The sequence below is a fragment of the Ammospiza nelsoni genome, chromosome 2, assembly GCF_027579445.1.
Source record: "Ammospiza nelsoni isolate bAmmNel1 chromosome 2, bAmmNel1.pri, whole genome shotgun sequence".
In the NCBI taxonomy this organism is placed as follows: domain Eukaryota; kingdom Metazoa; phylum Chordata; class Aves; order Passeriformes; family Passerellidae; genus Ammospiza; species Ammospiza nelsoni.
The window spans coordinates 25275920-26337507 of record NC_080634.1 but is presented as its reverse complement, the minus strand read 5'-3'; the positions used below and the strand labels follow the sequence as shown (position 1 = coordinate 26337507).

Here is a 1061588-nt window from a genome sequence, read left to right as displayed (position 1 = left end):
AGAAGCAGGGGAATGGAGAGGGCATGGGGCTTGGAATGAGAGCTGCCAGGACAAGGGGAAGAGGGGAAGGAGTCTCGTGCCATGGTCACAAGCGGACATGAAAGGAATAGGTAAGAAAGGAGCTGGAGGAAGAGGGCAGCAGAGTAGCCTGGGCAAGTTTACAAGCAAACACAACCAAAGGGGTGAAGAAACCAAGAAGCAGAAAAAACCTGGTCAAAGAAGAAAGCAGCACCTGGGCAATTTAAATGTGAGGGTTGGACAACCCAGAACATCTACTGCCAAATTACTGTAATGGGGATGTGTCATGTAAATGCCACCCGACTGTCACAGCCTGGCATCACTGTCCTTTTCCCAGTGGGAGAATCTCTATTTCCTGGTAGCCCCCAAGGACACACCTAACTGTGCCACTGCACAGGGCAGCATGTGCCTGCACCCAACATCAGGGCAGCAGCACAGGGCTGCCCATGGCCAGGTCAGCCTGGGCTGCAGGAGAGCCTGGCTGCAGCTCTGAAGGAGAGGTGGTCTCATCCTCACTCACTGCTGGATTGGAAAAACCAGGGCTTCCTATTTCTGGGTCTGCTCTGCCCACACCTATGTGCTGCCTTCACTGCCTCTGTGTCACCTTCCACTGTCTCTCCTGCTGCCTATTTACAGTCACTGGGGCAGAGACTTGAGACCTGCATACAAAGCAGGGGTATATTCTGTGAAAAGTTATAGCTAATTTTGTTTCTGGAAAATAACACTTAGAACAGTGTAAGCCTTGTTTCCAGTAGAGTACAGAATTTTCTTAAATGGTGTGAAATTAAATAAAACCAGAGCTGTCAGAAGCTCAGCACAAGTGGGCTAAGCAGAGATACATCCCTGAGCACGAGGTGCAAGCAGGATGGTGAACGTGAATGTGAGTAGCATTTACCACACCTTTGCTATTTGAGACTGAAGAGAAGCAATGGGTTATGAACCCTCCACCATCACCGTGGTTCCCTTCCACGGTGCTGGGACAGCCAGGAAGTGCTGCGGGAGGATCCCAGCAGAGCTGGTGGGGAGAGTGCCAGGGCAGGGGGTACCTCTGTGCTCTGTGGATATTAAGGTCAGTACTGAGCTTTATTGGCTGGTCACTGAGGTGGAAACAGGCCAGGTTTGTGGTGCTGTACACCAATATCAACAGCACTACCAGATCTTCACCTCCGTGTGTGTGCCCTGAACACACCTGGAAAAGCTGTCTTTGCCTTTTCACCTTCAGCACCTTAAAGCCGAGGCTAAAAGAACAAGATAAACCCTGGCAAGAACAACTCCTCTTTTCATTAACATTTTAAATGGTTATTTTTAATGGTACATTTAACTAACACTAAGTTATCCATGGGAAGAGAATTTGGCCGTTAACACTTGCATCTGCTTAACAAACAAGCTTTGCATTTGGTGAGGCGTGAGCATAACACCAATAGTACTCCTTGCTAACAGCAGACTCATTAACATTAATTCCTGCTTTTACCACCATGAAGAGCTTTTTGTATCTGTAAGAGCAATTATTAGATGTACCCTGTTCTCCCTGCAAAATGTACACAGGAAATTATCAGCAGTGATGCAGACCTACCAGTAAACGAGGATCTGAATTCTTAGCACTTACCATAACTCAAAATTTCCAGAAGAGTAGAAAAGTGATGAGATGTTCTGGGGACTGTGCTCTTCATCTTTCCTCATGGAGGAACTTGAACTATGTTCAAGCACTGCTAAATTGCACTTGGAAATTAGTTAAGGGTTTTGGTACTCAAAGGCTATGGGAAAATGTGTGTCCATAAAAATATCTTGCAATTCAGCCAAGACTGGCATTGTCAGAATGGGCAAAGAGCCGGATTTATAAAGATAAACTGCTATGGATAAAACACCAGAACTTAAGGTGCAGCCTCAGCAGTGCTGAGTACAGGGGGACAGTCACTGCCCTGCTCCTGCTGGCCACACTATTGCTGACACAGGCCAGGATGCCATTGGCCTTACAGGGGAGCAAGCTGGCTCATGTTCAGCCACTGTCATCCAGCACGCCCAGGTCCTTCCCTGCTGGACAGCTCTCCAGCCACTCTTCCCCCAGGCCAGTTTCACTGCATGGGGCTGTTGTGACTCAAGGGCAGGACTCAGAACTTTGCCTCACTGAATCTCATGCTGTTGGTGTCAGCCCATCAATCCAGCCTGACCAGAATCCCTCTGCAGAGCTTCCTCCTCTCCAGCAGACCAGCACAGCCCCACTTAGTGTCATCTGCAAACTGACTGACAGCAAGCTGAGCTTTCATCTGAGAGCTGGAAATTGCATTGATTTCCAGAAAAATATCTGTACCTAACACCTTTTTATTGGTCTGTTGTCTGTGTTATGAACTCTGTCCACACATGGCAGGTGTGGTATCTGTAGAAACTTGAGAACACATTGGAGACTATGAGCTTTACACAATGCCTCTGGAAGTATTAAACATACTTTCAGAGTATATGCTTTGTAGAACATTTACTCCTTCCTCTTCAAAAGTGTCACCTTCCCAGTTCAGCTTAAAAATGGTGCATTGACCAGGAAACTAGAGGAATGAATGTTTGAACCATTATCATGAAGAGGAAGGCTAATTGAAATGCTTAATAGAGTTGTCACACATTCTAATAACCTTGATGATAAATCTGATTTTAGGCCCTTTAAAATATTACAAATTATTACAAAATGCTGACCAGGAATAATGTTACTCTGCCAGTAGAAAGCTACTCCAAAATTTTATACAGGGCTGGAGGGCAGCAAGGCTTGGTTTGAAAATCACACCTCAGAATTGATCTGCTGCTGCCCCATTTTGGATCCGAATGTTTTTAGGTCTGTGCCCAGGATTCTAGAGTTGCAGTCACCTGATGTCTGAGTTGACAGGATGCAGTACTAGCAGTGGGAGAGTTTGTGGGAGTCAGTGGCAGAAATGGATGATCCCATCTTCTTCTGCCAGCTCAGCATATGCATCTGAGTTTCCCCTCTCTTGGATCCCAGCCTCCCAGGCTGTTTCCTTAGCTTGCAACCCATTTTGCAACCCAGTCCTCCCAGATGCAGAAATCACTCGTGGATTTGAGCCTCTCGAGGATGCCACACAGACAGGGGGTCAGTGAGTATGCACAAGGCACTTGATAAAGTGTAGGAATCCAGCAGAGCTTCAGTCCCTCACAGTGCACTTGGCTCCCAGTCCTGGCCCTGTATTCCTGTAGGGAATATATTGTTCTCTGGATGTGGCTTCAGATAGCACAACTTGTGGGAAACAGGCACTGAGCAGTCACCCAGAGCACATGTGAGCCTCTGGCAAGCTTGACTAAGACTGTGCATCCTCCTTGCAATGTGGTTTGGGAAGCCTGCTCAAATGAAGGCTGCCCTGGCTTCGTGTGGGTCCGTCCCCCATTGCAGAGCGGCCTGAGAGCTTCCAGCTCTGTAAAACTCTCTGAGATTTCTCACTGGCTGCTGACTTGACCAGTTTGCATAACAGAGCCAAGACAAGCCCTTTCCCATACCCTGTGCTTGTGTGTTGGTCATCTGTCTAGTGAAGGGAGGGATGGGCTCTCCACATCTTTCCATGGATGATACTTTCCTCAGCTTGAAATTGCTCCCACCGCAGAGCCTCGCACACCTTCCGCACAGCCTCCTGCCTCTGATCAAAGCCCTTCCCCGTGGCACAGCATGAAGATGTGCAGAGGTTCATTGCTGGAGGCAGGTGCTGGTGCCAGCCCCTGCTGTCCCTCTCACTGTGTGGCAGAGCAGGAGCGCTGCTGCCGTTCCTACCCACAGCACGGAGCGCGAATGAGCACAGAGCTCTGGAACAGTCTGCTCTTACTGCTGGTGGTGCTGGGCTCTTCTGCAAGGCTTTCCTGGGGCAGCTGTTGGCACAGCAGAGCTGCTGACAGGCATCAGGGCAAGCCTCCCACGCTGCAGGATGGGGCTGCAGCTGCCAGAGCCCCGGTGCCCAGCACAAGGCACAGTGTGAGCCCTCTGAGGGGCAGATTGGGCACCAGAGCCCAGCCAAGTGATCTGGCACTGAATGGGCTCTGCAAGCGTGGTCTGGGGCTGCTGTCTGCCTGAGGATGATAGAGTGGGGCATCTCCCCAGGGAGATGCACATCTTGGAGTGCTCGAGGACCAGGAGCTGTGCAAAAGATGCGAGGATTTGTGCTGCTGGCTGCAGAGACGGATTCCCAGAGCGGGCTGAGGTGAGCCAGCTCCTGACTCCAAGCAAACCTCAATCAGCGTGAGGGCAGAGACCTCAGGAAGCTCAGAGGACATTTTCCATGCTGTCCAAACCCTTCCTCTTGTGCTTGTTACCCCCATTACTAATTGAAATGGAAATACAGGATGATATCAAACATCTCTTGCAAGGGGCTGTAACGTTTGCAGATAAAAGGTTGCAAGTGCTCTAAAGCACCTCCCTAGCCCCTGCCCCAGGCAACTACCCCGTGTCCTTGGGAACAGGAGGGATGGGGCATCCAGAGGCAGCTAGACCAGACTAACAGCATCTGATTGCCACTGAGTGATAGCTGAGTTAACAAACCAAGAGCTATTAAGGAGAATGACTGAAGAAAAGGGGGGGAAAAGGCACTGGAGGCACTTTGTGCCTCTAATGATGGCTTTGATGTGGCAAATGAGGGAAAATTAGCACAGACAGACAAATGGAAACTCATTTCAAGAGGCGTCAAATGAGACAAAATTGCAAAGAGAAGCTCAGAAGATTGATTCCATAGCAATGAAACTTTATCTCCCAAGGAGTCCCGTGTTCTCACCCACTCCCTTGCTCACTGTCTGCTCTCTGGGAGCTCTCTCTTCATGCCCTTTTAGTGGTCCCCCTTGCTCTTATATAAATACTAGAGTTGCAAAAACAGTTATTCAGAACAGGAGTGTGAATTTGCTTTGATGCTATCCTCCCTCCCCCTTTTTTAAATTTGTGTCTGCAGCAGTTTTTTACTGTATTGAAGGTGAACAGGAGCAGGAGCTCATCACTACCCTGGTAGCCAAAATCTGTTGTGTTCAGCTTTGCACAGCAGCCTGAGAAACTGGAATGGTCTGATCACAGCTAAGGTCAGGGAGGTTTGGTTGGGGACACAAGGATAATCACTGTGTGAGGTGGATTTGGCTTGTATACCAGAGGAAACAGGCCCCTTCCTCAGTCGGTTGAGCAATTTAAATAAACGAATTGCTGAACTCTGTTCATCTCCAAAGCACTGGCAATGCCATTGCATTCGTTTGCTTTTTGTCTGTGACATGTGGCTGTTTGGTGGTCTTGTATCCTTGTCAAGGATGGGAAGAGGAGCATGTCATGAGCAGGGAGCCCATGCACTGCCCTGTGCCTCCTTCTGCATCCGACTCCAGGGTCACCTGTGAACAAGAAGCAAGGCTTGCCAGCCAGGCCGGGTCTTGTCTTCAGTCCAAGCAATGCAGTAATTTGGGGAGTGGGAAGTCTACAGCCTGGGACTCTCACTGTGGCTGGCAGCAGTTTCTGTCCAGGGCTTACAAACAGTAGGGATTCATTCCAGAGGAAGACTCTGCCTGAAGTCCTTATTGACACCTTCTGAGCTGACTGTGCCAGACTTGACCCATTGCCCTGGATTAAGCCTCACTTTGAAAGTTTGGCACCAGCTTGGAGTGAAAGGTTACTCAGTGGGGCATCAGGCACAGATGTTTGGGGTTTTATTGCTTTATATGCACATTACCAATGTCTGTGGATCACCCTAAGAGGAAGAGCACAGGAAGAGCACTATTTGTGCTCACCATCATGTCTGTCGTGTGAAAAGGTCTCTGTCATTACTGTGCAATTTTGATTCTCAGCACAGACACCTTCTTTAGGACCATGCATCCATGTGGTGAAAATCAGCACTGATGCACCAACACCAGTGAGCCTGCTGGGCTGGCAGGTGAGCTCCTCTCCCATGGCAGAGATCTCAGACACAGAACCCACCAAACAGAAGGGATTCACCCATGTCACATAATGATAGGCCTCTGTGTTTGATACGTGACACAGAGGCAAAGGACAGGAGTGACATCTATGCAGGAAACTTGAAGTGCCTCTGTTCTAAAATGGCAATCTCACCTCAGAAATTCAATTTTCAGGGCAGCCCTAAATAGCTGAGCTGCCCTTTGTACGGCAGCCCTTGAGAAAGGCTGTCTGGGCTGTCACTGACCTGTTCACACCCTGTGTTTGCAGTGGGACCCTGGTGCTGGGCTCACTGGTCCCTCTGATGCTGGTTGCACATCCACATCCCTCCAATGCCAGCAAACACCATGGGCAAACCCATCAGAGGCGTGGGCAGTGGCTGAGTCTCACCCACTGACTGGCAGGTACCAGGCTGCTCTAGTAACTTCCTCTTAATGAGTAAATTACCCAAATCAAAACCAGCCTCCGGATACTTCGCAAATAAAGACTAAAGAAGTGTTTGACAGACAGGTGCTCAGATCCCTTCTTCTCTGCTCTTGTCCTCTTGCTTCTCTGTTTTCCAAATCTCCTTTCCACCTTTATTGGCATGAGGTGTGGTTATTTTCCTTGCTGGGTTAGTGTTTGTCTCTTCCCTTTCTGTTTCCCATGCATGAGTTTGTCGAGCAAGCACAAGCCATTTGGCCCACATTGATTATTTATGAAGGTGGGAACCTTTTATCTCGGCTGCTTAGTAACTTAATGCTGGTGTAGAGAGAGGCTGCCTGGCAGCAGCTGCACGCCTTGCAGGAGCTGGGAGACAGGCAAGGAGGCTGAGGCGTTTCAGCATCTGAGAGGAAGGGCGTGGATAAGGGAGACAAATAGGGCTGAACCCACTCTGGAGGGTGATTTGTCTATAATGCCACCAGAAAGTAGGGGTAAAATGACACCTTTGGGATTTGGTAGCGCTTTGCGTTCACCTTGCAGAGTTCCTAAGAAAATATCAGTAAAAAATGAGGCCCATTATTATATAAATTCCAAAAGGAAGGGATGAAACTTTCAGGAATGAGTGTGAAGAGAACATGGCACTCTGCTTTTGTACCTGCAGATGCCTCACTGTTGCCTGGATGCCAGCTGTACAGCCAGATTTCTGTGAGTGAGGGCAGAGCCAAGAGGAACAAAAGATTTCCAGTTCAAGCCAGGCTTAGTGGGAGAGGTGTTGCAACCCTCTGGTGAGAGTGCGTACCGTGATTTCTGCAAAACCAGGCAAGTCACGCACTTGTAATGGGTCACTGGGATGTGGTCAGGTGGAAACAGAAAATGTGCTTGCCTCCTCAGCTCCCCCCCCTTTCCTAGCCCAGATTTTTGTGTTTTTTCTCTTCTCGTTGCCTATCTGCTCACAGTGCACTCCCCATCTTCTTAGTCTGGAAGGTGGGGAAGAAATACCTCTGGCCAAATGTTCACAAAGACATTTGCAGAGGGTCACCCATATGAAATGCACTGTTGGAAAGATCCATTCTCAGGATCCAATATACAAATACAAGGCTGGCAGCCTGGAAAGGTGTTGTCCCTTTCCTGTATGCATAAGTATGCAGGAAGGCAAATTCATTGTGTGTTGGAAACTGCTCTAGAGCAAAACAAATAGATCAACACCAAAGGACAGGAGCTGAACTGTTTTATGAATGGAGCTGCTATTAGAGTGCACTGCAAACAGGATAATGGAATATCAGCTGAAATTTCTTTTTACTGTTACTACTAAATCAAAATCCTGCACAGAGTTTAATATAGTTCTCCTAAAAATTTCCTGTCACTTCTGCTCTTCCCTTCATCCAGCAACAGCTGAGCATGTCAGATTCCAATCTGTCCCATGGCCTATGAAAAAAATGTTGTATGGAAAAATATTTTATGGGAACATAAATTTAAATGCTGCTCCAGCATCAGTGCCTTTCAGAGAGAGCATGTTACAGGAGCTGCCTTCGAGGTGACCAGCCAGGGCACAGTATGGGTAATGTGAGGAAAGGAGGAGGACACCCTGCCCCCTTCTTTAGCTGCCTGTGGTCAGGATGTGCCAGGATATTCTCTGGTGGGATGAAAATGGGACAAGGGCAGGGCAAATCTGGGAGGCGTCCGCAGCCAGCCAAGTGAGTGCACACAGGCGCCATGGGTCCCGAGCCTCATTCAGCAAAGCGCAGGTCCCAGGGATCCCTGCCATCCTTCGTGGCTCTCCCCACCACAAGCATGGCAGCGTAGCTGTTGAGGGAGGCTGATGTCTCTGTGGCAGGGGCACAGTGAGCTCCCAGAGCCAGCTGTGAGAGGGCAGGCTCAGCTCTTGGGTCCCTCCCAGCCGAGCCCATACCCGAGTGCGGGCACCACGAGCGGGTTCTGCTTCTCCCCCCGCCGCCGAGCGAGGCTTTCCGTGAGGCTGCCTCAACAAAAGGCAAATCGAATTTTCCCCTCCAGCAGTCTTAGTGGCAGCAGAAAGCAGGGCTGAGCTGATCTGAGCAGCGCAGGGATGCTTTGCTGTGGCTGCCAGGCAGTCTGCAGGACTCTCTGGCTGTCCCATGCCCAAAACCTGCTGCTCCCCCTGACTCCCCTGCTCCCAGCAGGGAGCAAGGCGTGCACCCCCAGCGCTGATCCAGCAGTGCTTTGCTTTCCCTCTGTCAAGGCCACCCCAAATCCTCATTTTCCTTTCCTATTAGACCAGCTAGTGTGTCACCAGGTGGCAAAGGCTGCCCAGGGCAGGTGGCTGTGTCACTGTAGTGCCGGTGGAATGGCAGTGGCATTTAAACCTGGATATTAACAGAAGCCTAAGGAGTGACTGGCTGTGCCCGTGGGCATTGCCAAGGCTCTGGGCACAGCTCAGCTGCCCAGAGCAGCTACTGACGAGCAGCTGAGCGAGCTCAAAAGGTGTTTTCAAAGTTTAAAATTTGATCTTACGAGCTGTCTGGGGATGAACGTGAAGAAAGTCCTACCGTACATGTGCAGAGTTTTCTGTGACAAGTGTATTCCGAGCCGCAGGGACAGGATGCGCTATTTAGGGAAAGGCAGAGGCAAGCAGCACACCATGCGGGAACGTGCTATCCCCAGGCATTCCGCTCAGCGGAGCGCTCACCTACAGACACGCCTCCCGAGAATCCTCTGCCCTGGTGGGTGTTTGCTTACACAGGCATTCCCCAGAGATTGTCCCTGGAGACAGTTTTAGCCTGACAGGAGAGCTGCCTTCATGGCATGTATTTTTAACAAGGCTTAAAGGCATGAGCTATTCCCATCCCCTTCCCTGCAGAATAAATACTTCGGGGCAGAGCACTTACTGATCTGATCTGCCCGAAATCCTGAGAGATTTGCTCAGTTGTGTGTTCTGGCACAGCCTCTTCACAGAGCCCTGCTGCCCAACCAGGAGGAAGGTGCCACGAAATGTCTGGAAGGTCTAAGCCTTCACAGCCCTCTGTTGTCATAATTACCCTTCCTACGGTGCTCCAGGGGTCGTGCAGATAACACTGATAAGGCACTGACAGGTCCTGGGTGATAGGAATGCTGTGATGCCCAGGCTGGCAGACTTCTGAGCTCTGGGGACATCACCAGCGACCTGAGACAGTCCTTAGGTCCTGGCACTACTAGCACCAAACCTGAACAGCTAGAGCTGGCCAGTGGGCACCCAAATGATGCTGGAGCATCTTATTTACTTGTGATGGCCACCAACAGCCAAGTGCCTGTGTGCGCAAAGGCCTAACATACACAGGGTGTTGAATAGCTAATGAATTGGGATGTGGAAGATTGGCCAAAACTGTTAAAATTTCCCTTTATGAACAGAGAAGAAAACCCACATCTCCTTGTGTAAACATGCCTGGGTGGAGAATTGAACCTGTGTTTGTGAACTCCCCCTTGCTGCAGATCAAAAAGCTGATTTGATGATGCCTCTGTGACACCAGGATTTGTATTTTAAATGGAAATTTCTTGCCATGTGATGACAATCACAGCAGAGACAGAAAAGGGTTCCCTGGTTCTGGGCTCTGTGGTTCCCAAGCTCCACCAATAGGCAGTAAATTATTACAGTCACATTGAAGTGTGACCTTAATAGCCCTAAATGCTTCCAGTGTGTATAACGACGTGATAGGATCATCGTGTGGGTTTTGCTAGTGCAGTGCCACAGGGAAGGAAATTAAGTCAGCTACAGGTGTCTGAAGAGTCCAAACTTTGTCAGACTCACAGATGGTAACTACAGAGTGATGAGGGGAAGCCTGAATCTTTCTTCTGTCTGTGCTTAGCACCTCTGTGAAATCACCTGAGAGGTATACATGAGGTATTCCTTGCTGTGGGGCTCATAGAAAGTGCACTGACTAAAAGCAAAGACGTGGCCATGATCTTTGTAGATGCCCACAGCCTCAGTCCAGGAGATTATTCAGAAAAGTTTAGAAGAGCCATGAATTGTGCTCTTTCTTACAGGAAGTGCACTTTGCCTCAGAAAGTTCTTTCTTTTCTTACCTCAGCAGTGTGTTTTCTGACTGCCTCAGCTGAGCCAAGCAGTCCTTCATTTCTTTAGGAAGTGCCTATCTACCGAGCATCCAGATATGCCAGGCTGCAACTCAGGATGGCAAAACCTCATAGTTCCACAGTTTTTGTACTTGATCCTTGATTTTTGTCTTTTCTACAGAAAAAGTTAATAGACTATGGACCTGGCTTGTTTAAATCTCTGATCTGGCCTGGTTACAACTGGGATCGTTCACATCTCTATCCTGCGTGGAGGGACAGCTGCAAAAAATCAGAGGTAGCCAAGTCTCACCCTGAGACACTCTCAGCATCTGCTTATGCCCTGCTGCTGCTTTACAAATATCTCTCTTCTCTCTTGCAAACAAATAAGTAACGAGACAACCCAGCAGCTCAGATGTGAGGGCCTGAGCTCTTGGTCAGGAGCCGTGTGTGGCAGTGGAGGAAAAACGTGCAGCTCATTCATGGGGATGCTGTGTGGAGCTGCCCTGGAAGAGCCTGTGGGCGTTGCTGAATGCTTCGTAATTAAGCTGATTCTGGGCATGCTGATTATAATTTCAGGGAGATGTGGAACATCCTGCAAATACTTGCATAAACATCTGATTCCCAGGACACACGCGAGCAGGGTCTGTATGGGTGTATGGGAGGGAAGGGGAAGCAGCCTGACTAGTGAGTGTATTTGAGAGCAAGAATAAATAGGTGCTGTTGCATATGTGACATTGTTTTGGTTTTTAATCCAGCGGGGAGGAACCACAGGAAATGGCACATTTATAATCTTGCCTTCTGTCTCTGTCAGCCAGAGTGAACAACTCATTAGGATGAAGATTTTGCTCTTTTTGTTCATCAAAGCAATAATGCAGAGAGAAGCCAAGTGAACTTGGAAGACCATCGTTGAGCATCTCGTGTACTTTTTGCAGGGATAGCACTGGTGGAGGACCACTCTGTTTTCCTAGAGCACTATCCAGGTTCTACTGTCATCCATGGGGAGTCCTTGATAAAAATTTTCTTAGGACTTTAAACTGCATGGTTTAGGACTGTGACTGCTGCAAAAAAAGTTTGACTCTGGAGAAAAGTTGTGAGAGTTACACCTGTCCCCACCCCCAAAATCATAGAATCATAGAATCATAGAATGTTTTGGGATGGAAGGCACCTTAAAGATCAGCTAGTTCCAATCTCCCTGCCATGAGCAGGGACAGCTTTCTCTAGAATCCTAGAGATACTTGGCTGTAGACTTTGGTGGGGGTACATCAGCCTGTTAGAGCCCTGGTTTAGTACCTAACAGGTCTGGAAAAGGCTTTGAGATCCCACCTGCCCCGACCATTTGGGACATTTCATATCCCATAAAGAGTGCAATTGCACTGTTTATCACAACCTTTCTCCAAACTTCCCAGCAGGATCCTTGCTGTGCCAAGTACTGCAGACTGCATGGGGCATCCATAATCCAGCCTCTGTGCTTCTCTGCTGTCTCATGGAAGCTCTGGACTTTCCCTGTATCCTAGCACAGCATTAGTGCTGAGGTGAGGAGGGAACTAATTGCCTCCAGGCATTTTTGTCAGCCTGTGCCATTCCTACAGAGCTCTTGGCCTTGCACATTATGAAGACAGGCAGGGAGGCAGACGTGGGTGTATCTGTGTGACAGGGTGGGGGCAGCAGCTGCAGACAGTGCTCTGCTTAATTGGTTTCCTTCCTTTCCCGCTGTATTAATCACCTCCCTGTGCATGCTGCCCAGCGCTCATTTCCAGTCATTTTGCAGGCCTATTGAGAGGCTGTGGAGCAGCCCAGGAGTGGATTGCTTCTCAGCAGTCCCTGGGCAGAGGCACAGGTCCCTTTTTCTGTCTCCCTGGCTCCAGAGCATCCTACTTTCCACCCAGTCCCTCTTCGATGCTTGTTAATGGAGAAGGAGGTGAGCATAAAATGGACTGCTAAAACCTATGAATATTTCAGAGGAAAAAGTCAAGGGACTGCATTAAATCCTGTTCAGTTTCTGCAAATGGAGTTGGGGGGTGAGTGTGCTGCTTAATGAGAAACTCCAGCGCTGTGTGACTGCATGATGCTTCCCAAAGCTTCCCTTTTGCAGCGCCCCCATAGAGTCACCAACACTGCTGCCATCCTCTCCTTGGCCAGACAAGTCAAACATCTCTGCTGTCAGCTGTGTCTCTTGCTGCCTCAGCCTGCCCCTACATACCCCACCCCAATATTTACCACCCAATTATCCTCAGATGTACCTCTTCCCCCATCACACTCATAGCATGAGGCACCCCTTGAGCTGCCCAGCATCCCAATGTCCTATAGCAGTCCACCAGCTATCAGCACACTGTTTACCTTCCCAGCATTTCCAGCATCCTTCCCACCTCACCTGCTGTCTTCCTGCAGCCCCTTCCCAAGTCCCCATCCTCATCACAGCCTCCTCCAGACAGCTGCTGCCCCCCCAGCAGCAAACAGCGAGAGCGGCAGCGGCTTTCAGAGCAACAGACAGAGCCTGACAGCCCCATATGTTTCAACAGAGACAGTTCCTCCCTCTAATGGGCCCAGAGGAGCGCGGCTTTCAAAGGATTCAGCGTGGAAGTGACAGGCTGGAAAGTCTTATTAATGGCCTGTGCGGCAGCCAGGGCCGCAGGCAGCGCATGCCAGCAGCCCAGAGGGCACGGCCAGGCACAGCCAGCCCTCCCCTGCCACAGCCCGTGCCCTGGGGCAAGCAGAACCCTTCCCTGGGCTGGGGATTGCCCTTTGGCTCTTTTCTAGAGACCAGTCAGCATGTGAGGCCTTCCCAGACCATGCAGCCTGCATTGCACCCTGTTCTCCCAGCCCTGACTGCCAAGCGTGCCCTGTGGAGGGTCTGGCACCAGGCTTGGCTGTCATGCAGGGAGAAGAGCCTGGGGAACACAACCCACAGCTGTAGGTCTTCTCTCTCTTTGCTGCTGTGAAGCAGTGGAGTCAAGGAAGCCAAAGTGACAGCATGCAGGAACTGCTCATCCTTTTGCTGGGTGCTGCCAGTCAAACAGGAATTGTCTTCTGGACTTTAAGTGCCTGCTAAAGAAAGTGACCTGTCATCACTCTGAGAGCTTCCCCCTCAGAGATATCTTCTCCAGGAACATTGGTCTTCCCCATCCAAAAGCTCAAGGTGTCTGTGCTGTTAGACACCAGCATCCCCTTAGGCCACCAGGACTCGTGGCAGTTTCTTAGCTTTCACTCTGTTTTTCCTAAATCACTCAGGTCTGCCTCAGAAGGAAAGAGACCCAAGAAGGAGAGATTCAGGACCTGGGCAAACAGAAGGAAGGAGTCTCTGCACCACAACATCCACAGTGAAATTCATCTCTTCACTTAAACAATGAGCTGCTGCACAGACAGGTGTTGAGTGAGGATTCATTGAAATTTAAGCCACAGACTGTACATGGATAAATAGCCAAGGATGGGGACATCCAGTGTAGAGGGGGAAATGGAACCCACTCCATTAGACCTCACCTCCAGTGACAGAAATTATTTTCCCTCTCTGGCCCAGGGTCCTAAGGATGGCCACAAAACCCTTCAGAAGATGACTCTCTCAAGGTAAGAAAACCATAATTATGGGCTCAGCAGAGAGAGGCCTCACCAGCAGTTTTCAGTTCACCCTGATTAACTCTTCCTCATTATGCAGCCACTGATGACCTGTACCACCCCTCCTCTCTCTCACCACAGATAATGAAGCTTCTCTCTCTCTTGGTTTAGCATCCACCCATTGCTCCTGAAATGCTAATTACATTTTACTCATAACTTGCTTAATCAACTACCATAATTAAATTAAGCAGTGCCTTTCTAGCTACATACAGTTTGTATTTTGGGCTGTGGGCTGATGCATTTGCAGAGACCCAAGTGCCCCAGTCTGTCTGGTACAAGCTACCACCTCTCTGCAAACCCTGCCTCTCAGCCACAGTGTTGTTCCTCTGAGACAAATGGGCTTTCACTTCCTTGCTTCTCTTATTATTAATGCTTGCAGTTTCATGCCAAAGTAGAGGAAAAATATTTCCTCTTTAATATATAAAAGTGGCCTTTCATGGATAAAAGTAATTTCATTTTTAATAAACAAAAGTGATCTTAGGTACAGAAATGCATAATTTCCTTTCGCTTTTTCTGCTCATCTTCAACAAGGGAGTAGCCCTGTTCAGACTTGATGCCAGCTCTGTGTACTGGTTAAAAGGGACAAAGTGTTGCAGATTGGGAGACTGTAAATGTCCATTACAGAGGGCTTCATATACCCTGCTGAGTAAAGGAAAGCAGACTTAGAAATCTGAGTGATTCTATGAGAAGCAATGGTCTTTTCACTGTGACCTCACTAGAGCAATAAAGGTGGCAAGTGTGCTGTGAAGCTGTTGGCATTGTCAAAAAGCAGGAAAACCTGAAGTTCCTGTTGCAATATCCCCAAGGAAAGGAAGTCTTCCCCAGCCCAGAGTGGGACAAGCCAGGGGAACACCAAAGAAATGGGAAACACTTTGCTCACTCAGAAACTGGGGGAGGTTTGCTGTTGTAGTCCATGGATGTGGCAAGATATCCAAAGGGAGTTCACCTGGGCAACTGGAGGAGGTTGAACACCCAAGGCGAGTCATGGATCCATTTTCTACAATTCAGGCAGAAAGTTTATTTCTTCTCGCAGTGGCATGAATATGACTCTGGAAATCTTGCAGGGCAAACTTTGTGTGCCTTGTTAGAAAATCTCAGGTGGAGATTTGCATTAGGCTGAATTTTACATTCAGCTGACACACATGCCCTGGGCCAACTATTCAGCTCCTTCCCTCCCCCTCTGCTGTGCAGCAGATAAAAGAGTGCAAGGCAGCCTTGCTACCTCAAGACAACCATTTACTTGGAGAGAGGTCCTTGAGTGTCCTTTCAGAGGTGTTCTGCCCCACAGAAGCAAAGCCAATCTGCCAGGGCTGATCCCTGCAATCTAGTGATGTGACTAATTGAAACCACTTGATTTTGAATGCTTAATATTTGTTTGCACACAAGACGTAGTCCACGCCTTTTTTGGAGAAGCCATGAGGCAACTGATGATTATATACAAGAATACAGACATCTAATTGTGTCATTTGTAAATTGGCACTTTGTCCAGAACCCATGTGAGGTGCTGAGGTCTGCTCTGTTTCCCAGGCAGCTCCTTGGAGCCTCATCAGGAATTTCTGGGCCCTTGCTAAGCCAGCTGCTGTATTCAGATGAGTTGCAAGTGATTTCTAAACAGTGGTTGTAAAGCTTCCTGGGATGAATAGATGTGACAAAAATGCTTGATTTCAGCTCTTCTCTTGAGCTGCTGTCAGATACAGCTCAGGATTAAGTCAGAAGCCTAGCACAGCCCAGGCAGCAATTCCTACTCTGTTCTTCTATCATTGCATTTGGCACAAACTTGATACTGAGAGAAATAATTGGTGGGGCTTCTTGGCTGCTGAAATACATATTTCTGTCTCAAAAAACTTCTGGTGTTTCCCAGTGAGCTACTGAAGATTTAAATGCAATGAGGAATCTGATATCTTTAGATAAGCTTGCACAAAGTTGCCTAACTTCTTTCCACTGAGGGTGGCAGGGCACTGGAGCAGCTGCCCAGGGAGGTCGTGGCTCTCCCTCTCTGAGGATATTCTGGCTTCTGTGCCACCTGCTCTAGGTGACCCTGGCTTGGTAGAGGGGTTGGACTGGATGATCCCCAGAGGTCCAACCATTACTGGTTGGTAACCCCCATTCCCATTTCTACATCCAAGCAGATTCCCCGACTCAGAACACCCCAGGCCCAGATATTGCCGTGGACATTTTACAGCTCTGTGGTGCCCAAGCACAGCGTTTCTCAGTTCAGCCTTTTCCAGGCAGTCTCCAGGCAATGCCCTGACAGCCACAGGCCTTTCTTGGGTCAGAGCATGCGTGGGGATGTCTGTGTCACGTTATATAAAAACCCAGGACTTTGGTGACCACATCATCCATTAGGCCAGTTAGATATTCTGCCTCAAAAGCATACTGGCCTGTATGGCCTTTTACTTCACCATTTCAATGTAACATAGCTTTTTACCCAGACAGAATAAGTAGAAAGCATTTTTCCACAGTAGTCAGACTTGACTGAGAAGGTCAAGGGAGAATGAAATGAGATTTTTTTGTAAAAAAAACAAAGTCGTACACAAGGGAGAAATTTCTGTTCCAGGAGCAAATAATTGCACACAACTACACGAATTTATAAGTGAGAGACTTTATTTGAACCAATTTTTCAAATACAGACATCTGTATTATTCTCACTTCTCGGGAATGTTTTCTGCTCATTTTTGAAGCTTGCAACCTTAGGACAATATTCAGGACATATGTGTACATTAGATCTCTGCAGATGGACACATTCATAATGCACAAGTACAATGAGTGAGAGACTCTTTCCAGATCCTCACACAAGAGCATCGGAAATGGGCCGCTCTAATTGTCAAGTTCTGCTCTTTTTAGCTTCCAGACACGTCACAGTTCTTGATACTCTCTAGGCTGTAGCCACCTTCTTCAGGCCCCAATTTATTACTGTGTTACTTCAGCTGTATGCCAGTGGAACTCCTCAAAATAGGGCTTAGGTGATGCACAGGGATTTGTTTTATTTATTGGGAACAGGCATGAGCAGAAAAACCAAGCTATCGGGTGAACAGTTCACCTGGGATTTTCTTTTGTGAGAGTAGTCTAGGTCTCAGGCTGGGATTTCTGATTTTTTAGAAGTGACCAGTGGTTCTGGGTGTGTAATACATGAATCTTGATGTTCAGAGCATACAGGGGACCTGTGGCTTGGACCCCAGTGAGGTGTCTCTCAAGTTGGGCACTCCAGATGTGAGCCACTGGGGTTACTAGCCTGTTCTGCAAATCTCGACCTTCACCTCTTCTTCCAAGTATTGCTCAACAGAAGAATGTAGTAATAAAGCATTGTAGGTAAGAATGCAGGCTCGCACATGACCTGAGATCAACACCCTGAAAAATGGATAGAGGGTAGTGCTTTCAGGACCACCTAAATGACTCATGATCTTCAGTTCCATTTTGGGAAATTACTGGAGAATTTCAGGCCTGAGACCCCCAAATGCGCCGCAGAGAGGAGTTTGGACATCCTTCAGCATCTGGGCCTTAGGAACTTGCATCTCTTTGAAAGCCAGTGAAATGTGTGCTCTCAAGTGCCCATGTCACTTAGGTTATTCTGAAAACTGTACCCTATATACATATAGGTAGATAAGGGGCAGACTTTCACAGGCACAAGTGGCAGTTAAACATGTAACTCCCATTGATTTTTTTTTCCCCCTCGGGGACCTGGAAAATCCCCCCCCGAGGAGTTGAATCCTCCTCTCGCATTATTTTCACACTAGATTAACACCACTGCTTCCAGTGGAGCGACTCCTGAGTTACCCCAGTGTAATCGAGAGGAGAACCAGTCCTGAGGTGCTCTAAATATCCAGTGAAAGTGCTAATGTGGCAATGCAGAAAAGCAGGGAATCTGAGCACAGGCCTGGAAGAGGACTCCCAACGTCACCTGTGGTGCCGCTGAGCTGCAGGTGACCACCAAGCAGACTTCTTAGCCAAGAAGAACCACAAAAACATTCATTCAAACCCTTCCTTCCACCTCTGCCAACCACAGTCTCCTAAGACACCTATGACAAACAGCAGACCTTCAGTATGAAAACTCACAAGTGCTAGTTTCCTGTTTGGAGACCACAGAAAAAAAAGAAATAACTCCTGTGGGGAGTTTGGTATGAATTCCCTCTTCCTTTTTTTCTTCTTTCCTTTTTTTCTAAATTCCTCTCCATCAGTCATGGCTATTTCTTTCATCTAGAGTAACATGTTTCCCAAGCAATGCTGTTTATGTGGTCACCACAAGTGAGTTCCTTCTGGCTAAAGCCTCTCATGGGGCTGCATGAGGGTTTAGGATTGGAAAACACTGGGTCTGAAGGGATCTCAGCAGGATGCCCTTCCCCTCCCTTTGGAATGTGATTCACAGAAAAGCTCCCTGGCTGATGCAACTATTGCAAGGGTTGTGGGGTTTCATCTGCTATTAATACAGACAGTCAGAATGGCACAAGCATTGCAAAGCAGACCAAATTCATGCTTACAATCTACTGCATTGGTGGGGAGTTTATGTTGGAATTTTTTTTCACTTCTTCAAAGCTTAGTCTAGTGAAATGTAGTAGTGAAATGTCAAGAGCTACAGCTGGTAGGAGCATTCAGGATAGCTGTGGGTCACTAGTGTATCTTACGATGGTGACATGGAAAAAGCCCCTCTAGGACTCTGAACTTCCACAGCACTGCATGGTGAGGTCAGGCACCATATTCCCAGTGTGAGTCACTCTGACATGCCCTGCCCTTTTCTTACACAAAATAACAACCACAGGCACCTCCAGGCAAACGTATATCCTCTTCAGGGAGAGAGAATTAGACATATACTCCCTGGGGAATTCCTGTAGGTTGTTATGGCAGGAGTAGTAGAAAAGCTTCAACTACTCTGCTGATGACTCTGCCCCATTCTTTACTTCTGGGACCTCCTGCTTCTTCTGCTTTCAGCTTACTTGATGTCTTGCTAGAAAAATCATTCCTCAAATACCCTTGTTCTCTTTCCAGTTTCCGTCCCATGCTGCATCCTTTATAGTGTTTCCTTTTAGCCTTTGAAAATCTAGCTGAAGAGGCAACTCAAGGAAATCCAAATGCTTTTCTCTGCTCTCTTCCTGTACCCTGAAGACAGCCCAGCTTCCTATACAAATCTTGTGTATTACACATTAAACCACTGCCTGCTCAAGGCAGGGTTTGTCTCTGTGCTCTCTCTCACGCTGTCTTTGCCCTGACTCTCTGGCAGGATCAGGACACGGTACAATAATAAAGATAGGGAGTGCTTGGTTACAGCCAATAATTTTAAACTGGAACCAAGGGAGAGGAATTTGTATTTAAATTATTTAGGTTTGCAGTTGGTAACCACATATCCTGTTCTCTTTGCAGGGGGAAAAACCAAAACACAAAACCCAACCCTTTGTTCTCTAAGCAACATGGCAAAGTGTGTTCTTACAAACGGTGACAAAACACGCTCGATGCCTCAACCATCAGCCAAAGGGGAGGCAACATGCGACATAGAAAGGTAAAACATTCCTGGGGAGAGAAAGCTGTTTCATTTTTTGAGGAGGGAGGAAGGCCTGTGTCCAGGAAGACATGAGAAGTGGTTTTCTTTTCCTTATAAAGTTAAAAGTAGTAATAGCAAAGTGGAGGCAAGATGAAAACTTTGGGGTCTGAAATCAGAAGAGTGGGGAAGCCACATGGTCTTTGCAGAAACAGGCAAGACAGAAAAATTTTTAAAATGGTCATGACAGGAGATAAGGCCAAACAAAAAACATGGCCCCTCCTTCCTGCCTCCTCCCAAACACCTCTCCCACAAATCCTGAGAGCTGAACCTCAGTTCTCTCAACTTGGTGCTAGAGACACGGGGTGTCTGCAGTGTCTGCGCTGGGCTGGGCCCCTTGTGTGCTACGAACAGCAAACATAGTGTACACCTCTCCTCCCTAGGCCTCGGCCCCGTGTCCCTCAGAGCTCTCCCTCCCAACACCATCCACACCCTGCTGCTGCCGTGGCAGGCACGCGCCGGCTGGTGAGACCTGACATACGGTCCAAGCAATGCCTGATGTCTGCGCTACATTTGCTGAATTGAGGTCAGGCTGGAAGGTGTCTCAGGGTGTACCACCCATCATGACATGGGAATATTAGCATATATATCATTTATGAAGTATGACACAATACCTATCTGTCAGTCAGCCCATCTTTCTACCTATTTAGTCTGTCTAATCTACTTTAGCTATCTACGTTTCACTATCTCTATCAATCATCTATTGCTCCATATTATCTAATTTCTTCCTGTCTCTCTCTCATCTTTTGCACTCTAATCTTTCTTTCTCTAGCTATACTCCCCTCTCTCTCCCTATCATCCATCTATCCACTCAAAAATCTTTTCTCCCCTCATCTCTCTAATCCCTGTTTTTAAAAATCTTTGTCCAATCTATCTCCCACTCTCTCTTTCCCTCTCTTTAGAAAAAAACCCTCCCTATCTCTCTCTCTTATTTCTACAGAATGCCAGGAAGCACATGAAAATGAATCCTGACATGTTTTGATGGCACTTCCAGCGAGCAGTCTACGTTCAAAGTGATCATTTCTGAGGAGACACTGTTCATCTTTTCTCCCTATTTCCAACAAAGAGATGGAGGAGAACAAAGGAGTAGGACAAGGAGTGCCAGCCAGCCCTCTGAAGGCCATGGGGCTGCCACTCCAAGAAACATCAGCCACCAAAGGACGTTGGAGCTGTCAGCATTCTCATCTTTTGGTCTTCCTGCTGTGAGGACAATTTAATCCTGGTCCTGCAGCATCACACAGCTATGCTGCAGGGTACTCTGGCTGTCATTGCCAATGAGGCCAGGAAACCATACAGGAGCTGCTGGGAAAGCACATTAAAAAAATCAGGGCAGTGAAAGAGCAGTAATTAGCTTTTATGAAAGCCCGGATATTACTAAATGTATTTTAACTGTTTTCTCTCACAGCTCATAAAGACAGCAGCAGACCCAGAAGGCTGCACAAGCTCAGGATTTGGTGTCTGTCAGTGTTCCACTGGGACAGGCCGGGTGGCACCAGGGGACAGCCCCACAACCTGTGGGAAGCAGTGGCGGAGATTTAGGAGGTGGGGCTCTGCCCACAGCCATAAATGACAGCTGAAAGCCTTGGCCCTCCTTAGAGCTGGGTGAAAACACCCTGGGTTCAGCAGGAGCAGGAATGAGGTATTTCTCAAAGTCCCACCAACGGGCTCCTAGGCCACCAGGCCTTGTCCTGCCCATGTGCCTATTTATTCAATAAATATTGAATAATAATTGGCCCAATTCATTTTGCCAAACAGAACACTTTTGGGGGGTCACACTATGCTACTCAAGGACTTCAACTCCAGCCCAATGGGATGAGCATCATCCTACTGTGGTGAGAAGATGAGGTCCTAGGACCCTGTCTCCTCACAGCCCTTGGCACACCCCTTGGCAGGGGTTAAACCTTGGGCATACATCAAAGCTGGTCCCTCTACAGGCTCATACCTCCAAGGACAGCATAGTTCCCCAAATCAGGGCCTGGAGGTCTCCCAGAGGGATGCTTTCAATGATCTTTCCTAAAACTGATCTTGCTGCTTTCATTATTTATGTTAGTAAGTGCTAACATCTCGCTCAAAATCCAAGCCTGCTCCCCTTAAAATCCCCTCAGCAGTGCCAAGGAGAGCAGTCAGTCACTGAGACTTGTGGCCAAGGAGCAGAGCTGGGCCAGCAAGAAGTGGCCACCAAAGACCACAGTTTAGCAGGATGTACGGCAGCATAGAAATGCGACACGGTGGTATTAATGATAATTATTCTCATTTATTATAATTATTGTTCAGTTTGAAAAAGGAGCCTGGAGCCAAGCATTACGCTAATTGGCACATTTTCTAGTTGTTATTTTAGTTCTCAAAACAAACTGGGGTTTAGTATTCTTTTTTGTTCATTTGTTTGTTGTGTTTGGTCTTTTGTTTGTTTTTTCTTTCGTTCATTCCATCACATAGAAAAAGGAAGAAAATAACCTTTTTTTCCCCCTTCTTTTGTTTTAACTCACTGGGTAAGTCTGGACTCCTCAGATGAACGTAACATTGCACACACACACACTTGGAGAAGAGAGAGAGGAGAGAGAGAGAGAGAGAGAGAGCGAGCGCTCGCAGTGGGCAGACAGACACACGCACGCGCCAGGTCAAAGAACTCTGATACAGTGCAAGAATTTTCCCAAAATGATTGGATCATCATTACCAAAAACTTGCCATAACAACACCAAGAAACAAAGAAATGTTTAAGCCACACTGTTTGACTGGGATTTTTCCTGCTTTTTTTTTTTCTTTAAATGTTTGCCACACAGAGAGAAAAAGGGTTTAAGTGGTAATGGGAGAGGGACAGACACAGGCTCACAGATGTGAGCAGGAAGGGGGAAAATCGAGATTGGGGTGGGAAGGAAGGATAGAGGATAGGGGGAGGGAGGGAGGGGCAGTGGGGAGTAATTTCTTAATGTTCAGGCATTTTCTTGGTCCGCCTTGCTCTCTTCTTCTTTCACCTCTTCCTGCTGGGCACTTTCAGTAGGTTTGGTTTCTTCTACAGCATCTAGTGGGGAAAGAGATGGTCCAGCGTTAGTCAGCCATGATCTAGAGCATCCTGCATGTGCACACAGCCTGATGGACTGCATGGCTTCAGGCTTCCCTCTCTCCAAAGTCACCCAGGTCTCAGAGTCCCTGGAATTTCTGCCGCATGAAAAGAACATGCCAAGGTTCAGCCCAGCAGGCAAACATGTAGCTCTCACAAAACCCCTTCAGCCAGAAAGCATGTGCCACTGGAAGGAGCTGCCTTGCTCACTGCTGATGCCCCGGACAACTCCTGTTCATTTCATTAGAGGCACTGATTAGACTCCTGGCTTGTCAGCTAGATCACACACCCTTTTACAGAACCCACTGACTGTACCAAACACTGTCCCCCAGTTACAACATGGATACTCCCAGAGACTTAAAGAGAGTCACAAAGAACAAACTATACACACCTGAAGCCTGCAAGACCCAGAGGGAAAAATTTTATACCCTGTAACTCAGACTTCTCTCACACTGAACAGAGATCTAGGGAAATGTCTGTAGCCTTCAAGAATGGGAGCCTTCATCCAGAGGCTGCCACATCTCTCAAGTTTTCTAGTCTCTCCTTTCAAAAACAAAGTTGCCCTGGGGGGAAGCACTGAGTATAACTGGGAGCTAGCTCTGCCTGTCAGTGAGACACCTTGTTCTGGCAAACCATTCACATGAGAAGTTAAAACTACTGCTAGGAGCTGTCCCCCAATGAACTAGACAGAGGATCAGAACCCAGGAGAAGGCAGAGGCAGCCAGTAGGAACAGGGCAATTGAAATTAATGCCCCTCAAGCTGGAGTGATCTCACTCCTGGGTTCATCTAGCCCATGCCTCCTTCATTGCAGCAGGACAGATTTAATTGTCTTGGAGTTTCTCCTGCCCAGCTCTGACCAGGGTACACTAACATGTCCCCAGCCTCTTTCAGAAACAGTGCATGTACTGTGTGGATTGCTTTTTACAGGACAAGGTGGTGGACCCAGGTCTGCAGAGCTGTAAGATAGAATAATGCACAAAGGCCTTAGTGCACTGTAGCGACTGGTCTCCTCCATTGCCATCTCCCCCTTTACCTCACTGGGTCCCAGTCCCACACATACAGAGCCCATGGAGAGATCAAGCAAGCAGCAATCCAGACTTGGGATGAAGAACAGGGGAAAGAAACACTTGGGATACAGGGAACAGGGAAAAGAAACAAGCACTGAAGGAGGAGGGAGTGATGTGGGACAGACCATACATACTGTACCCATCTCATTCAGAGCCTGTGGGTTCCCTGCACAGTTCCTGGCATCTCTGATGGGCTATCAAACTACATTGTACCAGCAAATAAAATGAGCCAGGGGCTGCTGCCTGGCCCCAAGGCTGACTGGCACCACCAGCTTATGTCCATATGGCTAAACTCTCTTCTTCTCCCGAACAGGGTAGGTGTGTCTGGGGCCTGTCTGATGCAAAGCTGCTTGGTGTACACAAAAATCACACCAGGGCCTGTGCTGTCAGCCTAACAATGAGGATGTTCAGTAGCCAGTGTTTAGTTTGTAAGGAGTAGCATCCTCATACCCATGTTTCAGGAGAATGCTAATTGGGATGTGAAAATTTCCTTACTGACACCATTCATGCATTTTGGCATGGTTCATTTGATGCCATCAGATGGCAGACTTGTATTTGCTTCTGGCAGCAGGTGCTACATTCCTATTTCCCTCCTCCCCTCAGCTCTTTTAGCCTAGGTTTTAAACATGTTCCTAAGCACCACTTCCTTATGAATCACCTTTAAGTTGTGTGCAACTTTCCATTCTGAATCATCTTCATTAAAGGCTTTGCTTCTGGACCTTCAAATACTTTTAATCTTAGTAAATTCTGACTGCTGATTTTCTGGAAGGAAAAATTTCTGTGGGAACACCCCCACGGCCTCAGCCTCTGCATCTGCAAACCCCCTGTCAGCAAAAACATCTGTGGACTTTCCTTCCCTTGATACAGAACAGCTAAGCACGATGCTATTCAAGGACTCCATCTATATCTGGTACAGCTACCACCACAGACCAGATACAAAATAGGCTACTGATTAAAATACGATCATAACAAGTATCATTGGGAGGCAAAGCTTGGCCTACTTTTTTAATTTTCCTGAATGACTTGATCCCTGGGAGGGAGGAGAGTCCCTTTAATGCTGCTCGTCAAGGCATTCATAGCAGGAGACACACTGAATTACGAAGCTGAGAGTAGAATCCCAGTGTGCAACCATCTACCCCTAAATTTGAGTGAAAAGATTATTGTTAGCCAGCAGCAAAGTCTGATTTCTTACATGGCTCTGACAGATTCTAGTAAGACAGAATTTCTGGGGTTTTCTCACATAAATGGAAATGAGTGAAAGAGCAACAAAGAGACATAACGTGGCTTCAGGAGCCCAAGTCTGACACTGTTTTTCATTGTGTTTAAAACTTTTTGGGTCTTCCTACCAAAAAATACGCACAGATTTTAGCCAGCAGTCTCACAGCCCCCTCAGGACAGCACAACAGACAGGCACATAACACAGCAAGCACAGGGATGGACAGACAGACACTGGGAGTCCTGCTCATCTGCTGCACTACCAAGTCACACAGACGCCCTGGTTAATCAGCAGCTGAAAGTGGCGTCCAGCTCCTACAGTGATGAGCCCTTGACAGCACTCCAGGAAGGATGGACAGCAAATCTGCTCACACTCAATGTGGAGGAGCTGGCAGTGATGTTGGTTCGCTCCCAGTGTTCCCATGCTGCCCTTGCTCTTAGGATAAGCAGGCAAGTTGAAACACAATTTTCTGCCATGTTCTATTCCCTGTTAACTCACCACAGTGGCAAATCTAATTTCCAAGGAGTACCCATGGCGCCTGGAGATCCCTGACTGGCAGAGGAACTGCACAGAGGTGCCTCACTGTCCCCATTAATGTTCTCTGGGGAGCAGATAGTGGCAGGCTGATGACTCTCTGCTGAAGAAGGCCAGAGACTGCACTGATTTCTGCCATGGATGAAACAGACTGGACTAACAAGGATTATGGAGCAGCAGGAACAATTTAAGGTCACTTCATCACATATTCAAGTCAACAGAGAGGGATCATACAACTCAAATGCTGGACTGTGCATATTCCAAGTATAAACAAGAACTCTAGCTTTTTGAATAAGAATTCTCACACAAAATTCAGTGAATCACTCTCCTTCTTTTCTCTTGAAAAGCTTTAAGGGGAAAGACTCTATGGTACTGCTACACCCTGCTAAGCTATGTCTTATTTCCTAGCAGCTTTACCAGCACTTCATTGATCTTTGGGATGAGGGAAAAGAAGCAACCTGGTGTTATTATGTAGTAATGAACTGTACCAAGAAGCAATATCATGAAGGAAAAAAGAATTCAGCTCAGAAAAAAAAAGAAGAAAAAAAAAGAAAGGAAAATCAAGTCAAGCAGTGGCACTGCTAAACCAGAGCAGTAAAAAGAAGAGGATCCACTCTGCGCAGTGGGGGCAATGCACCACAACCCCAGTGACATCAGGGCCAGTAAAGAGCAGCTTCTGATTCATGAGAAAAGGTGAGGCATTTTATCTGACTCACCAGTTTGTCTGATGCAGGCTATTTCTGCAGCATGTTTTCTGGGCTTTCTCCAGCCTTGTTTTCAGTGTCCCAGCAAAGGAGGGCAGAGTATCCCCAGGGAGATTAGCAGAAAACTGTCCTGGGAATTCCATACATCAGAGAGACTATCTCTTACACTGCTTTTTACCCAGTACTAGTCTTGATTTTCCATTTTTTTTAACTCTGGGATATCATACCTTTGGGTTTGCAGAGGACAAATACCATTATACAGCCAGAACTGCAGAGTTTGGGCATTTTTCATTCACTTTGTACTTTGTTGCAAAGGTGACAAAAAAGTGGTTGAGAATTCAGGCCATTCCCTGCTTGAGGAACAAAAGCATTTCATCCTGGGTAGCCAAACTTCTACCTGTCTAAAGCTGCCTCCCTTCTGAACATGCCAGCACTGTGGGATCTCCTCCTGCCTGCACAATCAGAGCCCCCTGTGTCCACTTGCAAGGGAGAGAATAAGCAGGAAGCAATGAGCTCTTTCGTCAGGTGGGCCTGGACTGGGGCAGCATCAGTGTGCACGTGGTGACATCATGAAATGAGAAAGCTGAAGTCAGAGTGGATGGACATCTCACCTAACTTCAGATACCTACAGAGAGATATATGCAGCTGATCTTCTCATCCTCTCCTTCCTTCCTAATTAGTGGAAATAAATAGGACATGTCTAAGAGTCTCTTAACCTGTCTTATTTGGAGGCCTACTTTAGGACAAATTGCAGCCCGGGAATATCTACACCTGCAGCAAGCCAAGGTGGAGACATTCACATTTGTTCTAGAGCACTCCAGCTACAAAGCAAAAAGAAAGATCCAAACTCGGAAAATGATAGAGTAAATGAGGAGGGGAGAGGGAGACGTAATATAAAGCAAAAAAACCCCCAACTTGGGGGGGGGGGGGGGGGGGGGGGCAAAACCAATTCAGTCCTGAAGGGAAAAGCAAGAATGGCTGGGTCAGAAAGCTAAAAAAAAATCACCTCAAACTAACAAAAAGACCAACCTAGTTTGTGCTTGCAATGACCACCCTTATGGTTCTTTTAATGCACACCAGTCATCACTTGCACTGTTTGTGGTTACTCCAGTCCTGTGGTCCCACTCTTCTAGCTCTAAGATTTTAGTTTGCCTTTTTATTTCAATCTTTTCTGCAGTCCAGATCATCTTATAGCATAAGATAATTTTGCCAAAGAGACAGGCATCTGTGAGCTGAGCTGCCACTGTTCTCACTTCCATTTAGCTCTCTGGATAGTGCAGTCAAGTTGAGAAACCCTTTGGGCAGCCTTGGACAAACCTTAAGCCATCACTCCAGAATTGTTTAAGGGTAGAGCTGCACGGTGGGATAGGCTGATGTGTGTTTCCCAGCTGAAGGGCCTGTGTCAAAGGGAGGCTTTATACCTACACCTCCAGCTGGCACCTGCTGGGAAACACCATGGAAGTGAGATATGGAGCCTCACTGCAATAGGGTCTTAAAGAGCTCCTGCTCCTCAGCACTCCACTTATTTCCTGGAAAGGGTGAGAGTCGTGTCTGTGAGCCCTGCTGGGGGAGCAAACGCCTGGAACATGTGCAGCCCTGGCTGCTGTGGAGCTGAGGCAGGCACGCAGGCAGCAGCCCTGCTGGATGGTGGTGCCTCCAGCTGCCTCTGCCGACGCTGTGCTCTAATGGCTGAGCGTGCAGGCTCCCCTCCAAGTCTCTCCACTGCCCTACATTAGTGAAATTAGGTTGAGTGGATTTCCGGGTAAAACACTGTCTCTTGGGACCTGCCCAGCTCCCGTCTGACTTGCCAAGATTAATTAAATCAGAGCAGACATCAGCTTATGACCACAGCAGCAGCAACCTCTCTGATGATCTTTTCTTTTGTGACTGGTGGCTTGGGTTTTGTTTTTCTTTTTGTCTCTATTCCACTGCAGATCTTTCAATTACCACAGCCAATGCCAAGAGATGAGAAATTGCACAACACTCTGGGATTCTAACATAGATGCAGAGATTTTGCTTTTGCTGCTTTCTCAGTGTTTGCATAATTATTGCTGATATTGATTGTGCAGCTAGAGCTCTCCTGTGCATTCATGCTGAAGAACTGCCCAAATCTACTCAGATGCTGCTCTGTCTAGCATTTGTCGTGCTTCCTCCTTTCTCTGTCCTTTGCCAGCTACAGCTTGGGCAGCAATGGAACTGAAAACCTGTTCCTCATCCGGTCGTCACTCTGCTTCCGAATATTAGTCTGGGCTTTCCTGTCCTGTTATATACAGATCTCACATGACCTAGAGATGACTCTACTTTTTTTTTTTTTTTTTTTTTTTTTTTTTCTTTTGAGGATAAGGAGCACTGGAAAGCCTCATTTTAAATCCCTGCCCCTGAGCATCTCCTAGTTTTAATGACATTTGGATCCAGATTTGGATCCAGGCTTCACAGCTTGATTCATCTGTCCCAATCCATCTGTCCTTCTAGCCAGCCAGAAGTCTATTCCAGGCAGACGATGGTAGGTCTGAGACTGCTGAAACAAGACACACTTCAGGTTCAGAGCTGTTGGTTACACAGTTCTCTTTCTGATCCATGTTAGCCCATTGCAGTCAGCCCTATTATGCATCATGCAGAGCTAAAATCCTTCACCCTCCAGACTTACTGCTTCTGAAAACTGGTAGATTTATGCTGTCCCAGCTGAACACCAAGAAATGAAGGAATCGGGTATTTCACAGAAGTAGCTGTGTCTGGTCCAGGGTAGTGACTTGTATGATTTCTCCCAAATCCCTGGTGAATCCCTCACTCAGTAGAGACAGACCCACGGTACTGACTCCTGCAGCCCTGGGGGTCCTGGTGAGCACATGGCACCTGGGAGATCTGCAAACCCTGCAACAAGCTGGTGGGGAGGAATGACCCCAGTGCAAGTAGCAGGCAGGAGGTCCAGGGAAGTCACCTAATAATTACTGGAAAGGAGCAAGCAAATCAGCCTGTTAAGGTTGAAACAATAATGCTGATATGGCCCCAATACATGGTAGCTTGGGCCTCCTATTCCTGCACCACCCCATCTTTTTCCAGAACCATATAAGAATTGTTCAGTTGCCCTAGCAGTGAGGAAAAAAACCCAAAAAACTACAACTTCTGCAAGTCCCATAAGCTGGTAACTTTGATCCAAGCTTGGATATCTGCCTCTTTTTCTGATCCTGCTAAATCCTCAGAGGACAGCCAGACACAGTTCTGTCACCCCAGCTGCCCTTGCACTTTGTCAGGGTGAAGAGCCAGTGGCTTAGGGATTTCCTTCTCATCCCACGCCATGCCTTTCCCCCTCCAGCACCACCATGGAAATCCAAGCCTGCACTGGCATCCATGTGTGCAGTAGAGGGAAAGGGAGGGAATGGTGGGAGAGCTGCTCAGGGTGTGCAGCAGTGGGGAGGGGGTGTTGAGGGGAGTCAGGCTCACAGCTCCATTGCAAAGCATCTTTCACAGTGTCTAGACACCAGCTGCTGGGTTGCCGAGGAAACTCCCCAACTTCGGCTGAGGGAAGGGAGCATTGAGGTCTCCAGAGAAATGGGAGTGATGGAGAGAGAAAAAGGAGGATGTGAGGTGTTAACCCTGTTAGAACTACATTTGCAAATATTCTTCCATCTTGGAGAACGGGAAAGAAGCTTCTCTCTTTTTTCCACTGCTGTTTCTTTCCCACATCCATGGATGCAGCCAGGCATGGAAGCTGAGAAAAACTACATGCCTACTGCTGACTGTTCATTTATCACTGCCTATCACCAGCACTTTTGTCCCGAACTCCCTTCCTACTGTACCCAAAACTGGGCAATTTTGATCAGCTACAACTGGAAGAAGCCCTACCAGAGTGGTTAGGTTTTCAGACAGCAAGATCTCCTTTAGCAAGGCCAGTGCCTTGGCCACTGTCACACTTCAAGCAAAGGCAGCTGCAGAGAAGACAGAGTGCTCCACCTGGCAGCAGTGTCATCTGTCACAGTGCTTCTGTGGGGATGCTCTGTCACACCAGAAAGTGGTGGGCAGGTGGGAGACTGTGTAGAACAGTGGCCAAAGGCAAGGTAAAAGAGCTCTTTCAGGATGAGATGCCTTAGAGGCAGATATTTTATATTGACATTGAGTGGCCTCCTACCAAACTGCATCAAAGGTGCTGTGACCTCAACAGACCTCCACCAGGGTTCCATGGTCTTCACAGCCAGGGAACTTGAAGGGGAGAAATGGGAAGTGACTTGTGCAGGGTGTCCCCAGCCATCAGCTGGGATCAGAGTTCATCTGATGAATAATCAGGTGCTCAGCTGTCCTGATGAACCAGAAGGGCTCCCTCCAGGAGTGGTTCTGAGCTACCAGCCCCTCTATCTCCTGCATTCATTACTTCACCTGAGGAAAACCTTAGAAAAAATTACCCATAAATTGTTCTTTACTCCTCTTCTCCCCTGCCGCTGTTGATCTCACATAGATCCTGTAGACCAGAAAGGGCACTCTTTAAATACCTTATGATTCAAAGAGCTTGAATATAGAGGTTTTAACTTCCTTCCAGCTGTGGAATGTAACAGTTCACAGCTGCTCTTGGCATATGTATTGGAAAAACAGGATGTACCTATCTCATGCAACAGCATTTTTTTGTGTCACCCATCTTTTCTCCTTTGCTGGTTTAAGTTCTGAAGGATGGTTTAGAAAGAGAGTGCATATGAGGGGACAGAGGAATAAGGTCTTTCTGAGACACATCCATTTATTCTTTAGCTTCTTTAGAACAACTGCCCTATGAGATTATAGGGGAGAAATCAGAAGAAAGGTAAGAAGAAATTGAAATACCCTGAATAGATATAGGCCAATTGAACTTTATTGAAGTGACAGATAGATTTTTCTACAGCCAGGATATTCCTAGCAAAGTAATTAATTCATGGAATGAAGCTTACAGCCCTTTGTGGATGGAGGTTTGAATTTGGAGAGGCCAAGCAGATGTACAGAGAATAGCACAGCAAGTGACAGAAGTTTGACAGACAGATCAGGTCCTCAGAGGTCCCATCTCAGCCCATCTCACAGCTCTGCTGAGAAGCCTGGCAATGGTGGCAGGATGAGTAAGGGGATAAAAATGAACCTGAAACTGTGGCAGACTGCTGATCCTGAAATAAAGAGGGTTAAGAAGAGGAAGGAAACGTGCGGAGCATTAGAGCCTTTGGGTTCTCCATCTACAGCTCCCACCTCCTCACACAGGACTGACTGTGAAGCTCTTCTCCTCCCCTTCCCCAGCAAAACTGGCTAGGGAAAAGAAACTGAAGGAGGAAATCTTCTGTAATTGCGGCAAAATGGTCTAGAAATTCCTTCAGTGCATCCAGAATTAATGTGCTGCTCCTCCCCTCATACTCCTCCCCCTTCAGCTGTCGGTGGCAGGAAAACAAATTGCTGCAGCCCTTACTACAAACCATGCTCCCGCCTCCCTTCCCCCAGCCCAAAAGACATGTGCCATTCATAAGCTGCCTGACTGCTGGTCTCCATTATTAAAGCCTAGAAGACTGATAAATTGGGGATTCATGGAGCCTGCAAGCCTCCAACAACCACATTGCCATGGAAACCAGAGGCAGCCTCCATCTCCAGCAGAAATGATATTGATCTAGCTGAAGGCAGGGAATTACAATCAAGGGGAGGATATAAAATGTCTCTTTTTCTTCCCTTTGCCATCCTCCCATTTCGAGTTTAAATGAAGGAGAAATTTCATTTAGAGATCATTAGTTTGTTTCTGTCCATCATCATACACCAAGGCTCTGCAAATTGGATGCTAAAATTATTAAATGCCTGTTGTCAGGCTTTCCACAGCCATCTTCTTGATAACTGTCCCCAGCAGCTGCAACATCAACACCACCAGTTCTTTGCATCAAAGAAATTACTAGTATTTCTCAAACGCACGGCTGGTGCACACCCATAGAATCCCAATGTGTTTTGTGCAGGATAATACACAGGCACTGCTCTCCAGAAGGCAGTTTAGGCTTCATGCTGTACCCAGAGAAACTCCTGGGAGCCTTTGCTTTTCATTTCATCACGAGGAGGCTTGAGAGCCCAGACATAGGAAGAGGCATTTTGAACTGCAAACACTTGTAGGAAAAACCCCATTTTGAGACATCAGAGCGGCATTTGTGGTGCAGAGCAATTCTCCCCTCTTCTTGAAATCCCTTGTCTGGGACTGCTTAACAGCTGCTTTCCTGATGATGGAAAGATCAGAAGTCGCAGTGCCTGTCCTGCAAAACTGGGTAGGCAGCTGGTACTTTCCCCAGATTATATAAAGGCCAGCTCCTCCTGGTTTGACTTAAGGCAAGGGGTTGGGCTGTGTAGTCGTTCCTTCTGCCCGAAGAAATCTGTGAACACAGGTGTGTAATGCTTGCCCAGTAAGTGGTCAGCTCCACAGAAAAGGAGGTGTAGGGCAGCCCTGAGCCTGGCACTGGCCATTTTCAAAGAGCCTAGCTGTATAGCTGGAAGGAAGGGAGGAATTGTCTGGAAAAAATCTCATGAGTGCTCTTATTGCCAGCACCAGTCTTCTCTGTGAAGGTGGCAGCAGTTTGCATCAGTAATTCTGATTTTAATTCAAATTTGGCAAGCTCTGGTTTATTTTTGACCAGTTTGAGAGCTGTTTCTCCCAGTTGGAGAGGGACTGTTGAGTCTCTGAACTCTCTGAGTGCTGAGCCAAGCGAACCGGTGCAGCTGTCCCACAGTAGCCATCTCGGTTTAATTGGCTTTTCACAATCACAATTCCATCAGGCAGATAATGAATTCAGCCATGACATGAGGGCACTTGGTGGGACAGCTGCAAGTGCTGGGGAAACCACCTAGGGGCACAGCCAGGCATCCCCATGCCCTGTGCACAGCCAGCTGCGCCATAGCCAGGATGCACCACCTCTCTGGAGCAGCAGGAATGTCTGGGTTGTACAGCTCCCCAGTACTGTCCACTATGGTGGAAAAACATACCCTTACAGGGGGCTAAGACAGTCCTTTGCTGAGCTAGTCTGCAGTGACAAGGCTTCTTTTCCTCATCAAAGGACATTTTCCTTGGCCCTGACTCAGCTGTGGGACCAAGCAGTAGCTGCTCCTCCACCATCCCGTGTGCAGCCAAAGTCTGCCATGAAGCCTGGATCTGCACAGGTCCATGGAAGCTGCCACTTACCACAGCTTCCACGTGCAGAGTTTGCACGTTTTTGGCCAGGGTGGAGCAGCACATAATCTTGGCTAAGGACCATAATTTGGACAACAGTGGTCACAAGGAGAGGGCCTGATATGAGGCATGAACTCATCAGGCCTGAGCTGCTCTGACATTGCTCTGAAATTGCACTGAGGCATAGGAAGTGGCACCCCACCATTTTGTGCTCTTATTGTCTACTCCTGCTGATTTTATTTGCTATAAAGGTCCTTGGCTCGGGTCTTGCCTGCTGGTCACAGAGCAATGTTGTGAGGTATCCATGTGAATGAACACGTCTCTCTTACTCTTCCTCTCCTGCTGGAGCTGTTCCACTTCCATAAACCATTAAATATTTATTGGGCCAGAGGAAAACATTGACTCTGTAGACCTGTGGTGAGGGCACTCATCTGGAATAGGGGAGACCAAATGCCACATCCTGGCTCCAGCAACCAATAAATAATTTATACAAAGTGGAAAAGCTCCAGCAGGAGGGATCAGGGGAAAATGTGTCCAGCAGCCCAATGGCTCGCTTGCAAAGCTCAGTGGATTTCAGCTTTCTAGCATAAGGCTCCTGCCCCATTCAGGGAGGACCTGACCCTCACTTGCTAGCTACTCTAAGAGCAGGCAAAGATTTTCTTACCACTTCATTCTAAAAATCCCATAATTCTTAGTAATGGTATATAATATGTTTGGGTTTGAATAATTAAAAGGTGTTTTAATGAAAAAAAGATTATCACAGAAAAATTCCAATCTATCAGGACTCAGAAGCCCTGCACAGTTGTGGTTTGAACTGTGATCAGGCTTATCTCTTCTGTTTGGCAGAACCATGTCAATGTGTTTTGCTAGAAATGAGGCCAAGAAGTAGTTGCATGCTACATCAGTTAGGAGCATCTGGAATTTTCTTCTTCTTCCCTGATGTAAAAATCAGTGACTCCATCCATCTTTCTTGTAGTCATTTGGCTTCAGCAATGTAAAAGGTTTCTATCTTGAGGCACAAAAAACCATTTTCTTTCTCATTTTCTGTCTCTTTATTGAGTGCAGTGAACAGTGCTGGGTTAGTGTCTCTGGAGACCAAAGTCTGCTGCTCAGCAGCAGTGCTGAGCATTTCCTCCCTGTGCCTTCTTGGTGGGCCTCAGCTGTGTTTGGGAGAGGATGTCCCATGGACAAGAGGTCAAGCTTAGTCCAAACAGGCACCAGGCCTGGCCACACTGCTACGTCTCCCAACAAAGGCTTGGCAACAGTGCTGGGATGGCTTTGTGGAAACACATCTGCAACCCCAGAGATAGGCTTAAAGGCAGGTGCCAAACCTGTTTGCAGTGTTTGAACAGAGTTGCAAGATCAAGATGACACTCATGCCTCCTCGCTGTTTTGCAATAAAGAAGTTACCTCCTTTCACCACCTGGATCCCTGGTGTACCTGTTGAGTAATGGACTGTGAATGCAGACAAAGGGCCAGACAGAACTGCTGCTCCTATGAACTGCAGCAGCACAATGATCAGATCCCATGTGGGGGGGAATGTGGGGAATTTCTACCTCTTCTGGCAGCAAGGGAAAGCAGAGGACCAATGTTGCAAGATTGCCCTGAGTGCCTTCCAGGGGGACAAACACAGAGATCATTTGTGAGCAGATTTAAGATTAAGACACATTCCTTCAACTCACAAATATTTTTGAAGGGGGTAAAACCCAATCCCAGGGTTTGGTCTCCTCTGACATATTCCTTGTTTCAGCACTAGTGATCAGAGGTTATTCTGAACTGTCTGTGACATTGAGGCTGAAATCACAGGCGAAATTCCAGCCTTGCATAAGCAGAATAGGTAACACAGGATGTCTAAACTGAAATACAAACTCTTTTTTTTTTCTAAACCCACACTCAGTGGGGGAATGGAGTCCCATATGAATGTGAAAACTAGACCATTATGGACTTAGTCCACACAAGCTTGCATTCACACCTCCCTGTTAGAGGCTTGTGTCATTTACAAATCAATGTGTGCCCCAAGCTTTTAAGAACATCAAAGAGGTTTTTACAAGTACTTGCCACCACCCCAACTTTAAATTAATTTTACTTTATTTTATCTTCTGTCTCTTCAAGTGGTTATCAAGCAGTCTTTGAAACATTTTTCACAGCAGCAAAGACAGTTTTGTCAAAGTCAGTAGCACTGAGGAATGCTCCTGTATAATGGTGACCGCTCTTGTTCCTGCTCTCCTATCCCCTTCCCTGTACCTGCAATGCATTATCAGATATGGTTCTGTACAACTGCACCCACTTCAGCATTGGGATTTGGATGCTCTTCCAAATGTCAGAGAGATTTTCTTCTTCATTAAGCCCTGGAGGTTACAGGTAATGTCCAGTTATCATTACTAGCATTACCAATTACTGTGTTTTGCTGAAGGAAGATGGAGAGGCTGAATAGAGTCTTCCACCTTCTGCTTTCTTTCATAATGAAAGGAGGACTCATTTGCTATTGCCTCAAGGTACAGCTGGGAAGTCTGTCATTCTTTGAACACTGGCTAATTGGGACCTTATGACCTTTATCTAAGACTTATTTGCATGAAGCACTGAGTCTCACTTTTCTGGTCATTAGGGGAACAGCATTTTCCTTTACATCCCTGGACCCTGTCCAGCTTTCCATAGCTCTTTTCCTGACTACACTACAGCCTGGCGAAGGGCAGGTGTCCAAGGTGGATTCCTGACTGCCAGGACTTCAGCTGAGATTTTCCACTCTGTTCCAATGTCCCATGCTGACACTGATGTAGTTAAGGACACAGCAAGAAAAAATAAACATTTCACCAATTTACATTTGGTGATTATATAACCTAGGCTCTTAAATGGTACAGGCCATTAGAGCTAAAGGAAATGTAAAGGGAGCCTTTGGCAGGGAATACAGAAGTAGGAAAGAAGTCACAGTTCTAGTAACCTGCAAAATCAAACTGGACTCTTCTTCAAAGAACAGCAAAGCACACAATAGCAGTACTCTCCAGCATTTGGGTTTCCAACATACATTATTTTTAATATCTCGTCTATTTTCTGCCTGAAAGATATCCAGAGAGGAAAGGTAGGAAATGAGGAAGCCCTTCTTTAAATCAAGCTTGCAGCATGAATGTAGTCTTGAGAAATACTGTGTCTAGAAACCTGTTCAAATTGAGCTTGTGTAATATGGTCTTTCACAGGTCTATTGGAGGTCCAGCACTGGAGGTGGAAACTATCCCACAAAGCTGATGCCAGTGGCTTGACTTGTAAGCCTTCTGTCACTGCTTACATTTTCCTTGGTTCTCTTGGCCACTGCCCAGTCTCACAGAACATCATATGGCTAAATAAAATATTTCAGTAGTGTCTTTACAAAAAGAGTCATTGCAGTCATCTGTGCTCATACAGTAGCTGTCTGCAAAAAAGGAAAGAGTCTGGTGTATGCAAGGACTGGGATGAGGAACAAAACAGAAGAAATAATGCCCTTTGGAAATGTGTAAAAAGTTAAAGCTTTTTTGGACTAATGTGAAGACTATCTGTCATTCCATCTCATAAAATAGATTTGCAGATTTGAAAGGAGTGCAGAGAATAGCAACAGAGCTCCTAAAAAGCATGGGAATAATGTAATGTCAAAAGCACTGCTTGTGTTTTCTTCAGGAAGGAGATGAACAGCAAAGGCTATGAGACTATGCCCTCTGTGCATAAATGCATACTGTATGATGCTATTTACCATAATCAAAGGCATGAATAGGACTATCACAAGCTTTTGCTGTTTCTGTGACATAGCACGAGTACAGAAAGATATTTAAGGCAATGGTGGCCAATTTGTCACTGAACTTTATGGCCATTGTACAGCTGGTTGGAGTTGATACTTAATCAGATATTTTGTGTGCATACACAGACACACATATATGCCATACAACACCACAGTTATATTTAGTATCAAAAGAGAGAATACGTCATGCTTTACCTGTTAAACCAGGTCTTAGACAGTAGAAGACAGGGATGAGTCCCAACAGCAGAGAAGCAGTTTACCCTGGATCTGCCCATAGCAGTGCTTTGTGCTGGCCACAGAGAACAGTGCAATAAATGGATGTTAGCTCTGACCTAGATTGGCAATTTCTGTGTTCCTCTACCAGTTATTTGCATGGATCCTTGTGAGTGCAACTTCACCTTGCCAGAGTCCCTGAAATTTCCACAGAGATTGGAAGTGATCACTGCACTTACATTGATAATCCAGTATTAATGCACCTATTAAATAGCTCTTGAGGAATGTCTAACTAATCTGACTGTGCTGACCCGGTGAACTTTACAAATCCTTTTCCTCTGCATATGGCAGTCATCTGTACCACAGAGTCAGTATTTCTACTTTTGAGTTTCAGCTCCCTGGAGCTGTAAATCCCAGCTGATATTCTGCAAGTTCATATGTATCTGAAAAGTCCAGCCTACTTGATCCTAGTGTAAAGAGATGACACTGGCAGTGGTGCAGAGCACTTCTGGCATCTACAGCAAACAGTCATCAGTTAAATTTCACTGTCTATCTGTCCAGACTGTCCACAGGTCTGCTATTTGAGCCTTTCTCAGTAGAAATTTAGTTTTTCATTTATGACAGAAAGCCTTCTTCCCATGGAGCATATTCTGAAGATGATCTGAAGGCAGATGCAGTGGGACACTGTGGAAAACATCATAATGAGAGTGATTTAGAGCAAAATCTAGGTGGAGTTTGACCACTGCTCTTGGCTGTAGAGAGCCATGTGTTAGCATGAGTGACTACTGTACAACACGGCACACACTGTGACACTAGCAGGCACTGCCCTAAACATTGTCACCTGTACGTGTGGTTTGGAAGAGCAACAGCTATAGCTGCCAACCAGAAGGGGTGAAAGATTGCTGTCACCTTTCCTGTAATTTGCAGCCTTCACAAAATAAGCAGTGACTCCAGTAACCAGCCTTGAGTGTCCATGCAGTCCTTACCGAGGTTCCAGAAAAACTGGTACCTCTTAGGTATGAAGGAGTGGTTACCTTGCTCTCCTTAAGGGGCCTTTTCCTGAGCTGGCTCACACCAACAGGGAGGCACAGTAAATATGCTTAATGTCACCTATGATTTCATTAAAAAAGGTCAAGCACTGCTTTTCCACTGGCCCACTAGTGCAGTTCCCACCTCTACAGGGCACCTCATTAGGAACAGCAGACCTGAGGCTTACAAGGGACAAGAGACAATATTGCACTGCAATAGAGGAGGAAATTCTGCACCTTTATCAGGTTATGTGTAAGAAAATTGTGACATTCCAACCTGCCCCTCACATGGATGTTTGCACCACTGCAAACCCAGCTATGAAAGAGGCGATGTTTATACCCATGTAGACACAATGCAAAGAATAAAATTTCAGAGCAACTGGGCACTAGACACAGACTTCATACTTCAGCATGTGTCAGGTAATCTAAACTGCATTTATATAGTCTTTGTTGCTGAAGTAGCACTACACAAAAAAAACCCAAAAACATTGCCATGGTTGCTTAGAGTCGCTCCCTTTGGGGCAGTCATGGAAAGACTGTTGTATTTGCATTGCTTTCCTTGGCTATCAGGTGTAGCAGCAGAGATAAGCTCCCTTGAACAGGAATGGCTGGGAGGTTGTTCTGCCTCATGCCAGCTACTCGTGAGCCAAAGCTGAGATTCCAAGCCACACAGCTGCAGTCCTCTCGCATAGTGCAGGTTGCACATTCTGGCTGCTACAAGACAACAGACTCCCTTTCCAAATCTTTATACAGCCAGTGCTCCCTAAGTGCAGCAAGTATTGTCCTTCCATCAATATGGGGACTGAACAGAAAACAAAGAACTGATTCAACTGTGAACCATGAAAAAGGATCCACAGGGACTTGCTCTCTCTGAGGAAGTGAAGGGAAGATGGTGCCTCCCAGTGCTCCTTCCTTGCAGGATACAGGGCCCTGAGGGAACTGCTAGCCCACTTACATGCAAAGCGCTTGTCACCTGGCTGATTTTTCATTTCAGCTGTGAAGCTGCTCCATTGTAAAGCTATTTCATGAAGCAGGAAAAGCATTCTTCACTTCCCAACAAAAGAAAATCCGTTTGTTTCCTTAGGCACAATTTACTCTTTCACGTTTCTGGGCTTTGTAGTCTTACCTGACAATCTGGGAGTGCTTTGATGTGAGAGCCAACCCAATTTGGAGGTGAGACTCGAAAACTTGTGAAAAGTACAAATCAAATCTAACACTGTGTGACATTCACCTCCTCTCCTCCCTGGGAGGACATCATAGCTCCTCTTCTTCCATGGTCTGCTGTGCTGGATGCTGATCTCATTTCACAGCTGCACTACCAGACTCTTTCCAGTAACCTTCATGGAGACGCTCTGGATTTAAGCCAATGCAACCACGATTAGAACGAGTCTCACTTCCTCATCCATATGCAATGTATAAGTTCCCCCCATCACTTTTGGATTCGGTCCTGTTGAGTAGGCTGGCATCTGAGGGAGCCTATTTAAGCATCATACCAATATGAAAGAGCTAAAAGCTGGATTATAAGAAGAAAACCTATAAATCTAACTCTTGACAAGGATGCTCAGATGTCAAGACAACTTGTTGGCATTCCTGCCATCCACCAAAAGACATGAAGAGGTTTGAGAGATCATCCTTCTTACATCAACCCTTCAATGCCACTGAAAAAAGCCCACTGACTAATTTCATGCCTTACCCACGTTGGAATCCACCTCATTCTTACTTTTACATACACTGAGGATGTAGGCAGTAGGAACTGCCCTACTGTATGACTGGGAATGCCTGGGGTCCCAGAACAACCACCATTGGATACAGGACAGTTGTTTGAAGTCGTTTTCTAGGCCATTACCAAAAGACAGATAGAGCATGTAGAACTGAATAACAAGGAGAGAGGTGAGGACTGTAAGGGGAATTACTGACTGGTACAAAAACTCCCCACTCCAGAAATATTAAGCATTAAAAATTGTGCAGTGCTCTTTATCAGGTTAGGTATTGCTTTCCCCACACCCTATCTTTTTCTGCCCTGCCCTTAGATAAAGGCAAAAATCCCTCCTGGGTATGAATTAAATGCCCTTGCCTTTTGCTTTGCTTGCACCAGGGAAGGTATCAACAGATAGCATGATACAGCCATTGTAGTAAAATTCAAGGCAGATGAGCATCACCACCCCAAGGCAGCACGGTCAGCATGCCTCAGGGTAGTAGCAGCCAAGCATGCCATGGCAACCAGCCAACTGGTGACACTGGCCAGGAGCCAATTCAATTTATGTTTGGCAGCCTGACACTGCACACTTCTGTGCCAGTCTTCAATCGCAGAAACGAAAAGAGGTGACCTTTGAAGGCCAAGGGGACAGATGAAGCTGAAAGAGGATCGATCTGTCCCTGGGCTGGAGGATCACCAAAGTGGCAGATGTCCCCTCTTTCATGAATGACCATCACAGTCACACCAGCAACCACCAGTGCTGTGTTGGCCAGGGAAAGGCTGGGAGAAAGGTTGAGACCTGGCAAATGTGTTTAAGTCTATGGAAAGAGTAAGTAACAAGAGAGACAGAGAGCTTTAAAGATATGAGAGACTAATAGGAGGAAGATGGTAAAAAGAAAACACAGGCTTTCTGTCAGGAAAAATTTCCTCTCTGTGAAGAATTTTGTCCTGTGATGATGCTCTTAAGAGGAATATTCTGTGTTGCAGAGCACAGCCTGGAATCCTCAGAGAGATGTACAAGGAGACCTATTTAATCTTTTTTGCATTTCTTTCTTGGATGACTCTGGGGTCACTTAGCCAGCTGTTCAGGTTTGTGACTGGAAGGCTGATATAATACTGGAATAGGAATTCAAGAAAAATCTATATTCATTAACATTTTAAAGAGGCTATCAGCTTGACTCTGGCCACACACCTTCCATGTTTGCTTTCTGCAAACATTGCTAAGCTTGAGTGTTACTGCATGCATACTGAATAAGTATAAATGGATGCACATAATGATCTTGAACACTCGATCACTGAAAACTCATTTTTAAATATATATTTGATTGTAGATTTTCTGGTTTCCTCTGTTGGCTAGATGTTTACATAAGTGATAGTATCACGTGCAAATGCATATTAAATTGTGCATTTTAAATGGCCACTTCAAATGATGTGTCCAAGAATGGTTGGCCAGTTTAAATAATGTTAGGACCAAGAGCATGGGGAGGATATCTGAAAATGATTCAGAATATTGTGTGGAAATAAACTATTTTTCCATGAGTTCCACTATTTTTTAAAAAAGTCAAAATAAATGAAAATTAAAATCAAATAGCTTGCTACTATAAATGTCCTACCTCCTTCCATTAGAGCAGATTAATCTAAATAAAAATGGAATGTCAATTCAAAGCAGAATCATTATAGCTTACGAAAAAGGCATCCCAGGTATTAAATAACAGGGAATTAGCATTCATTATCCTGTGTACAGAGGACCCCAAAACACTGATTCACACTGCCCTATTCTTGCCATTGATGTTTATACCTTTGCCCAAGTATAAAACCAACACAAGTACGGCATGCAACATAGCGACTTACTTTTCACTAATCACTAAATACATTTCTGTTGCCACCTAACTCATCATATAAAGTAAGAACAAAGGACTGGAGACTTGGACAAGAAAAAGCAAACCTAGACAATTCAATTTCAAGGCTTATTTCTAGAAACTTCTAAATAAGGAGAAGTAAAACCAGCAACCCTTTGTAGTTATGTACAATCAATTCAGACTAATGGTCTTGAAGGCTGCTCCCCTTGCCTATCTCTCAAATCACAAATTAATTCCTTTCCCAGTATTTGTCTTTTTGTATATCTGTTCTTCCCTATCTGTCCACTTTTGCTGAGTAGGAATAGACTTGCCTGAAGCCCCAGGTTAGCTACAAAGCTTGGAAGCCTAATTGGATAGTGGGAGGTGCAATTTGTGGAAGAGTAGCGGTCCAAATGAAATTATGGAGAAACACCTGTAAGTACAAGACTGGGTGCTGAGGCTCTCTAGAATTTACATCAGGCTGTTTATGACCATCAAGGTGGTATGCAACATTTTTCCCCAACAAGCTAATGAATGCAGGCTGCCCTCTACAACAGAATAGTTCATGAATGTGGAGGCCAGTTTTGCTTGGTACTGCCTCTTAACTGAGTTTCATGCAGAGCCTACCTCCAATGTTATCTTTTCTTTTTTTTGTTTATGTTCTATTTCTTTGATAAAATAAGAAAGATCAAGAACAAGAGAGGAGAATATCCTCAGATCTTTGATTCATTTTCTACTCAGCTCAGGATCACAATTTATAATAAATTCTTCTTTATGGCTTGTAGGTGTTATAGGTTTGTCAAAAAATGTCCACTTTTGCCTCTCAAAATTCTTCAACCCTTCCCAGGGGAACTGGTTAAGCAGACTTGCACTTGGTCAACAGTCAGGAATTGCAAACATCTCCTAGAGTGACTTCTCCTCTCTAGAGGACTTCATCTCCTAGGGGACTTCTTCCTCTCTTCTCCCCTCACTTACTGAGCTGTCAGGCCCTTAATCTTTCCTTTCCCTATCTGATTCTCTTGCTACCCCTGTCTGAATTAGCTGACACGTCTAAAAGCTTGATGCAAGCTTGCATGGCATGGGGCACTCCAAGTGGAATGCAGTAGAAACCCTACAAGTGTGAATGAAACTATGAGCACTGCTGATAATAAGATGTTCCTGACTAGGATGCGGTTGCACTAAGAATCTCATCCATACAGATGGAAGCAGATGGAAGAAAGACCCTTTTGACTCCATGACCATCCCACCAGCAAGGGCTCCTGCAGTATGAGAGAGCTTTTGTGAGATTTTCAGCTAAAGTTGGAAGATTCCAATGACCTGGCCAAGTTGCCCCACTGGAGCTGTCTGTGCTAGTGTGACTGAAAAGGTTCATCACTATTCTTAGCACATGCAGAGCTAGGGGAGTTCTCCCTCCATGCCTCCCAGCTGGCAGACACTCTCCTGCTGCCATGGGAAAAAGGGCTGATGGCACTTCCATCTAGAGGAACAGGAACCTCAGCAGGAGCTGCAGTATTTCCAAAAGCTGACTGGAAGCAAGAAAGAGGGTGTTAAGCAAGAAATTCATCTCCCCCACCCCAAAACACTAGCAAGGGGATTCCCTCGTTAACTCTTTATCTAGTCCCCACACCAGCTCTTGCTCCCGGGAGACTGAGGGAGGTATCCACTTCTGGAAAGACCCGTTCCCTAGCGAGGCACCACTCACCTGTCTTCTCTTCGGTTTGGCTGCTCTCCACTGTCTCCATTTGGGGTTGCGCTGTTGCCTTGGCAGTAGCATCCTCTGCGGCAGGGGTGGTGGTGGCAGTGGTGTCAGCAGCAGGCACGTCGGCTTGTTTAGGCTCCTCTTTGTCTTGGGCTTCGTCAGCCTTCAAGGATGGCGAGTTATCAGTGGAAGCTTTAGTGGCACTTTCCCTTTCGGGGGCAGCAGCAGCAGCGGTCTTTTCCTCCGAGGAGGCAGCAGGAGTGGCAGCCTGTGGGGCTGGCTGCTCTGAGCCCGTGTCGGCGGCTCCGTCTCCTTTTTTCTCCTCCGCTGGTGCGCTGCTGTCTTTGCTGCCCTCCTCCTTCTGGGCACTGTCAGCGGCGCCTGCCTCTGTGGCAGCAGGAGCCTCGCTTTCTTTGTTCTCGGCCGCTCCGCCGGCAGGGCCTTCCTCCTTCTTGTCGGCGGCATCAGTCTCAGATGCTGGGGCATCTCCCTTCTTCTCTCCCTTGAGCTTTTTCCTCGTTATGTGTCCGCGGAAGCTGGCCTGGATTTTGGTGGCTGCCTTATGAGCTTTATCTTCTGGTTTGATGCCATCTTGCTCGATCTTTTGGTCTCCGTCCTCATTTTTTTCAACCTTTGAAGAAGAACAAAGGAGAAGGGCAGAGGAGAAAAGAGGGAGATAAGTTAAGATTTCTACAGGTGCAGCAGATGCTCTAATTTTATTGAGAATGTCACACTTTCCTCTCCTACTAACCAGTGAAAAGTTTCAAAATAGCCTTTCCATTTGGTATGGGTTTGGAGCCAGGTGGCCCTAATTTCATCCTCAGGCTGGACCAACATAGGTCTCCAGCCAAACTTCCACCCAGAGGTTTGTAATAGAAATTTAAAGCACCTCATCATCTCTGTCAGCAGTGCTGAGACCATCTTGGCTGTGTGGAAAGGCTTTCACCAGCTGGCTTGTCTCTATTCCCATGATTTATTTTCCCATTCATTTTGAAATATGCCAATTTTTTTCCCCTACTCATTTTCAAAAAACTCTCCTGAGGCAGATTTTCACAGTCCTTCCAAATCCACCTCTGCTTTCAAGTTGATGTTTCTTTTTAATGACACCTTGTTTTGCAGGTGTGTGACTCTAATGACACCAAGCGCTTTGTCTGTTATAGCTTTTTGGCTGGGATTGCCAGCAGAGAATGGGATTGCTGCTCGCCCCGCCGCAGCTCCATGCTGTCAGACACACAGGGATATTCACAGGACGTACTCCTCACAAACGCCCTGCCTGCAAGCGCTCCAAGTGCTCTGCCTTTGCTCTCCACTCGAGGTTTCACTGAAGGATTAATGGGCAGATTATTATCACTCTTTCCAATTTCAGCTGACTATTATTATTTCTGCAACTATTGGGGGGAATTCAGCCTTACAACAAAGAACAGGCACTCCCTGTGTTTTTGAGACTTAAATCATGCATTAAAGTCTTAAATGGGACCAAAACAGAGCCTGTGCCTCACGCTGGTCTGCTGCAGAGAGATAATGCTCAGCTTATAAACCTTCACTGAATCTACAGGACAGACCATGCTTCCCCCCAGTAATTTAGAAGGCCTTGGGCAAGTAACAGCTCAGCAGCATATTGATGAAAGGACACTATTCTATTAATAGTCACATTGGGAAGCATTCAAAAGACCTACTTGGAAGCAGAGCCGCTGGCCTCTTTGCTGTCTGCACCTGGTTTCCATCACTGGCTCAGGTCACAAAACAAAGAAAATAAGCTAACTGGGAAAGACAGAAGCATTTACTCCTGTGTGGGAAGTGGGAATTACTCCTTTGGCCATTGCAACTGGGATGTGCCATCTGGGGAAAGGCTCCAGACCAGAAGAGAGAGGGAACAACCTATAAACACATTCAGGAAAAGAGTGGCAGGAAGAAGGGAGAAGAAGCCACTGCAATGTGCAAGTGTGCCACTGAAAACATCATGACTGTAGAGATGGGGAAAGAAGAGTGGCCACAGCAGCAACAATTCCTGGGAAACAGACTGGAAGTGATCATTTCCACAGCACAAGACAGGGCCAAGCACACATGGGAGTGATGCTCAGCCAGGGAACAAATCTGGTGTCCACTGCCATGCCAGAGGTGGTACTCCTTATGTCCCCCTGGGTCCCCAGTGAGCACAAATCCCTCACCCTAGCATTGGTGCCCAACACTCCTTAAGTGGGTATGGTGGCCAAGGAGTGAGCATCCCCAAATCATCAAGGAAAAGAGCCTCCCTACACAGCTGTGCAGGGATGTGGATGGGCCTGTACACAGCAGGAAGTGAGATGGGAGGGGCACAGGATGCTTATGTAGGCTGGGAATGAATATGTAAATGGATTAATACACAGAATTCTGCTCAAGGAGTTTTTCCACTCCTGACCATTGTCCAGGGACAAAATGGCTGTTGCACCAATCACAAGGGTGAGCATTATGTCTACACTTCCCCAAGTGTATTAAATGACACAGAATGGAAAGTGGGCTTTTTGTGTTTGTCTCAGCTTGTCAGAGAGCAGGTGATGGTTACATGCAAAGACAATACAGGCACCAGCATACTGCAACCATTTGTGTGTTGTGCAAAGCTAGCTCAACACTGTCATTCAGCATCTGGGTAAGCTTTTCAGCCTACTTCAGCACAAGGAGGTGGAACCAAATTGGAAGCATGCTTAAACCAGCCAGATAGTGCAGAGCTCCACACAGGCTCATCCATCCCGTTCTTTAGACAAGTTTTGCATCTTGCAGTAAATCCTGTGTTGCTGTGGTAACCTAACTCCTAATACCTGAACTAGCTGGTTTAAGGAGATCTTGGATATGCCAGCATTACACCGTAGCCACAGCAACATGAAAATAGACTGATACTCCTTCAGAGAACTGTAGGACACTTAAATGCTGTAGCTTTGACTCCTTCTCCCCAAGGACTGAGGCTAGTCTCAAACAGCAGCAAGACTGGGAGACTGGAAAGACAGTTTAGACACAGCTATGAGGCCTTAAGGGTCCAGTCCCCACACCTGATTCCTGTGAAACCGTTAGTGAATGTGGCAGAATTGTTAACCCCTGCACTGAAGGGAGATCTCTCTTGCCCCTGGCCTTGTTGCTCTCACATCCCACATACTTCCTACACCAACCCAGATAGCTATTACAGGTCGTGGACTGCTGCATGCCTGACTTTCTGACTCCAGAGGAGATGCTCTGTTACCCAGGCTATGCAGCCCTGTAAAAGTTTATCTCCTTCCCCTGCTAGCCAGAGCCCAGGGCACAGTGAGGCCCAGGGGTGGCCCTGTATCCCTGTCAGCCCCTGACCTGGCAGGGGATGGGAGAGCACTTCTCTCCAGGGACATCAGACCAAACCTCCCACCTGCACCTTTTAGCAGAGCTAAAAGGCTCCTTTGCTATTCCAGTGACATCATTGTCCTCTTCTCCCAGTTGGGATGACATCCAACTGAGTCCTTGCCAGATCCCAAGTTGTGCAACTGCAAAATGTATTTCCAGTAGGGTGCTTTCAGCATAATTTCAGATACAAAAGATAAGAAACATGAGACTGGGGAAGAGGTGGAGTTCAAGATCCTGGATGAAAGAAATGTACTAATGGTTTGTCTTTGCCAATTGTGGCCCTCAGGAATCCTGTTTCAATTCAGTCCTTCCCCAGTAAAGCATCCCAGGCATTTGAAATTACTTTTTTTCAGGCTACTGCCCTGCAGCTACTACTAGGGTAGGACACGGTATCCATAAAGTATGTGTGTCATGTTGTGTAACAATGGGTTGGGTGAGAAACAGGTTGTTCAGGGAGAAACTTCTGTTCACACAAAAAAAAAGCCCCAAGGGTGTTTCATCTGTGGATTATGTGCACAGCAGATAAACCTTAATTAAGGAAGCGCTCAAAAATAACCTGTATACAGCAGAAGCTCCTGGAAAGCAATTTGTCTTCCTTGGAAAGCTAAAAGGGTGAGTCAGCCCTGCCAGGATGCATTCAAAACCATCTCAGTGGAAAACAAGAAATCTGTCTGTCTTATCTATCTCCCAAGCATTCATGACATCTTGTCTGTAGTATTGTGGTTAGAATAAAGTGACTCTTATTACTAGTGTTTGCATGGAATCTAGAGTTCTCAGCCAGGAACCAGGTCTGGTAGGGATAGCTTTCAGATATTAGTATTCCATCACCTCCCTCCCCTTCATTTACACATCTATTTGTAGAGTAAATTCATACTAATGCTTAATACTGATATATTCATGATACTGTTAGGGTACATGCAATGTATTACCATTTTACACAGAGCAACTGTCCTCGGTTTCATTTAGTTTTAAAAAAATCATAGATCCTGTAAAGGCAAAATGGTATCACTGAGGCAGGTCGATGAAGAGCTAAATGGATCTATAAAGGGACAAGTCCATTTTTTTCATTTAGACCATCCTCACATGCCCAATGAAGCCACTGTGCAAAGCTCTGCCTTTATGAAGCACACATTTATGTCTCCATCTACACAGCCCACAGCATCTTTCCAGTCCTAGAGGGATGATCCTCTCACCATCCCCATCTGCTTGTCTGCCACACCTCCAGGTTTCTAGGACATCCCTTGCCATGCAGACTGTTCCTGTAAGTGAGAATTTCCTTGCTATCACGTACGTGAGAGAGTAGGAGATAAGAAAATGTTAAATCACAGATAGGGCAGAGGTTAGTTCTCAGGTACCAAGAATGTAGAAATTTCCTGGAGCATGACAAGAAGATTTCTAATCTCTGATCGCTTTTACACCTTCCATCTCTAACCTCACAGCTTATTGGGGGGGAAGTGGGGGCGGTGTCAAATTATGGCAAAAAATTAAGGAAGTATTACCATAACCTCCAGACCCTTTTAAATGTCTCCTGTGCTGATGTTTCAGGAAAGGAGACATGGAGAACCTAGGTGTTTTCTAGATGTTCCACATGTTTGCAGCCACATATAGGCAAAGAAATGAGAGGACTGAATGCTTTGGTCCTTGCTTGCTGTTAGTCCACTTGTCTCTCATGGTGTACCTCATTGCCTTTCCTTGGAAAAAATAATCACATTGTTTTGTGTTCTGAATGCTGGGATGAAGAGACCAAGAAAGAACTTACTGTTTCACTGAAAGGTGTTTGAATGCTACACAGCTTCCTCTGCTTCTCTCTCTAGCTCTCCTTTTCCTGGTGTTTTCCCTGCCCTCCAATATATAGCATGTATCAATCTCCTTAACCTGCATCCTAGCATCAGGTTGCTTTATGCTGTAGCTATGCTACATGTTCAGCCTGGTATGCTGCTTCTTTCTTTCCTTAGTTAGGAGATCCTCTTCAACATGACACCAAATCCCAGAGCCCTTTGATACATGTGGCCATCTCCCAGTATTTTGAAAACGGTGTGCTGGGAGCCCAGATTTAGGACTTTCACACCTTTCACCAGTCAAGGCATCAATACTGGCCAGAGCCTGGACATCCCTAGGACCATTGAAACTTATCAATAGCACACTTTACCCATTTTACCCACGGGAAATACAGTATCTGATTATTATTTGGAAAAAAAAAACCAAACCAAAACAAAACAAACAATTGTGTTCTTAATGCAAAGGAGTAAGGGCCCAAAGTCATTCTTTTCTCATGACACCTGTGCTAAAGTACATGTGGAAACCTTTCTTTCAGTTATTTAGGTGAACTAGTGCTGAATCACCCAAGCACCTGAGCTATTTGTGGGGTTAAGATGCATCTCAGCCCATGCTCTGTTCTTGACTAGAACACAATGTATGTTCTTACTGATGTTACTCAAGGCCACTTGGGCCTAGACTCACAAAGAAATTTAGGCATCCAACTCCCAGTGATTTCCCAGGATGAGTCACGTCAGTGTTTTTCATGGGCCTGGCTCCCCATGACCTGATTTGTCTCAGAGACAGCATTTAAGGAGCAGAATGTATTAAAAAACCGACCAGCTGTCTCCCCAGAAGGAGCACAGCGTGGACACGTGAAAGGAAGAAAAGGCTTTCACGCTTTGGGAAGTGAGGAAGCAATTTAGCACACAGAACAGCTTTTTTAAACCCAGTTAAAGGGTGTGAAGACACCTGGCTAGAAGATGGGACCTGTCAGCACAACCTGTCTTCAAGGCGAGGAAACAAACAGAGTTCCTTTATTCTCCCAGGATGACTATGGTGATGGTGGGTAAAACACCCTCTAGAAAGAAAAGGTTAATTCATCCCTCGGAAGGCCTATGCAGGATTGTTCCCCAGGGTATAAATGGCAAGGTTTCAGCTCTCCAGTTTCAAATCCTCTAACAATGGAGTTTCCACCCTTTCCTCTACAAGATCATCCCATATGTAGGAAAATTCCCCTCTATTTTATGGTGCCTATATTAAAATAAGATGACAAGTAGGCCAGATGGATGGATGTTATTCACTCATGTACAGTGACTGCAAAGAGAGGTAGAAGACAACCAAAGCTAGACCTATTCAGATATTTCTAGTGAGCCTTCTCAATAAGTCCATACTCTCCTCACCTGTTTCATGACTCTCCCTTCTGTTTGTCACCCTATTTCTCTTAAGCTGGTGGTCAACCACAGTGTCCTCTACCACCCTGAAGCTCCAAAAGCTCCAGCAGATAAATGGAAAAAGGCACTCACACTGCTTATGTTGCCTTTGCAGGCTGGGTGAAAGAAAGCAGAGCCTTGCCCCTGAAGGGGAAACAAAGTGGATGATGTTCAGGATGATGTTCATGGCTCTGAAGCAGAGAAGCTCACAGGGGAAAACATTTGCCTTGGATCTGGTCTAGGCTCTATGGAGCACTTTGGTGGTTGTGGGGCACAGGCTGCACTCACTCATCTTTCAATTTAAAGGACCCAGAATGTCAGAGACAGGACTGGGCTGGAACTTGAAAAGGTGACGCTTTTATAGTTCATGCCAAGGGTGTGTGTATACCCTGGGGTGTGCCACTCCAGGGCACAAGGTCTGTGGGGACTGTGTCAAAGGTCTTGAGTGTTCGGCACAATCAACATCTGTGCTCTTGTTTGAGGTTAGATCCTGGTGCATACTGTACTGTCAGTTGTGTCTAGTCTCCTTTTTGGAGGGAAATACTTGTGTCACTCCAGAAGGAACCAGTCAGTGGGCATTCAAATCAAGGGATCAAAGCCTAGAAAGGAAGCAGGAAGGTATCCAAGCTGACAGTGTAACTCTACTACCAAAATAGTAGATTGAAGAAATTCAGCAGAAGGACCAGGTAGTAAATTTCCCTTGAACTATGATTTGATTAGAAAAGTCCATTCAAAGAACAGATTATTTTTGATGCAGATGTGCTCAGATAGAAATGCAAGCTTGCATGTCATTGGACTAAAGAGATATTTTACCTTTTTAAGCTCAGACTATGTGGTTTGTTTGGTTGGGTTTGGGGCAGTTTGGGCAAGGATGGTTGCTGCTATGTGGACTATTTTGAAGTAGCACCTTCAGACTCTGAATCCGTATCTGCTGACCATGAGCGGGTAATGAAACCCAGATTTATCAATGTCTCTCCCTCCCTACCTTTTGTCTCCCAGTGTCTTTTTTCCCCTTTTTTTAGATTTGGACGCCACAAAATTTTTTAGGGAATTGTTATATAGCCTCCGGTGGCTCAGAGTGCCAGCCCCTATGAGAGCTGGACACATTTACTTCTGATCTAGCTGCACACAGGGCACAGAGACTAATTTCCTGCTCAGACTTGCTCCCCTGAGATCTTGGGCAGACAGCTGCTGAGATTCCCCAGAGTCCAGGCTTACACAAGGTCTCCAGAATGACCTCCAGAGGAAGCAGAAGCTTATGTCCTGCTGCTACCTCATTCCCTCCATGGCAACACAGGGCATCCCATCCTTCAGGCGTGTCGACAGCACTCAGCTTTGTGTTGTCTGCAAATATGCTGATGGTGCACTTGATCCCACTGTCTCTGTCACTGAGGAAGACATTAAATAGCACTGGTCCCCATATAGACCCCTAAAGGTCACCACTTGTCATCAGTGTCTACAGGGGCTTCAAGCTGTTGACCGCTACCCTCTGGAGGTAACTGTCCAACCAATTCCTCACCCACCATCAAATCAATCTCTCCAGTTTAGAGAGAAGGATGTCATTGGGGACCATGTTAAAGGCCTTGCAGAAGTCCAAATGGTGACATCTGTAGCCCTTCCCCTGCTCACTGGAGTAGTCACTCCATCACAGAAAACCACTAGGTTAGTCAGGTGGGACTTGCCCTTTGTGGCACCACCACTGCTTTAAACTGAGCACCTGCATGAAGAAGAAAAGATGTTTCTTCTCCTGAACTGCAGCTATAGCTGGAGTGAAACCCTGTGGCTGCCACCTGTGCCTTCAGTCACACACAGCAATTAAACTTCAGGAGGGACAAAGGTATGAAAGCTGAAATTACAGAGTGAGATGAAGAAAGCAAAAACAGAATTTTTGATTGGGATCTAGCAAGGCCAGTAAAGTAAGTACTGCTTTTCTAACTGTTCCATTAACCTGTTGGTCAGAACTTTGCCTTTTGTTTTTCCAGTCTTGAAAGAGAGCCTAGCCCCAAGCATCACCTTTAGCCAACAGCTTCCCCATTCCCTGAGGAGCACCATACAACCTTTCGAATAATCAGAGTTGCTCTTAGCAAAACCCAAAAAACCAGAGTTGCAGATCTACACAATTTGATAAACTGGCTTTAAAATATCTCTGCCTAAGACATCCTCTCCCACAGCCTCTTCAGCTTTAGTTCCAATAGAGCAATCCCACAACCCTGCTGCAGAGCTGAGCTCCACATGTATCCTGACATTGTATCCCCAAGGTGCAGCAATCCATTGTGAAGGTTTCTACCTATCAGTATAGACTCTACCTCCTCACTGGGGCAGCTGGCTTTTTGTCAGCTACTGGTTGTGATGGATTCAACAGATCTCACTGGCATGGCCTCTCCTTAACCAGCCAGGAGTAGCCCTACTGGCTCTACTTCTTCCTCCATGGGATTTCCTGACCCTGTTAACACCAGCCTCAGTTTCACTAGGACAGGATATCAGCCTAACTGTTGGAAGGCAGAGAATGAGGGTGTTGAGTCTGGAGCTGATCTTCACGGAAGCTCAGTTTATTGACTGGTGTTGTGGATCTTCATGCCCATTGGAACTTGACTCAGAGATTGCCCTTATGCATCCCCTGCCTTGCCCTGGCCTTTGTCTCCACCGACTTTTACTTCAGTGGCACTGGTGTTGATATTTGCCCCACAGATCTTCCACAAGGTTTCTGGTAAGACTGTTGTGACAGCCTGTGTATGAATTCACCACAAGCAGTGAGTAAGACATGGACCTGTCTCATGTATCTGAATTCTTCACAGCCACTCTAGGTCTTGGATGCCAGGGACCTTACAGAAAACCTGATGTGAAATTATCTTTGGCGTACATTTACTGTTCATTTCTCATACATGTTTAAAGTAGAAGCAGAGAAGGAGAGATATCCATATCTCCTCCCTGCTTAGGCACTACTGCAGGTGAGAAAAGGAAGAGTTAGATCTACTTTTAAGATGCCAAATAGAGGAGACAGGTCACTGGTCCCACTATGAGCTCTTATATACTGCCGACTTGCAGAAAAGTGTGAGAAGACCCAGATCTACTTTTTCTATTCTTCTATTCCAACTTATTAACTGATTAACTGTTGTACAGTAATCTTATTGTCCAGTCCAGTACCAAAAGCAAAGTCAGATGATGAAAGTGGAGTTTCATTTCATTGATTCCAGAGACATTTTGCTAGGGATATTTTTTACAAGATCTCTGTGGTCCACTGCTCCAAACAACTTACAAATGAAGACATTGTTAAGTTCCAGAAGGACTCTGAACATAATTAAATTAGTATTTTTAGTGCTGCGAGAACCTTAAATGGATGATGTGTAGCTCAGTAAAGCATTGTACAATATTTAAGCCATGCTCTTATCTACTTCCTCCTGTCAGTGCAGGATGAGAACATTCTTAAGGGGGGCTTTTCAGATCTGCCAGAACCTGAAAAGGTCTCCAGAGGGGATGTGTATGACACAGCTTCTTTCACACAAGCATCTGGGCTTGACTGCCTGAGACCATGCCCAGTTTGTGTAACTCCAGTGCTTCCCAAGGTCTGTAAAACTGACCAAGCAGGTCTCTGATTGCAGCTGTCACTCCTGAGTGACACAGTCCCAAGGGCATAATGTCGTGCCACACCCCTCTCCTCTCTCCCCTCTTCAGGTGGGTTGTCACCAGAGTACAGGCATGGTTTTGACTGGGAAGATCCTGAACACAAGACTCAGCAACCCCAGGGCTTAGTCACTTCTTCTAGACCCTGGCACTGAGCTATGGGAAATGCTCATGTGGCTTTGAGCCATTTTGTTTCCTCCTTTGCTCCTTTACTGTATTCAACCCTATTGAAAAGGAGGGAGGGGGAGGCAAGCCTGCAGTGCCTGCTCCAAAAACCCCTTTGTGGACCCTGCTATTTTAGTGCTATAAAGACCCCCGGCCAAAGGGAACATGTTGAATAGATGTGCTAGGGAAAAAGCACTTGGAAAAAGTCTTTGGATCCACCACTTATAAGGGCTAGTATATCACAGGCACATTTAAATAGTCATCCAGATCTTCTAGTCTTCCTGCTGCAAGACAACTGTTATTTATTTCAATTTTTTTCACTGCCTGGGCTTCCCATTTAAAAGTTGTTTTTAAAAAAGGGCTTCAATGAGTATTTAGTATCTGGTGGTAAGGTCTCCTAGTTTGTTTTTTTTTTATCCTTCAGTCAGAAAGCATGTCAGTAGCCTCAAAGAACTGAATATCATGATGTCTCTTCCCCAGGCACACAGTTCAGATGACTCTGCAACTGGTGCATCTGTAGCAGAACTGTACTCTACATCCAGAAACCCCTGGAGCTCAGCCTGTGGGGGGCTTTACTCAGAGGCCCCCGGGCACAGAAGCTGAGGGAAAGGGGATCCTGGTAAGGACTCCTAGGATGGCTGGGCAGGCAGAGTGCACAGAGCTACTTCCATGTCTTTCTGCTCTGATGCAGGTGGGATATGGAATGAGGGCTTTTATCCTAGGAAGGACTTATGATAGGAACCTTCTTCCCTCAGGAACCCATGCAAAGCCAGACAGAAAGCACTGGGAAGCTTGAACAATTGATCTAACACCAGAAAATGGAGTGTTTTCTCTCAGTAAGAGCCAGTTCACACTGAGTGGCTTTGTCACACACTAAAGAGGAAACAACTGAAAATCTCCAGGGTCCTGTAGACCCTCCCTGTACAGGGCAGCATGACTGATTTTGTTCATCCACCCTGCAGGAGGGTGTGGTTTTTACCAGTCTTTGGACATTTGCCCCAGAAAATGACACTCTGGGTTCCTGTGGCAGTTTATTCCTTCAGTGAACTAAAGAATTCCTCCCAGCATTTCAGCCAGCCCCTGCATCTTGTCCATGCCAACATTAGTTTGTTTCTGCTTTCTTAGTAACACTCCTTCATGTGTCAATAGCTCTCAGTTGTCATACCAGCTCCTTTGTCAGATCACTCCTCCTAGCCCTCTTAAACCCTAACCAGAGATCTTACTTGATTACTGAATTTACATTTGTTCTACTTAGAAATTACTAAAATGTCTCTCCAGCTTTAATGAATAATGAAACACTATACTTACAAAAATAGTAATTAGCAATATAGCTCAAAATAAATCAATGTGTGGATCAGACTCCCAAAGGCAGAAGGAAAAGCTGCAGCCATTAAAATAGGTGGAGCTGAAAATAGCTAAGCACTTGGGGAAAAAGAAATGGAAAAAAAGCTTAAAGGAACTTATGAATGGCCGTGTCCTATAGATAATTAGCAATCCACACAGGTTGGGATTGCTAACACTGTCCTGAATCTGACAGCTCCATTTCCTGTCAGTTCCCTTCAAATACCATTCCGCACATTTAGGAGATTTCTAAGGATGTGAAGAAGCTGGAGCAGCCAAGAAAAGTAAGAGGAAATAGAAGAATGTTAAACCCTCATCAGTGGTTGTCCAAGAGTTTCCAGCAGAGCTCCTATCATTCTTCCTTGCGGATAAAGGAAGAGGTGCTCACACTAAGAAAAACCAAATGTATAAGGATTTATAACACTCGCAACCATTATTATTTCCACATCCTTGGGATGGATATCCCTTGTGGTGCTGGAAAGGAAGCAATGAAACAAGCAATGGGAGACAAGACAACGGGAGTGTGTTGAAAGGGCAATGGGAGCACACTGATTTACAGAGGAAAACCAATTCAGATACTACAACAGCCAGCTTATATTCCCCTAACACCACCTAAATATAGTGCTATTTTTTGGTAGAAAGTCATTATTCTGCTTCTTCAGGAAGCCACAGAATAAGGCTGGTTCTTGCCAGATCAATTTATTGACCCTTTCACAATAAAAATACCAAATTGTTCATAAGACAGATCTTTGGAGTCAAACAACTCATAGATCTGCTTAAACAGCCAGATTATGGCATGCAAATGTCTATATTACATGGCCAGGTCATGTCACTTCTTGTACTACACTTTTCATACTAACCAGTCCCTCTGTCAGGAAAATAGAAACAATGCAAAAATCATGCAAATTCCATCACAGTGAATGATTATCTATCTAAAATTGTAGCCCAGGAGTGTAGTGGTTTCTTTTCTTTTTTTTCTTTTTTTTTTTCTTTTTTTTTTTTTTTCTTACTTTTCTTTTTTGCTAACTCTTTCTTTTCCTTCTTTCCCAGTCAAGGGGAGGAAATTATATGGTACAACTATCACCAACTGCATGTCTAAACATACACATATGTATAAACATAGTGGAGTAAGTGAGCAAATTGCAATGAATATACTGCCTGAAGTCAGTCTGCATAATGAATTCATTAAATCCTACTGAAATTAAATCAGAAATTAATCCTAAATAGAGAATACTTTCAAACAGATTAAATTTTAAAAGACTCATTTGATCCTTTCCAGAAAGAATGAGTTATGAATGTACAAACACTTGCTGTACTCTCTTAAACCAGCCATTAAGTTTTCAGAATCTGCCTGATCCTTAGAATATCTGAGGAAACTCATGTAGGATTGCACCTGCTGGGGCTTTCAGGTGACTAACACTTTGATTTCAGTGCAAAGCAGAGAAAAAAGTTTCTATATGTATTTCCTTTGGTAGAAGAAGCAATTATTTTGAAGCCTGAAGAAAATATAACACATTCCCCCAAGATGCCTGCTTTACAGATTATACTCTCACAGAACTTTACCACAAATAATTAACATTTTAGTATACACTCCTATGCTTTAGCTCTAGTGGTTCCCTATAAATTTGATTCAAAGAAGAATTAAAGGGCCAGGTTTTTAGGAAGGAATGGTGAGATCTTAACAAATGCCTCATTGCCTTAATCCTTTTGAAACCAGTGCAAATTAGGCACCAAGGCTCTCTGAAAATCCTGCTAGGCTCCTGCCTATATAAATCTTATTTGTTAGGGCAGTTCTGTAAATTACCTAATACCACCCTGCCACTGTTTGGAAAAAGGCTTGTAAATATCTGCTGTGAGATTGAAAAGTAAAACAAAGTAGCTTAAAGAAGACTTAAAGCCTTAGTAGGAAATCTGGATCTTTGGAGCTTAGGAAACTCGGGGGTATAAAGGGATTACACTGAAATCCTGGTCCTAGTTTTTGCAGTTGGAAGTTGAAAGTTAAAACGCAGGAGGGAAAAGTTTGGCAAAGCAAAACAGAGCATCCCAGGGTTAGGGCAGCTAACAGATGGCTGTCCTACACTCTGCCCTACCTTTGCTCTTGATTCCTCTGTTATCCTGGCCCGTGCTTTTCGTGGGGTCATTCCAAGTGACAAGTTTTGCATCTCTGAGTAGCTGACTTCAGACACCTTGAGTCTGATTTGGAGCAGTGCCGAGCACTCAGAGCTGCAGCTGACAGTAATGGGAGATGTTTTCTGATATGTGCAACTGAAAACAAAAACTATGAATAAAGGTCAGGCCCTCTGTTTCTGAAATTCTGGACATAAAACTAGGGCATCCTGCTGACCAAACTCTTCATGCCTCAGCTATCCACCTGCAAAAATGTAGTAAAAATACTCAGCTATCTCACATGGGTGTGGCAAAGATTTACTAAGTGATATCAGGGATGTGCTCAGAATTACAAGACAGCTCAGGAGAAAATTAGTATTTCTGATTTCAGAGCAAGGTTTGAATACTATTAAGCAAAGTTGTGGGGTCACACACTGACTTTTTTGAGAATTCAAAATATTGAATAACTGCTCATTAAGTGAGCACTGTCCATTCTGTCACCTGAATGTGGTGAGAATCCCTGTAAAGAAAAATGTGTTCCTGTCATTAGAAGTGTACTGAAATGCATTCACAAGAGAAGACCATAAACAGAAGGCAGAAACAAGCAGTGGCCCCCCAGGGTGCCAGCATCCAATGTGGGATGGGATGAGGCAGGGTGCCCAGCTGAGTCCCAGAGCTGGTAGGAAGCTGGTGGCCTCAGGAGCCACCGAGGGTTTCCTCCCACATGGAGATATGGATGAAAAAGCACTTGTAACATCTGTAGTGTGCTGGCAGGAATACAACATATCTTCATAAGCTCAAGCTGCACCAGGGGAGGTTCAGGTTTGACAGGAGGAGGAATTTCTTCACAGAAAGGGATGCCATGCATTGGAATGAGCTGTCCAGAGACGTGGTGGAGTCACCAACCCTGGAGGTGATCAAGAAGTGACTGAATGTGGCACTCAGTGACATGGTTTAGTTGACAAGGTGCTGATCAGACAAAGGTTGGACTCCACAATCTTAAAGGTCCTTTCCAACTTAAATGATTCTGTAATTCCATTGTGGGAGTTATATGTCAATCACTCAGTATCTGCCTCTGGGTCCAAAGCCACAAGTTGTCCATCCTTGAATTAGGTGAAATCAGTGAATCAGTGAAAAATGAAGGTTTTTTCTTAGCAAAAAATTAATTAATAGAAAGTACATCTTATCTGGCAATTTAATGAATGCACAATTACTGCATCAGGGAAAAGCCCCCTAAAGATTTAATCATTTAATATGTACAAAAAAGCTACTGAACAGAGAATTACTTTGTTCAAAGGATCAGCTATATCCTTGCCTAGTTTTTGTCAGCTCTGTAGCTACCCTGGAACATCAGAGCTGGAACAGCAGGGCTGCTGCAGGGCAGAAGCACAGGGCGTTGATAGAAGTGGAGCAAAGGAAAGGCAGAAATCCTGTTTAGCACTTTCCATGCTCTGTATAACTGAGCACTATTTCACTGCCACTGGCAGTAAAATGACCTTCTGTTTACACCACAGTACTTGAAGCTTGTGGTTTTTAAAAAAACTGTGCCTATCTCCAATTCTGATTAACTTCCCCAGGCATTTCTGTGCTGCTCAGCTTTCACAAATGGATTTCCAAGCAGAACTGCTTGTTATGGTACCCCTCAGAGGTACTCAGCATCCTCTGATGTCTGCTGCACCTGACAGCAAGAGTTTGGAGGCAAGTATCCAAGAGAAGTTGAAAAATTACAGGTTGGGGATATCAGCATCGATGATATCATACTGCATGAAGCTAAGAGAAAATGAATCATATGTGAAAGATGGAACTGGGTGAATATAATAAGGCAGAGTAACAAGAAGCACATTTTGCCCTCTGCAGGGACAGTTCAGAACCATGGAAGAGAAGCAAGCAAGCCTTGCCAGTAGGGCCACTTACTGCACTTTGGTGAGATGGGAAGGCTGACCTTACTTGGTAAGGCCCCTTCAGTTCCAGGGCAGGTGCTTACAAGTTACATGTTATCTGCTGTGCTCAGTGCTTCTCCTTCTAGAGGGATAAGAAGCCAGCGAAGTTCCACGATCACACACACTTCCAACAAATCTATCTCCTGATGTAGTCCAATGCCTTTTCTGCCACCCCCTCCATTTGTGTGCTGTAGCAGTGCACATTTCCACAAGTGTTACAGCAAGGTTAGCCTAAAATCCCATCTGCTTTGAGAATAGTAGGGACTATAAAATCCCCACCATCTCACAAAAGCTAACACAAGGCGTACATTTTCACTGCCTTCCCAGCAAATATGGGTAAGGTTTGGCCCAGAGAGACAACCACATTTACACTTGGCAACATGGTCTACTTCTTCCCTACACCAACAGCCTCTCCCGTTCTTAAGTGGTAGGGAACAGCAGCCTTCAGACCTGCAAGCAAGACCTTCTCTTTTGGCCACCTACACTGCCTCCATGAAATATCTCTTCTGATCACTCTGTCTTGACTGACAGCTCTGCACCAGTGCTCTGTGCACCCCTTGGAGAAGTAACTTTCTTCTGGAGATAATTCATGGACACAGAGGCTTAGGAGGCAACACAACAGCTCAGCAGCAGCTAGCATATATGGGCATGGTAGGAAAAAATCTCCACCTATGCCTGACCAGAAAATTGTGTCTCATCTTACAAACCAGGTACCTGAGAAAGGCAATACAAGTATTCATGGTCTCCACAACAGCAACACCATATTCAGATTTGGAGAAGGCTCTCATCAATAAAAGTGTATGATAGTGTACCACCAAGGTTGTTGCCTCTTCTCAGGCTCCCTGTTAAGTGCAGGTTGAAGGCTCTGATCTCTTTCTTGGGTGCATCCTGGTGTGGAGCTTATGATCCAGACCCTGTTGTGAGCACAACCTCCCCACCTGGATATCCTCCAGGGCAACAACCCACAACTTCATAAGCACAGCGCAAGCTCAAAATACAGGACCTATGGCAGCATGGACCTGCTTGCTTCCACTACTGCAGGGTCAGCTCTTCCTTATGACACCCTCCCAGAGTGTCTCATAGGCAGATACATGTTCCACCCACAGACACAACAAAAAAAACCAAACAAACAAACAAACAAAACAGACTGGCAAATAAAGCAAACAAATTATTTTTATCACTCAGTTTATTCCAGGTGAGAAGAAGGGAGCGGAAGAAGAGAGGAACAAACCTATCCTTTTTCTGTGCTTTCTAGATGAATTCATTCAGAAGGGGTGTGAATGCTAGTTTAAAAGCTATTGGTTATATAAAGAGAAAACAGGCAGAATCACTGCCGTAGATTATTCCACTTTCTTCTGTGCCTCGGCTTCCTCACATGCAAATGGAGTAATAACAAGAGTGTTCCAGGACTGACTTTTTAAGGATCTTGCCTCAAATATCAATGAAAAGTGTAGTAGTAGTTTCAGTGATAACAGCTTTGGCCCATTTTTTCCCAATTATTTTGCAACCTACCATTCACAGGCATAAGTCAAAAGCAATGGGACTTACCTATTACATAAAAATAGGTAAGCATCTGACAAGCATCTTTCTGGGCACATGTTAAAGGCAGAAGCAAAAATAAAATGGAGACTACCTCTGAAACCTCACTTTGACCTCCTCCTTCAGATGCCTTTTAATAGTCCTTATTGTATCTTTTTTTCCTTGAAATTGTCCCTCACCTCAGCTACTACAAAGGAAAGAGCTCACAGAATGAGCAATTCGGTATTTTCCTGTTATCCTAATTTCAAGCACAGCAAAGTGCCTTATTTGCCACACACCATTCAAACCCATCACTGAATTCAGAATACTGATTTCTTCATGGTCTTTTTCTGTGTTGCTATTTTGCCATAATATCTCATTGCTTCACAGGCCTTAATGCATATTCTGCCAGGAAGATAGGTGGGGTTGTTATCTCTATTTTACAGACACTAAAATCAAACAAAAAGAGGCTAAGGTCAAAATGGCCAGAACAATGACAAATTTTAGGTCCCCAATTGGTGATGCCTCAGATTAGTATTCCCCAGCTCTGTGTGTGTTGACAGCAAACCTCCATAGAATACCAGCTCTGTGCTTCTGCAAGTCAGACCCCAGGTGTCTCAAACTGAGAATCCAGAAAACAAGAACACACCAATTAATGGCCATCCATGGAAAACCTAATTTTCGTGGCCTTTTCATATCATAGGAAATTGTGACAAGAGGCAGGAAAAAGCCTGATTCTTCAGGGCAGTATTCAAGTGCCAAAATACAAGACCATTCTTCTGTTTTTGAACAGCCTCCTGCCCAATTCAATATATAACCTTCATCACTGGCAGTAAATGAAACAGGAGACCTATAGAAATCAGCTTTGTTTATGGCAAAACTCATTCAGTACCTAAGTGTATTCCATTCTGTGCACTGAAAGAGACAGGGGTCCTATTGAAAAAAAAGGTACCAGTGTTTGATCTTATAATTAAGAACCACATTTTTATGTCTATTCATGAGAGAAGACAAATTAAAGATGGATAGGCAACCCTTTTAATTAATTTTCTGTATACTAAGTGTTTGACTTTGAAAACTAAATATATGCTTAATAAAGGTGTTTAATCTTTTCTTTTAAATGTAAACTAAAAAGGGAGAAAATAGGAAATTTCATAATTTGAAATCATAACATTCTCCTCCTTTGTATTACAAAGGTGCAACTGTTACCTATTAAATGGTTGCAAAATTCTTTGCACTTTCAAAGCTTTATTCCTCTAATCTCATCAGACAAATAAATTAAAAAGCCACAGTGTCTATTTGAAGAAGACCCCTACCAAGAAAATTCTTGTCCAAACAGGAAAAGCCCAGCAAAGTTTGATGTAGATGAAAAGATTGTCTTTGACTATTGCAATTTTTCTCATCTCCCCAAAGCTGGGTAATCCTGACTATACGCAGGGTGTCTTGTTCCCCCTCTTGTGTTGTGAAAAGACTTGGGAATAAAGAAAGGATATCTTCCTAAGGGTTATACAGATTTAGCATGAGATACTGGAAGATACCACAGATCAGCTTTAGCTCCTCTATATTTCCATGCAACAATAGCTCTAATGGCAGCAGAGGGGATTAAGCACTGAAGGTGACTTCTAGCAGGAGTACAGCACTCTGGTTGGGAATTTCTGAGTGACTGCCATACAAATGCTTTGAGACAATTCATGTCAGGCAGGCAGAAGAAGCCACCAGTTGATAAATCCCTTGTAATAATTCTCCCATGAAGATGATGAACAGGGCACCTCGGTGTGGAGTTCCAGCAGATGTTTGTGTTCAGGAGACGGATGTTGGAGCTAAGCCTAGGAAGAAGTTGAGATGTCTTGCTGAAACCACAGCCTTAAGTCCACTAGAAAATATGGGTACAACTGGGCACCTCAGTGAATGCCTTTAGAACCTGGCTATAACAAATACTGAAGACAGAGTGACATCTAAACAGTCTGGGTTTGGGCATCTTGCTCTGGTTATAGGGGAGGTATCTTCTGCTTTGGATCCAAGCCCTGAACTCTTGTATTTAAAAGAACAACTCTAGTTCCTCTCTGAAAGCATGTAGTAAATAAATATTAATTCAGTATCTCAGTGGACATACAGCTTCCCTAAATTATGGAAGATGTTGATCCTATCTCTACTGTATCTGAAAAGACCTCAAGTCTCCCTCCTACAAAAGACTGCTTAGAGCAAGCTGCTCCTGGCTTTTCCTGCATAAGCTCCTTGGCTTTTTCCATGGAAGAATTAAATAATCATCAGGCCAGAGACAGAGAGCATACAAAAGTAAATAGCACTTTATATCCTACTGGTTAAACACAGTCCTGCAAGAGGATAGACTGGGTCCAGGTTCTGCTTCAGTGAATATTTGCTAATAATCATATGAAATAGTGTTTAAGGAGCAGAAGAGGTCATTAAGTCCATCCTCTGGTCCAGAGGTACTTCCTGCAGCCCTTCAGTGATTGAAGCCGCCATAGTTTACGCAATATATCACAGTGCATCACAATCATTTTGGACTAACCATTAAAGACCATTACTCCTATTTTTATACATCATGGGCAGTGGGAACAGATTACTTCCGTTTTTTTTTTTCACTTGCCAGGCTAGCATCTGGACCACTCTTGGCCTTATTCCTTTTAGGTTAAACAACCCTAATTATTTCAGTCATTTCTCCTTTTACCTCAAGCAATTCTCACTATCCCAGTCTACATCCTCTCATTGGACCACACTTCCTCAGAGTGCAGAACAAAACTAAGGCAGGACATTTCAGCTGAGTCCTACATGTGTACATCAGAGCCGAAGGCTCATGAGATGTGTCTGACAGCCTGTGCTCCCACTTGCACAGCCTGGTAAAACGGTGTTCCCCTTCCTGGCAACAGGACGATGTTCTAGCCTAACACTGAACTTGTGGTACTCTAGAGACCCTCTCTGCCTTCCTGTAGGACACCCTGTGGTCTCTCATGTAGAACTGGCTGCAGTTTATTAATCATTCCCATGGAGAGCACTTCATATTCACTCTGATGTTCAAACCAGGTCCCTGGTCTGACAAGCTTTTGTTGAATTACAGCGGTTTACCCCAGCTCACCACAGCTGGTTTATGCCATCTTCAGATTTTATAAAACACTTCCTCTAGACAGTTACCCAGGTTAAAATTACACTATAAAGTACAATGTTGGTTAATGAAAATATGAAGCACTAGCAGGCCACAGCACAAGCTTGTGGCAACCTGCTCAATAGTCTTCCGTTTCAACAGGAAATCAGTGAGAATTGCTCATTGAGTAAAATTATCTACACCAGTCCTGCATCCCTGCTGTAATGTCTTCCTTTGGAACATGTTTCTTTGCTTCATTTATGATAAAAGACTTGAGATAATGTCAAAATCCTTACAAATGACAAGGTATGACAACTATTTCCTCTGTATCCACAAGGCTTGTTACAGAAGAAAGCTAAATTAGTTTGACATGATCTGTTCTTGACAGATCTGTGCTGGTTCCTAATAATCTCCTTTATTTGATTATTTCCACCAATTTTTTTTTTTCCAGGAATGAAGTTAAACTGGGTAGTCTGCAATTTCTTATCTTCTCCTTGTTTTCAGCCTTCTGACACCTAATCCAGGCCTCATGAGTCTTCAAAGCATTCAAAGCTTATGGTTCAGAGATTGCTTCCCTCACCTTTGTAAATAAGCTAGGATGACTTGAAAGAGCCATCTTACATCAGTACATCCTGATTTGTTCTGCCCTTTTCCTAGATCTGATCTTCCTCCTTTGTGGTTCCTGTTACCTCTTCTAGCCATCAACTTGCAGCTGATCACATTACTGAAGATCTGCAAAATTAGCATAAAATGCTTTGGCCTTATTGACAATGCTGGCTGGAAAGCTTCAATCACAGCTCTCCTCTCCTCTCCATGAGCACAATAAACAGAGGATATCAGGATGATATTATTTTACTCTCTTGCTATGGTTCAATTATTATTTTGTCTGTGTATTGAGTTGATTATGGGTTATAAAAGGATCATCTAGGCATGCCAGTAAAGAGCTTATGAATGTTATGGGGACATTACAGTTTTAAGTATAATTGTGTGAGAGCTTTAGACACCTCCACACTTAGAAAGGAAGGAAGGTCTAAAGTTCTACAGCCTGTGACAGACATCTATAGGAATGTACTTCAGTTTAGAACAATCCCTTATTTCTCAGTTCAGAACAATGGTAAAATACTGTGAGGCATTTCAGACTCCTCTTGGCAGTCACACCCTGATTAAAAAGTAATTAAATTCTACAAGATAAGGCATTGTCTCATGGTATCTCTTTCTGATTTGTGGAATCATACTACTCAAAGCAAGAAGACAATGAATGTAAGTAAGAATTAACTGTAAGAGTTCCTGTGAGCCATTTGGGTCATTTTCCACTAATTTGTCTTTTTTTTTTTTCTTCATCTTCTACCAAATCTTGTACACTGGCATCATAATAGAGGGTTCTTTTTGCTGCATATCCAGTTTTACCATATAATAGTCAGCTTCAAGTATTGTCTCACATCTTAACTTTGCTAACTTTTCTCTGGAACTTATCCAACTTCTGTTTACTTCATGGAGATTTCAGCTGGCTTCAGTTCTTCTGTTATTTTGGAAGGAGATATTTTCTTTCCTTGCTCCATTTGTCCTTTCCTTAGGGTTTCATCTCTTCTAGCTGGTATTATGAGTGGAATTTAGGATACAAGGGAAAGGCCATTTGCCAGTGCTGTGCTTTAGGCAGGACTGGTTGCATATCTATCAATTTTAACAGTCAACATTAAGCATCAATTTTCTGCTGCAGTTGTCAGTCCTCAGAATTCTATGTAGGACTTGAAATTCTTTTGGGTTTTCCACAGGAAATGTAAATAGGAAGGGCTAAAACCACAGCATTTCATCTTTTATCAGGTAAAATCTCCATTCTGACAGAATCATCTCAGCCTGTGCAATCCAGGTTTTTGCAAACTGCCAGTCTGACTTCTCCAACATAACAAGCTAAGAATTAAAATATTAAGACTAGGTGAAGTGAAAATTCACAGTTCTAAGGAACACAATGAAGTGTCCCTGCAGGGGGTAAACTTTTGGTCCAGCTTCTAAAAGCTGCTCTGCCTCAGTTCCCTATCATTCCAGTACTGCCTCCCAGCTTCACCACTCCTCTCAGGCACAGCTGAGCAGGTGATGCCCTCCTTGTATTTGCTCAGCGGGTGATTTCCAGCACTGGATTTCACTCTTACATGAAACCAAAGGGCTGCAATTTTACTGTCAGCAAATCAGCAACTGACACCTGTTTCTTTATGCCTACCCTTCCAAACCTAGATGACTTTTTGCTAAATTATTTATAAATCCACCACTGAATGCTTTACTCCTAAAGCTGTGGGCAGGCAGAAGGTGAAATGACAGAAGGCGAACAATGGTCAGCCCAAAACCATTGTGGTTTACATCCTGCTGGTTTCAATCTGAATTAATATAAATGACTGGCCTCTTCTGCAAAAGAGCATAGCATAGTACCATGGTGCCCAACCTGCACACCCTGGAGTACTTAACATTGCAGATTTATAAGGTCATTGGATGCTGTTAATAAAATAAATGGATTAGACTCCACTCAATATTCTGATGACCTGAATGCTAATTGAGAAGTCTTAACAGTTATAAGAATAATCGGAACTGTAAATTATTCTGTACATTACCAGTTATTAGCAATCATCCCAATTCATAAATAACCTAAAGTTCCTGAAAACACAGTAGCACTTCTAGGCAATTATGGGAAGGGTGGAATAAAACTAGCTTCAGAGTGGGGTTCAGATCAAAACACACTCCCCTGCACTCCTGAATTTTAGGGGCATTCAAACCAAGTAAATGAGATTCTTTTGGAGTCCTTTAGCTTTACTAATTACCAGCTCATACAGAAAGGTGTATCCTCCAGAGAGAATGCCTAAATATTGTGAGATGTCCCAGCTTCTATAAATAGGGATATACTGTGATTATGGCTGGAATTAATTCAAGAAACTTCAGCTGCAAGATGAGTAATGAACGGGACTGACATTTATTTGCCATGATTTAAGAGACTGTAAGTACATCCTGGCTCCCCTTTTGAGACATAAATGCCAACCATCCCTGGTTGCCAGGTTCAGGACATCCTGTCTCGGGCCAACAAGACAGCTGTAGCACAGCCTGCCACCCAACAGCAGCATTAGAGGCCAAGGGACAAGCCTGGAAGGAGCATGAACCATCAGGAAAGCAGGAATGCTGACACCAGTTTGTACTGCATGCATTGCTCCTGTTGCAGCCACACCCTTCCCAGCTGCTGCTGTGTCTGGGGAACCTTTTACCTAAGCCAACAGGAAGGTGAGAAGTGAAGATGCACCACTTGCTGTCTCTAAGAATGCTCATTTGTGTCAGCTGCAACTCTGCCCAAGTGGAGAACTGGAGCAGATACAAAAGCAACTGGAGCACAAAGAAGGAACCCTTCAAATACCAGTGCCAGGAAAGGTGAAGGGAGCCAGACCCTGGTGGTAATGGCTGATGCTGTCAGCAGGAATACTGCATGGTCAAGGGAGCAGGGGGAAGGCAAGGAGCAGAACAGATGGGGAAAGGAGACAGAATGAGTAACAGGCGGAGACAGCAGGAGCAGTGTAACTCCAAAAGCACAAATTCCTTTTGCTGTATTAAAAACAAATCACTATTTTCATTACACTATTCCTTCACCCCATACACATATTGTGGGCTGGATCACTGTGGTGGTCGGGGAGGAGCTACTGCTCTGGTGAATAGCAAGGAGAAAAGGAAGTTTTTAGCCCTGCTCTCAGGCTCCGGTCAATTGTAATAAAGCCTTGGTCTGAGAAGAAAATCAGTGGTTTGTGTTGAAGGAGCTCAAGGGGCTAATAAACATCCTAGCACTGCAGGAGTGACTGAGGATGGATAAAGCAGAGATTTGCCGATCTAAAGCATCTCTCAGTTCAGGGCTTCCTTTTTTTTTTTTTTTTTTTTTTTTTTTTCCACTCTAATTGTTTAGTTTCCCAATTAAAGAAGCACCTTGCAGAGCTGGCCATAACAGTCAGAGAATGTATGCTTAGACCAGTCAGAAAGCAGGTTAATAGCACTGCCAGAAAGGGAAACCAGCTCTCCCTAAACCAATTCCTCTCTACTGCCCTGTGGTGCTCACAACCATGAAAAGCCATCGAGTTTTACACATGCACTCAGCAGGTGACAGAAAGAGCCCAAAGGAAATATAAACACCTTCTCCACTTGAGGCCATCAGAGCTCTGAGGTTACATGTCACCTCCTGGTGTGCTCAGGAGGATCTTGGAATTATAGATTAAATGAGTGTGCATGGATTCCTGACTTTGATTTTGGACTTCAGATGTTGAAAGGTGTTTTATCAGGGTACCTGCTCTGGTACTCTCACAGCAAGATATTCTACCAGCAAACATTTGCACCCTCCACTATGCCTTTCTGGATGACCAAACTCCTCTTACCAGTCCAATATTCCTCTGTGTAGAGCTACTGGGCTACAGTTGTTTCTTTACAACATTGAACACTGGGATTTCAAAACTTAGATGCAGACAGGTAAGGACTGCTGCAAAATCTATCCCGAGACCTGTCAGACTCACAGCAAACAGGGGCATCACACAGTGACTTCCAAAGGGCATCAAAACAGAGAGCTGCCATCAAAAGGTTTCTCATCCTCAGGTGTCTTTAGAGCACTGTCATCAGAGCTTTTGTTCATTCTCAAATCCAAAAAGAGCCTTCCCAGTGTAAGGAGGAAGCCCAAAGCAACAAAGGAATCACAAGTTGTTTATGTTCAGGAAGAGGACAACAGGAGGGTTGTACAGAAGGAAGGATACATGGGCCAGCAGTGCATGCACTGAGCAAATGGCAGTCACAAATGGCACCACCAGCCTTCCACAACCATGCAGAGGTCTCAGCTTATAGAGCATGGTGCTAATAACACCACAGCTGTGGGTTTCATCCCATATGCACCCTTCATTTAAAAGCTGGACTCAGTGATCTTTGTGAGTCTCTTCCAACTAAGAATATTCTGTGATTCTGGTGCTTTTGCTTCAGATTATCTCAGCCAAAAGCAGAAGCAACCTTCAGGCTATAGCTGCTGTTTTACCTGGTAATAGACCAATCCTTCAGCAGATACCTGTCTGCTGGGTAAAGATTAGGCAGAACCCAATTCTGCCCCATGTCCTCTGCCATGGACAGCACATGAAGCACACGAGTCACTATGAGGAGCACATGTCTTATAGCACAGGCACAGCAAATCCAAGCAGGAACACACATCCTTCATTTGCATCATGCAAGACTATCAGCCTGCTTTCATCTTTCAAGGGCCAATGGGCCTCATTCTCCTTCCCACCAGCACAGAAGGCATTGCAACTTGGCAGCTCCTAGCAGTGAGAAATTCCTACTCTCTGGGAAATGAGGAGAGGGAAATATAATGTCTGTGCGAGAGGATCCTGGGATGGCATCACAAAATCCAAATCAGATAATGTTCTGAGTTCAAAGGGATCCACAAGGATCATCAAGCACTTAAGTCAATGTCCCACTCAGGTATTGATCCCAACCTTGGTATCAATAGCAACATGCTCTAACCAGCTGAGGTAATCTCAGGGTCCAATACAGCTGGCCTGCAAGGAGAGTCGATTTGAGGTGAAAACTCTTTGCACTTTCTCCTTCTAGTCAGTCAAAGCCACAAGACCAAAGGAGAAGTCCCTCTCATCTCCATCCCCAAGCAATGCCCACCCTTTCAGCATAGCATGGACAGAGCCTGGAGCTACAGCTCATTTCCTTATCCAATGGCAGGAGCAGCTCTGAGATCATTCAGGCAGCCTCAGCATTAGGCCAGGACAAGTCCTCAGACAGTACTTGTTGGTTCCTTGGGCTGCACACATGTTCCCAGACTGGCATGGTCACACTGGAGATTCAGTGCAGCTCTCTAGGCAAGGATGCCTCTGCATACCAGCAGGTACTGCCTGACTGGTTTTTGCTGGGCGTTCGATTCAGGAGCAAGTGGCCAAAGACACTTTGGATCCACAGACTGATTTCTTTCCCACTAAGCACTATCGCTGTCCTTCTCCCTCTGGAATCTCTGCCTGCAATTAGTTCCCTAGGAGGGGGCTTGTCTGTGCCATTAAGAACAGTACATTATATGATCTAGGAGAAATCAATGTCTCTAATAGTCAGCAAAGGCAGTGGAGGAGAGGGTGATGGGAGGGCTGTTTCTCTGGAGACACCCTTCTCAGTAGAAATCCTAGGGGTATTGCCCCAGGAAAAGAAATAGTGAGGACAGTAATTAAACTTCCATGGAGCAATTGCTTACTGGAAGAAGCACAGAAGCTGCTCAGTGTCTCTCAGAAAGGCAGAGGCAGTGGCTAGACTCTCCCTAGGTGCAGATGAAGTGCCTCTGCCCTGTAGTCAGCAATCTGTGGTGATTTACACCACAAGTGGTGGAAGGCAAGTGGTGGGAGAAGGGGTGTGGATAGACACCTTTCCTTTAAAATACCCCTTTTCCACTGTCCACAGTGGTGTTTAAAGGTAGGACCACGCCTTGCAAGTATTGAAGCATCTGGATTGTGCAGTATAATTACCCTAAATGAAGCCTGAGACATTTTAATACCCTGAAGCAAGAAAACCTTCACTCTGCAGGTACCTTCCTCTCTCTCTTTTTCTCCATTTCCTCCTTCTTGTACATCTCTGCAGTTCCTGGAATGACAAGCCACCTCACCGGCTGGCTGTAATTGCTGGAACTGTTCCCTAATGCTTTTCCCTTCTCCAATTGCATTAAACTGCATCTTTAGAGGTACAGCCCTGTTTATTCATGCTGCTCGTGTGGAAGGGGGAAGAAATGCAGACTGCCTCTTCTCCCCTCTCCCTCCTTTGATTTGATGGGTGTGGCAGGTTTAAACCTTTGCAGCCGCTGGCTCTCCAGCGCTGGGGTGAGGAGGAGAGGATGGAACACGAGGGAAGTGTCGTCTGTGGCTGGTGATGAATGGGACTCATCTCACCCACAAGTGAGAAACCTGCTTGCAGGTTATTGTTTAATCACTCATGCAATCCAATAGTGAGCACCTACCCCCATAATGTCCATCTGTTCTAGTATGCAGTGCATGCAACACTTGCATTTCTAGCCACTTATCTCACTGCCCAGCCCTGCGTGTTACTGACTGCATCTCTCGCTGGCAGGAAAGGCTCAGTTCAGGTTTTCAGACACAGGCTCAACCCAGCTTTTCAGTTATGCTACCTCTCAGCTGATAATTTTGTGGGCTCAGATTCAGAGGTGCAGTCAGCTGTAGGCAGAAATGACAACACTTAGATATCTACATCTCTCATGGGCGGGCACAGTCAGTCAGTCAGTCAAATACTTCACTCTTCACACTGGCATCACACCCACAAGAAAGAATAATCTGCAAGGTATGAGCGTGTGAATAAATTTGCCTCTGAGGGGTGGGAGGACAGACACACACAGGCACACCTAGACACAAATGTGAAGAGATTTCTTCCACGCCCAAGCCTGTAATTTCAACATTTTGCTCCTTAGCTGCCAAAAAGGCGGGACACCAGGGACTTCCCCTGAAATATAATTTGAGGAGAGCTGCTTTTATTTTGGGAAGGAAACTCCTGCCAGTGCTGAAAAACCCATTCCATCTTTTTCTCTCAGTGAAAGGTCTGGGTGGGGACAGAGCACATGCTGAACACCGAGATCTTTTTCTCCTCGCAGTCAGAGCTTTCTCTCGTGTATCTTCAGCTTTCCCGAGCGAGCAGCGGTATTGCCAATTGGCAATAGCGGTGTGCGTTCAGGTAGAGGAGCAGCAGCCGCGCTGGGATCCCACCCTGCTCACGGCGCGGCGGCGCGGCTGCGGAGGGAGGCTCGGGCACGGGGCGTGCGGAGCGAGCGCACGGCGAGCCCGCGCGTGTGCCCGGAGCGAGGGGAGCGCCCGCCGAGCGGGGCCGAGCGCCGCGGGCACGCGCACAGACAGGGGTGTGTGCCCGCCGTGCGTCCGGGCGGGAGCGGGCACGGGCACGGGCACGGGGGGTGTGTGCCAGCGGGGCACCTGCATGCCGCGCGTTCCTGAGCGCCACGGAACACAAAAAGACATGAGTAAGCCCGGAAGGGTGTAAAGAACAGATACATCGGAACATCATTCGGGAGCTTCAATGCCCAACCTGCGATGGTACGGGCAGAATGATCCCTATTCCCCCGTAGCTCTCTTCTGACTCCAAAGAACCCCAGAGCTCCTACTTTATTTTAAAATTTGCCGTGCACCTCCGCCCACTGCTCTGTCACTTTGCCTCCCTGTCTGCCTTCCTTCTCCTCCTCTGCTCTTTTCATCCCGTATTTGCCATCAGAACGTGCTCTGCTGGCTGACTGCAACGTGTCCCCCCCTCCCCAGCCTTCACCCCCTCCTCCCAGATTTTGGTGAGCATATAATTAATTTCGGAGCATTGAAAAACCTGCATAAAAAACCCAGGATGACGCAGGGTCTCTTTCTATCCCAATCACTTGCCCCTCCCCATTATTCTACAAATTTCTCCTTCATTTGCTAACACACATCTCCATTCAGAAACACACTTTAACCTGAATCTTCTTGCAACACTGTGCTGTTCACAGGAACCGTAGTTACTCACATCAGCGTGTGAACAGAATACTGCAGTGCTGTGCTGTAAAAGACACTGCAATTTATGCATATATAAAGAAAGTAACCAGTATGGTGCTGTGCCTGAGTTGAGTTTTGTGCTCAGAACAAGGACCAAAGCTCCTTGTCGCTGCCTACAAATCCGTAATTCTTGGAAGTTTCTAAAATGCCTTGCAAAGGTATCTAGGGTCAGTTCCTGCCTCAAAGTTCCAACTGCATAAATCCAGCATCCTCCCGAGGAAGTCCAAGAGGTTCAGCCAAAAAGGCTTTCTTAATCAGGAGCAGGTTTGGGCTTTCACACAAAATAAAAGGGGGAAGGGTGAGGGGGAAATGATCTAAGTAGCTTTTTTTTCCTAATTTCAATATCATTTTGGACACAACAATTTTGACACTGAAACGAGCCCCCACCCAAACCTTCCATCATCTCAATTCTCTTACAGCAAAAGCCAGGCGGTACCAGCATAGAAAATGAGTGGGTTTCCAACAGGTTCACACCGTGAGCTTCTCTTATCCCACCCGAGTTCGGAGCTAACAGAGGCGTGGTCCTCTGTGTCTTTCCCAGCTGGTGCACAGTTGTCTAACTGGTTGTACTATGAAGGGTATTGCAAAGAGGGTGACTCTCCCCATCCTAAGGCTAATGCTTTTGTTATTATTTAATTGGATTTTTCACTGTAGCGTAGGTTAAAAAAAAATTCCTTTAGGTTAATTCTTGCTGAGATTGTTGCAACACAAAAATAAAATGAATACACCTGTCCTCCGCGCCACCTCACAGCAGGGGCACATAAAGCATCTCCCATTCATCAGAAGCAGGAGCAATTGAGAGCATTCTGACCAGGGATCAAGGCTCACTGGGCATCCGTTCCTTTTTGGCATAAGATGAAGAATTGCTTCCTTTATCTCCAAGGTAGAGCCAGAGCTCATCACGTTTCCTGCCAGCCGCAACACACCCCTCCACTTCCCCCCCCCCGCCCCATCCACACCCTCAGAACCACAGACAGAAAACCCTAGGCAATATAACTGCCCCTATTAAAAAAAAAAAAAAAAAAAAAAGAATAGAGGGGGGATTCTGGTAGCTCCCCCAAATGTGGATGTAGGCCACCCCCCTTCCCCACATCACCAGCCCCGGAAAGGCAAAACAGTCACGTTGCAGGGTGTGAAAAGAACCTTCAGTCGCAAGATGCTAAAGAATTGCAAAATAGACATCTGCTGAAAGCAGCTGAAATAGCTGAAATTTCCTCCCCCCTCACCCCAACCTCTACCCCAGCCCCTCACGCACTCAGGCAGACACGCACCCCACGGACATACGGACATCCAGCAGCCTGGGAGGCTTCTTAACAGAAAGAAATATAAAAATCTTAAGCTCTACCTGTTTTGTTCTTCTCATACAGCACAGCATGATCGTATTGTCCCCTTCCTTCCTTCTTCTTCCTTCCTTCTCCTCTCTCCTTTTCCTCTTCTCTCTCTTATCTCTCCCCCCACCCTCTCCACTCCCTCCCTCCCTCCCTCCCTCTCTCTCTCCCTCTCTCTCTCGCTCACACACACATACACACACGAGCACACGCGCGCACACACACACCAGGGCAGTTAGCAGCAACTGGAAGGTCCACAGCTACTGCTCATCACACATGCACACGCTGCCTCTCCCTGCCTCCCTCCCTACCCTTCCCAGAATTGTTCGCCAGCTCTCCCTGACTCGTCACCTCCCCACCCCACCCCCACCCCGGCAGCCACCCCCACCCCCCAAGTCCCTCGCCAGCCTCATGAATAATTAAAATCTTCAATCTGGACCCAATTACCCAACGACTTTCCCACTGTACAGAGGCGACAGGGGAGAGGGGACACTGCGGGCTGCGCAGGGGTGGGGTGGGCTGGGGTGTGTCTGGGAGGCACCGGGCGAGCAGGGCACCGGGCGGCTGGGGAGCCCCCAGCCCTACTCCCGCCGCAGCAGCCAAAGCCCCGTGGCCACGGCCAGGAGGGGGATTTATGAGTGAAGAAAGCATAAATCTTTGCTTGGGTGGGGTGGCGTGGGATGGGCACGGAGGGAAAAGAGGGAATAGAGGTACTGCCACGGCAGGCAGTATATGCCGTGCACAGGTGATGTACCGTACCGTAGGTGGGAGCTGCGAGCTGAACGGCAACTGGTAAATATGTGAAAATGGCTGTTAAAAATCCCTCTCCCCAGCACACCCGCAAACATATATGCTAGTGCTGCCTTCTCCCTGTGTGCAGGCATAAACCCTGAACAGTGATGTCCTGCACCACTGAACGGGACAACTTTCTCCCTTGTTCCCTTGCTCCATCCCACAGACCTTCCACAGGCACAGAAAATGATACTCCTCCAATACATTTTTTTTTCCCCCCAAACAGAATAGCTTCCAAACACACAGAAATCATCCCTTTTCCTTCCGTATAGATCTCAATTAATTTCCATGCCGAAGTAATTTCTACACCTATTGATCTCTGCCTGCAAATTGCTGTGAACTATTGCGAGGCAGCTGTGCGTGTTCACACACGGAGGCAGCCCCGTGCACATGTGCCAGCAGGAGTGCATGGGTCTGCATGCACAGGAGATCATGGCGATGCAGGAGCCCCAGCAAACATTAATGCGCACATGCACTCGCTCCCAAGCACGTCTGGAAAGTTATAGCACCATGTTTTCTCAGAATATGCATGAGCAGGATAGCTCTATCTGTCATTGGGAAAAAATATCCCAGACAACAGTTAAACCAAAGTGTGACAATATTGGGCGTGTCAAATAATATTTTTTTAACTGCTGGATTTTTAGGATTTCATCAACCAAAATTCAAATTTTGCTTATTTCACTTACTTAGTCTGGGAGGCACAGTCAGATGCTGTTCTCTATTTAGCACTAATGTCACTACATCAGCTCCTCTGCCACAGCATGGAGTTACTTCTAATTTATTTTTAATATAAAACTGCCTGCAAAAGAGAAGAAAATTGTCTCAGGTTATTACTAAGGTCTTTGCTCTTTAATTACATCTAAATACATTATTAATACAAATATTCATGCATGCGTGCACGCTTATACAAATAAATGCATACGTATATAGATATAGTTTCTGGAATACCCCTCAGTACAGACTCCTACATAATCATATCCTGTTGCTATGATATCATTGCAGTTCCCAGTACACCATTTATTTTAAGAAAAGCAAACAGCATTTCAAAAAATTCTAGCTAGTGATCTACATCTGTACGCAATTTAAGAAAGTGTATTTTGGGGTCAAGAAGGTATCAGCATTAGTCCTGGGTTACAGACTAGAAAAAGAAAATAATGATATGGTAATGGCATTCAGAGAAGATACTATACTGGGAAGAGTTGCAAGTACCAGCTGACACAGAAGTAGACCAAAGGATTAAGTAACGAAAATCAGATTCAGCTTCAGAAAATGCGTGCAGAGAAAAAGAAGGCAAACTGTGCAATCATAAAAGAGGAGAGGTAACAAGTGGAGTAGTAGAAAGCAGTGGACATCACATTTGAGGGAGAGATCTGTGACGTACGTTGCTGCTGACGACACCATGCCAAGGCACTGAGGAGCAGTGCAATGGCGTTTTGAATTACACCTGGGGGACTTAGGAGCCTCTGCCTTGGCTCCTGGAGTTGTTGGGGGCTCATCTCCAAGACGAAGAGAGGGTGTCATGAGCTTGTGGGCTCTTGCCAACCCACATGGCTGTTCCCCATGCCCTTTGGAGATGGGAATCCCCTGGTCAAACGTGTCTGAGAGCTTCAGCCAGATCTCCCTTCAGTGACAATGAAGAGAAACAAGAACTTTGAGGGTGTGACTCAGACCATCCTAAAGCAGGAGCCTAAACTAGGTCAGACAAATCACGCTTCAGAAGTATTTTAGAAGCTTAATTTTCTTCCCACTGACAAGGCCTTTTTAGGGAACCTCCCTATGCGAGGGAGCCCTGATGAGGAAAGCCTTCCCAGCCCCCACGTTTCTCAGACACCCACCTCGAGGGGGAGCAGGCTGGCAGCAGAACTGTGCTGGTGCAGTCAGGGAGGGTCAGGACATTTTCCTGTGCTCAGCCCCATCAGTCACAGCCAAAGGCAGAGCCAGCTCTCTTCATGCCCAGCCCCATGAGCACTGTATGCTCCAGTTTATCACAAGTAACTTTCGGGACACAGACAAAACCTCTTCAATGTGTTCCCCAAACATACAGACTTAGTGGTGAGTAGCCAGTCCTCTATAGGCTCACATCCATGTTTCCTCTGAATTAATCTTATTACAGAGAAGAACAATACATTGAAACCTGAATTTTCAGGGTATGTCAGTTCCTAATACCACTGCCTTTCAAATCAGGACCCTTTAAGTAGATTTAAAAGTTGGACCTGAAATTCTTCAGCAAATCATATGGTTCTGACAATCATATCCCGGCCATGGATATCAATTGCCCTGCCATTTTGGCTGTTTTCACTTCAAACTGTAAAGTAAATTATCTCATAACACAGCAGGAAGAGAGGACAAGTCCACAGCAACGAAAAGGCCAAAGAGAATAAGAGGGAAATAAAGGCACAAACTTCAGCCAGGGAGTTAATGAAAATGAGAAGCAAAAAATAAGGGAAGAAGAACAGGTGAATCTCCCTCTCTTAAAGTGCCCAATTGAAGATGGGATGCTTTCATCCAAATGACACCTTTGTCTCTACACGGCACTGCCAGCTCTGGCTCATTCAGCACTCTTTCGGAGTCGCAGGATAACACTGCGTCACACAGTGTGGATGTGCCCTGAAAGGCCCCTTTGACCTTGGCTTTTGAATCTACACAACTAAAAGGAAGAGCAATTCCAAAGAATAACGTGAATGGGGGACCAGGGAAGTCAGCTAGAAGAAGGGGGTGAGCAACGACCATAGATTTTAAAAGCTTCATCTGTGAGACTTCACTGAATGACAGCTAAGGAGGTGGAGAATTGTGATATTTTCAAAAGCTACAAGCCTCTAGAAAGGAATCATCTGGAGTGATATATAGTCCACTGTTTGGTGTATGCTGCATGTTGCTTCATCATGAAGGGGCGTGTTGTTCATATAAAGTAATTATTATGATGAATTCTTTAATTCAAAGTCATATCTTTAATTTTAAAGGGTAAAGATCATTTCAAAGTAGCAAGACAAATTAGTGGTTATTACAAAATAAGGTGGGTCAAGTAAGAGACATAAAACTGTGCTTTTAAAGCCTGTTCAGCGCCTGTTCAGTTCTGCTGCAAGGTTACCCCAGGAGCTTGAGGTCCATATAGATTGAAAGAAAAGGATCTTCAGTCCAGCCGCTAATTTTGGTTCAATAGCAAGACATCAGATTCAGTTTCATTTTGAAGAAGTGCATAGTTGCAACCTGCTCCTGGAACTGTAATCAGGTTAATTCCCTGGCCAAACAAAACTAAATATGAAACCAAGAAGAAAACAGTTTGCCTATAAGAGCTGTCCCAGTGGTAACCATACTAAACTGAAGAGGCGTCTCTTTGAGAGAAGTACTGTGAAAGTCCCGTTACTAGGGATATTTAAAGCTTCAGTAAAAACAGCTCTGAAGTGAGCGACTTGCTTTCATTGAGAGATAGACTGGGTTTTCTCTCTATTCATATCTTCCACATATAGTGGTAGCCTTGCCTTTTGTTAGCCAACTTTCATGCTGGCGGGAAAAAAGCCAATTTCATAAAGATCTTTTGGTATCCTCATTTGAATAGGCATTCCTGAAAATCCCACTGTGGGACCACTTGTAATTTCAGTCTCCTCAGTAGCTTTGCAGGTCTGGTGTCATTTGTCCTCACTTTCAGTCATCTATGTCTTAGTGACAAAAACCAGTGCAGTGCAACACTACAACCAAACTCCTTCTCTAAATGATTTAGACATAGTCATGAATCTCCTCAGAGGAGTACCCATTTTTCAGTATAAGGATCACTTACATCAATTTACCTTGGATTTCACTTAATCCTGAATTACTAATATTAGAAAACGAGAGCCTAGTTTATTTTGACCTAAGACCGAAATAAGAGTTTTAAAGCCATGATTTTCAAAGCCACAATGCCACTTACTCTTGCAGAGAAAGCTTCAGAAAATGCCAGGAATGCTCTAATTCATGCAGTGTCTTTAATGACTGCTGGGTTACTTATCCTGGACGATACTGAGCTCACATGACATTAGCACCTGTTGCCATCAAGCTAGTCACAGGGATGTGCACAGGTGCTCTGCCTTTGTTCCCTGTGATTTCCATTTTTCTTCCTATGCCTGCATAGCTGGGCTCACAGCACTGAAGACACCTGACTTTACAATATCCCACATAATAAGAAATGGGCTCAATAATTTCCCTGTTTTCAGCATTTTAGAAAAAAAAAATGTTTTCTATAAATTGTGTTGTATATACAAACTCAAATACCTAGGTAAAACCAAGGGGAGAATAATTTTAACATGCAAAAAGAATGATCTGAACAACCCCTAGGTCAATGTTAATTATTATTGAGCTTCAGAATCATCAAAAATTCAAACATAACAGTTAAATCCCAGCACAGCTTAGTGCTGAAACTGTAACTCTTCAATAAAATGAAGTCTAATATGCTTGTCTGTCAAAAAGAAAAATGTCATCACAGAAAGCAGTCAACCTATCAGCTATTATTCTCAATGTAGTTGTAGTTTGCCATGGGGGAATGTGATACTTTACAAGCCAAACCAAATGTGAGACAGGATGACCCAGGAAGTCCCTTTCTTATTCTCCAGGGACCCTTCAATATGTGCTGTTGTACACAGTCCCTCCTGCTGCAGCACGGGCTCAGAAAAGCAAGCTTTGAACAAGAATCAGTGTCAACCAGGAGCTCAGCATGGGCCAATTTCCCCTGCTTCTCAGGCTGGCCCCACCCTTCACTCTGTCCTGCAGTGCCATGACGAGTGGCTGTCAGTATCCAGGCTCACACCTCACAGGGCCAGTGGGGATGGCTGTGCTGTTCCGTGCTGCGGGGAGTGCTGGGGCTGAGGTGTGAGACCCACACACTGACTGCACACTTGGAGAAGGAAAGTCCACCCTCAGGTCTGTTTTACTCCCCTCTTGGCTTCATCTTCCCTCCTCTTCCTCTAGTGCCATTCCCCTGGCACTGCAGTGCTGAATAGGGGAGCTGCCCAGTGATACATGACAGTATGATGACATGACAGTAGTGTGGTGTGAGGCACAATTTCCTGAGCCTGCTTTGCACCACCTGGTCCTGCTCTGCTCGTGCTCACAATGCCTCTCATTGATGCCAGGGTAGGGATGACCTGCATGCTTCAGCACTGGGAGGAAGAATGAGCAGAGACAGGTTCATCCTCCTTCTGTGCTGTCTCCTCAGGTGACCAGACTTCTTCTTCTCTCCAGACTAAGAGCTGACTTGAGCTGAAGCAGCCTGCATGAGGGAAGGTACATGGGGTACCCTGGACAGAGACAGGAAATGAATGAGAAGGAAAACAACTGAAGACCTTCCTATGGCCTTAACTGGCACTTCAGTGTCAGCTGTGGAGTGAAGTTTCCAGAGATGAAGGACACCCAACAGGCCAAATCTGCCTTTCAAGCAAGGGATTAAAAATTTCTAACCATGGTCATGCTTCACTCACAGGTACATGGTGACCGGGCCACGCATTGATCGGGATCAATGATAGAAGACAGAAGCAAACCCAGACTGTTAATGGATGTAGGAAATATTTGTATTAGAGAAGTAATGGAGTGAGCTGACAGGATCCTTTCGCTTACCCACAGCTGTACATGGGGGAGTTAGAACAGCAAAGATCTTCTAAGAATTAAAAAAACAGGAAAACTGTAAATATCCACTTGCCTTTAAGGACCTAAAAAGGCTGTCTCCTTGCCTTGAATTCATTTAATTTGGCCACAAGATACCCACTGAGAGGAAAAAGGAAAGTCCAGATCCCTCAGTCTGCCAGGCAGACATGGTATATGCAGAGGATTGTTCCCTTGCAGTAGGATCCTCAGCACAAAACTCACTGCATCTGATTGAAGTGGAAGTGCTCCCCAGTCCAAAACACAGAGCGCAGGGCTTGGACAGAGAATGGGTCATATTTCAGTCTCACCACAGCTAAAATTTTGTTACAATTAAAAGAGTTCCACATTATCAGATCCGCACCATATCCAACCTTCTTAAGAGTGCCCTGCTACAGTAATTATAATTTCTTTTCCAAGACCTCACTGTTAGCCAAAGGAACTCACCCCAGAGGGCAGGAAACACAGATGGAATTTTATTAAGAGTCCAGGTCTGTGCAGGCGGGAATCCAAATCTGCTGCCCCGTGCATGGAAACTGCATTACAGCAAAGGGCCCTATTTCAGCTCAGCTCTACAGGATACTGAGCTATGTTTCTGGACTGGGATTTTCTGGAGGTTTAGGAGTTGCTCCAAGCACAGTGGTGAATTTTCTGTGTAAGTCTGAGGGATTGGCTCCCTCCCCAAGCAATTCTGGTGGAAAGGAGAAAACTAAACTTTCTGGAGAGGGGCAGCCTAATTTCTCAAAGCAGTCCCACTCACTACCAGACATAACTGTTCTATACAACAAAGTGCCATATCCTCTGCATGCCTGGCACTGTGACATGCTAGAGAAGCATGTGACATGCTGCCAGTCTTGGTTCCCACCTGCTGCACCCCTTTCTTTGCCCTACAACCTGCATGCACAATTCACTCAGGTTGTCTCTGGTGTAGTTGCCACCTAGAGCTGTCTGTCCCCTCTGTCTAGTAGCTGAGGCACAACCTGACCCAAGTAGAGGCCAGAGAGGGTTTCTGAGCCTGCAGAAGGCAGCAGGAAGCAGCAAGGGAGGTGATGAGGACCCACAGTCAAGCACAGAGAGACCTTTATGCCTGCTCTGGTAATGACACAGCAGATGCAGGGCTCAGTGGAGGGGGAAAGGTCTCCTTCAGCTCGAGGGAAAAAGGAGGAAAAAGGCATTAGTTTACCACTTACATCAGAGAGGACAAGCATGCTGACCTAGATGGTCTTCTCATGCATGTTCATCTCAGTGGGGTCAAGTTTAAACTTACTTTAATAACATATGCTATAAAATTTGAAGGGTAATACTTCTGTGTTGCCCTAATTTATTCAGCTAGAGAGGAGGAAAAAGAAGTTCATTCTCTGTTTGTTATGAAAGCTAAGCTCAAATATGAACAATGTTCACTAGTAAATGATGGAGAGTTTGACAATCTTATCTGTATCATATCATCATATATTGAAAGGTTCTATTGTTAAGAATACCTACAAGAGAATACAATTTTATCTGCTTCGGGAAGTGTAATTCTGAGCTTTCTCATTTTAGAGTTCTTTTCAAGTCAACGATCTGTGTTAGGTCTTTATAAAGTTAGAAAAGCAAATTATATATGTCCAACTTTCTTAAAATTAGTCACAGTTCAAAAATAACACTGCCATTGCCTGGGCTACATCCAAAGCAGCATGGCCAGGAGGGCAAGGAAGGGGATTCTACCCCTCTACTCTGCTCTGTGAGATCCCACCTGCAGTACTGCACCCAGTTCTGAGGTTCTCAGCACAGGAGGGACATTGACCTGTTGGAATGATCCCAGTGAGGGTCACCAAGATGGCTGGAGGGATGGAGCACCTCTCCTAAAAGGCAGGCTGAGAGAATTGTAATTGTTCAGCCAGGAGAAGAGAAGGCTTCATGGTGACATAATTGTGGGCTTCCAGTACCAGAAGGGAGCCTGGCAGAAAGATGGAGAGGGACTTCTAACAAGGGCATGTAATGACAGGACAAGTGGGAATGGCTTCAAACTGTGAGTAGGTTTACATTGGGTACTAGGAAGAAATTCATAATGTGTGGTTGATGAGGCACTGGAAGACATTGGCCAAAGAACTGGTGGATGCCCCATCCCTGGAAGTGTCAAGTTGGATGGGGCTTGGAGAAACCTGGTCCAGTAGAAGGTGTCTCTGCCCATGTCAGGGATTTGGAAGTAGATGACCTTTAAGATCCCTTCCAATCAAAACCATTCTATGATTCTTTTCAAGAACAGCACTGAGTTCTGCCTAAAACTTTATATGTCTTTAATTTCCTTCTTAAGGCTAAAGGCTTAAAAGCAAAATAAATCAGAGAAAACAAAACAGTCCTCAGGCAACATGAAACACAAAAATGTAACAACGTGACAGTGTCAGATAATCTCTATGTTGCACATGACACAGGCCAGGCCCTTCCCTGCTTAGCTGTCAGCCACTTACAAGGAATGTTAAAATGTTAAAATGGCAGCACGGCCATTTTCATTCTTGCATTAAACTCAGTAGTTACCAAGCCATGGCTTGAGGCATGGTGATGTCCTCAAGGTCTTCCAGCATTTCCTGTAACCCTTGGGAACTAATAGGCTAAAACAGCCCAACAGGGAGAGGAAAGCTGCTGAAACACAAAGCTCATTTAGTATTGTTGCTTGAAAGCCAGTGAAGGTTATTAATTCTTAGATCTTTGGCAAAACCTGCCTCCTTTGTATGTTTAGTCATCCAAGAAGTCAAAATGGCCTCCCAAAGGATGCTGAGCTACTCTGTCTGACTTAATTTTGATCATACTGTGCCCACTGAAAATGGGACTTTGCTGGATCTCCCTTTTTATCATTTTATCAAACTCCTGTAGGCTCTTATTAGATCTTCTCACGCAGTGCAACCTCGCTGGCCCAAAATTTGTCTCATTCTTTCCCAGGACATCAACAGATCCTGTCTGTGTAAGTACACAGGTATCACACCCCAGGAAAACTAAAGGATGATTTTGTACTTCAAAAAATTATGTCATGCTCAGCATTAAAGCCCTATTCCTCTACACACAACAAATTCAGGAAGCATTTGTTTTATCTTCATTGACTTAAAACTGATCTTAAATCCTATCTTACTGTCACTTCCTCCAATATTTTATTGTAAAATACTTTCTGTCTTTCTTGTAGCAGTGAGATAATCTACACATATTAAAGTTGTTTGTGCTGGACATGTAATTTCACCTAACACTGAGAATTTCACCACAGTTTCTACAAAGACATTATTAAAAGGCATAAGAGATGATAAATCTGTTTACCATCTCCTGAAATGCTACTAAGTGGACAGAAATTCTGCTTGGTAGTCACACTCTGCTTTTCAACCCTCAAAAGCAAAATTCATTAATGATACTGAAGATTTAAAATTCTTTATTATACCCAATGCAATCATGCATTTCTGTAAAATCTATCCAAGCATTCCAGTCATAAACCCATGAGGGTTTTGTTTGCTTTATTGTGTGTTTTTGTGCTTGCCATGGTTTGGTTCTTTTGTTTGCTTGTTTTGATTCATTGGAAATTTTTGGATCTGCTGTGAATTCTGTCGTTCTAAGATCCTATTTCCTAAGAGGTAAATCCATAGAAGTATCAAAGTTAGAAGTCCTCAGACTGTCCAAAATATGCCTTGATAAATATTAGTTTATAAGTGGATTTAAAATTTGGATGCAGAACCACTTGCTTTCAGTTTTTCAAATTTCTTTTCAACATCCGAATGAACCCAACTCAGTTACACTATCACTGACTTCAGTCACACTTTGTTCTCTCCTCAGTCACCCCAGTCAAGGACCTAACAGACTCTGCTGCTTTCCCCTGGTCCTGGTGTTCAATTGCTCTTAAGTAAAGCTTAAAGTAAATCAACATTATCTCCTGAAACAAATAGATATTTTCATAGACTTCAGGAAAGAATTCTTTAATAGGAACATGCATAAAGCTGAGGAACAACATCTTTTTCTCAATGTATGCATATTTATGCCCTGGCAACAGCATTATCTATTTTTCTAAGGCTTAGCCCTGAGTTCATATTATTTAAAAGCTATGTACTTTCGTTGCAGTGTTTACAAAGCACTCACTCCTTTCTTTTACAATTTCAAATCGTTCCATATCTGTTTTTCACAGCAGCAATGTATTTACTGCTCCTAACATGCTTTGGACCTTGATAAATTTACTTCAGTTTCTCAATTACCACATTCCTAAAGGAAGAAACAAAATCTCCACTGATCTTTAGGTTCCTTTGAAATACATCATAGTTCATCTTTGTTATTAATCTGCCAAACATATCCACGGTTAAGGTAATTAATATTACTGCATGTGATGAAGACACTTTTTGAAATATCTGAAATCAGATTCTTTTGAAGTCATATGTGGAAAAACTCTTATTCTGTGACCCTATGTGACCACAGTATCCCCCAATCTACCCCATGTTCTTAATATTTCCCCTCTACTCTACTTTCATAAACTCTCCCTGACACAGCCATCATCTCTATAGTTCCCTCATTTGACTCCTATGACCCTGAGTAACTTCTTTTGGCCTATCCATAAGGGAAGAAACAGAACTTGCTATGGCTCTTTCAGACATTCTCTACCTCAGAAAGTATCAGAGCTGAAAACTCTTACAGGCTGGAAGAGTGTCTGGTAGAAGCATCTTTGCTGTTTCTTTTATTGCTTCTCTCGGTCCCTAATTTTGGCTCCTGAATAAAATGAACTAGACAGACCTTTGGTCTACTCAGAGATGGTCATTCTCAAGCTGCTAAAGAGAGTGAGTAATACTTGATTTTCCCTGCCTCTTCTTTACTAATTTGAATCTTTCCCTGCCATCTACCCAGAGATGATATTTATGAAACTCTTGGAGGGTGAGTTATCTTTGTGACTGCTGTCTTGTTGTCAGACATAGGTGGGATGATATAGTGAGTTGAAGTTTCCTCATGACAGGGACAGACTGACATTCTGAGTCAGCAGAATCACCAGTATGTTGGTAGGTTTCTTTGCTAATTTTATGCACTTTTAATATAAGTTACTCCACGGATGGGTTTCCAGATCAATGAATAGCATTTTAGACCCACCAGAAGCTACTCCCACAGCAGCTGTCTGCAACATATTCCTTCTGCAATTTCTGGATTTCCCAGATGTTACTGGGCAGCAATATTTAACCCAAACCTGTGGTGTAGGGCTCATTCAGACAAGGATATGTGTGATGCTTGTGGTAGCAAAGAACTGCTCTGAGCTGCAGCACTGTTAGGGCTCAAAACACCCATCTAGGCTTTCCTACTCAGCAGGAAGCAGTCACACAGCCATGCAAGTAAATTATAGGCTTATCATTCCTCATTCAAGCATCAGCACAGTCATTCAGCAGCATCCCTATGTCCCTACAGCAAGACCATAGAAATACAGTGGTTAAAACTACACTGTGCATTTGTGCTTCACCTTTTTTATTGCCCCTGCTCTGTCACTTTGCTTCATGGTTATTCAACAGGTGCCCTTTGAATAAGGAGCATGTGGCACAGAGATGACTGGCAGACAAGGCAGTAGAAAAGAGCAGTCTGGGAAGCAGTTGTGCTTATTATAAAGGGCAGCTAACTGATTCATCAGTGCCCTCTCCAGCAGCAAACCACACCATATAAATGTTATTTTGAAATTAGCCTTGTGCTATAAGGGGGATTAGCTGGCAAGCTTGAAGTGTGAATACCTAATGTCCTCTCTCCCTAAAGGAAGATAGGTTGCGGGTATTTTTGCCCTCCAACTTCATGGTGCATGGCTTCAACTCAATTTACGATGTTTGCCCCAAGGCCATTTTTTCAGTCAATTCTAGTTTAAAAGAATTAGCAGGATTTTCATTCTCCAGCATTAGACTGGTAGTCTGACTCTCACTCAATGCTGGAAGAAGGAGGTGAAAAAATAGGGTTGCAATCCAGCATAAGATACTGCAATAGAAAGAGATAGGAACCAGGGTTGCTTCCTTTTGTGGGTCTTGCAAGGAAAAACAGCAGATCTGCCAGGCTACAGATTGCTGTGTGAGCATGCAGTGAGGTTAGAAGAGCATATGGCAGGAGTGGCTGCCTGGCTGAAGTGCACCTATTGCCAGCCCTGTCATTCAGGGCTGTGGAGACAAGATAAAGCTTTATTTTAGTGCCCTGACAGCTGACAGGAACTTGTCACATTGCAGAAGCTGCAGAATCTCAAGTCAGGGGAAGAAGGGGAAGAGAAGAGAAATCAAAAGCAATCTCCTACTTGGTGCATACTTGTTTAATCTCTGGGGGACAAGAGATAGGATGAGGTCTCTCATGTATTCTGTGCACACGGACTCTAGCACTAATGGGTGGTAACAAGTGCAAGAAGGACACAGCAGAAAAAGGTGTCTGGACTGTACTTTATTTCATGTTATACCCTCTTTTCAAAAGACATGGGGAATCTCTTGCTGTTTGGTATGGGCAAAACTGCTCTAAGACTTCCCTGTAACTACTCAAAATGGAGAAGAATCTGAGCTGGCAGGATTTTCCTTGCAGTGTTCCTGGTAAGTGTAGAGTTCATTTCCACAGATCCAGAGCAGGGAGATGAGGAGGAAGAACAGGGTTTTTACTTTGGGGAAAAACCTGATTCTTTCTGCAAAATCAGTAACAGTTATTGGGCTGGAAACATAAACACTGTAGTGTTTTATTTAAATTTTTCTGCAGACATTTTCTGATAATGCATTTAGGAAAAAAAGAGACTAAATAAAAAAGAAACTCCCATAGGACAGTTCTGTTGAGGTTTTTTGAGCTCATTTTTCTTTCTATTCAGTTTTAGTCACATGATTTAGACACAGTCCCTCTACTGAGTATTCCAACAACAGCTTCCACTGCCTTTACTGCTTATTCCAGGTAATTCATCACATAATAGGTTTTTGGCTGTGGGCACTGCTGTATCATTTCCATTCCTAGCAAACATGCAGCCAAACATGCAGCCTTTTTCCCCACCAAACTTAGTGGAAATGTCTCTGTTATGGTGTTCTGCATCTTATCAGATCACACCTAAGGGCTGCTGGTTCCTTGAGGCAGGAGACCTTCTTTAGACCACACTAGATACAATGCTGGTGTGAGACAGATGCATCAGCTCCTCTCATCTGTTAACACAATTGCAAATAAAAAGACAAATCTGACCTGGATTTCAGTGGCAGGACTAAATGCTAGATTCAGATCCAATGAGCGAGGCATTTTAGTCAGATTTATGCACCTCTCTTGGAACATAACATCCTTAAAAACAGAATCTGGATTCGTTTCCCATTGACATGCTGTGTCAATGACACATCTGCTTAATGTGCTGTTGGTGCCTGGTTGTTCCTCATGTTTCCTCTGGCTCTACACAATAAAACACCTTTTGAACAAGAACACGTCTTGGAAGCTGAATAAACTAAGTCTGTGCTCAAAACATTTAAAAATTGTAGGAAAGAAGGCAAAGGAAATCTGCCAGCATGGCTGGAAGAGAAGCTTATCTTGCCTTGGCTGGATTCACTTTGGTTTTCCTCTCCAGCTTCTTTCCATCATTTGCTGCACCAATGTATCCCTGAGGATGCTGACCCCAGAACAATGCAAAGATGATTACAGTCTAAAAAGGAAAAGAAAACCCAGTCACTATGGTTGTTATGGGTTTTAGCTTTTCACACTTAATCCTTTAATTGGTCTTTCTGGCAAGAAGAATTCGATACTTGGCTTTATTGCTGCATGGATGAGCCCTATTGCAAATCCCATTGGGATAAAGTTACAGTCATTTGACAGCAAGAAGATCCATAGCAACCTCTCAAAAGCCTACCCAGAAGGTTCCTTGTTGACATCACAGTCTCTGTATGATGTCATAAAGCCTCCTAGAAAATGAAACACGAAAAAAGAAGTAGGACCTCTGGATATTTGATGAGATTGAGGCTAGCCCTTACTCCACTATTGTACGTATCAAGAGTTACGTCAAAGGAGAGTTTGGGTCTTGGCTTTCAGCCAGATCATTGATGAAGACAAAACACAGAATAAGAAGGTTGAACAGGCTATAAGCACAGTAAAAAACATATGTAAAGGTGTTGAGTGTGCTGGACCAGAGGGGGAAAGAACATTATAGTGAGCCATTTGGGCAGACCCAGACAAGGCCTAAGCCATCTGAACAACAGACTCTTTGGATGAGACAGTTTTGTCTTATGGAAGTATACAAGTTACCTTGGAACCTTCCTACTAAACATCTCAGTGAAATTTAATCTCCTGTGTCCCAGGCCAAGAGTGACAGCAGTTTCCTTACATTCCAAATGAGCAGCCCTTGAGGTATGAAAGAGTGAAAAAACATCATTTAGAATCAAATAAAACGTGGGAGCTCTGATTCACAGTCCTATTCATTAATGACTGGTAACTTTCTTCCCCAAGAGAATGAGAAGGATTCAAATCATTGCAATGGGTACAATCCATGACAGGAGTGTAATTTCTTCTGAGTTAAGTTCCTGAATAGAAACCTAAAGGCTTGGCCCTAACAGCCCTTTTCAAGTCAGTCAATTTGTGCTGATGTAACTAATGAGACGTCTGGACCCATCGTCATGAAAAGAGAGCAGATTAACACCTATGAAGCTAAAAATAAAAGCGTCACCTCTGAGGCTGGGCCCATGGTGCTTATTACAAGGGGTGGGGTAGGATTGGCAGAGCTGTGCGTCCATCGTGGATGTCACCATGGCACACCCACGCCAACATCTCCACGGAGACATAGCACATTTCTAGCTCCTGCATCACCAACTTGTTGCCAAGGAAACAAGAAGATGCAAAATAAAAAAATAAAAAAAAAAGAAAAAAAATCTCAATGACATTCAATTTTGAGACAGTCAAGAAACCCCTGAAAGGGATTCTAAAGTGCCTGAGAAGGAAATGGAAATTGGGCTTCTAATTACAGATTCTCAACCAACTCCTTTTTATTCCCTGGTTATTCTGTCTGCTCACGTCACTGTCTTCTTGCCATTCTCTGTCTACAGAGGTATGAATGCCAGACACCATTGAAAAGAGAATCAGAAAGAGCTTTCCTGGAGTGAAGGAGAGGAGGGAGGGAGAGCAGGGGAGAAGGCTACTCAGTACAAGCAATAGTGGAGATTCCGTAACTCAGAGGAAGGTGGTGGAGAGAAGCTGCAGAAAAGGAAATGTGTGGAAGAAAGGCAGAACAGGAAAGAAGGTTTCTGTGAGAAGGGAATATGTGCAGTTGGCAGGTGTGGGTGTACACATGTATATCTACTCCAAATGCATGTGTATTTTTATACATACAGCTGAGAAGGTACATGTGCATACAAAGGTGTACCAAAATCTACATTGCATAAATTAAAACCTGAGCTGTGCATCCCCCAAAAATCAAACTGACATAGAAATCAAGCAACTAAACAAGAAAGAGTGTGTCTTTTCATTTTGTTTCTTTTAATCCATTGTAGCACTACATTTTCAAGTTTTTTCCACAACCAAAAAAGCTACAAATCTCCACCTCTTTTTAAATGACAGCCAAAACTTTTGTGCAACCACCTGACTCTAGGAGCTGTGGCTTTGCAAGAAAGGAGAAAATGTAAGAAGAATCGCAAGAAGGTGCTGACAGGTGGCAAACCTTGCAGGGCACATAAACACAAGAGCACACAAGAGAACCAGCAAAGTGTATGACAGTATGAAGGGGAGGATGTGTTGGGTGTTACTGTGCAGAGACACACAGCCACCAAGATAAGACCTGCAGGTGTTGTCTAAGCATAGCAGAGCCCCACTCCTTGACCACTGAAACCTACACAGTCTTGAATTAGACAGCCTAGTTCTCTCAGGGAACTAGCACAGAGAGGGTTAACTATTTGAGTAGATGTCGTCTGCATATCATCTTACTTGAGCATGAGAGATAGGGAAAGTTTCATCGTGGGATAGCACAAAGTGGTGCAGATGTTTAATGGCTACCCTGCATGGCTGCAGGAAGGCTTCAATTTGGGTTAGTGCTGAAATGATGAAAGAGTACTGTCTTCACGTACTTCTCTTCAATATTCAGTTTCACCCTTCTTCATTCCTTGAGCCTGTCATCAAACTTGCAGCCAGAAGTAAGATTGCTATAGACCAAGAAAGAACACTTGTAGACAGAAGTTAACCATTGCTGAATTCCAACAGAATTATATGGAAGGATCTCATTTAATAACAAGGAGTTGATGGATTTATGGCTGTTGATATTAAAAGGCTGCTAGCAGTAAGGTTTGGACTCCATCCCAGGGAGACCAGAACCATTGCTGACTGAACAAAAATATCCCTTTGTTCCCCCTACCACCTTCTTCCTGCCTCTTGTACAGGTCTTTGCTGGACTGAAAGGTGTCTACACGTTCAAGGCAGATTTTCTTCCCCTTGTTAGAAGAAGATGCAGAGGATGCCAAGTGCTTCTCTAAAAACCTGTGTGGTGACAGTCCTGGCAGTCCAACAGCTTCCTCTAAGGTTGCCATGACATGGAAGTGATGGGCACATGAATCACAACTGTGGAGAACACCAGCCTACATGCAGATGCTGCATTCAGATTAGCAGAAGCAAGTCCTGACCACTCAGCTCTCCCCTACTTACTGTGTGAGGCACTCTGGAGTATCTAGTCCCCTGGGGGATTGTAAGCGGGAGAGGAGGTGGAGACCTCCTCTTACATGTATGTACTCAGTATAAAATCACACCCACTCAAGAGCCTGAATCACCTAAATTATGAAGCCAAGGTCAGATTAAAACAATTAAAAAATTTTAAGCATTTATCAGTGTTCCATTTACACTTTATTCTTGAGTAAGATGAAAATAGCTAAAGTGCCTAAACTGCAGGACACAGAAAGTGGGCTCAGCTTTGTGTATTCCAATGCCACAGTGCCTCACAGACTCAGCCCATGGAAGCAGAACACAGTGTGGCCATATCCAAAGGGGCCTGTGCCCCCAGCAGAGCTGTACAGACAGCAGGTGTCTGGTGCTGAGAGCTGGCCATAACTCAGATGTAGGGAACCAGAGGCATCGCTGTCAAGATGCAGGGTAAGTCCAAGTGAAGGGGAAGACAGTAGAAGTCCATTTCCTCTTTTCAGCACATCTTAATTTCTCCATCATATGTCTCAGCCATACTTTTTTTTTAGCATATCCAAAATGCTACATCTTCTCAACTAAAATAAATACATCATTCACATGGCTACTTTTTGTTAAAAAAAAAAAAAAGAAAAAAAAAAGAATGCTTTTATCAGGGAGTTTAGAATCACAAATTACTTGTGAAAAAGGATATAATGCATTCTGTTTAAAAATGCAGGTATATATCACAACTCCCAGATTCTGAATCACCACTACATGTTCATGTTTCGTGGAAGAAAAGATTTTTTTTTTGATAACTTACTGTTTTGAAGCAACATTAAAATTTGCTTTGGGCAAAATGCAAGTTCTGATAATTTTGGCTTTTTCTGTTTACTCCAAGTGCTGTTCATCAATGAAATGAACATTCATTCCAACTGACTTTTTTCAGGCATAGTTTTATAATTCATATTTCCCTAGATATAGTTTTGCCTCTTCAACAAATATTTTAATAGGAACTACTAAATTTGCTTTGAGTGAAAAATATAAGATGCCCTAGGAAATTCAGAATTTCGGAAAAATGTTTCTAAAACTCTGGCAGTGGTTTCCTTTGCAAACAAAATTGCAACAGAGTTACACAGTATGACTCCTAGCTGTTGAATGCACAGTACAGGCTCTCTTACTCACATGCATATTTACACATGCATACATTCTCTAACACACCATATACCTGCAATGCAAATACAGCATCATCTCTCCCTCTAAACACACAGAGACCTTCTCTTTAGCATAAGGACAGCTACACACACATCTGCACAAAGAAATCTTTCTGACACAGAGGCCCTGAAACACAATTTTATCTCTCTCTTATACACACTGTCATTCCTTTTTTCTAACACAATGCAATCTCCCTCTTGCTCTTTCTTTCATACACATAGACACAAGAACAGACACATACAGTGTAATCTTATCTCTCTGAAATTCAACCACAGTATCTACACTATTTTCAAAATTGCATAAACACTTTCTGCCTGACATTTCCATTTGTAGGCCCCATCATTCACAACTACACAATTGATTGCAGAGATGGGAGGATGTGGAAGGAAGTCCTTGATCACGTAAACGCCTGTCTCTTAGGTAAAGAGGCCTTTTCTGGCAAGATTTTATTTTACAAGCCAGGAGACATTATAAGCAATGTTTTCAGTTTGGATGCAGCACTAGTTACACAGTGCTTCTTGTTATATTACACCACCAACAAATAGTAAGAGACTTAAACAGCTTGATAAAAAAATCTGCTAGATCACAAAAAAGATTTTTCCTGTATTGCTATCATTGTCAAACACTTCATTGATACGTTCCACAATACGTGCTGCAAGCAAATTACAATATGCAGTTACACCGATATTTCCTGTGACATATAATATGCTGTAGGCCCTGAGATTTCAAAAGAAAAAAAGAAAGATGTATAGAGGAGGTTCCACCTCCACTTAAGCTATTATTTCTACAACAAAAGTCTGTTCTTAAATCACTTGTATTAGCAGGATTGTTCTAATGGGAATATTAAAATGAATGTCTGCCTCTGCAAGCTTCTCTACACAATGGAGATTGCCAACAGTGACAATTAGAGGATGTAACACAGAGCACTTCTCTTGCATGCCATTGATTCAGACCCAGAGTAACTGGCTGGCAATTTTGGGGGACCTCTGCAAAATTAAATTTCATACCCTCATTTGATTTCTCCAGATTACCTCATAACAGAATGAAATATTAAAATGAAAATGTAATGAAGGATCTGGGGTTGATCAGTGATATTATACAGCAGGTAAACAGGAATTTTTTCACACGATCTAGTTGGACTGAAAGGGTTTTTATTACCTCCATTGAGGAGGCTTTAAAGAAAAACTGCAGAGGAAAGGGTTATTAAAAAGAATACCAGAAAACCAGCCTCAGAATATTGTCTTAGCTCTAAATAAGCACCTTAACTAAACACAACTAGAGTCCCTAACAGAGAGTAACTTGCTATAATTCCTGGAAAAATGTTATTCCTTCATCATGAAGGGAATTTTGCCTAAGAATTTGGACCAGAACACCAATATGGCTTTAAGAAAATTTCCTCGGAGATAGGAGAAAGGAAATACTTCTGTGGAGCCCAAACTCACAAAATAACCTGATCCACTGAAGGACTGGAAAAGCAAAGGCAGCTTTCCTACTACCAGAGGAAACTAAAAGAAAGGTTTTCCTTTAATGGCCTGCAATACTTGTTTGATTAACCATACATTGGTTTGAGAACGTTGTCTGACTGCCTCTGTCAGCACAAGGTCACAGAGCTCCAAACAAAAAGACTGCTGAGCCAAGACCAACTGGGGTCACAGGCAACTGGAGTGGAGGGATGTAGGCAAAGAATAGGATAGACACAGGATCCCATTTTAGGAGTGTCTCAGAGGGCTTGAGGATGAAGTGTGGTACCCCTGGCTATGACAACTATAGATAGATGTATTGTAAGCAGCACTGAAGAAGTCATGGGAAACTCCCAGGCCCTGCAGTGTTTTGTCCCTTTTTTAAGTTATAATCCCATCGGAGGTGTGAAGCAGTGGTTTTCTGCCAAACAGCCTTCAGCTACCACAAAAATACCTAAACCAAAGCACATGACCACTTCCAACAATACAGAAATTCACCCTAATCTACTGTAGGAAGCTCATATCACCAGAGACCTTGCAAAATCCATGCAGTGAGAGTCAATGTCCCATTCTTTCTCTCCACAGAATTGATAGGGGAGGATCAGGTCCACTACAAACTTCTCCCACACACCACATACCCCCATGTGTCTTTTCCCCTCTTGCCCCTGGAACAGATGCCAAGTATCCACAACTCCATGTGTAACCCCATTCACACCACTGGCACACTGTGTTGCACTAGAGGATGGAAGAGCATGTCACAAGCAGGACCCAATGTCACTCTACCCCTGAGGAAGAACAGCATCACTCAGCCCCCTTCTACAGTGAGAAACCCAGCATGTAGCAACTGCAGACTGAATATAGCTCATGAGTTTCCTGACTCCTTTCTTGATATCTGTGATAGCCACCTGGCAATCTTCTGCATGGAACATATTCCCTGGAAAACAGACTGGGTTAGTAGTACAGCTGCCCTCAGGAACTCCAGACTTTTTCCTCCTTCCTGACAATTTCTTTTTGATATCAAATATTGTGACATTAAGGATCCTGATGATTTTGAATGCTATTTAGATGTCTAACCTTGAGAAAATTTTGTAGGCCTCACACTACCTCATGAGGGCTGCTGACCTTAAAAAATTACTTGCTGGTTGTGAAACAGATTCACTTCTTAGAATCACCTTTGATGCACTCTCTGAGAACCTGTAGGAAAATGTCGCCTGTAGCATAGTCAGCTCATTTGGAAAACTGTCTGCTCAGCATCTACTTGTCATGGTGTCTTGCCACTGATTTGTGATTTGTTGTTAGAAACAGACCTGGGGTTTTGTGCCTTCCTGAACAAATAGGTTTCCACAGGTCATTTGGACAGTGGTGGTTGCTCTGTCACAGGCATCTCCACCTCAGTCACCTCCGCACCTTGCTGCTGTTCCTCCAAGCCTAAGCTTGACAGCAGTGGCCTTGCTGTCAAATTTTCTAGGTAAAGCTCAGTGTGGACTCCTGCAGCTCTTCCATTTCTACCTCTAATGAGATTGACCCATGGAGGCTGCTCCTTTGAGGATTCAGGAGAAAGCCACTTATCAAGCTGACTGAAACACAACACAAAGCTTCTTTCTCTCTATCTCTGTCTTCCACAGTTTCCTCTTTCTTTCTTACTGTGTAATCAACCTAGTTATCTACCTTTCTGTCACAATAGTAGCTAAGTAGCTCTTCAATATTTCAGAAATAGAAAAAAAACCAGCATAGTCTTTTCTTCTTTTCCTTCCCAGGCTGTAGGAGGAATTGTTCAATTCGTTTTTTAGGTGGCATGATTTGTTTGCTTGTTTATAGGCATGCATGCCAGGGGGTGTTTTGTAGATGTATGTGCAGAGCTCACTGGGGGAGGGCGAGGCTGAAGAGCCAAGCTGTGTATTTATTACTGAGAGTGGCGAGATGCACGACCTTCCACAGCTGATGTGTTATGGACCGCCACAGCATAGCCCCTGCCAGCACTCTGCCTCCTGCTTTGAGCTCAGACACACCAGCAAATCTGGAAAATGGCCTGGAAGGGAGATATTTAGTGGGGGAAGAAAGAGGAAAGAACAGCATTATTATTATTTCAATCTCAGCTACTTCAAGATTGCCTCTCTCTTAGATAAACAAGATATCTCCTGCTATTGACTGAACATCTAAACACTGGGCAAAAGCTGTGGGGAGGGTGTTTTCTTAGGCCAGCTATTATGGACAGGTAGGAAATGATACACAAGTATCTCTTTGGGATTGACATGACAGTGGAGTGAAACACTGTGCAGAAGAAACTTTGACATTTCCAGTGCTACAAGACATGACAGCAGAAATTTCCTGGACAGTGTACTTCTCAAAAAATTATTTTTATCAGAATTCTCTAAAAAATATTTGTGCCATAAAGTACAAATACCCAAAAATATTTTGCTTTCATCAATGACAGATATTGCACTGGCTCCTAACAACCACATTTACTGGAACAGCTTTCATCCTTTTAACAGCTCTTTCTTTCTCCATGTACCATATGTTTTGTGCAGATCCTACAAACAGAGAGAGTCGGAGGCAATACCAAGGGTCTCCTGCCATTTTTAAAGCTAAGTATTACTCAAGGGATAAAATAGCATTGAACATCATGTCAAGAGTTTCACAGGGAAAAGACATGGCAGAAGAATGTTTTTAAGTGGGACAATATACTTCCAGCATTGGATTCATCAGAACAGTGTTACCTCTTTCCAGATTGCATGGCCATTTGGGGACTTCACATAATGCTGGGATGACTGACTGCAGATTTTAAAGTAAACAGTATGAAAAAAAAAAAAATGTATCTTTGTTGACTCCAGGGCAGTCTTTGTCTAAGTTTGTCCAACTGAATACCAGTCTTTCAGAGATTTGCAACAAATTTATCTGTTGCGTTGGTAGCGGTAGAGTAGGAGAGTCCTTGTGTGTGAGTAAAGCCCTTCCTCACACACATGGAGCTGGGACAGAGGGGAAATGTGTGAGTGAGATGCTGGGTACTAGAAAAATGTTTTGTTCCTGCAGTGCTTATTTTGCAAAAGTCTAGAAAAAAGAAGACAGACACTAGAATTGCTGACCCAGCTGGATATGCATTGTAGGTGACTGTGATACAAAAACACTTTCTTTGAAAAACAACAGCTGATGAGAAACTGGTTGGATAGTCCCATCCAGAGGGTAGTAGTCAACTACTAAAACAAGCACAATGTCCAGATGGAGACCAGTGACAAGTGGTGTCTCTCAGGGGGTCTGTACTGGGACCAGTACTGGATAATGTCTTCATCAATACAATCAGGGCATCAAGAACACCCTAGGCAAGTTTGCAGATGACAGCAAGCTCAGTGGTGTGGTTGACATGCCTGAAAGATGGGATGCCATCCAGAGGACCTGGACTAGCTTGAGAAGTGGGCCCATTTGAACCTCAGGAGGTTCAACAAAGGCACATACATCATCCAGCACCTGGATCAGGGCAACCCATTATCAATACAGATTGGGGAATGAAGAGATTGAGAGCATCTCTGCTGAGAAGTAAGTACTGATGAATCAGAGGCACAACACTGTGTGCTTTCAGCCCAGAGAGCCAAGAACATCCTGGGCTGCTCCAAAAGCAGCATGACCAGCAAATCAAGGGAGGGGATTCTACGCCCCTGGTCTACTCTCATGAGACCCCACCTGGAGCACTGTATCCAGCTATGGGATCCACAGCATAGAAAAAAAATGGACCTGATGGAGCAGATCCAGAGGATGGTAACAAAAACAATCCAAGGACTGAAACACTTCTCCTATGAGGAAAGACTGAGAGAGTTGAGGCTACTCAGTCTAGAGAAGAGATAGCTGAAGGAGGACCTTAATGAGGTTTCTCAATACCAGAAAAGGACTTAGAAGAAAATGGGGACAGACTTTTTAGCAGGGCTTGTTGTGACAGGACAAGGGGTAGTGGGTTTAAAATACAAGATGGTAGACTAGATACAAGGAAGAAATTTTTAACTGTGAGGGTGGTGAAATAGTGGAACAGGTTGCCCAGAAAGGTGGTAGATACCTTATCCCTGGAAATATCCAAGGTTCAGGGTGAGTTCAAGGTGAACTCATATTCAAGTTCAGGGTGAACTGGGTTCTGAATAGACTGGTCTAGTTGAAGATGTCCGTACTCATTGCACAAGATGACCTTTAAAGGTCTCTTCCAATATAAACTATTCTATTATTCTATGATTTTATAAATGAGGGAATCCTGAATTCAGAAAGCAGAAGGGAAGATAACAGGCACTTCATCTGCAGTACAGTTACAATGAACCATCCTGAACAGTCATTATAGCAGCTCAGCATTGAGATGTCAATAGAAAGTCATTGCACCTCCATGTCAGATTGGTTTAAAGCACATTCAAAACAAACAAAAAACAAACAAAAAAAACCCTAATAAAACCAATCAACCGAAAACCCCCACATATGGAAGAATCCATAGAGATTTTTTTTTATTTTCTCCCTGCGTTTTGAATCCTCATATTTCTTCTGGTCCAATTTTTTAGTATTTTCTGCAACTGTGAAGACAAAAAGCACACTTTTACAAAAATAAGATCTTTTATTATCATGTATTTACATGAATCCACTGTCTGGGGAGTTTAAGAAACACCTGAATACAGAGTGGTGACCCTGCTGTTCCCAGCACAGGTCTGTTACGGGCTTTGTGTTAACATGTCAGTATCCTTCCCTTTCCATATGCCATGACCTTTCCATAAAGTTACGGATTTGTGGAGCTGCTGAGCTACTGCCTTGCAATATGTATGCAACACTTGATGTGAAACCATGAAAAGTTTTCTTCTACAAGGTAGACCAGAAGTGACAGACAGTATGTATTTCAAATACAGACATTTATGCCAGCACTGAAGGGAATATATCCCAAATTTTGTATGCCAGAGGGTCTCTACTAGGCTTTTCCAAGGAAAGTAACACTCCCGTGGGGAGAAGCCTCCCTCCCTCACTTTTTCTTTCTCCCTTTGTTCTGCTTTACCAAGACAAAAGTCTGCATCTTTACCAAGACTCAAGCCTGCAAATTCCTTAGCAGACAGCAGACAAATTTCTGTTAGCTGATTCTTATGTGACCAATTCACTTAGTACAAACAAATGATGATGCAAATGCTAAAGATGGTAAGACATTACAGTGTAAACAAAGGCTCTTACAGGATCCTGGCAGCTCCACCACTTAGATTACTGCACACTGAAAGGAGGAGTGAGATCAGAGTGACTGTCCCATCACACTTGGACTCACAGTTAAGGTGGTTCATGCATACCTGAGAGCATCTCCTCTGAGTACCCAGTACTTGCACAGAGACCAAAATGCTGGGAAAACTTAAGGCTCTGCAGTCCTGACAGCATTACCAATAGTCACATTGACACTTGAGCATCCTGCAGCAGAAGCAAACATTACACCATGAGGCAGTGGGTGTCTTGAAGAGCATGTCTGTCCAGCTCCCTGCACATTCTCCAGGGCAGGCAGAAAATCAGAAGCTAGACTATCACTAGCTCAGTGGAGTAGTGCACACACCCCCCACTCCCCTTCTCCTCCCCAGGCAGCAAGCAAAGAAGGGTGAGTGCTAGGAAGAAGGCAGGCTGGCTCCCCGATGTGAGAATCCTGCTCATAAAACTCAATTAAGTGGATTACAGATGAGCTCATTCCCAGCGGTGGGTCACATTCCATTAGAGGCAGGCTCGATGCCAGGCGGACTCAGCGCTGCTCGGATGGCAGCAAGATCCACCCCACCACTTACCGTCTCTGCCTCTGACCTCACCATACCTTGCAGGATTTCTTGCCCTGTGCCCCATGCTGCATGGCAGGCTCATTGCTCATCCCTGCTCATCCTCTCAGTGAGGTAATCAGGGCCAGTGTTAGGTCATGGAGAGATATGGGGATGGGCAAGCTCTCTGAAACACCGTGGTCTAGGGCAGCAACGTGGAAAAGGAAAAGCATAGGGAGAAAGAGGCAAAGTGGAGCAAGAGGAAGATGAGCAGAAAGAGAGACCCCCTGGAAAACAATGGCAGAGTTCAGGAAAGGATGGAAACAGTCAGCCCCATAAACTGGATTAGAGGTATTTTACGTGAAAGTGAGAACAATCAGAGCTCTCAGCTCGCTAATCCCAAAGGCTTTTTCACAGCATAGGTATAAGATTACAGCATCGTCTGCTACACACCACCTACAGTCACTGCACTCAGCACTCAAAAATGTGTGTGTGCTTGTATGTGGGGAACAAAGAGTGTGTCTAGGGTATATTTGTGTGGGGGAATGACTGTGTTTGGAAGAGAAAATGGGGGGGGAGAAGAGAAGGTGAATGAATTTGCGAAGGGTGAGTGTGTGTGGGCGTGAGGGCAGGAAAAAGCTGGATGAATGACTGTGTGGGTGGGTAATACATGGGCTAGAGTAAGTCAAATGTTATAAGCACCTGCAGGCATTTTGCCAGATTTGAGACCTATTTTGACTTGCTTCATACATCCCACTTTGCTTTTCACTGTTTGCAAACGTTCCTGGCAGCTCAGCTTAATTTGTACAAATAGCAACCGACCAAGAGCATGCCAAATCTGTTGTGAAATAGGTTGAAGAAGACACAGGTTTTTGTGCAGATCCAAGCAGCAGGGGCTTTGTACCATCTGGAACCTGTGTACCATGTCCCAGGAAAAGGCCTACAAGGGAGATCAATCTAGTTACCTCCCCACCATTTGCCATTCCACGTAAGGAAGGAATACTTCAGAGCAGTTGCAAAGTGAGACATGCTGTCTGGACAATGATCCTCACAGGGCGTGGGACCCACACAGCGCAGGCATCTGCCATCCTGGCATTGGACACCTCAGTATCCACAGCCTCAGAGAGAGCTTTCTCCTTTAGCTTAGAAGGACTGAGAGGAAGACAGCAGCCTTATTCTCCATTCCCCTGTGTATGACAAGTCAACTCAGTTTGGCAGTGTGAGGCAGCAGGTTTCCTATTTGTTTTACCATCAGTTTACCAGGCAATTTTGGACAATTTCACTTGCCTTCTCCAGGTATCTGTTTCCTAAGAAAAAAAACTATCAGTAGTGATACAGATATGAGATCTCTTGTTGGAAAGCAACATGTAAGACTCACGTGATATTATTCTCCTGCACTAGCTGAGGGTGATTGTCAAATTTCCTTTGCATTCACTGACAGCAGTACTCAAACAATTAGCCCTGAAGAAGTCCAAGCCTGCACTGCAGGAGCTCCAACTCTAGTATTTCCAGTTCTGCTGCTCCTTTCAGCAAATCATGACCTAGGTTCTGGCTGTCTGTCTCAGGACCTCCAGCATAAAATACATAGAGCCCATTCTGAGCAGCAAGGGATCTCAGAGTCCCTTTGGCACAACCCAGATCGTTCTTGCTGTTCTGTCCTTGGCAATTCCACTACCTGGCTTGTGTATTTAGTGTGTTAAGAGTCCAGAATAGCTAGGACACAAAAGTACTGTGGCCACATAATTTCCTTCCCCATAATGGCGCTAAAAGAATTTAGGTTCATGTATCACAACCAAGCAATCTGATCCTCTGTCTTTTATTATGCTTTGCCCTTCTCTTCTGACTGGCTTTTCTTTATCAGCATTTCTCCTTCTGCTACCCTGCCCCAGAGGTTTGCTCTGGCAAGCACTGTGTGCACTGTGCCAAGCTGCTTCACCCTGCCTTACTGCTGGTCCCTGGAATGGCTGATAGTACACTGCTATATCCTTCTGTCTGTGCATGAATTAGCAAGCCCTTTGCTTTTCACCTTCAGCAGAAACAGAGTGACCTGTCTATTCAATTAGCCCCCACTCTCTTTAACTAGAGAGAAGACAATATATTGCCTCTCCAGGGAACCCAAGAGAGAATGAGAGAAAAAAACAGAGATGCTATCAGGGTACCAAAGCATTAGGTATAAAAAACCTTTTCCACCCTAACAGTATATCAGGTGCTGCCTCAAGAACTGTTATTGAACTACAGCCAGAAATAGTGTGGTCCCTACCCTGTGCATTTTTTCCCCCTTCTGATACTCTTCACTTCTTGAGCGTATTTCATTCAATGAAATGATTTAAGGCCTTGCCTACAAGGAGGTTTTTTGTGAAATACCACAGCTCTGCCTTCTAAACCTTCCAGCTGAATGGGAATAACTGCTGCGGTTGCCACGGCACAGGCTACACAAAAATGATGCTTGAGTTTAATTACACTGAGTGGTTGAGGCCACTGCCTCACTGCTATGGGTTACATTCCTCTGAAAAGCAGCCAGGTAATTTTGCTGTGGCTGCCTTTCCCTCAGTGTCCTGGGAAGGGGTAGGGGAAGGGAGGAAGGGTGACAGGGAACAGGGCTTTCTGCCAGGTTTAGCTACAGCAAACATACCTGAGCTGAGTGATCTCAAAGGATGTGGTTACACCAAGGAGAGATCCCCCAAGGCAGTGTCAGAGGTGGCTGGTGGATTCTGAGGAGTGAAGGCAAACTTCAGTTTTGATGAGGAGATTTCCACTGCACTGTTCCTGTGATGGATGAGGAAAAAGAAAGAAAGTAGAAGTAAGAAAATAAAGAAGTAAGGAGATAAAAGCTAAAAGGATGTTTCTGAGAGACCATTAGCCTCAGCCATAAATGTTGTTGTACCCAACTCAGTGCTTTTGTAAGGGGTGTTGCCAAGCCACCTTTGGCAGAGCTGACAGCAGGGTTGGTGGTGCTTCAGCACCTCATGCAGCTACTGCCTACTTTTCCTGGAGCTGGTCATGGGCAGTTGTGTCCCAAATAACTACGGAGCTGGAAGCAATATAACCACATGTGCTTGGAGACCCAGCAAATTCTGCTCAGAAATGGGGGAGATTAACCTCAATGTCACCCTATGCTAATATGACTAATTTTCTTCTGAGGATCATGCCTCCGCCTGGATACGCACACACACCCCAGCTCATTTGGGGCGTGCTCATGTGCCCACGGCACAGCACTGCCTCACCCAGCTGGACACACTGGGAGGAGCTCACACAGGAGTGGTGTTTTTCACCTCCTAATGGGCATTTTCTTCTGAAGTGCAAGCAGTTGCAGACTCAAAAGTCCCTCTCATCTGCAAATTCTCCATCAGCCAAACTTCATTCTCCATGATCCTAAGGAAACTCCAATAAGGATGAATCTATTCCTTCCTCCCGACACTTCCTTCCTTCCTTCCTTCCTTCCTTCCTTCCTTCCTTCCTTCCTTCCTTCCTTCCTTCCTTCCGACACTTCCTTCCAACACTTCCTTCCAACACTTCCTTCCGACACTTCCTTCCGACACTTCCTTCCTTCCTTCCGACACTTCCTTCCTTCCTTCCGACACTTCCTTCCTTCCTTCCTTCCTTCCTTCCTTCCTTCCTTCCTTCCTTCCTTCCTTCCTTCCTTCCTTCCTTCCTTCCGACACTTCTTTCCTTCCTTCCGACACTTCCTTCCTTCCTTCCGACACTTCCTTCCTTCCTTCCTTCCTTCCTTCCTTCCTTCCTTCCGACACTTCCGACACTTCCGACACTTCCGACACTTCCGACACTTCCTTCCGACACTTCCTTCCGACACTTGCTTCCTTCCTTCCTTCCGACACTTCCTTCCTTCCTTCCTTCCTTCCTTCCTTCCTTCCTTCCTTCCTTCCTTCCGACACTTCCTTCCTTCCTTCCTTCCGACACTTCCTTCCTTCCTTCCTTCCTTCCTTCCTTCCTTCCTTCCTTCCTTCCTTCCTTCCTTCCTTCCTTCCTTCCTTCCGACACTTCCTTCCTTCCTTCCTTCCTTCCTTCCTTCCTTCCTTCCGACACTTCCTTCCGACACTTCCTTCCTTCCGACACTTCCTTCCTTCCTTCCGACACTTCCTTCCTTCCTTCCTTCCTTCCTTCCTTCCTTCCTTCCTTCCGACACTTCCTTCCTTCCGACACTTCCTTCCGACACTTCCTTCCGACACTTCCTTCCGACACTTCCTTCCTTCCTTCCTTCCTTCCTTCCTTCCTTCCTTCCTTCCGACACTTCCGACACTTCCGACACTTCCTTCCGACACTTCCTTCCGACACTTGCTTCCTTCCTTCCTTCCGACACTTCCTTCCTTCCTTCCTTCCTTCCTTCCTTCCTTCCTTCCTTCCTTCCGACACTTCCTTCCTTCCTTCCTTCCGACACTTCCTTCCTTCCTTCCTTCCTTCCTTCCTTCCTTCCTTCCTTCCTTCCTTCCTTCCTTCCGACACTTCCTTCCGACACTTCCTTCCGACACTTCCTTCCGACACTTCCTTACTTCCGACACTTCCTTCCTTCCTTCCGACACTTCCTTCCTTCCTTCCGACACTTCCTTCCTTCCTTCCTTCCTTCCTTCCTTCCTTCCTTCCTTCCGACACTTCCTTCCTTCCGACACTTCCTTCCTTCCTTCCGACACTTCCTTCCAACACTTCCTTCCTTCCTTCCGACACTTCCTTCCTTCCTTCCGACACTTCCTTCCTTCCTTCCTTCCTTCCTTCCTTCCTTCCTTCCTTCCGACACTTCCTTCCTTCCGACACTTCCTTCCGACACTTCCTTCCGACACTTCCTTCCTTCCTTCCGACACTTCCTTCCTTCCGACACTTCCTTCCTTCCTTCCTTCCTTCCTTCCTTCCTTCCTTCCTTCCTTCCTTCCTTCCGACACTTCCTTCCGACACTTCCTTCCGACACTTCCTTCCTTCCGACACTTCCTTCCGACACTTCCTTCCTTCCTTCCGACACTTCCTTCCTTCCTTCCTTCCTTCCTTCCTTCCTTCCTTCCTTCCTTCCTTCCGACACTTCCTTCCGACACTTCCTTCCGACACTTCCTTCCTTCCGACACTTCCTTCCGACACTTCCTTCCTTCCTTCCTTCCTTCCTTCCTTCCTTCCTTCCTTCCTTCCTTCCTTCCTTCATTCCTTCCGACACTTCCTTCCGACACTTCCTTCCGACACTTCCTTCCGACACTTCCTTCCTTCCGACACTTCCTTCCTTCCTTCCGACACTTCCTTCCGACACTTCCTTCCGACACTTCCTTCCTTCCTTCCTTCCGACACTTCCTTCCTTCCGACACTTCCTTCCGACACTTCCTTCCTTCCTTCCGACACTTCCTTCCTTCCTTCCGACACTTCCTTCCTTCCTTCCTTCCTTCCTTCCTTCCTTCCGACACTTCCTTCCTTCCTTCCTTCCGACACTTCCTTCCGACACTTCCTTCCGACACTTCCTTCATTCCGACACTTCCTTCCTTCCGACACTTCCTTCCTTCCGACACTTCCTTCCTTCCGACACTTCCTTCCGACACTTCCTTCCGACACTTCCTTCCTTCCTTCCTTCCTTCCTTCCTTCCTTCCTTCCTTCCTTCCGACACTTCCTTCCGACACTTCCTTCCTTCCGACACTTCCTTCCTTCCAACACTTCCTTCCTTCCTTCCGACACTTCCTTCCTTCCTTCCGACACTTCCTTCCTTCCGACACTTCCTTCCTTCCTTCCGACACTTCCTTCCTTCCTTCCGACACTTCCTTCCTTCCTTCCTTCCTTCCTTCCTTCCTTCCGACACTTCCTTCCTTCCGACACTTCCTTCCTTCCTTCCTTCCTTCCTTCCTTCCTTCCTTCCTTCCTTCCTTCCTTCCGACACTTCCTTCCTTCCTTCCTTCCTTCCTTCCTTCCTTCCTTCCTTCCTTCCTTCCTTCCTTCCTTCCTTCCTTCCTTCCGACACTTCCTTCCTTCCTTCCTTCCTTCCTTCCTTCCTTCCTTCCGACACTTCCGACACTTCCGACACTTCCGACACTTCCTTCCTTCCTTCCTTCCTTCCTTCCTTCCTTCCTTCCGACACTTCCTTCCGACACTTCCTTCCGACACTTCCTTCCTTCCGACACTTCCTTCCGACACTTCCTTCCGACACTTCCTTCCGACACTTCCTTCCTTCCTTCCTTCAGACACTTCCTTCCTTCCTTCCTTCCTTCCTTCCTTCCTTCCTTCCTTCCGACACTTCCTTCCTTCCTTCCTTCCGACACTTCCTTCCTTCCGACACTTCCTTCCTTCCTTCCTTCCTTCCTTCCTTCCTTCCTTCCTTCCGACACTTCCTTCCGACACTTCCTTCCGACACTTCCTTCCTTCCTTCCGACACTTCCTTCCGACACTTCCTTCCGACACTTCCTTCCAACACTTCCTTTTTTCCTTCCTTCCTTCCTTCCTTCCTTCCTTCCTTCCTTCCGACACTTCCTTCCTTCCGACACTTCCTTCCTTCCGACACTTCCTTCCTTCCTTCCTTCCTTCCTTCCTTCCTTCCTTCCTTCCTTCCGACACTTCCTTCCGACACTTCCTTCCGACACTTCCTTCCGCCACTTCCTTCCTTCCTTCCGACACTTACTTCCTTCCTTCCTTCCTTCCTTCCTTCCTTCCTTCCTTCCTTCCTTCCGACACTTCCTTCCGACATTTCCTTCCGACACTTCCTTCCTTCCGACACTTCCTTCCTTCCTTCCGACACTTCCTTCCTTCCTTCCGACACTTCCTTCCTTCCTTCCGACACTTCCTTCCTTCCTTCCTTCCTTCCTTCCTTCCTTCCTTCCGACACTTCCTTCCTTCCGACACTTCCTTCCTTCCGACACTTCCTTCCTTCCGACACTTCCTTCCTTCCTTCCGACACTTCCTTCCGACACTTCCTTCCTTCCTTCCTTCCGACACTTCCTTCCTTCCTTCCGACACTTCCTTCCTTCCTTCCTTCCTTCCTTCCTTCCTTCCGACACTTCCTTCCTTCCGACACTTCCTTCCGACACTTCCTTCCGACACTTCCTTCCGACACTTCCTTCCTTCCTTCCGACACTTCCTTCCTTCCTTCCTTCCTTCCTTCCTTCCTTCCTTCCGACACTTCCTTCCTTCCGACACTTCCTTCCGACACTTCCTTCCTTCCTTCCTTCCTTCCTTCCTTCCTTCCTTCCTTCCTTCCTTCCTTCCTTCCTTCCTTCCTTCCTTCCTTCCTTCATTCCTTCCGACACTTCCTTCCGACACTTCCTTCCGACACTTCCTTCCGACACTTCCTTCCTTCCGACACTTCCTTCCTTCCTTCCGACACTTCCTTCCGACACTTCCTTCCGACACTTCCTTCCTTCCTTCCTTCCTTCCGACACTTCCTTCCTTCCGACACTTCCTTCCGACACTTCCTTCCTTCCTTCCGACACTTCCTTCCTTCCTTCCGACACTTCCTTCCTTCCTTCCTTCCTTCCTTCCTTCCGACACTTCCTTCCTTCCTTCCGACACTTCCTTCCTTCCTTCCTTCCTTCCTTCCTTCCGACACTTCCTTCCTTCCTTCCGACACTTCCTTCCGACACTTCCTTCCGACACTTCCTTCCGACACTTCCTTCCGACACTTCCTTCCGACACTTCCTTCCGACACTTCCTTCCTTCCTTCCGACACTTCCTTCCTTCCTTCCTTCCTTCCTTCCTTCCTTCCTTCCTTCCTTCCTTCCTTCCGCTACTTCCTTCCTTCCTTCCGCCACTTCCTTCCTTCCTTCCGCCACTTCCTTCCGCCACTTCCTTCCGACACTTCCTTCTGCCACTTCCTTCCTTCCTTCCTTCCTTCCTTCCTTCCTTCCTTCCTTCCGACACTTCCTTCCGACACTTCCTTCCGACACTTCCTTCCGACACTTCCTTCCGACACTTCCTTCCTTCCTTCCGACACTTCCTTCCTTCCTTCCTTCCGACACTTCCTTCCTTCCAACACTTCCTTCCTTCCTTCCGACACTTCCTTCCGACACTTCCTCCCTTCCTCCCTTCCTCCCTTCCTCCCTTCCTCCCTTCCTCCCTTCCTCCCTCCCTCCCTCCCTCCCTCCCTCCCTCCCTCCCCTCCCTCTCTCCCTCCCTCCCTCCCTACTTTCTTTTCTTTTTCCTCCTTCTGGTTGAAAGTCTTTTCATTCCCATGTACTAGAACTAGTAAATAACAAGAAAATTCTCTTACATCATGTTTAGGAGCTACCCTCTTCTTAGAGAGAGAGATGCAGTAATGGATAATTTTTTCCAGAGGGTCAGGGGAGTTTGCTGTTAACCTTCTTGAGAGCCACAAATGATGAGGCGAGACTTTTAGAGACTTTTCTTTTTGGAATGAATATTTAGGACTTCCGGAAAAGGACCCAAGTTTGGATGGAGCAGTAAAATCTTTTTATCAAATTATGGTATGCTGGTGGCAAAACTTTAAAAAAAAAAAAAAAAAAAACCCTACAAAGAAATCAAAAACCCCACCCCAAACCCCCAACCAATCAACCAGTAAAAAGCCCATAAAAAAAAAAAAACCCAAACCCTAAGAAACAAAAACCCAACACCAAAACAATCAAACAAAACCTCAACAACCAAAACAAACAAACAAAAACTACCCAAAACCCAAAAAAACAAAAAAACCCAACCCCCAAGATCCAAAACACCGGGAAAGCTCTTGGTATGCCTGAAGATGGACAGCTAGAAGTGCTGTTTGAATGCACCGTAAACAAATGAAAAAACCACTAACCTCCAACAAATAAAGTTTCTTTTGGCTTAAATTCAGATACTTTTGGCTTAAAATTCAACAAATTTATGTTAAACTGGTATGAAAATATACACTGGATGCATTTATAGCTACCTAAAACATAAATGTCAATATTTTGTGGTCCCGAAGGCCCTTAGCTAAAACTTGGTGAGTCCCAGTCCTGATGACATCAACACAGCTTAATCTTCAGATTAAACTGAGTTTACTATTCAACGTACCAGGCAGAAAATAGCTTTGCCACCTCTACCCTCGTGCCCTGGTGCACTCTGGGCTGCTGTGAACACTTTTGTACACTTCTTTCAGGAAGACACAGCCTGCAGTGGACACCAGCACACATTCCTGGTGTCCTTCTTGTATACATATAGTCACTGGGTTGGTGTCAGGCTGATTCCAACCAATTTGCATCATAGCCATATATACAGATTGAACACAGATTGTGATCCCTGGCTTCAAAAGGTGAAGCCAGCTGCATTGAAGCCACTGGTCTCACACAGCAAAGTTCTGGGACTGTTGCTTTCCACTCCCAGGAAGATGCGGCATTGCTTGGTCACCATGGTGACAAGCACTTTTCAGTAGGTAACCACCACCCTGAACTACACAACTCTCTCCCGTGTGCAGCCCAGGCCCGCGTACTCACACACGGGCACCTTCCTTTGCCTGTGCGGCCCTGCTGGGGCTTTGCCCGGCACTCCAAGCTCCGCCACCTTCCTGCACCATCTACGCCAACACTGGAGCCTGACCACGGCCACCATCGGTGCCCCCACCAGAGGATGCGGCTGGGTTAAACTGCTAAATATTGAACGGGGAGAATGGCTGGCGCCTTCCCTAAGCCTGCTGCGGGGGATATCCGCGGAGGATGGCTGTGTTGAGCAGTCGCCCGGCCAGGCGTCCACGGAAGGGACAGCCGGGCACAGCAGTCCCCCCACGCGCTCTTCATCCTCCCCTGCCCGCTCTGTCGCTGCCCTGCATTACGGGCTGCGTCCGTCGAGCTGTGCCAGCCGGAGCCGGAGCCGCCCCAGCGCCCCGGGCTCCCTGCACCGCCCGTGGGGCCCGCGGGGAAGCCTCTGGCGAAGGGTTAAGGCCGCAGCCCCTCGCCGCCAGGGCTCCCCCCGCACGTCCCCGCAGCCCCTCGCCGCCGCCAGGGCTCCTCCCGCACGTCCCCGCAGCCATGTCCCCTCCGCCAGGGCTCCCCCCGCACTTCCCCGCAGCCATGTCCGCTCTGCCAGGACTCCCCCCGGCATGTCCCCGCAGCCATGTCCCCTCTGCCAGGGCTCCCTCCGCATGTCCCCGCAGCCATGTCCCCTCCGCCAGGGCTCCTCCGCCGTCTCCATGGAAACCGGCCCCGAGCCGCTGCCGTCTGCGCCCCGGCCGCCGCGGCCTCGCCGGTAAAGGCGAAGGCAGAGGCAGCCATGGCCCGGCCCCGGGAGCCCTTTCTCTTCCTCTGTCCCGCCGCTGCAGGAGGGAGCAGTGGCTGGGACATGCCCTGAAAATGCCCCGGTGGCCACGAAGGCCGGCGGCATCCTGACCTGGATCAGCAATAGCGTAGCTGCCAGCGGGACCCGGGCAGTGGTTGTCCCTCTGTGCTGGTGATGCCGCACCCCGAGTCCTGTGTCCACTTCTGGGCCCCTCAGCACAGGAAGGACAGTGAGGTGCTGGAGCCTGTCCAGAGAAGGGCAACAGAGCTGGTGAAGGAGCTCCTTGACCCTCAAGTCCTGTGAGGAGTGGCTGAGGGCGCTGGGGTTGTTTAGCCTGGAGAAAAGGAGGCTCAGGGGTGACCTTATCACTCTCCACAACTCCCTGAAAGAAGCTGTAGCCAGGTGGGATTTGGCCTGTTCTCCCAGGCAACCAGTGATAGAAGAAATGGCCTCAAGTCACACTAGGGGAGGCCTAGATTGGATCTAAGAAAAAATTTAAAAGTATGGACAAACATTGGAAGAGTGAACTGTGAACAGTGGAACTGCTGAGGGAAGTGGTTGGGCAACCACTCCTGGAAGTGTTCAAAAATGTTTGGGAACATGGTTTAGTGTGGAATATGGTGATGCTGGGTTAATGGTTAAACTATGATCATGAAGGTCTTTTCAAACACCAAGAATTCTATGATTTTAAAATAGAGGCATAGGAGAGATGTCTGCTGTCCCTGAAGTGGGATATGGAGCTGACCTCAGGCCTTTGTTCTTCTCTCTGTTTGCCTCCAAGATTTTCAGATTAATATCTCCCCAGGAATGTTACACATTGCTACCTTAGCCTCTGCAACAAACACTTGGCAATGATTGCCAACCCTTGTGGCTCCCTGGCTCCCCTACTGAGGTTTATGTTCTGGTGAGGGCTTCCCTTCTCTGGAGAGATGAACCAGGCTTGTCCTCAGGTGACAAAATTATCCCTCATTCACTGAAAAAAAGGAAAATGTCTTACACATTTGTGTTGTTTGGGTTTTCTTTTATTTTATATGAGGTGGCATTTACCTAACCTGAGATACAGACCTAAATATGGAAGTTGTTTTCGCTTGAGGTTGTAACACATCCTCTCTGTGGCAAAAGTTGTCACTAGCCCACCCAAGCATCTTTGCACTGAAGATCCTTTTGCAGTGTTCCTGTGTGTGCCCACACAGGCAAATTTGTTCACAGCTCCCTGGGGAAGAGTTGCACTGTGCAGCATGAGTAGGGAAAGGCTCCAGAAGCCCTCATAAAATGCACAGGTGACAGCAGATCCTGTGGGAACAGGTCAGGCTTTGCTTTCATCTGTGTGCCAGCCTGGAGAGTTGGCCTTGTGCTGGAAACATATGCCAAAGGATGTCCTAAAAGTAGGTTGAAAACAGGAAATTCATCTGTGTTCACTATCTGTCCATAGTGAAACCTCTTCTTTTTTTCACCTTATCTCAAATGCACTGTCCTGAAAAGCAGAACATTATTCCCAGGTTCAGCTCTGAGAGATTACACCTATTCTGCCTATAAGGTCAAAGTAGGGTCCCAATTTCAAATTTGACTCTCTTTTCTAATGCTCTTTTCTTCTAGCTCCAAAACTATCTTCTGCCTTCATCTTCAGCTTTCCCATATCTCATCCTGATCTCATGTTCCTCATTATATGGCTGCTGAAATCTTGCTGCCCAATTTCTCTGTAATAGTTCAGTGTGTCCTTAACCAGCAATTATACATCAGAGATCAAAAGGAGCCTTTCTCCACACCAATAAGATGCTTCTGAGACTAAAATTTTGCCTGGCTACTTTATTGTCTCTGCACTTCTAAATCAAACTGATTCCCATTGCCCCCCAGCTTTCCTTCCTCATGTTTTTCCTCTAATGATCTCTGTCTCTTACCCCATCTCCTCCATAGTCTGAACAGCTTGCAGTGTAGGATCTCCTTCTTTGAAATTGTCCTCCCAAACCCTCACACTGATGGGTTACTCCCTGATATGAAACAGCACTGACACTGTAGCTGCTGTTTGGCTTCACCCAAGAATGTCTCTCCCTGACTGCTGTTGGCTAATTAGAAGATCTGATGTGGTCTAATAACTTGGCTCTTAAATGCAAACCCCCTCAGCTGCAAAATGCTGGGTAGATTTGCTGGCAGCTCTCAATTTCTGCTCCTCTTCTATTTTCTTATTACACTAAGTAAATATGACCCTTTCTTCTTCTTTCCTAGAACAACCTATTTAGCAGACATTCAATATGTAAGTAGTGAAGGTGATAGAAATGCACACTAATGGAGAACTGAGGCTATAATTTGAGTACACACAGAGCCTCGGCTATTCAATCCTTGTTATGGAAGGGTAGGTGAGTTCTCCAGCTCCACAGTCCAGAGAAAAGGTATGGATCAGGGGGAGATGAGTGCTAAGGTTTAAATCTGCCAGGCATAAAGATTGCAACTGAGGTATAGGTTGCTATTATTTGGTTTTGTGTTATCACATGACTGCACCTTTTTCTTTAGAATGAGCTCTTAGACAAGACATCTATGCTTTTATGACTCTTGCAGCTGACCACAGTCATGAAATCGCTGTGGCCAGAAGAAGCTCCGGATGACTGATAGTGCAGCAGGCACCAAGAAGCCACCAAGCTGTGCAGCAGGGAGGAATGGAACTAGCTATGCCAATGTCTGCCTCGAGACATGAGAACTCAGGTCTCAAAATTGCCAGAACCTATGATGGAACTTCATTACTCAACTGATCAACAGGTAGAAAAGAGAAAAATAGCATGAAAGGAAGGGTGAGGAATTAGATTTCTAGAAAGTATATGTGTGATAAAGCCAGATTCTGTCTGGAGTATAATAAAACAATGGGATGAAGATGATACTGGCAGAGAAAAAATCAGCCAATTTGAGGTCTGGAATAAGAAAATGTGAATGAAAGTAGGTCTTTTCTCCAGTTCAACATATGCAAGAGTGTATGCTAGACCATCTTAGTTCCTGACACACCTAAATTCCTACAATTGTACTTCTCAGGGCCTCTATGTGACACTGTTAATTCTAAATTCAGGGAAAACAGGGCTCAAATGGACACTAGTTCATAGAAACAGCTGTCATCTACCTTCCCTGTCACAAGACTGGATCAGATACCAAGAAATGACCACTATTATTTTCTTCATTGCAAATTTAGTGAAGTAGTGAAATACTAATCAAGCCATCCTACAGTCTGGATGAGGGGACCAACACCCAAGAGATGTTTTGAAATGCAATGATAAAACATCCTCAGGGACTTGTAGCATTGCCTGTTTTCAGTCTTAGTGTACCTTCAGCATAATTTGGGAAAAAGAAGCAAAAGGGAAAGTTTTAGCTCTCTGTTTCCTCTTCAAAGAGCTTAGCTGTGTTAGGCTGTCACTTGTGACTTAAGATACTTTCTTCTTTGTACATAAAGACTGGATTTGTCGTAAAACAGAACCCATTTTTTGCACCTGAAGAAATAAGGTCAGGAAAAGCAACACCAAAATTAAGCCACTGACAAAAATGTTTGCCTGCGTATGTCTATCCTAAATGGTAGGAAGGTATGAAAGTACCCTTCTATTGCTACTCTTGGTGGGATAAGCAGGGAGGACAGGCATGGGACCTTCAGAGGCATGAAGATGACTTCTTGGCATGGTTCAGAAGCAGCTGGAACAAAAGTCAGCTTAAGCCATCTTTAATAAAAGCTATGCACAGCAAGCACAGTCTCAGCCATAAGCAGCTTTACACTGCAATCATAACACAGAGACCAGAAACCGCACATACTACAGAGACCAAGTCTCACTTTCAGTAGTGATTCACAGGGGCAGATGAGGACAAAATTAATGTAAGTAGGGGAGAAAAACTGACATTGCTGTGGAAACCATTTCACTTCATGGCATTTTAAGTCTAAACTAAATTCCCAGCAATGAATCAATGCAGTTTTCTGTTATTCTACTATTGCAGCCAGCCCAGAGTGGGCCATGGTGACAAATACATTCCAGGCTATCTCCATGAAGCAGAAGCCCCTACTCTTTCAGCCAAATGCCTGTAGTGACAGTATATGCTTTATGTGGTTCAGCTAGGACTGGGAAACCCGATCTCATAAACTTTGTCAGCATGAATTATGTCTTTATTATATTAAATGGCATCTTGGCGTTTGCCCATATACCACATCGCAGCTCAGCAAACACATACACAGGCCCCTCTGCCAGAGCGTGCAGGCATGGGGGCAAAGCTGTGGTTGTTGTGAGGCCTCCCATCTCTGTGCCTGTCCAATTTGGTCATGATTGACATCTCAGCTGAGATGTTTCATCAGTGTAAGTTCCCCCTCCCCACCTCATTCTTAAGCTTTCAGAAGGGAGGCGCTTGGTCCTGCGTCTGCTCAGAGGAAGCACCATGACCTACACGTCTGCCCCTGACCTTTAGCCTGATCAATAAAACTACAAATTGGTCTTTTCTTATCCTCGACACTTTAGTCATAAAATCCCTATTGAGATGGAATGAAACACTGAACTTTATGTCTAGCATCATGAACATGTTCCGTAGCATGGGAGAGACAGGCAGTATTTCAGCCATCAAATATACAACCCTTTTTCACTGACTCTCTGTGCAGCAATCCTGTGTGTGATATTTGAAACCTGTAGAATGTCATTTTTGGTTCTATATTCACACATTTTCCCAAATACTCCAGAACAGCTAGAACCTCTAATGTGCTTTAACAAAGCTTTTTTACTACCATGCAGGCTTTCCACCTTTTTGTGATGTTCAGGAGGAAGAAGGGAAGTGGTCTCATTTCTCTCAGAGAGGAACAGAGATCATTTTGGGAGAGAAAACAAAGACCAATAAGAGTGTAATGCTAGATGGGTGCACAGTTTTTGCTGGTATTTCTGTTGCCTGATGTTTTGTCCCTGTAGGGGACTGCCTGTAGTAGGGCAAGGAGCATGAGAGGACATGGGAGTGCACAACCCAAGACTCTTATCTTCTTAAGATTGGCACAGTGTTGGCAGACCTAAGCTTGCATTTGCCCTTGTGCAATAAGCAGTACTTGGGTCTGAAAAAGCATGTAATGGGTGGGGGGTTTTATACCAAACGCCCTTTATCATAAAATCAGAAGGGCTTTAACATGGCTCTAAATGTGCTTGTGTTACTTTACCCATTGCAGAGCAATTCAGAGGGAGGAAGGAGGTTGTACTGCACAGTTTTGTGCACAGCTTGGAAAATCTATTCCATCGTTACAGTGAAATAGCTGTTGGAGCCACATGCTTTCTTCATGCTGGCAAGAGTGTTGTGTATTTAGCATGCTCAGCTGCTAGTGGGGTTGTAAACCATACTTTTTACTCAGCTGCACTGCCATGGGATGGCCTTGAATAACCTCCTGTCACATCAGGGCTTTTTACTGGTGAAATGAAACATGACTGTGAATCAGATGAAAGAAGAAAATCCTAACAGACTCTTCTAATTCCTTTTGGATAGCCAGGCCATTCATTTTGCCAGGAAGGCTTGCTGTCATGTATATCCATCCACAAAACCCAGAAAGCCAGGTCCAATCAATAAGGTGGACCAGACGACCCGGAGTGTTTGGGTTCTTGTAAGCCCAAGAGGAGTGGTATGAAAATTACAGCATCTCCTCTGTGGCTCTCTGATGCTGCTGTGCGCTACCTAACACTGCTGAGTCTGCAAACACAATTTCCTCTGCCTCAGCTTGCAGGAGAGCTCAGAAACACTGTGTTGGAATCACACAGCACATGTTCAAGGCAGGCAGGTGGCAGGTTCAAAGCAGAGCGAAGAAACAGCTCCTTTATGTAATGCACAGTTAAGCTCTGGAGCACCTTTTCTCAGGATTCAATGGGTGCTGGAACTTCATGTGAGTTTCAGAACTAATCCAGTACAATCCTGGAAGAATGAAACATCAGAAGCTACCTGATGCAGCTCTGCTGCTGTATTGTACAGGAAGTTCTTAAGCCAAAACTTGCTGGAGACTGGAAGAATATACAGGGCAGAAGTTGGCCTTGTTCTCTGCTCTTAGCAAGGTACCACTGTTGGCAACTGTTAGAGAGAGGACTCTGGCTACACAGAATGGATGCCTCTGCTGTCACTGATTTTACATAATCATACATAATGCAGGATGTGACTAGAGTCTTCAAGGTTTATGTGCTTTCACACAGAGAAACCACACCTTCAGAAAATAGAGGCTTTTCCTAAAGAGACTTTTAGTGACATCAGCTTTTTATGACGCTGGATTCTTATATCTCATTCCAGAGATGGGACTTCCATCTTCACCCGTTTGTCCTTTATATAATTTGCTGGATGATCCTTGTGTCAAGCCAGAGATCAGGTCTTTATTATAATGTATACTGCAGTACCTTATTAAAAAAAATAGAGGAGTTATTCTTCAGAAGAACTAGTTGTCAAAAAAGAAGATAAACAGAAGAAGAGGCACAGCAGAACAGAGAGGGAGCATAAGTTGAGGAAAAGTTGGTCCCATTTGAATTGCTAAAAAACCAGTTCACATCTCTCAACTCCCAAATGATGCCACACAAACCTCATATCATGCCAGCTGGTCCAGTCCCAGGCTCATTTTAAGCCCTCCCTCAGAACACTGGTTTTTTTCTATTTTATTTAAAAGTGCTTCCTGATTTTATAGCTAAGTGCCCTTTCCTCTGGTGAAGAGCAGTGCTGTCTGACACAGGACAACAGCTCAGCTTTTGGTGGCGGTTATTGCTCTGCATTACTGTGACCATTTTCTTCCTTTTTGCAATGCCATTAAGGACTGAATGAGGTGAATAGTCAGAGGATAATACACCATTAGGGACCAGCCCTAGCTGCACAATACATTTCAAATACACCAATATTCACCTTCCAGTTTCATCTGTAATGCATTCTCTGTAAAAGGATACCAGCACTGATACAGCTGAGGCTTGCCCAGACACAAATCCTGTTGGAAGCAGTGACATGAGTAGACCACCATGATTTTAGCAGAACCATGATTTCATATTCCAACTTCCCAATGTGTTTTCTTCCATAAGCATGGAACTTGAGTAACGCCATATGATATAAAATACACTGCATACCAACAGATTTGTGTTTGACTTGATCTAGTCATTCTGACTTCTTTGTTCATACAGTTGAGCTGTGCAAGGAATAAATATCTCTGGTACCAGATTTAGAAAGAGTGTATTTTATTGCAGACAAGAAGATATTATCTGCTCTGGTGGCAGTACGGGGGATTGATGGCAGTTTACAAAATGCAGAAACTCTGTGTGTATGTGTTAATCTCTGATAGGCTTATCGCTGTACTAAACTGCTTCCATAAATCGTAGGCTTAATGCTGCTTTCAGGTACACCCAGTAACTCCTGGACAATTTTAAGTTATATAAATTACAGCAAAATTTGATCCCTTGTAGTGTCAGTGGTTTTTTAACGCTCATCTTTTCAATAGGTGGAACACATAAACACTCGAGATTGTCACTTCACCAAATTCAGCCTTGCTGGAAGGCAGCTGAAGGTATCCACTGAGTATATCTAGGAGGAGCAGATTCCTTAATCCCATTATATGTATTGATTTATGTGGCATTATGTGGCATTGTGACTGGGCTTGAGGTATATATTTGCCTTGTTTTTACAGTATATGGCTGGTCAACTCATAATGCATGTTGTACTCAAATCTATGGATAAAATATGAAGTTCACAGAGGAAAAATAAGATCAGAATTTACATTTCATTCATTTTTTCATGTCTGCTGTTTCTGCATTCTCAAAAATCAAAATGCATTTGTTGTATCCTAATCTACATCAAGCTGTCCTGAAGGAACATTCGTTATTCTTTTATTGTCAGCAAAACACATTGAAACAAGGATATTAAACATATGGCCAACATACATTTATGTGGCCCAAATGGCATATTCAAGTTCTAAGAACGTAAGAAATTCTTTTGAAACAAAAGTAGTTTTCCCTCTGACTTGGGAGAGAAGCTATAAAATATGAGCTTGTATAAATAAAGCAGTGTTCTCTACCTGAGACAATGTGTAGCATAAAACGTTACCTGGGAAGTGCAAACTCCTGTCCTCTACCACTAATCTCATTTCAAGTCTAATGAGGGCATTTAGTCTTAACTAGTCTGCTGCTAAGCCAGGGTGATTGACAGAGAGACAAGCTTAGGACTAGAGATAAGACAAAAACGGAATATTGCAAAAAAAAAAAAAGCTTAAAGAACAAAAAAAGTAGAGATTTACAGAAGAACAGGGACCAGAAGAAAAAAAGATGGCAAAAAATAAAAAAAATGTGTGGCCATAGGACATGGGCTTGCTTTCACCCCAACAGACAGGTCTCAGCTATGGCTGGTGATAGGACCACAGAGGGAGATGCCGTTTGCAGAGGTGTCAGAGCAGGCACAACTCAACTCCTGTGAGGCTGGTGTAAAAAAAAAAAACAAAAAAGAAAAGCTGGGAGGTAAGCTCCCAAACATCAGGTCACAACCCCAGCACTTCAAGGTTTTTCAGCCTCAGAGAATTTTCCTGCTGCCAGCACATTTTGGGTAAGAAAAGTGATTTTCTGCAGCAATGGAAAAAGGCAAGAAAGGCTGAAAAGTGGGGGAAGGTGAGAAGGATCAGTGGCACTTTGGGTGTCATCAGCCTGATGGAAAGGATAGTAGATTTCAGGAGGTGTGTGAACAAGAGAGGTTGGCAGTGAGATTTTCAGATTTATAGGAGATGACAGATAGGTAATAGGGTCTGTCACCTTTCCTCCACTTCTCTTACCATTTCTCCCCTGATCCCCTTTATTCCTTTCTTACTCCCTGCAGTACGTGGGCTCCATTTCCAGTTTACTACCTTCCCTAAACCCCCCAATCCCTTCTCTCTACCTGAGCAGCCTTCTGCCTACACATATGTCCTCCATCCCATCTATTACATATCTGTATCTTATCCCACTCTTCAAAACAGCTCCTCCAGGCAGCAGAGACTGCTGTCATAGAAATGGAGGCACAGGGGCAGAGCTAGGAAGGTGGAAATGTTAGAGAAAGGAGAAGGGAGTACAAGTGCAAATGATGATTGCTGTTGATGTAGAGGACAACAAAGGCAGTGTGCAGATTGAGCCTCTCCAGCTAGGAGAGAAAAGGCACCTGGTTATCCTTGATGAAGCTTTGTCTTAATACTGCAGCATACCTTAGAGCAGTCTAAGTCACTGTAGTATGCCAAGTCAATTGGGGATGGGCAGGGGCAGGTGTGCTCCTATCCAAAACACACGTTGGCATTGGAAGTCACATACCTTCCCCACATTGCAGCTGTGGGGGCTGCAGCCTCCCTCCTGCCATGGGACCTCGAGCCCTGGACAGAGCTGGCTGGCAGACACATGGGGTGCCAGAGAGGGACACTGCAAGGAGCACTGAACAGGGAAAATAAGAGATGTGGATGCTGTGCCAGGTGGTGGCAGGAGGGGTAACTGGTGTGTCTCATGCATAAAGTGCACCTGCTGGCAGGGCTGCCAAGCCCCTGCCCATCCGGGGATGAACAAGGCACAGACAAAACACCACTCTGGAAGAAGACAAGGCTGAGAATGAGGTTAGATTCATAACAGCCAGACATATAATTTCCATCATGCAAGACAGTTCTGCACCTTTATTCAACATGATAGTTAAGAAGCTTGGAAATAATCAGGAGGAAAAAAACCTGTGATCGATGCACTATCACAGAATTCAAACATCCGCAGCTGCCTGCTAAAAAACATTGCCACTTGTTGGGTAAATGGAGGAAACCTTATCTCTTTTCTTCTTCTGTTTTAAACTGAAATAACTACTTCGCGTGATCTTTCAGATGCCTTGATCATTGGACATTATAACTTGATATATGTGCCTACCTTACAAATTCAGCTGGTGTACTTGTCCATATCAGAGTAACTAAATTATTGCAGTGTAATGACTTGGAGTCCAGTTTTCAAAAGCCCTTATCAAGTGCTTTAAAAACTTGCATCATACTTTCCAGAGTACCTCCAGCATTTCTTACAGGAGATGTTTGTGAGTGGTGAGAGAATGGCTGCTATATTAAGTAACACTAGTTTGATTTCTGTGGGGCAAATTAAAAGAGGATTACAACAACAATAGCTATAATAATAGTAACAACATCATCAATAATAATGATAGGGTAGCACTCTTTTAGCTGAGCTCCAGTAAGTACTGCAGTGATGCTGCTGCCCTCAGCTGCCCATCCTCCCCTGTGACAGAGCCTCGCTGTCACAGAAGCCGAGCCAGTGGAAGGGGATACGTATCTGGGTGCTTGGCTGTCCCCACACGCAGCCCATGGTGGCTCTGGCTAACACCTGCAGAGCTGAGCTTTAGCACACATTTCCCAGGGCTGCTCCAGAGCTAACAGCCTCCAGCAGCAAGGTGGGCTGGACAGCAGGGCTGTCGGGGCACCGCCCAGATTATGGAAATCAGAGCTGTTGTTTTTAGTGAGAGGAATGAGGATGCCTGTACCATGTTTGAATACATACATCCCTACCATGGGATGGCCACACTGATGATGTCTGACAGGCTTTTCCATTGTGTGAAGCCCAGTGTTTGGCAAGGGGAAATAAGTGTTTCCAGTGAAGCAGAATGAGTAACCTTTTGTTAACCAGTAAGAAGAACAATTGAAGCTTAAGAATTAAGTGATGTCCCCCTGTTTCAGGTTGTAACCAGAGACTGGAACAGAAATTGTTGCCCTGTGGCTGCTGCATGTCCCCTGCTCCTGGGGTCAGCCATCACCCATGAGCTGAGGCCAAGCCCTGCCCATGCCTCTGCCTGCAAAATGTCCACAGCTCTTCCTGTCAGCTGCAAACAGCTGTTGCTAGGGAACTGCGAAAAGTCAAAAAGACAGCAAAGGATGAGGGGAGAGCAGCAGCAGAGGGATGGCAGGCCGCAGCTGGTGAAGGGGGAGGTGAGAGGGAAGGGAGGCGAGAGGGTCAAGAAAAAGGAAGGACTGAAGAGCCTGGGCTGGGAATTGGTCCCCATTTTGCCACAGAGAAACAATTCCCTGTCCCTCAAGCACTGTGTTTTCTTATAATCACTAAATGGCTTCCCTTGATTTTGTTTGTGTGTTTGTGTTTGGGTGTTTGTTTGTTTGCTTGTTTGTTTTAAACCTCTGTAGGACAGAGGTAGAATATCTTGTTATTTGGTGTGCTTTCACACATGATACTGTTTAGTACTTAATTATCATCTCACCTTTCATCCTTTTCCTCTTTTAATTCAAAATTTGCCATTCTTAGTTTTGCTTTCCTTCACTTTTAGAGACTGTTGTTCTTTTCCACTGAAGCATTGAAATTGTAGATATACCTCATCTGATAAATGCAGCTGGAACTAAAACAACAGTTTTCATCTTTTGTCTTGAAATTTTCCTTCTTCCTGGAGTTGATGGGGTGCTGACAGATGTTTTCTCTCTGGGAAACATCAGGGTTATAAAGTTATTCACCACACTGAGCTACCTATGCTCCGGTCAAGATCTGCCTTATTTGTCTAAGGACCTATTTCAAAGCCAGCTGAACCCAGCAGCAGGTTGTCCCCATGCAAAACTAACTTTGGATTAGGCCATATCACTAAAAATCCCTGCTGATTCATAGGTCATATATAAGAAATCTGCATCTGGTGGCATTTGACTGCCCACTGAAGTGACTGGATGCCCTTAGAGCTGGTGCAGGTCTTTTTATGGCACCAAACCACAGCTCAGACTCTGGCATTAGGTCCTCTCAACAGATGCCTGGATGTCTCTGCCACTGCACTGTATTGAGTGGGTTGGAATGTGATAAGTGATAGTGTTTGAATTAGGGTGGATTCTAATTGTGGGCAGTATGAAAGCTGTCTGAGCAAATGCATCTAAATAAGGAACAAGATTATATAGTTCATTGCCAACTGGAACAAGGAAACAAAATATTCTTTGCAATTTAAAAAAAAAAATTAGCAACATTTTGGATAAAAAGGTCAGTAACAAGATATATATGGATAGAATCATTAAAGAAAATAAAATAAATTATGTGCGGAGTTACCAAACTCAACTGTGGTTACAATACCTTCCAAAGAAAGCCATGACTTGTAGTAAAAAGCTCTGTTTTATTGGTTTCAAATACTGCAATGTATAACTGACTTATGGCAGGGGTGGGTGGTGGGATAGGCAGTATTTCACTTCCAAGCATTTGGTCCAAAATCAGCCTTGGTTAGCAGTGATTGAATGTTATTAGTGTTTGATGGGTCTCTGGTGGAACCTGTGAAATGCGTCGGAGGTTTCAGCACACTTCCTAGTGGACAGGTGCCCATACCACTAAAACCACAGCTCCTTGGAGCTCACTACACTCACTCTCATTGGCAGTCTCAGTGGAGAGGCTCACAGCTGAATGGAGCAGTCTCCATGCTGATATTTCTTCTCTGCCAGTCCTGTGCTGAGGCACAGTAAGGAAAATACAGGGCTCACTGGCCTGCTGTTCCTATCTATTTGTCAGAGCAAGGGAATCTTTCAGCTTTTGGAGCACGTGTGATAAAGGAAGACTACTGAGCTTGCAAAAACCCATTCTTCCAGGAGAGGAACCAGAGAGGATTTAAGCCATACATTGGTGCTTGGTATCTTGTTCAAAATTTTTCAGGCTTCAGGAAGAAAAGTTCTGTTTGTTTTGATCCTTATCGATCTTCTCTGCAGGACCAAAGGACCTTGACTGGGCTCTTCTGTAGTGCTTGTGGTTCTTTGTGACCCATGGTACTCTCATCAAGAGGCAGGATTTACCTTAAGGATACACAAAATTAAATGGTTTGAGAGGAACCTTGTCATTTTCTGCACTTGGAAAGCTCAGTCCATCCTCCCTAGTCAGTGACAGGTGAGAGAACTGATTTCTGCAAATAAAGGCTTTGGCACATCAGGCTTGGTCTTTAGAAGCTATTCACAGAGCTCCATAGCTCATGTTGCTCACTGACATTTACATTTTACATATTGCTTTCAGCGAGCTGCTTCTTGGCAGGCCAATAAATCCACCTGGTTTTTGATGGCTGTTGGTCAGGTTGCTTCCCCTCACCATCTCCAGGCCTTGTTCATTTCCCCCAGTGACCAGGCACTTCTGCTTTGCTCCTGTATTCTCTGGCACTTGGCCTTGCAGTATCTGCCTGGCAGTTCAGCACCTGAATCCATTGTTATTCTAAGCAGGCTGTGGTGGGTGGCTTGCTCATTAACCTCTTTGCTGCCATAGGAAATATGCACAGCAGACAGGCCTTGCTAAGACAGGGGTGACATATGTTGAAAAGGTTGACAAGGAAGAATTGAAGAGCAGCTGCTGTTTTAGAAGCTCAGGAATTGCCTTATTACTATGAAAATCCTCAATAACTTACTCACTAGGGCTGGATGACAACCAAAATAGACCACCCTTCTGACTTTCAGTGGTACTTTTTAGAAAGAGAAGCATTTGCATGGAGAGGAAGCTGCATGCCAGACATGTGACTACAGACTGGCCTTCTCTGTGCATTCTTCAACCTTTTCCTGCATCACAAAGCAGCAAAATCTGTCTTTCAATCACCCCTCTGAAGGAACCTTCTAATTTTATTGACAATGCAGGCCACATGGATAAATAAGTTTCCTAACCTAGGAAGCATTCATCTCATCCTAAGAGGTGTCTCTAGTAGATAGAAGCAACATCATGTGTAGCCACTTGTGTCTCCCCACTGGTTATAGAGGGACTCTGACTTCACACTTACATGCCTGGGTTTTAGGTGGCTGAGCTCAGCTGAAACAAACCTTGTGCTTGACGGTCTCAAGAAGAAAATAGGAGGGTTAAATGGTGGAATTATAAGTCATTTGAAGTTACAGTTCTCTTCTTACAGTTTCAGTATTTTCTGAAGATAATGAATAGATCCCAGTATTATCCAGCAGGTCAATTTTTCAGATATGATAAATAATGAACTAAGCCAGAATACTACTTTTTGTGTCCAGAAGTGGTTTTCCTCGACCACAGAGATTGGGCAAGCTTTAAACTGGAAAGGAGTAGAGTTGATTCTAATTGACTAGGTGTCTTTGTCCTGAGCAGGTGGAAAAGTGCAGCTGTGGTTGCTGTCAATATAGACAACAGCATGGTCAGTGGGGTATAAAGCAGTAAATAGTGAAAGATCTATTTGTGCTACCTAACAGACTGAATAACAAAAGGACAATGGTTTGATCAGATGTTGTAGAGGTGAGAGTTCCTGCAGCAACAACAGCAAAGCCTTAGCCAGAGAAATGGCAACTGGAGAGGAATTGGACAGTCCTCCAGAATGCCAGTGCTGACAAGGCAATATTTTGTAACAAGGAGGATCAGCGAGGCAGAGCCTCAGCCAAACAATTGAGCATAATTCACTGAAAGTAACATTTTCTCAGTGGCCTTTCATGTGCAGACATCAAAGAATATATGAAGAAATTGTAAGAAGGCCTTTGCAGATTTCGAACAGAAATGCCACTTCTTGACACCCTGGAGGAAGAATTCTGTATGTCTATACAGTACTCTTCACCCCCCATCAGTTTGCTTGGATTTTTTTTAGTAAGAGAAGCATTTGCTTTTAAAGAATTCTCCTTTCACTGCATGCAGATATTTTCAGCTGTCATTTCTTTTTTCTCCTATGTTGAACTTTTCTTCCATTATCTGTACCCCTCACCTATCCATTCATCATGAGTTCTTGCAGCAAGCAAGTTCACATCATCTAAACTTCAGTTTCCCTTCTGTGATAAGGAGATGGAAAGCTCAACATAAGCAGAATCAGAAGCAGCAGTTTTAATTCCTTTATTTCCTTGGAGCAAATTAGACTTTAGTTTTGAGGACTTCTGGTTTTTGTGGTCTCTTTTTTACTGTTCTTCATATTCCAGTATCAATTGAAGGTTTTGGGAAGGAAAACCTTGGAAGTGAAGTCTGTGGGGAATTTCAAACATAAATGCATTTATTTCAATCACAGTTGTGAAAGACGTTCTTGTTTGGGTGGTTTTCAATGTAGAACCAGAGCAGGAAAATGCAGTTAGGATGCAGTGGTGTCAAATGCTGTGGTAGTGATGTGGCTTGACACATTAGCTAGTGCTGCAGTGTAATAGGAATGGAACTCTAAAGCAAAACAGCTGGCACTGACAAGCTGATGTCCACATTTACATGTTTTTGGGAGTTTAAGTTGGTTTAGCTGTAGTCTGGCCCCATGGGTTGAATGCCTGTTAGCAGATATGTTTCTGGAACAAGTTTCCATTTAAATGGGAAAATAAACTAAATGGAGACAACGAGGATGTTTACTTCAGAAGTGCACCTTTGCACCAAAATAAAATGCTAATTCAGACTCACAGTACATGGCCAGAAGTGTGCCTCTACTTTTATAAAACAGAAGGAGTGATGTTCATTTCCTCCAAGAAAAAGGGTGTTATTAGCCACAGTCCATTTATCTGCTCAAGTGCAATGTGCTGGCAATTGAGGATGAATGCTGCATACTTAGAACCATTAACACTTGGAAAGCATATAGAAATGCCCTAAAAAGAAACATACCCTATGTTAACTATACTCTCTGTGCTTTAATGATCCACCCACGTCCAAATGTTGCCTCCCTCTTTTTTAATCCTTCTTTGGCCGCGTGCCACTTTCACTTGAAAAAAAGTAGCTTTTTCCTTTGAATTACGTGTGGTTGAGAGCCCCTCACTAAATGCTGAGAACTCTCGACGCCTGCTGACTCTGGTGAAAACTGATGGCACTCAATACTCTCTAAAAGAGCACAGTCTCCTGCCTGTTAGCAAAGGATGTGGAGGGCAAATGGCTGTGTGGGTGTGAGCACGTCTACAGGGAAAAGAGGAAGCAGCTGTGTGTGAGAAAAAAAGAATGACCAAGGAAAAGAGTTGTGTGTATGTGATAGGGGGAGACTAATACAGTTAAAATTGAAGTGATAAATCATACCTGAGATCTCTCTTGAGACGTATAAATAGGAAACTGAAAAGCATTTCCTTCTATTTATTTTATAAGTGCTATAAACTTTATCAGCTTTTAGTATTGGAGACTCGTGCAATATTTATGGGTGGTTTACTTTAGAAGTTATTCAGCGGTTAGCATCAGGAGGCTAATGAAAAAGAAAATTGGGATGGGTAAAGGAAAGAGGGCTTTTCCTACAGCCCCATAATAACAAATGCATCACGTCTGAGTTGCTTTAGCCCTCTTCCCAATATCCTTTGCTCCTGTATTTCTCTAGCAAATACCTACCCTGGGCTTCACAGCTCCACGGGGGATCACAAAGAGCATCACTTATTGGTAAAACTGAAGAAAAAACTTATTCAGGAATTCCTATGAGGTGAATCACAGAAGAAGGAGATTGCAGAGTAGGACTTGCAAAGAGGAGAGGGTTTCAAAGATCTCAGTAGATTAAAGCACGTGAAAGTCCTCCAAATGGAACAGAATGCACGATCAGCCTAAAGTAGTCTTCAGTTGCAATACAGAGGAAGGCTACTGTGGGAACATCCTCTTACACTGGATAAGCTGATAGCACTATTTTTGAACTGATTTTGGTCTAAAAAAAATAAACAAGCTTTTTATTCCTCAAAGAACTTCACACCAGTCCTAGCCCAAATGTCTGTTTCCAAAAGTCTGGAAACATTATTCAATTTCCCACACTTATGCAGTTTCATAAATGGCTTATTTATGCTGTTCTTTCAAATGGAGACAACAGCTGTTTTCAAAGTTTGAGGTTTCAAAAAAAGAAAAGAAGTCTCTTCAAATTTATAGCTGAATGAAAGAGCTTTCCAGAACTTGCTGCTGTGTAGAATCCTCCTCTAAGAAAAAGTTGCGGTTTGTTCGCATAATGAAATAGGAACATATAGAGATTGCTGGGCTCAGTTATATGACAGAATTCCCCAAAAAAGCTGTGAACACAAGCCAAAATTAAACAGCTCCAGAGAGCACATCTTACGGGTAAGAGAGGAGACTCTGTCCCAGCTGGGGAAAGCACTGGCACCAAAAATGGCATCAGCAAAGCACAGGGGCTCTGTGTTGCTCGATTGTTTCTGTACACAGCCATGGGGTGAAAACTGGACTCAGAAGAGAACATGACGGAGGGCAGCTCACACAGCTCGAAGATGAGACTAATGTATAGATAGCTCAGTCTCCTCACCTTATCAAGGAGGGGACCAAGAGGTGATTATGTAAACACTTCAAGAGAATTGTCCATTGCTTATGGGGTCTTTAGTATGGCAGAGAAAAGGAAAACAACAAATCCTAACATTAAGCTAGACACAGACAAATTGAGACAAGAAATGGGACCTGTTTGGGTTTTTTTAACAAATCTAAGAATGGAGTACAAAAGTAGGCTGACTTTGGCACATTTTAAAATTTTCAAATCAAGATCAGATGCCTTACTGGATGATGCATTATTTTAAGCACACACAAGTTATTGGATTCATTACTGAAACAGCTGGATAAATGTCTCTGGCATGCGTCAGATTAGATGATAGTATGTTATTCCCTTCTGTCCCTTAAACTCTAAGTTTGTGAGTGAAGAAATTACTTAATCCTGTAAATGTAAAATAAAGCCTTTATTGTTTGACTGTAAAGATATATTAAAAAACGAAAACAAACAAAAGAAAAACCCCCAACCAAACACAAAACCAAATGACCCTTATATAAAGTGATATTGTAGGGAATATGGTATTTAACCCGTGGCCTGGCTGTACAGTATGGGTAACATTTTGTGCAATGGGAGTTATGTCTTGAACTTCGAAAGGATAAGTTTTAAAATGCCGCTGCTAGCAATTGTCCATTGGCATCCCAGTTCTGAGAAATTTCCAACTATTCTTCAAGTAAATTCAGCCGTTCACTGCCTGCTTGTCTCCTAGCATCAGATGGACAAACAGCAAGTTTTGTGGAAGTCCTTCAGAGAGCCCAGGAGCAAACATTCAAGGATGGTCTTTCAGTAATCTTTTTTAATTGTACTATCTCACAAGTTTCTGCTGCTATTCACCCTAGAGAAGACTTTGACTGAACTATTTTTAAACAACCTTTTTACAGATTAATTTTTATTTACTTGGATAGGATTCATAAAAAGAGCTGAGAATAAAAAATTCTGTAAATAAACAATACATGTCTCCTAGGATTTTATGTCTAGATCAGACAGTAAGTTATGAAATAATAAAAAAGAGAAAGAGGAGGAAAAGAAGGTGTTGTCAAAGGGGATAGAGGCAGTGTTATACCTAGAAAGGGCTATAAGAAAAATAATGATGACCTATGGTTCAGCTGTTATAAGACAAAGGTTCAGAGAGGGGAAAATGCCTGAGTTACTGGAAAAAAATGATTACTTTATTCTCCTTTTAACTGGCCTAAGGAAGATATGAGTGAATATGCCGCTCTTCAAGCCAGATTCAGGATAGTGAGGAGGAACAGTCTTTTCCAGCAAATAGTCTTAGCCACAACATAAAAAATTATCTGCTGGAAGATAAAATCAATAAAGGGCAGTTTTCATAAGTGTAGTATATTCATGTTATTTACTGAAACAATATGAAGCAACTCTCTTGCATATTATGCCTTTTAATTCACAGGAAAGTTCTCACCTTTGATGCAGGGAGTGATATTATTTAACTCAAGAGCTGTGTTTTACTTTTCATCCATGGCTTGGGTGAAGGAGCAGATGCCTCCTCAGCACGTGCACTGATGACACAGAGCTGGGAGCAATGGCTGATACCTCAGAGGGCTCTGCAGCCCCTCAGAAGGGCCTTGACATGGTGGAGAGATGAGCAGAGAGGAACCTCCTGAAATTCAGCAAATGCGCGGTCCTGCACGTGTGGAAGAGTAACCCCCTGCACCAGCAGAGGCTGGGGGCCGACCTGCTGGAAAGAGCTCTGTGGAGAAGGACCTGGGGGTCCTGGTGGACAGCTAGCTGTCTGTGAGCCAGCAGTGCCCCAAGGGACAAGAAGGCCAATGGGATCTGAGGATGCATTAGGAAGAGAGCTGCCAGCAGGTCAAGGGAGGTGATCCTGCCCCTCTGTCAGCCATGGTGAGGCACATCTGTGGTGCTGTGTCCGGTTCTGGGCTCCTCAGGACAGGAGGGATATGGAGCTCCTGGAGCCAGGGCAGCAGAATGACAAAGATGATTAAGGGACTGGAGCATCCCTCTTAGGAAAGGCTGAGGGAGCTGGGCCCGTTCAGCCTCCAGGAGAGATGACTGAGAGGGGATCTCACCAATGTCTGTCAGTGTCTGAAGGGAGGTGCCAGGGGGATGGAGCCAGGCTCTGTCCAGTGGTGCTGAGCCATGGGACAAGAGATAACAGGCAGAAACTGATGCACAGGAAGCTCCACCTGAACATGAGGAACAACTTCTTTACTGTGCAGGTGACCAAGCTCTGGAACCAGAGATGCTGTGGAGTCTCCCTCACTGGAGATCCTCCAGAGCATCTGGACACACTCCTGTGTCATGTTCTCTGGAATGACCCTGCTTGAGCAGGGAGGTTGGAGCAGATGACCCACTGTGGTTCCTTGCAACCCACCCAGTCTGTGATTCTGTGATATGAAGGAGTAAAGATTTTTTTTATTTCAGTTGCCATGTGATGTAGTAAGACCTGTGCACCTCCAGACTTAGGAGTTGTTCTTACTGTTTTTTCCATTTCCAATTTCCACTCAGAAATTACCCATTAGAAGAGAACACACAGGAGTTGTACTTTGTCCAGATGCCAACACCATACCAGAGAGGTCCAGCTGGCAGTCTGAAGACCAGAATTAGTCTTCCTTCAAGCCCACTGTGTGTCCTCTGAGGAGGTAGGAAACAGCTGCCTGGGAAGCACACTTGGACTTAAAAATCAAAAATCTCCCCCCATAACTGTGAAAATTTGATGGTTAGAGGTGCGCATGCAGGAGGGGATGGTACTGGCATCAAGCCTTCTTCTTTCCTCATAGACTCCTACCAGCAACCTAGGAATACCTCTGAGAGACTGTGGAAGGTTTCTGTGATCTCACCCTACCAGCTGTGGAAGTAGGTGGCCAGTTCTGCTCAGAAGTTTTATAATGCTGAAGAAAACCTTGAAGAAAAAACCAAGATCCTCCCTCTGCAGCAACAAAAAAACCCAGCAAACAAACAAACAAACAAAAACTTCAACAAAACAAACAAAACAAAGAAACAAGCAAAAAAGAATATGAAAGACACCAAAGACAACTGAGCAAAGACTAATTATTTACCTTTATACTGACAGGTAGTATGGTAGATTTTATCTTAAAAACCCTTGCCTGACCAAGACACGTTACAAAGGAATGTGTAGCTGTTTGTCAATGAAGCCATGTACCTTCAGAGTAAAATAACTATTGCTTTGCAGTAAAGCAAATAGCACCATAAACTCTACTACTATTGAAGCACATGTTCCTAGCCATCTTAATCCTGTATCTCATGGAAAATAAGAACTTTTTTTCACATCTTTGATACCATTAAGGGCTCTCTCTAGTGTCTCTGATGGCTAATGAGGGTTGAGCTCCCATTGTTGTCCTTTCCTCATTGAGACACTGAGATGGTCTTTGCGTGAGCAAAGTGAGCAAAGCTTGTCTTTGAGACCTGCCATCCCCACAAAAGAGCCAGTGGGACCAAGAGCTACCTGAAATATACAACAAGGCAAAGACCTTGTGTGTGTGAATGAGAAAAATGAAGAGTGAGTCCTGGAGAGCAGGGTGTGTCTGGATGCTTTACAACAGGCTGCAGGGTGTAAACTGCAGACTGCCCATGACACAAGCTCCTCCAGTGTCCCTAGAAGGGTGCAGGTGCAGTTCACAGACAGCAAAGCCATAGAGGTCCACTCTGCTGCTGTCTTGAGGTAATCTTTGCCAGTTCAATGGGCAGGTAAATCCATCCAGGAAAGGTTTTTCCATGAAAAAGAAGATGAAAATTACTTTGAAGAGCACGAATGGGTCCCGCTGTGATGGAAGAAGTGTCAGTGGAGGTGACAATGGCTTTCTCACCAGGTGACAAGACCATAAATGTCAATGGGCATTTCATTAGAGGGAAGGAAGAAAAGTACAGACTAATAAAAGGCACAATGCTGACAGCAGCTTCTCCTCAGCAAACATTTCCGGCCCACTCCTCTGTCATACACACAAAATTTATTGCCACTATGCAGTGCATTAACCCTTACTGTATTAGCTAGGGCCCAGGGAATAGCCATTTCCATGCAAGCTATGTCCAGCCATAGGAAGATGATATTTGGCTGCAGAGAGAAGCCTAGTCATATCCTGCCCATTCTGCCTGAAATCCCTCTTTGTCTGCTTACCCAGCATGATCCAATTCCTCCTCCCCACACCTGCTGTTATATTCTGAAAGCCTAGAACCCACTCTGTACACAGAAAGTGTGTTCCTGGTCCTCACAGCCAGTCTCTCATTGCATATGTCCATAACATGCTGGCTTCCCCAACCTCCAGCTGTACTTTTCACCTCAACCTGACACAGGATCAGGGTGGGCCTTGAGCAATTTCTCAGGCACTGCACTGCAAATGAGGGTACCAAGTGAGGGAATTTGCTCATAGCCCACAGCAGACCTCACAGCCTAAAGGCAACCATGCTGTAAGCACATGAAGATTCACAGACTTGGGAACTCTTGATATTTGGAACAAGAAAATCTTACCCCATCAGCTTTTCTTTGGGTTAATTGCAACCACTTCAGTTTTTTTCTTGATGCCCTCCTGGAAGATCTCCAGGTGTGCAGAATCTTCTTTAGAAAATCTGTTCCAGTTTGTGTTCATTGCTCCTTTTTTCCAGCTTCCCCCTCCTCTCCAGGGACTTCTCATGTCCCCCTCTCCTGCTGCTCTAAAGCTAGCTGCTAATGAAAGTGGTTGCAATTCCCCATGGAACAGTGGCACCAGGGTCTGAAACCATCCTGTGTCTGTGTCCCCTAGAGACTGCCTGGCCGTGCTCGGACACCTTGCTGCTCACTCCTCCTGTCAGACTTTCCCATACTGGCTCCAGCTCTTCTGTGTTTTCTCATTTGTGCTAATCTTTTTCCAGTGCTGCAGGCAGGGAATGGGAAGGTCACTCCACAGATAAAGTGAAGATCTCCCTGCCTTTAAAACAATGAAAGGGAAAAAAGCCATGGGAGACAACATGAAGAACTAAAGCAAATATACAGCTCTGCCTTGTGCTGTGTCCACAACAGCAACATTTCTGTTTGATTTTCTCTTGTCCTTTGTGGAGGTCCAGCACTCAGGGGAGTGGGAGGAAGATGGGCAGCAGTCACTGCTCCCAGGGAGACAGCACACACCCAGCACAGCCACTGGCTCACACACCTCAGCCCGTGTGCATGGCAGCAGCCCTGTCTCAGTGGCTCTGACACAGAAAAGAAGGCAGAGGATCAGTGACTGTTCTGCTGCTCTGGGTAGCTGCCTGTGTTAGCTCTGCTTAAAGCTGGCACTAATGGTGGCCTTGATAAGGCTTAGGCTGAGGGGACTTGGCTGCTTTGGACATTGTTAGCCTGTATTTTTTTTCAGCTGTGACAGACATTGGGGCAAGGAAACAAATAAAAACATTATCACTGAAGTTGCCCAGAAGTTTCCATTCAATATGCAAGAAATTTATATGGGAATGTAGAAACACCTGCTTGGAGATTCAATTTAGCAACATCAGAAATTTACTGTCAGCTGTTTGAATAGAAAATCTCAATGAAAAGAAAAAAAAATGGAAGAATAATATAATCAAAAGTTTCAATGAAAAAGTTTGAGTTTTCCTTACTGATCATTGCAAACCAAACAATTTTATGCCAAAATGGTCTAATTGATAATAAATAATTTTGAGTTTGAAGAGCCACAACTTTTGATCTTGAAGTGGTTTATGGGAAATGTCTTATGCTCCTACTTCATGCTACCTCATGGGGTCTTCAGGAGGACCTCCTATCCCATGAGACGCAGTGGTGTCAATCCAAGAGATTCCATCACAGCTGTGTGCCACAGTCACCATGAGTAATGGTGGCTGACGGGGTGCTTGGCTCTTCAGGGAAATGAGACAGCCTCCTGCTTCTCATGGAAAAGCAAATGGAACAGAGGTGCAGAGACACACTGATAGCAAGAGGCCTGGAAAGACCCTCGAAAGGATCTCGGGCTCGAGACCTTCACACAGTTCCACTGAGGAGTGAGTTTGCAGACAAACACTGGCTCTGCTAAACTGGGGCCATCAACAAGTCTATGAAAAGAGCACAGTGGTAACCAAAAGCCTGAATAATAGCTTATGAACAAAGTAATTTAAAAACTAAACAACATGACTGTCAACAAACTTTGCAAGCCAGGGATACTTAAGGAACAATTAGTTGTTATTTCACCAATAAAGAATCATCAGAACTGACAGGGTTAGGTAGAAGTAGCTGTTTTGTGTAGTGTTTAAATACATTTATATCTTCTTAGAATTAGTTGTTTGGGTAAAAGGAAGAAATACATTCAGAAGGGATTCTGATAGTTTCATTGCTGGGAACTATGCAACTTTATTGTTTATCTGTGACTTTTAAATTTCCTTATCTGCTAATGGTTGGGACTTTGGAAGCTGGCTGTAGAAAAGATTGCTCACTGCTTGCTTACTGCTTTTAACTGGCCATGCTAAAGACATAAAAATGGACAAGGCAATCTTACCAGTACCAAGGTGTCAGCTTTTAGTTTATGTCCTACCACACAGCAGGACACCAGCACTCAACCACATGGGCTGTCTAACACTGAGTGAAAATGTCATCCAGCATCAGCTCAGCCAAATACATCCAACTGCTGGTGAGACATGCAGGGATGTTCCCAATAATGTCTGTCTCAACTGTCATCAAGCAGTAACTATCATTTCTCCCCAAATCAAAACATAGTCTGCTCAACAGGGAGCTAATAAAAAAAATTTTAAAAAACCCAAAACCAATTCTGAGGGGAGGAATGACAGGGAAATTCTTAGGCACATAAATTATTAATATAAAAAAGATGTTGTTGTTGTTAAAAAATAGCCGAAGCTGCTAATACATAGTTTGGAGTTACTTTCTGGGCAACAACTGAAGCAGCCTGTCTAGAAAGGGATTCTAAACCCATACTTTCATTAAAGTCATGAGTAAGAAAGACTTGCACCAGAGATTGCAGCAGATTTGTTACCTTTTTCTGGCTGAAGCTGTGCAAATAAGAAAAGAAATATCCACTTAGATACTGAATAAGCAGTCAAGCTAGAACCAGATTTCTTCTCAAAAAAAAGTTCTCCTCCTATGCAGAGAATCGTTCCTCTCAACAGCCTACAGTCAGAAAAGAAGATAGATTACATCAAGCATGCTAAAATATCTCCAAATAAGCAAGTCCTGCTGTTAGGCTCCTCAAAAAACCACACAGATATTTTGCTGGAGGCTGCCCATTATTGGAGCCATTTCAATTTGCAGATGGCCAAAGCAGAGAAGTCTAAAGCAAACAGAATGACATTCCCAACCTGATGCCTCTGTCTCAAGTTTCTGTTAAGTCTCATGCAGAAAACTACATGCAGTAAGAGGATTAAATTTTCAATCCCTGTATCAAAGCATATGGGACTAAATAATCCCAAAACTCCTTTTCCCACATTCCCATGCTGAGGGTCATGACCAGACTATAAAGAAAGGACAGAAAGGAGCTGTCATGATTCAAGGACTAATTCTACCCTACTTTCCTTGTGAAAGCACAACCCTGAGCAGTAAATTCACCACTGGTTTGCTTTGTTTCCAGCAATATTGACCAGATCAGACAGTGCTGCAGCACCTTTTGAATGTCAATCCCTCGGAAGCTGCAGAGTTCATTTCTATTTCACAGCTCTTCAAAAGGACCCAGACACCATGGTGCTGTGCCTGCAGACTGTAATGGGCACCAACACCCCAGATTTTCTCAGAGTTTGCTGAGATCTGCTTTGGCCTTAGACAGCCCATCTTAATCTATTGCCATGGAAACCATCTCATTCCTGGGCACAAGGCCACCTTTTCCTGGGACACTCTGGGTTTTTTCCAGCTCAAGAAGAAGCGATTATTCTAACAAATAAAGCAGGTATTAGTGGTGAAGCACTGGAGCAGGTTGCCCAGAGGTATGGCAGATGCCCTGTCTCTGGAAACATTTAAGGTCTGGTTTGACACAACTCTGAGCAACCTGATCTGGTTTAAGAGGTCCCTGCCCATTGCAAGAGGGTTGGACTAGAAAACCTTTAAAGGTCCCTTTCAACCTGAACTATTCTAGGACTCTATGAATAGTCTAAGTAACAACATAGGGACCACAAACAGATTCCTCTCTACTGTGTTTCAAGGAAGCCTTCTGAGATTTATTGGCTGTTGCCAAGACAAAAAAAAAAAAAAGAAAAAAAAAAAAGAAAAAAAATAAAAAGAAAAAGAGTGGGCTTGCTGAGACATTGATGGCTTGTGGGATATTGACCTTACTGTTTCTCACCAGATGTGAGACAAGAGGGATATTGAAGATGATAAGTTCTAATAGTAGCTACAGGGAAGCATACAACAGGATAAAGAATTCACTGTACAGTAAAATACACCATAGCCATTCTGCCAGCAAGGCTGATTTTGTCAACATAACAACTGCCTTGCTCACACAGAGATGTGCCATATGTTTTTTACAACCAATTATCCTCTCCACAGCTAGAACACGTTCCCCTACTAAGCCAAACCCTGCAACTTCTGCTCCCTATCAAAATCCCTGAATGTGCAGCCCTGTTACAATTTTATTCCCAGGGCTAGAGATCTTTGCCCAAGCAACTTGAAAACCCCAAACAGCACCTATGAAAACCCCAAATCAAACACAGAAAGGAGGGAAGGGGAGAAAGACATACCATCTCCTCAGAAAGAACCACTGACATGAAAGGAAAGCAAGGAAGCGCTTTGCCTTCCTGTAGCTCCCAAACAGAGCATGTCATGGTTCCCAGGGCAAGGAGCAGCCACCCACACGGAGCAGTGGGCTCGGGGTCACACACTGCATTCCCTGATATTCCCATGCCATCAGGACATGCTAGTCTCACTGAGCTAGTGGTCACCTGGAGACAAAAACACTCTGTCAAGAAATAGCCAGAAGGCTCCTTTTGCTTCTCAGTTTTGGAATCAAACCTAATTTTAAATACTGCAGATCTGCTGAAAATTTGAACTATTGCTTTCAAGGCAGCCACAATGAGGGCTGCAGGCATGGCACAAAAGTAACCATGTAACTGTTAATTTTGGCATGGAATTGTGAATTCATTTGTTGTCTTCACTGAAAGAAAGAGAAACACATATGAACACCAAAGCTGAGGCAGAGTGAGAAGTCCTTTTCTCTGTATTCTCCACACCTAGTCCTTGAGAGTCAGTAACAAGCACCCTTGGGATGCAGCAATGGTGAAAGGGAATGTTTTCAAGTGACACTGTAACCCAAGTGTGCAGAAGGGGGCATTGGTGGCTCACCAAGGTGAACACAGGGTACCCAGCAGACCACACCAGGGCTGATGTGCCACCCAGCACACCACAGAGCACAGCTCTGCCCAAAATACTCACATAATAACGTGTTGCAATTTATTGCATGTCTTGCATGGCTTAAAAAGGCTAAAACTTTTGTCACTGAAGTCACCAGGAACAAGAGCAGCTCTGGGGGACAGCAGTGAAATCCTGTTGTCACAGGGTCACCACAGAGGGATGTCAGGCGTAAACCTTGTGAGAGTTTCTGCCATCTTCTGACCTGCTCTTCTCTGGGTGCTCAAGGGAAAGTAGTTTACTACAAAGGGTAAGCAGGGCTGGAGCTAAAAATGATAGATACAACTGCTAATACAAACTAACCTGAAAGGCCAAGGGTTTCTTTTTGATTTGTATTGTCTCTACTGATCTGTGACCCACTGTGACCTCTCCCTCTGACCCCTCACCTCTGGCAGTCAGTGGAAAATTAGTCACTCCAAGTAAGGACACAGACCCTGGGTCTGTGGTCCGTGCTGGTTTCCTTGGGATCAGGGCACTGTAGGGGAGAAAGCTGCATGTGCTGCAGCTCGTGGTGCTCCTCCCATTGGCCATCCATCTTCCATGGTTCCTCAGCAGAAAGGCAATTTGCTGAAGGGTGCTCCTGTCAGAAGAGTTCATGTCATACAGTGGGTGGGTGGGTGGATAGGTAGGTAAGTTGTCCAAAATTGTCTGTCTGCTTTTGCCTCATTTTTCCTAATGGGCAACACAGCTTTGCAAGTTTGCTTCTCTAGTGCTGCCAGAAGGGTGAGTCACTGCCCATGAGTCTCATGCAGAGCTCCAGAAATGTTGTTCTGCCTTGTGACTGAGCCTTGGCTGGCCCAAGCACAGCTGGGCCCGTATGACTGGTTTCTTGCTAAATCAGAAGTTACCCTCATCAGAAGGCTCAATCAACACATGCTGACTGCATTTCCTCAGGATCTGCCCTGGTCCCATGGGAGGGACACAGGGACACAGAATTGAAATGGATGGCTTGCTCCCACTGCAGTCTCCAGATTTGCAATTCAATGCAACAGAAGTTGGGGCAGGCTGCTGAGATGCCTTTGAAAGGGTCAGGGGGTTCAGAAACAGCAGGAAAGGAATGGAGGCAGGATACAAGCAGCAGAAGGGCCAACATTATTTTTCTTCATTCCACAGTAAATGCTCTGCTCCTGGGGCAGAAGACAGAGAATACCTCTGATTGAATTACCAGCAGGACTATAAAATTAAGAAAATGCTAGATTGCTGACACCCATACCATCTAGCAGACATACATGTGGCTTAAACTGGTGGTAACACCAGATTACAGTCAGAAAACCCTTGCCCCAGGTGTACTGAAAACAACTTCTCTTTCACTTATACCTCTGTTCACACCTCTGTTCTACAATCCTCAAAGCACCCAAAGCTTTCCATGTCACAGCCCAAGACAAAACAAGTTTGTTATATCAAAATAGGAGAGACTGTTGGTTTTTGTATGAATTGTAGGGGGCTGGAGAAACCTGCAGAGATACAGAAATATACACTGAAGTATGCTAGGAGACCATGGTGACTTCCTCTTTGCCTCTAATCCCTCGGGAGGATGAGGTATTGCTGTAGGCAGCACTGCCTAATTGCTTGCATGAATTACATTATGATGAGAGCAATCCAGTCAGACAGAAGAGGGCCTGAAAAACTTGTGGATTAAACACTCTGATTTAACCACCTCAATGTACAAAACTTTTAGTAAGCAAGATCTCCTTCTGCAGTTTTGATTTGTCCTTGTCACTGAAGTTCAGATGTCACTGGTCCCAGGAAGTCATGGCAATCTAATGCAGTCTGTCACATGAGCTCGTACAGTCCTGTTCCATGTCCATGGGGACAAAGCCATGGCTGCAGGTACTCAGCTCCAAGCCTGTGCTAAACTGCATGATGAGGACTTCCAAAATCTGCCCGTTTGCTCAGATATGTGTCTCTGGATGATGCAGGGCACTTGGTGGAGGTGGCTCCATGCCTGATGTTGGGATGGACTTCAGGTAGGATCATACAGATGGATCTTTCTGTCCTTCAGAGCTGTATCTTTCCCCAAACGGGAAATTTTAACCAATTATAATCAAATCATACCCAAACACTGTTTTACTCACTTCCTCTAGCAAAACTGGTGCACTTTTTCTGCTTTTATCTTCAGAGCTTAGCAAGGCTAAGGCTTGATTTCTTCACCACTCCTTAGTGTGAGCCTCCTTCATACAGCAGACTGTAAACTGTTGCTTAGATTTCTACTGAAATAACAATTCCTGAGTAAACTAATTCCACACTTCTACTTAAAGGCTAAAAAGGCAAGATGTTACTTCTGTTCTTGTATGCACTGATTTACCTGCTTCTAGTGTACTGCATGGCAGGCTCTACCCAAATATTTAGTGGGTAAGTTTCATCTGTACTGGAAAACCATTTAGGCAAGACAGATGCCTTCACCAAAGATCAAGGCTAAAACCATGGCCTCCTTCATTCTTTTCTATTCATCAGGATTTAACTCTCATCTTTTCAGAGCATTCTGGCTCAGGCAGCTTCAGCAAAGTGCAAATTCCAGCTGCTCTGATCTCATGGATTTAAAACTCAACTATTTCCATTTTCACGGCTACATGTTTCCTGTACTTTGAACTTGCTTTGAACTTTGGATTTGAACAAACTTAGGAGCTTCCAGTCATAATCGGTGAGATTTCATGTAGGCGAAAAAAGGAAAAAAAGAAATAAAAAAGATGTTCTCTATGGATCAAACATAAAATCAGCCTTGGGTTCAGTCAGAAAGGTCAGGCGAACTTCCTAATGAGCCCTACCTGAGTTTTAGGCTTGTACCAACAGCTGAACTAGTCAAATTTCACTCCATTTCAGTTTCATTTCAGATGTTTTATACACTTCTAGACCTCACCATTTTCAACATATATAATTTGGTTATTACTCCTGATTTGTAGAGTAGATGTAAATTATATCCAAAGAGAAGAAGGTGACCAGACCAATAAATCTCTCCTCTTTTACCGAATTTTGACAAGGCCATTTTTTTCCACAGTGTGCTGAGGTTGTTTCACTTGGATGTAAAGTCACAGATGTCCACATGGTAAATCTGTTTCAGCCACCCTGAATGGAGAGCCCATGGTTTCATGGAGGTTGTTTTAAGTGTCCACAAGAGCTGAGACCACCTGCAGGGTGAGACCTTGTCCTCGCTGTCTTCTGACAGCGAAATGCAGAAAATGCACTGCTTTTTGTGCAGCAGCAGAACCCCCCTGAGAGCCTGTGGAGCTACAGAGCTGTGCCTTAATGGGTGATATGAGAGTCTGACCTCACTTTTCTGTGACCACCTGAACGGGAGACAGCACTGGAATTGCACTCACACTGTGAGAGGCCCATGGTTGTCTGATGCCAGCAGCATTCCAAGCATCCACCTTTCCTGGGTGCTGTCCTTCTGCTTGGCCTACAGAAAGCAACAAAAGCCCCAAAGCTGCTTTCCCTCACTGTTTCTACCTTACCTTACACCACCCTGATGGAATCAGTGAGAGTATTTCTTTATCTCCTTTCTTTCTGAGGAGTATTGCATGGGATCATGTGAGCTGCATCTGTTTAGTTTAAACCTGAATGACACAAAATATTTTGAGAGAGGTTGAAATTGGTATAGTTTCTGATATGCTTCAAGCTGAGGGATGGAGAAGGCATGAGTCTGTCACAACAAAAAGAAGGCCAAGGCTTAGCCCAGTGTAGCTTCATGACCAGTGCCCAATCCCTGGAGGTGTTCATGGCAAGGCAGGATAGGGTTTTGAGCACCGTGGTCTAGTGGAAAGTGTCCCTGCCCATGGCAGTGGGGTCAGAACTAGATGATCTTTAAGGATCCTTCCCACCCAAGCCATTCCATGATTTAGTCCTCCTGTCCAGACCCCATGTGCAAACCAAGCTGGGTTCCACTGTGTCCCTTCAGGCTGATGCAGGTGCCCAAAAAGATGTGGTGTGATCTCTGTCCATGGACATGCTGACAGCTTGCCTGGATCAGGTGCTGAGCATCCTGCTCTGCCTGGCCCTGCCCTGCTAAGGAGGGAGATCTAGAGACCTCCAGAGATCAGTTACCACATCCTTTATTCTTCCTTTCAGTGATCTTTCAAGTTGTTTCACTAATACATTTTTGGGCAGAAAAATAGCAGTGGAATGCAAATTACTCATTCTAAACACATAAATATATATAAATATATTAAAAATAGATTATTTGTCACATATAACAACCTCTAGTCCTTATCAGAGAAGAGAATGTGAACTCCATTTTAGCTAGTAGTGTTACATCCCCTTTCCACCTATACAAATCAGGTAAAAATATTCAGCAATATCTCATGTCTACCTTTTTTCTTTCTAATACTTTTTAGCTACTTCAAAACAACTCAGATATACTGTGGGTCTAAAGTTCAGCTCCAACTCAGATATTATTAGGATCATCTACTACCTAAGAGGTCTGCTACAGAAAAGGTGAAGGAATTGGAAAGAAGAAAATTCCAATTAAAAATAGGAAGTGTGAAGTACAAAGAGAGATTGTGAAATGGTGGCAAGTGAGTATAAGAAAGACAAGCAGAGACTGTCAAATAAGCAGCAGGAATGCAAAGAGATGGAGATTTTAATAAAAAAAACATGATAACTAAAGCTAGTCAGAAGCAATTGTATTTTTTCTCTGGAAGCATTTTTACAACAATATGAATTGCTAGGGTTTGAATTTGGTTTTTTTCCCTAGAGGCTCGCTATAAAAAAAAAGAGCTTTCATCAAACACAAAAGTGTTTTCAGTACAAATAGGAAAAATACCTTTTGAGTTTTTTTTTTTCTTTTAAGAAAGTACAATGTAAAATAATAATTATATAATTGTAACTACATCTTCCATTAAATTTTCCATGGAAAAAAGTTTCAGACACCTCATGGAGTAATATGCAAGGTGATGGCAGCCTGGGACAGCTTGGCTGCTGTCAAACCAGTATTTTTCACTGGTATTTCACATTTTACACATGCTTCATATTCTTTGGGAGAAAAACTACACCACAAGCAAATTATTGGGGAGAAATAATTTCATATCTCAAAAGTTAATTGCAGAGATCTCCAAAACTGCAAATGAGAGATTACCCTCCTTCCTCCTGTTCTTTTCCTCCAGTCCAGATAATTTCCAGCTTTCACTTCTGTCTTCTGCAGTCATTCATGAAATCTTTCTCTCTACTAAACCCCCAAATGAGCTCTTCTATACACAGCAGACAGGACAAATAATCCATCAGCTTGCCCATCTGCAACTCTTGATATCATGAGCACCAGGCATTTTTAAAATATCAAATGCTGACTTTTAAAATTTCCTAAAGTAAGGCTATAGATACAGGCAATGATATAAATATTGAATCAGTTCCTGTGCACTGTTTGCAAAGGAGCTATTCTGTGAAATGGAAAATCTTGGGAAACCCCAGGTCGCAGAACACCAGCTTATCAAAAGCCCCAACTTGCAATGGCTATTGGTCAAGCAAAAGTGTTATCTGGAGTAGGAGGGAATACATGAAATTAGGATCTAGCTTCAGCCAGAGTTTCCTGCCTTCACTCCCTATTCCCTGCTCTACTTCGAACATTAGCTTGATTTAAGATTCTGCTATTAAAACACAGGAGCCTAAGGGAATGCCCAGAGCAAATATACAGATTCTTCTCACAGTTTTGCAGTATCATACACCAAAGATGTGCTTCCATCTTTGCCTATACAAACCTTTATGGAAACAGCTGCCAGGATTATTCCTGGTGGTTTGGTTTTTTTTCCTGTGAGTTTGTCCTTTCCACATGGACGTGGTCAGCTGGAGAAGCCGGCATCAGGCAGCCAGAAGGGCGTGTGGGGACCACAGGCAATGTCTCTGGGGACAAGGAGGGAGAGAATGGCTTTGCTCCTGCCCTTTGTTTCCACCCACCTCAGCTTCACTCTCTCCAGCTGAAGGGCCACCACTGTGCCACAGCCCCCAGCTGCACGGTCAGAGCAGCCCTGTCACGCAGTCACACCCTCCCTTACCCAGTCATTGGTACTCTGTGCCTCTGCATCTCACTGCCAGCAGGCCTGTGCAGGGAGCTATTGTTGCTCTTTGGCAGATAAGCATGAAAAAGAAAAAAGACAAAATGTTGTAGTAGTCCTGATCTCAGCCAAAATTCAAATGCTTGGGGGACTTTCCTTGCCAAATCAATGAACAAACAAATAAACAAACTCTTTTTTTCCCCCCTATTTTGGCTCCAAGAAAACATGTCATTCAATTCAAAAGGAATGCTCCCTTTCCATTTTCAGTAAGTTTAACAGAAACAAACAATGGGAATAAAAGACTGAAGGCAGACACTGCTTTATTCAGCAGCACAGTGTTAAAAAACACAAAGCACAGAGGGGCAGCTTTCTCCATCTGATGTGACTGTGAAATATTCATGTTTCCCCATTTTAAGTCTACCTCCTCTGCCATAGGAGGTTCACGTGTAATTTAAGGTACATCTTCACATTTCTCTTCCCAAACCTAATCACTCAGTTCCTAATGGTCACTCTATACCTACATTCTTCCCAATCTGTTTATCCCAAGTTTTTTCATTACGAATGGAAGAGTTATTAGTTGAAATGATACTGACATTTGATAAATGTGGGTTAACTGATATTCTAAATCTCAAATGAAAATCTCAGCCTTAGGGAAAGGGAACAGCAAAAAATAATCACCTTGGGAGCCTTCAACAATATTAAGACTGGCATCCTGAGGCACTGAAAATGGCTGGGGAGCCAAGCACTGGCAAGAGCAGCATCTCAACCGCAGCTCACCAGCACTAAGAGGCAAAAATTCAGAAGGAAACCAAGCACTGCTCAGTGTAGCAAGACTGCAAGGGTACGTGAGAACCCCTGTGTGAAACTGCCACTCACCACAGACCCTGGTGAATCCAAATGTTCTCCAGTTACCCTTCCTGTACCAGGAAAAAAAGCTGGGTGGGATCTGTCCAGGCAGTGCCAGCTATCTCAGAAGGCAATTTAGCAGCATCAACAGTGTGCTCCCCCATTCCTGGCACAGATCATCCTCTGCCCTGCACATCTAGAGAGGTACACGCTGTGTGACCATTCTTTGCACTGGACTTCAAAAAGCAGTGAAATCCATTGCAGTTTTGCTTGTAACTGTTTCATTTCCACATTGTCCCTGTTTCCTGGGATTCTGGCTTTTCTCACTGCACTTTGTTCTTTAATGACTTCTTTCTGGATCTTAAAAATAGCAGTAATTACAGGAAAGGTTCTGTTAGGTTCTGGTATTCTAAATAAATGAAGGCCCATTAAAAAGAGCTGCTATGAAAATGAAATAAAAGTATCATCTGCCTTGCTGTCCACACTCCATGCTTTAAATGTGTTTTAGCCAACCTGCAGTATTAACTTTCTGTATAAAAGAGACTTTACATGACTGAATCTGGCCATGTCAAATTATGCAATCCACAAGATTTGGTTTCTTGACTCTGCATCCTTAGATCCTAAGTGTGGAGCGTGGCAGGAAGGATGTGTGTAATGAACTTTAGTGTAAAGTCAAATGCTCATTTTTGCTTTCCCCGTGTGAGTTAAAGTAAAAGTCGTTAAGCAGCGTTTCAGCATGCACAGAAATAGAGCAGGATGCTGAGCTGTATTGCCAGGGCTGTATGCAATGGCTGTGTGGGGAGTAATTGAATCAATGAAACCTGTTTGCAGTGCCTGGCCAGCACGTGAAGGATGCTGCCCGAGTTTTGAGAATGAGAGCTGAATGACTGGGAATGCCTGTCCTGCCACCCGCGTGGGTGGAGCAGTGCGAGCTTTGAGCTGTGCAAAGATCAATGCTTCCAAAATCTAATTTCAAGCAGAGAATTCCTTCAAAAGGAAAAGAGAATTTCATTTTGCAGGACTCAAGTAGTCCCTGAGCTCTTCCCTGATACTGGCAAGCAGGCTGAAATACTGCCAGTAGAATTTTAGCTTGGTTTCTAAGGAAACAAGGCCTTTGTAAGCACACAGGAGTGTGTGCCTCTGTGTGTGTGTATGTATGTGAGCTTCTCGGATGCCCTTCACCTCCAAAAGCTTTTGAGCTCATTGGCTGATTTCAAACCAACTTTGCTGAAGCTATTGAAGGTACAGTATTCTTACAAGAGTCCTGAAAATAGGTGATCACATAAAGGCTGTGCTGTTCATTCTGCCACTGACAGAAAGGCTAACAGAACCACTCTTTCCAGACTTCAGGAAATCCAGGATACCGGATACTGTACTTCATTATTTCCACAGATCATGAATCTTATTGTTGTCCTTTGGAGCATTACCCAACAAACAGTGGATTAAGCCCCATCAAAAGCCCCTTCTAAGAGCCACTGAACACTGGCCCACACTGGACGCAAACTGATGCTAGCTAAGCAACTACAGGCATAAACTTGATAAAGCCCTGAATTGTTAGTGCATTATCTCTCGCAAGGAGCAGAGGGGCCGAGCACACACTTGAGTCTCAGCTGAGCAGGTTTCAGGCTGTTGTACACGTGGAGCATTTCACCAAAGCACCTAAAGTCCCCCAACTTGGTTGCCTTTACTGTTGCTTCTTGTCTTTGTGCTGACTCTGCTCTCTAAATGCAGCCAGAGAGTGTCTCCAGGAGAGAGGGAATGGAGGGCGCCAATGAAGCAGAGATGTACTTAATGCAGACACCATTAATAAATCACTGATAGTTAAGATATAGATTGGGTGATGGGTGGCAGATGGGAAGGAGGAATGTCAAATTGCTTTTCTCATATAGATTATTGGATTAACAAGGAAGCAGCGGGCATGTGGCAAACCAGTGTAACAAATTACTATCATAAAAAAAAAAGATAGAGCTCATCGCAGGCTGGTAATAATGCCATGTCGGCCATTAGCTCTCTGGAGAGGTACTTAGAGCACAACATCCGTCTTCTGCAAAAGAGACGGCCACTGCAACACCAGAGTGAAGGAGGCCCCCATTTGCTTCCCCCTCCCCCTGCCTCTGACACTGGAGCCCGTGCTGTTGGAGCAGGGTGGCCTACAGCAGCTGTAATGAATAATCACCATAGCTTTTAATAAGCGCTGCTAATTATTCCCCCCGCCCATGACCAGGCATTTGCATTCCCCTGCACCAACACAGACAATATTGGCATGACATCAGTAGGTGAGCAACAAACTGGTAAATTGACTCTGTTCTTTGGTCCCAATCCTGCTCTGTCTGAAGTCAATGACTAAAATCCCATTTGCTTGCAATAAAAACAGATCAAGTCTTAGTTTTCCTGCTGCTCCAGCCACCAAGCATGTGTGCCTACCTACACTGAAAGAATTATGTACCATTGTGCTGCAAATAATGGTCCCTGATACTCACTGGAATAAACTTCAGGTTGGCTTTAGTGCTTTCTGCCGGAGTCCTCATTGCCTTCTACCAGCAACTAGGTACTCCTGCATGCAGAGAGCAAACACAGCAGGGCTGTGGGCTACAGATGTTGTTAGTATATCTCCTAAAATTAATAAATTAGCAGCGGGGCAGCTGTGAAAGTCCTATGCCGAGAAAAGAAGGAAGGAGTAGCATAGTATGGCATAGCATAGCCCAGACAATCTATTTTGGTCACTAGTCAGTTATTTATGGGTTCAGTCACTTGGTCTCACAGAACTCCATTTCAGCTTAGGCTGGGTAAAATCATGTTTTTCTTCCCTCCCCAGGCATGTTTCCATGTTCTGGTTTTGGACATCCTGCCTTGATATGTAGGAGGCTGCAACCCTCTCCCTTTAACACCCCCTCCAGCTGCCCCAGCCCAGCACAGCTCCTGATCCTCCAGCTGCTCACACAGGCTCCCTCCCTCCACGGAGTGCAGCCAGTGTGACTGAAGAAGACAGAAATTGATTTCCAGACTTGGAGTGTTTTTCTTAGCCTTGAAACGTGCTAGAGCAATAGGGCTGGCACAATAAAGCCTTCCCCTCACTCGAGTGCCTTTCAGGGAACACTGCTGCTGCAGCAGAATCCCGCAGCTGGCAGCCCTGGGTGCTCACCCCGTGCACGCCTCTCAGAGCACAGGCAGCAAGGTGTGCATGGCAGGCTGCAGGGCAGAGCCCACCTTGTGCATAAAATCATAGGTAAACACATAACCACACGTGATATTTCAGCAGGTGTGGGGTGCAAAGCCTAGCAAAGGCTGCCCAGCTGATAATTGACTTGCAGGTGATTTTCTCTGAGCCTTGTGCTCCTCCTGACTCGTGTGTGTGATGAACCAGGGTTAGAGCAGAGGAAGCAGCAGATCCCCTCCTGTGGCACCTTTCCAGTGCCTCAGACCCAGTGCTGAGCTCCAGCATGAACCCCTCCTGTGCCATCCCTGTTTCCATCCTCACTCCTTCCTGCTGGCCTGACCTCAGCCTCCCCTTTCCCTCCTCTCCTTCTCCTCTGCCAGCTCCCAGTTCCATGTGAGGTCACCATCCCTTGATCTCTGCCCTGTTTGTTCCTCTCCTCCTTCGAGCTGGCCTTTGCCCAGGCAGCTGGGCTCTCTAAAAGCCTCCTCATTTCATTCAGCTCCTGACACTTCGGCTCCAGGCTGATTTTGGCCCGAAGCCTTGGAGACTGGGACACAGAAAGGCGAGAAACACCAGGAAGTTTGAAGAGGTTGGTTTTCTAGTTTCAGTGGTCAACCTCCACATCAGAAAAACCACGGGTGCTGTTGGTCATTTTCTCAAGACTGAGACGTCACAAGTGCCTCGTTGGTGCCACCTAAATCCCATACCAGATCTGTGATCAACAAGCTTTTGCTTCCAGAGTGGTGATCTGGCACTTCCCACAGGCACAAAATTAAATCCCCATTAGAGATGAAGTGCGTGTGTTTCTCTGTATGCACACTTTCTGCCTCAGGCCTGGTGGCACTGGGCTGGCACTGTCATTACAGCCACGCCACAAGCCACCACAGGCGCCAAAGGGCTACAGCTCTCCATGGAAACTCTAATCCCTGGGAAATGAGATCTTAGGTTTTTTTGTTTTAAGAAGCCCATAAAAAAGAGCTGAGAGATTGCAGAGCTAGATAGAAAGCTTTAAGAACGCCAACACCTTATCACACAGACTGCCCCTAGCCCTATCCCCCAAACAGTCAAGCTGGCTTTTAGGGCTTGTTTCTGAAGACACAAGTTATTTATGATTTCCACCCACCTCTCAACATGCACTTCATCTGTTGTCTCTCTTTTGTCAGTTAAAAATAAAACAATAAAAAAACAGATAAAAATGGAGGGCAATTTCATCACCTACACATTTTTTCCTATATAATTTGTCCTGGACAGATGAATAGAAATGTTGGAAGTGGTTTAAATGTACAGTGGAGTAGCTGTTTGTCCATCATATGCTTAAGGGAAAAAAATAGCAACACCACCCACTGATTATACAGTCAGTATTACGGCTTTACATATGCTTCTGTGTGGAATGAATTCTGGAATGACAGTATCATTGTATACCAGTTGAGGATTCATTTTCTGGCTAATCTATAGCTCAGATCATTACTCACAAAGCACAGCTCTGGCCTGGCTTTCTCACTGAGCTGTAATAACAAAGTTAGAGAGTGCTAAATTTCCACGCCCCGTTTCACTGCCTCCATTGTGGCACTGGAGCCACAATTTCAGGGAGGGATGGAATAACAAACACTCCATTTCCAGTTTCCTGTCCAGTCCATCAGGGTGGAGCTTCACGTCCAGCCTGTCCAAGCAGCTGCACATCTGCAGAGCACTGGGCATTTTCAGGTCCCTGTCCTGGGAGCCAGACTTGCCCCACAGGTGTTGTCACCTCTTGTTAGCCAGCACAGTGAGGACATCACAGGACTAGGTGCTCTCAGCAACCAGCATCAGGCTGTGACATGGGCTGGTAAAGTGCTGAAGGGCTAAACTAGGCCTGATTTAAGGAATATAAAGCCCAAACCATAAAAAACACAGAAAATGCCCCAGTTCAGTTCTCCATAGGAAACATGGGTAATTTTCAATAAGGAAATGCTCCTGCTTTGTGTGTCTTTATGATATATGGCCTCCTGAGTTACAGGCCAGTGCAACATGGCCCATGTATAACACAGAGCAGCAGACTTTCCATGGGAAGCAGCAAGGGCCACTACAAACCTTTGATTTATGAGATTAAATAAAATGTGTTTATCAAGCCAGTGAGGTGCATGTAAAGATAAGAAATTCTGTCAAGTGTGAAAGAAGTCCATCTTCTAACACTCTGGCACATTTCAAATAAAGATTTCATCAGCAACATTTGGCAAAAGACAAAGAACTCCAGCTTCTCCAGGCATCCTTTGAAGGCTGTTTGTTGATCTGTGGACCATGGGTTGTCCTTGCCCTCTCAGGCTGCTGGGACAGGTGGTTCCAGGTCTTCTCTGTATCTGTTAAAGTGCCAGGTGCACCTGCAGGATTTAAAGCATATAGGTCTTTGTGCAGGAAGCTAATCTCTTGAATTTTATCCATTAATTAACGAGATGCCAACTGGAGAGTACAGGTGTTTGGCAGTTTCATGAGACACGCACCACAGAGGCAGCAGCTGCTGTTGTATTACCTGAAAGTGCCAAATGTTCCTCACTTGTAGCCCAGCACAGAGGACTGTACTAGGGTGACCCAAATGCTGTGACTCTCTCTGCTGCAATGAGATTTTGGTCAGCTTTAGCTCAGAGGAGGCTCAAGTCTCAGACTGGTGAGTCCCAGCAGATCTAGCCATTGGATTTAGGATATTGTTGTCCCAGCTGTGTTTCTGCCTGAGGGCTGACATGACAGCAGGGATGCTCCATGGGATTTGTGCCAACGTTTCTGCTCCCATGGTGCTGGCAAACCCAGGGAGAAGCAGACAAGAAAGCAGCATGGCTGGCAGTGTGTGGCAGCAGCAAAGGCCACAGCCCCCAGCTGCACCAGACCCAAAATCAGGGGAGCATCACATGGGTCATATGGTGGTGAGGGAAAGGAGCTGGATGATCACTCATACTCCACAAACTAACACAAAGGTCTGAAAGATGACAAAGCATCCCCATATCTCATCCCTGCCAGGCCTGTATGTTTGACGCATGTCTTGGCAGCCCACGGAAGTGGAATGGCTGGGAATGGATCTAAATGCCACAGTCCTTGTAGCTTCATGTCCAGAAAGTGAGAAGCCAGGACTTGCTTCAGGTGAAAAAAAAATCCAAATTTTAACACAAACAGCCTCCCTTCTCTGTGAGCTTTTTCCTTACAGGATTGTCTTCAGGTGAAAAAAAATCCAAGTTCCAACACAAACAGCCTCCCTTCTCTGAGGGCCCCTCCCCCTTTCCCTTCTCTGTGTTGCCTTGGTTTTATGGTGGGGGTTCTGGTCTGTAGGTGGGAGGTAGCTGGAAGCAGTTCAGGATCTGTTCCCAGTTCTATGTCCCAGGCCACCATCTATGTCCTAGTCAGAGTTTCAAGAGGAAAGAGTTTGGATGGAGGAGGTGTAACAGGGATAACTGGAGATGCCCACTGCCCTGCCATGAGCACAGGACAGCAATGGCTACAGCTGAGGAGAGGCAGTGGTGAGACCTGAGAGGATATTCAGTGAGCATCCAGGCTTGTTTTTTCAGGGGATGCTTAAGATTACAATGCATCCAGCTCCCATAAACTTCCTCTGAAAGCCCACACCTCCTGCAGGGATGAGATCTAGCATGCACCCACTGAGTCTGTCTGCAGGAGCTGCAGCGTGCCTGACGCAGGCACAGGGATGACGGAACAGCAGGGTTCCCTGGTGAGGCCACCAGAGCTGTGAACAGGCAGAAAGGTCTGCCCCCCACACCGCCCCCCAGCTGATTATCATGCTCCAGGAAGGTTTTGCACGTGCAAGATATCTGTAAGGCCTGCTGCCAACTTTTTGTCAAAGCACTGATTTCTCGTGATGTGAGTTACTGCTTTCTTCTAGTAATTATTGATAATGCTCTTGGATGAATTACAGACATTTAAAAATGAATTAGACTGTATGTCTGTCTGTCTCTCCCGTCCCCTTTCTGTTTCCCCACCACAGAATCTATGGCTTTGAAATGTTGATACATATTCATTACAGCTTCTAAGACTTGAAAGGCATAGCTAAAGGGAGAGCTCAGATCAACAAGAATGTGAAAGCAGCACTGAAAGCAGGATCCTGGCTGTAAGCACAGTGAGTAAGCAGCATTTGAGCAGTCAGCACAGGGGGCAAGGCACCAGGTCAGAATGCTGCTCCTGGTTCTGCTGCTGCCTCTGATGGCTGCAGACAGGACCCTGTGTCCTGGCTCCCCCAGCCACAGCCCTGACATGGGGATGCTCACCCGGCCTCTGAAGCATTATGTGCTGTAAATGCAATCTCAAGTGACAAATGAATCCAGCCATCACCTTTCCTGCCACTTCCACTTCACAAAGCAATGAATCCAATGAGAGATTGTTTCAGGGGAAAAAAAAAGAGGGAAAAAAATGCAGTACCAAAACCACAGGTGAGAGCATCCTGTGCTTGTGGCGTGAGAGCAGAATCCCAGTGGCAGATGGTGCACGCACACTTTTGTACAGGCAGGCACACACTGGCTCATGTGCTCCATGCTTCCACAGAGACACTCTTTGTTCTGTCATGTTTTGAAGAGTTCCCAACACAGAAGTTCAAACAACTTTGGATGTCTCTTCCATACCTGTTCCTGTAGTCTGGGGTGTGGTGAGAAAAGGCACATGAAAGATGGTTGTGCTAGGGCTGTTGCAGTGGTGCAGGTGTGAAGAGAAGCAAACCCTCTTTGTACCAGTGGGGTGGCATGCTGTCAACATTTGCATCTGGCTTTTTTTTCTCCTTTTCCACTGCAGCTCCCTGGGTGAATTTCTTTGATGTGAATGTACGTCTAGCACCAGAAGGCATTTGGCTAGTGGTCTCCACTCAGGGCAAGACAGAAAATCATATTTGGTAGGAATTAAATCATTAATCTGAAAGAAAACCTTCCCAGCTGAATTTTAACTACAGAGAAGTTTTGGATTTTAGCAACCTGGTGGGTTTTTTTCCAATAAAATCAATGCAGCTGAAGAATTCCTAAGCAGAAGTGTCTGTGACCTCTGAGCAGTTCTGCCTCTCCCTGGCACAGCTTCAGAATGCAAAACTTACATTTGGGAAATCTTCAAGCTCTTGTGTGAAGGCACATTCACCTGTTAAAACTCTGTCTAGATTACTCATTTAGTGCCTTTATAGTCAAGGCACCACCTGTGTTTTTTTTTTATTATTTCTTCAGGAGAATCGCTCTATGCTTGTGTTAAATGCCAGTCTGCTGAAAAGTTTCACATTAACAGCAAAAGGCCTCAACACAGAGCACGCTGAGTACCAGCACTGCTTGAATAAGCTTTTTCCTTACAGGTTCTGATGCTAATGTGTCTCCAATATTATCCCCAGAGATGAGAGACTCTCTTTCACTTCCTACCTCTCTGCCAGGCTTGCCAGTGAAAGAGGGAGACAGTTTCCAGCAGTGATGGTATTTCTGACGTGCACTGTACAAGTAGGAGCTGGACTGGGACTAAGTTCATTTCCTATCGGCTGACAGCCAGCCAGCACGTGATGGAAATTTGCAGCCCCTGCTGCTGTGGGGGCTGGATTCATATTGGCAAACTCCACATGAAAAGGCTGTCTAACCCATTACTAAACTGTTGATGCCAAGACATTTCTCTGTCTCCTGTGAGGATTCATTTTATAGTCTTTCTGATGAATAGCCCTTGATATAAAATAGTCGGGGATAAAAAGGTACAAAATAGAAAAAAGCATATACAGGAAGAAAGCACAGCTCTCTGTTTCTTGATGCACAAAGATCTATCTCTGAACTCTGGAAATATGCAGGCTGGATAAGGGATGCCATTAGATTTACAAAGGAGACTTTCTTTTGTCCCTTACACGAAGGTCACATCTGGAGCATAGGCTCAAACCACCACATGAGAAGAGGGATGCAAAGCAGGTTTCCAGGAGCTCTGACCAGCTGCAGTCCCCAGGGATGCTCTGTGAGGATGAGTTGGATTTAGTGTAGTCGAAGTGAGAGCCCCTCCTTTCCCTGGTGCACCCAGAAGGGAGGTGGCATTAGGAAATAATCCTCAGACAAACACATGCAAGTCTTACACAAGAGTGCCTGGGCTGAGCACTTTGCCATCCATGGCAAAGCACAGGGTATGAATTAATACTCTGACTCACCTTAGCATAAATGCGTTGTAGGAAACTCAGTAAACCCAACGCCCAGCAGAAATCATGTGTCAGCCCCAAACTCTGCTTTCCCTTGGGTTTCTTTTGGGGAATTTCCTCTGCCACTGCCGTACAGCTCCCCCTTCCCAGGGTAGAGATTGCAAGATCCACTTGCTAACATGGATCAGGCAGAAGGCACAGGCCAGGCACTTGTCAGCATAAGCCAACTTAGTACCATGGGTCCAATGTCTCTGTCCCAGTTTTACACTGGGAGAGTATAGTAGGAGTCCTAGTAAAATATATGTATTGTATAAGTGGCCTTGCCCCAATCCTAGTTGTTCTAAATGGGCTGCAGCTGTGATATCCTTAACTGGGTGGCAGCTGTGGCTAATGAAGATAACTGGTATAAAAGGTTGGCTGGTCAGGGAGAGCCTTGAAGGAACCCTGATGAAGAAGCAGGAACAGCACTGCTGTGAAGAGCTGCTTGTGAGTAAAACCACTCTGAAGGTATGGGACTCTAGAAATATGATAACAACAATATGAATGCAACAGGAGAGAGCATGGCCAAGTGTGGTGCTAGGTAAGCTATGAAGTGTGCTGCTTAATTGACACACACTTGGCACTGTGGAGGGCATTGAAGGGCTGTTCCTTAAGCTGTTCAAGAAGTAGCAGCTGGAGTGAAGGACCAGTAATTCGGGGTGTCAGTTAGCCCTACTACCCAATTGATGGCATGCCTTAGGGCAACACCACCCCAGGTGAGGCACAGAACATGTATTTCCCCTTTACTGGAAGGGATGAACCATGGCCCAAGTGCTACTAGAAACTCTCCTTTCTGTGGTCATGCAATGAAGCTGATGTACCTTCATAAACCACCACAAATAAAATCAGCTTTTGACTCTGGCTTTCAGTGATGGTTCTGTTTGATTGCCAAGACTGTTTTGTTTGGTCACTGACTGCTTTCACGTGGTCTTCATCAGCATCTTTCTCCCAAGATGAGGAGAATGTCAGAAAGATAGCAGTGGTTTAGGGGTAGCTGGATGCTGCTGTTCTGAATTTAATAGCAGGACAGCCTCCATTCACATGACCTGGTGTGAGGCAGCCCAAGGACTGCAGTTCTCATGACACCAGGGTATGGTCTCCTTATCATGTCCATCAGGTTCTTTCTAAGGGTAGATGAGGCTCCAAGTGGACTGCATTTTGTCCTCTGGTAACATGCTAGCTGGTCTCATGCTGTCCCTGTCTGTCACCCTGTCCTGGTTTAGGGCAAATTTGGTAGAGAATCTCCAAAGGGGCCCCTCCAGAAAGCAAACCCACACGGCCCCTCCCCGCAAGCAGTTTGGGAAGGATTCCTCAGAGAGAAGTGGAAAGGACCTGTTTATTTGACTGGCACAGCATCCCCCAGCACACAAAATTAACAATACTGGATGACACCACTCTTTCTTTCATCTAAAAAAGATGACAAAATCAGAAAGTCTCTCTGGGTGTGGTCGCTCTGTTCTCAGTCCCGCTGGGGCAGCTGCTGCAGCCACAGGGTGCAAACTCTCCGTGGTCCCAGGTTCAAGTTGGTTCAAAAAAGGAAAGGAGAAACAGTCCAGGAAGATACTTGGACTGTTTAGCTAAACTAGCTAATAAGCAGCAGCAAGAGTGAGAGAGCAAAGCAAAAAAAGCAAAAGCAGCACTAGGTACTGCCTATCTGTGTCCCACCAGGCTGATAAGAAAACCCAAACAAAACTTTCACTCTTTGGAGCCAGTCTTATAGGCACAGAACATAATATCCAGCATACACAGAACACATGAATGGGGGTACAAGGATCATAATGTCACCCTAGGACACACCCTCCTCAGCCAGGCCACTCAGGAGAACAAACCACAACTGAAAGCCTGGACGGTAGAAGGACACATAATGCTGGGACTTGTTTCATCCAGCAAGCCAAGACCTCTCGTAAGGTCTGCAGTTTGAGAAGATCTGTGTCTCTAAAAAGAAAACAAGAGGTTTCTGTGGACTCAGCCAGGGGTTTCCAGCTCAGTGGCATGCCAAGCTCTGGAGCTGCAGTGGACTGTCACTGACCTAACAGACCAAGGCTGGTATGGACCAAGGCAGATACAGGCCCACACAGGGCAGAATGCAGGATACCAAAAGACTTGACTCAGTCTTAAAACCACAGCTTTTTGCTGATATTGGAAGAAGTAATGGTCATGTTAAGGATGGGGGAGCAAACTCTAGGTCTTCAATACAGGCCTAGTAATTGCAGGCTATGTATTAAAGGAGCTAGATGTTATGGGTACTGTGGTATTATATCAGCGTGGGCAAAGAGACATGTCTTGGGGTGGAGCAAAATAAATCCATATTGAAGGAGTTCATTGCCCATGCCAGAGTGTATGCATATGTCACAGCCTGGATCTGTGCTGCTGGCTGCCTTCCCAAACCAATGCACAACACAGCAAGAAGGAAATGACAAAATCTATTTCCCTGAGATTCTGGAAAATGGAAACAAATTCTTCCTCAGAAGGGAAAGTCCAGCATGTTTCTTTTACCTCTTCAGTAAGCCACAGAACCAGCAAAGACAGCAGTCTTCTCCCTTGGACAGAGTCTCTTCCTCCTTTCACTGCCACTGAGGTTTAGAGCCTCATCTGAGCTGAGGGACCCAATGCTCTACTGCTTCTTGATAGCACCTCATTTCATCTGTGCAAGAGAAGAACAGGAGCTATCTGAGCTGGAGCTGCCTTCAGCCACAGAAGTTGAGAGGTGTCTCACACTCTGTGCCTGCACAGGTAGACATACCAGCACGCTGTCACCACCCCAGCCTCAGGAGGCCACAAGCTCGTCCCTCCTGGCGAGGCTGTGCTCTCAGTGTGTGCCAGAGGATGCCAGTCTTCTGCATGTCCCTCTTGCCATTCCATCCCCAGAACATGGAAAATTGCTTTACTGGCCAGGAGGTACTCTGTAAGAATAGCTATGGTTGCAAGCCTTCTTCATCACCCAAAGCCCCAAGTTCCTGTGATTGCAGCTGCTTGAGGCACGTGAGTGGTCTTGGCTGCTTCAGATTTCAGTGAGATGTATGAAGCAGACTTTAAGCTATGCCCACAGCTCTCCTTCTTCATAATCCAAGACAGGTCTCCTTTCTTCTTTGGGGTGGATTAGAAAGCTGATCTGTTAATTTATCCTTCTATGTTCTTTAATTCATCTATATGTGTAACAACTGTATCTTGGAATTGCTAACACAAGATCAGTTCTCATTATACCAAAGAAAAAGTGTAGTGGTTCATTCCTATTCACTCTTTTAAAATCAGACAAAGAATTCTTGTAATGACTGGCTCTGGGCAAGAAAGTCATCAGCAAAGAAGCAAAGGACTGTGACTATCTATCTATCTATCTATCATATGTGTGTGTGTGTGTGTGTGTGTGTAGAGTGTCTCTGAAAAACAAACCCTTCTGTATGCTAATTTTTCCCTTTGAGTTTCCAAGACAACAGTGGTTTCACTCAGTGCTGTCCCCATATAAACTCCCTGGTCCTCCCTCTTTAGAGATGACTGCATGGTTTGTAAGGACATTATTTGTTTCTCCATTTCTGTACTTTTCCCATTTATTGCTAATCATCCATACTGAACTATGCTACCCCTGGTATCTGTGGCTATGGTTTCATCATGAGGAGAGCATCACCCACTCTGGTGCAATGGCCCCATGTGTATATTCTTTATTTACCCATGTTGCATGTGGAGTCACTTATCCCACTTTCAAATAAACTATCTCACTTGACTGTGGGGCAGAAGTAGGTCCATGGGAAGATTTGCACTCTGGGAAGCATCTCAGTAACAGGTAGCAGTGGTTGTGGCCACTGCATGTAGTAGGATCTAGCTACATTTTTCCTAGGCTGGCAGGAATAGTTGTCATTTTGCACTCAGTAGATGTCATTTTTGCATAGGCAGGTAGCAGAAGTCATGCAAATTCATTTTGCCACTGCCACTGCTTATGCTCTGCAGTTTGGACTTTCCTGATAATGCAACTATGCAAGGGAGGCCTGCAAAAATAATGCAGCAGAGCCTGTTTCTTTTCCCATTTTCCCCTGGGTACAGGTCCTTCTAGAGTCTGAAGTGCTCACCCGCTGTGAAACAAACCTGAAGCCTTGTCTTGGTATTCCCTTCATGAGAAGGTTGTTCTTCAGCCCTGGGATCTCACCTGTGGGAACACTTTCCTAATTTTCAAATGGTACTCTTCCCTAGTGTTCATTTCCACTGAGAGCAGTCCAGAAGTCCAGCTCCTCTCTTCCTTGGCTGAAAACTCAAGTCATTCACCAGCTGCATCACTGCTTTCTCCCATGTATCTCTATTTCTGTCCCACAGCAAACATTGCCATGGAAAACCTTGATAAGTAGAGTTTAGGAACTGCAGCAGGATAGTACAGATTTCTAAATACTGCTAAGAAGTAATGGCTCAGACTGTGATTTGAAGGAGGCTTCTTCTCCACCATTGCTAGAAATTCTCATTCCTTTTCAGTCCAGAAACCAAACTTGCTCTCTACCTAATAGGACATGAGTGCTGGTGGGGTATAAGCAAGTGCTTATGAAAGCAGTGTGGTTCCTGGGGTGGTACAGGGAAGCACAATAAGAGAACTGAATGCTGCATAATCTGTGAAGAAGCTGTGAATCAGGTCTTCCTGTTTATCTTTTTTACAGACTTCATTTTTCTGCTCTTTAAAATAAAAAGCAGCAGTGAGACAGATCACAGGCCCAGGCCTGGTTTTAGAGCCCTTTGTATTTGGTGCATTCAGAAACTTACCCAAGTTTGACAGGGGCATGTGCAGCTCTGAGAAATACCCTGGAAAATGGATTCTCCCCTCCAGAAAGTTGGAGAAAATGCTCATATCTATTGTTGAGGTAAAGTCAACACAAATATAAACATTCCTTGACATTGTGTAAAGTTTGTGTATCACTGTAGAGGTGGAAGAGTGCTATGAAGCACTGCTGGCCTGCACTGGTCTGAGCATTGGCTCATTGTAGGATATAGGGCAAAGTGTGTTCAGAGCTCCATCCCTGAGATGCACATGACAAGACACATGAAACCTGCAAGATATCACTTGTATTTTTAAAATCTGTTGAGATCTTCTGCAGAAATTTTTTAAAGTGGACAAAACTTATTTTTAATCTAAGTCTTAATGCTTCAGGCGAATAGAAATACTGAGAGGATGAAGAGAACAGATCTATTGGGACATTCAGATTTCATTCTGATCTTGAACTTGGTACACATATATTTGATTTTTAAAGTTGTTAACTTGTGAATGTGAGAACTATTTTTGGAACCTCTGCTGCCTTTAACAAGATTCAAGGAGAGCAAGATTTTGGACAACAACACATACAGGTAAATGCAGATGCCACTTTCAGTCAGATGTTTCAATTATGACTGAGAATTTTATGTGTCCTTCTCAAAAAAAAAAAAAATAGAAAAAGAAAAAAAAATCCCAAAGGTAGCTAGTGTCACATCACAAACAAAGGAGCTAGGTAATCAGGTGTCCTTAGCTATATTGTGGCCTTGGCCACTACAGAAAATCACTCTGGCAGCCTCCATCACCCTAAGAGATCCTTGATCTTCTAGCACAATAAGCAGGTTATTACAGCTCTCCACTGTTCGTGCAGAATAGCAAACAATCAGATCAGCTAAGAAGCAGCCTGTACTCTTTCAGTTCCCAGAAGTGCTCTGTGCAAGATTAACACCAAAATGCGTTTGTCCACAGGAGCATGCCTTAGATCACACGTCACAAACAGGTGCTCCAGCTTAACTTTGATTATGGGCATTTATAAAGTACAGGCAATCAGGTACAAAGGAAAGAGGCAAATAATAGCAAATAGAAATTAAATAAATAATAAAAAATTGAGCAGTAGAGAAAAAAAACCCACCTCAATCAATCTGCAGCATTATTGCACAGCATGGATCTAACTGTTGAAAAACTGTTAATGGAAGCAGTCATCCTTGACTTGTCCAGGAATAGCTGAGGAGATCACAAAGGTGACAGCTTGATTCTCAGCTTGTGACAAACAACACAGCACTAGCTATTTACCTAAGATAAAAAACCTGTGTGTGAAAAGCCCTTTCCCAAAGAGGGAAAAATCCCAATCCACAGACATTTTTCCTATGAAGACAAGTCATACCTGGTTCCTACAGCACACAACTTTGTGTGGAGCATGAGGGTTTACAGAGCATTTCCCTTAAGTGGTATCAAAGTCAGTTTTCATATGTCAGGCTCAAATTTTAAGAGAGCTAGAGATTTTTGCATAGCTCTTTAAGGTACTTTTTAGAGTTCAAAAGCAGATTAAGCTGCCCTATAAATATGAAAAATGATTTGTTTTGGCTGCATTTTGTCTAATCACACTTCAGAGGAGGGTCAGGCACAACCCAAGTCCTCTGTCAGTTCTGTTCACACCTGACTGTCACTAGCAATGCAAAGGTCTTTAACAACACCATCAGGCAAGGGAGGAAGCAATGCAGAGTGCAAAATGGCTCACAGTGAGTCACTTGCAGCTCCATGTACAACTGGCAGCCCCAAGAAGGAAGCATGTGCTTGTTGAGTGATCCTGGATTTACTACTGTGGATTAATGTATTTTTTCCCCTACTCCTGCAATAGCTCACTGTGGGATTTACAATGTCATGTGAAGGCCCCTTTTATAAACTGCTGCCTGCAATAGCTGAAACAGTGAAAATCACCAAAGACAAGCCGAGTTCTGGCTCAGAATTTTAATGCATTTTACAGGTGGGAATTTATATTTGGAGCAGATTTTTGTAGTTCATATTCAGAAATTGCAGTTGGAGCTTTCACCCAGATAAACCCAACAGTGTCATTTTTTACACTAACTTCAGCTCATGCCAAAAATTCTGATGTGATAATTGCAGATTAAGTTGACATAAGAAATTATGGTTGGCTATCCTTGGTTACATCAGAGGTCCATCTAGCCAGGACCCTTTAGTCCATCACTGAAGGGAAAAAATTACTTGGAAGGTGCTTGTTCTTAAGAGAACAGATATAAAATGTATTTCTGGAATATCCAGAAAACCTCGAAAATTCCCTCCAACACACTGCAACCGGATTTTCACGAGCCATTGTTGATGTCTCTATAACCCTCTGTGGGTTTCCCTTCTCTCGAACTCAGAGTCCAGAGCCCTCTGGAGCCTAGATGAGCAAGTATATAGCACCTACAACAACTGCAGCAAAGATTTTCACACATGAACCACATCCCTTTCATGGCTCTGTTTCAGCTGTAAGTTTCATTCAGTGTCCCTGCTTCTCCCACCAGTGAGCAACAATTCTCTGTGCCATGAGTAAGAGCACAGACAGGGCCCTGGCTCACCTCTGGGCACAGCTCTCCAGTAGGTACAGAAAGCCACCAAACCATCCACATGCATCCCAAAACCAGGAGCTCACTTAAATTCTGAGTCACATCCAAGTCTGAGAGGTGTGAACATGGTGAAAGGGCAGAGTCAGGGTATCTGGGTCCTGACTGCTGGTCTGGCTCATGGCAACTCTTGACCATCCTTGTGCACTGGCACTGCTTCTTTAACCCCCTCTGACACCCTGCCCAGCCCTGGCCATTGGGATCCTGGTGCCAGCCACTGTCAGTGATGTACCATGAGGTTACAAATGTACTTTAAACTCCATCCTGTGCTTCAAAATCAAAGGCCCCAAAGATATTTGCCTTGTCCCCTGCCTCCTTTCAGCTCCAGCTGCTCTTTGTGCTGAAGGTTGTTCACCTAGTGGGAGCATGTCCCAGGCAGGCAAGTCACTGGAAAACAAGGAGGAAGCAGGACACATCTCCTGTTGGGGAATAACGAGAAGGTGCTGCAAAGGCTGCAGCTGGCTCCAAGGCTGAGTAAGCTCAGCTGAGCTGAGCAGTGAACACCTCTCTCTTCCCATCTCTATTCATGGATCAGCACAACAGGATCCAGTACCTACAGTTCTGGAATAATTCTAAGCCTAATTTCAGGTGTGTGTAGGAAGGAGTTATGGTCAGATGTGCTGAAGAAGTGAAATAAACCTTAGCCTATGAAACTCATTCTCCCTGATACCACGTCTGCCCCATTAACCTAAGGGTAAATTAAAGTCAGGGTAAGGCAATTGTTTGCTAGAAAAGGGGATAAGGCAGCATTCTCTCACACAAACATCAACTGCACCCACACATACTCACAAACACACAGAGCATCTGCCTAAAAGGAGGGAGCACTGTGAAAAGGTCAGACATCTGTACCCATTTTCTGCCCTCAGGATCATAGGGAAGAAAATTCAGTGCTCCCCCTGCCCCAGAGCAGGGTCAGTGCTTGTATAAACTTTCCCTAATGACTGTCTGACTATTCTGAAAACTCCCTGGTGCTGGCAGTTCCCAGGCCATATATTCCTGACCTCACATACATTTTTGTCAGCCTAAAAACTTGTCATAGTGTTTAGCCTAAGTCTCCTTTACTGCAATTTAAACTCAATATTCCTTTTTATACCCTCAGTGGAAAAGAAGACTATTTAATTTCCTTTGTCTTAGTAGCAATTTCCCATATATTTAAAGACTTGTTTTCCTACTGCTTCCCTCTAGAGCCAGTCTTCTTTAGCCCAAACAACCACAAATCTTTGTGTCTTCCCTCACAGGTTGTGTTTTCTAGACCTCAGATCATTTTTATTCCTCTCCTCTGCTGTTCCCACCAAATAGCCTGTGTCTTTCCAGTCTGGCTTCCCAGTGCTTCAGCAAGGCTGTATCCCCACAGAGCAGACCATGGCCTCTTACATGTCTCTTTTTTATAGCCTGAAATGAGGTCTGATGTCTGCCCTTTTTTTTGGCAGTATGGCATTTACAGAATACACATAAGGATATTCAGATCTTACTGGATAAGATAAATAGCTCACATTTTAAGAGGAAGAGGTGACAAAATGTAGAGACCAAGTAGAAAAAAAGGCAGAGCTTGGAGATTTATTTCTTGATCTCAGGAAATAATTATCTCCTTGTACAATTTTGTGGCATAAATAGAAAACATTGTGTGGTGTTTTGAGCGCTGCATTGTATTTTGGATGTTGAAAACCAGGCAGAGATTGACAGCATTAGAGAGAAGCTCATTGATGAACAATAAAAATGGTTAAGAAGGGAGAGAAAAATTAAAAAGAAAGTCATTCCCTACAATTTAATCAAGTGATAATTTCAGGAGAGGATTAAAGGCTTACACAAGCCTTAAAGATGGAAACACGAGCAATGCAATGATTTAGAGTATTAAAGGACAGCAAGCAGATGGTCATAAGAGAATGCATTGACATGAAATTAATGAAAATACTACTTGAGAGTAACCTGTGAGAGCAGGATTTTCTAGGCAGTGGAATAATGTCCAGAAAAGGTGACAGAAATTCACCATTCACAGCATTTGAAGCCAGACTGGACAAAAGAGAGTCAGTGGACAGGAAAGGAAAGGTCACTGGGGCAATTAGGGCTGGATCATTTTCTCATGGGTTTACCATTCTTGTTTCTAAAAACACAAAAAAACCCTACAAATTATTTGTATTTGAACAGAAAGATCTCCCTACTACATCTTCAGCCCAGCTGATGGGGAGTTCATGCAATAGATTTTGGGAGTGTCATGGTAAGGAAGGACACCAATCTGTAGCCCCAACACATGAGCAAGAATCCCCCTTCTGACTTTGGTGGAATTAGGGAAAACCCAAAGAAAAATGCCTCATGAGACAGAAAACTTCCTGAGGCAGATGGCAGATTTTGTGTTATGTCTAACCTTGTCACAGACAAGAAGAATTTGCTACTGATACATCAGCAGCTGAGTAGAGCAAATGTGACAGGAAGAAGGCAGGTGAAATTTTTTCTCTGCTTTTGCTGAATCATTTATTTCCTGTGAGCTGCATTTTCTGAGACGCCAAAACAATCAGCAAATTCAAGCTGAACTTGCTGAATAATTTCATGTGAAATAAGACTGAGGGGAAAGAGGCCATGTCAGTAGGGGGAAGAGCAATACATTTCCAGTTTTTACTGGTAAGCTCATCTCCTAAACAGGACAGCAAGGGAAGCCTGGAGGCACTGAAGTGCTACGGCAGGAGCAGCCAGCCACCCTCCTTCCCCAACAGCGTCCCCTTGGCCCTGACACAGCATCAGCTCGGGTTTGAACCCACATTGCTTCCACTCCCAAAGAGCAGGGCTGAGCTACCCTCAACTAGGCTACTGCTGGTCTTCCTGGCTGAGGCTGTCCCACTTTGCACTGGCATGCAGAGGAGGAGAGAAATAAACTTTTTGTCACTTGGCCCTCATGTGACAAAGTTCTCAGCAGCAATGAGAACATTAAGTATTCTTGCTTTCTCACATCTGGCTCTTGCACTTGCACCATCGCACTGTGAACCAGGGCAGGGAAGCAGAGACCTGGCTTAAAAATAACCTGGCAGAAGATAAGCTATGCTTTAAAAGCCCCATGGATTTTGGACGTGCTTCCTAACCCAGCTGCCCAGAGACCTGTGCCATCACAAGCAGGAACAGGGGAAAAAAGATGACAGAAGATAAAGACTCTACCAAATATAAGGGAGAAGAGGTACTGCTGTTTCACCACTCAGAAGAAGAAGTTTAACCATGGAAATTATAAGGCAAAGTTATAGGAACCCAGGAAACGTGATGACAGAAAAGTTTATGGTCCAGCAGGCAGGTGTAAAAAGGGAAGACATTGTTCCCTCACACCAAGAGCCCTGATGATGTGGGCTGGTGCTGGAAAAGGGTGATGGACATCACAAGAAATTAGGTATTACACATTTATGTTCCTCTTATGGCTGAACAAATGGTTTCGTCTCCTTTCAGCTTCTGCAGCCTTCTACCAAAATTCAGCGTGACCCCCCCGCAGTCCAAGTAAAGTGCTTTTTTGGTAAGAGTGACAAGGAAAATTACATTTCCCGAGGAAAACCCCAATCCCCGCTGCTTTGTGTTATATTTTTATATATGCAGGCTCACGTGCATAGATCTCATCTCCTGACCTGCAGTAAAGACTGAATTAAAAGCCAGGGCTGGCAGTCAGGGGTGGCAGCCCTTCAGAGACAGGCCAAGCCAAGCTGCATTAAACCAGAGCACAGAGCACCCTGAGCCTGACCTGTCAAGTGTTATCACACCCATCTTCCTGGAGAAAGGCTGGGCTTCATAACTCACATCAGGTGGTGGCTCTCAGGTCCTGTATATCTGCGCCCCGAGCAAGTGAGCTGCTTCCGTTTTTGTCACAGGTCTTTTATTTTTTTGGCAAGAACCGCTGGAGTAAAATGCTGTTAGCACATCAGCAGGCTTGTCACTCCCTCCCTGTCACATCAATCAGAGTCTCTGAGGACCCAGGCTGCCTTGCCATGCATCTCAGCACAAGAACAGTAAGTTCCTTCCCCTTTCATGGCTCATCCCCGTTGTGAATGAGTTGTTCTCCTGCCACTGCAGGAAGGCAGGGGACAGCAGCCACTGAGCCCCACCATGCAGAGGAGAAGCTCGAGGTGCTGCAGAACAAGGGGGTCACTGAAGCCACATCTGTCATTATGTCTGGGTTTGCAATCAAGGCTGATTCCACACAGTATAGTTAATCTATGCTCCCTGAATCTCAGCTGGAAGAAAATGGATTAGCTTTACTCACTTGACTGAAGCCATGGCAATTTACCCTTGCTGAGCATCTGACTCTTATCCTGGCCATCAGTTACATCATGTGTTTCAGCATATAGCACAAAGGCATCATTTTTCAAGCTGACCAGGCATCAAATATGGCTCTTTGGATGGAGGGAAGCAGCAGAGACGAATCCAGGAAGTAGCATTTCAATGTGCTGTGAGAAACAGAGGGAAAAGAAAACCCTGTGTAACCTCATGTGTAAAACATCCCCCATCTCCCACCCCAGCCCCAGCAGCTGAGGCACCTTTCCAACAGGCACAGCAGGCAGCTCCCTCAGTGAGGGCAAGCCAGCACAGATCCTGGCTGTAGCAGAGAGATGATAAACAGTACTGCAGGGCACACTGCAGGGAACATGGGAGGCTGTAAATTAAGGTCTTCCTAATTAGAAAGCAGTCAGAAGCACACAAGCACACACAGATTGCTGGGCTGGGGTAAGCTGCTCTTCTACAGGTTACATTAATGCTAAAAGGCAAAGCATCACAAAGGAGATGGCAAAGGACAGAGCAGAGGATGAAGCAGCAGGTGCCAGCACAGCACTGCCAGCTCCAGAAAGCCACAAGTAAGGGCCAAGGAAGAGGCCAGAGTCAGAAAAAGACAGAAATATAATGGCAAATGCTCTTGAAACTACAGGAGCAATTCTGAACTGTGACAAAGATTATTAGGAAATGAGGGAAGATGTCAGGACATGAGTAAAATGTAAGCATATTGTGCCTAGAAAGTCCACATGTCCGGGACTCTGTGAAATATAAATGTGCAATTGTCAGGTAAGAAAGAAGAAAGTTTTCAGTGTGGAAAATCCCTGCAGCAAAGGACAAAGGACTGGAGTTATGGAGATCCTATGGTTCCTAGCTGGAGGTGCAGTGCTAAACCAAACTCAACACCCTAGTGGGGCCAGGGAGGAGGGATGCACACATCGTTGTGCTATTTAAAAAAAAAAAAAAAAGGCAACTTTAGTTGCAAAGGTGAAGATGTTTTCTATGATGTGCAGGTACTAAATGTTCTTGTGGAGAAAGAAGAGTGTCCTCCCCACACTCCCTTCTTGGGAAGGCTGTGAATGGCTGTGATGCTGCACCCTCTCCACGTCACACTTCACATTCAGCCCTCGTGAGGACTCAGATGCAAAAAGAAGAGAGGAAAGCAAAATCTCTCAGGGGAAATGGCAGGGATCCTCTGACATAAAACTGGCTTGGATAAAGTATTCAAAAGTGCTCGATGGAAAAAACCAAATAGGACCTAATATTCTCCTAACGAGGCAATTTAACTGCCTGTTATTCTATGTCCTCTGCATTGTGCTCTCCCAGCACAGAAGTTCAAAGGGTTGTCACAACAGGCCCTCAAAGGATGGGTTTTTTAATGAGCGGGATTTCTTAGGGACTCAGTATGGGGCAGATTTGCTGAGGAGAAGAGGAAAAAGGAAAAAGGTAGGATACACTGAAAAATTGGTCATCAAGCTGGGTAATTCACTGAGCTATATTGCTGCCTACTGTAAAGCAGCACTAAAATCAGTGACGTTCTCCCACAGGCCGTGGTCAGTTCTGGTTTAAGAGCAGATGCATCCAAATTTAGTTTGACATCTTCAGCAAAGGGACTTTGGAGGGTTTCATCTGTTCTGCTCCCCCATGAGCAAATGTTTCCTCCTCACCATGAAAGAGCAATAAGGTTTTTCCAGCGTTTCTTGAAGGGGAGACCTGAATTCAATTAACTGGCAGAGAAAATGTTCTCTCTCCCCCGCTCTCTCCCTCTCTCTCCTATTTCCTTAAGACAGTGTCTGTCCTTAGTGCTGAAGGTCACCTGCAGAATGTGAGTCAGGGGGAAGGTACAGAGCAGGGGAGGCTCACGCTGTGGTGCTGCCACCTTGGCAACCTCCACAAACATCAATTGTGCAGAGAACAGTAACTGCTTTAAATAGGTTAAAAAACAAAGCCTGGTTATTTAATTTAACGGACATGATAGGTGGGTCAATATCTATCACTCTGTCCCCATCTTTCTTCCCCACCCCTCAGGTCTCTAAGGGCAGAGGTTTAAGTCCCAGCTGAGAAAACAGGGCATGCTTCATTTAGTAGCACTGCAGCAGGGCTGCCGGGGAAGTCATGCTTCTGATGAGACATTAAATCAAGGTAAGCACTAATCTCAGAGACATCACTGCTTAAGAAGCACAGGAAGAAAAAAATCACAAAATTTTCATGGCTCTTGTGCTTTGACCCTCACTACAGTGTGTTTCAAAATGTGTGTGGGATGGGAGGCATCAAGTTTTCCTACTGCCTGCTTATGCTTCTTTTTTTATCATTTGCTCTAGGGGAGATTTATTGTGTAGATATGAGTTCTGTTAAACAAAATCTCTATCAACAAGAATAAGTAGACATTATCCCAAAACCCTATTAAGCATCCAAGCCACCAGACCTCCCTCTTTTGTTCTTTGCAGCCCTCACTCCATCCCTCCTTGCTTTACAAACCCCTCTTTCCTTCTGCTGCCCCAGCACGTGTGTCTCCCCAGTACCATGCCTCAGCCATCATCAACCATTTGTCCTGGGTGGTGATTTCAAATCCTACTAGAAGGTCTGCAGCTCAGGTCAGGCTGAACCTGCACATCTGAGCAACAACTTACTGCTTTTAGGAGCAAGAAACAACAAAGAAGACAGCTGCAGTATTTCAGCCTATTCTCCTTTCTTTCCCTACCACCCCCAAACCCTCTCCCTGCACTGGCATGATTTTCTCTTTGAAACAATCTTGATGCACCTGGTAATTGCTGGATCCTGAGACTAATGACTCAACAACAATTACCTTGTTTTTCCATGCTTTACACTAATTCTTGTTTATTAAAATTGCTGCTCTATGAGAGAGACTGAGCTGTCCCAAAGACATACAAGGAAGGCAAGTATTTACTGACACCAGTGTCCTTACAAAGGCTTCATCATTTTCTTTTAGGTATTAGCAAAGAGAGCAAAGGCTAGCAGGGTAGTTCCTGTCTGGGTAAATAAACAACTAATTACTTGGATTGTTTTCTCCATTTTCCCTTGTTTTCTGTTAAAAAAAAGAAAAAAACAACCAACCAACCAAATAAACAAACAAAACTCCAAACAGAAATTCAGTCCTATTTTTCTGTTTTATTACAGGTTCCAGGCAAGAAATCATATCCAGGAAATTCTGTAATTGATCATGCCAAAAATGGAGATGAAAACATTACAATATTTAGTCCTATGCTTCATTTAGTCTTAGATCCAAGGGACTCTTCCAACAGCCTTTGCTGCCCCTGGTGTGGTCCTCCTCTCACTTTGATGCCAGCAGGTGTCATAGTCAAAATGTGCTACCCAGACATGGTCACTGGAATGAGCACTGGGAAGGAGGGACCTGTGATTTCCCAGGGGGATGAAGAACCCAAATCCAGATCCAGTTTGCTCCTTGGGGATGGCTGCAAGATGGAGGCAAGCTCCACACAGTGTCCCAGCTCTGAGCCAGGTACATGTGCAGTGACAGGGCACAGGTACTGCCCTGGCCATCACATGTGACAAAGGTCCTCGTGTGACAGGGCAGGCACAGCTGTGGCCTCTGACAAGCACCACCCCAGTGATGGGCAGGCAAAAGGGCCACTTCCCCTCATTCTGCCTCCACCATGGGGAATTAGCAGACACAGCTAAAGCCAGAGCTGCTGAGTTCATTAGACTTAATCCAGGGATGAGTTTCTCTCTGCATGCCAAGTAAGTCATTGTACATATTTAAAAGTTCCCTTTGACTAAGTCTCTTCACAACTCCTCATCTCCCTAAACTCCTTGAATAGGCTATATTAACCTCTTAAGAGCCTTAAACTTGTTCCTGGAGCTCTTCCATCTGGCTTTTAGCATTTCCAGCCTCACAAACTGCTCATGCAGATGCCCTGCACTTGCTATTTACCGAGTCCCAAGACTTTTCTTCCTGAAATCCTGCAGATACTACAGGTACATCCACTTCCTGAGAGACTCTCTCTGCTGGAGTCCTCACAGCTCTCACCTTAATTCAGCTCTTTTATTCCCTTTTTAACTTAACCTGCAGGGGACTTTCATTCAGGGACTTTGAGATAGCTTCCTCCATTCTGGACCTCTCCAAAATTTTCATTCTCATGTCTGTGTGCCCCTGCCCAATCTCTTTAAGGTTGGTTTATATTCACCAGGCTCCATGCCAAAATTTTCTCCAAAATTTTCTCTCCACGACTTGTGTTACTAATTTACCCTTGTTGATAAGGCTTCTGTCCTCACCTCATCTAAGCCAGGCACACAAGAGTCACCCTGGACATTCTCCCATTACAGAATGTGGCTGATTTCTTTAGCAACATCCTTTATCCTTTGCACCTGCCACTTTTAAGTCCTTCCCAGATCCACAGTTACTTGCAGTAAAATTATCTCCCATCTTCACAGTGAATTTTTAGTTTTTCCTTCCTTCAGTCATGCCAGTTTCTCTCTGAAGGTCTGCTCCAGGACATACAGCTGGGTCCTACCAGTGCAAAATGGTGTCCAGAATGTCAGGCAGGAGAGAGCCTGGTGGGATTCTCTGACAAGTTGGAAAAAACACGGGGAAAGTTTATGAAACCCCTGAGAAGCCTTGGGAGCTTTAAGCATCTCCCCAGTGACTCCTCCTGCCTGACATTTGACTCAGGAAAAGCACGGACCGATTCCCTTGGGATCCATGCCCAGGTACCTCAGTACAGGGGTTTGGCTCTGAAGGTCCACACATGCAGAATTCACATCCACTTCATTCCCACCTGCCCCTGCCAGGAAAGGACACCATGAAATGACTTTGGTTGGATTATTCAGTGCTGCAGAAGTCTTTTCTCCAAGGTTTGCAACAGCAAACTTAATATACACTCCCCCTTCCCTCCATTTATCCGCCCCTTTGGGACGGCGGTGCCTCTGAGGCATTACGTGTGTCTGACTTTGCACAGATGACAGGACCGAATGTGAGCAAGTGTCTCCGCATGACGCGAGCCCCTCCTGCCCGTGCCCGTGCGGGGAGCAAAAGCCCGGGCAGCTGAGCGTCCCCTCTCGCACCCTGGAGCGGGCACACCCGCGCTCCGCTCCGCGGCCCCCCTGCCGTTCCCATTCGCAGCCATGCCCACGGACACGCTCCCTGCGCGCAGACCCGCTCCTTCCCCGCGGGCACACCCACTGCCTCACATGCGCTCTGCCTTTGTCTTGCCTTCCACAGCCACAGACGCTCCTCGTCTCAGAACTACCACACCCCACTCCACCGCCCCCCCCCAATAGATCTTCAGCTCCCGAGATGAAAGGAGCATTTCCTACCTAAGGAGAAAGGTTACTGCTCGTTTTTAAAAATAAATATATTTTTAAAAATCTTTTCTGGTGAGCCACGGAGGGGCAGAGGCTCGGGTCGCTTTGTGGCGCTGACGCTGCCCGTGCTCAGGCGGTCCAGAGCACTTTTCCGCAGCAGATCCTTTGGTGAAGGATCAGGATCGCCGTTCATTAGGGGAATAATAAAACAGCCCCAAAGCTTCGTCACTGCACTGCAGCAAGGAGTGAGCACAAAATGGGGATTCGGAGCCCTTTTCCTCTACGAGAGAAAAAATGTGCCGGCATTGCCTCCCAAGGGCTGCGGATGCGGTTGCCGTAGCAACGCTACATCTGAGTCAGAACTATTAAGGATCACCATGGCAACAAGTGTCTCAGTTGCCATTTCCAGAGCTCTGACCGGGTTTGGGCTGGAACCATCGCACCGCAGGAAAGGGGCAGGGTGGGCACCATCGCCCGGGGGGTCCTGGGCGGGGGCAGCTGCTCGGAGCCCTCCGAGCCACCCTCGCTCCCGGGAGCCTCCTCCCGCATCCCGAGTGCCCTGCCCCGCCATCGCAGGCTCGGGGGAGCCGCAGCGCTGGTGCTGCGGCCTCTGCACCCCGACTGGAACCTGCTGGTGTCGGGCCCGAGGTGGCGCAGAGACTGGGCTCAGGGCGGGTGCGGTGGGCTGACATCCCCTGCAAAGCAGACATCCCCGAATAAGCAGATCTTTTAAACCCGTAAACTCCAGACAAAGGAGGAAACAAAGCTCCCCGCTGTCTGCCGGCTCTCACCCTCCCCTCCGCGCAGGAGCCTTCATGCTCCTGCGAATATTGAGCGGAGACAGAAGCCCGGAGGGATTTGCATTTCACACTTGCCAGCAAATGAGCAACAGGAAGATCACACCGAGACCCCGGCACGGTGCTATTACCAATATGTGCACTAGTCATCCACTCACTGCAGCGCCTGAATTTGCTCCTTTCTCTCCTGCTCTGCGGAGAGGGAGCAGGCGCTGCCTCGGTGGCCACGATGCCAGAGTCCTGGGAAAGCGGGTGCGCTCGGAGGGGCTGCGGGGAGCGGCAGGGCAGCCCCGCCGGGTGTGTGCCGTGCCGAGCCGTGCCGTGCCGAGCCGTGCCGTGCCGAGCCGTGCCGGCCGAGCCGTGCCGAGCCGAGCCGTGCCGTGCCGTGCCGTGCCGTGCCGAGCCGTGCCGGCCGAGCCGTGCCGAGCCGTGCCGAGCCGTGCCGGCCGAGCCGTGCCGAGCCGTGCCGGGCCGTGCCGTGCCGGGCCGTGCCGTGCCGAGCCGTGCCGGGCCGTGCCGTGCCGGCCGAGCCGTGCCGTGCCGTGCCGGGCCGTGCCGGCCGAGCCGTGCCGTGCCGTGCCGTGCCGAGCCGTGCCGAGCCGTGCCGTGCCGAGCTGGGCCGGGCCGTGCCGGGCGCTCACACAGCGACGTGCGGAGAATGGTCCTCTCCATGGCATCTCCAGGGCGGGGGCAGCGCTGCACAGGCTGCGCTGCAGGCTCGGGCAGCCGGCTGAGAGGGGTGCTCTGGAAACGCACGCAGAGCTTTAGCACCACCCGTATCCCTGTGGGAAGTTAGGTGAGAGGGGCACAGACTCCGGCCTGCAGATAAGGAAAGGAAGCAGCCCCGAGACGTTCATGGGCAGTTTTCTTCCTTACTATGCCCAAAGTGGTGCTCGCCACCCTGGGACCATCGGAGATGCTGGCAACACAGCTCTCACAGAAAATACATGAAAATCTCGTTTCTTAGTCCATGCAAGGCATTGAGCACTTTTAAGTACCTGGAGTTTGCCTGCCCTGCCTTTCTTTCTCAGCGCTGTCTCTGCTCTACCCTCCCCACAGACACAACCCCAAACCCCCCACACACAATGCCTTTACACCAGGGAGCGCTTTTTGTAAAATGTGCTCTTTTTGGAATGGATCAACAATAAGGCAGAGAAGGCACGGTTTTATGTGACAAGAGCTGCCCAGGTGTGTGGGGTCTCCTACTGGCCCATTAGGCTGGTGGGAATGGTTGCACATTCCCACATCCCTCTGGCCTATGTCGAGGGCAGATGTCTGTTGATAAGGTCTGCTGAAGACCAACCTGCATCCTTCAGAAACCACATGTGTCAGAGCCAGATGTGAGAGTGGGTCCCTAGCAACTGTGACAGTGCCCGGTCATCTCTCACTCTGTTCTGAGCCAGGGGGACAAGCACAGCACAGGACGTAGAATGCTGCTTCTTACAGGACCAGGTTTTGTGATCCTGGCACCCCTGTGTCAGGTGTCAGATTTTCCCATGTCTTACACAGTTCTGGCTGATTCAATGATCTCTATTCTGCTGCCAGAAAAGAGCAGCAATACTGTTCCACTTCCTCCTCTCTGCACCATCCCACCTCTCTGAGTTTTGGTGTACCACCCTGCCAGTTGCTCTGGCACACCACTGACCCCTAAAAGGCCCAGACACACCTACTCCACTAAAAAGGGACCTTTTTTTTTTTTTAATTTGTGAAAACATCATGTTTCAGGAAACAGGAGTGAGGTGCTTGTTGCTCCCTGTTTGTCACTACTGAACCTGCCTTTACCTTTGAGCTCTTTCAAGCCCAGATGTAAGGCAGCTCCCTGCTGGCAGCCCTCTTGCCTGCAGCTATTGCAGTTTGAATGAGCTATCTTTTGAGATATTTTCCTACTGTGGTAACTAAATTAACAGGACACTGGCAAAGCCATAGCTGCTGTAGATCAGAGCACTGGTTGGAAGAATGAGTAGCAAACACTCTCCTGCAACGAAGACTCCTCTTCCACTTGGGACTTTGCAAATGGGTGAGCAGGGAGCAGTTGATCTCACAGTTGGCACTGTGAAATGAAGCAGATTTTTAAGGTCCTTGAAGAACTGCCACCTGCTTTCCTCAAAACGAGATCCAGGAGGAAGCAAGGTGGGGGCGAGGGTAGCCAGGGCATCAGGGGATTCCCATCTTCAACACCGCTTGTCTGCTTGTTTCTTCAGTGCTGAGAGCCAGACCAAGCTGCCAGCTGCTTCTCCCTGAAATAATGGGAATTTCCTTCTGGGAAAGAAATGCCAGTGTAAAGCTTGCCATGCTTTACTGTCTCCAAAGAGATGCTTAGCTCCTGCTTCTTCATGTTTTCTGATTTTTCATAAACGTTTTTTTGTGACTGGTGTTTCTTTTTCTCTTATGAGAAGGGAAGAAGTAGAGAAGAGTTCCAATGAAAAGGTAATGCCCTGGTTTTGCCCCCAGCAGCAGTGCCAGGGAGTAAGCAGGGAACTGTGCCATCCCTTCTATTTCTGTAATCATCCTGGCAGCGCTCTAGGCTTGGATTAGGAGTTTGCAATCCTTCCTCATCCAGCTTTTTCACATTAATTCATTCATTTTGTCATTAATAGATGGTGTGCACATGACTGGCAGTAGACCTGAAGAGTTCCAGATATATGCAGATAGTTGGCTTTAGCTCTGTTTTAAAAAAAAAGCCACACCAAAATCTCTGCCGCAAAAAAACAAGAAAAAATACAGCCTTATGATGAGATTTTTCTAAGTAAATAGGTCAGGAGATTTAACAAATGGATCTGAGGCTCCTAAGTCACTTAAGGAAATTTTATTTCATCACAAATCAGTTTCCTTCAGTAGGCCAGAGGTGAAAGATGTTTTCAGGGTAAGAAAGATTTTTCTTCTTTATTTAACAGTGTGGTGAGTTGGCCTTGGCTAGACACCCAACACCCACCAAAGCTGCTGTGTCACACCCCTCCTCAGCTGGACGTGGGTAGAAAAATACACCAAAAGGCTCAGGGGTTAAGGATGAGGAGAGGTCACTCACTAATTACTGTCACAGGCAAAACAGGCTCAACTTGGGGAAAATGAATTTTATTTATTACCAAAGAAATCAGAGTAGGTGAGTGGGTAATAAAACAGAACCTTAAAACACCTTAAGTTCACTCCCAAGTTTTTCTCCCTCCTCCTCACAGAGGGCCAGGGGCACAGGAATGGGGTTTGCAGCCGGTTCATCACACATTGTCTCTGCTGCTCCTTCCTCCTCATGGGAAGGACTCCTCACACTCTCATCCTCTGAGTGGGGAGTCCCGCCCACAGGCTGAAGTTCTTCATCAACTGCTCCAGTGTGGTCTCCACCTACGGGGTGCAGTTCTTCAGGAACAGGCTGCTCCAGTGTGAGTTCCCATGGCATCACAATTCCTGCCAGCAAACCTCCTCCAGCTTGGGCTCCTCTCTGCCTGAGGCCTCAGGTCCTGGCAGGAGCCTGCTCCAGCTTGGGCTCCCCACAAGGTCACAGCCTCCTTTGGGCACCCACCTGCTCCCCTGTGGGGTCCTCCAGGGGCTGCAGGTGAATATCTGCTCCACCAGGGATGTCCATGGGCTGCAGGGGAGTCTCTGTTCCAGCTCCTACAGCACCTCCTCCCCCATCTCCTTTACTCATCCTGGTGTCTCTTTCACAGAGTTGTTTCTCTCACATCTTCTCACTCCTCCTTCCTGGCTGCTGCTGAATAGCAGTTTTCCCCGTCTTAAAGATGTTATCCCAGAGGTTTTACCACCATCATTGATGAGCTCAGCTTTGACTGCTGGTGGGTCCATCTTGGTGCTGGCTGGCACTGGCTCCACTGGGCACAGTTTCTACCATCTTCTCACAGAAGCCACTCCTGCAGCTACCCCCACCAAAGCCTTGTTACACAAACCCAATACAGTTACTGGGTTATTATTAATCCTGAGGGCCATTCACTTGGTGTCTGAGATTTCATTTAAGGTAATCTTTTTCCTGACAGTTCTGTGTCCAGCAGTAATACAAAAAGCTATTCACATCATTCTCTACAGATCAGTGCATACACGCTGACGTAACAAACCTATAAAACATCAATTTCCTCCATTTTAATGCAAGAAAGAAAAGGCCAAGCTCTACTCAAAGTGTCAAATCACTTCCTGGGAGATTCAAGGCCAAGCAGCAGGTCTCTTCCACTCTTCAGACAAAAAAGAAGAAATCGGGGTCAAACAGCAACTGAATGTGGCCCCTCTCCTTCTCTCCTGCTCCCCTGCTGCAGGTGGCTGTGGCCACACACGCAGCCCAAAGTGTGTGACAGGGCAGTGTAGCTTTGTGCAGACATTTGCAAAATTGATACAAATATGTGGCAAATTATCCTCCTCCAATGACATAATGAGGCTACTCTCACTCATGAGTCACCTGTTTTTTCTCATACATATCCCCACGTGTTTGTTTTCTTGTATTATAGGAATAACAGCATACCCACTGGCCATAAAGCCAAGTGCCTCAAAATAGCACTGAGATGGGTCTGGCTTGCTCAGAGCCTGCTGCTCCTTCACTTGTTCCCAGATGCCTTTGATGAGCTGGAAAGCACTGTGGAGCATCTAGAGGTATAAACAGCAGTGCCATTGTCTCTCACTAGGTTTGATATATGGATCCAGCCTGCAACAGCACAGGGGGCTGGGGGCAGTAGGCATGGCACTTTGTCTTTCCTGCTTTCAGCTGCTTCATCCCAAAAACTGTTCACTTCGCTCAGCTCCTGAGAAGAAATTAAATACCACAGGGAGCAGCTGGCATTCTCCCCCTCCTCCAGGGACACAGCCTCTAGAGAAGCAATTTATTCCATGTGCCCACGCCAGGACTGAAGGAGGCTGCAGAGAGGCTCTGTGCCATGGCTTGGCCCTCTCTGCATCCTTGAATCTCACCCTAGCTTCAACTCCTGTTCATCCCAGAACAACTTCATAGGGACATGGATTAACTGTAACATGAGCCCAACCCATCTGTGTAGATCTGAGCCTCTTCTCTCTTCAGCCCTTGCTTAGCCCTATGGAAAACTCTGACACAGGGATGCTCTTGTCCTCTGTTCAGACTCCTGGGAAGCTGTTGTTGGCTCCCATGTACAAGGATCCCTGCTCCATTGTTTCTCAGAATGGACCCTGGGACTACAATGAATCATGACTCTTGGGTGTCAGATTTTTTGCTATGAGGGAAGAAAAAGAGATGGTCAAAAAAAAATGTACTGATCAGTGGATATTTTTGCTGTTGTGGCTGAGTCCTTGTTAAGTATTGACTAAGGCAAGCAAGCTGGAGGATTTTCAAAGGATTTTCCATTCAAATCAGTACACAAAACCTTTATTACCCGTCCCAAGGCTGCAAAATCATGTCAGACCCTATCAAAATCATGACAGTGGCTTAAATCATGAGTTTAAGAATAGATGTGTTAGCTTATTATTATTTGAAGTATGGTTTCTGTATCATTAGGTTAAACTGGCATCAAGTTCTTTGTGTTCCTCCATGTTGGAAGCTCTAAAAACACTGAAAAAATATTAATAAACCCTCTGAGATCCTCAAATAGTCACAGTTTTCTAGCATATGATATCTGTGGAAAAAAAAAAAGCAATATACACTGTCATAAGAACTGAGCTAAAGCCATGAGAACTGCCAACTCTGTTCTTCTCCTCAAGGGTTTAAAATATATGTTTTATCTGCTCATGTCTGACAGCAAAAAATACAATGCTGTAACAAAGCAGCACAAAGGCCAGGTTTACTTCCAGAGGAAAGTAACACTTCCAATTATTTAGGTGTTGGCAGAGAGCCCAAAGATGCTGCTGGTAGCCCTGCTATCAACAAACCCCCAGGCTACCATATTGTTTGCACACTGCTTAGGATCCCTCTTTTTAATAGGCCCAAAGGATCAGAGCCTGAAGTGCCTCTGCTGGTACAGGGTGAGCTGTGTCCAGACCCAGAAGCAGCACAGCCTCTCATGGGAGAATCACAGAGCGCCTTGGGTTGGACAGGACATTAAAGACTGCGTAGTCCCAACCTCCCTGCCATGAGCAGGGGTGTTGCTGTGGGCAACGCTGCCTCTCTGCCGTGGGAAGGGGCACCCTGCACTAGGCCAGGCTGCTCAAAGGCCCTCACTGACAAAGCAATGCCATGGGGTGCTGCCTTGCCAGCAGCAGCCAAGCATTTTCCTTTGTGGCACTCCTCATCTGAGCCAACACAGCAACGCGGCTTCAAGGCATCAGATCAGGATTTAGTCAGACCAAGTGGCACTTGCTTCTGCTCTCCATTACTCCTCATGGCCTTGAGCCACTCATACATGACTTTGTTACAGTCAGCCCTGGAAACCATCCTTTCCTGTAAGACTGGACAGAAGTCCCACGCAGATGCATCATAGCGGCAGGGAGGGAAGGGAAGGAGGCTGTGGCTGAGGACAGAAAGGAGCAACAGAGACGCACAGATGGTGGACACCAAGTAGGGATTTTTTGAGTCTACCTGCAGCATTTTTAGCTGTAAAGCCCAGAGGGCTGGATAAGACTCAGGTAAGCCACCAGCTGTGTCAGCAAAGCAAAAACATAGTGACAGTGGTGAATGCCTCAAAAGGAAAGGCAAAGCAGATTTCAGCCTGCTGTCAGACATGGAACTCTGTCTCTCACGAGGCCATGGACACCCATGCAGCCATTTTTAAACCTGGATACACATGCTGGCTGGCTTCTCTCCTGCATCTGTAAGAGAGGGGGACTGGAGCCCTTCCGCATAAATTGGGATTTCAGCTCTTGCCTCCCTTTGGGTTGTAGTTAGCTTACCCTGTTCTTTGGCTACGTTGCCTCCTCCAGGCTGCACGGATCCCATTCAGAGTCCTCAGGCAGCAGCCTCCCTGCCACCACCCCTCCTCACAAAGCAGCCCTGAGGAAGGATGGCCGGGTGTTCTCTGTCCCCAGCAGGTGTCAGGCTCACACCTCAGTCCTGAGGGGACATTTCAGGGCTGGGGCTGAACAGCCAGGCTCTGGTTAACTCATTGCCACCCAACCTTCCTGCAAAATGGGGAAACATGAATGCATCCAGATGCAGCAGGCACTTGCTGCTCCTTCACACCAGCCAACACTGGTGCTCAGGTGTTTGTTTATTTTTAACATAGCCCTTTTAGTGATTGAAAGTAGAAGACAGTCAGGAAGCAGGTTACCTTTCAAACATAGGTCTCCTGATCTGAGGCAAATCACACACCCATTGCTGGCTACCTGGGGTTTGTGTGGGCAGAGATCAGAGACCACTGCCAGGTTTGGTAAATGTCGGTGGAGCAGGCTGGCGAGGAGGCTCCAACGGGTGCCGACAGCTGGTGCACTAAAGGAAGGACCCCGGGGAGCTCAGAGACACAAGAAGGGCTAAGATGAGCTGCTAGGGGATGCAAGCACTGGAAAATAAGAAATGCTGAGGGAGCCAGCTGGGGGAGGTTAATAAAGCCTGCCTGTCAGGGGAACTATCTGACAGGCAGACAGCCAGAGGAGGGGAGAAAACAGCTCACTCGAGTCCACGGACCCATAACTGGGTTATGCAGCTATGTAATCCACTTAAGCTCTAAAACTGTCCTGCCTCCCTCCCCCAACCTCCACTCTCCTCTTCTGTACCTCTAATATTCAGAAACGTTTCCTCGAAGCTTTGCAGGAAGTCTTGACAGTGCTGCAATTTGATTAGCGCTGGCTGGGGAGTTTTCCCAGAGGATCTCGGGAAGTGCAGAGATGCACACCCCGGGGAAACCTGCAGGGTATGGGGAGCTGAGCTCCTACACCAGCTGCAGCACTGGAGAGACCTGCTCTGCAACAGGGGCACGCACACCAGCAGAGACACTGGGGTGGGGTTTTTTTCACCTGCATTAGGAAATACATGCGGACACTAAATGCAGTTTATTCAAAACAAGCTGTCTTCTCCATTATATGTCATTCACCCTGAGAGAGATTAGAGAAGCACAAGATGCAAAAGGCCTCTTAGATCATCTAGCTCATCACCCCACAAATGAAGGTTTAATCCCATTAAGGGCCACTGTTGGCTTCAGTGACTTCAAGATTTGGTCCTAATTGCACAAACACAAAGCCATTACAAGACTGCAGTCTGACAGAGAAGCTTTCTTTTTTACAGGTTATATAATTTCTTTAATTAAAGTGGCTTATCTGCATGCTAATAATTAGAAAAACATTGTCCGCTTCTATTCTCGTTTCATTCTGCTATCCTGGTGCGCTGGATGTAAGCGGGAGGTGAGACGTGTGTGCACTGTGAGATCAACAATGCACAGGCACATTGAAAAGACAGGGCCTTGCCCATGAGGGGATTATAATCTAATTTATTATATGGATTGCAGCAGCGCATTACAAGAGAAAAAAAAAAGTTCATTTTATAGGAAGGATCAGGAATGTAGCATCAAACCCTGATCAAAAAGGGAGGGGTCCACATTGATTTTCACATGCTTTGCATCCGCAGCCTACAATAGCTAGACTCATTGCAGGCTATATACACATTTTGTTTGCTCTCTAATTATTAATTTAGAAAGGACATTCAGTCAGGGAGGGGACTGGATGAGAAATGTCCCTGAGAGCTGTCTGGAAAAAATGAGTGAGAATGATTTATGGAATGAGAGGGATAGAGTCCAGAAGGTTGTGTCTTGTAGCCAGGGTGGTGTGGGAGAGGGCAAGAGGGCTGTAAGGAAGAAGAGGACGAGGCTGAATGCATTCACAGTGCCAAGAATGCAACCAGCGATGGACCACAGGGGGGGAAATGTGCAAAGAAGCCCCTTAAGAGGAGATCAATATGGAAGCAAAATGCAAGCCTCCATGAAGGAATACATAACTGGGGAATCAAGCTACCACCCCTGTTTCTTCCTCCTCCTGCATATTGCAGGTAGTAACTAAAAGCTCCAAATCTTTGTGTGTTGATTAAACTTATTATAAAACAACCGCAAGAATAGAAAAAAATTATCAAACTCAACTTGCATTTGTAAGATTTTAGTGGACAAACACTTTGATCATCTTTCTTAGTAAAAAAAAATATGCCACCATTGATCAATGCTAATGGCTTTCAATAAAGGCTAATTAAATTATGCTCTAAGATTGGACAGAGCATAAGCCAAGTCCCAGGGATGCCCCAAAGCCAGTCTGAAGGGAAAAGAGAAAGGCAACTTACCCATATGAAGCTACCGGGGATTATTTCACCTACTGCAATCTTTAATATGGCTATCAATCAGCCAGGAGGGATGTTTATCCCTGTCTCCCAACATATCATACAGAGGCATTCATTCCCCAGACATGAGCAAATTATGAATTGTTCTTTGAACCAAGATGAGGCCCATCTAGTCACCACCTCAATCAAAATGGAAAGTACCAAGCAAAAAAATATAACCCAAGGCAAGACAGGAGAGCAAAACAGATTAAATGTATGTATAAATATTCATACATAATAAGAGATGGGATTGGAACAAAAAGATAAATCTTAACAGACCTAAAAGACAACCTAAGAGATGTCCTGGAGTTGCTAATGAGAGACACAGGTAAATTGTTACTGGCATCTTAGCTTCTGCTGAACACCAGTGTAATGAGTAAAGCAAGGAGTGGGAGCCAAGACCTCAGCAATCAGAACTGTCTCTGCTGCCTCACACTGCTTAAACTACTGAGACATTAAAGGAGACCCTCAGCTTTCTTTAAAAAAAATAATAATTGAAAAAACATCTGTTCTTCAAGTTTGCAGATAAAAACTTGGAAACACAAAGCAATTGTACCCTAAAGGCAAGTGAAATGAACTCAAACCTTGTTATTTCAAAATACATTATTAGCTTAAACTCTGAGGACTGATCTCTGTGGGGACAGTCATAGTGTCTTGTTTTGTGAGTGCATAGGACTGAGAAAGAGGTGGTCAGAAGTGGAAGCAGGAACACTTCCTCTGCACAGCACTTGGACCAGGTAAGGAACAAAGAAGAAAATATGGAGGTGAGAGACAGGACAAAGAGACCTTTGTCGTGTTAAATACAGGTGGCTGTGACATTTACAACATCCTTAATATTTGTTTTGGCTCTTTTCAGTCTCTTCCACACAGCAATCTACAATTCCCAAAGGGGGTCATACTACCCAGAAGATCTGTAGTAGCTTGTACCTATCTGTGTGTGTGACTTCAGATCATTCTTCAGATGCCTGTATATGCGTTATATTCACAACCACATTAGCAAAGATAATACCCTGACTTTGCTGATTGTGAAATCATTGAAGCTTCATTTAAACAGTGGTATATGAAGAAGCAAAGAATAATAATTTTTAAGCAGAAACAGATTAGAAGTGATGCAGCTATTGAGCTTCCTAGTGCAAGCGCTCCTACTTGAAACTGCAAAGCACAGTGGCCATTAGTGGTGCATTGCATATTACACTAGGAAAACGTGCTTGAGACTCAGACTGAGTTATTTTACTGTTCAGTTCATTTTTGTTACTGATCTTTACTTTTTAATAATTCTAGCGCTTACATCTTCATGTGTAAATGGTCAGATCAATGGTTCAAACCCTGAAGTGACAAGCAAGTATTTAAATTGCCTTTACTCAAATGTTAATTAATTTTGTTTGTTCCCTTATCCTTATGAAATGTGGTATGCAAGAGAGGTTATTAAAATGGGTTTCAGTGGAGGTGTGCACTTAGAATGAATGCAGCCCTTGGTCCATACAAATTTTAATATAGGGTCATTGAAGTAACAGAAAAGATGGTCACAACAATCTAAAGAAATCAACAAGACAAGCTGTTGGGGAAAGTAATATATTTTCTTAGAATAGTTGATACAATTAAGAAAATTATAAAGCTTTCAGGCATGCAAACACTTTTTATTGTCTTCCCTTCTCCTGCCCGCAGTATCAGCCCGTCTAATAAAAGATATTGCAACTCCTTACAAGCCTTGCTTCATTTACAGAGAGATGAACTTTTGATCAGGTGAAAAAATGCGACAAGCAGGAGCGGCCATGCGAGCAAACCACATCCTGAATTATTGAAAGGCAACCATGTGGCTGCCACCCGAGCAAACACAGACAAGCAGTGAGAGAGGAAGTCAGAGGAGCAGCATCTATGGTTTTCTCTCTTTCAGTCCAGGTGCTGTCTTTCATTTGTATCCATGTTTATTAGTGGCTTAATAAAAGAGATTGTTGTTGTACACAGTCTCACATGCATTGCCTCTGTGCATAGGCTCACTCCCCCTCATCTTCTGCTGTCTGTCATCTACAACTAGAGACAATGAAATTGAGAATTTGTTTGAGAAATATGGAAGCAATATTTAGAGAAATTGAGAAAAACAGAATTTGTCTGTGTTTCTACCCACATCCAGGTTAGACCTCAAGATGATGTAAACTGATGGAGACCCACTAAACTCATGTGGATCTGCTGAGTTATGCCAGTGAAGGATCCAACTTGTTTACTTATCAGCTGTTTATATCTTGCATGATGAATTGGTCCTGTACTGACAGCTAATAAAATATGTATTTATGTAAATGAGAGAGAGCACGCATGCTCTCCAATGTTAGAAAGGATTGTTTTCTCCACAAAATATAACAGTTGAAAGACAGACAGAGAGGTGTCACATTTGTTTTGAAATATTGGGGCTTCCTGACATGAAAAACAACACAAGATTTTGTTGGGTTGTTTTTTGGGTATTGTTTTTGTACAAAAATTGCAAACTCGTTATTAAAACAGAATGTTAATTTGGTGACACATCTGTCTTTTCAGGTTCTGCTGGAAAGCATTCAGCTTGGAGAAAGTCTTGGATTCCCAATGGCTTTTCTGCTGTGGGTTTTTTCCCTTCAAACATGTCCCTTCAGCTCACCTGATGAAGGAGACTTTCCCACCTAAAAACCTCACCTCATTTACACCTTGAAACATCCATACCACCTCTACAACAGCTTATATCAGCCATTTACCTATGATGGTTTATTAGCAGCAAGCGGAGTCTAATATTCACCATCTTCAGATACGTGAGAATTGCATGTGTGTGCTGCAAATACCTGAGAACATTCAAGCTTGTGTTCCTCCCCCAAAGGGAAATTATGAATCAGTCACAATACCCAGCTGCAACATAACAATAACTGTTGTCCTTCCATTTTCTGTGACAACTGGAACACTGACAGTGAACAGCAGGACAATGGAGTTGTGTCAACATGCAGGAGGATTTCAGAGTGCTTACAGATATGAGTCATCCTGGTCAGTTATGGAACACTAAACCTTTGGCATTACAAGACTTTCTCAGTGGTTTGATTCTCTTTATTTTTGTCATAATTTCTTCACCCCATCATTTCAGATGGTGTGAAAAGAATGCATTCAATGCTCACAGAAAAAAAAAAAGGGGGCTCTCTCAGGATCATGGAGAATAGTCAGATTTCCTCAGGCTTCTCATCTGATTTATTAATTCTTACTCCCTGTCATATATACACACAAATGTGCATTTAAACATAAAATCTTCCACTTGTGTTACAGATGAGAAAAATGTTGTCAAGACACATCACGAGAAAAGCCTTTGGGATTAGTTAGGGGTATGTACATTAACACATGCATCTTTTCTGATTAAGGCTTTCTAGTGTATTTCAGATATGACCTCTTCTATGTATTCATTCATACACTACTTACTCTGTAGTGCCTCTTTCTTTACTACTAGGCACTTTTCCATTATTGTCTTTAGCAAAACATTTTGTGTTTCTCCTCATAATTAAAAGAAATACTCATCTCCCCTCCCTGGCCTTTTGGGACTTGAATGAGAAAGTGTCGCCCTGCTTCTTTTCCCCATTGTTACTCTGGGTGCACATTTGTCATCTCTGAATGCCGTTTAAGATCACTGATTCTGTATTTGGTAACAATCTGGCAGAATTTGGCACGCTGCACAGGGGTGAGGTCATTTGGTAAAGCAGGGAATCCATGGGGATCTGTGACTGTCTTGTTTGTTATTAATCTGTTCCTCCCAGGAACTCTTTTGCTGTTTTAGCTTTTAATCTAACAAATATTTTGAGTACCATTCCTTTTCTGGACAGATTATTTTCTCCACTGCCCGAATTATTTGTGCTACAGCCTCAGAAGGAATTGTAGTGCTGGTGAGTGGGACTGTGCTTTCATTTGCTGGCTGTGTTTCCTGCCTGTTTAGAGAGAGCACATCCAGCTCTTTGTGGGCTTAATGGTGGTGAGAAACATTTGCAACATCAGTCGTTTTGCACTGGGGTGTCCTTTCCCCTGTCTTGATAACACACAGACTCTCCCTCCTACCCATTCACCTCCTGCGCTGCTCATCTGTCATACCCAGCTAATAAACTCCAGGCACCTCCTGCCCCCATCATGGCCTTGCATATTTAAGTCCTCAGAGCTCTTGGTGCACACTGGGGCTGTGGTGAAAGCTGATCATACAAGAAATGTAGCAAGCACTCTGCAGCCAATGCTGCCCAGATCCCCATCCTGCTTTTATTTGAGTCCCTGCCATGGGAATTATTGAACTGGACTAATGCACTGCAGAAAGTAAATGCTTATTGAAGAACTGCTCAAGTTTTATTTAGCCACATATTAAATGATCTTGAATTTGGGGCAGAGATGGGCAAGGCAAGACAACAAAGCAGCAAATGATCTATCTGACAGGGCTTTGGAGTCGAGCCGCAACAAAGTCTCTGTGCTTATGTAGGCGTGCTGTGGGGGAGAGAGGGGGGTGCACAAAGGGTGGGGCAGGGGAAGGGGAATATGTCTGTATGAGCTAATCTGTTTCTCTTGCTTTCCTCCTCCCTTCCCCATCTCCCTTTTCCTACATCTCTCTCCTGGGAGATGACTCACACCTGCTCTGCCCTGATACCACCATTTCCCATCAGAAGCACACAGCCACTCTGAAGTCACCCAAGCTGTTCTGTGTTAGATCCCTGCATTGCTTACATCTGCTCTTTGGGGTGCAAGATGCAAACACTGTGATGGGCAGCATGCCTGTAATTCAGCACAGACTCATGAAATCCAGCCACCTGCCTGTGACACACTGATGTCTTGATGACACCCTGGGCTTCTGAGTGCTCCATCCTTGTGGGAGCCCCATTTTAGGGCCAGCTGATGAATCTTCTCTTTATCAGAGAGATGGTCTTTTTAAGGACCCAGGCAAGGCATTTATCAGTTGACATCAGGTCCTCAGGTAGACAAATGACTTTTCAATTCTAAAGGTCTGAGTCATTCGCTGATGATACCAAATTGGGTATGAGTGTAGATCAACTAGAGGGGTGTAGGGCTCTCCAGAGAGACTTGGAACGGCTGGACAAATGGACAGAATCAAATGGGATGAACTTCAATAAGTCCAAGTGCCGAGTATTGCACTTCGGCCATAATAATCCCCTGTACCGATACAAGCTGGGGATGGAGTGGCTGGATAGTGCCCAGGTGGAAAGGGACCTGGGGGTGCTGGTTGACAGTCGATTGAATATGAGCCAGCAATGTGCCCAGGTAGCCAAGAGGGCCAATGCCATCCTGGCCAGTATCAGAAATAGAGTGGCCAGCAGGAGCAGAGAGGTCATTCTTCCCCTGTACTCGGCACTGGTGAGGCCTCACCTGGAGTATTGTATCCAGTTCTGGGCCCCTCACTTTAAGAGGGACGTTGAGTTACTTGAGCGTGTCCAGAGGAGAGCAACGAAACTAATAAGGGGCTTGGAACACAAGCCATATGAAGAGCGACTGAGGGAGCTGGGGTTGTTCAGCCTGGAGAAAAGGAGACTAAGGGGTGACCTCATCACTCTCTACAACTTCCTGAAGGGTGGCTGTAGTGAGCTGGGGGTCGGCCTCTTTCTCCGGGCGACAACGGATAGAACAAGAGGACACAGTCTCAAGTTGCGTCAAGCTAGATGTAAGTTAGAAGTAAGAAGGAAATACTTCACAGAAAGAGTGGTCAGAAACTGGAATCATTTACCCAGTGAGGTGGTAGAGGCATCATCCCTTGAAGAATTTAAAAAAAGACTGGATGTGGCACTTGCTGCCATGATCTAGCTGAACAGTTAGAACATCGGCTGGACTAGATGATCTTATAGGTCTCTTCCAGTCTTGAAAATTCTGTGATTCTGTGATTCTGTGATTTCATCTGCATCTGGCCTTATTCCACCTACACCTTCCACCTTGCTAACCCAGGCTCTTTCACCTGCATATAAACAACCACAGTGGTGTCCTCTAATGCTTTCTATGCAGGATCCCAAAGTACTTTAAAAACATTAATGGATGAAGAGTCAGGACCTCACCACAATGTGGCTAACCATTATTTTAATTTATGTTTTAGGACACTAAAGGCATAGAGATAATCAGAATCTTCCCCAAGGCTACATAACAAGTAGACACAGAATATTAGAAAGAAATGGGGCAACATGGTCCAGCACTGTATTTGAGAGTCAAAACCATTCTCCAGTTCAGTGAAAAGGATGAGCAGGCATTGTTGTACCTGTTAGTTCTGCAAACTAAGTCGCTCTGTGAGTTTCAGTTTCAAGTGAGCCTGTACACTTAAGGGACATTCAGTGATAATACTTGAATTTGGCCACCTTTGTGGCTCAAAACAAGGCTAAAGACTGAACAAAAGCTCAGGAAATCTCAGAGGCTTCTGGGTCCTGATACCCATTGAAATATCCTATGGGACAAACTGCACATTATTTTGAAAGTAATCAAGAAGTCGTGGTTTCACTGACAGGAAGCAGGGGTTTTTTGGGATATGCTGTGGTTACCAATAGGTGCTCAGATTTTAATACTGGCACCTGATGTAGCCACTGAAATTTGGACACACCTCTGAGAATGCAGGGGTTAAAACCAGAGCTGCGGCCCTGGCAAGCTCTCTTGGGACTTAGAGGCGAAGAGGTCGGATCTCCCTCCCCCGTCCAGCTGCTGCTGCTGGGCAGGGGAGGGGCAGCCTGCGGTAGGCCTGGGCCTGGACAGAGGTGGGGGGTGAGGAGGCCCTTGAGGATGGAAGGGTGGAGGAGCACCAGGAGACATCGGCAGCCACCCCCCACCCCCAGGAGAGAGAGGGAGAGCCGGCGTCAGAATTTGATAGCGGCCGGCCCAGGAGGAGAAAGGGGGAGTGCGGCGAGAAGGTGCCCGGCAGAGCAGCGTGGGAGTGCCGGAGCTCCGGACAGGCAGAGACTGAAATTTTTAACCCTTTTCTTCCATGATTGAAATCTTGCAAAAGCTGATCCTCCTGGAGCTGAATGAGAAGAGAGATAAGAGATGAGATAGGAGGGGATGGGCCACGAGTGAAGTGCAGAAGACTCTTGAGTGGGGGAGAGATGACAGAGTGGCCTTTTGGCTGGACTTTTCTTGTGTGGCCATAGACTGAACCATTTTTTTCCTATGACACAGAGACTGCATTTAGGGGCAGGCAGTGCCTCAGAACCAGGAGGGTTCAGTGTGGGTACCCCTCAGCCCCAGGGGGTGAAAATTTGGGGGGGACAGATGTCCCGAAGGAGAGACTGTGCCTTTTTTTGGAATGAGACAAGGCATCCTTGAAAGACAACCCTAGAAGCAGCTCTGGTCCATGCACAGTGGTGAGAGCACTGGGCATGGAAGGAAGATGCCACAATGGCAAAGGACTTTCTGGGCGGTGCTGAGTGACATGGAAGCACACGAGGTTTCAGCGTGTTTCCAGGGGAAGCCTATGGTGCAAGAAGGACTCCTCTCCTCTTCATGAACTGAAGATGAGTATTCTAAAGGGTGGTGCCGGACTGAGAGTTGGTGATTTGGGGGAATGTATTGCATTGGGAAAATTGGTTGGGGGGAGGAGGAAAAAGCTTTTGTAAGGTTTTCATTTTCCTTGTGGTTTTTTTTTTTTTTTTCCCTTTTCTTGTAGTTTAGTTAATAAAGTTTTCTTTTTTTCTAAGCAGGAGCCTGCTTTGCTTATTCCTGGTCACATCTCACAGCAGACACCAGGGAGAGGGTATTCTCATGGGGGCACTGGCATTGTGCCAGGGTCAAACCATGACAGTGTTGTTCACCCTTATTATCCTGCAATTTGTTTTCCTTCTTTGTTGGATACACATAAAATACCAATCATTATAGTATCCAGAGCTGCTTACGGGTATTATCAAAGACAGGAAAGATGGTTTGACTTGAGCTGTCAGCAGCAAGTTCTCTATATGCATAGATACTGCACACATCCAGCACACACTTCTACAGCAGACAGCTAGAATTATCTTAAGAATATGACAAATGAATGTGTGGTGGTTTTCCCTAACTAGAAAGATGTTTTCCTTCTGATTTGATCCCTGTACTGTGCCCTGATAGTTGCCAGCTTAAGGTTGATCTCCAGGAGAAGCCAGATCTAAGGTGTAGCTTTTTGTAGTGGCAGCTAAATTTCCTGGAAGAGGCTCCCTGGAAGCATGAGTGTCCCCTTCAGTCAGAGCTGTCCCTCCAGCTTTTAGGGAAACTGGTGGCCAAGCCAGCTGCCCAACACAGCACGTGTAATCTAAGTTCTGGAAGTACTAAGAACCTTTACTGATATAGACCCAGACTTGCAAACAATCAGGAGAAAGAGGAATTTCCTTTCCCCTCAACACAAGAAAGGCAGCCATCCTTTTACAATTAAAATAATCATGAGCATATGTCTGACTTCTTGCATAAGGCAGTAAAATTGCATCCACAGTTATATTTCACTCTCGTTTTCTGTGGGAAATATAATCCTGAAATAGAGCCTTGCCCTTTCCCAGTGATAATCTTTCTGTTCTGGTACAGGAGAACAACAGTTCAACACAAGTTTCCAAGAGGGCTTTTACATCTCTATAAAGGGAAGGATGCATACTTTTCTTTCTAGAGATTTTTATCTCTGGTTCAGACATTCATTGATCCAGATGTATCACTCTCTACAACCTTCTGAAAGAGTCTGTAGCCAGGGGGTAGGCCTCTTCTTCCAGGCAACCAGTGACAGAATGAGAGAACAGGTTGTGCCAGGAAAGGTTTAGGCTGGACATTTGGAAAAATTTCTTCACAGAAAGGGTGGTTAGACATTGGAATGGGGTGCCTAGGGTGGTGGAGTCACCATCCCTGGAGGTATTTAAGGAAAGACTGGATGGGGCTCTCAGTGCCTGGGTCTAGTTGCCATGGTGGTGTTTGGTCATAGGTTGGACCCAATGATTTCAGATGTCTTTTCCAACCTAACTGATTCTGTGATTCTGGAATCTGGCAGGGAGCATTGCTGAGACAAATGATCCAAATTGGTCAAAGGGATATTCCTCACCACACAACACCATGCTCAGAATATAAACTGGGGGGAGTTGGGCAAGGAGGGACTGATGGCTGGTCAGGGATAGCCTGGGCATTGGTCAGCAGGTGGTGAGCAACTGCATTGGGCTTCACTTGTTTCTTCTGGGTTTTATACCCCCCTCTCTCCCTTTCACTACTACTACTATTATTATTATCATTAGTAGAAGTTTTATGTTTTATTTTGTTTCAATTATTAAAATGCTCTTATCTCAACCCACGAGGTTTGCTTTTTTCTGATTCTTGTCCCCATCCCATTGCAGGGAAATGGGTAGTGAGGGAGTGGCTGCGTGGCACACAGCCCCATTTACTCAGCAGCTTCAAAGCACAGTGGAGAATAGTCAGGCATTACCTCTCAGGGAGTAGTAGGTAATATGGCAGCCAGGAAATAACCTTTTGTAGTCCTGATTTCCAATCTCTTATAGATATTTTACATCTGGATTGGCTTTTATCAAATTCCAGGCTGTACAGGTTGTATCTCAGGTAAGAGAAATAAAGCCTTAAAGAGCTGCTCCAGGTACTACATGCCCAGTACTGGGATAGAAAGCACTGGCCACATCTATACTTAGCTAACTCTCTGACTCCCTGAGGTGTTCTCAAAAGCCCTCCCACACAGCCTGGGACCCCTTGTTCACATTTTGCTGACAAGCAGCATGGACCTGAGCTGGCCATGCACTATGTCCCCTTGCAGTCCATGATACTGGAGGCCTGCAGGGAAGCATCTCTTTCTTTCTTTTTTTACTGAAAAGGTCAGTCACTTGATGTCAGCCAAGGCCCCTGCGATAGGTGGAGGCTAGCAGTGCAAGTGGGGGTGGCTGCAGCAGAGTCACTGTGTGCTGGCATGTGCTTCAAGGCATATCCCCCTGTCCTAACTTTGACCCTCCTGCTACCAGCCAAGGAGGTAGTCAGTGCATAGCCACAGAGCTCATACACACAGCTAGGCATTGTTTCTCAGCTGTCCCACAGGGCGCTGCTCTCTCTGTTCTGTGTAAGTCTAGAAAGCACCGCTTTGCTTTGCTGTGGTGTTGCAGTATGTTGCAATTTCCTGTTTTAAACTTCCCAGCCCCTTCCCAGGTGTGGCAATACCTCTCTTTCCCTTCCCCTCACCTCCTGCTGGGCTGTCAATCAGTTTTAACATTCCAGCAAGGCCATCGTGTGGTTGGTCAAGTTCAAAGGATGCAATTCAGGCCTGGGGTCATTGGCCTGTCAAGGTGTCCCTTGAACCCTGAGACCCTGCCCCTCTCACCTGGTTGGTGCTCACCTGTCCCTTCCCCTCCCCCTGTCCCTGGGCTTAAATTGAGCCTAGACCATGTGCTCTCTATTCTGTTGGAGCTGTTACCTAAAGATTCAGACATCTGTGACCATGGAATAAAACTCTGGATATAAACCCTCCGACCAAATCAGTTTCCTTTTTCTCTTCACCCTAGCCTGAAGCCCTTCCACCTGAGGTAAACTGAGTTTCTACAAGCCTGGGTTTGTTTCAGTGCCCAGCTGCAACATCCAGCCAGCCAAAGGTGTCTCTGAGGTGAAATACCACAGTTGCCGCCTTTGGCCCAGCAGCAGGGGTCAGACGGGCCCAGGCACAATCTACCTGGAAATATTGGGATCATATTCCAATAGTGTGGCACTGAGATCCTACTGTGCAGCAGCAAGAGAGCCCGCCTTGCTGCCTGATCTGACATGGCCAGATTTCACTGTCCACCTGCTCCACACAAACACACTGACATACACACATCATCAGTCCCTCTAAACTCCTAATCAAAATGTGGCTGATTAACATTTAAATGCCAGCACCAAAGCCTCTTTTGACCTGCACTTACACTGATCAATCTTTCCAAGAAAACCAAAACTCCAGCTTGCGGGTGATGGAGCCTGGCCTCTGAAGGTTCATTTCTGATGCTCTACCACATCTTTTTTGGATTAACACCTTTGGACAGTGTCCCTGTGGCTCAGGTGGACAGCAGGACTGCACCTGCTCCCTCTTTGAGAGATCAGGAATAAAAGAGCTTCTTCAGAAAGCACAGAGAGATAAAAGTCCTAGAATGGGATGGCTGAAAAATAAAGGTTCCAATGGTAATACGAAAAAAGTATTAAAGCAGCAGGCCTGTGCTTTCTACTGAGTGATTATCTTGCTTTGGTCTTAGGGGGCTAAAATAGGAAGGGGAGCTCTAATGCCAAGATCATGGAATGTGTTGGCATTGTCTAGAGACCCTGTCCTTTCTGGCTACAGTACCTGAGATTTCCTCTGGGAAATCCACAAATTTTTTATCTGGTTTTGTACCTGTTAACCTTTCGAGATCACCACATTGCCTTCATTTGCAAGCTGCTTATCACATCAGCTAGCAGCTGTGGCCAAGTGATCCTTACAGCAGGACTCAGGACAAAAGTCAGTGAAAAAACACATTGCATTAATTGTTTACATGTGGCTCTTACCTTCCAAAGTTGATCCATTAGTGCATGCTTCTTCTCAAAGTTGTCCTTCAGAGAATGGCAGCCTGCAGTGTTTTAAAATGTTAGGACTTCCTAGGAGATTAACCAAGCAGAAAGTGCAGACTATCTGCAGTCTATTGTAGAAATTTGTTCACATTTTGTTCCCATGTTGGAGATTGTCTGCTGCTCTGGCCTTCCCACCTCAGGAGGGGACATAGCAGAGCTGGAAAGGGTTCAGAGAGAGACAGCAAGGTTGTATGGAAAAGCTTACATATAAGGGATGACTAAGTCATCTTTAGCCTAGAAATGAGACATCTGATAGGACTGTAGAGCAGTAAGTGGTGTGAAGATGATAAAAACACACTGACTGTGACCTGTCTTATCTGAAACAAGAACCTTGAATACCAAATTAAGCTGGGAGGTAGATGGTTAAAAAAAACCCCAAAGGAGGTACTTCTCTTCAAACACACAATTGAACAGGAGAACTCCTTACCACAAGGACTGCAGTGACCATAGTTAACATTTGGAGAGCAGTTGGAAAAACTGGTGGAGAATAAAATTCACATGGACAGAAATGGGACCTGGTTCAGGAAGTCCCTGAGTTGCAAACAGAGCTGAAGGTATAGTCAGAGGTAGTTCTGTACATACTTTCTCTAGTCTGACACGTTTGTTCAGCTATCTGCTTTTGGCCAACATTGCTCTAAGCCAGCACTCTGGCTCTTACATTCCTCTGTCATATGTGGGCCTCTCAAAGGGAGATCATCAGCTGCCACTCTACTACCAGCCCCTTTCCCTGTGTCAGGCAATATGTAAGAGCCTGATGGACTTAAAGGCACCATTTCCAGAAGCAGAAAGAAGATGAAGGGAATGGTGACCTGGTACAATGCAGGGCAGTATGGAGAACTGAAATATTGCTTGAGATTTGGCTTACATACAGGAAGAGACATAACAGAGCAGCACCAAGCAAGCCCTTGCAGCCATCACTATCCACCTCCAGCAAGATTTTACAAACAAAAAAAGAAAAAAATAGAAGCTTGTTTTTGCTGAAAGGGAAGAGGATAAGCATCCATATACCAGAAAAGCAAAGCTTTTAGTTGGAACAATTTTAGTTGCAGCTCCATGGGAGAAACTGAGACTTGGAAGCCTATGGAAAGAAATCTACAGCTTCATAGGAGAATCCCTGCAGCTGGGAAAGCCGGCCTGTGATAAAACTCTTGGGTGTTCCATGTTTTAGTACTTTGGAGGGGCTGAGAGGAGCCTGGATCAATAGTGTTTGCATCACATTTGCATTGTATTAATTTCATACGTCTGTCTTCCTCTGGTGGCCTGTCTGGGCAAAATGTAGGAATTCTCTCCCCACGTTTCATACTTTACGTGTCTGTAGAATGACAGAATTAACACTGCCTGTAACCAGTGGCTCAATGTAGGCAGGGCGTGTTGTCATGCCTACATGCACTGAATTTTCTGTTACCTGGCTGGTTTGTTTTCCACACACGCACTCAAGGTTAAACTGATCTCTGGATTCAGGAGCAGGGGATTCCTTCCACTGGTCAGATTGCTTAGAACCACCTGGTGTGAGGTGTTTGGTTTTCACCCCATAAGTTTTCTTTCTTTGGGTAAGAGGTTATTTGGCTTTTAATAAATGCCCTACTGTATCAGCAATCTAGCATATTAATGGTGATGACCTGTCTTCCCATTGCCTTCCATGGAATATTTTAATACATTTTTATCTTATAATAGATCAGGAGTTTATTGTAAGGGCATAGGGATTTGTATGATTATGGTGAGCAGAGCAGATCATAGAATTACAGAATCACAGAACCATAGAATGGGCTGAGTTGGAAGGAACATTTAAGATAATCTCATCCCAACCCCCCTTCATGAGCAGGGACATCTTCCACTACACCAGGTTGCTCAGACCCCCATCCAAACTGGCCTTAAAATGTTCTATAAAATGTTCTGTAAAATCTCCTGAACTAGACCACTAAGGCATGGTGGTCCTTCCCCAGGTGTGTTGCTGGGAGTACGGACACCCTTCTCATGCTCATCCACATCCTGCCATTTGTGGCACAAGTCTCAAAACCTTCTTCTGCGGTAACTAAGATGGCTATAACCAGAAATGGAGAAGAAATAGAGAATTTTAAAACTACAAAGTCCAAGTCTTCTTCCCCATTTGCTGAGAAGAGAGGCAGTGTACCCTAACTTTGCAATTTCTTCTGAAAAACGACAACTGCCAGTCCTGGAGCTGTATTTGGCATCCCCCTCATTCCTCTTTTCCACCACTAGAATTCCCTCCTTTCCCTTCAATTTTCCCATTATCTCCCAAGGATTCTGGCTGCTCTGACCACTCCTTCAGCTGAAGGCTGTGACTTTGCTTCCCAAGATTCAAACAGGCTGCCACCTTTCATCAATAACAATTTCCCTTTTTTCCTCCTCAGGAAGAATTGCCTCTCTGGCAGACAAAGGAAAGCACCTCTCACATAAAAGTGGAGCAGAACTAATGTATTTACTGTATTTGCCTATTTTATTATTCCTTAGAGATGTATTAGTTTAACAGGTTTATTTATGGTATGTGAAAAGTTAAATATTCTTTTGTCCTTGGGATTTACATAAACTGAAGCAGTGTGAGATTCTGGGGGTTTTAATGAGGTATTTGTCAAAATACTCTCCCTGGCAGATTTTTTTTTAATACCTTTGAGACCATAAAGGATCATTTTACTACAATACTCTGCTTCTATCAGAGCCTGTGTGAGTGGCTTGTAATATCCTGTGGTTGTATTCCCTCAGGATGTCTGACTTCCCTTTCAGAGCAGTAAGAGACAAGAGGAGCAGAGCCTGGAGGATGCCTGCCAGAACCTGCCCTGAGCCAGGACTGAGTGGGGCAGCACAGGCTCCATGCATCCTGCCCAGGTCCTTGGGTCAGATCAGGGGTCCTGCAGAGCCCACACCTGGAGTTAAGCCACACACCAGGCTTCATCCAAGCCTAAAATCCTACCAACCAAGGTGTCTTCCTTAGTGGACCTTAACAACAAAAAACGTCTGGAAGAAAAGGGTTCCTTTTGCTCCAAGGAAAGAGCAGCCAACATGTGATCTCTCAGGCTTTCAGCACAGGGCAGCCCTTATCTTTACCATAAGGATATTGTCCACAGGAGCTGGGCTTTACCATAAGGTTGGTACCATAGGAGCTGGGGCAGACCCACCACATCCATGGATTTCAGTGTTGGCCCCAGGAGGCACAGCACCCTCCTGAGCTAGCATGGCAGTGGTGCCCAAGCTGGACAAGCCATGGGCTCCAGATGGAGTCAGACCCATCCCTGACCAGGTCCAGGAAGATGCACCACACTTGCCAAAGCAGGAACAGCCCCAGTCTCTCCGGCCACCCAAAAACACATGCCAGAGCCTGCACCCAGCAGACCATAGCTGGTAGCCAGCCCCAAGGGAAAGGTCACCTCTGCTGGGACACGGCCAGGGCTGGGGAAACAGGAAGGGTTGAAGGAACCTCTCTGTTAAGAACTGAAGCCAGAAGAGAGAGGGAAATGAGAGTGGGTTATGTAAGGAGGCAATTATGTAACAGCAGTATTTACAGGTCTGGCAAAATCCTTCACAACTTCTGAACATCCTTTATTGTGCAAAGCAAGCCAGACAGGGAGTGAAAATTACAGCTAGCTAAGGCTAACTTTAAGAATTCATTTTTACTTCAGTAATTATTCTGCAAATTAGAGAACCCAGAAAGTTCCTTAAAATAAAAAAAGGAAAGAAAGAGAAACCAAAGTAAACAAAAAAACCTTCAAACAACAAGGAAAAAAAAGATGCAGAAGCAAATGCCTAATATTCAAATTATTAGAGTGAATCAATATTTACCTCAAAACATGCTATCAATAACATAGTATGTATAAACACATCCTTATTTTTTCTCAGTCTGTGTCATTGTTGATCTCAGGCTTTGGCTCAGTAGAATAACGTGAGTACCTCTGAACCCTGGCTGATCCCAGGATTTATTCTAAATCACATAAAATTCCCAGGAACTGGAGACTGGTACAGAAGCCTTAGGTACAGAGTATTTCCAGTTTGAAGTGCAATCCCTAAAGACATGCAGAAAAAGGCTGCAGAGGCAAGAGACGTGGTTGGGATAGGGAGCTTCTTTTTGGGTCTTTTTTCACATTGGCATGTAGAGAAATCACTGCACAGGACTTTGACAATGTCAAAGCTGTGTTAAGGTCCTTTCTTTGGCATGGTTTCGTTATCTTGTATCTCTGGGTTCCTTTCAAGCAAAGTGATCAAGAGCCCAGTGAAGATGGTCAGACTCCAACGGGCTTTAATGGGCTTTCTATCAAGACCCACAAGGTCAATTCTATGAAGATTTAACTTTTAATTCTGAGTACCTCCAGGTCTCATTGAAATTATAGTAGTCAGCATCTCCAGAGGTATCTTATAGATTTCGGCTCTAGATCCACTATGACATGCAGTGAGTAATTTATTTGTTTTTCAGGTGACTTTTCCAAGGCCATCTGAATCACACGTGACTGAATGGACAAGACAGGCTGTCTCCATGGGCACAAATGCCTCCTTATCCTCCTGTTGGCAAGAGAGCCAGGATCAATCATCAATGTCATAGTGACAGACAACCAAAAAAACCCCCTTCAGGTGCAGTAGTACAACTAGGTTTCCAATGTTATTGTAGGGCTATTGCAGCTCCTAAAATATTAATTCATTCTTTAATAGGTTATCTGTTAAACTTAAAAAAAAAAGGGGTGCAATTCTCTGAAACTAAACAAACACATTTGTTGAATGGAAGCTTTAAATTTCAGAGTGCATAGAGAGCTTTAAAAGCTGAAGAGTATCATTCATTATTTATCACCACTTATGAATTTTAAGTAATCTGCTAAGAGTTATTACCTGACACTTACTTTTCAGTGTCCAAAACATACTTGCTGTGTGTACACACTTACTGAGACTTTCAGTGAGGCAAAGAAATAAATCTGACTGTAGCCATGGCCTTCCAAACATCCGGCTCTCACTGGCCATCACTGTAGTGAAGGTGCAGTGCTTCTCACAGCAATTACACCCTTCCCATCTGGAGGGGATGCAACCTGAAAGCAAAATAGGTCTGAGCTACCCCCTAGATGCCTGCTACAGGCAAAAGAGGTGGTGAACAAAGCATCTTTTGAGAGTAGCTCACTCCATCTGAGGAGGAATAGGTGAAATTATTTGGGGATGACACGGGCATGCAACGCTCTCCCGTCTCTTTCTGTAGTTTGTAGGGGAAGCCTGGACAATTCATTTATTTCTCCCTTTGTTTTTTAAGGAAAGATTGGGTAATTTGTAGCCCAGTCTAAGTGATATTCTTAGCAAAGACAAATGCAGAAGAACTATAAGTACACAAGGCCTCCAAATATCTCCATGCTAGGGATGAGTTACTGGGATGGCATTTATCCAGAAATGCTGAAGCTCCCATGCCTCCCTGTCTCACCTCAGACCATGTGCAAGTTGGGCTGATTGAGACAAAGGACTGCAGCCCTGGACTTGGGCTTTTGCACCATCCTCCAGTTCCCTTCACATTTTTGAATGTTTTTTGCCAGTGCTCATCTAATCCCATGGGCTTTGTCTCTGAAGGAGTGCAGATGTGAAGCTGCTCAGACTCACGGGGAGCTGCGCTGCCTTCCTCGGCTGAAGGCCAGCACTGACATTCCCAGATTTCCTTTCTGTGCTCAAGGGGAAGGCTGGAGCCCTGTGTCATGGAGCCATGTGCTAGGCGCAGTAAGTAGATACCTTAGGGGATTAAGAGCAGACACAGTGGGAAAAAGAAGTTAAGATCATGCATATCCTCACATCTTCCCAGCTGTGTTTCAGCACGTGGCCTGAAAGACTGAGAGACTTGACTACAATAAAGCAGAGCTGTGACTGTGTGAATAACTGTACCAACAACCACACCAGATTAGACAAAAGATTCAGTGGTGAGGGGTTTAGAACAAAAAAAGGCAAGAGCAGTGCTTAGGAGTTAGCTACTTCCATCCACTATCCTCTTTGGTTGCCCATTCAATCCTCCAAAATATAAAGAACATTATCTCCACAACTAAGTTGAAGAAATGAAGATGATCTCTTCCTCTCTCATGTGTTCACTCCCCGCTATTTCTTTCTGCTTCAGTCAAAGATGTGAAAACAAGCTTGAACTGCTGAGGAGAGAAGCAGCTGCACTGATGTCAGAGCTTCTCCAAGGACATTTCCCAACGGGCCTGGAAAAGGATTACACTGTAGCTGGTAACAGTAGGGGATGTTGATTTTCAAATCCCTTTTATTCAGCATTTGTGTCAGCGTTTTCATGCGTGTTACCTCCGGGCTGAGCCAAACATAAATCTGTTCTTACCAGTCTTCTCATTAGCATGCATGAAACAAACATTAGCAGAGAGGGCATCGGCACCGAGCGATAGCAATCCATTTCTATCGCTTTGGGAGGCAAGCAGGAGGTGGGGAGCAGTGGAGTCTGACACATGGGCATGGCAAGGCTGCTGCTGAAGCCTGTCCATGGTGCAGTGTCAGGTGGGGCATGACACATCCAGGGAGTCAGAGGCACGTACAGCACCAGAGTTTTAGTCTCGGAGAACAGGGGAGGTCCACTGTTCATTGGTGAAAGAAAAATTCTTTCATAACAGGTTTGTCATCTGCTTTTACTTCCACAGCCAGAGAAGAAATGATGTGGTTTTTTTCTCAGTCTGCCTCAAACCAGGCTCACTAGAAGAAGGTCCCAGATTTCTTTCATCATTTTGATGGTGGATGATTTATGTATTTAAACTACATGGATGTCCTACATCCTCAAAAGCAGGAGGGATCACCAGCAAAACACAGAACATTGAAGATTGTGAAGGTTTTCTATGGTGCAAAACCCACTATGCTGAGTAAATGTTGCTTCATATTAAAGATATATCTTTACCTGTGAACACATGCTCTGTGTTGAGTCATGCTAAAGAGCAAGCATTTCATACATCCCTGTAACTGTGGTGACTGGACTCTCTCTTTTCATGCAGCAAAGCTACTGCAAACAAGGCATTGTACCAGACTCTGCAGCAGATTCCATATTGCTAATAACATGGGAAGGCTGAGAAACTGGTGTCTATCAACAACATCCCTTGTGTTAAATTAATGACATGTACCAGAAACAAAGTAGGAAGATTTTTATTTTGGTCCCATCTGGGTCCTGTGCTGGAGAAGGAAAAAATGACGGCATTTTTGGGGGGAGAAACATTTGGCTATCCAGTCAACCTTCTAGGTTTTTTTGTTTAATAAGTCACAGCATCAAGCTCTGGTTTCTTTCCAATTCTTCTCCAGTCCTTTTGGAAATGCTCTAGTGAAGAAGCAAAGAATATTGCAAAGAGCATTGCCTTGGCATGGAAAAGGCAGTGTTTTCCTACACAGCTGACCTGAGCATATGGAAGTGGAAAGACTGTATCTCCATTCTTTAGTGAAGTAAGGGTTTGCACATGGGTGGAAAATGTTTGAGATGCAGCACCTCAACTCAAAGGTCTCTCTCAGCTTGTCTGGAGGATCAGTGCAAAGCCTTCTGCCTGAATTGCAATGACTTCATAACTCCAGGAACCTTGGAAAGAGATGATAGAACAGGCTGATAAGACATCCCTATTTATCACTTCAGTGTTGTGGACAGCAGTGGAGTACTCCATTAGGATCTATCAAATACTTGTACCTGTGATGAGCACTGAGTCCCTTAGAGGTGTGATGGCTGTCATTTGAGTTTCTTGCTCCCACAGGCAATGTTTGAGTCTTTCTCCAGGGTAGTGCCATACCCATACACCCAGTAGTAAAATGGGGTCAAAATTCACCTCAAAATTCAGAATGCATTTTTAAAACCAGCCAGGTCTAACATTAGGGACAAATATGTCCCTTGGTGCTACTGTCTGCATAAACTTGTCCATCTCAGCACACTGAGCCAACAGCTTTTTATTGCTTATTTAATCAAGCTTCTGTAATGGGGATGCACCACAATCCTCCCACAACTTTTGCCAGCCAAATAATCAGCATTTAAGTCCCCTCTGTCCACAAGTTGAGCACAGAGCCTTACCCTTTCATACCTGGGCAGATTCTCAGTTACCTTACACTCACAATGTTGAGTCCTTCTAGCACATCTATCCCATATTTAGTGGAAACAAGCCTGCCTTATTACACCCTAAAACATCTCTGGACAAATGCAGACCCTCAGGCTGTCTGTTTAGGTTGACCAGCACTCCATCAGCATCTGATTTTGCTTTTTCTAAGTAAGTGCAATAGTCCCATTCTCCTCAGAGATTCAGGGAACTTTGGGGTTCTGGTATGCATGCCAGTGTCATAGTTCTGCTCCCTTTCCCTCAGTCTGGGGATGGCACTGGAGGAAACCTTCAGGCACTGAATGTTTCTCTCCCTTCTTGTTCCCTGGCTGAAAAAGTGCAAAATCAACCTGCTGTGACTTCACCTACATTAGTTTAAGGGATTCTTGCCTGAAAGATGTTTAAAGTGCTTTACAGTGTGCATTTTGTGTTATCTAGTACTATTCTAGTATTGCCTGACATGCCAAGGAAAGCTGCTTTATGGCAGATGTGGACACATCTGGATTTCAGCAGTGAAAGGTATCTACTGCTGGGCTAGGAATAGGAAACTTCAATCTCTCTTTCTTTCCTTTATTACAAATAAGTGATCTAGATTTACATCATGTACCACTACTCTTACTGTACTTTTCTGTCTTAAAAACACTGAGACATCATCAGACTGCTGAAACCACCACTTTCCAATAACTTAATTGTCAACAAGGTCTGCTTGCATTTCTCTTATGAATTATTCTCTTTCTTGTACAATGAATACATTCACTGCTTGGGACACATTGGCACTGAGACTCCAACAACATTTTGTTTTAAAGAACTGAGCTAGATGCTGAGATAGCTCAGACTCTCTGTGGCAAGGTGCATTCAGAACACAGCCTTTCAGAAAAAGCAACACATGAGTGCTGTCTTGGTTTCAGTTGTCCCTCAAAAGCAAGCTGCTGACAAAAGGGGCAGCCTTAGCCTCATTTATTGGTTTTTTTTCCCAACTCCATCCCTTGTTCTGTACAAATGTGCATGGAGCATAAGGAAGATGGATCACAAGGCTGACTAGCTGAAAACCAACCTGACCAAACACAAAAGCTGGCAGTGTAAGAGCTTGCACTGGCACAGGGCAGGGATTGAAACGTGCTGCCAGGCTGTTAGTGAAGGGAGGAAAGGTTTCCAGACTCTACTTTGGTCAGCTTCACCAATTAGGAAACCACAGCCTGACAGGAAACCACTCAAAGGAACTAATAGGAAATGCTGCAGCAAACCTCCCAAAGGACTAATAGAAAATTTTGCGATTAAAGGCTTTTTACTAGGCTTTAGCATGAAAGCAGAAAGAGGAAAAGAGGGTTTTTATCAAATGATTAAATGCCAATCTCAAGAGTAGCCTCTGCTTCGTTCCTTACCTGAAAAGGGAGTCTGGGCGTCTCACATCATACTGAATATCTTAAGTATTGGGTACAAATCTGCCTACGAGAGCAAAGCATGGCCTCATGCAGCTGTGCTGTGTTACCCCTGTGTGACTTCAGCACCCCTGCCAGGCCAGGCCCCACCAAGAAGACAACTCTTCTTCATCACTTGCAGCGCCAGTACAGGGCCGGGGTTTGGAAGGCACTGAGCAGCTCCCTGGCTTTGGGCTGCTGTAGTGAACAGCAGAGGTCTGAAGTTTTACTGATGCCTCCACAATTATGGGGAGTGTAAGGTTAGTGAGGAACATCTGTAAGCTGTGAGTAGCGTGTTTCAGCATTGGTAGTCTCCTTGTTCAGCTGAGATTTTTGTGATTATTTAATTTTTCTTTTGGTTTTTAAATCTGGAAATGTTTCACTAATATGTGTAGATCTAGCTACTGAAGATTAATATGGTGCATGCCAAGAAAAATCTAAATTCCTCACCTATTACAATTTTATAATTCTAGTCTTGGCATGCTTGTATACATAGATCTCTTTCATTGGGGAGAGAAAAATAAATTCTTAATTGAACAAGAATCATTCCTGGTTTGGTTGGCATTGGATTTCTGGGTTTCCTTTTCTAGTTGACTCTTTTTTCTGTTTCCTATGTCTTAGTGAAATATCAATATGCTTGCCATGAAATGCATTTTCAGAGAAAAATTAATAACCTTCTGTTAATCAAAACAGAAACAAAAATATCTCTCTAATATTAATTTTTGTAATCTACCTTTAAAAATACATCAATCTCCTCCCACATACACTTCCTCCTGATTCTAAATAAATTGCTGGTGCTAACAGTGCCATCTCTTGCATGAAACCTAAAATGGAGTTCCTGACCATGTACAGTCATTGATTCCTGTAGGTCTCTTATAAAGCACTGGCACTACAAATCTACACCTTTTCTTTCACTTCAATCTTTATGAAGTTATTTGTCAGCTTTTATCTGAAATTTTAGAGTGTTAAAACTGTTGAGAAATTGTTCTGCTTTGGAAGTAGCCACGCTGCAAGGTGAGCAACATGGCTTCCTATAGAACCTCATGGAGAATTTTGGACTGGGAAAGATGGCATTCCACAGACAAGAATTAGGTGCTACAAATATCTTCTGAGGAATGAAAGGGGTATTGCTGCTTGCAACTGATGAACCACCATTACACCAGAGATCTTATTTTAAAATAAAGTTCAGTAATTATAATGAAAGGTGAGTGGAACTGAAAACATGTAAAGAAATGTTACTAAACTGGGAACTGCCTGGTCTGATGTGTAGGAGTCTGGGAGTACTCATTAGAGAATAGCCTTCCCCTAAGTGCTAGGCACGCTTGAGCAACAAGCCATGGATGTCCTTTTTGTCTGGAAGTATTAACCAACAACACAAGATGTCAATATTGGAATGAGCAGGCAAAACTGATGCCTGAGTCTGTGCTTTAGTCGCCAGACCATGTGGCTTACCACTGAGCAGATCTGGATCCTGTGGAGGACAGTGCTCTGCCTAGGTGTGGGTAAAACAGCTCAGAGCTTATCCTGTTTGCCAGAGTTATCAGTTGTGCAGAGACAATGGGCTTCATGCCGCTTTTAGTGTTGAAGAATGCTGAGACCAGCCTGACTCATCAATCCCAAAGTTAAACTCTCTGAGGAAGAACATTGTTTCCTGACAGGAACTGGCACTGGCTCTGGTGAGTATTGATAGTATTGATGTGATCAAGTATTGATAGTATTGATAACTTATGGAAAGCTGTTGAGCTGCCATAGCACCATAGCTGGCCTGAAGACATAACTGATATTCACTTTCACTATAAAAGCCCAGTCCCACTTTTTAACAGTAGGGTCTTCTAAAATATCCCTTCTCAGAGTGTGTGTAGAGGTTCCTGCATGTCATAGAGTTGTCCCTCAATGTAACTCCTCAATGAGATTTGCCCATGTCATTGGTATGGGCAAGTGACATCAATCTCTAATAATTATTTTGCTTCACAAATAAGGACCTATACTAGCAGTTTTAGCTATTGTATACTTTGAAGCAAATAATTCTGATTAATGTCTTTTGATCTAATCATTATAATGAGTTGAAATCAATAATTTATTTTATTTATGTAAATATATTTGGGTTGCTATCTTTATTCCTGCAGGACAAAGTCATAGACAGGATCAATTACACCTCCCTAATGCTTTAGACAGAAAATATTGACCAAGCCTTGGACTAAGATTGTATTCAGGTGCACCATAAACTCGTCCCTGAGAAGGAGTTTAGAAACTAAGGGGATCTTTTTTGCAGCTCATTATTCAGTGGGATGGTCCCCCTAATGAACTTCCTCTGAAGCTTCCATTCTGCCCATGACGTCCCATAAGATGTGGGTGCTGCAGTGCTTAGCTGTTGTGGCCCTTGGAGCCCAGGCTCCTGGCTTACGCTCCCTGTGCAGTGTCTGAGGGAAGATAAATGGCACAGAGAGCTGCTCATTAAGCAAGGGCAGAGCTCAGGGTCAGCTGGCAACTGGCAAACCCCAGGCAACTGGGAAGTTCTGGGCTGAGCAAGTCCTCATCCCTGCCCACACAGTCATTACACACAGTGAGGCCCATCTGCTTGTCTAGGACTTGCTGCTCTGAGAGTGGGATTTGACTGTGTGGGAGTAACAGCAGGAATGCTGTGTTGTGGAGCTTGCTGCTCCCTCAATACTGAGTGTGGAGCTTCTGCAGGTGTGTTGGTTTAAGGGCTGGATTGGTTTGTCTCATGTCAGGAAACAAAAAGACAAGGGTAGGAGAGATTTTAAGAGAAATGCAAACAGTTCTTCCATGGCCCCAAAGAAGACAGTCCCTCTGTTTTTACTGAGGGACAAATAAAGTTGTGGCAGAGGGCAGGGCCTGTCTAACATATGCATAGCTCTCAGATCCTCTGCTGTTTGCAGGTGTGTATTGCTGTGCCTGTCAAAGGAATAAGCAAGCAATTCTTGTCCCTTAATGTATCCCGAAGGGAGCCTCTCTAGAACAGCCCCATGGCCAGCACTTGTGCATGATGTGGGGGAATCCAGGTTTGAGTGGTTTGTACCCACTACTTCAGCTCCAGTCAGGGAGAGGTGGGAGCTCAGCACAGAAGTGCTCCCATCAGGCACACAGAGAAGCAAAGTTTGGAAATCCATGATGTGCAGGTGTCACCTACACAGCAATGCAGATGTGTTCCCACTGACCATTCCCTCAATTAAAAAAACAGTAGGATGGGCTTGTCTGTGGAGGGGTTTATCAAGCCCATAGCTTTGCACTGTCAACATCCTCTGGGCTAAAGGGATCTGTGGACTTGAGGCCTCCAGGCTTGGTGAACGGGGGAGGGTGGGGGTATGATGGGAAGGGAGATTAGGGGTATTGAATTGCATTTTTAGTTCTTTGCATTTCTGTCTAATTGCCACTGTAGGTGCTCCAGCCTATTACTGGATCTGCCTAGTCCCAAGTCTGCATTTCAATCCTTCTGGCAAGTGTTTTACTGCTGCTTGCCTTCTGCCAAAAGCTTATTGGATATTAATGGGCCTCCCTGTGGCTTGAATGAGCTGGGTCCCTTTAGCCCATTTAAGAAATACAGGAAAACGACTGATCCCATTTGCGTTCAGCAGACCAGACGTCTTTGCTTCCCACTGAAACAGGTGTGAGAGCTGCAAATCCTCACATGTCTCAATGCTTCACAGGAGACAAGCATATCAGATGACCTCTGTTCTGACCATTGGCACAACTGGGACAAAAGTTAATTAATTGGGTGTGGTGAGCCTCTTCCCGTCTTCTTCCATCTTTCCATCTATCAGTCAGGGTCAGAGCTTCAGGTAAGGACAGACAGCTGAGTATGGGCTCTTTTCTTCCCCCAGAACAGAGAGTACATCCAGCATCCTCTGTGACCCCAGCATGCACAGGCTGCAGAAAGCACTATTCTGCTCATTGTCAGCTTTCCCTGAGACCAAGCTCTGAATGCTCCCGGTTGCTTTTCAGCTACCAGTTGTCCTTCAATAGGCCTGGTCAATAGATCAGATCAAGCTTTTGCTAAACTCACATTTCATGGCTTCCACGGGGTTTTCATGCTGGGTTTGTTATACAGTGACTGTAGTTGTCCCAGAGAGATTTCCTCTTCATGCTTGAATCCAGCCTCCAATGTCACAGCAACAGTGAAGCTGAGAGCCATGTCTGTTCCCTTAAATAAAAAGTGGAAGTGTAGCATGTGCTCAAATCCTAGTACTTGCTTACTATTGGGAGTGTAAATGTCTGGTTGTGGTGGAGATGTGACAGTAAGAGCTAGCACACAGAACAAACTGGTGCCTGGCCTTCGGGCACAGTCTAGTGGCTAGGTCATTTTTATCCATAATCATATTTTTTCACTGCTCTTTGGATCCCTCCTGCCATCTATGGCATGGTGCTTTGAGTTCTGCTAACCTTAAACTTATGGACTAAACTGGGGACTGTACTGGAAACAGTATGAACCCAGTAGAGTCTGACAAATGCCAATGTTGTTGGCTCTCACGTGTATATTCAGGGCTTAAGTTCTTCCATGTGGCTCTATAGAAGGATTGGACTGAGTCAGAGATGATTCTGTGAACTGTGCAGTATTTGAGTGCATTGGTGCAGAGTGGCTCATCCTGCCTTTCCCTTGAAATTATTCTAATCAAAATGGTGAAAACACTTGCCAACTTAAATATAGCAGTACTCAGAAACTGAAGGATTTGAACTTCTAACAACCCTCCATTTTCTTCTTTCTGTTAGGATAATTAATAATATGTAGCTTAAAATTATCTCAAAGCATAATATAAAGGAGGTATTCCCATTTTTAAAATAGGCTGGCAGCAGGGTGGGGTGAAGTGCTGTGTGGCAGGTCAATAGCAGGGACTGCAGTAAGACTTTCTTCTCTAGAGCAATGACTCAATGTTGTAAGCACTACATCCAAGGCACCCACATCCACTGCTGTAGTTAAACTCATCTTCAGTGAGAAGCTCACATTCATAAAGGTTTGCAACAGTATAAATAATACGCCATATTAGGGCTGTAAATCAAATGCCATTTCCTTGAAACTATTTCAAGGAAAAGCTTTTGCTTTTTTTTTCCAGCATAATTTAAAAGAGCTTTATTGATGTCCTGTCTACCATCTGTTTTACATGTGAACCTTGTGACTCCTAGTCTTTCAAGCTTGTTAATTAGGCCAATAAGAAGCATACACAGGAGCTCTGAAATGCAGCTCTGAAATTAAACGCTGGTGGAACATTTCTTTTCCCAAGCATGCTAGTGATGGAAAACCTTTCTGTGATCAGTCTCCTTTACTTCAGGGAGTGGTGCAGCAGTGTAGCTACTTACATTTTCTCTTTCCTTCTCACGTGTTGCAGAAGGAACCTGGGAAGCGAAAGGCTTTTGTGTATTTTTTTCCCTCACTGCAGCACAGGCTGGATTTTTCTTAGCTGCACCACAACTCCACTGAGATCATCAGGAGCTCAGAGCTTGAAGGCTGCCAGATGTACAGAGAGTATGAGCATCAGTGTATCCACCTGGGTGGATTATCCAGGTAATTGGAGGAGATGCAGCTCTAAGAAACAGAGGGCCCCATTTGGTATACAAGCCACTGAAAAGTCTGGAGTCTCCTCTTATGTTTACTGGCTACTCTCTCTGAGGTCCAGTTTTGGTATAACCTATGCAAGAATATAAAACAGTAACAAAAGTGTAGGAATCTGCCCACTTGTTCTTCTCTTCCCCCTCCTTCCTCCATCCTGCAGTATAAAGCTATATGTTGTGAAATAGAGATGCAGTTGCTTTTCCCACTCTGCCACCACCTGTAGAAGGATGCTGGTTACCAGGAGACTGCCACGCCTTCTTGCTGGAATAATGGCAGGAATGGCAGCTGAGGATGGCACACCAAGAACTGGCTTGGATTTTACTTACAGGCGTGTGATAAATTGTCCCTAGCAAATCTGAGGTGTAAAATCAGTTGTTATCTCCCTAAAAAGATGCATGAAGCCTTAAATTGAAAGTCTGTTCTGAAATGCCACCTGACAAAGCCTCTATTTTCCTAGAAAGAGGCTCGTCGTCAGGCAGCTCCCTCCTCCCCGCCTTCCCAGCGGAGGGAGAATGCTGCCCTCTCTTGGACACAAAGCCGTGTTTGCCACCAAACTGCCCCACAGGAGCTGCTGTTCCTGCCACCAGAAGGACACCAGCTTGCTGCCAAGGTGTGGCATCGGCATGTAGATTACAAGCTCCCACTAATGCAGTCCGGGCAGGTCATCTGACGTGCTGTACAGGGTTGGTGGCAGGGTGGCAGGCAGCAAAAAGCTTTGGTGGGTTTCCATCCAAGTGGTCAGTGGAGTGGCATTTAAACAGAAAACACTATTTCTAAATTTTTTTTTAAACAAAAGAAATAAGTCTTCATATCCTCCATTTACACATAATTGCCTGGACTGAACTCTGAGGCCAGAGCCAGGGTGAAGGCTACACCAGATCAGTTTTCCTCCTATAGGTGAAAGAGTCTGGGACTCAGCTCAGGTCTACTGGAAAGGAAATGCTTGTGTTGTTTCCATAGTGCAGTTGTGCAGGGATGAGGACTGGGTTCATTTCCTTTGTCTTCCTCCAGTGTGTGGAGAAATGGGCCAAGTGCAGGCACAGAAGGGGAGATGTAGCTCTGCCACACATCTCAGTGCAATTCACTTCCAGGGAAGCCATTCTTACCTCCCTTTACAGCAGAGTCCATGGTGACAGGATTTCTGTCCTTCAGCCATTTGGGATCTGTTTAACCCTACCATCAGACTTTCCTTCTAAATTATTGCTTTCTTGCATTCCTTCATTATGAGCAGTTAGAAGTCAACCAATACAGTTTGAGCACTGTTTTGCTCTTCACCTCTTTTCTCTCTCTAAGCTGCTCTCAACACTCACCATCCTTTCAACCTTAGCTGAAGAGTGCAATTTACAGTTGCTTTCTCTCCTAAAAAAGTTGGTAAATCAGTTGGAGCCTTACTTTGAGGACAAAAGGGGGCAGACAGCACAGTTGAGAGAGCTGGCTGAAGTTAAATTTATCACTAGATGTGAGCAATCCTAATGTATCTCTTGTCCACTGTGAGTGGACAGAGCAAGCTCAAATACAAAGCTGTCAAAATTACTTACTTCTCTCCCAATCTGCAGTTAGATGTAGTTTTTCCCTGGTAAGGTGTGCTGATTCAAAGCATTCCCAGCATCTCCCAGAGCTAATATTTCCTTGGCTTCACACTGGAAAGCCATGTGTTACTCAGAAGTTTCAAATTTGTATCAACACATCAACAAAGCACCTTCTCTTACAAAGAATATGGAGCACAATACAGACAATGGATCAAAGATTGTACTGGGAAATTGCTGCAAAACTTACTGTTTAAACTCAGTCTGAATGAGAGTAAGGAACATACGAGCTATAGCCCCTGTGTGCAGAAAACACAACTACAATTTGGGTCCACTCTGAGGGCTGAACAGCAAGAAGCAACAGTGCACAATTGAAGACGAAACTTTTGTAAGAGGCAATGGCAGAAGGGACTCAAAGATGCAGCTTTTCACCTTGGAAAGACACCAAGTTTGGTGGTTTAGGGTGGAAGACACCCCAAAATATGGAAGAATACCCTGGGTGTGGAAATATCAACAATTGTTAGGGCCTTGCTCTCTGAAGGAGGTGATCATGGTGGAGCAGTGGCTCTGCAGTGATTCAAAAGGAACACTGCCATCTAGTGCACTTCGAGCAGACAATTTTCATACAAAAAAAGCATGATTTGCATCTGTTTGTGCAAAGGCTGGAGGCACTGCCAGGTAAGAGAAGATATTGTATTTTTGTTGTGTAGAGAAACAGCATTTTAACTTGCAGGTGATCACTAAGTATGAAGATAAAGAGGAACAACTCTCTTCTAACACTCTCATTAAGCATAAGAAATTATTTTAGCTGAAATCTGTGCTTGATCTATGAAACAGGCTTTCACCAGCTGCCAGTGGGTAATGTGTCAGGAGGGTGGCAAGCTCACCTATCTCGTGTGCTCACTTGCACCCAGATTGTTCCATGTCCACAGGCTTTCTCTGTGTAACAGCAAAACTCCTGGTTGTAAGAAGCTCCTGTTTGTAAAACTGGATCACTTTCCTTTTTTTTTAAGAAGAGGTGGCACGATATGCTCTATTAAAGCTGGAAGTGGCAGCCCTCTCCCTGCTTGGGAATAACTCTTTTGCCCTGGCAAAGATTCCCAGATGCTGAGATGCAGGGTGGGAAATGGCTGCATGTGGCAGAGGCAGCAGATGTCTGCCTGGTGGCAGACAGCTGAGCTCTGCACTGTGCAGCTGCAGGGGGCCAGTGGGGAATGAGGCTCAGGGGCTGGCAGAATGAACTCTTCTCAAGAAGGACCCACTCAAGCTCATTTTCAAACCTGTCAGAAACTACCCCCCAAATACTTCAGTGCAAGTCAAAATAATCTGTACAGATCTGTTGTTTACTGTCACAAGGGTGGTTTGTGACATGCCCTGCCCACCTGACCTGTTGGTGAACAGTGACTTCTTTCAGGTTAGGACAACTGAACAGGTTTTGGCTCTGCAGCCTCTTCCATGGAGGAAGAAAGGATATCTCACTCTCCATTCTGCCTGTGAAGCAGATGAAAGTTCTTTCAAGCTGGATCATGATCCTTATGGGGCTGTAGGGCGGATTCAGAGGGAATTGCAAAGTGTTTGTTAGCCTCAAAATGGCTAATTAGTTTTAATCATTGGCAGCAACTCAGAACTTACAGCTGGTTCCCATGCTGATGCTCTGGAGCAGCAAAGCTGTTGCCCACAGTTAAAGGCATCCAGTTGTTCCTTCCTAGTGCAAATGCCTGACATAAGGGTAAACTTTCAGGCTTAACTTTATGTCAAGAAATTCACCCAATCCGTTCTGCATGGGGTGAATCACCACTGTGAGCGTGCTGTGTGAACTGCCTGCATCCTGACGAGGCTGATAGCTCTGCTCCTACACTCACAGCAGAAGTATGTGCTTACTTAGCAACAAGCAGCTGATGAATTCATCTGATCCCTCCACTAGATGGGATGCAAGCACCATAATTTCTAAGCGTTTCTGGTTGAAATGTGAAGTTCCAGCACAGCCTGCTGAATATAGCTGGCTGCCATGCCAGATACTACTAGCCAGGGGCTATAAAAGGCAAAAGTGCTTAGTTCCAGTTCCTCTTCATCAGAAAGAGCACAAAAAGGGAAATTATTCAGTGCCCCAGAAACACGATACATAAGTGATTGGGGATGACATCATTCAGCAATCAGGCAACACGGTGTCCTGCAACCCTCTAAGTCCTAACCTAATGTGAACAGAAATGAGCGAGCAAGCCAGGGATGAGACTTGTCACTTCAGCATTGTCACTAGATATAGCAAGCGCTGTCAGCTGTCCAGAGAGACATGAGCTTATTTTTGGAAGCAGTAAGAAAGTTAACATTTTTATAGATCTCTAACTTTAATACAGTACAATCTCGCTCCATTACTGCTAGTAATGTTCACTATACCACCAATTGTACTTACTATCCTAGATTCATTATAGTAGATAGTATGAGTAATAACTCCATCCCTCTTCCTTTATCGGTTTAATTTTTTGTGCAGAAGTTAGGAATATTGCTATAATACTTCCTCTTGGCAGGGGCGGGGGGTTGGTGGTGAAAGGCACAAAAAATTAATAATTTGTTCAAAAACCCTGACCAAATGCATAGCACAAACAAGCAGTACCTGCATGTCCTGGTTCTCAGCCTCATGAACCATGTTGTGCACTATCAGGGCCCTTCATTACCATGAAATTCACAGGCAGCTAGACACAGTCCCTTTAGAAAGCCTCTTGAATTTTTATCTTGTCAGTGCAGCAGACTAGACATTGATTGTGTTGACTCTAATCTTAAAGATACATGTTTACCAAAATTAAATGCGAAAATAAATACAATCTTGAGGTCACTATGTCACGTGGTATATTTTTATAGTCAGGTTTGTTTCATCACTTTACTTTCAGTTTTCAGAATGCCAAACATTTTCATCTTGTTGCCACTCAGACAGGACTCGTGTATTGTCAGTCCAAATTGGACAGTTGAGTAGAAAGCAACATGAGCTTGTGGGATCTGGGAAGGTGTAAGGAATAAGTAAGAATTCTGGTATGAGCATGAGTTGATTAGCAGTGCAATGATTATATGCTTTGTAATTTAATGCCTAGCATTATGTTCCAGAGTTAATGTCCCCTGGAGAGGAACTGAACGCTTGTAATTCCTCCCAAGCTAAAGCCTCGGAGGCCACTGAAGCAGTTAGGCAATACTGCATCAGGTACATTCAGCTCCTGCTTTCAGTGCCTCCCCAGGAAAGACTTGCACTCTGAAGCAGTCTCATGGCAAAATGATGGGTGCTGTTCCAGGGGAATCAGGGAATACCCATGGCCCTTTAGGTCATGTTTACTTTGAGTTAATGGCTTCTCAACTTCATTTTGGTACAGCTTTGTTTCATTTATCCCTAATGGGGCAATTGCAACCACTCTAAGTGTTGCTCCTTTGATATCCGGAGCATTGTCACATATCAGATACCATAGGCAAGGGAGAATCTCCTTTGTTCTGCACGACAAAGGAATATTAGAGGGTCAGAAATGCAGGTACAAGTCTCCTGGAAGTTCTCTTGATGTGCTGACATCACTCACTTTTCAGCAACAAATGCAACTGAAAGGGCAACACCAGTGCCTAGTATGTGCCTCTGGTATGCCAGAGGTGGGAAGCAGCATTTTCTCACACTATTACTTTTGACTATAATTGCTGTTGTTTCCCCACTGTCCTTCTCAAGAGGTTTGCAGGTCACCTTTGTTGCTGCTGTCTAGCTATTGCTTCTTGAGATGTGTATCATTCATGTGTATTATAGCTTTCATATTTCACTGGTGTTGGCACAATTGTAAGGGAGCAGCATTTTATTCCCATTGCAGGATTCCCATGGTTCAGGTGATACCCACCTTGCCTGTGGTGATGGACCAGTTAAGACAGATGCTGGCCACACTGCCTGTTGGTAATATTTGTCTGTGTTCAGAAGCTGTATTCCACAGTGAGGTCCTCATTTAGCAGACAATAACAAGCAGACAGTTCCCACCCACCGAGAGCTCGCTGCCTAGGGTTATGGAAAAATATATCAAGTGGAGGTCAAAGAATAGTAGAGGGCAATAATAAAACACTGGCCACCCTGCTTTCCATGGGCCTCTTGCCTCAGGGGTAACAGTCAACCTTGCCTGTGTAGGACCAGCTGTCTCTTGCTTAATACATACATACACACATGCACACACACACACACAGCCTGAGCATAAATTAAACAGCCTGTGGAGGGCTAACAAAGAGCAAATGCTAAATTCAAGCCAGATGTGCCCACTCCTTAGACACCAACAAGCAGCTTTGGGCTGGAGTTCCATGCTCTTGGAGGTGACTGGGATTGCAGGTCTCATGGAAAGCTCCAGCATGTAAAATCCAGTGGGGTTCTTGAAGGTCTCACCCTTCCTCCAGGATTCCTGCACCCAGGCTATCTTCCAACAGGCAGGCTGGCTGTCCTGGTGTCCCTGCACTTTGCCTAAACACCATCCTTCTTGGAAGAAAGCAGATGAGGCGGGGTTTATGCCAATAATGTTGGTCTAATTATGTTCTAATTAGATACTTGTAAAACATATGCTTGTAAACCTTTAGAACCTGACAAGCTAGAGGATTCTGTTCCTATGTATCCCATTCAGTGTAGGCATATTTTGGGGCCTATGTAATCCACTTTCCTGCTAATGTTGGATCTGAGTCTCTCATATCCAGTGTAGCAGACAGGTGAGTCAACGCAGGGCTGAGCAGGCAAGATGGAACAGAAACCCTGCTGCAGAGTATCCTGCTCCATAGCTTCAAATGCACAGCAAACCTGGCGAAAATTTCAGTGGCCTTGGTGCTTAGAGAGAATGCCCGTGGGAAAACAGCCATCAGAATGGATTTGTGGATTAGGAAATCTCTTGTGAACAAGTCCAAAGCCATCCTGGAAATTACATTTTTAATTTCAAAAGACAGCTTCTGAATTTTTTCCTGTTTGATTAAGTAGGAATTGCATCAGCATCCCCATTATTTTTGCTAAATAAAACTCTGTTTGAGTTTCAGTCCATAAAGCTTGATCAAATGCATTTTACTATTGCTGTCTAAACATTTCATCTGGTTAATGTCTAACTTCAAGTATTTTTAATATTTGTACTTACTAAATTATTCGGAGAGAGGCTACTGATCCCAGGCCAAATGCTTATGTCATTTACACCAACAATTAGCCCAACATTGCCCAACTCCCCTCAGGTGCTGGCAGGGCTGGAGGCTCTGCTGTCCTGCCTCGTTCCTCCCACAGATGGCAGCCTCTTGATTTGGCTTTTTCCTGCTCAGCTGCTGGGCAAAAGGCGGCAGGGAAAACGGCCTGACTGTATTTTTGCCTTGAACATGAAAGATTTTTGTCCTTCTTGATTTAACCTTCGCTTGTCAGACTAATGGTGGTGGGGGAAAGAAGCCAATCTCCAAAAGTCCAGAGAAAAAGGACGGGATTTCACATTAATGCATGAAATATCAGGGGCAATCGCACAGTCAATATGTCATGAAATAGCTGTCAGAAAAGTCTGAGTCAAATGCCAAGTGAAATTTTCACAGGAAAAGGAATGGACCAGCTGAACATCCCTGCTATGGTGTGTTTTGGGGTACAGCTACCTCTTGTAAACACTTTTCAGAGACTTAAAAAAGCTCTGTGACTGGCTAAAAATAAGCCTTGGCACATTTCGCGCAGACTTTGCAAAGCCCAGTTGCAGATAGGAACCAAAGCTCACCAACCCTGCAAGGTAAGGTCTAAAAGTCTTTTCTAGTTGGAGGAAAGTGAGGCAGCAAAGGTGGGCTGTGCACAGTTCAGTATTAGGTAGAAGTATTTTGGCAAAGGGTGAGATTTTTATCTTTTTGTTATAACTGTGCTCCCTGCTGTGCCAGCAGTTGTAATGGTACAAAGGTGTGTTACAGTGGTAAGATTTGCCCGATAGGAGCACATTATTCTGATAAAAGTACTTAAATGCCAATGTTAATACTAGAGTTTGTATAGCTTTACTGAACTAAAGTTGAAGCAGTACAACCTTGGTATATAGATAAGGACTAAGTATCTTATCCAAATATATGGAGCAAGTAAATGACTGATCTGGGAATAGCTCACAGCAGTCCTTCTTCCCAAGCTGCTTTTCAGACTGCCCAAAACTATTCTGTTCATATTTCTTCTCACCCAAGGATAACACAAAGCATCGTTTGTCAAAATTTCATGGTTTAAAAAGAGATGCCACACTCTTATTTATAAAACCAAGTGAAACAAAACATGGGAAAGTGTTTGTTTCCTGTCTGTCCTCCTTTCAGTGACACCTGTAATTCTTGTGTGTGCTTCTAGAGGAGTGAGTTCAGTCAAGCCTGGCAAAATACAGATGTTTCTGTGGAATCACTTGTGGTAGTTTGCATTGTTTGGGTTTTTTTAATGTATATTTACCAATGTAAATTTATGCAGAGACCAGCATACCCATCTGTCAAGTGAAAGTATGACAGTGGCTTAACAGTATACATCTAACTACTTGTAATATGTTCATTATTGGAAATGGCTCTGTCCCTGAGGAATTTCACGAAGCCTGGGATCTCAGCTTTCCTTTCCATGTAGGTGTGGGACTCAGCTCACAGAGGCCTGCAATGGAGACAGCCTTATAAGAGACCAAAAAAGGAGGAATGAAGTCTCCAAAGGGACGAGGAAGTGAGGGGACAGGTGACAAAGAAAGGCTTGTCAGAGCTACCAAATACGATCATCCAAAAGCATAATGGGATGTGCAGTAATGTCAAATGAAAAGGAAATGACCCTTTATTGGGGGAAGCAGTGAGGCAGATTCACCACTGCATCCCATGTGAAGGTTATGCCTTAGTTGTGCGCTTCTCCATTTGAGCTGCCTTATTTCCATGGCTCTGCATTCCTGTCTGAGCCACCACTTTTGTAGCAGTTCAGATAATGGACCTTCCTGTTATCCTCTTCAGATCAGCCTTTGCAAGTTGTCTTCCCTGCATATTACACCAAAACTTGTCTTGCTTGCTCCCCACAGAAAAGCTGTAAGGGCAAGAAGGAATGTCCATGGAGCTGTTCTCTCCAAGGAGCACCATGAAGCAAGACCACAGAGCACTGGTCATGTGAGAGTCACGAGGGGCAGCTGGAACACGCACAGATGCCTCTTCAGCTAAGCCAGACTGAAAAATTTCAAGACAGTCATCAAAACGAAATTAAATATTTCTGAAGTTCAGAATATATTTTTTTTCTTTTCAAACTTCTTTTTTCTGTGGAAAAACTCTGTTAATTCAGTATTTTGGGACAAAAATTAATTTTGAATTATCTGGATTTCCCTCGGGAAGGAAATTCTGCTTTTCTATGAGCTGGAAGTGATGTATCTTAAAATTCCCAGGCAACAATCTTATATTGGTATTTTTAATTCTGAGGACCATTCCCATGAGTTTCTAGTGTTTTTAAAGTAGGTCAAATTTTGAACACAAAAAAACCTTAAGAGTTATGCCCCTTTCATCTTTTCTTAGGAGCAATAAGCCTTTTTGGTATTATTGCTGGCTTAAATATTAAACAGGAAGCAAATTACATTTCCAGTCATTAAAGTACAATAGAACAGCTCTATTGTCTGAATCAGTGCAATATTAGGTCAGATTGTCACAAAACGCTCGAAAATGAAGTCATATTGAAAATATGCAATAAATTAGACTTTTTATGCTTTCACTATGAGCTCTGCCTGATGAGAGACTATTTCTTCATTCCTGCCAATTAAGGTAGGGCATTCATCCCCCAAAACTTGAATTCTGTAAACACCCATATGGAATTTGATATTCACATGCATAAAGCTACCACAAAAACGCAACACATTTCAATGTTGCTATTTACAAGAGTCCAATTTTACTTCACCAATAAAGGCATTTGCTTGCAATTTCACAATTTCATTGGTGTGAAGGGAATTGTTCCCTATGCAATTTGAACTCAAATAGCACAAAAATGTGGATCTATAGAGTGGCCTTTTGTTATGGTGCTCTTCTACCCAAACTCCTGCTCACAGGAATGTAATGTTAGGACAGACCTGAAAGGTCTTGTAGGGACAAGCATAGACAACAGTCAACAGGATCTGACACCTAGTGCCTGGTAGCCTCCCAGAGTGTTGTCCTGACTGTATCTGTAATCTTGGATTTGCCATGAAATCCAACAACAAAGCTGAGCAGAAGCTGGCACATGTGCTTAGAGAGGTGACATGCTACCATGGAGCTGACTGGTGCTATCATGTCTTCAGGAGGAGCAGGAAGCCCTGGGGAGGTTTGGGTTGTTCCTTGCAGATGCTCTGTTTCCAGTGTTGCAATTTTCAGCCTGTCCCAGTAAAGCAGCATGCCACTCAGGATCTTCCTATTTTCCTGCCTTGGGCAACTGCCCAGAGGGCAGTTGACCCCAGTCTGTTGTAATTTTAAAAGCATCCACCATCAGGGATCATATAGCCTCCAAAGACTATTACAGTGCTGAACCCACAGAAGTTTACTGCCAGAACTTTGCATTGTTCCCCTCATTCATTCTTCCCTTTTCTAGACTAAACAAATGTAGTTCCTTTGTTCTTCTTTTATAGGCCATGTTTTCTAAGACCCTTACTATTGCCACTTCAAAGATTTTAGTGCCTGATCTTTATAACCTCTTTTAAATGCAATATATGAAACCAAACACAGTATTTCAGCTGAGGCTTCCCTGGCACTGGGTATAGAAGAACTATTTCTCCCTGGGCTTAGTTTTGGTATAACACTTGTGTTTGGATACACTAGCATGAGATTTGCCCCCTTCTCCTTTGCTTTTTATTTCTCTTGTGATTTAGCCTGACCTCTTTAGTCCTCTTATGCAATCTTTTTGCGTCCTCAAGGAGGAAATTCTTAACTATAATACTTCTACAGTTGATTTACATTTCATGCTAAGCAATTCTATTAAATACCAGGTTGTTGGCTGGATCACTTCCTGAAAGCAACACAATTGGTTCTCATCACAGCTTCTGAGAGGTTTGTAACATATTTGAGCATGATTTTTAACCATAAATTTTAAAAGTATGCTCACTATCCTACAACTGTTAATGATGACATCAAAAGAAGCAGACCCACATCACTACTGGAAATACTGTTCCCTCTTGTGTGAGGAAATCACCACTAACTTGCTGGGCATCACTGATACAACTGCAATTCCCACCAGAAATGTGGCCTTACGAGCCATGGTGGACAACAAACAGTGTTCAAGAGGAACCTCTTCTTCTGCATCTCTTCGAAATCAGTGCCCTGTCCCTCCACAGCACACCTCAGAAATGCACATTTCATTAATTGCCACCTGCACACAGTGCTACCTGGAGTTCCTAGCTGGGAGGTCTCTGCTCCCTAATGGTCACATCATTTCTCACCCAGTGGAACATCTCAGCTAGAGGAGCCCTTAGCTCATTCTTGATACTTAGCTACAGACTGTGAAAGATTTATGTATATGAAGAGTGCTCAGTTTTACTGTCATGCGACATTGTTTTGACAGCCCAGATGAAGATCCAGGTATGACATTATCAAACAGAATATGCCCTAGAGAAATTATTTTTCTGAGTATTTTACTTCACACTCTGTCTCATCTTAAAAATACAGAACAGGCCACAAGAAATGAGAAGGAAATTAAAGCTTTGATTCGGCACAGAACCTCAGCATATGCTTATGTTGAAGCAGCTATGCAGTCAGAATATGCCTGTGGTTAAAATCTCAGTGCTCTACTACAATACAGATCTGAGTCTGATGGGGGTCTTCAGCTTCTTCTAGTACCAGATGAGATGTAACCCACGTAAGTGGAATAAAAATACAAAGGAACAAAAATAAAAATAAAAATACCTTGTTCAGGTAGGGAATGGGGGAGGAAGAGAGATGGCCTTGTTTTTTATACACCAGTTCTGAAATCGAATGTGTGAAGGCAGTGAGGGCTGCTTCAAGAGAAGCCCCTGAGAATGATGTGAGGAAAGAAGCCAGGCCTGTCCTGGCAAGGACCTCTCACAAAGCCCAACTCACGGGACAGAGGAGTTTTCTCCAAACAGGTAGTGGAACCAACCAAGCTCATGGCAATGGGACACGTGCAGGAAGGACCACAACAAGGGACGCTTCCTGGAACACCAGTGACAAACTTTGGCATGGAAGATGGAGAAACCATCTGGAATGGGAGCGCTTCCTGTGTCGCTCCAAGAGACACAAATCAACACTCGTGATGGGAACATGGGAAGAACGTTGGGTAAGGGTGGTAACTTTACATTGGGTGGTCCGTGCTAACAGAACAACACAGAAAAGCAAACATAACCAATCACTAGGATAAGAGAATGGGAGAAGTGTTGTGCTCGATCACGCAGGAATAGTATGGCAGGCAAAAAAGGCAAGTAGGAAGCTCAGTGTTCTTCAGAGGAATGATAACCACCAAATCCCAACTAACCTAGTGCACAGGAAGGAAGGATAGTAAGCCAATAGTTTTGATAAAGTGTGAGTTTAATTTGATCGGACGCAAGAAGGAAGCACACAGAAAGGGGAAGGTAGGTCATATGTGCAGAGCTCTGAAAGAACAGCGCAAGCATCAAGGGCTACAATCACAAACACCGGCAAAACCCAAAAAACCTCCAAGAGGTGTTGAGAACAGTTGCAAACTCTATAAATACAGCAATGGTGTAACCACAAAGGAAGGCCTGGGCCTTCCCTTTAAGGGGAAAGGAGGGAGACTGGCACAGCCCGCTGCCCTCCGGGCCCTGCTGGAGGCACCAGCGCTGCTGGGGCTCCAGAACGCTCCTGGTGCTCCTCGCTCCGGACCTGCCTGCACACCCAGCACCTACAGAGGCCGCCTTTGCTGCCAGCACATCTGCCGGCCCTGCCTGAGGGGCTCTCTGCCCCAGCCCAGCCGACAGAGGGAGGCGAGGGATGCCTGCGCCCGAGCAGGGACGAGAGAAGCGCTCCTGGGAAATCGCCTTCCCCTCGCTTCCCGGCCTCACACAGGCTGCGGGGGGGCGTGCGCTGCCGCGGCCCCTGCGTGCGAGGAAGGAAACGCTCCCGTGTCCCTTCCTCCGGCCCCGGGACACCCCGGCCGCCCCCGCTCCCCGTTCCTTGGAAACGCTCCCGGGTCCCTTCCTCCGGCCCCGGGACACCCCGGCCGCCCCCGCTCCCCGTTCCTTGGAAACGCTCCCGTGTCCCTTCCTCCCGCCCCGGGACACCCCGGCCGCCCCCCCGTTCTCTGGAAACGTTCCCGTGTCCCTTCCTCCCGCCCCGGGACACCCCGGCCGCCCCCCCGTTCTCTGGAAACGCTCCCGTGTCCCTTCCTCCCGCCCCGGGACACCCCGGCCGCCCCCCCGTTCTCTGGAAACGCTCCCGTGTCCCTTCCTCCCGCCCCGGGACACCCCGGCCGCCCCCCCGTTCTCTGGAAACGTTCCCGTGTCCCTTCCTCCCGCCCCGGGACACCCCGGCCCCCCCCGCTCCCCGTTCCTTGGAAACGCTCCCGTGTCCCTTCCTCCCGCCCCGGGACACCCCGGCCGCCCCCCCGCTCCCCGCTCCCGGCCCGGCCCCCCCGGGGCCGCCACGGGCTCCGGGCGGGGGCAGGGGCGCCGCCCCATTGGCCGAGCGCGGCCCGTCTGCCGCGCTCCCGTTGGCCTGCGCCGCCGCCGGCCCCGCCCCGCTGACGCTGTGCCATTGGCCGCTCGGCCCGGGAGGGCCCCGCCCCGGCCCCGCCCCCTCCGGGGTCATTTAAGTTTATGGAGGAAAAGAAATAAATAAAGCGGGAAATAGAAATGCGTAGAAGGCGGGGGGGGCATGGTGCGGGGGAGCGCAACCTAACCTGCTGCCTGGCCCGCGGCGGCCAATCGGCACCCGAGTGCCGGCACGAATGACACCTCCGCCCAGCCAGTCAGCGCTCCCGAGCGGCGAAGACGGCCCCCTAGCGTTCTAAAATCTGGCCAATGAGAGGCGCCGCCCGTTTGACCGACGTTTGCGCCTTCCAATAGGAGGGGCGCATAGCGGACCGGCTTCGCCTATCGAGAACTATCCGTGAGTCTCGAGGAGGGGGGCGGGCCCAGGCGGCGGTGAGAGGCGGGGCCCTCTTTGAGTGGCGGCGCTAGGAGCCAATGGGTGCGGGCCGGCGGGGCGGGGGGGCCGGGGGCCAATGAGGGGGCCCTGCGAGGCGGCGGCGGCCGCCTCTGAAAGTGCCGCGAGCCGGCGGCGCCCAGCGCGGGGCAGGGGAAGATGAGAGAGGTACCGGCGCTTCCGGGGTCAGCGCGCGGCCGGGGGCGGGGCCCGGGCGTGCTCCGCCCACCGGGGGCGGGGCGGGCGGGTGAGGGGCGGCGGGGGGCGAGGGGCTCCCGCGTCCCGGCGGGCAGGGAGAGCGCGTATTCCGGGAGGGAGCGGAGCCGGCAGTCCTGGAGGGGGAACAGCTCGCACCTGCCGCCTCCCGGAGTTTTTTCGCCGTCCCGAAAAACTTTGGGAGCCGGCGGGGCCACTCCCCTGAGGGTGCGCGCGGCCGGAGAGGGAGACTTGGCACCGACATTCCCCCCGCTTGTCCCCCCCCCGCGCTGCTCCTCCTGCTCCTCCTCCTTCTCCAGCCGCGCCGCTGGGAAAAGTTGGCGGCGCTCGTTTGTGAGCGAGGGTCGGGGAGGGAAGAGATGCCCAAGAACCATCTGGACACAATCCCGTACAGTGTGCTCCGGGATGACCCCGCTCGAGCAGAGAGCTTGGGCCGGATGACCCAGTGTGGCCCCTTCCAACCTTGCCCAGCCTGTAATCCAGGGGTTCTGACAGGGCAGGTCGGGTTATCCCCCGGGAGAAAGGCAGTGCCAGCCCGGGATGCCCCGCGGGATGCGGGCGGAGAGCCGGCCTGGGGGGGAGTTGCTCGTCCTCCCGCACCCAGAGCTCGGCTGCTTGGGGTTTTTAGGGCTTTGGTTCGGTTTTGATGCCGTCCCCGAGAGCAAATCAGCTGTTGCCCATTCCTCCCTGCGGAGGCTCCGGCAGCGCCGTCCCGCCCGAGCGCACCGCGCGTCCCTCAGCGCTGCCGGAGCCGTCGATGCCCGTCCTTCCCCCGGCGGCTGCCGGTGCCCAGGGAACGGCGTCGTGAGGGGCTCGGCTTGCCGTGAGGGGCTCGGCTTGCCGTGAAGGGCTCGGCGCTCGGCAGTCGGAGCGCAGGAAACAAAAATGGATTTGCAGGTTGAGGAGGAAACGGGCTGCCGCACCGCCCGTCGTGTTCCCAGACTTCGCCTCCTTTTGTAGCCGAGCAAGCCGGTGCTTCAGGTTAAAACCCCTCCTGTCAGCCTTGGAGCCCTCTGTGCTGAGTGGCAAATGGGAAATTGTGAGAAAGTAAGACTCGCTGTCCAGTAAAGCAAATTAACGTGTAAAGCCTGAAGCTCGGCTCTTCGAGCGGAGTAATTATTTTAGGAGCAAAAAGTATCTCCATAAAAGCTGTTATTGTCTACAGCTACTGGATCGCAGTCCTGAAACCCGAGCGCCTTCCTGGGTCTTTCTGAATGCCTGGGATGTGCTCTCATACAGAAATGAAGTTTTTGGAATTTAAGGGGCTGAGGTTGTGGAAATGCAGAACCATTAGGCATCCCTGAGTCTCGGAGTGCTTTACGAGAACGAGTAACTCAAGACAAAAATAAATCTGTGATAGGAAAGTACTGTATCCTTCTCTTACACACACAAAAACCCCTCAGAGGCAAGAGCTCTTTCAGCTGTTCAGAGGATGCAATGAGGACACAGTATTAGAGCCGACTGGGAGGATCCTTCCCTCCCCAGTGGAAAATGTGGTATTTGTGAAGTTGCAGTTTTCTGCAAGAAAGTTCCAGTTTTACCGGGAAAAAAAAGTTACATTATTCTGACCGGAAAATTAAAGTGATGGTTCATGGCTACCTGCCTTGCAGACTTCTGTCAATTCTACTTTCTGCTTACAGAGAAAAAACACAGTTAATAAAATCTTCCCCTTAGAGACTTCCACCATTTTTTTTTCTTTTTTTCCCCCTGTTTTCCTATTTTACCCCCTTTAAAAGAATTGCTTGGAATTTTTATTCCACAAAGGACGTGAGAGCTTTACTTCTTACTCTGAAATAGAACTAAATTTTTTTTCGCAGCACAAAAATTCCAGTATTTGGCCAGCCTGATTCAAAACTTCTGGAAACTTGGGGCCAGATCTTTGGCTTGTACAAACTGGCTAGTTCCATTGTGTTTAGTCCACAGAGGATTTGGCCCTAGTTAATTAATGGTTCACTCGAGGTCATGCAGCGAGTTGATTTTTAAAGATGGAAACTGAATCCAGAGCTGTTATTATTCATTCCTGTCATATATCTTGAAGTTTACTGTACAACATTATATTTTTCTTAGACAAGCTGGATTAATAAGAGGCAGAATCCATGAGGCTCTGATTGCAACTTTTCTTTAAAATCATGTTCTTAAAAAAAATCTATTCAATCGTGATCTTACTAGAAAAGCGAGTAAATATGTTGTAATTAGTGCATAGGTGACAATGACTACCGAGGGAGAGAGAGGCCTGAAAAACTGCTTTTGTTATTTAAACCTTTCTTTCAAAGTACAAAAGCATTTGATTGGCACTTCACTGATTTAATAGTCCATTTGTAATGCAGGAAGAACATTACAGAAAATTTTAGCATTATTTTAAATCTCATCATTTAATCTGTAGGTGTTTTTTAAAAATCCTCATTTCTAGGAGAAGAAAACTTTCTGATAGCATGTAGAATCTGTGACTAGTCAGTTGTTAAAGATATGAATGCCTTGTGTCTTCCAAAATGAAATGGTTTATGAGTCTTAAATTGTATCCTGTTTGTTGTGGTAGCACAGAAGTAAAATACAAGAAAAATCCTTCTGGCTGAGGATTTAATGTTTGGTCTTACTATGATGTAACATTAGGAATGGAACCTAAGCCCTCTGGTTTAAAATCAGGGTTGCCAGCATTCATATTAAAGTGAAAACCTTTTCAGATCCTGTGCAGCAGCAGTACCAGATGTATGAGATACCAGCTAGCCCACTTGATCGTCTGGATTTACAGAGGTGGTCTTTTGCCTGTACTTGCATAAGATGCATTGTGAAGGTCCATTTTTTTTCTGTTTTACACGGGGGGATGATACAAAGGCCAGAAATCCAAACAGACTGGCTGCACACACCCCTTTCCCGCAGTGTTACTGATTTTTCAGGGGATAATAAGATTTCATAAAGTTCAAAAAGGCTTGTTTCTGCATTCCAAATGTTTGAGGAGTGACTTAATTGCTAAAATGTTGTATGCTAGAAAGATTTTGAATTAAACAGCACTGAAATGACTTCCCAATGTCAAAAAGCAGTCAGTGACAGTCTGAGCAGACCTTCTGCCTCCCAGGCCTCAGCTGCACCTATTGGCTTCATTGTCCCATCCCTCCTACGCACATGCATGCCTGGCATTGTTTTGGAAATACAGCAGAAACTTGATAATTCAAACTGATGGCTCAGAGAGTCACTTGTGGAATTAATTTATTGGGTAAATTAATGACTAGATATGCAGGCAGATTTAAAAATAAATTTTAAAAAGTTGGTGTGTCATAGTGTATGGTTTGTTACTTCAGTGTGATTTATTTGTCACCGCATGAATTGAGTATCCTGGAAAATATTTTGTTAGAAATTTTGTAAGTCTTAAATCTCAGCATGGTTCTGTTCTTGTTATGTAAATCTGTGAGGGGAATTGGGTTTCCAGCTCTTCAATGACGAGTTATAATTTGGGATTAGAAATTAATCCATAGCACCTATTTTGTGGCACAGGATTTATAGCATGCCTCAGAGGTTAAACCATAGCCTTAGTATACTGATCTGTGCTGTAGGCTTATTTGATTTCGGCAGGGCTGCCTGCCTAAAACAAATAGGATTTGATCCTTGCTGGGTAACCTTGGTCAAATTCCAGGCAGCCCTCAAGACTTACTATTTCCATCTTGGTATTAGAAAATAAGTGTGTTCTTTCTGTTTATTTTTCACAGGGCCTCAGTATTGTTCAGTATAGTTTGTCATGTGAGGCTGTAAATCCCCTCCAGCGAGGTGGAATTTTAGATTTGCGAACTGTTCCCAAATGATTGCATGTGTATCATGAAGGAGAAGGCAGTCCTCTAGCCAAGAATGGACAGAATTTACCGAGTTTAGCTCATTAAGATTCCAGAGTGACTGCAGATATTAATGTAGAAGATGCTATGGGGAAAAATAATTATTTTTAATTTGCTCAAAATACCAAATTAATGTTAAGTAAGCAGAATTCATCTGTAATTGCCCAAGAAATATTACCAGCAGTTTAGACTCTCTGAAGAGGTATTGCAGAGAGTGTGCACAAATCATTACTTTATTGATAAACAAACAAAAAAAATTACAGTGTCTCAAATTGTCAGCTTTTAGTAAACTTTTCTTGTTTTCCCTTACATAAGCATGCTGACCCTTGATCTTGGCAACCCAAGCAAGTCAAAATTCAGTTCTTTAATTTTCATGAGCAGTATATTTACTGAGAGGAATCATTGAGCATCTCTGAAACAGAAGGAAATAGTTGCCATTGACTATTTTTCACAACCAGAGGTGATTTTGGAAGGTCTGTGTTGCTTTAGGAAGTCCCATGCTTGTGGCCTGAGTAGGATGATCAGGAAATAAAAATATTTTGGTGTGTAGATAATTTTGTGCTTACTAATATAAATGGATCTCAGATTATACTCTGATTTTCCCAGATATTAATGAAAGATGCTTCAAGGAATACAGAATAAGACATTTTGTTATCAAGTTTCTTTGTAAGAAAAAGTTCTGATTTTGACTTTTTAACAGCTTATTCAAAGAAATAATTATTCCTCCATCATTCCATATTTTAAAAGTCCAATATGGGGTCTAAGTGAGTTATTGTTTCTAATTTTCTTGAAAGCATATTGAAGACTGAGCACTTGTTTACTGGTCTGGGTTCCTGGCTTAAGACTTGGGCCTCATGAAGTTCTCTGCCACGAATAGCATATTTGACTTTAAGGAAAAATTGCTCACTCTTTGTTTCCTATCTGTGCAACAAGAATAACACCATGTGCTGTCATCATGAATATTTGCAAAGGTATGTATGTGGAGAATTCCAAAATGCAGCCATCAGGATTATAAATAATATCTAAAGTAATAATTTCAGATGGTAAGTGCCAGTTTTTCCATTGGCTGTTTGGTTTGACAATAAATGCCAGTGTCAGTAGTTTTATAAACTTTGGTGTAGTTATTCTGGGTTTACATCAGAAAACAGAAGGTGGCTTAGACATGAATTTCCTCTTTGAAATAACTGAAGTGACATCAGTGGAATTATACAGGAATGATTTTGGCATTGATACTGCTGAAAGACATAGTGCTCTCTGAGTGCTTTGGCCTCGTACAAAGTGAGCTGTATTAGTAGTACCAGAGTTCAAAGCTCCTTTGGAATTGTAGTCTCCTCTTTACCATTTTAAGTTTTCAAGTACTGCAGCTAGCAGGTACTGTTTCTGGAAGAACTTCCAGGTTTCAAAGCTGTGTGTCTCCTACCCCATAGAAATTGTGCACACAAATTGCCTAATTTCCCATATGACTTTCAGCATATCCGTTTGACTAGAGCTTAAGAAAGTGGAAGTTTTAAAGCATTTTTGTAGCGAACTCCAGTCAGACATCTAGGCTGCTTTTCTTATGCATAACACTTTCTATTTCCAGACAATGTAAATATTGGCCTTCAGAATAGCTTTGTGCAGTGTTTACCCACATCGCTTTATGGAAGACGAAGAAAGCAGAAAATACCCACTGTTTCCAAAACTGGTGATAATTTTCAACTACTTGTATTTTTGTATGCATCTTTTGAGACCCTGAGGCTTTATTTCCACCAACACTGGTTCTGTACACTTCCCTCTCCTACTGGTGCTGGATGTAAGTTGCAGTCATTAAGCATAAGTACCTCAAGGTAGATATTTTAAACACTGTCAAAACTCGTGTAGAAGTTACAGCTTTTAGGTGCAGCAAAAACAAGGCAAAGTTCCGGGAAACAGGTTGGAAGTGCCTGAAGTTTGGGCCTCTAGAAAAACTGTCATTCTTCTCTATTTTTAAATGTACCAGAATGGAATTAGGGATTGAAATGGCAGGTGCTGCTATTCTCTTGTTAAAAGCAGCAATATCTGTTTTGTTAAGCAGTTTTCTGTTTCATAATTGTAAAGTAAATAAATAAAATATTTGTGCTGATTAAGTGGAGTTTAAATGTGGGTTCCAGATTGTCTCCAAAACAATTTGTAGGACTTCTCCCCATTGTAGTGTGTGAATAACACCCACTGAACTCAATGTGAGGGTTTTTATATCGTGTGGCTGAAAAGAAGAGTCCCTATTTATAGCATTCAAACGTTGGCAGGTGCAAGACTGGTGAGAAATGTTAGTCTCACACATACAAACTAGTTGTTTAGGAGAGACTTCTCCATGGTGGGAGCTGCTCCTCGCTGGGCCGCTAGAATCAACAGCGTTGCTCAGTGGCTGAGCAACAGATCTTCTTGTTGAGATCAATCAGCTTGCATTTCCAGGAGGGTGTGTAACGAAGAAGGGCCTGATGGTGCTGATTGCAGTAATATACTTAGCTATGGCAGCCTTAGCTATTATTTATAGAAGTGCTAATTATATCAATAGAAATAGCAATATTAATACTGTTAAGTGTCAGAATCCACGCTTGACAGCATGAACTAAACACAGCTACTGTGAAACAAAGCAGCCAGCTTGTCTCCCTTGTCAAACCACCAATATGCATTTCAGGAAGAGTACACACCCACCTTAATTGCTTGGGGTCTCACCATTTTTGCTCATCTTGTTATATCACTATCATTTCAAGCTGAAAACTCACAAGACCGGCTGTTCCCATGAAGTGTAGACTGTATTCAAAGTCAGTCTGGAAAATTCAAACTGTGACTAAAAGTGTTACAGTGGATTCCAGTTTAAAGCTGTCAGCCTACAGTGCTGGAGACTGCAAGTGTCTTGAAGTTCAGAATAGGACCCAAACTTTTTTTTTTTTAGTCTGTATCCTACCACTTCTTGTTTACGACATAGTTGGTGAGGACTAACGTAGATTTCAGTACCCACAGTTACCTTCAGACTACGTTACAGCCTGCCTTAATTGGCATCTTTTAAAGGGCAGAAATCATATTACCAAAAAATAAACAAAACTAAAAGAAAACAAGAGCATATTGAGACATTGTCTGGCTGCTTTTTTAACACTTAAAATATGCTTGATTTCCTGTCACAGCTCTTGTTACATCTGCCTACCTCTTGTGACAGTGTTTTAGACTGACTTCCCACAGGAGCTTACAAATCAAGCAGGTTAATGTCTTCATTAAAACTGAATAACAGTTTACTTTGGGAAAAAACATATTAAATATTTCAGGATATTGAACACCAAACTACTATTAAGCTTTAACTAATGCATTTACTTTGCTGACACTTGCTCTCCGATGGGACGTGTAGCTCAAGTTAATGTCACTCGAAGTGATGTTTAAGACTTCATGAGAAAGTGTTTCCAACCCCTTGTAGATGATTTTACTCTAATTCTATCACTCTGTACTTGAGAAAAAGTTTTAAATAAGTTATTTCAGCAACTTGCCATCCTTATTTTGGAAGTGTACTGGGTATAAATGTCTCCTTTAGAGTTTTAAATAATCCTTTCTATGTCCTAGATACATATGGTGCATTGTGTAACGAGAGTGACAGGCTGTTGACCTCTGGACATATAAAGAATGTCCTTAATATGCTTTGCCTTTGGGAGGAAGATACAAGGATTGTTGCAAATAGGAAAGATTTGGGTTTTGTCACCCATGATTGCAATCTACTTGAAGGCATGACTGATTTAGTGGATCAGGGGATAGAAATACAGGCACATGGCCAGCAGGTCAAGGTTTCTCAGCTGGCAAGTGGAGATATTCTGCGTGGGCTGCTGTTACTGCAGAACTGTGGACTTGTGTCGTTCTCGCTCTCTGTAGAATCCATTTGCAGGGTTGCCATGTGGGACACAGGGGCATCCCATCAGTAATAGGAATGGGGTTTGTTTGGGTTTCTTTTGTTCATGTTGCACTGCAAATTCTGTTGGTGTAATTTGCTTTATCAGCTCTTTTGTTTTTGTTGGGATTTTTTTTGACCTCTTCATTTGGCAATCCTACAGTTTACTTATCTATTATCAGAGCTATGTCAGACAGTGATGCGTCATTCTTTCTGGATCCGACTGCAGCAGCATCCCAGTACATGATGCAATCAAACTGCATTCCTCCCCTGGCGGATTCAGACCAATCCTTTTGAAGTTTGTTAATGTATCCAAAATCAAAGCCGCTTTCAGTTCTACGCTCCAAAAATACTGATACTTTGTTGTAACCCTTCCCATCGTAGGTCTGTAATAATCCTGGAGTTCTTCTGACATCCATTTAAACTCTGTGAACAGGTGATCTGTGAGTAAATCTCCCTGAGGAGTTGCAAACTTTCTTGAATTATTTACATATACTGTAGGAATTCTGTCTTGCATTGCATACTGGGCTGATTGCATAGATGATACAATATGATGCAGATGGAAATGGAGGATGTGCCTAGAACATAAAGATATGCCTTAGAGTCATGAATATATTGCATAAAAATAATTCCTACTGTAATGCTTCTGGCTTTTGCTGTGTTAACTTCAGGGGGAAAAATTTGTCCACAAAACTTAGGATCTTGGTTACACCCAGAAAAAAATTGTTGAGAAACATGAATGGCTTAGAGAATTATTTATGCAATAGGTTGAAAATAAAAAGCCTGGTTTAACTACTAGTGGGTATCTGAAAGACATCATTGCTCAGTGGTGATGTTCTGGAATATAATGAGCACTAGCTCATCTCGTTTGACAAACATGGTACTTCCTGGTAGGACAGGAGATCATTAACAAGTGCACATGGAATATGAATTGGTTTTTTTTTTTTTTTATTTTTTTTTTTTTATTTTATTTTATTTTATTTTAACTCATGGTCACAATGCATTTAAGTTCAGTAGAGTAGAAAAAAAATATTAGTTTTTGTAGAATAATTCTGTAGGGCACTCCACTTTTTGAATAAACAAATACAGATCAATATTTTCTTGAATTTACTGGTCATGCATATTTATTCACTATATTGCCATTCACTCCCTTTAAGTAGTTGACATCACATTTTTGGGAATTTTACATTTGTGGTTTGAAAACATAAATTGTTGTGCCTAATCCTGTCTTGCAAAATAGATACGACAGACCTGTTTTTGTTACCATGGTGGCTGAGTACTTGTACTCTTGTGGTGCAAATACGTACTCAGGTTCATGATTTAGTTTCTGAAAGGTCCTGTAGACATTTGTTAAAGCTTTGCATTGTTAAAGCTTTTGTTCCAGTAAATTGTAACATTTTGGTCAAAGGGTGTTGACTTAAATGGAACAGAAGTTACAAAAAAAACAAGGACTGAGATGAAGAGGGTTAATAATTCCCCTTTTTCAGTGATGGCTCATCTTGGTGCCGCTGGGAGACATTCACCCAGCCTTGCTGTCCAGCCCCAGTTGTGTGGATGCCATTCACTTGGGCTGACAATGTGGTGCTTTTTACCTGGGCAGCCCTGCTCCTGGACAGCATGGTAACCTGGACCTGACCTGAGAAGCACATTAACTCCAGATTCCCAATTAGTATTGATGTTATTTGCATGTGTAATTCTAACAGGAACTGGGGAGCCCCAGATGAGATCAGTGCCCCATCCACTGCTGCTGAGTATTTTACATGCTGTAAAAGCAGTGCTGCCTCAGGAAGCTTTTAGTTGAAAAGGCAAGTCAGGAGAGAGGTGAGAGGAACAAAATGTTAGAATTTCCACTGTTGTGGTTGCAGACCAAGACACAGGGTAAAATTGCATGATTTTATTGGGATAATCCAGGGAAAGGAAATAGAGATTTTCAGAGGCAACTAACTCCCACTAAAGCAAGTATGGGAGTGATGTGCCAACCTGCCATTTGTGCCTTTGAAAATGTCCCCAGGGAGTCTATTGTAGAGCCAAGCATTGAACTCTGATCTTCAGTCCCCCACCAGACAATCATTCCTTTCTGCTTAAAGTGTTTTTAATTGAAAAATACCATCTGAACAGTGTCTGTAAAGAATTACTTTTCCTCAGAACCTCCAAAAGAAAAGCAAAATGATGTGCTGCAGCAATAAATTAACCAGGGATCAAAATAAAAACCACAGTCTTGTTATGAAAACCAGAACTGGTGGGTAAATACTGTGAATTTATGACACCACTGGAAAAATAAATCCACTCTGGTAAATGTTAATACTTTTAGAATGAAAGATTTTTGGTTTAATTATTAAACTATTCAAAACTCTTCTAAGCAGACTTTACATGCAAAAGCTACAGAACATTTAAAAAAACATACACAAGTTCACCCCTTGCTTTTCTGCAGGCACTATTTATATCTATGTCGGTGTTTGTTTCAGAGAAGAGAATAAAAGTCCACATGACACTATCTTACTCTCCCCAAATAGCAGTAACACTCTTCCTTTTCAATAGGGTTGTATGTAAATTCACTCACACGTTCTCATCACTTTGTTAAGAGGCAGACTCTTTTCCCATTTTGCAGGTTGGGAAACCCTGGCAGAACTCAAGGTTACACAAATCCAGAGAAATCGTGAGAGTCAGATTACACTGCTGGAGTGACCCATGTTCAGGCCACTCCAACACGTCCCCTAATAATATTTTACAAGCCTGAGCCATCTGTGTGTGATGAGATCAGAAGTAAGGAAGTCTGTAGTTGCCAAGAGAATTTTAGCAAGCAGAATTGTACAACTACAAAGAAATCCTACAGCATCAACAAAGCAAGCTCAGAGAAATATTCACACTTAGCTGGTTTTGACTCTTTTAATTGGAGAGTGTTCTTGTTAAATTTTAAGGGTTTGTTCTTCCTGTTGCACACCTAATTATTGATCACATTGTGAGCTTTGCATATATTATTAGGAGTCTCCAAAATGGCTAATTCCATATTTTGCAAAAGCAAGAAGACACTACTGCTGCATCTCTCAGTGCACATGGAGGGGTAGTCAACCTCTACATCTTGGCTGCATCCCAGTGATTTGGCTTCCTTCCCTTCACAAACACACACACACAAACGCATAAGCTCAGAAGTACCCCAAATAAGAGACCCCCTGAGAATTCCCTGCCTACTTCTGATCCATGGACTTCTTGCCATGTATGGACTTCACATCAGTGAGATCGGGTACTACTTATGTCTTCCTTCTTTTACTTTGTGTAAGATGAACTTCACAAAAACAAATAAATACAAAGTATAGGCCTTTCAAATGCTCTCAGCATCAGTTTCACTCTTCTCCCTTTGAACACAACTGGGACTTGACTTGACTGGAGGTGGAATTAAGCCCACACTGAGCATTTTCAACGCATGCAGTCATAGAAAAATTTATAATCCTACAAAAGGGATTCTGAAGCTCATCAAAGGATATGAATCTTTTGCTCCCAATAATGGTTCTAATTCTGGAACAGAAAGCTGCTTTCTTGGTTACTATGGGTTAAGTTCAACTAGGCTTTCTCCCAGTTTGTTTTATTAGAAAATGGTATTTATTTGACTGTGGTATGCTACCTAAAATTTTTATAATTTGTTTCTGTATTTCCATAAACATTTCTCTGTTTGTTTTGGAAGAGTGGTTACTTAAGAAAAAAAAAAAAAAAAAAAGTAAGCTTAAAAATATATTGCTTGACTCCCATATCAAATTTTCTCTTGTAATCAGTGTATATAGTTTTCCTATAGCACCAATCTAAACAAAATAAGGCAAAGAAAAGAAAAGAGAGGGAAGAGAGGCATTAGAATCTATTTTCAGGATGGCATATCAGACCACACACACTTATGGGGTAGAAGAGTTTTATTATTTTGGGCAGTACAGTGGAACTTATGAGAAGCTTTCTTTTTTTATACAAAGTTAGTTCAGAGTAGATTAAAGTTTATTTCAAACTCAGCATATTTGACCTCAAGCATCATAAGAGTCATGTAGAACTGGCTCATGCTATTAAATTCCTACAGCGAACTCCATAATAATGATTAATTTCTTTCATAAACTCTCTTCATAATTAATACAGGTTTCATTGTGGGCACTGCTATTCTCATATTGATTATCTCTACAATTTAGATTGGACTCGTAAAATGATGTCTTTGTTTACTCCGATGGCCAGACATTTATTTTACTTGGATAACTCTCATCATTTGCAAACTGGACTGGGGATATTGCTGTCATAGAAATTACAAATATTTCAGACCTAATCCATGCAAGAGCAGGGATAATTCTTTGGCACCTGAGATTAATAATACTTTGGTGTTTTCTGATGCTTCTCATCTGAGAATCTGAGTTCTTTATGAACAATTAATTAAGCTTTAAGATACCCTTCTGAAATAGGAAAGCATTAGTAGCCTCCTGCACTGGATAAACTCATATTTAGAGATGTTGACTGACTTAGTTCAAGTGACCTGTCAAGTATGGGTTATATCAAGTTGGATATAACCCATATTTGCTGATTACCTATCTTACCCTTCAGTTCTGAGTTTTTCTCACAATTTTTGATGTGGCATAGTTCCCTTTGGCAAAATATGCATTTTAAAAAATTGTAATAGCTGGATATGCTTTAGCTGCTGGAACAAATGTAGACCTTTCTTGTTGCTTGTTTCTTTTCAAAAATAATTTAATTTTTTTTTCTAAGAGTCTTTTCTAAACTACAGTAAAATCTGTAGACTTCTAAGACTCTAATAATCCCGTGTAAAAAAACCTCAAAACATGACTTTCACGTTTCAGACTTCAGGAGAAGCAGCTTTAATTGGAAAAGCCAAAAATAGCAAATGATGGTATGGAGAAGGTAAAGAGACATAAACCAGATTTTGTAACATTACCCTGTGCACTCCATCTAATGTTGTGCAACAGGTGAGCCTTTCTCTTGGTCAGTCTTGTGTATATTAATAATGTAAATCCACTTTATTGCAATATTAGAGGAAACCCTTCTCACATAACTGAGGGATCCCAAGGATGGAGGCAGTACATTTTAGTTCTGTTGCTCAGACCCTGGAGGGTCCTGAGCCCCATGGGAGCTGCTGAGCTCTCCTTGTTTTGTTAACTTCAGAGGGTGCTGGGGGGAAGTTGCAGTGGCTGGCAGAAGTTAATCTTTGGAAAGCCTTGGAGACAAACAGGAATTCCATTTTTTGAGTTGAATTCAGCCGTCCTGCTGTTGCCAAACCTACAAGCAGAAGGAAATGTGGATGTAAAAAGCAGCACGTATATACATATTAATGCTTCCAGTACAACATCCCCCATGCCTGAGGACAGTAAGTGCAACTGAGGACATGGTGAGGTTTACAAGAGTACCTCACATGTTGAGATGCTTTATAGTCCCCCCTGTGAATAGCCTAGCGAAAACCATATGTGAAATATAAATATACTGGGACTTAAAAATGGAGCTGCATTCCAGCCTTTTAAGTTAATTTTGTAACATGCAGCATCTGAGGGCTTAATGTGTGTTGTATCCAATGCTAGCTGAATACTGCAGGGCTTAATAAATGCAGTGTGTAGTGGAGACACCAGAGGGTCTGATGGAAGACGTGAGAGGAGGAGAAGAAGATGGTGGAAATAGCACATTTTAGTGAAAGAGCAAATCCGGTTCAAACCAACTGCGTGCTTGCTTCCTTCAGTCCGAAGGCAACAATGAACTCCCGTTGTCATGCTGAGTCAGTTGGCACTGACTCACTTTATCAGTCTCAAAATTGTCCAGCATTTCATCAGACCTGGATTACACAATGGGTTTTTCCTTTTCCCCCCCCTTTTTTTTTTTCCCAACACACTTTTAGTATTAATAGGCCCGTAAATCATCTGATGTTAACATGTTTCCTCATTAACTTCTACTTTTTTAATTATAAGATTAATAATCATACAACTTCCCAAAGAGGGAAGTGCAGTAATCCCGATTTGACTTGAAATTCTCAAGGAAAAACTTTTGTAGTTATGTGATTCTCTCAGTTAAAAATAAGTTAAAGCCTTTTGTTACTTTCCACAGGATATTGGCATAGCTAACATATGCTCACAATTGTTCAGCTGAGGTATGTGTTCTCTGTTGGGTGTGGAGAGAAAACTTGTATGTGGAAACAGCAGCCAGAGTATCAAAGTTGAATTTTTTGCCCCAGCATCACTTTTTTAGGGTTTTTTCTGCAAAAGCCTATTGGAGAAAACACTCAAATGCAGTATATTATCCACTAAAACAGCACACATAAATTATGTGATGTATTTTATAGGTGTATTTATCCCTTGAACACAAAAAGACAGGCTACCTAAAATGCAAAGTGTGTGATTCTGTACTTAAGAACATCTTCACAGTCTCTGTAGTTTGTGAAAAAATTAAGGTCTATGAGGCTTTCTGTCTAACTCTGCATATTGGTGCACTTCACTAGATTCTTTGATTTTAGCATCTATGCTGTTACACAGTTTCAATGAAAGCGATATGAATAAACTAAAAATGTGTAAAAAGTGATGCTGAGTTGGCTGGACAGCAATGCATCTGTTCTAAAATCCAGCATTTCTAAGTTCAGCCATCTTGTCTGCCCTAATTTAACATCTGTATTTTCCACCTGCAGGATAAAATTATTTGTGTTGAATCAAATCAATTTTTTAATCACATATTGAGGGCAAAATATGTATCTTCAGTTTTTAATCTTAGAATGTTGGCGATACCTGGAATGTGTTCAATGATGTCTTATCCTGGGTTTAATCCCATCCGTCTGTGTTTTGAATCCATCCTGGTGGCTATGAAATGGAAAGCTTCCAAGAGTCTTTGAATAATTTTTTAATTTTGTTCTTCAGTGGTTCTAGTTCTTTGTTGTTAATTAGATCAAACCACATTTCCACTGAGGCTGTAATGGTAGTGTCATCAGCCTGTAATCTGTCAAGTCCCTCTGAAACCTCCTTCAACTGCTTTTGTAAATTTAGTACCTCTCTGTAAAGTTCCTTGCAGAGAAAAATGTGTGCTATTTTTTGATCAAAGTCCTTCTTGTTCTCAGTGCAAATTTCAAGACACTTGTTGATGCAAATGCAGAATCACGTGCTCCTGAGAGGAACACTGAGTGTCCCTGGGAACCAGGGGCACTTTTTCACTCAGGTTACCCTTTTTCACTGGAGTTATCCAGCCTGCTGGTAATAGCAGATGTGTCTTTAGGCTCTATAGTACAGGTTGGGAAGAATCTGGCCATTACTTTTTCACTCAGTGAGGCTGAAATACAGCACTGAGAACCCATACATCAGAAGGAGAAGAAATAGTTTTTAACATTCTTGTTTCAAATTTGTTTTTTTCTGTCGAACCAAATAGTAAGGACAGCTTTCTCATGCATTTCTCATTGCTGGATGATATCTTTGGTAACACTGTACCAATATCTGTGATTTTCATTTTTTTAAATAGCAGCATGCAAAGACATACCTTTCATTGTCCATAAACTTGTGGTCATTAGATCATTTGTCACGTTCAGATAGCCAACCTGCACTAATGTCACTGTTTAATGCTGTTACTTTTTCTTTTATTATCCTCCTGTTTTTTCTCTTGGAGATTCTTGTAGTGGACAGCTGAATTTACAAGGCTCTAAAAGAAATGTTTCAATCATTGCTATCAGTTGCTCCTTTTGTGTTCCACTGAAGGCAACATCATTAAGACAAAATAAGGTTGCATCTGTCTTGTTAAGCAGAGATTTTCTTTGCAGCATAATCAACTGGTAAGCTTATTTCTGGGTCTTCAAGACACAAAGGTGTCTAATGTTTAAGAGCATCTAGGAGATTTGGAACACAGATTTAAATAATCATTGCAGCTATGTTTAATAATGATAATGACAGCATTAAAACATCTCACTTTCAGGATCATGAAACTCATCAGAGTCCTGCTTCAGTAGTTTCACTTAAAAGAACCTCTCATCTTGAAGAGTCTACAAAAATGAATTGTCTGCATTTTTTGAGATGGATATGAAGTCATCCTAACTTCTTGAACAATTTTGGCAATGCCTATACTATACTGTTAAAGAATTATCTTGGGTTTTGTTACTTTGGTAGGTGCATTTGGTACTTGTTGCTTTCTCCAACTTCTCCTGAAGTCAGAGAAATTAATATATTTATGTGTCTTAACCATTAAGCTCCAGTTTGTAATATTGTTTGTTATCTTTAATATTAACAGTAGAGCAAGAAGCCTGCAGTCCGGATTTAACAGTTAGGATGGAAAACCTGTGTGAGAGTGCTGGCTTTTGTTAGACTTGTTATAATCTACTCAGAACTGCTTTACTTGTGTGACTTTCCTGTTGAGTCTTAGAATGTTTAAATTTCTCATTTGCAGATAGAAAATAGAGCCTGATTTTTCAAGCATCACTTCTTCCTATTCTTTGTTATTTTCATGTAAACATTTTAAAGTGTCAGATCCTGAATAGTCAGCACTGGATTGTTTCTGTATCTGACATTGTAAATATAGGTAACATGACTCATGGACTCTTTGCCAGACTATATATAAGCAACCCCTGCAGCAAAATGTTATAACATCTTCCCTGGGTCTATTGTGAGGGGCTGAGCAGGCCATCTTTGGTCAAATGTATTTCTGTTTTTGAAACACCTCTAGCTTTGTCTGTCAGGACTTTGTCTCACCAATCACATCTGTGTGAGTTTTGGTTTGGTGTTTACATGGGAGACCGTGGGGTGCACCTCTCTAAAAGCCAGTGCAACTCAGATGCTTTCAGTTGCTGAAAAAAGAAAAATATGCGAATTTACCAGTACCATACAATTTGTGCTGCTTTTGTTCTTATTTATCATATTTAGTGGTCCTCGATAGTTCATTGGGTTTTTTTGCCTCTGAGGATTTTTTGTTTGTTTGTTTTAGTCTCTCTCACAACTGCAAAGTACTGTGCATCCATGTGCCAGTAGTGTGCAAGGCCAGGTTGGGTGAGGCTTTGAACAACCTGGTCTAGTGAAAGATGTCCCTGCCCAAGGCAGGCGGTTGGAACTGGATGATCTTTAAGGTCCCTTCCAACACAAACCATTCTATGATGCTATGATCAGCCTCTCTGTGCAGTCTTAGCTGTAGTTCTCTTAAATGAAAATCCAGCTATCAGTTTTACAAATGACTATTTAAACTGTTTATTGACGTTTTCTCCAAGATGGAAGTGCATATACTGCTTTAAGAGTGAGAAGGACGTATCGGGTACCGCAGGAAATTCCAAGGAGCTCTCTGTGGGTTGAGAGCATGGCCACAGTGGGGGAAATGTGTAGAGTGGTAACTGTGTGGGATGGTTGGCTCTTTATCCATCAAGTCCTTCCCTGTCCCCAAAGGGATCATCTTAGGCTCAGAGCTCTGCTTAGAAATTCCCAGGACTTGAACTAATCTTGAGTGCATGTGAGACGAGCGAGGGCTGAAAGGCTGAGTTAGCAGGGAGGAGTTGGAGAATGAAGGTGCTAAGAGGAGCGGGGTAAAAGCTGCAACTCAGCCAGGGTGTTTTACTGTACTTTTCAAATTACCTGCCACAATCCACTGCCTGTCGCAGACGTGTGCAGATTTCCATGATAAGCCTTAAGATTGCTGTTGGAAATACTTTTTTAGCCCAAGTACTATTGCCTAGAAATGTTTTTTGAGCAGAAGGATTTCAATTCAAAGTAAAACCTGTGATGTTAGGTGTGCTTATGGCTACTCCTGAAACACTTGAGCAATTTCTGGCCATTTAATTGTGACAATTGAGTAATTCATGGTACAATGTTTTACTTCCACCTTTATGGTCTGCCTTTGCCACAATTTTCAATCCTCTTCCTAGTCTTTAATCTACACTTCTTTTTAACAGTTGGAAAACAAACTTGAACATCTTCTTTTACTCTAGTAGGAAGTTTTGTTTTTTACTCCTTGAGGAGACTGAGATAACTTTATGCACTTTTCCCTTATTTTATTCCCCATTTTGCCTGTCTTGTTCCTTGATGGCTTTCACTCTTCGATCAATTCCACCAATTTTAATTGGAATTTTTTTCCTGTCTTCTCTTGTGATAAAAAGATATTTTCAGGTAATATCCTTCTTTAGGCCCAGTGGTAAAAGAGCTGTCTTTGGGAATTTGGACATCTATTTTCCATTAAAATGAGTGGAATGAAGTGTTAGTGTCTGGCAGGGATTTGAACACCTTTGAGCTATTGTGAAGCAAGTATTCTTATTCCTCTGAAAGTGAACTCCTATTGTAGATAGGGATGGATAATGTTAAGCTTTGAGACCTGTGGATGGTGTAGAAACATGAACGTGGATAGAACCTGTAAGTCAGATTTTTGGGCTTTATTTGTCTTGCACATAACTTTTCTCAGAGGAGTAGCCTGTAGTTATCCCAAAGAACTTCCAGCATCATTAAGTACCTAACACTAAAAATCCATAGCAATTGTTAGATCTTTTCTGCTCCAGAAAATGATGTAATTTATCACTTATCTTCATATTTTGAAACAGGGGTCAGATTGAGTTGACTTTTAGCAGTATGGTGAACTGGTGCTTTTGTTCCCTGGTGGTTGACTTCTTGTGCTCCAAAATTACAGCTTTAATTTAGGATGTAAAAAGCTTGTAGCCTGCCTGACTGTGAGGTTCTAATTAAAGATTGCATTAGATGTGAGCTGACACTTGTTTGTTTCCAGTCAGTCTCCTAATACAAGAATTCTTGGATGTGTCAAGCAGTGTTGACTCTGAAGACTATTGTCAGTCATTTCAATGTAGAAACTATTTACTGCTTTACTGGGTTTTTTTTTCTCAAGAAATAAGGCAGGAAAAAGGAGAGATAATAATGTTACATAGAGCTTCAGCATTGTCACATTTTGATACTTGGAGCCCAGAGTACTGTTTATGTTGAAACAGCAATTTGGAAGAGTAATGCCCCAAAAATTCTCTTCATTATAACCCTGTGGCTACTTTTCTCATACCTGTTTTAAAGATGCTTACATGAGCTGCACATGGTGCCTAAACAGGCAGTCTCAGCTCTCATGACTGAGAATAGCTGCGCTGCACCAGGTAACCATTAACAGCTTGCTCACAGTTTGCCCCCATAATCCCATATCTGAGAATCCTCAGTGAATTTTTATGGTACATTGCAGCTTTCCTCTGGGAATCCCTAGGAATTTCAGGCTGAAACTCATTTGCTTACTCAGTTGGATGGATGTATGGTGTACAGCTCGATATTTATGTGGGGGTTCTATCAGACGTGATTTTCTTCCCTTGCTCGGTGCCTGGCCCTCAAATGATTTCCTGAAGCTGGTGAGAATTCCATGTAGCTGTAGTGGTAGTACCTTTGTTTCTGAAACAGAAAGCATAAAGGTATACTGGCATTTATGGTTCTAACATCTGTGATATTATCATAGTGTGTTAAAAACAAATGTCGATGCATTCTGAGACTACAACAGAGACTACTTAAAGTCATATTTGTATCCTGATTCTTACCAATATTTTTTTGGCTTCAGGACAACTCAACAAATGGAACAGTAGGACAGCAAAGTACCAGTTAATATAAAGTTATCTTTATTCCAACTTCTGTTTATCTTGCTGAGTTTTTTGTTGCATATTATCAAATGGTTTCACAATATGACCTCTGACTTTGAAACAAAACAAATTAAGTGTTAGTTAGTACTGATTAGTGCAATGTTAACATTGATTCTTTATTTACTCAAAAATCAGGAAATTAACGTTCCTCTGACAAACTTAATTATGCCTAATTGCACAGATATTACAAAAGGGATCTCTCATTATATAATCATAGATAATCCTGGTAGCAATAAAAAATCTTACAGTCCTAGCTAATATTTGCAAAGAAAGTTATAGAAGAAGAGCCCTTTGACCATAAAAATAGTACCTGACTTGGGCCTGTTACAAAATCTGACTGAAGAGTGGCATTGAAGTTGGTACACTTTGTTTCTATTATATCATTTTGAAAATATTATGTCACCTTGTTCTGTATGTTCTAGTTCTGTAATGAAAGGCCCTTTTGTTCAAACACAGGCAAAATAAAAGAGTTGTTTGTCTATAGGATACCAAAGCTCATTTCTGCCAGACTTAAACCACCACTAACCTTGCTAGATCTTCCAATTTTTGACATGTTGATTGAGAGAAAGGTTCTTATCTCTGTTCTTGTGTAAAGTAAGACCTGAGGCTTAATTTTCAGTTATTACAACTTTTTGCTTTTAATTTCTTTGGCTTTAAATAATAAACTCTCTCATCTGTTCCTTTCAAAATGAACTTCAATTAATACTTCAGGAAAAGAAATGCACCTCTAAATGTGTCCTTTAAAACAGCTGAGCAAATTGTGTTCACTTTATCAAAAAATATTCTCCTTTAGGCTAAAACTAAAGGACTAATTGGACCCAGTCTAGTTTTTCTAATAGAGCTTAGCTTACATAAAGGGAAAAAAAGAAAAAAAAGAAGAGACCAGGACATTCCTTTTCTTTATTACATCTAGTGCATCTTGGTTCTTTATTCCTCAGAAACATCTTTGATTAAATGTTTCAAAGCCAAAAATCCTGCCCACATACACACAAATATCATCCTGAGGTGGTCTGCACATAATCAAGGTTTGTGAATGTGAGACTTTCTTACCTATAGTTGGTGGCACTGCTTTTAGTAAAAAGGTTACATCCTTACTAGTCTTTCCTGTGTGTTTGATACAGGCTCAGCAGTTGTTTGCTGTTGGAGTGGGCTTCTGAGGCTATCAAAGACAAACTTTCCATTACTCTACTGAATGGCCTCACAATATTTAGTTAGCCCTGCAACAGAATCAGGCACATTTTGTGCTCACAGGTCAGAGCCACGTGGCCTAAATGCCCCTAAGTCCCTGGGCTTTATGTTTTCTGTTAGCTGGCAGTGGGATTCTAGGGGTGCACATCCAGAAACACTAAGCACAGGGACTCAGCAGGAATTTGGGCCAGCTGACACTGGGTGCCACGGTGAAATTTTGGGATGAACTGCTTCTAAGTGAGAAACAAGCTGAAGAAGTTTGAGTGAAAGTCCAGCCTTTTCAGTAATTTGCAACTTCAGTTTGCCTGGTAAAAGCATTGGTTTAACCTTGCCTAGAATAGATGAAGAAAAATCTTACAGAGGAACTTTCCTACAGTATGATTGTATTTGAGGAAAATAATCCTACATCCATTGAAGGGATATCAGGGTAAAGTACTATTCATATCAGATGAATAATGCCACTTAGTGTTTCTTCTTTCAAATATTACAGCATTATTGTACATACTATACTTTTGTTTTGGTCATACATCCTTAGCTTTAAGAAAATACATAAAGAAATTTCTAGTTTTAATAATTTCAGTAAAAAAGCTTTAAAAATGGCACTGATCATAACAGGGATTAAAAAAAATCCCTGTCTTTTAAGAGAATCACATGACTTTTAGAGCCTACTGAAAAGTTTTTGAATGTTTGAAATTTCAACACTCTTCATTGTTTTTTTCTGTAGAGAAGTTTTTGTCCACTTCATACATAGTCAGTAAATGCTCAAATACGAAATTTCCATCTTCATACCTCTGGTATACTTACATTGCATTTTTGTTTTTATTTTTCGAGAAATGGCTATTCATTTGGGGGACAGTATTCTCAGATGTGATATTCTAAACTAGGAGATAATTACCTCTTGAATGAGTAGCATCTTTGAAAATGCTGACATAAATATTTTCCAGGTAGAATGGATTCATGCTGATAGGCTTATGAAAATATTCAATTGTACCCAGAGGGTAAAATAACAGCTTCCAAAATATTGCTAGTGATGTGTCTCACTTATTTCCCCCATCTAGATCTTCATTCACAATAAACTTAGTGCATCTCAACTGCTACAACAATCACGAGTTGCAGGAGTTTGTGTGAGTTTGTTTGCAGTTTTTCCCCCTACTATTTAAATAAGGTAAAAGTAGAAATGCTGGCCACCTTGGGCTTCAGAATTTTCACTTCTGAAATCATTATGACAGCAATTAATAGTCTGCATGCTCCTTAACTTTCTGTGGCAAAAATAGAAATCTTTCTTGGTTTTCCTAGTTATCTGGCAGAAGAGAACGATGAATGTGCATCCTGATTTGTTTGTTACCAAAGCTCTTTTCATGTGATAAAACTACTTTTTAGTATTGGTTGTTCAGTTTGGGATGGATTCAGTGTGAATTTTCATAAGAAATTAATCAAATTTCTACTCCTTAAATGTTGGCTGAACTGCAGCATGTCTCTATAGTGGAATCAGAGGTAGTCTTTGCGAACCATATAGTTATATAATAGAGGGTGCACCCCCTACAATGCAGTGGGCTATGTAACAAGATCTGACTTCATTGTAACTCCCCAGCTTTCATGAGGGCCTGGCATGTTAGCTCAACAGCTAAATTGGTCACTAATGGCCTGCCCATGCAAATAAAGGCAATATCCAAGCAGCCTGTAAGTGGAGAGGATGAACATATATGTATAGTCAAGGCTACAGATAACTGCACCTTGTTAGGAGTTAAATAATTGCAACACAATCTACACAGAAAGCTGAATTAGCTTCCCAGGGGCAGAAAGCTAATAACACATGGACATCCCAAGCTTGTGTGCATGTATGTCTAAAGGCTTTTTGTGTGGTTGTGGTTTTTGAATTGGAAAGTGATATGTTGGTATGATACTGTCTTCTGGAGTTGATGAGGACTCTCAGTCCCTGTAGGTGGTGATTGATATACACCAGTGTTGATGAATATAAAAGCAAGGGATTGGCCTTGCTGGGACAAAAACTGTTATGTTGTGAGATCTCACTCTCACAATTCACTGATGTAGCAGTAACATTTGCCCAACGCAGCCTTAGAGAAATGTATGACATGGGATGATTATGCAACAGAAACACCATGTTGCAGCCTTAGTGCAGGGTGGCCTGGGGGCACAGTCATTATGCAAAGTGTTCCTCCACTGAAGTACAGGTAGTGTCATCACAAAGGAAAGTGGGTATTTGGTACACACTACTTGCACACAGATTTATACAAATCTATTTAAACTGTTGGAGACATGTCAGCTTTGCTTCTGGTTTATTATTCAGGACATTCTGAGATTAAAAAAAAAAAACCCAAACATTAGAAAAGCCAGTTCTGGTTCAGTAAGTGCATCCCAGTCTTGTCAATCAGCTGGGCTGTCTGGGAGTCAGATCCATGATCCATAGAGGCAGCTTAGACTGAACTTCTGATCAGCAAAGGCTAAAATCCTAATTCCACTTTCTGTTCTCAAAACTTTTTTCCTTTTTTTTTTTTTTTTTTTTTTTTTTGCTATCTGAAAAATGAGACTGACAGTAGTTTTGTTGCCAAAAGAAGTTGTCAGATTTGATTTGTTTATGATTACGTGCACCTGAAATATGGTATGATGGACCGAAGTTGCTATATTAAAGGAAAGTATTACTTATTTGGAGGTCTGGCACTAAGTAGTGACTGCTGAGATGGGAGAACAATTGAGATTCTTTGCATATTGAAAGGCACCAGAATTGCACTGTATTTCCCCTTTCCTGTCCTCAGCATCATCACCAGTAAATCCGCAGGAATAAAGAGCTTTGTGTGGTCCTTCTACATTTCTGTTGGCCCCTGCTGATGTAAATCAAACATACTGTCCTCCTGTTATCTTCAGGTTTAAAAAACCTATTTTTAATCACTTCATACAGGTATCTAATTTGAATCAGCCTGCCACACTGCAGGACTTTTGAGCTTTTTTAATTGGCATCTCTCTCATTACATTTGCACAAAGTTGCAGAGACACTGCAGGACACCAGTAGAGACATGTGAATCACCAATCCTGTTGGGCTGGCAACAAGATGGTGTGATACACCAGGGGAGTCTCAGAGACCCGTGGATGTGGTTAAGGGGACAGAGTGGAAGCAATCAAGTTCAGACATGTTGCTGTGACTGTTTCTAGATCCTGCCTATGCCATCTGAAACAGAACTGTCATGGAAGCTTGCCTGGGATTTTTAACAGCAGTATGCTGTTAAACCAGCCTGGTTTCTAGGAACAGTTCCTGGGATTCTGGTAATGCAGAGCTCCCTGAAGGTTTTAATGGAAATGTCGTAGGGCAAATATATGAAGTACATCAAAACCAGTGTTTTAGCCCATCACAGGGGTAGGCAAGGCACCCAACCAGTTCATGGAGTCTGTCTTACTTAAATTTCTTCAGCATTTGAAAATCAATCCTTAGGTATCTGCTAAGAGGCTAATTTTTTTTTTTTTTTTTCCTGAAGGAAGTAGCTCTTATCCTCAGACATGTTTACATGATGCCGTGACTCCTTTTCCAGTTTTGGCTGCCAACAAGATATGTCTAAACTTAGCATGTTGGTGCGCCTGGAGACATGAAGTGGAGAGGAGAGACTAAAGCAGTCTAGAATATGTTATTTGGCACTGAAGTACCTTCCTTCCCTCTCAGTCCGTCATCAAGAATCTTTTTGCAACAAAGTCATTTGCAACAAAGTCATTCACAGTTCTGGTGGGCACTTTGGTTTTCCCTATCTTCCCCTTGCTCCTGAAAATCAGGGCTCTGGAGATGGGTGCTCCAGCTGCACCAAACATGCCAATCTTTCACCTGCCTTTACAGTGCTAGTAATTTTTTTTCATTCTTTTGGAGTCTTTGCTAGAGGGGTTAGGGCTCTCTTGCCTCCCTAATGACACTTGCTGGAAACTAACTCTGAACTGAGAAGACAAGTTTGCAGAAAAAGAAAAGCAGGAGTATCGTCTACTGGGTAGACCAGCATTGCTTGTTCTTGCTTTCAGGATGGATAATGCAGCATTTTACTGAGCCAGCCAGGAGCCCTCTGTTTCAGCCTCTTTCTTGGGGGGTGACACCATGTGTGGCTTAACCAAAATTTGATGTCTGTGCCATGGGAGATGTACGATCCTGGCACATGACAAGGCTTGCTTGCCTGTTGTGCTGCATGGCCAGGCCGTGTGACTGCCATGCAGGCCCTCACTGTCACACAGCAGCTCTGTGCCCAGTCCTGTGACAGGGCTGAAAGCTGCCAGCAGCCACACGTTCTCCTTCTGCTTCTTGCAAATGATCCAAGGGCATAGCCATTGACCTCCTCATATAATGGAGAGGGGGAATTGCAGGCCCACAGGAGTGTGGTGTGGTGGTGAGCAAGCTTTCATTGAGTATTTTGAATCAAGCAAATGGGCAGTTTTATGTTGGCAAAACATTAAATCAGAATTCTCCATTCAAACCACACCTCTAAGGATTTTTTAAAAATGGTTTAGATGGACTAAATGATTAATAAAACAACCCAGAACTGAGCCATTGATGGTTAGGACCTAAGTCTAAAAAAGACTTTCAGGCAAGGAACCAGTTGTGCAAATCACATCCTGTGGGTTTTTTCATTCAGGTCAAACATATATTTGGATTTTATTAAGATTATGGTTAATTTGATTAATTTCTGATTGAAGGCCAAAACTAGCTTAAGTTGGAATCTACTCCATATTTGCTTTCCAACGGTCTTGAGGTTTGGAAGTGTTTGGTTTAGTTCTATAGTTCTATGAGTACACAAACCCCATGTGACTTTGGAAGGGGTGGCTTTGGGCTCCAGTTTGGGTCTGGCCCTAAGCATTGTTCTGAGTGGAACTGGGCTCAGTTCTAGTGTTCTTACTGAGATTCAGACTTGCTCAAAACATGAGGAAATTTGGCCTGTTACCCTGGCTCAGATGCATATATGGCATCTCTAGAAAGTTAGAGAAAAGTTAAGGATCTAGGTGCCTTCCAACTTACAGGTTTTGGATCTGGATCAATTGCAAGTCTGAACATTTTTCAAACCGTAGTGTTCCTGACTCAGTACGCCAATTTCAATCTGAATGTCTTACGTTTGAAGGGTTCAAGTGTGTTTTTTTATGCAAAGTTGGTACATTTTAAATATCTCTTCAGATTTGTATGTGGATTGGTAGGACAAAGAAATTAATGTTAGTTGGGGTCATATATTCCAGGCTGCTAAGAACTTCTCACTTCTGATATCCTCATTTTGGTGTAGACCTGTTTTTTAAATTTTAAATTTCAGAGACTATTCCTATTATTTGAACAGAATATGAGGATATGAAAACTTGTGATTTTCATCAGCTGGCTTTGATACAAGTCCTCTTGACAAAGAATTTATTTTTTTCCCATAATATTTGCCATCGTAAAACTCTGAGAGATGCCAGGCCAAGATGGGAACGCTCTTCACATATTTACAGTACCATCTACTCATGGAACTACAGTTGAGTCTGTTTTACAGATGGAAAAACTGAGGCAATGACTGCTCAATTGGTACTTACACAGCCAGATCAAGTTACCACAGTTAGAAGCAAAGTCTACAAATGCCCCTTCTGCTTTCCTGACCTTACATACCCTTCAATAAGGTGATTATGGTCATAAAGTCCAGAGAAGAAAATATGTAATATAACTACATTTTTGTAATATATATTTAGAGTAACCTGGAGAGCTGCCTCTACGTATGCCAGGTGTGTACATAGCTAAATATTACAGAAGGAGTTGAACTAAGTCATCTATTAGAGCTTTTTACTCTTCATATTTTACCCTAAGGTAAGAGAGGCTGTGTTTTGATAAAAAACTAATGAAAATTAACCTTTTGAAATAAATTACTTAATCCTTCTGTATTTACTGTACATCTGGATAAAACCAGAATGTTTATAAGCGAAATACAAAAATGTGTACCAGTGAACAAAACTAATCAAATTCACCAGTCACCAGGCTGGTTAATATTATAAAGACTCTGTGAATCATGAATATCCAGCCAGCCTGAGGGTACAAATCCATGAATCTAGGGAGTTTACCTGTCTCTTTTAGTCAGCAGACTATCCCTTTTCCATCACTACAATTTAGGCATATATTGCCTAATAATAAATGTGATAATAAAAATGTAGTTTGGGAAGCAGGATGTTGTAATAGAGCTTTAGATCAAAAGTGAGATTCATTTTACTTAATTTAGCCAACTACAAGCTAGCTGCTTAGCCTAATCTAGTTGTGTAGGCTCCCTCTTTAGTGGGGAGACAGAGAAAACGGGGATGAATTGCATTTGGGAGGTGCCTGTCTCTCCACTGACAATAGAGGGAGCCTACTCAACTGGCTTAGACAGGACACTTAACTTTTAGGTGGGTATGGGTTACTCCAGGAAAAGTCTGTTTTGCTTCAGGAGATTTGAGTTCTCATCTGTTTTTCTACTGATTTACAGCATAACCTTGGTAATATCACTTTTTTTTTTGGACCTATTATCTCCGTCTAAAATATACCCTATGGATAAAGTTCTTGGAGAGCATTTGCCAAGGATGAAATACAGGTGCAAAATGTTTTTTTTTCCCTGGTCTTCCTTTTTTGACATGTCTGTAGTTGTCATTAAAATAAATAGAATTTTTGTGACAGCATAAGTTTATGCGTGATGAGAAGCAGAGCTGGGTGAAAATTATTTTAGAAGCAGCATACATCTTCTTCAGATGTGACAGAATATTGTAAAAATAAAAATATAGTAACTGGTTCCATGTATTGTTTCTCCTGTCTTTGCTTCTCCTTTGCACCTTCCACCACCCGTCCGTCCCCTCTCCTCCCCCCAGCAAAAATATATAGGGAGTGGGGAGAACATTCTTCAGATTAGACCTGTATTTTAAATAACCTTGGCCTGTTTGCAACTGGGAAAATGTTTTTTTACTTGAGAGATTTATTTCTGTCCTTGTAACACCATGTACTATATGCATTGCACCTGTTCAGACATAAGCACAGCACATTATTATAGCTGTAGGGGCAGAAGCTTCCCAATATATATTTTTTGAAAGGAGGGAATGCTGGGGAGAATAGCCCTCTCTTTTCAATTGTTTACCGAGCAGTCTCTTAGGAAGACTTCTTCCTCATCAAGATCAATTTTCCCTGCTCCCCTATTGTCTGGGGAAACCTATCTCCAGGAGCGTCTTTCTTGAAAGATCTCATGACTTTAAAATCATCAGTGGGCTTTGTGTAGTCTGCCTGTCAAAAGAGATATGTTTACACCTTCCCTGCATGTGTTAGAGCTATAAGGTTACGGAGCAGAATGGCTGATACGTTTCGGCGCTTCATGCTAATATGCACAAAAAATGTATTTATGATAATCATATGGACTGTCTGAAACAATGCATTCCAACATCCTGTAACATAAATAAGAAAGGTGGAGCCAGCCGGCACCGAAGTGTTTATTTGCCAGCAATCCTGCTCAGCCCCGTATACCTTTGCTACGCTGCCTCAGCCTGGCGGTATTGAACCTGTTGCTGCATTAGCCGAGTTGTATTTTGCTAGATAGGGGAAGGAGGGCTGTCTGCTGTCTGGTAGGAGGGCTTTGTCTGTGTGCGCCTTTCTCTCTCTCCCTCTCTCGCTCTCCCTGTCTCTCGCACTCTCGCTCGCTCTCGCTCGCTCTCTCTCGCTCGCTCTCCCTTTCCCGTCTCTGTGGTTTGTAAGGTAGGTTGCAGTGTGTGTATATACACAACATCAAGAGCAGGAAAATGGACTCATTAGGGAGGCAGGCAGTCATTACCACTCACACTGTACTTCCAGGGAGACAGCGACTATGAGGAGACAAACTGAGGACTGGGGAACAAGGTAGGCCAGTCAACTTTTATAAAACATAAAAGAATAAAGCCTCTACTCTCCTTAAACCACCACCAGTTCTTTATTTCCCCCCCCCCCCCGCCCCCCCTCGATTTTTAATTTAGAGATGTAAGTTTGCCAGACCTATTTGCTAGCTTAAAATTCGGAACATCTATAGAAGGCCTTACCCTCTACAAATGTTCCCCCCCCCGACTTATTTAAGGGTGTGCCCCCTTATGATTCACTTTAATTACTTTTTTTTAATCATGAAGGAAACAAATACGTTTGTTTTCCAACACTACTTCCAAGTAAATCAATATCTTTCACTCTTAAAACAGCTCTCTCCGTATGTTTGTGGGTCTCTGCTTTTTCTTTTCTGTTTATGCAGTTCCATCTGTCTGTCCATATATCATGTTTTCCTTATTTACTGCTAAATGGGGATTTATTAGTATTTGCCAATGACTTTTAACTGTAATGCCGGTGGCCAGGGTTAACGGGGACTCTCGTTCTTTGTTTTCTATATATATGCACACTGTAAGTTTAAAGTCCATGCCTGGCATACAGTAAATAAAAGCAAAAAAAGAGAAAGCAGGTTCCACTCTTTCTGACAGGATTTTTATTCAGAGATTTTGCTGTTTATCTGTTTTGGTGTGGGGGCAGAGTGGGTTAATTTTGGTTATTGTACATGTACTTTTTCCTCCTGGATATTTTTAACATCTATTTTTCATTATTAGTGTTTTTGCAGTTTCCTTTGCTAGGAAGAAAGGAGACATATATTCTAACTTTTATGTTGCTGATCTGATGTAACATTATGGAGGCATCACTGGGTTAATAAGAATTCAAACTTTCTAAGAGGGAGTTTGTATCCTTGGCTGCCCCCCACCCTCCCACTTTATGCATGGTTATGCTTGTGTTTCCGTGTGTACTGACGGGGAAGGGAGGGGGGAAGGGAATAGATATTTTTTACAGTGGTGGCAAATTATGAAATCTATCGAGCCATTTTGTCCAGAAATAGTAACTATTTATTTACCATTTTTCATTCCAAAAACATTGCTGCTTATTTGTATTTTCAAACATCGAAGCTTTTCTCTGAATTGATTTTTTTTTTTTACTTCTTTTTTTTTTTTTTTTTTTTTCCTGGGGAGGGATTTGTGAATACATTTCATAGCCCATTTAGCATTGTCGAGTTTTTGGAGCCCAGATTTATCATGGGTTCTAAAGACTGCTTAAACTGATCCATTTGAAATGGTCTTTTTATCTGAGCTCTTGCCATTTCTGTTGGAGAGTAAAACTGCTACTCTGTTGGTAACAAAAAAAAAAGAAAAAAAGAAAAGAAAAAAGAGAAGGGATAGTGGAAATGAGTTACATAAAGTGTTCTGGAGAATCCTAAGTAATTATATAAAATGGACGCTGATCGCTGGAGATCTCTGAACACTAACAATCACCTTTTTTAATAGAAAATTATTTATTTAATAGCAAGAGGCGGACTTCTTCAAAACATGCATTAGGCCTTCCTTTTAGCACAAAGAAGTCCATAATGCAATATTCCTAACCCACCTGAGACTGCCTAGGAGATTCTCCAAAACCTTCAAATCCTTTGAAATGTTTCTTAAAAATCCATTATTTTGCAGCCAGAAAGAACTTTTGCTGCCAACAGGTTTTTTTGCTGTTGTTTGGTGTTTTTTTTTTAGCTGTCCTTTAAGTTACGAGTCCCCATTTCTACAGAAGTGCCTCCTCGCTGAACAAACTAAGTTAATTGAAATCCAAAGCAGGAGATCTATTCACTGGCACTGTAACTACAGAAACTACTTGCTCCATTTTATTAGCAGCTTTTCCAGAACATGAGTGAAACTTTTCAAGGCTTTGTATATCAGCGTGCCAAAATTTGGTGGCTTGTCTCTTAGCTGGGGAGGGACATTTATTGTTTACTTTTTTTTTTCCCCTCCTTATTTTCATTCAAACTTTTAAATTAATATTTTGTTGATAGACTTTTAATATGTATGTTGCTCTAAATGACCTGTTAACTGTAGCAAGGTATTTCCTCCTCTCCTAAAGTTTGAATCTCAGGCTTTGAAAACTCAGATTAGTCATAGAGGGGATGCTGAAGTTATGCCAAAAACAATGTAGAGGTCTTAAAGGTGGATTTGCTGGTGCCTCTAGATGGTGGTCAGCCTGGAGTGGGGCAGCAGGAGAGTCTGCAGCCGTCCTGCTCATGGTGGGATGGGTGAGGGGTTGGCAGGCACCTGTCATTTTCTCCTGCACCAGTGCAGGTGGATGTAAGCCCAGGCTCATCTGAACATTTTGAAAAACTTTAAAAATGACTACGAGATACCGCTTGATTTTATAAAAACTCCAGGCCAGAAGAATTCAAGCAGAGAGAGAGTCGCTATAGCAGAAACATTTTTTTCATTATCCAGTACGATTTCTTTCTAATAGTAAAATCTTTTTCACTAGGAGGATGTAGTTTTTCTTGAGCCCCAACTATATTCTATCAAAAAATAAAAGAGAAAAACCAAACCACACAAAAACCCAAACAAACAAACAAAAAACCCAAACAAAACAAATCTTAGCTCTTTCAATAGCACAAAGTCCGTTTGCAATCTGGATACAGCAGCAAAGGGTAAAGTATGCCTGAGTAAACTTAAATCCAGCATATGGTGCTGCGGCTGGAACTCGGGGAATGCCAGGCCCGTTGGCCAGGGAGGTAGGGCCAGGTTTGCGGGCGCGGGGTGCGCGGGGTCCCTGCCCGCAGCCCGGGCAGCTGTGCGGGGCAGGGCTGGCGCTGCTCCTCGGGGCTCACCGTGCTTTATTCCAGTGTTGGAGCAGACAGTTATCTAACACACCCACATGAGGAAGTGCTCTGGAGCAGTTATTTCATGCCTTGCCATGCCCTGTAGCTAGAGCAATTTTGGGCTGAATGGCGTGTGTATGTGCCGCTCTCACTCCTGGGAGACGAGAAGCAGTGCTGTTGGGGTTTTTGTGTGTATGTTTTTGTGCTGGGGTTTTGTTGTTTTGTTGGTTTTGTTTTTTGTATTTTTTTAGCAGGACCAAAGATGGGATATAAGACAGTTAAATCCAAATACCAAACAAATACCGAGTCAAATTACTTTTAATAGTGGAGGATGTTGTTTTTCTCTTAAAGGAGGAAAAAATATCCATCTTGTTTATTTTGATAAAGACAGTTGTAGCAATTTCCTGAGTTGAATATATCATTATTATAAATATTACTCACAGTTTCCCCATTTTCACATTTTCTTCATAGGCCCAGCTTATTCATAAGGGAAAACAGCTGCAGAATATTAAAAAAATTGTAATATTATTTATATAAAACTTTGATGTAAATAGGGAATAGTGTCCCCTGCTAGAGAATTCTGTGGGATGGCTTACAAATCCCATACAAGAGAGATTACAGTCTTAGATAAATTGTTACTTAAATCGTTTCAAAAAAACCTTGCTCATTTTTGCAGACCATATGAGGTTTTAAGCAGAATAATTTGAATAGAAGTTCTGTTTAGAAATTGATGGCATGCTGTGGCCTTATAGATTTCAGTTGGTTTCACTCCAGTCTGTTTTTAAACTGCGATCTGTATGGTAAAGAGCTTCTGCTGAAAGAGATTCATAAATGTTAATGGGAATTTAAAGACTGAAATTTAACTTCATGTTACTTATATTTTTTAACAAAACTTTTAGAGAATCCAAATCCTTTATAAAGGTTTTTTTTTTTTTTAAACTGAAACAATGCACTGGAAATAGTTACTGTTAAAGAATAACTTGTTCCCTCTGAAGGGTCTGACATTCACACTGTGGTGCAGAGGGAAAATGATGGCAAATCACAGTGAAACGGACTTCTCTATTCTGGTTAGTTTGGTCCAAGGAAATTTTAGAAAGTAAACAAACAGTATCAACTGTGAAAAATAACTTGGCTTTTTAACAATTTATCAATGCCAGTTTTCTCTTGGTGAAAAGTAATGTTTGACCATACACCAAATTTTGAGATACTTTTGTAAGATCGGTACTGTTTTAACTTGAAGAGATTTTTGCAGATGCATTAAACTTTCAGTGAGGAGTAAATAAAGGCAAAGGCTTTTGTCCAGGTGGTTTTTCCTTTGATAGTGTTGACTATATTCTTTGTTAGTATTTATTATAAAAGTTAATGTTTAGTTCTAACGGCACGGATCCAATTCTCCTCTAATAGGAGCATTTCAGAATGACTACTGCTTATGTCTTTCATGTTTTCTTACACTTCTGTACTTAATCCTCCAGCTCTGTCGAGTGCTATGACGGCATTTTGACCGCCCAGTGCTAGCGAGAGTTCTGTTTGCAGATGGGTCTTGTAAAATGGTCACCAGAGGCACAGGGCCATGTGCCACCTCCTCTTCCAAAGCTGCTGGGACAGCCAGGGCTGCCGCTGCCACAGGGCAGGTTGCTACACATCCTGAGGCTGGCAAGAGCAAAGAAGTTCAGCTTTTACCCCGTGCAGGGAAGACTGTATCTAGAAGTAGATAGAATACAGGAATGGGAAATTGGGCTAATGGGATAAAGCTGTCTTTAACGAAAAGGAAACATGGTTCTTCTCACAGCTGGCTGTTGGCTTTGGAGAAATGAGTGTGGAGGGTCCCAGGTTGTTTGAGGGGCAGATGATCACCTCGCAGAGAAGCAAGCCGCTGGCTGAGTTGGCACTCGGTGGTGTTACGGGAGGAAAGGCCATGGACTATTCCAGAACAAAGGCTAAAATCCTTTCATGTTAAGAATGGCCTCATCCCATCGGTGACAACCTGCCCTGCCAGCCTCATGGAGGGTGGATTTGCAGCTTGTGCTGTCCTTACTGTTCTCAGGCACTGCTGCTCAAGATCTTTGATGGCAGATAGGGACTCTAACACAAACTAGTCCTACCTGATCAAACCCTAGCAGTGTCTGTAGGACTTCCTTCTTCAGTACCTCGTGTCACAGGTCTTTCCTTGTGCTTTTCTGCAGCGGGTGGACACAGGTCACTAGGCAACATTTTATGTCCAGTTTGCACAGGTGTAAATGACAGTACCAGAGGTGAACCAGAATCTGTAGGGTTTTCCAGAATCTTTGAGCTACTATCAAACAGTGGTTATGAAAGTCAGAATTAAAACCAGTTGGTAACTACAGCAAAGAAGAAAGGAAACCTGAACAGGCAGTGCTTCCAAACCTCTGCAGAGCACTTACTGGAAATCCTTCTCAGGACAGACATGGTGCCATTCTGTAAGTTACACCTGCAGATGACCTCTTAATGTTACACTTTCAGAGTGAATTTATCTCGGGGTTATGGCAGAGCTAAAAATGCAAGCAGGTATAATGTGTCATTTGATTTGGAGGTAAATATAGCATGGGAATTACTGATTATCCTTTTTTTTCTCCTTCTCAACTAAAAGACATGCTTTCTAATATCTTATTTCTAAGATCATCAATAGCTGTATGATGAATCCCTTGAGGATACAAAAGTAGGACTAGGAAAGTTGTGTTATGGACTTCAGAGTGTCCTTTCAGCTTACTGAAAGTTAATTATTGATTTTTATTTCCTCCCTAGAGATCCATATGCCTCTCTTTCTGACTAGAAAGTTAGTGGTCACAGTGCAGGAATGTGAAAGTAATTGTCATGTGGCAGTGCAAGATTTCATGGGCAAGATGTCAGGAATGTGTAAGATGGAGGTTGACATGGGGAGAAAAGTGAAGAAAGACAACTAGGTGAAAGCTTGTGTTCACTGTCATTTTATGTGGGTTGGATGTGGAGCCTGCTATTCTCCATGGCTCTGGCTCCTGAACTCCCAGCAATCTGAGAGCTAAGTGAGTCACAGGCATTAGTGACAGAGGAATGCTGAGAATAAAAACAAAACAACAACAAAAAGCCAACCAAAAAATCTCATTGTTTAGGCACAAACACAAGAAAACCATGTTTAATTGCTGATGTGCTCCCTCTGCTGGTTCTCTAAAACTAACAAATGCTATTCCCAGGAGGCCGGGCCACACCCTCTGGGACACTGCCTGACAAAAATTGTGCCAAATGAATGGCTTTGAGCTCTCTTGCAACGAGCAGTACTAACAGCAAAAGAAGTCTTCTGATGAAGAGTGTTAAAGCCTTGGATACCAGGCATGACTACTGAGAAGTCATGAAATGTTCAGTCTGTAATTCAGCCTTTTTTTCCCCAGCCTTACATTTGATAGGTGTTCCTTTTCCTATGATTTCCCAAAGTTTGTATTTTCTGTTGTGCTGTCGCTGCTTCTGGGATTTTTCCCATCTGAAGGTGTTTCATCAAATGTTCTCATTGATGATTTTAGTTTCAATTTTAATATGTATAGTAGCTGAAGAATCCCTAATGTAGCTTAGGCTTTGGCAGCTTCCAATTCTTTCTGTCACTGTCAGTTGAATCTGCTTGTCAGCTTTATACTGTTGTGCCCACTTCATCCTGTCCTTTGGCTTGAATACTGGCTGTTTTTTCAGGATACTCTTGAACATCCTTCCTCGTTGTGATGAATCTGTATTTCTTTTCCAAACATAGACTGAATTGTTTAATATATTCCCTACACAGCATATTTCCCCAGTAGATAAGTTTTTTAAACCCAGCATTTTGTGCTTTTATGCTATGAAAAAATGTCTGAGTCCTGGGTGAGATTGAGTACTGAAGAGAAAAAAAAACAACCTGAAAAAAGCTGTATTAATTTCCATAGAATATTTTGATGTGTGGAAGATTTCTGATATGGTAATTATTCAATAAAAGATGGTCCTGTGTTTCCCATATTTCCCACCTATGTGGGCTGTCATGAAAAAGAGCTTCATCTTGCAGCCGTTGACACACCAGTGGGAATCAGCTGTGCAGAGCTGTTGCAGGACTGGGCTCAAGTTTTCCGTGGAGGGTAATGAAAAGTTTCCTTTCTGCAAGTCTCGTGTTTCCCATCTAGGTGACTGCTTATTAAATCTTTATCCAGTAGGGACAATAAACCAAACAGCCTGGTGGGTAGCTAATTGTCTGGAGTGACTCAAGCCACGTATAAATCTCATTTGTACTCACTTCGTTGACTCTCTCTGGCCTCGTTGCTCTCTCAAGTATTCATTCATTTTGAGACATCTAGAATGCAATGCAAAGGAAAGGATTCCTGGTCCTTGTATCTCAGTGTCTTGGAGGATACTCCTTTATTTCCCTTTCACAGGCCCTGCAGTTTGGGATCCCATCCTTCTGAAGCCTAGTGCAGGGTACTGGGGCAGTCACAGCGCTGAGGCCTCATCACCCTCCTCTCACCAGGTCCCTGGATGGGAGGAATTGAAGCAGGGTTTGGCATCTCTGTGATAGCCTGCCATCCTGCTGTACCTGCTCTGGGGATAAATAGAGAGTACAGTGCCTGGGGCTACCAATCTGGCACCTTTTGCTGGTGCTAAACTAATACAAGTGATTAGAAGTGACATGAAGGCCCAGCCTGTCCTGGTGAACCATTTGAAATCCAAGCCTTGTTCTGTAATTTCTGGCATTTCATGAAAAAGCTGCTTTTATTTTCCTCTCCAAGCCATGGCCAAGTTTGGAAAGCTTCAAAGCTTGCTCCAATTGGATAGAAAAAGTGTTTTTAAGATGGTGATATATCCTAAAAGAGCTGGTTCCTTCTTGACTATACCAGCCTCAAATCATTTATCCACCAAGTCAGTCAGACTCATCCTGAAACATTTCACTGCTGTGAAAGCAGCTGCTCCTGAATGAGATTAAAAGCCAGTTGTGCTTTTGCACTACAGTCATCTATGCACAACTTTGTGTCGGACAAGAGAAAGCTCAGTTATTTCTCCCTAGTGCTGGGCATTTCTGGATTCTCAAATTAACTTGCTCTTTCTTCTAGTCTCCGAGTCCTTCTTTACAGGGGACTGGATCCCAATCCAAGATTTTCTTAAAACTTTGGTAGACAAACTTTTTTTCCCCAATGTTTTTACAGGGATCCTAAATATTTTTGTAAGCACAAAGTCATAGTGCAGTATCAGTTTCTGAAAGCAGATAGAAGGGTGATAGCTATAGCTGTACTAGCAAGTTTTATCCTTCCTTCTTGAGTTTGTGCCTTGTTATCACCCTGAAGTGCACTGCAGCTTCTTTCTTTACTCTAATGGGTTTCCTTTAGCCTCCCCACGAAGCTTTTGAATACTTGTGGTCTTTCTCTGGCATGTCAGACTAAAACTGACACCTGAAGTCTTGGGGTTTGGGTTTTGGTTGGGTTTTTTGTTTTCTTTTTGGAAAGGTTTTTACCACATGGAGGTTAAGAGCTAGTGTTTACTTAGGTAGTTTAGATGACAGTAAAACTGGTCTGCCCTTCTCATGCAGGCTGTGTTATGTTGTATCTCAGGTGAATTTAGCATGTACTTTTTGAGCTATGTAATTTCACAGCATTCAGCCCTAGGTTGTCTTGACCAAACTTCTATTAGTAATTGAGCTATCTCAGTTAAAGCTGTCTCTATGCTGGAGTGAGAACCGTCTTGTCTAGATCACATCCATATCCAGCCCTGTGATAATTTATTCTGCTACCAGAATTTATTTAACTTTCATTCCATATCTTTTGCAGGTAAAAAAAGGTTGAAAGCTAAAAGGAAGTGAGCTAAAATGAACTTTTCTGTAGTTTCTTGGGGAAGTCTGCTTGTGCAGGAACACAGTTTAATAGACTGTAGGCAGTTTCAAAGAGTTATTAGAGTCTAGAATAATGTTACTATGGAACGTTGGTTTCAGTGTTGTAGAAGGATACAAATGGAGCATTTAGGAAGGAGGTTTGTGAAGAATGTGAGCAGCTAGAAGAAATAAAAGCTGAGACGCAGGCAGGGGGCAGAGCTGTTCAAAGAAAATGAGGACAAAAAGTCTGAACTTCATGCAAAAAGAGGGGCTAACTTAGGTCCCACTGGCAAGAGAGGGAGAAAATTTTAGCAACAGGGTTCTGTATGAGTAGAACCAGAGAGGAGTGGGACGAGGCCACAGCCCTTTCCTTTTTCCGTAGGAGCAGTGGGCTGGAATAATCATCATACAGTAATCCTCTTCAGAGGACTGTACTCTCAGGATAAGAGGTTCCACGTGAAATTTCTGAATGTCTGCGTATCTGTTAAAATGTTTATGGGTCATATTTTGCCCTATGTTACATTTTTATAAAAGTGGACCAATTCCATGAAATTTAGAAGAACAGCTTTGAACCAAGAGCTGAATTTAGCTTTGTATTTCTCCCTACTGGCTGCAGCTGGCATGTGTCTGAAGCATTAAAGATGATGCATGGTACTCCACAAGTGATTTGTGACCAGGAGACACTTTTCTTTAGGACAGTTCATTTGACCTCATTTCTGCTGTGTTAGATACTGTCTCCCTTGTGGCAGCATACATAGGTGTATTAATAAGATTCTTCCAGATCTCTCCTTGAAATCTCAGCTTATGCTCTTGATGAAATGGCTTGCTTTTACGAGGTGTTGGTGATTATTCTCATAATGCTCAGGCAAAGGCAGCAAAGAATTTAGCATTCAAAATGATGCTTTTTTTTTTTCATCTGCAAAGGTTGAATCCTGAGACCCTGTGTGATTTCTTTTTGATGTTGTTGTTGCTGTTGTGGTTTGCTTTGTTCTCATTAACCAAAAAAGTGAGGTGCCAGTTCTGTCCAAGTCTTTCCCAGGCTTCTTTAGATAAAGGAGTTACTCATGTCCTTCAAAACAAAGAACAATTATCAGCTGAGTTCAGCGGGAGGAGAGAATGCTCACAAAAGGTTCTAGGACAGTTTAGCCATAGATAGCTGCTGATACAGATAAATAGCACTTTGCATTTCTGAAGAAACTTATTCAAATATTTTACAGTGTTTAATGAAAGTAGCTAATTTAGTTTTGCCTAATTTCAGTAGCTGAATCAACATTATTATTTCCAATTTTTAATCAGAAACAATCGAGGCATAGAGAGAAGAAGGAAGTGAGGCCTTTCTTTCTTCCTTCCTCAGTGTATTGTACATGCAGATGGGAGTTGGAAAAGTAAAGACCATGTTCCATGGACAAAGGAAGCTCAGATGATTCTTGGCTATGTTAAAGACTATTAGGCTTCTTCTTTTTCTTTTTTTTTTTTTTACACCATTGTGGTATTGTGACACATATGTGACTTCTTTGCCATTAAAGTCTTATTTCTACTTCCAAAATGAGATACAAAGACTCTACAGTAACTGGATATTGAGGCCAAATACATTTAATATACCAACATGTCAACACAGTCTTTAACAGCAGAATTTTTAAAGATAAAAACATTTTTCGTGTTTTGTTTGCTTACTTTTTGTAAGTACTCTCTTAACTGAGTTAAAGTTACTTCAATTTTTTTGTTTTCCCACGGTTGGATTTCTCTTAGCTGGATATATCCTGATGAGCTCCAGTGTTAGCTTTGTCCAAGAAGTAAGCGTTCAAAAACTGGACCAGTCTGCCACCTCTTTTTATACGGTAATAATCAAAAGGCAAAGTTATATCTGGCTGAATTACGCAGTGGTGTTGCTTGATCCATTAAATAGTCATCAGGAGAAGACAGGAGCTCCCTATCACCTTAAAGACACTATAAAGGCAAACGTGCCTTCAAATAGTTACATTGTCCTGAACTTCTTGAGTGTATCTCTGCAATGGCTGTTAGTGTCTGAGAAGTGCCACGAGGAGAGAACAACACAGTCCCTAAGGGTCCTTTGGGCACAGGCATTTAAGGAGGATTGTTACTTGTCTGTTTAAACTTGTCCCTGGGGACAAAGCCTATGGGAGCCTGCAGGTGCTGGATCTGGGCAGAGCACAGGTGTGCTGCTGCTGAGGCATCTCTCAGAGAATGAACAGTGGGAGGAGCTGGGTTGCTTGTATATTCCGCCTGAAAACTGTACAAGGAATAGCTGCCTTTAACTTTTTGTTCCTTGAGAATGAGATTCTCAAGATCTTGAGATCTCAGTTCTTGAAAACTTGCAAACAAGTTTTGGGTTTGTACCACTCTCTGATATTTTTTCGCTTCCCAAGAGCCAGTTTTAATGTCTGTTGATGCTTAGAAGACCAGATTGGAAGGACAGCAACAGAAAGTTTTATTAGCCAGCACAATTAATACTTTCTTTCTTGAGAGCCAAATTCATCTAGTTTAGTATGTTTACAAAAGAAAAAACTGGAATGCACAATAAGGTTTTGCCTTTATCAGAGACATCCATGGATTCACCATCACTGGATGTATTAGTGAGACTATAACAAAGAACACTCCTCAGGCATGTCTCACATTTCAGGGGTCAAAGGGCAAATTGGATGAATGTCTCTCCTAAAAACTGGATGAACCAGCTTTTTCATATGCAATTTCCAGTTTCAGTAATCTCCAAGAAGCTTATAAGAGCCAGGATGGAGTCAGTAAAACCTTGTCTTATTAAACTCCGAAGGGACACAAAGAGGTTTGGATCTTGAGGCTGCTCGGGATGCCAAGTGCACCTCTTAAGTACTCTCATGCTGTCTTGGCCTGCTGGAACTTTTGGCTGACACAACACAGTAAGGTTCACAAAGTAGATGAATAGAGTAGATGGAGACCAGGTTTACTGGGATAGTTCCCACCTGAGAAAGGCAAGTCAAGCTTTTTTGTACGGGAAAGGCATTAAATATCTTTCCCCCCCTCTACATCCCCTAAGCAGACGTTTTTCCCCTGTTCCCCTTTCTCACACATATGACCTTTTTTTTTTTTAGATGGAACGGTCTCTCAGATTTGTTCTGCTGATAAGCACGGGTCCTTTTAGAGATCCTCAAGTCTATTGTATTTGAGTCCTCTTAGTCTTTAAGATATTGTGTCCACTTTACATGCTAAATTCAGACATGGGGATATTCTACAAATGTTCCCTACTGCACAGTTACCTCTACATGCTGTTGTGGTAATAGAGTTAGCTTTTTTCTGTAATTAAACACCTTCAGTGTTATGCATTCACTTTAATAAATCAGTTTCTGGATTTGGTTTTTAACTTACTGAGGCATAACATTTACCATATTTAATTAGGATGTACATAGACTTCAAAAATGCCAAAGCGGTGCTTTATAGGATGCACCATTTTTCCTTCTGGGTCCCATGAACCTTTATGTATCTATATGGGTTTGGGGGAAAGATGGGTTTAAGAGCCAACAACTATGTAGTCATTAAGTCAGCAAATCTAGAAGATACTTACTTCTTAACCATTTTATTGAACTCACATCTTTGTGTGGCCCTTCCTTGGTTTTTGAAGGGGATCACTGATGTGTGTAGGGGGAAGTTCTGCTTGGCTGTCCTGTTTTCCTAAGTTTCAATGTGCCTAAAGATCAGTGAAGTGGGAACACAGCGGAGAGTTTGGAATCTGGAAGAATGACAGGCCACGGAAGAATGACAGGCCACGGATTTCTCCAGACTTTTTGGGAAGCCTGAGCAAATGAGCTGAACTTCTAAGTGAACCTCTCTTAACCAGAACTGTTGAGGCTCCTTGCCTTGTCAGAGGGAATCTTGCCTCCTCTCAGAGGAAGTAATTCTGCATCATTTGAGAGAGATTTTAATGGTCCATTTTTTAGGAAATATGCAGGAAAAAGCCTACTTTATCATATGTATAAAACTGTAAAGCTTCAAATCTTTATTGCTCTTTGTTTATTTTATAAAGCTTTTACTTTTCTATATCCTTATTCTGGACACCTGTATATTTAACCATAACAAAAGAAGCACAGTCAGCCAAGCAAATGGATTGGTGTTCAATTTGCTTCCTTGTTTTTTGCCTCAGGAACCCACTCCCTGTGGCAGAAAGGGCCATGTGCCATGGTCCCTGCTCTGCAGTGTAATCACATCTGCTGTGTGTGCACAGTAAAATTGAGCTGGGCAGAATTTGGGCAAGGTGCACCAAACTTACCACTTGTGTGCCAGACAACAACTGTAGTAATGCCCGTGTTCAGGGGCTCCAAAGCTCCCTGGAATCGCTGGGTTTACTGAGAATGCACCATAGTTGGTTTGGATGTTTGGAATATACCCAATATGTCCCAAACTTGCTTGACTGAATTCATGGTAGTTTTCTCAGCAGCTGTGCTGGGTTTTTATGGGAGCAGGTTCTTCTGAATAATCAGCATAGGAGAAAGTCATGAGTGAGATAAGTACAAATCAAGGATCCTGAGTACAGTCTTCAGATACTGAATTTATTCTTTTTTTTTTAATTCAGGTCCTGTTTTTAATGACCTTAGATATGGCATGTGCAAGAAGAGAAGATATGAAAAATATAAATAAAAGGATGTTTTGTGTATGCTGTAGACTTTCATACAGATCTGAGTTCACCTCTGCTCTTCTGTTCCCTAGCAGTGAACTAAAGTGATGGGAGAACCTTCTGCATGCCTTGAAGTTTCACGAACAGCTTGTGAAATGCTCCGAAACCTTTAGGTAAAAAAGGCTGGGGATAACACAGTAATTATTGCCATATTTAACTTCTCTTGATCTGAGAGGAGTGAGTGGAAAATGCAAACACATATGTTACCATGAGAAATTAAGATATGTTCATTTCAAAAAAATTCCCAATAAGGAAACCATCTTCCTTGGCTTTAATAATTTCCCTCCTTATAGTGTTTTGCCTGATGATGTCATCAGTGGAAGAAAACACAAGTGGAAGAAAGGGTAGTAGGGCTGAAAGGCAAATTTTGGCACTTCTAAGCCTTGTATCCTACTGATGTCAATGAAAGTTTTAATTCCAGTTCAGGGTTGCAGTTCTTTTCAGAGTTGCAGAAGATGAGCAGAGATGGATATTTGGTTAGAGAGGAAAATGACCAGTAAGTGTCCACCTGGGTTCTGCAAAGGGCCCTGTGGAGAGGCTGATTCCCCAGTGATGGATAAACATGGGTTTGGCACAATGAGCGATGCTGATGTTGTTTGTGTCTTAACCCCTGGCAGAGAGAAGGGTTCAGGAGGAGGAGATTTAGAAGCAGGACAGAGGTGGATCGAAGTTAGATGGAAACAAAGGGTGAGGAAGAAGAGGAAGGCGTGGTTCCAGAGTGGTGCGTAGATGTAGATTCCTGTGTTTGTTCTGGAGTTTGTGGTGGAGCTGAGTCTCACCAGCAGCACCGCTGCATTTAGTGGCTGGGCGTAAATAGAATCCCCAAACAGTTTTGTAAAGTGTCAGGGTTTTGCATGTGAAGTCATGCTTATGGTGACTCTTGCCTCTGCCATTTCTTTCCTCACCTTGTTGGTGGGCTGAAGTTACTATTGCTTAGCCCAATTTCATATGTATGAATATGCTTTCATCTCTTTCTCTGTTGCTTTGTTTATCTGTCTCTGTCTGTCTCTCTGTGCGCCTGCTGCTTGTCTGCCTGCCAGTTTTTTCTTTGTCTCTATCACTTCATCATTGAACCCATCTGTGTAGAAAATGGGATATTTGGCTGTCTCCTGTTTTTTTATTATTATTTTTTGATTATTTTTGTCATTTTGTTCCCTCAGACTTACGAGGATGAAACTCACACTCCTGGGGGTGCCAGGCATTTTAGATCTTGCATTTAGGAGGAGCCGTGATGCTTTTTGCGTCTGTTTGTCTGTCCATCTGTCTGCTGGTCTATAATAAGCTGTGCAGCGAGACAGCAGCTTACTATCTGTGTGTGTGAAATTAGCTAATTGGTGTTAGCAGCAATATTTTCACATGTTTTATAAGCAAAGTGCAGCAAGGTATATAAATGTAGATATGATCCAGAGACACACACACATACACGCGCGCACGCACGCAAGCCTGTCGCTGCTCATGCATAGACGCTCAGAAGTAATTAATGTTAATAAGATTTTAATGTGCTTGTGAGATCATAATGAGGAGAAATGAATGCTCTGATTAGAAAAAGGTAACTGTGTGTGTGTTTTGGCTTAGAACAAGATTTCCCCTCTTTTTTATAAATCACAATTTCAGAACTTGTTTGTGATTGCATCAATCGGTTTTTATTTTCAAATTAGAGGTCTGTTTAGCCATTTGAATGATTATCCAAATCAATGGGTAAACCCCTGATCATAAGGAATCGTGCAGATTTTTTTTCCCCTTAGAGAGCAAAGCAACTACATGACAGGGCTGGGCAGCCTCATCCTTCTAGCATTACATTTTTTGATGCTTCTTTTAAATTCTCATCAGCAACTGCTCTCAGAGACGGTGCTCATTTTTTACAAATAGAGATGTTTATCTATAGGTGTCTGCAGTGCATAATCAACCACTGAAACTATTGTGCCAAGGCATATTCCTGTTCATCAGTAATGATGAATCCTCAGAGTCCAGGTGATCACATGATACCTTGATTATATTTTGAAATAATTAGTTTAGGAAAGCAGAAATATATTTATATATTTTTTCCTTTAATCAGTCAATTTCCAAATAAGAAGGATGGGAAAGTGTTTGCAGGAAATATTTTACAAGCTAGGATGTTTTTTCATCCTGGATCCTGTGTAGTCACCAGACTCCAGGCTGGCTAAAATCCAGCTGGACACTAGGGGTCCTTCTCTCCAGCAAATCAATGAAAATATTGTCCAGAGGGCTTCATTTCCATTTGCATACTTATTTTTGTTATTAATCCCTTTGAGATTGGGATTTTTTTTAATTGACACTGACAGGTTAGGTACTTTGTTTTAAAAACATCTAGAATTGAAAATGCAAATTTGAACAATCCATATTCCAGTGCATCCCATGTTGCCTGCTACCCCCTGGATTTTGGTGGTGCCTGGCTTGAGTGGTGTTTTAAAGTGTTAGATCTGTGATTGAATCCATGGAATATGGTTCATTTCCAGAAAGTGCTGGGGTACTGCAACAGCAGTCGTGATGAGAAATGTTAGAGCATGGTGATAAGATTGCAGTTTCCAAATCGTGCTGAACAAAAACCAGTGGCAGTAAATACAGCTTTGATAGGATTTGAAGTCTCTAAAGATGATGATGTTCGTTTATAATGAATGAATTTATTTTGGGCAGAGGAAACAGCAGGCATTATGTATATTTGTTTATTCCTCTAAACGCTCCTTTCAGCTAGCTGCTGTACAGTTGGGCCACTAACACTGTTCATATTCTGATAGCTCAGGCCATGAATTTACTGTTAGGAGGTGCCTTGGGACATTGTCTGCACAAGTGTGTGCACAAGTGTGTCTGTGTGGGTACATTCAAAGCATCACTGAAACATGTACATCCATGCAGTAAGGCCAAAACAAAGTATTCCCCAACTACTGCCACCATCCAGGTAAGTTTTAATGACCCTGGATGGAAGAAGGACATCTTTACTTCTCCTAAGTGCTTATAGTCTGAGAAGTGCTTTACATTTTGGTCTAAATAAAATGGCAATCTGAGCTCTCACAGTAAGGAAGCAACTAATTTGTTTTAAAAAGAATAAATCATTTCTATAACTAATTTTATTAGAATATTTTGAGAAATTTCAACCCCAGTTTAGGATTAGTATTGAACTGAAAAGCGTTGAATTAATGGGATATGATTCATTCCCAGAGAGTGCCGAGGTACCACAGCAGTGGTTGGGATGAGAAACAATAGAACTTGGTGATATGATTGCCATTTCCAAATCATGGAACAAAACCAGTATCAGTAGATCAGCTTGAAGCCTCTGAATAACATGATGTGACAGTTCAAATCTAACTTTGGAATCAGTGTCCACCTGCATTATTTTCATTGCCTGTTTCTGGGGTTTTTTTGTGTATGTGTGAATATGCCAGTTTTCAAGAATTGGCTTCCACGAAGTTGAAGACTGAGAGTAGAGGAACAAGGTAATTATAGACTCCAAATCCAATGGGTTGTCACCTTGGAGCAGGAAGCAGCTAAGCATTGCAAGGAATTTCTCCTTAAAATTGTGTGGTTTTTTTCTGTGTTCTGGAAGTAACATGTTGAGGAAAACACTCTGGTGTTCCCAGCATCGGAAATGAAGTAGCCAAGCTCCCTTTAGCTGTGGGCTGAAAACTCCATAAGGCTTGGGGAGCTCAGGAAGAGCTGAGGCAGATTGGTTAAGTGCATGAAGTTAGTATGCAAAAATGAGTTGTGCTGAGTCCTTGGGGGACTGCTTTAATTCAGGAGTAAATTAGTCTTAGACCAATCTAGTTTAACTGAATAAGGAGCTACAGGGAGCTTTGCTGTTGAATTAGAGCATCTACTCACAGCTTCAAGACAATTAAATGTGTGCACATTGGTGTCAAACCTTTAGTTGATTTGCCTTAACACTCTCAATGTCCCCATGCAGGCTTGGCTTAAGAGATAGATAAACTGTCCCAAGCAATTAATTCTGTACTGGGGATCTGAAACAAAACAAATTTCAATAGCTTGTTTGCTTTGAGGGAAATATCATAATGGCAACTATTACCCTGTTGTTGACAGAGCAGTACTGATTGCCCTCCCTCTCCTTGGATACTGTTATTTTCCTGTGCAGTTCTTGAAGAGTCCACAGATACTGAGGATGGCTTTCTGTTACAGTCAGTTCGTGCATCAAAAAATTCCCATGTAAAACATACCGAAGTTTGTGTATTTGGTACCAAAACACCAAATACTGTGTATTTGCAATGAATTCTAGAATTATTACAAGAAAAGCAAGTGTATTCACAAGTTCTGTTTGTGCTTTACTTGTATTTGACTACGCCAATGTAGTTCAAAAATGAGAAAGAGGGTTTTGGGATAGGTTGGTTTGGTTGTGATGGCAGAACAGAATATGGTGGAGGCACAGTAATGACAAGCTGCCTGGGAGAAACTCATTCTCTCTTAAAGAGTCCTATGCACAGCATGCAAACAGGAGCTCATAATTGCATGTTGAGATTGTGCTCTGAAGAATCTTTTAGAGTAGGTTTGCCAACCTTACTTGTATTACAGCTATTTAATTTGACTTTGTTCATCAGGACACATATAAGGTTAAAGCACTGTTAATTCATAAATTTCATAATTAATGAATAATTGTAAGTTAGTTGATAAAATCTCCATGCTAAACAACATTGGATTTGCACAGGGAAAACTTTGCATAAGGATGGATTTTGAAAATACCTGTAGGGTCTAGTTGGATCAGGCTAGTACGGAAAGTAAGTAATCGACTTGAAAGCTTCATTGGAGGTAGTCCACTGCTAGCATCAAAGAGGGGTGTTTGTTCAGGTATGCTAACTGCTCTGAGATTTTTTATATGAAAACATACGTCCTAAAACTGTCAAGACTTAAGCTCTGGAAGAACTAATTATCTCATCCTGCTTGCCCAATTCCGTATTTATGTTTCTAGATAAGTAGCCACTTTTCTACCAAAGTTCTTAATGCCCAGAAGCACCTGCTGAAGCTGCTGGACGCAAAGAACTTCTACTGGTGTATGCACTTAAAGGCAATTTTAGATAATAGTTGTCCAGAAGGCTCTTTGGTCTAGGGAGCTTAGAAATTCCAGATAAATAGTGTGACATTTCTGCCAAAAATGTTGTTTTAAGAAGTTGTGTAATTGCAGAGTGTGACATTTACATGAAAGTAACAGGTATGGCTATCTGTAGGAAGGCAGGAACTGTTCAAGAAATCAAGTTGTGTGCATGCTTTGGTTGCCTCAGCTTCTGAAAGTAACAAACACTTTTGAAGTAGGTAAGGAAAAGCCTTCTCATGAACAAGACTGGAAAAATCTAGCCATGGAGGAAGTTCCTACCTTACTCTGTCATGGCAAATTTGGCCAAGTCTTTGAACAGTGTACGTTTTCAATCAGTTTGAGTTCTGTTTGACTTAGTAATGGATAGTCATACTTAGGCATATGAAAGAGATTTTTTTGTTTGTTTATTTTTAATAAGCTCTTCATCTCACTGTTAATTTGCACTAGATATTATGCAATCTACAGGTTGATTCACACATGAAAGGAAATGGCTTCATTTTTCTGAAATTTTATATGTGGATATTGGGAAAGCTATTTGGGTATTTGAGGCTTCAAGTAATGTAGAAGCAGACAGCACTGAGCAACTAGTCAGAGTCAGAAACATGAGTCACTATGGCATGGATTTGCTTCCTGGTATTTCAGTTTTGTTATAATGTGGACCTGTGTCTTGTCATTAGCAGAATTTCAGTGGCTTCAGGGTTAGCTGCAGTCATCACAGAAAAACTCAGAGTAGTTTATATGTGTGCTTACTCCTACACTTATGCCTGTGTTTACTAGCAGTGCATTTGGAAAAAGGCTGAATGTATAAGAAGTATTTGAATAATGAGTTTGAGTAATGGTTGAATTTCTTTAAGAAATGTTAAAACTTTATCTTGTTCTCATTCTCCAAACTGTTCTGCCACCACATTAGTAGGAGCAGGTCTTTATACCTATTCCTGTATTTGTTATTCAGAAAGAATTGCAAACTTCCTGTGTTTCCTGAGGCAGTAGATACTACGTATTTACATCTCTTTGAGACATTGTCATTGTTATTTTATAGCTCTCTGTCAAGCAGGTGGACTTTCAGCAGTGGGAAGTCTTTGTGTTCTTTTATGTGAAGGCCTTTCAGATGTGCAGGGCACTGGGAGGTTTGGGATTTGCCCATAGGGTCACTGTCAGCATTACAGCTCTCAGCCATGCTGTGTGCAACCCACGTGTTGGCAGAAGCAGCACAGCCGCATCTCTCCTGCTCAGGGTCTCTGGGTTTGAGATGCATCAGACCACCCTGCCGGCCAGCTGTGTCTTCTGTGTGCGATCCTGGCAATCAGACACCGTGGTGCTTAGCAGCATCTGCAGGGTTTTGTGCCTCCAAGTGAAGTCCTGAGCTCAGGGAGATCTGTGTGCCAGCAGGCATTTTGTCTGGAGTGACAGCCCAGGTAACACGAACTGCTGTGTGAAGTCTTACACATTGGGACAGCTGAGGTGCCTGTCTTGTAGGCAGGCAAAAAGCTATGATGTCTGACTTGGGAAATCATGTCTCTGCAGTGTTTTTTAATTGTATTTGCCACAGACTGGAGCAATCCATTGAGACATTTGAGCTACTCAAACAGCTAGAAGCTCCCAGCCCTCCTGCCAAGATTGTTATCTGACCACATGATAAACATTCTTCCTCAGGTATTTGCCCAGAACATCTGAGAAGTGCTTCAGGCAAGTAACCTGGCAGGTGGTGACTTGGTTCTCTTGGTGGTGGTAACTCAGCCTGCTCCACCCCAGAGCTGCTGCCAAAACACTGACCCTGGCAGGGTCTGCACCTTCTCCTCATGGCAGGGGAGGAGAACCCAGGCAATGGGGCAGGGGCCGTGGGGAACAGAGCAGGGAGCGGGATTAGGGTGAGAGGAGGGCGTTTTGAGGGGGTGAGGAAGGCAGGGAGGCAGTGAAGCAGGCACCAGTGCCATGGGATTAGCCATGGCAGAAGGGCGTGGACAGTGATTTGTGTAAATAGCTGCTGTAAGTAGAATCTGCATTAGAAGGATGGGAAGGTGACAGGGTGTAGAGGAGGTCTGTTTTGAAGGGAAAGAAGGAACAGTACAGACGTGTCTCTACCTGTGCACACTTGGGGTTCAGCAAAGAACTGGGAGATGCCATTGCCCATGTGTTGGTACCAAGAAACTTCATTGCTTTTGGAAGAGTTTAAAAGCATTGAAAGTAAATGGAGTTGAGGCCCACCTATTAGATTTTCTGCTCTCTTAATACAGTAGTATAATCTTGATGAATGTGCCAACAAATTTGTCAAGTTTTTATTAAAAAACCAAAATACTGTACCCTGGTGCAATTGATTTCCAGCACTCTACCTTTGCTGCTGCTTTCAAGGAGTTTCATAACTTTTATTCATTTTTCTTTCCCTGATAGTGAGCAGATGACCAATATTTTTGAATTTGCTGCTGCTCCTTTGGTGAGACTTGTTGCTGGCACCAGGCTAGTGGAAGGGTCTAGCAGGTATTGGATTCTGTTGTAAAGACTCTGTTACTCTCTAATATAGGGGTTTTTTTGGTGGATGTTTCACATCTAATTCAAAAGCACAACCCATAATTTGTCTTTTTACAGCCTGAAACTTGCCCAAATTGCATAGAGCTGAAAGATTACTTCTTCTGTCCTTGGAGTTACAAACCTTAAAAAGATGATTGACTCCTTGTTTGTCAAATATTGCTAGCCTATATAAAGCTTATAATTTGCAGGAACTCAAAATACTTTTCTGAAAAACTGCTGCCTGCTCAGTTATCACCATCTTGTATTAGTGTCATTAATAATTTCTGCCCAGGTACATTACCTGTAGTCCTGTTGAATCTCATCCAGTGCCTCTTGAGGTTTCTTTTATTTGCCAAGGTAATTTTGAATTTTATTCAGCCACTCATTGCCCTCCTAGGTTCCTTTTTCTACAGGTTTAATAAAAATGTTTTCTATTCCATCATCTAGGTTATTAATAAAAATGTCAAATAGAACAAAACTTAGGGCAGAAACCCAGCTGATGCATTCTTGTATTTTGATAATTACTGCTTGGATTCCCTTACCCAAAATAGATTTACATTTGTGTGATACCATGGATATGCTTGTTTTGCTCCTCGCTTACATAGAAAAATATATAAGATGTCAAAGGCCAAAATAAAGTCAAGGTATATGACATTTGCTATCTATGTTTTTTTTTTTTCCTGTAGAGAAGGAAATTAGACTGTTTTGGCATGATTTGCTCTTAAATCAGTGTTGAGTGTTACTCATCTTTTATACTTAGGTGCTTTAAAGCTGGTTTGATTCATTGTTCACTAGTTTTTCTGGGAATTAAGCTTAAATTCTGTGGTCTGGAATTTCCCTATTCTCCTTTTTTTTTTTCTCTTCCCTCTTTGCATGGTAGGTACTAGATTTATTCTTTGGTCTCTTGGTGTGTTCTACAAAGCCACAAAGTCTGCTTCAGACAATTCCTTAATTGGAGACCAGGATGAATTAATATACAAATGACTTGAAAAATATTTAACTTAGCTTAGTACTCTCTATTTTTTTTTTGCCATTTCTTCTGGAGTAAGACCATACCCCCCTTTGTGGTTAGAGAAGAATTATCCATGTCTCTCCACTTGAAATTTTGAATGAATGGTAGTGAAAAAGGTGTTAAGCATTTCAGCCCACTCACATCATCTGCCAGTTGAACTTCCTCTACATTGATTAACAGAGCCACATTTTTCCTCATCTACCTAAATGTGCTAATAGAATGGTTTCTTGCTATTCTTGATGTTCCTTGTTAATTTTGTGCTTTGAACCATTATGATTTTGTCTCTACATGTTTGTGTAATTTTTTTACTTACATATTCTGATACCCTGTTTGCTTCAGGATTTTTTTCCTGTCTTGGTAGCAGTAAAGAGCTTGTGCTTTAGTGATGTCAAAACCCTGCTATTCTCTTTATTTCCTCTTTATTAGGATAGCCTGTGCTTTTATTATTCCTATATTACATTATTATTGTTGGGTTTTTTGTTGCTGTTGTTATATTTCATTACAAATCGTTGTTTATACTTAGCTGTTGGATTTTTTTTCCCACCTGCCCCTTTTAGTCCTTGTAAAAAGACCTTCCAGTAGGTTGGCAAGTTACTGCCCAGGCATTCTCCTCCTTTTATTAGAGGTGAATGTCCTCTTGTCCTTAACCACATTTCCCATGGTCTGATAAGTAAAATCTCTCCTCAGAGGTGCTGGTTGTATCCGTGTGGGATGCAGTTATCTCTAGTCTTTGTGTCCTTGCCTGATCCCTATCTCTGCTGTGAGGACCATGAGGAACACTGATTCCTTCAGCCTTGTTTCTAGAAAATGGTAGTCACTTTTGAGCCCTGATATCTCTCAGGTGTTTTTTTGTAGATCTTTTTTATTACTATTCCTTAGGGTCTCTTTGTTGTACCTTCTTCCTGTGTTGCCTCTCTGAATTTCTGAATTGGAATGTTCAGAAGAGTACCCTGACCTCACTTAAAAGCCACTTAATTCCTTTGTAATCTGAATTTACTGACCTAAAAGTGGTTTCTATTATCAATGTATTATATTTCTTTTCTTAGGTTTCTGGTTTCAATTTTCTTTTTAAACTCCTCCTTCTTTTCTTCTTTAAAATGATTTCCTTTCTCTTAGATTACACATTCCTTGTGGCAAGTGTTTATGTTTTCTTGTGTCAGCTAAGTCTTACTACACTCACTCTTCTTCTCTCACTTTTCCTCAGACATAATTTTTTGGAAGTTTTTGGAAGTTTTGCAGATCAGTGCCATTGCAACCATATGGTTTCCTATAATTGTCCTGTAAAACTTTACTTTTTTGCCCTATTTCTGTCCCACTTTTGTGTGAGTCTTCTCTATTGAGTAACTTTGTTCATGTTAATTTTCTGTTTCAGCCTTTTGTGAACCAGATGAAAGTTGAATGCTCTTTCCCAAACTTTAGTCACTTAATAGCCACTTCAGAGCATTTGAGCCCTTCCTCTAAAGGCAGTGATAGCTTTCTGTCATCCTGAACCTGTCATGTAGCTACAAATGTTCACAGGCTTTTATGGGAGGAAATCTTCCATGCAAGCAGATATTCAGTAGTCTTTGATTTAGCACTTGGAAAGTTGGGAGGACATCTGAATATGAATCTTTAAGTTTTTCCCCCTTTTTTTTGTTGGTTGTTGGTTAGTTGATTGCTTGCTTTATAATACCAAATAATTGGAAAATTCTGGAGAAAATAATATTTAAAATGCCTGCACAACCCGATTGCTTACATTAATTCCTTTAGATACCAGCTGCTATAAATGATGTTTGGGTACAAGTTACTTAACTTTAGTCATCTTCAAGGAAAATACAGTCAAGACAGCTATTTAGTCTCCCTCTGTTATCAGTGGAGAGGAGGAGAAATACCTCTAGAGAGCTATTCATCCTAAATATATTACAGTTTTAGGATGGGATTAATGGCTCTCTGGAGATGATTATGGTTACTTCAGTTAGATATCTAACTTTTAGGAAGATAATAGTTAGATTATATGTGTCTTGGTCCCATGTCTGATGAGATTTGCCTGAAGATTATTTCTACAGTCCCAATATACAACAAAGAACCTACCATGCTTTCTCTTATTTTGCAGAGATTTTGTATGCTTTAATTTTCCAGAGTTTGGAAGAGATGTATCTATTTTAAAATATTTCCTTTCTTAAATGTTGCTTTGTCTCCTGAATCTTTGATTGTAATTTGCTCCTTAGTTTGGTTTCTGGTGAAGAAACTTTGGATTCTTTGTTTCTGTGTGGTCCCTTTTCTGTGGGCCCTGTCTTTTGAGACCTCCCTTCAGCTATTTGCTCTTGAGTATTGCAGGTAAATGCAGTTCCATGTCACCTTCCTCACGGATGACATGAAGACTAATTAAACACAGGTTTGAGAATACTAAACTCTGTCTCTGAGTTAGTATTTTTAGGTGGATATTTGTACTTGTATTTCAGAGTATTTCATGATGCAGCCACTAAAAATAAGTGATCCTGAACAACAGATTAGACATATTTGTTGATTTTTGGGGAAGAGCTAATGTCAGTTTGGTGTTGCACAAGTTTCCCTCTTCATCTCTGTACAACCGTAAGGTGTCCATGACACTATTATTCTGGTCACTCTGTTGCCAAAAACTTGTCAAGAATTTAGTGGAGAATTCAGAGAAGAGCAACAGAAGTTAAGAGGCTGAAGAGATTGAAATATGAGCAAAGATTACAAGATTTTAATATGTACAGTTTGGAGTAAATGATGACTAAGACATATGATAACAATCTACAAGTATTTGAAGGGTGTAAAATATTAAGACAAAAAAGGAATTATTTTAAAATGTTCAGAGGGGTAAAACTCAGCAAGGAAAAATTTCAGCATGAATCATGGAAAACTTCCTGAGACTTGCATGAGCTGAAGTTCTGGTGTGTATTCTACACAAAGGTGGTAAAAAGCCTACAATCTCACATAGCCCAGAGATCACACACAAGAGCACACAAAAGCTCTCCAGTCTGGTGCCACCCATTTCTGAGAGCTGCTGAGACCAAGGGATGCTTCAGTGGTGGCTGTTGGACTCTGGACAGGCGGGTTCACCTGTGTGAACCATGCAAGTGGGGCTTTCCCAGGGGCTCCTGCAGGATGAACTGCAGCATGGAGGGTTCACTCTGGTGGCAGCAAGCTGCCCTCAGCTGCTGTTCTCATGAAGAAGCCCTTTTTCCATCCCTTTTTCCATCGTATGGCTGTACATGCACCCAGCCATTTGATAAGCGCAGGAACAATAAAGCTGTCACTGGCAGAATATATGCAGGAGACTCAAGGAAATGTAATGAGAAATAGCATTTTGGAATATCCTGGCACAGGATTAACATGACATGTTAGGTGTTTTCTTTTTCCTTTTATCCTCTTCTTTCATCTCTGTAAGTTGGTGCAATCACATTAAAAACTGTTTTTTCATAGACTTTTCCCTGCAACTCAAGAGTCATCAACATGTACGTATTCATTCTGATAAAAGCTGGAAATTTAGACTGTAGGTTAGTTTAGTTAGGAGGTTCTAGTGAATTGTAGTGGACTAATTTAAGTCTAAAAATATTAAACTGTCATGACCACTGTATAATTGGGATGGCATTTTTGCTAAATAGGGACTTCTTTACTGTTTACAGCTGGTTTTGCACTCGTAACAGATACAGACAGAAGGAGTGAGGACTACAGTTCTTGCTCCCCCCTCTGCCCTCTGTTCCTCATTTTTATTTTCCTGTGTGCAAAACCATCCTGCATGCCAGCTTGGGAAGCTGGCATGCCTCCTGTTAAGACCAAACTTGCTCTCTGTTGCAGTATAAATAGTGCTTGCTTCCAACTTCAGAGCAGCACCCAGCATTGCATGCATACTGTAACTCACTGGGAAGCAGCAGCTCTGTTAAAGGGTTTTCTGTGCATGGAATGAGTTTGTGTTTGTGGCTTTGAATTCAGTGGACAACTCTGAACAAACATCTGGGCTAGGCCCTTAAGCTTGTGTGATATTAGGTTACTGTAATATTTTGGTTCTGGAGTGGCTGAATATGAGGAGGTCCTACTTCACAGGTATGTACAGGAGAAAGCAAACCAAATGCCATTCTTTATAGTACTCCAGATAGAAATCTGGGAGCACACCCAACTTCAGTAATTTTTAAACTTTAAATTGCTGGAGGAGGATGGGGGAATTAAACCAGGTGAGCCAGATATGTTTTGAAATGTCTTCAGTATGCTAGACTGGGGATTTTGATTTCATAAAAGCACATTGTTCTGCTTGTAAAAGTACCTGGTTGGGCAAAACAGGAGACTGTTTTGTAAGACAGAGGTCACAAAGGAAGGCTGTCGAGGGAAGGCTGAAGGGATGGGCCATTTTCAATTACAGAAGAGATTTGTTCCAGGAAACCACTACAGTCTTTGCTGACAGCAGGTGAGGTGTTGCTGTGACCTATTTAGTTCCTCTGCTATTGAGAAATGTCTTTGAAAAAGTTACATGCTAGAAAGCAGTTGCTGTTTTCCTTAGGTTCACTAGAGCTAATACCTTCCCAGCTGAAAATGCTGGGCTGTCTGCTGCAGTCATACTCTAGGGAAGAGCCTTTCCATCCTTAGCTATCTGGCACATGTGGCCACCTACAGGCTAAAACCTCAAGAATAAGAATTATTTTGTCCTTCTGTCAGTTGTTTCATTTTCTGAGTGTGGATGATCCGCTTGTGCACCATCAGCCGTTGTGTGGCTTCAGCCCGGGTGCACCAGAGCAAGTGCTGCCGAGAGGGATGCTGGGTTTTGGGGTTATGCTGTGTTGCTACAGATCATGTCACCTCAGTGGGTAAACAGTCCAAAAATAAAACCAGCAAATGATACAAAAAGGAATCCAGTTATATTTTTATATCTCATTAAGTTTCGCTCCTCCTTCTCGTTTTATTGGCAGAGATATCAGGGGAGGGTACATCTCCATTGGAGAAGAGGTGAAAAGATTTGCAGTAACTGTGTGGGTGAACACCTTTTCATTTTTTTCCTATGGGGATTAAGTAGGAAGGGGTCTCATTTGAGGAAATCCATATTTTATTATGTTTAGAAAATGGCTGCTGATGAAGGTTTGTTACTAGTAACCTGCCTGGGGGTTCTTTATTTAGTTACTCAGCTCAAAGAGCTGCTTTCCCAAACTGTCATTTAATAGACACGATTGCTTAATGTTGCTGGGAGCCAAAGGTATAGGTGGGTGGACTGTCTTTTGAACCCTGAACTTGCCCTGTGTGGTAGTGACAGATGAGCAGGGGTTGAAATGAGGTGAGATTCCACCAACACAGGCTTTGGGGTTAGCACGTGGTCTGTCCCCAGAGCTCTGCATGACCTTAATTTGTGTCTGCAGAATACTGGCTGCAAGGGCTCTTCTCTTCACTGTCCATGTGTCAATGTTCGCTTAATAACTAATCAATAATATTATCTTCTGTCATTTTTGGGGTGTCCCCGACTGCCTTGTCCATTCCAGGGGGATAGCTGAGATGTGGCTGGATAATTTTGTAGGAACTCAACCTTCATTCTCCATCCAAATGCTTAGTGCAGCCTAAGTCAAGAAAGGCAGTAGGAAAGAATATTGCATGCCTTTGGGTTTAGTACACCTGGGCCCACTGAGCATTTCCTGACTTACCACGGGGAGTTTGTTGTTGTTTTTCCCTAGTTTGTGCTCCAGAATGCTCAGCACCTGCATGGTTTTCCTGGAAGTAAATTATGTCTGTCAGGATAGCTAAGGCCCTATCCTGGATATGTTTCCACATCATGTTTGGAGTTCTTCCTCAGATTATGGTCCAGCCAGCTTTTGTTGCTTGGAAGTTATAATGGAGATCCTTTGTCTTAGGTTCATCTGTAAATGTTTTACCTCTGTCAGATTTTCATCTTGAAAACACTTGTTTTTCAGACAGTAGCTATGGGTTTCATAGAATGGGAGTTACCATAATGACTACGACTATAACCCTGTCCTGTAAGAATTCTGTTTGTCTCATGTCCCCTACTTAGGATTTTTATGTAGTTATTTATACCATGTCTCCTGGATCTGGGATGCATGCGGAAGGAGCATGACTCAGCAGTGTTTGGATCTGCAAGCATGGTGGTGCGGGGAAAATTATATTTAATGAACTTCTTCATATACTCAGTATGAAGACATTGCATTGCTGAGAATACAGGCCTTGACAAGTAGAAGTATCAGCTTTTTTGCTTCTTTTTCTTTAATACTCAAAGCACTGAACTTAAGCCCACTTGAACTCAGTAGCTAGAGGAAAACATGCGATTTCCCTAAAGTAATTTCTTGTAAGTTGACGTTGTAAGATGGCCTTACAAAGGCCAAAAAATTAGGTATTCCCAATGAAAGAGTTAGAAACTCCCCGTAATTACAGAAATCCTTTGGTATGTAGAAGTGGCGACTATTTTTTCTCTGAAAACAGCACTGTTTCTGTCACTTCACTACAGGTTTCTTTGTACAGTAGACAAAGAAACATAAGGAAAATAAAGCACATTGCATCTGGGATTTTTAAAAAAACAGCAGTATTTTCTTTGTTCCAGCTCATCTATACTGCTAATTCTAAAAGTTAAATAGAATATTTTTCAAAACTTAGTATGCAGTTCATGCATTTTCATGGAATGTCCTTAACTGTTCACTGACTCACTCCCTATTCATTTATAGCTAATATATGGCACTTTTATTGTGGTTTCTAAAGTATGGAGGTTATGTGAGTCAGATGCAATTTAGAATAGAGATTATCTTTAAATAATCAAAAACATACTTTGCCAAAAATACTAAAAAAAGGAAAGAAAGCATCCAGTGTTCTCAAAATATGAAATGCTTTCTAAAAAGCCTTTAAAAAATAAGGGAGAAGAAATGTTGTGTAAACCTAAGTGTTTGGCAGACATCTGTTTACTTCATCCAAGGAGACAAGGGGTTTTAAGATTTTCTGAGCTCATGAGAAAGGCACATCCTTGAGTTCTTGCACCAAGGACGTGATGGAAGCATTTTTCCTTGAAAATTTTAAGTAAGAAGACATAAGGTTAGAGGTGACATGAATGATAACTTTCTTGAAGAATTTAATCAAGGACATTATGGAGAATGTAGGCGTTTGGCTCTCTCTTTCAAAAAGAGGGGGGGAAATAAGCAACCAAATACCCCTCTGCCTACCCTTTTTTTTAGATTTTATTTTATTATTATTCTTTTTTCTTCTTAAGCTGTTTCTTGTTCTTACAAAGTTTTTCATTAATGATACAGTGTTAGTAAGGGCAATTGTTAGTTTTTTTGCTGTGACTTTGAAGTTCCTTTGTTGTGACAGCTGCTAGGCTGGCATTTCCTGGACATCAGTGGGATATGATGATAGCTTGCCTGCTTCTCTTCTTTCTGATGGATTTTCTCAGAAAGGATAGCAAACTGGCAGACTAGGATTCCTGTATGTAAAAAAGCAGACTTTGGATTGTAGTGGGCTAGAGTTGAGAGAAATAGGGTGATCCAAAGAATTATCTTCTGTTTTGTAACATAATCAGCAGTTTGATCTACAGGCAGAATCAAAAAGATCTCAGACTTAGGAAAACATTCGTCCTCCTGCTTACATCCCCCCTCCTCCCCTCCCATCCCAACCCCCCTTGCTTTCTCTTTTAAGAGTTTAGTGCAGCAACAAGTGGTGCTGGTCTGTCAGCCTGATGCCAGCCTAAGTAGGAGCCACATTATAATAAATGCATATTTTCACTATCAAAAGATACCATACTGTTGGCTTAAAAAAAATTCCCAACAGCCTTGCACAGAAGGCTTTTTAACAATATATTAAGCCTCATATTTTTCAATTACAACAGGGCTTTTTTTCCTCTGCTGATCTTTTTTAATAACCCAAGGAGCAAATATGTCTTGGTTTTGAGCTTTAATCTGGTGCTCTGTGTACTCTGATGACCTCCTAATCACACTCTCCATGACATGTCAATCTGCTGCAATGGAAAGTGGGTGATTTGGGCTGTCATTAAAGTGTTGATATGCTCATATATCCTGTGCACTTAGGACAGAGGAGTTCAAAGAAATGCATTAACCAAAGGAATGAAATGTTATGGGAACCCATAATTCAAATATCAAGTGTCCCTTTCCCAGTTCATGAGTGGTTCTATATCTGTGTTGTGACTTTAAATGTGAACACCAGGTGTGAAGATTCCTGTTTATTTTCATTTAAGCAAAAACAAACACAAAATATTTCAGAGCTGATGCAGATGATGAAATGTAAAGATGTGTCATGTGTTTAGTAAATAGTCAGGGTGCATATGTCTAAACAAGGAAGGAGTTTATAGAATGTGGTTTTAGTTTACAATGCTCCCCCTTCATAACTATATAACCATCTGCCTCTGGCATGTTCCTTAAAATCTGGTGAGCCTGCACTTCAGTCTGTAACCTTCACTGCTACACTGGTGTTTCCTTTGTTATCATCAAGATCCCACAATTGTCAACATCTGCAGTGTTATTCTTCATAAAGACTGAAAGGTAGGAGCGACCTTTGTTAGCAAAGGGAGACTGTGTAGTTTGAGAGGCACGATGTGAATGTGAGTCTGAGGGCTCGGGTCTGCTCCCCTGGCTCCTGACAGGACTTCCCCTGTGCTCTGAGGTGTGTCACCCACCTGTTCTGCCTGGGATTTCCCATCTGTGGTGTGCAGGTAACGACATCTGCCTTCCTGTGAAGTTTGTGTGTCACCATTAAACTGAAGACTGCCTAAGTGACCACTCCCATCTTCATAATCCAGCACCTTTTATGCTATTGTTTAGTGGGTAAAGCATAGATTTATGACTCTGTGGTATTACTTTTGTTTGAGGAAGGCATGGTCCAACATCTGAAATACACTTTTCTGGTTTTCCCTGAGAAACAGCATCATCATTTAAAACATTTTTGAATCTTTCCCCTGAAATGTTTTACTAAGGTTTTTCATAAACTGTTACGTTTCAGCAAGAGATTAAGAGATGTAGATTTCTGGGTCTGCATGTCAATCCATCCTTGGCTTGGTAGAAATCCTGAGCAAGTTAATTTGGCTGCCATGCACTAAATCTTGACAGATCTCCTTGGACCTGCCTATTGAATACTGTGGTGAAGAAAGCTGAAAACTTGCCCATGGATACAAACTTGAGGCCTTAAAATTACTGTGCCACTTTTCCTCTCCATGAATTGCTTACAAGGGTGAAAAGAGAATAATGATCTCTATAGTGTTTTAATCATTTACCCACCTCAGTGAATATATCATGTGGCTTAAGGAGTTGTGAATGTTTCTTTTTGATGCATGGTCCTGGAAAAGGGGTTAAAGGATCAGGAAGGCTGAAATCAGGTTAGTGGTTCTTGTGGTTTTGTGGTCTTTTTGTTGCTGAGACTTTTTTAATTTGTTGTGAGGTTGGGGGTTTTGTGTTTGGTTTTGGTGGTGTTTTTTGTGAATTTTTTCTTTTTTTATTATTTTTTAAAAAAATTTATTTTAGATGCTTTTTGAAGAAAAGAAACTTGAAGCTCCTTGTCTAGGCTGTTCTTGCGTTGTGGTGTAGATGCTTTGAGGGTATAAACCACAGAGGAAGTTGGGATAAAATAGCTACTTAAAAAGAGATTAAGGGATTTACTTCAGTGCCTCTATGGGTTGTGATTTAAAGGGAGAAGGACCTAATTTTTCATATTACAGCTGGTTTTATTAGCTACAGGTTTTAACTTTTTGGAAAGATTCTCACATCTTTCTATCAGCCAATTTTGGGAGTTAATCCAGACCAGTCAACGGAACTGTATGTTGCACTTGATTTTTTTGGTAATTTTAAAAGCTTTTCAATGTTTAATCTGTCCAGTATAACTCCCTAGTCTTTTGCTACAGATGGTATTGATCAGCAAGAATAACAGATAACTATACTTAAACTCCAATTTCCAGAGTAAAAAATAAATAAATTTGAAGTTGGGGTGGGGAGGGAAGAAGGCATTACATAAACCAGAATTAAATACAGAATTATGATTCCAGATCAAAAGACTTCAGACTTCTACTTGTGGTTAGTTAATATTTTCTTTTTCCTGCAGAGTTATATCTGGGACAGGAGCTGAACTTTGTCTTCCAGCTTGCTTTGCCAGTGTTGATCCCAGCTCTGTCAATCTTTGAGTTTGCTGGCACCCTCAGAATTTTATGACCACAGTTCTCAACACAGTATTTTGTAGAGGTTCTTTACTGGAAACTGGTTTCTGTGTGAGAGATAAATTGAGGATGGCATGACATTGGTCAGTTGAGATGGAAAGCTCAGTGCTATTATCACTTTAGTAAGTGGAGGATTTTTCAGTAATCGCAAAAGAACAAAATTATATGCTAGGTAGTTGATGTTTGCATTTGAAAGGGTTTTTTCATCGGTTCTTATTCACTTATATCTGCCTATCTGTATGAAAACCACCTTGAACCTCCTTAAATTTTTTTTCACAAAAGCTTTACTCTAGAATTGGTCTCATTTGTACACATTTATTGTGTCTTTTTCAAATGTCAGCTCAGTATTTCAATAGTAGATTCAATCACGCCTGGAGTTCTTACAATCCATTTTCAGTAGTGGATCATCTGTTAGGAAATAATGCCCTCTGCATTTTTTTTCCCAGGCTTGATTTGTCTTGGGATCAGAAATACCCAAAGTCTCTTCTAAAAATGAGTTGTAATTGAAATGTGATGTTTCTGTGCTAGCCTATATGCATCCCTCCTGTTCATCTGTGTTGGGGCTACTTGTCTTGCCTGGGAAAGAGAAAAGAGAATTTGATTGATCCTGTGAGCACAGTTGCTTTCTTTCCTCTTTGACATATTGCTGTTTCTTAGACTAGTTGGAATGTTCTTTAGTGGGTTCCTGTGGAAGTCATTCAGTGGTAAAAATGTTTTGTTTCTTGGGAAATGTTTAATAAACATGAACAGAAATCCAACACAATCCAACCCCCAGTGGTTTCTCTCATGTAACTTCTCCTTATTTCTTACATTTCATTGTACTTGCTTTTAACCAAAATCAGCTAGCTTTAAGTCTACATTAAGTCCACATTAAGGTCTAACTTCAAATTTTGGTCTAGAGTTTGGAAATAGGAATGTCTGATGTTCAGAGAAATATATAATTTTTTTCTGTATAAATTAAACCCCACTTGATGGATTAAGTGGGGGTTTTTTAAAGGTAAATAGGATAGTAATGAGTTGGAAACAAGTGGAAAGGACAAAAGCTTTGAATTCAGGCTGTAGTCCAGAAGTCTTAAAGGTTCTTTGTCATTTTAAACTTCTGGAACGCTTTGGTTGAATATGAAAGCTCAAAGGGCAAATAAGAAAATAAATTAAGAAATTTTTCAGGTTAAATCTTTTCAATCTGTTTTTCTCCATACTGCCTTCCAGCATCCTGTGTTTTCTCTTTGCATTCCATTCCCTAAAAGCCTCTTCTAGTTTCAGGAACTGTTTAAATGCCTATTTTATGACTAGCATAATATTTGAAGGTCTCACAGCTTTTGTGGGATTGAAACTACAATATTCCCTTCACTGCATTTGTCTAAAAGAGAGGGAGAAGCACAGATGAGAAAAGTAGCTTCTGTGCATGTGTCCTGTAGGTTCTGTCCAATACACCATAAATTTAATCCCAACTCACCCTTGGCTTTCAGCAAGGAAAGCCCTACCAGCTAGGCTGAAAACAAATAACTCAGTCTTCAGCAGCAGGGAGTGATACCTCTCTTACCCTCATATTTGCTAACACAACTCCAACATGTTGGGTTGTGCAGTGCTGATGGAGAGGCAGAGCTGTTGTTTTCATTGCTTAGATGATGAATTGAAGCGTGGTGAGGTTGCCACTTGCCACAGCATTTGTGCAGAGCCTCTGGGTGAACCTGATGCTCCACAGCCTATGGCTGGTGCTCCAGAGCATTGATCATCCTTTTATGACAAGCTATTAGTACAGACAGCATGTGCCAAGCCATTGTGGAGAGATCTATCACAGCCACTTATGAAATCTTTTGTACCGTTCTCTCACTCCTTTTCTTCCTAGGGAAGGAAAAAAAAACATCTTAAATCTCGTCTGCTTTGAAGTGAGGTTTCTGTGTTTATATGTTAAAACCCAACTTGTTTGTGTTGTGGAACTTCAGAAAAGTTCTAATCTCTGCAAAGATTTGAACTTCAGAGGTCTGTTTGGCACCTTTACAGAATCCCTTTCAAGCATACACCTTCTTGAGTGAAAATACACCATGAACTTACTGTAAAAAGGAACAGACTGAGATTGAGAGCAGTAATTTCCTGCACAGGTGACACCTAGAGGGCAAGTTCAGGATATGGACAGGCATTGTTCTTGGAAACACCTCATGCCTGTGAAAGAAGAGGGAAAACCAAAACTTATCCTCTTACTATCTTTTATGAAATAAAAATACTGGAAATCATAAAGATTTTGCCAGCTGTGGGTGCAGCAGTCACAGCAGGATGCATTTTACTGGAGGCGCCTGGTCCCTGCATTCTCATTATCCTCCAAGGTGCGAGACAAACCAGGAATGTAAATCGTGCATGCTTCATTTTCTCCACCTCCCCTTTGCATCCCAAGGCTTTTATTTTCAAGAAGCCAAAAAGAAATTGAGATTTCAATTGTGTTGTTTAAAGACTAAATCAGAAAACTTGATGTCTGATTTGTTCCACTATATCCCTCTGAAATGAATGTATGGTGAAAAAATTAGATCTGGTAGAAGTCCACTTATGGAATCATTGTAAACTGGTGAAAGGTTGTCTCTGCAACTTCTGAATTTGTAACCAAGGCCTCATTCCAGCTCTCACTGCAGAAGTGAAAGATTCTGATTTAGCTTTAGTAGCAATGGGCCCAGTATAAACCTTTGTGGTACTTCTGAGATGCCTAAAAGTTCTGGTGATGGTTTGCTATGGCAGCTGGTCCCCCAGCCGCTCCTTTCAGTTCCCTCTCCTTCAATCTCCCCGTGTTTACGAGGGTGCTAAAGAAAGCTGGGCCAAGCCTGAGGTCTCCTGGGCCACCTGAAGGTCTCTTTGGACCTCTCTCTTCCACTGGAGTCCGTTTCTTGTTTTAAGGAAAATTATACTTCCCTTAAAGTTTCATCAACTTGCCAGTGAAGCTTGGTATCCAGAAAAAGGACTTGCAAACAACTACATGCAAATATACTTAGATGAAGGGATCTCCTCAGAGAAACTGACATTTAATGATAATATATAGTAGTACTGCCATTAGTGAAGATTGAATTTGGTTTCAGTGGGATTTTTACTGGTTCAGTTTTATTCCCAGCGTTTTTCCAGATCTTATTAATGATTCCCTGGGTTTTATAGCATTCATTAAAAAAAAACAAAAACCAAAACCTGCAAAACTAAAACCAAAAAAACGAAACAAAACAAACACAAAACAAACAAAAACCCACCAAAAAATCCCAAAAAGCAACCAAAAACCTTAGAATGGTCAGCTGCTGTATGGTCAAGTCACTTTACATGAGATGGGTAACAACATGAACAAGTTCTCCTTTTAAATGAGACAGCAGCAAAGTCTCCTGAAATAGGGGGAGAATTCTGCTCTGGTCTAGAAAATGCTGAAGCAATGCTTTCAGCATTAAAGGAAAAAGTTTCATAAATTACTGTATTTTAAAATAAAATAGAGAATTCCAGCTTCTACTATGCTGCCCATGAGGAGCAGTCAACATTCTTTAAAAAGCAAAACTGTAGTGAATAAGGACTTTTGTTTCCTCCAACACTAAGTTAGAAGTAAAAGAGAGAGAAAATAACTACGTCCTTGAGCTTACACGTATTTCTTGAAGGGAATCTATAGAGAACTGCAGTGAATTCAGTTGAGTGCAGTGTGTGAGGAGACAGACCTACTCACAGGATTGGGACCTCCTGACTTCATGGAAAAGCTGTGAATCTTTTTATTACACAAGTTCTGAAATGCTCGTGCACTTTGAATAATTGAATAATGGTTTCTCCCACTAGCATCTTTCAATTCTGTAACTTTTAACCATATTAAGTACAAAAACTTGCAGAGAAATTTTTATTTTTCTGAGTAAAAAATAAAACCTATTTTTCCAATTTTTCAATTATTTTAATAATCTACTTCTTAAGTACCATTTTGCTTGTTAGCATCCTTGGGCTGAGCAGATGGCAGTGCAGTTTTCTGATAGGGAATTTTACCCAGAGTTCAGTATCTGTAGTGCAGATCCACTGTCCTTCTGTCCTTCCTGAAGTCCACAGTAGGACAGTGGTACTTTTTGTAGGATTGTTTTTGTTTGCAGTGGTGGCCTTAGAGAAAGGTCTGTCAAGTTAGGTTGTGAATAAGGCTGAAAGGACGGGAAGTATTACCAAGTGATGATAGACATTTGCATCTTCTGAACAATCTGACTCTTACCCCATTTTCTTTTCATAATGACTGCAAGCAAAGGCACAGTTAGGCTCCTTCAGTGACATTCATTTGATCCTAGTAAGTAGGGATTTTAAGAATTGTTCTTGAAGTTACTGTCTGTGCCAGAAGAGCATGAATTTAGACAGAACAACGAAATAATATGAAAATATCTCTTGGTCTTAGCAAAGTAGAATATAACCTGTCTAGGCACTGTTTGCTGATAATTTGCTTTTTAAGATGTGCTCATAATCCATTCAAAAATACAGCTGAGAAGTTACTAGGATTGGACAGAGATGTATTTAGAGTTTAGGCAGTGGTGAAGTAAAGACTGGATGTTTCATTGCCATAGGGAGACTGGCTGTCTAAAATCACTTTTCCCTCCTTGCTGTTTTTAATTGTGTGTAGTGCTTTTACAGCTGAGTGCTGAAGAAAATAATGTGTTATGTATGTTTGGTAGACCTTCAGGAGAGGTAGTTTGCCCCCTTGTTTTATGTATTTTACACCATACATTGATGTCTCACTCAGCTGTAGAAGAAGGAAAAAGCAATAGGAAAAGTGGTAAAATATTGATCATGGAAGGAAAAAGTAAAGACATGCTCATAAAACTCTGAACATTCATAGAGCATCTCAGGAGGTACATTAAAACCAGACCTCTGTCTAGCTAATTTCATAAAAAAGGAATAGATTTCACATGGGTGGTACATCAAATGGCTTTATGCTATGACTTATGTGGATGTTGCAGTGGGATGCCTGATATCTTGCAATAGTGGAGGAGCATATATTAGACTTTGTATTTTCTGCACCTGCTAGAATTTTTTTTTCATAGGTATTTGGCTTACCTTGGCTGACCCACACTTTTTAGAAAAGATACACCCTTGCATTTTGTCTCTTGGAAACAAAGTGGCATTTTTAATGAAAAGACATTTATCTGCTACTAGCATTTTTTAGATTGAGAAAAGGAAATCTTGAATTAAATATAAAATACATGTAAGTGGTCTACTGGTAAACTTTCCAAGCTATATTTTATCCTGCACTGTGATTCCAAGTCTTTTAGCAGCTTTTTGAGGATTTGTTCCTCAGTTGTATCTGGTTATTCACATACTTTTTGGCTACACTTCAGTATTTCATCAGTCCACAGGGCATCCATAGCAAGGGCAGAAAGGTAGAAAGCCCTACAACATCCACCTGTGTGGGCATGGGGCATCTTGTGAGGGAACCAGGATGTGGGTGGGAAAGAGTAGAAAGGCTGCTGCATGTTCACTTTGTTTTGGGATTGAGATGTTCTTCTGAGTGTTTTCTCAGGAGCTGTAATGAAGACCTGGGATCTGTGCCCCTCATTCTAGCTCATATCTCTGTGGCCTGGGAAAATCTGGCCTCCCCATTCAACTTTTGGGAACAAGCCAGCAGGAAGAAGAGCATTCAGCAAAGAGATGCGGGTTCAGCCTCCAAGAGTGAGGTGGTTGCCCTGTGTGTGAGGCATCCTCTTGCACATCACCTAACACAAAGAAAGGCACCCATTGGTCCTGGTTTGTGGAATCCCACAGCCCAGGAGCTCTGTGTTCATCGTGAGCCAGGGCCCAGCCCTGCATGCAGTGTTGGAAGATCCTCCCTGGTGCTCAGCTGCCTTTCTCTGAGTGCTGCTGGAGACAGATTTGTGTGTGCCTTGCCTCCACAGGGCAATCCTGATCATTTCGCCACTACCCCAAAGGCAAAACCTTACTTTAGTTACTGTTACTGAGTAGGTAGTTTATTATTACATAGATTTTCTTTGTCTGAAGGTCTGCTATTCATTCTGGGTGGAGGTGTTTGGCTCCAGTCACATTTATCTATCCGTGTCCACATTTCAAGGATTTCCATGGTATTGACATTTCCAGTACAGGAATTTGAAGAATGTTCAATTATATACAGGCCATGAAACATATTTACTTTTTTTTCTAATGTCTGCCAACTGTTCTCTGCCAAACTTTAAACTAGGCTGCCATGGCTCTTAAGATTTATTTTTTTTTTTACATATTTACTATATTGTTATATACACGTAGCGCACGCACAAATAAAAGCTGATACCGTAGTATTAGAAGACAGGACCAGATTTTATCTGGAGGATTAGTGTAGGCCTGTTTCTAATTTATATAATGTTTTTGTTAATAGCAATACCTCTTTTAAATGCCCAATAAAATACTGTAGCATTAATTTAAATAGAAATTTCAGTAATTTTAGATATCCCCCCATTATAACAGGTCAGGCTTTTAACAGATGTCTCAATAACTTTGCTATTAGCAGGAATATTTCATGAATTAAAATCAGGCCTCTTTGTCTCTGTCACTCATTGAAATGACCTACATATTTGGCAGATGGAGAGGACTTGCTTGTGCATTAGTACTGCTGTGGTAGGGTTTTTTCAGCTGTGTATTTTTGGAGAAGAGAGGAGGATTTAACATAAGTTAACATAGTTTATTTTTTATTAATACCATACTTCAGTTGCTCTTTACAGAAAAATCATATTAGGCACATCTTGCCTTTTAAGCATAGAAAACATTTAGGACATTTCTCCTGGGCACCAGACTCCTGTCTTAAATGTAAACCTTTCAGTGGAGCACTGGACAACTTTTTGCAATCGTGTGGACTAATGGGGCTGGAGCAGAAGGTGCAGTAACTCAGCTGTGGCAGAGGTCCTAGAAGAAATCTCCTCTGGAGACCTGAGCATTTTCCAAGCTTTTCTGGGGTGTTGATTTTTGTGATTAAATATTTTCATTCCCCTTCCTGGCACAGAGTGAGTTTTTAAGCAGTATGTGAAGGGTTTCGCCTAAAATGGCTCCCTGACACGTTGTCATGCTGGCACATGACTCTGTTTTCTTTGAAGAATCAAAAAGGACCTCTTGACCCGAATGAAGGCATCAGAGTCCAAGTCAGGCTGCAAAGAGGCAAACTCTAGAGAGAGAATTAGTTGTAAATGTGGCCTGTTTATCTCCTGCAAAATCACTCTCTGGCATCCTGTGCACTAGCACAGGTAGAAATGATTTCTTATTATTTTTGTTGTAACTTTGATTGAAATGTAACTAATTCCACAAGCAAGTAGAAAAGCTCCACACATGAATGTGCTGCCTGAGCAAGCAATATATCCCAGAGTCTTCAATCGAGAGGTAAAAAAACACATGGGATCAAGTGAAGTTACTTAAGGGATACATTTGGCCCCTCAATTCAGTTTATTCTAAAGGCCCAAGTCAAGGAATGATACTAAGTTTCTACAATTTCTTTTGACAGAGAGAGCTGCAAGCTTTTACTATTTTTCAAATTAGACTATTTGCTGTCAAGGATATCAGAACTGTCGGATCCAATTTAAGGGCATTTAGCCAACAAATTCAGAAAACAGCAAAATTAGTATTTAGAGCCATTACAATGATATTCTCTTGCCAAGGATTCTCCCTGTTTGCAAAGAAATTTAACTTTTCCTGCCCAGTGAGAACAGCCTACAGTCCAGCTGGCAGCCAGGAGTGCTTTACCAGTCATCTCTCAAACTTTAAGGATGTTCCAGGAACTGAAGAGGCAAATCAGGAAAGGTGTTATGTTACCATAAACCTGTCATGACATAGCACTGTTCCCCTGGCCTGGACTCCCTAGGACTTCGAGGGGAAATATCAGTTGAATTGGTTATCGGGTTATTGTGGTGGTGGTGATGATGATAGCAATGAATACCACAGTTTTCAGCTCTTAACTTAACTAGTTGCTTAGGAAAATGTTAATAAATTCATACAAGAGACCTGGTTCCCCCTCTTGGAATTTTAGGTCATTTTCTTACTTTATTCAAGTAGAATATCTTAAGTCTTATCTGGAGTGAGCTGGCCTAGTACATTTAAACTCAAGTTGTACTGTTTTAAGGAGTTTCCAGGGATATAGGACCTGCCTTAATTCCACCTGGGCTGCTCTGTTACATGGTTTGCACCTGGGTGGTATCAGAGGAAAGTGGCTGAAAAGAAAGCAAACACCTTTTCAAAGGGAACATCAGTTCTTGAGGTAAAAACAGTAAATCATTGGGTTAATAATTGTCTTGCTGGGTATTGTGCTGTCTCTGAAATGGGAAAGGAGGTTTCTGATTTATTACAGATTTTCCTGTAACAGGGATGGAAACACAGCCCCACAGAATACCACTGTATGTTTATTATTTGTGTGTCTAAGTAAAAGCGTTGTCTTTTAACTCTTTTTCATCTTGTACAAAGAATGGCTGTAAGGACTGTGAAAGACACTTAGAGACAACAGGGGAAAGGATGTGGTACATCCTGCGCCCATTAACACTGTCAATTAGCACCATTTATCTTGAAATTTGTCCAGCTTGGAACACAAAGTATGTAGATCAGGGTTTGGGCCAGACAGAAACATAGAAAATGATGGTATTTGTGGAGACACCAGCCAATGTGGGGGAGAGAGCAAAGGCACACAGTAATTCTAGAAAGAGCTGCATTTTTTGTGTGTGTGAAAATTTGATTATAAGATTATTCTTTCAACATAAACACAATTCTCTAAAGACTTATTAATGCTTCAGTAGCATAGTGGAAAGACTCTAGTGCAGTCCGCTTTAATAGCTTTCTGGCTTGAACCCCAATACATAATGTTCTAGTAATAGTTTATGGGTGACTGCAGTAAATTGGTAGCAAGTGTTTTCCATTTTTTGGCTCTCCTTATCAGTTCTGCTGGTGGAACATTTTGTTTTGAGAATATTGCAAAGGCAATTGATCTGCTTTGGATACGCACTCTAGAGTTTTGTGTCTTTTAAAATATACGTATAGATGAGCTTTTCCTCCATGTCCTGAGATGTACCGTGTAAAGCTGGGGGCCACTAAAATGTTACAGGGAATCTGAGCAGTTGGCTAGACCCAGCAGGACTCCACCTACCCTAACTAATGTTCTGCAAGTACTGCCAAAAAGGCAGAGCTTTGCTCCCCCCTCCCACTTCCCAATACTTTCATTGTTCTAGTCTTTTCATGCAGCAGTGGAAAATTTGTTCCTGTCCGCGCAGGAATAAAGATCTTTCACACAGGTTCACTTTAGATCCAGATGGCTTTTTGGAATAGAAAGAAACATGGAATATTTTACAGTTAGTGGTTCAGGAAAAGAGCCACTTTTGATTAAAGACGGGCCTTATATGGTCACCTTTGATTTCTATTGGATTTGGAGCTGAACTTAACTGTAATTACAGAGTGAAATTCCACAGCCTCTATTATGCAGGAGCTGTCCCTCTTGGTCTTCAAATCAATTAATTCACAGCTCCAGATCATCTCTATAGCCAAGCTAATTGAAACAGCCTGCTTTCATCTCCATTCCCTAGACTAGAAGAAGAGTTGGGTAGCTGAACCCAGACTAGAAATGTCTAGCTGCATTCCATGTGTAAGAGGGCAGACAAAACCCTCCAGCCTGATGGTCTCTGGATTCCAATCCTCTGGATATGACAAATAAAGTCAAAAGTACCGAGAGAGTAAGCAAACGTTATCCAGTGGATTTTGCCACTGAACACCCTGTCCTTGTTCCTGGCTCCATTTTATTTCTTTAAGCATGCTAACTCTTTGCACAATAATCCAACATAGTTTGTAGATCAGATTCAAAATGAAAATAGGTTCATTTCTCCAAGATAACATTAAACACATGTAAAATTAAAGGACAGCTGAGTGTTTCCTTCATTCCTTTAATCTTCTGCATGTACTGGAACATTTGTTTTATGTAAAGGTTATATTGTAAAAATACTGGACTTGGGGCAAAAATCAAATTTTAAAGAATGTAAACTAAAGTCTGGACATCACTAAAGCACGGAGTGAATAGATACTCAAGAAATATTTAAAGTAACTGAGTGTGGACTTTGCCCAGTTAAAGTATCCCAAATAACAGCAGGGGAGTCAGTTTGTCGTACAAAGCTGCAGACAGAGAGCTGGAGATGAACAGAAAGTACTGAAATCTGGCCTTGAGACAATAAATGGAAGTGTTGAGTGGATGAGAGAGAGCATTGACGAAGGAAGTTAGAAATAGAGAAGTGCAAAATGAGAATTGTCATACCAGAACCACTTCTAATGGTGTTTACATTGTCATAAGCTTAATAAATGTGGATATTTCTTCTCTGATGCATGCTAGCGATATTTTAAAAATGTGTTATGGGCTCCCAGGAAGAGAAGAGCATCTGAGTACAAGGGTATGCAAATTGGGCTCTGACCACAGAGCCTTAGTGCCACTTCTGAGCCGTTCCCATCCTGCAGCTCTGCACTGCTTTCTCTGCCTCCTGTGAACGTGCATCTCTTTTTCTTGTTGCTTACTTATTTACCTGAGTTATTAAGATAATCCTGTCAATTACTTGGGAATGCTGCCTTAAACAATTTGATTTCCTTATTTTCCAAGGGAAAAAAACCTCCAAAGCCATGTTCAGATACAGTTGTGGGAATCTGTTGCATATTTCATTCATGTAGGATCTGCAGTTTTCCATCTTTCATTCTTTGTAACAGAGGACAGCTTACGAGCACAGCTGCTAATGATGTCCTTGGCTGGCTCTTTATCTCCACAAATTGAAATTTGTCCTATTTCAATCTAAGGATTCCGGGTAGGGTTGTCCAATAGGTATTTTCCCATGGTAAAATTATAGTAACTGGAGTTATCATTCCAAAGCACTGAACTTCCAGTTTCTTTTATTAGTGCATCACAGAAATCATGCAAGAAGCAACAGCAGTCAGATGCAGCCATTGTTATTAATTTACATTGTGCAAAAGCAAATATGCAACGTGAAAAATTCAGAAACTAGATGGTCCCGTGTTTATAATCATTTATATCATTAATATGCCCTAAAATAGATATGCAAAAACAATCATTCAACTTAAAGAATAAAGAAGGTAATCCAAGAAGAATAGTTAAAACCCCATTTCCACAAAAAATCCTGCTTTTTTATGCTTCTCTTATTTATTAAGTAGTTTGTTTATTTTTATCGAGGATCAGGTTTGCAAGTATATGTTTAGAAAGCTACTCACATTACAGACAATCAGTAAGATCTAGTCTAATAGCTATTAAAATGAGAATAATATTTAAATTAGTAAAATTCAGAAATGTGATGATGTTGAGAATGGGCGGTGAGTAGCCCTCCAAGAAGAATCAGTGAGGTTTGGTTCAAATTATCTGCTCTGGCTTATAGAGGGTAATAATTTTCTTGATTTTGGGGTTTTTTTTGATAGGTCAGAAGCAGACAATTTGTGGGAGAATGCTCTTTTCTTGATGTGTGTTCCTTTTACATTAAACTGTATTTCTCCACTGCATAAAGTGGACTACTTACAATGCCATGATGTGTTTGGAATAAACAGTAGAGTGCTATATTTCACTGTAAGTTCTGTCTATAGAAAGTGCTGGCTCTCAGATCAGCTGTTTACATTTTTCTGAAAAAGCTTCCATCTGTTACGTCAAACTTGTTAATATAGGTCCTCAGGATACAATAACACTAATGCTTTAAGTATCCAAATGAAATGTCAGAGTCCAGTTGGAGATACCAATTTCAAATGTGTCAGTGTCCTGAATCCACCTCTTTTTACTAACAGGCCATTTAATAATCCGTGTAAGTATCTGTGGATGTCTAAGTCTTTGAAGGGCTGTGGGGGTCCAGATGTACAAATGCAGTTACAGCAGCAAATCCTCACAAAAGCTTTTCCACCACGCTAGCATGACCACATAAAATTTGGCCTCGTTTTTTTTTCTGGCTTTGCAGCTACAACCATCAAGACCTATTTAGAGTGAAAGTAGGCTTGGTGAGGGAAGTTTCTGAGCTTCGTGTTGTTCCCAGTGAAGTCAACAGCAAAGTCATTGCATAAATATAGATACACCTTACTTGAATGTATATTTTGCCCCTCGTTTAAAGAAAAAAATGAAATCCCTTAGACTTTACGCTTTGTTTTGTTTCTTTTTTCTTGTTATGGTTTTCATTCCTTCAATTTAAAACATAAACGAGTCCTTCATATTTTATTTCTTGTATGAGCTGCTGTAATTTATTATTATAGTGGCCATTCGACTAGAATGAAGATGTATGCCCCTCTTTTGATCCTTGTAAAGATGAAGGGTGAAATGTAAGTTTGTTATATTACCTTTCTTGTTTCTACTCTTTTGTATCCATGGTTTTTTAATTTACATTGCATTGTGAATGAAAACCCTTATCTTCTGCAATGTTTTTTTCCTGCCACTCAAATTTTGCATCAACACAAAGGGTTTGTTCTTCACTTTGTGTTCAGTATTTGGTCACGTTCATTATGAGGTGTATCTAGAATACACAGATCACATTCAGAAAATATAATTTCTCACTGTGTTTTTCTTGATCTTATTATTAAGGGCTGTTTTTTAGTGGATAGAAATCCATTCTATGCATAAAACTGCATTCAAATGAGGTTTACACATCTAATCATACCTATTTTTATTCTGAAATGCTCAGTGATCAACAGTAATTTCAAGTACAATGAATGGTTATAGATCATTTGAGTAGTAAACACAATGGCATTGGTTAAATAGGACCATGCAGAGGGTTAATGGTAAAATATTAATTAAAATAATCCTCTTCAATTCCGTAATAACTTTGGCCACATGCCTTCATCCAACCCCCAACACCACCCCCATGTACTCTTTAAAAAAATACTCACATTACAGACAATCTTGTGTAACAGATTAACATAACATATCTGTAACATTACTCAGATTTTTGGGCAATGGCAATCTGAACATGTTCATAAGTTTAGCTTTTTCTCCACAGCATCTTGCTGTTAACTCTTGACTTTTTCCAATTGGGCATGACTCTACGTGACTGGAAAGTGCTGCCTGTGGTGTCACAGGGAGGGTTGTTTAAGTGTGGGCATTGGAGGGACTCTGCTGAACAGAAATACTCCGTGTTTTAAGGGCCTCACACAGGTAAACAATATTGTAAGGACTGAAATTTTACATTCACATTCAGATTTGAATGGCTGTGATACCGATCTGATGGATTATTTTAGTCGTGATACTGGATTACATAGATATGGATGCAAAGGTGGATATACAAGAGAGATGTTAAAAAGGCAGGATTTTTTTTTCTTTAAAAAATAAGATGATGTAATGTCTCTGGGTTAGAAACAGAAATTTAATCATTTCTTGCAAAAGACTGGAAGTTAGGAAGCCTTTTATTTTCTTCTGTTTTTTATCTCAACCTGACTTGTTTTTCTGATAGCTTTTGCTCTCTTGTAAAGTAGGAATCCTGCCAGTGAGATTTGTGGTGGAAAGTGTTTGGGGCACTAGTTATTATTGCTGAAGTATGATACAGCCTTCAATTTAATGTCCCATTTTTTTTTAGGTGACCAGACCTAAAAACAAAATAACTCTCTGCTGTGCATGGGATTTAAAGTATAAGTCCCATTTATTTTTCGTAACAGATTTCATCTTGCCCATTGGCAAAATAATTGGCCTCTGTAAAGAATCAGTAAGTAAACAGCCAAGCAATTTTTGCTGGTACATATTGTAATTCCCATTTTAAAAATTACTTAATAAAGATTGCCTTTTATAAAAGCTATTTTGGTATATCAGAGGCATGTTGTACTAAACAAAAAGAGGAAAAAAATACCTCTGTCATTTGGAAGAGACCATTTAGCCTCTGAACATATTTGCTCCACACTAAATAATAGATGTTATTCTCAGAAAAATAGAAGATGTTCTATATAGTTCTATGGAAACTGTTTGTTTTTTCTGGATCCTTCACCCACTTCATCTGCCTGCCCCCAAAATAACAAATAGATTTGGCTAGTATGTGTGGTAGGTAAATTTTAGGTGTGTCATAAAAATTATTAATTTAATAAAGTTAATATTTAATTAAATTTTTAATCATTAACAAAAGGGGAAAGTTCAGAGTTGAGGTATTCTTCCTTCCCATAAAAATAAACATTAACAATCAGTCTAATTCCTAATGCATAATGTTGATTCCCAAAGTTAACCATACTAGATGGATGTGAAGATATTACTCTGCAAAGGCTTAAAATGACTTTCATGCCCGTAAAACAATTGTCCAGAGGTGTTATTGACAGGGCTGTACCTGCAGGAGGAATTGTTAGTGTCATGGATATAGGCATCATATAATCACTGAGAGCCTTTCCATTTGTTTTCTCATCCTTTTACTTGGAGAAAAACTCAAAGGCACTGTGGTTTTTCCATAGGTATTTTTTGTTGAGCACAGCTCTGTTTGCAATGGGCAGGTCAAACAAATAAATTTTGTGTGTAAGCAAGAGGGTGGTAAGGTCTGCAATGCACGTTTATTCCTAGGGAAGGCCATTTCACTGCTCTTGCCCTGGAAGATCTTTGACAAATGAGCTGATGGGGTGCTGCTGTGCTTCCAGTGGCAGGAGCTGGAGCTGGAGCCCAGCTCCTTCCCATCCCTCTGCCTTCTCTCCACTCAGCAGTGAAACAGTGAGAGTTCATCTTCAGCTGCTGCTTTAAGCGCTGATTGTTCTCTGCTGATAAGAGATACCCATGGCTGTGAGCACCTTGCTTTCACTCTAAGCAGAGGGAGCTGCAGAGGCAGGGAGGCAGGAGCGTGGTGTTCCCAGCACTGGCTCCCTGGGAACTGCTCTGCTTGGGATGAGCCTGTAGGATTCAGGCCCATTTGCCACGCAGCAGTACTTGTTTAAAGCAAGACTTTAGTGCTTTTCCATGTACCTGACTGGGTGCTTTTTGCCAGGGACTGAAGAAAGAGAAGCTTGGATTTGCGAAGTCTGAGTCTCATTCCCTTTAGAACTTTGAAAGTGATTGAGTGAAAGTGCTGGTATTTTTTCATGCGATTCCATTGGTATCCTGTGATTTCTTTAGAGAACTCCTTCCCAGGCTTTACTTGGCAAAAACACTGAAATACATTACTTAACTTTCTACACATAGAATGGAAGCTGTTAGTCAAAGTCATTCTTTTGTGGGAGAGGCAAGACAACGAATTTTTCATTCCCAGTGTCTGTTTTAATGTTGGAGGAGGCATCATTCTAATTTTGTGTTAACCAGTTTTCATTTTGAGAGCTATTTGAAATGCCACTTCACAGTTACTTCAGAGCTTCAAGGTCCTATCATGCAGTGTAGTGCCAGATTTTTCTGATACGTGCAGATCTGCAGTAGCAAAGTCAAACATTTTTGGAACGCTAAATCTCTTCTTTGAGTTGACAGAGAAAACTATACAATCATTTCTGGCTTTTAAAAGTTGTTTCAGCCACAGACAGATTCATTTTCACTGAGATTCAGATGTATTTCCTTTTCTGAATAGTAGGACTTGTGATCAGAATCTGATAGCAGACTTTTATCACCTTTCTTGTATTAAAAAAATCTCATTTTGATGTGAGTTTTATTTATTAGCATTATTTGTATTGTCACAGCATCGTGGATATTCTTTGTGGGCTTGCTTTTTGGGCAGCACAAATCTCAGCTAGACCTAGAGACTTAGTTTGTCTGGTTGCCAGTACCTCTGGAAATGTCTGGATACCTGGACACCAAGAAGCAGTGGGTTCTGTTTGTGTAGTTTGTCAGTAGACTCACAGGTCTGGCAATGTGCACCTCACTTTCCACACGGGTGTGCTCACTAGTCAGCACATAGAGACCTTGGCCCATCACTGGTTTTGTCTCATAGGAAAAAGGGAACAGGAAACAGGAGTACTTTGTGATGGAATAGAGATCTGTACCTCGCTCAGCTAAGCTGAGGCATTAAGTCTCAGATCTAGGCTAGGTGGAAGGAATAGGCAGAAGGGAGGGTGACAATTCTTTGGTGACAGACATAGCTGGGTATCTGTGAAGAGAAGGAATTGCCCTCTCAAGATGCTTGCCTTGTTCCAGTGGTGAAAGGAGCAGCCTAGGCCACAGTGTCTTTTAGATGGCCAAAGTTAGATGAGATGACTTTATCCTAATGCCTCTGTGTTTTTATTTCCTTGCTTGCAGAGTGAGGATAACCTAGTTCTATTTGGTTTTTCTTTAAAGTGCTTTCAGATGCTTGCTGCTGGAGTTTTTTTAAATCTGAAGTAGCATGATGTTTGGGATTGCTCAGTTAATGGGGTAGATATAAGTCTGGGATTTTTTGCTTCATATAATTAATAGAGAGGAAGGAAGGCTTTGTTAAAGCAGTGGAGTTTAACCTGAGATAAAAGTTCAACACTGAATTTTGTCACAGATTTCCTGAATAACTCCAATCTGTGTGTCTCAACTCATCTGAAAAAATAGTTCCTGTTCTTTCACCCTTTGGTTGGCTTGTCTGAAAAGTTTTTTTCTAGCGACAACTTGTCTTCCAGTCTGTGCACTGCAGTGCCTAATACATCAATCTCACTGTGATCTCAAAACTCTACTGCAATATAAAGTGTTTCTTATCAGAAAACGTAGTATTATATGACATGTTCCAGAAACTTTGTTTAGTCATTTCTAACATAACAGGACAAAACCCTACATAATCCATTGACCTATATTAAATGAAAGAACAGTGCAAGTTTTAGAAAAATATAGATAGAAGTTATATATGTAGGTTCTATTAAAATAGTATCAAGTGGATTGCATGTTTTGAGGGGTATCACTTCAAGAAACAGATTTTACTATGGAAAGTATTTGTACTAAAGCTTTCTTAATTTAAAATCTCTGCTGTGTAAAAGCAGTGAGTTAAATGATTCTTATTGATTTTAGTAAGATTAAAGCATAGTTAAGTTTGATCAACAACCATCCCTGCAGTTTTGCTGGTGCATTTTCAGCTAAAAGAGGAGAGCCTTTTGGGTTGTTTTTTCAAATCTTAATCTGTAGAAACTTTGTTCTATAAGAAATGATGCATTCCTGTAATGGAGATATCTGCTAGCTTGCAGTATAGCTCCCAACATGGTTTTAATCCAGATGCTGTGTATTGACATTATCTCGGCTACAGCTTTTACTTAATCAACTGTCCTCATGTCCTTAAAGCAGAATGAATGTTAGAACTAAAAATGTGCCACTGATTGAACATCTCAGTCTTCATATTGATTAATATAATAGTTATTTTTGTAATATTATAAATTTTTAATTAGAGCCATTCTTGTTACTTGATTTCTATGTACTGGTTTTTATACATTAATCTTTATAAAAAATAAATATCTGTAACAAATGGTAGGAATGACCGGAAAAAATAAGGGGAAGAATGATATCAGGATCGAAGATGTTTTGTGGGTGTCATTTTTAGTACTGTTTCAAATGTGTATTTTTGTTCTAATTCCCTTTATGTTTAGACTAGACAAACCTATTGCAGCATGAAGGAACTGTTTTGTGTCCAGAAGTCATTGCAAAGTGGAAAATATTGAATTTTTAATGTTCCCTACTGAATATAACTGGGGAAAGACACATTTTCTAAGAGGTTTTGTAGATTGTTTTGTTTTGTGGGTTTTTTTCCTAGAGGAAATGTGAACTAAATTTTTCTATTGTGAGGCATTTTAGGTATGCCGTATAAGTCTTATACATGTACTGGAGTAATATTGAAAAATTCAGTAAAGTACAAGAATAAAAAGAATGGAAAATAGGCTCACTTTTGTTTTGTTTTTGTTTTTAAAAATAAAAATGTTTTGAATGTCACTTGACAAACAGCAACTGATGACAGTGGAAAAAGCTTTAGAACTGATATTTTGTCAGGGATTTTAATAAACAGTAAGAGTCCTTTGTAATAATACTGAAAATACTTCACCAGCAGAAAAAAACCCATGCTTTTGCTGTGATCATCTATTTTTGCAGAAAATAAGTTTGATATTTACTGAAGTCTTAGCATCTGTCTTAGCAACCTCATTGTGGAAGGATTGATAGATATATTGACAAATTACACAGCAGAATACAAAAAGCTAAAACTGATTACAAATAAGTTTTCTTGCCTTTTGATGATCTTTTATTTCTTAACTGGGGTATTGTGAGCTTCAGAGTCAACTGGAGAACACTTGTCTTGGGAGATTATCATCCTTTCCTCACTCTGTTACATTCACCTGCCCATTGATACCAGAAAAACATGTTTCTGATAAATGTGAATGCTTCACTAGCTAGAGATCAAAAGCAAATGTAAGAATTGTACCAGGATGGCTTATGGGCGTTTTGACATAGGGCTGATTCATGTCAGGCAAAAGGATTCTGTGATTTTCCCTTTTCTGGCCTGTACAGATGCCTGAGCTTTGATTCACTTTGTAAATAGAAGGAGCATGAAAACGAGTATACTTTTCATCCTCACTAAGGACTGAAGTCGAAATCTCCTTTTCAGTGGTAATTTCTAAACACCAATATAACCAAAACAGCTATAGCAATAGCAAGATAACTGGGGTCCCTGCTCAGAGCTGCTCCCCAGCTCTTCAAAGCTTGGATCTGCTCTGGCTGAGTGATTCTCCTTTGGTACCACCTGCTGCTCATATGCACTGGGCATCCTTCCCAGGGGCTTCCAGCTAGCATTGTGTAAGTACACACTGGAAAGGCTGCATAATTCATGAGGACATAGCTAACGTATCTGCCTCTTGAAAAATGTCCTGAAAGCACTTCTAAACTCAAAGAAAGATCCTACTTTGTCTTCTGGGTCTAGTAAAATACAAAAGGTTTGGGGAGAATTTGCTGTTTGTTTTGTTGCAATTGTTTCCATTGTGAAACTTCAGCAATTTTGAATCAAAGTCCTTTTCCTTCAGCTGAGGCTTCCAGAGGAAGATTTGAAATGAAAAGTTAAAGAAGGGATAGGCATTGTGTTTATATGGCTAATGCTGCATCTTTTGTCTACTGAAGTATTTGTAAGCTAGCCTCTAAGTCCATCAAAGATACATTTCAGTGTTTTCTCTACATGTCTTCTGCTTATCCTTATTTTCTCTAGCATTAGGTATACTCAGAAATACATGTATTACTTATACACTCTTCTCTATGTGTCAAACAGAATTTGTAAGTCATTTATGTGAGCACTACACAGTAAACCATTCTCATACAGTGTACTAAATATTAAATATACAGCATAACGTACTAATAAAACGTTGCTAACATAAGTAGGCCACCTAAATTAGAGACTAAGCCAACTCTGTGATTAACTGTCTCATCTCCTGAATTCCTGTATTGCACCTTTGGAAGGCTTTGGTAGGGAAAAAAAGGAGTATAACATATAAATATTGACAAAATTGTTAAGATCTAAAACCGGGGGGAGAAAAAACAAACTATATTTGACCATTATAGCAATAAAGAGTAGATTAATAAATATGTTATCAGTTATCACATTGTACACGTTTGTATCAAGGCTGAGGGAACAATAACATGTGATTTGGCATTGGAACAGGCTTCCCAGGAAACTGGTCACAGCAGCAAGCCTGACAGGGCTCAAGAAGGATTTGGACAATGCTCTCAGGCACATGGTGTGGCTCTTGGGGTGTCCTGTGCAGGGCCAGGAGTTGGACTTTGATAATGCCTGTGTGTCCCTTCCAATTCAGCTTATTCTGTGATTTTATGATACATCTTCATTAATCCAGGGCTTCAGAACAATATTACAGAGTCATTTCTATGAAATGCTAGTTGAGAAAAGTTGTCTGAGATTCACAACCATGTTTCTGCCATGGTGGTCATGATGATATTACCATTCAGACAAAAAGTTGTCACTGTGTGATGGCCTGAGGTTACTGAGGAGGAGATGGGAGTTGTTTTACACTGCTGAATGCTGGGGACTTCAAAGGATCTGTGCTAACTTCAGCAGGTAAAGAAATGTCACTTGTTTTATCCAGAAGGGAACCTTGAACTTCCCTCCTTTTCAGCATATCACCTGGGAAGGCTGTGTCACATCAGCACTGTGTTGGGCAGAACAATGTGTCAGAAGGGAGAACATAAAGATGGGCTCCGCTGGAAGTCTGGCCTAGAACAGCATCTTGTCAGAACCTCAGGGACCAGTGCTGATGACCTTTTTTTGTTTGTGGCACAGATGAGGTTCACTTCAGCAGGGTAGCTTTATTCAGTAAAGAAAATGTCATTGTACTGGGGCTGTTTTATCCTTTGTTGTAGAATTTCTGTCTGGAACTTTGACCAGATTTTCCCTCTGAATTTAGCATCTTCCTAGCAGATGTACAGAAGCTGAGGAAGATGCATATGCCTCACAGGAACTTTATTTTTGCTCAGCTGCAGTTCAGAAACAGCCCTCCTATTCACTAGCAAACACGTGAATACAGGATCTTTATACTAAAGCTCCTATTTCTATATTTAAAATTCCAGCATGGTTTGGTGAGGGGAAGGTATTTGGGGGTTAATAAGAAATGTGTATTCTTCAAAGCACCCCCACCTGAAAAAAAAAATGTCCACAGCCTTATAAAATACCTGGTTTGTGTCCTAAAATAAAGCATGTATTTCATGCTCTAAAAGTCTGAGGTTTGTAGCTGAAAAAGATTAAGTAAATAATTCAGAATTTGTTATGTTTACTTGTTAATAATTAAGCAGGTTAGTCTGTGTACTTTTTATAGGCATTGAACTTTATTTATTTATTTTTATTTACTTGGCTCATGTTCTGATTTTTAAATTTGAAGAAGTTTCTGCCAAGGAAGAGATCATGAGAGAAAAGGCATCAAGGAGTTAAGTGCTGCACAGGAAACAAAATCTGTAGGGACACAATCTCTGGAGAGAATGGAGAATTGTCATCTCTCACTTCCCTTCTGCATTCCTCCAGACTAATCTCTAGTGCTTGAAGGGAATTAAATTTTAAAGGTGGTAATGATTTTTCAGACAAAATCAGCACCTTTGATTCCTACTTTGTGTTTCTGGAGACAGAGAGGTCTCTCTTTGTTAGGAGGTGACATCTGGTTCATCTCAGTCAAAGTTCCAGTCGTGTTCCATTTCAGAAATAGCTCAGAAATTTGAATGAAAAGATGGGTAACAACACATCACGTGGCTGTTTTCCTGTTATTTGAGTGAGATACAGTCTGTGGAGATGCTGTAAATTGACAGATTGTAAAGTCTGACATCCTTGTCTTCTGAGGAGGTACAGAGAGGCCACAGCAGCATGAGTTGCTCTCCCAGCCACATTTGGAATCTTCCATTGAGAGACTGCATCCTGTGGCAAGTGGTAGTTCAGTCCAAGTGGATCAGTCTGGGCAGATTTCAGAGGTAGTGAACAAGAAAATTGCTTCCCAGGCTCCTCTTGAATCTCAGTATCTGTCACTTGAGAAGAGAATGTGATGAGAAGCAAAATGATTCTTTGTTTTCTGTCCAGTAATTTTTGCTTGTTGTTTTACATAGCCTAGCCCTGAGCATAGATTGAAATAGAGAAAGAGAGGAGATTTGGTTCTCCCCTCCTCCCTTGCCCGCTGCTAATCACATTCCCTTCCTATCTTAAGTAAGGCCACTGCCTAATATTTCTGAATGTTTGAACTGTTTCTTTTGGTCTTGGCAGAATAAGATATCATTTGATATTTTCACTCACCTTTTCCAAAGGGGAGACAAAGCACAGGGTGGTGTGAAAAGTCAGCTGAAGTGATCGGCATTAAAAGACAAAAGCTGCTGAAATGTGAGACTGATCTTTGGACTGTATATTAAAAATCAAAGATTTTAAAAGACTGTTTATGTGAAAATTAATAGCCTGATTTTGTTGACAGTTGAAGTCTTCAGCTGTTGCCATGGCATGTTTTAATTCCCTGTCTGCACTGGTATTTCCTTCTGAAGAAATACACAGGCTCATTGCTCTGATATTAAAAATGCCATTTGCTTCTCATGTTCCACGTGGTGATTTCTTTAAGTAAACTTATGGTACCTGAAGTGAAGGCATATGAACCTCTCAGACAGCATTACAGATGCTGCTTTTTCTCCATCATGTGACTGCTGCCTTCAAAGATCATTTTGTCCTGAGCCTAGACAGTTAATCCAAATCTTTCCCAGAGATAAATATGGGCAGGCAGTACTTTTCAAATAAAATTGAGTAGTGCACAGGGAACTTAAATTGTTTCCTGAATGACTTCTTCATGTGTGAAGGATGTAACTGTACCACAGTTGTTTCTTTAAATTTTTTCTGTACATGTACAAAGCTTCCTTCCCCACAAAAAAGCCAAAGCATATCCAGTTCATTATCTTATACTTTAGACCAGGTCAGTGGTCTGCTTTGGACAGTTGTCTTCAGAAATTCTTCAGACAATGTCTTTATCATGGAATTTAATGCTATTCCCTTGTTTTTTTTTCCCCCAGACATACAAGCTTGACTCTTGAGAAAAGTTACAGATATCTCAAATCTAGTTCTCAGTGGACCAAAGTCAATATCACAAAAAACCATTACTACAATAACTTGGTTGTAAGTCCAGTGAAGGGTTGAAGCAGCCCCAAAACTTGCTAATTCAACATGGTCCCTTAGTTCAAAGCTGAGGGTAGTGGTGAGCCTGTGTGAGACAATCTGTTCTTCTGCTAGTAATACTGTCCTGAAAATGAGGGGATTTCAAGCTTTTTCCGCAGACACTAAATTCTCACACAATTTTTTTTTTTTTAGAGCATTTTGGTCATGCAGTGTCCATTTTGCTGAGAATATGCTTTGCCCAAGTTTCATGCCAGGTTGAATCTCAAAAGAGACCAAGAGATTTATGAGTAGTCTCACAGTGAATCATGTCTGAGATTCTTTTTGACTCCTATATTCTTAGCATTCATAAACAGTGATTTCTTTCATTCACTTGCTGCTGGACTTTAGTCACACACTTTGTATGTGTGATGACTGTGTTTGGAAAGAATTGAACTGGAGTGATGCTAATATAATTTATCTTACTCTTTGAATTTTGTTCTTAAATGTAGGATCTCAAAAAGAGAAGATTTACCATCCTACAATATTCCCTCTCCCACCATAACCTCAAGAGAAAATGTAAATAAAATTGACACCTTCTTTACATTTTCTTGAATGGAATGTGGTTATTTCAGTTTCACCTAATCTGATGATAGGTCACTGAACAGTGCTTTTTTCATTAGTAGCAAGTATCAGAGGGTCATGCAGCCTATAAGGTATCAACATAAGGAAATGAAAAAGTGTGCATAGTTCCTCTTGTTTGCATTTTCAGCAGTACAGCACGCTCTTGTTACTGTACAAGCAATTAGCATAGTGGAGGAGGCATTTTTAATTTAGGATTGTTTAAGTTATCCATTTCTTATTTCTTACTTTTGTGGTCTTACTTTAAATACCTAACTCATTCTGGTTAGATATTTAAAAAGCAGAGTTAATAAATGTACCTCATTTACTTCATCCTGAAAAGCACATTTTGCTAGGAAATCCCCATGGCCTACCTCAAGCCTCTCTGAGGACTGATAGACTTACAGCTTTGAGCCCAGTAAGCCTCTAGTGAGCCTATACTGTGAAGTATTCACCTCTGCTTTGTACAGGGAGTTAACTTTCATGTAAAAGTGAAAAAAACAAAGTGGTTTCCTGAATTGCAAGCAGAATTTTTCACTCCATTGGTGTCATACAAATGCATCAGATTTTGAGGGTATTACTTGATGTGATATATTTTGAATCACCAATACGCTGTTGATCTAAGTTAAACCACAAGGTTTAAACATGGAGGTTGGAATTGAAGACAAAGTGTATGGCCTGGAAACAGCTGTTTTGGTCCAACAAATTACCATCTCAAGTATAAGGCTTGATTAATTTAAATCATGTATAAAAACAGTTATAAAAACTGTGGCAGAAATGTTGCTTCTAATTAAATTCAGGCATTCAAATGTTTAGAAAGGATCAATTAATGATTGTGAAAATAAAGTAACTGTAACAGTTATACAGACTCTTGTACAGCAGTTCGTGGCAAAAATTACAGCTGACAAGAGGGTAGCTTGTCATCATGAGTAGTTGCACAAATGCTCAAATGCCGGTAGGCCAAAGAAGAAAAACTGACACTTTTGACTTGGATTTAATCCTTTGCAGAACTTGTGGAGTCTAAACACTGCTGGAGGTCTGACTGATCAATGTGTTTTAAAATAAAAAGTTTTCTCTCGCACAGGCTCTTTCCATGCTTTTCAGGCTCCCCAGTAGCACCCTCTCTTCCTGGGCTCACTCAGCAGAGCATCTCTCCCTGCAGCACGTCGTGTGCCAGCGAGCACAGAGTGGTGCAGCTGGGAGCTGAGGTAGACGTTAGGCAAACAGTACCATTTTAAACCTAGTAGTATTGCTTGAATCAAACACATCCTCGTGCAATCCATCCGGCAGCATTTAAAGGTCAAAACCCCATCCTCATTACTCAATATCTGGGCCTTCTGCTTTGCTTTATTCATTGTGTGTGCAGATCTGACAGGCTGTTCCAGACCATCCTTGTGTAATGCTGGAAAGTGCTAACAGCCACTGTTCAGCAAGTCTTTCTCCATTCAGGCAACTGCACACCATAGGAAAGCTGAAGCATTTGTTGCACAGCCTTGGATCAAGCAAAATAAACCTTGTTCCCTGCAAACAGTGGAAGCTGCCATGCAGCAGCCTGTGCAGAGTACACTCAGGACTGAGCCACACAGGCTGGGGGGGTTGTCACAGGGAAATTTCTGCAAATGCTGCTGGAGACATCGTTTGATTGTAATGACCACAGATAGAAAGCACCCAGAAAACAAAAGGAAAATGGCAAGATCTGAGCTTGTCTGAGAAAAAGAAACAGAAGCATCCCTGCAGTGGCCAGGAACTGGTGGGAAGTCAGTGGAACTTGGAAACAATGAGCCTGAAAGCCTACTGTTGTAATATCTTCTTTATTTGAGAAAGCAACACTTTGTAAAGGCTCTCCAAAGATGAGTTCGCTCTCATGAGTAATCTCTTCTCACCTATAATCCCAGTAGTTAAAATATCTTTGTGGCTAGCTATGAAAAACTACCACGAGCAAAATAGATATATTATTTTTATAATATATAAGCTATTTATTAATTTTTAAATTACCTAAGTAATTTTTCTAAAATTATATTTTTAGAAATTTTATATATATATATATTATTAAAGAATACCAGTCATTTTAGTCAGTCCTGCCACACTCAAGCTGGCATTAGCTTTGGACACGGGTTCTTATGTGGAAAGTCAGCAGTTGAGAGGAACAAAGGGAACTCACTGCTCCTGCAAGGAAGTTTGACTGGAATTGATTTGGCACTGTAATCTAAGTGAACCTCTTAAAACAGGGATTGGAAACTGTGCCAATCTGGTCCCTAAACCGTATTCTGAATTGGTGGAGGAGGGTTCCCAACTTCTTCTTTCAGTCTTCAAAATGCTTACTTTTTCCTCGGCTGTGTGATAGCCACTTCTGAGCATTTTGATAGTTAACAGTGTATGGTACTAGGTCTGCTTTTGGTTCTTTGTTTCTTCAATGCAGCCTGTGGAGAGATTTTTGAACATTTTAGTCCTTAAAGCCATTTCTAGCTGAAAATATGAAAATGTTATACATGTTTTTCATTAAAAAAAATAAACTCTTTAGACTCAACCTATTAGAGAACTTACCTCTAACTTTCTCCAAAATGCATTTGAATGACAAACATAACAGGCAAAACTTTAGTTGTGACACACATTTGGTTTTATCCCTAAGATGAATTAAACTACACTTAATGGAAAAAAATTACTTTTTTGAAGCATGGAGCCTTAGAAATCACTCCCTACTTATTTTGTGTCCAGCTGTATAACTTCCCTCCCTGAAGCATATGCATAGCATAACATTTGAAATACCAGTGCAGTTTACTTTTTTGTCACCTGTGCCCTGCATGCAAATGTGTAGGACTTTGTTTTGTCTTCCCTCAGATAGGTGTATGTTTATATATATACAGCATTCCACCCACTGAACACCAGCTATTTGACTGTTACGGAAACTCAAGGTTTTTTGTGTGCGAATCCCTAAATATACTAATTTCTTTTCTTTACAGCAGCATAAGAAAGAAGTGTTGAGAGCTGCTCTTAACCCTTTTGGAGGCCAAAGTCAAAAGGTAAAACCAAATGCTAATGTTTGTGTTTCCGAAGGTGTTGACATCATAATTGTTTGGAAATGCTGTTTCCTTATCACATCTAAACTGAGATTTCCCACAGGAGAAAAGCAGAGATATAGTAAGAGGAATCAAAACATTATTAGGCCTCTTTAAGAGCCACCAGCATATCTGGGCATAAATTATACAGGTAAGTTACAACTGGTAAACTGCAATTATCTGTTTTACTTAATATGAAAACATTGGCGTTGAGAGTCAATGGGAATTTCAGTAGGATTTAATATTGCTAAGGATTTAATGATTTTTGTCTCACTATTACTTGATAGTTTTTATGATATATAAAGTTTTTTCAAATTACAGTAAAACAAATCCTGTAGCTCTTTTCTCAGGCAAGAGTCCCTCAATGGGAGTTTTGCCTGAGTGAGAACTGAATGAGGTCTAAATAATTAGCAATTAAAATATTCAGTTATTGTGCTACTGTATATAACAAAGCACTGGAGGTATTAAAAATTGCTAATCTCCTTCTTATTAAAATGTTAACTGCTAAACATAATACAGTTTTGCATTTCTATCATTCATTTTTGCAGTTCATTAGTAGAGGTGAAATGTTTGTGACAAATAGTCATTTGAACTTTTAAGGGATTGACTTTGTTTTCCTGGCATTTTAGTTAATTTTTCCGAGTTAATTTACAAGCAGAAGTTTTTGCGTAAGCCATGGATTTTAGTGAAAACCCTGATCACGAGCAACTTCTCACATGCCATTCATGAGTATTTGCAGGAGAAAGCCATTGGTAGGGTACTCCTCAGGAGGCAGGGCTGGGCAGTTTGAGTATGTAATTTATGTATGTTTATGGCAGTTTGAGTATGTAATTTATATACATTTTGATCAAGCAGCTTGTTGCTGCTTGATCACTCCAGTGATAGGTTCAGGGTTGTCTAAAGGGTTTGCTGGACAATTTTCAGTGAGACACTGGCATGTGAACAGTTCAGCAACTGGCTAAGGAGCAAAGCTGTGCACCCTAGGCCTCTTAATTAGCACATGAGCTCTTTATTACCCTGCTAGTTACTGTGAGGGCCAGGCTGTGCTCTCATCCTGCTTCACAGTGCAAAAGAATGAGTGAGATACATCTCCTGCCTCCGTCCTCACGTAGCAGCAGAGGAGGTGTGGGAAGGGAGAGTCATATTTGGTGTTAGAGAACAGAGTGGTGAGTGAAGGTGGTAACTGGTAGAGGAGGAAGATGAGTTTATGAAAAGATTTGGTGACAGGTGAATTTCCCAGGGGAAGGCGACACCCTCAATGCTATTTCCCCCATAGTTACTCCCTGGAGTCGATTTTGTTACTTACTATGCCTAAAGGGTTTTTTTTTTCTAATCTTTCTTTAGAGACATTTAGACCTAGGCATTTAATTGGGCCATATAACTTTTGGAAATTCAGGCCATGATTCTGCAAGGATTTACACGTGTATTTCACTTACAGCATTATGAGTAATCCTGTTGAAATACATGAGATTAATTGCAGGACATAAAGTTAGGCATGTATATTTGTCTTTGCAGTAAAAGAGGTGTAGTTTAATTTATTTATTTACTTTCAGGGTGGGGAATTATTTTTTAAAATACATAAATACATGGGATTTTCCACTAATTTTGTAACAGTAAAAGAGGAGATGGATGGTAGCAAAATAAGCTTTCTGCTTGCTCCCCAAAATTACATTTTTGTCATGTTCTCAGCTGTAAAGTATGGGTAAGAATAGGGTGTTAACATTTTCCTTTTTGCATGAACAGTTAAACCTCCAGCTAGAATGAGATGATCATATGATTTATTATAGAGGAGTGAACAGGACAGAAATCAAACAGGAAGGTATGTGTACTTGTGTGGACTCTTGTTTATAATTTCATCAGATTGGTGCACACCTCAGACATTTTATTTAGTGATAAGATATGCAAATTATTCTGGAGCCAGCAGCAATACCTTCACCTGAATGTCAAAACTGGCAGAGATTTTTAAACCAAACCTCAATAACTACTTGTATTTTAAAGCAACTATTCCTAAGACATAGCTACCAACTACAGACAAGTAAGTGCAGAATTGTTTGCTACTTTCCTTCATACAATTTTCCTTCCTCTCTTGTTTACCTCCATGGAGGAACAAGGCTGCAGGCTTACCTGTAAATACTGGGTGTAACTATGGGCAACAGTGCAGATGAGCTGCAAAGGAATGTAGAAGTTTGTGCAAAGCACAGGAATGCAGTTTGAAAATGGGGACACCTAAGGAATGAGACGCACCAGAGGAGATATCTTCTGTTTCTCCAGATGCCTACATCACATCTTTGTATCTCTGAAGGGATGGGTAGCACAGACTCTTCATTTCAACTGCTTGCTCTGTCTTTGGTTTTAGTTTTCTTGCATTTGTGTCCTTAAATCAGAATGTGGTAGTAGAAGCTTGTGGATACAGTGAAACATTTGGATGGCAGCTTTGCCATGGGATTGAGAGCTGAAATTCCTCAAAGCTGTAGATGTTTAGCTGCTGGGGTTTTGGTTTTAAGTGTACATACACTCATGAGAAAAAGGGTGAATATGCAGCCTGGGATTTAAATGTTAGATGTGTTTATTTTTTGAATCCTTGTTCAAGTCAGTGTGCACTGACTGTAAAGTGACAATCCTGTGCATTTTCCCTAGATTCCTCCTCTTCTCTCTGTGGATGTGTGCACATAACTATGTCCAAACACTTCCATCTGAAGTTTTCCCAGGACTTTCTTGGATTGTTTTCTTCTTGTTGTTAGTTTTAGTGAGTGTACCTAATTAACCAGAAAGCTATCTGGACTGAAAACATCCAACAAAGGGTAACAACTGAAGTTCCTGACTGGAAAGATATGACCTGTCTATAAAATGTAAGTCCTATAATATATTCTCACGGATCTGGGTGCTCTTTGTGAAAAAGCCAAAATACTCAAGTCCTACTGCTTTTGTGGATTTGGGCCACTGCAACAGAACATTTTGTTTACAACAACTAATTCTAGGACCTACTTTGGTGTTGTGGATACTTGATTCCTACCCACTCAAATGGAAGCACTTCAAAATAATTAAGGTAAATGAATTATCCACACACAGAGCAAACCCTTTCAGAGGGGAAGTGAGTTTAAGGAAAGCAAGAACCTGCTTTTTTGGGGGGTGTGTTTCTTCTGAATCATGTATTTCAAGGTCTTCTTAAATAAGAAGCCAATGCTTTTGTTGAAACATAAAAAATAAACCTGAATTTTTGATTGTCATTTCTGCTGTGGCTGATGAAATTAAATCATTGAAAACTAAAAAAAAAAAACAGATGAAATTTGTCTTTTCAAGCTGAAGTCCAGGCAGTAGTGCATGGACTCTGCAAAATGCTTACTGAGGTAGCACTGGAAGAGATACAGTGTGTGTTGTGATATGTTCACTTTTAATGCACTGCTGTAAAAGAATTGGAAAGATTTGGAAATATTTGAGGGAATTTTCCTGATAGGCTGTAGGAATTCTCCTGGTTTAGTCTTTCACCTGAATGGATGCACTTTAACCCTCCGTTGCAGTCCTGGTGCCATGGTTGCAGCTTCCAAAATTGACACTTGGCCAGTTGCCACAAGAATTGATCACTTGTTTCTGTATAGGGAATAGTTGCCTATATTGGATACCAATAACTTTGTTAATCCTACCAAAACCTATGCATTCATGTTTGATAAATGTTGATACTGGAATCTGTCATGTTCTTTCAACATCAAGTTTCACAGGAAACCTCTGCTTCCATGCAGAAGTCCTCCTTTACTTGCAGCTTCAGGAGGTGAAATTGAGCGTCTTTCTTATGTTGACACTTCATTTGCTGGTTTTCTTCACTGCTGAATCCAGGCATCCAGTAGCATTCCAGAGGGAGAGGGGACCGGCATTGCAGCCTGCACTGCTGTTTCTCTGCTTGGGATGAGTAATGGCCCACTGGGCTAGTTAACCATTACACTGACTTTTTCCTGTTCCTTCATAGCTGATTTGTGCCAAGGGGACATGGGTTACCAGAGCCTGAACCCAAAGTTCAGTATTGTGTGTTTATGTGTGTCCATGTGTGTTTATGTTTATCTGCATGCATGTCTGCTGTGTTAACCAGCAGATATTCTAGTAAAAGTAACAGTGCCAGGCCAGTGTGCCTGCTTTGAGATATAAATCACAGGTAATATTTTACTCTTCCTCCTTTAGTGTTTTTGATAATGAATGTGAAAGGATTGGCCTCTTAAATCAACACACTGGTTTCCTCATTCAGTTCTTTAGCATGGAGTTTCATTATGCTAAAATTCTCTTTCTTAGAGCACATTTGAATCGTGTGGCCTGTGATTCATGTTGTTTTGCCAGGGGCCATGACCTGATAGATCCTCTATGAAAAAGATAACTTCCCTCTTCACTGAGAGTGAAAACGTGGTGGCAAGAAGTATATGCCATGAAAGTTTTTTGAGATTCAGAACAAGGTATTTAGCTACCATGGTTTTTGATCAAATATGTGCCAGGGTCAAAGCCAAGAAGAAAATTTAGTCATTCTCATTTTCTTCTTCATCTGAACTGCAGATCATCTGATAGTATCTGAATGATGGCACAGGTGACACTTGCCACTTTTGCCACATGGAACATAATTTGACTTTGAATCTTTGTTCTGTGCCAGTGACTCAGTTTACGTTCGTCAGAAAGGATAAATAGCAATTTTGCTGTCCAGATGTCACATTCAGGTGTCCAGACAGATTAAAGTACTGATCTTTAATATCTCTGGTGTTTGTTTTGGGAAAGTTAATTTTCTTCAGTGGATAGCTCAAGACAGTGACTTTTTTTGCTTCTTCTCCTGGAAGATTTCTCTTCCATTGTCTTTAAAACAGGGAAGACTTGGCTTCTCTATTTTTCTGTAAAAGTAGAACGTGGCTTGACAAGTACTTATTTGTAAAAGAGACGGCTAAATCCTCCACCCGGTGGTTCAAGATTTTAACTTCAAATGTTATTGTGTCCTGCAAAGTTCAGGAGATAGATATTTCACTGAGTAGTATGGTGAAATAATTTCCTCCCTCCCTCTCTTTCCTTTCCCTCCTTTCTCTTTCCTTCTCTTTATTTCTTTCTCTCTCCCTTTCTGTGGTAGTATCTCCCTCTTTCTCTCCCTGTCTGCTCTTTGAGTAGATGGACATCTGTTTTCCTGTTAGACCTGAATCAGACATTTGTGTGGGGACACTATGATGCTGCTGCTGAACACCTTACAGGTGCTTTTGTTGTTCTTTCAGTAAGCCTTCCAGTGAAAGCCAGCGTTTCGTTGTACAGTAGTTTGATGAGCAGAGCAGCATTCCTGCATAACTTCCTGCATAGCTCAGAGTTCTCAGAAGTGTGGGTTATTAAAAGACTGACCCCTATTTATCCTGCACCACGAGTGAAATGGCAGACAAAAACATGAGAGACAGCAAGAAGTCAGCAGCCATGGGAGCTGGACCACTTCTGTGGCAGCAACACATTTTAGTGCCAAGAAGATGAGCTAGACCATTTTGACTTTGAAAAACAGCTTTGAGGCCATTTCAGTCATTCACTTTGGGTCTTTGGAATCAAACTTGTATCATTCTTACTGATATTAATAGGACTTGAGGGATTATACAAGTCTCTATGCCTTCCAAAGGCATATCTTTAGGATGGCAGAGAGAATTCATGAAAGTAGGCAGAGGCTCTTCTGAGAGAAAAGCAGCTGAAAACTTGTATTTTTTTCTGGCAAGAAATCAATATTGAAAAAAGAAAAAAAAGAAGCAAGAAATGTTGCTTCTTAGTCACTTATAGAGCATTTTAATTACATAAGTTTTTATAAATCTGAATTGTGGTCATTAGCTGCAGAACTTTGATCTGAAACTTTTTCCTTCCTCTGAATTAAAATATCTTTACAATTATGTTTATAGGCACATTTAAATGTTTGGGGTTTCTTTATGAGAAGGGACTGCCCCAAGATGTCAGTATCTCTGTCTAAGCATTCTCTCGTAAGTTATGTTTTTACGGTTTGATTGGTGTGTGGCTGAAACACAATGTTCCAATCCCACCTGCCTGGCTGGACTATAAATGTGAGATGAGCTCTTTCCATATAAACTTTAAGCTTCCTTGAAATTCTGGACGCCACCAGACTGAATCACTCTCAGGTTAACTCCTTTACCAAGACTGGAGACTCTTATCATGACTTCAAACATCATCAAGAAAAAGCATCTTTCTCTTTGCCTAGACATTATTCTACATTATACTAAATTCATTCATTTATGGGTAACTAAACCTTTCTAGATCTTGGGAATTTTTTTTTTACCTAATGAAAGTCTTTATGTTTGAGAAACAGCTTTTCTTTGGTTATTTTGCAATTAGTTTTAAAAATCTTCATCCTCCCACTATTCTTCCTTATAATTGGTGACTCTGAGCAGAGAGACGTGTGGAGGCAACACTGCAATGTGAAAAACCTAGTTATTATCCAGACTGATCCAAATATGCAAGCCCACCATCCTCTCAGGCTCTTCAGAAAAGTGTGGAACTTTTTTCCCAACAAGTTTCCTCCTCCTCTGGGGCTGCACAGATTTTTGTAAAATGCCCTCATCCATCTACCTCTCAGGCAGATCTCCTTCCTATAGTTTGGAGAGCTGCCTGTGGATTTTTGAGGAGACAGTTGCTCGTGTATGTACACTGAACATCCATGGCCTGCAGGTAATCCTGTTATCTTTGGGACTGTGCTTTAGTAAAATAGATTAATGTTCAGTTACCCAAGCTTTGTTTATGCCACTACTGAAAGGCAGCAGCAGGTGAGAAGTAACTTGAATATGCTCTCTCCTGGTGTTGTATTAAGTGCTGTTTTCATTCTCCATTTAGGATTTCTATAATCTAGCTTTAAAATGATGAATTCTTTAAGTGCTTCAGATCCCCAGAGTCATTCTGTAGTGTTTTAAGATGCTGGACTTTGTATTCAAGAAGTGACATGACCTCTTCTTCTCTCTTCTTGGGTACAAAACCTCATCAATTTTCTGAAGAATATATGTGCCTGTAAATAATTTCCATCTCATAATGAAATCGATGTTTATCTGAATATTAATGCCTTAAAGAGCAAAAGGAAAAATATATTGAAAATAGTTATTTTTTCACTTTGAAAACAGGTATCTTTTCTTTTTTTCTTATGTAGCTATTAACAGAGTAGTTAAACTTGTACTTACATTTTCAGATCACATTTTTTTAAATATTGTGTTGAGAGGGAAAAACATCAGTTTAAAAATTGCACTTCTCCTTTAGAAACCTTTTCCTTAATATCTGGTAATATGGGTGTTAGGGTTAGTTTGGCATATTGTAGGAAAAGTACATATAAGCTTTGAGCTTAAATTTTGAAACCTGTACAGTCAAAATTATGTACAGTTGATCTGGATATAGCTTGCAGTTTAGCCTTTAATTAAAATGTTACTTTACTTCTATTTTGTAAATCAAGTAATAATAAAATGTGTGGTTTTTTTAAAAACAAAAACCATGATTTAGCAGAAGTTTTTCCTGCTTTTTTGACCAATTTTCTAACCAGAGATTTTTTCTTGAAGTCTTGCCAATGGCAAAAATGAGGGAATGTGTGGACTCATGCAGAGTGCTCGCTAGAGCAAAAAAAAGGGAAAAAATAAAACCCCTAAGCTATGTCTGAGGAAATGTCACATTTCTCTGATATGAATGAAATGCAGAACTCACTTCTTACTGCTTTGAAAAAATCAAATGAAGTAACCTCTCCATTTACAGAACAATTTCTCTCTGTGTTCCATTTCCATTTCTTATTGGAAATCAAACAGCTTTGTTTTTCAGCACTTCTCCTGCAAACCTGGTCCCTTGTGCACACACACAAAACCCCCTAAATCTATGCATCCTAGGGAATAAAAGATTTTGGAAGGTACATTTTTCATAGGTAGTTATAAATATGTATTAAAAATTCCCATTGCATGAGTTTCTTAAGGGGATAATACATGAAATCACAAAGGAAAATGTTATGGCAAAAAGTACTGAAGCAAACTGAAATTTAGATCTTCACATTAGGAAGACTGACTGAAGTAACAACATTGCTCAGATGCTGAAAACAGAGCAGTTGAAGTAGAGCTGGGTTTCAGTCTGGGGCTTTGCTTTTGACCTCTTGCTGGTAGGGAGTTCTGAGACAACATTGATATGGTCTTCAGTTGCCTCTAGAATCCCTTCAGTTATGGAAGATATCTGCCCAAGAAATACAACTAGAATTCTTCATTCGTTTGTACAACTTCAGGGTATTAATTCGTAACACAGCTTTCAATGAGGTAAAAGTTCAGAGTAATTCTTACAGGAAATATCCAAGTGGATTATCCCTGGAAACCAGGAAAAAAGATTTTTAGTTTAGTTTAGTTTAGTTTAGTTTAGTTTAGTTTAGTTTAGTTTAGTTTAGTTTAGTTTTTAAGAGGAGAACCTTGAGGAATATCTGTGGGCTTTTTGGGGGTTTCAGCTTCTTTTCTCCAGTGCACTGCATCCACTAAATGTGAGGTGGTAAAACTTTTTTCTTCCACAAAGCTGTCATTGTTTTAAGGCCATTCTGCTCCCTCTGAACATGTATTGTAACAGGTGCCTCACTTGCTTGGCTCTCCTGGAGAAGTTTTATGGATTAAAGCACCACAGGTACCCTGCACAGTGGCACTATTAACAGTGTGGAATGAGGTTGGGAGAAAAACTCATATAGAAGCTACACACCTAGGTGCAGTTAGTAAACAGAGATAGTTCCCCTCATTAAGCATAATTAAACCTAATATTGACTGCAAACTGTTACTTACCTTAAACTTCTCTGCAGACATTGTGGGAAAGGGATTAACTTAGCAGATAGGTACACTAATTACTACTTTCTTCACATTAAAGTTACCATCAGCAAGGCCTATATTCATAAATAAAACATAGTAGGGGATGAGAGACTGAGAAATATGTAAATTCATTTGCAGAAAAAAAGAGACCAAATTAAAAAAAGAAAGTTGAGTGATGCTACTGGAAGCAAAATGGCACTCTAGCTAATTACCATGAAAAGTGTGATAAATCATGGACGTGTATCCTTGACTTCTGACTGATAGAGCCTGCAGAGTGGAATCTCTCATGCGTAGCTGCCTCTGACTGATTTAAACCCCTACCACTATCGGGTTTGATGGGAAAGCACAAAAGTGTGTTATTTTATTTCCTTGGCTATTGTTGCTACCTCTTTCTTCCTAGAAATGACTTGCAATTATTGTAAAAATACAGTCTGATTTCTTGTCTGCAGAAGAATTGTTGTTTGATGCAATTGACAAACAAAGGCTCCAAAGATGATCTGCTTATGGTTTAATAGCTGCATTTTCAAATGCAATTGATCTGGTATAGTGAGATGACTATAGGGATATAATAAAATGTCAAGGGAGGGGCTACTTTTGCTTTTTTATACTTATTCTCATGGGATAGACCTTGAGTCCCACAGACAAGATTAAAAGTCAGAATCAGTTTAATTTATGAATTTCTATTTGTTTTCTGTAGATTTTTGAGTCATGTTGTTGCTCTGTGCTTCAGCTTTTTTATCTGTTTCCTCCCAAATTTCGTAGTTTTCTGCACCTAACAATTGCTGCAAGGGACTGCACACACTTAGGATTATTCAGATGAGAGGCTTGCAGGATGAGGCCATACTATGTGTTGTCATGTCAGTGCTGTTACTGCTTAATCCGGTAAATACTTTAAATTTGAATACACAATGGTGGTGTGATTGTTGTTTGTGGGGTATTTTCTGTTTTCCTTGTATATCTGTCTGGAGTACTTTTTTGGTTGAGCCATATCAGAATAAAAGTCCCTTTTGTTGGGCTAGCTCACACCAGAATAATCTGAGGAGAGATTTATCCTGAGTGTCCTGACAAGGGCATTGCCCAAGCCACAGGCATAGGAGAAACTTGAGTACACTAGTATTTAATGTGCAAGGTGGAAATTTACCATCACAGTGGTGTACTTATTATGTAGATATTTTAACACAAAATTATTATTGGCTTCTACTGAGTATTAGCCTTTAACTTTTTATGAAAAGAAATTCAATCTTTGTAATGCTCGCAGTTCCACGTTTTGCTGAAAGAAGGGGAGGGAAAAGTGAAGTGGTTATGTTCTACTAACAGATGGGTTCTAAACAGTGAGTACCTTGTTTGTTAAGTTGTTTAATTTATCTTTTTGGTTTCTTTTTTTTTTTTTTTTCCATAGAGATATTTACCCCTGTGATATTGATATGACGTATATGTAGGAATGTGTAGTTTCCAGGTAGGGGTATTATGCTTCAAGAAACAATGCTTATGTATTAACAGTGTTTTCCTGCTCTGATAACCCTTACTCTTTGCAGCTTTTTGTGTAGCCAGCAGCAGTGTTTATAGCTGTTATGTGCTTTTTGCAGTTTCATTGAGTTTTGACAGCATAGAATCTGAAGAAATATTTCAAAATTGTTTCAGAGCTGCAAATTGCTTTCAAAATTTACATGGGTAAATTCTGCAGTGACTTACACATTATAACAGGTAGTTAGCAGAGCAAAGAGATGTCCTTTGAGCAACAGTCCAAAATTATTGCTAGCTAGCGAAATCACAGATTAAAGTAAGAACAATTTACTGGAGTTAATACAAATTTAAAGGCTAGTTTGTTGCAGCATTAAAAAAAAAAATGCATGGCTTCTCTTGTTTAGGACTACACAACTGGAGCAAGGAGCTTTCACCTGGGATTCAATCTGAGGAGTTATTTGTTGTGTCTGCTTCTTCAGAGAGATTTAGAACAACTCTGTTATGGGCAGGTTTCTTTTTTTTTCCTGGTTCCCTTCCTTTTCAAAGGGAAGACAAAAAAGGTCAATGTATAGAAAACAGAGAAATAGACTGGAGACATGGATGTTATGAGGCTTCACAGCCTGTGAATTTCTGTTTATGATCAAGGTTTCTGGCCAGACTTCTCCAGAATTTTCAGCTAAATCTCATAGGGAGTCTTACTCACATTGTGTCTGTAACAGTGAACAGCCTAAATCCTGGGCAGGCATTCCAGCATTTGGCCTGTTAGTAACGTCTGCATGGTTTTTCTGATTAGAATTTGAAATTGGGTATATCAGCTTTTTAAGGAAACTTTGCAAACAAGTATTTTTGATAAACAATAAACATTAGGAAAACTCCATTACATAAGAAATGAGAATATAAACTCCAACCATATTTTTTGGGAGGAAATAATTATTCTACTTTGTATGTTAGTATTCTAAAACTAAACTGTATTAATTCTCATTTTCTACCCAGCCAGCTGATGTCCACTGGATACTTAAAGTACAGTGGACACAATGGTAATTTATCTTTTTGGTCTCTTGTCAAACTCATTCCCTCCAGTTCTTCTAAGAGCTCTTAAGCTTCTAGCAAAACTATTGTCTAAGTAATAACAAACTTGAAACCCAGTCAACTCTGCAAAGAATTGGCCAAATCTGTGAATTCATACTGAGGCAAAATTTACACTGAAGTCAAAATTAGGAGCTTTGTCACTTACAGGATTTCTGTCAGGCATAAAATCCTACTTACTTTCTTCCCCTGTGGTAAGGATGACTGAACACACTTTTAGATTGTTAGAAAGTTTGGACACAGAAAATCAATTTTTTTAAATTAAGGCATATATTTTTATGAGCATTCTTTTGGGAAGGGAGTATCTCATTTAAGTAATAATATTTCTTAAATAATAGTAGAATGAAGTATTTGAAGATTATAATTTTCATTCTCATCAATATCTGGACAGCAGGATCCCATGACTGACTCAAGATAAAATGACTGAATATGGACATATTTTTGCCAAGTACAATGTAGAAATAGGAGACCAAGCTTTAAAAGATGGATGATACTTTTTGTATGAATTTAAGTCATATTCTTAATCAACTGGTTTAAATTTATTTGAGTTAGGCAGAATGTGTCTGTTTTAAACACTCTTCCATTTTGTACTGGGTATGTAATAGGTTTCAAATCTTTATTCAGATACACTTAGGTCTGAGAGAAAGTCCATTATTTCTCCATCTGAAGTTGTTCCCAGTGGAATGCTCTCAAGAATGACAATAGTAGAGCTCATGTCATTGTCCTCCTATCAGAGCCTAACAGCAAAAGTGTGTGGCTGTGGGGACACTTTACCAGCATCTTGGCATTTTCCTAGTAGGTAACAGTAGATTCAATTACTTCTTTTGCCATGTTAAATGCTAGTGTGCTTTGAAACCTGCACTTCCTTGCTTCTCCTGCTTCCTCTTCATTTTCCTGTTTATTCTTATCCTTCCCCCATAAATTGTGTTCTCTGATGTCTCTTTCTCTGTTTCTGTTTTTCAACAGCTCTGCTCTTTTGTGACTAAAGCCCTGAATTTCATTGTCCTTACTCAAGTAAAACACCTCTTGAAGTCAGTCATGGGTTTATCTTCCTGTGTTTTGGCCTTTGATTTATTGGGTAATTACATTATATCCATAGCAAACCCTCTGTATTTTGGGACATGGGCTTCAGTCAGCCTAAGGCCAGTTAATTATACATTTACCTGTAGAATGAATCTGCTTACTTCCACTACCTCATTTGGAAGCTTGTTAGAAATGTGCATGCTGCTTTAAGATGCAAATTCTAATGAGTAGGTGGAGAATAAGTTTTTTTGTCTGATAGGTTAGTACCCATTTAAAGACATAGATGGCAATCTGCTTGTGTGATATTCAGTAAGATCTCAATGTTGAGTGTCCAGAGGGTGTGAAGTGCTTAAAACAAAATAACTTGGGAGCTGAGGAGATAATTATATATGAGAGGAAATACTGGGAAGGGCAAAGAATGCAAATGAAGGCAGGCCAAGATAGATTCAGTGCCACAGACAAACTCCCCATTTACCCCTCCCTCCAATACACAGACAATACCTTCAATATCCTATGTGAGTTGGTGAACATTCTGCTGCATCTAAAATGTGCATGCATTGCTTCTACTGGATATTCAAGTCTCTGAGCCCACCCTGGTTCTTTGGAGTCCCAGGTTACACTTCTTTTGTGTTGGGGAGAAAGTAGGGAAGGTTATTTCATTGTAGAAGAAGGATTTTATTTGGGTGTTGCAATTTTCTGTTAAGATTATTTCTTACTGCCATGAAATGGAACATATGGGCCTTTTACACAAAAGGTATAAACTATCAATGTCAGATGATTGTAAGAGATTGTCCAAACTAAGTGCAGTTGTCCATAATTAGTCCTGTACTTCATTTCACCCTTTGCTGGTAGAAAATAAAACCCTGACCACTTTCTCTCTTACCAAAATGGGAGACTTTCTGTGTCTGCATCTCTGATGTATTGTTAGGCTGTAGCAAAGTGCTTATGAATGAAAGTGTTCTTACCCCTCTTCCCTTAGCATCTACTATTGGCAGTGGGACTTGGGTTTCTCACTTAAATGAATTTTTTTTTGCTCCAGTTGCCTGTTCTTCTGCATGTCAGATCCATTACATTTTAGATGCAGTGGATTATGGTGCTTTAAGGACATAGAGTAGCTGCTACATGCCTGTGAGTTAACAAAATTTAAGTATTTAAATCACATAGAAAAATGAAAAGTGTTTTTTCCTGTGTTTGGAATGACTAGTAGCTTTACAGCCATCAAACTGAGCATGGAATGACCAATTGACCCTTCCACTTTGTATGTTGACTGGTGACTAAAAATTAGAAGTCTTTCCACCCCTGCCATGAGGTTATGAGAAATGACTATGTAGTAATTAATGCTTCTGTATCATTTTTAACTGCTTCAGAAATATAATATCAGATGCTCAGATGGCATCAATTGGCTTAGCTCCACTGAAGGCAACAAAATGCGATGCCAACTTATACCAGCTGAGGATCTGGCCCACAGTTAAAAGGAAAAAAGGGACAGGCTGCCAATATGGCAGGGAACATATTGAGATTTATGGTAGTGACTTAATCAGTAAAAAGTTCTGCTTGAAGTGGTTGTCTCTTTGCACATTCCCATTAGTCACTTGAGCTGGAGATATTTGAAGCTCTAGCACAGCCTCTGTGGGCACATTTGTGCTCTTGCACCCTGTTCCACACTCTGTGCTCTTAAATATCTGAAAGCATCCCACATCACTCCTGTTCTTCTAGCTAGCAATCTCTCTTCAGAGGTCTACACAGATTCTGGGCCATACATATTTTTCGACATAATTTTAATTTGGATGACTGTGTTTTTTCCTTCTTGCCTATATTTCTGGTGTTGCTTTCTTAATCACACCTAAAAATAGGAGGAATTTCATGTCTTTTGTAATTCTTATCTAGCTGTTCTGTTTGCATTTAAGTATTATGTTAATCTTGATAAGAATAAAAAATTCCAGTTTGCTGCCTTTGTATTCAACTATGTATGTAATTTTTTTACTCAGAGATAAGGTGACTGTACCTAATGTTATACCTGTAAATTTTTATCTGCTATAAATATGATTGAATCATTTGAAGGATAGAAATTCTCCTGCCTGTATTACAAAGCTAGTGAATGAAATACTTATGAAAGATGAAATGGCTGTAGAATCTCCCCAACTTTTTTCTCCCTCAGTAATACAACCATTTTAGCATTTGGTTATAATGAGTGCTAAACTTGTGAGCCCCCCCCCAGTTCTGATACTTTGTTTTTGATTGTTAACAATGTTTAGAGAATGTAGTCTTAACAATGCCCAGAGAACATAACCTTTTGGTCCTGGAAGTCTCCATGCTTGGTCCCATCTGTAATGTAGGTTATTCAAGAAGCTCTGTGATCCAGTCTTGTAATGCAAAGTTGAGAAAACTTCTCTTCTGCACTGAAATACCTGCCTTGAAAATGTAACAAACTGATTGATGACTTGGAATTGGACCTACAATGTTACGTCCAGCCACTTTTGGATCACACCCTACAAATACATTTTTAAGCAAGATAAACTTTCAGAAGTAGGGGTATTTGAATATCAAAGCCTGCAAAGTTTGTTGAGTTTTATATATGTAATGAATTTTCTATGTTGTGGTCTAAAAGTATAGAAAAATAAACTAATCATTAAAACCTCTCCAGATACAAAGCTCTGTTTTTTAAGAAGTTTCAAAGGATGCTTTGAATGACACGCAGTCTTTTACCATGATATATTTTCCTGCACTTCAAAGTAAGAGTGAGTCTTCTGTAGCATCTGTATCATGTAAGTGCTGAAAAGAGTGCTGGGGAGGCAGGACACAGTGTTAACCTCTTTTTCTTTTAGTTTGCTGATTATTGTGGGTGTCAAAGAATCCAGTGCTACCTCAGCTGGAGGACTGTTGCCTGTTTTAGGAAAAAAATACTGGAAAATATTTGTGTTTTAACCAACAGTTGGAAGTTTAAACTTAAAGCATGTAGTATCTTCAAATCCCATGTGCTGATAATAGTAATAATATAGTTCATATAAACTCTTGAAAATATTGTAAAGTACTTATGGGAAAGGTATAAATTGTATTAAAATATTGCAACAAATGTTTAAAGCCATATTTTTTCTTATATTCTCAGTGGGCTTTTTTAGAAATTGCATGTATTTTATAAGTTTCCAATTTATATCCATTTTAGAAGAATCTTAGAGTGGTTTTACAAAGTAGCATTGTCCCCATTTGATAGGTGGGGAAACAGAAACACAGATAGGGTAAGTAATTTTCTCAAGGTTGTAGGATAATTCATGGCTAAAATAGGGAAGATTCTTTCTTGGCATTGAGTGTTTCATGCACTGTTCTGCTGCTTCTCCTCTGTGTTAAAGAATGCTACAGTACCTTTGTGATACGTTTTAAAAAGAAACGCAACTTGTGGTTTCATGTTTACAGGTCTCTTTGAAAGCCCTTTTCTTTAGCTGTATATCTTCATCTTCTATCCTGACCTCTCATCAAAATTAAATTTTTATACACCCAAACCCCACAACAGAGTGAAAGACTGAACATCATCTTTGGCTTGCCTGGTATTAGAGTCAAAACCAGAGGGCAGAATCTAGCTAAGAAATACTGAGTTTAAATTCTTATAATTGTACTTTAATGCTTCAAGAATTGTTTCCTGTATATTGGACCAGAACAGAAGGTTAGTAGGAGATAGATGTCCCCAGTTATAAATAATTGTGACAACAACTAACAGTACAGTGCACTTGAAAGAACAGTTATGTCTTGCTGCAAAATGCATCCTAACTACAAAAATGACAGCCTGCACGGTGCTGTGGATGGAGGGCAGCTTGTACTGCTATTCAGAATAATAATATTAGCTTGTATCTGCTTAGAATATCTCAGAGTTTTGTAAATATCTCCTAGAAAGTAATTCAATGTTTCTTATTTTGGTATTATGTAGGAGTGCAAGAAGACATAGTTTGTAAGAAATTAGCAGTCAGATTATAGTACTTCTGTGGCACAATGTATAATTGATATTCTTTAAAATTACAGTGGCTTTTACCTTGCAAGCACAGTGTTGATGCTACACGTTGTGGTTGGGCTGGCACCAGTGAAGACTGGTGGTTAATCCAGTCTCTTATTTTACAGAAGTCACTGCAGGAAAGGACACATTGTTTTTTCAGGCTCCTCAAAGCTTTGCTGAGGTGCACACATATGATGTAATTTGAAGGAAAGTTTAACTTTACAAAAAGCATAGCTTCATCCTACAGTTGTTGCCAAAATAGTGAATCCTGGCCTGTTCCATAACATCAATGATCCCTACTTAGAGTTTGAAGAGAGTTTATTGAATCACTGTTGTCATTAAACCTTATTGCACACTTCTGTAAGGTGCTTTCTGTTCTTGGACAACCTAAGAAGTGTCTTCCCCTGCTACTAAGCCATTAGAAACAAATCTGACCTGCACTTACATTTGAGTCCTTCCAACATGCTCTCATCATTCTCATGCCAATGTCAGCCTTAGGAAAGACATTCCCCAGTGAATGGAAGGACACAGTTTCCCCTGCCACTGGAGGCTGTGTTATAACATCTGGTGACAAGTAGCATTATGTGCATATATTCCTAGGGTTATTTGTCCCCTTTGGCCCTCCCAGCTGAATAGATCTGCATGTGGAGCAATGGAATCAATAGGTGGTATCTTCAGATTTTTCTCTTTTAGATGGGATAAGTTCCTGTTGTTACCACCTCTGTATCAGAGGGTTGTGTTTATTTGCCAAGTATTGGGATGCACTGAGTATTGTTAGCATGATTCCTGTTCTGTGTTCCCACAGGAACTTCTTACTTCCACATCTGTGAAACTGGAGGTGCATAAAGGGGAATCCAAAGCTTGTCAGTATCTGTCAGCTGCAGATCTGGAGAGCCTAAGAAATACATCATCTCAGGCAAAGAGAGGGAAGGATATACCCTGCACTTAACATGGAGAAACACGAAGTAGCTTGTATTGCTGTCTAAATATTTTGGAACTAATCAGACGAAGAAAGCTGAAGTGGTAGCCAGTAAAATGTCCTCTTGGACCTTCATTACTGTATAAGCTGTCTGAAGTCTATGCAGAAAAAATAGGTAAAAAGCTTTACTAACACTGACTATTTTTTCCTGAAATAATTGGTCTATCAACTCAAGAGGAAAGTAGCTTTAGAGAAGCTGAGAAATGAGCCTGTGTTGAAATTTTCTATAGCATTTATGGCCTTTTACTCTCCAGCTTCTTGCCCTTACTAGAATTATTTATTGTTTATCTCACTGAAAGTGAACTTAAATCTTAGTTCATGGGCTAGTTTTCTTGTAGAGCTAGAAAAACCTCCTACTCTTACTGTTGAGCACAGCTCTGACAGTAGATAACTAAACCACAACCACATTGGCCTTTTTGTGCTGGGGGATGTTAAGCAGCAAATTGAGATTATTGGGTTATCTAATGCCCCAAAAACATGTGGTATACTGTAATGTGCTTCACTGGAGAAACTCTGATGGTTAGAATACTTTGTCCTTCACCACTAGGAGTTTCTAGGTCAGAAGAGCTAACATAAAACAGTGTAAGCTAAGATAGCACAAGAAAACTTGTTAGACAGAGCCAATGCTTCTGTCTCCTGGTTCTACAGATGTCATTGGATCACCAAATAACAAAAGCATCATGATGAGTAATTACAAGTCAGGTTTAGAAGAATACATCAAACCATGTAGTGCTGGATAAGACACCTCTAGAATTTACAATATTCATCTAGTACCTAGCCCATGGCAATACTATCCACAATAATTATATGCTACGCCAGCTATCTCGAGGATCAGTTTAGCAAGAGAGCAGTTGCTTTGCCCAGGGAAATTTAGATTAGATGTAAAATTGGATTTTTCATAAGGCCTTGTTTTTACCTAGCTACGAATGTTTCCTTAGCACAAGTGAAAACTTTACACATTTTAGCTCAAACTGTACTCCACTAAGCCTCCCACATTTATACCCATCTTCTTGGCAGTCATCCCAAAATATGTTTGGGTTGAAGCATTACACATTACATTTGGTGAAGCTTTAGCATTCCCTGTTGCTCACATCAATCCTTATTTCTGTTTGCTTTTGTAATTTACAGTTAATGAAAATTCTAAGTTTACCTTTGTTTTTGTTGGCGTATGTACAAGAGAACTCTTTAGCCTTTTCAGCCTCACATCCAAGTGAAAAGCTGGATCCAAAAGGGAAGGTAAAACCTATCTGAGTGCTTCCATTTTAGCTGGAAGCCCTTAGCATGCATGTCAGCATTGTAACATTACATTTCTGAAGGAAAAGCAGAAGAGCCTTGCTCAGGGCTTGACCTGTGCCTGGGCTTGTGAGGGGGCTTGTAAGTAGCAGGTAGAGCAGCTGATCCCAGCGTGAGAATGCCAGATCTCAGTGGCCATCTGGTTAATGGCCTTAACCAGTTCCCACTCCCTTCCAATTCAGGCAAGATTCTGCCTGAAATTAACAGGAATTCGCCTGATTACCAGAGTGGGAACGTGGCTAGTAGCAAACTCGTACTGATGACCTTAACACAGCGTAGGCAATATTGACAAAACAAACCATTCTGGAGTTAGTGCCGTCTTTTCTAACGAGCCTGTTAAAAGTTGACTCACAGATTTTCAGTTCAGGAGATACAATTTGTGTTTACCTATGGTACCACCTATGCACTGAGCTGTGTATGTACAAGGTTATAATGTTAAGCAATGAGCTGTAAACAGATGGTACATGTAGAATTTCTGTACATACACACAATTAGATAATGTACGTGATTTGTATTATGCTTTTTAAGCCACTTATTTGAAAGACAGTTTTGTGCATTAAGAATTCCTATGCAGCTATCAAATTATTATAAAAGTAAGCTGTGAAAGGCACCCTTTTCATTTATTTTTGGTGCTCATTACACATTCTGAATCATTGCTTCTTCAGAAATGTTACCTCCTAAATTAACAAAATATTTTGCAGGTGAGAAACACTGACAAATTTTTAAAAATGTGTAACCAAAATTATAATATGGTTGCGTATTTCTGGGAAAAGCTGGTTTCACTAAGCCTGACCAAGCCTTCCTGCTTCTGCTTATAGTGCTATGTATAACCTGTTTTTCACAGGTCATCAAAGTGTTCCATTATCACTGGGAACTCTGATCGCATTTTGGAAGTTCATTTCCTGCTTTCTCGTTCTTCCTGTGTGGCTGTAGCAGAGGCTGTGCGGTGTGACATGGGAGAAAAGCACTGTTTGCACCTGTTTAAAATCTCCAGTGCTTTGTGTGGTTCCTGGGCAACAGGCAGGAATCCTGAAAAGCTAGGCTGCACTCGCTCAATTGTTGCTGGCAGCTGTGACTTTGAGAGAGCGCAGAGCAGCTCGTTAGCAGGTTGCCCGTGTTGTGTGACATGCACCAAGCATGTCAAACCCTGAGCTCAGCTCGCCGCCTCTGCTGCCTGCAGTCGAGGCCAGCTTGCCTGGGGTTGCAGCCTTGGCCAAGGAAAGCATTGCAGGGATGTGAGGTGAGTTCCTCCTTGGTACAGGGGCAAGGAGGTGAGGCAACGAGTTGTGAATCGGTGCTTGCTGATTAGAAAAGGGGAACGGTGGCACACAGGTTCTCTGCTCCAAAGGGTGCTGTTTTCCTCCAGCAATTTTGTTCTTTTCAGACTGTGTTTGCAGTGGTGGAACATAGAAATGCAGGGGATAAGATGAATTTGAGTGTGAAAGTGTGCACACAGACGCATGGATACATTATATATGCATTACAGTAGGGAAATACAAGATGACTTCATTGGATAATTTTAAATTTTATTATGAGCTTTGATTTCTGGTCTCGTTTACTTTGAGGGATCAGGATCAAATCAATCCTTACAACCTTGATCTTGGCCTATTTAGGCAGCATCCAAGCAGCAGATGCAGTCACACTGTTTGACTGGCAACTTCAGACCATTTCATCTTCATATCTACTCAGTTTGTGCCTCTTGGCTCAATAAAGCATCTCTTTGCTCTTGTAAAAGGAGTTAGTATGTGATAAATCTAGTTAAACAAACCACAAAACTACAGCATCCTTACAATCTGTTGAAAACTACATTATGAGATGAGAACAGATCTGCCATTGTCTTGAGATCTGTTTGCACCCTTTGCAGTTTTAACTAAGGAGTGATCTATAGACTGATCTCTTTTCTCCAGCTCCAGAAAATCTCCTTTAGACACATAGTGCTAATATTGACAATGGAAGTCATTATCCCAAGATGAAGAAAAAGCAGAAGGAAGTCTGGCTACTAAGGAAATTAGATACACTCATGAAAAAAAAAAGCTTATCAAGGACCACTTAATGAAATTATAATCTAACAAATACATATATGTATATATGTATATATATATGACATATATAACCCCTTGATCAGAAAATCCCTGGCCAGAGGCTTACCAGCAACTAGAAAGATTTAGTGCCAGGCAGCAAGACTTCTCATTTGTCCTGCCCACAGGTACAGTGAGTAACTGCCCTGGCTAGGGTCAGGGACATGCTCTTGAGCCTGTCTGCTGGTCTGAAGAGGGATGTGATGTGGGCATGGTAGGTTTTTATTTGAACTGTGCTCCAAATGCATGCTTCAGTGCTTATCTGTTGTTGTTGTTGTCTTCTTTATCCGAATGAAGAATGCACTAGTTGTCAGGTACTGAGGGTAAACGTGATAAAATTAATAGAAACCAAAGTATGACATAATCATGTACATTCAGCACAAGTCCCTTGATTTATTTTGTGATCAGAGCTTTTTGTTTCCTCATCTAGAAAATTGTGATAATTGGTGTTTATCTCATATTGCTGTACAAAAGCAGTTATGTTGTAAACTCTCTTTTCATGGTCGTCCCTGTGTTTTTCTGTTGTAATTTCCTTTTCTGTTTTAAACTTGGGTTATAATCTGTCTTGCCATAAAGGACCTTCTGAACTCATCTTCTGACATTAGTTTGGCCATCAAATCATTGAAGGGAATAAACTGAGATATGTGTGTAATCTATGTGCTGTTTTTGCTGTCTTCTGTCATGCAGGCAGGACTAAAAAAAACTTGAAAGTTGACATCCCTTTAGTAGGAACTCTCAGTTTTTATTCAAGAACAAGATACAGGAGTATTATTCTTTAGGAAAGTATTTGTGGTCTCTTTGGTTGGCCTTGTTTAGCACTGTTCTTGATACCATCTCATCACTGCAGTGAGAAAATTGCAGGTTTCCTCCTCTGCAGGTAAGTTGGCAAATTCCTTTTAATATGGCTCCACTGTTTCTAAAATTAAAAAAAAAAATATCTGTAGGACTTATGTCAGTTTAGAGCATGTTGTTAGCTGGCAATAGCAACTGTGCTACACAGCACACGCAAGTCAGGAGCTGGATGTTTATGAAACACATGAGAATAGGTGTTGCATTTTCTTATGTACTGCTTCATTTTACATAAACTGTATAGTGCCAAAAACACCCACTCAAAAATAAAGTGCAATAGAAAAATGGCATTCAAATGTTAAGGATATGACTTAAAGCTCTTAAAGCAGCCAAGTACAATGAGGTTGAGAGACTTACTCAGTTTATAAATCATACTGTTGTCGCAGGTATTCCAGCTGATGCAGTGGGGAGGACAGACCCCAAAAAGAGGATTATGTGAGATGCCACATGTAGGTACAGTAAGATGAACACAGTAGCCTGAAATTCCAGTGGAAGTACATCTGAGAAGATTCTCTTTAGTTTCTAACTTGTTATCACCATATTTTAATTCATTCTATAAGTGACTCCTGTGCTTTTAACATCCCTGGATTCTAACAGTCTGCAAAATAAAATGTCCCCTGTCTCAGAATGGTGTCCTTGCCTTGTTGCCATAGATGATATCTGCCTTCATATACCATGACATGTCTTTCACTGCTTCCTCATGAGCAGAATTGTAGCAAGATGATGTGCTTCACTGGGAGCCTTGCTACACACGAACAATTTTGATTGTTCAGGAAATACCAAACAATCTCCTCTTCCATAGGCTCCCTGGTGAGATTTTGGGGCTAGCAAATACATCTTGAGCCAGTCAGGGTGACAGTAAACAAGTGGGAAGTGGCTGCATTGGAAGCTGAAGACAGAAGAGTTACATATACTTTAACTTGGGTCGCATCCAGACATGATTTTAGAAGGAGGAAGGGAAAGAAGGAAGTCTGCCTCTAGGGTTGTGAGCATGGGCAGGCCCTTTCCTTTCATGCTGTAGTCTCTCATCTTGTTGTGTTTTGTTGTTGTTAGTGGCGGGGTTTTTGTTTTGCGAGGGGAGCGAGGGAGAGCTTGTTTCCAATGCTGCATCTTCCACATGTCTAGACACTGATATATATGTAAAGACACTTGAAGGGGTAGTGTTCCTTCTACTCTGTGCTTCCACCATTGCTGCAGGTAGTGAGTGATACCTATTGTCATATTTCTGGTCCTTAAGTTTACTCAGAGCCTAGAAAAAGTCCACCTTAGCGCTTGGATACAATGCTAGCCATCTTTGACTTTTACCTTCTGGCTTGGTTTATTCTAATGCGTGTCAAATGGAGGAAAAGGAAAAGGAAGAGAAGCCATAGAAAGAGGAATGTAAAATCATCTAATAAAGCAACATCAGTACATGATATAAAACTAAAAAATTAATTAGAAGATGAACTTTCCTTCCAAATTACACAGTCCTCTCATTCTGGGCTTCCCAAGTTGCCATCACTGAGTTTCCTTGTCAGTGTTTCAGGGGACGTGCAGCACTAGGTTGCATTGTTCCTCCTCTCTTCTTTGTGTACGGTTCACAGCTTGGCAGTTCTGCCTAGTCACTGGACAGTCGCGTCTTCAAATAGTCCATCAGACATGCCTCGCTTCATAACAGTGCTTTAAAAGATAAAATAATCCACCTCTCAGCACTGAAAGTTCACTTCTGCTACAGAATGTGATCATTCTGTTACAGTAATACTGTCTGGGCTAAATTTACTAAATTTACAGTGTTTCCTCTGTTATCATTCTCCCGCTCCCCTTTGCGCTGCTGTTGATCTGCATTGAAATTTCGTAGCAAAAAGTTCTCTTAAGAAGCCAGACCCTCAGAAAAGAAATTTCCATGGGGTAATTTTCTTCTTCAGTATTTGAGGGTCACCTTGCCTGGTCTGTGGCTTCAGCTTGCTTTTTTTTTCTCCAAGCTTAACTAAATTGAAAATTATTTGGAGACAGTGAAGCTAATTGTCCTAATTAGTACAAGTGGGCCCAGGTGGGGATAGAACTTGAGACCAGTCTGGTGGTATTGGTAAAAAAACCTCCTCCTTCTGAGAACTAGGTAGTGAAATGGAGAAGTTGGGGATCCCTAAGACTGTGATATTCCTCTGATAAGGTTTTTAGTTTTTTAGTTTATCTTTAATTTCTGCTTGAATTGTTGTGAATGTGTTGATTGTATGGATTTTTGGATATGAGAGGCCACATCTGAGAGAGGGAGGTTACAATAAAGAAAAAGCTTCCTTTCAAATAAAGACCACTGAGTGGTTACTCCAGCCTTGTAGCTTTTGTTGATTCTGAAATAGCTAGTAGTGCATTTCATGCTGTGTCAGAATGTGCTAGATTCATCCAGCAGCTGGAGAGGCATGGATTAGCCACCAAGTGAAGAAATACAAGGGAGAATGCAGAATTTTGTTGTGTTTGTGCTATGTTGTAAATCTGAAATGAAAACTATGACAATGCTAACAAGGTGCATGAAGGGGCGTCTTTTTTTAATGGGAGTTTTTCATGGAAATGGTTAAAAAAAAACGTTGGAAATCTTTGAAGGTGTAGTTTTTGTGTAAGGAGATGGCAGGATATTATGCTCATCTAACAAGCATCTATCATTTCATTGCTATTTTCTCTGCTCCTTGATCATCCCTCTCCATTTCTGATCCACCTTTATGTCGGTAGCTGTCACTGAAGGCTTCTGCTTGCTCCCTTGCATCTGACAAAGATTCTAAACAGGGCAGATTCTGGTTGTTGACTTTGAGAGTAGATTTTAGCCCAATTTGCATAGATAAGATTTGGCGTGCTATCCTGTCCCGAGTGTCTGTTCACTGAAAAACATGCAGCTTTCTGTGCCTCTATCATTTTTTTTGCCAGCAACCTGGCAAGAAAAACTCTTTTCAAGTTCTGACCTGGCTGATGGCTATTTGATGGCATAGAAAAAGAGGAAATAAATAGCAGTCAAAGTAGTCCAAAACACATTAATTAGGTGAGGATTTAGACTAACATCCTGCATTTCCCTGTCACCTTCAGGAATGCCATTGAACTATACTTCTAACCACCACACTTTTTTGTACCTGTGGACTTAAAGGCTTTGCCCTTGAGGAAAATAACTTCCCCAACCCTGGCAATAACACAGTTAAAGATATGGAATAGGTCAGCCAGTGCCTGTTATGGTCCTGTAGCCACAAGGTAATCCATCTTCCCCTTCATAAAAATCTGGCTGCAGTATTATTGTGTGTAACCCATGCTGATTCTAAAAGCAGTATGAATTGTATACATCTTGCACATCAGTTTCAGTGTCTTAAAAAATGAAGAATTTTTTTTCCTTCTTCCCCTTCCTTTGAAGTTTTAAAGCAGAACTTGCTGGTGACCCACTTTTGCTAACAGTTCTCTTAACTAACCCCTGTACTCACTTATACATTTTTTTTCTCTTCCACCCACTGTCTGTCTAGCCTGGTTTAAAATTTTTATATATGTACTTTTAAAAAATTGATTAGTTGGAGAGCTGCCCGTTCTTCTGCGCTGTATAATAAGGATTTTAAAACTGCACACTGAATTCTGTATAGTGTAATTAAAACTGACCCAGATTTGGACCTGAGAACACCAGGACTTAGCCAAACTTGCCATGAGCTGAGTTCTGATGGCAGATGGAAGCTAATGAGGACACACTACACTCCAGAATTTCCCAGCTGCTTGGCCCCTTTTTGTACAAACAAGGTTTGGAGTGAAGTCCCAATCCCAAGAGCATGTTTAAGCAAATGTACTGCACCCAGTGTTTTGAGAGACAAGGCAGTGCTTTCGGACTGCTTCAGGAAAATTTTCAGGCATTATTTCTAATGGGCTTTTACTGTGTATCCCAGTGTCATGAATATGCTCTCGTCCATCTTGTCCTAGTCTGAGTGTTATTATAGGGTTCAGACCCTATCTGAATACCCTCCTCCCATTTCAGTTGGGAGTGTTTCCACTTTAAATTAATGGAGTCTTAAGATCCCAAAGTACTGGGTCTCCTTTCGACCTGTGGTTCCCTTAAGTGGATTCAATGTCCTGGGACTATTCAAGCAGATGTAATTGAAACAGTTTGAAGCAGCTGTAGCTGGCATGTGGTCTCTCAGATTGCTAGCACCTGCTTGGTTAGGTTTTTTTGTTGTTTGTAACTCACTAGAGTGAAAATAGTGCCAAAACCAGCATTGGTCTTGGAGCTGATAAAGCACTCCAGCTCCTATATCCCTTTCCCCTCCTAGCCCAGACACCTCATTACTGGTGCCTGCAATAATGTTGTTGGTAGCAAGCAGAAACAGGTTTATGCTTCCCCTCCAACTGCCTCCCTCCCCTTCAAGCCACTGCATTGCCAACACTGACTCTCTTCTTCATCAGCAGTAAGACTTAATCGTGCTCAGGTGTGCAGAGCGTCTGTGCCCTCCTTAGGAAATTGGGCAGCCCATGGTTTGCTGTGTCTGATGCAGGCAGCACCAAATTTATCTGCTGCTCTAACAGTCTCACTGCTGGCACGGCAAAGTTACTGTTCTTCATGTGTAACAAATGACCCAGGAGTCCTGGGAGGTTCTGTTCAATACTTCTGCTCCCTTCCTCTGGTGTAGTGTACACAGATTTTGGTTACTGTGTTCCTGCTCCAGTCTAACTTTTAATATGGTAAGATTTCAGAAGGGACTGTGAGTCACTTGGTTGCCTCTCTGTATCCTGTGAATTATTGTAATCAAAGTTCAAATTAAACACAGTAGTGCACTTGGCCAAATACAGTAACAACACACAGTGGTGTGGTTTTCAATGTAATATTACAAGATGGCATATTGCAACGTTAATTTTTTTAATATATCCCTCTATTGACTTCCCCTTAGTTTGTGCATATAGTTTATGTGCCTCCCTTTTATTTTGTTCCTCTGTGCCCTAGAGATAAAGGATGTATATGGATTTTTAATTCCAGATGTTTTCATATTTGGTATTAGCCCCACATCTCACTTGCTCTTTTGCTCTCTCTCCCTCCCACACCTTTTTTGGGGTATCACCATTTATTTCTAAGGTGAGAGGGTTTTGTCCTCAGCTGATGTATGGGACTTGATTGCCTCCTGCAATAGCTTTAAAAAATGCTATTTTGGGGAATTAAAAGTCAATTTCACAAGTTTCCAGGTTCTGAAGCTGTTTCTTTATTTCTTTCTTTTCTTTTCTTTTAATCCACATCTTGTATTCATATCACATTGTGAAAGGTTTTGGTTTGTCTGTAGATCTTTGGGCTGTAGACAAAGTCTCTTCCCATGGAATATTCCCTCTCTGCTCCAGCACATGTGTTAATCAACAGCTCTCTGTGATTTGTTGAGCTCAGGCATTTGAAAGGTATTACTGAAGGCAACTTCTCTGGGGCTCAAAATATAATTTCAATTCAGTGGAAGTTAAATGCCAGTTTAAACATATAGAATTAATTGGGTTTGGGATTTTTGCAGTGTACAGGAGATGCTTCCCTTTAATTATTTGTTTTTACAGTACGAAATACTCCAGGTTTTACCTTTTAATTTGCATTGTGTGCTTAGATGCCCTGATAAACTACCTTCTATAATGTGTAATGGTGAAAGTGGTGCAGCTAAACATTTTAATAGTTGTCTGATGGATCTGCAAAGGAAAAAAGAAAAATGGAATTCCAATCAAGACGGAATTGTTTTTACTAATCCAGTGAGATAATGTCACTGCTTGATTTTTCTCTTGTCCTGTTGTGATTTGTAGTGTTTTGTTTGTTTGTGGACTTTTGTTTTTTTCCAGTCTACACTCTGTCTTTCCTATTCCCTTTTGGTTAGTCTCAAAATGTCTACCAATAAAAACATCCATCTGTAATGATAGCTTTTGCCACTCTTTGTAGTCTGGAAGTGTTGCAGCTGCAGATATCATCTACTGAATAAAATGTCAGCTACCAGTTCTAAGAGGGAAAGCTACTAAGGCTTAAGTTAAGAAACAGACAAGGACTGTGGGTCTCAGTTTTTAGAGATACTATTTTAAAATATTTTTTCTATAAGCAACACTTTTTGTGAATTAAATATTGAAGAGTAAACATGGAATATCTTATCTTTTTCAGATGTTTTGAGTACCTAGCATCCTTTGGTGAGATCAGTAGGATTATAGAAGGGAAGCTGTTCTTGACACCACAATGAACATAGCACCCATGAATATCTAAATAAATAGCAATAGAAAATTAGAAAATGTCGTTTGTATGCAAAAATATTCGGGGGTGTGGAGGGGAAACAAGCAAAGAGTAAGTATGCAGGTGTCTATCTTCAGATTTCTTAGTGCCATTTGTAGCCAACCAGAACAAGAAAGCATCTGCCACTCTTATGGTTGTCTTGAAAATAAATACAGTTTTAGGTCAGCAGCAAGTGACAGCTGATATATTTTACTTCTAGAATGCTTTTTTTTCATGTACTGAAGTTTACTTTAAAAATGTAGGCACTAAATAATTGTGAATTCTACACTAAGTATAAGAGGTAGTAGAGAACCAGCAGGATTTATGTTCTGAAGAAGTCTATCTGACATAAGCAAAGAGAAAAATATATAGATGTTCTTTTCAGTCTGCTAACATCCTGACTATGAGTTGCAAATGAAGTGGTGTTTATTGTGCTGAACCGTTCTTTTTGTACATTTAATTTGAAGGTATCCATTCAGAGACTGTACATCTCTTACTTGGATACAGATAACTGATCAATTTTATGTGAAGCATGCTAGCTTTTTGTGCCTATGGAGTACAGCTCTTTTCAAACTAAGATGTACTAGTAACTAGCACAGGAGGGAGACAGAAAGGACAACAAAGGAAGTTAATAAATTGATAATGAAGCAGGATTATAGAGGATTGAGCATGGATATTAGAACCATTTCAAACATACTTTTTAATCACTACCACTCTACTCTGATTCTGTCTAGTGGCACCACCCTGAAATGGATTATTGAGTATTTGGTAAAAGACCACTTGACTAGTCATTTACTGGCAAGCATGTCCACATCCTTGAGAGAGGTCAAGAGGTTAAATGAGTGGCAGGCAAGATTCTTCTGTTTACCATGCAGTCGACCTCTCTAGAAGAGCCTTTACTTATTTAAGTTGACAAAAATATTTGGAAAACTTGCAGTACGGTGTCGGATCTGCAAACAAATATTTTATTGTCCAGGCTTCGCCTTCCATCCCTGCCTCATAAACATACAAAGTTAAGAAATTGGTGACCAATTTAACACTGAAGTGAATACAAAAAGATACTGTATTGTGCTTCTCACTAACAAATAAAACTGTGTAAGTGAATCAAACTGATGCAAAGTGCAGAGGAGGAGATGCTAACAACAATGAAATGGGCTCTAAATCAGAGAGCATTTTCAAGAAGAAATCCCAACCCAATTCTTTCTGTTACATTGACCGGGCAGTTTCTTAAAAGAAGTATAAGCTGTCTCATACATACTTAGAACATAGAACTCTTGTCTACTTCCCAAAGCTTCAGTTTTTGCTTTTCCCAAAATTTCGTGCTTGACAACTGGACAGAAGGCTATGCTGAATTAAATTTTATTGTTCTGGTGTTCTCCATCCATTTGCAGTGCACATAATCAGGAATTCAGCTATGTCCCAAGAAACCCGTTTAACCTAATGAGAGCAAATGGCAATGGGTGTTCCTTACCCAAGACAGCAGTGCCAACGTTTCTGCTTAATTGGGACATATTTGGCTGGTTCCAGTGCTTCAAGTGGTTTTTAAACAGGTGTTTAATGGGTGTGGGATTCTGAACTCTGCCCTTTTGATACAGCAATTGCCAAATAAAGATTAACAGAAATAAAAAGATCTAATACAGAATAATAATTTTTGTCTTTGTATATTTATTCAGCATAATTTTTACTTTAAGTCGCAGGCGGGTGGGGAGGTGTTTCTTCTCATAATTGAGAAAGTCCATTAAATAGAACAACAGGATGTCTAGCAGGGTGTCCTAATTAAAATTACCCTGTAATTTGAACAAAACATTCATTTGTATGTAGCTAAGGTTGACCTAAACCCCATCTAAATCAGGAAAAATTATAATACAATTTTTTTTTTACTGCTGAAAATGAAACTTAGCATTCTGCCAGCAAACAGCATGGTTCTGTTATTATACAGTATTCAAGAGTAAGGATTTTCTCTTCAGTGTTCAAAAAATAATGTTTTGAGTAAATTTAACAAGAGGTTTCTCTCCTGCCTCTACCCTTTGATAGTATTCATTCATGGTTGTGTTTCTGTGGTATTTGAAAGCAGAGACAATTTTGTTCTGTGCATACTGTAAGCCCATCTGAAGCTTTGGTCGTGGCCAGTGTACTGGTGAACTAATAAGCAACTGAGACAGCAGCTGCTTAGCAGGACTGATTGGCTCGGGCTTGACTCTGCTCTCTGCGACTCCGCAGTTTCTGCCTGGCTTGGAGTGCGAGCCGGGTAATTCTGTTATCTCGGGGAGTGTGGGCCTGCATACATAATCCAGGCTGTCTGCACAACTGAGGAGATTGTGCACGCCGTGTAAAAATGACCTGCTCGTGCTCTGGCTGTCATGCTTTGAAATGCTGCTGAGGCAAATTGTATTTAATGTAATTTATCAAATCTAAGTGAATGTTTGAAAGAACTAACTTCAGAAATATTGGTTGTATTTAAGAAGAAACTCACAGCATCCTTAACTTGACAGAGCTGCACAAACTGCAGCTTGTGGATGTTGCTTCCAGGACACAAGGTGGTGGATGTTTATTTATTTATTTATGCCCACTTTCTGGGCAGGTTAGAACAGTGAGGATTTTCAAAAATGCTCAAAACTGGTCTGAATATGCTGCTGATGGATTAAACTTAGACTTCTTTGCCCTAATTTAAGTGGAAAGAGAATCACACCCTTGTTCCTTTTGATAATCCCACCTATATGTACAAAGAGTGGAACTTAATAATAGCCAATGCTTTATTTGCCAATGCTTTATGTGCAATAGGACTTCCACTGAATTGTTCTTCTGCTTAAACCAGCTTTTACATTTTAATCTCTCAGCTTCAGTAGAGTATATAACAACAAAAGAAAGGGAAGGGAAAAATCTGATGAACGATTTGCTTAACCAACTTAAGGCTCCAAGAGAATTGTTAAGAAGAAGATAAAATTTGAGGCTGGTGTTGTGGTAATACACTTTTCAACTGATCAAGAGCACTTGAATAGAAGGTATTCAAATGTTGGCATAATTTAAAATTTTAGTTTCCTGTCATTGTTTTAAAAACAGTCAAAACTGATGTGGGTACCTGTTGTTATGTGGAAAGAGTAAAATTAATTCAATCAAACAGGTATTGGCCAAGTTTATTTTATATGTGTGTCTGCACATATATGTTATCGTGTGTATATTTAAGTATGCAAGCTTTCCAATGGACAGTTATTTTGCAAAGAAACACATTCAGTGACACCACAGGAAGAATATATGCCCAAATGGGTTGTACTTGTAACTGTACCTTAAGGGCAGTTGAAGGAAAATGGGAATCTCCTGTTGGGGAAACCAGCCAAGCCTTTTGTCTAGGGGTTGCATAACTTGAACATGTATAGGTTTGTGTAACAACCCGTACAGCTGCCTGTGGTTGATAAAATAACTGTAACCATCTTGAGAGAGTGTGGAAGGCTGGAATGAAAAATAGTAGTTGTGTGGATGCCATTGCTTCAGACTCGTGTATGCTGGAAAGCATTGTTTTGTTATTGTTGAACAAAAGTCCCCAGTTCTTATGCCTGCTCTGGTGTCCTACCCCTGAGGCCTAGTTGTAACTTGGCAATGCAAATTCTAACTGCAGTGCTCAAAAGGTGTGTGTTGGTTGTTGAGCTGATGAAAACAGGTGAAGATCAGGTGTCCACGGATTCTTTTTCTCAGTTCCTTTAATTTCCAAAGATGCTGAATCCCCTGTGGGTGCTAACTGGCTAGTGAAGCTCTTCCTTAGTGACTCCTTCTCCTGAAGATATTGTGGGTGGTGGTGATCCCCTACCAACAAAGGATTTCTCTTGTAGAATGTAAAATATCCCAATGTCCTGGAGCGGGGAAGCAAAAGAAAGGGAACTTCAGAGTCTTCTGTATTCAGCTGAAATCCAGATAGCCATCCTGCACAGCCATTTGCACAGAGTGGCTTCAGAACTACTGAGGGTTACAAAGTTAGTTTCCAGTCAGGACGGAATCGATGTTTCTTCCCTGGAAAGCAGCAAAAAGATGTGTAGCATGGTTACTGTAGAGATGGAAAGGAAAATTCCTGCTCTGTATCTCCAGGTGTATTTTCTGAAGTCCTTGAAAGATTTTTCAGGAGCTTCGTCATCCTCATCGTCTGGTAACAGTGGTTCTTAATCACATGCTTTATCATTTGCCTTTGGCAAGAATGCTCAATTCTTTCCATTTGAATGTGGGACCTTGCCTTATTGCCTCAGGGAAGTGTTACTCTGTAATGCATGTCACTTGAGGCTAATTCAACCTGCCACTTGGAAAATGCCCTTGGTGCAGATTGTAGCAGTGCACCATTATCTCAAGCTATTTTTCATCTGAGGCAGACTGCATCTGTTCTGTATGATCTGTGTGGCCCAACAGTTTATTTTAGGTTAGCATGTGAGGTAGGATTTTTTTTACCTTTAAAGCTGTGATGGGTTTGGCTTCCAGCTGTGCAAAAAGAGTATTTTTCCCTTGTCATACCAAAGCAGCCCTAGACATCACACGGTGTAGGTCTACAGCAGCTTGAACTAATCATGTTGATGCTGCTCTGTTGCTGTTCCTCCACTTGAACAGTTCTGCTGCCTCCCTAGCTCTGACCCCCAAGTTTTCTGCCTGGGTCTTGAGCTGCAATGAGGGTTTGATGTGGCTAAAAACACATGGAAAAGAAGCCTTCATTCAGCTGAAAGCTCCCTGAACCAGGCACTTGCCCAGTCCTGCTCTAGGGTGGACTTGGAGACATGCGACAAGGAAAGGAAGGAGATGAGGGAAGGATGGGATTGTGACAGCTCCAGTTAAAATCAGCTTACATCATAACACAGCCATGCTTGTAAGGTTCTGGAAATGATAACCCAGTGGTCTCAGCAAGATACAGCTGTGAGCTTAGGATATTATAATCAGGGGAACTGTGGCTTTGGAATTTCCTTCCTCCCCTGTTTTCTAATGCATCATTTTGGTATACATCAGAAATGCTGAAGATCACACACCTCAACCTTTCCACCCTTGAAAAGGGAAAATGATATGAAGGCTTGATTAATTTCTTTTATGAGGTTTGGTTGCTGTATGTCACTAGAAGCAGATCAGGCAGAGGGGGAAAAAAAGAAAACATTTTTGTAAGCAATAGGGAATTTTCCCCTTTGAAAAAGAGCTAAAACTTCATTAACATTTCAGCCAGCTTTAAATTAAAATTTGCATCTGAAAATAATCCATAATGTGTTTTGAGTGCCAGTGAGTCATATCAGAGCAGTATCAGCACAAGTTTCTTGTGCTTACAGCTTGTGATGTGGCTCCTGTATGGTCAGTAACAGTGCGTCCCTCATGCAGGAGTGAGAATTCCCATTGAATTAACACTTGGCCTTGTGCTGATCATACAAAGCCAATGTGCCCCAGGCCACATGGCTGGGTGGGGCAAACTGAGTGGAGCAGATGAGTGCTGGATCCTGAATTCTACACCTGCTTTGTGTGCAGGCTCGCTTGGCCTAGTGCTTTTTACCAAGAATAGTCCTATTCCATTCCATTGCAATAGGTCTGTTTACACCAGAAGAGGTTTCTCTTGTAACTCTGCAAATCTCTAATGTTCTCTTGTAATTTCCATGGGACAGACCCTTTGAGCATGCCACCAGAGTGATTGGGTCATCTTTCACACATCCCTACACCACTGATCAGTGATACTTTAATTTTTCTGCCCCACTGTGCACAAGTCATTGAGTTTGATGTCAGGAGGAGAGGTCACAAGTGAAGCTAGCAGCTCTGCTATGCAGACAGGACAAATGGGAAAACTGCTCTGTATCCCTAGGTTTTGCACACATGACAGCATGTAGGCATCTGCAGCATGCAACCTGAAATGTTTTTGTTTTTCTGCAAAGTTTTTATGTGAAGTCTACATCGATTAGACCTGTAGCTGTCCAGAGCAATTGGTACCCCAACTGCAGAACTTTTGGAGAAAAAAACTTTGCTGATCGTATCATGCTTTTGGTAGGGCATGTGCTGGAGTTCCTGACAACTGTTTCTGAAGGGTTTTCCTTCATGCAAGGTCTTAAAAGATAATTTTCTCCTCTTTTTTTCCCTGCTCTCTCCTCAGGGAACTAGAGGGCTTGACGCATCCTTTACATCCTGCATTTACTCTGACCACAGTCCCTCCCTGTTCTCACGAGCGGAGCTCAGCCCTGCTTCCCTTCCTGTTGATTCCCAGTCAGCTACATGGTAAGTTTTCATTATCTCTAGACTTGTTGCCATGAGGTAAAGCTCTGGCAGACTCTCTCTAAAATCCATTAGCACTGGGCATTGAGGGCAGAGCACTTCATGCCCATCAGAGACCGTTCAGTTGTATTCCAGGCTGACTGCAAGGAAAGGAGGATAGTATTGAATTAGCATTGGAGCTGAACTTCGGCATAGATTGTTATAGGAATAAAATATGAAGTAAAATATGTGACAGAATTAAATCCATCAGTTCTAATAAAAGAAACAGAAGAAAGCAAAGAAATATTGGACCCTTAAATCCCATTAACCAGGCCAGAGAGAGAATGCGTTAAAAGGAAGCTGCACTGTATCTTTTTTCATTGTTTGATGAAATAATCTTTTTCACCCTTTAAGTAGTGTGTTTAAAACTCCTAGTATTTCTGAAACAAAGGGAATATACAGCCACCGAGCTAGCTGGTTTTTATACCTTCCTTTCTGAGTATTGTCCTTCAGTGCAATACAGAGCCATTTCTTTGTTCTCACAAGCTAGCAGTTAAATTGTATGTAAATGTATGCAAATTAGATGCTGTCTAATAAAGAGAGTCATTAGATGGAAGAAATATTTAGTTTAGAGGGAAAAAAGAGAAGAAAGCAGGTGTATTTTGCAATAGGAAAATGTGAGATTGCAAAAGCCCCTCAAACTTTGGGTGAAGGCTTTTTATAAAGCCATTAAAATATTTTCTAAAAGGCTTGCCCCACTCTTGGTCCTATTTTCTGTGTGTATTTTTATGTACATGCATTTCTGTGTTCCTAAAACTCACTGGCTGTGCTGTGCATACAGACATGTAAGTATTGTACTCATAAGTATTTTATTTCTTTAAATCATATGAATTTACACACATGTAATGTATGAATTTACACACATGTACCTTGTACTAGGGTGTGTTTTCGGCTTACTGAGTATAGAGAGGTGGAATTCATGTGTTAAATTTTATTTTCATAGACTGATTTATTTGTCTATGCCCTGACTGGGTACCTTTTCCCGCTAAATAATCTTCCTCCATTTTGTCAACCCTTTCCTCAACAATTTTAAAGCTTTATTTTTCCCCCATTTTATTTATTCACCAGTGCTCAGTGCCAGATGCATTTCCATTCTTTCACTTACATTTTGTGCCAACTTATCCCTTTTGAGGTATGGATCTGATTTAAGCTTGAAGCAGCAGTGACCTTTCTAAACTGAAGTTGCAGCTTTACTGTCAGGTGTCATAACACTAAAATGCTCAGAATGTGAAGCTTTGTGTCATCCAAAACTGGAGATTCCACACCTATGGGTGGAGCACTTATATCCATCTAGGTTCTGAAAGATTTAAAATACATGAACCTTATTTTCTTGCCTCTTTTAAGGAGATGAAATTTGAGACTTGTCTCTCTCTACCTTTTGAATTTCTACTCCTGATCTTTCAGCACTTCAGTTTGAATGGGCCAGTATACAAAGGTGGTATGGCTCAATTATCTTCAAGTCATTGTTGTATTTTGTTTCTGATGGGCAGTTAGCATGGTTTCAGGCAGAGACAATAGCTGTATGTCAACTTGCCTATTTTTTCTGTTGCAATTTTGCAAGTCTGGAAGTCTAAAGACATATATGTATATGTGTATAAAATATATGTATATAAAAATAATGTTGTTTAAATATTTACATACAAAGCCAAAGGATTGGCTTCCTTCCCAGAATTACTGGAACTACCTTCCCCAGGAACATTTGGACTTGAGAAATCTCTACAGCAACACATTTTTACTGAAACCAAACAACTTGTGAAGTGAGTAACTCGCTCTGTACCCTTCGTTGTTCATATGGGTTCTTTAGCTTAGACTGATGGAGAGACCTCTCTGCATGGGTAGTTCATTTCCAGCTAATTATGATAAAATTATCCTTTATTGCCATTTCCATCCCTCAGTTCCTCATTGGCCTATTTTATGAGAGATATCTTACAAGGGAAGCTTGGACATAGTGGGAATATGTTTGCCACAGTTCTAGGCAGGTCCGTGCTGTGTGCTGCATCTGAGCAGTGCAGTCTGGGCACTGCATTCCTTTCTAGACAGCTAAAGATCAGTCAGAGTGATCACTCAGAACAAGCTGACCCCCAGCTGCCCCGTGTCCCAACCACCCTGGCCTTGGCAGTCAGCAGAGAAGGCATAAAGTGTCTGCTACCCAGTGGGAAATGTAGGCAGGGTGATTGATAGGGCATGGTGGAGGTTTGGCAGTGAATATTTCAGGTAATCTTGAAGGCATGATAGAATATGTACAGTGAAGATTGTGAGGAATGCAAAGGAAATCTGAGCTGTAATATAAGGAAGCTAGAGAGAGATGAAGTTAAATTGAAGAGTAACAAGGGATATATTGGTGACTCGGAGGGATGAACCCACGTTAGCAAGCAGAAAATGTTGGTGTTTTACTGACTCACTTGGGGCACCACTCTTCTAAGCTGTCTGGTGTTGAATGTCCAGAAGATCTGAGTCATAAGTGATGCAGGCATTTAATATAGACTTTTACACAGAGTTTGCAGTCTAAGTAAGTATAGATATGCACATTATTTAGATTTTTAGAGGTGATGGTTAATCTTGAAACCCTAATTGAGAGATTTACACTGGACATGGGACAGGCTGCAAACAAAGTACCTTCTGTCTCTCACATTATTGGTCTGGTTGCAAAAAATAGATGTAGATGAGTGATACTCACATGGGAGAAGAACAACGTAGGCTTAGGGGCAGGGATCTGACAAATTCCACATTCCTTCCCATGCTTCCTGTGGTCTGGAATAATTGTTTGGGGCAGGAGAGACTTCAGTGCCTACCTACTTTTGAGGATATGCATCTTGCTGCCTTATCCATCTCAACAATAATACAGCTTTCCTACTCTTGAAGTACATTACAAGCATATATATGCATTAAAAGATCTGAGGTTTCTGTATATTGTGATGATGAATCCAATAACAGTACTGTAGACAGATATGGGAACCAAACCCCTGGTGCATCAGATCAGGCATCCATCCTGTTAATGTCTTCAGCTTCAGCAATGGGAGGCACAAGAAATCCTAAGTTGTAATAGTGGAACAACTAATTTTTTTCATTAGTGATCTTGATAGTAAATGAGAATTTTTAAAGCTGTACCTCTCAGGAGCTTGTGCAACTTTAAAGAAATAGTTTTAAGAAATAAAATATGCCACACTAAACTAATCCTAGAGCTAAAGAACAGGCATCGGGACTAGCAGCTTTTGCTATTACCTACTGCTTATTATTGTTATTATTATTATTTCTTTTTAATTATGCAAAGTGCTAATCAGTTTGATTATGCACAGTGCTAATCAGGTTAATTATGCAAAGTGCTAATCAGTTATTCTCTAAGCACACGAGGAGAGCAGAGGTGCTGGCAGTGAATGGTGGTTCTAGATGGGGGTAGTCACGGCAGTCATTCCTTATTAAAAGAGGAGTAGGTGAGATGATAGGGGTTTTTGCTTCCATTAAAAAGTAAATAATTAAAAAAAAGAAAGCCATGAGGGGGATAGTTCTGATGGGGTAATTCTTCTTTCACAGCAAGGCAGACTTTTTTTCCAAGTCAGCTCATGCTGTTGGATAATTTCTGTAGGAGTCTGAGTGCACTGATTTGGGCAAATGTATTGCAGGGGAGTCTTTTAATGGCAAGGGTGCAAGGTGCGCCCACTTAATAGGTCATGGTGCATAACTGGAAAAATCACAAATTAAGAGAGTTTGGTCAATCTAAGAGAGTCACCTTTTAAGCACTGGTAGGTGGGATAGTGATAATGTGAGGTGGATGGCAGTTGTTCCTGTGTTATTATGGCTGAGGATCCTGTATGCGCATATGAAATGTGTTTCTTTCAGTGTAATGCCTTTAAAAGCTGCAGGAAGGTAGGGTTCCTTATCAGTAGAACGTAAGTTAGGCTGTATTTCTTCTTCCCCTTTAGCACTAAATTAAAAACTAGAATTTTGGATTCCTGTGAAACAAGATCTATTTTCACTAAGCTATGTTCTCCCATCAATTGCAGAAGATTCAGTGTGTCTCTCTTACTATGCTCAGTGTCTAATATCTAACCAGCATTCCTTATTTGATTATGTTTCAGTATTGGTGTGGGATACATAAGCAGTACTTTTTTCAGTTAGTAATGGGGATGACATTCCCAGAGCAGAAAGCTACTTGCTCATAAAAGTCCTGGGTAAAGGATCTTACGAGATTTTTGAAGTCATTAAAACAAAAGACTGTTTCATATAAGGCCATCAGTACTAGAAGGTTACTACACCAGAAATGCAAGAGAAATTTTTTTAAAAATTAAACATTGAAGGCACTAACTTATGGAGAGGCATGACAAATTTTAATGTGCATTTAGTGTAGGAAGTAAAGCAAAGAATCGCTAATATATGGCTTAAACCAGAGCCTGAAAATTCATAATATTTCCTCTTGGCTTTGTGACTGCTCTGCAAGACACTAATCCTTAAAACAAGTTTACTACCAAATATGTGGTTACAGATGTTCATCTATTCTTATAAATTCTTTCTGGTGTTGGAAATCTAGACAAATCAATCATCCAGCATCAAGTCTAGTGCCTTAGATCTGGAGGAGGGGAGTATGTGATGCAAATAACTTAAGCGAGGGGGGACACACCAGACACAGTGTCCTGAGACTCTGCATGCTTTGCTGCCTGAGCATCCACATCTTTTCAAGTGGGAGTCAAATCCTGAGAAAAGAAAACTCAGAAGGTTTCATTTTCCTGTGGATATTTCCCTATAGTGTCTTAAAGCTTCTGTAGAGTCAGAAGACCCTTGGAAGGCCAGCAGCATAAACTCCACCACATAGTATTTGCGTCTTAGAAATTTAAATCTACCTGAGACATAATCATAACTTCTGTTGAATTTCACCATCTCAGATGGCTGTCCTTCTGATGAATTGGGGAACTAGAAAGGCAAAACTCACATTCTGCTGCTAATCCTACTGCTGTCTTTGTAACCCTGATAAATTGCATTACCTTGATGGCAAATATGGTTAATGACACAAACCTAAGGCAGAAGAGATGGTTTGTGAGGCAAGCATATTGTTTGTTCTTAGAACTAAAGGGGTTATAGAAATCCTGAGTACTGTGGGGAATTGTATTATTAAGAATCATCACCAAATCCTATGATGTTGTGTAAATTAGTGCAAGATGGCGCCAAAATAGTTTGTGTATTACTAAAGAGTGAAATCAGTGGATGGAGAAAACTCAGTTGCCTTGACATGAAGCTAATGAGTTAGCAACAAATGAGGAAACCCCGATAAGCAAATCTGTGCCTCCTGTGCTTGAAGAAGTGTGCCCTGAGTGAACAGGGAAGTCAATTGTTTTTATGGCAGAAAGTCATTGCTTCAAGAACTCCTTTTGCATTTTCTTGAGGGCCTGGTGTTGAGAGGTGCAGGCTAACAGCTACTCAGCCCAGTAGGAGCTGAGTCTGCTCATTGGCATTGACACAACTGGGAGCTGGTGGAGAATTAATAACAACAAGATTTTAAACGTTCAGCCTGACCTTTTAAAGTTACTGACCTGCATTCAGGTTACAAATACTCAGCAATTTTCTCTTGAGCTGCAAAGATTCTAAATCAGTTAAATCAGTAACTCAATCAGACTAGCAGCCCTTCTCCTCTCTGTTCTCTCGTGCCTAGCTGCCATGACTGGAGTAAAGGAACAAGAAAACTATCTAAACATATCCATATCTTACTGTGACACCAGTACTTGGAAGAAGCCCCACGGACATAAACTAACACAAAGTGACACATTGTTTAAAAAGTTGTTTCGAATGTCTTCTCCCATTGATCTTCTTTAAGGAAGATAAATAAACACTGTGTGTGGTGCAGCCAGACTGAGTATTTTTGCTCCTACAAATGTTTATACATTCTCTGGTGGTTGTTTGTAACGCTGTTTGTTGACTGTAAATTCCAGACCTGCATGTTTGCAATGTATACATTTACAGGAGCAGTGCAGTTTGGGGAGTGCAGTCAGGGTAGTGCCTCTTATGACCACTACCAGGTGAATAGTGGGTGGTTTGTTTTTCTCCTCCCTCCAAAGTAGTGAATTCGTCTTTGTGCTCTCAGTGAAAGGGATGGCTGTGGTGGCAGGAACTTCAGTAAAGCAGGACTTTCAGGTCCATGAGGAAAGCCATATAGGATTTGTCTGGTAGCATCAAGTTGTTGGGTTTATTTTACGTTTTCATCTAATTAACAAATAACTCTATTGCACTGTCATTCATTCAGTGATGATGAGGATGATGTGTGTTTTCTCTCAGGAGGAAGTGACTGAGGTTGGTACAGATGACAAAATTCCTGTTGGCTGAGAGCCCTCCTGCCCCTCTGTTCCTGTCTCACAGTTCTCTCGCCAGTCTTTGTAAAAATCTTCCCTTTTTCACTTATCGTTATTATCAGCATCTTAATTCCCAGGGCAGTGGGATTGTGTAGAAGATTTGGGGAATGATGCAAGCACTTTCTTCCACTGAACTGAATGAGCATAGCTCCCTGAATATAGTGAATGTGTAGGAAGAGTTCAGCTTAATCAGTCACCTATTCTCCTATTAGGTGGAATTTCCCTTGAACCCATGCTTCTGTTGTGTTTGTGGAAGTTAAAATTACATGTTTTGGAGGTTCCAGCTTGCCTTGCACTTTCCTTTCTGCTCTCTCATGTACTTTATCTACATTTATTAGATGCTGGTTTTGCTGCCTTGTAGTTACCATCACAGAAACCACTCTCATTTGAGTATGAGATTTCTTAACATGTAAAAATTTTAATTAGTTTTAGTAGCTTTAAACATAAGTTTTAGGAGAGCTGCTTCTGCCTCAGGTGGGCTGTTTATAAATCTGCTACTAGAAAAAACATTTGGTTTTGCCCATGCTTAAATCTTCTGATAGCATCTAAGAGTTCTTGTGTCTTCATGGCTTGGAATGAAACCAACTGAAGGACCTTTGTGGCAGGGAAGTTTGTTTTTGTTTTGTTTTTTTATTTTACTCTATGCTTGTGCATCTCACCACCCTGACAATAGCTGTTCCATGAAAATAAGAAGGACCTACTGCAGTTATGAGCTTCTTAATGAAGCCTCTCAAAAGGCAGAGGTCTGTCTGGTGGTCCGGCAGCTCACCATACCGGCCACAAAGCCCTGATATATTGGTATGTGGAAGATGCTGTTTTTCACTTGGCTGTTTGGAAATTCAGGGAATTAAATGTATGGGGAGGAAATACAAAGTGAAATAGTATTCCATTTACATAAAGTCACACCGATGAACACTGGAACTGAAATTGACAGAGCAACCTTAATTCAACTTTCCTGTGGTTTTCCAGTTTTTATGTGATCACGTGATGGTTTTGGTGGGAACCAGTCTTCTCATAAAACACCTGAAGGACCTGGTAGGTGGTAGAATAATTCAAGAGGTTTTTAGTAAGAGGTTGTTTTCTTTAGGGCCAGTTGCCTCACTTACTGCAAACACTGGAAATTGTTTAGTAAATGAGGCAGAACATAGCAGAAAAGAAAAAGGTGCTTTTATTCTCAAGATTACGGTGAGAGCATGCCTGTGCTTAAAGCAAAAAATATGCTTGAATTGAGTTACTTGTAAAATCAGACATCTTTTGGTGGGCTGCAAAGCAAGCTAGTATTTCTGCTTTCTCTTACCAGTTCACTTACTTGTTTTAACTCTTCACTACTTCTACCTTTTAAAACATTCTGTTTGATTTCCTTTAAAGAAATAAATGAAGTCAATACCAGTAGTTGCAGCCTACCCTGGTCTTGCATCACTTTTCTGGTATGTGAAAGACTGTTTTTTTCCTTTTTTGGTTTTTTTTTTCTTTACTCTCCCTATGAAATTGCAGTTTCCAGGATTTTGACTTTCAGTTGGTAGGAAATGCACTATGTTCCACATTTATTCACTGACAAAAGTGCACACAACTCTTCCTGACACTTTTACAGTTTAGTGGGAGATACAGTACTAAGTAGAATGTCTGTAGCCAGGTCCATTTTCTAAGCACTGGGAATTCAGCTGTTTTTTGCAAATTCTTTTTTTCATATTTTATTACTTCACAGTGAATACAAAGAGTGCTTGTTTCTTTCTTTCTTCCTTTCTTTCTTTTTCTTTTTTTTTCCCCTCCAGTTGACACAATCAGTATTATTTGAAGGAAAAAAAATTACACCCAGAATGGGAAATAGGGTGGGAAAATGTAATAGGAACTGCAAATCTTTTCTGTCTTGTCTGAGTAAATGAGAGCTGATGAGAGATGCTGCACAATGAGGTCTAGGGAATGCTTGCTGAACTGGTATATAAAGATTGTTTCATTTTGCTTCATTTCATTTTACTGTATTGAATTTGAAAGGGAAAATTGCAGCGGACATGAAAGTTTGCTGTAGAAGCACCTTTGGTTGCAGTACCCTTGACGTGAACCTGGGCAAACATGAAAGGGAACGTTAAATAAAGTAGTGTATGAATTGTGTAGGTGTGCTTCAGAGGCTACTTTTTGAAGAGTGCCCTTTCACAAAGAGTGGCCCTGCCTCTCAGGTTATTCTGCTACTTCTGTTTTTAATCTCTTAAGGTGTCATTCTGGGTTGTCTTTTGGTTTTTTTGTAATTTGGTAGTGGGGGGAGAGAAGTCAAAACCATACAGTTTTGCAAGACTATGTAGTAGTATTTTTCAATGCCAGTCTTCAAGAAGACTGAAAGAAGATTATTTCTTCCCCCATTTATGTGCACCCTAAAGGTTCTTCTTCCCTTTTCAAATGAGTATAACTCAGGGGAACTTGGTTCTAGGTGGGATGCTACTACAGCAATGCACTTCTGTACAGACAATTTTACTTTTACCTTGCATGTTACAGGCTGCAGTGCTTCTGTTCAACTGGAGTAACTGCACATTGTTTGCTGGAAGGAGCAGGTGTGAGTCAAGTTAATCTGATTTTTTTTTTTCTTGTGCTACCTTAGGCATTGTTAATTCTCAAAAAGGTAGGATTGTTTATGCCTAAGTCCAAGTCAGTTGAGTATGTCTGAAGTAAAGCACCAGAAACAGCAAACATTGCTGCATAATAGCTCTGACAATGCACAATATAAGATTTGACATTCCTGCCAGAGCCATTACCCTTGGGAGAGATCTTTGATGATAAAACAACTAAAAATTAAACTTTTTTTCTTATCTAAATATGTAAATTGTAATGTTCAGAAGCAAGATTCAGCGTCCTTGTCTTCAGAGTCTAGCTGGTGTGTTCTCCTGGCAGGTTCATGTCATGAGCAGATTTAAGACTCCTGGAGAATTTTTTTGCCATCTGGAAGCTTCTGGATTTCTGTGGGGAAGGCATGCTTGGCAAGCATTTGCCTGGAAAGCATTGTGCTCTGTACACACCTTCCCAATCAAAGCCCTAGAGAGGGAAGAGGTGGGAGTAACATTGGTGGGCACTGGAAGAGAAACAAAGGGGGGTGGTTTTACTTTTCTCCAAGCAAAGGGGTGGTTTAATGGCATTGTGTAACACAGCTCTTCTGCCACTCTGAGGGTTAGGGAACGATTGGGTAGACTATTTAATTCCTCCCCCCTCCACCCCTGCCATTAGCACTGCCTCTAAATGGAGACCTGCAAGTGCAGGGTACCCACAGGGATATCAGGTCTCTGGATGCGATTCATCCCAAGGAGCGTCGTTCAGTTCAGTAGCTAAAATCTGGCTGTTGCTAAGTACCATGGATTCATCATCCTAGTTCCAGCACAGTCCACTTCTTTTCATGGCTATGGTTCTGGAAGTGGAAGGGTTCCTCATTGTTTGTTTTTATTTTCCCAGATAAACTTCATAGGCTCAGACAGGGAAATCTTGGATAACAGAAGAGAAGTGACAAAACCAAAATTCTTCTTGACACAGAAGTGGATGGAAAAGGGACAAAGTTTTCCCAATGTCATGAGTAGATGTAATGGCTATGGAGCATTAAGAAAGATCTAAGAATTTAAAAGCTGATTGAAATGCAGAACATGTTGGGATATTTGGGGGATGGGGTAAGGCAATCACTCTTTTCTGTAAATTTTTCTAGTCTGAGTCTTTATGCTGTGCAGTCTGACTAGCTATGCTGTTTCGTATACAATAGTAATTCAGGGAATATTCTTTTTAGCCGAATAAACAAATTTTTGCTGCTTGACATGTGAAATGTTTGTGCTAGTAAATTCCACAGACAGCCTCTTGCCCCCCCCCCCAGTATTGTTTTGTCTGATTATACAATCTTGAAAGTTTAGAATTGACTGGTTTACTGTAAGAAGCATTAAGTAAATGCAATCTCCCTATTTTTAACAACAGAAGCTCAAATTTCATGTGAGATCACACCAGTACTCCAGTGTAATTAAGTTTATGGTTTTCTTATGCACTTCAAATGCCTGTGATGTGCAGTTAATAGTATTTTTCAGACAAGTATTAGGATACCTCGGCACTGATGCCAGTGTAGGATGGTGTCTAACAGCAGTGCAGACACCACAGAACAAAGGATATTGCAAGACCCTCTTATAATTTCTCTAAAAATATGCATGACAGCAGAGGTCTTTTTTTTACCTGAGTTTAGAGAGTGATAAGGCTTTAAATTAGAGTGAAGCTTCATAAATGAATCAGGCATGAAACAAGATTTCCAAGCTTGTCTTTAAGTCCCGTGTCTATTGAGAGTGAAATATGGCTGGATATCAGATCTTCTGCAACTTGGATTTTGTGTAATGGATGTACCCCAAGTCCATTTTCTGCTATGAGCTGTTATAAGGCTGCATAGGAATTTCTGCAGAAAAGCTTTGGATGAACTTTTCATCTGATTACATATATACAGATACATTTTTTGTTTGCTTGTTTGCTTGCTTAAAGGAATCATGATTTTTCAATACAAGAGCATTCTTTTTCGATTTCTAAGGAAAGAAAATAATACTAAAGATGACTAAGAATTCCAGTGAAGTGGGCTGGAATAAGTTAAAAAAAAATATATTTTAAAAATATTTAATTTAAACTGGTGGAGATTTTTTGTTTACTTCAGAGAAGTTTTGATTTTCAAATGTTTTGAAGATGAGGGTCAAAATTTTAATTTCATAAAGAGGAACAATGTTTCTGACTTGGCTCCATCTGACATGCTTGTTGAACTTTGAAACTTAAAATTGTACTTCCTCAGCTAGGATGTAGACCTGAATCTGCACATACAGTGTGTGTGACAACTCTGTAAATTAGAATGAGACCTGATTATTCCAATATCTTGGACTGTGGGGGCCTGAGTCTGCAGCATCAAGATTTTGTGATTCTTAAGATTGGGCTTGGTTGTGTATAGAAGCGTTGGAACTGCGCCCCTGATTCCTTTCTGCAGTGATTCTCTCAGATACAATGGGGCTGTCAGGCTTGCTGACAGTAATGGCAAAGATCTCACGTGTCAGTAAAGCCTCTCCTCCCTTGGAAAGCTGAAGAACAGCTTGCTTTGTGTAAGTATTTAGGGACACAGCAAAGACCAAAAGGTGATACGTGGGCCATGTTTTCAGTCACATTTTCAGCTCCTGAGCTAACTCCTGTGCTGTGTTTTGGGGACAGCAGATCTGGTAAGTCCCTGGCAGGTATCCATAGAATAGCCCTTCCCTTACTTTATTAAAACAGCACATGCAAATGCTAACCAACTGTTTTGTTCATGCAGATCTTTGCCCATGCAAATTTAGACTGCTGGTTTCCTTCATTACACATAAAGAAGTTGGAATGTCCTTTTGAGTGGGAAATAATAGCCAGGATAGTTCAGTAGCACCACTTTTTATTTGCTTTGCTACTTAATCAAACGAGAATCACGCAGACTTCAGTGTGACTGATACAGCAGTGAGGACTATGGGGTTTGGCCCCTCAGGTATTACCTTGTGTCAATCCTATGGAAATCTTTCTTTGTGTGCTATCTGCCTTTTACGGGGACTGTTGGGGACTGTTGGAAGCAGCACGGTTGGGACAGGCAATGGGAGTACTTGCTGTGGCTTCAACTGCCCATTGCTGGCTGGGAAATGCTAATTGACATTTGAGAGAAGGTACTCTATATGAGAAAGTGACGAGTGAATGGAAATTAAAACAAAAGGGTTGAAAATAGAGCTGTAATCAATCTAGCCCTGTATCTCAATAAGCCAGGGGCAGTATTTCATAGTGAATTTGGGGCAGATATTGCAGCAAGTGGCACAATAGCAGGGGGTCTTCCCCCCACTCCCTCCTCCCCTGCCATTAAATCTACATTTGGAAGGTGGATGGTGCTGACTCATAAATTAAATTGGGGTAATACATACAGTGTATATATATTTCTGTCACTTTGTCTCAAATTAAACACGAACCTTCTCCCCTGACAAGATGATAGAAAAGTTAATTGCTCGCCCTGGCTTTAAATTGGAATTTGAATTTGCAAAATGCTAAAGGTTTATGAGATCTAAATCATGAGGAGCTTAAATTACATTCCTGTGATAAAATATTAATAAATCAATTAAAACATAAGCCGAGTATAATATTACTTTTTTTGTAGGAACCTTGAACACAATAATTCATTAGAGTGTGCAGTAACAATTATTGTATCTTTTTTAATTTTCTTTTTTTATTAGTTTCTCTTTTTTTAAACTGGGGAAAAGGCAACATCAGATGGGAAAACACCACACAATGGTGGAATATTATCCTGGTACCAAATCTAGTCATCTCCTAGTAACGATGCATGTACATACAAAAGCATCAGAACACCCTGATCTCCACACATTGCACCATGGCTCCACTATAACAAGACTCACTCACTGAAAGCTGGGGGCTGGTTTTTCCCTTTTCACCATGGGAAAGAAGGGCAGTAGCATGGGAAGAAGGAAAAAACCTTGGTCCTCCTGTTTTGTTTTTTTTCTTTTCCCGCTTTTTTCCATGCCATTTTATCCTTTTCTTATTTTTCCTTCTCCGTTCTCTTTATTGGTATAAGATTGGTATGATTTCAGTGTCAAAACTGTCAAAAAATTCACAGATCTCTCTGTAAAACTGGCCTGAGTTTTGTGTTGGGGAAACTCAGGTTAGAATTGGATTTTGTTGCTAGATTTTTAGTTATGTTTTGAACAACTCTCACAGCTCTTAATCTTTACATAACCCATTTCTGTGTACTATATAAAGAGCACTTCAGGCACAGTATGGAACTTAGTTATTATTTGAGGAAGGAGGTGTTATGCTAGCTCAGCATGCATTTCTTATATGCAAACATTAATACACAAGGAATGCAATTATTACATATACCTGCACACCTCTAGTGCTTGTGAAGGTGCAGATTCCTTTGTCAAGTGCTTTTTACCCTCTGTGAAATGACTGGACTGCATGTCTCATACAGCTATGCTTAGTAAAGGGTCTAATTGCTATTATTACATTATTTATGTTTGAATTCTTGAAAGGTTATTTAGTACAAATTATGTGTTAGCGCCAAATTGGCAGCTCTGGGGACTGAAGTCTGCCATACACATCCATAGGGTGGATCCCGTGGCTGAGCGCGCTGTGCCCACCCTTCGCTGCGCCTCGGAGTCGTGCCCAGCCATCGCTCCTGGTCACCTTGGAGGGTCTGCTTCAGACTCTCCCATGGCTAAGCTGATCCTGTGTGCTGCAGCCAAGGGTTTTTGATGGAGGTAGAGCATGTGAATAGAAGCCCCAGCCGGGTGCCCCTCTCTGGGCACTGAGGGCCGTGCAGGAGGTGGCAGGGAAGGGCTGCACAGCTGCTGCTCCCGCCTCTCCTGCGAGCAGCCCGCAGCCATCTCCCTCCAGCAGCATGGGCAGCTGCCTTGGCCAGCTGAAAGCAGCCAGGGCCAGAGTCAGCTGGAGAAAACAGCGACCAGAGATCCAGGAGCAGGTGGTGGCTTGTGCTTCTAACCACCTGTCTGAGTAACGCTTTCCTGTGCTGCCCAGAAGCTGTGGCAAGCTCCAGTTTTCCCTGGATGTGGGATCCCTCGTGATGCTCAGGGCTCTCCTCATGGTGAGACCATAATGAGTTCATTGAAGGATCCTGCTTTACTCTGCTCCTGGGTGTCCTAACTTGGGAGTGACCTCAACTTAGAATTAAATCTTAGTTTTCACAGGCTTTTGCATTTGCTGTCCCTCTGCTGATGAGACCAGGCAGGGTCTGTTGTAGTGATGCAGAATAAAATCAAACTTTGTGTTTCTAAGCACACGTACCATGTCAGTACTGCTAAGCTCCTCATCAATATTAAAGAGTCAGTTGTTAGTTTTTACATGCATCGCTTTTCATTTTTGCCATTTCATGAAGGGGGGATGTGAGAAAAGTCACTTTCCACCAGGTCTCAGTGTCATATAGCAAACCAGTGGTGGCGATTCAATTGACTATGTGACTACAGCTGCCCACCCTTTCACTGGACCTCACCAAAACTGGAGAAATACCTGTTCATCAGGAAGTAAATGATCATTGAGCTTGTTTTATGCAGACTGAAAAGCAGCCATCAGATGCAATTAGCCTCTTGTGGCTACCAAAATGAGGTACATTTAAACAAACAAGCTAAAACTGAAGGTTTCTTATTACCTACATGGTCTGATCTTCCTTTGTTATGATTGCAATAGATTGTTGAGGGTTGACCCAGTATTATTTATTCATAGCTCTTGATAATTACATTTACTCAATAGATTCCATACTTCACAATTTCTGTTATAGAGAGTGACTGAATTTTTGTGCATTCTTGTAAATAATTTTTTTTAAATTAGATCAGTCAAAATTCATGTGTGTGTTTGTAGGGAGGTGTTCCAGATTTTTCTTGTGTAGTGGGATAACTTCCAGTATGGGTGAAGAAAACTTTTAATACCAAGTTCTTTGTCAGTGTTGCCTTTCATTGAATCATAGGAGTTAGACTGGTGAAGTCATGGAATCATACAATGGTAAAGGGTTCGAATGGACCTTAAAGATCCTCTAGACCCAGTCCCTCACCTGCCATGGGCAGGGACACCTCCCATTAGACCAGGCTGCTCAAGGCCTTATCCAACCTGACTTTGAACCCTGACAGAGTTGGGCAAATCCACGACTTCCATGAGAAGGTGTTCCAATGCTTTCTCTGTGGCACACTGTCATTGCTGGGAGGTGAAATAGATTATATGCACAAGAGCATTGTTGACTCCTGCCCTGTGCAGAGGTGGAAGATTCTTTTTTAGCCATGGGTGACATCAGGTGCTTGAGGTGGTGAGTTCAGGTGAGTTGAAGCTACATGCGGGCCCATAAAAGTGGAGAGGGGGACATGGACTGGCGGTGCCAGTACAGGGAGTACCCCACAGTTTTGAGGACCATCCTGTCAAAAACTTTACCTCCCTGTCCCTCTTGAGGACCGCCATCTCTTCCTTACTGTGCCCCAGGGAGGCGGCCCAAGGATGGACAGACAGACACTGCAGTAAGTGCCTGTTGGGGGCACTGAGTTTCTCGCCGATGATGGTAAACATGATTTGGCTCCTGCGCTCTTGTAATCAGGCTTACTCTTGCTGAAACAGAGATTGCTCTGTTGCAGTGCCAGGCCTGTAGCAATACCAACTGTTTAATAATTAACAGGCCCTGGTTGTTGGCAGCAGCTCACGGCCCCCGCCCCTGCCGGCGCGAGTGCCCGTTCCGTGGGCTCACCTGCCCGCCCGTGCTCCGGAGCGCGGAGCGGCGCCCTGCTCGGCTGAGGTGGGAGCAGTGCAGAGACATCCGTCTCTGTCTGATCTGCTTGGTTTATTATTCTCCAGGGACCTGGGGTGATACAGCGAACATGCAGTGCTTTGGCAGCACTAACAATGGCTGGGCTGTCGTTCTAGATAATATTACAGACTTTTGCCTGATGCATGGGGTGTTTTAGTCCTCTGCTCAGCTGCCCATTCTCTAAGGTCTTGTTTTCTTTACCTTTATTTTTTTTTATTGGAGGGGTGAGGTAGCTAGTGGAAGAGGCGAGTTTCCTGTGAATTAAAAAATAAAGCAATGGGCTTAACTAGCTTGTTTTCTGGGTGCCAAAATGGTGTTTATTGTTTTGTTGCAATAATACGTATTATCAAGCACTTTTTAGAATGGATGCTGAAATGAAGAGCAATTTTTTCAGTGAATGAAGGGACTTCATTATGGAAGTTGCTCCACCAATGGGGAAAAAATACAATAGCAAATAAGCCCTCACTCTTACCTCCATTTTGGCCACTTCCATAGTTTTCGTTTGATTTCCTTATTACTGTGTACAGTGTATGCATGTGGAAAACAGTATGTCGTGGTTTATGTGGAAGTGAAGCTCAAGCTTGGAGATCAATTAGGAAAAATATTGTGATATTGTAAAGAAAAAGAGATTATGCTGCAGAGTTAAAATTTAACTGGATGAATAGACACAAACATACATATTAATTTCCAAACCTTGAGTGGAACACAAGCCAGGATTTTCACTTGGTAGGATAATGATTTTATTTTTTAAAATCCATATATGAAATGAATTGTAAGCAAAGATTTTTTTTCCATTCCATTCTGCTGCAGAGTTCTATATTTGGAGTCAGCTAAACTTTGCACACTATAGACCATTTTGGTCATCTGTGAGGGAAATCACTATGGGTTAGCCATGATGTGGATGACACAAAAGATCTTTGTGTTTTTAACAAATATTGCACTGTAAAACGTATGGTGTCCTCCAGTGTTCTGGAGGGAATTCTGTTATAAAATCCTCTATCAACTCTACTTCAAGTTCCACCCTTTATCATAATTATGGCAGGTGCAAGTATAAGGAAGCAAATGTAATTAGTAATCAGACCTGTGAGTACTGCCCTGTCGCCAGCTTTTTATTTCCTCTACGTAGCTTTGCCATTACAGATCTGAGAACCCTGTAAAGCCCTTGCATAATTAATGTTTAGTTTCTAAACCAAGAAACCCCAGATGGTGAGGTCTGGGGCTCACTGATGCTGTTTCCTCTAAAAATAGAGGGCATTAATGTGAGCATATCCATCCATTTTCAATAGGTGAGTCAAGTTAAATACTCCAGAACAAGGTGGGAAAACTTGAGTTTGTCTAAATCCTTGGGCCAAATCTCATCACGTGGGGTTTTCAGGTCATCTAGATGATGTTAGGAGACATGAGCAGTCTTTGCTTCCCACACCATTTGGTTTCCAAGCATACTTGAGCACTTCTGAAAATTCTTGTGTGCTTTTTAATCATCCCTGGAGGCTTTGGCCTGAACAAGCATCTGGCATTTGACGCAGTCTGTGTTGAGATTGCAGTAATGACTTCTTCCCCAGTTTGTCATTTACTTGAGTAGATCTCTACAGACGGTCTTTTGATTTATTCTCAATTGGGAGCAAGTTGGAGTTCAGTGCTGCTGGATGTCTTCAAAAAATGGGAGAATACAGACAATGAACTTGATGGTGTTCTTTCTGAAAGTTGTAGAATTGACGTAGTTCTGTACTTTTTTTTTAACTTTTTTTTTATTTCATAAGAATGTTGAAGCGATGCCAACAGATAATTTTCAGGAGTCTCGAGCAGGGCAGCTACAGGTATGCAGGGAGAGGCAGTGCACTCAGGAGATTAATGAAGTGCCTTTGCAGCTGCTATTGTAGAAGCTGGAAACCTTGTTTCATTAAGCAGAAAAATAAACTACAGAAACAGAAGACTCCCTCTCCTTCTTTCTAAAAGTGTTTCCTTTCTTAAAATGCACATTTTTAATCCAGTGGGAAGAGTCTTTTCTTACTGCTGACATACTCCTTAAATCATATTGTTTTCAGGCAGTAGGTAGAGTGTGTAGATGAGTGACATTTGCTTGTAACTGTAACTAAAACATAGTTTTAGTGACATCAAAAAAATGATTGCATTTATAAGCTGAACCATTTACAGCAGGTAGAAGGGAAATGGAAAGCTAGAGTTAGGAATGGAAAACATCTCATCACTCTGAGTGCCTGCAGCTGTGCCATCTTGGGGTGTGACTTATTTAGAGTTGCTGGTCAGTTCTTGGTCAAGAGAATCACCAGGAATACCTGGAGGGACCCTTGGGAGAAATTCAGTAGGTGGTGCTGTTCCCTTGAAACCAGCTCTGATGCTGTGCCCAGCAGGGTGTTTAGGGGGTTGTTTGTTTCTTCAGCTCTAGCTTTCAGGTGGGACTTCAAAATTAGCTATCTGCTGCCTTTTTTTTTTTTTTTTTTTTTTTTTCTTTTTAGCTGTAGCAGTATTCTTAGACCATATGTAAACTTTGAGTGGCATGGGTGGTGGGAAATATAGTAGAAGATAAAACATAATGGTTTCAGAGTCATCTCATGTATGCTTGAACGTAAAGCTTGAAGCATATTCCAGGACCTGTGAATTCCAGGAGTCATAACTGGAAAAACAACCCTATAGGGACATAGGATAATGGCTTTAAACTGAAAGAGGGCAGTTTTAGATTAGATATAAGGAAAAAAACCCCTTCTATGAGAGTGGTGAGACATTGGAACAGACTGCAGAGAAACCATTATGTTTTATCCTCTACTATATTTCCCACCACTCGTGCTACTGAAAGTTGACATATGGTCTAAGAATACTGCTACAGCTAAAAAAAATCATAAAATCACAGATGCCCCATCCCTGGAAGTGTTCATGGCCTGGCTGGCTGGGGCTTGGAGCAACCTTCTCTAGTGGAAGGTGTCCCTGCCCATGGCAGAGCGTTGGAATGACATGGTCTTTAAGGTCCCTTCCAATTAGGTTCTGTGGTTCTATGATTTTTTCAAACATGCTGTGTGGGTAGCAGACCTGACTTGGCTTCCAGTACAAGGTGAAGCTGAATCCAGAAGCAGACCTAGAGAGGACTCCAAACATTCCAGCTCCGGGAGTTGCTTGAATGTGAGCTCTCAGTGATGGCCCTCTGCTGAGCTCTCTTCTGGTAAAAAGCAGTCACTCAACTAACAAACAAAGCCACACATATTTTTCAGAGGATATGTCTTTCCAGGCTGTCTCCAGAATTCAGAATTCTTCTCAGAAATCTTCAGAAACATTGAAACCTTTCCTCTGTGCTGGACTCCTCTTTTGTGGGAGGACTGCTTGTTATGGTCTCTCAAAAGGAAGAATATTCTTTTTGACTCTGAAGGTCACATGAAACATAATGTCAGAAATTTCTTTTTGTATGGTTTGGGGTCAGAAAGGTCATTCGTGTTTTGAACCCAGTTTTGCACAAACAGATTCTCTCCATCTTGAACCCATCAGGAGGGTAAAGCTCCTCCCTTCCATTGATGGTTTTGTTCCACTGGTCAATTCCCTTGCTGTTTAAAAATGGGAGATTTTTTTCTGCTTCGATTTGACTTTTCTTTCTTTCATTCTTGGCTTCACGTTCCAGACTTTGGTTCTTGTTACGCCTTTCTTCACCCAACTGAAGATCTCTTTAGAAAACAATGCAATAGAGAAAAGTAAAAATGTCTTTTAAAGCCTACCCACTACCTCGTGTTTATGCCTCCAGGGATTGCTTTGGCCATCTTTGCTACATTGCACTTCTTGTTCATGCTCAGTTGTTTATTTGTTGTAATCCTTCTCAGAATCTCTGTTTTTCAGGGTGCAGCACGCCCCACCTGCACCCATGTCCCATCCTGTAATGCGTTCCTTTTTCTTGAAGGCTTGCCCTACTAAAAAGTTTTTGAAAGAAGGCAAGTTTTGAAAAATCTGATTCTCCTCATCTCTTGATATCCTGTTCTCCTGATATTATATCAGTCTTTGCATCACCTGGAAATTTTTATCAGCAGTGATTTTATAACTTATGAGTCATTGATCAAAATGCTGAATGGTGGTGTTGTTATTACTAATTTTACCTATACCTTCAACCCACCTGTGTTGGAAGACCCCTTAGGGTAATATCTTTCTGAGGCTCTTCCATTAGTTGGCAGTTCAACACACACTTTCATTGATGGAACTAGAATGTTCTGCAGTAGTCCTAAGTCAAATGCCTATAAAACTGTAAGTGTATAAGCTCTTAGGCTTATAAAATACATACTCTTACCAAAGAATGAAATCAAGTTTGTTTGACAAGACCTATTTTCCATAAAACTGTTAAAGCTAGCATTAATCCCTTTCCTACCTTTCAGATCTTTATCGATAATTTCAATCAGCATACGTCAGTGCAATTTTACTGGTGTCAGTAGATTTGTACATTTTGCTCTCTTACAGTGTTCCTAATGAGTGTGTATTACTCAAGAAAGCAAAAACCAAAACAAAAGTCAGTGCTAAGGATACTGCAATGTACTTGGGCACTTCTTTATTTGGAGAAGCAGTCTGTAACTTCTCGGTGTGGTTGTGGATGGAATGCACTGGTGAGTCCCAGCAGTCCCCATAGGCAGAGTGGACACTGGGGAAGGTTCCTAACTCGAATTTTAATCCATCAAAATGTTTATGGGATATCTTACAAAATTTTGAATTGGACCTGAAGTCTTTTACCTTGCATCCAGCATATGTATCTGCTTTGTGGGCATCGAGACACTACTCGCACAGTTTTTTCTTGTTTCTGCTGAAGCTCAGAGTAAAGGTTGGTTTTCCTGAGCTGGTCCCTTCTACAATTTCCTGAAGTTCACAAAGGGAATCTAGTGGGGAAATTCTGCAAACATCACAGTGTTGTAGGTACTGCTGAGATGGCTGTGGAGCAGCTGTGTTGGTGTGGAGGCAGGAGGCTGATGACTCCTGGAAACAGATGGGTCTTCCTTTCAGATAGCTTGAGACATGATTTTCTTTCCTATTAGGTCTTGAGATGCTTTGTGCTTTAAACACCCTATTGTGTCTAGTAAGCCTGAAATATTTACTATTTACATTAACCTCCAAATGAAAAATGTTGAGAGACTATGGAAGCAAAATTCCTGGACTACTGCATTTTACTGTCTAGTGTATACAAAATTGCAAGATGTGGGTGAGAGTTGTGTATAACAATATTTGAATTATGTATGAAATAAATATGTGGATTTTATTTTTTCTCGAGGGTCTGAGGACTTGGCCAAAATTGGGCTGGCATGGATGGCAGAAAAAAAAAAGAAAAGGAATTTGAGTATACCAGAATGACCTACTTAAAAAATTAAATTGGAAAAAAGAGTAATGGCTCGTAGCTATGGGATAATGGAATTTGGGACACTTCATCGTAATCATACTTCTAATTGACAACAGGCGTGTTTGTGCTTTATTGTGGAAGGACTTTGTGATCATCATACCATTGCTGCATGAAACACTCCACTTTTTATTATACTGGTCAGAGAAAGCAGTCCAAGATTCCAATCTCCAGGTCCAGGATTTTCATTTAAATCCATTTGCATTGTTTTCTGAGGGAGATTCACTCTGATTATTGAAAAACAAACTCCACCCAGTCTCCTTCTCCCTCAGAAAATCTTCACTTTCTTTCTGAACTTTGAAACTTCTTCCTGCTCAAAGGATGGTGAAAAATGGCTGGTGTTTCTGGAGAACACTGTGTTTAAAATATGTGGTAGGGAATCCCTATTTCTGTATGGCAAAAGGGATTGTTGTTTCTGATCTTACTCTGGGCATTATTGTAATAGAAATATTTTAATTGCCATAATGTATAGATTGTAGAAGTTGAAATGGAATGTAATTGATTTCTGTGTTCTAATGATAGATAAAATTCCAGTCTTAAACCTACTCTTTTAGAGTAAACTTGTTTTACTAAGTAGCCATATTATGAAGCTTCATAAAAACATTCTGCTTTCAAGATATTACAAGAAAGATCTTAGTGATAAACCAATTGAAATAGCATTTTAAACTCATTTTAAACTGTGTTTTCTTACCCACAAATTTATTATCATTTTCTCATCCTTCTTGATGAATTTTTTGTCTTAGTTTATCTATACATTCAGTTCATAAGCCCTTCCCTTAAAAGTTCTCAGTAGATTTGTTAAGATGCTATATACCTTGGGGAGCCTGAATGATTTATTAAAATCCCACCCTTCACCCCCTTCCAAATATGACAGTCAGAATTCAAAATGAGAATAATTACAGCTGTGCAGTTACAGCAGTTCTGAAAGACAGGGTAATATGAAGACTCCAGAGGAAATGTTAACAATTCTAATAGTTTTTTGTAAAAGACAGAGAGACACTGTCAAACCAGAGGTTTAAACAAAGAATAGGTTAAAATAAAAAACCCAGAAACTTAAAGGCCGTCAAGGACTTGTCGAGCCATGGAACAGATGATAAGCAAGCAAAAACTTGTTGTCCAAAATATTGATATCTTGCTGGCAAAAAGAGACATTTCTGTTATTTGACCAACTAGATAAGTCACAGGGGGACACAGGAGTGAAATGAATCTCTTTCAGTATCTCTCTCTGAAATACTAAATTAAGGTTAGTGGCTACATTTGACAAAGAAAAAGTGTTTCATCTGTGCTGCACATAGTGAACTATTAGTATGACTGCAGCATTTAGACAAATTGAATGGCATGCTATTGTCCATCATCTTTTTATTCTCCTTTTTTACCCTAATTTTGAATAATTCATGGGGAAAATGATCACTTCGTAATGCCACAAACTCACAGCAGGCAAAACTAATTTTACATGATATGAAAACAGATTTTATTTATTTAAGAGTAATATTTAAAGAAAACAACAACTTTTTTGACACCAGCTGCTGGGGAATAAATAGAATATTTTATGACAGAAAAAAAAAATCCAAATGCGTTAAAAGCTGTTCCTGAGAGATGGATTAAAAAGTAAAATCTAGACATTGGGCAGATAAATTTAAACTTGGTGGTCACTGATGTAATTCTGTTCCTTAGGGGGAGTGAAGGGTAGTTTTCTGGAGAAAAGGAAACTTCAAAGGAGTGCAGAGTTGTGTTTAAGAACTTGTCTGAATAGCTGATCTCTGTTCTGGTGACTGGGGGCAACTTGGGTGACATCTCTTTAAGATCTTTTACGTTCTCTAGACCAGATGGGGTTTTTTTCCCTCATGTCTGTTGCGTGAGAAGCAAGCCTCCTTTTATTTTATTTTTTTTTCCCCTAGTTTTTCCATATCTGACCTCAGCTCTTTAGCAGGAGGAAAGTTTGAACCTACAGCTTTTTTGCAGCTAGCTTTTTGGTTTTTTTTTTTTTTTCCCTCCTTCTTGGAGTGGCTTGATGAGTGCAGCAAGAAGGCAATCTGGAGGGATATTTATTTTTTTTAATGAAGCCCTGCCCAAGAGTAGAAGGAGTGAGTGGGTCGATACCCAGTTCTCTTGTCTCAGGATAGGGAGGAGGAGGTGGAGAGCAGGAGGAAAGTCGCACAGCATTTTAGCACAAGAGCACTTGGAACAAATGCCATCAGTAATATAAATGTTGTGTGCTGCATTTTCATGTAAAATTGTTTAACTTAAAAACTCTTAGTGACAGAGGGAATGTAAATCTGAGGCTGAGAGCCTGAGTCCCTAGCAGTAGTTTATTATTATGCCTGATAGCAGCTGAATTCCAGCCTTTTTGCATGCTATAAAATGGGGCAGTTTTGTCTATTATTGGCGCCATGTGCACCACGCAGTGAAGGGTTTGTCGGCAGTTCAGCTGTAAGCCCCCATTTTCACGGGTTTATAACTCTACTGTTAAAAATTCACTCCAGGCTGGAACTTGGCACACGAGATGGAGTCTCTGCAAGTTATGCTGAAACTTAGGCTGTCCTCAGGCAGCTTCCTGATACTGTTAAAAGACACAAGGGGTGTGTATGGCTCCTTTCAAAAGACAAGAGAGAGCAAGGACAAGTCCCACCATTTTGTGCCTCTGATTAAAAATTGTGTTGTTGGATTCTGCCTTGTTTAGAAGGAGCACCCTGATGCCTCTCGGTGTTCTTGCACGTCTTAAATTTGGAAAGAATTTTATTTGAATTTTTATTTGACTTATCAGTTCTCTTCCTCGTGATTTTTACATGGAGAAAAACTGATCAAAGGCTTTGTGTACATTTCCTTTAATGGGATTTAAATGCAGCGTTGTTTTGCTGTGCTTTAAGGTTTAAACATTGAATATTTCATTTTAGCTAGCTGTCATTAGTTGGTATTTATATAGAGCATGGGTGATAATAAGAAGCCCTAGGTATATGAAATGTATTTTTTCAATGCTTCCAGGGATATTTTCCAAGAGATGGATTCCAGACTATAATACAGCTCAAACTGCTGAGTAGTTATCGTGATGCAGCCTTTGCTTTGACTCAGTCACCTGGTACAAGGCATGCTGTGATCTTGTGAAGAGAGGATGGGTTGGTGTACTTGTGTAGTCTCATTTATCAAGGCATGAGGGTCAGCTCTTTTTTTGAAGGGGCTTTCATTTTTCAAAGTGGTTGGGTGCTTTTATGGTGTTGTCATCTTGAAAGCAATGCCATCGGGATACTTTTGATTTTGTAGCTGGTCATGGTGATCAGGGAGCACCTTCAGTGCTGCAGACCAGCAAGAATCCTTTAAAGAGAGGAAGTGAATGGTGGGAACGCTTAATGAGATTGTACAGATTTGTAAGTCGATAGGTCCAGCAATAAAATCTGAGGTGGACCAAGGAAAATGAACCTTTTTGTACATCACAATCAAAAGCATGGGCTGAAAATTCCAAGAGCAAAGATCTATTTGAGTTGTACCAAGAGGTAAAGGGTAAAAAAAAAAATCAGTGGGTTAGAATTCAGTCTCTGACACATGTAAGATGGTGCTTGTCTTGTTGTCACTAATAAGTATAAAATAATGTATCTGAAAAACCTGTGTCCTTTCTTTGTTTGGATTCTTTTCAGCATTTGACCCATTAAGTATCTAATTCTTGGCTTACATCCATTGATTAAAGAAGACTAGGAACTAAACTGGTTTGGTGAAACAAATTCTCTTATCTTACACAATCATAAATGAGAAATTATCCTGGATTTTTGTACAAGTGTCAATATTCTGAATTTACTGTAGATTATTTTGGCCTGTTATTGAAAATTTGGGAGTTTCAGTTTGTGTTGTGAAATAGGAGTTGGTTGGCATTGACCTCCTCTTGCTGAGGTTATCTGGTCTGTCTGCCTAAATCCACACTGCAAGAAAATTTCCTTGATATTATCCATAATATGCACGACTCCCAAAGGATGACTCTTGCACCTAACCTTGATAATCTCTGGAGAAAATAGTTAAATACTGTCTTCTGGGATTTGCTACCAAATATTTAAACTTCTTATTGCATTGGAAATAGAACATCCATGTAATGAATTGTAACTAGCAATGAATCTGAGAGGTATCTTCTGGAAGTAACTTTTGCTAAACTTTATCTGTATTCAGATGCTGTTGGCAGAGCAGGTGAAAGGGCTTGAGGTCAAGGGGGTGCATAAGTGATAGAGTTCTGTGGGATCAGTCTTATAGGTCTCAGTCTAAAAAGCATCATTAACTCAGTGTTACCTTTCAGTGCCTTTCTAAAATCTTCATTTTAGACGAGAGGCCTGCGTGCAGAATTTAAGAGGCTTATTTTCTTATACAGAAATAATGCTGCTAAGCTGCTAGAAATCTCAGCAGCTTAATATAAATGTTCAAATAAAAAAGTTAGTGTTTTAACTGTATAACCTTCAAATATAATTAATAATGAAATCCTAAGCAGGAGCCTAGGGGAAAGCATTAGGATTTTTTCTATTTGTGGAATAGGTGCAGGTCTCTAGTGTGCAGTCGAAAATAGGGACTAAATATGAGCTGATGATTTGGAAATCACTCATGTGTGCTGCTGAATGCAGTCACAGTTGGGATGTAAAGTAGAGCACAGGAGAAAACAAAAAGAGGGACCTAAGCCACCAACTTCATGCTCAGATAAAACACCAAACTTGTGTACCAGATGGGGATATTCAGATACTTTTTTTTTTTATTTAATTTGGCCTGAGGATTAAATTATTTTATCCTGCTAGTGCAGGAGGTAGTATATTATTTTTTTTCTTCACTCTTTTACCAGTGGTACCCAAATTATTATTATGCAGCTTAATTATGGGGAACAAAAATCACAGTAAGAGGGAGTGTCATGACTACCTGTGTGATGAGCCTGTTAAGATTTTTAGCACAGCAAGATGCTTTTCAGAAACACTGCTTCCCAGAAAAAGATGTTGTTGAGTGTTAATCCACAGGTGGTGATTCAAGAAAGACGAAAAGAAACTGTTCAGATAATGAAGGGTGTTCTCCAACATGGTTGGAATGCGTTGTTCTGTCTGTGCTTATCAGAACCTGAGCACCACTTCTGTGCATGAAGGTTGCATGGAAGGCCAGCAGTTCCTTCTGTAATGAAGTGCTTAAACTCTGCAGTACTGGCTGTAACCAGGAGCTATGGGCCAGAATTTTGATCTCAGTAATGGAATAAGCAGAGAGGAAAAATGTCTGCAGATACTTCAAGCACAGTACTCTTCCAGAGTGCAAGTGGAAAACGCAGAGGCCCTGGAAGGATTGGTTCTTTCTTTTTAATTTCCAGTTCTTTAGGCATCTTGAAGCACATGGTGTGGGTTTGATTAAGGTATAAATGTGTTGTCAGGCTGGGGGTTACTACATTACCATCCTTTGAGTCACATGATTAGGAAGGAAAAGAGAAGAAATATGGAAGTGGAAAGTGAAGTTTGGTGTACATAGTAGTCAGCATTCACACATCGCTGTCACACTGTGTGACCTGAGGTATTGCAGTTATTTCCTATGTAGGTATCAGTTGCCTTTTTACTGACAGCTTCTGGAAGAGTGATGGTATTGGCTAATGGAGCAATCATACTGCTTGTCAGAGAGGAAAAATTATTTTTAGACTTGTCTTTTATAACAACACCCTGAAATGGTTGATGATGCCTAAAAGAGGCAAAACAGAAGTCAAACTGTTATTTCACATACCCTGTTTTTCCAACAGAAATAAGTAAAAAAAAACCTCATAAAATGTGGAAAGGACACTACAGATTCACTCCCAATCTACTCTTTTAGATTCCTACTCAAAACTTGGTAGTTTCCAGGGCTGCATTTAAATCCTAGGGCACCTCCTCTCTTGCAGACCATGGTATGTTCTACCCTGTCCATTCTCCTACAGTGGCTGCATCATTCCTCCTCCACTGTTCAGCAGAAATTACTCTTTGATGCAGGAGCTGTAGCCTAGGTTTTTGTGACCACCTGTGATGTTTATAAGAGAATCTCTCCTCTATGCTGCCTTTTCCATGGGAAAAATTATTTGCTGACCGAGCCAATATCCAGCCCATTGCTAACCAATTCATTAATGCTTTCAGATTATGGTGAGTCCTTCTCCCACCTCAAGCAATTGCAGTATGTACTAATGAATGCCTGTTTAGCACCTTCATATTGTTTATGTAGTCTTAAAGTCACTTATTTAACCTTTCTCTTTTGATGGTCACGCCTGAATGTGCCTTGCACTATTGACACAGTTATGTGATTTTTGAGGCCAGAAGCAGATTGATTTGAAGTTGCAGGAAGAGAAATAATGTAGAAATTAGCTTTTCCCCTTACTTTCGAATCAGAAGGATACTCTGGATATGTTAAGACATTAGTAGGTAAAGTTACTGGGTAGCCAAAATATTAGGAAAATCCTCCAATAACTTCTGTTTTATGTGTATTGATGTTTCTTGGTGATACAAAATCTTTGTTCCACCTCAAGAAGGTAATGAGAAGACTACTTCTCATGAGGTTCATTTTTATCAGGACTGCTGAAGGTTGCAGTCGAGGAGAAGAATACACTTTCAGTAATTTTCTAGAAACAGTTAGCAAGCATTGGAATTTAAGTTTTCTATGGATTTGTGTTGTGGTTGGTTGACTTCTTGACTAAGAAGGTGTGACCTCTCACTGAAGTATTTCCTGGGTTCTGAGGTGTATTTATAAATCCAGTTCTGTGGTGCTTAAGGTATGAACTTGTACTGTTGGTTCTGGGGGGGGGGGGGGGGGGGGATTAATATCTCTCTCTACCCCTGCTTGTTTCCTTTTTTTTTTTTTTAATTTTATGAAGTTTATAGGAATCAGTCTTTTTATTCAGGGTGATAAGCCTTTAGCAAATCTGGTTGAAATTGGTAAATTAAGAGTACTAGTGAGAGGTTGTATTCAGGCAGCACAATTGTAGCCTGAGAAAAAGCTGGTGTCCAGAGACAGGATATCTTTAGTTATTCCAGGCTCAACCAATGATTTGCTCTATGACCTTTGGCAAACCACTTGTCTCTTTATGCAGTAAGAAAATACTGATTGATTGAATCGATCTCTGTGTGGGATGAGGGTAATTTTCAGATTCCTGACTGAGGATCTCAAGGTTCTTTATTGCCAAATACTGAGAAGGTAGAAGGTAGTGGTAAACAGGCTGTCAATATTTTCTGAAGATATGCTGTCATTCGCCTTGATAATGATTCATACTGAAAGATTTAGGCAGGTTCTGCTGTTTGAATAATTCAGGTGAAAATGTTTTTCTGATTCCAGGACAGTTTGGACTGTGCTGCTTGAAGAAGGGAGACCTAAGATCATTTGTGGGATTGAAAGGTTTACCTGAACACTACCTTCCCATTAATAAAATATCCAGAAAATTAGGAGAGATTTGTTTAACTCTTCCTGTGCTATCTGTGACTTAGTGAAATTTGCCACAAGAGAAACAGATTACTTAAATTGACTTGCTTGGGGTGTTTTTTTGGTCATACACTGGCAAATTTGTGAAAAGTAAAGCATGAAGGCTTTTTTCATTCATGCCACCTGTCTGTAATATATGCTGGAGCCTTCTTTTCTTATTTGATCATGGGAGTGATCATGAGCCATGCAGTGAGAAGCTGGGTGTTGGCATCAATTACAGCACACAAGTATTTAAAAGTCTGGTAAGTCAAGCCAGCTTAAAGCTTAAAAGCAAACCTTTACTAGACTGGAATTGGTTAGCAATACATATAGCAAATAGTTCTTAATCATTATTAGCTATTACCACTGCATATTCAAATAGTTGGTTGTTAAGATCCCGTATTTTTCCAAGCATTGCTTAAAAACTTGCATCTAGAAAATTAACAAATGGTATTTTGACCAGCTGGAAGAATAAAAATCGCTGTGTTTCTTAACACCTTTAAGTTTAATATTAGATATGAACATCCAGTGTTCTGCACCCACCAAACCAGAAGTTGTCCACCATACCTTCCAATCAAATAGTATTGTAGCATTCAAACTGCAAAGGGACTGGATAAGAGAAAAGAAAAATAAGAATTCCTTAAAATAAAAAAATAGTAAAGGAAACTATGACAGCATTATACTTGTAACCTGAATTGTGTGAATTTTAAGTTTTCTTTTATAAGCCATATCTGATAAAATGAAAGCACGAAATTTGCATTAAACATGACAAAATTTGGGATTGCTACAAATTTTGTCCCTCAAAGAGGCCTACAATGTTATGAAAAGAAAAGAACACCTGCATTTTTTTATATATGTGTGTATATATATATATATATCTATGTGTGTATAAACAAAAAATTCCAAAGCAAAAGTGCAGAAGTTTCTTTTCAGTCTTCTTCACCCGTCCCTACTTAGTCCTTTCAGACTCCTTTTTAGACAAAACAAAAAAAAAGGCATGGATTTCAATTTTTTGGGCTGCAAACTCTCTTTGAAGATCACTTCCACTTTAATGTTTCTGGTTTCTGGCTTTCAAACAATTGCCATTTTACCTAAAAGGGCAACATGTTTACAGATTGTATGTGAAATAATTTTCAAGAGTAATGCGTTTCCTGACCATTTCTATTTTTAGCACAGTGATAGCTCAAAGCTAAGAACCCTTCCTGATTGAAACTGTACTTTTAGCAACTTAAGGATGGGGTTCTTTCTTTTTTCCTGATATGGACACATCTATGTCTAATGTGGGAGACATCCTAGGAAATGAGAGACAATTCTCCTCTTATTCATAGACGTGAGGCTTCTCTCCCCTCCAGATTAGTTTGTGTAGTTTTCTATTCAGGACCTAACTTGGGTTGCTTTCAGTGCAAAATTAAATCTTGAATGTGCTTTTAGCTGGTTTTGTGGGGGATTTGTTGTTTTGTATTTTGGGGTATGGGGTGGTGCTGGTGGAGTTGTTTTCAGGTGAAGTTTAGGAACTGGAAATAAGGTGAGCCAGAGCAGTGTGACTAATGGTTTTTCTGCAGGCCATCAGCAAGTATCTCACCAATGGAATGTGGACTGTCATCCTACTTTCAGACAAATGGTAGTAATGTATGACTCTTCAGAAGTCCTACAAATATCAGTCTGGAACATTTCATTAGGATTTTAAGAACAACAAGGGAATGCAGATTTAATAGGCTAATATGTTTAAGTGGCCTTGGTACTATCTTATGTAAGATGGTGGCTTGCGGAGCTAGGAAATAATTCTGTACGCATTTACTGTGTAGTAGTTCCTTCTTTTGGAACTTTAGTGTTGCTTAGAACTAAGAAAAAGACAATTTTTTTCCTGTAATTCTCATTAGAGATACATTTATTTATTTCTGTGAACATCAGGCCCTTCTGTAATGGTTATTTATTGTAGTATATTTAATGCAGACTTCCAGTCAATGAGAACAGAAAAGAGATCACTGACTACATAAAACCTTAGGCTGGTTTCAGTTATAGCTTAGGAAATGGAAAGTTTCTTTCTTGCCCAAATATGAAGCTCAGTCAGTCAGAAAATATGGACATTAATGTCATAGGGCATTGTTAAAGTGTAAAAACTTCAGCTACAAGAGAGAAATGCATGAGGGAGAGTTTTGTGTCAGATGGCTACAGCAGAAGATCTGGCAGCTGGACTTCAGAATTCTGCTACAGCATCTCCAGATCTGCTGGGAGAGTAATGTATCTATTGTTGGCATCACTGAACCTCTTAATGGAAAAGAAAGCGTATTTCTAAAGAATTTTGAGATTCAAGGAGGAAAGGCTGAATTTGCTTGGAAATTTTAGCCCTGATATTGTACCAATTGATTACAGGGACAGTTGACTACATGTAATTGAAACCAAACCTCCATTCACTTGATGTTAAATAATATGGTATTTTATATAATAGTCTCTCTTAGTACACACAGATGCATAATGACAATTTATAGGTACATGCGACTCCTAGAGTGTTCTTTTTATTGTAAACTATTTCCCTAAATTTTGGCTTCTTATAGCATTTGATTCTTTTGCTTGCTTACATTAGAATAAATATCCAGCAATCTTTAAAAAGGTAGCACAGAGTGGAATAGCAGTTGGTGTTTTGTATCCTGGCAGGCTTCATGTATTTCACAAGTACTTTTACTGTGGAAGGTACAGGTTCAAATTTTGTTCCTTATGCATTGTTTAATGGGGCGAGGGGGCAGCAGAGTATGAGGTGGTGCTGGCCTGAATTAATTCAGAAAGAGTTCCTCAGCACATGCAAAGAAATGAAGCAGTTCCTCCCTGATAGACCCACTTCCTTTTTATAGTTATTGGTAGAGAAAATGCTTGAAGAGTGTTGAGTTCTTTCTGTGGGAGGTGCAGAGGAGGGAAAAAGAAGAGTTTCAGCTCTTCCATACAAATTACAGGTGGGTTCCAATTTGGTAAATGTGGTAAATGTAGATGCATCTCAGTTATGACAACAAAGGTCCTGAAGGATTTATCCTTTTAATTCTTTCAAGGCATATTGAAGAAATAAAAAATTTAGTTGTATAATATGTAAATGATCCTTTTCTATTTATGAATATTATTTTCACTGTCTCAGCAATTGGGCCTGAAATATTTTTCTGGGCTTTGTTGCAACATAAAGGCATTAGATAAAGAATGTTCCAAAATTCAGATTGGCTAGTATTTGATTATATCACATGACTGAATGTTACCAGTTTTAAAATGCTTTTTTTTGTTGTTCAGGAAATTTTAAAACAGCTTTGATTTCAAACATGAAACTTGGCAAGTGACTGGTCCACAATGTGTTCTAATCACTTCTGGTATTTTGGAAAAGACTTGAAAAAGATTGAAGTTGTTGTTTTGTTAGAAATTTAGTTACCAATTTCATATTGAACTTCTCATCTTCTTTACCTGGAATGCAGTTAACATATGGTCTTGCAGACTTTGCCCAGAGTTAGTGTTAACATGATGGAATTTAATTTTGTGTTTTTCTGTACATGGGTTTTTGTTAGAATTTTTTTTTTACTGCTAAGAAATGATGTACCAGTTTTAATTCTGTAGTTTGGTTGACCACCAGGAGGATACATTTGGTCTCATCTGTTTAAACATAGATTATGGAACAAGTTGAATACCCAAACTTTTTTTTGCTAATAATAGCATTCTGTTATATGTTAGGTGTGTTTTGGTTTTTTGTGTTGGGCAAATGGAGCCAGAGTGAATTTTAGTCTTGGAACTTCGAGCAATTCAATTGCTGCAGAAGCCCCACGAACCTGGGCTCATACCATGTACTCCTCATCTTAAGTATCTGAAGCAAAGATAAATATTACATAGATTTAAGTGTATGCACTCTATATCTCAAGGTCCCTGGAATAACTACAAATATAATTTGTAATGGACCAGGCCAACCTCAGGGATGGACCTCAAGGATGCTGAGGTCTCTGAATCTAGTCCTGCAGTGTATTTAGATATATCTTTGTCTTCAGAAGATCGTAGCCATTCTTTTTAAAAATCCATTTTAAACTTATCTAGTCATTATGCTGTTGCTTTATTACCTAGATTTTGCAGGATGTGGCTGACAGTATAAAAATCTTTTTCTTGTTTTTACTAATATTGAAAGTTAATGGAAGATTGTTTTCTCCTTTTTCTTCCAGATATTATTTCCGGTCCTGACACAGTGATCAGTTGAAATCATTGCTGATATAGTCTCTTTTTTTTTCTTCTGCATTGTTTCTGGGGAAAAAAAATTACAATAGAGCTTTGCCAAATCACAGTGCAGGAACTGAACTTCCCTGAACTTTTATATAGTTCCAGCTGGGTTTGAATTTCTCTTCTTGTAGGATGATGTCTAATTAAACAAGAATTACAAGTATGGACTTTATTGGGAGATATTTGAGAGCTTGCATCAATGTTACATTAAAAGTTTAAGCAGCAGATTTGCAGTACAGTCTAAAGGTCTCCAAGTCCTCTGGTATTAAATTTGCAAAGATTTCTGAGATGAATGAAATTGGAGGGGGTTGGTAGCATTGTCCTTGTAATATTGAATCTCAATAGCCTGTACAATAAGATATTGTTCAGTATCCTCCTTGGGCCTTGAGCTTAATATGGCAGTTACATAAACTGAAATAATGTGAAACTTCTGGGCATGGTTTGTGCATGACGTTGTGCAAGATGGAGCTGGTTTTGGGATTCAGGTTAATGGCCTTCTGGCAAAAAAACATAAATAATGTGCTGAAGTAAAAGACTGCATTGATTTGTGCTTCTGCATATGGTGGAATAAAATCTGTCCATGTGTAATCTGGAAGAGGCCTGATACCACTTGTGATGCACCTGCTTGTATGAACTCAAAACTTAGTCTGTAGTCCTGACTTTGCTTTTTATTAATTTTATTTACTCTTAAAAGATAGCATGGGCCTTCTTACACATCAGAATCGCAAGTTCCTCCCAAGATAGACCTGTGGGGATAAGGCTTCTGCTAAGGGCAGCATGACAGTGCTGGACCTACTGTCCATCTAAAGTCTGTTGGAGCCACAGAAGCCACACTTGCACTTGCTGCTCCAGAGACCTGAAGTGGACAATGCCACCTCTGACTCTTTCCACTTCTCTGACATGAGACCCACAAATTCATGCCTCTCTGTAAATACACTTCCCTCCCTGTCTCTTTCTCCTGTGAAGGAAGTGTCACACCTTCATCCTATTCCCTTCTCTACCTGCAGCAAGAAAGGAAAATGGAATTTTTGGAGTGCAAGCAAGGCAGATTCTCACAGTGAAGATGGAGGGAAGCAGGTGCTGGTCAGGGAGAAGAAATGGGCTTAGGCTGCTGTGTGAGGGTAGAAGAAATACTGGAGATCTTGGGAGAAGATCAAAGGTCCCAAAACCACAGATGGTGGATTTCATAGGTGATTGAGATTACCAGGTACAGTCTCCTGATGTCGCATGTCAAGACAATGACCATGAGCAGTAAGTCAAGAGGAGGAGTTGTGACAACTTTCCTAAATTTCTTACAGTTTAAAATGTGTAGCACTCACTCACTCACTCACTCACTTGTTTTGCTGTCTCAAGAAAGAGAGCATTAGAAGTTATTTGGCTTATTCTTGAAGGGGCACAGGCAGGCAGAGTCTTTGGTGCTGGGGGTGCATTCTCCACTCAAGGAAAGAGCAAGAGGCAGGATACAGTGAACTTCACATCCTGCTGATACGGATGAGTTTATCCTGGAAATGGTCAACTGCTATGTTTAATTGTTCAACACTTTGGAATAGCTAGACTTCCAGATAAAGTTTTATCACTTGGACCTTCCCTGCCATATGTCCCATGAGATTTATGTGCATTGCCCTGGGGTTTTTCATTTCGTCTAAGTATGTTACTTTTCATCCAGGATCTTGCCCTTTCACAAGTAAGGGTCAGGCTGAATTTTTTGGGGGCAGATCTGTGAAGGAAGTGGAGAGGTAGTACCCATTTGAATGCACACAGTGTCTCTGTGGGAATAGCTCAATGTCATCTTCTGTACCAGAAATCAGCAACAAAATGGCTTTAGCTGTGCAGGGAAGTGGAAATTCAGGAAGTACAACTAAAAAAGTCCCCTGTTTCCAAAGAAGACTTTAAGGATGTCATATGTGATTACTCTAAACTTTAAAATTTTAATCATTAGTACGGATAGTCTAAGAAAATAGGCCAGATGATTGTCCCTTACCACAGTGACTGATATATATTATTTTATTTTGCTTTCCAAGGGAGCAAATTTCAGAACTTAGCCATACCAGTGCATAGTAACATGATGAATTCAAGCCAACACAGTGAAAACCTTCTATTTCTGAATTTGAAACAAAATTCTGTATTGGTTTTGGATAACTTTTTTTACATTTTAAGATACATTAAATACCACATTGTTCTGGCTTTTGCACATCACTTTAATCTTACAATTTTGATACCTTTTGCATTTGATGAATTTCTTTTTTCTGAATCATCTGTTTTGGATGCTGTCAATATTTACATTCTTTTTCTCATCTTTAATGAATCTCTGTAGTGATAATAATCCTAGCACCTATTGCTCAGCATCAGAGTAGATTCTTCTTTCTATTCTTTTGTAATACCATTGATTAATAACTCATTGCTTCCTATCTGTCAGACAGTTTTTATCCATCTTATTGTAATAGTATTCAGACCATAATTCTCTAGTGCCTCTATGAGCTTCCTGTGTGGTACTGTGTCAAAGGCCTTGCTAAAATCCAAACAAATTATATCCACCACATTTCCTTTATCCGCCCAGTTTGTCACCGCACTGAAATACCCATCACAATGAAACATTTATTGATGTAAGTTTCTCTGTTAAACCAGAATAAATGTGAAGGTTCTGCTGTGATTATGTGATAGAGCCTGCTTCTTAACAGGTATTATCATTTTATGCACTAAAGATAATATGAGCCATGGGAGATGATACCATTCAGCAGGAGCAGTGAGGCTGTGAAGATCAAAGCATTATGAACTTTGAAAAGAAGTGGGAGAAGCTTATATGCTACAATAGCTTGCAAAGGGCATAAGTAAAGTCTTCAAGCTGTATTCCAAGAGATGCTCAGCAAATATCAGCTTCAGAGCTGCTTCACAAAAAGCTGTATCTTTAGAGAAAGAATTGTTTGGGCAAGGCCTCGTGAAAGCTGCATGCTGTCACTGTTCCTGTTCCTTGGGAACATAAACAGGATCTAGGGACAGCTTGTGCAAGAAAACAGTTGGAATAAGGAATATCATGGTTTTCAGCAGCCAACTTGATTACCATCATCGCCCCTGCGTAGGAGGAAAGCTTCAAGAGGTATTTAGAAGGATGCTGGGTCCCACCTAACTATAACAGAACTATCCATTAAACTCCTAAACATTGGGAGCCCAGGTCAGATCCTAAGTGCAGCTATAGAGACCAACTCTTCTGTGGGTTGAGAAGTTCAGCTCTCGTGCTTTCACAGCTGGGCTTCTCAAGTGCTTGTTGCTAACTCTGTTAGCAGGAGGAATAAATGAGGGAGATGGACTGTGCTGTTAAGGGATCCAACATGTTTAACAGGTTTGAGAGCCCTTGTGGTGAAATTGCATCCAGTACCTGTTTCCAAGTGACCATTAGAGTGGATTATGCATTGCAGCTTTTATACAGTTGATTCTCTCTAACTTTTTGAAACTGAGATTTCAAGGAGTCTCAGTCTTCACCCAAAGGCAGGTTTTATCATACCTGAACAAAAATAGTTCAAATACTTTTGGGGGATGTGGGGTGTGTGTGAATTGCAGCCAAAAATACATCTTTTTTCCTGATTAAAATGCTTTTCTAGCTGAAACAGCCATGGTTTGGAAATTAAAATTTGTAATGGGTGTCATCTTCACTGAGAAAGTAAACTCGAAGGATGAATGCCATGAGGACGACAAAATCTCTGTGGGCATTCATCTTTGCAGTGAACCAATAACAGATAGAGATTTACCATTTTGACAAAGAAACCTTCAGTCTCCTGTTGTCCATTCCTGCAGTGGCAGGAACCCTTGATCCCAGCACAATGCTGTAGGTTGCCCTCTGTTTCTATTCTGCCAGATTACAAAGCCCCCCCACAAACCCTGTGACTCTGGTTTGAGCCACAAATGGTGATGAGTTTGAAGGCAGAGCTGGAAATAACCTAAATTCCAGCATATTTTTGAAAGTGTAGTAAGAGCTCCAATTCAAACTTCTTGAGAGGATTTTTCAATCACTGCTATTACTTTTTTTTTTCTTTTTTATTCTCTCCACTCAGGACAAGGAACAGGTGGCAAAATAAAGCTGTTTATAGAGAGTTAATACCAACTAAAGTGCATTCACCTAAAAAAAGCAGTAAAGTAGTGCTATATCTGTGTTAATAAGATTTGCTCTTTTTTTTACCAGTGAGCCTGAACAGAGCTTTGTGCTGATGTGTCTATACTGGTTCCAATTCCTGAATTTGTATATTTGTTGCTAGATGAGGTACCTGTACAATTGACTTTCCTTTTTCATTTCTGTGACACAATTATTCTAGGCCATATCTTAAATAATTATTTTGATTCTGAAGTTGGATTGAGGTCTCTTAACTGGCCCATGAGTGTTTTTGAATATTCTCCTGAAGGTAAAGGGCTTGTTTTTCATTTTTGTGCATCCATTTGTTTCCCAGTGTGCTCCCTTTCCCTCATTCCCTGGTTGTTGAAGACAACTTCCTTAATATTATCAATGAGGTTTTTTTCCTTGAGGAAGGACATCAGTATTTTGCCTTCTTTAAATAGTTACTTGTGGCAGTGGCTTCATTGTTGATTTCCAGCTCAAGAAGTGAGCTTGAAAAAGATCAATTGACTGAGGTTGTAATTTCTATATCTAGAAATGTCTAAAGATATCAAAAAGTGTTATAATGTATTTTCCTCTAGTCTTCCTTCTCCTCATAACTAATCAGCTGTGTACGACTCTGACCTGCTCCAGCTGAGTTAAGGTACTCAAGGAAAATTAGAGCTATACAGATATGGAACTTCTTTATTGCTAAGAGTTTGCAGAAGGCTGACATCTTCTGAAATGTTTCCCGATTAAAAATTACACATTTTTCCCTTCTCTTTAATTTTTTAGATCGAAGGAATCTGATCCTTATCAAAGTGGTGAATTAGACCATAACCATGAGTCAGGCAAAGTACAGTCATGCAGGTCATGAAATATTGCTAATGAACTTCAGTCATTGTAGAGTTGGTAACTGTGAGGGGAAATCTCACAGTTTTCACACTCTGCATAAGCTTTGTGGCAAGAAGGAATTGTGAGAGAGCAAAGTGAAACCTGTTTACCTTCTGATATTTGTTTTTCAAGCCTTTACTAAGAGGCAACACTTGCCTTGTTTTTAACACTTTACTCATGGGCCTCATTCCTGACCTGCCATACTCCTCATTCTTGCAATTCCAGCTCTTGGGCTTCTCTCAAGGAAAAGTTCATTGACTGTTCTTGAGCCACGTCTCTTTTCTTTCCACAAGGGGATTCGGGCACCCCTTTCATGTAACAATCATGATCTCCTGCCCCACAAGTGTTAAGCATCCTCACCTGTGCACAGGAAGGCAAGCTCTTACAGAGAGCTTTTTCCAAGGCTCTATTTCTTGTATTAGAAGAATCACGGTGTGTGCTAATTATGCCTGCCTTGAGGAGAGGGCCCACTTTATGTGCAGGCACTATGTCCTCAGGCTAACTTGCAGAGTAATGCCAAATGTTGCATTCCCCCCTTTCCCTGCCCAATCAGAAAAATGTGGGCAAAGCACAAGAGACTTCATCTTAAAACCACTAGGAAGATACACTGAAGAGCAGTTGTCAGGATTGTGCCCAGCATGGGAAGGAGGTGCTGTGCCTTTGACAGGAGACGCCCATGTTCGTTCTCTACAAAAAAAAAAAAAGGAATTTTGGACAAAATTCACTGTGGTGAAGTCCATGCACCAATTTATTCCTATTCAGGTCATTGGAATAGGGCTTCTCTATACTGGCTCTCTACACAGGGATACATTTTACCCTCAGTGAATGCTCTTTGTTTTCCCAGTTGAGGTCAGTTTTTCACTGCATTCATTAGAAGAAATAGCATTGGATTTTAAATACTGCTGCCCCTCTCCTGCCCTGCCAGCAAGCCAGCCTTACAGTCCTGAAGATGTTGAAAAGGAGTAAATTTGGAAGGGGAAGAGAGTGAAAGAAATGGAAGTTCAGAGGCTGAAACTGTTATCCCATATGTGGCAGTTGTGCTATTGCCTGCTGCTGATGGACTTAGCAGTTTTTTGCCTGGATTTCTTCACTACCTTATTAGGTTTCTCTACCTTATTAGGTGTCAATCAGGAGAAAGAAGGAAAGTTGCGTGATATAAGGTTGTCTAAAGGAAGAGGAACAGAGGAACATGTGTGTCAGGTGGTTCCTTCAGGAAAAATTTCATCCAAGCCTATAAGGATTATCTCGTGGCAGCATCATCCTAGTGCCTCTATGAGAGGGCTCTTGTTCATTCAAATGCTCAAGAAGTGTTTCTGGTTCTTCCTGTTCTGTCCACTTCTGTGCTCTCTGTTTTGCCTCCTGCTCTTCAATACCTCTGATCTTGACAGAGTGGAAAACCTAAACCTACAAATAAGTTTGTGAGCTTATTTTTGTTTGTGGTATAGGTGTGTGTATGAACATGTTTGTGTGACAGTATATTGTCTGGTATGCTGCATTTTATTTTAAAGATCCATGAGGATGGATTGAGAAGCCTCATATAAGACTGACATCTGAGGAATTGTATTTTTACTTATGGGAGAACAATGTAAAATTACACCTAGGAATTGCTCCCAGCCAGTGGTACATTTAAAAACAGTATTAGATTTGCACTGGGATTTATTTGACCGTCTCTGCGAGTGTGCTGCTGGTGAGGAGAATAGCTTTGACTTTGAATGGGGTAAATTAGGCAAGTTCTGCTGTCACCTTTTAAAAATAAAATTTAATGAAGTTTTGATTTGTTCCTTTAATGAGTCATTGGTACATTGTATGTGTCTGTGTATATTGCTGTATGGTTTGTTATTACGAGGCCAAATCCTGACAACTTACTGCAAAATTGTTTTAATTTATTATTAATATTTTTTTGTTTTTCTCGTTTCTCCTGGTTTTGGAGCCTTTATAATTAGATATAATTAAAACCACAGGTTTTAAACTCCAGTCTAACATTTAAACTCATATTTATGGTACAACCCCTGGAGTTTTATTGTCATTCCAACTATTTCAACTGCATTTTGAAAAAAAAAAATATTTTGCATCTGTTCGAATGCTGTGTCGGCAGCTACCACTTCTTAATCATCTGTTTTGCACAGAAATGTGACATTTATTTTACATGATAAGAAACCATACAGTTTTATAGATGAGCTATTTCATATCCCTTAACAAAGGGTTGCAAGGGACCTTTTGCCTTGTACACTTTAAAAACAGCTTTACTCCTTTTGAACTTGTCTTCCTCTGCTTCTCCATGCAACAGTCTGAAAGTGCTGCATGCTGTAGAACAAATTTGTAAAAAATGTTGTTGGCTGGCATTATGTAAAACCATATTTTCCCTTTTGGTGCGTATGTTCTGGTCCTAGCAGTGTCCTTGTTTTGCTGAAATTAACATTTTTATCCTCACAGTCTTTGGTATGTGGTGGTGTTTTTCTGTCTTTTTTAATTGTGGGGTTTTTTTTAATTAGTATAAGGTTGATTGTTAAAATTAAGTGGCAGAAGGCTTCTTTCCAAATTATTCAGAGATCTTTTGCTGAAGAAATATATTTTGCTACTCTCAATTGCTTTTTTCCCTTTTTCTTTCATTGCAAACTACTCTGGGAAGAGCTTCTTTTAACAAAAAAAAAGGCTACGCTTGACTGATAATGCATTGCTTTGGATGGTGAAACATTATGAAAGTTTAATTTTTAATTAAATCTGAAATACCAATTATAACTGAAAGAGATTTTAACCTGTTTCTTTTCAGACTGCCTGAAGTTACATTGTAGATGCTGAAATCACTGCACCTTAAAAACAAAAAGATTAAGCCACACTGCATTCCTGTAAGTAAAAGCTTTTCCGGTACCCTTTGTCCGTATTTTTCCTCTATATGCATCCAAAGTGTTAGCACAGTAGCTGGTCTTGGATAAAGGTCAGAGTCCCCTTGAATGGGATTTAGAAGTTCAAAGGATGTTTTATTTAAAAATTAAAAAGGAACTTACATCTTGCAGATCTTTAATTTCAGAGCACTGAATAGATCATTCTTTTCTGCTTTGTTTTGGAGAGTATTAGGAATACTGTGCATCTCTGTTGACTTACAGTTGCTGTCGCTTTGTCAGAGAGGATTTCTGCACGTTGGTGCAGAGATAACAGAAAGTAGCAGAAAATTCCTTATAGCACAAAATACAGTTTATTCTCTTCTCGTGATGTCGTAACAAATTCTTCTCCTTTGTATGAGGAAAAAACAAACAACTTTCTCATGACATCACAGGGGACTTCAGCTGCTTTAGGGTGCAGATGAAGGCAGAAATGCCTAATTCATCTCTGCTGTGACACAACAAAACAGTCAAAATAGCATCTACATCTCAGCAAGAAAGGAATCTTTTTCTAAGAGCATAGTTATTCCATAAATGCAAGTCAGATTGCACATCGCTCTGATCTACCCTTATTTAGAATCTGTTTATTGAATGTATTTGGGTTAATAATTAAGATTTGGAACTTCAGTGACTGAACGACAGGCATGCAAAAGAGGATTGGAAAATACAGTAGATTCAGATACTCTTAATCAAATGAAATAATATATGAAAAAAATCCAGAAGCTTGTAGAAAAAAGGAAAATTATCGATTTCAGTTGAACAGTACAAAGCTGTGGAATATTACAAAGCAAAGTGAGTTTGTTTTCTTGTTTAAGATCAAAATGCAGTCTGTAATGAAATCCAGAGCCTTCTTCCAAAGTGGTACTTTTATACTTCAGTTTTAAAATATTTTAACTATTAGAGAGGATTTATCATGCCTTTACCACCACCTCCCATCCCCCCATTTTAAATATATTTTAATGTTTTATTGTAAACTAGCTGGAGGGTACAGTTACACTGTGGGCAGCTAAAGCCTTCCCCTCCAGCACACAGCGCCAAGCATGACTCAGACAGGCAGATTGTGCCATTCTGGCTCTACTCCACTGTGTTTTTACATTACTGGCAAGGGCCATGCCATTGTGTTGTTTAAATATTGTGTATTAACTGCAGGCTGTGGCCAGTGAATGGTATTTAACATTTTCTGCTCTTCATTGCTGAATGTGAGCAGCTTCCCTGGCCACCAGAGGTTAACCTTGCAATTACACTGGTGAGCCGAGTTGAAAACAGTCGTGGATTTGCTGGGATCAGCAGCAATTTAAAGGGAGGTGTTCAGGGAAAAATGGGGGAACTCTTCTGAATCTGTGAGTACCAAATTTCATGCTTCTCTTGCAATTCAGTGTGAACAACCGGGAAAATTTTTGTTGGAAAGCAGGAGTATTTCTCTTTCCAAAATGCAGCAGCAGTGTAAGAGGAATTAAGGCAAGTTCTTTGAATCCTCAGGATCCAGATGGTCACTAAGTCCTGCATGGAGAGCCCAAGACAAAATAAGAGTAGCAATTGGTGCTGGCTGGGATGAGCTTTTTAAAGTTATATGGGACTATAGATTTTGAAGGGAAAATAAATACACAAGTGTAAAACTCATGTTCAGGAAATATTTTTGGTTTCATTTTTTTATCAGGAGTGTCAAGTGCATTCATACAGAGATATTGAGCAGCTTTCTCAAGGTCCAAGTAAATCAGTGGTCAAACTGGGAATGGAGCGTGGGATCATGATTCCTAAGACTGTTCTGCCTAGGTCTTCTTTCCATTCCATGAAGTAAAAGCTCATATTTTTAATCCTTGAGTTTCTTGTATAATAGTTTAAAAAAAAAACCACAAACAAACAAACAAAAGAAACTACAACAGCAACAAAGAAACTCACAAACACCCTACCTTTAAACTTGTAGCTGCTTTTGAGTTCTGTAGCCTTGGCATAGCCTGTCCCTGGAATACAGAAGAAAAAGGTGAGGAAAGTTTTACATAGGCATGTAAATCCTGTAAAATGAGGATGTGTTCTTGCTATACCTCTTGTCCATGAAAACAGTTGCTTGATACAATAACAGTAGTGGCACTTTTGATAGAGGAAGGTATACTTTGAGGACTTCTTTTGTTTCCTCTATGTTTGCTCTAATCAGGTGTTTCTAATTGTAAGATCCTTAAAAAGGTGAACTTGCTGTTTGGGCTTTCCTGTATTAACCCAAAAACAGCAAAGAGAAAAGGCAAGCCATATCCTGGTAGTTTTGTAATTTATTTCTTTAATTAAAGGGTGGAAATCTTGCTTTAATGTAGGGATGTCCCTAAAGTGAATGATTATTATAAGATGAGCCAAATTTGGTCTAATAAAAAATACTTGGTACATGGCATTAGAAGAAGCATTAACATACACATCACCTGAACATCTGTCAGACAGCTGCATGAAAAACTCCTCTTGCTAAATGTGGGACAGATATTCTGCCAATGCAAAAGGTCTGTGGGCTGGGTTCTTGCTATGTTGGGTTCTCTGAACTAAAGTCATCTGGGTTGATAGGCAAGCAGATCTTTTGAGGTCAATGGGACTACTCAAATACTTAACTTCAAGGATGTGGTTTAGTACTTTGCTGTTTGCAACTAACCCCAAATAGGATTAAGTCAAGCACGAGGAGGTACCTTTGCTCACACTCGGTGTCTGCATGATTTTGGAATGAGACAATGACAGCACACATATTGTGTATGGAAGAAAAATGTGTGCTTTCAAAGCAATAGTTTTAGTTACCTTGCCCTGGGCTGAGGGCAGTAAGGAGTATATGCCATGTTATTTTTGTTAAAAAAGAGGTTGGTTTGTCAAGGGTTCAGCTTTACACAGCCTGATCTGATCAGTGACCTAAAGATCTGGTGTTCTAATCTTTATGGGTACTGAGTGGATACTGATACTCATTGTGGAAAATGAGTGGCATTGGACATGTCATTTAACCTCACTGTGCCTTGTTCAGCAGATCACTCTTTCAATCTGGTTCAAACTGATACAGCTCTGTGAACATTACTGAATTTGTGAATTTGCGTTTGCAGAGCTCTTAGGGGATAAATAGTAACCATTGTTATTATAAATAAGTATGTTGTGTGTCCAAATCATGAGGAATGGTGATACAGCCACTCTTGGGGGTGATCTTTCACAACTCGCTTGAGCCTTTGTTTAATCCCATCACTCAAAAGTAGCAAGGCCAACTCCAATTTACAGAAGTATTTCTCATGTCACTCTCCTCACTTTTGAGTATTTTATTGTTCATGTTCTCCCTCTGTTTCTTTGCTACTTTCCTCCATGCTGAGTTAACCTTGCATACCAAACTTTTTTCCTTTTTTTTTTCTTTGCATTATACAGCTGAGGCATTTGTGTAACCTCCAAATTACAGAGAGCAAATTCATTTTGTCTAGTGATTGTTTGCTGATGATGTATGAAACAGACAGAAGACAGTTTGAATTTTCATAAGTTCAATTGAGCTTGCAGGCATAAGGAAAGGAAGAGGCAGAACCCAAGCCAATGTGACACAGTGAGCTGGCATCCCAGAGTGCAGGCTGCATGTGTAGCGTCAGGATGTCAGGGCTGGGAAGGCCTTCGTCCATCACAGCTCTGCTTTTAGATGAAGGAAGAGTTTTGAAGCAACAAACAAGCACTACATGCACTACCATGTTCTTTTCAGGGCAAGAATCCTCATGATTCTTGATGGATCTGGGACCTGACCTTTCCTCCTATAACTTGATGTTTTTGCTAGAACTTCAGGTGGGCGAAGATGGGCTTTGAGTCCATTCCCAGTTCCTGTTCCTCTGACAGAATGCAGACTCTCATGAGTTTAAGCCTTTTTTTTGATGCAGATATTGGCTTGTAGAAGCTGAGCTGCAAGTGTGAAATGAGTATGGAAGTGTGCTTGCTTTGAACAAAGATGAATGTCTTGGGGACAACTATCCCTGAGGAATAGCATTAGCACTAACAAAGAGAATTAATTTTGCCTTTTCCCCTTCCTTTACCAAGGCATTAATCCAGAAACCCGTGGAGATAAATTCTGCCCTGATTTCTACCTGTGAAACCCCAGTGGAAATGTGGAGAGGTCAAAAATGTTTGTCAAGGCAGAAATTGTCCTAGAGTTAAAATTGTGAAGAAAGCAGAAACTGGTTGATTGTTATCTGGCCCAGGGGCTAGAGAATATGTCGGAGCCTTACCTGGCATTACATGCTTCTGAAAGCGTTGCTTTTGTTGTACCTTAAGGAGAATAAACTAAAAAAAAAATAAAATTAAAAAATCTATTGAGTGAAAATTTATAATCAAGAGCACAGTGATTAATTGTTCTTCATGTCCACTGGGAGAAAGACCTAAAGAAATCAGTTCAATGAGCAGTGAAAATTACCAAGTTAGATATTAGGAGACATGTTCTGACTGTAGGGGTTGTAAAGTGCTGGAACACACAACCTATAGGTATTATGGAAGCAGGGGAGGTTTCTTTTTAAAGGAATGGCTTGGAAGACCAGCTCCCAGAGCATAGTGGAACTTCCCATAAGACAGAAGACCAAACTAGATGGGTTCTGTTACTCCCTGGCATTTATCTGATTCAATGTACTGTTTGGGAATGTTGGTATATGGCAAATACATTCCTGATTAATAAAGCCTAATATTCCTAAAAGATCTCCAGGGTTCTCATTTTTCCATCGTCTCATAACTGGAAAGCACACTGTCTTCAAAGATTTAATTGGGCTGCCAGCATTTTGCTTTGACCCTTCTCTTTTTAGAGAAGGATAGAGGAGGGAGTCACATAGCCACAGAAAGATATTTTCAGTCATGGTGAGTCTGCAGGGGTTTCTTTCCAGTCAGTGCACAAATACTGATTTGTTTCAGTTACTGGTTTTCAAAATTTGGATTAATGGAGACAGTCCAGGTATTGCCTGATACAAGCTCCTCTGATAAAGACCATGGAGGCAGTTGAAAGTTGCAAATAGGATTGATGATCAGAGCAAATATGTAATGAGACTGGAGTAAAGCCTGCTACAAAAAGGTAAATGTCTCAGGAGATTAGGAGCTTTGTAATTGTCTCTCTTTTCTTATGATTGCCTCTGTTTTCTGAATTTTCATGCAAACATCCTAGAAAGATGTTTTCACTTAATGAAACTGCAAATCTCAAAAAGCAGTTGGCCAAGAACTAAGAAAATTTTCATAGTTCTCAGGTTGGTTTTAATCAGTTTCATTCACAACTTAGCACAAAAAAGGAGTTGGGAATTATTTTTTATTAAATCTCTCATGGGTTATTTTTTTGTTTTCGTACAAATGTTTAAGGGGTTTTTGGGAGGTGGAGGGGTTGTGTGGGGCTTTGTTAGTGTGTTGTAGGTCTGGAGGTTAAGAGCATCAGCTGTAGTGTACAAATGGGTAGAATCATGGCATTTTTCATAGATGGAAGCTCTTGTTTTTGCAGAATAGTGGCCACAATAGATGAGGATAGGAAAATGGCTCTCTGGTGTGTGGTTGTTTTTAGTATATAAAGGAGTATGGGCTGTGATTCACTCATGTTAAAAAGGCATGGGAATATAAGCATTGATTCCCTGAGTAGCACTGCTGTAGCAAGTTGCAGTAAAACACTTCAGCATTTCAGCACCTGAAGATGTTATGGTGAAAGTGGAAAATCTTTCTCTCCATTTATCAAAGCATTTGCTACTCTACTTCAAAGTAAAATAAAGATTAAATATTATTGAGCAAGGAAGGTTATATCAGACCAGAGATGTCATTTGATAAACCGTGAAAGGAAAAAAGCAACACAGACCTGGCCTTTACTGAAGGACTCCTATTTTGTTCTATCTGAAATGAAATTGTTTAGCTAAACCAGTGTATAATGGGAGGGCCTCCAGAGAAAGGCATTGTGGTTACTCCACATTTACATCAGTGTCCCTGAGGACACTCTCGCTGAATCATTTCAAATTTCAGAGTCTGATGTAGGGCAGTCTGATGAATGTAAGTTACCCAAATTTTCTGGTCTGTTTTCTTCACTAGGCTAAAGAGGATCTCATTTGTACTGCACTCTTTCCTGCCATTGCCCCTGAAGTATCTAGATAATAGATTAGAAAGAGATTTTAATCTGTTGTGCCAAATTTGGTCTGTTGTTTTTAACAGTTTCCACTGGCATGAAAGAGATCAGAATATTTGTTTTATTTGTTTATTTTTAAACAATAACCAAAAAGAAGTATTTGACTGTGCAAAATGTTTTGGTGTCAGCAATAACTGAAGGCATCTCTGAGTCAAAACCTGCATTAACAATTTTTTGAACCTGTTGCTTTCTCTGGCAGATATTTTTTCATCATATTTCCTTAGAAATTTCATTCTAGTTCATGCAGTGTTCTTATTGAAATTTTGAACAAAACAATCTTTTGTAGAATGGAAGAGTGTTATCTCATTTCTTCCAAAATTTGCAGCAAGTAATCAAGAATCACGTGACTCTTACCAGCAGAACCTTTTCAAGAAATAAGGTGTTATATTTTTCAACAGCAGTGATAGCAGTTTTGCACCAGATCACTGCATGTCCTCTCTGAATACAAACCAGATTGGATTATGATCAGCAGCCCCAGTTCATTTAGGTTGGGTATAATGGCACAGTTCCTATGTATAGAGTTTGTAAGATCAGACCATCAGTGGAAAAATTGGACTCAGAGACAGATGAATTCTCATTTCTTCCCAGTTCCTTTTTCCGTTCATTAGGGTTTCGAGTGAAGAGGATAATGTTTTTGTCATGCCTGTTGCCCTGTTTTAATACACAACTAACCTTCTTACTTCTGAGTGGCTGTCACTTCCCCAGAACACTGGGGGATTCCTGAAGCCAACAGCTCTAAAATTATCATCCTTTGGGGTGAATTTAGTGCCTTGCTGACAGCTTTAGCCTGCATGTTGTTAGCAACCCAAGGGAAATTCCAGCGGTCAGGACATCACAAAAGCCTGAGGAATGCAAAGAGAGGATGCTGAGGGACCCAGGAACCAGGTGACCAGGAAGGTACAGAATTAAATTAGTCTATCAACTCGACTGGAAGTGTAGCATGACTAGAAGTGAAAAATCCCTGAGTCAATAGGCAAGTTTGCTATAGGTAGTGATGCTCATGGATAGCAGCTGAATTCCTCATAACTGTTTCAATCCTGCAGGAAGGAAAGGATTATTCTTTTTACTTTTGCCAGGGCTTCAGTGCTGTTTAATTTGTCTTGGTGCCTCTTGGCCATGTGACATCACTCCAGAAATGATCCCATTTGCACTTTCTTCCTGTGTCAGAAATTGGTGTATTACTACTTCTCAGCTTCTTTGTGTGTGTGGCTTAGAAAATACTGCTCTTTTAGACCTGTATCTGCCCTTCCTCTGATCATGCTTGCCATTCAGGAACACTTTTATCATGGCAAATTTTTGCTCACTTTAGCAGTCTTTGTTATGCTGTGGTGTTTTTGTGCCTATGTGCTTATAGTCATGGCTCCAGAATGAGCATTCAGACATTAATACAGCTCTAGATGTATAGCAAAGGCTTATTTTCTTCAGAATACCAGTCCTGGTCACCTCAAGTGTTTTCCTGCCCTGCCCAGGGAACTGTCCTTTGGCAAGAGTTCAGGAAAATTCTTTGTGCAGGAAGGTAATGACAACTAATAGTTATTATTATAATCTATAACAAAAAGAAATAGATATGTTTTTGGACTAGTACTGAACCAAAGCTTTGCATTCAGATAGTCCCTGGACTTCTGTGATGCTCAAAACATCATTCTCTTCTCATATGTAAGTCTCAGACTATTGCAAAGATTTGGAAATAGGTGGTGAGAGGACACTGTGCTACCAGGTCCAAAGCTGGATGCAGTAACATTTAGGTGCAGGACTCCAAGTGGAATTCAAACCCCAGAGTCAGGGGCTTTGTCCAGTAATTGGGATGTATTAAGGGCAAAGGGAAGCATCTTGTTGGATGGTGTTCAGCCTAGAGGCAGCCAGAGGGAAGCTCTGGAGACTAAAGACTTGGTGATTCTTCCATTGACAGGATTTCTTCCCGGCAAGATATTTTTCCTTACTGCAATCCATTCATGTCCTAGAGAATTCCAAATTGCTAGGTACATTCTACTTTTTTCTGAATGCGTGTTCTGTCCCGTTATAGAATTTGCCTCTCATCAACATGAGATAGCCAGAATTTTCCTGTGCCTTAGAAAGGTGGAAAACAATTCCGATGTCCCTGCATTGTCAAACTGTCAGTGGCAGAGTTTTCTATGTGATTGTCTTCATTATGACTTAATTACATTTAAAAGCATTTAATTTCTAAAAATCCCTCACACTATCTCTGTCATAATGTTTAGAATGCATCCATACCATATAGTAGATATTCTTTAAGTTCCTTATGCTTCTATTTCTTGTAAAATAAATATACTGTAGAAAAAAATAGAATTTCTTTATTTAATGCTGAACTAATTCTCAAAGCTGTGTTGTGATTAACCATGAGTGCACTGATGGAAGTTTGGAAGGAGTAGTAGGCTTTTCTCCCTTTTTCTTTGCTGACATAGTAGGAAGCCTGAATATCCATATTGTGAAAAATTTTAGTCTCCCTTCTACTGCTGCCAGTACTTGGTCCCACTGTCTGAATGGGATAGGACTTTGTAATTCCCCTCTGCTGCTTCCTAGAGCTGGCAGCTCAGGGCTGTGGAACTGGGAGGAATTCAGGGTTGCAGGTAAACAATGTGACAAATCCAGTGTTATTTGTAGTACCCAGAGTGGATCTGCAGACATAATCATCACCTGTGATCCCTCCAGATCTCTGCACACCCTTTCTGAATGAAGTGCTGCCATTTTCTGATAATTTCTTTTACAGATAAAGAGGGAAATCCTGGCGCAAAAGAAGTCCCTAGGACTTCTTCCACACTCCTTTCAGTGGAGACGGGAATCATTGCCAACATATATGCTTGAGCTGGGCCTTTACATGAGTTGGGTTTTGGTGCATTTATGTATTCATCTTTTCTGCCCTCTCCAAAAGTCCTGCCCCAGGTAAGGGGCAGACACCAACTACTCTGGCTGATGTCCTGCTGGAAATGTAGGACTTTCCTTAACTGATGGAGAGGAGAAGGTTTTATCTTTTGGTAAAAAAGGTGGGAAAATAAATACATCCTGCTTTCTTTAGAGAGCCTTTTTTTTTTTTTTTTTCTTGAAACAACTAGATTTATTTATTTCAATACCAAAGTGACATAAAATTTGTCACATGCATGTTTGTGCCCAGTCGTGGTTAAATGAAGTTTATTTTGGATTTATTCCTGTTTTCAGGTGGTTTGGAGTTCCTTTGTGAAAGGTTACAAGACTATATTGGTTAAAAATTATTCCCTTTCCCCCCTTTTATCTAGCCCAACTTTAATAGTAACTTAGGAAACAGTTCTTCAGTTTGTGGAGTTGATGAGGAACCGCCAAATTTCACATACGCTTCAGACAAACTGGTCCTTCGTTGAACTGGGGCTTGGCTCTTGCTTGCCCTGAGTCCAGATGTAAAAGTCTCAGTCTCTGTCCCAGTTTGGCCTTTTTATTCCTCTGCATCACTGATATGCAAGTGCTCTGCACTTTTGAAATCTCAGTCTTCTCACTTAAAGCTAGGTCAAATATTCTGTGTATTTTCAAATGTAGTACAAATTCATGTGCTAAATGGACAGCAGTGGGGGTGGTGCTGGTGCCCTGTAAATAGGGACTCCATTTAGTGGAGATTTAGTGGGATTTTCACCAGTTTCAGTGCTTAGAAGGTCAGGTTTTGTTTTCTTTTACCATTTTGCCAATATAGTATTACTGTTTTGATGCCTCCCCAGTTCATTTTTAATGGCCATGTCATTAGGACTTTTAAGTTCGAGTAAGACATTATTGGTGTGGAGGGCAAGAAATAGTAAGAAGCTTAAGAAGAAATCCTAGTGCAAATCTTACCAAACACAAATTATAGAAACAGGTATCACATATAATGGCATATAGTGGCTGTTCAGTGTATCAGTCCAGATTAAAATGTGCTCTCCTCTGCCCAGTAGATCTAGACCAGGAGATATGAAAAGAAATTGTATCCCCTCTTCTCCCAGCTCTCCAGTTGATAACTACAATCCCAATTATCTTGTCAAAGTGAAGTTTTTATGGGGAAAAAGGTAACATATCACCACAATAACTTCTGAACATAGCCCATGCCTCAGGACTTAGTGTAGCACAGAAGCTCTTATTTCACCTCTAGGTCCTGTACAAATAAAAATGCCTTGTACAATGAGCCAACAAAATGTGAAATTAAACAGGGGCAAATGTACATTTATTTTATGTCTAGTCACATTTATCAGACATATCATTTTTCTTTGGAAATGACTGTTTCAACAAAAGCAAAATTATAGCAATTAAAAATGTAAGGAGGAAATAATAGTATTGATTTTTTTGTGTGTGGTTTTGTTATTTTTTGCTTAATTTTGTGACAAGTAAGTAGTAATGCATATCTTATTGCACGTCAATCTGTTTGTTAGACTGCAAGAGGCACCTAGATTTCAGAAAGGTGAAGGTTCAGTAAGAACTAAGCTAATGCTTAGTGACTTTTTTCATTGCACGAAACACTGCTAATTTTTCTACAGCTATGTGCAATAATGCAAATACAGAAGTAGCAAAAAATGAAAGGGCTTACTTGGAAATTCTAATACACAGAACTTTCAAAACAAATTTATTTTTGGCTTTTTAATTATGTGGAAAGGTTCAGTATCACGTCTTTTGAATCCTGACTTCAAAAGGAAATGAAAAGTCAAATTTTCTCCCTTTACTTATAGCTTTAAAATGCCTCAAAAGGCCTAGCAGCTCACTAGCAAAAGTAATCATAGAATTATAGACTGTCCTGAGTTGGAAGGGACCCACAAGGATGATTAGGTTCAATTCCTCATCCTGCCCAGGACACCCCAAGAGTCACACCCTGTGCCTGAGAGTGTTATCCAAGCACTTCCCGAACTCTGCCAGGCTTGGTGCTGTGACCACTTCCTTGGGGAGCCTGTTCCAGGGCCGGGCCACCCTCTGGGGGAAGAACCTGTTCCTGATACCCAACCTAAACCTCCCCAGACACAGCTTCAGGCCATCGCCATGGGTTGTGTCACTGGTCAGCACAGAGAAGAGATCAGTGCCTGCCCCTCCTCTCATCCTCACAAGGAAGCTGTAACTGCAGTGAGCTCTGTCTTCAGTCTGCTCTTCTCCAGGCTGAGCAGCTCAAATGACCTCAGCTGCCCCTCATACAGCTTCCCCCTTCTCCATCCTCATTACCCTACTTTGGACACTCTAACAGCTTCATACCCTCCTTATGTTGTGACCAGAGCTACACACAATATTCCAGGTGAGGCCGCCCCAGCTCAGAGCAGAGTGGGACAATCCCCTCCCCTGCCTGGCTGTGATGCCGGACCTGATGCCCCCAGGACAGGGCTGGCCCTCCTGGCTGCAGGGCACTGCTGGCCCAGGTTTATCTTTCCATCAACCAGGACCCTCCTCAGAGACACAAGAGAAAAGATCTGCTGCTTTTTGAAATTCTTTGGGGATGCTGTTCAGAGAAGTTGTGGGTGTCCCATCCTTGGAAATGTTTAAGGCCAGGCTGGACAGGGCTTTGAGCAGCCTGCTTTAGTGGAAGGCATCGCTGCCTGGGGCAGGGGGAACAAGATAGAACAATATAATCCTGAAGATCACTTCCAACCCAAAACATTTCATTGGTTTGAAATTTCATTTCTGTGATTTTATTAGTTTCTAATGTTCTTTATGATGCTACAAACTGCATCTCTCTCTCCAATTTTCTACCATCATTCTTGTGTCTAGGTGCATCTAATTCTTTCTAATAGAAGAATTAGGGTGCCAACCTCTGTTTTTGCTGACAAAGGCTACTGTAATATATAGCTGAGTATTTATTGTGGATGCCAGGAGGAATGACTATTTTGTGGACAGATATTGTAGTAGACAGAAGTATTGATTGGGTTTCGTTGTAATAAACACTGCCAGATGTTATCTCAGTGTGTACTGTTTGCATTAGTAAATAAATAAATTCTCCAGAGCACAATTATTTCCTATAATGTTTTTTCAAAAGCTCACTGTTGTCGTACTGTTGAGCTTCCTCTGCTTTCTGTGCAGCTTGAGAAACTAATTGGAGCATGTGAAGCTAATTGTAAAATTCACATCTTGCTGTAGGTTCACATACATAGTCAAGGCCAAATCTAGCATGTATAAGTGATGGCATCTTCACTTGAGGTAATCTTTCTTCACCTGAGACTTTTTCCTGCAGAAAATAACAGGTTTTATTTACTGTTGTGTTATTCTCCATACTGGTGAATACATTGTCATGGGGATGTCACAGTACACACCTGTGTCTCCTGACTCTTGGTAAAGGCTCTCAGCTTGCAGGTCACTTGGTAGCAAGTGATGGTCTGGTTCCAGCCTACGTGCTGTCACTGAAGGCATTGGTTAAATGCCACTGCTTGAAGCCCAGCATGTCACCTATCAAGATAAACCAGCTCTGAGTAAGCATCTGACCTTCCACAGAGACCAAGAATTCCAAGAGTCCAGATTCACGATTGAAATGATCAATCACATAAAATCAGTTTGAAAAGCACACTGGTGCTCAGCACGTCATCACAGTGCTTTTTCCTCACAATAGGCAAGGCACGTTGAAGTAGACTTAGATCTGAGTTCTCTCTGATTCCTGGAGCTTTCAGCTCTCCTGAAAACACTGAGCAAGTCCACAAGTGCTTTCCTAAAGTGTAGTCAGTGTCCATAAAAACTCATAAAGCTCATGTTAAATGAGAGCTGAAGTTGTGTACCGCATATTCTGAAAATTATTTCTTTTTATTTTCAGTGAAGCCATACCTGTTCCCTGAAATAGTGGTTCCTTGCTCTGCTGGACTAATGCATCTAATGCTTGGAATTTGTGATTTTGAGTCATGTACTGCACACTGGCTTTCACTCAGATACAGGTTCCCTTGACAAGTTGGCTCCTTCCAGAGCCTCCCCAAAAAATACTCAAAACAGTTTAAAAGCTTTAGGAAGATGCAATATGTATTTGAATTCTCTGCCAGTGAATCAGCATTATTAACCTTATGACTCCTAAATTAAATCAACATTCTCTGTGTCACATCCTAAGTAAAATCATATAAAAGATGTGATTTTTTCCCAAATTACTAATAGTTTTACTATTGTTTTTCTGCTTCTTCCAGTTCAGCAGCTGAATTTTTAACTGTACTTAATCTGTCTGCTTAGGTATAATTAGAATTTTTATACATTTTACTGGAAATTTATGTCATAGAAGCATTTACATGTGCTTGTATTTACAGCTATACTTTACAAGCTGTAAGGATACTTCTCAAAAATTTTATTTCAGGCAAGGATCATCAAATCAATACTTTTTTCTTTTCTTTCCCCCCATTTGTCAGTGTCCTCCTTTTCCTTCTTGCCAAAAAAGAAATGGAAAAAAATTAATAAAGAACAAGGGAAGGAGAAAATGGGGGACCTTCCCACCAACTTTTCCTTTGTCTGTACATGAATACTTTCAGTAATGTCTCTGAAAATTTGAGAATAACTACTTGCTCCCAAAATTCCCCATGTAAAATTAGCAATATTTGGCCATTTAAAAGGCAGCTCTTTTTCTCATCTCACTTCCTTTTGGATAGTCCATGCATGTGCATGTCCAAGCTACAGCCCCTGAAGAAAAATTCCAAGTTGCATGCAAACATGGTGTGTCAGCTGTGCATTTTTGCCGTTTCTAAGGAATAAAGATCACAAATGTGAAATGAAACATAACAGAGAGGCACCTGAGTGCAGATCTGAAGGTGGAATCTGCATTGGCTCCATTTCAGCACAGACAGTGGGAAAACTTGAATCTACTCATGAGTCCTGAGATCTTTACCTCTCTCAGGTTAGCAAATGTATCTGAGGGAGGAAGCTGGAATAGCTAATTCCCAAGTGATTTTAATGATTCATGCTCCCTAAAAGAAGGAGCCATGGGAAATGTGCCTGAGCATCACTATTTTGTTGTGTGCTATAGGATGTTTGTTTAGTGAAATGGCTTTGCTAATTCGTTAATCAGTCGTGTCCCAAATAAAATAAAAAGTGCAACACAACCCTCCTTAGGTTTGGTCTTTTGCAAAATTAAATGCCTCATTTGTGTCTTTTATCTAGGCAGGGAAAATTTAGCAAATAGTGACCAAAGCCTTCAGTAGCTCTGAGGGTCTTTTGATTTTAAGGTTTAAGGACTGCATGAGCTTGCTGCTTCTTCCTCAGGGCTCATGATGGAACACCTCTGCTGTATTCTCTCCTCCTGGCCTCCCTGTCTCTCAGCTCTCAAGTGATACAGGGCCACAACATAAGACACCTCAAGCAAATGTTGCAACAACCAGCTGATGTGACTATAAGGGGGTATTTTCTGGTGGGTACATAGATGCGTTTCCTTTGCTCCATATTTGTGTGGAACAAAGAACCCTGCTTTTTAATGATTGTTTCCTAGGATAAGGTTGGAAGTTTTTCCCCAGAACCAGTTTGGTTTTTGGCATCTCCCTTGTTACTGTGTGCAGTGGTGCCGCTTAATGCTCATTCAGGCAGTGGATTTGTGATTCTGGTTCTTGGCCTAAAGTGGATTGAGATTCATGAAAAATAATCTCAAATCACAAAGCCACCATGGGAGGCTTCTAGCTTCTGTGACTATCTCACTTGGGCTAGATTTGAATCAGCAATCAGGAGGTGAATGGTTTTGTTCTTATCCCACTGCCAATTTCCTGAACTAACATAATCGGAGTGTGTGTCACAAAATTTTATTTTCCAATTGAATGCATCCATCCTTTAAAAACAGGTTAAAAAGAGACAAAATGTAAAGGAAATTTAGCATCCAAAAAATACAAAACAGTGCTCAGGACTTTAAAATATATGTAAACATCAGTTCCTGCCAAGTTAGTCATTACTAAGAGTTGTTAACACGGGGGATTGATTGAGAGAATGATTGTTGCTGTAGAATGATGATTTAATAAGGGAAAAATCTGATAGATTTGACATGCTACATAAAATGTGCAGAATGGTTATTCTTTGGTAAATTGCAACTTTCAGTTGTACCCTGTACAGATGTGTTTGTTCTCTGCCTTGCCACATTCCCCTTTTTTTCCTGTTATTCTCTTTAATTGCTGCAAAGCATTGGTATTCACCATTGTTACACGTCACCCAGAAAAACATACACACACCCCATTTTCCTTCCTCTTGTTGTCTTCTCTCACCCCTTTGCCTGGCCTGTGCTCACCAACCTTCTCTGGTGTTCAGTAGAGCACACAAAATGTCCTGCTCTCCATCTTTAGAAGGCGTCTACCTTCTGGTTTTATTTGCTTTTTGCTAGCACTGCCTTCACATGCACTGTTCAGGCTGATGATTATTTATCTGCTGCTTAGTCCTTTATAAGCCAGAAAATGAAGGCTGTCTCAGCTCAAGGAAGTTGTACAGGACAAGAAGATGAAACAGTCCTTTAATTATTCCCATCTTCACTGACAGACTCTCCTTCCATTTTTCAGGAAGAATTTATGAGAGGTTGGTTTAGTTTTTTTTAAATCTGAAATGACCAGTGCCTCTGTAAAGATCCTATTACAAGTGTTGTTGGTGTCTTTGTAAAGCCCAGTGGTTCATGCAGGCCATGCCCAAATAAAAGTGATCAGCTTGATCTGAGCTGCTGCTGGGCCCTTTTTCTGCAAACAGGGGAGGCTGGTGTCAGAGGCTAGCCAGAAATGGCCTTTGGCTTGCCTTGAGAAAATGTAGGGCTAGCCCTGCTGCTTGTACTCTATGAATATGAATAATAATAAAAATGAATTCTAGAGTCTGATTACAACAAATAAATTCCGTAAAACCCTCTGCTCTATATTGGTTGTGCCAAAGAGCATAACATAAAATGCCTGAGAACAACAGCAATTCAAAACAGCAGCACACAATGGTGTAATTGGACCCTAAGCACATAAAAATAATGGTTTTACAGAAAGGAGAAAAAGGCAAACATGGGACCATGGAGTGGTATCAGGGACAGTGTCATGAATCTTTGGTAAGATGCATGAGCCTAGTAGAAAGAAAAAAGAGGGGGTGGGGGGTGAGTTACTTATGAATCAGTACAACTGTGCTTTGTTCTGCATGAGTGTTTTAATAGAGCAAGTGTAATATAAGGATCAGGTGGGCTCGTGGGAATGGAACAAAAGGTTTTGTAAAATTAAAGCAAAATAATTATAGCTCTAGGTGTAGAGTGAGCACACTCCAGCAGTTGATAGCGGGAACCTGCTCAGAATGGAGAAGGAAGGAGGGAGGAAGATGCTGTTGGAAAGGTTTTTTGGTTTGGTTTTTTTTAATCCATGCATACACGTGCACATGTACATACATGCATGTGCACATATAGTGCAAAGAGGTTCATACATGTATGGTAACAAAAACTTTAAATTAGTGACAGTTTTATGCAGATTTAGAAGTCACTAATAGACCCCCACAAAAAAAATGAATTACAAAGAAAATTTAAGGAATAGTCTCAAATGAATTAATTATTAACAAAAAAAAAAAGGAGAAATAGCAGCAGAACATTGCTTTCTGAAGGAATAATGGACTAAAGTCTAAAACAGAGACTGTCATATGACATGGGCGATGTTCTTGCTGTAAAAGCCCAGTGATGAATATGTGCAGAGTGCCCAGTATACTAATAAAGCCAACTCAAAGTCCCAGCAGTGAATGTGATCCTAGGGGGTTCACAAGAAAGCTGTCAGCAATGCTTTGTGTTACAGAAACTCCCATATTTGGGCAGAGCATTCTGCTGTGCTCTTGTGAAGAAGAAGCTGTTTCCTACCTGAATTTCAGAGTAGTTTTACAAGCAAGGTGAGAACTTGGTTGATCACCACGTGGCCTCCTCACACACGTGTCTAGTGTGCTTTTTTTTAACTGCCTGCCTGTATAGGTACCAAGTGCACATGGATTCTGTATAAAAGCAGAAAACAAACCAAAAACCTGAAAAAGAGTCTTGACCCACCATGCACTTTCTAAGTTGCTGATTGTCCTCAATATGTAATTAAAGAGGAGATGTCCAGGATCCAGGAATAGAGAAAGCCTGTACCCAGGTGTGCATTCTTCTCCTTCTGTCATGTTGGTCTCACAGTTTTCAGAACATGCGCCTATTTTAGCCAATGACTTCCAAATAAATATATTATTTTTATTTGTAGTTATGCTGACAGAGAAAGAAGTAGTGAATTTTAACACCAGCCTCACTGACTGCCCATAGAACCTGTGGGTTAGGATGAGTTTCCTTCCACTTGTGCATTGCTGCATGGAATATTAGAAGGAATAAGAGCAACTACCAGTGATAAAATGAACATACAGCACGAACTGGTTTTGATACAGCATTCAAATCACTTCCCTTTTGTGGTGGATGGTGTCTGGTGGGCAAGATGATTGCACCTCATTGTGGTGCAGTTTGTGGAAAGGAGGTTCAGTGTAACCCACAGAACTGTAGTTGCAGGCGCAGCTACTACAGATGGCTGGCGTGCAAGATAAGGTCTTGGCAAGGGAGGGGGACAATTAGCCTGCCTCCCACCACATTTCCCCTTATTCTGTAGTCAGATTTCCCTTATTCAGAGTTTGTTCAGGGTAATTGTTCACAGACAATATATTTTTGTGCTCACGGTGCAATCAGAGGCTGTTCTCACTTGAAGCAGAGCACATCTCTTAGGTAGTGCTCTCTGCCAGAATGTGGAGGCTGAGATCAGAGTGAAGCTTTATGAGCTCCATTTGGTGCTTTTTACTTCCGTCTTGTTTCTCTCTCTGCAGGGGATGTGAAACTAGATTTGTCCTGTTTCCACAGCAGGGTTTTGGTTTATTTTGTTTTTCCAAAGCATTTCATTCGGTGGCGCAAATCCAGAGGAGAGTGTGTTGCAGAGATGGATTTGAATGTCAGACAGAAAGAGTTGTGTTTAATAAACTCTTTGTTGTAAACTATAGAAACTTGAGAGCAGGAGGCCCCTCTTTAATACAAACATTCTGTGGCTAAATTATCACTCTAAGTATTTGCCCTGAGATTTAAAGAGCAGTGAGACAAGGTAACTTTGCTAAAATGGATGTTTATGAGGTCTGAAGCTCAAATTTGATATTCTTTCATTCTGGTTCTCCTCTCAAACTCTTTCCACCTTCCATCTGCCTTTGTCTTTTGACTTAGAGGCGGCTGCCTAATAGAACTCAGTGGACTATAGGACTAGTTAAAATGAAATTCGAAAAACAAAACTAACAAAAAGCACCAGCAAAAAGAAAAACAAAAGAAAAAAAACCCAGAGTTTTATAGGCTTTTGGAGAAAAAAAAAAAGGAAAAAGATGCTTTAATAGTATAATGCAGTTATTGGAGATGATAGCCCCACATGCAAACAGCTGAACATGTAGCTCCCATTATGTGTGCCACTATTGCCTATCTCCTCTGCTCCCCTGCTTTTGAAAACTCTTCTGTGTCACAGCACAAGCTACCTATCCGTGTTGATCTCATTTTGAAGTGTTTTGTCAACATGAGCCTGTTATGAAATTAAAGGTCAGTAAAAGGCCAGGCATTCATTGGGGTGAGCACTGCACGCTGGAAAGGGAGGGGTCAAGAATGCCTCATCACATCCCGAGCTTTCAGATGTGCCTCATGAGCTGTGCGTGTTCCTGTCGGGGAACAGAGACGCTCTAAAGCTTCAGTCGACCCCTCATTCACAGCAAGACACAATATGCCAGTATCTGTCACACTGCAAGTCCTTGAAATGCTATTGAAGTCAGGGAATTCAAAGTCCCAGATTCTTGCCTTCTTTTGAGATCGCCTCATTTTCTTCCTTGCCATTCTAGTAAATCCGACATACATACATGCACATGCATACTTGTGTAGATGTACTGACATCTTTCCAGAGCATGAAATTCAAAAAAGGGAACAAAAGCATGGATTTTTTTCCCTTGTCCTGTCACTTTCTGACACACACACACACACAAAAAAAAAAAAAAACAAAAAAAAAAACCAACAACAAAAAAAACTAACCAAAAAAAAACCCACAAAAAACTTCTTAAGTTGTCTATATTCCAGCTTTATTTTCTTCTATTCACTCTTTGCCAGAAGCAAAGCATAAAGGTATACAACAAGAGCAGCCATTTGTATTTGTATATTATATTTACTTATAATATACATTATTTAGATAATAAAACCTCTTCTAAATTGTACTGAAAAAAGTAATATTTCCAGTTTTGCTCAGAAAGAACTCATGCAGCACTGCTCGCATTTCCCTACTTTTTCTCCATCTATTTTGGAATGTGACGAGCAATAGCATATAGGCATCAGCGAAGTCTGCAGTCTCTCCCTTTTCTCTTTTGTCTGATTATCCTTTTCCTAGTCTGTAGAAGAATGAGTCTAATCTGGCTGGAGAATTTGCATCCTGATTTTCTCATACAGCACATGAAGTTTTTTTGATAACAGCAGTAGGGACAATTTCTGGTCTCATTGAAGTCATTGGCAGTTCTCCAGATGATTTGTTATAAGATTTGGCCTTGAGAAAAAGGATCAGTCACACTCATCTCCTTTTAATTCTGAACTAGAATGACCCATATCACTGCCCACTGATGGCTGCCTAGGATACTAGCAGTGAAATTTTGGAAAACGATCAAAAGTTCAAATATATGCAAGAATGCATGAAACCCACTGTCTAAGAGACCAGAGAGAACACAGTTTGCCACAGCAAAATACGTGTTTAAATAGAACCAAATAAAACTGAAAGCTTGATATGAAAGAGATGTATGTCCATTTTATTATTTTTCTGTATAATGTCAATTTAGGATGAGGTCTGGAACAGTTCTCTCAACTTACGTTTGTGTTTTCCTGTTTTTTCCAAAATCTTTTGCTTGCAGAGCACTATAAATGGTGCAAAACAAAGTCTCTTTTCCAGGTTCCCCACAGTGAGCAACTTAAGAGCATTTAGTTTTAGCGGGTACTAGGACTTCATGTCCCCAGAGAACAGATCCTGCCCCTTTTATCTCTAGATATAAAAATCACTGTTTCCCAGTGGTTACAGAATATCTCTGGGGCCCCAGGAAGGTGCCATGAAGATGCAGAATGAGGACCTCGCAGCTCCAGTCCATTTCCAGCATTGCTGTTGCTTCTTGTATGTTTTGAAAAAAAATATTCGTGATCTCCAGTAATCCCTGCTTCTGAAATTAATTTATAACTACTTATATAACTTAGAAACATGCATTAGGGAAGGGAAAAAATAATTTTAAAGAAATAGTCATACTCTCTAACTTTATCATAATTTCTTTGATGCGTCTATGTGTGCAGGTAGTCTGCAAAATAAATTCACAGTCGTATAATTCTGTATGTCCATATCATATGTAGTGGTCCTTCCCACGAGAAGGTCTAAACCAGTATTCAAATCCAACTGTTTTCCCTGTCTTTTGGAGGAAAGGAGAGATAGGAAGTCAAAATACAAGATTTCATTACAATACAATTCTGTCTGCAGCTGAAGATGTTTCTCTAGCATATTGCTATCTGGAGTTTTCAAAATTTCTTGTAGGAGGTGAATTTTCCAGTTGGTTTGATTCTGCTGTTAAAAAAAAGCCATACTGATTTTTTTTTTCTTTGATAAAATGAATAAAATGTTAAGGATAATTAAGCCAAGGAGAGTTTTAAACCTTGTTGATTTTTTTCCCCTCAATTCCTAACCTGGTAAACAAACTGCTTGTATCCATCTTTGCAGAGATAATTTAAAACCGCTGTGCTGAAAGTATAGTGTAAAAGCACCAGTTTTCACTTCAGAGACAAAACCATTCTGATGACCTTCAAACCTCGTGTGTTAAACTTGCAAGTAAAAATCATGGTTTTCATTATTTCTGTTACCTCAAGGTTACTTCAGGGCTAAGGTTTCCATTGAAGATCAAACAAGAGGTTTTTTCCTGTCTTGCACATCCTTGCGTGTGCCCAGATTATGCCCTCTGTGAAAATACTAAACCGCAGATGCTGTGGCCTTGAAGCTGGAGGGAGGATTGCTTGGTGTTATTAAGGCTCTGATCAGCAGACCAGACCAACATCCGGCTGCTCCTGTCTGGCTCAGTAACCTTGGAAAAGTCAATAATATACTTGTGCCTACATTCCCCAGCTGTAAAAGGAAGGGGATGCTCTTTCCCTGCTGCAGAGGTGCTTTGGAGATAGAGCTACTCTCTGGTGGTGAGTACGGAAAAATGCGCGCGTGGATCGGGTTCACAGCCCTGCCACAGTGCCGGATTTTCCTGACAGCACATAGTCCTGAAGGTCCCCCAGAACATTATCCACGCTTCCAGGCCTCTCCTCTCCTTCCCAAGCACACTTTGTCAGCAGCTGCTTTGGGAAATGTCCACATCTCCCCCCCTGTTGCACAGGCCCTTGGCACAGAGGAGACTTCTGCGTGCTCCTCTCACCCCGTGTGCTCCTCTCACCCTTGCAGGACAGCGAGTGAGCCTGCCCAGCCTGCTCAGCTGGAATTTTTGATAACCTTTGCAGAGTGAAAGTGGTTGTTTTAGAGCAGCAGTGTAGAGCTGCTTCTGTGGTATATTATGTATGTCCCTGATACATTTCTTTTTACATGTTTTGCTGTAACCTTATTCACTGATTGTATGTGCCCCAGATACAAATAGGAAGACAAAGTTTCCAATTCCATCTGCTGCAGTCTAGAACGATTTTATCCACCATTCACTGGGGGAAAGCAATTCTGACTTAAATGGCACATAAGCTGTGTATTATTAGTCTGATAGGATAAAGTATTACAGGTTTTTTTCCTAGTGAGTTTTTATGTTTGAACTGGAAATAACTGTGCTGCATGAACTCTAAGTGGAGAGGTATAAAACAAAACAAAAAAACCCAAACTTGTGAAATAGCAGAGGCTGAAACTTTACATCAGTGATGTCTGCTTGTAAAATCTTCCCAGAATAATTCTTTCACCAAAATACCCGACCAGCTCTTCTTCAGCAACTTTCAGCAGAGGTAGGCAGGAAATCCCACTAAAAAAATAAAAAGCCAAAAAAAACAAAAAAGCAACTCCCTTGGAGCCACCACTGTTTGGAAATGAACAGTTAACAAATGCAACCTTTTCACTGATGCCCTAAATTCCTTTGTCACTTAGTAACAGCCTCTACAAACTACGCCTCCACGCCTGACCTAAGTTACATCATATTGCCATGTTGTGGAATAATCTATTGTTGAATGTGTAGAGAAAATTGGTTATAAGATCCATGATATTATAATGAATAATTATAATTTCTTTACTAAATAAATGACAAAGTTTATTTAGTGAAAATATCATGTCAGTGCGGAGAGCAAAATAAAAAATAAGTTCATGTGCTGTGCTTGGATTGAGAGACATGTCACCACGTACCTTCTTAGCTTCTTAACACTGCTAATGGGAATAGTGACAACCTTTATCTCCCCACTGGGCTGCAGAAGACCTTGGTATCTGCCAGGAGACAGCTTTCCAGTGGAAAGCTTTCTACAGCAAGCTGGTTCTTACTAATCATCTTGTCAGTCCTCCCTAAGGCATCGCCACCTTGGGGCAGGTTTGGGGCATGAGCACACCTTTCTAAATCTGTGGGATTTTTGTAGAAGTAGCTCAGATTTGTATCAGTGTTACTGTCCAGAAGGTTGTCTGTTGATTTCAGTAGGAATTTACCTGGGAAAAAATGTATCATTAAGCAGCTGAATTTTAACTGTTCAGGCCCTGCTGAATCCTTTATGTTATCAGGTTAGCATACCTAAGTGTGGGCTTAATTTGCTTTTCTCTTTTCCTCAAAATTAATGATTTCTTGAAGTTTATTGTTCGGAGTTCTGCTTTCTTCATTTCTAAGTAGGTAAAGATGCTCATCTGTGTCTAATGTCGTGGTACACATTACATAGTGAATGCTGAGAGTTAATTTTATGTGGAGATGGGATGGAGATGGTAGTGCTGGGAGCCTTTGTGACACAGAAACAAAAGCACTAAGTTGTTTCGAGAGAGATTTTCCCTTGCTAGAGAAAACCGCTGCAGAACGTCTGTCCAGCTTTGGGTAACAAAAGTACCTTGGAAAGTGAAAGCAAATAGGTCCTGCGAGCGGGGGGGAACAAACGCGAGGTTCAGCCGGCGGAGCGGCCACGCACTCGGGTTTGTGCCGCTGGCTTTGGGAGGGATTCCTGCCCCAAGAGGCGCCTCAGGACGGGGCCGCGCTCCGCCGGGCCGGGGCTCCGGCAGCCCCGGCAGCGCCCGGTCCCGGGCGGGCGGGCGGGGAGCGCCGCGCTGGGCCAGGCCGGGCCCTGCTGGGCCGCGCTGCGCTGGGCCGGGCCGGGCCGGGCCGGGCTGAGCTGGGCCGGGCCGGGCCGGGCCGGGCTGGGCCGGGCCGGGCCGGGCCGGGCTGAGCTGGGCTGGGCTGCGCTGGGCTGGCGGCCCCCGGGGAGCAGCGGGAAGGAAGGAAGGAAGGAAGGAAGCGGATCACAGCCTATGAAGTCTGAGATGTGACAGTGTTTTGCACTGGAGGCAGCTGTGTGGGGTTACCTGAGGACAACGTCTGGCTGTACTGGCTGATTGCTTAGAGCATTAAAAAAAAAAAAAATCCAATTAATGGGGGCACCTCCTAAACAAACCAGATATCCCTTTCACCGTGCAGTCCCTGTTGAGAAGAGTATGATTTTACATTAACTACACTGGATAAGTAAGAATTTGTTATGTTCTGACTTTATCCAGGAAATTCCCTTTTAACCCAATTGTCCCTATTAAGTGTGTCAGCTCTTCTTTTAAAAGCTCTGCTCTGCAAAGGCAAATTAGTATATTAATGTGGAAGCACGTAATTTTAAGACAACGAAAAATTGGGAAGCCCTTATCCAATTTTTCAGAAAGAGTTATTCATTACAAAATATTGCAACAAACTCTGCTTGCTTACAGTTATTTACAAAAATTAAATTTCTTTTTGTTCATATTTACTTTTCTCTTTGAAACCTTAACAGCAGAATTATACTTGCCACTTTCATTTTCTTTAATGTACTTTAATTTTGTTTGGAGTTGATTTAAAGTTTCATTTTCAGATTCTCATCTAAATATTGAAAATCTAACCTGAAAGTACCTCCTAAGACTGATCTACTCTTCTTTGCCCTCTCCTTAAATTATGCATAACATAAACTTGACAATAGTCATGTTTAATTCTGAAACGCTTTATTTATGGCAGTGTAATTCAAAGCCTAAGGGAAAACAGTTCATCTTATGTACAATTAGCATATATAGCTCTTTAGCTGAAGTTCAGTGTATTTCCCTCACAAATGAGCATCGGGGAGCCAGGTCCACTGCTGCCTTCTTGAAACCTCAGCCTTGAACTCCTGGCTACTTCAAAGCATCCAGGATGGGCCCTACCTGGGCTCTTGGAAGTTCTCTTGTTTCCAAGGCACTTGTGTAGGTAGGTATATTAGCCATGGGATCTATTATTTATGCACTGGTTTTAGAGCTGTCAGAGGAAAATCAGTTTTAGGGAAGAAGGGAGCAGTTCTCTTGAAGTGGGGTTTTCACCTTTCACATGCTGTTTGTTTCCCCATTCTATTTTGGATTTTGAGAGGGCTGTCTTTTGTGGAGGACATAGTCAGTGCCCCAGAAAAATGGACCCTAGATGTTGGGGGAGAAAAGTTAAATAATTTTTAACATGAACTCGCAATCAATTTGGGCATATGGCACTGTAGGAGAGTGTGTATAATGTGTGTGTGTATGATATTCCTAAAGATGATTGAGTGGTTTCAGTATGTTTCTAACTTGCCTGCTTCTTAGCAGTAGATATAGGATATGCATAACATAAATGCATTTTATTAGGGGTTGTTTGATGCCTCTGATGTAGTTTGTGCTCTGAACATGTTGTTTTGAAATGCTTATTTGTATGTAAGGAATTGTTAACACATTTTATCATACGATGGTGTGGATTTGTGGGAATTCCATGGTTTCCTATAATATCACCGCATCATATGAAATGCACACAGTTCTTCTAAACGCAATGAAACATTTATGATGTGATGTAAACTTCAATTTGGGGCCCAAAAGTTGTTTTCACTTATGTAAGAAGTAGCCAGACCCAGGGTGATTTTAACAGATGATGCACTTCTATCCTAAAATGGATTCAAAGGGATTCTTTATCATACTGTTCAATCCCAGGTGTGTAATTTTTTTTCCTTTGCTCCCAATATGGGTGTTCCTGTTTTGTATTTCAGAACCTAGATTTTCATTTAGCAATTAATGCGCGTGATTCAAGTCACTCCTTCTGTATTTTATGAATTTTTTCCAAATATAGTATTTCTCTGCCTACTTTTGATTGAGCAGAATGGGACTTGCCTACACAAAATTTCTTAGGAAATACAATTTGCACATCCAGATTTCTGACTACACCCACTCTCCCCATTATTGTAAGGTGTTAATCTACTTGTATGATGGTGCTTGCACAGATGCATACATACATACCCTCTTTAAAAATAGGCTGTGTGCCTAAATCCTTATGGGAGAGCTAGGTCTGTATGCTCACTGAATATTTAGCCCTTGTGGTTACTGCAACAGAGTTTTTGTGAAGACTCTTCCATATTTTTAGAAGGTGCTTTTAGTAAGCAGTTTAATCCTAAGTAACAACTGAGGGTTTTTTTCAGCAAATTTTAATTTAAAACTAATTTTAAAATTACACAAATCCTTTTTACCAGTACTTTGGATTTGAGCAGTTCCTTTCCAGAAACCTGCCCTGGAGAAAATATTTTTATTAGGTTAAAATGGAGGCAAGATAGAAAAAAAAAATGTTTGCTGTGGCGTGACTGGAGCAGTGCTAATGAGCTCTGCTCTAATACATGAAGGAACATATGGCCCCCATCTGAATACAAACTGGACACAAAGCAGTAATTCAGCTGAGATGTCCTGAATATTGTAAACTGGGTGAATGTGGTTGAAGGTGTTTATAAATGGTGGCTGAATCCCACACACTGACTCACTGCCTCCTAATGTCCGGGGCTCAAGGTGCTGTTTGTAAGAGTATAGAAAATGACCAGTAGAGGGAATTCTTAATTAATGCTAACAAAATAGCAAACTGAAGTGTTATGCTATGAAGAAAAGACTTCTTGTGCTCATGACGCAGCAAGAGACGGATTATGGAGAGGGCGAGTTAGGAGAAGAAAAATCACAGGACAAGCAAATTGAGTATTTACTGGCAAATAATTGCTCTCTTAAGCTGTGGCTCTCTTCCTAAATTCTTGGCATTCCTGAGCACTAGAACCATTTTCAAAAAATGCATCGTTACAGAGTAGATGTAAAAAAACCTCTCAAAGGCTGATGGTGCAGACTTGTGCAGGTAAGAATGTGTGCATTACTGCCTATATTTCTTCTAAAGCTTTAGATTGCCATCCTTTACAGGACTGCTACTTTGCTCTGCCTCCGATAGAACTGATGTTTTGGTTTCACAGCTCTGTTTCGTCTGAAAGTTGGGGAAGTGAGGACAGTCTTTTAGGCAGGCTGCAGTGTGTGCTTTTCTGTCAGCACAGAGGTATCGACAGACAAGGAAACAAAACAAGCTGGGAAAAAGTATATGGCCCACTTTTATTTTGTTTAAATGGGTGCTGGCTTTTATGGAGGTGCCTCTACTTAAAGGACTGCACATCAGCTTAGTGTGGGGCAGGAACTTACTGCCTGTATGTGCTTGTATTGCCACGCTGATTTCACTGGAGGAAGGCTTGTGAGATGCTGCAGGGAAGGAACTTTCTGTAAGGGACTCCTAGGGACTGCCTGCATCCCCAGGGAAATGAGACTTTTGGGAACCCACTCTCTTTCCTCCTGTCTACCTGTTTTGTACTCTTTTCCCTCCCAAATTTCACCACTTTTAGCCAAGTTTAATGGGTGAAAGTTTCCAATATACATGAGCTTCCACATTTTTTTTAAGTGGACAGCTGTTTAAAGGGGAAAAGTTGTTTTAACAGCTTCTCTGTGGGACAAGCAGCCTCATAATTAAACTCAAAATTATACATCAGATACAAAACTCTTGACAGAAATCCATAACACAGGAGGCTTGTTTGACTCTTCAGGAGCTGGCTCAGATTTATGGAGGACTATTTTTTTGTTTATTCCACATGCAAAATTAATTTTCTAATACTAAAAAAGGGCATGGAGATGCATAGGTGGCTAAGAATACTTTGTCTTAAAATATGACTCTTACTCACATCTTAATCATCAATTAAAACTGTAACATTGCCATTTTTTATCAAACCAACAGAATGCTGTCCCTCATTTCTTCTCCCTACTTTATCATGTGCATAAAAAGTAATGGCTAAAACAATCTCACTTCTCACAAGTTAATGAAAACAGCACATATTCCTGAAGAACAGACATGTTCCCTTGATTTTACAGGGGTTTATTTTGATTGTACTGAATATGTTCAGGAGTGGTGAACAAGCTGAACATTTGATTGATGGGGGCATATGTGTGTTGGAGACACAGCTCTGGAAAGCCACACAGAAAGCGTCACAGTATCAGACCCTTCAGAAAAAATTGCCAAGTTCCCCATAAAGATTAATGGTGGTTTAACTTTTAACACAGGGGTAATTTCTCATTAATAGGTATCAAATTAAAATTGACTTATGTCTTTAAACATAGGCAGTTTTTAGTCTTTATAGCTTATTGTACCATAATTGTGGATATTCTGTTTATTCAGTATTATGCTATTTCTGCAATTATATTATATTTATTATTAGAAAGACCTTTCTTATTATTATTGCAATAATTAGTCTTTTTTAAACTGGTAAAATCTTGGCCCATCTGGGGTTTTGGGTACAGAGTACTGCAAGTTTATTATATAGCATGTGAATGAAAAGTAAAAATCCTTTTATTGGTTTTAGTGTTCTGCCTTTTAATGACTGTCCCCTCTTTTCTTGGGAAGACAGATTTATTTTATCTGTGCAGTTATATTTATATCACTTCCACTACATTCAGTCTTCTTTGTTTTCTTTGTCATTTTGACGCTTTCTAAACTTTCCCCATATGAAAAGCTCTTGAGGGTTTTAATGAGGCTTTTACTCTCTGAACCCTTTTTGTTTCTCCTCTGTCCTATCCTATTTGAGGTGGGGTGATCAGCACTGACTGCAAAACCCAAAGCGATGGCGTGACAGCAACTTACATAACCACATTATGGAAGTCTCACAAGTATTTCCTTTGGACCCCCTGTTGTTCAGTGTGAGGCCCAGAACAGACCCACTAAATCCCTCCATTTCCTTTGCTCTCTTGGCTTCTGTGAGCTTGTCAAGCTACAGGACATGGAAGCAGTGCAAATTGTTTCTTTATTTCTCCTAATAGAAAGGCTAGCTACAGAATCCTATAGAAAGTGAGGGTTTTTGAAGTGAAGAGAGGTATCTATGGAGAAGTATCCTTGTACCTTGTGTGCAGCAAACTGGAAGGATTCCATAAGATAGAGATGGCTGACATGGAAAGGAAGTACAGCTTGTTCTGTGGCTTGTAGACCATCTGCAAGTGACTTGCAAGAGATGAGAGGGTGCCAAATAAAAGCACAATTGTGATATAATGGAGGTATGAATCAGTCATTGGTCTACTCTTACTGGAAAAAGTATGCAAAGCCCGGGACTGTTCCTTGGGTGGTACTAGAATACTTCATTCCTTTGAAACGTGTTTCAAGCCCTAGCTCCAGACCAGCAGTCACTTAAACCTGTCTGAAAAAAAACCTTTTCCTGTTTAGATTGTCAAATCTTATCTTTTATTTCTGCAGATATAAAGAGGCATTTTATAGAAATATGTAATAGAAAGTCCCTGGGTCACAGTAGAGCATATCAAGTTGACTTTTGCTGGAAGCAAGTGAGTTTTATTCCTGCTTGTCTCCTCTCAGTTAATCCCCCTTCTCTCATCTTTTACCTCCTCTTTTTGCCTCTCCCTGCCATCTACCAGAAATTTTCTTTTTTTTTTTTCTTAGTCAAAATTCTACCTGGCATTGCATATTTTTCTAGTGTAAATGATCACTTTCAGCATTGAGGTGATAAAACATATTTTATGCCTTCTTGGTTGCCCAAGAGAGAACAAATAGATTTTGAAAAGCAGATGGTTGACTAGAGAGCCCTAAGGTATCACAGAGCTAACAGGTGCAGCTCCCTATTCAGACTCTGCAAAGCAAAAAAAGTCGTGTATCCCAGACAAACCAGAAAAAAAGCAGGAAAACCAGCAATAAGATGGGCTTTAGAGTCCAAATACATATATATTTTTAATCATGTTTATGGTAGGTTAAACAGGCACAGTGTATGTATGCTGTAAATAGCCATCCCTTATGAAGAACAAGGCAAGCATCACAGCTAAAGCAGAGTGCTGGAAGGTAGAGACTGCACTGAATTCCATCATGGCCATTGATGAGCTAAGCCATTTGCAAAACTCTTTTCACGTCTGTTTCCCACACAAAAGCCAGACAGTAGCAGAGGAATAACTAATATATCCTTCTACAGATCGTTGTGAAACCTGTATGGGAAAGGTTAAGGAAAAAAAAGTGTATCCTCGTGTTGAAATGCTAGATACTGAGTCAACTCAGTGCATGTTTCTGAAATACAGAGAGCAAATTGTTGAATACCTCAAGCAAAACAATATATGTAGGTCATTAACAAAGAAAGAAAAATCATATCATCATCATTACCTGTTTCTAGTCACATCTGTGCTGTCTCACACATTTAATATGGAGTAGACAAAGTATCTAGTCAGCCTTCCAGTGGTGCAGGAGCTATGTCTGCACTTTTTCACTTCTTCTGCAGCTATCGATAACTTCAGATGTAATTTATACTGGGTTTTGCTCACACTGCCATAAATCCTAATTCAGAATGAAAATGAGAATATCAGTGCTTCATTATTAATAACATCATTAGGCCCTGATTTTGTGATCTTAAGCTTGAGCCATCCAGCTGAAAATCCCTGGGGTGTGCTTACTGAATCCGTGCCGGGAGCACTTCATTGCTGTGGGTGCTCTTAAGCACATTTGGTCTTGGTATAGCAGAGCACTATGAAGTGGTACCTAGAGGTCTGAAGAGTTATCCTTGCAGAAGGAAGTAACTTATACCAGTCAACAAAATAAGGTTTTTTGCATTGCTAGAGGTGGAAAAAATGGAGACACCAACTTCTTACCTTCTAATTTGAGTCCTGGAGTACTGGTCTTCTACTTCAGAGCAAAATAAAGGAAAAGAAAATCAGGAAGATACTTAATCAGAATTTTAGCTACTAGCAAGAAACAAGGAAAGGGCATATAATGAGCATCTTGGGCTCTTTTTGCCCAAGCATTATATATTAACATCTTTAAAATCTAGATTGCAAGGAAAGTGTTTCAGTATGTTTAGTCCAATTAGAAAACAGATTCATAACCATAATCACATTTTAAAATTAATGAATACAGGAATAAGAAAGTAATATAAATCAATAATCTTATGTAAAAGTTTTTCTGGGAGTTATGGAATCTGGCGCATCACGCTCTCAATTTTTCCGTAAAAACATTTTTCCATTAGTCATCAGGTTGGAGCAAAGTTTATAAAAACTGGAAAAACAAGTCATAAGAACTAAAACACATTTTGAAAAGTTAAAATGAAAAGATGATTAGGATGGAAAACTTTTTGAGGAGTTGGGAGAAAAGAAGGTAATAGGGAGATTTTTTTCTGCATCTGTTTAAAAAAATGGGGTCTTGCTGTAAGAATACTGTAGCCAACTGTGAATATCTGTGATACTGTTAGAGGAAAGATTTCCTGCTTTCCTGCTCCTGTTTTCAGGCAAATTGCCTTGGCTGTCCTGGTCTTTCTGTTCCACATAATTATCAGCTGAGTTGAGCGAGATCTCCTTACAGCTGTGAGTAGTAATGAGGCCTAAGCATTTCTTTGCACATCACTGCTGGGACGTGACCTCTCGCCCTAGAAGATTCACCTTTTCATTTTAAAGGTGTTACTTCTTTTCTGTGTGTTTAAGGCATCACTCAGGTGATACAATCCTCTCCCTCTGCAGATGTAGAAAATGCAAACAAACAGAAGTTCCAGAGAGCTTCTTTAACCTTGGATGTGAAAGGTGGTCAGGGATGGAGGTTTTGGATTACTGGGGCAGGAGTTTTGAAGGAGAGAAAAAGAATGTATACATTTAGGATTGTTCTTAGCGTATTGCATAAATGATGCAGGAAATGCCACAAACATCTCCACATAGAGAGGTGTCAGAGATAGAATGACAGCAGCTATTCAAAACTCTGATGACATCTGAAATGTAAATAAATGTAAGACAGTGATGGTGTCCTTTTGTGAAGGCATTTGTTCCTTCCATGATGATCTTCCCCCTGACACCAGTTCACCTACTCTCCTGTGATGCAGAATTCATGTGACATCATGAAATTCCAAGAAGAATAGAAATTAGACAAAAATGGATGGTTCTACACAGGGCAGATTATCCTGCCTTTTTAGAAATAAAGGAAGTTGTGGTGTGAGTCAGTCCTCAGAAAATGATGTTAGTAGTGAGATGTATAAAAGGTGCAGAAAGAAGTACAGAAGCTCAAGTCTTGTGGAGAGGTGATATTTCATGGCAGATCTGCCTGGGATTTATGTGCTGGCAGGAGTACAGCTGTTGAGGGTAGGAAGGCTTTTTATGATCAAGCAGAGTAGCTCAAAGCAGCACAGCTTTTGTGTGTGAATGACAGACAGTAGTGAAACAGAGTACAGCAGAATCCTAAGGCAAGGGATGGTGAGTGGGCAAATCATAGGGGGAATTTATGCTCAGATGATTTGGTTGTGCTTTTTCTTTTTCTCACACTTTTCCCAATGTATTTTGTATTATGTATCATGCCTGTGATTGTTTTCTCTTGTTTCTCTCCTGACATGTTTAATCCCACAACACAGTCTAGTCTTGATGTTTTCCTTCTCCTTCAAAGAGTCCCAAGAGAGAGAAGCAAGGAAGGTAGATGTATTTGACTTTGGAAAATTATTCGATGCCACTTGCAAAGGAAATAAAATATATCACAGGGGTCTGCTGTGGGGTGTGGAGTGAAAATATTGCTTGTTTGTGACAAAGGATTGCCTTGAAGACTGCTTCAGCTTGATCAGTCTGAAACCCATGTCTCAGTGTTTCCATTACAAAGACTTTAATGTTCCTGTTTCTTTTGGAAAAGGACTTCATCTATTTTGAAATAAATCCAAGGCTCCCCAAATGTTCTGTTTGCTTTCAGGCCCAGCACATGAGAGATATGCATCAGGGTCACATTACAGAGGGGGCAGGAGAATATTCACTCTTTGGGTCGTGAGCCAGGTTAGCCAAGGAGTCTGCATGGGACCAGCCCCATGGCAGCAGAGGCCGGCAGGGACTGGGAATGTGCGGACATCAGGGCAGCACAGCTGTTCTGCAGTGGGGGCCATGGCTCCTCCCCAGCCCAGGGGCACCAGGGAACCTGCACAGGTGGTGCTGTACTGCACTGGGCATCTGCAGGACTGTGGTAGGATGAGGGGATATCAGTGTGACTGCGTGAATCCCAATTATTTTTTTTTTTTATACCCCATGGGGCTCATCTGGTTTCCATGTAGAAGGCAGGACTTTAGGACCTGTGTTATGCATGAAGGCAGATTAATATCTGTATGATGCTCTCTTGCTTTCAGATTTGTAACTCAGTGCTAATCATTCCTTCAGTGGATCTCAGGCTGTATATGTTCACTGAAGTTGATCATTACAGAGGCTTAGTGCATTAATTCAAGTTCTCAGCAAACAGTGGCTCAATATCCTCCCCCAGCTCCCAGTGGCTTCCTATCCTGAAGGCATAGCTTTCTGACATGTTTTTTTTCTTTCCCTAATCCTGAGATATCCCTAATCTCTTCCATCTTCAATCCCCATTTTTCTAGTTGGCAGCAGAGAACTATTTCAGTGCCTACCTGTGGAGCTTATTCCCAACTTATAATTTTTATATTACTAGTTTCACCTAGTGTTAAAATACTTCTACCGTTCTAATGTGTAGAAAGAAAGAAAATAAATTTACCTTCTGAAAGGCAAAACGCAGCCTTTGTGGTAGGCATCTCTGGTGGTGTATCCCTGGTGATATGTTTTAAGTTCATGTGTTTTTATTTTTGTTTTTCTTTCTTTAGTGTGTTTCTGTATTTGCATCAACTGCTGATGCTTTTACATTAGATTTTTTTGTTTAGATATCTTACAAAGTTTTCATTTTTAGTTTCTATTTTTCTAATTCAACTTTTAAAAGAAATTCTAAAAAAAACTCATGTAAGATGAGCTCACGTGAGCTGCTGCCAGCTGGTAATTTCTTTGTACTTTAGGTGGGCTTTGTATTACTCATGGGCTTGCCATTGTGGCCTGAAAAAACTCGTTATACCAATACCTGAATCCAGAAAAATAAAAGTAAAGGTGACAGGGGTGTCTGCACTCCTAGGTTCCTGATATGAGAAGATGCCTCATTTCTAGCAGACCACTCTCCTCCTCCTTTGTCAGCTTCAAACTGTCTCAGTTTAAGCAAGTTTGGCAGAAATGCCCAATTCCTACGGGGTTTTTTAAAACCAAAAATGAGGCAGAGGCAGAAACTACTCCTGCCTTCAAGAGAGGCTGCAGTGTGCACTCCAGAGCCCAGTGTGAGGGCTGTCCTTCCAGCTGGGCCAGTCGTCTTTCCCAGATGGGTCTGGTGCTTCCTCCTCCCAAGCACCGGCCGGTGCCAGCCCTTCAGTGTGGGACAGGGAGCTGGGGGAGCTGTGAGTGTTGGCCAGGGTGAAGAGCAAAAGAGGAAGAAGTGGGAAAGGGCAGTCATAACTGGGAACACTATGGATATCATGACCAGAATGTAACAGAGGAAGAGAACCCAAATCTAAAGGAAGCCAAACCTCACTGATGCTCTTACTTGTGGGATGACTGGCTTAATTCGCATAACCTCTTGCCTGTCACCATCTGCAGAGCCACTTCAACAAGGAAACTCTTTTTTAACATTAAAGAGGAGTTGGAGGGAAAAAGACACAAGCTTTGGTCTTCAGATAACACACATGAACTTGATAAACTGATTGTAATATCTGTGTCTTGAATTCTTTATCTCCAAGTGAAGAATTAAAATACGTGTGCTTCAGAGGGGAGCTGCGATGCTTCATCCATTTGGAAATTATTTTTCTCCTTTAGGAGACAGATGCTTTACCTTTTCCATGAAAAGTTGTAAATGTTTCAGAAACAATTAATGAAGCTTCCTGACATCCTCTTGGGTGAGGAAATATGATTGCTGTGGGAAAACTGAGGCAAAAATCTGTCATGTGAATATTTTATTTTAATAGTTAATGAACAGGGAAAAAAAGAAAGTATTACTGTAAAACACATGAGCAAGATTGTGGAAAACTTTGGCAGAGAAGGGTTCTGAGACAAATTCTGTCTTGATTGGCATCTCTTGAAGGTCAAAGCATCTACTCAGTGTTTATGGCACAATTAAATTTGGCTCATGGTGTAAATACAATCAGGATCCTTACCTCTTAGTATACTTAATTTCAAAATGTACTTACTGAATAAGGCAGGCTTGTAGAGCAGAAGTAAATACATTGAAAAGTGACTACAGGAAAAGATAAGCTTCCTTTGGTTTCACGACAGCAGTAGTGCCATTACTTTTTGCATAAGAGCCACCAGTCTCTTCAGTCAATGGCAAAATAACTTCAGCAAAATGCACCACACCATCTCAAGGTGTTACTTTTTGTGTAGAAATTAACAATTTCTGTTTAAGGATTTGGAGATTGAGACACAGAAATGTAGCAGGCCACACAGCAAATAAAGTGGCAATTGAGGAAGAAACAAACCTCAGATGCCCCAACCTTTTCCTCTCAGAATCAGAAGATCCACAGTCCTTGGAAGCATGCACATGTTCATAGACTTAAGGCTGTTTTTTTCCTCTCAGCCTCTGTGTAACCTCAGATGATCCAGTTGTTTTGACTGTCATCCCAAGATCCAAGTCATTCAATCAGTATTCCTAGGCAGTCTCTTTTCTTTACCATGAAAAGCTCCCCCCACTTTTTTTTTTTTAATCTCTAGTATATTTTAGACTGAAAACACATGAAGCAACAGTTTGAGCTGCATTCACTCCATGTTACTGACATTGTAATCATATGGCTGTGTGTGTACCAGTATGTATTGAATAGGTAACGATAATATCTGTGGCAATCCCTTTCTCCTGGTAGACATTTTGACTTTTATATCAGATCAGTTTGTAACTACATCTGTTAGTCAAGCATAATATAAATCAAGGAAAAAGTAAAAGATTCAGCTGGTTGAAAATGAAAAATTTATGGTTAGAAAAGAGAACACCCATAAGCATTGGATACATACTGATGCTCAAGGATTATTTTAGATTTCTATTTGTTTGGCTGGTTTTGCTTTTTTTTTTTTTTTTAGGGTAAGCTTCTCAAGAGTCAGCAATTACTTTATATTCATGGAAGTCAGTGAGTGGTTTACTGTGCACTTTAGCTGAAACAGACCAGTTCTCCACATTGTGAAAATCTCACCTCTAAATAAAGCCAAGTTCATATGAAAGTAAAAACTGAACTAGCAAGAAAAACCAAGCCTGACAACAACTGAATAACTGATACACACCTTTGCTTGTGTGTTCCTGAATAAGATATGAAAAGACAATGAACAGAAATGGGCATTATTTCATACCCAGTGAGAGTTTATGCTTTAAAGCACACTAGCCTTATTTAAAAGCTGCTTGATTTTTAATTGTTTTGCAGCCCACCTCATCTGTGCACCCAGAGGATTTTCCTCTGGCCTTTTAAAGTCCACAAAGTTGTTTGGAATACTAGATAGAACACTCTTCTCTTTCTACTTGCTTATGCAATTCCTAGCTGGTAACAAAAAGAAATAAAAGCTAATTCTGTGAGATTCTTCTGGGAGAGGAGGGTTGATGAGGGGAGCACTTGACTTCTGAGATCAGAAATCGCAGTTACCCAGCAGTGTAACAAGTTTTGGGCTGCTCAGTTGCTCTCCCTGGGTAAGGGCAACTCTCCAGGACAGCATTCTCCAGTTCTTGAGTTCTCTAGTTGCCCTATGTGCCTGACCCTGATTATGCAGTGGGGTTAGTTATGATAACTGAGATTTATCCTGATTTTACTTTATTTATGTTGTTCAAAGTGTGTTAAATGGCCAGCGTTTCCCCAGGCACTCAAACTCCGAATGGTCTCTTAGGTGGTAGAGAGGGGAAATTCACTGGTGGTGTTCATGACAAATATGTGAACTGACCACTCCATTACGGCCACACTGGAGTCTGGATTCTCTGATAACTGTATCGGAAGAAGGCATAAGACAAGCAGATCTGGTTACCAACTGGTCTTTAAGAATAAGAAACAGACATTTGCATTCTGAGCTGTAAATCAGGAGGGACAATCCTCACTTTAAATGCCGTGCTTATTCTCAGCATGATGTGTATGGTGAAGGAGGCATTGAAAGAAAGTATTAAGGCTAGGATAACATCAAAGAAAATGCTTCAGATTTTATTCTCACTTCTGTAGTGGATAAATTAAAACAGAATGAAACACCAGCAAACTTAAAAATAAAAGCAAATGTGTATGTGTGGACCGTGACAATTTATTGTGAAAATCAAAGTAAATTCTTCCTCCTTCCAAGCCATTATTCTAATGACGCAATTCTCTAACAACGTAATCCTCTACCTTGCTTTCTTTGATGGGCTTCCTCAAATTCACTGGCCAGCCTATATGGTGGCTTTGAGATTTTTGGTGTCCTCTTGCTTGGTTGGCTTTCAGAGCTACACCAGGTATCTCTGCTGATCTTACATTGTGCTTTGGAATAGGATGTAAAGGGATGTCTCTTTATTGCACCAACAGTCTCAGCAGGCATTAAAAGAAAAAGTTCAAACGCACCCTCACTCACAAGATGTGGTGGTGACTAGAAAAATGGGAAGTAGGAGCTTTTCAGGAAGAAGGAGTCTTAAGCAGACAACCTCAGTCTACACCCGCCTTTGAATTAGAAGTCACATGGCAGAGTAGCCTTTTTATATTAAAATTTTTAAAAAGTGTCTAATCCCCTTTTTTTTTCCGCACTATGGCTTTGTGCTTTATTTTATTTTACAATAATTACACCCTGTATGGCAGTATTCTTCTAGCAGGCAAACGTTGCTGCGGAATACAATCCCAAGTCCCACCAAACCGTTCCACAGTCCAGACAGGGCTGCCTCCTGCCTCGGGACACACCAAGGCAGTCACCACAGTGAATTCCATTCAGCTGGAGCTGAGAGACACTTTTACCATTTGACGAAAATAAATTCAGAGAGAAACTAAATGAGCTCTCAAGTAGCAGTTGAGGTAAAATATGTGTGCATGAAAGGGGGTGTAAGAGTCCAATTCTAATTGTGTAACATAGAAGCCAATTGTAATCAACAGCTTACTTCTCACATGTTCTGTGAGGAAGCATTTAATTGTTTTCCCAGCTTTATGAGGGAAGGTGCCTGGTGATGCATTTCCCCCATGCATTCTGCCACGAGGGGTTTCCCATGTGTTATGTGGCAAGGGGGGCTGAAGCAGGCATTGTGCCACTGAATTCCTCTCTGTCTTGGGTGAGTTAGTGATTCTATTTGGGTTTTGTGAGCTGAAAAGAGTAGGAAGGTTTCTGCTATAAACAACTTGTGAGAATTGTTGATACATTAGGGGACAAAGAACATTGATCTTAGTAATACATTTGTCTGAATAAGCACATCAGTACTTGGCACATTGTTATTAACACCTTTGTGCACTCCTTTTCTTCCTCAAAGACAATGTGCATGCATACAAATAAACCTACATTTTCAACTTTTATGTCAGTGCATGACTATGGGGACAGAGGAGAGACATCCAGCTGTACAAATATAGTAAATATGTCCCCCATTATTTGTGGCAAAATTATTTTTTTGGACCCTACTGATTAGAACAAGACACATAGTTATTACTGAGGATATCAGCCGTAGGAAAGAAACACTGTCTCATCTTTATACCACATATCCCATTCTTTTGTCAGCTTACATTATAAATAAATAACAAAGCAATTTGACACATGCCCATTGATTAAAAATAAAAGTTGTCAGAGTGAGAGGAGAAAGACAAAAATATGAATTATTAATAACAATATTAAGCAATGCAAAAAAGATGCTTAACATGCAGGAAAGTCCCTGAAAAGTCACTTAGTGAAGGGGAAAGAAAGGACAGCAGTGAAGACCTTCCCTCCACTATTACTTTGTATTTTCTTTGCTACTTTGGCCCTTGGAGGTCAAGGTGACATGTAAAAGAGAGGGATGATTCTGTTAATTTGTGTAATCTTGTTTACCTCTGGTATTTCCAGCATGTACTGCATGCAAACACAGAAGTATCACATAAGGAATGGAGTTAAAGTGATTGTGTGGTGTCATGATTTGGTTTGGCCATTTTGTATTACTGGGCAATCTTTCTGGCAGTGGGTTTGAATGACCAATTCACAGCCCTGGCACATCATTTGGAGAAGCTAAGGTAATTTATAATTTTTCTAAATTTTGTGTATCCCACATACCTGTGATTTAATATGCAGATATTAAGGTATACAAAAATTCTAGCAATAGTTTGTGTTCTGTACTTTGTAATGCTCCAAAGGAAAAAACATAAACAGTACCCTAGTAGCTGGCTTAATTATGCATTTCTTTTCCCACCTTCTGTCGCTTATTTTGGTTGCAACTATTTAAATGCTTTCATTTATCAGACCAGTTTGAATGGCTGTTGGGTATATTGACCATCCTGGCAATACTTAAGTTTCCATCTGTGAAGATCAGATTTCTTTTTTCACTGAACAGGGAAGAAAGAACAAGTACACTGGTGAAGGAGAAAAGAGACAATTGCAACATTTTCACAAAAGCTGAAGAAAACCCCTTGGTGACAATCCTGTTTGCTGAAGAATGCTCTTGCCCTAAAGCAGGTACAGAGTGTGCAATCACAGCAGAATAGCTAATCAGAAAGTTTTCCTGGTAGCATCAGAAGTCCATCATGGCTGAAGTCATGCTGTCTCTAGAGGGATATTTTATATTAGACTTCCTCATAGCTAGTCTGAGCATTGTTATTTGTAGCTGGGGAGATGACATCATCTTTTAAAAAAAACCCAAATCTGCAGGAGCAGTAAGGCTCCTACCCTGTGCTTATGATGTTAATGTTTTGAATTAACAAACTGTTAATGAATTCTCAACATGGTCTCCCAATTATTAATTGTGTGTTAATTCTGGAAAGCTTCTCTTTATGCATCTTTGGTTCACATAAGAGGTAAGCACTTGCAGGTTCTATGGATCTCATGAAATTCAGAAGTGCTCAGAGCTTCTGAATGCCAGGGTCAAAGGCTGGCAGTTAGTTAACCTGTGGTACAGGTACCTCCATCCTCATTTGGGCTTCCTTTGCAGTCAGCTGAAGAATATTAGGCACTTAGAGGTGTCACTTGGCCTGTCACAAAGAAAGGCATCTGAAATACTTCCTCATATAAGGGGTCACTTCTGTACATAGGTCAGAAAGTCTGGATGAAGACTGTAAGCAGTTCAAAAGTTATCGGAAATTCTTCTATGCATGTTGTCACAAGACTAGTAAGCAAAATGAGGGAGTTCCCCTAAAGCTGTTAGTCTTCAGTTTTCTGTTTCTGTGTGTGCAATGGGAGCACTGTGCATGTTTGGTTATACAGGTTATGAGAAGATGGACTTCTCTGGGTACATAATTGTAACAATGCAACTACGTGTTAGGTTCTAAATGGTTTACATTTACATTTTATGAGCTCTTTTCAGTTCCCATGTACATAATGTACGTAAAGATTAGCATTGAGTGGGTATGTCTCAGCCTGGGTACCTTACACTATTCCTGACTTTGGCTGAATATGAAATTATTGGTCTTAAATATTAATTGATGTAGCCTGACTCCCGTTAGTACTTCTAATCTGCTGTATCTGATCCCCAAGGTTTTGATGAACATTAATTTGTGCATTAAAAGACTGAATTTAAGTTAATTTCCTTGGTTTGGAAAAGCCACACATACCAATACTTCCTTGAGAGGGCTCAAGTACAAACCAAACCAAGTGGAAGGGAACAGCTCCTGGGACAGGACTGAGATGACAGAGAGGGAGACAGCTGCCCTTTGTCACATACCCAGAACTATAAGCTAAAGTCAGGAAAAAGACATGTAAAGAGATGCTAGCATATTATGCTACTCTGTGTTGGAAATTAGGGGCACTAATTTCTTAAATTGTTTTTGTTTACTTGCACCATACGTAGCCTTATTCTGAAGTCTTGTGCTAATGTCTGTAACGAAATCTTTAGACAGTCGAATTTTTTTTTTCTTTGAAAAGGAGATTCTTAAGAAAGTGAGTAGGCTTTAAAATTCAGCAAGGCTGTTTAACACAGCCTTTGGTAAAGAATTTTAAAAATCTGGGAGAAAGCACTTTCATAATACCATAATGGTACTTTTCATCAGCCTTACTACACCCATGTGCAGTATTTCAGCTCTGTAAACTGAAGCTTATTTATGCTAAATGATTTGCCCAATATCTTATCATGGGTAAGTGGCAGGCCAGAAATGGAACCCAGGAGTCCTAATTTGATTTCTTGTTGAATTCAGAGACAGTATAATGCCCCTGAAAGAAAAACACTGAAGAATTCAACAGGAGCCCTCTGCTTGAGGAGTGTCCCATTTCAATAAGCGCGTGGTTATAGCCTGTCTGTGCTCCGACCGAGGTCCCCGAGGCTGCTTCCAATCCAAACCCATGTCTCCTCTGTGGGTGCCCAGTGCCCTGCTGAGTGCTTCAGTGCTCTGAACCAAAAGTCTTGCTCTTAATGGCCATACTGGGGAAAATACAGCCATGGAAAAGTGCCACCACTGCCAGCGAAAAAAGCGAGTACGGGTGAAATAAAAAGAAGCTGTAGAGTCATAAGAATATAGACTGCACTTTGAATGCTTCCACCACTGTTGGGCTTCTTATTTTAGAGTGAAGATGAGACAGCAGATGATATTATTTATCTTCAAATCCCTGTCTAATCATATTTACCAACTCTGTGAGATCTTAAATAAATATGGATAAGTCTCTGTGTTTTTAAATTCATATTTTGAAATTTGACAATGCATTGTGTGAGCTTTACAGGGAGGTATTTCTGGTTTGCGAGAGAAGCCTCTTCATGTCAGCTTGTCTTCTTGGTAGCTTTCACAGTGTGTGAAGAAGGAAGGTAAGAACTAGGGCAAATAATACCTTCTTCCTGCAGCATTTGGGCAAACATTTGAAATCAGTGGGTTAAATCTGTTGGCTGGTGAAAGACACTAGTGTAGAGTCAGGATCTAGTCTGGAAAATTCAATCACGTAATCTTGAAAGGAAAATTCAAGAGTCAGGGGAAATGCAGTCCAACACATTTTGTTCAGTCAGGACTTTGTTTGTGAATTCCTGTCAGGATTGACCTCAGTGTATTTATAAAACTTAAAAGGGATGTTCTTTCTTATGATTCCAAATTTTCCCTTGTTCAGAGGAAATTTTGCATACATTACAGCCAGTTTAATTTGTAGAGACAAAGTATAAATTTTCTCAACTATGACTTGGAGGACATAACATGAAGTTTTGTGAGCAGAGTTTTTCATTAATGTCTTTTTTTATGTTTAGCTGGAGACAGAAGCAATCTGACTTTATAACATTTCTGCTGAGGATAAGAAGTTCTGAAAGTAGATGGAAAGGTAGCCATGCACTGGGTGCACCATAAAGGCTCAAGTGTGGGTGTTTGTTAACACGTGAGATGCTGTAGGATACACCACCTGGCCTTCAGCTGCTTTTCCCAAAAGACATTTATTTCAGAAGTGCTAAGTCCTATCTGCTAGCCGTGTCTAGACGTGATTAAATCAAAGTGCTCTTCTGATGGCACTTGAAAGCTCTGTTTAAGCAAATGCTTTGAGCCATATCCCCCAAACTTTACATACTTGAAACCACATCTAGGGTATGATTTATTGATGATAATCCTACCATAGAGTGTTTTAGGACAAATCCTTCTAAAGCAGTTATTAGATGAAATGTTGGACTCTGTTAAAATGCTGTATAATATAAAGAATACTTGATTTCATTAATGCTGATTTGATAACATCAGTTGCCCTCTGGCAATTTAGGTGAGCCCACAGGCCAAAATTTTTGCCTTTAAATGCTCTTTCTACCTGTACCATGTACTGAGGGTGTGATGGGCACTTAAGAATAATTAGCATGTGGTTTATACCTGACAGTATAAAAGCTCCCTCAGCACATTTGCTGAGTGTCATGAATATGACTTGGGTTTCCAGATTGGCATGAGTTCATGCTTACTGGTAATAGAAAAGTTTCTTGGAAGTGGAACTGTTTTGTTTAACCTCTGTATTAATTGCAAGGCATATCAAACAAAATGAACAACAATTTACATCCCTATTACTGAAATCTGTGCAGGATATGAGAGGGAAGTATTAAATATCTGCAGTTTGGTAAAATCTGAAGCACAAAGGAAAAATATGTATCATCTGAAGTTACTCAGGGTGGATAGCATATGTTTTAAACAGTTGGATTAAAAATCTAGATAGTGTATAGCGTGAGTTGATCTTGTCCTAGTCTGTGGGCATTATTTTTTCTAAGCTGGGAACATAAGGTTATATATCAGCTAAGCAGATATGATCAGTCTGATCTGCTGGGTCTTCTTTTTGAAGACATAATCCTTATTAAAAGCAACATTGTGAAGTTTGAACCTTTTTCTTCCACTTCAGGCACAGACGTTTTCTGCAACTATTTTTTTACTGTAAAAAAAATCTTTTGCAAACTCTTTTATCAGACTTTATTCTAGCAAAGCTCCCATTGACTTCAGTCTCTTTACCTAAGTAGAAACCAAATCAAAAATTAGCAAAGTATTTCAGCTCAGGACTATGAGCTCTATTTAGAGGGACTTGAAGTCATAAATTTATTTGGTGATGAAATCTGAGGAGCTTTTGAATATGGCCAGTCCTGTTTAAACCTTTTACAGAAACCTATATGTTGTTGGCAATCATCACTGACAGGTTTCGTTTCATGAAACTCCATCCTAGAACCAAACTTAGAAATTATCGAGGTCATTTTGTTTCTTTTATTCTCCAGTCTTTTTAGTCTTCCACAATGGGCATTGTCTTATGTGTTGCCTATCAGCATAGCAGAGGAGAGAGGGAATGTAAACCTGCCTAATGATCATGAGTGGAATAAGAAACTGTTATCCTGGCAAACTTGATTTTAATTTAGGAAGCTGCAATCTGTGCATTTTTTTTCCTTGATAGTTCTGTTTTTCATATGCTCTACCTTAGTGAAAGCAAAGTATATGATCTCTGCTTACTCTGACAGATTTATTTTGATTGTACTAAGTGCTTGGTGAATTTAGGGAAGCCATCATTACTTGATGTTTTTACTTGGTGTTTTGTCTTCTGGTTAAAGTTTGGTTTGGGAGGTAGAAAAATGAGGATCACATCTCCAGCTATCATCCAGGGTCATTAAGTGGATGCCAGCCAACTATTTCCAGTGCACAGGTGGTGGTAGCATTGATTAATTCACGATCACAAAGTGCTTTGGTCTACTGGCATAGAAAGCAGAATAGAAGTGCAAAGTGTTATTAATGGAATAGCTGCTTGACATACTTAATATATGTTGTTAAATATCTTTTGAGGCTAGATACATTATGAGTCTGAGTGACTCAACTGAAAGTAGGTATGACTACTTCTTTGATTAAGAAAAACAGATTCTTACTGAGTGCATCACAGTTTCAGGCCTCATGGTAGCCTCCTGGTTAGTATTATGGGTCAATTTGGTTCATTTTACTAACATACAGCCTAGGAGCTGGGTGCTGGCAGCATCTTTAGAGTTTGGGGAAAAAAAATGCAGTCACTTGTTGTGTTGATGGCTGGGAATTTCTCTTCCTCTCCTGACTAGTTTTATCCAAGCTTTCAGCTGTGATTTCATTTCAAAAAACATCATGCTGCAAGACATGTACTTCTCCCTTTCCCAGGTGGAAGAAATTTGTAGTTGTTTAGGAACTCTGTAAAGCATAACATTAATTCTGGTTGTGTTTACACTGGGACAAATCTTTCCCTGGTTTACGTTAATATGAAATTTACCACTCTGTTACCAAAGCCAGGATTTGGCATGTAAGAGTACTTTCCTGTTTAGTGGGAAGCACTTACTGATTGACCACTTTGTGAAGTCATGGACGTGTTACGCTATCCAACTTTTCTCCAGAGCAACACACAACTACAAGGCTCTTTTTGTGGAATTTCAGTGTTTACGCATGATGTGAAAACCAGAAGGATGTGCACACCTAGATTAATGTTTCACTTTGCTGGCAGTGGTTGCTGTTTTACTGAAAGTGTCATAATAGCTGATGTTTTTCTTAAAGATTGTACTCTTGAAGTAAACAGATAATGTCAAGTTCTTTGTTTTTTGTTTATAAAATAAGTTTCTAGTCCTCATGATTGGAGGGAAGATACTGAATTTATGATCAAAGCATAACACAAAGACTCTGAAATGAAAAAATATAAATATAAAGGCTGGTGCTTATTTGATTCTTTAATAATATTTTTAAAACTTTAGAATTTTCAGAGGAAAAATGGGGAAAATTCTGAAAGGCAGGAGGGAAACAGCATGAGCTCAGGATCCGCAGTAGTTCATTTGCATTTTGTTTTCAGCTTGGTCTGAGGAATAGTTTAGTGGTCTGAATACTAGCTTTGAAATCCCTATGCAAGTTGAATCTGTATCTACAGTATCAGCAGCAGGACTAGGAATAAAATTCACACCTTCACACCTCTACAAAGAACAAGTATAGCAGTGAGAATTTATTGAATATTTAGCTAGCCATTTAAACAAAGATTACTGAGACTGTTCTGTCTGGTATTACTTATCTGTGTCTTTATTAGCTGACCAAGAAATGCACTGTTTGTCATTCATCTGTGTGATGTTTCTCTGCATCTGCCTCCTTGCTTGGCTAGATTTCCTCTTCTCTCCCCACTTGTAAGTGTTTGGGCAGAGAAAGTACTTACTTAAAACAAATTTCCAAGGTATTTTTTGATGTTCTGCTGGTTTAATTCCTTAAATTAAGATCATCACTGTTTGTAAATGTTGTGTAGCCATACACGCTAGTCATTAGAATTGCAATGGGAATTGCTGGGTAGAATTATAAGTTCTTTACTGTGTGGGAATCAGAGTTCATGATACTGAGGGTCTTCTATGACTCCAAGAGCTGTGAAATAGCTTTTAAGACTTAAAATGAATGGTTATGAATAATTTGGCTTTTTTCTCTGTAAATTCCATCACAAAAATAACAATAACAATAAAACTCCAAATAAAATACTTTGCCTAGCGAATTGTTTAGTTTGTTATTTGGATTGTAATACTACCCAGTCCCCAAATAGAATTAGGGTCTGTCTCTAATAAATGCTTTGGTAGAAATTAAGAGAGTGCCCCTGCTTTAGATCTTCATAATCTACATCAGAGATTCGTACAAATAAGAAACATTGCTATAGGCAAAATAGCAAAGGACATTGTGGCAATTATCCTTTTGTACAGGTGGGCCAAGTAATTCTGAATTATAGAATTATAGTATAGAATGTGGTGAGCAGAGGACTATTCTGTGGATGAAACAAAACAGTGTAAATTATGGCTTTTTTTTTTTTTCAAGACTGAAAATTTTAAAGAAACTATGCTGAGAATTGACTTCAGATAGAATATTTTTGATTTTCAACTTCTTTCCACAAAAAAATTCTTTCACTTTCCAGTAAAAGTATTTGTCTTTCAAAAACCTCATTCAGCTGCAAGTAAAATTTTTATTGATGCTTTCACAAATACATTTCTTTTTTTATCAGCCTTTGTTGGGGAAAATTTGGAACCTAGTAATAGTGGCCTTTGGGGCATAATGTTTTGTGATTGCCATGCCTTGAAAACTTGTTGAAAGGAACCTAAAAATGTATATGATTTCCTAAAGGCAAGTGCCAAACCACTCCCATACACTTTTGGAATCTCTTGGGATTCTTACCAGGTTATTCTCCATCGAGTGTAATTCAAAACAGCACTGACTGCAAGAGATTTTAGGTAGAGAGTATGTCCTTTGTTGATGGGAGGGAGAAGTAGTGTTTTTCTTTGTCTTACCTTGATTTTTCTGTTTCTTAAAGATAATGACTTCTTGCAGTAGAAAAAAAAATATGTCCATTGCTTTTCCCTGCCTTACTTCTACTTGTAGAAATTCTCCTTCCTCTAGTAAGTAAATCAGGGCAGGTGCCAGCCAGGAGTGCTGCTTCCCCAGCCAGCAGCATAAGAAAACTGTCTGGCTGTACTGAGAAAGTTTTCCCAGCTCTGTGTTTATTAGCCTTGTGAGGAGAAGCAGGAGCATTGAAAGCTCTTTGGAAACTTATGGGGGGGAAAAAAAAGCATTAGCTGGCATTTTATGTTAGGGATTTTATACAATACTGACAAAAAACCAAATTCTTAAGACTCTATTTTCATCCAGTGAATCTTTGGAGTGCCTTGAAAGCTTGGAACTTCTTTTGCTAGACCACTTTAGAGCAGCTAAAAAGCTATTGTATGTAAAATTTGTACTTTTTCGTTTCTGACAATCAGGTGGGTTTTCCTGGACCCTGAAGAATAAATTTAAAGGTACAGAGAAAATTGTAAGTCTGTAGACTACAGACTACAGATAGTAGATACAATGCAGTTTAGGGTGGGGGCAGGGTTATGGGTTAGCTGGTCTTAAATGGAAATCTTTGTACTGCCACAGAAAGCCAAAGGACACTGTAATATTTAAATCAATCTGAGTTTCCTCCAAATAAAAATAAAATAAAGAAAATTATGAGACTTGGCAAATAGATCTTGACCTCATGCTATTTTTACAAGTCAGACAGATGTGCAGTCTCTGATAAGCTGGTACCCAGGATGAGCTATCAAATCAGAAATCTGTGGAGTTACTCTTCAAATCCCAGCACTAATTGCAATGATAAAGAGCTACCTTTCGATTAATCCTGTCCTGGACTTTAGACGAGAGATACTGCAGTTTAATTACTGAGGGAAATCCACTTTGTCTGATCTGCCAGTCTGCACTGTAATGTCATAATATAATCAGCCTCACCCCTGTCTGAAGCTCTAGGGCTGTGAAGTCCAAGGACTTGTTTGATTGGAAGAAATAAAACGATGTTCAAACAACCACCAGCCACAGGGCTGTAATTACCAAAATCTTGTTTGCATCTGTCTGTCATTTTCACCACTGGTTTTTTTATGACACGAAGAAGCAAGGAGAGATCATGGTGGATAAGAACAGCAACCTGACAGGTGACAAATCAAGATGTGGGATGGTTTTCTTGTAGAAAATAATCATTGTAAAATATTCAGGCTAATTAAACTGGGTCTCTTTTTTACATATTTCCCATCAGCTTTGGTGACACATGCTGGTTCAAGCAAAGCCAGCCTTCGGTATTGTCATTTCGTAATTAAAACCTGTAACTGAGCTGGGAGCGCCTCCACCAGAGGTTCCAGTGCAGAGATGGAGTTATGTGAGTGTGAGAAATCAAATTTCTACTCATGTCAGAAAGGCAGCAGGTCTACCACAGTAGGAGGTGTTTCTTCCCACCCCTCTTAGCAGATTGAGCCATGATTTGGAGGGAGTTTTCCTTCGCACAAAGAGAGAGGCCATGGCTTGCTCTAACATATTACATAGCATGCCCTGCACCAGTGCATGGCTCACCCCCACCAGCTGTGTCAGCTCATTGCACCAACTCACACTGAAAGCAGTGGGAGAAATTAGGATGCTCCTGATCTTTTGATGTCAAGCCTTCTTCCCTCCACATCTTTTATTAAGGGTGCAACCAGGGAGCATTGGTAGAATTTCTTTTTAATGTACATGTAATGTAATGTAGAGACTATTGTTCTGGAAAAGTTCATTACCTTTTCCAGGCTCATTTGACAGAGCTGTCTGAACAGCGGTGCCTTCCTCTTACTTCTGACCTCAGCAGAGCTGGATTGTTAGCAAGAGGTGAAGAGATCCAAAGTTTTGAATAAATGTTTTGTTTAGTTATCTTTCTGGCCATGCGAGGGAGGTTGCAGTTGTGGTGTGGAAAGAATAGCTGACAAAGCTCTCAAAAATGGTTTGTTCTCAAGTTATTGCTAAACATAGATGCTCATGGCCAGAAAAGGGAACACACCTTTTATCTAGCTCCATCCTTTAGAGAGGGCACTCCTAACCTGTGGTTGGGTTAAGCATGATTGGATTTGCTGACATATTTTCATTGCTTAGGTTTTCTTCCCCCAACCACTTCAAAATCCTCATTTATCTCACAGTATTTTCTTATAATTTCATTTTCTCTGCTTTTCCCTTTGCACCTTCTTTGCCTTGTGGCCATTTCCACACAGATCTTCCTTTTTCTTCTTACATGATCTAGTGATTCAACTCCTTACCATCTCAGTTGCTCTTCGAACTCTTTATTCCACCCATCTAGAATGGAGTTCTAACATTGTCACTTTCTCCCAGCTCTTCTGCCCTAAAAGCACTCCAAGTTTCCCTTTGTTTTTCTGTAGAATGAGCTGGTGGATTATTGTGAATCACAACTAGAGTTTGACAATAATCACTGTACTACTTCCTCCTCACATAATGGGCTCGTTCAGCTCTTCTACCTGCAGGCTCCAAGCACAGGGTGAGTGAATGCTCCCTGCGTGTCCTGGAGCTCTAGCCTGCAGGTAGATTTCTGTGTATAGACCAGTTATCTATACTGCAAAATCAGAGCAATATCTTGGGGCAGAGACTGGGGGTGAGGAAGGATAGCAGACAGCAGTTGTTAGCAGTATGTGTCTGTGCCTTAAACTTGCAGTACATTTACTTTCTTCCTCTTCCTTTTGTAGCTTGTGGCTGACAGCAATGCCTGGCATTGCCTGTCAGCAGGGATGGCATGCAGGGTGTTTTGCAATGGAAATCTGGCTTTAAACATAACTGGGTTTGTCACTACTGTTTTAACTTCTGAATGGTGTTTAAACATTACAGTCTGCAGATTCCATTCCAGCAGGATCTATCCGGAGGAGGCTGTCTAGAGAATCTTCTCTGAAGCAGCTCTGACCAGCAGCAATGGCCCTAGCGCTCTGTGTACTTCCACCCTCCGTCTAATCCTTTCTGTTAGAAACAGAAATGTCAGAAGGAAGATGTGCACAGCTTCTTTTAAATCTCAAGAGTATTTTTCAGCATGAAGAAGTCCATAGTTACATCGTCTTGCAACAACCACTGGTGTCTTTCTTCCCAAGGGAAAAGTATCAGGGAAATGTGAACAATAGTTGTATGGCCAGTTGCTACAGGAATTATTTCCTTTCCAAATGCAAGGATAAAGGGGGACATAGGGTAGCATATAACAGTGCCTAAGAAGAAAAGAAGAAATTAGTCTATATTGATCAGAATAACTTGTGTTAGTTTCTAAGAGAAAAAAGGTACATGCAGATGGAGTATGAGTTTAGTGTGAAAACACCTTGTTACAATAAACAGTGATGTGAAATTTACATCTTTCTAAGGACCTCAGTTCATACTCAGGTGTTCGGTGTGCTTACAGACACAAAGATGGGGCATCCTTAATGTAATGGCTCTCACAAGCTTTGGTATGGGGAGTTTTGTGTGCATGATGCTGTACTGCAGCCCAGCTATACCTTTGGGGATCTCTGCATAGATGTGGCACAGGTTCTGGGGTAGCTTTAGTCTACCATCCCATTCTTTGGACTGACATAGGAGCTTGTCAGAAGACCCATCTCAAAATGTTGATGGTGGTATAGATTATTTTAGTCCCTTACCTGCTCTGGAGAAGTGAATTCATCTTCTTTTTATCATTCAGTGATATGTGTAGGTTTGTTTTCTTAGATACCATGGCACCTTCTGCAAAACTATGGTGCTGTTAGCCATAGTACTGTGTGAATTAATGATTTTTGCTGTGCAAAATCAAAGCAGCAATGATCCATAGTTAGAGGACATGGCACAGATAGAAGGAGACTAGAGGAGAAAGAGGAGCAGCAGGCAGAGGAGTGATCTGAAGATTGGAGAGGAAAGCAGAAGACTTATATCCCATCCTTCATCACCCATGATGCTGTCTGTTCATGTTTACTCCTTAGCCCTCATACTGCTTGCTCACGCATAGTTTTGTGCCAATGCTCATATTAGCCCCACAGCTTAGGCTGAGCTCCACATGCACATGGCTCACTATGACATTTTCACAAGTACTTTGAAGTGTTATCAACACATTCCTAGATCCCACATGGCACAACCAAAACCTGTTGGAAGTAGAGTAAGACTTGTATATACTGGGAGCAGTTCGATTCAGGTGCGTGAAACAAATCCAACTCATGGACAATCAGGAACAAGAGTGAATCTCAAGTCTGTTCCTCAGATGTGTGCAAAGTAACTACTTTTCTAATTGAAAATGATAGACTCAGAATCACGGAGGTTGGAAGACTCCTCCAAGATCAAGTCCAACCTTTGACCAAACATCACCATGTCAACTAGACCATGGCACTAAGTACCACATTCAGTCATTTCTTGAACATTTCCAGGGATGGTGACTCCACCACTTACTTGGGCAGCCTGTTCCGAGGCTTGGCCACCCTTTAAGTGAAGAAATTCTTCCTGATGTCCAATCTGAACCTTCCCTGGCACAAGCTTGAGGCCATTTCCTCATGTGTTGCTACTTGCATGTGAGAAGAGGCTGCCCCCCATCTTGCTACAACCTCCTTTCAGGTAGCTGTAGAGGGCATTAAGGTGTTTCCTGAGCCTCCTTTGCTCCAGGAAAATTGCACCATGCTGCTGATGGGAGCACTGGTCACTTCTGGTGACATCGAGATTGAAAATTTTGGGGGTCTAGATCTGAAGGTACTTCATCAAGTTGTTGCTTCTCTTTTAACATTTGAGAGTTTGAGACCTGGTATTTCTGTCTCAATGAAGAAAATTCTTATCAGCTGGCCAGCCTTAATTAAACTTGCCCTCTCCCCAGAAGCAAGCCTGATGGCAGCTCACTCTTCTCTTTGTCTAAGCTGGTCACTTTGTGCACCAGAGAGAGGGGTGCTAAGAATCCCAAGGAAGGAGGAGAGCCAGATCTCTGCTCAGCATAGAGAAGGTAAAGCATACCCCAGAGCTGCACAGAGTGGCTCCTCACCTATTTACTAATGAGCACCTTGCTGACATCAGCCAGCCTTGTGTGTCCATTAGCCAGGTCACCCTGGCATTCATCAGAAGGTGGGGCTCTGTCTATGTTGCAGGTTGTGCTTGCCCCATTTTTTAAATGGAAGTGAATTGAAGCCTTCACAATTGTGCAAGAGTCAGAGGAGAGTTAATATTTTTGGTCTCCAGTCCTGCCAGTGCTGTTAACAATGTTTTAAGGGCAGAAGGCAACTGCTAATTGTGATGTAACTTGAATGATTTCATCGCTTCACTCCTCTCACCCTACTGGGACATTCATCAACTCTTCCTGGTCACTGTTGACCTCGGATGCCAGAAATCTGGCAATCTCAAATCGCAACTTAGCCAACCTGGACCTAATTTATCTAGTCTAGTCCGTTTCTGTAAATGTTTGGGGTTTTTTATACAGCTATATGCAGAGTAATCTCAAGCTTAGAACTGTGTGGAGACTCCTGATTTTGTTGTGTTTTAGAATTTTTTCTTTTCCACACAGTAAAACGATATCATGTCAAGGGTGAGGAGAAACCTTACTTTAGCATCTTGTTGCCATTCCTCCAAGTTACACATTTTTCCCTGAGCCCACTTGTCTCGTAAATCATAAAATACCCTTTTAGGAATAGTTATCAGTTATAGACTCTTTCTCCCCTTCAGCATAAAGAGTAGTTGAGAAACCAGGGGCAGCTTACTTGACTATCAGAGCCTCTATTGAATTCATCCACAGGTCTAAAGAGATCAAAATTGTTTGAATTGACCCTATCTGTTGCCAGTCTGAAGAGAAATCCCTTAAGCTTTCTCCTTTCTTGTCATGTACCGTCTCCCTTTGTCAGTTCACATCCAGGATGTTTTTCTTAGGGATAACAGGAGCTCTAGCAATATCTGTCTTTATAAAGCCTTCAATGAGAGAGCAAGAGACTGAGCAGGAGGGTGTGGGGAGAAGGGTGAAGTATACTGGGTGAGTATCTGACCCTGGAGTACCTTCTGCTGTCTCTGAGAACCACAGCCTTATCGAGAAGCACACTTGTGGCTTCTGTGGCAAAGGATGACAACAAAAGCAATGTTGTCCACCACAATGACTATTCAGAATTGAAGCCTGGATTTTAAAACAAATGCATTTGGAGCATAGATGTGGAAAGGAGGAGAAGCACAAGTGTTGCTTATTGGGGGCCCTGCAGACAGAAAATTATTGTGTTTCTAACGCTATTGATTTTTTGCAGCAGCTGATATTTCAATCTGAGTGCAGCATGTCTGAGCGTCTACGCACACTGTCAAGAAGAAATATGATACTGTCTTAAAAGATTAATAATATCACTGGTCCTCAGGAGGCCTGTCTTAATTCACTGGCCTGTTCCTTGGCATGTACTGTAATTTATCTAGTCTGATTTGAATAGCAAATGGCAATCGGCTGCCATTAGGGAAATAGGCATCAGTCTTATTGATCCAGGATGGGCTGGATTTTATTTAAGGAGAGCTGCAAAATGTTATTAACTTCCGGATGAGAGGCTGGAGGTGGAGAATTTTTTGCAGTGTTCCAAGGCAGGGTGAATTACACTGAATCCTAAAAGTCCTGAAATAGATAATGGGAGGGGGTGAACAACTGCTATCACTTTGTTTTCAAAGACACCAGTTATTTCCAGCACTACTGTTCTCTTTCCTTCTCTCTCTGTCTGTCTCTGTGACTCACTTAGTTGTCTTTGTTGGAGGCAAGGGTACTAACATTTGGGGAGAAGAAAAAGGGATGGATGATCTTCCTCTTGGTTCAGCTGGAAATTGACTCTTCACTGTGACACAGGAATTGTGGGTTTTCCAGGCCCCTCACTATGCTTCACAAGAGCTCTGCAGTTTAACCTCCTCATGGGGAATATGTAATCCTTGCTGATGCTCTGCTTTATGTGTGTTTGGAATGGCCACCAGTGCTTCCTGAGGGGAGCAGCTGATGTGGCTAGAAGGGAGGTGACACTGCATTGGCTGTAAACGTCCTGTCCTGGATCCCTTTTCCTACCAGTTCTCGCCAGCAGTCACCATGAAGAATAAAAAGAGGATTTGGATAATATTTAGGTGCTCCAAATCCAGCTTTATTTTTCAGTGGATAATGTCGTTAAGTGTCATGCTGAGCTATGGATGTGAGGAAGTCTGATGCAGTTTCAGTCTCTACACTTACACAGAAACAAAATCTAATCACAGTATTGGGAGTCTGAAAACTAAAGCCTTTTTTATAAAACTAATCATAAAGAAGTAAAATTACAGGAAATACCTTGGGAAATTTCCAGTCTCATGGTGTGCCACTGTGGGATAACCTCCCCAGGGAAGAGGTGGGAGCCCATTTATTTGGCACTCTCTAAAGTTAGACTAGATAGAGCATCGGGAAAATAGCATAAGGAATACCCCAGCTCAGGGTGGGAGGAGGGACTAAATGATTAAATACCACAGGTCTCTCCAGCTTTAATCGCTGTAACTCTTTGATACATCAGACTCTCCCAGCAGGAATCACTGAAAAGAAAGATCCAGGAGTGCTGTCTATTAAAAGCTCAGAGCCACTTCCGCTTCATCAGGAGACACTATCAGGAGCAGTGGAGGAGTGTGGAGTGCAGGGGGAGTTCAAAGCTCCCCTCCAGTCCCACTGTCCCTGGGAAGCCAGCTCCTGGGGAGCAGTGTGGGAATGGAGGCTCCGGGGAGCTCACAGGCTGGCCTGCACCGGGCTCCCTGCAGGAGCCACGGGCAGGGCTGGGCTGGGGCTGCACTTTCGGGAGGTGGGAAGCATGCAGTGGAGAAAGGGGTGGGGAAGGGACGGTGCTCTGGTCACTGTTGGCTTTTTACCTTTGGGAGATACAAGCAATGTTACCTTTGAGAAGATTCTTGACGCTCACAAGAAGATCTTGATGACCGACATCTTTTTCCAACAGTATTCACAATAAAGTGCAGCAACATTTCAGAGAAGTAGCTTCTTGTTACTTGCATTCATTTTGTACCTTAAACATGGAGTTAGAGAAGAAAGCTCTACAGGAAATGACCACGAACAAAAGCAATAAAAGAAATTGAAACTGACTTTGGGGCTTTTTTGAGCAGTGGTAATTGCTATACATTGTGATGTTTGCATAAGAAATTAGTTAATGTGTAAGAGAATGACATGTGATATATTTTATTTGCCTGATGACTGTAGTCTCTGAGTGAATGACTTATTAAGGTTAATAAAAAAAAATTTGCTTGGGACTTGTAATAATTCGATTGCTAGAATTTAACGTTCCCTTATGCACAGTTGCCTAAAGGGGGGAAACTAAATTATACATACGTTCTAATGACCGGCTGGCTGTGCTTTTATTTATTCCTTAATAGCAGTTTGAGAACAAACAATGTGTTCTAAATTGTTGGTCTGTCTGTCTTTCTGCCTGCCTGGGCAGGAACGTTATGGCTTTCTTAATTCTCCTGTGTGATTTATCATCCCCAATTCATTGTTTTGCATTACTCTGCTCAAAATGAAGAAATGTCATTATTTTGCAGTGAAAAAGTTGTCATTTGCATAATGCCTGCCATTAATTATTGTGAGACTAATGCAGTTGTTGATATTTTTAGGGCACAGTGGTACATCCTGCACCTTGTATAATGTCATTCTGAAAACATGGGTAGTTAATAGGTGCCACAACACTGCACAAACGCAAGAAAGGAGGAGAAGAAGAAGAGGAAGGGCACATAATGGAGCAGTCTATGATCTTTATTTAGATTTTTCTTTTCCTGAAATACATATTGAGAGATGACTATAAACAGAAGCAAAGACTAGGAAGCTGTGACACTTGAGACAATGAGGAAATGAAGAATCATAAATGTTCCTTTCTACATATGTTAGTCAAGGTAGACCTAAATAAAACTCTCTCATGCTGATGTTCCTTGGAATTGAGAAAACTCCTGGCAGTAGTTAGTGACTATTATCCCATAACTGGCAGTTCTTCTTCTCAGAAGAGTCATATGTTATTTGTTTTAGTCCCTTGTTTATTTTTACAATGGAGTTATTTTATGATTCTTTTTCAAACATATAAAGAGAAAAGGGCAGCTTTCATGCAACAAACTTCTGCCCCATGATGGTGGACAGTTTCTGAGCCTGTGGTTGTGATTGTATGCTAATGGGAAGAAATTTCTTCAGAAGACCATTAAGCATCAACAGATCCTAGGCCTTTTGATATCTTTACTAAAAAAATAAGAAGCTCTACATCCCTTTGCCGTTCTACAGGTCTACTCTGTCCTTTCTCTGTTTGCTGATGTATCTTAAAATGCCAGAAGGAGAAAACATGGCCATATAGTCCTCAGATCCTGAGATTCACTGCTTCCAGAGGGATGTAGTTTTCTGCCATTAGAATTAAAAGAACAACAAAGAAAATTAAACCACAAAAGTTCAAATAATGCTAAGAGTCTAAATGAAACCCACAAAGGGCAGGAAATTCATCTCCAAATATTGCCAGTCTGTCCTCAACTCACCCTATTGTCACAGAGAACTGAAAGTTGTTCCTACAGTGTGTGATCTTACAGACCACAAATGCTGCAATATGTAGGCACAATAGGGAACACAATAGAGGAACAGACACCGAGCTTTATTCTCAGTTTCTTGGATGTGGTAGGTGTGAGACAGACCCTTAAGGTAGCAGAACATAAGGCTATTTTTAATGTGTTTTCATGCACTTTGAACACAAAGTGCAGTATATAAAGAGTGCTTCATAAAGTTGTCATTCCTATGCCACAACTATAAATTGCAATCTTTAACATTACAGAAACACTCCGTGTGTCAGTGGTTGATTTCTTACATCCATACCACTGCCCCTCCTTGAGACTTTTTAGAAAAATATAATTTTAAATACCTAATGCTGGCAAGAATCCTAGAGAGTGCAAATCAGAAGGAGAAATTTGTGCATAAGATTGTAACAACAGAACGTCATAACTTCACTCTTCATTGTGCCAATGATCTGAATGCCTCCAAGGGCTTTGCAAATCTTGCAGCAATGTATCCTTTGAGGCACTGTTCCTAATTCACACCGTTAGAGAGATGGTGTGGTAGGAAGGAGGTCCCTGTCCATGGTATCCCATCCCACTGGAGAGGTCTATGCTACAGATGAGCTGCAGATCTGATGGAAGAGCAAGAATTCTTGTAGTGCTCCTTCTGTAAGATGCGTTCAGGAGATGCTCAGCACCCCTCAGAATGAACAGATCTTGGATACAGGCTCCCTGTGTGGCCACAAAAAAATTCACATAATTTCTCTCATAATTTTCATCAATGAGGAATTAAAATAATTCCAGACATCTGAGGGTACATTGTGAGGATTAATTCAGCAAGATTGTTGAGATATTCAGAGGCTATATTGATGAGTACCACAGAAAATCCAGAAACAAAACCCCATCTTATTTCATGCAAGACTTGGATGCCACTCAGTAAACAAGGCTTGGGGCCACACACTGAACAGAGAGGATAAAAAAAAGAGTATTTGAATTAGTCTCATTCCCTGGATGCTATCCATTATACAGAACACAAAATATACAATCATAACATGGAAGATTGTATTGTAACACTACAGCTGTTGTGACAGACTTCATTTTGATATTTTCATACTTTTGCGTGCTTTGCTCTGTGACCTGAATGTTTTTGCTTGGTTTTAAGAGGCATTTTTGAGCATAACAGGCACAATAGAATAAGTGCAGCTCCCACACAAATCACTCCATAGTGTGAATGCTGAACAGCCATTAGAACCAAAGGGGGTATCATCACTGGTAATTTCATAAGTTTGGTGGCTTTCATCTCAGAAATGAATATCGCCTATTGGAATCTCATCCAGTTAGGAAAATATGTTATATCTCTATATCACAAGTCTCCCAAAAGAATATCTTGTTCTCCAAACATTTCTCTGTTTCACTCTTAACATTTTGTCCTTAATGTACACTTTAACTATGGTCGTACCTGGGGAAGGATATTAATCAACATCCAGTATGTTGACAGTGCAATAGTAAATCATCAGTGGCAGCCATAATCCACGTGCTCCATAAATTCATTTTGAAGCCAGAATATCTGTGATCTATGTGTTAGCCATGTAGAAGCTTAGCTGCTGTCTGATGCACACCAGATTGGTTCATTCTGCTCTACAGAAATGCACATTTCTTAGTGTGGAGTAGCATTTTCTGCTTTTGCATCATTGTGTTTAATAGCCCTAATGGAATGAGCTGTTAAAGCCTAAGCTCAATTTTCTGATTTTGTCCGGTTGCTTTTTGAAACCATTTTTCCTTCTGGCATCGAAAGCATCCTGTGCTGATGAATTCCACAATTTAATTACAGACTGTGTGAAAACATACTTCCTTTTGTTTGCTTTCAACCTGGTGCTTGATAACTTCTTTGGATGCTTTCTAGAAATGTGTAATGAGAAATAGGGAGCAATTATTAACAGTTCACCTTGTACTTGTTTGTTATGATTTTATCAGGCTCCTTTATATTTCTCTCAATCATTCATTTTCCAGGGCAAAGAACCCAACTATTTTTAATCTGTCCTTGCACAGAAGTTGTTTTGTGCTTTGAACATCTTTGTGCCCTTTTCTGCATCTTTCTGGCTGCTTATTTCCTCTTTTGTCTTGAGAGTTGAAACCCACTTAGAGTGTTCAGTATGTGAGTCTACAATGGATTTTAATACAAGGATGTCATGATGATTTTAGTTTTATTTTCTAGTTCTTTCTTAATAATTCCCAAGGGGTTTTTTAAGGGTTTTTCTCCTCCTTTATTATCAGTTCTCAATATTGAACTGGTTCTATTTCATAGGTATATCCACAAGGATTCCATGATGTCTTTCCAGTGTAGCAATACCTAAATTAAATCCTATTCTGTTGTATGAATATTTAGTATTTTTTTCTTCTATGTCATGATAACTTTCTTTTAGAAAATTACTTTGGTGATGATTGTCGTATTTAATTTTTGGCAGCATAGGTTCATTGCCTCCTTCTGAGAACTCTATGGATTTGTGAATCAAAATTTCCATCTGCAAAAATTCATGTTGTATCTTCCCTGTTTTATCTACTCAAGTGTCTGTTATTATTTATTATCATTTCTACCAGTTCTGTGGCACAGACTATAGACCAAGTGATCTATGTGGATCTTCCTAAAGCCCTTTTTTACTATTGCCATTAAATCACTTTCTGTTCTTTTGTTGTGCAAGAGTTATTAGTTAAGCTCTTTCGTGACTGAGTTTCTTTATAACAGTTTCTTTTATAACTGTTAGATGGGAACCATTTATTCTTTCCACTGCACATTTTCTGAGATTTAACCTTCCAGGGGAGGGATTTAACTGGTAAACCTTTTAAAACTACTCTGTAGTGAACAGTACTGCAAGGAATTTATTTGGGATTTTTGTGCTTTGAACACTCCTTTTGCACCTCATCTGTTGGCAGAAACAGATTTTATGTAAGGTGTCCAGAAAGGTTATTTATGGCTTTAAACAGTTGTTCCTCAAGATTTTCATGTGCCTGCCTTATTCAACATTTTCTTTATAAAAAATCAACAAAATATGCACTTTTTATCTGCTTTCTGTGTTTCAAAATAACTTCCTCTTTTTGAATGGTGTCTTTTTCCTTCAAGTAAATCCTTTCACTTGGCTTGCTTTAAAAATCCTATTATTTTCTTGTTTTCACACGTGGCTATACATTTGTTTTGTGATTTATAAGTAGAAATGAATTACTGCAGTACAACTTGCAAGGTTCTTGCATTTAAAGGAACCATATTTTGCATTTCTCCTGGAGATTTTTGCCCTCTTGCAAAGGATTTTCCATCTAAAGTGGCAACTGAATTAGGGCAGTTTACAACCCAGCATATTCAGGTAAGTCAGAACTGTTTAGGGATCTCTTTAGTACCTCAGGCTGTGTCTACCAGACAAACTGCTGAGATGTTCCTCAAAATTATTGAGGCAGATGACTGGGGGTCAGGATTATTACAGCTATTCTAAAGAAAGGCTTTCCTGTTACTTGTAAGAGAAGTCAATCTCTGATAACATATCTTCTAACAGTAGCATCTTAAAACATTTACCTTTAGCTGTTTCTTTTTAATTTTCTTTCTTCTCTGTTCCTTATTCTAAATAGAATTTTGTTCCTGAAATTATATATTGCTGTAGTGGATTATTTGTTGTATTTTTTTCAGTCTTATAGAGAACTGAATTTTCTTGTGTTATGTTCATTATTACAAAGTGGTTCTTTAATATGCACATATTAAAGTAGGTTCAGTTATCTTAGCACTAATTCAAAGTTGCTCATTCTTCCTTAGGTTTTCTGCCTCTGAAGTCTTCCATTTGCTTTTCATAGTCACTATCAGCATTTTAGTAGGATGGTCCATGGTATGATTCTAACACCATGCTCTTTCTTTGTAGGCATGGAGTTCAAACCCATGGAGATTTTCAATACTTTTTTATTTTTACCTATTCCATTTAATTATATATATTTTAATTTACAGCAGCAATCCCTCATCTGTATATCCTGCTCTGATTATTATGAAGTACATCCTAGTATTGGAATGTATCTTTTATGTCCTTTTTTTTTTTTAATTAATTTTGCACTCCTCTTAGTCCTTAGTTTTTGTATTGAGTTGTTGGTTGTTTAAGTGACTCTACTGAGAGTGACAAGCAGACTTGTTTTGACTGTTGAGACAGTTCTTTGCTGTATTTGGTATCTGATTTTTATCAATTTATGTTCTTTTGATACAGAGTTCTCATGGTTTCACCCAAAGTTGTTGCATTTTTCTGGTCTGTGTACAGCTCTTTACCTCTCCCTTTAATATCTCTCAGCATTTTTAATCTGCCTCATCTTCCCTAGTTAGCAGCATTTCTCCTTTGTATGATCCTTCACATCTAAAGGATTCTTAAACTAAACTTCTCCTAAATAAAGGCCAGCCTCCAAAAAGAACAAGTTTTATGTACTAGCTGAGTTGCTAGCATCCTATTCAACCAGTCACTCATTCAAACTAATACATTTTTGGGATTAGCAATTTGTCAGATTGAGCTCACAAAGTAGTTTTGCTTTTATGTTATGTATTGGCTGACACATTTCCCTGTCTTGTGGCTTATCAAGTTTTCTGCCTCCCACAATCTTGGGGATGCCTCTACCCCAGAGGACCTACAAGACCTGGAAGCCCTCCCAGAAATACACTGTAAAAATATTCTAAATGGGTTTCAGAGTACACCAGAATCTCAATTATCTAAAGAACATGGGAAGAACACTGAATAGGGCTTGATAATCGCGTTTACCAGTAACCAGAATGCCCTGCATGCCCATGGATCTGTGGAAATAATTAGTAATAGAAGCAATTTACCATTTAATTAATAAATGACAAGGGGCAAAACCTTGTCTGGGTTCACTGAATTTGGATAATTGAGGCTCCACTGTATTTTAAAATCTGAAATATTAACTATTATTCTGTGTACTTGAGATAATAATCGTTTAAAAATTGTGCACGTAATAGGACCTAAGCCTGGTTGTATTATTTCTATAAAGGAAGAATTTCATAATGTCCTACATGCAGAGCTTTGCTCTGTAAGAAAAGATCACTTTTTCCCTAAAGTATCTGGGGTCTCTGTCCTTAAATATATAGATGTGTGTCATCTTTGAATCTGTAACTACATTCAGAGCCAGTGAGGAATTTCAGAGGGCAATGAATAACGTCTCACCATGATGAGTAAGAACTAGTGCAGCAGAACATCTTCACAGTGGTTCTTATCTCAGCTGCCCACAAAGGAATTTAAGATTGATGGAGATAACTCAAATTTTATAATGAAATAAGAAAGACACTAGAATTGGTGCCTACCATAAATAGCCATTCAGAATAGGAAGTGGATTGTGGAAAGCTGGGATTGAAGACAGACATTCTTGGTTTATAGTATATTCCACTGGGTTTAACTGTCATAAAACACTGGTTTGCTGCCTCTTTGTGTCCTTTAAGAAAGAGTTCCAGGCTTCTGCCTTCCTGAGTTTTGCGTGTCTGTCATGCTATCTCACACATTTATAGTTCCCACCTCTGCCATTGAAGCAATATGACTGAGGAAAGAATGAGCCTGTAAAAGATGGCATCCTTAGCATCCCTCCTAAGATGTCAAAAACTGTGATTCCCTTCTATTTCTCTCAGTCATGTTGTTCTTTGCATTCTATGTTTTTGTCCCCCAAATCTCCTCCATTCTGCCATGGTTCTTAGGGATACTGCAGAAGAATATTGGTGTGGTCATAAATGAGACTCTGCATTTAAATCTGAAACTAGGGAGAATGGGAAAAGTCTAATCTTATTTAGAAGGGATGTCCACTGCTAGAAACCAGCTACTGGAAGCAATCTATTCCTGTGCCCAGGAGGCTGACTGTAAATCAGTTTGGTTTGTACTGTCCTTTTCAAATACACAATAAATATCAGAGAATAGGCAGTCCTTGCAGAAGTGTAATTCCAGCCCTACACAGATGTTTCATTCATTAGAAATTGGATAAATTAACAATGAAACCATGCTGTGAAGTTGTAGGTGTCAGGGAGTTCTATCTGTGGCTTCTGAAGAAGAAAGTGAAATAGTTCATTTCAGTCCAGTTGGTGCTGTGCTCACATAAAAAAGGGTCACAGAATTTGGTGTGTACAGTTGTTTCTGCTCAAGAGATCCATTACCAGAAAAGGGGGGACATTGCATCAGCAATGATGAGTTGGCACCATTCATGGCGGTCAGGGAAGCTTGGTTAAGCAATGAGCCACATCCTGCTCTCATGACTCTGTGAGTAGCTCTGTTGAAGTCAATAGTAATTACATCCACTAAAATCAGTGGAACTACTTGCATCAATAAGATAAGTAAGATTTGGCCCAAAGGTTGGTTGATATCAATGTTTTTAATCTCTCATTTTCATAAGTGCTAGGTTCATTCAAGCAATTTAAAGTGAGGTGAATAAAGAACATTCTGTGCTTTGAATAGTTTGGCATCATACACGGACAGAGCGTGTGATTAATACCATATTGTTGGCTTTGTTCTTTGCTTTTCAGTTATGGCTGGCAATGTCCTTTTCAGAATTGCTGGTATCCCCCCAAGCCTATATAAACAGTCTCTACTGATTTTCTACAATGCCCCAAGATTTTTCCTGTACTCAATGCAATATGTTGCTGCATTCATTACCCTCCCATCAGAGCTATAATGTGTTCCTGATGTGCTACTCTGACACCACCAGAGCTGACGTGGGCAATGTGTTCACCTGACAATGTTTCCCAAACCCAGACGTTATTGGTATTTTTTCTTGAGCGTAACCATGGCACTCTTTTGTGTCATGCTCCTGGGAAAACCTGTGGAAGCACACTGGCTCAGTCGGTGGTGGTAGATAGCAAGTTGGGCTTGAATTTCAGACACTATAGTTCATGTCACTGCCTAAAATGATAGAAGTAGGGGAAAAGCAATGAAAAATGGACAAGCTTGTTCACTTTGTAGGACTGCAAACGTAGAATACTTGGAGCATGATACTCTTGATACTTTCTACTGAAAACAGTCAATATATGAGATTACTGTTAAAGCACAGCTATGATTTCTGCAGAAATATGAATGAGGAATGGCATTGCTGAAGATTGAGCTCTAGTGCCAATGTTGGTAAAATCCCATTTTTAGCAATTCTACCCTCATCTTTACATTTTTTCAAGAACTAATGCACAATATCTTTATTTCCCTCCTGCAAACTTCCTGACAGTGTATAACTTCCTGGATAGGCCTTTTTTTTTGTCACCAGGAAACTACTTTTAAAAAAAGACAGCAAGGACTGATAGCTGTCTATGCTATTTAGCATGTGTCAATAAGTGAAAGCCTTACCACAGTCAGCAAAGATTCATTAATATGCCATGAAATTCTGCATTGACTTCTCAGAAGTTAATTTCATGTTGTTGTGTTCTCACTGATGTGACATTCAGGACAGGTTTTGCTTCCAATGAAATATGAGGTCATTTGACTGATATGAAAGGATTTTTACTGATTTAACAGCAGAATGCATAATTTATGGTTACACAGTGGTAAAGGGGGAAAAAAAAGTTGCATAGATAGCACCTGCCTGTGTTCATAGTATTAATACATTCACTGGTTAAGTTCCTTAAGGAGTTTCACATATTCCCCCTACGTATGTACTCCCTGGTGTTCCTTAGGTTGGAATTTCCTCCAAGGTTTTGAAAATCTGAAGCCATACTCCCTACTGATGCTGGGGGAGTTCTGGCCCATGTCTCTGTGGGTACAATTTGCTGTTTTCCTGGCTGTTTGAGGTATCTGAAGGCACTATGCAGGAGAGGGAGGTAAGATTTGGATCACCAGCTGAGGGATGAGAAGATTAATCCCTGTGAAAGCAGAAGACTGTTTCTCAAGTATTTGCACAATGAAGTATTCCATGTGTTTACAGCTACAGTGAATAGCCCCCTCGCAAGTTTTATCTTGCATTGTTTATCCAGCTACACTTATATTGATGACACACTTTATAAACAATTCATAGAAGTTTATAGTTGATTTATCAGCATTTTGAAAACATTTTTGAGATGGATAGTAAGTATTACATGTTTTGTAAGCACATCACAGATCTATCTGTGGGTTATTATAAACATCAGTTGGCTTCTCCACTCAATCCTTTATAACAGCTAATAAGCATTTCTTGAAGCCTTTATTAATAATTTTCTAAACCTTCAGAAGTAGCATTCTTGAAAGTATGACTACTGACTATGTAAGAAATCTGTATGTTCTGAGTGGAGAGTAAAAATGGACAGTCCAAATGCAAATTCTTCCTAAAATAGAATTGGACAATAATGATAAAAACTCTTTTTAAGTTACACTGCTGTCCAAGCATTTCTTCTAATCGGTTGTTGTAGAGCGTTATCACATCTTTTAGCAATCACATCTGAAAAAATTCTCACTTGTAGATACTTACAGTAATCATAAGAAGGTAAATTAATTTTAATCCTGAGAAGCTGAAAATTCAGTAGGGTTGTGCTCTAGTAAAAGCTTTTAAAGATTGATATGACTCAGAACACTGTCTTTTATAATTAAATCTTTTAGACTGGTAGAATGGCCAAAGGATTCTGACTGTGTTATTATATTTACCATTTATTACTTTTCCCTGTATTTCTGAGGAGATGAGAGCGCTGGAGGTCAAGAGTATGAGAGGAAACTGGCTTTTGCTAAATTTCTTCTCATTGCTTTGGCATTTTTGACTGGTTTTTATTCTTAATATGCGTAGCTCTATATACATCAAATTGTGGCTCTCCAGATTCAGGTTTTCTGATCATGGTGGCTGGTATTTGTCTGTCTTTCTGGCTTTGAAACTTCAATTGAATGATTACTGCTTGATCTCTTTTTGTGCTGCAATTGCTTGTTTCTAATTCTTAATCATACCAAATAAAAATAAATAATGGAAATACTTTTAAGACTTTCAGGAATTGTATCACTGGTTAACTTTGGTTTGTAAATCATTATTTATATATCTGTTTATATGTAGTTATAGATAAATATATAATTATATATCTATTTATATATACAATTTAGTATTTATAGTATCATTATACTTTTTGGAAACTGAATTTAGGGTAACTGAGAACTTTAAGTTTTACTGAAACTGTAAGTTTTAATGAAGTGCATTAGTTGAGTCAGGTCTGTTCATTCACAGGTTGGATTTGCAAAAGTATCTATTAGTCTAGGAAAATGCATCCAGTTGAGCACAGAGAACTGTTACTTTCTTCTTGGATGTATTTACATCAGATGGATCAAAGAGTCTTTAGGCTTTTTGGAGATGCAGAATGAAGATCTGATCTCTAAAGCAAGGTGTCATTCAGAGATAGGGAGATCTGATAGTGTACAGATGATGGTGATCTGAGTCTCTATCAGTCTCCAGCAGCTATCACAAACAAAATACATGGTGAAGGATGTGCCTTTGCTGCTACTGAAGGTCTTATAAAAGCATACTGATACTTCTACCATCTGTTCTGTTAACCTGTGCAGCTTGGAGCCAAGCTTTATATTTCTCAGCAGGACCAAGTCAAATAAAGCCATACCTTAATTTGTTCTGATGTAGCTTCTAAATTCCTATCTGCAAAGATTTCACAGAACCACTAAGGTATAGTCTAATCCTTCAGCTCAAAGCAGCTTCACCTAGAGCACATTGCTGAGTGCCATGCTGAGTTAATTTTTGATTATCGCCAAGGTTGGAGATTCCACAGCCTCTCTGAGTAGCAATTCCAGTGTTTGAGTACCCTCAATACCATTTTTTTTTCATGTTTAAACAGAATTTCATGTATTTCCACTTGCACCCATCCTCTCATCCTTCCATGGGAAAACATGGTCTTCTTTACTGGCCCACACCAGGTATTTGCTTTGGTTCCCCCTGAGCCTTCAAGAAAACTTTCTGAGATCATTATCTACAAAAGTCCTGCTCAATAGCTTTTAGTGCTTACAGCAGTGACTAGGATACTTTTCTTCCATGCTGTTAGGACACAAATAATTTGCAATGATTCCGAAGGAAATTTGGGATGACCAATTTAACTTATCAGTGCCAGGATTAAAATAGTCAGTTCCTTAAGATTTTGTCAGCATTTGTTGAGGTAATCCATTATTTTGGTCAAGATAATCTACAGAGTTAAACAATTTTTTCTTTTCTTTTTATTTTCCTCTGTTTCTCAAGAACTTTTTTCTGCTGGTTTCTAAGGAAAAACAGGCCTGTTTTCTGTGTTCAGGGAACCACAGAGTATTTAAGAGCTATAAAGAACCAGGAGCTCCCACCCTGTTTCCATCTTTAAGTGTTGCTGACCATGTGGAAGCCTCTATCTCTTCATCTGCATGAAGAGATGATGAGGGTGCCAAATTGCACCTGTGTATCTGAGGCTTAAGACTTTGTTTGTTAGAAAGCAGCATTGATCAGTCCTTCCTGATGAGGTTTCAGCCCCTTCCGTGCAGAGCTGCTAAACAGACTTGGTTGGTTTACAGTGTCCATGTCATTCTTTGAATTTCACCAAGCTCATTGAAAGAATTCTCTTTTATAATTTTCATTACTGTTTTTGTACTATTTCTCATTACTGTTTGTGTGTTGATAAATTGAGCAAATATTTTCCTCTAATATATAAATGCTTATCATTGGTCCTTGAAATTCTGATTCAACACATTAGTGCATGGCCCATGTAATTTATTTACTTTTAAACTGACATATTTTGGGCAGTTTCAGCTTTTTAAAGATTATTCAGGAATGTGAACATTGGAATGGACAGCTGGTCTTTACCATTTTGTCTTAGAAGGTCTCAGACATCTAGTGAGGCCCAATATGTGCCTAGATTTTAGCTAATATAATTGCTCTATTTGAAAGAATTGATGTTTTTACTAAAGTAATTAAACCAGTTCAACTTCATGCATGTATATGGTTATATTAATGTAATATTGAGTTATAAACCCATAGAATTGCACCAGTATAAAATTACATAAGTCCTTTTTTTAGGGAAAAAAGGATAGGGTTTAAATTTGTTTATTTCAATTTATTTGGAAATAAAGTGTTACTTTAGTTTCAATTTTAACATACCATTAAAGCTGCTCCACTTAATAATATAGTGTAAGATCCTAGCTATCAGTTAGTAGCTATCTAAAAGAAGGATTCCTAAGGAGGGATAGATGTATATCAGATGCTGAGTTCATTTAAGCAATATAAGATGTATTAGACATTTGTCCCAGCCTATATTTTTCAGTGCAAGGTATATATACAGAGAGGAGGGTACATTTCTTGATCTTCAGTAATATTCACTCTCTTTGTCATAAGAAAGGAGAGAGTTTGCATTAAACAGGTTCCTTTTATGTTCTACCTACAAAATTTCAAAGACTGCTGAACAAATGAGGCAGGAGTTTGTACATTTGTGCATCAAAGAAGTGCTTGAACACTTTCTTATACATATAAAGGTACATTGTAGGGCACCCTCAAAGAAAAACTATATTCTGTAATCAATCTGCCTCCATGTGAATAATTAAATAATGTTTTCCAATTTAGAAATGCTCTTAAACACTCTACAACTGTAAAATATCCTGCTGAGAAAAAAATTAATGGACTAGTTGCTAGATGGTGACTGCTAATAATATCATAAATGCAGAGTCATTACAGTTATCACATACTGTCATTTTTAGCAGTATTTAGTATTTTCATAACAGATCCTATCAGACTGATGGTGCTTGGGTAATGCAGGGGCTAACAAAAATCCTTTCTCTTTTCTTTCAAATTGATATTTTATTTGTAGATGGCAAAACAGCAAAAGTTTTCAAGTAGAGTGGATCCCCTCTTACTAAGTACGTTGAGCTGGGCAGTTAAAAACCTAGTAAGTTAAGATGATGGAATTACATTTTTTAAAATGTTGTGACGGCTGTGTCAGCCATCAGAGTAAGGATAACTTAACAGTGAGGAAAGCATGAACAGAGTTTTGTTCAGTAGTTTTGTTCAGTTCAGTGTAATGACTGAGAAATGGGAATATTAAGACTAAAAGAAATTAAATGAAGATACATAGAAAATCTGTGTGGAAAGTATATATATTATATTTAAATACCATCTTGTCAGTAGATTTTCTAAAAACCCTTTCAAATGGACCATTTAATACCAGATAAGCATAAAATTACTACAGGAGCTGTTCTTCAGTGTGATCAAGTGAATGAAAGAATTATCCAAAAGTCTTTGATTTTGTAGTAGTACTTCTGGTTTAGTTATCAAACATGATCTTGACATAAGAAGTCTTCTTAAGGGGTTGGGGGTTTTTTCTGATTTTGAGTTACAGAACTTGCTTGGGGTTTTTAAACACATCCTAATTATAATTTGTTTATTCATTAAGTTAATGTACTTATTCTAAGTTAATTCTTAAGTTAATGTACTCATTACCTGGTTTTCAGAGGAGACTGGGTTTTTAGAATTAAGTATAGTTTCTTACTTCTGTAAAATGGCAGGATGTGTTGTTTGACCCTATTTGAAGTTTTGCAGGATTTAGAAAGGATTATGGGTAAGACTGTCTTCTTCAGCTGCCCTTGATACCCCGAGGGGCCTTTGTATTTTATTTCTTTAGCCTATGTACGCAGTAGTTTTTGGCTTAGGGATCCCTGCCCCTTTCAGAAGAGTCATGAGGTCATGTATTAAATCAGTTCATTTTCACTGCCTTATGAACAACTGGGAAGCCAAAGTGTCCCCTCTTCTGCAATGACGGGGACAGATAGAAATCCCCAGTGACTTCTTGCCTGGCTTTGCTCTTATGTTGTGGAAACTCCTCCTCCTTCTTAGAGGCATGTTGCAACTTAGGATTAGTAGGATGTGAATTAATCAAGTATTGAATTAAGGCTGTCCAGCAGAAACATGCTATGATCTGTTTATACAACTGATGGAAGCTTTATCACATTGTGGTAACACAGAGAGCATTACTGTCACATACTCCACTTCCATCATCTCTCCTGGCAGCTCTCATTGTCTTAAAAGAAGCCTTCCCAGCAACCAAAAAGGTTGAGATGAGGTATAGCTCCAATCAATGTAACAGAACAGAATACCTGCAACTTGGTCTGGTGATACGGGGAACTGTGGCATGATGGTTTCTCCTTATGTGATGATGAATACTTCCATTTATTCTCTGTTAATTTGGGGAAATGATGTTTATTTTTAAGGCTTAAGGAATGTTTGGTCTTAGAGTTTGCCAGATTGACCTGGGTCTGAGGTTGTACCTTCTTCCTTCCCTCTAGGGAATGCTCTCCTGAACTGGCACAGGGTGGCCTAACTCTTGCCTTTTAATGACTAGCCTGAGGGAAACTGTTAGTGGTACCAACAGGGAATCCATCCCCTGACAGGATGGCAATGATTTCACAACTGTGCCAACTATGCTTACATGGAAAAAAAACTCCCAGCAAAATAACAGCATAAATTGCTACTGCTTGCAAAGCTACAACAGCAGAGTAATGTAAAGGAAACTAATTGTATACAATCCTCTTGACTAGGCAGCCTGCTGAATAATAAACCTTCCCAAAGCTAGCAAGGCATATTCATGCAATAGCTGATGATTTTCTTTGTGCGTGCCTCGGTTTATATTGTGTGCACTGCATATGTTTATATTTATACAAATGTTGCTGCGGAACAGAAGCCTGCTGTAAGCACCCATATTCTGGGTATGCCCGTATGTGTGTTTGTGTGTGTCTGTGTGTTTGTGTACATGCACACATGTGTATGTATATATGTCTGTGTGTACGAGAAGCAGATGCACTGTAGGCAGAAAAAGCAGATAAATATAGATTCAGATAGAAGCAAAAGCCTATAAATATAGACACTATATAGAGTGAAAGCAGGCAGATCAGCACAGTTTCGCTATTACTTGCCTTCTGTGTAATAAAAGAGTAGCTGACACTGACTAAGGGGATGACACTGTTGGCTCTCAGCAAACAAAGTAAAAAGGTAAGAAAACTTCCTTCCAATATGAGCAGCAATTGTGACAGAAGATTTACTATATCTAAGAATTTGTTTAATATAAGTCAGTGTGTAGTTTCTTCTGAAGTCAAAGCATAGCATTTGTAATTTTACCTTAAAATAAATATGTAAAATAAAAATCCTGACCCACAGTCTGAAAAAGTGCTACCTCTAGTTTCTGTTTTAATTTTAATTTGTAATAAGCCTCACACACTGTGCTTGTCAACCTTCTGCTTCGGCTGTACAACCAATCTTCTTTGGTTCAGGTCCTACAGTCTCTCCAGATGAACTTGGGTGGTAGAGTACTGAGGAAAGCATTTAAGTGCAAAATTTATTTTCAGAAATAATGTTGAGTGTGTCCACATATATGTGTGTGTAAACGTTCTGTTTGTAAGTCTCTGATGCCTGTTTTAACATCTTTCTCTCTCTTTGGCTAATCCATATCTGTAATATAGGTAGTTAAAATCAGAAAAGTCTTTACTAGAGATAAAAAAAAACTTTACAGCTATTCAGAGGATGAAAAGTCAGTTTTTTCTTATTCTATAGCTCTTTGATGAGCTTGTTCAGATAAATCAGGGTTGCTGGAAAATGCCTGAAACTTGTCAATGTTGTGTTTTATTTTTCTCTGTATAATACAGGTAGTAACAAGCAGTTTGCAGCAAGAGGTTGGTGGCTGAGAGTTTGGCATTCTATTTCCAGCTTGACCACTTGCTTAGAGTGAGAACTTGCACAAATTCTTTAGAATCTATGAACTTATTTTCCCATTTGTGAGTAGAATTAATAGTAAATGTGTCACAGAGTTGGGTAATTGAATAATATCTTGTTTGGTTAATCGGTGTCATGATTCCACTGGAAGTACTCACAGGGCAGGATATTCATAATAGTCTGTCTTTTTGTACAAAGTGCTCTGACCGTCCTGAGTGAAAATGAAGGGATAACAGTAGGAAATACTGCTGACGATGTTTCGTGTTGTGTTACGAACAATTCATTGTTCTTAATTTATTTGTGTTCAAAATACATTTACTTTCTGAGTTTATTTACTATTTATTTTATTAATTTATTTGTGTTCAAAATAAACTGATTGGCTGGTGAGTATTGTCAAGTTTCAGTATTCTGAGGGACTTGCAGCAAAGCAGAGGAAAGGCAAACACCAGCGTGTGCATATTCATATTTGGACGAGCCATACTTAGTATGACAAAACAGAACCAAAGACAGAAAATTAAAATGTCAAGTGGTGAATGGCTTACTGTGATATTTAGCTCATGTAATGCAGGTTTTCCTGAAGTATCCAGTTTAAAATCATTTTTCTCTGCAGATAAAAAAAGAAGAGGCAGCTCAGAATATCTGGGTTTTGCTCCTGAAATTATTACTTGGTTTGGTGCAAACCATTTTCTGCTCAGCTTTCTTATGTTGATATCTGAAAATAAACTCTTCCAGGTATACTTTAACAAACTTAGCTTACACCAGTTTCCTCTCATCTAGGTGCTTCTTGAAAACTGGATTTTTGAGCCACATGAAGTGTCCTTTGAAGGTGCCTGTTTTTACTGTATCTGTGGAGATACTTGTATCAAACTCAAAGAGGAGTTTGAAGTCATGTGCATATGATCAATGAGAAGCTCTGGGAAATGCCTAACTGATACAGGCACTTCCTCTTGTCCCTGAGCTAGTGATAAAGCTTCTTGAAGCAAGGAGCTGAGCCTTGGTTCGGGTGCTGCAGCTCGTGTGGCTTTGGCAGCAGCAGCTCCAGCCCCTGGGCTGGGGGATGCTCTCAGCTCTGACACCTCCAGTGCCCTCTGCACTTCAGGGATGCCTCAGGTGTGTCATCTACCCATTGTCTGAATATCCTTGAGTTATTCAGGCTGCCTCAGGATGAAACCTGTGTGTTTTAGGAGTGGTGAAGGTGAATTAATGTGATAAATTACAGTACTTCAAAAATTAACTGGCCTATCCTGTAAATTCCTCTGAATCCCTCCTAGTATTTTCCAGTGTCTGCTGCACAGTATAAAAGTCACACTTGCCTCAAAACAAGATGTTGCTTTTAGGGAGCAAAACAGATATTAAGGGTTGTTGGACGAGGATTGTACTGACCCAACAATTACTTTAGAAATACACTCTTTTCAAAATCTCACAGGGAATATCTGGAAGGAAAGTTATGCAATCCCAGAAAGCATTTACTGTGTATTCTGAATTTTGTTTTCTGCTTCCTCTCCCTAATTCTGATAAATTAGTAATTACTTACCAGATTAAATTATAACATTAGATTGCTTTTGCAGCAGGGGAAATATAAGTTTAAATAAAAAAATTACTCTTGATCTAAAACCCCACATGTGTTGATTTCAGTCTGGATCAGATCTTTGCAGCTGAGTTATAATCTTGAAAACTTATTATGGAAACACTGACATAACCTCTATTCTTTTGGTTCTGGCAGACATGGCAAAGCTATCCAGAGACCATTTTTTCTAAGTTATTTTCTAGTCTCCTTGGACTTTGCTTTCTGAGCCTTTGCCAATTTTACTGCCATTCATGTTGACTAAAACCCTCTTGGAAATATATCAGTCTGTAGGAACCATTAGGAAATAACACCATTACACATGTTTAATAGGTTAGCGGAGGGGTGGGGAAAATTTAGCAACTTCTGCTGTGTCATGGTCATTCCAAAACAGTAGAGTCCAAAAGATTCGTGTGAAAGAGAAGCTGGTAGGAGAAAAGTAAAGGTAAATTGCCAAGAAAAGCATTCTTGTTGTGAATTACTTTTGTTGCAAGTAAAGTCATGTTGCACAAGGTCTGCAAAGGTTTATTGATTCTTTAACTAGCAGGAACAGTTGGCAAGCATCCCTAGTATATTTCGGTTTTGTCTCTATCATTTTAATATTTTTTTATTATTCAATTTGCCATTAAAAGCCCATGGCAACCCAGCACTGGGCTTATGTCCTCCTACAGTCATTAAAAAGACAGAATCTGTTTTGAGAAACATTAAGTTTACATACAAAGTCGTGAAATCCTAGAGTAATAACTTGTTTATAACCTTAGTTTCTCCCTTATGATAGTCTTTAATAAGAAGTCACATTGTTTTTCTGCAAATACAGAGCTATAGTATCTTTGATACATGCAAAAGGCATCTGCTATTAATGTGTTTCACGAATCAAAACCCAAAAAATCTATCCAAACCAGCTGTCTAACATAGTGAAAAATAATATTACTTCGTAGCTATGTTCTCTGGTAGGGAGAGAATCTACCAGAGACATTAAAGAATGTAATATACAATTAGATACAAATACAAGGGGTTTTAGCACCCACATGGGGGTTCTTTTAGGATTTTTTGACCTAAATGTGTATCCAAGATGGTATTCATAAAAGGTCTGGTAGGATTTTGTAGGTGTGTGTAATTTTAAAAGTTGAAGTATTTTCATGAGAGTAGAAACCTTTGTCTTGCAAGAAATCTAGCCAGTACTGACTTTACAAGTCCATTCATATTTTCTGTTGTTTTCTGTGCTTTTTCTATAGATAGTTTCAGCTCTCTCTTTTTCCCTTTCCCTTAAATCTCTGGATGTTGATTTTTTTTTCTCATTCTGTATGTGCAAAACAGATGAACTTTTGTTTATTCAAGTTTTCGTGAAATTTAAGATTAGGTAAACATTAGGAGCAGAAAATGTGTGTAGTGAAGTTTCCAACATTTTTGAGTGACTGAAGGCAAGTGGGTTATGATGGAAACTTTATTCAGCTTCACTTGATAGCCCTCAAGAACAGAATATACCAGCTCTGAACTCCCTTGCTTCTATCCTCATATTTTCAGGTGAATCAGATCTCTGTTTGAACCTGATCTGTAGAGTCCGCAGCTAGTTGCTCAGAATCTGACATGCTAAGAAGGGGTTAAAAATAGGTGTACTCTGGACAATGATAAAGCAAGCACAGCAGTGTTGGAGCTGTCCTTACCAATATCTGAGCTTGGCTTCTCTTAGCTGTTATTTCTTTCTTGAGTCTCTTTCTGTATCTGTTTTGTATAACATCCTGTAAAGCATTTTGTGCTTGTAAGTTGCGTCCCATAAGATGAGGGTATACTAAGCATCAAGACTAAGTGTACAAATGGTGCTGAAAAATATGTTCTTTTTCACATGCAGTCCTGGAAGAAGAGTGCAGGCTTTCATTGTTTGATGTGCTGGTCCTCTGATTCAGCCTTCATGAAATACTCACTTTGCATAGCATCACTCCAAGTTTGCTTGTGGAGCATCATTTCTAATGGCTGCATGACAGGGAAGTAGAGTTTGCCTTCTGGGTCTCATTTCTTTCCACCAGCACTCCTCTGGTGAGCAGAGGGAATATGCCTGAGCATGTTTTGAGTTGGCCCCATCTGAATTAGTAAGTGCTTAATTCAGGTTGCATGACTGGGTGCCATTTAATGAAGACCTTATTCTTTTCCTTTAAGGGTCAGTTTCATTTTAAGACAGATCAGACTAGTTAGGCTGCACGTGACTTTTTGTGTATAACATTTCTGGGTAATTTCAATGCAATTCCAGTTATGTGCAAACAAAATGAATAAGCATGTGCAAGACAGTGAATGAATGTTTTCTTTTCCTAACAGCCTGATAGAGATCCTGACTGCATGCTGGCTGATAGTACCATGTTAGTAGATGTGGACCTCGGTAAAAGAAAAAAAAATAAACAGAATAGTCAGAAACATTGCATATCTGTGTAATTTCCCTAAAATAGGGTTTGCCTGTCTTATAACATGGAGTTTTTGTTTGCTCACTGTACTATTTTAGGACCTGTAAAAATGTCCGATGTCAGATCTGTGAAGAAAAAACCTGTTGCCTATTAAACGCAATCTGAAGAAAATAATATGGGGAATGTGTGTTTTCCAGTAAAGATAATGCAAAAGCAGTTTTAAGGGCATTGATACCTGATTTTTTGATTTATTTTTTTTTCTTAATCAGCACACTCAGTTTCATTTCTGGTATGAGGCTCAGTGTCTGCTGTGGCTTGTAATAAACTTCCTTTTAGTCTTCAATCTTTCAGCATCCTTTAAAGTATGTTAACATGCTTTGAAATCCCACTGACTTCATTCGAGAAATCCCCCACCCAATTAATAAATGGATGCCCAGGAGTCCAGTGTTATGCCAGCCTGGTGGTGTTCCCTTGGTTTGTAGGACCTAGTGTCGAGGGGGAGCAGGCAGAATCTGCCCAACCATGTCTCACCTTGGAGGCAAAGGATTCAGCAATGTGATGGGCATTCACCTGTGTGAATGAGACAATTCCTCCTACTGACTCAAAATTATTCTCATTAATGAGCTAGAGGCCTGTCTGTCTAGACTGATGACTCTGGGTGTGTGGAAAAGAGAGATCAACATGGATATTTTGGCAGGCTTAATAAGATAACAAAATAGGTTGAACTTCCCTCATTTCCGGTCTCTAATTCTCATATTTCTGTGTCACCTAATCATCTCAAAAAACCCAAGGCTTTGTATTGCATACTATGCATGGTGTCTATGATTTCTGTGCTCCTGAAAGCCTAAAGTAGGTCCTAAAGAAATTAGTAAAAGGTTCATATATAGTATGACTTTAAAAAATAATTCTCTTTGTAACCTTAATGGACCTTCATGGTCAGTAAGAGCTTGCTAGGCATCTTTATACCTGGCACAAGTGTCACAATGACATTAATTGGTAGATTTTGTGTAGTTTCTAAAAGGATTTGGTCATGGATGTATGGGAGGGAAACCTTACTTTTGGACAGAGGGGTTTGTGGGATTTGTTGAGCATCCGCTCTTTTACCAAAGGGCATGAAAACAAAAAGGTTGGGGAAATTGCATTTAGGTCAGAAAAGCACAGTTCTGTTTTCCCCCTCTCCATGGCACATGCCTTAGTGCACGTCCATGTCAGCTCTCTGCACTGCTTTGCGTGTGTCTCGCTGCTCAGTGTGAGGAAGGAGTAGTGTAAATCGATAGTAAATGCTGGCCGCCCACTCCGTGCTGGGTTACGCAATAGCTCGTACCGCGTACACAGAGACAAAAAGGGAAAAAGCACACACAGGCTTTACATTCAAAAGCTCTTGCATAATTTTGCTTTTCTACAGCCCAAGAGAGGGGAAAAAAAAAAAAGGGAAATAACAGATGGAGAGACTTGCAGGGTTTTTTCCCTTTTCTCAGACTGAACAGAGGCGAGCTTGTTTAACTTCCATGGTCATTTCTAATTGCCCCGTGCTGCAGATAAGCAAGGCAGTCTTGCTTATGCTTGAAAATAAGAATTTTTTCCAGCTTCCATGATGTGGTGCACTTCTCAGGTAATGCAAGACAATCTGTTATGAAGTGTTTAAGGCTGAATTGGTTATTTGTTTAGTCATAATGAAAAAAGAAAAAGAAACACCTCACTTCAGCTATTCGATACATGTTGCAAAGTGAAAGAGGGACGAGGAGTAAGTGAACTTGGATTGCATTCTCTGACATTAGTTTGAGCTCTTTTTTTTTTCAATCTTTTTTCCTTTCTGAAAAGCAAAATATCTCTCACTGTAATATTTATGTAAAAAGCCAGTTATGTAACTCTCGGCTGCCTTTCGCTTTTGTTACCTCTCTGGACTGTACAGCTCCACTGCTTTTCCTGACGACAGATTGTATTAAAACCTGCAAATCCTGATGAAAGGAAAGAACGACTGGGTGCCCACTGCACAGACTTTAATTTTGAGCCTTTTTAAGGGCTTCAGGCTAGAAGACAATGGATTTGTTTAAGATCTGGTTTTGGCTGGAGGAATTCTTATTGAGTATTTTCTTGTCACAGTGTGCTCTGGAACATCCCTGGCTTCTGCACAGTGTTTCTGCCTCTCTCCTCCTCTCTCTTCTCCCCCTCCGTCCAACTTTTGGATGTATACAATGAAAGCTTTTTCCCTTTCCTCTCCTGACTTAATGCAAGTGTCAGGTCAGTCTCTGTGTAACAGCAGCAAGTGCAGAAGAACAGTGAAATTGTAGGCTGTGTTGAACTTTATTAATTTCTGTTTTAAGTGATTGATGTCCATAAAGATCCAGAGATTCTTCTAATTAGAATTGGTGGGAATATTTTAAGTTACTTCCGTCAAATGCAAGAAAAAGTACATATAGCCCTGTTAAATAATAATTTAAAAAAAAAATAGGCATTCTTCAGCTTCAAGAAAGGGAAGAAATGGGTCAGTAATAAAGAAAAGTTCATTCTTTCTTTTCTGTTCATCTTGCAGGAAGAATTTATTCCTGTAGCTATTGCAACCAATTTATTCCTAGTTGTATCCTCTGAGGATCTGACCTGTTTGTGGTTGTGAGCATTGTGTCAAGGTTTGTTTTCTTCTGCCCTTTATGAATTGTTCTTGTCTGCGTGCACATTCTTGGACAGATTCTTCCCCAGTGTAATGCTACTAATTCTGTTGATATGATGTCAGGAGTCTATTAGGTCAATTCTAAAGTTATAGGGCTCAATCTTCAGTTATTTTAAAGTGTTTTTCTGGCATTAGAAAAGAGCCATAAAATGAGTCTGCCTGTGAATTATGCCCACTTCAGGCATAATAGAAAAAAAATTTTGAAGCTGACATCTTTCAACAGTGATCCCTGAGACAAGCTTTAAATGAAACAGGGTTTTGTGAAAACAGGAAGTGGAATATTTTAAGCTCTGTAAGTATGTTTTTATCTGTGTAAATATATTTCACCAAACTCCTGGGGAGTACACATATATTCAGAAATGTATTGGAACACCTGATTCTGAAACCAGCCCTTGCTTTGGCTCTGGGCAAGGAAAACTTCCGCCTCCGTTTGTGTCTCAGTATAGAATCACTTAGGGAATCACAGTTGAATAGATATTGTTCTATTGTGCCTTTCAGAAGTATTCTAAACCTATTTTATTAGTTCTTGTGAAATCAGTTCAGATACATAGGGAGAAGGCATTGAAATATTTTGTAGAGCTTAAAAAATTATTTAAATTTCAGGCCTGTGTTGCCACACAGACCAAACTGTGGGCACTAACCATATATAAGATTTAATAACCCTATATAATGTAATGACAATATATAAATGAAAATAACCTTGGTCATCAGATGATTAAATTCTGGAACACTATGCCGTAGTAATTATAGGGCCTGAAAACCTATATATTTGTAAGGTGTGGCTGAATCAGCATATCCATAGCAGTTTATAACGTGCATGCAGTGGAGGAGAGAACCTCCTTAAAATCCTTTATCCTGATCCCTCATAGCTGTCAGTCCTTTATAAAATGCTTGGAAGATTTAAATGGTGTAACTTTACAGAGAACATGCTCAGTAATGAGTCCAGTGTTTGACTTAATCAAAAGAGTGATCATTTGTCTTTGAGTGAAAATTACTTTCTGCTTGTCTTTTCAGAGTCTCCGTCTGTAAGTTTTTCATCGGTGCTGATTGCAATGGGAGACTTATTTGGAATTGGTGTACAAAACCTGATAACTTTTAATGGCAGACAAGCAATTTTCCCTCTTAAAGGCATCTGCTTGCTTTTCAGTTACTGAGACATTTCTCTGCGTGTCACTGGGTTACCCCTAACTTCCCAGGTCTTCAGTCCCCAGCTTTGCTTTGTATGCTTGGGTGGGCTGCTATCAAGACACTAACCTTCCTTAATGGTCAAACAAACATTTAATTATTTCCTGAGTATTTTCTCGTTTAAAAAGGGAAAAGCCCTTGTAAATGCCTGCTGCTAAAACTCTGGTTATATATGCACGGTTGAACAGCAACCAGAACGAGAGAATTTTGTGTGTTCTGCAGAATGGAAATCTAATTTTAATTTATGGAGGAGAGGGTGATTTGACTTGACCAGATGCTAGACATGCAACCTGTGAAACTTCTGTCTGCCTAAATTCATAGGCAAAATAGGCAAAAGGGATGGTTTGAACAGTTTCTCAAATGAGATGTTAATATTCAGTTTTAATGAAAAAGTCTTCACTTCACAACTTAAAAAGACTCTGCTATTTTATTTTTAAACATAAGCTGTTTGAGTCCTGTCTCTGTGAAGATCTGTGCCTTAGTTGTCTTAAATTCAAGTTTGTTACTTTAGAGAAAAGGTTAAATATGAACCCTAAAGATTTAAAAACAGCAACAAAAATGAAAAGAGCTCTACATTAATTTTTATTTCAAAATTTCATTATTTCTCTTCCCTGACACATACTTAGGGTTAGGTATTTTTGAAAAATAGCTAGCTAAATTATTTTGCTGTATCCAGCAATGTGCTGAATTAGCTATGGTAGGCTTTTTATCTAGCAATTATTCTGCAAGGTTTCCTTCCTCCCTCCCTCCCTCCCTTCCTCAGAACAGAGTTTTTGCAACTCTCACACTTTGGTTGAAGTTTATGACAATTTTGTGTCCTTCACTATCAGTAATTCATTGCTAGCACCTTCAGTAGTTCCACTGGTCTTTTTGCCTTGCAGAAGTCCCTAGAAAATGCTGCAAGAAGCAATGTTTTTGGAGTAATTGTAACAGAACTATCAGGCCTAGCTGCGCTGAATGTTCCTGCAGCCCTCCTTTTCAAGTCTGTTATCTTCCACATTCACAGCAAACAGCACAGCTGGCTCATTTCTCCTGGGGAGAACCTGGAGCTCTTGCCCCTGCTGTTGAACCCCTGCGTGCAGGTGGGCTGTGACACCTGCGGGGAAGGGTCACCCGAGTCCAGCAGGGTGGTGGAGCTGTGGCATGTGTGCAGTGCTGCGAGCAGGGCCAGCACCTAGCTGCTCCTGCTTTTGCCTCTGTGCCGTGGGTAATGTCTTCGTGCTGGCACCAAAGGAAGCAAGGGCTCTGCTTGGGCTGAGCGCCTCCATCAGGGAGCCCCAGGAGGGGATGCTCCGTGCTGTGCTGTCTGTCAGAACCCCTGTGGCGAAGGAGAGCATCCTTGTTTGCTCATGGATTTGTTCCCTGGATGTCTGGTCTCACCGCTGCGAGCTACTGAATGCTCATGGCTTGCGTGGGGAGGATGTTTAAGCTCTCTTCACCTTGTTGATGCGGAGGCTTAAAAACAACTCTTTAAGAAGTGACCTTGAATATCTGGAGTAGAAGAGAGCAGGGAGCTGGACTGGATGATCTGGAAAGTGTGCTTCAGGCTAAAATCTTGTAAAAAAACCTAAATATTTCAGTTAGTTCAGTTTCTGTGGGGACTCGGTTTGAGGTATTACTTCATCATTTCAACCGAAGAAACCTCTGACTTGTGTGACTTTTTGGACACGTGATGAAAGTCACCCCTTTAGGGAAGTTCTGGCAGAGATGAGATACAAAGAGAGTTTGTGTGTGCAAGCAGCTGAGAGGATTGCTCGTTCCTGAGTTTGTGCTGATTTATATGTGACTGGTTGCAGCAGAATAGATGGACTGGCTGCTCTGACTGCACTGTGAATTAGAGAAAAATACACTCAGTTGATAATGTTTTAAATCAAAATAAATAATGACGCTCTCCTTCATGGAAGGACTGTGAAAAGATATTAACAGAAGACAGTGCAGAAAGCATCTTTGTCTGTAGTTCCCACTACATATATTTCTTAAACTGTTTTTCTCTTCACATTTTTTTATTAAATATCTTGGTTGCCCTCACCCCCTTACACCACTGGAACAAAAAAAATGACAAAGTTTCAATCCCATCTTCTAGGTTCCATCCAAATATACATTCCTGATCAGAAAGCGTCAGTTGCCGCTGAGGCTGGAAATGGCCTGTTCTGCTTTGAGGAAGGGGGAGGCAGATAACTAATGGTTGCTCAGGCTGTCATGTTTCTGAGAATCAGCTGTTTTTTCTTTATACTGCAAAGATTAAACAAAGAATGTTAAACATTTCCCAATTTAGCATTTATAATGGAAAGCGGCTGTAGGGCCACAGCTTGCTGCTGCAAGGGCAGGCGTTGATACGAGGAGTTCTTAAAAAGGCTTTTATTTCCTTTGAAGGCCTGTCCAGCCTCCCAGCCCAGCTGCTGTGCTTTGCAATCAGGTGGAGGCAGCTTTAAATTTTTACTTACATTAAGTAGGAGCTAATTTACGTTTGGAAATGAAAGTTGAAACATCTCAACCATCTGCAAAGTGGAGGAGGAAGCAGTGGGTTTCTTAAACTTTCCAAATTTCTACAATCCTTTTTCACACCAATAGACAAGCAAAAATTATCTTTCAGAGCTCCTATTAGTAATAATACATAGTATTAATGATCCAATTTCTTAGCTTCAGTTCTTTGTCTTAGTTTCTAAGATATACCTGTTGGGTAAGTTCAGTCACCTTTATACTTGTATCCAGCTCAGGAGTTTAGAAACAAAAAGTTGTAGTCTGAAGTGCAGCAAAATCAAATTTTTTGACCTCCAGACAGCCTAAGTTTTTCTGTACCATTTCATTAGAGGTTAAGTGGAGCACTCTGACTTTCTGTTTGTCACAGTAAAGACAAAGAACACTTAAGGCTGACTGGTGAATAAAAAGAAAAAAAAAAAAAGGGGGGAATGACATTTTTTTCTATACTGTCATTGCATATCATGTATATTTATCACCCTTTCTTATTTTTCAGTTTTACTTGAACAGTTCATAGTAGAGAAAAATAAATTGTTCAGTCTTTCTTAGTTAAGAATTTCACTATTATGCTAATATGTATCTTATTTCCTGTCAGAATGAAATAAGTGTCATTGCAGTTAGTTGGGTTTTATTAAAAGAGCACCTAAAAATGTCCTTTGCCTGCCTCTCCATTGGCTAGTTTTCAAAAATACAGTAGTCCTCTGTCATCTCATAGGGACAAGATCTAAACTTCTTACATAATTAAACCATTTTCAGAAAAAAATATTTCTGGTTTCTTGCATAAACTGTAAGCACCGTAAAGAAATCAGATATCCATTTTCTGCCTTCTTCAGCCTGCCTGCAAGTAGATTTTGTCTAAACAAAATAGCTTTGTACTCATCTGTCACAAACATTTGTGTATTACTTGGATGTCTACATGTGTCATTTCATTTGCCTCCTTCAGTAGCTTAATATGTTTGTAGATGCTTGCCCACCTTTTAATTTCTTAAGGCAAGCTTTTTGCTATCATTTTTTTTAATAACTCAAAGTTTGGGTATAAAAAATATTTCAATCTTCTTGTGATTACATTTCTTACAGAATGTTGGAATTTTTGGACTGTGCATCTGTTTAGGCACGTGGAGAAAGACAAGACTGAGATCATGTAAGTCATGAAACTGAGGGTGAATAATCCATACTTTGTTCTTTCATAATTTTTTCAATTTATACCCAGATGCAAGTAATAAACCAAAATGAAGAAAAAAAATCAACTAGTTAGCTTTTATTTTAAAGTGATTAATGAAAAGCAAAGTTCAAATGAGGCCACAAATCCTGGTGGTGCACAATGGGTTGATTTATTTTGTAAATAGACCATGGATAATTAACCATAAAACAAAACTTTTCTTTTTTTTTCTTTTTCTTTTCTTTTTTTTTTCTTTTTAAATTGCATAATGACACTGGTTTCTTTTAGTTGCTGTGAGTTGCACAGAGGGATAACGACTTATTCACAACTGGTTACAACTAGTTACAGCCAAGAAAAGAAAAATCCCAGAGCAAAGAGAAGAAAAAGGCTGTTAAACCCTACTGCACTTGCAGTTTCACAGTGAGGCATTTGCTAGTGGCTACAGACTGGGAAAAGCCAGAGTAGATATTTACATACGCTAATGGCGCTTGCCGTGTTGTCCCATGCTTTGGCTCAAAACTCACAAGAAGAAGACAGCTCCTGCAGCTGGCCTTGTAGTCCACAATTTTGCATTGACTTCTAAATAGAATTATTTGTGCTTTGTTGCAAGTTTCCATTATGTGTCTTCTTACTCTGACACTGAGGGAAGAGTCTTCTGGATAGTCATAGTCTGACTTGCTGCCAAGTCCTCTTGTGAGCCAGAGAGTGATGCTAGCTTTTCAGATATGTGATATGAGAAAACTGTCTGCCCAACATCCCCAAAATTTGTCTCTTCATAATCCACAGTCATCTGTGGAAGGGATCTCTGATGCCCAAGAAGGAGAAGGTCCAATTTGTTGTGAAAGTACATTCACTTCTAATTAAAACTACCAGCTGGGATTACAGCCCTGGAGATTGTAAATAAAGTAGAGCATGAGACGTTCAGATTATAATATGGCCACTTTTGTGGTGGTTTGTATTAGTTGCCAGTGCTTAGATTTGCTCATCTCATGCTAATTTATTAGAGTGAAGAGAAGGATCATGTAGGTAACAGTCAATATGCAAAAGGTTGGAGTTGCCACACAGCAACTGACTATGGACGCCTTAACTTGCTCTCACATGCCACGTGTACCTTAAAATGCTTTTGACTATTTGTAAGACCTGCAATTCACACAAAGCTAAAATCTGTGTTCATGTTTCCTGTTGGTGCAGCTGTGCTGTGTTTCACAGATGGTGACTCTAAGGGACTTGCAAAAAGCCGTCCTCACTCCAAACAATGGCCTGGGCAGGCAGAGGTAGTGGGTAAAAGTGATTATCACTGGTATTGTTTTAGCTATGCTGACTCAGGTTGTTACAGCAAGGTTACAGACTGGTGTTGGTAAGAGTTCTATCCGACCCTGATTTGTGGGCATGTGATTTCTTCTGCAAATATTGAGAATTTCTTTGTCAGAATGTACTGCGAGACTGAGGAGAGGAGAAGCAGATTATGAATGTCTGACCATCACCTCCACCTGCTTGAGCTTAGTGCAGATAACTGGGAAGAAGGATTCTGTGTTTTTAATCTAGACCCCAGTTACAAGGCAGGATCTTAGATCAGTGCTTTGAACTCACAACTAGAGAACTGATGAGTTGCCACTGTGTTGCTGACACTGGTAACTACAACACATGGGCTGCCACTTGTAATCTGCTTTTGGGCCAAAGAGTCAATTTAAAATAGTATTTAGTTTGAGCAGGAGGCTTCTGTTGTGGGAGGGAGTCATGCTGGGGGCAACATTAGCATTGTACTTAAAAGCAACATTGCAGTGAAGACAAGACCCCAAAAATAAGTTAATTCTCCAAGGCTCAATACAGTCTTTGGCTTCTCTACAGGTCCTCTTGGAAGGGAAGCCAGCCAAGGTCCACTGTGGTAGTGCTAAAAGGATGAGCCTGGCCCATGGCATTCCCCTTGAAACTGCTTTTTGTTAGGCTTGTGCTTCTGGGAAGTGTGGCAATGTATGGAATCTGCTACTTACTGTTTATGGGTTAGAACTTGATTTTATTGACTAACAGAGTCCTTGTATCTTGTGACCATCTTTTTCTGTGCTTTGCATCATGCCAAAGAGACAGGGGAGTGGTGTTGGCATGTCTTTGTATGAATAGGTCTGTCATTAAATATTTGAAATAGAAACATCTGAAATAGATCTTGCCTGAGAAGAACAATGGGATAACTAGAGAAAGCCAGTTTTCTCCAAATTTGCTTTTGGGGCTGGGAGTTTTAAGCAAACAGAATTAAAAAAAAAAAAAAAAAAAAAAAAAAAAAGAAAGAAAGAAGAACAAAGAGAGCAGGTTAGTGCATGGGCTTAAAAACAACAAACCCAGGGAGGCGTGAAGGGAGACACAAGGAAAGTTAAAAGAGAAGAGTGGAGGGATGCTTAGCAGAGGGAGGGGTTTTCTTGTTTGTTTGTTTGTTTGTTTGTTTTAATAACTAAGACCAGCTAAGGGAGAGGGAAGCTGCTGATAAAAGGATTGAAAGTCTTTGTTCAGAAGAGGTACTGTTTTGTAAAGGGAACCTTTTTCACTTGATGTGGGTCTAGCCCAAGGACCATTGACTGCTAGTGGTGAGGATGCTGAGGCACGGGCATTTGGGTATTTCTTGTCTTCTGTGGCCTCTAAATCTGTATTTTTATTTTGTGCAGGTTGAGGATTCAGTCATCTTCCTTAGGCAGTTCCTCTGAAATCCTACTGTTAGGAAAGGGTTACAGGCAGCCTTTGCTGCAGGCACACACAAGATGAAGGGCAGGGTTTTCAATTCCTTTCAGACTGTGGAAAGTGTCAGCACATGGGTCCAGTATGCAGAATACAAATTCAACAGTCTGCTTGGTGTGCAACAGGAAAAGCTCTGTTAGAATTAATTGTAGTTCAAGCTTTTGAACAAGCCTTTGTGTTTTTCTTCTGTGCTAATAACCTATTGGTGAGGATATGCAAGCCAAACTCCTTTTATTTTAGCCACTCTTATCTCTTCCCAAGTACCTCTCCCCAAATCTAATACCTAAAAAATTCCACAAGAAAGTTAATCCCAACAGTTTTCCCCAAGATTTTGCCCATCTCAACCTTGCCAAGTATGTGGCATCTGATGTTGTAGTAGGCAGGTTAAGTTCTGATGCTTTCATGGGGAACTAAGCAGTACAGTTGTTTGAATACTTCTCCAAGCACTACATTCAGAAATTCACTTTATAAGAAACAAAAATTTTTTGGTTCTCACTGATATTCTGACCACGTTACAGAAACCCCTCACCAAATGACATGGGAGACAACCACTTCCCGTAAGCACCTCAGTGCTGAAACAGCCAGGGATGACTGGGAATGATGGGCTGGGCTTCAGCTCTCCTTCTGGTCTTCCTAAAGGAACAGTTTCATGTGTTGGCACTCCTGCTGCTACCTGATCTGGGTGAAAGCCCTCAGTTCTTCCCTGTTTAGGCTAAGACTTGTCTTATAGTTTCAGTCCAGCTTCACATGACTTCATGGTATTTTGCATTTTAGTAATTTGCAAATGTATGAACAGTGATCAAGAGCCTTCTTGGCAGGTAAAGCAAACAGTTAAAGGAATTTTAGATGTTAAATATCTTATTAATCCCAACTGCTCTTACATTCTTCTACTGGTTAAGTTTGAGGTTAAAGGGCAGAGCAGAAACAACTGATATTCCCCTCCTTTCTCCTCACTTCAGATTCTTCTGTAACAGTAGGACAGTCTGTGACTCTCAGTCTGCTGCTTTAACCTGCTCAGAACTGCTTCTGATACTTCCCCAAATGGCAGCAGTAATGAATGGTACTTGACCCAACAAGATGTGTGTTAGTTGTTACATAACTGGCTGTCTGAAAAAGCCTCTTACCTTTCCTACATCAGTAAGCTCCACCAGCTCTTGGACAAGAGCAGCATATCAGCTGGATTCTTAATAATAATTAGATTGTCACTGATATATTGGTAGTATTGCAGAGGTATCACAAGCTTCTGAGGCTCACTGAAGTGTACTGAAGGTCTGGACTAAAAGCATTAAAAAATAGATACTAGTATTCTCTTTGTGTGCAAATACTAGTTTATTTTTAAAAAATACTTCCAGGATTCTTATTTGTTTTTTCTAGTCATATTTCCAGATAAAGCTTTTTGGCATTTGTGGAGCAGAAATGCATTTGTTTCAAACTTTTATTTCAAAAATGTATTTAATGTTCTAATATAAAATTTAAATCAAAACTGAGAGTAGCTATCAAAACAAAATTATTTTGTCAAAACAACATTCAATTGATTGAAATGATTTTTTATTTTTGTTTCGTTGGTAACTTTGCAATGCAGTGTTTAATTCAACTGTGAAACAAAAGCAAATTTCAAAGTCTAGTTATCCTGTGAAGCAAAAATATTGGGTTGTGTCTGGGCTATTCTAGGTGGTGCTTAATGGAGTGCTTCTTTAGAATTCTACTGAATCTTTTTAATAAAGAAAAATAATAAAAAATGTGAGGACACAACAGGACGAGAGTAAGGAGGCCTCAAGCTGTGCCAGGGTTCAAGGTGGACCCTGGGACAATTTTTTCACTGAAAAGATTGTAAAGCATTGCAGTGGGCTGCCCAGGGAAGTGGTGGGGCCACCATCCCTGTAAGCACTCAAAGAGCAACTGGATGTGGCACTTAATGCTGTGGTTTAGTTGGCACAGTGGTGTTGAGTCAAAGGTTGGACTCAATGATCTTGGAGGTCTTTTCCCACCTAAATATTTCTCAGACCCTTAGACTATGCTGAAATCTTCTTGTATTGATGTTATTCTATCTTTGTTCAGCAACAGTTGATCAGAATCCATCTCTCTAACTGTATGTAGATCTCCCCTGGAAATGTATTCTGTGTTTCTGCTCAGCAAATTGGGAAGTCTCTGATACTGTGTCAGCTCTCCTGACTGCCATCTCTGTGGGCTGGTTACAAATCCGATTCTGGGTGCCCATCTGAGTCCAGCTGCTTGCAAAGGGAGCAAACAGTTGAAGGTAATGACAGTGTGAGTGTAAAGCTAATATTAGTTAATATTAGTGTATTCTCTTTATTTGTTACTTCTTAGATTTGATTTAAAAGGGACCTTCCCTTAGAAGAACACATTCTGGTTATTGCTTTGCATCTTTTCTTATCCTGTATAACACCCATAACACTATCTATTTTTCTTCCTCATGTAGAGGCTGTATACTTAAATAGTGAAATTCTTCTGGCAGCAGTCTTGTCAAGGGCCACAATGTGGTAGATGCCTTGGGGACATTTTACTTTATAGATTACTGTTTCGTCTAAGTTTAAATTCTTCAGGATTGGCCTAAATCAGTTTCAGTGAGAGCACTCCACAAAAGAAAAACGTGAATATAAGGGGGGTGTGTTAGACACATAAGGGCAAGGGTGAAGATTAAAAGCACAGAAAATGGTTAAGAATTGTTCTCTTGCTGGAAAATGTAAAGCATCTTCCCTCGTCTGAACAGTGCGATGATCCGTATTTTTCGAAGGACTGAGCTGCTTAACCCACTTGTGATACCTTGGTTATTCAGCTCTGTCTGCCTTGACCATGGATAGATACAATGAGTTTGTATTCCTTGAAAACATCAGCAGTGCAACTTCTGTAAGTTTGGGATAGATCAGTGAACAATTGATCACCCATTCAACAGAAGTTGCGGTTCTGCTAACTTTGGAGTTCTCACTCCCATTAGAGGTAAACAGAAGGTGACAAAGTAATACCAATTGAACATATTTTTTCCCATTAATTTGACCACCTAACCTATTGTTTATGTTTTTCAAACCAGAAAAGGGGTATTTCGTGATACAGAAAAGCTGCTTTAAGTAAATATATATTGGGGCAATAGTGCAATAGTGTTGTTGGTTCAGTATTTCTCTGTAAACAGGCCTGTGGCAAGACAGACAGAAAGGTATGCTTTGAACAACACCTGTCTCCTGTATTCACTGGAATTTTTTTACATGCTTAATCACATAACCTACTGTATCAACATAAATTAAATTTAGTCTTAAGAAGACTGATTTTACCTGAGGAATACATTTTGCACCAGTCTTGGACATAAAGGGTTGGGATATTAATGTATTTAGGCCTTTAAAAGTACAAAAATAAAAGCTCCCCCACCTCAGCGTTCAGTAAATAAAGAAATAAAACAGTTTATGTTGTGGACACGCTCTCAGTATTTCCTGCACGCTGGTGGAGCAGCACACATCACAAAGATAATAATATAAGCAGTAAAATACCCCAAGCAAACAGAAAGCATCTGTAGGTCTTGCCTTGCTGGCTGATGTTATTAGGATGGTTGTTTTTAGCTTACCATGCCATTAATGCTTTGCAAATGTATATGTGCATGCTGAGGGTTGGTCAGGAATTGAACTGTGTTTATAATGGTTCTATTCAATTGCTGCATTGTGCCTGGATGCCTGCAGATATGTAAGAGCACAGGAAAGGTACTCAAGAAACTATTAGACCATGGCTGGTCCACCAGCCTTAGTCACAGGAGAATGTAATGGGCCATAAACAGGATGTAAAGAACCATTTGGAAAGATGTTTGGAGAAGTTCTGGCATGTAACTCATGAGATGTTTATTAGTGGACGTCCCCACAATTCTTGTTGAAAACAGATGAAGTTCCTTTGGAATGTGTATCGAGCCTCATCTAAGCTCTGTCCTTGGCTTTAGCAGGCTGGGGATCAAGTTCATGTTGGAAATTCTCAATTCACACTGCTGTCAGAACCCATGACTCTTGTTCCAGCTGTTGCAGCCTGTGCTGCCTTCAACCCCAAATCAGCACTGGCAGTACAGCTCTCCTGGTTGCAGATACAGAAGCTAGAAAATGTCCAATGTTAACTTGGTTTTAAGTGTTACTTGATGGAATCACCTCTGGTAATATGAGTTTGGGGAACACTGAGATCTCCTGATCTTTTTGTTCAGTCTTTCCTTGTAGAGGTAAATGGGCCATATTGCTGGGAAATGGCAATTGTAAGCATAATTCCAAAAGGGTTCCTCATAGGAGGATTTTAGCAACACAGGTAATGAAGCCCTGCTAAGAAGGCAGGCTCCCTTTCAAGAATCAATGGTCCTCAGGTCAAGAAGTCAGAGACTTTCCCAAAAGTTAACTTGGGCAATAGAAATGAATTTATCCTACTGGCTCCGAAAGAGCTATTAGCAGTACACATCCATAGAACTGTCTTCCTGGTTGTGTGCATTTAGGTTAGTTCTGGATTCCCTTTTCAGACTCAACTGTTTACCAGAAATATGGCAGCAGCTTCAAAAATTGCTGATTCCTGTCTCAGGCATAACGAATTTCACAGTATATTCTATAATTCCTGTTTCTATAGCAGTTTGTAAAGTATCTTCACTTACAGGTTTTTAGTATTCAGTGAGAAATAAATTTGGGAATAGGGTCTTTCAGGTAAGGGGCCTGTTGCAGAAGTTTCTAAGTCCTTTAGTCATTGCATTGTACAAGAACTTCAGATTTTTGCAACTGAAACTTCTGAAAGATTCATATAAAAATGAGATTGCTGTATTTATGGGAAAATCTTGATATCATCTTGCTGTTATGTGAGGCATTTAAGAAATCCTGAAATATCTTTAAAGATAAAACAATGAGAAGCCGCTTACCTCATGACATAATAAGGCAAAATAAGGTCAGGAAAACAGTCATGGTTGCAGTTCCAGCAACAGAACTGAATGAGTTATTTGTAAGAAATAATTTATTTGCCAAATACAGCTTTTCTTGTCCCATCAAATATACACAAGTTGATCAGTCTCTTTGATTCAGGAATCGTTGGAATTTATTCGATGACTGCTTTCAAAACTTATATTCTATGGACTCTCTGTAAAGGGAGGTGAAAGAAGGATGGCTGTGGTTTTAATACTATTTGCAAAAGCCTATTCTGTAATTTTCCTCTCTGGCATCCATCTTATAAATTTGCATTACATGATGCCAGGCATTTAGGAGTCTATAGTTTTGATGAAAGGTAGTAACAAGTTCAGCTTTCATACAAGAGTTAATGTTTGTGCAGCAAGAGTTAATGTTTAGCAGATAGGAGGCTTCACACAGGTATCTGCATTCTCAAACGTCCTTTATATTATATTTATTTTATTAACCCTATGACTGAAGTGGTAAACAATAAATAGAAAAAGGAGGTCATGATGTTGCATGGATGAAGTGAGCAACGGGGTGTGATTATTTCATGAGTGCCCTGATTCAGAAGCTCAGGGTGAAGCTAGATGCTTTTTTTCACTGCACATAAGGGCAGAAACATGTCATAAGTAGTTGCTGGTGTGCTGCATTCATGAAAAAAGCACAGCATTCACTTTCCACCCACCAGAGAGTAAAGGAAAGACAGAGAGCTGCAGACATCTGTTACTGTGTTTGCTTACCTACCCCTGTTCCTGGAGGTTTTGAAGCAGGATTTGAAAAGTGCATGTGACAGTCATTGTTTCTGGCCATACTTTACAACAAACTACTGACTTTAAAGGGCCAAAATTTGGACCTGCATTGTTTAGCCAGTGGTACACACAGGGCACTGTCAGCAAAAAGGCTGGGAATAAAATTTAGTTCCTAGTTTCCTGGCTATTATTTAGAACATATCTGATTTAAAATCTATTTTCTGCATACCCTTGCGTGCATATTTGTTGGCACATGTGCTTCTTGCCGTTATGGGGCAGATCCCATAGATTTTCTGCGTCATTAGTACAGAGAGCCAGTCATTAAAAAAACAAAACAAAAAGCTTATTTGCCTGAGCCGTTAAGATTTTTTCTCACAGTTCTGCCTGTGGCGCCTGTCACTAGCAGTCAAATAAGGACAATTTTACCATTCTCTCCTGCTGCTCTAATTTTTTTTTTCAGTGCCAGTACATGTATTTGTTATTCTTTATAACTCCCTTTGAAGTTGGGAATCCAAGGGGAATCTAAAACCGACCAGATGTTTCTGCTGCTGGAGACACAGAAGACAGCAAGGATTAAGTTTAACTGAAACTCAGTTCTCTGCAAAACCCCATTACAGTGAGAATTCTTCCTGAGTTAATTTTATTTATTATTTATATTTGCACTTGCCATCCTTGGTAGGTGATACCTCAAGTCATCTGGCCTGGGAGAAAAATGGATGATTTATCCAAGTAAATAGTGTATCAGCAGCTGCCTGCGTTGATTTCCCTTATGGGGTTTCAGTTCCATTACACTGCATATTTCCCACCCACACTCTTTATACAGTATTTCATGTTGAGGAAAATCATTCCCATCTCTGTAACTTCAGAGAACAGATATGTGGAACCATCCAGGGAGAGGGCAGTGCAACTCCTGTGTGCGTGGGGAGGGGTGACATACTTAAGAAGGTACTGGCCAGAAAACAGCACGAGATTTTTAACTCCTTCTTCTGTCACGGCTGAAAGATGAGAGAAAGGAATAAAAGCGCACATGGGAGACTGGGTATGAGAAAGAAGGGCTGTGCTAACCTCCTCATAGTGAGAGCAGCAGTTATCTCTCAGGTGGGAAAGGACAGGAAGAAATAGTTTTGTTTACTTCTGAGTTCGAGTAAGATGCTCTTGAAGCTGCAAGACAAGAAAAAACAAGAAAAATGTTTTAAAATAGTCTGTGATATTAAATATGTGTAGTCCTGTGCAGTATCCATCTCCAAATTAGGCAGTGGGCAATCCTGCTGGCCTGCTTCTGCAGTCATGAGAAGCAACCCATGAGAGAAAGGAGTGCATGTTCAGGCCTCACAAAGGTCCAAATGGGAAGGCAGAAGCAGAACAAGACCTTGGTCTCTCTTTACCTTGGGCATGGCTTAAGATAAAGTTTGGATCCACTTTCATATTTTAAACACTTCTGATTTCTGGAGCACTGGTTCCCAAGTTATCTCACCTGAGTTTGTGGGACGGCCTGTCCCTGTTCCCATCTGTCACACCCATACGTAGCTGGTGAGCATGCTGATACCATTCAGTTGAGTTGGAAAGAACTGAAAAGCTGATTTGTTTTCTACAGAATGGGTATCTAAGGAGTGGAGAAGAACTCAGAGTAGTGCTCCTGCTGAGGGAAAAACAAGCAGAACTTATCAGCTAAGCATGTTTGGCAGAGGACAGTTGTCTGGTCAGCACAGAAGAGCCACAGCACAGGCTGTCTTCTGCTCACCGAGAACATTATCTTTGTTCTGGGAGAGAGAACCAAAGTCAATCGTACTCCTCTTCTCTGCTGCTTATTGCAGCTCTGATTGCAAATCTGTAGGAAGACAGACTTTATCAGTATCTGTTTTATGTCTGAGCTGGTTTGGTTTTCTGAAATCCAGTCCTCTTTCATGTTGATAAGTCAAGGTACATGTCTGGCAGATAGTGTTTTCCCTTTCCTCTCTGCTGTGGGATTCCAGCAGCTCTTCCCTGATTTTTCTCTGTATGGATTCACTTGATTGTTTCACACCAAATCTCACTGCTTCTCAAGTCTTGATGTCACAGCCACCATAACTGAGAAATAGTGTTGGACTCTGCCTAAGTTTCTCTTCTAATTGGCCAGATGGATTGCTAGCACCTTCACTGAGGCACTGTCTTCCATCATTCGCTGTTGGAGTTGCTGCCTAATATTGCAAGGCCCTACACACCACGTTAATTTGTTTTTAAACAGGAAAATCAAAAGCCTGGTAATTGTATAGAGCCTCCTAATGAACACCAGGTAAAATGTATGCACTGTAACAAGCTCTCTTCAGAACAGCAGAACGGAGTGGAGCAAATGATTTGCTAGCATCTATACTTACTTAAAGCTGCTTTTCTGATTTCAAAATATAAAAAGAAATTAAGTCCTGGAAGCACTGGGTGATTTGTATTTGGGATATTCTGTAAGGTTTTGAGGAAAGATAAAAAGAAAAAAGTAATCAAATGTTTTTTATATTTTAAGGACCTGAATTTCCCAGCTTTGTATTAAAGGGAAACAGGTTAAAATCAGAGAATTTTGGACTTATGTATTTTCTCTTCTTTATTTTTTTGTCAAGGCATCAACGCAGATGGTATGAAAAGCATTTATATTGGTCTCTTTGCTGACGGAGCTTTACCTAATAATCCAGGACTTGGAACTGGGTGCTTCAATAAAAACACTTTCTGAGAGATTTTTCCACTCAAAGCACCAGGAGAAGTTTTTTAATTGACAACATCAAAAATTAGTATCCTGCCAGGACTACATTTCTTTGCACCTTATTACCCAGAACAAAAGATTAATATGTTCTCATTCTGAGCAGGAGAGTTTTCAATAATTTTTTCCATAATTAAACCAAAAATGAAGTGAAATGGTTTACCACAGGATTGTGAGAGTGAAGTGACGAAAAGCCCAATTCCATCTGTGATGTGCTGACCCTGTCTGGTCTGTAGGGTCCCACCAAAGCTACTCTCTAACTCCCTTCCTCACCTGGACAGGGGAGTGAAAATACTACTCTTGGGTCACGATAAGGACAGGGAGAGATCACTCAACAATTACCATCATGAGCAAAACAAACTCAACTTGGGGAAAATTAATATAATTTTTTACAAGTCAAATCGAAGTAGGATAATGAGAGATAAAACCAAATCCTAAAAAAAAAACTTCTCTGCACTCCTCCTTTCTCCTTGAGTTTGTCTTCACTCCTGATTTTCTTTAACCCCTCCCTGCAGTGACACAGGGGGACAGGAAATGGGGACTGAGGTCAGATCATCCGAGTTGTCTCTGCCCATCCTTCCTCCTAAGAGGACTTCTCACACCCTTTCCCTACTCCAGCATTGGGTCCTCCCCGTGGGAGACAGCCCTCCATGAACTTCTCCAACCTGAGTCCTTCCCACAAGCTACAGTTCTTTGCAAGCGTGGGTCCCTTCCACAGGGTGCAGTCCCTTCAGGAGCTGGCTGCTCCAGTGTGGATCTCCCACAGTGTCACAAGCCATGACAGCAAACCTGCTTCAGAGTGGACTTCTCTGTCTCTGAGGTCACAGGCCATGCCAGGACTCTGTTCCAGCGTGGGCCTCCCAAGGGGATGTAGTCTTCTTTACAAATCCTCTGGCACTATTTTAGTGTCTTCCATGGGCTGCAGGTGGATCTTGTTCCAGTATGAACCTCTTACCATCTGTAGGGGTACATTCTACCTCACCATGGTCTGCACCAGAGGCTGCAGGGGAGTTGCTGCTCCAATGCCTGGAGCACCTCCTGACCCTCCTTCTTCACTGGTCTTGATGCCTGCAAAGTTGTTTCTCTCATGTATTCTAACTCCTTTGTGCTGCTGCTGTTCTTCAGTTTTTATCCCCCTTTTCATTGTCCCGGAGGAGCTGTGACAGTCACTGATGGGCTCAGCCTTGGCCAGTGGTGAGTTCATCTTGGAGCCATCTGGCCCCGGATCTCTTGGATGTAGGGGAAGATTCAGGCATCTGGCAGATTCTCAAAGAAGCCACCCCTATAGCCCCCTTGCTACCAAAGCCTTGCCATGCAAATCCAATATCCATATCAGTTATTTCTTTATCCTAGTTTAAGCACTTGATTCTCTTCTGGTGATTGCTCTGTTCTCTTGTTTTTGATGATTTGCTAGATATTTTGAAATTTACAGACTTACCTCAGTCTTTGAAATTAAGAAATCTCAACTTTGAAAATCCCAAATTAAACTGTGATTCTGAGTTCCCTGTAATTGTGAGCACCTTGACATACAGAAAAGGCAGCATTCCTCTTTGTTCACTTACAGTCTGAACTTCATCCTGTAACCCAGCTGTAGTGGAGAAAACTGAAAGACTGAAGCCAGTGGATAAGAAGATAACATGGTTCAAATCTAAAATTTGAAGTTCAGCACTGTGCAGCCCCCACCTGCATTTTTAGATTTTTGTATGTGTGTGTTCTTGAGACATTGCATTTGAAATATATACAGGAAACTAAGCTTAGCTGGAAGGCTGTAACTTGTAAACAGTTTCCCATGTATGTTTTGATAGAATGGTATGGGGGCACGGGGCAGGGCTGTGGATTTAGAAGATGTTTTTATGCTTTCGTAACACAATCCACAGTCCATTTTAGACTAAGTTCTGATTAAACAAAGATATTCAGATGTGTTATGAAAGCTAGCAAATAGTGAAACTGCTTCCTCAGTATTGTGACACTTACACTCCAAAGCAGCCTGACCCGGTGGGAGGTTACACCCTACTTTGTTAGGTCAGTTTGTGATGTTTTTCCAGCTGCCCTAAAGTGTCATGAAAGGTAATTTAATGTCATTTACAGTTGTCTTCTTCCATATAGGAGCACTGCAGGCAAGAGTGTGCAGTTCTGCCAACAGTAGGTGCCAACGACATGGCTTACCTATTGTCACTAGCATACTGTCTTATACAGTCAAACAGGAATCTCTCTTTTATCTCTTGCAGTCTTGAGTATTAGACTATATAGGCAATGAGTCCAAACCAACAGGGAGCCAGAGGGTAGATTGCACATCTGACTGTGAGAGTCATCATCAGGCCAAGTACTCCATCAGGCCAGTTGGAAAAGCATCTTGTTACTGAGAGGTAGGGCTGGATTTATGTTGTGCCCAGCCCGCTCAATTAGAGAGGGAGGATTAGATAGCCCATAATGTAGCTGTGATACTCTTGAGCACCGATGGGTTACAAGTCCTTCTGCTGTGCTCAGAGTAGCACATGTGTGAATAGGGTAAGGACTTGGAAGCAGCCCCAGTACCCCCAAACTGTCTGAGTTATTCCAACAAAGTAGCGTAGACCTCTGCAGAGCACATTCTCCGCCAATTTGCAGGCATTCATGTTCTGTTGGTCTTGGAAAACATTATGCCTCCTGTTCTCAAACAGAGTTCCTGTTTCCCTCATGGTTTAGCAGCTGCCTTGCAGTTGTGATCCTTAGATCTACCTTTCTCAGATCTCCAGTTTGCCCCATGGCCTCTTTCATCTTCCTTTTCCCGGGCCCTGGACAGATTCTGAGCTCCCTGCTAGCTTGCTGTTGCTTTGTGTCTGCCCTCTGATTGCAGGTGCTGCTGTTCTGACAGTCTACCCCAATCCTTCGTTGCTCAGAGGAAATAATAACTCTCATTCAGCTGCTTTCTTAGCATTTATTGTGACATCCGAAGACAAATGCAAACTCATCTCTAGAATCATTATTCTCTTTGAAGAACAACGGATTGTCAGGGGAGACATTTTTTTGTGTGGATTCACTTAGAAGTTCTGTCCCCTAGTGTGGTTCTCCAGCTGCCCCTGTCATATCCTCCGTTGTTGTTTATCCAACTTTTAATAATTTCCTTTTCATGCTAGAAAGGGCCACATAATTTTCTCTCTGTGTGTGCATGTATTTGTATCTACTTCATGTTTTTTCATTTCTCTCAATTCATAACATACAAAATGTATAGGAAAAGGCATTCATTGAATTAAATACATTTATTATTTATGCATGGTTTATATTTTTTGGCCTAAATTTTGTTGAGTGTCTAAGGATTTTGTGCACCTCCATTTAGTCATTAAGGTATTTTTAATCACCTCACATCATGACTAATTTTTAGAAGAGACAAACTGATTTGTGAATAGGGTACACCTGCTTCTGTGTAGAAACAAATAGAGGGGACCCTTCTTGGGGTTACTAGGAGAGGTGGAGACTATGAGCATTGTTCTGTGTAATCAAAAGAAAGAATATCAGTATTAATATATTGCCAACCACATTGCTCCCCACTGAGCATCAGCTATTTATTGATGTTTTCTGAATCATCAAAGCTACTTTGAGATACCAGTGTAATACCTGAGTGGCTTTGGTTAAATTAATTTGGTTTCAAGTCATCTCTGTTTCTGATGCGAGATCAGGCCTGGTCTGGAGCCAGCTAGAGGTGGTAGCCTAATTTGCTCTATTAACATAAGCTTTCACCCTAAAGTGTTGAGGTCAGCATAAGGCTTGCCTTTACAAGAGCACGCACAGGTATGAGGATGGAAAATTTCTCAGAGAAACTGTCACTTGAGTTCTATGGGTAGAATAGGAATGTTGTTTATTCTGCTTCCAATAGCAATGGCATTTTACCTTGTAGCAAAAGAAACAGAAGGAAGCAGCAGAGGGAATGTCCCTCCAGTCATGACTCTGGTTTTGACAGTTTAAGCTTTGGGATAGCATGAGGGGGGGGAAAAAAACAAGAAACAAACAAACAAACAAAAAAATTAAAAAAAAAAAATAGAAAAAAACTAAGAAAAGATGACTTGCAAGTAATCAGGTACAACATCGCTGATTGTGGCAGGGGACAGGGAAAAACAGAGGAAAATCAGTGGGGGAAGATTAGAAAGTGCAGCCCTTAACCTGCTGGAGTGAGCAAGACTTCTTTGGCATCCTTTTTTTCAGTTCTGTGTCCCTAAAACATCCCAAACCCATGTAAAGTGTACTTAAGAAGAAAACTGAACACCATATCAGACTGAAACACCTCAGCCCTGGGCAATCCCACACTTTGGCACCACTGTCCCAGAGGACCTGGGGAAGCAGCATGTTCTGCCTCCCAGGGACAGTGGGATGGGATGGAGGCACTGGGCATCGAGGGCAGCTCAGGCACAGTAACCTTCTACTGAGGTTAGACAGGTACCAAGGTTAGATTGATCTGAAGGTGGAAATTGCGAATCTGAGGTGAAAATGATTTCTTGTACTGGGGTCTGTTATCTGAGCATCAGATCTCTGCCTGGCTGTGAGTTACTGCACAGCTTTTCTTGCTATGTTTTGTTTAAAATTTACCCCAAAGTGTTTGTAGTGTAATAGTGATTTTTCTTTCTTGCATTAACACAACTGTAAGCTATGTACTGGACTTAGAAAATAAGGATTTTACAGGCATGAAGAACATCCATCTGTATTACATAAACATAGATACATTTTGGTTTCTTTTTCTTTTCCTTCCCATGTTTATGCTGCACAAAGCCAGATACAGTTATGGCATTGTTGGCTTTACTCCGCACAAGATTTTTAAATCTTTTCTCACATTATAACATATTTAACTGCTGCTTTCATGGCAAAAAGGAATTCTGTGGCTGTGAGCAGAGGAATATGAAAGGTATAGTGGCTTTCCTGTGTGAGGAATATGAGAATATTCACTGACAGAGGAACTCTGAGGAACAATTATCCCAAGCTGTGTCTTTGACAATGCTGTCAGATTTTCCACTTCCATGAGCACAGCTGGGCATGTGGTGCCAGGGTGAGAAATTCCACAGTGGCTAGAGGCAGAGTGCATTGGGTGCTGGCCTGGCTGGCAGTGGTGGAAGTCAGGAGTTGGAGCTGGAAAGAAAAGAAAGATGACTTTCTGCAGCTTTGAGACAGTAAGGGAAAAAAAAGCCCCAAACCACCAGTTTGGAATGTAAGGAAAGAGTCCTTGGAAGATGCCCCTTTCCAGACTCCTGTGCCTCAGAGGCTGAGTTTGATCTTGAGATTCAGGTTCTTAAAATACCTGTACTCTCTTCGAAGACATTTGCTCCTCTACCTCCAACTACAGATTTGTTCCTGTGCATTTTACTTATATATCTGTTGAAAGCTTTGGAGGTTGGTTTATTTATTTATTTTTGAATTTTCTGTATCACTAGTACTTCTGTATCACTGGTACCTAGGGTTTTTGTGGTTTGGGTTTGTTGTTGTGGTGTTTGGAGATTTTTAGGGGGAAGGGTGGTTTGATGGGTTTGTTGGCTTTTTTTTGGTCTTTTTTGTAATCCAAAAAGTTTGTTGCCTTTTTTTTTTTTTTTTTTTTTGTGTAATCTTGGATTACAAAAAAAAAAGCTCTGAAGGATAAAGAAATAAAGAAGTGATGGAGGTCTTACCCTGGTGGGCAGTGAAGTCTGAGGTCTGTTTGGATGCGGTTTCAGCCACACCTGGTTTTGCTGTGTTTTGTCAAGGGTATGGTTTCTCTGATTTGCACCAGTGTATGAGCTAGACTTCAAGATGATCAAGTTGGTTGCATCTAGAGAGGCAAGGAATTGAAGAGGTTCTGAACAAGAGAGGAGACAGCAAATTCCTCATTTTCTAGTGCTCCAAGTATTAGGGATTGTTTCTCTTGTATACATCCCATTTTATATGTTGCATGAAATTTAAAAATTTGATTACCATATGTTACACTTTCTGTTTTGAGCATTACATGCTGTTCTTCATAACTTTAGGATTGCTGGTTAGGAATGGTTTACTGAATACTTGAGTTTGATAATCTTTGGGACTCTATCTAAAATATTACGTTCTTAAATTACCATATGGATTGCTTGCTACATCAGATTGCCTTGACTTTTAGCTACTGTTTTGTCTTAGTGTTTGGAAGGAAAGGTCTCTTTTCTCATTCTTTGTATGAGTTGTTTCATAGAGCTGTTCCCTGGCCTACCTTTTTAATGCTTTCTAATTTCTCTGTTGAAAACTTGGGAATGCTGGATAATTCCCTAATCAGGCAGACAGCTAAAATAATGGACCCCAAAATGTAGGCTGTTAATTATTTTTCAGTGCAGCAGCAATGTAATGTGTGACAATGGAGCTTTTTGGTAACAAGTGAAATAATTTTGGACATACTGGAGACTAGAGTGATTAGCACTTAAATAACACCACACTTCTGAGGATAGCAAAGCACTTCATAGCTTTTAATGAAGGAGGCCTTCCTTTCATACCCAAAGGATGTACTCTGCTGTCTCTAACTCTGCTCACAGGGAAGAGAGAAAACTGCTCAGGGAGAGGTGAGGGACAAGGCAAAGTTATAATTAGTGGTTGTAATGTCTGATTATAGTAAAACATAGACCAAAAGACTGGAGTTTTAGTCCTTTGCATGAACCCTAGAGGGAACCATTCCCAACAGGGCATTTTTGCAGCAGCTATTGCCTTACCAGGCATGACACAACCTGACAGAGTGGTGGCTGGAGGGAAAAAGCCTTTCTGCAGGTTCATGCCATGGCTAAAGAAAGAACGGAGAATATAAACACTTTGTAAAACCATTAGTGGGAGCTGCTTATGGACACAGAGGTTGGAGGAATGCAAGAGGAAGCAAGAACGTAAATGAGCTGGTGTTTATCTGAGCCCAAGAATGGGCAAAGGAGAGAGAGGTGTGGAATGCAATCATATTTGATTTCAGCTATTCAAACACAAAAACTCATTTTGTTTCCTGTGTAATCAGCACTGAAAACCCAAGTATTTTGTTGCTAGTGCTGAGCTCTGAAAAATGAAGTTTTCTACCTGTGTTTTGCAACACCTTTGAACTGGACACATGCAATGAATATCACCATGTTATGGCAATAATTTCAGGGTAATGGCCACCTTGGATTTGTTAATCTTTATGTGGAAAGGGTTGACGCCATTGGCTTGTGGTTACTCTGGCTAATTGTTTTAGCAGTTTGAGAGTATGCCATACAGTGAACATCTTCCCTGTGTGCTCAGCTGTCCACGAGAGAAAGGTATCAGACCCCAGAGTCAGTCTTAAATTCCTTTTTAAATAGCTACAGCTGGTTTGCTGTGATGTTTTTCCCCGGTAATTACAGTAAATGTGAACTTAAAGTTGGATCAACTCTTAAGGTATTGGGTTTTTCTTTTTACTTTGACTTCAGCAGTATTTATAAATCCACGAACTAAGGATTTGTTTCTAAATTTTAAGAGAAACGTCCCTAAGCATAGAAACACAGAACTAAATTTGCTTTCTGGACATTAATATAGCCTTAAAGCAAGCAAAGTGGGCATGAAGGGTTATAGCTGTACTTGTCTCCAAGGCTTGACTTTGGTGTATTGGACAAGCTCCCTTTAAATTCGATATTCTGGTTTTACAAAAAGCCAGGGAGGAAGGCAAATATCTTCAGACACAGATATGTGTGTGTGACATTTAAAAATTGTCTTACTTGAAAAAATACCATCACTGTTACAATTTATTCACTGGTGAAGCATACATAGAGCTGAAAAAGGTCTGTGCTGATTAATGAGACAATTATACACATTAATACCAGATTAATCAGACCTCATACTTCTAAGACAACAACACAAAGACACAAATACAGTTTTGAAAAGCATCATCCTTTGTGTTGTCCCTGGCTGGCTTGGCTGAGTGTACATAATGATGGTTGGACTTCACAGTGCTAAAACCCTGTTACTCAAAACAAGTCCCACACATAACTAATTGCAAAACTGAAACACCAGTAATCTGAAAGACTTAACCAAGCCTGTGAAGGACCTTTCTGGTTAGTGGATGATACAGGAATGCCACCATTCAGACCCATGCCATGGGTTCTAAGCTATTATGTCCTGGATCCTGAATAGATGCAACATGAAAAGTCTGTCCTTGGGATCTGTATTTTGTGGCAGCCTGGATACACTCTCCTGCCCTTTTTGAAAACTGTGGCTCTCATGCAGTTGCATTTGACCCTGACATGAAATGCTGCTAATGTGAAATAATGAAGGTTTTAGAAGAGGTTATCAGAGGTTTTGCTGTGAGCAAGCAAACATACACCGAAGTCCCACTGCTGCAACCAGCTAGCAAAAGGGTACCTCTGAAAGCTCACACATTTACTGCATAAAACACATTTTCAGGCAGAATAATGTTTCTTTAATTATTCCTGTCATAGAAGGTGGTCCTTGGCCTAGTTTCATATTGTCTCTGCAATGTGAAGTGCTAGCCGTGAGCATGTAGCATTTGCAGCTGAGTTTGGAGGCAGTCTCATTTAAGCTCAAGAACCTTAGTGTTTGTCATTTCAGGGAGTCTTGTGCACAACAGTGTTGTGTTTAGTTGTGACTGTCAGGTTGCACCACCATTCTTCAGTGCTAGCTTTAGCACTCCCATGGTCCCATGGCTCCTCACTTGCTCTTGAGAGGCCCTTTGGCTGTATATTTTTATTATTTCTGGTTTTTTTTCCAGTCATATTGCAGATTTCTTTTTAAATGGTAGACAGAGCAGACTCATGCTACTGACTCCGTGACCTGCTTCTCATTTCTACCCCCACCTGCTTAAAAAGTTTAGTAGTTGGCAGAATGTCTTCTGGGACTGATGTCTGAGCAATGGACCATTGAAAAGCAAAATGAAATATAAAACTCCTTTTGTGTCAGGAGCTCTGGATCTGCAAGTGAACACCTGCTCTGCTGATCGCTGAACCTAGGGAAGGGAAGAAAGAGGAGGAATCTCTTGAGACTCAAAATGGCCTACTGAAAGTGAAATCCCCATCCTTCTTGCTGTATTAGCTAATAGGAGTAAAAGTGAAAAATTGTGCTTTTTTTCTTGTTCTTCATATGAAATACATTGAAACGTCAGGAAGAAACTAAGTAGTTCAGTGAGGAATGAATGGTGCAGGCTATGGGTTTTTGTTTTGGTTTTATCATCAACTCAGTGTGTGACTTTGATCATGTGTCTTAGCTTTACCCTGTGTAAAGTGAAGTCTGGAAAAATACACAGTGTGGTTTTCGATGTTCCACTTTATGTATATAGATTCCCAGAGACCCCGCTGTGCTTTAGCGACTGTCCCCTATTTTGGCAGTGCCACGTAGGCTTCAACAGCTTGTAGCTGAGCTGAACTCTGACAGGTAGAAACTTCATTATGCTAACTTTCCCCACCGCTAGCTTCTCCCCTCAAAAAGCAAGCCTTGCTTTAAGCCTCAGTGAAGTAACAGCTCATTTCTGGTTATCTGAAGAGGCTCAAATATAGCGGAATGAATTTATTAATGATGTATTCCCTCACAGCAAACAGATTTGTGCTCTCCCATAATTAAGCACTACAGAAATAGTACTTGTCACCTTCCCTTTAGAGAAAGTGAAAATAACCACCATACAATGTTAGGCAGTTTTCTCCAAAAATAAAGTTTTATTGTTGAATCCTTGCAAGTCTTATATTAACAAAAACATATGTTTTATTTTCTTGGATGTTAATACAGTTTTTTGTTTGCATATAAATGTTCTTGTGAAGTGTTTATACCACTCTGAAGGAAGAACACTGTTCACACATGAAAATCTGTAAATGAATCCAACTTAAAGCAAAAGTAAAGCTAGCACATCTGTTTTAATATCTCAGAGAGTAAACCAGATGTGTGTATATATAATATATACATGCTAGTAGTAGATGTTAAATTAGATTTTAAGAAATTGTTCCAGCTTAATAGCCTAAAATGTTATTAGTAACATAGATAAGGAAATTACTTAATAAAAAATATATGATTTTTAACCTGACAGTGTCCCTCTTAATTAAGTTATGAGATCCTTAGATGAGTGATGTTATAACAGTGCAGTGTGTAGCTTCTATTATTTATAAGACAATGCCAAAGAGCTAGCTCAAACCGATTAAAGCAAGGAAAATCTCATTGAAACTTGAATTCTGAGCAAGTGAATGCCGAATCTTTCTAGAGAATTCATGCAGCTTTGGCATCTCAAACATAGTACCTAGCTAGATCTGTCCATGCAGGAATTGCACATTAGGGGAAAATAATGATAATAATAATACATTTTTAAAAAGCAAGACTACTTGGCAGGTTTTGAAATGTGAAAAAAAAATCCAAGTATTTCAGTTGTGGTGATGGGTACAATTTAAGTTAGAAATCCGAGTATCCTTACCTACTGTACAAAATCAGCCCTACCAGTGTAGGGAAGGTTTTAGCACTGAGCTGTGCTGAGGCCCATGGGCGCTCCAAGCTTCAGGCAGCCACAGGGCTGAGCGGGGAGGATGGAGGGTGATGGGGGAATGGATGGGGGGTGATGGGGGAATGATGGGGGGGTGATGGGAGAATGGATGAAGGGTGATGGGAGGATGGATGGGGGGGTGATGGGGGAATGGATGGGGGGTGATGGGGGAATGGATGGGGGGCTGATGGGAGAATGGATGGAGGGTGATGGGAGGATGGATGGAGGGTGATGAGAGAACGGATGGAAGGTAATGGGAGGATGGTGTGTGATGGGAGGATGGTGTGTGATGGGAGGATGGATGGAGGGTGATGGGGGAATGGATGGAGGGTGATGGGGGAATGGATGGAGGGTGATGGGAGGATGGATGGAGGGTGATGGGAGGATGGGTGGAAGGTGATGGGAGGATGGATGGAGTGTGATAGGAGAATGGAGTTTGATGGGAGGATGGAGTCTGATGGCAGGATGTGTGGAGTCTGATGGGAGGATGGATGGTGTGTGATGGGAGGATGGATGCTGTGTGATGGGAGGATGGATGTAATGGGATGGGAGGATGGATGCTGTGTGATGGGAGGATGATGGAATGGGATGAGAGAATGGAGTGTGATGCGCAGGGGGGCTGTGCTGGCACCGGGTGCCGCTGGATCATTTCTGTCCCTCTTGCTGCGATGACCAGGGAGGCCAAGATTAGCAGCTCACCCAGGTCCCAGCTGCAAGCCCAGCTCAGCCCAGCTGAGCAGTAAAACAGCAGAATCCTTGAGCAAGTTGGTGATCTCCAGCCTGCAGATTGCTTTTTGCAAGGAGGTCCCGTACCTCGTACCTTTCTTTGCCTGTGAAATGTGTTTTATGGTTTTCTCTGTATAGAAATTAGGAATAGTGCATGGCTCTGAAGGCATGAAAGCTAGTTGCTCTTGATGTGTTTTTAAAAAGATAAATATTGCTTTTGGTGGTTGGTGGTGGTCAACGTATCATTAGTGATTTTTTTTTTTACCTCTGCCCAGTTATTTTATCAATTAGGTACTTAAGTAATTAAATTATCTACAATTTAAGCAAATAAATAATAAGAAATCTTAAATCCCAGAGACTTTGAAATCAATCATAAATATTTTCTTTCTGGGTCTCTGATTTTATCCTAAATATCAAAATCATTGAAGTATGATTAATTAATATCTCTTAGTTTCTCTTTCCTGTTCCCACCACTCTTGAAGGCTGTAAAAATCATAAATTATGTGGAATTTCAATTAAACTGAATGCAGCACCAGCAGGTTATAGAGAAGAACTTGTAACATACTTGCAACTTTTTTCCTAGTCTGGCTTCAGAAAAATCTTTAGCAGATATTGATGTAGTTAATTTTAAAGGCTTGGTTCTGGGAACATTGTTGAAGCAGTCAAAATACAAAATTGCTAAGCAGATATTTAGGAAAATACGTCTAATATCTTAACATGATTATAAATTTAAGCTAGCTTTCCATAGTAGTTCAAGCTCTAACCCCTAGAACTGGTAGACTATAATCATGTCTTATACTGATCATGCTTGGCATGGAAAATGAACGTATGCAAAGCTTAGATTAACCATGCACCACAGATGTATTCAATGAGCCTGTTTCCTGTTTTGCTTTATAAACCCCCCCAATCCAATCCTTTAGAGACATTTTTATCTGCTAATAAGCATAATTGCAGTCATTCCTGCTGTCATTTATAAAATTATAAGACATTTATTTAGTCAGTTGTGGTGTTTAAGGCTGTTAAGTTTCCCTGACCAGAATTGAAGCTCTGCTGGCAAATGTTTCTCTAAGACTTCAGTGGTACACCTGGTCTCCTGATTCTCTCTCCAACAGATCATTAGTCTCTGATGAGGCATTTACCATGTAGAGGTTTGTACCAGAGACACAAAAAGTTCTGGTTCTCACCTCTATCTGCTTTTATACTATTTGTGGTTACATAGAGATGACCCAGTTTTCCCCTGAGTCCTGCAGACTGTGGGTATAGACTCTAAAGCCTGGAAGCTTTCAGCACTGTACATCTCTGTGAGCAGAAATGCAGATCCAAGGGGGTTCAAGCAGAGAAATAAGTTGTGTGATGTCTTGCAAATTGAGTCAGACAATTTCAGAGGAGTGGAAATCTGCTGATGAGACTGCCATAAATGTCACATCTCATCATAGAAACATAGAATTGTTTGTTTTGAAAGGGTCCTTAAATTAAGATCATCTCATTCCAGACCACCTGCCATGGACAAGGACTCCTTTCACTACACCAGGGTGCTCAAAGCCCCATTCTCAAGAGAAAGGAGACCTTCTTGCAGCCCTTCTGCTGTTCATGATAGCTTCTTGGGCTGCATCTAACTTCAGCCTTCATTTCTACTGTAAACCATTTCAAAACTTTTTTTTTCCCCTTCTGCCATATTTTTAAACTGCAGATATTGAAAACAGTTTGATGGATACACATGGAGACTGGAATTTCTGTATTTATTCTGATGTTACACACAAAGTGATTGACAGGCTCAGTTCCTTACTTCAAGAGTTGAGCATATCTTTTTAAATCAATAGGAATTTTGCCATTGACTTGAATTTGAATTGTTGAAAGGACTCTTGTTTTCAGGGAAGATATCTGAAAGTGTCAGAACAAGCACATCTGTTAGCCAGACATCACTTCAAAATCCTGAATTTCGTAGGAAGTTTTAAAGGCTTTGTGGGAAATAATGAACTGCTTTGGGGAACTGCAGAGTATTCAGATTAATCATCTAGACAGAAGTTTGTGAGTTTAGGGACTTTTCAGCATAGAAATGCTGGAATCATGAGCTCAATGTTACGGTACATCACTTGGTTCTACTAAAAAGGTATATCATCCTTTTAACTTGTGAAATCCTACTGTCTGAAGGTATGTCAAAGTAAAATAGTTCAGGCAGGGGCAACATCAGCAAAAACTGTGACTGTTACTAATTTCACCCTCACTGGTATTTGTTCCATGCAATTGCTGTTTATTCTTCCTCCTTCCTCGTTCACAGTACAGATGAATTTTATTTTATTTTTTGTTGTTGTTGTTATTTATCCACATGAACAGACAAGCTCATGAAATGGTCTCAAGCAGCAAATGGCTTTGGAAGTCAGACAAAGTGAACTAATCTCCAGTTTATAAACGTATGGGGATGCTGAAAGAACAAATGCTTCAGCAAGCAACTTTAAAGAGGAATTGGGATGTGGAGTTTCTGAAGGAAAGGAATTGGAGGTGACAGAGCACAATACAGCCTGAGCACAATGACACACTGAGTAGAGAAATTTAATTACATAAAGAGGGATAATAGATGAATCAACTAGAAAAACAGACACCAGAGTGAGCAGGGAGAAAAAGAAAAAGAAAAGAACCATCTGACCGTAGGAAAACAAAATAGAGAACTTTGCAGTATCTTACTAGCAAGCCTGTGAAGCCAAAGAGAGTATATGAAATTTTTAAAAACTCATTTGTTTCTGAGACAGCCAGGGAAAGGACACTGAGATGCAAGAAGGGACTCTGCCCTCATTCGGCTCAGACAGCTTCAAAGGTCTGCCCTGTGTGATAAATAGAGCAAACCCTTTGTGATCTCTGGATGAAAGTCACGATAGTAAGTCAAAAAAATCCATCAGAGGCCAAGTCCAGCAATCCTCAGCCCTGATTCAGGCAAAACTGCCATTGTTTCACACATGAGTGTCTGGAAAAGAGAGGATGCAGGGGCACTGAGCCAACTGGTTTTTTAGGTTTTGGGCTTGGGTTTTTTTTTTTTCCTTTTCTCCTATTTTTTTTTTTTTTTTTTTTTTTTTTAGTTTATTGTAGGGGGGGAAAAAAAGCAATCTGAATGGCTTTTCAGCGTGGAGAAAACTGTGAGAAGGGGCAGGGGCCACCCCCTTGTGCCCTGTCAAGGCTGAGCAGATCCTCCACTGCTTTCTTTCCACCTGCCCCCAATCTGCTTTATGCTTTGCAAGAACTGGTCTTCTTTCAGACCAAAAGGAGAACTTTGCAGAAAGTTATGAGCAAACAGTCTGAATGGAAACTGCTCTGCAAACATAATTATAGCATTTGCAGTTAAATGCAAACTAGCAAAGCAGTGGGAACAACTGGGTGTTCAGCAGAGAGAGGCCAGGTATAAATGCTTTGACATTTGGATGGATCGAATGAAACACCCTTTTAGTGCCTTAAAAGAAGCAGTCTCACCTCTGGTTCAGGATATATCCATTATTTCTCTCTCTCTTCCCCCCCCCCCAACCTTGTTTGGGTGTACAATAAATTCATAGTCAAAGCAAAGCAAGCAGCTCTGGTTCTCCTAAGGGCTGCGTTGCAATCAATGAAGCATCTTGGTGATCTATTGTTCGTAAAAGTGTTCACACTGAGTCACTTCCTCAGCCTCCTCTTCGTGCAGCTCCGGGTAGAATTTCACCTCAGGTTTCCGTGGTCGTTTGGGAGGCTGGGGATGCACTGTGGCTGCTTTCCTTTCCTAGTTCAGGTAACTTTTGCAATTACTGAGTAATAAACAAGGCAGTTATTTGGGTGCCATGCCTTTCAAGTGTTGAAGGCAGTGCAAGTTTGGCAGAGCCCAACAGAGCGCCTAACCCATTGCAGAGACAGGCTTCACTCTGTGCTTCACAGGCAGTCTTAACTCAGGCAAACTCATACCAAAGTCAAGTGAGGTTTTCCCTGAGTAAGAAATGAGTTAAAAACTGAGGCAAGATCCTGATCTTTTACCCAGGCACAATTCCAGCAACTTTAGAAGAGTTGCTTTTGACTTACAGCATTGTAACAAAGATCAGAATCTGGGCTTCAATAAGGGTTTCAGCATTTGGCCACAGTCCCATGAAGGCCTTTATTAATTTATTTATTTATTATAAAGAACAATTGCATCGACTTTAATAACCCTTACCTCAAAGTTCACTTGAAAGAAAACTAGTAAGACTTTTTACTGAGAGAAGGAAAAAAAAGTTTAGCTATGGTCAGCCAGGGTGGGAAATTCCATTGTGGCTGCAAGCCCATGGCAGGTAGAGTGGAATTTAATGAAGGAAACTGCTGTGTTTTTGTGTCTTTCTGTATGTTTTTCCTTTAAAACCAAGAGCTGGGCAGGTTTCCCATTTGACCTGATGTGACCCAAGCAAATTGCTTCTTATATAAAAACAACTGCAGACTTGGAGAATGTGAAAATGCACTGTATCCTTTTTCCAACTCAGGGAAAATGAAAGCCTGAGAAACAGGACGGCCCTGTCAATACTCGTTGAGCAAAACTATCACTCAAGCCCTATAAAGAGAGATTAGAACAGGCTTCCTTATGCCAGAGGGATTCATTATAAGTTAGATCTCTTTAGGTGTTTTTTTTTTAAAGCAGACACATTTACCGTCAGTAAGAGAAAAATCTATTTTTCAGAATTTATTTTTTTTTGTGAAGGGAGGAGAAAAAGAAACTCTCATAAAGGAGGAGAAAGGGGGAGTGAGGGGGAAGAAAAAGACTTTAACTAACGCACCCAAATGAAAAGAAATAAATTGATAATTGTTAAAATTTGGGCAAAAAGCCCAACTTTTAGCCTTTGCTGTAACTTGGGAGAGCACAGGCGCAGGGATTCAGGGTGTGTCTACTGATATTGTATTCAGATGTGTTGCCTTGGCATGTGTACTGACGGATTTATTTAAAAAACAAAGCAAAAAAAAAGGCATTGTGTGCTCGTGAAATGACTTCATAAAATCCTTCCCTTTATGAATTATTTTGATCACAGGGCTTGTTGTTTAAATTTCTAAAGTACTGTGCTTTTTTTTTTTTAATTGCCTTCTTTTCAGAACTGTCTATTCTCAAGTTGGCACCTTCCGCATAGCAGCACGCAGAGATTAAAGGAGAGGGGAGGGAGGGGAGGTGTGGAGCCTTTCATCAGACCAAGGGGGTGACGTGGTGCATAAGCAAACTCACATCTTCTGTTGGTCACCCCTGAAAGGAATCCTGAGCTCTGAGCCACTCTTCTCCCTTGCAGCCGTGTCTAATCTGCATCACCCACTCCCAGGAGACACAAGCAAACACTTGGGCAGTCACATGGTGCCATGTTAGAGGAGACAGAATGGGCTTTTGTTTGCTCTGTCTTGCTTAAAATGGAGGTGAACAACTTCCTACACAGGAGAGCAAGATATGGTAATACTTTCCAGGTTCAGTGAGGCCTATTTTTCCAAAACACAGGTTTTTGCTTGTGTTCCATGGGTTTCTGACTGTTGCTGGAGGCTTTTTCCTGCCATGGCTCAGGAGTGCAGCTGAGAAGACACCATGAGCGCTCCCAGCATTGCACACTAAAGGGGCACCATGTAGAAGGAAACTCCTGATTGTTTTGTTCCAGATATGGTGTTAAGGATCTGCAAAGTCAGTGTTACTTCCACAAGAGCAGCATTCACAATCATCATCATCCAGGTCCTGTATTTATCTAGAAGTTATAATGGAATTTTCAGATGAGGCATGAAACCTACAGGAGAGCAAGAGATCACTTGCAATGTCTTCTTTTTATTTTCTGGGGAATATTCACAAGATCCTTATTATATTTTGTGTTACTTGATAGAGTCTGATGTAACATAATAGTTGTGACAGCCCGCCCAAGACTATTACTGCTTGTGTAAGGGAGGAGGTCAGAACAGTACTGACCTGAACAGGGCTGTGAGCTTTTTCATGTAAGGTTGTATTTATAGCACTAGCATTTCCAAAGAAAGGTGGTATTTCTGCCCAGAATGCTGGAGTTTTCAGAAGGAGATACCCTGATTCATGGGCCTGGCGCTGATCTGAGGTTAGAGTTAGGAGATTTATGTTACATGCATTGATTTTTTGGGTCTCTTCTCATTGCCCTGTCTGCTGAGCAAACAGATAACAGCTGCACGTTTAAATGGGTAAAGAGACAGCAAACAGGGATTCAGGGTTCTAGATTGTGTCAAAAAAGATGCTGATTCCCATTCCATGCTGATTCATGGAAGCAAAGCATGCTTGTTTGGTTGACTGAATGCCGTTTAAGAGGTTTGTCTCTGTCTTTAATGGTAAGACCAGTTGTTCCACTGGATATCCAGCCCCCTGAGGCAGAAGACAGGGATGGTGAGTAGAATGAAGCCCCAAAATCCAAGAAGAAATGTAGTTAGCAATGTAGTGCACCACTCAGACACGCAAAAGTCTGTGGGGCCAGATGAACTCCACCCAAGCCTACTGAGTGGAGGTACTGGCTGAAGTGCTCACCAAGCCACTTTCCATCCTGGGTCAGCAGTCCTGTCTGAGAGTGGTTTGGCATTGGAATGGGCTGCCCAGGGAAGTGATGGAGTCACCATCCCTGGATGTACTGAAGACACATGTGGGTTTGACACTGGGGAACATGGTTTAGTGGTGGGCTTGGGTGTTCTGAGTTAACAGCTGCACTCAATGAACTTAAGAGTCTTTCCAACCTAAATGATTCTCTGATCTTTTTGCTGCATGGAATTTTTCTGCAGGTGGCATAGTAGACTGGTAGACTTGTTTTTAACTGTGTACAGGAAAGTTCCAAGGAGAAAAATAGTGGAAACCTTATTATCTTATTCTAGAGAATTATCTTCATAGTTTAAAGGCACTTTGTTCCCACTTCTGCATAGTCCAACAGATCATTCTCTACAGAGAGAAGTACATAGAAATCTTCTGTTTACTCCAGGTCTTTTCCCTTAGCAGATAAGACACCATTCTCTTCTCCAGACCTACACTTTGTGTGACAGGAGATGAGTGTCATTCAGCAAACTTTCCTTAATAGCAGCTCTTCTTGTCCCTTAGCCAGGAGGATGTATTGTCCTTGACATTATGAAGTTTATATAAGACTATACAAAGAGCAAAATGTGCTTTTTTACTTCCTGTATGTAAACACTAGAATTCCTTCATGCATACTCCATGACAGGCTAGAGACCGTGCCATCTAAATTTTCAGTGTATATATTTAAATCAATGTATATCATTAATATATTTATTCAGCGTATATATATTATATATTCATCTGGTAGCAGCTGAATTTTTTTTAAATATGATTTTCTGTTGTTTCTGTAATTGTTTTTTGTGATCCACTGTCCCCACAAGTGTTTTTAGCCTGGGCTTTTTCTGTGGCATCTAATGTGAAGTGCAGAGGTACCACTCAACAAAATGTTACATTCTTACTGTACAGCTTTGGAGAGGATGGCTACTTTAAGAACTTGTTGGGACATAAAATAATTTCTGTGAATTATACCTTTTCTTAAAGAAAATTAAATAAGTAATGAGCACTGGTTTTAGGTTAGTGTTAATGTTACTTATGGATGTTTAGCAATACATAATTTCAGCTGCAGAATGCAGTTCCTATCCTGTCAAATCAGTCCTTTTGTATTATTTTACTGGACAAAGCATTTGGCAGGCTGAGGAGAATGGTTTAGGTGCAGAGGTGTCTTCCTGAGATTTAAAACTGGAGCACTGTAAGGTGTCTGCTTTTTTGACAATGGACTTGAGAACTCCTTTGAATTCCAGCAGAAGCCCTAAGGAAATTGCTAAAAAGAGGTCAAAGTGCATTTGGCAGGTCATGGAAGAAATCCTTTTGCGTGCCACTTCTCCCAGTTTGGGTGGACTGTCACAGGACTGTGTTGTAATGTGTCATCCGTTTTTTTGAGTTAGATAAATTCTCAGCAGCTTTTTTTAGCCCATACTCTTTTAAAGATCTCAGCAGGGATTTTGACCAAGAAACAAGCAAGTAGTACTTCAGGATTTAGTGCTAGATTTTTATGTTTCTGGTCTTGACCATACATATGACCAGATTTCTGAGTGAAAGGCAGGATAAAATGAAGATGTTGCTAAGTGAAAAGCAGATGAAGGAATTTCTGGTTTAAAAATCCAAATTAAAGTATCAGCAGGAGATTTGCAGTCTGTTTAGACTATTTCTAATTTGTACAAGCCTGTGTGGACCTATTTCTTTCTCATTTAATGGCACACCCAGAACTTTCATTTGCTTCAATGCAATTATTGTTGCAGCTCCAGGAACTTGCCCAAGAAGTCTGCAACAAAAACCATTTCTCTAAGTGGGAATTCTTCCAGTAGCACCTGTGTGCCATGGGCTGGGCTGTACATGTAGCTACCTCTAGTCTGAGTGCTATGGAAAATAGTCTATGTTCTTGTTTAAAAAGGATGTAAAACAAAATAGATGTTCTGATCAATAATACTTCTTTTTTTTTTTTTTATGGAAAAAGTAGTAACAACATGAAAAGCTACCAGTAAGAATTATAAAAATTCTATGATGGGCACCGCAATTTGCAATATGTAATGACTCAGAAAGATTTGGTTTTTTCTGGAATTTGAGACTGTCACTGATTTTGAGATGTCTCAGTTCTACTGGGAACTGCATTTGTAAACATGGAAATATTTACCTTACATATGCATTTTATCTTATACATATTTGTTATATTTTCTGAGCAGTGACAGAAATACAAATCCTGGCATTAGTATTTTGAATTCTGGTAGGTTTGTCTACCTGAAAAAATTCTAATGGAACTTATAAACTCTTGTGAATGCTTCTAACTGCTTGTTATTTAAGCATGTGACTAGTCCTGTAGGACTAAAAATCCAGGGAAATAGCTAACCAGCTGTAAGCTAAGCATATGACTGCATGTTTTCATAATCACAGGTTTAAATTTTTAAAGAAACTGCACAGGAATCTTATCATCTGCTTCAAAAAACCAGGACCCTTTTTGGAATAAGAAAGGAGAGCATTACAAACTTAAAGTACAGAGGCAGAAAACTTAGACTGTTGAAACTGCAAAATGGGCTGAAATGAGGAAACTGTATTTACCCAGGTTGGAATCTGGCAAGTGCACTTGAAATACTTTTATTTTTCTTTCTTTCTTATTCACAGAGTTGCAGGATTTGAGTTAGGTCTAAAGTCAAAATAAATATGATGTCTCACTTGAGAAGAACTCTACCTCCTTTATTTAAGAATTTGTATAAAGCATTCGACGAGGCTGAGTAGTATTTTATTTGGTTAAATTAGGGTTTGAGGTTTGTAAAATTTAAACTTGGTCCCCTTTTGAGAATGATTTAAGACAGGAATGCTATAATCATCTAGTTATATGAGGCTAGAGCAGGTGCTGGCAATGGAAAATTTTTTTTTTCTCCTTCCATCTGTTCTCTGAAGAACTGCTTAATTCTTCTTGCAGGAATCTGTTAAAAGCTTTTCATAAGGTTTCCCTGTAGGCAGACAATTCACTGCAGAACCCCATAGGCAGTGCCTTTGGATGCACTGGGAGTAACTCATGCACAGGCTCAGCCTTCTTTTCCAGGTGGAATGAGAAAAACAGGAAAGTATGCTTAGGGATCCCCCCTGTATCTCTCCTTTGAGTGCAGCAGAGATTGAACAAACTGAAGAGTAGCTTCACGATCCATTTCTGCTAGTGGGAATAACATTACTTTCTGTTGTATTTAAAACAATGAATGGATTTGGGTTGCTTTCCCTCCTGTGTATGTGTCAGTTATTCCAGTTTTGTTTTCTTGAATATTCAAACCAATAATAAACAAAAGTGAAACTACCTTTAAAATGTTTAACTTGTTACAGTTTCTGCTTCTGAATTAAGGCAGCTTGAGTTTATCAGACTAGATGTCCTGCAGTTGGGCAAATAAGTTGTCCTGCATTCCTTATTTCTTTGTTTGTCTTTGTGACAGGGATTCCTAGATGTCAGAACTTTGTGGGGTTTTTTTAAACTCAGGTAATTTTCTCTTCTTAGTGCAGATTTCTTCACAATACTTCTGCTAATATTAATGGGATTCATGCATAAATCCTTTCTGGAGCTACAGAGGAAGGGATCCCAAATGTTTGAGTCTTCCCATCTGTATACTGAGAATGCAATCAGGTGAGAAGGTAAAAAAGAGTACCAGTTTGCAGCAGAAAAGTATTAGAGGAATTCCCCCAACACACACCTCCCCTGCAGGAAAACAGGAATGTGTGTGTACAGATAAAGTCTGACAAGTTTGCTGTGAGTTGGGATTTAAACTTCCTCCAAGCTCTGAAGTTCAGGAATTCAGCCTTTGGGTCTAACCTGTAGCAATTTTCTTAGCTGACAGGTCAAAGTTACAGCTAACGGTAAAAGCCTTTCCTGCTTAATTTTGAAAATCTGAAAGTCAGAATTTTAGATTTTTCTCTAAAATAAATGAAGATAAATTGGCCCAGGGTGAATTATTCTCCTCCTTTGATAGTCCTGTTATGATATAATAGATTTCTCTTTACAGATTTTTGTCTACATGCAGATTTTATTTTACAGATAGCTTAAATAAGGGGGTTGAACACTACCCAACATTGCCACACTTGTCTGTAGGCAGAAAAAGAACAGATCTTTATTTCTGATTTGAGCTTTCCTCTTGGGTTTCCTCTGAGCTGACATTGCTTGACATGGACACAGGTTTTAATGTAGGGTAATCTTCCATATTTCTGGACTGTTTAAATTTTTGTTTGTTTCTCTGCATTTCCAAATGCCCTGTTATCTCAGCTGTATCACTGAAGGGAAGGAGAATATTCTGGGAGGGATGATAAGAGGCTTGCTCTTGTTTTATGCATTTTCTTCTAGATGATTACTCTTGACCTCCATTGGAGAGGGAGGACTGGGCTAAATGGAGCATCTGCCCCCATATATTCCCATTTTATTCAGAAGACTTTATGCATGTATTTTGCAGCTTCAAGCCAAATTACCTGCTAGTGAAGGCTTGAAGGTAATTTGGATACCCAGAGCAGTCCTCCTTTCTTTTCTGTAAAAGGACTATGAATGTTACATGTATCAAAAGGACCATAAATGTTATATTTATCTATCTTGCAAATTAGTTCTTTCTAAATACTTTTGAATAATAGGATCAGGACTGTATTTTTCTTACAGAAGTGTGGGTGATCCAAGCAGTTATTTCTATAATAATGAAAGCATGTTTCAGATACAAAAAAAAACTTCTGGGGGTTTTTTGTGGCCTTGAGTAGATCACAATGGTCCTTTACCACTGTTTTTCCATTTCAGCCATTGTGAGTCTTGAATAACTAACATTTGGAAGCATTTTTGCAAATGAAAGCTGGTTATGAAAATGCACGGATAGAAAAGCAAACAGTATTATCCTAGGCGAGTGTTTTCCAAAGGCATTCTGATGAACTTCCCCTGAAACTTAGCTGTGTATATGTGAGCTTCAAAAAATAGAGACAATATCTCTAGTATTACATTTCGTTTTATTCATTAAAGAAACGTTTGAAATGCATTATTCTCTTTAGTCCAGCAAGGAGCCCCAAGTTAACTGATGTGTTATGGGCTGCTCCATGGCACAAAAGCATAACAACAGAAAATACTCTCTTTTTGTTTCCCAGTTTTTGCATTGTGACCTGACATTTATGCATATTGCATAAAGCAAATTCTGAGTACTACAGCTTCACTGACTTGAGGTTGACAAACATTTTTTTCCCTTTTACTTGCTTTTTGTCATTTTGTGATAAGTTCAACACACTGTATACTATACATGTCTTTCCAGATGGCACAGAAAGGATAGGTTGTAGACTTTACATGGCTGCACCATAACTTTTGTTCATGTCCAGCTTTTCAGTACAAAAGTAATGTGTACCTGTGTTCAACAAAAACGGTTGTGTCTGTCTGATCGTATTGTCTACATAACCAAATAATCTAAAGTATGCATGGTTTGATAGACTAAGCATCCAACAAAAGCTTCCTTAAAATGAGTCATATCTTTGATTCAACAGTCACATTAGTTGAAATTAATCAGTCTTCCTGTTGCTGGCACTGGGAAATTTAAGAAGAAAATAAAAAGAATTGCTGCAACAAAACAATGCCATCCATTGTAAGGCAGTGCCAGCCAGGGATACCAGGCAGCAACCAGCCAGGCCAAATCAGCAGTTATTTATTAATTCCAGGAACGTCTCAAATATTTGAGGGCAGTTTCCGGACAGAGCAGTGATGGCAGAGGGTTCTGGCATTTCGATTGTCAAGGCGTCATGGATCTCCTGTTGAGAAGTGTTCACATTAGGGCACTCATTTCATTACACTTGAAGAAATTGCCCTTCACACTGTTCTAACAGGAGTAGCAAAAATGGTGCATGGACAAATAAAGCAAGCAGCGCTTCTTTTAGCATCCCATTGGGAAGCCAAGTTCATTTTTTTCTTTTTCCATTTTTGAAACTTAATTTTACATCAAACAAGAGGTCAGAATTCAAGCACGATAGTTTAGATGTGCTCACTTAAAAAGTATGTATGATAGTTACTACGTCCTTGGTCATTTTTAGGCATAAAAGAAATCTTATCTTTATATATCCTTACTCCCTTGTTATCCTTGTGCTGCCTTCTCTATATTTGCATTACAGATTTATTAGATCTTTTGAAAGTACCTCCAGTCAATGTACAGGCACATATTCTTTCAAGTGTTTCTCTCCCTCCATTACTTCTTCTTAACTGACAATTATTCTCCCATGCCAGGTCTAGTTCTCATTTCCTTGGTCTCTCTCTTACCAGTTTTTTCCTTTCTGCTTTCACAATTCAAAGACTCTTCTTGCCTTATGGAATGAATGCATACATAACCAAGTGAAAGTCTGTGGCTTGGAGGTAAAATAGTGCTACTTGGGCAAACTTTGAGCCATAAATCTATTAATTTATTAATGCTGATTCCATGGACAAGTGTTTTCTCTCTGGCCTCTGAAGTTGCATCCACACTTTTGCATAAGCAATATTCTAGATTTCTTTGTACAAACATGATGGGTACACATCAGTCAGTCCTAGCCTTGGCAGCATAAATTCACACAGAAAAACTAAATTTGATCTTAAGAGCAGTAAAATGTGAGGGGAAAAAAACACCTTGAAGAAAGTTTTTAGATCTATTTTATAGATTACTATTCTGCACTCGTAATAGAACAGAAGTTCCTTAAGCAATGCAGTCAATATCTGAAATGAATTTATGGACTTGTTTGGATTTTGCTTTTCCTCATCCAGCAATAGAATCTAGTACCAAACTTATATCCTGCATTTCTGTCACCATACCTTTTCCAGTTGTTTTTGCTCCATCCTGTTTACTCACTTCTCTCAGCTATTTTCCCTAGTTTGTCACTATAGGTCTAGCTTGTTTCCAAGAGGCACAGATCTCCATGTCTTTAAAGAAGGCTTTTTACTCTTAGGTAAGTGACATTGTTCTTGTCCACCTCTCATGTTTTCAGGCCTGGTGTTAGGCCTCTGTTCTTCAGAACTGGATGAGTGGTGCTCACTGCAGCCCACTTGGCTGCTGAGAAACAGCCTCCTACTTAGTTTTTATCCACCAAAGGCTGATGGAATTCATGGAGTTCCTGGGTTTGCAGCCTGCTCCAAGCATTGGTTAAGGATGACTGTTTCCCACTTCACACTAGCCTGGTCTTGTTTGCTATACTTCTCCCTTCCAACTGTGAAGTGCAACATAAGGTTAATATTACCAGCTTACCCACAGCAGTCTGCAGTGCCAGGCTGGATGCCCAAGAGAAGCACGGCTTCCTTCAAGCTCACAAACCAACAGAGCAGGGAAGGTTTGCTGGGGTCAGGCCAGAGGGAGAAGGCAAATACATGGTGGCTATGGAGTGAACCAAACATGGTGATTACAGCCTGACATGGAAAATTGTCCCAGGAAGAACACTTAAAACAGGGAGCAACTACAGCGTAATATTTTAGGAGTGGTGGAGGAAACAATGAACATTCTGCATTAGTAGGCTGTAGCCTCAGTAAAATGTAGGAATTCTTTCTGAATGGATGTGTAGATCTTGGCCTGTGCAGAGTGTCTGCTTCCCTTTTTTTTTTTTTTAATGTATTCATCAAATGTATGAGAAATTAAAACTGCACAATGAGCAGCATTTCCTCCCTGCAAACTTGCAGTGCACCGGCTATGAGAGAAAATGGGTTCCTGGGGAAATGCATCTTTTATAGTCTTTTCTAACTAGCACTATATCATTACATCTTCAGTCAATAAAAGTATGTGTCTTTAATATATATATTTACTCATGCACATATATATCACTCCAGTAACTAGCTGTGTAAAGGAGGGAAAATAGTTATAAAAACAAGAATTCTGAACAACAAACAAGCTTAGTGTACAACTAAAGGAAACTTTGAAGAAACAGGCCATCATGAAGGAATAATACTGTTGGAACCATATGTTTTCCATGTACCAGGAGACTTTTTTAATAGTTTACAAATGTGTTTAGCCACAGAAAGTCTAAAATTAGTCAATGTTTTAAAGGGCTAAAGATTGACACAAGTCATTCCAGTTAGTGAAGGACTTCTTTTCATCCACATCAAGTGAATAAATTTATATGACTGAGAAGATGTTTATGGAAGACTGGTGTTCTGTGGCTGCTGATTAGAGTTGTACAAAACTTTGCTGCTAATTTGTAGTACTCATTTGTTTCAGGCATTGTGTCTTGTGGGAAATATGGTGGCCTAGACCACAAGTAACTCATGTTCTGTCCCTGCTCTGCTGCCACTATGTTCCATGAGAACAAGGTGTTCATCCGCACTGTAGTGGTTTTGCCCTCATAAAAAAAGGATATCCCTTTGTAAACTATTTTGAGAACTGCTGATGAAAGATGCTGGCTGTGAGCTTTGCCAGTCTTTTCTCCCACAGTTTCTTTGAGTTTAGTAGCCTAAAGTGAAACTCAGGTGAGTCTTCAGGGCCTCCAGGGTTTGCACTGAAATTGTACAAAAACTTGTGTACAGCATGTTTTCACTTTAACAGCTCCAGGGTTACTCCGAGCCAAGCTCCCCATCCTTAACAGGACTTGTGAACCTCAGGAAATCCTTCATCTGATCTGAATTATGAATTGGCAAGGAAGTCAACATCTTCTGCTGAGCAGCAGAGGTTTTATGAGGCTGTGCAGCGCTGTCTCCACAAAAGCTTAGTTCTATTTCAGCTGTGCTCAAACACCAGCTCTGCTCTGTTGCACACCCTGTACCTTCTGCTCTTCATCCTTAGATGAACTTCATCCCAGATGGCTTCATCCTTGATTGACTGCACTGTGTGTGACCACAACTGAGGCATGTGTACTGATGCCATGGTGTTCTGTGATACCACACACCTCTGCTGAGCTGGAGGCTGCTCTGGCCTCCTGCCTCCATGATACCATGCTCTCAAATGAAACAGAGGTTTGCCCTTTCAGTCCAACTGGGCATCTTCCTCATCACAACAGCTCTTTTCATTGTGGTTTGAGCCACTCAGGGAGAAAACTAAGTCACAGAGCTACCTGGCAGTGTCAGTCGTTGAATAGTGTTCAAGCTTGCTTTCCTGTTAGTTCTGTAGTGGCTCTCTATGCTCACTTGATGGGTTTTCATGCCAATGGCTCTTCTACAGGGTTTCAAGTCTGTAAAGAACTCATCTCTCTTCTATACACGTTGGTGGGAGCAAGCTTAAAAAAAGATGTACCTAGAAGAAAGGAGGAAAAGGGACTTGATCCTCAATAGGTCCAGTACTTTACCAGAAATCTGGACAAGATTTCCATCTTTTCCCCCCCAGGGTGATAATGCAATAATGCAAAGAAACCTGAAAACAGAAAAATCTGACTGGAATTTCTGTGTTACTGGAAATCCTCTTCAGACCTTTTATTTTAAAAATGGTCAAAATGTACATAAGAAAAGGAGCTATATTAGCTGCTTTAATAAAGTATTTCTCTCATTCTCTGTCAAAAATGGTCACATGCTAAACATCGAACAAAAAAATTTGAAATGTTAAAGGAATAAAACTCTTCAGGGAATAAATTATTTTTACAACTGGCCAATATAAAATAATACAGTACAAGTCTCTTAAAGTAGTAATTGATAAAGGAATAAAACTGCTAAAAGAGTATATTTTTCATTCGCTGGAGCTAACTGTATAATAGCACTCAGCTGTATTTAATCTCTGGGGGCCTACGGAACAGGCACAAAAATGAACATAACTTAAAATCGACGAGATCTTTCATGAGATCTGTGCTACCTGCTGCCTGCTGGCAACAGCCATGTTCCTGCAGCAAGCCTACTCACTCAGCCCCACTGTAGTTTGCCTTTCAGAGCCTTTTTTTATCTGTATGTTAAGTAGGTAATTCCCAAGACATCCCTATTAAGTGAAAAAGAATGACTCTTCCAGCCTGGCACTCAGGGAAACTGAGATACAGGGAGGATGAAGCCTTTGCCTGGAGTCAGGCTGGTTTGTTCTACCATGTAATACGGCTGTAATGGGCCTAGTCCATCCACAGAATGCTGATTGAAAACATGCTAGGATAAAAATTTAAAATTATGGTTTCACTAGATACTGCAGAACAGGAGCACGACTGTTCTGGGCCCAGGTCCTTCAGTTCCCTACAGTGCACACTTGAATCCCAGTATAAAAATCAAGTATCAGTTTTATATTAGTGTCTGGTTGATTAAAGAATCCTTACATTATATTATAGAGCTGTGTGAGTGGGCTTCAAAGGCTGACCTCACAGGGGCAAAAAGAGAGCATCCCAAGAGGGAGAACATTCCCCCACTGTGTGGCCATCGTGTGATTCTTGTTTGCCTTTGAAACGGGTGTGTGCCATGAATTTCTTAGATTTTCATTAAGGAAAAGAAGATAAGTTTTTCTTTAGGTAGATACATGCAGAGATTATCGGTTGAAGAAAATTGAGAGAGAGGGAACTTGTAAGAATGCATACAAATGGCATTCCATTTATCCTTCTGCTATCTTGGTGGGTCTTGGAGAGGCCAAGTGATTTCTGGCTTGTACAGGCTTCACCCAAGTGATGTTTTCTCCCCAGAGTCTCTTCCTGTTTTTCCATCCACTACTCAGACTGTCTGTCCCAGCAGAACTGCTTCATTCTTCTTGAGATCAGTCACACTGAAACAACTGAATCGAATTAGAGTTTTCAACTGTATTTGTCAGCTAGTTTGAGTTTGCTTCTCTCCCATCACCATGAGCTCATTTTCCATTAATTTAATCAGAAGTAAGACCAAGGGCTTTTATCTAAATAGTCTTAAATTTAGCATGTATTTTAAAACTGAATCCTTCTTTATGTTAAAATTATGGAGCTACCTTCTTTTCATTGCACTTCCTTATAAAGCAATTAACCTAATCATATGAAATTTTAATGACATTTGAAATTTAGAAATGTATCTACATTTTATGGGATTTCTGGGTTTTGGTTCCCTAAGAAAGGAAATAACTGACTTCCTTATTTATTTACATTGTTTACTTTGTTTAGTTCTTGGGGAGAATATGCCAAAAACTTTGATGAGTGGGTAGAAATAGTAGAAGATAAATGTGCCTGTGTAAATTTCTACCCCATGTATACCCTGTGCCCTTGCATCATATTGCCTAGTCTGTTTTTGTAAACAGACTAACAATTCAGGAATAGTAGCATACTTTTATCAAAACACAGATAGTTTCCCTTTATAATCCACAGAATCACTTAGAAATTTCTCTCGCTAATTTTTTTAGGATAGAAATTGTTATTCTTTGAGACCTGGTGGGTGAAATTAAAAAAAAAAAAAGGACAGCTATTAAAAAGAAAAAGCTTTAGTCTCTTTCTTAATGGTGGTTTTTCTTAATGGTGGTTTTAAGCATGTAGAAAGAAGTGAGGAGAGTAGGAGCAAGAATAAATTGCAGTATTCCTAACTTACCAAATAATACATTTTGTTTCTGCCTCACTTCAAAAAGACCCAAAAGAATGTTGTTTAAACTTGGCTTATTTTGTAGATACCCTTGAGAGTCTGCTAATAAATGAAGTGCCAAACAAGTTAGTTCTGTAGTTTCAAAGTGGTACATACATAACATATGTAGACAGAATATCACTTGTGCCTGAACCTCACTATTTTTCTGTTGAGCTCTGTCTCCATTCTCATGGAAACCAACCACTGATTGACAGTAATGCTGTGAACTTCCACTTATTAGCTAATGCTGACTTTTCTTGAAAATAGGAGCTGAGTGCAGCATTATGGAATATTCATGGAACAAAATTCCAGAGAGAAAGGTCTCAGGGTCAGGAGGAGGGAGGGAATGAGAGACAGATGCCAGATTGCCTGTAGAGAGTCCAAGCATGTGTTTTTGTTTGTAGCAATGATGCACATGCCTTTTGCGGGTGCAATTATTGCTTTTGCCTTTGAAAGTTTTACCATAAATCTGTTTCTCAATCTCCCTTCATTTTTGACCCAAATTAACCTCTTCTCTATACAGTTCTGTTACTTAACCGCAGTTCCACTTGGGAATATCCATGCGCCTCCATGCTCCAGGTGTTCTGCCCTGAATTTTAGAGATCGCTCTGAATTCAAATCTGTTTCTGATCAGGTTTCATCCATTAGTCTTTCTGTCTTTTCATGATCTTCATGCACTGGATTTTATCCCTCACTGAGTCATTGCAATGAACAACAACACATGAGTGAAAAAAATAATTTGCCCTTTATTTTTGGTCTCTGCCTACCATGCAGCTTTAAGCAAAGGCATATGATCAGTAAGCAGATGAAAACTGAGACCTAAAGTATTTGAATATCCATTTAACGTATCGTGACACTTTCCTTTTAATCTATCAAATGCTTAAAAAGCTGAATTCTCTTGTTCTAGCAATAAGCTTGTCTTATTTGAGTGACACTTCAGGTCTAATGAAGCTGACTGCAGGTGACTCACAGCTAACTGTGCAACAGATGTGGGGTGAAAGCTTTTAGCAGCCATGCACTTCCAAGTGGGAATTCCCTGCCTGTAGTATTTGTGACATTGATACTGTGCTATTTTCCCGTGTCAGGCTCAGGCTTTATTGTGGACCTGACAGGTTCAAAGTCACAGAAGCTACTTCTTGTCATAGAGTGTTTCAGAGAGAAGGCATTTAATAGTGTATTAGCATTTGTTGGTTTTATTTAGGAAATGGAGAAAAAATTGCATCTCAGTATTCTTGTACTCCTGGGGAGCTTTCAGCCCTCGGAGAATTTCCTAACCTTGCCCTCGTCCTAGGCTGGGGTGCTGACAAACGTGCTGTGGCTTACCAGGGGAAGAGATTGATGTTCAATTCAACTGCCATAATCTGGATGAACAGAATATGTACTGGTTTGAAATGTTGTTCAAGTTACCATAAAAAAGGCAAGCATCAGAATATAGATTCATATCACATTGTGTGCACAATCAGGAATTTTCCATCACCTCGTCTTCTGGAAAGAGAAGATTTCAATAGCTCAGGAGGGTTTTTTTGGGAGACACAGCATGCTGCCTGCGAGTCTCCCCAGATGCTTTGGGGAAGCTTCTCCTTTGGTGTGTCCTGCAATTTGCAGGACTGATGCTGGGAGAGAAAGAGCCGTGCAACAGCTCACAGACATGAGCCTTGAGGTGCTGGGGAAGTCAAGGAGGGGCAGAGGGGTTGGCACAGTTTCCTGGTCTCTGGTGGGCTGCACACCATGGTTTGAAGTAAGTATAGCCTGCATCAGTTCTGTCACAGCTGAGTGGTAGACTTCATCCCACGTGGGATGCAACCAACTAAATGGGGTTGGTCACTTGGGGTAGCTGTTGAGTGTGGATGCCCACTGTCCTGAAGGGACTATGAGCTTAGTGGGTTCCAGTCAAGAGCTCTCTGCAATACTATTTATCAAGAAAGCCATACTTTTAAGCCACAGGTGTGTATCTGGGCCCTCAGAAGTAATTTAAATGCATATATATGAACTTTTATTTTATTTTATATAGGGCAAAGTTGCCTCAAGCCTGTTTATTAGTTAATAACCCCCTCCAGGTTACCGTCTCTAATCTTGTAATGAAATTGAGTTAATAAATCCAAGATATTATTAAATAAAGTAAGTATTTAATATTGCTTGTCCTCTTTGAATCCAAGTTGCAATACAACAGAATTTCATTTTATAAATAACACCTTTCGTGCTAGCACCACAGGGCATGATTCAAAAGAATCTAAATAGAACATGAATGCTGTAATCAAATGCAGACCCCAGGAAGGCAGATTAAAAAGGCATGTTGCTGGTTAGCACAGCAGACAGGGTAAGTATAGCAGGTCACAGCAGAAAAGCTAGTTACAAAAACAAGGGCACAATCAAATGAAAATTGTTTGCTTGCCCACTCCAAAGCATGACTGACTGCTTCTGTGTCCATGACCTATTTTTTTTAAATAAAGGAAGATTTTGAGGGGTTGTTACATTTTAATTGCTTTGTACTAAACAAGAAAACAACAAAATAAAAATTCCCAACTCTGTGTTTGCATGTGGAGGACAGCAGGAGAATATCTATTTATAGGTAGAGACACTACAGCTGGAGAAGACTTTTCCACTAGGTTTATTTCATCTCTGTTTATCTCATCTGTTAGCACCCACTGCCAAAGGCCGTGTGTCTCCTGCTATATAGAGGAACATAGAGCAGAGGGAAAAGCTGCAGGGTGCTGCCATGAAGCTTTCCTTGCAGAGAAGGGCAATACTTGCATCCTGCAAGTGTTCAGTGCTGGGGCAGAAGTGGCAGGAGCAAAGCAGACAGGTCTCCATGAAGCCCAGGATCCAGAGGCAGCCCTGTCCTGGGACCATCCCCCTGCAGCACTGCCTGGCCACTGGCACGTGCCTGGCTGTCCTGGCCACGCTGTCTTCCTGTCTTTCTTCCTTGAGGGTGTCACAAAGGTGGAGCAGAGGTTAATGGAGCAAAAAGAAGAATTAACCTCCGTGTGCTTATGTGCAGCTGCTCCCAAGGCTTGGTTGTAGCATGGCCTTTCTCTAAGCACAGAGCTTTGGCTCGTGGAGGGATGCATGGAGGAGAGGAAAGAAAAGTCGGGGTCTCCAAGCACTCTCTTTCCTCTGCTGGGGTTCTTCTCTCTTTATTGCTGAGATGGGAAAAGCATCACCCTTTTTGAGGCTTGTCCTCTCTGTACTGACACAAAGCAGGCAGAGAAACCCTTAGGGGTTATTGAGTTTAGCCCTGTATTCTCTGTGTGTGCATATGTAAAATTGCTGCAAAATGCATTTGGTCTTCTGGTTCAAGGACTAACAGCCAAGACAGGGGCAAGGAATGAAACTCTGGTGATTTTATTTATATGTATGTGTGCATGTACAGACGTACATCCACAAATGTATACATTTATATTTGTGGTTGTAACATGGTTGCAAATATTAAAAAATTTTATATACAAGATGGTTGCAAATATTAAAAAATATTATATAGAAGAAGCTTCTGTTATAACTAGGTACCACCTCCAAGACTCCCAGTTTTTTCCATATAGGAAATATGGAAATTCCCAAGAAAAAGCAAAGTCAGTACAGTTAGTTCACTGAGCTACTTAAAGAATTAAAGTGTTCTGATAGGCAGTCTATTAATTTACTTTAACAGGTAGAATCAAACTAGCCTAATGCAAATAATGAGTCAAAAAAACTAGTCTGTAAACAGTATAGTGAAAAGAAAAAAAAAATAAAAATTAACCTTCCAGAGTGGTCTGCTGTACCCAAGGTAAATGAAATATTTAGTGGTGGCAGCAGCAAAAAATGAAATATGAGATCTTGCATCCCAAGTTATTAGTGACCTGTTAAAAGACAGGCTGAAAAGTGCCTTTACCAAATTAAAACTTTGAAAAAGGGCACAAATGGGAAATGTCAAAATAAAAAATCTGAGGAAAATGATTGTCCTCCCGGCTCTTATTATTTTGCAGTTCTGAGGCTGTGGCCACTGTTAATGGTAGTGAAGCAAGAATGGCACAATTCAGTCTGCTGAAGTCTGTAATGGAAATAGTCTACGCTGATAGGCAGAAGTTGGAATTTGCTGAGATTTTGATTACAATTGCGTGATCTGTTCACTGCATGTGTTTTTTTGTTTAGTCTAATTTTCAGAAACTTCATGGGCTTTTTTTTTTAATAGAAGATTTCATTTGGTTTTCTGTTCCCTGTGTTTACTGTACAGCCATCCTTAATGCTTAATGATACTAAATAATAAGAATGCCAAAGCGCTTAATTTAATGTCTGCTATTGATCTCTGGACTGTTTAGCAAATGCCTTACTAAACACAGAGGGCTATATACTGCCCCCACTTCCATCTATATAAACCTCCTAAAGTATTGGGAACCTAAGGTCAGTTGATCAGCCTCCTAATTGTGTTTCCTGCTTAGAAATGCTAAAGGTTTTCCTCATCACAGACAAGAATTATTATTTCAAATTCTGTTCAATTATTCTTTGTGTGCCTCTCTGGTCACTGAGCACTCGGCTCTCTGGACACCTCTCACTAATAAGGTTTCACTTGCAAGAGCTCACATTTGTCTCAGTTTTCTTCAGTATTTCTGGCAGTGCTGGTAAACATAAAGGTAGTGAGAGAAGCGAATGCTGAGCTGATTTGTAAATGAGCAAAGCATTTCTTAGTGAGGTCAGATCAGCTGACAGCTTCTCTCTGTCACCCAGCGCCCTTCCAGGGTAAGGACTTCTTTGGTACCAGCTCATATGAGCTGGATGGTCAGATTGACAATTTGCCAATTAATGTGGCAAGATCAGACACTCCCGTTCTTCCCACAGCTCTCCCAGTGCTGTGTCAGTGATGTCACTTCTACTGCTCTGTCTCAAGAAATCTCTTGGAAATGCCTCCTTCTTTTATTTTATTGAGATCATCGTGGTATTGTACAGCTACAAATGCTTTAACAGTCTCTTCTCCTAAAGATCTGAGCCTGAAGAAGCTGTGATTTACTGTAAATTTTGCATTAAAGCTCTTGGCTTTTATTTTCAGCCACACTTCAATTTTAAGCTTTCTCTGCCTTTCCCACCTGCATTGTAGACTGACTGTTGCTAGCAAAATCTATCACAGCGTTACTTTGCCAGCAAGAACGCACAGATGTAAAACTAATTAGTTTAAAAAACATGTTTTCATTTGTGTCTTGTGAATACAGTAGTCCTCAAGAATTCAACAGATTAGGAATTTTTTTGAGACTTGAATTCTGGGGTGGAACTACGTTCTTTCAGCAGTGCATCTCTGTCTCAAATGGTGAAGTACCCTAGAACAGAAGTGCAGGTTGAGATTGCCAAGCCATTTTCAGTTATCTCATGGTCTTTCAGTCTTGTGTCCCACTTCTCCTCTCAAGTAGGTTCTCACCTACTGCACTCTGCTTTTCTAGTCATGACCCAAAATCCAGCACTACCAAGCACCTCAGTTCCCATCAGCAATCTCTGATCTTTTACTGAGGCAGGTTTAATAAGCTTGCTAATAATGACTTGTAGCATACTGGTTTCTCGTAGACTCGGGCCATCCCCCATTCTAGGTCTCCAAATGTGCTTGATAAATTATTTGAATTACTCTTTCAATTGCCATCTGTAGTTCCTCATAAAGAGACTGCTATTTGCCGTGCGTTGTGCCAAATCACGCAATAGTTTTTTGCAAAGCCAGGGACTGTACTGAAATCACCAAACTCGTGTCACTTGTGAGCTGCAGTACAATAACAAGTCAGCTTTAAGTAGGTTACAGTTGCAGTCCTGTGAGCTGAGAATGAAGGCCTTGGAACTCTCACCTGTAAATCTCAAAAATTATGGGGAGGTACAAGAGAAGAGAATTTCATGTATCTCAAGTTTTTAATACATGTATAAAATTTTTCATATAAATATGAATCATAAAATGAATAAAATGTCAGTGTTATGCATAAACAAATATAGAAGCATATGCATACAGATCTACACTCACACATACATATGTTGTGACCTTCTCCTCCTTCCCCTTGCCTTGAACTTCCTCCTTGAATGTGTCCTAATGGTGGAGTGACGATCGTCAGATCTAAAGAAATTTAGTGCTGCGTGAAACCTTGGAATAGTGACGTCTGTTGAATGTGGACAGTTTTGTTTGTCTACTGGGAAATCGAATGAACTTCCCAATTTATTTTTTTTTTCAAGTTTGCATTGCCCTCCTCCTCCCCACCCAAGGGAGGGTAGCTTCAGGAGAAATGGCTGCTTTCTTGCTTTCTGGTGTGGTGTAAAGTTTTCCGTCGAGAGACAATAATGTACATTCCTCTGGCAGGACGGGATGGATTTTTTTGTTTCTCTTGCTGTTGTTTATTTATAAGACATTTCCTCTTGCTTAGTGGAAGTTTGATCGTAAGAGGCTCCAGTGATTTTCCTTCCCACCTCTCCCCTCCCTAATTTCTCTGCCTCGGCACTCGCTCTGGAACAGAGCGAACTCAAAAAGCCCATCGGCGCAGGGCGCGCTTCGCAGCCAAGCCCTGCCACTCTCCAGAGACTGTGAGGTGATTCTCCTTCGTCACTGCTTGGACCAGGAACCACAGCCCTGGTGAGTGGTGAGCTCCCAGAATTTGATGTGTCAAGCCTTCTATTCTCGGGGCCGCTGCGGCGAAGCAGGAAATAAAGGTTTTTTTGGCGGTTTTTTTTTTTTTTCTGTTGTGTTTTCCCTTTTTTTTTTTTTTTTTTTTTTTTTAAGACGAAAACAGAATCAGCTTGGAGCGCAGAAGGAATACGGAGCTCGGAGCGCGGCGGCCGCCGAGCCGAGTGCGGGGAGCTGGGCGGAGCGGAGCGGGGGGGCCGCGCCGCCCCGGTGTGCCCCGGTGTGCCCCGGTGTGCCCCGGTGCCCCCCCGGTGCCCCCCCGGTGCCCCCCCGGTGTCCCCCCGGTGCCCCCCCGGCCACCAGCGGGCTCAGGGCGGGCGGCGCGGCCGGGCTGCGGCGGGCGGGGGCGGTCCGGCCGGGGACACGGGGCGGGGGGGAATGTTAATCCTTCGCTCGGAGTTTCTGTCTGGCAAGTTTTCATGCCTCTGTGTTCTGAGCATTTACATTATGCTCTGAATACCTGATTGCCCAGCCAAGCAGAAAAGAAACTCTACAGCGGATGCATAGTAAAAGAAAATGCTTCTGTGGAAGCCACCTCTGGGAATAGCAAGAGCTAGTTGGTTTATAGGCTGCTGGTCCATTTGAGGGAGCGGGAAAGGTTGGATTCTTTTTTTTTTTTTTCCTCTTTTTTAACTCTCTCGCTTCCCTTCTGTTCTCTTTGTGTCTGTACGGGGAACTGGGAATCAGGAAAACAAATGTACTTTTGTAGAACTTCATATACAAAATCTTGGATGCCAAAGAGCTGAGTGTCTCAGCCAACATCAAGGTACTTGGAATTATTTTCAGCTGTTGGATAGGGAAGATAAGGCTTAGAAAGCTGCAGGGATTTGCTCAGGGCTGCATGGGAAAGGCAGAAAAAAAAAAAAAAAAAAGAAAAAAAAAGAGTAGGATGAGCACCTCTAGCTCCAGGCCCAGATTGTCTCCTTTTGTCCTCTCCTGCCCTGCTGAACATATCACTTCTGTTAATATTTTTTTGCTGTAATGCATAAGAAGGCCCGGGCAATGCGTGGGCTGTTCCATTCATCCCTCATCATCTTCCATATTATCTGACTTGAAGAAATGAATCATTTCTTGACTAACATTTTCTACTTCTAACAAAGTAGGCATATAAGAAACAGAGGGTAGCAGTCAAAATATTTGTATTTTGAGTTATTATCCTGTTCTTTGAAACATGTCCCTGGCAAAAGACCAAGATCTTTAATGGAATCAACATATCTCACACAGGGTATTAACTAGGCAGCATTCTTCTCACCCTTGTCTTCCTTTTGAGTAGCATTTATTCAGCAGTTGTTTCAACAAGCTTGTCTCTGTGATACCCAGGGAGTCAGCCCCTCTTTGACTACTGCTGGTCACCTGTGACATACAGAGAATTCCAGTCACCTTTTCCCTGGTTTTGTGCCCATTTTAAGTCCTAAGAACTCTACATAGAGGCTGATGGTGAGCAGTCCTCCACTGGGGCTGTCAGAAGCTTTGACACTGACTTCAGAACTGAGCTCAGTGTCAAGTCATGTCCAGCCCGTATTAAGGTCCTTGCTAATTCTTATAACCAGCAAGTAATATAGGATTTGGTGGCTTTACTCCCCGGCAATTTTTTGCAAGTGTTTTTGTTGGTTTTGACCCATGTGGGGTTGTCAGTCCCTCCCCATGCTTCAGTTTGAGCCTCAAGTTTTACTAAGCCTGAAAACTTCAAGTGGAAGACAGAACCTCGGAGTTCCATCTGGTTTTGCATTCGAACTGTAAAGAACTGAGAACTCCTCCTTTTTCATGTACCAACCCCCAGGTTGACTGCAGACGATTTTCAGCGCTGAGCAGCAAGGGTTAGCTGTTTCTCTTCATTCCCTGGTGCTGCAGACCTCTCTCTGAACTTTAACTAAATCACCAGCTCTCAACAAAACCCGCAATTAAGTTGGCTGATCCCTTCAGTAAAGAGTATTACATACACATAGAAATAACCTTTACATACATCAAAGCCTCAATCCAAATGGTCCCAGCTTTTCACTAAATTGATGTTAAGATCCAAACTTGGCTGTTGCATCACCTTTCTGCAGTGTACTCAAAGCAGCTGACAGATCAGAACATCCCAAACTTTCAGGCAGTTCACATCACAGATAGAAACATAATGGATTTTTTTCCTCTTCTCTGAATGGGCTATACTGAACGCCCACACACACTTTTGGGTCTGATCTTTGAAGCTTATCTCTGATTTACTTTCTCCCTCCAGGCAGTGTAAGTCTGAAAGACATAAGTACTTCTGAAATGGAAAGTTCTCAAAGCACAGTGCTAAATGTCTGAAACTTCAAACTTCTGCCTGTATAACACTTGTTCTCTGGATATACTGAAGTCAAGGGCTGTCACTCTGGCATCTTTCACCAAGAAGGAAAAACAATGTTTAATCTCTTTTTTTAAGAGTCTCTCTGTTGTTCCAAACGTCTCCATGTTTAAATTATTTCATTAATTTATTTATTCTCCAAATCTCTCTGGTAGCAAAGGAACTTGTCTTTGCTGGTATTTATTTATAGCGATGTGGAAAAATTCATCAGTCTTTCTTATTATGGTATAAGCTGCTTATTGACAGTAGGCCAAGGTTATAATGGTTTGTCTATGGTCTAAAATCATTAGGGTGAAAATCTGCAATTTCAAATCATATTCTAACTGTCTGTTTAAACAATTTAGGATGGCAAGATGATAAATTGTCTCATTAGTAGTAGCTCCTTTATCTACTGCATAATAGTTTATCATAGTTGCTTTAAAAAAAATTGAAAATTAATACTTAAGGTCATTCTTTTATACATTCACTGTTCGCTTCTAGCAGTAGCCATTTTAGTTACAGCATCCGTTCTAGCTAGTAATCTCAAAGTGCTCTGCACCCACTGCCAAGTTAAACCTCTCTCTTTTACCCATAGGTAAAGTGGGAAAGTTATCTTCCTTTGCCTGATGCAAGCAAGGAGAAAATGCTATTCTTTCCCTCATGTTCAAACCACCAGTTTGTGGTTTTGGGGAAGAGAATATATATTTATGTAGTAGAACGAAAACTGTTTTCTGCAGAACAGTTGTTTGACGTGATATGCTTGTTGTTCTGTGAGTGTTAACTGCATCAGACAAGAACAAAGCACAGAAAAAGATGTAATGATAAAGGTAGGCAGATTCATAGGTATTGGGATGCTTCAGATGTACAAGAATTTAAGCAGTATCCAGAGACAATTTTTGCAATAAAGTACATAAAAGCAACTGCCTTGTTTTGAGTACATTTCGGGTTTTAAGGTATTCTCAACTTTTTTTCTTGTTTTTATTGTAAGCCTCTCTTTTCCAAAAGTTGAACAACAGCTTGTTTTCCTGGGTAACAACATTGAAACAGCCCTAATTTGCCTTCTTGTAATTCAGAAAAGAAAGTGAAACTTGATTTTGAATTAGGTCATATGATGAGGAAAGTTAGGAAACTAAAAGGGATTGCAAGTTACTGAGGTAAAGCAGCCACTAAGCAGAGATAACTAATTATCAGCTGCAGTCAGTGCTTACCTCAAGGATAAAGAAATAGCAAGGTTTATGAATGGTAAGTTGAAGTGGTTTTCTTCCTGTCCTGGGCGGTGAAGGGGAATGTAGGGGTAACATAATGAGAATGGAGAGAAATGGAAAAGGCTTTAGGAGACTTGAATCTGTATCCCAGCTGCATCATTATGATCTTTACCTCTGTCTATTTCTCATCCATCTGAAAAGTGGAATTTTTTTCCCCACCCTCACAGGACTACTGATCAGGTTTAGCCAGGCTCAGGCATGCTTAAAAATGTGTCTGGAAATACAGCATGTACATCCCCCCCATTGCTGCTATGCTTGTTTTTTCATCTTTGCAAGCTTCGAGTTCCTGGAACCAAGGCAAGTTCCAGAGCTAGCATGGGTCTGTGCTGCTGGCAAAACAAAGCAGGTGCAAATTACAGTGGAAATGAAATAGCTGGTGCTTGGAGGCGGTGGAGTGCCCAGTTCACCTCAGGGTCCATGTCTGCGTTCACAAAACATGGCTATCACGCATACCCTGATTCATTAGAAGTGTTATCCGGCAAACAAGAAGCCTAATCATATTTTAGTGGGAACATTCTTATGATAAACTCAGCTTTAGTGAAACTCTGTGTATAGTGCAATTTCTTCTGGCCGTGTATATTACACAGTGAAGAAAAGCTACCCCGCTGCGTATCAGAAGGCTGTAATTTCATTTAGGGGTTCTATTGACATCATAAACTGCAAGAGCAGAGCTCAAGTGGCTATTTAAGTCATAGGAACTTCAGAGGGAAATTACTGCCTGGCAGCAACTGGCCCTCCCCACACGGGCCCCCATGAACGCACTTCATGTTTTCATCCCTCTGCCTATAAATAATAAATCTCTTCAGTGGCTTCGCAAGAGAGCGTTTCCAAAGCACTGGCGTTATCTGCCGCCCTCCCTGTCGCGTTCCCGGCAGCCGGGGAAGGAGAGGGAGCCCCAGGCCAAGGCGGGAGATGCCCGGGGGTCGCCGCTGACCGCGCCGGCCCGAGCGGCGGGAGCTGAGCGCGCCCGTGCCCGCTGCCCGGCGCTTTGCTGCCATCGCAGCTGGCACAGCTGGCCTTTCCCACTCCTGAGCTGCGGACATGTGAGGATAAATGCTCTGTGCCACCTGCGATCCGCAAGGCCACAGCACATCCCCTGTTTGTCCCCGCCTCGCTGGAATTGCTCCTGCAGTCCAGGGGCAGCGCCGCTGCTGGGGATGGGTGAGAGGAGAGGGCTTGGCACTGCCCCACGTCTGTGCCCGGCACAGCAGAGCTGACCTTCTCCGTGGCGGGACCGGCTGCACCTGAGTATGAAAAAAAAATCCCTCATTTTATTTTAGCATTTAAATAATGCACAGGCAGCAGTCGCCTTGACAGAAGTTCGTATATTTCATCCATATGGACTTATTTCAAGAAAAGAATAAAGTCGGGGAGCATTTGCTTTTTTATCAGGAAAGCAAGGTTAACCATTCATTAGACCTTGTCAAGAAACCTCAAATTTAAGCCAGGCACTGGAAAAAACTTTTAGAAGAATAATGGATAAGTTTTGTGTGCCATAGATACCCAGCATAGGCGTTTTAGTTTGTCTGTCTCAAAACCAATGCATCTCAAGTTCCTGTAAATGTTTAATTTCCCTTATCCTCATCTTTTTTCCCAGACAGTAGAAAAGAACTATTTTTGTACCCAATGTTTTCAAGACCTTGGGGTACTAGATAGGTGTTAAATGACCAGTGGGAACAAAATTACTATTTATGTATTTTCTCTGAACTGGTTTGTCCCTTCTTACATTTCATTTAACGGAATGATGGTTTATAATGTAAACTTTTAAAAAGTGTTCAGTTATAATATTAATATCTCCATTCTTTATAAAAGAAACTTCATTTTGATTTTCAATCTAGCTTTTTTCCTTGGAAAAGCAATTAAATCATTACCTCTACTTCTCAAATGTCACCATCTTCTGATTCCTGAGACCATGGTACAGCTTAAGGGAAACGGGAGCTTTGAAATTAAATAAACAAGGTTTATATAGTTATCAGACGTGGCAGTCTGCAGTAGCTGTGGAGGTACACTGTTCACACTTGCATTTCATCTGACTTTGAGCACTAGTAGGTTTGGATAGGCAGTTATCCTGGAAAATGTTTTCAGTGTTCTCCATGAGTCTGCAAAAGCAGCTTACACATATGCACACATTGCAAACAAAAGTGGATTTTGAACTCCATGTTGCTGGCTCTGGGGGTAGGGTTGCAGGTGTCAGTAGCATCTGTGCTCTTTCTGCTGCTGTCCTTAGAAGCTCTAGCCAGGTCTTTTTGTGCCATTCCTCACCCCCTTCCCTGTGCTTTAGGGACTTCTGAAACTTGTTATGACTGGAGTTACTATGCTGGCTGTGTGAATGCTCCAAGAAAAAAAAAATGAAGTCCACAAACTGTGGATAACAGCAGATCCCACAGTACAGTGAAATCAAAATGGGATGTTGTATGCCAAGACACAAAGTTCTCATGGTCCTTATCTCTGTATAAAATAACTGGAAGTGGTTACAGTTTCCTTCATTTAGTATAACTGAATGTATTGAGGGCTGCGTATCTTCAGTGAGATATTAACTGCCTCATGGCATGCATCCTAATTTCAGGACATGATGTCCTGGCATGAAGATAGAGTAGCCTATTGTCCCACTGAGTCTTGAGTGCCTTAAATCTAAAGCTATGTTACTGTGTTGGTGTCTGTCCAACAAAGATGTGTGTTCTACTTGTACCATGTGGAAAAATGAATAAAATATCTAAAGTTAAAAAACAATTCATAAACACCATATGCACATACATACTGCATGCACAACTTCTCTTTGAAAATATTACAATGGGACACCCTTCCAGATTCTGGTTGTAAAAGACTGTAACAATTTCTTCTACAGGTTTTTAGTCAAAAAATACTGCAACAGTCTGTTTTCTTTCAAATCAGCAAAAGTATAGTAGAACAAAAACTGTTCTTTAAAATGAAATATCGATCTGTCTCTCTAACATACAGTTCTTCTAAAGCTGCCGCCCTCTTAACTTGTAAGTGCCAAAAACTAATTCACACTTGGGGATACTGAGGCAGAAATTGGTGAGGTGACTAATCTAACACCATGTCCTCATGGAGCCCATCTGGCTCTGAGTTGCCTGCCATAGCTGCTGTGATTAGCTCTCCAGAAGGGCGGCTGCAGCCTGTGTGTGATGTGTGAGCGCAGGGCTCTGCGGGCCCCCGGGAATGCTGTGGGTTGCAGCTCGCTGTTGGGACCCAGAGCCTTCAGAGCAACAGCACCTGGCCCTAGGGCAGAGCAGGGACTGGTCCCAGCTCTGAAGCACCAAACTTACTGTTACGTGTACCTTCTGGGGAAGGCATAATCCTTTCTGCTGAATGTCTGCCTCAACCAAAAAAAAAAAAAAAACCCACCAAAAAAAAGAAAACCAAACAAAAAAAACACAGAGAGAGGCTTGAGTGCTCGTCTAGTCCCATCTCCTGTTTGCTAAAGAGCAAGACCATAATTTGTTTTGCTGGCATACTACTGCAGTGTCTTTGCAAAACTGGAGAGAAGCTGTGGCACTGGGTTAGAAATGAGATAGATGACATTGCCGCAGCAGGGAAAGAGCAGAAAATATCTGACATGCTTTTTCTTCCCAAGCATAAGATCTGCATCTGGGTTTAATATTAGATAGGATCACTGAGGAAGATTGTAGTTGGCAAATTCTACCTTTTAATGACTTTAAATGACCTGTGATGTATTAGGCTCAGCAGTGTCACTCTGTAGCGGACTTCATTGTGACATTTCCTGCTTCCACTAGAATGAGGGGTCCTGATGGTGCCACTTCATCCCTATTGCTGCTTTCAGTGTGTGGTACCCTGCCATGCAGCTACAGCTGGTTTTGCTTTAAAAATATTAGTAGTCTGTCTGATATTGTGTCAATGGGACTTGATGCTCTGTAAAATGACCGCTCTGTAGAGCAAAGACACAAGTACAAGGGCAAGCTGAGTCATTGGCTGTATTTGGATGTTTTCACATACTTTTGTGGGGAAAAGATGTGTACCTGACAGGAGGAAGGCTAATTCTTCTCTGTCAGTCAATGCAAGGCAGAAGGTTTAGTGAGAAGAGATCAGATGGGCTTGAATGAATTTTGTAATTCTGAACGTATCTAGGAAATAGAACTGAATGATGTATAGAGAACTTCTCTGTCAGTGTGGAAAATTAGAGATTTGAACAAGATGAGTTTAATACTGAAATGAAATGAGAAGAAGTTTATGATTAATAGGGTCTAGCAGAGACAGCATACTTATATATAATTTTGGAGACTTAGGAAATGATCCTTGGGTAGATGTGGGTCTGGGGGCTTAAGGGGAAAGGGGAGGAGTGGGCCCACAGGGAAGCAGAGGTGTTTCATCTCTTTGCAGTGGAAGACCCAAAAGTTTACCATAGCAGGCATAAAATGGAGGAGGTAAATCTTCCATTTCAGAAATTCAGACCATCTTTTAAAATATTTTACAAGGTGGAAAAGATAAATTAGGAGTGAATTATGTGTCGAGCTGAAACAGGATTTTGGTTCATCTCATCTTTATTCCTGCTTCTGAAGCAACTGCCATCAGTTGTTTCAGGGCAAGACATTTTCCTTCTGTATACTTTCCTTCCAACTGAGCAGTACTGAATGCTGGACTAGGAGGCTAGATTTGCTTACCCCTGTGACAATAAACCTGTGTCCTGAAAAATCACTTTGTTACAGTCATTCATAAATGGCAAGATATGCAGATAGACAAAATTTGTCTTGTCTTACATGGCTACAGATGCAGCTTATAATCATTAAAATTACTCATTGGCCTGTTAGGAGAACATAAAGAATATTATTTTGTGGAAAGCTAACAGAAAAGGGTAAGATTCACAGCTTACTCATTATCTTCATTCAAGGCAAACAATTATCTGTTTTATTATATTCTAAGGGACTTCAGAAACTTGGGTTGTATTCTCCCACCAGGACATGGTGAGGTTCTATATATTTTACCTTCTACACTCTTACCTTGAAATTTTCCTTCAGAGTGAAAATTATTTCTCCTGTGAGCACCTTTATATTTTTTCCCTGTGTAAGAGAAAAGCCATGTTCCCATACTGATGTTTTCTGACTTACAATTGTCCATGTAAAGTCAGTAAACATGGAATAATTATTTCTAATGCAGACTTTGCAATAAGCAAGTTTTATTAGAAATGGGGAAAGTGCAACTCTGGTCTTTGCCTGTCTTTCTCCAGAGTCTCATCCTGGTGCACTTTCCTTTAGGTGGCACTCCCACATTAACTTGTCTATGACCCGAACAGCTGCTTGTGATCTATCTTCTGTCTTCTGAAATATGATGGAGAGACTTAGAAATTATACTAATTGTGATGTCCACATCCTCTCTTCATTAAAAGTTGAAAATTGCTGTTCAAATATTTCATAATCAAAAATTAATCCCAGTCTACCTGTTCCAAATCATATATTACACCCTCTGGGAATGAATCCCAAATCCCCATTACAATTTGGATGCTCTCTCCTCTGGGTATTGATTACAAATTCTGGTTATTGTTCACATACTTTGTCATAGGGGGAATTAATCTCAAGTTCCTGTCTACTGTTCTGGGACTGAAAGCTATCTATAATTAAGATTTTTCTATTAAATGGATATTGACAATGAGCTTTTTCGTCTGCATTTTTGGGGTTGTCTTCTGGCAAGCAAACTCCGTCTGAGCTCACGGAGAAATTCTTCATGCTGAGTATTCTGACCACCAATTTTCATGCCGCTGGGGGTGCAGATGCTTTGCAAGAGCTGGTGGCATAACTGGACTGTTCTCTAATGTTGATGTTGGTTGAGGAGATGCAAACATTTTCACAAAGGCTGAGCAAAGTGGAGCAAATAAACAGATGAATAAAACCAGAAGAGTTGCTTCAGAAATGTAGAGGAGGATGCGAGCGTGCAATTGTGAAGTGCTCTACAATTGCAAACCTTACGAAATCATAACAATCTTAGCTATGTAGAAGGGAGGAATAATTTGCTCTCCTTTTCAGCAGTGGATAGAATAAGAATGAAAATGCTGTGGTGAAAAGTAGCAGTATAAAAATACTAGAGAGACAATGTATTTTTGATAGGTGAATCTGTGTTCCATCTGATTAGTTTCAGGAACTTTGACTACAAAACTAACTGCTGTTATTTCCATATACATTCAGTTATTTTCCATAGAATGATGAAAAGCACATAGGAAAAAAAAGAACTCTTCAATTCCATAGCTGTGTCTATCTCTGTTTCTTCACGGGCAGAAAATGGGATCAGAACAGCTCTGTTTTTCAGGGAATCTGGACTCTGGACATTGGTTTTGGTGTTTCAGACCCTCCACTGCTGCTAATAGACATGGTGTTTCCAGTGGCAACAGTTGTCTCATGCATTCTTTCACACATCAGAAAAGATCTCCGTTTCCTTTTTTCCCTCTCTTCTTTAGCAGTGGGCAGCCCTGCAACCTTTTGATCATACCGACTTTGTACATTACACGACTGAACTCAGCTATGCCAAACATCCTTTTAGAAAGTTTGACATTTGTGCCATTTGAAAAATGGGAGGGAGAGAAGAGGAGAGAGGGGGAAGAATGAATCCTGGCGGCTTCCTCCTGCCCTTTTGATTAAGAGTGCAGTAAGTCAGCAGAAGAGGTGGGACTTCTAACAAGGAGGCGGGGGTGTGAGCTGGTTGTGATCTGTGATGTATGCACAGGCATGCACTTGGAGGAAAGGAAAGAAAAAGACAGAAGACAGACAATCAGAAATTACTACCAGAAATTAAATAACTGATGCAAAGTTTATGGTGACAAGCAAAGGGACAAGATGAGACAAAGGAAAACGGCCTTTGGTACTATCCTAAAACTGATGAGGGAAGTTCATCTTAGGAACTTCCAAGGGCTCCCCTTAAGACCTAATAATTTTAATTTTGTAACACATATGTGTCTGTTCACTACTTTGCACCTGCTGTTTTCTGTGCATATTCTATTCTGCTTTTTTCTGTTCTACGATAAATTTTGTGCAATCATTAATACTTCCAGTTTTTCTAGATTTTTGCCCACCTCTGCTGTCCCAGTGTTCGAGATGGTGCAGAGTTTATGGAACTGGAACATCTGTTCATATGTTGGCATGCAAAGGGAACAGGGACAAGGCTTATTATGTATTCTATTGTTTGCGAACTGAGGAAGGGCTTTGCATAAGTTCATAGCAACTTCACAGCTTGGGCACTTGGGCTTCTCTGTGTGCTTCGGACATTATCCCAACCAACACTGAACTTCAGTCTTCAGACTGAAGCTCATCTCTGCTGAGGTACATGAAGGCCTTTGTAAAAAGGAAATGCAGAGGTTTTTTGCATCTTCCTTCAGTTTAATCAGTGCTGGCCTTTGCTGAAGATTACTGGACTGAAGAGTGAAATGCTGGGTTAGTGTTTTGTGATAGCTCCTCAGATATTATTTTTTTAAAAGAGGGAAAGAAAGGAGAAAGGAAAAGGGCTATGTGAGGAGAAATAACAGGCAGTAACATTGGACAGGCTCTTTAAAAGTCCTGAAGAAAGAGTACCAGCTGTTTTAAAGTAAGTTTGCAATGATGTGTAAAATATTTCTCTGTGTGAAAATCCATATTGATTTTCTTTTGCTTTGTTTGTATAGAAATTGTTCTCAGAATAGAAAGGCTTTGACATTTTGCCTTCTCCTGTCCTTAATAAGTCATTTGTGTCGTCCCCTCCTACACACACACATGTGCTCTGTCTTCTCCCTGGCTGTTGGAAAAGGATGGCAACTTGCTGCCTCATCTGGATTAATGGATAATGGTGTTGGAGACACTGCTACAACTCTGGTGGTCATGGCATCTGTGATGGGAGGGAGGACACGCTTTGGGTGTTGACAAGAGTGGTTAACACAAATGGCTGATACAGTTAATTCCTAAATGAGCTGGAGGTTAACATCGGAGTCCTTGCAGTTGTTTCCACTTGGCTTCACATACAGAAAGGCAACTTTGTTTTTTGGTTGGGTTTTTTTTTTCCCTTTGGCAAAGTTTGACACAAGAAATCTGACTGGTAAAATTATGTGAAAACAAGCACCTCTTGAACACTGTACATGCTAGTCCCTGTTCTTATGGTAAGATTTTATAGATGCTGTGGTGAGCAAAGACTCATATGGCCAGAGAGGGAACTAAGGAGAACAGTTTTCAGTCAGAAGAACATTGACTCTTCTGCAGCAATAATCACAGAATCATAGAATAGTTTGGGTTTGAAGAGGTCTCTAGATCACCTAATTGCAACACTTCTGCCACGGACAGGGACACCTTCTACTGGACCCTGTTGCTCAAAGCCCCATCGAGCCTGGTTTTCAATGCTTTCAGGGATGGACTAATGTATCTGGGCAACCTGTGCCACTGCCTGACTAGCCTCATCATAGAGAATTCTTCCTCATATCAATTTAAATCTACACTCTCTCAGTTTAAAGCCATTACCCTCTGACCTATTACTTTATGCCCTTGTAAAAAGTCCCTCACCATCTTTTTTGTCAGCCCCATTTAGGGGAGAAGGCTGCTTTGAGGTCTGCACAGATCTTCCTCTTCTCTGGGCTGAACAACCCCAGCTCTTTCAGTCTGCCATCACAGAAGTGCTCGAGCCCTCTGAGCATCTTCATGGCTCTCCTTTTGACTTGTTCCAATGGAGTGGAAAACCACAGAGTTGTGCTGCTTGGTTTTCTTAGAGCACTCCCATTGCTTGCCAGGGTGCTGTCAGCTTCCCCAGATTTTCTTGCAGCAGGCCTGGCTGTTATGGTGTCCCCATCTTCCATTTCCCTGCTCCTGGTGTCAGACTGCTGAGCTTCTGAGGTGGGAGGAGGCAGCCAGCGAGGAGCTGGCAGTGTTGGTGCTCACCCCACTTGCTGTCATTGCATTGAAGACAAATCCTACGGGACAGCCCAGGCCAGTGGGGGCAGTAAAGCCTTGCAGGAATCCTTAAGTGTGGGAAAGAGGGAGAAAATGGCTCTGGGAGCCCCACCTACAAGTGGCTCTGTGCAGAAGGAGTCACAGAAGCTGTATTTTTAACACGGTTGGGTATAAATGACCCATTTTTACCTCTGCATACATCATCTGCATCATCCCTTCACTTCCTTCCTCTTTAAGTGATGTGTTATGCATAGATTTGTCATTTACACTCCAACTGCATTTTGCATTATTACATTTTAATGATATTTGAAGTTCTTGCATACATATTTGAGTTCCTGATATAAATGAAAAAAGAGAAATAATCAGCATACTTGGTTTATCTGATGGCATAAAAATGTTCTATCGTAACTTTGGTAATTTCTTGACTAAGATCAAGCACAAGATCAAATACTAAGAGAGGATCCAAGTACATGTCTCTATCTCAATGTCTCTAAAGTTAGGGTTGTTCAAAGTCAACAGCTCAATTTCGCAGTTTTGCACCATGTGTACCTCAGATCAAAAATATTTAACCAACTCTCTCCCTTCAGCTTTGTAACTTGTGGTTTGGGTTAAAATGAAACAGAGGTCTGAGTGGTCCTTGACTCTCACTATTTTTTGTAAGTGAACATCTCACTTACAAACAAAGCATATTGGCTTTGTTTGAGGATGCTCTGCATGATCCAGAGGGTCTAACCTCCTCCATCCCATATCTCATGCAGACTTACAATCTGTTATAATCTATTAGGAATCTTGAGGCTTGAGGGCAGAATTTTGTGTAGGGATAAAAGATGCTTTCATGTTGGTGCTATGGGATATTTTTTTTTTTTAATTCTTTCTCTCATTTTCCCTTTCATGAAAATTCATTAATCTGTGACATTTAAAGACTCTGTCTGAGAGGTGTCTGGAGCAGCGGCCGGCTGCATACATCAATAGTTTCTCAGAGTCTGGCACTCTGTCAATATTTGGGGGCCTCAGTAACAGCACTTAAATGCACTGCCTGCCTGCCGTCACGCTCCTAGCGCACCCGGGAGAGTCTGAGTGAGGGGATATTAGCACGACGAGTCCTTTCACTACTGGCAACACTTTAGAGACAAACTGCTTGGTAGGTATCTCTCCTCTTCGCTCCCCTCCTGTTTTCTGGCATGTCTGCTTTGTTTATCTGATGTGATTTATGTATTTACACACAAATATGCATCCTGTGAGGGGGCATCATAAATCCTGAGGCTAGAGGTGGTATTATGGCATTATCTATGTAACAATGGAAATGGGCTGAAGCTGGATTTGGACCCAGAACCAGATTAAGCTTGGGTTGACTTCTGGGCCAGTTGAGTCAGGAACAGAGTTTTGTTTGGATTTCATGGTGCCAAAATCTTTAGAGTTCAGTTCCAAATAATGAGGATCTTGGACTAAAATATTACAGGAAGTGCTACTGTGGCAGTATTTCAACCAGCTCCAAACCAGAAGTGGAAAACAAGCCATTTCAAGACTTGGGTTCTATTCAAATCAAAACTGTTACAGCAGGTTCAGAATCCAGACCTTCTGTTCCTTTTTTAATCCTATCCCACTGCATAAATTGGATTCACAGCTGAATATTACTCTGGATTATCCATGAAACCTCCCTTCTCAGAGTTAAGAAAACCAGGGAAGCAAAATGCAACATTTTATTTGTTTCTCTGGTGGAATGGGAAGTAGAGTAAAATAAATTTGAATTCACAGATGTTTATTGATATCCTCCTTCCCCCTTTTGTTTCATTGGAGCATTATGGCTAGAGAGCAATCACTGTATTTTATGATACAGGCATGTTTATTTTCTCTTTACCCGTTGTGCTTATTATGTCTTGCTTATTATGTTACTGGATATGGCTCTTGAAACCAGGTTGTCTAGAGAAATGAAAGGCCACGGTGTCTGGAAGTTTGCATTGGCTTTTTAGAGTTGACTTCTGGACAGAAATCAGGCCATGAAACTCTGTCTGAATCTTTCCATTTCTAGGTCTCCTCAGAATACTATTTTTTTCAAGCTATTTTATGCCATATATACTAAAAGGAGATTAAGGGATAGAGGCAAAGTAAGCCCCTCATTATGAACATTTTCCTGACTGAATTTTGGGACCAAATTCTTAGACAAATATATCTGAATCAGAAGGTCTCTGAAACCACTTCCTTATCTTTCCTACTTTGCAAGTCCTGTAACACCAGCCAGTGCTCCTTAGCTGTGACCTCCAGCACATCCTCCAATGCTATCTTGAGTTGACAACTTCTTCATCCTTTTCCAATAATGTTCAAAAACCTTTTTTTCAACAAACTTTCCCTGGTAGCACCTGCAAAAATTTGGCACGATAACAAAATAGACAAAATTATCGTGTCGTAGCTACCTTACAAGAGTAAGTTGGCAGCAAAAATAGCTAACTACCATTTCTCAATAATTTCTTTGCTTGTTTTAGCACTGTCTCATCTGCTGCCTTTATCTTGATTTTTCCCTTACTCTGACTACAGCTGCGTCTGATCTCCATTTTCCTGTTTGTGTCCCAGAGCACCTGCAGTTATAGAGTATTTTGTCACCTGTTGAAAAAAAAGGAAAACCCTGTGAAAGTTTACAAATGTTTCTGCAGAGGCAGTGAGTAACAAGGGATGCATTTATCCCTGCTTCAGGCCAAGCAGCAGTGAGAAAATAAACAGGCTGAAGGTTTCTGAGCATGCTGGAGATGCATCTGGCTAGATGGCAGCAATGGCCAATAAGTGCAGTCAATCGACACGGAGGAGGATTTATTTTTAATGACAATAATTTCTCCTGTAGTATGGTGGGGGGGACACATGTATGCTGAGGGGAGTGGTGGCCTGCAGGTGCTGCCCTTGGGCAGAGCAGGCCTGCCTTGGCACCGTTCAGCTCAGGCTGTTCTCTCCCAGCCCCTCGCAGGAGCCGTGGCTGAGCTGCAGCCTTGGGGCTGGGATATGGCACTGGGGTCTCCTGGAGCTGAGCAGCAGCCCCAGGCATGGAGAAAACTGGCATGAGGTTAAAGCTGCCATGGGAGTCCAGGACTCTGGGGGCACCCGTGATCAGGCCCCAAGGGCAGGAATTCTCGTCCCATGTGCTCCACAGTTCCTTCCTTCTCAGAGCGCGCTTTGCGCTGCCTTTCACACCCTCAGCAGAGGAGCACGCGAGCTCAGCGTAACCCACACACCTTGTGTACCCAGGGAGTACATCTCAAGGCATAATGGGGCACATTTGAATTCTGTCCCCAGTGTTTCAAAAACGTGACTGACTTTATTGTCAGTGACAGCCATGTATGCTCTGAGAATCCTCCCCACCCCCAGCCCCGAGTGCTCTGTGTTGAAGAGTTCATAGTATCGCAGTCCTTTCTGTTTCTATGGTATTTATTTTCCAACAAGCTCCAGTTGTCTTTCAACTAGGCAGTCTGGCCTTGTGAGATGCATGGGGTCCTCAAAAGAGAGGCAGGCACACCTCTTCCCTGCAGTCCCACGGCTGTTTCCACCTCTCTGCAGATACTGAACTTTCATTTCCCATTCCTGCTGGTGACAATTGTGTGCCTAAAGCCCTGCACAGGGAATTTGAAGGTTGCCTGTGAGGCTTTCCACTTTTTCAAGTTCTTTCAATCCAACTAGTCTTCCTTCCCTGGAGGGAAGAGAGGATTTGTCCCCAAACAATGGGGGTACAAAAGTGCTGAGGGGATCTTGGGTTTCAGGCTTCATTCATTACATGTCCCTGTTGGTTCCTGGTAGCTGTAAACGAGATGCTTTCTTTGAGTCCTGAAATTGATGAAGCAGGAAAAATCCAGGCTTGCTGTCCGTTCATATTTTACATCTATTAATAAGTAATTAATTAAAAAAGAAACTGATGTTCCCATGATGGGTTGCTAAATATATGCGAGTGCAACTATTGGCATTAAAAAGAGATTTGACTGCAGTTGAGGAGTTATTTATATTTTAGTAAATCATGTAGGCCCCAGCTGAGATGAGCAGTCTCATCATTGTTTCAGGCGCTGCACAGACCTGCTGTAGGAGGTGCATGTAACCCCAACAAACTCAGAGACTGCAGAGACAAACTGTGGGCAGAGACCACCATAAAGAAATCAAATAATAACTCACCTTGGATGCAAAGATGGGGGCTGAATCAAGAAGAGAATGCACATCCCCTGTTTCCCTATTCTTTCATTAAGTCAAGAGCTGGTTGACTCACAATTCAGCCCTTAGATTTAAATCTGGGTAAAATTGTTGAATTAAATTTTTAATTTGCTGAAAGATGCTCACGTCAGATATGGATTAAGCAAAATTATGCAAGGAAAAAAAATAAACTAAGAAGAAAATAAAAGTTTTGGAAAACCAGAAGATTTTGTTTTGATATTTCTAAACAAGGTTTCTGGTTTTGTTTTGATATTTCTGAACAAGGTTTCTGGTTTTGTTTTGAGACTTAGTCAATTTTAATTGAAATATATTGAACACAAACAAAAAAACTAACCCATTTCTTTAAACACATAGGTGATTTTTGTTTGGGTTGGTTTTTTTTTTCTCCTTTCCATGTTCTCAGTTTGGTCAGCTAGCCAAATAAATCAGCTATTTGCACAACTGTAGTTCTAATTAGAATGTTGGGCCCTGGGGACTTGGGCTATATATTTCAATACAGTACATATTTATAATAGCAAGTACCCTGCCTGGTACTCCATATATAATAATAGCAAGCAGTCAAGTGCACTGGGGAGATGGGGGCGCTAGGGAAGACCCAGTGCCTTTTAGCTCTTCAGATTTTTACTTGCAGTGGTAGTTATATTTTGGAGGGTATTGCTTACAAGATAAAATTTGCATTTATTTGAGCAACTCACAAATGAGATTCACTGCAAAGCTATCATTAAAGGGAAATAATGCAGAAGAAGGAACAAAGGATACATTCTCAGCCAAGGCTGACATGTAGACACTTTCAGAGATCCTTGACGCCATAGGAAAAATGCTGTTTTCACACTCTACCGTGACCTCCCAAAATCCTGAAAACCACGCAGTTAGGTACAGGGGCTGCTCATAATTGCTGTGACTGTTCAGTTGTATCTTTGTCTATTTGGAGTGTTTCTACCTTGCAAGCAGTGTAGTAATTTCTGTGATCATTCCTGTCTAGAAGCAGTTTCCTCTGTTCCAGTTCAAAGCTACAGAGCCCATGTTCTGTGAATGGCTTCCAAGGAAGAAGACTCTGGCATCAGGTATTCCTGATGTGGTTTTTGCTTGTGCAAGTTTGGCCACTCTACTGTAGCTAGCTGGTAGGAGCTGAAGGAGTCATTTGAAGTTTGGCTGTATGTTACTCTTCCTCATCTTTTAACTGAGCTGGTTTGGTGTTTTCTCCTTTTGCATGTGTCCATGAGCAATAAACCCATACATTTATTCAGCCTTATAACCAAGTTAGAGAAGCTCTAATAGTAGAGGGGGAGATGTTTTGTTCCCAGCACAGCCAGTGTGGTATTCATGCTGCTTTTTCTTGCAGTACAGCCTGAGCTCTGGCACCCAGGGCACCCTGCCACCCTGTCTGCAGTGCCTCATGCTGTGATTTGGCAGTGGTGATGCTCCCTCCAGGTGATTTCTCTGCAGTGTGCAGGGCCAGTGCTGGTTTTGGTGCTGCTCCAGTCCCAGCTGAAGGGCTCAGGTGTACTTCTCATATGATCTTCATGTAATGAGACAGACTTCTTCCTATGAACCTGTAGTGGGTGTGTGGGGAAGGAATATGCCTTTGGATTGCTAGGCCTTGACTGCCAAGTCAAAATTTACAGAAGTTACAGAATTTTCTGAGTTAGGAGGGGCCCAAAAGGATCATTGAGTCCAACTCTTAAGTGAATGGCCCACACAGGGATTAAACCCACAATCTAGGTATTACTAGCACTATACTCTAACCAGCTGGCCTAATCTCAAGGTCAAGTCCTTCAAGATTAGGATCAGGCTTTCTAGTGGAGAATTCTTCAAGTTTCACTTTCCCTTGACTGAAGAGTTGTCACTGCACCAGTCTTGGTCTGATGGTTCAGCTGCAGAATGACACCCAACTAGGGAGCCATGGATAAAATCTAAGAAACGAGACTTGACCAAGCCCTCTCTGACTCCCCACAAGTATGCTTTGATGAGGTTGGCTTTATGCAGACTTCTGGAAACTTATTTTGATGTCTGTGAGGGCCTCATATTACTTAGTCCTTACCTTCAGAAGTCTGGGACATTACTGGACAAAACAAGGGTTTGCTCCAAGCTGTCAGATTTCTTTCTCTGTTACCTCCCAGCTGCCCCATTTAATATATGGCTGATGGTGAATATCTGATGGTGAATAAAGCACTGAAACAGGTTGTTGAGAGAGGTGATGGGTGCCCCATCCCTGGAAGTATTCAAGGTCAGATTGGACAGAGTTCTGAGCAAGCTGATCTGGTTGAAGAGAGGGGTCCCTGCTCATTTTAGGAGAGTTGGACTAGATGACCTTTAAGGGTCCCTTCCAACTCAGACAATTCTATGATTATAATTCTGTGGTAGGTACCATGGATTCAAGATAAGTGAGAATGTGGTAGGAAAAAAGGTAGATAAGATGGGTGGAGACTTGACATGGGGAGCTGAAAGTAGGCTGCAATATACAGGAGGGTGGGCAGGCATTTTTCCTTAGAACATAACTTGGAATCATGCATATAGGGGTCTGCCTCTACTAGTCTTTCTTTGTTCAGGAACTCCACTGTTAGATTCCAGTGGTCCTAACACTCAACCCAAACATTCCCATGAAAAAGAAACACAGGTCCTCCTGATGTTGCTGCCAGTGGCCTGGGGTACAAAATTGTGGAGAAGTGAAATTTTTATTTCTGGTTGTTACTGTTCTCATTGTGCGCTTACTGCTACAGTACCAAGCAAAGGTTTGTCTAGACCAGAGCTCAGGGCTACTTATTTTCCTCATAATCCATTTCCTTTTGCCAACAGCAGTGGCTTATGTGGCTAAGTCAGAAGGGAATGCTCCCATCACAGGCAGCCTCTTTTCTATGATCTTCATTAAGCTTTGGGCCATTAACTCAAGATGCGTGATTATTTTGTTTGTTCGAACAGCAAGACAAGCAGAGTCTCCTCTGAGTGTTTCTTTCAAGCAAACCAGCATGACTGAAAACTGGGAGCTTGCCAGAAAGCGTTACGTGAAATAGTAGTGGCAGGTTCATCTTAGTGTGGGCGGAGAGGGAGCGATGTACCCTCTCTTTTACTACTTCAAACATGCAGTGTCCATATGCCATAGTTGAGTTGGTTTATGGATGGAGAATGAAGGATACTACTCCATCTCCTTCGTGCAAACACTGTGTGAGTGCTGTGGAATATAGAATCCTAGGGATATAAGTATCAGCTGTTGCTGCAGTCCAAACACACAGCATCAGCAGAATGCTATAGACAGTACCGTTTTCCTCCTTTATATTTAGTGTTAGTACACAGAGCCAAATACTAAAAGGGGGGTGGGTGGGTCACATGATGAAATTAATACCATTAATTATTTAGAAACAATCAAAGGAAATACAAGACATCTGGCTTTAAGCCCAAACAACTCATGGCACTGCTGTTGCCTTGTAACCTCATCAGCTCTCAGTCCAGTCATCTCTCTTCTTTCATTATAAGCACAGGAGATGCTTCCCCCCTACTCCCCCTTCCCCACCCCTCTTTCCTGCCTTATTTCTGGCAGCTTGGAACACAGATCACAAGAAAGAACTATATAGTTTACTGATTTTGTGTGTATAAACCCTGATTAGTTCTGTGGTGAAAAGGCATCCCCCCACATCCCCACGCTATACAGTAGTGTTTGATTAGCAGTGTGTTGCAGACATAGGTCACATTTTTTCTCCTCATCCTGATATTGGGGAGTAGCTGCTGTAGGAGGAAAAGGCACTGTTGGTGCTGTAGTGCTAAAAGTCATCAAGCACACGTGTTGCAGTAGGCTGTGCACAACACGCCGTGAGAGACGGTTCCTGCCCTGAAAAGGAGAAGCTCCACGTAGGCAAAAAACGGGAGCAGAGCAAACATCACCGCAAATGGAGGCGTTGTGCCCATGATTCTGCAAGAGGACTGTGGCAGACGCAGTCCACTGGCCTTGGCATTCACCTCCCCCTGGCTGAAGCCAGTGGTCTTATCCTTCATAGCCGTGGCCCAGGGTTTTTCCATCAGACTGGTCTTTGAGTGGAAATGCTTTTTCTTGAAATGAAAATTTTTTGGGGAATAACTGTTTTACCCAAGAAAAGTCAAATAAATATTTGCTAACTGCTGGTTCTGAAAGACTCATTACTCTTTTTTTGTCCCTCCTTTTTCCAGGTAGTTGAAGACAAAATTCTGTTTTGGTTATCTGAGGGGTGTATTTTTGTGGAAAGCCCTTCTCATGAGGAAAAAAGACACACTTCACTGATTCTTCCAGCTCAAGAATAGAACATTTTGAGGTCCTTTTCCCTCAAGTGATTAAATCATCCTGATAAGATAGTTCCATATTCTCTTCAGCTCAGTCTTTCTTAGTATAGATGTTTTACTACAGTTTCATTATGAGGGTCTCATGTTCCATAGACAAATGGAACTTACAACTTCCTGAAATGGTTTTATCAGGGCAAAGCAAGGTTTTTGCTGGTCATTCTGCTTTTCTCTGCGTCGGTCAATGTGGGCCCATTTGATGGCTCAAATGCTGATGTATTGAAATCATTCTCATTACATCTTTGTCTGTGGAGAAGCACTTTCATTTTCTTTCTTTTCTTGCTTTAATCCGAAAAGCATAGATTCACTGACTGTTCTCTTAATGGTTGTTGGGACTTGCTTTGAAGAGCTCTTCTTTTATGAAAAGGCTGAGACTTCTGTCACAGTAAGCATCTCCTGACAGTCTTTACCTGCTCTTGACTATTATTTTGAAGATGCATTTCCTGACAGTCTTTACCTGCTCTTGACTATTATTTTGAAGATGCACATTCCCAATTATCTGTGAAAAAGTATTGAAATATGCTTTCTTGGTTCTGGGAAGCTTGCTTTAGACTCCTGCTCTCTATTATTTGTAGTATTCCATAGCCTACTCTTGTCCTCAGGAAACGATGGCATCAGTTGAACATATTGGGTGTGATTTTTTGAAATATGCAGTTACCCACATTTGGTTCTTTCTGCATTCAATGTGTGTTAACACTACCTTCAACAAAGGCAGAGTTAGGCCTATGCAGAAGGCTTTAAAAACTGAAAATGAAACCCACCTCTTGCACTCTGGGCTATTTGCAGGCAAGAACATATGTTATGAGTGCTTCTGCTGCTTTTCAGGGTGTTTGTTAAAGGTGCTTAGACTCTTCTCTCAGTAATGGAGTAATTCGTTTTGATGCTATGATAGATTTGTTTCTTTTTCTAAGTGTATCACGTAAAGGTATTTTATCTCCTGGAACTAAATGTAAACAAAAATTCTAATAAACTAAAAAAACCCCAAACAAACAAACCTGGTTAAAAATGCTGGTTAAAAAACCCCACAACCTCTTAGATGAAGCTGTTCCAAGGTTTTGTTTATTTGTTTCCTTATACTAAAGCCAGTACTTTTTATTTTGTTTTCCTTAGATGTAGTCATTAAGTACAGTTTCTTGTTTACATAAAACTTACAGTTTTATTTTCCTTTTTTCTTCTCTCCTTTCTCTTTTCCCTTTCCTGACATCTGCATCGCATGTTGATGTTAAGAGCAGCAGTGGTTGGCAGTTTTCCTCAACTTTGCGAGAGAGAGAGAGATTGTGTTGGAATGAAACCTTGCTCTGCGTACAACCTGCTTGAGATGCAGCATTGAAAGGTATAATCTCATTTTCTGTCTTGAAACCAGAGATGAAAACCACAAACAGGTAGAAATCTCGGTGCCAAACCACCTGTTGAGTTGCAGCCGAAAAGCCTTTGGCAATACTTTCCTCACTGTATCCAGTTGGAACAGTTACATGGCTGATTCCCACAGTATCTGTCTGTACCTGCGAGTTTGGTAAAGAGGCTAATTCATTGGAGAAGATTGGGATTGAAATTCAGTTAGAGCTAGCATGGCAACGAATCTTCTGCTATTAGTCTTGCTTTTTGCCTGGAGTAGCATGCATCGCTCGTACAACTCAGTTCAAAATTGAAAATACCAATCCTGAAGTCACATGCTGTGTATTAGAGAGAAAAATGAGATTTGTTGAAACAGCTTTGTGTGGAGTCCAGATCTGCAATAGCATGATATCCTGGAGGTCACAATTGAGGTGACTGGATGAAACTGTGAAGACAAAAGTTGTGAAATACCCTGCCGGCAGCATCAGTGCTTCATCTTTTGAGGGTATTACAATTCAGAAAACCACTTGAAATCGAGTTAAAATGCTGTCCTTGAACTGCTACACATATGCTCCCTGTGACATACGCATTACAGAAACAGCCACTGTGTTTTATTATGGCATTACAATTTTGGACTCCACCCACAAAAATTAATAACATTCTTCAAACAAGAGTGATGTAGGATGCTGACACATTTAAGCCCATATGTTCTTGGACTTGTGTCCTCCAGTGCATGAGAGAACAAGAAATCCCATAATTTTTCTTATTTCCTGTAAAGCCATGCTGGTAAACTAGTAGAATATAAGTGCTGGCAGGCTGGCAGGATTTGGACCATGAATAGCTGAACAGTAGAGCCATATTTTATACTTTTACATGCTCTTATATGTCCTATTCTGTTAGTGGTACTAGTTGACTTTCATGGGTTTGCACAACCATAATTTAGAACAGATTTGCGCCACGCTATTTATATTTGTGCAGATTGCCTCATGTTTGTGAAACAATTATTTCCTGTGGATCTGTAGCATTGTCCAGTGTTGTGGAATGCTTTCATATGTATATATGACTGGTTAAAACATGAAATGTGTTTTGAAGCAACATGACAAAGAGCAGTAAAATCTGCACAGTAACTGAGCTTTACTTGGCTATCCATATAATGTCCAATTAATGCGGTTACTGTGCTCTGAAGTCTCTCCAAGGCTGAATAAGACATGCAGTGGCCCTGTAAAAGATACAGTTTTTCCCTGAATTTTCTAAAGATTTCCGTTACAGATGCTACAATGACATGAGAACAGTGTAATCTGTATCTTTAGTAGCAGTAACAATGCAGGGTGTGAAGTATATCCCCAAAATCTGAAGGTGTGAATTCTAACCCATCAGCGAGCTGCGTGAGAATTCTATAGAGTAAAACCTAATTCTGTGCTGAAGAGGAACACTGTGAACACCCAGCATAAAATAGAAGATGTTCTGTTCTGTACTGCACTGTCTTGAGCCAAACTTGGGATCTAAAAGCCAAGCGAGGTTCTTTCATCACCAGTCATAAAGATGCTGTAAGTCAGATTGTCCCCTCAGGCTATATTTTGACAATGTAGTAAATTGAGCTTTGGGAACTTTCTACCAGATCGAGAACTCTGTCACCTCAAAATGCAAAGCACGGATCCATTATAAATTCTCTGATGCAGTTTTAAAAATATATTTTGATGTGTTGACTTCTAGCAGCAAGCTCTGTGCCTTATCTGATAGCTTTTGTTCCTTGCTGCTAGCGTTAACACATAGAAGGGCTGGCAGAAATGGCATCTTGTGCCCTCACATGATCCAGGTGAAGTCTGTACTGTGGAGTTATACATTAGTGCAGTCTGTTAAAGTTTCAATGATAAACTATCAACTCAGTTACTTCCCTGCATTTTGTTGTCTTTTGATTCTTCCCTTAGTCCTGGAAGGTGGCACAGGCATCAGGAAGTACAAAACTTGATTTATGTTACAAATGGAATCAGAAAATGTTGAGGATTTTGTATATGTGTACCAGCACTTCCAGTCCCATGAACTGTGTTGAGAAGAGTGAAAAAATCTAGGTGCTGTTTCTTGCACAAAATGAAGACAGGGTGCTACAGAAAAAGTACATGGCCAAATTCCTTTTTGCCTAAGTTGTAGAGAAACTAATGAACAGAGAAACCTTCCAAGCTTTGATTTGAGGATGGGTTTGGCCAATATTAAAATTTGTCTAAAATTCTTATTGTTTTCTTCTGCCTTCATCCCCTTTGCTTTTCTCTCTTGTGTGATGAATGTACCATGTCCACATCTTCTGACTGTAGCTTTGTGTTTAAAGCCACACTAGCACAATGAATGTCTTTAGTAAATTATATTTCAGAATTCTTTCAGGGAATCTGCATTTTGGAAAGGCAGAGCTGATTGCAAAATCTTCAATTTCAGAAATGTTCTGTATTTGAATGTATATGGTTTCCTTGACCTTGGTGTGCCGGAATGGTTCTCAATCTGAGGATCTTGGTCTCCTGGAAAGAATAGGGGAAGTGCAGAGAAGAACTTTATAATGAAATTTTTGACACGACTGTGTTTAAAACTTATTGTTTCTTGGAGTTTTAAGGAGTTTTCAGTTTGTTTTCCTTCCCTCTCTAGCCTAATTAATTTTTAGGGATATGCCCTGGAATGTAATTTATAAGACAAATTAATTACATTAGAAGTTGCTGTCATGGTATAAGCCCCCTTGTTTAGGGTAAATTTAAAATGTTTCTGTGTTCTTTCCATCTAGAAATACTGATCTACCAGTGACACTCTGTTTTCTTTATTTTTCGGAAAATTTTGTTGTCAGTGTTGAAAATAGAAAAAACATGGAATTTAAAAAGGGGAAACATTGCTGTAATTCAGCTGTGGCTAGCAAAAACCTTCTGAAGTGGCACTAGCAGAGAGGTAGGGCTCTTTGCTTTGGCTGTTTTGTCCTTAAAATAGCTTTTTGTATAAAAGAGTAAAATAAAAACTAGTGTGCAAGTCAACAGTTTTCCATTTACTGTAAAATGAAAACATTCACCCTCAAGAAAGAATTTTTAGGAAGGAAAAGCACATACCAGTTGCATTGCTCTGTTCAGGACTGTCCCAACTGCAGTGTTTCTATTGGTGAAGCTGCTTAACCTTTTGAAGCCCGTGGATCCTTGTACTTTACAGCCTCTTTTTCATATCCATGCAACCTACTGACTTCAGCAAGGTAGTACACATATTAAAACATTCACTTTGGCCTTCCAGGGCTGTGCATTCTTTTCTGAAAGATTAAGGAAACACAAGGGATAATTGCTGCTTCTGGTAAAAGCAGTAGGCATTTTGAGAGCAGGAGCAAATTTGCTGTAAATTCAGGCCAAAATAGAAGTTTGGAATTTATTTGGATTCCAGAGTTTCCCAGTAGCATTGCAGCTAAGTCCTTATTTCTGAGGTTGGATAGTGACACTGACTTTCCTTTTCACAGAGAACGAAATGCAGAAAATAGCTTAAATGGGGGCAAAACAAAGGATGGTGCATCTTTAGCTACTTTTGTTTCGATTAGATGGAATAATCCAAGGAAGAGAACTTTGTTCATAAAACCATAGTAAACATAGCAAAGCATCCCAACATAAATAGAGCAGAGTATTTAAGCCAGTGTGTGAATCTCAGCTTGTGCTCTAGTGCCTCTGCCTGGCATGGGCTTTCTGACCCCACCATGGCCAGGTTCCAGCTGCTCACCCCCTCCCTCAGCAGGATTTGGGGAACATCTTTCGGAAAGTGTGAGGAACTGCCTGGGAAATTTGCCTCAGGAGATGATAGCAGGGAAAGGGTGTTGTGCAGAGAGTGTATTTTGAAACACTGGATGCACTTTTTTTAGTTTTCTATTTCCATCCAGCTTTTCTAAAGGAATCCTAAGTTATTTCAAAACAGTATTACTTCACTAGCAGTTGTGTGGCCCTCATGAATATGGTGAAGCCTGACACTCCCTGTCTTGTTTTTTCTAGAGGTGTTCAACAGTCTTACGGCATTTTAAAAATCTTCTTTTTATGTCCAGAGAGCATTGCCTTTCCTTAAAGATAAGGTTCAGAGGCAAATATAAAACATTTATTAGGTCTGCTCTAACTCTGACTTTTTCCTTTTTTTTTTAGATGCTAAATTATTTTCTTTTCCTTACACAAATTATAGCAAACACGGTGCTATCCCACAGTCCCCAGCTTCAGTTTTAAAATGGATCAAGTTTGGGTTCTGACATAATTGGCAGAGTACCATCGTTTTTCTACCCCTCCCTCAATCTGGGCCATAATTGTGGATATCCTGTGGACTGCAGCCCAGAGACTGCCAGTGCTAGGAGCATACGGAAGGGAAGAGATGATGGCAATAGCTCTGTAGCTTGACCTGACATTTGCATTGTTTCTCAGTCGCTCAGTGTGAGGGGAGCAGAGGGTTTGGCATGAACTGTAAGAAACTGGCCATGATTTGGAGCAGCAGTCTCTCCTGCCTGGCTCTGATGTTATGAGTAGGTGCCGTTTGCACTTCAAAGAATATAATACAAAGAAGGGGTATTTTAAATAAAGGGAAAGAAAGCAAATAGATAGAGAAAGTCATGCTCTAGGTAATTCCACTGCTTGCAATGAGGTTTCACTGGGGATGGATATTGACCCCATAAAATCCCAGGGTCACAGACAGCCTTATGACAGGCCCTGATAGCTTTGTGAAGACAGATTATGTCAAGCTCTCAAATTTGGAAACATAGCAATTCCTCTGTAGTAAGATTGCAAATGAACACCCATTTGGAGATTGCCAACATTATCACAGTTTGTCAGGGTGATCTCACAGCCCACAAAGCGCCGTAAGAGATTGCTTTACAAGTTCTGAAAGATTAGAGCGTTGAAGTATGTGACACTGGAATGATGCTTTGATGCCTGGCTTTGTCAGTCTGCCAGACAAATAAATAATATCCAGTGTTTTTATTAGTGCAAAGCATAACAGGTAATAAAAATGTACCGAAACACACTTTCTTGTTGCAGCTACAGGGAGCACAGAAATGCATGATAAGAGAAAATGGGATGTGTGAATGTCAAACCCCTCAAACAGGCAGTTGAGTGTCTGTGTGGGTCAGTAACATTGCTATTTCAGCAGGTACTAGTTCAAAGTATTAAAATTATTGCATGACTAAATGAAACAGCAGAAATATGTGGCATTTTAGGATTTTGGTTATCTAGAAAAGCATGAAAACCTATATTCTTGTAAAATAAGGAGTGTTAAGGGCCTGGGCTGCAGAAACTGTGGGTTCTTCTCGTGAGTTGTGAGAGAGAGCAATGTAGGAGTGCACGTAGGAAGTGGCATGGTATTAAACAGAAGAAGAGTGTAAAATCCAGCCTTTCTTTACAGCCTGGAATTGTTGAAAAGCTTTTGGGTAATATGGCACGTTCAGATCTTTGTTAAGATCTCTTAAAACTTAAGAGATCAATGTGAGAATAGTCTACAAGCATGAAATTGATGTTTGGGACTCTGTATAACAATTGAACGTTTTAGGCTACCCTTTTCCAGATTTTTTCCACATTCAACCCAGATTTCCACAAAGGATGCCTAATTTGAAAACCATTTGTGTAGCCTCAGATGAAAACTATTTGCACTGGTAAACAGTTCCAAACAAGGCAAATTTGTTAATCTTTGTGCTTTGATACAAAACATCGGTAGGTTTTCTGTATGTACCAGTGTTCCACCAAGGATGGAACATGCATCTGATTTATGTCCATTTTCAACCTTTAGACTTTGTGGAACAGAAGGTATAAGACGTATGTTTGTTACACTCCTTCATTCTTAGAGAACCACAAAGTTGTAGTAATGTCAGATCAGCTACAAATTCTTGCACCTCTGATCACTTGTAGTTAGAAGTCGATCATCTGCATCTGTCTCCCACTTGTGGAGCAGCTCACGGTTTGTCCTTGACCCTGGAGAGCTTTTGCCCCCATTTCTCCATCCACAAGGGCAGCAGAGTCCTTATGGGTACCCAGGCATTAGTTAATGATTGCTTACACAAACCTGGAGAAGCTTGGCTGAAAGACCTGGTGTAAGGGCATGGAATTATTATGACTATTATTAGCTGAATTCCTAAACCTAGACAATGTATTTGCACATGTAAGTAATTATGATGCACTTCAAGGCATTCTGTTTGTAATGCTTTGTAATGCTTTGCTCTCCATTTCCTACAAATCAAATTACTCAGGGATAGATTTGATTTCCACATCATTTTGAAAATATTTTCTTTTTCTTTTTTTAATTTCCTTTGTATTAATTTTTTTCAAAGTTCAAAACACAACCAACTGTGACTAAATGCATAAACCCAAACAAAAAACCCCTAAAGTATAACAAAATTAAAGACAGCCTAAGATGATATGCAGCAAACAATGTAAATCATACCTAACAAACGTGGCTGTAATAATATACCTTATCCATGTCTGATCCACTAATAACAAATACTTACTCAGAGAACAAATAACTCATTTTTCTTCTCAGAGAGAGAGAGAGGCAAGACCCAAATTCAAATTGTATCTTACAGTCTAAACTAATATGAAAAACCTGCCAAATCTTCTTATAGAAATCCCAACAATCTTCTATTTTCTTGGTATCTTTTGGGAATAAGGAGATTGGGAGGAGGGGAAAGAAAGGCCAGCTTTTACTGGAAATTTGTGTCCTTATCCTGTAGCTATTCCATGAGAATTCCTTGGTGCCTTCTGTTGAAAGGTTTCTCTTGCGGGTACTGGATTCAAACGAAAACCTGAAAGCACAGCCTGGGGTTATTTTTAATAATTTGGGATTATCTCCTCCCTTATAAAAAGTTTCTTCAGAGTGTTGGGTTGACAAACAGATTACAAGTGAACTCTGGTCAGTTTATAAAGTTTGTTACAAGAGTAAAGACTGTTATTAGAAATTAATGAATGCTTTCCTTTCTCCCTCATGTCAGAATAGGCTTTTGACATTTTCACATTTTTCCTTTTCGGTTACATAAGCAATTCCTCTTTACTTAACAGAATAGCACCATCCTCCCTGTCCTACACTGTGGGTGTGGCACCATCTTTCCTCTGTCCCTTCCCTGTCGTGGAATCCGTCGGGTTTGGTTTAGTTCTGGTCCACGAGTTGCCACCGGTGGTAATTGGCACAACTACTTCCCAAAGTGGGAAAAGGCAGATGTTCAGGTACCTTGCAAGCCATGGGTCACCTTCCCTGCCACACAGTACATATGTGTTGTTTGTGACCAGGTCCTGGCTCAGCTAGCTGCAGTGCCAGCTTTGCCACTTGCCCCATCTGTGTGTGAGAAGCTCTGGCCTCACTGCCTGCTGGAGAGAGCTCATGTCTAATTATGTTTAAGGAAGCTGAGTATTTTCCCTCTCATGTTAGACTTTGGGGTAGAAAACAGTTGCCTGTTTCATGTCTCTTCTGTTGCCCTTGTTATTATGCACCTCGTGCTCCTCACTCCTCCTCTGTGGGCTGTGGTCCTTGTGAGGAGAAGAAATTCAGTCCTTTGCCTGTGTGTGGAGATGAAATCACTGCCTTGCAGGGGCTCTGTGCTGGGAGGTGTAGAAAGGTGTCTCTCTTTGTCTTTTGATTTTGCCTTGAGGCCTCTGGTAATTCAGCAGCACCCCCCAGGTCCTTGCTCCTCTCCCACTGTCCCCACATGTCCCTTTAGCTGCTGGTCTACCCAAAACGCCCCCATGCCACCCCCTGCCTGGGGTGGTTGTGCAGGGCTATTCTCTTTGCCAGAGAGGTTATGGTCATGAATTTTGCAGCTTCCAGGTGATGCCTCTAGTCCCTATTATTTCTTGTAGTTTAAAAGGTGCTGTTGGCTGAGTCCAGGCTGCCTCTTGCAAAGACCCATGTCTAATACACCCAGGTAACACGTGCATATAAGAAACAAATGGCAGGTGAGCAGGATCACTAGAGTGACGTAAGGTAAGAGGCTCATTTTTAGAGCCTCTCATAGAGTGTTTGGCATCATGAACTTCAGTTTAAATTCTATCAACAGCATTTTGCACTTAAAACCTAAGCTATAACAATTTCTTAACATCATAGCTGAGGAACATGCCTTAAAAATATGAACTGAGGATAGCTGGTACAGTGTCATGTCCCAGTGTGTAGGATCCCAGATTACTGCCACTTAAGCTGTTTTGTTTGGATTTTTTTTAAATTAAGGAATACCCAATTCTGCAATCATGACTTCCAGCAAAGATGTTTTCTTCCCAAACCAAAAATATGAACCTTATTATCTGGAATGTAAAATGTAACAGAGAAGTGGCTGTACTGGCTACAGAAACAGAGATCCCAGTTTCAGATACAGACCAATCTCCTAGCAGTGGGCTAACATCATCCATCTCCTTTTGAGTACCAGAGAGAAAATCTTAATGCACTTTGTGTGTATTCTCTTTGAGATTCTTATTAAATGTCAGATGCTAGGCCTTTTTTCCCTATTCATCTGTATAAAGTCCTGTCAGGGGAAAGAGGGGTTTGGGAAAAGGGAAGGTGTTTATAGAACATGTTCTGAGGGGCTATGCAGGGAAAATTGACTTCTGTGGTACATGGGCTTAGGAGGGAAATAGGGTAATGAGAGAAAAAATGAGAAATTAATGTACAGGCAGAACCTCAAAGGTCAGAATTAGATTATATTCTTTCTTTTAATAGTAAAGTTACCTGCTTTATGAAGCAATGTCCTAGGTATTTAGCTTATAATATTTTCATAAGAATGCATTCCTATTTTCAAAGACACAAAGAGCCCAGAACATGGTTTAGGGATTGGAGAGAATGTGTAGCAGTTACATATGAGCAACAGTTGCTTGTACTGAAATGAAAATTAAATTTTTGATACTGCTGTCATTCTTTGATTAAGAGACATGAAGCTATAGAATTAAGCTTACAGTGCCTGTCATTTACTTGGGCTCTGTTTTAGTCAAGTTGGCCAAACTATCAGAGAAAATTATGCTTATGAGTTTAACCTTTTAACCTCTTGTTTCTAGCACTACCGCACATAACTGCACTGCCCTGTAGCACAAGAACTGCTCAAAGTATTGTTCTGAACTTGAACTGGTGATATGCTGGTCCAGAGCTGCACTTTGGCATCTTCAACTAATCCTTCCAGATCAGGATAGTAGTTTAAATGTCTCTTGAGATCTTGTGTCTTGTCATGTGTTTGCATATCTCTCAACCTGCCCATGATTAGGGTTATTTAAATGGTTTTGGAATTTAAATTTGTTGGATCTTCCTTTAAAAGTCCCATTCATTTAGTCAGTGTGGAGATGGTGCCTCTGCCAGAGCCCCACATGGGTTTCCATTTGTGTCTGCTTTCTGGATTCTCACAGGGAAGAGGTGGCATGAGATTTGTTCAAGGAGGCTGCATTCATTTGCAGTAGACAGATCTCCTGTTGCACAGTGATAATGTGGAACAGTTAAGGTTGCATTTATTCTGCAAGAGCTGAACTGTAATCCCCACTAGCAGAAGATCAGGGTCCACGTAAGTAGGAAGGGTTTACTTAGTCTTTGGAAGACTGTGGTGAGGTCTTAAGATACAAAACCTCCTCTACATCACAGCCCAGAATAGTGCATTGTCCCCAGAGGGTGGCAATGTCTGTGAATGGCAAGACCAAGCCTCCAACATGATCAGCAAAATCATTTTCAGTGGAAATTTCACTTCATTGTGATGAAGGGAAGTGAGGCACCATTTATTGACACAACTGAGGAGTTTTACACTCTGTTGTGTTGTGGATAGAGAAGAAGAGTAAAACAGCTTCTACCTGGCATGTTATCAGTGCAACCACCAGTTATAGGGAATTCAGTCATGCACAATGCCTGCACACCAGGGAAAGTAAATTTCTGTAATACGTAGCATAATCATCAAACTCTCTGCATGCACATCTAATCTGTGCAACTGTTTCCTGGGCTCAGGTCTAGTGTGAATACAGGTAAACATTATTGCTTCCCATAATCGTGCCAGTGGACAGCAAGAATAGACTTACAAAATCTTGGGAAAGCATCAGAACAAACAGGCACGTGTTCTTCATCCTTCCATGCAGTCACCATGTATCAAAAGCACAGGCAGACAATATATCATATGTGAGGACAAAAACCCAGACTATACCCCATGCAGCCACCACACCTTGAAAATAGACATAAAATGTTAAGTCAATATGAATACACAGCTCCTAACAGTCTAATAGAATAGATCACACCACAGTCAGGTACATCTGTTCTCAGCACTAACCATTATCATTAGCTTAAAACACTTAAAATCACTGAGCTTCTTCAGGTCTGGGGACAGATTATAGCAGGAAGAATCTGCTAAATAGATTTAGCAATGTTGCAGGCAGGGACCTTGACTACATTAAAACGATACATTTTACGTCTCAAAGGCTGTAGGCTGTTTTCAGAGGAACAGTCTGAATGAAAAATGACACTAACACTGGATGGCAATTTCTTTATCACTGTGTAAATACGGAGCTTGAAACTGTTGGACAAACAACTGTGCCAAACTGGAAAACAATTTGCCTGTGAAAAATCAGGCTTGCAATGTATGGCAAGTCATCAGCCATCCTGTGTTCTTGTCAGACTTCTGCACAGGCTGGAAAGACTGAACTGTGACTGGACTTCAGACTGTGTGGCTGACAGAAAGAATCAAATCTCTCTTCTGTACAAAAAGAAACAAAAGAAATAGCATACCTCTCCCTGTCTCTCTGTGTTCACATGCTGGTATCTGACTGCTGTGAAATGTGAGATATGGGTTCTTGCAGAGACTGTCAAGTCATGCAAGCTTAGAGGGGCTTTCAGAAGCAAACAAACAGAAAACCAGTTTGATATACATGCAGCAGTGACTACGAAGGTGGTAGGCTGCTTCTTGTTTAGGACTTGCTCTGGAGGAGCTGATGAGGAAGATATGTGACTGGTTCACTTCCTGGCTCTTCAAAAGAAGTGAAAGTGGAGATAGAGCACAATGACCATGATAGAAATAAATGCTTTTTTTTTTTTAATGATGAAAATTTCTGGAAGATGCAAAACAGAAAAAAAAAAGACATGTACGTTTTGCACACTAGCTAAGAACAAGTTCAAATAAATAGGTAAAGGTTCACCCTCTATTCTCATACTTATTGTTAGCAAATTGTTTAAGCTTTATGAATGGCCATGAAGGTCTAGCACCTCTGCTAGAACTTCAGTGTGTGGCTCCATATATCTTCACACAGACTAGGAATTCTTCAAGAGCACTCTGGGTATTAAGAGAAAAAGCAAGGGCAAGTACACATAGAAGACCATCCTGGTTTTTAATCAAGCTCACTCTTTTTTGTACCTTATTAGAGAACTAAGATCCCTTCTTCCCACTGTCATGTTTTCCATATCTCACTCTATTCTGTCTCACAGCACAAACTTCTGAGGCATTAAGGCTGAGAGGAATTCTGTGTTTCCCCACAACAGACCAGGCTGGGTGTGTGGAACCCCCTTCCCCGTTCTGATAAGGTGGACTGTCATTGTTTTCACCACCTTGACCCAGTTTTTCCTATGTCTGAAAGGCCAGACAACCTTCCCTTGCAAGGTCCTGAGAATGCTTTCTGGGGAGGGAATCCTTGCCTTAGGGGTACCAACATAACCTGCACACAGTGTGTGGAGGTCCCCAGAAAACTGCAGTCAACAGCCAAGCTTCTCTGGCACAATCATTCTCTCCATGCTAAAGGACAATCTGTCACTTGCTTGGGAGGCAGTCTGAACCCCTGCAGTTACATCTCTGAGGAACTGGTGGTTAATGTGTACCTTACCACCCCCTACTTCCCATGGGAGGCGTACTTCTTTTATCATGTCTTCTTAGATATAAATAAAGAGCATCAAGCACATTAAAAAAGCCCCTACCAGAACAGGAAACAGTATTGTACCCAGTTCTGTCTCTGGAGAAAAGGAGGAGTAATTCATGGTAGTCATGTTGCATGGCACACTCAAAGCAATATCCAGGTGATGCTCTGGTGGCAGGGCCGTGGTCAGGGAATCAGGCCCAGAGCAGGATGGGTGATTGCCCTGGCAGTTGGGAAGGACAGCTCATGACAAGAAATATCCATGGTATATATGCTCATTTGTTCAGCCCCAGAATGGGGATAGGTGGGATATAATCTTTTTAAGAAAAAACAACTAATAAAGTTGCCAAGAACAGATATTTTATAATCTGTGCTAAATCTCTGCTGGAAAACATGAACAGCAATGAAACTGAGAAGACACTAAAAGAAATTCGGGGCAAAGTGCCAGACGCCCAGACGGAAGCAGAATGTGGACCAAAAAGCTTGCGACAATTGGGTAATTATGGTTTATGAATTTCAGCTTTAATCTGTAGTTCAGTGAGTCCTGATTAAATATCTGTTAAACACAATTAAAGTTTGTTTTTGTATTTCACCGTCTTGATCAGAATAATTAGAGACTGCGTGTTTCATGTCAAAAGTAGCAAGAGGAATTTTAGTGAATGAACATCGTTTTTAAAAGCCATTTGTAGCACCAGCTGTTGGCATTATTTTATATTTTAGTGTTATCAGCATAAAGATGGGTCCTCTCAATGCTGAATGCTTTCCAGCGGGGCTAAGATTCTGGGAAAGGCGTGATACAGTCGGAGCTGTGCCGGGCCACGGGGCTATGCGGAGAGCCTGGGCTGGGACTCTCTCGCTACAACGTGAGACTGCGCACTTGAGCGTGGAGGGTGAGAAGTGCTGTGAGCGGGTCATGTAGCGCCCAGCCTGTGCTTCTGTGCCAAAGATGTTTGAGATAGCAAGTGCGAGGAGTGATAGGAGGGATCGCTGGAGAGGGCACGGATCTGATGAGCTGCATTTGGATTCTCTCCTCTCAGCGCCTTATCGGAAGCTCCGCGTGTCCCATGGGTGAGGTGTTAGAGTGTTAGCCCAGCACGATAATCGTGGCGGCGTTACGAGTGCTCTTGGGAAGGAACCCTTCAACTGTGTGGCGGTGCCTTAGCAAAGGCAACAGGCTGCAGTGATGGCCCTATGCAGTTACTGCAGAGGGTGGGTTTGCCCATGCCAGCTGCTGCGAGCACTCAGTGCGTTTGTCTTCATCAGAAGCAATTGTATTTAACTGAGGAGAGAGGATAAATTCTACTAAGTTGTTCCCCAGAAAAATAGGGAATAAATAATGTCGTGGAGGAAAAGCAGGATAGTTTTAAATGAAGGGAAGGCACAGTGAAATACAAAACTCTGTCTACAGAAGATGGTTTTTTTTCAAGAACCTGAAATGCATCTGAATGTCACCTGAACATAGTCAGGGTGTATAAATAAACCAGGGGGTGGGGGGAGTGTGCATGGGTATATGGCTGACCTGGTTTTACCCTTCATCTGTCTCTTTATACCAGCAAAAATGAATCTTCAGTCACATTTAGTGGTGCCTGAGGAGGGGGAATAAATTTCAACTATCATAAACTAAAAATTGAAAATACCTACTAAAGAGACTCGAAAGACAGTGCCAGTTTCTCCTCTTGAGAATGTGTTTTGCTGCTCTATTGTTTAGTTTACTTCAAATTATATGGTTCCTTTGGCCTCTACAGTTTCAGTATCTTTGCTGAGTGTCAAAAGAAGGAGAAATGCAAGTGTCCTGTGTGGAGGAGGCAGTCTTCAAGCACAGGACTGAGACCCCAGTCCTACTGAGTAGTCATCCATTAGTAACAGCTCTCAGTCACCAGTGGCCGTGTGGAGGGTCTGTGTGGCTCATTATCATCCTGCAGAACCACTTCATTTGCTGGCAGCTTAATGATTCAGTAAGAGACTTGCTCGAAAAGAACAACTCAAAACTCAAGGAAAGTATTAGCTTATCTATAGTTTCTTTTGGTTTTTTTAAAGCACTGGTCAGTTTCTTTGTACTGTTTCCCCTACCTTTCTAGCTAAGAAGGGAAAAACAGTGCCAGAGAAAACAGAATTTCTAAATTAGCCTTCCAATAAAACTATAGATCTATTAATTCCTAAGTGAAATCAAGGTTAATGGTGAAAGAGTTGAACAGAACTAAAAAATCAAAGATACTTTGGAAGACAACATCAAAGGCATATCAAAATATGGTGGTCTCTTTATAAGCTGCAAGCCCTGAAGAGATGGTGCCCCTAATAGAGCTGAGGGAGAAGGGATCAAAGCGATGATCACATGAGTCTTTAAAGTAGAAAGAATATGTGGAGTGAATCTATGAAGAGACAGGTTTTGGATGAAACTTGCATAGCACTTGGATCGTTTATCACGTCTTGAAGCCTGGGTACAGTACAAATGATCAGATTTCACCAGGGAAGGAGGTAAAAGATGTTCAGTTCTGAAGAGGAAAATTCAGCCCAAGTTTCTATCAGTAGAATAACAATATCCATGTTTAAATGTGTGTATATTTACATGTATGTGTGTGAACAAATGCATTTTTATAATGTATATTTTATTAATATTAGCTATACCCACTTTGTTCAGGAGGAATATATTCTGGTGAAACAAAAAAATATCAGTGGTATTTGGTTGAGAGTATGACTTTTTTTATTTTTACTTCATAAAGTTAAAGGGAGAGGAGAAACGGAGTTAGAGCTTTTCTGTTATCTTCTGTTGCATTTCTGAATTACTCTGATTTTCCCTTGGAACCAGCTGCTTAAGTATATCTCATCAAATGGCTGAGCTTGTCCAAATCCACTACCCTTATGTCTGAGATTAAAAATAAAACAGGGCAGTGTGTAGGTCTTAATACGAGTTGCTTTATATGGGGGTGGGGAAATGGAAATACTGATTTGTAATTCAGTGTGTGTAGGCCTTTCACAAAGTGTATACAAGCCCAGTGGAAAAAAAAAAGGAGCTATTTGTTCTTTTGGCAAAGGTGTGTGTAGTTCTTCCACAGAGTTTTATACTGTGCCTGAGGGTCATTTCTCTTTTAAAGAAGCACTGACAGCTGTGATGAATGGCATTACCTGGGAAGAGGGAATATCTAGATGTTTAAACAGATCAAATTTCTTCTTATGGAAGAGTAAACATTAGGTCACAAATCTGACTGTTCTACTTTTTTGGACAATCAGAATCAATTCTATGCTACTTAAATGTGAACTGGAAAGGCTTAAGTGTGGCTGCATGCTGACATTAACAGAGGAGGGTAGTTCACAACCTGAGTGCATTGTCACAGCTATCCTTTTCCATGAAGTCATGGATGAATGCCATGTGCCCATGTTGAGTTGCCTCCTTGTCAGCAGGCGAGATTGCCCGTCCATCACTATTATCTACAACGAGGCTCATTACCTGCCAGCCAGTAAACATCTCACTCTTGCCATCTGCAGTGAATTACAAAGTGACTGGAAGAATCAGGATCAGTTTGCCTTGCAGAATGATTGTCAAGTTCATTTTCATCTTTGGAAGCCCTTTGGAAATGGGAAAGATGGTGACTGGGATGGGAAAAAGATGATGTCCATTACCCTCAGCTGTGCAAGCTGACTGATGCTATTTTTTACATGCCTTGAAATTTTCGCAGCTTGCAGGTGAAATAATTTATTTTATTCTTGACTGGCTATATCATTTGTGATAAATAGTGATGCCATTTTCACATGAGAGGACAATGTGTTCCCTCATTCAGGAAATACTTTTTTAATAAAAACATTAATTGTACTCAGTACAAAGACATCTCCCATTGACAAAGTTCATGTCCAGCCCATCAGTGATGCATTCAGAGAGGAGGATAGTGTATTACAGTAATTTTTGCTGCTAGTCTTTTGTCAGTCCGTGGGGTTTTTTTAAAACTTCCAGGTAGCTTTACAATGATTGTAAACCTTGATGTCACTGCATGGGCTTACAGTGAATTTCAAGCATCTGCCTTAGGGGAGACAGACTCTATTTCATATGGCTGTTAAAGGAAAACATTAAATAAGTGGGGTAGATCAAGAATCTGTCAATTATCCTTGGAATAGGGTCTGTTGGTAATGTACAGATAGATTAGATGTCCTGCTGTTGGTAGTGGGAAGGTAGACAGAGGAACAGGAGTGCTTGGAACAAAAGCCATTCTAATGGGTCTTCCCTTTGGCTTTCAGGACACATCAGGTTTGTGCAGAACCTGGGCCTGGGCTTGGGCGTCTGTCCTTTTTCTTTGGCCTCTTTCTCTCAGCAAAATGCAGAGTTAAAAAAAAAATAGAGTGATATGTGTTTGGTATGTCAGCCAATGGCCACATGTGCAGTGAGGAAATTTTCTCTGAGAGCTCCCAAAGCTCATAATCATTGTGCAAGACATAATTATACTCTTTAGAAATCCAGATCGGTCCACAGTAAGAGGAGGATGGGAGGGAATGTTACAGACGGATTTTTACAAGTGTATGTGTCTCCTTTCTGCAACAATTTTGGTCTTAAGTGCACTTGGCTAAATTCTCATTCTCCCCCGGGAGGGTTACTGGAGGGATTTCCAGGCTTTTCTGTCTGCCTGCAGCAGGCTCATGGGGAGCAAACACGCTGACTACCATTCTTTGCACCTGCTTCAGAGAGGGGCAGCGTACATCCCAGATGCTTGCCTCAGGGTGCCAGCAGGAATGGGGGAATAGGAGGAGGCTGGCACTGCTCCTCAACAGACAGTCATCCCCCTTGGGAGTCTGGAGATGCCAGTGGGCACAATGCACCCAGGACTTCAGAGCTGAGCAAGTGCTGATGACAGTGTTATACCTGATCCCAGTCAGATAAATAAAGAGGTTCAGAGAAGGAAGCTCTCCTGAATCCTTTCTTCACTCTCATAATGCTTCAGGAAGAGCTGGTAGTTAGCTCTCTGTAAGAGAAGAGGCCAGTGCTCTTTTTTAGAGAACAGAATCAAATTAAACTGGAGAACAACACCGATTTCTGACTGGGTTTAACCATTTGCTTATCTGAACTAATCATTGGTTTTTAGGCTTTGTTCCTTTTTTTGTTTTATTTTTCGCTTGATCCTTTGAATTGCAAACATTATTTGCTAAAGGAAACAATTTCCTGGCCAGTGATTTTTTTTCTGTAAAACAGGGATTCAGAATGGTCTGCCATCCCAATTTGTGGTGATACCCAGACATCTGACTGACTAGGCATATTTCCTAATTCTTAGATTTGCTGTATTTTGAAACTGGAACAAATGCTTACAATAAAGCAAATGAACAATACTAAAGTAAACGAACAATGCTTTCTGAACCCGTGAAGTAAATGGAAATTTTGCCTTGGGCAAATAATGTCTGGAGCTCCACAAACACCCTCATTTCATACAGAAAAGAAATAGATTGCAGTTATTTCTGTAGCATGTAGGGATGATCTGGTACCTAGAACCAGACAGTGTATGGCTGCATGATGGACAGTGTAGCCTCTCTTGATCATACCTTGATATTCAGGAGGAGAGATAAATGTCAGCCCTTACAGCAGGGTTTTGTATGTTGCATTTGGCAACACATGCATACTGTTTTCACTTTTCCCATCTCCAGAACTCTGCAGTGGAGGGATCTAATTGTTGGTTGCCAGATTATCAAAAGCATTTAGATGTTTAAAGATGTCACTGATTGCCTGAAGGTACTTTCAAGAGTACATTAGCAGGTTAGGGCCGTTCCTTTGTCTCTGGGTGCCTTTTAAAATTCTGGTGGCTGCCTGCTGTTATGTTTGATTATAAGAATTTCTCTAAAGATCTTCGTTGCCACCTCCAAGGCTTGCCAGCTCACCCACCTGAGTTGTGAGTGCCCTCCAGGCTTCTTCTGTATGAAGCATGTGAGGATGGGATATGGCCTGCTTCTTTCAAAGTACCAAGAAGCACAAAAGTATTGAGAAGAGGGCATAACTAAGAGGGAGCTAGAAAAATATGAAGTCTGAACCAACTTTGCAAAGGGTAGAGAAAGCCTGTACAATGAGCATTGCACTGGGAGCCACAGTGTTGTCATCGTGCTGTGCTTGCTGAGCAGGGATGAGCTGCAGCTGAAGGACAGCAGGCTGGCTGTGGGCTCCACGTTCACACCAAAATACTGAGCAGACAAATCAGCTGCAACGGGAACGTGAGCCATCCAACAGTCAGCATAGCTTGGCTTGATAAACAGCCCCTCAGAAGAGGATACCTACGTCACCAGTCCAGGCAGAGAGAAAAGCTCTCCTTTATGCTGTGTTTTGACTATTGCGTGCTTCCAAATGGTACATGTAGTGACACTGATAGGGAAAAGATGGCTCTAAGTATCAAGCAAGAAGGAAATGATAGAACACCAAGCTGTTGAAATAGCATATCGACTAGCCAAAAGAATGTCTGGCCACATTTTTAGATGTTGTAAAATCAGTATGATTATTTAGATCTTAGTTGAAACATGCTAAGTTATAGTTTGAAAATATCCAGCCCTTTGTTTGTGATAATTCATGAAAGTAAGAGCTTTATCCCCGTGTGTTAACTATTTCTGTAGGGGTGTTGATGTTCTAAAGTTTCAAACACAGGTTTTTAAACCAAATCAAATGGAAATGCTACTCCTTGTAACAGGTCTCATTCTTTGGGGTTTTTGAATTGCAGAATATGTAAATAACTATCAAAATATCTTAAAAAACCCCCTGAAATCTGAATCTAAAAATTGCAAAGCCATAGATACCCTTATTCTAGTGACTGAAGCAAAAATCCAGAGATTTTCCAGCAAAGTAGCTCTCTCAAATAGCAATAGAATACTTGCAGTTACAGAAGGAGGAATTCAACACACTTGACATTTTGCAAGAATTTGGGAGTCTTCATAGTTTGGAAAATGTTTTGGAAATGCTTTACGTGGCATGCTATAGGAAATAGTTAAAAGATGAAATACCATGATTTCATATATATCTTTTTTATTTGCTGATATTTTCCAGAAGGGCCACATAAGAAATGTTGGGTTAATGAAGAAATTCCCACCAAGTTCACTGAGCCTTAAATCACATTAATGGCAATTCAGAACTCCTATAAATAGCAAGAAATAGGTTTTGGGCACTGTTTAATTGAAAAAGTATGTTTGCAACTATGAGCATTGAGTTACATTTCTTCCTAGACTCTGTTTGACAGAGTCAGTTTAGTTCTCTGACAACTGCCAATGCACATTTTTCAGAGATGCAGGTGGTGTTCTACACAAAGTGTATGGCAGAGTAAATTGGAGAATGAGACATCTGTGGGATTTTAGCTGGTAAAATACCTGCAAAAGGCTGCTTACATGTAGGATTTGAGGAATACCTTGACTGAATTAAAGCTTTCATATTTCAATAACTGTGGCACTGTTTGCTAGTACAACACTCATTAAGGCAATTATATTGTTATGTACTTTTCTTTTTCTGCAATACAGGAAGTTTAGCAGAATTGTCTAAAGAAATGTTAGCATCCTTAACAACATCTTTCTTGTAAAGGTTGAGATAATACATGGACTCCAACATCTTTTCCTCATTCAAATTCTCCCTTGACTTCCCTACCTGGAAGGTATAAATATCAGCTGTGAAACGGAGTTCTAGTTCCTTTTCACTCACAATTTCACAAGTTGAGCAACTTGTTATAGTTTATCACAGTTGGGAATTTGTTTGATTTTGTTAGTTTATTTTGGTGGAGAAGTTTATAACATCCAGGCAGCTGAGGAGTAAACAACACCTCTCTCAGTTGCCAAATCCTCCTCAAATGACGCCTTAGGACGGGGAGAACGATGTTTTAATTGAAATACCACATTCCACAGCTGAACTAAAACAGGTCACTCTGAAGTATGGATGTGGCTGGATTTCAGGGCAGAATCAATGGTCATATTGAAGCTTTTCTTGTAATTTTCTGTCTGCGTATCTGCAAATCCAAGTGATGTAGGATTAGCTTTTCTCCCAAGATTTCTACACTCTATTTCTCAAGAAATATTGATGGAGGAAAATTTTGGTGGTATCTAGATGGCACTAGGGAATGCACACCTTCTGGTTGTTTACAGTGGCAGTTGAAATCCAATTTTGTATGGGATTTTTGAGAATGGATATGCATTTATGTAGACAGGCACTTGTGACTGCGTCATAAGATGGTAAAGTTGTTGGGAAGCAGTGCCTGAGTCTGTCTGTGTGTACAGGTCTAGAGCACAAGGATGTGATCCTACTGCAGGTACCCCGGATGTCTAAGGCAGGAGTTAGGTTTGAGGGTTGCCACAGAAGGAGCTGCATCTGGAAGGACTGTCTGGGTATTTGTGCAGATTGGCACTGTTGGAGCACAGGAAGCTGCAGAAGAGAAAGAAGGTAGGGTCTTGTCAGTGTTTCAGCTAGACATAACCAGTGCAGGGAGTTCCAATATGTGATCTTTGATGCCTCATTATTGCTTGCAGGCTCTGGAGACAACTGCTGTTAATAAATGAGGAGAGGTTTTCCTTCACTTCAAAATGTAGCTATCTTGCTTTTGGGTCCTGAGGTCTTTCACTGAATCTTGCCCTGAGATGAATTCTTCAGAAGACAGGATCATCCTTCATTTGGCATTTACTCACTCAATTACCTTCCTGCATTTTGTGCAGGCCACATTAGACTTTTCATATTTTATTTGTCCTTGCCAGACCACATTTATTCATTAGCTGTATTTATTGTAGTTATGGGTGAGACAGCACTTTTATTGCAAGTCCCCTATCTTTGGTGGTTTATAACTTTCTGAAACAATTACCTTTTTGGCTGAAATTTCTCAAGCTTGTTCTAAGCTCAGAGGTGAATAATATTTCAGTAAGGTTGAAAAAAATCCATTAAGCCGTTTATGAGGACTAGACGTTCCAATAAACATAGGCGCATTTATTTTTTGATGACCTACTTATTCCAATAAAGTGCATTATTATTCTGTTTTCTCCTGTTTTAAATTATGTTGTCTTTTAAAAGAGAATGAGGATGTTTTATAGCAGATTTTTAGACGGGCTGCAAGGAAGGTTTGTTCACATGCAGTTTTGTGCAGGCAAGCACACTTGTTTGCTGCACTGAGCTCACAAACAGGACTATTTATGGGTGCAAAAGCTTTTGGAGTTCAGCACATTGTTCTCTGCAGGAAAACAACAACTCAGTCCCTTGTGGTTCTGGTGGATAGCTGGCACTGCATATGCAAGTCTGACTACACAGTGCAAGGGTAGATAGAAAAAATGAGGCCATCTTTTGAATATAGGCCTTTAGTTGTGCAATGATCCTAACTCAGTGTGAAGATTCAGATATTGCTTGTGCAACAGGACACTGAATATACTTCTGCTGTCTTGCAGGCATTGGAGACAATTTTTCATCATGCTGTCCTGGACAATGTGCAGTAATTTGACAAGTGATAAAGTCATGTGCAATTGAAAAGGCAGTGCTTTTTTTCTTCTTTTTCTTTCATTGAACTTCTGCATAGACAATGTAATTAAATTCAACTATGCTTTGTCTCATGTCTACAGTGTGCCTTTTAGTACACATGTAAATGCTTTGTGTGTTGCATACATTGTGAAAAGGTCCTGATGTTTATGCACACTGATGTAGCATGAAAATATAGAACTTTTACTTACTAAAGTAAAGATATTGTAAGTTTATGCCAGTGTAACTGAGAGCAGAATTTGGCCCAGTATGATTAGATGTACTGATGAATTTTTATGCTAAACTCCATGACCTTTGCACAATTAAAATCTCAACTTTAACATTGCATTCGCCTAGGTTTTCATTTAATTACACATATTTGGTTGAAAGCTTCAAAAATGTTAATATTTTAAGTCTCGTCTCATGTTTGTAATTGAACTTTTTTGTGTGATTGTTTTCTGCAGTAATCAAAAGGACATTAGCATGGACAGGAAATGAATCTGGAACTCTAGAGATTAATATTAATCTGCTAATGTCCTGTCCTGATGTTCTCAGGAATCCTTTCTTCTCTAGCACATTATGGTACTTTAGTAATCAGCAATTAGGGTAAGGTTTTCTCAGGCCTGAACTATGTCCTCTCTCATATTCTGATTGCTGTGGGAATGGTGGTTCTGTCCCCCATGGAGTCAGAGCAGAACACAATGTTTCTTCTCCAAGAGCCATAGTGCTTAGATGAATGCAGGGCTGGAGGCTTAGCACATTTAAAGGACGGAGATTTGAGAGTTAGATAGCAGAGTTTAATCTCAAGTTATATTTCTCTATGGGATTTGCCATGCTTCCATGGTTGGGAGTACTTCCCTTGAACCTTGTGCTAACTCTGCATAGAGCCATGGGCTCGTGGCTTGGGAAGCACCGACCCAGCTGGCCCTGACCCAGAGCAGCACATCACAGCCTGGGCCGTGCTGGAATCTGCATCAGGAGGCACTCTCATCCTCTGACTGTGTGCTTCAGACAAGACTGTTTCACAGACCCAGTCTTGTAGTGTCGGGCAGAAGGTCAGAGGGACTGTGTAACCTCTGCCCATTTACCAGCTCCTGCAAGGGGCTTTGTTGTTCCAGCCCACAGACACACTGATGCCACTGCAGAAACCATTGTGGCCGTGGACTTCAGTGGACTGCACTGATAGTGCTTAAGTTTGTATATGTAGCATTCAGGCAGCAGATCCTGTAAGCCACAGTATTTCCTCCCTGTTATTTCCTCCACTTGCCACTCCCAAGATGGTCTGAAACATTGCAGCCCCATGGCATTTAGGAAATACAGACCTGTCTCCAAGTATCCCACTATCATTTGCGTAACAAAGCTGAATGGATTTTTATTTCTTTTAGCATGTGCACAGAACGAGAGGTGAACAGAGAGAATTCATTTTCAGGTTTTCAGAGCACTGTAGGATTCTGTGAGTTGGTTCAGGGGGAGGGAGGGTTGGTGTGTGTTTTCTTCCTTTTCTGGCATAAGTGCCCCTGGTTTTGCTCCAAAAAATTAATTGATAGTCCATTACAAACTTCCTACATTTGTTCTGACTTCTACTTTTATTTTTAATTTCTATTGTGCAATTCCATCTGAATAAAAAACCCTCTAGAAGGTGCAATATTGAGATGTAATATTGACTTGATTGTAGCAGATCATTCAATTTTCTTTCCCTAAACAAAATTTCATTGAAATTGTTGTATTTTCAGTGCTTCACTTTTGATAAATCGGCATCTTCCAATGGCCATATGTTCTATTGGAAAATTCTCAAGTCGTCCTAGTTGTATGCACCCAGATGATACTCAGTTTCATGATATGTTCCATCGTCTGCTATGTGGTGCAGAGAGAGGAAAACAAGAAAGTGATAGTGGAAATGACACTGAGGCCTGTGCTTGCACTTCAGAATAAGCAGATTGGAGTCCAAGCACTGCTTAAAGCTTCAAGTACAGTAATTTTTGTTTTGGTTTAGGATACAGAATAAATTCCATTTATCTCAAGTTGGGTTGCTTCCTTTATAGCCTGTTTATTCCAATGAAAAATGCCTACATAATCTGAGCCTCTTACTGGCCAGATACTTATTAGTGTTTTTGCATGATATTCAGGTAATTGATCTTCCATTCTTTTTTGCAGATGAAGTGGATGATAGAGTTGGTTTGAATTCCTAGGAAACAGAAATGAAAATAGCATTGCAAACCTCAGGCTTAGTTTTTCTGTGCCACCATTTCCCATGTGTACATACATCTCTCTAATTTATAAAGGGTACTTTAAAAATATTTGTTGCCAAAATTGAGAAGTGTGGGCTATGCAAGTACCTAAAAGGGTGAAGAGAATGAGCCCAGAGTCTGGGGCCCTTCGCAAGGGCGGAAGGGAGGGTAGAGGGGTAAGAAAGCCCAGATTTCTCTGGCTGTACAGTTTCTGCTGTGGCACTAGGGTTAAAGGGGAGAGATTCACTTCAGGTGGACAGAAAAGCCGAGTATATTTTGACTCATTGGTGCAGACAGCTTGCACTGGTGTGGTAAGCAAACCTACCTGCCCAAGCTGCCCAACCTCTATCCCAACTCTACAGATATCTGACATTCTTTTGAAGCAACAACCCCTCAACTGTACCAGTTTATTACCAAACATTTTCAAGAAAGCCATAACCAGTTACAATTTGTTTTACTACCTTGAATTTTGAGCCATAGCCCTTTAAAATCTGCTTTGTGAGCATTTCAGGCAGCATTTAAGCAGTGGCAGATAGAGAGCTGGGTGGCAGCAACATTTGACATCCCAGTGCCTAGGACTGATTCTAAGTCATACCAATTCTTTTTGCTCTAGCATTGAGGTCAGGTGCATCCTCCATCTGTGCTCCATCTGCTCAGCAAGAATGCTGATCTGGTGTTCTGTACCTATTGCAGTGTATCTGTCATGGTATTAGATATAAAAAGGACAAAAGGCCCTGAGGACATCCACAATGTATAAGTATTTTTAAAGGTTTGTCTGAAAACATTTAAACTTCAATGATCAGCAGGAGAGCTGCAGCAAACAAGATTTCTTTAAGCTCCCTTTAGAGCCCTCCTTTAATCTGGTTTTCCTTTTCCAAAGGATTCCTGGTTCTCAGAAATAAGAATAGAAGTTGCAAGAAAGCTCATTCGAAGAACAACCTTTATGCTAAGGCTCTCAGTATCTCAGGTATTGCCTGTCTTAAGGCTGATGACACTTGGATCTTCTACCCTCTTTGAACTGAGTTGCAGGGAGCCAGGTCTTTTCCTTGTGACAGACACATATTGTCATTTTAAAACAACAGTTTATTTTACAACTGAATTTATTCCCTAGTGCCAAGGAAAAACTGAGACAGAAAACAACTAAATCATACAATGGAGTGGGTATCAAAGCAGAGAATGAAATCCCACATTTAATGATGGCTTCTCAAAATCCAAGGCAAAACTGACTGATGGAACCAGCTTTTCTGAGGATAGCTCCAGACTCTTCATCTGTTTTCTGTCTGCTTCACCTTTGAGTACTTATGGCTTAAATTCAGGAAGTTCAGTTTAGCTAAGTATCCAAAATGGTAGGAATTACTTTGAATATTTATATTTTCAAAAATGGACTATAAGTCATTTAAGAACTGTGTTGAACAGGATATTTTTCTGTCCCTTAGCATCATAGGTCTAGCAAAATGCATTGTATGTCTAAATAAAGTATTTTCAAAAGTTCATTATATGTTTTTAGTAATAGTTAGCTCAGAAATTCCATCAGCATTTTTAAAAGTTTGAAGAAGATTCAGAGTGCAAATATGCAAGATTTCCCGGAAGAAAATGCCTGTTGCCTTTGTTGTTCCCTCCCAAACTGGCATGGTTAAAGGATTAGTTACTCAGCAATGTTCTGGGTAAAAGATCAGGCTGGTTTGCATTTTTTTTGTAAGGCAGTTCACCCTTCCCCATGACAGAAAAGGACAGTTGTATTTATATGAACAAGAGCTGTAAATCAGAATTGGAATAGTTGCTGGCACTGGCTTTTAATCATTCCTTGGAGTTGGGATCAGGTATGGCTTGCATTTGTACCGTAACTCTGAAAGGCCCCAGAGCATTTTCCAAAAACTGAACAATGCCCATGTCCATTTTCTGTGGGTTCAGCTACAGCAGGCTGCAGCCCACTGCTCAAACATCTGTTGAAGGAATAGGCCCATTAAAAGAACACGGTGTTGCTGTAGTGTGGTGGTGCGTTTTAATTAAAAAAAGTGCTCCTACTGCACTTTTTCATGCTTTTTCAGCCCTGTGGAAAACCAAGTTCTCCTCCAACTGGTCAGAAGTGTTCACACAAACTTACTTGCCATGGGACTCACTATGGGTCACCCCGATTTCAGAGAAAACTGCCCAAGTGTTCTTGTTTCTTAGCAGTTTGTTTTAAACAGGTCTTGCATAATCTCGGTTTTCTCTAGGGTGCAGGAATGTGGGGAGTTTGGAGTTTGGCAGGTTCTTGGAGGGTGGAGGGCTTAAAAGACTCAGCACTGACCTATCAGGCTAGTGGTGTCAGGTAGCTGGGGCAAGCTAACAGCTCTGGAGTAGCCATTGATAACAGGACTGGTGAAATTTTGTGGTAATTCTGCAAGGCTTCACCAGTCCCTGGACCATCCTTCCTTCTCTACTTCCTTTTAAGGAGATGGTTGTAAGTAAAGGCTTGCACATTCTATTGCAAGCCATCATGTTTTCAGAAGCATTTACAGATTTGAGTCACAGCTTTCCCATATCTGGCAGTAAATACCGATATGAGAAAGGCAAAGATATCACTCCCTTGATCAGATCTTATTTTTTTTTCTATTTTTACATTACCCCAGCTGGAAATTACTCATTTTCCTAACACAGCCTTGGTTTTCTACCTAGAAAGACACTTCTACACATGCAGAAAAGGTGAGGGAGCTGTAGTTTTGGTTTATTGTTATTATTTCATTTATTTAAAAATTGACAATTTATTTTTCTTCCTAAATTTGGAAGATCTGAATATGCATTATGCTTTCCATATCATTATGATAAGATGCTGAGCACTCACAACTTTCTTGGAAGCTGGTAAATACCAAAAGCATTAGGACCTTCTAAAATCAGTCATCTAAGACCTTTTAAACAAAAGTCATTCTCTACTCACACAACATAGAAAATTTCATACAACTATACAACTGGAAGTGTAAACGAAGATGTATTTCAGTCTCTTGTCTTGCTGATATTTTGTTGCATAATGTAGGTCAAATGTCCATCTTCTTTTGCTATTGAACAAATCCCAGAGGCGCTTAATCTGAAGCACAGTGTTTATAGGTTAGGGAAGTAAATAAGGAAGTTTAGGTAAGGGAAGTTTCCTGCTGTGGAAGACCATGAGAATATGTTGATTTAGCATGGATATTTTCTTTCACTGCCACTTGCCTTAGGGGTTCCCAGTCGGTTTTAAAGGTTTGGTCATCATCCCTTTGTGGATGATGATGAAGGCATATCACAGGGTCATTAAGGTTGGGAAAGACCTCCAAGATCATCAATTCCAACCATAATATCATTTGGTAATTCCTAGGTTAAAGCTATGGGCACAAAGCAATACTGAAACTCCGATTAGACTTTCCTCAGTCTGAGCTGGCGGCCACTTACTGTTGGGACCTTCCAAGAAACTCTTGATCCAGCCTTTTCTTTTGGGAAAATGAGACTGAAACCACTATGTCCTTTGCATGCACTTGGCAGCAAGTGGCAGTGGTTCTGTGCCATTGGGAAAGAAAGGCTCCCTGGAACCCAGATCTTCAGTGCCTCACATGAAGGGACCTCAATCCAAACCAGGAATCTAAAGAAGAGTACTGCATGTGCCTGTATAAACAGTCTGCAAATCCCATTGTAGTGAGACATTCCTGAGGTGATTTCTGAGCTCCTTTGTCCCAGTCAGGTGAATTCTCCCTAGGTCTCACCCATGCTCTTCACAGAAGGCAGTGGAGTAGAGAATGCGCCACTGATAGTGTGTTTCTTAGGCCTTGTGGTTGCAGAAGCGTGACGAGAAGAAACATCTGTGGATGTCTGGGTTGTAGAGGAGTTAATAGAGAGAGTGATTTAGACCACCAAATGTGGATATTTTATTGTGGCCCTATTGTAACATCATATATTTTATATCTTCTAGTGACTGCACAATCCTGGGACTTGCCTTCTGGCTATGATTTATTTTTCCTGTTAAGTCATTGTTCATCATTATGAGCTGAGATTATTTTTCTGTGTAAATTTAACATAGAAGCATTCTTGAACTTGAACACATTTTTAATTTTTAAAAAGCAGCAGAACTCCCTTTGCTCTCCTATGATTATGATACTAAGCAATTATAACTCTTTACCCTTTGGTCTTCGCAGCATTCTTGTCAGATTAGTACAGAGAGAGGCTAAAATCAGGACACTGCCCCTGAACCCCTCATGAGCTGTGAGCTTTGAAGGGGTTTTTAAGCCCGGATCCAGACACAATCTTGTCTGAACACCGGAAAGCAAGCGCAGAAACGTGCCAGGGAAGCAAGGCTGTGCCGTCATCGATGCAGATGTAATTTTGTTGTTATTGCTAACGCTGAAATCTGAAAGGAACAAAACTTAGTTGGGGAATCTGTTGAAGGGGAAAGAAAGATGCCTGCTAGTAGTTGACCTTGGCAGATGTCAGGTGAAGGAATGCAGACGACCCCCAGGAAGACTTGGAAGGTCACTTGGGCAGTCCGAGAGAGGGTAAGCAGGCCTTCCTGGCCACCCAGAATTTGGCATGAACAGAGAGGCAGGTGCACCTCTGAGTAGATCAGAGGGTATTCACTTGGCCTTTGGAGAATTTCAAATGGACAGGTCCAAGGCAGGTCTCACATCTCGATTCTTCACAAAGTGAAGGTCACAGAAGTTGTGTAAGTGTTGTTGCATGAGGTTGGAGTATCAGGATAGTTTTGCCTTTTCAGTTGCTACACGAGAGGCTGAGTAATGCTTTCTCTTACTATTTATATTTTCTTATACTTGCCTAGAAGAATACAATGATAGCCTCTTCATTAAAGCAAAACCTGGTATTTCTTAGGTAAAAAGAACTATCCAAAAGATGGATTAGATATACAAGTATTTAATTGTCATTTACATTTTTCTGTTCATGTTACTTAACAGTGTTTTGCTTACCACTCAGTTCATTTCTGTCCTGGTTTACAGTCTACATTTTTCTGCCAACCCCAAAAGCTCCCTAACCTTTGTTACTTCTTGTTTGACCTCTTTGTGGATTTGTATTTTACTTTTCATTCACTTATCTCTTTCCCTTTTCTCTCCCTTTGCTATCTACATGTAAGTTCATAATTTTTATTATGGGTGAGGAAGCTTGTTTGTATTTGTCCAAAATGTTGCGATCTACTGAAAGGGGGCAGGGAGGGAAACTAAATTAGAGTGAGTCAGCATTCTTGGCTCCTTGGAAGCTGGAACCAGCTTCAAAGGGAGCCTCAACCTGGGGGCAGTTGCACAGATGAATCTCAAACCTTTTTACGTCCTTCTCTTTCTTTCCTCCTCCTCTCTCCTCATGTAGTCCGAACAGATTTGGCAATTTCAGTTGAGCACGTCTGTGCAGATTTTAAAAATCCATTACATAAGTTTGTTAGTTTAAGACTCTCTTCTTCGACATATGAGCCTAAAATGGCTTTGATTTAAAAATGGAACTTGGCAGGGAATTTGTTCATATGGTAAGATATGTTTTTTCTTAGTTTGGTTTCATTTATAATATGTTTTAATCATTTTTGGTGTTTTCAAAACAAATGGTGAAATATGGGGCTTTTTTCTATTTCTGGCTACCCTCCTCTGAAAGGCCTTACTTCTCTCTGTGTGTTTAATTTGGTGCTTGAAAAAGCCTTTTTAGACAGAGGCTGCAAAATGTAGACTTAGCATGCCTGTGAGGAGGGAAAATTCAGACATGGATCATACTGACCAGAACTGTGAATCTCACAGATCTTCTCTAATAGCAAGCAGAAGGGTCACTAAGTGGGTCTCAGAGTATGTACACATACAGACATATTTGTAAGAAAATAAGTGGAATACAAGGAAATCAAAGTAGGGAAACCAGGTGGGACAACACCGTTTCTACATTTATGATCAGTGCATCATGATTATCTGAGCAATTATAATTTTAAGGAATTTTTTTTTCACAGTCTGAGGTGCAGCAAAGCAGATTGCCACCATGCAAAATTCTTTCTTCTAGTTCCTAGAACAGGGGGGATTTGCATTTCCTGGATGGCCCAAATATCCTGGATTTTCTGTATTTTCTTACAGAAGTTTTTCTTTGTGATCTTCTTAGTACATACAGTAACCCATAGAAGAGACTTATGCCCTTTAAGCAAGGTGGTTCAGACCATGCATCCTGTTAAAATCTGCACAATAGAATTGGGTCCTAATTTTTCAAGTGATCTTGTCTTTGTGTGCACAGATCTCAACTTTACTAGGGTTGGGAAAGCAGGTTACAAGGTAAAGTTGTGTTCAGTCTTGGAACTTCAGCGCTAGTGGTTTTGAAAGAAATGCAAGGCTGACCACCTGGTCTGCCTGTTGCACCTAGCTATGTAGGAAACCCCAGCTTGTCTTTATGCCCAGACTGGCTGAAACAAAATACATGTTGCTTTTGCAAAGGACAGCAGCAGAGAACAGCATCATCAACCCAAAGAGCAGCCCCTTTCTTGAAAACAGACGGGCCCTAGGAAAAAAAAAATCTCCTCTACTCATCCTCTGTGGGAAACCCAGCTGCCATTGCTGACAATTTAGGATGAGAAAGAGGTAAACTCTGCATGACCAAAGCAAAGGGTGGGAGGATCCACTACAGAAAACTGTGGTAACGGGCAAAACTTTGCAACTACACTTCATCCTAGTTAAGACTGATGTATGAGGTAGAGGGAAGAATCTTCCAGGCTCGGAGAGATGGGCTTTAGAAGACCAGCCAGAAAAAAGCACACACAAAAATAAGAAAGCAGAAGGCGTGGGTGGTTATGGGGATTAGTACTGACATATGGAGCCTATCAGCTTGAAGTTACATGTTTAAATCTGACCTAGGTCAATCATGCCCCAAAGTCATTACTGTCGAGCAGCTGTTGGGTGGCCTCTGTGAAATGACTTAGGGGTTTGAGCCCAGTTTCTAGTGGCAGGTGTCCACATTACACAAACCCATCTGTATTAATTGCCTCCCTATATCTGGGAATCTCACCAGAAAGACTAAGTACTGAGGGTTCATCATAGAGACTGAGCTGTCCTGTTTTGTCTTGGGTGGCCCTTCAAGGAAGGGGTTGAAGAACTTTGGAAAAGTATCACAGGAGATTCCTTTCTCTGTTGTTTGAGTCAGACCACCAATTTTCAAACGCCCAGGACCTGCAGATTTCACTGGTGCTGCATTTACTCTTGAAGTCAGCAGAAAGTATTTCATAACTGGCTGCTTGCACGATGTTGAATATACATCATTTGGTTTCTACTTTCAGATCATAATAATATAAACAGGAAAACTACATTTTGAATTCATTAAGTTCTTCCTCCGCTGTTTATAAAAGATAAAAACTTCTCGCTCCTTTTTTTTTCCTAAGGATTGATTGGTGTCATGTACGTATTCGTTCACTTCTGTTTATGCAAGATAATAAGAGTATTAACATGGAGGTGGAATAATGGTGTTTATAGTTCCATCACCACTGTTTATATAAGATAAAAACAGTTTAAAAACCAAAAAAAGGAAAAGTAGTGAGAGAACATTTTCTGTTACATACATATATTTTTTTTTCCCACTTCTATTTCTAAAGAATTTAAAAGAAAAAAAAAAGTGCTGCAAGTTGAAGAGGAGTTGCTTCTGTTTATAATATTTCTGTGCTGTTTATCTAAGATAAATTAATTTAGAGTTGATGTAATGAGTAGCTTGGAAGAAGAGAATTGGGGTGAAAGAGGACCTGGTGGGGTTAAGTCTGATACACTTAGTACCTTGTAATCCTTTCCTTTATTAAGAAACATGAAGGATGCATACTGAGTCTCTCTGGTGGGAATATGATACCACCGGTGAGGCTGGGGACACACGGCGCTGTCACGGCAGCCTGTGCAGCGCTGCCAGAGGGCTCGGAGGCTTCCTCTGGCAGGAGAGCTCTCAGAACAGAAAGGACACTACAATAGCCTGAAAAGATCTCATGGACGTTAAACCCCTTGGTATCATTGTCCATGGACTTAGTCCAGTAATTGTGTGCCTGTATGACTCTGTTTTGTTCTGCAGCTTTGAAGTCTAATCCTAATTCCTTCAGGGAGAAAGGCTTGTAAAATGTCTGCATTTCAGAGAGACAGGGAAATTCTACCTTTGATGCAAGCCCTATTGTCAGTCCTGCTCAGTCCTTCTGAGTCACCCCTGCTCCTACCCTGTGCACGGGCATATTGACAGACGAGGGAAGCTGGCGCATGTGCCAAATATTTCCTTGGGATGAGACTGATGCTCTGGTTCACAGTGTCAACCAGAAAGGCCTCTTATACCTAATAAAAGAACAACTGTGTGGACATTAATGCATATACAGGCAAAAAGTCCAGGAGTATTCGCTTACTTTTCCAAATTAGTTTGCTCCAGATCCAGTCACACTCTTTGTGTGTTTGCTTTGGCCAAACATTCAAGTGGGCAGGCTTGAAAAATCAGGTTTTCCTACACTTTCAGGTAGGGAACTATTAGCAGCTCAGTTTCACCCTCTAAGTGGTAAGTGCTGTGAGAGATGGCTTTTTGCACATGCTTCTCACCCCCCTTGTGCAGGTAAAGGAATCAGCCCAGGAGTTGGCTTGACCTTCTCCAAGTGGTGATGCATTAGCTTAAAGAAAAATAGCGAGAGAAAATCTAACTGCATCCTTAACCAGGAAGCTATAGAGTATCAGTAAATCTAGACTTGCAACAAAAAAGCTTTTTGTCTTTTAAAAGGAGTCACCACCTTCTATAATTTCATAGTAGCATTTTTTTCCCTCTACTCCTGCTACTCCTGTGTGTACCTAACTTACAATGATGTCTTCATCTCTTCTTCCCAATTCTTACTTCAGCCCAATAAATGTCTTTACAAGGCAGACCATTTAAACACATGCATAAGTCCAATTCTGTTAAAAGGATTCTGAAGTAAAGGTTGAATTTTAATTATATCCCTGAATCCCATTTCATTCACACATTTGAATTTAAGCATAAGCTTGGGTACATGGTTTGAAGGTTTAACATTAATGCTGTCAGGATACAAAACAGTGCTGTACATCAGTTGTGTCATGTGGTCCATTGCACTGCTTGATGCCACCTATGCACCCCTGCTCCAAATGTCAAGTACTTGAAGCAGATTGGGTGTGCTTAGTGAGCAGCATTGCCCCAGGTAGATAAAAAATAGGTTTTATTGGAAAAAAATTGAAATCTACAGGTGTATCTTCCAAAGGCATATAGGGGTATGAACTTGCCAGGTAAATGAATCCTTGAAAATTTCTCTCTTCTTATTGCCAGCCCTTACTTCCCTTAGTGCTGACATAGATGCAAAGAGAAAGGATAGATCTGTCAGCAAGCTGAGAAGGAATTTAAAGGAACTCCAATCAGAAAGTTTTGTTTTTCAGATGAATATATATTGTCATGGGTACAAAATGACATTTCCTGAAGTGAAGGCCATTCTCATCCCTATCCAGAGCATTCCAACATACAGTAATGTGTGTCTTAATTATGGTGTTCCTGTGTCTAAAAGCGGCTCAGAAATTTCACTTTTCAGAGTTGTATAATCAAGTTGCTCCACCTTGCTTTTAGGCATGAATGGCAGTCAGTGCTCCAGGGAAGCCTGAAATTGAAAGAGCAGCAGGTGGGGAGCAGTGGGTCAGGATGGGTATGCATTTAGGAGAGCTGTGTGGGGAGTCCAGAAGTAGAATAGCGGGAAGTGCTGTAAATTGGATTGAACACGTTGCTAGTGGACAGGGTGAAAGATTATACAGCATTTGTCTGTGTGACCGTAATGAGCTTTTTTCCCATAAAAGATTTGGGGAGAAAGTACTGTGTATGAATAGGGTCCCTTAAAGAAGCACTTTTAAACGAGCTCATTTTCGATTCCAATCATGTATATGCCCCAGCAAGACTGTAGCCAGATGCTTGTAGATCTGAGGAAAACAGCCCAACCCTTTTCTTATCATCTACCAGAGATGACAGACTTTAAAAACTCAATGGCACTTTCGATAACTTCTAACAAGAACTGGGACTTGCCTGGCTCCATTTGTCTGGTCAAGGCTCTATTTCTGCAATTTATCCCATGGAGATTTTCAGCAGAACCTTACAGTTAGTGTCTAAATTAATGATATTCCTTCCTTTTTGCCATGACAAAAACCACTCTGCACTATATACATTATGCTAAAGTTTTTGTCATGGACACAATCTGTAAAAGCTTTTTCAGCTTCATCATTTTGACAAGCTGATTCCATTAAGCCCTTCCCAGTGATCACGTTTGTGTGGTGCACATGGGAGAGATTGCTTGCTCACATGGTTTTCCCTTCTTTGAAGCTAGGAAACAGTGATCATCTCTCAGGTTACATATAATGTCCTTTTCCTGTCCCCAGGAAAACATATTTTGAGGGAACACAGTGTAGCTCTCTTAGTAAATGAATCTGCTCTGTGGTGTAGTCCTTGACTTTTCTTTAGGGCTCTTTTAGGACAGAGACATTGTCTTAGCTCTTTAAGTGTGTAGGTTGGTCTGTTGATAGGTTTGCACTAAAAAGCTCTGAACACGAGACATTTCTCAGTATTTTTTGCCATTCTACTTGCACTGAAATGGAAATAGTTGAGTGCTTTGAATAACAAAACTCTCTAGTTTTTCTCAAATACATGGTTTACTCAGAATCCTCCAGCGAAGGTCACCACAGTCTGGTGATACCTCTGCTGGATACCTTGCACTACTGGAGGTTTTAAAGGAGTCTGGAGAAACACAGGTAGTTCTGATCCTGCCATAATGGCAAGTTCTAGATGCTGGTGATCAAAACTGGAGCTGATAAATGATAGAGCTGAAAATGAAAGAAAAGGATGCTTTATTTTAAAATGCATTCTCTCACAGCTTACTTTCTAAGTGGGTTATTTTAATATCAGTTTTTGGCAATAAGGAAACTTAACATTTTGTGGCTAAAGCAGATAGGAGACTAGAGGGGAATAATATCCCACAAAACCTGTGTTTGTCTTCAAGGAATGTTTTTTTATCTACCTTGGATAAAAATGAACATGGTCTAGAGCTACTTCTTTATTTCACACTCAGTAAAGCCAGTAGGATGTTTTATGCCAGCCTCAGTGATGGGCACAACCACCAGACTTTCTGGGATAATTGTCAGTGCAGAATAGCATTGCCTACAGCCTGCTTTAGCATAAACCCAAAATCTATCTCAGTAAGTTTCCAAGGGCATTGAAGCTTCTTAAATGCATTAATTCATAATTTTAAGTGCTGTTTGTTTGTTTCTTCTTTTGTTTGTTTGTTTGTTTGTTTTCCAACTGCTAATAATTTCACCTTCCTACCTTGTCTGGTGCATTTCCACAGATACTCATATTTCTCAGGCTGACAGATTTCTGATCCCCCAGACTGAATAGCTGTGTATCTCAGCTTCCCATCTTACATGAACTTTATCTCCCTCATTTAAAATAGCAAAAGCACTGTCTACATGAACAGACCATTATCCTGGTTAGGTTGTTAAAGTTACTGTAATGCTGACTTTATTTTCTTGTAACAGTTCTGAACAAAATGTTTCCTTTGAAAGGTCTCAGACCTCTATCCTCCCAACTCCTAATCACAGTAATATCCAACCTCAAGGAGTCATTAGTGAAGACTCAAACAATATCCTGTAACAAGTCAGCTACGAAGAAATTGGCATCGTTTATCTCTCTGATTCATGTTCATATGAAAATAATGGGTTGCAAAACAAAGGTAGCATTGCTCTCATGCTCTACAGTGTCCATTGGATCCCAGACTTTCCTCCCCCACCGACACATCTCCCAAACTAACTCTGAGTACAACTCTGCAGTCACTTATGAGACAGGGTCCATCTATAGAAGTGACATGTTCTTAAACTGCAAAGCCATTTCATTGTGCTCCTTCTCAAACTGGCTCACCTATAAACCTCTGTGTGGTCATGGTAAGCTGTTGCATTTTTGGATAACTGGGAAAATGGTATAATGATTCTATTTAAATACAACTCTCAAAGAGGGCTTTACTTTCTGGACCAAATGGATGCAGTGAACTGTGTAAACTGAGTGTAGATGAGTTCTTGGAGTTGTTTGGTTTTGGTTTCATCCTTGTGAAATGGACACTTAGCTTTGCAGAAAAGCTGATAAGTAGTGCAAACTATGTCTCACCCCTAAGAGACTTGGTAAAATCTTGGTGTCTGCTGTTTGATTTGGGCTTCAGCAATCAAAGGGATTTTCTTCACAGAAAGGAGCATGCATGTGGATTTTCAGGTTTCTGTGAGGATTTTTCTTCTCATTTGATGTGGTGCGGGTTCTAAACTGGGCACCAAAAGATGTGAGTTCATTTCATACTTCTGCCTTAGTATCGATCAGCTTCAAGATCAGTTTAGCTTTTCTTCTTCCCTTTTTTCATTCCATAAATTGGAATAAGGAGAATTACCCCCATAAAGCAAAAGGTGATGTTCAGCTCGTAGGGAGGATTTTTAGGTTTTTTTACAAATAAAGCTCCTGAAATTATCTATATTGAACTCCACAACTTTAGGTCACATTGGTTGCTCTCTGGATGAGCTGTATATATATGGATAAACTGTGCTGTGTTAGGGAAAACTAGGAAGCTTGGAAAATCTGAGAAAAAATTCAGTCTTTCATGAAACATATCCCACAATTCGTTATAAATATTGTTTCTATTTGTTGACTGGGTCAGCAAAGGAAATTACCAGGCTGAGATAGCCCAAGATGTTCAGGAGAGGAAGTTCAGGAATGGAAAAAGAGTGTCACTCCTAAGCTAATTCCTACTAGAGAAGGTGCTAGGTACTTGCAGTGTGGTTTCTTTTATATTACGTCTGACTTTTCCCTTCAATTATATCTTGCAATAATTTGATTAAATCGACAGCCCTGTCTCGTCATCTATCTATATTATCAAATGAATACTCCCGTTAAGATAGAAGAATTGGTGAAAAATTCCATCTAAGCTTCTCTGCTGTTGCACTACTTAAACTCCCTGCAGCATCACCTTGGTGGTGAGGGTCAGGGAGGGAGGCAAATCAAGGTTAAACTGATATAACTGGGATTCAGGAGGGGAGGTGGTTTGAATATATTGGCAGTAAAACTTAGAATTAGGAACTGGTTCCTATAAAACAACATCATGTTTGATGATAAGAGGGATCAGATTCTGTGGTAAGAGACTGCATTCTTGACACTTCAGCCACTCATCCCCATATAAAACAGCAATGAAAAGTTTGGTTGCTCTGAAACTCAGTTTTCAGGGCATGCATCACAGAAGTAAGTGCATGCTACAGAATACACTCTTCTCATACCAAATATGAAATGGGGAGTATTTTTCCCAGAAGCCATTTTAGTAGAGCTTTATAAGGGAGTTTTGATTTATTTTAACAGGTATAAAGTGAGAAGAAACAGGTGAAAGATAAATTCCAAAGTATCGATAATGGCCTTGTAGGAGAAAACAGTTGGTTCTCCTGGAAAACTCAGAAGAAACACATACTTAACCTGTCTTTGTAGATGCTGAGGGCTTAACACTGCTCACAGAGGTACAGCTGCATGACCCTGGTGACTTCAGTGTGTCTGCAGGTGTTTAAAGGCAAGTGAAATCTTTCTGTAATGCTTTTAGTCTTGTTCCAAGTGTTGTGTACTCTCCCAAGAACACAGGTCATGTTCTAAGCACTAAAAATTTTTAAACATTGAGTACAAGTCACATGCTCTCTTATCTTTCAAGGATTTGCTGCTCTTGTCTATGGTTAGATATTCCATATATCTTGTCAGGTTAAGATATTGCTATAGGTCTTCATAGAGTCAGGTTGGGATTTCTTTAGGGATAGGCAGTCAAGAAAACATCCTGAGAATTTCTTTAAATTATCATGGCAATGGATCTGACCTGCTCACACTTTTCCACAGTGATATTGCTGCCACTTTGCTTCTGGTTTAACAAACACCCTCACAGTCAAGTCCTAAACCATGCAGCTCTCAGCAAAGAGAGCAAGCCGGATTTTTGAAGTCCAATGTAACTCCAGCCTAGGGCTTGCCAGAACTCTGCTGATACCCTTTGTGGCCCACCAGCCATGGGTGATGCAGAGCCCCAAATCCCTGCAGAGCCCTCCAGTCAGGCTTTGCAGCGTTCCCAATCCAACTTAGCACTCCAGCCCAGCCTGTTCTCCAGATTCTGCAGTACTCACACACTCAGCCAGTGCCCTTTAGTTCTGCTCTGCAGTGCCATCAGGGGAAAATTATATATCAGAGTACTTATGTCCCAAATTGAATGTTAGTCAGATGTTAAAATGAAAGAAATATTATGGAGAGTCAGCACGTCTCACTGTGGAAATAAATTACATACAGTGGAGTGTCATGCCTCTTGGGACCACATATGATCCAAAGACACCATTTAGACTAGTGATCACAACACCACTGGATTTATCAATTCATGATAAAGGAACATTAATATCCAGAAAGCAAATAATAATTAGCAGTAGAAAGCTCCCAACCAGTAACTTAAACTCATTTTTCAGGGTCACTTCCTCACATTAGTAGCCTATTTGTATGTATCACTAGATTTTATAGCAATTATCTCCTTATTAATAGCAACTTCACTAATTGCTATTATTAATAAAGATGCATTTAGTTCCTAGAACCTTGCTTTCTCAGTTTAACATTTTGGTTACTCAAGTGTCATATGTCTAAATAATTTAGTATTATTTGATTGTATTTTCTCATACTGTGCAGTCCAGTTTTGGAACTGCAGAATTCAGGACAGGTACTTGAGAGGGTGTAGGGAACAGGGACCATGCGCTAGGACTGCAAACCTCCAAGCAGGGAAGCAAAGATGCTTCATTGCTTATCCACCTTGCAGTAAGGAGAGCATGAATTGATGTGGCTGTGGTGTAACACAACAGATCCAACTTGTGAGCTGCCACTTCAACCACACTCCATCAGAATAGAAAATTCACCTACAGCTGTGATCGGAGCCAAGATATAATTTTGAAGGTCTGATCCTGAAAGGCAGACAGAACTTTTAGGTTTGTATCCTTGTATAGTTTGGTAGATTTTTCTATTTTCTTGTGTTTAGGGTTTCAAAGCTGAATTCTAAGTGCCAAGAGAAACCAACACAAACTATTTTATAAAATGAAAATGCCCAAATTGCTTCTGGACCACAAAGAGAACTCATCTGGTCAACAGCAGACTTATGACTTATCTTTTCTCTCTTTTGCAAGAGTGAACAGGGAGCTGGCTGTATGCTGGGTGGGAACAACCCAGTCTCAATGCAACCATTATTTTTCCAGTGCCGTCTTTGCTCCTTCATGGTCTCTTGATGGGAGCACACACGGGCACACGGTGATGGAGAAGGGGCTCAGGAGCCTGGGAAGGATTACAGACAGGAGCAGGCAGCAGCTGCCACCAGAGCTGTGAAGCTGGCTGACAGCACAGCCCCCTCAGGCAGTCAGAAAGGGGCACTGGGAGTGATGTTGGCAGTGGCCATCCCTTCCCAGGTATTCTGTTCCCAGAATTAGTCCCCAGCAGTGCCCTCCTTGTCCAGGGTGGTGGTGGGCAGCAGGAGCAGGGCATGCTGTGGCTCTGGGAGGTGGTGCGGGGCAGCCTCCTCCTGCCAGCCCTGGCCAAGCACCTGCCAACAAAATGCCCTGGTTTCACTCATTGCAACACATCCCTCAAAGAGGTAGTCAGTCCTTAGAGTTACAGAAAGATAAAAGAAGTACTATTCCAGGCCATCTTTTAAGTCAAGATGCATGCTCAAAATGCTACATTTACATTATAAAACAAGAATATATTTAACCTTCCTTCTTCCTCACCTTTTTGCTGGCTTTGCCCTCACCCTGAGCCCCTTAAAGCAACTGCTGCTGAAGCTGTAATGTGCTGTTGCTTCCAGAGAACTCTCCTGCTCTTCTTTTAAAGATGTTTTCCTCTGAGGTGCTTTGTATAGAGGGTTTTCTTGACTGAAGTTCTTCTTAGGGAGCAAGAGACCTCCAATGGATGTTAATTAGAGTTCAGTTTGCAGATGCAAGAGATTACTGTTCTTATTTCATCTGTCTCATTGTTTTCACTGAGAACAGCTGTTAGGACTTATTTTGGGCTGAGTTACCTGTGGAATGAGTCAGCTTGATGTCTTTTGTAATTAGCTTACATATACATGAAAGTCCAAATTTGGGTTGGATTAATTTCTTTTGTCTTATCAAAACATATTATCCAGCCTTCCTGGCAGGCAGAGTGTGCTGAAAAATCTATTCTATAAAGATTTTTCGTTTGTGTTATCTAGTTGTGCGTCTGTGGAGTTTTCTGGTTTATAAAAGCATTTTTGTGTGTGTGCATTTGTAATGCTCATTTGAAGTCTGTTTTTCCAAGTACATATTGGTAATGTGAAAAAGACAAGGCTAAAATTATAGGCATTCTTAATTATAAAGGAAAATTTTAAAGTCTCCTTTTACTACCCTTAACAGCCCAAATTTAACAATTATTTAAAATACACTACTGACATTAAATACACTAGTGAAAGAAAATGTAAGCTTGAGCTGTGTCATAGTTGCTTTACAACATTCTGTCTTCAAATTTGGGAGAGGAAACAGGAGAAGAAACCTTTTCTATTATCTTTGGTGGACTATAGCTTCTAACAAACTATGTCTTTGGAAAATGAGTGATGGAAATATGAATAAATTTTGATTCAAAATTGTTGTCAAGTCATCACTGCATTCTTCACAGAACCACAGTTTGGCTGTTTATTTAATTTAAAAAAGCATATGCAGCGGTAGTTGAGTAGATTTTTTTTTTTCAAATTCTTTCATGATGCGTAACAAAAATACATGTGTGTGTGGCAATGCATACAGACATGTTCATTCTAATGTGTATAGAAAAACTTCTTGTCCTTTCCTAAAGATCATTTTATTTTGATTCTCCAGTATTGCAGACTAAGGGTTTATACATGGCCATGTAACTGGCTCTCAAGCTGTGTTTGCAGCATCCTCTCCCATATGAGCTTTCTGCTTCCCTGCAATAAGCTGTCAGATGTAAAACCATCTCCTCAGTTCAAACCTTTCCAAGCACTAGCTCCACTGAGTGATGTTCATTTCTTGTCTTCTTAAACAGCGTGGCCAGCCCTTCCCCTCAGCAGTGTGTGAATGAAGGAGTGCGTGAGGACAAGGGCTGGACTGTGGAGCTTCCTCTTTTGGTGGGCACGCAGAGATGAAGATGCCGAGCAACAAAGGAATGTGCCCTGTTAGCCCTCTGCAAAGACTTGCTGGATTTCAAAAGGAGCAGGATGGGGCCCGTGCATGGGTCAGGTCCGGCTGAACTGCTTTTTCTCAGTGTGCCTTTTGGACCACATCTGTGCTGTGACACACTGCTAGTGTCACTGTCAGTCCCCAGGCAGACACCAATGTGCAGTGAAGCCTGTTAATACAGGTCACTGAAATTCCAGATATTTTAACTGCTACAGAAGGTGGTCACTTCAAGTAGCATGAGCGCAGGGAGAAAAAAACAAGGGGGAACTTGAAGGTCATTTTCCTCTCTACGGTGCCGCATTGCTTCTCCTGATGTGGCCCCTTACCTGGCGTGTGACATTTGTGGCTAAGGTGTTGTCATATTTCTGGTATGCTAACATAACATTTGACTGCCTTCCTCTGCATTCTTGTAATTAACTCCTAATATTAAAGCAGTTTCCATCTCTGGATTCCTCAGCAAGCTGATTGAAAGGCGATTTAATTGCACAGCATTGCCAAGAAACATGTTAGGTGATTGCTGGCTGTAGTAACAAGTAATGTGAAGGTAATAGAAGGTATCACAGCCACTAAGATTTTGCTGGCCATTAGCAGAGGTGACTTCAAAAAGCAGATGATAATTAGTATAGATTTCACTGAGCCAAGTTTCCATCTGTTGCTAGTCCCTGGATTTTGAGCTGCTCTCCTATTAAATATTTGCATGTGTGTTCCTGGATTCTCGATGGAAAGGACACTTAGGGGGAAAGGGTATAAATCAACAAATAACTGTGTAACCTGCAGAAATATAAATCTATGTAGATTAATCCATGGTTCCTAAATTGCGTACTAGATTGTAATTCAATCAAAGGGTAGGGGTCGTGTGACGTTTATGAACATTTATGGATGGTATAAGCTCTCAGATTAAATGTCAAACCTGGTATTCAGTTTAGAATCATGTATTATTGTTATTCATTAATATATAAAAACAACAATTATATCCACTAAAATCCTCAATTTAATTTTGCAGTAATCTGTCTCTGCTGTGTCAGAGATGCAGTGCAGTCTCTTTGCCCCCTCAGATAATTTAAAGGGCTCCACTGAATTTCAGCCCAGTCTGCTCATTCCTCCCAGAATGGCAGTGGCTCCCTTTGAACTGAGGAATTCTCTAGTAAATTATTTTCTTTATCTTCCACTGGGATTAAATTTTAGTTTTCATACTGAGCAGGTGTAGTGCACCCAGAAGGGGAGGAGAGGCAAAACTCTGGATCTTAGATCCAGTTTACTGAGTATATTACACATGATAAAGCTGTACCCCTCACTGGCTCTGTATCAGTAAAGGGTGAAAATGTTTTGAGGCTAAACAGTCATTTTAGGATTATCTAAATTTGTTGTCAGTTCTTCAAGCCTACTTCTTCCCAGTCTGGGGCTAAAGGACTAGCATTGCTCACCTTGGTGTGCTGCATTGCATCAGAGAGATCCTAAATCACTTTGCAAAAATGGAGCAGAATCGCTGTCCCAATTTACTGCTAAGAAGGCACTTGAAGCAGGTTAACTCAAGCCACTTAATGAATAAAGTGTAAGAAGCAACTGAATGCCAATTGCAGAAATTACTTTGGCACCTAAGATGTTAGTGTTGTTGACAGGAAGCAATGCTTAAGCTAACAAAGGTAATATATTTCATCTCAGTTTACAGCCAAAATTTTGCTGACTTTCAGTGGACTTCAACATGAATGCCTCAGTCACTTTTTAAAATTGTAGTTAGCATCATAAATCTATTATCTGCTTATATAATGTAACTCATGCCTCTGGTTTTCACCATCTTAACTTCCCATAAATAGAAATTCTTCCGTGTTTAGGAACGTTGTTCTCATTAAGCATGGGGGTACTAGATTCCTAAATAGCCGTAACATGTAGACCTTGCTTGTCTCTTAGTCTTTGTGATTTAATGGAATTTATTTATATAGCAAAGAAAGAGAAAAGGAGAAAAATCTGACCACAGTGAAGCAAGGAGAGGTTTAAGATTAGCCCTTGGCTGTTCTGTTCAATGGCCAAAACATCTTCCAAGTAATAATGATTAATTAACACTAGGAATTCAATATAAAAAAAAAAGTTCAGTGGATTCCATTTGTTCCTTCCACCAAACAGGGCCATAGTGGGTTGAAAGCAAGAGACATAAATAGAGACAGGTAACTATTCTGTTTATAACATAGAGATGTGGGGGGAAATGGTCTGCTTTCTTCAACTTCATTTTCTTATGTTGTTATATAATATATGTCTTGAAGAAATCTACTGTGTTAATCTAATGTAATTAGGTTAAATGTCTCTAGTGACCAACAGTGCCATATGATAAGAATTTTCACCCCAGCATTTTAATGGTTCAGGTTCTGCTCATGGTTTCAATTAAGTCAGCATAATTGCACAAGGCAGTGAGAACAGGATTTGGCCCATTTCTCTCCCACATACATGTTCTGCAGTTATCTAACCTGGAATGAATCATAGACACATCTTGTTTTTCCAGTATTTTACAGGGAAAGTTTTGGTTTCATATATTTTCTTTTGAACAAAACTGATAATCAAGTGTCCAGACCAGTTGCAATAATTTTTAAAAGTACAGTGTTTCAGTTCTGGTGATTTTGCCGGATTCTAATGTGCAGCTTCTAGTATTATGCCTGTCTATAATTACCCTACAGTTTTAATTAGGCAGGACAATCTTGTTCATTCCTTTGAGCAAATTTTTTGGTAATGTTTGTGTAAGTCATTACTCAGCACCTCCATAATCTCAGGCCATAATTTGTAGAATTCTTTGGCATCCATGTTGTCAAAATTGCATGATGCTTTCCCTTAAGAGACCTTGTTTTATGTTGCTTATAACAGAGCCAAACTCTAACCTCAGCCTAAAATTTTCCATTCTGGTTTGGTTTTTTTCTCCATGTTGGATGCCTCCCACTTTTTTTTCCTTTTTTTTTCAACTCTGGGACTCTAAGGCACATTCTTTGGCTCAGGCCTCTTGTCTCAGGTTCTTCCCTAGTTTGTGACTCACTGTCCTATCTGCCCAAAACTCTGAAAGAAATACTACCCAACTACCAGCCTCTAACAGTACTTCACTATCATCTACTACAGATGAGTCCATGGACTTCCATGGTTAAGTCTTCAGGAGAAATGCAAGAGGGAAACAAGGGATATGTGCTTAGGAAAGGAAATTTTTCTCCACCAGGAGAATTTCCCTGTTACAGTTCATTAGAATAATGGATTCTTGGAAGCAAGATAGTGACCTTCTCTTCACCAGCTTGATCTTGCCCTTCCTTTCATTTTATGTCATTTCAGCTTTTCAGTCTGTGCAGAATCCATCCTGTCTTCTGTCTCATGCAAATCTTCCTTACATGTGGGAGCAGTGTGCTCCTTTACAGAGAAATTTGCTGTTAAAAGAGCCTCTCTGGGTGGCCTGTCCAAAAGATGCTATAGGCATCTTGTTTCCTGCCCTGCAGTTTTTAGGATTGTCTCTGCTCTTTGCTGTATTTTCTCCACCTCCCTTGCAAACCAAGCGCTGGATTTGTACACATGCTTTCTTTCCCACCCTCCTCTACCAGGACCGTAATTCCCACAAATAGTAGCTACAACTCTGAAAAGATTTTCTGCCTGCCTTCCCTCTCTCTCTCTCCTGTGACAGCTCCTCTCTTTCCCTTCACTCTCTTAATTCAGGTTTATATCTCTCTGAGTTTTTTTAATTCCTCTGAGGAATGACAGAGCTAATCTCCCCCTGTAACTAGACAGGAAGCAGAAGTTGAGGGCCATGTCTTAAGTACTAGAGTACACCACATGGATCCCATGGTCATTTTCCACTGTGCTCCTGGTCCCCTGATAACAGTCTTCTGGAGAGCACTGTCTGGCCTGACTACCCACATTTTTTTCAGCTTGGCAAAGGGAAGGGGAGACAGGACTGATTTGTAGCTTTGAGCATTTGGGGAGCATCTGCCTTTGTTTTCTGTGTCCAACAGGAGTGTGTCTTCTTGTTACAATTCAGAGCATCAGGCTTTGATTAATTTTGTTTATTGCTTCATCCCAGGTTATTATGTTTTGGAAATAAATATGGAAATAAATATGTTGGCAGTAAAGCTTAGATACTCCATAGTAGACCTGTAGTCTACCAGAAGTTTGCAAACCTTTAGCCATTCCACTTTCATGCACTCATTTTTTTCTTAGGGGTCTCAGGGTAACAAATCAATCAAGTCCAAGATACTGTGTTGACAGAAGGAACTAAGACAACACAATTTTTCTGTGCAGCTATCAGCTGTAATGTAAGCATTCTCAGCCCTAATAATAAGTCTAACCCCTCTTCTGTGGAGGTCAGGATCAAGAAGGCGAGTTCTGTTTCAGAGTCCTGTATCATCTGGCATGACTGCTAAGAAGGATGCCTTTCAAATCTGGCAGTGTTTTTGTGATAAGAGCATTTGTCCATAGGAGCCACAAGCCTATTTCACGGAGACTGTTGAACAGCCACCAGAGGATATTTAGTCTCTGCTGTCCTGGAATTATCCCAGGACTGAAAAGCTCCTCAGCCATTACCAGTTTTCTCAGTTACATGGTTCTGGGGTCAGGTAGTTTCAAAACTTCCAAGATCTATGTTTGTGAATTTAAAACTCTTTTTTTCCTCTCCTGTGGGAATTGCCACCATCTGTAAATCTCCTTGATCCCTCTTTTCTATTGTTACATTGGTATCATTTCGCGTGTTTATAACAATTTGATTTCCTTTTTTCTTTCTCTCTTCTCAGATCACTCACAATCAGTTTGTGGCCTTTCTCTTGAGGAACCTTTCCTTGTCTCTTGTGTAAGTATTTATAACATTTTATACTTTTCATTGATATAAGTTGTGCCTTTTCTTCAAGTTCCATCAAAGTCACCCCAGGGCTTCTGTTGCTTCCCATAGTCACAGGACTCAATACTGAATTTTTATTTCAATGCAGTCCAAGATTTTAATGCAGTGTCACCTTATGGGACTCAGATTTTAGTTCAGTGACATTGTGTGATTGATTTATCTGGAATTTATATGTGCATTTCTGGATGACAGTATGGAAGATTGCTGTTTGTGTGTGGGGATATACATGTTCTGATGGACATTGTGCTGTTGTGTTCTAGTTCAGAATGAAATATAAAGTATTCCATGCTGTGCAAGTGCAAAACAAGTACAGAAAACAGTCAACTAGCATTGCAACCTATCCATGCTGAAGTTTGACCCTGTGGTGAGGGACCCTTCCTTATCCAGTCCTGGCTGCTCTCTGAGCTGCTCTTCTTATCTGAGCAGATTAAATGTGCTGTATTCTTATTGACATCCAGCAGTATCAGGATTAAAGATCTGTCAGCGATTTCTTGGGAAGGTGTTATGCAGGGTTCTTTACTCACCTAGTCACATTCACTTGAGTTTGGCTGCTGCTCTGTAGGTTGGTGATTTGCTGACCTTTTTAACTGAAGAAAATACTATGTTTATCCAGATAATTGTGTTTTCAAGACCCAGAACAGGAAGAATTAATTTTTTCAGGATTTGAGTTTTGTTTTTTTCCTTTTTGGGGGAAATAAGGGATAGAGCCTTTGGGAGTGTTTGTTTGTTATCATTTGAGTTTTAATTTTGTCAGGTTCTGACACACGATGGTTTTGCGCATTTGGAACAAAAACTCACATTTTTCTGGGATTCCTTCATACATATTGGCAGTGAAATCTAGTGCTTTTGAAACAATGACTCTTCTTGTTGAAATATAAGGGGAAATATAGCACTACCACTTCATAATATTTACTATAGTTAAGTAAAGACAGACCAAGGTTTTCCAAATGTTCACCAGCATTTTAAGCCACTGTTTTGGGATGTCCAAGCTGCTGAAGCTATGTAGTGAATGCCAAAAATAATAAGGGCTTTTAAATTTAGGTTTAGAACTCCACGTCCAAATATACCTGGACTTTGTGTTACTTCAGATCTCTACTTTGCAATTTAAATTCATGTCTCCTACCTGTTCAGAGAGAAAAGTAGATGACTTTTAAAATGGTGCCTGGAATTAAAAAAAAAAACAACAGCACAGTAAGAGAAATGGCTCTTTCATATTTTGGGGGGGGGGGCATTAACCTGCAAATCTGTAAATTTATGGTCAAATTGTGTTTTGATTGTTGGGATTTCTTTAAAGGGATGTGAATGTGCAAATGGACATTTATAATTTTTTCAAGGTGCTTGCTGAAACCACAAAAAAGCTTTCTTTTCCCAATACTAGACCTAAAATATGTGGCTTTAACATTTAAAGTTGACCCACTACTTTTGCAGTGCAGAAGGAAATGGCATGCTGCCTTCTCCCCCGCCCCGATGGCAAAAGGAGGAGATTTGCTGCAGTGGCTGCAAAAGGTGGTATGACAATGCCAGCTCCCAAGGAGACGTATTTGAGTTGACCTATCATGCCTATGGTGTCCCCATATTTCTTTCCCTTCTCCTTTGCCTTTCATTATAAGGTGTCCCAAATCTGTAATTTACAGCATGCTGCTCCAGGTTTGCTCTGATATATTTGCTACAAATAAGTAGGAGCCTATGCGTGTCCATAGCTGCCCGTGGCGGTGTCAGGCCTGCGAGATGAGGGGAGCAGAGGCCCCCACAGAATGCAACACAGCTTATGTCTAATGTGACATTTATTTGACTCAGAAAGGCAATTGATTAAAGGCCCATCGGACCTTTGCCATCATGTATTATGTATTTATCCAGCAGGGGCAGTTTATAACGGCCCCTGACAAATCCTATTACTTTTGTTGCAGTACTTCATAATATCAATAAAAAGCATTAATGATACTCAGGAACGGGAAGCGTTAACACAGCTTGTGTTAACACTTCCCACAGCAGTGGCAAAACCAGTTATGTCTGTGGCAGACACCATGTGCCTTCAACATTTGCACAATGGCACCAGTTTAACATGGTTCTACCTCTGCAGGGCAAGGCAGTTAGGTGGAAGCAGCAAGCTGGCTTCATGATAGGAAGGCATGTGGAAACCTGGAGCTGAAATCCCTCTTCAACAGTGCTTTGCTGTGTGACCATGCATTTGCTGTTTCCTGCCTGGCTGCCTTTGTTTCTTGACATGTAGGATTAGAATCACATGCTCTCTTGCTTCTTTGGGTCTGGCTTATTGCACAGCCAAGAAGGTCTTCTTGGTGCTCTTCTATTCCTAAATTAGCAAGCTCCATAGGAGCCCTACCATGTCTCAGGCATGTCTTTTCCTGTACTGGCCTTCCCCATTCTTTCTGGAGGGCAGGTCTTTCAGGCCATTGATAGTCTGGGTTCTTTTTGGTAGCAGAACTTCCCACAACTTGCTGCTGATTCAGTATTCATCCTTCTCCCAGATGTTACATATACATCTGCCTAATTATATGGCATCAGGGTTTTGGAGGTGGAAGGATTTCATAGATCTCCCCCTCAAACTGTATTCCCACTTTAGAGGAATACAGTTGATCTCTGCTCCTCTTGAATGTCCTCAGGACTTCGAGAGACTCAGGTATATTCTTTGTCAAAATCATTCTTTTAATGGAAGAAGTCTTCCAAGCAGCCTGTAGCAGTATGGACATTACTGAGGTGCTTTACAGTAGGAGAGATAGCTACAGAGGATAAATAGCAACAGCAGGACAATTCTTCAACTTGCAGAGCACTCCCTGTTCAGATGGAACCCATACAAAATTGAAAAGTTACCTGCTGTTAGCATTGGTAAATGCAAATCAAAAGTGTGCCAAAGTCATCCAGATACAAGGAAGTTGCAGGACATGTTAACACAATTCCATGGATATCTATCTGTCCATTTTGTTTAAATAGATTTCTGATGTAACTAGGTTGTACTGAGCTCCAGCATCATTCCTATCAGAGTGAGCACTGATTCTAATTCTTGTTACTTGACATCCTGGTTTAAAAAAGAAAAAAAAAAAGAAAAAGAAAAAGAAAAGAAGGGAAAAAGTGCAAAAAAGTGCAATTTATTCCCCAGCTTCATGAAGACGTATTTGGTCAAGTAATGATGACCTAAGGGAAGCTGAGAGGCATCTTACTGATCTCATCATAGTTATGAGAACCATCCATCATATGGTCAGTGATATTTGTATGTCAAAAGACACCCAGCAGTATTCCAGCCTGCCAGTAGCCAGTTTCTGAGAATCCTTATTGACTTTATCAGACGTGATGATGCTCAAATAGTCTTTGATATCTATGTATATGTCCCTGCTTTGGTACTTGTTCACCACCAAACTGTCATCTGTTACCACTCTGAGCCATTATCATCAAATAGCAGCTAATTAGGCCCCTCTGAATCCCATTTTCTGGTTCTGTGCTTAGTATTGCTTTGCAGATAAGGAACAACAACAGTGATTGCTACATCAGGAACAGGGAGGAGGCATCTTTTTCTCTTCTCAGGTTTCTTAAGAAGCTCTCCCTTACTTGAGAAGAGGATAATAACCTCCACGTCAAGCTTATTCATGAATCAGAAATGAACATTTGCAAAATGCCAAAAAAGTCTACATGTAATAAGCCTTATGTTTACAACAGCTTTCAAGAGTTAGCATTTTTCAAGAATTATCATAATTAATGTAATAAATAGGCATGTAAATTATCCAGAAGAATCAGTTGATCTGCTTATGAAAATTAGGAGGTTTAGGAAGGGAATGGTCACCTAAACAGCAATCTGAGACAGGAAAGGAATATTTTTTCCCCAGCTATTACGTGTCTCCTGAAGGGAAGGGAATGTTCCAAAAAAGAAAACAACATGGGCAGAGGCAAATGAGAGAAATGGTGAAACAGTCTCAAAATGGCAGCAGAGCTGAAATTATACTCTGGTGTATTTATAGACATGAAACCGTACAACCAAGTCTACACCTTGGGATAAATGTCTTTGAGCAGTGCCACAATTTTAAGCTTTACTCTTTATCTGAAGATGTAGCCATCAAATAAACTTAAGCAATAGATGTGCATGGGAAAAAACCCTCATTATTTAAAACAAATCTGTCAAAGTTCACAGGTTTGTTTTAAAACATCTGTCATGAAAATAGACCAAATATCCAGAAAACTCAAGACATAGCCAGATTTACAAAAAGGGGCAAAATTTGGTCCCGGTTTTTCATTCAGGCATTAGTTTAAGTGTTGGTGTTCAAATTGTTTAGCAAGTAATCAAGACTGCACATAGCTGTGAAGTTGATGTGTGGATTACAGTAGAGGCATGTGTGCAAACTGCCTTCTAATTGCAATACCTACAATATATCCACTGGTGCTGGGTGAGATTGAACTCAAGATTGGACAGCATGACAGCTGAAAATGTCACACCTTTCTGCCATTATGCATACTAGCAATCTCTTTGTTCTGAGTTATTTTTCATTTACTTAGTGTGATATAACGCGTTGTCTGTTAACTATTTTTGAAATACTACACAGTACAGCGGTAAAAACAATGGACTTTACCTAGACAGTTGTAGACATAATATTTTTTGTTTAACTAAAAAAAAGAAGGGGGCAGAGAGGAAATTGAGTTGTTCAATGCACTTTTACCCCACACTGGCATAATTTAATATATTTGGACGGAAAAGACCACCTTTCTGAAGCAGCAGCAGCATTTCCTACAGCAGTTTGAATGTCGGCCATCAAAATATTAAGACAGAACAGTTTGTTAGGTCAAAATCACTGTGCAAAATGGAAACAACTAGAGTGCAGCAGAGTTTCTCAGAATATTCCCTTTGTAGTTATGGTAAATTATCTTCCAACTTTGGCAAGCCCATTGCTCTTTTACAGCTGTATCACCAAATGTCTTTTTCTTGTCTGAGCTTTCTTCTAAGTCCTTCTCCTAGTGCAGAAATCCTCTCTGCACCCTGCTTTATCATCATGTTGTGCATCTGCCTCCATCCAGTGCACACCCCACATATTGGGTAAAAATGGCACCAAGAACAAGTTGGGCAGGAGGAGTAGTTGTTACAAAACAACATCCAGAAATAGGATGTTTCCCAAAATTCACCTTCTGATCAAGACATTGTAGATTTGTCTGTTGAAGCTGGCAGTGAGATATGAATACTCAGGGAGGTCCAAATGTCTGCCTGTGTGCCCATGTTCATGCTGAATGTCCTATGTGTGAGACGCCACAATGGAAAATGAGCTCGTAAGAGGATTTCCTCCATCTTCTTTTCCTCTCTACCACTCCCACTTAAAAAAAGAAGCAAATCATCTGCTTCAGGTAGCTCATTTGTGTGCCATTACACAGGTGCACATGTCAAAACACATGTGAGTAATCTTCAGGCTGTCCTTTGTGAAGGCTGTTTTGCTTCTTGGTGTGAACGTGAACTCTTAGACATTAAAGATCACAGTGTATTGAAAAATAATGATTCCTTCCTCAGAAGTTCTTGTTCAGCTTGAAGCTTTCCATCATTTTGGATAATATCGTGCTACATATGGTTCACAAATTCAGGCCCCCAGCTAATACTTTCATTTCATGTGTTTGCATGCCCAAAATATTAGATTTTTGTGCACCACCGAAAGCAAAAGCTTTTGGATCTGAATAGATCTTGCTCTCTCCCATTCCATCGTACTGAGTTTTAATTTTAATAGAATAGCTTTATCAGTTTTCTGAATTATGTTTTCTAATGTTTTAGCTTCTTAAGCATACTCTAAACAGCTTGAATTTTCAAGGACGAAATTGAAATCCCAACTTCAAATAGCATGCAATTTAGAAGCATTCGTGCTTCACCCAATCACCAAAGTAAGGATCAGTTGCAACATTTGGATCTGGGTGTGTATTTAAATTTCATATTTGTCCGTGTTCACTTATCCTGGATGTCTGTAAAGAGATTAATTGCTTTTCAATTTTTGCAGTAAATCCACTTCTACATAAAAGACCAAAAATAATTTGCAGCATTCTGGATGCTCTGCAATATGCACTGGAGGTTGTAAAGGAGAACTACTTTGTGTGATCAGCATATAACCAGCTCTGAAGAATGAAGCTTTTCCAACAGTTTTTCAATTTTTGCATGTAAAAAATCTTTTACATTTTGGGGTTTAGGGCAAATTTCTTAAGTGAATGTCTGGCATCCTTAACGTGGTCCAGTCATGACATTAAATACTTAAATTCTGCCACAGAAGGCTAAAACAAAAATGCAGCTTCTCTTCCAGTGAACTTTAATGGAAAGGTAGCAATTTTAGTCACTCAAATACCTGCAGACTGAAAAATGCCTCAGGGAAGAGTGTCAAAAATGCTGTTTTTTCTTAACTTGTTGAAAATAGTTGGGCAAATCTTTTATTGTGGAGCCTGCAATTTAATCTCATGTTGATATTGTGACTTCTGTGGCAATGTCTTCACCTTCTATCCTGCCTTGTGCCAGTGCAGCATTGCCACTCTGCTAGTGGACAGCCCAGCTTTTCCTACTGCAGCTATTTCCAAAGTGTCATAGCCTAACTGGATTTAGAAAAGTGCATAGTGTGTTCAGGGAGAAGCAATGCTTTTGTAAGCACTTCTGATCACCAAATATTTCTCCTCCATATCTTACTCCAGCAGCGTTTTCTTGGGAGGCAGGGTCCAGAATTCAAAGGCATTCAGCAAGATTTTATAGATGAATGGGCATCCTGTTCTGGGAATAAGAATATTTTAAAAGCACTAAACTGAACTAGATATTTAATTAAAATGTACAAGTAAACTGCTGAGAGAGGTGCAGCATCTTGGAACATCCCAAAGAATTGAGACAGAAAAATAACACTTGAACATTACAGGTGAATGAGAGCTAAATATTGTTAATGAGCAATTTATTGGTATTGATTGATCCTTTTATAGCTGTTAAGCATGCCCCCACTTTTTCCTAATCTGTGCTCCCTACCTCTGAGGGGCCATGTAAAGAAATGCTACCTGCTCCACCAAAATATTATTAAATAGAAAAAGCTATTTTATTTACCTAAACAATTGTGGAAGTACAGCCTTCACCTTGCCCAATAATTCTTTCTTCACCACTGCTCAATCTCCCCTTCAGGTAAGCAGTGGCTCACCTTCCAGTTCTTTTGCAGATCTTGATCTAAACTCATAATTTCCCTTGTGATACTGTATCAAATGCTCTACTGATAAATTAAATTTACTGCATTTCCTTTGTCTGGATAATCAGTTACCTTATCAAAGAAAGTTATCAGGTTAGTCTACTACGAACTACCTTTGGCAAACTCATGTTTCGTTTCATCCTATTTTCCATTTACCTACATGTCTTTTCCATTATTTTTTCCTTCAACATTTTTTGCACTCATGCTGTTGAAGCTCCTGATGTTACATCAACATCAAACAGTTGTAAGTGAGATCAGAATCAGTTTCAATACACTGTAGTACAGCCTTGCAAAAGCCTATTCATTCTCATGACTGCAAAAAGCTATGTTCTCATCTGGCAGACCAGTAAAACATCAATTTTATTTTTCATTGTCATTATAGCAAAGGGCAGGTGGGCTGATTTTGAGCCTTGGCTGGGGAATGTTTGCAATGATGTGCAAAAGGGTTTCTAGAGATAGGATCAGAGACATCTACCTGCACATTAGAGTGCTTGGACACTTGCATTAGAAAAATCCTAATGTATGTATCAGTAATGAAAATCTTAATTAAGAACACTGCATCATTGTCCATGAACACTCTTTCTTTCTCTGTGTGTGAAGCTCTTTGTGTATTGCAGCATCTACCTGGTCCAGACAGACAGAGCGCTCAAAGAGTGTGTCTGGCAGATCTCTTGATTATTAACAGCTAGCGAATGGCAAACTCTTACTCTTCTTTTGTCTCAACACTGAAACTCAGAATAGGAGAGCATACAGCGTAACTTGGGACTTTGTTTGGACTTTTTCTATGGCTTTTCCCACTTTTGTTATACTGGCGAGTTTCGAAATCCAGTAGCATTGATTAGAACTGCATGATGTAACTTAGAGCTACCAGAATGTGCACAGACTATTTACCCAATAGTACATTTTTTCCTTTAGGGCCATGTTCTGTGTGCACAAAAAAGCACACTAATGGATGTGACGACTGCAATGTTAATCTCCCTAAACTCAGAAAATTTAGAGTGAAAGCTCCCAGAGCAACCTTGCCTCTGCCCCTTGCTTATGATAAGGTCTCTTACTGATCCCTTGGCTTTCCAAGGCAGACAGTACAGAGAGAAGACAGGGAGAACAGGGAGAACTGCATGAGGTTTTTTCTCTGTAGCTGTATTCCAGTGGCATTTGTTTGTTGAGCACCGCTTGTATGTTTGATGTGGTTTGAAACCAATCCAGAAAACCTCTTTAAGTAGTGGACATACAACTGATTTATAGGTGTACTGATAGCAGCACAAATAGTGTAAGGTAAGGAAGAGTGTATGCACATACACACACTTTTGCCAGAGTTGCCTCTTTTGCTTCCAGATGAGAATGAGTCAGGCTGTCCTCTCGGATTCACTGCCATGTCACTGACATTGGTGGCTTCTGTGGACTCACACCTGCATGGTAGGAGGATGTGTCCCAGGAAAGGCAGGAACAGGAGATGCTGCTATTTACTTTGAATAAGAAACAACTGTGGAGTCTCTTGTTGTCTATACAAATCATCACTGTAGAGACCCATATAAAAACCTACACATGCAGTGATTTTATTTTTTCATCCTTAGAAAGAATTCCTCCAGTCTGACAGAAGAGTTCATGCTGAGGCCAGTAGTTCATGCAAGGCACAAAAGCTGCATATGCCTTTATATTCTCATATATAAAAAACAGTTCTGAGAGTGAAACCCATGTAATCCAATAATCCCTCAGACTACAGCTGCTGTTTCAGCCATCATTAATATTCTCAAAATCAACACTTACTTCCCTAAGACATTAGAACCTGAAATATTCCAGATTAAATAAAGTGGGATAGAAAGATGATTAGGGGACTGGAGGATCCCTCTTATGTGGAAAGGTTGTGGGAGCTGGGTCTGTTCAGCCTTGGGAAGAGATGACTGAGAGGGAATCTTATAAAGGTATATAAGAACAGCAGAGTGTCCTTGTGGCCAAGAAGGCCAATGGGATCTGAGGATGCATTAGGAAGAGAGCTGCCAGCAGGTCAAGGGAGGTGATCCTGCCCCTCTGTCAGCCATGGTGAGGCACATCTGTGGTGCTGTGTCCGGTTCTGGGCTCCTCAGGACAGGAGGGATATGGAGCTCCTGGAGCCAGGGCAGCAGAATGACAAAGATGATTAAGGGACTGGAGCATCCCTCTTAGGAAAGGCTGAGGGAGCTGGGCCCGTTCAGCCTCCAGGAGAGATGACTGAGAGGGGATCTCACCAATGTCTGTCAGTGTCTGAAGGGAGGTGCCAGGGGGATGGAGCCAGGCTCTGTCCAGTGGTGCTGAGCCATGGGACAAGAGACAACGGGCAGAAACTGATGCACAGGAAGCTCCACCTGAACATGAGGAACAACTTCTTTACTGTGCAGGTGACCAAGCTCTGGAACAGGTTGCCCAGAGATGCTGCGGAGTCTCCCTCACTGGAGATATTCCAAACCCATCTGGAAACAATCCTATGCCATGTTCTCTGGAATGACCCTGCTTGAGCAGGGAGGTTGGAGCAGATGACCCACTGTGGTTCCTTGCAACCAAACCAGTCTGTGATTCTGTGAAATTGCTGATTCTTCACTGCTTGGTATCAGGTCAGTGCATTTCTATCTAGGCAGAATACAAGGGAGGAATTGACTCCAGTCTGATTTGATGCCATTCTATACCAAAATGCAAATATGCAGTAATTAAAACTGTCCCCTGGTCTTCCTGCTACAGTTCAGTCACAGATTGCAAGAATAGTATCTTTTTTTTATCCTTTTTCTTTTTTTTTTCTTTTTTTACTGGTCATTTACACAATTGTCTACAGTTAGAAATGTGTAGTCCAGTGTCTGGAAGAATTTTTAAGAAAATAAAGATATTTTAATATGGTAAAAACCTTGTTATTCCAAAACCAAATGGTTTCAAACATGTCGGTGCTGCCACTTCTCTTTCAGGACTATGTACGTGTCAAGTTTGATGTTTTAAAACAAAGCTCTGTTATAATTATACAAGCATGTTTGAGAAAAAAAGGCTTATGGAAAACTTAACAGCTGGAAACTGTTTTTTACATACTTGGATGACTCAAAAGCAGCTGAATGGGTTTTTGCAAAACTTTACTAAAAATGACATTTTTGGATTGAGACAAGGCATGAGAAATAGCAGCTGAAAAGGTAACAGTTTCACAAAGGTATGAGCAAATATAGACAGAGATTATTTAATTCATCAACTTCCACTGTACAGTTGTTAATGTAATGCTACAAAAATAAAAAGATTCATATTTATATAGTTTTTCAAGGATTTCAAAGATCTATACTAGACTTTAAGGAATTAAGCTTAAGTAGCTGAGCACTAATCAAATATTAATATTTATATTTCATTGGAATATCTCATATTCAAACAGGAAAACAAAGACATAGAGAAAGGTGGAGGGTTTGCCAGAGTCTGCACAGAAAGAGAAGACCACATTTAGCACCCGTGCCTTTGGATTGCTCAGCTTGGCAGTGTGGGACCGTGCTTGGCACCAGGGAGCTCCTGGCTTCTCTCTCCCTCTGACTCCCGCTTCAGGCACGCCCAGCTTGTGGGTGAACAGCCTCTCTCACACACATGGGCTGGGCTCAGGTACCCTGCTCCCTTCTCTCTGTCCCCACACTTCATTCCCAAAGGCAAAGTCTGCCAAATTCTGGCTGCTGTGATCGTGAAACTGGACTGCATTCAAGTATCACCCCCATTTCAAGTGTGCATACACTCCTCCTTCTCCCCCTGTTCTTGAGGACTGTCAAGGTGAGAGACCTGTCACCAGAAACCTCTTCTGGGGTCTTTTTCAGTGCATGGTTCAGTCTATAACTCTCTAACAAAAACTTTACTGTTTGAAACCTCAGTCACTGAATAAATATGATTTTACTGCTGCTTAGTTTGGATGTTGCACTGTATTGGAGGAAACTGCTCTACTTTCATACTGAATTTTTTTTCAGGGTGGTGTGTGTGAAAAATAACACAAATAGGAGTGGTTTTGGATGGTCACACTGAGCAGTCAGCAAGAAGAAAAGTACAGTATGGTGAAGGGAAATCTGTATAAAAGCAATATAAGCTTGTGGTTTGCTAACAGGAGCAAGAACATTAATTTTTCCCTTTAACCCCAGCTGTAAAGCTCCCTCCCCATGGTGGGGAAATGACTTGATGTCCTGCTGTTGCACCTCATTTCATCTTCATGGTGTGAACCATGACCCAGCTCACCAGAATACCACTCCTCTTGAAGTTTGGATATTAGCAGAGGTTTTGTAGAGATACTTTTCTAACTTTTTCAACAAACCCACTCCTTGTCATTGTCTTACTTTCCCAATTAAAAAGGCTTTTTATGGCTTTCACTTTTTTCACTTGGCAAAGTCACCAGTTCTGGGAGCGAAGATTCAGTGCTGCCTTGTGCATTATGCAGATTTCCAGTAGCAACCTCAGATTAAGAGTTTGGTTTTGATATTTTCAGTAGGACATAATTTCATTTTCTTACCACAGTTGATCTGAGCTTCTTGAGAAATGGTATTCATGAGGCATTGCCATCTCTGCAGGTACATTTGCAGTAGCCTTGGATTTGGTTAGATTTAATCTCTGTACCTAAACTATTAATTTACATGAGGAAAAACTTGAATTTAGCCAGGTAGGAGCACCTAATTCCACAGATTTCCCTTGGCAAAACCAGTTGTCATCAGTCTTTTCTCAGCTTTTCAAAAGTTTTGGCAGTGTGCCCTATATATTGACCATTTTGCTCACGAAGGGCCTCAGTTTTGTTTTCCCTTTATCATTTCCACTTTGAGCTGTCTAGTATTGCAGTGGTTCTCACAAGAAGCTGTCCCTGTATTACTGCCAAAACCAGAATCACAGCCTAAGCCAGCCTTTAACTGGTCATTAAAAGGAAATTACACTCTTCTCATTTTGCTAGCAGTATCACTTCCTCAGCTTCACAAATATATTATCTGATCCAAAACTTCTCCACTACTGTGTTTAAGTGTTTTGCGAGTCTTATACCTAAAACAATTCAAAGGCTGAGCAGTGTTGTTATGTGTATCTCTTCTTCTTGTATGTGAATATCCTAAGCACCAGGAAGTGCCAGGTTCATGGATCTTTTTGTTAGAACTCATCAGTTCTTGCTTTCTGAGTCATCTTTTAGATTATATGAATTTTAAATATTTGTTGTCTAGAGGATGATCTGTTAAGATGATTGCATCGAGAAAAGAGGAGAAGAACTACCAAAAGGCAGAAGCCAGTGAGTTGGGTAGTCTGTTGAAGATACCCTTTCCTAGAGAAAAGGTTGCATCCTGTAATGCCCAGGTCAGTTGGATATAACAGCATTGCAGGCTGACAAATTCTCTGCTTTCCTGCTAACTATTATGAACAGAACTTCCAAAAAAAAAAAAAAACAACAAAAAAAAAAAAAAAACAAAAAAACCCAAAAAAAAAAAAAAAACCAAAAAAAAACAAACAAACAAACAAAAAAAAAAAAAACAACAAACCCTAACAAACGGAAGATTTATTACAATTACATTTCAACTATGATTGAAGTAGGAGAAACAAATCTAGTAAACAGTGTTAGAATTTCCCATTATAGTCCATACAAGAACTGGCATAATTTAAATAGCATGGGTGCATATGGGATGCATTTAGGAAGCAGCAGACACTTCACAGAATCCTCTTTGCTCCCACTCCACTCCAACAGGTTTATGTTCTTCAGCTCAGCTGCCTTTGCAGGACTGCATCTTAAGGTGTTACCAGTTTGGGCTGAAAGTTTTCAGACTGAAAACTTTGCTGAAAAAAAAGGAGACAGAAAAGGCAAGTAAAAGTTTCATTTCTCTTGCCTAATTGAAACAGCAAAATTAGTTTGGCTGTTTTGGTATAAGAGCAAAGCAGAAAGCGCAGTGCTTCCATTTAAAATAAAATTACTATTTTACAGCCCACTTTGCACAAGTGAGCCAGGAAGGCAGGCAGGATGGGTTGTGACAGAAAGAGTCTGCAAGGAGAAGCAATGCAATCTCTTGCACATCTTAAGCAACAGGATGACCTTTTGATACTACATATATGCACAAAGCTTTGTTGAGCTGGCACAGCAAGGTTGTGCTACTTTGTTTGCACAGTCCACCTGTATGTATGTGCTGTTTGTGAATTTGTGAACCTTCCCCTCAGCCCACTTACAATTTGCCCAGGAATTTAGCAGAGTTTTGAAATCTCACAGAGGTCTGGCTCGTCAGATGTAACATTAAATGAAATTGGTTTGTATTGCAACAGGATTGGTGGGAGGATCAAAGGCTTGGTGTAAAATAAAAGAAGGTTTTTGGTTTCTGTGTGCTGAAATGCTTCTATTTCCCTTATTTTTTTATTAGTGTATATTAAGCAATTGAATTCTCCAATAGTAAGCAAAAAAACTCTACTAAAGCAGTTATTAAAGAAAGCTTCTTCAGTTACTGTGACAAGGGCTGAGTGTTACTGCTATAAAGGGTCTCAGAAACTGTGTTCTTTTAAGGCTGATCAAAATTTAGTTTTAAAATTAGAGGCACGTAACTGGACAACACAATATACCTGATAATGTTGGTTTAGTCTGTAGAGCCTAGGGTCAGCTAGAAATTTGGCAGATTGTCTCTCAGGTCAGGAAGTAGTTTTCGTTTACAAATTTAAAAGCCAAATTCTGTTTTAGTATTTCTTAAATGTCAAAACCACCCTCTGACCTTGAAAATTACTTTCTCTGTATACTTTTGGGGCTCTCAAGTAAAAACCAGGCCTTTTTCATAGTGAAATGTGGTAGCCTGTTAGTCATCAAATCTGAGAACTTAGAGAAGGGAAGGTGACATTAACTCATCTTTTCTTTCCCTTTGCCAGTGCAAGAATGGGCTTCATTCATATCAATGGCAACTGGAGGTAAAAAGATGTGCTAACCTTTAACTGGGTTTCCAGTTTATTTCCATAATGTACACCGTGACTTCTCCAAGGATGAGTGCTCTGTCTGTAACCTTTCACACCTCATAACAATAATAATAATAAGAGGGAGGACAAGTTTCTCTGCTTTCAGAACTTAATCTCCAATGCCTTGATTTCAGTTTGTGCCCACCTAAGCACTGCTGGAGGGTAAAGGCCATATTTAGAGCAGCTGGCCAATTGCACACTTCTGATCATTCCTGGCCCTTAATAATATGATTGGTTGAACTTAAATATGGCATTTGAGCACCCCATTTAGTTTATGTATCTCCAGTATTCTCCTTTTCTGGAAAGTAATTTTGCCACTTATTGAAGAGAAGGGAGACGACCCGTCTTTGTTGATCAGCATCGAACTCCGTTTTATTGATCCAAAATGCAGGTTTTTATAACCGTGTTAATTAGGCTCATGCATATTGCAAACCCGAGCTCACCATAGGTCACAGATTAACATTAACCCCTCCTTTTGTTTTCAATACCTGTGGTTTGTTATTGAATCCAAGATTTATTTTCTCACCCTGTTATGAAAGTTCTCAAGGCCTCCATGTTTGTCAACTTTTGCTTTCCCAAAACTTATCCAAGGACAAGATATTTACTTGTTATTAAAAACAACCTGAGAACTTCTGCTGTTTACATAAACATGCCTGAGAACTTTTGTTGTTTACAGAAACAGGCTGTGAGAATTTGCTCCTCACAGCTGCCTTTTACTTTTCCATTAGCTGTATATGATTATGGCATGTCTGAACAAAACTCTATAAGCCATTTCTGAGCAAAATTCTCCAACAGCCACTTTTGAAATTATGATGAAAACTGAAAATCTGCCTTTCCTTCATCCCTTCTCCATCTATTTCTTCTTCTCACTCTTGCATTTCCTTTTGGAAAGGAGGTATCTGTGTGGTGCCCCTGCTTACAGCAGAGAGAAGCAGCCTGCCCTTCTCACTGTGAGTGAGAAATTGAATGGGAGGGAGCAGCCTGAAGCCCTTCTCCCTCCCCTGAAAGTGGAGCATAATTCATCCTCATGGCTCCCAGATGCTCTGTACAAAACTGACTTCAGATCTTTTTGGTTCTGACGTGATGAACCCCAAAACTTCCTATGATGAGAGCTCTGAGCCTCTTCTGCCTCAATTATCCATAGTATCTAATATTAAGGCATTCTCCAAGACTTTCTGCCCAAGGATTTGCAGTTACTAATGACGTAGCTTTCCCTGGATTTCTGTGAAGTAGGAAGGTCATGTATTCAGCACTTACCTGTAGGGGAAACTGAGACATAGAATGAATCTGGATTTAACAGAATACCTGAGCACATAGTTCTTTGAATTTAAGGGTCATTTCATGAGATTTTCTGAGAAGTCATTTGAAATATCTGCTTCAAGTTGTTTGCTGAAAAGCATCTTATAAATAACTGCATGGTGTTTATAGCAATCAATTAATTAGGTACCACTGTTACATAGAGATGGAGAAACTGAGGCACTGCAATTTTTTTAAGGCAAGCAACCTGAGAGATTTTTCTCACAGAGTTAAGCAGCTTTCTTTTCTTAGTCTTTATGGTTACATTCCTTCCTTTCTCCATGTAGCTGACCATGCAAAAGATTGAACAAGGCTTTTTGGAGAAGAGATTAAATTTGGAGGTGTTGGCTGTTGTGTTCCAAGGTGATGGTTATTCAGCCAGCTTACAATGTAGTATTATAAATTATTAAGTGTATTGAAACCTTAAAAAGTAATACCTGCTCAATGATTTGCCAACTTAATGTAGAATAAACACCTACTACTGATCTGTAGTTAAATTATTTAATCTAGAACTAATCTACTGTTCAAACCAGTTTTGAAAATTGAATAGTTCTATCGCTGAAAATAATTAATTGTTCAAACCCATAGGGCTAAATCCAGCAGTGACCTAAATGACAGGAGAGAATTACACATTGGACATCAGTGTGTGGGAAAGCAAGTAACAAAATAATAGATGTTGCCCTGGTTCTCTGTTATCCTGGCCAGTATCGCACACTTTTGTTGGTAGGGTTTTTTGGTGGTGCTGGCTTTGTCCAATTCCTCCCTCCAGCATTTGAGTTCCAGCACTTTTATGATTATTTCACAGGGAAAGTTGGTAGAGGTTTATGTTTTCTTTGCCCTGCATGCATTTACACCCATTCAGTGACCTGGCACGGGGCGAGTGCCCTGGCTGGTCCTGTGGAAGGGTTTTGGCTCGGCATCCGGCAAGGGGAGCTGCCTGCCAGAGCACTCCTGGTGACCTCACTGGAATTGCTACTGATTCATCCTGATGTGAAGAGGAGCAGATCTCAAGCCAGTAGCCCTCAGTGATTAAGTGTTTTCAGCATCCCATTTCAGGAAAAATACCAAGCTCCTTTGTTGAGGAAGAAAAAAAAAAAATGTTGGGCTTTTTTTTCTCTATCTCCAAACCCCTCCACAGAAAAACTTGGGGGAAAGAAGAATAGCAAATATTCAATGGGAAATTTTGTCTTTATTTTTTTCTTCTCAAGAAAAAAATTCCACACACAAATCAAAACAAGATGGAGCCCTGGAGCCCCACCTGCTGACTTGAGGGAACAGAGAGAGGGAAGGGAAGATGCCTGGTCGTGTGCCAAGCATTCAGCACTGGGCTTGTAGCACTGTGATGTGGCACTTGAAGCTCTAGGGGCCTGGAGCCAGCGATACAAATGCAACAAGAACTCTTATGAAAACGAGCCTCTTAACAGCGTGTGGAGCTGGTCTGTGATGGCCTCAGGAAATCCCCCTGGCTAGACAGGGCCTTTTTATCCACTACATTGCTCTGACTCAAAGAGAAATCTCACGTAGCTTCCTCCACCAGAAACTGAGCATACACATAGTCTGCAGCGTGGGGCTTTGGAATTTCCTTATTTTCAGGTAGTCATTCCCCTCCTCCTGCTCTGAAGAAATCTGCCCTACCTTTCTTTGTTGTCTCATTGCACATAGAGTCCGGTGCTGCAAGCCCATGGCACATCCTCAGCCACAGGGCTTTGTGCTGCCCTTCTTTGTGGTCCTTAGCTGATGGACACTGGCCTAGGGCTGCTGGTCGGAGTTGGGATTTTCACTCCTTCTACATTTGGCCCTTTAAAGCCCTGAAAACTACTTTTAATAGCATCACAACTGGCAACACTTGTTTTCAGGCTCAGGACCATCTACGAGCAAATGCTTGCGTATTAATTACAACAAAGAGCAAATCTACTTGACATTTGATTTTGTTTTTCTTGTTTCCTTGCAAGCTTGAAAATGAGCTGCTTTTGCCAAAGGAAAAAAAAATCAAAATGCATTTCACGCCTTTTTTTTTTTTAACTTGAAATAGGCCCCTTGAAAAAACTGACATGTTAAACACCAGCAAGAAAATTATTATTTGGACATATGGCTCCTCTTCCTGAACTTTGCAGAGAGGTTAGATAACGCTCTTTCGCATCTTAAAAGACTAGACTGCTGCTACATTACTAACATATTCTTATGTAATAATCTGGCACTGATGATACTTCATCCAGTCCCAGTAATGTAAGACTCATTTATGGTTCGGTCAGTTATGAGGGATTTTGTTTTTTCAAATATTGTCTTCTAATTTATTTGTTTTTTCATTACACTGTCCAGAAGCAGAATATAACATAGCATAGCATAGCATAGCAAGAATAGAATAGAATAGAATAGAATAGAATAGAATAGAATAGAATGGAATAGATTAGAATAGAATCATGAACAGAAACATATTGTGGCTCTGTCTTTCAGGAGGGCTTTGCATTGTATAGATTGCTTCTATTAAACACTGAATGATTAATACAAAAGTAAAACTAAATTTTAAAATCTAGCTCTTAGATTAGGACAAACTCATCTGAACCCATCCATTTACTTTTAAGATAAGGCTGTTTCATAAAGTGAAAAATCAGTAAGAATTAAAATAAAGTTGTCAAACCATCTAAGACAGTGAAATATCACAGAAAGATTGTCATTGCCCTTGACCCAACAGATGTTGGCAGTGAGGTAAGGTCTGGAGATACTTGCAGAATGCAGAGTTACATAGGTGAGCTGGCCAGAAGACAGTGAAAATATTTGCAGTTTTGGAGTATGAGAATGAAACCTTATGAAACTTTTCCATAAAGAAACTAGCTTTTAAAAGACTAAGACTAGGACCCCGCCAGTGGGTGAGGGAGCATGGCAGCCTCTTAACTTTGAATTAGTTTCTGTCCTCAACCCAAGAAACTTCCCTGATAATATTTGCCTTGAAAATTATGTTTATCACAATTTGTTTCATGTTCAATGACAGAGCTCTGCCATGGAAAATTGTGGGTTCACAGAATCCTGGAATAATAAAAATCAGAAAGAACCTTCTTAAGTCATCTGGGTCCAACCTTGGCCCTGCACAAAGCAGAGCCTGTGAGGATGAGGTTACTTTTTTAACCAGCTTGTTCATCTATGCATGTATGTATACATCTTATACCAATTTTAGAAGTACTTATATACTACTGTCCAATTTTTCAATAACTCTTTCTGAAACTTGAGATATTTAGAATAATTTAGAATAATTTTAGGTTCTCTCACTGATAAGCAGGAACTCTTGTTCAGAAACTGGCCTGCACAGAAATGCATGTGCAGATGTGCAGCCACTGTACCTGACTCTTGATGAGCCTGGTTCCTTCCTTTTCATTGCAAGACAACTATTTTTTAGTGACAATCAGTTGTAGGGGCTTAAAAATCTCACCTAAGTGATAAAATAATGCTGTTACCAAGGACTACCATTGACTATTCTTAGACTGAGCCCTTTTCCTGCACAGAGGGGGGACCTCAGATCTGCTACCCTGCATTAATTGCTGCTGTTTGTTGCACATGGGATGTTCTACTAGAAGGAGCACTGGTCTAATCTGATGTGGCAGCTCCTACATTTTTATCTTGTAAGTGCTTTACTTACATGAATTAATTCTGAAAACACTCTTGTGACGTTAGTCATTGTTATGATTCCCATTTTAGAGACCCTGAGTCTAATTCTTAATTATACTAATTCTTCCTTATGCTAGTGAGGTTCTGGATCTGTGAAAGGGTCTCCCAACTGAGGGAGATGGATTGCAGAAATGTCAATGGCAAAATGAGAGTTCATTGCCCTCTAGCAATTCTCTGGTTCTCTGAGGTTGGAGAGAAATATTGGAAGACAAGTATAAAAGTCGTTCTGTTGATTTGTACTAAGGGGTACACAGGAGCTGCATAGCTCAAGCCTGTAAGAGGTGTTGTATTAGACAAAATTAAATTATGGAGATTGTTGACATTTCTTTCAGTGTGGCCACAGTCATCAAAAGAAAGGGAAAGCTGCCTCTGCTGGCCCTTCTTTTCCTTTAATCAGGATACATTACCAGAGAATTGACATCCTACCTCTCCCCAAAAAAACTCAAAACCAAAACAATAACCCCAGAAGAAGAGGCAGTGAGCTTGAGGCAGGGAGAAAGAGACTCAGGTTTTCCCAGGAATGAATAGAAAGCCATTTTAAAAGTATTCATTATGTGCTGTAACCAGAAGAAAGACCTTCTGTCTTTCTGTATGATAAAACTACCAGTGAGATGTATTGCAAGATAATTAGGAGCAAACAGGCAGGAAAAATGCATGATGTGCTACTCTTCATTTCCTGAGCCGGTCGTGTTCCAGTCACTGTGCAAGCTGCAGCTCTGTCTGTGGAGAGACTGGAGATGGAAATCAACCCTATGTGTGTCCTCTTCCCCTATGGCTTCACCTATGTGAAGAATGTGATGGACGGTTATTTCTGCTGCAGAGAAGAGTCAGAACTCTACACCCTCCTCTGGGTTTTTGTCTTCCCACTCTATTTATATCCAAGTCTGAGAGATGGAGTGGTATGTGCAGATAGAGACCCTTCTGCAGCTGTCCCTGAGACAAAACTAATGGTTGGACAGAGAAGAGAAAAGGCCTCAGTGGGGTTATTTTGGTGGCAATCTCATGTTTTTGGCATGCTGTGGCTGTACAGCTCCCCACATTGCAAGCGATGTTGTTGTTCTTACAAAGGTTTTGTCTAGAATGAGGAATATGAAAATAATTACAATTTTTCCTCACTGTTGAGCCCATGGAAAAGCCTCCTGAAACAAGGCATCTTTAGACAAGAAAGGCTGGAAGCAGAGGCACAATACCTGTCACCTCCAAATGCAGGAAATAAGATTTGTGACTATGTGACAGCACCAAAGTTAGCAAGAGGGATATGCAGCATGTTTCCCGTCAGCGTTTAGAACAGAAGTGGGGCAGGCGTCCGCTTTATAGTTCTTCAAATCAGAATTATAATTGTCTACCCATGAAGGTATGAGAGAAAATTAAACCTCCTGACATCCTGAGATACTTATGCTTCTTTCAAAAATCATAGAATAAAATATAATAGAACAGAGCAGAATAGGCTGAATATAACACAAGATGCTGCTTTGATAATTTTAATTTTGGAGCAGAGATGCAATTGGTAACAATAGTATGGATCATGATAGAGGGTAGAGAGTTAATGTTTTCAAGCATTTAAAAATCTTTGTGAGCCTTCAATAAACTTCCTTATAAATGTACAGAAGACGTTACCTGCAAAAATCATGTCCTCATTGATCTGCTTTTTAACCAGTGATCAGATTTCCTTAACTTTTTGTAAAATCACATTTTCAAGATATTACTTTTTGACCCAATGCAAAAAGTATGCATTTCTCCCTCTGAGGAGGGAGAAGAGTCCTGCTCTTCTCATGTCTTCTCAACCAGATGTTTTATGGAGCTTTCCTAGGTTGCACTGTTGCTTTTCCAGTGAAGACAAGGGGATTGCACTGGTGCCCAGGAGGGTATGGCTCACTTTTCAGCACATCTTACTGCAGTGGTAGTGCACTAAAACAAAAGAAGAAGCATGTCTCTCATAGACCAGTTTGCAGTATTTTCTCCTTTTTTAAAAAGAGAAGCTCTTCCACAAATTAGGCCATTATATTTGGATTGTCTGAGAGAGTAAAAATACGGAGACCCTCTGATGTTTCCCTTTACATTTCCCTGTTGTGAACAAATCTCTGAATGGAATTGCCTTGGGAACTGAGAGCTGTACATTGTAGGTAAAAGGTGCTTTAGGAAACAATCCTGGACATTCCATATAGTTGGGGCAGGAGGAGGGTGGGGAGAAGTGAGGGCTGGGGAGGGCTGATTCTAGTAATCAGTGCAGGAAGGAACAAGCTTGTTTGTTTTGCCCCAGAAAATCAAATGCCATATATGACAGAAATGACCCAGATGCAAGGCATGGTACCTTTCTCCCTTTAGCATGCAGAGGTATCTACTGAGCACAGTGGTGCAAGTTAGGAAGGATGTTTTCCCAAAAGATAAGTAAGGAGTTGATTTCTGTAACAAGTGGACTTCCCAGTCTCTTTCTCTAATTTCTTACATACTGAATAATAACTGTGTATTCACCCTCTCCAACATGCTGTGCTGGTTTACATCTCTGAACAAAAAGCACAGACTCACAGCTGTTTATGAAGACAAGCCAATAAATCTAGAGGAATATATTTATACAACTCATCCTGAGATTACATAGTTAAATTCCATTTTTCCAAATAGACAGAGCCCCTTAATAGACAAGAGCTCCTTCTCTGCAAAGGAACCAAGCTCCTCTCCGTGCCACCCAGATCTGTTGATTGCCATTAATGTCAGCTCTTGTCAGCTGTTCTGAGTGCTACAAGTTGCATTGTAGAACACTTTATATACATTAAAGCAGTAAGTACTCTGCCATTTCCCTGTCCTGCTTTTGGCTGCCCTTAAGTAATACATGTATGTCAGAAAGCAAGGAGCAGTTCTGGAAGCTTTTCCTTTCATAAATCCTGCCATTTGCCAATGGCAAATCCAGGTACAGTTCTCATAAAGATCTCTCCCAATTCTGTAGCAACATACAGAAAGGTTGCCATACATATGAGTCTGAAAACTTGTTGCAGCACTGATTGCCTTTTCCATAGCAAACAGCAAACTTTTTTCAACTGATCAGACAGACTAAGCTTTCAGTTGTTGATCCTTTGGCTAAATCTCCCTGATACATGGAATAATTTATATGAAAGAAGAGCAAGCAAGAGGGTACCATGCAAAGCTAGAAATCATCATCATGTATCTGAGTTAAATCTGTGATAATAATCTCAGGAGAGGAAGGTGATGTACATTTTCTGGAGCTCCTCCTGGCCTTTTGCATTTATTTAGACTACAAATCAGCTCTTGGATGATATTCATGTAGATAGCAGGAGGTCCTTTACTTCTGTAGCTTCCAGTAGAAGGGGACCAGCTAAGAGCAGGACTTAACAGTAGTGTTTTCTACATTAGGTGCTATAGGAGATTTGAGGATCTCCGCATCAGGAACACATGCTAATAAAATATGTGCCACATAGTAAAAACTCACCTGGGTGAAATGCTGCTCCTTCTGATATCAATGGAAATTTCCTTTTGACCAGGGGTTGCTATGGCAGCAAGCAGTGGAAATGAGAACAAGGACATTTTGATATGTCTACACTGTGGATTGCAAATTATGATACCCGAGTTAGTTTTAAACAGTCTTGCAAGGAGTGGTCTAGTTAAGGCAGCCTGAAACACCACGTGGCCTAATTTACCATGCTAAGCAGTTTGCTTTCCTCTGTGCTCAGGGTATATTCATGCCTGGGGTAGAGCAGAGGGGAAGAGTTATTTGAGAAAATGCCTCTTTTAGGGCAATGGGATAATGAACAGACTGTGACAAGAAGTAGTCTGGGGAGGGAGAACTAACATGAGAGAAAGTAAGCTACAAAGCAAAAGGAGCAGCAGTCCGTGGAGTCAACTGAACGGAAGCAAATCCGACAGCAGCAGAAGGTGTGCGGGTTTGGGGAGCCAGGGTCCAAAGAGTCTCTTCCCGTGGCAGTGTACTTTGCTCTCCTCCTTGAGGGTCAGCTTGGGGCTCCTGTTTCTCAGAACTTTCCTCATCAGGAAGACACTGTCAAGTCACTGAATGAAGTGTCCCCACAGTCCTCAGTGGTTGATGCCCTCGTCAGCGGCGTTTCAGTGGAGCTGCTGCTGGCGCTGCCGGCCAGAGTGGTGGAGTCCTGTATTACAGCTCCACAGGTGCCAGCCCGCCCCAGCCTCCGCAGCAGCCTGCAACAGCTTCTAGGTTGACTTTTAAAGAAAACGCTGAGAAATTATACTGAAAATGCATTACTGTAATGCTAATGTTACTAAGTCAAACACTTAAAAGTTAGGAAATGCCACAGCTAATGTTGTCTGTGCAACCTTAGGGAGGGCCCCGTGTACCATTACCATAGCTTGTAATTACATGACAGCACTGTTTCTTCAGTGAATCCCTGCATAAGGTGGTCAGGTCCTCTGCATATTTTATTAGAAACGTAGCCCAGAGCTGTTTTTCACTCTGTTGGATTATTACTTTGGTACTGACCCAGGGAAGAGACTTGTCTGTGTCACTGTGCTCTGCAAAATCTCATCTGAAAAGGAGTCGAGGCTTTTGATGGTGCTGTATTTCTCTGAAATCTCCTTTTCTGTTCCTTGGGACATCTACCTTCCTTAATATTCGTGAAAAATGCATATTTTGGGGAGGCTGAGGGGAGAACTCCTGCATAACCTCATTAAGCCTAATGTCCCAATTGTTTCTGCAATGCATCCCTCTCCTATTGACTGTTTGGGTCTTCTGTAAACTGTGCTGAGTCAATGGGCCCCAGTGGGGCTGGTGGGCAGATGGGACGCAGCCAACCAGCATGTAACATTTAAAAAGGTGAAAAAGGGCAGGAGCCCACCTTTTCCTATAGCAGAAGTTGATAGAAGGAATGAATAATAGTGACATCTCCCATCAGCTCTCCATTAAAAGCAAAACACATAAAAGCTGGTGCCAGATTTGCCTGGAGACCTATGTCAAAAAAATGATGAAATTAATATAGAGACATTGATAGAACTTCTGTCTTTTGTTTCTTCCTTCCTTAAGCATTTATACCTAAAATACAGAGTGAGGCGAGAATCCCAGCACTCCCTCTGAAAGGCCAGCAGTCAGCTGCATTGATAGTCCTTTCTCTACTTTCTTCCCATGCATTTGAGTGGCACTGGCAGGTTAGTCATGCCCATTTAAAAGTTTATATACAGCAGATGTTCACGGAGCTGACCAGGAATTATGGATTTGCTGTTGTAGCTGCAGCCCTGTATGAAATACAGAAAATGTATTTGGAACACAGAGAATATACCTGCCTTGCACAATAAATTCAAACACCTCTCTTGGTGCTATTTGCTCAGGAGGGGACATCTGAGCCCCTGATGAGGGGACATTCAGTGTCCTGAGACCCAAAGCAGTTCCCTTCCATCTGACAAGGGAAAGTTCTGGCAGGGCAGGGGTGTGATGTCCAGGGGCTGAACATGCTGACAGCTCCCTCCCAGAGCAGGGTGTTATCTGCTACCTTCCTTCTCAGAGGGAGAGGCCGACTGGCCCACACCTTTTAAGAAGCAGACTTCGCACAAGTGTCATAAATCTCTGCCTTGCCTGCTGCACAGAGCTGCCACTGCGCTGGGTATCCCCAGGAACCATCCATTTGAACTGTACTTCATTTTGCAGCCCAGGGTATAAGAAATAGATTACTTTGCCACCTATTTGGGGGGATAATTTCTCCACCCCCTTGGTGCCTGAGACTTGTCTTACCCCAATACCTAGCACTGCCTTTTCACAACATCCCCGTCTGTACCCTGTCGGTGCTCGATTTGTCTGTGTTTGTGCAGACATGCATGGCAAGGATGTGCTCCCGGAGCTTGTGCAGTTCCAGAATCATAACATTCCGGTGATCCATCAGGAAAATTTGACTGAAGGGCAGCATGGTCTTGCCTCAAGCGAGCCAAGGTAGCAGGCAAACCTGCACTCCCTTCCCCACCCCGCAGGACAGGTAGTCTTTGAAGACTGTGAGAAGGTGCAGGTGTTTATTTCAGCAAAAGCTGCAGTGATGTGTAAAAAAAGAGAGGGACGGGATCTCCCAGCTTTTTGGAGATGGCCTCTGTATAATGCCATTTGAATCTTACTTTTTGTTTGGTGCTAAGTTTTAATAGTTATCCTTTGAGGATTTTCCCTGCGAGCTTATCTGAATACACCAACAGTCTTTTTTGTAATATTCACATTTCCCCTTTGGTTCAGCCGAGCCCACTGACAGATCATTCAAATTCAATTGTTTTATGTCTAAGCCGAACAGCTAATTAAAGTAGGGATGATTAACCTGACTGGCAGTGTCGCTCTCTCTCCCTCGCTCTCTCGCTCTCTCGCTCCCTCCCTCCCTCCCTCCCTCCTGTTCCAATCAGTCTTTTTCTCACACTCTCCCTCTCTCTCCCTCTCTCTCTCTCTCTCTCTCTCTCTCTGTCTTTTGCTCTACTGTGTGTGTGTGTGTGTGTGTGTGTGTGTTTTTTTTTTTCCTCTCTCCTAAACGTGGTCTGCTTGCTGATGGCAGAATGGCACTCGGAGATTTGTGCATTGTGTCTGGTTTCCTACGGGCAGGCTGACCCAGTGCCTCTAGGGACTTATCAATAGACCACTCAGAAGAGACAGAGACAGGAGAAAGGAGGAGGGGTGGGGGGGGAGAGAAAGAGAGAGGGAGAAAGAGAGAGAGAGAGAGAGAGAGGGAGAGAGAGAGAGAGAGAATCAATATCAAGAATAGAAGGAGCTCCGAAGCCATTTTTTTTTTTTTTTAAAGAAGTATCAGGACTTGGGAAGAGGGTGACAAAGAAGGTTTTTCAAAGAGGCAGTGGAGGAGGTTCTAATAAATTTGGAAGGAAACAGTTCCCTGTCTTGGGAAAAAAGGAGAACTCCTGGCTGATTAGCATTCACACCAGGTATGAGATGTTCCCTACCCCTTATCACTGTCGCAACCGAGATGGAAAAAGCGCTTTACCCCCCCTCCTTTTTTTTTTTTTGGTTGTTTGTTTTTTTTTTTCTTCCCTTCTTTCCCCCCACCCCCTCAGCCGTCTCTGCTCTTTAAGTAGATGATGGAGCGAGCGTTTATTTTGGTTCGGTGGTTGGTGGTGGCAGGGGGAGTGCGAGCTGTGGGCATTTGTGTGCTGGGAGCAGGAGAATGGAAGCAGGGCAGCGGGGAGGGGGCGGCTGGGAGAAGAGCCGGGAGTGTGTTACTGTGTCTCCTCTTTGTGCACCCCTGGGGGGGTTACCCAAGTTCATTTCCAGCAGGTGGATTTAGACAGGGAGTTACTTAACGCTTGACCGCCAGTTTTGAAAAAAAGGAAAAAAAGGGGGAAAAAAAAAAAAGGACCTGCTTCCTATGTCTATTAAAGGAAGCTCCAATTTTTTCCCTCTCTCTCCTCTCTCTCTCTTTCCTCTCTTCCTAACCAGACAGCGGGAGGGTTTCTGGCTCCTCGCCAGCCCAAAAGCCTCTAAGTGTTTTGCACTTGTTTCAGGGAGCCCGGGGATTTTTTTCAGCATTTTCACTAGAGAACAAAGAGTTCTTTACAAAGGAAGGGGGAGAGCGAGCTTAACGCCTGAGATATGTTTTTCTATTTTTATTAGGGATTTTTTTCCCCCCTCCTAAAAAGAATGAGAGAGAAGCAAAGCACAGAATGTGTGGCAGCAACAAAATAGATTGAAAGGAAATGCAGTTCCCTTACCTCCAAATTATAATTTGGAAATAATAAGAACAGGAATGGAAGGGGGACAAGAAGAAGTGAGTTTGGTATGTCATTTTTTTCTTCCTTTTTTAAACTCTCTCTTTAAATTCCAATTGCTGTTTTGCCAACTTACCTAGCATCTTTTTTTTTCTTTTTTTTTTGGCATAGAAGTTATACTGCAAACAGTTTCTGATTACTTAAAAAAATCAACCAACAAATTTTTACTGGGATAAAAAAAAAAGATGGAAGTAGGGTGGTTTCGGTAAAAAAGAAGCAAATTAGCGGGAACAGAAATCTTTCACTTTCTGTCACTTAGAAAAAAAGTTGGTAATGGCTTGTTGAAGCTAGGATCCTAAAATACAGATGGGGCACTAACGTCTGTGTCCACGGACCCAGCTTTCCCCTGACCATCTGTCTAAAAGTCACCTCTCATTGGCACCTCAAATGATTAGTGGGAGCTCAGGGATTTTTTGTTGTTGTTGTTTATTTGTTTGTTTCCTCGTTCCTCTTGTTAGGTGGGACCTTCTTTAAATGGCTCCATTTCACCTTCTGAGTTTACTTCTTCAGCCAAGCCCCAGATTGAGGGTTTCAGGATAGACTTTCTTGCACTGTAGATTTTTTGTTCTTCTGCATGTGTTTCTTATAGATACACTCTTTGTCTATTTGTACATGAAAAAGTCACATGTCATTTACAAGGAAATAGCGCATCACATGTAAGGAGATGTTTGATTTGAATTTTGTTGCATATAATGTATAGCACACAGAATCTTCTCTACAGCATCTCCTGTGCAGTGCTTAGAATGTTTGAGAATATATACTGTTGCAAATCCAGTAGCATAAGGAAGTGCCTTCTTCAGCCAAATTCTGCCTTCCTTCCTATATTGATTTGTATTTTCCTGGCTTTGACAAATTGACAATCTAAGAACAGCATCATATAGCAGAGGTACAGAAAACAAGAGAGGAAACTGCATGTTATATCCCCCCTAAAAATCCTCAGCACACAAAACACAAAACTAGATAAAATAATTAGAGAGTTACGATGCTCTTTCTGGCTGCAGTACTACTACAATACCTTGATTTTTATTTTCATGCTGCAGGCTTTCCTCAGAAGAGGTTGTCTGTTACAGCTTCGTAGGCATCGCATATCTGTTGTAACACTGCTTTTAAGCAACACCTATGCATTGTGTAAGTGTACATAGGGAATTAGTCCATTTACATTTCCTCATATGATGAGGGGGAGAAAAATATCCATCCTTGGGTTCTGCTTGCACCGCTTTAGAAATCCCAGCACCCTACAGTGCCTAAACATCCTGCAGGATACAGCATGTCCCGTGCAGAAACTGGGGAACAGGGAAACTGTCCATGACAAGTGAAACTGCCAGTTAAACACAGTTTTGTTTTCATACCAGTATCTAGACTGAGGGCTTGCACCCCCACAGCTTCATTCGCTGGGACTCTTCCCTCTCCAAAGCTGCGGTGGGCACAGCTCTCCCAGCAGAAGTTGGGGACTCATCACAGGCTGAAGTCCCCCACTCCGAGTACAGGTTCCTGTGCTGCAGGTAACCCAGCTGTTCTGCCTTTCCATGGGCAGCAGCAATAGTGATGCCAAGCTAAAAGTACTTAGCGGGCTCCCCAGTTTCATGTGGAATGTTTGGCCGAGAGGGATGGACTACCATAACAAATAGAAAAACTTCTGGCAAATTCCAAATGCCTTTCTTTTACTTAAAATCCTTGCTTTCTTCATTCATCCAGAGAGTTTTCCCAACTCCTGATGTTTTTCATGGTCTGAATATTTTCTGTGACTTTTCTCTCTTGCTCTCTCCAAAAAAGAAAAAAAAAGAAATCACAGGAAAAGTAAGCAAAAGAGAGCAGAAATGGGACTTGCCCTTTGAAGTTTTCCATAGGATAAGCAGTCTCGAGTTTTTTCTGCCTGAATATTTTTTTCTTCTCCCCCCATCCGACCTCTCCATCCCCTCTTTATTTTTTTTTTTTTAATCTAACAATTTTTTGGTGAGAATTTTGTATCTGCAACCCTGGAAATGGTAATATACGTGAGAGGTCAGAACAGAGCTGAAACCTAGATTTAGCCCCCCCAGTCTCAACTAGAAGGCATCTTCCAGTGACTATCACTGCATCCAGAAGTAGGGAGGATGATAGCTGTCTTTTGGGGACTCCGTGGACCTGACCTGAGACTAACACATTCACAGCACAGGAGAAAAGAGAGAGAGGGGGAAAAAAATTTAGAAAATGGGGAAAGAAAAGCTCTTTGAGCAGTAACACACTGGCTCTTTCTTCCTGCAGGCAATCCGCTCCAGCTCCTGGCGACGTGTCCTGCACTATCAGATATCATATGACTCTTTATTTGGACTCCCGTTAGCAGTATGGGCCTGTTAGGAGGCTGTTTGTTTTCTTTCCCTTTCATTTCCTTCTCCTTAGTTCCCCCCTATTTTATGTGTGCCCGTGTGAGCGTATCCCCTTTATAATCTCTCTTTTTGTGCTGAAGCTTTATAGAAAAGAAAAAAAAAAAAACCTTAATCATTTCCCAGGGCTGTTTTTAATCCTCTGCCAAAATTGAAGTTCATTGTCGAGTTGTAAAAATAAATAACACCTTTCGGTTTTATTTCTCTCTTTTGCTTCTTCCTGTGCCCTTTCTGGCACTTCTCGGTGTGTCCATATGTACCCGTACGTGTCTCCTATGTCTCCTGCCTGCGTGGGTGAAGTTGGGATACACCTGTGTCAGTCTAAGGAGGAGTACAGAGCTGCCTGCTGCTGCTCCGTGCCGTTCCTTTCACTTTCATAAACTTCCCTCTGTTTGTTTATTTATTTCATCTGGGCACCTTCTCCACACCGAGTTTGAAAAGCCGTCAGGCAGCGATCCCTGTACTGGGGTTTTCTGCATTTAGGTGAGCAAATGGGGAAGTTAGGGCTGTGAGAAAATGAAACGTTGTGCTGGAGGAAGAGAGGATGAAGCGCGAGTTAGAAATTAGACACGCTTTGTGTTCGCCGCCCGTAAAAGTTTCCTGCATCAGAACTCTGGTGCCTAATAATAAGATGGGGGGAGCCAGACAGCAGCCAACAATTGAAGGTGTGTAGCAAAGTAGCCTTGTGGCAGCAGCATTTCTGATACCGAGTCACATTTAGTTAAGATGATATTTTTCCCTGTTTGTGCTGTCTTTAGAACAGCATTATTTAGAAAAACACCGCTGCAAAACTTTTTTGTCTGAAAATGATAAGTCACGTCAACAGAAGCACTGAATTGAAATCAAATTTACTAAATCGTTGCAAGGAGAAAGGTCTGTCTTTCCAAAAGAGAGGTAATGTTTTGTTTTGATACTTTCCTATGCTATGTTTTAATTTCTCTTTGTGAACTAATTGTTGAGAATTGTTAAGAATTGGTTTTTAAAGCTGTGGGGGAAGGAAAATCCTTAAAATATTCCAGAGTGAGAGGTTTTGAAGGAAGGAGATTTAAGTTTTATCGGAGGAATTTATAGCGTTCGGGTTTTTGTTCATTTCCTTCAGTTTTTTGCAACCTGAATCATAATATACTTTGTCAAGCAAACCAGTAAATGAGCTTTTTTCACAACTTTGCTCCCTCTGTAATTATTGCTGTATTTTTATGGAACTTGGTGCTTTATTTGTCTGAATTTGGTAAGATCAGCAAAGCCGAAATCCTGTTTGCTCTGTAGAGACACAAAGGAGTTACTGATACTTTCTGCCAGAGGTAGGTGCTTTGGCCAGCCAGTCTTTCTACCAAGTTGCGCTGTTCAGCAGTGGCTGTGTGCGGGCCGATCGCCACGCTCCGGGGAAAAGTATGGACAGATTTTGGGGTGTGATTTATATGCATTTTGGGCTGATATTCCTATTAACACAGCTGAAGAACTTTAAGTTTTAGCCCTTCCTCTCCAGTGTATACTTAGGCCAGTGTACAAAAGCAATCTTGTAAGTGAGGCAAATACAGACCAGAGGGTTTTTTGTTAAGAATCCAGAAACAACTGCATTTCAGCTGTACTGTAGGTGTGTAAATTGAAGTTGCCTGGCTAGTTGGTGATGTTTCTTACTTCTCAGCTAAGACACCTTCCCACTGAAGTCAGTGCAGGTTTTCCTGAGAAAAGTAATGAAAAACAGAGCTAGAAGGTCAGGATTTAGGGTGGTCCCCTTGAATCAGTGCTGGAAACCAGAAACCTCAGTGTGTGCTTGCACAGCACAGCATCCCTCTGGAGCCTGCAGGGTGCACTCACTTCAGTGGAGGTGCTAGAGCTGAGTTGAGATGACTGCTGCAGGCTGAAACTTTATTTGTATATGCCTCCAGTTCCTCCAGATAAATACCAGTGTCTGCTTTGCTGTCAACAGCACACCGTTTCTTTTTATTTAGTTTTCGCCAGTTGTCCCAGTGAGGAATAAGAGACTCTTTGACAAGAGGCAACATTTTCAGGCTTCTTTCCTTTTCTCTCTTCCTTGACCAACTTAAAACCAGCTTCACTGTAACGTTTCATGCTTAGGCACGTTCATGCTCCTGAGGAAGCAATTACAGACTTTGTTGGAAGAAATCTGGTTTTGAAGTAAGTGTTACGAATGTTTAAGAATTGTGTGCCCTGCGTGCACGGTACGTGATGTTCCCTGGTACTCTGCGCGTGCTCCAGCCCTCTGAGCAGTCCTTGCTGTGGGTATTGTATTTATTTGTCAGCTCATTCTGGTAGCCGCCCATGAATTTAGTTGACTTGACAATCAGTAAACAGCTCCATGATAAGGCTGAAGTTTGAGAGCAATGTAAGTGGGAATTAAAAGGCTTCTTTCAAGTTTTTGGCCATTTCAATGGATTGTTGCTCAGCATCTTTATTTATAGGAAAAAAAAAACCCACGCTCTTCAGACTTCTTCAACATCATCTCTGCAGAGTAGATTCTTTCATTTCAAAAATGTTACAAGCTTAAATAATTACAAAAGACGTATTTAGCTACCTCAGAAAATAAATATAGCAAAGAGGTGCAGAGAGCTGAAAGCCAAGTGCTGCAGCTAATGCCTGAAAGTGCTCTGGGCTGGGCAGAGGAGGACAGGCTCTCCGCTGCTGAAGTTTTGTTAGCATAACTTGGACTTGGTGGAATTGCACCAGAGTTGTGTTTTGACTTGGCTTAACTTCACTGCTTTCATCTGACTTTTTTTCTAAGCCAGTCCAATCCAGATCTGTTCAGCGCTCGGGAGGGTGATAGCCAAGGGACAAAACAGCTTGTCTAACACATGTCTCTTTAGTGCACCAGTGTGTGGCTTGTGAGGCCTCAGACTGGACCACCACTGTCAAGAGAAATGTGTTTTCCTACAGCGTAATAAGTTGTCCTGCTGCTTTCAGATGTCAGAGATCCCCAGTTCAGCACTTGGTGAAAAGGTCTGCTCTTAGAAGAGGTTTCCTTTCCATTTAACATTTCATTAGTGCATGCAAGTAATGTAAATGTGATGTGGCCAGTAGGAGCAACAAATTCTGGCTTATTTTTTGCCAGGACATATGTATTTGCTCTATGTCTGTATTAATGTTATGGTGAGATGGTATTTCAACCTAAACACCAATTTTAGTGGCTTACCGCTAGAAAATGAGCTGAGTTGAAATGTCAAGTAGTTGTTCCAAGCTCAGAGGTGAAGCTTATACTGTTTTGGAAAGTATGAGGAAAGTCATGGTTACTTTTTTTTCTCTTTTTTTTCTTTTTTAATGTGTTGGGCAGCCACACTAAGACAGGAGCATTTTCTGATTAACTAATTACTGAAACCCATTAATTTTTCCATTCTCTTTCTATTTTTAATTTTTCTTACTTCTTCAATACAAAATGAAAATTATAAAGAGCTAATTTCCTTAAACTAATTAGACTCACAATTTTAATCTCACAAAACCCAGGAAATTCCAAGCGATGTTTTTTTGTAACTCTGCCATGTTGCACATGCCTCTCTCCTCTTTGAAACCCTTGTCTTGGCCTTCAAAAAATCCTGGGAAAACACTCAACACTTGCCTGAGCCAGCCTTCTTGGTCCAAACTCTCCTGAACTTCTGGCACTGCTAGGCATCCAGATCCAGATTTTGTGATTTGAGCTCATCATTTTTGAAAATAACAACATGGAATTTCCAGACATTTCTTTGTAAGAAATTAAGGGTATAAAATAAACAAAAAAAAAATTAATATTTAGAGTGAGTCCGTTTTCATTGAAGCCAGCCCAAGCACAATCCACATCCTCTGGCTGAAATTTCTCATGGCACTTTCCAAAACTTGATTTTTGCTCAGATGGCCTTTTCAGTTTTGACCATCTGGAGAGCATTTAAGTTAGTTACATGGAATATTCTTTAGGCAGTCCTCTGAATAGGACTCCTATAACTCTTTGACCTGTTAATCTCAACTACATATCCCATCAAGCCAGTGTGATAAATAATTTTTGTTCCGTGCTCCCAGAGAAAAGGATTTAGTAATAATTTCTTTGGATGGAGAATCAGGAAATACCAGTGAAAGCTCTTTGAAATGAAGATGCCAGAGTCTTCTTCAGTGAGATCAACTGTGATGGATAGATAGATAGATAGATAGATAGATAGATAGATAGATAGATATGGATAGATAATATTTTTTTTCTTGTTGAAATATATCCCCACAATTTTCAGAAGGCACAGAAAATCATCAGTGCCACAATAGCCTTGTACAGCTTGAGAGTGCTAAGCAGGGTGGATCTGAGGCAGACATCCTTGCTAATGAGAGAAGCCACCAAGCTGGTTCCAGGCTTTACTTTGTGCCATTGCCTGCACACTGCTGAAGCACCTGGGTGTACCCTACAAGGAACCTTCCTCTCTGTAATCATTTTTAACATCCTGATCCAATTCTTTAACTTCTATTTTCATTAAATTCTCAGCAAAAATGGACCCTCTCTAAGTAAGCTCTATTTCTCATGCAGTTAAAACTTCCTCGTAAACAACAAAAATAACACCAACAACTACTACATCAAAGGAACAAATATAGTAAAAAGTTAAGGGGAGCATTGATTTTCAGCGTATTCATTTTGTATTATGCTCATGTCAGACACCATAAGACTTTTCTGGTCCTTGCTTTGGAGAACCTTTGAGAAACTCTGTAGAACTGCACCAAGCAAAGTCAGTGAGAAGCAATCTTGTTTCTGATCAAAAGGAAGTAATCTGCCAACTAGTAATGACAGAAACCTGGAGAGATTAAGGTGCTCCTTTTTATGAGAGATATAAAAATAGAGTTTCAGATTGCTGCTAAAGATTACATAATGTCCTGGCTAAATTTCAGTGAAGGCAATTGTATTTGGCCTCCTTGGATTCCCTCTGAAGTGTCGGTTGTGCAGAGCAATGTTCAGTTCCAGACCTCAACCACACCACAGGGGTATGGAGCACAGTTAGGCAGCTGCCACCTCCCACTCTTGTGACGGCTGTATTAGCTCAGCTCAAAGTAATCACTTTGCAATTTGATCAATGACAATGACAACAGTCAACACCTCTCTTCCATACTTTCATTTGTCTAAAATGCTTGTTATAAAATCTGACAGCTTGGATCTCTTCCCCTCAATGGTCCGGTGATGTCTGTAAGAACTATCTCTATTTTGCAGATGAGGAAACTGAGGCACAGAAATGTTTAAGTGACTTTTCTAAATGCACACAGCAAATCAATGGCAGAGCCAGAAGAATAATTTGGGAATCCTGGTTCTCAGTTTCATGCTCTGAGCACTAGGAAACACTACCCCTCTGAATGTAAGTTATTGTTATTAAGATGTGGTTTATCTTTCATGTGAGTCGCCATCTGTTATATTGCCTACTTGCTATTAGTTACGAAAGCTATTCAAATTTTAAACTGTTTTGCATTCTTACAGCTACTTAAGCCCACAGTAGACTTTTTGACAACAGTAACAGCGCTTCTCATGTGAAAGAACTGGACAAATATTAACTCATGTTTTTTCAGTAAATTTTTGCAATGCCGTAAACCCACAGCTTACACTGAATTTAAACAGACCTTGAAAAATCCATGTATTCGATGCTGATTGGTTCCATGTCTGTCAGTTGTACTTCAGTTAAGATATGACTGTATATTCTCATTGATATGATTAAGAACATAAATATCCAAATGGTAATTTAAAGTAAATTGATTGCTTGATAACTTTATGTATCTTGGGCCTAATAGCTCTGTGGCTGCTATGGTCTTTTGAACATGTAGTTGGAAAAATGTACTAATCATGGACTTTTAGTGATGCTTCTGGGGACCTCAGTGAGCCAAGGAGAACTAGGCAGGTGTACTGGAGGCAGTCTGAAAAAGCCCTGAGCAGGAGCTGGGGTGGGGACTGGAGTTTGAAAATGAGAAAAGGCTTTTGAAAAGTAGAAGTAGCTTTTTCTCTCAGTGTACAGGTGGCTGCTAGGGGAATACATCCATTCAGATCCTCTCAGTCACCCTTTTTAAAAGAGCTGTGATGCCCAGGCTCAAGAAGGGGTAACCCCTGCAAACAGGGGGAAATAGCCTTGTAGCTGAGGAGGGAAAGAATTGTCCCAAACTATCCAATGGCTGCTAGCAGGTGGAAAAGCAGGGACACTGCCATGGAGAGTCTGAGACAGACTGGACACTGATGCCTTTTCATCTCTGAAGATGGTCAGGTGGGAAGGGCACTTCCAATAGTCATAACCAGTTACTTTTACGAGATGAAGCCTACTGAATTTCTGGAAGCATTTTTGTTCTGCTGAGCTAGAACATATCTTTCAGAGACTGAAAGAAATAATCCTAAAGTTTTTAACTAATCAGGACATGTGGTTATCAGGAATGACCACATATTTAAGACAATTATTCTGAAGATTTTAAAGTCTGTTCTACTTGTTTTGAGTCTGAATTTGACTTAGCTTCAGCTATGCCTTTGTCTGATGTATTAAGGAGCCCTCTACTGTCAGAAATCTTCTCCCCATGCTTGGATTAATAAACTTTGCTGGTCTGGCTAACAGGTGGTAAATTTTTGACATCCCGAATAGAGTTAGAGGGAATGGGGACGTGAGTAATGGAATGTGAAGTGAGAGGTGAGGAGGTACTGGTGGCAGAAGTGGGTGAATAGAGAAGAGAAACAGTATGCAGAGTGGGTTTCTGCTTGTACTTGAATATATAGGTAGAAATGAAAGAAATATGTGGCTAAAGTCAAAGATTCAGTCATAAAGAGGGAAAGAGATGGGAACAAAAGAGAAAAGGTCTTGAGAATACACACAGAAAGTAATGTGAAAAGAGGAGTATCATAAAGCTATTAAAGACAGGAAAAAGAAACAAATTTAGTCTGCAGTGGTCAATAAGGTCAAAACAAATGGTAAAATATCAGAGTATGTTAAGAATGTAACAAAAAGTAGCAATAATTCACCTTGGATTAGGGCTTCTCAAGCAGCGGGTACTTTCCTCTCACAGGAGGCCAGCAGGCTTAGCTCATTATGGCATTGAAAATGTACTACTTAATCTGAAGGTTAGAGAGGGGTTGGTACAGTTTTGAAAGGTCTGAACACATTCAAACTTTGTGAAAAAGACTGGCCAAATTTTCTGCCCAAGGCCGCTCTGTGCTCAGGATTAAAACTCCAATGTTCAGGGCATAACGAAAGGGAGGCCTAATTAGGCAAGAGAAAGCTCTTCTCTCACACATAGCTTTTGCTTCTTTTTTTTTTCCCTACCAACAAAGGAACAAAGAATAGGGTAACACTTTATTACGGTAAGTGTACTGTTCGTTTTCTCCAGTTGTTTCTCTTCCAGCCCTCTCCAGAGCAGCACCTCCCTTTGCTCTGGTGGCTGGAACACCACGGAATGGAATCATTCCTCACCCGCTGCCCACTCATGGTGCAGCCTGGAACAGGTCACTTAGCCCCTGGCTTCAGATTACTCCAGCCAACTCTAAAACCAGCTGGTGGTTTCCTTTCTCAGGGGCAGCTGAGAAGATGGCACCAGCATGGCCTGTGAAATGCTTACAAAATAATTAGGTGCAATTAGCAAGGCTGTCTCTGGATTTCACACAGTTCAGTATGAAGAATTCTTGCATCTTCAAATATTGTAGCATTTCTCTCCTGTCCTCCTTCACCTGTGAAATATCTCTGGTAATGCTTATTATTGAGTGTGAGTGTAATGAGGGGTTCATGCTTGGAAGATATTAATGTTTTCCTCTTAAAACTTGATAAAATCCTCTGGCCAAGGTAAAAGTCTGGTTAGTTTTTATTAAAAAAGAAAAAATATTTTTCTCAAGGACATTGGTTTGCTTGTGAAAATGCATGACTGGTCCTAACCAATCTGGCAAAATAGAGTAAGAGAAATGATGATTTCAAAACTGGCCATTGTAGGCCAAGCACTGAAATGGGGCCAGTCTGGATCATTCAGACTCACTTGTAGAACAATAACATCCTTTTTAAAATATCTAAAAAAAACCCCATCCTTTCAAACTGGTTTTGTGAGTTTGACTTGTCTCTGATGTGAACAAAGTGCATGGAAGGAAATGCCATGACACTCACTGCTTGAAAGAAACATATATCTGTATATTCTTGTTGATGGATGGATTACTGAGTGTCGTATCCCAAATTCTTTTTTTAAAAGTCTATCCTGTTGCATTTGTGCAAGCAAAGAAAAAATATTCAAAAGGACAAAAACCCAAAAACTGTTAGAAACATGAAAGTCCTTTCTAAAACTATTTCTCCCTGTCACTGGTATGAGAAGAATTTTCATTCTCTTTAAGGCTATTTAAAATATACTTTGGGGCTAAAATAACAGAGAAGGCAATCCAATGCATTCTCAGCCCTGAAACCACAATCAGTTACAGATCCTTGTTGCCACATCGCATCCAGTGAGATAGCTTACTGGAAGAACTGGTCAAAAAACCTCAATATTGATTGAGGGGAAGAAAAATAAAAGCAACAAAATTTTGAATGTTCTGTTTCTCCTTCCTCTCATTCTTTTTTGAAAGGAGAAAAAAAAATGCAAAACACTGGTTTTTATTGTTCAATTAAATTAAATCCCCATTTTCAGTGATTTTGCTTTCTGTGAATTTCAATTCTTGTTTTTCACATGAGATGAAATACCAGGAAACTGGGCAGGCCGTTAAAATTTTCATTGATTGTTTTGTTTTGTTTTGTTTTGTTTTTAATTTGGTATGAAAGATTATTCTCTCAGTTTCTGCTGCCCTCCTGTCTCTCTTTTCCATAGTCATACACACTCCTGGCTGACTCTGAATGGCACTTAACTGTTCACTTATTAGAGAGAACAAGTGGTGGTTCCATAACTTCGTTGATTTAAGTTGAGATCATGGTAGAGATGACTCTAGATTCTGGAAATTATACCAATCCTTGAAGATATTCTTTGTAAAGCCAGTAAGGAATATTATAGCATCTCTTCTAACCAGGATGAATATCACTGCAGTCAGCAGTAGGTGTCACAAGCTGTATGGGTACATCAGGGATCTGACACGAGAACACTTGTGTTCATAATGTTTCTGTCACTTACCCAATGAGCAATTTCTGACTTATCTATTTTGGCTTGTTTTCCATGTCAGGATAACTTGGCACAGGTGATAAACCTAAATTTCTAACATTTTTCTGACAGACTACTTGAGGAATTATCTATATGTATGGCACCAGTATTTGAGGTCATTCCTGTTGGAAGGCCAACACACCACTGATTTTTTTCAGTGCTAATATTTATCTCCATGTTGAAAGCATGATTTTTTTTTTTCAAAGCATTGAATAATGCTGAAATTAGTATCCTCTGTAATGATGGAATTAAACCCCATAATTTTAGAATAGATGTTGATACAGCATTCTTGTCCACCTGTAGCATCTTCCCTATGAAGCCAAGTGAAATGGCAGTAGCTTTAAGGAGGAAAACTTAAGCGGGTGTTATTGACCAGATGGATGCAGCTGTTCTGTTGCATTCCCACCATTTTGCATTTGAGCTGTTTATTTTCACTCTCTGGCTGTCAGTCATCACATGAATTACCACTGAGAGACTCTGTCTCTACTGCAAGATCCATAGCCATGGGTCCACAAGTCTGCAGGAGTGTCTGTGCTCTTTAGTTCTGTCTTCTGTGGTGTTTCGCCTCTCCAGGTAGGGCTCTGCAGATTGGCATCACAGTTTACTCTACTTCCAAGAAGTGCCAGACAAAAGTGAAGCAGAAATTTGTCCCAGTAGAATTAGAGGAAGCATTGAGTGATTTGACCCAGTCAACAACTGTCAGGAAGCATTGCCGCTTGAGGAAAAGTAAATGCCTCATTATTGCTGCTAGACAGATGCACCTCCATAAAACACCTGGAAGTGGTCCACAGACCACAGACAGAACGTCACTGAGGTTGATTTTTTTTTTTCCTTTTAAATGGGGAGAGATAGCAGACCTTGTATTTTTAGACATAAATTGTTCATCAGCAGGGGTGAGGAAGTAATCTATTGCAGTTGAGTCTCATGCAGAAACCAAGTGTGTTATAAGGTTGTGTCCCTTTCATCAGATGTGGACCGCGGTGGGGGGAAGGACATCAGACTGCCTGGGCCATCACTTTGAGCTCGCAGGGCGCATGTCACTTGTGGCAAGGCTGAAAGTGAGTGAGGTAACCACAGAGTAAGCTGCAAATGATGTGGATTGTGGGAAGCACTGCTGATAGGAAGCAGACAGTTGGATTGATTAGGGCAGCCCTAGGGACTAGTTGTTTTTCTTTCACCATCCTGGGGTGAAGTTAAACCTGCCACTGGTAGTAATGAAGAACAGCTAATACAGATCAGACTCTGCCAAAATAACAACAGTGGCATCAGGAGCAGAAACTTTTGCAGATTTGTCTGTGTGTGCACTTGCTACTGGTGTTCCTGGTGGGTGGCTGAATCATCCTGATGGCATTCAACAGGAACCAGCTGCTGAGAATATTAAAATGCAAGCACTTATTCCTCTAGAGAGACAGTAGCATCTGCAAAGTTTTCCTGTCTTGATAGTACAGATAATCCCATGGAGTATTCTCTAGTAGTTTTTAACTCTCAATTCATTTATACATGTATTTTAAAGCTGTAAGTGCTTTATGTCTGCACAGAAAGGAGACCCTGGTCTTAGATCTGAGACCACAACTGTCCTAGGCAGGTATTTTGCAGCCCTATGCTCAGGCTGAGGTACCTTACATGGGAAAAAAGAAGCTGGGCTTTGCCTCCTCCCCCTCCCACCTTTTTTCTTCACTCTCATCTTGTCAGGAAGAACTGCCTTGGGGGCTGGTAATTCACAGAGAAAGAATCCTTGGCTATGATTCCATAACTTCCATATCAGGGTAAGCTCTGTCTTGAAATTTGTATTAGGAACAATTGTAAGAAATGATGAAAAATGTGAAAAAGCAATTAAAAAATGCCCTGATAGAGTAGGATGTTCAACGCACCCATTATTGTTTGTCTTCATTGTTCCCAGAGAGGAACATGTCACTTGTCAAGCCTGTAAGCAACACTCCCCAGGCCGAAACTGCTTAGGGATACCTGTGGAAAGGAAACTGGGCCCTAGAAGCTTTGAGTAACCCATCAAAACCAGGGAGCACTCAGCACCCATCAGAGACTGGCCCTTAGTCTGACATGGTCCTAACAACAAAGGTCATAACCATCACAGGGGAGGGAAGAGAAAAAGCAGATAGTAGCAACAGTGGGGGGGAAATGGCAATTTCTTCTTTTTAGTCTTTGCTTAGATCTGCATATCTCTTCTGCTTTCCTTAGAATATGTTCTCATGCAAATAGTGTGTGATTTCACATACTAACAGTGTTTACAGGACGGGAGAGGCAGAGATTCTGCACATGGCATATGATGTGAGTAAAGGGGCAGGATTTTTTTATGGAGAAAGATAAACCGAGTTCTTTTGCAGTGTGACTGTAATGTTGGCACAGAGAGAAGAAACAAGCTGTAGGCAGCCAGAGCTGTGTAGCAAAATAAAGGGTCAGGTTGATGATGTAATTTTAAAAGGAGCATAACTTGGTGCACTGATCACGGTAGCATTTTATTAAGGTATTTTATCCATATCTAAATAGCCTTGTTTAAAATGTCTGCCTAATACCTCATGGCTGTGAATAGTTTGCCTGTTTTTTCTAAGCCTGAATATTAGTACATGGTGTTAAAAGAACAAACTCGCCCAAGGCAGCAAACCTCCATTCCTGCTTCCACCTTTTGTCATTTCTAGTCATCCTCAGAGCCTGTCAGGGTGCGTCAGCAAGTCAGGGTTTTGACAGGAACTTACAGACACAAGAGGGACCACAAACACCACTCTACAAAGTTTATTGATAGCCTCTCTCATGATGTGACAGGCCAAGGAAAGCTGTTACAGGAGAGGTGACAGCAACGGCAGCACTTTATAGCCCTTCCTGATTTCAGCTTCTCCTTGGAAAGAGCTGTTGAAACCTCTTAGCGGTGTTAGACGTATAGTTTAATCTCAGTAAGACATCACAGTGATGATGCATACATCAAAGACTCTGTTGTGTTTTCCCCTTTTTATGTGAGTTATGTTTGCTCATTTGTTAAAAAAAAAATAGCATAATGATTTCAATTTTAAGAGGCTTAAGCCCAAAGCTTTGGAAAGTCTTAACAAAGAATGATTTAATGAACTGGCTATTGTGTTTATTGTTGTGCTCAGCTACTTAAGTATGTCATAGGCTCTGCAATACAAACAATTAATGGTCAAGCTTCTGAGCTCAAGTGCTATGGTCTTCTGCCTTCAGAAAAGGAGTAGCAGCATTTGAGGTCTGTTCCCACTTAAGCAGTAGTGCAGTAAAAATCCAGTGGATTAAGACTAAATGCCTTGGGGTTGGATTTGTTGTTTGTTTGTTGGTACAACACAATAAAGTAGAACTTAATCCTGAATAAGAGCAGCACTGGAAAATTTCAGGAATGTACTGAATAATACTTAAACATTTTCATCCCAACATTTCCTCTAAGGACATATCTCTGTTTAAAAAGTCATAGGGAAGAAAAGACTCTTAAGCTTTGTCTTGGATAATGCTGTGGGTGTGAGTGAGCTTTGCCCTGAGAAGATAATGCCCACCAAATTTAGGAATGGTTGATCTGCATTGCATACCCTGCTGTTAGACCACAGGGCATCATATGGCTCCTAATGCAGCTCAGCTGACAGTGTGATGTTGGTACCCATCCTGAAAGCCACACAGGATGTATCCTAACAAATCCTGGGGACTTTGGTTCTCCAGTGAAGTACAGCTATGAATAATCTTTAAAAATTATCAAATCGCCCTTTTTTGCTGAAAAGACTTTTGCTTTTCAGTTTTATGATTTCTGTCATGTCAGCTAACTGCTGTTCCAAGTAAAGGCAGAGGAAGTGTCATTTTAATGCTCCTGTATTTTGTCATGGGTATTTCACATCTTCTATTTTCACTGCTTATCTGCAGTTTGTATTTATCACTGCAAAATGATAATGAGAAGGTGGGGGTTAAAGAAAGTAATGAATTTTTAGAGCTGTTTATTGTCAGCATGATCCTCTAGGGCAATACCTCCCCCACCTAGTCTAAGCAGTCAGAAAAGACGCATTTGGACACAAATTCAGACACTAAGAATGAAGTCAAGCTCAGAGCTATCATAAAAAAATTCCATCCTGAGAAGAAAGGAAAGGCTGAGGCCGCCAGTGGAGCAACTGAGTATCTACAGAGCTATGACTTGGTTTTCCCTTTGCCATCCCATGGCTGAAATCAAGCTATGTCTCTGAGTTATTTACCTCTCTGGCCACAGGAAAATGGCAAACTTAAAAATCCCATCACTGCTGTCCATGTAGCAAGAACTGCCCCTTTTTCACCTCTTAATATTGTCACATCTGAGTAGCAAACTACACTAACTCTGTAATAACTATTATAAGAATGGTTTCTGCTGCATTATATTTTACTAGCAATGCTTTTCCTAATAAATTTGGATCAGGCCCTCTATCATTCTCCAGCCCAGTCCCATGAGTGAAAGCTTCCCCTGACAGCTGCCTGTTCAGTCAGCCCTGTACTGTGGAAAATACACATTTTATCAGCATAAGGTGTCCCACTAACTCCCCTCTTCATCTGTAGTCTGTTTACATTCAGAGTAATTCTTTGACTCAAACCATCTCACTCACAAAACTCCATCTCTTGGCCTTTTGTTATTCAGTTCTCACTCTGTGGGTGAAAGGAATAAACAGCAGTTGCTGGAACCCAGTGGCTGAAACAGTTGAGAGTTCATATTTCTTTAGAGGCAGAATCTCTGAGGATTTTTGCTCCAAACTTTTTTTTTTCTCCTCTTGAAGATTTGGAAAGAGCTTCACACATGTGTGCCTGGGCATGGTAACTCTTTGCCACCTGGAACAGTAGTTGTTCATACTGAGAACTAAGAGAAAACATGAATTCAGCAAATATACCAGGGCCACCAAAGAAGGGCTGCTGTAGCTCACAGACTTTCTTGCAGCCAGTTGATATTACCTGGATTTTCTTAAAATTCCTGGATAGTTTAAGCCCTGAGACAACTATTCACATAGCACTGGTTTTACAGCATTTTTCCAAAGAACATCAATAAGGTATCCTCTGCTTCCATTGTATTTACTGGGAGAAAAAGACAAAGATGTGGCTGGAAGAAGAGTATAGCTCTTTAGTTTATGGAGGTACATTGTCTTTATGACTTAGAAAAATATAACATTTTCTTGCATTTTAAGAGGGGTGAAAATAAAGTGTGAAGATAAACACTTTATACCCCTAAGCTTATATTTCAGAAGTGACTTCTAAAATTGTGGGTAGTATGTTTAGAAATGTGGAATTCTGGAGGAAGTGAAATTTTATTCTAGGCTCATGTGGAGTTTTATTTCAAATCAATTTCTTTGTCCAAAACCTGGTTGTGAGAAAGTATGTGAAATTTAGCATATCAGATTGTGAAAGTCTGGCAAGACTACACAAGGCAAATAGGGCTGGATAAGATACCAGGACACAATACTGTGTTCTTCATTAGAGATGTTGGTAAAATCTGAGTGAGCCTCCCCCAAGGTTTAGTAGAGAGTTAAAGAATCCAAGGGACACAGAATATCTTTTGGCTTCTTGAGGTCTGTGATGTTGAAATACACACAACACTGTGAAGAATGAAGAACAAGTCAAAAGGAACATTTCTGCTCCCATAATTTCTCTAAAAAGGCCACTTTTGTACAGTAATTTCTCCATTAGCTCTCGGTTCCAGCTATAAGCTACAGGGATAGACATTCATTCAAAGATGATGAAGCCTTCATTATTTTTAGAAAGTTCATCATAGCACATTTACTTGTACACTGCAAAGTATTTTCACAATTTAAACCTAAGGAGTTGTCAAAATAAATGAACAAAGTATGCTCTGTGACACTTTATTAATTTATTTATATTTTGAATTGTCTGTTGAACTGCTTGTTAATTTGAAAAATTCAGTTATTTGTGATAGGTCAGCATCCTCGCTGTTCCCCTTGAATTAGCAAGATCATGTTCTTTTCCCACTAGCTGTGCTCCTAACAGCAAACACATTCACTGAGACAGTTCTGTTTGGGCTGGGAGATCCATGGCCACCTCAGTTAATCCAAAGGATTTTTCCATGACAGATTATCCTTAAGGAAGGTTTCCCAAAGCGCCTGCTTTCTGAAAGGTCACATCACTTGTGTGCAGCTCAGAGCCAAGCCGCGTTTCAGCGCTCGCAGGAGGAGGAGTTCCAGAGAGAAGGGACGGAGGTGGCAGAACTGGGTGCCATGTGGTAGGCATGTCAGCGCGGGGAACGGCATGCCACACACCTGCTTGGGGCTCTGCCGTGCCACAAGTTAACATTTTGATGAGCAATTTCCATTCTGTTGTTTTCTCTCAACACATGGGGTTCAAAAAACAGTTAAAAGAAAACTGTATGCATTTGCTCATCTCAGAAGCCTGTGATTTCAGAAGAGTCTGCCAGATTAATTTTCACATATACAGTATTTCAGAGTTGAAACACACAGAGGAATACAGTTTATCTTTTGAAATTGTAGTGTGATGGCCAGAGAAGAATAGGTGTGTATTGGTCAAACTTTATGGAACGACACTGACTGATGGCTTATAATTGTTAAAAAAAAATTCTATTGTGTAATCACAACCTTCAGAGATTTTTCAAGTCTATGTTAATAATCATGAATACTTGCCTCTCTAGGAAGGGGGTTTTAGTGGCTATATAAAAAAAACTAAAGACATGCAACAATCATTTTTCTGGCTGCACATCTGTGAAGAACCTGCTTTCTATAATAACTGTACTTGAACTAGTTTTCCTTTAAACTTGCACTTGGATGATAGAATAAAATCTGTTAGTCTGCTACATTAAAACCCTTCATTTTTGTCCATATTATCTCCATAAAACGCTATTGGGTGTGGGCAGGCAGGAGAGCAGGGAGGGAAAATATCTGCAGAATTCCATTGGCATTGCTGCAGAAAGGATGCAGGTCTCACAGAGCACTGTTACTCAGACTTTATATTTTAGTCAGAAATAGGCTAGTCCTTTGCTGATTTACCCTGAGCAGTAGCTGTCATGCAGTTGAGGAAAGAATTAGACATGGTTAAACCTCTAATCTGATATTCATATAGCAAATTTGGCTGTAAATTTTGGCTACTGAAAATTTTCTGACTTGCAGTAGGCCTGTGTCTGTGTAATTGGAAGACAAAAGAGATTCTCTCACTTCAATCTGATGCTTATCTCCATCTTCCTTAAGGCAGGAGAACAGCCAAGGGATTTAGCATCTTCCTTGTTTTCTTGCGACCTACTGAGATTAACTATGGTTAGAAGCTCTTCTTGATGCATTTTGTAGCAGGATGTCCATGCTGCTAGATACCTTTTGTTGCTGAAGTCTGAAGCATTAAATTATTCAATAACGCCTTGTTGTCTTCCAGGAGAGTATAAGCTTGTAAAAAGCAACATGATCAACACAAAAGTCATCCTCTGACAGGCCCTTGCACCCACAGATCATGTTCATGCACTTGCTTGTAGAGCAGTTTTATAGGTTTCTCAATAACCTTTTACAGAGTTAATTTCACTGGTCCCTTTCAAGGGGTCCACTTGATTATATACCAGTAAAAAGAGATGGCATTTGAGAATGGTTGATACGCCCACAATTTTTGTAAGCAGAGACCTTGATGAGTTCCTCCACAGTCAGTCTCCTTGGGCTAAAATTTCAACCTATTACATGGGGATTTAGCCACTCATTTCCCATAAACATCAATGGGAGTCATGTGGCTAAATCCCTGTGCAACACATTGAGAATGTATTCCCTTATGTTTAAACTCATTTTGATGCAGATGCTTTCTTCTGCAGGAAACAAGCGTAACATAGAAGCCATTTATTTCTTTCATTTGTCTGCCCCAGTTCTCCAAACTCCCAAATTACCTTCTCTTCTGGCTAGGTACCACAATATCTCACAGGATTTGCTGAATCTGTGTGTGACACCAAGTTGGAGGCCAAGCTTCAAGACATTAGGACAATGGATGCTAATTGGTATTTATTACCTACTCATGTGTGGGGAAAATTGGACAGATGACAGGCTGTCCCTTCACCCATAAGAATGAGATTTTTCATTTCTCTCAGCCCTCCATCACCTGCTGTATCACATATTAAAGGAGGGCCCACATGCTGTTTTTAACTAGTGGTCTCTGACGATGAGCTGCAGTGTAGGATCATTGCTTGGCTCTCGTGGGCTTTGTGATACTCTCCCACAAGGTTCAGGGATCTGCTGTGAACACTATATGGAGACTCTACTAACTTCCTTAGTCAGGAAGAGGGTCTTTTAGACTAATTATTGGAGGGAGGGGAAATGAAAGGCTATCAGGATGTAGGCACAAATGTGAATATAGTATTTCAAAATCACTGGGCATGATTTTCAGTAATGGCATATGTGTGTTAAGATGCAATTTTGTGCCTGGAAAGAATTGTGTTCATTATAAATGGCAGGTGCTTTTAAAGCATTTAAATATTGCATTTTCTATTTCCACCTGCACACCAGGTAACTGGGTATTAATATGCTACTAGTTGAGCCCATGATTCATTGCAGGTGCAGTGCTTGGGAAATCAAGGATTGCATTGAGGTCCTGATGAAAATCATGCCCTCAGGCACATCTGAGCTCCATTTTGATCAACAAGCCAAAAATAAGACTTTTATTTCAATTACAGTTCGTCTGATTTTGAACTTAATGATGCAACTTGAAGTCTATTGGCTTAGCTCCTGAGACCCAGGAAGGAGGATGTCTGGGACCTTGCCTATTCAGTGGAATAGAGGTTCCCATTAAATTCACTCTGATCTCATTACATGTCTTTTATTTGGTCAGAAGCTCTATTTTTGCTCTTCCTGGCCTTATTGAATCTGTTGTTGATTCATTGTGCAGACTTGGTATTAATGAAAAAGACTGCCTCACTCAGGTCTCTCTGGAGGGTGAGATTTTCCATAGCCCTGTGTCTGTAGCACGCGTTGGAAGCACAGACTCTGATGGGTTGCCTTGTGAAACTAGATTCGAGCAGAGCTTTATTAATAGGCTGATGAGATGTATCAGCCTGGCGAGGCTGCCTGCCTCCATAATGAGCGAGGGCTGTATTTTACTTCACTTAACGAAGAGAAAAATCCTCAGCAATGCCTTTTCTGTACCCCTGCTATCCCCGCTCCACATTCCACTTTCAAAGATCTCTTTAAAGGTCTCTATTATTCCAGCTGCCTTTAGGTGTCACTCGAAGCTTTGGGTTCCTCCTGTTCATCCGTGCCTTTGTGCGCTGAGCCCTGCCCTGCCGTTCAGCTGCCCCAGCAGCTTGGGGGTCCCCTGGTCACCCCCCAGCGACTGCTTCCCTCGCTTTGTGGTTTCATTGCTTGTCCACACGAGTTGCACAACATTAGGTTGAATGAAAATGAAAGTAATTCATTTTGGTAGCTTTTCTCATTTCCAGCAAAACTGGATGTCAGAGGCTGCCCCTGCATTATTGAATTGGAAACTCTGCCACAGGAGAGGATGGTCGTCCTACAGTACGTTGTAGGCTGAAGAGCTGCATTTTCAGCTTGCATAAGAGTGGAAGGGCTGACTTCTGTCCTGCTTTTGTCAGCCATTGTCAAGATGTCCTAGCTTCTTCTGCTACTAAATTTCAGGAACTGTTAATCTGGTCTTTTCTGTTTCAAGATGGATATGAAAATTTTTGAGTGGGCCAAATACTTTCTTGGCCTTCTGACGAAGCTTAGGTCGCTCATATGGTAAATCATTAATTTGGAGACTATATTCCGCCTTTGCTGGGAGTTAAGAGTGGTGTTCTAATAGCTTCCTTCCATCTGGAACAGTCATAAACCAGATGGATAAGGGATTGGCACCACTTATTTTGAGTCTTTACCCAATTCACCCTGTGTAAAGGGACCTTGCAATATTTCCCAGACAATTGTTGCATGTATCCAGAATCACAAGTGAAAATATCAGGATCGGATGTGTGGGTTGCATCTTGGGAAAAGGTTTGAAGCGAGAGCAATAAAAGTTATAGCTTTCTTTGGTGTGTTATATTGGAGTCCATGATTAGGAACCATACGTAAGATTTTTTTGTATCTTAAGTATTATTTGAAAAAGTAGTAATCTAGTTTCAATTCCAAAGCTTATAGCACCTTGGGTTAAGCCATTTCAATGCAGAATTTGTATATGATACAGAATGAGAAGAGATAGGTTTTCAAGGACGTTGTGTATAAAGAGGCTGGCATCTTCTCCTACCAGATTCAATGTCCTCATCCGTGTTTTCATGAAAATGAATTCATCACACTGCATTTCAATACATTCCTTGAAGATGATTTAGTAAGAATGGAAATATCACCAGAAACTAGAAGGTGCACCTATATTTATTTATTTATTTTGTTAAATTAGAAATATTATTGTTTTCATTAGTGAATGGCTGGAAGGAAGAAGTCAAGTGGTTGTGCAAATAGCATTTATTATGGAGAGGGTTTTCATTTATGATATGCCTTTTAAGAACTGCTCTTTGGCCCTGGCCACTCTGCAGTGTTTAAGAATTGCTTCAAGAATACTTCTGATGTTTCTGAATACCAGCACAGATTCGTAGTGGCTTAAAGAAAAGCCACTTTTTATTTTGGCTTAAAGAAAAGAAAAGAAAAGAAAAGAAGGAAAGAAAGATAATACAAGAAAGATCATAAAATTCAGGTGACAAAATTGAAAGATTCACAAAGACTTCTTACACATACCAGAGACATGGTATTGCAAAGTGCAAGAAGGAAAGCAGAGAGGTGAGTGTGCTTAAATGGGCAAAAGTGGAAGAGGTTGTTTAAGTCAAAAAAGCACTTTTCACTGAGCTCAAGTCTAGGACAAGGAGATCCTTAAGAAAGGTTTATAAATCTCTGATAAAAGTTATAGAGAAAAGGGTACAGTGTTTGGAAAAGCAAAAAGCAATCCCATAAAAAGAAAAGATTCTGTTCTTTAACTTGAGTTTTCAGGGGAATAGATGGGGACATTATCAAAGAAAAGAAGGATATAAGAACAGGAATACTAAAGCATTGTAAAGAATTTATTTTCGTTTGTCGTCATTGTTTATATTGAAGACCTTTATGATTTTCAGCCAATTAAGAGTCTTTGTAGACACCTTCCACAGAGGGTGTAGTGGCATATTGTCTAGGATCATGTTGTGTATGAATCCTAGAGCACGCAGGAAGCTGGGATGAGTGGTGTTGGTGCTGCTAACAAAAAAAAAAAAAAAAAAAAAACACTCCAAACAAACAAACCAAATAACACAATCTGTTCTGAAAGTTAGACAGAGAAACAAGGAGATTCAAAAATTGCTCAATTACTTTGAAAAACCAAGCAGTTGTCTTATGAATTAATTCGGCAGATCCTGTTTCAGTGGTTTATAAATTGTTTACCATTACAGTTAAAGCCATAAACAATTTTTTGTAGGCTGGTTAGTCTTTAATGACTCTTTCCACTTGGCTGGAAGGACCTGTCCATGCCTGAGTGCCTCAATGCCTATGCCTCCTGTGCTGAGCAGCCCCTCCCTCTGGTCCCAGGTGCCATCTCTGTGCCTGGGCACCTTTTGAAGCAGTAAAATGCCAGGAGGTTCTGCCGCTTCCTGCTACCAGCTCGATGATGGTCTGTGAAGCAGTAATTGGCAGCCAATGTTGTGTGTTGCATCCAGGATCCATTTCCCAGGATATCCATGAGGATAGAAGAGATGGGGCAAATGTTATCACTACAGAAGTTAAAAATTTATTCCAGACTGTCTTTGTGGTTTCACGATAAGGAGTGTATTAGAAGAGCCAGTTCCTTTTAGCAGTTTCTCCCTGCAATGTGCTGGAATGAGAAGTGTTCAGATGAAATCCTTTGTGCTAGCACCTCTCTCTCTTCATCTTCTGCCATTCCCAAATTGCAAATTTGTCTCAAGAAAGATGCTAAATTGAGGTAGTGGGTCAAGAAATGTGTTTCTTGGAGCAACTTGTTAGAAAACACTATACAGGTGTGCCTCTTGTTATAAAATCAAATCAAACTGAACTATAACAAAAACTCTAAGAGAACAAAAGCACCAAAGTAATAAGCAGAAATATATTGGCATTCAACATTAGCTCACGTGACCCTCATAATATGGAAATACTCAAATTAACCAGGTATTTGAAAACTGAAGACAAGAGCACAACCTGTTAACAGCAGTAGTCCAGTTGCCCTATTGCCATGTTTGTAACATGTACCAGTACAAACCAGGGAGTAAAATTTAGACTTGCATCTAGGTTTTGCTGCTAACTCCTTAAATTTGTGCTGGATGAATGCCAAAAACTCTGTTCAAACATGGGACCAATGGGAAATTAAAAGATTTTCTCTCTTAAAATGCCAGAGATCTAGAAGTTACACATCCAGTACTGTGGTTCTCAACTTCCTGAAGGTATATAGGCTGGTTTTCCATTATTTATTCCAATCAGTATCAAAGTTACAGTCGTCTGGTGACAGTCTTGCATTTTGCCATTTTGTTTCAATTTATCTCTAAGTCATCTCTTGTTAGAAACTAGAAAAATTGTTAACAAAAGGCCAGTTTCACTGATGTCAGTGAGAGTACCAAAATAATAGAATCTTGTGAGGATTAGGCTTCAGTGTTCACACCAGCTGGAAATAGGATGGGATCCCATTCAAATGTCAGATGGTGGTGGCAGCTATTGCTGCTTGATTTTGAAACCCGACATCTTCTGCCCTGCCTGTGTTAGAGGCAATTCTGTGGCCCCAGAGCACAGCTTTCAGGGCTAGTGTCTCATTCCAGAACCAGTTCCAGATGATGATGCACGAAAAACGGGCAGTTTTCTGTCTGCAGTGCAAAGAAACAGCACAGAAACACAGTCTTGCAGAATGACATCTTTAGTTAAGAGGAACAAAAGGCTGAGCTGGGAAGGTCATTGTTTTGTCTTTTCTTGCTTATGCTTGCCTGATTTCTAACTTTAGAATTAATATGAAACGTATCTCCTTTGGCTCATCTGTTTTCTTTGACTATTTGTATTATCTGTAAAGAATTGTTAATGCCTTACAAAATGCTTTCATAGCTCACCATGATGATGGAGTATCATGGAGTTGGAAGTAGGGATCTTAAAATATGAATTACTGATGTGATCATTTGCCCCAGATGCAACCTTTCTAGATAATCTCTAATTTAACAGGCTTTTAAAAATAGACAATGTGATAACAGGAGCTGCTTATTTGCTCCCTAGCAGAGCTATGAAGAGCTCTGTATTTTCACTTTGCAAACCTTGGCAAAGATATAATACTATATATGCCAATTTTTGTTAAATTGTGGAATTTTGCTTTCATGCCTGGGATTAAAACTGCCTAAGGTACCACCAATAGAAAACTTGACAGTGGGGGAATACCACAGGATCCTTGTATGCTATTTTTTGATAGACAGATAGACTTTAGACATTAACAGATATTATTACATTAGGAAAAGAGTTTTCTGGACTTTTTGCTCTGAGAACTACAAAAAGAAGTATCTGACATTAAATAGAACAATAAAATACCTTCCCGAAGTGTATTGTGATTTGACAAATCTCACCTGAAAGTAAATGAGATAGATCATGCCAACACCCTGACAAAAAATGGAGATGTTAGAATTAAAAAATGTATAACCTAGGTTAGTAATTGCTCTTTCTGCTTTTAAAAAAAATTGAAAAGACAATTTAGCAAACCCTGCATCATTCAGTGATAGCTTACTTAATAGATTGACACAGAAGTTTTCCAAAATTCTCTCAATTTTACAAAACTCCAGTTCATTGCTGCAACCTGGAATGAAACTGTTTACAGCTCTGTGCTAAGTAGAAAGTTCAAATCAATTCTTGTCCATTAGAGTTAGGCATAACTGATGAAATATCCCCAGAGGAGTATTGTAAATGTATCAAGATGTCCTCCCCCATTACAGAAATGGGGAGGCATGGTGAATTACTTACCTTCTCTCTTACACTTAATGTCTCTGAAATGCTGCCAGGCAGAAAAGGCTTATCTTGTCTCACTGGGTTTAAGAGAGGTCTATGCTGTAGTCTGGGATACAGGGGAGGAAAAAAAGGTAGTAGTGCTGAGGGCAGACCCATATTAGGCTTTATTCCCAGACAGGACTGAAAGAAAAAAATATAGAGAGAAAAGCTGCTCAATAACCAAGAGTGGATTCAAAATACATGCAGGAAATATCTGATCCAAAAATCAGTACTAGGGAGTTTTTAATAATGTAACTGGAATTTTTGTGCAGTGAGCTATATAATAAATTCACTCATTAAAATATACACTGAAATAGCATTGGGGCAGAACATACAAACAATAGAAACCAAGAAAAACCATGCTTAAAGATGTCTCCAAATGCCAAGGCACAGTGTGCATGGTATTGAAAGTAGCTAACATTCACAATTTCTTTCCATGAGGAAAAGATCCTTCAATCTACTTTTCACTTGCTTTGAATTTGGCTCTAGGATTGTACTTGAAGTTGTAAAGAAATTTGGGAAGTCTAGGTTCTTGCATCAGGAGGCCTTTTGTATAAGGCCTTTGCTAGGGGTGCAACGAAGTTTGGGGCTGCCAGACACACTTTACAATACCTGACTGAGATGTTCCCAGTCTACTCTTGCTGCTGACAAACAAGAGTGCTCAGTTATGGGGTCAGAGTGATCTCAGCTGCATGAGACAGTCTGCCACCAAGCAGAAGACAGTAGAGCAGAGGGGAAAACACAACATAGTGAGACCTCTTGAAGACTGAATGGCAGAGAAGGGGGGAAAGGAGACGCAGAACTAGGAACAGTCATGTTCCAAACTGGTCTGTGAAACTGATCTTGATGTAGCCAAAAGAGTTCAGGTTTATGAAAGACTCAGTAAATATCCTGTTCCCTCTAAGCATTCAGAAGCAAATCAGAAATACACAATTCAATAGCAAGAAGTCTGCATCTCCCCTTGAGAGCCCCAGAAAATGCTGCCATAACAAACTATAGTCTATGCTGCCTACAGAGAAACTAGACTTGCTTTTCATGTTGCATAAAATTTTAAGCAACTTTGCAAAGAAGCAAAGGGAGAAGATAGGGCCGGAAGTTTAAAAATCTCGTGTGTAGATGTGTAGTTTTTCTGGCTCCTGGGACTTGTAACACAGCACCTTCTACCAATCTCAGTTGCAACAAGTGGATGCAAAAGGAAAAGCAAAGGCAGAACAGGAATAATGGAAGTGGCTGGAAGGAAAAAAAAAAAGTAGTATTCAAAGCAAAATATTTGTTAAGTAAAAGCACAGGACAAAATCTAATGAGAAATGGAAAAGCTTCAAGGTCCAATTTAATTATGTGGGAGGGCAGGAGGAAAAGGGTCTTCAGGGCCTTCAATCACAAAGTGGACAGTGAAACTATTCCAAGAGTTAAATCATTGGCTTGGAATTGTAAAGCCTGATTTTCAGATTTTTGCTTATTGCTTTCTTCTGTGAGCCTGGCAAGTAACATCATCTCCAAGCCTTAGTTTCTAGCCTGGAAGTTAGGAATATCTCTACTTCAGTAACCTACAAGGACTTTATGAGACAAAATATTTGAAGGTCATGCCTCAAAAAAGGTCTTTGTGAAGGTGAAGATGAGGCTTCAGCTGTATGGCTCACATAAGTATGTGAACCTTTCTTCTTCTAGAGAAGAAAGAAATATTGAAAATTCACATCACAAGTGAGACCTAACTTGAGAGCAATGGAATGTAGATTTAGTTGTACAAAATGCTCTTCCATCATAAGAGAATGTTGATAAGGTGTAAGGTGATGTCCAGCTCTCCTCCCAATCTCAGGCATTGTTTTCAAAGGATTTGACTCATATCAGAATGCATTAAACACACAATTGAATGTTGGAATCTAATGGATATTGAGGCATAAGTAAAATTCCCCTGATGTCTAGCATATAATCTTAGCACTGCTCATAAACAGAGGAAATCATTGTTGACAGGCTGGACTTTATGTTCTGTATTTTTCTCCCTAATTTTCCTTCCAAGCCAGTGTCTAAGCCTCTGTTGAGAATACCCACTGATGCATTAGCAGCACAAGGAAATGGTCTGATCACTCTACATAACTATAAAGAAACAGGTTTCATTTATGATGGATGTAGTGGTGTTGCTTCTCCCCAGCAGAAACCCTCCTGACTCCTCTGTCCAAAGCACCAGAGCCAGCTGCCTCTGCCCACCCCTCCCATACCCACTCTGGGCAGTGTTTTCCCCACAAACTGCTCTTTTTCATCCTGCTGAGGTCTTTGAGGGAAAACAGCTCTTTGAAATGCTCAGGGAGCATAGCACAAATGGGCCCCAAGGCTGCTTCTTACAAGGCCAAGGAATAATCATTTAAACTCCCTGCACTCCAAGATGTATTTCCCTGCTGACACTACTGTCACATACTGCTGTACACATCTTTGCTCTGGGAAGAGAGAGCTGTATATTGCTTTCAACCGATCTCCAGTTCTCTCCCACTCCTTCTGGATTGAGAAGGCTCAAGGACCTGAAGTGGGATGGCCAGAAAACAACAAAGTGCAGCCACAGGTTACACTGAGTGATTCGTTGGAAGGCTTCTGTTCTCACTGCTGTGATGTAGCTAGAGAATGTTTGACTCCGGGCATAACACATTTAATTTTAGGGAAATTGTCCTGGAAAGTAAGGTCTCTGATCAGTTAGCATTAGAAGTCTGCCCATGTTAGTGTCAGAAAGCCTTAATCCCACCCTATTCACTCCCTAACTCATGACATGCAATTCTTTGTGAAGTAAAACCATTTGCAAAAATATTAAGAGTTCCTTATTTCACCTTTTTATATTTTGAGTCTTTAATCTTAGGCCTGGAAAGACACCACAAAATGGCATCCATGCATACTTGTCCAGATTCTATTTTATTCTGCCATATTTCTCTCCTAATGAACATTTCCAAAATGTTCAGGTAAAGATTTTTGTGATTCTGAGTACTTGTGCATCATTTGGAATCTGTCCTTCTGCTTGAAAAGTTTGTCATTCATTTAAAAACAGGAAGCATATGACTTAGATGACCAGACTCATCATAAAAATAACAAATGGTAAAAAAAGAATCTTTCGTATATTGCCAAAGGGATATATACCATTTATCCAGGCTGCTGAGCTCATGCAACTGAACAAAAACATCACTAGAAAAATAAAGACTCGGCTACCAAAAATAAAAAGGGGGTAAATTTTTCCATTCTGAATCAGTTGTACAGTCAACTCTACTAATCCTTCTTGACCAGCCTTGGAGATAGGGAACAGCTGTAAACACATGTCAGAATAATGGAATAATTGCATATATGGCTTTTCTGTACATAGCATTGCTATAAATAGCATTGCTGACCTCTCAGGACCTTACAAGCCACCTTTAACCCTATTCTGCATATCCTCATTGAAAATCAAAGGAATTGTATTGCTTCGGTACAGAATTCTTTTCTTTCTTTTCATCATGAATTGCAAAATTCACACCTTGTATTTGTCATTGCTCCAGGAATCAAAATTGCCACTAAGGCACTCTGGACCATTTTAGTTTATGGCCTGTGATATTGGTAAGATATAAATAAGGAAAGAAAGAAGAAAAATTAATTAGGGAGCAGGAGAAGAGGTTGTTTTCTTTGTAAGCATTAAAAACTTGAGATATTAGAAATTGTACTGTGGAAGAGAAGCTTGTGAGCAAAAGCAGAAGAATCACTACCTCCTGTAGCTCTGTTTTGGGAGAGTGCTGTGGTAGGAATGGCAGACATACTCAAGATAGAGATGGTTTTGCTGATATGAGCTTGGGATACACATAATCTCCATTTCCAAGTGGTGTTGCTCAGCCCACATAAAAGAGGATGCAGGGAGAAGTTTTGGAGTCCTGTAATGGAGTATACATACATACATACATACATACATACATATATAACAGAAAAGTGCTTTAGGTAAGCTTTGAGCATAATGGGTCTCTCTTCTGTACTTACAAGAGTAATTGACCTTATCCCTTCATCTTCAACCACATTCTTCAGATATCACAAAAGAGACATCACAAAGCTCAGGGAGTGCTCAATGACTGTCAGATGCTTCCAAGTTGCATATGTCAGTGTAAATGTCATGTGTAAATATGTATACAAACATGCCTGTAAATATATATATGTAAAAATTAAATAGTTGCTTGCATATATGCATGCATGAATATGTATAACTGTTGAGGTTTGGTGGGTGTATGTGCAGACATATATATGTTATATATGTTAAATATGTGAGATATATTCATATAGTCACTAATTTCAGTCTAGTAACAGGGTCAAAAATAAGCTTGGCATGTCTGATTAAGAAACCTACTCTCTTTTCCAAAGCAGTGACGTTGACCTTCTTCTAATGCAAAATAGAAATTGCACATGAGACAGAATTTTGGATAAAGACTGGTCCTTAGGTTTCTGTGGTTCTAATGAAGAATATTATATCTGTAGCAGAGGAAAAACCTGTTTCCTTGTCTGGGAAGAAGCAGTTGTTTGAAGGTGCATGGGTTGGAGAATTCTTTATCTAATTCTTAGGGGGAAGCCTTAGCCAGCAGGAGATGCTAATGTAGGACACTCAGATTACTCCTGGGAAAAATTAATTTAGAATACATGTATATGATTCATTACAGAGCTATTTCTTTTACATACATGACATATGGTGCTTTCTGAAACTTGGTCTGGTGAAGAGCTGAAAGTATCTGATTGAGAAAGGTGGTGGCTTTATAGACTCCATTCTAGGAGTTTTGAGCATTGGAAGCCATTAAAAAAATCCTGAAATCTGAAGATCATCTTGGAGTGGCTGTGCATAACTTCTTTTGGGGAAAACAGTAATAATGGATGCCATAGTCCACAGGTATTCAGGGACACCTGTCCTCCATCCTTTGGTCCTTGTATCATCTTGAAGCAGATGGATTCTTACTGAGATCATGATGCAACAGACATTCTTGCTCATGTATTTCATCTAAACGTGCTCTAATCCACTGTGCTCCCTGTAGCCCTTGGAGATCATCTTCACTGGAAGGAGGACTTGAGTATTTGGGGCTTTGTGGTGAGTGTGAAAAGTCCCTTTCTGGGTGTTTGGGGGATAGACTTGGTGTATCCGTGGGTCATCTCTGTGCTGTTATAAATAGGCTGCTGTAAACAAGAGGACAAATTACTCTGACTTGTTCCAGACAGACATCCAGTACGTGCAGCTCAGCAGGCAGCTTTCTGAGTCACTGTATGCAAATGAAGCTTCCCGTGAGACTTTGCAATAAAATAGAAGAAAGCTTCTTGTTATTTCAGTAATCATGAGCCACTGAGCCAAATAAACTAAGGCTGCCCATAGAGCCATCCTTAACCTGGGGGAAAGACTGTCTGTGGCTCCTGCTTTCTCTTCCATCACCAAAGGCACTGGAATTCTTAGGAGTCACTGGGTCATCTTGACTTAGCCAACTTTTGTGTTTGTTTGACAAGAAAATGACCTTTTTAAAATGAGCCCTATCCTGTGCAGTCAAAGAAAAACTTGACCACTTTTGAGTCAGAGTCATGGTCCAGACTGGCTGCTGCTGTGCTTTTCTTTCTGGATTCCTTAGCTACCAGAGCCCACCTGATGCTTAAACAGCCATTGAAAACAGTGCATGATGTCTTGACTCTGAGCAAAGAACAGTCAGAAGAATCTGAATAGACTGATCAGTACAAATAAAGAGTTCCAATCTGACTGAGTAGATATAGGAATAAGCTTTTTCTATAAATCCAAGATACAGCCACCCAGGATAGATGTGCTCATGGAGGGAGCTTGATATGTGAAATTGCAGGAATCATTTGAGAAAATGTTTGCACAGATAAATGTAATGAATTTCCTTTTCTCTCCTTTTGCTTTGTCATATTCCCATCCATACAAAGCCACAGTTTATCTTTCTGTCCTCAGGAACAAGGAAGCTGCCAGGCACAAATTGAAGAGCCCACACTAGCACAGAATGGAGCGAAACATTCTCCATCATCTGTACAGATCTGACCAGCCTGTATTTAAGCTTTCTCTCTGTGCAGGCACAAATGCAATTAGGAAACCTGTGATTTCTCCTGTGCCTTGCCAGTCTGACAGCTTGGGAGAAAGAAGTGAGGAGAATGCAGGGAGTTACTGGACTAACAGTGATCAGCAGCCGCACTCAAAATGTCTGTTCAATCAAGGAGGGTGTTCCGGGCACCGAGGTCTCATTTCACCCCACAAACTGCAACATCTCAGCACTTGGAGGCACCGTGCTCATTGTCAATCAGTCTGTGACAGCCAGCACTGCCTCCGCAAGAACTTCATTCCCCTTCCCGCCTTTTCTGGAGTGGCAGGAACTGAAGATGATAGGAAACCAGAGTTAATGAAAGGTGAGGGTGTCAGACAAGAGAGTTATCCTCCTAAATGTACATCCTACTATCCTACAAAAGTAAGCACACAAATTAAAGCCCAGGTACTGTGATGGCATGGAACATTGATGGTGCCAGGAGAAGTAAGTAGGAGAAATAGAAAAAATATGTGTACTACAGAGTATTACAAACTAAATATGTGGAAGTGAAGAACAAGTGGCAGGCTATGGGGCTGACTAGAAATGAGTAAAGAGAGAACCAAAAAGGCAGATAAAGGGACAGGCAGAAAGGAAAGTGTGGAAAAGGAAGAAACACTATAGAATGAATGGGTATCATTTATACTGCATCCTCTCATGAGATTCTGTAAGCAAAAAAATAGAGGTGATAGGATCTTTGAAACCTTCAAAAGAGATTAAACACACAATTTGCATTAAAATAAAATGAGGGTTGTGAGTGTAACACAACAAGATGGTCTTAAAAATTCTTCTCTGTATTCATAGCAGCATTCAGTAACATCAGCATGAGCTGGATGACTTAGAGCCCTACAAATCAAAGCTAGCATGGGCCCCAAACACTTCATTAAACTCCTATGCATCTACTATGCAATGTCAGTGTATTGCAATAGGTTGGGTATTTTTTCTCAAAAGCATATATGTGTTTGTTCCCTACAAGCTATAGATAACTTCACATAGATGAAATTGCCACAAATTACTCATTCTAAGATTTTGGATGAGTTGCCACTTACTTTACAGTCTTCATACCACGGAAAGACTGTTCTGAACACATACATGCTGCATTCCTGTCCTGAATTTCACCACAGTTTTGCTTGCAAAGTTGCATCTATGCCATTCCTTGAGACTTAAACCAGAAAGACGTTCTGACGCATTTCTTAAAGAAATTGTGATATAGATGTCTTTTTTGGAGGAAGCAAAGGGCTGCATGTAAGAAAACAGGCCCATAATTTCTGTAAGTGAAATTCTTACAAGAGAAGTGGCAAATGGAGTCAGCTCAGCTCCCACTTAGCAAGGAGTTTCATTAGAACTGAAAAGCAGCATCTGATAAGACACTTCTCTTGAGCCCCCTAACCTGTAAACAAGAATAGGAAAATCTTTAAAGCAACTCTAAAGAGTTTTACTCAATATACAGCGCATAGCAAGTACCACAGCCATGTAAAAATACTGAACTTGTATGGCTTTGCCTCTTGTAGATGAATCCCAAGCCAAGTGATCATTTGAGGCTTTCCATAGTAGGATATATTCCTTTCATTTACACAGGTATCTACAATTGCACATTATAGTAAGTGGCAAAGAATATGGGGGTTTTAATGTCCTAAAGACTGCAGTGGCCCCTCAGGCTGAAGCCTCCTGCTCGAAGTTTCAAAGGACAAGAGAATACAATGACAATTATACTCTTCTGAAATAGAAGGTTTATTGTGTACAGCCAGGGCAGATGCTCACTTAGCTGTAACTGAGCTGCTAAAACAAAAGCTGTGTTTACCTGCTGCTGCTCAGTAGATTTGAAGTCTGACAGATCTGTTTGCTGCAATGCGAGAGGAGCCATGAGCATGCTTTAGGTTTAATGGCACACCTCTTGATGAGCCCTGAAATACTGCTCTGGGAGGTGAAGAGGAGGTGAAAATACTCTTGCCTCAGTCAGAAACCATCCCCAGACCATGAAATACACTTTGGCTGGGAAAAGGTGCATCACAAGGCTGTCAAAAAAGTACAAGGGTCAATAAAGAACCATGGACAAAATCTGTCAGATTTAACAGAACATTAATTCAATCTGCTAGGCTTTAAAACCAAGCTTTTCTTTAATTGATTTTGTGGGAATGTAAACTGAAGCCCAGCTGATGAATCCTGGCAACTGTCATATGATTTGTTTGTGTAAATGTAAATAATAAAAGTGTGTTCACTAAAAGACAACCTTTAAGTTAACCCTATTTAGAACCAGTTGTTTTTCTAATATATAGCACATGGATTTCCATTAGCATTGTTGAGATGACTTCATACATACCCTGGGGCAAGTTTTGGCCCCAAATGTTCTATAATTAAGTGCTAGTGGCTCACACGGTAAACTCGAGATTTCTGCATACTTACTTAAAGCTGCTAGCATTTAAATGGCCACGACTGCTGGGGCCTTGATGTTAATGCCCCATTAATCCCTCTACTCTGGGAGTCAGGTTTGCCTGCTTTAACATCTGTTACACCAGCAGTAGGTGCACCTACCCTGGCAATATGCAGACAGTCAGGTACACAGGGGAGGGTCTGCAGATCTCTGCTGAAGGGACTGTTGTAGCCGAACCACAGCTTGTGTTGGGTGGAGCCACGCTCATTGCTTCTGCCTCAAAAATCATCTTTATGTATCATGTCCAGCCAAGCCCAGTAAGGGCTAACATTTTTTTAAAATGTCCTAGACTCCCATTTGAGTCCACCAGCATTTCTTATTTTAGCAGGAGCTGAGTCAGACATAAAATAGAGATTAGGTTTCTAGTACCTAATACATTCTGAGCCAGAAAAAAAAAATTCTTTGCACCTTTTGGATGTCAAGATACCTGTATTTTGAAATTAAGATCTACTTGCATTTGACTGTCTCTTATTGCTCTGGTCTGAGAAATCTTAAACTTGTCAGAGATGTAGATGCTTTCTGAATATAGAAGCATGGTGTTGTTTGCATTAGTATTTGGGAGGTATCATAATGAGATCGTTCTTATTGTGGATCCTACTATGATTATCCCTGTGGGGGATGGTTTGAAAACTTCAGCTCATATATAAAGCAAGTGCTTGCTTGCATAGAATTTAATATTTTTGTGCTCTTTGGATAATACTGACTTCTAGGTCATTCTCAGGCATAATCTCAGAGATGCTTTTTGACCTTTGAGGGACTTTATGGGGTTTGGTTGCCTTCTTAACATCTGAATTAGTCTGATTAGCTCTGCCATTGATTCTCTTCCATGCCTTGTCTCACTGGTTATAGTGGTGCACCCTTCCTTGGGGAAAGTCCAATATTGTTTTCCTGGGCGGCAGAGCCCTATCTATTTTCCCAGGCTTGGGTGGAAGGCTATGTAAACTGAAGAGAGGAGAGCCAAGATTGTTTCTGTGAGCTGAGAGGCTTTTTTTTAATGTTGGTATGAGGCAAAGTCAGACTGTTCCTAGTATATGATTTTAGGCAACATTTGCATACACACATGAAACCTCTAGGTAGGCTTATTTTATAAATCTTAGTAAACTTTAACAATCCCTATACACTTAAAGAAAGTTGTCATAAGTATTGTCAAAGTGATAAAAATCACACCACTCTGGGCAGTTTGAGTCGCTAGTGACTGCAGTGTTATGCTTGGTGTTTAGAAAAGCTCTCAACTGTCAGTCATACCAGCATACACATAGGGGTAGGAATGCTGGTTTGGACAGGCTGAAGGTAATTAAAACATCCCCTCGATAAGGACTCACACGATGAACTCTAAAATTAGCTTGCACTTAGGGGAGTGAGCAACACTGTATTTCATCCTCATATTTAAGTGTTTTCCTAGCCAGAATGATGTTGGAAGTGTCTGTCAGCTGCTTGGAAGGTCCTCTGTGACATACATGGGGCTTCAGGATGGTGGCCCTTTGGAAGCTGGGGTAGGTCATGAATTACTACAGGAATCTTGTAAGTGTAGAGGTCAGGTTATCCGTGCACATCAGCCGGAAAATAAACACCCAGCCCGCAGCCACCTTTGTCACAAGACTCCTCAGCGCTAGGCAGATGCATGGTGGGTTTGTCTTCTTTCAGGCTCAGCAGGAATTCCTTCTGTTCTTTAAAAGAACCTATATTTGGCTCTGCAGATGGACAGGTTACTATTATCCTCTTATCAGGGACCTGCAGAAAGCTAATAAGAGCATAGGCTGTGGTTGGTCAATACATGGGCTTCAGAGTTGAATAAATTTCCCTCTTTGGCTGCTCAGATTTGCCAACATATTGTACAACTCTCCCATTCAGCACAGATGTTTGTAGAGTCAAGCTAGAAACCGTGATCACCGATCTTTCTTTAAATCGTGAATTTTTGGAGGGATCGGGGAGTAATTTTTTAGTCATTTTTTACCCAAGCAATGGCCTGGATAGTAATGAGAATACCTTATCTGATATTGCTTCTGAATCACTGTTTCATTGGACCTTCAGCCTTGGGGTATGATTTGCAATGCAATCAGTACTGCATTTATGTTTACCATTTTGTGCAGGAAGCACCATTGCTGGTACAACCAGCTTAACTTCATCATAAATGTATCCTAGTGTTGAATTTGGATTTGGGCCCCTGAAAGTAGAGCAAAGGGAAAGTTTTCTGGATGTCTTGACCAGTGAGGAGAGTTAGCAGAAGTTTAACTCAGATGCCAATGTGATCTTTGTATAGTGTCACCTGAAACTTTGTGAGATGCTCTCCCTTCACACCATGGGAGGAACCAACAGTCAGCAGCGCTGTACTCGTGAGACCTTGGGCTGAGTGAAGTGTCAGGAAGATGCTGCAGTGTCAGGAAGGTGCTGCCTTGTCAGGACTACATGGCAGCATAAAATCTGAAGTAGGCCCTCCTATGTAAGGCCAGAGAGGAGTTAAATCACTTAGTGTCTCTGGCTCAAAGAAGGTTGTCTTTTTTCCCCTTGCTTCCAGAAAATATAAAACCAGACGCCACTCAAATGAAGATATCACTAACCTAATTTTCTTTTTGATAACAGGACTGCCGCAAAGACAGACTGTTCTTCTTGCTGAAAACTGTCAATAAAAAGTTTATTTCTTTGTCTCTACTTTCCCCTTGCTTCTCACCCATAAGGTCTTTACTTTCCAGTTTAAAAAAACCTAAGGATTATTTCCAACGCAGGGAAAAATCAGTCAGGATCTGATTTATTTGATGTAGTAACTTTGATGTCTTGGGTTTAGCTGGTGGTTTTCCTGTCTGCACTCCTTGCTGCTGGGGAGGTTACGGATAGTAAGCAACAGCAATGTTACATCTCTCTGTGTCCAGACACTTGCACTCCCTTCACTGCCATTCCCTGCATGTCTCTGTCATACTTTCTGTTTGTGTGTGCAGCTTTTTGCAGTGTTTCAATACTCAGGTAAGTGGAGTGTTATTTTTTTCTTTTATAGGCTTATATCCATGGGTCAATAGTATGAAGGAGTGCAAAGTTCACTCTGTCTGTTGTTTACTTTCTTAGGATACTTTCTTGAGACACAAGCTCCTTTTTTGCACACTCAGGTTTCTGGATTTTTGACACAAGCATTTAGCCTTTCCGCAGACTAGCCAACTCATACTTCAGGAGGTCACATATGCTTTAAAGTAATTTCCCCAGCTCCATTATCACATCTTGTTGCCTGATCCATATATAATGCTCTGTTTTTATGCATTGGATAATCCACCATGTGTGGCTATTCCTCTTTGGGAACCTGATGCTAAAAGCCATTTCCTCAGTGTGGTAGGTTTTACTCCTCGCTGTTTTACTTCTTTCTTCATATACAACTCTGCCTAATTCACAGGCTTATCCAATGAACATGAATTAAGTCTCCTTCTGGTTAATCATCTTCTAACCTACCAAAATGTGTTTCATGAGTTTCCATATTTTTATGGATGGTTTTTAGACCAGAAAAACAGTGTACCTTGGAGTCATCATCATCAAACTGGAAAAACAATCAAAACCTGCTCAGCCCATCTCCCCAGGGCCAATGAAGGATTTGTGCATTGCATGTCTAGTGTGTTTTGTCTAGGTCGGTTTTAAATACACAAACTTCAGTTCCTTCCCTAAGGAGACTATTTTTCAGATTTATAATATTTTTCTCCTTGGAATTTCAGCTTCATGTTACTAGTCTTAATTTTTTCCATATACCTTCTTTTTTTTTTTTTTTTTTTTTTTTAGTTTGTCATTCACACCTTTCAATTATATGCAGCTTGTTTTCATCCCTTTGCCCTCATCTGATAGTCACTGGCATGTAACCAGGCTATTGGAGATGTAGCTCTTAATTTCTTTCCCTAATAGCTCAGTTTTTCCACACACTGGTTGCTTATGAGGCTCTTCTCTGAACTGTCTCCAATCACACTGATGAGGAGGTGCCCAGAAACAAATGTCACATTCCAGGTGCTTTCACCTCAGAGCAGAGACAGAGAGACTATTGCTGTATCTTGCTGTTATGTAATGTGATTACTTAGCTTTTAATGGTGATGATTTGTCTTGACTTTTCTCTGTGTTCAGTCTAGACTGTGGCCATTGTCTGTGGTTCTTTAAAAGATTCTCTTTAGAAGCCTCCAGGCCTGTTCCACTGATCTGAATTGTTCATTTTCCTTTCAGGCTCCTTCAGCCCCTTTCCTCCCTCTTTTTCCTCAAGTGTAGCTGTCAAAAAGCTCAGTATAATCCTCTCAGGGCTGGTGTGTTTCAAATACTTCAGTTAACAGTTCGGTTCCACCTGATTTTGGAGCCAGTCCTGTGGGGCCAGGATTTCTGAGGCTGCTTGCTCCAATGTGTAGGAAATGCTGGCAGTTACCTTTAGCTAGCTAAGTCTATCCAAGCCTTCTCTGAAAATTTTCATGCCAGTAAAAAATCTTCATGAGACTGGGTTTTAAAGTAACATGCACACTCAGTGTGAGCACTTCCCAGTCTTTGGGTGACTTGAGCCTAAATATTTCACTTCTGATGTTTATATATACAACTATATAGAAAGAACCAAAAAGAAATGCCATGTTGAGATACTCTGGAATTTTGAAGGTGTTTGTATTCCAGTACAAATTTTGCTTTGGCACTTCCTGTTAAAAGAGTGGATGTCAGGTTAAAGTAAACAAATAATCTGATCAGCTTCTTAAAATGTGTAAAATGTAAAAGGCAAGGCTTCATTTCTCTCCAGTGCTCTCCACCAGGTAAACCTACTTTGTCCACCTGTCAGTTGCATATTTTGATCTTTGTTATGCTTACAGATGTAGGGGTGTTTCTTTGTTATCATGTTGCTCATTCCTTAAATATTTACCCCTGACATGCATATATGCACATATAAAAAAAACTTTAGCACTTTCATATACCCAGAGTGCTTTGGGTTCATGTTTAGCTCTGGGCAGCAGCACTACTTGTGACCTTTGTGCTCACTGCAGTGTCCTGACCTCTGTGCTAATTGTAGCTTGGTATTGAAAAGACAGAATTTATGTCCTTGCTAGTGAATCCTGTTCAGGATAAGATAAGAAAAAGATGCATACCTCTCCACTGTCTGGTAACTTTGATAGTGCAAGATAAGAAAAATATGCAGAATACAGTGGAAGGCACCATGAGCTGTAAACAAGCTGCTATAAATACATTTGTGTTGAAATGCATATTGAGTTCTCTCTGTCCTGTAGCTGAGCATGGCTGTGCTAGTCTTTTTGGGTTGGTAACACATCACTGCTTAGGGGTTTTCGTAGATATATTCCTAGTCAGTCAATTGGTTTTAGCTGTTCTGTTTTCTGAGTTCTCTTAACTTTTACTAGAGACAGAAGTTGCAGCAAACGCTGATGGTTATATCTGATTCTGCAGGTCTGATTTGTGGCATCTTAGTATTTTCTATTTGTCATTTATGTCTAAATAAAAGTTTGGAAAAGTTGTATCAAAGTTGTATCAAAGTTATATCAAATCAGAATAATTGTTTTGCTTTTATAATTGTCTTCATTTTAGTGTTCTTATTTTGTATCTCTCTTTCTTTCTAATGCCTAGTTCACTCCATCAAGGCCTATTCTACCATATCTGCTATCACAAAACTCAAAATTTTTAGAAAGCCAGGCCTATTTTAAACACAAGCAAAACAGGTTGGTGCCTGAGGCTGTGGATTGGTGGAACAGAGAGACCAAATGGTTGGTGCCCAAAGTCTTAGAGCAATGTGGTTTCTTGCCTGAACTGTGTGTCAAGAGTCTGTGTGAATAAACAACTCTACAAGTAGTCGTAACTCCTCATCTCCCTTCCCATCAGGCCAGCAGTGTGGTGTTATCTCGCAGGGAATGTACACAGCATTGTAAGGCTGCAGCCAGCCAGGGCTCCCTCTCACCATTTAGATTATTATGTTTGCAAGGGCAAGTTCTGTGCCCATTTGGCTGGGAAGCTTAACTCTTCCTTTGGAAATAAAATGCTAAAAAGGACCTTATTTGTTCTCTTCCTGTGATTTGAGGAGGTGACTGAGTTGCGGAATTTCTTTTTCGAATGTTCCCCAAATCTTCACATTCCTTTTTGTCTTTCCTGCCATTTAATGGTTTCTACATAAAAAACTTAAAGTGTTTGCTCAACACCCATAAATTAAGATGCATGAGAAGTTGATCTATTATTATCTTGATTGGTCTTAGAAACTGAAGCACAGAGCACAGAAATATCTTTCTCAAGGCCAAGCATAGATTCCCCAGAAGAGGTGTGAGTAGGACCCAGATTTTTTGATTCCTAATGCTGTTCTTTAAAATAAATAGAATTCCCTTTTAACTTGTGAGGATGTTCTTTGATGGTGATGGCATCTGTGTTCATATATATAAAATTTTTCTTTTACTTTTTGATCTCACATTCTATTATTATTATTATCATTATTATTGTTGTTGTTGTTATTACTACTACTACTACTACTATTATTATTATTAGTGGTAGTGGTGATGATGGTGGTGGTTGTTGTTGTTGACAGCTCTAAACAATTTCTATTTTCATTTTGGCAGTCACGAGTTTTCCATCAAATTGGTGGAACTGTCACTTGCTAAACTTCTTCATAGCATTACAATTAATGAGATTGAGTTGAGGCTGCTTTGACTCTTCTTTTTTAACTTTATTATTTCTCTTTTAATAAATGAAAATCAAACTGATACGTTCCACATTTACACCTATACCTTCTTTTACTTGATATGATTGATGGCTCTGTTCCTTGCTACTCCTTTTCTATTATCACGTGTATCCATTTGCAGTGAAATACCCATCTATCTTCACTGTTGTATTTTCACACTGCAGTCAAAAATCTCATTGCCTCTCAGGCACCAATTGCAAACCCTTTTCTTTTCCGTCCTTTCCTGGAGATTTGTGTGGCAGCTCAGTGCTGCTGCAGATTAAAACCTTTGCCTCTTTTTTTCTTACTCATGCCATGAAGTCATAGCTGTCTGTGATATCACAGTGGGCTACCCTGGGAAGTCTTGTGATATCTGAAAGAGAGGATTATAGCTAGGTTAACAAAGCAGTGGCAGGACTGGAATGATAAAGGTGTTTATCATACCATAAAGCATCTTGGTAATTAGAAATTTAAGCACAGACGTTTCCTGTTTTTTGAGGGAGAGCTGGAATTTTATCTGCTTTTCTCTCATGCTTCATCAAGGAAGTTCACATTTATAAAGCAAGAGGAATTGAAGCTGCACTTTGTTTTTCTCACTGTAAGAGGGAAGAGAAAAATGTGCAGGCAGGCTAGGTCTATAACATTGATTTGTAACCAACAAAGGAAATGTCTACTTATAGGACACAAATCAATGTGACCAGACTGTGAAAGTGCAAACAGAGATGTGAGAAAATTATTTGATCGTTAGTCTTCCTTTTGAAAAGACAGAGGGCCAAATTCTGCTCTCATTTATGAGGATGTAACTTCCATGAAAACCAGAGGAGACTTGCCGATGTAATTATGAACAAAATTTTATATGCTGTCCTTCTGATGGATGGAGGTGTAAGGCATTAGAGTCAGGAAGGGGGCTAGGCAGGAAGGAAAGAATGCTGTAGTAAAGAGGATATGCAGGTTTTGCTGTTAATGAACAGCAGACACAGAAAACATATTGATGTTCCCTCCCATGCAGAGGTGACTAGTATGAACTGTGCATCTCCTTAATTCAGTTGAAATCATGGAAGTTTTCATAAACCTGAGAATTTGTTGCCACAGGCTGAGATATTTTCTTGGAGACAGACTAGTCTCCTGAGAATTATCTAATCTTGCAGATTCTAGACTACAGTGTTCATTATCTAGGGAAACCATATATTAACAATAAAACCACTGCATTTTGAAGGCAGGAAGAAAATTTGGTGGCTCAAGTCCTCTTGGCCCAGGAAAAGCAATAGATACTGATTTGGAAGTGAAGTCCTTTATTCTTCCATGGCTAGTCTTTACACAGACAATGTGCTTCCTAGTTGGGGGATTTTGTCTCCCCTGAAGCTGTTTGCATCCCCAGATTTGCCCTGTAGATTGATAGATTTGGTTGTTTCTATGCAAAATCAGTTTCTGAAGCTGTAGGTTGACTGCATAGTGGAACTCGGTCATAAAACCATATCAAAACCACTATAGTTGTGTAACAGAAAATGTTGGTCTAGGATAAATTCACACACTGATTTGAATGTTTTCAGAACAAATGGATTATCTTTATGTGGCAGGCTGGATGTCAGATCAAGTGTCACCTGTCTGCGCCACTGTGACTTCAGGCTGGATTAGGTATCGTCTGCTCTCCTGCAGCAACACAAACTCAGGCTAATTCAACAGTAACGTGATCATGTGTCCATGCCCAAACCAGGTCAGATCTACACTGACGACTGAGCTGAGTCTGTTCATTGGTGAGGAAACTCATCTTGACTTCAGTTTCAGAAACACCCCCAAGTGGAGGCAAACTACCTCCTTTAGCTGCACACCCTGCTTCAGTCAAGGCTAGAGCCCCTCTTCAGCAGTTCACTGCATTAGCGCAGATACTGGGATTTCCCCATATGTCTCCATCCAATTCCATTAGTGCAGTCACTGGAAAGAGAAAGGCCAACACATACATACATGCACAGTTTTAAAAGCTTGGGACTCATTTGGAGAGGTAGATATTTTTATTCTGATTAAACTGCTCTTAATTCCTGGGGATATTGTTTTATTTATGCCACAATACAAGATTAAATCAGGCCGTGGCTTCCCAACAGACAAACAAAGTGAGTCTAAACAAATTATGTTTTTGAAAGCTTTTGGAATAAGAATAATTTTGAATCTAAAATGCATTAAAGTGACATTAAATAACAAAAAAATCCATTCATTACAAGTTAAACTCCCCTTTACAGAAAGAGGCCCAACAAGTTCTGTCATTTTACTTTGTAAACTGAAAAATGTCTGCTTTTTGATTTTTCTGAACTACTCTTGGCCTTTTGAGATGGAGGCAAAACTCTCCCTGGCTCTTGCCCCCAATTCTCACATGTAGTGAATATCTCCCCTTGGGTGCTCTTTGTGTTGCAATATCTTGAAATAAGTGTCTTTCTGTCAGGCATTGCTCTTATATAATACATCTTGTCATCTGGAGTGAGGAACAGTTGTGCATATTTAGCTGGTTTGCTTTGTACTGCGTCATTACAAGTGACCGAAAACATGGTACAGGAAGTTGTTTGTGTGCTTTTTTTTCATTGCTTATGCAACTCCCAAGCAGAAAATGTTCTTGAGAGCAGATGGTAAGAAAAGTCAATTGCAAGTTCCATTTTCCAGATGCATAGATGTTTCATGTCTTCTTGAAGCCAGTTCAGATGGAACTTTGGAAACCTGAGTCTAACTTTTGCTTAACCCTTTACTGGGTAAGCAGTTAAATTGTTTCCTACTGGAGTTTCAGTCCTAATAAAAATAGCCTGACTGCACAAGATCCATTGTGTTCTCAGATGCTTAGCTGGAATCTGGGACATGGTGTTATAATCACCAATTAAAATATTAATACTGCTCTTCTAGCAAGAATGCTGCAAGTTCAGCATCTGATGCATGTTCTACGGTTTCCATTCATTTCTCTCTTTCAACTTTCCAAAGAATGCACTGTAACACAGAGGGGCCAATATCTGAATTTCTTACTGCTTGACAAAGGGATTACTAGATAGTGAAGGCAAATTAATTTGACTTCCTACAGAGAAGGTAAGAACTTCTTACCCTAGGGCAGTAACACAGTCAGCTCATGACTGCATGATACTGATAAACTACAGTTTACAACTCAGTAGGTTTCTTGTTTGATTTAGTTTTTTTTCACTTGCTCAGGTCTTTGGACTTTTCACTACAGTCTTATTGCTACTGAACTGTAGGCTTTTATTTGATAATAAATACAAGTATCAGTCCAATTTTTTTCCCCATTGCACCCACAGAAATCTGTGGGAGATCAGATGAGTATTGTAGACTAACTTAGTGGGAGGGCAGCCATGAAAGTCGATCTGCAGTTGTTGGCCAGAGCAGTCACTTTGTGAGTTCAAACACAGTCGAGGTTTAGTTTAGATCTGACTTTACTACAAGGTGATTTGTAGACACAGGGATTCATAAGAAATAAGACACTTGATCCTATAATAACAATACCAAATTGTCAGTTGTTGTCCATAGATCCCGAGAAAACAGAAAGTAGGATTTCTCCAAAGATACTGCCGGGCATGCAGTATGACATGCCTTGGTCAGAGGTAGGCATAGAACCAGAGTCTGAACATCTGATCACTGAGTTTTGATGTTTTCAAGTACTCTCAACAAACTTTCAAGAAAGATTATCTGAACTAAGAAAGATAATAGATTTATCAATAAAAGCCAAAGAACATTTTTTATTATGTCACCTACGTTTTTTGCTGTTTCTTCACACATGTGCTCTATTCACACAGTGTAAAAAGATGAACCTAAACTGAACTCTCAAAGCTGAACAAATTCAGAAGTGAACTGACTTTCTAAATCCCTGGCTCCAAGACATCTCTTAAAATGAGCGAATACAGGAGTTTGGGATGACTGAAATCTCGCTCTTACGTTGGTAATAGCATATAATTCAGGTTTAGATGCCCAGAAATGGTGACTGATGATAAGAGAGGTCAGAAGGAACTGGTTTCTTTGGCAAACCTTGTGAAATAGTCCAGAACCACTCAATTTGCAAAGGGGCTCCCGAGGGAAGTGGTCCGACACCAATCCCGTCAGAGTTCAGGAAATGTCTGGACAGTGCTCAGTTATATGATTTAGTTGTAGATAGTCATGCAAGGATGACCTCCTACTGAATGACAGTTCAGAACCTTGTGACACCAGAGTAATATTCAGAAACTCCTTCTGTCTCTAGACCACTCACGGATTATGAAAAGAATAGTATTTTCAATTCATAGAGAAGTTTTATCTGAAGACCTCATTATTGATTTGCAGCATTATCTATTAGCCTTCAAGTAATGAGGGAGTTGCATATTGTCATTTACTTTTCCAAGGGGGAAACCGAGAGGTGTAAAAACAAGGGTTTCTGAGAACTATGAGAAGTACTTTATTAAAATTTGGGCCTTCCCTAAGAGACAGAAGGAGAGTTAACACCTAGAAAGGCTCAAGCTTTCAGGACAGGATCCAATCATAGCCTTCACCATTCAATGTTCTCTCAAAACCAAACAGAACTGTTGGGCTTTTTTTTTCACTCCTTCTTGCTGCTTGGCCTGAGAAGCAAATTGCACATACCAGACTGGCTTCTCAAGGCAGTAAGTGAAAATGGCATTTTAAAATAATAGCTGCCATGTCCTGCAGCTCAGAACTGTCATACTGCATGTGAAAAACTCACTCCTTACCAGAAACAAGGCACAGAAAGTAATAGGAGTATGTGTGTGTGCGCATGTGGATGTGTCTGGGTCTGGGACACAGAATCCCTACCTGGGAATGGCTTGCTATTATTAGACATGCAGTTACCAGAGGTTATGTAAGACAATTGGAGCTCTGTTTTTTAACAGAGATGTGATTCGTGCTACTTGTAGTAACAGTAGCCACCTCCAAAGGAGACAGAAAGCAGACACAGACAAAAGGCCAAAGAAATCAATGCTGGCTGAACACAGCCATCCTCCTGATACCTTCTGCTTGCAAACAGACTTTAGGTTATCAGCTGTGGAGGCTGATGCTAATTCCAAAGAGTTCTGGAGTTACTGAGCCAGTACATCTGTATTGATGGTGTTTGCAGGGCGTGGTTGAGGCGGCAGGAGCTGTGAGGGGTGACAGCATTGGGCACACTTTGCCGTGTTCCCCGCAATGTCTCTGGTGTTCTGCAGGAGGCTGAGGGAGCTGTGAGCAGAACTAGCACTCCTACTCTATTTTCTCAGTTACTCCTGCTGGGAAAGACTGGAACCAAAACAACTTTTGGCTCCTCTGCAGTTAACACTTCTACAGACATTTTTATAGTAATGTGGAGGGAGAGTCGAGACCTGGAGTAGCTTTGAACTTCTGCCAGCACTCTTCATTAGAGCAAATTGTGAAATCTGATTGAACTAGAATAGCTCTAAGCTCCCCTACAGCTAAGATTCCTGATCCATCTCCTGTGGTACTTCTTGCCGATCATGGCAGAAATCAGAATATCTGCAAGAGCCCTGATAATTTTGTTCATCTGGGCCATTTTCTTATAAGATTTTCTGTCACAAAATAGCAGGAGTAAGGTAGCTGCCAGATTGTCTACAGTCAAAAACTCAAATCACCTCCTCACAGAATTTCTTTCCTGATAAGAAAAAGTATTGAGTTCAGACACTGGTGCGGTGCTTATTACAGAGTCACTTTCCAGAAATAAAAGGTGGGAAAGTTGCTATCAGGTCCCCTCAAGTCACTGCCATTCCCTACAATGCCTCCTCTTGGAATATTGTGGATCTCCTATAAAATTTCATTTCAGCATCATCTAAACCATTCTGCATAGTAACTTCTGCTGTCAAGGAAGAGATGCTGAAGATTTGCAAATGGTCTTTTTAGCACTCAGGAGACAGCCCTCCTACGTTAGCAGAACTTATCCAACAACAGAGCCAACTGCCTTCAGTTTCATTCAAAGAAGTTTTGAAATGACCAGAGAAGAGGCCTCTAAAAGCCACAGAAGAGAGCTGAATACTGAATTAAGATAAATCCCAAAAGTATCATTTGCTAATACTGAAGTAAGAATAACAATTATTGCTAAATTATTTTCCTTAATGCATCATGCTGCATATACTGCATGGAAGTCACTTCAGCTACTATTAATGTTAGTAATCATTCTCCATCAGCCACACCACATACAGTTTTAAGGGAATAGTGAAAAATAACTCAGAATAGCTTAAAAATGGCATTGTAGTCATATCATGACTCTGTGTTTTCCTGGCACAGGGTGTTTAAAACCCAGATCTGAATAACACAACTGGCACTGACATCTCTACATTTCAGGCACACTTAAGAAAAATCCTGGTTTGATGCAGATGATGCATAACTTTAAAAAGCAAATAATTATCACAAATATATATCACACCTCAGGACACTGCTGTCAGTGACTTGACATTTCCAATGATGAGTTTCTCAAATGCACATAACCATCAGATTTGATTGAGCAATGTTTTAGAATAATTCACATGCTCATCTAGAACTTTTTTCATTGTGTTTTGGCAGTGAAGCATGAAACAGGAAATCTACAGTGGTTTTCTCTTTGCTTGTGAGGAAGCAAGTGCTTTGATCAGTTCTATGTACTCCAAGGCTGTAGTCAGTTATTCCTCAATGGATATTGAAACTAAAGCCCAGAGTGACTCGGTTTCTCTGTGGATCCCGTGTGATATTTTATATATAGTTTTTGACATAAATCAAACAAGCTTTCATTTGTACAGTTTGAGGCCAGAGGCAGCAAACACACAGGAAGAATGGTATGGGAAAAGACGTTCGTGATGCTTTTTACCTTGTCTTTTCACTGTGTTGGTTACAGACTCTTTAATGAATGACTGGCAAGGGAAATCTTCAGAGATGGAGACAGTAATCCAAAACAAAACAAAAAAAAATTTAAAATAATTTAAATTTTTTCGTAAGTGACAGTAACACAGTTGTTTAGCTCAGCATCCAGGCAGTGGTGGTAAAAATGATAAAACTTAAGGAAAAGATTGTTTGCTTAAGACTTCACCCCTCAGAATCCATGCAATTGTGATTTTTAATATAAATTTTCCTCTAGTAAAGGCATATAAAAATCATGCAAGTATTTTCATCTCCTTATAAAACAAGTCACATAATGAAAGCTCAAGGAGAGGAAGTTTTTTTGCTAAAGTTTTTTTGGGAGGAAGGAGGGTGCTCAGTTTTTCTGTTTATCTGTTTGATAACCTGGTTCTTGGTGCTTGAGAAAACCAGATGTATCAGAGAAACTTTTATTTCTTACTTTGAAGGGGATAGTCCCGTGACAAAGGGGGCAAATCTATTGAAATTTATAGCTGAAATTTCCACTGTCCTACATGGAATTCTACCTTTAATTAATGTAAACAGTATGTCATAGTTTCTGCAAGCAACAAGCCATGAAAAAAATTTAATTACTTTTATCACTTACCATTTTGTATCATGTTCCATATTCATCAAAGGGTACTTCCAACTTATGATTGAGATAATTTTTCAGCATAAGAACCACAAGCTCAGTGGCCAGACACTGATGCATCAAGTGCTGTACAACTGTGACCAAGAAGGATGGGGGTATGGCAGAACCAGTGTCAATGGTGTAAATCTTGATTAAATTGTTATGTGCTGAGATTACACAGTCCCTGCACCTCAGTGAAAATACATTGTCTGTTTGAAAATCTGGTTACTGAAACAGGGAGATCTATTCTTTGAGGACATTCAATACTTTCTACAATTCACCAGTATCTATGGGACTAAAGGGTTTCAGGGTTTGTGCCCAACTATTTGCAAGGACAGCATTTCCTGAAACCAAAGCAACATGTAGGGGAAGAAACTCAGCTCATTTTCTTCGTATGCTTTCATTGTTTTTGTTCTTCCTGAAAAATAATGTCCTTTCAGATTTCGTTTGACATCTCCATGATGTTGAACAGATTCAGAGAAATCACCAATATTTTGACAGGGTTCCTTGGCAATGAAATGTTCATGAAGCTCATCTGTCATGAGCTAATCTGGCTCATCTAGCCAAAGCAGTAGCTTAGGCGGATATATTACTGTTACAATTTAATTTCTACACATTTTCTTCGTCTCTGGTGATTGCAGTGATGGCAATTCATATTTCAGCTTCAGAAACATTGGTATTAATTGCAGCACAACTATACCTTTAGTTTTGTGAGAATCTTGCTTAAGACAGCAAGGCGATGTTATGTTGTTTGAGTGCTGCCTTCTTGTTAACAAGACAATATTCTGATTGCACTGGCCATCCTGAGTGTCCATGGCTTCAAAACCTGAACCTCTTACTTGTTCCCCTCCCATGAACCTTTTGAGTTTCATGCCATAATGCTGGTGCCTTATGAACCTACAGCATCAGCATATAAATGCCTGAGGCTGTTTATACCCTCAAACTGCTTCTATTAATACTAAGTATGTGTAGAAAAGTAGCACTCAAAATTCAACAACACTCGCAGTATACAAGCACTACCCACAAATCAGTCTGTTCCTGAGAAAGGTTATGTAGGTGCAGTTCCACTGAGCACAGATGATTTACTCCATATTGCACACCAACATCAAAAAAATTAGGACTTATCTGTTTGCCTCAGTCACACCCCACTTTAATGAATTGCTTTGAAAATTACGTGGTTTCACTCAGCATTCAGATACAACTGTGAAGGCTGCAAAGTAGGAACACACAGAATTCCATGTTTTATACCCAGCAATGTTCTGCCAGAATAAGATAATTTTAAAATAATGATAATGCATATAACTCTACATACATATATAAATATATGGTTACTTATATGTATATATCTATGTATGTGTACAATACTGCTTCTTCATGTTCCCACATGTGAAAAGTGCTCTGACACACTGCTATGGTTCAGTCTGGCATCACAGATTTTTATATTCATTTAAACCATTAGCTGAATCTTACCGCAGGGTGACCTGCTCCTGCTCTGATTAGGCCTACCAACTACTTACATTTAGTTTCCTCTTCCAAGTAGAAGTTATCTTCATTTCAAATCAGGTGTGCAAAGTCCAAACAGTTGCTTAACATTGCCAAGTATGGTTTTATCCTGCTCTGCCCCCTGCAAGGAGCAGCCAAGAGGGCAGCACACGTTCTGCGTGGGCACCTGCCACACCCGCAGGTGTGGAATTTACACACTCAACACACTGAGTGTGTAGAGGTCTTCATTAGTGGAAAATAGGTTGCACTCAGAGTTAGATCTTAAATGAGAGAGAATGTTCTGGACTGAGGCCTTGTACCACTGCCCCAGGTAGGAGGGGATTTGGCATGGGAAGTGGAAAGGAAAGTCAGAAGGAGAAGAGTCATCCTTTTCAACCTGAACTCTTAGGCATGGTTAGCTGTTACACTGAGAGTACTGCTTGCAAATAGAAAGAAATATCAGAAGAATCAACAGAACAAAAGTGAGACCTCAAAAATGCCTACTCCAAGTGCCAAAATCAAACTTAAGAATTGCAGCTTAGGATCAGTGAAATTCTATAGTATCAGATAAAAGGCCCTGAAAGAAGGGAAAAATAAACAGATGCAGACAGGTATTAGAGGGCCTCTGAGTGAAATATTAGGAACGTAATGGAGACTTTCCTACAATGTAGACTTTCCTGCTATTCTGGATTTCAGTAAGTACCTCTGGGACTTCAGGGAGAGATTTTTTTCTCAAGTGCTATTGCAAACATGTCCCTGTGGGAAATTGGCCTTTACCAGGCTAGAGCAGTCCAGCCTCTTTAAACAGTCTTTCTGTAAATGTCTAATCCATTAACAAATTAATTTCTGCCTTTTAGGCTGTACTGATAGTGGACATACAGCATTCCCAGTGGAATACAGAAATTAGCCATTTCCTCTTGGAAATAAAGCCCTGACTACTGTGAAAAATCCATGCTTATGGCCTTCTCATAACATGTCTTGTGTTGCTAAATTTTGTCATTTTTTTTAGCAGAAGTTCTGGCTTCTGCTGAACAGTGGCTTTTATAAGTTGTTGATCTTGGTCTCTAAGACATTGGGGTTGGGTATCTATCTATAGATAGCCAATGGCCTAACCTTGTTCATACAATGTAAATGCCATAGTCAGTCCTAGTCTGACAATGTACTTTCTCCTTATAAACAGTAAAATATATCTGGAATAACCCACTTTATGTAGAAAGTTCATTCTTGAATTGTGCTTGCTGATGTTTTCATCTCCTCCTTCTTGCTATGGCCTTAAGAATTTAATCCAAAATCCTACTCCCAGAGAGAAAAAGTGACCAAAAAGAATTGAATTTAGCCTAGACAGCCCAGTCTGAAAATGTATCATGACTGTGAAAACATCAATTAAAACTCAACCAACATGACTCAAGAGAGCTGTACAATATGTGCATTAAGATCAGACATGCTAACTTCCGAGTCACTAGCGAGTTACTTTCTATTGCCTCATGACAGACAGCACTGTTCCAGCACAGTAAATAAGAGTAATCAGAATTAAGCTCACAAGAAGCTCATCTTTTAATTTTTTCATTACTAGGGATCAGTGGAAAGGCAGAAGGAAGCATTCTGATGATATTAGGGAAAAGACTCTTGCAAGAATAAAATAAATAGCAATTAAATAAAAACTTGAGTCTACTTGATTGGGAATCACTAAAGAACAGTAAGAGAAGATTGTGGTACCAGGTATCAAGCAAAGAGAAGGACCTATTTTGTTGATTGTCCCTTGCTGGTCAGACATAGTAGTGTTCCTAACAAGCAGGGAATACTGAATGTGTTTGATGGTGTCTCTGAGCAGACAGAAGTACATCCAGGGGAAGAGAGAGAAATATCCTGCAGGGAACTAATCTAGAAAAAGCCAGTTTCAGGACCAAGCAACAGCAGTAAGTTGATGCTTATAATATTTAAGTCATCTGTAAAGGAAATATGATGGTGTGTTGTGAAGAGCAGAGTCAGGCCAGTGCTTGCTTCTGTGTGTTTTAGGTAATACAATATGACAGACCACATCAGATCAATGGTGCTGATTAATGAACAGCCCTGGAAAGGTAGCTAACAAGAGATGAAAGGGTCAAGACACAAATTTCAGGAGGGATAAGGAGGATCAGTGCCTCAGAATACAGAGTTATGGTCCAGGAGCCCATTAATCATCAGCATTATTATGTAAAGCATCACATTTTCTCCTGACTTAATGCCCATTGCAACTGCACTGAAGTCAGTATAAAAGTGACCTAAAGTGTACATCTTAAATCACAATCTGTAGTACATCACTACTCTCATAAAATGGACCTTCCTTAATAAAAACACTGATACAATTAATGTTCCTCACACCCTCTAAATTACCAGATAAAACTTGGAAAGAGCAAGGTGGAATAGAAGTGAGCTTATATAAAATGCCCAAGTTACTATCATTAGTGGGAATATTTAAGTAATAAAGTCTCCATTTCTGGAATGCATTCATGCAGAACATTTATCCTCCAAAATCTTAATTAAGCACACAGTACCCCATGGAACAGAAATATAATGCTTTCCTTCTCTGGATAGAAGAGCCCAGGTATGCAGAGGAGAAGTTACTCAATCCAGTGTCACACATCCCATTCCTTTGTTGTCCTGCTTGTCTCTCTTTTTGCCCAATCTTCTTATGGTCAAAGATCCTTTTCCTCTCATTTTTCCAAAGTTAAATTAAGTCTTTTACAAAATTTGGAGTATTTCATTCTCTGTTGCAATACTAGGGTCTTAAGAAGTACCATCAGCTTTGCTGATTTTATGTATTTAAAAAGTGCCTAAAAACTGCTGAGGATCTCAGTGCTTTGTGCTCATCACACTGGAACAAAGATATCTTCCCAGGCCACAGCAAAAAACATGGAGAAAAATGAAGATATTTTAAGTATTGCCTTTCACAGAGATTTCTGAGCCCAGATTTTGTAGAAGACTTCCAACAGCCCATCTCTAATAACTTGTCTGCCTGACCCTTGTTGGGAAGCCAGATTGAGTGCTAGGCAGTGCTACAAGAGAGAGCCACTTGGATTGGGATCCCAGAGATTGGAAGAGCAATAATGACACAAAAAGAGAGGTGACAAAATATGCAGGATTAGTACATGCAGTTCTTAGTCTTCTCTCGTGTGAAATTAGGAGTGAAGTGAGCAGGAGTTCTGCCGAAGTAAAGACTAAAGATCCGATCCTGTGATTTTTCTGCTTCTAGTACAAGTTTAAAATGTTATCTGAAGTACTAGGCAGTCTCTAAGGCATGTGGGATTCATGCCTTAAAAAGGTGAGTAATAGCCAGATAAAAGACAGACTGATGTGTGCAAAGTGGATGTAAGAAGCCAAGGTCAGCGTTAACAGAACAGATGGAGCATACATGGAGGTGGGAAGGAGAGTCTGAAAGTAAGTCATGCTGAGTGTTAGCAAGGACTTAAATCTACAGAATCCTTGGGCGTTACTGCACCTTTGAAATTCAATCCTTAGTTCTGGTCAAAAGTGTCACTATTTTATGTAATTCTTTCGAACTAACCTGATGCATGTGGTTCCTCTTCCAAGCCCTGGTGAAAGTCAGAGGTTCAGACTAAGTTGTAAATTTTGTGCATGTTTGCATTTACTTAATTTGCAATTCAAAGCAGACTCCAAGAGGGGAGAACCTAAAAAAACTGGAATCAAAGAAAATGTTTGCTTGAACCCCTATAAAATGTAGCTGCCAGGTTTCATGTAGCCTGTTGAAATGAGAATTTAGTATATATCCCAGTCACTAAGAAACATCAGCATTACAAAATGTGTGAATTGAACATAAAACTGAATGTATATTTTGTGAAGTACATTATTACAGTGTCATCTAAAATTGCTCATTGTGTCTGTTGGTGCTTATTGAAGTGTTCCTGCTGCACAAACAGTGGGGTTTTTTGTGTTGCTTTTTCAGACATAAATTCCACCTTGCACAGTGACATTAGCTACCTGTGAAATAACAATTACATCTCTTACCATTTTTCATTCACCTTCTTGATTTCTTTGATAAAACAACTATTTGCTTTTCTGGTCTGCTCAGAGTAGGCAAGATCATTTTTCATGGAAGGTGCACCAGTGGCTTTTCTGTGGACAGGACTGAATATGCTGATGTCTCAAGAGTTCTTTGCATAAGTGAAGTGAGCAGGATTTAATTCTGTCCCTGGATGTCAACTTCAGACATACTCCCAACATACCCTCAGTGACCCACCAAAGGATAATAAGAAGCTAGCAAAGGAGGAGTTCTCTTAGTCTGGAGAGGGATTCAAGTCCCCCAAAAATGTAAATACTCCCAAAAACTTAGATCTGGATGGGGAAATCACCATCTAATAAATATTGGAGTGGAGGTTTTTCTGTGGATCCCTTCCCATCTCAGTCCATTGGTTCCAACTATCTGTTTATCTCAGAAGATTTCAGCGATAAAACTGCTGCTGAGCTGAATCTTTCCTGCAAGGCTGGCAATAAGTTACTTCCCTGGTGTCACTGCAGTAGACCAGGTGGCTGAGAGAAAAGTGGGGTTTCTGCTTTGATACAAGCCATGCTTTTTCTGATGTAAAGACAGCAAAAGACACAAAGTAGGACTCTTCCCTTCCTTTTCCTGCCTTTCAGTCCTGAAGAAGTGTTTGTTGCTGCTCAGAACAGGACTGGCCTTGTTGTTCTGATGAGATGCACTTGAATGCCAAGTTTGTGCTAGCTCTCTGTCAGTGCTCCGTGCTCATGTCATTGGAGTGAGAGACTTCTGAGGAGGAATCCTGCTGGTAGCCCTTTGGAGGAGTCCTACTGGTAGCCCAATCCTCCCTCTCCTCCTTGCTTCACTGGATTAGGTTGCCTGGGCAGACTGGGGTAACTGGGGACTGTTTGTGGTCGTTTGCAGCCAGGGCTGGAGGGATTGAAGTGAGAATTCAGCACTACCAGGCTGCAGCCAGCTGTACTCACAGCACAGAATGCCAGTTAGAGTTGTAGCAAGTTTTCTTGCTCTCAGTAAATAATTATTATTTCCCCCTGACCTTTCCTTCTGATTCTTCCTGGTACAGACACAGCCTCTCTCTGTTCCCTGCCCCAATGAACGTCTGCACTAGGTCCAAGGCTTGGAGTAATTTACCTGAAGAGTGATACCATTTGGAAACCACTGTAAGTATATTTTATCTCTTATAAAAGACTTCTTGTTCAGCAAAATAAGACATCCTACAAAAACAAAAACAAACTGCAGCACCTGTGAGCCTTACTGATGAGGGTAAACTAAGTTTTGCTTTTGAAATTTGCAAGGAAATATGTGGGCAAAAAGTATGTCAGTAAAAAACTGTTAAATATTTAAGTCATACCCTCACAGCATAGTTCAGCAATGGCTGGTTTGATCTGCTTGTATTTTTTACTTTGGCAGGTTCTCCATACTTACTGCTCTAGTTCGTGCTGTTCTAGTTGGTTCATCCATGTTTATCTTTGCAGTGTTAATCTTCTTTTTTATTCTTGTTACTTTTTAATGAGACACCTTATCTCTCATTGGTGTTTCAGGCAATACAGATGGAATCTACTGCAACTTCTTAAAGGTTAACAATGTTCTTTCTGGGCCCTGAGACATTTATGACTTAAGGCCATTACAATTTGGTAGATTTGGCTGGATTACATAGGTAAAGTTGCCTGAGAGAATTCTGACTTTGCATTGTGGTTTCATTATGCTCTGAAATGACCATTTGCCTGATATTTGTACTTTCTCCCCCATAAATATAATAGTTTTTAATTCTTTTGATCAATTCTCAGTAATTGTCAGTACTGTCCCAGTGTTTAGCATAGCTGACATGCCCTGATGTTACAAATCAGGCAAGCTCTGTAGTCAGGACCCAGCTCTCATGAGACTTGTGGTTTAGATGGAATAAATTGACAAATTTGGGGCCATATAAACCCTACCTCAGGCCTGAAAAGGACCCAGAAAATTTCAATCTTACTTTAACTTAATCTCTGAGTTTAATTTAATTATGTTAATCAGTCTCCTGTAAGGGATTTTGGAGTTTATTTTACTTTTCTGTGTTGATTAAATTTTCCAGGCTTTTATTGCACTAGAACATTGGGTCTCTCTTGTCAGTTTTCTGTGCCTCCCATTCTTGCTTTGCAGTGTTCTGCTGGGATTTCTCTTTCATATTACATTTTATGGTGATTTTTTCAGGAGTTTGTGTTTTCCATTGTATGACAAAAACTTGCAATCAGAGATTTTAAACAAACTGCCAGTCATGTAGCTGCAACAGCATGAAGATCAATGTGGCTGCAAAATCATCAGAGGAAGCTGTGTGAATATTCAGGCAGTCAGCCTGTGCAGGACTTTTAACTACTGAAGCAACACTTCTGGCAGGAAAACAGGGATGGCTCAGGTGATTTAAAGGGAGCTTGTTTTGGGAAGCTTCACCCTCAGCTCTGGCACTCAGTGTGCCCTGAATTTTGGGTGAGGTCTCTGGGCAGATTTTAGTGGGTTTTTGTTGTTCTTTCAGTCCTATTTTTTTATATTCACTGATTGTACTCATCTCTCTCTCTTTACTTTGTCAGTTTCTAAATATGTATTGTCAATGTCATGTCTGGAAGAGACACAACACTGGCAGTGATAAGCACTGATATCAGGAGCTGTGTTAGTCGCACACAGGCAGATAAAGAATGTGCAGCAGAACACTCAGGGAAAATATTGCTTAAAATCAGACGTGAACCATTTTCACACTCTTATTTTTAGGATTTGAAAAGCTGGAGGTTTTGGTTTTTGTTGGGTTTTTTTCAGGGTTTTTTTTTTCAATTCTACTCAGCCCCTGTGAATTACTAAGGTTACAAACTAACTGTGCACCAGTAAGTTAAGTGCAGTGCTTGGACACTACAGGCATCTCTGACCTGAGGGCACTTAGTATAAGGTGATGCCATAGCTGTGAAGAGGCGAAATAATGCCTGGAACATGGGTGGGCAGACTCAGCCAGCAGCAGCACTTACAACAACATCAGCAGCCCTGTGGCATGTTCCCTCTGTGCTGCTTAATATGCAACGAACAAAGGTCTGGTTGGTAACCCAGCCCTCCCTGTATTCAGAGGCTGAAAACTGCCTCATTATTGTTCATTATGTAGTATTATTCTCATGCAGTCACATTATCATAGCTTCCCCTGAGAGCCAGGATGCTGCTGTGGGCTCTGCACAGCTACACTGGTTCCTATACCTGAGCTAATTTGTTCAGTGCTAACCTGATGTCTCTGCAGGACAGAGAGCTATTCCCCTTGTAAGGGAAGGTTCAAGCATTAGTTATAGCTGCTGTGTGAGAAGTACAACATATACTATTTTTGTCTATTTTTGACAGGAACCAGGTTTGCTGGCCCCACTGTGAGAACGTGTTAACTCATCTAGGGGAAATTCATTCCAAACTCAAGTAATGGTTGCAAAGGAGTACATGCAAAGAAATCAACTGTGGAGAGCGAGTGGAGGGTTGAGGGACAGAAAGTTGTATGCAAGAGTGGCAGCAAGAAAGGGGAAGTGTGGCAGGGGTTTTAAAGGCATTCCAAAGCTCAGAGGTAGTAATTAGTTTCTAGATAGCTTTGAGGTTAGGACATCCAAAATATTACCCATTCTGCCTTCAGATGAAACAGAAATGAGCCAATTCTAGTTTACAGCCAGTGCCCAGATCATTGCAGCCGCTGCATCATTGTGAGTTGGCCACCATTTGCGATCTCGCTCTGTGACAGTGCGGTGTTAAGGTACACAGAAAGGAGCAAATTCCTCAGTGCAGTGAGGATGCTGACAGAAAACAGAAATAATATGATGGCAGTGATTGTATACATTTTGCTTTACACATGAGCTGACAACTACTGATACACACAGTTCAGTTCAGGAAAGACAGGGGAGGCAGTTAGCCTACTGTTAGGTACTGGAGAGCATACAGTGAAGAAAAAAGATAATATATATTAAGTGGTGTAAATTAACATCACAAAAAAACCCACAATAAATATAAGGGAAGGCTAAAAGAGAATACCAACAAATGGAAAGTACATGGACATAGGACAGAAAATTTAAAGTGATAGAGTAGGTAGGATGTTTAGAAATAAAGTGGATAAATCTCCTGTAAATCAATAGCAAATATAAATTCTGCATGGGCCCTCTAAATTTTCAAAGTCAGTATCTTTTCTGCTCCCAGCTTGTGGGATTCAATGCATCAAGTCCATGTACCAAAGTGCCATCTCTTTGCTGTATTGCCCTTCTGCCATTCTTCACAAGGAGCAAGGATGGTGATGGCCCTTTGATAATGCTAAGAATGAGTTCAGTATTGGAAAGGACTTGTATTGCACCCCAGGTATGTATAGAGAAGGAGATAACCAGAGATCAGAACAGAGCCCCTTACTCCAACAGCACATTCCTAAGTCTCTTGCATTCCAAACATGGCCATTGCTGCCCTTACTAACAAGCAAATAGCAAACGGCTCTTTTCCAAGATTAGTATATAGAGAAGAACGTAGTCACAGGAACTAAAGCAGCAAGGTAGATTAGCCCTTACTACTGAAATAAGCACATAGTATTGCAAATCAATGAAGTCCAGAGATGGGACATACATAGGAGTAATTTGGGAAGGTTCCACCAACACTTTTTATTACTTGTTTCATTCTTGCTCCTACCCTTGTTCTTTCAGGGTTTTTGATGTTGCTGTAACAATTCACAGTTTTCTAAAGTTTGTGTGTCATTTTTACCTTCTGGACCATGGAGATATATTAGAGAGCTTGCTGATGGAAGTGTTCATAGAAGTAGTGTGCAATCAGAAAAAAAATTAGGTTGGAAGGGTCCTCTGGAGGTCTGTAGTCCAATTCCCTGCTCAGAGCGGAGCTGACTTCCAAGCTGGATTAGGTTATTCAGGGCCTTGTTCAATTAAGTTTGGAAAATCTCCAAGGATGGAGATGCCATAACCTGATTGAGTACTTAACAATTCTCCCTGTGAAGACTTATAGGAAAAAGATAGCAATAGAAGTAGACCATATAAGAGAATGTAAGAGTATTTAATTAGAATATATAGGTGAAAATCATGGCAATAGGAGCTTTCTGTTGGGGTGATAAGGTAGAACAAAAGAACAGCAATATACTTACAGTAACAGCAGGATTTCTGTGACTTTGCCTTTGCTGGCAACAGTAGCTGGACATTGCAGACTGGAGAACTTTGTTTGGGTTTCTTCATAGGTAGTTTTGATCACAGTATCCCCAGGATTTTTCTTTTCTGGAAAGCTTTCTTTAGATGCTTAGCTGACTTTGCTGATTCCTTAGCTTCCCTCCTGTGGAAGCCTGCATCCCTTTCAGGTGGTAGTGACATACAGCCCATGTCTGAACAGTGAGAGAAATGAGATCCTGAGGAGAGGTGTCATCTCCAGCGCCAGTCAGCACCACTACTATATTCTTACCATCCTAGTGAGCAAAAGTCATCGAGCTGCAGGACTGCAATGTGGAAAAATGATGACACAAGAGCTTCTTGATAACACAGTGTCAGCCTTAGGAGCAAAGTAGAAAAAATATGGGTTTGAATAGAAAGAAGCAGGGGATGCTTTGCACAACCTTCTTGGTGTCACTACCTGTTGCTATAGTGTTTTTAACCTGTCCCTCTAATGAGTTTTGAAGGCCTGGGAGGCACAGGATCAGCCACAGGATGAAACATCAATCAGTATTTGATTTAACAACAGAACTATAGCTGTGCTAGTTGACTGACAAGTCTTATTTACTCAGACTTAGCCCCCACTCTGCAAAAAACAGCAGTCTCCTGCCCAGGCCAGGCAGCATTGTGTGTGAATAGACCTGGAGTCAGAGGCTGTATTCCAAGCATATAACTTGGCTTAACTCTGAGCTGAAAACAGACTTTAAATACAGCAGTTCAGCTCCTGGGTACAAGGAACTTCATTGCCTTGTGCATCTAGAGTCCAAGCCTACATACAGCCTTTGTTCCCAGGCCAGAAAGGTGTGCTATCTGAAAGCTGCTTGGGTAGCAATGCTGTAAAAACCCACTGGTTTATGCACAGATTTCCTGCAGTCCCCACTGCATGCGGGCTGCACATGGGAATATCCTGGGCTCTGGAAATGAGGTGTGTGAAGGTGTGCCAGAGTTTGGATCATGCCAAAGATCCATACAAACTGTTACAAACACAACAGTCCATGTACTTTAAAATATACGTGCCCACGTACAAGCTATAGTTTACAGCAGCAATAGCATCAGCCCATCCCGTGGTGTGGAGACTGCAGTCCCGGTAACCCAGAACGCACCAGGGCTGCCAGAAGCTGCGGGGTGATCAGTGTGGCCCTCTCGCTGGCCGTGGTTCACCCGCACAGCCCAGCTCAGCTCCCGGCCGCACCCCGAGGCCCAGCCAGCTGCCACCGGGCCCCTCTTGCTGCCCCTCGGCCGACCCAAGGCATCCCTTCCGCGCCCACCGCCTCCTGGAGGGGCTTTGCGGGACGAAGGCTGGGGAAAGGATTTGTTTTATTTCTTTACTTCTGGCCCGTTTAACTTATTTTTTTACTCTTTCTTCCTCGCTCTGCTCCTCGGGCCGGGCCGTGCGGGTGCTGCCTCCCGGCGGCGGCCGCAGGCTCTGGCGGCGGGCCGGGCCCTGCCCCCGGCCGGGCGTGCCGCCCTTATATAAGGCCTTTATGTAAGCGGCCGGCCCGCTCTGCCCTTCCTCGCCCGCTGCGGGATCGGCGCTCTCCGCGCTGGACACTCGCTTTAAGAATGGAGAGGCCAGTGCAGCCCTCAAACCCTGTCCCGGGTGGGACGCAGGAGGGCAAAGGCACGCGGGGAAAAGGGGCTCCCGCCCTGGCCCTCCGTGAGGAGAGTCCCGGCCTGTGGAAAGGACTCTGCCGGCAGGCAGGACGTGCGCCCGGGGTGCCCCGGCACTGTTCGAGGGTCGGCAGGAGATAACGGGTTCCAGCGGCAGGGCTCCAGCCTGCCCGGCTCCTGCTGTGTGCCCAGGGTTCTGCCCCCGGCATGCGGCGGCAGTAGCCGATGCTTGCCCCGTGCCCAGCCGCCTCCCGGGCCCGGGGCAGCAGTGTCCCCTCCAGAGGCTGGCGGCGCAGCTCCCTGGCGCGGGGAGCACCGAGGGAGCGCCTGCACTTGTGTAGCGGAGGGAGGAAGTGAGGCAGGTGTTCGCTGTGTGATTCAAAGCCTGCCGCTTCGCCCGGTGCCTCGGCTTCTCCAGCCGTGAAGCTAAGGTGGTGACTCACTACCTGCTTGATGTTCCACTGAGGCTTAATTCCTTGGAGGTTCTGGATGGAGGGAGGTGTTGAGAGCTCCGTGTGCTCAGTGCTCATAGACAGCTGTTTCAGGTTCCAAGTCTTAATGCTTTACTTAGATGAACTCTGCATCTCAGAATTGCCTCAGTGCTCTTCCCCACAATCAAGTCTCTGCACTGATTAGTTTTGAACTTGCATATTTGTTTGCTTTTCAGACAATTCTATTATATTTCTGTATAACTCTCTCTATTCAGAATGCTACAGCCTTGGTTAATATTTGTCAAATGGTGCTTTGACTGTCTAAACTACTGGGACGAGTTTCATTTTATATGTCATCAGTAGGGGCAGAATAAGGAGCTTCATGCTTGGCCTATTTGCTGTAATACAGTCTCAGGGCCATTGCATCAGAGTCAAAACAAGGAGCAGCTTGTTTCCAAACAAGAAGTATGGAGGAAAGTCTTCTCTGCCTCCTTCCCTGTAAGGGAAAAGAGAGGCGAGAGGGAGGTGGTGGTGGGGGAAGAAAGTTATCTTTAACAGATTCTAAAAATGCCTTTTCCCAAATATGCAGTCAGTCCCTTCAAAGGTCTCTTTGTTTATTTTCAGGAAGAAACCCAAGACAGCTGAAAACCAGAAGGCGTCTGAGGAGAATGAGATTACTCAGACGGGTGCATGCAGCGCCAAGCCGGGCCTTCCCTGCCTGAACCTTGAAGCTGTTCCTTCTCTGAGCCCAGCCCTCATCCACTCTCCACATTCACCAACAAACCTGCACGCACACACAGGGTCATCTGATTGTGAGTACACCAACATGCTGCTGGGGTTCCTGAAAACACCTCCCTTACTGTGCACCAGGTTTTCCAGTTGGATGCTCTTCCCATAACGTCATAAAGAGGATCTTCTCAGGGCTTACCTTCTCCCTTCTTTGGGAATTACATCTAAAGCAGAACATTTTTGTGGTAAGATTGTGATAATGCAATCAGCCAGGAAAAACTGAGAGCGTGTTGTTAGGTCAGGTTGCTGCTTATTGCAAATTAAAAAGGAGAGACCCCTCAAGCATGTCCCTGTCCAACTAGAACTGTTGCTCTGCTCCAGGTAGTCACAAGCTTCTCATTACCCAACCATATCTCCTGACTGGAGGGGTTTCAGTCTGTGCTGAAAACATGGGCCTGGCTCCGCAGCCCAGGACTGTAAAGTTTCCATGAAGAAAGGGGAGCGTTTTGTAGAGAGGATCAGTCTGTGAGAGGCTGGAAAATCTTTGTAGACCTGTGTGGTTGTACCAGCCTTAAGGCCCTTGTTTTGAGGGCATTTACTTCCAGATTACTCAGCATGGGTTAATTGCCCTTTAGAAAATGTTCTTCTCCATTTTGCCAAAAAATACAAAAAATAAGGGAGGAGATTATTAAAACTGGATTTTGGAAAGTCACCTGACCTTGCCAGCTCTTCAAAACATTGTCATTTCACAGAGGTCCTTGCCTGGAAGTCTCTTGAGCAAGAATGTGCAGGGTAATGCGAATTTCATCACTCACTAGTTTTAGAATATATAGTTTACCTCTTCTGCAGTGGTTTATAATGTAAATTTACAAGGTGGGGGGGAAGAGAAGAAGATGATGACACCAGGTTTCAACAGCTCAGAAGCCAACCAGACTTTGCAATAGCCTGTAAAAAAGAAAAATCAGGGCATGACAATAAAAAATCAGATTAAAAAGTATGTGTATCCTTTTCTTTCTTTAATTTAAAAATCCTGCCTCAGGGCCAAGCTTGGAAGCAGTCAGGTTATAGGGATCATCACTATCAAAATCACTTTAGCTGCAATTCATTCCTGTTGGCTTCTGACTTTATTCATTATGAGCTTCTGCTAGAAATTTTGATTTTAATAGAGCTGGTAAACATTGGGGAGACTTTCCTAAATCTCACCTGGTGATTTGGGGAGAAGAAAGAGCTGTGAAACAATTGAACAGCAGGCAGTATGCAATTTAGTATATACAAGAATTCTTTTCAAATTGGAGATGTCAGACTCTTTGTTAAAACTGGGGTGCAGTTTTGTCTTGTAATGTTTTCTGAAAACAAAAAGCTTGTGAAAAGATGCAAAAAATGAGCAGAACAACAAGAAAAAAATAATCCTTATTTTCAAACAAAGAATCCCTTTATCCCATTCACAAAGATGAAAGAGTTCATTAGTAAATGGGATTTGAAACCTCACACTGATTTTTTTGACAGTACAAATGGAAACCCATGAAAGCAACCTTAGGACAGAGGCCAGCAGGGATTGTTGGGAAGTTGGAGAATGAGCTCCTGCTTTTGCTTTCTGAGGTGGCCAAGTTCAGGGTGAGGAATATTGGCAGAGGGCAGCAGGGGAAGGTGGAGCCTGCAGCTCTTCATGCTCTACCTGTTCTGTGCACAGTGTCTTTTAGACTCCTAAGTTTTTAGGAGACACTGTCCCCAAGTCACCTTCCAGATGATGTCAAAGGCCTTTTCCAACCTGAACAATTGTATTATTCTGTAAATAGGAGTAAACTGCCAGCCCAGGTTAGATGTTCCTTTCACACTGCAAGTGTGGGGGATTTTTTCAGAAAATGGGTTTAATAGCAATTCCAGCATTAACATTGTCCTGTCTTGTGAATTGTTGAAATTTAGTTCCCAAAATATAGCTAAATTCCTGCAAAGATTCAGGAAATAGTAAGACCTCTGGTGGTATTATCTCTGTTAGCTGAAAGCAATAGAAAATCTGACAATTATTTATTATGGGTTATGACCTTTATCAGGCTGTATTTGTTAGGGGTGGTATGCATATAATTAGTGTTTGGCATGCCCTTGCAAAACAGCAAGAACCCACATGAACTGAAATGAGGCGTGATGAATATTTACTGCATATTTACTGTAGCTCTCTACCATGTTTTATGGTATTTTGCTATGGCCTCAATCCTTCGATTGCTGGAATATGTTTGTGGACACAAAAGATTGATTTTTGTGGCACCCAACTTTAGAAACGGTCTCCCTGCAGTTACAAATGCTTTCTCCGTACCTCTGATGTGCCCTGTCTTTTAGGTCAGTTCTTTCCCCTCACTCTACAATCTCTTTCGTTGTCCGTCTCTTCCTCTCCCCTCAGAGCTACATTGCCGCATCTTTCTTCCTCTCAACTTTTGGACCCAGGTGATGCTGTTCTTCTTTGGGCCAGCAAGACTTTCTGTCCTTCCCTCTACCTTCAGACAGCACAACATTGTTTTTCTTCCCTTGCCCAGACCATCCTACTGCCTGGGCAGTACCCCCACAGCTGGGCAGATACCTCATTTTGAAAGGACATTCTTCATTCTGCTGGGGGGTTTTCTAGTGCATGGCAAATAGTACAGAAATACTATAGAACTAAAGTTAGACTGAAAGTTTGGGAGGAATTTTCTCTGAAAATACCAGAAGCACCCAGAAAGAGTCAGTATGGTAGGGTGTATCAATTCTTGGAAAAATGCACAGATGTACAGATGGTTTCATAAGGCCTCTTTTATGTATCTGGGGGGAAAAAAAGGCTCGGATTTTATGGGCCACCTATTGAAATCAGTTTAAAATCTTCACTGACCATTTTGCATGCACAGTCACTAGTGCTTGGCAGAAAACAACACCACATATTTATTATTATGAGAAATGTTCAGAAGCCAATCTACTTTAAAATATCAGGGTGCTTTTGGAATGATTCAGATAATTTTTTTTTCCAAGCAAAGGAAATAAAAACTCTGGGATAGCCATCTGCTCCTCAGCTGTAAAAGGCAGAGGTGAAGAAAGCCTAAAGCAATAGTCTGAAAGCCAGTCTTACTGATATGAATACTTAGGAAAAAAAAAACCCTTGGGTAAAGTCATATGTGATGCACAACATAATTTAAGGTTTCATTCTGTAGCATATATTCTACATGCTGCTTCTGGTGCCACTTATTCAAAATGAAATTGCATTATTCCTCAGATTTGTAGGACTAGGTCCTAGATTTCTGGGTTTGAACACTACTTCCAGCACTGATGAATCCCTGAAGCTAAATCCAGAGCACAGAATGCAGTGTCCAGTCCCATCTCTTTTAGTCTTGGGAAATGCAATACAGTTGGAGAAACAAGTTAGAGGAAGAGGTGCTTCCTGAGGTAACTGTTTTCATGGAGGGCTTGGCAGCCCTCATGGTTCAAAACGACCACTAATAATTGAATTAATTTGGAGTTAAATGATAAGAGTGAGCTGATAGAACTCCAGCTGAGTTATGCATCGAGCTTTTCAGCTGTCACAAACAGATCTGTCTGCTTACCCAGAAGAAAGGTGCTCGTGCAAGGACGAGTACAAGTTGTGGAAAGGTTATAAAAAAGCAAAGGAAAGCAATGATATTTGTTCTATTCACATTTTTTTCACATATTTCCTTGCTTATGGATAGAGAATGCATAAAGTGCATAATAAGGCTGTAGTTCAAAGGCTGAACAGCCTCAGGTAAAGTTTCTAAGGATTTCAGTGAGAAGAAGAAGGTCATCAGGAGCTGGCTGTATTTAAACTGGTTTGGTCTGCATAGGCCACTTATTTCAGGAGCTTTTCAGAAAGCATCTATAACTGTATATATTTTGTAAGCATGCCAAGAGATAAGATCATTTTGGCAGAAACTTTCACGAGTTCTCAAAGATACAATCAGACAAAAACTTCATTCAGGCTCTGATGTATGCATCTTAACAGATGTGTCCAAACTCAAAGGAATCCCACGGGAACAGTGCAACTGAATCTCTTTGTCTCTATTGATAGTTAAAAGAGTTATTCTTAGACATTGGATGGTCCATCTGTGAAGGAATTTGTTCCAGACAAGACAAAAGCAACATCTTTGCAGAGAGTTTCCATGGGACAGAGAGGCAGGTTGGACAATGACTGAAAAACTTCTGAAGCAGTATTTATGATTTTAGAGAACACAGAATTCTTGCAGAGACCTGAGACTCTGGTAAGGAATGAGCTGAGAAGAAAAGTAAGCCATGAATATTTTTTTTTAATCTGTTAAACAATCATTGGCAGGTTGTCGAAATAAGGGAGGACTTTCTAAAGTTATGTTTTAGCCAGGGATGGGGGTGGTTTTTTGCATTAAATAGAATGCACATTATAAACAGTGTCAGTGATAGACCACATCTGAGCTCTTTGCCCCTACATGCTCAAGTACCATGGCTGACTTGGTCCAATTCCAGCATTTTTCAGCTTTCACAGGACAGGAACTTTGAAGCAGAGTATATGCTTTTTTCTCTTCTAAGTACTGATTTTTGTAGCTTCTTAGCCTTCCAGCATGACAGGGAAAGACAGGGTGGGAACCTCACAAGATTCCTGAACTCCGCAGAGCATTGAGAGTGGATATGGAAACTCTGGGGTTTTGTTTTCTTGAGCAGCTAGAGGGACTCACCATTCCCTTCCCATGAATCTGCCAGTTCAGTTTGCCTGGGGCTAGTGTAGAGGCTGGGTAGCTCTGAAGATGGTTTGGCCTCATCTTTACCTTTTAGGTTTCCTGTGTTTCTCTTAGAGGTTCTGTGGCAGGAAGGGAATGGTTACATGCACTGATGGTCTTTTTCTTCTCCCTGGAAATTTGTGGCTGTGATTCCCTAGGAGCTGCTCTGGAGCTTTCAAATAGTCTTCACCCTCAGTGAAGACAGGAGGCCCCCTGATTCTACCAGCTTCCTTGTTTAGACAGTCAGGCAGTATGAAATAGTAATTTCAGCTGTATTTTTGCGAATCTATGTATGGCATGTCTTAGCTAGTGCTGAATATTTTTAGGTTGTTTTTGGTGACCTAAGAAATTTTGTATGTTTAGATATCTATTTTAGATTATATAATAATATTGATACAGGCCTTTTCTGTAGAAAGCTAAACTGAAAGCAAGGATATCCATAGTTCTCAAATACTGATGTTACAACACTAATTATACTTTCATCTTTCACAACATTTGAAATTTTGTTTGGTAACTGCTTCTCTTTTTAGTAGTTATAAGTGATTTCTATGTCCCGTGCACTTTTATTTTTGTTTGTAAAATTATCAAAGGAGTATGAGTCAGGAATTACTTGTGTTTTCATAGAAGCAGATATGTGTTGCTTGAATTGTGTAAAGACAAAAGTAGGTACAAGTACAGGTATGCAAAACTATAAGCTGAGTTCACCCTGCCTTTTGAAAAAGCCATCATAATACATTGAAGAACTGGCAGTGAAAAATGTGCTAATGGTAGGAACTGGTCTCTGTATTCTAATCAGTGCACTAAGTGAGTTTTGTCAGGTTGGTCTCTTGGGCTTTTTGTCTCTTGAGAAATGACTAATAGCGTATGGTACTTCAGTTACAAAGTCAGTGAGTATGTTTTCAGAAGCAACTGTGGAGCCCAACTTTAACTGATGCATAAACCACTTATATTTGTAACACATAGATGCCTTTGAAAATTTGTCTAATTAGGTTCTGTTATTTGATGCCCCTGTAATACTGTGTTGGTGTTAGGTTGTGGTGTTCAGTGCTTTTCTTACTGCTCTCTGTTTAAAGAAATGTCAGTGATAACATGCATAGTCTTGGCTTTGGTTTAAAACTGCCATGCATGCTCCTAACTCCCATGATTTCAGGGTACATCTTGAAGACATTTCTACAGTGTATCTATCCTTTCTAAGTACCAGGGAAAAGGATGAGACGTACTGCTCTTTACAGGTCCATAGCTTCCATTCTTGAGGTGACTGAGTTGGTAATGCTGTAGTGTTTCTCTTTATAAGTCATGCTGCAGCCAGTGAGGGACACTCTCACTGTTCATTAAGATGTCTGCAGTCAGCTTCTGAGTTTACTTTGTTGTGTCTTCAGAGTCAGCCCCCTCCGAGATTTTAATTCATGTTCTTTATGTTCATAAATCTTCAGTAAATCCTTCTTCTGTATGTATTTCAGCTGCTTCACTTGTGAAGTGAGAAACTGATGGATACGTACAAATATCCATCACTGTTCAATGTATCAAGATGTTCTAGTACTTTTTTTTAACATTTGGGATTTTGTTTGTGTGGTTTTATGTGTGGGGTTTGTGTTTGGTTCAGTTTAGGGTTGTTTTTCTAAGTCTCCAGAGCAGTGCTTTCCTCTTCTCCCCTAGAGCTGGCTTACCTTCTTCCATCGTGCTCCATCCTGAAAATGAACCAATAATGTAAATTCTGCAGTAGAGTTCCTGTGATGTCCTAGCTTACCTTTACTGCTTTCTTAGACAGTAGTCTTGTTAATACACTGACACGACTACTTGCCTACCTGATCTCTCAATCCACATAGTCTGCAACACTTCATAGATACCAGTCATTGTTCTAACTTCCTCTGTCTGATATGTTTAAATAATGTTTTATTATAGTATTTCTCTTTATGCTTTTAGTGAGTTTTTCTTTAAATTTCCTCTTCACCCTACCTAATCTTTGTTTTACATCTAGTCTGCTATAGTTTATGCTCAGTTCTATTAATGTCACTTGGGCATGATTTCCATGTTTGGAAGAAAAAAATTTCAGCTTTAATGAACTCTTATACCTTGTTATTTAACCATTATAGCATTTTCTACTTCCTCATTTTTCTTTTGTTGTCCTTGGATATGCATATGAACTCTATTAAAGTGTTGTTAAGGCCACCTCCCTGCTGTTCTTAGGGATTTTATATCCTTATCTTTTCCTTTCAGACCCTTTCTGACTAACTTCCTCTTCTTTTTTTCCTTTCAATAGTTGTTCTTCTTGAAGTTGCACATACCAAAACTGTCACTCTGAGATCTGCTTGAAGCATGTCAAACGTAATCATGCCAGTCATTGTTATTTCATGTCTTAACCATACATGCTACTGCTGTCATCTCCTCTATCTTAGTTGGTTGAAAAGACTAAACCAAATGTGCCATTTCCCTAATATGGTCTTTAGAGGAATACTTCAGTGTTTGACAGGTGATTCTTGCTTGAAGGAAACTAAAGCAGCTGCATCTCCATCTCCTTTTGTCCTAGTGTGGGTTGTTACAATCCTGTGCAGCTCAGTGCTTGCATCTCTCACAGTTAGTTCCTTGTGTGCTGTAGGGAGACACCTTCCATGCACTGAGAAACATTGACTGGTGTTGTAGTGGCCTGGTTTGTTGCAGCTACACAACTCCAAAATTACAGGTGTAAAAACATACTTGGTCACCTCCTGCTCTTTTTCACCACTATGAGCTGTTTAGCATTGGAGCTTTTTGATCTTTTCCTCTTAAGTTTCCATAGTCACTTTCTCCTCCTTTGTTTACCTGTGGTAGAGTAGCCATGTAATCTTTGTGCTATGATCCCCCTCAGTAACTTTAGAACAAGGTATGGCCAAACGAGTATTCAAATTAGAGAAATCCCAAACAATTCTTGCGTTGTTCTCCACTGAATGACTGAACAAAGGGAGCTCTCTAATTTGAACCTTTTTTTGAACTGAAGCCTTAACATGGTAGTGGGAGAGAACCTGAAACATAAAACCAAGGATTTTTAAACCTACTTATGTTCATAAAGAGTGCTAGGAGGTGTTGCGGAGTAAAATCATGTTCACAACAAGTGTGGTGTTTGATCTACTCCATGGGTGAGAGTCAGTTGAAAGCCATCAGAATGTCACTGAGCTTCATTTGCATCAGGCTGCTTGCCTGGCATCCAGCACATGGAGACCACAGCAGCAGGTTCTGGCTGGCACTGTGCATTTGAATTCCCAAGGACACCAAGTGCTGTTGTTCCTAGAGGGGATGCCATTGGGCCACCCATTCATATTTTCTGTGGCTGTTTTCATTGTCCATGGAGTCATTCTCGAGGCTAAAATAACATGAGTCTTATGTATCTCCCACTCAGGAAATAGTGTACAATGAGAATTGAAGAATCTGTCAGCACAAATACCTCCTTGAGGAATTAATTGCACCTATGAAAAAGAGATAAACAAATCCTAGCACCCCTACTCATCCCAGCTTTGTTGTGTTGAGCACTGAAAGGATCTCTGCCCAGCTGGGATGTGCAGTATATACTCTGTATCCATCTGTGACATGTGGTGAAATGCTTCTTCTTGAAAGCCCACGAGAGGGAAGTAGTATAAATTAAGAGTAATCTCACAGCAGCTATTTTTACGTCCTTAACCAGGGAAAATGTAAGTGTAGCAATATTGTGCATCTATTAAAAATCTTGAAAGGCTCTTTATAACTAGATGATAGGAGTGGTAACATGTAATTTATTGATGTTACACAGATAGAGGAAGAAACTCACAAAGTAGCAATTTTTGTGTGAAAAGGGGTATGATACAGGAAATAAAAACAGAGAAAGGGACTTCTCGTAGTTTCATGCCTGTTTGGGCAACTATGTCAATTTCAACAAAAATACCTTGTGCTTTGATCCTATGCTACATTTCAAAGCAGGGCATGTTCCCTGTATTCAAAAGTAAAACTCCCAGATGCCATCTCTAGTGGTTTTGGATGAGTAGAGGGCAGAATGTGCCTAAGGCAGACCTGAGAAATAACTCCCATGCACTGTATTAGTATCACCTGTTGGTGTCTGGTGCTTGCATATACATGTAATTCCAGGGCCTTTTCCCCAGGGAATGGGGGGATGCATTGGAACTGACAATGTGCATTTAATACTAGAGTTCCCTCTGATGGTATGAAGCCATCCAGGAATGTTGCTTATTGCCTTGATTTATTTGTTTAAAGTGTTCTGCCATACATTTCTGTTTCTGTCAAAGCTAAGTTGGGGGTTTTGGAAATAAGTCTGGTCCCAGAGATTACAGAGGTCTGACTGAGGACAGAAACATTTCCTGTGGCCTTCAGTATTGTAGACGTGAGTGTGTTCAGTTTCCCACTGATATTTAAATCTGAATTATAGAGAGGCCTGACCACTTGTCCCATAAACTCAAAATAAAGAAACCACAGTCCAAAACATTATGAATATGTGTCTCACGATATTTCCAAGTTGAAATATTCACCCAGTTGTACTAGTTAAAAAGCACCCAATTGTACTAGTTAACAATTTCCCTTTCACTAGTACATAAAAAAGACAAATGGAAAAAATAACCAAATAGGATCTAGCATTTTCATGTGATAGCTTTCCTCTACTCAGGGCTGAGACAGAGGCACTGGACAAGATAAGAATCTTTTTCAGCCCTGAGGACTGGCATTTACAGTTTTTCATCCATCCCTTGTTTCTCCCATCAGCCATAGTTCTGGGACCAGAACAAAATCTCTTTCCAGAGAAATGCCTTTCAGTGTATCGTGGAGGAAATAAGCAGTGCTCTTCCACAGGCTCTCCCACAAAATTCAACCATAACTGCACCCTCTCCCTAACAGACTGCTACAAACACTCCCTGTACAGGATTCTAGCTTGAATGGAAACCTTCTGAAGAGGTAATTATCTTAAGAGATTTTAATCTATATTTTGCTTTTAACCAAAGCCCACAAGCTCTCAGGCTTACTGTATTTAACCACACTCAGGTTGATAAGCTTCTTCTCCTGGTCTTTCTGCCTGGGGGAACACCTAACACTGCTGGGAGAACATGAAGGAGTTCATGGAATAGCAGGTGTCTCTTTTGGAGACAAATTTTAATATATTTGCACCTGTTAGCCTTTTAATTCATTTTATCTCCAGACACAGCTCCCACCTCCAACCCCAGCCTCTTCTCTTCCCTAAACAAGGTTTCTGAGAGAGGATAAAAGTTTTACAGTCTCCCACAGCAAGACAATCAAAAGCAATCCTTATCCACTTTCCTTATGGGGATTCAGTCTGAAATACACTATTAAGATTTAAACAGAAGTCTGTAAAGCAGGTGAAGGTATTCTTAAGGACTAATCTTTTAATCAGGACCATAGAATAGCAAAACAAATCACCTTATTTATCTGTGTTTTCCAAAGAGTTATTTTTTTCCAAGAAGCATCCCCCTAATCTTTTTTTGAGTAGGGAGTGCTCACACCAGCATTTCTGGCCCATCTCCCCCTGTCCCTGCTCAGTGACTCTCTTGCTGTGGGTCCACCAGTGAAACATGCACTCCAAGTTACAGCACCTGGCACTGGGAAGGGAAACGAGCAATAGATGCACCTAGATTTTTAAAGAGCCAAGAGCAATAGATGCACCTAGATTTTTAAAGAGCCAAGCTGCCTCACACTTATAGCCAGTTAAAACAGTTGGACCACGCTGGGGCTTGGCAGGATCATGCATGAGCTCTCTGGGAACAAGAGAGTGTAGATGAAACAGATTTCGTGTAGAACATGAAAATGTTCCCTACTGAAGAAGGGATGAGCACAGCGTTGTTTTTCTTCCTAGGAAATGGTGCCATCATGTGGAGACATTGTTTACTCTGTTTCTTGTTTTAAGAGGGCAGTTGTGAGGTTTTCTCCCTCTACATTTTAAAGAAGTGCATTAAAATGCCATTTGGCAAACTTATATTTCACTAGCACAAATAAATTACAACTGATTGGGGCACAGGAATTAACACACTTGAAGTGATATGGCCACATCCTATTGAAATCCCTGTTAATGCAGCTGTGATGACACCTCCAGGGCTTCTTCTGTAATGATATATATGTTGCTTGGAGGTGGTGTAGATACCCATAGAAGCATCCCCCATCGATGTAGTTCATTTCTGTGCTATGGAGATAACAATGGCATGGCTGTAGATAGTCTGCAGACAAGGTCTGAGAGAGGAACTGAGATAATGGGAGTGTGTGTATATGTGTGACACTGTTTTGCGTGGAGGTATATTTGACTGGACCCCTAATATGTGCCTGGGAATAGAAAATGGCTTTTGTCTATGCACTCTTCAAAGTGTCTTTGGAATTTGTAAAATAGCTAATATACAAATTGGATTAAAAGTTGGAAAGTAAATATCCTGGCTCAAAATGTAATACTTCCCTAACTTAAAAAATAGCTGAACATGCTGTAACACTGGCTTTGGTCACTGCACTGCTGTCAACTGGAGCCAGTTTTTACCTGGTGTTTTACAATTTTAAGTACGGTGCTGACCATAAAGAGGGAATGGAAGAATTAAGGCACTAGAGTGCTTGGAGAAGAAGACTAGGTTTTTTGTAAGCCTGGAGAATAAAATTTGAAGAAACTTCAATTATTTCTTGATATTTCTTTAATATTCTTTATCCAAGGATGCAAAACAATTCCTTGAGGCAGGCAGTCCTGCAGGGATGGATGCACAATGCTGTCCCTGTTCTAGGTGTGGAGCAAGCTGAGGCACAGACATTGCCACCTGTGGTTTCAGAGCAAACAGGATTAATGCCAATGGACACCTCCTGAGGTGTGTCAGGCAAAGCACAGGAAGGGAACTCTCTGCCTGTCCCCCCCAGGCCTGAAGGCTGAAATAGAGGCTTTTGTGCTTGACACTAGGAATTTATATCCACTGGGTATAGAAGCCAATTTATGTACAGAACAGCCATGGTTTAGTCTTCAGTTTTATGTTAAATGGATATCTCATCTTTCAGTAAATGCTAAAAAGGACAGAGCAATTAACTAAATAAATCATCTTTAGGAGTGTGCTGAGCATTTTCTAGTCTGCAGAAAAAGTCTTCTGAAAAAAAGTTTAGGCAAACTCTTATTTGCCATCTCCTTGGTGTGTTTTCTCCTTGGAGAATAAGGTTGTGTTTGTGTGTGCACACATTTCTGTCTTTCAAACAAATGTAGTTATTAGCTACAAAATTTAGAGAAGTTTGACAGCTTTCAGAACACAGTGATTTTTTTTCTTCCATAGAGTGTATTACTGACACATTAATAGATGTTGTGCTGGTAAAAATACAGTACTTCCTGTTAAATGTAGACTGCTACATATTTTGATTCTAACAACAATCTGGTAGGGTTAGGGCAATTTGTGTAGTGTCATCTGGTGTTTGTTTTGGATAGATATTATAGAAGGAGATACTGATTTTCAAGATGTTCAAGCAGATGATTGGATGAAAACTCCAGCAAACCTTTAAAGCAACAGAAAGCAAGGGCTACTCCTGGTCAGATCTCCTGCTGAGGATACAAATGTTCTTCTGTGTTCCTGAAACTCCATAGAAGTTTTTCCTCTTGCAGGCCCCTGTTTAGAATGAGGCCAGATATTCAGAAGAATCAGCCTGAGCAGGCGTGGCTGAATTGCTCTCTGCCCATCTTCGAGATGCACTGAGAAGTCACACATTGCCACATTTTCAGCATTTGAATTCTGGTCACTTCCTTGAGTGGAAGAAATGCTACTCCAATAAAATGGTCTCAGATAATTGGAAGCTGATGCAGGACTAATGTGGTGTATGGAAACACTAGATAGGAAATTTTGCTCTGTTAATCCAGTTTTATAGTAACTAACTTGATAACAACAGAAAATAAAGCTTTATCAATTGGGATAAATCGGTAATTGAAGTTGACAACAACCCATAGTCATTGCGGTGCAAAGTTTGGAGTACGAGGCACTAATGTATGGAAATGAGAACTTCCTATAGAAATTGTGGGGCTATAGCAGCTTTCACATTGTGATGGACATGCTGCATTCTGAGTGAACTGTTGTGTTTATGAAAGAGTTGAGATCTTTATTCCAACATAAGGATTCTTTACTCACATACATGTTTCTTAAGGAAGATCTGTTTTTATAACAGGGCTTTGTTTGCTTGGGATTATTTATTCTGTAAGGTCTTTAAAGAGTATCATAGACAATTATATATATAGACAACTCCTTCATTGACCTCCTTCAGCTAGAATACTTTATCTGTGTTTGGGCTGCATTTTAACTGAAAGAAGATAAGGAGGAGAATACCTATAAACAATGAGGATGATTTGGAGACCTGAGTTTGTATTTTCTAGAAAAGACAGGTGTAAAGAAGAAAAGTGAGGCACCTTCTGGTATATAAGGGAGTGCTCTAAAGAGGAAAATGGTCAATAGCTCTCCCTATGTGTTAGGGGAAGGGGTTGAGTGATCAGTTTCAAATTTAAATACTAAGAAATCTCTCTTGCTAGAAATATAATAGACTGTCTGTTTGGGGAGGGAGTGGAAATCCACAGTGTTGTTTTTGCAAACATGGTAGACAAATTTCTGAAGAACTAGTGTAGGTAAATTATTCCCACAATAGGAGAAATAGTAGACTAGATGACTGAAGAACCTAATGTGTCCATTTGATACAAACAGGAGGCTGTCCAACAGTTGGTGTGGAAACCAAGGATTAAAGATTTCCAAAACCACACATGGTAGAGGAAGAGAGTAAGGACTAGATGATACTGCTTGTCTCCAGCAGCAGGAGGTTATTAGGTTTGTTGTGCTCCCAGGAACTAGTGGCTGGATTACTGATGCACAGAAAAGCAGTTCCAGAAGTAGGAAGGCCACCTACCAAGCCTAACTTCTGCATCTTTGTCCTAGCCCAGGGTGTTCTCCCAACTAGGGAAACACTTGTCATTTTGATAATAAAAACATAAAGAAACCATATTCTGTATGAGATACAATGTCTCCAACTTTTCCACCGTCTCTCAAGTGTGCATGCTTCTCAATGCAAGGCTTAGGAAGGTTGTCAGAAAGAGAAACTAGGCAAAAATACCAAGCTAGTTGATCTTGTGTAAGTGAGACATCAGTGAGATGTTTGCCGGACAATCCTCTAAATTCTCCTATGGAAGATTGAGGCAAAAGCTAAATCTATATCTGTCTCAGCAAGCCCACCAGTTCTCAAGGATATAGAACAATTATTCTGTATTCCCCATAAGTATGAAAGCAAGATATAGTATTGGAATAATTACCAATATAGCCGGACGAGATGTGCCTGAGCTTGTCTGACCCTTGCTGCTTGACAAAAGGCAGCAGCTGTGGCGTTTTCACCTCAGAGACACCTTTGGCTAGCTGGATGTTGCAGCTGGGCACATGGAGACAAGTCCAGACATGCAGGAGCTCAGGTTTACCTTGGTGGAGAAGCTTTAAGGTGATGGTGAAGGAGAAGGAGTCAGTTTTGATGGAGGGTTTTCGATCCAGAGCTTTATTCATGGCCCACAGGCCTCTGAACCCAGCAGCAGCTCCGACAGAACTCCCCAAACTGCGTGGTTGCTCGCCCTTTTACCCGGGGGGAGGGAAGGAACACGATGGGGGGGGAGACAGCAGGGGGAATCTCAAGTGACAAATGACACCTGGATGACCCAATGTCCTCTAGGGGTGGAGGGCATCTTTTGAATTCTGCCAATCACTCGACGCCCTTCTGGAATGCCAGGATTGACAGGCAGTGCTCAGCAGGAGGCAAGGGAAGGGGGAGGGAGAGGTGGCTGATACACCTGGGGAAGAAATCTTCAGGGAGAAACCCGGGGTATCTGAGGCAAACCATGACATCACACCACAACAATACAGCCTTTGGGTTCCACTCTGCTAGTCATTCCTGTGAATGAGCACATGGTAAGTTTCCAAAAAAGTTTGGATTCCAGCATCCTAGGCAGTTTTGCTTCAGGTGAATGCTGTGCTGAGGTGCTGAGCTACTGCTGAGTTGCTGTAACTGTGATGGGTTCATTGCTACTGTGTTTCCAGAAATGGTAGTCATTACTGTGCAATGGGCTTTGAGATACCATGGTTTTAAAAGACATTAGAGAAGATCAAATTCTCTGATATCCTTCAGTTATGGGCATTAAGACTTTCAGCAATTGGCTTTGCAGAAAGGGACATCTAGTGGCTATACAGAAAAAAAACCTTGCAAAACACGTTTTCAAATGCACAACGTAGCCATTTGTGTATGGCCTGTAGTGTTCAATATTCTGTTCATTTTTTTTGGTTCTACAAATCGTGTGTTTTCTGGGGGCAATTTTTTATGGTTTTGACAAACAAACAAAAAAATCACCATTTTGAGCCATTACTTTCTAGCTTCATGTAGGTCTGTATATGGTAACTCTGGCAAAAAGAGAACTGCCTCAAGCCGTGCTTGATGTACCTCACTGCTGCACTTCCAGTTTTCTATGGCATCTTCCAGGAGTCCACTGCCTGCTGTTTCCTTCTGCCTTTGGTACTGTACTTGGAGAGCTTGTCATTGTTATTGTCATGGTAAAACCTACTTTATTTTGAATGCCCATAGCATAAAAGTCAGCGGGAGGGGTGGATGAGATTCAGGGAAACACTAATCTAAGCATTCAGTCATGTATTACACAACAAAAGTTTTTTTCCTTTCCCATCCACGTTATGCTCCTTCTTACTAGTTGAGGATGAATTCCACGCATGTTTCTGTGAATAGCCTGACAGTTTAATCGGTACATTTGCATACGGGCAAATGAAGCTTTTTTCAAAGTTGCACAGTAATATGTTTCACCTTTATACCATGCCAGCTTCAAATTGTATCCCAGGAGGATTTCAAATGTGCATAATCTGTGCAGTTGTCTGGGCTTTTTTTCCTTTCTTTTTCTTCTGCCTTTTTTTTTTTTTAACTGGCAAATGCCTATTCATTGCCCATCTGGGTAAGAATGGCCTTTGCATTTTCACACCCATTCTTTCCTATATGGTTTGTGAATACTCCTCCAATCAGAACTTGCTTCACAGAAAGGGGACAAAACCATTTTACAGGAGTTTCTCAGAATAAGTCCATTGGGATCTCTACATCATGTTTACTGGACAAAAAAAAAGAGCGAGAACTTAACAAAGACCACTTGAATTTCACAGAAAGTTTCCCACTGTCTTGAGTTTAAAAGAGTGGCAGGCCTGAGGAGAGCCCTAGACAGGAGTCTTTTTCCTGAGCTGGGCATTCTGTGCAGTGACGAGTAGGTGAGTGTGTGTGTGTGCAGCTGGGCCTTGTGAGGAGCTGACACACTTTCTGGCTTGTCCAAGGCTCTAGGAGTCTTTGTCAGAATGTGGCATTTACTTAGAATCAAACCTGCATTGGCAAGTTCGTGTTTTGTGGGCAACATCACCTTTGGACTTTCAGCTTAGAACAACATGAAATAGGGGTTGACCACAAAACTTGGATCTGGACCCAGCTTCATGCAAAGAGGGAAAGGATCTGCCTTGACCAGCAGGTTTTGCTACAGACCAATCCCTGGAATTTGTTAAAACTGCTCTTTATACTGATGTGGCTTGTGTAGTAGTGGTTCTGACACTTATGCAAATTATTTCTTTGCCTGGACTTGGGATAAATATAGTTTACAGTGTTGAATGTCAAGGAAGGTGGCCTAGAAAAATCATCCTCAAAATCTGTATTAGCTTTTTTTTACTATTTATTGTGTATCTCTTCCAACCACACCTCTTCTTTCTACTCAAGGAGTACATTTCAGTTGCTTCTCAGTTGAAGAAGTGGTAGATGTTCCAACAATGAGAGGATCTTTTTAGGGCAAACTCTAATATCAGTAAAAAATAATGCCATTTATGAAGTGGCTCAGTTGGCTTTCAGACCAGCTCCTACACCACAAGGAGCATCCTAGTTCAGTTCCTGTAGGAGAGCTATTCACATCACTCTTGGAAATGCATGTAAATCTTTTTTTTTTGTAGCCAGGATCAATTTCAACTGCCTGTTTTCATTAAGTTTGCTAAGGATTTCCCTAAATTCATCCCATGTTAAACTATGACAGGACCAAATACTCTGTGGCTATACTACTCTTGATTCCCACAGCCAGGACCTGAGAAGGGCTGTTGAAACTTATAGATGAACCTTGCCCTTCCTCCTTTCTGTACATGATTTGTGGGTAAATGGCAGAATTCACATTCCCAGGAAGTCATTCAGTCTCATGATGCATGTCACACCTTTCTGGAAAGGAGTTGTCCTAAGCGTGAGAAACAACTGCTCACTTTGAAAATTTAAAAAGGTTTATTAAACGTTAACAAAAATACAACAAAGGACTACAGAAGGAAAAAGCTGCAGCACTGGGAACTGCCATCATAGACACCACATGGCCAGCGCATCTTCAAGATGGCTGCTCAGTGTTTTATACCCCTGGGGGTTGCATCAGCCAGCCCTGGCCCCTCCCAAAGTCTGTCAGTCAGTTCTTCTTTGCCATTTATCGGTGGAGACTGCTGTCTTGTGACTCGATTGGAGGTGAGGTGTTGCCATGCTGCCCCCTAAGCGCCAAGCTTTTCCATTCCCAGCTGCCCATGCAAGGGGCACATGGCACAGCTTCTGTCCTAGACAGCCCTGGCTGTCTGATGGTCACAACACGGGGGGGGCGGGGGAAAGGGAACCGTGCGGAGAACAGAGGACATCTAAACTATAAAAACATAACTGTACATCACTAAAGCTTTTCTTAATATTCACACAATAGTTATCCCTTAATTGTGGCAGGCAGTCATCTCATTACCATCTGTAACACTAAGGATGCATTTTTCAGAGTTCTGCTCACAAAATTAATTTTATCTGCCAAGGAGCATAGTAACAAAGTAGATTTCTTTTCTCAAATCAAGTGACCTGTCTGTAGCATCTCTGGTGTGTGTAGAACAGTCCACATTGTGCGTATTCAAGATAGGATTTTGGGTTATTGGGTTAGACTGCTGCGTATTTCTTCTTATTATCAAATACCTCCTTTGACAGACCTGAACACAGAGATGTCTTTCTGTGAAAGTGAGTCCCAGGAGCAAACCAGGTAGTCACTGGTACTACTCAAAGATAGTGGGTAGCTGTACAGTCACTTGCTATGGCCTGTAGTAAGTCTTGAAAAGAGGTGTCACCTATTTATCAATAATTTTCCACCCTTCTGTTGCCCCACCTCTATGAAGTTTTTGCCAAGGATTCTGACTTTGTGTCTAAATACATGCTGGATTTTGGATTCTTGTATGGTCTGACATGTTTGACAAGGAAGCATCTGGAACTGCCCTGGAGGCCTCTGGAGAATTACTGTATCAGGAAGGAGGAGGAAATACGTCTCTTCTCTACATTATTTTGTGTGATAATAGTTACAATGCCCTTGAAGGAAGGTCTCCCAGTTCCTACGACATTTTTCTAGTCCTATGGTCAGTCCCATTAGAGAAAGAAGTTCAGGTTTCCTGGCTAAGCTTATGAACAAGACAGATGTATTTCACAACCTCCATCGGGTGTTAGTGATTTCCTCCTTGTTTCTTCTATGTGAGCATACCCTCAGCATGCTAATCACATGTGGAAATTAGTAACCTTCTGGTACATGTTGGTTTACATCTGTTAACATGGGACTTCTTCAGATAACTTGGCCCCTTTGTGGTTTCCAGTTCCTGACCTTTGTGCTTCCCTTTAATCATCAGCTACTTCAGAGAATTAAAATAACCGCTTGTGTCCCTGGTGGTTTCTCTTGGAACCACCAGAAGAGAGGGTGCTTGAGATGTTGAGATGTTGGTAGTGAATAAATGGGGAAAAAAAGGCAGAGCAGGGAACATGCCATATTTGCCTGCAAATTGCAGTGAGAAGTGTTCAACTGCCTGTGGGTGAGATGTAAAGCATTCCTTCAGGTGGGGCAGAGAGACATTGCTGGGCTAAAAGGCCTGTGTATGCCTGTCAACTGCTTCCAGTGCTATTTATTTGCTCTTACATTTGTTAGACAGTGACAATAAGCTAGTTTAATTTACTCACACTTACCAACTTCTATTTTTGGATGCTCACACATTACCAAGTTATTGTGGCAATAGTGGTTAGATCTTTGGTGGGAATATGCATGACAAAATGCCTGTAATACCAGTGGTGATTTAGCATTACTTTCCCTAATTTTCTAGAAACCAAGGTGCCACATGTACTAGAAATGCTTAAAAGAATTATTAATAGTGTTTTATTTATTTACCATTCAAGGGACAATTGATACTTTATCATTAAAATGCGAAACCATAGTTTCTGCCTGTCAAAATCCAAATAGATAAAAATTTGGTAAAGAACAGGAAAGGAAATGGGAAAGCATTGAAACCAAAGCAAGCAAGATGAAGATGGATTGGGAAATTAGGAAATTTCTTTTTAGTCACTTGTAAATTTTGATTATGTTAGCTCTGTATCCAAATTGGTTAGATGCTTTTCTAAACTGTTCTCTATTTAGATTATTCAGTCAAACTAAGACAAAATCTTCCTTGGAGTAAATGTCTGTAATTTTCTAGTTTCTGTCAAGTAAATAACAGCAGGAGAACATTTGTTTTTATATGATGGCGGTCTGGTGCAAGTCAGAACTTGGGATATGCTAAAAATGAAGGGGACAGCTCATGTTAAATTCTTGCCTTGGGTTCTTTCAGAGAACTGTTTGTCACTATTGGGTAGCAAATGTTCTAAACCACAACCCCAGACAAAACTCTGCGTGGGATTTTAGGAACATTTACAGCTTAAATCTTGAACCAGACTTGGATTTTACAAAGTGACTGCCAGTTTTTTTGATACAAGTAACTATACTCTGAAACACATGATCTAAATTCCTTAAAATACCAATCTAGACTGAAATCATTGCATTGAATCTTTGCATTAACAACTTAGGGTCGTTACAGATTCTGATCTCTTCTGGCATAAATCCAATCCACAGCCTAAAATCCAGCTTTAATCCGTGTGCTCAGTGTTTACAATTGGCTGGCTCTAAGCTTTTTAAAGCCAGAGAAACTGATAGAAGTCCAAAACTCAGGAGTATGGTTGGAATTCAGGTCCAGCTACACCTGTCTTCATTTGGTTTTGTCCAAAGATTCAGGACTTGAGCTTCTGGAAATGAGTAGGGAAGTTTATTTGTAGCCTTACAAAATGATGTGTTCTTGCCGATGCCTCTGTGTGTGGTTTTTCCAGTGCGATCAGTTTTGTTTACACAGTGGGAAGTTACCTTTGCCAGCGCTCTCACTCTGGCCCTGCAGAGGACAAGACTCATTCTGTTCTTTTTTTTTGTTTGCTTTTGTCACCTGCTTTGCTCCAGGTAACATCAGTTGCAAGGGGATGACAGAGCGCATTCATAGCATCAACCTTCACAACTTCAGCAATTCTGTGCTCGAGACCCTCAACGAGCAGCGCAACCGTGGCCACTTCTGTGACGTGACGGTCCGCATCCACGGGAGCATGCTGCGCGCCCACCGCTGCGTGCTGGCGGCTGGCAGCCCCTTCTTCCAGGACAAGCTGCTGCTGGGCTACAGCGACATCGAGATCCCCTCAGTGGTGTCGGTCCAGTCTGTGCAAAAGCTCATTGACTTCATGTACAGCGGGGTGCTGCGGGTCTCCCAGTCAGAGGCCCTCCAAATCCTCACAGCCGCCAGCATCCTGCAGATCAAGACTGTGATTGATGAGTGCACAAGGATTGTCTCACAAAATGTGGGTGATGTCTACCCAGTGATTCAGGATTCTGGCCAAGAGACACCCAGGGGGACACCTGAATCAGGCACCTCGGGGCAGAGCACTGACACAGAGTCTGGCTACCTGCAGAGCCATTCACAGCACAGTGTGGACAGGATCTATTCAGCCCTCTATGCCTGTTCCATGCAAAATGGCAGCGGGGAGCGCTCATTTTACAGTGGAGCTGTGGTCAGCCACCATGAGACAGCCCTGGGACTCCCCAGGGACCATCACATAGAAGACCCCAGCTGGATTACCCGGATCCATGAACGGTCGCAGCAGATGGAGCGGTACCTCTCCACCACTCCAGAGACCACACACTGCCGGAAGCAACCCCGCCCTGTCCGAATCCAAACCCTGATGGGCAACATCCATATTAAACAGGAGATGGAGGATGACTATGACTACTACGGCCAACAGAGGGTGCAGATCCTTGAGCGCAATGAGTCTGAGGAATGCACTGAGGACACTGACCAAGCAGAAGGCACTGAGAGCGAGCCCAAAGGGGAGAGTTTTGACTCGGGTGTCAGTTCCTCCATTGGCACTGAGCCTGATTCCATGGAGCAGCAGTTTATAGCTGGTCTGGGCCGGGATGGGCAGCAAGAACCTACTCAAGCAGATCAAAATGATGTTCCTGCTGATGGCACTCAGCCGCAGCAGCAGCAGCAACATGTAGATGCCAACTCTTCCTCACCAGAGAGAAGCAATGACGTTGAAATGGACAGCAAAGTGCTCACAGTCAATAACAGCACCGAAAAGGGGGCTTTGCAGCCTTCTGTCAACACATCTGTTGCCCAACCATTGCCAACCACACAGATCTACTTACGCCAGACAGAAACCCTCACCAGCAATCTGAGGATGCCACTGACTCTGACCAGCAACACTCAGGTCATTGGCACAGCTGGCAACACCTACCTGCCTGCCCTTTTCACCACACAGTCTGCTGGCAGTGGCCCTAAGCCTTTTCTCTTCAGCCTGCCCCAGCCTTTAGCTGGCCAACAGACACAGTTTGTGACAGTGTCCCAGCCCGGCCTGTCAACCTTTACTGCCCAGCTGCCAGCCCCGCAGCCCTTGGCCCCATCTGCGGGCCACAGCACTGCGGGTGGGCAAGGCGAAAAAAAGCCTTATGAGTGCACTCTCTGTAACAAGACTTTCACCGCCAAACAGAACTACGTCAAGCACATGTTTGTACACACAGGTAAGAGTGCTTCCCTTTGGCTTGCGTGTGGAGACACAGAAAGCCCTTCACAACCATGTTTTGTTTACCAGCCTGCCAGGCCCCAGGATAAACAGGAAGGAAGGCTTATCCAGGGAGCTGGTGTCACTGAACACTTCCTAGCCTTACTGCACTGAAGTTGAGTCCCTGCAGAAAAATATAGATCCCAAATAGGGGCCTAACTGTGCAGGGTGCAGAAACAAGTTCATTTCTCTTGGAGTAAAAGGCATCTTGCATCCATCCAAGGAAATGGTGAGCATTCATTGTACCCTGCAAGCTGATCAGGCAACATTAAGTGTAAGAGAGGAAACTAATTGGTCATAAGAAAAACTATATCTACTAAGAAAGGGCATCCCCCTGTAGGTTTTACAGATATGGGGTTTACAGATTAAGCTAAAGTAATGGTGAGGTTAGGGCAAATTCACTACTGGTGGAGCGGCACCAGTAGGTCCAGGCCCGGACATTACACACACTGCCACAGATTTTCTAGATCTCACATACTACTATAAGAAATTAAATCTGGGGTTTTGTCAGAAAGTCTTTCTGTACTTCACTGAGGCTAATTGCTGTAATCCCTTGTCTCTTGGTAAATCAGAGGCATCACTAGCTGTGCATACAGAAACATAGGGTTCAGTGAGAAAATGTTTAAAGAATATATGTGGAGCACAATGGAACACAATATCAACATCTTTCTGTTTAAAACTACAGCTGCTTTAATACACGGTTTATGGTCTGTTGAGATAACATAGGTAACCATATTTGCCACTGAGCCAAAACTGCCTTTTCTAGCTTTGCCAAGTTATGAGACTTCAAAGCAAGGATATGTATGTTACATGGAGTTGTCATGGGTTCAGGAGTGCTTTGCTTGCTTTAGCCCTTGGCTTTTCCTGCTGTTGGAGAAACATTCTAGTTTAGAGAAAGAGTAAATATTTCTTTTACCAAGCAGTGCCTTTGTTAACATCAGATCTTAAAATAAATGATGGGTTTGTGATACATTGAGGAGAACCTGGAAACATTGCCCAACATTCCTCTGTTGGATGCAATAGATTTCAATTCCATGTGTATATGTAAACTTTTAACTTCAATTTACCTGTATTTATCACTTAAATGAAAAACTCCTCTAGACATCTACAGCAGACATGTACATATACAAAAAGATCAACTTCTCAGGACTGGTACAAAATGTATAATTGCAAGGATCAAGAGTCCTGAATCCCAGTATTACCTTTGTGTCTGTTTATGTTCTCCATCTCTCTGTTGTGGATGAGGAACTAAAATGCAACATAGATAGTGTTGGTATTCAGAAAAAATTTCCCTTCATAACACAGTCAAATATGTCTGCTTGCATTCTTGTTCTAAAAGCTAAAAAGACTGTTTTACAAATAACTTCACAGAGATTAGGTACTTTATTTCCCCTACCACTGCACTTTGGTTTTGGAGTCAGATAAAGAATAATACTAGAAGTATTTTTCTGATCTAAAACATTCTTAGCTACTACAAGTAATACCAACTGAGGAAATAGATAGGCATCTTGAATCATGAATTAATATTTTATTTGTATGGGTCTGAGAATGCCCTAAAAAATGAACTGTAGTGGCAAGGAAAGATTTGGATAGATAAATCATTTCAAAATTAATTTAGGAGCTAACTGGCTACTGAGAGAATAATTTCACCTTAACCTACAGAGAGCAAGGCTTCAAAAAACCCTCATGAAAATAATTATGGGTGCTGCTCCAGAGAAAGTCTGTCTGCTACCTTGTCTAGTGCTGGACAGGATCATTACAAAAATAGAGGGGAGACACCTGTTCCCACTGTCAGGGTGACTTTTACTTAGGCCTGTTGAAAGAAGCCCGGCAAAGTGGCCCTGGAAAAGATCCACAGAAAAAATGAGAGGTTTGGGAGATGCAAATGTTTGAATTAATCTTTCTGTTTGGAGGGCTCACGAGAGAAGTCATGGAAGAGCCTAATCATAAACCTGAATTCAGTAACTTAAAGGCCTTTATATCTCTATATGTTTTTATGCTTCCAAAAACTAGTCTGATTAACTTTCCATGCAACAGAAACCTACATCTTTTCTTCTTTCACATGGCTGCAAGCATATTAGAGATCGCTATTTTTCCATGTTCCATGTAGACTCACTTTAATATATCCCACAATATTGTGGAAATACAGTGCTAGAGTGTATGCAGTGTCTGCACTTTATAAGGCACCATTGCCTTTCCCACCTATCACACTGTGATTAGTACTGGATTAAAGGCTGCAAAAGAGGATCACATGCCAAGGGGATCACAGCAGAGCACCAACATTGCTGCCTCCACACCTTTCTAATTTGGTGATAGGATGGTGATGGGATGGGGGCAAGTCATTTGAGGAGTGGCTGAGGTCACTTGGCTTCAGCCTGGAGGAGATTGAGGGGAAACCTCATTGTCACCTACAGCGTCCTCGTGAGGGGAAGTGCAGGGGCAGGAACTGACCTCTTCTCTCTTGTCCAGTGATAGGACAGAAGGGAATGGCATGAACCTGTCTCAGGGTAGGTTTACATTAGATATTAGGAAAAGGTTCTTCACTCTTTGGTTGGGGTTGGTGGGCGCCAGAACAGGTTCCCCAGGGAAGTGGCCACAGCACCAAACCTGGCAGAGTTTGAGAAGCTCTTGGACAATGGTCTCGGGCTCATGGTGTGATTCTTGAGGTGGTGCTGTGCAAGACCAGGAGGTGGAATTTGATGATCCTTGGGAGTCCCTTCCAGCTCAGGATTCTATGATTCCATGACCTCAGTGTCAGCACTAAGTATCCATTACGATTGCGGTTCAGAGAGCCGCAGAGCCTACATCACCAGGAGCACAGGGGCTAGAAAAGGGAACCATAGCCAGGTGCTGATGTTGCTTCTTCCTCATTCCAACTCAGGATATGCTCTGATCCTATTCTTCTAATCATCCCATATTGCAGTTTAATACCAGCCAAATACAAAATAAAGAAGCAAAAGGAAGAACATGCACATTTTAATTCACTGAGCAAAGTTTTCTCTGACTTGAAAATGAAGAATCACGGGAATAAAGAATCTACAGTGCTCACTTAGGAAGCACAAAAATTTGCATACAAAAAAGAAAAACTGAAGTTTTGCAATTCTTTGGAGAGGAGAAATCCCAGGAAGACTTTGAAGCTGAGATTAAAAAGCCACAACCCAGTGTATCTTAGAAACATAAGCAGGCCAAAATTAACATGTTTTTATAGCACAATCTTCAACAGGGTCTAGAGTGGAGGAGACCAACTTAGTACAAACTTTGGGACATACATTGCCCAAGGGAAAAATGAGCTCTGTAAATACAATCAGCCTCTTGTAAGTTAATCAGACGTTATTCTAACTGACACGCTATCATTTTCCACATCACGTGTCATGCATGTTGACCTGTCTACTCACAACACAGTACTGTGTGTGGCAAAGCCATCAGGAAAGCAAGGACTTAGTGTTTTGAGCAAATATCTTTCACCAAGTAGGGACAAACTCCTCACGAGTGCAAGGAAGAGCAGCAAGTGGATTTCATTCATGGATGTCACCGTCATACATGCAAACCATGAAATAAAAAGAAACAGAGACTTGAGGGAGATAAAAAAGTAGGTCTTTCACATCTAATCCATTTTAATTATCTCCTCTTAAAATTGAGTTTAAGTAGCATATGGTAATCTCACTATACAATGAGTGAATTATATATTACCACAGGCATGTCTTGGTCCCTAAAGATTGACTCTTCAGGATTTAAAACAGTTCAAAACAGACTATAAAAAGAAAGAAGCAGGATGTCTAGTAGAGAAAAAAAATATGAGAAATGGCAGAATAACCACAGGAAAATCATTTTCTCGATCAGTGAAAGGGAGGATCATTTTGATTCTTAGAGAGCTGTAGTACCATTTCTATCCCTGACAGCTTTGGGGATGATGGATTCCACACATGAAATATACCACAAGTGATTCAGAAAGCAAATTAAAAGTAGCTTTTGATGGGGCATTCAGGGTGTTAGTTGTTGGCTACATTATCAGTGCAGCAGCATATCATGAAAACATTGCTTGATATCACGAAAACATTGCTTGATACCATGAAACATGAGACCATGCCTTATCTTTCAGAACTCTGAGCATGAGGAGGATTTAAGTGTAGTCTGAAAAAAACAGTGTATGTGCTCAGCTAAGTATTATTCCCAGTTTATCCTTGTAGTCATTGTCTTGTCTGAATATGATCAGAGTTCAATTATACGAGTTTCTGTAATAAATTTTACAACAGTCCCGGGAACACAAGGCAATGTGGAAGATTACATACATGTTATACATACATACTGTCTCCCTAGTTTACCTCATAAGGTGTTTGATTTAACTGGCAGTCAAATCATTCAGGTTTCCTGTGTCTTACACTGGAAGTTTGTCTGTTAGGTTACCCTTTGCATGGTGCTGACTGGCCTAGGCAATTCTGTATCCTGAGGTTCCCTTTTCCAGTACTCCTTGTACACGCTTCAGCTGTGACATTTGACCAGAAAAGGGAGCAACAAATGTAAACCTCTTATAAAGTGTTGGATTCCTCTGACACTCTCTGTCTCTGCTCTCCTGAGAAATTGAAAGCAATTTGACTGAAATGAGTCTGGCCCAGGTCAGCTGTCTGGTAATCACTGATTTGTCCCTTTTTTATTGCATGCCGGTAAGGAAACAGAAGCACTGGAAGGTGAAGTAACATGACTGAGACCTTCCTGTCTAAAAATGAGCATGAGGGGCAAGACAGGAGCACAGACAGGAGAGGCTGTGCCATTGAACCTGGGTGCAGATGCCAGGACCTTTTAACTCTAGTCCTGTCTTTGTCAGTGTCTGCCTACTGTGTGAACTTGAAGAAATCACCTGAGCTCCTTTTTGCTGTATGTGGATAGGGAATTCCTGATGCCCCCTTTGTAAAGCATTTTGAAACGTCTGGTTGCAAAAAATGCTGTGTGTCAAAACACACTGATTAACAGACTTACTCTTTGTTAGCCAGAGCACCTCTCCAAAGACCCCCATGAGGCTTACCATTAGTTTATTGCAAAGAGTTCTACTGAACTGGTTTAATTTTATGATTTTTTTTTTTTTTGTCTATCTCTCTGTCTCTCTCTCATTGGTACTGGGCAGGTGAGAAACCACACCAATGCAGCATCTGTTGGCGCTCCTTCTCTTTAAAGGATTACCTAATCAAACACATGGTGACACACACTGGCGTGAGGGCCTACCAGTGCAGTATCTGCAACAAGCGCTTCACGCAGAAGAGCTCCCTTAATGTGCACATGCGTCTCCACCGCGGGGAGAAGTCCTACGAGTGCTACATCTGCAAGAAGAAGTTCTCCCACAAGACCCTGCTGGAGAGGCATGTGGCTCTGCACAGTGCCACCAACGGCACGCCTGGAGCCACTGGCACCGGCGCGAGGGCTGTCCCCGCCGGTGTGGTGGCCTGCACGGAGGGGACCACGTACGTCTGCTCTGTCTGTCCAGCTAAGTTTGACCAAATCGAGCATTTCAACGACCACATGAGGATGCACGTGTCAGACGGATAAGTAGAATCTCTCTCTCTCTCTTTGTTATGAACAACAAAAATAGAAACAACAAAAAAAGCTATGGCACTAGAAATTAAGAAATTATTTTTGTTTCATTTTTACCTTTATTTTCCTCCTTTTTTTGGGTTCATTTCGTTTTGTTGTTTTTTGTACTACATGAAGAACTGTTTTTTGCCTGCTGGTACATTACATTTCCGGAGGCTGGGTGAATAATAATTTTCCCAGTCTCCCTTGGATGGTGGCCTTAAGGCCAGGTAGTGCTTCATGAGCTCCACTGGTTGGATCTCTAGCTACTGGCCTCTAAATACAACACTTCTTTACTACAAAAAGCAAACAACAAAAAAAAAAAAAAAAAAAACCACAAAAAAATTTTAAAAAACAGACAAAAATAATTTAAAAAAATCTTTTTTTCTCACTTGTGAAGAGCACTACAAATAAAGAAACAAAACAAAATATATTACAAATCTACAAGGCCTACTGTCGTTACAAGTACACCGCTTGCAGTGTTTCAATGGACATGATTCACATTGCTGACCGCTTTTGGACTTCACAGTATCCAGTTAGAACTGTGGAATATTTTGCTTCTGGTTGAGCAGCAACCAGAGGAAACAAGGCCCTGCTGGTTTCCACCACGTGTCTGCTTTCGCACACACACACGCATCCACAAACACACAGAAAGGGCTGAGGGGAATGCGAGGCAGTGTGGCTTGGATAGTGTGGAGTCCCTGCAGGGTGAGGAAAAAGAATCAGAGGTTCCTCACCAGGATTCTGCTCCATCCCTCGCTGTCCGGCGCACCCTCCCCGCTGCTTTTCTTGTACCACCACCACCTTATAGCAGAAACCAAGAAGATTCAGACAACGAGCAACGGTGGCTTTTTTGTAATTTATTCAGTGTCTTTGCTGAGCACAGGGCCTCAGCACAATCAAGAGGGACTTTCACAGAAGGCAAAGAGAAACACAGAGGAAAATCAAAGATATCAGAGGTTGCAACCTATGGATCTAGGTACAAGAGAAGGGTTAGTTCCCACAATCTTTGCAAAAAAAAAAAAAGTTGCATCAGGATTTATTCTTGTGGAAGAAAGAGGAATAGAGGGTGGGAGGGGAGGGGAATAATAATTAAAAAAAAAAAAGAGTTGTTGGGACTTTTTTAATTCAAAATTTTATAGAGGGGCAAAAGTGACGTTTACCAGATAGAATGCTGATTTTTTTAATATATTTACAACAGTATTTGTGTAAAAAAACAAAAAAAGTGAGATTGTTAAAAGTAATTTTTCTTTGTTTTCTTTTTTGTTTTGCATACACTGCCACTAATATCTTCTCTTTTATTATATATATGAATATATATAAAAATATATATTTTATTTTAAATTGAGACTGTTAAGGTTAGCTAACCTGCTTCCAGATAGAGGGGGGGAGGGGAGATGATCTTGATTTTTATTTTAAAAAAGAGGAAGAATGTTTTCTTTATTTTCTTTTCTAGTATTATTCTCTCTGTTTTCTAATGGAATCAAGAATTACCTGGGTCGATGAGGGGCTCTGTGAAGTCATCTGTGAGATTATCTACTAGTTTTGTGCATCCTGCAGTATCTTTTGAACTGCTACTTTGTTTTTTTGAATTACATGGTTCTCTTTTTGGCTCTTACCAAGCTTCTGTTGTTTCTTTTTTGGTTCCATCTCAGAATTTATTTCTGCTGAAGGACGTTTCCTTTTGAGAAAGAGATTTTTCTAGCAATGTTCCCTTGTTTTTGGGGATGATATAAACTGTAGTCTTTCTTCTTTGAAAAAGTAATGAAAGTTTTGAAGTGTGTAATAACTAGCATTTCCCTTCTTTTTGGTCACTGGACAAGAATTAATCTGCTGTATTGTTCTCTCATCCCTGCCTTGCTCACTAGAGAGCTTCCGTATTTGTGTGGGAATCGGATCCTGCCCCCAGTAATTTGTGCTGATGCCAAAACAACTTAAAACGTTACCATTGCAAATAATCTTCCCTTCATTTGCAAAAAGTCTGACTGAAGGGCCACATCCCACATTCTCTGCATAGACAAAGCTATGAAAGGAATGTAGGATCAGTGTGAAAGATTGATTCCTGATCTGCATATATATGTTGGTGTTTTGTATTTTGTTTTATTGTGTTTGGACTGATGTTCTCCCTAGTTGTCTTCTGTGTATCTGTGTACGAATTTTTCCCCCAAAGCCAACTCCCAAAGTACATGGGTCCTTAGTTCAGTTGGATCAGTGTTTGACACTATCTTTGTCTTGCTTGAAATCCATATGAGGACTTACACCAACTGCACTCTGGACTTCATATTTTAGGTAGAGAAGAAGCACCTAACAAAAATATGCAAAAAAGGAAAAAAAGAAAAATTGCTAGTTTAGCTTTTATTTGTGTCTATATTTAAATTAAGCTTTCTTAAGTTTACAAAACTTTTTGCTTGTGAACACTGAGCATTTCACATGAGACATTCTTTTATGCTGGACAGCTTTCTGAGTATTGACTTGGTAGATCTCCATATACAATTTTGCATGTTCTTTACACCTGCGGCTTCTCTATCAGATGCCTGTGATTCAGTACAGGTAACTTCATCCATATGTTCTGTGCCTGTTCCATTACCATTTATTTGGGGGAAAAAGCCTGACAGGTGGTTCAGTCTCAGAATCTTTCTGTACCCTGCAAGGTACTGTTCAGCAGATCCTAAATGCTGAAGCTCAGATTCTTGGCTGCAATATGCAGCATAGAGAGACCTTGAGGTGAGTGCCAGAGCAATTCAGTCTTTTATAAGGTAACGTCTTTCTTTGTTGCCAGCTTATTTGGGTATTTCAAGGAGCTGGAGAAGGAGCACAAGTTCATTAACAAATATTGTTTTGATAACCACACTGGTAAAAGCAACGCTGGCATGTAAATCAAGACATGAAAAAACAAAGCCCAAGATACAGAGGGAGAACTGATATCTGCCATTTAGACACACTAAATCTACACAGAAAATAAGGTTCTGGAGACTAGAATGCAGAAGAAAATGAGGAAGATGAACCTAGACAAAAGGATTGAAGGTTTTTCTTTGGGGAAAGGAAGGTTTTTTTCCTGAGATTGTTTGTATCAAAGAATATTCTCCCATATGAGGAACTAGTGAACAATTTTACCCAACTTACAAATATGTGGCTGCTTATTTGTCATCTGAGGTCTGGGGAAAAGCTGTTTAATTTGCCATTGTAAACCTGGTGAACTGTAGTCAAGATGTAGCATATTCTGGAATATACTTCTGATACCAGAAGAGATATGCCAGTAAACATGAAATAAGAATCAGATCTAAATCCACCAAAATGCAAATACTATCCAAATTTTAATCCTTCAGTTTTCATCCTTCCCTAAATCAAAGCATTATCTTTGAAATGCCAATTTTTATAAGTTCTAATAAATTTGAAGTGAATTAAAGATAAGTTGTGAATGAATGAATGAATGAATGACTGAATGAATGAATGAATGATGCCAATTAAAAAAAAACAATAAACATAGTTCTTAAAGTAAAGCAAAGGCATACTAACTAGATTGAATTCTGAAATGCTTGTCAAAGAATTTAGGCTTAGGTCTTTAGAAATGAGTGCCTGTAATACAAACTGATTTTGTTGGACTTCCAGATTTGATCTTGTAAAACATGGAGCAACTTGCAGCATGACTGCAAATGTGGCTTAAAGTGCTTGTCAGGTCATTCTGAATTTAGAAGCTCAAACATAGCCCCCTTTATCTTTTAAAGTGTTAGATTCTCTTTGGCAGTTCTTCCTCCCATCTTTGAAATACTTATTTGCTACTTGGAAACAACTATAATATCAGAATGTTACAGCTATATTCAAGCTTCATATATTGCTACAATATGCCTTTGCAAAAGGAATAGCAGTCACCGTGATCTGGAAACTGCTGCTGACAATGTTTGAGCGAATCTCTCTCAGTATGCTTGAAAGGCTTCCTTCAAAACACCCGGTGAAATGATACAGATGAGAAAATGCAGACTGTAGCACACATCCTTTTGTTGAAGCATGCAATATCCTGCATTCCTTGAGCTTGATTTTCACTTTTGCTAAAGCTCTTTATATTGCTTTGGTGATGGAAAAGGCCATTAAATAGAACATAAATTCAAGCTTACAAGTCAAGGCCTCTCTGCAAGGCAAAAGTGCAATAAAGGAAGCCTTAGAGTGAATGAGAAGTGCCTTCTTGTACTGCTGCTGAGGCTGGTGAAGTGAATTGGAAATGTAGGACTGGCTAGAAGCAGATCTCCCCTGTGGTCCATCTCACCCAATACTGCATCTCTACCATGTGGCAAGTTAGAGATGATTTGAATGAAGATGAAAGACCAGTGTTGGATTATTACAAAGCAATAAGCCTAAGGGAGAAGATTTATTATATAATCCTCATTAGCTATTTCTACATATAAAATACATATAAATACAAATAAAACATGTATTTGCCTACAACCTAAAGGCATAAAAATTCATGGCTTTACCTTTTTATCCCATATAAAAATTATGTATTGTGGCAGATAATTCTCATTGTCCTTCAAAGATCTAGCTTATTCATTTTTAGATGGCCTCCGTGATGTCCTGTGAAAGTGACTTCCTCCTGTTAATTACCACACTGTTTAAATTATTGCCTTTCAATTTTTTTTTTGTTGTTCATTAAAACACCCTTATTCTTGTATTATATGAAATCACAAATCAGAGAACCAAAATTTAACTTCTCTTGCCTATTTCATTGAGATCTGCCTCTCTCTGGGAAGCTGAATCCACAAGCTCGGTGTCTGCTGAATAGCAAGGAGAGGACAGCTCCTGAGCATGTCCGTGTGTCTTTGGGGCATGTGCATTAGCAGGGTTCTCCTACAGTGATCTCTTGCAGGGTACTGGCAGGAACAACTCATAAATAATGGGAACCTAGCAGCACAGTAACTGGTCTGTAAATTGTAATATCATATTTCAGTCTGGTCCCTCCTCTTATAAAACCACATTAATGGTCTCTTTTAAGGGAAATAGATGAAGGTGTTTTTCAGGAACTGCTCTGAGGACACTTTCTCAATATCCATCATGCTTCTACTAGGCCCACTTCTGGCCCATGCTGTTACCTTCAAAAACAGCTCAAGTTCCCAGTAAGGTAGCAGGGAAGAGTGGCATTTAATTGACTTTCTAAGTGAATGAGACTTCCCTTTGCTCGAAGACCAAAGAACCCAAGTGGAGCCTGTTTTTCTTCTTTTGATTTCTTTTTCATCCATAGGAGAGCTGAGTGTTAACCCACATACCTTCAGCACCCCACTTCTTGTCAACCCCACTGACTGGTTTCAGTTGACCTTGAGGTACTTGATTAATGCTGCATGACTGACATGGTGGAGGAACTAGTCTCTTGCCTTTAGTGAGTATTATCCCAACATCTCCTGTCTCCCTTAGTAATGAAACAAGTCCCATAGGGAGAAGGTACAAGACATAGTCTTTGTAGGGATGTTGAGTCCAATCCAAAATCAGAAGCACCCAAATAATTTCAAACATAATCAGTATGTCATAGATCTATGACTCTCCTGACAGTCCTATGCTAAGGAAATCCTCTAGCTCTCACTCCTGAAAATTGTTTGCTGCTCAAAAGGAAAAAAATAGCACGAGCCTGGAAAAGAGAAGGGTCCAGGTAGACCGTCAAAAGCCTGACAAGACAGCTGGAGAGGGACCTTTCACAAGGGCATGTAGTGGTAGAACTGGGAGGAATGGCCCTAAGCTGGCAGAGTGTAGGTTTAGATTAGATATTGGGAAGAAATTCTTTATGATAAGGCTGGTGAGATACTGAAACAGGTTGCCTAGAGAAGATGTGGGCTGTAGGTGTTCAAGATCAGGCTGGATGGGGCTTTGAGTAACATGGTCTAGTGGAAGGTCCCCTGCACATGGCAGGGAGCTTGGAACTGGATGATCTTTAAAGAGCCTTACAACCCAAACCACTCTATAATTCTATGATAATATCAAATTAGCACCTAGTGGTTGTTCTGCCAAGAAGGACTACGACTTGAGAATCAACCCTTTTAATTCAGCATCCAGGTCCTCTGAGCCATTGGAATAAACACAATAGTAAAGAGTCAGCAGGCAGCCTAGCTGAAGCAGTGTCTGATGGCCTGAAGCAAAATAGCTGCTTTTCACATTCCCTGATTTGTTCTTTTACTGGCTGTGAAAATTCATGAAGGAGATATAAAGTCATGAGAACCTGGCCCTGAGAGGTTTTGAGCCTCCTCTTCTCCCAGAAGGTTTGTCTTCAACTGACCACTAAATAATCAGAATTCTGCTGAAAAAAGACTTATGAGGGAAACTGCAGATAACACATTAAGTCTGGAATCTTGAGTTTGTAAATGCAATGAACACCTTTTCCAGCACTTGGCAGTCCTGCTGACAGAAACCAAATGCAGGTAGAAAGGCCTTGCAGAGGCAGGTGCTGAAAATGCCAAGGGTCTGCAGCATGGCAAGTAAGACAGGCAAGTGTATGGAGGTGGCCTGATGCTGGATACACATGCACAGGGGCTGGTTCTAGCCATGCCAAGTCAGTGTTCTTGCTGCTGTTCACCTTATTTTCATGCAAGAATTAATAAGCTCTCAGCTGGTTTCCTTTAAAGCTACTCAGTGATCCAGTTCATTTCAGCCAGAGCAAAAAAGCCCCCATATTTTCACAGATCACTAAGCTGGAAAATATAGAGACAGTTTTAGGTATATGCATATTCTTCAAACTGACAAAATAAAAATGTGGGTTATGCCTTCTCTTGCAAAGAACAGAGAAATTTGGTCCACGAGGGACACAGCCTGTTTGAAAGAGAGGAACACGTAACTCTCTTAGACCTATTGTTATAAGGCAACACAAGGGGGAATCTTTGTTTTGTTTTTCTAAGAACATATGTAAATGAGAAACAAGATGTGTTAGGTATTAGTGTGTATCTATCTAATTATTCCCAGTGCTGATAACTAATCAATTATACTAGTGCCTCTAAGAGTAGAGAAAATATGATGCTTTCATTGTTGTTATTTCTGCTCCCCCTCAGCTATAGATCAGGAGTACCTAAGGTGGAAAGAGCTACACAAATGAGAAATTTTGGTGAACAAAAGAATTATTTCCCTGTGTAGGTGTGCCAGTATCTGGACAAATATCCTCTCTGAGTTAGAAAGGATATCTAACTGTATATCTAACAGGATACTGTTAGATAATTTTAATTTTAAAATTATGCTTCTAGTGAAAAAAAATGCAAAGTTAAATATTAATCAATATTTTTTCATTATATATTTAGCAGTGTTGCTGATCTTTTTGTATTTTAGCCTCTGCAGTAGCATTTGACTCACAAGCATTAAGAGAGAGTTCAAGACAGGAGAAGCAGAGATTACTGATGTACTGTGAAGAAGATTGAAAAGTAAATTGAACCCGTGTGCTTTAATTCGCTATTCATGCTGCAACTAAACTCAACTAAAGAGTTTCCAGGTTTATTTTAAAATAAAAGGAGACAAATATAGTCTACACATCCTTCTAGCAAAGTCATATCAGGAGAAAAGTAAATCATGGTTTTTAAATGCCAATTTCCCCTAGAATTGTTCATTAATAGCTTTTAAAATAAAAGAGGCCAGTTCAAGATAAGCAGAACTCTGATGCTCTAACACAATTCTTCACGTTACACATGATCATAGTTTCCACTACCACTACCTACATGAACTTCACTGACTTTCCCCAAAGTCAGTGAACTGAGATTTTTGTGTGCAGCCACACATGCCCAAAGACACTCTTCATGTTTCCCATAGGAAAAGGAGAGTAGCACTGAGGTAAGCAAACCAATCACAGAATCATAGAATCATTCATGTTGGAAAAGGTCTCTGAGATCATCGAGTCTAATCATTAACCCAGCTCTGCTAAGCCCACACTCAACCATGTCCCCAAGTGCCAAATCCACCCTTGTTTTGAACGCTTCCAGGGCAGTGTTTCCACCACTTCCCTGGGCAGCCTGTCCCAATTTTGCCTCCCTTTTAGTCAAAAATTTTTTCCTAATATCTAATCTAATCTTCCCCTGGTACAACTTCTGGCCATATCCTCTCATCCTGTCACTTGTTAGATGGGAGAAGAGCCTGATTCCCACCAGGCTACAATCTCGTTTCAGGTAGTTTTAGAGAGTTCCCCTTTAACCCCCTTTTTCCCAGATCCCTCTGTAGAACTTCCTAAATACTTTCTTAACTGTATTTTAACACCCCAATTTACACATTTTTCCTCAACTATTTTTCAAAAAGCAACATTAAGATACTTCCTTGGAAAGTAAATACACTACAGCCTTGAATACACTGCAGCCCCATAGACAATTGCTTTAAAACAGAAATACATCTAAGCAGTATGAAGTGTGTTTATGTTTGGTATCTGTAGCAAAGTTTCATCTAAAATGTTCCCTTCTTACAAAAAATATCATGTTTTCTTCTTTGAAAGGGTAGGGAAGAAGGAATGTTAGTGGGGCATAGTGATCTCTTCATATTGGATGGTGTTTTTCTGCTGTTTCTTACTTTGTTACACTTCCAATTTTGGTCCTCTTCCAAAGTGATTTCCTTTTGATTGGTTGGTTGGCATCAGCTCCCTGTAAAACACTGGAGGGTAAATGTTCTTTCTAAATCAAATTAATAATATGGGGGCATGGCTATGTGATTTGACTCTAGCTTCTCCAGTGCCAGTGAAATTCATGAAAGAAAATCCAGTGAAAAGGGATACTTTCAAGGGAAAAATTCTGTTCTAAATTTCCATCAGCGCAACCCGTATTGGCACTTTTGGGATTCCGTGCATGTCACTGCAGATAAATACAGCCCCTTTGGATAGTTTAGCTGTGATTCCTTTTAAGAAAAGCATATTCTAAAAATATCCTTTGCTACAGCAGTACCATTACACAAACAAACAAACTACCAATACCCCATCATATGTGAGAACTTCTACCCAGTTCAGCCCAAAGGGGCATTTATTTTTGTTTTCACTCCTCATGCAAACTTTCTTAGCACTTGAGCCCTCTCTGAGCTGCAACCACCACTGGCATCCCTCATAAATGCTCTCTGTCACACTGGGCTCAGTTATTACAGTACCCCATATGCTTTCATGAGTTCCCCACTGGAGCCTTTCCTGCTGGAAAATCTGGTACCAGTGTAACAAAACATTGCTTACTTTAGGTATTTTCCAGACAGAACTGCAGACTTCTACAGTGTTCAGTCCTTCTACTGTTGACTTATTGGTGATTTTTTTGCCAAGTTCACAGTGGCACTCAAGGAATGTGCAGAGCTCAGTTAGGTACTTGTTGTGTTCACCTGTCTGATTCTGCAGTGTCCTGTTCCTACAAAACAGGCAGGTATCTTTCTGAGATTTTTTCCTACAAACTGGACAGATACCTTTCTGAGATCTAGATATTAAATAGGCACCTTTTCTATTTCATTTTGCTTCTTCTCTTTTTGCCACCTGGATATTGCCATATTCTTCATTAAACCATATAAAGCCCCCTAGAAGTTCAGCCCTCATGTTGAATGTATACTTGATCAGAGAGTATCATCACATTCAAGAAACAGGATTACATTTACCCAACTGCCCAGCTTTCTTTTAATTTTTCCCATTTAGTCATTTACTTTCATTTGTCATGTAGGCTGTTGGTACCTATGGGATCTTTGAGTAAAATCACATTATATTGCCTGCGTGTGCGTGTGTGTGTGTGCGTGCATGTGTGCAGTTGTATGAGCGTGCATGTGGATGTGTGCATGTGCAGGGACAGCCAGTTACCTGTTCCTGCCTTTACATACTGGCTGCTAATTGAGTGTGTGGACATGCATGGTTTTGATGCAGGGAAGGCTTTAGATGAAACAAGGATTACAGCATTAACTCTGGAGCATTGGCAGGTGACTAATGAAAAGCAGGTGTACTACTCATACACTATATATGCACACGTATATTCATAAAAAGCAGTCTGTTAACCAGATGCTCTTTGTTGGATGTTTGCCCAAATTAGATGTTTGCCCTCATTAAAAATGTGACACCCAAATTTGGTCCAGGATATTTTTGTGAGTATCCATTCTGAAGGGAAGGCTGAAGTGTGCCTCCCAGGGCCCTATGTGGTCTTTCAGCCACAAAATAAATAAAACAGTCCATCTCAGCAGGCTTCACTAGCAGAGAGAGGCATCCATGGGGGATGACAGCCCTGGAACAATACTGTTGAGTTCAGTCACTTGTTTCCATTGAATTTCAACATGTCTACCTTGCAAAGGAATAAAATCCAAGCAAAATAACCTGCCTGTTTGCTCCCTTAAAATAACAGTAAAAAATTATCAAGCCTTTAATTAGTTAGCAGCACAATATATTGATAGACTCTAAAATATTCCAGGTCTGGAGTCTCTAGTTTCCAAAACACCGTGTCAAACAGCTCTTTCCCCACCTCAGGTACTGTGAAACATATTGATTGAGTAATCCATTCCAAATGTGCAATCACTAACAAATAGCAAGTAATGTTCTCTGCCTTGGTCTTTGCCAAAATCTTTTCAGAATCATGGTTAATGTGTCTAGAAGATTAGCAGATATTCAGGAGGAGAAGAAATTTGTCTGTAAGACTATTCCGTATGTAATCCATGAGAGCTGCAGGATTTCTAGAACCCATTTTGCACCCATTTAGTTAGTGGGATGAATATGTTTAACTGCTGCCTATTTTGGTATCATGCTAGCCCTGAAAGCAGCATTTTATTCTTTTAAGTCTTTTGCCTGACTAGGGGATTTTCCTTGTTCTATAAAGGGTAATTAAAGATTTAGTGGGATACCTTTTTTCTTTCATTTTCAGTCATAAAAATGTGAGTAAATATTCTTCTCAGATTGGTGGCATATCCCTTCCCCTTTTGAATAAGACTTTAATGCAACAGTTTTGGCTGGTTGATTTTTGGGTGAGATTTTTATTTTGGTTTGGGGTTTTCCTTTGGTTAAATGTACATTGTCTCTCTATAGTCAAAATGTCTGTGATTGTAACAGTATGTATTTCTTTTACTGGAGAAAATAGATTTTTGGTTTTTGTTAACAGTACTAGTGACTTTGTGGAAAATGACAAGTTGCTATTTAGATCTGCTTAGTTAAGTACAGTACACTACAATACAGTATTTCTGAAAGCTAGAACATACAGTACACAATATATATAGCAATTCTATATCAATATATATACATAGTATAATCATTTAACTTTTGCATCTGCCTACGGTCATAGAAAAATAATTTTTCACATGTATCATTCACAACCCAATCAACTGCTGCAGCTATTTGAAGCATTTACCAATAATTATTACAGCTCTATTGTGCTTTTTCATATTATTAACTTCTTTATTGTCTTCACAAGCATTTTTTCAGGCTTTTTTTAAATCTCTATGTAGTAAGATGTAGAAAACTTTTTTTTTTAAGAAAAGGTAAAACAGTATTAGGCTCTACAAAAAATTAGAGATTGTTCCCTGCTACCCTTTCATATCAAAAGAACAATTAATCAAGACAAATATCTATTAGCTCTCTTCCTACGATGTCCTGTTATTTCATTTCTAAAAGTATATGTCAGACTTTTCCTCTTCCATTCCTAGCCTTGGAGAAAGATGCCGAAAGTGGTCTCTCACTCCTTCCAAATCCTGTTTCTTTAAAGTTTTAAGATTTCCTAAAATTCTCCTCTGCACTAGGGTGGGGTAGAAGAAACATTGTTCTCTGTATAGTTACAAAGAATGTGGCCAGGGATTGAACAAGAAATACCTCCATCCATGACTATTAATATATTCCAATTGGATCCTTATTTATCCACTTGATCACCCCTTTTTCAAATGAAAACAACCTCTGAAAGTTTTAGTTTCAAATCATAAGTTCCTCTAGATGAATGTTCCCTTTACCATCTTCATAGTACATTCCTGTTGGTGTTGAATTTTGTGTCAGTCCCACTGGACTTCCATTGTCACCACAGAACTGCTGAAAAAGATGTCACTAGGGATATGTCAACATCTAGATCCAAAAGCCCCGAAACAGCTGACTGACACCCAAGCCTCATGAGTTTGGGTGTCCTTTCTGTATTCTCACCTTGCAACAGATGGCTCAGGCAGCAAGCCTTGGTTCAAAATTAGTAAGAGTGCAAACTTATGAGAGTATGGAAATTTTATGTTGGCTTTTCTATATATCAGGAACATCTAATTCGGTTGATGTTCATTCTTTGGTGGATAACATATCACTCCTAAATGAAAACATTTAAAATCAAGTGGATGAGGGTTGTGGAGGAGGTATTAATTTTGTCTCATTTCTCCTAACTGTGAAGACTGGAAGAAATGAGAGATGATCACATCAGTTACAAACCATTTTCATTGAGAATGAGCAAATCTGTGTCACTGCAAATCAATAAAGGTTTTTTGAAGTAAGAAGAGAGGGAAAGAGTTACCTATGCCACATCTTGGGATATTAAAATGAGAACTTCAAGAATGGGAATTATCAAGTGCCGGCGTTCGTAACAGTCTCCTGTCATCTGCCATTTGCCCATACGTGGAGGCCACTACCACATTCTTTTTCTTTCTGCTTACAGTTTAAAAGTTATGGTCTTCCAGCAGTGATTTCTGAGTCTGGCTTTCCTTTACTCTGTGTATACCCATTTGTAAGGGAAGGAGGAGACTATCCTCTCAATATTAGTTACACAAGCAACAGAACTAGATTATTTCATGAAGGATGGACTTTGTCCCATTAAGCCAAACAGATGCCATTTCCCAAATTAATTCCAGTTAGCTGCTGCAACAGAGTGCTGATTCAGTGGTCCACATTTTCTGACCATGCTCTTTGCTTTTCCTTTGACTGAATCATACATATTTTTGTAGAGAGTGTTCCCACTTGAGTGAGAATACCAGATCATTTAAATGGCTGCATACCTATTCCACACTTGCCCTGCTAATCCTTTGTAAGGTTCAGTAATTCATTTAGCATAAATACTAGTTTAATGTGTTTCTTGATTTAATTTCTTTGTTGCCTTTTATTTTTCCTGATGCTTTTTTAAACACCTCAATTCATTTTGCATGTTATACAGTTTACAGTTTATATTTTTAGGCTAAGAAGTGGTTTTACAAACAGGATGGTACCAAACAGGTAGATTATCCACACTAGAGATTGTACTTTTAGAACACAGTGTGTACAGATACAATTGCCTAAGGGAAAGTGAAACTAACAAATAATCAGCTGGTGAACACTATTTTAACATATCTTCTACATAAAAGACAGTCAGTCATTTGTGATTCCAGAAATCTTGCTTTTTTTGAACATGTATCCTTTCTTTTTTGTTCTCTGAAGAAATACTCATCTTGAGAATTGTGATGTTTTAAGAAACTCATTTCATATGTGCATATTTTCTGCTTTTCTAAGGAGAGAGAAAACAGGAGGTGATATCAATTTTACAGTTCTAAAGATTCTTGCATTGGCGACTTTCCTTGAATGATATTAACATCAAGGGAAAACTGTCCAAATATTAGCTTTATTCTAGGATGTGGTTTTCATTATTACTTTCATTTTCCATCTCCTTGTTGACCAAGTGAACTTCCAGGACTAATGCAAGCAATGGTCTCACGTTTCAGTGGTCAGCAGCATTTATATTCAGCTTCTTTTTGCACTTCTTTTGTGTTTTGTACAGCTTCCGAGGAACACAACAGTTGAAGTAGGTAACACTATCACCACGAGAGGGAGAGCCTTGTACAAGAGAATGTTACTCTGTGCTACTGTGCTGGTACAGAAAGGGATTTTAAAGCTCTTTGCTGCAAAGTTAACTAAGAGGAGAGTCCCCCACTTTGGGGATGTTTGCACCAAAGACAGGGGGCCTCCCAGGAGAGGGAGATGCTTGAACTCCATACAAGGGACTTGCTCTTCACCTGTTCCACTTAGAGGAAAAGACTGAATCTCCAGTATCTGCTGCTGCTCTTTTTTTTTTTTTTTTTTCTTCTTAATATGAATAACTTGTAAACAATTTATAATTCCTATTTATTGGTGAAAGAAGTGTCACCACATTTATTGGAGTCAGAACTATTTCTTCACAAGTGTCTTCACAAGTATCTTCATTGTCTTTCGGGGTGTCCTGTTTCTTTTGTCCTAATGCCAGGATGTAGCTTGGACTGCTGTGAAACTCACAGGAGTCCTTTAAATCTGGAATTTATTCCCAATTTTGTATGTTCTGAACAATCCGTTCCCTAGATCCTTGCTCCAAAGTTCAGGTTCAAAGAAATTCTCCCAATGAGTTAAATTGGAAAATTGCTGGTTTCCCATTGCCTCCACCAATAATGAGCTTCAGTTTGTCAAACATAATAAAAAAAGGTGCTAGTTCAGGCAGGACGTACTGCATGACTTTGCTTGCCAGCAGTGAGGTCCATGCTTAATCCTGAAAACTGATTGGACCAATAATCTGTGGGCCAAATTCTGCAGGCAGGACTCGCATGCCCTTTTGTTGACTTGAGTCCATTTTGTGTGACAGAGAAAGCATATGTACTCCTACAGAAAGCTGTAGTCCTGAAAAATAGTTTCATGTACATTATTTAAGATGCCACAGAACTGTTCCCCATAATTTAGCCTGTTTCTGCCCAAAGTTTTTACTACTCATAAAACTGACTCAAGATTTGATTTCACTCTACCAGGCAGATTTTGCCTGTGTTGAGGGCTGTGTGATTACATAGTCTCATATTCTCTCCTTCTCACTGAGAGACTTAATTAAAAAATGTCCTACAGAGTGTGACAGTTGCTTGCCTTTATACAAGGCTTGGAACTTGCTTTTTTCATAGAGTCCTAAGTAGCTTTGAATCTTTCTTTGGGTTTGATTGATGATTATATGTTTATTTTAAGTAATCAAATAGGGAGCCACAACAGGTAGTGTAGATACATGATTCATAGCAATCCCTTTTCCCTAATTTACACCCTTGATGTGTCACTTTTGAATTGCCAAAACAGTGTAAAAGCATTTGGGTATTGGATATTTGGAGTTGATTCCAGGTTTCTGTCTGCTTTACCCAGAATTGCTCTGGCCACACATTTGCTATTATGGTAGCCACATATTTATGTGGGTAAAGTAAATTTGTTTCTTTATAATATCTGATTATGTAACTGCAAATTCAGGCTATACAACAACTTTTTTGGTACACTTTTTAAAAGTGCTACTGCATTTGGTGTGCAGGAGGATAGATAGCATGAACAGCATTTCAGCAAAAAGGTAGGACCCCCTTGAAGTACATGCAGCTGCACAGCAAAAAAACTCATTGCTGCTGATTATTGTGGCTAAATTGAAGTTTGTAGGCTTTACAGAACAGCTGGCAAGTGTTACTCATTTTTTGTCCCAAGTATGCTCGGCCATGGGTTGCATCACTGTAGCTCTGCACCCAGAGACAGTGGGTTTAGGTGCTGTCCCTTTGCAATGCCTAGTGATTCCATTATGTGCTCTTTATTTTTCATTATAGGCTCACTGGTAAAGATAAACAGCAAAAGTCCTTGCAGTCTGGCATTTTTATGGTTTAGAGGTAGATATTCAGGATCCCTCCACCCCTATTTAGATTCTTTCTCTTTACGTTATTTCCTTGTTTCTATGCATGGGGATGAAACAGTGCACCTGCCTGGAGGGAAGGATGCAGTATCTTTGCAAGAAAAAGAAAATAGAGAAAATTGCTTCTTGGTTGTAATTTGGTATATCTGTTGGTATCTGCTTTTGTTTACACTCTGGGGTGGGTTGCCATCTTCAACAAGGGACTGGGAGCGAGGGAAGAGGCAGAAGGTAAGAGGAAGCATGTGCTTGAGCCCAAGTGAAGCAGCATGCAGTATTCCTCTATATACTGAGCAATTACAATGAGATTAGTACAGCAGCAGCAGCATTGCCCTGTTGTGTTCCATTTTCCATACATTTCCCTTTCTTGCTCCTCCTTCTCTTTTATGGCCTCTTACACTGTTTTAATGGCTCCCCACATTCCTCTCCTGTAATTACAAGGGTTTGATGGAGGCTCTTGTGGGTGTCCAAACTGAAGTTATAACCTCCAAACTGGTGAATACCCCAAAGTCTTTGCTGTGTTTTCCCAAGTGATATCTTAACAAGTGGCAAGCCCTGGCATATGGTTTGTTGATTTTTTTTTTTGTTAAAAGAGATAGATAGGCTAAGGGAGGTATGATCTGACTGGGATTCAGTAACCTGCTTTCCTTTGTAATTAATGAGTTTTATTTTGTTTTCCTTTTAAGTTTTCATTTTGAAGTACCTAAGAGCTTATATGCCTGTCATTAAAATTCCTGGTTTTCCCACCATAGCCCTAGATGGGCTGTGAAAAAATGCTTTTTATATATATCCTCAAATATTTGCAGGATGGTGTAGGGAGTTGTTCATTTACGTTTGTGCCTACATGAGCAGAAGAAAACTGAAGTTAGTGTTGATCTGTCCAATTGTTTTAGGGTAGCCAAAAAGAGCTGCCACTTTGAAAAGTTGATTGCACTACAGAACCCTAGCTTGGGCACTGTTAAAATAGGGACTGTATATTTGGAACAGGGAAGTTTTTTCATTTTTCTTATCCACACACATGCCCTTTGCAAGATGTACCGTTGCAAAGTTTGCATCGGACAACTCTGTGTAAAACCACTACTGACCTTTTTTTGCTGTATCCATTTGGTTCTCTCTCCTTTCTGCAGCCCCCAAACAATGGCTTGTCTCCTTTCTGATTTCTGTCATTTGACTTTGGTTTTGATAAATGTCCTATCTGTTAATGAGATCTCCACATTGACTGGGAGGAGAGAAAACAAGGCATGTGAAAGTGTGGCTGGGAGACTGCAAATCCCCCTTTGTTTAGGGGCATTCATATACTAGCTGTTTTCTTGGGGGCTGGGTGGGGTGGGGAGGGAGTTTGCGCTTTTTTGGTCTGGATAAGGCTTTTTATTTTTGCACTAAGTATGACTGCACTGCACTGCATTGCACTACTGAAATGTATTTACATGTGGTGGGATTGGAAGGGGCCAATCAAGCAGGAAGGGAGGAAAGAAAGGGATAGGCACAGAAAACAGGATGTACCATAAACCTGACCGGGTTGAAAGACAAGTGAGGTTACCTTAATTTTAAGCAACTAGTCAGACACTGAGACAGCTGTATTGGATACCTTCTGTTAAAATAAATAAAAAAAGCACTATAATAGAAACTGAAGAGGCATCACAAGTTTCTTGGTGCAACCGATCTTTTTTCCCCTTTTTATAGAGAGTGTTGTTTGGAGCTGTGAGAAAGTTAAGAGAACTGCTCATTGTGTAATTTGCATAAGGCTTCACCATAAAGACACAAATTCCCAGTTCCAATGTCAAAACTTGCATGGTTGGATAGAATCTCTTGCAGAGGTTTGACTATGATTAGTATCCCTTCAGGAAAAGCAGGATCTCTCAGCTCAAGAAGTGAAGTCTCAAAGCAGACTTTACCAAAGGGGAAGGTCACTGAAATAAAGCATGTCTTTCTGAGGCTGTTATGGGAACAGTGCAATAAACAGTCATTCTGAACACTCAATTTCAGGTGTTCCACTCAAGCCTTTGGGGTAGAGGAAGCAGGAGGGACATTTGGGCAAAAAAAAGGTGGTGTGGAATTCAGTACATACAGAAATACTCCTGCTTAGACAAAGGTGCTGTCTAGCATTTTAAGTTCTTCTCTCTGATTTCTCTCCTTAAACAGATAGTCTAGTGTTGTGAAGGCTTTCAGCTGGAACCAAATAGAATCCTAAATTGGAAAGTATTTTTACAGTCAAGATGCATGTTGGCTTATGCCTTGGTCATTAATTTTGTAACAAGCATACTATGAGAAAAATAAAAACAGTAGCAATGTGCAGCAAGATCCATCTCTGCTATAGCTCTTTGTGATCTATGAACTCTCAAAAATTTGTGTTGAATCTCTTCAGTAAGACTATGATTGCAACTTTAGCCAGATGGTAAAACAGGATCCTGAAAAACATTCTCTAGAGAAACTGGGAGAAGAATGTAAAACATGAGTTCATCTGCTTTGGTCCTGTAGTGGAGGGATCACCTGCCTAATGTACCACGGGGTTTCAAGGACAAAAAAGGGAATTACTAAGAAAAGAATTGCTAAGAAAAGGCTAGAGTAATTGGGGGACTAGAAATCTATTAATGCCCCGAATTTCAAGTTAGACTTGAAACTAAGGTATTTTGGCTTCATTGGTACCAAGACATGGGTAGTACAGACCTCTCACAGAGTGCACAATGCAAAGCAGATTGCTGCTGCTCAGTCTCTTTGGCTGCCTCCTTTGACAAAAGTGTCAAGAACTAGAGAAGGAGTGGTATGCAAGGGGCAGGTGTTGGGTGGGAAGGAACAAGTCTGGAACAAGGAGAGACTTTGGAGTTAAGGATGTCTTGTTCTGGTGAGCTTTGAGATTTCCACTCTTAGATTCCAGCCATCCTGGCTTGAAAGGACTGGAAGAGAAGGACTGGAGATATGCCTTGATGTACTGTTAGATTAACTACTGAATGACTCTTCCCTTGAAAGCAAGTGGGACAGTAGAACATGCAGCCTGTTTCTTTGCCATCTGCAGGAACCCTCTAAGATGAAAACCACCGGAAGGTCAACTTCCAGTAATGAATCAGTGGATGCCCAACAAAAGCACAGTTCATTTGAGAGCTAGCATAATACAGAGGCAGGAGAGCACCTTTATTTTGTAAAGTGGCATTTGCTTCCGTCAGAGTAGTGACAGCTACAGGGCTGTTATATGGGAGGAAATTAAGTCTGTTTGCTGACGTTAATTCATGTAATGAGCCAATACTCCTGTTTTTTGCTTAGGTAAGTTTTTCTTTGCTTCCTTGTTTAAGGTAGCTGCATTTATTGCTACTGTCAGAGTAGATTTGCATTGTCAAAGAGGAATAGTGGACTGCTCCAAAAAAAAAAAGTGAAGCTGAGGGTTTACTGAGCCTGCTGTGTCCAGAGTGCCTTTCCTGCTGTGGTAAAATAAAGAACTTCTGTAGGCTGAGCTGTTCCGGCTGACTGATTGCTGCATATTCCTCCCTTGTGGTCTGACCTGATGGCAACCATATCTGGACAAGGAGAGGAACACTGCATGTTTGCAATGCTGTGATAAGATGCCATTTGCACTAGTTTTTTAAAAGTACTGCAACCTGAAGAAGTGGGCTTTGAGCCATGCTCCAAATCTGGATTTGAATTCAGCCTGTTTAAACCAGATTCCAGCTGACTCCGTTTCAACAGAACTGTCTAGTCCATGTAAACAGGAACCAAACCATTTTTAAAAAGCCAAATTCTAGCTTATGTTCCTACTTGGTTACAGTGCTCAACCACACCAGTTCCTGGGCAAAGTGTGATTCTATAGTTTCAATGGCTTTTAAGTTGTTCCTTTTTACATGGTCAGTTTGAAACTAGTTTAACTGGAACTACATTTAAATATAGCACAAACTCTTTTTTTTTCAGCATGGTACTATAGCCCCATGTAGACAGTGCTTGACTGAGAAACCAAGGATAACTTGAGGTTTATTTTAAGAAGCCAAAACATATGTTGCTGACTAGAGATGCCGCATAACTTAATGCCCTATTTTTCTCCAGATGGAGAAACACTAACTTCCGTAATTCTTCTCCATTTGTCATCCTACTTCATTGTTGCACCTTTTATCCCAAATGAAAATCCCTTTGGCCAGTGGGCTAGATCCAAAACAGAACTTTCCTGTACTGTTTGATCATCTTGTTTCTGTATGTTCCTTTCCTCAACATTGACAAGTGCTACTGAGGATCAGCTTGAGTTTTTGCTGGGATGTGGCATAGTTACGGTTCAAGAAAATGCTAGTGATATTTTCAGCATTACAGTAATTTCAGAGCTTACCCATGAGGAAAATGTTACATTTCAGAAGTTCTGCAGAAAAAAGAAAATGCCAGGATTCACAATGGAGCTTCAGCCACAGTGCTGTAGCCAAATTGGTAGGGAATGCATTTTTGGTGACTGGAGATGCTGACATTTACAAAAGTAATTCAAAAGCAGCAGAGAATGTATGCTTTCTCATCCCTGCTGAACTAAGAAAATTTATACTAATGGAATGATCCCAGGGTAACCTGTCGGTGTTCATCACTTTTCTGCTAATGGAGGAGGCTAAGCAACTGTCACATCACCTTATACAGTCTGAGTTTGCTTCAGAACTGCTCCCCAATGCCCTGCCATCCATGTGCCCTCTCTCACTGATCCTGATATCCCACTGGCTGAGGATTTGTCACATCAGCCAAGGTGACGAAGAGATACACTTGGCCTCACCTAGGAGCTTTCTACCTTTTCTTTTCCTTTTGGTTTTCTATCAAACTAGGTGTGCATTTAGTGGTGAAGTAGATGTCAGGTTAGCTGTTGTTCCAAATGACAGAAATGGCAAAGCCACATGACAACTGAGCTATTGTTGTCCTCAAGGATATTGGTAAAGGTGAAAGACCAGGCTCTAGTTGGTGGTGTAGTTGTAAACCTACATCTTCTGCTGCTTGCCCCTCCAAACTTGTTTTGGTCAGTTATGCTGTTGCCCTCAAATACGCTTTGTGTGTGAAAAACTGAATGCAGTTGTTCTGTTGTCTGTCTTCTTCCTTCTGCATCATGGATGTGGCACCAACTTACTCTCACAACAAGCTTGAGTTTTGTTTTGCTGTTGTAATTAACATGTAATTCTACTGTAGACCAAAAAATATGAAAAGAAAAAAAATTAGTTTCAAGACATAAAATACCAGTGAGTGAAAGGTGAAAAATTTAGGAAGTGAAGGTGTGAGAGAAGCAGTGGTTAACTGTGTTAAGTTAGAAATCTCAGAATAGCCTTACGTATTTCTTAACCAATGCTTACCAATCATCCAGTAGTGGGGTTAGATAGCTTTCTTGGCTCATTCGTACCTGTATCCTAATATATATATATATATATAAATAATTTTTTAAATTTTTGTTTCTTTGGTATTGCTGTTGCACATCATGTTGTCTTTTATAATGCCTGATTTTTATTGTATTGTACTTTATCGGTCTGTTTTGGTTTTGTTTCCTTTTGAAGGATGGGAAAAGTAATGTTTCCTTTTTGTTTTGAATTTATGAGAAAAAAATGCACTGGAAGTAAACACAAACACATTTTGCCATTTAAAAACAGGAAAACACACAGCCACGCAGTGGAAAAGGCTAAGAAAAAGCTCCCCTCTTCCTTCTTGTGATGGAAGCATCCTTTAAAAAATATGATAGAAAGAAAACAATCTCAAACAGAAGAAGAGAGAAGCCTTTTTGTTCCTAGCTCTGCCATCTGGAGTATTCTATCACAGTGTTCTGCAGGGTTGGTCTCCTACATGGCCAACAGGCATAAAATCCAGAACCACATGGGTCAAATTCATCCCTGGTGCAAGCAGATGTTATTGCAATGAAGTCAAAAGAGGTACACAGAGGATGGATTTAGCCACATGTGTGCAGATACAGCTGCCTTCCCCATAGTACCCAACTCCCCACTGCTAGAGTTTATTGCTTTCAAAATAGTTGGTCTTTTGGCTGTGTTAATTGCATAATATCCCTTGGATATTTTTCAAGGTAGGCAAAACACTTTCCCAGTGAATAAATCAGTTCTGGATGCACCTTGGTGTGACACTTTTTGCCTACGAGCTTTCAGCTGTTACCCACTCCCAGCCGTGAACTGATGTGATCTATCTCTGGCTTGCCTTTGCCAGAAAAATGGACTTGACTATTAAGCGTAGTAAAACTTTCTCATATTTAACTACTATGATCCAGAAATGGCCCTTGCACTTTTAGGCATATGGAAACATCCTCTCTGTCTTTCAAAATGGAAAGAGTTCTTTGCAAGTGAAATGCCACGTGCGCGCACACACCCACGTGTGGTCCCTGGGCTCCTGACCCCAAATTCTTCCCAGATCTTTCTGTGCCCGGCAGTGTCCTGTCTCCGTAGTGCCTGGTCTTTGAATACAGCGGGGCAGAGACTCATGTTGAGATGTATTCAAAAAGCATACATTTTAAAAGACAGATGATTTTCCTGTTATGTCAGTATCTTCAAATCCCCATATCAGCTGATGGGTTTCCCTAACCTGACGACTTTCAATCAGTTGTTGAAACATTGGCTTTCTGTGTTTTGTTTTCTAAGGAGGGAATGTGGGGTGGGGAGAATAATGAGGTGTTGTTTGTAACTTCACAGTCCTGATAGTTGGTTTTTATCTTCCATATTTTATGCAAAAACAGACATTATAAGTCAATAAATAATTGTGCCCTAGGTTGAAAGTTAAGTGTTCAGGAAAGGAAAAAAATGGTTGGCATTTTTCTACATTTTTGTGAAGACTCTTTTGGAAAGGAAGGGTACATATTTTTGTTGTGTAGTATTTTCTATTTTTGAACGCATTTTCTTGGTACAAGACTGTTTTGTGGAATTTTTTTTTCTTTTTGGTGAACACATTATTTAAAAAAAAAAAAGAAAAGAATGAAAAAACTAATTGAAAAGTTTGCCCTTAAGGATATGCTGCAGTTTTGAGGTTTAACATGAAAAAAACATTCAAGGCGCGTGTTAAAAGTTGGGGAATTGTATTGTTGGGAGTTTTTTTGTAATTGTTACAAGAAGAAGTTTGTAGCCACTGCTGTTTATTTTGTTTCAGATGAGTAAGTAAAGGGATTGTTCTTGTGTTATTCTTTTTTAAAAAAAATTATTTATGAAATGTCACAAACACTGGACTGTGAGTTTGTAGGGAAGCATTTTACCACCCTGTGTCTTCATAGAGCTGTTGGTGATCCTACTTCTCATTACTCTGCCTTATGATCTCCTGAGCAACTTTGGAGGGGATGGCAGGAGGGGGAGAGAGAAACTGAATGCATTTTTTACTTAGAGAGTTGGGGGAAAATTAGGAAACAGTGTTTTGCAATTCTAAAGCTGGACCATCAACTCTACTCCTTCTCCCATCTACCACAGGAATGAGAAAGGCCTTATGGTACCTGGATGTGGCAGTGTGCAAGGGGAAAGTGATTAAGAGACATGATGCTCATAATGACCTCTGTAAATGACATCTGTTTCTCAGTCAACAACTCCCTTGGTTTGCCCTCATCCCGCTAGTGGCTTTTGTGAACAACTCACCAACCCCACTGAAACCATGGGCTTGGTTTGCATTTTTCATCAAGCCTTCTTGGGCACCCATGCAGGGGGAGTGACCAGCAGGGAGCACTACTCTGTTTGATCACTGGTCCAGATTTGAGGAGGAGTAGAGGCTGAGAGTGACCAAAGAGGTGTGCCATGTTCTCAATATTTCAAGAACAGGTTTCAAAGACTAAAGCAGTGCTCCAGGTGTTCATGGGACTGGAGAAAAGGGAAAGAGGAAGACACCAACAGCCATAACAGAAACTGGAGATATGTAACTGGGCTATATTTGAGACCAACCAGATACTTTTCCTTCCTGGACAATAATGCAGCCAAATCTTGAGACTGTCAAGCAGACAGAAAGCTGAATGTGGCCTTCATTTTTCCTGCCTTTCCTTTTTATTCTCCCCTTCCTTTGCCCTGAGATTTCTTCTCAGTGAGCCCCTGCTCCACTGAGCACTTTTTTGCCCTCCACCTAAACTGCCCTTGCTTTCAAAATGTGAGTTCAGTCAGGACTGAGTAAAATCATGTGCCTTCTTTTCCCCCTTTTGTAATTATACCAGCCTCCTCCCCTTCCCCAACTTACACGTGTGAGAGACAACAGGAGGAGGCTCTTTAGAAGTGCTACTTGTCTATAGGTGTCCCATAAAACAGGAAGGTGGTGGTGAGAGGAAGGGGAGCTGGGAGCTATGAGCTCCTTTCCCTTTCCACACGTAGCAGGTCTTCCCAAGGAGACACCCACCACCACCTCCTCAGACACTCCTCTCTCCTACAGTGCAGCCGTAGTGAGCATGTGGTGGCTCTTCTCTCCCATTTCAATCCTAGCTTTGTGAAGCACTCACTTGATTTCAAATCATGCCGTTTTCAAGCAGTCACATTGACAAGACAAATGCAGTTTGTGGCCTTATCAAGATGACTTAAACCACTAAAAGAAAAAAAGGCAACTCATTTCGCTCCCAAGGTTTCTGTCACTTCTAAAAACCCAGTCCACAGCAGTTTAGACTCCTTTAATCTCAGTCCATTTTGATGATGGTGGCTAAAATGACTAGCCTAGAACTTAAATGCTGGACCATCTAATCTCACTTTTTCTTTGCTATTACCCCTACTGTCTGCTTGCTTTTCTCATTTTCAACTATACTCTGCTTAATGAGGCAGCCTAGCCTTTGGTGAAAGGTGAGAAGAGCCAGTGGGATCCTGGCACAGGGAAGGTAGTTCATGGACATTTTAGCAAGAGTAGGATATATTAGCTGCCACAGCAAATGCACATTATGATGGGCTAACTGCAGCGTTTTAGGGCAAACAAACCACCCGGTTATGGAACATCACTTGTTCCCAGGTCAGAACCATGGAGAGAAAAGAGCACATTGGCACAGTGGAAAAGCAGCTCACAATCCACAGCTGCTCATGGGCAAAGACAGGGACCCAAATGCCACCCAGCTTCTCTGCACACTTGCCCACTGCGCAGTCAGTGTCCCTGACTCCACAGAGGAGCCAAATTTGCTGGAGAAGCTTTTCTGATTGTAAGAGTCAGTGCAAAGCAGTCCCTGTGAGGTGTCTGTCTGTCTGGCAGACAAGGCCAAGGGTGGGTACTCACCTGTGCTGTTTCCCTGCAGAGCAGGAAGCTCCATACAGGCTTTGCTGGAGCTTGCCCTTCTAGAAATCCACTTCTAAAACCTGTAGCACCTGGGTGGTGGAATCAAAAACCCCTCAATTGCTTCCATAAATGATCCAGTAAATGTAAATATTCTGGGTGGACTATTGGAAGTTTATTTTTTAGGCTCAGCTCTAAAGCCTGGGAGGAGCAGCATGGGAATGGTGTTTTTATTCCCCCTCTCCCAATTAACAAGTCTGCATGTGTGCACATACATCCAAGAGAAAGGGTGCATTCCTACCCATCTTTGGTGCTGAGGGACTTAAAACATTTGTCCAAAGCCTACATTTGACACATTTAGAGAACATAAGAATAGACTCTTAGCACATGCAATATTTCCCCCCACAAAAGGAAAGGGGGGAGGAGAACAGTGTGGGCAGTTGGGATTGTTAGGGTTGGATTATTTTGCATCTTTTGTAAAACTGTAATTTTAACAGTGCCTTATTCCTAATAGATGCTGGCACTTGGGACACACACACACAATAAAAGACAAAACTAGGGAGTGTCAGATGGGTACATCCATAAGACAGAGGTCATTAATCATCATAAAGGAAGCTGTATTGGGAATGAAACGACTGTGTCAGAATTGGAAACAGTTCAAATATTCAACCACTAAAGCAATTTCCCTTCCACCACCTCCTGCCTTCCCTCCTTGCCAATGGTGCTGCCCAAGAATAGCTGCCTACACCGAGGCCTGTCACTGCCCCATTTGCTTTTGGCATTGTCACATCCAAGGAGTTTAGCATGGTCATGCTTTTCACTGCAATCATGTTTTCCATGGGGTATGTGAATGCCAGTTATTTTGCTTTAAATGCACTTTAAAAAAAAAAATAAATAAATCAAATCAAAGCTCCAGACTGTTTCAAATACATAGGGGAAGACAGTGCATATGTGGTTGAACCCAGTTGACTTTATCTCCAGTTCCAATGTACTCCATGCAGTGTGTATGTATAGAACAATGTGTATGCATACAAACACATGTCAACCTTAAAAATCAGCAGACTAACCTTTCTCCTTAAGCTCATGAAACCACATGCTACACAAACACAGCAGCAGCAGAGGAATTATGGTTGGGCTCTTGAAACAGATCACAAAAAATAAAAACAAATACTTGGTCCTTTCTGTACGTTCAATAATTACAGAAGGAATTGGGTTGTAACCAGAATAAAAAGGAACGGTGCTAAATGAATGAATGGGCAAAAAAAAAAAGAAAGAAAAACAAAAACTCAGCCCAATAACACAGTTAGACTTTTATGCTAATTTACACATTGGGTTGGTTAGGTTTTTTTTTTGTTTGTTTATATGAAAATAAAATTGCATCTAAACTAAACTACCACAAAGATAACAACAAAACAACAAAGCAAGCAAACAAAAATGCATCCTGCCCTGAAGAAGCGCTTATTTATGGAGGATGTTAGAAATCTCAAAACTCTCGGCCTTGCTCTCACATACCACATGCTCAATCAGTCCTTTTTTTAAAATGTCTGAAACTGAAAAAAAAAAAGAAAAAAAAGGAAAAAAAAAAACTTTTTGAAGCACCTTATGTGGCTTCCCATTCCAGGAGTGGGAGCTGCCTTTTTTTCTTTGAGCACCTTACTGATGTGTTAATGCTATCTGCTGTCTTTTTGTTCCCCGTGGGCCGAGTGGCTGCTGTGAGCACGGGCAGGGCCGGGGCCGGGGGTGCTGCCATCCGCATTCCCATTGCTCGCGGTGCTGGCTGGGACCCAGGCGGAAATTTCTCAGATGGTCTTTGCTCTGTGGCGTGGATGGGAGCTAAATGGTGGAGGGGAGAGCACGCGCTTTTGTGTGCGGATGTAAAAGGTAAAAATTGGACATTTTCTTCTTGGAGCTAAAGGAATTCCCAGCAGACAATAGATGCCGAGTGAATGGGAAACTGCAGCCAGGCCTAACTCCTAAAGTCTTTATGCAGGCAACCAGTGATGGTGATCCCGGGCACTGTCCTGCCAAGGTGGAGACTTCAGGATTTGGCTGCAGCTGGCCGAGGTCCCCACGCAGGACATGGCTCTCTGCCCGTGTGATGAGACAGCCACCCACCTGCACAGCCCTGCACGCACCGCTGTGCACACACACACACACACACCCCCCACAGCTGTACAGGCATCTCTCCAGAAACATGGTTTGTGACAATGTGAAGAGCAGGTCGAAAGTTTTGAGGGGTTAAGTTCCTTTTTTTTCTCTCATTATACTCTGTAAATGGTATGTCAGTTATCAAAAACAAGCAAATAGAAAATTGTTTAAAAAAATTACCTTGCATACGCCTTTTCTATCAAGTGCTTTAAAATATAGAATAAATACACACATCCTGCCAGTTTTTTCTTACAGTGAGAGTATCCTTACCTGCCATTTAATATTAGCCTCGTATTTTTCTCACGTATATTTACCTGTGACTTGTATTTGTTATTTAAAACAGGAAAAAAAAAATAAAAAAAGAAAATTAACTGTAGCGCTTCATTATACTATATTATTATTATTATTATTGTGACATTTTGGAATACTGTGAAGTTTTATCTCTTGCATATACTTTATACGGAAGTATTACGCCTTAAAAAAATACGGAAATAAATTTTACAAGGTTTCTGTTTTGTGTGGAAGAGTAATTGATGTTGCTAAGAATGATGTTTGTTTTTTTGTTTTTGTTTTTTTTAATGTTACCAGCACTTTTTTTGTAAGTTTCACTTTCTGAGGTATTGTACAAGTTCACACTGTTTGTGAAGTTTGAATATGAAGGAATAATTAAAAAAAAAGACAAAAGAATGTGGCAGGTGTCTTTGTGTGTTTCTTTGTCTGTGGAGAACATGGAAGGTGGATGGCAAGTGTCCTTTGGATTTGTCTTAGCTCTGATGGGGCATGGCAGGAGTCCTGCTGCCCCCTGTCTGCAGGGTCAGCCACAAACATTGCCACGTTGGGATCATTGTCAGGGCTGAACATCAACAGTAGCTGATGTTGGGGCTACATGCCTGACAGTCTCTGGGGTTCTGGTGTCCAAGATACTGCTCAGAGATAAAATCAGAGACTTTGCATTCTTCTGATTTTTAGCAGTTCTGCACCAAGTCTGTGAATGCAGGATATTCCACTGCCAGCCCACTCAGTACCAGAAATGTATTCTGCTGGTCAGTTCAGGCCCTGAAAGAGCAAAGTGCTCCTTGGGAGCAGTGGGATCCACAATCACTTTAAGGGGTCTCATGTGCCCTGGATTTCCACTTCTTGACAATGACTAATCCTCAGTCTTCCAGTTTCAATATTTTCCTCTCCTTTCTATCACTGCAGCAAGTGCATTTTTAAGAAGTTACAGCAAAAGTGATGGGTGAAACCAGGACACAGACACTGCCAAGCTTGGGCTGCCGAGGCTGAAAATGATTACTGTTACACAAACCAGAACTGAAAATGCAGCTAAATGCCTTCTCACTTCCCAAACACTGTTCCCACTTAATCCAAACCATGCTGGATCCAGAAAAGCCCCTAATTTTGTTTCCAGGTCATATAATACAAACAGTTAGGTTTACCTTAGGATAACCAGCTTTGTGCTTGGAGCAGAGACCCCTGAGAGGAGACCACAGTACCCTCTATTAGCTCTTTCTCCCTGTGAAAATTAGGACCAAATTTGGCCTTTTATTTCCTACAATGATCTTCTTCTTTTTCCATAATAGATGAAGAAAAACTATCCCAATAGTCCTCTGACCCATGAGTGTTAGAAGGGAAAGGATCCTCTCCCTTAGGAGAAACCATGTTGGATAAACTGTTGCATGAACAGCTACAAGGGAAGTTTTAGCATGGAACTAAAATGCTGTTTGTCAGCCCCCATTAGCAGAAATACCAAGTTAGCAGATGTCTAAGTCCTCACACCTCCCTCTGAGTCACGAGGGCAAATGCACAAAAATCAACTCTGGATACCAAGGTTTGCTGGGCCACAGGGGTCACAAGCCACAGCCTTCCCAGGCATGTCCCCCATGTGTCCCTGGCAGTGGTCACCCTGGGAGGGCTGAGACATCAAGAACTTAGGCTCAGTCCTACCTGAGCTCCTACCTGAGAGACCTTGCTGTCACCTTCATTTGTGACAGACCTGGGAGGAGCCAGAGAGGCCCACGTACAACTTGTGCTAGAACAACAGGGCTGATCTCACGTTCACACGCTGTCCCCTGTCAGCCTCACCTTCCTCCCTCTTCACCAAACCAGCCCATTTTTGTGGCAGTGTCTCCACTACTGACCAGAGTTTCAGTGAGTTTGGGAGACGGGCTGGTATGACCACACCAAGGGTCTTACTGTATCAGGAGGAGGTTTGGGATGGGAACTCAGCGTAACAGTAAGAAGGAAATGGGGCAGAAGTAATGTGGGTTGTGTCTCTATCCCAACACCACAGGCTGGAGTGCTCCTTAGTGGGGTCACACAGTCCGTGAGGGAGAAGCTCCTACAGGAAACCTATCACCACTCAAGGAAGAAATAGTCTCCCAGACTGTACCTTCCCATTTTGGTGAGGGAGAGATTGCTCCCCTGTGGCTTCTCTGTGGGACAGGGTCAATGCAGCTGGATATTCCAGCACACTTAGACACACGAGATAAGCCTAAAATGAGAATCCCAACATGACCCTCTCCTCAGAATCACACCTGCAGTAGGTGAGAGTGGGAAAACTGGGAAAATGCCTAGAAATAGGCTTCTGGAGAGCCACTGCATGTCCTCAGTAAACACTTAGAAGGATGTAAAACATCTCACATGGACACTTACGGGCATGCACATGTGGACATTCATTTCTGCCGTCATAGACAGGTTTCCCAGGGGACCCTGAGTCATGGCCTCAGCTCAGCCCTCTTGGGGACTTGGATCTCACACCCCAGATTGTATCTGACGATGCAGAAGCACAGCATTAGCGTGGGTTCAATACCATCCTTCAGAGTTGCTAAGGACAGCAACTTCTGGCCAGGAGACATTTAGTTTGAAATGCAAAACCAAGAGCCTGCTGGCAGGGCTTAACTCCAGCTGTCTGTGAAGAGCTGGGATGGCAAGGTGCCACTCCAGGGAGAGCAGCCATGACTTGGGTGTGTTCAGCCAGGGTCTGGGCTGGTTCCTTGTCCCAGCCTGGGATGCTGGGTCTGCACCAGTTGTCCTCAGCATGTAAGAGCCACGTGGCTGCATGGACTCCTCACCTCACCGTGCACTTCACTCAGTCAGAGGCAGGTGGCAGATATTAGTGAGCCCTATATCCTTGTGTATTTCTTGATTTTAATAATCAGAGATGGGCTGGGCTGTGGCCAGAGCTCTCCCTTACCTGCTGAATGAAACAGTATCCTGAATCTACCAGCAGTGCATATACTCCCTCTCCAGACTGCAAGAATGTCAAAGGAAGTGCAGGACCACTTTCCTAAGCTAAACACGGTCCCAAGTGTGCTCCTTGCAGGCCTTTCCCTCAACCTTTGAGCTCCTTGAAGCCATGGAACTGGGCAGTGGATGTTATTTGTAGTGGCAGCATCCATTCTTGAAACCTCAGTTCCCCCTGTGTGCCTGACACCAGGCATGGCTTAACAGCATCAGCCATGTGCAGGCCACTCCATACAGTCCCCTCCATGCAGGCCACTCCATGCAGTCCCCTCCATGCAGGCCGCTCTATGCAGGCCGCTCTATGCAGGCCGCTCCATGCAGTCCCCTCCATGTAGGTCTCTCCATGCAGTCCCCTCCATGTAGGCCTCTCCATGCAGTCCCCTCCATGCAGGCCTCTCCATGCAGGCTGCTCCATGCAGTCCCCTCCATGCAGGCCGCTCCATGCAGGCTGCTCTATGCAGGCTGCTCCATGCAGGCCACTCCATGCAGTCCCCTCCATGCAGGCCGCTCTATGCAGGCTGCTCTATGCAGGCCGCTCCATGCAGTCCCCTCCATGTAGGCCTCTCCATGCAGTCCCCTCCATGCAGGCCTCTCCATGCAGGCTGCTCCATGCAGTCCCCTCCATGCAGGCCGCTCCATGCAGGCTGCTCTATGCAGGCTGCTCCATGCAGGCCACTCCATGCAGTCCCCTCCATGCAGGCCACTCCATGCAGGCCGCTCCATGCAGGCCTGTGTGCCCAGGCACATGCAGAAGGGATGGATGGCTCATGAATTGCAAGGGCTGTACACCCAGCCATGTGATAAGGCAGGGGCCATGACAAAGAACCCCCTCCAGAGTCGCCATATGCAGCCAAAAGCCTTTCCCAGCCCACCAGCGGGGAGATAAAGCTGCACTGCAGCTGGCAGAGAGAGCTGAGCTCTGTCAAGATCAGTCTTAAGTTGCTGTTGTTGTTTATTTCCTAAAGACCCCTCATTGCAAGAGTCAATAGCTAAATTGCCCACATAGGAAAAAAATTAATCCTATTAATGTACAATTGTTTACAATATTAAGAAAGAAATGCAAGATCCATACCTGGAGATTTGTGGCTCAATGCTCGGTCTACAGCACCACTCCCAAATCAGGATTTTCAGAAATGCATATTTAAAGCTTCACACTTGCATGTCTCAGAGTACAGAAAACTGAACATAATTTTTTTTTTTTTTAAAGAAGAGGAAACTCATATTTTTTTTGGACCAACATTCTCACAAAACTAGAAATGCCTCCTTCTGCCAAAACAAGGGTGAATAATCCCCATAGGAAAATGTGGAAAGTGCAAGTAATTTTTATTAAACCTGCCACTTTTTCTAAGTGCTGATAAAAAAAATTAAATTACAGTCAAATTTCATTAAAAATAGCTTGGTTTTTTCAGGAGGGCTGCAGTCCTAATGTTCCTAGTGGATACCCATGGGATGCAGAACAGTTGCAAACAGTAGCTCTGATTTCTGGAGCCCACACTGATTTATGAAGTGCTGCAAGGCCAGGCCCATGGGGACGATTCTGTGATTCTACCATAGCTCTGTTTCAAAGGAGACAAAACATCTACACAGCTCCTCAGAGCTGAACTCAAACCCCTTTTGAAAGTGGAATGTAGCTGGTTTTGCCTTGCTTGTCATTGCTTTCCTGCAAGTTTCCTTGGCTGACCTATTCACTGGTGAGTCTGTGCACTGAAACCCAGGGCTGAAGCACAGTAGGAGAATGAGGTATCATTTCACAAAGGAACAAAAAATGTGATTTCCTTCAGGAGACACAGGAGGATGCCCTTACAGAACTGTATGGAGAGAGACCAAACAAATATTGCCATCAGTGCCCCACTGCACATCCTTTTGAGGATCAGACATATTCCCTGTGGCCCTGGTGAAGTGTGGTTGACTATGCTTCAAGGCTTTGGCATAGGTGCTTCCTTTAGTAATGATCATTATCCTCATCATCATCAGTGACAACTCTGCGACTCTCATACAAACACTCTGCAATGTATCCTGCAGACCAAGTCATTACATAAGAAGGAAGACATAAATATCATTAATCCAAGGAATTCAGAGCTGTAAACTCAGCTGTACCAAAAAAGCTCTCTATGCCTTACAAACCAGCAGACAAGGGGCTCCTTACCCACATCCACCCCACTATGGGCTTCAAACTCAAATGTGGGTGGAGAAAAGTATTCAGCTCACATGGCCCCTTGTGCCATTAGAAAATTGTAGGCAACAACATTTTAGCACCTCTTTCACCCAGGGACTGTCCTTGTAGCACAGCACTGATGAACCTCTCTCCAAAGCATGGCTGAGCCTTTCCCCAGTTTTAAATTCCCTGGCTGTTTCACAGGGACTTCACGCCAGGCTTTTCTGCCCAAGCCAGAAGAAATGCATGATAACAGCACTGGCAGTATTGCTGACCACAGTCCCATCTCTCTCATCTTGTCTCATTAAAATAAGCAAGCAAAGAAGAATCCTGTTATTCAGAAAGATTCTATTTTCCATATAGCCACACTGTCCATCATCAATTAGCCTGATGAATAAGGCACAGCCAGCTGTCTGGAAAAGACTAAAAACAAAGCAACCAAAGGAAAGAAAACAAACAATAAAACAACAGGAGCCAAACTTCCCCAGACAACAGCACAGCCCTCCTTTTTTTTATTGCATGATTTTGAGGGCCTGTAGCATTAAGGGATGGACTGAGTGATAAAATCAACTTGCCCCCACTGCAGATGAACTGCAGCATTTCAGACAAACCCCAGGGTTTCTCTTTCCCTGTCTGAACCCCAGGAAAGCTATCATAACCCAGAACCATCCTAGAACCATACCTGGACAAGCAAGCATGGAGGTCCTGGTCACACACCAGCACAGCCCCCTTGGCAGGAGCAGCCAGGCCACTCTGCCACCAAGCCATGAAAGCAACAAGCAATAGTTCTCACAATTCCCACTCCAGCAGACATGGCTATCACAGGAAAATATTTTAAAAACTGTTCTCTGAAATAAACATAAACAAGCATGCCACCGACCTGCAGTCAGCTGCATCTGTCTGCAAATGCTTTTCTAGGCTCCAGTTTAGCAGCTACAGGGAGGTAGACCACCCCTCCTGCATTCCCTGTGGTGGCAATAAGCTGTAAGGAAATCACTCTGATGTTTTCCTGGGGAAGGAATAGTGGAGAAGCATCTGCAAACTCATGGCTTTAATGATGATGGGAGGAAGAAAGTCTCTCAGCCCAACAGATCCTCATGCTCTGAAATTTAGGACCTGCCACCCCATGTCACAAAGCTCTGGATTTTGTGGCACCTCAATGCCCACCGCAGCTCCCAGCAAGGGCAGCTCTGCAACCCACAGGAGTTCAGCCTTCCCCAGGGATTTGGGCAGCAGTTGCTTTGCCTTTGCCGAAGTCCTGGCCCTATCAAGCTGGCAAGGCACCTCTAAAGTTTTCAGCTTCTTGTGTTTTCTTGGGTCTTGAAATTCCCTCAGAGCTTTACAGAAGAAAAGCTGTTAGCACGTCTCTGCTAAGTCAGTCACAATCTGAGCCCTGAACACCTGTGGCAGCCCTTCCCAAGGCCTGTGCTTTGAGTCCTGCCTGGAAAGGCTTGCTCCAGGTTGCCCAAGGGCAGCTTTTCCAAACTTTCAGGGAGTGACCACTGCTTTGCAGGATGGGCTTGCCAGCTGGGAGCTGTCCAACATCAGTCAAATTATATTTTTTCTTCACTCCAATTCTCAGTCTACATATCCTTTGATGCATTCACCCCGTCATGCTGCCAAATAAGCTCCAGGACAGGAGTTTGGGCAAAGCCATGACAGGGGCTCCTTTGGTCCTGACAGCAAATGCAGCTTGTGCTGCTCACACCTCTCACCACCTCCTTCTCCAGGCTTACCAGAGTCAAAACTTCACAGGCTAATAATTTTCCAGCACTTAATTTTTTATCTCTAGCCTGCACAAGCTCCTTATAAAGCCAGACAGTCTTGCCTCCAAGGGGATTTACAATCCAGCACACTGAGGTCAACAGCTTGACTTCAGAGCTGCTTTTGGCTTCCAGGATGCTCCGTGGCCTTCACAAGCTGTGGTGTGATGGCTCAGGCTCTGGGCTGAGGTCTCCTAAGTGCCCCTTGGCTCAGAACTGCATTAGGAGCCTGAGCTGACCATAAATACAGGCTGCTGAGTTCACAATCTCATGCATAAAAGGAACTTCAATTCCTTTAAGTCCTGTTTCCTCTCCCTATGTTTTAGATGACAACTAGCTGAATCCATATATTTTCCCACCCACTCTTTTTCATCAGACATTTCTTTGGTCAATTTTCAATCTGTTTACATGGCTTTTGGGAAGATATTTTGATGACTGTGTTTTATCACAGTGCCCAGGCTTATTTGGGTTTATATCTTTGGACAGTCTCCAAAGGACTTCATTCAAGCGACTTAATTGGTAACCATTAATAAAATGTATAAACAGCTGCTTAGGAGAAAATCAGATCACAAGCCCAAGTATTTTAATAAGGCCATTAGTCTGCAATTATATGTGAGACAGAAAAGTGTTATGAAACCACCCTGCACCAGCCTGGAATGATGTCTGAATAAACATCAGAGAAATTTAGGTGCTGGCATCCTCCTAAGTTCCTGGCACTGATGGTGGTACTGCAAAGCTGCTGCTCTTCTTGGTGCCCTCTGCACCTTCTCTCTCTTGAGTGTCTGGAGTGAGGACGTGTGCAGGGACTCTAGTATTGCAAGCACACATTTGCAAGCTACATGAACGGTTCATAAGCCATTGGCCCTGTGAGGCCTGATCTCCAAAGCATTCCTCTAAAAAATATGACTGAGTATGCTTTGGAGAAGACTCTTTGGGAAAGGCCACCAAGAAATACCTCTCTTTTTGCACCTACTCTCAAACTATCCTCCAGCCAAAACAGCTATAGACCTATCTGGCCAGCCTATGAGAGTGGTCTTCATTTGATGTGCACGTTGAACTCAGAGCTTTAATTCCCCAGTTGCCCACTTGATGTATGTGCTGGTTGAAAGTCTGGTGAAAGCCAGAAGCTTTCTCTTCCAGCAAAAAACCCAACAGGGCAGCAGCAAAGTGCCATGAGTTCATGGGGCAAGCTTGAGCCCTGGTGTGGCAAAGTCCAGCCTCACATGCAGCCCCATCCCAGACAGGACCAAACCACCAGCACCTCTTCCTGATGGCAACAGAAATGGGCCAGCAGCTTCTGCATGGCAGCATCCCATTTTCCCCCTTTGGAGGAGCCTCTCCTGAACCTAACATATATTTGTTATCTTTATCAACTACATCTCCTGTGGTTTCTAAAAGCTTGAGGTGAATTCTCTAAAGTAATATCTCCCCTTTTCTGTCATTACAAATCCATGTCAGCAAATGACAGGAGACCACTCCTCACTCCTATGCACCAAAGCATGTATTTCCTTTACTGCAAATGTCCTTAGTGCTTGAAATAATTTAAACTTTCCCTCTAATAAGCTGACATACTTTCAGAATCTGTAGGGAAGCATACAGACAGCAAGAACTTTTATGGAAATATTTAGGATCCCAAGGAAGGCCCAGGCAAGAAATTAATTACCGTGCTTGGCCTACAGTGACAAGCACTGACCCATCGAGACACAAGTAGCTGGCAAGCAGGACAAGTAAGGGCAGTTTAGTTCTTTCCAGCCCCTTCCAGAATGAAGAACAGTGGTGCACCAGTGCTGCAATAAACTCTGGACATTTAGAAGTTTCATAGCCTTTTATTTTACTGAAAGAACAGCACATGTGAAAAAAATGAAAGAAAAACCACCCAAGAAATAAAGCACTGAGGTTACAGCCAGGCTTCTACTCTGGCATAGAGTAGGGACCTTGCTGAGCCCTGGTGTGACAGTCCCAGGCTGGGCTGCAGGACACCCCATGGCCTCCCAGCCCAGCTGTGCCCCAGGTCTCCTCACAGCTGCAGATGGTGGGACAGCTGTGACACTGGTGTGAAGGAGCTCTGACCCCTCCCAGAAGGCACACTGGAACAAACTCAGACACAGACACCTCTAATGAGGGACTGAGAAGATTAATGTTCTGCATTGAAAGAGAAAAGGTTAGAGAAACAACTAGTTCTCCCACTGCATTTGGTGTCTTGCCTGACTTTTTGGGATATATTTATAGTAAATCTATGTTGGAGCTTTTTTCCTGCGTATCTGAAAGTTTCCTTCCTTTGACTAATACATTCATCCCATCAGTGCAAAGCTGCTCCATGCAAACACACTATAGCTAGTCCACATCTCACTTGAACAGTAACATAAGCACAAGGCAACAGGGCAGGCATTGAGAAGCATTAATATAATTTTGTGTCTCTCCTATGCCAAAGGCAAAACCACATGGAACTAGCATTTTTATTTCCTTTTTTCTGCCTTTTGGAGTGAAACTGTAATCACCCTACTCCAGAGCAGGAATTTAAATTGGGGCTTCAGCTTGGGGAAATAGATGATCTTTAAGGTCCCTTCCAACCATTCTATGATTTTATGGCTGCCTGGGAGGCTGGCTGATCTGTAGGCTGCTGGACAAAGTCAAGTGGACAAGCCTGTGGGATGAGCAGCACCTGAAATGCTTTTCAGGCCCTGCATATTACAGAGGGGGCTGGTTCTGAAAGCACCAAAAAAGCTTGAGGCTATGTCCACCAGAGACCAACCACAGGGAAAGTTTGTGAGTAGCCAGACCAGCTCAGGATCCTGAATTATGGGATGTGCTGGTTTTGACTAGGGTACCATTAATTTTCTCCACAGTAGCTGGTATGGAACTGTATTTTGGATTTGTGCTGGAAACAGTGTTGCTAACACTGGATGCTTAAATTATTGCTGAGCAGCTCTTACACAGAGTTGAGGCCTTTCCTGCCTCTCTCACTGCCCCACCATTGAGTGGGCTCGGAGGAGACACAGCTGGGACAGCTCACCCCAGGTGACCACAGGGATGTTCCAGACCACATTTCATCGTGCTCAGCATACAGTGCCAGAGGAAGGAGGAGGCAGGGGAGCTATTAAGAATCATGGTATTCATCTTCCCAAAACATGCGAGGGATCCCTGTTTTCCTGGGGATTACTGATTACTTGCCTGGCCATGAGGAGTGGTGAATTAATCCCTTGTTTTGCTTTGCTTGCATATGCAGCATTTGCATTACCTATCAAACTGTCTTTATCTCAACCCATGAGATTTCTTGCTGTTTTTTCTTCTGATTCTTTCCCTATTCCACTGGAGGGAAGAGAGTGAATGGCTGTATGGGATTTACTTTAGGCTGGGGATGAGCCACAACACAGCAGTGAATAAAAGACCTCTAACCATAGTCCAGTCATGACCTCTTAAGAGCTGTGCATACAGAGCCCCTTCCTGAGAATGCCTCTCTTTAGGGATATTCAATGGCATTAATCTTCCCTCATAAGAAGACAGTGAAATTAAAAGGGAAAACACACAGCACTGACAAAGATTGTTTTTTAAACACCATCATTATCCTGTGTGAGTCACTGCCACACCGTTATCGTTGCTACCAAGAAGGTAGATATTGATTTTTTTAAAAAAATACATGGTGTTTATATGAGTCAGAAGACTGTACACAGCGCTGTTAGACAGAGAAACCAGGATACCTCTTTCTTTCCTTGGGGCATTGGTCATGAGCAGGATTAGGAACCTCTTCTGTAATTCTTCATTTTCTGAGTTGCCCCTCTTGCTAAGCCACAGGGGTGCTCACTGTGCTCCCACCCAAAGGACTGGGGTTTGCTCTAGGGCAGCTGCCAGGACACAGCAGAGGCTGTTCCTGGGAGCACAGCCCTTGTGTGGGGCCAGGCTGCTCAGAGCCTCCTGCTGTCCCAGGCTGTCCCTGGGCTGTGGGGCCAGGCTGCTCAGAGCCTCCCGGTGTCCCAGGCTGTCCCTGGGCTGTGGGGCCAGGCTGCTCAGAGCCACCCGGTGTCCCAGGCTGTCCCTGGGCTGTGGGGCCAGGCTGCTCAGAGCCTCCCGGTGTCCCAGGCTGTCCCTGGGCTGTGGGGCCAGGCTGCTCAGAGCCTCCCGGTGTCCCAGGCTGTCCCTGGGCTGTGGGGCCAGGCTGCTCAGAGCCTCCCGGTGTCCCAGGCTGTCCCTGGGCTGTGGGGCCAGGCTGCTCAGAGCCTCCCAGTGTCCTGGTTTGCAGCCACGTGCTGCAGATTTTTTCACCACCACCAGGACGAGGCAGAGGCACTGCTCTAGGAGGGAATGGGGAGATGCTGCTCTAGGGCCACCCTCTGCTGTGGGATACAATCCAGCCTTGCCACTGGCAGGAGGGATAAAGACAGGAGATTGTATCAAACACCAGGGAGTACCTGCTACATGGAAAATCTCTTTTCAAATACATTTCCAGAGCCATTGTGCATCCGTTCTCACTCTGAGCAGCAACACTTTGACCCCTCATATCCCACAGACAGGCCTGTGGGCTGTCATCACTGCTCTGTGCCACCACCCCATGTGCCCTGTGACAGCCTTCTGGGCTCCCCATCTCCCTTGCTACCAGCAGGAACAAAGTCTCTGCCACTCTAGCTGCAGTCATCCTTTACTGTAGGTCTTGCCTGTGTACTGGGAAATAGGTTCCTCTTACTCCAGGTATGCTCAGTGCCCAGCTCAGGATGGTGCTCATCTTAGCTGGCTCTCCTGGATGCTGAAATAATCCAAGTGATCTGTCCTGCTACTGCACAGGAGCTCAGCAGGGCCCACAGACCCTCAGGGCTGGTCAGAGCCCTCAGTCCCCAAACCTGCTCATGAGCTGTTACCTGTATGTACAACTCTGGGTTGGGACACAAATGACTAAGCCCTCCCCAAGAAGAAGAAGGCTCCTCCTGCAGGAATTCCTTGACAAATTTTGAGTATGAGCTCTAAATCATGGGAGATTTCAATTTTAAGGAGCAGAGTTTCAACAAAGGAATTTTGTTCCCCTGTGTTCTAGTTCCAGTTTAACACTTCTGAAAATGTTCAGCGGGAATCAGGCCACTGGCATGGAAAGTTGCTATGTGCAGCATAATTAAAAGGAGTGAAGAAGAAGGTCATACCTTCTGCAGTGGTGTTGGGCAAATCAGCAGTAAGTGCTGCTGCAGGAGGAGGACAGTGAAAGTATTACAGGCTTTCAGATGTTTGAAAGAATATCTGTCCTTCATCAGATCTAGCAAGCCAGATGTTCTGGGCTCTTGGCTTTCGGACATTTTCCATGGTGAGATATTCCTTCACAAAACCTCTTTATTCCTCTTCACCAGACACACCGGCCACAAGGAACCACTCCATGGCCCCAAGGAGCTGTGATGGCCCAGCTACCATGGCACCACAGCCCTGGGCCCACAGTACTTGCTCCACAACTAAGTTCTGGCCCCAAAGTTGAAAATAACTGTACACAGGAATTTCTGATTTCTGGCTTTCAGAGGCTTGGCTTAAGAGAAATAAATAAATTAGCCTGGAGCAACATAACACTTGTGCGACTGCAAGTGCACTGCAGATGACTCTGATGAAGCTGTTGTTTGCTTCTTCAGGAAAAAGCACTTAGTGTGAGGTTTTAAAACCTGACCAGCATGTAAATGGCAGTGAGACAGGAAGATGCTATTCTGAGCGACACCTTACACTGCTACGCGTATTCTAGTGAGCTCCAGGGATGCAGGGGAGAAAACCAGGGAGGCAGCAGCAGTTGTCAACATTTTCTGTCCCAGCAGACAGCCCAGAATAGAGGTTGGCATTGAAAAGTTCACAAGAAACTATAGGTAAAGCAAAGTTCACTGAGGCAAGTGAACTTTGATAAGTAACACTCATGGCAGGTACCTGAGGGGGTGAAGGAAAGAAAGGGGAGGTCTGGAGGAGATAAGACTTCAAGGCAGACAGAAAGCAGAGAGACTTCAGTTCACAGCCAAGGAAATGCATAAATGCTGCATCCATCCCAACAATTTTCACTTGATATCACTTCATGGTTTGTCTGTATATAGCAGTTGAAAGCTATAATGAAGAGTACCAGAATGCAGCCTAATTTCTTGGCTCACTGTTGGGGCTATAATTTTGTCAGCCTTGCCTCAGCTCAGCATTACAGCGCTTTGAAGTAAAAATGGTTAAGACCTTTTTAGCTTCATTGCTCTTTGAAGGAAACATGACTTTGAACCATCTCAATCATACTGTAGAGAAAACTTTGAGCCTAGTGACGAAAGTCCGACAGGGGGAGCAGCAGCAAACCTAAAGACGATGACATTACTCCAAGCCCCACACAAACCAGCAGCATGAGGAATAAAAAGGCAGCCGCTCAGGCTTCTGGAACAACAATTTCTGAAAAAAAAGTGGAAATGGAATCTTCTGCTGTCTTTCTTAAAATAGAAACTAAATCTTCTGGAGTGTTCTTGCACTACTCATGGGTCATGCCTCCAGGCTAGAAAGTCAAAATTTGGCAGAGGCAACATTCTTGAGTGAGACTTAAGTGCTTGGTGTGTGTTGTGGGAAACACAAGCATCTCAGTCAGAGGCAATTAACACAGTCCAAGTCCATTTAGGAAGAGGTCTGCTGCTCAGTCACACCACAGGAGAGGTGGCCAGTGCCACTGCCTGGTGAGAGCAGTCTGTGGGGCGACACACACACAAAGTCACAACACTGCCACACAAAGTGAGAGGTAAGTCTGGGTGGACACTGGGCTAGAGGCCAGTGAGTGACAGGAGGGAGCCACAGCACCCCTTTCAACTCACCTGCATGCACATGTGTGCACACTGCCTCTTGCCTCAGACAGAAAAAGAAGTTTAAAGATGTGAGGTGAGATGAGCATATTCCTGTCACCAGCTGAGAACACCCCTGAGCCAGACAGCCAGGTTGGAGCAGGAGTCTCAGATGTTCAATAAAAAGCATCAGTATTGATGATGCCAAGACCACAGAAGCCCTTCATGATAGAGGTGGTGGGAGGGAAGAAGAGGGGCACAGACACCACAGTAGGAGCTGATGCTGCAGCAGACTGTTGCTAAGGGGGGATCCTGTTTGCTGAGGATCCTCAGGCTAAGGCGATGGGAAGAAATGGGGGAAGGAAGGGCACTGGCCTCAGAAGATAATAGAGCATTAGCATTTGGGTTTGGCTTGTAGAACCCCTCCTCCTGTTCAAACTGAGCAGCTGTTCCCACAACCAGCCTTGCCTCCAGGGCACTTTGCTCCCTTCCAGCAGAGCTGTCCCGTGCCAAAGGAAAAGAACTCCCCCCTCCCTGCTCCCAGAGGTGTCTGTGGCAGGCGCTGAACCATAACCAGCCTCTCTGAGATGTAGGGCCACCTTTACAACCCCAGATACTGAAGGGAGCGAGAGCCCCAGCAGCACAGTTCCTCACAGAGCAGACAGGATCATCTTCTGGGGAAGGAGGGAGGGACAGAGATAATGACAGCCCTGCTGCTCCACATGGCTTCTTGGCATGAAAATATGAATGGGTTACTCCAAAAATTATAAAGGCACTTTTGAAAATTGATGCCCTTTTCCTCACATGGATATTTTTTCTCTCTTATCTCCTGAAACTGCTTCACCTGGATGAGCCCCTTGGACTCCCTGGGCATGGTGCAGTGTGAAGATTGTGGGGAGACACCACAAGCTGAGGCATGATATTATGATCCTCTGGCCCCCTCCACAGCCCTTCCTCTGTCAGATATCCCTGCAGAAGTTGCCCTCATCACTTAAAAACCCCCATCTCCTCTCCTCATGAGCAGCAGCAATTGCCCAATACTGATGCAGAAGAAAACGGTGGCAGGATCCATCCTTCCAGTGACACACTGCAAAACTTGTGTTCTAACGTGACCAAAATTTAATTAAAGCAAAACAGAACCAAAACAGTAATTTTAGAGAGGAATTTGGCAGGATGCTGGCTTTATTCAGTCAGCCTGCTTTATGGGATACAGTGCCTGAAGTCACAATTCTGCCAGATAGAGAGAGCTCCTCTAAACCAGATCATGCCTGAGGTAAAGCAGAAGGAGTACTTGGACCTGAAAGTCCCAGTCTAATACCTAACCAGCAGATGAGAGAGTTATTATGCTACCACCCACCCTTGGAGTCAGAATGTTTTGCTGTATAAAATCCATTGCAGATGTGATTTGCATGGCAAAAAACTCCCTGTGGACCAAACCCACATCTCTGTGGGCTGTGCAGGTTTGGGATGTGCGACCTTTTTCCATATTGCTGGCAGAGGGGAACAGGGAAGGTAAATGCTGGACAGAAGGGAATCAATATCAGCAGGATCTGAATCTCACATGAACCTTAACTGATGTGAGCTGCGGTAGCTTCTCCGAGGAGTCTGTACTGATGCTGCAAGCTGCTGTGCACAGATAATCCTGAAGCTGACTGAGCTCCATTTTGGCCACCACTGTGAAAATAGGTGAGTCTTGTAAAAAATGTAAAGCTACTGAGGCCAAGCAGGCATATCCTGCTTAGATGGAGTGGGTATGAATTAAAGTTTTGTTGGAAGTTTGCAGGTTGTGCCAGCCAAAAAGGTTCTGTTTATTTCACATTCAGCAGGTAAGGTTATTTTCATGTCAGTGTAGGATAACTCAGCTTGGCAAGAGTACCCAGGAGGTGTCTAGTCCAGCATCCTGCTCCAAACAGGGTCAGCCATGATGTGAAATTAGGGCTTTATGCAGTCAGGTATTGAAAAACCCCATGGATGCAGAGTATTTTAATAATAATGTCATGAGGGCACCTTGGCTTGCAGGAAGTAGGATGGAGGATTGATTCCACCTGAGTGGCACATTTTAGACACTGCACCTCAAATACTGGCTGTAGTGACAGCAACTGTGAAATCACAATAAATACAATTTGCAAACAATCCTTTAAGCTGTGGGAGTGGAGGGCATAGCAACCCAGCCAGAGATGGCAAAGTGAAGAGTGAGAAGCTTGGGAATCAGCATTAGTAGGGAAAGACAGACAGGTTTGGGGACTGGACAGGATGCTGAGACTGTGGCTGGAAACCAAAGGAAGAAACACGAACACAGACTGGAGAGATGAACAAGGGAATAGGGGTGCACAAACCCTCACTGGACAAACAGCACAGAGGAACATCAGGACTGACAGCCAAGGGGGTGGGGAAATATTGAGAGGGAACACTGGCATTTATCCAAGTTATTTGAAATTTTTACCAAAGAGCTGGAGGGCACATAGGACTGAAAAGGAGAATTAAGGAGTTGTTCTTAGAGGTGAGTGCAAATCAGCAGGCTGGGAATTAATCAGGTTTGGGAACTACGGCACCTCTCCCCTTTCTGCACATGAGACAGAAAGCCTGTGAAGGGGTGGGAGAACCAGGAGTTTCAGCAATGCCTGTTGGCATATTCTTTCATTTGGAGGTTCTAACAACTTACTACTGACCTGTTTCTCTGCCTTGCTCCAGTGACACCATGATGTGACAACCAAGGCCTACAACATGTCCAGTGTTTAACAAGGCCAAATATACACCACACACTTGATTTTGAGGTAGGGAGGAGAGAATTTTATGAGAGAGACATTGCACTAACTACTGTATTAAAGAAGTTGTACTGTTAATAAAACCCACTGAAAATATCACAATCTAGATTGCTTATGCAATTTTAATTCAGCCTTGCCTCTGTGTGTGGTGCAATCTAGTCTAAATTAAATGATCACAAAGATTATTATCTTGCTCCGGAAGACCTCTACTGCAAAGCAGACACAAGAAAGTCATTAAGTCCCTTCCCCAAAGAGCTTCCAGTCTTGGGAAAACCTGACAAGGGGGTGTGAAGAGAGCCATTCCAGGAAGGAGGTGGGTAGGGAGTACTTAGGATAATGAACTTCAGTAGAACAGAAGCATTTACAACTAGATTATTTTTGGAGAATTACATTTGGACAAGAGAAGCTTCCATGAACACCTTGTAGAAGCTTTCCAGTGTCTAAAGGGGTCTAAAAGGGAAATGGGGACAGACTTTTTACAAGGGCACCTAGTGGCAGGACAAGGAGGAATGGCTTTACCCTGAAAGAGGGTAGGTTTAGATGAGATATTAGGAAGACATTGTAAGGAACTGGAACAGGTTGCCCAGGAAAGCTGTGAATAACCCATCCCTGGAAGTGTTCAAGATTGTTGATCTTGAAGATTGAGTGTTAAGGTCTCTCCAACCCAAACCAGTCTATGATTTTGTGAGTGTATAATTTTTTTCTTCCTGGAGTCAGAGTAATATTAAGAAAGTAGATAAAAATAATTAAAAGCAAGAAACAAGTTTCACAAGGGAGACACAACTAGGGGATCCACTGACACACAAGGCGAGGCAAAGGGAAAGTTTCAGCACTGAAGATAAAAAAATGTGAGGCAAAACAATGGTGATCTTTTGGTTATAGCAGTTCATTCCCCCTGCTGCATCTCCCTTTCCTTCTAGGAGGGCCAGGCAGTGTCTCTTTATCGATCTGTGGTTAGCTGCTACATCAAACAGCTGGCAGCAGCAAGGCCCCATCACCCTAGAGCCAGTGTGAGCACTTTGCCAGCCACACTCCTTGGGGAATTGCCCACAAACAAACTGCATTTAAAAACTGCTAAAATGAAGTTAAAATGCCAGCCCCCCTGTGAGGAGTCACGCTCACTGGGCATCTGCACCCGGCCTGTGACTTGCACAGCCCTCGCCAGTCAGGACGAGCATCACGGTGTGTGCTTTTTCCTCTCCAGCTTTAACCACACAAGTGTGGCTGTGTTGGACTCTTTCCAAGCTCACAGCCAAAAAGCCTCTGCTGGACATGGGTAGGAGGACTTCCCCCCTTCCTGGACTGCCCCAGACACCGCCAGCGAGTGCATTTCCCCAAAAGAGAGCAGTATGGCTCAGCTGGCAGCAGAAGTTTGACTGTACAAATGTAAGCACGGTAAATGTAGTCCATGTCACACCGTTTGGGGGCTCCCAAGGGAATGAAGGGGCTGGAGAGCCCTTCACGGTTCACTTGGTCTCACAGCCTTGCAGCTATATCCTCCAGCAGGACACATGTGCATGTGTGGCCCTAGGGAATGGGCAGTGACTCATCACACTCCTCCAGTGCCATCCACAGCCATGGGGCAGTCACAGCCTTGGGTAAAGGCAGTGGTGCTGATTAGTCCCATCAAAGCCTGCAGGGGCACTTTCACCATCCCCAGCCAGGCTAAAGAAGGTATTCTCACCCCTCACACCTGATGGGTATGAGGTCCTTCTACAGCGCCTCTCCCTTGTACCACTCTCGTACCACACCCACAAAGAGCTTAGCCTGCAAAGCTGCAGGCAGGAGAGATGGTCCAGGAAGCCCAAGCCTCAACACATCATTTTGAAGTAAATTCTTAGAAATAGGTAGATAAGCTCTGCTCTCCACAGGATCTCCTCTTTTCCTTGCCCACATACAAGCCAGCCTGTGGCCACTCTGACTTGTGGGTGCATAAGGAGGAAGGGCACTTGGTCTCCTCCTGCTATGGCCACAGGTCCTACATACAGTGAAGGGAAACCTCAGCCCTGCTGCTGAGCGTCCTGTACCCTCCTGACAACTCCCTGCAAGCCCCATTTGCTGTGCCAGAGTGGGTGGTGGGCACAACCCAACCTCAAGACAGAAGATCCACTGGCATCACTCGTACCCCAGTGACCACAGTCTGAGGAGAACTGTGCCTCAGAGGACTCGATCTCAGACCTCAAAGGAAGCCACATCGCAGAGATGTGGCAGGGTTTGTAGCTGTGCCCCGGCCATTCATGCTGTGCCTGCTGGCAGTGGTCCCTGGAGAAGGATGCTTCCCAATATTAGTCTCCTTTCCAACTTCCTCCTCGCTAACCCACACTCCTTCATCTCAGATTTAGGGCAGTTTATTTAAAGAGATATCTTTTTTAAACCTCCCCCTTCTTAAAATCATCTCTGCTTTGATATTTTTTTTCAACTGTTTGGTTTTTTGTTTTTGCTGTTTTTTTAAGCGACAACTTTCTGTGCGCTGGGCAAGCAGCCCCGGCCGAGGTATCTCCCCGCGCTCGGCCCAGCACCGGTGCCCCGGGCCCCCAGCTCCCCGCTTCGCCTCCCGGCAGGAGCAGCTCCATCCCTCAGCCAAGCACGCCCTTGCTGCGGACCCCGGCGCCAAAACTCGCCCAGACGCCTTCCGCCGCCCCTTGGGCAGAAGGGCAACCTGCCGGCCACCTGAGGCGGGCACGGCCCCGGCCCCGGCCCCGCTGCCCCCGACCGGGCCTCGCGGGGTCCCGGGGCAGGGGGCGGGCGGGAGGAGGTGGCCAGCCCGGTCCCGCCCCGCGGCTCCGCGCCGGGAAGGCGGCGGGAGGCAGCGGGTCGGGCCGAGAGTCGGCGGGACCGGGGACCTGGAGCGGGACCGAGCTCTGCTCGGCGGCGGCACGGCCCGACGGGCCGGGGGTAAGTCCTGGCTGCTGCCTCCCGCTCCCCTCCCGCCCGGCGCCGGCAGCCCCTTTTCCCGCTGCTCCCGCCGCCCTCCCTGCCCGCTTTTCCCCAGCCCCCTGGGCACACGGCAGCCGGGCCCGGGGCACCACGGGGAGCGGCGCAGCTCCCGCTGCCCCTCGGGTGCGGGAGCCTCGGAACAGCGGGAGCGGAGCAGCACCCGCGGCTGGAGACGAACCCAAAGCCACCGCCACAGCGGGACCCCCCTCTCGGACCCCGAACCCTTTCCCGCACCCGGATCTGCCATGCGGGCCGGGACAGGCACCCGGACCCCTCCGAAGCGGAGACCCGCGGGAGGAGCGTCCCTTTTCCCTCCCTTTCCCCTCCCTCGGCTCTTCCCCACGGCTGCCACCCTTGTCCCCATGGCAGGTCGTCACCCCGTTAGCCGGGGTGGTGGGTGTCCTGCCGCCCCTCTCTCTGTGAGGGTATCCAGGTACGCTGGTACGTGCTTGGACTGGCAGCACCCTGGCCAGGTGTGGAGTGAGCAGGACTGGGGGTGGGGGGGGAATTGAAGACAGTCCAGGGATGAGGGACCTGACGGGGCTGGGAGGGGTCTCAGTAGGGAAGACTGACTTTGGGGTGAGAGTCAAAAATAGGGCTTGTGAATATAAGAAACAGAAGACAAGACAGGAAACCCACAGCCAAACTGTGTGTTGGGATGCCTTACGCCTTCTGGTTATGTATATTATTGGTGATGTTTTGTTTATTCCCTGTTCTGGCCTTGCTTATCACCTAGGCAGCTGCTTTTTCCTGCACTACAGTACCAGCCTTTCCTGGCTCCAGACAATACAGAATTCCCAGAGTGGGAACTGTGTCTGTGCAAGGGACACAGTAAAATGAATCCTGTCTTTGAGGGGCTGCAGCTCAACTGTTTTATGAATAGTCCTGGACCCAGCAGCAGTGCTCATGCTACAAGAGAGCTTCGTGATCCAGTGGAAAGCTTAACTGCTTTGTCAGGGTCAGGCAGAAGAAAGATAGAGGAGACAAGCACAAGCCGTAAGAGATTGTTTCACCCCTGTTCTGAGGGATCTGTGTTTACAAGACATGGGGAAGTTCAGTTTCCATCTCATTCAACCCTTGCCCTCTCCCAGCTACAAATCATCAGGGGAAAGTAGCAACAGTTTTAAGGATGAGTTTATGCCAAGGGGTTGGAGCAATTTATACCCATTGTGCATCACAGATGCTGCTATTCAAGGGGTGAGGTGAAACAGAGTAATATTTATACCACTGGTATTGCAATGTTTTGTCCTTGCTTTTCGTACCTGTCATACTGATGATGAGTTCAGCAAGAGGAGCAGTAGCAAAGGAAAAAGAAGATACAAGCCATTAAATGTCATGGAACAACCTCGGTACAGCAGCTTTCATATTTCTGGAAAAAGATCCTCCTCTTAAATCAAGGAAGGGTAGGTTACTGAGAACAGACTTGAATCTGTTGTAAGAAAAAGAAATGCAGAGCACCCTGCAAGCATCTTCCCATTATTTCATCCCAGACATCAAGCTGGTTTGCTTTTCAGCACAGGAAGCATATCTTCTGGCCAGGCATGGAAAACAGAGCACCGTATGGATGGAATGGGAACAGCACCAGCAGTCAACCCTTTGCAAGGCAGGCAGGGGTTGGGACATGCTACAGGAGAAGAGGAATTCTGGAGGTGGTGCTTGCTGCCAGTCTGCCAAGCACTTGAGTGTGTGAACTTATTGAAGACATTTTTTGATGAGAGAAAGAAGAGGATACTTCCCAGAAGAAAATATATAAGTTCCAAATTTTGGCCAAGCCCTAGTATGTTTGGGTAGCTGTGTTGGGTCTTGCTCATCATTTCAAATTACTGTCTTTCAGGCTGCACTCTTGCCCAGCTGACTTATACTGTGCTGTGACTTTGTTATTTCTCAAAACCACTGCCCACTTTCCATACAGCTGCATTGGTTGGTAAGATCCATCTTTCACATGCACACAGGAGGTGAAATCTTGCATTCTTCTCTGGGCTTAGATTCAGTGAAGCACAGAACAGGCCAAGGAAGTCTTTAAGCAAAGCTCTGCCTGTATATGAGTGGAAAAAATACCTTTCTGATTGGCTTGGAGAAGAATTCATACAGAAAGTATAAAAATCATCCCGGTACCCACAGGGGTTTCTGTTTTCCGCAGTCATTGCAGAGCTGTGATTTTCAGTCCTTTCTTTCTCTTTGCAGTGGCAGCCCCATGGCCCTCTTCACCAGAGCCAGCAGCCATCCTAACGCAACAGACCCCATTCCCTGTGGGGCAAACAGCACCACAGAGCCTGGGCTGCCCCATTCACACACCTACTACGCCCTCTGCTACTGCATCTTGATTCTGGCCATCATCTTTGGGAACGTGCTGGTGTGCCTGGCTGTGCTGAGGGAACGCACCTTGCAAACCACGACCAACTACCTCGTGGTGAGCCTGGCAGTGGCAGATTTGCTGGTGGCTACTTTGGTGATGCCATGGATGGTGTACTTGGAGGTGAGTACCTCTCAGGAATGATCAGCAGAATTTAACCACACCACTGCATGCGTGCTCATGTTCCTAATGAAGGCTGTAGCAGCATTTAGACTGATCTGTGGGGAACAGCCCTGGAGCTGTCCTGCAGGCTGTGTACTGCTTGGGTGTGCTGCATAGAGTTATTAAAAAAAAGGTATAAGAGTGTGTGTGTGTGTGTGTGTGGGAAGCCATCCCAGAAAGATAGAGTTCGACTCTTCAGTTTGATTGCAACTAAAAAATATTATTAAAAGTCAAATTTTATTTGAGACTGGAATAGTCTATCAGCTCAAGTGCATTCCAATCCTTAATGAAATCATATTATGCTTTGCTTTAGAAAACACTTGGCACTCACTCTTGCTGTGGACAGGGTGGGACTGAGGTACATCTGTGGAGCAGCCTCTGCCCCATACAAAGCCTTGGTCATGATTTGTGAGCACAACAGTAGGTCCATTTCCTAGTTGTGTTTGTAGACCCATTCAAGACTAATTTCCGTCTGAGGAGCTTGGATAATCAAAGCAGCTGATGCAAGAGTCATCCAGACAACAAAGAAAAGAACTCATACACATCCCAAACCAAACTACCAATCCTAGCATTGCACAGGACTTCCTATAAAACTGGGCTGTAGGACTCCAGGAAAACTAAGATTTAAAAAACAGTCCAAAAAGCCCCAAAGTTTTTCAATATTTGCGGCTATTTATGGATCAGCAATGCCGTCAATGAAGCAGAAATGGCATCATGCTTCAATACACCATGAGCCTGGAAATTGCCAAAAAATCATTCAGTCCCTAAAACTGTAGAATACCTGTTCATCTACTGAGGGTTTGCCAAACCAGACTTCAGAACTGGCCCTTATTTATGGAAAAGCTTAAGGTGGATAAATGCCTCAGATTTAAATGCTGCTTGTGAAGTTTGTGCTTTACACTCCATTTTTAGAGTCATCAGTGGCCATGAAATGTGTTATTTTATCAATCATGCAAACCAGAACTGTCTCTTTCTGAGAAATCTTTTGGGAAGGCTGTGACAGAGCAGCAACAGGAACATTTTATAGCCTCAAACTCCTCATCTCAAGGAGGTTTCTGGCTCAGAAGTGCTATTTAACAGTGTCTAGCAATCTTCTGGGGGCCAACATGTAGGTCTGGCACACCAATATTGCTGCCCTCTTCTTTACTGATCCCTGGTGCTGTGGCTGCTGAAGCTCACCAAGGTTTCCAGCACAGTGGCATCAGAGTACTCTCCCCACTGGAGTTTGAGGGCATTAAACACCATCATGCTATGTAGTCATTGCATAGATGGAGGAGGACATGCGGCAGCATGGCTGCGAACACCCTCCTCAGGCTTCTCACAACATCCAGTTCTACCTCCAAAAGGGAAGAAAGCTTCAGGAGAAGGTTGTCACTGAGGTCTGGTCTGCTGAGACTGTTTGGGAGTCACACTGTCCCTCATCTTGTCTCTCACACAGGAGCAGTGAGACCTAAGCTGCTCTGTGAGCTCCAGGAGCTCTGCTGGACTGGTGTCAGAGGGAGGACAGAGCTGTGAGCAGTGCTGCCCACACGAGTGCTCTCTGTACTGTGCAGACCCATGAGCAGCCATCTCACAGCTGCAGGAGCGAGCAGCAGCCCCGGGCAGTTCTCAAGCACAAAACCCTGCAGGGAGCCTGCTTAGGTGCACCACTGCTTTCATGCCTGCCATTTCCTGATGCAGCTTGGTTTCCTACTTTCCCATCCGTGTGCTCCTCAATGCAGCATTACCATTCGTATCTGAATTGTGGAGATTCTGTTGTTTATTTTAAGAATTCAGGAGAGTGGTGGATAAGCATAAGTTTAAAAAAATAACCATTGGGCATTCATTAACTGGAAAGCTTCTTATAGAGTTTGGAAGTTAAAAATAATAACACCACAATTTTGTAGATAAAGCAGACTGGTTGTCAAGGAAGATTAGGTGAAAACCTGACCTGAATAGTCTATAGGGTTCTTGAGCACTGTGTTTGATAGAGCCAGATTTCACCCTGGACACTTCTGCTGCATAATCACTGAGTGGTAATGAGAGATTGTATCAGCTCATCTCTCTGTAGTTTGCTCTCATCAGCTGTAAGAGATTAATATTTGACCATCCACCTCACCCAGGCAGATATGAGGATTCATTCAATTAATACCTGGGATACCCTTTGAGATTCCTGGACAAAAAGCACCAGAGGGATAAAGGAGAAGTATCCTGCCAGCAGATGAAAACCAGGAATGCAGACTAGCAGGTTCTAGCTGTTGTAGCAAAGATGATTAGAACAGAGCAATAAAAGGAAGATCAGAAATAGAATTTTTTAAATGTTGAACAAGGCATATAATAAAAAGGCTTTTCTTCACTGTTAAATTCTGGAATAAATTATGGGTTCATATACCCCACAGGTAAATATTAACTACTTCACCAACTCCAGCAGAGCTACTCCCCATTTCAGAAGCGGCAGGTGGAAGTGAGAATGAGTTTTAAGCCCAGACATTTTGATCTGTCAAGCATCCTCTTACACAAGCTGCAGTCTATGCAGGTGGTGTGATGTGATAGCATCGTCCTGAGAGGGGTCAATTCTGAGCCATCCCCACCAGCACCTTCTTCAGTTTTAATGGTTCCCATTCTTGACCTCAGCATTTTAACATGCTCAGGACCTTGGAAACTCCCTCAGTTAAGTGCTTGTTCATCTGCTGGGTTAGCAGCAGCTGCCTTTCATGTGAACACCTGCCACTGGCTTGGTGAAATATTCTTCAGACTCCACAGCTCGTAAAGATTGCATTGCTTTTTACCTCAAACTGCAGAAACATCCCTTACTGGGTCCCACTGCAAAGGCTTCCAGCATTTTTTTAATATATTTTGAGGTGGTCAAGCAGATCTCAAAATCTGAAACTAAAGTCAAACCAGTGTAGTGTTTCTTAGGAAGCTGAACCTACCTGTTCAGGTCCCTAATCTCAGATGGACAGCCTTCAGACTGCATGTCTTGTAGCTCATCTGTGTAGAAAAGCTCAGTAGTTTTGGTTTGACTTTTTCCCATTACTTTTATAAGAAAACAAAGGAGCATCTCCATTATCAAGAGAACTGGAGAAGAAAGCACAGTTCCATTCTGCAAGCCAATTCCCATTTCCCTCCCCTGCCTTCATTCAGGCTCAGAGGGTCTAATAGAAGACTGACTCATTCAATACCTGATTTCTGAAATGTAGCAGCTGGGTCCAGCAGAGAACACCCAAAAGACACAGCTCACCTCAGCAAGTTTCTGTACCCATGTGTGGGAATGCTGCCACTATCAAATCATTTACATTTCTCGGGATTATTTCTTAAACAATTCTCACAGAGTGAATTTTGTGTTTGTACAAGTGCTTTTCTCTGTAGAGGGGCTGCATCCTTCCTAGGCACCAACACTTGCAGGGCTGACCCACTGGCTGAGAAGCCAAGCTTACTTGTGGCACCCTCTCCAGTATGGTTGGGATACTTCTTTTTGAATGGGTTTTGAAGAGCTCCTAGGATGGATCCTACACAGACTTACCAAGCAACTGGCTCCACTGTCCCTGTAGTCAGAAAAGTAACCTTCATAACCAGTTTGCACCTCTCTTCCAGCTCATTCCTGTTGCCTCTTGTCCTCCCACCACATTACTGCTGTCACTGCTGTGAAAAACCCAGCTCCATCTTCTTCAACCTTTTCAATATCCTCCCACTGCACCAGAGGGCTGTTAGTCTCCCACCCCTCAAAGCCATCACTTTTCCAGACTGAAAAAGTCCTGCTCCCTTAGCTGATCCTCACAGCTGCCCCGGCCCCTGTGGATTGTTTTCGTGGCTCTCCACTGGACTCACTCCTGTTTATCAATGTTTTTCCTCTACTGCTGCCTCAAAACCAGGTGCAGTATTCCAGATGTTGTCTAAATGTGAGCAGAGAGACCAGAAACTAGTGGCAGTTTCTGATTGCTTCCCAGGACCCAGATGAAACAGCGGGATCTTCAGGGCTGAAGGCTAAAATCCAGGCTTTCTCCCAAGCATGGACTTTCCCCCTTTTTTCTCTCCTGCTCCCCCATTCGGCACAGGACTGGGTTTGTTTGCAGCTGAACAAGGAGGCAGCCTGCCCTCCATCTCCTACAAGCAGTGGGCACTGAGGCAGACCACCTCCGTCAGAATCAGGCTGTCATCCCAATCCCAAGGACAGCAGGGCCACACAGTGCTTGGAACATGCTTGTCAATCAAAAAGTTCATTGTCAAGAACTTGGTGCCTGCTCCAAAACCCACTTCTCTCCATTGCTAAGTCTGAGCTTAGGCTGCGGCTGAGCTTTCACAACCACACACTTCAGATTAAAAATTCAGAACAACCAGAACGGCTTGGTAGCAACTCAGATCTCTTTATCTGAGTAGCTTGTGAGTTTGCACTCAGATCTAATAATCAAAATCTTTAACTGAGATAAGAATTCAAATAAGGTTTTTGAGAAGCCTCAGTCTCAGATCTCGGTTTCATACATAAATGCAAAAAATTTGCAGCACTTTTCCAGCTCGCTGCCTGCAAGAGCACTCTGGCAGCTAAGCTGAGAAAGACTTTCAGCCCTTAGATTTTCTCAGATAATCATTAATCAAAGGATAAATACAGTGATAGCAAATTTAAATCAGTTTTTCATGCTAGGCCTTGAGAGAAGGGATAGCTGCTGTTTCTTCTCCCTGCCTCCCTCTGTAAGAGCACATAAAGGATTGAAATTAAAGTGAGGCTCCTTCTCCACGACCTACTGCTGTGTTATCTTGCGCACAACACTGGTGCCTCAGTTTCCCTCTGCCCATCACTGTGGAGCTGCTCCAAGCTGCTGAGATACCTGGAGGAGAGCAGCTTCTCATACATAACTTGTCAGGACCTGGTGCTGAGCAAGGCTGACAGTTTTGTGTCACTGGTGCAGGTGACCGGAGGGGTCTGGACATTCAGCCGCATCTGCTGCGATATCTTCGTCACCATGGATGTAATGATGTGCACAGCCAGCATTCTGAACCTCTGTGCCATCAGCATTGACAGGTGAGACACAGCAGCACCCAGGGGACAGCCTGGATAAGGGGGTCAGCCCTGTGCCCCAGTGGGGCAGGGACCAAGAAGTGGGGTGAGCACAGACAGCATCGGTGTTCTCAGGACAGCAAACCCCTGAAGGTCTGTCCCTGCCACCGCTGCTGTTAATGTGGCTCTGCAAGAGGAGGCCTGCACTGGAGGGCAAGGAGACACAAGCAATAAAACATCCCCAGTGGATAGTCAACCACATCCTCAGGCTTCTTAAAGGCAGGAACCACAATTGATCATCCAGCTCCCACTGAGTGTCAAATAGGATTTCTCCTTCTGGAGATCTCACTCATGAAGCTTTAATAAACAAAATCCTGCCATATTCACAGACAGAGATGAAGATTATTGCTGTGTAATCTTGAGCTTTGCTCTGGTTTTCTGCATTTTAAAACTGCGCCTATTTTAAGCAATGCTGAGGGCTGGGAGCCAAAACCTTGTCACATGTGATCCTACTGGGACCAAGGAATGAGAGAAGGGAAAAATACTGCATGCTGTACCTTTGTAATGTGTAGTTCAAGGATAATAATGCAAAGCAGCTTTCAGTGCTGCTTTGGTCCAGTGTTACTCCATGGGAATCTGTATCCCCATTTCAGTTTGGCTGTCTGCAAGACACAGCCCCCAGGCTCTCCTAAAGATGAGACTCCTGTACCTCCCAAATCCTTGCCCTGATGAGCTGCATCTCCTGGAGCACCCCAGCAACTGAAGGTCCTTGACAGCCTGCCCCCAGGGTAACGCCTGTCAGGGTAACACCAGACCAGGCAGCTGAGACAGAGTTTAGTAGTTTGTGGTTACTCCAGAGTGCTCTTTCACAGCAGTGCCCATATAACTCCAGGGCCTTGAGGGTCAGGGATTTCCTGGGGTTTCTTCATCCATCTGGTAGCCCAAACCTTGTAGCTTTGCATGCTGTGAGTTCTGCTGAGCGTTTCTCTGCACTGCTGCCAACTAACTCTGATTTCCTCTGTTCCTCCCCGCAATGCCCCACTTACCATTTCTACAAATTGCTGATCCCATCATCTGATTTTCTCTACTTTCCTCTTCTATTTCTTCACCACATTCACCATCATGTTCCCTGTGCTGCTTTCACTTCTCCTTTTAAAAACCTGTTCCTTTCCCTCCCTCCTTCCTCCATCTCCTCTTCCCGGAGCTGGTTTGGTCTGCAGATACACGGCAGTGGTGAAACCAGTTCAGTACCAGTACAGCACTGGGCAGAGCTCCTGCAGGAGAGTCTCTCTCATGATTGTGATAGTTTGGATGCTGGCATTTGCAGTGTCATGCCCTCTCCTCTTTGGCTTCAATACTACAGGTAGGTGATATCCTGAACAATAGCATGCAGGAGGGGTTGGCAGTGGAGCTGCCCTGTGTATGGCCAGATCATTTAACATGGGTCTGCAGATTTGCCAAGTTACAGGAAATTTTAAGGAACTGAAAACCACACTATGAAGGGAGAGAAAAATCCGCATGTACTCAAGTCTATAAACTTGCCATTTGCTCAGGTAGACAGTGACTGTCACTCTAAAGGGCAAACCTGCCTCCTCTACTGCCAAATCAATGCCCATCAAGGTGTCCAGGTCTTCAGATTCCCATCAAACAATCACTTGAGCACACAGAGCAAAACGTGCAGCACATACAGCGCACACACACACTTCATGGCATCTTGCTGATATCCACAGGTTCAGAATCACAGTTTCGACTCTGATACAGAACACATTTCTAAACAGCAAGGATTGCATATTAGCACTGCTTGTCAGAGACCTCCTTCCTATCCAGCTGGCTGCCGGCTTCCTTAACTAATCCTTTGAGGAGGGCAAACAACTTAGCCTCCACCTTGAAAGCAGGTTGGTCTATTTCCTTCCCCTTAGCTAGGGCAGCACAATCTCCCTGGAGGCAGAGGAGCAGGGGAGCCTTCCTTCCCACTGAGTCACAGGCAGAAGCTTCTGCCCCCCTCCGTCCTCTCTGCAGTGCTTGAGGCAGGAAAGGGATGGGAGTGGGAAATTCTGCTGCCCCCCTCTGCCTGGTTCAGACAGATAGGAGTGAATGCACACTCTGCATCTAGACAGCTCAGAGCCTGTCAAAGGAATAGAAGAAAGGGTGGGAATAGACATGAGAGAACAGCTGTTGGCCAGAAAAGCAGGCAGATGCATGTTTGCTAATGCTTGTTGGCCCTGTGTTGGGTTCATTTTAAGCATCACTTAGGTAATTGGGTAAGCCAGAGCATACTCTGCACTCCTTAGACTGCCTTTGCCCCCAGCCACCTTTTGTCTTGCTTTGCCAGCACACCAGAGCCTCCTTGTACTAAACTGAAATCAGCTCAGCCACTCCTCTCTCTCTCTTCTCCTCCCCAGGGGATCCCAGTGTCTGTTCCATATCCAACCCTAGTTTCGTCATCTACTCCTCTTTGGTGTCCTTCTACCTCCCGTTCATGGTGACCCTGCTGCTCTATGTGCGGATTTACCTCGTGCTCAGACAGAGGCAGAAGAAGCGAACCCTCACGTGGCAGGGCAGCCAGAGCGCCAGCACCAAACCGTGCTATGCACACCACGTAAGAGCCACATGAACCCACTAGGAGTGGTCAAAAAGGAGAGGAATGCATCATCTCTTCTCCTCAAAGGGTTAAAACATAGAACAGAAAGCATAAGGAGGGACTTGACATGTTTTCATCCCATCCCTTGCTCATACACCATGATATTTGAGGCACAGAAGCTCCAGTTAAATCCTTTTCAGACCCCTGTGTATCTCTGCCCTCTAGAAGTGGCAAGTAGAAAAGAGCACAGCCTACTTCAGTATTTCTTCAGAGCAGGATTTTCTCAGCCATGCATAAGTCTTCATTTTTTGCATAATTTCTTCATTTATTGATTTTAATGTCTTCATTTATTGATTTTTGCTCTATGAAGCTTCACTCTCAGGGCTTCACAGGCTTTAACATCTGTTATTAAAATAAAAACCCTCTTCATCTGACAGACTTAAGAGGTCAAAATACTCATGGTGCATGCAACATTTGTTCCACTGACCTTTCTAGATGAAATATCTGCAACCATGGGAACCAACACAACAGTTTGAAAGGAATTACCTGGTCATGCATATCCACTCCTTTTACCCATTTTTGCACAGTGAAGCTACATTAAAAGGGTGGGGATGCTAAGGGGAGCAGGGCCAACACAAAAATACAGATGGAAGGTTAGCAGAGCAGGTATTCCTGCTCTTGCTGTTCTCATGCTTCTCCTTGGTGGGATGGAGGCAAAGTGTTGCCAGCTGCTGGTTAATCCCCAGGTCAGTGCAGAGGACATGGTGCCATATAAGAGGCAAATAAGGATAAGGATAACTCCTACAACTTCCCTCATCATCCTCTGGCCCAATGAGCAGTTTGGATGGTTTCCAGATCCTCTGTGGCATCATCTTTTGCAGGAACACATGGAGAGGAAAGCTTTGCCAAACAGATGCCAAGGCACTTTCCCCCCCCGTCTCTCGCTCAAATGCACAGGCCAGGAGATGTCCACAAAAAGGAGGCTGCTCGCTGTGTTCGGCCTGCAGCGGTACCGGAGCTTCTGCCACGAGGCATCCCTCACCAAGGCACCAGGGGCTGCCCAACCCAGCCGGTGGGAGGAGAGGAGGAGGAGCACGAAGGCAGCAGTGCAGGTGCGGAGGCTCAGCAATGGTGGAACCATCAGCAGCTTGAGGCTGGCCCAGCAGCAGCCCCGGCTGATCCAGCTGCGGGAGAGGAAAGCTACGCAGATGCTGGCAATTGTCCTGGGTGAGTGAGAGCCATTCTGCCTGTGGGGTGCAGGGGGTGATGGTTTGGGACTTCCAGGAGCCTCCTAATACAAAACCTCCTAATACAATATTGAGATTTTTTAAAAAATGCAAGCTGGGCCTTGGCTTCAGCTGTTACTGCTTCACAAACTCAGGAGAGACAGTAGTGGAACATTTAGGGATCTAGAATAATGGTCCCAGATGTTGAGAACCATGTATGTTAGTGTTTTATTTACTATGTTTTGTTACCCTTGTTTAAAATCAGTGGCCAACAAGCCCTGCTTGAACAACAGCCAATACCTTTGCTTTTCCTTTTCCTTTGTTTTACTATTGCAAGGCTGGAACAATCCTAAGTTTCTATACATGCAGAAGCTCTTAAATCTGATTACAGAGAAGCAGGGAAACTGAGGCAAGGAGCCACAGAGGAACTTGTTCATACATCTGGGTAGAGAAGCCAGGACACTGCTGTCCCTGTCACCTGCTGTGGTCGCCAGATGCACTGTTCCCCCCCATTAACTCAGTAGTAGCAGGAAAATAAAGCAGCCCTCATCCTAACTGATTAAAGCAGCTGAGGCTTTCCGTCAAAGTTGTGGCCACTTGCTTTTGTCTGTCATCAGACCACTTCTGAAGCCCCATACATTCACAAACCTGGTCCCAAGGAGCCCAACTTTTGCCAAATCTCTCTATGTCAGGAATAAATGTGGCCTTCAGTGTTTGTGAAACACAGAAATAGTGAGGGGCTGGAGGGAGAGGTCACCCGTGCAGGCCCCTTTCCAAATAGTTGCTGCTTTAAACTCACGGATTGTTTTCTGCCTCTCTCTAAACCCAGGGGCATTCATAGTCTGCTGGCTGCCCTTCTTCTTGATTCACATCCTCAATGCCCACTGCCCATCCTGCCACGTGCCTCCAGGGCTCTACAGTGCCAGCACCTGGCTCGGGTACGTCAACAGTGCCCTCAACCCCATCATCTACACAACCTTCAACACTGACTTCCGCAGAGCCTTCCTCAAGATCCTCTGCTGCTGACTGTGGGGCTGCACGGCTCTGCAGCAGCGCCCTGGGAGGAGAAGCAGCCAGGGACAAGGCAGTGAGTCCCTCAGTGCTGGACACAGCTCCGGGTGTGCAGCACATCAGCCAGCACAGGGCATCGCTGCCGGGCGCTGACAGGCTTGCAGGGCACACGCGACCCAAACGCAGATGGCATCCTCATCTCTGCTGCCTACATGCTGGAAATGCATTTGCCCTCCCAGAGCTGCAACCTCAGCCTGCAGAAGGCACCCAGCTCATGCACAGCAGTCCTAATAAGAGGACAGAATTTGAGTACTTTGATAAGGATCCTGATGTCTTCAGTCAGGAGCCAAGAGTGAAAATTGGACAATGAAACTTAGAAAAGGAGCACTGATGGAAGAATAACAACTTTCCTGTTGTTTCCATCAAAAGGTTTGCCTGTAAAACTGGGTCAGTCTAAGTGCTTGAGAAAATCGCCCTAGTTGCAAATGAAATCTTCCTTTGTGTTGCCAGCTTGTATTTTACTGTTCCTTGCAAGGTAGAGAGGTGGCTGCTCTCCCTCTGGTAGGTCAGCTCACATGACAAGTGCAGCACTACCCCAGGGTCCCTTCTCCTCCTGACCCAAGGACCAGTGATAGATTGGCCATTACTTAACTACCACACACCCCAGTGATGTACAGGGGCCACCAAGAGAGACAGGCTCTTGATAGCTGCCATAGATTCAAACCTGTTTTTTCAGCTGGTTGCATGCACCCTGTCTCCAAACTTGTTCACAGTCTTCACCTGTGCTCCTCTCCTGACAGGAGCACTGCTAGATTTGGGGTTTGTACCACCTGGCTGCTGCAATAACTCCAGTTACAGCCCATACCTGGGGGACAGCTGTTTCATAACATTCCTCCCAGTAAGAAGGGACATTTGCCTTGGGATCAGCTCCAGGACTCTCCCTGATGCCCCTTGCCAATACTCTTGTCATCACACATGGCTTCTGTATATCCCAGCATCCAGGAGCTGGACAAATACAGCCTGGCCATGGTCTCCTTTCCTAGCAGTATTCTACAAAGCCATCTCCAGTAGTTCCTGGGTGAAAAAACCAGAAAGTCCTGATGTACCGTAAGCTGGTCTCGTGTCAGGGCATTCTAATGCTCTTCCCCTCATATAGACAAACCTGGCATGGGCCAGAGAGCCTCAGCTTGGCTCTCCCGTTTTGCTCCCCTGCTGTACTGGATCAGAGTCTTCAGCTCTCACTGCCAGGACTTGGCTTAGTTGTGCTGTCAGCCATGCTCGTTTGGTAGCTTTGGGCATAACTCTGTGTGCTGCTCCTGCCTGTGTCCATGCCACAGCTTCTCCATCTGGGAAGGCCTTCCTTTCCTTCCTAATGGGAGGCCTAGGCCATTGTTCTCTGCCTCCAGAGCACATGCCAGAGCTCTAGCTGCTGCTTTGGTTTGTCTGGGTTTTGGGAGGAGGATCTTGTGGAGAGCATGTGTCATTTGCCTGGGCAGGTGCCCTCCATACTGCATTGTAACTGCCTTGACCCAATAAAACACAAGTAATTGGAAGTTTTGGTATCTTTGTGATTAATGTACCTCCTTCCTTTTGTTATCTGTAGCCCTCTTAACACTTTACCTGTAAAAAAATTATCATCCACCCGGACACCTGCAAGAAGTCTTTATTATTACTTGCATTTTCCTTGCAACTGGGAAAGAAATCAAAGGCTTCTGTAACCACTTCCAGCAGATTAATTCTGGAAATACAGTCAGTTAGTTTCCCAGCTACACCAGGCAGACCTGCAGTAGTGTCACTCCATCTGCTCAAAGATGCTGGATAGCACAGGAGGCACTCAGCACACAGGATGGAGGAGGTATGAATCAAGTGAACCAACCTGTGGACAGATTGCCAGTCAAGTAATTCTCATTAAGATGCTTCATAACAGAGATCACCAGTCCAATTGCTTTATATAACAATTGTCAGTAAGGAGAAAATTAAAAGATCTTTAAAAGGGTGACTAGCTCCATTTTAAAATCTGGCCTGGCATCTCTCAGGGGTCAGCTTGATCCTACTTGAATTTGAACCAGTTCTTCAAAGAGTGATCCCCAGGATGATTCAGGATAGAGGTAAGAACAGGAGGTGTGGCAGAAAACTAAGCAGCATTTTCGTGTCCACACAGCAATAAGGGATGGGGAAAATCCTGTATCTAAACAAACAGTCCTTTCTTTACTAAGATCTGAACTACCAGATCACAGAACTGACTAGGGACAAAAATAAATAAATAAATAAATAAATAAATAAATAAATAAATAAATAAATAAATAAATAAATAAATAAATAAATAAGTAGATAAATAAATAAATACAGCACAAAACCCTCACACAATTTCAAAAACTCAACTCAGAACCAAAACAATCTCTGTCTCCTCCCTCAAGTGCAGCTTGAGCACCATGCCCAGTTTTCCTCTGTCAATACAATCATAGGTGATCCTATAGAAAATGCCAAGGAACAGAAGCAATTACAGGCACAAGCAGTTGATGCCTCTCCACCGTCTCCAGCAAGCCAGAGAGATTGCTGAGGGACCCCCAAGACACACCCCCACTCATTATTTACAGCAGAGTAATCTGCATTCTCCTCCAACTGCTCAATGTCTCCTACTAACCTTAATTTTCTACATTTTCCTCCTTGGTGTTTTGTTTTCCCTGACTCCACAACTGGCTGTGAGAGGTGAGCTGTGACGCTGTGCTCTGCATTCTGTGGGGACACATTTACATGCTGATATTCCCATTAGAAGAGCCTTGGGATAACGCAGAAGCCTCCTCTCCTGCAGAGAGGAGAGGGGAGCTCGGAGGCAGCCCCAGGTGCTGTGGCAGCAGGGCTGGGCAGGGTGCAGATGCAGGGCTGGGCAGGGTGCAGATGCAGGGCTGGGCAGGGTGCAGATGCAGCACTGCAGGGTGCAGATGCAGGGCTGGGCAGGTGCAGATGCAGGGCTGGGCAGGTGCAGATGCAGGGCTGGGCAGGGAGCAGATGCAGCACTGCAGGGTGCAGATGCAGGGCTGGGCAGGGTGCAGATGCAGGGCTGGGCAGGTGCAGATGCAGGGCTGGGCAGGTGCAGATGCAGGGCTGGGCAGGGAGCAGATGCAGCACTGCAGGGTGCAGATGCAGGGCTGGGCAGGTGCAGATGCAGGGCTGGGCAGGGTGCAGATGCAGGGCTGGGCAGGTGCAGATGCAGGGCTGGGCAGGTGCAGATGCAGCACTGCAGCGTGCAGATGCAGGGCTGGGCAGGTGCAGATGCAGCACTGCAGGGTGGGCTCACCTCCACCCCGCCCCAGCAGCAGCTGCAATGGGGCACCCCAGGGCCCCTGTGCTGCAAGACATTTGTGAATGAGAGCAGCGAGGAAGCAGCTCCACTGTGGCTGAGGAGAGTTAAGACCCTTTGGAGATGAAGGAGAGCCAGCAACACTCACTGGGAAGAGCAGCCCCACCTCCCACAAGGTACAAGGCAGCCATCCAAGTGCTGCCAGTCTAGACACATTTACAGCACGCCTGAGAAATGGACTGAAAAACACCATTTATCCCCTGCATCCACCATCTCCCAGCTCACAGAGCCATGGGCTGTGGCTCAGCTGCAGGAACCCAGATCAATGAGCCACTGAGCCCACATATCCCTCAGTTTGCTATTCCACTGGGGCTCCCCATTTGTGACAGATGTTCCACATGTTGCATGTGTTAAACTTCAGGTCTAGGACCAAAAATGCAGGTTACCCAAGTTACTAAAATCCTAAATGGTACCAGACACTGAACTGGAGCCATCCAGAGTTAAAACTAAAAGCTCTAATGTTGAGTTTTACACTGTAAAATACAAACAGAGAAGAAATCATGAAACATTCTACCTTGTCAGAGGCACAACAGGCACCAGACCATACAAGAATCTTTAAGCAGAAGAGCACAGAGGTCCATGGGGCAGAAGATAAAACAATGTTCCATGAGAAAAAAGCTGGTTCCTGGAAAGGCAACGAATTTATGGAGGAGGTAGGTTTCACCTACGGTCAAAGACCAGTGTTCTGCAGGTGATACTGCTCAGTGAGTTTTCTGCAGGTACCTTGCAGCAGCTGTTGGACATGTTGTTTTAACAGTCCCAGCTGCAGATATTAAAATCCACATTTGCCAGACTACAAGGACAAAGCAAAGCCTTGCAGAAAAATCTCACTTCTCCAGATAACCCTCCTTAGGTCTCTTAGGGGCTGGGCTGGCCTGGCCAGATACTCAGCCGAGCTCAGCTGGACCCCGCTGTGGGGCTAAGCACAGGGAGCTTCCCCCTTGGGAAGGGAAGGGAATGCACCTGGAGCCTGCCTCTCTGAGGGGAATTGGAGTGGCAGGGGGTTCTCTGTTCCCAGCTGGGGCCAGCACAACCTGCTCAGGATGGCAGCTTCCTTGGAAGACAGAACTTGGCTGCAGCTTATTGCTGTTGTGATGTTTTCTGAAGAATGTCTAATCAATGCCAGCATTTCAAGGCAGGATCAACAGCCTGCAGGCTGCTGATATGGTGACACTCAGAACTACAAATAGGAATTGTGGACAACCCAGAGGACAGCAGTCACAATCTCATTAGTTTCAGCTAAGTGTGTGATGATTTGGTCACAAAGTGACAGACCCTGGCTGTCAAATACCCCTGGTTCATCCAACAAGAGGAATGGGCTCATCAGTTCTTTCTTTGACCAATGCAAGTATCCCAAATCTGCATGAGCCTTTGAATGAGACACTGAAGTGTGTTTTTCCTTATCTAATGACAATAATGAATTCTTATTGACATAACAATGTCATCTCCTGGCAGTATTTTTCCACCTGTCCTTCTGCCTTATGAGCAAAGGAAGACTCACAAGACTATAGAAATTTCAAGGTGTGAGGGATTCAAAACTCTATTTCTTCAAAGTCAGCATCAGCTAAGTACTTCTTGATGAATGGCATTGAACAGGATATAGAAGATGCATCCCAGAGCAATGCTGCCTTTCAATCTCAAAAGCCACTGATCCAGTTATTCTCTGTTACTCCCCACATAGTCAATCTTAACACATAGCAGTGACCTTTCTTGTTATGCCTTCATGGCATCACTCATGCCACCTTTCCTTGGTTCCTTACTGCCTCAAGTGTCAGATCAGGAGCCCACCATCTCTGATGCCAACCACACCTTTCTTCAACAGGGATAGATTTTCTCTGAGGCCCAGGCCAGGAATTCTCCTGAGCTTCCTTTGTGATTCTGGGAGTAAATCTCTTCCTGCCAGACACTGGTCTCATCCCTGAATGCCTCTGGAAATGTGAGGCAAAGAAAACCCCTGGGGCCAAAGAAGAAAATGAACATAATTAAAAATTAATTTCAGTATGATAATTTAAGCATCTCCGTGAGACAAGCATTAGGCTTGTTGTATCTTTGGTGATGTGGGGAAGACCTTTCTGGCTTCCTGCCCTGGGGACTCCTGTCAGTTTTAATAAGTTTTACTGCACGGCTGTGAGCATGGCAAGTTGAACAGCCCAAATAAAGACCACTTTTCACCGGACAGAAGCAAAAATACATTTCTTTCTGCCATCCCACGTCAGGGCAGAAGGGCTGTGGTGCAGGTGGACTGCTCACCTGGCTCTGCCTTAGGTGAGAGGCAGCAGCACTTCTCTCTGTGGGGGTGAGGTCAAGGGATGTGAGCAGATGGTTGTTGCTACAGGACTCCCTGGAATATTTGAGATTGCAGTGGCTGTGATCAACAGGGGAGCCAGGTACCAGATTTGAGTCCAGCACTGAGTACCTCTGTCAGCCTCAGCTCTGAAGGCTACCAGCATTGCTCCGTGGCCTTTTGCCTTTTTGCAGCCATTGCTGACTTCCCTGAACCACAGAGTGCTTCTTCCTCCTCAAGATGTGCACAAAACAAGGGACGGGAAAAGGCACATGCTAGTGGCTTCTGCAACTTGATGTTGGCAGTGCTACCCACAGACATACTGCACAGCTCCCACTCCTTTTTTTTGCTGGCCTTGCCAAATCCTAATCATCCTGTTTGCCTATGTTCCTTCCTCCCAGACGCTCTATCTCCTGTTCCCTTTCTTGAAGAGGCTGCATCCCTTTAAAGGCTTCAGCTCCCTGCCAGTCTGTTCTCTCATCCCAGTTCAGCTTTGTCTGAGGAAAGCATCTGGCTTTCCTAAGGGCTGGTTTCTTCAGCTGTTTTTCAGCCCACAGTACCACTGAAGTTGACATTACTCTGTAGATGGTTCCATTCTGGCCCAGGAAGGGCAGTACAAAAAAGCTCAAGACAGATTTGTAGACTCTGCTTACTTCCTGCAGGATGCTGGCTGCTTCAATACCTCCCCTGATTGCCTCATCAAAAGGCAAACCAGATGTTCTCCTGTGGAAGAAGGGAGCTGTGAAGACAAAGCCTTGCTACAAAGCCACCTTCGTGTCATGCATTGCAACACATCCAGGAGCTCAAGAGCACAAGGTGTCACACATAGAGCACAGCGATGGGTCCAGGAACTCTGGCCAAAGGGCCTTGGAACCCTCCTTTCTTTGTGAAAGTTTGTGCTGGGCCATTGCATAGAAGTGCCATAGTTTTTAGGTCTTTTCTTGATCAGCACCCTGCAAATCAATCAACTCTGCAGGTATGGGCAGTAAGATACACCTTGTCCTGCAGAGCCTCTGCATGAACCACTGCCATTGCCTCTCCCAGTGCATTGGCCACTCCCTTGAGCCAGAACATGCTTTACACAGCAGCAGAAGCATAGGGAAGACAGAAGGCTGGTTAATCCTGAGCTGTCTGGCAGATGCAAATGCCTTTATTTATAATTCCTTTACCTTTGGTCCTCACTTAACAGATGCCTAGATTTTCATGCTTTAGAGGCTTGAAATAATCCTGGTTAACCACATAACCCCTTCTCATCCAAAACTGCTTCCCAAAGAGCTCTGCAAGATGTTCAGACACACAGATAGCTGGGAACAGAGCAGGCTTTCTCCAAAGACTTTGCAATGATGGGCAGTAAGCAAGGCCAGGAGCTGGAGGAGCTGTGTCAGCACGACAGAGCATCCCACTGTGTTGCTCCTTCACGTGACCAATGTAATTGAAACATACAGACAACAGATGTAGACTTAGCCAGGCAGTTCATCATCACCTCATTGTGCGCCAGGAAAGGTGCTGCTTTTCCAAGTCAATATGTTCCCAGGGAGGAGACTGTGTACTGTGACAGACACCGTTCACATTGGCAACAGCAACAGCGAAGCAAGAACATTTTAGTGCACCATTTTTGTCCCAGCACCAACTTTACCAGTCTAGATCCAACTTCTTGAAGGGATTTAAATTCATTCTCTTTTTGTTTGAAAAGTCCTGTCATGCCTACAGAAGGTGCAAAAGAAAGGATGGTAACGTGCTTGAATATCTTCAGTAGTAAAAAGGAGTGCTGCATTACCAGAAAGAGATGAGGTCCCTAGCAAATTATGTAGATCACTCCAGAGAATTAAAAATAAAACCATTTAACTGGCCTGCACCATCATCTGTTCAATGCATGCCTTCCACATCACAGAGGAAACAGCTCTGAAATTACTGAAAGAACGGTTTAAACATTTTATTGGAGCCCTTTGTCTGCCACCTCCCATTGTGAATCAAAACCCAACAGGGTTTGGGATGAAGAAAAAATAAAGCTACTCAATGCTTAAAGGCACCTCTGAAACACCTGGAACTAAATTTTCTATGCACATAAATCCCATGGTCTGAAAACCTGCTGGACCTTATAGATATAAGAACTCAAGAAGGTATCTCCTTGAGTTTTATATAGAAATAAATTGAACACCCTGCTGGAACATTTCCAGTCTTGGGCATCTCCTGTGATCCTGTAGAGCCACAGAGGAGCAGACTTGGAAACTGTCAGAGAAGGCTGGATATACACTGTGTGTGTCTTGGACACTGTCCTGGTGATTTATAGGATGGGGTGGATAAAGAGTGGGGGGGGGGGGGGGAATTAGAACCCTGAAGGAAAGAAGACTGTTTTGTAATAAGACAATTTGATTTTTTTTCCTTAATACACTTGAAAGCATACCTTTGAAACTGCTAAAGAGTCTGCAACATTAAAATGGCTCTGGAAGAAGGAAGTTACTGAGCAGAATACTGATGAAGTGGTCAGAAAGACACAGGCCTTAACATGAGGCCCTGACAGTTATTCTCATCAGCGTGAAAGGTTTTTCTTTGTTAAGGGGAAGATTACACTAAAGGTTGCTAAGGAAAAGATATTCAAGGGTCTAATGTTTTTATAACACACCATCTCTTTTGTATTCTGCTCTGCTCTTTTATATTCTGCCCTTTGGGGATGGATGGCAGTCAAGGATGTTTTTGCAGTCTTCTGTGCTTAGTGAAGTTAATTTAGCACAGACATTTTTCCACTCCTTATTAATTTCAATTTTCACTTTTCCACGGGAAGTTTAGCTTTCTTCATGCAGTTTTCATCCCCATATTAGGGCAAGAATTCTGTTTTTGAAAGAAATTAAGATCTCTGCCTGGAAATAGATTTTAAAAATTTCTAAGTTAGCATGAAAAATGTTGCTGATTTTTTAGTGTGAACTAAGAGGACTGATATGTTGAGAAGTTGTATAAATACAACACATTGAGATGGTTTCAGGGTTAGTGACGTTTGTGTTTGTTAGGCACTGAATGATGTAGCTGGTCAAATTCTGCCCAGTATGAAATGGTTTACTTTGTGCAGCCATGGTACCCAGGTGCACACATATAAAAGCTAAGCAGAGAACTGTAACAGGAAAGCCTAATGGGTAGGACTGGGAGAAAACCATAACACAGCAGTTTGGAAGGACTGGAAAGCCAGAAGAAGAGAAGGGTTGTTGAGAATAGCACGTTACTGGCACTTAGCTTAGTAGGCTACAAAGATCCCAGTGCAGCTATGTTTATCTCCTGAGGACATCCAGGCTGGGAGATAAAGAAAAAATATTAAACCCAAATGATTCACAAAGGTGGGGCAGGACGGGGAGACTGAGTGATCACAAGTAGTCCCAAAAGGTATAAACAGCAATTCCAAAACTAGCAGTAAGGTTACCAACCTAAGAAGTATGCAGGAAATGTGAGGAGGACACAACCACCTGCACCCCTTGTCCTGTCTGTCATCACAGAGCATCCATGACTGACCTGTTGGATAAACCATCCTGGTGCCCGAGGGCTGGGCTGACTCAGGCGTTTCAGTGATTCAATATGTGGATACAGGAGTGTCAGTCAATGAGAAGTTTCAAAACCTGTCCCCTCCCAAAAGATTCTCCACAGGCACTTGCAAATGTTGTAGAAACAGGTGCTGTAGAAACAAGCATTGCAAGGTCCCATGCACTACCACTGCATTCCTCTTGAAAGAAACATAAGCCATTTTTATTTCATTAGAATTCTTGTCCTTTAAGTTAGGCAGACCTTCTACCTCACACTGTATACCCAGGACACCACCTCCAAGTTTCCCAGTGCTGTATCAGTTTTAACAACTACAAAGCACTACTTGGAGTGAGGATTGCAATTCTGTATTTTATGTCGTTTCTGTGGCTGAATCATTCTCTGTAATCTGTCTGAAGACAACAGCAGAGCAGCATTTGCACCATTTCTTTAGGATCCTGTGGAACAGAAGTGTAGTTACTACAACAGTGTGTAAAGCTGGAATGGCATAAAGGACTATGACAACCTTGTGTAGTTGCCCAAAGGGACAGGGAAACTAAAAACCCCTTATACTCTATGGTAAGGTCATTATGATGGGAGGTACTATAATCTTAAAGTATTGCAGAAATTGTTAAGAGCAAACTACAGATTAATCCTTAATGGCTTTAAGGCTGTAAAGCATAATATTTTTTCAAGCTTAATTAAGGCAGTAGAGTCCTTATGGGGAGAAGGACAGGCAGCTCTCTTCAACACTTCCAAGTCTATTATGACATTCTTTTGAAGCAAATTATTTGGAAACCTGCTCCATGGATACTCCCAGATAATATCCTCCATCAGGCTGCTAGGTCAAGTTTTCAGGAGATACCTTCTTGAGTTCAAACTCTCTGGTACACCACCTCTGTCACACATTGAGGAGCCAGTGAAACAAATAATAAATGTATTTTATTGTTGCTTTGAAATATAAAACTATTAAATCCATGATTCCACAGTGAGGGACAGTAAAAAACCGCAACTGAGTAAGAGGAATGTAACATAACTAAGTCATACTCTGAAACAAGGACCCACCAGAATGTTTTCTGAAAGTCCCTTCCTATGACACTTCCTTTCCACAGTGACATTTGTGCAGCCTGCTCTGTGACCAGTGCTAGGGTGGCTGGAAAGGATGATACAGACATTGTCACTCATGTGCTAACACAGGAGTGAAATCTGAAAAAAGTGCAGAGTTAAAAAAAAAAAAAGCCCTACAGCAGGACATGGATTAAACACTTTCTTTTCTCTCTGGCTCTAATGTTACTGAACAGGACCCCTGAGGCAGGGGTGTTCAAGGCCAGGACGAGGTTGCAGACTTCTTCCAGGCCCAGGGAACATTCTGCACTGCGGGTGGCCTGAGAGAGGAGCACACACAAAGTCCCTTGTGCCACTGGACACAGCAGCACTTCCAGTCAGTTCTTTACAAGGACACAGATGCTGGCAATGGTTACAAAGACAGTATTTAAAGACTGAGGTGGGATTTCTTACTAAGGGGATACATGATGAGAGACTAGGACACCACTAGCTTTTTCTAGAAAAATAATTACTGTGGCGTATGGAACAAGAGTCCCAAAGCAGCTGCTGAGTCTCCATGCAGCTGGATTAATTTTAAGTATATGCCCTGCTTTATCCTCAATCACAAGTTCAATTACTCTGTCTTTGCACATGGGAAACCAACAGTGAGTATCTGAAGCAAACCCATCCACACTGGTCTTACTGTGAATTGTCCAGGCCCTTCCAGCCACCAAGAATGCACCAAGCCAATTAACCAAAAGAGGCATCTGAACAAGATCATCCTTGCCCACCAGGAAGTGAGATCTCCTTCACACATCTCCTTCAGGTCCCTCCAGGAAGGAAAAAAGGCATTTTAAAGGCATTTTACTACTGCCAGGTCCAGCTGATGCAGTCCCACTGGATGAGGATGCAGCCTGCAGGCTCCTCTGTCCTCTCTGAGCTCAGTGTCTCTGCAGTGCCTGCCTGAAGACAAGCTCCTTGAGCTGCTCCAGCTTACTGTCCCTCAAGGCGTCCCGAACGGCACCGAAGAAGCCGAAGTAGTGCTGCAAGTTGTGCATCATGAGCAGGACACCGGCCAGCAGCTCGTTGGTCACCAGCAGGTGATGCACGTAGGCACGGGTGTGCCTCTGACAGCAGTAACAGCTGCATCCTTCCAGCACAGGGCCAAAATCATCGTGGTACCTACAGAACAAGCAATGGTGGGTAACATCACAGCTAAGAAGAGCCATCCAAGCAATAAAGAGTTCCCCTGTAACCACCTGGCCTTTTGCAGGGACCTAAGCCTTAAAGTCCTGAGGTCCTTAATCCAGATTTGCTCACAACTCAGACGAGCACCATGGGCACAAAGGATATCAGAGGTGGTTTGGGTTGGAGGGGACCTTAAAGATCATGTAACTCCCACACCTTCCATGGTGGGGCCATGGCTGCTGAAAGCCCCAGGCCTCCTCATGCCAGAACTCACCTCAGAGCCCAAAGGCCATACATTTAAGCCAGAATAACTCTGACTACTTCACAGCTAACAGCAGAGAGGCCCCATCTGTGCCTTCCCTAGCAGAAAAGCTGCAGCGCAAGACAGCTATCACACAGTGTATGAAGGGGAAAGGCACCAAAACCACAGATTTAGAAATCCCACTATTCACAGAACAGTATTCCACTCCACTGTGAGATGGACCATTTCACAGGGAGAGCAAAGCAGCACCACTGTCTACTCAGACAGCCTGGAAGTAGCTGTGACAAAGAGAAGGAAGGACAAGTGGTAACAATGGCCCAAGTTTTTGTGAAGTATCCAGAAATGGCAGAACTGCTCTGCAGCTGCCCAAACTGAGTCAGAGAGTAGAGGGTCTCCATAGTTAAAATAAAATCTAGTATCTCAAGACAACCCAAGCTAGATGTGGAAGAACAAAGTGATTCCCAGACCACCTTTGTGAACCTATGGTCTTTCAGCTGAGACATAATGATGACCACATTTGCTGAATAAATGATCAGAAAACCCCTGGCTCTAGGTCAGGCAAAAGACAGAGCTTTCAGAGCTAGGCTGTTGCCTGATAACAAGCCAGAATGCTTGTCCAACACTATCTGCTCAGTGTCCAGAATTACTCTCTTCAACAGCCTCATGTTTTATGAAGTCTCTCATCCAGCTGCTGACCAGCTGCAAATAAATACAGAGGACTGAAGTATCATATTTAGTCACACATACCCTCCTCACAAACTCACATACTTTTTATCCTTCAGAGATATCTCAAATGGTGTCATTTCTGGATCAGCTTTGGATACTTCCTCCTGGTCTTCTTGAGCACCATTCTTCTCCAGGTCCTGGATCCCATTTTGTGTTAAAACTGATGAAATTTAAAAAACAACAGCCTTAGAACAGAAAGTAAGAGCAGAGCAAGGGTAGCAACGTTACAGAAGATATTTCTGCTGCTTCCTTACCAGCTGAAAATTCCTGCCACAAGTTTCCACCTCTCTTTCCTAGAAAGCAGGTATTTTACTTTAATTGCTGTAGGTTAGTTAACACAAATACACTTTTAGATGATCAAAACAGCAAGAGACAAGTGAAAACTAATCAACTAGAACAAATCAAAAGTTAGAGCTGAAACAACAGTATAACTTTTTGCTGCTCTACTGAGCTGAATTCTTTATAAAATGTCAAAAGTATTTTGTCTGAACTGCATGCTGAATAGAATGCTATCACCTGAACAAATGGATTTTATTGAGATTTTGTTAGAGTAGACAGGCAACTCATCTGCATTCAATCATTCTACTTTCCATGCTGTGATAATTCAGGGATTTAGATGCCTCTTGGTTTGTTTTTAAAAAAAAAAAAACTGGAATCAAAAGAGGCTGGTAGCATTAATTCAGAAGAGGTGGGTCAACATCTGCCTTTTCAGCATCTATCTGAAAAATAAAGAATTATCCCATGATTTTATAGGTTTGCATTTTTGAGTTTGTTCTTAAGGAGAAGGAGATGTATCTTGAAATACCAATATTACTATTTGCATAATCCATGCCTACCGTGTTTAAAACAGACACGGGACAAAACCACTGCCATTACCCAGAGCCTCATAATTTAAGGATAAAGTAAGACAAGATAAAGAACAACAAACAAAGAAAAGGGTTAAAAAAAAGCAGACAGCATGAAGAAACAAGGTGTTCTGTTCTATTCAGCTGGCTCTGAATTATCCAGGCATGAAAAGCCACTAGGTTCTACCCAAGAAAAAAAATGTGAAATGTTTCCCTGTATTAAAAACATTTAAGAGGCCAAAACAAAACAGCTGCTTGAAACACATTTGATAGGTGCTTTAATGGGTGATACACATTCCCATCTCACAGTATAATGAACAGAGCATTTTGGTTTTGATATAAACCTATGAATGCAAGGACAGAGAGGAAAACTGCCCAAATAAATGGGAAACTTCTGAGAGCTAGAAAAAAGAACTTCAAAAATATATTACTACAACAGACACATAATAATTTAATCCTAGAGATCACTTAATAGGTCCAGCCTTCACTGCTAACAGTAACATAAAATTTGCCAACGGTGTCAAACTAAAACCCCTCTATTAAGGAGGTGTTTAAGAAATATTTAATCATCATATTTTGGCTAATGAGACATTCAGAATCCTCAAGTTTTACTCAACAGATATCACACCAAAGCACCCTGTCTTCAAAAGCAACATGTGGTAGTGGAATCCTAGGTTTTCCAGTGGTCACTGCACTTTTTTCAGGAACAAAGCCCTCAAATACAGATTGCTCCCAAGTATGAATTACGCTTACCACAATACAAAATGCAAACCCTATAACAACCATCAGGAAGCCTACCTGTTGCTTCAGGATCTGGATGGAAGTTGTAACTGAAAACCAAGGCACAGCCTCGCTCCGTCACTTGGAAGGGAAAGAAGCTCTCAAAAATGTCCACTCCCCTTTCAATGCACTCAAGCACCTCATCTGGTTTGCCTACACCATGAATGATTCTGTAGAAGACACACAGGAAGAAAAATCTGCAATATTCTGAGTAGAAGCAAGCAGGTACCTGAAGGAAAAGACCTCCACGTCATGCACAGCACATGCAGCTTATCTCTGCAACTGCTAACAGTCATCACTCAGAATTCCATGTGCTTCTGCTTCCCCGCCTCCCACACACCCAGCACATAACAGGCTTTTCATTATTTGCCCTTTGGGAGACAGGCAAAACCCCCTCATTTACTGTGGAAAAACCCCATTCTGTTCATTGTGTTTGAAGTGATTTGTATGTGATTTTTTTTCACATACACATAAAGACCATTAGATTCTTAACATCTGTGCCATAGAACAGATATTTTCCTTAATCATGTTTGTGACCCAATGAGCTACCAATTCCCAGACACATGGACCCTTTTGCTTGTTAGCTGCTTAAAAAGAGACAGCAGTAGATGGCTGGTCAAAGATACAATTCCTTCAGGTGACAGACACATCCTATAGCACTTGGAAAACTGCCTGGGAGAGAACATACTAATGAAAAACATTGTTAGAAAGAGAAAACATCCTTGCTTTAGTCTTCCCTTCAGTTTACACTCTAACTGCTCAAATGATTTACCCAAGAACGTGGGCTGTAACATCTCCTCAGACATGGCATTAAGAGCCAGGCTCTTCCTGGATTGCCATCAGTGGTAATAGAGATCCTGCTGGCAGCCAAATTTAGTTGGCAGCTTCACCGAGGGTGGGTGAAGTGTAAGAGAGTAGAGTAGTGCCTGCTTTCCTGCAGGTGCATAGGCTGAAAGCAGTAGAAGTTAATGTAGGGCAATGAGCTAAACAGATAATTAGGAAAATACACAGGGGCTGATAAATGAAGTCACAAGGTGCCATTTTTAGTCACTTTTCTAAGTACTCCAATTAAATTGATGAGCACAGATAAGGAGAGAAGTTTACAGCATGAGTGTTTTATGTTTCAGGTTCCCATGACAGGGAGAAAATGAAATGCAAAAGTCAAAACAGTAGCTCTGCATATATGATCAAAGCCTTGCTGAAACTCATCTCTGCACAGGTAAGGACAAACATTTGTTCTTGCAAGGGTTCCTATGCTATTGGAAAGGAAAACAAATTTTATCAAGTAACTTCAGCCCCTTTAGGTGCATGAAAGGATTTTTTATAAAGAGTACACTCATAAGATCATTTTACAATCACACAAAAAGCAGCCACTTCTTGAGTGGAGCACAAACACTGCTTGTCTTCTAGAGCATTTCATGCTGGGGTAGAACAGAGATGAAGAACAACCTCTCCAGCCAGAATGGCAAGGGTGGTTCAGGAGCAATGGCTGCCTGAAATTCACGTGAGGTACCTCCAAGATTCCCGGGGCTAACCAGCTCTCTTCCTACCAAGAGGTCAGAAACACTTGTCTTAACAAGACAAGCAAACTATCTGATAGATGAGCCAGATGCACGGGTAGACACTGAGGTTAGCTGAGCAGATTGGACTCCAATGCTCCCAGGGGATCTTTTAAAGCAGCTCAACCAGACAGAATAGCAACAACACAGCAAGCCTCCTAATTGTCAGGAAAGTTCAAACCCCAGGCACCCCTGAGCAAGAACAAGCTACAGCACCAGACACAGTGCTCTTGCATTTAATTTCCTTTTAAACACCATTAGGTCAGAGCAATGGTCTGCAAGCAGAGGGAAGCAGGAACAGAGTGGGGCCTCAGTCATTCTTTACAGGAAATGATGAAAAAAGCAACCATATTATTTCTGTATCGGTTGCTCTGGTAAGAACAATCCAGTGAGCTCAAACCAATAAAGAAACTCCTACACTTCTGAACCACTAGCAAATATTAGCACACATTTTCAAGAAGTCTTTAGTTACTGTAAGTCAGTTATAAGGATTAAGAAAGCTGCCACTCCTGTCCAGTCCTTGGCATGGGTGTGATGGGCACAGCTAACAACTCAGATAGGCAGTGAACCCCAGACTGTCCAAGAAGAGAATAGCACTGTTCTGGGCCAGCCTGTACCACCCTGGTAGCACACAGGCTCAGTGCCTCAGGTACTAGGACAGAGCTGGCTACCAAGATCATGTAGCAAACACTGGCTGGTTCTGCCAGCCCCCTCTCTGCTATCTGCCAGTTCAGGCCAGAGAGAACTGGAAAAATGACACTTTTACTGAGAAGAAGTCCCTGTAAAATACCTTGATAATAATGTTTTTGTTTGAGATGAACTTCAAGTAAACCATGGCCTCCAAATGCAAGTAACCCTGATATATCCTACCTGTAACTCTTCCTAAAAACTTTTCCTCAAACCCACAGTATGAGCAAAGCCTGGTGCCAGTTGCAGCTAAAATCTGAAACAAGTGTTGAAGACTGCAGCTTGACAATGGTAAAATTTATGCAGCCTGGCACACATAGAGCTGTGCAATACAGTGATTATTTCCTACAGAGAAACTGCACAGCAGCCTGTAGATGCTCCTCATAATAGAACAGATGGATTTCTTGGGATGTTGCCCACACAACTTACCTTGGTTTATCCTCTGGCAGCTCTGCTGTGACAGAAGCTATCAGTTTCAACTTGGTCTCCTTGGCCATGGCACTTCCCTGGAAGCCATCTAGCAGAAAGCCACCCACAGGCCGCTTGGCAGTCTCCCTGGCTGATCTGAGCCTCTCTTCCAAGACATCTCCGCCTTCAATTGCCCCAAACATTACACTTCCTTGTAGTTCCTGTCCCAGGAGAAAGCTGCAAGTGTTAGAGCATGCTCTGCCAAAGACATGAAAGGCATCTCACAGCCCAGACTTCAGATGCCTGCTGCTTAAGCCCCACATTCCCAGGAACTTGCCAGAGCCATGGGGTTTCATCTCACGCAAAACTATTCCCCACACAAGTCCATGTGGCAGAAATGAGACTAGTAGAGACAAGGTTCTGCTCCTTGCCTTGACACTAACTCACTGAGAGTTCTGATGCCACTCTTCCCACCTCCCTACAGAAGGCAATAAGCACACATCATTTTTGTACATGGCTTTTTATGGATAGGGGTCTCAGCAATGGATGTGTCAGTGCAAAATACAAAGCAGGTGCCATTATCCTGGTTCTCACAGACACCAGATGTCACAGGGAATTCCCTTTCAGGAGACCCACACACTAACTCCTGTCACATGTTTTCTCTTGTAGTGCAGACTCAAATAGTATGTCTCCTTTCACTAAGAGGGAGGAAAGTTTCAAATCTGCTGGAAGAAATAAAGAATAGCACTTACTAATTCTCCCTCACTTGGAACCAAGGGGACTTCAGAGCAAAAAGATGGGTTTTCTTAATCTGAACAAGATCCCACTTTGTCAATGCATCTAATAATAAGGTAAGTGAAAGACATGCATCACAACCCAAAAGCAGAAAGAAAAATCTTAAAATGTAGTTCCCCTCAACAAGTAGAGATCAGAGGTGATCCTGGTGCAGAAGACAATTTACTAAAGGAAGGAAGGAAAACTCACTGTGCTACTGGTTATACCCACTCTGGACTGTAAGCTGGGCATTCTCTGATTTACAAGTGACCCAACTTCCTACTACAATTTCCTGGGGCGGGTCCAGGACGCAGCATGGACCACGAAGCACTTGCAGTGATATTGCCTCAGTATCTTGGGGAGCTTACCGGTGATTTTTCTTGCAGCTGAAGGCATATATCCAAGAAGGAAAGCGACCTATCCACAGACTTCTTGGCTCTTTTTCTGCCAGCTTCCCCAGAAATGGTGTCTCCATCAGAGATGCACTGGAACCAGTCTGGCTGGATGGCCCGCTGGATGTCCATGAACTTGGAAGCTGTCACCTCCATGCGCCCTGAGCTGCCCCACAGGGAGACCGTCTGTGCAGGGAGAACAGGGACCAACAGCAATTCCAAATGACAGCAGATCTTAAGGGTGAGAGGAGAGAAGGAACTGGTCTGGTGACACACCAGCTACTGGAATGATAGCTCATTAGATAAGTTCCCCTGGAGCACGGCTCAGATAATCAGCTGCACTTGGTACAATGAATGAAAGGAGATAAATGACTGAACTGAAACGTCTACGATACTCTTTGGTGAAACCATCCCACTCAACACTAACTTCTCCATATTTAAAAATCCAAGATAGAGCAGCTGGCCTCTCATCATACAAATTAATGGCAGAATTGGGGAAAAAAAAAGCTTGAATTACCGCCAAACTTGTTGTCAAGTAAGCAAAAGCTTATAAAAAGCAGCAAAGGCTGCAATGGCAAATACAACTTGCTAGTTTTCTGTACAAAATGCAAACCCAAGAAACTACTTCCTCTTCTGAGCACTTAACTCACAACACATGTGAATGTGTATAATGTGAATGTGAACACATGTGAATGTTTGCATTTATATAAACCATGCAGTCTGGGAAGAATACAAAAGCTTGTTAAACACTCAGTCTTAGAACCCCATGTTATTTTAGGTCCCAAATCCAGCAGCTCTAGCAGGCACTGAAATACCCAAACCAAGTCAATGTAAGGAATGGCTCATGAAGATTTCACACATGATCTTCCCTGTCTCTTCACATGCCTCCCATCGTGCCAGCACACATGGGACGCCATCTTCCATTGCTACTCTGTGACACCTTCAAAAGAATTTACAGCAAGACAAAAGCATGTGGACAGGGAGGTTATCTTACCTGAACACCTAGCATATGTCACCATTCAATTTACTAAACATTCAGATTCGTAAAATGTTCACACTTTAGCCTATTTTGGAGAATCTGTAATTAATCTGTGAGTGCAGCTTGGCCATTGCTTTGGTTGTATTATTGTTAGGCTTGTGACACTGCTGCTCCAAAACTTTAAAGGGGTATTCAAGTAGGTTAAGTCAAGGGCTTGAGCCCTTCAGAAGTCAGCTCTTTTCATCTGCAATTCCATTCATGCCTTTTAAATTGAGAAGGGATTTTCAGCTATCAGGAACAGCATATAGCTTGGAGTGTTATGGGCACTTTTTGGGGCCTGAGGGTATAAACACATTCTCTTAGCCTGTGCCAGACAGATTAAGCAGAGCAGTTCTCATGTATACTAATGTGCAAATTGAATTTCATCAGCAGATGCAAAAAATATGAGCAGAAGCCCTTTTGTTTTTTTGGGCTGGTCCCCACAAAGACCCAAAAGGACTGCACAAGTATACCACATGCCTGTTGTCCATCCATCCATACTGATTACTTCTGGCCTTATCAGCCAATTTCACCAAATTTGAACAAAACCAGAAGTCTCCAAAGCAATAATTTTTTTTGCAAATTTCCAACTACAAAAAAGAGCAACTCCAAAAGGAGTTCCAAAATTTGCATCTACAGAATAACTGAAACACAGCAGCTGTATGTTTCTCTGCAGCAGCATGATGTTCAGACAGTACCTGCTGACTCTTACTATGAGAGCATCAAGGAACAGCTGGTGAAGGCAGGCAGAAGAAAGTCAGAGCTATCTGAGTCTGATATAAAGGGCAGAGTGTAATCACATCTAGTTACCTTCATTCTGTTCTTGAGAGGAAAAAAGCTGCTTTAATAAATAAAATAGCCATGCAGCTTAGAGAGCTGAGCATTATCCTGTGATTATTTAAATCCAGCCAGTGCTAGGCTTTCTAGCACAGAGATTTCTGTCCCACGGCTTTCAAAAAGCTTTCCTAAGTATTTGTCAGCACAGATCCAGCTGCAGGAGGCCTTACAACAAGGTGACAGATATCCTCACCAGCTTATTTAAAAAACCCAAAAAACCTCTGAATCAAACTCCCAACACCCAGGTTTAGATTGCTGCTCTCACTTCAAAGCTGCACAACAGTGGGACAAGCTTCAGGTAATTCCTTCCCTGCAGAGGGACAGGGCTCAGCCTGGATCCCAGCAGCAAGGAATACACACTGACAGCTGTCTGGCAGGAGTTATCCTCCATCACTCAGTGACCTTCCACCACATGTGGCCCTACCCAAACAGCCTATGTGTGGATTTCACAGCAGTGTGTGCCTTGTGGGGTGGAACAGGCAAATGCCTGCAACTATGCACTCCTGGATTGCTGAGCCACCCTCCTGCAAAAATTCTAATGTCCTTCCCCTTTGTGGGCCTGTAGCAGGCTGTATGTAAATAAACACACAGGGGTTCAGATTTACTGCTTATCAGTGGCATAAGCACAAGCTTGTACAGCAAACATGCCAAATCACAGGTATTTTCTTTTACTGCCAATTAAACCACAACACCATGGTAGCCCAAAGTTCTCCTTTCTACCTGAATTGCCATTCAACTGCTCAGGAACCATCCAGGGAACATGCTGTCAATAAGAACATGTAAAGCTTCATTTAGTTAGAGGTATGAGCATGTAAATGACAATCCTCTTTGTGCAAAGATTTATTTTGCTAATCTTATGGCTATCTGAGCACACCCACAAAGATGAAGGGAGGATGGGCAGATTTCTTTTGGGAACTTTAGGTGGACCCTTTCAAGTCTTTACAGCTACTGTACCTTGTTAGTGTTGTAGCCAGAGGGGCAGGGAGTGACAGGGTCATGGAGGGAGCAGTAGATCACAGCATCTGGCATACCTGAAAACAGAGAGACAGGTCCAGAGCAGAGTTTCATGAACCACAGCAAAGCTAAGACAAAGATGTGGCTTGCAGATCTGCAAAAGGGAACAGGGTATTGTCCCCCACACAAATACACCCTTTCTGACGAAGAAAATATTGTTCATCTCTCAGCACCAAAGAAGAGAGATTTCTTCCCCAGCTTTACTAACTGCCTGGAGAAGAGTGCAGCAGCACTAACCATGAAACAACACTCTTTGGTTCTGCAGCCTGCATAGCTGCTTTGGGATTTATGTTACTTCTTGATTAATACTCTACCTATTAAAATTTTCCAGATCCAACAGCTGACTCACTTGGCCACTCAACTGACAACTCCTGGAGACACCTGACACTTGAGACAAACTAGCAACAATCCCAAGCCTAGAACTTTTAAGGAAGGACAAAGTAGAATCATAGAATGGTTTGGCTTGGAAGGGACCTGAGAGATCATGCCTCATGGGCAGGGACACCATGCTGCTCAAAGCCTATCCAACCTGGCCTTGAACATTTCCAGGGATGGGACATTCATGAGCAACTTGAGTGGCTCACCACCCTCACAAGAGTGAGAACAGGAGGGTTAGAGAATGTTTCAACTACACAAACGAGAAATTTATCATCCCTGCTGGACTGGAGGTTTCAAATGTCAGAGAGCTAGACAGTATGCCTCCATGACATACAGCCTCCTCTTCAGAGATAGTCACTGAAACTGGTAAGGCCTCCAGGAAGTTCCAGACAAATACATTTTTCAATTTTTCTTGAAGAAGTAAGTTGCTCCAAACAGGTATGGTTTATTGAAATTTGGGTGCAAACTTCCTTTGGAAAACCAACCCATAATTTTTTTTATACATAATGAAATGTATGTCCCAAAATTTTATGTGATTTTTAAAACAAACAAAACAAGCCTAGGCAACTAATTTCTTTTCTTGTAAAATGTGCTAGATTCCATACACAAAGAACTGTCGGTAATTTACAGAAATTACAGACACATCATCACTCTGTTGCCTAAATGAAGGATTTTTTGCCATACTAGTGACAACATACAATTTCAAGTCTTCCCTAGTGCCACTCTGATTGAGAAAATCCCTAAATGTGCAAAGCCTACATCTTTCTGCCTACTATACTACCTGAACATGCTCTAGTGGGATCCACCTGCATCATCTCTCAGATATACAAGCAAGTACTTGTACTTTACCCATAAATTTTGCAGCTCCTTCTTTATACTCTTCTAGGACGTCATGAATTTCTGCCCTGCAATCCAGATATAGGAACACATTAACTAAGCAGGCAACTGTCTAGAGAGATTGGTGGTTTCATAACTAAGGGTTTTTTTCCCATACTTATGCATTGTCTGACACTGAGCTGGTATTTGCCATCCAGCTGTCAGGAAGTGAAGCAGGGCCATATGGAATGAAATGCCGGAGTCACAGAGCTCTAGAATCACAGCTCACAACCTGGGGCACTCATAATTCTGTGGCAAAAAAGTAAAGCTTTCACCTGCACTGACCAGGGACCACTGACTTGAGGGAGAGCATGAAGCTATACTGTGACTTTTTGGGGACCATCACTAATGTGTTCACATCGTTCAACAGCTGCACAAGCTTTACCATGTTATCTTTTCTTTTGGTTGCAATTTAACTAGTTTTGAAAGTTACTTGCTGCTCCAGTTTTACATTAAATGTCTTCAGGCATGGGGTACCTACCACCTCTTTGAGCAACCTGGTCCAGTGTTTCACCACCCTCATTACAAGAGATACCCTCTTATAGTTTAAACCCATTACTACTAATCCTACCACAACAGGCTCTGTTAAAAATCTGTTCCCATCTGTCCTCTAATCCCCTTTTAGGTATCAGAAGCCTGGTAAAAGGCTCTCTCCTCCAGGCTGAACACCCCCAATCTCTCTGTCTATTGTTACAGGAATGATGCTCCAGCCCTCTGAGCATCTTTGTGGTGCTCCAAAGGACCTGGTCCCACAGGCCCACATCATTCCCACGGTGCGGGCTCCAGAGCTGGATGCAGCACTCTCGGTGGGGTGTCAGTAAAGCAGAGGGGCAGAATCACCCCCCTCTCGCCCTGCTGCCCACCTCAGGACGATCACTGTGAAGTCACCACGATGGGTTTGGCCTAAAGACGCTAAAAATCAGGCAGCCCTCCAGCTCCCTTCCCATCACCTTTGCTACCCCGCCCCCGCACCTCCCTGCTTCGGGCAAGCGGGCCCGGTACTCACAGGGCGGGCAGGGCGATGTGCGCCACGCCGGGCACGCCGCGCACCTCCCGCAGCGTGTCGTGGCTGAGGTGCGGCGCCGCGCCCGTCCGCGTGTAGAGCAGGCAGCCGGGCAGCGCCAGCGCGCCGGCCCCGCCGCGGCCCAGCCCCGCCAGCGAGCCCAGCCGCCCGCCACCCGCACCGAGCAGCTTCAGCCTCATCCTCGTCCCGCGGCGCCGGCGAGGGACGCGGGGCTAGGGGACGCGGAGAACGCGGAGAACGCGGGGAAGGCAGGCCGCCCCTTCCCGCCCCAGCGCCGGCCCCGGCCGAGCGTCATCAGCGGGCGCCGCCGGGCGGGCTCCGCCCTTCCGTTGCCATGGCCGAGAGGGGCTGGCGGCGGGCGGTGGTGCCCGGCGCGGCCATGGCCCTATCGGGGCAGCGGCCGAGGCCGCACCGCGGGCAGCGCCTCCCGCAGGTAACGGGGCACGGCGGGGGGAGCGCGACCCGCTCGCCTCAGCGGCGCCGGGGACGGGACGCTTCCCTGGGATCCCGCCTCCTTTGGATCGCGGGCGGTCAGCTCGGCAGGGTCAGGATCACGGATGAGGCTGCCCAGGGCCGTGCGGTTTGCCGGCGGGTGGGAAATCTGCACTAGACTCGAGCGAAAAGGCGCTGAAGCTGGCATTGTGAAACTCGGGTTCAGGAGGAGGCACGGGAGCTTGGAACGCTGTGGTTTTCCTTAGTCCCTGCCGAGGTTTGGGTAGCTTGGAACAATGGGCCAAGGCTGAATAACTTGCACAGGGACATTTAGGATCAGGTTAGACGGGGCTCTGAGTAACCTGAGGTGGTTGAAGATCACGAAATCATTAAGGTTGGAAAAGACCTTTAAGATCCTTAAGTCCAACCATTAATTCAGCACCACCGAGTTCACCACCAAACCATGACCCCAAGTGTCACATACACAGGTTGTTTGAACACTTCCAGGGATGGTTACTCAGCCTCTTTCCTGGGCAGCCTGTTTCAATGCGTGATCTCCCTTTCAGTGACGAGATTTTCCCTAATACCCAGTCTAAATATCCCATTACAAAACTTGAAGCTATTCCCCATTATCCTGTCACTTGTTACCTGGGGGGACTGACCAACCCCCACCTAGCTACATCCTCCTTTCAGGTGGTTGTAGAGAGTGACATTTCCTGAGCCTCCCATTTCTCTACACTAAACAATCCCAGTTCCCTCAGCTGCTCCTCTAGACTCATCAGCAGCTTTGACTTCTGAATAGACACCTCAGTGTCTTTCCTGCATTTAGGGACCCAGAACTGGACACAGAACTTAAGGCAGCGTCACCAGTGCTGAGTGCAGAGGGACAATCCCTGCCCTGGTCCTGCTGGCCACACTATTGCTGATACAGGCCAGGATGCCATTGGCCTTCATGGCCACCTGGGCACACTGCTGGCTCGTGTTCAGCTGCTGTCACCAGCACCCACAGGTCCTTTTCTGCCAGGCAGCTTTCCAGCCACTCTTGCCTCACCCTGTGGTGCTGCCTGGGGTTGTTGTGACCCCAGTGCAGGAGCTGGCCCTTGACCTTGTTGAACTTCAGTTGGCCTTGGCCCATCAATCCAGCCTGTCCAGACCCTTCTGCAGAGCCTTCCTGCCCTCAAGTAGAGCAACATTCCAATCCAACTTGGTGTTATCAAAAATGTCCCTGCTCATGCCAGGGAGGCTGGACTATATGACCTGTAAAGGTACCTTCTAATCCAAACTCTATGAAGAATAAGGTGTTGTTATGCATGAAACAACACAAAAAAACTTTTTGTTGAGGAGTGCTGCAAGTTTTTTGGGCAAGTAATAAAAGAGCTTTACCCCAAAGCACCATGTCCTGCACCTGCAACCACCTGACATCAAAGAAAATTAATTCTAGGGTGAGGTTCTATTTGTTTTGCTTCCTTGGGCACACCCATGCTCTCAACCTTCAGCATGCTTCTTGTGGCAGGTAGGAGTGTGTATCTGCTTCCTCAGGCAGTATCCTGGGCTTCTGGCAGCAGCACAGAGGGAAGGAGCTTGGAAATCTGGACTGTCTGGTGCACAGGTATTACTTGTGAAAACACAGTGACACGTCAGGACCATTAGCATTTCAGAAAGATGAATATGGGACAGGTATTCTCTCAGCCTGGCTATGACAAAAAGCTGATATCAAATTTCATAGTTGCTGGTTGCTGGGCACTAGCTCAGCAAGTCTCCATCCAGCCCCTAGGGGCTGGGTATTTCTATTCTCTCTGTGTTCTCCAGTCTCTGTGTTTGGCACTAATTGCAAATGACTGTTTATTGCCTAATGACTTCTAAGTCCAGTTTATGCAATCAAGCAGTTGTAGAAATGCACTTCAGAAACAATCTATTCTTTTATAACATGCTTTTATGTTACATTCCCACTGATGTTTGCTCTCTGGAGGAAAAATGTGGATACAGGAAATGTAAAAATGAATATCCTTAGAAATGTTTTCCTTTCTTTAATTTAAGAGAGTGGACCGAGCCTCTGAGTATGCTGTCTCTGAAGCTTTTTCCCTTCAAAAGTCAAGGTGTCCACAGAGGCCTTGGGGTCCTGTGACAAGTTTGGAAACTGCAGAACGGCTGCAAGTTCATCGTGAGGCCTGTGAGGAAGGTGAGGTAAAATTCTGCTTGCCACAAGATGCCTAAAATGAATTGTTATTGATCCAGCTTGCAGTTCAACCTGAACAGGCTCTTGCAAAGCTTGAGTTCACAAGAAACAGTTGATAGTAAGATGTCTTTCATCTAATGGAGAAGGATCAGTTGCTGGAGTTCAAGGCAGATCTTAAAGGGCATTCCTGAGAGAAGGATAAACTCTCTGTCTCCTGGAGATACCAGGGCAAGACAAGGATAAGAACTGCCCTTGAAGATACACTGTATGGTCAAAGCCAAGTTAGTGCACTGCAGGAAGCCAGGTGAAATCACCTGACATATTTATGATAGCAGATTAGTTCTGGAAATGGAGTTGCTCTGTGTAAATTTCACATTTATGAATAACTGTGTGGTTTTGTTTTGATTCCCATGCAAAATTTTCCTTACTAGTTACCTAAATAAATATTTCTTTTGTAAAGCTTGCAGCCAAAAGTGCTTGCTGAAGTTTGAAAGTAAACCTGTGGTAGGTTTAAAAAACAAAAAGGAGGGAGATTATTACCCATCAGTGCTAGAAGTATGTCTGCAGTGTAAAAAGCTGATAGGAGACAGTATTTTAAAAACTGAGTTAACCATTCTTTTAAGAATCAAAAGTGAGCATTACAGAACAACGTGATGACACATCTTAAGAGCATCCACTTCAGTCCAGGAAGTCAGCTTTTTCACTTGTAATCATCAAGGGTTCAGCTAACAGCATGGAATACACTTACCTGCTTACAGTGCCCTGTCTGAATTCATTATACAGCCAATGGCTCCAAAGGAGCTGTCTTTGCTGTGGTGAAGAGCCTTGTCTTTCTTTTGGTGGAAAGGTTGCTTGCTTTCCTCATGTTTCTTTATTATTTTTTGTTTGCCCTTTTCTGCTAGGATTTTCCTTTTTATAGCTACCAGTCCCTCAGAATTGTTCCTAACTCAAATAAAATTCTTTTACCTGGAATCCATTATTACAATACTTAATGGTAGTAACTACACAAAGCCAACTTTGTAAAGAGAAGTGCCAGAAGACTTTTACTCTAGTTACAAGAAGATCACAAATCCCAGTGAAAAAAGTAACCCTTCCCCAAGTGGCAAGTTGTTTTCTGCTCTTTTTCTGTTATCAGATATATTTCCCTGTTCCTGATCTTGCTGGAGAGATTATGAAAGAGAATAAAAGTGATTTGAAGGAGAACAAACATTAGATTTATGTTTTCTTCAAAAACTCACCATTTTCAAAGAAAATTTGAAAAAGGCTTTATTGCCTTACAAATACCAGGGAGCATCTTCAGTGTGTGTTAGGAGTGGATAAGAAGAGCAGCTGCTTGCTCCTGTCCATCGACTATGTGTCTCACACTGTGCCATGACTCCTGCTGAGATCCCGGCTCTTTGCCCATCCTCACCACACAGATGGCTGAGGATTGTTCTGCTTCTCATGGGGCTGCTCCTGATGCCTTGCAGTTTACAGCCCTGTGTCCTGCTTCAGGAGCAGCTTGGCCACCCATGCAGCAAGGCCAGCTGGTTTGTTTTAAGCAGCAGACCCATGAGCTGACCTTGCTTTTGAGAAGAAATTCTGAATTATTTTTTTTTTCATTTTTCTGCAGAAAAGAATGGAGATGCAAACAGTCCATTGCAGGACTTCATACCCAGTTGTTCATTAGGCATTTGAGCTCACTGAGGAGTACCACATCCATGAGTGCATTCCTGTAGCTGCAGTCTTAACCCTGAGTCCCAGGTGAAGTTTGCCACCTGATAGACTTGTAATTAGACTCACCAGTTGTTTCTGTGGTACTTACAAAGGGTTAACCTGTACACATGAAGCAAAAGTTTGTCCAAACTTTTGGTTCTTTTGAATTTAGCATATGACAGCCTTGGCTGCACGTGTGGAAACCATCTAAGTGTCTGCAAGTAGAACATATGAAAGCTGTCTAAATTATGAATTACCTCATGTGAATTCCATCTCCTTGATAAATGCTAGAAAGTAATCACAAGTGATCTAAATGCCTGCAGAATCATAGTAAAAATGAGATGGAGAAGAATTAATTTGTGATATACATGACAGGGAAAACATTTGCCACCTTCTCTTCCTGTTCTTTTACATATCAAGAAGATAAGAACAGAACTATTAGCTTTATCCCATTTCCTGTTGCAGATCTGGTTTCAGTCATTCCTAGAATACTATCCCAGACTACTGCTAGTTTACACTTAGCCATATGGTTTTTTTAAGCAAGTGAAGTCATCGGTCTCTTTCTTCATGGTAGCCCAGGAGCTGCTCAGTAACTGGATGAAGTCCCAGGAGCTGAGCAATGAAGAAGAGGAAGTTGACTGTGTCCTTCAGGAAGAGCCTTCTGCAGCCCCTCCAAAGTATGAGCACTTTGATGGTGAGAGCACTGCAGAGCAGGTCCTGGTTTCCTCTCTGAGGCTGTGCTGGGGAAGGAGGTCAGGTGTCTCCACAGCTGGGTAATAATTAGCATTGCCTCCATGATTGCAGAAGGCTGATCAATCACTTTATTCCACCATACTATATTATACTGACTGAGAAGCTCGTGACGCTTACAGACAGTCCCATACTGCTTTGACCTAATTGGTCAATCTCCCCTGTCACCATCCAGTGTCCAATTAAAAAATCACCCTTTGGTAAACAATCTCCATAACACATTCCACATGTGCACAACAACAGGTGCAGCAGGTGGAGATAAGAGTTGTTTCTCCTCCTTTTCCCTCATCTTCTCATGGCCTTCCCCAGGAAGATGCCTGGGGAAGTTGTCTGTTGCTCTCTGTGGCCAGAGAGCTGCTGCCACAGTCAGGCCTTATGGTTTGTCTGAAAGACTGAAAGGTAACAGTTGTTTTGAGGCCAGGACAGTGGACTCAGTAGAAACAAGACTAAATGTGATGATTTTTTCCCCCAGATCTTTACAGCATCTTGCTGTAGGGCTGCATAAATGTGACTCATAAACATTCTCCCTTTGTAAAAGAGATTTCTTTTTTCTTTTGTGAACAAGTATTTTTGAGGCCTGTCAAGTTTATACAGCCATTTGAGATGCTCAGAGGCAAGACTGTAAAAAATGGATGAAACATTGTTACTGCTCTAGCGTGTTCAGTGGGAGACTGATTAAGACTCTGGGGATAAATGGAGTGCAGTCAGTGTGTCTGCATTCATCAGAAATGCATTCACAGTCTGGGGAAGTGATCCCTTTAATTACATTAGGCTTTGTGATCTGAGACAGAAGGGTTTATTCATTTCAGACTAGCCTAAGATAATCTGAATTTCTCATTTCAGACTTGTGCAACTATCTGGAATGTGAAATGGAAAGTTCCTCTGTCCAGAAATACCTCCAGCATCTTTTGCAGAGTGAAGCTGTGAACTGTGGGATAGCGAAACATCTTAGACTTGAAGAGATCAAGGAAAAAAACAAACTTGCAGATCCACGAATAATCATGGAGCTCAGACATAAGCAGGTGAGCAGGCAAGGCAGCTCAGTTAAAAGGAGTAAGTTGGAGGATTATAGGATTAGAGTAAATGCTCAGTGATATCTCCCCAGTATTCTCTCAGAGCCTGCAATAATCTCTGACCTGGAAGCAACTACCCAAAGATACTCTTCCAGAGTTCAGCTGAAACTTTACTGCATTTCCGTGTGCACATCAGCCATTCAGCAGTAGCTTGCATATCAGCTTTCACTAAAACTGTTCAGGTTTTCCCCCTTTTTCTGAAGACTGACAGGAAGAGCTGCCACAGCTGTCAGATCTGAGTTTGCTCCCATTAAGAAATATTGATTTAATTTCACTCTCTCACATGGAGTGTTTTGCTGGTCAAGAACAATTCTCTCCAGTCAGCGCCTGCTACAGATAAGGTTTCTTGCTTAATGTGAAAGGTGGATTGTGACCCACCCTGGCAGTGTTCAGTGAACTTCAAATTCTTCAGCCTTTGGTGTTTGCTCTGACTTTTGCCAATTTTCTCCTGCCCAGGTGAAAGAAAACCGAATGAGGCATCAGAAGGCTTTAGAGCTTCAGAGACAAGAAGAGTCCCTGAAGAAAGCAATTCTGTCTGAGGCCAGGCTCCAAGCACAGGAGGAGGAGAGAAGGAAGGCCCTGCAGGCTAAGAAGGAGGAAGAGGAGATCCAGAGGGAAATAGTGAAGCTGAGAAAGGAAATGGCTGAGAAGAAATGCACTGTGGCAAAAGTTTGGAGAATGTAAGCAGGGTGTGGAGAGATGAAAACCACTTATAAGGTCCTTTTGTTAAATATAAGAGTAGTGGTGATCCCTAACAAAACAGCTGTTTTGCTGACTTTGAACTCTCCCAAAACCTTTTAGTCCTCTGTTACCAACATCAGTGGCAGAGTTTTTCATAAGTGGGAAGGTGTGCTAAGGATAGTGTTATCCTCCCCTCGGCCATTATTACAGTATATGCACTGAATCACAAAGTAGCAGTGTGTTTGCACCACTGTGCATTCTCTCCATCAACACTGCGGCTACATCTAGTCTTGTCAGCATCTAATGCCACATGAAAGCCAGTACACAGAAAAAAATAAAAGAAAAAAGTCTGTGTTGAAAGTCTAGCCCTTGCAATACTTTCCCTACTCCGAGAGAATAAAGAGCATTCTTGGCTGAGAATTCTGCAGAGACATTATTTTTTTCTTCTGCTGAGCTTGGATTCTCACAGAGAAGTCCCTTTTAGGGATGCCATTTATTTACTTAGTGAGCCCTGAGATCCTAAATCTTATACAAGTGCTTTAATGAAATATTTACTGGAATCATTTACTATTTTCTTCTGCTTTCTATGTTTAGGAAACGCACTGGACTGTTTAATCTCTGGGACCCCAAACCATTACAGAGGTGGTTTTTAAAGAGGCTGAGTTAAAATAACCAGCAAATTTCTAAGCTGTAGAGGTGGTTCTCTTACAATTGCCCAAAAAGAGAAAGTGTTAGATTGTATATCATGATATTAGATCTGTGTGTTTGTTCACTTTGCAGGGCAGGGAAGAGAGACGAAAAAACTCAGAAGCTGTCAGTGCAGGAGGTGGCTGCTGTGTCACCACCCCTGAAGAGAGAAGAGCAAGAAGAGGAGAAACAGAGGAAAACTCAGGAGTTGCTTCGCAGGATTCACGCCAGTAAGCAGAGAGTGAGCATCACCTTTCTTTATCTGAGACTCTGAGCTACCTGCCTTGTCTACCATTTGCAAACCTGAAGTAAAAAGTCCTGGTTATACAGAATTTTTTACTTTTTCTAAGACTTCCTGATACCAGGAAAGTAGGAAAGCAGGGCCAAAAGTGTGTTACAAGACTATGAGCAAGAAATCCTGAGGTGCTGACCCCACTGGGCCTGTGCATCAAGTGTATTCAGTGGGATGTTTCACTTAGAATTGTGGAAAAGACAGGGCTCTCAAGACAGATAAGACCATAAAGGCTTCTGCAGTCAAGAAATAAAGACATATACAGAGAAGGAAGTGAAGTGAGATTTATTTTCCCTCAAGGAGGGAAATAACAGGGGAAAGTGGCAGAAAAAAGGCCTGAGAAGCCCTTATTGTGTGCGTGGGAAGACATTTTAAAGATTGCCTTGCACACTCTAGTTCAGGAGCAGGGAAAGGAAGGAGAAATGCTGCAACCTGGGATGAATTTTGAGCAGTGGCTCTGAGAGTTGATGCATGCCAGTACATCCACAGCAACAGGTTCCTCAAGGATCCCTTCCACTGGGTGAAGTAGGATATTCTGTTTTACTGCAAGAGCTCTTTTGATGCAAACAGATTTAAGTAATTCCTAGTAGGAACCCCTTTGTTTCACCTTCATTATTCTGATACAATGGTCAGCTCTGGGTTAAATGTGTATCAAATATTCACTACCAAAGAGTGATCTTTTAGTACTGAATAATTTTTTTATTATCTCAGCAGTCTCAGCAAAGGAAATAAATTTCCAGAGTGCAGGTATGAATGCCATCCATCCCATAATGTTTTTAATTAATAGAGCAGTCATCATTGTTGATGTCTATATATCTACATCTAGGGTTTTTTTTCAGCAGAAGAATCCTCTAGATTTTATGGTGATTCTCCTCACAGCTCAATCCATCTGCCCATCTGCTGGATTTGGGCTTGGCTGCTGTTTAGCAGTACACAACCTCTCTCCAGCACAGTCTAAGCTGTGAAGATAAGCCTGAATGAAACCACAGAACAATTCAGGATTGGCATAATGTAAGAAGACACAGTTTGGCTGAGCTAAGCAATAGTGACATTTTGATTACTTTCCTAAAGCACAAAGAAACAGCTAATGGATTGACTTTTTGTAAGTCTCCATTTGAAGATTTCAGCGAGAGAGGAATGCAATTAACACAAGGCATTATGACAAAAGGGGAACAGCAGAGTCCTGTAAGTTGACCCACTTGAAGGATCAAAATGAACAGTATCTGCAGTGACAGGACTAGAATTATGGGGTAGATTAGACAGCAAATTGCTGCTCTGTACAATGTAAATTACTCCCAAAGGCAGCAAGTCTAATTACACAATAGGGGAAAGGTTTGGCTTCCTACTGGAACGAGCATGAGCTGAGGCTGTGTCATAAATTCACTCTAGGAAATGTCTTGATTTTTGTCTAAGTTAAAAATTCTTAAAAAAAAAAAAAAAAAAAAGCAGCAGTTATTTACAGATGTGTTCTTACCTGTAGCATCTTAGACATTTTCTAGTTTAGAAAATATTTTCCGTGTCTCTAGAAATTTTATGTTCCTCACCCATTTCATTCCTCTATACTTGGTGAATTAAGTGCATTTCACTCCAAAGCATATCCCTTGATATGTCTCTTTCTAGACCCTTTCTGCTTTTTGTAGAAGACCTGTACATGCTCTGCAATACTTTTTTTTTAATCCTCGAGGTAATTATTGAAAAAGAGGATTCTAAAAAGAATCTCAAAAAGGAAAGCCAGAACAGACAAAGGGCAGAGAGGATCAGTATTTGTGTGACAGGTTGTATCTTTCTCATTGGTTTTCTGGAACTCTCCCATGCAGTGCTTGCAGCGACATTTCTCTGCTTGGCTGAAAGTCATTCTGGAGCACAGAATTAAAATGGGAAAAGCCAGAGCCCTTGCTGACTGGAGATGCCAGCTGAAGGCCCTGCGAGCTTGGAGAAACTATACTTGGGCCCAGAAAGTAGAGCAGGAGACAGAGCAATTGGAAGCTCATCTCCAAGATCAAAACAGGTAGTGACCCTTTACTGTGGAATTCCTCCTACTGCAGCTGTACTTGGACAGAGCAGTGATCAGGGACTGTAAAAGGAGCTTGTCAGTTATCCAGCAGGAGGGAAACAGCAGCTTTCTGAGAAAATTGCTATACTGCCTGCAGGCTGCCAGAGGCGTTGTGGCACAGATGAAAAGGAGGACAGATATAAACAAGAGCTTTAGCACTTTTCAACAAGTCTATGTCTTAGTCTCTGTAGGTGTCTTTCCTAGAAAACTCATCCTTGCTTGGTCTGGACTCCAGAGAATCTGCCTTGCCAAATTTATTCCTGATTAATATATTTGCTGTTTCAGTAGATGTATAACAGAGATGATTTTGGCCAGTGCCTTTCACTAAGGAGGCTGTTGGATGAATTCCCTATCATCCAGAGAAAATACTTCCCTTCGCAGGTGTCTGGCAGGCTGCAGTGGTGAGACACTGTCATTTTGCCATATGCTGCTGGCCAGGGAACATGATACCTCTTTCGCAGCTGTCCTGCATCCCAGAGATGCCACAGGAAATTGCAAAGTGTGAACTAGTGAAACTTAATTCAGAATAGCAGGCATCCTTGCTACCCTCCTACTCCTCCTTGGAGGAGCTCTGTACCTTTTCAGAGGGCCTTCAGAGTTGAACAGCAAAAAGACTGAGGAAGTGATGTGGCTTTGTTCCTGGGCAGAAGCCTCACTTCTGCCATAACACAAACACTTTCTCATTCAGGAAGACCCAAGTGGCTGTGGAGCACAACCAGCGACGCCTCCTGCGCTGCTGCTTTCTGGCCTGGCAGCGCTGGAGCCGAGTGGAGACGGAAAAGCGAGAGCTGCAGAGGAAGAGGGAGCAGACAAAGAGAAAGATGCAGCAGCTGCTGGAGGCTATATCACAGGGGATAGGTGGGGACAGGCCACTGGAGGTTAACAAGCCTGGGACAGCAGAAGTAAACCATCATCAAGATTTACAGCAAGACAAGGTAAATCTTTCTCATGTAGTTTTGCCTATTGGCATAGCAGTATTCTTAGAAAGTACTTACTTTTTGCAGTCTGAAATAAAGAGTACATTGTCTCAGAGGAAAGCTTCTTTCCCAGGATGACCCCTAAATACCTCCCTGCAACTGTTCAGGAGAGAAGTCTAAAAATCAGAGGCAAATGTGAAGGACAATGAATGAGTTTTAAAAATAATCTCTAGTGCTGCCAAAGAACAACCCTTCATGTACTCTGAGTCACAATGAGCATCCCACCCCCAGATCACTTTTACTGAGAGATTAGTTACATTTTTCATGCCAGTGCACTTTTCCTGCTTTTAACTATGGAGGAAAAAAAAGGTTGTCACTGGCTGTTTCAGGATAATGCACATCACAGGAAGGTAAGAGAGGAGAATCAGAGGTTGCTCGCTTAAATTGTCATTTGTCAGGTTGGATCCCACCTTCCCTTCTGTCTATGAAACCTGTACCACATCAGTACTCTAATGTCAGCATTAGAGCTCAAACACACATATTACAGGTCAAGCTTTCTGTTTGCTTAAGTGTAAGCAAATGTTGATTCTTTCAGTGCCTATACTATCCTAGTAGGCATGTATTTTTCTTCTGCTGCATTGGTAATATTTGTGCTCTAGGAATGGGACTGAATTTAGGGTTTGACCTAGGAATCAGAAAGCAGACCTTATAGCTGATGCCTCCTCAGAGGATGACCATGTGTCAGAAAGGTGCACCCTCATTCCCCACTGTGCACCTGTTTTGTGGTAACATTTATCAAAGCTGGAAAAGAGGCATGAGGAAGCAGGACCTTGTAGACTTCTCTTCCATTTAAAAGGGGATTGTTCAGTAGATCAGCTGTGTAGATCACTTCAACAACTGGTTTTAATTTTATTCTCCATCTGAGCTCTGAGCAGGGACAACACAGTCCAAAAGGGAGTGTGCTAATTCCTGTGAAATGAGCTGTCCTAAGATGTGCTCCCTAACAAAATAGTCAGGATGTATTTCTGCTAAAGGTCTTGTCTAATCAGAATTTCTTCCTCCTGGTGAAATGACACACAGCTTCTTAAGAGTTCTTTCCCACAGCCTCCACTTTGTACATAATGGGGCCCCTCTGGCCTGACTGGATAAGGATTGCATAGCTGAGATTACCCTACTTCTCAGGCATCTCGCTAGATTTGCATTTAAAAAAAACACTATGCAGGAAGGGCAGAAGAATGCTTGGTTTTAATCAATGCCAATTTTTCCTCATTTCTTTTGGTTTTTCCCCTAGCCAACTGAAACTTGCCTTATACAGAAAGAGCAGAAAGAGCCTGATCAGACCAGAGACCAGTCTTGTTGGGATATTGTTCACACATCTCATTTCTGCAGAAATCCCAAATTCGCCTGGGAGATTACAATTAATCATGCAGCCCTGAGTGCCCAGGACCAGGCTATGTACAGGAATCAAATAGCCACAGTGCTCCAGCAGTTTCAGGCACCCAGTCCAAGGACATCTCCTGCTTATGGCAGTCGATTTGAGCACCGTCACGCCTTCCAGCAACGTGTGATTGAGGAGCAGAGGCAGCAGCTGCAGAAACAGCAAGAGCTGATCCGTAAGCTGCAGGAAAATCAGAAGCTGAGCAGAGATAAAGAAGAGGGAGCACAAGCTATGGCTGTAACCCACATGTTTAACAGTTCTGTTTCTCAGTCCGTGGAGAAAAAAGAACCCAGATGCACAAATACAACCCCTTTGAGGTATATACCCTCCATAAAGCAAGGTCAGTTAGTCATCATGTCTCAATCCCACTCAAGTTGAGCCAGAATTTGCCAGGCACATTTCAGTCATGCTAGTGCTATCTGTTGTTTCTCTCAGCTGTGACTTAGCCTCAAAGGAAGTATCAGACTGGCCACAGTTCTCTGTCCTTCTGCCTCCCTGCACTGGCTCAACATCAGGTGATCCATGCAGGATCTACTTAGAAACAGCAACACCAGTGTCAACCATAGCAGCAGCAGGGATCTGTTTAGTTATGAATAAAAAGAGCATCATCCTCCCTTATTTCAGACCATGCAGGAGCCCTGGAACTCCATTGTAAGGGTGCATCATCAGTCCCATTTCAAGCAGAAGAAACGTGTATCAGGGATAATGCAGCACAATGAAGAACAGAAACAAGAAGGCCATAGGTGGTAGGTGTGAGACATAGTTTGACCACATTCACTGAAGAATTTCCTTACTCTTTTTCTTTCATAGCACACCTGATTCTCATGGGCCAGAAAACACAAGGGCAGCAATGCAAGGCAGGAGGCCTTCCAGCCGGCTGACCTCACCTCATCCCATACTGAAAGGTATTGTTCTAGATAGCAAACACCATTCCAGACCATTTTTCTCAACAGCTTGTATGGAAATGTCAGTCTTTGCCTCAACTTTGCTGGTTGATAATATGGTGGAAGTAAAATTCTGCACTTTCTTTCTCAGTCTAACAGTGCTGTGAGAGGAGAGGGTGAGCTGTTTTCTTGTCTGAGTCAGGCATCTGTAAAACCTGGGACACTGCAAGCTCCTCATGCCCACACTTAGTACACTGTTGTGGCAGCTGTTGCAACACCTGTGGTTGCCTCTGCCATGACAAGACTCAGAGAAGCTGTACAGGTGTTTTTGCCATCAGTCTCATTCCCTTTGTTATGCATCCAAGTAACACTTAAACTAGCCAGTCATTTTCATCCAACTTTGACAGAGGGAATTAAATGCCTAGTCAAGGTTTTGTGAGACAACAATAGTCAGGATGGGAAGGAACTCCACATCCCTGCCTTTTGTAAGATATCTCTCCTTCTCTGGCTACACTAGGACACAATAAACACGCAACATAGCCTTTTCATTAGTAAACTAGAATCAGGGTTCTGTTATATCCCTCAGTCATGTTCTTCTGTATCAATGCAGCCTAGGGTCGGTCTGCATGAAAAGTTGTCTGGAATACAATCATTGTGATGTTTCAATAGTTTGGAATCAGCAGACCTTTTTGGCCATGACAGTTGGGCATTAATAGTTGTCTTCTACTACCTGTGTTCATCTCCAATACTACCTAGTCCAAGCCATCGTTCACCCTGATTTGCCTGAACTCTGTACACCTTCGAGACAGAAAATATATTTTTCAGAGCACTTAAGTAGTTGTGTTTAAAGATCCCAAAAAAATTCAGCGAAGAAGTTATCACTGAATAGTTTTCCCTTGGCTGAGAATCCTGGGACAGATGAGAGGAGAAAAGAATCTGAGGAAACACACTGTGGTCAAAACACTTCAATGCCTCCCAGTTATTGATTGCTCCAGCTTGTGCTTTGTTTGTAGCTGCAGAGGAAGCAAGCAACACCTTTGCTGATGGCTCCAAGATCACTCCATTGCAATTTATCTTCCGAAAGAAGCATTAAGCACTAGTTTCTCACTAGTGGGACCAAGTACCTGTATGTGCCTGTGACAGTGATGCTGTCAAGAAATTGCTTTTAAATAAGCAGTTAGAGCTTACTGGAGACCACAGAGCAATTGCTGCTAAATCATGTGCCCTGAGCCTCAGGCAAGGCAGGGAGGGACAAACCCTCGGAACGCCATTCGCCATTCTTTCATACCTGAGGCTATGTAATTGCTGTGGTATTGAGTCATCTCACAGACGTTTAAAGGTCCCTTGTTGATGACACTGCCAGCTGCAAGGGCCAGCAGGAAGCAAGTCCCTTTGTGCTGGCATTGCCAGGGCAGTGGGGGCATGGCTTAGAGTGATGCATCCTTGTTCACCAAACTTCTGCCATTACACCATAGCTCATTTCCACTAAGCCTTATCCTTGTTTCTGTAGGGATGGAGGAGAGAGCAATTCAGCGGGCAGAACAGAAGAAGAAAATAGAAGAAGCCAAACAACGAAAAGCAGAGGAAAAATTGGTAAGGGAAGTGGAAAATGAAACAAAGTGTCTTTCACATCATTCCAGTTACAAGAAATATTGATTTAACTCCAGAGTCAGGGACTGAGAAAAGGCCCTTTATCCAAAGCAGGAGTTTTATGACTTGTGAGAAAGCAAATATACATCACATATCAAAAGAAGCAATTACTGCTGGTTTTGCAGCATCAGCCCTCCTGCAGCATAGACAGGTACTTCATCTTGAAGTTGCAGTTCTAGAAACAGCCTCCCTTACCACCCCCAAACACTTTTTTTCACACCTACCCCATGACTGTAGCTTGTCTTTGCTGAGAATGGTAAGGGTGGAAATGCACCCAGAGATCCACTTGATGGGACCTGGCAGTGGTGGGGTTCCCCTCCCTGCCTTTCCTCTCTGGTCACGTGCAGCTTGAGGACATGCAGTCTCACCTAGTAAAAATCTGCACATTTCTGGCAAATCTCTGCTGAAGAGGGAAGATACTGACAGTGTTTGTATAGTTAATATACAAATTCTGTGATACACATACAACAGAGGAGCCTTCTTCAAGTCAGGGTATTAAACTGTTACTGAAAATATTACTAGTAAATTGCATTAGGATTAGAAAGTGTGATCTTCAGAGTCTGGAGAAAGAAATGTTTGGGTACCTGTAATGCTGCTTTGCATGTGGAAATGAAACTTGAGAGCAGAGCCTAGGGATTCAGAACTGACTTCAGTTCTCTTCAGTTCTCAATAAATGACTTGGTGTATGGTTTATATTTTTTTTTGAGGAATAGTGGACAAATACTATAACTTAGGGCAAAGAAAGTTAGAGAGATAGATAGATAGATAGATAGAGAGATTAGATAGATAGATATGCATCTAGGCAGTAAAAAGAACAGCCCCTCCTCCCTGTCCTTTCCACAGTTCACTCTTGAGCACGGATCGTGTCTAGTATGTGAAACTTCACCTGCTGAAGTTTCAGGTGCTGGTCAATATTAGAGGAATACTAGGAAAGTTTAAAGATCTGTGTTCATGGAAAAGGTCACATGAAACAAATTGAATTTCACCTTTCTCCATTTCAAGGCCCAGCTGAAGGCTGAAGAGGAAGCACAACAGAGGAAGGAAGCTGAGGAAAAGGAAGCACAGCGGGAAAAACGCCGGGAGGAGAGAAGGCAGCAGAAGCTGGTGACCAAATGCCTCACCTGTTTCTTCCCCTTTAGCAGGGATAGGGAAGAAGTACCCACTGGTACTCAGTCAGCAGCCAGAGTAATGTGAAATGAAGGTCTTCATTGGTAGAGCAGAGTTCCACAGCACAGCACCCACAATACAGACTCACAGACTGCCCTCTTTCTGGCAGTGTGAGGGGTAGAGCTGTGTCCCAAATGTGCTATGAAGTATATGCTGTCTGTCTCCTCAGCAGGACTAGAGGTCCCAGCTGCTGGACATTCTCTGCTGAAATACAGCCACATAAGTCCCTCACAGTGGCAGCATGTTCAGCCTACTCTCAGATTCCTTCCACTCTTGTCACCCCTCCAATGTACGCAGTGATACCAGTCACAAACACATGATTCAGAAGTAAATGAGCCTGACAGTTATATCAAGGGCACCTTTTTCTCTTGGAGCTAACCTAGGAATAGCTGCACTTCATTATTGTTACTTGGAAATGAGTTCTCCTAATAACCCAGATAGCGCATTTGAAATCCTACAGGAATTCAACTACAACTACTGTTCTACTTGGATTGAGTGTTTTAGAACATTTGACCTCCATTCCTGAGTATGAGTCAAAAGCAGTGTTACACAGTTATGAAATACCCACATCCCTCCCCTGCTGTTTAGGCTAGATTAAGTGGTGGGGTCCATGCATCAACTCAGAATAATTTTTGGACATGTTTTGGATGTCAGAGAAGGTTCCTGCTACATCAGCAGTTGTGGTAGCCGCAGGTGACATGTCTGTTACAGTAACTCCAAACTGCAGTGCTGATACACAGCCCAAGGGAGTGTCCAGGAATACCATCATCTCCCAGGAGAAGACAGATGCTTTAGGACACAGTTCTACTGCATGGGGTCACGTCTGGTCTGCAGTGCTAAAACTGATGCAGATCCCTAATTCCTGTCAAGTCAGAACCTCCAGCTCCAATATGATAATCTATTGCCATTGCTTAATATCCCCTTCCTCCTGAGGGAATTAAAACTACTGCTTTTTGTATTGCAGAAAGAACTGGAGAAGCAGAGAAGGCTGGAGAAAGAGCAGCAGCTCCAGAAAAAGGCTAGAGATCACTATGAGGGGGTCCTTCTCAGAAAGCTAGGAATAGTGCCATGGAAAAGGCTGAGGGAGCAAGCCAAGGAAAACCTAGTGGTAAGTGCTGAGGGTAAAGGAAATGACTGGTGCCATAGGAGGAAGGGAAAAAGTAGATGCAGCACTTAGCAGAAGCCTTAATAGGCTTTTAGGCCAGGTAGAGATGGAAAAAAGCAAAATTCTCCCTGCATACCCTGCCTTATATGAGTTTTTAAATAAGCCCATCTGACAATAATCATGAAAAGCCATTAAAAACCTGCAGGGATGGCATCCTCATTTATAGCTGATTAAACAGGATTAAACAGCAAAAAAAAAATTTAAAGTCATATGACATGTGCCTGCCAGTTTTCTTACTCCCCAGCAAACCTTATCAGTGAGATACCGCCAAGCAACTTTAGCTGCAGGAGTTAACCCCAACCTATCATCAGGGCTTTCACTCTCTATGAAGTTCCTGGTACAGAGCAGGCCACTGCTAGTGGCAGGACACTACAGGTGATAATCCAACGATCTATTCTATCCTGGCCCTGTCCTGAGTGCAGAACAGCGAGTGGCAGCTTCTGAGACCTCGATGCAGGAATGTTGCTGAAAAACCGTTTCTGCACATGACTGAGTCAGCATCCCTTATCAGGGAGAGACTGATAACGCTCAGCTGTATCCTGAAAATGCAGCCAGAGCCCAGGGCTAAGTTGGAAAGCTTCCATTTAAGTCACTGGAACTGGAGCTACTCACAGTACTTGACCAAATGCACACAGGCCTCCAGCTGGGAAGAAGTAGACGGATAGAAGCTGTTCCGTATGTCCACCCTGCTGGTCGGCATTATGGACAGGCTTGGACCAAGCTGTTACAGGCCATGCCTCTGCCCCTTTCACAATCAGTTACACTGAGCATCTCATTCAAAAGGGTATTCTCTACAAGTGATGCAGCAGTGGCCTGGTAGAGAGACTGTGCTTGTTCCTTATGCTGACCCCTCTTGGCTTGATCATCTAAATTATTCCAGCTGAAATCTGGATTTGGGTGGCCCCAGAAAAGCTGAGATGATTTTCTAGTGCACTCAGTTTTCTGTGGCTTTATACTTAGGTAGTCACCAGTTCAGGTAACTAGCTGCTGTCTCTGCTGTCTTCACTCAAGGTGGCACAAAGGCACCACAGCTTGGGCCTGCAGAGGAAATGCCTCATGACTTGGCTGCAGGATGCCCAGCAGAGTCTCAAGGAGAAGATGTCTCGGGCTGAGGACTTCTATTCCCATATGTTACTAAGATGGGGCTTCAGGAACTGGCTAAAGGTTGGCCTGCACCACAGTGGAGAAATGATACCAAAAGGGCTGGCTGCTGCCACACTTTCCTGTAACCACAGTGCCATTTCACTCACCTGTAGCACAACCTTTGCCAAGTTAATGCTATCTCCCCATTCCAGCAACATTATTCCCTTTTTCAAAGACCTTCTCTCAGCTTCTCACTCTCCATCACTCTCTTCCACACAGAATTTTCTCTTACACACTGCTCCTCCACCATCTACTGTCTCACCCTGCTCCCTGTTGATTTTCCTCCACTCATGTGCCCACCACCCTTCACTGTCACAGTCTCAGCACTGTTTTATTTATTGGGCCAGAGGTTGGAACAGAAAAGAAGAAAAAAAGCCATTCTCACCTGTTTTTTTGTCCTCCTCCTCAGTACAAGGATTATCTCTGTGCTCAGGAGGAGAGAGCGAGTACCTTCTGCACAGTCTGCCTCATGAGGAAGTGCTTCTGGGCATGGTTTGATCATACCAGGGAGGAAAAAAGGGCCTTATGGGAGAGGCTGAACATTGCTGCTGGACACAGTAAGAGGTGCATACCCTTACTAGCAGTTATTTTTACTTTAGTTTAATATACTCTGTAGATTATTTGAGGGGCTAATTTTTGACGGGTCACCTTGTCCCCAGGAACACATGGAACAGGTTCTTTACTGCTGGTGTTTTGCTTTTGTGATATGCACAGACAGCATGTGCAGAAGTTTATGCTAAGTTTCCATGCAGCTTGGAAAAGAAAGTGTAATGGCACCCTTCACAGGACTTCTAAATCTGAAAAAAAAGAGAATACAGTGAAAGCCTAAGTAAGGATAAGAGGCTGAAACTTTCTAAGCTGATTAGCAGATCTGGCCACGCGGCTTCCACTAAAAGCTGCCTTAGGAAAATCTTTAAGTACAATTATAGCAAGCCAAATGATTGTGTAGGAATTACATAGTACTTTTTTGTCCACAGCAGATGATTTAGTTCACAAATCCAAAGTTGATCAACTAGAAATCCTACTTAAGGAGTCTTTATATTTATGCCATCACCAGTGTGACTTGGCAGCTAAAACTAGAGCAGTCAGTTCTACCAATCATGATTGGACCTGGACACACCCAGTCCACTCCTTGCCCCATAAAATGCATTCTAGCAGGAAGAAAAAACTATTGTCAAAGTTCAGCAGAGAACAGAAGTCTGTTCACCTGCTTCATCATGGAAGTATGGTAGCTGCATGCAGTCATGAATAGGCTGTGCCTGTGCACAGCCCCAACAGGATCTGCAGCACCTTAGAGGAAGAATGAAATGAAATTCATCTCTTTTGTGGTAGAGCAAACCTGTTCTAGCTTGCTGTGTCAGTAAGGTCTGAATAGCACACAGTTTAGCATTAACAAGCCAGCAAACTAGAGGAACTAGGGGAAAGTTTAGACCCAGGAAGAGACTGGATTCATTCTATATATGACCTCCTATTAAGAGCATAATCACCTGACATTCTTCTTTATCTCTTTCTTGACTTGCAAAAGGCAGTTCAGACCTTGCCATAACAAACTCTTCTTTAGACAGGACTGTGGTTCCCTATTGCCTGTATAGGAACCCAGGGCAAGGGCACCTTTGGTGGGATGATTAAAATCAGGTAAGAATTGGAGCCCAATGAGCCCAGCTGCCTGCACTCCCAAGGGGTTGGTTTGGACCAAATGAGCCTGCATTTTTTGAAAAGAAACTTCTTTCAGAGGCCCTATTTATTCTTCAGAAAACCTCTTTCATCTTTAGAGTGCTAAGCAAACACCAGCTAATGAATCCTGTCAGAGAGGAGAGCAGAATTCTTGGTGGAGAGGAATAGAAAAGAGCAATATGTTATTCTTCCCCAGCATGATTGACATTTCAGTGAAATGGTCTGCATGTAGATATTTAACATATGACAGCCCTGACTAACAGCAGAAAGGACAAATCTTCAAGATCTGAATTCCCCCTACAAACAGAAGTTCTCTTTTGATTGCCACTTATGTCATGTACACTTCTGCATGTTGTCACTTTGTTCCTTGTGTCCCTAATTTCTTTCAGGAGAATTACACTAAAGGCATTCAAGGCATGGAGGCAGTACCCACTGCTGATGAAGAAGGAAAGGGAAAGAGAAGAAAGAAGAAACCAGCTACGCAGGAGAGTAGCTGAAATTCTCCCCAACTTCCAAACATGACAGAAGAGAGCCAGATGAGATGGGAAGGAGGCAACAAGACCAGTTCAGTTCAGTGCTATCTCCCTGCAGACTGAAACAAGTCCAGGGGGAAGGCTTACAAAGTGCAGAAGATCTTAGAGCCAAAGGGAGCTCCCTGTGGTCACTGCTGTTGTAAACGAAGCAGAGCTGGAAGCTTTTTGGACAGTTCCATCAATTCCATGATGCACTTCATGAACTTAGTTCTTTTAAGCCTCTGTAGGGGTGTCTTGGTTGGTGGCTATGAAGCCCAGATAACCAAAGCCTAGCATAGGGTGTCTTTGAGGCCAAGGCCATTTCCACATGCAGAGCTAGCTGCAGCAATGACATGAATCCTTCCTCCATCCAAGGAAGCACAGAACTAAACTATACCTCTTTTTGCCGAAGCAGTAACCTGGTGCATTTCTGTTGGCAGTACTATGTAGGGTGACAGCTTGTCCAGAGGACAGACAGACCTGGCTGTCAGCTGACCCCTGACTACTGCTGTGAACTTGGCCACCCAGAGCACAGTTTCTAGCTAACTGTGCCAGGAAGGTTTGAATGGGAGGGGGGGGAAAGAGAAGAGTTTTTTATGCAAACCATATTTGTTAATGATCCAGATCATATCATTGGATATGGAAAGTCTAAAACCTGGGTTCTTGTGCAAGAGGTTGTCTTGTTTGCCCACTGGCCAGTTCATAAGCACAGTGCTTTGATTTTGGTACCAAGCAATGGTCCCAACTTTATGAGCCTCAATTGTCATTTAAACACTTCCCAAGCTGTTTAATATTTCAGGGTGTACTGTGCAAGTCTTGATCCAGTGTTTCACCTGATCCAGTACTTCAAAGAAAAAAGACAAGACTCCAAGAAAAAGGCAGATTGTAGGTTTTACAGAAGCTGCTGACATGATTAAAATGGAAGTTCCATACTACTGTTTAACCTTAACCTGCAGCACAATGCAGACAGGGTAATGCCATTCAGGTACACTATGTCTTTGTAACAACATAAGGCAGGAAGCTGGAATCATTTCCCTCTCACAGCAAGATAGGCAAAGCTTTCCAAAAGCATTTGGCAGTACAGGAAGTACTTGAGTAACACCAGAAAGACAACAGTTTACTGTTATCTTGTAACAGATCATTAGTAAAACCCATATATGCACTGGAAGTTTCCAATAAACCCAAATCTGAAATTAATACAACTGAGCTGTTGGTGCAGATTGTGTCAAGCCAACTGAATGGCACTGGACAAAAGGCCAGAGCCAGGACCTAGACCAGCATTAGGGCTGCAGACAAAGTGGCATAGGACAGGGTGGGTGCCCAAGCACAGCAGCAAATTCCAGAGCTTTAGCATCAGGAATTTGTCCAAGTGGACACAGGGATGTGGCCAGGAAAAGGACCCTGCCCACAAAACCAGGCTGTTGGTGCAGGTCTGAAGACAGCTGTCACTTGCAGGTACCTCCCACAGCCATCCTCTGCAACACCCAAACATTCCCGTCTCCCACAGGCGCAGCGCAGACCCGACCAGCAGCAGGTCAGATGAGCGCGTTCTCCGAGTGCAGGGAGCTGAAGGTGCCTGCACGGAGCGTGGGTGAGCTCAGACCATCTGGCTGCACTAAGAGGCAGATTGTGAGAGGAAGCACAAGCTGGGAGAGGCTGGATAACACGTGTTGCGGGGAAGAGCAGGCAGCGTTTTTTGCAGAGGACTAAGCCAAACAGCCAGGGAGGAGCAGAGCTGGGGCTGAGCTCCCAAAGTAATGCCCCAGTGCAGCCAGCAACCACACCTGCTGCTAACAGCAATCCACTTGCTCTTGGGACATTCTTTCCTGTTGGAAGTCTCTGCCATGTAGTGCCCAATGAGCTCCTGGAACTTCTGAACCAGCCCTTATACTCCCATTTTTCTGCTGGAATTTTCCTCTCTAGCGGGGCTTGACAATGAACACAGCAAGGAAGGCCTCTGGCCCACCTTCCACCTGGATTTGTGTAAGGACAATAGTGACCCAGAGGACAAAAGGTGAGGGAGAAAAAGCATCTCTATCTGGAGAGAAGGCAGCATTCCAGCCAGCCAGAGGCAGGACATGCTGCAGATGTAAGGGGAGGAACAGGAGTTTTTAGCAGAAGAGTGGATGTGCCCACATGCAGCCTGGAATTGACCCTAGTAACAGGCTGGGCATGCATTGAATTTACATCTTGCGCAGCTAAAAAGGTGCCCCAAACCACTGGCTACTCAGGGGTGTATCCAGTTTACTAAACTGCAGATTCTTTCCCCAGCAATGCACATTTTGTCCTCAAAGCCCACAGCTCCCACTCATCTCAGTTCCCACTCACCATCCATGAAAATAATGCTGCTTATGTGGGGCTTTGTTGCCTCCAAAGAATTTGAAATACAGTCAACACTTTGGAACTGTCCTTTGCTTCCAATACTCTTACCTTCCAGGGTTTCCTTCTATTCCTAGTAGCTTTGAAAGATTCTCCTGACAAGATGCTCTTTGGTTGGACAGTTGCAGCAGCAAGAAGCCAAAAGAAGATCCAGGAGCTGTGCTTTGACAGCTCTGGCCTACTGCCAGTGCAAGCATGGAGCTGAAGCCTCTGCTAGATCCAGCTGAGGGACAGGGAAGATGTTCAGGGATCACACAAATTCATACTGAACATGGTCTAAATCAAAAGGGACATGAGAAGCCCCTTGACTTCCTTACTGATGCACACTTGGCTGAAACAACTCATATCTCCTTGGCAGAAGCAAGGCCATGCCAGATGAAGCACAGGATACCCCTAAAATCCCTGGCACAATGTTGGTGTTTTGCAAATTGGGGCTCCCACAGGAGAGTGACACGAGAGCTTGTCAGACCAAGGAAACAGCTTCAGCTTGCAGTTGTGCCAGAGCATTCCTCCTGCTCCAACACTTGGCTAGATGCAGATGTCAGTGCCTTAATGCTGGTCATCAGCCCACACTCACAGATCAGGCACACTCCTGCCTGGCAGCTCCTTGCTTTTCTTAGCAAGAGAGGGAGGTGGCTGCACAGCCAGGCTTTCCTTCTCTTGCACAGGGGTGGGGGGAGGACTTTTACTGCAGTACAACAGCAAATACAGAACCTTGAAGTGATTGCAAACTCCCCATCCTCTAGCAAGACCCCTGCCCCTACAGCATTTTAACAGTTTCCCAAAAACCTCAACCACAGAAATACCATCTTCTCATTAAATCTGTACACCAGTCACTTCCAAGTCCCTCAGGCCTTGCACAAACTGGATCTGAAAGGGTGCCTGAAATATTAAACTATTTCCTCTCCTCCCCCCAGGCAGGGAGGAACAATAGTTAGCCTGGGAGGGGTCCATGGACCATGCAGTGTGATACACAGCCCACATATTTGCAAATCTGTTATCCATTACAGGCACCTGCCCCAGCAGTGGACCTTGGCCTTCCCAGCACAGGAGCTGCCATCCCAGGCATGGCCCTGCTCTGCAGGGCCAGCACAGCAAGCCACAACAGGGAAAAAATAAAAGCTAGGGGGAGACAAGTTTCTTATGTCCCCATCAACAGCACTGGAGTTAAAACTGGTCATTGCTTGGGTGTCCAAGTCTGACAACCTTCTGCAAACACCAGTCTCATCCAACTAAAACCCTGCTGGAAGGTCCTTGCTGTCAGCAGTGCAAAATTATCTTCAAACAAACAGCTGAGCAGCAGACAGAAGTACCACAACAAATCAAAAGCACCTGTGAGTCTACTCATTAAAAGTTATCTTGACTTTCAGCAGCAGTCCCAAGATACCAACAGAATTAAAGGTTACATCTCTTCCCACTATCTACAAGGAGAATATCCTATATAATTTCCAAATATGGCTTAGAAAAGAGTTTAAAGCAAGAGGTTGTTCCTTTTTGGGGTTCTGGGTGTATTATGTGGGCAGGTGTCAGAGGGAAAGCAAGACCCAGGATAAAAAGGCATGGAACCTGCTCAGATACTGATAATGCATTGCTCACAGGATGAATTGCTACCATTCAAATTGCTACCATGAGGGAATGTCTCTAGGATGCTGAGAACTGCCAGCAGGTCTCTCATCTCACCACCAACAAAGCCAAAGGTCAACCTTTGCAGAACTGGATGAACATTTGTTTCCCAAGTTTTCCTTAACCTTTTGTTCCCTTATTGCCAAGTCCAGCTCTCAGCTGAATAGCCATGAGGTAGTGGCAGCTTTTGATCTTTCAGCTTGCCTGCATGTGTCGGCATAAATCAACAGGCCACTCCACAGACCATTTCCATTAATTTATTTTGATTCATTTGATACCCATTTGGAAACACTGAACATGATGCAAAATGGACATAAACACACACATCAGTCTCTTCAAAAACGCTCACAAATGTTTCACAAAATTTCTTCCTAAAGCTCAGGTTTTAAAAAAAATACTTTCCACTTTCTTCTAGAGCCCATCACTCTTCACATTATCAGTAGAGGAATTCCACAAAGATAAGATCTTGGGAGGCTGAATTCCCACATTTCACAAAGAAGCTCACCTGTCTGCAAACAGATTTTTGCTGCAGGATCCTCCTGGTAGTGGCAAAATAAATAAATCCTAGGTAACTGCAGAATTTTTCACTGAAAGGAATACAGGAAAACACATCCATAATCACACACACTTCCTGCCCTAATGAGGCAATATACATTCATATAGGAGGAAAAAACCAAGCACATTATTAAGACATTAGGCAGTGAGGCAGTATCCATTTTATCTTCAGAAGAAATTTTACAGCAAATGGTTTCATTAAGACACTTGAAAGCAACCTACTTTGAAGGGAAAAAAAAGCACCATCATAGCATGAAGGCTGAAATGTGATTAGGAGTCACAAGCAGCACCAGCTCAGGCTCACCAGTGACTTTTGTCATTTGAGGACAAGTTAAATGGAGAAACAGTCAACGTGGGGACCTGTGACTCGCCTACAAAAAAGCACAATGCAGGAAGACACAGTTAAAGAGTGCCAAGCCACCACTTACAGGATGTATCTAATGAGGCACTGTTCCTACTACAGACACCAAACAGTGGGGTGATGGCACTTGGACACGGAGGGTATAACACTACAACACCAGCAAAACCAGAATCCTGGGCCCCCAAGAGCTGCCTGGTCTGCAGAAATCCACACTATTTGTGAAACAACAAATGCCTCTTAAAAGGTCATGGGTAAAGCAAAATAAACTAACTTTCAGAGTCTGGGTGGAAAAACATCAGGGCTGGCTATTACCAAAATCCTTCCCTGCTCTTGGTCAGCTTTAGGTCCTCTCTTCACACACAGGGAAAATAATCAAGAGCCAGCAGGGTACTGTTTTCTGCACTGCCAGGCATACAGCTTACAGGTGAGACACTGGCCCTTGCCTGAAGGCCACACACAACCCACAAGTCCCCTGTCACATGCAGGCTGCTCCCACTGCTCCAACCCCCAGGCAGCATGGATCTAGGCAGCTACTAACACAGGGTGCCCAAGGACTGACTGTGTATGCCTAGATTTTAACATTTTTCTACCAGCATGGTCAGTACCAAGCTCAACAGGAAATTACTCAGAGAATAAAGTGTTCCTGAGCACGCCAGATCACAACAGTTTGCCCTTGCAATAACTGGAAAGGAAGCATTACCCTCCAAGGTTTCCTGCTAATTCTCAGGGATGTTAAAAGGAGAGTTCCCACATCCCACGTATGCATCTGAAGGGACTGAAACTCTTCCGCCCATTTAGATGCCTTTAAAATATCCCATTACTTTATGCTTCTCATCTCCCAATGCATTCACAAAGCAAATCCTTTCAGGAAGAAGAGGTAAACCAATGCCATGATGTTAAAGAAACAGTCACCATTACTATACAGATGACAGCCACCTGAACCTCCTATTCACTGAGGAAACAGCACTGCATTTTCCTCCTAGAAAAAAACTCCACCCTTGCAATCTTTTAGTGTCCTGAATGGTTTCAGTTCTCCCTGGAGCCAGGGCAAAAAATGAAATTTACTTTAGCACTCTGCCCCCACTCTACTGGAGCATGTTTGACCAAGGTATGGAATGGTTACATCAGTCTCAGGTCCTTTGTTCCGATCTGCAGTCCAAATTCCACACTGCCTGGGAGAACAGAGAGAGTCTCAGTGTAAGCAGCTCAGATGAAACCTCCCACTCACTAAGAGACAAGGGACAAGGCTACAGTGACAGACAGGCTGCAAAGGTGAAACCTGTGAAATCTCTGCCTGTGGGAGTAAGTGAGCACCACAGGGTTAGCAGTGCCAGGGAAGCACCCTGTGATCTGCTCTGCTTTCTCCCAGCCAGGAGTAGCAGGACTGAGAAATCACTTATCTCAAACCTGCAAAAGCTCCCAGAGCTTGTTCAGCCTGTAGGTGCATGATTGATTCCTGTGTGTGCAGCACACAGGGACGGACAAATTGGCTGTCTCCACTGCAGGGGTTCATTTAGCCCAGGAGGTCCTTCTGCCTTTATCTTCCTCAGTGCCAGCAGAGAAAGATCTAAGAAGATTCTCCTAGACCACAGCATCCTTATCTCCAGGGTTGCCAAGCTTAACATCATCTCAGCAGGCGTCACAATGTACATATGTGCCATGGAAACATTTACAGACAACTCAAGTGAAAGCAACTTTGTCTCAATTTGAACTCCCAGGATCATGCTTCAAGCTCCAAACAGGAGGTCATAAAGTAACACTTTGCACAGTCCAGCTGCATACTTCATTATTAACATTAGAGTCAAGAAAGTAGTCAGAACTTTCTGCTGTGCTTGGTTAGAGGCAGGAAGCAAAAGAGCTGTCCCTTTACCTCTTTATAGAGAACTGCTTTACTGCATGAAAAGGAGAAAGAAATAAGGGAAATTCAGTAACTGTATAGCCACATTCCAAATGCAGCTGCTCCTTAATTATCTGCTGGTTATGAAATGTGCCACTTGAGGAAACCAAACAGAGCAAAAAGCAACACAGTCTTTACCTTAAACTGGGACATATCATGAGAAGCACTCAAAAATATGGCAGGGATCCCAACAGACAGCCCCTGCTTTCTTTTGGCATCATGCACCATCCATTTATTCTTCAAAGCTACTGCACAGCAGCACAATGAATGTGCATCACCAGTCCAACATCCCCCAGCTGCCTGCCATGCCCGTGCACTCAGGGGCAGGCATGACCCACGCACACTGCACACGCCTGAAAACACCACAGCTAGGAACAAAGCTCCATCTCTGCTTTTGCAACTCAGGCCCAACCTGAAATTCTTGTGCCACAGTCCCCAGCTCTTCCAGCCAGACCTCTCCTATTACTGTAGGGCCAACAGCATACATAAAGGGCTTCAACCAAAAAACCACAAAAAATCCCACCCTGAAATCCAGAAACCACTGCCACCAAAACCTTGTTATTTTGGCTGAAGCTTGAGTCCAGGCCATAATACAGTTGCAGGCTGATGAGGAAAAAACGGCACTCTTGCAGAGCACATTTTAACAGGTTCATTTACCTGCCAGTACAGGTCATCTATCCCAAAAACAAACACCTCCAACACATCCTCCATCTCTTCCTATGTACCTTAGGGCTGATCTGTTCCTTGGCTTCTTGGCTTGAGAAATCAGATCTATAGTCAGGCAGCTCCACAGTAACCGGGCCAAGAGGAGACAAGATCACTGTGCTGACAGCAATACAACCAAGATGCTACCTACCAAACATGCTGCTAGCAGAATTGCCTGCTCTCCCACACACATAGGATGAAGGTAAAGCTACACTAATACCAGACAGACAGCACTCTTGTTTTGCCCTCAAAGTTCACTTCACATGTTGCTTCAAAGCTCCTTACTTGGTGTATTTACCTGCTGTCATGTGTCACAACCCATAATCAGAGCAGAAACACTTTGAGGGAGATGAGCAAAGCCTTCAAACCAATACAGACCCGGCTTGCAGAAAGAACAACGGGATCTCTTTTCACTCATTTAGACAGAGATGGAATAACAACTTTAGGAGTCAAGAGGTGAAGAGATCATACAAAGTCCTACAGGAATGTAACTCACAAAGGCACTTAATAGAAGCATGTACACAGCTGGATGGAATCAGAGATAGTAAAAATAAATAAATAAATGCACCAGAGAGGAGAGCACTGCCCGGTGACTGCCTAGACAGTCTCTTCTAGCCCAAGAGACCAGTTTCTGCAGGGCTCCATCTGTTATCTGTGTCCAAAGTTCACTCTTCTGACATCTCCAAAATGGCACACATAGGTACAAATCCAGGGATTCCTTAACCTTTGCAGGAAGCAGTGCACTCTCTGAAGCCCAGCAGCAGGTTCCTCCTGATGCCAGTATTCACATCTAAGGGAAACTCAAGTTGTCAAAACCTTGTGCTCTTCTTGCTGTTTCCCACGGTGAAAAAGGCAGCAGGCTCCTCCTCTCCCCACCTGCACATATGGCTTGCTGCTTTCTGCATCCTATTGCTGGCTGACAGCATGTGAAGAACCATTCCACCGGGGAAAACATCTGCTGTTGTCAGTGAGGGGATAGCCCACATAATGACCACGAGGAAAGGTTGTGTGAGGAGGAGTCCTGGTGGGAGGGGCTGCTCCCCTGCTAAACAAAGTCAGTGAGCCATGACACAACGCCATCTGCAGAACGAGGGTGTCACACGATGTCCTCGGCAGAGCGCTGTGGAGGAGAAGCCCCCAGGCTCAGGAAGTGGCCCCAGTTGCACAGGAGTCCCCTGTTGTACTGGCCAGTGTCTATCACTAACCCACCCAGCAGCCTGCGCCCAGTGTTGTCCCGCAGAGCCAGCCGAGCTTCCCTCTCAGTCACGTTGTAGCTGATGTTCAACAGCTGGATAAGGAGGATGTATCCCATGCCAGCTGTTACAATGGCACAGTACCACACACAGGTGAACGACAGAGCAGAGCTGGCAGCAGGGAAAAAGATGGGAAGGAAGCCATTTAGTACAGGAGCAGCTGCTTTAAAGTGACTTTCCCTGGTAATCACTATCCTTTCAAATCCCTGTCTACATCTGCCACAGTGATCTCACTTTGCTGCTTTCATCAGATAATCCTTAAAGGCTTTCTCAAAATTAAAGCTTCAGGGTTTACTTAATGAGAGCTTTTACTGCTAGCAGAGCTACTCTTACACATTGCTGTCACACAACCTAGCTCTTTACTCTTCGTGTTGTAATGGTGCTCAGGCCTTACTTAAGGACCCCAGGATGCTCTCACTCTACAGGTCTCAAGATGGAGCAGAGGAAGGAAGAGTCACTTGAGTACTATCAGTACTCTGCCCATCTGTGGTAGTGCTGGTCTCTGAACTCATGTCCAATAGCTCCCACCACCTTCCCTGCCAGACAGCATGTTCTAGGCAGACAGCTTGGAGGACATTCACTTCGATAAATAGTAAGGAATGAGAGGGAAAGAGAGAGAGAGAGCATGTGGATTCCAAGCTGTCAGACCATTACATGCATTGGGCAGGGGCATACATATCTAAAAGCAGATCTATACATAACACAATAAATACTTCAAATCCTAGCTCCTTCCACTTTTTCCACATAAATAGCAAGCTCTCTCCAAGTCTCAGGCTGCCCACCTTGGCAAAAGCAGAAACACATCTTTGCTTTCCAGAGTCTTTTAGGGAACACTTTGTGATCAGGTATGACAACCAGCAGAATGAGGAACAGGAGCTAAGCTGCCTGAGCAAGCCTGCTCCCACCACAGCTCTCCCAGACAGACATCTCACCTGTAGTCAGAATAGGCCCCGGGGCAGTAGAACAATGCCACAAACAGACTTCGGCCCCTACAGATGGTGTGCAGGGTCAAGGTAATCCCATACACAGAGGTGAGCATGAAGAAGGAGAGTGCAAGGATGAAAGCTTGATGGTTCTGCTCCCCTACGCAGCTGTTAATCCTCCAAAAGGAAAGAAAAGATTACTTTGCTTAAAAAAAGAAAAGAAACAGCGTTCTATTTCTTCTTCCTCCCCCAGCTGTCAGAGAACCTGATTTCCAAGGTACTTGCAGTGGACACAGGCTAAGAACTTTGAAAAATCTTCAAGGAAACTTTATAACTTTATATAGAAAGGTTACAAGCACAAGACAATAGACCTGTAGGGTAATAGCAGCAGACTGTTTGCATCAAATTTTTAGCAGGGGTAGTTTCCTTTGCTGAAATACATGACACCCTACAAGAACACCCAAAAGGTAGCTTTGGGGTCCCTTGCCCCAGGACAGAGCTAATGCAACTTAACTGCAGGATTACTAGTGCTCTACAGACCAAGTCTAAAGCAAAAGAAAACAAATCCAAGAAAACCCACAGCAAAACCAATCCCAAACTGATGAAAAACAGTAGAGAATTAAAAGCAATTCTGAAGTACGCTGTAGAAGCTTTCAGCTATCAGCTCAACCCACTTGGAATAAACAGTTATTCTAACTGTTCTTTTAAAGGGTAAATACAAAGCTTTTTGTATTTAAAGAGTGTCATAAGGTCTTGCACATAGCAAAAGCAACTCTATTTGTCAAGGACTGTAAAAAAAGAAGCTTACTGTAAAAAGGAGGGAACTCAGAGAGAGAACACGGGGAGCCTCAGCCGTGCAAAACCTACCAGACACAGTGATGGTCCAGCCTCCTAACGCACCTGCCACAAAGCCGGCAGTGCCCTGCTCGGGCTGGCCTGACCAGCTGGCATTTAGTGCACCAGTCCTTTTTCACACCTGCTGGCTGCTCAGCTGACATGCTGCAATAACCTTTAGCCTCCCCATTCACAGCACGACTGCTGGCAGCACCCGAGATGCCATGGAGCCCGCCGGAGCTCCCTCTAATACTCTTGTTGTGCAAACCCTGGTGCGATGGCTTCTCGTTGCCTGCTGGGATGGGAAGGTAGCCAGGGTCCTTCTTGGCTCGAGACAGGGCTGCAAGCATAAGAATTAACCCGCACGTGAGAGTGACCACTTGGGAATGCTCCACGTGGCCCCGGGGAACCACCTCCCGGAGAAACACATAGTACATATATCCCAAGGAGAAGAGCCCCAGGCTCAAGAAGAACAGAGTCCGTTCCTTCCTCCGGTGGGTGAGGTAGTAATACCACAGCACCACAACGGGCAGGGACGTCAGGATGATGAGCCCCAGCAGGAAGTGCAGGGCGGCGACGTGGAGGAAGACGGGCAGCAGGACGAGCGGCGGCACGAGGCTGACGTTGATCTTCACGGCCCCCGAGAACCAGGGGACTCGCAGCCGGTCCGCGATGGTGTCGGCGATCCTCTCCAGCGCTCCCGGGGGCAGGGATTTGCACGTCAGCCACCTGCGAGCGCGGGGAGCACAGCGCCGGCTGGCACCGGGACGGCCGCGCTCCCGCCCCCCGCCCCGTCCCGCTCCCACCGCCTCCCCTTTCCTCTCTCCCGACAAGTTTCCCGGGAAGCGGGGCGCGGCTATCCTGCCCTCAGGGCGGCAGCCCCGCGGGGACGCCGCCGCCGGGAGGGTGTCCCACAGTCGGCGGCCCCCGAGGGTCGCGGAGCCGGTACCTGTCGCAGCCGTCGTCCAGCTCCTCGCAGTCGCAGCAGCACGCCGCCAGGTGGTTGCGCCGGCCGCGCCGGTCCACGTACTCGCAGCAGCAGAGCGGCTCCTCCATCGCCGCCGCCCGCCCCGTCCCTCCCGCGGGGCCGGGAGCGGCTCCCGCCGCCGCCGCCGCCTCAGGTGCTCCGCGCGCGCCGCCGCCCCCGCCCCGCGGCCCCGCCCCCGCCGCAGCGCCCGCCCGCCATTGGCCGCGCGCGCCCCGAGGTGTGCGGGGGGCGGCGCCCCCGCCCGGACCGTCCACCTGACGGCGGCGCGCGCCAATGGGCGCGCGGGGGGCGGCGCCGCCGTCACGCGGGGGCACCTGCCTTAAAGGGACAGCGCAACAGGTGGCGGCCGGCGGGGCGGCGCCGCGGGCCCGGGCCGCCCCCGCTGCCCGGGCTGGACACGGGGCCGGGAAAAGCTGCCCCCCGCACACCCCCACACCGACCCTGCACCCCCTCCCCTCCCCACACCTGTATCTGCACCACTGCTCCACGGGCTGCGCACCGCCCGAGCCAGCGCTGCCCTCCTAGCACAGCTCGAGGGAGGGGGACCTTGCATTTTCTGGGATTTTCTTTCTGTATTCATCTTCTTTCCCTCAACCCGCTTGGAAAACGCTTGAAGCACATGAAAAGGAGTTTCATCATCAGTGGGCACACCACGCTGAAGCACAGCCCTTGATAGAGGGAAAACACCGAGGGCTGAAATTTCTCTGGGAGAGCTGGAAACATATGGCAGAAGGCAGCTTGCCAAAGCTTGCAGTATGCAAGAGATCTCAAACCCTTTCCTGTTAATTAATCTTAGGCATATTCATCGTTAAGATGGTGACTTCTTTCACAAGGTCCCCATGGCTAAAAAAAGCCTATGAAGATCCTGTGGCTGTGAATCCACTAACATTCTTTTTTCTCCAAAACACTCTTCACTGATGGTCATTTTCCTACGTTGACATAAAAAGCTGCAATTTTGTAAGAGACAAGCCCAATTCTCTGCCAAGGATGTTTTTCCCTCTGAAATGTTCAGATCCATTCACCAGCAGTACAACTGCCCTTACTCACTCACCCTGGGATGGATCCAAGAGCTCTGCACTGTTTGGAATTGAGACTCCCAGGCAGAAGGCTGGCAGGAGAGACAAGACTGCCAAGCTATGGCAATGCAGAACCCGACTTACTTCTTCCACAAACCTTTTATTCTGTGCAACAGTAAAGAGTCCAGAGGAGACAGTTACAGTCCCTACCCCACAAGTCCTCACACACACATCTGTTCTTCCAGCATCTTCAATGAAAAGCTGATGTGGCTATTAACTCTCAGTCTTGCTGCTCTGCGTCCTGTTCAAGTGGTCAAAGCTTCTTTGGAGCATGGAAAGGGAAATCTTCAGCTGTGGAGACACAATCCACCCCCGCCACCAATTACTTAAGTCAGTCTCCTGCATGGGTGAGATATCAGGAAAATAAAGTCTCCCTCCTCATTTTCTTTTAAAGATTTCATGTGATTTCCTCCTCCCTGTTTCCATAAACAGCTTACTGTGCTCTCCTAACAGCTACACTCTGTAGAGTTTATAAATACTAACAGTCCAGGATGATAAAGTCTTAACACCTCACCAGACAACAGCACAGAAGATAAACCACTCCACTCATTTTTAGTCACAGATAATGTTCAGTGCAAATACTCCAAGGAACATGGCAGCACAACATGAATTTTCTTTTACTACCTGGCCCTCCTAGTGCATTTTGGTGCACAAAACATGTTTAGGTTATTGACAACCCTCAGAAAACACAAGGCAGCAAGCATTAAGATGCTTCAGGACTTCCAGACAAAGAGTGTTATTCTGGATGAAAAAGGTGGCTAAATTCTCACTTTTCTTTTTTACACTGTGTGTTCAAAAAGCACTTAACGCTTCAGAATTAGGAATTGTTTGAATAGTAAGCCGAGAAAATAAAAATGGCATGAAAACCTGAAAATTTCATCTCTAAAGTGAAACTTGCAGCACTTAGGCTTTTTCAAGTTGTGATCAAAGCGGTGGTTAATTAACAGATTAATAGCAGCTGTGCATGCAGAGACACCTCTAAACAAGGAGTGTAAGAAATGGCTTCTTTTTCTAACCTCCTTTAGTGGAGAAAATTGATATGGGTACTTTCATGGAAGAACAAAGAGCAAACAATGGAGAAAGGTACATGTGAGCTCCCCCTTCAGCTTTCCTAAACTAATAATTTATTCCATCACATTTCAAGATATAATCAATGAAGTTAAAATCAGAACATTCCTGAGTAGTAAGTAAAAACTAAAGCATGAATTTACTGTCCTTCAGGTACTGAGTTCAAATTTCAGTCTAGGGATTGTAAGGATTTAACAGTCATGGGCTTCATGATCAGAGAGACACAACAATATTCTACCTTTTTTTTTTTTTGTCTGTAGTATACAAGAGCCTGAAATTTTAAGTTACTGTGAAGGAGGATTATCTTCTGTGGAGTCTCTCAGAAACATATGGTCTGCAGAAATTATTTATTTTTCACTGGAGATTAGGTGACCCCTTGATATCAAAGCTAAATGAAGTTCTTGCCAATATCTAGAGGAGTAGTGGGGAACAAATGCCAGCATAAACCTGAATGAAGAAATTCCATAGTAAGATGGGAAAACACTTCACAAATCTTAATATGAGTGTTCTTAGAAAAGGGAATGTGTTTTAAACTAGTCCAGTCTTTGCTTTGTCATGATTCAGAACTGCATTAACACATCTCCTCTTAAGCACATGACAAGTTTAAGAAAATTGACATGGGTACTTACATCTTAGTCAAATAAAAAACTCAAACCAACAAAAAACAAAACACAACAAACCCACCCACAAACAAACAAACCCAAACAAAAACCAAAAACCAACCATCCAAAAAAAACCAAAAACCCAACCCTCCAAGAAACAAATTCAAAACCAAAGCGATCCGAAACATCAGAAACATAAGCACTGCCTGTTAACTAAACTCAAGCCTGGGGGAAAACAGATCAAGAAAACTTTATCTAGCATCAGACCACATCAAGCTATGATAACACAAGGGAGAAAAGATGTACAAGAACATCACCAGGATGTACAAGAACAAACATCACCAGGAAAGATTTTCAGACCTACCTGCTCAAGCATTTCAATTGAGTCTCTTAAAACTCCCTTCACATGTTTAACCTGTTCCTTATCATACTGAGGCATCTCCTCTTTTGATACAATTTCTGGGGATATGCTGAAAAAGATTGAGATTACATCAGAAACATGAAACATGCACCCCAATGCCTTTTTAAAAGCAACTGTTCTCTGCCACCATTGCTCTGCCATTGCTGAGAGCATCCTCTTACAAAAGCCACATACAAAGCTGCTTGCAGTTGAATTCCAATACCTATTTGCTTGAAGCTAGTACCTCAGACCTTTACAGGCAACAGCCACCAAGAAAAAACTGTGCTCACATTATGTTCACAATGTACAGTCCACACTTGAGGAAGCAAGAGCCTTCTTAAGAAGAAAGTCACTCTAACCAGTTCTGTCACTATGGGAGGTCCCCACATCCCTTCCAGACTCAAAATCAGGATATGTTTTTTAACTTTTTTCTTGATACTGTATTCAAGAGGAAGCAACATCTTTCTGTGCCTGAGTACAAAAGGCACCTAACATGGAAGTTTGTGAAGGAGAGGAGATTTAGGGGACTCACAGAGAGAAGCTAAAAAGCTAAATGAATCTTTAACATTCCATTTGAGAACATGCTGGTTCACACAGGACGAACACTTCAGTTCTGTGATCAGCACTATGATATTCACAGAAGATGAGTCACAGCAGGCTGATAAATGCAAACTAAGGTTAACATTTTTCCCAAAACAGCTTGTCAAAGAAGAAATTTATTACTGCAAGATGTAGTCAGACATGTCACTGGATTTCACCATAGACCACAGAAGTACAGCAAGCCCCTGCCACTTCTGAAAACTTACCACTCAATTTCATTGTTTATAATTTATTTTTTAGATCAGATTCTCACATAAGCTGAAGAAGAAAGCAAGCAAAGATTGTGAACTCACTTCAAAGAGCTTTCCTCCTGAAGCTGGACATGATAAAGGGACTGAGCTGCATGCTCTATCTTTGAGAGTTTGAGGAACAGTGTTATATTCAGCAAAACCAAGAGCAGCAAACTGTAGATAGAAGAGAACAACAATCAATTTTTCAACAATTTCAGTTGCAATGCTACAAACACAAGATCATGGCTAAAGATAGCTAAGGAAACAGAATCCTCCCAGCATCCTGGGAGAAAAAAGTGTGGGGCAGCACTATACTGAAAATTAGTATCTATCTGACCAATTCCTAGCAGTTACCATTAAGCTGGGTAATAGCAAAAAATAACAGTATCTCTTCTTGGAACTTTTAAAATTAGGAATGAGTAGATTCTAGACTTCATAGACTTTAATAGGATCAGACCTAAGTAAACCTGTAAGGTAGACTAGTTTGACAAGTCAGCATTTTCATCCCACATGTCATTTCCAAGTCAATCCATTCCTCTTTTACACCCCCCATGTTCCACTCAAATTAGTTTATCATGGTACATGCAACCTTAACATGAAAATGAGAAAAAAATTCAGATAAAAAACAAGATGAGCTTGAGTCAAGCAACACTAATGCAAGTGAGTACTTACAAGACACTCATTACTACAATGATGGTGGTGGTCCTACTTACTGCATCTCTTTTCCTTCCTATAGGGCAGGGAAGAGAAGGAGGTTAAAAAGTACTAAAGACTATTCCTAAAGGATGTCTGCAGATAGATACATGTCAGTGCCCAGCACTTCACACAGAATAGCCCAAAAACTTCTGATGGAAAAAAAAATCAGGTCATGTAGGTGCATAGGACCACCTCCAACATTCACCAAGGCATTTTTGCAATCATCTCTGAGAAGCTGGCTGAACAGTTAGGCTCTTCCATCAGAATTCCCCCTACCCACTGTGCTGGGGAGAACACAATACTGGGGCATGGTCACATTAAACCTGAATTGCCTGAGAAGGCTGAAGTCCATCCATTACTAACACACAAACGTGCTGCTGGTCATGCACTGCAGAGACAGGCTGCAAAGTGCCTCTCTCCTGCTTGCGCTCCTGCTCACATTCATCTTTCTGACAACCAGTGTCAGTCACATTTTCCTGTAACTGGTCCCATTCTTACTGGCTTGGTTTATCTATTGTCCTGAAAACAGCTCTTTGGGAGGCCACCTGCTGTTCTGCAGGCATCAGGGACAGAATGCACCTGTTCTCTCCAAACCGAGCAGTTATCACTGTGGGCACACTTATCTTTAAATAGAATTGATTTTGCACATCCCGCCCTGCACAATAGACATACATAAAAGCTGTAATGCACACAGAGGCACACCCATCTGAAAAGGTGGAGCAACAGTAGCAAAATTAAGTAATTAGGAAGCAATTTCACATAGGTAGAGTTCTTTACACATGCTGTTGATCCAAATATTCCCTCAGTGCTATCTATACTCAGCATTGTCTCCCTCTTTAGGGAAGTGTACTTGCTCCTACCTCACTGTTTACAATCCAACTTTTGTCATGGAATCCACCATTCCCTAGTGCAAACTAGTGCACAGATGTTCCTCATCTCCCTAGGTGAAACTAATGTTGTATATGCTGGGCGCCAAGTCTGTCATGCCTAAAGGCAGTAGAACTGCAAGAAATGCTTCAGTGACCCAGTAATTACAGAAGCATATCGGAAACAGACTTCTTAACATTAAAAATCAATAGCCAAAACTGAGATGACAGGGCCAAGAGGCAAGTGGCAAAGTTCAATCAACTCATCACCTGTGTGTGTGGTTATTTGAAGAAAAAAGTTTTTCAGAAACTTCACATGGATCAGGTTTTACTTTCCGTGATCCAATCTCATTTTCAAACCTTTGCAGATACAGAGCAGTATTTAAGATTTTGGTTGATTTTTGTTTGTTTTAAAACTGAAGGTGATCTTAGCCTTAATTTCACAAGATACTTATGATAAAAGTGATCATGCATGCTCCAAATATACTTTATGCAAGCTTGAACTTGCTAAAGCATTTGCTATCACAGAAAAGAGCAATATATACACAAGTGCTACTCTTGCACTATTTTAAAAGTTATGCTTTCTTGAACATACCTTTTGGAAAACACTTGATATAAAAAATTCCTACCTATTAAGCTGCCCTGGGACTCTACTCCCAGGTCACCAGAGGAATGCTGGGAAGAGCGTTTGGGAAGTGATTCTGCCAAACCCCGGTGTAAAGTGCGTCGCCTTCGTCTCAGAGCAAGTAATTTCCCAGAGTCTTCTATGGATTGATTAATTGCATATTCCTCCATTAGGAGATCTGATTCTGCAGTGGAAAAAAATAAGGTTACCAAAGTGTCAAAAAGAAAGCTGAAGACAAATTGTGAGATATGCAAGGTGGCAGTGAGAGGAACAAGCACACCTTCCAATACATGAACTTAAAGCAGGTAATTGGCAAACTACACCCTGACCTCCACCCCTGTTCTGTTTTCTACAGGGCACTTGGAACACTCTGCAGAGGTGGTGCACACTCAGCCCCAGGCAGGATTGTTCAATGCTATGCCAGACAGCAGTTGGAAGAGCACTGCAAGACACTGTTAGACCGAGGCTTGAAATTGTGTTAGACTGTGAGCCTGCAGCAGTGGCTGGCCAGGCTGTGAACAGACATCCATGGAGCCTGCCAAGTGCCACTGCTTCTCTTCTCATAGGTACAGTCAAGGAAATTCTTAGAGATAAGCACATCCAGCTGAGAATAACAGCTTTCCTGCTGCTCCTCTTGCTTCCTTCTGAAAGCCATTATGGCCAGGTATACAAGAGCCCCTTGTTAGCCACAAGGCTTCTTTCATACCCCAGAACTGGCAGATACGCTGATGACAGTAAGTTCTGTCTTTAAGACTGCTTAGGTGTTGCCTTTTTTTCCAAGCCTTTCTTTGAGGAGCCAGGTTTGACAGACAAAAAAAAAGTACATAGCAAAGGTAGGCTCCTCACTCCAGCACAAAGAAGAAAATGCCTCACCAAGTTGTTTGAAGTTTTCCTGTATTCCTCCCCAGGTATTCTTCTCAATTACAGACTTGACAAGGCCCCAAGGCTGTTTTTTGTACTTCACTTCTGCAGAAACCCTAGAAAACAGAATGCAATAATGGAAAAGTGCTCTTCTAGGCGGCACAGTGATAGCAGAAATCTCTTATCAGAAGCAGCCTCCAGCTTATGTCTACAATCTGCAATACCAACTGGAACTGCCATTGCTCTCCAGCTGGGCAGCACTTTCATTGAAAAAATGCAAGAGACAGACAGTAGCAAAGACATCTCTAGCTAAAGTGTCAAAATCTAAATGTCCAAATTATGGGAAACATTTTGGAATGTTTTCCTTCAGGCTCAGACTACCAGATGATTTCTATCCTCTGAAGCATTCTCATTTTAACACATATTTAAAATAGGATTCAGGCTTCCAGATAATAATGATTTTTACTTTGTATGACTACACATGATACATGACTACACATGATTACATGGGCACTACAATAGCAGAAACTGAAATTCTTTATCACAACTCAAGTGCTCACATCCTAGCCTGAGCAGACAGAAATTAAAATCTGTCTTTCCATGAGCATGACAGAGGGGAAACCTCCATTCCTACTGTGCATTCCCTGCATTCCTCAGGTAAAGCTAATCAATACTGCTTCCAGAATAAAAATGAATTGGACTAGAATCCTTCAGAGGCATGCTTTAACTGAGTGAATCCCAAAGCTATTCATAAAGGACAAAGTACTTGATTTCAGTCAAGAAGACTGACCATCCTAGAATACACTTTTTTCAACTTTTTAAGTAATCTTCTAAATCAATGTAAGCCCACTGTGCATGGTATAACAAAACAACTCCTTTCAAACAGAGTTTCTGAGCTATTTTAAACAGTTTAGTAAGGCCAGCTGTAACATCACCATGTGTTTCTTTCTGTTCTATACATGTATGCTCTGTGCAGCATGTGCACCTAGGTTTTTGCTCTTATCCTTGGGCTGTTGTATGTCTCAGAAAAAGCAAGTCTAGGTCTCAAAGAAGAACAGCAATTCACTAAAAAAAAAAAATCCAAAGCAGTTGCTCAAGGACAACTGTTCATTCCATTCTCCCAGTAGAGAGGGAGTTTTCAGTAGCCTGAGATTAGCCAGAATAGAATCCAGGCTTGCTAACCTTTCCTGAGCACTGATTAAGTTCGAGAAAAAAGCTCTTACTAAAGACAGCACCACTTACATTGTTTTCAACAAATGGGAGAAGAAATTCCATATCTAGACAGAGTTCACTTGAGTACCCTCCTTGCAAAATTAAGTACATTCTATCTTCTCTGCACATTCCTGTGAAAACATTCTCCTCTACAAGCCTTTAGCAAGGATGACTGGGAAACCTTCTAATAAAGCATTTCAATTTTTTCCAATTTCTCCCACTCACACAGCTGCACTCAAAAAACACAAGGCTGGTCAGGACCCAGTTCAGTCTGGGAGACGAGTTCTGTACCTCAGAGTCAACATCTCAGTTAATTTCTCACTGCATTAATGAGATCCAAGCACAGCTAAATAAACTAATAAACTAAATAAACTAAGCTTATTCTTCATAAAAGAAGCCAACATTCTCAGTGCTGCTGGAAAATCTCAACTGAGAACATCCCTGCCTTGGCTTCTGCCCTCCCCGGCGCAGCACGCAGGCTCACCGTAACCGGCACTTGTGACTGGACGTGCGGCTGATGCAGTATCTGTTCACAGTGTAGAAATAATCATGGTAGGGGACGTCATGGGTCAGGACCTCAGCATCTACCTGGTAAGACTGACCTTTCTGGCTCTGCTTATGCAGGATCTATCAAAAAAGAAAAGACAATTAAGAAGGTATACTCATGGTACACAAATTTCCCCCACCACCTTTCAGCCTGAGTTCCTTAGGCTGGATCAACCAACTCCAAGTGAACTCAAGAAGAGAGAAAGCCTGAAAAACCATTATAAAAACCAGTTAAGAATATCAAGTATAGGTGGGGTGGGAAAAGAGAAGATGCCTCCTGCTAGAGCCAACATCAGCAGCATCAGGACTTCCCCACTGCCACCTCAAGTACCAGATATAAGGCTGGCCACTGCCTCATGACCACAGCCTTTCTTTGAGACCTTTCCCAAAGCAGAATTACAAGAGGGTTGAGATTGGAAGGCACCTCTGGTGTTTGTCTTGTCAAGAACTCAGGCAGGACTATCTAGAGCTGGTTGCCTAGGTCCATGTCCAAGTGGCTTTCCAATACCTCCAGGGAAGGAGGTACCACAACATCTGTGAACAACCCGTTCCACTGCTTAGTCACCGTCACAGTGAAAAAGTGTTTCCTGAAGTTCAGAAGGAATCATCTGTGTTTCAGTTTGTATCCAAACCTCTGGTCCTGTCACTGGGCACCACTGAAATCTGTGGCCTTTGACAGTGAGGGCCTGACTCAGAATTTTTTGCACCCTCCTTCAGATGCTTCTATAAATTTTAAGATGTCCCTGAGTGTTCTCTTCTCTGGGCTAAAGATTTCCAGCTCTCCGCCATTTCTCACATGGGATGCTCCAGTCCTTTCATCATCTTAGTGGCCCTTTGTTAAGCCCTTCATCTCTCATACTGGGGAGCCCAGAAGCAGACACTGAAAGCCTTTACTTGCACCTTTTCACCCCCCAGTTCCTAAGAGATGTTTCATGGGAATTTACAGACATCTGTAAAGGCAGAAAGCCTCTTTCATTTCATAAGCTTTGGCTCAGTAATGGTGAGAGACACAGCAAGACACCTGAGAGATGCTTTGTTTAAACTCCAGATGCACATTCAGTTCACTGAACTTTAATCCACAGTGAGAACTGTGACAGACCACAAGAGTGGATCTGTCCCTCGCTCTTAAGGGCACCAGACAGACACACACACACACACAGTACCTGCTTCTCTGTTGCAGTGGTGAACTTCCCACAGAGGGGATTGTTAATCGTTACAGTGTACGTCAAAGTCCTCAACTGATTGCCACTGGAGTCTCTATTCCAAGGGGTTGATACAGCATCTAGATGAGAAGTTATGCAAGATCTCACATAAAAAATTACCCATCTTATCATGTCTTAACAGTTTGAGAACAGGAGTAGGGGGAAAGACAGAAAACTGGTTCCAATTAATTGTGGGGCTTTTCCAGGAAAAACCATACCCATGTAGTCTGCTAATAAACAAAGGTGAGGCTCTGGATAGCTGAGCCTGAATCTACTGAAATAGGGTTGACAAAAGAGTAAGCAATTAAATGAAAATATGTCATTTCCCATTTGCTTAGAGTTGCATAGATTCTTTTAGCATTATCAAAAGCTTTTGCCACATTGCCTTCCCAGCTGACACTGAATAAATATTATCCTTTTTGACTTGATTTTCTGTTCTTACGGTTTCAGTGAATAAAATTTACTCACCCAGAAAATTAAAGCCTGTGAGTATCGTTTAGGAGGATGCAATGATTTTTGCCTGTGTACCAGCCATACAAATTTCACTATTTCTGGGACACAATGTAACCAGAAATACCCCACAGAATGCATCAACTTAATAACCTACTCAAAATTCAGGCATTAAGGTGCAATTTTGTGGTGCACTGAAATGAGGTTTTTACTCCAAAATGTGCATACCTAGGGAAACAATAGTCTAGCTTTAGACATTCTCTCTCATAGTGAAACTTAAAAGCTTAAAAATTCTTTTAAAGCAAGGAAAAACTTCAAACAAATTCAACTCAGCCCTATTTAGCAATTCTCAGAGCTAAAAATTTTCAGGGTAGCTTGTAACAGACAGAAGGGAGAAGAGTTTATTACCTACTATACTCCTGGAATTAAGAAACCTCTGCATGAAGTGAGAATTGGTGAAAAGGATTTCAAACATCTTGTCTGCAGTGATGTGGAAAACTCTGTTTATAAAAAGTCTCCCATAGAGATCATTGTCAGAGACAGTCTCCTTCACTGCTAAGAAAGACAGAAATCAGGTTAAGAACAGTATTACACATAACCTTGATAGCATTCTAGGTTTTATTACAGCTTAGATCTCTCCCAAGCTTGCATCAGCATTTGTTTCTTGCTCTCAGAAACCCAGTAAGGATAGCAGCAAATGATTTGGTAGATAGGTTGCCTTCAGGAACAAAGTCCAAAGCTGATTTTCAAATACACACCACTACCACCACGTGCAAACTGATAAGTTAACAGCAAAAGCTACCATCCCTTTAATTTTGCCTTCAGTATTTTACTAATCCTGCAAGAAACACTGGGGAAAGAAAGTTAGCATAATTTTCATTAATATGTATGTCTATTGTACAAAAGACAAGAAAGAAGGACAGTAAAACCATAACAGTTTTCTTCTTATGGCTGGTTCCAGAATTCTGCTTTTAACAGTTGTAATACTGGTAATGCCCACAGTCTAAGGGATCAGGTAGACTCCCAAGCAGTTCTTCCCTCCATACCCATTGAACAGGAACACAAGGGGCACCCTGCTCCATTTTGCAGTTCCCAAAAATGCATGGAGAGGCTCAAATGCCACCATTTATTTCAAAGCCACTGAGCACCCCAGTGGTATTCTGTGGCTGCAGCACTGATCTTTGCTATTTCTGCTTTTTGGTGGTTGCTGGCATGACTCAGCTTTGTGGTTTTCTCAGCCACACTTGCAAGAGATAAGGGATAGAACTATAATCCTGGAGGGCAGGCCAATCCTGTGCCAATCCCAACTCAATCTGCTTATGCTTTAGAAAGAAGTCAATCCTAAACTATAATTACCAGCAAGACAAACAAGCCCCCCCAGTACCACACATCACTAAAATGAAACAAGCAGCCCAAAAGCAAATCTTGCAGCAGACAGACACAACCTTTCAACTGATACAAATGAATGCTCAGGGCTAGGAAAGGTCAGTGCCAGCCACAAATGCAAAGGGAGCCTGAATATCACGCTGTAGTTCACAAGCTGCCTGCAGGCTAAGGTTACAGCACTTAAAACATTACTGGCTTGGTAGCAGTCAGTATTGATAAGGCAAATGCACTGACTGAACAACCATAGCAGTCCCCAAGGAAAGCCAGTTCTGACTGAGCAGACTCCCTCTCTAGTGCTGCTCCTAGCCTGCTAGAACATCTGCCTCCAAAAAAGCTCTCCTTGATCTCATCAGACTTCAAAGGACCCCAAAAGAGAAGCGTGAGTGCTGTGTTTTTGTGCTTGCACAAGAGGTTGACTTCCTCTCCATGCTGTGTTCTGCTTATGCAATTGTAATTCCAAACAATTATGAGATGGACAGAAAGCAAACACATTTCAAGAGGTCTATTTAACCAGTCAATACACAGTCATTACACATAGAATATGAATTCTGCTGTGCTGAAACATTCTGCAGGAAGCCAGAATTTCAGCCTGAGTTTTCAGCTTTTATTCACTGAATTTTCTCTCCTAACTGAATCTAACTCTAATAAAAGGCAGGCCAAGTGAACTGTAAGTTTGACCTAATTTAACAAGACCTCAACAGATCTCTCCTTTCAGAGTGCACTACCCACATCCTCTCTTTTGCTAAGAGACAGGAAGTTTCAGATACTGATGCTGACCTCCCCGCTCCTACTGTGCATCAGCTATCAGGCAATACACACCTAGTTACTGTGGTTGAGTGTTACTCAGCTGGACATTGACATGCCCAAGGAATCTGCTACCACTTAAAAAAAAAAAAATAAAGACACCGAGACACATGATCAAGCCACCAGATAAGCATCAGATTGGTTTTGTCAGCTCCTTGTATATGTCTTAGCAAACACAAGATAACACAAGTTACCTCTGCCCCAGTGAGCCTGAGCTAAACAACTCAACTTTGCATTCACCTGTGGAGGACAGCTGCTATTCTTCTGCTGATGCAAGGTAATTTGGTATGCCAGGTCAATTTGTGATATGCACAAAGTCCATGCTTTACTACCTCAAAGTGCAGATCTTGCTACCAAGCTCTATTACTCTGAGCCTATCCTCTTTCTAGTGAGTTTGAACAAAAAGCACCCACAGGTCTAAACAAAACTTCCCCTAAGCTAATCTACCTACACTAGCTCTATATGGTCATGTCTCTAATAAGGAATAGTCAATTAAGTGCCAATGAAGTGCATGAGCACCTACTGAGAAATATGTTTTCTTTTACAATCCTTCTCAGCTCTTGAAAGAAACAAAGGAGTTTTTTAATGTTGTTAGAAAATACAGCAGTAATTTTCAGAAAATCCAAGCTAAACCTGGGTTTACACATCAGGCCCATCAGCTACTTTAGATGCTGGGATTCAAACAGCTGCTCTCCAAGAAAACTGTAAACTTTCTGGACAATGAGTCTGGAAGGTGCATGTGTGCATACATGCTGTGAGTTCCACATCTGTAGCAGGATACACCAAGAACTTGACAAGCTTCGAATCACTTCCATCTGGGCTTCTCAAAATTTATCTGTAAAAATTCTAATGAAGCAGTGAGCACAAACAGTAGCAAGGCAATGAATAAGCATACACTTTACACCCTTGTCATTTGAACAGAACAGGCAGCCTTAACCACTTATCTCTGCTACAAGTGAAGGTGCATGTTTGTCTACGGTTTCATTTCACACAGGTAAACTTGCCTTTGTTTTTCACACCAGTAGGGCAACACAAAGCATTTTACCCTAAGAATGGCTTGGAATGCTCTTTATTAACAAAGTATTTTGTGCAAATAGAGAGATATCAGTTTAACTCCCTCACTTTGAGAGCTGTTCTAACCCCTCAGCAACATATAATTATCAACACTAACTTTCTCAACCTGAATACATTTATAGCTAAATTGGAGCTGTCTGCTAAAAGAACATGAGATTATTCTGACTTTAGGTAAGGATCACTAGGGACCCAAAAACACAGAAGTAAGCATATTACCCAGAGTGTTCTGATTCAGCCTAACAACAGCAGGTCTATACTCTCCCCCACTACTACTTTGCACTTCCTAAGGTCATTTTCATCACTGCAAGGCAAGCTGCGAAATAATATTTGAATATAATACCATTATGCAGCAGAGATGATAGAGGTTTAAAGACATCTGCAGTGCAAAAAAAGAGACAGAAAATGGGGGGGTGGAATGGGGCAGTAAGAAAACCACTGTTATTAAAATTCCCCTCAACAAGGAACAGCAAAAAGCTAAACATACCACACGCAAATTAAGAAAGCTGAACTGATAAGAGCACAAGCTATCAAACAAATTAGTAAGAAGGCTGATTTTCCACTCCACAGAGTTGGGGGAGGATCAGGATTTTAAAAAGTATGTATGCAAATCTTGGCACTGTTGAACATTTCTATACCATTTGGGATAGGGAAAAATTACAGGCTGCATGAAAGATATGTAGGTAGAAGCTTTTAACCAAATACACCTGAAATCAAGTGAATAAAACCAATTCCTAGAAGTGAACATGTTCCAGATATCATCTATTTAAAGACTGTACCAGCAGTATTAACCATTTTCAGAGAACTCTCCTATACTTGAAGTACAGAATTATCTTGGGGAACTACTAAGTAAGTATTGCACAATGCTAGCTTTTTCCAGTTCACAAGATAAAAGAACCTCACCAATTTTTGCCTTCAGGTGACTTAAACATATATCCTCCAAACACCAAAATAAAGAATTTTGTTTTCCAACAAAAGATATCCTTTCAGTATTTTGATAAAAATGCCAATAAGATAACAGGGCTACTCTTCCTTACATACAATGTATATCCAAAATTTTGTATTGGGGGGAAGAGGAGGACAACTAAAACAGGGCTGAACCTAATTTCAACTGTCCTGTATTTTAAATAGAGGTATGCCCTCTACACCAGTATCTGCAAGCTGTCAAGCCTCTGCTGTGCCCATCTTGCAGCACCATGATGCAGGCAGTTATGCTCTCCTGCAGGTCACACATATAAGGTGGTTATTACTACACATAGAAACAACACAGTAAGTGTGTCATGTTACACAAGGAGAGCAGAAATGTGTGATCTCCCTGCATACAGTAGAGCCTTCTAGCAGAAAATACTGTTTTCCCTATATCCTGCTTCCCCCTTCTTACTTTGAAGTACTTCATGCCAAACATGGTCATGGAAAACGGACAAACAAACTATACTAAAGAGTCTTGAGGAAATCATAAAGATCTCCTGGCTCTGGGTTAGAAACATGTATTCTATGCTTGAACTAAAATCTATTTTCTGAAATTCAGAATTCAGGCCACAGATATTAATGTTTAGCTTAGCCAAAAGTTTGTCATGGCTCAGGATTTACACTCTGATTTTTGAAACTGAACAAAAACACCAAAATGCAGGTCAATAGGCCAGTGGTGCACAGTGGGATGCAGACCCCCATCCCCAAGGTGAGAACTGCTTAGGACAAGGGAATTATTGCTGTGAAGAACAACAGTCTTGAGCTTGCCCCTCACCTTATTTGCCAGGACACCTCCATGGGCAGCCTGAGTATGAGCCAGAGGACACAAGAGAAATTAATCGCATGGGTAAACCTTTGCCATGTAGGAAAGCTAGTTTCATTTGCGTGAAGGAATTCACCTTGTAAGAGTGTGGGGCAACTGCAACAGAAAACAGACAGAGAAACAGAAGAAAAAAATTCTAAGCATGAAGATTCTGAGAGAAAAGATTGATGTTGTGAGTCTAGAAAATCCTGCTCCGAACAAAAAAAGACTAGTCTTGGGGAAGGGAAGAAAAATAAGAAAGGCAGCATGAAATCAGTTGTTTTTTATTAAAGAGATATCTCCAGTTTAACATGCTCTATTTATTCAACATCATTAATGCAGGCATGACAGGGAATATTTACTGCTATTGTTTAGGCACTAGCAGCAGGAAAGACAACAGGACTACTTTTTAATCAGTTTAACTGGAGACCTTCGCCATAAAAAATTAAATTCAGAGACAGAAGAGAGATGTAGTAATAGAAAAATAGGAAAGCTGCAAAATATCTAAAACATCCAAAAGCCAGAACATTCTGCTGCTCTAAGAGATACACCTGTGAAAGAGTAAATTAATTTTTGAAGCTTGTTAAGTGTGTAGGAGTATGGCATAAACAACAGCCTCTTTAAGTAGGTATATTTACAAAAATGATAATGCCTGACATACATTGAGTTGAATCTGAACTCAAGCCAACAGAGAAGCAGTATGAGGGAGCAACAGCAAAGTTAACTGAATATAACCATATCCCCAGGCAAAAATCACAACTTGAAGGCAGCCAACTCAAACTGTAACTCTGAAAGCTTTCCTGCATACCTCAACAATCCCCCCTGTAACAACACCTGCAAACAACTTCAGTTGTCAGCTCTGAAAACAACAAGTCACAAAATTTCTCAGTGAGATTAAGAACTGCCTTCAATTAACTAAACTGTTCTATTCCTGCCAACAAGTGATGAAGTAAGTTCTCTTTGCACATGAAAGAAATATACAGCTGCTACTGAGCACAGTACTACTGTTGGGGTTTTCTGTCTTTTTTTCTCACCACCATATAACCTTGGAACCAATACAGGTTGTGCACACTTCACATTAAAAGCATTTACAGAACCCAAGATTCAGATATTACAGAATATCCACCAAAGTTCAATGAGCTGTCTGAACAACTACAGCCCTTTGGCACAGAAAACCTCCCCAGGGCAAGTGAAAATCTCATCACAGAAAGTGAGAACTTGTCAGGGGCTACTGTGGAACCACAGGACAAGCACCCACAAATCTCAGCACAAGTCTGTCATCCAGGTACCTGTGCTTCTTCTATCTTGTACTGGGTAATGAGATATGAGGTTGGTATATTAGGATCCACTGTTAGCACTGTTAGCACAGAGAGTGAAAGCTGCTGTAAGATATCCATTAAGGTTTTTCATTTTCAGATCAGACTCTGAGCATGCACTATACTCTCCTGAAACCTTGGGCTTTCAGTAAGTTCCTCAGCTTACTCCACCAATAACAATGAAGCCCATAAGCCTTAAGCAAGTACAAGTGTAAAGAAGGGGGTTGGGGGAAACTTTCAGAAACTTAAGTACAGCCTGAAACATTTCTCCTCAGTTTCCAAGAAATACAAACAAATGAAAGAAACGTCTTTGAAATTAGCACCACCCCATTGTCAAGAAACTTTTAGTTTAAGCTGTTGGCAACTCTCTACCCACCAAAAGAGAGAAAGAAAACCACAATTTCTTTGTTTTCATTCTAAACACCCAACAACATTTTCCCCTCACAGAAACAAAGATTAAAAAATGCTTTTGCTGCAATTCTGTGAAACAAATAAGCAAACAAGTTCCGCAAGACCAGAAAGTTCTCTAACTTTCTCCACAAGTGAGATGGAACACCAAAGTCATGTTGTTTTCCAGATCTCAACTGTTAAGAAAGAGATTTATACCTTCTTCACTATCTGAAGCACTGCTCTTCTCTGGAAGATTTTCATTCTCGTTAAGGTCCAAAGACTTTTCTAAAGACCTGCTTCTAACTAGCTTAGCAGGTTTTCTTTCTGAAGATGGAAGAGGACTCTTTATTTGCTTCTCACTTGAGGACTCCTCCACCTGAAACAACCAAGAGCAGAAAAAAATACCAGCAATCAGAGACCATTAAAAAAAAAACAAACCAAAAAACAGAGAAAGTTACTATAAAAGAAGACAGCCATACAAAGTAAGCCACAAGTTCTATCTGCTCAATTACCACACAGTCAAGCACTAATTTCCCCCTTGTTCCTCCACCCCAGCCAACCTCTCTTCCCTTTATTTAAATATTTCACTAAACTCTGGTAACAAGAAACAGACTTACTTGTACGTACTGACGGTACCAAGAGCTCCCTTAAATGGGACAGTCCTCTTGCACCCATCTGCACAGTTTGGACCCCTTCCCTGCTTCAACACCAGCATTGATAGATTAATTAACCTTACACAGATTTACTTTACATTCATCAGGTTAGTTTTTCCTAGCAGTTTAGCAAGGGTCCAACAACCCAGAGGGAAGCACAACGAAACAGGCAGGGTGCCCCTCTTGCAGCAAAATTAGATTAACCCAATTACATATTTGAAAAGTTTTTATTTTGTAGGATACCATCACCCTTTGAAAAAAGAAGTTTTACAATACTGTCTAGAGCCATCCTACTTATAAAATATTACTTCTCACAAACAAAGCAATGGAGTATCATTTGCCATCTCCAATATGTAAGCAAGAAGGAAATCTCTCTGAACATCAGTCACTGAATCAATGATGCAGCTCTTCACCTTGAACAAGAACTGTCAGCTAAGCATGTATGCCATTGCACACTTAAATAAGTAAATCACCAGGGAAACTATATGGACAAAGTTTGTGTATCTAAAAATGCCACCCAAAAAGTTTGGCTACCAGCTTTGAATCAGTTTTCATTCTAATCCTCTCCTCAAGGCCCCACTGCCACCAGTGGAACATATGGGATGAAGAGCAGCACAGCCCTGGAAGAGCAGTGTGTGGACCACAGTAAATATGATCAGGCCTCCTCAGCTGAGTTGTTCTGACTCATCTGCAAAACCATCACCTCTAAAGAGTATTCAGCATTGACTCAGGAAAGCAAAAGCATCCACTGCTTGAACAATCATCATGTACTTCCTGTACTTCTTGGGTATTTTAAAAAATAAAACCCTGCTACTTTTCTTGTGCAACCAAGGGCTATTAGGTGTGGGTGGCTGGAAAACAGAGACAGGCATAAATCTGACTGCAGTATAAGCAGACAAAAGTACTCCTTTGGGGTAAAAAAAATATAAAGGAAGACGGAATCAGAAAAACACATCAGTTAACAAATGCTCCTATTGAGAGAAGCTGCCATGTAAGTTATACTCAGTCACATAACAGGATCTAGGACAGAACCAACATTAAATGTCAAAATACCAATACAGATGGATGAAGTCCAAAAGGAGCTAGTCGCAACAGAACAGCCTAAAAACTGACACTCTGATCCAGCACAAACCCAAGGAACTCTCATAGCATTTTGACAACAATCACAATCTAGTGAAGCAAGGTTCTCACCAGCAGCATAAGAGCAGCCCACTATGGCACAAGCAGAGGAGGGAAGCCAGGCTCAAGTCATGAGACAAAAGCAACAGCTCTTAGAAAAAAAAAAAAAGCTTTTCATGTTGTCATGGAAGAAGAGATTCAAGCTGGGGCTTTTATTATAACTGATTGAGTTTAACACAGATTTCATGGGGGTTTGGGTTGGTTTGCATTTTTTTCCACGCTAAAGAGTAAAGATTTTAAGATCTGTCAGCTGGAATTAGAGATATATAATTTATTGCCAATTGTACACTTCTCTCCTGAGCTAGTCCAGTAGTGCTAAGCTCTGTGCCAAGGGCTTTTTGGTTTTCAGCCTGTGAACAGCAAGATCTGGGACTGGAAGGCCTCCCTATAAAGGGAGGAGGGAAGATGATGGTTGCAAAAACAGGCACCAAGGTGGCTCCCACACTCACATGTACTGAGAGGGCAGGTAAGCCACGTAAACTTGTGTCAATCAACACAAGACAGCCATTAACAATATTTTTTTCAAGATGGGCCAAATACTAGACCTCCACTATTCAGATCTTCATCTTAGGAGAGCTTTGGGCCTTACTTTGTCTATCAGAGCAGTAAAGGGAATTTAAGCCTGTTTCCCTCCAGTCTTTGGAAGGTGGTTAAGTGTGCTTTGTGTCATCACTGTGATGACTTCTGATAAATACATTCTAAGCACTACTGCCTCCTCCGACTGCCCTTGTGGTTCTACAAAATATGCTGCAATCCTGGGGCTGTGGAGACAGCATGGATATTCTTGAGTAATGCCAAGTGACACATACAGCTAAATAAAATCATTGTGCACTTTAGCTACCCTGAAACAGTAAACAGTTTAGTTACACATTTATCAAGACCGCACTTTAACACTACAATTAAAAGACTTCAGAAGCAGTTTATTCAAGGCAGAACACTGGCATTTTTGCAGACCAAATCCCCAGGCATTCCTCCTTACCAAGATGCCAAATCAGATTTAGCACCTGCAAGAGATATCTTGGGGTGTGGCTTCTTTTCCAGGCACAGCAATTATCTTTAAATGGCTTGTTCTTGCGCAAGTAATATTTACAAGTGCAAACTAAGGCTACCTGTGTGGATTTTTAGTTATCCCAAACAATCCAAATTCTAACAGCATCCTCAGTACTCTCAGGCCTCCCCTACAACTCTCCAAAAATCTTGTTTCATACTGCTTGAGTGATGGAGTATGAAGAGTACCCATCACTCAAGCATCCATGCTTTTAACATCTGAGAAACACCAATATTCTTTGCTGGATATGAGTCTCCAGCCATTAACTTGGATTTTGGCAAAATTATTTAAATCCTACTTAACCTCCAGGTCAGTTTCAGCAAGTGACAAAAGCCAGAAGATTTAAAGGTAGGGTAGTAAAAACTATTAAAATAATCTCCTTTCTTCCTTCACATATTCTCCTAAGCAAAACTGGTAATTAAGTACCCAACCCTAGTGAAGCTTATAAAAAATGCATTAGCAGTTTATATCTTTTCCAAGACCTTTGGGACACCTAATAACCAAGAGAAAATATCTGCAACTTTTTAGGACTACAGCTGCACACAGGAGCCCCAGTAGCTGTGCTAGACACTGTGCCCATCTCATATCACTACTAATGCACTTGCTGCTCACACTAGCCAAACACATTCACAAATTCATACAACATGAGTGAACACGAGCAAGCATTCATGCTTGTTAGCTGTACTAACCCAAGGCATCAAGGTCAAATTCATCTTTATTATAGCAAGTGGAGAGGCTTTCCCCTTCCTTCTGAAGCATTAAAAAAGGTTTCATATATTCACAACAGCAGACTGATCATTAAAGGCAAGGAAGACAAAGTGTAACTATCATTTAATAAGCCTTATATATAGGAGATACAATAAGAAAAGATATCTTTTTAAATGACAAATAAGCACAAGCAAGAAAGCATTGGAAGTGAAAAAGGCATTACTTTCAAAAAGCACTTGGATAAAACACAAACATGGTCCCCTTGGGAACTGGATAAGAAAAACCAAGAAATTTTGTTTCTAAAGGGGAAAAAAAACAGACCAGGGCATAAGCCTCAGCATTGTAGCAAGGCTGTGCAGCAAATTAGTGACAGAGCACTGCTGAAGCTCATACCAACAATATTCTCTTACACAGAATATTGCTCATTTTCAAATTTAAGAAACATTCTTGAGTTCTCAAAGACTTCCTTGGAAGTTACAATCTCCATTCAGCCTATGTTTGCAGACATACACGTTAAGCACATACACTTATCAGCAAGAAAGGCTATGTCAGCACTTACTCCTGGCAACATGTGTCTGTTGAGTGACTCTCCTTCTGTTTGAAGAGTGGGCTCACGAACTAAACCAATCATTTTGGGTAGTTTTTCATCCCTTTCTCCAGAATCATCACAAATGCTGGATCTGTCCAAAGCAAAAAGAAGATATCTTTGGAGATCTAAGCACTGAGAAATCCGAGAAAGCGTCTTGTGGGATTTTCGCATTGCAAAACATAGCTGTTCAGATAACATTAAAAACTACCAAGTCATTCTTCCTACATGCAGCTCACTAATATCAAGCCATCTTCCTCATTTCAGCCACCTCTTAAAACATTCAGCTTCTGATCATAAGGTTAATGACACCAAGAAAGTGAGTGCTGTGAGAAATGAGGAAACATACAGCTTGTACCTAGTTTGGAAAGAAAAAGCATTATGAAAGTGTCAGAAATTAATTTTTTTCCTGCATAGCTTATTCCAAAGTTGCGACTTTCTAACAGAAAAAACCCCAAAACATAACAAAAAAAAATCCAAGCAAACCTAAAACAGAAACCAAACCAATCAAACAAAAAAACCTTCAAAAATACTTAATAGAACATCTTTTGAAGCCTGTAATGAACTCAAGACATTTTTCTCACAAACATACTCAGATAACACAGGATTAAAGAGTCAAATTACATTGTTCCGTTTTGGAGAGTCATACTTATTTACACAGAGATATGTAAAGTGCTGTTATTAGATTGACGCTGGCAGGTCATAAATCAGTTCACATTTGTTCAAAAACATCAAGGAAACTTCCAAACTCCACATCATTATTATTACAACTATTCTGGCTTGTTATATTATTTTTCTTGTTTCTTAATTCAAACTGAGGACAATACAAAAATAAGCTAAGACATCAGATATCGGGGGAACAAGGCAAAACAAGTATTTCAGTCTCCACAGAGGACGGGAAGAAAGAAAGCATCTGAACCATAATATAGGTCCATTGTAGGCAAACCTTCCAAACTGTTGAAGGGCATAAAGGTGCTAGATGGACTAGGCACCATCATGCAAAAAGGCTCCTACTTAAGCTACCCTATGCTGGTCCCCAAGCAGATCTATGGTTAGAACCAGGTGTTCCTCTCTCCTCTTCTAAGGGGCCTCAGCTGCACTGCTACTATTTTAGCAAATTCACACAGTTAAGTTTTCATGCACACTCAGTCTATGCAGTTCAGACCTTTGCACCCTTATACTACAGGCTCAACCATTCTGGTAAGGCTACAGTAGCTCTTTAGAAACTGAGTTTCTAAGAAAGAGGACACTGCTTCTCCCCAGATGTTTCAATAGGCTGTTCAGCCTCTCCTTACCGAGACTGCCCGTTGTCCTCTGACGATGAGTGGAAGCTCTCCATCTCCTCGCTGTTCAGGCCCAGCTCAGAGCCATAGCTCTGGTGCACCAGCTGCCAGAATTCCTGCTTGGTCAGCCTCTGAAACAAAGCAGGCTAGTCAAGAACCACAGTATGGAACAGTAAGGCACTGGATGAAAAACAGCAACAAGTTTGTATTACACCACAGCCTTTAACCTCAATTCTGACAAGGACCGAAAGCATTCAGGTATCACGTTCCGAGATTGGGTTTCAGCATTTTGGGCAACTGTACTCCTGTCTACTCCACGCTCCCACTGCTGTTCAACCAACCATACCAAGTGTAAGAAAAATCATCATTTTAAGAAAACACACACTTGTAGCCATTACTTGCTTCTTCACATGTCACCAATATTTTCACAGATACCTTCAAGGTACCTCCCTCTTGAACTTCACTTGATATGGCACAAGGTAAGTAATTACCTCTTTGATTCTGAACAAACTGCTTAATAGATACCCACCTGTTTCCTGAGGATGCTCAGAGTACTTTACAAATTGTGGGAGGCTAGCATTTCAGTCACTACACTGGTGTCTAGGTCAGCCAAATGTCCACTTTGCCAAGGTGGGACAGAAGGTCCTCACTTTGTACCACCAGCATCCTCTTAATGAAAAGTAGTTGCTTTTCCTCAGGGTTACCTTGATTGAGGACTAGCTAAGTCTTCTCCTTCTCTACAATATCTCTATCCTGTTCCAAGAATTCCCACACCTACCGAGACATATTTAAGTTCTCTTAAATTGTCAGGAAAGCTTGGAGGTGAAAGTAGTATGACACACTCATATCTGCAAAGTAAGCAATGAGTTTCAAAGTCCACCTTAGCTGTAAAGGGCTTGGGGGGGAGGGGGTGTGAAAAAAAAAGAATGAGAAAGAAAATAAATCAAAGGTTTTTGTATTTAACAGAGCTCAGAGAGAAATACTAGCGATCTTAAAACAGGAGACACCACACTGGAAAATGTGCCTCGGCCACCATCCATATTGATCAAGGGAACAGAACTGTGCTAATGAGGCAGTAACACAAGTAGCGCTTACTATTTGCATGAAATGATGACATTAAATATCCATGCATTATTTAACAGGCCTTTAAATGATCCTCTCCACCCGCTTGCTTCCCCTGAAGAGTGTTAGTTACAGCACCCGCAATTTTAGACAGGCACGGAGGAGCTGACCCGCCCTCAGGATGTAAATTCGCGCCCGCAGCAGCCCCGGCGCTGCCCGCGCCCCGTCCCGCTCCGCGACCCACCTGGCGCGTCCTGCGGGGCAGCGCCGCTGCCGGGCCGGCCCCGCTCCCGCCGGGAGCCGCCGCCGCGCTCCCACTTCCTGCTGGGCGGCGGCGCCGGGGCCGGGGCAGCGCCTTGCTCGGCTGCCGCCGCCCGCCCGGGGCGGGACAGAGCCAATCTCGGCCGCCGGGCCCCGCGGGGATCCCGCTGTCCCCGCGCCCCCGCTGCGGCATCCCCGCGCTGCATCGCATCGCATGGCACGGGAACCGCTCCCCCCACGGCCGGGACAAACAGCCCAACTCGGGGGACCAGGAAGGGTTTTTCCCTCGGGTATTTTCCAGCACAACACGGTTTCGGGCTTTTCAGAAAGCAGCTGGCAACAAGAACCCTATTGGCAGAGATCGGTTTCAAGGTATTTAATCCTAGCGAGGGCAAAGTAAACATTAAAACACAAAACACACAGCTATAAAACCAAGGGTCATAGCAGCTAATGCCAGCCTCCCTCTGCACGCGGGTTTGTTCTACAGAGCAATACAGTGCTGAAACACATGCATCCACTTACAGCTGGCCTTACTTTCCCCAGGCATTCTGTCTTCTGAAACAATAAACTCATAACCACAAACAACTGCCTACAGTTCTTATTAAATGGCCAAAACCAGGGGTGGGCATTACATGGTTTCAAAATACGACTGAGGGGAATCTTTAGCTAGCACACCTTCCAACTAGGAATCAAAGGACAGAAATAAAGCCATTTTCATTTCTGTTGCCCAATATTGCCAATGCCTTGATTCCCAGTCATAATGGCACAGAGTTAACGTTGCTAATTAATTGGCCAGTACGTTCTTTCTATGGGCAAATCAGTCCGCCCTTTTACAGTCAGCTCAATAGTTCGAGGAAAGCAGAGAAGATTGTCAGCTTCTATAAAGGAATCTATAAAGCTGTTTCCTGTTGTTTTGTAAAAGCAATGTTACAAACTTCTGCTTCTAAAACAGGATTCTTCTACTATGCTCAATTATTCCTAGCTCAGCTAGATATAGTAAGTTCTTAATGGTCACAAGCCAAGATCAAAGGAGACTTGCTTTATTGTATCAGAACCAGTCAGTTTTGAAAACAAAAAAAGGGCATAAATTTTCTGGGTCAGACTTCTGCTTCTGAGAGATGCCTTAGAGAAGCTCTGAAGCTTGAAAGGCAAAATCTAAACATTCATTACTTTGCCCATTCAAGGTGATGGTCTACACCGCGTTTTCTCTCAGTTCTCTTTGTATACAAAAACAAAAGCTACAAGAAGCAGCTGGGATACACTTCTGTCTTTTCAAGCAGAGCACAGATCATCAATATTTTGCTTAATGCTAGACAAAGCAGCGTCATGGCACAAGCAATACTACAGAGTACCAACCGACAGAAGCAAAGCTGATGATTTTTACCCTCTATGGATAAATGCAGAAATAAGAACAAGACCTGCCATACAGGTTGACTAAAGAGACAGCCCTCACCACACACCACACTTCTACCAGGCAACTCTGATACAGAACTCTGATTGTTTGCAGAATAGGGGACGGAAACAGCAAACTCCCCCTCTAATTGCCTAAACATGAAGCTCAGAATCAAACCAAGTCTTCCTTCATCTCTCAAATTAATCTTGTTGTACACAAAGGTGCAAATAAACATCTCTCTTTTCACAACCTTCCCTGAGAAACTGCTGGGGAAGGCAGAACTGCTGTCCTGGAAGATGCTTGCCACAGGAAGCCCGGCTGATCAGAAATTCTGGTCCCTTCTCACACCTCTAGACTTACCTGCTACAATGTCTTCGGAGACAGGTGCAAATCTCTACCCAGCAAAGCATAAGAAGAACAATAGGAAAATAAATCCAACTCTAAGGCAGAGGACTCATGGGAATTGAGACTGATTAAGTTAAGATCTTGTTCCATTAGAAATAAGGAGCGCTGTGTTTGTTTGGGATTTGAATGACCTGCCTAATTACATTTTAATTTGTTCCTTCTCCCTTAAACTTGAAGGATATTTGACACCTGTAAGGTTTAGGAAAATAAAGCAAAACTGTGAATGGCACTGCTCTTATTGTCAATAGCAGCCATGAATAAATTCCTTGTGCCAATCTGGAAAGCCCACTGCAAAATAGGATTTTTGGCTGATTTTAGAAACTGAAGTATTATTGAAAGCTGCAGTGGATGTGGAAGCAGCTATCTGTTTTATCAAGACCGGTGTCATGTCTCTTCCAGACCTGCATTAATGATTCCTTATTTTCCATGATGCTGGATCATTTAAAACACAATGGCAAGGTAAAAGCCTACAAGACTCACTCTGCACATGTTTTGCAACAGGGATGGAAAAACAAATAAAGTGTAATTTTCCTTCAAAGAAAAAAAGTCTTTCCACGGACATTTAAAAATGAAAAAGCCTAAGAAAGACCCGTGTTAAGAAGAAAGTACCCACTGACTTGCAGAGGAACTAGAGTTGAAGGGCACCAAACACACTATAGTGTATTCTGAGCAAGGTCTGAAGAAGTTACGAGCTACAAAATTGTAACTGAGCTGAGGAGGACTGGGAGTCCTGTCAGAGCAGTGGTGCAAAGCTGGGGGGAAGCATCTTGATGGATGAAGTAAGTCTGGGCACAGAATAGCATGTAACCATTTGCTGGTTCTCTTGCACAGTGCAGAACTTCTGACAGAAAGGCAGACTTGTCAAAACACTACTTGTTCAACCACCTAGGACATGCAATATTTGGGAGGTACAAGGCAGAATGGCCACCAGATGGAGATCTGGGAAAGGGTATGAGGCTGACCCCACCGACAAGTTCCACAGGTGGTGAAAGCTTAAGGTGAATCAGCTAATGCAGACAGGTCACTCCTCAGAGGTGAGACTTCATAGCACAAAATCTGTGCCCAGAAGTGCTGAGGAGGCCAGGGAGTAAAGTTTACCTCTGTACAACCATGATTTGAAGCAAATGTAATTCCAGTCCCCTGGATCCAAATCCTGAAAACTGGGGATTCTTCACTGTCAGGTGGTGCAAACCAGCACTATGACACTCAAAGTAAGATTTGTACTTTTGATGACAACTTTATTTCATAATTTAACTGTTGGATGTCATCTCCAGGTCTAGAAGATGTGCTCCAGAATATAAACAAGCTATTCACAGGCTTCAAAACATTTAGCTATTGGCAGAGGAAACATTAAAACCAGCTCCTTTTGGAACTGGTTCCAGAGTGACATTTGTTTTTTGTCAAAAGCCATACAAATTCTGATGGCATCCCTTTGATCACTGAAGCCAGAAACACCAAACTCCGCACGCTCAGGCGCTGCATACCATGGCAGGGCCTCAGGTGTATGGGACATTTTCCAAATGTATGCGGTTCCTGACATTGGAGTGGTGGGGAGAAAACACCAAAACTGCTTGAAAACACCAAGGGCTCTCTTTTAGTATTATTTCAGTAGACAGCTGCCATTCTAGTAGTGTCAGTGGATCCAGCTCCAGCAACTTCAGTTTCTACTTTCAACTTCACAGTGCCCCTCTATAGCTTTAGCTAGTAAAGAATATCATAAAGAAGGCTGACAGGTGACTCAAACACATTCTAGCAGAGAATCAGAAGTCATTACTATGTTTCAGAAGTAGGAGCTCAACCTAACAGAAATCCTGTTTCAATAATAGTTCTAAACATACTATATTAAAAAGCCCTAGATACACCTCATGACCATGCTCCATTTTACAACTAAGAAGCCCAAGCAGAAATTCTCATAAACAGGTTTATCTTTTAACATACTGCAGTGAGGATGAAAGCAAGCTAACAGCAAGATTTGACAGAAATAATAAAGATAGTTCCCAAGCTACTCTAATGCACTGGTTCCTAAAACCTGCTGGCTTAATTCATCTCATCTTGCATGCATTCCATGCCTCCTGCTTTCTTATCTATCCTTTTGCTACTATTCTCAAGTGAAAATTTGATCCTAACATGACACTCATTTCAGTGTCAGAGAAGAAACAAACAAGAAAAATTAATACTGAACAGCACAAAGCTTGTTACCTCTGTTCCAGTCCTAGGATAGGTTTGTATATCTGGATGTCCATACATTGACCCTCCAGCACCACAAACTAAATAAGTGAATAACATAAGTGCCATTTCTGACAAACTCTGCACAATGAAAGAAAGCAAGGTTACTTCCAGTTGCTCGTTTCTGTCAAAAGGTGACAAAGTACATTGTGGCTGGATTCAAAACAATTAAATAGTATTTGATTTGAGGGACAAGGGATTTGCAAGAAACATTGGTTTTGCCTTAAAAAGCACTTGCCTTTATTTTCAGTGCTCTTTTTGACAAAAAGTGCCTCTAGTCTGCCCTAAAATTCATCCAACAAAAAGAAAAAAAGTGTAGCTACTATGTGTAAGTAGTAAAACAGCTTTAAACCTTTGGGGATCGTTGCAGTGTTATATATGGATATTTTGGTTGTAATTACAGCTGAATTGAAATATTTAAACAATGAGAGACAAACAGGAAGGAACTGGTTTACAAAATTGTCTTTTTTACAAAAAAATTGTCTTGTCTGTCTTTCATGATGTTCTGCAAATGTGTCAGTCTATTTTTAGAAAGATTAGCTTAAGTAGCCACAAATTGCAATATAAATCAAGCTAACCAGCCAAAGTTGCCAAAATACACTTCCATATCATACAGCCTGCTTTTATTGCATTTATGCAAGGTCAGCAGAGTTGTAATGAGTTGGCTGGCAAAGGTTCAGCTAACTTATCTAATAAGGAGTTTTGGCCTCTTTTCCTTGAAGTTTTCACTGAGAAAATGTCTTGCCTTTTTGATCACAAATTAGGCATAGAAAATGTGAAGCAAATGCATATCAATTTAGTAACATATGCTCGAGCTCATAGTGAAGAGAAGCATGCAAACTATATGGAAAGACAAAATGCTCCTTCAACAGCAGAGTTGTAGGTGGCAGTCTGAGAAGGAAAAGATTAGAATTTTGTCTGTGATCTAAAGTACAAGGAACCAAAGCAGAACATCAGATTAGAATTCTAAGTCAGAAAAGAAAAGCAAATTTTATTCTCTTATTCTCCAGAGGTACATCTGTCAACATTAGAAAAAGTTGATTTGGCTGCTTAACCACAGGTAGTGTTGCAGACAAGCTTACCTTATCCAGCAACACATTCTGCCACAAACGGAAGATACTGAGGTAGCTTCTGTCTCTTGCACTGAATGATGTGAAAAAAAACTGCAGAAAAAAACAAAGTAAAACATAAGCTCACGTGTAGCTATCTTCAGGAATCCCAGAATGCTTCCTTGTATCTCGAATAGCCCAAGGTCATCAGTAACAGCTTGACCCATTTCACATTCAACAAACCTGGGGTCATATTCCTCAGGTTCCACAGTTTGAATCACTTTCAGTGATGATTTTCCCCAATGTCCACACAGTAAATGAAGACACATGCTGTTCTGGCCATGTCACTACCCTTGGTATAAAGGAAGAGCTCCCTCCTCAACTTAAACACACTTAAATTTTTCCCACAGGAGGTTGAACAAATCAGAAACACATATGCCTGTTTCTCACAGGCCACGGCTATTTCCATTCTTCTGCCCCATAAGCCTTTTACTAACTTTTTCACACAAGATGATGTGAAATTAAAATAATTAAAATAGAAGATCAAATTATATGCATCATTTCAAGTATTAGAATCTTTCCCATTGGAAAGCTGGGGCTTTTTTAGCCAAGAGGTCTATCTTCCTTGTCAATGAAAGTTAATGCTGGATGAATTGAGAGGGAACAGCCAAATAGGATGAATCACAGTTGCTTCCCAAAGAACAGCTCCAGGTTCACAGTGGAAAGCTCTGTTCTTTGCCAATAATTATTATTTTTAAAGCATTTATAGAAGAACTACTCACAAAGTGTATTACACATAAGACTCTGCATCATGCTTTTTAGTTTTTCAAATACACACCTAAAACTTCATTTCCCAGCACATGTTCTGGGGTAAATTTCTCCATTACTCAAAACCCATGACATCACAGTCCTTTTGTTTTCAGTAGTTTTCTTCAAGGAGTACTTGAAATCCAGTGACTTTGATATTTTTCCAGTATGAAGAATACACATTCTGAATTCATGCTTTGAATTAGTTTTCCTTGGAATAGGTGAGACAAACTTTTACTTTCTGGTTACTGTATCAACACCACTAAAGGGTTCTGCAGTCAAACTGGAGATGAATTAGCAAGCAAACGTGCACAGGGACCAAATCTAAGTCTGCCTTCTAATCCAAATCACATTTAAACATTTGACAGGGAAGTACTTATGCAAATATAGACTAGAACAAGTACTGTGTTCAGGACTCTATCATTTAGCAAGAATATTTTTAAAAACAGATTTTTACCTTCTCTCCTTTTGTTGCTATTTGTATGGCATTTGGAATGAGACGAGCAGTCTTCTCCTTTGTCATGAAAGTTATATCCTTCAAAGCAATAGAAATCTAAGCAGAAACACATTTAATAAGACATATTAAAAATAACTTATGACTAAAAATTTAGAAGTTACAGAACATGCAAGAAGAACTCAAACTAACTCCAAACTCTGGGATGCAATTCAGGTGAGATCACAAAGGCAATTGCTGTCTCCATTTGCTGCTTTAACAGCAAGCATTTCAAAGTAGAAGCTGAGGTGACTTAAGAGTCATCTCCTCTTCTTTCACTTTGGGGCTAGGGAAGTAAGTGGTTCTTTCTGCTTTTCTTCCACTCCTCCAGCCACAATCCCAACCAAACACAAATCACAGATCTGAAAGTCAATCCCAATCAGGATGCTATACATAAAGCAGGACATAGTCTGTTACCTGATCTCTCTCATCTATCTCACAGATGTTTACAATATAGCCAATTTTCAAAATTTTATTTGCAGTCTTGTCACTGCAAGAAATTCTGCATTTCTAGGCACATTTGACTTGTGTATTAGTAGTTGAAATGTTTCTGTTTAGAAGAACATGGTCTGACTGGCTGCAAGAAGCTATTTCCTTCCAGCCTACCCCCCCTCTTCTCTTGAATATAAGGCTGTGCTGCCATTCAGCATAGAGAAAGGAGGAAGGTACAGCTCTAACTTGTTTTTTCCTGTGTGAGCAGGAAGTTCTCCACTTACTCCCTCCCTCTTTGCAATAACACAGCCTGCTAATGAGGTCCCAAACTTGGCTCTATCATGGTAGTTGATGAGCTCAGAGTGCCTAAAGCTATTGCTGAAGATATCACCCTGCTAGACAGGCAGAAACAGGTTACCAGGATGTATGCTGTTTTGGATTAAATCAGTCTTTGAACAGATTATATATTCAAGACTATACTTTATTTTTTAATTAATTTTACATCTAAAATAAGACATATTCAATCATCAAATCCATCTGATGAAATTAAGCTTGGTTTTCAGTTAAGTATTTCTACAGCCCCTCACGGGCTTAAATACACAAGCTATTTGTTTTTTGTCCTGTATATTTCAGAGCACTCAAATGTGAGATACTGACTTAAGTTATGAGCAGTCTCATAGTTCACAGAATATTTTGACCTGTCCATCCTCTGTTTGCTAGGTTATCTTCATTTTCTTATTCACTGTTTCATGCAAGTTCTGCAGCAGATGCAACAACTGCATCTGAATGAATAAATTTAAACTCATAAACCTAATCTGATAGAAATAAAGGGCCAACATATCACAAATACCTATTTGTACTGTTTGCTTGTACTGTACTTGCTTGTACTGTTCAAAAGCCATAGACCACAATATGAGAACTTGCAGAAGTCATTTATCTATTCCCTTCAGCTATTTTTAGATGCTGATATTTACATGTAAGGCTATGTCAAGTAAGGTTTAATACTGGAGAGTTCTGAATAGGGCAACACCACGTACCATGTCATGCCCCAGGACTTACAGTAGGAGGTTATGTGTTACATTCCTTTATAGGACAATTTTGCATGGTAAGGAAAGGCAAACTGTCATTACCAGAACTAAAAAGCCAGCTTTAGCATAACTACTAAACTTCTTATGCTGAATGACAGGCTGAACAGGCTTACTTCAGCATTCAGATGCCTCCACTGCTACTCTTATTTTACATCAAGGATTTGAATTTCCACTCAGGGATGCAGGCTCTTTCTTCACAGCCCAGAGTTACTAGTATGATATCTGAGAGACTCTAATCCTATATCCTGAGAGGATAGGACATGGAAAAGGTGGGATTCAAGTGAGCTAAGAGATCTTACTGTGGTCTCCCATCGGAAAATGTTGCTGTGGAAGCAGAGCCAGTTTTCAGAGAGGTACAGGCGTCCTTGCAGCAGGATGTCCTTCTGGAGCGCACAGGCGTAATCTGTGTACAGAGAGCAAGAGCAAGTTACTCACCCACTGACTGCAGCACAGCTCACCCAAACCTGTTAACTGAAATGAAATGGGTATTACAATACAATAAAAAGCCATTTCTTTCACTTTTAAGAAGTCTACAGAGGCAGACTTGTACTGGCTTGCATCCAGACCATTGCTCTGGGAACAGCCCAAAGCCAGAGCTGATGGTACATCCATGTGAGGACAGCATTCCATCTATGTATTCCATCCCCTGTGTACTATCTTAGGTTTTCAGAGAAGAGGTGTCAGGCAAGAGCAGGAGTATATGGGAGAAGTATTCATTAGTCAAACTTCAAAGCATCTAAACAAAATATTTTAGAGTAAAACAGATTATACTGTCAACTCCTATGCAACAGTAGTTCATGTTGTAGCAAGATAATAGTTTTCTACTAAACAGATCCTTTCACTAGCTAAAACTATCTGCAGAGTGAGACACTAACAGGCAGATTGAAGCTATCCAGTTCTTGAGGCAGGGGGTATTTCCTGAAGTTGACTATCATTTTTATCATTCTGTCTTTGACTGAAACACCCCTATTGAGAAATTGATTTCATCTACAATTTAATTACCCATAATCAGATACCTGCTAAATAAGAACAAGAGCAGAGGATTTAGTTGCATTTCTTAAAAATCTCAGAGCTTTCCCAGTTTCAGAGCCTGAAGATTCAAACAAAAGGAATTTTCAGAAGAACTGCTGCTAGATAATTAAGATGGACTTCTTTGGCAAGGTCCAACCTAAAGAAGGCTACCTAATGTACACAAAATATGCAGAATGTATGTATTGATACAATATATATTAGTGATTTTGCCCTTAGAGGTATCTAATACCTTTATATCTGGTATTGTCTGAGCCAGAATTTTGATTTTGTGTACTACAGGAACATAATTAATAGACTCCTTGTTCAAATATCAAGAACTTCAGGCGTCCCCAGCATCCTAACTTCAAGCTAAATCTGCATTTACAGAAGCTTTTATTATGATTTTAAAAGTTCTCTAGTGTTTTCCTCCTCAAATAATCAAGCAGAAATAAATTTCCTTATAACAAGAATGAGTCATGTATACAAGCCCTTGGAGATTTAACTACAACTAGAACTACAGAAGCTTAAATCTAAAGAACTAAGTGCATATTTGAGAACTGTCAGATATCAAAATGCTGACAGAGGAAGACAACAGGAGTTTGAAGTTAAGGACTTGAGGAGAGCATTACTAAGAAGCTTGCATCTGACTTCTGTGTTTTTTAGGAGAGGGATTCAGACCTACAGAGGTCATCATTGGGCAACTGATGAGCAATCCCACTCTGACCTACCTACACAAAAGAGAATATCAAAACAGATGGAAGAGATTAGCATTTCTCCTTTTAAGCTTTCACAACTGTAACTTAATATGTTGCTTGAAAACAACATTTTCAGGCAAATTATAATAGCACTCCTTTAAGCTCCCATTTAGAAGCTCTAAGTAATTCCCTATTAATTCCCTAAGAAAATACTATTTTCTGTAATATTTACATGCAGTGCTCAGTACAGTGGAATAGTTACTTAATTTTAACAGTTGATTTAAAAACAGAAGCAGTAACAATTCTTTTCATGAACAGCAGCAAGCAGTGGTTTCTCAGAGCACTGCAAAGCCTGGACCAAGTTTCTCTACACCAAGCAAAGGAAGAGCTCCTTGCTTGGAGGAGGCAAAAAGTCCTTTCAAGGAAACACTGCTTTTTATGGGGTAAAAGAAATTTATATGAAAGTAGTGGCTTTGCTTGTTATGGAGCAGATTGAGATTAACCCGTTACTAAATCTTTCTCTAAATCCTACGCAGTCCCTTTGAAACTGTGCTTCAGAGTTTGCTCCATGGCTTTCTGCATCAATCCAACAGAAGGAGAAACATCAAAACAATGCTTTGAAGTAATATCCTTTCCTTCTGTTTCACATCCCAACTGAAGTATTTTAAAAATGCATAAGGCATTTCAGAGGATAACTGCCTCTTGAGACTGGAAAAAGACACGGGGATTTAACTGCTTCAGAGCTGTTGCTTGCATACTCCAAGCATACATTAAACAGCCTCTCAATATTCACGTCCTTAAAAGTTGCATAAAATGAGAGATGAACTTGAAACAGTCACAATGCCACTTCTGTATGAAAATATACAGTGTATTTGTTACATAAATACAACACAGGCAGATGATGAAGGGAATAAGGTGCATCACTATGCAGAGGAGGCAGGGTTACATGCTTGCCTTCTTTGGATTCTGCAGTGGAGTGAAAGAGAGCAGGAAAAGGAGTATTTCAGTGCTGAGAAAAGTAATGTATCATAGTTTGATATTCTCTGACACCTGCTTCTTTCCTCTCCCATTCATCTGAAAAATAATCTTTTAAATTACAACCACCCACGTGTCACTCTGTCCCGGGAGTCACATTAATCAAGGTGCCTTGGGAAAGGGTATTAATTCCAGGGAGCAAGGGGAAAGCTTTTTCTAAAGATGATCTACCTAGTTAACAGGGTCTCAGAAACAACATCCCTTTTTTTATTTTTCCCACAAAGCAAGCAGTAGAAGAGAGGAGTATGGACCTGGCTTTCCTTGAAAGTATTTTTTGCTAATTCAAAGACAGGAGAATAGGGAGTTATCACCTGTAGTCAGAATTTGCCATAAAAAAACCACAAAATGCTTTGACATGACTGCAATCTGAAGTCACCAAACAGAAGACAAAGACTTTTTCTGTGCTTACTTCTTACCTACTATGAGTCTCTCTGAGTCTGGCAGATGAGAAAACTGTCTCTTGAATTCCTCACTCCTATATTTGTAAGTGGAACTTGAGAGCTGCAACAAAGAACAGTAAAAGGTTATGCAAACAGATTTATTTTCAGCCATCAACTGTCTTCACACTGGATGTGTAATTTTATCTTGAAGAACAAATGAACCTCAGAAGAGCAATAAAGAATAGGTGGTATCTAAATGTGATCATCACTGTAACTTTATGCTTACTTATGTAAGAGTATTTATTTGGCATGGGCCAAACTATTCCCTGTATCAGGCCAGATGCCAGTCACAAGGCATTACAGTGCTATGATAGCAACCTGCTCCCCCTATAAGGGGATGAGAGCCCTTCTGGGACTAAATATTCTAGCATAGACCAAGTGAAAAGGCAGCAAGGCCATAACACAGAGGTGACAGAAAAAAAATCAAGCCCTCATGGAGGCCAATAGAACAAAAGGACCCAACAGAGAACATCAATGTCTGCTTGGAATATTACTTCAGGAATACTTCAATGCGCTGGATTTTTCAACAGTTGCTGTAACTAGAACTGTAGGAACAAAGAAAATAGTTTCCTCCAGTAAGAATGAATAGCAGCATCACCATCACTTCTTGATTTTCTGTCATGTTCTACAGTTCACCCCATTTTAAAGAGATCATTGTTTAGGATTTTCTTAAGATTCAAATTGGGCAGTAAACTCACAGCAGAGGACTATCTCAATGGACTTTAACTCCTTACTCCTATAAGCCAATGTCCCTGCTCCTATACAAATGAAGAGTTTAGCACCTTCTCCAGAAAATATTCTGCATAGAAGTCCTACCATTCATTTTCAGTTGTAAGAGGATCATTTTTTTTTTCCTTAACAGATATTGGACACTTATTTTAGAGGCAGTCTTAACTAAATGCTGTATAAGGCCATGACTCAGCTGGACTAAAACTATTACAGGAAGAAATCACTTTTAAGTGTTCCTAGAACCAGGTATAAATATACTACAAAAGCCTCTTTCACACTTTTTTTTTACCTTTCCAAAGATCTTAAGCACATGGATGCTATTCTCTGCTTGAGCCCCCGTATTACTCCAAAACTTGACATTCATCATTAAACCCATCTCCATCATAAGATTAGTTGCTATTTATATTTAGGATGGGGAAGAAGGAAGAAAGGAGGCAAATAACTAATTTTGACTGTATGACCTTACTTTAGACACACTCCTGCAGCATCTTAGTTGGCATTATCCTTTCACTATGTTTGTGCTTGTCCAAAAAACCCCAGGACAAAACCAGACTTCTCTTCAGCTTGATGGCCCTTTTAATAAACTAGAACAAATGCACTGATCCCACCTCCTCAAGATTCCCACATTTTGCTCTTTTTCACTGAGGACATTCTTGTTTCTTGCAGTTCAAAAGTTCCCTGAACACAACCCTACACTTAGATCTTACAATTGTCTGGCATCTTATACTTGAGAACTGAGCTCTTAGGCCACAGCAAGTGCAAGTTCAAGTACAACCTCAAAGTCAAGTGATCAAGTGCATGTAACATGTGAGAGCGCAAAGTTGCTCTGACACAGATCAGCTCTTAAAAAATAAGTCAATTTACCATCTACACCATGAATAAAAAAAAGTCTATATGTTTGACCTCTGTTTGAGTACATATTTCCTGTCCACTGATATTCTGAGCATTGTAATGCAAAAAGGCAGCAAGGGATGGAGACAAAAAATACATCCACCCCTCCCCTTTTGAGAAAAGTAAACATGAAAGGTTTGGGTGTAGCTAAAGAGAAACATGTTAGACATGTCTCCTCTAAACTGTAATGCCTCCAGTTATATTTCAGTTATTTCTGTGATTATAAAAGCAACATTTGGAAAGCACGTAATCTGCTGAAGTAGGTGGGCTATGGTTTCTTGGCTTGCAACATCCAACCCTGAAATGCACACTTTTAACTGATCATCCAAAAAAAGCATCCAATATCTGCACTGCTTTGAAGAAATCTAGTTCTTTGCAATTACTCTGGAAAGAGACATAGGGGAAAATGAAAAATTAACTCACACCTGTCAAGTTTCCACCTGTAGTTCCAGAGTCCCTATGATTTACACACAGTCCTACCTCAGCTGACTGACATCTGGACTTGCATTGCCAACACCAGCATACAGGGAATAAAAGAATTAGTTTACCATGAGAGGAAAACAAAAGTCACAATTTCTGAAATCATGATTTAGGAAGCAATGCTTTTAAGGAGAAATGTAGTTTCTCAAACATGATGCATACAAGAGCAAAGAGCTACACTGAAGTTCAGCATCTTTGTAGTTATAAGACAAAAGGAATCAAAGAAAAGGGGAGCATCACAGTGTCACAGACATATTTATATTAGTGCATGAATCAGCCAGTTCAACAGAAAAAAAGAATCCAGACTCTGGATACTGAGTTTAACTTAGAACTGAAATTTTCTAGAGCATAAAACCTGTTACAGCTTGTCTTAGAAACCCTTGCTGGCATTTAGAAGCGCTGTCATGAGTGACTGGACTATAAGAAAACCTTATTAATGGCAGATTTCTACTGAGCTCCTAGGACACTTAGGCAGAGTCTGCTCTGAATCCTTATCTCATCAGCAGAAAAATGTGAGCACATTGAAACTTCTGAACCTTATATTTTCCCTACTTTGCATGAAAGCTAGCTCACTTAAATATGTATTTTTTACCTACTCAGCAGGTGGCTTGGTGATTGAGAAGAGATCCCTCAACAAACTTGGGAAACAAGAGGGGCAATTTTAACACTATTGGCAACTTTAATTTCCTTAAAGTGAAGAAAACAACACATTTCTATGAATACAGCATCTCTCGTAATCTCTACTATAATGTCCAACATGTGGCAGTATTTGAAGCAGATTGCCACTTCTGAGTTATGAAATCTAGCACCAAATATAAAAAGAGGAAAGGCATAAAACAGGTCATAGCATGGCACTCACAAGATGAAAACAGCAACTTGTTTTTAATACATACACATTTCTAAGTTTAATTATAAATCATCAGGCAAACACTTGGCCTGAGGATAATCTTAGGCATTTATGGTCATGCTATATTTAATCACCAAGGAAATTATTAAGTGCAGCCAACAATTCATTAGCATTTTTCATCTGAAGCCACAATATAAACCAGAAACCTGTAAAACAGCATCAACAAAAACCATTTTCAGTGACAACCAAGAAGTTTTACAGAAGACAGTTATGTAAGAACCAGATATTAGAGACACATAAACCAAGTGATTCTCATACCTTGTTTGGAAATGGACGGTTCAACTATATAAAGTCATGTTCCAGAAAAACACATGTAAACTTAAATAGAACTAAGCTGAGTTATTTATAGGATAGAAGCCTGGTAAGAAAAACAGATTCCCTGCACATTTACATCTTCAAAGTGTAGCCACTGCAAACAATTTGAGCCATTTAGCAAACTGCAGAGGAAAATTAGGCAATAACTTCTCTCATGAGTACATCAAAAATCCTAATCATTAGGAAATTATTTGATTGCAGATATCACTAAGCATGCAAATAAGCAATCAACTTCAGCAGAATGGTGTGCACATTTTTTAACAATCACTAATGACAGCAATAATTCTGCATTTGTTTTGTTAGTGTTTTCCTGTTGTTTTGAGATGCCACAAAACCCAGGTAACCTGAAGATTTGCATTCTACAGTTGTGACATGCAGCTATGAATTCAACAGCTGAAATCACAGGTAAGTTGAACTTATCAGTAGGGTAATAACTCTCATATCACCTAATTTCAAGAGATGCCTCCCACTGAGCTTCAGCCTCAGAATCAGTTATCACCACAGGCTCAGGGTCCCAGAATCAAACAAGCCTATAAGGAAGCTCCCCAAACTACCTTTTCTTTTATGCTCAGAAGCCTCACTTAACCATCAAAATATTGCCCATGGAACTTAAAACTTTGCTCCTCTGTCTAATATGTAAATCCAAGCCACTAACTCTAAACCCCAAATAGAAGATCATCTGACCATTCCCCAAAGACCTGTACTTTCCTATGACGTTTCTAGACATGGTCAAAAACAAATTTGGAGGTATTAGTGAGGTTAGGATAAAAGTACATTTTAACCTTACATAAGCATATTAAAACAAACATTAAGTATTCTGGCAAAAGCTGTTGCATTTCTACTGAATAATAAAACTCTTAGCATCAGGAGAAAGAAAAAGAACACAGTCTCCAGAAGAACAACACCCAGTCAGAGAGAAGTCTGGATTTTATACAGGACTCCTCTATACTGCAAATGTTCTTTAAACGCACCTGATTAGGGGAAGTAAAAGTAGGGAAAAATATCAACCCAAAGCCTACAAAAAAAAAAAAAAACCAAAAAAAACCCCAACAAAAAAACAAACCCCAAAAAGAACCTAAACAAAACATACTAGAGATCCCACTTTCAGTGAAATTAAAGACTCACTAGGGGAGATGAGAACCAAGTTAACAGCCCTGAATAAAAGCCTTATTTAACAGTGTAAGGGAGACAAACTTGAGACTTCACATACTCCAGGACAGATTCAGGCAGACTCCCTTATTATCACAGGAACACTTTCTATGGCACACTGAGAGGATCTCTCGCCTGTAAAAGGTGCCAGGTCTGACAAGACTTTCCATCACAGAAATGTTGATCCCACTGCAGCCATTTCTCCAGTCCACAAAAGTTCATTAATCATACAATCTGATCTATAATACACAAGCCACAAGTCTCTGGCTTTAAAAGTAGAGCTGCAATGACCAAATTTCTTTTTGGAAAAAAATAAAATATATATTTTACCTTTTTAAATTGAAAGTTACTCTGGATGGAAAAATCCATCCTATCTATGGATAGTTCTTCTGCTAGTATATTTGGTTAACTTCATCTTTACTTTGTGAATTATTTTTAGATGGTAAGCAAGTTACTCCATATCTCCTTCTGAGGTAGGAATTAAGCTTCTCAAGCCTATCAGCAAAAAGATTGTTCTTTTTCAGACTTATTCTGCTGGCTTTTCTGAATCCTCTCATTTTCAGTGTCCTTCTTGAAAGCTAGATATAGCATTGCAGGAATTACCACAAACATAAATCTGAATCACAGATTGCTTTTAGGCACAGAATCACAGTGAAAGCTCATATCCACATGACTGCCAGTCTGCCTTATCTTTTTGCAGTTACAGGGCACAGTTTCCCAATTCTGTTGACACCAAGCACTAACTAGGCTGTATGTTGGAAGTGTCAGACTTCTTCACTTCATCTTGTTGTACATAAACAATTCAGATCTACTCTGTTATAGTGATCTACTTTCACTAACCACTTCTTGAAAAAAAATTACAAAAAAACTGTTTAGGAACAATTTTCAATCATTAAGTACTCAAAAGCCTTACTAGCAGTGACTTATGTTCTTTTCTCTCTCGAAGGACAAAAGCATTTAATTTACATGGGGAAAGAACCACTCACAGGACCATGACATTACTTAGGGTGACTTACTGTCTACTTTGGTTCACTTTTGTTGGTTTTGGGAGGGGTGTTGTGTGTATTTGGGAGTTTTTGGTTGTTGGTTTTTTTTAGTAAGGAGATATTTGATCACATCAGCTTATCCACACAGTTGTATTTAATTGATAGGTCATGAAAGGCATGTCAACCAATTAAAAAAAGAAAAGAAACCAAGCAACTGTTGCAACTGTTGCCAGGGTTTGCTCAGCCATTGTATTCCTTAGAAGCCTGCTTTTCAAAAGTTCCCATGCTCTCAAGGAAATGTGAACAAGCTCCTAGTCACAGTGGGAAGGGGAAATGTTTAGGGACCTACAGATATTTTCCTTACATTCATTATATACTGTTTTTCCTTCACCCTTACCTGCTGAGGGGGGAGTCTCATAAGCACAGGGCCATTGGGAGGCACAGGGCTGTGCACTAAAGCCATTATGTCCCCACTCCTGGGGCCCAGCCCCCCTCTTCTTTGTGGAAGCTGAATGAGAAAGGAACTCTAACATTTCTTATTGACCGAGCAGAAAAACAACAGCATCCTCCTTCAGTGGCACCCAGAAGAACTTTGGTGAAACTAGGTCTTTCTTCTGTTGGAAATACAGTATGTATAATTTAAAGAAAGGTCATTAAAATACAGGTCACTGGCAAATACTCCAGCTACTGTATCTTCCAGGGGTTAGTTTCATTGGGGGTGAGAAGAGTTGGGGTGAATAGAGGAGTGAGGGGTGGTAGTTGTGTTTCTTTAAGCCTACGAGACCCCATAAACAAGGCTAAAGACAGAGCCCTAGTTCTCCCAAGATGAGTGTTACCATTAAATAGTTCTCACAATTCTCACACAGGCAGGCACACTGAACATGTTAGGCAGATTATGCCTTGCCAATAACACCAGGAGCTTCCAAAAATCCACATAGAAGGAAACTCCTCAGAACTATTGCATTATGGAGAGCTGCTGAAATACTGGATGCCCACTCAGAAAACATCTGACACTCAGCGTCAAGGAAGTGACTGAAAGAGGTGCTTCTGAAAGGAAGACTATTTCCATTTATTTTGTGGACTGGGTAGAGCACATCAAAGCACTGTCCCACAGGAGTAGCCCAGCTCTCACCAAGTGAGATGGACACCAGTCTCACCAAGCCAGCATTGACCTAGCACATGGTGAAAGCCTGTTTTCCTGAAAAGCAGTTCTGGTCAACTACTGACCAGGGAGACCTGATCACAAATGTTTCCCCATGTAGAAAATGAACCTGGCTGAGCTGGAATGCTGCTCACAGAAGGCCTGGTCATTTCCCACACCTCACCAGTCACTGTGTTCCTTCAAGAGCAGGAATGAAGGTCTCATGCTTCAGCTTCACCTATATGACTATCGAAACAGCCTAGAAAATCCACAACCAAAGTTGTTACAGTTATGATTTTGACAGACAAGAAAATTTAACATCTTATGAAATACTATGCTGCTAACATCAGGTTATATAATTATAACAAAGGTAACATTTTTGTGAAGAATTTTAAAATCTGGCATCCTTCCCAAGCAGAAAATTAAAAGACTTAGTGTTGAAAATACAAAGGTATTTCTTCAGAGAACTTTGACTTGCATAACCAGTTAGAGATTACATTTTTCATGTTCTATAAAAAGAAAACAAGGGAAAAAACCCAAAACAAATTAAAAAAAAAATCAAAATACCCAACAAACCAAAACAGTAGAACAGACTGGGAAGAATTTTGTAAGAGTATTTCAGGTTAGAACATGTGAGGAACTCTCACAAATTTCTCCTGCAAGGTCACACCAGAATTAGCTCATTTTCCCATTTCACTGAAACAGGGTTCAGCTGAAGGTGCTTGGGAAACAAAATGATAACCTTTTTATCAATTATAAGAAAACCTCCTGCCATTACTAGTACTATATCTTTTTTCCTGAAAAACAAGACCTTGGATTGAGAATATCCTCAGCTTATTCTGAAGCAATGGTTTTGTAGTATTCAGTCCTGGTTTTTTTCTGCAAGTAAGTGTTTTAAAGCATTTTAACAGCGCAGCCAATGTACTTTCATAACAACTCTGATTTGGAGATAAAAATCTCAAGCTTGCCATGTACAGTGCAGAGCAAAGCATATGCCCCATTTCAGAATAAAACTGACTGAGACATGAAGCTAATGTGAAGTCAGAAGACACACACCCCCTACACATACCTCCTCTAGCTGCCTGCAGCCTGTTCCAAACCATACAAATCCCTGGCCAAAGCCTCTACAGCTCCCCCCTCTCTCACCCACTTGCTCAGAGCTGGTGCTGGCCCCCCTCCAGCAGTGCTAGCTAGCGCTCTGCCAGCCTCTGCTTGCATGCTGCCTTGGAAAACAGGCTGAAACACCCCAGCCTTGCAGAACAGGCACACAAATATTGCAGCAACTGGGCAAAGAAAACTTATGCAGGGGTGACATTTAAGAACTGCCCAGCTCCGACCTAAAACCACCATCACCAAAACTGATTTTGGGAAGCAGACTGCAGTAGCATAAATCACTTCAAGTTCACAGAAGTCCCAAAGGGAACAGCAGAGGAAAAGTACTATCACCAGGGAAACAGCAGCTTGGAAAGAAGCACTTAATGCCTAGCACCCTCTCCTCTCTGCATTGCTGAAGGCTACAATCCATGAACCAGCCTGAAGAGTACATCTGCACCTGGCAGCTCAGCATGGAGCCAAATCAAAACTCAGCCACTGTTCCCTGTTTTAAGTCAGGCTGAGGTTCAGAGCAGGAGCTCAGGACATCAGGGCATGCTTCATGTACACCCAAATTCCCCAAAATGTGTACATTACCAGCCACCCAGAGCTCAGCTCTTCACAGGCACTTAGAGGCAAGGGATGCAGGGTTCTGCATGCCCAACAGATCTCTGCCTGCTCTGAGAGGGGAACAGCAACCATGCACCTATTCTGCTGTCTTTGCACTGGCTCTCCCTTTCCACCTGCCTTACCTGTCTGCTACATTTTCACAACTAACTACATGGAGTCAGCAGCAGAGAGCCCTCTCCCAGCACAGCCTTACTGAGGAAACTGACAGAAGAAACAGAAAAATGCACGTCAAGGCATTGTAATCACTCGGATTTCAATCTGAAAGTCTGGAAGGAGAAGATAATGGAACAAAAAGAGGTTGTATTTACAGTCATTTTGCAGCCCCAGCTGCTGGCTAGGGTAAGTAGCTGCCTGTGCACCTAGCTGGGTGGTGGCTTTGGAGGACCTGCAGTTCTGCTATCAAGATCAGCTACATATGTAAATAGCAGGAACTGGTTTCACCAGAAAAACAAGGTAACTCTTCTGCTTTCCCAAAGCAAAGATAGGATATATCACGGGTAATCTTCCTGTTCTGAAAGGAATAGGAGAATATTGAGAAGTATATCCATACAGAAAAATATTCACTGACAATTTATTTCCACCAGAAAGCCAGTGAGAGGATTCAAAGTGATCTCAGAAAGGCCTTACCAGAGCCTGGGTACCAGTGTGACTCAGGTCTCAAAAATACCATTAGCACAGACTGTTTTAAGTGCATTTCCTGTTTATAAGATAACACCATCTGCAGCTGATTGAACACCTGAGTGTGGACATTGGCAATTAGCAAGGAGGCTGATTATTTCAGATTCAAATAGAATTATTTATATAACTGCCACCAGGCACCTATGAGTTTGGATGAAACAAACACTTAGATTTTAAATATGAAAATTAAGTAAAAAGTTCAAGAACTTTGGACACTTCCATGGACAAACATCTTCCTCAGTTCTGAATTAGAAATTAAACTGCTTTTAAGAGCTAAGGTGTCCCAATCTCAGATTTATTCAGCATCTTCATCAACGCCTCCCTAGCTGGCAATAACATTTTTGAACCTGGTAGTAAAACTATTCCTATAATGCCCCTCACCAGAAACCACATCTCATGTTGCCTCCCCAGAATTAGCACAAGCCAAGTTCACACGGTTCCTAACTGCCAAAGTCCTTCTCATTTTTTAGGGGAAAATGGCGGATCTCTATCTACTGTCTTGACTTCACAAATGCAGCATTCAAGCATTCTTTTTGTTCTATTTTAGTAGTTTTGTCCACCCCATGAAGATTTACCCAAAAAGATAAAGGGTAAATCAAAATACAACCACAAAGTCCTTGTAATACACCAACTTCTAAAACAAACAATACAAATAAACCAAGTGTGTTTGAATGAACTCTGCACTACCTTAACACTTAAAGTTAAGTGTACTTGAAGGGAGTTTGTCATCCTCCAGCACAAAGTTACCCTTCTGCTCAAGTCAATCTGTCTACTCTCCAGGCTAATTTTGAGTCTTGTAACTATGTTGTCCAGCTTTCAACAGCCATAAGTGTACTAAGTATTATGATGCAATGGCAATTAAAAGCCCAATCAAGATTATTTCCTTTTGGATAACAAAATACATTCCTTTCTGAACAGCAGTTTCATCTGACTCACATTTGTTTTTATATCACGTGTGTGGAACAAGTAGGCAATGATATTGGTTAAGAACATCTGTTTTTTCACCTGATCTTCCGTTGCACGCTGCCCAAGTAATCCAAAAAGAGTTCAAACTGCCTGTCTTTAGACTTATTTGATCCATTTAACAGAGACAGGGAAAATCCAGATGTTTTGAGGGTGATGAAAAATGCCTTATACAACAAAGAAACTACAAGACTTAACTTCTCAACTCATCCTCCTTACCTGCAACAAAGTCCCACCAAGATTATGTGATACCAAAGTAGACAAATACAGAAGCAAAGGAACAGCACCCTTCAGCGAACATTTCCCTCCTTACCCTGCCAGTAAAATCTGTCTCTCTGTAACTGCATCTCTGATCTATATTTAAGTTTAGTAACAGTGCCCAAACAAGGATCAGAAAACAACATCATGAAGGAAACAATCACCATGGTAGTAATTCCCCTTGGTGCCATTTGGTTTTCAGCAACTCATACAAGGAGACATAAATACTTTCAGTCAGGACTACAGTGAAAACCTGAAGGGGCATATTAAACCACAACACTACATGGATAATAATGCAGGAATGACTGTGGCCAATTACATAAACTGCTTTGCTATAAATTACTCTGGGCATCTCATTAAGCCTGCCAGTAGCCCTGCTGCATTTGAAATTCTATGGAAAGTGGCACTCACCAAGCAATTGCCCCAAAACTTCTCCTGGCTGCTGCTAATGACTTAATATACCACAAAACAATCACATCTTGCACAGTTTTATCTACCTGTCCTCTTTCCTCTCCTAATATACAATTGGTTCACCCATAGCACACCTGAAAAAGACAGTGCTACACCACTATCTGTTTGCAGAAATACAAGCTGTAAATTAACAACTAAGGCCAAAATAAAACTTTAAAAAATCTTCTTTCCATCTCCTAGAGTTGACTTTTAAAGCTCTCATTCTGCATTAGGGAGTTCCCTTTCATTAAAAGGATATCCATGCAGATTTCCTGAACCGTGTTGCCTTTCTTATGGTTTTTCTCCCAGTGGCTAGAAAAAAATAAGTACATCACACAAACCTGAAGTATTTTCTTTCTGACCTTTTCTACTTAATCTTCAGGTTCTAGACTAATTTATATGTGTATAGTAATAATTTATATATATAGAACTATCTACTGCTGCAGCTGGCAAAAGCTAATTTTCACAGGGCACCACTGGCAGTCTTTGCTTAGAATTGGTTGAAATTTTACATCAACCAGATCTACCTCAGTGCTCAGTCTGGAGCCGCATCAACAGCACCAAAGACATTCCCAGCACCAAAAGAAGGGAGAAAACCCCTTTAGCCTAATCACCCATGTTCAAGGGTTGGATACAACTGCAGTCTGTCCTCCTACCACGTTAAAATACTGCTGCTGTATAATCAGGGCTATCACAGGGCTGAAAAAAGGTACCTGTTTCTGGAGATTCCAGGCAGGTAAACAAACAACATGACAGTCCTACAACCACAGCAAAAGGTATTTGTACTAAAGCTAGGGCATTTAAAAAAAAACTACAAACAAACAAACAAAAAAACAAAAGCCCAACCAACAAAACACCAAAATGCAGCATTAATGTGCTAAATAATTTTATTCTCTTTGTAGACCTATAGCAATTAATTTAACCAATTCTCATCCTCCTTAGCTGACCGCTTCATATCAGCAAATAATGAGGAGGCCAAAAATCCTCCTCCAATGTGAAGAGAATTGATGTATCTCCTCCACAACCCAAACATTTGGACGCACAAATAAGAACAACGTACCAAGTATATAATGTAAGAGAGCTACTGTCAGAAGGCCTTAAATATCAGCCTCCCAAACAACTCCCACTTCAAGCAGCCCAGTAAGCCATTCCAAGAATGGGGTGAGTCTTCAGAGAAAGGTGGAAGGAAGATTCAAACAACTATAGATAAAATAAATATTTCATTTAACCCTACCTGTCTGGGGCCCCAAAGGGCCTCGATTTGTATCTGTGCTTCAATAAATTATCTTGCAAATTGTGATACCTATCTGCATCCCTCCTTGTGCAGGTTTGAGTCATATATGCTAACTGCACTCTTGCCATACATATTGTCACACACTCACAGACTAGCTCTTTCTTGTAGAAACCAGATCCATACATGTAAAAATTCAAAATACTTTCTTCATCTTATGCAACCTCAGTTGCTTTTATATTATGAAAAGTAAAAGGCTTATTTTCACCGTATCAATTATTTGCCTCTATTTTCAAACTCCTTCACACTGACCAACTCTTTAAACTGGCATCCAACTTGCACTCCAATCAATTGCCTTTTTAAGCCTTTTTTATTATCTTTTTTTCAACACCTTGATATCTCACATTTTCAAATTCCTTAAGAAGCCTCCCAGATACAAGCAATTTTCTGAGATGCTCATTTGATTTCCACTGATTCCACCTACCTTTTCATTCCAAGGGAAGGACTTACTTTTTTAGGTTTTTTCCCATAGGCATTTTTCTTACTGTGGGCATAACATGACCTTTCTTTGACTGTTCATTAATACAAACTAGAGTTCCCAGACACAACATCCTCACTTTTGAGGCAAGGATCCTTTCCATTAGCCTCCTCATTCACCTTTAGCTTCTTCACTATGGTAGGAAAATAATTAAGGCTTTCACAGGTTTCTTCTTCCAAGGATATTAAACTGAACCATATATCAGTATGAAAGGCATAAAAAGGTGAATTCAGAATCCTGAGATTGGAAATTATGTCTGGAAGCCCTGTCATCTTTGACTTTCATCATCTATTTGCAGTTGCCAAAACTAGGACTATTTAATCAACTGGAGATAAAAGCTTTACAGTTTCCAGTGGAGAGAGAAAGCCCTGAGATTAAGTTTGTAAGCAATCTTTTTTTCTTCTTCCAATGAGTTTACAGAAGTCCAGCTTTGTCCACCTCCAGGTGAGGGGGGGGAAAAACCCCCAAAAACAAAAACCAAAAGATATCCCATGACACACCACCAACATTAAAAATAGCAGTCAGTAATACTATCAGTTTAAGAATTGCTAACAGTAACAGAGAAAACGAATTAATTCTCAAAATTATTCAATAAAGATATCCAAAGTTCTTTTTTTTAAGAGAGAAGAAAAATTCCACATAGGAGGATACTCTTCTTCCCTCCCTGATAGCTTTTTGTCTACCCTTCCTTCTCCCCACTCACCATAGCCAGGAGAGAGATTGTGTCCCAGAGGCTGTCAACCCCAGCCTGATGCTAATTACATGTGCTCACAGCACCTACTGTGCATGCATGATACCTGGCCTGACTTCCAGAGGCATGGCACAACTGCCTACTCCCACTCAATCCATGAAAAATTGAAGTCAAACCAGCCAGGCTCTAACAGCCACATCTGGTTTCTATCATCAGCAAAACAAGAGTATATCACCCTCAGAAGAAATGAACCCTTGGAGCAAACCTAAGTTGCTGGAAACATGCAGCCTCTCCAAGCAAATAACCCTGGCAACAAAGCTGATCCCTGGATGCTACCAGAGGCTAGTTCTGCTGTTGTAGCAATTCCTCCATTCTACTGACTCAAGAGTGAGAACAAGCATAACAGGTCCTGCCACAGGACACTAAGATCACCTTTGTCAAATGTTAGTGACACATACCTCACACACTGCCTTCCATGCTGTCACCTACACATTTACTATGACTCGATTCAGGGAGATTTAACAATTTGGTTTAATAGTCAGCAGTTAATCATCAACCATGCAAGTTATTGAAACATCTTCTGTCAAGAGCAAGGAGAGACGCCAATAACATTTTAAATAGAATTAATTCATTTTCATCTTGAATTTGTGATTTCCCGGTACTTGCTGCTTTACAATTCAGTTGCCTTGAGGCTGAGAAAATAAGCACCATGGCTTCCCGCAAGCAGACTGGTACAGCTTTTAAAACTAATCAGTGACAGACAGTAAGGCTACAACATTTCCAGCCACAGCATTATCTTACAAGAGGGAAGTATTTGCGCAATTACTTTGTTTTAACTGCAAGGTCACGTTTGCAGAGCCAGATAAACACCAACATCAAACACATACTAAGGTCTTGGAATATAAATAAGACAGAAGATAATCATTTAATAATAGTGAAAAACACCTCAGGCAGCAGCTGCGACTGCACTGAAGGATCCCACTCTCCTGAAAAGAAACTTCAAGCCTTCAGCACATGTCTCAAACCTAAGAGTGCAAAGCCAGTAGCACATCTACATTCTCCACATAGAATACTCTAATAATTTTATTTTAAATCACCAGGCCTATCAAGGAAACACTGGGTTGTTAACTGCAGGTCCAACAGCCTGGCACCAAGACCTGAACAAGTTTATTCCTCTCACAAAATACCACCTGCATTAGTGGTTGCATACAAACCAAGCTTACACAATCCAACGTGCCACCTAACAAGAACATAGCTGGCAGTTGCACTGTCTGCACAGCACGACTTCCTATGGACTCAAGTACCAACACAGCTGGGCACAGGCAGGACAGCCCTGGATCATCCTTGTTTCTGCAGGGATAGTGAAGAAAATACTGAACACCCCAAGAACTCACTCTAGCAACACAAGTATATGACCTGCTGGGATTTTATTAGTCCTGTCCCATTCCATTGGCTCCAGATTACTACTGCATTTTTAAGAGTACACATACATTTAGAGTGGATTTATCCCTATGGCCTGAGGTGCAAAACCAGATGTCATGATCGTTAGAACATCTGCTTGTGAAGAGGAGTGAAAACATACAAGCTAGACTTATAAACAAGGAGTTGGAAAATCTGATCCCCTGCTTCTGCTCACAGCTCTGCCATGGACTCCTTCTGGCCTTCACTAGCTACTCAATCTTTCACCTGCTAAGCACAATGAACACTGTGATGACCCTGTCAGGAAAAGGACACAGTGGACCAGATGATGTTCTATGAGCTGAAGCACAGGGATGTACTGGGGACACCTGATACAGAACCTGAGTCAGACTCCCTTCCTCACAGCTCTGGCACTCTGTGTCTCCCACAGGATCAGCTGTTACCCTGCCTGTGGCTCCATGCACACGTGGTCTCCTTCCCTATCAAACAATAACAATCCATGCACCGAATTAACAGCAAAACATACACTCCAAGTCTAGACACACAATTCACCTTCTCTCAAGGCATTAAAAAAAAAAAAATCTACCAAAAGAAAAGTAATGAAATAGGCACTTATTATTTATTACACACTATGCTTTCAGTCAGGCATTTCCCCGGAAAGAAAAAAAACCAAATGACTTATTTTCTGCCTTTTTTATTCACAAAGTCAATTCTTACAGAAAACAGGAAGTTTATTTACTCTTGTGGAAAACAAATATGTTTACTTGACAAAAATGAACACTAGGAATGTAATTCAGAACCACCAACCACCAAGAATCAAAATTCAGTCCTTATGCTTAAAAAGCATCACAGCATCAAAAATGTATTTCTATAGGCATAAGAAACACTGTCATAGGTTGGCTGGCATGAGTTCATGTCAGGACCTGAGAGACAGGACTGGGCATAGAAGCCACAAGATCTGTCACTAACTTGATCTGAGACATCAGATAAACAACTTCACCCCCTCTCAGTCTCACCTTACACTTCAGTAAGCCAGTAATGATAAAATTACCTGCCTCACTACATGGGTGGAGAACACTTTAGTAATTCATGACTACAAAGCAACTTGAGAACTGTGGATATAAAACTTGTACATATACACACATATGCAAATTAAAACAGACAGGTATTATATTTATAAATTAAAGCCAAGTTAGCAGAGATTACCCAAAAGCTCCAGTCAGCACTCCAGCTATACTGAGCAGGACCCTGCATTTTCTCTGTGCATGAATTAAGAGTCTCCTCTGAATCAGCAAGTAGCTGGTTAATAAGACCATGATCCACTTCATGAACTTCCTGTGAACAAAGAAGTAAGGTATGTAATCCAACAGTGGTGGAGAAAGGCGAAACAAGATGGTTAGCCCATTTAACAGCTGTATATTAAATGAAACCTGACATGGTAGTTTCACCAAGGTGAGTGGCATGGAAACACTTCCACAGACATCTCTTTCATTGGTTTTATTTTGTTCCCCCTAGACTACACTATATTTAATTATATTTTACATTTTTTATCAAAGTATTTGATTTCCAGTGCAGCCCCCCCCACCCAACTTGCATGTTGAAGCTGCACAGATATTTAGAACTCAAATAATATCAACACAAGATATCGGTGCCTAACATGCAGCACATCTCAGGAACCTGTGACACCTTTCAGAACTTGAGAAAAGTCATACAGGTGTTTGACTTTTTACCAGAGTACTGACATATATTATTATAATACTGACACATCAAGTGTTTATACTTACTGTTAGTTACACTATGAATTGTACAGAAATACAAACACCTCAGAGACAAGTAATTTGACTCATAACACTATTAAGATAATAAGCAGCACTATTTTCTAATTCTGTAGCACTCTCCATTGTTATCAGTATTCTTCACTTTGGAAGTCAGTTTTACTTTATGAAGGGAAACTAAGCCACGGAATGTCACTTGTGCCATCCCAGCTAGCAAACGGTACAAAACCAGCCCAGGGCCCTAACCAGTAACCCCGCCTGCAGTACCGGATCCGCCGGGCTGAGGTAACGCCGGGTTTCAACTCCAAACCAGCTCAGAACCGAGACCGTGTTGGGCCACCCCGCCCAGCGCTGCCGGGGCCGCGGCCCGGGCTGGGGACAGGCTGCGGAGGGGACAGCGGAGCGAGCCAAAGGCAGAGACACTCCGGGCAGCGAGGGCTGAGAGCAGAGCGGCCCCCGCGGGGCTTTTCCACGCCAACACCCGCACTCGCTGCAACCTCCGGCAGTTGCTGCCCGCCCGCTCCTCCCCACCAAACGCCGGGGCTCAGCCCGGCAGCCCCGCGGCCGCCTCCCCGCCGGCTCTCCCGGGAGCCCAGACCCTCCCTGCGGCGACGCGCGGGGCGTTCGCCTGCCCCCTCATCGGGGCTCCCCGAGGGCCCCCCTGCCCCTGGCCCCGCCTCGCCCCAAAAACTTTGGGGAGGTGGGTGGGGACGGCGGAGCTTCCCAGCGCTGCCCGCGGGGCCGCGCCGCCGCCGCCCGTGCGGCTGCCCGGGAAGGGAGCGGAGCTGCCGCAGCCCGCACCTACCTGGGCGGCCCTCCGCTGGCCCGGAGGGGGCGGCGGGGCGGCGGCCGGGGGCACGGAGCCCGCCGAAGGGGGGGGCGGGGAGCACAGAGCGCGGCGCTTACCATGGAGGGGGGCGAGGGCCGCGCGGCGCCCGCCAGCTGCCTGCGCGGGGCGCACGGTGGGGCCGCGGCCGCCATTTAAAGGGGCCGGCGCCGGCCGCGCTGCCGGCCCGCGGCGGGAGGAGGTTGTCAGGGGCGAGCGGCGCCGCTGCTGCTCCCGAGAAGGGGGAGCCGTCATGGGGGGCGGAGAGCGCTGAGGCGCCTACGGTGCCCTCCTCGCCCGGCCGCGGCAGCCCCTCTGCGGCTTCCGCACGGGTTAACTGGGAAGCCTCCGCGCCGGTGGAAAGTTTAAGGGCTGTAGTAGGAAAAAACTCCCGGCTGCGGGGAGTGAGGGGGGGCAGCGTTCGCTGCCTCCTGCCCGAGGAGAGCCCCGCGCCCGCCGCCCTCCGTGAGCGCAGCCGGTTAAACAGCGCCTGGGCAGCGAAACGGCTCCCAGATCCTGGGTTCGTGGGATTCGACGGAAAACACTGCCGAGAGGCCGCTCCCGGGGACTCCTAGAGGGAGAGGGGAAGGGCTGGCTGCGGGCCGAGCGGAGGATGAGGTGACATAAAGGCAGTCGGTGAGGGGCTTTCACCCCAGAAACCCTGGGTCTCAGTTTTGAAGCTGCTGAGCAGCGCCGAGTGGTTCCTGCCCCAATCTCTGAGCACCCGGAGGGCTCCTCAAATCAGGGCACCAAGCCAGAGCGACCATGGCTCGCAGATTTGCACCCTCAGCTCACCTCACAGGAAAAGGAGAGCCCTGTGATGTGCAAAGAAATCACATTGCTAGGTAGTTGGCTGGTGGGTGGGTGGGTGGGTGGATGGATGGATGGATGGATGGATGGATGGATGGATGGATGGATGGATGGATGGATGGATGGATGGATGGATAAAGTACGGATGGGTAAAGTAGCCTGTTGTGTCAATGCTACTTCCTTCTGTTGTCCCCTTTCTCTCTGCCTCTTCCCCGGGAAATGCGTGGAGGCTCCCTTTGGACATCTCAGGGTGCTGTGATACCTGCTCACTGCTACATTAGAAAAAGTACCTGAAGTCCAGTGGGTGACTCCCTATTGCATCTGTTGGCCCAGACAGGACAGCGTTAATCCAAGTAACTGCTTAATTAAATTTACAAGAGAGTGTATAAAAAAGAATGTGTGGTTTGTTTCATTTTTGTTCCTTGCTTTCTTGATATGCACCTGAAACTTGAATTTTGGGGCCTTTTTTCAACAACACTCAGGGTACCAGTTTATTTCTCTTCTTGTCCAAAAACTGAATTGTACTGGGTTATTCAAGTGAGAGAAACTTCATGCTCAGCTACTGGCTGCCAGCGACACTAACCAAGCTCCTTTGTATTCCCTCAGTTAAAAGCTGGCTGCCCTGGCACTTTGGCTCAGGCATGACCTACTTAATGGAGGATTCACAAGAGAATTGCTAGTTCCGGATGACACGAACATAAATAGCATTTGCAGGAGCAGTGGTGGTATGTCCATGACAACACACTTGAAGGGTTTTTTTGAAGCAACAAGTACTTGGTTTAAATCAGGCAGTGTTTGGATTGCCTTTGGTTCAAATCCATCTTTGCACGCTGACTCCTCTGACACAGTCACAATCAGCACTCTAAACCAGTAACTCAGTCCAAAATCCTCATGATCTGCCAGGTGCCTTCGACTCTACCGGTTGTCCCCTCATCAAACTCTTTATTGTTTTTGACTCCTCTGACTTTTCCTTTCACAATATTTTGGCTTTGCTCACTAACACTTTGGCAGTACTTCCTTCGGAAGACCCTCACAAACTTCCGTCTTCCTTTTGAAGTGCTCTGTTGCTCTGCACTTGGTCCCAGTTCCCTTCCTAATATGATTCCTGCCTGGTAATCACAGGCATTCCCACTCTCCCAAGCCATTTCAGAAAAGTATTTGTCTCCTAGGTTCTTTTAACCATACTCCCTCTAGCCCATCCTCCGTTCACTGCTTCCACTGCTTTGGGATCTGCACACCAAAGCTTAAGTGACAACTGGTGACTGCAGGAATGGGCTGTTCTTCTTGACATTGGTCAGCCAAGTTTTGTGAATCAGTTATGGATTCTTTTGGCTTTCAAATGCAAAGAAAAGCAGAAATACTCATGCCTCTCTCAGCTGCATTGTGCTTTAAGAGTAATGGAATTGAGTCTTTACTGGACCCTCAAGCACAATTCCATTACCTGGAGAGCTTTGAAGATATGGATAGAAGACATTAGATAAATTATGCCATAATCCCTAATCCTGCAGTTGAGGGAAGAGGTGTCGGCCGGATAGTGACAGTAGTCCATGCTTGGTACAGGCATAGCACAGCTGGCAGGGCTGGGTGGTACAGGTGGGGCTTGGAGCTGCTATAGCTCCTCTCACAGGGTCCTGCTCTGTGTGGGCTTTCTATAAACACAGACTACTTCAGAGCACACCTGCTGGTTTTGCAGATAGGCCGCCCTCTCCAGCAGTTTCTCCCTCCACCCAAGTTGCATAGACAAGCTCTACTTATATTTAAGTAGAGTTTAAGTAGTCAACTTTTGATGAAAAAGGTTTTGTTCTGCACTGAAAAAACACTTTGGGGAATACACTTAACCTGTAAACACCATGTGCGTATAGCCACAAAGATACTGAGTTCCTGAAGTTTCCTTTTGTGGTGCATTAGAGTGATAATGTGGTGCATTAGAGTCTGGCTGTTCAGAAAATTAAGCCAATGCTCTTTGTGTTCTCACCATCACTAGGGAGGGGTTCAGCACAAGAGTGGTCTCCTTTGGAGTATCTGGATATTCTCTACTCAGCCCAAAGTTGTGGTTTATACAAGCCAAAAGCGAAAAACAATGAATTATCTTCCCTCTGCTCTCAGAGCATTTTCAACATGTTCTCAGAGAGAGATCAGAACAGCCGCTGGGGAAATAATTGTTGTCACTTACAATGTGGCTCTCATCCAGGGAGCAGGCAGAGCACTGTGAGCTCAAAGCTGTGGTAACTTTAGTAAGTGTGACATTCACTAGGCAGAATGTGAGGTCCCATTGCTATAATACACACACACATATTTTTTACCCGTACTACCAGAGGGAGAGATGGTGAGGCCATGTACTTCAGCAACCATGGACCAGCACATTGGGAAGCTCTATAGATCTGCAGTCTCTTCATTCATCTTCTTCTTGATGGTGGGTAAGTACTAAACCACCTTCCTTAATTAGAAGAAATACGGGTTGTTCTTGGAAGCTTGGCTTGAGAAGTTCTCTTGATTTTCAAAATGCAACTTTCAACTGTGAGCTTCCTCAGGGTGCAGAGAAATTGTATTTAGTGTTCAGAAAGAGTTTATTTGCCTGTCTTTTCCCAGATGTGTCTCGTCATTCCTAGAAGCTTCATTTCTGTTTTGTTTCTCTGATATGTTAGCCACCAGTTATTGTCACAAGGTTCATATTCATATCTGTTTGTGAGAGCCAACCTCAGCCCAGGGCAAAAGTCATATAAATTAAAAGCAGCAATGTGCAGTCATTGATCACTTAATCATAGATGTCTGAGAGCTGGATACAGTTTGTAATGCACCTTCATGGCACCAGCATGGTATGAGTGTGAAGCTGAGATCTAAAGCAAACAAAACCATCTGAAAGACAGTAATTTCATCAGCAGAGGATTTTTTTTGTGGGTTGGAAATTGAGCCCTATTTGCCCTCAACCCCTCCTCCAGCTACTGAGCATGAATGTAGGAGAGGAGGCTAAACTGGAAAGGTAGAATTCTGCACTGACCTCCCCACACCTTTGTGATTTCCCCATGCTGTTGGCAGCTGGCAGAAGAAGCTTGCAGGGCTGCTCAGATTTACTGCAGGCACCAAATTCTTAACTGAGGCTCCAGGACAGGAAGAGAGTGCAACTGTATTTTGTTCTTTCCTTTTGTCGCCCCAGCCCCTCTAGCCTGCCTTGCGGAATTTCTCACTTAAGGGTCTGATATGGCCTACACGGGGAAGCATCAACCTGCAGGTTACATGGAGGAGAGGCTGAGGGCTTCGGTAGGTGCCCTATTAGTACTGCCAAATGCAGAGCACATTGTAGGTGCCCTATTAGTACTGCCAAATGCAGAGCACATTGCCACATTGCAGGGAGTCCCTGAGAGCTTTCTCCCCTCATGGCTGAAAACTGGATGTGAACTAAGACTTCATATGACAATGACCTATTAGATCATCTAATCGTTTGTCCAGGTCTAGACAAGATCATCCATGCTGTATTTCTCTTACCCTGTCTAGCTCAAGTGCTTTCACCACAAAGCCTTGCATTCCTCTCCATGGGCTTGAGCCCCACAACCCGCATGACAAGGGAGCTACACATCACTCTGCTAATGAAGCAATTGACTTTAAAAGAGCTTTGCAGCAGAGTCAGCAAAGCATTTGGCATGGTATGCTCCCAGATGCCAAAACGATAAGGGCATTGTGTAATCGAATACCAGTGAACTAATATGTTCCAGTTTTGCAGCCTTAAAAAAGAAAAAGAAAGAAAAGAAAGGGGGAAAAATAGAGGCAGTGCTGTGACCTTCTCAGTGAAACCCCCAAAGAGAGCTGGGATGAAACAAGACAGCCTACTCCTCTCCTGTTTTAATTTTCCTAATTAAGTTACATGATTTTTATTGAACAAAAGATGTGGAAATAAAACAGATGACAATTATTATATCATGACTATTATTTCATGATAGGAGGGGCGTATAAAACTCACAATGAACAGAGGCAACATCAAAGCACATTGTTCCTACTCAGCTACATTTTCTATGCCACTGTCTGTGTAAAAAGTATACCTTTTGCATCACTAAAAGAAATAAAAATTACAGTTGTGTTACAGGGGTGCATATGGCAAGACTGGAATACTTGTAGCAGAAAAGAAATTTTGTGGCCATTCCTCGAAAACAAGGTAGCAGTAGCACACATTAGCTAAAGCAGCAGTTATCCAGTGGAGAAAATTATTAATAAACTGAGATTTTATAAGAGTACTCATTATGAAACTACTCAAATTCACTCTAATAAATAGCCAAATAGATCACTTCAGAATATTTTATGCACAAAAACTGTAGTATGTCAAGCTTTGTCAGTTATTTCAACTATACTTTACATTTCCTCAATGTATCTTGTCAAGATACTTCAACTTTTATGACTGCTACCTCAATGCACATATCTAACTGGACAGGGAAGATCTGCACCTCAGATTTCCCCAATAAGCTCCAGTGGGCTCATTGGTAAGATAAGGTATGTACAGAAGGATAATATCTTGCCTGGTACCTTTAATAAGAACTAATTTTAGGGACCAGATTAAAACCTGTGTTTGTGTACCTAATTCTCAGGCATCCAATTTCTATGGGTTGCTGTTTCGGTTCTAAGGCAAAAATTTTCACTTTGAGGTAAAAGCATAGAGTGCCAAACAGCTCAGAAGGTATTTCACATGCTCTGTTGTTGCCTAGTTTCCCAGCTAGTTTATAGTTCCTGTATTTTTGCATCCATTAATTCTCTCTTGTTTCATAGTTAAACTGTAAGCTCTATACCCCAGCCTTTTGCAAGGTTCCCAGAACAAGAGGACCATGCTGGCTGACAGAAATCTTCTACTCCCATATGAGTCATAAATAATAATAACTGTGAATACAACTGTGATTTTTGTGTACAAGCATGCCTGGAGGAGCTGTCCAAGTAACTCTCAAACTGATCATAAAGGGGTTTGGTTTTCCATTGCCTCGAGACATTTGTTCCTGAGCAGAGAGTTTCTATTGTCACTGTGATGCTTTACCAGACCCCCACAATAGCATTGCACACTCTGTGGATGGCAATGAAAAACTCAAGACAATGGAAAATCAGGACCTTCACTCTGGAAGTGTCTGCAGTCCTTGAGAAGACACCAACTCTCTCAAAGGGAGACTATTTCACTTGAAGAAAATAAAACAGAAGAGCCTTTTCCAAAAATTGTTCCAAACTATTTCTTGGCAAAAGCTCATTTTAGAGTTTGCTTTTCCCTCTTTTTGAGACAGCAACTATTCCTCTCATTTTCTGTGCCCAGGCCTGTTTCCAGAAGTGAGACCCCTCTCACTACTCTTAGCTCAAGGATATGATACTATGATTAGCACTTGAGTATGAGAAGGCAGGGTGAAATGTCTGCTACAGGCATGTTCATGTTTTTCTATCAAAAGCTAGCTGGAGACAGTCCTTTCACAGAGAACAGCTGCAACCCTCAGCTTCAGTATGGGTATAAGGCTGATGTTCTGTCCCCCAGACTGCTGATGGGATCTGCTAGGGCTTCAGTCTCTGGTAATGGAGATGCTTCCCATGATTTCAAGATTTCCTGTCCTGTAACTGAAAGTGCATGACAAAAATTCTAAGAACCACATTAGGTTTTGGGATACAGGCAGTTGCATTAGATGCACACTTATTCACTGCACTTTCCAAAATAGAACTGCCAGTGTAAAACTGTACATGCATTTTTTTTGCTTTGCCTCAGAAGCAGTTGAGGCAGGAACATCAGGCCCTGAGACTTTTTTGGGGTGGGAAGAAAGAGGTTAGTGTTGCAGATGGAAATGGGGCTGGCTGGACTCTGAATTTTACCCAAAGCCATTAGACAATGGCATTAATCTTCCTTCCTCTAGTATGGCAGTAGAAAGGAGCTGATATTCAGGAAAAGACCCGTCTGTACACAAAAACATAATCTAAGCCGGAACTAAGAAGAAAATCCCTATCATCATAACAGTGACTGCTCTCATGTGCTAATGCCAGGAGCCATTCTTTGTGCTGGTTAGAGGTCAGGAGCAGCAGGGACATTTATCATCCTATCTCCCTCAGCTGTCCTCTTCTCTCTCTTCCCTGGTACAGATGTAGGAGTTACTGGTGGAGGTGCAAACAAGGAGAATGCAGCAGCTGTGATTCATGTAACAGCGCAGCCTGTGTGGTTGACACCTGAGCCTTGGAACCTTTTGGTGACTCAAACACCAGCAAAGGAGAAAGCCAAAGAGGGTGAAACTGTGATCTTGAACTGTCATCTTAACAGTCCACAGCATCCCTCCCTGACCAACCTGATGGTGAAATGGTACAAAGAAGATGAAAAGGGGCAGATGGACCTGCTAGAAAAGAATGTGACCATCCTGCCAAATAATTCCAGGATCTTCATGAGTGGAGACTTGTCCCAAGGGGATGTTTCCCTGACTATCCTCAATGTGACAACCAGTGACCATGGCATTTATTTCTGTGAGGTTACACTTCCAGACGGGAAGGTGGTGACCGGAGATGGCACAAAGCTCAGGATCAGGAGGGCTCTGGGTAATACTTGGAGTTATTTACCTTTTTCATCTTTGTTTTTCTTCCAAAGCTGGTCTGCACACTGGTGGAAAGAGAGAAGTTGCCCTGTTTGTCCTCTGGCAGTAAGGGCCTGGTGTCATGGAGTGTAATTGCTCTATAACATTTCTCATTGTTTTTGTAAGGCCAGCTAAAATTCACTAGCTTGTCTCTATAAACAATCACAGGTATCCATAAAAATAAAGTCACTGCAAAGAATGAAGCAGCCAGACAAGTTCCCCTTGTACTCACAGTTCTGACAGAACCCCCATGAGTGACAGGTGACAAGGTACCATCTCAAGGAACAGCTCTAGACCTCTTTCTTTTGATGTTATTTCTCTCCAACCCACTAACTTGCATAGTCATTCCTGAACTCTGAATGACATAAGTAATCCCACGATAATCACGAGGATCATACGTAATATGATCGTTATATAATTTCTGATAAACTTCATTCACATTAAAGTAGCATTAGAAGTGCCATGCTATGTTTTCTTAGCCCCACAGATACACACCAGGCATATTAAGTAAAGAGGTAACTTGCTATGTCTGCAGCAGCTGAAAATGTCAAACTTTCCTTTTATATAGGCTAAACAGATTCCAGTCCAAAAAATCAACACATTAGAAGGGTTATTATCTTATTGTCTAATTAACAAAAAATGCCTCCTTCTGTGTCAAGAGTAAATTATGCAAGTGCCATTTTCCTCTTTTTCATCACCAAAGCTTCTATCTCACCAAGATTCACTAAGCCTTTGGCCTCTTGAGCCTGATTTACTCATTTTTATAACATTACTCAGTTTAAACTGTACCACTAAAGCAAGCAAACTGTGCCCCTCTGCAAGAGCTTTGGTCGTGTGTCTAATGAGGTCTCCTGTTGGCTTGATCTCACAGTCTCGGTAGCACAGGTTACTCTTGAAATGTCTGCACTCTGGCCAGCATAATTGCCTTCCTGTGTTCCTGAGATGATGAAATGTATAATTTCAGCACTATGCTATATCTGTCATGCAACAGTCCCAAGAGCAATCAGGCAAAGAAAGGACTCCAGTGGAGCTGTCTGCTCTCTGGTGCTGTCTCCCTTGGAAGTAGATAGGCAGACCAATGGTTTTCCTGAAGTTGTCAGAATAACTTTTTTCCTTTCAAAAATAAAGTGTACAGGCCTGAGTCCCATTAACTCAAGCAGCAGCTTCCTTTACCATCCCATAGTGTCTAGCTGTTGAGGGAGATTTCTGGGATGATGGGGCTGCCCTGTCCCTAAAGCACCAGATAGCATAGCAGCTTAGGAATTCTGCTTAGGAGCTCCTACACAGGAATTAAAAAAATCAGTAGCTCTGTAGTGCAAGTCACTCTTCCATGTATAAGGGATTTCATGTCAGACAAGACATCAGCATCATCATAGTCAGCAGCTTCCTCTGCAGCCACTGCAGAAAAGATGCTGGCTACATTGCATATACTTGTCTGGAAAACATTTTACATCTCTCTCTGCCTTCCTTTCTCCCCCAGGCTTGTTTGGTATAGAAGAATCCATTGGAACAATCATTGGGGTTGTGGCAGCTGGTATTGGAGGCATTGTGGTTCTGATCGTTGTTCTAACCCCACAGCTGAGGAAGTGCGTCCTCTGCATGAGACAGGAGTCTCACCAAAGGTACCTGTGTTTTAACTGAAAGACAAGACATTTACTTACCTCAGGTCAGACATGGGATCTGGTTCAGAAAATAAGCAGTGTGAACAAAACTCTAACAGAGCTGGTTCTGTGTTCCATCACTTTTTCAAATAGGTTTTTGTTTATGTTGGGTAGAGCTTTACCAATGGGCCTAATGAGTTATCTATAAAGAGAATAATAGGATCTTCTTTAATTGCCACTTTGGACTGAGAGTTTTTCAATGAGATGCTGCAGCTTCTTTTAACAAAGACCAAGGACTCATTCAGTTCTTTTATGTTTATACTGAAGGATGGTTCTTCCTCCTGCCAATTTCGTGCTTACATCTGTATTCTTGCAATGCTTTTGTACAGAAAACCTATGATGGCTTAGGTGTGACAGGTGTGGTTTATAAAGCCTTACTTAAAGACCTATCTTCTATTAGATCAGCTGATAACGTTGGGAAAACCAGGCATTTCCACCATACATGAGCCAAAGAAATGCCTCAATAAGAGGCTGATGTACCCAAAAGCTCGCCTACTTTTTTCTATTCTGTCAACTAACTGATCTAATTTGAGGAGACTGACACTGCATTTTGAAACGAGTTCCCATTTTGAGCAACCCAAGATGTGGTATGCGTTTCAGAGCGAGCTCAGCTGACTTTTTGCATTCATTGAGGAGATGTGTGATTTGCACCTCTTCTCCTGGCGCTCAGAAATCTTGCTGAGCCTGATGAAAGAATCCCCTCCCTGGAGGGCTGAAGGCAGAGCTGTGCCTGCAGTTCCCTGGAGCGCTGCCGCCACCTGATGGACAGGGACACGCCGGGAGTTCTCTCCGGGCAGGATCTTCCAGCCCTCGCTGGGGAGCGCACTCCCTTCCATAGGCTGATGCTGTCCACGCGGCAGCATCCCTCTGCAAACGCTCTATATTAAGAATTCACAACTTCTTTTGCCAGAAAGCCTCGAAGGAGTTTATTGTGTTGTCCTGACTCTGTTGCGCACTCATTCTCTCTCCTTTCCTTTTTGCTCAGCAGAGCTTGAGGTACAGCATTACAGGAGTCGCTGGGATATGCGAAGCCTGCAGATGGAACAACTTCTGATGCCCCATAAACAAAAAAAATGGAGTTCTAGATGGAATAAAAGCCTTTGCCTCTACTAACGTTGACTTTGACATTTTTGTTTTTGTTAGCAAGCTTCTTTTTCCTGCAGCTTTGTCAGCCACAGTGGCATATTTACCATCCTCCTACAGCAAAAAGCAAAACAGCTTTTTGTGATGAAATTAATATTATCACCTGCAAAAACTCCACTTAGTTTGGCCACGTATCTCTGAATTCAGACTCTGATGAAGCACTCTGGGTCTCTCTGTGCCATCTTATTTTAAAGTGCAGTTCAAAGTTTGTCAGCTGAGTTTCAGCAGACAGAAGGAGCCCAGACTACCCAGGTGCTCCAGTATCCAGGTAGTGCTAGCACCCTCCCGAGGAAGTCAAAAGCATTGCTTCTGGGGAGGCAGGAGCGGCTCCCACCTGTCCGTGCCTCCTCCCAGAGAGGCTCTTGTCCTGGTGGCTTGTCCAGCCTAAATGCTTGTGACAAAGGTGCAAAGAGGGCCCACTGGTACATAGCAACTCCTGGCTGAAAGAATGGGATTTTGGTTTCTCCTGCCAGAAGGAAATGTTGCATTTGAATATAAGCCTTTAATACTGTTTAAAAAAAAAAGGGAGAGATGAAAGATTTGCTTGACATGACTGATGTTCTCCACAGCCTCTGTTTCCTGATGTGACAATAATTGATTCCCAGGCAGTCAGTGACTGGGAGACATGCCAATATAGGAGACTGTGGTAATCACATATCCTCTGAACAGAGAGACGCTTAATTCTCTCCCAGGATTTTCCTGAGAAGCTGTGAGAAAGCTCAGAGAAAACAATTCTTATCTTCACTTGCTGCACCTATTATTGTGCACACGTGGAATGTGTTATGGAGATTGTTTACCAAAAGAGTGATTTCCTAACTGGACTCTGGTGATGGTGTTTTGATTGACCAATTGGATCTATGTGCATATCAGACTGTCTGGCAAGGGTGATGGGTTTTTCTATAGTATAGTATAGTGTAGTATAGTGTAGTGTAGCTCAATAAAGCATTTGTTCAGCCTCCTGCAATCGTGGAGTCAATGCACATCATTCCTGTGGCGGGTCTGCTGCTGCTACTATAGGAGACCCTCTTCTACATGTATCAGAAAGCAGTGTATCAGCTCTGAAGCCTGTGGAGCAGTGAGTATATTCTTTTGCAAAGTGTGGGTATGCCTCTAGTAAGCAGAAGTCAGAAATCCTTGCTGACCTTGCAACTGCAAGAGCCCAGTGTAACTCTGCTTACCCTGAACACAGCTCAGAAGTGTCTCCAGTGCTGTGATGCAGGAGCATGAGGGATAAGACAACTGGGTTCTAAGCAACCTGGTCTGGTTAAAGGAGTCCCTGCTCATTGCACAGAGATTGAAACTAAATGATCTTTAAAGGCTCCTTCCAACCCAAACTACCCTATGAGTCTATGATTAAAAAAAAAAAAAAAAAAAGCTATTTGGTGACAGGAGAGGTGTTCTCACTGCACCACAGACCAAACCACCAAACCCTCTGTTTCTGCAAAAGCATGATCAGAGCAGAATCTTCTCTTTGCTTCATCATACATGTTACCTGTCACAGAATCACAGGCTGGGTAGGTTGGAAGGGGCACAGAGGATTATCTGGTCCAACCTCCCTGCTCAGGCAGGGTCATTCCAGAGCACATGGCACAGGATTGTGTCCAGACAGGTCTGAAATATCTCCAGTGAGGGACACTCCACAACCTCTCTGAGCAACCTGTTCCAGTGCTCAGTCACCTGCACAGTAAAGAAGTTGTTCCTCCTGTTCAGATAAAACTTCTTGTGCATCAGTTTCTACTCAATGCCTTCTTGTTCCATTGCTTGGCACCACCGAGCAGAGCCTGACACCCTCCCTTCAGTTATTCATAGACACTGATGAGGTCCCCTCTCAGTCATCTCTTCTCAAGGCTGAACAGACCCAGCTCCCTCAGCCTTTCCTCATGAGAGAGATACTCCAGACCCTTAATCACTTTTGTCACCTGTTGTTTCTCCAGCGGGTGTCAGAGTAGTTAAAGTCCCCCACCAGAACCAGGGCCTGTGACTGTGAGGCTGCTTCAAGCTGTCTGTAGAAGACCTCATGCACTTTCTCCTGCATGAGGTGGCCTGTAGCAAACATCCACAACAGTGTTACCTCTATTAGTCTGCCCTTTTTCCCTTACCCATGAGATCTTGACTTGCTTGTTGTCCACCAAAGGCAGAGCTCAATACGTTCCAAGTGCTCTCTCACAGAGAGGAAACTCCACCACCGCACCTTTCTGTCTGTCTCTCCTCCCCATAAATCCTGGACCGATAGAAATGCTCTCACACCATTGTTAGATCTGGAAAATGAGGAAAATTTTTATTCCACTACCTTCAAGTTCAAATTGTTTGAAGAAAGGTCCTGGAAAGACTATTCTGGCCCCCCATATCTGACATGGCAGGTGGGATGCGTCTGTCCACATAAAAAGTCTGGCCAGAGGATGAAGTGAGGATTGTATGGGGCTGCTCCCCAGCACTTGGCTGCTTCTTGGTCACACAGGCACACCATTTTTTCACATCGGTCTGTCAGGTTATCTGCAAAAAAAATGTGAGCTGAGGTTGAGAGATTCTGTATCAAAGGCAAGAAACAGTTTTAGGGGGAAAAGTCCCCGAAAAAAGCAGCCCTTGGGGATCAAAGGCTGGTGGCAGCAGATCAACATGTTGTGTTGTGGGTGGATTTGACCCTCCCCTGCCCTCTCTGTCAACAGATCTCACCTTGACTGTGAGAAAGAGCATCAGAAATTAGCAGCTAAATGTAGATTGGCAATGCTTATAAAAATCTGCTCAGCACAGAGCACTCCCTGCTTCTAGAACTTTGTGAACTATGAGGATTTAATTCAGTAGTCAAAGCTGAAAAGGAAAATTATTTAATCTTAGCCTGAGGTAAAAATATTCCACTGTTCCTCAGTCAGTGAATTTCCCTTCTAACTCCTCCCTCTGCAAAACAGACTGATTTCAAAAGAAAAAAACACTACTTTGAAAGAAGGAGCCTCCCAGAGGGATGTTCAGAAACCTGAGGGTGTCAGAGCACCCACCAGGCATCCTTCACTCTTGCTGTACCAGCTGCTGCTGTCTCTCTCTGATCACAGCAGACGAGCCAAGGAGCTTTGCAGCAGGGCCAGGTACCTGATTTTTATGAGCTAGCAGCTAACAAAGTGATCAAAGTCATACATGGAACTATACAGGAATGCAAATATATGACTACGTGGCTATAAATAACATCAAAGCCACTAGCTTAGAAGGCTACATTGCAAATGACTGAGTTTGGGTTAATGAACCTCATCCCATCTATAGTGGGTTAAATGCAGTTGTTGGGTTAATATTATTTTAAAGCACAGTACCTTGCTTCTTTGAGGCTGCTACCATGGATTATCTAACAGCCACAAAACCCTGCACTAGGCAAAGTTTAATGTGCCAGTGCACTTGGGCTTCACTCCAAAACCAACTGGAATGAGTATAGGAATTTTTCCAGATTTCACTGGACTTTGATGGATCAACCCTGTATCAGAAAAATAAGAAAAGCCCTAGTTTCCTAAGCTGTTCAGAATAATCATGTATTTACTGCTAAAAGTGCTTTAAGGGTCAATGAGGACTTAAGGCCACTCTTCTCTTAGCTACCAGTCTTGCCTGATGCTCTCCTTACCCCTGTGCTACTTGAGCTCTTCCTATGCTGTGCCAGCAACTGTTCCTCAAATGTGAGTACAAAAGTCTGGATTTGTAACATTCGTTCAACAGGAATGTTGTTTTTTTTTTTTTTTTACCAGACCCCTCAACTAACAGCCTTTTCAATATTCCAGATATCTATTGAATGGAATTTGCCTACAGGTGATGGCATATCTAGACTGAAGAATATAGTTTTGCCAGTTTTTTTCATTTCACAAAGAAAACTACCTAATGGTAGCAGAAAGAGGAGAAATACCAAGTAAAATGAGTTTCTGTTTATTTTACATCAAAATGTCTGTATTTATGGTACAGTGTCAGGCAGCAGGCACCTAATTCCTGTTGCATTGAAATTACAGTGCAAACAGTTCTGCTTATAACACTTCTGGACATCATTACCCTGAGCTCAGCAAGCATGCCTGGAAATTTAATTCTTCATCTCTTTTGTTTGAATGGGATCAGACATTATACCTTCACATCCCAGTAAGACCTGCCAGTGCTGTAGCCTGGGGTAGGAAATTTGCCTTCAAAACACATTTCTATTGTTCCTCCTCACCAGGGATATCAGAGGGAGTGTGGCCTGCTGAGGGCTTGTGGAGAACAGTTGATGGATGCATCAGGTCTTGCCTGGACATCAGTTAAGGAATTAATGACATTTTTTTAACTCATGCTTGTTGGCCAAGTCAGTGCAGCCTGCTGCACTCCTATGTCCACTGCCATGGACTGAATGATACATCTCATATCTGCAACTTGGATTGTTCCTTCACAGCAAAGAGAAACAGGACTTTTCCCCTGTAAAATGACTAGCAGAAAATATCAGTCAGCTATGGAAATATGGCAGGAGGGAGAGCAGTTGTACATTAAAGCGACACATTCCTTTGCCAGGACTTTGTATTTACTAGATTGTTCTGGAACTAGGAAAAGAGCAACTGCAGATGTGCTGTGTCCCATCCCCTATCTGCTGGCAGATCTTCAGCTGCTGGTGAAGCTGAGGATTGCACCAGTAAAATATGGTTTTCTGATAAGGTAGAAATAGTCTTTTAATGTTCCAGCAAGTAACTTTGATGATTATGGGGATAAGTTTTACTCTCACGATTTCTTTTCAAACTTTCAAAGTCTTCTACAATGAATTTTACTACCAGGAGCTTTCTGGAGACTTAAAAGCACAAGTGACAAATTCTAAGACTCAAGTCATCTGGTGTATGTCAAAACAAACTGTGCGAGACACTGACGGGCTGTGACTGTGCAATTCAAACCCTCTTGACTGGGTACCAGCTGTAGAGCTGAGTATAGCCCACACTTGCTGTCTGCCTGAAGCACTCGAGAGCATTTGATTCTGCATGGTTCCAAATCCCTGCTGGAACCCCAAGACTTCAGGCTGGAGCCCCAAACGGGGCAGAGGTGCAGGCTGGCATCCTGTTTAACCTATCTTGCAGCCATGCTAAATAGCCTGGCTCTTCCCTAGCAGTGCTTAAGGGTAGTAAAAAGTGGACAGCCCTGCTGGAGGGGGGGCCAGAACTGCAATGGAAAGAGCACCCCTGAAGACCCACAGCTGTGGGAAGAGGCATGCTTAATGCCAGTGAGCAGAAAGTCTCCAGAGTCATCTGCATCCCTGTCAAACTGGGATGGTTTGGGGGCTCCATGGCCCCCAGTCCTGCTCCTCAGCCTGGGTGGATCTCAGGTTACCTGGAATGGACTGTGCTGGGGCTCAGCTTTCCTCCCAGCTCCTGGCAAGGAGCAGGGAGGGAGCTTGGAAGAGAATGGACACTGCCTAAAGCAGCTTTGAAACCAGCTTGGCAAGCACAAACCTGCCTCTGGGGCCTCCAAAGCTCTGTGGTCAGCCTGCTGCATGCAGAGGAGGGAGGGAGGGAAGGAGGGAGGGAGCCCAGGACAGGAGCCAGCCTTTCCTTACCGCACCGCACGGTGTTCTGCTCACACGCCCACTGGTAGCGCTGCACCTTGGGGTTGCAGCCTTCCTTCTCTGCCGTGTCATAGCAGCAGTCATGCCTGTGGCAGCACCTGGGAGACACAGAAAGAGAGAGAATGGGCGTCCTCCTGCATCCTGCCTGTTGGCACAGGCTTCAGGGGAGCTTTGCTCACACACAGCTCATGACAGCAATGTTCACCCCGGCCTGTCAGTAAATCATCTGTTGATGGTGCAAGTATCCTGGCATCTCTGGGAAGGCTCGCTTGTCTCAGGAGCTCATTAATGCCATATTTGCTCCCATGACCACTGCGCTTCTTCCTCTGAGCTTTTGCCCTTGTGAAAGCATCTGTGGTCAAGACACGGTAATCTGGCTGAAAAGGAGCAGAAGTGTTCCTATAAGTTGTGCTACTGTGGTGTAGGGGCCTGAGTAAATATATGTATTGTAAACATATGTATGGCAGTAAAAGATCTCTGTATTGTATTGCCCTGATTCTAGTTATTGTAAATGGGCTGCAACTGTGATGTGCTTAATTGGGCAGCAGCTGTAGCCTGTGGAGGTAGTTGGGATAAAAGGGGGTGAGGCATTCAGAGAGGGTCAGAGAGGAGCCCTGGCAGAGAAGCAACAACAACACTGCTGTGAAGATTACAATATTGTGGCTCACTGGCTTAGGCTTAGACCCATCCCAAAACTTGAAATTGGAGTGTTTCTTGCCTTCCTCAGTATCACCAAGAAACTTAGTCTCTTCAGTTCACCTGCCATGTGCTCCTTGGCACATAAAAGTTCTGAGGGCAGGCTACAAATTAATTAGTCTCAATGGTGAAATTCATATGAGTTAACTTAAGAACCTTAAAAACCATCTACATCTAAGGCATTCACCTATCTTCTCTCTATGCACATCTGCACCACAGTTCACTTTTTCGTGCTGCAGAGATCTAACACAGTGTGAAAAGCATCAGATTTGAAAAATGCAGTTGTGTTTCACTGACCAGAGAGGGAATGAGGAGGAATAGCTCAGCTGATGACATCTGTACTATGGACTAGTCAGTGAGATCATTCTCACTGTCAATTACTTCTGAATTTATGGAAAATTTGACCTCACTTGAATTTTATTCTTGTAATTTAGGGATTCAAATTCCACCAAGAAAAGATTCAGCACTTAAAGATGTTCTCTGCTGAATAACAAAGGTTGTTTCAGCAAGGATGCAAGGTCAGAGGCTGGAGCCAGAGAACGGTGATCTCCTGTATTTCCAGAAGACATCCCTGCAAGAACTGACTCTACAGAGAAACCACTCTACTAACTGGGAAAAATTGAGGCAGGCTGATTTAACATAAAAACCCCAAAGCTGCAGCAAAGCCTAATCCATCCTCAGGGGAATGATAGGTAGCAGAGCAGGCCCATCCCTAGTGTCTCATATATGGGACACTGAGCACCGGAGGCTGTGGTGGAGGGGAGTGCCAGCTATAGAAACCAAAGGTCTCTGAGGTCTGGGGCGTGAGTCAGTAGCCAAATTGATGAGTCAGCGATGGGGGAGTATGGGGAAGAAGAACAATGTGAAGATAGACGAGCAGAGGGAGGTGTTAGGGCCCTGTGTACCAAGGGAAAGAAATTGCACTTTATGAAGAGCCAGAAGGAACAAAGAGAAAGAGAGGTAGGAGAAGTGAGGACAGATACTGTAGGGGGCAAAAGATTTTCTGTGAATCAGGCAAGGACAAGCAAATGAGCACTGAATTTGCACTAGCAAATGGTGTTCTAGCTAGCAGTGAGAACTTGCTGCTCCTTATCTGGCTTGGCAAAACTAGGGGAAGTCACATAAGCTCTGCAGAACCACAGGGTCTGGGCCATAATTCTGCCTCCCCTTACAGCATTCCTCCTGATGATCCCCACAGCTGCAGCAGGGTAACAGGTAGCTTACTCCAACACAAAGCTCCTAATTTACAAACATCTGAAAGAACTGTCAAGGCATGAAGACTAAGGAATGCTATTGTTGTCCTTTGCCACCTTCAGACGGTCCCCTCCGGTCCCCCTCTGCTGCACCTGGGTCAGAGTGGTGCTAAGCTTTTAATGACCTGCTAACATTCGGTTACAGCAACACAAACAGAGGCAGCCAGCAGCACTGGTCGTCATCAGCGATGGCAAACAAACACAACTGTGTCACCTGGGTACTCAACAACCTGCTGGTCACGGCTGGACTACGAGACAGCCCTGGTGGCTACAGGCAGCTCCGGCCGGCCCGCAGGGATCAGCTGGCCAGAGCCCTGCTGTTGAGCAAATGCCAGTGAGGTAGGAATTTGTCACGTTGTGTTTGTCACACCAACAGCATCCTCACTGCTGTGTGTCTTTTGCTTTAACCTTGCGACAGAGGAGAGATCTTACTCTTCCCTACGAGTTGGCCAGGATTTAACAGTTGGATGCAATGATCACAGAGATCTTTGCCAGCCTTAAGGATCCTGTGACTTAGATGAGTCATGGATGCACCCTGCCTTTCGTGGTGTTTTCAGGGAAGTGCTGAGCACCCTTAGGTCCTGCTTTACAACCTAGGTGCTGCAGCAATCCAGGGGAACAGAAAGGAGAAACAAATCGATTGAGTCTATGTGGAAGAAACGTCATTATGCCTTGAAGTGATGGAACTGTGAGAGTGGAAGAGTGGAACAAAAGGGAAAAGGTAATTTGTGACAACACCACATCAAAGTCAGTATGTGGAATAAACCTTATAAAAGGATTATCCACTCAATGGCTTTTTTTTTCTTTTTCACATAAAAGAGAGGTGCTTAGAAGCACTCTAGCCCTGTCTAGACAGATTGACTGAATTACACACAAGAAAATTACTCCTTTTGTAAGGGTCTCTGTGAAAACCTAGAAGGTCAAGAAGGTGAATAATTTTCAAACAGTATTTGTCACTCACAGCCAGTAGTTTTGCCACCCTTTCCTTTTTAGAATGGCAAATAGGGAAAATAATGTGGTCAGTTTGACAGGTGTGGGGTACTCAAGCACTCTAATCGTTGCAGTAGTTCTTAGTAACAGATATCAATATTTCTATTACAAACAGAAGATGGAAATTTTTAGGCCTAAATCTAGTGTGGCATTGCTGATTCGTCCTAGCTAAGAACCTAAATAAAACTTTTAAGTTTTTCTACAGCAGCCAAGCATTGCAGCTAAAGAATAACAATGAATGTACTTAGAGAATCAAGCTTCCCTTTTACAAACTATCTGATATTTTGAGGCATTTCCACTTGCAAAGTCTCATTTTCTGCCTTTAGGATAAAATCCTAAAATACTCCATGCAATTTAAACAACAGCAGAAACACTGGCTGGCGAACATGTGGCCATCTTTTACTCTTTCTTTTTCAGGAGTGATGACTTCTTGCATCTCCTAGGGTCACATAAATTTGGATGTCACTCTATGGAAAACAGCTTTTAAGTCACTCTGCTCAGCCCTTCAATAAAAGCAGTGCTCCAAAGTAGTGAAGTAATGTTTTACTTTCAAAGCTTTATTATGAAATTTGTTAAAGGATAACAGAAATAATTAAACACCCTACATACGCTGCTGTAGATAAGTGCTGTGATAAGGAGGTCAGGAGATATTACTGCAGTTACTCATCGTTTGTGAGGCCCATATTGACTGTTTCATAGATGAAATATTTCTCAGACAAATAAAGGGACATGATGAGAGGGCTTTGGGAGTGAAACATCTCACTGCATTAATGAAGACAGCTCCATTAGTCTTCTCATTCATGCCCACAGAGATCCTTAGCTTTGACACCTTTTCTTCCTTCACTCCCCCCTTTTTTCTGTCATTCTAATTCAGCAAAATCTGGTTTTGCAGCAACCTGCAATGTCTCCAGCATCAAGGTATTCTGGAAAGCTCAGTTTCCTTCCTAGTGAGCTGCAGACTGCCTTCACCCCTGCTAAAAGCAGAGCTTGCTTACTAGTAGCACCTGGTCTGGAGACTGTAGATAGACTTGTGTGCTTTGACTTTGATATTTCAAACCTGGCGAGATTGCAGATACCAGGCTCAGAGCAACAAGAGTCCACTATCCTCAGCTTTACTCTCATTTACTCTCTTATGCTCATTGCACAGTACAGGAAAGAAGCCTTTGATGGCATGCAATACCTCCAACACTTGTGGGGAGTAACAAGGCCAACATCTTCCCCATTAACAAGGAAAAGGAGAAATAGCACCATGCTCTCCCTTATTGTTCTGCCTTGATTCAGTGGGAACTAACAGCCAATTAGGGCAACAGGTTTGATTACTCCTTGCAACTATATGGATTTCTTCAAGAGGATAAACAGTGATATTTGCATCACTTCCATTTTAAGGATTTAGGTGAAATAACCCTCCAAATACCTTGGATTACACTCCTTTCGTCAGGCAGAGTGTGCTCTCTATGAAAAAACAAACAGCTATTTCCAAAAATTACATCCTGGTTTCTCCTTTGCCCTCTACCCCACATATTACAAGGTCCTAAGAGCTTTGGTGTCATCCAGAAGGAGGTTAAGCCCTCATTCAAATCCCAACTGATACATGGGTCATCACTCCCAAATCCCCAGTATGTTCATATATACTAAGCTCCCTGCCCACAAGGCAGCAAATGTGTCAGTGGAGTCACAGCAGCACAAACAGAGAAAAGTAGGGAGATCTGCACTGCTTCTGGACACGTAGCCAAGGTTTCTCTTACCAGTCTGTTTTATCTTTAGGCCAACCTCGTCCTCCCAGTCCACAGTAGCACCCATAGCCAATATATGCCAAGGGAGACCGTCCTGTGCCACACGTTATGGCTCCAGCCAGTTCAATGATTCCTCGAGTGTGCAGTGAATGGGACTTTCCCAGAGCACCTTTCCAAACTGCAAAGACAGGACACGGTTACACAAAAGGATTAAACATCCTCCTACTGATCTTCCTACAGTCCTTAAAAGGAGATGGTTGGGGGCAGCCCTGACAATCTAACTAGTCATGACATTCAGCTGGCCAAAGGTAGTCTCGCAGGGAGCTTTGCCTGTGTCTGGAATAATCAAAAGCTGGATGCAGGAATGCCCAAGCATGCTACTTCTTCCACAGGAGCTCAGTTCAAGCAGGACTTGTTAGTTCTGGTGTGCTAGTGTGTGATTGCAGCTGTGTTGCACCCGGGAGCAGTGTGTGGCTGTGCTCATCACGGAGCCCAAGCTGACAAGCTCTGCAGGGTCTGTGCCAGCACCATGGAGGCCCTCTGTGCTTCACTGCACCCCAGAGCTCCCAAACCTGGGACAGTTTTCCAGCTATGCTATGCTCCTGACTGGGACATGAAGCCCCAGACTACAGCCAGGCAACCAGACCTAACCAGGACTCTGTGGAAAGAAATGAAGTTTCTATGTTGCTCAAGATTTCTTACATTATCCAAGTTTCTCTATTATTCAGGATCTTTTAACCCATTTTCCAGGTGGCAAAACATACTGATAATCCTATTAATCTGCATAGAGGGACGGCTACATGCCCCTGAGCCTGTAGAGTACATACTTTGTCAAGGACAAAGTGCCTCCATTAGCCAAGATGCATGTACAGCCACTTTCTCTTGGGACTCTGGAAGTGATGGCAACACTTGTATCCGCTTCCATTACTATGTTCCACCTAAGTCGTAACAGGTGGGCCCCATTAATTTGGGGAAAAAAGGAGAAAGGAGCTCTGTGTCAGCTGGAGTGTGTGGATGGCCACCCAAACCAGTCTGGAGATTTTTGAGTTACAAGTCTTTTGATCAGTCTCGTGATTTCGCATGTTAATTTGGATCTTTTTTAGAAGCCACAGGCTCATTCTTGCAGTAGCTGTTATGGAAACCAAGAGTACCCTGCCCCCAATACTCAAACCACTGTGATGCTCAGTCACAAATGTTGCTCTTATCCTGCTATAGAGACAAACAGGAGCATTTCATGCCTGGATTTACTGAAGGACCAAATGCACTTTGCACTGCTCTATTGGTAGGATCAAAATCCTCAGCCCGAAAGCCTGACCCGTCTGCTCATCCCACCCATGCACAGCCACTCCAAAATCAAACAGGGGCTTTCCAGCATGCTTGGATGGAGAGGGAGGTGACTCCTGGGAGCTGGGAACTGGACACTGAAGTTGCTTTGCCACCTGCCCCTGGCTATTGCAGCATGCTTGACCTCTTCAAAGTGTTGTGCAAACACGGGCTAATTAATCCTCTAAACCACCCAAGGACTCAATACTATTATTAAAACAGTTGCTTTCCTTTTAAAACCTAGCCTCTAATCCCCCTGCTTGGGCCTCTTCCCACATCTCCTGGGCCAGCTTGCCCTCCGAGCCCAATCCAAATGCCAGTGAAGACAAGGAGGGTCTCTCCCCACGAAGGACAAGGAAGGGCTTTTCTCCCTCTCCCAGCCTGACCCCCCAGTAGGAGAGGGTGCCACCATTTTCACCCCAGGGACCCACACCTCAGGCTGTCCAGCATAGCCTCAGTCTGCTCCCTGGGGCATTCCTCAGGGATTAAATGCACATTCCTGAAAAAGTAAGCTCGCTCAGCTAAACACTACTTGAGTGTTCAGGTTTCGTGCTAAAAACACATTGGATGGCTTTTAATGAGAACTAAAGAGACCACTTATTTTCCTTGTCTAAACAGCAAGGCTCCAGAGTTAGAAGGGGGCTTTGCTCTCAGGGGAAATCACAAGTAGTGAGCTGCTTTGGCTTTGGGGGTATAAATCATGATTTTTCAACCTGTTCCAGTTTGCTGACCCTGAAAATATTCCAGTGGAGACAAAAACGTCTTTGTAGGAATCCCAGCCTTCTGACAAACGGCTTGACTTCGTTTTTAGCTCTTTCATTAGCCTCTTAAGCCAGCACTGCTGGGCCTTTTGGCCACTGGCTGAAAATGGTTGAGGCTGCTGTAAGGTAACTTTACCTCACCCAGAAGAAGAAAGGCCATTCTTCTTTTGGGGATATCTCTGGAGATCAAGGAACTGTAATTACAGTGCAGAGTTGCTATGAAAGTGGAGAGAGCGCCCCAAAGGAAATTGAGTCCAAAAGACTCAATTAGTGTGCTTAGGGCTGTGTGTTCTGCAAGAGGCGTCCAGGCAGCCTCTGATGTTCCTGTTCTTTGAAAGCTGTCTGGGTTTTGAGCCAGCAGTGCGCTGCTGCAGCTGAGAGGTCAGCCCTAGCAAGTACATTTTTAATATTCAGGTGCACAGCTAATAACTTGACCAAGAACTGAAATTGCTTTCTCTATGCTAGGCAGCTGAGCCAACACAGCCAGGAAAGCCTTGAAAAAGTTGGAGTCTCCACAGCAGCCTGCTCCTAGCCAAATGTCCCGTTAGCAGCATGTCCAATCATTAGTTAAACTACTAATGGACCACCTTAGAGAAGAACATACCTGCAGAGAGGTGAGCAGAGGTGAATCTGACAATTTAGCACTATTTCCTGCTTAAACTGGCAGCCTTTGCTGTAAATGGAGGTAGGAGGTTGTTTTTTTTTTCTTTTAAAACTCTACTGCAGGTATAATCTCAGATGTGCCAGTTTAGAGTTTTGTTGCCTTTGTCTGTAGGGACTTTATGTTAGTGGCCATTTATGGCTTTTATAAACAGAATTTTAAAATCTATTTTAAATTCAGATGTTATGAAAACTGCTCACTCCATGGACACTGGTATAAAAGGAAGGTATTTCAACGGAACACGGACACTAACAGCTCTGTAGCAGAAAACTACTAAAAAAGAAGATGATCTGTGTTTATACAGGTTATGCAAATCATAGCTGGGGCTGGGAAGTGAGGCAGGCAGGCAGCTCACTTACACTGTCCCTCACTGTAAAGCTGAAGATTGCCTAGTGACACTTTTTCCCCTCACTTGGCCGCATCACACGGCGGTCCTGGCACGAAGCAGGCAAAGCTGATGGCGCAGGGAGAGGCTGTGCCCGGGCAGGGGCGGCACGGCAGGGCTGAGGGACCGAGGGGTGCTACTCACCTGCCTGAAGCAGCGCCAGAAGCAGCAGCCGGCGGGGGCCCATGGGCAGATCGCTCCCACGCTCGGGTACTCCGGGGATCAGCGCCTAGCCGTGCTGCCAGGCGAGCCGAGGTGTGGTTGTGCTGAACAAGCCTGCCGGGCTGCTGCCCCGGGCTTTATATGCACATGGCTCTGCGCCCGCCTGCCGTGGCACGGCCTCTCCTGCGATGCCCCCGAGCCCAGCGCGGCCCGGCCCCGCGGCGGGAGCGCAGGGCGAGGCCTGGCCCTGTTTGCCCAGCATCGCCTCGGGCAGGAGCGAGGGAGGGGCTGCTGCCAGGGCATTAGGCCGGGAGGCTCCGGGACAGCCCGAGAGCCAGGCACTAAGCCGGGCTCCTTTAAGCTGTTTGCTTACAGACCCTGGGTAACCTCTGAGAAGCTGCGGCAAAGCGAAGCCTTCAACCGGGCTTTCTGTGGCTTGGGCTCGCTGCTGTGGCATTCCCTTGGCAAGGATTTTGTCCTTTTATAGATCACTTCCCAGGGTATTTTTTTATAAATTATTTTATTTTAAGACTGATTATTTTCATGTTTAAAAAAGAAAAGACAAAACTATAAAAATCCAACAGAAAGAATACTGTTAAATGCAGGTACCTAATTATAAACTGACCAAAAGAGCTAATTCGGCCCCACGCTGAGGGATAAATACCCCCTTGGCCTGTTGCTGCACCTGACTAACACCAATAGATTTCTTGAAGACTCGTCAGTATGCGGCTGCCAGAGACAGCAGGAGACCAGCAGCTGGGTCCAGCCCTGGGGCTCTGGTCACAGCAGGCACCCAAATCCAGTGGTGGCCTCCCTGTCACACAGCCTCTGCCTGTATGAGGTCACAGGCAATGTGGGCAGGAGGAATGGCCACACTTATTTTGTCTTTGGGCTTGAAACAGCTTTTAAACTCCTTCCTTCCTTGGTACAGCAGCCACTTGACTTGTTGGGGTCTGAGCATCTGCCCCTTCCCTGGTGTGGGCACGGTGGGCTGCTCTGCTGGAGTGGAACAGGAGGGGAAGGGGGCTGCTTGCCCCTTCTTGGGTACAGCCCAGGGCTATAATAGCAACACTCCTTGCCTGAGTGTTCCTTGCTAAAGCTGTGTTTCCCTTCTGAATGGCAGGGGTTTAAATATTTGCTTGCTACACATTGGTAGTGAATCAAAGTTCATCAGCAAGTCGTTTATGCAGCTCCCTTCTGCTGAGACCTGCCCCAGTACAGCTGCTGTCACTCTTTGCCAAGCAAGTTTTCAAGATACAGTACATCCTGGGAGATGCCCTGTGGTACAGGGCAAACAAGACAGCAGGATTGAGTAAATCTCATTACAATTACCAGCCTGAAATTTCCACCAGCACCCCAGTGATGGACCATGTGCTGGCAGTAGGGGTGGAGGGAGGGCAGCGTGAGCACAACACGCACCCTGCGCTGCTCCCTGCCCTGCACTACCTCAGAGGGGCTCAGGAGAAGCTGCAAAGCTTCTGCCCTTCGAAGCCCCCTTCAATAACCATTTATTCAAGTCATAATGCCAAATCACATAGAATCGCAGAATCATAGAATGGTTTGGGTTGGGAGGGACCTTAAAAATCGTTTGAAACCCCTGCAGAGACACCTTCTACTCAAACAAGTTGCTTCAAGTGTCATCCAGTCTCACCTTTAATGATTCCATGAATGGGGCATCCACATCTCTGAGCAAACCTGTCCCAGTACCTCAGCACACTCACAGAAAAGGATTTCTTCCTAATATCTAATCCAAACCTGTCACAATTGGACACAAAATAAAATGACACACATGCTGGAACCTCCAAGGTGAAAAAAGAAGGGCAGTTTATTTTCAGCCTTGATATATACAGAATTTGAAAAGTGACCCTGGATTGCAGGATGAAATTGCTACCTCTCCAATGACACTGGTCAAACCAACAGTCCAATGACACCGGTCAAACCAACAGTCCATCAATTTTCTCTTCCTCCAGAAAAGAATGCAAAACAATCATTATTTGCATGAAAGTGTGCCTGAGAAACTCCATTACAAAAATGTAAACAACAGAAGGCTTAGAAGAACTTAGAAGAACAGGGCAACACAAACCTACTCATTTTCATTTAAACGCCATTGCCCCTTGTCCTGTCACTACAAGCCCTTGTAAAAAGTCCTTTTCCAGTTCTCTTGCAGCCCCGTTTAGATACTGGAAGGCTGCTATAAGACCTCCAGGAGCCTTTTTTTCCCATGATGAGCAGCCCCAGCACTCTGTCTTCGTAGGAGAGAGGGGTGCTCCTGCCCCCAGATCACCTTCATGGCCCTCCCTGCCTCGCTCCAGCAGGCTCACAGCATTCTTGTGCTGGATGCAACACCTCATGTGGGGTCCCACCAAACTGGAGCAGAGGGGAGGATCACCTGCCTCGCCCTGCTGGCACACTGCTTGGGATGCAGCCCAGGATGCAGCTGGCATTCAGGGCTGGGAGTGCTCATTGCTGGGTCATGTGGAGCTCCTCATCCACCAATGGCCCCAGGTCCTTCCCAGGGCTCTTCCTGAGCCATTCCCCACCCAGCCTGAGTTTGTGCTCAGGGCTGCTGTGTGTGGGAGCTGTTGCTGGCAAACATTTGACCTTGAGAATGAGAGTTTGCGGAAAGAGGATGCTGGAGGAAGATGCGCTGTGATCAAAGGCTCTACGGACACAGGAGAAGTGCAACAAAGGCAGGCTTTGAAACACCATCTGGGGTCGGGCTGAACTACACCCTGTTAGAGTAAACTCCACCCCTGACAGGTACCTGGCTGGCCCAGTTCTTAACTGGGGACCAGAGGGAATTGCGAGGAACCTTTGCTGATGCTTTACAGGATTCCTGGGGTCCCCAAGTCCAGAGGAACTGTCGCCAAAAGTATCTATTCTGGTAGATATTTTGCTTTATTTACTTTGGATTTATCAGAATAATTTGGATTTACAAAGACACTTAATCTTTTTCTTCCAAAGCCTTGATGATTTATAAACCTGATCAAAAAAGACATGAAGTTTTGGATCTCAAATTAATTTTATTTGTTATGTTCTCACAGCACCCCAAATAACAGATTAGTTTTTTGCCCCCCATTCAGCATCAAATACAAAATAAAGAAATAGAGACTCCTGTCATAGCCAAATGTATCTTCAATTTTGGAAGAAGACTTCTTCAGGGTATTAGGAAGGGATGCCCAAATTCAACCTTAAAATGCAAAGCAGAGTTAATATATCATATATCCTCATGGTTGTTTCACACCACTGACTGGTCAAGTTTGTTAATCTGTGCAGGTACTGATTACTGTTGCCTAAATTAATTAGCATATTTTTTAAGTAGCATTAAATGCTAATCATGTTCTTACTATGTTACAACAAATACACTGGGATCATGAGGGCATTTCTAGTACTGTTTAGGGAAATAAAATTAATTCTCCAATCCCACCTGTTCATGTGAATTTTGCATGTCACCTGTTTGAGGTCCACTCTCACTAGTAGCAAGAGGCAGCACATGAGAGTGTTGGATGTCACCTCATCAAACTCAGACTCACACTACTGTCTGTCCCAAACTGCATGCAAAATAAACTTACTTTGAGCCTCAGGTCACTTGTGTGGGGCAATTGATCCGCGCTGCTGGGGGGCTGTTTCTTCAGATAAGCTGGCTCTGCTGAAAACAGTTCCCTTGGTGTGTACCGCCAAACCAGCTGGCCCTCAGGGATGGTGGCAGTGCATACTCTTGGGCTTGTTGTTGAAAAACAGTATTTGGGAAAAGTCTTCAGTTGAAGGGGAGTGTAAGGAATCCACAGTTTTATATAAGGCTTACCCAACGAAGTTCAAACTATCAGATCTTCTTGTAGACGATGGGCTGTCCTTCATCCCCTAGAGGCTGTGCTTCCTCAAATGAAATACCCAGCCACCACTGTGGATGTTGCCACCAACCTCAAGAGGACATCTCTGTTCAGCACCAGAAGAATCAATGGTGCTTTTGCTGTCCAGGCCAAAGGGTTTTCCTTGATTTCCAAGATTCCTTGAGAGGCAGAGGACTCTTTCTTGCAGTACCATGAGCATTAGAATTCCCTATAGGATCTGCCCCTGCAAAGACCAGGAGACTGAAGACTGGAGGATACAGAATGACTGTTTGGGTAGTCAGAATTAGAAGAGAAAATCAGTTCTAAAGAGGAGCACACTCCATCCAGCTGGAGGAAGAAAGTAAATCTAAGACTGCCATGTGACTTCTGGTGACATAACCAGTTACAGAGTTAACAGAGTAACATAAAAAGTAAATAGTCTTGCTTAATATTGTCTTGGATGGAAGGTCTGCACATATTTTAGTGCTGATAAAGCCCATTCAGTCTTTAATGAGGAAAGACATTATTATTATTATTATTATTATTATTATTATTATTATTATTATTATTATTATTATTATTATTATTATTATTATTATTATTATTATTTCCAGTTTCTAAGTTAGCCCCAAAACAATTTCTAGAAGTGCCTCCTGGTTTGAGGGCATCTAGTATGCATCTCCTTGAGTTTCACTGCTGCTGTGTGATGGTCTCCTCTTGATGGTGTCATTTCTGAATAGTGAAGCTGGATGGCTCCAGCCTGCAGCACCCTCTCAAAGTCAGTGCCTGCTTTTGTCTATAATCACACATCCCCCTTTGGTGAAGGTGAAAGGCCACCTCTCTCAAGATTTCACTGTCACAGTTGTCTCCCAGCAGTCTCAGAAGGCTCTGAGCTGACTGTGGGGGACCTTCCCCTCTGAAGTAATTTCTACATGTGTTGTTCCCCTTTTGCACACTTTCTTGCCCTCCTCCCATGAAGGAGTGGACCTCATGGTCTGCATGTATAACCTGCTGGAGTGGAAGGCAGGTGGAGCTGACAGGGGTCAGGAAATGAAGGGAGTTGAAGCAGGAGAGTAATATGATATGCTGAGGGAGCAGCAGCTTCTTCCTTGTCAGCACTGGGGAATGTGAGGCAAACCCTGTGGGCTGTGTGCTAGAGAAGAGCTACACCACCCCAGCAGGCTGCCTTGCCACCCTCACGGCTGCCTCCATCCAGCCCTCCTGAGGGTCTGTGACCACACAAGGTCCATTCATTTCACACGACACACAGAGTTGCATCCCTTCACACATTCCTTCCACAAGCCATGGAGAGAGGAGGGGCAATCCACAGAAGAGATGTCCCACTGTTGTGCAGTCACTGCAGGTGGTGACAGGCCCCAGCAGCCTTCTCCTGTTGTCACTGGGAACACCAAGACTTTCCCAGCCTTCTTCTCCCAGGTGTTAGTGACACTCTCATGGTGAGGCCTTTGGAAGCTCCCACTTCCTTGTTTGTTCTGCCTTTTGCTTAGAGCAGCAGCCGGCCGGCCGCCTGAGAGACAGGCTCGCCCAGGAGCAGAGAGGTTCTTGTGTCCTCCAGGAACTGCTGGGCTTTGGTGGAACTCACATAACCCACTGCAACTGTCAGGGCAAGGGGACCATGACTCCCAAAAGGTTTTCAAGACTGCAGTCAATGTCCCTTGGTCACAGACAGTCAGAAATCAGGAACACAGCATGCCCGGGCAGTGCCGAACCTGCTGCCATCACCACCACAAATGCATCTCCTTGGAATCACATTGAGCATTGCCTGTAGCAAAAGCCAGGAATACATGATCAACTGAGCACCCTGAGACAGCTGGCTTTCCATTTAGAGCCCTGATGAGATTTCCCACTTAAAAGATAAAGTACATGGGTACAAGTTGAATAAAGGTGTCTTCTTCCAATACCAACACCCCCTCAAGCTGCTTTAGTGCGTGAGATCCACCAAGAGGTTTGGCTGCTTCATCCACCAGGAGACCAGGGAACACCCACACACGGAGATGAACATACAGTCTGGTTTCCAAAACAAGTTCCTGGAATGCCTCTAAATTCCCTGAAAAAAATTACTAACATAAATGTTTCTGCTTATTTAACAGGAACCCCTGTTAGAGACAAAACTGAAAGACCCATGACACGAATTCATACCAATGACACCAAGATTCATGATACTAATCTAGACTCAGAAGCCCATTAAAATACCTGGTTTAATGTGTCAGGGTTTTGAAGTCTTGTTTAAATTCATGGGCAGTTCTCAACAGAGCAAAATGGTACTTTTTTTCTTTTCTGGTCGTAAAGTTAATGTAAACAGAGGTGTGTTCATAGATCCTCCTGGGAGACAGAGGAGGGGCTGACCTGAGTGGGGAAGGTGTAATACCAATCAGCACATAAAATTCTTATTCCACCTTTGCAAGTACGTTTCAACCCTGACAATTCTGTGCCACTGTCCTCACTCAGATCTGCCAATATATTCCTGTGCTTCCTATCTAAGTAGTCTGGTGTGCACTGTCTGCTTTAGTTTCTCATTTTCCCACTGTTCAGGCTTCATTTTCATTTTTTTCAATTGCTAAAAGTTTTCCTGCTTCTACACTTGCCATCTCATATCTCTCTCCTTCTGCCTTTTGTTTCAATCCACCACTTCCATCTTCAATATCATAAATCGCTTGGAGACTCAGGCTGGTAGCTGTCTCCACCCTCAGCTAGAGACACAGAAAAGTGCTTTTTTACTAAAGGCTTCCATTCAAAACAGCAGTTTGTCCTGTTTAATTTAGGGAGCACTTGGGAGCTCTGAGTCTTCCACTTTTAAGAGGCAGGGCAATTAGGGACTTCCTGAAGAAAAGAGGATGTATGTTACACTACCTCTGCTCCATTATTCAGATTGCTAAATTAGGATGTGTCAAGTGTACAGACTAATGTCTCCAATATTTGATACCTCAGTATAGAAAGAGCAAGTCAATAATGGGCTAAATTTTAGGTGGTGTTGCTACTTCTACAGGAAATATGAAATCTTCCTCTGAAGATGCTACTATGATGATTTGCTATCAGATTTCCTTCTGAAGGCTGGCCATGAGCTCAACGTTACTGCTACAGACTTAGTAGAAGAAACACTGCATAGCAAAGGTTTAGCTGCTCTCTTTTCTTGACAACAACCAATGCTGCATATGGCAAGTGAAACCATGACAGCAAGCTTTTAAGCATTCCTGGAAACCCTCTGCAGTTCATCAGACCAGGATTTTGTTAACCTACGTGGAGACACACAATTGAGCTTGTATTAATTAAAGTACCCTAGAAACTCCTCTTCACTACTTCCACAACGCCAGTCTGAATTTTCAAGCCCAAGTTCAAAATACTGTACTTCACACAGTGCATTCCATCCACAGGCCCTTCAAAACCTCTCTCTTTCTATAGATATGTACACATCTGCACCAACATTCATATTGAATACTGCTACCTTGTTTTGTTACATGACTCACCACCTCTGCTGCTTTGGAAATTGTTGTTTTCTGAGTTCCATGTTGGGTATATCAAAAGGTTTTGGGGGAAAAAAAAGACAAGGAAAAAAGCATCAGGACAGTGAAAAGAGCTCCACCCTTCAGGAAGAAGAGAGGAGATGGCTCTGCGATTTGTTCTGCTGGTACACAATGCTCTGGGCTGGTCACTGTGGTCAGCCAGCAGGTTTGTGGGCTTTTGCTGTCTGGCCAGCCCCTAGATGAGGGCATGCTGCCTGTATTATATCTCCTCTTCAGGCTTTGTCCTTGTGGCAGGTAAATGACCACATTTGCAGCGCCAGTGCCAGTCCTCTCCTCCCTTACGTGACAAGGGTTTATCAGACCAAAGCCCACAACTTTGATCAGGTTTGGTCCTGGGCACAAGAGGGCTGAATGCTGCTGTGCTCTGAATGCTGAAGAACTTTGTGCCTTGTGCCTTGAGACACAGCAAGGAGCTGCCAACACAGGAAGTCCCCAGCCCCATGGAGATCTCAATTCTCAGTCAAGCTGTCTCTCTTATAGTCAGTGAATAATTCAGGTGAGGCATTTTGATTATGACTTCATGTAGCCCTTTGCTTACAGGTATAGGAAATTTTCAATCTCTACCTTGCTCTCTTGCCTGTATCTCATACCAGATGTAGTGCTTACAGAAAAATTAAGACTGCACTGAAGAACACAGTATATTTATAATTTTAAGTGCTAATGTATGACTAGAATGCTGTTGGTTGTGAGGTGGTGGAATGAGATAACAAGCTGTGCCTGATGAAATGTCTTATCACTTCATGGATGCCAGCCATCACTTGAGAGTTCAGGAGTTCACCCAGTTCCCAACACTCCAAGAAACTGCCTTCAATAAGAATGCTTGATTAGTTAGCAGAAAAAAAGATCTGCAATGATAAATTGGGTAAGTTGATTTAGGGCGTGTGGCCTTTTAGGCTGGGTAGCACAGAGTAGGTCAGCTCCAGATAGCCCTAGTTAAAATGGCTGTGTTCTACTTCAGTGCATTTTCTCACAGTCTAGACACTCACCCTTCCCACTTTGCTCTATTGTATGTTTGGAACTTGTGTATTTTGTCTCTTTTTGCATCTTGTTCCTATCCGTGCATATCCCCCTGGACATCAAGTCCCTGATCTCTATCACTGTCATATTTGCACAGTAAGCAGCATCCATGTCTGCCTGAAGGCATTCTTGTCATTCTGAACACCTCTGATATGTGTTGCAATCAGCTCCTGAACTTTTTGACACAAGACTTATTGAAGATTTCAGTATCTTCACAAGCAAAGCTATACTGAATACTCAATCCATTTGGGACCTGTGAGAGGATGAAGCTTCTCTTTTCTCCAGGCAGAAGAATGAGTGTGAACAGTGGTAAAGCTTGTGCCACTTCTTTGGCTACTCACAGTTTCTATCTGGCTTCTGCCTGGAAATTAGCTGAGGGGCAACTCCATCAATATTTACTCCTACTTCTGTTGGACTGAGGATACAAATTTTTTTGGTTCTCAAACTCCTCTGCTGGGCGGGCAGTGTATTACAGTATGACAAGAGCTCCAAACATGGGCTGTTTTGTGGGGACTTTCTGCCCATCCCTCCAACCTGTCGAGGTCTGCACGGACTTCTGGGGTATTGACCACTCCTCCCTCTGGGATCTGTTGTTCATTCACTTCAATCCACCTCACTGTGCCCTCATCCAGTCCACATTTCCTGGGTTCAAGAATGAGGATGCTGTGAGAGACAGTGTCAAAAGCCTTGCTGAAGTCAAGGTGGACAATATCCACTGTTCCCCCTCATCCACCCAGGTGATTGCTTCATTGTAGAACACAACCATTTACCTTTAGTGAATCCATGCTGACTACTCCTGATTTTCTTCTCATCCACGTGAATAGAGATGTCTCCAGAGTGAGGTGCTCCATTTTCTTGCCAGAGATCCAGACACTGGTCAGTTGGTTCCTTGGCTTTATGTACCTCAGTACAAGGATTCTGTCTATTTGCCCATGTCTTCTATTACTTTAGGAATACAACTTATTGTAGGTTTTTTTCTTCAAACAGAATTCCATCAAGCTCTGCTGGACTGAGTGACACAAGCAATCTAATTCTTCTAGTAAGTTATACAGAAGATGTTACTTGTTTTGTTTCCAAAACATTTAATTTTTCTGCAGTTTTGCTAGAGAAAAGCCAAAATCACATGAATGCTCTTCCATTAGCAATTGTTTTGTCTGTAGATCTACCAAGGGCATCACTTGCCACTTCTTTAGCAAGTTTAACTGTAAATATATACATCCATCAATCAAAACATGTTTCTCAGTAATCACTATATTCCCTGATATTTTAACCTTTATATTTTCCTTGGCATTGCAGTTTGGCTTTCCCTGGCAGAGCGATAGTTAGGCCACTGTTTAGTTTAAATTTGGCTTGGCAAGTGTGCTATCCTCTCTTGCACAGCGCTGAGCACGTCTTCACACATTCCAACCACTGCCAAGTTATGTGTTTGGTGCTTTGTTTACTGTTCATACAGAGAGTATTTTTTCTGAGACTACTGCTGAATTAATTTTTGCTTATCAACTTATGTTAATGCCAGAAATGACCAAAATATTGTTTTCTGAGTCACATCTTATTTTCTTTGAAAGAAAATATTTCACTTTCTTCTCTGCCAACCTTTTCTGGCTATAATTACTATACTTGACTTGTAAAAGAAGATTTCTGAATTTGCATTTCTTACTACCTACATGTGGTGAGAAGTGCCAAGACTGATATTTTGCCCATGGGCATAATAGTGTATTTGTGTGTTTACTTTAACTTGTATATTCAGGGCTCCATTTTGCTATTTGCTCACTTGTCTCTGTACCATCCTACAGAGCTTTAACTGGAAGCCTGATGTTAACAGGCTTTGTGAAAAAGTAGGGATTGGAAATGTTCAGCTGGCTGACACTTTCTCTTAACCTAATATTTTTGTAGTTCTTCATAGGATAATGCCTCAGAAGAAGTAAATTTGTCGACCTTGAAGCAGTCTGACATTCTACAAAGCAGCATAATCCTAGAGATTATAAGTGTTGATGCAGTGATCTCTAGGGAGACAGTTCTCTTACTAAGGTTTTGTTTGCCTCAAAAACAAAGAAAGCTGCAAAGCAAAGCAAACCCCATGAGCTGAAAGCCACAACGTGGTTCAAAACAAATTCCCTATAACACAGAGTCTAGGCAAGAAACAAAGTCCCAAAGTCTCTCCTTATTTTTTCTGTAAATGCAGGGCAATATGTTGAAGCAAAATTAACATCTAACACTAAAATCTTAAAAATTTATTTTAAACCCTTAAGTGTGTGATCAACTCCAGTATTACCAGAATTGAACTCACAGCATTTCCTTCTAAGTTTTGAATACAAAACCTATTACATCAGCATCACAGATCCAAAGTGGCATTGAGATGCTAGAAACCCTCTTCAAATTTGATTACTTCCAGCTGAACCAGTTCTTATCTCCATGGGCTTACCTGCTCATGATTTTAATGTTTTCCTCTTGTTTGGTAAATTTTGTCACTATGAAAAGATCTGTACAGCTTTCAATGACACAGCTGGAAACAGTTCAAAGGACTCATCTGAGAGCAATCAGTCACACATTAGAAAGAATTTTCATTAAAAAATAAAGACACAGAGAACAAAGGGGAGCTCAATAATGAAGCACAGAATGACTTCAGATAGGGCAGAATCTCTTATTAGAAGAACAGTATGATGAGAAACAAGTTATTTCCTATTTGAAAGAGAATTCTGCCTTAGAAATCTGTGAAAAGAGAAATCTATAACAAAGAAATCGTGCTCAAAAACCATAATTTTTAGAGGTAAATTCCAAAGAAGTTTGTGGGGAAACTGCTGATGAGTACTTCTGTGTGAATAAGCTGAAGAAGAATATTATCTCATAACAGATATGCCTGTGTCACTAGTATGAAGCTGTCTGCTTTCCTGCAAGGCCAGAAGGAATGTCAGCTTTATTATTTACAGCTCAGACTTATTTTCCAAATTTTGCTTTTGTCTAGTTCTCTATCACCTCTAATTTCTGATGCTTTTCTTTGATCACTTTCAGCCTGACTCAGCATAATAAACATAAAAAAGACATCTCACTGCCCATATGAAACATCTGCCCTTATTCTGCTATTTATGACAAATTTTTAATGTAAGTCCCTGTGAAATACTCCAGCAATGCCTAAGAGACAGCTATTCTTGGCTACAAATGATATGTGTGGTCTCATTTCAGCCCTACAGGAAATGCCATAAAGGGGACAGGAATATGGTGAGATGTATCATGTCAGAGTTAAACAGAGCTGCTCCATTTACAGCAAGTGACAGACTTAGAATGCTGGATCAAGGTTCCAAACAGTTATGTATCAGTTACTGTGAATTTTATAGACCAGATCTGCATGGCATCACTCTAATGTCTGCAGGATTTCAAGGCTGGTCTTTTGTTTGTTCTAAATCCAGGAGGGCAAACCCCAGTGCATTTCTTTAATGTTTTGCAAAATCACTTTAAAAAGTCTAGATACTTAATACCTCTCATTTATTGAGTAACAGTGACATCTGGGATTAAAAAAGAAGGGTAAGATAACCATGAATTGCCATCTAGACAAAGGATTATTCTGCTTAGAAAATCTTAGTCTGCACGCAGATGTCACCTTCAATAGAGGCGCCACCAGTGTCCTTGTCCTCCATGAGGTTCCTTTACAAGAAACAGAACTAGTATTTCAGCCCCTCTGGCTTGAACTGGCCAGTAAATTCTAAAGGGGAAGGAAGGATAACATCACAAACACATAGACATCATCATTTCCTCAGGTTTGCCTCACTGAATAACTAGATTAAATAAGCCCCAAATTAAACACATCTCAAACAAATACAACAAACAAAGATTTTAAGAAACACCTATGTAAGAGACTTTTTGGAACACATCTTGAGACAGTGTCTTGGGTAAAATAAGTAATTGAATCTTCATCAAATTTCACAACACTCATTTGAGGGTCCATGTTTAATTAGTGGTTTTGGTATTTGTATTTCACAAATAATTGTGTGACAGAATTAAAGGAAGTCCCACAGACTTTCTCTCTAACACTCAGGAGATGAGCTCTTGGGTATATGACACATCTTCCTGAAGATGGCTTGGATGAGGAACAATGTAGGGCTGAAAGGACAAACAATCATCCACCCAGAATCAAGCACACCAAAACTGAGATTTTTTCCCAGTCCATCAGCTTAGTGCTCTTTTACTACAGACTGGTTACCTCCTGTCCTTTCACCAGTGGATGTGGACAACTACCAACAATTATCTGCATTAATTTCCTTTGTAAAAAATGTCACCTGACCCACACAAAAATCCTTCCTTCCCTATTCTGTAGGTTATGGTTTCTAAAAGTTCTAGAGGCAGCGTTCACTCCTCTTAGGACACCCCCAGCTATTTACAGCTTCAACACACAATGCCACTTAAGGCTGAATGTGGTCAAGTGATGAACAATTGTTTTCTGCATTTTTTACACATATTCCAATTCACTATGCCCCAGAATAGGAAACCTAGAGAAAACATAATCTTTCCCTGAAATTCAACTTCCTCAATCTTCTTTTTCAGTGACTTTCTTTGTCCATTCTCACTGCTTCAGCTAACGTTCATAATTTTTTATTGTTAGGGAGCTTGAAATTTGTGACATCTTTGTTGAAAATATTCTCTTCAAATGAGAAGACAAAGGTGACTCCTGTAATTTCTAGAAATTCTACCAGTTAATCTAAAAATTATCTGCAATAGGGGAAAAACCCAAGCTAAACATATGATACAGCTGCTGAAAAATGGAGAGGGGAAATCCCTACTGTCTTTATCTGTAGACCAGAATCTTTGCATTGTGTATAACACCACCATGGCAATTTTCTCTAGTGCTCCATCAGTTGATCTGTTTTCTTGACAGCCTGTTGAACACCAACAATGTCCATGGACCAAGAAGCTATCAGCTGCCTGCTGGCATCTCCTGGGTTGAAGATGACCCAGAGCAGGGAGCGTAACAGAAGCAGAGCCCAGACTGTACAGTGCTTATCTTTTACTGCAAATGAAGCTCTTAATTCTCATTGTCTAAACACTGGATGCAGAGAGTTTAAACTGTAAACTGAGCAACTGGCAGAGCAGAGCCAACAGCATCCAGGCCATGTTAAATTGAGTGCCAGTGGCTGTAGTTGCCTGCCCTAACATGTCCCTCTGCCTCACATTTCCAATTAGCTGGTTTTAGGCTTCCAGATGCACCCAGCTGGGTGTGCAATGGTAATATGGACAGATTTAAGGTCTTCCAAGGATGGCCCAAAGTGTCTCCAACCTGAGTAGCTAGTTTATTTAATGTGGTGAAAGAGAGAGACAAGGAGGGGATAATCAGTGAGAGGACATTCAGGAGCTGGGGCAAGGAAGCAAGGAGACACAGAAGGGGAGGAACAAGTTTGCCACCTGGATGATGCCACTCTTGTCAGCTCACAAAGGTGACTGAAGGTAAAGCAAATTTATCTGCCGCCAAACAGGTCTGGCTTCCTCTCCCCACAATGCTGCACACTTCCTTGTGCTCCCAGCAGAGGACAGCCCTGGCTACTCCAGCCCCTTTGAGCCCCGGTGGGCACGCAGGGGAAATCCCAGAGCGAGCGTGGTCCGTGCTGTCCATCCCTCACCCCAGGGGTGCAGCTGTCCCAGTGCTGCTCCCAGGCTGGTCTGCAGTGGCTCAAGCAGGATGGTGAAGCTGCTCCAGAAGCTGGGACGCACTCTCCAGGGCTGCTCACGTCACACTGCAACATGACCAGTTCAGCAGCTTGTCCTGCCTCACCTCCCAGTTCTGCATCGGGACACTGGGGTGCCTCTGCCAGCAGCACCGTGCTACTGCCACCGCTGGTGACATCCTCATTATCTGTGGATGGGTCACCACTTCCCAGAACTCCAAGACCTTTAGTGAACCCGAGCAGTCCCAGCGCTGGGCAGACACTGTGGTTCTGCACCACTGCTGCTGTTGTATTGTGTAGAAGTAAACATCAGAATGCAAATCAAGGCCAGCTGGTTGAATGGGTCACTTCAGCACAAGACAAAAGGTATCTGTTTGCAGAAGAAACCACTGCTACAGCCCTAGAGAGCATTCAGAAAGTAGATGTGATTTGTGGGCAAGAACCCCATGGCTTTCTTAATTTCAAAGCAATTTTATGAGGGCTGGAGAAATTACTTAAGTCACCGGGACCACAGAATCACCCACACAAAGCAGTTTGTTTAAATTAGGGAATTAGCATGGGTAAAGGAGCACTGGGCAGTGCAGGACTGAGACCCAGCACTTGGAAAGGCTGTGGAAACAGCTCTCCAGCATGCAGGAAGGCTCTAGCAGAGTTGAGGCATCACAGAAAATTAGCATCCACTCTGCACTGCCAGTCCAGCACACTCCTGCTCTCACCCAGCCAGTGCTCCAAAACCCACCAACTTAGTGATCACCCAGTGGACTCAGTCAACAGTTAAATCAATGTTAGTGTAAACACTTCAGGTGGCCTTACACTGTTTGTCACAGGCAAATCCTCTGAGAATGAGAAAGTTTCCCAGGAAATTCACATGGAAACTATTTAACGTAAAAAAGTATTTTCATGGTCACTAAGCCAACAGCATCAGCTACCTGGCCCTGTAGAAAAATTTCCCAAAAAATCCCATCACCTAAAGATGGAATCTGTACTTGGCCTCAGAGGATGAGAAAAGCCCCAAATTCACTGCAGGGCTGACTCTGTAGCTCAGTCCAAGAGTACAAATACTGATGGCACGTGGTGGATGGACACTGCTGGGACAGGCTCTCATCACACTTGCCTGGCAGAGCAAAGGACATTCCATACTAACACAGGCAATGCAACTCCTTGTGGCTGAGCTTCCAGGGGCAGGAATATATAAAAATATAGTATTCTGAAGCATTTTAATGTAAGACGGACTTTAAAAGAGGCACATGAAAGATGTGAGAAAGGTGGGTGAAAATATAAACTATTAAAAAAATCCCTACCTTTTTTAAAGAGGATTCTGATTAAGTAACAATTCTTACTAAACAAAAGGTTCTAGCTTCTGTGAAGATTTTCAGTCTTCACCTCAGGAAACCCAGTGCAATAGAGATGCTTGGATCCCCTACAAAAATCAGGCATTATCTTTACCCTTGTCTGTACACAGAAAGCATGGAGCAGAGACATCTGACACTCATGGCTCTAACCTGAGGAATAAATAAAACACTGTCCCTTGCGGCTATTTTTAAAAGGGGTAAATTTAGAAGGAAGGAGGAGACAAAGGAGTGGAATATATTATATTACTTTCACTTTTTTTTTCAGTGCTCATTGGTTTGTACAAAGGCTTGGCATGTAGCAGTAGGCAGACAAGTGCTTGTTAAATGGTAATTTTGCATATGGCTGTTATTGCCACAATAGACACCTATGCAATCTTCCAGTAATGGAGGAGTCACTCTTCCACTGCCATATATCTAAACCATGACCTGAACAGAGGCTTCATTTGTCACTCTATAGTCCTGAAAGCCACAGTTTAAAAAGTTAGGGCAATATTCTACAGCAATAGGAAAGTTAAAAGCAAGCATGCAAATTTTTGATCCTTTCCTATTTAAAACCAGTTTATAAAGTTCTATAGCACAAACTCTAGCTATTCCCGAGGAAATGAGAAAAAAAAAAAGCAGCTGCAAGATGTTGTCCTCTCAGTTGAGACACACAATCCACTCAAGCAGGAAATACACACAAATAGTGCGTGGATAGTCAGTCTGAGATGTGATGATAACAAGCTGCTGACATTTCAGAATTTTCCTTTGAATAACAGGTGCTGGCTGAGTACACACAATGCTAGAAAGTGGGAGAGAGCTTTTCAGAAGTCCTTGCCTTGGATCACAGAACAACACTGCAAGAGACTGACTGCAAGCTGGTACACAACTTGGTGCCACCCCTATGCAGCACAAATCAGATGAAAACAAAACAAAACAAAACTCTAACCAAAATCCTTCTCAAAAAATACTTTAGAGCATTTCATATGAGGAGAGAGGAGGCATTCATTATCACCACAGCAAAAAGACTGCAACAGACCTGCTCTGAGGAAAGATCACTAGGCCAGCATGATCCAGAAGGAAAACCAGATTAAGACAGTTTCTGGCATGACAAGATTTAGAAAGGCTTCTTGGGTCATCCCAGATTCTCCTACTACTTGCACCCAAAATATATCATTACTTCTGTATGTGACAAACTGTCCTCTTTACACAACAAACCGGTATTTTGTGTCTGCTCTATACTACTTTTTATTTCCTTACTTTTTTATTAAACTAAGGAAATGGGATTGACTTTTCTGTTTTCAGCCATCTCTAAAACCAGCAGGAGCTGTCCTTACAGACACAGTAATAAACCCCCTCTTTGCAACTTCATTGATCAGTTCCTCCTCAGAAGTGCTGGAGCATGGGGAGAGAATAGGGAAAACATCCATTTGAAGGAAACAAAAGAAAAAAAAAGAAGAGGCTGCTACCTAGACTAAAAACTTAATTGATCTGTGAAGCTTTCAGCTAGTCCTGCTTTCCCAGACGTTTCAGAGTTGGCAGGAAAACAAACCCAAGCCTGTGAGGAAGAAACAACTACAGTGGCCTGTTTGAAATGCAGCTTCCTGACCTCACATTTGGGGAACAGAACCTTTGGGAGCTTCTCATAAGCACAAGAGGACAATTCACCCACTTAAGTCACCACTGTGACAGTGCTGTGAGTGGTGCAGGAGCAGCAGCTGGCCTTGGCAATCCTGGCTACACAATTCCACATGGGGATCATGCTGGAGTCCTGGGAGCTTGTTCCCATCTAGTGCCAAGAGTCCTCAGTTCTTACATTCATTCCAGATTCCTCCTCTTGTTTTTCCTTTTCCTTTGGTACTGATTCTATTCACTTTCACCAACCCATACAACAGTGTCAGAGGTGTGTGCCATTTTCTCTGTGCACACAGACACATAATAGCCCCTTTTTTCTCCTATTTTCATCTGACTCTATTTGCCCCATCCCTAGCTTCAGCACTGAACCAGTATCAGCAAACATATTCCATGGTCAGACCACAAAGGACTGAGGAACACAAGTACAGCCTTTTATCCTCCTGAGTTGAAGCAATTTTTCCTTTTTTGAGCAAGGGTGTCTGCACTTGCACACATGTATATGATCACAAACATACACAAACATGCCTCAAGTTCCTCTTGAAGACAGCCTCTGAACACAAGTCATGTCAGTGTGAAGGGCCTGTGTCACACACTCTGGGTCTCATTATTTGTTAATGTGCTGAATCACCTCTTTTACAGAATTACTCCATCTTCAGTATCTCCTCTGTTGTTCTTTCCTCCAATGCCATTTATTGGACCCAAGCCAGCAGTCCAAGAACTCTTTGCTCAAGAACCTTGAGCAAAACACACAGTTACAAAGCAAGACAGCAATACACAGATCCACCACCCCAAAGAGAGAGGGCCAGCCCTCTTTCTGGGAGAGATTTGCCTCTCACCAAGACCCACTCTGATGAAGAAATTTTTACAAAAAGGCAAAACAGAAAATAACCCCCACGAAATCTGAAAGGCAACTCTCATTTTACTTAAAAAGATCCAAATCAAGGCTCAATTAAAGCCTCTTTTGTCTCAGACACAGACACAAGCAGGCAATCTTAGTTTTGCTAGTATTTAAAATTATGAAGAGAGAACTGACAGCACCTCTAACATCCCCTTTTCTGTCTATAACAAGTCTTCTGTTATAGAGAGAAAGCAAGAAAACCAAAATTTGAAAACTGAGATTTACATTTCAGAAAAGTAAGTGTCCCATACAAGAGGAGAGTGAGGGCATGGGATTTCCATTGCTCAGATTAAAATCACACAATACAATTATTCTGCCAGCTCCTGAAAACAAAAAAAAAAAAAAAAAGAAAAAAACCTCATAAAGTGTACTAGATAAAATCAGCAGCAGTGTTTCCTCCCAAACTGCAGAATAGCAACTGCAGTCCTTTTGACCCACGCTGAGGCTTGCGTGCCCTAGTAATTCTAAAAAATGAGGAACATAACAGGCTGAGCTGTTAGGCCTTATCTATCTAAGTCAGGATAATTACTCTGAAAAAACAGCCTATCAGTACAGATCAGGCAGCACAGATTTTCATTTACTCTCAGATACTGCACAAAAGTACCACACCTCCTCTCACAAGCTTACAACTGACCCAGACATTGTAGGGAAGGAAAGAGACTGTTTAAGGAAGAAAAAAAAACAAAACTACTCAACAGCAGGAGAAAGAGGATTATCTTGAATGGCCTGCCACTGCTTTTCAGTGATTCTGGTTTTTATCATCTCTGTTTTACTTGTAAAGGCTTCAACAGTGATAATTATAAAACCCTATCACAGACTTGAGGAAAAAAAATAAAAGAAATTACACAAGCAGTTATACCCAAGCTTCAGGGAAATCTTGACTAGGGCTTTTTGCTGACCCAGCAAACATAGCTTGGGTAGAAACATCTACAAGGAAAAAAAAAGCAAGAAGGTACAATAGAAAAACAGCCATGAGACAAAAATGCTTCCTTCTGTGTCATGCTCATCAACCAGTATCCCACAGAATCTTTGCCGTCCCTCGTTTTGTCAGGAATTATTTCTCCTAAGGCACACTGCATTTATTAAGCCTGAAATAAGGAAACAAGGTGAGCCAAGGCCTCAGAATTAAACACTTCAGTCTTGGAACATTGTTGTCTAGATATGATATGTCACCTAGTATGGCTAAAGTTGCAGTGATTTTAATTTAAAATATTTGATCTAATGTCATTGTTTCTGGTGACATTTCCATGAAAACAGATCTAGACACTGGGTCTTCCTTCCCCAAGTAAAATCCACTCTAGACCATTCCCTCACCCTCCCATCAGGTTCATGCAATACTGAAAATTTCTGAGTCTTTATTATTACTGTTATTTTTTAATTTAAACAAGAGGGGAAAAGAGCAGCACCTTTTAAAAAACCCTGTTGTGTGCTATACAGGATAAACAGGTGAGGTTTAAGAAAAGTTAAGTTTATATATGTACATATACACACATACACTAAACCAAATTAAAACCAAAAATCTAGTGAGGAGGTAATTTTCAACAAGAGAGAAGAAAGCCTTATTCCACATCAAGCAAAAGCACCACAAATTAAGACTAGAGCGCACAATCACATGTAGTGCAGATACCAAACTAGCCTGGGTCCTGGAAGCAGTGGAGCTACAGCAGGACAGAGCTCCATGAGGGCCATCTAATCCCACTCCTGGGCAGAAGCAAGTCCAGAGTGTGCCTTCAGAAGGGTGTGCTGTACAGGCAGTGCCCCAGCTGCCTGCTCTGCCTCCAGCAGCTTTGGCAGATGCCACAAAATGCAGCAAACTAGTGATAACAGGAGATCCAGAGCCCAGCTACAGAATAATTCAGCTACAGTATTTCCATAACAGAGGTTTCTGAATTCCCTCATGTCTCTTGGGTGCTCCCTGTAGGTACTGCTTCAGTCACACAGCAGACAGCTCCTGATTATGTATTATTTGTGCACTGAGGTTCCCATTCTTTCGTACCTGCACCTTCTCTTGTCTCTCTTCCACCCCACAACACACAACACCACTTCTATTTCCTCCAGGCTGACAGGGTAATAAAATTAGGAAGGGGCATGTACATCTAACTAAGAGGAACTGTCAAGAACCAAAGGTAGCTTAAAAAATAATCACAATTCTTAAAAAAACCCAATTAAAAAACATGTTCAAGTTCTGCAGACTTCTGGCAGGCTTTGGTCATTTAGCCCAGAGGTCTTTGTCTTCAGGGCCTGCAGGCTAAATTGTCTTGACTGGCAAGAAGCATGCAGTACATGATAAAATTCTGACTGAAAGAAAAAAGTAGTAAGGGCTGGGGGAGAAGTGGTTCTAATACAGAAAGCCCAGACTGCACCAGCAGCCCTTAAGCCACACGGTAGGCTTTCAGGAGGGTGAATTCCTTCCTGTTGGTGCGAGCTGCCCAGATGAAAAGAGCAGCTGCCATGAACTGCAAAGGTGCTGACACACAGGCGAGGCAGAAGGACCAGCCGAATTCACCCTTCACATCCTCGGGCAGAGGCAGCTTCCTATGGAGCAGCTCAATCCCAGCCACATAGCATCCAACGAGGCCCAGCGTGCACAGCCCTGGGGAGGCAAGCAGCAAAGCACAGTGAGCTCACCCACGGAGCTCCAGGGCTACTCCTGAGCTTCTGGAGGAGGATGGCAGGACACTTACCTGCTAGCAAATGCAGGACTCCAGTGGCAATGGCTGGGTAAAGGCTGCGACAGGCACAGGCACAGAGCCCAATCAGAGCCCCAAAGCACATGAGGCCGATGCTGACAAAGGGCAGGAGAAACTGCAACCGCCAGAGATCTGCATGGGAACAAAACACACCAGTCACCTCTGCTGAAAATGGGCTGGAAAAAGATCTTCTCCCACCATCTTAACATTCCCTTCTACGCTGCTGTTTCTGCTTCATCAGACATTCTACATTCTACATAGTCAAAAAGGACCAAAGATTCCATTGAAACAGAAAGAACCTAATTTGTTAACTCACAAATCCCTGTACTGCATTCATAGGCAAAACCCTTGCTAACACACCTATGTCTTCCTTTTAAACTTTGACCTACTGCCTGTGCACCTGTAAAAACAATAAATGGTGAGCAAGACCAAGAGAGACAGAATCTTTCCTCACTAGTGACTGAATTTAAGAAACTACTTTTTTTAATTCTACTTGTTTATCTACTAGAAGTGAAAGACACTTACAAGTCCGATTCAAATCCGTGCCACTGTTGTGATTTCCAGGCTCTATGTACTTTTCTGCAAACTGATCAGAGAGGGAGAAACTGATGCAGTTTGTAGTCATATCAGTTTCTAGGGGTGGAAAAAAAGAAAAAGCTGCCATTAGGTGCCTCCCCTCAACCCTCCTTCCCCCCTTTCAAATCCTCCTTTCCCAATAATTTGAGCTAGGAAGCTCCTCAGAGTTCCATTTGAAAAAAAAAATTACCTCTCCAAACAGATCTGTACATGTTTTCTTATGATGTAGTTGGCACAATGTGTCTGTTATGAGGTACTACACTAAGGGATAAGCATTCTTACATGCAGAATCTTCAAGCTTCCATGGATTATCCACAGATAATTGTGCCATGTGTAACATACCGGCAAAGTAGTGTGGTGGCATATGATGCTGAACTATGTTGTCACATAATCTTGAGCTCAGGGTCCCTTAACTAAGGTCTGCTTATCTCCACATGCAGGATGTGCTCTCATACTAACAGTTAAATCAAAAATGGGACAGAAAGGCCTATTTAAAGAACATGAAGGATTTGCTTCTTTACACTAACTTTCTCCCTCAGATTTTACTTTGAGAATACTATTGAGCAGAACTGGTTTAATTGTCTTCCAAAATAAGTACTTGCATGAGAGAGGAAAAAAAAAGTATTTCATGCATGTTTTTTTCTCCACAAAATGTAGTTCAAGTACGTCTTTAAGAAGATTCAAAATGAAGGAGTTTACATATACAGCAAGCACTCAAAATTAACTTTGAAGCAATTAAAATAATTGTTTGCCACACATTTTATCCCCCAATGACTTGAAAAAATAATACAAATATTTCACTCTATATCCATTCAAGGATTCCAAGTGTGCTGATGCAAAGGTGGGATATTTGTGATGTGAAACAAGTGAATGACTAGCTAAAAGGAATGAGCACCTCCTTGATAAAGTAGTGTCTTTTTATTCCATTGCTAGACCCCAGGATCTATCCTAAAAAGACAGTAACTGGTAGAGCAACTACAAAGGTATCCCCAACTGGACAGCTGAGACAAAATAAAAATCAAGCTCGTAAGACTAAATTTAGATCAAGTATCATATGTCAAACCCAGAAACTGCAGCACTGACAGCCACAGACCATTTTGCCCTTTGCTTCTTTAAAAATCTGGACTGTCTTTATTAAAAACCCAACCAACCAAAACAAAAGCTAGAAATAAGCCTTCTGGAGGAACAAAGTGGCATGAGTCTGTTCTGAGGAAGTTAGCACACAGCACCCCAGGGAAGCCAGGGAAGTGATAACTGCTCTGGAGATACCTGGTGGGCTGTACCAGTGAGAGTTTTTGGGTACAGTGATGCACCTCCGCCATAATCCAACCGTGCCGTTGCACCGGAAGAGCGCATCCGTGTACGTCTTCTCATCCGCATCTTTGCTGACAAACTCCTCCCAGATGCTCCTCCCGGCCTCACTAACGTTCTCGGCTGGGGACTGGGTGTGGTACTCGTACCAGAAGTCAGTGCCGATGGAGGCGGCCATGTAGATGGTGGAGATGAGGCTGAGCACGCAGGCGATCACCAGCGCTGTGGCAAACCGGTTATCCATCATGGTGCCCTGGCCGGGGACACAGCGACAAGTGAGCAACGCTACAGTGTTATCCCAGCAGCGCCATACTCATCAGCCCCTGCTGCACGGTCCCCTCAGGATATGCAGGCCTTCCTTTTCCTACCTGCTGGAACCAAAGGAACACTGAGTGCTGGCCAGCATCTGCTGGATCTGCCCGTTCCAAGTAGGGATGATATCCTGGAGAGCGTGCTCTCCCAGCCACACTGCACTGGCTGCCCGCCCCACCAACTCATCCCCAAAGCAGATGACACAGCTCGCTGCCATTTGTGATCCTGATTGTAGGGAACGTCAGAGACTCCCTCCACAACACCCAGGAAGAAGACTTAGCTTTCCTTAAGAGATTACCAAGAGTAGAAGTTATTTTTATCCTGCCACCACATACGGCTTTCACAGATTGTGCTTACAGCAAAGATAAGAACCACAGGCATGCCGAAAAAGCCCTTCCAGGCTGCTCACAAAGGGCAGCCATGCCAAGGTGCTGGAATGCCTTTAGGGAAGAAAGAAATGTATCTAGGCACTAGAGACAGAACATGAAGGAAGCACTGGAAGACAGGCTTGGAAATAATGGTAAATGCTGCAATAATGCTACAATATATACCGTGGTATTTTTGAAGACCTAGAACAACACAGGGGGTGCCCTGTTTCATGGGAACAATGGCACAAAACTGAAAGGCCTTCATATGTTCCCACAAGGCCTCTGCTCTGTGTCCCTCTCTTAGGATCCTCTGTGGGGTCGTGCTCCCAAATGGCATAGATTCAGGGTCAAAGGAGGCATGGGGAAAACACAAATATCACACATGCTTATGACAACACCATAATTTTAATGAGTAAAAATGTTTTGTGGCTGCAATGCACCAAAGGACTCCTCTCAGATGCCAGTTGTTCTCATGTGCTTTCTGTGCTTGATTAAATTTATGGATTACTATGAATCAGGCTTGAGGCACTTGACAGGAAAAAAAAATTGAAACTAGCTCAGCAGCTAGAGGTAGGCTGTGGTAGGAGCTACTATCTAATCAGCTTGTCTCTTGCTTGTCTCCTCCCTTCTCCCACATACTTTGATCAAAATATTTTGCTCTACTTTCTTTCAACTAAAGAAACCGCAACTGGAAACAGTAATGACTTAAAGCTCAACATTCACAAGAAAAAACAGTGAAGGGCCTCAAGTCACACTTGTCAGTAAGAAATTATGAACTAAGAAACAAACTGCAAATTAAAGAAGGGAATTTCAAAGGCATTAATGTTTGCTGTTAACAGCACCATTCTTATTTCTTTTCCTCTCCATCTGCTCCTCTATTTGTCTGGAACTGGCTTGCAAGGAGGAGAAATTATGTGTTCCCATATCATTTCCTATGCTTCATTTCCATATTAAACAAGCCACACTCTCTGCAATATCCATCCTTGAACTGCATCCTTAGCAATGAGAAGGAATAGAACTGATTTGTGGTGAACTAACAAAAAACATCCATTTAAAATACTGCAAAGTTTGCATACCACAACTTACTTAAATAATAACCTACAAACTGTGAACTTTTATAAGATAATAGAAATATTGAGAGGGAGAACACATCATATCCAGTTTTATTTATGTGGAAAACATAGAATCAAGCCCAGACTTGGAAGCAAATTCTCTGTGCAGTATTTAATCCCTGGTTATGTATTTCCACTCTCTTTCTATATCCCAGTGACTTGCTCCAGGCACACAGGATATGGGATAGGGAGAGCAAGCTGTTGTATAGATCTGACCTCACCATTCAGCCCCACTGAGTCAACTGAGGGATCCCTGCCCCTTCACACACTGCCCCCGAAGCAAACAGAGCAAGTGGCACCTGCAGGGCTAAAGCTGCTGCCCAGCTGAGCTCAGAGCTGAGCAGATCACTCTCTGAGTAAGCAGCAGAACAGGCTGCTGAGCAGGCTGGTCTGGATCTTCCACTATACTGCAATCACATCTACTGCAAGAGGAACTCTCTGCAACACTCCTTTCTTTAGGAAGGGTTCTCTCTGGGTGGAAGGATCACAAGAACTCACAAGCTCCATCCTCAGAGTAGTGTCTGGTGACAAGGAATGTAATCAGGGCCACTGATCTGTTGTCACTACCTTTCAATATAAATGCTGACAATGACAAAGCCCTATCAAATTTCTACCTAAGACAGAGAAAGAAAATAACTGGCCCAAAAGTCTTACTTTCAGCTAAATATCCCTGTTGCCACATACAGAGCGCTGCTGCTGGCATTGTCCCTGCCAGATCACCATTAAAAAACAACCACATGCTGGACCAGCCTTCTGTGAGCTGATGTGCTGTGAACACGGCAGAGCTGATGTCAGCTGGCAACCAAGAACAGTTCATAAGTGAAATACTTCAAAATGAAGGCTTAATCACCAAACAGCAAATTAAAGCTTTGCCCTGTGTTCATTATCCACTTGGTAAATGGGAGATGGCGTTCCAGTGACACTCAGTTCTTGTAATGTTACTGCAGGCATCCAAAATCTAGCGAGTGGCTTTGTGTGGCCTTTGTCCCAAAATTACTTTCAGTATGGACAGGACAGTGACAAGCAGGGTAAGAGTGGGCCCACAATTCCTTACAACAAAGGTCCCCTCAGTGCTTCTGCCAAACACTTCAAATGCTTAGATAAAAGATGAAGAACTCCACAACACTTCATGCAAAGCTTGAACCAGTTTTTCCTGTCAGTGGAGAAGACTTGACTACTCTGCCCATTCAATGTGCATATCCATTGCATCTTCATCTACAGGAAACAAGCTCTCCCTTAAATGAGGTGTCCTTTAAAAGAGAAAACCATCCTGCCAGCCCCAGGCTGAGCTCAAAGGAAGCAGTGAGCACAGTCAGTAAGAAATAGTGACCAGAGAAGACCATGAAGAAACACACTGCCTGTTTATGGGATTAATGCCACGCTTTGCAAAAGATTCTGTGCAGAACAATGTGTAGGAGGTGCTTTAGAATAAACTTACTTATGAAAAAAATAACATTACTATTACCAAAGATTACACTAATTATAAAGACATAAAGATTGATAATAAATAAAAATGCTTTTTATCCACAGGCTGTCAACAAGAACCTTAATTGTTTTAAGAGGTATGTTCATATAGCTCTGACAGCATGTTTTTGCCCAGCAGAAGATGCTATTTCTGACAAATTACAGCTGAAACTAAGCTATGCAACGAATTTAAGATAACACTAGGTAGTTGTAAACAGGCAAAAGTGCTTAATGAGATACTGCAATTATATTAATTTTTTACAAGAAATGAGACACATAAAAATTTTTACATTTTAAGAAAATTTTTGAAAAAAGCTCAAAAAAGTGAAGGTAAAGGCCAAACTGGAAGCAACACTCAAGAGAATGACTAAATTGCATGCAGTTCAAAGAAGGGAAAAACAAAGGAGACAAGTCAGTAGAGTTGGGGAAGAAAAAACAGAGAACAGAACAAAAACAAGTATTCTGGCAAAAAATCAACTCTAAGACTGAAGACTGGACAGTCTTTGTAAGAAGTTACTGTACCATGGCAGAATGGAATACAAAAACTTGCATATTTTTATCTTGTTGCTGCGGTCACTCCTTTCAGCCAACAGTGGGTCACCACATTTAAGAAACTCCTTTTACGTGACATCGCAAAAGAGTCCCTGGTGCATTCGCTGGCATTCTCTCAGGAAACATGCCAGCAATCAGAAAGGGATTAGAAGGCCTGAAAGAGGGGGCAAATATGGGGAGAGGGCTGGAAACAACACCAAGCTGGATCAGGGAAACAAAACGTTAGGAAAGATTGCTACCAAATACTTTTTTTACCTCCAGAGATGCTCAGAGTCCCTCAGGACACACAGCTCTGATGATTCCAGGTCTCTTCAGAGCGTTGTTTGTGTCCTGTGGCCAGCGGAGAGCATGAAACGCAAACTTCCCTTTTGCCCTGACTCTTCCATTCATTCAGCTTCTTCCACACCACCAGTTCATAACAAGTGACCTACAAGCAAAGAGCAAACCGAATGGCTGGACATCATCATAATTTTACTCTTAAATTACTTCACACACATCTCCCAGTGCTATCATTAACGAAAAAAAAAAATAATAAAGCTAAGATGGAGAGGGGAAATTACTTGAAGAGCTCTCAGGCCAAGAGCACCCGTCCCGCAGGATCAGCCCAGTACCGGGCCGGGCCGGGCGGGCATCCCCACGGAGCGCTACCGCCCCCGGGGGTCTCGGGCCTCCCAGGCGGCAGCCCCGCGCGAGGGGCAGCAGCTGTGGACCGACAGCAAACCCCAGGGGAACGGCTCGAGCCCTCAGCCCCATCTCCCGTCTCCGCCCAACATCCCCTCACCGCCCGGCCCGGCCCGGCCCGGCACCCACCGCCCATCGCCGCCGCCGCCGCCTCGCACCCGGCCCGGCCCCGCTTCCGCCCGCCGCGCCCGCCCGCGCGGGGCACGCTGGGCGATGTAGTTCTGCCGCCCTCTTCCGGAGGCGCTGGCCTCAGCAGCCCTGGGCAGCCCGTCCCCATGGCTCCTCGTCCTTCCCGATGGCTCGTCGTCCTTTCCCATGGCTCCTCGTCCTTTCCCATGGCTCCTCGTCCTTCCCCGTGGCTCCTCACCCTTCCCGATGGCTCCTCGTCCTTCCCCGTGGCTCCTCGCCCTTCCCCATGGCTCCTCGCCCGTCCTGTGGGGAAATTCTTGCTCGTGGCCAGCCTGAACCTCCCTGGCTCTGTGTCCTCCCCTCCTGTCGCTGTTTACCTGGGAGAAGAGGTTGATCCCCACCTGGCTGCACCCTCCTTTCTAGTTCTTTCTGTTTCTCTTGATTGCTTGTAAAAACTGGTGATATGACACCCTGGCTGAATGACTCGAGAAAACACCAAGTAAGGGGGGGAAAAATCGGGAAAAATTGCAAAAATTGGCAACACTGGCTCCATGCCCCAAGGTGGCCGTTTCCTTCCACCCCCATGCACAAAGCCGTGGAAATGACCAGAGATTCTTAGAAGTGGTTAACAACTTCCATGGCTGAGAGACCAGCCCACCCAGTCTTGGTTTTATAAAACTCCAAACAAGGAAATATTCAGAAGAAACCCCCAGAAACATTGAGGCTTTCACACCTCTGAGGAGTTCTGGGGAACTATCCCGTCCAACTCCTCCACCAAAAAGCCAGGGAGCATTGTTGCAGCCAGGTTAGCAACTACAATGCAAAGGTGAAAGCAGTCACAGAAGAAACTTCTTGAGTTTGATGCAACATTAATTTTTAATTTAAAAAAATCAGAAATTACATTTGATTAAAGAAATTTCTGTCTATATGCCCCTATTTTTCTATATTTCTATATATAGCTTCATGTTCTATATTTCTGGAACATGAAGCTATCTCACCACCACCTCATAATGTAGCTGTCTACAAAGGCATATTTTGGGTCTGTCTGCGATTAATCCTGGACTCTAAATACTTGACATATTTATCAGTGACTTGGGAGAAAGCAGAGTATTGCTGATAAACCTCACAGATGACACGAGGGAAGGGTAAATAATGACACGGAGAAGATACTGGGACAGGGTGACCTGATCGTGTTGCAGCTGGGGCAAGCAAACATGCATTTCAATAAGGTCATTGATGAGCTCATTAATTTAAAAGCAAAGACTGGAGTCTATACTTACCTGACCTGAGATTTTATCCTGGGAAACGAAAAACAAAAAGGAAAAATGTTGGTGAAGTACCAACTGCCAAGAAGTGGCCCTCCCACAAAAAACCCCAACTTTCCTGTAACCTCAGATGTACAAACTGAGAAATCACAAGGAGGAAAGATGTGGTATCACATCTAGAATTGCTGCTGACTCTGAAATAGCACATCTAGTTTTGATACGTTGACAAAATAGAGATAAACTTGAAAAGGGATATGAAAATCACTGAGCAATTAGAAAATCTCTCTCAATGAAATATATCACCAAGGTCAGCCAATTTTATTTATTGGAGTTTATTTAAGGAGCTAAGTTATTGAACTAAGGACTTGCAAGACTATAAAATATGTGTAGTAGCAATAGGGAAGAAAAAAACCAGGAACTTCTTTCTGTATACCTGGAAAAGCTATCACAGCTTGAAGCCAGAAAACATTAAAAGAAAAAAAATTCAACAAAACCCCTGTGTATTCTAAGCCATGGTAAAAGCAGAGTCTGAACCATTTACTGTAAAGTGCAGTGAATTATCTAACACTGGCACATCTTCAGTTTTTCTCCTAAAAGATCTAATTTCGTAAAAATGAAAATCAATTCTGAAAAACTTTGCAGCCACTGCTACTTGCATTATTAAATTAGGCTACAGTGACCTCTTCTTTTTCTTAATCTGCCCTGATCAATGTGAAATGTGCAGCTGCTCAAAAGCATCCAGAGTGAAGAGATGCATTTTCATTTTATTTACTTATAATCAAATACTCTGTACAGACTTTGCCTGGATGGTTTTTTTTGCTGGAAAAATACCCTTCTATATCTAAGAGTAAGCCAGTAAAAACATTACAAGTGAATGCACGGGGTCATTCCTTGCAACAACTATCTTTTTTCTTTTTTCTCTTCCTTTCACACCTCCTCAATGTGCCTCAGCAGAACTGCTGGCTGATCTGTTTTGTTACAGAACAGCATCAGTTGGGAAGGTTTTAAAAGTAAAAGTTTGCTTAATTTACAAGCACAAAGGGAATAATACTGAGGGCTATAGCATAAATGCTGTTCTTGCTTTTTGCAAAAGTACCTGTGCTAGCAGACCTGGATCACAAGCGTTACTCACTTCTCAGGCACTGACAGAGAGTTTAACATCAGAGTACTGCAAACAGAACAAACAAAACCAAAACCCCAATATGTTGCAAAAAATAATTAAATTGTTTAGTACAAAATGTCTGTAATTTTAGTTCTCACAATCTAAGGAAATAAGTAAACATTTGTAGGAGGTGGCACTGTCTGTATTAAATGAAGCTGACATAGGATGAAAAAAGAACAAAACCCTCTTCATATATCATATTCACACCAGGGGTTATTGATTCAGATCTGAAAAGGCATTCAAAAGTCTCTGCCTGTTTTTTCCAAAACTATGAGTCAACTTACAAGATGCCACCTCCCACAAGAAATATTCTTTTGGCAATAATAGAAAGGTCAGTTTTAGTTTTAGGTACCGTCTATGAGCATTTTACACAGCCTGAGTGAGCAGAAAATCCTCTGATTCCCCTCAGAGCTCTCTATGCAGTTTGCCTGGTTTTATTTCTGCCTTCTTTATTTTTCTTTTTGTGGCACAGGACACAGTAGGATAATTTTCACAGACAAAAAGCCTTCTAGATGTACTTCTCCCAAATACCATGAATAGCACTGGGGCATTATAATGATACTCATCCTCTATGTCAGTGGTCTCCACGTCTTTTTGTCATGTACCTTGTCAGTAAAATCTTTTTGAGCAGGCACTCCTAATAATGTAAATATTTTTTTAAGTATACACATGTACTACCACACCAATATATAATGTACATTATAAAACAACAAAAAATAAATTTAAAAAGGATGAGATAAATGGCAAGAAACAATAATTAATATCTAAAAAATAAGTGTACAAAAATATTTTATTCCTGCACTGCATTTTCTAGACTGCTGCTCTCAGCGCAAAACTATTTCAGTCTATCCTGATGCATTGCCCTCAGTGGCCACAATTTTACCTAAATAGGTTCCACCCTTTCCTATTTGTTGAGGGATGAAACTTCCATTGGTTAGCCTTCATGTGGTTGCCTCTGAGCATGCCTTTAACTAGTCATAGCATAATAGGACAGTTTCAGCCAATTTAGTGTAGGCTTTTTGATTTTTTCTTTTTTTAATTAAGTCTGTTTCTTACATGGTTTTTAAGTAAAATCATTCAGAAACAACTACACTTTATTTTACAGCCAAATGAACCTCTGTCCTTCTCAGCATTTATCACTATTAATAATTTACAGATATGCAGCTTATTTTATCTAGATGACTGTGCTTATATAAAAGTCCATGTACAAGCTGGAATAAAATGACATTTAAATTATCAGTAAAACAGAGGGTGTAAAACAACAACAGCAACAAAAGAACAAAAAATAAACAACCAAATAAACCAAATCCACACCTTGCTACCTGAAATGCTTCAACTGCAGAAATTTCTAAGGGGGGGTGGTGTATATAAAAAAGAAAATCAGCAACACTGCCTACTTCCTGTGAAGATATTTTCCCCACAAATTATATGACTTCCTACCACAATACATGTATCACAGGCAGTGCAGAACCATGAACAAAGACTTTTCCCTTGCTGCTGTTGGAAATACCTCCGCATTCCTATGAGGAAGATTTGAGGAATGATGCAAACTCTGACCTGGCAGATCTCACAGGTGCATTTGAGAGAGGCAGAACTGTCAGAGAAACACAGAGCCAAAGGCAGATCTGGCCAAATGCAGGGCCACCATCAATACCTGCTCTGAATGTCTGGTTACAAAAGTTAAGTTGGTTCTCAGGTTCAAAAGTACTCAGAACCCAGAAGCTTCATTTTTTTTTTTTTTTTCATATCTGCATCAAGGGCTGGACAAGATGGGTATCTCAGATTGAAGAACATACACCTGAGCCAAACCAGTAGCTGATTGCTTCAGCAGAGAATTTTCGGGGGAGGAAAGTGTTTACATGTATCTGGTGAATCCTGGGAGGAGGAAAATGCTGTGGGAATACTGGAGTAGGATGAGGAGAGGATGGAGTCTGTCCTCCTGAACTTTCTGGAATATCTATACAGGTGTGTTAGGAGAGGAATTTCCATGTACTCAGTATTTTTGATAGCTTGGCTCTGTCGCAGGAAAAAGAGATGTGGGGAGAGTAAGACCCTACATGATGCCCTAAGTGAATCCCTATCACATAAAAACACCCCAGACTACGGACAAATATGCCTGCTGCTGCTCCACTCAGATAATTACACATCACTTTATTATTCATAAGAATGCTTTAGATTATCTTCACAACTCTTCTGCCCAGATAAGGAAGTGTCACATGTGGAATATGGCAACATGCAGTGACATCCCTACGTCTGCTTAGAGCATTCAAGAAATACACAGCAAATTCAGTACAGAAGAGTTGGTCCCTGTTGGAAAAGGTTTACTATTTAATTTTTTATTTTAGTGAGTAAGGCTATTAATCGAAAGGGAGACAACAAAGTAAGAAACAAACACAGGAATACACATATATAAAAGTATCTTTATGATGCCTTTAAGCTTTTTTAAGTTATTAATTTTTTTGTTTGCAATGAGATAGAGAGGGAAGGAGTGAATTTCAAGGAGTATAAAGTAGTGTGCAATGGAGGGAAGAGAAGTTTGTGTCTGACTTCTAAAGCATGTAAGCTGTTATATTCTAACTGCAGAGTAAAACAAGACGGAGATCCACCTTTGCAAGAGAGGCAGAACAAGTGTAGAATTGACTGTAGGGTTCAGCTGGTCTCCTGCCCTAGTACTAATAGAAAGAGAATGCCTCTATTTCCCAGTGCTTCTTGGAAAAAAAAAAAAAAAAAAACAAACCAAAACTAAAACACATTCCTTGGAGCAGCAATAAGCAAAGATCACACAAAATTCACCTCTGCACTGAACTCATCAACCATTGTTTTTTGTAAAGTGTAAGCTACTTGGTCACTTTTACACAAGTCTTGGCTGAAAACTCTTTGTACTTTTCAGATGGTGAGAGGATGATTTTTAGCCTGTGTTTTCTTGCAGGTTTACACTTGATGTCACTTGCATGCAAATTGCAATGTCCTCAATGCAACCTGATTTTTAGAATTTTAGGAGTTTGGTTCTGTGCTTCCTTCTCGCAGCTTTGCCAGGGAAGAAATAAGCTGGCACACAAATCCATTCTGTAACTGACCACTGACAAGTCTCTCATAAAGAAAAAGACTTGCAGCAACAGTACCTACTCACTGTAATCACCACAGAAGAGACTTTTACATTTCACTAAAAATAAGAATTGTATTTCAGGCAATCAGGTGCAGGAGGTTACTTCTAGAATAACAACAAGGCCTTTTACAAATCTATGGAGTTTTTTTTACTCTGAACAGAGTCACTGCCTCTTGCTTAGAAGAGAATACAATGATTTTTAGGGTGAATGCTTACAACACACTTTGACATAGCAGGAAGATGATTTTTAGCCTGTTATTCATTAAGTGTTCACATTTACTTCTATGACATACAAATAGTCTTAGCTGGGGTGTTTTTATACACCTTGAGCCTTTTTCAGAGTTTGTGATGGCTGAATTACACTCACTAACTTAATGCTTACACATTCCATGAAATTAGTCAGCTGGAGTCCACTAGTGCTCTACAGTTAGGAAGGCAGTTGTGTCTCAGTGAGTACTTATTAGATATCAACATATCACATGAGCCAGTGCGCACCTAAATTCTCTTCCATCCAGCAGCCAGTCGTTTTTCAGCAGCTTCTGCTTTTCCGGGTGCCTGGAAGTCTACCAGGAACCTACTGCACAGGGAGGTATAACCTGAGCACTGGGAGAGTGAATCTGAGTGCATCCAGAGCGCTCTGGAGGGACTAGCTCGCTGTGCACGCAATTTGGAATTGTTTTTTGCATGTGGAGACACAAACTGATGCAATCTGTCTGCCCAGGGATGGAGCACGCAGCAGGAGGCGATTTCTTCAAAGCCTTGAGAACCCTGGAGGCCTGCCTGGTCTGTGAATGTACTGGTGGAAGGGAGAGGAAGGAGAAAATGAGTTTATTTTTAGAAGAGAGGAGGGATGATGAAGACCAATAGTGAATTTTCAAATTAGTATGCACTGACAAAGGTGTAATGAATTCAGTAGTTTTAAAAATGAGAATTTCTGTTTGATTTATGAGACGCTGAAAGGGCTGTCTGTAAGGTAAGTCACAGCTGGAGCAATACTGATACTGCACATGAAAGATGAAGGAAATCAGAGCTCGGTAAGACAAGTGAGTGCTGTTTATGAGAACAGCTCAGGAGTCACGCAGGCTGTGCAGCCAGAAGGAGAAGGAACAAACCACTGCTCTAGAGTCCGGGACTGTGGCTGATGAGAAAGCCTGTGTGGGGGATGGGAGCATCAAGTTTCAATATGCAATATATATATAAGAATATACAACGATTTGGAACATTATTTTCAAAGTTTTTAATACATTCCTTAAGTTGGGTGTGGAAAGTCCAGGCATAGGGGAATTGGCAGGGCTGCAGGGCAGGAGGGGGCACTGGCAGGGCAGCCAAGAACCTGGGACTGATAAAGAACAACCAGCTACAGGGCAGAATGGATATAGGAGTTTTAAATGTTTTTCCCTATATATATTCATATGAGTGAATTGCTTTCAAACAGAAAGCAACAATCATAAAGAGTCAAATAAAGTAAAAACCTCCAAGCCTCAGGAAAGTCAGACTTGCCCTGACAAGCAATTTATACAAAATGTTTTGAATATAGATAAAGGTTGGGGCACCTGAATTCACTGTTCTTGGGTTTCTTATAAGCTGGTACAATCTCAAATTTCTTCAAACTACCAATATACTTTCCTAAAAACCAAAAAGTTCAGAATCTCAAAAAATACCTTTCCTCCACCTGAAAGAAAAGCAAAACCTGAAGCTGAAAAATGCAAAAGGAAGACAGAATCAGTAAAGCTATACCTGATTTTTAAAAAAGCCACAATGCATTTATTCTGAAGGCAGGGTTTTGACTCATCAGATACTCTCATTGCTCGTTCATCGCCTCTGCAGTTGGTTAAAAGCATACAAATTATCTCCCCACAAAAACCGCTTTTCTCCTCCTCCCAGCTCTCCCCCTCCTACCTGCTCACTGATATAATATTTTTAAAGATCTGGAAGGGATCGGTAGGGGAGGCTCAGAGCCTCCTTCAGAGAGAGGATGAGGACAGCTGGGCCAGAAATGGAACTCACCTCGCTGTCATCCATGCCTACCGTCACCTTCAACTATGACTACTACTACGATGACCAGTGCCAGTACCAGCACCTGCAACACTTGTCTACTTTCCTGCCTGTCCTTTATAGTGCCGTGTTCCTGGTGGGCATTGTTGGCAACTCAATCCTGATAGCATCCTTGATCTTCAAGCGGCGGGTCCGGAGGCTGATTGACATCTTTATCATCAACCTCGCTACATCTGACTTCATCTTCCTCATCACACTGCCTTTGTGGGTGGACACGGAGGTGTCGGGTGAGAGCTGGAGGGTAGGATCTTTCCTCTGCAAAGCTAGTTCCTATGTCATCTCAGTCAACATGTACTGCAGCATCCTGCTCCTCACCTGCATGAGCGCTGACCGGTACCTGGCTATCATGCACCCCTCTGTCGCACGACGGATCAGGACAAGATCCTATTTCGGAGCACTCTGCATCTCTGTCTGGGTATTATCCTGCTGCTTAGGGGTGCCAACCCTTTTGTCCAGAGAACTGAAGACGCAGTATGGAAAGACTTACTGTACAGACAAAGACGTGACAGAAGTCAAACAGATCATGTCACTGACGCTTTTAATCCTGGCCTTCTTCTTCCCACTGTTTAGTATCTTAACCTTTTACTGCTCCATCACCAAGAGACTCTGTGTGCACTATCAGAAGGCTGGGAAACGTGATAAGAAACTGAGAAAATCCATCAAGATTGTCTTCATTGTAGTGGCAGCTTTTGTTGTCTCCTGGGTCCCTTACAACCTTTTCAAGCTTATGGCCATCCTTTTGCGACTCCTAAACCAGCCCGACTGTTTTTCTGGCACGGTTGTCCACCTGGGCATGAAGGTGAGCAGCCCTTTTGCTTTTGCCAATAGCTGTGCCAACCCTTTCATTTATTTTTTCTTTGACAACTACATCCGCAGAGCCATGCTCCAGTGCCTGTGCCCATGGGTGAAAATGAGCAGCAACAGCTCTGATACCCTGGACAGCCACCTGAGCCATTCCCTATCCAATTTTGTGGCAGGGGAGTACGCCGCCAGGAAGAGGAAGCGCTCTGTGTCCCTCTGACTGCGGGCTGGGACTGCGGAGGAAGGGACTTCTTCCCCCAAAGGTAGCAGGAAAAGAAAAGGAGAAACAAGCAACAGAGACAGGTGCAAGTGTAATGCAACCAGTGCTTCAGGTGGGAGGGATGTTGCTTCCTTTTAAATGCAGGTAGATGGAAACCTTAACCACAGAATTACTTCACAAGGATTGCTGTGACAATGCATGGTGTGAATGTGAAACCTTCATACCAAGGAATAGGTGCAAATGCTTATGCTGGAACCCCAGTACAAGTGCTACAAACTACAGAAAAGAACCATATGATTCAGTCAGGGCCTCTCCAAGACAAGCTTTGAACTTATGCATATACAGGTTTTTATTCTGTGCAACAAAAGCAACCCCGGTGTTTCTTTTTTGTTCCTAGTTTGCCCACAAGTAGTGCGCGATGTCCTCAAACCAATCTGATCAATTTTGGGTTTTTGGAGGTTTTTTGAACTTAAAAATCAAATATTTTAATGAATTTGTGTTTTGCCAGTTCTCGTAACTCGAGTTTTGGTGCATTTTAAGTCTCAGCTTCTTATTACAGCATTAAATCTTTAGTTTTAATAGTAATAATGAAAGTGCTTAACCCCTTGGATTTCAGAAAAAAACAGAACTTGAAGGCAGAGAGACCAGGAGACAAGCAAAACCTTACACTTAACCTTTCTCTTAAAGAAAACAAGACCAACAAAAGCACACTTGTGCTTTTTAAGACTTTTTTGAGGACCCAACACAATTTCTGATTTCTTGGGTTAGAACTAAAGAGTCACTGCCTTCTATTAAGGAGTGAGTTCTAGAGTGAACGTTTACACACATGCAAACCTGCTTAAAGGCTTCAAAGGGAAGACAGCTATGTCAGCTAACACAGCTCGTGAAAAAACTGTCTGGACAGTAAAGGAAAAAAAACCCTGGAGACTGGACAACGGATGTGCCATCCCTCTGATGTAACTGCAGCATGTGTACATTCACTATGGCTTCTCACACCTTTGTATTTTCTAAATGACTGTAAATGGGAATGACTCTTCTGAGTGTTACAAATAAATCCTGGTATTTGCATTTTGCATTGAACCTTGTTGAACAGTTGAGCTGTTTAATGTCTGCAGAGAAACAAGAGCAGACCTCGCGCAAGGGCAGCGCAAACCTGGAAACCTGCACATCTGCACATCCTGCCCAGCTCCCCAGCCAGTTCCACACTGGAGCACTGGCTAGCAGAGCAGGTGGAGAGCTGGCTCTGCAGCCTCGGGGGAGGCAGAAGTGTCTTTCAGCAATTGCTGGTGGCGGAGTGCTCTCTGGCACACAGTGGGATACTAAAACAAGGGTATCATTGAGACACACAAGCTTTTTGCTCTCCCCTCCCTTCACTGCATGTGTTTGTTTCCTCCCTCACTACCTCTTCTAAAAGATTTTGTTTTTTTTCCTCCACATGACAGACTTTCCCTCCCACCCCCACCTAACTGCCAAACTCCTTTTTCGGGCTTACAGCTGCATGAAGGGCATCAACTCTTCCTAGACCTGCCACTGTTTGAGAATGAGGCCAGTGTCACTTCCAATTTTAAAGTTATAAGGTTTCAAATTTATTTGCAGTGACTTTCAGAAACTGCAAATAAAGTGTACAACAAGAGACTCTTCTTTTTTTAGAAAAGTAAGCCTAAGATTTGCCTTTCAACTAAGATACAATTTTTATTATAGAAAAAACCAGTAAGTCAGACTTGTTCATTATTTCCTCAATCCTCACTGAAAGCACTACAATACTTTGGAATATGTCCAATCCACAAGACTTTAAATAATTCTAGTTAGAGCTGCTGGTTCCTTTCTTTCTTTTTTTTTTTTTTTTTTTTTTTTTTGATACTTCAAAACACCAGATCAAATTGGAAAAATTACTGAGGAGCTCCACCAAGATCTCATGCCTAAAGATTTACTTTCTGGAAAATAACAAATATACTTGATAAATATTGTCAGGCTTGAGGAGAATCATGTATAAATGCCACAGCAAATGCTCCACATGAGCAAAGAATTAAAATATATAAGAGGCAACTTGCCAGTTTCTTTCAGTCTTTCACCCAAGTAAGTGTGATTTATTTTCTTGTGAACCGCAGGTCATTTGGCACTTTCATGACATGGTAAATATTATTTTCAATTTTTTTTTTTTTAAAGAAAAGAAAGCCTATACTTGAACAGCTTTACCTCAGGAACTTTTACTATTCCATATTAACACTTATTATTTGTTTGTTGGCATTTACATATCTTAGAATGATACCAAAATTATTGTGATTGAAAGTGTTTAATGTGGTAGACTTGAATAATGTAACAGGATGCCTATTTTATCAATGTTAAAAGAATGGAATAACAGTAAATTGGTTTGCTATGTAAAATGGAAATAGTGTAATTCTGATATGACACTTGCAAAAGACATTGGCAAGCAATTTAGATTGGGCTTTTTTTCCCCCACAACATTTATTATTTTAAAATAAATTCAGTATGACTGCAGCTAATAAATATGGTTTGGCTTTTTGTAATCTAACTTCTGCTTCCATTGTCATGAAGAAGTAGCAAAGCATTACTAGAAAATCTGTCAGTGAGTCGGGATGAAAACATTCATCTGCCCATCCCACAACCCTTTTCATTATTTCAGAGATACTTTTATATTGCCTTAGAATTAAATCAAGACCTTTTGAGGTTTTTAATGAAAACAACTACACCACCAGTACCACCTCCAGTCTAGAGGTTGGTGCACTTTCTTGAGGTGTGCACAATCGAAGCTGAAGCGCCTTTTCTTCTTGATATAAATCAGGAGCCTGTTAGATACGTCTCTTGATCTCCATTTTGGCTTGAATGAATCAGGAATTTTCAGAAATAAAGTATTTCATCTCAACACAAAGAAAAATTGTACCCAGACCTGATGCTTGCTTAAATAAGCAAAGAATTTTTGCAACCTTATTTCAGCAGCAGATGTGCTAACACCCACAACTGCTCCACAGCTAAATGGAACTTCGAGTTGCAGAGTACTGAGGAGAAAGTCACACAGAGAATAGCCTCAGACCCAGAATAAGCAGGGCAAACTTGCAGCCTGCAAAACAAGAAAAGTGGTGTAGGCACTGTGTGGACTCACCCTCCACAAATAGTGCAGTGAAGATTGGTTCTTGGAAGCCAAGAGGAAAACTTCCACTGACTTAGATGCATCCAGATTTCATCTGCAGCTTCTTGTCCTGGCTCCTTTAGACTGGTGGGAGGAAAAGCCCTCACAGCCTGTCTGTGCCTCAGGTTTCTAACAGGGTGGACTACAAAAAGAATATTTCCTGACTTTGTAATGATGTTGCAATGATATATTTGTCAACTGCTACACAGGGACAGTAAGGTCATTGACAAAGGAAGGTTGAGGTTTTCTCCTCAGGTGCTTGCAGGTTATATTGTACAAAGAGATGTCAGCTCATGGGTGGGGACACTTACACATACTTCTAACAGATAGACTGTTACTATTACTACTGGAATACTAATTTGTTATCCCTGCAGGATCACTTCTATTCTTGAGGTCAGCAGGAACTTGTGAGTAGATTTGCAAACTGATTTGAGCACAAATCATTGCGTGTCCCAAAACGTCTAACTGAAACACATGGACTCAATGCTCTTAAAGGTCCTTCCCAATCAAAATGATTCTATGATTCTTCTCTGGATTAAAAGGCTTCACCGAGTTAAGCAGCAAGTGAAGAACAGAAAGCAGACACCCACAATCCTGCAATGGAAAATCCATCACCTCAGGCTGTTTACCAAATATGCCAGCATTCTGCATATTGTCAGAGAAAGGGATAAGCTCATGAACAGGAACAAAGAAAGAGCTACCTAAATCCACAACAGATGGAAACTGGCAGTGAGTTAAATGGCCTCAGAAGTAATTACAATGCTACCAAATGTCACACACAGAGGTGGCTGGGAGCCCCTAGAAAACCAGAAAGGGCCCATGGCATTTCATCTAACATTTAATACTGTACCACAAAGCCTGCAATTAGTGAACTCTAGCTCTCAATAACAAGCCAAGCAGCTGCTCGGTTTGCAGGTGCAGGTGCTCAGTACACTGCTGCAGTCTTGCTGCAAGGGACAGGAGGTTCTGGAATAGCCCAGTCTCACTAAATGACAGAGGGGTTTTGGCCCCATGCATCTGGGCAGCTAAGACTTGAGCTCATAATGAACTAAAAGAATGCAAAATATGGGAGATGAGAAAGCAAGTGGATTAAAAACCAACAGCCTTCAAGAAGAAAGGCATTCTTCCACCTCTGGGTTGGTAAAAAATTGCTGCCCAAATCGAGGCTGTTTGTGTTCATAATTTTTTTTACATATGAGTTAAAGTGTAGGGATTTTTTTCCCAATTCACCTCATTTATCTTTCTGTAACAGATTGCAGCAGCTTTGGAAACTGAGGCCGCTTTGGTTTTGAGAGCCAACATGATCAATATCAATCATCTAAATAATGCATTGTGACCAAAATACATATTTTCAAACTTCAAAACAGTTTCATTATTAGTAAGAGACCACATTCTTAGTCAGAATCTCCCACTAAATCTAATCAGTAAATATACATCCTCTGCTGTTTACTTCTCACATTTTCTAGAGTACATGGGATTTTACAAGCGGCAATTCAGCACCAGACCCTCAAAAAAGAAAATGCAAATGTTTCTCTTGAAATTTGGACTAAATTTAGCTGCTCTGGGGACTAGAGGAGGTCACAGGGAAGGTAAGGTGAGAATCCTATGTCAAAGAAAATGCTTCCCACAAGATAAATTCAGAGGCTTTCATTTGTATTAGCATTGATATTGAGAAAAGGTGATTACTCACTTTCTAAAAAGCAGATCCTTCAAAAGCAAAGTGGATTCAATAATATCAGGAAATAACTGGATGCATCCAAAAGTTAATAGTCAATTCTGAAGAAAAAAGCCAAACAAGCAACCCTCTGTCTTTTACTGTGCAATCCCGGAATCTGATGCCCTCTTTCTTTCTCCATTGATAAAACTAGTTAATATGAATATAAAAGACCAGCTGTTTCTCAAAGAATGCCCTTTCTTTAACCCCTCAATTTGAGGCAAAGAAAACCAGACTGTGAAACTGTGTGGCATCTGCTCAGAGAATGAAACCTGGTCAGTGGTTAAAATCCATCAAAATTTTCAGTCTAGCTTTAAAACTGCTACCCAAAATGTCCAAAAAGTCAGACTTGAAATGCAAAGAGCAGCTTTTGCACTGAGAAACACCATGTATAATTAAATACAGCACAAATGTTTGCCATATATGGTACCGTGAACCTGACTTGACCACTCATGTGACTTCCCTCTGTGCGCTGCCTGAACAAGTGCTTGACCACAACCACCATTTCCCCTGTCACCCACTCCTCAGAAGTTTCTGGCAGCCACAGAAACTTCTACCCATGTCTCACACAGAGAAAACATGCAAGCCATTATAAAAAAAAAGGAAGATTAAAAAAAAGAGAGAATACAGGCAGGTGTGTATTTGCTTTTGCCTGTGTTTGAACCTGTGGGAGTTACCCACCATGGGTACCATCATGCCACCTAAAAGGTGGTGCAAGTAAGAGTAAAAGCTTGGCAGCTTTCAAGAGACATATATACATACATAAACTGCTGCTCTCCTCGTAACCAGCCAGTACACTATGGATGGAGAGGTACTGAGAAGCAAAGAGGGCAACAAATGCACTGAGAAGTGCAGTGGTGTGCCCAAAACCTCAGCTCTAGATAGGGTGTCAGAGATTATGAACTCTGATCAGAGAACATGGTACTTCTGACCACTTAGGAACACAACCAAGTAATTTAAAAACTTTTTCAGATGCCTCACCAGAAGAGAGAAGAAGGCTTTGGAAAAATCTAGAGCTAGACAAGAGAAGAGAAGAGAAGAGAAGAGAAGAGAAGAGAAGAGAAGAGAAGAGAAGAGAAGAGAAGAGAAGAGAAGAGAAGAGAAGAGAAGAGAAGAGAAGAGAAGAGAATAAACCTTGAGTAACCCTTATAATCCCCTAGCTTCCAGGAGTCGTGTTTTGGCAACCACATTGATGGTGCCCTGACACACACTTTTGCACAGCCACTCAAGAGGCTGTGACCTTCCTGAAGCTATTAAAAATGTCTGAAACCCCTGCTGATTCAACCTTAATTTCAACCTTACCTTCTCCTTAGAGGTAACTCTCCTACTCTTCTAATTTTTAAGTACTTGTGCAAATAGACTGGTGATGCTTATAAGTCCTTATTTCCACTGTTGTCCAAATAAGTAATTACTGGCAGTATGGAAACTGCTGGTTTTGTTGAAAATTAACTGGAATTTTATATGACTAACTTCAAGAAAGCTGGGGTTTGGCTGGCTGAGAAGACTAAAAGCCTAACTCACAAACTACCTACCCAGTAGTGAACCCAACTGGATTGATTTGTCTCCTAGAATTCATGCTAATGATTCATCTCCAAAAGCTGTGAAGACCCATGAAATTCGTAGTTCTGTGGCCTCACATAGAGAGAGGAGCCACCCAAATAGTGCTCCCAGCTGTGCTGCTGGACTGGGTTTCCTGATGCTGCAGGCTGCACCTTCCTTACAGTGCCTTCAAGCAACTTGGATGAAGCATAGGACAAGGTCACGGTGATTTGGGCATCTGTGTTCTCTGCTTTAGGCACCTCTGCTCCCTGCTCTTCTCCCGTGGCTGTAAGGACAGGATAAAGTGTGGGATAACAACACAGCAGCTGAAGTGTCTGCTAACAGCTGCAGGGTAACTACTGGGCTTTGACATAGAGTGTCTCATGTTCACAGAGAGCACAAATAGCGATGTGCATCTTCCTTTTTATCTGAAAAATGCAAGCCTGTGTTCTGACTCATGCTCTAACGAGTGCCATTACCAGCACAGCTGAAGAAGACTGCAGGCAATCATCTGGTTCACTAAGAGCACACATTTAACAGATTATTTTTCACACATATCTGTCAAAACCCATAAGGGTAGGTAGCTGTTCTTTATCCTCAGAACTCACCAAATTCACTGAAAATCATGAGATGCCATGCCAAATCTATTCAGAGGTTCCTGTTACTTGGATTTTAGCTTGTAGGTTTACCCTTTAACCACACACTTTCCTTACACACACTGGAAGGGAAACAAACATTCCTTTAAAAGGAAAGCTGAAGAGTTTTGAGGGTAAAACCACCTATTAGTAAGTCCACTCAGGGAACAGCCATGCTGTCACATACAAATTTAGGTGCTTCAAAACCAGGTTTTTTATTTACTCAGTTATTTAAGTCAGGTCTGAGATTTGCTTCATCAGGGCAGTCAGTCATAAACCCTGGTACTCTGTGGGGGGAAATGCATGTCAAAAACTGAAGTACTTTCTGCATTCGTGCTCCATATTTTGATGTTATGTGTTATGACAAGAGTCTGCAATGTCTGCATTACCTGCCAGCCCTCTCTGGTGGATAGCTGCCAATGAGCTGCCCAAAAAACTTCTAACAGTGCCTACTGTTCTTGTGTTTTGTCTTTTGATACAAGAATTTTTCTCTAGGTTTACAGATGACAATTGCCTGCACCATATTTCTAACACTGCACATGAGCTGGCAAAAATTATTGACCTATGGGGAGTCAGTTCAACAGAGAAATATTTCTTTTCCTCACTCCTTCATCCCCACAGTGAACCCTCCTCAATAATATATGATGGAGCAAAAGGAGCTTACAATTGAAGTGGAAAATTTTTAAACCTAACTGCTATTAAGAAGTCCAAAGAAGAAGAATGGAGTTTATATGAACAAAGAACGTTTTAGAAACACAGTTAATCAGATTAATGACTGTTTTGGATGAAGCATTGCTTCTCAATAAATAGTTAAGTATTACGTGTCATGTATACATATGTTAATTTTATATAATAGATTTTAGTTTTCTGGGGTATCAAAGTACTATTTGGAAAAATGGGTAATTCCAAATAAAATTATCATTTTCTCCCTTTAGCAAAATCTACCAGTTATTTTTACAAAATAGGATTTCTATCAATTCAACCTAATTATTAGAATAATAAAAGCTCATTTGAAATCTAAAAACCACAAGCCTTCTCCTGACCAGAAAAGGCTTAATTAGTTACTTAGATTGCTAAAATAATTGTATGTAGCTCCAACTATTTTTGTCACCAAAAAAGAAGAAATAGGAAACTTCCCATTTTCATGCTGAGCAAAGCTGCTCAGAAATATGGGCAACCTGAAAGGCTGAATTAGCCAACAGCCTTAGTGGCAGTTTAACTGACAAAAGGCAGAATTAAACTAAGGACAAAACAGCCAGTGGCCATTAAAAAGGTTTGATTTATGTGGGTTTCCTTCCTTAAAAAAAAAAAAAAAAAAAAAAAAAAAAAAAAAAACAAATCCAAAACCAACAAAACAACACAGCTTTGGATTTAATTGACCACAGCTGAGAACAGATTACTCCTGCAGGTCACACAGCCACGTTGGCTGTTTTACACGTTGGCCCTCCAAGTATCAAAGCCCATCTGAGCACAGCATTGGGAAGCCGCTGCTGAAGGGAAGGTTATCTGGGAGGATCTGTGCTCCACTCCAAAGAGAGCAATCCTTCACTGGCAGGACTTTTAACATCAGGCACCCCTGAGAAATGCAAGAGACAAGGAAGCCTTTGGAAAGAAGAGAAAATGTTACAATCAGGAAAAAATAACTGTCTTGAAGTATTTTTTCTAAGCAGGGAACTTAATCTACTTGTTTTCAAACACTGGGTCACTCACACATTTTCCCTCACATCTGAAGTTTTTTTCTCTCAAGCGAACTGAGAATAAAATAGCCGCAAAACCAACATCTGAATCCATTTAACAAGGATGCTACTGTAAACCTGAAGATAGGCAGCTGTGAGTATAAAGATGAATATAAATGATCTGCGCTCTTCACTGACATGTACAGCAGTTGTACTTGTAAATATTTATTCTGTTAAGATCTTCAGGAATCAGTGCATATCAGGGTCGATAGCAAATGTTCTTTAAACCATTTCCAGATACACTCCTGTATGGCAGTGGGCAGGTTAATGCTTCTCCCACGAGGCACGGGGTGTACCTGATGCTGTGGTGCAGATCTGAACACCACCGTGTCACGGCACTGGGAAACTTTAATAAAGCAGTTTTAACACAACTGCTGTCAAAACAGTTAGCTTGTACTTATACTGCAATTTTCTAGGTTTTTTAATAGCAGATTCAAAAACACTTTAAGAAACATTTCACAAATAAACACTTTGACAAGTGGCCTAATCGCATATCGCCCCAAATCTGCAACACAGGATCATCTAGCCCGGCACACCCTTTCTCCCCCACAAAAAACTGCGTCTGCAAAGCACAGCGCGGTCACTACACACCCAGATGAAAGGAGCCCCCACCTCTCGGTTGAGCACGCAGGTAAGCGAGCAAACACATGAGAAAAACTTTCTGTGCATTACAGAAACAACATCCAAACCCTCCCCACCCAACGCCGGCCCAGCTGCAGCCCGTCAGCCCCAGCCCGGCCCATGCCGAAACACACTTCCCATTCCACGGGCTCAGGCGGCCAGCAGGGGGGAATTTACCTGTCCAGCCTCACCAAAGAGTGGAATTACGGCTGTAAAACTGCTCCTCCCTTCCTCCAGCCACTCCTGCCCGACTCCCGCCTCCCCGAGCATCCCCTGCCGGGCTGGGCGCTCCATGTTCTCCCGGGCAGCTCCCGCCCCCCGAGCGTGCCGTGCGGGGCCGCGGGCGCATCGCGTGCGAAGCGGCGGTGCCGCTCTGAGTCAGCGCCCGCGCTGCGGCCGGCGGGGAGCGAGAGCGGCGGCGCTGAGCGGTCCCGGCCGGCACGCAAGGCTCCGCTGCCCGCCGAGCCCGCCGCATCCCTGTGCCGCCCCCCGCAGCCCTGTGCCCCCTCCGCAGCCCTGTGCTGCCGCATCCCTGTGCCGCCCTCCGCAGCCCTGTGCCCCCCGCCGCATCCCTGTGCCGCCCTCCGCATCCCTGTGCTCCCTCCGCAGCCCTGTGCTGCCGCATCCCTGTGCCCCCCGCCGCAGCCCTGTGCCCCCCGCCGCATCCCTGTGCCGCCCTCCGCAGCCTTGTGCCCTCGCTGCAGCCCTGTGCCCCCCGCCGCATCCCTGTGCCCCCCGCCGCAGCCCTGTGCCCCCTCCGCAGCCCTGTGCCGCCCTCCGCAGCCTTGTGCCCCCCGCCGCAGCCCTGTGCCCCTCTGTCCTTACTGACTTCACGCACCCATGCACACACGGCTCCCCGTTTGTGATTTTGGCGTTCATGTTTAAAACCTGGGAAAGCCTCTTTGCCAACAGCCCGTGGGGAAGGGCAGAGCCGTCAGAACGATGCCAGCTCTGCGCCTTAGTGCGCGTCCAGCATCGCGGCCTGCTCCTTCCCCTTGCTGTGCCTGGCCGCAGGGCCCTCACGAGGGGACAAAAACTGCGGTACTGAGATGGAATGTCTGCGTGTGAGTACCAGCCGGAGGTCTCAAATATTTTACAACATTTTTTCCAGTCCTTGCCTTCTCAAACATCCTGCGCTGGACATTTTTGCCGCCGAAGGACTTGGGCTGTTCGTCGATAAGGGCAGCAACCACTGCTCAAAGCAGCACAGAGCCCGAGGCCTGCGTTCCCTTAGCATTAATTAGTGATTTTTCCAAGCGCTAAAGAGGGGAGGGGAGCTGGGAAGTGTAAATGCCATCAACAATCCGAGCCACTGAAAATGGTGTAAAGTACTCACCATAAAAAATATTTTTCAAGAAAGGGTGTTTTTTGCAGAAATCGTGAATACGCAAGGGGTTATTCCCCCATCTCAGAAACAACAGAAATCTGACATTTCTTAAGATTTCATGCTAATTGACTCAGTTGAACCAGTTACACCACAAGCTTTTCCAAATCTGCAAAGTGAATGATAATTACTCAACAAGAAAGTTTCTATGACATGAATCTCACTGAAATGAATGCTTCACTCACAAATCCTCTCCAAGAATCTTGAAGCACTCAGTGAACTCTGCAACAGACATCACTTGGGAAGTGATTTCTGTACATATTTTAAAAAGAAATTACAGATTCATCTGTTTATTCCAATTGAGAATTGAGAGTAGATATTAAATAGTTTAACATTGAGATATAAAATGGCCCACTCATTACATGTCCCATGAATTTGCCCCAGGGTCCTTTTTGGGCTAAAAATCTTTTTTTCCTCTACCCAATCCCAGCCTGAATGCTGTCTCAGCTGCTAGTTTCTGTCTTAAAGGATGCTGGCAACATCAGGGGTAGAAGTGGCAGTGGAAGGTTGTCTACTTTGCTCTTTATAAGTTTCCCCACGTTGTAGATTGTACAAGAGATTAACGACCTGGAAGGTTTTCGACTTGTTTTTTTCAAGCATAAAAATGCATAGATAACTAACTACATGGTGAGGAGATTGAGTGCAAACCAACACAGAGATCTGCAGCCTGATTCTGTTTGCCCATCTGCTAAAATCAGACATCAAACTGCTCTTTCGGATTCATCTGGCGTGGATTTTATGGAGGTCATATTGCAAAGAAGCAAAAAGATAAGGTGCACTTAACAAAATGTCAACTTTTTAATGTTTTAGCACAGAATTCATACCAGCTACTGTGCTGCTCCAGCATTTCTGTGATGCAATACAGAAATATCACTGGGTTGCATTGGTGAAGTCGCACAACAGGCTCAAAATGCTACATGAGGACCCTATACTTTCCAAACTTTTTCCTACTCTTTTTGGCAGTGCATACAAGTAGATTGAAAAGGCTGAAATGCCCATTTCCAGGACACCAAATTCTTAAGAGAATATTCAGGCTTTTTCATATACTCATAACTTTCACTCTGTCAGAAAGAAGTGCTTTTGAAATGACAGAAGAACAAGCTCTATTCTGAGAAAATTCAGAATGCTGAATTATTCCTTGGGACAAGAGAGGATTTAAGTTGCAGGGCTTCTCCTTTTAAGTGTTATATTTAGGGAGAAAAAAAAAGAGAAAAGATTGAACAGACACATGGGAAACAAGCAGGAAGTCATCCCTGTAGCAAAAGAGCTAAACAACCGGGCTTTTTCATGTGGTAAATATTCTTATCAGCAAAACAGTCTGCTTTTCTGAATCTCCTCCTAAATACATGTCCATTTACATAATACATGTTTGTTCATTGGGCCGGAGAAGCAAAGACTGTCTAAGGAATACAAGCAGCAATTAATAAACCTGCAAAACATCTCTGCAGAACTGGTGAAGCCATCAGAGAAGGAAGAACTTGCTGCACTGCATGGGGACCCTGATTTCATTATGATTGCACATGGTAAAAAGGAGCTGCTGGGACAAAGAAAATGGAAAATGAGGGGATTTTATTCCAGGCAAGTGGTTAAGGGCAAGTTTATAGCTGATCTGACTGATAATTAAAGAAACAAAACAAAACAACAAAACAATTGGCTTGCTGTAGCCTATGCCACAGTCTCCTGCTGTGATTCAGAAAAATTGCCTACTTGCTTCTGCTTGCTTAATGAGAAAGAAGATAGATTTCTCTCTGCAGTGTGGGCATCTGGGCCGATGCAGTTACACAGGACTGACGAGGACTTGCCAAGTCTTCACACACAGTGCCAGGCATAGACCCCTCTCATAAACTGGTCAAGATAGTGAGAAATTTTCCATTCATTTCTCCTTTGGAAAAGCTCATTCAGTAGCCTCTCTGACCAATGAGATATACTTCCAAAGTCCAGTTTAGGTTGATGGACAGTTTAATTTACTGGCATTTGTTTTCCCAAATTATCTGAAATCTTCAGACATGAGATACAGGTGCACCTATTTGCTTCCCACCTAACCAAGGAGCACAATCGGTTGTGGCTACTCTAAGAGATGCTCAGGTAGTGCCTCCTCCACCCAAGATAAATCTGAGCTTAGTTAAAAGTGCCTGAACACTCAGGGTTTGTTAGCATTGCCTGCAAACACTTCTTGTGAATCACAGCTACATTCTCCGCAGAATGGGATGCCGAGGCGAGTCAGATTCCATAATGCTCAATACAAACAACAGACTTAGGGAAGTGTAACAACCAACATTTTTTTTTATTAGAGGGGCAATGACCAAGCCATTCAGGAGGAATTAATTTTCAAGATTTGGCTACAGAAGAATCTCTATATTGCCTTCCCCATGCCCAGCTGCTTGATTTTTTTCTGGGGAGGCTTCAGCAGATGCCTTCGGCAGACGCCTTCCATCTTTTGGTCTTTGAAGGTGGGTTCCCTCTAGTGGCACTAAGGGGAGCATCGATTCTGTGTTATTGACTGATCTTGGTCCGTAGGGGGGGCCGGGGGAAAGAGGACGCTGGAAGGTGTTACACGCTCACATCAGGAAACGCTGACTTGTCTTAATTTGGCTAATAGCCTAGGACTCTTGTGTACCACAGGTTCTTTATTTTTTCAATCAGCTGTTCAAACATTATACTGACTTTGGTTGCTTCTTTGGCGATTCTCTGTCTGCAGGAGACAACAGAGCATGTGGTAAGACACACAAGTATGTGAGGGTAATTCCCGTCTGCTGTAGCTACCACTCTGCCTGTCACCGGGAGTGCAGAGCTCCGGCAGTCCTAGAGGGGCTTTCCTCAGAAGACAGGAATAGGCAGTACCTGTGTGCCATGAGTTACATGGAACTGTCTCTAGGGTGATATGTTCTTCCTTTTGTGAGGAAACTCATTCCCCTACGCTGAGCAAGACACATGCACAGCTAGAGCCAGGTCTGTCACTGAGTACTCAGCCCCTCACAGCACTGCAGCACCCTTCCAGAGGAGCTGATTGCCCAGCAGCCAGCAGCCTCCTCTCTCACTACCCGTGGATAAAGAGCAGTACCTGCCATCCCTGTGAACACTGCGTGCAATGTGCCTCCCTGGGAAGAGCTTTCACCACAGGACCATATCACCTCACCCCCCCTTCCAGCACCTCGCTCCCTTGGTACATCAGGCTTTGGTTGCTGATTAATTTCCCCTTGGATCTCTCCACAGAGATAGCTGTTCTTTCTCCCACACCTCCCTCTCCCTTTTCACACATGGCTGTGGGAATGTTAGGACAGAGCTTTCCATACCTGGCCGCAATAACTGTTGGGCTCTGGACAGTATCCAACAAGAACTGGCTGACTTTAGGGGACACCTTGTTCACAGCTTCATAGAAGTAAGATGCAATAGTCTCAGGGATGGCCAGCAACTCACGACGGTCTTTCTCAAAGATGGACTTTGACTGCACTTCTGAGAAAAAAGGTAAAGGCCCATGAGGTTTCTCATGTCTCTTGTGTCTCTGGTATCTTCCCCCAGCTGCAGGGGAAGAGATTTGAAATTCTGAGATTCAGAACCTCTCCCAGAATTTGCTCTACAGCATTCAGCACACTCTCTTCACCCAGTCATGGGTATCTAAGTCATAGACCTTCCACGGCAGAGTATTTGCACCAAGTATGGGCAGTTTCCATGCCAGGTCTCTACTGACTGGTTCCACACTGCCAAGCACTGTGTGTTCATGGTCTTCAACTGAATTATTTGGCTTCATTCCTACTTCATGATGCATGAGAACCTGTAGAGCTGAGAGCTTTGTCTCAGATAAACCGCAAAGCTTTTCAGACTTACCGGGGAGAGTGGTGCTAAGGAGCAGAATCAGAGCTATCACCAGTGCCCTGGATTGCAGCATGGTTTGAGTACCAGTTCTGCTCTCTACACAGAGAGACCTGCAGGAATCAGCATACAGTGTTTAGGTTGTTTTCAGAGAAATAAAACGTTGGTTAAACACCAGATTTTTGCAACAAACCTAACCAACAAACAAAGACAAGAACAGAAAGATCATGAGCATTTCCTCTGAAGAAGTGAGGAAAAGGCAGTATAAAAATGTTATCTTTTCTTTGTATATTCACAAATATCCCCAATAATAACTTTCAGAACCCAAAAAAATACGGGCAGTTAAAGCTAGTTCTTTTATATGAGAGCTAAAATCCCATTTCAGCACTGAGCAAACCAGTAAAAGTGCTAGAAGTCAGAATAGGTTTCCAAAATGCTCAAGTACAACTGAAAAATTCATATTGTGGGATTTCTTCATTTGACTTGTTTTGGTAAATTGCTCTAAAGAACATTGTGCTAGTTAGTGCATCACATATAATGATCATCTTAGTGACCCAGTGATGCGAGTACTTTGTCTTGCTTTAGTTGAGGAAAATCCCAAGTAGTTAACTAAGTTCCCTTGTCTTTTTCACTCTGGGTTTAATGTAGCAGACAGTAGCCTAAGTAGAACAAATTCCCAAAAGGGAATGAATGCAAAATTTAGCTTCATCTGACTTCCTTTACTTTTGTCTTTTAAAAAAGTCAGAATTTGCTACTTGGCACACTGAAAATATGACATTACATCTAAACAAGTTTCCAAACACACTGCATTTACAAAGCTGTTTAGAAATTAAAATTTATTTATGCCCCCAGTTAGGGGGCTGCATCACTCAGAGGAACATGAATAAAACGTTGAACATAGGAATTGCAAAGGCAAAATAGGCTGAAAGTCTATTATATATGACTGCTTTGCTAAATCCTGTACCAGGTGGTTACAAGTCAGTGTTCCATCTTATCCCCCAGTAAGGAGATTTCCATCCATTTTTATTTCCTTCTGCACAGATTACCTCCAAAAGCTACCACCCAGTTCACTAGATGTTTGCACAGTTGCTCCTTTATTACCCTTCCTTGATTTTTAATCCCTGAGCCAGTTTTTCTCCGTGTACATAAAAGGCAGAAATTTGCTTCCCAGGAGCATGAACAGATGCTCTTACCCGCTTTAGAACCTGAAGTCCCTGTGGTGAAGGCACCTGGGAAAAGGTAATGCATCTCCCAACACTGAAATTCTGCAACTCCCACCATGGGCCTGCCCCTCCTGTGAATGTCTTATGGAGCATCCATGTCTTATGGAGCATCCATCACTCAGCTTCAGAGCAGGTGAAGGTACTCCCACCCTCCTCTATTTCAGCACCATTCCTGGCTACGGAGTGTGAGCAGGGCTCAGACTTCGGTTCACAGTAGCAGATGGGGCACATTAGAAGATACCTCCACTCGTCTATGAGCTAGATACACCAGTCACAAAGTCCAAGCCACCAGAACAGAGTTCAGCTCTTACCTGTCCTGCTTCCGCTCTTTCTCAGGCTGAGGTAGGTGCTCATATGAGACCCCGGCATTTATGCAGAGCTAATATAGTGGTAGCAAGGGGTCAAAGGTCCTGCTTTGTTTCCCCATGTGCTCTTTTGCAAGCACATCCAGCTCAGTGGGACAGGCAAGAAGCTGTGGAGGACTCTGGACCTGTTATTGAGATTTGGTAATGGAAGGTCAGTCTGACCTGAGCCCAAGAGTTGTGGAAGGCAGCTTCTGGGTCACTGAGCCCCCTACTTTTGCAGGCAGCCATGTCATAGAGGCCCGTTTCATAAACTGACCAGACTCCACATTAATAGCAGCTACAGCTGGGCTAAATTTTGCTCCCACTCTTCCTGTGCTCTAACCCCACTGCTTTGTTGGCACTTACCTGCAGCTGTTACAACCAGCTTTGTCTCCGTTTGCAGCAAATGCATTAACCAAATGGTGCACAGAGGTGTGCACCCCTCTCATGCTTCTTTCCCCATGACCGACTCTGCACAGGCTGACTAGAAGAGAATACACCTGAGACAGCTGTCAAAACTATGGGTTGGACTTGATGATCTTTAAGGTCCCTTCCAACCTAGTTATTCTGAGAATTCTGTGACCTCACCAGGAGGAACATCCAGCTACGGGATCCCCAGCCCAAGAAATACAGAGCTGTTAGAGTGGATCCAGAGTGGCACAAAAAATTATCATGGGGTTGGAACACCTCTCATGTGGGGAAAGGCTGAAAGAACTGGGGCTTCAGCCTGGAGAGAAGGCTCCAGGGAGATCTTACTGCAGCTTTTCAATACTTAAAGTGTTCTTATTAGAAACACAAAGACTTGACCAAGGCTTGTATTGACAGGAGAAAGGGAAACATTTAAATTGAAAGTGGGTAGATTTAGATTGGATGCAAGGAAGAATTCTTTACTGTGAGGGTGGTGAGACAATGGAACAGGTTGTTCAGAGAAGTTGTGGACACTGGAAGTACTCAAGGCCAGGCTGGATGGGGCTTTGAGCAACATGGTCTACTGGGAGGTATCCTTGCCTAAGGCAGGGGCAGGGTGGTTGAGATGATCTTGTAAGGTCCCTTCCATTCTTAAGATTCTATGGTAACATCTCCTGAGGTTCCCCAGTCCCAGTCAGAAAGTGTCTGCATTGCTGCAGTAGGGAATGTTTTCCCATAGCTCATTTTCCAAGTGCCCCTTGGGTCTCCAGTAGGTCCTGTCACCTGTGCTTGGCACATGTAGACAGGGGCAAGAGACAGAAAGGCTGCAACACTGAACTACAAAGGGCATCAGCTGGGGGAATGGGAGGACACAAATTAAGCCTACTGTATGAGACCAAACAGATTTCCATTCCTATGCTGACCACTTATTTTAGGTGACTCTCACATGTGGGAAGTGCAAAAAGCTCAACCAGTACCTTCATTTATCAACCAAACAAGATTTCTAGAGACTTTTCCTCTCATGGTGTTCCAAATGCATTAGAACCAAACATTTTACAGATATGGCAGCCAAGCTACAATGAGTCACATCATTGAAGAGGGCTGCTAGTGATTTCCACACATTTTTCCACTCTCTAGTTATTTATCCAAATGACCTTTTTTCTTAGAAAAATAAAATAAAGAAAAAAAAAGTCTCCAAAATAAGGGGGGGGGGGGGGGGAATCCTACATACAAACAAACCATTTTGCATTTTTGTCCAAAAAAATTAACAACAGAAGATTCTTACTGATGTATAAAAAGGTTAACTCAAGAAATAAGAACAAACACTTTTCAGTTCCACTTCTGGTGCAAACACTAAAAAAGCAATTTATGGCCTAGGAAGAACACACTAGAGCAACTGGTTGAAAGTTCTCTTATATTTCAATTATACATTTTACAGTCATTGAAGAGAATCCACACATTTATAATCTTTTACAGATGCAATAACATTCAGAAGACCAGCACAAGGCACATCATAGGCATTACACTTAGCAGAAACAGAAATGAGCAGTCATTACTTGGAGGGGTTAATTTAAGAAAACCTCAAGTGCTATTTATTTCTTATGTCAGGTCAACAAATGGGAAGCTCTGAGTGGGTGTTTTAAACTGATGTGCTGCAGGAGGTAGCAACAGAAGGGACTCAGCTGCCCTGTGTGGTGATTCATGCTGCTGCAGAGCTTTGCATTATGGCTGTCATCATACAAGGCAAGTTCCCTGGCCCTGAAGTCTGCCTAACTTTAGGCAGTGCTATCATGAATACAGTCCCAGAGATAGCAACTGGGTGTTTCAGCACTTTCTACTGCCAAATGGGCAGTTGCCAAGATCATATCAATGATTGCACAGAAGCAGCCCTTGCCCCCCATTCCTGGAATGGCATTCCAGAATGGCAGGGTGCTCTGCAAATAAGCAAGAAAGCCAGATATTGCAAGTATTTTCTTATTCAAAGAAAAATTACATGATTCTTTATCTCTCTTGTGCATCTCTTGTCTGAGGTAGAAAGCAGCTGACTGCAGCATGGGTGACCTTATCTGGCCCTGTGTGGTATGGTCACTTACTCATTACATTATTTTAAATTAGGCAAAAACAGGTGGCTATGAAGGCACTTTATCTAAGACAGAAGATTCATTCTTTGGGAGTAAGATATATTCCTTGTTCTTTCAACAAGAATGGAAGAACAAAAGTTTAGAATAGCAATAACTCCCATATGTGAAATATTCAACTTTTTCCATCACAAATGAGGTGACATATGAAAATCAGCTCTCTGGAATGGCTAAAAAATGAATCATGAATAAATTGCAATGTAGAAAGAATGAGGCTAGGATATTTCCTACTGTTATTTCTTTCAGTGTGCTGTACTGGAGCTGCTCAGTTCTTTCTCTCTCTCTTAAAAAGTCAAAGACCCTGTGAGCTTACAGGAAAAGGTCCACATTGTACCGTGCAATGCTGCCAACAATGGGTTTCATTTATAGCAAATTAAAATCAGAAATAAGCATCTAAAGCTGAGCCTATTTCCTTCCCACTTTTCTGTCTGCTTGAAGTTGTAAAGCAGGCAAAGACGCATTTCCTTTGTCGTTATTTCATAGCCCACCAACTGGTGCTTTATGAACCACAGTGGTCTGCAGACCAGTGAGCTGCTATCATTTCTGCTTCCCTGCTGGATCACCCAATCTACTTCTGTCACAATTTAGGAAATTACAAAATTAACACAGAGATACAATCAATCTTCCCTGAAGAGTTTTGTTTAGTGTTTCTATAAACATGAACAAAGTGACTGAAATCAAGTATGATATAGATAAAATCTCGCATATTTCAGAGTTTGTGAATTGTGTTCACAATCCACAATTAGTCACCCTATCTCAATTATAGGGACTAGAGGAACAAATAAAGATGGAGGGCTCCTTCATAGATGTGGATTAGAAAGCACCACCTCTGCTGTTGGCGTGCTCATACTCCAGCAACTGCTCCTGTTACAGAGAGAGTCATCTCGGTTTCCTTGCAGTGCAAGCAGCTTCTTGCTCTTGGGAAACTTGCTGGATATGTATTGGCTTGTACACATTTGAATGTGAAGAAGTGACCTCCTACCATGCAACTATCTTGGGATCTCACCACAGGTCTCAAATAGCCTCTACTCTTTGATGGAGAAAGGGGCAGCCCTTTCCTGAAACCTGGACATTTGGCCTAGGACAGGAAAAAGTTCTCTTGCATGATGTATGAACCTATTGGAGGCACAAGGACAGAGCCAAATTCCAAGTAACCAATTCAGCTTCCAAGGGTAGAATCTGCAGGGCCCTTGCTATCTGCTAAAAGTCAGCAGAAGGTCAAAATGTCAAAACTGCTTGCTAGTTTTGGAAGAAGCAACCCCATATAATATTCTGTCATTTTACGCATCATAAATGCCTCTTAACTAATAAAAATACCAGTCCATCATACAAAAAGGTAGTTCATAAAATCCTAAGCACGTCATAAAATTAGAAAAAAATGATCCACAGACAGTGACTGATAGACTCAAGAGTGATCCTAGCTTTGCAAGTTCTGCAAACACAATTCCCTATATTTCAAATGTGACTCATGGGTCCATTCACATTGTTCAGTCTGGACCTAATGCAGACAAGTACTATGCTAATTACAGCCCTCCTTTCTTGAATTCAAACATTGGAGCTACTCTTTTAGCTCTTTTTAAAAAAAAATTGCAATAGTCATCAGCTGTGGGCAAAGAGACCATCTGTCTTCAAAAAGTAGGCCTTCAGTGCTGAGACAAAGTCAACCAGAGAAGCTCCTTCGTCCTTCTGCTTTATCTCCACAGGCAGGAATTACGAATAAGCATGTTCAGCCAAGAAACTGTAGGAAGATGAGCACCCTGGAGCAGCTCTGGTCGACCAACAACTGCACTGGATATCCATTTAGGACCATTTGTTCAAAGTGTGATGTTTCCCATCATTGTCCAAAGAAAAGAAAAAAAAAAAAAAAGGAGGTGGACAAAGTGAAAGTCTCTCCAAGTTTTCCAGGGAAAAGCATAAGCACATCAGTAATTAGGACATTAAAGAACAAACAGTAGCAGGGTCCCATGTAGCACTGGCTGGGAAATAATCTAGGCAAGACAGTCACTGGTACTGGCCAATCTCCAGTGCCTCTGGGTTACAAAATAATTCACAAGATTCTTCAAAAGCTCCTTGCCAAACTGGAGTTTCTTAAATCCAAGAAGTGCCTCTGGCAAGACAGTTTCTCCTGGAAGTAGCCAGCATCCACACAGCTTCTGTTTCTTAGCACATTTTAAATTAAAACAATGGATTAATCTCATTAAGGAGAAATGACAAGATCTCCTTCACAAGTGGTCTCAAAGCATAGAGAAATTCTCTATTCTAGTGTCAGGGTGAGAACTGAGGAAACCCTACAGTGCAGCTCCAGATCAGATGCACCACCCATGCAGGGTTGGTGTGTCAGGGTAAAGACTAAGGACAGTAGTAAAAATGGTGATATAAGACTTCTTCAGAGTCCTTTATCCCACCCCATGTATATGATACATGACACGGAGAGGAAAGGGAGAATATAAAATGTATGGAAAAGAGTACATGGCTGAGGCAAGATATATTCACCAAAACCATGCTTCCTTGAGGTAAAGGAAATTGTGGTCCATGGTGTAAAGGACAGTAGTCATGCTTTGCTCAGTCCCTGTAGGGAAGAGCAAATCTTTGTAAAGTTAGCCCTTTAAGTTTACAAATAAATTCAAGTCTGGATGAAAAGATAGAACAAGTATCTTTTAAGGCACAAGGTCTAGGCTCAAAGTAGAACATGTTCTCTCAGTCAGTAAAGAGCAGATATCTGACAATTTGCAGACATGCCAGTGAGACCTTATGACACCATGATCCTCCTGTTTGGGAGAGAGGCTTAGTGGGGACAAAAGGAAGCCACTGTCCCAGCTATGCTGAGCATCCAGGCAGAAGCAACAAACATGACACATTCTGAAGCACAACAAAGGGCCTTAGAAAGATGCTGTGCCTCCCACCACAAAGCTCCCAGGGGACTGGATCAGATGACCTCCAGAGGCCTCTTCCAATCTAAATTATTCTATTGTCTTGTGACTTTAAAACTCCATGAACATTGGAACATGCACCAGCATTCTACAGATTGGGCTCATAGCAGTGCCACTGCACTTAATCAGGAGAACTGGTATCTCTCTTTAAAGACTGGAATACACTGTTTACTTTAAAAACCTGCTGTTTCTACTAGAATGTTTTCAACAAACCCAGCCATTGGGTTCGTTGGCCCAACCTTTTATTGCTGTTTATTTGCTCAATCAAAAGCAGCCATGCCAACCTAAATAGTAGAAAAACTAGGAGGAGTCCAATGGGAATCTTAGTTCTTCCCGTACTGACATTAAATGACTATGCTTCTTCCACTGTGGGAACTTCCTCTGTCCTGCAAGAAAAAATAAAAGATTCAGGAACAAGGAAGGATGAAAGAAAATCCTATGTCTTCCTACCTGCTCTGAGCACCATAACAGAAACCATTTATACATATACACCTTCCAGCTGGAACTAGAATTGCTCTTCCCTCCACAACACAGAAAGGAAAATGGTAATGTGCAACATACAGCCCCTCAAAATACTCCCACTTGGTAAAATTCTGCATATGTGTGATAAGGGACACTTAACATTTTTTGATTTAAAAGAATCTTCATTTTTTTCAGGAGGAATACACTGTCTAATTTGGAGATTAGCAATTGGATATGAAGCTTTTCAGACTTAGGTTGCTACCTGAAGTATAATCCCAGTGCAAACTGACAAGAAGAGCTGTGAACAGTAGCTGTTGACTGCCCACAAAAGGTATGTTCAATTCTTAGGAGTCCAAACAAAGGAGTCATCCTCTCCACCTCACCTACAGAATGACACATTTTTCATCCATGCCACCCATGACCTTAAAGCTTATTTCATGTAGCTTTATGGATGTTTTCCCATATGTGCCATATTAAAAATATCATGCACATTTTAAAAGAAATCACAAGTAAACCAGCACCAGAGATGGTTATAGAGGGATGGATGCTGCTGCCTAGTCTGGAAGTGCTTTCTCCCCAGTCAGCACCATAACAGCTATTTTAACACCAATATATACACAGGTTCCCAAAAGCCTCTGGATGGGGACAGGAATATAACATGTCACCCTGTAGGGGACTTAATTTATTTCAGAATCACAGAATCGTAGCATGGCTTGGGTTGGAAGGGACCTTAAAGATCACCTAGTTCCAATTCCCCCACCCTGGGCAGGGACTCCTTCCACTAGGCCAGGTTGCTCAGGGCCCCATCCAGCTTGGCATGAACACTCCCAGGGATTTGACTTTTTACTTTGCCCCTAAACGCACTACATGCAGGCAGTGCCTGTCAAAAGGCAGCCAGGACAGCCTGGGTACTCAGCAGCCTCTTCAGAACCATGCTGTGCAGAGCTCCTTGCTCCTTCACCTCTGTTTGAAAGACAACAGGCCACAGAGAGTAGAAAACATTCCCTCTCACTCCCTAAACTCCACCTTTTCCCTCAGATGGGAAAGCACAAAGGCAGCTGACTCACTGAGCGGGTCCCTGCGCTGCCTTTGTGCTTCTTGTCCTGAGCTGGGATGATTTCTAGGGAGCGGTAACTGGGCGGTTTCTCTTCTGGCCACTCCCGGGACCTGCGGTTCCTCCGCCTGCGGTTTGACACGGGCACCCGGACGTGCTCTTCTGAGGAGCTCCACGAGCCCCTGCGAGACGAGGGCGGGGAGTAGCTGTGCCGCCTCTGGCCAGAGTAATTGCTCCTCCCAGCATGGTGCTCGTACTCTCGCCTTGCCCCGGGCTCCTGCCTCCCACCACGATGGTGGCCGGAGCGCTCCTTGGTCTCCTCTGGATAGAAACTGCTGCTGCCCTTGCCCCTCTCGGCCTGGCGTGGGGGTGACACATCCCATCTGGAGTGCTGGGGCCTGCCACTGTAGCCCCCTGCCCTCTGCCTCTGAGGATGATCCTCTCGCTGCCTGTCCCAGGGCTCCTGACTGTAGCTGGAATGAGAATCCCCACTGGAAGGCAAGGGCCACCTCCGGTTTTCCCTTCTGTCCTCTGCAGCAGAGTCCCAGAGCCTGGGGGTGCGGGCAGCTCTTTGTGGCCGTGAGGAGCTGCTGCTCCCATGGATGGAGGAGATGTGGTCGGCAAGAGGAGGGGGCACGATGTCGGAGCCCAGCGAGGACAGCAGGCTGGGCTGCACAGCCTGCCGCTGGTGGGAGGGCGGCCGCAGCTGGGACATGTTCAGGTTCTGGATTTCAGACTCCAGATAGTCCAAAACACCGTTGTTATGGGAAAGCTGGGCTTGTGGCTGCACCAGTGGAAGACTGTTCTGCAGAGATACATCTAAGGATAAAAAGACAGGAGAACACAGCAAGTCAACAGCAAACACTGAAGAGAAGGCCCTTCTGCACTCATGATCCTGGCTGAATTGCTTCTCCTCTGCTCCACCTCACTGCAAGAACTGCACAAGTCTCAGGCATGACAACCAGCACATCCAGACCACATGAGGTATGGTGCAAAGAGTAGTAACTAATAAACTGCAGCATGACCTAACATGTTTTAGGCAGTACAGAGGTAAGAAGTCCAGCATACCTGGAAATATAGTCTGAGTGTTTAGAGGAACAATTTTTTCCTACAGGCTACAGAAACCGTATTTTATTTACAAATAATCAGAGAAAGACCATAGTGTTTCCTTTTGCATTTCATTGAACTGGGAGAAATACTGCAAAAATAAGAAAATTTTTATATGTATGCACACATACATACACATACATACAGATATAAGCAACAAATGGAGAAGAAAATTCTTCCTGGTTCATTAAAGAGTCCTTCATTTTTTGCTGCATGCAGGCTAGATCTGTTGCACAGAAGGCAGTTTGCCCTTAATCATTTGAAGACTAGACATTTGATAAGAACTCAAACAAATTGCACCTCACTTGTCCTGTCAGTTTTGGCTATAAGGAGTTGACCGTGACCAGCACAGCAGAACAAAGAGACAGTACCCTCCTCTGCCACACAAAGCAAGATAAGCTGGGTATATTTACCCTGCAGTCACTGGGGTGTAGCACAGATACACCTTAGTTAGTGTTAAACTGATCCACCCAGCACTGAGCCCAGCAAGACACTTAAGATGACAGGCTGGTTTTACGTACCCAGACAAGTTTATGGTGCGCTGCAGATGCGGCACAGCTGTCATTCTAGGACACGCAGTCATGCTAGGTACATCTCTCTCTCTTTTCTTGTAGAGAGGCTAAAGCCTCAACTTCCCAAAGAAGTTACTCGTTTCTCACCCTGATTTCTCTCTGAAATGATGCCCATGGCCTCACCTTGTTGCAGCAGGGGGTTCAGCTGGTAAGAGGAAAGTTTTGAGTTCCTGTCACCAGCTCCATAGAACATGTTGTGTGATAACCAAGGTGCAAGTGCCTGAGCCCGCTTCATGAACTGGTGCCGTTCCAGCACTGCAAAAGAAAAAGAAAGCTTACAGCACCCCTCCACAGGGCACAGCTTGCAGATCACACACCACTTTGCTTCAAAGGCTGTAGCCTTTGGATACAGGAAGTTCACAAAATTAAAATCTCTCTCTGCCCCATGATGAAGGTAAAACAGAGCATAGGGAATTCCAATACAAAGTTGTACATCTTCAAAAAAGTACCTAAAATAGAAGAAAGGCTTTAATGCCCAACATTCTGATTCCAGTCGTAGCAACTGGGAAACAAATAACAGTATGATTAAGTATGCAGCACACAATAAGTTAAAACTTCTACTTGCCTTGTCATTACAGAGTAGAGCTGCAGAAAGATGGGAAACAATGTTTCATACATCAAGACATGCAACAGTTTTCTTTCTCTCGAAATTCTTTCAGCTCATCACTGGTCCTTTCCCCATTTGGCTTTGATTTCCCAGTAAATGAGACCTTTCCTTGCCACCATTATGTGGATTCTGTCCAGATCATATTTTCCACTCTACACTTCATCATTTTCTCTCTGTTTCACAAAGAGGGCACTCAGAGGTGCACTGTCCAGCTTTCCCTTTCTAGTCTTTTGACCACTCTTCTTGTCACTCCATAATTTACCTCAGAATGACTGCTAAAATTAAAACCTCTAAGACAGTATGGTCAAAGGGGTGAACAAACTAAATTTCCTGCTTTCAACAGCAATGTCCAGGGTGCCAAAAGAGCAAACAGTGGAAATTTCTCTCTTTCACAGAGTTTCCACCCCTACTAACTCCAGACATCTATTTGTGGGGTTAGATTCCAATTTCACTTCCCTTTTTTCATCATTTCTATCTCACCTCCTCAACACAAACAAATAACTAATAAACTGCTCACTTGCCCTCAGAGCATAGCTCATTGCTGCTTCTCTTGGGGGAATACCTAAAAACATCTTAAAGAAACTTATTTCTTTTACCACAATCAATCAAAACTTAAGTTTACAAGCAAGTAAATTCTGCAAGTCCCTGATCTTACAAAGTCTGGTTTGTCTGTTATTACTGGCTGTAGCTTTTTTGCAACAGTGCCTTAAAAGGCTGGCTGATGAAATTAAAAGCTATTGGAGGGAAAGAGACTAGGGATAGACAGACAGGTTGACTGCATAAGATTTACTTCTTTAAGAAACCAGGCTACAGCTAAGCTCCAATTAATTCTGTCCCCTGGGTTCACTGCAGTAGGCAGCATTTAGACTGCACAATCTTTGGGACTGAGCCCTCCACTCTAGGTAGCACTCCAGTTATTAAACATAACCTTCAGCTGTTTAACTGGACTTATCCAGAGCACCATTTGCAGCAAAAGGACTGACCATGCCCCTCAACACATCCTTCCTTTTCTCCAGTTTTTCCAGCTCCACTTAATTCTCTACTGCAATCTCCCTCACTCTCCCCAGTCCGGCTTCAACCAGAGGGAACTACAAAGCTGGAAGGTTCAGGAGTTTTAATCCTAATAATCTGGTATCCTCAAAGTTGTGTGGTCTGAGGTAGGAGCCTCCAAGAACTTTATGTCAAACTTGATTTTTTTTTTTTTTGTCCCAAGGGATATCCTTCCAGTTTACATTTCAAATTTAGAGGATGAGAGAAAGAATACGAAGAAGTGGGATAAACAGAAGGGGAAGGCCTTATCTCTCCCTCTCCTATTCTTCTAATACCCTAGAGCCTGCTGAGTGTGTGTCCTGGGGTTTTGACCTTGGTCTTTGCCTGAGGAGTAAGAGACCCAGCACCTGTGGGCACACCTGCTTAGCATTCTCCCTCTTAAGGTAGGAAGGCTGTCACTAGGACCAAAGTCATTCTCTCCCTGTCATTTCCTGATTTCTCCCTACAGCTGAACAAATCTGGAATTAGCCCTGGTCTTCCTTCACTACCATCAGCCCTTCTTCCTTCCCCAGATACTTTGTCTTCCAATTTTAATCCAATATATACTCTGATTTCCCATTTTCAAAACAGAAGTCACAGATCTTTTTGAAGTGAACGTATTTATCTGAGGAAGGTCAGATTCACCCTAATTCCAAAACTCCTACCCTGCTTTGTCAGAAAGTTGTGTTGCTCCCTCCATTTACTCTGTTGGAAAAATCTGTTCTCCATCTTTGACAGACTTTAACAGCTGCTGGACCAAGTATAAGAATAAAATATTTTGCAACTTAGTGATACACAGGTGCAAGTATATCCTATTTTCCCCTCATTCATTACTGGAAGAAGTCCACAGCAGAAAAGGAACAAATAGGAACAGAAGGAGGTCGTAGGTATATTTACTCTGATGGGCTTTTCTCAGAGATTTCCACAGGGAATGTAATTGGCTTGCTTCTGGGCATTTCTAATAGTTTTGTATATCAATCCTGAATTACTCAAACAATGCACTCCTTTTATCGCTCACTTCAAACCCATGCTCGTTAATGGCGTGATTCACAGCACCCAGGATTATCCTGCGCCTGCCTCACTGGCACCTGTGACTGTTCAGCAGATCCACGCTGTCCTCTAGTGGCCAACGGCGGGGAAGGAAGCACCCATACTCACCCTGTGATCCTACACAGGTGAGGATTTCTGCCTTTTCTTCAGCTGCGTGGAATGTCATTCCTCAGCACTGTTTTTAAGATTCCCCTCAGTCTATCTTCTTGTGGTTTTTTAAGGCCTTCAGTTCATTTCTTGGAGTGCAAAAAAGTAAGTAAGAGGCAGGAAGAAGGAAAGAGAAGCAGTTTAGCAGTATTAGCAGAGAGGAGCAGGCACGTGGATCCTTTGCCAAGTGGATTCAGAGGGCAGGCAGCTTGGATGGAAATCACAGACAGAATCCAGCATCCAGTCAAGGAGGCTGGACCTCTCTGTACCTTCTCTCATGAACACGGAGAGGTTTAGAAACCCTGCAAGAATTCCTCCTCTTTAGCAGGAGGAAATAACAGCAGCAGTCTGGAGTGAGCTATAATCTGCAGCACAGAAAAACAGAAAAGAGTTCATGCAAACTCTGAATCTCTTTTTTGCTGAGAACTAGGAATTCTGGAGGTGTGAGTCTCTCATCTCCATCACCTCTCTCCCCCTTCACAGAAATTGATTTTTCTGCCAGATTTCCATAGCCTTCTCAACACTACACATTTTACATGACAACCTGTAAGGCCTCCAATGTTTAGTTTTTCAGTTTTAGCAACAGAAGGGATGTTCTGCTCACTCTTTGCAAGGGCTAAGCAAATTAAGCTTAAATCTAAAACCCTCACAGTTTACTAACACCCAAGCTAAAATAGCTGTTTTGAGGGTAAAGGTAAATATGAATCAGAGATCCTTGTTCACAAATCCTCTCCTTGTAGCATCTGGGAAAGAACCTGGGGATTTCAATGATAAATAAACATTTGTTGCATTTTGTTACTGTCAGACTGTATAAGCTTCAGGGTGACTAGTCTACTAGTTGCTAACCAAGTTTCAGTTACAGGAATGCAGAGATTATATGAAATTAACAGCCAAAATTCAATCTGTATTCTTACTAAATTCTTACTAAAAGAACAGAGTCTGGCTTCAGAAACTTTATTACTGATAAAAGCAAAGACAAGAAAATTTCTTTTGACCCTCAAAACTTCAGAATGCACTTGCAAGGCTGACCAGCAAGAGAAACCATCTTTCTCCACCTTCTTCTCACTTCCTTCTCCAAAGAAAACCAAACCAAACCTTTTTCTAGTAGAAGGAACAGCTCTGAAGAAACATACAGATAAAAAATTTCCAATTTTTATGTAATTTTTCTCAGAGCAACATACTTAAAAGAAAGACTAGATTGGAGACTAGTACCAAGGTATTTTCTTGCCTTTCTCACATGCACAGGCATATGAACCACAAGACAGGAAAGAAAGTCCTGAAGTACTCAGGCAAGGGAACTGATTGTGCTCTGGATGGTGAGACAAGCTGGTAACAAGGTGTGAGTGGGGAGAAACTTCTGATAGTTGGACACAGAGGAGCAAGATAGATTCCATCTATCTGAGATCCCCTCCTCGAATTTCAGATTAGCCGGTCTTGGAGGTCACACTGGCCAAAGAAATGTCTCCGTTTATATGGATGCTAAACAAAAGAAAAGAAGTGGAGCTCAGCAAGCTCCCAGCCAAGCTTTTGTCTTGACGGAAGCTATAAATGGATGCACATTTGCTTGAACCTCACCTTTCTGATTACAGCAGCACCGTGTTGGACAGCAGCCACACTGGATGTGGCAGCAGCAATACTGGGGGCAGCACTGGCACCAGCAGATACCGATCAGCAGAAGGAGGAGGAGACCACCGAGAACGATGAGGAGTACTGTGAGCCAGTCTGGGGGAAAAAAAGAGAGAAAAAGGATTGTTCCTGATGCATCTGACCATGGTAGCTTACTGAGCACCTCTCCACTGCTGGAGATGTCTTGGGGTGGAGGAGAACAGGAGGAGATATCTTGGTAACAAAGCACAGGCACTTACGGAGAACAATCAGCTTAACTTCTTTGTCCGCATCACCTGAGGTATCTCCTTGTGCTTCCACGCTGCAGTAGTACATACCATGGTCCCACCACATGACCTCACTGATGACAAGGTCTGCTCCTGTGGGAGAGGGACCAAGAGGTCAGTGGGCTCTTTGTGACTGAGAGACACTACTTTCAGGCTCCTCCTAAAAAGAGCCCTCTGCCTGCTGGAGACAGAGTACTGCATCCCCCCTCTTCCCAAGCATAGCCATTCACCTTCAAACTATCTCATTTCAGTCCACTGAGAACTCCTACAAACAGCATTTACTGCCAGTCCATGTTTTCTGTGTTGCTGGAAGCCAACCCTACTGGTCTTGGAACACAGATCACTGTCCCTCTTAGGTCAGCAATCCCAATGGCTCTTCTGGTGGAGCAATATCTAGTGCTCCATGGACAGCAGGGAGCATATAACACACCTGGACAATTATGCAGTACTTGGAAGAATGAACTGTTTTCTAGCCTCTGAGCTCCTCAGCTGTTGTGCTCTTCAGCAAAATGCTCTGGCATCCTCAGCTGAGCCTTAGGTTGTAGTACCTCCAAACATCCACAGGCCAGCTGGGAACAGGGCCCTTCCCTGCTCTTATTCAATTTCCATATGCAGTATATAAGCTACAGATTACACTAGCCATGTATATGCTTCTCTTCACGTAGCAGACCCAGATACTGGATAATTCCTGAGTTCACTGCCTGCCTGGGAGGTCACTCACGGTTCTGAATGGTGATCTTTCGCTGCTGGTAGTCAGTGCCCAGCACAGGGTCCTTCTGCCCGTATTTCTGGATGACAATGCGCACCTTCCGCTGGCTGTCATTGCAGTCGTCTGAGGGGTCCTGGCCAAGGGCTAAACCAGCCTGGTATGCTACAAACACACATCATCAGAGATGGCAAAAGTTATTTCAAAATGGCAATTTATATCTTCTTGTGAGCAGTAGAGAAATTCTTGAGTACATTGTGTGCAATTGCTTTAGTTTAGCAAAACAAACCATGGCTTCAAACCAGAAAGTTGCTTTGGAGTACTCAAAAACAAACAGAGGTAGAGCCACAGGAATGGCAGAGATTTTGAGAATGCAGGAGCTGCAGAGGAGATGCCTCCTGTACTCACAACTGAAAGAACAACAGTAGAAAGAAGCTAATGGTGGTAGCCTGGAAGGCAGCTCCCAGTATGAAGCTGAAAAGAAAAAGTCATAAAACACCCAGGAGTACTAGAACTAAAACAAAAGGGTGTTTATCTACCAAGCAAAATCTCCACACATACATGAACTGCTCTGTGGATTGTCTCCCTTTCCCTCCTGTATCCCATTACATGTTGTGGAGCTCATGAAGACAGAAAACAATCCATCACCTGATTCCAGCTAAGGATTAAATGTAAAGATGCACAAGAGAATTAATGGAGAGCTAGAGGCAATTTCTATACAATACTGTTCTGACAGACTCACATCATAAACCAACATTGAATTTCCAAGTATTTAGGATCTGAGATTTGGGGAAATGGCTGATTCAGTTCAGCATTTTCTGTAAAGAGCTCACAGTGAAGAGAGATGAGGGTAAAGCTTGTCAAAGGCTCTTTCACTGCTATACGTAAAATGGAGTATGAAGTCCCTTTTGGGGACTATTAGCTTGAGCCTGGGCCTAAAGCACTCACATTCTTCTGGGATCAGCTGAGCCAGGCACCCACTTGCTTGTGAACTAGGCTCTAGAGCAGTTGGAAACGTGCCTACCCAACCCATCCAGACTGCATAAAAGAGAGTTTGGGCACAGTATCCACTGTGAGCTCAGCTCTAAGTGTACGGTTATGCTATGGCTGGCTAGCTAAACATTCTGCAGGGTTTACAAACAATAGAACAGAGCAGAATAGTTCAGTTGGCAGGGATGTACAAAGGTTATCTAGTCCAACTGTCTGATCACTTTAGGATTGACTAAAATATTAAGTAGTATACTACTGATGCAGTATTGAGCCATTCCCACACATCTGTCACTGGATACTAGGGAGAGGAGAGCAGCACCTCCCTGTTCACTTCCTCTTCTCAAGGAGCTGTAGAGAGCAATGAGGTCACCCCTCAGTCTCCTTTTTCCTGAACTAGACAAGCCCAAAGTTCTTAGCTGCTCCTCACCAGATGTGTCTTCCAGATATTTTATCAGCTTTGTTCCCCTCCTCTGGATGCATTCAAGTACCTTATTATCCTTAAATCCTGGGACCCAGAATCACGTACAATACTCCAGCTGAGGCCACACCAACACTAAACATAGAGGGATTACCACCATTTTGGACCAAGTAGTTATCCTGGGATACAGTTTGTGTACCATATTAAACCCCCTTGAATTAAGCTGCCTGCACCAGAACATCTGCACATGAAGTGCTCCCACCACTACTAAATGCTATTGCTTAGAAGTCTTCATGCCCTTCAAAATGCACGTGTTTCTTCTATTTCCTAAAATCAGTAACATCTGGTCACAGGTATGCAGCTCCAACCACAGGACCCCCATGGAATCCTAAAGCCCACCTGTTGCAGGCCCTTGTGGTTGACTTGTGTCAACCACAGCTGAACTGTCCTGTATTCTGACTTGATGACAAGGAGGACAAAAGAGCTGCTTTGGTTGGGATTTCTGTCATCTCATAAGGCCTTGACATTTCAAAGGAAATCATAGATATGACCTGCATTTCCTTGGAATGCAGGGAAATGTCACAACCTGGTTTTTGCATAGGAAGGGGTCACTGTGAAAAACCTGTACTACCCCAGCAAGTCTACCTTCCACTTTCTTCCCACTTGAAGGAGGATTCCTTGCAAGATGAGCCTAACACTTACAGGCTGAGTAGTAGTCAAAGATGGGGTCCTTGCAGAAGGATTTGAAGCGCCAGGTCACCACCACATCCTGCAGCTGTGCCGAGGTGGTGTAGTCACACTTGAGGATGACAGTGGCAAATAAGGTGGTGTAACGCTCGACATCCTGCACTGTCACCAGGAGTGAGAGGCACCCTGCAAACAAGAACACAGGAGGCTGTCAGCTCTCAGACTCCTCAGGCCTCCCATCACAGTATCTGCACCAGAGCAATGAGCCAAGTACATCTCCTTTGGCCCCATGCAGGACCTGCACCTACCAACCTCCCAGTGCCTCTGGTGAAGTCATCCAGGGTTACAAACCCTGGTTGGAACAGGAGCCCCATCTTCCCCTGACAGAAGAAAGCTTCATTGACCCTCTTTACACACTGAATTATTTTCTCCAAAGCACAAGTAGCCATTGTGCAGCACATCACTCTGTGTTCTCCTTCTACATAGGGAAAACTGTCCCAGAAGCACATGGGATGGGACCTCCTTGGCTTTTAATCCTAATCAGAAAACTTCTGCAGTGCCTTATGTTTGTATAAACACCAAATGAATTTTATCAAGGTCTTGCTCAGACACTCATCAAATGTTATCTAGTGGTGACCAGGATTAAGACAATACAACTTTCAGGCTGTAGCACTGCAGTTAATTGTTTATTGCCACTTCAGAACAGTACACATCAATTACTCCCTTTTTCCCTTTTAAATAAAGCTATCATTATGTATTCATTACAACAACCTCCACAGCACTTTCCATCCAAGCAGCTGAACATACTCAGTGAGGATTTGCAAAGTTTCTCATAAGTTATGCTGCAGTTCAGCCATACTCCAGAAACATCTCTATCTTATTTAAACTTTGATAGTACAGTAAGTTGTGCTTGTCATTAACAATAGCAAAGTTATCACCACTTGCCTTTGATAAAGGAATACAAACAGTGCAGGGCAAGTGTGGGATGCCCTGTTTGGAATACATGCCAGAGAACCAGGCAGGGACTGCAGTGCTGTACTAGTTGCTTCTTAATTGTGGAAAACGACAACAAGAAAAGGCAGGAAGGAAAGTGAGATGCTTGAAGGTACCAACTGTACAGGTCTCCATGAACCAACACTTGATTTTTATCATATATTCAAAGATTTTCCCTCTAGTCCATGTTTTCAGGATGAGAGTAAGACAACAAGTTGCTACTGCTATGTAGTAACATCTGGAACACAACTGCAAACATCACTCTTTGTCAAGCATCTTTCAGTGTCCTTTTAGGCTGCCACCTCCACTCTTCATTCCAGGCAAATATGAGCTCACACAATTTCCACACTGTGGAAAAGATGCTGCAGAGGTGCATGCTGCCTCAGCAAGTCATTCTGCAGTAGGGTATTGCCAATGCAGGACTTGCTCAGCTTCTGGTTTGAAATGGGACTCCTTGTCAGCCAACTGAAAGCACAAGCAGAGCAAACTCATTTGCCTTAAGAATACCACACAAACACGGGCAAAGCCAGGGACACCCCTGAATCCAAGGCTTTTCTGAAAAATAAGATATACACACATGCACTTAAACACAGAGCAGCAGATGTACAAACCTTTGATAAACGAAATTTTTACAATGCTGTAGCACTGCAAGGTCCAGACTGCTGACAGGTAGTTACAGTTGCTCTTATTCAAAAGCTCTGTAGTTCTACTCATCTTGTTTCAGCTTTCACAGTGAAATAGCTGACTCTGGGGTCTTAATGAAGAAAATCACAAGAAACCAATTCAAACTCTCAAGATTGGCAAAACCGTGATTTGAGTGTCAATTAAATGAAACCCATATGAATTCTGACTTGTCAAGGCTCATGGGAACAGAGCTTTCCATGGATTTTCTACAACAGCATCTCTCCAGTAAGAATAAGACACTCAAAATCACTGTGTGCTTTTTACCAACAAGACCCACATCTCTTTACGGAAGGGATGCTTTCTCATTACCTCTGTTCTGCAAAACAGCCAGAGTTGAAGGGTAAGTTCCTTATTTTCTAAAGAGGCTGAAAATCTACTGTTCCTCTCCAGCTGTTGCTGCATGTTCAATGTTTCTCATTAACCTCCTCCAAGAAAATGAAAAAGTTGTGAAACTGAGGCTGGGTCCTAAATGTGGACTGCACTACTCCACTGCAGGACAGTATCTTTCTTGTCTTAGTTGGAAAGAATAAATACAGACACCACCAACCTAGTAAGTTTTGGCTACATCTATGGCTTTGCAATGAAGACACGAAGCTCTGGAGCCAGTGCAGCCCAGTTTTGGCTAGAGCATCTCCCAGGAACACAGCTGTCAAGCAAGACAATAAACAAGCATACCCTCCATACTTTTTTGCTTCCTTCAGTGGCTCTCCGTGAAAAAAATTAACTTTAAAGCCATATCATCAGCCAAGACCCAGGCATCCAAGAAGCCAAATGGCTGCTTTATTTCCAAGGGTAAGTCAGAAGCCATCAGGCAACCCGCAAAGCTTGGCAGAGTGAACACTGCTGGCTGAAGGCTGCCCGTGGGCAGTGAGGGGAGCTCCTGCAGGTGCCCAGCAGGTGCAGCAGCACTGCAGCTACCCCAGAAATCCCCAACAGGCTGAGGCTCCTGAGCCAGCAGCAAAAGCTCGGCTGGGCGTTTGCGAGAGGCCAAAGGGGATCCCCCCATGTCCGAGCCCAGCGCCCAGGCCCCAGCCGAGCTGGCCGCACGCGACCGATACTGGAGGCTGCCAGGAAGCAGGAGGCCACTTCCTCCTAGGAGAGGTCAGCCGCACCTTTGGGGAGCGAAACTGTCTCCGCACGGCTTCCCGCCGAGCTCGGGAGAGCCCCGCGGGCGGGAAAAGGCACCGCGGGGGAACAGCGTCAGGCCGGACCGAGCTGCCCTTTCCCCTCACCGCGGGGCGGCCGCCGCTCCCCCGACCCCGCGCCACCTTAACCCCGGGCGAAACCCGAGGGCGCCTCCCGAGTCCCGGCCCCTGCGCCGCGGGGGTGACCCGGGGCAGGGCGGGCCGCGGTTCCGGAGGGGGCCGTGAGCCCCGGGCCGCACTCACCGGCCGGCAGCCAGGCCAGCAGCAGCGCCCACCGGCAGCGCCCGCGCGGGGCCATGGCGCGCTCTCGTCCTCCTCCTCCTCCTCCTCCTCCTCCTCCGCCCGGGCACGTCGCACCCACTGTCCCTCCCCTTCCGTGGCACCTGTCCCTGGGCTGGGCGCTGCCGCCGGCTGCAGTCCCCTCCCTCTGTACCTGCACCCTCCGCCGGAACGCCAGACAAAATACCAGCCGGCAGTTTCAAGAACTGCTTTTAATATACATATACATATGCATATACATATACATATATATAATATATAAATAAAATGAAAAATATATATTTCAAAACATGCATTTATTGCATCAAAATTAAAGTATATATATATATATATATATATATATATATATATATATATATTCTGAACACACAGGTGTATGGGAAGTTAGCCGAGCTGTGCCTTCCCGGGCCAGTGCGCCCCAAGCGAAGGGCGCATGGGAGCGCATGCTGAAGACTGCGGGCAGGAAGAATGTCTGGGGAATTCACGGAATGACAGAATCGGTTCGGTTGGAAAAGTTGGAAAACACCTCCGAGATCCTCCTGGCCAACCTGTGACCTAACACCGCAATGTCAACTAGAAGCACTGAGTGCTTCGTCCAGTCTTTCCTTAAACACCTCTGGGGACAGTGACCCCATCGCCTCTCTGGGCAGCCCATTCCAATATCTGATCATCCCTTTTGTGAAGAAATTCTTCCTAATGTCCAACCTAAACCTTCTCTGGCGCAGCTCAAGACTGTCTCCTCTAGATCTGTCGCTAATTTAATTTTCCCGCTGAGTGCTGAAAGGACCGCAACCGTGGCCAAAGCAGAGGTTACTTTAAAGAAAAAAACCGAACAACCCGAAGTAAAACAACCACCAGCCCCTGCAATTGGCCCGGTAGCGCCGCCGACCCGCCCGCTGGCTCCGCTCCCGGGGCGCTGCGCCGCCGCCGCCGTTGCCTGGAGACGGGAGCGCGGCCGCTCCGGGGCCAGGTACGGGGGGCTGTGGGGAGGCCGCGGCCGCTCCGGGCCCAGGTACGGGGGCTGTGGGGAGGCCGCGGCCGCTCCGGGGCCAGGTACGGGGGCTGTGGGGAGGCCGCGGCCGCTCCGGGGCCAGGTACGGGGGCTGTGGGGAGGCCGCGGCCGCTCCGGGGCCAGGTACGGGGGCTGTGGGGAGGTCGCGGCCGCTCCGGGGCCAGGTACCGGGGCTGTGGGGAGGCCGCGGCCGCTCTGGGCACAGCCGCCCCCGGCGGGCCCGCGGGTGCCGTGGGTTGTTGCCGGTAGCCCCGCTCCTCAGGGCCCCCTCTGTTCCCGCACTCTCCCCAGGGCCCCGCTGAGGCTCCCTCCCCTGAGCCCCGCGGAGCACCTGGTGTCCTTTGCCTGCCCTCTGCTATCCCCGCTAAACAGCAAGGAATGTCCCACAACAGGGATAGACCGTCCCGTACTTCATCTGAAATGTGGGACTTGTTGGGTTTTCTTCGCCATCTGTGAGGCAGTTAATTTTATTGCCTGTTGCATTTATGGTAATCCTCTCATACTCATTTTTATGATTTTTTTTTAAACGCTGTAAGTTAATCAGTAACTAGTGATGTCACCTGCTGTTATTTCTGCTTAGTAGAAACCTGGTAACCTTTATTCACGGGACAGCTTTAATAGACTTGAAACTTTTGCTTGCATGTGTCAGAGCTAGGATACCTGGATCATACAGAGGGCTACTTTAGGTGTAAGATTGTAAATTTGAGTTAGATTTATTTCTCCTATGAAATAGGAAAATACTTTGCATGTGTACAACATAGTAATAGTGAGGAGAACAATAGCAGGGCTCCAGTCCATCTCTTTTTTTCTTTCTGATGTGGAAGAAAGGAGACAATGGGGCTATGATAAAGCTAACATGTCTAAATCCTGCTTTATCCTTGCTGTCTTGGTCTCTGACTAGTAAATAATTTATATACTTAACTGCTGTGAGAATTGATACTTTTTGTTATTCTCCTTGCTCTCAAGTCTTCAACATGTTGTAAGAGCAGCCATATTCTCTAGTACTTTTTATTTTTTTCCATGGGATCTTGGGTTGATTACCTAAACTGGCTTTTATTACTAATTTTCTAGTGCTGATGGATAATGATATACAGACAGCACTAGTTTCTATGCCTGATTTACACTTGGATATTTTTCTTTCTGTATATAAACACTATAAGACTTTAATTTTCTTTTTTTTTTTAAATGAAATTAAGTTTTACAAGACTCTCCTGTTTGCCCATTTTGCACTCATCAGCAGCCCAGTAAATTGCTGATGTACTCTGATGTGGGCTGGAGGCAAAAATGAGTGCTGAGAGAGATGTTTGATGGTCTGCTGTTTTTCAAAAACAGATGAAAGATTAAAAAAAAAGTGCTGAGGAGACCATGGTTGAAAGTGAGTTAAAAAAACAGGACTTGGCAGATGGGAAGAGACCTGGCACATCCAAAGCAGAGCTAGACTCGAAGAAGAAGTCTTACCCTAGGAGAGATGATCAGTATGGCGTTCCTCGTGGCAGACATCCCCCAGAAAACCCAAAAGCTGCAGCTGTGTTTTAGATCAGTGCTACCCCCAGGTCAGGGAGAGCAAAGAGTGCAGCCTGGAAGGCTCACAGTGCAGTGCTAGGAGGAGTCAGGATTGGCAGTCCTGGGACAAACTGAGTTCCTTCATGTGGAATGAAAACAGCTAAAGAAATAACAATCTCTGCTGAAAGAAAGACCAAGTGTCTTTTCATTTTTATCTTTTCTTTTTTTTTAATCCAAAGCCCACCAATGGGTAAAGCTTTTCTACAAAAAAATTAACACATTTTGAAAGGAAACATAAAATCTAGCAGAAGTAGCACAATGTAGAGATAATTTTTTAATCTCTTGCTTATTGCTGGTACTAATAGCATTGCAGTTTTATTCTGCAGTAATAGTTCCCTATTTCTACACAAATTGAATTAGTGGTCATAACTTACGATCACTCTTCTGTGGATGTAAAAGCTGATAGGTGATGTCATTTAAGCACACTCAAGCAGTTCATGATGGGGAGAGACACCTTAAAATAATTGTTAGATATGTTCTGTTTTCTAAAGTAAAACTGTAGGCTGCATTTTGATAATTATTTAGTTTCTTGTATTTTATGCAGTTGAAGTGTCAGTCACAAGGTTTATGATGGCAAGAACTGCATTTATGAGGTCTACACATTTAAACACCTTTTTTTCTGGAAAGAAGAAAAGTGTAGGATGACAAAATAGAAAGAAAGTGGTGTCATCTCACTGAATTTGTTTATGTGTTAGCAAATAAAAAACCATTTGATTTAATTATGCTGTATTTTGAATAAATGAGACAATTATCTGAGATGAGAAATGACTTAATGTCCAAATTTACTGAGAAATTTTGAGAGGCTTCCATATATAAAGATTTTGTTTGGCAGCAAAATTGACAAAAAACCATTTTAGCTTTGAAATAACTGAAGTTATATGCCTGAATGAACACATTTCTCCATTCTGTGGCTTTTGAGAACATAGCTAAGAAAAGGGCAGTTTGAAAGAAAATGAAACTTTGCTGAAATTCCCAGCTTGTAGCACTTCCACTGAAACAAGGATAACCTGAATTCAGTCCTTACTGGGAATAAGTTCCTGAGTTCTTGGAAATGATGAAACTGACGTGGATCTGGTACAGTATTTCAAGTCAGTGTCTTGATTTACCAGGACCCGGAGGAAAATGTACTGCCCTGGTCAGGCATTGGCAGAAAAATTATGATTGCTGTTTTTTTTTTTTCTCACTAGACTTATCACACCAGTTCTACTTGTCATTATCTCAGTTTTCAGTACCAAAAGGCTTAAATCTTTCTGATTTAGGAAATCTGTTGTAAAAAAAACCTGCCAATTCCCCCCAGGAAAATAAAATCAACATTCAGAGAAATGCATGCCTTTGTCATGGTGAGCCTGCACAAGAGTTTTCAGGATCAGCCAACTCATGAAAGTCAGAATCTGCAGCCAAAGTAGACAAAGTTATCCCCTTGAGCCTCTTCTGAGTCCTTAAATTCAGAATTTGCTTTGGTGCTTGAATGCCATCACAAAAGTGTGCACAGTGGGCATTGCAGTATCTTTCTTTAACTAGAACCCAGATATCAATGCAAGTGGAAATGTTCATATCCTCTTTCAGCCTAAAGCATTTTCCAGATAGGAATTAATTTATACTGAAAACTATGATAGTCTTAATTTTTAGAAGATAAATGATTGCTAATTAGTTACAATAATTTGAAATTTTATAGCTCTTTTCTCTGTGGGTATCAAAACACTTTGCTAAGATGGGTAAGTATTATTATCTAATTTTTCACAGGAGATAACTGAGACAGCCAGAGGTAAAATGGCTGATACAAACTGTGCACATCATTATTGGGTTTGGAATTAGAATTCAGGTCTCTGAACACTCCACTATCTATTTATGCAAATAGTCTATAACTATTTCTTCAACTTCAGTGATATCAGTTGTGTTACCCCATTAAAAACTCATGAATTTCATTTAAATATATTGAGATGTATTGCAATTGTTTTCATTTGTTTTCTAAATGTAAAACTTTCTGCTTGTCTGTTTTCAAGTTTTTCTCACCACTCCTAAAGGATAAAATCTCATTCATAATTCTTATGTGAAATTATGCAGGAAAGTCAGATTACAGAAGACGCTCAGGACTCTTGGATGAAGATTGGCCATAGAACAACAAGAATGACATATCTGAAATATTTCTTTGTCCTCTTTGTCCTTCTCATGGGTGGCATTTTGTTAAGACACTTTGCATTTCCTGAAATATTGGAAAAGCCTGAAATTCCTCAAAATATTTTTTCCAAATGGATTCTGACCAAGAGCTGGGAACAGGAAATGCATTTTTAGGGACTTAGTGGTATCAAATCATGATTACAAATGAAGAGGTATTTGCTTGCATCCTGCTCATATTTCTTATTCTGAGTATTCATGTTTCTTTATATACAACTTCTCAATTTTCTGATTTTGGATAGTTTTTTTCATGCTGTAATATTGATGCAAAGTTGCTCCAATGTGCATTTTGAGGTGTTTCATTTGAAAATGGAGAACACATATGAAATCAAAAGGCAGAATAAATTTAAAGTAAGAGCAATGCTTATGCTTTTTTGCTTCTTTTTGAGACTTTTATAAAAATGGTCAATGTGTGTGGTTTTTATATGACAAATGTGGACCTTTTCCACTTCAGAGGAAAATAGTAACTAGTGAAAAATGTAGCACCCTGAAAAAGATGATCTGAAAGATAAAAATCATACAGGGGAGGGGTGTTATTAAATAGTTTAATTAAAAAAATGGTACTAACTTTTAGATTTGTTTTCTATTATCATCAAATGTTTTGAAGAAAGTGCTTTTTTTCCTCAAGGATTCATCTCTCTTGTTTTTCCATTCAAGATATTAGGTGATCTCAGAATGTCTATCTCCAGATATTTTTGTGAAGTCCGTCACAAAGGTGAAGGAATAGCCTTGTTGTCTCAAAAGCAGATCTCATCCCAGTGTATTAAAGAGAACCTCAACACATTTAAATCATGTCAGTTCCCACCATTACACAGTGTTTAGATGAAAGTCTTGCTGCAGCAATTTATTCAGATCCTGGAGTCCTAAAACCTCAGCCAATGAATTCACTCTACTAAGTAGGACATATCTTTAGGTTATCCATATTTGTATACAGGCAGAAGACAAAGAGCATCTTTGGGAATCTCAAAGCATTTGAGAGGAAATGAGAATGGTCTAAATGGCAAATAAAAGCAACAATACTAAAGGTTTGTCTTTACCACTGCCAGGGAGAGAGAACATCCACCTTTTCCAATGGAACAGGAACCAGCACAAGATGCAGAGGCAGAACCCAGTGGTGAGCATTTCCCTGTTATGTCCTGATTTCTGTACTGAACCTACAGTAACTTCTGGTTTCTTCCACCATTCTTCCACCACCCCTTTCTTACTTCAACTCCAGTTCCTGCTCTTGGTGTTTCCAAATTTTATTTTCACTCTAGTCATAGTGATGGTCTGGACCAAGCCATGTGCCTGCTGTTCCTGCTGTGCCTCAGCTCTCAAAGTCCCTTCCCTGAAAATTTTTGCTGCTTAGACCTGTCTCTGTAGCTAATACTGAAATCAGGTTTTTAACTCCACCAGACTCTTTCAGTCAGAAGCCAGTATTTTTCTTTTTAACATATTTTTCATCTTGAAATGGCTGTCCAGTGTCTATTTGAATTGACCTGCATGTCATCTAACACACTAGATCCAGGTAGCATGAATAACAAATCCACTTTGGAAGGATTTTTTGATGCATTGCTGCATTACTTTTGGCATTTGTTTGATCTTCCTCTTACACCTTTTTTCTGTTATAGGAGGTTTGTTTCTTTCCTTCCCCAGAGTTTTAAATTACTGGTTTTTGGAAGCAAACTTCTCCTGACACTTAGTGCTAAGCATCAGGAAGTCTGTTGTTGGGCAGAGGAGGTTCTTTTACTACTACAGAACTAAATATTTATTTAATATGGCATGTATGAGCAAATTAGTCAAAGGAATTCATACCTAAGAGAGTGATACCAATTATACTTTGCAAAAGAAAACAAAACTAGTGTTTCAAGTGAATCACCAACTGCAGAGGAACAGGAGGAAGAAGGGGAGCAAGTGGAATTGGACATTGAGAGCATTGCTGAGGATGGGTGTTCACTGAGGAGATGGTGGTACAAACATAAAACCCCCTGTATGTTCTAGTTTTCATTGTTTTTACAGTTATTATTAGCAACAGCCTAACAACCTCAGACTGTATTCATTTACAGTGATTGAGTATTTCTGCTCCCTGTCAGTTGGCTTAACTTTGCTCCTTGCTTGGCTGGTCTCTGCCCCCTTTGCTTGTTTCTCATGGCCCACCTAGGAGAGAAAACAGTCAGGATAGCATGCAGTGCTTACAAAATAGATTTAACCTGAGATAACCAACTGGAGACTTCTTTTAGCAAGTGCTAATGACTAGTTGGAAGTCAAGTTGACAGTAATTGTGCATTGCAATCCAGTGAGGAGCTACACTGGATCACACATTGGCAGTTTGCTTTCTTGAGGACAGGGGTGTCTTCTGGTGGTCCATTGTAAGTGGTTTAAATAATTGTTTTGTGTAACAAAACAATGTGCATTCAATAGCTAGAGAAAACAGACACTTTAAAATTTGTTTGGTTTCTAAAGTGGAGACCTAAATATCAAACAAACCTCAACTGAACTGCTTTAGTAAGTATTAAAGTTTTAAAACCAGTATTTTTCAAACAAATTTTTTTTTTGTTTAAATCCTTCAGTTTTGAATATTTACAGTAAAGTTTTTAAAAGCCTGAGGGAGTGTTTGTTGCAGTGTTCCAGTACAAGTAGTTGCTAAGACATGGAACCCTTGTTTTGAGCTATGAAGTATTGATTGCTTTATCAAAGGGGGTAAAGAGTTGTGACTCCTTCCCTTTTTATGGTCAGGTGCAAATATCAGCAACTAACCCAAAACATATGGTGAATATGAATTTCTGTTATGTTCTCACTTCTGAGGTGCAGAAGCCAAATTGGAAAAACAAGATAATACTCAAGTATCTTCAAAACCAGAAAAAAGTCCTGCGGAGGTAAAAAAGAAAATAAATGAAAACTTCTTCTACACGTATGAAGATGTATATTCAGGACCATATGTCACTAATGACACTGAGATATCCACCGACCTTCTTGTTTTTAAGTATCCTTTCTGTTGAGCTTGGGCGAATTCAAAGCTAATGATATTTAATTCTCAAAATTGTATTGGTCGAATTTGGAGTAGCCTATGTGGCATTAGCGGGATACCTTTGGTTGAGACACAGGTAAAAATCCTGGCCAGTTATGGTCCTGAGTGAATTTAATCTTAAGTATTGTCTTGACCTCATAAAGATTTCTTACTGGGCATAGTGCTTCCTGTCATAAGTACTCCTGTAGAACTAGATCATGGAGAAGCTAATGTGAGCAGGCACAAGACTGGCATAACAATACACCCTGCAAAACTCTCCCTTTCTCTGTAGCCACACTGGTGTTCCCCAGGAAGCTGAGGGGAGAGCAGAAGAGCTCCTGTATACCTCATAAAGGAGAAGTGGGGAAAGAACCAGGTAGATTTGTATTCTGGTGCTCGGGAGATCTAAACTCATAGAATGAAGGAAGTGGTGCCCATCAGTTAAGAGCTACAATAAGCTCTTGGGTAGGTATGGTCAAGTAGGGTAGGATATGATGTGTGACTTTTTGTTTATGCTGGTGGTTTTCTCTGCAGACACAGTTCAGTTGCTATTGAAGACTGCTATTCCCTTTTTTACATCTGCCTGTAAACAAGAAGTGAGTTTGAAAACTTGCTTGATCTTTGTATAACAGTTCCTGGTAATCTGATGCACATCTTTTACATTTCATTTGAAAAGAGAACACAGATAAAATATGAATTCCTTACAGCCCCAAATGATCAGAAGCAAGAGGTGTACCCACAGTGGAGGTGAAAAGATGGGCTATGAACTTCAGAAAGCCTTTACTTGTGCCTTCCTTTCAGTTATAGAGTCAAGATATATTTTACTCTCACTGTATACTGAAGAAAATTATCTCCTGCCATCAGGCTTAGTCACTAGTTTCAGTATTCCCATTTCAGTTTCAGTTAAAGCATTTCTATCCACTTAGTAAACTGTCTAGAAAACCAGTGTCTAATCTTTTCCTTATTGGACGGTTCCCAGACATTCTTTTGGATATGACTGTACCAGACCTGTAAACCTGATGGTAATGGATAGAGATACTGTAGGTTATGTAGCAGGCAACCAGGTGATCCTCCAGAGCCTGAGTACTAAGCATCAGAAACACATCCGGAGCAGCTGTGGCGGTGGCATTGGGTTTATCACAGTATGGCTTTTGTTTCTTGTTTAAAAACTTTAGTCACTTCCTAGGGAGAAAATGTTTGCTTGGTTATGGTTGCCAGGTATGGGAGACTTCTATAGTTGCACTTTAATATACATAAGAAAGTACATGGTATTGATTAAAGGAATGTGTGGATCATGCAGCATGGGCTTCTCATCCCATCTATATAATTGGCAGAGAACAAGTATCTGCACACCTTAGTCCCAGGCTCAGCTACCTAAAAGGACTGACAAGTCCAGCTGGGATTATTTTTACATTCTTATTTAAATCTTTTGGCTCATAGCAATTCTTTTATTTTTTCAACACTTCATTGGTCCTAATCAAAACTGATACTAATATAGAGTCCTACTTGCAATTAAAATTTAGAAAATCAAGCTCCCAGACAAATAAAGAGAAAAAGTGTCTGGTTTCACTCTAATAAATTTATCAAAAGCTTGAAGTATCAAGTTCTGTCTCTGAAGTACCTTACCATGTGAAAGCTCTGCTATCTCTGTTTTATTGCACATGAGCAAGGCTTTCAGCTCCAGACTGGTAGTCCTGCTTCATCGTAAGCATCCTTTTCTGGGGAATCAGTGTACATATTTAGACCTTCAGAGTAGTGTCATTCAGGATAGCTCTTCTGCAGCTGTCTGCTAAAGTAGATGGCTGCTGACACAAATGCTGCTATGGAAAGATTAGCTAGTGGGTTGAGTGAGGTAGGAATCGTAAAAGGATGGATCACAAAGTAGATTGTTTTACCATTTGTGATGATTCCACAGTATATGTGGGATATACCATTTTGTGTGCATAGTGGCTTCACTCTGATATTGAGCCATAGATTGACAGTTGTTCAGAATAAACACACAGAAAAATGCAATCTAGTATTTATGGCAGTATGTTTTGACTAATGAGTGGGTGAATACAATAACTCAGTAACTATCAGGATAAAGACAAAGGTGTTATTACAGCATGCAACAAGACTTCTGCTTTTTCAAGGCACACCCTAGTAAGGAGTACTTTGCAGTAGGAGAAAAAGGAAAGAAGCCAAACATTGTCATCTACACATATCCTTTGGTGAGGCCCTACAGAATACTGAAAGGTAGTGTAAAACGTTCTATTTTTGTTTTATACAGATGGACTAGTGTTTAAAGATCCCAGCAGATGGAGTAGTGGATCATTTTTAGTTTAGAAGGAAATAGAATCTTCTGGTCCTTCACAGCAAAAATAGAAAACATTCGTTTCAAGTTTTTATTGCATGGGAAGAAACTTCTATTTGATAGAGATAGCCAACCTAAAGCCATTACCTATTGAATAAAAAAATGATTTCAGTGAATGTTGAGCTCCTTCTGAGTAGATTTTTGTGTTGTTTCTACCTCTTTCCTGTGCATGTGTTTTGGGTCTTGTACATTTCTTTAGGTGGAACAGAGGTAGCTTATGTTTTTGGTGATTTCAACCGTACTGGCTCTTTGCTGGCCAGTGTTGGGAGCAGCCCTGACTACATGTTGACCATCTGGGACTGGACACAAGAGGAGACTCTGTTGAGGTCAAAAGCTTTTGCACAGGATGTTTACAAGGTCATGTTTTCTGCTGAGAATGAAGAGCATCTGACTACAGGTGGATTAGGACACATCAAGTAGGTTTGCTGTTTAGGATTAATACATAACACCTCTGCAGTCATAATACATAGTAGATGATTAACAAGAATGTATCATTAGCAATCGTACCAATGAGGAATGCTATTTTACCTGGCCCTTACAATTACAAAAATTAGGATTTTCAAATTCTTCAGCAAGTCAAACAAGTCTTTCAATATCTTTGCTGTCCAAATAGGATGATGCTTGATGTTAAATGTCAGTACCTCTGGCTCCATTCTTCAAATTTCAACAAGCACTGGGAAGTAATGAAAAATTCTTAATGTATGTATGTCTTCTAGCTGGTAACATAGGATATTTACCATATTTACCTTCTGTGCCTTCTTTCTTTCTTTCTGTGCTTTCTTTCTGTCTTTGATTTTTGAGCTCATCTGTTCCTTGGGCAGCCATTGGAGCTGGTTGCCAAGTCATGGATCAGAAACCCTCTGATCACACCAAAAGCCTACAAAAGATGTTTCCATACATTCCCCTCCCTGCTTAGTTCATGGCTTCTTTTATAAAACAGGGTCAAACACCCAACGACTTTAAACTTTCTTTCTGTGTTCTGTGCTTAGCCAGTACTCAAATGTTAACACAGCAGAATCTTATGCTATGAGTGGGATTCTGTTGTAATAAAAATGATATCTTTAAAATGATAATGCATCTTAAGTTTCTTTGTATTTTAATGGGGAAATCAGATAAAAATCTGAGATTTGCTTTATAATTTGGTTGCAAGGTGGGTCTGAAATAGCAAATTATTTATTTAGACACAGAACAAGTGTAGTTTAGAAATCTGACTAAACAAAATCTCTTATAAACTTTCTTTTGAGCTGAAATACTACAAATAACCTCTGATACAGATTTTATTACATGATAAACATGACCTTTCACCCAAATGTGGACTCAAATTACAGTTTCCAACAGTCATCTTAAAAGTAATGTCTCCTGCACACACAGGAGACACTAACATTTAAGATAAAGCCTTTGCCTCAGTGAGATTTTATAGTAGAGTTTAATTCCACAAGAGGACTTGGATGACATTTAATGAAGTCCTTAGAGCCTTGGGTTTACAAAACTGAGCATTATACACCCCACAGCAAAGATAAAATAGATATTCCTAAGTATGTGTATGAGCCGGAAAGATGTAGATGTGGATTTTACACTTCTTAATTTTTAATAGTAGTTTAATCTTCATTCTGCTTATTCCAAATCCTTTTCCTGGCTTTTTCGTAGGAGTGGGATAGGGAAATGTTTGTGTAGATGTAAAGCTTTATGTCATTTTCAAAAAAACAACCCCAAGTTCTCCTGCAAAAAGGAGTAATACATGAGTAAGGCATGCCTGGTAAGAGTACTGCAATGTCTAAGAGCAATTGAACAGTGTTTAGGAAATCTTGTATCAGTGGGGGGTGTTTTTTTCTGTACTCAGGTTCTGGAAGATGGCTCTCACATTAACTGGTCTCAAGTTGCAAGGAGCTTTGGGCAGGTTTGGGAAAACAGCAGTGTCTGACATTATAGGTTTTGTGGAGCTGCCTGATGGGAAGGTAAGTGAGAAAAAGTGGCCAAATGCAAAAATATTATGTACCCTTTTAGGCTTTGATATAAAGTCTGCTTTGTAAGTTAGAGAGTTACTATTTGCTTAAAAATGTTTTTAATCAGGCCCGTGATGCACTGTTCTGAAAAGAAAATATTGCCATCAATTTGCCCAAAATCCCAGTCTTGCTTTGTAATAATTGGAAAATAGTTAGTGTTGTAATTCCCAGAATAAAGATCTGGGTTGGCTTAGGGCAGAGTGTCTTCTAATGTGAAAACATTAGTGTACAGAAATACAAAGAGACTGTTGGTCCCAATCTTCACCAATTTCAGTGCATGCAAATTATGTCACATTGCTAAATAGTTGAACCTCCTCACCCTTTACATCTTCTCTTGCAAATGTCTGTACTTTGCCACTGCTTTGATGCTTTCATGGAAGGAAGCCACAAATGTTGATTGGGTTCTTGCCTGCTTCTGCACAATTACATGCAGGTACTTGCATACTTATCTTCATTTGCATTGAAGGTTGTCTCAGGAACTGAGTGGGGCAATTTGCTGCTTTGGGAAGGTGGCCTCATTAAAGTAGAGCTCTGTCAAGTTGGACACAAGCCTTGTCATGAGGGCCCTATCAGCCAGTTAATTTTTGATGAAGGAGACCTTTACTCTGTTGGAAAAGATGGTGTCATTCGGGTGAGTTTTTCTTTTGCTCTGCCTTTAGGTGTGCACATGTATGGTCAGCAGGTAAGTATTATGTATTTCCTTTACCAGATTTTTGGAGGATAGTTTATTTCCAAAAATTATTTGGTATAACGAAGAAAATAAGAGCACATCTCCACAGTATATGTGTTTGAACTGGATAGCATGGCATGCAGTTTTCCTTGTTTAATAGTAATAAATAAATCAGCTTTTACTTTAGTAAATCAAAACAATCTTCAGTGGTTTTCTAACAGCTTTGTTCCTGACTACATTCTAGCATTGTATAACTTCCAGGCCTATTAACATGTGGTGTTATCTAAAAGATAAAAAACAAGCTACAGGAATATTTGAGATTAATTTTCTGCATGTTTAAAAGCTCAGATTATTAATGTTAAAATAACACAGTAATTAACTAGCATCTCAAAGATACATGTCCTAAAATGGCAGAAAATTAAAGAAAAAGCATCCTGAAGTTAACAAATAATTCTATAAATTAAGGTCAAAATGTTTTCCTTATGCATCACACCACTTTCTGATCTCACCTGTCAATGATCAAGAATTTTGCAATCTTATTTCCCTGTTCTTTAAGGGAGAACATGATATGTCTTCTGGTGATGTGTGGAATGGCCAGCATAATCAATGGTATACTGACCTATAGACAGTGGAGGGTTACAAACACTGTTGTTGTTGTATTTTACAGGTTGGTGTTTTCCCTTAGGAAAATTCACTTGATTATAAGCGTGCTAACTGATGTGGTGTCCTTATCGTACAGAGCCGAACATGGAAGGGTTAGACTTCCCATTACTGTGTGCTGCCTCAGTATGAGCCATGCTGAGTGCCCACAGATACCATTTATTCTGCATAGTTCTGAAGTTGCCATGTACAGCTCTGCTAGTGTCAGGGCTGAATTGAAGCTCCAGTCACTGTTCTAGTTATGTTCAAAGCAGTGATTTTGCTTTCTTAAAATTTTGATTTTCCATCTTTATTGTGTATGAAAACCACCTGGTCTTATAAAAAAAGCTTTTTTTTTCTTCTTTTTTTAATGCTTCCAATGCCATGAAGATGTGGAACTTTGAGATAGTAGATACTGCTGATCCTGTGGATGACACAGGGTTAGTGGAGATGGAGCCTATGAATGAACTTTGGCTTGGCAAGAATGTCAGCCTGAATTTCATTACAAAAATTCATGACCAGGGACAGTCCTTCTGGTTGGCTCAGGTAAGACACACTCAGGTACATGCATCTCTGTGGAGAAGCACAAAATGAGGAACATGCTGGTAAGTAATAGTAGGAGTCTATTTACAAATCAGAGTGTTTCTTTTTAGTAGAATTCAGTCTTCTAGATATATAGAAAATATTCTTCTTATCTACCTACCTACCTACCAACAGGTTTGTTGTTTTTTTGTTTTTTTTTAAACACAGAAACAGGCTTCCTAGAGAGGTTGTTTAAGTTCCAATCCTGTCAATGTTTAAGAGGCATATATAGAGGACTTTAATAATATAGTTTAAATTTTGGTCAGGCCTGAAGTGATCAGGCAATTGGATGAGATAATCCTTGCAGGTCCCTTCCAATTGAATTATGTTATGTTATGCTGTGCTGTGTTTTTAGTGTATAGTAATGTGTGAGACTCTGGCATAAGAATAGGAGAATGCCAAAAAGTATTGTCAAGTTCTATTACCTTAAAGTGATGAAAGGGATTCTTAAGACCAACATAATTGCATTTAGTAATTTTTGTTTCACAGTGATAATCATTAAGGACTTTTTAAGAAGTCACCATGTGCACTTTTATTTCCAAATTGAGTCTGAAAATATTCAATTAATGTGTTTTTTTCTTCAGGATACAAGTGGATCAATATGGAAGCTGGATTTGACTTTTTCAAATATGGTAATTTTGTTTTTTATTTCTTCTGATTTCTTCAGTTCATTTGCAATAGGAACCATGTCCTATGACATCCTGTAACTATAATGGTTCCATCGGGAATGAAATTTGTGTTTTGTGAAGTTGTATGGTAGAAACTTGTAGCATTGAAACAGATATTTTATTTCCTAAAGTTTTCAAACATAATTGATTGTAATGATTGTGCAGGATGGTAAAGAGAAATTTGATTTTTGATTCCTGAAATTTCAGCTGCCAAATTCAAGTTACTTTAAAGGAGTTTAATTCTGTAAACTGGTAATGAAAGCTGCATGGATGCAAGAAATGAGTTCAAGGAGTGTTGCTATTTTCTCTATAGACAGGTGTTAAAACTAATCCTTACTGTAGTCTTTAAATGACAGAAAGAACTAGAAAAAAATAAGAAGAAGATGAAACACATTTGAAGGGTTTTATCCTACTAGTAACTAGTGTTACTGCTGGGGATGTTTTTCATGGAGAAATAGATGAGAGAGGTGAAAAAGTGGTATTTAATTTTTGCTCTGGAACATAATAAAGTTAATAGGAACAATCCCTTGTGGGGAATAGAATTCTAACGTGAAAAGTAAAATATGTTCCAAGAATTTTACGGTAAATAAAATACACATACTATACAAACTAATTGTATTTAATGTAAAAAAAAAAATGTTGCAAAGTCTGTAATGTCTTGGATGATTAAATTATTTCCCAGGCAGCATAAGCTCAAACTGGTGAGCACAAGTGTAAAATGCAGCATAATTTCTCTTCTGTTTTGCACCGCAGAGCCATGACCCAGAGCGTGTGTGTACCTTCCACTCTGGGGGGATTGAGGCCATCGGTGTCTCTCCCTTTACATGCCTGATGGCCACCACAGCTCTTGACCGTGAGTGCACTGTTCCTTTCCTCTCATGCCACTGCCATTATTGGTTTTGAAGGGCAATGATGCTTGGTTTGGAGCTACTGTGTTTTGTTTTTGTGCTTTTGCTATTGCAAAGTCACTGTACATCCAATTGTTATTCCTGGGATCAGTTCTTTAATAGTTAAGGCAAACCATGAAGGTTTTGAAACAATACTTTAAGACTCCTTCATCCTAAAAGCCTGGGATTGTAGCAATGGAAGTTTTTAATGAGAAACTTCATGAATTGTTTGTTCTGAAGGAATGGCTGGAAAGGTGAGACATCTGGTGTGAGTAACAGTACTTGTATTCAGTGCTGGGTTTAATAAGTTTTGGGATTTTTATCTTGTAAGGAATTACATGCACCTGCAGCATTGTGTAAGCCATTGCAAATATTAATGTTTGTGTCTTTCTTAGAAAATGCAATACCTATTATGCTCTCATGAACAGATAACAAGCAATTACAGACATATTCACTTAACTTGTATAGATGTTGCTGTTTAGGCCTCTCAATGTTAGCTTTATTGTGCTTTGAAAGAAGAACTACTGGCCAGAACACTAACAATGTCATTTACACTGTTCAGAAAACATTACAAGGTCTTTTAATTAAATTCTTGTCAGTACTGTCTTGTAATTCGTCTGCATTATGCAATGCAGATATTCTTCTAGCCTGAGGACTAACTCCTACCAGTTGAGCAAACTACGTTTCACATAAATGCTAGTTGGAAGGGAATTTTATGCAATCAGTATGTGTGCCTATGAATCTGGTTATTTTCCTCTAATGAAATCGGATCTTTTGTGGACAGTCTCCTATGTTTTCTTCCCTAGGCAGTTCTAAATAGTAGCCTATCATCTTTTCCTATTTTGTCAGTACAGATTTTCCGTAGAGTATGCCACAATTCTGTGCTCACTTGAAAATTACATGTAGATTGTCAGCCTGGGACTTCTTATTACAACCCTCAGCCTCAAAAACTCTTTGTTCTGTATAAGTTGAAGAGTGAAGAAATCATGTATTTTGTTCATGAGCACCATGTTAGCTATGGTGCTCTGTAACCATCAGTCATCTTTCATGCCGACATTTTGTTACTCAAAAGAGAAAACATACATTTAATCCAGATTTTAATTCAAATAAATAGACATTTCTCCATAAATCCTAACATGTAAGTGACATTGCAAGAAATAAATTCTTACTGTCTCCTTTCCACACAGGGACAGTGCGCATCTATGATTTCAGCAGCAACAGCCAACTGAGCTTAATCAAGTTTAAACAGGGAGGAACAGCGCTGGCATGGGCACCGGCTATTGTGAGTGTTTCCTAGCCTCTTAGGCAAAAATTCATCAAGGAGCCTATGAGCCTGCCAGCATCCAGGAAGCTGCTCAGCAAACAAGACATTAGAGCTCACTTGTTAGGCCATGGTGAAATTCACTGTAGCAGGATAGATAAGTTTGTGGGGTAGTATGTTTGTATACAGTATGGGAACAGTTTAACTTTACTATGGGTTTTCATAAATTTTCCTTCCTAAAATTTTAAAATCAGATTTCTGTGTGCAGTATGGGAAGTAGTCTGAGTTTTTAGACTAACAGCTTCTATTTAACCCACACAGAGCAAATGTCAATTAACATGAGTTAGTTAACACATTTTGAAATGACAGCCCAGACAAATCACAAACATTTGGAGATAAATCATTAAAAACTGTTGCCAGAACTGATCATTTGTGGAATGTGGAGTCTATCACTTGTAGGCATATTTGCTAATTTTAATTAGTGTCTAGTCATGTTCTTGAGAAAACATAGCAGCCTGGTGGATTAATAACAAGCAAATTTAGGAGGCAAATAATTGAATGTTCAAAGTGAGGGTTCCACTGGGAGAGTGCCTTCATTTTATAAAAGTTATTATTTCATAAAAATGTAATTCTGGCCATGCAGGCTTTCAGAGATGCTGTTAAGTGGTTACCTGTACCTTCAGGAGGCAAGATGTCTGCCACAATAAATTGTACAGCATCACAAAACTGACTCAGTTCAGTTTTATGAAAGTTATTACTTGACACAATCTGAAAAACAAAAGGCACTTAGTCTATCCAGCTGCATTTAAAATTGCATTAGGTACTTGGTCACAATTTAAAAAGTGCAAATGTATTTTAAAATCTCTGCTATTAATCTAAGAAAACTTAGTCCAACGTACTTTGAAGCGTCTGTATACCATAATCTCCTCATAGGCAAGCTAGCAGTGTCTTTGTTAGATAAGTGAATAGTGACAAGTCAGCTCATAATCGCCTTCAAAACATTACCACGTATGCCAAAATATCAGCTAAATCCACAAGTCCAGCTATATCCAGCTAAAACACAGGCCTGTCTCTGCTAAGCTTTATCACAGTTCAAGCCTCTCTTAATTGTTAGCAATTGGCTTACCTACAGGACTTACAGTAAGGACTCCTCCTTTCCATCTCAAGTGGCATTCCCTGTTGACTGCTGTACTTTCTATGGACTCAGCCAGACCCAAGCCTGTTCCCCGACCTCTTAAAAAATCATACTTACGTTTGGTGCCCCATATTATATTCAGGGAAACATAATTCTTTGGTTTGAGTTTCAGCTCTTTTGCTTAAGAAGCTACTGATATATCTTTATGTCAGTATGAATTACCTCTTCCTCTGACATTACAACCACATTCTCATTAACATCTTCAGTTCCAGTGACATGTTATCACTAAAAAAAACTAAAACACAATCCAACCCAAAAATAGGCCCCAGTCCTCTCTCTTCCTTTGTGATATCATATTACAGATGATAAATGACATTTCCCATGTATGCAATATTCTTTGTGCTTTAGCAACACTTCCACATAAGGTGAGTTTAAAGGTAAACAACAGAGCATAATATGGATTATTCTTTGAAGCTCTCAGATGTACGCTGTGATTTTTTTCTTTGTTTCACTTAAAGGTAAGTCCTGAGGGAGGTCTGATTGCTGTGGGGTTTGAAGATGGTGTTGTCCGCATGATTGAAGTTTATGATCCCACACTGCTGCCCGGTCATGAAGGACAGGCCAATGAGATTGCAGAGATAAATCTGAAACAAGTTTTCAAACCTCATGCTGCTGCAGTCACAGCCCTGGCATATGAACCAAAGGGATATGTGTTTGCCACAGGGGTATGTATCATGCAGTTTGGTTGGTTTTATTAAGCCACAAATGTAGAGCCTTTAAAAGGAGATAAGGTACAAGTTTGTTTACTGACAATGCAGTTTTACTTCTGTTGCTGCTGTTGATTGCTTGCTGTAGTTCTCTGTGCAGGGAGAAGGATCTGTTTGCACTCACACCTGTTTTTCTGAAGGAAAGCAACCATGCAATTCACACAATTAATTTTGTGAATTACTGGACTGTTTAGTGTGAATTCTGTATTCCCTTTGAAAATGGATTTGGTTCACTTGGTTCAGGAATTAGTTTACTAGGATCTTGGAATTAGTAACAGCAAGTCCGTTGGTAAACCACATTGGCAGCAATCCAGCTGCTACCCAGCACTGCTTGGCCTTGCCACAGGGTCGGTCAGTCATTATGCCTGGTGGTCTTTGAGATGGTTTCCAGTTAATGTGGTGTCTCTTTTTAAAAGCTTGTCCTTAGCCATGATCAGTTTGCATTTGCAGTTACACATTCCTTAAGCTGAATTCCCATGCATTTAATTTAGTGTAGGATTTAAGGTAAAATGAATCATATTGTGTGCCAGTTTTTGAACTTGTTATCTGGGGAAATCAGCTTGTGCTGCCTTATCTGAAAAATCAGGCCTGAGCCTGATATTTAAAGGAGCTCTTGGGGCAATGGGCAGAATGCACATGGCAGGTGATGCCAAAGGAGGCCATTAAGAGATATGGGTGCAACATGTTTCTTGGAATAGTGTGGGCAGGGTTTTTATGTCCTCCCAGTAATCATCATGGAAATCCAGTCCTAAATCTCCCCTGTTTAAACACAAAAGAATGGAAGTGTGTGCCTATGTCATAAAGTACTTAGAGTCTTTTGAATTTTTGGTCAGCTGTGATTCAGTCATCATCTTTGCTTGTTTGTTTGTTTTTCCTCAGAGTAAAGACAAAACAGTTTTCTTTTTTGCTGTTAAGAATGAATACAGGCCTATTGGATTCATCTGTGTCCCTGGGCCTGTACAGGCATTACAGTGGTCTCCACCTTCTCATGTGAGTAACACATATTTGTTTTCTTTCCTTCCCAGCAGTGTTAACATATAATTTTAAAAAGAATTTCCAATCAAAATGGATGAAGATCCACGACTCTAGTCATGTCCTCTATAGACAATACAAATAATGTTTTGCTCCTTTGTTCTTCATGCTGCTGCAGCATGACAGAAGGTTCTGTATAGCGAAATCTCTGGTTCGGTCACTATGGACATATTTTGGGCTTTGGATAATGCAAATGACAAGGTTTTGGTATGCTTTTTGAGCCCTTGACTTGAGGAAACAATCTTATTCCTTAGCTTTTGGAAGAACTGATTCTCTTTGTCAAAAAGTTATTTGGGCATTACTGTCTGTGACTCTTGCCCCTATTAAAACAGGCTTTTGAAAAGCTTTTTGACATTAAGAAAGATTTTGGATCTTGAAATTCACATTCTGTGTTTGAAATGTGTCAGGACACACCAATGTAGGTTTTTGCTAATATTTAAAAGTGTTCTAGGGTTAGGATAACATTTTAAATTTTATTTGGTCCAGTAACCTTATTTAGAGGAGAGACTATTAATTATTTTTAAATTCTAGCAAGATACATTTTGCAGGTGCATAGTGGCAAAGTGTGGTTATTTCCACTTCTAAAAGCTGGCAAAATAAGTCTTGTTGGTATGAATTCTGTCTTACTGCAGAAACAACAGATCTTGATCTGACAGTTGCATTTTGAGTCCTTTCCTTAAAGACAAGGTACTTCTCCTTACTAAAAAAAGCACCTGTTGTGTCTTGGGTGTTAGATTCTGCCTGAGTAAGTTTCTCTACCAGTATCTGGCCTCCATTGCTAGATAAGAACATTTGCTTAACACAGTGCCAGCATCTGAGTGTCACACGTCTTCTTTTTTTTTGGTTTGTTTTAAAGAAGCACTGGTTATTAAATACATTACATTTAATGAATGCATTTTTAAACTGAGATCCTATGGACACAGGAACCATATCATACCTAGTTAGGGTTTCCATAGCAACTCTAAAATGTCCTCTTTGCACATTTTTAATGATAGGTCAGATGAAATAAGCCTCTCTCTCTTTTCTCCAGTTAGCTTATGAAAATTGAAACTAAATACAGACTTTTCTTTTAAAAACTCAAAACACTGAATAATTATTACCTTCACCTCACCTATTCTTCCTAACTTCCCATTTTAAAGGACTTGTGAGGTGCCAACAAAAAACAAACTGTAAGGTAAGTAGCATTTGGCAAGACTTTGAGCCAAGTTTTGATGATATAAAGGATTTATTAGTATGGAAATATGAAATTATCAACCAAAAACCTACTATGTCATGGGTCAAATCCATCTTTTAATTTAACCAAATTTCCAAAAGATCATCATACTGCTTTCAAGCTAAGCAGTGTCAGAATTTCAGCTGGTTTGAACACAGCAAGTATTTCCTCAATTCCTTAGCTTTGCCTAGCATAAAAGAAGCTCACTGACTTCTGATGTCCATTTAAAAGTGTACATAGAAATAAGAGCACGGTAAGTGTGGCTGGAGTTTGGCTTTATGCCTATGCATCTGCCTAACCAACTCTTCCTCCCGTTTGTCTCGATTCCATTTATACATCTGCCCCATTCTTTGTGTTTTTGTACAGGACAAGAGCACGCTGCTCATTCTTTGTGAGAATGGCTTTGCTGTCCAGGTTCCTGCCCCTCACCATGGGAAGCTGTATACAGTGACCACCTATCACATAGTAGACCTGCCAACACAGTACTTCCATTTTTATAGTGTTAAATCCCAAATCAAGGTAAAAAACTCTCCTGTGGCAGAATTTCATCTTCTTTATTGTGCCAGGTGACCAAACTACACAGAAGAGTTTCTAGTCCCTGTATGTCATCACAGGGTTTTTGCTAAGCTCCTTGAAAAGGAGTGGCAGGTGAAAGCCATTTGTGGCTTGAAATTACAAGTTGTTTTTGGTTTATTCAAACCTACATGATACTGAAAGCATGATGTGAATTTTGATTATAATTAGAAGACAGCATTAGAGAAAGTGAAAGGTAGTGCATTAGTTCTCAAAATATTTTAATTTTGGTAATTTTGACAAAAAGCACTGTTTCTTGTGGCTGATATTCACCCTATAGGAAATTTCTTTCAACAGTTATTAAACTGCCAGGTAGTCACCTTGAAGCAAATATGAAACATCTCTTTTTTCGTTTTAGCAGTGTTTCTGGCTTTTAAAAAATCTTTTACGTTTAAAGGTGTGCATTTAATTTCTGAATGGTACTTAGTATTTAAAAAGATTGTGTGGGGCCAAAGGAAAAGAGTTATGTCAAGTCACAGCTACAGTTAGTTTTGTGAAACTAAAAAACAAGCTGATGTTAGACTCAGAAGGAGAACTCCAGTGAGCAGGCTCTCAGTTCCATACTCAATCCACTACAATGCAACAGCCTCTCTCGTTCTGTTCTTAACCTGTGATTTCTCTGCCTTCTCTGTTAACTGCTCCTATATTACTGAAGGTCAGGCAAAGCTTCATTTTGTCTTATAATTTGGAGGAAGTCAGCATGCAGGAGCAAGATCTCTAGATGCTTTTTCACAGCAATACCTGTAAGAATGATCACAAAGCATGCATGAGAAAGGAAAGATTAAAATAATATGTATTGAGTTTTGTTGGTTTTCTTGATTGTTTGTTTTTTGGTTGGTTTTCTTTTTGTTTTTTAGTCAAATTAGAAGAATAATGTTGAGAAACAATCACTAAAAATAAAAAATGTTTCTACAGAGAAAAAGAATATTAATGGCTCTCTTTTTACTTTGTAATTAGATAAATAATTAATAAGTTACAAAAAGGATGTTCTAATGCAAGGAAAGATTTCTCCCAGTAAGGGTGGTGATAAAAAAAGTAATTTTTATTATTCCTATCTCTAGAACAGGAGATTTTTTAAAAGGTATATTAGACAAAGATCAGCTGATAATATTTAAGGCCTTGCTGGTTCAGCTATCTAATATCTTCTTAGGAAGCTATTGTTTTAGAGAATGTTTGGTATTTGTTTATGCTGTAGTAGGCTTGGATGGAAGAGAATTTTGAAGGTTTGATAAATCTTTCCTTCATTGTTCAGAAGTTAAGTCAATTACAGCTTCTCTCTTTTGCTCCATACCAATCATGCACTAGAACTTATTCGAGTTCAGCTTTCCAGTTCTTTTCTTTCTCCAGGGCAGGCAGGGGACAAGACTTAGGATTTCTGCAGGAGTAAGCATAGTGGTGAAGATTTGGAATAATCTCTCTGAAGAAATGTTGAAATCTACTTGTCATTCAAAATTATTTCTGTTTCAAAGGAGCAAGAGTAGATACTTCAGAGGAGGGAAAGGGGGGAATTTCACTGGCGAGTCCCATGAAGTCTGGTTGATCTCTGCTAAGTTGACAGGAGATTTCTGTAGATATTTTGTATGTATAATGCCAGGACCACCTTGGATTTCATGTATGAGACTCCTTCAGTCAGTGATGTGTGGAGTGCCTTGGTTTCATGTCTTGGTGTTTCTCTGCTTGTTGTAATAGCTGAAAGACGAGATTGCTCGGAGAGAGAAAGAAAAGGAAGAGAAGGAGAAGGCAAGGCTTGAATGGATAAAGCAGCAAAAGGAGCTGGGAATTGAGGTAGAAGAAACTAAAGAGGAAGAAGCTGAAGAGGAGCCATTGCCACCTGTCTACATACCAGAGGAGCCCAGTCCCATCCTCTGTGGCTTTTATTCAGCACCTGGAAAATTTTGGCTTTCCTTGGTAAATCAGTTTTTACTTCGTATTGATTGGGTTGCATGATATGACATCCTTTCCCTTTGAAACCTGTCATCCCTAGGACATCCAATTCCTTTCATCCTTGACTGGTTTCACTGGTTTTTGTGAAGTATACCAGTAGTGTCACTCTGATTCAGATTGTTTGGTTAATATCCAGTAGGTGCCCTTCTTGGTGGTGGCTGAATGGGCACAAAGACTGAGCTGTTCCCTCACAAGCAGAAGGTAGAATTTTAGCATAGTGGTAGAATGGCTTTTAATGCCAGAGATCATGACAGACTTCTGTCTGTGGATAAATAGGGTCTCTAGGTGTTTGGAGGTAGCATTTTCTAACCTATCACAGGTCCTTAAGAAAGGAAGAATTATTCTGAAATTTGCATTTTCCGGGTCAGTTGCTTCAGTTCTCTTTTGTCACTATTTCCTTATGGTCCTTCTCTTCTTCAGGGTGGATACGACTCAGGGTTTCTCTATCATTGCGAATTCTCACATGGTGGCGAAGAAGACCCTGAGAAGAGGAAGGATGAACCTTTTGAAGTGATTCCTATGAAGAACACTGAGAACAATCCCATTCACCGAATCTCCTTCTGGTAAAATACTGTAATGTAAGAAATAGCTCTGGGATAAAGCTTGATGAAATTTAACTTGGAAGGGGGAGTGTATGCTCCTTTGTCCCTTTTCAATTGTGGCTCAACTCTAGTATACACGAACTCTCTCTGATTTTCCTGGTACTGAGTTTCACTTAAAATTCCTAATGGACATAGCTGAGCCATGTGTCTGATAGAATAATTTTAAAAGACCTTCAAAGAAGAAAAAGTGGGATTTCTAAGTAAGTACGGACTAGAACTCAACCACCCTACATTGTAGAACTCTAGGAGAACCCTTAGAAGTCCCTGCATATAGTGATCAACAGAACAGCAGTTCTTTATCATAGTTAACAAAGAGAATTAGAACATGGAGCAGTCAGTCTATCCCTCTAGTGCTAAGAATATAGGCTTCTCAGGACATTCTGTGAACTGTATGAATGGAAAGGCTGGATTCTTTTCAGACTCCCAATATTAGGTTCTCTGTAAGAATATGCATGTTCTGCATCAAAAGGAGGCAGGTTTAATTCAGGGTTTAATCTACTGCTGGCTGTATTCACCACCATCTGTACTAAATGGGGAGCAAGGGCTAAAAATCTGCTTTTCTCGTTTTTAACTTTGTGTCTGCTACACTGCCCAGCTCAGGGCTAAGAGTAGTTCTAAGATACATAGCAAGTGCAGCCAATTAGCTGCAAAACACTTCATAGTAGAATCACACATATTTTAAATGGTCCAAATACTTTGCTTTCAGCTTCCAGACTTGGGAAAGTGATTTCTATTAAACGAGATCAGCTCTTTTAATATTTTGAGCTTGCTTGTTAGAAGTTGCTGCTATTACTCTTTCTTGTTGTTTATTTACCAGTACCCAGCCCCCGCTGATGCTCTGTGGGATGCAGGATGGCTCCCTGCGTGCCTATCCTCTCAAGGAGAAAGGCATCTCTGAGGGTGCCCTCAAGGACTACTGGTACCTGAATGTGCACGACAACGATAATGGGCAGATCCGGGGGATCTGTTGTAGCCATGATGATGGGTGTCTGATAACCTGTGGTGGAGATGGAAACATTTTTACATTTGACCTCTTGTCAGAGGAAGAGGTTCCCAAAGAGCTAAAAGTCATGATCCCCCCTCCTAGGGTAAGTTGGTACCCTCTTTCACTGAATTAGGCCTATTTGGAATGAAACAATCCAGATGGGCAAACGTGGTTCAATTATTTTCTTAAAGATCTTTCACAGCAAAAGCTGAAGTTTCCCCAACTCTTTAGAAGAATAGCTCTTGCAAAATGTTCCCTAATAAATTGGCTCTGGGACTGCATTCTTCCTTCTCAGTGTTTTGTGTTTTTCTCCAAATAAACATAGTATGTCTTATTCATGCGTAATATTCTGCCAGTGCTTTCCCACTCAAAGGTGTAGTCATGCATATTCCTGGAATTAAAAATTGCAAGGATTTCTCATACTTCATACCTTTCTTGGGTTTAATTCCAGTAAAGTATGATTCTGCTCTGGATGGGGATTCTAGAAATGCTATTGGAGAATATCATATATGTACTTTCTCCATACATCTAGTACCATTCATCTAAAATTCACAATGGATTTTTTTACATTTGCAAAAGAGCACAACATGATGCTGATGCTGTTGCTCTTTCACTCTTGGGCAGCATTAGTAGTAATGAATTTACAGGTGTCCTGCACTCACTGCAGAACTGATCATCTTTAGCACATTTAAACGGATGACACTGGAAGTCAGAAGCAGTTCTACTGATAATGCACAGGAAGAGGGATGTCAACTAAAATGTTCAGACTTCATTGAATTTTTAAAAAGTCTTAAGAGTGTCTGAATTAAATAAATATAACTTGAAAGAAGCAGTGAGACCTGTTGAGTAAAGAAATGCCATTGTGCACAATAAATGTTACAGTGGCCATATATTCAATAGCGTTAAAAAATCTTGAAAGTGTCAACATAAAACAAATTAAACTTTTAAATATGTTTTAGTACTGGTTAGTAACTACATTTTGAAGGATGCTTGGCAACGGAGACAGAGGAAATTGTGATTTTGGTAATTCAGCTAAATTGTTATGGCACTGAGAATAGAGCCAGAGTTACTTTCTATAAGTGAATGATTAGAACCTTTGATATCAGAGCCTTACTAACTCCAATATTACAAGAAGTTATTAATATACAATTATAAGCATATGTTCAGATTTATAGTTTTAAATATGTAAGTAGCTCTATATAAAGACCTTTATGGTCAGTTCTGTTGTTCAGGCTAACAACATTTCTTAATGAACATTCTAATAGAGTTTTTCCTTTTCAAAGTATATCTTCATTAAGTATCTGTTCTAGTTTTAAGTCATGTGAAAGATTTAAAAAATTCTATCTTCATTAAACTTAATGAGATTCTTAGAGAATCAAATACAAATCATCTGAAATAATTGAGTTAAATTACAGATCAATTAAGTACAGCTAAATTGTTGGGTGATAGTCCCCCCTCTTTTGTCAGAGAATGATTGCCTAGGGAAATAAGGCTTGTGCTACTGCAATGTCCATCCATCTGCCATTCTTCACAGCTAATAATTGTGAATCCATTATGCAATCAGCAAAAGCCAACCAGACTAATTACAGAAGTAACTTGGAATTAGCCCATGACACACTGACTCTTGTCAATGTGGCTGTGAGGGGAGACAAGAGAACTGGGCTGGGAGGTAGAGAACCAAAGATGGTATGGGACAGAGTGAACTTAGGACAAGCAATGATGTAATGATTTATGCCACTGGGGAGGTTATAGTATTTGTGTTCTCTGTCCCTAATGTTTCATTAGTTCTTTTTACATATAAACCAACTTCATTGCTTTTTCTGCTTGAAACATTACAACATAATATTTAAGGCCAGATAGTAATATTGAAAATGAAGATTTCTTTTGTTTTTATGAGAGGTGGTGAAAGCTCTGTCTTAATCTTTATAAAAGCTGAACTATAACTGCTTGTTTAAAGACAAGACAATGTTTTTATTCCAGAGAGGTCTTGAGAAGGAGAAGGCTACTGAAGACATTAAGGATCCTGATGCCTACAAGTAAGAGATGCATAGATAATGATGAAAAGGATTTTCAAGTGTTGGTAGCTCTTTTCACATGTATTTCTTTTTGCCTACAAAGAAGAGGGACAAATTGATCAACCCAAAATTTGGGTCATTTATTTGTGAAACACACAGTTTTTTCATGCTTTCTCTCCATTTCATCTATTTTTCTCTGGAAGTAATTCAAATATCATACTATAAGGCAGTTAACTTCATACTACAGAGACAGCAAAAAGTCAAAGCCCCTTGATGTTAAGAGTGTGTAAATATACAGGAAGATTATTCCTTTTTAAGTTACCTTAAGAACCATTGAGTTCACTGGGAATTTAAGACTATCAAGGAAATCTAAAAGGTCGTATAAACTGTAACCTTTCCACTCTTGCATTGAGATAACATCATTTCCTTTTTATGCATTTTCAGTATTGAGGAATACAAGCAGAAAGAGGAGCATGAACGGAAAATGAAGGAAGCTGAAGAAAAGAAAAATAAGAAAAGAGAGGAGTTAAGTGCACTGAGACAAGACTTTGTTTTGCTCCTTCAAAAGAATCAGGAGTTGCCCAAGCACATGCAGTTGCACAGAGAGGTACACCTGGCTTTTATTAGGATCATTTACATTTACAGGCACCTTCTAAAATGTTGCTACATACCATGTTGGGGCCAAAGATGTCCAATGCTTTGGATTAAGGTAGTTTAAAGAATATATAAATTGATGGACTTCTGAATCACAGCTGAATCACAGCTGATTATTTGTGCCAATCAAGAAGCACAGGAAAATAATTTGGTTCTCTGTGGAGATAGCTTCTGAAATAAAGGATAGTGTTGATGTGCATGCAACTAAGGAACCTAGGTAAAAATATTTATTATGAAGATCTAGTAGCCAAAATAATGTGATGCTGGGTTTTCTGTCTTCCTGCAGGAGTTTGAGATGGACCGTAGGATCTTTGAAGAGCTGGACAGGCAGACACTACAGAGAATCCAGTTAGTGCAAAAGCAGCTGGCTTGGGAGCACGAGAAACAATTCATTGGACTTCAGAAACTACAAAAACAGTAATTACCTCTTTTCTTCTGACCTTCCATGGGGTTAATTGTCTATGAAGTTGTACCTCCCACAAGAAAAAAGAATGTGATTTTTTTTCTCTCTCTCTCATATAATCAGTATTTAATCTGTTCTGTTATGATTCTGTTCTTATTTAAGAATCTTACTTATTCTTGGAACATACACAAGAGTATATGTTCATATTTATTTGTAATTACTTCTATTGAATCTTTGGTAAAAATGCAGATAGTCAAATGAAGGAAATTACTTCATTTGGATTCACTTCTGTATGAAGAAAGCTGGTTGAGACTATTTGCCTGGGGTTTTGCCAGTAAGTTCAATAAGAACCAAGAACTCTTACTGAAGTGTTGAAAAACAACCTGGGAAATGACTGCCTGTTTTTAAGAGATGTTGTGTGTCTGTCAGGTATTTTAATGTCATTGCTAACACAATGTTCTCTATACAATTTGAAGTTACAAAACAAACTTTCTCAAGAACAAAAGTTTAGGCATGAGGTCCATTTTGAGTTGGTTTTCATAGATCTAGGTAAGAGCAAAACATTAATTAATAAAATAAACACACAATTAAAAAACCACCTTAGGCACACAGAGTATGTAACTGGGAAAAAAGATAGAATAAGCATGTTTTTGACAAGTCCTTACTGGAAGATGAAAATTACTCTCATGAAGAACCTGGTATAAGTTTCAATATTGGGAAAAGTCTTCATGTGTTTATTCTTGATCATCTCCATTCTTAGATTGCATAAAAGCCAGTAGATAGTGTCATATGTCATCCTGCTATGCAATTACTTACTGACTTGTGGATTTATATGTAAGGATTGCATGTGCAATAAGTAAACTACACTATTCATGCCCTTTTGGTCAAGGTAAAATGGTATGTTGTGCCCACTGACATCAGACAGTTTTGTCTAATTTGTGATTCCAGGTTTCAGGACTCTCTGGAATTTACTCTCACTGTTCATGCTATTCAAAGCAATCATCAGATTTCGACCTACAGCCTTCTAACAGTGTCTGAGAAATACGCCCAAGATAAGAAACAGGAGGACAGCAAGGGGGCAGTACATAAAGAGAAGTGGACAGGACTTAAAGAGGCAGAACAAGCAGAAGAGGAGATCTCCAGAGAGACAAGCCCCGTGCACAGAGGTAATGATAACCATTTAAATATTTCAGTAATAGGGTTTCTGTCTTTCAACTCAGTTTGTATTCCTGAGTCCAAGTTAAAAATACACATGTAAGTGCAGGTAAAGAAATATAGCTGTAATGTGTTTTTTTAATACCTACGTACAAAGTAACACTCAAACATAGTTTTCCATGTTTAGATCAATCTCAGCAATTGTCTGTCAGCTGCGTGGGTAGAATGTGACTAAAAGTCAGTCAAAGAACCCGAATACTTACAAAACATCCACTACAATGGAACTAATTTACATCAGTTCTACAGGAGCTGTCGGAGGGAGTTTCCAGTGGCTGGAACTGTGCTGCATGGTATTACATTTTCACATGGTTATATCTTGTTTCAGGAAGTGTAGCTTTTGAGAATGAGGCTGAAAGGCTGAAGACACCAGACGTCCAAAAGCCAACCACGCGTTATATAGAAAGCAGACGTCAGAAAATCAGAAGGCTTATTGAGAAATATGATGCACTGAAAGCCAAGATCATGAAGAGGAGGGCAGAATGGCATGAATTGTGAGTCTTGAACTGGACTCTGTTCCCTTTTAGTTCTGCTTCTTGTTTGAGGTCTAGTAATGCCATTTAGGTGTCATATGGCACTATAATCTCCCTGCTTAGGTTTTTATATTCCTAAGGGTTGTAATTAAAACAGATGAGTTTTCATGTATTTCCAAGTCTCGAGAGAGCATTAGAACATATTTAGTTTCTATGGTTCCTGTAAAATATTATCAAATTTGAATCCAGCTCGGTAGCTGTATTTTCAGATAGGGAGTAAAATGTGTCTAAATTGCTCATGACTGAGGGACACCTACACCATTACAGTCAACTCAAAGTGAATCCTGCCAGCCCCTCATGGAGCAGACACTGTAACAGCTGGGTTAGGTCAGCAGTCTTAGCGTCTCAGCCTTCATGGGAGTGTTTGTGATATGTCATCATGCTCCACGCTGGTCTTTATCTTGAGCAGCAAGAAAAGGGGACAGGACATCTTTCACAGAATCATAGTTCCTTCCTGAGTTGGAAGGGACCCACAAGGACCATCAAAGGCCAACTCCTGTCCTTGCATGTGGCAGCCTCAAGGGTCACACCCTGTGCCTGAGGGTATTGTCCAAACACCCCTTGAAGTCTGTCAGGCTCGGTGCTGTGACCACTTCCCTGGGAGGGCTTTTCCAGTGTCCAACCACCCTCTGAGTGAAGAACCTTTTCCAAATATCTAACCTAAGCCTTATCTTTGAATGACCACTTTTTCAAGGCTGGGTTAGATGGGGCTTTGAGTGACCTGGTCTAGTGGAAGGTGCCCCTGTCCATGTCAGGGGCACTGGAACGAGATGATCTTTAGGGTCCCTTATAACCCAAACCATTCTATGCTCATGGAAGTACAAAAGTTCTTCCTTAGGAGATGAATGGCAGGGAATAGGACCAATGTAGAGTCAGAATACAAAGCTTTTAAGGTTATTGAGTGTTTACCAATGTAGAGTGGGATCAAGTATTCTGTGCTACAGACTGGTAGATTGTTGATGTGTGGCTCCCTGATAGCAGCATGTGCTCACTGAACCCAGAACTCAGTCTGAGTGTGAAGGTTTAAATTTTCCCATGGCAGAGCTGTTTAAGAGTTCTTAGGGGGGAAAAAATATCTGGGATTTTCATTTAAATGTGCCAGGATATTCTTTCCAAAGTAGCCATTCTTTTCTGAAAGAGATGTTATCAGTCTTTCACCTCCCAAACTTTGCTGCACAAGTAAGAGGGTATGAAGTGACTGTTCATTTGTATGTTTTCTGTCTTGAAGTTCAGCTTTATTTTGTACCTACCAGATATAAGAGCAAACCTAGACATAGCCATGAGAATTCCAAAGATGCTGAGGACATCAAAGAAGCACGGGAGACTATAGGATGTTACAGGTTGAAGAGTGCCACTAACTACACACTCACTGAAGATGAGCGTATAAACACTGAAAAGAAGATGATGCAGCTTGCAATCCTGGAAGACTTGGTATGTAAAACTGTATATAGCCCCATTTTTTGAGAGGAAGTGAGGATAGTGTATTAATCACTGAAGAAATTTTTTTAAAGGAATTGAAAGTGAGTATGGGAATAGGCCTTGAAGGACAGATGGCTGTTTTGAGTAAGCTTTAGTTACAAATCAGCCCTTTTCTTGTGAACTGTCTTGTGTTTCAGCAAACCCAAAACGGAATCATTCCAGAAAGAGAATTTACCTTTACTTGTGTTTCAGCAGGAACATCTGTCTCTTTTAATTACAAGTCTTATAATCTAGTAAAAACACTGAGCTAAATAACCCGTGCCATGAAATACCTTTACAAAAACAGGGATGTGAGCAAGGACAAGTGTTCTGGTGTGGCCTCTGTATTTGCACTTTGGCAGTTGCTGCTCCTGGAATTGGAATCTTCCTGAGAAACCAGGTTTTTTGTACCCACCTTGCTATGGTGGAACTCCTACAGTAACCACGCATCTTTCAACCTTGAAGACACAATAAGTTCAAATGTTGTGCAGTATCTTTGTTGCTTTCCCTGTGATTTTCCCCCCTATCCTTCTCATAGGAATAGTTTTTAATTGTATTTGGCTGGAGTGCAAAAGAGTGATACTGGATAACTTTGACAGCAAGGCCTAAGCATTACAGAAGCAATGCCACAGTCTCAGGGGATTTGTTTGATTATTTTAGTCTCATTCTGTAGTTCTGATGCTGTCAGATAGCCAGTGATTAACCCAATTCATTAGAGCAAACAAAGGGAATAGTTCTTGTCATAAATTCTGGGTTTATACAGATGAGGAATTCCAGTTGCTTCAGGTGGATGGTGTGTTATTTTCTTCTATAAAGATCAGAGAAGTTTCTCCCAAGAATATTAATGATGATAGATCAAATAGATCGATTTATATAGATATATATATATATTGATATAGATCTATATTGATATAGATCTAATGATAATAGATCACAATTATTATTTTAGTAAAAAGAGTCAACTAATAGAGTGTCCCATTATCACAGAATGTTTAATAATCCTAATGTTAGCCTTCCTGAGTTGGGTAAGACTGCTTCCTGTGGTGGAGAATCCTACTAAAATAGTTTTTCCTTTGCAGATCCATAAGACGAAAGTGAATATGAACAAAGAGATTGTGTCTTTGAGGGATCTCAAGGTTTCTACTATTGATGAAATCAAAAGTTTAGTGAAGGAAGTCAAATCCATACAGGCAAACTTAGATGTATCAGAACATCTTCCTATTCCCCCGATCCCTCAGTTACACCCAGATGAGGTTCCTGAAAAGATAGTTGAGTGCAGCAGTGACGTCCTCCTAAAGTTCAAAGAGGAGCAGGAGGCCAAGGCAGAGCTGGAGGAGCCGCTGGAAGGATGTGCCTCGTTCCGCGCATTTAGGCACGTGTTTTTAAAAACTCCTCCTGTGGAAGAGGGCGATGCCATGGTACAGACTGGAGATGCATCAGCTGTGGTCACAGGGAAGCAGGAGGCTTATGAGATGGAGAAAGCAGAGCCAACAGAAATGGAACTGGAAATTTTAATGAGAGAGAAGATAAAAAATCTGTACTTGCAGGAGACCTTGATTAAAAAGGTAGGAAATTGAAAGTTATTTTTGTCAGATTAAAAAATCCCACTGGTTCATAAATGAAACCAAAACCCCTTCAGTCTCAGGATTGCCGCTAGTCTTGCCTTTCTGGAGTCCCATAAAATGCTAACTATTGCAAATTTACAGTGGAAATCAATATAAATCCATAACTATAACCTGTGTTCTGACTATTATCACTTGAAAGATATCTTAGATTTCTTACTGATTGTGACATGAAGCTGTGATCTTAGTGGCCAAAAAAAAGGGGAAAAAAAAGAAAAGTAAAATGTTAGACATAACTTGAAAAATTACAGAGTTAAAAAGCAGCATCACTACAACTTTGTAGATTCATGTTCTCAGCTCTTCAATAACTGTAGTCTCAACTTTTTGGTCTAAAAATTACTTTGTAGGATTAGAAAAGGTACAAAAGAGAGTAACCAAAATGCTTAGTCATGGAAAAGATTCTTTATAAGGTACATCTAAGTGGATAATGTATCTTTGGCCTGCAAAAAAGGCAACTGAAATGGTTTTAGAGATGTGATAAAATTCTGAATAGCATAGAAAAGGAGAGTAGGAATCATGTCCTAAAAGAAGGAGAGATATCAAATGAAATGGTTACATAGAAAGGTTGAAGCATGCAAGTGAAAATAGTTTTCCTGTCCAACAATTAGCTAAGCTTTGGAGCTCAGCGCTAGAACATGGGGGAAGCTATAATTTGATAGTGTGGAAAAAAATCCATTCAAAGCTGTTGAACACAAGTATACTGCTTCAAGCTCAGGATGCACCTAAGTCAGAGTTTAAGAGAGCTATATAGCAGAGGTATGCCACTGTTCACTTGTTTGCTCCATTTCTTAGCATCTCTCCTCTAATATCTGCTACTGGGAGTTGATTCTTTGGTCTGCCTCAACACAGACACCCTTGTGTTTATGTGTATGAAGGTTATGAGGGAATACCCAAATTCTGCTGTGAACATCACACACCTGTAAGTTAATGTTAGCAGCTGCTAGTACTTATTTTGCTGTAAATGTCTAAGTGAAGAGCTGGCAGCTGTTTCAAAAGAAGTCTGTCAAGACAGAAGAGTTATTTATTGATGGATCTGGGATTGTTATATAAACTACTGTAAACTGCAGACTACTCCAAAACATTCTCTGAAGACTAGAATACTTCAGGGATGGAGGGGATGCAGTGAAAGATTCCTGTGAAGCCCTGGTGATTCTTTTACTATTATGCTGAGAACAAAGCCAAAGACTTGGGATTAACTTTGTGTTTCAAAGTGCATCGTTACTCTCTAGGAAATAGCATTTCTGAGTTGTTGGTTTGGCAGAGAGAATTTTTCCCTTCTGCTCCCTTCTCTAGCTTTGCATGTTTAACTGCACTGGAAATACTTTTCCTGTTCCTGATTTCACACTACTTTGCTCCAGATCAACACACTGGTGATCAACTTCGATGCTGAACTCCGCCTTTTGCGGCACAAGAAACTGAAGATGGATGTGCAGATGAAAAGTGCTGATCTGCGCTGCATCACATGCTGTGAAGAGCTGCTTATCCTGAAGAAACTTGAGATACATGAGGACCTTCTTGAGGAGCAAATTTGTGCCATCATCAATAAACAGGAGGACATACATGTAAGTAGATCACATGTAACATTAATTTAAATTTAACAGTACCATTAGTGCATGGCTTGAAACAAAAGTAAACCATAAACTAAATGGTGACATCCCTTGGCTTTGTTTTAGCACCAATCCAGTGACTAGTGCTAAATTTTGAAAAACAAAAAACTCTTGATGATCAGCCTAATAGGATGTTCACTTCTGATGTCGCCCTGTTTTTTAAGTTTTTCTAAGCCTTCTGATGTTTACATTCTTGTAATGAACTTTCTTGTACACTTTATGTAAATAACTTACTGTTTCGCATTCTTTTACGGAGGAAAAGAAATTTGATAGACTGTTAGTTTATCCAGTCTCATTGGAGAGTGATAGTGTCACTGTCACCCTCCAATCCGCTGTCACTTTTAGAAATCTATAAATGTTGGAGTCAAAAATTAAAAGTCTTTTTTTGCCTTGGAAAATCCAGTGTCCCCATCTGTTTCGTGTCCTAAAGTGACATTCTAACTTCCAATACTTAATTTTTTAATAATCTTAACATCTGTATTTTAATAGATCCTTCATGGTATGTCATAAGTGACTAATCACATCCTTTAAGAACATATTCCTAGGAGATGCTTGATTGAACCATGGGTTTAATCAAGAGAGACAGACAAGTTTTGCATTTCCAGATCTTCACAGATGCATCCTATATAGGTACACATGAGCTGTACCTTTTAACTGAAATAGGTTTTTGTTTGTTTAGTCAAAATTGAAGAGCTGCCTTGCACAAATGGAGGATAGAAAGTCTGAGATTGTAATGCTTGAGGAACGTGAGAAAGCTCTTTATGCCAGCTTCGAAGCATCCCTTGGAGAAAACAATGAATTTGCTGATGTTCTGACAGATATTTTAAAGAAGGAAGTTGTGTATGTGGAAAAAGAAGAAGTAAGAAGAAAAGCAGGTTGGAGATTTTGTTCTTTTTGCTTTATGGATTTGTTATACATATTTCCGTGTGGTCAAGTACGTCTCTCGGTCTAGCTGGAGCCCTGAGCTGGAGCCCTGAGTACACACAACACTCCAGTCAGTTCAAAAGCCCGTAGGTCAAATCTACCCAGATTTGTTTATAGACTGACAATGTCTTCTGTGGCTGTCATCTTGAATGATAACTATGATGTAATTCTATGAATGATAACTATGATGCAGTTGGTCTGATAACAGCTCCTGCAATTTACATCCTGTAAGTCAATACTGAGGACTGGTAATTGGTAAGAGGAAGAGGCACAGCTTTAAATAGGTGCTTCCCATGCTTTATCAATGGGAGCTATGGATAAGTGATTAGTCTGTCACATTTGTGGCATTCTGCTTTAATCTGTCCATTGACTAATGAGAGATCATAAACCTAATCTGCAATCATCTATTACTCACAGGACTAAACCTATTACAAAAGGATTTCATTCATCTTAGTGACTCAGTTTTAAGCTGTTAAAGCTAGGCAGTCCTACTGAGCTAAAATACTTGTGCTCTCTCTGACATGGCTTTTGATTTCCAGTGGGACGTGATTAGCAAAAAGTGCAGGCAATGGTGATGTTTTATGACAGATTTGTGCTTCCATATTCTGCTTGGTTGATTAATCTCTCTGGTAGAATGCTAAACCCACGCTGTTCAAGTTCCTAACACCTATAAAGAGAGAAAATATGTTGAAGATAAGTCCCAAAAACATGGGCTGCATCTGTGCCTGTACCACTACTAGGTGATCTCTCTCTCTCTCTTGCACTTTCCCTTTCCCTTTTTTCTTTTTCCTTTCTGTGAAAACATCACATCAGATCAAAGCAATAGGCACAAGGGGCCTGGATTCACATATTACCAGAGTGATCTTTCATGGGTTGCTGGGCTTGTGTTCACCAGCACATTGGCATAATGCATGGCTGGTGAGTCTGGAGCATTTTGCAAGCCAGTGCCTGTTTCTTTCAGGTGAACAAAATGAGAATGAAGAGGAGGATGATGAAAAGCCTGACTTAAAGACTGATGAAGAAAATGGTGTATCTGAACGCATAGTCTTTGATGACTCAGTTTGCCCAGAAGGTACCTAAGCTGTTATTTCCTTGTCTTGTTGTTTAGCTTTAGGGGCAGCATCATGTGTTTGGAAAGAAAACACAGATTTTTAAAATTATTCACTGCATGGTAAAGTCATGAAGGGGTGGAATTTGTGTACCCCTTCTGTGTGCAGCATTTTTCCCTGGGAAACTTTGGTCAAGACAATAAAACTGCTGGTAGTGTAGACTACCCTAATTGAAAAAGTTTGGAAAAATAAAACTTAGCTAAGCACTAAGAATTAATTCTTTTGGGTAAACAGCATTCATGGCTGTTATCTGGAGAGAAAAGTTTCCTTTTTGGATTGGAGCAGTGGCATGGCTGTGCTCTCTGGAAACCAGCTGCGTGGCCTGGCTGGATCCCTCTCTGTTCAGGGAAATTCTGAGGGGATCCTCATACTGGTAATTGAAGCTCTTTGTTACCACCTCGTGGATTTATGCAGCAATTGCCTGTTGCTAGGCTGCTCTGAAAAGTGAGTAGCTTTACTTTGCAGAATCCTCTTCATTTGTGCATTCAAAAAAGGCAGGCAATCTTTCTCTCTCCTTTTCTTTTGTACAAGCTTAACTAATTCAGATTTTTTTTTTTTTTAATCTTTGAGTGATGTGTCAATGACCGTGCATCAGCACTGCTTCATTTTCAAGTTCTAACTTACCAACAATTTGCCTTCCTTTTTTTTAAAATTGGATTTTAAAATCATTTCCACAAATTGAATTTTTTATTAACTCCTTGTTCATCGCATTTTTCAATGGAATATTGGGAAGAAATAAAGATTTTTATTTCTTGCTTAAAACGTCCAAATTGCTAATTTAATAGGGTAATTACCTGTTGCATTAGTACCTTCATACATTCCCTTTATGTGGAATTTTTTTTGCCTTTATTGAGCTCTCTTTTTTATTATTATGCCTGCTGATTTGGGCATAATTATGCATTTGCTAAGCATTACTGAAATCACAGTATTAGATAGAAATTCACATATCTTCCTTACCATGACACAGGTTCCATGAAATACAGTTTTGTTTACAAGTAGAGCTATAAATGATCCCTACAGCAAGTTCATAATTTATAGTGAAGGGGGCTATGGAGAAACAACTATGTGCGCACATAATTGAAGATTTTACTGCAACACATATTAACTACTGGAACTGCATTGCTTACAAAAGCTCATTTTTGAGCACTTGCCTTTAATGCTGGCTTTGATGCATTTAATCTGACTTCTGGAAACAAGCTGCCTTGACTGAATGTAAAGAAGAAAAAGATCCATCCAAGACAGTCACCCGTTCACGGAGGCACGTGGCCCATGGGTTTATGTTTAAGGAAGCTCTAGGGAACCAAACCCATGGTGTTATTATGGGCAATGCTGGGAATGTGCACAGCAGGAGAAGGTACCAGCTCTAATCAGTAATTCCAGAGTAGTCACAGTGAAAGTAAGCTCTTCTTTGACCCTTTCCCTCTCAGGCTGCAGTGAGGATCTCTTTCTGAACACCATCCAGCTCCGGCAGCAGCGCATAGGCATTGAGAAAGCTTTACAAGAGGAGAAGAAAGCTGCTGCTGACCTCAAAAAGGAATATAATGCCTTGGCCATAAAGGTATTTTAGTGTTTTCTCAGAAAACATCAGCATGTTCAATGTAGTGCTAGTGATTAGTGCTGGTCTAAGACTTAAAAACAGAACCGTAACTCTCCAAGAGGCCTCCATTTGGGAAGAGGTATCTGTGGAAGCACAGAGGCAGGAGGCAGCTCAACATGGGTCACCTGGAAAGGGTAAATCTAGTTGGTCCAACCTTAGCTTTCATGGGGCTGGATCCAGGCTTTAGATCAGTTCCTTCCCAGCTGTCTAACCTCATGCAGCAGCAGGAACTGGGTTCTCTGGTTCTGATGAAACACATGGTGTGGTCTGGCCTATCCTCTGTGTGTGTGTACAGGAACAGAGATTGAAGAATACTTACCCTAACACAAATCCAGGTTAAAATAAATGCATAAAAATTCTATTCTTCCATCTATTTCTTTTGCTTTTAGTTATTTTCCGTTGCTCTTTGTCACAGGTAACCACTGAATAAACTTTTGGTACAAATTTTCCATTTTGCCTTTTTGAACTCTTGCATTCATTAAGAAATTTGATTTCTACTCATTAAAAAATATCTTATTTTGAAGGGTTATCTGGAAGAGAGGGGGTGCTACCGAAATAGCATTGTGCAAGTCTTGAGCTTTTTTTGTCTCAAAAATGTTCCATCAAGCATGCTTAACATACAACATTTTTTTAGTTTTTAAAAGCTTTCCTAAGTGCCAGCTGCCACATATTCACCCTGGGGCATGACATTTGAGTCTGAATTGTTTCTTTCTCATGCAGAATCAATAAGCATTTCCAGGCATAACACAATAAAAATTATCTTGCAGGCTCTGTAGATGTACAAGTGTTTTAGATGCTAAACAAAGCAGCTGTCTCTTGATACATACAGAGCAGCTCTAAGGGGACATTCACAAGTGTACACCTGTGCAGAGGTATTCAGGTTAGAATTTTGCTTGAATATATGTAGACAATCCTTGGGTTTGCCTATGAAACTCGCCTATTATATGTAGTTTTAAAAAACCCCACATTTTATATACTTTTTTCCCCTTTGGATCAGGAACTCTAACAGAACCTTGTTGCCTTGTGTATTCTAAGTATCACAGGATTTTGTTTGTCCACAATTTGTCTTTCTGCAGGCAAAAGAAATAGAAACCAGTCTGGACAGAAAAAACAGGGAACTGGAGGCCTTTCAGTGGGAAAAGCTGCACAAACTGAATGAGCTGGATGTAGTTGTGCCTTTGAGACTCCATCAGGTAATTCAAGATGCTGTGCATCTGCATGTGCAGAGTAGCCTGTGTACAACTAAACAACAGTATTACTGTTCTTTGGGGCTCTTAGTTCCTGATTCACTATGGTCTCCTGGGAAGGAGATGCCATTAACTGAACTTCATGCTGCTATTTCCTCTAGAATTCCCTTTTTTTTCCCTTCTCCTGTAATGACAGAAATGAGGTAAGGACAGGCAGGCTGGCCTATAGCTGAAATGTGCATAGTCTTCAAGTGCTGTATAGGTTTGGCATGGTATTCTCTTTCAGGTCCATAATTACTGATATTCATTCTCTTGGGGGAAAAAAAATGAAACACCTCCCCAGAAAAACAAATCAAAAAATCCCCCAAAAGTATTGAAATTAATGGGAATTCTGCCCAGTTCAATAATGCCAGATTGGTACAATGCATTCATTCACACAATTCCCTGGTCTAAAAAAAGAGTTGTGCCCATGCCCACCCCACTCATTAACTCTCTATTGCTCACACATTTTATATGAAGAGACATCTCCATCGCCCTTAAGAAGTAAAGCCAGCCTTGCTTATTTCTGGCTGCTTTTGCAGGTGCAGTGCTTGGATGATGGGGAGATGCCCCGTGATTTCTCCCAGACTTTAGTATTTACCAATCAGTCCTTGCAGTACCTGAAAAAGAGAATTGTGGACCTACGTAATGAAAAGATAATGCAAAGGGAGATCCATAAGAAGGCCAAGGAGCAACATAAGCAGCTTATCCAGGACAAAAAGGAGATGGAGATGGAGATTCAAGGTGAGTAACAAAGACTGAACAATACAGCATTGCTAATATTCCTTCTGTCCCTCTCACTGGCTGTGGGTAACTCACAGCATCTGGCTCTATACTTGCATGGATGTCACAGAGAATAATTGAAGAAAATAGAACAGATCAAGTAGACTGTTTTGATGGAGTAGTGGTTTTCCAGCATTGCAGAGTCATCAGGCTGTGCCAGTTTGGGAACTTAGTATAAGTAGAGCTGACTAGGATGAGACACTGGAAGTCTGGACACATGTTTGCTATTTCTGCTTGTAAACCAGAACTCCTAGGACAAAAGTAGTTTCTCCAAAGATACATAAGCTTTTTCTGGTAATTTCCTCCCCTTTGGAACATCTGAAGAAGGAAACAAGGCCTATTCAAAACAGTTTCCCAAGAGGCAAACCCAAAGTTGTGTCTAGCACCACCAGACCTGCAAAGGCCCTATACAGCCTATGGTGTGAGAGTGGTTAAGTGACCACACTAAACCGGGGACCGGCTTAGTGACCACACAGTCATTTGTCCTTGCATCATCATGGGCAAGGACAAATGGCATGACTCAGCTGTGAGCTCTGTGTGGTTTTATGTGAATTATTTATTACAGAGCAAATACCAAAGGGCTCAGACAAAAAGCTGAGATAAGGCAGAAATTCTTGTAAACCAATGAATGACAGTGCTGCCATTTGTGCCCATGTCCCTCTGTTAGGACTGGAGGAGAGGTGCAATAATCTGATGATGGAGAAGTTTGGTCGGCTGGTTGATTTTGAAGCAGTTCAAGTACACTCTGTTAATATACCTAGGGAGCAGATGAAAGTGAGAATAATGGAGAAAGAGTACGAGCATTTTGTGGAGCTCAAAGAATGGGAGGTAAGTAGCAGGAAGAGGAAGAAGACACATGTGTTGTGATGATCTGTTAAGGCTTCGTTTTCCTGGGGACTGAAAAGTTACACTAAAATCTTTTGTCAACTTGCTCATATTTGATTTTTTTTCACTTATCCTTAATAGACCATAGTGTTCAACTCCGATTTCCCATCATCATTGCTACCTCTGCTCCAGTTGCTGGTGCACATCCTATTTTTCATGGAGGTAGTTGATCTCTCTGTTTTGCTTTCCTCAAACACATTCCCTACATGAAGCTCTTGCAGAGTGCTTTTCTCTGGTTCTCAGGTGGCATTCAGCACCTCCTGCTTTCTCTTACTGCCTTTGGTGAGAGACTTTGAGTACAGGGCAGGCTCTGGCTCATGCCTGGGGTGCCAATCTGTGCAGTCTGAAAAGTTCATGTCTTCTTTTGGTGGGGCCTAAGGCTCAGCTGCTGTGGTGCAAGCAGGCAACACACTTATGCTGCCTTTACAGAAGGGCACAGGAGGGTACAGAAATACTATGTACCTAATAGCTTTCTTTTCCTTACACTTTTGCCTAACTGCTTTACTTACTTAGGCATTTGTAATTTAGATATATTAAAAACAAAAAGATGACATGGCACTAAAGGTACTGTGCGTCAGATCCTGCCTGGTGGTGTGGCAGGATCAGTCTGTTGTTTACCTGTGACATTTACATTGTGCCTAGAACTTCTTCCCCACTCCACACTTTTTGTCCTCTCTCCTCCCAGATTGACTTTTTACATCTTTCTAGGAAAAAATTGTGGTCCTGCAGCATCAGCTAGCGAAGCTGACAAGGGAAAACACCAGCAAGCTGCACCAGCTGAACAGGTTTTGCCATGAAAAGCATCAGCTTGAAACTGAGCTGGAATCACTGACAACTGGTCAGGTGAGCCTTGTAGCCACTGCAGTGCTTGCAGGTTTGGGACTGTTCAGAAATGGGTAAGTGATCATGTGGCCCTCCCCACCTCCCCAGTCTCACATCCTGCTCTGCAGTCAGCAGTTTGCGCTAGGAGTGGGACAGGCTGAATGGCTGCTCCTTACCTTACCATCTCTGCAATTGCTTACTTTGCTGCTTTCTAAGACTGAAACAAACTAATTTCTAATTAAAATATGCCTTGAAGGAATTAAAAGAATATTCCTTTGTTACATGGAAACAGTCATATTACAATCATGTAACAGCATTACAATGAGAACAATGGATTTATTGCTCTGTACCAGGAAGGAAGTCTAAGTTAGTGAACCTTCAGTCTTTCACATAGTTCTGACTAAAGTGGGGAAAAGTCATGGGTATGTCCTGGTTCTTGGCAAGCTTCACTTTCCCTATTTGAAATAAATTTCCACTGTTAATTCTCCATGTTTTCTAGGAGCCATTATTTTCCTCTCAATTTTTTTTAATCTGCAGGGTGGAGAATTTGAGGGCACCCGAAGTGCTGACATCAAAGAGACAGCCCGGCTGGAGTCACGGCTCATGCACATGACTTGTGAGGTGGCCCTTCTGAGAGAGGAAGTCAGCCAGGGCAGAGTAGATGAGATGTGAAAGAACTTGCTTTCCTTAGCAGAAAAGGTGGGTGCCTCTTTCTACAAGCTTTAGCACAAGACTCTGAGATTCAAACTCCCTGTTCAGAAATAGTAACTAACAATCCAAGTCACCCTTAAAATTAACTGTGGCAGCAGTCATGCCTGGAAGTGCAAAATTAATTGTTTTGGCTATCCAGGGGTTTAGTTGTAAAGAGTTACATGTGTTTTTTTAATCAAAATATGACGGTAACAACATATTTGGAATAAAAAATAGCAAATAAAACTACTAAATACTGTTATCAGTTCATTGCAGAGGGTTGCACTGGACAAGGTGTGCTGTGTGTGTCCATGTGTGTGGATTATGTCTGTGTCTATCTTCAAACAAGTGGCTGTGGGAAGCTGGTTTGAAGTTTCCTTGGGGCAAATATTTATTCCCAAAGATGGTAAAAGAAATCTGCCTCAAGCAAGCAGTTGTTACTGTTGAGCAGCAGTGGCCCTGCTCTGCCAACTGAGCTGGTTAGTCCAGGGACACACTACTGGCCAGGAGAAAGCAAAGGGGCCTTTCTCCTCAGGGAAGGACATGGCATTTACTGGCAGGAGGAGGGTGTAACAATGGAAAGTCAGCCCATAATTCCACTGGCTTGCAGCCGCCTGATCCGTCAGAGGGCCAAGCTCTGTGTTTCCAGGTATTGCTCTTTTTTGCCTCTCTCATTTGGTGTGGTGGCAGTATGTGATCATTTACAGCATTTACCCTGCCTGATTGTGAAACTTTCCTTCATCCCCAGGCTGGAGGGGTTGTGTTCTTCCCATGCAAGGCTCCTGAGATCCTAATTTTTAATTGAATAAATTAAAAAACCTCCAGCTGCTCTTGCTGTTCCTCCCCATTTCCCACCTCTTGCCACAGGTCTTTGTGTCTCTGTCTGGTGACAGACACTCAGCAGGCGTCCAGCCATATCCCAGCCAGGCACAAGAACTTCCTGCTGGTCCCAGCACAAGTGTGTGAATGGTGCTCGTGCAGCCTACCCTTACAGGGGGTCCCTGCTGAGGAATGCACCTGGTGCTGGGAGCTCTTGTGCAGCTGCAGGTTGTGCCCTGGGAGGTAGGAAATGGCTGGAGCCCAGGCGAGGGGCTGTCTGGCACCAATCCCTTGCCTAACAAAGGGCAAGGACATACAGTGCCAGCTGGGTAGCCACATTCCTAGAGAGTCAGCTGGAGACAGGGAACAAGACCCCAGACTCAGCATCACCAGTGTCTATCTGGAAAACTCCAACTGCAGGAAAATGTCACCTTTCCCCAGATGTCCTGCTTGCTGTATGTCTGCAAGTGAAAAAGAAAGGGCTCATTCTGTGTGAGGTATCAGCTTAGAGCCAGGCACAGCAAAGACTAAAGCCTTTATTTTAGATGTTAAAGTGTGGATTTGTCTTTACAGATAAGCAGCTGCAGATGGCGTGTATGTGAAAGGTTGTTTAAGTTGATTAGGCAGAGTGCATAACTCCAGTCCATTCACAGGAGCATGTTCCTGGAACAAACTTTTCCTGTGGGGGAAAGGAAAAGACCTTTTGGGCAGCATTATTTGCTGTGAAACCCTCGCTGCAAGAGGATGCTGGCAGCTGTGTTTGGACCCATGTCCTGCAGTGTCTCTTGTCCAGCTGTTTCCATTGTATGCTCTGATGGTGCCACTGGGAGCTGCTGCCTTGTTTCCTGGGTCCTCCTGTGACCTTGCTGAGGATGCCTTCTGTCTCCATAGCATTATAAAAGGCACATATACATCTATATACAAGTGCATAAATATATAAATAGAGGTGTTATACAAAAATAAATACCCTTTCTCTTTTTCTCTTTAGAATAAGTCTTTTGCAAAAGGCAGCTTGGTCCCTAGCTGGTGGGAGGATGAGTCTCTAAGGGTCTCAGTGGTGGAGGGCTGCTGTTCAGATGTCTTGGTAGCTCCTGACCCAAAGATGTGATCACTGGATTCTGGGCATGGAGATCTCCTCTGGACTGGCAGCAGTCTAGTCTTTCTACCTCTTCAACTGGAACTAGCCCTAAGCAGCAAGGGCTTCCTGAGGGGGAAAGGAGCAAGAAATTATTACAATGCACACTGGAAAGAGACATGCAGTGGGAGGTTTCACGTCAACAGTTCACTTTATGAGGAGGGGTACTCTGATCAAAGAGGAAGATCTGCATTCTGAAAGTCTGTGTGGGAATTTGTTGCCATGATCACACAAAACAAGTTTGATCTGCACTACAGGGGTGGATTAGGTCCTAGGGAGATTGATTCATATCACTTGAATACAAGCCATCAGAAAGGCTCTGCATGGAGATTTCCCCTCAAGAGCAGCCTAAAATGATGAGATGAAGGAGGCATGGAGTTTCCCAAACCACTGACCTTGGTGGAAGAGGGTATCCCGTCGAGCATCCAGGCTAGGCCCTCCCACTTTGCTTCCTATCACTGGATGGTGGAGGCCAACAAAGTGCTCTTGAAGGTGAGGACAATCATCTTGTGGCTGAAGAAGCTGGTGAGTGGAGTCATCTGGGAGACTGTAGAGGAAAGAGTTGTCTTCTGTTCTGGAACTGGACAATCTGGGGAAGCAGGCAAAGAGGTTTAGTGCTGTTTACAGATCTTTCCTCCTTGAAAGATCTAACTCATGTGTTACAGCCAGTTCATCAATGCTGTGACACAGAACATTCCTAAATGAAGGGAAGAGCAGAAAATGGGATGTGCCAGTGGTATGGGAATGAGGTGATGTGAGACCTGGTATCCATGACCCAAGAGCTGGCGAATGCCACAGGAGCTGAGAGGAATAGTGCCTCACACAGGAGGGAGCACGATAATGAAGGATGTCTGAACAGTGAGACAGAAAGCACTCACTTTGTGTGAGGGCAGATTCTGGGGCAGCTGTTTATCAGCATCAATCACAGATGTTTGCTTCTCTCATCCTGCTTTTCAGTTTCCCACTTAGAAACAGGAGCAGGAAAAGGGGACAGAGGGGAGTAGGTCTTGGCCACCTCTACAATTAAATTATTCCTTCCTGAAATCCTAAGAGGAATGAGTTGTGTGAAGAGAATTTAGACCAAGGTGTCCTAGTTCTGGAGCATGGATTTGTTTCTCAAGAGCTGGGACAGACAGGAGTGTATTGATGGCAGGCCTCTGTAAGGATGTAGTTTTATGGGTCCCAGTAGATTGTTCCACCCTCTCTCTCCACAGGCCAGAACTCACCTGGAGGGCTGGTAGTCTTGCTGGGCACTCCCATTCTGCAGCACTCCTGCCTGCAGCAAGGCATTGGTCTCCTCATGTGACTGGAAGGAGAGAAGGATTCTTAGCAGAGCACTGGCACACAGCAGCATTAAGAGGCACATGCTGATCTGTGAGTCAGAGCCCTGGGGCAGACCACAAAAGCTCTTAAGCAGAAGGCAGAAAAAGCTGAAACTGTTTCTTTTGTTACTGAGGGCAGCGAAACTGAGCACTGAAAAACTCATTTTACACTTACTGCTGAATGAGTGGGAGATAAGCAATTTATCATCTCAGCTCTGGCACTGCCTCTTACCCTTTTACAGACAGAGTCCTCAGCATAGTCAGTCCCTGTGAGCTTTGCTCAGGGGACAGGAACTGTTCCCATAAGAGTTGCCTTTCCTCACTGCCTCCTCCTGCCTTAAGAGGCACCTGGCCCAAGAAACCACCCCTTCATCTGTGTTTTGGAGTGCTTCCTGTTCCCCCTGTGTCTCAGACTTCACTACAAAGGGGAAATCTCTTTTGGGAAACCAGCCTTGCCACTTCTACATGCTGCAAAGTCTGCCACCACGCCTGGAGAAGCCCTCTCACTGCAAGTGTGGCCTCCAGCTCATGACAAACCAGCTCTTGATTCCAGGTGTGGACTCACCTGTGGCATTTCATCGGGGCTGTAATCTCGGGGCTTGGTGCTTGCGTACCCCACTCCTGCAGAGGTGCAGATGCCATTCAGATGTGCCCTGCTGGCATAGGGCTGCCCATTGGCAAAGGGATGTCCATTGGCACGAGGAGCAGAGATGCCTCTCAGAGGCACCATGGTGTACTGGCAGGATGACACCAGCAGCCCAGCTCCTGGGAAGCCCATGTCAATGGTTTGCTCTGTAGAGGGAAGGAAAAGAAAGTCTGAGGCAAAAATTAGAGGTAAAGTCAAGCTTGTTGAAGCTCAGCATGTATAGGGTTAGGCTGTCCTATCAGGCAGCTATTTTGGCATCCAAAGCACTCTTGGAGATAAATGGTGAAAAGGAGCCCTTCCCCCTAGTCCCAGAGGTTCCTTGCAACAAGGCAAGCAGGACAAGGGACAAACAGTGGCCTTTGTCTTTATGGGGTTCCACAGGACATCTGAGACTTGCCCTCTGTCCATCCCTTCCCTGCTTCCCACAACTCCCTCACATTTTGGGTATTTGATGCAACTACACCCCGGGTGAGATTTAATCCACAGGCAAACCATATCAGCCCCCAAGGAACAAGGCTTACTCTGCTTGGACCAAGCTCTCCAAAGGCAAAAGGGGATGAAAGCCACAATGAGGAGGACGATGGATCCCAGCACAACGCCTACAATCAAGTACGGCAAGTCGCTGGAACGGGCCACCATGGCTCCTGTCCCCAGGCCACTGTGCCCACCACTGAGTGGGGGACGCTGCTGAGGGGGCACTGGGGAGGGGGGAAGACGACCTGGCTGACCAAGAGACTTCCGAGCTGTGGAAGGAAGAGAGAACGTCAGAGACATGGCAGAGAGCACAGCAGTGCAGGGATGTTAATGCTGCTGTGGAGCGGCCAGACTTCTATGGTGGCTTTAAAGAAGCACTGCTGGATGACAGGAATACTAGGCTGATTGCTTGGCCCACGGCTCTGCCAGGTCTTCTGATGGACTGCTCAAGAAAAAGCAAATCCAAAATAGCTTCTCCAAAGCACACACTTGGACTTAATGCTGTTCCTGTCATGACTGCTTTGAAGACAACATGGGGCCTGCTCCTAGTGCAACATGGAATTCAGCACAGCAAGGGAAAGTGAACCCTTCTGCTTCCAGTCACCACCCATGTGATAGGCAAACAAAAGCTAACTGCTGCTCTGAGGGACAGCAATGGACTGTGCCCAAGGGATGAGCACAGACTGGGCACACTGATCAACTCTTCAGTGCTGCCTCCACCACTTCACTGGACCTTGGGTAATGTACTGTCAGGCAGGGATGGTTCCTGCCCTGCTGTGCTCTGACAGCTGCAGCAGGGAAGGCAGCAGCTGTGCTCCCAGAGCTGCCCTGGGAATCCACTTACCTTTGGTTTCACAGATCATCACGTTGCTGAACTCACTTTCACCTCCCTCATTGAAGCACTGCATCTTAATGTCATACGAGGTCTCTGGCTGCAGGTGACTGATGGAGTGCCAGTAGCGATCTCCTGAAGAGGAAAAAACCACATGGAGCTCTGAACTTCCTCAGGGAACAGACGGTTGGCCCAGCTCTGCAGCAGGGCCTGGTAAAGCAGCCTGGACAGCCACTGCCTTTTGTGCACAGCGTTCTTTTGGCTGTGCTGTCTTCCAGCAGGGACCAGTGGCGGGCCCAGTCTCTCTATGTCTCCTACCTTCCACCACGTCCTTCTTGTAGTCACTGTCATTGTCACTGTCAGTGGGGCGGTAGTAGATGTAAAATCCATGGATGGGAGTGTTGTTGTTGCTGGCTGGGATGTACTGCAGAGAATGGGAAGGAGAGCAGAAATTAGCAGAGATGTCCATGCTCGTATTGTACTAGGTGAGGAGCAGCTGGGATAAATGGGATGGGACAGGAAAATAACTTAGCAGAGGGACCTTCCTTGTGTTGCCATTGGTTTGCACAATGAGTGCTTCCCTACAAAAGCTCAGTGCTAATTGCTACTCTCAAGTTTTGCTTCTCTCAGGTAACAGACAAGCTGTGAATCTGGGCCTGTCACTCCAGGCAACCAGTGCTCTGCTCCCTCTCAGCAGCCTCAGACAATGATTCAAGAGAAAAAAAATCCTGAACAACAGTGACTCAGCTGGGCATGAGCAAGCACACCATCATCTTGACTTCAGCAGGCTCATGGCTTCCAGAGAAACTGGGTCTTGCCATGAACTGGTCACTGCAGGAGCTTTGTGTTTCTGAAGTCAGCTCTCTTCCTCCCCCACACGCAGGGCAGTACTGTCCCAGCTCCGTGTGCTCTTGCTGTCTTTCACCCAGTGCTTTACCAGCTACTATTTGAGTTTAAATGAACAGCAGTGCCCATCCTGCCTTATGGCAATTTGTGGCTAGAAGCAGCTAGGAGAGAAGAGCAGTGCATCCCTCTGAATAAGCTCTAAGCTGTTGAAAACACTCAGATATGGTCTTGTTATCCAAAAGATCCTACCCACTCCTAAAAGATTATCAACATTTAGGATTGTTACCTAGCAAATGAGAGCGAAGGACATATCTGCTGGAAAATACCAGGAGAGAGGAGGTGTTAATGGAGCAAGCAGCCGCCCCATGCATTTTTCAACTGTGCTTATTGAACAAAATGGTCGAGACCCCACAGTTATCCATTGAAATCTTCCTGTATACAACGTGGATTCAGATTGAAAGGGTTTCCTAGGCTCTGTGACTTCCCGCCCTTTTATGTGTCCCAAGGCCAGTCCTCCTTTGGCGGACACAGCTGTTGGATCTCAGATCCATTTGTGCTGGTGACAAGCCCCAGTGTGGTAACCTGGAGGATGTGTAAGCTGTGCAAGGAGCACCCACACACCTGGTTCTTGCCCCTGCAGCGCTCTCCACCCCCAGGAGCCTTACCATCCACTTGAGCATGATGGTGGTCTCGTTGATGGCGTCCGTGAAGGTGATGTAGGGCCCGGCCACGGGGCGCTCATAGGCGCGGTTACTGTACCCGGACACCACGTACGGCCGAGACGCCGCGCTGGGCTCGCTCTCTCCCAGGATGTTCAGCGCCCGGACACGGAACTTATAGGATGTGCCTGTGGGGAAAATAGGAAATGAAGTGGTTGCAGGGACTGGAGTTTTCCAAGATCTCTACTGTCAGCATGACCCTGACTGTGAAGAGAGGCTACATCTCCAGAAAGCAGAGAGCCTACAGCAAGTTTGCTGTGGAAGTACATACACTGAATGGCCACATTTCAGCCATGTTCTAGATGCAGCCTGCTTTTATTTACCTTCCCCAATTCCTGTCTGGATGGTCCAAAGGTCAGACAGCAGTTTTGGAAGGTGTGCAGGGAGTTAAGAAATGCCTGATAGGATATCCTGGCCTGAAAGCAGGTATGAAAACATCATCTTCTTCCTCTACTCCATGGGAATTAAGTACATAAACATCAGTTCAAAACTCAAACCCTATGTAATTTTTACTCAAACTTAATTTTACTGATCTTTAGTTTGGGGTAGTTATGTTCCCCTTCTAAGCTGTTCAGCTCCGTGATGAAATCTTTTCTCATGTGAAGTGCAACAGGATTTGTGTGCCCATCTGTCTTGCCTGTAACTAAGGAAAGTTCTGTCCTGTCTTGTAAAAGGCAAAAGCATATGCCTTTAGTAACTGTATCCTGTAATACAGAAAAACATGCCTAAGCCTCCCTGAGGGAGGTCAAACCTATGCTGGTCTCTGCAGCTGGAGAAATTGGAGAAGCATCTGCAGCCTTTTCCCCATGCACCTAGGGCAGGAGTCAGGGAAGCTTTGTTTTGCTCACACATGCCAGGGCTGAGCAGGACGTGACAGATCGTTAACCATCCTACAGGGACCCTGCAGCCTTCCTACAGACCTCCAGGAAGCAGGGAGGAGAGCACCTGCCTACCTTTCTCCAGGCCTGGGATTTCCACAGAGAGGCGAGAGGGAGGAATGTCACTGGTGGCCAGGACCCAGTCTCCCAACTTTTTCAATTTCTTATACTCCACGCGGAAAGACTGGATGGGGAACCCGCCATTGCCACGGGGGATCCAGGTCACGTACACAGATGTCTCGGAGGCCATGGAGATGGTTGGACGGTCCGGTGCCTCTGGAGCTGCAAGGGACCCAGAAGGACATCAGGACGTGAAACATGTTCTGCTCACCCTGTCTGGAGGATCCTATGGCTCAGTGGTATGCAGGTGAAGGACTACCTACACTGCACCCAGCCAATTGCTCTGCAATTCCTGAATGCTCTTCATTAGAGCTGGCACCCCCAAACTCTCAGGCCTTTCAGTTTGTGCCCACAAGCACCTTTTACTCCTGCTTACATCTTGCTGCTTTTCCACTCCTGGCTCAAGTGGGATGACACAAAGTTTCAGGTGTGATCACCCATCATGGGAGGGAAAGCAGTGTGAGAGGTGGATGCAGGGCTGGAGACAGCGCAAAAAGCCTGGGTGATGTGGAAGCAGTGAGCAGGGGGAGACTGATGCAGGGACAACCAAGTGTAGGAGACAGAAACAGAAGAGATTGAGAAGGAACAGCTGAGAAGGAAAAAAGGAAAAGTTCTGAACTGTGGAAATGCAATTTGACAGGAAAACAATCAAAAGATGGGAGGAAAACAGATGAATGGAGCTAAAGATATGAAAATAAAGACAACAAATGAATAAGTATGGGGGAGATTGAAGGATGGGACCTCACAGGATTAGGATTGAAGGAGAGAATTTCACAGAAATGATAAAGGCAATAGTCATGATACAGACAAGGTGGGAAACAAGAAATTAGATTGACAAGTAGGGATCTGATGTTTCTCCAGTGCAGCAAGATACCCAAATGGAGCACTCTGCACCTGTAGAATGGGAACTAATTGCCCCTAGCCAGGGCTTGGCTGAGAGAGGAGGATGCCAGGACATGCAGGATGGAACTTGGTCCCCGTTCCTCCCTCACACTCCTTCAGCACCCACTGGTGCAGTGCAGTTTGTTGCTCCTGTGCCTCACACATTCACAGATTCCAAGACAGGGCTTTCTAAACCCTCTGTGTGGAACTCAGAAAAAGGCAGAAAGTTGCTGAGACGTCCTTGCATTAAAGGTGGGGCCAGGCAGTGGGATTTGCCTGCGCTCCAGGACTTGCTGTCTGCCAAGGCCAGTAGCAGGGGTGTCCAAGAAGGACCTCTCCTTGCCAGAAGCTAGAAACCACTCATCCAGCACTGCACTCTTGATTTACCCGGCGGAGACTTCAACCCCAACATGCCTGGCCACTGCCACCCACAAGAGACCCAGCACCCCCCACCCTCCCAGGTGCCAGTTCAGGGAGGGCCTTACGGGACAGACGGCTGTTGTCGGCCTGGTTGCTGCTTTGCATGCTCGTGCCCGGGTCATCCCTCTGGATCTGCTGCTCTTTGCTGGCAACAATCTCTGGTTTTGGGCGCCGGCCTGTGCAGAAAGGAGAGGTGGCATCAGTAACAGAGAGATACACTCAGAATTAACTTTTGCTGTGATGAGGAAAGCAAATGTTCCCAGACAGGATGTGGAGGTAGGTACTTCCTGGACTCTAACAGCCCTAGGGGCTTGAAGCACTCAGCCTGCTGGCAAGAACAAAAGCTAAAGGGGCAGACTTGTTAATAATACCCCTCAAATTTAATTTTCTACAACTTTTAATTGTCTTTCTTGAAATGTTGCTAGATTTCTGTCTCCAGGCAGAGGATGAATTAAACAATCTCTTGACATTTATGCAAGACACATTTTCTACAGTTCTGCAGGTGTTCAACTGAGACACCAAGGCAAGAAGGGACTTATTCCAACTCACACAGAGGATGGGTTAGAATTTTCCCCATCCTACCCTTCCACTTTCCCTTCTGACAGTTGCTCTAAGCTGAGGACAGATGGGTTTCCAGAGCAGAAACACTCCCATTGTCCAAAGGCTGGTGCTTTGTGCCTCAGGGCTGGGACAGGATGTTTCAGAGGGCCACTCCCTGACTCAGAGCGAAAGGGACCCCAGGGAAGGTCTGTCCCTTACCGGTGCGGAAGGTCACCATGGCTGTCTGTCCCTCGCCAGCACAGTTGTGAGCAGCCATCTCCACCTCGTAGAGGCTGCCAGGGTCCAGCCTGGTGAGGGTCAGGCGGTGCTGCGAGGCTGGGACATCCCTCACAGCCCAGCTGTCCGAGGCGTTGGTGACCTGCTGAGAGACCAATGCAGGTGCTGCAGAGCTTGGGGCAGGCTGGGCTTCTTGTGGGCACTGAGCTCAGAAACTTTATTAGTAAGTTGTGTACCAACCACATCTCCTTTCTCGTCCTTCTTGGCAAAGGAAGGAGATGTTTCCAGCCTGATTTTACAAAGCAATTCAGGTATAAGCAGGACAAGTCACCCAAGCCCCAGAGTGTTTTCTTGACCCCAGGGTTCAGTCAGCCCTGTTCTATCCTCTGGTTCCCTTTGATACCACCATTTACACACTCTATGTGTGCAAATCTCCAGAGCAGAAGCGGCCCCCAAAATGCAGCATCAGCCACAGGATTGAGCTGCTTTAGGAACCAAATCTCTCCTGCAGCCCAGCTGCTGAGCTGCTCATTTAGACACTGGCCATTTCTGTGGGATGAGGTACCCAGACACAACTTTGTTTTAATGAGTTTTATCGAGCCTCACCCCTGCTACTTTGGGGCTGAAATGAAGAACCATAATGCTAGAGCAAAGGTTTCTGCAGGGAAGAGACTGCATGGCCATAGCCCTCAGAAAAGCTTGGAAACACGGGGATTTTTTTGTGATACCCTAGTGCCCCATGCAGAGGGGGAGGGAAGGTGGAACCTTCCTCCTGCTCCCCAGCTGCAAAGATAATATTTTTGCAGGCAAACAGGCAGGACACTGAAGTGACCCGGTGCCAAAAGGAGAATTAGTAATGCAGGCAACGCAACAGAACGGAAATGCCAAGACTCTGCTGTATCATTCATCTTCCCCAAGCGTTTGACACTGACTGATTAATGCCTGCCTTGTTTTATTTTTATTCCTGAGCCTGCAAAGTTGTGAGGCCAAGGAGGGGAGCCCTAAAGGCTGCTAATATCCAGGAAAGGGAAAGAGAAATTCTTAATAAACAAAAATAAGGGCTGCATGGCATCTGACTGCTTGCAGGCTGCTGAGAGTTTGGGGCAGTGTAGGAACAGGGTAAAAAGAGACATTCACAGACATTTTCTAGAGAAGAAGCAGAACCTTGCCCAGCACAAATGCAGGTCTCCTGTCAGTAGGTCTAACTTTCTTTACAGCTGTCTTCCACACAAAGAGCCTTTTCTTTTGTTGCTAAATTGATTCCTTCCCTCTCCACACACATGCTTTTCCAGCCAGAAATGTCAAAACCAGATCATTACATAACTTGATCCTAAGAATCTTGGATAGAAAGGGACTCTTTTAAAACACGTTTAAGGGTTATTGGGACTAATTCCTTCCCACACAATCCTTAAGCATCCCAAGAAAGAGTCTCCAGCTGAGAATTTGGACTACACTGAAAACATATTACTGCAAACTGCAGTGACCCATGGTAACCTTCACTGCGCAACAGCCCCTTCCAGGTGAAGCGCTGAAAAACAAATCAAATATGGACAAACTCCAAGGCTGCAAGTTAAGACTGCAAGCAGAATTGGTAGTTACATGATACACCACTGGAGAATAGATCTCTCCTTGGCAGATAACCAGAGCCAATAGTCTGGGGATGCTTTTGGCAACTTTGTTTTTTATTTAAGCTTGCCCTATTGTGTTCCTGTGCTGGCCTCTTCTCCCTTTGTTTTAAAGGGCTCTTTATAGAGATGGTTAGCTGAAATCTTCATCTTAATTTTTTTTTTAGAAAGAAATCAAGGATTGTAACAGTCTTTTATTACACTATATTTTCACAAAAGCAAAAAATTCCAGGAAAATGGATACATACACTCACATGTACATGAAAACAGTGCCTTGCAGTGGGTGGTAATCCCAAACACGCAATCTGGCATGTTTTTGGAAATACTCAAACCCTCTGGGGTTTGAGGCAAAACCTGCCTCTTTACTGCAACTCCCTGGCTACCCAAAAGGAAAGAAAAGCAGCAGACAAAAAAATTCAAGCCTCTTTTTCCCACTTATCCCCAGCAAAATGGATGAGATACTTTAGAACTCAAAACCAGAATTTTTCCCTCAACAATGCTTCACCTTTTAAAGAAACTGCTGGGGTACAGCTGTGCCTGCACTGTGCCTGTGGTGCCATGACACATCCTAGAGGGAGGAGCCCATGGGCTCCAGCAGGACCTGGCCGTGCACCATGTGCTCACACTGTGCCACCTGCAAGCAATGCACACCACAATGCACTGCTTCCAGCTACAACAATAAATCTGGGGGATAAGGACCTTCCCAGAGGATTCAGCACGGCTATGCTATGACAGTTCTCTGCTGGCTCCTCACACTCACTGAGCATGGGCACTTCAGTGCTGCTGAGCAGGGCAGCCACATGCAGCGGAGAGGCTGCTGCTCTGTGTCCTGCAGCCCGTTCAAGGCAGAGGTGCTCCAGTGGCTTATGCCAAGACAAGTCACTGTGCAGAACAAGTCACTGTGCAACCTGCCCTCAGGGCTTCCTACCTGTGCAAACACACAACTGGGAAACACACAATTGGGCATGGAAGCTACTGGGAAGTGTGTGCATGTGCCTTCTGCATTCGTAGGCAGGCAGGCACTGCCACTGGGCTCTTTGTGGATAGCTCAGCAAACCTCCTGTCACAGCCTGTATCCATCACACCTCAGCAGGCTGAGGCTGCAGCTCAGGAGGTCCCACTAACCAGTGCCACCAGTGAGCGATGGGTGCCCCTGCCCACAAAGCATGAAACACGTGGTGAGGCCACCACCCCACCCAAGGAATGGTGCAGAGGGAAGATGGGAGCAGGGCAAAACAGGGATACCTTGCGATGCTTCACCACATAATAGAGGATGGGGGCTCTGCTGTCAGGCCGGGGTCTCCACACCAGGTCATAGCTGTCTGTCTTGGATGTCCGTGGAGAACTGAGGATGATGGGGGCTTCGGCTGGAGTCACCAGCCCCTTGTTGGCTGCACACTGTGGAGATGCTGCTAGAGGGGTTGTCCCAGGCTTTGGCAGTCCAGCTGTATCCAAGGGCAGCTTTAAGTCACTGTCCCTGGAAGGTGGTGTTGGAGGTTGAGCTGAGTCCAGCTGGGCATCTTGCCCAGGGTTGAGTGGAGCTCCTGGAAGACAAGGTGTCACAGCAGGGTAAACACCTATCCCAGTATGTGTTTAAGGCACAGCTGTGAGCCCCTTGTGCGGTGCTGCCTGCTGTACCACTCAAAAAGGTATTGGCAACAATCCCTCCTTCCCCTGCTATAAACCACAGAGTTCTCTGTCTCTCTGCAGTTCTTCGGGTAAGTTGAACTGTGTAAGTTCAACAGGGTCCAAGGAATCGGGTAGTGCCTCTCCTACTCCAGGTAAATTCAGTTTTTAAGCTCTTGCTCAGTGCAAGTTCAGAGACAGAGCTAAGCCATGGGGTGAGGCACTACACCTAGATGTCTTGTGTCTCTTGTGTAGAGATCACCCAAATGTGCACTCATAGCCCCACCCTTAGAAGCAAAACTAGTGTCTCGTGTTCCCACAGAAAGATATGGAGACCTCAGGCAGAGAAGCGCCTGCAGCGCAGGTTAAATAGGAAGCAGGGGCAACACCCCAACTTCCTTCCCGTGTCTTTGTCCTGTCTGTCGGGCTGTGACTGAATGGCCATGGTTTTGGGGAGAGGGGCTTACCCGGGCCGGCTGTCCTCAGCTGCACCATGGCTTGGGCGCTGCCCACCTCGTTCTCAGCCATGCACTGGTAGATGCCCTCGTCCTCGGGCCCCACGCTGAGCAGCCGCAGTGCCCGGCGCGACAGCCGCAGCCGGTGGCTGCCCGACAGCGGCACCGCATTGCGCAGCCACATCACCGAGGGCTGCGGGTTCCCTCGCACCTTGCACGTGAACTTGGCACTCTGGCCCCAGGGAATGATCTCCTGGGATAGCTCCATGGTGACCTCCGGGGGTTCTGTGTGAGGAACAAACACAGACAGCTGAGCACCACTTGGCTGGGAGCATGGCACGGTCATGGCTTTGCACTTTCCTCTCTGACAGGGATGAGAGCAGAGTGATTGTTTCCCACCCTAAAGTCCCACTACTCCCTTTGTGGGGGCCCACATGGGTCTGCTTCAGTGCCCCTCCCCTTCAACATCCACATAAGCTGCAAAGGGAGGTAGCCCAAGGCCATCTGCCCTCTCACATGACATCAGACGAGTGCCATTTTTCTGAGCTGAAATGCTACTTTGCGAAGACTGTGCTTGTGCCACAACACCACATTGGCACCTGATGAAATGCAATCTGTGAAACATAGGCTTAATCTCCCTAAAAATTGTGAGACTGGGAAGTTATGTGTGGTAGAAATATCTGAGGTGTAGTATCCCTTACGTTTTCCACTCCACATAGAGCTTCCCTACAAAGAACAAAAAACAGAACAAAACAAAGACACTCCAGTGTCTTCCTTATGCCAATGTCAAATATGTCTAAAAAGCAATCAGGCTTCCACTAGAAAGTCTTAGAACAAAAGCAGTGCCACAAATGACAGGATAAGAGCTTCTGCAGAGGAAAGGAGGATCCATCATCTTCAGCCCATGGTGGGAGCCAAGAAGGAGGAACTACAGCCCTGAAGAAAGAATTAGTCTGGTCTCCCGGAAACTGGAACCACAAGTAGGGGTTTGCATTACATTGTGGTTTGTCCAGGGAGAAGAGTGCTTCAGCGCTAGTATCTTCCCCTAGAAGAAGATGAGATGTCCAAGTCCTTCCTGAAACAATGGCTCCAGCAGCACTCACCGAACACCTGCACGTTGTAGAAGATGAACGCGGCGCCGGCCTCCCCAACGCCATTGTCAGCGGTGCAGCTGTAGGTGCCCGAGTCCTCCTCGCTCGTGGGGTCAATCAGGAGGTTGCTGAGCAGGAAGCGCGTCTTGTTGTAGGCGGAGACGCCAGAGCCATCCTTGGCCCAGGTGACCCGCGGCGGGGGGATCCCACTGGCCACGCACTCCAGGATCAGGCTCTGGCCCTTGGTGACAATGATGGTCTGAGCCTCAGGAGGGTAAATTATCCGGGCTGCTTCCGCTGTGGAGCCTGGGGAGGAGAGATGGAGGAAGGAGGTGCGTGGGAAAGAAGGCGGATGGTGGGAGGGCATCCTGTGCAGTGGGTAAGTAGGGACAATGGTAGGGCAGGCTGTTTTCCTCTGCTGGGATGGTAAATGGCAATGCAGGACCAGAGGGACATTCTGTAAGGGTTCTCTGCACACACCAAAGCCACTTTGCCAAAGGGCTAAGGGCCTTTGCCTGCCTACCACCAAGAACCAATCCTAAGGAAGCATGGCAACCCCAGGGCTGCATACACATACTCCAGGAGCAGCCCTTGGGGCCTTCTGCTGCTGGAAAGGAGTTTTCTCAGCAACTGATAATGGTTCACACAGAAAGCCAGCTGTACCAGACAGCCCCCAGAGCTGGAGATGTGCGGTGAAGGGAGAATGGCTTACGTCTCACACGGAGCCTCTCACTGGAGACTGAAGTTTTCACCTCCTGTGTCACGGGGTTGTAGGCAGCACATTTATAAGTCCCCTCATCCTCCTGGCTGGCATTAACGATCTGAAGGTTTCCAGATGGCATAATAAGATAATTGTCTAGAGAGAGAGAAGAGAAAGTGGCACATGATCACAAGATATACTCCTGTCCAGCCTTCTGGAACACATGCAGTGTCCTGAAGAAAAGGTGGACAAGGGGGAAAGAAAAAACCATGATGTCCCAGGAAGCATGGACATCAGGGAGATCATGCCAGGGACCCTGAAGTAACTTGTGTTCAGACAGGTGGCAAAGGGACAAGGAGGCAGCAGGTAGAGATAGCTACTGCTGGTAAGGAAGGGTGAAACTGAGGGTCCTGTTGGGACAGACCTCTGTGCGCTCACCTCGGGAGGCCTCCAGCCACTCCTGCTTCACACTGTAGCGGACCTGAGCCTTGGGATGACTTTCGGGCAGGTCGCAGGCAATCACGGCTGTGTTCCCTTCATCCACCTCGATCACATGCTGGCCGTCAAACTTGAAATCTTTGAGATCTGCAAAGAGAGCAGAAGACAAGGCATCTCAGTGGCTGGCTAAACATCTCAGCATCAGCTCCTGCTCTCCCCATGAAGTCGGGGCTGTTTCCTCGTGGTGCCGGCAGAGGACTGCTGTGACCCCAGCAGCTAGGGAAACTGGCTTCCTTTCACGACTCCCCCTCCCTGCCCCCGCTTTATTCCTACAAAATGAGTAACTTAAAACACAACTTCTGGAGAAACTGCCTGCTCCAGGGCTGGGAAACTGGGTGTGAAAAATCCTGGCCTGAGAGTAAAAAATAAGCCAACTTACTGTAGCACTGAAGGGCAGCCAAAAATGGTCCTTCTGCCGCCTGCTACTTCACACATGGCTGCTGTCCTGCTACTGAGAAGCTGACTTTGTAGTCATAACTCAGGAAGTCCAGCCTGCTTCAAGGGTGTACAGATGCCAGGTGGGAGGAAGTGTGTGATGCTCCCTGAGCTCCTCCCACACCTGAGAAATCAGCATCTCTGTTCCAGGCACTCTTGCTCCAATCAAATATCTTGCAGCTGGAAGTTGGTTAACCACACATGTGCCCAAGCTCCAGTTAATAGAACAGGGACTTGCAAGGAAAACCAGCTCCTCCTCAACATGGCACAGCTGCTCCTTCCCTAAAGCAGCTGTGAAAACCCTGTCCCACCACATCCCTCTGCCCATGCTGTGATGGGAGTTCCCACCCTGGCTGGGCTGATGTGGGTAGCAGGACTGGAAGCAGAGGAACTAAGAAGAAGGGGTACCTAACTTTTTGTTTTCTTTTCCCTGTTTTTTTAAAGCAGGAGGAGAGGACTGCAGCAAAACCCCATGGATCTGGAAGGGCAGGGAGTATGCCAACCTGGCCCCAACAAACTTTTCAGAGAGAAAACTGGTTTCCATTCTCTCTGGGCGTGATGGCAAATCTTGCGGACGCACTGCAAGCTTGAAGTTTGTCTCAGACACCTGTGCTGTGAGGGAGGAGGTTTTGTCCCTCGTGCATTTTTACAATGCTGTACACCAGCCCAGGTGTTTTCACCCCTAGTGAAAACAGCACATCCCGCAGTTGGTTGTTGTCACAGGTGACAGGTCACGCTGTCATATCAAGGCTCAGGTTGGTGCCTCTTCCCTTCCCAGGATCAAGGGCTAACAGATCTCCTGAATGGCATGCCACTAATTCTGGATCAGACCCCAGTCTAATGCAGTGTGTTGCATTCTGCAGCCAGGGCACAGCCTCGTGCTGTCGACAGCTCCCTCGGCCCCAGAACCCATCCCAGGACGTGGCAGCCGTGCCCTCGGGCAGTTTGGGGCCGGGGGCAGCAGGAGGGCTGGCGGCGGGCGGGCGGCAGGCAGCCTCCCTTGGCAGCCCCAGCCAGCAGAAAAATGCGGGGCTTGTTCTCTGGGAAATGCAGCAGCGCTCCAAGAGCAAAAGACAACTCTGGCTCCAAGCTTCTCCCACCCACAGTCATGGAAAAGTGACATGAAATTTCTCAAGCAGACTTTCTGATTAAAGCAAGATCCTTTATGGAGTTTAAATAAAAACCAGCTCTCTTGGCAAGGCATCGAGAAAGCCTCCCCGAGCGCGGTGCGGAGGGGCTGTCGGGTGGCTGCTGGGGGAGCCAGCGGTCCCAGGCCCAGATCTGAGGGGAGGAGAGGAGGTTGAAAAGAAAAGGGGAGGTTTTGCAATGTCATAAAAATGATTTGCAATGAACATGCTTAATACTTCTGGAATTTCTTGGCATTGTTCAATTAAAAAAAATAATAAAAAGAAGGGATACGGGTGAACTTCAGAAATGTGATTAATCCTTTAAGACAAGCTGAGGAGGGGAGCCATGTTTCCATTGGATATTAAAGCCAGATGAAAGTTAACTCTTAACTTGTGAAAAGCTGGCAGCGCCTCACGCTCCCCCTCCAACAAAAGTTACTGCTAGGGCAGGGAACGATGATGGATATTTTCTCCTCTTTGCTTTTTATATTTGATCAAGGAATAAAACAGTGAGAGCCACAGAAATGGAAAGAGGTGGAGAAGTGGCGAAAGCCCAGGGTCTGCCTGCCCACACTGCGCATGTTTTGCCGATCAACAAAATATAAACGAGCATCAGGAAAATTAATGTGCGCCTTGGTGGTCTGGATTCATCACAGCCAAATTAAGATTTTGGAGCCAAGGCACAGGCTCCAGCAATGCTGGCAGGGATCTGCACACACACACTTACACGAGCACGTGTACGTGCACACATACCCTGAGGAGAAGAAGGGGTCCAAGAGCCTGGAAAAAGAGCAAACCCAAGGGCCTGGCATAGCAGAGCCGTCTTGAAGATGGAAAATGATGACCCTGTGCCAGGGCACCCCTTGGGGTGGCTGTGGGCTGGGCAGACATGGGGGCCTCTCCCAGGCAGCCCCCAGATGGTGGCTCGGCCCACATCTCACAGCTGTGCGTGGTGTAGCCCCACAGTGGGGAGCTGCAGCTCTTCCTGGCTTCCCCTCAAGCCCAGAAGTGAGGGACAAGGGGTGAAACTGTAGACAATGGGGGAAAGAACAGAGGAAAGGAAGGGATCCTGGGGTGGCTGGGGGAGCAAGAACCAGGTGCCTTTGGAGAAGCAGAGTGAAGCTGGCAGGGGAGAGGGGAAAAATAGCAGAACTGGGACAAACTACTTTCTCATATGCCAAGTGTACGAGCTTCCTGCCAAACTACTCTCCTAAATTCCTGCTTCCCCACAGAGAACAAGACTGGTTGACTTGCCAGTGGATTTTGACCACAGGCAATCTCAACTGCCCCGCTCACCACTGGTATGGGCATGTAGAGCCATCCTTTAGGGCCAATGGGTCAGCCAGAGCTGGTGAGGGGTGGTCAGGGTCACCCCTGTCCTCCTCTGTGCATGGGACAAGCTCCCCCACACATCCTGTTGCATTTGGCCCCAGCACAGCAAAACAGAGGGCACAGTGCCAAGCTCGGACAACCAGCTTCATCCTGGGGGGTTCAAACAAGCTGCCTCTGAGTTGTGGGGGGACCATGCATGTCCCCCACCAGCAGGGAGGGCTGGAGGACAGGATCCATGCCAGGGGGATATGCAGCACTTGCCCCTTCAGCTGCGCAGTCAGTGGCAGCCAGGCCCCACATCTAACATGCAATTTGCACTGGAGTCTAACAACCACTGCAGCTGGGAGAAACCACATCCCCTCTCACTGACTGGGTTTTCCTTCTCACATGGCAGCACCCAGCGTGCCAGCCCATGTTCTTGTCCTTAAAAGACACGCCTGACCACAGTGAAGCAAATCCTCATCTCCCAGCCATTGTCTGGGAGGTGCTGCGGACAGACAGACTGAGCAGTGCCAATCCCAGCCGTGCTGGGACAAGAGGGCTTTTCCCTCCCCTTTTTTTGTTTAGGAGGGAGTGCAATCAAAGGACATTGCTCATGTCCATCTGCAGCCAGCTCTGAGGCATGATGGGGTGAACTGGGGTGCAGCTCTGCAGCCAACTGTGCTGCTGTCACTGGGGAGGGAAACCAGCTGAGTCCCAGGGCTGGGGGCCAAGCAACGAGGCAGGCAAGACAGAGCTGATTAAATGAATGGGAGACCATAAATAAATCTGGAGAAGAAGCAAAAGTAAATGAAATGATGGCCCCAAGGTAAAAGGTTTCCCTGACATAGGGAAGAGTGAAAGAGCAAAGGGAGGGAAGGGGAATAGGCAGGAATAGGGTCCTCCAGCTTGGGGGCAGGCACCTTCCAGTGTTCCCCCCTCAGCTGTGAGAGCAGCCTAGGGCTATAGCTCTCACTCCCCATCCAGCCAGCACCACAGGAGCCTGGGCACTGGTGCTGTCATCACCAGATTCCTCCCACCATGCTGAGACAGGCACAGCCCCACAGACTCTAGCCTACTGATACCCACCCCAGCTCATCACCCCTGCCCTGGGCCATCTCACTCCTCATGCCGCAGCTCTGATGGTTCACAAAACTCCACCTGTGTTTTCCTTCTCTCCCCTCCTCACATCGCCTCTGCCCCTGGGACCAGAGCTCCCGTGCCTGCTCTGCATATGCTTTTCCAACAGGCAGCTATCCTCTTCCATCCCTCCCTCCCTCCCTCCCTCCCTCTGGGGAGTATCTGCCAAGAGGCCCTAGCGGAGGAAAATGAATGGGGCTGTCTTCAGAAAGCAGCTGCAAGTTCCTGGGGGATGCCCAGCCTGACCCCGTGCAAGGTCACTGCCCACAAGCTCCACATGGTGAGGCCCAGCTTCCCACACGTGCTGCCACAAGGCCGAGGACTGACCTCACCCATGGCACTGATGGAGGGAATAGGGCAATGAGCCACCCCTGCCCACTGCATTCCTGGGACACAGGTACCTGCAACCCCACACCCCCGGCCACAGGGACACTGGAACAGGTGGAGTTCTTTTACTGCACCCCTCATCTATTTTTCTGCTTTGTTTTCAAATATCATGTCTATCCAGGTCAGGCTTGCTGCTGTGTTTGATGCCCTGATCTTCTATGCATATAGATGAGTTCTGGGAGTTACACAGCCCTCGCTACCTCTGCTCATCAGCCTTGCTCCAGCCCTGCACTTCAGTAGCCCCTGTGAGCTCCATGAAGAGCTCCTGACCTTCCAAGCCTGTGGCTGTTACAGAACCAGCCCTCAGCACTACGTAAAAGTCCATGGTGGAATCACTCAGCCCCACCAGAGCCCACTGCAGCTGTGCCTTTTACATACAGCACCTCTGCCCAGGAGAGGGGCTGGGGCAGGGCTTTCTGGCAGGATGGCAACTTTGCCACCTAGAATCAGGCACAGAAAACATTTCTTCTTTGCAGCTTTCATTCATACCAAGGCTTAAAGCCTGGTTTGGAAAACCAGGGATACTCCTGTTTTATCCATACAAGCTGTCCCAGACTGCAGTGCTGCCCTGGGGCCTGCAGGGCTGATCTTGTGCACCACAATCAGGCCAGCACCGATCAGTAGGTGTGACCTGCACTGACATGCCATGGGCTGCCAAGGTGCTCCAACTGCTGTGGAGCTCCAGTTCATCTCTAACTGGACTTAGTGGTGCCCAAGTAATGCCTGAAGTGCTGCTCCCATTGTCACTTTGTGAAATCTTTCCCTTCTGCAAATCCCTCCTGCCTCTACCTCTTGGATAACAACAGTTATTTTATCTCTGCTGGAGAAATTAAGTGCAAGTTTCAACCAGCACTCTGAGCCAGGGGGAAGACAGATGGCCTCAGCATCACTCTCATTGGCTCAGATGAGAGAAGGAGGTGTGAGTCCCAGGGCTACACCGTGGCTGCCAGCACTGCAGTGATGGCTATCTGCTTGCTGATTGTCAGCAAAGCACAGCAGGCCCCAGGGCACCGGGCACACAGGGCCTGGGGCATTCCAGACTCCTTCCTTCAAACAAGGCCCAAAGAAAGGAGGGGAAATAGCCTCAAAGTTGGCCAGACAACTTTACCTACACTCCTCAAAACTTAGCAAGTCACTTCTTCCAATGACTCCAGGTCCTCTTCCAAAATAAACCCAAGCCTTGAAAATGTTTCCATCGCCCTCCTTCCCCCCACCGCTTTCATTCACACATTCCAGTTTCACTTTCCCCTTGCCACCCCAAAATAATTTTTGGATGGAACTAAGACTTTCAGAGGGTTTTCTTTCAGCCCTGAAGGTTATCTGGAGGAGATTTATCAACTGCAAGCAGACCTGCCAGGGGCTTTCCCCACACCACGGTCACCACTGAATCAGCTCTGAGCAAGGTCCTATAGAGGAAGTCTGGAGCAGGACAGAAAGCCTGGGCCACAGCTGCTACCACAGCTTTCAAACTCAGTCCCACCACCAAGTGGTGCTCCCTGTTCTTGCAGAGCAACACCACTGCTGCAAGCAGACTCCAGCTCATGAACATGAGACTGGTTATTTGAACCTCTCCACACCTTCAGTCCCACACCTTCACTGGGATGCCCTATCTCTCTTCACTCACTGACTGCTATATCTTCCCCATCTGGGTGCTCTCTATCACCCGAGGCTATCCAGGTGTGTGGGATGCAGCCTCTGCCATCCCCAGCTACCCCTGAGGATGATGGACCCGTGCAGCACAGCACAGCACAGGGGTTTTCCACAATGGATTAGCTGCTTGATCATCCAGCCTCTGGCTCCAGTTTTGTGAGCTCCACTGAGTGGTGTTCCTGACTTCCTCCCAGAATTGCGTTTGCCATGACAGGGACACAGCAATGGCCAAGTCCTTCTCTTTTGCACACACTAGGCAAAGGTGATTTGGCTCCTGGAGAGGGCTCATGCACTACTCAGAGGCTTTGATTCATCCTGAAGAAATTATGGGGCCTTCTGGTGCCTTAGGACCTGTCCCCCATTCTCTGCTAAAGCAGTCAGATAGGTCAGACATACTTTTCCCAGGAGACAGAGCTGGTGGTAGCAGGCTGGGACGCGAGTGGAAAAAAAAAAAGGGGGATCAGCTAAGCAGGAGCTGATCAGGCTGAGGAGTTGTGCACACCCTGCTCTCCTAAATTCAAATCATGCCCTTGGTAATCCCATCCACCTCTCCCCTCCTCTCCTTCTCTCTATCAGGCCACCAGCACACACAGCCCCCTTTCTGCTCTGGAATGTGTTCTCCGAAACTTAATCTCAGCATGGGGCTCAGGCCAAATCCCCCAACAGATTCGGCCCCGTGACAACTCCCCCCCTCCCACCCTGCTTCAGAGCTCAGCAACTCTCTCCTTGCTTTCCCTGGCCTCCTCCTCCCACCCTGTCTGGCCTAAACATTTCACTCCTGATTAATGTAACAGTGACAAGCCAATAGTTCTTGGCTTTAAAGCAAAGCCAGGCCCCACTTTGCACAAACATCTTCACATCTTCATTTTCTTAAGACTTAGCCCCAAACTCCCTTTTGCTGGGAAAGATGAAGCCCTTTCTACACTCAGGGACTGTCACTGCAAGGCAATGGCAGCCTCCTCTGCACACACTTGCTCCACCAAACACTGTGTGGATTTCTGAGAAGGTGGGGCTCTCCACTGCTCTTTCGCACATGCATCCAGATACAATCCCTTCTGCCCAAATACATACAATATCTGGCCAAAACCAGCTGCTTGTAAGAAAAATTGCCCACCTAAGACACCTCTGGCCATGCACACGTCTCCCAGTGCCAGAAGGCAGCAGTGAGGAGCATGTAAGCTCAGGAATAGGAGCAAAGTCCCTTGCTCAGAGTTGTGTCTCAAGAAGGCAGTAAAACTTAGCACATACTGACCCTGTGTGGGCATCAGCCCCAGCAGCAGTTGGGCCATCAGCTCCAGCAGGTACTACTTACAAACTCCATCAGTAAGTCAGGAACCAGAGGAGGCAGCCTAACTGACAGGAAACCAAACCCCACAGCTCAGGCATTCCCTGGTCTTGCAAGAACTTCTCCCTGAAGGACAGATCTGCAGCCTATCACGTAGGAGGAAGATAGCTTGGGTCAGACTGGGCCACACCATGTCAGCCAGTCCATGCCAAAAATGTTACAAAAGGGCCTCTGCCAAAGGAGTCATCCCTTGATGGCAGCACGAGCAAGCAAGAATGGATGAGCTCTCAAGACGTGTGAGCGATGGCCCAAGCAAGGCAGGGGTGCCAGAGAACTGAAGCTACTCACTGGCTAAGGTCACCACTGCAGGGACACTGGCAATGACTCCTTCAGGCACACGAGCGATGCACTGGTAGCGCCCCACGGTGCGGTTGGTGAGAGCCGTGATGCTGAGCTTCCCTCGCTCCACGTGGATTCCCAGCACCTCGTCTGAGCCAGCCAGCTCCTTCCCATTCAGTCTCCAGGTGAGGTTCACTCGGGGGGGGTCCACCACACACCCCAGGCTGACTGGGCCTCCAAGCTTTTGGACAATAGAGGCAGGTTGCACTGTGACCTGCAGAGATTCACCTGCACAGAGGGAAAAAATGGGAATAAGAAAGCTCTGTGAGACTCAGCAATAAAATGGACAGAGGAAAAAGCTGCAGTGCTGTACTATTTGCATTCCAAATGGCCTTTCCTTGTATTGCACCATCCCCTGGAGTCCTCATACACCCACCCTAATTTTTAGAGATGAACCTCAGCCCATTTCTTCCTGGCACCGTCTGAGAGAAATGTTCGACTCCAAATGTATCCTCCTCTGGAACAGAGTTTGAACCTAGACCTTTGGTCAAGGCTACTCAGGGAACAGCAGAGAGAGGAAACCTCTTTGTCTGTGAGGCATGGCTACGCTAAACAGCACTGAGGCAAAGCAGAATGGGTAAGAAAAGACACTCACTCAGTTTGGCAAAACAGCTGGCAGCCACAAGCACGAGGCAAGGGACGGGGGACATGGGCCTCTTCCTTCCACGTGTCATTGCCATCCCATGTGCTGTGACCTGGGCTGCCCAGGGAAGGGTCCCATAAGCTTCTGCAGGGGATGCAATGGATTTGTGGCAGTGGATTCCTGTGGATGACAAGAGAGACAGGATGGATGAAACCCTCAGGCTTCCCTCTGCTTGGCAGCCCTGCCTGGCTTCTCTACCAACATCCCTAAACTGCCAGATCACCAAGCCAGTGGCCTGAGGAGACTACAGATGCTGATGCAATCATTTCTCTTCTCTAGGCTCTCCCCCAGGCACAGCTGGGAGTCTCCCAAGACATCCCATCCTAAGTACACAGGCACACACAAACACACAGACTCCTGCCCCATTTTGTACTTGGCACAGTGATTGACAGTGATGCACACCGGGCAATCTTCAGGAGCAAAACACAAACATTTCCAACAAAGTGTCACTGAAGCTATCCACTGAGTGTTGCTGCCACTTCTTGTTTATGTCTGGAATATATTCTATTTTGAACACTAAAGTAAATGAGCAGTACGAGTCCACTCTAACTAAGAGACTCAACCTATGAAAATAGTTCAGATTAACGGTTCTGCCTGAAACACACCACCTATTTTAACTCTATACAAACCACCAGGTTCATACTTGAAAGTGTCAACTAGCCCCAAAAAACTAGAAATGTAAGGCCACCTGTCACAACCCAGGTTGCTGTGAAGAGCTGCACACTGCAGCAGCTGCTTTGGAGACCCATGAAGGAACACTAAAGCAGACAAGCCAGATCAGGGGGACTAAAGACCTCAGCAGTGGCCCCAAGAGACACCTCAGATGTCAGACTGAGTTCATCTTTAATCAAAGGCAATAGGCTGAAGTCAAGAGGAGATTTCCCTCTACTGGCATCACAATGCAGCCATAGGATTTTGAGCTCTCTTCAGCTGCAGCACAAAGACAACCTGCAAGCCTTAGGGCACTGCAGAATTGCTCCCATGGCATGTCTAGAGGGAAGAAGCCCAAGACCAAACCCAAAGCAGCCATGGCAGCCAGCCCAAAGAGCAGTTACACTGTCTGCTCCCCCTGCAGCAAACAGCTCATTAGCCACAATCACCATCCTCAGGAGCACCTGACTCTGCAGGGTGGTATTTCCTACTTCCACCATGGTCACTGCTTGAGCTATCACCTGTTTGAGCATGTGTTCTCCATACCAATCTCAGTCAAAAAAGGGCACAAGCTCCTTCAAGCATAACCCCCAAAATTAAACCTCCTAACTCCTGAAGTAAGGACTGACACATACTCCCCCTGAGATGCCTGGTGAGTTGTTCAAGGCAATGCTGATTACTGCTAGCAAGGAAACCACACATATTTGGGGAAATATCACCAAGCTACTCTCAAATTACTTTGTTTGGCTTTTGGTGACAGCAAAGGTGCAGAAGTGCTGCATAGGGCAATGTCCATGGCCAGCATGCTGGGATGCACATTGTAACAGCAAGAACCCAGCAGGCTGGCTTGCATGCCTCTCTGCAAACTGGGATGTCCCTCTGACAGCCTCACAAGCTGTCCCTTTCCCCCCCACCACATCCCAGAGCTCTGCTTGAAGGAGAAGTCATGGAAGAGACACATAAAGTTGAAAAGAGGAAAGATAAACCTCCTCAGAGCTGGTGATTTCAAAAGGAAGAAACATCAAGCAAAGCAACATGCTGCTGGAGTTTGGAAAGGCCACAAAGAGCATCTTTACATGGCCCTTTGCAGGCCAGTATGAATCCAGGGCACTGGCTGGCCCAAGGCAGCTCTTTACAGGAGTTACAGAAACATGGGTACAGTGGCTGTGAGGCCAAGATGACAAGCCCTACTGAGAGGCAGAATAAATTAAGTCAAGCTTGGCATGGCCCAATGTGGCTTGCAGGCATCCAGGAGCATGGATGGAGTTCAGACATTGGACATATCCTGAAGGCATCCAGAGAGAACCTAGGCCATACTCCAGCTACTGCAGGCCACAGCCCCGTTACATGTGGAAATCCCTGTGGGGAAACTCCAGTGCCAGAGACAAGACAGCAACTTCCCTCCCACACACCTCATCCTTCTTGGTGTTCACTCTCCTCACCTGAGAAGAGTCTCAAAATTTCCCCCACCAACCAGCACATAGTGACTTGACAGCTCCAAGTCAATCAGGATACTTTAGTTGACTGACTTGGAGACCCATCTGAGTTGCTCAAGTTTATTTCTCCATGTAAGACAGCCACCAAAGCACCCTTTATTATGCCACAGCCACCACGGGGAGTCCCCACTGATGGTGGCTGTAAAAGTGCCCTGGGTCTGTCCATACCACAACATGCAGTGTTGACACCACTGCTGATGCACAGGTTATGGTCATACTAATTACACTCATCTGGAAAAGACTTTGAGGTAGTTCAGGCTTAAAAACACCTCACACCCTAACGTTTACTGGAGATTGAAAGCCTTTCACTGATGCAGAAGAAACATTTTGGGGTAGGACTTACTGTCTGGCTCCTCAGCATTGGAAGCCTATGGAGCAAAGCTGACTCATTCCCCCTATCTGGATGGGTTTGGCAGCAGGATGGAAAAATGCTGGATGGAAAGGAGTTGCTCCCTAGAGCGCAGGCTGAGGGAAGGGGGTAGGCAAAGATATTCCCAACCAGACCTCCCAGCAGCTCTGCGTTGCACAGAGCCTCTGGCCAGAAGGGCAAAGCCAAAGGCACAGCACTGTGCATGAGACCCCTCGTGAGCTAGGACCACCCAGGCACATGGATGCAGTGACTGAACTGGCTGCCCCCAGGTCTGTGAAAAGATGAAGAGCAATAGGTGGGGAGAAAAAAAAAGGGGAGCTCAAAAAATTTGGCCACAGCGCTAGGCAGATTGAACAGTATTGAGCAGAGAATGAGGAGAGAAGGTGTGTTGCAGCAAGTGTATGCATGGTACCTCCCCAAACCTCCAGGCAAGAGTACAAGCTCTAAATAGGGACATGTGGCCATTTCTTTCACAGCTGAGTGAAGTACAAAAAGTAAATGGCCAGCATAAAAATAATGAGGAAAATGAATGAAAACATCTATTCCAAAAGAACTATTAGGATCTGGGGCCAGATTTTGAAATTCTCAGCTTTCACAATTGAAGCCAGATTTTCAAAAGCATTCAGTTCTTGACATGCTGAGCACTCCTGAATAGGCAACCAACTTACTTCGATGCCTAAATGGAAGCTGACCTCTTTTGAAAATGCAGTCCTTAAGCACACTGCAATAATGCAAAGCAAGGAACTTTATTAATCAGACAGCTTTCGATCTGCCTCGTGTCCTGCCAGCAGCACCAGAGTGGACTGCAGTGGGAAAGAAGGCAGAGGTGGGAAGTGGAGGAGACCCCAGGCACCCCAGCTGACTTCCCAGAGGCTGCACCAGGGGCTGCAGGGCTGCTGCATGCCAGGGTCCTGCTCTGCTGCCTCCTCTCCCCAAGGCAGGTTCCTTGTGAAGTGCCCCTGGCTGCAGCACTTCTGCAGCCACCAAGAACACCACTCCTGACAGCTCCTGCTTAATAGCTATCTAGGAAAAGAAAGAGTTAAAGTAATTTAAAGAGATTCGAGATGGAGGGAAAACAAAAAAAATTGTTTGTTTATTTATTTTAAATTCTTTCCTGCCAGGTTAAAATAACAATTTCCTGTCGGTGGAGCTCTAAGTCCCTTTCAGACAGCCCAGTAAATCAAAAGAGGGGCCATTAAGAGAACAAAATTAACGAGAGCTTAATCAGTTAAGGAGGGGCGGTGGGGGTGTAAAATCTGTCGGCTCAGCTTCCCACCACACACCTAAGGCCAGCGAGGCCCCTGCCTGCAGCCCCAGCTGTGCCACGGCGGCGGAGGGCACGGCAAAGGCGGCGGAGCGAGAAAGGAAAACCAGAGGTGAGGGTATAAAAGGGAAGAAAGGCCCGCGCCTGCGCGGGGGGGGTGACAGATCTCGAAAGGAAAAAGGGACTTGAATTAAGCACAGGCCGCAGGAGAGGTGTTTGCTGATTAGAAACTGAAGGTTTTACTGAGGAAATGCAGCTCACAGCCCCAAGCCCCCTCCTGCTTAACAAGGGCCAGCCAAGCAGCCCTTGTTACTGCCACATTGCCGGTAATTTACAAGGCTCCCAAATAGGAACCAGCCCGTGCTCCAGCTCCGGGGCAGCATCCCGAAGCACACATCCCAGGCACGGATGGTGGAAGGCTGCGGGAATGCCCAGGCAGGCCGGGAGCTGTGTGGAGGCACCGACGCACACGGCAGCGGGTGGGGTTGTGTCACTCACACGGACCTTGGGAACTCCTTCCTGCAAGGCAGGAACTGCGGGAAGGGGCAAGGACTGCTCTGCACCCAGGGAAAGGCTGCAGCAACTTCAGTCCCGCTACCAGCTGGGGACACCCTGGGTGATGCTGGAGAATTCACTGCAGCTGCTCTCTGTTTCCAGCAGGTCAAGTAGGGACAGTGAAACTCCCAGCTCTCTCATACATTGAGACCTCAGCTTTTCAGAAAAAGCAATGTCTTACACAGTATTATGAGCCAATTTTACTTGTAATCATTACTTTTTAATACAACACAGTAGCTTTTTCCTGCCTAAAGCAAAAACCACTGGAAAAAAAAAAACGTGAAAAAGAAAAGGGCAACAGCACCCCTTTGTTTTACAAATTGAGGAATCTTGAGGGCTAGAAGAGGAAGCCAACCTGGCCCAAGGTTATCCAGTAAAGCAGTGGCAAGTGGGGCTGGAAATCAAAAGCTCTCTGATAGGAACCTCCATCCTATCAAGCAAGCTGTTCTTGGATGCTAAATGCTTTCCATCCCCTCTGAAAAATCCCACTGTACAACTGTATAATCCTCGAGGTGCAAAAATACTGTCCAGGTGACATCTTTGAGCAGAGCAGCTGCAAAGTCCCTGCAGGATTCCTGGGCATGGACAGCGATCTGGACATCCCTGACTGCTTCTCCCTGACCCATCAAACAGTAACATCCCACAGGGCAAAATTAACCTCTACCCAACCCCTGTCCCCATTTCAAAGTATTAATTTCACACAGATAAGTTAGGCTCATTTTCTCTGAAAGGATTTGGGAAAAGGACAGGTTGGTGGAGGACAGAAGCTCCTCTCCCACAGCACATCATGGGCAGCTGATGGGGATGGGTGTGCAGATGCCATAGGGAGTGGCAGGATCTCAAATGGGAAAAAGCTGGGATCAAGAGTGGGCAGAAAGGCAGAAACCAATATTATACTGCTATGTTTGAAGTCAAGGAGGTAGCACGGTGTTTGTGGAAACAGGGATAAAAGCTTGCCTGTTTTTCCCTCTTGTAGCACTGAGAGCTGATTTCAGAGTGCATTAGCTCTTTTAACGTAGCCCTTGACTAACTGTATGAGAGGGTTGCCTTCTCCCTTTTCTAAAGTGATTAGGCAAAAAGACTCTCTCAGCAGTTGCTTGTGAGCTCAGAGAGTCCATCAAAAAGCCACAACAGAGAAAGCCTGGGATAAATTCATGCTCATACTCAGAAAGAAAATATCCAGAATAAAACCTGGCATGGCGAAACCACTAGAGATCAGTGAGTTTGCCTAAAAACTGCAACTGGGTGACCCTAAAAAGAATCACAGTTTTAATTCAAGCAAGTCCTGAGAAACAGACACCTCTTTAAAAAATAAAGTAAACTTGCAGGGAAAACATCTCTTTTCCTTGAACAGAACTGCTCATGCAAACCAAACCAGCAACAAACCAAACATGCAAACATCTTTGTAACTTTTTTTGTCTTCCTCAAGATGAAGCTACTTCCCTGAGCAGTTTCTTTCCATAACAGCCTGCAGCATCACCAGGGAGAGGACTGGGCATGCTGGCTTTGAATTAGCAACAGGATGCAAAGCCTTCTCATAGCCTGTCTGACTTTTGCTCATATCCCTGAGGACCCAAGGCCTGCAGTTTCTGGCAGCTCTCCATCCAACAGCTCCTCTGAACTGAGCGCCACTTTCCAGCTGGCATTGATCAGGCTGACTTTGCTGAGACCCAGCAAACCCCTTCAGGTTGGCATTTCATCAGCCAGCAAGCGTGAGGCTGCCTGAAGAAGAAATGCCACCCTCACACCTGCCACAGGCTCCCCAGTGTCCCCACAGCAGTGGCACCGCCGTGGGTGAGGCTCACCTTGGGCACTGCCTGTGGCATGGTGGTCCCAGGGTGGCAGGACCTGCCAGCTGGGACAGCTCTAGTGCGGGCAGGCCACGGATGCAAGGATGGCCTTGCCCCACAGGTACACGTCCTTTTTTCCACAGTTACCGGGAGAGGAGCCCTGTGCTAAAACAGAGTATACACACTGGCTTTTGCTGCCCCTTGGCGTGCCCTGAAAGCAGCTCCAGTCCTTGAAAAGACAAGGCTAAAGCGTAAGAAAAAAAGAAAATCCACCTCCTTTCTTCAATATCATGCTCCCCCCATGCCCTAGACACTTAATTTCCCTCTTTCACCCCCCCCCCCCCGGCTTCCCCCTCCATTCTGAGTAAATTCAATTTGACAACCCTGCTAATTGGATAAACGCTGCTCCCTACGCTCCTTTAAGGCTGCCCGCTTTTCTCTCCTTGTTTTTGGAGGGCGATTGTGGCTGTTCTTTAACATGAATTCCATCTGCTTTATTTCTCCTCTGCCCATTCAAGACACCTCCTGAATATGTATGAGGGGCTGCGCCCCCCCACCCCTTTTCTCCTCCATCCCACCTCCCTCCCTCATCACCCCCCCACCCCTCTCCCTGCCCTCTCCCATTGCCCGGGACAATAACCCCCCAAATGCCCCCTTCTCCCACCCGGGCCCTTTTTGCTTTAGATAAACACAGGCAGTGTCAAGTGTGAGGAGGGGGGGGGAAGGATGGGGTTCAACTGCCAGTCAAGCCCCGGGCCCTCAATGAAGCCCGGAGGCCTACCCTAATCTGCTGCATGCTTGCCATATGGGAGCTGTGTTGCCCTGGGAAACACTAACAGGCAGAACGGAGCTTAATAGAGTCCATATTCATTGTAATGCAGTGAAATGGCTCGAGGGACTATTGCCCCTTGGGTCTGTTTTCATTCTTCTGTTCCCCCTCTTTCTTTTCTCTCTCTCTCTCTTTTTTTTTTTTTTAATAAATTTTTTTCCTCCCCTCCTTCTCCCCCTCCTTTTTTTTCCTTCTGTTTTGGTTTTTTTTTTTCCTCCTTCTTTCTTCCTTTCAAAAGGACGAAGTCCCTGGAGAGCTCTAATCTGGAGAGGCTGGGGGCTCCCCGAAGGGCTGGCCAGCCGATGGGGCAGGAACGGGAAGGGGGAAGGGAGAGGGTGGAGGTGGTTAGGGAGGCGAAGGAGAGGTGGAGGGCAAGAGGAAAGTAGTAACTAATAAGCATGCAGCCGGCCAGCTGTCAAGATGCTGACAATACTGCTCCGGGTGCAAAGAGCCCGACAGGCAGCGCTGGCACGGAGCTGGCGCAGGGTCCTCCCGGGAAGCGCCGGCCTCCCCTAAGGGCCGCCCCGAACGCGGCACAAGCGGCAAAGAGAAAAAAAAAAAAAAAAAGAGAAGGGCGCAGATGGAGCGTGCTGCACAGCCTCTTCAGAAACAAAGTGCACCTAGGAAACAGATGTTGTTGCTGCAACAAGCCTGGAACTACTGGCTGCTCTCTGGCTCCTTCTCCCAAGTGTGTGCCGGGAGAAAGGGGCCCTGGAGCAGCTGCCAGGGCTGCCCCCGTGCCTGGGACAGGCTGTGTCTCCAATCAAAACCTTTCAGTCCAGAATCACTCCCAAACTGGGAGAGCTGCCACAGTTTTACAGCAACTTTTCCTCAGCACTCTCCATCCTTCTCATTCTGGATCCACCTGCAGACTCTCCCGCCTCGCAGCTAAGGTCCCAATTTAGGGAGTGGAGGAATCCTGAAAGGGGTGTACATCTGCAGCACTTACAGAAGGGCCCAGGCCCTGCATTCAGGAGCTTGATTTTTAAATGGCACAGAACCAGCAGAATTGCTGCTATCAAGATCATGCGAGATCAAGGCCCCACAGAGGTGCAGCTCAACCTACTCTCTTGCCAAGGCTGGTGTCAGGAAAAAAGGGTCAGGATCCCCTTGAAAACCACATCAATGTAGTAACACACTTGTGTTGAGTTATTTGCTCTGGAGTGTTTTCAGTTTTCCTCACAACTGCGATAAACTCAGCTGATGTGCAGCAACAAAGTCTTCCTTTTTTGAGGCTTTGCTATGGAACAACACTGAATCTTCATTGTAAGAAATATTTCAGAGGAGGCAGCAGGAAAGGGGTCACCCACTGATACCTGTATGATGTGAAAACACACCTTCAGTCTCAGAAGAAAGGGATTTAGCGCACTGTATTGCTTGCCTGAAGCATTCTCTCTTGCCACATCAAAACAACAATTGCTTTATCATTCCATCACAACTAAAGCTGGAGATCAGTGTCAATGCAGTCAGATGCTGTACTAAACACAGAAGAACAATTCCATGTCCTCTAGACTTCACACCATTGGGTAGAAGAGTTAGTTATTTTAGGATGCTTGATACAAGCACTAAAAAAAAATTATCTGTGCATACCTTTTTGCTCTTTGGACAAAGAGGAAAAGCATGTAATAGAGAGAGCTGGGAATAAGTGAGAATGTACATCTGGACAAGAAAAGCCCAGAGAATGGCTCTGCTGGCAACTGATGCAGTGGGACCCACAGGATGGGTGGCGAGTGCCAACTGATGCAGCTGGCTCTGGTCTGGGCTCCACCACTCTGAATCCTAACACCAACATGAGCTGGGCCTCAGGTTGTTCCCTCCCAGTCAGCAGCTGCAGTGGAGGAGGGTGCAGGGAGCAATGGGCAGTTCCCACCAGGAGCTGTCATCACACAGGCACAGATGTGCCTGTGGGTAGTTTAAATTACTCAGGGCACTGCTTTTGTTTTTCCCTTCTCATCCTCTGCAAACAAAAAAACCCCAAACTTTGAAATCTGATGTTGAGATTCTAATTGCCTCTTGGGTTAGGGAGAGGTCAGAGAGAAGGCAGGCCTGGCAGATGTAGGGGAAGTGATGCCGGGCAAAAGCCCTCAGAGATACTAAAGGGAAGTGTGGAATAAAGATGACAGAAAATAAAGCGCAGGAAAATTAAATTCAGATTACAGGGTCAAGAAAGAAGAAACAGAGGAGTTGGATTTTGGCAGATTTCCTCATGTTGCATTTGTTCCCACTGCTTCAGGGCAAGGACATGGCAATGCCATAGCTCACTCGCCAGATGCATATCCAGGCTCAAGTCCTTTTCCTGGTTTCCTCTGAGCAGGGGCTGTCACCTCACACCATCACCTCTCAAACAATTCTCTCTCCCCAACTGATACTCTTCCACTTAATTTAAATGTGGTCTGCTTGGAATAGCAGGAAAACCACTTCTGCTCTCCACCAGAAACCCCTTGCAGTTCTGAGACAAAAGCTTAAGACTTCTGCAGCATGCCCTGGTCTCAGTGAAACAGCATTTTTCCATCGAGAATTCCATGGAAAAATGGACATCTAAATGTCCAAAATGGACATTTAGAGACATCCCCATCACCACCATAAAGAGAAACTGCCTTCTAGTTTGCACTCCTTTCAGGATGCTCTTATCCAAAGCTGTTTTCACTCTCCATCGCTTCCCCAGCAGCTCTTGAATTCTCACTCCCTGGCTACAGGACATCAAGATGTTGACCAGAACAATCATTTTGCCACTGATGACGCAGCAACGCTAAAAAACCCCAAACCCTAGGCTACCTAATATCACCCTATGGCCTCCCTGCAGCCAGAGCAGTGGCCAAGAATGGGAAGGAAGGCAACAAATCATGGCAAAGGTGGGACATGGAGCTGCCCTGAAAAGACCTATCTCTATTTTATTGTTTCTGTCACGTGATAGGGTCAAGCTTGCAACAGGACAGACAATAAATATCCCAGCATCCATTCATGCTGGTAGCCACCAGCTGAAACACTCCTCTTTCTGTATAACATGAACCAAAGCACAGAGGAGTGGGGGACAAACCCCACCAGTCAGCATCTGCATGGAGCACAGCAGGAGTGCTCGGGGAGCAAGCACATTTCAGTGTCTATCAGCTATGGCCACCTGCAAAATGAGACTCAGAAGCTCTTGTTCGCAGAATAGATCACAAGCCAGACACAGCAGCTATGGACACTTTTTAAGAGCAGCCCACATCTTCATATGCCTAAATATGGGGTACCTTTAAATGTCAAACTAAAAAAAAAAAAAAAAAAAAAAAAAAAAAAAAAAAAAAAAAATCCAAATAATCTTTGTCTAGGAACAATAGAAAAATCTTGTCCATGTCCAATTAGAAACAGTAATAGAGCGAAACAAATACATGAATAAAAAAAAAAACCAAACCACAAACCAGAAAAGTTCACAGAAACTGCCAGTGACACTGTTAAGCTCTCCTTGGGGGAAGCTGCTATGGGGAAATTTTCCTGTTGGCAGAGCAGAGACTTGGGTAGCTTTCCTAGGCTCTGAACCTTCTTCCAGTATGTACTTGAAGAGCAAGGGTGCCTACAACTGCTGCAGCAAAAACTAGCCAAGCTTATCATAAACCTAAGCCAGTGGCACAGGAGAAATACCTGCTAAAACAACACATCCCCTGGATTATAACAGAGGACTTGATTCTACTGCCACCAAAATCAGCCTGATCTTTGCCATGACTTCAATGGGAGCAGGCCCAGAAACTGCATTAACAAGCACAAGGCTAGTTTAACACAGTTGACATCAAAATCCAGAAGAGCACACAAAAGAGACAGGACAAAGTACTTGCCAGTAACGTCAATACAAAGTTTAATCCCCAGATGGCTGGCTTTAGAGACATCCCCATCACCACCATAAAGAGAAACTGCCTTCTAGTTTGCACTCCTTTCAGCAATGACTTGTTGCTGGGATGCAAAAGAGCATAAGCCCATTTTTCTTGCCCTTTGAAGATGGTATTTAAAAGTTGGGGATTTTTTTTTCTTTCCTAAATTTGAGAATAAATGGGAGTTTTTACTCTCCATAGCTGTCACTAAATTGCTTTTCCCTAACAATAATAATTTTCGTTATGGGAGCAGGTCAAGAGCCTCTAGAACTCTCTGCTGGGACAAATTTCCACTGGAAGACATGTCACTACTCCAAAAAACACAAGAGGAAGCTCAAGGCTAGCAAAACAAAGGGACAGAAATGACCATAGCAAATGCTCTGGCTTGTGCGAAATGCCTAAGGTGGGGTGCAGGGATCAGCACCGAGTGCCAGAACCCAGATGGGCTGAGCCAGAGCCCTACTTTGTGCCATGATCAGCAGCTGCCACGCTGCTCCAAAACCCCATGGGGCCAACCCTGAGGTGAAAAATCATGTGGGACACACTCACAGTGGGGTCTAAGGATGGGTTACAGATTTCCCCTCTCCCCAGAGATGAAGAGGAGAGGGCTGCATTGTTTAGGCTTTTTTAAAGGTTGTGTTTGCATGTGATTTGCCCCATTTATCAGCACAACAATAAACACGCCTCTCCAAAAATGACAGTCCTGTTGAGGACAGTGAGCCAAACACGGCAGGAGATGAAGCAAGAGCTCAGGTCGCCCTGCAGATGGGCAGGGCTGCCATAAGGTTTCTCTCTGTCGGCAAGGGGATGCTCCATGACAAAAGGATGGCAAAACGCTGCTGCCTCCGAGCCTGGGAAGGGAGACTCACCTGCTTGTGTCCCAGCCAGCTCCTAGGACACACCAGTGAGTGCCACAGCCAGGCTTGACAAGCAGCAGCGGCGGCTCTGAGGACCGGGCACAGCACAGACCTGCCCCTGGCTCCCCACTTGTCACCGCTGCCTGTTCACACTCGAACCCACGCCAGAAGCACCAGATCAGAGCCCAAGGCCCCTCCCCAGGCCTTTCACACAACAAGCATCAGCAGCAATTCCAGCTGTAAAGTTTGCTTTCCTTGACACACAGTTTACTTTCTCCATTCCCCCGCATCCCACCCTGCCACTTACCCCTCACTCCAAAAAGGCTCTCTCAAACAGGCTTAAGCTTTAAACAAATAAGGGCTTGGCAAGCAGCAGCCTGCTCCCGTTTCCCTCCCCACCAGCCCTGCTCTCCCCCCGCTGCCTCCACCTCTGAGCCGTGGCGCAAGCGGAGCTGGCGAGCGCCGTGCAGGCACAGAAAACAAACACGTGGAGCAGAGCCAGCTGTGAAGTTGGATTTGGCATACGCTGTTTGCAGAATGAATAAAAGCACATGAGAGAAGAGGGAGTGGGAGAAGGGGACAGACTGGGGAGCCGGGGGTGCCCTGGGCTCAAGCGGAGAGCACGACTCCAGGACAAAGCCCTGGCACACGCCTGCTGCAGGGTCCTGTGCCCTGCGTGGAACTGGAGGGGGGGGACAGTCCGACAGGCACATTCCCTGAGCTGTTTGGCATCACACTTCCACACCCCTTCCCTAGCAAGCTGAACCGTTTTTGCATGTGCTTGCCCTCCCTCCTGGGCAAAAATTAGTGTGTTCTGATGCAACATGTGAAAAATAAATGCACTTTTACCCCCCGGGGCATGCAATTCTCCCCCTTTCTTTCTTTCTTAGGGTTTCTATTTCCATTGCACATTATGCTGCAGGGCCCCACAGCACAGGAAACCCTGACCCAACTGTCCCATCACCTCGGCTGAGATTACATATGTTGAAGGTCCACATTTACATTAATCCCTCTCCCAACTGTCCCTTTCTGGAAGGGTTTCAGACAAAATATCCCTCCTCTTAAACCCAAGCTCCCAGGAGATGTTAGCTCGGGTATTATTTATTATTCTGCCTTCATCTGTCTGGTCTAGCCATGGGAATGGCACTGGAAGGCTTTAGGAATAGATCACCTGTGGCCTTACATCAATACTGGACCCATGCAGGTTTTCCTCCCTCTCCCAATCACCTCCAAGCAAAATGAAACACAAACGTATGCACTCTGCCTGGTTTGGGGCAGAATCCAGTGATTTGATGTGGTTTGCTTGTGGTTTCCACCCAAAACCATAAACCAGCCCAGGTTTGCTTGGAAGGTCCTCAGCTGTGTTTGGAGGCTGTAAGAAAAGCAGCAGTGTCCTACCTGGTCTTGGACCCTGTTCAAAACAGGCCAGCAGCTGGATGGATTAACAGCCCAGCCTGACCACCCAGACACCTGCAGACTTGTTTTCACAAGTCTCATTACCACCCCTGAAACACAGTAAGGACTTTACCCTCTCCAGGCCAGCCGTGAACACTTGTCCCTCAGCATCACTCCAAACCACCAAACTGACAACAAGAGACAGTATTGGGATAGTTTTCTTCCTGAGAACTACATTATGGACCCCTGATCACGGGCAAGGAAGGTAGCTACCCTGGAGAAATATTGCAACTGCTTTTTTGTTTTGGGGTGGAATTTACTGAGACACCTAATACAGCCATGGATCACTGCAAATAAAGCATTGCTCAAAATCAATCACCCCACTCTGATCTCTCTCCCTTTTGGAGGCAAATTAGCAAGACAGAGATGGATAGAAACTCATAGTCTTGGAGGTTATGATGCCACGTTTCTGGAATTGCCTCCTCTATTGGACAAAATATACCCCTCCCCTGTCTCTCAGATTTCCAGGCTGCAAGAACGGAAACAGCAAACTCCAGCTGGTACAAGCAGTAACGAGATGAACATGAGTCAGATAATTTCAGATTCTCATAGAAAGGTGCTAGACAGGTATGTAGTGTTATTATCTCTACTGCTTCCTGGTAGCCCCAGGATTTTTGGATTAGTAAAGTACAGATGTCAGCATCTTGGGGATGCTGCCTCAGTAACTGAACCAAACAGGGAGCGGCATGCTGATTGCAACAAGGGAAAAATATGAATTTGCAGCGCACACAAAATATTGTGGTTAAGGGAGACAAGATACCACTGACAACAGGATAATTCATTGGGGTTTGTCAGACTAAACTTTCTGAAATCAGAGACTTAGGGAAAGTGTTTGTCAAGCAAACATTCAAACATCCAGCTGCCAAGAACTAAGTAAACAGAGAAGGAGAAGTAGCAGAGCCAATGTGGCACCATTTGCAAATACCCCATGATCATCAGTCACAGGCCAACTGAGCCCATCAGCAAGCACTAGTGAAGCCAACGGGATGAACTACTGCAGGAAGACCCACCACCAGGGTGGACAAACAATGAGAAATTCACACCTTCAAAATGTTTTCATCTAGAATAGGATTTGCAGAACTGGGCAGGTGTAAGTACAGCAGTCTGTGTGGTTCAGTGGACACCTTCCTGCACCACACACAGGCAACTACCTGGGCACATGAAATAAAGACAAGGTCCAGGCTGAAAGTAGTCCTCCAAGACAGTGAGCAATACCCAACAGCTCTGGTCCCATGCATTTTAGTCCCACTTCACCTGAAAGCCTGCAGTGGCATTTACTGTACTTATGAGGAGCCAGAAACCAGGGCGAAAGATCTGAGGGCAAACCAGCTGATCCCAGCCCTGAAGCCAAGGGTGCCTAGTGGCACTGGGCAAGTGAGGGGAAACACTGGTCTCTGCTTCCCACCTCAGTGCCTATCCATCAGTCAGGCCTTCACTCCCATGGTTCACAAGACTGCTGGAGGGGCACCTGGATGACTTAAGGGATCCAAGAAAATGGATGAAAAATACACAAGTTTAGACATGCTGTGCAGTAAGACACACGTGGAATTTCCAACCAGGTCTGCTGACCTCTCTGGGAAAGCATTCAAGATTGAACATGTCAAAAACAAAGCTGAAACCCATCACAGGCAATCCTACAAACGTACCTTTTGTCTACATGCCCCTATTCTTCTATACCTCGTCCCAACAATAACACCAGAGTGACATTATATTAATTTCCTATAGATCAGACCTCTCTTGGCTGTCTGAAAGAAGAGTAACAGACACAGGGCATGCTTCAAGGCCAGCACTGGATGCATCACTTTTCTATGAGTCACTGGCCATGGATGCACCAACAGTAGTGATGGTAAAACCATTCCTTGGCATGTTTGTGGCCACCTGCATTCTGCACAAGTGATCAAAAACTCTCATGCTGCAAAGGTGCTGGGAAGTTTGTGGTTCTGCAGCCCAAAATTACTGACACCTTTGTACCTAGACTGTGTTTGTGTGCAGGAGGTTCACAGGGGGGTTAGGAAAGCTGTCCTCCTCCTAGCTGAAGAAGGACTGAGAGAGATCAAAGGACCCAGAGAGGCTGCTGGTTCCAAAGAAAAAGAGGCTTGCAGGTTTAGTTGTGACGAACAGTGACTCTCTCTGAGTTGACACAAAGGGATTTGATGCATTTGATGCATACAGCATTGGTTCACTCCAGCTCTGAGGGAAGAGGGTGGCCTTCCACAGGAGAACTCCATCCAGATTTAAAAGGCTGAACCTCCATACTAAGAAACAGTCCAGTACCACAGACAAAAACCTTGAGGTTTTATTCATCAGGAGATAAATGACCTCCTCTAGAGTCCTGACATAAATGCTCCAAATATTTATAACCTGGAAGAGATATTAATAAAGAGGCAGAGTTGCTTTAACTTTCCCTTCTCTGCTCCCCTCCTGTATTCTCACCCTCAATTTGCTACTGTGCAGCAGTCCTTGGGCAGTTAAATCAGCAGCCTACACAATGCAGTATTTAAAGCCCAAGAAGCTATAAACATGGCAGAAAATACATGCCTACAGAGGTTTTCCGCCCTCCATACCCTCCAAACTTTCAATTTTCTCACATGGGAGACTGGCTTAAAACAGACAGGAGGAGCCAGTGCTATGACCAGCCAGTGGTCCCCAGCACAGCCACAAGCTACCTGGGGCTTGCTGCTGCTGCAGTCCCAGCAGTGCAGGGCTGCTTTGGTCACAGGACAAGGTGTTTCCCAAGTATCATGAGGCAAAAGTGCTCCCTGTCCTGCAATGGGAATGGCTGAAGCAGAGTTTAGCACCATCCCAAATCCAACCAGGTGCTTCTGGCAGGGCAGGAGGTGGCACAGCAGTCCTAACCCCTGTAAGGAACATGCTGATCTCATTTTTTCAACCACAATGGCACTGGTGTTGGACTCTCACTCATAAACAAGTGCAGACTGCTCATCCACTCCTTAGGGTTTCCAACAGGAGAAAAAGAACCTCAGACCACTGACAGCATTTAGTCACAACAGTAGACTTTGGTTTGAGATCATTCACATCACCTGGGCCACATAGCACGACACCATTCCACTTTTGGTCCGTGCCTTTGCTGTTTCCCTTGATGGCAGAAGCGGGTGAACAAAGGGTTAACCTGGTACAGCCTCAAAAATCACTCCTTGCTTTCTGAAGCAAGAAGATCTTTGGCAGGGTCCCCATCTGGGAAATGACATCCCGTCCCCCCCTCGCGTCCCCCTGAACTCAGAACAAAGCACTGCACTGCCCAACATGCTCCTCCACTGTTTTCATCTTGCTCCAAATGCTTCTTGCGTTTCAACTTCTGCCAAAAAGAAATGCATAAAAAAATATAAAAAAGGCATGTGTGGGGCAGGGGAGAGGAAACAGACAGAGAGTAGAGGGAAGTCATTAAAACCAAATCTTGATTACCTACCAGTGGTGGAAAAAGGAAACAGGGGAGAGGAGATTTTTCTGTTGAGATATGCTTTTTGAAGCTGAAACCAGTAGGCACAGAGGAGACAAGACTTCTCCACACAATCCTCCACCTGGGACCAAAATTAACATGCTTTGCCTTTCCAGTCTACCATGTGCCACACCATCATCATCATCAGAGGAGGAGGCATCTGCTTCCTCAAAACAATTTCTGCCAATCACCACACACATTTTTTACTACTCTCACAGCTGTAGCTCTCACAGAGTTCCTGCGCCCAGCACTGAGCCCTGCTGGCACAGGACCAGAGGACACAGCACAGCTGGCCTGCCATTTCCACCTTGATATCAAATACAAAGGTTTGGCCATTGCAAAGCTATAGGAAATCCTAGGGGAAATGAGCCTGGAGAAGATGGCTTGTGCATGCTTTGTGGAGAGGCTGGATAGGCCAAATGAAGAGTCCCAGACTGGCTCTGTCTCCCAAAAAGACAGACAGAAAAAATAATTTTAAAAAAGACAGACAGAAAAAATAATTTTAAAAAACCACATTGGCCAAAGAAGCATTTAAAAGCAAAACAAAAAACCCAGTCTGGTTTGTAGTCTGTAACAGCTGAACCCAGGGACACGCAGAGCATGCTTTTTGTTCCTTCAGTACAAAAGCCCTTGGTTTCCCTTCCTCCTCATTCCAGCATTTCCCCATTGGGGGTGTCAGAGACAGTTCAAGGCCTCCCAGTACTTCAGACAAAACTGGGTCTTGCTGCCCTGAGAACAAGTGACTGGGATCTAAGAGAACTGGGGAGATCTGAGGAGCTGAAGAGCTGCAAAGGCTAAACCTGCTGCCCCTGGAGGATGGCCAAATGGTCAACATCCCCATGACCTGCCACAGGCCAGTGCTTCCCTCCAGGATTTGGCTTCCCAAGGTGTGACTTCAGCTTGCAGGCTGCATGGCCAGGCCACTTGGATTCCCCAGGACTTGCTTGTGCTACAGCTGGTGCTCTGCAGCATGTCAAAGAGAGGGAGAGATTAACTCCTTTTTTAAGTATCTCATTACTGTTATATTTTTAAACACAGATGGGTGAAAATTTTTTAGGAGAGCCATAAATAAATAAATACTTTCAGGTAATTTCCTGCAATCTAAAAATTTTACTGACTGGTCTGGCCTTTATCAGATTATGTTCCCTCTACAGTATGCATAAACTCCACTTGCTTCTGCTTTCTCTCCTGTAAGGACCAAATCCATTGAAATATCTATAAAATATCAAGATTTCAATGCCTGTACTGTTTGATATTGCAACAACCACCCTCCTGACCAGCACAGCAGTCACATATTCATTGTTGTCCCACCTGATGATTTTTAATTTTCCCTGCAATCAGAGATGTCACCTGCCAGGACCCTAAGATCCAGACATTAAAAATTTATTTCCTAAACCTGTCTGCAAAACACTTCTTTTCCTGCTCTTAGGAGAGAGATGACAGAACACAATCGGTTGGGAATCTAATGTCTCTGATAAGCTTTCCTCTTTCACAGATCATCCTGCTACAATGCCTACATGATAGCTAGCTTGGTTTAGAAAGCAGTTTCTACAGCTGAGGACAACAGTCAAAATCACCATCTGTCATGACATCCTACATAAAATAAATAAGAAAGACAACACCACCCACTACCTCCTATTAGCAGACTGTTAAGGAAAGCAAACAATCACCCACTTCTGAAGAAGCCCAAGATAGGAGGAGCATTTCTCTTCCAGTCGGTCCCTGCCTGACTGTGGCAGACAAAGCCTGTTTAGTAGTGTCTGTACGAGAAGCTGCTGTTACATAAATAGCAAATGAAGTTCAGCTGAGAAGAGGTGCCCCAAGCGTGAGGCTTTGCACATGGAGCAGAGGAAATGCTTGCTCCAGAAAGGCTGCCTTTCTACAGTACTTCTCATTTTAACAGGATGGTTCCCATTTAAACCCTCTTCAATCCTGAAAGAGATGGCTTGGAGCTCCCAGCCTCCTTACCCAAATGCTAACCCACTCCTTGTAGCCCAAAAAAGGAAATAAATTCATGAACAAATCATTTCCAGTACTTTTTTTCCAGGCTATTGTTATGTGACTGCATTTGGAAGTAAGAGAGAAAAAAAACAAATACATGACTGTGGTCAGAGTCTGGCCTAGAACACGGGAAGGAAAAAAAGAAACCTCAAACCCCAAACCCAATCCTTGTTTTTTATGTTTAGTCATTTCTGGAGAAAACTGTAAGCAGTAAAAGACCAGGAATAAACACTGACACCAGCTCCTGGGCTTTGGGGTTGACAACAGGAGATTCTAATCTATTCTTCCATCTATCAATGCATTCTGCTCAGCCTAAAACATTTTTAAAACCTAAGTCTAATATGCTAGTAATCTAATTGAAGAAGTCTAACTTGCCTTCTGCTGCAAAGGACTAAGAAGCTTTTGTGTTGTGAATTGCTTTATCATTTTAGAATGCCTCTTCAATGCAGAAATCACCTTTGCTTGAGAGGTTTTAGCAAACGTTTCACAGGAAAGATCAGATGGCCTTCTCCAAAGACTCACCCAAGCAGTGTTCTGGGAGGACACAGAAAGCCCCTGACATTCGATTGCCTACAGGAAATATAAATCTAGAATTCTTTGGATTTTCCAAAAATCCTTATATTACCATCCAGTAAAGGAACATAAGGAGTGTTAGATTCCTTTATTGTACAGAGACTCCTTTAAGAACGCAGGTGCTCAGCAAAAGCCATCCTCTGCCTCAAGGACATTTATCTGTAATTGCTTACAGGGACTGTCAACGCCTTTTTTGAGAAGGGAAATCTGTGACTGTCCCACAGCACTAAACACCACCAGAAAAACCTTTCACTGTTCAATGCAAAGCCATATGTAGATCAGCTCAGGCAGTACCTACCCTCCAAATTACATTAAATACTTGCAGTTGCTACAGACCACAAGTGCAGCATTAGAAGTGGGAAGGAATAAGGTCTTTCCCTCTAGCAACTGTGAAAACTCACCTATCTAAGGAAAATACAATCTCAGAAATACCATTAGGGAAATCATTCACCATTTCTTAACTTGGAAAATACAATAAACTCTTCCAGGAAGAAGAGCACTCAGTTTTGTGAAAACGCTGCTCCATAATTTTAGAATCCAGTTGTGCAGCTGGCACACTCTGCCCTGGGATGGGTAAAACAAGCTGTTTCATATAGTCACATCCGCAACGTGCTGCAGGATTTAATAGTTCCTCATGAAAGAGATAAGCTATATAAACATAAAATGTTAAAATGGGACAGAAAGCAGCTTCAAGAATTCTCTCTGCAAGCACAACACGGAAACAATTATAATTTCCCTCTGCCTTTATTGCCAGCTGAAGTTTTTCTGTTTCTTCACTTTACTTTGCCGATAACAAACATCTGTTGGGAGCATCCTGCCCCGTGCAAGAGAGGAACACATCCATTGCAGCCTTTGGGGCTCTGTACTCAAGCAAAGCCTCTGGGGATCCTCCTCCGTAACAGCCCCAGAAAAACCTCTGCTGGTCTTACCTCTTGACTACAAAATTCTCCCATGGAAAATTAGTCTTTTTTTTTGCAGCATACAAGTAGTTCAAGTAGTTAAGGAGACCTTCAGAAAAAATATGATGAGCTCTAGGAGAGATGATCTCTTGAGATCCCCCATATATGTCGAAGGATCTTATTTTAGGGTCTTCCTTCCCAGCTCTTGCCTGCTACCAGCTTTTACTCACATATTTCTTAGTCAAAAAGCTCTAGAAGCCCAAATCACCAGGCTCCAAGATAAAGCTGACCATCTGTGGCTCATTAACAGCTTTTGATCCTTTTTGGCCTGGTTCCTACACGCCCCTTGCAGATGCTGGCAGCTCAGCACATGCCATGTCCGCTGCTTCCCTGGCTGCCTGTAAAGAGGCTGGTCAGCATAAAACCCTCCTAGCCCGCAAAGTGCTGTGAGATCAGAAATGCTGCTGGGGACTTCAAAATGTTGCCTTTGAACCCTCGAGCCCCAATCCACCAGCTGAAGGGAAAGAAGGGAAGGAGAGACGTGGATCTCACTTTGAGGACGGCGTTTCTCCAGAATAACCCGTGGGGAGGCAGCAGCCAGCCTGTGTCTGCAGGCAGCCACCGTGCCCAGGCAAGGGCTCCCGGGCCCGCTCTGACATGCAGCGTGCGGCGCTTGCCCCGGCTCGGCGAGGCCTGGGAGCATCTCTGCAGCAGCGGGCTGGTGCCTGGGGAGGCACCCCTGGTTGTTCCTTATCAGCCTTCCCCAAAACAAGTAAGGGCAGGGGCACACAGGATATGGCCCAACAAGCCTTTCTCAGCCCCAGCAACTGCTGCTGGCAGCACTGGGACTTCAGGCAGAGAAGGGGAAATTAAAGACAGAAAACAGGGAGAAAAGGGGGTGCAAGGACCTGGCAGAGGCACCTACATCCTTTGGGAGGCAGCATGCACGCAGGGAACAGGGCCACGCTAGAATCCTCAGCTGCAATCCTGTTCTCCCTTCTCATTGCAAGGTCTGAGGCAAAACTGAAAGGGGGCTGTGTGCTGGGAGAGAGAAAGAGATTATACACAGTAAGCATGAGGAGGGATGGGTGGCACAAACCCATTTTAATGCCTTTTCCATCCCATGCCCTGTCTAATTCAGCTGGACAGCAGTGAAGGCAGCAGCTATGTTAGGGCCTCTTCGCAGTCTTTCAGGCACAGGGAGTGTCCTGGGATCAACAGAGAAGAAAAAACTGTAACTGTGCAGCTGTCTGACATCTCCCACCACTCTTCCACTCCCAAGGCACTGACTGCAAGGGCACAAACACCTCATCTGAGATCTCCTCTGTAATTCAATTATTTAGCTTGCAGAGAGCAGATCAAAACACTTGCCAAATGGAGGAGTCCTGCTACAGATAGGCTCCTCTTCCTGGAGAGTAGAGCAAAGAGTCATCCCTTCACTTAGACACAAAGAGCCCTTGGCAACAGTGCCATTAAAAACAGTATGTTTCAAAGCATTCCTCTGAGCAAGAAGCCTCTGACTGCAGTTCAGGCTGTTAATCAGACAGTAGAAAGGCATGGCCATGAGCAGTCCCCCAAGACAGTTTGCCTGCAGCTTTTTGCAAATGGATACCAGAAGAGAATGCATCTGAATCCCCACCCGCTCACCCAAACAGTGCTCTAAGTCAGACAAGAAAGGAGGGGGGAAAGAACCTGCTCAGGTTTCACTGAAGCAATCCTATCCTCTTTGAGAGAGTTCCCAGTTAATGCATCAAGCCAAGTTTTGCTCATGTCCTGCCACTGGGGTCCACACAGTTGCTCCCTACTGGGCTGCCTGTGCCTGTAGGGGTCAGATTAGCACTCAGGTACCCCTGTATGTCCCCAGACATGGGCTCAGTGTGCTCAGGAAGAGCAGCTCTTTAGCAGCAGTAACCCTGCTGTCCCTCCCTGCTGCTCCTGCACCTCCTTACAGTGTAAGGTACCTCTTTGCTGACCTGAACATCTCCTCTTGCACCTGGGCACAATACAAGCCATGGACTTGGCCTTAGCAGCATCTGTTAGAGCTTATTCTTGGCTTGTGCACTGCAAGGCAATGCCTTCAGAGCAGGAGAAGCACAGTCCCAGAGCCCCTGTGGAAAGAAGGCACACAGTATTTATGTAATGGTATGGTTTAACTTGAGATTGCACGTTGCACTGTTATTAAACTGGCACTCTCCTCTTCCAGCTACCTTTCAAAGCACGATGCCACAACTGAAAACTGGCTGACAGGAAAGAATTAAAGACATGACTGGCTCCTTTTCTTTCCCTTCAGCCACAAGCTCTTGCTGTCCACCTGCAGCTCCCCAGCCCCGCAAGACACGCTGCCTGCCCCAATGTAAGGCATGCACAGCAGCAGGATGGAACCAACACCACCTGCAGTGCCAAGTGCCCCTTGGGAAATCACTCCCTGGAGCACATGCAGCCACTGATGTGAGCTGAAAGCTAAGGAAGATGAGACTCTGCTATGACAACCCAGCTTCAAGGCGGACAACTTTCAGTCAAGGTTTAATGACACTGGACTTTGACTCTTCTGAGCAGGGCACAATAGAAGATGCAACATGAGACTGACTATCAGGCATGGTGGGGTCTGTACTTAGCTGCAGTCCTGACCTGCCCAGTCACTCCAAGGTACATGTGTCCTTTCATGCTCTATTTTTATCTCCTCTTTCACATCTGCCTCACTGTTTTGAATGGGAACGTAGGAACAGTCTCCCGCTACCAGTTAACATAGTATCTGTCATAGCTGTGTCCCAACCTTGGTTAAAACTTGTAGACACAACTGTAATACAAACAGTAATTTAGGTTATGGAATATGGTGATGGGGGAAGATGGCATAGCAGGCCTTTCCCAGGCTTTAATCCAGAGAGCCAAGAAACCTGTACTTCAGTGCTAAAACTATGCTAAAACTGGGTTATACTCACATTTTTGTGGCTGATGAAATTTGCACTTGTTTGCTTGGTCACTAGTTTGGGAAATTTTTTTTAAGGTAGCTCTTTCAAGTGGCTCAGAGGTTAGGGATGTCCAAAGCTATCCCCAGGAGATTATAGAGTCAGGCATCAATGATAAACACAGCCTGCCACTCGCTCTTGATGTTGGCGTCTTTGTGCTCCTTCTCCCTTCTCCCGAAACCTGCAGCCCAGGCAATTGTGAGAAAAACAGGACAACTGTATATTTAGCAACTATGTTCCTGCCTAAATTGCTACATGATGTAAGTAGTAGACCCTTCCTTCCAGAAAAGACCACAGGCTTCATGATGCCATCAGCAGGATCCCATAGCCTGTATTGCACATTTCCCCACCAGGCAAGCACAGCCAGCTCTAGTGGAAGCTGGAGTAGACTGGTTCCTTGCTGTAGCCATGTAAACCAGATCATTCTTCCCTAAGGCTTCCTGAAACTGGCTCCCTATCTCCCTACCAAGAGGTGGCTAGGGTCAGCAAACACACCCAGGCTCCAGCAGCTCCAGCTCTGTACCTTGGTACTGACCTCCCTTTCTCAGCATCCATCATCCAACTAATGGGCTGCATGGTCATCTGGCATAGTTGATCATGATCCCAAGCCCTTCCTCCTCTCTGCTGCCTGGGCAGACACCTCTGACAGGATCTGGAGCTGGGGTGACAATAGCTGAACTACTCTTGCAACATTTACAGCACTTCAGGCACCCAGAGCAGCAAGGTCCTCAACGCCAACCAGTCCTTGTGTGGCCCTGGACTCTTTCTCTATGGCATTACAAAGGTGCTCAGGCATAAGCTGGCACAGAACCAGGAGCTCAGCTCCTCATCTGCTGCAAAGTAGAGATCTTTTCCCTTCAGGCCAGTCCCAGACACCCCAAGGGTAGTCGGAGTGACAAAAGGTGATGATGGATACATTTAAAGCAGCTGGCGTTACCTCTCTGAGGAGCTCTTCATGCACCAGCTTCTCCCAGGCTTGTCTCACCCTACAAGCCTCCAGCTGCAGAAATTCCTGACAGCTACAAGCCTGATACCCTGCTTGGCCAGCTGAGGGGTATGGAAGTCCCCAGAGGGACTCAAGAGCCAGTAGATATCAAGCCCTCCTCCTGCAAGGGTCCCACAGCTCTGCTGTGGTCTGGCTAGCCATGCCCAGGAGAAGTTAGTAATGAGGTGTTCCTCACTGGATACAAACCCCATTGCAACTGGTTAACTGGGGCCATCTTGTTCTCTTTCTGCCCAGATAACTCTGGCTTAGAAACTTCAAGTGCTTGCAAGCCTGGATATGTGCCTGAATAGCCACTAACAAAACAGGGTGCCTTCCATGCAGGACTACGTGGTCAGGGCAAATCTGGGCAGCTGTTACACTGGTGACAGTGGGACCATCCCATAAACCCACCACTTTTCAGACCCTGTACTGAAAAGTGAAGAGGGGGAGCTGATCTCAATGCACAAATCCCATTGACTCCTCACTGTATCATCAAAGTCGGCCCAGGTGTTTTTGAAATATCCCACCCAGCATGTTTCTGAAAACATCTCTTGACACTGAAACTCAAACCCAACCCTTCAATCTGACAGTGCTTGGGTTTGTCGAACAAGCAGCTTTCTTCTGGAAAAATAAAACACAAAAATTATATGCCCATCACCATTCAGGGTTTCCAAAGAAATCTCACACTGACAGCAGCAGGCTCTAAAGAAGCTGGACCAGACAGTTCTTTTTACCACCCACGGTCAACAAATAGCAGGAATCTTCCTGCTCCAGCAGGGACTGCCATCCAGAGAAGTGCTGGAGCAATGAAAATGCTCTCCACATCAGCTACAGCTCAAGGAGCAACTTGGGACAGAAGGCACCAGAATAAATTTCTTCAACATCCAGAACACTATTGGCTTCCAAATAATTGTCTATTTGTGTGCGTGCATGCACAAGAATCCTCGCTCCATGGTCTGTCTTTGTGCCAGCATACTCCCAGCACTGCGACTCTCTAGGGACAAGGCCCATACTTGTATTCAATCTTGGCTTTGGCTCCCAAACACTAAGGTTTCAGATTATGTTTTAAAAAACATTTTCTCTGGCAACTGGGCTGTTAATGGATGTGATGTTTTTGCTCTCGCCTCCTCCCCACCTTTAAAAGCTTGGCTCTAAAGGGCTTCTTTGAAGATAAGGCCAAATTTTCAATTTAAGGGGAGGAACTTCATAAAGTAGATTTGAAGGGATGGAGAGGAGGAGGGGAAAAATAAGAAAAACAACCAACCCTGGAGCCACTTAGCCTGTTGAGATGTACAGTGCACAGCACATAGGATTACAATGGCCTCTCTGTACCACCACTGGCTGGAGCCAGAAGTTGGCTGCAGCTGCACTGCTGCTACCTACGCCAGGCTCCCCGAGGGTCACGCTCAGAGAGGGCCTTTGCTGTAGCTGCACACCAGCCTGCCCTCTAAAGCAAAAGCATCCTGCACTCCCTACAGAGCCCCCATCCACCCAGCAAGCAGGGGCACACGTCCCAAAGGCAACCACAGGAGCCGCCCACTGGGCTGTCAGTGCCGCAGGAGGCTCTCTGCTGAAACCAACTGTGCTCCTCATCCAAGGGGTTTTGGAGGGCCAGCAAATCTATGGTCTCTCTTGATCTCCAGCAGATCTATCCTCAACACCACAAGGAGGCAGGGAAGTGCCATTTAGTTTTGCAGGTGGAGAGCTGAGGCAAAGAACAACTTGCCCCAGCTTGGGGGGAATCTGTGGCGTAGAGGAGAATCAAACGCAGCTGCCCTCACGTCCCAGGCTTGCACCCTAAAACATGGGCATCACTAAGCAAGGTGGCTGCTCTCCCTAAAATTACCAGGATAAATTACAGTGACATTACCAGAAGAAGCTGAATTTTGCAAATAAATGCTGTATTCCAGGCCAATGTATCCATATTTGAGGTGTATTTCTCAAAAGACTACCTCACTATGTTTGTATTACCACAGGCCTTCTAAATCACACTAAACTCAATACATTAATTCACTGGGATCTGTCTAACCTGTCCTTCTGTCAACTAAAAAGAAAATAAAAAGTAACCTCATTCTGTATTTGAAAGGTGACAACACAGTTCTGACAGGAATCTTTACACCCTTTTCCCCTACACTCATGATTTAAAGAACAGCAGAAGGACATATATCTGAAGGCAGACTGATGCACAGTCTTCAGATATACAAGCTTGTTCAGACTCGCTGACATTACAACCAGTGAACACATCCCTGCACTTGGCAGGGCCCTGGGTCTATGGCTGTGCATGAAAGTACAACCTGCTAGCTAATCTCTCTGCCAGAGTGGACCTGAGAGAGCTGAAATGGTATTGCTGCTGCAGGCCTTGGGGTGAAAACATTTACTGCCTTTGCCAGGCACAGAAGTTAATGAAAAATGATCGCTTTCCAAAACACCATCTGGCTTTCACACACACATCTAGAGACACCACAGCCCAAAACCTCTGCAAACTTGACAATGGTGGGTTTCCATAGGGGCAACATGTTGGACTTTGCCCAGCGAGCCTGCAACACTCTGCAAAGGCACAAGGCACAGTCACCATCCTCACATCTAATGGCTGCTCAGGGAAGATGACTGGACACAGGGCAGCAGCCTCTCAAGAGCAGCAGAGCAAAAAGCAAGTCTGGCTCTCACCTCTGTGCTGGCACACTGCCCACAAGGAGGGCAAAGAAGCTCGAGCACGTCCCACACGCTCCCTGATGCACATTTCTCTCCATCAATGCCACCAGAGCCAAAACAAATTGGCACTGCCTCTTACTCAAGAGCTCCTACAACACACAGCAGCGCTCAGAGCCCCACACAGGCACCCAGTCCAGGTGCTCCGCTACCAACCCCATCAGGCTCCCATCCCAGAGCTGAGTCTCCCATCCCATTTGTCCTTTTGCAGGGAAGAGAGGCCATTTTAACAAAAGGAGCATGTAACATCCTGAGGGCAGGGATCTGTGGCTCCCTGTTTAAGCAGGGAGCAACAGCTTAAGAAAGTTCTGCAGCGCCTGCAGCAGCTCTGGGACTGTGTAAGCACCAAGTGGTTTCTTTTCCCGGCAATAAATATCCTTCTGAGCTTTTCAGCCAACTTGCTTCCACTGCATCCATACTCCTTTTGTCTTAGCTTCCCATGGACACTCAGACAGCTGTGTTGCTGGAGCACACGCTCCTGTGGAGAGATTTTAGAAGACTTACACACAAATATGCATACAAAGCAAATTTTGAAAGCTTCCCTTTCTGCAAGCATTCCTTCCAGAGAACCGGCTTCAAGCACTGTGTTCAGCCAGTGAAGCAGCAGTTATGATGTCGTATGATTTGGAGCCAAGGGGAACTAAACCCAGCATCAGGAAACAGAAAAAGAAGCATGCAATACCTTGCATTGAACAATTTCCCAAAGTACATTTAGAAACCTGAAGGAAGATATTCACCCCCATTCCACCTAAGGACCTGCAATTCATTTAGTCATTATTCACCTTAAATTGTTCTTGTGGCCTAGGAACTGGAATACATAACAACCTCTTAAACTGAGACTGACCACAGGAGCACCAGAACACACAGCAGCAGGTTTTTTCCCTCAGGATGTTTTCAGTCTAACCAGAAACAGGAAGTCTCCGAAGATTTTGCAAGAGAACTTTTTCCTTGTGGGATATCCCATCCTAGCTGTAGAATTCACACTGCAGATTTTTAGCCTGGGAGGTAATGGTTTAGAGCAAGAGATCTGCAAGCCTTGGTCTATAACATGCCAGTATTAATATACCAAAGTCACCTCTGCACATTAAAGAAGTCCAAGGGAAATGTACCTCACATCTCTGAGGCACTCGGCATCAGATATTAAAATGAACAACCCACCATTATTTACTGCCAAAGGAACTTCTGTTAACCTCGAGTTACCTCAGCCTACTGCTGCTGCAACACCTTGCAGGCTGAGTGACTAAACTGAGTCCAGCTAGCTGAGCTCAAGTCTCTGAAAACCCACCTGCCGGCCAACCTGGGCTAAAACAACCAGCATGGTCCCCAGCACACCTTTCCCTGTTAGTGCTCCCCTGCTCCATGAGGCAGACAAGGTGGGGTGCTGGGAGACAGCTTGCCTTTGCCTGGGAAAAGAGTGATTTTGGAGGCACAGGGCCTCTCCAGCCCTGTGCTAGTCCTGAGGAGGCCCAGCACAACAGAGAGGGTAATCCCCATGCACCCGAGTTCTGTCCTGAGAGACATTAGAATAGGTACAGGTCAGCTGGCAAGAGCCAACACAGAGAGTAATACCTGCCCCCCATCCCAGGGCTCAACCCATCAGCACAGGGCCCAGTTCCATTTTCTGCACGGGAACAGTAAGGCACAGGGCTGTGGAGAAAGTTCAAGCTCATAATAGGGCATGTTGTGCATGGGCTGAAGACCCAGCCCAAACACCTCCACTTCCCAACACAAGCTTCCAACTGCAGTGCCTTTCCTATCCTGTCACCCATGCTCCCTCCCACAGCCCAGGCAGAAGAAGCAATATTTGGTTTTTTCCTATGCTTGTTATCAAATTGCAAGGTTTCTGTGCTCCTAAGGGCATGTGGTTCAGAAATAGGCCAGGAAACATTGGCAGGTAGATCTGGCGAGTGTTTCACTAACAATCACAAGACACTACAAAAAATCAGGTCTGCCCTAAATGAATAACTTTTCTCAGCTCAGGAAAGGCACTTTCTCCACTGCAGCACTGGGGAGTGTGGGGACAAAGCAGGCTGCTTGCTTCATAGCCCCACCCGTGATGCTCCTTGCTCGGCAGGAGGCCCCAGCTGGCTCCAAAGAAGCAATTCTGCTGGCCCTTGTAAGCCAGGAGGAGCTGTACCAGCATCATGAAGGTACTGCAGGGCTGCCAGTTTGGTTCTGAAGATTTGGAGGGATCTGTGTGCTGGTAGTTTTGAGGGCACAGCAGAATTGCATGCAGTGAAGTGAGCAATGATTCACCTGTCCTTCAATGGAGCAAACCTCCAAGCCAGGAGTCTCCCACTCTGAGGGCTGGAAAGACCTCTGCAAATACCAGACACTGGGTTTCACTTTGCAGTCTCAAAGAACCTCTCGCTCTGTGCTTCTGTATCATGTCAGTAGAAGGCACAGAAAAGCTGCTTTCTTCAGACTGCAGGGATACACAGAACTCATACAACTTAAATGTTGGTTTGGAGCACACACATGCAGAATCATGCAGCTCCAATGCTTCTCTGTTGTGTCAAGCAGAGAAGAAATGTGTAGATTCTTGTGCTGGGATATCTCTCAAATAAAGGTCCTGTTGGTGTGTGTGTGTGTGTGTGTGTGTGTGAGTGGGAGAAAACTGACCCTGCCTTTCCCAGCTGCACAGAACCTCTGTGCACTGCTCATATGAACCTGCCTCACATTCCCCAGCAGGAAGCAGGGAGGACTGCACTGTGTCTGACTTCAACCCTCACAGTAAACACCTACTGGGACCTCTTCTGCTTGGTATATGCAGGATGAGTCCCTGTATCTGAAGGAGAGAATTAAGAAAAGGACCTGGAACAAAACTCCATTCATTTCTTGTAAGAGAATATCATGCACCCAGCAGGAAGCTCACAGCCCTTCCTAATTGTCCTACTTACTTCAGAAGATCCCCACATGACTCCTAGCAGCATAGGAATTTATTTCACCTTCATTTCTTTAGGTCACTTAAATAAACAGAACGAATCTTCACTGAAAACCCATGATGTGTTTCTGTTGAAATCCTTCCCCACGACACGAACCTCAATATTCAATCCATTAATTCAAAGTGTCTACCATATAAGTACATAGGCATAAATATGGAGGAACCCTCCTCTTAATCGCAGGCACACTAAGTCAGTTAGTTTCAAAACATACTAAGATAAAATTCTACTTACAAAACGCCCACATTCTTCTAATATTTTCCATGGTAGTTTTTTGGCCAATGGGAAAAGAAATTGTAACAGATTTTAGCAGATTGCAAATGGACATATCAAAAAGACACTCCGGCAACAACTGAAATTGTAGAAATGTAGAGATGTAGAAATTAAGAGAATTGGGCACCAAGAAAAACATTTAAGACATGCTGGGAATTACATGCTGGTCTCTGAGTGTGTGTATGGATTCCTGTTATCCCACTCACATAATGCTGCAGAGAGGTCAAGAGAGTTTCTTTAAAACAAGCAAGGACAAAAAAGACCATCTTTAATAGATGTGAACTGCCTTTCACACAATGCCAGTGAAATAACACCTGGGGTACCAGAATCAGTTGGGGAAATGCCCAAACACAGATTTGTATTAAGTACCTTCTGCCAGTTGAGGGTACTGGTTAAAGTCTATTATTTTCCAAAGTATCTCCAGAGCACTTGAAAAAGTCTTGTTTGGACACAGCTACAAATTCAGCATCTCACTTTCTCCCCAACACGTTTTCTATTTACAGGCACCATCCAGACAATCTGCCAAAGTTGCAGTCCAAGCAAGGAGGCACGCGTGCACAAAACCCACAACATCCCACTGCTGGGCAGAAAATTACTTCCCCTGACCCAAATCACTCCTCATCCTTGCACCAGCGTTAAGAACTCTACGGTCACGGAAGAGGACAAAAATTCTAACAGACAGAGTACCCACTCCCGCTTTTCTCTGCTGCAGCAACAGCCCCTTCACAGAGCACAAATCGAAATGCCTTCGCATCTGCCAGAGACAGCTCTTGTCTGTAAACTCCCAGCAGCTTTTGACAAGAGTTGGAGCAATGGAGGATGGATCTGCGCCTTACTTTGCACAGCTTCTCCTTCTCCCTCACTGCTCACCGTGCCTCCTCGCCCAGCCGGCAGCGAGGACGGGGCAAGGTCGTGGACCAGGCTGCCGGGGAAGTTCCAGGGAGCCCGGGAGGGTGTACGTGCCCTGGGCCCTCCATTAGTTCTGGCCGAGCCGCCGACGAGGAAGAGCTGGAGGGAAACATCCGAGCCCCCACATCTCACCTGCCTGCGCCAAAACAAGCGCCCGGTGGGGGCCAGCGGGTCTCCACTACTCCCTTGTCACGTATCCTACATCCCTGGGCAGACCCCCTTCCTTACATCTCCACACCAACTTCCCAAACTCTGCCGCTGCCTGAAGATGGATGGGGTTAAAGCCCTGCGCCCCATCGCCCGCCACCACCGTGCGTCCTCCCAAGCCCCTCGCCAGGGCCACCAGGCCCGGGCCCCCTTCTCTTTCACTCACCGCGGTCTCCAGTGGAGCAGGCGGGGGGAAACACAAAGATGCCCCAAACGAAGGGAAGCAACAAAGAGGCTTAACTCCAGGAGCTGGGAACTTCCAGGCCGGATCTGCGGGGAATTCACTACACACACACACACACGCACGCACACACACACAGAAAGGAAAAAAAAAGGAGCGAGAGAGAAAAAGAGGGGGGAAAGCCTGTTTTGGGGGGAAGGGGAAAGTGAGGGGACCCTTGGTTTGAAGGTGGTGGTTGTGCTTTTTCTGCTGGTTGGCGCTGGGGATGGGGGGCCGCGCTGAGCTCAGGCGCGGCGGGAGGAGGAGGAGGAGAAGGAGGAGGAGGAGGAGGGAAGAGGCGCCGGGATGCGGGAAGCCAGACCCTCCATACGGGAGACGGCTTTTGGATGACTGAACTCCCAAACAATTCCCTGCTCTGGCTACTCCTGCCCCAAGAGCCTCCCTCCTTCCCCTCCCCCTGAGGAGGAGGGAAGAAGAGGAGGAGCCAGAGAAGGGAGAAAACTCCAAGCAAAGCCCCTTCCCCAAAGCTGGGCAGCGGCCGGGCCCCGTTCCCCTCCCGCACCATCCCCGTCCCCCCAGCACCGCGAACCGGGAGCCGCGTGCCCCCAGGGCCCTTCCCGCCGCCCCACGCTCCCGGGCCAGCGGAAGCGGCGAAGTTGGGACGAACAGTTTGTTGTGGGCGGGGGAGGCGGCCCCGCCGGCCCGGGGCGCGGGGCGAGGGCTGCGGGGCCCGGCCGCGGGGCTCCCGGGCTGGCAGCGCCCGCTGCAGCGGCGCCGGCGCCTCACGGAGCCCCCCGGCCGCCCCTCATGGGCGCCCCATCCTCGGCGGTCATCGCCTGTAATAAGTACCAAAAGGATGAAAAGGGCTTTTCTTCCAGCCATCCCTTCCTAGCAGGTGCTTGCTCTTACAGAAAGTGTCTCGGATACAAATTTTCAGGAAAAGCAGTGCCACCGCTCCCTGAGATTAAACCCCATCACTTCCTCCTCACTGCATCTCCTTGCACCAAAGAGTGAACTTATGCCCCAAAACTTAAGTTCACCCAGAGGTGCAGGGAAATCTTTGGTCTTTCAAGGCCCTTCAGTAAAGATTATCTTGAAACAAATCTGTCACTGAAAGGTCAGGATAGGTTTCTCATGTTTTTGCCATGTACAGAAGAACACAGATGGCAAACATGATCTGTAGTTTCTAAATGTGAAGTCTTTCAGTCTTCAAAGAAGAAGGTGAAAGAGTTGAAGTTTTTAATCATGTCATCATTGAGTTTCAGAGTTATTCTTGGTTAGTGGCACTTTAGAAGAGTTCTGATCTCCCACCCTACTCATTTCTCATAAGAATGATGCAAAGGATTTAATATTTTTTCTATTTATATTTGGGGTTCTTACTTCCTTGGTTTATTGCACGGGTACTGAAAAGATTAAAACTGATTTTTCTGAAGGATTTTTTGTGTTCCAAGGGAGTGTGTGAAGGTGGCTTCTTCAAATTTCATTTCAGTGGGTAAGCTTATGAGGTTGAACACAAAGACTTAGGTTGAACACAAACTTCCTTCCTCTGAAATGTTAACTTTGCTCTCTAATTATCTTTTAAAGTATTGTTTCCAAGGTTCCAAGTTTTTTCCTTATATTGCTCAGTAACACACTCCTCAGGTGCTAAATCCATATGTAGACACCTCACTAAGTGGCCTAATTTTTACAAGTGCTAAGACCTCTAGCACCTGCCTTGTCTGAAAAATGCTGGTTTCCTAATTTAAAGCAGTCATAAACTCTCCTAAATTAAAGCAGGAATTGAATTAGCCCTGAGTAGTTTTAGGCTTACAGAGGTAGGAAGAAAAAGGTGAGGGAGCAGAATTAGAGCTACCATGTGCAAAGAAGTGCCCCAGGGTTTGTTAAACAGTATGAAATGAAAGATTGCAGCCCTGCAGGATTACATTCCCTGTTTATCCCTGGGGCTGAGGGAATAGATGGATGCAGCAGTGCCCTTCATATACTGTTTTTCTCATCTGCCTCCCAAAAGAAATGCCTTGGGACACAGCAGGGTGCTGGTTTGTGCAGCCACGTCCCCTTGGCATCCCTGGACAAGGCAGTGGCAGTCCTGCTCTCAGGAAGCTCTGTTGCTGCTCTGCTGGGAGTGCCTGCTCTAGGCATTTGTTTCAAACTCACTGCCAGCACTGACTTCTGGATGCCCCTGGCCTGTCTGCAGCTCGAAGTAGTGTGAAAACCAAAACCCCCTCATTAACCCCAGTTCCTCAGGCATAAGGAAACTTTTACTCTGGGCACTGACCAAGCACAGCCCATGGCTGGGGGGTAGAGGTGTCCCATTTCCTTCTGGAGATGCCAGAGCGCCCTGATCCTTGGCTACCAATTTGCCCATATTGGCCCTGTCCCTCTCTGATCCCAGACAAAATTCCCACGGATGCAAAGGCTTCTCCTTGGGGCTGCTGAAACTCCAGCTGTTTGATATTGTGAGGAGCAAGGCAGGGGGCACAGAGGGACTCCGCATGAAAGGGCGAGCTCAAAGGAAACCGGACCCTGGCATGTCGGCGTGATACTCAGTGGGTAACAGGCTCAGTTAAATTTGCTCATTCAGCCAGCTAAGAGGGAGAGTTTTCTCATCTGTCCTGCTATGTTTAATTCATCCACACATGCCTCCCAATTACAGCAGGAGTAATAAACAGAAAGGGATGTTGGGGGTGGGGGAAGCCAGCCAGTCCCTAGCCACCAACCCTAAGTGCCCTGAAAAAATGTCAGCTGCACACTGCTGGGGTTTGCTGCCCTGGGAGCTGCTCTTCAGCCACTCTGACTCTGAGTCCTTTGGAATTTTAGCCTAGATTCAAACCTGAGTTGTGTTGTTTTGTCTATTTTTCTCCAGAAATGTGCATTGCAGGAGGTGTGTTGCAGAGTGCTGCTTTAGGCGTACCATGTCTGCCGCCTGAGTTAGGCAAAACTGCCAGTAAAAATCACCATGGTATGCCTGCCTCCACGGAGCCTCCCAGGCTCACCACCAGGTTCCTCCAGCTCTGCATTTTTGCAAAAATGAAAACTTGATGGGGTGAATTGCACTGTGAGGCAAAGGCAAGATGAATCAAATGCTCCATCATAGAGTGAGTTCAAAGCTGTCTGGCCATGTTGTGATAAATTCAAGATAAGTTTGTGGAAGGATGGATGAGGAATTGATGACTAGCTCAGTTCCAGGAGTGGCCATGGTCCAAAGTGACCAGAAAGTCATCTTGTGTAATGTGTAGAGGAGAGGGGAAAGACTCACATGATGCAGGGTTGTGAATGGGAAGCCCCCTGTTCAAAGGAGTTTCAGCATGAGTTTTACTTTGTTTACCCTCTTGTAAAGCTATTTGTTACTTTGATAATCCATAGGAAACGGGATCATTTCTCTACAGCATGTCAAATTAAATAAACAAATAAAACCTTGTTTGGCTGGTGAGAAGCTTAGAAAGTGTATTTGTATAGGGATTCAGGAACTAAGCATCTTTCAGGATCAGAAGATTAAGAAAGAAATCAGAGAAACAAAGGGGGAAGTGATTCAGCCATCAGAACTTAGACAAATTAAAGAGGGGGGTGGGATGAAAGGACAAGAGATATGCCTGCCTATATTAGGAAATCTCTGCTGGTGTAAACTAAACCAACTTGATGTCAGTTTAGTTTTACCACTAGGGTCCAATTCAGGGACATAGACTTGGTTGTGACAAGCTAATCCTGATGTCAGACAGATATATCATATGTTCACTGGTGTTTCTTTTATTTCAGAATATATACGTTACCCCTCATGCATCAACACAAGCACACACAAGGGATAACATATGTATTTTGAAATAAAATCGCAGTGAACCAGTGCTAGCTTCTCCCTCTGAGAGAGGGGTTGGCAGCAAGGTAGTTTTATTAGTACTGTCCCTGCTTCCAACATAATAAAAACAATACAAAAGAAACACAGCCCCACAAAGGTATCACTCTCTTTTCTTGCAGTGATACATATATTGGTATAAAGCATATTATATATTGGTTTAAAATGTGTTATATATGGGTACAGCTGTGCCTGTTCTATGCCACATACCCACAGGGGATGTTGTAAAGAACTACTATTCTGTTTGTAGTCAGGTCATTAATAGGAAATACTTGGAGAGTTAGTGGGCTCCCAAGTCTATGAGGAGATTTGGTTCAGGTCCATTTGTTTCCTTGTCTTAAAATGTTCAAGGATCAGCAGTCAGAGAGATCCTCTTGTGTTTGGCAAATGTTTTACAACGGAATATTTTGAGTGGAGGATGGGGTCTTTAAGAAAATGCTTTGTTAATGAGAAATTATCAAAGGCAATTGGTAAAATTGTTTGCTTCAGTAAGATCAGACAATGCCCTAAATAAACAGCCTTTCCCCCCACCCCTCTAGAATCCTGCTTTCCTTCCTCAGAACTTAGCAACTCCTCTTTTACAGTTTAAGACTTCTCTTGCAGTGAAAGCCAATATAACCACATTTGTGATCATGACCACACACCTCACTGCCAGTGCTGGCTGTGGGAAGTCCTGAGACTGAACACAAGAGAACCATGATGAACCTGCTGTGTGCAGAAAGATGTAGGACATGCCCTCCTGCCTTTTGGTTCACTGCCAAAATCCATCTCAGAATGATAAGAAATGCTCCCCTGATGGACAGGATGTAAAACCAAGACCATGTATGTCATGTTTTGCAGTGACAATGTTGCTCTGTGCTGTTAAATAGGTGTTGTATTTTATCCAGAGACACTGATATTTCAGTGGCAGGCAAGCTTATTGTCATCCTTGAGCAGGAAATTATTTGGAAACTTTTGAATGCATGTACAGTGGATAGACAGGATGGGGTGCTATAAAGTAGTTCACCTTTCCAAGTGGAGGTAGGAACTTCGGCAGTAGGTGCTGCAAATAGAACTTTCATGGGTGAAAAGCATTAGATAGAATGAATCATTTCAAGTGAGTGTTATGAATCTCAAATTAGAGGAAAGATGTATATAATGTTTTAGCATATGCATTCAAATTATATGTATGTAATAAAGTTGCGGCATTACCAGCTCTTTAAGAATCAGTTTGGGGTTTTTTTTTTAGTGTGTGTGCAACCCATTTAGCTGGAAATCATGGCAGAGTGTGAGATGTTTTAGTGGAGTTGGCTTAGTTGGCTTTGACTGATCCTTTCCCCCGGTATCCATTTCTAGCTTTGTAGAAGTGTGTTGGAAAAAGCAGGTTTTTTTCTTCTCATGTGAGATTCGTTTTCTCTGTGGAGACTATGCAGGGAGACCTGGTACTACAGTAGTTGATGGGAATCCTATTCTCATCAGTACAGACTCCGCTGGTTTAGGTTTTCACACTTTTTATGATTCCCTAATCTGTAGTAGGTTGGTGCAAGTTTACAGACAACAACAGTGAAGATGAGAAGGCATCTTAAAGGTGTTCCAGGTTAATGCTGAAGACTGAAAAGATCCCTTTAGGTTGAGTGTAGTCCCTGGATAATTATATCTGCAGGAAATAGCTACCTGTCATGTCTGTCAGCAAGGGAGCTTACCTTTCAAGGCACACAGATCTCCCTTTACATCACATTCTCTCTTTGTTGTTGTCCATTTATTCACCTATTGTTCACCTATAATCTCTCTTCCCTTACCACTTTCCCACACACCTGTTGCCTTTCCATCTTTCTTTTTCATTGCTTAAGGCTTGTGCTCACCCTGTGCTCTGCAGCAGCCCTCAAACAAGTCCTTAACGTCAGGAAGTGAAAAGGCTGGGGTTCCTCAGTCTCCCAGGCCCCCTCTAGCCCTGCATCTGTCCCTGTGCCCCCCAACATCTCCCCCCGCCCCCCAGTCCGTCGCCCACATCCTGAGCATGAAAGCCAGCCAGATTAATCCGGCACAGAGCACATTGTGTGTGAGTCATGACAGGCTCACTAAGGCGTGCAGTGCTGATAAAAGGCAGCTCTGATGGGCTCTGTCAGGGATCCCAGAGAAACAGCGTGGAAAAAATCTGCTAACCCACATCCCAGCCTGGCAGCCAGGGCCTGGAGACAGCCAGGCACCGAAGGGAGCGCGGGGAAGCCTTGCACCACTGGCAGGTCCCACTGTGGGTGCAGTCCGTGGGGAAGCCCCCGGTCCCAGGTGTGAGCTGGTGCTTTCTGGAGTCATCCAAGAGCTCATGAAGTCAGAGGAGGGCTGATGCAAGCCTCTAGGTTGTGAGGATGCATCCTGGGATAACCTCTCTCTGCCCAGCTGACCGTCTGACCAAAGGAACAGTCCTAACTTCCAATGTCAGAGGTGTCACTCTCCTTAAACCTACCTTCCCCTGCTCTGCCCCAGTGGCTAGCCCTGCTAGGGGAGCCTGAAGGAGACTGCTCCTGTCTGACTTGGAGAACATGTCTCTCAAAACAGTGTTATTTTACCAAGCTGTACTTTCCCATTATTTGTTCCTTATTTTTCATATGACCCTTTAATATCATCTTCCTCAGTACCTTCAACTCTCTGGTGTTAAGCCTTGCAGACACTCACAGATGTTTGAGTGATTATGAGTCCCTCTCCTTTTGGTCAGCCAGGCTACGCATCGCCTATCTGCAGTATCCTCTTCATACTCTCCTCTCTTCTTGTGTATGGTGTCCACTGAATGCCATCACCCTACTGCAATCTGGAGACTCAGGCAAAGGCAAAAAGAGAGAGATGGTCTTACAGCTTTGTGCCTCTGGGCATATATGCCCTGTCTTTTCATTAGGCTGTGCACAAATACACTTCTACTGCATTTTTAAGACCAGGATAGGAGAGCACCTACCAATCATTTCTTTGAAACTTTAGGAGTTTCTTCAAAACTTTAGGAGTTTTCTTTGAAACTTTAGGATTCTCTTAGAATCATGGTTGATACCAAGGCCATGGTGCTCAGGAATTTACAGCCTCTGAGAACAAGGGTTAGGTGAACTTTTAAAAGTTATATAACTTAGTGTTTCTGGTCCTTTTTTAATCCAAATAACAAACTAACCTTTCAGGGAGGAAAAAAGAAATCCACACATTCTTTTGTGGCGTGATACAATGCAGCAGCCAGTGGTTATAGGCAAATAAAAATCAGGCAAAGCTTTGAAATTCTTCATTTTTCATTTCTACCAGCTGCTTTTATTTGTCACCCTTTCATTTGACTGCATGTGTTAGATATTGCATGAGGCATGACTGTATGGGTGGGAATTTGGAGAAGGATGCTGTAATCCACTTGCAGACTGCCTTCTGAAGTCTTGCAAGACACCAGTGCTCAAAATACTCCCATTCTAGTCTGCCTGCTGTGTGCCAGACCATGCTAACCCAAAGCCCATTTAATCCCCCTTTCTGACTGATGTAAGCCATACCTAGAAGCATCTTGTGGAAGGCAGAACACTTGGCTTAGGGAATGGATGTCAGCTGTAATCTTTTCTCTACAATTTAAATTTTACTGTTGTATACTTCTTTCCATTACTTCTGATTCTAATATTTTTGGACCACCCCTGCTTAGCATTTGCAGGTCTTTAATCCTCTCTGTTGTCAGACAGATAAACTGGGTCTGGGCCCAATTCTCCCTCAGCTAGCTGAGTGTAAATGTCTCTGAATTCACACCAGCTAGATGCAATGTAACATGAGAAGTGTGTGAGGCCCTTTATTCTGTCAGCCTCCCCTCATAAATCAGCTCTCACACCAGCACCTGAAGTCATTTTCTCAAGACCAAAGAAAGCATGCATGGAGAAGGTTTTCTCAAGAGCTTAGGGAGATCAAATGGTCTCAGAAGGTTTGCTGTTCCCTGCAGTGCTGCAGGCAGCTCAGGCAGGGTTGCGTGGCTCAATGTGAGCTCAGCGTGGCTCAACACCAGGAGGGCTCATGGAAGGAGGACATGAAGCCACCAGAGAAACCATAGTTGTGCCTACTTGTTACAGTATGATCCTAGCCAAAGAGCCATGGATAACCCTGTTTCTGTTTCATCTCAGCTGAATACAGAGCCAGTTCATCTGCCCAAGAGGTTTCAATTTATACTAGCTTTTTGGTAGTGAAACTTTCCCATGAGACTGAACTGCTAAGCAGCTTTTTTTGGTCGCCCTTTCTACAGTGTCTCCTGTGTGAGCTGGAACAAGAATGAAATTCCCTCCCATCCCAGTGTCTTGTGCAGCTCCTTGCCTGTGTCTCATGATGAGAGGGACCAAGCCAGTAGGTCCCAGGCAGCTCTTACAGTGTCTGAGATATGAGCCAAATAGTTGTCCCAGCAAGGTACTGGGACAAAATACAATGACTCAAAATACACGACACCAGGAAGCACAAAAATTGCTGAGTGTGGTTATGCCATGGTGAATACACCATGTCCCTCACTGCCACTGCCACTCAGCATGTCCTTGTCCACTCTCCTTTCCCACACAGGGACAGTGCTCTCCCTGGCACAAGAGCAAGAGAAGAGGCTGGAGACAAATCTCTTTGTGCTTTCAGAGGTATGATGTCTACAGGGTTGGTCATACTGCATCCCAAAAATGGGAGAAATGGAGGAGATAGAGCCAGATAGAGGTACCAACACATGAGGTAGGGCAAATGGCAGTTCTGATAGAGCAAAATCACCTTTTGCTGCTGTTCCTTAGAGGTGTGTTTCTTGTGGGGTACTTCACATTTTCTAATCTGGCACCAAATTCTTCTTTCTAGAGTGCCTCTAAAGACTTTTGCCAACTGAAAGCCAGACCCAGACCCCTGCCTCCTGCTGAAGTGCTGCCAACTACTTCTCAGAGCAAGTCTTCCAATAGATAGGTGGCTTGGCTCCTTGTATAGGAAGTACAACATTGGTGTAAAACACAGGACAGCTTCGCCAGTTTAGTCCTTGATACCATCATTATACTCACTCCAAAAATAAATACATCTTTAACCAAGAGATATTGATGTCAAAGAATATATATTTTTAAAAATAATATATTTGGGGAAAATCAGAAGCTACCTTGCTTTTGAAAGACACGTTTGGCTGGTGTCCTTAACCTGCCAGAGTTGTGATTTTCTAAGGACCCTGAAGGAGATTAATTCCCTCTTTGAAGCTCAGTGGGATTTGGAGGGTGGGGTGTGTGATTCTTCTCTCCCTTGAATATTCAGACAAGTACTCCTAAGACATCTCTCTTTTTCTTGTCACTCTTTGCCCTGTTTGTTTGTTTTTTGCACTTCTCGCAGCCGGGACAAGGCAAACAGACCAGTCTATTGTTGGTGTGCATCTCTTTCACTGCAAGATTTGTTTATGTCTTAGCACAGTGATGCAATATTTGGGTTGTACGCTTCAAGGGGAAATGTTTATAGAACTAAAAAAATATTTCCATTTGATTTGTTTATAGGAAGTTTTTTCTTGTGGTCTTGAGTTTTGAAAAGGCCTTTGCATGTTTTCTTTTCCGCCTCCCCCACTCCCCCTCTGTGGATTTGAAGTTTGGTGCCAAATTCAGTCATGATAATGCCATGACTGACTCTTTAGGTATTTCTACCATGCTCAGCACTACACCACTGGAGTTTCTTCATCCTGGCCTCCTAGATCTCAACAGTGTTATCCTTCTTACACGCTGAGGTTCCCAAAGCTTCTCGGCAGGGCTGAGGGTTTTCAGCCCCACAGCCCAACAACTCCTTTCCTGAGTTATCTCTGACCTGGGCCAGCCCTCAGCCAGGGCAGGCTACACTTACAGGGGAGAGTTGTAAGAGTTAAATGGGAACATTGCTTAGAAGGAAAAACAAAAGAGTAATAGGAAAGGCATCTTTGTGTGACCGAGGCTTAACCGAAACCAGGCCTTCTCCCTCTGCCTCAGCCAGGAAAACAAGAGAGGACGTGCAGGCAGCCACCGGCAGAGCGTGCACGGCTGTCCTCCTCTGCCTCCAAGGGTGGAGGCAAGGCACAGTTACTCACAGCCAGAGGGGGGGCAGACACTTGCTCATGTGGCACCTCCAGGGCACTGGCACGGATGCACTTCCCAACACCCTTGCACTCACACCCTTTATTGCACATCCGCTGCCCCTTTCTGCCTCTCTCCCATCTAGTGCAGTGTTTGTCACCCAGAGGAGGCTCCCCCATGCTGTTGTACACTGTCCTCCAAGCATTGTGCATCTGCTCTTTGAGAAACACCAAGTACCACTGGGCTGCCTTCTTGTCACACTGGGTCAGTGAACAAGGATGCTGAAAGGATGAATGCCATGTTTCTTCCATCCCTGACTTTGGCCACAGCTTGCAAGGAAGAAGCATAGATGGGGCGGGAGGATGCGCAGGCTTTCTCTCATGCCTTGCAATTTTGCCTCTTTGTACAAAAACCAGAGAGAACACTCACATGATCCTTCCAGCTACTGTCCTTCCAACTTAACCCAGCATCATCTGTTGCTGGTCCCCATTCTCTTGGTAGAATAAACCATCACCACCTTTACCTTGTACCTACCGGGGTAACCAGCAGAGAACAGAGAAGGTAATAACATGTGCCCAACTCTTTGAACCAACAAATTTCATCAGCCCTCAACAAGGCACTCCCCCACCTATGTCACCACAGTTTCAGGACTGGAAATCTTCAGGACATGACTGGCCCTGGTGCCCAGGTGCAGCTCACTTTCCAGGAGCTCATTAACTAGCAGAGCCTCACAGACCATCGTCTGGCAACAGCCGGTGTAGGAAAAATTACTGTTAGAGATGTTTCCAGCTACTTCCAGCTGCTGCCTGCACAGAAATAACATGAGATCACTGGCTCAGAGGAAGCCTTGGCTTCCCCAGCCCCTGGCCATCAGCAGGTGGTCCCGGGCAGTGGAATGGCCTGTGCGTGCTCTGGCAAGGGGGACCTGGCATGTGGGCATGGGCATCATACACAGATGAATAAATAAAAGCCAGCCCCCTTGCTTTGCTGGCTGAGGAGTTCCCATGCAAGAGCTGACTGGGATCGGTGTTTGGTTTTCCCCTGGAATGCTCCCAGTTCAACACACACTGTTTCATGCCAGCCACCTGCTGCCAGCAGCCCTGTCTCCCTCAGGGTCCTATGTCCCAGCAGACTGCTCAGTCACCACAGAGGGATCCAGGACAGCCCCCAAGTGCCCCACTCCCACCCTGCCTTCTCCCCCAAACTGAGATCCATCAGAAAGGAAAAGTGAAGGTAATGAACAGGCTGGCTTTGGTTCTCTCATTCTGACAGTCACCTTTTCTAATGGTCAGTAATACTGGAATCCCTCAGAGACATGTTGTGTGACAGTATTGTTGTGCCTGTGAAAGAGCAGGACCTTTCTGGCCGCACTTTGAGTATGTTTATTCTGTCCTGTTGTTTGGGACTGAGATTACTTAAGAGTCACAGCCTCCTGTGCATCCATGCACCCAAGCTGTAACCTGGAGCAAGCTGGCAAGAGAGCAGGGGATGCCTTGGGTCTTTGCAGAGAGCAATGCCAAGGTTTTCCTAAAAGATATCTATAATGCTGGGTGAAAAAAACAGAGGCAAATATATTTTGTACAGAATCTTGATGAGAACTATTTTATCTGGGGACTGTGTTGACCACACAAACAGGCCATGATAACTAATACCTGGTAGCCTATCTTGGCTCTTCACACATAAGACAGACACTACATTATTGTGTTATTTTCATGATCTGGGAGC

The 1061588-nt window shown here is 42.5% G+C and overlaps 15 protein-coding genes across 20 annotated transcripts; 6 read left to right on the top strand and 9 right to left on the bottom strand.

Moving 5' to 3' along the window:
- Window positions 1-16558: 16558 nt before the first annotated feature.
- GAP43 (growth associated protein 43) lies at window positions 16559-73809 on the bottom strand. The gene is made up of 3 exons (XM_059494005.1): window positions 73691-73809; window positions 43455-44082; window positions 16559-22518 (listed from the first exon to the last, which is right to left on the bottom strand). Exons 1-3 carry the CDS (start codon window positions 73718-73720, stop codon window positions 22430-22432), a joined length of 747 nt encoding a protein of 248 aa, XP_059349988.1. The 5' UTR covers window positions 73721-73809; the 3' UTR covers window positions 16559-22429.
- A 144958-nt stretch (window positions 73810-218767) lies between these two features.
- Window positions 218768-691798, top strand: ZBTB20 (zinc finger and BTB domain containing 20). 3 transcript variants are annotated; one of them, XM_059466192.1, is made up of 12 exons: window positions 218768-218827; window positions 260475-260555; window positions 305156-305215; window positions 339091-339212; window positions 379632-379707; window positions 461392-461455; window positions 530412-530512; window positions 575899-575954; window positions 657247-657343; window positions 664021-664208; window positions 684148-685755; window positions 690916-691798. In XM_059466192.1, exons 11-12 carry the CDS (start codon window positions 684168-684170, stop codon window positions 691332-691334), a joined length of 2007 nt encoding a protein of 668 aa, XP_059322175.1. In that variant the 5' UTR covers window positions 218768-218827; window positions 260475-260555; window positions 305156-305215; window positions 339091-339212; window positions 379632-379707; window positions 461392-461455; window positions 530412-530512; window positions 575899-575954; window positions 657247-657343; window positions 664021-664208; window positions 684148-684167; the 3' UTR covers window positions 691335-691798. The 3 variants fall into 3 exon arrangements, with proteins under 3 accessions (XP_059322175.1, XP_059322176.1, XP_059322177.1); XM_059466193.1 differs by lacking the exons at window positions 218768-218827; window positions 305156-305215 and adding an exon at window positions 261060-261163 and having other exon boundaries at window positions 260506-260555; XM_059466194.1 differs by lacking the exons at window positions 218768-218827; window positions 260475-260555; window positions 305156-305215; ... (4 more) ...; window positions 575899-575954; window positions 657247-657343 and adding an exon at window positions 663184-663396.
- Window positions 691799-737634: 45836 nt separating this feature from the next.
- Window positions 737635-750097, top strand: DRD3 (dopamine receptor D3). Its single transcript, XM_059466314.1, has 7 exons — window positions 737635-737735; window positions 739962-740253; window positions 745176-745288; window positions 746485-746627; window positions 747667-747863; window positions 748808-749072; window positions 749901-750097. Exons 2-7 carry the CDS (start codon window positions 739972-739974, stop codon window positions 750095-750097), a joined length of 1197 nt encoding a protein of 398 aa, XP_059322297.1. The 5' UTR covers window positions 737635-737735; window positions 739962-739971.
- Window positions 750098-760146: 10049 nt separating this feature from the next.
- On the bottom strand, window positions 760147-773284 carry QTRT2 (queuine tRNA-ribosyltransferase accessory subunit 2). The gene is made up of 8 exons (XM_059467002.1): window positions 773026-773284; window positions 771993-772048; window positions 770706-770782; window positions 767873-768082; window positions 766752-766951; window positions 764095-764246; window positions 762494-762611; window positions 760147-761457 (listed from the first exon to the last, which is right to left on the bottom strand). The coding sequence occupies exons 1-8, from the start codon at window positions 773220-773222 to the stop codon at window positions 761217-761219; spliced, it is 1251 nt and encodes a 416-aa protein (XP_059322985.1). The 5' UTR covers window positions 773223-773284; the 3' UTR covers window positions 760147-761216.
- Window positions 773285-773377: 93 nt separating this feature from the next.
- Window positions 773378-794634, top strand: CCDC191 (coiled-coil domain containing 191). The gene is made up of 16 exons (XM_059466151.1): window positions 773378-773476; window positions 775513-775654; window positions 777921-778040; window positions 778940-779118; window positions 779626-779849; window positions 780631-780778; window positions 782647-782837; window positions 783571-783817; window positions 785091-785554; window positions 786048-786142; window positions 787632-787714; window positions 788774-788875; window positions 789903-790046; window positions 791115-791267; window positions 791656-791810; window positions 793310-794634. The coding sequence occupies exons 1-16, from the start codon at window positions 773378-773380 to the stop codon at window positions 793440-793442; spliced, it is 2679 nt and encodes an 892-aa protein (XP_059322134.1). The 3' UTR covers window positions 793443-794634.
- A 3041-nt stretch (window positions 794635-797675) lies between these two features.
- ZDHHC23 (zinc finger DHHC-type palmitoyltransferase 23) lies at window positions 797676-805018 on the bottom strand. The gene is made up of 4 exons (XM_059493922.1): window positions 804878-805018; window positions 803996-804783; window positions 803138-803305; window positions 797676-802316 (listed from the first exon to the last, which is right to left on the bottom strand). Exons 1-4 carry the CDS (start codon window positions 805016-805018, stop codon window positions 802049-802051), a joined length of 1365 nt encoding a protein of 454 aa, XP_059349905.1. The 3' UTR covers window positions 797676-802048.
- A 1088-nt stretch (window positions 805019-806106) lies between these two features.
- GRAMD1C (GRAM domain containing 1C) lies at window positions 806107-857280 on the bottom strand. Of its 3 annotated transcripts, none has more exons than XM_059465875.1 (18): window positions 857206-857280; window positions 855731-855859; window positions 839953-840037; window positions 837095-837198; window positions 835240-835335; window positions 834009-834089; window positions 827592-827710; window positions 826270-826390; window positions 822339-822498; window positions 815793-815939; window positions 814896-815014; window positions 813671-813813; window positions 811987-812090; window positions 811118-811297; window positions 809599-809656; window positions 808990-809100; window positions 808061-808166; window positions 806107-806317 (listed from the first exon to the last, which is right to left on the bottom strand). In XM_059465875.1, exons 1-18 carry the CDS (start codon window positions 857278-857280, stop codon window positions 806240-806242), a joined length of 2016 nt encoding a protein of 671 aa, XP_059321858.1. In that variant the 3' UTR covers window positions 806107-806239. The 3 variants fall into 3 exon arrangements, with proteins under 3 accessions (XP_059321858.1, XP_059321859.1, XP_059321860.1); XM_059465876.1 differs by having other exon boundaries at window positions 815793-815936; XM_059465877.1 differs by lacking the exons at window positions 834009-834089; window positions 835240-835335; window positions 837095-837198; ... (1 more) ...; window positions 855731-855859; window positions 857206-857280 and adding an exon at window positions 828886-829119.
- A 3014-nt stretch (window positions 857281-860294) lies between these two features.
- LOC132087081 (T-cell immunoglobulin and mucin domain-containing protein 4-like) lies at window positions 860295-867238 on the top strand. The gene is made up of 4 exons (XM_059493111.1): window positions 860295-860352; window positions 864020-864463; window positions 865979-866120; window positions 867148-867238. The coding sequence occupies exons 1-4, from the start codon at window positions 860346-860348 to the stop codon at window positions 867152-867154; spliced, it is 600 nt and encodes a 199-aa protein (XP_059349094.1). The 5' UTR covers window positions 860295-860345; the 3' UTR covers window positions 867155-867238.
- Window positions 867239-869551: 2313 nt separating this feature from the next.
- LOC132070095 (phospholipase A2-like) lies at window positions 869552-880898 on the bottom strand. Its single transcript, XM_059466698.1, has 4 exons — window positions 880788-880898; window positions 877526-877691; window positions 872833-872939; window positions 869552-869795 (listed from the first exon to the last, which is right to left on the bottom strand). The coding sequence occupies exons 1-4, from the start codon at window positions 880828-880830 to the stop codon at window positions 869632-869634; spliced, it is 480 nt and encodes a 159-aa protein (XP_059322681.1). The 5' UTR covers window positions 880831-880898; the 3' UTR covers window positions 869552-869631.
- Window positions 880899-900063: 19165 nt separating this feature from the next.
- Window positions 900064-908225, bottom strand: CLDND1 (claudin domain containing 1). Of its 2 annotated transcripts, none has more exons than XM_059466838.1 (6): window positions 908143-908225; window positions 907350-907521; window positions 903245-903539; window positions 901925-902032; window positions 901394-901531; window positions 900064-901302 (listed from the first exon to the last, which is right to left on the bottom strand). In XM_059466838.1, the coding sequence occupies exons 3-6, from the start codon at window positions 903531-903533 to the stop codon at window positions 901082-901084; spliced, it is 756 nt and encodes a 251-aa protein (XP_059322821.1). In that variant the 5' UTR covers window positions 903534-903539; window positions 907350-907521; window positions 908143-908225; the 3' UTR covers window positions 900064-901081. The 2 variants fall into 2 exon arrangements, with proteins under 2 accessions (XP_059322821.1, XP_059322820.1); XM_059466837.1 differs by lacking the exon at window positions 908143-908225 and adding an exon at window positions 907905-908121.
- Window positions 908226-915412: 7187 nt separating this feature from the next.
- GPR15 (G protein-coupled receptor 15) lies at window positions 915413-916513 on the top strand. The gene has a single exon (XM_059466465.1). It carries the CDS (start codon window positions 915413-915415, stop codon window positions 916511-916513), a length of 1101 nt encoding a protein of 366 aa, XP_059322448.1.
- A 13055-nt stretch (window positions 916514-929568) lies between these two features.
- LOC132070183 (apovitellenin-1-like) lies at window positions 929569-931293 on the bottom strand. Its single transcript, XM_059466823.1, has 3 exons — window positions 931116-931293; window positions 930584-930743; window positions 929569-929982 (listed from the first exon to the last, which is right to left on the bottom strand). Exons 1-3 carry the CDS (start codon window positions 931174-931176, stop codon window positions 929883-929885), a joined length of 321 nt encoding a protein of 106 aa, XP_059322806.1. The 5' UTR covers window positions 931177-931293; the 3' UTR covers window positions 929569-929882.
- Window positions 931294-936244: 4951 nt separating this feature from the next.
- ILDR1 (immunoglobulin like domain containing receptor 1) lies at window positions 936245-951984 on the bottom strand. Its single transcript, XM_059466143.1, has 8 exons — window positions 951930-951984; window positions 948880-949050; window positions 946785-946934; window positions 946037-946156; window positions 945747-945893; window positions 941462-941593; window positions 939673-940478; window positions 936245-938529 (listed from the first exon to the last, which is right to left on the bottom strand). Exons 1-8 carry the CDS (start codon window positions 951982-951984, stop codon window positions 938488-938490), a joined length of 1623 nt encoding a protein of 540 aa, XP_059322126.1. The 3' UTR covers window positions 936245-938487.
- Window positions 951985-957786: 5802 nt separating this feature from the next.
- CFAP44 (cilia and flagella associated protein 44) lies at window positions 957787-994736 on the top strand. Its single transcript, XM_059466218.1, has 33 exons — window positions 957787-957829; window positions 959500-959677; window positions 960681-960843; window positions 961834-961936; window positions 962254-962470; window positions 963895-964009; window positions 964524-964688; window positions 965757-965912; window positions 966533-966580; window positions 967370-967469; window positions 968691-968785; window positions 970418-970624; window positions 971546-971656; window positions 973278-973430; window positions 975174-975392; window positions 975849-975991; window positions 976848-977118; window positions 978996-979051; window positions 979475-979637; window positions 979971-980101; window positions 981036-981253; window positions 981628-981793; window positions 983086-983263; window positions 984370-984855; window positions 986271-986474; window positions 987199-987394; window positions 988405-988515; window positions 989980-990110; window positions 991226-991342; window positions 991918-992119; window positions 992826-992986; window positions 993752-993886; window positions 994403-994736. The coding sequence occupies exons 1-33, from the start codon at window positions 957787-957789 to the stop codon at window positions 994535-994537; spliced, it is 5277 nt and encodes a 1758-aa protein (XP_059322201.1). The 3' UTR covers window positions 994538-994736.
- Window positions 994737-995890: 1154 nt separating this feature from the next.
- On the bottom strand, window positions 995891-1050337 carry BOC (BOC cell adhesion associated, oncogene regulated). Its single transcript, XM_059494053.1, has 19 exons — window positions 1049997-1050337; window positions 1018750-1018917; window positions 1018104-1018382; window positions 1010361-1010507; window positions 1009935-1010078; window positions 1009235-1009528; window positions 1008144-1008416; window positions 1007296-1007594; window positions 1004408-1004567; window positions 1003714-1003824; window positions 1002302-1002508; window positions 1001295-1001476; window positions 1000102-1000207; window positions 999796-999918; window positions 998999-999220; window positions 998397-998623; window positions 997736-997815; window positions 996905-997098; window positions 995891-996578 (listed from the first exon to the last, which is right to left on the bottom strand). Exons 2-19 carry the CDS (start codon window positions 1018832-1018834, stop codon window positions 996394-996396), a joined length of 3318 nt encoding a protein of 1105 aa, XP_059350036.1. The 5' UTR covers window positions 1018835-1018917; window positions 1049997-1050337; the 3' UTR covers window positions 995891-996393.
- Window positions 1050338-1061588: the final 11251 nt, after the last annotated feature.

What these genes read in the sequence shown, in the direction of transcription:
- CLDND1 (XM_059466838.1), bottom strand. Translation starts at nt 903,533, where the DNA reads ATGATGGATAACCGGTTTGCCACAGCGCTGGTGATCGCCTGCGTGCTC. An exon ending in TCACTGGTACAGCCCACCAG is followed by an intron (nt 902,033 to 903,244) that starts GTATCTCCAGAG and finishes TTCCACCCCTAG; the next exon opens with AAACTGATATGACTACAAAC. An exon ending in CACGGATTTGAATCGGACTT is followed by an intron (nt 901,532 to 901,924) that starts GTAAGTGTCTTT and finishes GTTCCCATGCAG; the next exon opens with ATCTCTGGCGGTTGCAGTTT.
- LOC132070183 (XM_059466823.1), bottom strand. Translation starts at nt 931,176, where the DNA reads ATGCTGCAATCCAGGGCACTGGTGATAGCTCTGATTCTGCTCCTTAGC. An exon ending in CCTTAGCACCACTCTCCCCG is followed by an intron (nt 930,744 to 931,115) that starts GTAAGTCTGAAA and finishes CTTTTTTCTCAG; the next exon opens with AAGTGCAGTCAAAGTCCATC. An exon ending in CCAACAGTTATTGCGGCCAG is followed by an intron (nt 929,983 to 930,583) that starts GTATGGAAAGCT and finishes TGTCTCCTGCAG; the next exon opens with ACAGAGAATCGCCAAAGAAG.
- DRD3 (XM_059466314.1), top strand. Translation starts at nt 739,972, where the DNA reads ATGGCCCTCTTCACCAGAGCCAGCAGCCATCCTAACGCAACAGACCCC. An exon ending in CTTTGGCTTCAATACTACAG is followed by an intron (nt 746,628 to 747,666) that starts GTAGGTGATATC and finishes TCTCCTCCCCAG; the next exon opens with GGGATCCCAGTGTCTGTTCC. An exon ending in AACCGTGCTATGCACACCAC is followed by an intron (nt 747,864 to 748,807) that starts GTAAGAGCCACA and finishes TGCACAGGCCAG; the next exon opens with GAGATGTCCACAAAAAGGAG.
- ZBTB20 (XM_059466192.1), top strand. Translation starts at nt 684,168, where the DNA reads ATGACAGAGCGCATTCATAGCATCAACCTTCACAACTTCAGCAATTCT. An exon ending in GCACATGTTTGTACACACAG is followed by an intron (nt 685,756 to 690,915) that starts GTAAGAGTGCTT and finishes GGTACTGGGCAG; the next exon opens with GTGAGAAACCACACCAATGC.
- CCDC191 (XM_059466151.1), top strand. Translation starts at nt 773,378, where the DNA reads ATGGCCGAGAGGGGCTGGCGGCGGGCGGTGGTGCCCGGCGCGGCCATG. An exon ending in AAAGTATGAGCACTTTGATG is followed by an intron (nt 778,041 to 778,939) that starts GTGAGAGCACTG and finishes TTCTCATTTCAG; the next exon opens with ACTTGTGCAACTATCTGGAA. An exon ending in AGAGAAGGCAGCAGAAGCTG is followed by an intron (nt 788,876 to 789,902) that starts GTGACCAAATGC and finishes TTTGTATTGCAG; the next exon opens with AAAGAACTGGAGAAGCAGAG.
- GAP43 (XM_059494005.1), bottom strand. Translation starts at nt 73,720, where the DNA reads ATGCTGTGCTGTATGAGAAGAACAAAACAG. An exon ending in GTATGAGAAGAACAAAACAG is followed by an intron (nt 44,083 to 73,690) that starts GTAGAGCTTAAG and finishes TCTTCTTCAAAG; the next exon opens with GTTGAAAAAAATGAGGACGG. An exon ending in CCAAACCGAAGAGAAGACAG is followed by an intron (nt 22,519 to 43,454) that starts GTGAGTGGTGCC and finishes TTTCCCCACTAG; the next exon opens with ATGCTGTAGAAGAAACCAAA.
- LOC132070095 (XM_059466698.1), bottom strand. Translation starts at nt 880,830, where the DNA reads ATGGGCCCCCGCCGGCTGCTGCTTCTGGCGCTGCTTCAGGCAG. An exon ending in TCTGGCGCTGCTTCAGGCAG is followed by an intron (nt 877,692 to 880,787) that starts GTGAGTAGCACC and finishes CTGTCTTTGCAG; the next exon opens with TTTGGAAAGGTGCTCTGGGA. An exon ending in GCAGAACACCGTGCGGTGCG is followed by an intron (nt 869,796 to 872,832) that starts GTAAGGAAAGGC and finishes TTTTTTTTGCAG; the next exon opens with ATAACCTGACAGACCGATGT.
- GRAMD1C (XM_059465875.1), bottom strand. Translation starts at nt 857,280, where the DNA reads ATGGCGGCCGCGGCCCCACCGTGCGCCCCGCGCAGGCAGCTGGCGGGC. An exon ending in ATTGTAGTAATGAGTGTCTT is followed by an intron (nt 809,101 to 809,598) that starts GTAAGTACTCAC and finishes TTCTATCTACAG; the next exon opens with TTTGCTGCTCTTGGTTTTGC. An exon ending in CAATTGAAATGCTTGAGCAG is followed by an intron (nt 806,318 to 808,060) that starts GTAGGTCTGAAA and finishes GTGTCTCCACAG; the next exon opens with CTGAAGATTTCCCTTTCCAT.
- QTRT2 (XM_059467002.1), bottom strand. Translation starts at nt 773,222, where the DNA reads ATGAGGCTGAAGCTGCTCGGTGCGGGTGGCGGGCGGCTGGGCTCGCTG. An exon ending in CACATCGCCCTGCCCGCCCT is followed by an intron (nt 772,049 to 773,025) that starts GTGAGTACCGGG and finishes TCTGGATTGCAG; the next exon opens with GGCAGAAATTCATGACGTCC. An exon ending in ATATCTCTGAAGGATAAAAA is followed by an intron (nt 761,458 to 762,493) that starts GTATGTGAGTTT and finishes CTTGTTCTGTAG; the next exon opens with GTACCACGATGATTTTGGCC.
- ZDHHC23 (XM_059493922.1), bottom strand. Translation starts at nt 805,018, where the DNA reads ATGGAGGAGCCGCTCTGCTGCTGCGAGTACGTGGACCGGCGCGGCCGG. An exon ending in ACCCTCGGGGGCCGCCGACT is followed by an intron (nt 804,784 to 804,877) that starts GTGGGACACCCT and finishes TTGTCGGGAGAG; the next exon opens with AGGAAAGGGGAGGCGGTGGG. An exon ending in GGGGCCTATTCTGACTACAG is followed by an intron (nt 802,317 to 803,137) that starts GTGAGATGTCTG and finishes CCCTGCTGCCAG; the next exon opens with CTCTGCTCTGTCGTTCACCT.
- CFAP44 (XM_059466218.1), top strand. Translation starts at nt 957,787, where the DNA reads ATGGAACAGGAACCAGCACAAGATGCAGAGGCAGAACCCAGTG. An exon ending in TGGAGCTGCCTGATGGGAAG is followed by an intron (nt 964,010 to 964,523) that starts GTAAGTGAGAAA and finishes TTTGCATTGAAG; the next exon opens with GTTGTCTCAGGAACTGAGTG. An exon ending in AAGGATCCTGATGCCTACAA is followed by an intron (nt 979,052 to 979,474) that starts GTAAGAGATGCA and finishes ATGCATTTTCAG; the next exon opens with TATTGAGGAATACAAGCAGA.
- GPR15 (XM_059466465.1), top strand. Translation starts at nt 915,413, where the DNA reads ATGAGGACAGCTGGGCCAGAAATGGAACTCACCTCGCTGTCATCCATG.
- LOC132087081 (XM_059493111.1), top strand. An exon ending in CAGGATCAGGAGGGCTCTGG is followed by an intron (nt 864,464 to 865,978) that starts GTAATACTTGGA and finishes TTTCTCCCCCAG; the next exon opens with GCTTGTTTGGTATAGAAGAA.
- ILDR1 (XM_059466143.1), bottom strand. Translation starts at nt 951,984, where the DNA reads ATGGCCCCGCGCGGGCGCTGCCGGTGGGCGCTGCTGCTGGCCTGGCTG. An exon ending in AGTTAAGCTGATTGTTCTCC is followed by an intron (nt 945,894 to 946,036) that starts GTAAGTGCCTGT and finishes TTTTTCCCCCAG; the next exon opens with ACTGGCTCACAGTACTCCTC. An exon ending in GAACCCCCTGCTGCAACAAG is followed by an intron (nt 940,479 to 941,461) that starts GTGAGGCCATGG and finishes TTTTATCCTTAG; the next exon opens with ATGTATCTCTGCAGAACAGT.
- BOC (XM_059494053.1), bottom strand. Translation starts at nt 1,018,834, where the DNA reads ATGGCAATGACACGTGGAAGGAAGAGGCCCATGTCCCCCGTCCCTTGC. An exon ending in GCTGAGGACAGCCGGCCCGG is followed by an intron (nt 1,007,595 to 1,008,143) that starts GTAAGCCCCTCT and finishes CTTGTCTTCCAG; the next exon opens with GAGCTCCACTCAACCCTGGG. An exon ending in ATGTGGTGAAGCATCGCAAG is followed by an intron (nt 1,004,568 to 1,007,295) that starts GTATCCCTGTTT and finishes GTCTCTCAGCAG; the next exon opens with GTCACCAACGCCTCGGACAG.